Here is a 1,153,433-nt window from a genome sequence, read left to right as displayed (position 1 = left end):
TCTACAATGAAAAGACATAAACAAAGAGACTGGATACATAAACAAGACCCACCATCTTGCTATATACAGAAAACACACCTCAGAGACAAAGACAGAAAATACCTTAGAGTAAAAGGTGGGAGAATAATTTCCAAGCAAATGATACCAAGAAAAAAAAAAAAAAAAAAACTGGAGTAGACAGTCTAATATTAAAAAAATGGCTTTCAACCAAAGGTTATAAAAACAGATAAGGAAGGACACTTTGTACTCATCCAAGAAAAAAATCTACCAAAATGTACTCTCAATTCTGAACATCTCTGCTCCAAATGCAGGGCACCCACATTCATAAAAGTAACTTTATTATAGCTCAAAGCACACATTGCACAATACACAATGAAGGAGACTACACCCTTTCCAATAGTCACAAATAATATAAAATACCTTGGCGTGACTCTATCCAAGCAAATGAAAGATCTGTATGAGAAGAACTTCAAGTTTCTGAAGAAAGAAATTGAAGATCTCAGAGGACAAAGAGATCTCCCAATGCTAATGGATTGGTAGAATTAATATAGTGAAAATGGCCATTTTGCCAAAAGCAATCCACAGATTCATTGCAATCCCTATCAAATTTCCAACTCAATTCTTCATAGAGTTCAAAATAACATTTTTCAAACTTATTTGGAATAACAAAAAAACCCAGGATAGCAAAAACTATTCTCAACAACAAAAAAACAAAAAACAACAAACAAACAAACAAACAAAAAAAAACTTCTAGAGAAGTTACTATGCTTAACCTCACTGTATTGCAGAGCATTCTTGCTAAACAAAAATATAGCTGCATGGACTGGTACAGTGATAGGCAGGTAGATCAATGGAATAGAATTGAAGACCCAGAAATGAACCCACACACCTATGGTACTTGATCATTGACAAATTAGCTAAAATCATCCTTTGGAAAAAAGACAGCATTTTCAAAAATAGTGCTGGTTCAAATGGAGGTCAGCATTTGGAACAATACACAGATCCATTCTTATCCTCTTGAACAATGATCAAATCCATGTGGATCAAATCCTCCACTTAAAACCACATATATTGAAGCTAATAGAAAAAAAAAAGTGGGTGAAGAGGCTCGAACACATGGGCACAGTAAAAATTTTTCTAAATAGATCATCAGTGGCTTATGCTCTAAGATTAGGAATAGACAACTTGGACCTCACAAAATTGCAAAGCAAAAACATTGTAAGGCAAAAAAAAAAAAAAAAAAAAACAGTCTAATAGGGACAAAACAGCACCCAACAGATTGGGAAAAGATCTTTATTAATTCTGTATCTGATAGAGGTCTAATATCCAATATATACAAAGAATTTAAGAAATTAGACTCCAGATTACCAAATACCTCTATTAAAAATAGGGTACCAACCTCAGCATAGATCTCAACTAAAGAATATTAAATGACTATGAAGCACTTGAAGAAATGTTCAACACTTGTAGTCATTAGGGAAATGTAAATCAAAACAAAACTGAGATTCCACCTCATATCAGTCAGAATGGCTAAGATAAAAATGCTGGTTACAGCAGATGCTCTGGCTAAGATGTGGGGAAAGAGGAACACTCCTCCACTGTTAGTGGGATTGTAAACTGGTACAACCATTCTAGAAATCAGTCTGGCAGTTCCTCAGAAAACTGGGCATAGTATTACCTAAGGACACATCTATACCACTCCTGGGCATACAGCCAAAAGACACTCCAACATAAAATGAGGACACATGCTCCACCATGTTCATAGCAGCCTTATTTATAATAGCCAGAATCTGGAAAGAACCCAGATATCCTTCAACAAAGGAATGGATACGGAAAATGTGGTACATTTACCCAATGGAGTTCTATTCTGCTATCAAAATAATGATTTCCTGAAATTCTTAGGCAAATGGATGCAACAAGAAAATATCAGCCTGAGTGAGGTAACCCAGTCACAAAAGAACAGACATGGGTATGTGGATAATGCTGATAAGTGGCTATTACCCAAAAGCTCAGAATACCCAATATACAATTCACAGACCATATGAAGCTCAAGAAGAAGAAAATCCAAATGTGGATGCTTCAGTCCATCTAAGAGGGGGAACAAAATATTTAAGGGAAGGAGAGGGTGTGCAGGACCTGGTAGGGACAAGGAGGGGGAAGAAATAGGGGAGCAGATTAGGTATAAGAAGAGATGGGGATGATATACAGAGGGTCAGGAATTAGAAAATGTGTAGCAATGGGGAATGGGGAAATGGGGGTAGACACCAGCAAGTTCTAGATGCCAGGAAAGAACTGTAACCAAGCCATTTCTTTGTGTGTGTTTCTGTTTCTGATTGAATTATTTTGATTTTATTGATGATCATTGTTCTTTAGTAATGTAACACATAATAAAATCTTCAAAAGAGCTTCCAATTTGAATGGGTTTTTAGAAGTACAGGACTTTGGGTGTTGACCTAATCAAAGGCATAAACTCCAACAGAGAATACAGCTCAATATTAGACAGAATAAAGTACAAAATTAATGTTTATGAATTTATGACTAAATTATAATTGTGATGAACCTATATCATATTTGAATTATAATATTTAATGTCCTTCAACACACATGATTTACTGCAGAAAATTTTTACTGAATGTTTAATTTGAAAATGAGTTTTTTTAAACCTGACTGGCAAAAATTTGCAAAATAATGTCTCCCATCCATTTTATCTAGAAAGCCTTATAAGTGCATGTAAATTAAAGTCTCAGATCACCCTATTTACTTGAAGAGTGTGAGAGAAATATCCAGGCCATTTATAATAAGCATTTCTGATATATATGTATATATATATACAGACACACACACACACACACACATATATATATATATATATATATATATATATATATATATATATATATATATATATATATATTCACTCTAGTGGCTAGGCAGTGGGGATGCAAAACAAATTACTCGCCCTGTAAGTAATGCTGATACTTTGCTTCATAGGCCTAAAAACTCCATAATTCTATTCCACAGCAGTGGTTAGCTACGGATTCATTAGTCACTGACCAATGTATCCAATGAAACAAGTCATTCAAGGTCCTCAAGACTCTTCCTGATTTATCCAGATTTTACAGTGCAATAACCATCCAGGATCTATTAGACAATCCAAGAGGATTTATGTCAAGAAGAAACAATTTGCTCTTAAAGAGAAAAGGGGGTTGCAAAGAAGATAAATATCTTAAGAAAAACTGGAGGAACAGAAATATATAGTATAAAACTAAAGTTCCATAAAACAAATTTGAATGAAAGGAATGAAGGAAAAGAGGGAGAGGGGGAAGAAGAAAGGACAGAAGAATAAGTGAAAGGAGAAGGAGGAGTTTGGAGAACTAAGAGAAGAAAAGAAGAAAATAAAGGTTGTTTCTGAGAACATTAAATACCTCCTTAAATGTTTTAAAACTTAAGGGTAAGGAAGGCATGGTAGTTCATACCTTTAATCCTAACACCTAGAAGACTAAATCAAGCAGATTTTTATGAGTCAAATACCAGCCTTATTTATACAGGGAGCTCCAAAGATTAGCCAAGGATAAACATTGGACCCTTAAAAATTGAGTTTTTACTACAGTGCTTATTAAATATTAAATCCCAAATAAGAGATGCATAAATAGTATGTCTGCTCTATTAACAGAGTCGACCCTTACTAACTACTTAATTCTGAAATGTGTGGATACGTACATATTATGCATGGTCAGTTGTGAAGTTTCTAAATAATGCCTTACTTTTAAAAGCTAAACCAATAGTAACACCTTACTTTGATTTATATAATAGTTTTGGAAATGAGAAGATTCACTTACACTGAAATTATCCCACTCAGCCACTGGGTTTTGTCTGTGGAGATGGAGAAATGCATTGTGTATCTTCAGAAACCTCCAGGAATACATATGACAATGGGCAACCTCAGATCTTGCCATTAGTCTTATGGGGACAAAGAGGAACAGAGATTTAAAGCCATTGTTCTAGGATAAAAAGTCTGAGAAGGTGGTATTTTCTTCTCTCTTCTTTTTAAAAAGCAGGCAAATGAGAAATAAATATAGTTTTGTTATTCCCTACCACCCAACACACACCAACATTTATCTCTACAGCAAGATGATACTTGAACTCCTGTGACTTCAAAAGTAGCAAACCAACTATCTCTTTTTTTTTTAATTGAACAACTTTATGTTAAAAAACGAAGATAAATATACAGATTTTAAAAGCATTTTTGCATAACAGTATATGAATACATTTTTGTCAGTACTTGATTTATTTTAAAAGTGTGATAATATGCCTTAAAATCTTACTACTTACAATGAGCATAAAGTACATGTAAAACAAGATGTAACCTGGAAATAGTCAAAGTTTTCTTGGTGTGTAAATATTAAGCATAATGATTTAGCATCTTTTTTTTTTTTGGCCTTTGTTTTTCTTGAACTTCACATGGTCTGTAAGTTGTTTCTGGGGTGTTCAGAGCTTTCTGGGGTTAGTATCCAATTATCAGTGACTGCATATTATGTCTCTTCTTCTGTGACTGGGTTACCTCACTCAGGATGATATTCTCTAGATGTATCCATTTTCTTAAGAATTTCATAAAGAATTTCATTTCTGATAGCTGAGTAGTACTCTACTGTGTAAATATACCACATTTTTTTGTATCCATTCATCTACTGAAGGACATCTGGGTTCTTTCCAGCTTCTGGCTATTATAAATAGGGCTGCTATGAACATTGTGTTGCATGTATCTTTGTTGTATGTTGGAGCTTCTCTGGGGTATGTGACCAGAAGTGGAATAACTGGGTCTTCAGGTAGTACTATTTCCAATTTTCTGAGGAACCACCAGACTGATTTACAGACTCTTGTGTCAAATAATCTCCGCTATTATCTCTAATATTAACCCATATCACCCTAGGCTGTTCAGAAACAACCATCAAACCTATACAACATTTTTCTTTCTTATCAGAAAACGAAAATTTATTTCAATTTGTTAGATGTTTGGTTCTCTTTATTAGGTGCTTTGCATGTTAACTTTAGAGTGGTCAAAATTTGGCTGCAATAAGTGCTGTTTCTCCACCTATGGAACACTTCATTTCTGAATGGTCAAATATGCCTTTCACAGGAGTCGTATATTAGAGACCTTACCTATCAGATATTTTTAATCTTATTTTAATTTATTTAGTTTATAAAGTATTATTATAGCTCATAAAATTTTTCCACAATGATATATGATCAATACATGATATTTTTCTTTTTTCTTTTTCTTTTTCAAATAAGGCTGAGGCATCCCCATTTTGGTATTCCTTCTTTTTGAGCTTCATAAGGTCTGTGAATTGTTTCTTGGGTATTCAGAGCTTTCTGGGACTAGTATCCAATTATCACTGAGTGCATATCATGTGTGTTCCTTTGTGACTAAGTCACATCACTCAGGATGGTATTCTCTAGTTCTATCCATTTGCCTAGGAATTTCGTAAAGTCATTGTTTCTAATAGCTGAGTATTACTCCATTGCTTAAATGTACTACACTTTCTGTGTCCATTCCTCTGTTGAAGGATATCTGGGTTCTTTCCAGTTTCTGGCTATTATAAATAAGGCTGCTATGAACCTACTGAGGCATGTGTCCTTATTATATGCTGGAGTGTATTTGGGCTATATGCCCAGAAGTGGTATAGCTGTGTCTTTGGGTAGTACTATGTCCAATTTTCTGAGGAACCACCAGATTGATTTCCAGAGTGGTTGTTTTTCCATCTTTCCTTTTCATTATGTAAAACAAAAGTACTTGTACTTCATTAATATAGTATTTCTGATTTTGATCACAGAAAATTTTCTACATTCATACACTGAAACCGGTTTTGATTTGTTGTTATTGTTTAAGGACCTTTATTTAATGAATAACCAAAACTTAGATACTATAACTTCTCTCTCTAGATAAAAGAAAAGCATGAACTTAGAGAAGTGGGAAATGTTCATATTGACAAAAACTTTTACATTTTCCTTGTAAGTGGTAACAAAAGCTTTGTAAGGACACAACACAAGCATATCTGAGACAGTAAGAAAATTATTCTTCAGAGGAAAAGGTTCAAAGGCGAGTAACTTCCATGCATCAGATGTTGGCCTCCTGCCCTCAAAGAGCTCCTGCTAACTATAAAGGTTTAACTTATCCCAAGAAAGATAATATTAAGATAATATTGTCTGACAATGCAATGACTCCATCGTGTATCTGGTAGTAACTTTTACAAATTCTTGAAATGCAGCCAAATTCATATGCCACCAGTTTGAAGTGACTCCTAATAACCACCAAATTGTTTGATAATGTAATTTTGTAATAATGAATTTTGTTTGAATATTACTATTTTTAGAGATGGAGACACAATTTTATTAGTGAGATACTTATTTGATGAGTTTTTATTTGTTTTAAGAATTAATTTTATTATTTCATTACTTATTTGTATGTGGATCCATATGTTTGTGCTGTCTGTGTGTGTTTGCATATGTGATTGTGTGTGTGTGTGTGTGTGTGTGTGTGTGTGTGTGTGTGTGCTGTCTGGGTGTGTTTGCATATGTGATTGTGTGTTTGTATATGTGCTGTCTGTGTGTGTTTGCATATGTGATTGTATGTGTGTATGCTGTCTGTGTGTTTGCATATATGATTGTGTATGTGATCTGTCTGTGTGATTGCATATGTGATTGTGTGTGTGTGTGTGTGTCTGTGTGTGTGTGTTTGTGAGTGAGTGAGTGAATATACATGTCTGAAGGTTCCCATGGAAGTGGGAAGAGAGGATTAGATTCTCTGGGACTACAGTTACAAGTGATCCTTGGTATGGGTTCAAAAAGCAAAACTCAGTCTTCTCAAAGAGCACTCACAACTCTTAACCACTGAAGCATCTCCATCCCACTGGTGAACACTGAAGCAAAGTCAAACATTTGTGGCACGTACAAAGTACTGAAAACTCAGATTCTCTGGCTTCCTTGAGTTTTAAGATTTGGAATCGTGTAGCATCTGGAAAGTATACAGGATCAGTGGCTAAGCTTCTGAGAGGTGGAAGAGTTATAGTGGACTGAGGAACTGGATGAATATTGCAAGCCAGTGTCAGGATTAAAATCTAACTAGAGCTTGTTTTCTATATTCTGCTTTTATTGTGGACCATATGGCTGAAAAATATTATCCACAGCCCTGTGGGTATTCCTTGGATTACACTCAGGAAAATAAAATAAAAAGCTTGTAGTTTAGGTTTTACCATGTGCAGAGGATTGCTTACTAGGCATTATTACCATAATGGTCACTTGGAAGTTCTTATAAAAACCTTTATACCTATAAGATAAAACCATAATGACTAAAGCATTATCTCTGGAAAGCATTGCATAGCCGAATGAAGTAGCTACATTAGGTCTTCCAAGGGCCTGAAAAGAATGAAATATTTAACCTTAACAGCAAGTACTGAGATAAACTGGGTTCTAGGTACAGCCTGACATTAATTTTTTTTATATTTCAATACTAAATGTTCAAAATTTTATACATACATACAATGTGTGTGGTACCCACTGAAGCATGGGCAATCTACCAGGGTTTATACCCTCAAAAGAAGACTGACTTTCCTTCCCTCAATACCATCCATCAATTGTCAATGAATCCAATGTTAATGAACCACACTGCCTCCATGCTAGGATGTTGACTGGCTTGATATTACTGAGGAGTTGTGGAGGCAACTACAGTTGCTGTGAGTTTGTATGGATAACAGTCCAGTAATGTTCAGGAGGCTGTTTTGCCCTTTCCTTCCCCAACCCCTCCTGGTCCTACAATATCTCCACCTCTTCTCCAGTGTCAATCAGCACTTACATCTGTGAACATCATCCATCAGTCACATGACTTTGCAATTATTCATTTCTCCTTGTTAATTGTGTTCTGTATTCATGCCTATTGCCACATCCCTCAAGCTTATTACTATTTCATGTACATGTGCCAATACCTTCTGCGCAAATAAAATAAAAGGGTTGGTTTTATTAATTATTGGATTCTTAGTTCTTACAGCAAGGGTTGAAATAAAACTTAAAAGAACTTGAGAGAAGTATGTATTATTTGTGTTAGCATAGGCCCAGGATATGATGAAAACAGGAAGAGAAAGGAGAACAATGATTCTTGAGAGTTATAGAGACATCAAGATGATTAGCGCCTACAATCTGACTCTGTAGTGAAAGAAGAGCATCTACTGCTCTTCAACAAATACCTACCTGAAGCAGAACTTTCTGGGCTTTAAAGATCTTCCCTAGAAGATGAAGCATCTCACCCCAGAGGGAACTGTTACATAACAGCATAATAAACTCACAGATTGGAGGAGAACATCATTATTTTGAAGGTTAAAAAAAAAAAAAGGACCTGCATATTTTATGGAAATCATGATGAGGGACAATTCTTCACCTTGTAATATAAACTGAACCTGTTATAATGACCTGACCTGTGTGCTAGCCATAAGTCAATGAAAAGTACACTAAGTACATAACACTCTTTATAGATGTAAATCTATTCCACTTGCATTTTGTTTTAAATTTTATGTGACACAATCCATAGCTCATCTCTGCTTAAAGTCTATGACTGAGACATCTGACTAAGTCACAGCTTTGCTTAAAACTCTTCCAGGTTTTCATGTGCTCTGAAAAACTTATTTTCTTTCTACCGTCTTTAGACCTATCACCTGTTGCTCTAGCCTGGGGGTCCATTGCTCTTTTTTTTTTTTTTTTTTTTTTTTTTTTTTTCTTTTTTTTGGATAGGCCATATTCTCCATATCCTCTTTATTTAATCTAGTCATGGTGATAACAAATACAGCACTTTCTCATGAGCTCAAGAGTTCTTCCTATCTATCAAGTTCAACTTGAAGTTTGGATAATTCAGAACTTCATGACTCTGTGTTGAAAGTGACTTTGGTGCTTGTGCCCAGTATTTTCTAGTCACACCCATGTTTATGGTAATAACAATTATCATAATTTATGATGGCTATGACTATAAGACTGTTTCAGCTTTACACTTTTATCACCAAATAACATAGGGGAGGGATTTATATTGTTCAAAGAATCTGGAACACTGGAAAAACAATCGTGTGTCTTTCCTTCCTTTTGTCATTCTTTCAAGGACAAGAAGAATTCTATATGCTTGGTAAACAGCAGAGGACATAATGGTAACTTTACCTGCCTAATAAATATTGTATTTAAAAAACAGAGTGCCTGAAGCAGTATTCAAGCAGGGTGTGGTAGCTTGTACATGTAATGGCAGTACTCAAGAGGCAGATGTCGGTAAAATTGCTGCAAGGTCAAAGTGTACACAGTGAGCTGTAGGCCAGCCGTGACTACATCTTTAGATTGTGTTTCAAAAGACTGAAACAAACAAACAAAATGCACACAATCTACCTAGAATGAAAGAAGACATCATAAAATTGGGATGTATAGAAACAGTAGGTAAGGCCAACTAGAGGTCCAATTAAGTGAAAAATATGAGAAATTCTATCTAGAAGAAAGGCAGGCACAGTGCATGATCTCTTCAAACAATCAAAAGAGAGATCAGAAAGGAACAAAATCAATACATGAAAATTCTCTCTCAACTGTAGGCTTCATACTTTTAACTATGAAGGAATAGAAATCTCTACAGGTTCTCAGTAGTGAAGCTTCAGGAAGCAAATCCAGAAATACACTGTTCAACAAATGATCAACTATTCATCCTGGATCCTTTTTTTAAAAATAAAAGTATAAATCAACTCTAGAACACACTGAAGAGGTTTCATGTTGTGTATTATGAAATAATTTGTCAAGATTTAAGTATGTATGTAAAAAGCGTCAAGGATATTCATCTGTTTAGCATGCAAATTTGGCTTTGTATTTACTACATGGTAAAATTATGTGCATCAAAAAATAAACAAAAAACTGACATAATGCAGGTATGTGTTTCTTTGCCTGTAATGTCTATTTGGTCACCTCTTATACATAAATTTAATTAATTTCCTTAACTCAAGAAAAAGGAAAAATAAACACTTCAGTGATGTTCAGTTGTATTAAAAACCTTCTGACAATGAACAAGGCCATGCATTGTCAGATAGAGGACACATGAAAACAGTTACTGCTGGACTTGTTAAAAGAAGCTTTAGACATTATTAGAGGGCAGTCATGGGAAAATTTTTAAAAGGAAAATAAATAGGCACATTTCAACAGCGTCTGTGCCTTTATCCTGTGTAAAGGACGAAGTTGAAGTGAATAACCCTTGAGACCAGAAGCCCAGCTGATGGTGGTTTTTATAATCCATGTGTGAAACTGTGGGGGCGGGGCTGAGGCCCGGTAATAATGGAAGTTAAGAGACAGACAGGATGAACATGTGATTCTTCACTATAGCTTCCTGTTAGAATACGCACAGAGCTTTGCAATATCCTGCTTTCTGAGCCCCCTTTCACTCTCCCAGACCAAATAAACATGAAATTGATGCACTGGCACTTTTCCATGTTTCCAGGTGACTCTGCTGTGCAGCTGCTGATGCTGAACGTTGCTAAACCAGAGATACTTTTAGAAGGTACAATTAGCCTATTTTGGTGATAAGTTGATAAAGGAGATGCACAAAGAGATGGATAAGGAAAAATCATCTAGCTAGCTTAGACGACAGAGTCTGGTTCTGTCATCAGACAGAGATAGAGAATCCTCAAAATGATAATTTGAAATCAGCTAACCTAAGTGTCTGATGAGACAGCAGAAGCGCTGGGAGCAAGTACCTTATGCTATATAGAAATGGAATCTCTTGGAAATGCTCAAGAGTTATGCGATGAAAGAAAGATGGAAGAGAGAATTGGAAAAACAGAAGAGAGAGAATGGAAGGAAACATAGATGGGAAGGATGGTGGGAGGTAGGAGAAGGAAGAGAACAAAAAGGCCAGAAGGAAGGAGGGAAAACCAACTCTTAACCAAATACCTGCAGAAGATGTTTGTTCTGTTCTTGCCAAGGGAAATATTTATATCGGGCTTAAGCAGCCAAAGAGATCAAAGAAGTACAAGTATCTCCTCATTGGCTCCTGGCTGCTGCTTGTGTAACTATGGCCAGTGCTGAGCATCTGTGGCTGGCCAGATGACTCTCAGAAGTATATTCTGTGAAGCAGCTGTCATTCCTTGACTGGCTATCAAAGCCATCCCTGTAGCAACTTGTTCCTAAGGCTACTGAATAATTAGCATCCTCAGAGGACCAGTTTTTGACTCCTTGTTGGCACTTCTTCCTGAATATTTGTTTCCTATTCTATAAAATTAAATATTTATTTTCCTACTCTCTTTAGATCTTTTTATTCTGTAAAGATGATGGTTTACATGTCCTTTAAGCCTTTGTTCCTCAGAGCTACAAACATTAAAAACTATAAATACCCCACTAATTATCACTTCATGTAGTGATTCTTTCACTAAGTCAGATTTATTGATGTCCAATTTATTATAAACAGCACTGTTCATTCTTCAGGGACGAGTCATTTGAGAAATTTTGAGTAATGTGCCTAATTATGTATTCTCACCAATATGATGTTATAAGATATTTCTACTACCTCTACAATTTTCTATTATATATACTTTAAAATTCATTTTACATTCTACACATTAAATACATACTATAGTTGGTGTCTAAATATACTATTTCTTACTTATTTTTGACTTTCACTCACATTTCCTTGTTTCTGTCTTGTTGTGACATTTTAAGAACTCTGAACTCACATTATTTGAACATTATGCCTGTTTTAGTTGATCTATTAAAAAATTTGATCCTGCTGAGAATAATTTTGTCTACTTCTATTGGTTACCATGATCATGGCCAGTCTAGGATCACTTCAAATAATTATTTACTTGGTCATTTTAAAATAATTTGGTACCATGAAGTCAGATCATAAAGGCAACCCATAAAGAGAATGGGATACTCCAGCTTTCTCTCCATCTGAACAAAACTTCTGGGATCATTATTAAGTAAGCATGTATTCTAATCAGGCCTTGCCAAGCACACTTTGACAACCAAATGATGTGGATGGCAGATCTAAGAGTATCAGTGAGGCTTGCTGGCCATCAGACTACCTGCAGGTTCAGTAACAGAACCTGATTTAATAGAATAGAGAGAGCAGTCTGACACACATGAGAGACAGACGTGTTTATAACAAAAGCAGTGTTTAGAACTCACCTGCTATGTTTTCTTTGACTTCATCTTCAGCATGCCTTAATTCTTTGTCAGCTTATCATTGAATTTACAGCTATGGCTTTAATGTGTCTTCACCTGTTGTGGGTGGTACCAATCAAGAAGGCTATTCAGACTGCCTGTTACTCTGTACTGTGGGGATTCTAACTGATTTGTGTGGTTTGAAAGGCCTGCAGTAGAACCTGTGTGCACCTGCACCTTCGGAGCACTAAACAAACCAAGTAATGTATCCTTAATTCAGAGCAGCAAGAATCAGAATACAAAGATAAAGGACAAAGGCTGGAAGTAACCACATCATGTTCCGAACCTTACAGACAGCTGACATCTTTAAGGTCCCTGGAGATAACTACAGCATTAAAAGAAGAAAGAAAAAGAAAAGAAAGATAAAAAACAGTCTGAAACATTTAAAAATGTCAAATTCAAAACAAAACAATCATTTATTCAGAATCAACACAAATCAATTTAATATGAGTAAATAGACAAGTAACTCCTCTGCATTTAACCGTGTGTCAAAAGTTAAAGAACATAATTTCTTACTCTGGAGTTCCATTAGCAGTCACAAAACTATTATAATTATGTACATATTCTAAAAATCATTTATGAAATGAAAGAACCCCAAGACTCTGATGAAGAAAGGCTGTGTCTAGTAAGTAATGAATCTCTCCCCCAATTCAACTTTTTCTTTGATTCTGTTTGGTTATTTTTTTTTTTCTTTTCAAAATCTGTATTTGAACTTTCAGAAACTGGCAGTATTCATATGGAAGTGTGGGAATTCTTGGTAAGGGTAAAAGTTTGTTCAAATTTCCTAGGGTGGCAAGAATGTGTAAAATTCAGACTGGAGTAGAGACAGTCTGGACTAATGGAGGACCCAATATGGCATGTAGTTGAAGAGTTAGAAAACGTGAGTTCTACCTGGTTGACCTTAAAATTTTCAGGTAGCAGTTTGTCTGTTACTCAGCCTTCTCTCCCACAAAAGTCCACTTACCCTGCTGGTGTTGCTGCAAATACCTTTGTTGATATCAGAGCCAATGTTTCCAAACTTTTATCTAACTAAGAACCACTGTTTCTCCAGGAACCTTTCAGGTTTTCTGTGCCAGATGGGGACTATTGAGGTCTCATGCCTCATGGACTGAGGAATTATTTCATTCTAAGCCTCTTAGGTGTGAGTAAGCTGCTGTTTTTATGTTGTAATAAAATTATTTAATAAAAACAAACATACACACATGCACACTGTTGTTTTTATCATCATAATAATGTTGGTTCAGTTTCTCTAAAACCGTGGTTCTCAAGTGGTAGTCATGAACAATAGTGTTGAAGATCAGGGATTTGGCATATCAGGTATTTACATTACGATTCATAACAGGTGCAAAATCACTGTTAGGAAACTGCAACAAAATAATGTGGTGGTTGGTATCACCAAAACCTGTGTTAGAGGGTTGCAATTTTATGAAGTTTGAGATCCACTGCTCTAGAGAATCCAGAGGAACAATAACATTAAGAAACACGATCAATTTGAGCATGAAGATAAAATGAAGGACTCAACTCTGAACGATCAACTGAGACAGCAGGGGAGGTTTGCTGAGGTATCCTGTACTCAACTAATGTATAGTGTAGGTGATGCCTATGTAGTTCCTGGTTCTGGAATGCTTTCTAACTTTCAGTTGTATGTACTTTTCTTTATTTGTTTGTTGTGAGAGTACACACTTGACGCAGGGTTCCTGTGTGGATATCAGAGGACAACTTGTGGCAGTCCCTGTTTTTTTCCCATCCTATGTGTCCCAGATGTGTCCCATCAAAGTCAGCTCGCTGGAGCAAATGCCTCCACCCAATGAGCCACCATGACAGACCCAGAATCTTTTCTAATTGAAGAGTAATTATGCATGCTTAGATTTGTATTTTATCTAACTCATATCATAAGCTGTGATATTTGAAAATGTATTTAGCTATGTGCTTTCTTGTGTGTTCATTCAATGAGATGCTTTATGTATGAGAAGTATGAAATGGTGCATGATTTAAATAAATGTGAACAACATTATTCACTGGTACTAATGAGATCAACTGGCAAACTAAAATGCAAGTAATTAAATTACTATATATTTCTAGGTTAAATATTACATACAATAAATATATTTAATATTGTAATATTTATATATTAATGTATTCATGTATATATTTGAGATTATTTATATTTATTTACATATAGTTATATTTATATGTTACTATAACAATATATTTACGTATTAATATATTTTCAATATTTACATTAATATTTTTCCTTGTATGTGTTAGAAAGATTCTAAGACAGAGATACACATATTTTAATTTAGTAAAAAACACAGTATTTTTGCTACTCTCTGATTATGGGCAGCTTTCATTTATCAAATGAAGAAAACAGAGGTTGATGGGGAGGATGCTCCAATTACTAACATCTTATTAAGTAATCATTCTGCCAGGTAATTTGCATACATTGATTAATGTTAATATTCATATAAACACAAAGTATTCATCCACACATTCCCCATTTTGAAGCTGGTTTATGGGGAAGACTTTGAACAAAATGTCACATTCTTTATGTTCCTGCAGCCCAGGAACTAATCATGATTCTTTCAGGGATGAATATTTAACACAAAAATTGAGTGGGAGTGTTGTGTATGACTATAATTGTGATTTTTCAGTTTGTGAAGCATGAAGTTATTTCTCAATGTGCATTAGGATACATAAACTTTTTATATGAAATAACATCTTTATTGTATATAGTTTAATATAACATAATATGTGTATTTGCTGTGTTTGGGTTCTGAATATCATACAGAAACTATGGTTCTTTGCCTATTGTAAATATTTTAAGCTGTAGGAAATTGAACACTGAACAAGTCAGATGTCATAGTCATGGTTGGAGTGAAATGTCTCTCAGATGTCATAAAACTACTTAGTCTCAATTTAGTATTGCCTTATACAGGGAGCTTTACATTGCCTTATCCATTTTGGGGGAGTGAGTAGCTCCCTCAGTGAGGTAGGCCACTAGAAGTAAGCATGTGCACATCAGACCCCCAAGTGAGGGGCTCTGCCACATGCTTGCTCCTTTTTGCCTTCTACATCATCTATCATCTGAGGCTGGATTAACCTCTTCTTTGAGCCTCTCATATCAGATAATTTCCATGTCTCCCTCTTTGATCCACCAAAGGCTTGTGACACAACTGCCCTGTGCTATCTGTATAAGGACGAGCACAAGGATGCCAAAGAGAATCTCCACAATGTAAACTTTTCAAGTTTCCAATACTCTGTAATGTGCCAAACTCTTTGCCTTCTAACCAAAGTCCCTATGATTCTCATAAAAATACAGGGTTAATGGGGCTGAGGCCTTGGTTCAGTCCATAAACTATCTGCCATAAAGCACTAAAACTAGGGTTCTGGTCCTTGGTGCTTATGTAAAAATTCAGGTATGGTAGTCCATGCCTGCAGTCCCAGCACTGAGGAGACAGAGACAGAGAAGCAGAGAAAGAAAGATACTGTGATTCTAATTCTTTTTGTCCACCCTTTTCAAATCTGAAACTTTCTGAGCTATATAAAGCTGTTCAAATAAATTTATTTTTTAATATTTTATGTGATCTTTATTATGGAGACCCCAGGCATGAATCCTTAAAGAGGTCAGAGAAAAATTACTAGATTAATTGTTCTATTCTGCATACACACACAGAGAGAGAGAGAGAGAGAGAGAGAGAGAGAGAGAGAGAGGGAGGGAGGGAGGGAGGGAGGGAGGGAGGGAGGGAGGGAGGGAGGGAGAGAGAAATTATATACGTGTGTGTACACATGAATGCATGCACACACACAGACATATATTAAGGGGGAAAGATCCTATATATAAACATCATAGTGATTTTATTTGTAGAATTAAATGAGACATCTATAGAGTATCGAGAAGCAGAGCACATAAGATAAGGAAGAAGTAGACACCTACAGCTGATAAGGGTATTATCAAAAGAAAACTGTTTGATTTCTTTTAAGATACCCTCCATACATCAAAGGCACACATTAAGTGATTCAATGGTTGAGTTAGGCACATCAAAATGAGAGCAGCTCCTAACACCCTCTAAAATGCTAGAGACTTGTTGCTACTGGCTACTGCCGTATGAAAGTCCCAGAAGCTTGACTCTCACTAATCAACAGGAAATTCTTGTGTTATGAGCACCAAACCTTGTATATGTTTTTACCTTTGCTTCTTCTCCCCTGCAAACAGCAAAGGATTCAAGTCAGACCAATAAGGATACAGAAACTGTCCTGCTTAGCTTTACAGATACCCTGGAGAGACTCTGACACCCTCTCATTCAAACTGAACAGCTTCCATTTATTTACATAGATACCAAAGTACTGTAGTATATTTTGCACGAAAGAAAAGCTGACTCTAAAATTAGTCCTCACACAGCTGTGCTTGTAGACATTGAGTGGAAGTGGATTAATCAGATACGGTCAACACTATTGATTTTAGTGCTTATTTCTCAGAGATTACAGTAATGATTTTCCAAATTGCCAAGGCAGACAGCATCACACCCTGCAGACAACCATATATATTGCCTAAAATAAGACTGGCTGGTGCTGGGGCAGACAGTTGGTGTTCCTGGATTTAGCTCCCAAGCTTCCTTTGTGTTCAGTCTTCTGGCTTTGTTCCTGATTGTGGTTACCTCACTACCTTCTTTCTTTAGATTTCAAATATGGTTTCTTTCCCATGATGCTATCTTTCTATAAAATACAACCTGATGAACAGATGAACTACCAGATTTTCTTTTATATGTGTGGTGTGTGCTCCTGTTTGTCTTTTTCTCTATTTCTCCCTGTCTCATTCTGTCCCTCCTTTTCTCTCTCCCTGTCCTGTTTCTCTTTGTATGTGTGGTTGTATAGATGTGTGAATGACTGCATGTGCATACCACCATATAGGTATCATGTCAGAAGACAAACTGTAGGGGTCTCTCTCCTTCTTTCCTTCACTAAATGAGTTCCAGGATTTGAACTTAGGTGATCAGGCTCGGCAGGAAGCACCTCCATCCAACAATCTATGTCATTCATTCCTTCTCTCATTATGTGTAAACTTTATAGTAAGTCACATTGTTGTTAGGTACTACATACAAACAATATAATACCAAGAGTAGAAGAAAATAAACAATAGTAAACCTACCTTCTTTTCTTGGGAGGCTTCTTTCACATCTTATAACTATAGTGAGGATGAGGGACTCTGGGCAGGTTATCATGCATGTGACTTGTTCTCTTTCCACATATGCTATGCATTGAACCACATGATATTGGCTGTTCTCTCAAAACATGTGATGATTTTCATTTCATTATATAGTAAAATAATGTATTGTATGAATGCTATGTGTCACATTTACAAACTCTATGACTTAGAATTTGTTACTCCTGTTCCTTTCCAAAAAATTCTAAAATTAATAACTTTACCCGTTTATGCAAGTATACCCCTAGAATTATTCCTTTCTCGTATAATTAACTGTCAAAGTGTTTTTTTTTTTTTTTTTTTTTTTTTTTTTTTTGATGGTTTAATATGTTTTTAGCCACAGGGAAAAAAAGCAAGACTTAATTTCCTATACTTTTACCAACAAGGTATGTTTCAAACATCTTAGATTTTAGGAATCTATAAATATTGTCCTATTTTGTTTATATTCACATATAATGAAGAACTTACTTGAACATTTTTGTACATGGTCGAAGATACTTTTATTTGTATATCTGTGAGCTAAATCATTTATCTTTCTAAAGCATTCTGTTATTTGATATTTTTGGTGTTTTTTTATTAAAATTTGATTTGTGTTTGTTTGTAAAACACATACATATTATTTCCTCTTACTATATGTGTCTTGAGTACTAAATTCAAGGTTCCCTTTGTAGGCTGATATTATTTCTCATTATAAACTATCTGATGTTTAGTAGAGTAAGTACATGTTGATCAGTATATCAGTATGTGCAGGTTATTGGAATTTTGTCATTTTAATCTCATGATCTTACTGAATTATTAGGATATTTATAAACATTTTACTTTTTTTCTTTCCTATATTGAACCAAAATGACACTGGATTCCTATTGAATAATCTCTTTAAACAGTTTTGAATGAGTTAGCCAAATGTAATCAATTATCATTATTGTAGATATTCTACGATGTTGATGATGAAAGTTGAATATTTATCCTAGAGCAAAATACAAATAATAATTATGAATATGTGAGTCTAAATATTATAGTAGTTGTGTGTAATATAACTAAACCTAATTCTAAAAGATAATTATACATACAAGCATGTGTGGGAATCCCACATAGATTTTCATGATAGACACCAAGACTTGCTAATTCTGAAGGCTTATATTTTACTCTACAAAAGAGAATGCCAGGTTATGGGAATTTGGTGATTTGCCTGAGCATGGGTACTGCCAATGGTGAAGTCAGAGGCAGCTTTCACCACTCTATATTTCCCCACCCTCCCTATCCTCTTTCTACCACTGGGGAAAAAATACTGGAGAAGGGCTAAAAGACTGACACAAAGTTTTCTGATTCCAGGTAACACGTCACTCTTTTCACATGCAGCCAGAATAAATGCTACCACTAGATTGCACCTAATCTAGCAGTAATGAGATATTCTTGGATTTTGGTGATATTGGATTTAGAATGCTAGGAGTCAGTTTTTGATTTTGGAAATCTGGAAGCCTGAGATGTAAACAAGCCATATCATTAGTTTATCAGTGTTATTTAACAGACTTGTCAAGCAAATATGTCCTACCAGCAGCCCCAGGGCTATACAAGGTTGAATGTAGCTATGAATGCAGCCTCACACAAAATTACAAATTTACTAAAACCTTGGGTGGTTTTTGGAAATTTATTTTGTGACTCAGTTGGGTAGTTCTGATGGTGAACTCTGTAGCTGAACAATGTCAATGTCACATTGAAGTAAAAATGTTCAATGCATCTAAAAGAGGAGTTGAAAGATATTTAATGATACTTGAAAGAGTTCTGGAAAGATGCTCACTGGTTCAATGTAATCAATGATTTTAATGCTCTCACAATTTTCCCAAATATCTCTCCATTGATTCTGCTACGCATTAGCAGGGATAATTCAAGTGGGGGATGTATGGTTGGAGCACTTGGGGCCTTTAGTTTGTGTGTGTTTTTTTAATAGTTTAAATTCCATACTACCTAATAATGCCAAGTCCTCAGAAAGTAATATTTTGAGTTTTGTAATCTTATTCCATGCTTTAGAAATAAAATATTAAGGTGGCAAAATGTAGTTAGTGTGAGTGGTTTTCATTTTCAATTTTAGAGTACTTGTATTAATTTTTTGAAAATTCGATACAAAATATTTTGAACATATCAATCCCCTCCCCCAACTCTTCTCAGATATACCCAATTTCCAAACCACTCAACTTCAATTTCTCTTACATTTGTTTTTAATTCATACCATAAAGTCCAATTTGTGCTGTCGAAATACTCCTGGTACAGTGCTTGACATTGAGTGTATGACCACCAGGAGGTCACCCCCTTACGGAAAACCAACTCTCCCTAACTCAGCAGCTTTTAAATGCCCAATGAAACTTAGCATGTGCAGAAGGTGTAGTGTATCTCTAAATAGCTACAGAGTCCAAGATTAATGATCCAAGAATACCACATGACAACATTTTGCCCTCAGGATGGCAACTCTAAAGCTCTCCCTTTTCTTTGCTTGGTCTTAGTTCCAGAATGATATGGAGGCACATGTGACTGTGCTTGTCTTTGGCCTTGTGTAGCAGATCTGTAGACTCACAACAAGAGAAGGTTTCACTTAGTCATAGAATTGAGAAGAATGGCTAGAAATGAGCAGCATAGGGCTCAGGCCAAAGATAAGCACAGAAACTGGAAACCTGAAGTACAGGTAGCACCTTAGGATGGAGGATGTTCTTCCCAAGTGACTAGGCTCATCTAAGAAGGCACTTCAGCTAATTTCTACCAGCTGGCCTCTGAGTCTTCTTTGCAGCTTGACTGATGTTGCTTATTTGGAGGGACCTGGTGCATTCAGTAGATTTCAGAGCCTTTGTGAGTCTATTGGAAGTGGCTTGCCCTCTGATTTAAGATACTTCCCTGCAGAGTGCAATGTCTCAGTCTCAAAAGAAACTGCTACACAACAGAAGTGCATGGCATGATGAAGGATTATTAGAAAGATATTGTTACATGTCTTCATCTCTTGTGTGATTGCTGTTGCCCTGTCCACATGCTCTGGCATGTATATGAAGATAAGTTCATGCCTTCCATCATGAGGGACCTGGGGATCAAACAGATCAAGCTTAATGCAAGTATTTGTAAAGACTGAGCCATCATGCCACAAAGAACCCTGCCCCTTTACTAACTTTTTGAGACAACATACAGGATGGGCTTGAATCTGTCCTATAGCCAAAGAGCCATTTGTATTCCTAATAAGCCAGCACCTACCTTCCAACTGCTGATTTTACTGGCATGTACCACCACAATATCTTTTGAAATTGAATATTGAAAGATCAGTAACAAAGACATATTCATTACTATAAAATTTATAGTCACAAAATAATTCTGACTCCTGTTAAAATCCTCTCAGGGCCATTTCTTCATGATCACTTTTCCAGAGTCTGTCACTGTGGGCAAAATAAACCTCACGTTGCTGCCTGGCTCAAACACATAAAATAAGAAATACATTGATTGCAGAAGGCATTGTATCACTGTTGGGAAATTTTTGTTCCTAAATGAAAAATTCAACACTCCTCTCTAAGTGGAACTCAGATCAAATAAACTAGACCAGACTAGACTGTAGCAGAAAACTACAAGTGACAGAGTGCAGAAAATCAAAACAGAAGTACTAACTTGTCCATAAAATGCCTCCAGAACAACAATGAAGCTTCTCTGGTCCTTGTGACGCCAAAATAATCAGAGGATGAATTGAAGATTGTCCTGGAAAGATGCTTCACTAGGAAACGGTGTAGCTTAACACATTTTCATACCTGAATTCAGATTCCATCACAATTTAAAAACATGCTTGTAACTCTATTACGCTTTATTAGGAGACAGATGAAACAAAACCAGAAGAATTTCTGGGGCTTGTTGACCACCAGCCTAATTACAAGTTCAGTGAGGAACTGTGTATTAGACAATATATATTATACACACATTATATAAGACATGCACACATACATACATATATACATATATTTGTATCTTAGGTAATGTTTCCATATATATTGACATATATTTCTAAATATATATTCAAATGTATTTCCAAATATATAATCTAATATGTATTTTTAACTTTTTTCTATGCACACACATATGAAACACTACCTAATTAAAAGTATAAATATTTTATAATAACAAACATGTTTTACAAAAATAAAATGTTACAAAGTTTTTTTTGCTATTTTTCTTCCTCTAGAAAATAATCAGAACTTAATATGCTATTTGGGAAAACTAAATTTTTATAGGACTTTGAGAATGTGATTCCCCTGAAAGGTTTTACAAAAGTAGATAAACTGCAAAAGAAATGTTACTGGCATGTTAAGTAGATTCCAAGGTTCATCAAAAGTTTTGAATCATGGAAAAAATGATAGGATAATATAGGGTTTTCTATGAGAACAAGCTAGATGCTAGTCTTATTGACCTGTCCTTAAGTGGATTACTTGAATTGTCTGGATGTCAAAGTTTACTTCCAGCAAAGTTTAAGCACCAAAACTGCAATTATCTTTTGCCTGGTAGAAAGGAACAGCTCAAATGTTGCAATTTTTTTTTATTCTAGAACTTTAAATCACTTCATATAAAATTCAATTGTTTTTTTTTCTAACATTCCTCTATTAAATTCCCCATGAATACCAGGTGCTTTAAATTTTCCTTTGAACTAGCATCAGCATCTTACAGTTTACTTCATTAAGTTCCCATGTTCATTATATTGGCTTGAGCATCATGGTTTTATGTGTTTGGAAATGAGTCAATTACAAGATACTGTCAGACATTTATGGATTGTATAGAAGCTTGCACATAGTACCTATAATGGAGAAAGTTTCTAAAGAAAAAATTTATGCTAACCTGTCTTGTACAAAGGCTGATAGGCATATTCAATGTCCAGTGTATTCAATAATTTTAGTTTTCCTTTTATATGCATGTGTGTTCATGTGTGTGTGTGTGTGTGTGTGTGTGTGTGTGTGTGTGTGTGTGTGTGCATGTGTGTGCATGTGATTATCTGTATATTCCATCTGTATGCAGGTAACAGTGGAGGCCAGAAGAGGTCACTAGATATCCCAGAGATATTGAGGGGCCTAACTGTGGCACCAAGCCTAAATCAATGCCATGTGGGAACAAAGGGAGCATTCATGACCATTAAACCATCTCTCCAGCCTCATGAACAGGTTTTCTTTCCCCTAACAACTGGGAGTGTGTTGTAGTGATTACAGAAATAGTTGCATTGGTTAAGTAGACATTTCTACCAAGGAACATAAAAAACAAATTATCCCTCGGAATACATTTTAGATGGGAGAGGAGAACCAAGGGAGGAAATGAAAGTTTTGATGACATCATGTAACTAGGGAAAATCAAGAATGTACAAAAACCAAATGAGTACTCCAAATAATTAAGTTCCCATCACTACTACGAATTATTTCCAGAAACAGTGCTTCTTGCATAGAAGAATTCTTCCCAGCTCTCAGTGGGGGAACCTAGGCATGAAAATCCACAAAATTAGGCACTAAGGAGATGGTGCAAGTGTGTAGCATAAAATTTAGACTTCAGTTTGGATCCCAATGGCCCATGGGATTATTGGTTATTAAGTAGGTTATAATTTTAATCTTCACATCCATAGAGAAAGATAGGAGACAGAAGACAAAGAATTCTAAGAAATCCATGATATATGTTTTAGGAAACAAGAAAATCTTGATTCAAACAAGGTGGAGCTTGAAAGCTGACACCTGAGATTGTTCTCTGATCTCTGCACACTTACTCTGCATTATGTGAACATCACCCCCAACACATACACACACACACACGGGGGGGGGAGAGGGAGGGAGGGAGGGTGAGAGAGAGAGAGGGAGGGAGAGAGAGAGAGAGAGAGAGAGGGAGGGAGGGAGGGAGGGAGGGAGGGAGGGAGGGAAGGAGGGAGGGAGGAAGAGAGAGAGAGACTACAGGCATAATCCACAGAGGTGATACATAGAAGTGTTTCCTTACAGTGACCTTTAGTAATGAACACAATATTTTTATTGTTTTTATGCTATGAAGTATCACACTGTGAAAGTTTGTTGCAAATAATAAACCTGTCTTCTTATTAATTTTAAAGGTTGATATCTTAAATGGTAACTTAAAGTAAGACTCTTTGTTCTTGACAAGTTTTGGGTTCCCTTTATCCTCTAGTTTGTAAAGAGCACACTGTGGGTGTATTGCAAACTATGGCTAGTATGAGCTTTCTCCTCATAAACAAATGATTAATTAAGGAGGACAGAAAACTCTCAGGAGAATCAAATACCCAACAAAATTTGTTCTAATTTCCTCCCTGGAAAGAACAAATATACTTTCTTAACTTTAGACCTCACACCTTATCTTTGTGTGTGTGTGTCTTGTTTCAGATATAAAGACACATGTGCAAGTGTATATGTATGTGTGAATTTGTGTATACATATACATATGTGTAATTATTTTTTCATTCCTTCTGTTCACACATTTTCCTTTTTCCTTTGGTTCATCTAATCTTGGGTCCTCCTAATTGATGCTAAAACACCATATTAGCACCTAATTCTTCTTGAAATGCTGAGGAACCATGGACTCTCTTTATTCAGAAACATCAAACATCACCCATGCTCTCCAAATATAAAAAGAGATTCAGGAATTATTGTTTTCTAAACCAAGCTCATATTCTTCTTCCAAATATCTATATCTGTTGTGTCTCCAAATCCTTAATTATTTTTCTGAATACAAACAGTTATGGATTACTTACAATCATAAACTAATTTCTTAGGTCTCTATAAATTGCAGTGAAAAAAATCCTTGAGTATAAGTAATCTTTTTGTAAACCTGTGTTTAATTCTTATTAACTTATTAAAAGAATAAGTGTTCACTTATTCTTTTTAAAATGTTTATGTGTTTCTTTTTGTTTTCCACCACTCACAATTCTCCACATGAGCTAATTGACTAAGAATCACTAGTTCTAACTTTGCATAATTCTGATGTAAGAGGTAGTACTAGTAAGAAATCAGTACCATATAATTTTACCATGAAGGAAGATCATATCTGTGATTTGACCATCTTTGTACCCAGTACAATTAAAAGTAGGTATTGATTAAGCAGTATGACTTGTCCAAGTATACAGAGACAGGAAAAGTAAGTGAGAATCTTATTAACTCCATTCCCTTCAGCTACAGAGGACAGCACAAGACTCAACAGAATAATCCAGAAGCTGTTGTCACTCCAGGCAGCCCTTCCTTATGGCTCAAGTCTGTGCCATTCTTAAACTGATGTTACCTGTTATTTTTCTTGTGATTATGAGCAACACTTGTTTTGTATCAACCCTTGCTTATAGGCAGTGGTATTCCAACCACACTCTGCCAAAAAAAATAAATAAGCATGTTAGTATCCACAACATCAAAATAATTCATAAATTATGTTTCACTGGTGGTCATTTGTCAAATAGTCTCAATATCCCTTAATACCTAGATTTTGCCAAACATGAGTTCTTTTCATTGAATCTCGATATAAATATTAACCCTTAGGTCAAGTCCATACATCATATGGTAATACATGCACACACATATATGTATATGAATATACACTTATACATACATGAGAAATGCCTCCCATAGGCAGTGGGTGGGGCTGTTTGGAGATATTATGAAGCCTTTAGGTGGTAGACTCTTAATGGAGGAAAAATATCAGGGATAAGCAATGAGGCTTTATAATCTGGCTCCATTTCTGATTTCTGCCTACACTTCCTATATGTAGATGAACTGTGACCATCCTGCCTTACCAACATCACATTAGTTGTCATTTCTGTACATAATAATGTCTTCTATTCCTCAAGAACTGTAAAGTAGAATAAAACATTTCTACTCAAAGTAAATTTTGTTGTGTTATTCTGTCTTAACCACTGAAAAGTAAAACAGATTCAATCTACTTATATGTACAATTAAAAATTATCTGAATATACATACACAGTATGTTAAAATTGATTACAAAATAAGCTAGAGTCCACAGCAGATTTCAGAGTGTTCAAAGTGCATCACTGGAGGCAAAGAGAGAAAGAGAGAGTTCATCATGATGCAAAGAGAGTCACTGTAGTGTTCAAATATTTGTGAACCCAGCAGAGAGCTGCTGGGGTATGTAGAAACCTGTGTGAGCACTGGGGCTTGCACTGAGCTAAGACAGTGTTGAGTCCAGCTGCAGGGAAAAGGTACCAAACCAGGTCTAGATGGAAACAATATCAAGCAAGTCATATTAGCCACAGAATCTGAGTAGAATTAATGCCTGAACTGGATTTTTTTTGTTATATTTTCAATCCTCAATTCATTTACATGCATGGGTAGTCAAATCACAGGTTGGTGGGAGCCAGTGTCACCACAGTGCTAAGTGTCCTCTTTTGTGTAGGATCTAGGTGAGGTTGTTGGGTGCTTTATATATTTTATTTTATCTTAATTCTACACTTTAATTCTTTTTTCCAGTAGATTTCATCTCCCTCCTGGTCTGGCTAACACCTGTCTCCAAGAGTATGTCCTCACCCACCTCCCAAACACTACCCCACCAGGCCTCCCCATTCCCACGGACCTCAAGTCTCCCAAGGTGAATCTTCTCTCACTGAAGCCAGATGAGACAGTCCTCTGCTGTAAATGTTTTGGGGGTCTCATTATCAGAAGGTTTATGCTGCTTGCTTGTTGGCTCAGTGTCGGAGAGATCTCTGCAGTCCATGTCAGTTAAGACTGCTGGTCTTCTCATGGGGCCATCTTCTTCCAGGTTTTCCTCAATTCAACCACAGGACTTCCCAACTTTTGTCCATTGGTTGGGTGCTAGTTTTTGCATCTGAATCTTTCACCTGCTTCTTGGGTCTCTCATAGAGCAGCCATGGTGGGCTCCTGTCTATAAGCAGACCATGGCATCAGCAAAAAAATAGTGTCAGGCCCTAGGACCTTGCCTTGAGATGGCTGGACCCAAATTTGGGCCAGTCATTAGACCTTATTTCTTTCATGGACTTCACTATTTTTGTCCCTGCAATTCGTTCAGTCAGGGACAATTCTGGGTCAGAGATTTTGACTGTGGAATAACAATTCTATCCCTTCACTTGATGTCCTGTCTCTCCACTGGAGGTTAACTCTACAAGTTCCCCTTCCCCACTGTAGAGCACTTTATCTAGGATTCCTCCCTTTGTGTCCATAGAGTCTCTCACCTCCCAGGTCTTTGGTACATTGTAGAGAACCCCTCCATCTCCTCCCTACTGAGTTTACCTGTTTCCATTATTTCTGCTGACACCCAGAGTTTTTGTTCCCCACCTCAATATTTGATTATGTTTCCCCCTTCCCCTCCATATCCCTCTCCCACCCAGGTGCAACCCTCCCACTCCGCTCCCCTCCCATAATTGCTTTCTTCTCCTTCCCAAGTCGGATTGAGGCATCCTCACTTGGGTCCTTTGGCTTGCTAAACTTTGAGTTTTAAAAATTGTGTATTCTATTCTTTTTTGGTTATTATCCACTTCTTAGTGAATACATACCATACATGTCCTTTAAGTTCTGAGTTACCTCACTCAGGATATTTTCTAGTTCTATCCGTTTACCTGCAAAACTCGTGATGTCCTTGTTCTTCATAGTTAAGTAGTATTCTATTGTGTAAATAAATCACATTTTCTGTATCCATCTTGTTGCATTTTTTCTATACATTTAAGAGGTCTACTTTTTAAAAGTTGACTTAATGTATCCTATCTTCAGGAGGTCACACTCTATACTAGTAAGTTTCTCTATTGGCCCTTTTTACTTTAGGTATGCATTATGATTCTGAGCCACAAGGCCATAAGATAGGTGAGAATGTCTAAGTCCAAAACAAGATCCTGATTCATCTTGCTTCTTCATATATAATGAAGAAGAAAAAAAGAGGAGACAACAATTACTTGTGAAACAGTTACACAAAACATTACTTAGCCTGATCTCTGCAGGTAGACACGTTCAATTCCAATCAGCATGGTTTCGTAGACTCCAATATCACACACACACACATAAACACACACACACACACACACACACACACACACACCACACATAAAGATAAATCCATGAAAACAGAAGCTACCTTCTAGGTGTAAATATATATATATGTGTGTGTGTGTGTGTGTGTGTGTGTGTGTGTGTGTGTGCGTGCGTGCGTATGTATGTGTGTATGTATGTATGTATGTCTGTATACATGGTAAATACTCTCAATTTTTCTCAAAATAATTAGATTATATATTCCTTATCTGTATATTATATTGGCATTTTTTTCTACCTTTGGATTATTATTATTTCAGCTCACTTAGCAAGACTGTGTACTCTAACACATCTAAAGCTTGTTTGTGAGCTTGCTAAATACATCGCATGAGGCTGAGCACACAGCAGCCATGTGCAAAGTGGTGTACATGACTATAAAGAAGACCATTCCCATCTATCAAGAAGTGGGTTATCTAACTCATCCCATTCTTTTTGTGCCAAGCAGAGATATCTGCAGTGATATAGAGCCTGATCTAAATGTCTGGCTTTAAATTTATCATTTGTTTTTGGGTTCTGCTTCTTTTGATGAGGGGGGAAGAGAAATCGCAATTGAAATACATTCTTTGTTCTGCATGAATAATTAAAGTTTTACAGCATAGTCATTCTCATGAAGGTTTTGTCAACTCAATTAAAATATTAATTTGTGTGATTCTGCATTTGTAGACCTGGTGCTGACTTAATTTTCAAGTAGATTTATAGGTTTCTTTTCTTTTGCCATGTTAGGCAAGAAATTTAATAACATTAGGAATTAGAGAAGTTTTGGAACAGGAAATGACATAGGTTCAGTACAAAAACAAGTCCATTTGAATCTTTATTTTTGGAGCCTGTTTTGTGCATTTTCTTTTTGTTCCCATCACATTGGTCTTGAATTTAATAACAGGTTTAATAAATGAAAAACAAACCAAAGATTCTCCTTGGCTATCAGCCACTATTTAAGTCTTGCTGTCTTAGACTTGATAGAACCAGCTTTAAGCATCTCAGTAAAATGAAGACTGTCCATACTGTCATGATCCTTTGTTTTCAGTCACTATGTGAAGATTGTCATTCCCCAAACACTACTGCCAAGCCATAGCCACAGTGACCATCTAGGCTTGAGATATGTCTCTGGCCATGTCATACCCTTGTTTTTGTCACTCATGAGTTTGTCCCACCCTGTTTTCCAAAAGGTTGTCTTCAATTCAGATTATAATTCAGAAAACAAGCACTGCTTGGTCTAATGCTTTTTTTTTTTTTTTTTTTTTTTTGACCTATTAATTTACTCATTGTTCCATAGATCTGCTGCTTTTCTTCATAATTCTTGCACATGTTTTAATATACTGTTTAATATATGCTTTAATTATTGAGATGATATCTGATTTCTACACTACAGTACATCACAAAACAATATCTATTTTGGCTAGAAATATACTCCCATATCATAAAGACCTTATTTTAATACAGCAGACATAAGCCTTTTTTAGTTTAAAAATATAGTTTACATTTTTTTCTGAGTGAATACAATTCCCATCTATGAGATTTTGCCGTGTAACTCTTTGCTTTCTGTTTGTACTTTGTTCTCTGCCTAGTGAGAATGACATCTGGAGTGGGAGAAATGGCTTAGTGGAAATGAACACTTGGCTAAACAAGTTGTGAAGACCTGACTTGAGATTCCAGCACTAATGGAAATAGCTTGGTATGATCATATGCTTGCTGATAACTCCAGTTTTATGAGGAACAGAGATAGGACAATTGCTAGGATAATCTAGCCATGAACCTGACTCTACATTCAATTACATTCTGTGTTTCAAAAGAATAAGACTCAGAGCATAGGGCAGGATACTCAATAACCTCCTCTTGTTTTTAAATATACCACCCACACATATACAACATAAACATATCATATGAGTTTATATGTGCATGCACACATACACACACACACAAATAGAGACAGAGACAGAGACAGAGAGACATAGAGACAGAGAGAGACAAAGGGATGTAACTTATTATACCTGGGCTAGTTTATGAACTATGTTTGGACCAGAGAAGGGTAAATTATAAGAGTACAGTGTAGCCTTTAGGAGATCTTCTATCTCATCCACCATTCTGTTGGAAGCCAGCCACATATTGCAAAGACAAGGGAATACTATTGAATAATGAGACACTACGAAACTTAGAATGCTTGGAGGCATCTAAATGTTAATCCAACTCTATTGAACCTTCTAGCCTAGTCCAGCATCTATAGCTAAATGCAGCCAACTTGCTTACTTCAGTCAGGTAAGAATAGCAGTAGATCTGTGAAGAGCTCTGCTTCGCCTCCATCATAGATTCTAAACTCATAAGAAATATATTTTTTTATTATTTGAATTTTGGATATTTTATTACAAATGGTAAATACTCGAAGCTGACAGCAACCAGGGATCTTCAACACCTATTTTTAGAGATGAGATACATAAAGTTCAGTAAACTTTAGGCAATTTTCCCAAGTCAGACAATTAATAAAAGGGAGAATACAAATAAAATTGACAGTTTTAATTTGTTGTGTAATGATTTTTTTCAATATCCTATAGAGTTCACAGGCAAATATTTATTTCAATCCATATACAACTCTAAAGATGGAAATTTTTACACAGTGTCAAAGAAGGATGTTGGAGTCAATGAGCTAACACCTGGACTAGAGATGCCTTTATCACGAACACAACTAATTTGTACACAGTAGAGATGGGAAAATTTCATTTTCAATACCTGTAATTATGATGACCTAAAGCTCCATGTAAGCTGTGAAGAGTAATAAATATACTAATGGATAATCATTCTGAAACATTAGAATCTCACCCAGAACACTGAATTATCTAATGGTGTACTATTTATAATTGACGTTAACCTTCAAGCATTCCATTTATGCTAACTCAAAATAGTAAAAGAAGAAGTAGTTGTTCTCTGAGCAAGTTTTTTAATTTATCCAGGAACCAGTATGCCTCACATGTTAATTTAGTTAAAAATAACATAATTTTAATAGTTACTGTATTTTCTTAAATTGCTTTGATTACCCAAGCACTCACAAATATCTGATTTCTGCTTCCTTTGAAGTATCCTACAAGGGACAGTGAAGAGAGCTCAACCAATCAAGTACAAACTTGCAAACCCAAGTTTGATTCCTTGCATCTTCATGAAGAAAGCTGGACATAGTGCCTGCTATCTGTAATCCAAGCACTGCAGAGGTAGGGATAGGACCATTCTAGGGATCTTATTGTGACAGTTTATGTGAGTTGGCAAGTTGTAGGTTCAGTGAGAAAACCAGTCTCAGAAAGTAAATCAATGCATTGAAGAGATGGTACATTACTTAGGAGTGTTCATTTTTCTAGAGAACCCAGTTTTATTTCACAATACACATGTCTGGGAGCTCACAGTACCTGTAATTCCAGCTACAGTGGATCTGGTAAATTTTTCTGGCTTTTATGGGTACCTGAACTCATGTGCACAGACCCACACAGAGACATACACACATACATATAAATAGCATATGATAAATTTTGAAAATTAGGTTGGATAATAATTGGGGAACATACCTGACTTCAAAAACTAGCCAACACATTTTATATACACATACACACACACACACACACACACACACACGTTAAATGCCATGTGCACTGGAAGACATGACTAATCAATTTTGCTGATAACAAACCCAGAGAATTTGAAAACAGTTGTAGCTGACCTTGACACTTTGCCTGCAGATTTGTGCACTGAAAAATAATAGCAGCAGCTGTTGTGGAATAACTACTCTTCCAGGGTATGAATCTCTGTAGATTTTATGCCCTGCAGCCATACATCACTTCTGAAACCAAACTAATCCTACTACTCTTACCCCTGTCAGCTCAATGAGTAGTTCATCTTCCTCCATAGCATTAAGGGAGAGAAATCTTCTGGATGGGCAGAAAACAATTTAAGCCCAGTGACACCTAAGAGAAGAAAAACAAATTGACTCTCAGCCATCGAGACTGCAGCCCAGAGATGAGGATGGACTGGAAATTAATACAGAAACTTGAAGCCATCATTTATGTCATAAATATAAGTTTCAAATATGGTTTTCAGTAAGGGAAAACAATCCTGTCAGATAAAGGATAGATTCTACACCAGAGTTTTGTTTATTCTGCTCTGGTATGAACGAGTCTGGTATGACTTTCTGCCAACTACATCATTCAGGTGTCGTTAAGGGAAGACCAACATTATACTGTGTCCAAACTGCTGTGGTCAAAAGCACAAAAAAAGTCTGTGAAATAAAAACTGAGGGTTTCTGTCATTGATACATTTATGTGTAGCTATATGAGCCACTGAATTAAAGCAAGACTTACTAGAAGCTACAAATGAATTAGTAGCTACAATAAATTACACTTTTTATATCTGAAGCTCATTAATTCCCTATTATTATATAGGAAACCAAAACTCTGAAAAGTGGAGAGGGTAAAATCAGAGTGAATAAAAAAACAACAAAACCATCATATTTTTCTCATCTAAAGCCTCCATTTACTCTGGAAGAAAGGCACCACTTCAGAATCATACAGGGAGATGGGAAACTTGGTATTTACTAGTAGAAATTATGACAAATGGTGTGTGCTAGGAGGATTTGAAACCAATTACTACTGTAGGAGAGATCACATTCACCTCCACAGACACTCTATGCTATCCAGAAGCAATTTCATAGAACAGAGTTGCTTGAGAAGTAGAGAGCTTTAATAAAATAAGGATTCTCTGATTTCTGAGCCTCATTGATATTATAACAGAAAATCTTCCCACTTCCTCCTCTGGTGTAAGCTTTCTGGAGGAAGACTGCTTCTCATACTTCAGAAGCTGCTGAACCTGCTCAATAGCGATTTACTCTAGGAAAGAATGTGAAGAATTAATTCTCATTTTCTACTTGAAACAATGGGAGGACTGAGAAACGGGGAAGGTTCAGAGGAGCAGGAAAGACCTAATACTCTACAAGTGACCTAGAGGGTGTTTTTTATTCTTGTCCAACTATATACAGAAACAGGAATGTCTTCCTTTTCTCACATTTCTTTCTACTGCTTTTCTCTACACATGCCTGCTCCTAACTCTCAGTACTTTTAAGCTTTACTTACTGCCCTAAAGAGATGGATCACTGGTTTAAGGTGTGTGCTGCATTGATATAGGACCTAGGTTTGGTTCATATCTCTCACAACAGACAGGCTAGAACTATAACCCCAGTTGCAGAGGATTCAATATCCTTTTCTGATCTCTCTGAGTTCCCTCCTTCCCATACAGAGTGAGACAATTCACCCTAAAATAAAGTATTACAGAATCATCTGCAGTGATTATATATCCCATTCCTGTTACAAAGTACTTGTAAGAAATAGAAGAGGCAATCCTTTATTCATGGAAATTCACTAGTTACTAGTCAGGGGGCATATTTCACGGCAGAGCAGGACAGCACCATACACACCAACATGGGGGAGAGAGGATGCTTATATGGCTGTCCTTCTATCTCTTTTCCATTTATTTAAACTGGGACTCTAGCAATGAGATGACATGATACATACTTTCCTACATATGCAGGGACTGGAATTGAGGTCTTAGTAAATGACATGAAAAAAAGGTTGATATAGAACGTGCATGAAATATATTTCCTATATGCTATGTAAAACAAACATCTATAGCTAGTACATGATCATACTTTCAGCACACATTTTAATCTTTAGAATTTCAATCTCACACTCATAAGTTCTATGGCTTATAATTCTCAATCTTCTAGACTAAAACTATCAAGGAAAAGTCAAGCTTTCTTAAGTATAATAATAATAATAAGATGATAATAAATAACATAAGAAAAAATACTATCTCTGAGATCCTTAAGGAACATCACTGGAGATGGGACAGAAAGCATCTAAGAGCTAGAAGATAGAGAAAAGGGCTGTGAATGCTTTTGTAAAATACATAACCCAAATAATGCAATTAATTTTACAGAAGTAGCTGCTATACAAGTTTGAATCTATTGACATTCAGTAATAAATCATGATGGGACTCATAGGACCATATCCCTCCGCGCAGCTCGGTTGTCTACTGATGGATTCTGCAGAAGCAACAATCATTGTCTTCTCCTGTATATTCACTGATGAGCAGACCATTTGCAAACTTACAGTTCCAAATCCATTACACACAAGTTGCTCAAAAGAAAACAGAAGAAATTAATGTGAGATAAGAGATAGGGACGAGAAGGAAAGGGAGATAAGAATGTAGTGTATTCATCACCTGTGAATTCTCAAACAGCAGATAAAACACACCGTTTTTGGAAAGGATGTTGGCAAGATATTAAACAAATAAGAAAAGCTGAGTGAGAAGTAACTATCAATGCAATAATAGCCTATAATCCTTCTCCTAAAGCCAGAGCATCATAGCACACAACTTTGGAAATTAAAGTAGGAAAAAATGGGATGAAGACACCAGTTCAGAGGGTAAAGGATTTTTTCACCACATCTGATGACCTGAGGTTTATGCTCTGGAGAAAAATGAGGCCTTCAATATACATACTTTAGCATGTGCATACACAAACACACACACACACATACACACAAAGCACCCATGCATGCACACAGGTATACCAAAGAAATAATTTTTAAATAAAAGAGTATTATTAAAAAAAACTTACAATACTCTCCAAACTATTCCACAAAATAGAGACAGAAGAAATACTATCAGATTCATTTGTTGAAGCTACAATTACTCTCATTCCTAAACCACACAAAGACCCTAGAAGGAAGGAGAAATTCAGACCAATATCCCTCATGAACATTGATGCAAAAGTACTCAACAAAATTCTTACAAACCAAATCCAAGAACACATCAAAATGATCATTCACCATGACCAAGTATACTTCAATTTTGGAATGCAAGGATGGTTCAATATATGGAAATCCATCAATGTAATCCACCATATAAGCAAACTCAAGGAAAACAAATGCATGATCAACTCACTAGATGCTGAGAAAGCATTTGGTGAAATTCAACAACACTTCATGTTAAAAGTCTTGAAAAGAGCGGGAATCTAAGGCCCATACCTAAACATAATAAAAGCAATATAAAGCAAACTAGTAGCCAACATCAAACAGTGAGAAACGTGAAGCAATCCCACTAAAATCGGGGAAGAGAAAAGGTTGTCTACTCTCCCCTTACCTATTCAATATTATACTGGAAGTCCTGACCAGAGCAATTAAGCAACAAAAGGAAGTCAAAGAGATACAAATAGGAAAGGAAGAAGTCAAAAATTTGCCGAAGACATGATAGTATCCTCGAGTGACCCCTATAATTTCACCAGAGAACTTTTACAGCTGATAAACAACTTCAGCAAAGTGGGTGGATATAAAGTCACATCAAACAAATCAGTAGCCTTCCTCTAATCCAAAGATAAACATGCTGAGGAAGAAATTAGGGAAAAGTTACCCTTCACATTTGTCACAACCAATATAAAATACCTTGTTGTGACACTAACTAAACAAGTTAAAGACCTATATGAAAAAAACTTGAAATCTCTGAAGAAGGAAATTGAAGAAGGTGTCAGAAGATGAAAAGATCTCCCATGCTCATGGATTGGAAGGATCAACATTTTAAAAATGATCATCTTACCAAAAGCAATCTACAAGTTTAATACAATCTCAATAAAAAGTCCAACTCAATTCTTCATAGAATTGGAAAAAGAAATTTGCACATTCATCTGGAATAACAGAAAACCTAGAATAGTGAAATCTAGTCTCTAGAAAAATACATTTCTAGGGGAATCTTCATCCCTGATCTTACATTAAATTACACAGCAATTGTGATAACAACTGCCTTGTCTTGGTACAGAGATAGGCAGGTAGATCAATGGAACAGAACTGAGAACCCAGAAATGAACCCATACACCTATGGTCACCTGATTTTGACAAAGGAGCTAAAATAATTTGATGGAAAAAGGACAGCTCCTTCAACAAATGGTGTTGGTTCAACTGACAGCCAGCATGCAGAAGAATGCAAATTGATCATTTCCTATCTCCTTGTACAAAGCTCAAGTCCAAGTGGATCAAAGATCTCAAAAAATAAAAAAATAAAAATAAAAAAAACAGGTGCACTGAAACTGTTAGAAAATAAAATGGGGAAGAGCTTAGTACACAAAGGCACAGTAGAAAAATTCTTGAACAGAACACCAATGGCTTACGCTCTAAGAGCAAGAATCAACAAATGGGACCTCATGAAATTGCAAAGCTCCTTTAAGGCCAAGGACACTCTTAAGAAGACAAAATGGCAGCCAACAAACTGGTATAGTTCTTTACCAATTCTACCTCTGATAGAGGTCTAGTATCAAATATATACAAGGAACTCAGGAAGCTAGACTATAGAGAATCAAAGAATCCTAATAAAGTGGGTACAGAGCTAAACAAAGAATTTTAAGCTGAGTAACATCAAATGGCGGAGAAGTCTTTAAAAACTGCTCAACATCTCTTGTCATCAGAGAAATGCAAATCAAAACAACCCTGAGATTCCACCTCTCACCAATTAGAATGAATAAGATTAAAAACTCAGGTAACAGCAGATGCTGTTGAGGTTGTGGAAAAAGTAGAACACTCCTCCACTCTTGGTGGTGTTGTATGCTGGTACAACTACTCTGGAAATCAGTCTAGCAGTTCCTCAGAAAATTGGCCATAGTACTACATGAAGACCCAGCTATTTCATTTCTGGGAATATACCCCAAAGATGCTCCAACATATAATAAGGACACATGTTCCAACCTGTTCATAGCAGCCTTATGTTTTAATATCCAGAAGCTGGAAAGAAACTGGGTGTCCTTCAGTAGAGGAATGGATACAGAAATTGTGGTATATTTACACAATGGAGTATTATTAAGCTATTAGAAACAATGACTTCACGAAATCCCTAGACAAGTGGATGAAACTATAGAATAACATCCTGAGTGAGGTAACCCAGTCACAAAAGAAAATGCTAGCCCCAGAAAGCTCTGAATACCTAAGAAACAACTCACAGACATTATGAAGGTAAAAAGAAGACAAAGATGTAGAAGCCTCAGTTCTTCTTACAAAAATAAAAGAAAACAAAGAAAAAATTTAATATAGTATATACCAAAATGATATAATAAAGCCATTCCTTCCATATTAAAAGCAAACAAACAAACAAAAAACTTTCATAGGGCACGACCTGTAAACAATCACAGGGAACAATGAACTGGTATCAACTTTATCCTTTCCCTCTATCAAGAATCAAAAAGATCATTTTATAAAATTGGTCTCATTATTACTATTAAATTATGTGTACGTTTGTTTATCTCCTGGGGAATAATTGTGACACATACAGGAAATATTTCTAAGTTGAAGAAAGGAGTATTTAGGACAATAGAGTCTGGAGAAATGACAAGAATCTAGTTTTATAAGTTGCAGTCATTGTAAACACAGGAGCATTGCTTCTTGAGATACAATCGTATTTGTATGAAGTGGAAGGGAATTGCACTGAGTCCACTACTTTCCATCCCATGTATTCTGATGAAAGGCAGTTGGGAGTGAGAACATCTTCATGGAAGCAAGGGAAGGGGGAGGGAAGATAGGAGTAAGGGGAAAGGAGAAAACATTTGAAATGTAAATACAGAGAATATCCAATAAAAATGATGAAAAAAAATCAGTATAAATTTTGTCAGCTCAAAAAGAAAGAAAAAACAGAGGAAGAAAGAACGAAAGGAAGGAAGTAAGGAAGGAAGGAAGGAAGGAAGGAAGAAAGGAAGGAAGGAAGGAAATTCCAAGTCCTATGAGTAGCACACACATCACACACAAAATGCAGCATTCACCAACTCTGTTTTACAAAAGCAAAGCTTTACAGTGGAAGTTGGAATTACAAACACAGTGTGTTTTGAGTTTAAAGCAAACTAACTGCACTATTGTCTGAATGAAGAAAACTATTTAGGATTTTTAAAGCCATGGATTCCATCTACAAAAAAAGATACCATCTCCAAGTGTAGATTAACATATGAGTAGAAATAAATAAATAAATAAAAATTTTATTATATAGAATTATTTATTTATTTTATTTTTTAACTTTATTTTAAAAAACAAAGATAAATTACAAATTTTCAGCATTTTTGCATAAAAAATACGAATACATTTTTCAGGTTGTAATTAAGTACTTGTGGGTACATATACATACACACATGTATATATGTAACAATAATATAGGAAAAGAGGCTATTAATTTGAGGGGATAAAAGACAGACTAGGAGAGGCTGTAGAGAGGAAAGGGGGATGTGATACAGTTCTATTTTAATTAAAATATATTCTTTTTTTGTTGTTGAACTTCACACAGTCTGTGAGTTGTTTCTGGGGTTTTCAGAGCTTTCTGGGGTTAGCATCCCATTATCAGGGACTGCATATTATGTCTGTTCTTTTGTGACTGGGTTATCTCACTCAGGATGATATACTCTAGATGCATCCATTTTCTTTAGAATTTAATTAAGTCATTGTTTCTGATAGCTGAGTATAAATAAATAAATAAATTAATTAATTAATTAATTAATTTTTATAAAGGCTCCTCAAGGAGAGAATGTGGACATCTCCCTAAGCTGAATTAAGCAGAGTAAAACAAAACCCTGAAACACTGTGGCTTTATTCTACTTGCCTGTGGGTCAGGGATCTAGGCTTAGTCTATTAGGTTTCCATAATGCTTTTCTGGTTACATTTTGTTTATGTGGACTCACTCAAAAATAAATAATTAAATAAATTATTTTCATATCAAATGATATAGTGATAAAGTTCATTTTCTCCAGCCAACTATTTTTTTATCTGTGATTTCTCAGCCTGTTTATCCATTGTGGAGGAGGACAGTTGATTTATTTGAGTTAATTTTATAGCCAGCCCCTGTGCTGAAGTTGTTTATTTGTTGTAAAAGTTCTCTGGTGGAATTTTTGGGGTCACTTAAGTATACTATCATATCATCTGCAAATGGTGATAATTTGACTTCTTCCTTTCCAATGTGTATCCCTTTGATTTCTTTTTATTGTTCAATTGCTCTGGCCAGGACTTCCAGTACTATATTGACTAGGTAGGGGGACAATGGCAACCTTGTGTAGTTCCTGATTTTAATGGGATTGCTTCAAGTTTCTCTCCATTTAGTTTGATACTGGCTTCTCATTTGCTATATATTGCTTTTACTATACTAAGGTAAGGGCCTTGGATTCTTGATATTTCTCAGACTTTTATCATGAAGGGATGTTGAATTTTGTTGACTGCCTTCTCAGCATCTAGTGAGAGAATCATGTGTTTTTTTTTTGTTTGTTTTTTTTTTTTGTTTTTATTTTGTTTATATGGTATATTACATTGATGGATTTCCCTGTGTTGAATCATACCAGCATTCCTGGGATAAAGCCTGCTTGGTCATGGTGGATGATTGTCTTGATGTGTTTTTGGATTCAGTTTGCAAGAATTTTATTGAGTATTTTTCATCAATGTTCAGGATAGAAATTGGTCTGAAGTTCTCTTTCTTTGTAGTGTCTTTGTGTGGTGTAGGTATGAGCATAATTTTGGCTTCAAAGAACAAGTTGCGTAATGTTCCTTCTGTTTGTATTTTGTGGAATAATTTGGAGAGTATAGGTATTAGGTCTTCTATAAAAGTCTGATGGAATTCTTCACTAGACCCATCTGACCCTGGGCTTTTTTAGGTTAAAAGGCTTTTGATGATTGATTCTATTTCTTTACCTGTTGTGGGACTGTTACGATGGTTTATCTGATCATGATTTAACTTTGCTGTCTGGTATTTGTCTAGAAATTTATCCATTTCCTCCAGATTTTCCAGTTTTGTTGAGTATAGGCTTTTGTAGTAAGATCTGATGATTTCTTGAATTTCCTCAGTTTCTTTTGCTATGTCTCCCCTTTTGTTTTTGATGTTTTTAATTTGGATACTCTCTCTTTGCCCTCTAATTAGTCTGGCTAAGGGTTTATTGATCTTGTTAATTTTCTCAAAAAACCAGCTCTTGGTTTTATTGCTTTCATGTATAGTTCTTTTTGTCTCTATTTGGTTGATTTTTGACCTGAGTTTGATTATTTCCTGCCATCTACTCCTCTTGGGTGTATCTGCTTCTTTTTGTTCTGGAGCTTTCAGCTGTGCTGTCAAGCTGCTAGTGTATGCTCTCTCTAGTTTCATTTTGGAGGCACTCAGTGCTATGAGTTTTCCTCTCAAGTACTGCTTTCATTGCATCCCATAAGTCTGGGTATCTTGTGGTGTCATTTTCGTTAAATTCTAAAAGAAAAAAAAGTCCTTGATTTCTTTTTTTTTTTTAATTTATTGATTTCATGTATGTTAGTACAATGTTGCTGTCTTCAGACACACCAGAAGAGGGCATCAGATTCCATTACAGATGGTTAAGAGCTGTGATTGATGTGGTTGCTGGGAATTAAACTCAGAACCTCTGGAAAAGCAGTCAGTGAGTTCTCTTAACCACTGGGCCATCACCCAATTTCTATCCTTATTTCTTCCTTGATCATGTTATGATTGATCAGAGCATTGTTTAGATTCCATGTGTATGTGGGCTTTTGTTGTTTTTGTTGTTATTAAAGACAAGCCTTAGTCCATGGTGATCTAATAAGATGCATGGGAGTATTTTGATCTTCTTGTATCTGTTTAGGCTTGTTTTGTGACCCATTATCTGTTCAGTTTGAAAGAATGTACTGTGAGGTGCTGAGAAGAAAGTATATTCTTTTGTTTTGGGGTGAAATGTCCTGTAGATGTGTGTTAATTCCAGTAGGTTCATAACCTCTGCTAGTTATGCTGAGTCTCTGTTCAGTTTCTGTCTCCCTGATCTGTCCATTGGTGAGAGTGGGGTGTTGAAACCTCCCACTATTATAGTGTGTGGTATAATATATGCTTTGAATTTTAGTAGGATTTCCTTTTTTTTTTTTTTTTTTTTTTTTTTTTTTTTTTTTTTTTTTTTTTTTACTTTACAACTTTATTTTACAAAACAAAGAGAAATGTACAGATTTTGAGCATTTTTGCATAAAAGTATACAATACATAGGATTTCTTTTATAAATGTGGGTTCCCTTGTATTTGGAGCATAGATGTTCAAGATTGAGAGTGCATCTTGATAGATTTTTTTTCCTGTGATGAATTAAAAAGTGTCCTTCCTTATTTTTTGATAACTTTTGGTTAAAAAATCTATTTTATTTGATATTAGAATAACTAGTCCAGCTTGTTTCTTGGGCCCTTTTTCTTGGAGGGCTTTTTTTTTCCCCACAGCCTTTTACTCTGAGGTAGTGTCTGTCTTCGTCTCTGATATGAGTTACCTGTATGCAGCAAAATGCTGGGTCTTGTTTATGTAGCCAGTCTGATAGTCAATGTCTCTTTATTCGGGAATTGAGTCCATTGATGTTAAGAGAAGTTATGGAATACTGATTTCTGTTTTCTGTTATTTTTATTTTTAGAGATAAACTTATGTTTCTGTGGTTTTCTTCTTTTGGTTTCCTTGTGCGATTATTATTATTTTTTATTTTTTGCTTTTCCTTGGGTGTAGGTGTAGTTTCCATCCTTGTGTTGGATTTTTCCATCTATCATCCTTCGTAGATATACGATTTGTGGTCAGATATTGTGTAAATTTGATTTTGTCCTGGAATACCTTGATTACTCCATCTATGGAGATCTATAAATCAGTTGTGTCATCCTATCTAGATTGAAAACACATTATGCTTGAGTCTCCAGGAGGGCTGCTTTTCTGCACGCAACACCAGCCTTAACAAAGGGCCTTCAGAAAGCACAACTGACCATTGCTCTAGACTCTAAATGCCACTGTTTGGTGAGAGATAAATGTTCAATAATTTGGAGGTATGTTGTAAAGCTTCTAGTATTTTCTTATACTCCTGTTGTTTTTTATACCAGGATTAGATTGGAAAGAGCCTGAACTTTGAAAGCAAAGTGGTCTTTGTCATTTGGCTCTTGGCAGTCATCTACCCTTTGGGAGTCAAACACCTTTCATAGGATCCTGTGTTCTATTTTTTGTTTGTTTGCTTGTTTGTTTGTTTTTGGGTTTTAGAGATTTGTTCTGACACTTTCTGCACTGCCTAGTCTCCTTAAGGAGAATTGCAATTTTCATCTAAAGCCTTGTAGGTTTCTTTTTCCAGTACTTACTGTATCATCAACACCTTCTTACTACACATGTATAACATGGAGAAAGTCATTTTGATAGGTTGGTACAGTATTCGTCCTCAGTGATTAGTTTCATATTGGAAACAAATGCCTCTTTGACTGGCAGAACTTATGCTTGCATAACGCTATCTCATTATTAACCATACCCAGGTCAAGCAGGTCCAGCTTCCTTCCTTAGAATCCCCTGAGTGAGAAGTCCCAGTTTCTTTGTTCAGATGGGTCCATAAACCTCCCATGTTTCCTGTAAGATTTTCCGACTCTTCTTTACCACATTTCACACTGTTATTGATGTACTTGGGGTGGGAGACAGAGAAGGAAGCCAAGTTGATCTATATTTATAAAAATCCGTTGCAATTTCCTTTAAAATTCTTGGTCTTTGTCAAGATTTGGAGGTAGGCGATGATGATAGAATCAAAGCAGGAACTGTCTGATAGACTTTTTAAGTTCTGCATGTGTGTGTCTGGCACTTATGTTTAAAATACATAAAAAATATCTAGGTCATTATTCTGAGTTTTGTGGCATAAATTGGCAGTCCGGGACATGGTCCTAAAATTTCCCATTATAATATATAGTGCTGATGTGTCCAAAATCACATTTTGTATACAAAACAAAATTTTAATGGTAATTGTTAATATTGGGTCAGTTTTGCTATTTTAAATAGTATAATGGTTCAGATCGATTATTCATTTGACACAACCTTAGAATGATTTGGGACCAGAGTCTGCTTGAAGAACTCTTGAGGTCAGGTTGGCCTGCAAGCATGTCTGCAAAGGATGGTCTTAATCTTTATGAGAAAATCCAGCTAAAAATTGTGCTGCACATGCCTGATTTTGTGCCCCAGACTGTACAATGATAGAGAAAGCATGCTGAATTCTAGGTATGTGTGCACACATATCTTTGCTCTTGGCTGTAATGTAGTGTGACTAGACTAGCTGCTTCAAATTCCTGCCACGGTGATATGTCCATGAAAACAGGCTATAACCTGTAACCATGAGCTAAAATAAACCCTCTCTCCTTAGCTGCCATACAACAGGATATTTTTTTTTATCACAGCAACAGAAATGAAAGTAGAACAGTAGAAAAAGCCAGAAATCATAGTCAAAGAGAGGAATCTTGTCTGCTAGCTGGAGCCTGCTCCCAGAGCAGTGCACCTGAGAGTGGTGTTGTAATGCTGACCAGAAGAGGAAGTCAAATGTTAAAAGCAAAAGCAATTGTGGGAATTCACCCCAGAGCTGAGGTCTATTAGAATTTTATCTAAAACTAAAGAGGCCAGGACTTTCTATTTGTTTCCTGATCCTTCAATGGTCCAACATGCTCCTTAAAGGTGTATGAGTCCCTGTAAGAGAACTCAAGAATGATGTCCAAGAAAATTTGGTCTCAGTACTTACAACTGACTCTGTGCATATTTCTGATGATAGGCTGCATTTACTTATGACAAAAACTGAGATGCCAATATGTACAAAGCAGAAATATTCTGTCCAGACTAGAAAAGGTGCACCATGGTCATTGTAGGGAACAAGATTATAGATAAAAATCTACAGATTACTGGAGAGATGGTTCAGCAGTTTAAACATTTGTGGGTCTTCTAGAGGGCTTCTTAAATTTTAGACCAACTTAAGTTGCTATCATTCACATGGGGCAGTTCAAAACTACCTGTAACTCTAGCTTCAGTGGGTCCAACTTCATCTTATGAACTCCACTGAAATTTACACATATGTGATGTGTAAATGAAACATTTGAGTATAAATGAAAAAAATGCAAATATCTATATATGAAGACCAGATAGGCTTATATAAATCTCATTTAACTCTAAAGATTGTAAAACATAATATAGTGACAAGGACAAATAGCAATAAGGATATAGAGAGATTAATTTGTTTTCATAACCTTTTTACATATGCAGGACAGTGGAGCTGTTCTGCAAAATACTGTGGAAGTATCCTATAAAATAAAACATGCATTTATTATATAACTCAGCAATCTAACTGGTAGATATCATGATGGAAATTTAAGTTCATGCTGAAGCCTACAATTTCGGTAAAATGTTTATAAAGCTTTATTTATAAAACCCTCAAAATTTGGAAATAATCCAATGCTTTCTGTGGAAGAATATTTAAATAAACTATATAATGGAATACTTCCACTGTGGAGAAATTGTGAGTATTGAACTGAACTCAGGGACATTTTACTGAGAGTAAAAAAGCCAACCTTCAGTATTGTGTACGATCCTTTGTTCTGTGGACATAGACTCACACTACTTTGTAAGTACTTATATATAATATCCTTAGATAATTGTAAATCACAGCTCTAATGGAAGAACTTCTTGTTTTGCACTGCATGTTGGTTAACTGAAAGAATAAGTGATCATGGAGTTGTCTGTCTTAAACGCAACATCTATTTAGTTCATTCTTCTTTCGGGGTCTGGGAAATAACATGAAAGAAATGCATAAAGATGGTAAGAGTAGCAGAGTGTCTGAGACTTCTGTAAGTCAATGCCATTTACACATTGGAAGACCCTTGCCTTCAGGAACTCATACTACATGGGAATCTTGGGCATGAAATCTGCCCAAGATCAAGCCAGTTAACATTCTAGCCTGAACTGGAGAGTGGCTCACTAAATCCCACACACTACAGGACAAGCTATTGGCAGTTGTGGAAGAAAGAATAATTTGTCTTCATGGTGAAATTTTCTCTGATAAGTTGTTCATGTCCCATGAGGTAGACTAACAGACATGTGTAAACATGAGGTCAACACAAACCTGACTCAGTGGATTGAAAGGAAAGAATGAGAAATTTTGGAGAGAGACATGGGGAGGGGATCTGGCAAAATATGATCAGAAGACATTATGTATACATATGAGATTATCAAAGAGAAAATAATGTTAAAGTATTACTTTTTACATTTCCCGGTACATGTAGCATTCTTGAAATCACACATATAATATACATAGATCTTATGAAATTATTCATTGACTAGTTACTATTAAACTTTCAGACAAATTATTTGAAGTGAATTTGTATTTTCTTAGCATTTTAAGATAGTTAATTTAGAATTATTAAAAATATTAAAAATATTGAGGGATGTCAGATGCATCTAAATGTTAAGAGATTATTAATGATAAAGCAAGCAGAAGCTTTTTATAATAGGATATGTCTGTCTTAATTATCATGATAATTTCATAAACCTCTGTAACTAAATTATCTAGAGTTGATAATCGTACATACAAACACACTCATATACATAAGTAAAATAAAGGTTTTTAAAAAATGAAATACATACTATACTGAAAAATAATAGTAATCATAATAAAGACACTTCCATTGCTGGTCCACCAGGCTATAAAGCTCAAGAGTTATGTAGGTCCCAAATAAAATACAAAATATGGGTGATCTATTTATATGACAATTTAAATTAAAGTTTAGGAAACAATATCATATAACTATACTTTTTAAATACTTTATTGGGATCTTATATCTACTACTTTTTTCCTTCCCAATTCTTCCCAATCCCCCAATATTAGATAGGCAAGAAAGAAGTTAGAAAGAAAGGGAGCTACTGGATTCTTTGAACTACTCTCTGCTGATTAGGAGCATTAGGTTTCTTGGATCAAGTCCAATCTTTTTCATCAGGATATCTCCAGCCAGCAATCTATCAAACCTTCGGTGTAGCAAATATCAAAAGCAGAAGCAGGAACCAACAGCAGGAACCAGGAACAGCAGAGGTAGAAATGGGGGGGAGGGGTCAGCCAAAACTCTGGCATGTTTACATCCTCTCAAGTCCCTATAATTCTAAATTTAAACTGTCTTCAGTTGGCAGAATCAATCATGACCTTGACAGGAGCAGCCTTATATCCTTCACCTGAGATTAAGGCAAAAAGAAAAAAAAAATCGCTTAATATAACCATGTTTTTAAAGAAACTAAAATTCTTACTGTACTGTCACTACCTAGTTAATGCGGTGACTTTAAATTTCAACAGGTTTGTAGGTTTGTTTTACATTGTCTCTTTTGCTTTTATTTTATGGTCCATGGACATACACTTTCAAAATTCTATGGGATTACACATTTAAATAAAATTATCATGAATAATTTTATTCAACATTAGTATTCATAAGAATTTGGTAAAATGCTTGGTTCTCTAGTCAAGTTTGATGATGGTTATAGTGCAGGAATATTCTCCTGGGAACATTTCACTACACAACTAGAAAAGATCGAACTGTTTTGCGGGATTATAGTATAACAAATCACCAGAGGTCCAATTTTACATCATAAAACTATGACAAATATGTAATGCTAATTTGATAAGCATGCCATAAACACATTACAAAATAATTTTATATCAAATGACTGTAGCCAAAAATTAAAATGTGTGACCAATATACTTATAGAAGAAAGGAGACACATAATCAGTATAATATATTGTAAGAGAGTGAAATTTTATGATTAGAAGACTCTAAGGGAAGAAATGCACTGAAATAATTTATTGTAAATATATCATGAAGTTTTAAGATTTCTGGGAATAGAGAGACAATATAGATATTAGGAATGTTTACTGCACCAGAGGACCAAAGTTAATTTATCAGCACTCAGGGCAAACCACTCACAACCATTCATGACTTCATGTCCAATTATTCTCACAATATCTTTGGGCAAATATGGCCACCTCCATGCCACTGGTGCATATACCCACCTACAAAACCACACATAAATACATAAAATGACAAAATTCAAAATACACGTTTCTATAAATCAAATCCTTTTCTATGTCATGGCACGACAAGTAACACTGGAAACAATTGTGTAGAATGACATTATTACACAAACACAAACATATATGGATAATCTTTAGCTTTTTTCATGATTTTATATTAAGACATGGTTTGATGGATGTGAGTTTCAAAGAGTAGAACATAAGGTTAAAGACAAAAGCATTTTTCTGTTTTCATTTAATTTTGATCTACAAATTAGTGTGTTTGTTCTGCTTAGTCACTGAAGGAAACTGAAATCCCACGGCGACTACTAAACCTAATATCACCCTCTATTACTTTTAAATAGAATATCATGAAAAAAACATGTATTACTGATGATTTCATGTCAAAGATGACAAATTTAGTTTCTTGAAACCTAAATCAACAAACTAGAAAATTAAGGACAGAATTATGAACTTGCATTTAAAGAAAAAATTGACAATTTAAAAATTATCAAGTAAAAAAATTAAAAAGTTGGAGAGAAAGTTTAGCAGATCAAAATACTTGCTATGCTTATAGAGGACATGAGTTAGATTTTCAGCACTTACATCTCATATCCTACAATTTCCAGAAAATGTGTTGCCCTCTTTTGCTATCCCAGAAATTTACATGCACACACAAGTAAAATGAAATTATATATATATATATATACATATATAATTTATATATTATATAATCACACACACAAACATATACATACACAAGTAGTTATGTATTATTAAATAATTATCCAAAAGTTTGTGTTAGATAGACGACAGTTGCACTCAAACTGCCTAACCACATCCAGAAATAATGAGCACAATTTTCTTATGCATCATTGAAGAATGTTGTTTATATATGATTTATTTGATATTTTATACATGATATAAAACTCAAAACTTACTTTTGTGATCTAAGACAGGGTTCAAAATTAACATGGCAATCATCACAAAGTAGTTCAGTTGATGTTCAACTGAAAAACTTCCAAAGTATTTAAAATCAGCATGAGTCTCTCTTAAAGCAGTAACCAGGATTTTCTTCCTTTGTGGATCCTGTAATCTAATTTGCCAGCTCTCTGTTTCTGCTTTGTCTTGATGAAATGAGTTAGGATCCCTATATTTCATGTCAAAACCCAGACACAGTAATATAAGCATCTGTAGCCCAAATGTGCCCCTCCTATGTGGTGGAAAGAAAACATAGTGTGAACTCCAAAAGTACAGGATACAGCTATTTTTCCCCACAAACCACAGTAAGCAAGAGAAACCATGTCTCAAACACAGTCAGATATAGTACTAACACCTATCTGAACTTTCTGTCAGAAATACACACACACACACACACACACACACACACACACTCAAATGATCGTAATAAAAAATGCCATGCTGCCATTTCTTATACCTTCTTCATACCTCTTTTATCATCTATTTGCTCTTGACTGAATATTAAAGTTTACAAAATATCGACACTCATTCCTTTTAGGAAACTTTATTCTGCCAACTACCCACATGACATACACTTAGATAAACACTAGGCAACCTGAATCCATTTTGTTAAAAGCACATCTTCCATTTCCTTAAAATCATCTTATGCTATACTTTGATTTTATTATGATTTCAAATAAACTCCTTTTTTCTCCCTAGTTGCTTTGGTCATATAATGCTTCACTCCAGCTATAGAAAGCCTAAGACATGATCCTTTGCTGTCACTGCCTACATTTGGTTAACTGTAGTAACTGTCAGTGGCTGAGCATAATTAGCATGTGCTCTACACACACACACACACACACACACACACACACACACACACACACCACATCACATCACATCACATCACACTACACACCATGAATAATGTAACACTGGACTATATCCCCTCAAAATGTAGTTTTAGAAATCATTCAGGATACATGTAGAAAGACAAATAATTATCCTCTTCAAGATATGTTATTACATTTAGGTAGTGTTCTAACACTGGATATTATACATGTCTCTGTAATATTAGGTAACTAACTTCCATATTGTAGTTTTACTTAATAGAAAGACAAGAAATAACTCTTCGGTCCTCTAGTTTCAGATTATAATCTTGAGCCCAAATAACATTTCAGAATAGATTTAGTATTTTATTGAAAAGCTTCCAGATAACAGAATACCCTATTCTCCAATAATTGGAAAGTAGGATGTGCAGTTAATTTTGTGTTTATATATTAAAGACTATGATCAAATGCAACTATGGAGGGGGCAGATATTATAACTTGTGCCTTGTAGTCAATCATGAAAGGAAATCAAGCAGGAACCCAAGGCAGGAATTTAGAGGCAAGACTGAGGAAGCTCACTTCTTAGCAGATTGTTCTTTGTGGCTTGCTTGGCTTGTTTGGTTATTGTTTCCAGCTCATAACAAGTTGTCCAGAAGAAACATCACCTATATTAGTCAGAGATATTCTACATCAGTCATCAATCAAGAATTTGTCCCACAGTCTTGCCTACACAACAATCTATTGGGAGCATTTTTTAACCTGAGATTTCTTCTCAGATGATGACTCTAGCTTCTGTCAAGTTTGAAAAACACTAAATAAGGAGTAACATTCTTCTATGTAAAAATGAACATAGGCTGTAACTGCGTTAACATTTCTATTAAAATGTCTTTTCATCCGATTTTTATGCCCAGTGTGTTAAAGAAATGATAAGCCATGGCTAATTTCATATATTGTGCTGAGCCACTTGTCTAATTCCTTTCACTATGGGAAATGTGTGATTTTTCTTTTGTGTCTCTAATTTGTCCTATTCTTACACAATTTAGATCTTTCCATTTTTAGTATTTCTTCATACCTTCAGTATGTGCATTCTACTTTCTCCACTGTGTATATTTGTGGAGATAGAAAATCCTCTGAGGTTGTATGTTTTAAAAGGTAGCCCATAAGCAAACATACATAGCTAATTTGATGGTATGACTGAATCTATAAATTGATGTAAAGACAAAATTTTGCTAGATCGTGTGTTCTTGTACAAAAAAGCACAACCAAAATCTCATTGTTAGTTTTGCTACATCCTTTTTTCACAATTGTTTATAGTAAAACTGAGCTCAAGTCTCCTGTCTGACCTCACAAACTACAAGATAAACTTACAAATCTAGCACATAAGATTTGACACTTACTTAAGAATTCTAAGATTGTAGCAATCCTCTATTACAATAATATATGTAATTTTGAATTTAAGCTTCAGGATGTCCTTTCTATATACATTAACGTACTATTTGTAGGATATAGCTTAATGTTTGATGTATCTTAGAAAAATAAAATATTCCCAAATTTGTGAGAATATATCTGTCTTGGTGAAATATAGTTCAAAGTTCCATTCATTCATTCATTCATTTTTCTAGACAGATTGAAGATAAATAGGTAGGTAGTTAGGTAGATAGATAGAAAGACAGACAGATAGATGATAGGCAGACAAATAGAATCGTAGATGATAATGATGGTTGATTGATTGATTGATTGATTGATTAATTGATTAAATGAAACTATTATCATGTTTCAAGATGCACACTGTAAATAAAAGACTTGTATAGATAACAATTTTTAATCTGTAAATTTCTCTTAGGGTATGAAGTAGTAACAACATAGCAAGTCCAATGGCTTATGATAACAGAGCATATTTATTTCATTACAAGTCAATTTTATGTTGTCTATATATCTGATTAATGTTGAGGTTCAGGTGAGACAAGCAGGTCCTCCCAATGACATCACCACTATAGAGAAATTGTTACATAGCATAAATGTCTGTCCAGGTGTCACAAACTCATGCCCACTGCCCACACTAATTAAAGCAAGTCAAAGCCGTTCCGAACATCACTACAAAGCTGAATTATACTCACCTGAAAGAAAGCCATGGCACCATGGAAACTGGAAGAGATAAAGAATACTGTCAGAGAAAGAATTAGGTAATTTTGGTGAAAACAAATCCTGGCTATACTTGCAATTTTAAAAAATTATAGTTTAAATAATTTTGTTTTACATTTGAACATTTACAATACCACCGACTTTATTATTTTTAATCTTCAGCACCCTTTTAAAAATTTCATCAACTTCATCATTTTTTGTGTGTTGAGGCTAGAAAAGCACTTGTCTTATTCCTCCCTGTGGGTCCAATGGAACAAATCAAATGGTCAAGCTGGAAGCCAACACTTTGACTTGTTACAACATTTTGTTTGTCCAATACCTGACTTTAGCTACCTATGATTATAAGTACTTCTTAAGAATTAAATTAGTTTTTCTTCTGCAGAAAATTGATTACTTAATTAGTTTTATGTATTATTTTAACTCACCAACAAACTAGTGGGTTTCCATAGAGTGTCTTCCCCCATACTTTATTTTTGTTCATCTTACTCCTCAACTACACTTATTCATACCCTTGAACCATCTTGACCCACTTCCTACCCTATCAGCTCCTATTTGCCTGTAAGTCACTGATAGTATTAAATTATTTTCCATTCTTATTTCTGTTTTTTCTCACCTTGTCCTTCTCTTTCCCATATTCCCCTTCTTCTGCTTCTTCAAATTATTTTGTGACTGAATCTCCAGCAGAGAATGGTCTGCAACTTTATGAGTAGCCAAAGATGATCTTCAACTTCAGTTTCTAATCTCTTCATCATCTATATGCTAGGATTGCAGGCATAAGCTACCATGCCTATGTTGTGTACTATAGATATCAAACTCAGAATTTTGCATTTGCTAGGTAAATACTCTACCAACTGAGTTAATGTATAGGCCAGGATTCAATTCTTAATCAAAATGTTGTCTTCAGTCTCATCCTTTCCATTGTTAGAATAGCTTCATGTAAAGAACCAATTGACTGAATTCACTTGAAAATAAATTGAATGAACACCGTATAATATTTTTATGGCTATGAGCTTATTTTTTCACTTCAAATTTTCCATCCTCAAGTGAATCCTATACTAAATGATGCTAGAAATTAATTATGTTATCATCTTTTGGGACTTTAGTTGCAATTTTGTCACAATAAAACACCACAAAACCTGCTCTTGAGACATGCTTTTACTATGATGATTAATTCTATCTGGATCCCATAACATTTATTATTTAACTATAACAATAACACAAACAATATAATTGCTTAGGTGCTAACTATCAATATTTTATGGGACTCAAAATGAGAAAGCATAAAGAGGCACAGAATTTAAGACATGTTTCAGTTTGTTCTCATTTCTCCAACCCTCAAGACTAAACTCGAATGTGGAATGCTGATTAAAATGTTAGTTCTGCTTCATGCATGCTGGCAGGAATCACTAATCAGCAAATATTGCACATCTCTTTAACACTGTGCCTCAATAGTGACATACCAAAATTGTTAGTGCTTTATTTATTTATTCGGAATGTGTATAAAAATAGTGCATGTATATTTACATGCTGGCCTGTCACAACAAATATCTAAGAAAGAGTAGTGTCTCCCAATAACATAGTAATAATGCAAGGTTTCAATGAGTCTAATGCATATGTATAAATCACTTAAGATGGTTCCACATAACAGAAGGAATTGCGAAGATTTGTCTATGATATATCATTATACTTTACCACCATCAATCTTCCTATGATTGTGCTATTTTTCTTTTTCATTTCTTTTAGCATAAGCTTTTTATTTACATCATACGCCTTTAGAAAAAAGTATCCTATGATTTTCTCCCCTATGTACTCTTGTCTTGCATCTTTGTGGTTCATGATGGCAGCTGAGATTGTCAGTACAATGAAATAAAACTGGCATTGTGGGAATCAAGTGACTCTGCCATTTTATAGGTCTCTGAGCTTCATCTCAAATCTAGTGTGGATTACTACACACTCATCCAACCTGCCTGGGAAGTTCACGATGCCCCTGGCTCTGTGATCAGAAATGATTTCCAATTCATCAGTGTGACCACGGTTTTTCATCACAGTTAGGAACTGAACAATCGCTTTGGAAAATGGCCTGATGGGGATCTGCTGTTTGCCTTTCTTCTCAGCACTGTGGAAGAGCATTCTGAATGTGATTTAAGATTATGTTTCTGGGAATGAATAGGTGCCTCAGTGATTGAAAGCACTTAATGCTCTACCATGGTGTCTGAGTTCAGCAAGTGAAATCAGTTCATAACCACCTGCAACTCTATTCCAGGCATGCCCTCTTCTTGTTTCCATGGACTCACACACTCAGAGAGCACATAAACTCATGCCGGCAAATACATACACATTAAATAAATAATATTTATAAAAATCAATAAATAATAGAATTGTATATTTTTAAAAGTCAAAGCATATGATTCATGTTTTTTCTTTAGTGATTGACTCTTAGGTATAGTTTGTACTATGAGCAATTTTCCGAGGAACTGCCTGAATGATTTCCAGAGTGGTTGTACCAGCTTACAACCCTTGCAACAGTGGAGGAGTGTTCTTCTTTCTCCAAATCCTTACCAGCATCTGTTGAAACCTGAGTTTTTAATCTTAACCATTCTGACTGGTGTGAGGTAGAATCACAGGGTTGTTTTGATTTTCATTTCCTTGATGACTAGGGATGTTGAACAGTTTTCTAAGTGCCTCTCAGCCATTCTGTGTTCTTGGGTTGATAATTCTTTGTTTAGCTCAATGCAGAAAAGTATTAACACAACTTGGTTTATGTGGATTCTTGAGACCGATTTAACTTAGGTCCTCCTACTTATCAAGGAGATATTTGATTCACTGATACACTCACAAATGTTCTAGCTTCATTTATGTAGCTGTGATAAGATGCTGGAAGAAAAATCAATCAACCAAACAAATAAAGCCACAACAAAGAGGTTGTTGTGGTGGTGGTGGTGGTGGTAGTGGTGGTGGTGGTTTTACAATTTATCTTACAGATCTGTGTTACTGTCCACCACTGTAGTAAATTAGAAACTTCGAACAGCTTGTTAAATCCATAATCAGGAGTAGGGAGAGCTGGACACATGCATGCTTTCTTGCCTGTAATCAGCTAAATTTCCTACTTTTTTATGAAATTGGGGATCCAGCCCATTAAGTGGTGCCACCTATATTTAGGGAGGGTTCTCCTTCCTTAAATAATTTTAATAAGGAATTCCTAGAAGGTATTGCCTGGCTCAACTCAATCTAGACTACTTCTTGGTGAGACTTTGTGTTAAATAATTCTAGAGTGTGTGATGCTGACAAAGCTGACCATCACACCAACCAATCTATTGATCTGTTTACTTTTTAAATACTATAGTCATTCTTTGATACTTACAAAGATTTGGTCTCAAGATCTTTCATACATATCAAAGCAGGGATGTGTAAGTCACTGGTATAAAATGCTTTAGTATTTACATATACTTTAAACTACTAAGTATTAGATTCTTAATATCTATGTAAATCACTGATATCCTCTGTTGTTCAGAGAATTATGGTAAGGGGAATGATCTGTCCATGTTCAGTGCAGAGGCAGTATTTAAAACATTTTCTCTTGATGTGTGGTTGAATTAAAGTGTAGAATGAATGAGGGTTCTATATTCTATATTAAAATTCTGTGACATCTTGTGAAGATAGTATGTACAAAATAAAAATTAAGAAAATATGTTCTCTGGTGAATTAAATAAATTTCTATATAATTACTGTTAATATTTTAGGGTTCCAAGAATCACATGCCAGTCATGATATCAATACTGATTATTATTGTGACATGATAGGGTTCTAGATTACCTAGGAAATGGATTTCTGAATATGTATATGAGATAGTTTCCTTTTTATCTTTTTATTGGATAGTTTATGTATGTGCATTTCAAATGCTATCTCCTTCCCCAGTTCCCCCTCTTCCATACCCTCTCTCCCTGATTCTGTGAGGATGCCTCCCTCCTACTCACCCACTGGCACCTCAACACCCTGGCATTTCCCTACACTGGGGAAACAAGACTTCACAGGACCAAGGGCTTCTCCTCCTATTGTTGCGAGACAGACTGATGCATCCACATTTTGGTCTTCCTTCTTCTTGATCTTCATATGGTTTGTTTGACTTACCTGATATACAAAGAGGCACCCTAATTTGAATAGTACTATTCCTTGGGATGGAGTCCTTGGCTGACTGAAAATGGGAAAGCTAACAATGAAGCATACTTCCCTCCCTGTGTTGTATGCTGATAAAGGAAATATAACAGTTACAACACTCTATGTCAGCATATACTGTCCTCTCAAACCATGAGCTGAAATAAGCCCTTCCTAAGCTGCTTCTGTTGAGTACTCTCTCACAGCAAGGAGAAAGTAACTGGTGTTCCCGTTCCTCACACTTATTCCTCGAAGTCATTACTATAAGGAAAGGGCACATGGGTCTAGGAGACTCAAGGAAACAGAAAATGTCTCTTATTGCCCAGGAGGAACAGAACAAGAGAAATTCCTATTTTAGGGTATACAATTATGCAAACTGTCTCTTTGGATATGATTTTTTTTTAAAAAAGGCCAGTGCATTTTAGCCTGCAATTGAAAGGCACTGCCTTGGTCAAAATAATTGAACATCTGGGAATTGAGCCTTGTTCCTGCACACATTTCAGGACTGCATTTCTGGATAGTATGAAGAGATTATTCTTTTTCTCTCTTCTGACTAAAATGGAAATGTTTGAAGGAGGCCAATCTATGCAGCCAAATAGAACCCAATCAGACAGATTACATTTAAATAGAAAGCTAAGATTTCCCAAACAGCTGGAAAGTCAGACCTAGGCAAACATGGACTATGTGTGCCTGATGTTTTGGGTGTTGTTCTTCTCAAGACCTTTGCTTAATTGTTACATTAAAACGGGGGGGGGGGTGAGGAAATGGACTAGAATTATCTTTTGGGGGTAGAAGCCAATCAAAGTTTTAAGAATCCTCAGAGGAAAGAGGTGTGAACACAAGTACTTACAGTTTTTATTAAGATTAATTTTTAACTAAGTGTTTTTGTGAGTCTGTGCAGGTGAGTACAGGTGCCACAGAAGCCAGAGATGTCAGATCTCCACAGAGCTATAGTTACAGGTAGCTGTGACCCAACAGACTTGGGTAGTGTAAATAGGACTCAGGTCTTTTGTAAGAGCAATATGTGCTTTTAACTGCTGAGCCATATCTTCAGAAAAGAACGCTGGGATTTATGTTTGCTGCACCAGGCATGCAGGAAAGAAGCATCAGATACCAAGAAACAATAACAAGAGTTACAAGGTTTAACCTCAGATCCCTTGTTCACTGTGTTATACAGAGCAAGAGAATATGAAAGCAGGAAGAAAATAACTGATTGTTAACCAATGAGCCACCTGAGTCTTCAAGAAGCAGTAAGAACAACAGCAATAATGATATACCAATTATGGAAACAAGGCTCCAAAATGTAAGGGAGTACTCAGCAGCATTGCAGTCTAATTATTTTTACCTCTCCAGGGCTGCCACTGACAAATGCTGTTGGACCAAAGTTAAAATAATACTGAGGGGCATTGGAGAGTAGCCTGTAAACCATAAGGAGCTTCATGAGATCTTGTCTTTGCTATATTATTGATATTGTGTATCCTCTCTGGAGACAAATGTTACTTAGAGGCACCATACCTTTCCAGGTGTCATTCCATTTAATATTCTGGTGAACACATTCATCTGCAAAAACAGAAACAATGGGACTGAATCTAAAAGACAATAACTAGCTTTTAAATAAAAGAGGAAAAATTGTTTTTATTATATCTGTTACAGTGTTGTGTTGGGTGAGAGTTGACAAAGGACAATATGCAGGATCTGTCCTCTCCTATCATATGGGTATTTAACTCAGGTCTTCAGGCTTGGCAACAGGTTCTTTTACCCAATGACCCATCTCACTGGACCTAAAGGATCATTTAAATTAAGAGCTGAAAGAATAAGATTAATAAATTGGACATAGCTGAATAGAAAATCAGTAATAAGATAAGCTATAAGAAAAATAATTCAAACATGCAAGGTTAAACTGCAAATGATTATGAATGATTTACATGAAAGACACTCCTAAGACCCTATGACTTTGAATACACATATGTTAAAATTGAGTTATGTTAAAACTACTTAAGGACAACTTATGCACATTTAATTTTTAGACTTCATCCTACTAAGAATAAAGATGAGAAAAATACATTTGATACATATTAAAGACAGTTATAACTAAAGTGTACTGGTACTGCTTAATATTAAAAAAATATCTAGTGAAGTTGTTCTTACCTATGGGTCACAACTCTATTGGCAAACCTCTATCTCCAAAAATTATGTTGTGGTTTATAACAGTGGAAAGATCACAGTTATGTAGTGGCAGTGAAATAATTTTATGTGTGGGACCAACACAACCTGAGGAACTATGTTGAAGGTTCCCAGTATTAGGAAGTTTGAGACCCACTGCCCCAGTGGATGTAATGCTAACTTAATTTATCATTACTTACAAGTTCTAGTTTTAATGTCCTTTCTTAAAAGTCATGAACGGTATTAGGACAATGACACCTTGCAGTTTTGAATATATTTTCTGCTTAGTTAAATCTAACTTCCATGCTTGCAACACTTGCTGGAACTCTACAGGAATTGTTTCCAATTATTTACTTCTTTTCTATAGTAGACATGTCACTAATTCAATGGCATTGCATATAATTTCATCTAATTCCCCAGACACACTCTCTTTCCCCTCTCTGTCTATCTTCCGATGGAGGTGAATTAGGTTAATACAGATGAAATTGCATGACTAAATAATATGATTTCTTCTAGCTCTCAAATGCTTTGCAAACTGATATTTAAGACTGCTTGGCAATCACTGCATATTTCTTTCTCATTAATGTCCTTTCACAGAGTTCAGTTGTAGAGTAGAAGAGAAACAACACCAAGAAGCAATTTTACTTTAATTAATTACCTAACACTAGGTAAAGATAGTTGATAGTCGCCATTCCATGAAGGACTAAGTGGGTGATATGTGATTAATTACTAGAACTGTGAATGTAAGACTAATTAGTGAAATGTAACATGTACCTAAGCAATAAGGCAACTGTGTCAATAAAACAATATTGGAAAGAAGGGTATTTGTGTTTTCCAGATTGTGAACAGAAACTCTCATCCCATACTTTGTGGTCATCCTGGGTCTTGAGACTGGCATCATGTCCTGGCTGCTTCTCTTGGCCAAGCAATTTGAAAATGGAGTAAGGTAATAGGTAAGAACCCTAGGAGGAACCTGAAGCCAAAATTTCTAAAATAGAAACGACTAGTGATAGACCTAGGAGGTAATTGGGCATTCACTCACCCAGTGAACTGAAAAGAATAAAAATTACTTTTCTTATATACGATGGAGCCAGTGTGCTAGAAATCTGATTAAATGGCTCACCACCAAAAGAATGTAATTGGCCAGTGCTACAGAAGTCATTCGCAATTTAAAAAGAAATATGAACTTCTTGTTTAAGACTCATGACTGAAAAAAAAAAAAAAGACAGGAATAAAATATTTGAGGTCCAGAGTTCTGTGACTATTCCTCTAAAAAAAAAAAAAAAAAAAAAAACTTAAGTCAGTGACATTATAGTTGTGGGAGAAAGTCACAAAGAAATTCACTTGTGTACCAAAAAGCCATTGGTAAAACTGTTTATGTGTTAACATTTTTGCACTGGGGAAGCTTTCAGTCAATCCTGAATTCTACACAAATCTGTATTCCCCAACCTCCAAATACTAAGTACTTTGTAGGTCATTTAGTCATAGCTAAACAGAGCTTGTTCTACACAGTTCTTGTTGAAGTGCACTTTGACAGCCTGGGCACTACTTCAGAGCATCAGAAGAGACATTTCTTTTGGAATCTCAATATGAAACATCACACTGAGACTCTCCTTAATACAATGGACATATACAAGCATCCCAATTCTCTTTCCAAGCCAGTATTATTCCAAGGATCAGAGGCCAGGCCCTGCAAAATCCAATGAAGCCAAGTTCAGTCATGCATTAGTAATAAGTCAATTAATTAACCAAGTAATAGTAAAATGGGGAGCGGGTCAATGCAGACTACATTGGGAAGAGGGACTGGGAGATGCAGTGGCTCATACCTATTACATCTGTCTTTAGATTCCAGCTTTAGAGTTTAAGTAGTAGGTCAGAGTTATGCAAAGTTAAACCTTCCAAGACCAAGGCCCACTGTTGTCTAATGTCCCATAATGTAGACTCACAAGTTATGAACCTTTTCCATGAAGACAAGTTCTTTACTTCTGATTTTACTCTTTGGTTTTTTTTTTCTAGCATGGAGGGAATTCACTTTCTTTTGGGGGAGGGGGAGTCTACTGCTTCATTATTTTGGTAGCCAAAGAGAAGGGTACAAATATGTTTTTAAAATTGTTAAGTCCAAACCAGCCCAGCCCAGGTTGCTTCATTGGCAATTACCTGCAACTATGTTTCAAAGCCCAGGCTAATCTCAGTCTCCTTGAGGCCCTACAAACATGGACCTATCATGAAATCAAAGCCTCCACACTGGCTTTTTGGCCTCTTACCTCCTCACCTCTAGGCTTTCTCCCAGGCTGCTACAGATTTCCTCCCTGTACTCTGAACCTACCTATTACTCATGGTTTTGTCTTGACTCATCTTTTCTCTCTGCTCTTAAGCAACAGCCCTGGCTGTGGCCTGTCTGTTCCCCTTTATGCCCTCTCCTCAGAGGTTTCCCTGGATGCTTTAATTTTTCCAGGTGCCTCTGGCTATTCTCTTTGATATATACAATAGAAAACATTCTCAATTTCCATGGAACTATTAATTCCCTGCTTCCACTGTGCCCTCAATTCCAAGAACATCTTTCTTCCTAGTAGGTTGGCCACAAATCTATCCATATTTAAAAAAAAAAAAAGTAATCCTGATAGAAATTCTCTCCTGGCAGATGATATAATAATCCTTTTCTACAATCCAAAGCCACAGCTGTTCCTCTATGGACGGTAAGTGTGAAGCACCTCCAAAGGTTCAAGCATCAAATATTCTGTTGTAAATCTTCCGGGTTCCATTTGTTGCTGTCTGTACATATGTATGGTCCTCCTGCATATGTTTCCCTCTTTGGGGGTTGTAAGTCATTTGAGGTGAAATTTTTAACTTTTTCAGATCAGTTTGATTGAAAAACTAGGTAACTAGTTCAGCAGAGAAGAGGATGTGAATAAACCTGGGGTACTGGCAGTATCTTTGTGGAGGAAAGACTTAGCTTGCTCCCACAATTCTGGGGTCAATTTAAAGTACACAGAGTTTGAAAAGCAGTGCATGGGTCTACTCCTGACAAATTATTCCCAGTACTTTTCAGGCAATGCCAAGTCTGGAAGGAATCCATGCTGTTAAATGGAGAAGCACTGTGAATATTCTCACAAACCCTCCTCACTCCTGGAGATTTCGGATTGGAAAGGCTGCTGTTTCTTAACAAAGAAAAAGAGAGAGTTTTCATGTTTATACACTGCTCTTCTTATCTTTCCACTGTGTGTTATATTAGCAGTTATATAGGAGTACAGCTCTATGTGTTAATAGATAAATAGGTTCAGAGAGCAAACACACACAAACACACACACACACACACACACACAACACACACATAGAGTATATCACACCTTCTATATTCAATAGAAATAGAGAAAAGTAGTATAAGGAATATGTGCTTTTAAAGAAGGAGTGACTGGTTGCCAGAAGATATGGTAACCATGACTAGCATACCATTTCATCACTACTCTTCTTGAGAGCTAATATGGAATGTGAGGACTTTGGAGAGATTCACAAGCAGCTATTACTGTCTTCTTTGCAAATGTATTAGAAGAAGTGGGTAGGTGAATCCCAAGAAAAGCAGTGTGATTTACCTTGAAATTTTAAATTACGGTCAAAATCTTAACCTGTATTGATTGAATTAATCTATAGAATGAGAGGTGTTAAGTTTGTTTGTTTGTTTCTTTCTTTCTTTCTTTCCTTTCTTTTTTCCTTCCTTCCTTTCTTCATTCCTTCCCTCCTTTTTTCCTGTCTTCCTTAGGGAAAAAAAAAAAAAACCAAAAAAAAAAACAAATACTACTCTTGACTCTAGGAGCAATAGAAAGAGCTTGAAATCAGAGGTGTCAAAGTACTTATGTAAACATTGATTAGTTTGGCTGTGGGTTTAGGAAGGTAATTAACAAGTGAATTACAGAATGTTTTATTTTATTTTTAAAGGATATTCTCTGTATTTACATTTCAAGTGTTATTCCCTTTGCCTTCACTCCCATCCCCCCTTCCACTTGCTTCCATGAAGGTGCTCCCTCTCCCAACCATCCTCTCCACCTCAGCACCTTGGCATTCTCCTACACTGGGAAAACACACCTACACTGGACCAAAGGCCTCTTCTCCCATTGATGCCAGACAATGATATCCTCTGCCACATATGCAACAGGAGCCATGGGTCTTTCCATGTGTGGTCATTGGTTGGTGTTTTGGAATGTTTTTCACAGTTGGAATGGATCAGAGGGCAGGTTTGTACCAGGAGTGTTAAGTACTCTTACAAAAGGTCATTGAGAATCAACAGCACTGGGACCAGAGAAATGGTGATATTGTTGTGTTACTTACTACTAAGCTTTGATGATCTGAATTTGATCTCCAGGAACAATGAGCAGGTAGGAAAGAAAAAGATAAAAATACTCTTAGACATTATTCTTTGAACTTCACAAATGCAAGTGGACATGATTGTGGGACCCTCTCCTCTCTTACACATACACAATACACACACACACACACACACACACACACACACACACACACACACACATATACACACACTTTGATGAATTAACAAATAATGGAAATAAGACTGGATAAAATGTTTTTGTACTAGTTGGGAAATGCTAAATGCCAAATAATGATGCATATTAATAATTCTAATTGAGGTGTGAAGCCCTTATTACTAGAATTAAGGTTGCCATTAAACTTGAAACTATTATTAGTGATATTTCCATCTTTATTTTCTTTTTCAATTAATATGTTCAACCATATCATCAGAGACAACTATTCTAGGTGTTTCATTTTACTTACTAATTTCCTAATGTAAGTTTTGCCATGAGTACCCTGATGATGAAATGATGTGAAATATCACAAGATTCCTTTTGATGGCCTTTAATTTTTTTTAAAAATTTTGCACAGCCACTTCATTGGTGTGGGGTGGAGGGTAAGCTTTAAGTCAGTCTTTAATCTTAAGCACATTTTTTCATTTACACTCATTTATAGAATTGATTATAAAATAGGTAAGTAATAATAAGATAGAAAACTCTGCATAGTACTCCTTACATAAAATACCAGATAAACTTCAATTTTCTCTTTAAAGAGAAACAGATTTACTCTTAGATTTTTGTCTTTTCATTCTGCTCCAGATTTCCAGGATGTTTTGCATTAGCTGTTTCTTATGACTTGAATCTCCTTTGACAGTTGTGTCAATGTCTTCTAATGTATCTTCTATACCTGGGACTCTCTCTTCTCTTATAGTCTGTTGCTGATGCTTACATCTGTAAATTTGGGTCACCTACATTTGTGTCTTCTTTATTGTTTCTGCTTCCACTTTTAGGTCTTGGACTACTTTGCTCACTTATCTTGCCTATTTGATTGTGTTTTCCTTTATTTCTTTAATAGATTTATTTGTTTCCTCTTTAAGGGCTTCTATTTGTTTACCCATGTTTTCTTGTACTTTCAGTGAGTTATTTATATCCTGCTTAAAGGAATCCATTGTCTTTATGAAATAGGATTTTAGGTCAGCTTCCTGATTCCCAGGAATACTCAGGGCTTGCTGCAGTGGACGAACCAGGTTATGATGATGCCAAAGTATATGGTCTGGAGCTTTCCTCTCACCATCTGGTTATCCCTGGTATTATCTGGTTTGGGTTTCTTTGTCTGGTACCACCCTCCTGTGTCCCTGGATTGCTTTTGTTCTGTTGACTTGGTTGTAGCATACCTCCTGTGAGGCCTTCAAACTGTGGGGTCTTCAGAGAGGCTGATGATTTGCTGATTTGTTGCTCTGACAGCAGCAGATTTCTTGGGAGGACCTCAGATGTGGGGTCTGTTGCCCTGTTGCCCCATTGCCCTGTGTGCAGCACACTTCCTGGAGAACTTGAAATTGTGGTTTCTTCAGAGGAGCAGACAAGTTGGTGATCTGCCCAGAAAGAAGGCATCAGCTAGAGAGGGAGTGGATTTGGGGTTGTGGGATTTGAAGATGATTGGTCCAGAGACTACAGGGCTCCTTCTGATTTCCTGAAGGTGTAACTGTTAGGAAGGTCCCTTACCAGTTGTCCTTTATGCAGTGAACCTCCTGGAGGCTTTGAGACTAGGAATCGATCTGGATGTTCCTCAGAGAATTGAAAACAGATCTACCTGGAGACCCATCTATACTACTTTTGGACATATACCCAAAAGATGTCCCACCATGCCACAGAGGTACATATTTCCCTACTTTCATAGTGGCCTTATTTGTAATATCCAGAAACTGGAAACAACTCAAGTGTTCCAAAATGGAAGAATAGATACAGAAAATGTGGTTCATCTACACAATGGAATACTACTCAGCTCTTAAGACTGATGACATCATGAGTTTTGTAGGCAAATGAATAAGGAAACTCAGACCCAAAAGGACATGAACTCATTATTAAGTTCATATTGACCAAAAAAATGTACAGAATACCCAGGACACAACCCACAGGACTCAAGAAAGTTAACAAGCCAAAGTACCCAAGTGAGCATGACTCAGTATTACTTGGGAAGTAGGAAAAAAAAAAAAAGCATTGACAGTAGGGGGCAGGGTAGAGGGAGGAAAGGACCTGGGTGGGATAGGAGAGGGGACAGAAAGTGGAAGGGTAGAACATGATCATGTATTAGGGGGTACAGAACTGAAGGCCTTGGAACCAGCAGAAAGAATGGAAACAGACAATCTAGGGAGGTAGGAGTGGAGGGGACCCTCTAGAATGTAATGGAGACCTCAGAAGTAAGAGACTTGCAGGACTCAATGGGTGGGGCCTTAGATGAAGTAATCTACAGTTCAGAAGGGGAACTTTTAGAGTTCACCTCCATTAGAGTTCACCTTCAATGGATGGACAGGATATCATTTGGAGGGATGCGGTTGTCATCCCAGTCAAAATCTCTGACTTAGAATTGTTCCTGTCTAAAGGAACTGCAGGGACAAAAAGAACTGCAGGAAGAAGAGCAAGAGAGACAGGAGATCAAATGACTGGCCCAAAATGGGATCCAGCATAAGGAGAGGCCCAGGGTTGCTGATTTTGTGGTGCGCTTGCAGATAGGAGCCTAGCATGGCTGCCATTTGAGAAGCCCAACAAGCAGCTGAAACAGTCAGATACAGACATTAGCATCTAACCAATGGATGGAAGTCAGAAACTCTGTCATTGAACTGGGAAAAGCTAGAAGAAGCTGAGAATGAGGGCAACAACCCCATGAAAAGACCAGCCATCTCAACTGATCTGGACCCCCAGATCTCTCAAATACTAAGCCATCAAACAGGCAGCAAACACCAGCTGATATGTGGCCTCCAACACATCACATACAGCAGCAGACTCCCTGGTCTGGCCTCAGTAAATAACGATGCACCTAGAAAGACTTGAGGCCCTAGTGAGTGGGTATGTCTGGTGGGGTAGGGGGTAGGGTGGGGATATCCGCTTGGAGATGGTGGTGGGGATGTATGGAAAGTATTGAATGGGGAGTGTTCGAAGGCAGACCAGGAGGTAGATGAAATCTGTACTGTAACAAAAGATTAAAAAATAATAAATAAATAAATACAATAAATAAAGTAAAAAAGAAATTTTGGGATCAAGTTTAAGCTAATTTTAAATTTAATCATGTGAATCAAATCTACATCATCACTAGAAGAATTTAAAAGAAAGAGTCATCTATTGTGTTTGTTTGAATTATTTTTATGCTCCCCATAAAGGCTGTATTATAATATTTTACTATAAGGTTTTACTCTTCTGCTTTATTGACAGTAACATATTAAATTTATTTCAGTGATTCTCTTGTTTGGTGTATGTTATTAATTTAACATTCTCAAATTCAATTAAATTTAAATTCTAATTTTATTGTTTCTTTGTTCTCACTGTTTCATTAGTAGGTTGGTAAGCTATGCTAATGACTATATATTCTTTATTTTTAAATAAAAATAACAGCTAGAGAAAGGACTGAAGGAGCTGAAAGGTTTTGTAGCCCCATGGGAAGAATATTATCAACCAATCAAATCCTCCAGAGCTCCCAGGGACTAAAATACCAACCAATGAACACACATGGAGAGACTCATGGTTCCAGTTGCACATGTAGCAGAGGAAGGCATTGTCTCACATCAATGGGAGAAGAAGTCTTTGGTCCAATGAAGATGCATTTTCCCAATGCAGGGGAATGCCAAGGTAGAGAGGGTAGTTGGGAGAGGGAGGACCTTCATTGAAGTTGAGGGGGAGGGAACATGGGAGTGGGAGAAAGGGGAAAACATTTGAAATGTAAATACAGAGGATATCCAATAAATATTAATTTAAAAATAAATATCAGCAATAAATTAAAAACAAAAATAACAACAGTAAGGGAAATTAGACATGATTTGCAGCAGAGCTGGGGAAAGTAATCTATGGGACAATCCAGCAGAAGCTGTCAGTCTTTAACTGTAAGTTGGTTTTTGTGAGTAGTTTATTTGCTTGTTGTTTTGACTCATATTATACTTATTTTTCTAGTCCAAAATGTTACAAGGTTTAGGTAGACCTTCACATCCAAAGGTGGAAATAGAGCATAATTTATTCAATTAAAAATAAACAAATTTAAAATTGTCATGTAATATGTGTGTATATGTATGTGTGTGGTGTGTGTGTGTGTTCACAAGCACAATTGTATGGATATGTGCCACAGTGCGTGTGTGGAGGATAGAGGACATCTTGTAGCAGTTCATTCTCTCCCACTGTGTGGAATCTGTGGAAACGTCTGAAGGCTTGTCAACCGGCAACTTTACTAGCTGAGCCATCTCTCCAAACTTCTTGCATTTTTATTTAATGTTCTCAAGTGTCTAGCATGAAGAAAGGCACATGACAAACAGGGCATTAAAAGCTTTGATAATTCCCCTAACACAAAAATTGTGAGTTTTCCTCCTTTTTGTTTAGCACAGTGTGACTAAGGTGGCTGAGGGTGTAATGCTGTCTTCCAAGTCTCCCCTATGCCTTGCTGATGCTCTTTACTAGCATAAAATCAATTAAGGCTTAGCACTCAGTCTGATCTAAAATATTTTGCTGTTATAAAGTAAGGTCCTCTTTGATTGGCCTGCCATTTTTTCTACTCAAAAAGAAATACCAGACCTACATTAGAATGGAAATGCAATATTCTTTCGAAGTTTGTATATACATACATACAAATTATCAGTTTTCAGAGTTATAGTACAATGGTAGAAAACCTAAGTTTATGTCTCTTTACAAAAGCACCATTCCCTTCCTCACCACTTCCTATCTTCTTTGTGGCCCTATTTAATTTATTGTTTTGTAATTGCAATTTAAACAATACTCACATCCCAGTCAGTTGCACCTAAAAATCTTTGCAAGCTGACATCCACAGTGTATGTGTGTGTGTGTGTGTGTGTGTGTGTGTGTGTGTGTGTGTGTGTGTGTGTGTGTGTGTGATAGTGGGGACAGGACGTGAGGATCAGAATCTCTCTTCTGTGCTAGAGTTACTTGCAAGGCTAAAGAGCAGGTAGCAGGTGATCCTGTGCAACTGACCAATAGGCAAGGGATTTAGCCCAGGGGCCCATAAGACAGAGCACATCTGTGCATCTGACTCCACCCATGTTCCTAGTCAGTGTAACTGAACTAGTTATTAGATTTTGGAGTCTAACTGCATCAAACACCTGAAACCTATGTTAAGTGACTTCTATCTCTTGTTACACTAAAAAAAGTGACAACAGGTCACTTGGAGGATGAACTGGTATCCCACACTGTCTTACCTTGTCTCTCAGGATTCCTTAAGAGAGTTACTCAATGTCAGTTGGCTCAGAGAATTCTAGCAGACATGCCTCCCCTCTGTCTCTCTGTCTTTCTCTCTCCCCCTGTGTGTGTGTGTGTGTGTGTGTGTGTGTGTGTGTGTGTGTGTGTGTGTGTGTGCATATGTACAGGAGTAAAGATACTTGGGTTCCTGTCAGTTGAACTCATGTGCTGATCCTGTTTCCCAGTTAAAACAAGAAGGAATCCCTCAAGCTTCCCATCTCTGTGTTCTGTACTGTGGATACAAAGGTGCTCCAGGATTTAAAAGCCCACAAAAGTTTTTCCGGAAACTCAGTAACTGAAAGGGCTGAGAGCTGTGATAGCTGAGAGATCAAATAAAGGATCTAAAGACAGTTTTCACTATAAGCCAGTATGTAGAAACAAACACTACCTCTTGAAGCCTCCAGGTTGAGCTTCTATACTGAACAAAATAAGCTCTTCATTTTTCATATTCTTTTCATATAGGCAACCCTGCAGAACATCATGTGATTCCCTGGCCATCTTTTGAGGTAGCTAGTCAGATATTAGCCTGATTCAAGATTACTGAAGATGACCCCATCCTTCACAATCAAGAGCTTGCTTGTAAAACCAGGAAGAAAAACTGTAGGATTCTGACCACTAGTCAAAGGTACCAGATCTATGCAATTCCCTGGCCCATAGTAAAGACATGTACATCTGTTATATCTGTTCAAAGTATAAGAATATTATGTCTTGCTACAGGCTTCCTTGGTAAAGTACAAAACATACTATTATTCCATCTCTTAATAGATAATCCAGATGGATAATTACCTGTCAATTACCTAGACAAGAAAATGCCTAGCAGGAATTTCTATGTTACATCAATCCTAAGCATCAGTACAATGTCTATCAAATGGTTGATCTCTGTGGCCACTACTCCACTCTCAACCCTGAAAATGGTTTTCTCTGCAATGATCTTGTTGGTCCTAATCATGTTTACTCTCAACAATGCCTCCTGTGAATCTAGAATATATTCTACCTATCTTCTATAGCCTCTTAGACATCGCTCATCTGAATTCATTCTAAACAGATGCATGGCCTACGGAGCAGAGAAGAGGCCAGAGTAAGACCTTAGTGACATTATCAGCACCACTACTTGACAGAGTGTATGGGACACAGTGGTTGGAGGCCTAGTTTGCTGATTTGTTGTACCATTCACTTTCAATTGTTAACCTCACATGGAAGAGTCTTGGACTTATTGTTTTTTTTTTTTTTTTTTGGTATCTTCATTTGACAGTTCTTATATGCATATGCTTAGCCTCTTTCTTTACATCCTATGTAGCTGGTTCTCTGGAAATCATTCTGAACCTGTGAGAAGCACAGTTGTCAGTACTTTTGTTGGAAATGTGGGAGACACCAGCAGCAACACTTTTGTAAGAAAAGACATCTGAAAGAGAAAAGAAAAAACACAGTCCTTATCTGGCAACCTTGGGAGAAGAGGCAAGTTTAGCTCCACGTTAGTCCACCCGACTTCTGGTCTTGCCTTTCTTTCTTCTCTGTGCCTCTCTGTATTTCCAGTCTGATAACTCATTGAGCTAGGGGAAGTTTCTCTGCCTGTACTCCCTAAGGAGCTGACCCAAACTCAGAGCATCTTCAAAGCTATTTCAAGAATGCTCTCTAGATCAGCTCTCTGGAGAGGCAGAAGAGCAGGGGGTGATTCACAAGGCTGAAACAGCTCCAAGAAAACTTCCCTATGTGTGTGCCAGCCAGAGAGTGCTTGCTCACTCCTTTGCCAGCAGCAGGTGACTATAAGACAATTTTGAGCATTTTGTGTCTGTGTTTGTTGTTAGGGATTGAACCTAGGACCTTGTGCGTGCTTGGCAAGAACCCCACTGCTAAGCTAAAATGCCAACCCAATGTTTCTTCAGTAAAAAATAGAAAGCTGAATAAAATACAGAATATGGGGCTGTCTTACAGAGTAGTGAAACAATGATTATCCAGTACTTTGGAAGACAATTCGCATGTATTCCTTCTATGAAAGGCAAATGAACAATATCCTTGAATTTGGGGAAATTGTAAAAGTATCTGTCTTCACTTATAAATGAACAGAGCTGGATTCTGATCTTCCACAGGAGGACGTGGAGTCCTTCTTTGTCATACTGGCATGGGGATAAAAATCTTTCTGTCTTAATGGAGCAGTTATTACACAATTTCCCTTGCCCTTCATTAAAAATTAAAGGTTCTTGTTGGCAGAAATAGTGCCTCTATATAAATCTAATTCTTTATGTTTCTAGTACTAAATGTAGGTTCTTTCAACCTGTAAATAATCAGCCCCTCTGAATGTAGATCTCCTTCTGCTTATAAGGAACTATAGGTCTTCTTCTGCTTATAAGGAACTATAGGTCCTCTTCTGCTTATAAGGAACTATGTTTGTGCCATTTTGTAGTGTTTTACATGTGTCTTATGCCAAAAGACTCAGGAAACCTGGAGACTATGGGAACACTACAGGCTGTTTCCTTCCTTAGAATTAAGTGAAGACCAATACTTATATTATGTGAGCAACTGTGACAAAATACTATATAATTTGGCAGCTTACATAAGAATAGTTGGATTCCTAAGATCAGAGTAAAGAATGTCCAAGTTTCTGGTGACAGCCTGTTTCCTGGTTTACATGTGGCCATGTTCTCTGATTCTCCCCATGGCAAAAATCAGAATGTGAAAATGAGCCGCTATGTCTATTTTTCTCCAAGTATTAATCCCAAAGCGGGGACCTCACCCTCATGACTTAACTGTGTTTACCACAAAAATCTTTACCTGGGAATACCACCACCACTATTGCATTGGAATTTGGGATTCAGTCTGTGTACATAGTGGAGAAAGCATACCAAAATGCAGGTTATAGCACAAGGGAACAAAGAAAATGGGTATAGAGTTTTATGTGCCTTAGCAATAAGGATAGAGTCTCAGAATTATGATATTATGTGGTGTTGTTATTCTGTAAACATCAAGTACACTTATCCAAATCTAGATATCATGTACCTAGCCCTTAATGTACTCCCTTTTTGTAATCAAAAGACAGGGTAAATATGAGAGGTCATGTGGCTGCTGTGATCATAACAGAACAATCTGTTTTACAACATTTTTCTTTATTCCAAGAAAATCATTCTATAATCATAAAATATACTATAGCCAGTGAATCATTTATTATCATTACCTAATATTATGTACAATGCATAAGTAAATATGCTCCAATTTTACATGACCGGTAGCATATTAAATTTGTTTCCCTCAATGCCACCACAAACCTGAGTTATGTGCTGCAATAAAACATCATGACAACTGTGACGTGGCTAGATGATAGGAAATTTTTTGTTCCATTATAACTCCATGGGGATACTGTCTGACGTGAAGCTCAATGGATGGAAATGCTGTCAGTGATGTAGGATTGAGACTTCCACACAGATATCAGAATGACTGTGAAGCAGATAGGATCTGAGTAGAGAGAAGGTAGAAGGAAAAGGCTGTGCTTTGATAGTCTGACTCTATAAAAATATAACTGAGAGCAGAGGAAAATGTAATGAATTACTAGCAGAGGCCAGAGAATATATTTAAGATAACCAAAAAGGCCAAGCAATTAACTTCTGATGTTATGGCTAAAAATCAATGCAGTATCTTGAAAACAAAGGCATTTGAGATAACAAATGTTTACAGTTGAGAAAAGGTCTACATTCAGTGATTGAAATATAACACATTATCTCTTTATTAAAATCCCTTCTACTGTATTTGCATATGCCCATGTGTGTTCACACTTACAGAGACATACAAATATCTGTGGAAGCCTCTCACTGGTATTGGGTGTCCCTTTTGATCTCCATTTACACTTCATACATCGTCAGGTCTCTTACTCAAATAGAGCTTGTAAATCCCAGGTTTCCATAGACAGTTTACTATAAATAACTCCTTGATCTCTTCCCTATTCCTTAATATTGAGGACAAAGAACCTTGTAGAATCATTATTCTACTAAGGTGGGAAATATTTCCTTTTCTTATATGATGTCAGAGGCATGGTTATGTTGATGAAAAGAAAGCATTCTTTGGGATCTTTGCCTTTGTAGGCCACCCCCTCTGTTGTTCAGTGTCTAGTATCCTCTGTCATGCTTTTATAGTCTTTATCAGAGTTCTCTCATCCAAATCTCAATATATAGGGTTAATATGTTGCTTCCATGAAGTGCTGGAAAATTTCAGTGAAAAGATCTGAGAACTTTCTTGCTTAATCAGAGTCCTATTCTCAGTAACTCACTCATCTCTTTGCTATTTGTGGGTGTAGTGAATCAGGTGAGCAAAGACTGTATGTATAAAAAAGAGATACACAGGCACGATTTCTTCATCACTAGAGTGGGAGCCTGCCAGGGGTACAAGGCATTTTATTTGGGTTGTGTTCACCAAACAAGAATAAGGGACTGAGGAAGGAAGAAAGAATCTCAGTGAAGAAAGAATTAATGAGCAGAATTCCCCCAAGGATCATTAGGATTCATCCCACATGGTTCTTTCTCAAAAAATTCTAAGAAACATCCATGCTTTGTAATAAGGCAAGAGCAGCTAGAGTGCTTACCTACTCAAGCCCACTCTTCCTTAGGTCACCTTACATCATTCCCCCAGCTCAGGTGCCTGGGAAGGCTGTATATAGGCTGTATTTCCAGTTTCAGTGCTTTTGAAAGTCCCCTGAATAGATATGAAATAATCAATGGTTTCAGGTTTAGAAAATATGATTTGCTAAAGAAACAGAATTGTCATGGAAACTTTACTCACTTAATCAATGTGATACACTACAGGCTGGATGTGGAGGTACAGCTTTAATCCCAGTTGTCATGAGCCTGCAGGAGGAAGATTATACATCCTGAGCCAGAGACAAAACACAGAAAGAGGAAGAGGAAGAGGAGGAAGGGGAGGAGGAGGAAGAGGATGAATAGAAGGAAGAAGAGAAGGAACAGGAAGAGGAGGAGGAGGAAGAGGATGAAGAGAAGGAGGAGGAAAAGGAGATAGATGAGGAAGAGGAGGAAGAGGAGGGGGAAGAAGAGGAGGTGGAGAAAGAAGAGGTGGAGGAGGAAGAGGAGGTGGAGGAGGAAGAGGACGTATGGAAGGAAGAGGAGGAGTTTGTTCTTTTTAAAACATGAATGGTGATAGTTGATGTGGTTTTAACATAATTTCTTGGCTGTGAAAACTGGAGAACCCTGTTTTTATCTTGCTGAAAGTTCTACAGAGACCAGGATAGAGAATTCTGTTTAATAGTAAAGTTGAAGCCTCTTTCAAAAGGAAGCTGACAAGCTCATTAATACAGCTAGTATTCTTCTGCGACTTAGTTTTGCAACACAAGTAAAACCATATGTGTATCACAAGCAGATCCCTCTTTGATAAACAACTGTAAAGTAAAGCAAGATGGTAGAAAAGTGAGGGAGAAAACTACAAAATATTCTATATAAGTGTCACCAACAAAGCTCAAAATGTTTGCATTACTTTGAATGTGAAATCTACAAAATATAAAAAGTACCTCTAATATTTAATAAGAAGTGTAATAGCTGGACACAGTGGCACACAGCCAGCAATGAGCAGGCAGGTGGCTCTCTCTGGGTTTAAGGCCAGTCTCTTACACGTACAGTTCTATGGATAGAGTTTGAGGACAGCCAGAGATACACAGTGAGACAGTGTCTCAAAGAACAACAACAAATAGACAAACAAAACACTGTCATAATTTATTAAAAAACAATATAGAGCCTGCATCTAAAATATGTAATTGAAAATGTGAGTTACTTTATAAACACCAAAACAGTGTATGAATCTAACTCACAGCTTGGATTGCAGCTCATAGAAATTGTTTTTTTTTTTTTTTTTTTTTTTTTTTTTTTTTTTTTTAAGGAGAAAGAGGAGTAAGGGAGGGGGGGATGGGAACAGAGGAAAAGGGGAAAGAAAGCAGGTAACAAGAGATAGAAGAGAGCTGTTCCTTTTTTTTTTTTTTATTGAACTTGTTTTAGCTTACAGGCATCTATGCCTCACATTTTAAGTATCAAGATGATTAATTACATCACTTAAAGATTGATTGAATGTCTAATTAATCAGTTAATTACTTGACCTAACCATCCATTCAGACAAAATAATCATGGTGACAGTTCTGTCTAGACATTGCCTGATTTCTTCAAGGTCAGAGCCAGGAAGAGTCTCAAATAAATTGCCAGTGCACAAGGTTCAGAGTACAGTGCCCCCGATAAGAGAATCAGTTAAACTTTTCTCAGCTGCTTCGTTTCTTGTTTAGTTCACTCTTTTACTTAAGAATTATTTTAGTTTTAAATTATGTGAAGTGTATGTTGGGGAATATGTATATGTCTTATGTCCATGGAGACCAGAGGAGGGAATCTGATTTTTCTGGCTTGGTGTTTTATGCATTAGTAAGCTGCCTGGCAGGGGTCTGGGAACTAAACTCCAGTTCCCTGATGAAGAAAACAATAAGCTCTCTTAGCTTCTGAATTATCTTTCTAGCCTTTAATTCATCTTGGGTTCATTTCCTGACATAAGTTTCTAGGGTTGGGTAGAATTTGCCACCTGGAAAGAGGACTTTTATATCCCTAATTATCCTGTTGAAGGCTGTGATATCTTATAAAACTAAATAGGTACACGTGTGCCTGCCCACAGAAATCTCTCCTGAGGACTTGAAGAAAACATAAGGGCCTGTCTTCAAGCCAGACCATCTGGAAACCTGCCTATGGAAAAGAAATAGATTTTAATGTCCACTGTAGCCAGTGACTGCTTGATGGTAACTTTTCACATTAGGATGGCTGATGAATATAGAAAGACTTAACTTTCATTTCCCTTTTTTTGAATCTAGAACCTGATTAATAATAAGAGGAAATATATGTTACATATATGCAACACTCCTCGTAAGAAGCAGAGATGCTGAAATAATCTCAATTTATTCAATAAGCAAAGCGTATTGCTGAAGAGCTTCATACATTGCCATCTACTGCTTACTCCTAAAGCCATTTCTCTGAATAGAAATTTTAACAATTAAATTTTGGGTGAAATTTATAACTCAGGTTAGTCAAAACAATACTTACATCTATGTCAATCTGTTTAAAATTTTATGTTTATCTCTTTCAATAATTCACATTGCATTTAAAATATGATTTTATCTGATTTTTTTTGTCTTGCTCTTTGCCACAAACTAAGATGTATAGCATGTTTAAAGGGTACAGTAAGAGTGTAATACTTGTGTCCCCTCATTTAAAAGGAAAATTTTAGGGGTTTGCTATTAGCTATGCTGTTAGTATTAGCATTTGGTACTGTTTGACTGTAGCACCAAGGAATAATTTACAGAAAATTGTCATGCACTGATGGTTTTGTGAGATGACTATTAAAACAAATAAAAAAGGCAATTCTATTTTAACAAAGAATTATATCAAATTTTCATACAGCTGAGTTTGATTTTTCTAAAGATTTAGCTGCCAGTGTCAATAAGGGAAATGGTTTTCATGGCTTGTTTTGATCAGATGTGTTTGATTCATCTATTATGGTATTGATATAAAGCTGATCTAAAACTAAAAAAATGATTTTAGGGTAATGAATAAATGGCTTAATTATAAAGAATAATATTGTCAAGGAAACCCAAGACCAAGTTCTCAGTACAAAGCAGATTTATTTGCCCTGGAAGGATAAACTGTAAGAAAAAAGGAGACAAAGCAAGGAAATAAAGGACAAAGGAGTAGGGGAAGAAAACAAAGGAGCCAGAGGAGTATTTTTCACAGGGAAGGGAGGGACACAGTACTGCCTTAGGATAGAGAGGAGACTGCTCTGGCACATAGGAAAATGCCAGTTTATAAATAAAGGGGGAAACCCTGTGTTACTATGGAGTGTTTAATTTTAATTGGGCATGTTAGGTGGACCAAAGGAGGCTGTTGATTGCTGGAGTTCAATACTTTAATTGATGAACCTTGTTAATCAGACTCAGAAGGAGAAAATAGCCAAAACAGGGAATAGACTTTAGGGACTAAGTTTAAAAACATAATCTTTTTTTTTTTTTTTTTTTTCTTTTTAGTGGAGGGAATGGGGGAGAAGGACAAGGCCTAGTAATGTAATGTCTTCAGTGCTGAGGCTATTTAGAGTTCTCAGCACTTAATCTTCTTGCCAGGGACTATAGCTGAATTCTTAGCCATCCCTCCTTCCCCCCCCCCCCCAGTTAGGAGACTTGTGTACTACTTAGTAACATCAAGAGTGAATAACCTCTGCTAGTCATAACAGTCACTCATACATGAATGTGTAGAAATACCTAGACAGACACATTTACACATAAATAAATCTTTAAGAAGTGGTCTTCAGCTCTGTGGAGAGACAAAGAACTCTACTCTTCAGAACTACTAAAGCTGACACAAAAGAATCTCATTTATTTTTCAAAAGAAAAATATTTATTTTACTGTATTTCAATAGAGTTCATGGCATTTCTCCCTTCACTGTCCAAATTCAACTCTTTCAGCTCATGTTGCAGAATTCCTAATTTCAAATATTTTTAATGAGGTTTAATACATTTTGATATTTTTAGGTGTGATGGTTTGTATATGTTTGACCCAGACAGTGGCTCTATTAGAAAGTGTGGCTTTATTGGAGTAGGTATGTCACTGTGGATATGGGATTTAATACCCTCATCTTCCTAGTTTCCTGAAAGCCATTCTTCTCCTAAGCTGCTTTTGGAACAAGAGGTGGAACTCTCAGCTCTTCCAGCCACATGGTTGCCTAGATTCTGCCTTCACCCACTTTGATGATAGTGGACTGAACATTGGAACCTGTAAGTGAGCGCCAATTAAATGTTGTTCTTAGGATAATAGCTTCAAGTTCCATTCTTTTGCCTACGAATTTCATGAACTCGTTTTTAATAGATGAGTGGTACTCCATTGTGTATATGTACCACAATTTCTGCATCCATTCCTCAGTTGAGGGACATCTGGGTACTTTCCAGCTTCTGGCTCTTATAAATAAGGCTTGCTATGAACATTGTTGAGCATGTGTCTTTGTCCTGAGTGATGTAACCCAGTCACAAAAAAACATTGATGGTATGCACCCACTTAAAAGCAGATACAAGCCCTCCTTAATAAAAAAGCTCAGAATTCCCAAGAAACCATCCCCCAGAACTTATAAAGCTCAAAAAGAAGAATGACTAGAATGTGGATGCCTCTGTCCTTCTTAGAAGGGAGAACAAAAAAGGGGAGGAGATACAAGGTCAAATAGAGGAACAGGATTGAAGAAAAGATCTATAGAGACTCCCTCAACTTGAGAACCAGCCCTTATACAGCCATCAAACCCAAGCACTATTGCTAATACCAAGAAGTGTTTACTGGCAGGAACCAGACATGGATGTCTCCTGAGAGGCTCTCCCATAGTCATATAGATACAGATGAGGATGCTTGCAGCTAAACATCAGACTGAACACAAGGACCCCAATGAAAGTACTAGATAAAGGACCAAAAGAGCTGAATGGTTTGCACCATCATGGGAAGAACAACACCATCATCAACAAAGGCAGAGAGGTGAAGAGAGTGATTGAGAGAGGGAGCATCTTCATGGAAGCAAGTTGACAGGGAAGAGGGAATTTCACAAAATACACCCTGATCATTCTTACTTCCCCCTCCTCTCAGCTCTGCCTTTCTACCCTTGAGCCTCACATTTACAATGGAAGATAAAAAGTGAATACACTGAAGCTACGTCAAACACCCAGTAGCCAGGCTTTTAAAGAAAATTAAGTGCTTCCCCACACTGACCCCATACAGTAGCCTTCGATTGTGGAGAGTGACTTGTCAGCACACTGATCACAATTTTCAAGTGTTCTCTTTGATGGTTTCCTGCCTAGGTCATTGCATTTCTGTGTGGTTGGAAATAGGGGTTGTCACAAAAGTCTTTACATCCCTCTTTCTCAACTGCAGTCATCAATACCACCTTTATAGTGAGCAGGAGCACATTTCTGTATTTCCACATGGTATCTGGCCATAGCTTAGACAAGGAACATCGACCTGCCTTCCAGTGTCAGAACAAGCCACAGACCTCAGCATGATCTCTGGTGGCAGTACAGTCTACGGGTACAATCCTGTCTTCTGTGGCAGCTCAGCACATAAACATCAATGTCACTTCAGGCAGCAGCAGAAATGTGAACATCCACATGGCTTTAAGTGGTAACATAAGTCTCAGACATCAGTAAGACTCCTGGCTATAGCAAGACCATTGGACCAAACATGACCAGACATTCCTGCATAACCTTCATTGGTCACAGAGACCACAAGGGCTACTGACATTGCAGCAAGACCACGGACCCAGACATGCTAGCCCATATTACAACCTAGCTTAAGCCTCGGGGATAGACATGGTTCAATCTCTAGCATAATCGCAGTTCTATTCCTTCATTCTATTCACTGCAATATCAAAAATTTGTTTGTCACAGTGGCATTGGAAACTGCATCATGTCACTCAGTGTTTTTGTTTTTTTTTTTTTTTTTCCAACACAGATTTACATGTAAATACTCATTGCCATAAGTCTGGCTGGAGACCTTTGAAGCAACATAAATGCTGGACCATCTCTGAGACATTTTAGATCACAGTCATGCTTCAGGTTTCATCTTTGTTGGTGAAGATATGTTCCCTGGTCTTGTTATGAAGTACCAGATTCTCCTTGTGGTCTGGTAACTTACAGATGAAATAGATGTTGGGCTTGATCAAGTGAAAGCACTGAATCTCTGCCCAGATTGCACTGAGCTTGTCATGATGCCCAGTGCAGCAGGCTTCTTTCTGGCCTGCAAACCTGAGCCTGTTTTCTAGTTTATTAAGGTACACATTTAGGTTAGTGAATTTGATTGAACCTTCTGTGCAAATTTAAAAATTGTAAAACATGAATTATCTCTTGCGAATTTCTTGAATGCATTTTAATTTTAAAGCCAGTAAAATTTCATTAGAATTGCTAGAAAAGTATTTTTCCTTGTTTGATTGTCTGATTCATAGGTTATTGATGGGCAACTGTTACTTCTGGTTAATTTTCTTGTGGGGAGGAAATATACTTCAATGATTTCTGTAAATTTGTCTTAGGAAATGGCTGACGTACCGTTTGGTGACTATCCCAGATGTTGTTTAAAAGAATAAAGACTAAGACTGTTTTTAGTAGAATTGTTTATACTTGTGAATTTATAAAACTCTTTCTTCCATTGATTTCTTTCCAACCCTTATGGATTTTCTTATGTGTATTTTGAAGCTCTTTAAGAGTATACAACTTTAGGTCTTTTTTTCTTATTATGTGAATCCTTTGGTAGTATTAAATCTCTCTCTCTCTCTCCTCTCGCTCTCTCTCTCTCTCCTCTCTGTTTCTCTCTCTCTCTCTCTCTCTCTCTCTCTCTCTCTCTCTCTCTCTCTCTCTCTGTGTGTGTGTGTGTGTGTGTGTGTGTATGTCTGTCTTTCTGTCTGTCTGTCTGTATGTATGTATGTATGTATGTATGTATGTTTAATCCTTGGTAGTATATGTATGTACTCTTGACTCTTGACATATATACTTAAATATGTTAATAAGAGTGGAACAGCCTTCTTTTTGTAATGAATTTCTGGAAGTTTTTTAAAGCCCTTGAATTTTCCAAGCTGAAGTTTTATATAAAATTGATTTAGTTACTATAGTTACATTTGCTTTGTTCTTAAACTTTTTTGTTTTGTTTTGAGACAAATATTCTCTGTTTTGAGGCAATAAATAAATAAATAAAACAGTTGCCCATCATAATGTATCCCTGGCTCTTTGCCTACTCACAGAAGTACACCTGTCTCTGCCTCTCTCATGCTGGGGTTGAAGGTATACATTCCCACAGAAGTTTATATATGTTTATATGAGCATAAGTAAGCTTGGATGGTAAGGAGGGATTAATTGTGGAATGAAGCACAGAAGATAAACTGAAAGAGGCACTTCTTTCCCTCCACCACATGGGCTCTGAAGACTGATAAGTTTATCATCCTTACTGGGAAGTACAATTACTCACTGGCCCATGTATAGCACTGTATCCCTGGGTAAGGATGAGTTTTACTAACACACTTTGTCAAAGTCTCTCTCTCTCTCTCTCTCTCTCTCTCTCTCTCTCTCTCTCTCTCTCTCTCTCTCTATATATATATATATATATATATATATATATATATATATATATATATATATATATATATCTTTCTCTCCAACTCAAACTTTTTTTCAAATCTTTCCTATCAATAAGACCACGTTCCTAATAGAGTTCATGCTTTTCCCAACAAATAAAAGAGTCGGGAAGAGCCACCAAGCATGGGGCCAGAACTTATGATTGTGTCACCCTATAGCATTGCATTGTTCTAGACAACCCACTACCAACTGCATGCTTTTACTGGTTCTATAGCATTTACTACTTTTCTATTCACTTACAGCAGGTCACTAGGTTTGGTTACAGGTACCACATGACTACCAGAAGTAAAAATTTGGCACATTATTTTAAGATTTTATTTCCAAATACTACATGCTCTCAGGTTTTCATACTGATGCTTCATGTGTTTGTGAAGTGAGGTCATTATTTTTGTTTTAGCTTCTTCTCTGTAGGGAAATAAAAAAGAGTATCATGCATTAATTGATAACAACCCACATTGATTTGTCTGCTTCAACTTTGAGTAAGTATATGTTATTTTTGAATGAAATCATGAAATTAAGTGATTAACCGAGAAAGAGGGTAGCAGTTAGGTCAGAAGTGTGTGTGATATTTGTATATCGAGCTACAGAATTCATATTCCTTATACAGTAGTTAATGAATTCGTGCTTATTGATCTGCTTGACTGAGAGGACTTACACAAGGGGCACGGCAAATACAACAGCCAGGCAAACAATGCATCATCATGCCATTTATTCAAAGATCCTCGGATGTAGAGCTTGCGGCAAACAAGGCATGCTAAAATAAGAATCCGCGGTGTCAAGAGTTTATAGCTTGTTTTGTCAGCGTATGCTGGGGTTGGATGCCCTTGTATAAAATATAATTCTTGTAGTACACATATCTCTTCTGCAGTCATACATTTTTGTGTGCATGCATAAGCAAGAGAACTATGCGTTTTGAGCTTATCTACCTTCACTATATCCCACATTCTTCTCTGGGACCTACATCCTCTCTCCTAACATTGTGTCCTCCTTGATTTTGATATCATTAATAACACCCTGAGCTCAATTAGTATTATCGATATGTCCAAGTGTGTAGAAATCCACTGGACCTGTGGAACCTAACAGCACCAAGATTCCAAAGAAAATCTGATCATTTCCCTCCTCCTTAACATTATCTATCAGTACTTTCTTGTCAAGGGTTTGAACTTAGGGCTCTTCTACTAGACTGGAGTTTTGAGTGTCTTGTGAAGGTGGAGTGCAGGCAACTGCAGCTGCTGTGAACTGATGGTCACATGAGCCATATGATGTGCAGGAGACAGCATTTCACAGCCCTCCTCCATCAGTTCTTACTGTTTATTTTCCAACTAGAGACATATTTACACATTGGCTGGCTATTTTCTCAGTAGTATAGGCTGCCTAGTCAACAAGTCCCAGGTCCTGGCCTTGCTCCACTTCTCTGTTGTATTGGGATTATAAGTATGTATCATCATTTTGGATCTAGAAACGGAACTCGAGGTTTTATGATTGCCAGGCAAGCACCTTACCAGCTGAGCCATCTCCTTGACATCAAAATTTATGTTCAAATATCCCTTCATAAGATTTTCTAACAAAACACCTATGTAAATAATCAGTCAGAACCAAGTATAATATGGGGACCAATTGAAAAGGATTTAGTAGATTTTACACAAAAACTAAATATTGGTTAACTGTAACTGCAATCATCTAAGAGACTAATGCAGTGCATAAATCCATTGAAATAAAATATGTATAATTAACAAAATGATACCCCTGTTATATTCACTGCACTCAAGACCATGCCCAGATAATTGTAGTTCATTTTGGGTGCCTTCTTCTTAGGAGGAAATATTTTCAGGTGAACTGAATCAGGTGGTTATGCAGTCTGGAAATCACACACTGTAGTCTAGGCTAGATGGGATCATAACAACTTACAAGGATGGGTAATAATTTCTCAGGGCTTAGCAGAGAATGTTGTTATACATTCACTTAACCTTTGTCCCGGAACAGAACAGGAACTTATGAGGATGAAAGGTGAGAAAGAAGGGACTTTGATGATAGCTTTCTGCCTGAGTTGTATGTTATTAGCTCAGTTCCCATCCCCAAATATAGCCACCACTCAGTATCCACTCACTCAGAATTTTGCATATTCCATTGGACCAATGTTACTCAATGAAGAAATAAATACCTTTTCTCTATAGGCTTCCCCTTGGGAAAGAGTGTTCCACTGCTTATCTGTCTCATAACTTAATCAACACACTCCAGCCAGCCTATTACTATTGAGTAGCTAATGAGCTTTCCCCTCTCTTATTACATATTGGATTAGCTGCGGGGGGGGGGGGGTGAAAAGTTGTTTGCTTGTTTTGTTGTTTTAAATTAAATTATCTTATATATTATTGTCATGAGTTAAAGTCTATCTCATAGTGAAAGATTCTTCATAAAGCACATTTGGAAAACTACAAAACTTTTAACATAAGTAGATCCGACTTTATCTACACATAAAACACCTTGTAACTGGTATTATTATTCTGAGTTGCTTTGGAAAACATGAAAAAGGTTTTACACATAGCCTCAAAGATTAAAGTTAGAATCCATGTGTAGAAAATAAAAATGTAGCCTCGTTGTAATTCTTGATATTTAAAAATTATTACATTTAATTTGTACATACCAAGAAAACTTTGACTATTTCCATGTTACATTTTGTTTTACATGTACTTTATACTCATTGTAAGTAGTAAGATTTCAATGCATACTATCAAAAAAAAAAAAAAACAAGTACTGCCAAATATATATTCAGATAGTTTTATGCAAAAATGCTTTGGAAAATCTATACATTTATCTCTATTTTTTAAAAAGGAAGTTGTTTAAAAAAGAAAAAAAAATGAAAATTCAAGAGCTAAAATTCAAATGCTTATAAAATCCCATATGTAAGCTCCAACATACAATAAGGACACATGCACCACAATGTTCATAGCAGCCCTATTTATAATAGCCAGAAGCTGGAAAGAACCCAGATGTTTTTCAGTAGATGAATGGTTACAAAAATTGTGGTACATTTACACAATGGAGTAGTACTCAGCTATCAGAAAAAATGACTTTATGAAATTCCTAGGAAAATAGATGCATATAGAGAATATTATCCTGAGTGAGACAACCCAGTCACAAAAAAAGCAGATGTAATACGCAGTCACTGATAATTGGATACTAGCCCCAGAAAGGTCCGAATACCCCAGAAACAACTCACAGGCTATATGAAGCTCAAGAATAACAAAGGCCAAATAGTGAAAGTCTCAGTCCTTCTTTGGAAAAAAAAATAAGTGTATAGTACCTTCTCAGAGAGTGGTACACCTAGACCTTAAATCATTAATAATTTAAGAGCCAGAAATATAGCCTTGTGGCAATTTTTGGTATTCAAAGATCATTATGTTTAATCTATGCACACCAAGAAAACTCTGTTTCATGTTACATTTTGTTCTACATGTACTTTATGCTTATGGTAACTAGTGGGATTTCAATGCATGCTATCAAACCTCTAAAAGAATTGCCAACATGCTTTTAAAGATCTGTACATGTATCTCTCTTCTTTAAATAAAGTTGTAAGAAACATAATCTAACAGGTGATGAATCAGAATGGGTCCTCCATACTTGAGTGTCCATCCCTTCATAACTTTCTAAATCCAATACCTTGTTTAAGAAACTTTCTAATTTGAAGACTAGGAATACATGTCTCACTAAATTAAGTTATGCCACACAAGTATTTGGACACAGAATCTTCCTAAGCACAACATAGTGAAGCATATTTATAATCTTCATTTTTCTACAGCTAGTGGGATATAGAGACAGGAGAATCCTTAGAAGCTCATAGGGGAAGTAATCTGGCACAGACAACTGTGGACAATAAAGAGACAACTCTCTCAAATATGATGGAAGGCAAGAACTTTTAACAGCTACAGATGTTCTACAACAAGCACGCACCCAAACCCACACCCACAAACACAAACACACAGACACACACATATACACCATGTTTGCTTTTCATAAATATTTTCAATATTTTATTATGTGCATATGTGACTGTGTATGTGTACCTTTTGTATTGGTGACCTAGACACCTGAGGAGAGAGTTGAATACCCTGAAGCTAACTTACAGGCAGCTGATCTGTGTGATGTGGGTTCTAGGAACCAAGCCTGTCTTATTTGCAATAGCAAAGAAAATGTTCTAACTTCTGAGTCATTTTTCCCTAACATATTTTACTTTTTTTATTGAGTTGGACTTGTAATTTAGTTGCTAAAAACAATACTAGGTTTTATACAAGAAAATACTAAAACAGGCTATTGTAGATATGACAGAGAAAATGAAACATTGACCCATTGCATAATTTACATATTACACATGTATATGTACATGTACATGTATGTGCTTGTGTGTGTACCTACATGTGTATGTATATGTATGTATAGATATATGTGTATTGATTTTTCCCATTTTTATACTTAAAGTTACTATTTTCTGACTGCCTTTTCTATTAATTTACCTAGTAAGTAATCTTTGTTCAGTGTAGCAAGTGTAGAGAGTTTTTAGCTAGATGTACAGAACACTAAGGAAACCTTTCCCACAATGTACTTAATAATACGGACAGAATTTTCCACTTCGTGGGAAAAGCACAAATCGGTACGTACTAGGTTATTGTGCAACTCTATCACTGTTGAGGACACCAAATGGATTCTTTTACACATACACACATCCTAAAATGCTCAGGCTCAGATAGGATTACATGGAGAATGTACCAAATGTTTTATTTAAATGTGAAGGATGGGAGAATGCCCAAGGGAGCTTCCACCTGCTCAGAGGAGAAGGGGACAGGGGTAGGAACTGTTAGAGGAATGCAGTGATTGAGATAAAAAGTTAATAAAAAGCAAGTAGCATTGAAAATATATTTCCAGGAAATATTTCTATTAGAAGTATCTTATAATTTAATATTTTGAGATTTCAGTTGTTAATTGAAACAACCATTTACCTTTTATATTTTACTTTAAAAACTTCATATTTTAATAGTGGATTTCATTTTTTCATTAATATGTACTCAGTGATCCCTTTGGAGTTCTTTATGCCACAGTCTTGTCAAATATTTTTCTCTTCAGCTCATTTTATGAACATGATTTGTATATAAACAGAAAACTTTACAGTGTAACCACACACTTTTAATTTAAAAATTTCTATTGACAAACACAACAGAAAAAAAATCTTTTCAATTTATCTTAGGAAGCTAGTAAAAACTTGATACAAACACTGAGAGTGTACCAGGGGGAAAATGTGACTAAGAAACAATTTCACTCATAATTATACATATACAATCCGAAAAAGCGTATATTGGCACGGGGCTGGAGAGATGCATCAGGAAAGAACACTAGCTGCTTGCTCTTCCAGAGAATGGTAGTCCAGTTTTCTGCAACCACATCAGACAGCTTATACATGCCTCTAATTCCTCCTCCAAGAGATTCCATGTTCTCTCCCACCTCGGTAGACAAGAACATATGTGCATGAATGCACACAGACATCTATACACACACACACACACAAACACACACATGAGTGTGTGTGTGTGTGTATGTGTGTCTGTGTTTGTCTGTGTTTGTCTGTGTGTGTGTGTGTATAAAAAATTAAATGTGTGACAGCAGACAGAGCTCAGAAATGCATAAGTATATTGTAAACAGGGTGGAATGGTGAAGGGCCTCAGAATGGGTACTTGACTACATACATTTTAAAATTCCAACAAGTAAATGATAATACTAATGAGCTTTGAAAACAATAGCATGCCATCTGATCAACTGATAAAGAAAAAGCATTAATTCCACATAGCTCTTTGTCCCGTGCAACCGTCTCGCCAGCAAGAAGGACGCGGCACACGAAATAGGATTCTTCTGTGGTAAAGCTTTAATGCTCTCGAGAGGCAGAGCATAAGCTTGCAACACATGAAGATGAAGACCACGAACTATCTAGCCCATCCCCTTATAAAGGGATCAGTCCTTGCCTTGGACGTGGAGCCCCCTGATTGGTTGAAACTCATCAGGCTCTATGACGCCATGTGAGAGGCAGAGCTCAAGGAGTGGAAAGTTACCCAGCGTGTGTGCACCTGACTTGTTTACTGCTAACTCTAGCCGGATGTCAGCACCATCTTGTAATGGAGAATGTGCAGGCAGCGCCCCACATCTCCCCCTTTCTTTTATTCTTTAAGCAAAGTAGGACACCCATATTAGGAGGGCAGAGATAGAAGTCAAATCCTCATTAAGGTGTATAAAGACCATGTACAGGAGTAACGGCTAGGCTTTTTGTAGCCTGTAGTACTCCTGACCTGTCACTCTGCTGTTTTTCTGAGGGAGGGACACTGGGGCAGGCAACCCTCATGCCAGATGACATATCTCCCAGAGATAACCCGCGACAAGGAGCTCTCAGTGTGATGCTTTGCTTGGCATCCCTCATGGGCTGCTCAAACCAGACACTCTAATCCTGTGCAATGAACCGAAGTTCTAGGAGTGCAAGAGCTATCTGGCCGGCGACCTACTGCTTAAGCATAGATAACCAGATATCGGCTGATGCTCCATGTTCTAGAGTGACAAGCGCTTGGGCAATAACCACCTTGTCTCTCTTCTTGTTTGGACCTTGAGCTTACAAACCAGCCAGAGAAGCAACACAAGTCCACAGCAAAGGATTGCTCCAAAGAGTCTCACTCCCACCCAAGTTGATATCGGTGGTGAAAAACTTAGGGAAGACTGTATCATCATGTTCCACTGGAATTGGTTTCGGGAATGCCGACAGAATCACCCATCTTGCCTCTCCTCTGACTCTGTGGTTCCAAAGCATCAGGAGCAGGGCTGTCATCAGGAGTCTCCACCATTTTTCGAGTGAGCCTTTCGGGGACACAGAAGGGATTATTTTCATCCTGAGGGAAAACACAAACAGCTCCCCTGGATCTGATCAACACAAGATCCGGTCCTTTCCATTTATTAGTTATGACATCTTTCCATTTCACCATCTCTCTTGGTTTGTCCATAGGTAGGCAATGCCTTTCAGCCGCCGCATGGCCGTGGTCATCAAGATTTTAAAAAATTAAGGTGAATAGTGCCATGGAAGTTGCAGTTCTAGGCACAGGGGGTAGAGCTTGTTTAATTCCCTCTTTTTGTTTTATTAAATAGGATTTGAGGGTGCGGTGAGCACGTTCAACGATGCCTTGCCCTTGTGGGTTGTAAGGCAAACCTATGAGGTGTGTCATGGCCATGTGGCCAAAATTGTTGGAATTTTTGTGAGGTATAAGCAGGACCATTATCTGTTTTTAAGAACTTTGGTTTACCCCAGGCACTCCAGGCCTCTAGGCAATGTTGGATGGTGTGCGAGACCTTTTCTCCAGATAAGGGAGTGGCTGCAATTACACCTCAACAGGTGTCATTAAAGGCCAATGTTTTGGGAGCACCGTGAGAACCGGTAGGCCGTGTTGTATAGGGCCAAGCAAATGCATTTGTTCATTGATGGCTCTCAAATCATGCAACAATCATCATTTTCCTGATTTCTTTTTAATCACAAAAATGGGGGTATTCCAAGGTGAAGTAGAGGGTTCTACATGACCCAATTGTAGTTGTTCTCTAACTAAAGGGGTAACAGCTTCTAATTTTTTGGAGGTAAGGGGCCATTGAGGAACCCATACCGGATCCTCCGTTTTCCATGGTATGGGCCGTACTGCCTCAATGGTGCTTAGGAAAAGCCCAGACCCTGCCTTTCTTTGGGTCAAAGCCTTCTCGCTCATCATCATCTGAAGTCTCGGGGCTATCAATGTTAAGAGCCTCAAGGTCCTCTAGAGGGTACAAGCTGAGACCGCAAACCAAGGGGCAGCATGCTCTACCTCTTTTACGAAACACTGTAAGATGCGGGTGGGCAATTCTAGATCTCTCTGCTTAAGAATTGACTGCAGGGCTGTAACGGGTCGAGCGTGAAGAGCCCATCACAGCGATGTAATGCCCGAGGCTTATTTACGTTGCGGCACAAAGTGAAACTGAAAGGCGAGTAAGCACAAAACTAACACCAGCCCCTATGGACACAACAGGAAATTAAGAGGATGAGAATAAAAACTGTACTGACAAAGATTAGAGCCTCTACGGACCCTTCCCATTGCCATGAAAGATTTAAACCAAATTTAAAGAAAGATCCAGGGTCAGACATACCTTGCCGAACTTATCTCCCCGCAGTTCTGGATCCTCCCTGCCCAGAGACAGGGGGTCTTTGGTGGTGCAGACGATGGAGTGGTCGAGTTCCCGGGTTCCGGCACCAGATGTCCCGCGCAACCGTCTCGCCAGCAAGAACGACGCGGCACACAAAATAGGATTCTTCTGTGGTAAAGCTTTAATGCTCTCGAGAGGCAGAGCATAAGCTTGCAACACGTGAAGACAAAGATCCCGAACTATCTAGCCCATCCCCTTATAAAGGGATCAGTCCTTGCCTTGGACATGGAGCCCCCTGATTGATTGAAACTCATCAGGCCCTATGACGCCATGTGAGAGGCAGAGCTCAAGGAGTGAAAAGTTACCCAGCGCGGGCACACAGGACTTGTTTACTGCTAACTCCAGCCAGATGTCAGCACCATCTTGTAATGGAGAATGTGCAGGCAGCGCCCCACAGCTCTTATTCAGAAAGAAACCCTTAGAGAAGCAGAGAGAAGGATAAACTCATGAGACATGACTACGAAGTTACAACAGGCAGTATTGTTAGTGCTGAATGACCTGGTGCTATCCCTGCAGAATGTGAGAAGGCAGAGAGTCCTGCGTTCTTTCTTTTTAAAGAATGCCTTATTTTTTATTTCATGTTTATGTGTGCATGTGTTGGCCTTCTGTATGTATTTTCACTTTGTGTTTGCAGGAAACCACAGAGGTCAAGAGAAGGGAACAGACCTCCTGGAACTAGAGTTATAGATGTAGGCCATGATGTGGATGGGTCCTCTGCCAGAGCAGCTAATGTTCTGACCTACTGAGGCATGACTCCAGTCTCTTTAGTCCATCATAGTATTGTGAGTCTTAGTTGATTTGATGGGCAATAAAGTGAGAGGAAATATATCTGCGTGAGAAAATAAGTTCTCTTGTCTTGACAGATATCTTAGGCAGAATAACGAAATACTTTTAAGGTTTTCCAACGCAGTAGAATAACCGTTAACCACTTAAAAATCAGATGAATGTCCATGAACAATTAAAAACTAAAACATCAATCATCAGAGCCCAAAGTCATGAGATTTGGCATAATTCTAAGAAGAATTGCCTCAGTAATAGTGTCTGGCCTGAAAGTGATAAAGGAAGAACTGAAGGAGCTGGAAGGGGTTGCAATCTCATGGGAAGAAAAACATTATCAAACAACCAAACCCTCCAAAACTCACAGGGACTAAAACACACTGAGAGACCTATCGCTTCAGTTGCATATGTAGCTGAAGATAGCAGTGTCTGGCATCAATGTAAGACGAGGCCTTTGATTCAGGGAGGGTATGTTTTGCCAATGTAGGGGAATGCTAAGGCAATGGGGTATAGAGGGTGATTAGGAGTGAGTGGACCTTCATAAAGACAATGGAGGGGGTGATGGAACGGGCTTGGGGAAGGGGATAACACTTCAAATGTAAATACAAAGAGTATTTAATAAAAATGGAAAATGAAAGAAAACTAATAGATGTTTAGATTAAAGAATATCAAAAACAGCTGATAAAACTAGAGGATCTCAAATACATACCTGAGTATATTTTGTAGAAGTTCAATTCAAATAATCTCATAATATTCATTTTATAATAAATCTATAAGACTACCATAAAAAATAGTGCCAGGCCCTTGGGCCTCCTCTTCAGCTGGATCCCAATTTGGGCCTATCACCTGACCTTCTTTTTCTCAGGCTCTTCTCCATTTTTGTTCCTGCAGTTTGTTCAGACAGGAACAATTATGGGTCAGAATTTTTGACTGTGGGATGGCAAACTCATCCCTCACTTGATGCTAAGGTCTCTAAACACAAACAGGGGACTGTCATGAATGCCCCCTGAAAGATCCTACAAGCAGGTGAGACATATTTACACTCAATGAATGGACAGAAGCTGCTGGCCCCTGTGGTTGAAATAGGGAAAAGCTAGAAGAAGCTGAAGAGGAGGGTAAACCTCTTCAAGGACTAGCAGTCTCAACTAATCTCTCAGACACTGAACCACAAAGCAGGCAGCATACACCAGCGAATATGAAGCCCCCAACACAAATATAGCAGAGGACTGCTGGGTTCAGTCAGAGAAGATGCATCTAACTCTCAAGAGACTGGAGATCCCAGGGCATTGGAAGATTTGCTAAGACTGAGGGTTAGGGTGGGAACATCCTTGTGGGGGAGAAGGTATGGGATTCAGAATAGTCAGAGAGTGGACTGGGAGGAAGATAAAATCTGAACGTTAAAAATAAAGATTAAATAAAACCAAAAAAATGCATACATATTACTTAAGTATTTTAGCTGTATGGATAATAGTAAAAATAAAAATCAAATATATAATAGAGACAAATATTGTGTTTCTGAGATGGAAAAATCAACACTGTTAATATATGTGTTCTCCACAAACTGATCTACTCTGTTGGCAAAATTCCCTTTAAAAATATCTTTTTTTCTCTGTGTCTCTGTCTCTGTAGACCCCTCCATGTGTGTCTCTGTCTTTGTTTTGTCTCTGTCTGTCTGTAGTATGCATGTCTGTGTGTTTGTGTGTGTATGTACATGTGTTTCAGAGATTAAACTCAGGCCCTTATGCATTGTGTATGCACTCTACCAGTGAACCCCTTCTCTAACGTTAGCTCATTTTAATAAATATAGTATAAAGTATCCTAAAATTATATAGGAAGAACATAGAACTATCAGTATCATTAAAATTCACCTTAAATCTACAAATCTCAGAAGCTCAAGCCCAGACTCTTAGTCTCTTCCTCCTGCCTGCAGATAAAGATGTAGAAATCTCTGCTACCTCCTCAGCACCATGTCTGCTTCCAGACTGTCATGCTTCCTGCCATTACCATAATGCAGTAGAATTCTGAAACTGTAAGCCAGTCAGACCCAATTAAATGCTGTCCTTTATAAAATTTGCCATGGTCATGGTGTCTCTTCAAAGGAAGAAAACCTTCAGAGGAATTTCCCAAAGCTCTCCTCTGCAGAAGTAAGGAGACCCTGTCTCAAGGAATGGACAAATATCTGAGTTTGTCCACTGAACTTCCCATGCATGCTGCTGCATGTAAACACATAAACATACAAACACACATGCATATGCACATAAAATTGTGAAAACAGCTAACAAAATTATAGTAATGGAAAGAGATTTTTTTTCCTTATTAATGTTATATATCCTGAGGATGGAAGGGAAATTTGTTTGGCTATTAGAAAAATAACAATAACAACAATATCAATCTTTATATAAAAGGCACATCCTGTTTGTAACTATATCAATGTCAGTATCAAGACTGCAATATAATTTGCAAGACTTTCCCCCATAATTGGTGCATTGTGTGTGTGTGTGTGTGAGAGAGAGAGAGAGAGAGAGAGAGAGAGAGAGAGAGAGAGAGAGAGAGAGAGAGAGAGGAGGGGGGAGGAGAGAGAGCGAGAGGAGGGGGGAGGGAGGGAGGAAGAGAGATTTATGCAAGGTAATTTTGAAGGCTGGTAGTGATGTCAAAATGCTTTTCTCTGGTGGTCTCCAAATTTCTCCTTTGGACAGTGTCTCTCATTTAATGAGATCTAGAGATCATCATTTTGACTAGACCATTTGCCCAAGGAGCCCTGAAGATCCACCAGTCTACTTCCCATGCCAGAATAGTTTGGCTGGGTGCACTGGATCTGAACTCAGATCCCCATGGTTACACAGCGGGCACCTTGTGAGCTGAGCCATCTTCCCAGTTCAGTGTATAATTCATAGCATATTTCTTAAATCTAAAGAAAATGGTTAGGAAGTAAATACTATTCCTCAGTAGATTACGAAACAAAACAGGAGCTGGAAGACTGCATGTGGGCAGGCACTACATTGTCTCCTACTGTTAACATGATCCATGTTGGTTAAATTTGCATGCTTTTCTCTCTATGAACAGTACTCATATGTAGTTATTTCTACCTAATTCTGTTCTCAGATCTGCTTTCTTTTTCACAGTCTCTGAACTCATCCATCCCAATAGGGTTTACTGGTCCACATTCTGATGATTTCCCTAATGGCAGCACAGGTTTTGCCCACATTGTTTAATTTCTTCCTCTGCTGTAGAGCAGGCACACTGATATAATGACCAGTAAGTGTAACATCTCTTCCTCTCTCCCTCACAGTGGCTGCTTCAATTATTGTCCATCTGATCTCAAAGCTCAGCCGAATTAGTAATCTTGATATTATTCTTAACTGCAGCATAACTTTCTGACCCTTTGCCATTCAGGCACCAAATTTAGACAGTAGGTTTTGCTTCTCTTTTTAATCCTGTTGTCAAGTGTTCTGAACTATTTTTCCCCTTTTGGGAACTCACATCAAATTAATTCTTTGCATGCCCAACTTTTCTACAGAATTTTCTGAATCACAAACTATTCTTATCTTCACTAAACAAAAGTTAATACCTCAGATCCATGTCATGGGCTGCAGAGATGGTTCAGTGGTTAAATCTCTTGTGAAAGTCTGACGGTCCTGAGTTCAGATCCTAGAACCCATGTAAAGTCATGTGTGACAGTGAAAGACCCCTACAGATGGTAGTCTTTCGACCGAGGGAGACCCTCCCAAGGATCAGCGAGACCGGGCTTCGGATGCAAACGGCAAGAGGCTTTATTCAGATACACAGGTACCTGGGGCGTCCAAGTCGCTCGAAAGACTGGCGCGCCGACAGGTCGGGGCAGTGGGTTTTTATAGGGCTAGAGAGCGGTAAGCGTGGTTACAGAAGCGGGAAGCATGGTTACAGGGTTCTCATTGGTGCATTTAAATGAGGACAGGTTCAAACAGGGGCCAACCCACCCTGTTCTCGGAATTTTCCACTGAGTGTTGGCTTGTTTTTCTTATCTTAAGGTCAGGCTGTCTTAGTTCCCTATTTTCTCGCCAGATGGCTGACCACAGATATCTTGTTTGGCTTAGTTGTAACTTGTTTGTCCCAAACTGACCTTGCCCGGAACTCTAGTTTCTCTTGTATGCGTGCCTGGCAGGCCTTGCAAAATGGCGTTACTGCGGTTTGGTAGAAACTGGTGGGTTTCTTCATTCCCCCCTCTGTCTGTATACTGAATAAAATCTTTTATTCAGGGAGTGGATTCTATGACCTCCGGATCATACTGTTTAAGTCTGTGATATTGCTGGGTTAGGACTAAAGCCTGTATAACTGAGAGCCTGTCTTTTATGAATTGCACTAAGCGGTTGAGAATACACGGTCCAAAGAGCAGGATCAATAGTAATATGATTAAGGGTCCCATTATGGAGGAGATTAAAGTGGTGAGCCAAGGAGACCTATTAAAAATGCCTTCAAACCAACTTTGTTCAGACTCGAAGTATTTTTGTCTCTGCTTTAGCCTTTCCCTGAGTTTAGCCATGCTGTCTCGGACAAGTCCGGTATGGTCTGCATAGAAACAGCATTCTTCCTTTAGAGCTGCACACAATCCCCCTTCTTGCAGGAACAGTATGTCTAATCCTCTCCTGTTTTGCAAAACCACCTCGGACAAAGAAGTAAGTGATTTTTCAAGCGCACTAACAGATTCTTCTAGTGCCTTGATATCAGTGTGCATGGCCACCTGTAGCTGTTTGAACTGGTGAGTGGCTGCGAGAGCGGAAGCCCCCGTCCCTACTCCTGCCGCTATACCTCCCACTGTTAACCCGCCAAGTAGCAGGGCTAGAGATAAGGACACCGGTTCTCTTTTAAGTCTAACTATGCCTTCATAGTGCTCGTAGAGAAATTCTGGGATGTGGTAGGTGACCCTTGGCCATAGTTCAATCAAGACACAAAAATCAGAAGTCTCTTTTAGCACATTAGCTGAGATACAGGGGGTCAAGCCTGTATCGCACGCCCAGTAAGCGCCATTAGATGCTGCCAAATAGTAGTTTCCTTTAACTACGGGGGAGGTGGTATTGCACACTGCTTGGTGAGTTTTAGGAACCTTACCGACACATAGGCCTTGACCAGAGACTTCGGATATAGTGAGCCTATGTTGTGGGGTGTCTAGACAATTGGAAGGGGCACTAGTATGGTTAGTGTAGTTGCCATGTATCGCTACGCCTTCATAGTATGGGGGCCTTGAGACCAGGCATAGCCAACATTCCCGGGTTTTTGCTGGGTCAGTAAGATTGAGGGCAAGGTAAGCTCCTTGCACCAGACTGAGCAACCTATCACCTGTTCCCGGGAGTACAGGAGACAAGGTAGGTTCTGGGGTCTGGTGGGCGTGCACGGAGGTGGGCTCCTCTGTATTGTTGGGGAATAGTACTAGGGGCGGCACGTGGACAGGTTGAGAGGGGGGCTTCTGGTCGGACAGGACTAGATTGGGTCCGATGGCTTGGGCTCGGGTAACAGGTGCCTTTATTAATTGGATTTGCATAGTGAGGCCTGGATCTTGACACCCTAGGGTCCCCCCAGTACACTCTCTTAAACGGAGACCCCATTCAAATCCTCTACTAGTCCAATCTTTAGTCTTTCCTTGAGGGGTAAAGGCGATCACCAGGGGGATGCACCAGTCGTTTTTACACAGTGCCTTATTGGGAACTTCTGTAACAATTTTTAACTTGTTCTGCAAATACTTGGGGAGGTATTTTCTTCGGAGGGTTATATAATCCCAGGATGAGGTGGGTTTCCACCAGGCATCTCCTGTGGTTTCACAGCCCCAAGCTGCACAATAATAATCATTAGCATAACCACACTTGCGATTTAGGCTGCGGTCTCGATGGGGACCGGGGCAAACATAGAGTCCACTTGTGTCATCTGCCAGAGAGGCTCTCTTGGTGTAACTATTACATCCCCCCAAGTGCCCGTCGAAGTTAGGGTCAGGTGCATCGACGGGTTTGCTTTGTGGCCAATATTTGTCTGGGGTTCCCCAGTCAAGGCTGGCCCCTAAGGCTAGTTTGCACAAATCTACTTCGAGGTCTGGCCAATGGGGCTGGGGCCCGGTGGAGGAACTCATGTTTATGATGTCTCCCGCCTGGTTTCTGACTACCCATGTGAAATTGTAAATCTGGTGTGGGCTGCCCGTCCTTATTGCTCCTGTTTCCCAAACAAGGAAGAAAATCAGGGGGGCCCACGAGTAAGTCTTATCTTTAGAGGGTTTTGAGTGCGTTGGACTCTCCATGTCTCAGGACCGGTTTCCGTGTCCAGATGTGCCGGCTTGGCGTGGGAGGCGTGGACCCAGGCTGCAATCCCGTCTACCTTTAGGGCTGTTGGGGTGGTCAGCAGTACGGTGTAAGGGCCCTTCCAGCGTGGTTCTAGATTCTTAGTTTGATGTCTGCGAACCCAAACGGAGTCTCCAATCTGGAATTGGTGGGGTACCACTGGTTGGTCCAGCTGCTCCCTGTAGGCCGCCGCTAGAGGTCTCCAGACTTCGTTCTGTACAATCTGGAGAGCCTGTAAGTGAGCTTGGAGAGAGGGACTATTAGTGGAACTTGAAATGTCAGAGTTAAAGAAGTTTACGAACGGGGGCGGTGCCCCGTACATGATTTCAAAGGGAGTGAGCCCGTGGGCTCCTGGAGTGTTCCGGGCTCGGTATAAAGCTAGGGGCAGTAGGAGCACCCAATCTCTAGAGCCAGTTGCAAGCGTCAATTTGGTTAAAGTCTCCTTAATGGTTCTATTCATTCTCTCTACCTGCCCTGAACTCTGGGGTCTATAGGCACAATGAAGTTTCCAATCAATCCCCAGCAATTTGGCCACCAGCTGACTTACCTGGGAGACGAAGGCAGGCCCATTATCAGTCCCCAGTACCTGTGGCATCCCATATCTGGGGAAGATTTCTTCAAGCAGCTTCTTGGTCACCACTTTGGCTGTCTCAAGCTTGGTCGGGAAAGCCTCGACCCATCCAGAGAAGGTGTCCACAAAAACCAGTAAATACTTGTATCCATATAGGCCTGGTCTAACCTCAGTAAAGTCTATTTCCCAGTGTGTCCCTGGGCGGTGCCCTCGGACCCGCACTCCTTTGCTGAGTGGTGTTTTCCCTGCGTTGACTTGGGCACAAGCCTTACATTTGTCTGTGACGTCCTGTAGGATGGAGTCTCTCCCCAGCAAGTACTTGTCGTGCTCCTCTCGATCTAGCAGGATCTTTATCTTTCGTGGACTGAGATGGGTCAATTTATGTAAATAGTTTAACATTTCTCTGGTATAAGCCATTGGCGTGACAGTCTTCCCTTTCCAGGTCCATTTCTGAGTGGCAGGGTCATAAAGGGCCCCCATTTTGGTCAAGAGTTTCTGGTCTTCTTCTGAGTATCTCCGGGGGCTGTCGGGCTGTACCACTGGGAGGATGGCTGTGGGGGTTTCTAAGGCTACCTGCCTTGCCGTCTCGTCAGCCAGACGATTGCCCCGGGCTTGGGGAGCATCCCCTTTTTGATGCCCAGGACAATGCATGATGCTGAGCTTTTGTGGTAGGAACAGGGCCTTTAGCAGGGCCAGGATCTCAGTCTTGTTTTTGACTTCCTTTCCCTCCGAGGTTAGCAGCCCTCTTCTTCGGTAGATTTCTCCATGAATGTGGGCAGTAGCAAAAGCATATCGGCTGTCTGTGTAGACATTAAGCTTTTTACCTTCTGCCATCCGGAGGGCTTGGGTGAGAGCGATTAGCTCAGCTCGCTGGGCGGATGTCCCTGCAGGCAGGGCCTCTGCCCAAACCACCCCGTCCTCCGAGGTCACTGCTGCCCCTGCTTTACGTTCTCCGTCCTTGAGGAAGCTGCTTCCGTCCGTGAACCAGGTCACATCAGCATCTGGCAGAGGCTGGTCTGTTAGATCAGGTCTAGTTCCGTGTGTTTCTGCAAGAATCTCAAGACAGTCATGTCCTTCGGCAGCCTCTGGTAATGGAAGCAGGGTTGCGGGGTTCAGGGCCACTATGGGCCCGAACTGGACCCGTTCTGCGTCTAAGAGTAAGGCCTGGTAGTGGGTCATGCGAGCGTTCGAGAGCCATCGATCAGGTGGTTGTTTGATCAGGGCTTCTACTGCATGTGGTGCTCGTATGGTCAGGGGCTGTCCCAGAGTCAATTTTCTAGCGTCTTTGGTTAAGACGGCAATGGCTGCTATCATCCTGAGACACGGGGGCCACCCTGCAGCAACTGGATCAAGTTTCTTTGAGAGATAGGCCACGGGGCGGCGCCAAGGTCCCAAGGACTGAGTCAGTACCCCTTTAGCATGACCCTGTTTTTCATCAACGAACAGGTCAAAGGGTTTAGCTAGGTCTGGCAGCCCTAGGGCAGGGGCTGTTAGGAGGGCCCTTTTGATCTCTTGAAAAGCCCTTTGTTGGTCTGATCCCCAGACGAACAGGGTCCCTGTTTTAGTGAGTGGGTATAGGGGAGCAGCCATTTCCGCGAACCCTGGGATCCACAAGCGACAGAAGCCGGCAGTCCCCAGAAACTCTCTCAACTGCCGAGGAGTCTTGGGTGTGGGAAGCTGCATGACAGTCTTTTTCCTGGCCTCGGTTAGCCATCTCTGGCCTCCCTTGATCTGGTATCCCAGGTAGATAACCTGCTTTCTGCACAGTTGGGCCTTTTTAGCTGAGGCGCGGTACCCAAGATTTCCTAAGGTCTGTAATAGGGCGCGAGTCCCGCCTAGACACTCTTGTTGAGTGGCTGCTGCCAACAGGAGGTCATCTACATACTGTAACAGCATCAATTCGGGGTGTTGGATCCTGAAATCTGCTAGATCTCGGTGTAAAGCCTCATCAAACAAGGTGGGGCTATTTTTGAACCCCTGGGGGAGTCTCGTCCAGGTCAGCTGCCCTGAGATACCTATCTCTGGGTCTTTCCACTCAAAGGCAAATAGGGGCTGGCTATCAGGGTGCAGCCTTATGCAGAAGAAGGCATCTTTTAGATCCAGCACAGTATACCAGGTATAGGAGGGCGATAGCCCGCTCAGGAGGTTATAAGGATTAGGCACGGTTGGGTGGATGTCTTCTACTCTCTTGTTTATTTCTCTAAGGTCCTGGACTGGCCTGTAGTCCCCTGTCCCCGGCTTCTTTACGGGGAGCAAAGGGGTGTTCCATGGAGACCGACAGGGCTTTAATATCCCCTGATCCAAGAGTCTTCTGATGTGAGGCTTAATTCCCTCTCGTGCCTCCTGGGGCATGGGGTATTGCTTAATTGAGACCGGAGTGGCTGATGCCTTCAAGGAGATAACCAGTGGGGCTTGTCGATGCGCTAGCCCCATTCCTCCGGTTTCGGCCCAGGCACTAGGGAAATCTACTAACCAGTTATCTGGAATTGGGGTCGGGGTGTCTGCCGATTTTTCTGATTCATGAAGTTTATACTCGTCTTCTAAACTTAAGGTTAGAATATGTAGGGGCTGTTCCTGGGGTCCTGTAACCCGTATTCCTGACCCTTCAAAATGTATGTGTGCTCTAAGTTTGGTCAACAGGTCTCTCCCCAGTAATGGATAGGGACATTCAGGCACGTGAAGGAAGGAGTGACTCACCTTCCCAGTGGCCAGGTGAACTTTGCGGTTTGTGGTCCAGCGATACCTTTTTCCTCCGGTGGCTCCCTGGACCCAGGCAGATTTGTCACTCAGCGGTCCGGGGTCATGTGTCAGGACCGAGTGCTGGGCTCCCGTGTCTACCAGAAAGGTAACGGGTTGCCCCCCCACATCAAGAGTTATCCGGGGTTCAGGGGGGGGCTCCTGACCCTGACCTCCCTAATCTTCGAGGGTCAGGAGGGAGACCGGTGGCTCGGATCTGCGAGGCCCACGGGGTCGCTTCGGACAATCCCGCAGCCAATGTCCCTTCTCTTTGCAGTATGCACACTGGTCCCGATCCACTGGGGGCCCTCGTCGTCCCCTTACCTGTCTATCCTGTCTCTGCCCTGACACTACGGTGGCCAACAACTTACTCATTTCCTTGTATCTCTTACGGTCTCTTTCTTTCTCTCTCTCATCTATTTCTTTTTTAAGTCTTTCCTCTCTTTCTTCCGGAGTCTCTCTCTTATTGAAAATCCTCTCTGCTTCTCTCAACAAATCCCGGAGGGTGCTCTCCCTCAGACCATCTAGACGCTCTAACTTTCTCCTAATGTCCGGTGCCGACTGCCAGATGAAGGACATCGATAGGCCAGTCTCTTGCCCCGGGTCGTCAGGGTCGTAAGGGGTGTACCTCCGGTAGGCCTCCTTAAGTCTTTCTAAAAATGCTGAGGGTGTCTCCTCGGGTCCCTGCAAGACTTGCTTTACCTGAGCCAAATTGGTGGGGCGTCGTGACGCCCGCTGGAGACCCGCTATGAGCAACTGGCGGTAGAGAGTTAGGTGGTTCCTACCTTCTTGGGTTTCAAAGTCCCAATTTGGGCGACCTAGGGGAAAGGCGGCATCAATTTCATTGGGAAGGGTGGTGATGCGGCCGTCTAGACCTCGAACCTCCTTTCGTGCCTCTAGGAGGACCCGCTGACGCTCCTCCGAAGTCAGCAACGTCTGCAAGAGCTGTTGGCAATCGTCCCACGTAGGCTGGTGGGTGGCTAAGACAGACTCAATTAGAGCAGAGAGCCTAGAAGGATCTTCAGAGAAGGAGGGGTTATTGTTTTTCCAGTTATAGAGGTCAGAGGCCGAGAAGGGCCAATATTGTAATCTCCCGTTTCCTCCCAAACGGAGCGGGAAAGCTCCGGAAGAGGAAGGGGCCTCAGCCTGAGGAACCGTTGGTTCCCGTCTATTCCTCAGGCGGGCCGCCACCGGTGAGGGTGCCTCGGACGCCTGGCGGCGAGGCGACCCCTCAGTGGAGTCGGGTTCGGCGGGGGGTCCTTGGTAGGGAGGAGGTTCTTCCGTAAGAAGATCGACGAGGGGCGAATCGTCTGGAGGTAAAACCTGAGGTGGGGGTTTCTGCTTGGGGGGATCGGTGAGGGCGGGATAAAGAGAGGATCGGGAAGGGGGATCTACAGGAGTGGGTTGGAGTGGAGGAGGCAAGGTGGGGGCGGACGGGAGAGGAGGTCTTGGAGGAACAAACGGCTTAACCCACGGCGGGGGATCATAAGCCAGTTTTTCCCAGGTAGCAATGTAGGGCACTTGGTCCGGGTGCCCGTGTGGTCCAGGATGCATAATAACAGCCTTAAGCCTGGAAATGACTGAGAGGTCAAAAGTCCCTTCCCGCGGCCAGCCCACATCAAATTGAGGCCAGTGACCCTGACAATAGGTGGTCCATTTTCCTTTCCGAACTTCCACAGAGAGATTGTTAGCGGTGTCTCGAACCTCTTTCCAATGTTGTAAAGTAAGGCTCAAAGGGGTGGTGATGGTCTGCCCCATGTTAAATCGAGTTTCAAAGAATACGAGCAACAAGACACACAGGACAAGACTTAAAACACAGAGTTTCGCGGCGCGGCTCCGGCGCAAAACCGAAAGCAAAAGTCCAGACGGAGTCGGAGGAGATGGTCTTTCCCTCGGCTCCAAAACAACGTATCCCTCAGATAAAGGGGCTGCTCCGAACAGACCCACGCGGGTCTGGGTCGGCTGGGCCACGAAACGGACCCCAGATGCCTCTGAGACGTCTCCCAGGGCTGCGGCCGGGAGTCTGAGCCCGTCGGCTCCTCCGCGGATCCGCCAAATCAGAATTCAGAATTCAAGGTGGCCAACTGATTCGGACGCGAGCGCTAGGACATACGACAGACAGGACGAACAACAATCTGGCCGGCCGGCTTACCTCCCGAGATGGGTCGGTGGTCCCTGGGCAGGGGTCTCCGTATCCCGGACGAGCCCCCAAATGAAAGACCCCTACAGATGGTAGTCTTTCGACCGAGGGAGACCCTCCCAAGGATCAGCGAGACCGGGCTTCGGATGCAAACGGCAAGAGGCTTTATTCAGATACACAGGTACCTGGGGCGTCCAAGTCGCTCGAAAGACTGGCGCGCCGACAGGTCGGGGCAGTGGGTTTTTATAGGGCTAGAGAGCGGTAAGCGTGGTTACAGAAGCGGGAAGCATGGTTACAGGGTTCTCATTGGTGCATTTAAATGAGGACAGGTTCAAACAGGGGCCAACCCACCCTGTTCTCGGAATTTTCCACTGAGTGTTGGCTTGTTTTTCTTATCTTAAGGTCAGGCTGTCTTAGTTCCCTATTTTCTCGCCAGATGGCTGACCACAGATATCTTGTTTGGCTTAGTTGTAACTTGTTTGTCCCAAACTGACCTTGCCCGGAACTCTAGTTTCTCTTGTATGCGTGCCTGGCAGGCCTTGCAAAATGGCGTTACTGCGGTTTGGTAGAAACTGGTGGGTTTCTTCAACAGACTATGTCAACATTCCTAGGACAAGATGGGAGGCAGTGAGATGAGAGCCCTTGGAATTGGGAGCTTGCAAGTCAGCTAAGCTAATATACACAATGATAACTAATGAGAGAGCCTATCTCAAGCAATGTAAAACGTAGTTTCACTACAAAGGATTGTCCTCTGACCTCTCATATGTACCATGTCATGGGCATATTTTCACTCACATACACCCATGACCAGGTATATGTAATACAGATGTAGATGCAGGTATACATGGATATACACAGATAACAACAAAAAATGCTCAGTGATATGCTCCTGTTTACAGCTCTGCCTGAATCAATACACTCCAGTAACACTAATTTGTGGGTAAATATTTTTGTACCATTTATCATGCTTTTAATTTTAATGACCCTCTAGTATTAAGGTATCAGATTTTGCCCTACACAACCTTTCCAAAGAGAAATTGTCATTGGAAACTCTTCAAAGTAGAATTTGTCAATTGTCTTCTCCTTTCTTGCAGCTCTATGTTCTCTGTTTTTTTTTTTTTTTTTTTTTTTTTTTTTTTTTTTTTTTTTTTTTTTTTGTACTATCTGCACAGTCTAAAGTATTTCATGAAATACTATTTCCTCTTCTTATCCATGGGGGACTGCAGAGTTATTCTCCAACTTCTCACAGTATCTTGCACATATATTTTTCTATGATTATTTGCAGATACTATGTTTTTTATTTTGCCTTGAAGGAAGATATAAGTGGAAGGCAAGAAATTTACACAATTCTAACAGTGCGATGCCAGGTAGATATGAAAGCTTTCAAAACCCACCATGAACTCTTACAGTATAAAATATAAGAAAGACATGAACATATTGTTTATTCGGTACTTCAACATGCACTGACCACCAGCCAAGGTGCTAGTAACACAACGAGGAAACATGCTTTGTCACCCGTGTTTTGTCATTGTGTGAGATGTTAATCTGTAAAATATTAAGCAATAGAAAAAACAACCCAGAAAGTTTTTTGGTGACAGTCCAATGACTGGGTAACACCAGCAACATGACAAAAGCTGAAGACTTGGACCTCAGGTTTGGGTCAACTATTAACCAAGATATATTCTAACAAGTCACAAGAATAAAAAAGTTGGGATCAGGACAGAACAAGGACCTGAAGGTGTGGACTCTTCAGAGAAATAGGATATGGGGTGAAAACAAAATTAAAAGTCAAACACTTGGTGTTATTCCAGGTTTAGTGTTTTAAGTAGAACTAAGATTTAAAATTGAATAAATCATTTGTCATGTGATCTCCAGTATGAGCTCCCACATGAGTGAGACTTGGCTCTATTAAGTAATGGGACATTATGCTCATGCCCAAAAATACCCCATGACCCATAGCCTGTTTCTAATAATGAAATGATTCTACAGACAATTTCATTCCTTTTCTACCTTCACTATAATGACAACATGTAAACCCTTTGCCCTTCTCTTCCTGGCATCAAATATTTATCAGATTTACAGACTTGTCAACAGCAAAGAAGAAAAATATGCCTACTTTTACTGAACTCCTGTTCAGTTGCTTTGGTGGGACTAAGATGAGGAGAAACATGGGAAGTGTGGAGAGAAAATAAACCCAAACCATCTGGATATCCCCAGAGAAGTTGCCCAATAGTCACTGTAGTACTTCTCTGGTTTGACATTTGAACTTCTGAAAGTGGTTCTTAGCTCATCTCAAGACATAATTAAATTCTAGTCCCTCTTTGTGGACTTTGCATACTCTATTCTTTTTTTTTATACAACTTTATTTTACAAAACAAAGATAAATGTACAGATTTTAAACATTTTTGCTTAAAATTATACATTTTTTGTCAGTACTTTTTTCAGATTTTAACATAATTTTTATATAAAACAATATGAATATATTTTTTAGTCAGTACTTGATTTTTTTTCAAGGTTTGGTTGTATGCCTTGAAAACTTAATAGTTACAATGAGCTAAAGTACATGTAAAACAAAATGTAACATGGAAATAGTGAAAGTTTTCTTGTTTTGTAAATTTTTTTTGTTTTGTTTTGTTTTCTTTATTTCTTGGACTTCATACAGTCTGTGAGTTGTTTCTGGGGTAGTGCAAGCCTCTGGGGTTAGCATCCCACTATCAGTGACTGCATATTATATCTGTTCTTTTGTGACTGGGTTATCTCACTCAGGATGATATTCTCTAGATGCAGAAATTTTCTTAAGAATTTGGTTAAGTCATTGTTTCTGGTGGCTGAGTAGTATTCCATTGTGTATATGTACCACAATTTTTGTATCCATTCATCTTCTGAAGGACATCTGGGTTCTTTCCAGCTTCTGGCTACTATAAATAGAGCTGCTATGAACATTGTGGTGCATATATCTTTGCTGTGTATTAAAGTGTCTCTGGGGTATATGCCCAGAAGTGGAATAGCTGGGTCTTCAGGTAGTACTATATTCAATTTTCTGAGGTATCGCCAGACTGATTTCCAGAGTGGTTGTATTAGTTTGCAACCCCACCAACAGTGGAGAAGTGTTCCTCTTTCTCCACAGCCTCGCCAGCATCTGCTGTCATCTGAGTTTTGGATCTTGGCCAATCTGACTGGTGTGAGATGGAATCTCAGGGTTGTTTTGATTTTCATTTCCCTGATGGCTAAGGATGTGGAGCACTTCCTCAGGTGTTTCTCGGCCATTCAGTGTTCCTCAACTGAAAACGTTTTGTTTAGCTCTGTACCCCATTTTTAATAGGGTTATTTGATTCTCTGGTGTCTAGCTTTTTGAGTTCCTTGTACACCTTGGATATTAGGCCTCTATCTGATGTGGTGTTGGTAAAGTTCTTTTCCCATTCTGTTGGTTGCCGTTTTGTTTTCTTGACGATGTCCTTAGCCTTTGCAATCTCATTAAGTCCCATTTGTTAATCTTTGACCTTAGATCTTGAGCCATTGGTGTTTTGTTCAGGAAATTTTCTCCTGTGCCTATGTTTTCTAAGGTTTTCCCTACTTTCTCATCTAATAGTTTCAGTGTATCTGGTTTAATGTGGAGATCTTTGATCCACTTACCCTTGAGCTTTGTACAAGGAGATAAGAAAGGGTCTATTTTTATTCTTTTGCATGCTGAGTGCCAGTTGGACCAGCACCATTTGTTGAATAGGCTGTCCTTTTTCCATTGAATGTTTACTGCTCCTTTGTCAAAAATCAGGTGTCCATATACATGAGGGCTCATTTCTGGATCTTCTATTCTAAGCATATTCTATTCTTACATTACTGTCTTTTGATCTGAAAGTCTCTTCCAATGTCAGCACAAGCACCCTGACCAAATTTAGGGGATCTAAATAGTAACACAGAAAAAGTGGTCAGAGAAGCAGTCAGGAATTGATTTGGAGCTATGAGTAAGTGTTGGAGATCCTAAAAAGTTTTGAAATGTCAAAAGTAACTGAATTCATTTCAATTCTCTTACTTATTAGTCCATTACGTTTCATGCAGTAAACATGTACTCAGTGCAATGTTCTTTCTATTGTAAGTACTTGACTCTTAACTAGGGCTTGCAACTTGGTTGTTCTGCCATCTGATTTAAAAACTACCTATAACTTCTACAATCAGAAGGACACACAGGGCACCAGATGACTGAAATGTCATTGCACATTTAGATCTTATTGCCTTACCCTTTCACAGAAATGTAACCAGTTTAAATTTATATTTGGAAGATCCCTTTACATGTATGAGAAGATCCAAGTAATCATATTATATCATTTTATCCAGTAAATGTCATAGTTCAAGAGAAGACGTTCCATAGAGACCCAGTACACAGAGTTACATACTGTCCACTGAAGCATGGTTAGCAGTGACAATGACATGATTCTAGGATCTGATGTGCTTACAGGTGGCATAGAAAAATATTCAATATGACATAGCTTTGCTCTTTGCCACTCTTGCCTAATTGGTCTTGTACATTTCTCCCTTAGTTTGTGACCTGTACTTTAACCTCTTCACAGACCAGGAACATTTTTCTAAACTCCAACCTAGTTTCCAAGGCCCCATATCTTTTCTAGCTCTCAGAGCTTTCCTTTCTGGAGAGCTGTTGACCTCTTCTTCACATTCTCCCACTTATTGACCAGAGTTCTCTTCTCAATTGACCATGACCCTGAAACACCACTCTCTCCTTCACCACCTGCTCCCATCCACTTGATTTCAGGTGTTCCTGCCATCTGTTGGCCTGATGCAATGCCCAGCTACCAGTGCGGAATTGTACCAGTCTCCTGCATGCCTCCATTAACAATTTTCATGGACAGATGCTTCAAGGGTGGCTTGAGCTGTCATCTTTTTGTCTTTGGTATTTCTTCTAATAAGACAGTAAAAGTATTAGTCAGATTTATCCATAAAATCAGAGCCAATACAATTATCTAAAAATATAAGTAAGAGGAATTCTTAGAGTTATTAGCTAACATGATTAAGGGAGGTAAGCAGACCCATGAGACTGCCTGAAAGCTGGCAATTCAGCAGTGCTGATGGCATGGCTGAGTTCAGATTCAATGAGAAACTGAGAGTCTGAGAAGGAGGAGAGTGACTGCTGTACCCATGTAGAGTCCTAAACTCAAAAGGCCCAGAAAGCTTAGATGAAATTTGAAGAGATATATGCATATTTTCCAGTCCTTCATTAGTGTTTAGTCATGTAAGTAATACTTGCCACCACTGAGGGTTGATCTTACTCTTTACCCAGACTAACACAAATGCCTCTTGTTGGAATACCTTAAAACAAACAATCAAACAAAAAATCCACACTTTCTTTTGGTATTCTATAATCCAGGCAATGTAACACCTGCAATTCACTACCCCAGCAAAATTCAAACTTAAGCAATAGTACAATGAATTGAAATAATTTACAGATATTTTTTAATGTGGGAGAAAAAAATAATGATTTGATTAAATCTTCCCCTAAGAAATCATTATTCTATTGAGTTCATCCAAATAGCAAAGTGTGATTTTAATTATTATAATGGAACATAATTGTCACTAAACTGAGGAGTTAATTATTCTGAAAATAATTGTGTCATTCTTCTACAAATAAATGATATGAAAATGTATTTTGTAGCTCTGAATCTTAAATAATATCAAAAGAGCCAATGTATTTACTCATGTGAAACTTAAGCAATTGTCACTTGTGATTCACTGAATTTTCTCCCCAGAGTTGGATTAGCAATTTTTAACTTGCAAATGAGATGGAGGCTTCATTATTTCTCTAATGCGAAACACAAAAATCTTACAGAATGGCCTCAGAATTGCTATTTATCATCTATTTTAAATGCTACCATCCACTTGGCACATGGTTATTGGTCTCATTGAGATAGGGTCATTGTTTGTCTTCTCTGTTTCATGATTCTTGATCCATTGGATGATTTCCAGGCCATTCAGTAGAGATCCAAAATATATGAAATTATCAGATGATCAATTATAGTCAGAGCCAGAACTGAGTTCTTGGAAAAAAATAGTAATTATTTTTGAAAATTAAGATTAAATGGTGAGTTTGGCTAAGACATGTGGATGTCTTAGGCAAAGACTGGAAAATAAGTAGCTTGGTTTTATCTCCTCTGTGAGGTAATTCGATTATTGGAAAGACCTTTCAAAACAACATATTCTGTTTCTGTGTTCTTTTATATCTGAACTAACCTGTTCCCACATTGAATCATTCAATACATGTGCATCACAGAGCCTTGCCCTTTGTAGCCAATGCAGGATTTAGTTAGGGGTCGTATTATATCAGGGAAACCAGGCAGGCCGAGGGGAACAAACACCACAAAGACTTTGAGAAGACTGAGTTCGTGACAAGCTGCAAACAAGAACCTTAGGAGACAAAGCCTAAGTTTCTGTTTTCCAAAAATGAGAAACTGGCTGCAGGAACCTGTTGTCAGCCAACCACAGCTGTGGGCAGCCAATCAGACGATACTTTGTTATCTGGCCTGAAGTAAGAATAGGTAGCTGCAATAAATAACTGCCCCCCAGGGAAGTTTCCAGGCACTAACTAATTGTATAATTAGCCAGGCCCCTAAAGATAAAGTTTGCCAATCAACACAAAAGGGTACATAGCCCTCCCTGTAATAACCCTAACAGACAATAAAAGCTGTGCCTGCAGGCCCATGAGGAGTTTTCATTCTAGAATGGGGAGATCTCTGCAAGTAGTAAATTGAAATGAACAAATACTCTTGGCTTTTCCATATTATTTGAGTCTAGTGTCTCCCTTTAGTGATTCATAGACCCTAACAGTTAGTATCATGCACTCCTATCCTAGGATTCTTGGTTTATAATTGTCCATTATGTTAAACCAGCTAATGCCATAAAGTTGAAGCAAAGAATGAAACAGAAAAAAATAATTTTGACAAATATATCTGAGGTCAGAGGGCAAATGATCTAAGTAAGATTCAAGATTTGGCTGAGGAATAGTGTATATGACAGTCTTATTGGATTCCACTTAAGTGAGGGTTCTTATCTACATAAACAAAGTCATGGATATTATTTGAAACTCTACTTCAATATCTTTATTTTTTAACAACATCATATTTATGTACAACACATACTGAATGGGTGATGAAGACTATTGCTTTTAAGAATTTTGAAGATAGATGAGAATATGGCCTTGAGATCATTACATATCAACTTTCAATATATCAAGTCACAGGCTGTTTAAACAAGTTGGTGTATTTATCTACTTTCTCCTTGGTTACTCTGAATTAAGATCCTCATGGCCTGTGTGTAGTAGAGATGAAGATATGTAGAGCTCAACATGATGACACAAGAATCCATAGGTCAATCCATAGGAGGAAGAGACTTTGTCTCATGAGTCAGATAGCAGAGTATTTTTCAGAAAAAAAAGTAGGGTCACCTATAACAAATGCTCAGAATCAAGTAAACTGAAAAAAGAAAAATACTCACTGAATTTAACAATTTGATACTAGTAGGGATTTTATCCAGAGCTGATTTACTGGGAAAGATGAAGACAGAAAGTATATTAGGAGGGTGAAGAGATATGTCGTATAAAATAGAGAAATGGATTATTGACAGTCAGCAGAGATAAAGAATACTAGGAAGGGAAAGACATGGAGTTTTATTTATTTTTGCAGTTGAGTAAATTTTGAAGGCACAAAAAATATCTAAAACTAAAAGTTGATGACTTAGAAGATGAATCATTGAATAAAGCATTTCCCAGGCTAGTGTGCAGAAAAGGTTTGGATTAATGGGACTCATGTAAATTGCAGATAGGCAAGATAGTCACCTGTAATACCAGCACTCAGAAGGTAGACAGAGGGATCTATGAACAAGCTGGCCACATAGACTAGATATATTTGGGAGTTCCAATGACAGCAAAAAACCCTGCTTAAAAGTACATGATGCAAAATAATTGGGGATGACTTCTCACCTTCACTTGCACATATGCACACATATATTTACAGTCACATACATGTACACCAAACATGTGAAAACATGCATGCTCAGCCCACATGAACATACCCATGGAGCCTCAACAATTCAGGTGAAAGAAAACTGGTTTAAGAAATAAAAATGAAAAGAAAAGCATGTAAACAATAGAATGTGGTTCCTCCACTGATGGAAACAAAGCGAGCATAAGGGGTGGCCATTGCACAACTCTGGATTCTGCCATTAACTATTACAAAGAGCTTCTCAGAAGCCAGTAATTCCATCTCTCCGATGAGCTCTGCTTCTCTCTGCTCAAAATACCATCATCATATTTGAGGTTTATTTCTAGGAGTCTCTTCCAATTTGAGATGATTACATTTTTCTTTCTGGTGATGAGAAACCCTAACATACACCTGGTGCCTGCTAAGGTGGCAAGCTGGGGACCCTGAAATGTACAGCACTCTTTCTCTCTTTCTCTGCAGAGTCCATAACCACCAGTGACAGCTCTGATTATGTTGCTGCTAGATCTTTACTCTTTTTAAGAAAAAGAGCCTGTGTGACAGACAGAAAATGGACAAATAGTTGACATAAGTGTTGCAAAGATACATCTTATTAAAGATGTTGTAAAGAAACAACACATTAGGAAAATTGTCCTATTTGTGACCTATGCCTCACCTTGGGCACAGTCAATGGTGTAGTATAGGTGTGCTCCAGGATATTGAAAGTTTGGTAATAATAAAGTAAATTAAAAGAATTTGTCAATAGCTTGTCACAGGACTTAAAAACTAGACCGCAGACAAAACTTTCACACACCTCCTTACCAAATGCAGTTATTACTTCACAAATTCTCCAGGCATGTGTTGAAGCAACAAAGGCCACATAGAAGAGTTTGATAGAGACCATATGTTAATTATGTTCTTGTTGCTATAAGAAAAAAAAACAAACAATAAAAACAAACAAACAAACAAACAAAAAATTCAACAGGAGCCAAAAGACCCTATGAAAACAACACAAGCAAGTTGAGCTCACATTGTCCATTATGGCCAGGAAGTCACGAGGTAGAGGCAACTAGTCACATTGTACCCAACATCAGGATTCTGGTGCCTGTGGCTTCTTCTAGTCTTTGTTTTTCTTATTTAGTTTTCCACACCAGTAAAAAGGCTCATTCACTCTGGGGGTACAACTCTTTTCAGTTAAACATCTCTATAAGCACCCCAAATACAATGCCAACACTGAAAACACCAGTGGTGCCTGTATGGGTCCCAGGGAAGAGAAGTTGACAGTAACTATTAACAATCACTGACTATACAGCTTTTAGAGACAAATGCTCCCATAATTCCTTTCAGATGGTCCTACATGACCTCGGCTTTAAGAAAGGCAAAGCTGTGTAAATGCCCCCAGCTACACATAGCAATAGATGTGAAAGTTTCTCATTAGCCATAAGGTGAAGCTTTCAGATAAGTCCCTTGGTCAGATTCACAGACCCAGACAAAAGGGCTGGATTTAGAAACAAGGCCCAACTCTTCAAAAGCATTCAAATAGGTCAAGGTCTGGTCATTGTTTAAAAATTGAAAACAAAGTAAAAAACAGGAGTGTAGGAAACAATAATAGAAAACCATGATGCTGTCCAAGAATCATTTTAGGAGTGCAGTGACTTTCAGAGAGATTTAGCAAGTGCAAACAGCCTGATTAGGGAGTCAGACATGATTTAGAAGCCTTGAATTCAGCATAAAATAAAACTAAAATGGAATTGTTACCCGTCTCATTACAATAGAGGACTGTCTGGTCTGGCCTCAGTAAGAGAGGGCACACCTAACTCTTACGAGACATGGGAGTGGGGAGATCTGGTGGGGTTGGGGGGCTGTGTGAGGACATCCTCTTGGAGACAGGTAAGGAGAAATGGGATGATAAACTGTCAGGGATGGCAGACCAGGAGGGAGCTAATAACTTGATTGTTAAATAAAATTAAAGAATAATTAATAAACAAACAAACAAATAAATAAATAAAACTAAAGTAGATTGTATGCTCCTCCCATTAGAGAAGATTTTGCTTACTGCCTACCCTACTGAGTGCTTAGTTTATGAAAAGCACACTGTTAGCCCCCTGAATGACTTCTCAGTATATAATCCTCATGGGTTTTCTCTAAGGAAGCTCTTCAGTGTATGTTACAGGTGGATCACTGAGTTTACCTTTTGTAAGGTTACTTCATAAAACACCTGGGCTGATATGTGGTTTTACACAACCTGACTTAAAGTTTATATTTCTAACTGCTAGTTCCTTCAATATACCATGAAGCAGAACTTAACAAAACTCTCAGCTCAAAAGTTGTATTTTTAAATTTGAAATTAGATGGGCTTAAATTCCTATGAGCTTTATATACTGGCTTTACTACCATTTAACCTGTTTGGTTTCACTTCAGGGAACTCCTTCTCTAATGTGTTGGTATGTTTGATTTAAGGATGTCAGTGTTTAGTGACAGAAATTGGTAAAGGACAAAACCTTCAAATTACAGCAAAATAAAATACTATGTAGATGTTATCTACGGTATTTGAAATTTTAGAAGCAAAATAGATCAGGAAGACACATTGTGACATGGAATCATTCCTACTGTGGCAACTGGAGACTGAAAGATATTCAAGACAATTTCTTCTTGAGTTATAGTAATTTTTTTCCACACAGGAACTTTTGGGGTGGGGACCTCCATTCTGACAGCTGGATAGATGTACAAACCACTGTTTTTGGACACATACCAATCAATTAACTTCTTTTAACAAAATAGTTGCTTTTATTTTGACTTGTGTGTGTATGTATGTGTGTGTTTGTGTGTGTGTGTGTGTGTGTGTGTGTGTGTGTATGTGAGAGAGAGAGAGAGAGAGAGAGAGAGAGAGAGAGAGAGAGAGAGAGTCTGAATATGTGTTCACAAGTGCTTAGGCCTTTGGAGTCCAGAGACAAGAGATTCACAGGGTTAAGGGTTATGAGCTTCCCAACTTGGGTGCTGAAAAATAAACTACAGTCCCCTGCAAATCCACTAAATTTTCTTAACCACTGTGCCATCTTTCTAGCTCCGGTTCACTAATTGCTAAAACATCCTGACTCATTTTTCTGACTCCAAAGGCAGTTCCCCAACAGGCTCCACTCACATCTTTAAACTTGCTTTCATAAGTCAGCTTTTCCATTTTCTCATTTCCATAATGTATGTCTCCCCTCTTTCTGTGCTCGCCAGTATGTAGGTTACATCCCCCAGAGACTTTATTTTTTTCAGTTCCATATAGAAAAACTTTATCTAAAGAAAAATGGGCTTCTCCATGGCAACCTCGCTGGCATTTTTTTCCTTGTACTGCTTCACAAAAAGCACAAAAGTGATTTTGTTAAATTGTTTGTATTTTATTTTAGTATAAACATACCACCATCTATAAAACAGCCTTATTTTGAGTTAAGTGCAGATTTATTGTTTGCACATGTTGCAGAAATGGTGTGTATGTCCTTTGACTTGGGTATTGCCATCGGGAAATGTCACCCGTCATTTGTTCTTTCTTAGAAGTGCTTATTAATACATGAGAACATCTATTTAATGCTTCTTTTTTTTTAAACAACTTTATTTTACAAAACAAAGATAAATGTACAGATTTTAAATATTTTTTGCTTAAAATTATACATTTTTGTCAGTACTGTTTTTTCAGATATTAAAATAATTTTTACATAAAACTATGTGAATATATTTTTTAGTCAGTACTTGATTTTTTCAAGGGCTTGACAGTATGCATTGAAAACCTAATAGTTACAATGAGCGTAAAGTACATGCAAAACAAAACGCAACATGGAAATAGTCAAATGCTTCTTAACAGAGCATGAACTCCAGAGAATCAACATTTTATTATTCAGTTGTTCCTCTTTGATGGGCATCTAGGTAGTATCAATTCCCGTGTCATCAACACCTATGACACATATACTTGTAAGTTGTAGTCTCATCTATCTATTAAGGTATTCTTCTATGTAATGGAAAAATTACTTCTCTGTATTTTCCCCTGGACTCTGTCATGGATAATAGCCTTTCTCTACTGACTTTCATCAGATAGTCATGACTTTAAACTGTGGCTTTTGTTAAATCTTCTATAAAATCCTGGTATGAGACTTAGCGACAAACTTTCTTTGTCCCTTACAGAGCGATAATGAACATAATTTTCTCAAAGTGGTTTTCTAAACAAAAGCAAAAATGCAGTGCATTTGGCTTATGATTACATGGCGATATGTACAAGCAATTTGGCTTAGTAAGGAGGGATAAAATGAGTTTCTCTGTCATTAGCAAAGATAAAATAAAACAATGTTTATCAAGTTTACTACTGCCACATAAAACTCAACAGATACTCTAGTCTAGAAGTATTCATCCCTGTGTTTCGCTGAGATGTGATTTCAAGTTGCCTTTCACTGTTGGCATGTTAACAGCTTCCTCTTGTACTTCCCTTGACAAAAGAGGAGAATGAGAGAAGGATGTGCAAAGAAAGTGCTAGCTATGGAGTTCTACAAAGAGGCAGTTGATCCCATTGCCTTAGGTATAAACGTGAAAACAAGATGGGTCACGTGTCATCCTGGACTACTTGTTCTCACATTCCAGAAAGGTAATTACCAACTTACTTTGAGTGATTGGCATTTTGTCTTTCTCTTTGCCGTTTGGATTCAGAAGTTTATAATGTTACTACTAACCACAGTGCAGCACTACGAAGCCAGCAAGCCCTCAGAAGAACAGAGCACAGCATAGCTGACCTCTTGGATGTTGTCCAAGGAAAATTATTAATCAAATTTAGGAAAACAGTTTTCTCGACCCTCCTATTACCATGAATTCATAAATGATTTTGTGGCATTGAAAGGCATAAATCTCTTCCCAGTGGCAGGATATTCAATGTCAGCGGAGAATGAGATGGTTCGAGTTGCGAGCATATTAAAGGCTCTTTAAAGTTTCCTCACACATGATAGAAAAGGTGACATGGCATAAAGAGCCAGAACTTTGGCTGCAGACCAGATCGTTCATGAATATCGATTCACAGTCTTTAGTAGTGAGGTTTTTAAAAGGTGTTTAATTCTTGGAGGTACCTTATTCTTATATGTAGAGCATGAATAAACAAGTATTGAATTTCAAGTCTGTTGTCAAAACTATGTAGGATGAAATTGATTATGCTATTTGACTGTTCTGTAGTTCTAAATATCTGTCACTCACCCATGAGTGGCCCTCTACTATGGAGAGGATCATGAAAGAAAGGAAATGACATCTAAAGAAACACCTTGAAGTGTTTGGGTCACTCTCCTAAGTTATTTATAAGAGAGGTAATAGTAGCTGCAGTATGATATACACCCTTGGAAATCTTAATGGTTCAGTATAATGAGAATTAACTATATTTGCTAAAGCAGTGAACATGGTCAATGTGTTCATTCTATATGGCGAGTTAGAAGACTTCTTTCTGCGAACTCAGTCCCACCAACTTCTAGATTTAAAACACTGTGAGGCTTTCATGTAAACTGGCATAAACTGGGCCAGAAAATGAATAGTAACAGGTGGCTTCTGGGAGGCTCTGTGGGTCATCCCTGAGAGGTCATACTATATTTCGGCGATCATTACATGTGGGCACACTGAGCAGTGAGAGGGTCTAGGATTTAATAGTTGCTCTCTGTGCTCATGAAGGAAGGAAAACAAGGACCCAAGGGTAGTAGACACTACAATGGACAAATATATTTCAGCAGAAAAATCAAAGCTATAATAGAAGGATATAGACATCAAATGTTTGTTTAAGTTACTAAATTCAAGAATAATGGTCTTAATTATCAGGACCTTGAGAGAAATGCAACAGTGATAAACATAGTGATAGACCAATATAGAACTCAGAAATGTTGTGTAATGTCTTTACCACATATCTGAAGGCAAACAAGGTTCTACACATCTGATTTATAGGACCATAAAAATCCTCTCCGATGCTTCAACATGTAATTTTAAGCTTCTAACAAATTTTCTGGCAAGTTATATGTAATTAGTAGGACCAATGTTACACAGTTGGTTGCACTTGGACATAAATCTGAATCAAGAACTTAGAAGGAATCAGAAATGACCATGCTTCCTATACTTAGTGGGTTTAAAGAAATGAGCACATCAATTTGGGAGGAAGTGGTGGGAGTAATGGAAGGAATTGGAAAAGAGGCAACAATTTAGTACATAATTTTTTAATTTAAACAGAATTATATAAAAATCCCTGCCAGTTCAGTGTTTTGCAAACATGTTCTTTGTTTGTTGAGCTATTTTCCTCGGAGATGATGGCTTTTACTGAACAGCAGTTTCTAATTTTTAATAAATTCAATTATCTACATTTAAAGTTGTTGGTAACTTTTATATCACATCTAATAAAATATGCTTTCATTCTCAATAATTAAAAACAAAACAAACAAAAAACATGAGCATTTAGAATGGATTTAATCCACAAATTTGTCATAGCATAAGGAAAATCTAAACGTATAAATTTTGAAAGTTAAGCCACTATTAAATGCTTCGTGGAATGTTTGTAGCTCCCACCTTAATCACAGTAAATGCACAGTGATATGATCTATAGCTGCACATTTACTTCAGCATTCTCAAAACTACTGAGGAAAAATTCTCTGTGATATGGATAATGACTGAAGAAATGGAGACTGTTACCTTCTCATGGCTTGTCGAAGTCCCCAATGTCTCTCTGTTGTATTATTTTCCATTTCTGTTTAACTCTGAAGTGCCAAGCCAGACCAGAGAAGCAGGTTTGGAAGAATGAGAAGGTAGGCCTAGTTTACAAGTTTTTCCTTAGCGCCTGTCTCTGTTGCTTCAAGCATTTGACTTTCTATTTGATGCTAAAGATGTGGGGTGTGGTAGAAGGGCCTCTCATTTCTTGATGTCTGAGGATGGTTATACAATCTATAATAAACAAGTAAGTCTCACTGTGCTAGGAAACGCTGGCCTTTGACTCTAGTCTCTCTACCTACCAAAGAAATAATGGAGGAAGTTTTCAGTTCAGCATTGAGACTCATCTTCCTTGTTATCTAAATTTGTTGTCATCATATCCAGGATAAACAATCTCACTGCCTTTCTTTTGAATAAAATCATGTGTGTTTATGTACATATGTGGTATATGTATTTATTTAATCTTTTGGTATATGTTAATTATCCACAATAATCTATTTTATTATGACATTATGCACACATACATTATATTTTATCTGATTTACTCTGTACTTACCTAATATTTTTATTCTGCAATCCATCTTCTTTGCCTCTTTCTGTTTCATGTCAACTAAGATTACACCTATCCTAAGTCAGTAAAAAATATCAATGAATTTAAATAAAGCCAATGTGAAAAGGTTCTTAGAGAAAGCATCAGAGCAAACAAATAAGTCACATCCAAAATTCATCCTGTGGGTCAAGTCTAACCTGCCTTGTATTTTGAACAAGGGACCAGTGTCCATGCATTGTTTATGGTTGGTTTCTCATTGCCAAGGTAGTGTGAAGAGGTAGTCCCAGAGACTCTCTGCAGAGCTGTGGGTTCTATGTAGAACAACTGTGCTGTTCTCCCATGTCCACTGTTACTGGTCGAACTGAAGGTTATTCCAAGTAAAGAGGCACAGAAATTTTGTGGCAGAGAGGCAAAGATGAGAGAGTCATAAACAACAAGCAGTAAGCTGATTATAAATTATTCTAGATAGATGATAAAAAACAAAACTATGTACACACATAAAGTCAGTGAAGAGAAGCATAAGCTCTTTGGGAATAGTGATTTTATGTTTTACTTTATATAAGAAAAAAGTCTTCCATGTGCTTCTAGCGGATCTAAAAATGCAAAAAGGAGCAATGTTTTGAGCTCACCAAATCGTTAGTTTCAAAAAGCTTCTTGTCTCACTCAGTCTCTGGGTACTTTGTTCTGTTTGCAGTTTGTCTAGGCCAGCGTTGCCTGATATAAAATAAAAATTCCTAGCATCTATCCCTGCTCATTTAATGAACAGAGGACATTTTTTTCCTCTCCGGGGTCACTAAACTGGAACTTGTCTTGAGAATTAAAATGCAATTTAATTAAAGCTTAAGTGTAGCAGGAGTGTCTGCCACTTTCCATATTTTTCTTGTGGCCAGGCTTCAACGATAATGAGGCTGAGGTCATGTGCTTGATCGCCATTGAGTCTCTTCACTCTAGTCTACTGCAAGTTAATAAACATCACAAAACTTCTACCATAGGCCAGGTGCTAAAAAAGCCACTAAAGATATTGGGCGAAGTGCACAATTTGTCTTCAAGGACCCTAAAGCCATGTGGGAAAGACTGGACAGGTCAACGATATAAGCACTGGCAACTCTTATCTCTATTATTTTAAAAAGGTAGACAAATAGGGGCTGCTGTTAACAACAAAACCCATGTTATATTACCAGAACCAATGTAGTAGCCCACAGCTGTCTGTAACTCCAGTTCCAAAAGTTCCTGTGCCCTCTCCATGGGCCCTAGGCATATGCATTGTGCTTATATTGTGCAGACAGGCAAAATATCCACATAAAATAAATAAATAAATAAATAAATAAATAAATAAATAAATAAATAAATGGTTTATTTTTAAATGTAGAAAATTGTTAAAATTATGAAAAGGGGTAGTTCAGAAAAATGTCATGAAAAAAAATCTACTTTTTTCTATTTCTTAAGCATACACAAGTACAAAACATACACCTACATGCTCACTCAAATACATGTTACAAATACATACTTTTTCTTTTTTGAGTCATTGTCTCACCATGCCTCTTTGTCTGTCCTGCAGATCACTATGTAACTATGTGTACCAGGTTGACCACAGAGATCCACCTGCCTATACCTTTTATGTGCTCAGATTAAATGTGTATGCCACCATGTCAAGCAATATGTATGTATATGTATACATGAGTACATATATATATATATATATATATATATATATATATATATATGTATATATGTATATATATATATATTTATATATGGTGGAAAGCAGATGAGAGAGTTTTATATGTCAAAGGTAGTGTATATCCCTGAAGCTCTACATAATATGATGAATTTGGTGATCATGACTACCAGACTCCCTTTGGCTCAGAATAAAGGGTAAGCATATGGTGGTAATGTGATAAAAAAAATATTTGAGGAGGTAGCTGAAAAGCCAAATTGAAAACATTGGTATTTCATTTGTGAAACTAAGAACAGTACCAGTGGGCTTCACTCAGTAACTAGAGAAAGACTAATCAAAACCAGCCTTGAGTTTGCTCAGACAGGAGACAGGCAGCAAAGTTACAATGTATTGCAGCAAATGTTATTCCAGTGTAGTTCATGTGCCTGGGACCTAATGATGAAGCCAGTAGTAAAGATGGGAGTCAAGTCCCTCAATGTCAGAGTCCAAACTGAGAATATCTAGATTTCAATTTTACGTGTTCATAGATACAGAACTACAAGAAGAAAGAATGCATTTACTTCCAAGCCTTGAATGTTCCCTTTAAAAATAGACTATTATACTAAATGAAGTACAAAAAAAGAAGAAGAAGAAGAAGAAGAAGAAGAAGAAGAAGAAGAAGAAGAAGAAGAAAGCTAGTTTATAGGGGTATGTGGGTATGTTTGGGAGCCTCACACACACCGTGTAGGTTTAAGGTGTGAGTGAAACTTGCAAATAAGGTCTCCCGGATTTGGAGATCCATGTATGATGTACTGACAGACCTGATCATCTTCTGCAGAGAAGTTATTCACTCACAAGTTGCCATGGCACTGATCGGGAGATGAGCATAGTAAGAGAGGCATAATGAGTGCTAAGCATGAAATCTGTACCAATGGCTGTGGTTAAATACAAGTGGAACTTTCTGGGTTGGGGGGGGTGGGTGAAAGCAGGGAGTGGCACTGGAAGTATGCAGATTAGAGGGCAGATCTGTATTCAACTGGGAGGCCACATTTGGAGCATTTAATAGGAATCAAAGGTCTGGGGAAAAAAGTAAAACAAATCGATAAGGAAAAAGTACTGATAGAAAATTAGAGCATAAATATGCTCCATAAGAATCTGTAACTGTTGCTATGATGGTTTTGTCTGTTTGCCACAACATCAAATCACCTAGTAGAGCTTTGGGTGAGGAGTTGTGTAAATCAGATTGGCCAGTGGGGTTGCCTTAAAAGAGAGAGCCTGTCTCAATTGGCTTAAATGATGTGGGAAGACTCACACTGAAAATAAGTAGCACCATCCCCAGGTTAGAGGCACTGGGTTCTGTGGCAAAGGGTGGCATTTAGGCAGCTTGGATGCATTCTACCCGTGTTCCTAGATGTGATGTGACTGGCTGCCTCCAGATTCTGCAGTTACTTTTCATTTGCAGTAACCTGGATTGTCATCCAAATGAACCCTTTCTCCATGAAAGTGCTTGCTCTCAGGGTATTTTATCTGGACAACAGAATTGAAACTTGAATGAGGGAACAGATTAGCCATAAATATACTATTGAGGGAGTTTAATGAAGGTGGAGCCCTGGTGCAGAATTATGAAAATTGATACAATATTACTTAAATCATTTCTGTTTAGGGAACATTTTGCTAAATAGCAGCAGTGATGTTAAGGGAACCCTGGTAGAACAGGAGCAATGTTCTCAGCTCGAACAATTAAAGGAAGAGCACTTAGTTACAATGATGACTAAGTGCTCTTGGTTTGGTTGCAAAGGAACGCTTTGTGTCTCTGTATGGCATGCATATATAATCAGTTTCTCTACTAGTGTGTGGAGGAAAACAACACCAACCAAGGAAGTAGTTAGCAGGAGCTCCTGGGCACATGTCAGAGTTCTCCTGTGTTGGTACCCCTGATTCACTCTTGTTCCTGATTTCTACTACTCAAGAGCACTAGAATCATTCTTTCGGATACATTGCACATCCACCAAACAATGTGTTGATGGGGAATTGGCCATTCACTCATGTTCTGAATGTATTGACAGGAAGCCATTCCAGTTGACTTGATATGTTAATAGATGACATACATAGATGATTATTTAGGCTACTGATTACTATGTTTGAGCTAAGGATCTTGCCTTCAGTGGAGGAAGGCAGAGAAACTAATACAGTAGCCTCCTTTATACAGATTCCCACTGATTACATCTCATCTCTTATTTAAGGTACCCAGTAATCATTAAAGATAAGGGTATCATACCTGTCCTACTTATAATGTTCACTGAGAAGCATTGATTGGTATCTCTGTTACTTAACATACTGAGTCCTAAACTTCAAAGTAATATTTCAAAGTAATATTGTATCATTTTTCATTGTCCTACATTCGAGATCTGATGTCACTGATAATTCTTTTCCATGTAGCAGCTAAGGGGGTGTCTTAGTCAGGGTTTATATTCCTGCACAAAACATCACTACCAAAAAAGAAGTTGAGGAGGAAAAAGTTTATTCAGATTACACTTCCACATTGCTGATCATCACCAAAGGAAGTCAGGGCTAGACCTCTTGCAGAGTAGAAACCTGGAGGCAGGAGCTAATGCATAAACCATAGTGGGGTTAAGAGACCAGAAACCCTGGCTGGGTGAAAAATCTCACATTGCATTTGAGCCAGGTCAAATGATTGACCACCCCTAGGAAAGTGGGCTCACACTAAGCCATGCTGTAAAGAGATGAGTGGAGTGATCAGGCCTTAAGTTAGATTCTGCACATTTTCTTCACTGAATACTTTCCTGTAGAAAAATAGCTTACCAGACTGCAAGGATGCAACTCCTTCAGTCAGCCAAATTTCTGAATTATTCTTTTCCTTTGCTCTTTTTCTATTTCTTCTCCAAGTATGCTCTCACTAATGCTTTGGGCTGCTCTAACATTTGGAACTTGCATACTCATCTTCTAAATTGGCTCCTACCCGAGTCTGCTGCTTCTACACCATGTATTTGACTTCTGTCTTAGAAAGTGCTCTATTTGTTGTGAAAAGACACTATGACCGCAGTGATTCTTATAAAGTCAAACATTTGATTGGGGCTGGCTTACAGTCCAGATGCTCAGTCCATTATTGTCATGGTAGGAAGCATGTCAGCACACAGGAAGACCTAGTGTTAGTGAAGTAGATCTTCCCCCAATAGAACCCTTGTAGAGAAACCAGAGGATGGCATCAAAATGTCTTCCTCCATCACTTTTCTATCTCATTTTTCAGACAATTTCTCACTGAAACTAAGATTGAAATTTATCTAGAATGCCTATTCAGCATCCATTGTTCTCCATCCAGTAGAAATGGCTTTTCAGAAAAATAGTGGCATGAGAACTTTTTCACATGTGTACTGGCTTTGGTTTGATTTTAGTAGATGCAGAGTGTGTAAACTCAGGTTTACATGCTTGAACAACATGTACTTTTATCACAGTGAACAATATTCACAAACCCCTACATAACTTTTATATTAAAATAAATAGCCCACTTAATTAAATAATTAAATTAAATAGTTAGCTAATCAAAATTAGATGTGTTCTGTGGTTTGGTTTTCAAAAATTTTATTGAGTATTTTTGCATCAATATTCATAAGAGAAATTGTTCTGAAGTTTTCTTTCTCTGTTAGGTCTTTGTGTAGTTTAGATATAACAATAATTGTGGTTTTCTAGAAGGAATTTGGTAGTATTACTTCTGTTTCTATTTTGTAGAACATTTTAGCGAATGTTGCTATTTGTCTTCTATGAAGGTCTGATAGAATTCTGTACATCTGGTCCTAAGCTTTTTTTGGTTGGGAGACTTTTGATGACTGTTTCTATTTCTTTGGGAGTTATGGAACTGTCTAGATGTTTACCTGATCCATATTTAACTTTGGTAAGTGGTATCTCTCTAGAAAATTTTCTCTTTCATCCAGATTTTCCAGTTTTTGTTCAGTATAGTTCTTTTTTGTAGTAGATTCTGATGATATTTTGAATTTTCCCAGTTTCTGTTGTTATGTCTCCCTTTTCATTTGTAATTTTTGTTTTTTTGAATATTGTCTCTGTGCCCTCTGGTATGTCTGGCTATGGGTTTATCTATCTTTTTGATTTTCTGAAAGAACCAATTCTTGGTTTTGTTGATTCTTGGTACAATTGTTTTTGTTTCTCCTTGGATGACTTCAATCATGAGTTTGATGATTTCCTTCAGTGTACTACTCTTAGGTGCAATAGTTCCTTTTTTTTCTAGTGTTTTTAGGTGAGTGCTCAAGCTGCTAGTGTGCACTTACTGTAGGGAGCCATTTGTGCCACACCCAAACATGGTGCCGGCTTCCTGCCGAGAACTCAGCAAACAGAACTGTTGCCCAGCCAAGACACTTAATGCGCATGCATCACATATGTCATAGCCCGCTCTCGGGGCATACTGTTGAGTTACTGGAGGGCGCACCAATCAGGTAGCGACACGAGTCTCCTAGGCATATATAGTGGTGCATTTCTCCCCCACGTGGAGAGGGAGATAGTGGAGAGATTGCGGGAGACCCCACGTGGAGAGATGGCAGAGAGATCCTACATGAAGAGGGACCCGATAAGAGAGATTGCGGGAGATCCCACGTGGAGAGAGACTGGGCAGAGAGATCGCACGTGGGAGACTGCACATGAGAGGTCGCCTATACAGTAGACCCCGGTAGGGAGTCCCCGACTCAGAGAGAAGTTTCCTGCTCAAGAGATCCCCTGCTCAGAGTATTGTACAATAAAGGTTGTCCGCAGAAGAATCCAGTTGTTGCACGCCTGTTCCTATCGGCAGGAAGCATGGGCATGCGACAGCTTACTCCAGTTTCGTTTTGGAGTCACTCAGAGCTAAGAATTTTCTTCTTAGCATTGTTTTCATTGAGACCCATAAGTTTATGAATGTTGTACCCTCATTTTTCATTACATTCTAAAAATTCCTCAATTTCTTTCTTTATTTTGTTCTTGACCAAGTTCTCATTGAGTAGAGCATTGTTAATTTCAACGTGTATGTGTCTTTACTGTTGTTGTTGTTGTTGTTATTGGTATTGTTGCTAAAGACCACTCGTAGTTCATGGTTATCTGAGAGGATGCATCGGATTATTTCAATCTCCTTGTATCTGTTGAGACCTGTTTTGTGACCAATTATATGGTCAATGTTGGAAAAGATAAAATATGGTGCTGAGTTAAAGGTTTATTCTTTTATTTAAGATGAAATGCTCTGTAGATGTCTGTTAAATCCATTTGGTTCATAACTTCTCTTAGTTTCACTGTGTGTCGGTTTAGATTCTATTCCCATGATCTGTTCATTGTTGAGAGTGGGATGTTGAGGTCTCCCACTGTTACTCTTCGAGGTACAATGTGTGCTTTGAGCTTTAGTTAAAAAAAAAAATGAATGTGGGTGCCCTTGCCTTTTCGAACATAGATGTTCAGGATTGAGAATTCATTTTGGTAGATTTTTCCTTTGACAAGCATCAAGTGTACTTCCTTATCTTTTTTGGTAACTCTTGGTTGAAAGGCAATTTTATTCAATATTAATTTGTTTCTTGGGGCAATTTGTTTGGATTTTTTTTTTTTTTTTTTGAGGCTTTTACTCTGAAGTGATTTTTGTTTTTGTACTGTGGTACATTTCCCATATGCATCACAATTATGTGTCCTGTTTTTTCTTTTAATCATTTGGTTAGTCTATGTTGTTTAATTGGGGAATTGAGTCCATTGATGTTGAGAGATATTAGGAACCACTGATTGTTGTTTCCTGACATTTTTTTTTTTTTTTTTTTTTTTTTTTTTTTTTTTTTTTTGGTTAGAGATGGAATTGTGTTTGTGTGGCTATCTTGTTTTTGATTAGTTGAAAGAAGATTGCTTTCTTACTTTTTCTCGGGTATAGTTTCTCTTCTTCTGTTGGAGCTTTTCATTTATTACCCTTTGTTGGACTGGGTTTGTGGAAAAATATTTTGTAAATTTGGTTTTGTCATAGAATATCTTGGTTTAGCCATCTTTGTTAATTGACAGTTTTGCTGAATACAGTACCCTGGGCCGGCACTTGTGTTCTCTTAGAATCTTTATGACATCTGCCCAGGATCTTTTAGCTTTCATAGTTTTTGTTGAGAAGTCTGTTGTCATTCTGATCATTTTCTTTAACTGTTGTGTCAGTGGTTTTTTTTTTTTTTTTTCTGTTTTGTTTTGTTTGTTTTGTGTTTTGTTTTTTGTTTGTTTGTTTTTTTATGGTATCTTCTGCCCCTGAGATTTTCTCGTCTATCTCTTGTATTCTGATGGTGATGTTTGCATATATAACTGCTTATCTCATTCCTAGATTGTCTATCTCCAGGCTTGTTTACCTTTATGATTTCTTTATTGTTTCTGATTTCACATTTAGATTCAGGATTGTTTTGTTCAATTCCTTTACCCATTTTGTTTATTTTTGTGTTTCCTCTTTAAGGGATTTTATCTGTGTACATGTGTTGTCCTATATTTCTTTAAGAGATTTTTTTATAACTTTCTTAAGTCCTCTAGCATCATCATGAGTTGGGATCTTAAATGAGAATCTTGCCTTTCTTCTGTGTTTGGGTATCCAGGACTTGCTTTGGCTGAGAAAGTTGGTTCTGATGATGTCAAGTGGTCTTAGTTTTTGTTGTTTAGATTCTTGGACTTGCCTCTGTCCATCTGCTTATCTCTGATGTAAGCTTCTCTTGCTGACCGTGACAGTGGCTTGACCCTCCTGTAAGCCTGTGTGTCAGCACTACTGGGGGGGGGGCATCTCTTTTCCAGCAGGGTCTGGGTAGAAAGACCTGTGCCACTGGGTCAGCACAGGACATAGACAGAAACTGGAAGTATCCTGCCCCAGACTGCTCCTCCATTTCTGTGCCCTGAGGGCTCCAGGAGGGACCCTCAGAGCAGAAGTGGTGGACTTACCTGGGTGCTTAGATGTTTCAGCACTTCTTGGGGACCGGATCTAGGTATAGATAGTTGCAGCACAAGGTCAGCTCCAAGTATAGGCAGAAACTGGAAAGATCCTGTCCCAGACTGCCCCTCAGTTCCTGTGTTCTGAAGGCTCCAGATAAATTCCTCTTCGACCAGAAATTTGAGCAGACAAGGTGGACTCACCTGTATTTTCAGATGAGTCAGTGCTCCTGTGAAACCTGCTCTCTTCTAGTGTGATCTCAACATACTATTTTATAAACTGGCAATTTTTTTCAAATTATCAGTCATTTAATTACTTACTATGAATATATCTGCAATTTAGCTTTTAAATATGTAGAAAGTTATATAGCTGATTGCAATGATAGTAATGCCAAATTTTATGTAGGTTTTATAGTTTTTAAATCAGTTATATTTCTTGGAATTTTTATAAAGCACACATAAAAGAAATAATTTCTATACATATTTTCATGAGAGAAATATACATTTCCCAAAAATGTTCCCTATATTCAAAATTCCCAGAAATGAGCTAGATTTTGGGTATTTTATGGCTTCTAGGAATGGCCTGAAAGGTAGACTTAAATGTAATCTTGAGAAATTTTGCTAATGAACAGGATCTTTAATCCTAACCCAACCCTTGATCTACCAGTTTCAACTACCCCATTTATTTCAACAATAAAATTATCCAAAACAGTTTTTCTATATACTCTGCCCACAGACTCTACTTTCTCATTTCTCCCTTCCTTCCTTTTAAATCCCTCCCATCATTAAAAATACTAACAGTCATCATACTGAGTTCATCATCTTCACAGATTTGGAATGTAAGTTTTCTTACCTAAGGCAGTGAGTTTACACTAAATTAAATATTTGTAGTCATACATCCTGCCCCCCACTCTCTGTCACAGCCAGTCACAGAATTAGAGTGCTTTACTCTAGGTTTTTGATGTGAAGAAACTGAGTTCTAGCACATGAACTCTGGCTTCTTTTTTCAAAACCCCTGGCATCATGTTCTTCTTCTGTACTAGGACCTGAAATTTCCATAGGTCCTCGTCCATGTTTATTATCTGTGAGTCTGCCCATGCCATTGATGACCCTCCCAATAAACTCCTCCCATTAATCCATGTCACATTCTCAATTGGATCAACATCCCAGGCTTTTCCCCCATCACAGTAACAAGTTTCAGATATGCAGCTGAATTTCCAGTGTTCTCCTTTGACAAGACTCAGAAATCTAGTGTTCCTTGATTAGTTTATTATATTTCTTATTAACTGTATATCTAAATACTGGTTGTCATCTTTGTTTTGAGATAAATGTTCTATTTGTTGATATGGAAAACACAGCTCCCACTTCAAAATAAATAAGATTTTATTTTGGGTTCACATATGAGTAACAATGGCTTGAGAGCAGATTTTGAATACCTTCAAATTCCATGTTCACCCTGGTAACATTTCCAGGAAGCTTTTATAGTAACCAAACAAATAATCATACATCAAAACCCTTTCCAAAGATGCTAGTGGGAAAATATCAGATAACAGAGCTACAATGCAGAGAAGAAACTGCAGCAGGTCCCAGGTGCTCTCTAGCAACCTCCTTAGCTTTTTTAGTGGTGAAAGCTAAGTTAATGTATCCCAATAGTCTTGTTTTATAGTTTCAAGGATGTTAGGTCAGACACAGAGGCGAACAGTAAATGGCTGTTAGGGGGACAAGGATAGCTCGAGATGAACTATAATTAGGGTCTATGCCTGTAACTTTCTAGTCCCTGCATAGTTCCTGAAGTTCTAACGAGCTAATGAGCCTTGAAGAGTGATCCATGTCGCTTCCATTCAGGATCTTTCATTCATAGAGCCGCAGCTTTCATTCTTGAATTTCCAGTACAAATGTCCCCATCTCAGTCCAGCCTATGCTAGCTTCACTTTCATAGGTTTAACTTTTTCTTGCCTGTTTTTGATAAGGCAGCTAATTGAAAGACTGGAGCTGTATTCAGACAAGCTTAATGACTCCACAAAGATAGCATTGAAACCTAACAAGGTGAAAACCTTTATGAAAGACACAGATAAATGTTTCCTATTGTGAACGTATAATGAAGCAAGAGAGCAAAAGCTATGGATAACCTCAAACAGAGAGTTGTCATCAGATTATGCACATCTCTAGATTATAGACTTATTTTATAGACAACCAATAACAATGCATCTTTCTTCACGAAGAGATAATTAGCTACATACATCAGGGGGAATGAGGAGCTCTGGGCAGGAACGTTGACCGATGACATCTGTGGAAGCTTCTACTAAACAGATCAATATAGCAAGCCCACTGATGTCTGCCATTTCTGTACTGCAGGGAAACTGAGTGCCACAGGGAAATTTTCATTCTTTAGGTCACTGCTCTAACACCTTCTAAGATTCCAAGACCCCAATGCCATGTGTACATTTCCAAATTTCTGGAAAAACTGTGGCCTTCAGTTGTTCTGAATAAAGAGCAGTTCTGCTCCTGGAGATGTCTGTCAGTTTTCTTTTATCTCCTTGTTGCCATATTCAGTCTTCAAGTATCACTGTCACATGTACTTTTTTTTGGGGGGGGGGTTCTAAACTGGATTCTGGCTTATGTATCTATCAAACTGCCTGTGACACAAGGTAGCCGGTACCCAGCAAGAATGAAAGTCAAAGTGTTGTTTCTTAGTTGGATGGTTGACTTCCTGACCCTGATAGCATCAAATAGTTATGGGGTCTCATCCTTTATGCCCCTAATTTTCTTGTTTTTCTTCTCTTTCTGTTTTGTCTTTATCTTGCAACTGTTCTTTTTACTTTTTAAATGGATATATATAGGTATAAGTCTGCATGTAGCTATGTATGTACATGTGAATACAGGTGCAGGTGGAGGCCAGAAAAGGTGTCAGATAGCTAGGGCTGGCACTAATTGTGGATCTCCTGATGGGTGTGCCAGAAACTCTCTAGTCCTTGGCACGAACAGTATATGTTCTTAACCTCAATGCCTGCACTCTACATTTGTCCTTGTACAGATGTACTATGGCAAACAGTAATAGGCCATGTATATTAGTCAGGGTTCTCTAGAGTCAAACAGAGCTTACGGAATGTCTCTGTATATTGAAGGAATTTATTGTGATGACTTACAGTCTGTAGTCCAACTACCTAACGGTGGGCAGCTGTGAGTCGGAAGTCTGAGGATTTAGGAGGTGCTCAGTCTTATGAGGCCAGTTGTTTCAGCTGGTCTTCTGTAGAAGTAGATTCCAATAGATTTGCTGGCAAGTAAATGCAAGCAGGCAGATAAGAGGGAATCTCCCTTCTTCCAACGTGTTCATGTAGGTCTCCAGAAGAAGGCATGGCCCAGATTATAGATGTGTGCTACCATGCCTGGATCTGGGATTTGTTTCTCCCCAGACTAACCTGGAATTCAGAGATCCCCTTGCCTTAGTCTCCTGGGATTAAAAGTGTGTACAGCCTTGCTTTGGCCTAAATATTTCATGGCTTCAAGATCCCCATGCCAAGATCCAGGTCAGAAACTTGTGTCTTCAAGCCTCAAGATCTGAATCACCAGTGAGCCCTCCAATTCTGGATTGTAGTTCATTCCAGATATAGTCAAGTTGACAACCAGGAATAGCCAATACAGTAATTATATCAGAGGATGTTGATGTTGATCTTGATGTACATGGATTTATAGCAAGTCCCCCACTGTGAGGCAAAGCCTTTTTTATGTTATTTGGAATTGAAGTAATCATTTTAGGAAGACTAACAAATTCTCCTCCTCACAAAAGGAAACACAGCATCTCATTTAAAAAAATCTTTTCTTATACAAGGCCATAAAGGATTTCACTTGCAAATTTGTCTGATCTGTTAAAAAAATAAAGTATATTTATGCATAATTGTGAATCAGCCTATTCAACAGTAGTGCTTTGCCCAAATCCCGGTTGTTTCTCCTTTTGATTTAAGCAGGAAGACCCCTCTGTACTGTGAGAGCTGATTTGCAATGATCCAGAAGTGTCAGGGTAAGGCAGGAGCTGCACATCAACATTGATTGAAAGCCCAGGCCTCTGTCTCCAGCAGCCTCTCGTGCCGGTAATAGTCAGTAGCAGCAGCCCCAGGACTTTCAAGATTATTATCTAATCAGACAAACTTTTCATCTGGTCATCATCTATTCTTGGCCTCACATGCATTTATTGAATGAGATGTTTTGCTCTGGGCAAACAAAAATACCTGCTAGATTTAAATAGAACATTAAATTAGTTTCACCTGCTTTCCTCGATGCGACTGGAGTCAAGGAGAAAACAGAGTGAAACGACAGATCTATTTTCTGCCTTTTGGAAAATGTGCCTGCATATATACGGCAGGCTGATTATTCCCTGATGAATTAACCCTCTGGCTTACTAAGCTGCCTCTTCATGCAGTCTAGTTCCTGCAGTTCCGACTTCTTGTCCTCAGATAAACTCCTTTCGCTACTAGAAAAAGTACTGTTTGCCAATTTTATTTATTTAGTGTGTGCGCATGCGCGGACTGTGTGTGCTTGCATGCACGATGGGTGATCAGCAGAATAGGAGTCTCGGTTTCTTCCTTCTGTCACATGAGTCTAGGAAACCAAACTCAGGTTGTCAGACTTGACAGCATGTGCCATTACATACTGAGCCATGTGGCTAGACCAAGTTACTGGTTTACTTAAATGTTTTTGAATAACAACAAAAATCAGGCAATGGGCCACAAATAGAGGGTTTATTTTCTGAGGGTGGGGCTTAGGTTTTTGGTTTGGTTTGGTTTGGCTTTTGTTTTGCTTTGTTAGACAGAGGTGGGTTTTTGGGGAGGGTGGTTGTAGCAGAAAAAAAAAAATCAAAACTACCATAGAGACACATGTATATAGAACTCACTGCCACATGTGAGAAGAAACCCTTCTGGAAGAAGATCATTTAAGCTGCTCTGTAAAGACCACAAGGAATCTCAGTGACAGCAGAGGAGGTAAGGATTTCAAACAGGGAAAGGAACGAGCCGGACATTGTGGAAGACTGAGTGTCACTCACTGAAGGGTGCAGAAAGGGGAGAAGCTGAAAGATGCTACCCAAAGTGACAGACTGGGTGATAAGAAGGTGATGGGGGTAAAGGTACAGATTCAGATGAGGATCTTGACCATGAGCCATTTAGTGAAGAAACGTCATCAGTCCAAATCCCGAGTAAATTTGAGGTTATTAGTGATAGCATAAAACAAAACAAAACAAAAAGCCTTTCCTAAAGCCAGCACATGCTAACTGGAGTGTAACAGAGCAGCCTTAATTATAGCCTTCGTGACATGCATATATGTTTGCCAACACCAATTTTACTTAATTTTAGTTTTTGACCTTTCTTTTGTGTGTGCACATGTATATGTAAATGTGCATGCAGCAGATTTAGGCTTTCTTACCTCCATTATTGAAGTGGGGTTCTCAGGAAAACACAGAGTTCAACAATTTTGCGAGTCCCACTAAGTAAAGAGCTTGCTCTATGCATCTGCTGTTGCCACCTTCCCAGGCAGAAATTTCAGAGGTCCCCCATACCCCTTAGTAAATGCGTTAGTTCTGGGGATCCTATCACTAGCCCTCTAACTTCCACAGCAGGCTATTTAACCACTGAGTCATCTCTGACCTCCTGACCCCATTTTATCTGAAATCCAGAAGAACCTTGAAAAATTAAAATAGCTGCTATTCTCAATGCTTTTCGAGTTTTTTGGGAAGCAATAGCACAGTAGTCATCATGGCAGTAAATATCTTCTGTTGAAGATACCCTGTGCACCAGGCACTTTAAGCTCTTCCAAATGCTGTCTATTACTCTGTAAATTAAATGCCCTAATTTTCAGGGAAGAAAAACCAAAACAGTATTTAGGGAGTTTAAGTCTTTCACTGGAGGTTTTGATGCTAGTCTGCAATGGATCTGCAATGTAAATGAGACTGAACACCATGATAGACCCCATTTATTACAACACTGTGCTGGGGGGGTCTCAATGGTTATATAGAGTTCAGATATGCAAGTTGTTAAGCCACAAATCTGTTACATCTCTTGGAGGAATTTAAGGTTTTAATTAATGATTAAATACATTTATCAAATAACTTTTATTAAACAATGTTAGATCCATTGGATTCTTGACACATAGTAAATGTATCTGAGTACTACTATGAATCTCTCTCTCTCTCTCTCTCTCTCTCTCTCTCTCTCTCTCTCTCTGTGTGTGTGTGTGTGTGTGTGTGAGTGTGTGTGTGTGTGTGTGTGAGTGTGTGTGTGTGTGTGTGTGTGTGTGCATTCTTGTGTCATGTGCTGATGAAAAAAACATACTTAACACATCTTTTCTTGGTTGGTTGGGAACTGAGAGCCCTCTGTAATGACTTGGAAATAGAAGGCTGCTTAAAATGACCCTGTGGCACATTACACACTGGAAGTCATCCTTCCAATCTATCTGCAATATTACATAAACAGCCAACTCCTCCCTACAACTCCCCTCTAGGCTGTTCAGCTTCTGCTGAGTAATGCCTTACACCCCTTTTCTAATGAGATGAGATATTTTGTAAGTCTCCAAATTCGATTAAAATGTGGCATCTGGATATTTTGGGGCTTTATTACACTAGTACATTCCCAGGTGAATACATGTTGCCATTGCCATTGTTTTCATTTTGATGGCTTACAACAGTTCCTTGTGTATTAAGAAAGATATCTTTGAATGTTGAAGGACATGTAGGTAATTCCACATCTTGCCTTATAGAGTAAGAATAAGAGCATACATTTACATTTTGAATATATAATTCTACTTCCTTCATATAACACTAAATAGTGAGGCTGCTGAATCACATGGCACTTCTGTTCTTAATCCATCTGCTGTTAATTTTGAGCTATGTGGGCAGGGGGTTAAAAAATTGTGAGCTAAGTAGTTTACTTTTCTTTCCTCTTTTTTTCCTTTTGTCATTGAGCCATTTGAAATATGCTATTACTACATACATAGGTTCAATAGCAGAATTTTGAACATATACTCCACTTAGCAAACTCCTCACCATTATTCATTAAAAGTACCAGGAGACCATGGAGTCCTTTATTGCCTCTGACATTTATGGCATTCTAAAACTAGATTCCAAAAATAAAGAAAGGAATCTATAGAGAAAGAAAACACAATATTTGGTTTAAGAGAAAGCTCTGAAATCCAAAGAAATGTAACTGGGCATGCCTTACAATGTAGATCTAAGGAAATACAGAATCTCAGAAAATTCCTAAGAAGCAGAATTTAGGAGATGACTGACAAACGATTGATCAAGCAATTCATTGCTCTTAGAAAATGTGACCAAGAACTTTGGGCTTAAATGGCATCAAAGTGACAGGGGAATATTAGTTTGATATTAAATGGGGAGAAAAAGCAAGAACTTGATTAGTAGCTATAATCCCTGGTGCATAGAATGAGAAACACAAAGACAACATGAAGACGAAGGAAATAAGCTCAGATGAGAAACCTTTGACTTCACTAATGAACAATAAACAGAAGGCTATTTTCCCACCATCAGATCTCAGCACAATGAGTATCTACATAAACAAAGAAATATGCAACTAAGACAAATTTCTGAGATCTATTTAGTTAAACAGACTTAGGATTTACAGATAAACAATACCCAAAATAAACTTAATTTGCAAAATTAATAACCCATAGGGAACAAAATCAGTACTAATGAGTACACAGGCAACGTCAGGAAGTGCATATCCAAGAAAAACAATCACAAACAATATTATTATATCTAAAATAAAAGTAATTAGATTTATAATTGATAAAACAATAGAAGACAAAAGCAAATGTGGACACCGAACTACTAATAAATAAAAAGCCATATGTACTCTGAAACACCCAACAATTTTGGTTAAAATAAAAAGTGAACTCATTGAAACTATGAGATGGAATATGAATCTGTAAATAATGTATCTCCACAGCTGAAAGTAACTTGAATAAATGACAAAAATATTAGTAAGGAGGAATGAGGGATAAAGACAAAAAAGCAAAAGAGGTAAAGAAGAGAGAAAATGAATGGAGAGAAGAAATTATTTTAGTATCAGCATCATCATCATCGGCAGCAGCAGCAGCAGCAATAACTCCACTCACATATTATCAGTCACTGAGATACTTCTGGGTCATGGTAGGATTACGAATCACTGCTATTTACAAATAATAGGGAGATCCAGAAACACAGGCCTGATGAGACTGTGCAGCCAGTAGGCAGGGAACAAAGAGGCCAGGGCCTAGCCCCCGGAAAACGTGACCCCCCAAGATTGATTCAGGGGAGCATGAACTCTGCCATAGGGACACCTTTTTCACCCAGAGGGCCTGTGCGTGCAAAACAGGCTCTCAGGCCATCTGCCACCAGGAACAGCAGAGATGCAGGAGCACAGGCCAGGTACACAGGAGAGACCAAAACCAATTACTGATAACAAGACCATGTATAATCACAGACAACAAGATGGCAAGAGGAAAGCGAAAGAATTTACCCAATGGAAACCAAGACAACCTGGCAACACCAGAACCCAGCTCTCCCATAAGAGAAAACAGCGGAATACCAAACACTCTTGAAAAAGAAGACTCAGACCTGAAATCATACCTCAAGATGATGATAGAGATTGTTAAACAAGAACAGGAAGAAAAGCATAAAGAAATAAAAGCTTTAAAGAGGAAACAAGAAAAACACTCAAAGAAATCAAAGAACTAGAGGAAAACAGAACTAAAGAGGTGAAAGAATGAAAGAAGTAATTTAAAATGGAAATATAAACAATAAAAAAAAAAAAACACTAAGAGAGACAACCCTGGAGGTAGAAAACCTAAAAAAGAAATCAGTAGTCACAGATGCAAGCATCTCCAACAGACTACAAGAGATGGAAGAGAGAATCTCAGGGGCTGAAGACAATATGGAAAACATAGACAAAACAGTCAGAGAAGAAATAAAAGCCAAGAGCTCCTAACCCAAAATGTCCAGGAGATCCAGGACACAATGAGAAGACCATCCTAAGGATAACAGAAATAGAAGAGGGTGAAAAATATCAACTAAGAGGCAGAGTAAATCTCTACAACAAAATCATAGAAGAAAACTTCCCTACCCTTAAAAATGAGATGACCGTGAGCATAAAAGAAGCTTCCAGGTCTCCAAATAGAGTGGACCAGAAAAGACATTCTTCCTGGCATACAATAGTCAAAATGCCAAGTGCCTAAGACAAAGAAAGAATACTTAAAGCAGTAAGGGTAAAAGGTCATGTAACAAGTAAAGTTAGACCAATCAGAATCATACCCGACTTCTCAACAGAGAATATGAAAGCTTGAAAATCCTGGACAGACATCATGGAGACCCTAAGAGAACACAAGTGTCAGCCCAAGCTGCTATACCCAGCAAAACTCTCATTCACCACAGATGGAAAGACCAGTATATTCTAGGACAAAACTAAATTTACACAATATCTGACCATATACCCAGAACTACAAGGAATTATATGTGAAAAACACAATACAAGTTGGGAAACTACATCCTAGTAAAAACAAGAAAATACCTAAGCAAGAAAAATAAAAGAAGAAAAACACAAAGGCACAATTCTACCTGTAAAAGCAAAAATAGCAGGAAATAGCAACCACTATTCCTTAATATCTGTTAACATAAATGGACACAATACCTCGATAAAAAGATATTGGCTATCAGACTGGATACATAAACAGAATCCAGCATTTTGCTGCATACAGAAAACTCATCTAAGAGACAAAGACAGATACTATCTCAGGGTAAAGGTTGGGAAAAAAAACCTTCCAAGCAAAAGGCCCCAAGAAATAAGCTGGAGTGGCCATTCTAATATCAAATAAAGTAGATTTTCAAACAAAAGTTATCAAAAAAGATAAGGAAGGACACTTTTTACCTATTACAGGGAAAATTTATCAGGAGGAACTCTCAATCCTTAACATATATGCTCCAAACACAAGAGCATGCATATTCATGAAAGAAAGCTTACTAAAGCTCAAAAGATACATGGCAACCCACACAATAATAGTGAGAGACCTCAACACCCCACTCTTATCAAGGGATAGATCATGGAAAAAGAAAATGAACAAAGACTCAGTGAAACTAGCAGAGGTTATGAACCAATTGGAATTAATAGAGATCTACAGAAGATTTTATCCAAAAACAAAAGAATACAACTTCTCAGCACCTCACAGAACCTTCGCCAAAATTGACCATATAATCAGTCACAGAACAAGCCTCAATATATATAAGATAATTGAAATACTCCCATGCATCCTATCATATTACCATGGTCTAAGGCTGCTATTTAATAACAACAAGGACAATAAAAAGCCCATATACACATGGAAACTAAACAATTGTCTATTAAACGATACCATGGTCAAAGTAGAAATAAAGAGAGAAATAAAGGATTTTATACAATTAAATGAAGATAAAAAAAAAACAACATACTCAGCTCTATGGGATGCAATGAAAGCAGCACTGAGAGGAAAACTCATAGCTCTGAGTGCTTCCAAAAAGAACTGGAGAGAACTTACACTAGCAACTTGACAGCACAATTGAAAACTCTAGAACAAAAAGAAGCAGATACACCCAAGAGGAGAAGAAATAATCAAACTCACAGCAGAAATTGACCAAATAGAAACAAAAAGAATCATTCAAAGAATTATCAAATCCAAGAGCTGATCCTTTTCGAAAATTAACAATATTGATAAACCCTTAGCAGGACTAACTAGAGGGCAAAGAGAGAGTATTCAAATTAAAAAATCGGAAATGAAAGTGGAGACATAACAACTGAATCTGAGGAAATACAAGAAATCATCATATCCTACTAACAAAGCCTATACTCAACAAAGCTGGAAAATCTGGAGGAAATGGATGAATTTCTAGACAGATATCAGATACTAAAGTTAAACCAGGACCAGGTAAACCATCTAAATAATCCCATAGCACCTAAAGAAATAGAAGCAGTCATCAAAAGCCTCACAACCAAAAAAAAAAAAAAAAATCCAAGTCCAGATGATTTCAGTGCAGAATTCTATCAGACATTTATTGATGATGTAATACCAATACTCTCCAAACTCTTCCAAAAAAATAGAGTCACATGGAACACTACCTAACTCATCTTTCAAGGCCCAAATAACCCTCCTTCTTAAAGGACACAATGACCCTACAAGGAAAGCGAACTTCAGACCAAACTCACTTATGAACATTGATGCTAAAATATTCAACAAAGTATTTGCATACCGAATCCAAGAACATATCAATATGATCATTCACCATGATCAAGTAGGCTTCATCCCTGGGATGCAGGGATGGTTTAATATATGGAAATCCTTCAATGTAATCCAACATATACACAAACTCAAAGAACAAAATCACATGGTCACCTCACTAGATGCTGACAAAGCATTTGACAAAATTCAACACCCCTTCATGTTAAAAGTCTTGAGAAGAACAGGAATCAAAGGCCCATAACTAAACATAATAAAAGCAATATACAGCAAACCATTAGCCAAAATCAAAGTTAACGGTGAGAAACTTGAAACAATCCCACTAAAATCAGGGACTAGACAAGGCTGCCCACTTTCCACCTACCTTTTCAACATAGTACTGGAATTCCTGTCCAGAAAAATGAGACAGCAAAAGGAAATCAAAGGGATACAAATTGCAAAGGAAGTAGGAAAAACATCACTGTTTGAAGATGACATGATATTGTATGTAAGTGACCTGAAAAAATCTACCAGAGAACTTCTACAGCTAAGAAACATGTTCAGCAAAGTGGCTGGATATAAAATTAACTCAAATAAATCACTAGCCTTCCTATATTCAAAGGACAAATATGTAAAGAAAGAAATTAGGGAAAAGATACCCTTCACAATAGTCACAAAAAATATGAAATACCTTGGTGTGACTCTAATTAAGCAAGGGAAGAACTTGTATGACAAAAACTTCAAATCTCTGAAGAAGGAAATTGAGGAAGATCTCAGAAAATGGAAAGATCTCCAATGCTCTGGTATTGGAAGGATTAACATTGTAAAAATGACTATCTTACCAAAAGAAATCTACAGATTCAATAGAATCCCCATCAAAATTCCAACCCAATTCTTCATAGAGTTGGAAAGAGCAATGTGCCATTTTATCTGGAATAACAAATGACTTAGAGTAGTGACAGCCATCCTCATAAAAAAAGAATCTGTGGGAATCACCGTCCCTGACCTCAAGCTATATTACAAGACAACTGTGTTAAAAACTGCATGTTACTGGTACGGGATTGGCACATGGATCAATGGGATAGAATAAAAGATCCAGAAGTGAGCCCTCACATATATGGTCACCTGATTTTTGACAAAGTAGCTGTAAACATTCAATGGAAAAAGGACAGCCTCTTCAACAAATGGTGTTGGTTTAACTGGCACTCAGCATGCAGAAGAATGAAAATAAACACTTCCTTATCTCCTTGTACAAAGCTCAAGTGCAAGTGGATCAAAGATCTCCACATTAAACCAGATACACTGAAACTATTAGAAGAAAAAGTAGGGAAAACCTTAGAACACTTAGGCACAGGAGAAATTTCCTGAATAGAACACCAATGGCTCCTACTCTAAGGTCAAATATAGACGAATGGAATATAATGAGATTGTAAAGTTTCTGTAAGGCTAAGGACACTGTCAAGGAAACAAAACAGAAGCCAACAAAGTGGGAAAAGATCTTTACCAACCCCACATCTCATAGAGGCCTAATATCCAAGGTATATAAAGAACTCAATAAGTTAGACACCAGAGAATCAAACAACCCTATTAAAAATGGGGTACAGAGCTAAACAAAACGTTCTCAACTGAGTAATATCGAATGCCTGAGAAACATCTATGGAAGTCCTGGACATCCTTAGTCATCAGGGAAATGCAAATCAAAACAACCCTGAGATTCCACCTCACACAAGTCAGATTGGCCAAGATCCAAAACTTAGATGACAGCAGATGCTGGCAAGGATGTGGGGAAGGAGGAAAACTTCTCCGCTGTTGGTGGGGTTGCAAACTGATACAACCACTCTGGAAATCAGTCTGGCGGTACCTCAGAAATTTGGACATAGTACTACCTGAAGACCCAGTTATTCCACTTCTGGGCATATACTCCAGAAAAGCTCCAACATACAACAAAGACACATGCACCACAATGTTCATAGCAGCCCTATCTATAATAGCCAGAAACTGAAAAGAACCCAGAGGTCCTTCAGTAGATGAATGCATACAAAAACATTATATATTTACACAATGGATTACTACTCAGCTATCAGAAACAATGACTTTATGAAATTCTTAAGAAAATGGCTGTATCTAGAGAATATCATCCTGAGTGAGATAACCTAGTCACAAAAGAACAGACATAATATGCAGTCATTGATAATTTTATACTAGCCCCAGAAAGCTCTGAACATCCCAGAAACAACTTATAGACTATATAAAGTTCAAGAAAAACAAAGGCCAATAAATAAACAAATAATCATTATGCTTAATCTTTACACAACAAGAAATTTTTGACAATTTCCATGTAACATCTTGTTTTACATGTACTTTATGCTCATTGTAACTAGTAAAGTTTTAAGGCATAAAATCAAACCTTTGAAAAAATCATGTACTGACAAAAATGTATTCATATACTGTTATGCAAAAATGCTTTTGAAATCTGTACATTTTTCTTTGTTTTTTAAAATAAAGTTGTTCAATTAAAAAACAAAACAAATAATGAACTGATGACCTGCATCTTGATTTACATAGGTTTCTATGGAAAGTTACAGGACTAGAGGCTAAATCATGATAGTGTAAGACCATTTTTCATCTCTCTGAGAACTGACATCTATCTACCAAATAAAAATCTTTCATATCATATTATTTCTAGTTTTACTTGTTTTGTGAAGAATAATAATTATTTGCAAATTTCCCACATTAAACTGTATACAGTACCCCCTAAATCTAAATAATCACATCCGAGCCTCTGCCTATGAAAACTTAATTCTCCCTAGGTTATTCAACATACGACATATAACATTGTGTATCTACATCTTTGAGTTTCTCTGTATTTATACTTATAGCTTAGTATTAGTTTTTTTTCCAGTTGTTAGATTCATTCGATACTTTTAGGTTAAATTTACCTGTAAATATTTTGGAAAATTAAGCACAAAAGATTTTGTATGTCTGATCTGTATCAGAGTATAACTTCATTTTGATCTCTAAAACATTCTATCATCCATACATGGTCGGAGGACAAACACATTCAATCTTATGTATGCAATGGGATGTCAGGAAGGCAGGCCTTGTGATGGGAGTTTGTTTGGTACACACATATACCACCAGAGTTTGAGCTCAGTGTACCTGACTTTAGATAACTCCTAATGTGTATGAGATTATAGAATATACCATTGTTATAAAGCTGAGTTTATGGGACATTTTTACTTGTCTCTGTCTTCTTATCTTTGGAGAGAGGGAGAAAAATTTACATTAAATTTTCTGTTCTTTATAAAATTCCTTTAATCAAACTTGGCTTTTGAAGACTTGATTGTTTCTGTCACTATAATATCTATGCACTGTTTTTCTTGCATTTCCATTACTTCTCTTTTACCCCCAGCTTCTCTCTAACCTGTCATTCCTGTGATAAACACTAAAAAACTTATGGCTGTATTATAAAAAGAAAAAAGAAACACACACACACACACACACACACACACACACACACACACTGGGTGCCCATGAAAGCAATGCTCAAACTCCCTAACTGGACACTAAAGAGGCTTGAAATTCAGCCTGAAAGGCACTTGCCAGCTTTGTCTCCCAGCATTGTGCCAGTGCTGGACTTTGGCTGCCAGTCTTCATGGTGGTAATTTGTATTTTTGCCCATAAGAAATACATCACAATGCCTATTGCAGATAGAAACCCTATCAATGTTTCCAGGAGTGCTGTGAGCAAATGGTATTTACCCCACATAGGAAACCAGAGGCAAACAGACTAACAACTCTACCAGATTCCAATTTTCTGAACAAATGAATGAGTTTATGGGCTCCCTTGCAGCACAGAGGTCACTTACAGAAATATGAAGGATGCTTAAGTACCTGCATCATCACAAAGCCCCACCCCATTGTAATGGCCTTGTGAAAGTTGCATCACCAACTCCTCTTTTAAGTTAACCCTCCATTCCTTACATAGCTTAGTGGGCCTGTGACCCTTACCTTACTATTTCTCTCTTTAGTTAGTTGTCATGGTTACCAACACAAAATGATTTCTAAACCAGGGTAGTAATAAACAGAGGATCATGTTATGTCAGAGGAAAATATCATACAAGAGAGTCTTATGGAGTAAGAAACACAGGACATATAAATTCTAGAGGTAAAACCAACAGAGTCAAGTATTGTGAATGCATGATGATACATGGACAGAGACATTGTGATTTTAATAATGTCAGAATGTATTGAAAACAATAAATAGGCAAATGACAGTGGCTCTAATGACATTGTTTTGTCAAATAATCCCAACTACTTTAGCAAACATAGGTTTTTAAAAACTTTTTAATCTTACTAACATCATCTTGTGTCATGCAGCACTTAGTACATGCATGTATATGCAAATATGTAGTTTCAAGAATAAATACAAATTAAAGAGACTACAAAATCCTAACTTTCACATGTCCCATAAAGCTACTGCCAATGTAAGACTATCTATCTATGTTGGCAGTTAATTATTATTTCATATAGTAGATAGCACAAAATTGGTGATCCTATAAACAGCACCCTGCCATCATCAAAAAGGGGGGTCTACCTCAGAGCTCTAGAGGTTTTGAGGTGGGCGAAAAGAAGTGTAAATAAAATCTCTATGGATAAAGCTCACAAGCCACCCAGCCTCAGGAAGTCGCTCCTTTCGGGCCACTGGGGAGTCCAGAGTGGAAAGTAAAAATTAGCACAGCCGTGGGGATCAAAGGCCAGGACTAGGTGGGAAAAGCAGATCCAGGTCCTGACTGATTAGCCAGTGGTCCAGAAGTTGACAGTCAACTGGGCTTGCAGCTCCAGAGATAATAGGAACTTCTCTACCTGGTTGTATTTCAAATACTCACACACATACACACACACACACACACACACACACATACACACACAGTTTCAAATGACAAGTATCAAACACATGGTCATGGCCATTGCTGGTCTAGATGTTCACCATTATGTAGAGTACAGGTAAAGGAGTCATAACCTTTCCTTGGACAGATATGTCCAATGTGTTTTGAGCCCTAGTTTTCCTGATACGAGATTAGCATCCCAGTGTGACCTCACAGTACCAATTTGCCCTGATACATTATATAGGACAACATTGGTTCCACTCCCAGGAATAAATTCTCAGTCTGTATAAAGTAGGTGGGAACAGGATGGAGTTTGTAGGTCTAACCAAAAGCACATTATTTCTACACTCTTCAAATGGAACCAAATGCTGCTTGTAAAATTGATTCTCCAAGGACAAGACCCAGACTAAGAAAAAACTATTTATGCAACATCAAGGATGTTAGGGGAGGGCATAGCCTTTTCGTTGTCATGCCCAATGTGTTAGGTGGGCCTGTAGCCTGTTTTAACCTGTTACACTGTTGTTGCAGAGGCTCAGCCAGGTCTGCTCAGGCAGCCTTTATTACCTTCAGCAACTGACTCTTCCCCAAACCTATATTTTCTCTGAGCTTCCTGCACAGTGTTCATTTCTTATGAGGTAAGTAACAAAGTGTTCTCTGTGTTCCTAGATTAACAGCAAGGTCTCCCACAGCTAATAGCAGAGCTCGCAGGGCTTCACCTTTATACTGAGGCTCCCGTTCTGCTGTCAAATTGCCTCCATAGGAGAGATAAAGCACTTGGTTTCTAACACCCACAAAAGGAATCAAATGGCCTCCCCCCACATAAGAGTTCACCTTTCACCATACAGAAGTTTTTTTTATATGTATAAAAAGAACGCTTAGCATTCCTGCTTAAAAAGATTCATATTTGACTTAATCCACTGTGTGGAGTCCTCTCCATGAAGAATGAATAAAATTATTTGTTGTATACTGAATGATGATATAGCTATTCTGGTGGCTATTCAAAAACAAAAAAAAAGTTATTTTGAGAATATTTGCTTTCTCTATATATAGAAAATGCCAGAAATATTTGAATGTAGTCTTCTTGAAAATGATATTTCTGGTTTCTGCATACAGATACCTGGTGCTTTTGAATATGTATTTCTATTTATGTATCCATGTTTTGACATCATTTTTCTACATCAACCAGTGGATAATAGAGAATTTACAGATATCAGTTTATCTGTGTATCTTCTAGTCGCTTATTCTTAATTTTTGGCCTTTTCCCCATTAAGTTTTAAAGAGATTTCCAACTTAACATCTCAGAAAATGAACGCAAAATTAAATGAAGAAACATACTTCATTCTTTACTATTCAAGTTACTAAATATATCTTTGATATTCACTAAGATGAAAGGTTTCTAAATTAAAAGTATGCATAGTTTTATGTGTTGGGAGAGTCAAATATCTGATGTACTGGGGTTTAACGATAAGGTCTTTTGGAGAAGTATAGAGCAAGACCTGACCCATAATGCTGACAGGCTAATAGTCCTGTGGGCTGTGGGCATATGACAAGATAGAAGTGTCTGTGAACTTGCTATATGCTGTATCACCCAGCCAGGGATCCCTTTGAAAGATGACCTAGGTGATGGGTAGACAGAGCCAGAAAAAGCATTTAAAACAGAAACCCACTAGTCAGCAACTAATTTGGGGAAATCTCTCTCCTTCCACCATTGTTTAGGAAGAGGCAGGCAATGGGCTTCTAGCACATGAATAAATTCTCTATCAGCAACAACTTCACAGACTCAGATTCACCCAGTGACTATGTCAAACAATTTATGTTGATCTTAAAAGGATGAAGTAGACCTTACTGGAAGGACTGTGAGAACTTCTATGTGATCTTAAGAAGTCATGCCACTTAAAGCTCAAAGGTTAATTCAAATGTCTCCATGGTTCACACAACAATAACAAGTGATCAGATTTTTCTTGACTCCCATGTCTGAGATCTCTTAATAACATCAGTGTGACTGTGGGGTTAGTGGGTTTGGAGATAAGATCCTTAGCTTTATAAATTTTTAATTTTTAAATTGGCATATGTTATTATAACAGTCCCCAAAGCAATTTATTATTTATTTGGTTTATAGAAAAAGTAACTCAAATGCATGGAAATTTGTAGTATGTTGGTGTTCAAAGACTTAGGAAGATGTAGAAATCAGTGACAGACATCTCAGTAAATTATGTTGCTGGTTTCAAAGTTTCCATTCCTGCACTGCCTCACAGGGCAGCTCCAGCTTATTTCACAAGGTCTCTTTTATGTGGCCCAAGTTATTCTCCAACATCTGACTCTCCTGCCTCAGCCTTTTGAGTACAGGAATTAGATATTGATTCTTTGCTTGCAATTCACATATCACTAGCTCTGTTTTTCAGATCCTAGAAAGAATAATTTTGCATATTCTATGTCATTGATAAATTGGTTCATTGGCCAAAATCAATAATGCAGGAAACTATGTAGTAAAAAGGACATCTGGCAAGTCCACAGGGAACCAGTGTACAGAGTAGGGAATGGAAATTTGTGTTATTCTATAGTATATAAATTAATCTCTGATCCAAATGAGCATAAAGCACTTTCCTATAGGGATTAAGGAAATTTCCCATAACTGATCTGCTATGCATTATCAGTAAGAGCCCTGGAGTTTGAGTCTTTTATGGTATAATTTCTGTTGATGGCAGATGTAGTACTCAGCAGGTTCAGCCTAGTGAAACATCTATGTTTCTGACTTCACACTGTGTCTTCCTCTCTGTGAAGTCCATTTTTCCAATGTGAAGTGATAACAAGAGACTAAACAGTAACAACACAGGTAGTAGAATGTTGTGTTTCTCATGTGACTACTAAGAGACTTGATAGCCCTGGGGGAGCATCCATTTAGAGCATGGATTCCCGTATGTTCTATACAACTTTAAGGAATAAATCTGTGAATCTCTTGCCAAAGCTTCCTGGTCTCTAATCTTCCAGTGGGTTTTTTTTTTTTTTTTTTGGTTGTTCTTTGTTTCTGAGTGTTTTTGTGCCATTACTTACCTATACACTCAAAGGAAATTATATGTCCATTTCAGCAAGAGTCACTTATTTTCAGGACGAGTGATGACCATGATATCATCTATAATTAAATGTGCACAATAGGTATTTTAAAACCTTTATGTTGTTCCTGGTAGCTAGAAAAGATACAGATAGGTTTGTTGGTCAGTTGAGGAAAGGAGCAGATACCCGCTTATTCTACAGGAATGAGCTTTATGAGGACTGACAGCCCTGTGACACCAGGAGTCAGGCTTGTACCTTGAGATAGAAGAGCATTAATAATGCATGATAAAATGAATTGGACTTTAAAGGCAAAGACTGGTTTTCCTTTAAAGCCTTGGAAGTAGATTGATTAAGGGATGGAGATTTAAATAAAAGTAGAAGATTTAAATAAAAGATGGCCATTGTAGAGAGGGTAATGGGAGTGGGTAGGCTCAGAAGCCTTGAGGGAAATTCCAGTAAGCAAAGGAAGTTATATTACTTTGGTATTTTATGAAGAAGTGGTAGGAAGTATTACTTTAGATGATGTAGTCTATACAACAGGAACATAGAGTAGCCAGGCATTGTGAAGAACCAATTAGAGAATGTGAAACAACAGTACAATGTTTCTTAAAAACTTATTTCTTTTTCAAAATTTTATTTATCCTTTTTACACTCCAGATTTTAAAACCCTACTGGTTTACTCTCTAACTGTTCCATATCCCATACATCCTCCCTGCCTGTCCTGTCTCCATGAGGGCATCACCATCCCTCCTGACTCCTCCCCACCAGACCTTTAAACTCCTTGGGGGCCCCCAGTCTCTTGAGAGTAAGGTGCACCTTCTCTGATTGAACCCAGACCCAATAATCCTCTGCAGTATATGTGTTGGGGGCCTCATATCATTGGTGTATGCAGCCTGGTTGGTAACCTTGTATCAGAGAGATCTTAGGGGTCCAGGTTAATTGAGACTACTCGTCCTCCTACAGGGTTTCTCTTGTCTTCAGCTTCTTCCAGCTGTTTCATAATGCAACCACAGGGTCCAGCAGCTTATGTTCATTGGTTGAGTGCAAATTTCTGCATCTGACTCTTTCAGCTGCTTGTTGGGTCTTTCCAAGGGCAATCATGAAAGGTCCCTATAGCCTCAATAATAGTGTTAGGTTTTGCCCCACCCATTTGAGCTGGATCTACTCTTGGGCCTGTCACTGGACCTTCTTTTCCTCAAGTTCTTCTTCATTTCCATCCCTGCAGTTCTTTCACACAGGAACAATTATGGGTCAGAGTTGTGACTGTGGGATAGCAACTTGATGCCCTATCTTGCTGCTGGAGATAGGCTCTACAAGTTCCATAGGTGTTTTACATACATATTTGTCTATATACCACATGTGTGCCTGATGCTTTCAGAGGTCAAAAGACACTGTTGTATCCCCTAGGACTGAAGTTACATGTAGTTTTGTGCTGCTATGTAGGTACTAGAAATCAAACGCAGGTACTTTGTAAAAACACCCAATGCTCTTGAGTCTTAAGCTTCAATATTTTGATCATTGTGCATTTTACTGTCACTTAAATCAGTCTTATATTTAGTTTTCAATAAACCTAATCTCAGGCATTTGACAATATAGATAAGCAAAGTCTTTCCTTCTGAATTTAAATTAATTTCTGTTTTGCATTTGTTTGGTTTTTTAGGTCAAAAAGAATATATATGTAATAATGCAGAAGGTAGAGATGTAGAAGTAGTAGATAATCTTTAGCAAAAAAATAATTTAAAAACTTAAAATATTGCAGCTTATAACCTGGAGGATGGTGTGGCTAAGTGTTCAGCTGTGGGGAAAAAAAGATATTTTTTCAGTTGTACTGACTTGTGTCCCAACAAGCAATTAGAGTATTACAACTCAAAATCACATTAATTACACTTCACATGCATAGTAGAGTTTAACAACATGATATACTGACCATCTGTAACATTTGTGACCATACTGCTGCTGCTGAACTTCATCTCATGACACAGCTAATCATCACCACAGAGAATCATACTTTTAACTGCCAGCCTATAAAATGGCTGGAATTCAAAGTACAGAGTCTTCTAAATACATTCCTAGTCAGTCGATCTACATAAGTCTCTCAGGGTTATTGTACAAACTGGGTCATTATGTAAGACCTGAATCTGAACTATCAGATTATGAAAAAAAATAAACCTTTCTTTTCTTTATGCCTTCCACCAAAATTGCAAGCAACAACTCATTTTTCTGTCACTAAAGCCTTTGTAACTTCCAATACAACACCGCATCCCACCCAAAGTTCCTTTGGCCTTTAGTAGCTACATATTCCCCAAAGGCAATAATTCAATAATTCTTTCATCATAGAGTATCTCAGACTATCAGTGTTCCACTTTCTATGACTAAATAATCTAACACATTTTCAGCCTAAGCATGTCAAAGGAATAATTCCAACCTTCATCTCTGATATATCTCCCATAATCATTCTTAGAAAAACTCACCTTACCTTTCTTGGTTACTAGTTATGGATTGTATGATCTTTATTCATAGTAGTTATAGTAGGTAAAAGATGTCTTAAGAAACCACAAAACTTCAAGTAGTCTACCTATTAGATGATAGAATCAAGATGAAGTGTCTTTAGGGTATGCTTAACACTGTTGGTAGGAAGAGGATTACAAACATGTACAGCCATAATGGAACTTGGTACAGTATGTTGTCCCAAAACTACAAGTAGATATTCCTTATGACACTGCTATATATCTTCAGGGTATTTACCCAAAAGTCATCAAATCAATGTATTATAGGTATATGTGCATCCAGCTGTTTACTGCTACAATGTTCATAACAGTTAATTTATGGAATCAACTCCAATGTCCCCAAGCAGGAAAGAATATAAAAACATGTGTATTTTTTAACATTCTGAAATCCGTATGTGTCTTCTACTCGGTATATAAATGATGGAGAGCTTTAAAAATAAAAAAAAAAAAACATGTATATGTATATGTATATATGTATAACAGATTATAGCTATAAGAATTGTAGTTATGAATGGGAATTGATGGCCCTATTAAGAACACTCACTGCTCTTCTAGGGGCTAAGGTTTGTTGGGGTTGGTTTGTGTGCTGTATATTCAGATGCTGGGATATGTACCTCAAGATCAAGTTGCAGTCTAGACATGGGTATTGCATTGATCAAAGTGCTGTAAATAATACTCCCCAATAATTCCTGATTGGTAAATAAGAACCAAGAGCCTGTGACTGAGCAGGAGTGAGAAGAAGGTAGAACTTTGGAACAAGTGAGGAGATCTCAGGTGGAATCAGGAGGAAAGGGAAGGACAAAGAAAATTTTAAAAGGAGGTCACCATGAGGCAAGATGGCCTGTGAGGATGAATCATGAACATGTGGCCTAAAATGCTTGCCCTGAGGACACACACAGAACAAAGCAAAACTCAGTTTCCACAAAATAGGGTATTTGTCTAATTATTGATAAACAAGTTGTGTTAGAATAGCTCAGAACTAGCTGAGCATAATGTTAGCAGCTTGTTTATAAAGTGTAATGTCTCCCTATCTACACAAGATCTAAATGGGATTGAGGGGGTCAGCAAATCCTCATGAAATTACTGTAATTTGAATTAAGTTCCCAGCACATGTCTGGGGTGCCTCACAATTGTCTACTTATTACTCCAGTTTCAGAGGACCTGATGCCCTCTTCTTGCCTCCCCTTAATCCTATATACACATAATAGATACACTGATGTAAGTGCATAAATAAAATAAAATCACCTTAAAGACATATATTTATGTTTATAGTGATGGATATTCACATTGAGTAAAGCCATTCTTAGAATTTCAAGAATCATATGTCTTTGTGTAGATATAAATCCTGTGTATATACATGACATGAAAGTACAAGCAAGCAATAGAAAGGACTCACTAGGGATTTTAACGGGCAATAGGTGGGAATGGGAGTGCTCTGCTCAGTGTATATCTGCTATATTCATATGAAAATTTTCTTATGTAGCACAATGCAGTGTAATATATATTATAATATATATATATATATATATATATGAAACTTAAAGGTTTTGACGAAATAAGGGACTTCCACTAAAACTTCCTGTCTGATCTGTGGACATACTGCCTTCTTGCATGGCCACAAAGGTGTCAGTCTTCTCTGTGTGTCAGTCCCCTCACATTGACAGGATCCTACTCCAGACTCTATGATTGTGCTTTTTCTGATAGGATTTGTGTAACACAAAGAAGTTGTGCTGCAATTCTTTAGCTTTACAACCTCCAATGTGTATAGACACAGACAGTGTTAAAGACAACATTAAGCACACTAATGGTCATAATACAGTAACGTGATTTGCATTTAAATGAGAATTGAAAGGCAGAAACCTATCCACAGAAGTCACTATGTTAATAATATTAGTAATATACATTGTTGTCTTGAGTGAAGACCATCTCATATCCTAGATACATGGTTAAATTTAATTTTCACTGGTCTATACGCTACTATCAATTCTGATATATACTCTCTCTCATAGGTATACACACACATACATATACACATATGTATACACACACATCTTTGTCTTTTACTTTTGGCTATTCTATAGGGTACTATCGATTCCAATATATATTCTCTCACATATACACATACACATATCATGTGCATCTTTGTTTTTTCTTATTAATGCATACTCTTCGGGGACTGAGGTTGGATCTCTACAGTTTCTTAGGGCACTATGTATGATATATTCAGTAACCTGGTTGACAAGTAGAGCTGTGATTCCAGACATCTGAGCTTCAGTTCCATCTCACCCATGTTAGCAGCTCTGGCATCATCTTGAGAAGTACTATTTTAGTAATCCTTTTGGAACAACAAGAAAGTACTTGAGCTAATCAAGTCCACAAGAGGAAAATGGTTTTGGCACCTTTTGTTCAGCGTTTGAATGAAAGCATTAAAGCCTGAGTTTGAACCCATTTGAAAAACCTGGGTATGATGGTGCACACTTACAATCTCAGCCCTGCGGAGAGAGAAAAAAATTGGATACCTAAGCTTGTTGGCCAACTAGTCATAAGAGTAAGTTCTGGGCATAAGTGAAACCCTGTCTTAATAGAAAATATGGATAATGATTGAGAGATATGTCTAAGATGGATCTTTAGTGTGCATATGTACATGCATATATGTGTACAATTACATAATACACAAATGCATGAACATACTTTCAGGGGAAAATGTATAATTCGAAGTTCCAGATGTGTCAATCATAATAATTTGTTCCTGTTGCATTGAACCTATGTTGGCTCAGTACATCAGAATAGAAACACATCTTACCAGTAATCATGGTTTCATGATTCTCATTTACCTCATGGTCAAGAATAGAATGGATAAGATGCTATCCTACAGTTCCTCCTGAATTCTCTTACTTACCTCTGAGAGTACCAAATTGTGGCCAAGTTTGTGTGTGTGTGTGTGTGTGTGTGTGTGCGTGTGAGTGTTTGTGTGCATGTGAGTATGTGTTTGTGTTCCAGTTTATATTAAGTTCAGTTTTTCACACATGGGCAACACCTACAGACTACTTTTACACCCATATCTTTATGACCACCCTGTCTCTTGTTTTTCCCTCCCTGCAAATATATCTCTTTTGTTCGTGTGTATTCATTATGTTTGTATCCTGTATTAGTTAGTTCTGTGTTAGCAGCTCTCCATCGTAATCTGAGAAAGGCAGTAGTATCTGTGCAATGAAAGACAGTTGTTCCTTCTCTTCCAGAATCTTTCAATAACCAATAGTTCAGCTCGAAAAGGCAAAGCCTCCTGAGTTCCTTTTCCCTTCTTGACTGATTGTTGATGGAGTCAGTATCCTGAGAAAAAAATGGAGATAATCATGGCTGTTGTGATTTAATTATTTCAATGATTGTATGGAGTCTAGAGAATAGCATTTCACAGTTTCCCCCATTGGTCTTTTTACAAAGTCTTATAGCAAGTACCCACAGCACTTCCCGGGGAACATGAGAAATTTAAACAGGTTAATATTTTTATAAAAATTTCTACAGTCACACGGATTAAAATATTTCACTGCCAAGATGTCAGAATATGCTTTAAAAATACAAGCGCCTGATTTTTCTTTTGTAAGAGTTACTCCTTATATGTTTTTTCTAGTAAGATTATCTGCAATATTATAATCTGAGAGAAAATGGATACCAATTATTAGGTATTAGAAAGAATATGCTTTATCTTAACAAATGTTAAGCAGTCTCACTTTTCACAAAAGAGAAAAGAATACGACCTTTTTGAATAACATATATATATATATATATATATATATCTTCTGGGCAGTTGTCACTAGAATAAAAAAGTGGATGAGAGTGTGGGTGAGATGCATGAGCCACGAAATAGGACTTTCTTAAGTAATTAATTATGAAGAGCTGTGATCTCAGAAACAGGAGCAAAAAGAGATTTGCTGCCATGGAACGTGGAAATCTTTCTCTTTCAAAAACTACCATGGCTCTCAGGTGACCTGAAGGAGAAACATTTGGATGGGATCCATTAGACTAAAAACTCTAGCAATCAGCTGTAACATTCCAACACTGAGAGTCAGAGATGACCTAGGCTCAATCTTACTGAAACATCTTTACACAGAAGAGTTTTATTTTAATTTTAAATGTTTAATTTGCTTCATTAATAAAGTAAAGACATTGGATAAAATTTAATATTGGTTCTAGATTAAAATACAACTCTTACTGAAAATAGAAAATACATACATTTTTATGCTATATCTTAAAAGATAGATGGAGACATTTTATTTTTAAAGTTTGATAGTATGCATTAGGATCTTACTAGTTACAATGAGCATAAAGTACATGTAAAACAGGATGTAACCTGGAATTAGTCAAAGTTTTCTTGGTGAGATAGGAGTAAACATAATGGTTTTTCATAGATTCTGAGATAATTATATCAGAAAGGAGAGATGAGAATTTTTGATATTGACAAAAAATGATCTATCTAAAAAATGCAAAAATGTAAGAATAGTGGAGGCCCTTAGGTGTATAATACAATTCCTTCTTATTTAGATTGCTTTTCCCTCTGGACTTGGGATATGCCATCAAAACCTGAGGAGTACTATGGTAATTGATTATAATCTTTTTCTGTTCTGGGATGTTTATTTAGTCTTGTTTCTGGGTTTTTTTGGTGTGTGGGGGGGAGGTTCTTCATTTTAAAAGAGTTGGGAGTTGACTTATTTATATTCCAAATCTCTATATATTTTGCAACCATCACATAATACTTTTCTAACTCAATCCCATACACATTTCTCTGTGTACTATAGTTATTTGGACAATTTTAGAAAAATCAGCAAAAAATACACTAGACTCTGAAGCCATATTTTCTTTTACACTGTTATGAGGACCTGGCACTTTTTGGTAAAGAATGGAGGGGTGTGTATGTGTGTGTGTGTGTGTGTGTGTGTGTGTGTGTTTGTGTGTGTGTGTATTTAAGGTATTGCTGATTTTCACAATCTATATAGTGAACTGAGCCAACTTTATAACCAAAAATGATCCTAAGACCTTGATCAATTTTATACAAGAACTTAGGGCATGAATTCCTCAAACTCAACCAATATTTCACTGGGTTTGTTCCATGCAGAAATCGTTGATAAAATATCTTTCTACACAGTGAGATCTTTCTCTACCTAACTTATAGTCGGTACTATTTGTACCATTCATCCCATAAATAGAGGAATCTTAGGGCTATAACACATTCTGTAAAATAAAACAAACAAACAAAAAAAAACCTAAACAACAACAAAAAAAAAAAAACTTAACTTCTTCTAATGTGGAGGATAAGGCAAGCACTTAAAATGTAAGAATAAATATGGAGAAGCATAATGCAGTATATTGTTTATCATGGCTTCCTAATGTGTTGTGATATTACTTTGGAGCTTATCAACACACATAGAGTGTTTAGAGGCTAAAGCATCAATTCTAGCAATCATTTTATTGGAGAATCAATGAGTGGCTACTTATAGAAGCATGGATAACTCAAAGATAGCTGCATCCCTGGAGACCCCTCCCAGAATGTACCCATTCTGTTTGATGAAAACTGGAACCCTTGACAGTTTACAGAGAGATCAATAGTGTAGGAAGTCTTCCACATTAATCTTTATTGCTTATTGCTTATATAACCTTTGGAGGGGTCTTGTATATCTGAAAAGTTTCACGGACTTCCTGAGATTTTAAGTTGTTGACTTTTTGAGTCCTATCTTCCTTTTAAGATTTTTAAAGACTTGATGAGCTTTCCTCAAGGCTGGAATGTTTCAGCTTAGAGAAAATCGCAACATAGCGGGAACTTTCTCAGAGGTGCAGCAAATACAAATGAGTAAATAATTGTATTTGCTCACATCTGCCCTGTCTGGTGCTTTTCATTCTCTTGTTCCTTCCCTTTGATGATTCACCTGGATAGAGTGACTTCACCTGTCTCTTCTAGGATGCAGTAAGTGGGTGATCCACCACAGTCATTTGCCAGTTTCATAATAATTGCAAACCAACACATCCAGTGGCTTTCATTATTCAGTTTAGAAATTAGAAGTGGCAATGCTACAGATATTCTTTGGATGCTACATTCAAAGTCAGTGTTAGGAATATTATCTAATTTTCCATGAAGAGCTATTGAAGTTGGATAGAATGATAGACTGGGATTTTTCAAAATGTAACCTTTGGGAAACCTACTAAGAAGATGTTGCCATTGCCATACTCAAGAACAGGGGCCCTCCTCGGCTCTATGGAAATGAACATATTTTCCTATCCTCAATCTATTCTTTCTAGGTCGTATGGTTCTCAACTTTGTTTCTTTTGGTTACCTTGTTCCAACAGTCATCTTGAAAATGTGGCCTGTATTTATGTATAGTCCTCTATAACTCAACCTTGGACTATATTTTGTAGATCCCAGTATGAAATGGATACATTTCAGGATATAACTATTTCATGAATTTTATTTTCTAAGATTATATTTACAATAGATGGTGTTGTAATCTGCCAAGTGGATGACTTGTGTAGTGTGAATCATAAGTAGAAGCAATTAGAGTCAACGATGTAAATGAAGATACACTTAGGCCAACCCAGGAGGGCCATGGGAACTAACTCCAGAATATTGATGATTCCATGACCTTGTCACACAAGGGAAGCAATTATCCTTGTCTAGGTGATGTCCTTCTTCCTCTTGCTTTATTGATTATATTTTTTTTGAAAAGACCTTGTAGAAGATAGGTAATAGGCAAGTACTTTGAATACTTACAGAGCACAAATCTAGAAAAAAACAAAAATCTAGAAAAAATATGAAAGATGAAAGAGTAGATTTGGGGTTGAAAAAAGACAAGTGCACTTCCATATTTAACTCTGCTCTGACGGCCAACAAGTTGTTTACACACCACTTCACATGGCTTGTCCCTTGTCACATGGCTCCATTGGCCGTTCTTACTAATGACATTGCTTTAAATACATCTCGAATCTTGTTTTAACCACATATCTATCAGTCTTTTATTTTCCAGGAGATCAGATATGTCTCACATGTTCAGAAGATCCATCTTATTTCTATCTTGTGTGTAAGTCTCTGTGTGTATGTGTGTATATAGGTGCATGCAAACACATGTAAGCCATGTGTTCAGACATGTATGTAGTTGACAGAAGAGTGTATCATATCCCCAGAAGCTGGAGTTTTAGGTGTTGTAGGTCACTTTATGTGATCTATCTTTAATAAGCAAAGCAAATTCCAGTCCCTTGGAAGATTAACAAGCACATAACTACACAGCCATCGCTCTGGCCTCTCTTGTGTCACTTGACTAATATTTTCACTATATAATCTGTCCTAAAAACACTGGGGTCATCCCACTGAGAAAAACCCTTTTCATCACAAACTCATTTATAAATAATATTATAACTAATTTAAAACCCCTAAATAACTCAAAATAGAGACCCCTCTTAGTCTATTTTTCTACATCCGTTGTTTAGTTAGACAATTCCTATCTCCCCAATTATGATCATCCAAGCGAAATTTGGAAATGTTGCTCACTGTGTCTTGTGTTACTTTTGCTTTGTTCTGGCTAATATGTGGTTTTATCCTTTAAATCTCAGCTGAACTATGTTGTGGTCTATTGTTTCTATTTACTGTATTTCCAGAAAGAATGTCTACTGCTGCTAAGTTTCAGGAAGATTTTCCATACATCTTTACTCTAATTTCTAATTTGACAGCATATATATATATATATATATATATATATATATATATATATATATATATATATATATATATATATATATATTATCTACAGTCATTCCTTCCTGTGAAATACTGCTTACCACAGCAATGGTGTCTCACTTATGCTTTCTTACCAGAGGATTCAAGAGTGCCTGAAACATGAAATTATCCACAAAATATTTACTAAATGAATGAGTGATAATGGTAAGCATGGTAGTTCATTCTTTACCATATATCTAAAAAACTGTTCTCCTACATGTGTTAATTCATAACTTCTTGTATAATACTGGAAGAAAGATGTGACTCCACCAGGCAGGTTTTCTACGGAGAAAGCAGTAAGTAAGTTGTTGGTTGGTTCCCATGCACGAAAGTTTTTGGTAGCACCGAGGGTATCATCTTTTGTCAACAGTATCTACTCACCTTGGAGAATTCTCTTTTGTGTAAAACCATTGTGTATAGCATTTTCGATTTTTGCAGAGTTGAGTCCTAGAGGGAATCTCTACAAAATTGATTAAGTTCTACACATGGCTTCATTAAGACTCAGCTCAGAACTTTTAGGAAGTGCCTGAAACTGAGTTGATACACAAAGACTTCTCTTGCTCCGGTTTATATAAGGGGTATGTACTTTCAAGGTGATCATCAGATGCCTGGAAGAGACTGTCTGATATGCCAAGCTGCCTTTAAATCATGCAGTTAACATCAGGCTGCCAGCTCTTGTAAGCCATCAGAAATCTGGTATGGACGTCCAGGATTTACGCTCTACACTCATATTTCTGTAAATAATCTCAATTTTCTCATTGGTTCACCTAGTTCAATATTGCCATTCTCATTACATGGATCTATTTTTGATTCTCTAACAGGAACTAGTAGGTATTTGAAACTTCACATGACCAGTGTCCCAAAGAAAAATCTAACAAAGCACCCAGCACAAAATTTCTTCCTGTATTGCAGGTAGTGATCTAAAGAGTATGGATCCAATGTTCTTCTTACAAAATGCAAGTGGGTTTCCTTAGATAGGTGTACAATAGCAGACTGAAATGTGATAATTTCAGTAACTCACTCATCTACATCTTCAGGTTTCTACATTTCTTTACCTTCTATTCTCTTTCTTGGAACCAAACTTTAAGGTTCAAGCTATATTACAAGGCAATTGTGCTGAAAAATGCATGGTACTGGTACAGAAATAGGCAGGTGGATCAATAGAATAGAATAGAAGATCCAGAAATGAGCCCTCACATATATGGTCACCTGATTTTTGACAAAGGAGATGTAAACAATCAATGGAAAAAGGGCAGCCTATTCAACAAATGGTGCTGGTCCAACTGGCACTCAGCTTGCAAAAGAATGAAAATAGAACATTTCTTATCTCCTTGTACAAAGCTCAAGTGCAAGTGGATCAAAGATCTCCACATAAAACCAGATACACTGAAACTATTAGATGAGAAAGTAGGGAAAACCTTAAAACACATAGGCACAGGAGAAAATTTTCTGAACAAAACACCAATGGCTCAAGCTCTAAGGTCGAAGATTAACAAATGGGACTTAATGAGATTGCAAAGTTTCTGTAAGGCTAAGGACACTGTCATGAAAACAAAATGGCAGCCAACAGAATAGGAAAAGATCTTTACCAACTCCACATCAGATAGAGGCCTAATATCCAAGGTATACAAAGAACTCAAAAAGCTAGACACCAGAGAATCAAACAACCCCACTAAAAATGGGGTACAGAGCTAAACAAAACATTCTCAATTGAGGAATATGGAATGGCTGAGAAACATCTAAGGAAGTGCTTGACATCCTTAGCCATCAGGGAAATGCAAATCAAAACAACCCTGAGATTCCACCTCACACCAGTCAGATTGGCCAAGATCGAAAATTCAGATGACAGCAGATGCTGGCAAGGTTGTGGAGAAGAGGAATACTTCTCCACTGTTGGTGGGGTTGTAAACTGATACAACCACTCTGGAAATCAGTATGGCGATATCTCAGAAAATTGGACATAGTACTACCTGAAGATCCAGCTATTCCACATCTGGGCATATACCCCAAAGACACTCCAATATACACCAAAGATACATGCACCACAATGTTCATAGCAGCTCTATTTATAATAGCCAGAAGCTGGAAAGAACCCAGATGTCCTTCAGTAGATGAATGGATACAAAAATTGTGGTACATTTACACAATGGAATACTACTCAGCCATCAGAAACAATGACTTAACCAAATTCTTAAGAAAATGGTTGCATCTAGAGAATATCTTGAGTGAAATAACCCAGTCACAAAAGAACAGACATAATATGCAGTCACTGATATTGGGATGCTAACCCCAGAGGCTCGGACTGCCTCAGAAACAACTCACAGACTGTGTGAAATTCAAGAAAAAAAGATAAGAAAACAAAACAAAGCAAAAAAAAAAAAAAAAAAAAAAAAAAAGTCATGCTCAACCCTTACACACCAAGAAAACATTGACTAATTCAGGTTACCTCCTGTTTTACATGTACTTTTTGCTCATTGTAACTAGTAAGACCTTAATGCAGAATATCAAAACTTAAAAAAAAAAAAATAAAAGCCAAGCACTGACACAATTGTATTTGTATACATTTATGCAAAAATGTTTAAATTTTTTCTTTTATTTTTGTTTTTTAAAATAAAGTTTAAAAAATAAATTATAGAAATGTATACATATAAAGAAATGCATAAGAAGCCTGTATATGTACAAAAGCAGAATTCAATATATATGCAAAAATTATTTTATTAAAGAAATGTTCTGACTTTTTGTGACCAAAAAAAGGGAAGGTATGAGGTTCTTTTGTTTGTTTGTTTGTTTTCCTTTATAGGGCACTTTGATGTGCCATTGATGATAGTATCCAAGAAATTTGTAAATCAAACAAAATCCTTTTTTTCTCTATTCTGTGTATATGTTTTAACTTTAAGGCAATCAGAGAGAGGGTCAATACCTACCCATTCTTTCTAAGGAATATACAAAAATAAATATATGACATAATGTTTAATTAGTTTATCAGGTGGGAAGCTCACAGTGAGTCCTACTCATTTCACATCTGATGAACTATGAGTGACATGTCTTCTTTAAGTACTTGCTCGAAATATCCCCAATATACAAAAGACAAGAATAAGACTAACCATGCAAAACACCGTCTCCATGGGAAATAATAAACTCAGAAATACCAAGGTAAAATGTTTATTTAAGTCCAAATGGCTTTCACAAGTTCCCAGATTGTTAGCAAACACTTCTTATGTAGTGCATGCCTTAACTGAGTAAAACCATAATTGAAAGCTAATACTTGGGCTCAGAGTCCTCTTGATATAAACCCCTTGAAACAAAAAAACAAGGAAAGGCATCTAATAGGCATTAGCTATTGAAAACAGGGCTATTAAATAGGGTTAAGTAGTTTTAGAAAGTTTAATAACTTTGCTATTTTGCTAAATAGTTATAAGCTGAACATTGATTAACTTTTTCTGTAACTAGTACCTTACAAATGTATTTTTCTTTGTCCTTTTCTCATATATGGAAGCATTTATTGTAAATGTATAAACTAGAGAACTTTTATTTATGTTGCTCCAGGCACTGGGTAATTATTTGGGCCAATTTTGTTCATGAGGGAAATACATTACTTGAGGCAATAGCACAAGTTTCATTTAGTATATAAGAGCAGGGAAAGTTTCTCATTATTTCAAAATAGCTGCTGTTTTGTCCCTCTCAATTTCAGACTAATTCAAATAGGTATCAATTAGGAGGTTCCTATAGCGACAACAGTGGAGGTCTCCATTGAACAGAACAATTGCCCCAATTCTTTATATTTTTATAGGCCAGCTATGGACTCAGGCTCTGCTTGTGGTACAAACATAAGCAGAGGCTCTGGTAGAATCAAACTACCAGAAAATTCCTTGGTGCATTCAACAGAAGTAGTTTCTTCTAATTCCTTTGACTTGGACAAAAAGAACTTGACTCAAATAATTTCTTATTTCTCATTTTCACCAAAGGCCTATACATGCATTTGGTCTTCCAAGTCTAGAGTTTTCTGCAACTGCAGGTTCAACCAACTGAGAGCCAATGCCGTATCTAAAAACTTATGTCTGGTTCTGACAAGATATTTGGCCAGTACAGTGGCTACCCTGGAAGCAAGAGTTTCTGCATTTCATTCTCAGAGCCTATATAAAGGAAGCCTTGCTTGTTAGTATTTTATTTGACAAGCTCAAGGCCAATGAGGAGCCTTGTTTCAAAAACTAGTGGATGACATCTGAGGAACAACATCCAAGGTTGTCCTGTGGCCTTCACTTATTCTCACACATGCAGATTTATCTGTACTCATATATATGTATGTATGTACATATATATACAAAACAAATATCCCTTTTGAAAATTTACCAATTGTTTGATGTCACTATTCCCTAAACAATTTAACTTGAGAACAACTTGTATACAGTGTGGCACTGACATTTTGCACATTATTTATTAAATAATAGAGAAAAAACTCATCTTTGATTTCTAGGTCAGACCATGTTATTATTTATGATGTACTGAGCTCATTAATAACACTATAAAAAACTGTGATAATCATAATAATTATGTTAGATATTATATATGATATAGATAAAATTTAGCATGTTCTGAATGTGCACTTCATATGTGAACATCATATTATTTTACATGAGGGACTTGATACTTACCATAATATGTTTTCCAATGAAGATTCCTTAAATGGTTCCCTATAACTTCTAAAGAATGACTCACACCATCACATTTACACAATATATAGTACAGAATAATAAAAAGAATATTGCATGGAATATAAAGAAAGTGGTCAAACATCTACGTATTATGACAGCCCATCTGATGCCTGACCATGTTTCCAAACTGATGATGGAATGGGCAACTGTTAACGTTCTGCTTTACCCAATTGTCTGAATTTTGCAAATGTTTATACTTCTGAGCAGTTGTAAGTAGAAGTAGGGAATCTAAGCCTAGTTTACTGTTTAACATATAAACAAGTGTATCTTTTGCATTTGAGTTTCTTTTTATGAAATTATATTGCATAGCATTATTACTGTGCTCAGTACATCATAAATATACTATGATCCTCCCTGGAGCTCAGAGATGAGTTCTTTCATTGTTAATAAATAAGTAAATTACAAAATGTCAGTGCCACGAAATACTTTATTGGGAGAGTATGAGAAACATGTGGTTTCCTGTGCTTTACATTAATTCTGAAAATCTTATTTTTCTCTCTGTTTGGCTTATTTGTGCTCTGGCCTTATTTCTTTCCTTTATTGTATTTTGAAGTTAATTTTTATTGCTCTACTTCCTTTAGAGGCAATAACTGTCCATGGGTTTTAGTTAGAAGTTCATTGTTGCTGTGAGGAAACCATGACCAAAGTAATTTGGAGAGGAAAGGGATTATTTGGTTTACACTTCCACGTCACTGTTCAACATGGATGGAAGTTAGGATAAGAACCTGAAAGGAGGAGCTGACGCAGAGGTTGGAGAGGGGGGTTGCTTACTAGTTGGCACCTCGTGGCTTACTCAGCCTGCTTTTATTTTTTAATGAAATCCAGGACCATAAGCTCAGGAATTGTGACACCCACAATGACCTAAGCCTTTCCACATCTATCACTAATTAGGAAAATGACCTACAGACTTGCCTCCTCCATCCACATCTTATTAAGACATTTTCTCAGTTGAGATTCCTTCCTCTCAGATGATTATAAGCTTGTGTCAAGTTGGCACAAAACTAGCTAGCACATCACTTGACTTTTTAAAAGGTCATATTTAAAGTTTTATTTATTTTGTGTGTGTGTGTGTTTTCCATGTGAATCTGTCTGTGAGCTGTGTGAATATGGAGCACTTGGAGGCCTGAAAAGCGTGCTGGATCCCCTTGAACTGGAACCTCCGATTGTTGTGTGATGACACACAGGAGTTGGGAGTCAAATTTGATTGTACTGAAAAAACGGCGAGTATTGTTAACTGCTGAGCCATCTCTCCAGCTCCATTTCTGCTGTTTAAATGTTTCCCATCTTGTTCTTGATTTTGAGGTATCTCAAAGGGACATTTTCCCCATTGAGTTCAGATTTTGTATTGTCCATCTACTGCTGGATCATGATCTGCCATTAACTGCAGTTTATATACCCAGTGAGGCTACTTTGGAGAAAATGAATTTTCCTTGCAAGTGGTAGTCAATTGGAGACACCTTTTTTGGTAGAATTAGAAACACAAATAAAATACCCCCATCAGTGCTGAGACCCAACCTCGATTGGATTTTCTGCATGCTATGCATGCTGACACAGTCTCTGTGAGTTCATATGTGCACTTGTCTAGAAGATACACTTTTCTTGCATTTTCCATTCTCACTGGCTCAAAGGGTATTTCTGTCTCTTCAGTAAAGTTCAGTGAGCCCTGAGTGGCAGGGGGTTTGAGGAAGACATCCTATTTAGAACTGAGTGTTCCAAAATTTCTCAGTCTCTGGCCATTGTCTAGATGTGGGTCTTTATGTGGCTCCCATCTATGGAGCAAGAAGCTTCCCTGATAATTCCCATGTCTGGATATACTGCTTTCAATTCTCACGTCTTCGAGGAATTTGAGAAAGCAAAACAAAAAAAAACAAAAAAAAAAAAAAAACAAAACAAAAAAAAAAAAAAACAAACAAAAAACAACCCCTTTGTTCTCCTTTCATTATTTACTCAAAACAAAGTTGTTACTGGTATTTTTCCTTATTATTAATTTTTAGTTTATTTCTATCATGTTCAGAAGTACTACTCACTGTGACTTCTTTAAGTTTATGACATTTTGTTTTGTGTTACACCACATGATATTTTTTGGAAAAGATGCCTTGTGCTGATGAGGAGACAGTACATCCGTGCTGTTAGGTAGAATATTCTGTGAATGTCTATGAGGCCTGTTCTCTCTAGGGTGCAATTTAACCTTGCAGTTTCTTTATTTAATTTTCTGTCTGGGTGATCTTCTCATTGCTAAAAGTGGGATGTTAAAGTTCTCAAATATGTATTGGACTTGATCTCTCCCTTTAGAGCTCTTAACATTTGCTTTATGCATAAGTGGACTGTGATCTCTGGTGTTTGTATATTTAGAAGGACTTTCTCCTGTTGTGGAGATGGCCCCAATGTTCTTATACAATGACCTTATGAAAGTCTCTTTTTACTATGTTTTATTGAAAACCTATGGCTACTGCTCTTCTTTCTTTACCTATTTGTGTGAAATGGTGGGTTTCAGTCCTTCACTTTCAGCCTGAGTATCAGTCTATGAAGAAAGACAACAAAAATCTCTTGATACAATAGATATTTTGAAATTATTGTAATTCAACATAATCATAGGGTTAAGAACAGATGCATAAGCACTTGACTTTATGTAGATTGACTGATTTGATATCGTCACAGCAGTTAGTTCTCCTTTTTTATTTTCACCGTCATTTTTATTTTCACCAGGTACATAGATGCCATGATGTCATGTGATATGTAGAGGACAACTGTTAGAGGTAGTTCTTTGCTCCCACCTTGTTGACTAAGCAGGGTCTTCCTCACTACTTCTGTGTCCTGTACACTCCATCGCTGGCATGTGAGGACCCAGGCTTCCCCTCCATCTTGTTCTAGAAGTATAAAGATTACAGATGTGCTTAATTGCCTGCAGCTTTTTTTTTTTCTTCTGTGTCTTTCAAGGCTTGAACTTGGCAATCAGGTTTCAGTGCGATTGAGCAACTGAGCAGTTCTATTCATTGGGTCACCACAATGACCTGAGGATCTTTTATTATTATTAGTTAATAAATTTGCTGAATAATGTATTTACTTTTCATCATGACTGCAGTTTCCTCCACCCACTTCCCTTCAAGTCTTTTCTCCCACTTTCTCATATGATTTTTTTTAGTACCCAAAAATGTTTAGTCAACTCTAAACCCTTTTTCTGTAGTTTCCCTAGAAAATGATAATATTAAGTCATAACAATATGCTCACCTCAATGTATCGTCAGTATGTATTAGTACAAGAAAGGAGAACGGTTAAATAAAAAGTTTTTGCAAAATCCCCAAAGTTGTGTAGGCTATTACATAATCATTTAGCAGCCATTCCTTGATGGCTTGATGGGGTTTTCTAACATGGAACGTTGCCTGTGTGAGTGTGTGTGTGTGTGTGTGAGTGTGTGTGTGTGTGTGTGTGTGTGTGTGCGTGTGTGTGTGTGTGATGGACAGTGCCAACAGAGGAATAGCCATAGGACTGGTGAGGTGGAGCATGGTCAAACTCCAAAAATCTCAGAGTTGGAGGAGATGGTAGACAGAGAAGAGCTAATTCCTTCCCAGTCTCTATGCCTGCTTTAAGGTACTTAACTATGACCACCAACTAGGTGATGAAAGGCATTCAGCCACATAGCATAGCACCTGGAATTCTTCCCTATGCAGACAGAACATCACCAGCTTCTTAGCCTCTGCCAATAGAATAAACTTATCTCCAAAAATCCCATCCTACTTACCAAGGTTCATATGGTGCCTGTGCTCATGGAATAAGGTAATTAAGTTATTTCACTGAGGCTGTCTAAGACTGGCTGTTGTTACTGAGCTGTAACTCTAGGAAGAAGGCTCTTGTCCCAAACCAATGATCCTTTGACCTTGGACCTGCCTGCCTGCCCAGACACCTTTGCTAACAGAGGTTCACATCAGTCAGTTGTCTTCCCATGTTGTTACCTCTGCAACCATCATGGAACACAGGACCCTGGCAGCCTACCATGCTCTGGCCTCTGGAACCTCTAGATATTCCTTTAATAAGAGCTGTAATATCCCTGGCATTCCTGACCAGACAGGAGAACTGTGGACCGTATTAGTCCAATACTTCAATTCATCTACCTCAATCTGAGTTATTGCTACCTCTGACTTAGCGGAGGGAAGGAGTTGACTGAGGAGCAGGGGTGGGAGGGGAAAGGTTATGGGAGGGGTGACTAGGAGAGGGGCATTGAGTGGGATGTAAAGAGAATAACAGTAAAATGATCATGATAATAAAATCTTTAAAAGGAGCATACATTTCCTTCTTTATTCTTCTTGGTTACACTGCCCTCTGTTTTTATACATTTGAGGCTGTTTGTCATTAAAGTGAATTATAGAGAAGGTGACTGTGATACATGCTGAGACTCAGAGATGTTACTCCTCACTGTTCTTTATTAGATGGGAACTTCTGTCCCATGGTGCCTCGGGAATATCTCTCTGGCTGAACATGTGCTCCCTTCTCCTTTAAGTGCCTTTGCTGGTACCATGAAGGAAGATGGTCGTCTGCTTAGTAAGAAGGAGTAGATAAAAATCCTGATGGTGTATTAAATCATCTCTGATTCTCTAACAGGACCTTAGTGAAGTAAGAGTTGTGGACACATTTACTGGCGATTAGGGGTGAACATGGCATAGTCTGTAGTGAAGCATGCAGGGTAGGAATTCCTTGTCACCATCCAAACAGGAATGAAAGTCTCCAGCATCCTGATAAGAAACTTCACTGTTAACCTTCAAGTATGGAGTCTTAGCTCTTCTGAGTGTGGGTAAAGTCAATTATTGTTTCATGCATTGCAGTAAATATTAAAAAGAAAGGCTTATCCCTTTATTGGCCCCCACAGTCTCACTCTCTGCATGATCCCTATCCTGGGCAGTTCACTCTGCCCACCCTGCTGGTACTGTCCTTAGGGAACCGCCCTGTTTCCACTACCACCCGACACAAACATTCCTCCAAGGCCCAGTAACTTTCCATATATGTTTACATATTAAATTCTCCATCCAAAAACCCTCCATACAATAAGATTACATCCAACAGACAAAGACACAAACTGTCCTTCTATATGAGGTTAAACGACCTACAGAAACCCTTAAAATATTCATATCTACCTATCTCCAATTAAGTCCACATGGGTCTAAGTTAGCTTTCCCAAGCTCCATCTTGCTTCTCCTGATCAATCTCTGTTTCTTTTCTGTTTTCCTACCTTTTCCCACCTACCTCTCCACTGTCAAATTATGTAATGACTTAACATGAATCATGTTTCATTGGAAAACAATGTTTACTATCCACCATTTTTTTTTGTTTTTTGTTTTTTTAATTTTTTTGTCTTTTAATTAGATACACTATATTTACATTTGAGATGTTATCCCTTTACCCCACCCTGCTCCCATTCTCCCCCATTTGCCTTCGCAAAGGTACACTTCCTTCTTATCCCACTCTCCACCCCATTGCCTTGGCATTCCCCTACTTTGGGAAAGCATTCCCTCTCAGGAACAAAAGTGTCTTCTCACATTGATGCCAGACACTGCCATCTTCAGCTACATGTGCAACTGGATCAATAGGTCTCTCAAAGTGCACACAAACATTTTTGTATCCACTCCTCTGTCTAATACTTTTCTGTTGGTAAGGCTGTATTTTAGACCTTTCAACTGTAGTTTAGGACAGAAAAAAATGGTATACAAATAGAGTTCAACACCATGGATTCCTTGGGTCCTAGGTCACAAGCAATATGCTGGCCTATTATACTTTACAGTGTCTGCCTAGACATAAGCAGGAAGCATGCATGTTTCCATATAATGATATAATGATTGAGAATTTTAGTACTGGCCTCAAGTCATATGTGCATTGCTTACTTGTCTCATTTTTGTGGAAAGATACCTCACTTAAATGACTTAAGCACTAGAACATTTCTGGTTTATAAATCCTGGGCATACAGTCCATCATAGCAGGGAATTCATGGCAATAACAGTTGGAGACTGTTGGTCATATTGTATCTACAATTCAAAAGAAGAATGATAAATGATTGTGTTCAGCAAGCTTTTACCTTTCATGTTCCATGGGACCCCAGCCAATAAAATGGTAGTACTCACATGTAGATCAGGTCTTCTCACCTCAGTTAAATTGATCTAGAAAATCCCTAACAGGTATGCTCATAGCAATTCAAAATCACAAGTAGATAATCGAGGTTAACGATCAAAGGTGTTTTTAATAAGTGTCTTAACCCAAGTAATACATCCTCCCAGCCCTAAGTAAGTTACTAGACTAATACAGTAGTGAGGTTAACATGTGAATTTACAAAAATCACTGTCTCTATCTCTATTATTGCAGGAATGCCCCAATTTTCGTGGTTACACCAAGATTTTTGAAATACTCAATACCACAGTGATTTATCTTTACCCATAATCATAACAATTCCCATCACACTTGTGTGCTTGAAGTATAATATTCTATAGAAGAAAGCACACACCATTTACTTATCAACTATATTTTGAGGTAAACTACCATTACTTTATATGTTCTTGGCATGGAAAATATTAGTAACTAATATGCAGTAGACCTAAGATTTTTATCTGTAGAAGTCTATAGGCCTAAAATCACACAAACTGATAGATCCGATCCGGAGTGTGTGGCAAAAAATTTTAGTGAAAGGTTGATCTAATATATGAATGGCTTGTCTTCAAATATATTTATCTCTAAATTTTCCTTGTGTAGACATATATTTTTGTGAATGTAGATACATATACTTGGCTATGTGTTCCTAGATATACATGTAGAAGCCAAAAATTATTTTTCTAGCCCTAATCATCTTACTCTCTACCTCAGTACTTTGAGATAGGATCTTTACCAAGCTTAGAAGTGAGCTAACAGCTAGAAAGCCCCCAGTCTGTGTTTTGGCTTTATACACAGTTCAGGGATTACAGACACAAGATGGCACTTGCAGAGCATTATGTAGGCAATGAGAATTTGAACTCATGTTCACATGCTTGTTCAGCAAGTGTTCTTACTCACTGGATATATTCCCAGCCCAAAACATATTTTCACCAATGCTGAAAGCATTAATTTCCAGAACCTTTCATTGAACTAGTTATTTCAGTTGTAGGGGTCTTAGATTTCGGAGCCAGCCACTCAATAACTCATAAGACAGACTTTGGAGTTGCTGTTGAACACAAAATATATATCTTTTCATTTCAATGATCACTATTTAATTTATGGAAATATTGAATATGCTTATAAAACCCATTGAGAAACAGTTAAAAGTCTTGAGGTAGGAATATTGTTTTTGAGTTTTATATATGAATCCATTCTAACAAGAAGATTCCAGATAAGCATTAGATAGAGGTTTAGTATGCAATTAAATGATGAGATGGACATAGGCTACAAGCCAAAGAGTGTGTTATAATACGTGCAAAGGACAAGGAAATAGATGAATTTGGTAACTAATCATTGGTAGTTTAAGCTCTGCCAATAGTTTATTTTCATTCAGTAAGATGCCTTTAGGAATATTGGCCTTCAGATTGCACAACAACCATTTAATATTGCTTTTAACCACTTTCTTTATGGTGATTTGTTAAAATCACAAATACCAGAACCAAATGTTTGAGGTTTATTATTCTGGCCTTATTTTCTATATATTGAAATCAGTTTAAAAAACCATAGTCATGGATCCTATCTTACAGAAAGTAATAAAATATATAAAGATACTGGAACACTATTGGGTAAATAGTAAATTTTAGGTGTTTATTGTCACAAATATTCATTCATACAATAAAAGTTTTATTGTATGTGGGATTATGTTCACAGAGGCATTCACCAAAATGCCCTAATTAATAAACTGATACTCAGAAAATCAAGCTCATATGCTCAGCAAAGCCGGAAAATAAACTTTATTGTTTACAGTCTATATAATTTCCTACATTATCATGACATTCATGTGACTGTATATAAACACTGAATTATATATAATTATATATATACATATATAATTTATACAAACATAAATATAATATATAACTATATAAAATATAAATATATCTAGATTATAAATTATATATAATAAAATTTAGTGTTTATATACAGTCACATGATAGATGTTAGGATACAGAAGGATGAAAAGAATGAGGGTAAAGTTAATGTGTCAAATCAGATATGAATGTTTTCTTAATCTAGAAGATGAATTCATGGTTTTCCAGCTTATAAGCTTATGAATTATACACATACATATATTTGTGACACATGCTAACTGATATACACTTTTCAAAGCTATAGTATTTTAATTACAGGTCCTATATACATACTGCTTATATTAAGTCAAAGTAATTCTTTTTTTTTTTCATGGCTTAGGCAGGTTTTTATTACACATTCATGTATTTATATACATAACACTAAAAAAATCTTAAAACTTTCTTAGTAACTCCTGAGTTTTAGATCTTCGTTCCTTAAGACTAAAAATTAGATTTTCAAACCACAAAACAGAATAAAACTATACAATTTAATTTTAGAACTGACAACAAGCCTCGATTTAGAGATAACGGATAAGATTTTTTTTCAAGTCCATTTAAAATGTCCTATGAGAATGAGCTTTAAAACGCAGAACAGTACAATAATCTTAATGTCAGAAACATCTCCACCATACAGAAACATAAAACTATTTATCACTTTATAGTATCTCAAAATATCTTCACATATATTTTCTCCTCTGAAATATGAAAGCAAAAAAATATTAGAAATGCACCAAGCTAATCAAGCAATAGAGCGTCTATTTGTTGTGAAATGTAACTTTATCAACAACTAATGCTTTGTATCCTTGCCGCGTGTGGTGCAACAAAGACCACGAGAAGACCTGTGGAAGCACAGCAATGCACCTAGCTACTTGGCCATGCCACACAACATTTTCTGGAGCAGCTTCTCAGTAAATTACTGTAAGAATATGGTGGCTTGAAAAAGGCGAAACATCTAAGTCAAATTCAGACCACTGTTTGATATCCAATATACACATGGGCACATCCTCTATAGATCTTATGTTAAAAAATCTATTAAATGTACAAAGTGCTCTTAATAGAAAAAATTCGAGATGCTCAATTTTTATCAGTAAAAGGAACGACTTCCAAGTCAAAGTAATTCTATTGTCTTACCTTAACAATGTCAACAATCCCCATACCTTAGATAATGAACCATTTTGCTCATCTTGGATCTCCCATCTCCGAACTGACCACACATTTTTCTTGAGAAGTAAATCACTGAATCGCTTGAATCGTTAAGATAAAAATGAAAAGGGGAAACTATAGTAAATTTCATGTTCCAGAAAGGGAACATGATATTTCTGCACATATTGTGTGAAGGTTTGGATAAGAATTGTCCCCATAGACTTATATATTTCAATGCTTAGTCATCAGGAAGATCATCATTAGGAAGGTATGGCCTTAGTGAAGAAAGTGTATCGCTGGATGTGGGCTTTGCAGATTCAAAAATCTCACACTATGTCCAGTATTTTCTTCTTCTATTTCTGGATGAAAATGTAGCTCTCAGATACTTCTTTCTATCTGGATGCCTGCATCTGCACTCCCTGCCATAGTGATAATGGAATAAGCCTGTGGAACTGGAAGCAAACCCCTAATTGAATGCTTTCTTTCATAAGAGTTGTCTTGGTCATGGTGTCTCTTCAAAGAAATAGAAATTGACTAAGACATATTTTATTAGCCAATTCAAAACCAAAGACAACAGTAAGATCAAAGAGGGATTGAAATCATGCTTTTTCTCAACAAAACATGCTTTCATGTGTCTGCCCCAACAAAATGTCCTCCCACAACACAGTTTACAGAAAACATCACATGAGTCTCCAATGAAACCAAAAATTTCTACTTTAACAGTGCTAATTGCAATCTTAAATATGCATATTTATACTAATATGAAACATATGCAACTGTTAGGGTGCTGAGCTTGACAGCTTTCTGTAGCCAGGGAATGAACTTCTCTCTCCAACCTATCTCTTCATCCACTTGCACCATTTCCCCTATCATCTCCTCATTTCATCCCCTCCCACTTACATCCCTTTCTTCATCTCCTCTCTTCATATCCTTTCATGCTGGAAATTCTCCCTGTGCTTGGTCCCAGCATAATGCAGACTTTCCTGAAAGCAAAACAGGGACCTCCCTGCTAACTTTTCTCCCTAATAGGAATGAACATAATTTTATGTAATCTCTATAGAGTTACATATTCAGTTGCTACAAAGTGAGAAAAGGGTGATAAAAAACAGAGCCAGAGATGTGACTAATGACATGTAAAATAAATGTCATCAATTCAGCACAAAAGAAAAATATCATGAAGGAAGTCTAAGAGAACACCCCATGCATCTCTCTTTATTTCCGTTCTTCCACCTCTTTTTCCTCTCTTTCTCCTACCCTACCCCTTCTCACTGTGTAGTTATTAACTTTATTTGTGATCTATGATCTAAGGAATGTACAAAGGCCTTCTGCATGTGTGTGTGTGTGTGTGTGTGTGTGTGTGTGTGTGTGTGTCTGTCTGTCTGTGTGTGTTTTTGGAAAGAAAGATTTAGATGGGGACTCTGATTTTCTCTCTATTGTCTTGATTTTATGTTCTGCTTTGGTTCTAAACAGTCTCTGATTGCCATATTCACTATGCTTTTCATCTGCCTAGTGTTTGTATTGTAGCAGAACTATGGAGAATTTAAGAACATTTTGAGGAAAATAATCCATAATTCTTCAATCTGCAAGGACTATTTTGATTTTCTGGTATTCTTATGAAGATTCTGTGTGAGTGTACCCACATTTGTTTAACTATAATTTCTTAGAACCACATTGACGGTTTTCTCTGATAGTGTTTCTAGAGCATGCTTTCTGAAGTGTGTAAAAGTTCAACATACCTTTTATTGGCTGTATATCCATTGAGATGGGGGTGATTTATCATTCCACTTCGGCTGTTTAAACACTCAATTTTTTTGTGCTTGTAGTATATAATACATGGAAATGGATTATTTCAAGCATTACTACCATTTAAAAATACTTTTACATATGCCAAGTTTTTATTGGATAGTCTCTGTATTTATATTTTAGATGCTATTCCCTTTACCCCAATCCCATTCCCCCTCTGCTTGCTTCCATGAAGTTGTTTCCTCTCCCAACCACCCTTTCCCACCTCAGTGCCTTAGTATTCTACTTACACTGGGAGAATGAGCCTTCACTGAAACAAAGACTCCTTCTATTAATGCCATCCTCTGCTGACATATGCCAATTTTCATATTTAATATAGTGTAATCAGTCAGTAAGCCCTGGGTTGAACATATACATCTGAATGCATATTATACACAAATCTCTCTTTGATGTGACTTACATCTGTCTTACATCTAGGCAGTGCAGTATACACCCTCACTCCAATTTGAAAAGCTAGTGTACAATAATATTAATTACTGTTATCTGGTGTAGCCAATCTCATTTACTATGAGGAATTCTAAACACAGAATAGATTGGTTGTGTACATGAGAGATATCAACCGATTTTAAGTAGCTTTCTCCATCTCAGCATTTCACTTACTGTATTGGATCGGCTTGATTCCTAGTTCTGTGTTACAAAGAAGTTATATTGCCAACTCAGAGGCTATAATTTGGAATTTTAATGAATATTTTGTAACTAAAGCATAGGTATTAAGCTATCTACCTGTGTGTAGAGAGATATATGTGAAATATATGTACATAAATATATTTACTGGATCAACATAATAAGGTCAATATATTTTCATTTAATTTGTATAAAGATAACAATAAGAAAACATGGTTGATTAATTTTTATGGATTTGAACTGAATTTCTGATTTTTCCATCAATACTAGTACCTAACTAGAACAGCAGAAAGGGACATGTGAATAATCTTGACAAATCTCTTATCAGCTACATCTTCCTATGTGTTGGAAAATTCATTAGACATATGCCAGAGATAAATCCATGTGTTCAACATGATTAAAAATACATTTGTTCTCTAAGTACTTTCAACCTGTAGATATCCTAAGTAAAACTACAAAAGAGCAAGTACAAAAATACATCAGGGGCTAATAGGCTCAAGTAGTTTTAGAAACTTAAGCAATTTTTAAACAAATGCAAGGATCTATCCTGAATTGCACTGGTTTGCATCTAAAATGCTTTAATACAGTTTTTCCAGATGGCCGAGTGGGTACAGGTGCCTGATGACCTGGGTTTGATCTCTAGAACCCACATGATGGAAAGAGAAAACTAACTCCCAGAAGTTGTCCATTGACTTCCAGACTTGAACTATGGTGCTTGTGTGACCACACAAAACATACTCAGTATACACATTAATAATTTAGGAGCAGTAATTAAAATAAAATACTGTGATGTTGAAACCAATAGCAAACAATTAGAAGGAACAGATCCACCACAGGGCTACGTGAATGAAATGTAACTTAAAAAGGCACTCTAAATATTACAATAAAGGTAGCCAGTGTCATAAGAAAGAAAATGTCAACTATGATGTCAAGTAACTACTTTCAAATAAAGGGCCTAAATTAAATTCTGTAGGATGCTGGGATCCCTGGGAAGCCTCCTATCCTTATATGTTTAAAGGGGGTTACCATCTGAGGAAGTGAAATAGAAGAAACAGAATTAGTAATAGGAGGAAGCCAACATGTAGAAATATCAACCAGCCTTCAGAGTAGCCCCAAAATACTTAATAAGATAGTTATTCAAAAATTAGTAGCGGAACAGGGGAACACTAGCTCAGCAGCATACCCTGGTGTCTATCAGTTGGTGATCTCAAGCCACCCCATAAAAAGGAATGATTTTTTAAGTGGTCTTGAATGAACTGCTGACTAAATATGAAGCTTAGATCTCACTTTCCTGAGGCAAGTACCTGCGTTTTCATTCCTGAAATCAAGTCTGAAGAACATATCTCAGCAGCTTTTATAATTCCCACAGAAAGTGGAAGCTAGTATCACTGTCTGCAGTTAGCATACAGCAAGCCACTCTTACATTGAGTGTGGGTATTTCAGATAACTGAACTAATACTGTGTGTGAAGTTTTGCACACACATGTACACTTAATAGCTGTATATGTGTGAGAGTAAGGAGATATTTGCTTTTGAGACAGACAGACAGACAGAGAGAGAGAGAGAGAGAGAGAGAGAGAGAGAGAGAGAAAGAGAACAAGACCATCACCAAATACACAAACTGCAAGTAAACAAAGCAAAACACCTAATGATTATCTCATTAAATGCCAAAAGACCTTTTGACAAAATCCAATTTTTTTTTTCTAGTAAAAGTTTTGGAAAAATATGAAATACAAAGGTCATACCTAAACATAATAAAAATAATTTATGGCAAGATTATAGCCAACAATATATTAAATTTAGAGAAACTCAAAAAACTTGTAATAAATACAGGTATGACTGCTTCCATGTTGCGTTCTGTCCTGCATGTACAATATTCTTATGGTAACTAGTGGGATTTCAATGTATGTTATCAAACCTCTAAAAGAATTAAGTACTGACAAAAATATATTCATATAGTGTTATGCCAAAATGCTTTTTAAAATCTGTACATGTATCCCTCTTGTTTTAAAAAATAAAGTTGTAAGAGAGAAAAAAAAACAAGGAGATACATACTGGAAAGAAAAAAAATAAAATATTATCATTTGCAAACAATATGATAGAATACATAAGTTGCCATATGAATTTTACCAAGGAACTTCTAGAGATGATTAACACTAGATTCAAAATTGACTCACAAAAATTAGTAGCCTTCCTTTATAGAACTAAGGAAGAAACCAAGGAAACGACAACCTTCACATCCATATATAATACAAGACATTTTGGGGTAACTCTAACCAAGCAAGTTAAGTACTTATTTAGTAATTAAAAACTTTAAATCTTTAAAGAAGGAAATTGAAGAATGTATAAAAATATTGAAAGGTCTCCAATGCTTATGTATTAGTAATATTAACATAGAAAAAAATGGGTATCCTACCAAAAGCAATCTACAGACTCAACACAATTCTTATGAAAATTCCAAAACGAATCATTACAAACTGTGAAAGGACAACTCTCCAATTCATATGGAAAAATAAAAGCCCAGAATATCTCAAACAATTCTGAATGTTAGAGGTACCATCATTTCCAATTTCAAGTTTTTCTATAAACCTTAGTAATAAAAACCACATTATTAGCATGCAAACAGATAGGTTGATTAATGGAATTGAAAGAAAGATACAGACATAAATACAAACAACTATGAAAACTTGATTTTTTTTAAATAGAAAGCAACTTCAACTGCACAAAACTCAAGCCCAAGTAAAACAAAGTCCTCAATATAAAAATCAGACACCCTAAGGAAAAAAAATATTAGACTCACTGTTAGAAGAAAAGGGGGGTTTTACAAACATTCCAACAACTGCCAGAAAAAGCCTAACTCCCAGGTTCTCTAACACTCCCAGGACACAAGTGAGGACGCCACAACATCTGCCCCAACACCCAAAGTAACTGGATTCCTCAGGATCCAGGGATGCAGTAACCCCACCCAGCCAAGTTCCTTCCAGCACAAGTTCCTTCCAGTCTGGAACTGCACTCTGAGCAGACCCACAGCACTGGCTTCTCATTCATTCCCTCAACACCCAGAGGAAGCCCAAATCCTTCCTGCTCTGAAATGCTTAGGATCATAGCATAAGAAGATCACAGGATCACAGACTCCCAAGAGACCAGACAAAACCAGGAGCACTAGAGTTCAGACACACTCACGATAACAGTTGAGGCAACAACTTTCCTAACCTCCGACATAACTGGGAACCCAACAGAAACCAGGGAAACACAAACCCCCACCCAACCAGAAGCACAGGTTCCTTCCACCGTGTATGTACCTGTGCCCAGAGCAAACCCAAGGCTCAGGCTCCCCATTCATTCATATAACACCCATGGAATGTTTGACTCTCAAGAGCCCTGAAAAAACAGAAGTAGGAGGGAGAGAGAGAAAGAGAGAGAGAGAGAGAGAGAGAGAGAGAGAGAGAGAGAGAGAGAGAGAGAGAGAGCTATACAAAGAATGAACAAAACCAGAAGCTGGTGGTTCATTGAGAAAATCAAGAAGATACATAAAGACTAGCCAGAGTAAAGAGAGGACAAAGAGACATTATTCACATTAAGAAAATCAGAAATGAAAAGAGAGACCAAACAAGAAAAACTCATCAGATTTTACTACAAAAGCTTATACTCACCAAAACTGGAAAATATGAATTAAATAGACAATTTTTCTAGAAAGATACAAGGTACCAAAGTTTAATCAGGATTAGGTAAATGATCTAAACTGTCTTGCAACCACTAAAGAAAGAGAAACTCTCATTAAATGTCTCCCAACCAACAAAAGAATTCCTCCAGATGGGTTTAGTGCAGAATACTATCAGATCTTCAAAGAAGACCTAATAGCAATACTTTTAAAACTAGTCCACAGAATAGAAACAGAAGGAACACTACCCAATTCATTCTATGACTCCACTATTATGCTTTTGTCTAAAGCACACAAAGATCCAACAAAGAGGACTCCAGACCAAACTCCTTTATAAACATAGATGCAAAAATACACAATAAAATACTTACAAACAGAATTCAAGAACAGATCAAAATTATCCATCATGATCAAGTAGGCTTCATCCCAGGGATGCAAGTATGATTCAATATATGGAAATCCAACAACATAATCCACTATAAAAACAAACTCAATGGAAAAAAAAAAAAACATCATTTCATTAGATGCTGAGGAAGCATTTGACAAAATTTAACACCCCTTTATGTTAAAAGTTTTGGAAAGATCAGGAATTCAAAACCCATAGGTAAGCATAGTAAAAACAATATACAGCAAACCAATAGAGACTATCAAACAAAATGGAGAGAAATTTTAATCAATCCCAATAAAATCGGGGACTAGACAAGGCTGTCCACTCTCACTATTCCATACAGTACCAGAACTCCTAAAGAGAGCAATTAGACATCAAGAGGTGAAAGGGATACCAATTGAAAAAGAAGTCAAAGTATCACTATTTGCAGATGATACAATAGTATACTCAAGTGACTCCAAAAATTCTACCAAAGAACTCCTGAACCTGATAAATTACTTTAGCATGGTGGCTGGATATGAAATTAACTCCAATCAATAGCCTTTCTTTACTCAAACACTCAACAATGTGAGAAAGAAAATAAGGAAAATAACACCTATTGTGACAAAATATTTGCAAATAATATAAAATATTTTGTTATGACTCTCACACAGGAAGTGTAAGGTCTGTATGACAAGACCTTCAAGTTTCAAAGAAAGAAATCAAGAAGATCTCAGAAAAAGAAAAGATCCCCCAGGCTCATGGATTGGCAGGATTAATATAGTAAACATGGCCATCTTACTGAAATCAATCTACAGTCAATGGAATCTCCCTCAAAATTGCAACTCAATTCTTCATAGAGTTATAAAGATCAATTTGAAAGTTCATTTGTAATAACAACCCAGAATAGCAAAAAAAATATTCTCAACAATAAAAATACTTTGGGGGGAATTACAGTCAGTAAACTCAAGCTGTGTTAGAAAGCAATGGTGATAAAAACTGTATGGTATTTTTACAGAGACAGACAGGTAGATGAGTCAAATAAGATTGAAGGCCCAAAAATAAACCCACATATCTACAGTTACTTGATCTTTGACAAAGAAGCTAAAAGCATTCTGTGGATAAAAGACAGCACTTCAACAAATGGTGCTGTTTCAACTGGCAGTCTACATGTTGCAGCATGCAAATCAATCCATTCTTACTGCCTTTTACAAGTCTCTAGTCCAAGTGCACCAAGGTCCTCCACATAAAACCAGATACACTGAAACTATTAGAAGAGATCATGGGGAAGTGCCTTGGACACATGGGCACAGGGAAAAATTTCTGAACAGAACATCAATGGCTTATGCTCTAAGATCAACAGTCAACAAATGGGACCTCATAAAATTGAAAAACTTTGTAAAGCAAAGTGCACTGTCAATGGGATAAAATGGCAACCAACAAATTGGAACAAAAAAATCTTTACCAATCCTACATCTAATAGAGGGCTAATATCTTGTATGTAAAAAGAACTGAAAAGGTTAAATTTAAGAGAACTAAATAACATTATTAAAAATGGGGTACCGAGCTAAACAAGATTTTCAACTTAAGAACCTCAAATGTCTGAGAGGAAATGTTCAGCATCCTTTGTCATCAGGGAAATGCAAATTAAAATGATCCTGAGATTCCACCTCCCATGAGTCAGAATAGATAAGATCAACAACTCAGGTGACAACAGATGCTGGTGAAGATGTGGAGAAAGAAGAATACTCCTTCATTGTTGAACTGTGGTAATTAGTCTGGTGGTTCCTCAGAAAATTGGACATATAACTACCTGAGGACCTAGATATACCACTCCTAATCATAAGCCTAAAAGATGCTCCTACATGTAATAAAGATACATGGTTCACTATTTACATACCAGCTATATTTTTCATAGCCAGAAACTGGAAATAACCCAAATGTCCCTCAACAGAGGACTGGATATAGAAAAGGTTGCACTTTTATACAATGGAGTACTACTCAGTCATTCAAAAAATGACTTCATTAAATTCAAATGAATGAGCCTAAAAAATATCATCCTGAGTGAAATAACACAGTCACAAAAGAACACACATGGCATGTACTCACTGATAAATGTATATTCAGCAAAGTGCTTGGAATTCCCAAGGTACAACTCACAGACCACATGAAGCTCAAGAGGAAGATCAAAGAGTGGATGCTTAAATCCTACTTAGTAGGGGGAACAAAATAATTAAGGGAAGTAGAGGAAGGGAGGGACTGGGGATTAATAGAGGAGGGGAAGGAGGAAAGGGGCAGAATCATGTATAGGAAGAGATGGAGGAGAGGGTCAGAGGGTCAGGAAATTGAACAGAGGTATGTAGTAATAGGGGCAAATTGGGGTCATGACCAACAAGTCCAAGATACCAAGAAATCAAGAGCTTCCCAGGGATAGCATTAGCTGAAACACCTTACAAAGAATATGGAGAATTTGTAGACACCTTATCCAATATTTGTGCATGGCCCACCAGTTGAGAGACTGATTGGGACATCCACCCATCTCCAACAAGTTAAACCCAGAATTGCTCCAGTCTTAATGAAATACAGGGAAAAGAGTGGAACAGAAACTGAAGGAGAGGCCATCAAGAAACTGCCCCACCTAGGGATCCATCCCACATGGAGACCACAAACCTAGACATTATTGCTGATGCCAAGAAATGCTTGCTGTCAGGAGCCTGATAGAGTAGTCTCATGAGAGGCTCTGCTAGATCCTGACCAATACAGATGGAGATGATCCTATCCTACCATCAGACCTATCACAGGGACCCCAGTGGAGGAGCTAGGGTAAGGACCAAAGGAGCTGAAGGGGCCTTATCTGGCATCAATGGAGGGGAGGCCTGTGAAAGTTTGATGCTCCAGTGTAGAGGAATGCTAGGCAGTGAGGTAGGAGTGGGTGGGTGGGTGGATGGGGGAGTACTCGCATAGAAGGAGGGTAAGGAGAGATGGGATAGGAGGTTTATAGAGGGAAAACCAGGGAAGGGGCTAACATGTGAAATGTAAATTAATAAAATGGCAATTTTTAAAAAAAATTAGGCAAAACCAAAACAAAATAAAACAAGAAAACTAATTCTATCCTCCTGAATGAGGTAACCCAAACACAGAAAGATAAATATGGTATATATTCACTTATAAGTGGGTATTCATGTTAAGTAAATGATAAACAAATATATACAATCTATAAACCAGAAAGTTGGATAAGAAGTCAGAGTGGAGGACACCATGAGAACAAGGCTCTTATTCTCAACTAAGCAAGGTACATGTGACCTCAGAGGCTTAAGTCCAAGCATAGAGTCCACAACAGTCAACACCAGGTCTTTATGTATATTGTACATAAAGCTTACTATTTTTGGGGACCTTTGACTTTGAGTACAAGTAAGTTTCTGACTCTTATCTCTGCCCTTGGGACTCTTTTCTTCCTGTTAAGTTGCCACGTCCATCGTTAATATGGTAGTTTTTGCTTCATACTGGTAGATTTTATTTTCTTCTATTTTGCTTTTTTCTCTTGAAAATTTTTTCTTTCCTAATGAGAAACAGAAAGGGAGTGGTTCGAAGGTGGGAGGGGGTATGATATGGGAGGAACTCAGAAGAGTATTGAGATAGAAAACTAAAATTAGAATATATTGTATGAGAATAGTGTCTTTTTCTTTCTTTTTTTAATTTAATGAAATATTTTATTTCAAAAGAAAAATTGCTATAATTGACATAAACCAACAGCTGGATGTTGACGTGAATTGAGGCCAGTAATTTTTAATTGGATATTTTATTTATTCACTTTTCAAATGTAATTCCCTTTCTTGGTTCCCCTCTGCAAACCCCCATTCCATCCCCCACCTTTTGCTTCTATGAGGGTACGCTCCCTCACACCCACTCACCCCACCTCACCATGCTGGCATTCTCCCCCACTGGGGCATCAAACCTTCGCAGGACCCAGGGCCTCTCCTTCCATTAATTTCAGATAAGGCCATCCTTTGCTACATATGTGGTTGGAGCTATGGGTCTTCCTTGTGTGCTCTTTGGCTAGTAGTTTCATCCCAGGGAGCTCTGGGGGAGGAGTGTCAATAAATCAGAAAAAAAAATGGTTTACCTTTATAATAAATACATTTGCTTGATAAAAAACAAAACAAACAAACAAACAAACAAAACAGAAAATCCAGAACACCAAGAGAGCAATTTATGCAAGCTAGAATGTGAAAGGCAGATTAAAAACTTGAGACTCAACTATGTTCAAATGTCTAGAAAAAGAGGAATGGCCTAGTAAGTGTGTATATGTTACTTTACTCAATGCTGTGGCAAAAAATGGACATCATCAGCTGAAGAACAAAGGGTTTATTTTGGTTCGTAGTTTGGGGGTAGAGTCCATTAGTTCTCAACCAGTGGGTTATTAATCATCTGGCATTCAAAAGATCCTTTCACAGGGGTTAATGTAATCTAAGACCACTATAAAATGCAGATACTTATGTTATTATTCGTGATTGTGCCAAAATTATAGAGTTATGAAGTAGCAAAGAAAATAATTTTATGATTCTGGGTTACCAAAACATGAGGGACTATATTAAAGGGTCATAGCAGTAGGAATGTTCAGAAACACTGGTATATTCCAGCATGGAAGGATAGTCTTGAGAACACAAGCTTGAGGCAAGTGGTCACATTGCATCTTTAGTCTGAAAACTGAGAGATAAATTCTCGTGCTCAGCTCACTTTCTTCTTTCTATACAAGACAGCATGTGACCTCTTGAGACAGCACCACTCACATTCAGGGTGGGTTTTACATAACAACAAACCAAAACAAGAAACTCCCCTGTAGATATGCTCAGTGATCGTCTCCAAGGTGATTGTAGATACTGGCAAGTAGGTAACATTAATCATCCTACCCAGATGTTTTGTTTTATTCAGATCTTCATTACATTGCCAAAGACTGTACACACTAAAGAGGTTAATCTGATTTATTACGTTTACCAAAAATATTGTCTTCAGAACCAGATTCCACCATACATAAGATTGGCCAAATATCTACATTTCTCTTCCTCCTTCCTTTTCTATTATTGTTTTAAAATTGTATGCATGTATACCATGTGCTTTGATAAAACCCACTGCCTGTTTCATCTCCTCCTACTGATTTCCTTACCACTTCACTACCACATTCCACTCCAAATTTCATGTGTTTTTTTTTTACTTTATTATTTTTATTGGATATTCTTTATATTCACATTTCAGATGTTATTCCCTTTTCCCCAATCCACTTTCTCCACCTCCTCCCATTGCCTCCACAAAGGTGCTTCCTCTCCCAACCACCCTCTTCTAACTCAGAGCATTAGCATTCCCCTACACTGGGAAAATGAGCCTTCACTGAACCAAAGGCTCTCCTCCGATTGATGCCAGACAATGCCATCCTCTGCAGCTTATGCACCTGGAGCCATGGGTCTGTTCATACAAACTTATTAGTTGGTGTTTTAGTCCCTGGGAGTTGTGGTGGGTTTGGTTAGTTGATAATTTTGTTCTTACAATGGAGTGGCAGACCCTTTCAGCTCCTTCAGTCTTTTCTCTAGTTCTTTCGTTGGGGTCCCCATGTTTAGTCCTATGATTAACCACAAGCTTCATCCTCTGTATTCATATGGTTCTGGCAAAGCATCTGAGGAGGCATCCATGTCAAGTTCCTGCCAGTAAGTACTATTTGGTATCAGTAATAGTGCATGGGTTTAGTGGCTGCATATGAGATGGACCCTCAGGTGAGGCAGTCTCTGGATGATTTCTTTTTCCAATCCCTACTCCTCTATTTGTCCCATTATTTCCTCCCATGAATGTTTTGTTCTCCTATCTAAGGACCGAGGCTTTCACCTTCTGGTCTTCCTTCTCTTTGAATTTCATAAGTTCTGTGACTTGTTTCTTGTGTATTCAGAGCTTTTGAAGCCACTATCCACTTATCAGTGAGTGTATACCATGAGTGTTCTTTTGTGACTGGGTTACCACACTCAGGATGATAGCTTCTAGCTTCATCCATCTTCCAAGGAGCTTCATGAAATCATTGTTTTTAATAGCTCAGTAGTACTCCATTGTGTAAATGTACCACAATTTCTGTATCCATTCTTCTGTTGAAGGACATCCAGGTTCTTTCCAGCTTCTGGCTATTATAAATGAGGCTGCTAAGAACATTGTGGAACATGTGTTCTTGTTAGATGTTGGAACTTCTTTTGGGTATATGCCCAGGATTGTTATAACTTGGACCTCAGTGGCTTATGCTTATGTTCAATTTTAAAACCAAGATCTGTTGCTGCCTGTAAGTACATGGGTTAAGAAAACTGACTTCCTCCTCCAAAAGTCATCAGTTGTCAACAGCTCTTTGTCTATGGGTAGAAATTCCTTTCTTGATAAAGTAATCTGAACAACAAAAAATATTCTAGGGAGAAAGGTTTTATTTCAGCTCACAATGAAAGTAACAGAAGCTTTAAGTATCTGTTCACATGACACCCATAATTGGGAAGTGTCAAATTACAGGTGTTCATATATAGAAAGTGCTGAAAGAGTTTTGAGGACTCATTTTCTGGTTTGTACATGATGCAGATTGGCTGTGCCTTCATATCGGGAAATATGCAGGTTGATGTCAAGGTGATATGTGATTGAACCATGGAGAGCTGGGCAGGACAACGTTGGAAAAGCAGAGCAGGAGGAGAAAGGTGGGAATCTCGGGAGGAGGCAACAGGGAAGCAGATGTAACTGTTTCTCTCAGAGCATCTCTAGATAGATAAGGTTATTATGATTATTTCTAAGGGTTTCTATGGGTCAATTTATCTTACCTAGATGAGCAGTTTATAACTATGTCAACTGGCTATAAGCTTATTGTGTAGAGGGACTATTGATTGAGAATTTAACATATAAAAGCATTTGATAAGTTAAAGATTGTTGAGTCTTGTTCTTAGTTAATGATAGTTGAGTCTTGGTACTACTGGGTGGTGAAGGACAATGTGTGAAAAGAACATGCTGTAGAGGTCGTGGAGCCATCAGGACAGAAGCAGCTAAAGGAGAAAGAGTGAACCACCTGGGAAGGGAGCCGAGTGGAAAGGGCAGCTTATAGATTGTGTGATAGCATCCAGGTGCACCAGGCTCCACACTAGAGCTGCACCCATGGAGTGAGACCACAATGCCAATAACAACAGAACATTATTTACTGTAGAAATCAGAAAATTTAGATATAAAATTTGTTTTGATTTTTAGACTAGTTGCTTTTAGAATCATTTTATTATTATTATTATTATTATTATTATTATTATTATTATTACTTCTTTTTTTGAACTTTATTTTAAAAAGCAAAGATAAAAAAAAAATTTAAACATTTTTGCATAAATGTATACAAATACATTTTTGTCAGTGCTTGGCTTTCTTTTTTTCTTTTTTTTTAAGGTTTGATACTCTGCATTAAGATCTTACTAGTTACAATGAGCAAAAAGTACATGTAAAACAGGATGTAACCTGGAATTAGTCAATGTTTTCTTGGTGTGTAAGGATTGAGCATAATGTTATTTTTTTTTGTTAGTTTTGTTTTGTTTTCTCTTTTTCTTGAACTTCACAGAGTCTGTGAGTTGTTTCTGGGGCAGTCCAAGCCTCTGGGGTTAGTATCCCACTATCAGTGACTGCATATGATATCTGTTCTTTTGTGACTGGGTTATCTCACTCAGGATGATATTCTCTAGATGCAACCATTTTCTTAAGAATTTGGTATTACTTCTTTAAGAGTTTGTTGCAACATGCTTTGACTAGATTTACAGTTAAAATTTTCCATATACCCATTCTCTTTACTCAACCAACTTTGTATCCTATTTCAAAAACATCAAGACCAAGTTGTCATGCTCAAATATTCTTGGGCATGTGTTCTCCTCTCATAGCAGCCAACAATCGCAAATAATATCTTTACAGTTTGGTTGAAATTGTGTTCACTACTTTTCATGATGAGATTTGGTCTGCCTTTAGCTTGTCTAAGTTTGCTTTTTTGTTTTGTTTCTTTTTCTTATTTATTTTTATATGCTGTTGTAATCCCTGTGAGTTAATATCTGAATATTTTGAAAACACTAATCCAATTTGTCAGATTTCCATTCTAATTGCCTAATCATCTCCCAAAGGCTTTACCTACCACATATCACTATCACAGAGATCAGAATTGTAATGTACAAATGTTAGGGAGACACAAATACCACTCTGCAACTGAGGAGTTAACTAGTAACCTCATCGGTAGTTAATGAAAAAAAAAATAAATAAACATGTTATCCTATGGAGATTCTAATTTTACTCACTTATATTAATCCCAGATGCTATATTAGTAAACTTTTCTCAATTTTAGACAAGGATCATAGTTGAAAAATCATAGATTTTGAACTATTTTTCTAAAAAGATTAATAGCTTAATTTACTAATCACAGCAAATACCCTCTGTTTTCATACTCAACCTGAGTCATGCAGCTTCAAAGTAATGTCTGAGTTTTTTCCACAGAAATACACATGGTAATAGATTTTTCTACTGCTTTTGCAATACATATCACTACATTGCCTTTTTGATAATGTTGCTCATTTCTTCCTTATTGTTTAAAATAACAACTTTTAACAAGCATATTTTGATTAAAATACAATATACGCTTTTCTAATTAGTTTATGTTAATATTTTAAATTTTTATACATTTTTCAGTCTGTCTGTGTAATTTCTTCGACACTTTCACTCCAATATTCATATTAAAAACTACATATTAATATGTTTTATTTCAAGATACCTCGAATATGAGAAAGAAAACATACTGAACTCTCTATACCCTCTTTGCAGATATTTTCTTTGTATTTTCTTATTAAGTCTATAAAGAAAGTATTTTTTGTTGATTTATGGGTATTATGGGGGAGCTGGAGAGAAGGTCCAGAGGTTAAGAACTCTACTGGTCTTACAGACTGGAGTTTGCTCCCAGCTCTCATTGCATGGCTTTCAGTTGCCTGAAGATACAACCTCAGGGCATTTAGTGCCCTCCCCTTGTCTTTGAAGGCACTGTATGCGTGTGCCCATATACACAAACACATAAACATAAGTAGTGCAAAATTTTAAAAATTAAAAACTTAGAACGAGGTCATTTGTGTATTATAAGGAAGATCCCAGAGAAGCCTGTGCTGATCAGTAGTATGAACTATAAATTTAAAACGCTAAAGTCATCAAACCCATGCATTTCTCAGATGCAATTTCTCTAGAGTAATAAGAATCTCCTGAGTGGTGATCATATATGATTATGTTTAAAAGGCTCTTACATTTTGAAATTCTCTTATCTCTGGGATGAAGGGGGTTTTCTTCCTCTCCTATATGAACATAGAGCATACAAGTGACTAATTGAAAAATATCAAAACCTAAGACTCACTACATTTTTAAGTTACCTTTGACTGTCTCACAGCCTAGAGTCATCTGAGAAGATAGTCTTAATTGAGAAATTACTAGATTCCATTTGCCTGTGTTTATGTCTGTAGAGGATTATCTGGAATGCTAATTGATGTGCGTGAGCCTAGTTTACTATCAACAACAGCATTCTCTGAACAAGCAGTCCTAGCATGTATAAGAAAGCTAATATAGAAAACATGAACCATGATCAAGCCAGTTGACAAGCAGAATTCTTTATGAGTTCTGTTACACTTCTTCAGCTGTGAAGTGAGTTCTTTGTTCAGAGGTAATGCTATGAGAATTAGCAAGCAGCCTAGCTTTGAGTTCCTTCTCTGGCTTCCCACAGTGAGAGACTGTGACCTAAAAGAAAAATATATCCTGCTTGCTCTTAAATTCCCTTTGTTCAGAATATTTATCATAGTAAGAGGTTGGAAATTTGAACCATATCCTCAACATCTTGAAACTTGGAACTTGATCAGTACTAGAACCAAAATAATAATATTATATCACCTAAGAACACAATCTGTCTTTATTATCCACACATTTTGTATATGCTTATCCATTTCACTCCCAAATCAATACTTGATAAATTTTGTCCACATTTACCAATATTCATATCCACAGAATGGGGAAATTTGAGCTGGCCACTTACTCATTCCCAGGTGAGGTGACAGGGGGCAAAACAGGCTGTAATTTTGCCTCAGTCTTCTTCCCACTGAGATGTTATATAGTGAAGGTAGTGCTGTGCTTCTTAAATTTTTAGTTGCTGTTGCTGACTTTCATGATAAGAGTGACACAAGGGCAATGTCAAAGGGTACTAAGAACAAGAAACCACTGATGTTCTTTACAGAGAAAATGCATGTGTTAGAAAAGCTTCATTCAAGCATGAGTAATAGGGCTACCTGTGAGTTTAACTTTAGTGAATCAACAACATGAAATAAGATGTCTAAGCATAAATTACCATTGAACAAGGTTATTTTATGGTTGGATAAAGTACTGTGCATGAACAGCCTTCTGCAATCTCACTCTTTATCTGCCATAGAACAGTGATTCTTTACTGTTAGCAGCTTCAGAGTCTAACTACTAGGGACAGGGAAAAGCTAATGGTAGATCTCCTTAGGCTTCCCAGAAAAACATTAGATTTCTGGATTGTTTTGTAGGGGGTAAGAAGAGATGATAGACAGTATCACAGTCACAGTAGTTCCTCAACAGGGCTTTGATTTGGAAAGAACCTACTTGTGACTGAAGCTGCCAAGGAGTCTATGCCATCGGTTATTACCAGCTGCCGAATACTGCATGTCACTTGTTCCCAAGAGCATCAGTTTCCAATAAAGGCAGCCATCACAGCCTTACCCAATGTCAAGGGACCTGATTCAAGTTGGGGGCCTATGTATTGGACTGAAATATATCTGTCTGGCTCACTGACCAATGCACTAAAGACAACTGAGAAAGCTTGAGTTTGGATTTAAGAATCTCTGTTACATTAAGTCAATTCTGGAACTGTCGAGAAAAATCATTGTTTGGGGTGACATAAGCTATCATTCCCCTTCAAATATCTGGCTTTAATAAGACAAGGTCTCATGTATCTTGCCTAAACTCACTGAGTAGCAGAGAATGATCTTAAATGTCTTTTCTTCCTGCCTGGACCTTCTAAAACCTGGTATCCTCTATGCATAACACCACACTGGTTTTATGTGGTGATGGGGTCATTCATAAAACTTTATACATACTAGGCCCTCCCCTTTCTCTTTTTTCTGTGATAAACAGAATACATTAATAAAAAATCTAACTAAAAGGAGAATGGTTATTTAGCACACCAGGCTACAGTCCATCTCAGCAGTAGAATGTGAAACAACTGCTTACATTATGCCTTCAGTCAGTAGGAAAGCGAGATGAGTGCATACACTTGGCCGCTCAGCACCCTTTTCCAGTAATCTAGGTCTGGAATCTCGGTTAAGGTACAGACCCACCTGGAGGGTAGGCCTTCCTGCTTCCTCAGCTCAATGAAGATACAGAAAATTTCATGATGGGATTGTGTCCCATTGGCAATTAAGTTAACCGTCATCGTGCTAGACAAACACACTTCTGAGCCATATCCCTAGTTCCTTTGCCCCTCTTTCACTTCACTGTTAAATGCTAGGAAAGTCGATTAAAACCTCTTAGTAGATAGATAATGAACATTTAGAGTTGACCAAGTGTGACCTCTTTTTCACATTTTCAAAATGAAGCTAGCTAGCAAAGAGTGATACACAGATCAGAGTCACAGTTACAGACACAAGTCATATCTCACCAAGCTCTTTTCTCATGTTCTCCCTCATCCCAGAATGTCAGGGCCATCACTGTTGTCCTCCCACTCCACACATGTTCATCTTTACGTGTTTCCTCTTCTCCAAGTCCTTTAGACTCGCTCTTTATGTGCTTCTTTATATATTCTCCTTATATGTTGGAATTTGTGTTAGCTATGAAAATAATTGCTAATTAATGCTATTGCTATTCCAAATGCCTGTTCTTCTCTGAAGCACGGGGCAAAAGCTGTGCAATTTTCTCAATCCCTCATCTTCTTTCAAACAGAGGGACAAGTTTTTAGATGTTGGAAGATTTAGTAAAGTGCAAATGTTGTATTCAGTTTTTCTGTTTAACTCAGTTTGTGGTACTTACTGCCAATCTTCAATCAAGCCACATATATTTAAGAAAAAAATTTTTTCCATGAGATATTTTTTTAAAAAGTTTTTGTTATATTCATTGTGTGCATATACATGTGTGTGTGTGTGTGTGTGTGTGTGTGTGTGAGTGTGTGTTTGTGTTTGTACCATAGTATGATTGTGAAGATCAAAGGATGATTTTTAGAAGTCAAGTTTTTCTTTCTATCATATGGGTACAGGAGTTCAAACTTAGTCCCTGAAGCTTAGGGACAAGCACATTATTCACTGCATCATCCATCTTCCTGACCCTTAAAAAATTATTTCAAAAGATAAATCTATATAAGACACTCAATACTGTTACATATGGTGAATAGTTAAGAAAAACCCGCAATATTATAAATAGATGCACTGTAGTTACTATTCTGAAAAATTATAAGAGGCTGACTAAGAATGCAAGTTCGTAGATGTTTTATTATTCAGGAGCTTTCTATCTTGGTCCTGGCTTCACATTGAGCTGAGCTGCTTGCTGCCATCCCAAAGAGAAGGAAAAGAGGATTTTGTAAAGTTAAAAGCAAGTGGCACAAGTAGATAGAAATTTGGAGCTCTCCTCAACCCCATAAGCATCTCCTTTCTGATATAATGCCCAGAATGTCTTTCTCAGTGTCCGTTTCCCCATCTAGGCTAGAGTAGCAATAAGTAGAATTTGAAAGCACGGATGTGAAGCAGTAAAGCTCCCAGGATGGTGGAATTTAATAATGTAACAATTCCTTTTTGGATAGGAAATAACCCTTAAAAGATTTCTTTTCATGTGATTCCGGGCTCTGATTGAGAGCTTCGTGCCATCTCCTAAATGTATTCCTCATGTCTTCTCACAGGCTGCCTTGGCATAGACTGTTCATGCTCTCCCAGCAAGGCTGAGAAAGCATATCACAGAAAGAGTAAATGCTAACAGACAAGATGAGGAGCAAGGATACTAAAGACAATAGTGATTAACAATGATAATGAACTTCACTTATTTAATGGGTCTCAGTCTAAAGTTAAATTCATTTAATTCACTAGGCAAACACTCAGCTGGCTATAGTCAGTGTTTCCCTATAGTACTAAAGAAAACAAAACACTGTATTATTACCACAATTTACAGATGATGTGTTAGTTACCTTCCCCATTGCTGCTACAAAACACCTCACAAAAAGAGAGAGAGAGAGAGAGAGAGAGAGAGAGAGAGAGAGAGAGAGAGAGAGAGAGAGAGAGAGAGAGAGAGAAGGGAAAAAAAAAGAAGAAGTGTTTGGTTTGGCTTTCTGTTCAAGGAAATACAGCCCACTGTGGTAGGGAAGTTGTGGCAGCAGAAAGTTGGGGTGGACAGTCCTATAGCATCCACAGAGATGAATGGTTCTGTTCATTTCACTTTACTCCTTTTTCTGGTTCAGAAGCCTATCTGGAATACCATGGACTGGCATTATCCAAAATCAGGATCTTCTTAATGACCAGCTATGTGGTTTGAATGAGAAGTGTTTCACCCCTACATCTGATCCTCTGGTTAGCATGTGTTAGTACTGTTTGGGGAGGTTGTGCAGTCCTTAGGAGTCAGAGTCCTGCTGAAGGATGTACATCGCTGAAAGCAGGCCTTGAGGGTCTACAGCCTTACTGTACCCTGAGTTTATTCTCTCTGCTTCAGAACTGAAGTGGAAGATGAGATCTCTCAGCATCCTCCTCCAGTCAATAGCGGTGATGCCTCCTGATCATCATGGACTCTCCCTCTATGCCTGTAAGTCAAAATAGACTATTTCTTCTATAAGTAGCACCTGGCCATTGTGTTTTCATCACAGCAACAGAAAATTAACTAATACATCAGTCCAAATAATCAAATCTAAAGAAATTCCTCATAGATATGACCATTGTTTGTTTCCATGGTGATTCTAACACCCACTATGACTAGCCATCTCAGATAGTGACACTAAGAATTACTATGGTTTAGCAACTCCCTTACAGTTGGTAAATGGTAAAAATTGATCCAATGTGATAATATGATCTGTCCCTCCTCTACCACCATTTTTATAACAACAACAAAAGATCCTATAGAGAGTTACTACCTGAAGAACATCTTCTGATCAAACTGCCAGCTAAATTTCGAGTTCCCTGATAGAAGGGTGAGATGTGTACACTATGAATGGATGACTCAGAGCCTATGCATATGCTATGTGTCACTATGAGTAAGGAAACTGAAAACTGCTCTCAATATTTCTGATATAAAAAGGAGTCTTGTCACCAGGTGTCAGAGCACAGAAGCTGGTTTCCCCTACAATGTTTAGCAGAAGCATATCTTCATGTTGACAACAACCGTGGTCACTCTCGAGAACCATGACCTCACTCCTTTATAACCCTGTCACATCGCTGGCATTCTTCTGTTGAAGCATATAGTTTCATTTTGTATTGAATTAACGAATGAAAGGTGAATGACACATGCTCACTGGGTCATTCCTGAGAACAACTTGATAATGGAGGTCTCAAAGAAACATTAAAAGGCAACTGATTTTTGAGGAAGAAGGCTAAATCCGAGGAATGCTATAGTCCCATGGGCTATTGTCCTTTGCCCTTCCATCAGCACCTTAGTCTGGAAATCAGGAAATCAACAAGCACTGAGGCAGACTCTATACCAATGAATACCTGCTCGAATTTATGCCTACATCTTATTCACTGTGCTTTGGCTATGAAAAGACACAATGACCTAGGAAATTCTTACAAAATAAAACAATCAGTTGTGGGCTTGCTAACAGTTTCGAAGGTTTAGTTAATTATGTTTATGGTTGAACCATTCCAGTAGTAGCTATGAGTGATATCCTTATCAATAGGAAGAGAAAAGGAATAGAGAAACACTAGGCCAGATGTGGGCTTTTAAATATATCAAAGCCCACCCCAGGTGGCACACTTTTTCCAAGACCACATTTCCTAATCCGTCTAATCCTATAAAAGAATTCCTCTCTCTGGTAACTAAGCATTCAAATATATGAGCCATTTTTTAAAAACCATCACAGCCTAGTGTGTTATCTTTCTTGTATCTGTCCTAACTAATTTTTTTCTTCCTATATTCATCCTCGACAAACATTTTCTTTTACAAAGAAGAAAAGTATCTGGCTCAGTGGGGAAGAGAACTTGTTCTACAAGCACACTGACCAGAGTCCTCAGCACTGGTGTTGAAAACAAGTACAACTCCGAGTGCCTGTAACACCAGTGTTAAGGAATAGAGACCAACAATACAATACTAAGACCTTTGACTTGACTGAGGGACCTTGACACAAGAAAACAACAAAACAAAACAAAAAACGAACTAACAAACAAAAGATTAGGGGATAATAGAAGCTACTGGATATCTTCTTTTGGCCCTGGTGTGCATGTTTACTGGTGTGCATAACCACACACATGTATACAACACACATGCATACACACTCATACATACATAAACACCAAATATTTCTGATTCTTCATCTCTAAATTTGACTCTATCCATTGATTTACTCTGTTTTCTGATATGGATAAATAAACATAAAATTGTGTTTAAATATTTTGAACAGTAAAATTAAATATTTTGAACAGTAAAATTGGCAGTGATTCTTAAACATATACTTATGATATGAATGTAGATTCTATCAATATTTATTTCCTTGGGATTTGAAAATAATTATTTATTCTTCCCTCATAAAATGCATCCTGGCTATAGCTTCTACTCCCCAGTCATCCCTCACCTCCTTTCTCTGTACTATCCATACCCCCATCTCCCCAAAAAGGAGCAAGACTCCCAGGGACACAAGCAAAACATGGCACAGAAAGATCCAATAAGACCAGGCTCAAACCCTTACACATCAAGGCTGGGCAAAGCGATCCAGTTTTATAGATTGACAGACTTTGCAAATTGAGTAAACACAGGTATTTTAAATAAAAATTGTATTCTGTGTGTGCATGCATTTGTGTAGGTGTGTGTGCACATGCATATGTGTGTGTTCATGTGTTTACATCTGTGTAGATGTGTGCATGCACATGCATTGGCATGTATGTGAAAGTCAGGTAGCAATCTTGTTGTTGTTCCTGAATAACTACCCAAGTTGTTCATAGAAACTGAATTTTTCACAGTCCTTGAACTCATTCCATGGATGAGCCCATCTCACTTGCTCTCACTGGCACCACAAGCTTGCACCTCCATATTTGTATTTTTATGGGTTTTGGAGAAGAAACACTGGTTGCTATGATTGAACAAAAAGCATTTAGTCCTGGAAATAAGTCAAAGGTCTTGTGGAAGCCTACGTGCTGCAGTGGAGATTAAGAAAATTATTGAAGCACACTTACTGAACCATAGAATCACTGGCTTAGAGAGACAAAGTCCTCTTGATTTCCACCATGATGCCCATGACTTAGTAGATGGATATTAGGTGTGGTGGAAATACCTTTAGAGCATAGCTGGTGGCAGGTAAGAGGTGATAAGAAAGTGATATGGGTTTTAATCCAACAATTCAAATACAATCCAAGTTATCAGGCTCAGAGTGGAAGGGGTGAGGATAAAATGACTTTAATGAAGGAGTGAGTTTTTTAACAGAGGTTCTTCTTATAGCACCCCTGCCTCCCCACATTGTACTTTCTCACAGTGCAGGAACACATACCACATTAGAAGGTTTTCCTACAGTGATGCTCAAAGATACCTGTTCTATTCAACTAATACTATTCTTCATGAACTTACAATATCCATGGTTTAACTAGGAATCTTGCCTATGCTGAATCCAGGTTAAAAAAAAAAAGAACTATGTGTCTGCTCATGAAATCTCAAACATTGGAGATTTATTCAAAGAAAGAAGAAAGGAGAGGGAAGGGATAACTGTTTAATATTTTAGTGAAGAAATGTAGAAAAATATAGACACAAAAAAGCCATTTGTTGAAAAATGATTATGTAAGCTTCCTCCCTATTCTGTATAATGGTGTGAAGAAGAGGGAAATTTTTTCCTAGATATGTTGTTACCAAGAGGGTGCAAATCAGTCAGAGACTTCTCTTCCCGTGGGTGATTTATCAAAGAAAGGTACCAGATTACCATGAACAGCTATAAGGGATTCAGCATTAATTCAGAGGAGGATATTTGGTGCCAAAAATATCTGCTATGTGCCTTCTAAGAATCACGGTTGATATATATTAAACAGGAAAGAGATTGGTGAATTTAGTGTTTAGGTAAACAGCAGGTTTTCATTTGCCTTGTGGTATTGTGTTTCTTCTTTTCCCTTAAGAAGGCTAGAACAGGAGACAGCAACTTCAAGATGTATTTCCTGTTACTGAACTCTCATCAAGACTGAATACTGTAATCATGCCCTCATTTGTGGAGAGCAGCTCACTGATCTGAGCTACCCGAGTTATTTCACCTCCAGGGGCAAAGCACCCTCCTGTCATATTTTCTTATAAGATCTCTTCAATATTCTGGGCTTATAACAAAATACTAATTTAATTAACTATACATATATATGAAGCAGAATCGGAGAAATACTTGGTGTTAAGGGAAGGATGAAGAGAGTGGGGGAGCATATGGTTCAGCAAGGACTGGGGCCTCTGAGGGGGGTCCATGTTGGGAATCCCTTCCCCCTGAGGGACCAGCCACATGATGGTATAGTAGAGAATAGAGTTTATTCAAGTCATGGGAGAGTTAAGAGGGTGGTAGAGGCAGAGTTGGGGGGGTGGTAGAGAAGTAGAGGCCAGCCATGAGCACATGGAGGGAGAGGGGAAAAGGGAAGGGGAGGAGGATGAATAGGGGTGAAAGAGCAAGAGAACCAGGAGGCAAGAGAGGCCAAGAGAGAGAGGAGGGGGCAAGCAGCCCCTTTTATGGTGTCAGGTCACTGGGGCGGAGCATACCTGGCTACTGCCAGGCAATTGAGGGGTGGGGTTTACAGAATCCAAACACTTGGGGCTTTGGAAGACTCATTTAAATTTTGAGCATGCTAATTGACATGAAGAAGAATTTATTTGAAGTCACAGAATATAGTCAAGGTCTACACCCCCCTCAACTGCTGTCATATCTGTGATAACAAATAACACTAAAATCAGAAACATTTCTCCTAATTAAACCACTATTTCAGGTTTTCTACTATGAATGGTGACTTCAGTGATTATTAATATTAAATTATCCCATTATAAAATAATTTCTACTTTTCATGTTAGGAAAAATGTTTAACAGACATTATTGTGAGGAAGCAGAAGGCCACATATTCATGCATAACTGCTTACTAAATGGATCATTGGAGACTCATGAGAAGGAATCGTCATTAATAGATCAGAAAATGCAGTCTGTCTGATATGGTGGAAATCTTAGAAGTATGGTCCACAAGATCCTCACTTCTAGCTTTTGCACCCTGTGCTATAGGCATAAGCTATAAGACCACATACCTTCACCAGATCTTTTCTTAAAACCATGGCCCTAATTTTTATTAACTTTATTTGCATGGCCCCTATTTGTATGTCTCATAATTTGTATTCCTTCTATTTGTGTGGTAAGGATGCACAACTTGAAATTACACACAGAGAGACTTACACTAACCTCCCAGAACCGGAACTGACTTCTACCCATACTGCTGATACCAGCTTGGCCATGCTAGGGACAGAATGCTATGACTCCCCCTCCCCCTTGGATTAGAACCAGTAAACTGAGGGCCTCTACAAGTATAGATGTTGTTGTGGGCATAAGGCTGGTGTGTATTGTATATATTACACATATTACATCATGTTCCTTCTTTAAGAAACATTCCCTCTGCCAAGGTTAATGACTACATGATAAATCAGAGAGGGCAGCAGTCTAGGAGTCGATGGTATATCTAATGTTCCAGAAAACGGGTAAACACTGAGACCTTGGGGATATTCTATAGAACTATGAGAAAAAAAAAAAAAAAAAAACTTCAAAAACATGAGTTGAAAATGTATAGTTTTTCAACTTTGAAAAATATAAAGCTTCAACATAAATTATATAAGAAACTTCCCAGATCTAAAGGAACAGGGGCAGCTGCACTCTGAGCCAGTTTGAAAGATACTAAGAAAGGAGATGGAGAGATTTAGGGAGTGGTAATCAGAAGACAAGGAACTGAAAGGGCAGGCAGATCTCTGAATTCATTTGCAATGTTAAAAGTGGTGGTTGTCTGCAGAGAGTCAAGGGACTAAGGTCCAGAGATGCAGTCTTGGGACAATCAAAAGGAAACCTGAGGTAATGACTGTATTGATATGTAAACAAAAACTGAACTTTAGGTCTACAAGAAAAGAACTATTCAGATAGGTTTTAAGCAGAGAAATTTTTGGAGATCTCCAGACAAAGCTGATTGGGAGGCGGGGCATGATTTAACTTCAAGTCCTTTGTTTTAAAGCTTTCAGACACTTTTTTTTTTCTTACAACTTTATTTTTAAAAAAAACAGATATACATGTTCAGATTTTTAAAAACATTTTGGCATAAAACTATATGAATGTATTTGTGTCAGTACTTGTTTTTTTTTTTAAAGGTTTGATAGTATGTGTTGAAATCTTACTAGTTACAATGAGCATAAAGTACATGTAAAACAAAACGTAACATGGAAATAGTCAAAGTTTTCTTGGCGTGTAATGATTAAAAATAATGATTTTTAAATACCAAAAATTGCCACAAAGCTATCTTCTTAGCTCTTGAGTTATTAATGATGTAAGGTCTAGGTGTACCCCACTCTGAGAGGGTGCTATACACTTATTGCTTATTTTTATTTTTTTCTAAGAAGGACTGAGGCTTCCACATTTTTGCCTATTTTTTTTCTTTTTGAGTTCATATGGTCTATGAGTTGTTTCTTGGGTACTCAGAGCTTTCTGTGGCTAGTATCTCATTACCAGTGACTTAAGTACCTGTTTTCAAGCTCAGGGTAGTTCTTGGCAACTTATTCTTGAGAAGACAATAAATATATTTATTCTACCGGAATGTCAGATAGTACATTGTCCTTGGCTGTGCTCTCATTACTGTCCAGCCTCCTACCTCCTGTAAAGTGCTCAGTGGACTAGTGTTTTTCATACCACTGTGCAAAGGTTAAGTGAGTTCCCCGTCCACCAGCCACTTCCTCATGCCTGGAGGCTCAATACACCATAAAATTCACAGTGTTTCTGTGCTTTGCGTTGTCTTTAATTTTTTGATAAAAATCTATTTGTCGAAAACTTGGATTGTATTTTAAAGGAAAATAGAAGTGTCCATAATCCTACTACCTTGACATAAACATCATTATCATTTGAGATCTTTCCATAAAGCCATTTTCCTATTGACATATATGTTACCTGGTTGCAAATATAGTGTGTATCCTGCCCTTTGTCCCCAAGGCAGAGGCAAGCTTCATCGTGCATGGTGAATTGGCCACATCTTAGATGAATGTCAGCAATAGTTAAGAACTACTCTCATTCACTGAGAGTCTGGGATGTTGGCTGGCACCACCCAGGAACATGAAGAGCTAGGCTACAAAGAAGAGTGAAGGAGAAAATTTACAAATTATAGTGAAACAGAAGATTCCATACCAATAAAGATCAACTTCAAAATACTGTTTTAGGGCTCTCTTTCTCCCGATTTAGTGTACTATCACACAAATACCTGGGAATGTTTTCGAAATAGAAAATCTGATGACTTTCATCTTACAATTCTAAGGAACAAGTGCATAGTTCTTTTAGTAGGTATATCATTTTAGTATGACCATGAAAGTAGATAAGGATGTTCTTCATTGAACTTTCAGCACATTAAATTTTCTTTACATTGCCTAGCAAGTAGCACTGTGATAGGTGAGTAATGACTTGATCAAATCTTTTCACAGAAAAAGCATCTTATTAAAATTTTATGAATAAGTCCAGTCTATTGGCTCACTAAGTCTCTCCCTCAATTGCATTGGCACAGTGTCCCATTAATATAGTAGCTAAGCAGGCAGGACAGACCATTTTAACTGCTAATTTGAATTTCTATAGTCTGTAGACATCACTATTATTTCGTTAGCTCTTCATTTTATACAATATACTCATAAGATTTATGCATTATGCAGAAGAAAAACATGTCTAATAACCCATATAAGAAAAGCCATAAGACAAAAATCCAACAAATCTTCAAAGTTCTTTTGGAGTGGAGAGTAGAAATAATTTCCAAAAGATGATTTTTCCTTTTCAATTATTTATCTCTACTTCCTTTCACTGATCAACCAACTCCACATGTGTTCAATGTTTGGCCTTCTCACTAGACTTGCAGTGCCTGGACATCGACAGCAGGGGCTCACCCTATAAGAACAGCAGCAGGACTCTATGCACAAGGTATGCTTCCAGTTGTTTTGTCCATTTGAATCTGTCTACCCAGATGAAGATATTTCTTGTGGCATAATTTTATTTATTAATATATTTTGCCTAAATTTTCAAATTTTTCCAGTTTTCTCTTACATGTTATTTCCAGAGACAGTGAATTAATGAGATATTTTCATGGCTTAACATTGTACAAAAAAGAAAAGAAAAGAATAAAGACTAACTTTACTGCTTTCTGGCTCAGAACTCAAGCCTGTTATAATGTATTTTCTTTTAATTTTACTTTTAACATATTGATGCTATGACTTGAAAGCCTTGAACTTAATTCTTTAAAACCCATAATAGTATGATACTCCATTTTTATAAATATGCATATAGAAATCACAGACACAGAAACTTATAACATACTGAGAAGGCTTTGTATATGAAAGAAGTTGGTGACTTAGGAGATGACTTGGTGACTTAAGAGATGACTTGGCTTGAACACTGCAATTTGGATGCCCAGAAGTCACATAAAACCAGGTGATTATAGTAGTTGCCTATAATCCCAGCACTCTGGAGGCAGAGATGGAGGACTTTTTAATCAACTGAAAGACTTCTGACATGGCAAATAAACTGGAGAAAAATAGAGGAAAAAACCTAATGTCAAAATCAGGTCTCTGCATGCAAGAACATGTGTGCATGTGTTCACATGCAAACATATATACAATACCTATGTGCTAAACATTTTAAGATGCATGCTTGAATATGATTTTACACACAAACACACACACACACACACGTACACACACTTATTCACTCACATGCACAAAGAGGCAATCTTTAAAGGTAAAATGTTAAAGTTATTCATTGGTGTAGATTTATGTTAAATCAATACATGATTGGACAGGGAGAGGAGGTGGGGAAAAGAGAAAATGGAAAAGAAGTCAGGGAGAAAAACGGAAGAGGAGGGCAGAGGAAGAAATGGAGAGAAAAGAGCGGGAACAGGAGACCGGGAAAAAAACCACACATTATAAGGGATCTCCTAGAAGAATAGAGAGTGTAGTCTTAAATCTGCCCAATATAGACACTAAGACACTTCCTAATTACTGAGTTGTGTTTTCATTGAATGGATTTATCTGGGTCGTAGAAGATACTGCAACAAAGTGGCGATTTGGGTTGAAGAGGATATTGCAACACATTGGTATATTTGAAAAGATTTCTCTCTAATTTAAATACACTGGAGATTAAATTTACATAACTTGCATACTCTTTCCTTCCCTGGTATTTTATATAATGTACTACATGTTCACTTCTACTTCTGTGATGGTTTTCTGTTCAATGGTTTAAATCAAGGTACAACAAATCCCTTGGTTAATAAAGTGTTCTCTCTCTCTCTCTCTCTCTCTCTCTCTCTCTCTCTCTCTCTCTCTCTCTCTCTCTCTCTCTTTCTCTCTCTCTTCCTCCCTCTCTCTTTCAATATCTCCCTCTATTCTTACCTCTCTCCACCCCTCCATCTTCAATGTGGATACTTATTTTATATTCAGGTTATGCTGTAGCACCTACTGTTTGCCTCCACAATCTCTACATTAGAAAAAAGTATGTATTAACTATTGACTGAGATAGAGGTAAGGGTTGACTTAGTAATGGAGGAAGTTCAGAGACACATATTCTTGCCAGGAACCAATAAATGGCTGCCAGAGATCAGGACTGTCTGCCAGCAGAATTCTGAAACTGGGCAAGCATAACTTCAAAGGATGTTTTGAGGGCCAAATTAAATGACTCGGTGAAGGCAAGTTGTGGAACAGTAACAGGATCAAAACAAACAGAATATTCTCTGCCCTGGGCATTCTTTCTAGTTTTGACACTTTGGGTTTTTAGAGGTGGTGTCTTCAGACTTCATAAGCAGTTTTCTACCTGGAATGTACTATTTTTTACAGTTTTGCTTCTTTGTTTTAAATAAGGAAGCAACTGCTTATAGTGATTAAACTTGACAGCTGCTACATTGATACATACAGGTATTACTACACTCACAGGTATTGTTAAAAGTGTAGTAATGGTTATGTTGTACATATTTTGCTTTAGAGAACCTTTTATTAACATATATGATATTTAGAAACATTAAAAGTCTGTAAGGGTAAATCCATCAAAAAGGAAGACCAGGCTGTTATACTTAGTGACATTTGGAAGAGTGTGTAAATATTTCTTTGTGTCCGTTTATTTCTTAATACAGAATGTGTTTTAGAAAAAGAATAAAAGAAATTAACAGAACCCATCTTCCTAGTATGTCTTTCCTCTGGACGTCCTGTTAAAGAATTTCCTTTATGTCCAATTTTCCCTTGTAGAGTGTAGTTGAGGAAAAATCAATTGCTTATACTTTAGTGGTATTATAAGCAGAGGACCAATTTCAAGTCACATCCTAATTACACTGTAAGCTTCTTAAAGTGGGAATATCATCAATTACAGCTTTCTTGATTAAATTCATAACTCATCCCATTCCTGCTCAAAAGTTGTCACAAATGATTGCTAGCTCACTTGTATAATTCTCTTACCTCCTATCCACCACACCTCTAAAACTGAGGGTGTTAGAATTCTCAGGTATCCCTTATTAACCTTAGCAGTATTTATTATCATTTAGAACATCAGTTATTATTTTAAGACAGGAAAAACAATCACACTGGTTTCATTAATGTTTTAACAAATTATTAGTACTGAATTTTGATGTCATCACTGTGAAATTGTTTGCTTCCTCACCTACATGGGCTTCTTCAACCAAGGAAATATTTATTATGGCTGCTTGCACATGTAACAGTGGAGCAAGTAATGAAGTGAACATTTGTATTGTGAAATTATAACATCTAAAAAAATAAATATTAAGATTCTTTGATAAGAGAAATCAAGCCTTATAGGAAGATACAAAATTAAGTATGTAAAGAGGCCATAATTCAAAGCCCTACCTACTTAACCTGTATTCATAATCAGTATAACAAATATCAATCACCCAGAAAATTTTACTTTGATAAATAAGTAGTGTGACATTTTGTACGTTAAGTTACATAATTGAAGAATGTATTTCTCAATATCCAATGACCTTTTCAAACAATTTCTTTTCAGCAAGATGTCCATTTTTTACTATATTAATCCTACCAGTCCATGAACATGGGAGATCTTTCCATCTTCTGAGATCTTCTTTGATTTCTTTCTGTAGAAACTTGAAGGCCTCATTATACAGATCTTCCACTTGCTTGGTAAGAGTCACACCAAGGTATTATATATTATTTGTGACTATTTTGAACAGTGCCATTTTCCTAATTTTTTCCTGCCTGTTTATGCTTTGAGTAGAGAAAAACTATTTTTTTTTTTTTTTGGTTTGAATTCCTTTTATATCCAGCAATTTTAGTGGGGTAGCTTAAAGTGCTTCAAGTTTCTTTTCATTTAGTTTGATGTTGGGTATTGGTTTGCTGTATATTGCTTTTAATATGTTTATGTATGAGCCTTGATTTCCTGATTTCTCAAGACTTTTACCATGAAGAGGTGTTGAATTTTGACAAATGCTTCCTCAGCATGAAATGATCATTCCCTCTACCCCTTTGAGTTTGTATATATAGTAGATTACATTGATGAATTTCCGTATATTGAACCAATCCTGCATCACTGGGGTGAAGCCTACTTGATAATAATGGATGATTGTTTTGATGTATTACTGGATTTCACTTGTGAGAAATTTATTGAGTTATCTTGAATAGATAATCATAAGTGAATCTTGTCTGAAGTTCTCTTTCTTTGTTGGGTCTTTGTGTCTTTTAGGTATGAGCGTAATTGTGTCTTCATAGAACAAATTGGGTAGAGTTCCTTCTGTTTATATTTTGTGCAATAGTTGAAGAGTATTGGCATTAGGTCTTCTTTGAAGGTCTGATAGAATTCTGTAGTAAACCTATCTGTTCCTGGGCTCTTTTTGTTTAGGAGACTTTTAATGATGGCTTCAGTTTCTTTAGGGGTTGTTGGACTATTTAGATGGTTTATATGATCCCTGTTTAACTTTGGTACCTAGTATCTGTCTAAAGACTTTTTTCATTTCCTTCAGATTTTTTAGTTTTGTTGAGTGTGAGATTTTGTCGTTAGGATATGATAATATTATAGTTTTCTCAGTTTCTGTTATGTTTCTCATTTCATTTCTGACTGTTAATATTTTTTAACTTTTTTATTGGATATACACTGCATTTGCATTTCAGATGTTATCCCCTTTCCCCAATCCCTCCCACACATTCTCTCCATGAAGGTGCTCCTCTCCCCATCACCCTCTCCCATCTCAGCACATTGGCATTACCCCATACTGGGAAAATGAACCTTCGCTAGACCAAAGGCTTCTCCTCTAATTGATGCCAGAGAATCCTATCCTCTGTCTCTTTGTCTTCTGCTTAGTCTCATTAAGAGTTTATCTATCTTGTTAATTTTCTCATAGAAGCAGCTCCTGGTTTTGTTGATTATTCATATGGTTCTTTTTGTTTCTACGTGGCTGATTTCAACCATGAGTTTTATTATTTCCTGCCATCTACTTTTCTTGGGTATATTTGCTTCTTGTTGTTCTATTGCTTTGAGGTGTGCTGTCAAGCTACTCATTTATGCTCTCTCCAGATTCTTTTTGGAGGCGCTCAAAGCTATGAGATTTCCTGTTAGCACTGCTTTCATTGTTTCCCATAAGTTTGGGCATGTTGTGCCTTCATTTAGGTCAAAATATAAAAATTCTTTCATTTCTTTATTTCTTCCCTAAGCAAGTTGTCATTGAGTAGAGTGTTGTCCAGCTTCCATGTGTATACCTGATTTCTGTTAATTTTTGTTGTTATTGGCAACCAGCATTAGTCTATGGTGATCTGATAAGATACATGGGATTATTTCAATCTTCTTTTACCACTTGAGGCCTGTTTTGTGACTGATGATATAGTCAATTTTGGAGAAGGTACCATATGGTGCTGAGAAGAAGGTATATTATTTTTGGGGGGCGAGGATGAAATGTTCTATAGATGTATGTTATACCCATTTGGTTCATAACTTATGTTAGTTTCACTGGGTCTCTGTTCAGTTTCTGTTTCTGTGATCTGTCCATTGTTACCTTTTGGTTGAAAGTCAATTTTAATCTATATTAGAATGGCTATTTCAGCTTTTTTCTTGGGATCATTTGCTTGGAAAAAAATTTTTCATCCCCTTACTCTGAGGTAGTGTTTATCTCTGTCACTGAGGTGCATTTTCTGTAGGTAGAAACAGACACCAAACCCAGACACTATGTTGGGTGCCAAGAAGTACTTGCTGACAGGATCTTAATATAGTTGTCTTCTGAGAGGCTCTGCTAGAGCCTGACAAATACAAATATAGATGCTAGCACCCAACCATTGAATATTCCCAATGAAGTAGTTAGAGAAAGAACCAAAGGAGCTAAAGGAGTTACATAGAAATAACAACAATATCAACAAGCCAGACACCCTAGAGCTCCTTGGAACAAAACCACCAACCAAAGAGTACATATGAAGGAAACCATGGCTCCAGCTACATATGTAGATGAGGTTGGCTTTGTAGAACATCAATGTGAGGAGAAGCCTTTGGGTCCTGTCAAGGCTTGATACCCAAGTGTAGGGGAATGCTGGGACAGGAAGTCAGGAGGGAGTGGCTAGTTGGAGGAGAACCTTAATAGAAGAAGGGGGAGGGAGGATAGGATAGTGGGTTTCTAGAGTGGAAACTTGGATAGGAGATAACATTTGAAATGTAAATAAATAATATATCCAATATAAAGTAGATAAATAAAACAATTCTTTGTAAGCTTTCTTTCCTGGCTGCTGTTTGGTTTTACTGGTAGGAGGCACTAGGAGGAGAAATGGAGCATAACCCTCCTTACACCTCTTACAAATTATCTCCCCTACTGAAGCAGGAGGAAAAAGGAGATAGAAACTTTCAAAGAGCCTGAGCATATCCAGTAGCTGCTCTGTAACTCCAGGGTCAGAAGTTAACCTCTACAGAAATAATGCAATAAGTCAAGTCCCAGGGAATTCATCACTTAATTTAACAGTGACACACATATTGTTTTTCTTTTCTTTTGAAACTTTCAGTTCAACCTTCCAGTCTAAAAGTTATAGACAGAGAAGGAGGTGAAGGTGGAGAAGGAGATAGAGATAGGTATTGGTATTGGTATAGGTACATTTACAGATACAGATAAAGATAGACAGATAGGTATAACAGACACATAAACACATACACTTGTGTGTTTGTGTATGTGTTTGAACACTTGGCCCATAGGCGGTAGTACTATGAGGAGGTGTGGCCTTGTTGGAATAAGGGTGTCACTGTGGGGATGAGCTTTGATGTCACCTATGCTCAAGCTATGCCCAGTGTGGTACACAGTCTCCTTCTGGTGCTTGTGGATCAAGAAGTAGCACTCTCTGGTTCTCCGGGACCATGTCTGCCTCCATGCTGCCATGCTACCTACCAGGATAATAAGGAGGTAAGTCTTTGAAACTGCATGCCAGCCCCAATTAAATGTTTTGCGCTTTAAAAAGTGCTCTGGTTGTAGCAATAAAATTCTAACTAAACATGTACCATCTTAAGATATCTATAAAGGAAGTTGACCTGACTATATTGAAACTGAAATAGAATCTCACTGCCCCTGATGGCTAAATTTTAAATATTGTAAAATCCAATATGTGGCTCTATAGGTGAAGGTAACCTGGTTGGCACTGGTAATTGGATTTTCTAAAAGGCATGTATCAGCTTTTTATTACTAAATCTGCAATGATCGACTCAAAATAGAAGAAAGCTTATTTTGATTCATCATTGTGGAAAGTTCTATGATCAATTGACCCCATTGCATTTGGCCCTGTGATAAAGCAGTCTTATATCATGTTAAATAAGTAGACTTTGAAAATAGATAAGTAATGCTACCTACCCCCGGGTATGTGGGAAAGTGAGAAAAGAAGAGATTGAAATGCCAGAGAAATGTGGTTAAGCGCATGTCGCCAATTACTAAAGGCTTCAATTAATTACCTCCAACCATAAAAGTTTACAGCCCCCCTCCCAAAATCAACATGGAGGGTAAGGCTTTAATACATAAGACTTAGAGAACATTTTAAAGTTAAACTATACTGTGTAGAAAGTGGTGATATTTCCAAGTATTTAGTGGTAGCTATCATAATGAGTTATAGTTGTCAACTTGATTCAACAAGAAGCCCTCAACTGAAAAATTGTCTAGATTGGTTTGGTAAGTGGCCATGTTTGTAAGGCATTTTTCTCGACTACTAATTGATTTAAATAGGTACAGCTCACTGTAGAAGGCAAGTGGTTCCATGTTGTATAGAAAAACAAGCTAAGCAAGCCAGTAAGACCCAAACAATCCTTCCATTGCCTCTGCTTGAGTTTCTGCTGCCAGATTCCTACTTGTGTTTTTACCCTTCATTTCCTCAATGATGGATTGTGATGGGGTAGTGTAAGCCAAAGAAATCCTTTCCTCCCCCAAGGTGACTTTGGTTATGATGTTTATTACAGCTACAAAATTCAAATTAGAACAGTGGATTATTGTTAAATATGTTTTAATGATAAGTCATAAGAGAGAAAGTACTGAAATTTGTTAACTGTAGTAACCAGGAAACTGCCTATTTCTTAAAAATTTCTCCCATCCATTCTACACTGTCTTCCAAATATAACCTTTTTTTAATAGACCCAGAACTGAGATAGTAGAGAATTAAGTACCACATTTGAATCTCTTAAGAAAGTAACTGGTATTCAACAAGTAACTTACATCTAAGTCCCTGAGAATCAAGGAAAAGTAGATAAACTTGAGAAAGAGATGTTGAGTTGTTCTTAAATAAATGAGATGAGTTATAATTACCAAGTCCTCATTGAATCATTTTTTCCAGAAAAATCCATCCCTTCTTTCTGCCTCAAAAAACTCTTCCCCCACTTAAAGAACTGTAATTGCCCCCACTTAAAGAAATTATATCTAAGTGGGAGACAGAATGTCTTCCAGATGATTTCTTATTGTCTTTATAATGAATACCAAAGTTAGAATGCATCACATTCCAGTCAGAAAAGGGCAACGTCTGATCCAGGAGAAGATGATTCATGCATTGAAAGAATTACAGGCTTTGCTAAATTGTATTAAGAAAAATATATGGTATTTATCACAATTGTGGATTCAGTCTATTAGCTTAAGTAGATGGAAACTTTTCCAGAGGTAATAGAGTCTTGTGTGTGGTCTAGATAATTCTATGATAAACAAAACTCCTTCCCATGTGCACCAAACTGGTTGGGCAGACAGATGAAGGATCAATCACAGAACATATATGTGTTTTTAAGCTGGAAATGTTGACTCTGTGTGGCTCAGAGTCACACTTCTTTCCCTATATCCAACTCCTCCATGTCATGAATGGGCTTTGCTGGAAGTGACATTGCTTTTGATAAAACCATCAACAAGTGTGTTTCTTTAACTCACTGCTCTGTTACTCAATTTTTAAGTTAGTTCAAGCTCAAATTATGAGCTATGTTGGCTACTATTTTCTGGAAAACACAAGGAAGAAAAGAATTGATTTTTGCCCACAGAGTGAGTGGATAGGCCATCACGGTGAAGAAGGCATGATGGGAAGAGAATAATGTAGCTGGGAGCTGGTCACACTGCATCTCCAGTTAGAAAGAGGGATGAAGAATTCATGTCCAGGTCATGGTTTCTTTTTTGTAAAGTTAAGGTACTCAGATGTCGGTTGTACAGTACACATTTCAAAGAGATGCTTGCTACATGATTCTAGATACTGAGATAAATAGTAGCAATCCCTCCTGTCCACCATTGTTTTTCTACTAGTTTATTGAGAGCCAATTGTTAAATTTCACTTAATTAAACATATTTTTGACACATGTGTGGTATTTAATAAATAGCTGTTTAAAGCTATTGAGTTTAGAAATCACAGTATACATCATTTTCCCTCTATGAACTATTCATTTTCCTGAAGATGCACCTGCAAAGCACCAGTTTGGAACTGAAAAAATAGAATCTTAGAATCTTCATTGTGAAATATTAAATAGGAGTATTTGTAGGTGATTGAAAAAACAGGAGGTTTAGCAGAATAATTCTTAGATTCAAACTCTGGGCAGAAAAATGATTTGAAAATAAACATTTGTTAGAATGGTGCTATGTTTACTTGCATCTCATCTGTGAATAATTCTGCAGCATCAAATGCTTATGCTTTGTTATCCGTTTGCACAATCAGCCGGGATAAAATAATTCACACTGTTAGTAAAATTGTGCCAACTTCTGTTTGGCCCCTGGAAACTACTTCCAATATATTATTTCTTTCAAACAAGATATTTAAACCATTCTAATCATGGCAGAGCTCCCCTGTGAGTTCAGCACTCATGGGACAGGAAACTCACGAGCTTTATGCCAGCCTGTGTTACATAATAAGGTCTGGTCTCAAAACAAACATCAAACAAGCAAGACTTTACAATCTCTGTGTGCATTTTAAGTCACCTATAGAATGCCAGATATCTACTTCTCAAAACTATTTCTAGAACACAGAAGATTCTAAAAGTTTGATAAAGAAAATTAATTTCTAGGTATTATTGGTAAAGAAGAGACAAATAATTCCTGGTAGGAATAAAAGATTGACACCAGAAAGGTAGTCATCCCCTGCTCCATCTCAGTGTTATGTTCTGAGAGTAAATATACACATGGTGGAGACTGTCTTTTGCTCTCATTCTAAGATACAAGCATTCTGTTGGCTTTTGACTCTTCTTCCTACACAATTCATCATCTATTCTGTGCAGCATTTATCTCTCTCTTATGCTTTCTGTACTTAGTAGTAGAGTATAATCATGAAGTAATATCTGGATACAGTTTCTTCTTGAGCACTTTTTTTCCTTCTGCCCATTCATAAAATAAATCAGGGTTTTGTAAAATCTTCTAAATGCAGCATCAATAAGAGACTTAGTGTTCTTTAATATTAAATAATTATACTTTGTTCAGTGATAGATCTCATACTTTCCCATAATCTATCTTATAGACATATATACATAGACAAACATACACACATATATTAACATATATATACATATATATGTATACACATTCATAAACACATGCAAATTGTCTTGTTCCTTGTACAATTACTGTAAGCAATTCATTTTTAAGAAACATGATCTTTGTCAGTATAATGTTACCTCTGAATTTTCTTGAGAATGTCCCTACTACAAAAGAATATGTATTGCCCATGCTTCCTTAATTCTAAGACCTCTGCAGTAGAGTTCAGAAATGAAGCTTTTAAAAGATTTTATTTTAAAATGAGATGAATTTTATATATTCTCTGTGGGCTCATGATGAGTGTGCAAATGTAGAGAGGATTCCATCAGTTATTATGAACTCATATTTGTGAGTCCCTCTTGGGGGGAAAACAGCAGACATGGGCAAATACTGAGTAGAGTTGAGGAATCTTCTCTAGCCTAGTGACCTACACTCTATCTTGATAAATGTTGGGATAGGCAGTCATTGTTTAGAGTTGTAGGACTACAAACTTGTCTACCAGGTTCCTACAGGGCATAGTTCTAAACCAAGGTTACATGGACAGCACTTGATATAAAGCCAGTGATTCCTCCCCCCCAAATGCAGTATTGATATGAAAATGGTACTTTTGGAGAGAAGGAGTGTGCAGGAGCACATAAAAGAGGATGGAAGTCTAAGAGTAATAAGAATGCATTATATACATGTGTAAAATTGTCAAAGAATTTATTTTAAGTTGTATTTAAGAAGAAACTAAGTATGGGCTCAGCAGCAAAGTTTGTGCTTACCATACACAAAGTCTTCAATTCAGGACTATCACACAAATGGCATAATTAGTTTCTTGATGAACGCCAAAGAAAATCTATAGGAAGAGTTTATTTAAAGACTGGGTTAGGAGTGTGGAGTCTTCCCCGTTCTTTTTAAAGAGATTAGTGTATGTCTTAAATAAAACATTTATATATACTTTGTAAGATCATGTTATTTGACCTTCTCCAACATTTACAACTCATTCAAAGCCAAATGGTATATAATTAAGTTGAAAGAAATTTAGATGAGGTTACCTAATTCTTGTCATGGAATTCTTCACTTCTGTTTGCACTTCATCCTGTTCTCTGTGTTAGGGAATGTTAATACACCATGATTGAACTTTAAGTAGTTGCTAGAATTGTTGGCTAAATCCTGGCCCACGGACCTGGGCTCCTGAACTCTGTTCTTTGTGACTCTCCCCTACAAAATACTTTTACAATGGAGAATTAAAACTAATTATTGTGGAATGCCCTTACTTCCCCAAATTATGGCCACACTTTTATGATGTTTGATGTCATTCATGGCTTCTTTGAAGTGCATCAATCCATAAGTACCAAGAGAGTTAACATTGCCTTCTAAATCAGTAGAATAATGTGAACATTTTTAAGCCTTATAGTACAGTAAAGTTTACTGACATGCTTTGATATAAATAGTTATAAATTCAAGTTAGAGATGGTAAAGAACATTTGTGAGGGAAGGCATGTGACTTTGAACATCTTTGCTCCTGAGAATATCAACTACTAGTATTTTAATTTCTTTTGCAATGCAAATAAGGTTTACTGTCTTAGTGACTTGGGGGTGTTAATTGTGTTACACTGTTCTACACACCACTAACCTCCATTTCCTTGGACTCCTCGCCACACTGGAAAACAAATCAATTGTTAAACAACAGCAATATACTTGACATATCTTGACAGCAGTGTGTTTTCCTCTTTCTTTTCTTAAACTTATTTTTATTTTATTTTATTAGATACTCTCTGCATTTACATTTGAAATGTTATCCCTTCCCCTACTCCCTTTCTATATTCCCTCCCTTTTCACTTGTCTTCACAAAGGTGTACTCACTCCTAATCACCCTCTCCACCCCATTGCCTTGCCATTCCTTTTTATCTGGAAAACATGCCCTCACTGGACCAAAGGCCTCTTCTCACACTGATGCCAGACACTGCTATCTGCAGCTAAGTATGCACCGAAAACCATAGGTCTTTCAATGTGTGCTGTGGTGGGTGTTTTAGTCCATGAGTTTTGGCGAGGTTGTTTGGTTGATAATTTTGTTCTCCTTCTGTTCTTTCTTTAGCACCCTCATTTGGGTCCTCCTGTTCAGTCCCATGATTAGCTACAAGCATGCTCAACTGTATCTTTATGACTCTGGCAGAGCCCATGAGGAGGCATCTCTTTCTGGTTCCTGCCAGTAAGTACTTCTTGGCATCAGCAATAGTGCTTAGGTTTGGTGGCTGCATATGTGATAAATCCCTGTGTGAGGCAGTCTCTGAATGATCTTTTCTTCAATACCCGTTCCTCTATTTGAACTTATATTTCCTCCAGTGAAGGATTTGTTCTCCCTTCTAAGAAGGACTGAGGCATGTTGGTCTTTCTTCTTTTTGAATTGTATAAGGTGAGGTCTGTAAATTTTTTCTGGAGACATTTTGGTCTTCTTTTTGAGCTTCATAAGGTTTGTAAATTGCTTCTTGAGTATTCAGAGTTTTCTGGGGCTAATATCCACTTATCAGTGAATGCATACCATTTGTGTTCTTTTGTGACTGGGCTACCTCACTCAGGAAGATAGCCTCTAGTTGCATCCATTTCCCTAGGAATTTCATGAAGTCATTGTTTGTAATAGTTGAGTAGTACTGCACTGTGTAAATGTACCACATTTTCTGTATCTATTCCTCTGTTGAAGAACATCTGGGTTCTTTCCAGCTTCTGGCTATTATAAATGAGGCTACTATAAACATGGTAGAACATGTGTCCTTGTTATGTGTTAGAGGATCTTTCTGGTATATTCAAAGGAGTGGTATAGCTGGGTCTTCTGGTAGTACTATGTTCAATTTTCTGAGGAACTGCTAAACTGATTTCCAGAGTGGTTGTACCAGCTTACAACCCCACCAACAGTGGAGGAATGTTCTTTCTCTGCATCCTTGCCAGCATCTGCTGTCACCTGAGGTTTTGATCTTAGCCATTCTTACTGGTATGAGATGGAATCTTGGACTTGTTTTGATTTGCAATACCCTGATGACTAGGGATGTTAAGCATTTCTTTAGGTGCTTCTCAGCCACTTGGCATTGAGAATTCATTGGTTAGCTCATTCTCTAGAGTCTAATTTTTTGAGTTCTTTATATATATTGGATATTAGCTCTCTGTCAGATATAGGATTGGTAAAGATATTTTACCAGTCTGTTTGCTGCCATTTTATTTTCTTGACAGTGTCATTACCCTTACAAAACCCTTGCAATTTCATGAGGTCCTATTTGTTGATTCTTGACCTTAGAGTGTAAGTCATAGGTGTTCTGTTCAGGAAATTCTCCCCTGCGCCTATGTGTTCTAAGCTCTTCCTGACTTTCTCTTCCAATAATTTCAGTGTGCCTGGTTTTATGTGGATGTCTTTAATCCACTTCCACTTGAGCTTTGTACAAGGAGATGAGAAAGAATTGATTTGCATTCTGCATGCTGACTGCCATTTGAACCAACACCACTTGTTGAAGAGGCTGTTCTTTTCCATTGAATATTTTTAGTGCCTTTGTCAAAGATCAAGTAACCATAGGTGTGTGGGTTCATTTCTGGGTCTTTAATTCTGTCCCATTGATCTACCTGCCTATCTCTGTTCCAATACCATGAGGTTTTTATTACAATTGCTTTGTAATATAGCTTGAGATCAGGGATAGTGACTCCCCCAGAAGTTCTTTTATTTTTGAGTATAAATTTTGCTATCCTAGGTATTTTGTTATTACAGATAAATTTGCAAAGTACTCTTTTTAACTCTGTAAAGAATTAAAGGGGGGGTTGGTAGGTTCACCTTGGCCTCAGGTGGGAGAGGGCTTTTGAGGCTGTTCTGGGAACTCAGACATATACCATATGTGTGCAAGTCCTGAGTCCTGATGGCAGTTACTAGGCCCTCTCTCATAAGTGGAAAGGTTCTGTCATTCAGAGTCTAGCCAATCAAGATGCGCCCTATAAGAAAAAATCATAAACTCTCCAAATGCAACCACCCTTTTAAAAAATCTTCTGTTTAGATTCATCATTCTATGATAACTATAAAAAAGGTTAACTTCCATTATGACATTTTTTACATGGAGAATATTCTTTATAATAATCACTATATTATAATTTCTGTTTCCTTCCCACTGGTTACCATTGTTTTCCCCAATGATCTTCAGATTTATATTTATCTAGGTATATGAACATAATTAGATATCACATAAAGAAAATATTCAATTCTTGTCTTTCTGAGAATGTCTTGTTTTAGTAAGATTATATTTTCCAGATTTATTATCTTCCTGCAGATGACTTCTTTTTCATTACTGAATAAGTCTTTGTTTTAAGTATATTTCTGAAATGTTTTCTTTTCCATATGTCCACTAAAAGACACACAGGGTGATTTTATAATTTGGCCAAATTGAGTTGTTACAATAAGTACAGCTGCTTGGATGTGCTAGGGTGGTCACATAGCAGATATAATTTGTAGGTCTATTTTATATGTTTATTTTTGTGAATAAACACTGAATTGATTCTCATATTTAATGAAACATTTCACATATGCACCTACAGAACATGAGATTTCATTTTCTTCATGAATTCCCACTATTTATTTTTGTTTCCTTTACTTGATAAGAGCCATATTTCTAGGACGAGGTGAAATCTATTTCTATTCCCTTTGTGGATAAGCCAAAAAAGCTCACCATGAGTGTTTATCAGCTAATTGTATTAATTTTAAAAAGTGTTCACTTCATTTCACTATTGATTGGATTATTTATTTTTACATACATATTGTCTAGATATTAATCCTACATATGATGTGTTGAGGAAAAAGAAATCTCACATCCTTCTATCTGCTGCTTTTTAACTCAGGTACTTATTTCTTTTGCTCTGTAGAATCTTAAAACTTGATCTGTTGATTCTATTATTTACTAAGTTATTGAGGATCTATGCTGAGCACTGTGGCTTATGTCTTTATCCTGAAGTGTTTCTCATTTGCTCATTTTAAGGTGTAGTTCTTAAAGTGCATGAGATGACTAATTTGGAGTTGATAATTTGGCGGGGTGGGCTATGAGGATCTGACACATCTTCTACTCATTGGGAATCTAGCAGTGTTTGTCTGTCTTTCCTCTGGTACATGCTTTTGGTACCTTTGTTGATATCAGGACATCAGGTGGCTATAGCTGTGTGGGTAAATAGCTGGATCTTCTAAGCAATTGGTGTCTGTCTTTGATGTGTGCTAGTACCACAGATGTGTTACTATAATTCTTTTTTTAAATCAATTTTTCTTATTTTTATATATGTGTAGTATTAGTGTGTGTGTGTGTGTGTGTGTGTGTGTGTGTGTGTGTGTGTGTGTGTTCACTAGTACAACCTCCCATATTGGTCAGGGATGTTTGGTACCCATAGATCTGGAGTTACAGACAGAGATTGTGAGTTAACTAATACAGGTGATGAGCACTGAACTTGTGTCCTGAACAAGAGCAGTGGGAGCCACCTCTCCAGCCCTCTGTGTTCTATTTGGAACCCAGTAATATGCTACTTTCCCTGTATTTTTCTCAGAATTGATTTCACTGTTTAGGCTCTCTTGCACTTATTTATTTTGGGATTTTTATTTGTTCAATTTCTGTGAAAAATGTGATTAACATTTTCATGTGGCATTTCATGGAACTTGTGGAACACTCTTGGCAGTACAGCTATTTTCATAATATGAATTACACCTCCATAAACCCTCTGGTGACCTGGCAACCTTCTCTGTTTCTTACCTCATTAGTACACTTATTACTAGACTTTTTTAATGCTCTAATGAATGGGTTTGTTTCTCTGACTTCTTTCTCAGCATGTTTCTTACTGGTTGTGAAACAAAACAAAACCCCACAAACTACTTATTTTTGTATGCTAATGTTTACTCTGATGCTTTGCTAAATCTTTGAGCTTCAGTTAAAGACTTTAGGGTTCTTAAATACAGTCTTTAGCTGTGTACAAATATGGACAAATTGACTTTTTCATTTCCTATTTATGTACCTTCCATCCCTCCTTTTCTTCCTCTACTGTTCTGGCTAAAAGCTTAAGCCCTGTGGTAAACACGAATGCAGAGTATGATAAACAGTTTGTTCCTTTTCTGGTTGGGCTGTACAGGGAATGTTTTCATTGGCCCTCGTGTAGAATAATACAGGTCTGCCATGCAGGTATTTTATGATGTTATTTGTATAATCCATCTCTCCCTAGTTTTGTCAGGGGTTTTATCATGATGCCTTGGTGAAGCTTGCCAAAATCTTTTTATGTTTCAATTTACATAATAATAATGTGGTTTCTGTTCTTGAAGGTGTTGGTATAATGCATATTGATTTTTATTTTTTGTCTGCATTGTGTCTGAAATGAAATCAGCTTGATAATGAAGCATAATATTTTTAAACTGTTGTTATATTGGTTTGTATTTTATTAAGGATTTTTATACTTGTGTGTCTTTATCAATCTAATGGTTCCATAATTTCCTTTGTGTGTTGTATCCTTAACTGAATTTTATACAAAGCACATTCTCTGTGCCTTTCCTACTTTATAAAATAATTTGAAGAGCATTGGTGGTCATTTTTCTTTTATAATCTCACAGAATCCAGTATCTTGTCTGCACTATTCTGGGTTTTTTTGTTGGGAGACTCTTTATTACTCAGCCAGAATCTGCTGTTGTAGTTTGTATCTTATGAAAATTTTGATCTTAGTAAACTGTATGCTTTTAGTAATTAACCTATTTTCCAGATTCCATTTTGTCAGGATGCACTGAAGTCTATTGATGTGTTCTGTAATATCTCATCATCAATTTTATAAATTAGTTTCTTATCTATTTCGACTAAAAGGCTGTCAATCTTATTGTTTCCAAGAATCAATTGTTTATTTCAGTGAATCTTTGTCTTGTAGCCTTCATTTCATTAATTTTCTTCTGACTTTTAAAAATTATTTCTTGTTATCTTCTGATTTAGGTTTGACCTGTTCTTTTTTTCCTAGGATATTGTTATATAAAGAATTTATTTAAAACCCTTTTTTTCTCTCTCTTACAACTTTATTAAAAAAAGAGGCACACATATACATATTTTAAAGGCATTTTGACATAACACTATATGAATATTTTTATCAGTACATAATTCTTTTAGAGGTTTGCTCATTTGTGTAGTTTCTTCATTTTTGCTTTTAATTTTATTTCATCTGCTAAGATAAAAGAAGATGTATTTCATATTTGTTAATATTTGCTTAATGGACTGTAATGTGGTCTGTTTTGGAAGAAGCCTCATGGGATACTGAAGGGTATTTATTCTCACGCTGTTGTGTGACACATTTTCTTGATGTATGTTAAATTCATTTGATCAAAGGTATTTTATTTTTGGTTTAAATGAACTCTATTTATGATAATGAGGTATTGCTGTCACTTCTATTGTTCCATCTCTTCTCTTTACTTGGTCTGTTCTCTGGAGGTGAATGTGCCACTGTTATGTGCATATATAACCTCAATAACTATATCTCACTGGTAGTTTCTCCTTTCTACATGTCTTCTGAAGACTTCAGCTTAATTTGTATGTTATAAAATATTTCTAATCCTGTGTCTTACAAACTAATGTGTTTTAATCAGGGAACCATGTTTCATGCAGACCACAAAAGTAAGAATTTTTTAAACATTATGTATATTCATTGTATATTGTATCATATTACAAGGACATTTTCTTTTTTTTTTTAATTTCAAGAGGAGAAACATCAACTTGTTTTATTTATTTTGTTAACGACTTTATTTTACAAAACAAAGATAAATGTACAGATTTTAAACATTTTTTGCTTAAAATTATACATTTTGTCAGTACTGTTTTTTCAGATATTAAAATGATTTTTACATTAAATTATGTGAATATAATTTTTAGTCAGTACTTGATTTTTTCATAGGCTTGACAGTATGCATTGAAAACCTAATAGTTACAATGAGCGTAAAGTACATGCAAAACAAAACGCAACATGGAAATAGTCAAAGTCTTCTTGATTTGTAAATATATTTTTTTTTTTGATTTCTTTATTTCTTGGACTTCATACAGTCTGTGAGTTGTTTCTGGAGGAGTGCAAGCCTCTGGGGTTAGTATCCCAATATCAGTGACTGCATATTATGTCTGTTCTTTTGTGACTGGGTTATCTCACTTAGGATGATATTCTCTAGATGCAGCCATTTTCTTAAGAATTTGGTTATGTCATTGTTTCTGGTGGCTGAGTAGTATTCCATTGTATAAATGTACCACAATTTTTGTATCCATTCATCTTCTGAAGGACATCTGGGTTCTTTCCAGCTTCTGGCTATTATAAATAGAGCTGCTATGAACATTGTGGTACATATATCTTTGTTGTGTATTAAAGTGTCTCTGGGGTATATGCCCAGAAGTGGAATAGCTGGGTCTTCAGGTAGTATTATATCCAATTTTCTGAGGTATCGCCAGACTGATTTCCAGAGTGGTTGTATTAGTTTGCAACCCCACCAACAGTGGAGAAGTGTTCCTCTTTCTCTGCAACCTCGCCAGCATCTGCTGTCATCTGATTTTTGGATCTTGGCCAATCTGACTGGTGTGAGGTGGAATCTCAGGGTTGTTTTCATTTGCATTTCCCTGATGGCTAAGGATGTAGAGCACTTCTTCAGATGTTTCTTGGCCATTCGGTGTTCCTCAACTGAGAACGTTTTGTTTAGCTCTGTACCCCATTTTTTAATAGGGTTATTTGATTCTCTGGTGTCTAGCTTTTTGAGTTCCTTATATACCTTGGATATTAGGCCTCTATCTGATGTGGAGTTGGTAAAGATCTTTTCCCATTCTGTTGGTTGCCGTTTTGTTTTCTTGACGATGTCCTTAGCCTTACAGAAACGTTGCAATCTCATTAAGTCCCATTTGTTAATCTTTGACCTTAGAGCTTGAGCCATTGGTGTTTTGTTCAGGAAATTTTCTCCTGTGCCTATGTGTTCTAAGGTTTTCCCTACTTTCTCATCTAATAGTTTCAGTCTATCTGGTTTAATGTGGAGAACTTTGATCCACTTACACTTGAGCTTTGTACAAGGAGATAAGAAAGGGTCTATTTTCATTCTTTTGCATGCTGAGTGCCAGTTGGACCAGCACCATTTGTTGAAGAGGCTGTCCTTTTTCCATTGAATGTTTACTGCTCCTTTGTCAAAAATCAGGTGACCTTATACATGAGGGCTCATTTCTGGATCTTCTATTCTATTCCATTGATCCACATGCCTATTTCTGTACCAGTACCATGCAGTTTTCAGCACAATTGCCTTGTAATATAGCTTGAGGTCAGGGATAGTGATTCCCGCAGATGTTTTTTTGTTGTTGAGAATGGATTTAGCTATTCTAGGTTTTTTGTTATTCCATATGAAATTGCACATTGATCTTTCCAGTTCCATGAAGAACTGGGTTGGAATTTTGATGGGGATTGCATTGAATCTGTAGATTGCTTTTGGTATGATGGCCATTTTTAAGATGTTGATCTTTCCAATCTATGAGTATGGGAGATCTTTCCATTTTCTGAGATCCTCCTCAATTTCTTTCTTTAGAGGTTTGAAGTTCTTGTCGTACAGGTCCTTCACTTGCTTACTTAGAGTCACACCAAGGTATTTCATAGTGTTTGTGACGATTGTGAAGGGTACCTTTTCCCTAATTTCTTTCTCCACATGTTTGTCTACAAGGACATTTTCATAACTGTATATTGTATGTTGAGTATATTCCCTGACATATCTTAGCACTCTCCTTTCTCAAATATTCCATGTTAGGTTCCTCTTTTTTCTTAAGTATTTATTTTGCTTTCCATGTCATCTGCGTGTGTGTGTGTGTGTGATTTTACGTATCTGCATAAAATGTAGACAATGTAAATTAGTGAAGATGTAACTATCTGATATTGGCTTAAACTAGTTAATATTATTGTCAGTTATCTTCAGTTTGTCAATTTTCCTGGAAACAATGTACCTTTTTCTCTATTTGGACGAAAAGTATTCCATTTTTATATATACACTGCAGTTTCTACCCAGTCCTCTGTGGAGGCCCATAATATACCTGTTGTGTCTGTGCACAATGTCATGACGATATCTCTATCATGTGCTAACTTGGAGTTCTTTGTGTAAATGCCCAGAAGTACTATATGGGTCACATCTTAGGTCTACTTTTAATTTGTGAGGACAGTCTATACTGAGTTTGACACGGCTATACCAGTTTTCACTCCCATGAACAGAGCATAAGGGCTGTCTTTCATTCATCACCACCTTTGCTTTCTACTTACAGTCTTTACTTTTGTATTAAATGTGTTGCAGGAAGATTCTTTTATGATATTTTTTGTTGCTCTTGATACCGCCTATAACTGTTTCGATTTAGTTTGTGGTGTGCAGAGAGTTTATATAAAGTTTAGGGGGCTGAAAATATGTTTTATTCAGTAAAGACCCTTGTCACCAGGTACAAACCTTAAGTTCAATCCCTGAAATATACACATGATGGCAGGACAGAACTAACCAAATTCATCTCTGGCCTCCATGTCTCTCTCTCTCTCTCTCTCTCTCTCTTTCTCTCTCTCTCTCTCTGTGTGTGTGTGTGTGTGTGTGTGTGTGTAGGAACATACCTTTTACCATTCCTGTGTTTCCTCAAATATACCATTGCAGTCTGAACATACCATTGTATGTTAATGGTTTTCTTTCCAAATACTTGACCCTTCATAGTCTCTTTGAATAAATCTTATTTATTTTTATTAGTTCATATCTAGTTATGCCAGAAGTTACTGGAAAGTCTTACATGTCTACAGAAGGGGCATCTTCTGATTGACAATTTTCAGTACTGATCTTTGGATAGTTTGTTTTACTATATGAATGTAGGTCTTATGGTTTTCGGTGTTGTTTTTTAACACTATCATCCAAGTTTAAATTTCCATCCTGTTTCATTGTCAACATAGACTTCCTTCGTCCCTTCTCATCACACGTTTCAGTACCCTATCTTCTCAATGACTGTCATATTGCTATGTAGTATGCTGTCAATCTCTTACCCCTGCTAATATCTCATGAAATTAGTTAATATGTGCCTTTCACGTTACTTTCTAGGTAACAGAAATATACTTAGATGTGTTGTATTGGAGGTTCAGTGGTTACAAGCATACCCTGCTCTTGTAGAGGACGAGAATTTTGTTCCAAGCACCCGTGTTAGCCGAATCATAATCACTTGGTACCTTCAGCTTCAGGGGATCTGATGCTCTGTTTTGCCCTCCACAGGCACCTACACTCAATCACAAATGCCCATAGAGAAGCACATCATTTAAAACTATTCAAGAGTATTCATAAATTAGTTGCTTCCACCTATTTAATTAATCTCCACAAAACTAATATTTCAGTGTGTCCCTATGTCTGTATTCTTAACCTGTAGTATGTATGTATGTATGTATGTATGCATGCATGTATGTATTTGCTGCTATATATGCTATATAGTATTATAATTTAGATATAATACTTTGGGCTGTATACTTCTTGCCATTACCTTTTAGAGCATTTGTCTAGGCCTTAAGAAGCAAGCAGCTCTTTCATTGTTGTGGTGTCCTTCTCAAGATACCTTTTGGGTTTCAAAGTCACCATTCTCTCTACTCACAAGAGCAATCATGGTAAGTACAGGTGGCTGGCCAAGAACTGCAAGCAAGGACTATGCAGATTTGTAAAATACCTTAAGATGTAAGCAAAATCGAGAACTGATTTTCAGAAAGCATATATGCACAAGGCTCATACATAGTAAAGTATCTAAACGATATTGTATAGGTCAAGGCCGAAGTCATTCTTCACATGTTCTTCAGATACCTGCACTTTGTTTATATTCAAAAATTTCAGAAAGCTTCTGAGTGTTTTAAGTTTCTTGGCTATTCTGAAGAATACATTCTGCTAGTTTAAAAACTAGAATGGCATATATATTAAGAATTTTAACAGTAGTAATCATGTGCCATTTAGGAGCTTAGGAACAATGCTTGTTTAAGAAAACAAGCATTTTCTTGACTCTATACATACTTATCAATACCAGGTTGATACTTTTATCTCCTACTTTTAACCCCTGACTACCTCTGTGTTCTTCCTTCCTGTTGAGAAATGATATTAAAGAATTATTTTGTTGTTTTTTCTAGGAAGGTCAGGTTTCTCAGAAGTGAGTCAGTGCTGCTATGAATGTGTTGTCATTGTTATTCTGGTCAATAGACAAGAGACATGCTGGTTACTACTGTGACAAGCAAAAAGGGACTGTCTCCAGGATAATTGCTGAGTACTGCACTCAGCCTATGCCCTGGCTCAAATTTTGGATAAGTCACTATGTCTCTGAATGCTTATGTAAATTAAGGGGCATGCCTATTATATTTAATGATTAGTGCTGAAAATTATTCTACAGCTTTTTATACTGTTTTCTTCATTATGGTCTCAGTGGTGCTTTAAGTGCCAACCAGCTGGGCTTTTAGCAGAACCATTTTCCAAATAGGGATTTGGACTGTCCTTTCCTTTTTCTATATTACATTGCTATCTGTTCCCTCTGGGATCAGGCACATAAGCTAACACAGCCGATATGCATTTGAAATCCATGGAATTATTATGTCATTGAGAAAAATGTTCTGCCTAGCATCTGCTAGTAGCACATAGCAACATGTATCTTGTAGATGTTGGTCCAACAGACATCACCTAGTCATTTGTGTAACTGGGTGCTTTCCCTACTCCTTAGTCCAAAGCTGAATGACACTCAGAATCGCTTTGAACATGTGAATGATGCCTTCTTTTTCTGACTTAAAGAAGAAAACAAAGGAAGTGAATTAATATTTTGAAATTGATGCAATCTTAACTTTAAATCTTAAGTCTCGTGTTTTAAAAACTTAGCCCAGGGAACCTTAGTTGTTTCAGGAAAGTAAATGCAAGCATTCTCTTGTCAGATTCAGTTTGAAAGTGAAAGAAAACAAATGGAAAAACAAACAACAAAATACCTTTTGGGGGAAAAAAATTGACTGTGAGAATACATATGTTTCAGTCCTGATTTGAAAAATCAAACAAGAAGTATTTTAATATCAAAATTCAAGGATATTTCTTATCTTATGTTACCCATCTGTGCAGAGAAAGAATACACAATCCAGCTGTCAAGATTAAATGTGTTTATTTTTGTGTCAGTGAATACAATGGTATATTAGATACCAGCACTCTCAGCTACATACCTATGCATTTGCCTCTAAACCTTCACATACTGTCAATCCCCACTGCGCTAACACTCCATCACTGAGCCTTCTATGTCTAGCAAAGTCAGAGTTCAAGTTTAGAAAGAAAGAAAGGAAGAGAAGGAAGGACAATTGAGTTCCACTTTGTGTCATCAGGGTCCGTCGAAGGATCCATGTGTCTCAAAGACATGTTTCTTATCGTCATCAGAGGGGAGAAAAGAAGAGGAACACTAGTCATGGCACTACTAGGAAGAAAGAACAGAATACAGATTAAAGAAACGTTTGAGACAGGATGAGTTAGTTTCTCCTCTGTTAATCCACATGATAGGATGGATACATGACATTGAGGTTAAATTGTTCAATTTGTGGGCCACACACTTCAGCATATTGGCTAGTATATTTGTGCACCAAAACAGAAGCAGTGCTGGTTTTATGTTCTACCATTACACTTCCAGGTTTTTCACTTATGAATATACCTGCCAACCTAATGATTCTTGCATGCATTAGAGTTTGCTTTTGTAGAGTTAAGTTTATTTTCCCCATCCCTCCCACTCCCATGAATGCCACAGTGTGAACTCTTTGCCCAACTTTTAAGAGAATGTTGCAAAGGACAGCTCTGTGCCACCTCAGGACAGAAACCATCACTTGTCACCTTCCTTGGCTGCCGATGGACCGGTAGCATTGATCTCATTTCATTGAACATGCAAACAGACACTGTTCTCTTAATTTCCCCATGCCAGAGGCATACAAGTCAGCAGGTATGCTTACAAAAATGGAATCAAAATGAAAAAGAAGTGGGAAGGGTGGGGGGAAAGGAGAAAGAAAAAGCTTTCTTCTTTGAAACTTATTGTCCTAAAAGGAATCCATTGCCTTGAATTCACTTAAAGCCTGCACAGGTGAAATGTGTTTCTTTTGAGACCCCCGTCGAACTCGTGTCTGGAATTCTTCAGGCTTTTCTCTCTTCACCAGGGGCTTCTTTTCAGGAGCCTTCATCTTCCAAGACACAACCGGAGAGTTGACAGCAGCGGTGCCATAGACCTTCTGGTATTTGGTTGAGGCTACGTAAGATGCTTTCACCGTGAGGACAACAGCGTTCATCAGGTTTTTGGCTGCCTGGATGAGTGATGTAGCACTGTCCAGCTAGAACAAGAAAAAATGAGAGACAAAGGTTCAGTCAAGGCCTCAAAGCCACAGGACACAGGTACAATTGCACACACCAAGCAGTGTTGCACCTCTGCTAGTGTTACCACACACAAGCAAATTACTATGAAAAAATTAGCACACTATGTATAAATCAGCCAACTGCCTTCTCCTACCCTCGCTCCCAAAATAAGCAGAATCTGCTTGTTCTATAGCACATAGCTGTCTAAATTCCCAATACCACCGAAGACAAAGACCTATTCTTAGCATGTGAGTATCCCCATGAGCAACATATATTATTAGACTCATTCACAATGGTAAGTTACTCAAATGTTTGAAAAGTACTCAGCAAACATTGAATGCTTTTGTAAAAAAGTCACAGAGTTTCATTTCAGTTTCTTGCTTCTAACTATGGGAGGTTCATTATATATTATTTATACTTCCTGAACTCGGGACTGGTAGAAATGTATTTCTAGCTCATAAATGTACTTCCTGTGAAAATGTTCGTTATCGTGGCATGATTTTCTCTGTACAGCAGTGTTCAGCAAAGGCCACGTGCCCATGTGTTTATTCAATGATTTCCTATGTACTGCACTCTAAGCACTATTCACAGAATTTCTCAAGCACTTCTCTACTTAATTTTTTATTAGATACTTTCTTTATTTACATTTGAAATGTTATCCTCTTTCCCCGCCCTGCTCCCATCCCCCCTCCCTGTCCACTTAGCTTCACAAAAGTGCACTCACTAGCTCCTAATCACCCTCACCACACTATTGCCTTGGCATTCCCTACATTGGGAAAACTGGAGCAAAGATATTCCTACATCTAAACGTTTAATCTAATCACAGAGAGAATATATTCTTTGTTTATCTGAAGCTCTTGTAATACTAACAAATTGATGCTTTGCCATTAAAAGTATCAGTATGATATTTACTATACAATAATGTAGAAAGATAAAAAACTGTGGCTCTGAGCCATGAGTCCACGAAAATACAATGCATTGTTGTATGGCTTAATCCAAACAAGTAGAATGACCCACTTAGCATTTCACTTTTGAATCTCAATCAGATTATACAAAGTACAGATATCTGAATAATGGCCCAATCAATGCTGTTTCATTTATGCCACCTAGGTTTCTAAAGCTAACTCTTATGAGCAAATTCTAGAGTATTCAACATTACTGTTGGAAAGAAGTCAAGCGTGGGTTAGGTTAATGTTTTCCTATGTACAGCCTTTGGATTGCCACATCATGATCACCTGGAAAATGTTCCTTTATAGCCCTAATACAAAGCTTTATGAAAACAAATATTTAAATCCAAACATAAAACATGTTTAAAAACCATCCATTTTAACAAGTGCCCTATGAGATTCTGATATATGTGCCAAAGTTTTGTGACAACTAGATTAAAGAAACCCAGAGGACAATTGGCATATTTTAAACAATTGTTCCCAGTACTTCACAACATCTGACAGAATTCTACATTTTCGGTTTTCCCCATTATCCCTGAATTGAGTGAAGAGAAGACAGCCACCTCTTGGGCCAATTAGAACACATCCTTCCTGATTACTCTGCAAACTGGAAAGATGGGTCTCCCATGCTCTGCAATGGGAATTATGATCATTTCCACATCATTTTTTTCAGGTTTCACAAATGAATGGTACATGCTCATAAAGTTGGTAAATTTTGTCCTGTGCTCTGAATAAATTAGAGTGAAGTTATATGACAGTGATAATGTTGCTTTGGAGGTTAGGATGGAAATAGTAGGTTAAGGCACAATATGTCTATTATAATATCTAATGCTTATGGAAAAATGGATCTTGGGGAATAGAATGAATCTGAATAAAATGTTTGATGACAACTAGATTAATGAAACCCAGAGGACAATTGGCATATTTTAACAACTTTGGAGATTTCTGCCATAGATCCCATTTCCAGATAGAAGGAATCTAACCCTACAGCAAAGCTTTGAGACAGCCTGACTGTTTTTCAAAACCCATTTTGTCTCCCAGACTGACACCAGAGTCCTGTGCTAAAAACTCACATATTGTTAAGATTGTGAAGGCTCTGAGTTATAAGCCTAATAAGATTTCTCAACCAACCTGCTAAGGGAGATATTGGGAAAGAATCCTAGAGAATTAACCCTGAACAAAAGTACACAAATACAGTAAGCTAAATCAAAAATGGAATACAAATTGTGACTTAGAAAAAAGTTAAATCTAAAGTACATTGTGTCCTTTCTGTAGATCTACGTCTACGACTTGGCTATTTTTCACCACAGGTTATGATTCTTTTCATTTTGAATAAATGGGTTTTATTTATGATTGTTCCAAAGTGCCTTCTAGCTGGAAAGTTTTAACTAAAATTTTAATCTCCAAAATATATTAGAAAGAGTACAGACATGTGGCTTGATTTCTTTTAGCAAGGTTTAAGGACACCTATTTAGCATAATTGCCTTCCATTTTCTGATGTTTTACTCTTGCAGTGGCATTTCCAAATAAGATGAGTAAATTAACATATGTAAGTGAAGTTCTAATAATAATACCTGACATTAATTGGGCACTTAAGTGGAGGTGCCTGCCATTGCCTTAGTCATGTTAATTGAATTATGTGATTCAATTTCCAAGATTTCTCAAGTAGCAATGATTGTTGTATACTTGAAACTGTCACTTAGGGATTAAAACCAATAGTAACTTCTGACAAGGTCTGAAAGCCCATGACCAGCATTATTTGTGGGAGCACTATCAGCTACTACCTATGAATCCAAAAGTCGCTGCTTCTAGTGACTGGCTGGCCTGGTAACCTGATGCCACTCAACTCTGCAACCTTCTGGCAGCAGCAACACAAAGTTTATAGCGGTCAGCATCCCACCTGCTCTGCAGTTTTTCATTTAAAAGGGTTGAATCTTTTCTGTATAGATGTTTTAAGCTTGCAATATTCCTGCCCAGCATTTAACAGTTTCTAGAAACCCAACAGTCACATTCAGGGCATCAGAGGCTGCAAGGCAACCTATGTACATTGACTACCCAGCTCTAACTACTGGTTGGAGCTTCAAGTGGATCTCCATTATAATTAGCATTCAATACCTAGAGCTCAGTTTCTCCAAAAACTAACATCACCACTAGCATTCTTCAAACATTCAACATGGCCATGTCATTCCAGTGCAAAATCCAGTCTTTCATTAAAGACACTTTTGTTCAACATGGTGATCCTTGTATCTTAGTCTAAGCAAAACTGTTCGTTTTTTTTTTTTTTTTTTTTTCCAAAAGCTAATTTAAAAAGCATGAGCCTATATTTAACAAATCAGGTAGCATGACCACTTTAATTTAGATGGACTATCATCCCAGAGAGTGGCCATATAACTGGCCATGTGTGAGTCCCGAGATTCACACAGGCCCCACTATAATTCCATAACCAGGGTCTACTTTCAGGAAGCCTGTCTTGAGAGCCCAGACTATGCTCATTGGCCACATTGACCAGCACTCACTCACTCACTCACTCACTCACTCACTCCACAGAACGAGCTGGAGTGGACTCACTCTTCTCTCTGCCCCTTACCCCTAGCCATAGAAATGAGAACTCTCTGAATTCTGTCACTAATCTTTCAAAATATAAATGTACTATTTAAAAATAAAAAGCAACAGATGTTTCCTCACATCCTGTTCTATTACATTCTGTGACAGCAAATCAGGTTGAGTGACGCTGTACCTGAGGCATTTCTCTGTCCTGTTTCCCCACCCCGACCCCCGCCAGCCACTCTTCCCATTCTTCTTAACTCTGGACAACTTCCGTGACAAAGTCAGGGACTGTCCGAATTTGTGTTTGGAATGAATGCAAGGCTTTCCTGAATGGACTTCTTCCTGGCATTGATATTTTCCCTGCTATCTAATGCTTTATGACAGTAACATTGCAAAAAGCCATGGTATGTGCTTGAAATGACTTACCTACCAGGAGACTCCTAAAACCTTAAGTCACTATGGCTGAACTGTTTCTCTAAAACTGGGCTTCCGCTGAACATGCACTATTTCAACAACCTGCCCAATTCTTGAAAACAATGCAGAAATCTCCTTTAACACTCTGCCTGCTCTTTCTCCACTTGTCCACACACACATTTTCCCAAAGGGATATTTCTTCTATTTTGTATCAACCACTGCTCCTAAATGATGATTATGTAGACATGAATATACTCAGACACAAACTGTAAGATGTAATAGAAAATCCAGGAAAGATGACACACACTCTAAAAAAGCTTAATTTTCTATAAGGAGTGCCTTAGTGGGATGCCAGGTGCTCAAGGAACCACCACAGAAGTCGAAGGTTTACTTGCAGTCATATAGGGAGGTTTAGCTCAAAGCAAAGGGCTTCCTGCGGGGTCCTGATTCCTAAACTCTACAATGAAAACAAGTCTCATACTCCTATTACATCTGACTTTGTGTTGATGCTTGTAGGCAAACTGAGAATGAAAGAAAAGTTGAAATGTTACAAAGCTGAGTTTAATTAGTAGCTAATTGAGGTTGGGGTATGTGTTTTATCTAGCTTCAGCTATCTTAGGGATGATGGTAAATGTTGGAGTGAAACTTCTTGAGCTATATATGAAAAACTACATACTTTATAATAATTCTTCCTAATTTCATACACACATATCTTTATATAATATATACTCATTTGTGACTTTTCTTTTCTTTTTTCTCTTATGTCGTGTTTTTACAAAGAAGATAGAAGAGTGCAAAATTATTAAATCTGTTTTTTCTTTCCACACCCCACAAAATCCAATATATTTACTTAAAAATTCTCAGCATAAGACTTTCAAGATAAAAATCAATATCCTCTTAATAATCTAAGACATGACATTATCAAGAAAGAGCCTATTTAAACAGAAAAAGACTTTGGCTGACTAGGGAATTATGAAGGAATTAACTATTCATAACAATGGGGTGCTTGCTGAAGGCAATGAGCAATAAAACAAAAACTGTCTATGAGTCACAATTTTAAGAAATAAAAATAAAAAGAACAATGTCTAAACGTGAAAAATATAAGAAGTGGAAAACTTACTGGTCTGAAGGGTACAAAAGATGAATGTTTCAAGAAGTCATATATATATGCAGCCCATGGAAATGCAAACTGTTCCAAAATTTACAATGGGAATACTGGACAAATGATAAAATGAAATAAGCCAAGTCCATTTAGAACGTGTTTTGGGAATATAAATATAAAGGAGGAGACTTGAGGACAATGTAAGCTTTAGCTGCCTAAGAAAAGTGCTCATTCGTGTCAAGGCTGAAACTATTTTATTTTCATTACTTCAATTCCAAGCTGATAACAGTGAATATAAAACTATAAATAGGTTCCACATACATTGCATAAGTCCATTTTAGTCACTTGTAAGATTTGTGAGTGGCTGAATAAGATATCTTTAACATTGAGTAGGAAGTAATTTTAGTGGGACTAGTCTACATATTTTAGAGGAAGGAAACTATGTAGAAAATTAAGAATAATTATAAATAAGGCTGATGTTTCCATAAAACTACAGCTTCCCTTGAGCTATATTTAAACTAATATCTACCCTATCCCTGCAAAATGCACACACATTGCTTACTAGCTTGGCAAGATTTTGCTAGAAGTAAGCTTTGCTGTTAATAAATGCAAAAGCTAGAGACCTAGATCAACAGGGTCTATTATCTGCCAAGAAGAACGTTTCATGTTCAAAAACTGAAATCCATGATCTCTGAAGAGTTATTTGATCTCCCTAGAAACCATGATACATCTGAAACACCTTGAAATATCTGCCTCCTCTTTTCTAGAATTTATATTAACACCTTTTAAAAAATCTCTAGCAAGTTAGGAGCAATAAATAACTTAAGATAAAGATGTGGTGGAGATGTTTAGGTGTGTCCCTTCCTCCCTCAAGTGAGCAATCCCAGGATGTCCGTATGCTGGCTTAAATGAAAAATGGCATGTCTTCCCTGGCACATTATCATTTTGCTGCTCTTTCCACTTGCCTCCTCAGATGTCAGGAATGAAATAAAGTTAACAACGCTGGGTTTCTTCTGTTTAAGTGAGTGGTGAATAAGAGTTAGCAATTTACCACTCATATCCCTGTAGTGTTAAATCAGACATTATCAATTTCAGTACTTTTCTCTCTTAGAACTGGTCACATGACAAAGGGAGAGGAAACATATTTACTTCCTTTCTCAAAGAGCTTACATTTTGACAGAGTTGTCAAAGACAGTGTGATACTATGTCCTGCATACATAAATGATCTCTTATTTTATGTTGATACGTTCATGTGCTTAAATACTTTTGATTTTACTATTATTCATCAGGCCATGCCAAACACACTTTATTTAAATGACATCACACTCCTCTTTTTGTTCCAATGACTAATATTTAGGAACAGATTGTGCACTTCTTAGTAATGGCACTTTATTATGAGTTGCCAATTAACGAGAAGATGTATGTATTTACAACAGTGCAAGTATTATAGAGAACTATTTTTAAATAAGATAAAAATCTAGCAACATATATTGACAAGCATTATGTTTGAGGTAAAAATACACATTTCTGGCTAAATGTTGTTTAAATATAAATACAACATAACCTATAATGTGGAACATACTCCAATGGTTATCACATAAGGTACTTTTGGGTATGATTTGAGCAGTTGGTTTACCCTGGGGATAATCTTTTTTTTTTTTTTTTTTTTTTTTTTTTTTTTTTTTTTTTTTTTGATAATGTAGTCTTGCTTGACAAATGTCTTCATTTTAAGCAAGGGATCAATCATGATTGAAAAGAGTACAAGAGGTCTGTTATTTTCTTCTGTGGGGGTTCCATGAGTCTGCCAGAGAGGCAGCTGGTGCTCCACCAACAGTGAAAGCCAGTCCTAAGAAAATCTGTATACAACAGCTAAAGATTAAATTGGCAAAGATCTTAAGAGAAAGGCACTTGAGCCTCAGACAGGATAAGGAAAACTTCTCCAAAGCTTTGCTGAGAAATTTGCCATTTGGTACCCAGCTAAGTCTCCAGCGGACATATTGGTGTCTTGGATTTTTAATTCATTTAGGTAGGTAGTAGTGCTTCATAGTCGGCCAGTTCACTGATTAACTGTCTTCATTTGCATTTTTTCAATTATAGGTAAGTAAACCTTGGGGACTCCCATGAAGGCTTAATTACAGTCAACAAATTTTCTAAATATGGCTTAAAGCCATCTTTTGCTCCCTACCAGTAAAGGCTGAATAATTTTTGCTCAATCCCAACAAGGAATTCTTGCTATACTTCAGATGCTTTACTTCTTGGAAAATTAGAAACAATTATGCCAGAGACACCTAGGATTTTTCCCATCTTTTTTTGACTTTCATTGCCTTGAAAACTCCTGCCGTCATCCCACCCTTCAGAATCTCATGTCATATTGATTTTCAAATTGATTTCCAAATTGTTGGCTTCCATCAGACAGAAGATTCACGAGGAAGTAAATCCATCATCTGAAGAAATGACCTATGCATTTGCAGATACACATCATGACAGGGAGCTTGACACTTATCAAATAATTTCTCATAGATCTCTTTCTCCCAGTATCTTAGACCATTCACTTGTGCTTGCAGCACTTACTAAGCAAGGAAAAAGGAAATAACAACAGAAGGTATAAAAACATTTTTAATCCAAGATTATTAAATGTCAAAATTGGGCAAAAACATCTTTTAAACTGTGTTCATCCCACCTAAGGATAATCTGCATGCAGGGTCCTTAGTACCCTTTTCACATGTACACAGTTCTGCAGTGTCCCCTCTATGCTGGACATGGTCTCTGACTTCCTCTGCTGTATGCCCCGTTGGCCCTCTGTGCACACAAGTATATTTAGGGCAGTCTTTTCTAGTTTCATGTTAAGTTAACAAAGCCCTCCTTATTTGTGATTTGCTCCTATTACTTTTAGTGATCCAAATACCATCCAGGTCAGGAATTCTTAAATAGAATGTCCCAATAAGAAAAGTCAAGTTTGAATTTGTGCACCATTCTTAGGCATGATAAATCTTGTGCTATTTTTTTCTCAGTATATGAATCAAACCTGGTCCAGTGTCTTCTCCTTAGCTGAGATTGATTGACAATACCATATAGGGCTCTTTATGACTATAGTTCCAGGTGTCTACTTGAGACATCTCTGCTGATATTAAATGGTACCACTTCTACATTATATCATCATTTTTCCAATATCATAATTATCTTCTTACATAATTCATGAGTAATGATCTTTTATGTAAAATACTAAAAAAAAAACCTCAAGTGAAATGTTAGACACATCTATAGTGATATAAAATAATTCAGATTTTTTCATTATCGAAATGAAAATTAAGACAAAAAGGAAGTTCCATACTTTAAGTGCTCAAAAGAGGTCCTCAGTATTATACATGGTTTAAAACCCAGCAATTTTACTTAAACTAATTTTAAATTTCAGTGTCTTATCCATAGCTTTTTATAATTGAGCACATTTTTCTGTCCACTTTGAGTATATACAGAAAAAATGCATATATAAACATGTGCCTTCATACCAGTCATGGATATTTCTATTATGAAATGGTCACCCACCCACTTCCATAGGATCACTATATACATCTGCCAAATGTTTGGGTATGGGCATCATCTTGACCGAAGAATATAGTTTTGTGGCATTTCAACCATGAATTCTGTTCATTTCTATATTGTTTACACTTCAGAATCATGTGATACCCTCTTGAAGATTTGTTGGCATTTAGAGAATAATTTGATCTTTTGTAGACATTTTATTATCAAGGCTTCACCATCTTCTAAATCTAGCTAAAATCTCTATGAATCACTCCACCCTGCCCAAACCCATGCCTCCCATCGAGCTCTCCCTCTCTGTCATCAGGAGAGAGAAGCCCTTCCCTTCATACTGCTTAGATGAAGTATCCTGAGTTCCCCCATCACTTGTCATCACAACTTCGGTGCACTTGCTGCTTCAGCCCATCTGATCATTCACCGGAGCAGCTCCTTTGACCTTGTTGCTAGAATGGTTTTTTTTTTTTTTATACTTTTGTTAGCTACTCTCCTTGCTTCCATTTCCTTACTCACTTCCCTACTGAAATAAAAGCCAGAACTATCCTCTTAGATAAACACAGCCTGTTTATTTCTCTCATTTTCCCTCAGTGGCACTCCATCTCAGTCTCCATGGAATTCAATGCAAATTCAAACGTTGGTGCCATAGTGGGAGCTAAACTAGAAATAGTTTCTAAGTTTCAGCATACAAACACCACTGGTGGCCTCAGTCTGTTGTCCTCTTTGTCTTATATTTTCCATACCCTTCTAAAAGCTACTTCATACTTTTTCTTACTCCCATTCCTCCACCCATCTGCTATTTACAAAACACGTCTAAAGGGGCCTTATTGAGTTGTGACATTACAGACTTGGACACAAACATGGAAAGACACACATAAAGTTAAAACACAATAAGTAGCCTAGAATGCATTCCATCGTCCCAATCATCCTCCCATGGAAGTAAAAAACAAAAGCGTGAGTCTATCAGAAGAGTAGAAATGTACATAGTTGACTAATTTAATTTGAGCCAAACTACAGTACACACTGGCTATGAGACCTCTTCCATCACTGTACTCAGTGTATTTCCAAACTAGCCTTTTGTTCATGAAACATTTGCTAAGCAAAAGACTACCTATTGAGAGTATTAACACCAACAAGGGCACTAAGGTCTAATTGCTAGGCATCCTGCTACCTCCAGATAAAATTTCTCATATCTTCAAAACAAGTATACATTAGCATCCTCTTATCCACATATGGGGAAACCTCTGAGGAAACTGACATAGAGAAAATTTAACATTTTGTGGTGGGCGATTCATCCCACTGTGATACACTCTTCTCTAAAGTGGAGAATCCATTCTAGGGTCCTGATAGTCTCCTTTCTAGCATTATGAATATAGGACCAGCAATCTTGGTGGTCACTCTAATTGATCTAATTGATTATATTACAATTAAATTCTAATTGATCACAAACATTAGTCATAGGACCAGTAAGTCATCAGGGTCACATGAAATAGAAGCCACACCTCACAAATGCTTTGCTGATAGAGGAGCAGTCATTTCATCACCTGGCTCTGATTTTCCTTCTAGCAACTGTCACCCCCCAACAAAGGATATAAATAGTCAAAGAAACCTTGATGAATGACAACTTCTAATTTTTCTCATCTGAAAATTTCATTCATACCACTTTCTGTATACCAGACATCTAAAAAGAAAAATTAACTTACATTTTCAAACTTTCAAATTTCTACTTAGCCTTTTAACTTGTCATTTACAAGACACCATGAGACAAAATTGACACAGCACGAACTATGGTCATTATCTTCAATAGAACAGCTGACGTGTGACATTTTTCTATTTTACATCCACTACTGCTTTGTAGAACAGAGATGACCCTGAACTATGCTCAAATTTCATAAAAAACAAAACTATCCATGAGAGAAGCTACATGACATTTACTGCCTATGAAAGGATGGACGGTCACTACTGTAAGTCTCTATTTCTTCAAGTGTAGTGTGAAGTTTACTACCATGTTTATCAAATGTTATATGAAATGAGCCTTAGTATAAAAAGAACTTAAAACACTCTTTTTAAAGTTCTAAAGAAGTGTGTGACTATAAATTATTATTATATAATCTCTCAGAAGTTTTGGAACAGCTGAATACAACTTTACTCAAGAAACCAGTATGGTAGCAGGTATTCTAACAGTTGTTTCAAGTAATTAGACATCACGGGTACCAGCAAGGTACATGAGTCTCCATCCCTTTGCCCTAATTGTAGGGTGGCCTAGTTACAATCTCACCTTTTCATTTTGCAGAATACTCAGAAAATACTGTCTTCAAAGAAAACCATAGAGAAAACATGTTTTAAGGGTTGAAAATAAATAAACAAATTCTAAGAATAATTGAAGGGAGGTCATGCTTGCCCTAGGACTTAAGAACTCATTCATTAATCTCTCTTTCATGAGTCTGACTCAGTGCTGGTACATTACATGCTCCAAACAGATGAAAAGCTAGATATATTTGCTTCTTTTTCCTCCAAAGCACTGTGGGTCTTATCTCCATAGCTACTATTCTGTCTCCTTATATGCAGGTACCTTCTTGGCCCTTACTGGTGTGTTCTCCATAGGGCTTTCAACATATGAACCACATTGAAAGTAACTATTAGTAATACTCAGATGCATGTCAGTCAGCCCAGTTGATGGATTCTTGGCTGAAAGCTTCCTTTTAAACTGAAGAATGAGCTATGACCACAGGAAACTAAAAATTAATGAGTATTTCTCTTTGCTGGGCTATTCGCTTTCAGATATTTCTCCGATTTGGTATATGCCTCATGGACCAACCTATTAGGTGTTTCATGCATTAATATTAATCTTAATTTTTTTAAAAAAATGTAATACTGACTTTTGCTTTACATTCTCATTAGTATGGGAATGGAACTTAAAAGGAACTTATGAAACAAAAGACAATTATCTGAGATGCAGATGCTGCCCTTTGTCCTTTTGAATTGTGCACTTAGCAATGTACCAAGGTTTCAAATGCTTTTAACTAAAAGAAGATATAAAAGCCATCTAAGGTGGTTCTCTTTAGAAGCTCAGGATGCTTCCTCATATAGGTGCCTGCCAGGGCTTGGCCTAGTTTGGAAACCTTCTAGTACTGTTCTCCTGCAGTGAATGCACTTTATTGAAAATGTAGCAAAAACACCTGAGGGTTCCCTTCCATCTAAATCTCAAAATATTTTTGGTCCAACAAAGGAACTGTACGGATGGACAAAATATTGTCTGTATCCTCTCAAAAGAGACTGAGCTACACAAGAAACTTTCATAATTCACATTAAAGAGAACCAAATCCTCAAAGGGCAGGAAATGCATAACAGGATTGCCAAAAATCAGAGAAAAATAAATCAGAGTTTCTGTTAAAAAGAAGTTGGAAACCTAGGAAACTGGGGAACTTATTGGGGAAAAATAACATTTTAATTTTACAATGACCAAAAACTGTTAAGCAGGGAACAAAGATAAACATTAGAGGGTGCAGGTTTATTTTAGCGTGGGAAAGATGGTTCGCATATTACATTTAATACTGATATAAAAATGTCCCCTAAAACACAATACTTTTCATGGATTTCCTGTGAGTCTAGCCTTGAGATTGTTAAATTGCCTATATATGTATTATAAGCCCTAAAGTCCTCTCATTTTTTCCCAAGGGAAAAAAATGCCAAAACAATGGCTTAGTATGTCAACTGTTTGGACCTCACTGAGTAGTGTCTGTCATATCTGTGATTTCACCTGCAATAACACTATGACTGTTATATGAAACATATTCACTCCTTGACTCTTACAGCATGGCTTAGTGACTCACCTAGAGTAAACTTATAAATTATGGGATTTATTGTTTATAAATATTATAAAGAGAACACCAATGGGAATTTCAACAAAACCATTACCCTAATGTTGGACATTATTAAAAACCAATATTTTAAAGAAGGTATACAGTCTATCACCTTTCCTTTGCTTTTCATCATGAATATATATTTATCTATTCCTACAATATCAAAGTTTCAAAATGTATGAATGGATAAACTATACAATAATTCCATTGTTTTCACAGTACTTAAAAATTAAATAAATTACCTGTATCATAGCATTACAGATAGAAACTTTTTCAAGTTTTTAAATGTGACAAACACAATGGAATTGATTTAGTCTTGTTTATACAAAGTAATAAATTTCAGCCATTTTAAATTACATTAAACTTAGTTTTCCTATACTCATTTGAACAATCAATTGTCTTTGGAAAAAGAGAGTCCAGAAGTGTAAGCTAGGGGAATCTGGGACAACTAGAAAGGATATAAGAAATTGACAGGTAAAAGACAACATCAATAGGTCCTTAACAATCATTCTTTTAGCAGCATACACCACTCTGCCCTGGTGTCAGGCTAAAACTGAGGGGTGGAAAGTAAATGTTGCAGCACTGTGTTGTATTCTGGGTTAAAGGTCAAGATGGCAACTAGTCATATGATTCTCTTCCAGAGCCAATTTTCACTGACTAGAGATGATGAGTGACTGTAGACATCTAAGTCAAAGTTCAGAGATGGTGAATAACCCTCCACAATGGCATAACCAAAACAAGCCTCACATCAAAGGGTTATCTGGACTACTTAACATTTATCAGTTGTTAAAATAAAATAGAATCTTCCAATTTAGGAGTCTCAAACTGCCATTATATCCTAGGAGGGTCTCATCTTAGTCCTTGAGGTTGTCCACTCTCTTCTTTCTATAGTCCAAATCTATCTCAGGAACATTTTAGGAACTGGATCCTGACCCATAGTTTTTCAAACTTCTTTTCCATCTCCTACTTTAATAGCTATAGCTAATGTCTTGTTAATATGGTATTAAAAGTGGAAATCAATAATTTCCTCTTTTATCGAAGTCATGGTTGTTCCTGATTTCGTGCATTACCTCTGACTCTTTCAAACTTCCAAATATGTACCATCTTTATGAAGCAGAGCCCTGGGAGGGTTGCTCAGCTCCTGAAATGTGCAAAATGTTGACTGGCACAGATTCAATGAAAGGGAACAAGTGGGCACCTATGCTGTCAAAAGGCTGTAGCATTTTTGGAAGGTTGAAAAAAGTGGAGCTTCTCTTGTATCTTTTCTTCCTGTATTTGGGCACTTCCCTAGGTTACTGCACACACTTATCAGTGTATAGTAACAGATATTTTCATGACAGGAAAATCGAGAAGATGTTTAACACTTCTAATTGATTGTTATATAACTAATATCTTAATATAGACCATCTAGGTTACATGTCAGCAACATACACACACAATTCCCTCTCCCCACAGTTAAGGTGGGAATGCTAATGTGTACATTTTTCAAAACTTTTATTTAAAATTACCAAATAGCTCATTCAATAATGTTCTAGAAACAAATATTTCTCTGAATTGTTCTTTCTCTTCTATTTCTTCTCAATAGTGTCTTCTTTATTTTTCCATCTCAAACACCCACATAAATACATATATCTTGTATAGCTTTGGAGATAGCTATTTAATTTTTTTTCTTCATTAATTTTCATGTTGGGACACAACAAAATATGCAAAAGCATCTCTCAGATCCCGAAAATTCCACATTCTTTCTTTAAGGTTATGATTTATTAATTCTTTAGACTTGCTGACCATCATTGTTATAATGTTTTCTCATGCTCAGCCAGAGTCTAAATGGATATACGAGGGACAGTCATGTATTACTGCTTCAGTTTTTACATGAAAGGTCCCCCTACGGGTCCATGACTCAGTGAGTTAGCTACCAAATGATAGCTTTGGGAAAAGGATTAGAACCCTAAATGCACTGACATAATTGGTGGATTGTTCTCTTGATGGATTTATAATATAGTAGTATTACTGGGAAGTGCCAAGCAGTAGGAAGATAGGCCTATCTCAAAAGCCAACCCCTGGGTATGGGCTTGTGGGAGTGGCTGTCTTTTAAAGTAAGTAGCCACAATCCTCTGCTTCAACCTGAGTCCAGAAAGAGTCAACAGACTGCGGATGGACCAACATAAATGGGGAATAGGTCTTTCAAGGCATTGAGTTGCAGCAATAAAACCATAAGTAATGAAGTTACCTTTAAGTCCCAGTTTCCCTAAATACTTAACTCTCCTAATGTGCAATTTTTGTGCTCTTGAAACTTCTTCCAAGAACAGAAAGATGAGTCAGTTTGTTACTTTGCAGATTTTGAAACAGAGGTGTGAAAGTGAATCACCTGGTGTGCCTTAAGAAGTTGGTAGTTAATTAGATATTCTAAGATCCTACTCTATCATCTTTATTCAATAAGTCTGCAATTTAGCCCAGGTCCTGCATTTTCATAGCCTCCTCCTACCACAAAGCTGAGATTTTCATGCAGATGTTCTAGTCACTAAAAAGGATAAAGAAACACTGGTTGAATAACAGTAGTAGTAAAAACAGTTACACCCTTCTCTGACATTTGACCCAGTCGGCCTAAAGTATATATATGTGTGTGTATATGTGTGTGTGTGTGTGTGTGTTTGTGTATATGTGTGTATAAACATATATATGTATATATGTATAAATTATATATAAACATATACATGCACATATATGTATATATATGGACTGCTCTTGACTCTGTTGCCCTTTCTACATCAATATTCAAATTACATTTTATTATATTTCTCACAGGAAGATTATTATAATGTCTCAGTGTGGCTTGTTTTAGATATCTGTCTTCCATGATAATTTCATGTATGTATCTATACTGACTCTAATAAACATCATTATATGTGTGTGTGTGTGTGTGTGTGTGTGTGTGTGTGTGTGTATAAAGTTACAGATCTGATTATTTCTAGAATAATCTAGAAGAATGGTTTGCTTAGACCTGATGAAAAAGAACAATGTCAACTATTTTTGGTACATTTAGTTCTTATATCACTACTTCCTCTAATGATGTATAGTGTCTTTGAAAAATAATTCAAGCTTGATTTGAACTTTGTATTGAACAATTAGTATTAATGATTTCTTTTTTGCTTTGGAAAGCCACTTTTGATCAGCAAACTTGTGTTCTCACAGTCACATTTAGTGTGTGAAGAGAAAATGATTTCCTGAGATAATAAACATCTGAAAGGTAATTTTGATATCACATTAAGAAACTAAAAATCATTTCACAGAATTGGTGTGAGCCAAATTCTTTTTTAGTTACAAAGCCCTGAGAATCTGGGAAAGGGGCTAGGCTACAGGATAGTTCTATTCATGGAAATCTAGTCTGTTAGAAAGGTCAAAATATTATCTTGGATGAATTTAAATGACAAGAAAATGAGGTAGATTGCACCCTGCAAGTTATCAGTGAGAATACTCCACAGGGGCTTTTGGATAGGTTCTTGTTTATCCATTTGTGTAAGTCAAACCTAAATCAATGAATGTTGAGAGTATTATGGAAGAGATTACATAATGTTATACAGTTTTATTTAGTATTTAAGCTTTATCACTTGTGGCTTCTTTAAGACAAAGACTCTGACATGATTTTTGCATCATACATAGAATGTGTCCCTTTGCCTTACAAAACAATCCTTATTACAGATCCTCATTGGCTTGGAGACTTTCCATCACCATCTTACAGTTCTAAAGCTGTCAAGAATATCTTTGGGAGCATTTTCCCTTTAATCTTACAAGAGATTCCATTAGACTTGGGGCTTATAATTTTCCCTCAACTCTCTTCAATATCTGTGGCTGGGCATGGACACATGACATTCTGTGTAAACTGGCCATCTCATTTTAACTTTATTTATCTTCATTATCTCATTTATCTAGAATACAACTGTGAGCTTCTTAATTTCTCTGAATGAAGTGTTTTATAAACTAAAGTTAAGACTATATCAGAAATTATTCAGTAAAAGTAAAGACATATATTAAATTAGTAACTTTAATTTTGATATAAAACACATCTGAAGACCCAGTTATTCCACTTCTGGGCATATACCCCAGAGAAGCTCCAACATACAGCAAAGACACGTGTACCACAATGTTCACAGCAGCCCTATTTATAATAGACAGAAGCTGGAAAGAACCCAGATGTCCTTCAATAGATGAATGGATACAAAAATTGTGGTATATTTACACAATGGAGTAATACTCAGCTATCAGAAACAATGAGTTCATGAAATTCTTAATAAAATGGATGCAATCTAGAGAATATCATCCTGAGTGAGATAACCCAGTCACAAAAGAACAGACATAATATGCAGTCACTGATAATTGGAAACTAACCCCAGAAAGCTCTGAACACCCCAGAAACAACTCACAGACTATATGAAGTTCAAGAAAAATAAAGGCCAAAAAAAAAAAAAAAAAAAAAAAAAAAGAAAATGAAAAACCATTATGCTTAATCTTTATACACCAAGAAAACTTTGACTATTTCCAGGTTACATCTTGTTTTACATGCACTTTATGCTCATTGTAACTACTAAGAATTTAATGCATACTATCAAACCTTAAAAAAATCAAGTACTGACAAAAATGTCTTCATATACTTTTATGCAAAAATGCTTAAAATCTGTATATTTATTTTTGATTTTTAAAATGAAGTTGTTCAATTTAAAAATAAATAAAAACACATCTGAATATAGCATACCCTCAAGTCTATTAATGTTTTTTAATTTGTTTGATTGTTTGTTTTTCTCTTGAAGACCTACATGCTTTGCTGGCATTTTCATGTACAACATTGCAAATCTACAGTGCAATTCCAAGACTACTAAGGGTCCCCTTCTCATAAAGTCATTCTGTAACACTTTATTCTCAGTTTGTTGTCAGACAAACAAGGTTACAGTCTAAAGGTAGTTCCTGAGATAGTAAATTCTTGAAATTTATATTACATTAGAAAATGAAGATACTTTTACTGAATAAACTAATCCAGGTCCTTAGTTTAGGAGACCACTGGGATATTTCTTACTTACTTAAGTACTGTGTTCACTTCCAACTGGTTCTCCATAGCTTGAAATCAACACTAAAGTAAGGAGTTGCTTTATTTCCTCTGTACCTCATAGCTTACTGCTCACAAATTCTCTACTCACCAATACTTATCCATAAGTATTATTCCCAAAATATTGCAAAAATAACCTTGAACTTTGGAGCGTTCAAGGAGATAATTTCTATCAGCATTCAGTAGATATGTATATTTTTTAACACCAAATAATTTTCTTATTCTAAGAATGCAAGTGTGTTAACTTCTAAGCAAATCACCATTTCAAAAAAGCACAGCCATTTTCATGATACTATTTTTTCTTACATTTCAGTTCATTCAGAACTAAGTGTGTTATAGAGAACAAGTTAATCAAGTAATGGTTACATGCCAAAGAACATGAACTATTTATGTACAGGATTATCCAGAACACTATGCCCATTTTTCAATAAACCTTTAAGAATTAGATACATGTTCAGTATAAAAATGCATTAGTCAACTATTTAGTCTTCACTTGGGCTACCGTTATTTAAAAAAAAAATAAAAATATAGAATTTTCAGTATATATACATGAGACTGCATGACTTATAGGCCATTTACCTAGTATATACATACAAAAGCAGATGACCCCCAAATCTCTATCATTGACTTTGTTTAACCCTAACAAGAAATGACAGGAAAAGCATCAATATATCAATGACAGACCTTAATCAAATAAAACTTTTGTTACAATTCATCATCTTCATTAGAGTGTATCATGTTTGTGCATTTAAAAACTATAATTTTAATTCATATGAAGATACATAAAGAACACTGAACACCACTATAGATGGAACATGCGCATGAAAATCAACAAGTGCATGCATGACACATTCCATGAGAGACTCTCTGAGATTGCACAAGCTTACAACACAACCACTCTCAACTCACGAAGTTTAAAGATGATTGTGTTCCAATAGTTTGGAAAATATTGCCATTTCTTACCTGGCAGCTGTGTGAGGGGTTGATAAAAAACATTAACAACTTGAGCTATGAATACACATCCCATTTTTCTAACACAGAAACACTGCTCCTACCTTGGATTTAAGGGTATAATGCTTTTACTGAGAGATTTGATGGAGATAAGTAAGCATGTAAGACTCTAGCATTCTCATGTGCATAGCAACATTAGTCTGATGACTTGTGATTACTACCCAAATCTTCCTGTTGGCTCAGATTGTCCTGTTTTTCTTTACCAAGCCTAAAAGGTCTAAAACTATAGCCAATTCTTTAGACTTGACATATAAAAGAGAAATTAACTCTAGAAACACTGAACCACAGATCCAAATTCTTGGTATCAAAACAGTTTAGTGCTTATTAAAATGTAAAGGTCTACAAATATGTTATAAGATAGTATAGGTTCTTAAAAAAAAAAAAAAAAACAGTGAGAACTATGTATGGCTCAATTGTAGAGTGCTTATTAAGTAGGCAAGAGGCCCTGGGATCAATTCCCAGCCCAACAAAAAAACTTGGTATGATTGTGTACATCTATAATCACAGCACTCAGGAGGTGGAGGATCAGAAATTCAAGGTTATTCTTAGCTGTATAATACCACCAAGATCACCCTGAGATTTATGAGACCTTGTTCTATAAAACAAAGTAAAGCAGAAAGAGATCTCCATTTAAACCGTCCCCATTTTGTCATCACCAATATGCATGAATAAATTCCTAATTAAGGCTCTATACTTGGAAAACCATAAATGATGGCCTTTTTCTATATTTTCAAATCCATATCTAAATGTGTCCATCTCATTCCAAGAGGCCTTCATGTTTTGATCGTCACTAAAAGAGAAAGTAAGGGGGGAAAAATCTATCTGAGTCCTTCCACATCTCTTAAAAGGTGTAGTGCATTTATAAAGCCCCTGTGCCCTCTCAGACAAATGCCTCCAGCTCCAGCATTTTAATAAGGACCCAGGAGAGAGCAAGGAAGTAAGCCAGAGAAATGCTCACCACTCTTTATCTTTTCTCTCTAAACAATAAGATATAAAAAGCTAATCAGCATCAGAAACTCAAAGAACCGCAGCTTAACACACATCTGAGCCACCAATCGACCCCATAAGACAGCGATGTTACAACACTTAACAGCAACAATTGCATATAAAAACAAAATATTTGGTTGTGACACCTTAAAAATGGCAAGCCATAAACTTGCAGGAGTTGGTGACTGTTTTTCATTTAAAATATCACCTTTGTCAAGGCACAAGGTAGCTTTCATTTCCTTACTTCTAAATCAAGCATATTAAAAATTCATTTTTCTTTACATTTTACCCTTATGATTTTAAAAGTGCCCAATGAGTAGATCTAAAGGCCAATGCCAATAAAGGACATTTCATAGCCTTGAAATTTAAAACAAACAACAAAAAAACAAAAAACAAAAAGCTTGACTGAATGTCTTCAGGGAATACACAGACATGGTAGAATGGATTCCACACATTTCACACTTGAAGTAACTTTTAGGCCCAGTGCAATGAAAGACTGAAAATCAATGACAACACCATGTATGCTTCTCAAGGCTGGATCATAGTTGAAGTTTACCTCTACCGTGAGATTCCTAACCCTTCTCAAAAACAAACAGGGCCTTTGCCCAAAGTTGATTAAGAGGGTTTTAGCTTGCATATGTTCATTTGTCTGGGAATCTAGCCCACCCCCACCCACACATGTCTTCAGATTAATAATCACAGCGATATATATTAGATTATAAAGTGAAGTTACTTACCATGGAGGAGTCACTGCTTCCACTCCCGATTGGAGCTCCCTCAGCACAGGTTGGGAGGTGGGTAGAAAGTTGACTAGCCCTGCCCCCATCTATGACATCACAATCTACCTCATAAAAGGTAGTGAAAGTGCTCTGAACTCCTGTCTGATTTCCGAGAGATACAGAAAAGAGAAAGTGAGAGAGAGAGCAAGAGAAAAAAAAAATCCCGTATCCTACTTCGGAGGGAATTGGGGAAGTGGAGGAGGGAACAACTGGGAATTACCTAAGAGAAAGAGGTTATGAAGGACTTAGGTGCTGAAAGAGATATGTGCTAGACTTTTTGATATTAAGCAGCCAGGGCAATCAGATTCCTCTTTAAGTATCCAACAGATAAAGGCACCATATGTGAGAAGGATGAAGAAGCACCCTTTCGTGCCCAGCACTGTCAGGGATAGTTAAATGGGCTCAGAAGGAATGCCAACTCAAATTAAAGCATTGAACGCTGCCAAGAGAGAAAGCAAGGGTGGTTTGTACCTCTTAAACCCTTGAACAAAATGTGGGAGTTCCAGGCGCCTTGCTTAGAGCTTCCAGTGTCTTGGTGTGTATGCCTGGCCAAGGTCTTCACCTCTATAATAAACCAGCATGTGGTATGAAAGGGATACTTACCTCATTCATTGGGGAACATTCACTATTGTTGTAACAGCAAGTTTTTACTATTGATTTTGGAACCCAGTAGTGGGTTGTGTGAAGGGCACGATTGAAGAGATAAGCCAATAATCAATGCTCATTTTTAACTTTAGAATTATTAAATTTTCTTAAGGTTTTTTTCTTGCTGCTTCTTTGGTCTTTGTTTTCTTTTGTTTTCCATTGTTCTCAATTTTACTATGTATCTTCACTGGGCCTATAAAGCCCACTTTCACAAATATAGGGAAAAAAAATCAAAGGTAAAACTCTTACACTTCCTAAATTATTGTCAGTTCCTGCTCAGATGTTAAATCCATGCAACTCAGAAGACAACAGCTTGGCCAAATATTCTTGAAGTAGACAATTCTGTCTTATGGGCAGAACTTTAATATCTGTCAGTTTTATCTTAGTCAAGATGCAGCAATATGTGAGAGAACTATTACTTTATCAAGTGTTAGCTTAGAAATAGAGAAACGTGACATACAACAAGTTATGAAGTAGGAGCTGTTTAAAGAAAACATGTGGTACTGAAGACCAGCTTCTGCTTAAAATAGAAGTCAGTGCTGCTTCTTTCTAGGGCAGTCGTTCCAAAGCTGTGCACCATGGACCCTCTAGGGGCCATGTATCAGATATCCTGCATGATTGCAGTTAGAAAGTACAAACCAAATAATTTTGTGATTCTTGGCCACTACAACATAGAGAACAGTATTAAAGGGTTGTAGCACTAGAGCCAGTGGTTCAGCGAAATACATGCAAAGCGAAAGCCTTTGCACAAAAAATATGCTAGCAAACAGTACAATTAAAAATAACTTTTAGATTAACAAGTCTTGTTTGTATAGGCAGACAAACAAACTACCAAATCATTGATTTTTCAATAAGTGTATGTCAATTTCTAATTCTTTTGTTTACCAAATATTTATGTGTTTCAATATAAGATTATGTAAAGCAGTCAGGAAATTACTAAAATCAAATTAATTGTAGAGTTAGCAACACCCTCGGCTTCAAAATTAGTGTTCAAGACACTTTTTTAAAAATGTCATTAAAGAATTTATGACATCAAAGAAAAATTTATCAAGTGTGTAGAAGAAAATTTTGTGAAAACTGACAGTCCCCTTGAGTTGGTGAAAACAAGGATACATTTCATGTATTTTTCTTGCTGCATTGATGTATTTCCATTCTATATGATTCTATGAATAAATTCAAATTAAGCATACAATAGCAACTAATGAATCTATGAAATTTTACTCTTACTTCTTACTTACTGAGTCATTGATTAGTTGGCTTAGCTACTTTTAAGAATTTGTAATAATGTGCCACTGGTTTTAGATAATAAACATTATATGATGTATTTTCTACTGTAGAGAATATACTAGTCAATAATGGCTCTTATTTTTAGAGATGATTATGAAATCTTAGAAATTAAACCATCTCACATGTTTCAAACATGTAAAGGTCATAAATATTAATGATTCAACTGCCCATTTTCCAATAAACACCTTAAAAAATTTTGACAACCTAATAAAGAAATCACAATTTTACACTTAAAGTTACAGTAAAAGAACAAAAAAAAAATGAGTTAAGTGGTTTATAAATATGGAAATAGAACATGTGGAATTTAGACTGTAATTGGTAAGTATTTCTTATTGGCTGTCTATTGATAATTTGAAAGTGAAAAATGTCTTCAGGAACCCAATGCACAACTAGGCTGCATCAAAAAGATGCGCAGTAATAAACTTTGCTGACGTTTAAGGTGAATTTTGTATGACTGAATGTGAAAATGCCTGCAGTGATGAAATTAGATTAAAAAAAAGATGACTTGCTATGATGTAGGATGGGATAGAAGTGTTGAGCCCTTTGACAATGCTCATACAATCTAAATTTGTCTTCAACTAAAAGTTGGTTGCATGGTTTCCATGATATTAACCTAAACAGATGAGGAATGTCCTCAAGAGAAGAACCCAAGGGAATTTAAGATTCCAGGCCAGAGTTTCTGTTATTACAATAACTATATGTTCATCTGGCCAAAGACCTATAGGATGGCTTTAATTTCCTAGCATTAATGAGTCCAGGAGACTGAAATAAATAAAATAGGAGACTGAAAAGGGACCAATGGAATGATAGGGTTGTTTTAAAAGAATGATCTGCAGATGACTATACAAACTAATTAAATATGAAAAGAAACAAGGGCAGGTTCACACAGATTGACCCCAGTGTTATAATTTTAAAAATTACCTCAAGAAGATTAGGCTCAGTAAACAATCACAGAAGCATGATTGAATCAGTTCCTATGCAAATGCATAATTGTTTTGAGGTACTATGTTTAGAAATTAGAGCATAAAAGAATAGTTAAGAGATTCCTCTAAAAATGAGCCAGACTGGAACATCTCCAAGTTAGTTACTCCCATTTGCAAAATAGATTTCCCAGAGGAAGTGGATGAATGAGGTTAGGACACCAGTCAAAGAGATTTGACAGAACATCTAACCTTACTTTCAGTCAACTTCTTTGTCACAGCCATATGCATAGATGAAGATTTTTCATAGAAAAAAAAATACACTATTGATGATGAAAGATTTAATGTCTTAATTAAGAAAGCTTGCCTTCTAGAAAGTAGGATTAAGATGAAAGATTTGAAATACATTTATTGCCTATAAGGAAAGTATTCAAGATTAGAGTAAGATGATGTGCTTTGAAGCAGCTCAGACCATCTGAAATAAGAAAACTCCATATTGCCCATCCAGAAGCCATTCCTATTTATAAGATACATGGACCATAATGTGTCACATATTTCTCTTCTAAGGGCTGTGATCAAAGCCACATTTCATAAATCATTTAAATTAGGCCAGAGAAGGCACTTGACAAAATAATCTATAGAGACAGAATGTAGACAACAGTAAAACATACTTTTATTTTCAGAATGCAGTAAACCAGGAGAATATTGGAGACACAGAGGTAGCCATCAGAAGATGCCATGACATCCTAACAAAGAATCCCAAATACCCCAAAAGCTAAGAAACAACATAGGAAAAGAGATAGGATATATAGTCCAATAAAAACACAATAGAGAGAATTCTCTACAGTAATTATTTTGTAGAGACTAAGAAGCTTGGGATGACATGATTCAATTCACACTGTCCATTATATTTTCACAAAATAAAACGGTGAGACTATCAGTAGATGCTAAATTCAAGAAAACAGAAACTTTCCCATTTAGATGAGAAATAAATGCAGTTCATTAGATTCATGATTGTTAGCCTGTCACTGGAATATAGGGTTCCATTGATGTATATTCAATATGTAAGCCATCTACAGGCCCAGATATATAAGTAGCAGCAGTTGTACTAATCACCGCATATGTAACCATTCCAACATAATTAGGCATCCCAGGAGAACTTTTAACTCTTTATCATGAGGTCTTGTACAAACACTGATCCTAATTAGAAAAACACAGATTTCAGAACTTTGGCATGTCTACTACTGAAAAGAGCCCTTCCTGTCAACAATACTGTGTTCTTGGGCACTTTTAGTAATAGAAAGTGTACACAAATAATGAAATCTCCAAGTCATCTTTAGTATATGTATTAATCGTGGACCTCTTATCTATTTAATATTTATAGCCTTTAAAAATATTTTATCTGTCTCTTTTAATATCTTTTCTTCATAAGATTTGATGTGGGGGAAAATCAAAGTAGAAATGAGAGGGGGGAAACTACAATAAATTAACAAATGAAGTACCAACTAGTTATAAATATAAATATATTTAACCGTGGCTAACACTGATAAAGCCTATAATACAGGAGTACAAGGAAGCCAATGCTGTATTTCTATGTACTTCACTCAATGAATCCTTTGACTGCTCTTATTTGGTTAATGGTCAGGGAGCAAGTATACTTGAAACTACTCTTACATATTCAAAACTGTTCAAGTAGTTTTCCTTCACAATACTTATCTAAGCATAATTTTAAACATTTTTTGTGTACTAAACACCAAACCCCAGAGCCATGCATTTGCTTGGCAAATGCTATATAACTGAGATAAATTCTCAAGCCCTATATAAAAGTACTCCTTCAAATATTTACAATAATGAAAATCTTGGGATACAACGTTAACAAAAGAACTATCATAAGTTAACAGTCCTCTAGTTTAAAATATTTCTTATATTAGCACTTTATAAGGTATTACTACTTCCAGAGTTTTTTCTCTAAGTTTCATGGACTTTGCACAATATAGCCAATTATCTCCTTTCATTCAGCTAACTCCATGAATACAGTGTCTAAGTTTCTTTTACAAGGTAATTATGAAATGGCTGTTACATAATTCTCAGAATATCATCTGAAATCCGCAGCATTAGTTAGTAATAAATTAAGGTGTTAATTATTTGCTTTCCTTCTTTTAATTAGATGCTCTCACAGCTCCAAAACTGTCGAATACTCAAAGGAATAAATAGTAATGTTGATAGCCCTGGGAACAATACGTTCTGTTTAAAATCATAAGCCCTTTCTAATCTTATAGACAATGAGCCCTTTCTAATAATTGCTATTCATTGTCACCTTGATATGATCTAAAAATCATCTGGGAGATGGACCTCTTAGCATGTCATTGGGAAATTTTAATTATGTATGAGACCACACCCAGTGCAGGGAATATGCATGGATTTAACTGATGTGTGGACAATATCATCTCATTTCTGCTTTCCTAGTGTGCAGTCATCAGCTTATTCAAGTTCCTAGTGCCACAATTTCCCTTATATGATGACATGTACTCAACCTCAACAAATATTCTTCATTTTAAATTGCTTTGGTCAAGGTATTTTAATCCCAACAAATGAAAATAATACACAAAAGACTCCTCAAAGTAAACTATAAAAGAGGGATCCGCCCTGGTCATGTTTAGATGATGCTATTCAATGATTATGGTGAGGACAGTAAATATAGCTCAATCATAAACATGTCCACATAAACTAAGTCATTCTACTTGGCTCATGTCCTGCCTTCCCCACAGATACTCTCTTTTTCTCGTTTTCAAAAGAATACATGGACACATAGTCTGTTTGGATATAATTAAATGATTCAGAACGATCAACCCCACTAGTTTTACACAGTCAATAATTTCTTTCAATAGGCAGTATAGTGGTTTGAATGCAAAATGTTTCTAATAATATTTGAATACTTTGTCCACAGGTGGTACCACTGTTTGGAGAAGTTACAGAACCTTTAGCAGGAGGAACTTTGCTACAATAGGTACATCACTGGTAGGAACTTTAAGGCTGTTTTACCTCACCCCACTTCTGTTCTTTCTTCCCATACCCTGATGAAATGCCATCCCTAACAGCATAGACCCTCTCTCATGCTGCTTTAGACCATGGTGTTTTATTACAGCGACAGAAAAGCAAATGAGGACAAATATAACTGAGCCTATTGGTAAGTTACGAACTTTCATCACAGAGTATATAGCTGAAAAATCACTTTTTACATTGAATCCATAATCCTTCCCTTAAGGGTGCTTAAATTTAGATAGACAATATACTGGGCAACTAATACTGCAGATCTCTGTAACACCCAACACCTAAGGAGAATTTTTCTTTTCTATTAAAATTTTAATTTTCTCTTTCTTCAAAAGTAGGTTTGAATAGGTTGTATATCATGTTAATGCTTTGGGATATTATTTTTCTGAAAAAAAATATTCACTTTTCCTAGGGAATTTGGGAAGAACTAATATGTTGAATGTACTGCGAAAACATGAGTATAAGGTAGAATTGTCTTAACCTATCAGAGGTGAGACTTTAGGGAGAAAACTTATATATTGTGGCAACTCAGGTTGCCAATAACCTGTATTCTAAGAACTGTTTCCATTTTGTAGCTGGTAAATGTCTATCACTTTTCTTATTGTAGCACAGAACACACTCCCTCATCCAGATTTATTATCTGGGATTATTTCATTGTCTGTAGGTAGGGACACAGATGGTTAATAGTTCAGAGAAGGTAGGTCCTTTAAGCCTGAATACTTAATGACCCACTGGCAAGAAGATCACAATAAAAATCTTTTAAATTTATGTGAATTTCTTGAATATATATTCTTTTGTTCAAAGGGAATACAGAAATGTGTTCCAACTTCATGTGAGAATAGCTAGCAAATTAGATCCCCCCCACCATTACTGGAGAAAATAAAAAATTGACTATAGAATAAAAAGACTTAAAAAAAACTGCAAGAAAGAAGATACTTAAAGAATAAGTCTGCATGGTTAGATGGAATGGCTGTTCCAAGTAATATTTCATCCCATTACAAAATCCTGGAAATTTTATATTAATGTTCAGGAGATACAAGCTTGCTCAAAATGTCATCCCTATCTCAACCAGGATCTATACATATACATATATGTATATGTACATATATATTATTTTACATATTTATAAATTGTTTTAGATAATATTATATATACCAGAAATTAGACTTATGCATATTGAGAAAACAAAGGGAAACTATAAATTATGGATGGGTTTTTTTGTGTATATATATGTATCTTAATTTACATGCTATTGTCAGGATTGATTTGTAAATTATTAGTTTATAGCATTCTAAAGAATATCATTTATAGATCACCATGAGTGTTTGCCTTCATCTTGTACCACCTGAATCTTTGAAATGTGTAATTTAAAATTTGCACAGGAAGAATGACTGGCAACCAGTGAGATGGTCAGTAGGTAAATATGTTTAACACACAAGCTGAGGAAACTGAGTTCGATCCCCAGAACCCACTTAAAGGTCAATGAAGAAAACACTTTAAAGTCAATGAAGAGAAACAAGTCTACAAAATTGACCTCTGGTTTCCACGAGTTTGCTTGGCATACACATACCACCATCCTAGACACAATAATAGCTTGTAATTATCTCCTTAGTCTTTATACTTATAAATGGATGCAGCTCTCATACCTTATCTGAAAAGTTTCCTTGGACTGTGTTTTAACACATAATCTCACCATTGATCAACGAGCACAGGAAAAAAAATATCAGTGGAGTGATCAGCTACAAATAAAACGTCTATGTCACCACTTTCTCCCAAGGCTCAGGGATCATATTGAAAGTAAAAGTGTATCTTATAGACCTGCATTCATCAATTCATCTGCTGTGGGTACCTCTACAAGATGAAGCTAGACAACCTTCCACTGTGGAGGAAAAGACACGCAAGAGCCTGACCCCTACTGGATAGCTACTGCTGATGTATAGATGCTTCTGAGGGTGGGAAAAGCTTAAAAAAGTTGAGGGAGTAGGTTCTGGTAGATTGACTACAGTACAGTAAATAACTACATACCCATGACTGTAAAATGCAAAGGGGAATCAGTGGGCTATTAAAGGAAGACAGAAAGAAAGAAAGAAAGAAAGAAAGAAAGAAAGAAAGAAAGAAAGAAAGAAGAAAAGAATGAAGAAAAGAAAAGAAAAAAGAAAGAAAGAAAGAAGAAAAGAAAGGAAGAAAGAAGAAAAGAAAGATAGAAAAAGGAAAGGTTGGGAGGTTAGGGCAAAAATGCGAGAGAAAGAGGTGGGGGAACAAAGGGAGAAAGAGAGAGACAGAAAGAGAGTCACAGAAAGAGACAGAGAAGAGGACAGGAGGAAAAGAAGGGAAGGAGAGGGAAGGGAGGGAGTGAAGGCTGGAGGGAGGGAGGGAGGGAGGGAAGGAAGGAAAGAGGAAAGGCCTAAGGTCTGGGGAGACAACTTAGCAGTTAAGAGCACTTAGATTAAATCCTCAGCACCACATGGTGGCTCCCAACTGTAACTCCATTTCTAGTGGATGAGACTAAGTCTTCTACACCAGGCAAGTAAGAGGTTTGCAGACATACATGAAGGCTTTCACATGAATAAATAAAATATAAATTATATATATAAAAGGCTAGAAATTAAAAACTAAGTTTTTTTTTTTTTTTTTTTTTTTTTTTTTTTTTTTTTTTTAAAGGACAAGATATCTCAGTGTAAGACTGGCTGCCCTGGAACTCACTCTGCAGACAAGCCTAGCTTCAAATTCACAGAGATGGTCTGCCTCTGTCTCCTAAGTGCTGGCATCATAGGCATCACCACAACTGACTTGCTCTTTGCCTTTTCTCTTTTCTGGATGACAATAAGTTCAAGCAAAGATATGTAAGGTGTTAAGTGAAGAACTTTGTGACTATGATCAAAAAGCATTGTACAAAATTCCCAAATAAATAATGTAATAATTTTTTTATTTAAGTAAGTACTTCATTATGGCATGGCCTACCAAATCAACTAAGCAGGGCTCCACATGTGTTCACAAAAATTGAAAATGAAAGTACAGGGCCTGCAGGGTCTGTACCAGGTCCTCTGAGTTTGTTATGGTTGTTAGTTTAGAGTTTATTTGAGATATCTAACAGTAGAAGCAGGATTATCTCTGACACTTTTGACTGCTAATGGAACTCTTTTTCTCCTATTGGATGGCCTTGCCCATCTCCAATAGGAGGGATTTTGCCTTGTCTTACTGTATCCTGTCTAGTCCTATCTGCCTGTTGCCTCTTGGATGTTTGTTTTGTTCTGAAGAGAAAATGGAGGTAGGGTGAGTTTAGGAGATAGGGGAAGTAGGAAGAGGTTAGGAAGAGGAGAGGGAGTAGAAACACTGGTTGTGATGTATTATACAAGAGAAGAATTTATTTCTGTTTACAACAATAATCGAAATAACATTTATCTTTTTTAAAACGTCGCCTCAGGGATTTGATAAGTTGTCTCAGTCAGCTGAAGTGACTCCCTTACAAGCAAGGAGACCTGAGTTCTACCTCCAGTATCATGTGAAAACCTGAGCATTGTGGCTTCTACCTATAACAACACAGGAGAACACAAAGAGGAAAAGTTCTGAAGCTCATTGGTGGGCTACAAAGCCTAGCCGAATCAGTGAGCTTCAGTCTTCACTGAAAAATATTTTCAAATAAATAAAGATAGAGAACGTCTGAAAAAGACACCCAGTGCTGACCTCTATCAACAAGGATATGCACACATTTACAAACACCCACATGCATACACGCACAACACTAACATACATATGCCATCCTACACACACCCACATAAAGAGGGCAAAAAGAAAATATGTTTGCTCAACTTTTCTCCCATGATGATACAATGCTGTTTACATTTACCAGACCTTTACCTATTCTAAACTATTTTGTAACACATGATAGTTTCTCCCTGCCTCTCCCATTTTCTTGCTTTATGCTTTTTCTTCCCTTTTGTCCTTTATTTCTTTCCTCAAAACTGACATAAAAATTTAAACAATACTAAATTAAGCAAGGCTAGCTCATACTCAAACCAGCAAATCTCTTAAATCCAGTTCTCTTTTTGACATTTTTTATCATTTTGCTGATTTAAATACTTTTGAAATATTTATACTTGTGTTGAACTGATTGGCTTGGAACACATTCACTAACTTGAAATTTAATAAGAACTGTACCATTAGGTTGTTCATAATTATATAAGCCAACCTAAGGCTGTTCAGAATTGTAGAAGCCAACCTAAAATAATAGATAAGCAGCAAGAGAATGAGTGCATGTTAGACAGTAGCTGTAATGATGAATCTCCAAAGTTGTACATCTTGGACTACTTTACTTCTATAATTTCTGTCATGACTCAGAGTTTTTATACCCAGTTTTTTCATAATTAGTTGAGTTTTCCTTCTCCACCATTTAAAGTCAAAGGCAGACATAGTACAACAGCCCAGTTCCAGCTTATCCATATAGAATCACGTCAAGCAACAGTAAGCTGGTATGATACATATGTGTGTGCTTGTTTTAACCTATGTTCACTGTGAAAGCATAAAACATGACTCATATTTACAAACTCAAATCACTTGGCAACTGAAGAAAATCTATCCAAATCTCTATCCATTTGTCAGAGATTTTGACTTGCTGGTTGTCTTCATGTATTTCTGAAAAGAAGCCACACTGATGAACTCCGTGTACACGGGAAACAATTAAGGTGCTTCAAATATTCTATTTGATTATATGGAAAAGTACAATGACATCTCCTGAAAAATATATCAGCTTTGTCCCATGAAGAACAAAGTAAATGTGGCCAACCTCACTGGTGCAATTTTCTTGGCAAAATAACTGAAAATTTCTGTGTAGGGGTCTTGTATCCTTGACTTTCTGAACATTGAAGGCAGTCATTTGTGGCTATTTTGCACAATATGTATATTGCTTTTGGAACTTCTCTCCATTGTGACCATAAGTGAAAAAGGATGAGGACTCATGTGAAAGCAGAAGTGGGAAGGACAGCAGGCTACAGATGCAGATGTGGCATCACACAGCAGTCAAGCTCAAAAACAAAAACCATGAGGTGGCCCTAAGCAGGGCCATAACTGAGCAGCATGACAGCCAATGTTCATAATGCACTTGATTCTGGATTACCATAAGTTATCATAGCATTCCTCTATAAGAAGCCTTTTCCCATGCAAGGACTTATGAACTTTGCTGGTAAGACTCAAGGAAGGAACCAGGCTTCTACTTGAAGGTGTTCTCACTCTCAAACACCTCTGCAAATGCCAACAGTGCAAGTGATTCAAAGCCATGATGGTTTGGACTACATCTACATAACAAACGGACAATGGACATGAAGCTCTGGAGGCGGTGACAGACAATGGATACTAAGAAGGTGATGGACAAGCTGCTCTGCCAGGGAAAATATTTGCCCAGATGAGGTTGATGGAGTCTGAGATCCACAAGGATACGCTGAGCATCCATGTCAATCATAAGAGTTGAAAAATAACAGATGGAAGCACATGAGGCAGGCTGGACAAAAAGCACTGAGTTTCACAGGTGCTGTGGACAAATGGACACAGAAGCATAGTGGTATGGAAAACTGCACCATCAAGGCAGAAGATAAAAGGAAGCAAGGGAGATGCAATGTTTTGATCACTTCTTGGTGAGAGAGAATTGATCATCACCAGAGAGACAGAAGGACACACTACAAGACAGGTAGCTCTTGGTTGTGGAAGAATGTTGAGGCAGGATCATTTTGGAAATGCAAAGAGGTGACTGTTCTTTGGGAAGAGGCACAAAATAGCCAACTGACTGAGCTCTAAGGTGGGACTGCATGGAAAGGACTTTTCAGATGTGACCTCCATGCCAACCAGACCAGCTCTTTCCCCAGCTAGGTTTTCAGCAAGGCAAGCCACACGGGAACAGAAACACTCAGGATTGAGGATGGTTTATACTTATCCACATAGATTTACCAAAGGACAGTGTGGACTTTACAAGACAACAGAAATGATTTCAGAAGGACTTGAATATTTTCTCATATTCATCAGGTTGATAGGGTTATGTTCCTGCTCATTCTGAAGGTACAGTGGCTGCAGCATGGGTAGCTGGGAAAAGAACTAAAGGTGGCATGGCCACACTTTGGAACTTGCAAATCATTAAATAAATGTCACCTTGTGTCGAGAGAAAGGGGATGAAGGAGAAGAAGAAGCCAAGGGGAAGAACCTCAACACAAACATTTGGAATCTTGCCAAGAAATCCTGATTCTTCTAAACATTCTTATTTCTATGCTTTGATGGAAATGGTTTAGATAATTATATTTTTATGAAAAGGGAAATATTAGGGTGGTTTATCAAAGAACCTATAGCATAGTGTTTGGTAACTATGGATGGTTTTGGCAACAGCACATCAAGCTGTATCAAATTCAAACAATTCATTGTCAAGGATTACTGATAACCTAGTATGCATTGGAACCTGATAAGTGTCTCCTCATCTCTACCATGTGAACCTCATCCACACTTAGAAAAGCTGGCTCCTGAATAGAGCATGAAAATTACCAGCACTAACAATGGGGAAGCTGACTCACAATTGAGTAAATATGCAATAGCCCCCAATAATTAGAATAGTCACAGCTTGGCAATGAGTTTCCAGACTATGAAATTAGTTTTCTTGTGAAGAATGGAAATTTTACAAGGCTAGTATAAACATAGGGTAATTGGAAAATCAAACTGCTCTTTGTGAGCTATTGTGAGGTCTGGGATGATGGAGATAGCACTCTTTTTTAGCTCTGAATCACTGTCATTTGGTGTTTGCCGGAGTACTGTTGCCAAGAATGCGTGCCTTAAAAGTGCAGCAGTGGGAACTTGAGATTGTGAAGCCAAAATCGCAGCTTACCCCTGACACAATGAGCTCTCCTCCTAGATTCTGAACTTCAGCCTTCACTTTGCTGCAGATGTTAAGCTGATGGCAGTACAGGGCAATGCGCTGAAGGTAGGCTAATAAATCCTGCTTACATGCTGAATCAGGACACTATAAAACAAAGAAAAAGTGGCATCGATTAGTAAGTGCTCTTCAGATTCTAACACTTATGGTTTAAAAGGCTTTGGTGTCACATCCTTAATTACATTCATTCAACTCCACTTTTCCATGATGCACTGGAGAAATGCCAGTCTCAGTGGTTCAAGTGGCTAGCTCCACTTTGGAAAGATTTTACCCATGAAGCCTCAGTTGCTATGGTTGGTTGAATTAGACTTACACAGTTCCACCAAAGGAGACATCCAAGCGTGGGTTGCAGAAGGGTTTACAAGGTCCGACCCCTAGTTGAGGAACTACAAATAGTCTAGGAGTGTCTGAGGGAAAGAGAGTCAGATTTCTGGAGTGACAAGTCTCCTGGTAGTGGCCCATGCTGCAATAGTCAGCCTAGAACCATGTGCATATGGGGAAGACTAATAAGACTAATTAGAGCCAGTAAGTTGTAAATAAAGCCATATGTGCAATCACAGTAAGTAATGAGAACTATCAGAGGAAAAGGCATAAATATAGGAAGAGGAGTTCCGGGGTACATGGGAAAATGTAAAAGATTGGGAAAGGGATGTTCCAAAATGCATTAGAGTCAAGTATAAGATTGTAAAAATTTGTAAGTAACAAATTAATCTTTTAATTGTTAATGAAAGTGGGAGCTAAGAAAGACTCCAAAGTCTTACTTACAAAGTCTGTGTTACTCCAGACTAGTTTGTGAGCTCTCTTAGGACATCTTAAGATGAGTAATAGTCAACGACTCTTTCTCTGTTTAGTTTTCTTCCACTTTCTCAACATGAAGAAACACAAATATAAAGGAATGAAATCTAGAAATCCAATACTTTGACAATCAGTTCTTAAGCATGGGGCTGGGGGTCAATTCAATTTGCTGGACAGAATATCTGTTTATTTTTGTTTCCTAAAGAGTATTCCAACTCACTAAGTCTGTATGTTTTTTTACAGATTTTTCCCTGCTTATCAATTTTAGAAACACACTAAACTCTTCAAACAGGAAACTCTCAAATGGAGAGTGGTCCTTGTATGAGGAGGATCTGATAGACTATATTTGAAACTAGTTGAAATAAACCCATAAGTATAGCAACAGAGCCCTTCAACCAGAGTCAATTCTCTTTGGAGATAATTTGCATTATAATTTAAGTAGGTAGATATCCATCAAATGCACACAGAGCTCAGCTACCAAGTTCTGTAAATATTTAAAATCTCTTTCTCTCTAAAATATCTCTGAGGCTTCTAGGCAACAGGTACTGAGTAATTTTGTTGCTACCAAATGTTCAGCTTGAGATGCTTTAAGGTCATTGTTCTAGCTCAATTTGGTATTTGTAAAGGTATCTGTATCTAGACAGACAAACACACACACACACAAACACACACACACACACACACACACACACACACACACACAGGTCTGATCCTCAGCAACTGTTATAAAGTAGCACAGGGAAGAGAATGTGAGAATGACTGAGTTACATTTTTATAAACTTTGGGGTACAAATATTTTCAACACCACCATAAAAAAAAGTGGTTTTTATAACATGGTCACTTATTTAAATAAATAAATAAGTAAATAAGTAAGTAAGTAAGTAAATAAATAAATAATAAACAAATATATAATTATATAAATTCTTTCCTACATAATACCTTTTGTTTTGAAATATTTTCCCTAAATGCATTCATCACAGAAGCATCCCAGAGAGTCTGTTTTTAGTTTTCTACAAGTACTTAATACTGTAATATTTATCCTCCTCCTGAGACCCATATACTGGAGAGAATTAACTTTAAAATGATATCTCCCCAGAGGGCTGACAAAGCTTTCAATACAAATACCTTGCAGCAAATTAAACCAAGAGTTCTATCTCAATGGAACAGTAATTAAAAAAGCAGTGGTCCGTAAAGCATTTATATTGCATGCATATCTCAAATCTTCATAAAAATATTTTCAGGCAAAATGAAAGCAACCAATCTAGTCTTTGGTAATATGCTGTTGTGTTGTTTAAACTGAACCAGTTAAATCATATTTTTAAAGGACAGGACAGACCGATAAAAAATTTCAAAAAACCCTCAGTATCTAAAAAAGAAACACCTGTTTAGAGAAAACACTAACAAAATTTTTCAGATATTTCAAAATTAATGCCTGTAAATATATCAGGAAGATATGGGGATTTTTTTCACCTGTTTACTTCAAAAATCATGGTTAATAGCACTCAAGTGTTCTACTTCCAAATCTAGAAATAAGTATAGAATTTTCTCTCTCTGTTTCTCTGTTCTTTCTCTGTACATTTGTGCAAGCATGTATAGGAAGGAGGGCATGTATTCACATTATGTTTGCTATCAGAACTGGTTCAAGAAATGCCTCAAATCATGCTGTCAACAATTCAGTAATCAAGATCCTAAATTATAAAAACAAAAACTGGAATCAAACCTGGGGCTACAAAACTTTATACATCTAAATATACATAAGATATTTTCAAACATGGATACTGAATATTTAAAAGTCACTCAAACTTCATTGAATTCTGATTCCCAGGGGAGAAAAAAAAACAAAACAAAGTCTTTTCTGTGTGGTCTTACAAAATCACTTAGCCAACCCTCATGGTGTCACATAGCCCAGCGCCCACAGACATCTGCAGACACAGCTCCACGGATTTCTCTCTGGTTGGTGGCTGTCTTTGTTATATGTTCCAGGTGGGTCCTCTGTATGCTTTTTGTCTTAGGTGAGCTTTCTAGAATATTTATGGAATTTTCTAGAAAGAAGCTCAGCTTAGCATTCTGAAGCCTGATATTTGATGTAACCCTAACATCCACAACATCACGGTTTGCTTCAACTGCTACCAATGATAGTGAGGTTTGTTAGAATAACAATTAAAAGTAATCTGGAGCTGTGGTAATAATAGATTTCCAAGCCAGTATGTTTCTCATAAACATCCTGTGATGTTAGGTTTGCATTTGAATGTAAATGTAATTGAAAGGGGTGTCTTTTAGCTCTTGGTGTATATTCTGTGCTACTCGATGAATCTTCTGGTCAGAGTGGTTATAAAGGTTCAGTGTATTTATTGGTATGTTGACATGAAGGCTAAGATGTTGGACAGAGAGTAAATAGAAGAACAGCCCTAATGTTAACAATGGGGGAAGAAACTATAAGAACTGCAACTCAAAAACCAACAGACTAGGAATATTCACAGAGAAGAAACCAGCCTTCAGTCTTCCAAGCTATCCAAAGTGTAACACCACCCAAAGCTCATTCATGTTTATTGCAGAGAGTTTCTAAGTAATGAGAGTTCACGTCATTTTTATTTCAGAATTTTATTTTGTATTTTAATGTATATTTGCTTTGAAGTATTTCAGACTACAACCTATTCATAACTCAGGTTTGAAGAGATCATCGGTTATCTAGAAATGTCTGCTGCTTAATGTTCCCTTACAAAAAAATGTTCTAGCAGCAAGACACTTAGAGATGAATTCTAATGTTCTAGTTCAAGCCAGGCTGAATGAAAATTGCTGAAATATAATAAAATGTTCTATGTGACACAGAGAAGGTTTTAAGTACAGATCCTGGTTTCTGTAAAATCAAAGGTAAAGCTTTGAGGATTTCGTTTTTCTGAGATTTATTCCAGTCTGTGTGGAAAATATATCTGAAATCTGGGTTGTCCTTGGTCACAAGAATTAGTTCAATTTGTAGAAAAGAATATCCTGAATGTCAGAGTACCATAAAAAGATCAGGATTAACTAAAGGGAGACATGCTTACTTATTATCACATGTTTACTATTTTGTCAACTTGGCATAATCCAGCATCATTTGAGAAGAGAGAACATGTGTTGAGAAAACAGCCCAATCACACTGGCAAGCCTGTCAGCCACATTTTAATGAGCAGTTGCTGTGGGAGGGCTTGGAGCGCCATCTCTGAGCAGGTGTTCCTGGGGGTGCATTCCTTATCAGGTTTTGCCCTCATAAAGCTATATATATATATACTTGGTTTTCTGAATGGGAGAAGTTGTTTTACCCTGTCACGTGCTTCAAGACTATCATGACTCTCCCAGGCTAAAGCTGCCTTTGCCATGAGCTCAGCAGTGGCCAGCTTGTAAATTTTTAGAGACTACATCCAAGTGCATTATGCAAAGCCATTTCATATGGTGCATAAAACTGGTCCCAGAACACTGGTAGTAATTAGTGCCCATTCTCCCTTTTGTATTACCTGATCCGCCACAGCACGCGCTAATTTGTCCATTCGAGAGCCTGCTTCCGCAATCTTCTTGGCAGCATTAATGACATCAGATGTATTTTTCAGTGGACCTTTGCCTCTGAAAAATATGTATCATAATTAGAATTCTGCTCAATAACTGGCAGCATACACACCTACCACATTCTTGGTCCAGCGTGCTATTTCAGTATTAATGTGCTCTGGCCCTGTTTTTGAAAATGTCAGTGTTGCCTTGAAGCACCTCAACTTCTAGGTCAGTGGTTTATTTTGTTTCCTTGTGTGTATATGGGGAGGTGGTCTCTTAATTTCACATTCACATTCACATTACCCTTCCATTATTTTTCAACAGTCCTCAATTAAAATTATCATCCCAAGAGGAAGTGCCTCTAGCACCCAGTGGTTGTCTTGTACTAGATGTTGTACACAAGAGCTCACTGTGGGTCCATGAAGCAGTGAGTCACACTGCGTTCATAGCCAGGAAGCAGAGGCTAGGCATGCATGCTGGAACTCAGCACACTTTCTGAATTTGTCAGACTCCTGTGCCCAAGGAATAGGAAGGGGTCCTCATGCAATCAAGGTGGCTCTCTCCCCATCAATTAACAGAATAAAATAACCTTTCCCAGATATTCCCAGAGGCAAAACTTAAAATAGACTACCCTTTACAGATATGTCTAGAGAGCTGTTTCCTATATGGCTCCCAATTCTCTCAAGTTGTTGGTTAACACATCATCCTCACAGGCTTCCAGGAATGAGCTCTAAAACAGAAGAGTCTAGACCAGCTAAGTGCAGATGCATATCCATCCGTATTGTGGTATTTTGCCCAGCACCTTCATATTATTTAACATAAGTACAGAGGACACCTTTCGAAGCACATCTTGTCTGAAACATACTGTAGGAAGACTTGGGTAGTTTTTCTGAAATTGAAAAGTTCCAAATATCTTATAGTTAATGTTTCTGGCACTGTTATGTAAATGACTACACTAAACTCTGTGGTTGTAAATGTCCTGATGGTTGTAGCACCCCAACATTTTACATATGGTTTTCAATTGGGTGAGCAATTAAACATTATATTACTCCATCAACATGCCTGTTTAATTTTAAATGCTGATTAAATGGGAGGAGAAATGTTGCTGCACCAGGAACCTTTAAGCAAAATGTGGCATTTAAATTTCCACTTTCCTGGGAAGTAGGTAAAGAATGAATTGAACATGTCTATCCTTAGTTTTTACTAGGTTCTATTATCGGGCTGCCTTCTTTATACATATTTAAGATACAGTGTATTTTTAGGTACCAGGAATGCTTTTTTGTGTCATGAGTGTGATAAGACACAGAGGAAAGCCACTCCAAAAAGAATTATTTATACAACATTTAGTTCTAGAAAGAGGGCATTGGCCGTAACTGCTGTGTAGCATTACAAAATGGAAGAAAAGACTTTAAAGGCTTCCATTTGGTTTATGCTCTAAGATCAAGAATTGATAAATGGGACTTACTGAGATTGCAAAGTTTCTGTAAGGCTAAGGACCTTGTCAAGAAAACAAAACAGCTACCAACAGACTGGGAAAGGATCTTTAGTAACCCCACATCTGATAGAGGTCTAATATCTAATATATACAAAGAACTCAAGAAGATAGACTACAGAGAATCAAACAATCCTATTTAAAAATGGGGTTCTGAGCTAATCAAAGAATTCTCAACTGAGGAATATCTAATGGCTGAGAAACACCTAAAGAAATGATCAACATCCCTAGACATCATGCAAATGCAAATCAAAACAATCCTGAGATTCCACCTCACACAAGTCAGAATAGCTAAGATCAAAAACTCAGATGACAGCAGATCCTGGCAAGGATGCAGAGAAAGAGGAACAATCCTCCACTGTTGGTGGGGTTGTAAACTGGTACAACCACTCTGGAAGTCAGTCCGGCGGTTCCTCAGAAAATTGGGCATAGCATTACCTGAAGACCCAGTTATTCCACTTCTGGGCATATACCTCAAAGATGCTCCAACATATAATAAGGACACATGCTCCACCATGTTCATAGCAGCCTTATTTATAATACTCAGGAGCTGGAAATAACCCAGATGTCCCTCAACAAAGAAATGGATTCAGAAATTTTGGAATATTTACTCAATAGAGTACTACTCAGCTATTAGAAACAATGACATTACAAACTTCCTAGGCAAATGGATGAATCTAGCAAATTATTATCCTGAGTGCGGTAACACAGTCACAAAAACAACAGATATAATATGCAGTCACTGGTAATTGATTGCTAGCCCCCAAAAGATCTGAATACTCAAGAAACAACTCACAGATCATATGAAGATCAAAAAATAGAAAATAAAAGAAAGAAAGAAAGAAAGAAAGAAAGAAAGAAAGAAAGAAAGAAAGAAAGAAAGAAAAAAGAAACGCCAAAATGTGGAAGCCTCAGTTCTTCTTAGAAACAAAAAATAAGTGCATAGCACCCTCTCAGAGTGGGGTACACCTAGACCTTAAATGATTAATAATTCAAGAGCTAAGAATATATAGCCTTGTGGCAATTTTTGATATTTAAAAATTGTTATGTTTAATCATCAAGAAAACTTTGACTATTTCCATGTTACATTTGGTCTTTCATGTAATTTATGCTCATTATAACTAGTAAGATTTCAATGCATACTGTCAAACCTTTAAAAAAAATCAAGTAGTGACAAAAATATAATCATATAGTTTTATGCAAATTGCTTTTAAAATCTGTACATTTATCTCTGCTTTTTAAAATAAACTTGTTTTAAAAACAAAGGCTTCCATCAAATAAAGTTGATGAAGTATATGCTATTCTGCTTCAGACTAGTTCCCATTCTAGATTTTTTTTCTCTTTTAGAAGCTGAAAATAAAACATATGAGCTTTATATATATTATATATTTTATATTACAGTTGAGAAACACATACAGAAGATCCTAAACTTCGGTATTTCGATGATGTATAATCGCATTAAGCCTCCCATCCAATACATTCATTGACTTCTTTTTCCACTGACTATTGAGATTTTTAAACTGTGAACAAGGTTTCACATGTGAATTTTGTATAATATAGATAAGGTGAAGATTCTCTGACCATTTGTCCTTTGATACTCATTTCTAAGTAGCTTCCTTCCTTTTTTTGCTGCATTCTTTATTCTATTATTATTTAAAGGAAAGGCTAATTAATCTGTCATTACTTTAAAATGTTGACACATTATATCTTTCTGTGTGACTTTCAGACCAGAAAAAAAAAAAAAAAAAAAAAAAAAACTTTTTTGTGAAGTTTTATTCTGACATGATATCTGTTAGTTTTGGCCTTTCTCTAAACAGAGTCATTAAGAGCTTAGGGATGTTTCATTTTTCATTGCAAGGAAATTTGTTTATTTACTTCAAGGATTTTGATATAGAACTAGCCTTATTACTTCAATTCCAAGAGATCTTCTGTCCTCTTCTGGCCTCTGGGGTCACTTGCATGTGTGTGATGCATATAAACTCTGCCAGTTACATATAACATAAACACAAGTAGAAACATATGTGTGTGTGTGTGTGTGTATGTGTGTGTGTGTGTGTGTGTGTGTGTATAAAATCATTCCAAGAGATATCAGAAAGTGTTTCTTTACATATTGCAACTGATACATTTTAAAAACTGATTAAAATGTTCTAATATAGAAAAGAATATCTTTAGAGACATCATTTTATTTGCTTGAATCTCAAATGCTTATCTTATAACCAAAGTGAAAATATGGTATAATTGTTTTCATCATTAATTCTTTTATTCATTCACTTTACAACTCCCCTCTTTTCCCATCCCACCCTCGCACTCCTCTTCTTCCATTTCTCTATCCCCTTCTCAGAGAAAGGGATGCCCCTTCCCTTGGTTCCAACCCACCCTGGTACATCAAGCTGTATCACTAAGCACATACTCCCCCAATGAGGCTACAGGATGCAGCCCAGCTAAGGGAAAAGAATCCAAAGGCAGGCAACCGATGTCAAGTCAGAGACAGTGCCCACTCCAGTTGTAGAAGGACCCACATGAAGAACAAACTACACTTCTCCTAAGTATGTGTAGGGGGTCTAGGTCCAGTCGATGCATGCTTTTTGGTTGGTGGTTCAATCTCTGTGAGCACCCACAGGCCCAGGTTTGTTGGTTCTGTAAGTTGGTAATCAATTAGGCAGTTTCTAAGAAAACTGGAAATAGTTCTACCTTATGGCCCAGCTATATCACTCCTGAGTATGTTCCCAAAATTTGCTTCCTAGTACCACAAGGACATTTGTTTAGATATCAGTTATTTTAATAAGAGACAGAAACTAGAAAACAACTCAGATGTTCCTCAATAAAAGAATAGATGAAGAAAATATGGTACATTTACACGGGAAAATACTATTCAGCTATTAAACATGGTCATAGTGAAATTAGCAGGCAAATGGATAGAACTAGAAAATAGTATCCTGAGTGAAGTAAGCCATACCTAGAAAGACATTCATGGTGTATACTCACTTATAAGTGGATATTAGCAATAAAGTACATGCTAACCATGCCACATTCAATAGACCACTCCCCCCCCCAAAAAAGATAACAAGCAGTGCCTAAGAGTGGATGCTTGAATTTACTCGGGAGGGGAAATAAAATAGACATTGATAGTGGAAGGAGAGAAGTTCCTGGGTGAGAGAAAGTGTGTGCAGGAGAACATGGGTGGGTATTAGAAGAGCAGGAATGAGGATAAAAAAGCTTGAAGAGAGAAGGGAAATCAGTTGAGGGTGTCTCTGGGACAAGCCAAGAACCTGGGATGTTGAAGGCTCCTGGGAGAATATGGGGGTAACCCTAGCTGAGACTCATAGTAGTAGGGAAATACTGAGCCTAAAGTGGCTACCTCCTGTGGCCAGAAATTGCATTAGAGAGAGGACAACATTAATTCACCCACAAAACCTTCTACTCAAAATTTGCCCTGTATATAAGATGTGAAAGTATAAAGAATAAGCAGAGATTGAGGGAATGGCCATCCAATGACTGGCCTAATTTGAAACCCACACCACAGGCAAAAAACAATCCCTTTCACTATTCATGATATTCTGTTAGGATTGCAGACAGGAGCCAAGCATAACTGTCCTCTGAGAGGCTCCATTCAGCAGCTGACTGAAACAAATGCAGATACCCAGAGCCAAACATGAGGTGGGGTTCATGGAGTGCAAGACATGGGAGAAAGATTGAGGGAGCCAGAGTGGTCAAGGAGAGTGTGACTTTTTTTTTTTTTTAATTCTACCAGTGACTAGAGTTCACACACTCATGAGCACCACAGTGAAAAACAAATGTTTAAGAATCCAGCATTCACACTGCATGCTTAATCTGAACTCTTGTTGTTAGAGTCTGTTAGAAGGTCAAAAAGGGTAACAAAAGTTGTCGAATATTCTATGCTAACACATACACACATTTTTGAGTGGAGCAATGACACTCCGGCAGACAAAGGGACACTCCCAAATGATAATATGCTCAGAGAGAAGCAGGTTAGAAACCTAAGAATACTGATTCAGAAGAACACACACTCATTCTTGGGGACACTCACAATAAACCATCATAAAATAGAATTTTAAAAGCAATGCAGGATTGAATTACTTCAGGTATTAATGTTTGCCCAGTAGGAATAAGGCTCTGGGTTCAATCCTCAGCCCTAAAAAGCACTCTTCCAAAAAGTCCACTAAAAATGCACCAAAAGAATAAAAAAATGAATAAATATAACTAGGGAGGCACCAGATTTATATGTTTAGTTCTGTACAAATTATTGCTGGAAGAAATTCAAGATGGCACATGAAATATCATTACATAAACATGAATTAGATGGCTTAGAGATAGATCTACAGATGTACAGCAATTCATATTAAAATCTTAGTATCTATTTTGCCCAAACAAAATGATATGTCCCAAATTCACCACGAATTTCAAGTAGCCACAGTAATCTGCAAAAGCAAAAAGCTGAAGGTCTCATAGGTTCCGATGATAAAAACTTACCATAAATGTTTAATCAGCAAAAGAGCATTGTTATAACTCAAAAACAGAAATATGGACAAATAGAACAGGGTTAAAATCAGAAATAAGACCTCAAACACATGATCAAATGGTTTTACACAGGGTGCTAAGACAACTTAATGAAGCAAAGAATGCTTTCAATAAATGGTGCTAGGGAAACTGTATCCATCAGTAAAATGGATCAACTTAGAAGTGATCAGTTCAACTTAGAAGTGATCAGTCTGAAACAGAAAGCTAAAGTATAAAAGCGAAAGCAAAAGAATGTGTGTGAGCACTCCATGACCTTGGATCTGCCGATATTTCTTACTACAATAAGCAAAGCATAAGCAACAATGAAAAAAATAAAATTGATCTTGAGTTTAAAACTTTTACCATCAAAGTATATTTTCAGTGGATATTGTAAATGGAAATCACAAAATAAGGAAGATATCTTTGAATCTTATTATCCAATAAGGAATCAATATTCAGAATATATAAAATACTGATAAACAGAGATATTCAATTAAAGGCAGTAAGAGTTTTTAGTAGGTAGTTCTCCAAAGAAAATATATAAAACTCAATAAGCACAGAAAAAAAAAAAAAAACATAAAATGCCACCAGTCACTAGAGAAATGAAAATCAAAACATCAAGCACATAAGCATAATCCCCTTTATACTGATTAGGAAGATTCCTAGCTAAAAAAAAAAAAAAAAAAAAAAAAAAAAGCAGAAAATCCCCAAGTTCTATGTAAAGGAGTCTGAACTCTTGTCTGGTGCCGGTACAAATGTAAAATGTTGCAGGAACTGGACAATGTTTGTGGATTCCTCATTAAAAAAAAATACATCATCGGATATAATTCCTCTCTAAGCAGTGTTTCAAAGAAATACCTTCTCTATGTCCTCAATAGCATTTTTCATAATACCCAAGGAAGAAGGACTAGCATATTAGCTAGCGGAAGATTAGAGAAAGCAAATGTGGTACATCTATAACAGTGGAATATTACTCACCCATAAAACAGAGAGCTATTTTTGTGTGTGTGATGACATGAATGGACACCAAAAACTTTATTTTCTACAAAAGAATCCAGTGGCAAAAAAACCAAATATGAAGTATGCCTCTCATTTGGTACATAGAACAGTCAAAGACTACAGAATCAGAAAGCCAATATTTCAGGTGGTTTTTAGGGGTTGTGGGGAGAGGTGATAAGAAGTTAGCAAGGAACGCATACTGGATATCCATTTAAAGAAGACTCAACTGTATAAACCATTTGCAATGGATACACATCAGTGTATTTAATGTGGCAAAAATGTCTACTTGAACAATTATTAAACTTTATGATACATTTAACAATAAAATCTATTTAGACAGCCATAGTTGGCTAATGGCTACTGTATCAGACAAGTCTAAATGAACTATAATCATCTGCATTGCATTGAGTCAAGTTATAAATAACCAGCAAATAAAAACATAACCAAAAATCTGATCTAAGAAATTAACGAGACTTCAATTTATCCTGGCTGTCACTGGAAGACAAATGAAGTAGGGATGTTATCTTAATAGTTAAGGATCCCTGTCTCAAAATGGGGGCTCACACCCCAGTGTTTCTGTTCCCTGCAGTCAAGTCTATAGTGCAAGAGGGATTTGAAAAGGTGTTTTAGGAAATCTTGTATCCCTGATGGCTGGGGTCATTCTAATGTCTCACTGGGAACATGGCGTTAGTATTCTTAGAAATAGAATGTATTACTTCTCTACTACCCAGATTCATCACAGCATCATTCATTTAAGTACAACTGATTTGTACACAAAGGCCAGAATTCAGAGTCTTTCCCAAGAAGCAGTCACTCAAAAAGAGAATCAAGCTGGCAAACTATTGCTTCACTGCTGTGAGCTCCTAGTTGCCAACATATTCACATTTATTTTACAAAAAGCCTGTGAGTCCTAATGTGCAATACCAGTATGTTGGCATATTGTGAGCAAAGTATTCAGTACTCAGAGTTCTAATTCAGAATTAATCCAAGCTTAATGTGTTTACTTTCCATTGCCTTCTTGATAACATCTAGTTTGCTAATATTAAATGCAACCCTGGTGAGGAAATGCAGTGAGGGTATTTGTAGATGTGTGAGATCCTGTAAACCTTTCTGTAACTACAGTTTCAATAGGAAAAGAAAACACCCCAAGAAATTTTCTTCCAGTAGCAAGATGGCTTAGTGTGTAAAAATGTGTGAAGCTCAGGCCAGGTGAACTGAATTCAGGCCCTCGAATGCACAGTGCAAGGAGCAAAGTGACTCCCCAAAGATATCCTTTCAGGTCTACCAACATAGCTGCATATGTCTACACACACACACACACACACACACACACACACACACACACACACACATGATTGCACAGCAGGTAAAAGCATGACTAGGACTGTTTTTGAAATAACTTAATGAGTCCTGTGAATCATGAGAAGTCAGGAAGGACCTTAGAAACACAAGGTCCACTATTTCAGGTATACTGTTTGGTTCATGAACTAAAACTACAAACCAGAAACCCATGGGCAAAGATGAAGAATGTCAGGTTTAAAGGGAAATTCAAGGATGGTTGTCCAGTCAAATGAGTTTTTGTGCAATCGAGATGGATAGAAGTGTCTATTGGCCAGTGTTGCTCTGAGGATAGAAGAGGACAGATTGATCCTCAATTACCAGTTGCAACCGCTAAAGTGAGGGAATGCACTCCTGAACTCAAGCACAAGTAGAGCTCTTCTGTGAGCTAAGAATTCATTGGACAATGTTTTAGAATTAAGTCCAGAACATTCTCACCCCCAAGCCCAGTTTCCTCCCCTTTGGTTGATTTTTAAATAGTGCTTTGCCCCTGTTTATTCAATTAAGGCTGAGCTGAGGCTGTCTGCATGCATCTTGGTTGGGCAGCGCACAACTGGAACATGGCAATTTCTTTCTCAAAATGCTGTGAGAAGTCTGAATTTGCTGCATGAGTGATGATGCTTCAGATTTTGCCCCACAAATAAAAGTCAAAGACCAGGGATGAGAAGAAAAGGAGTTTGAGGGTACAGGGGTCTGTTCTCCCCCATGAAGAAGGCAAAGCTTAAGTAACCAGGCAACACTTCATGTATCTTAATAACAATAGACTGGAGCTCACTGAGATGAAAGAGACCAATTAATGAATTAGCCAGTAATAAGAATAAAACAATAAATGAATGGTAATTCTAGGACATACATACCCTTTAAACACTTGAGTAGAGGATAAAGCTTCATTTTCTAATCAACTCTATAAATCTTTAAATACTAGAAAATGGGATTTAGACATCTTTACCTGTACAAAGCTAGAATTACTTCTTCTTCAAGGAGAAAGTGTACTTTCAGTAATAATGAACAAAGCTGAATGCAGTAGTTAGGGGAGAGGCCAGAACAAAAGGCACTCTCCAGTGTTGGTTTGTTCAGGATGAGCATGCACAGGTGGAAGCAAGAGCAAGGTTAGACTCCTGAGAGCAAGCCTTGGAACACACACACACACACACACACACACACACACACACACACACACAGACACACACACACACACATGCATGAGCTCAGCGATGATTAGGAAAAATATTATCCAGTAGCAAGCTGGACACTTCAATATTTAGATCAGCACAAGAATTATTATATAAGTTCTAAAGGAAATTGAACCAGGTTTCTTTTCACATTTAAAATGATGCATTGACTAAAAATCAAACAAAAACAAAAGCAAAAATAAAAACAAAGAAACAACCCTCTGTTATTCAATGCCATTGAACAAGGCCTCTCAAATGTATTTATCTTTCCTGACTGCAGTTATATATAATACAAATTACAAAATGTTCTCCTGATCTAACTAACAACATGACTGGATTCATTATTCACTTCAAACTAATGAGATTATTTGTTCCACTGATGTTATTAATGGGTTGCATAATATCCACCAAATAAAATACTAATAAAATGTTGAAAGCAAGCAAATGAAGTCATCCTGGACCTCAGGAAGCAATGACTGAGGCTGCCACCATCGTCTGATTTGTAGGCAATCCAGACTTAAATAATGGCTTGGACTTTCCCCTTGGTATTATTTTGTGTGAGAGAAATACATTTGTGAAGCTCAAGGAGACTAACCAAATGTACAAACTTGAACTTTGAATGAATATGATGACATTTAAAGCTCGCGAAGGTCACACTCTTAACACCGAAATCATTTTGCTAGAATCAAAAACAATTTTAAAAGATTTGGAAAAGGAGCCAAGTAATGTCGTTAGTACATATTTGCCAGAGGTAAAGGGTAAAGGGGATGACATAGTCGTGTTCTGTATTTTATTAAAACCTATAATCAATTTCGGCCTTTCCTTATTAGGAGTAGTCATCATTAAAAAATGTTGTCACCTACATGAGGTCCTGACATTGCTATATGTCTTGCATGATTTTATCATACATGTTCAACTACAAATACATCTTTACATATGTTAGAAAAATATACATACTAAAGTGAGTGGTCTGTTAATTCTTTTTGAAAAGATATGTGTATGTATGTTTGCATACATAAAATGTGAGACACTACTGGTTTATGGTGTAGCATTAATTTTTGGCTCATATTCTATCCTGCAGTGCAATCAGCTACAATAACCTACAGTTACAGGATTTTGACAGAAAAGTAGAAATAAGGAATTTAGACTGGAACTGGGGAGCTGGCTAAAGAGAAAACAAAACAAACACTTTTTGTTCAAGTTTGAATACAGGGGTTCAGATCCCAAGGAAGCCACCATGTGGCAGATGCAGCATTGAGCATTTATAGTCCCAGTTCATATGTCCATAGCCAGAAGGGACTCTTACAGGCCTGCCAATGGGAACACACAATGAAAAACAAGAGAGAGGGTGGAAAATGCAGTTTAATGCCTGAGGTGGGACTCTGACTTCTACTTGCAACTATACTCATATTCATACTCCATGAACAGACACACACATCCACATAGAACACACACACACAAACTTAGACACGGACTTTTTGTGTCGGCAATTTTTATTGATTATTTTATTTACATTTTAAATGTTATCCCCCTTCCCATTTCCTTTCCACAAGCCCCCTATTCCCTCTATCCTCTTTGCTGCCTCTATGAGGGTGCTCCCTGACCTGCCCACCCACTTCTGACTCAGTGGCCTAATGTTCCCCTATCCTGGGTCATCAAGCCTCCACAAGATCAAGGGGCTCCCCTTCCAGTGATGGAAATGAAATCCAGAGACTGCCCCACCTTGGCAGTCGCTTGCCAGACTTGTCACATCTGCTGACACCAAACCCAGACACTATTGCTGTTGCCAAGAAGTGCTTACTGACAGGAGACCTGTATAGCTGCCTCCTGAGAAGCTCTCCAAGAGCCAGACCAATACAGATGCAGATGTAGACAACCAAACATTGGACAGAGCATGGAAACTGCAAAAGGGAAGACAGGGCAAGGACTGTGGGAGCTGAAGGGGTTTGAAACCTCATAGAAAGAACAATATCAACTAACCAGAACCCCCAAAGCTCCCAGGGACTAAACCACCAACCAAAGAGTACACCAGCTTTACCCATAGTTCCAGCTGGATGGATATGTAGTAGACACAGACTCTTAATGGGCTTTTTGGATGCTTTAGCTGTGTTTGATAGCATAGTTCCCACTTGCATTGCACTTTTGAATCAAATTCTCTCTTGAAAAGGTGGTTACTCTCATTTCACACTTTTGCAAAGAGAGGTAAAGACTTTTTTGATACCATCTCACCTTCCTACTCAAAACTGTGGGACCTTTCCCCTGAAACTTTTTCTTCATTTGATTGTTCTTGATGTAGTCCAGATGCCCAGATGTAGTTCTTACTGGCCTCTTAAGAAGACTACAAAGGAAGAAAAAAAGTCTCCAAAGGCAATGAGAGAGCCCCCATGACTGTAGGGAAGCAAAGGCTCCTGTCAGAATGTTGGCTGCTTCCTGACCTATGTGACAGGCTACTCAGGAGAAGAAACAATGGTCATGTACACATTTTTCAAAAACTTTTCATAAAAATTCTGTCATTAGGAAGAAAAGTGAGACAAAATTAGTGTTAATTCGTGTCCTGTTAGAACACATGGAACGGATGCATGCACATGCACACACATACTTTTCCAACCAGAAATGAGCAAAACACTTACTTCCTCTCCCAAATAAATTTTAAACAGACATTAAAGTAGTACAAAACACAGAGCCATCAACCAACCCCTGGGTTTTGGGTGTTATAATTGACGTAAGATAAATAGTTAAAACAATACTAATTACAAAAAAAATAGATCTGTTCTTAACTAAATGGGAGATTTTTCAGACTTGTGAGTATAACTTAAGAGCTCTACCTTGCTTTAATATGGTGCCTTATCATTTCATCAAGCTTTTTCATAGTAAGAGCCAGTGCTGCCTATGTAGGTTTGGGAAGAGTGTGGTCATCTCCCTGTCTCTGGGCCTCACCTTGTGAAGTCCGTCATCTCCATCATGATCATGCACATCTGCTTGGCCAGCACAATGATGTCATTGCCGCTGTCATCCCACTTGGCCACTTCAGCATCCAGCTTGCTTTTCTCTTGGTGGAAAATCTCCACCTGCTCAGCTATTTTTGCTTTCTCCTCCTGTGGTAGTTGTGCCATGATGGCCTGTGTGGGGTACAGGGGGAGAAGCATGAGGAATGGTGACAAAGTAATTCTAAAAATGCACATTAGACTCTGCTCCCTGTGGATGGCAGAGCCAGACTCACAAAGCCTATAGGATGTCCCACACCATTCTAGAAGACGCATGTCTATTCTATTACCAGACCAAGAGTACAGACTGACCAGATCCTCCAGTTCCCTGCCCCCTCCCTTACGTAAATGATACAGTAAGATCCCAGAGTACAGAGAAACCGAGAGTAGCAGAACTTCCCTATCTCTTTGATGACATATGTTTGTTCAAAAGAATCTATTCTTAACAGTTTTTATATTTGGTCTCAGGAAACTTTTACCACATGAAAGAATACACCTCTTTCAACACTGAAAGCTATTCAGAGAAGGGAAAAAGAAAAAAAAGCCTTCTGTTACTGGGAAGAAAAGGAATTTTAAACAATATTTGAGCATCCAAGTATAGTGGGATGGAAGGACGGTTTATGAATAAAAAAATGAAGATATCTGTAGAACGATGGCATACAAACAACAATAAAACTATCCCCTTCCTTGGGCATTTAGGGGATTACACCCTCCATCTTAGCCTTCTGTACCCATCTTCCTGTATGGATGCTTGCAAAGCCTTTGAATACAGGCAGCCAGTGACATGGGAGGACATCCAGGCTACTAACTCTTATGCAAGATGCTTATTCAGGAAGCATTTAGAGTTGAGACAATATCCCTAGTCCAAAACACCACGATCCTCAGAAAATGGTTGATATTAACCTCAGTACTCAGTGTGTTTCCAGGGTCAGAACATTTCTGCTCTCAGGTTTTCAGAGATTGGGCCTGCTCAAGCTGAGTAAGATTAGGAAGCAAATGTTGGCAGAAGATTCTGGGTAAGAAAACATAGAAAAGAGTGAAGGAGTCTTCTTGCTGTTCAGACTCTTCCTTTGTAAATTTGTTGATTCTCTCAAAAATATTTGTAAACCCCAAATCAATACGGGGAGTACATCTCCAGTCCTTTACAAATGATGTAAGAATCAGAAATCTCTGAGTCATTACTGTGTGCATTCCCAGATGATGCTGAATCAAGCCATTCTCTGTCTTTGCTCGGTTCCCCTACTGTAAACAGTGCCCATTTCAGTCTATTTAACACTACACTTTTTGTAGCTTTGGGCTGCTTTTAGTGGTGACTCCACCTTGCAAAATGGTTCCAAGCATGTCACTAAGTGTCCAGAAATACAAGGTTTTGATGTGTCTTATGAAAAATAAAATACATGAGCTAGATAAGCTACTTTAAGTTATGGACTGGTGTTGTTCACCCTGAGTTCAATGGCACTGAATCAACAATATAGAATATTTGCACAGAACCACCCTTAAAACCTGGAAATGCATTAATCAGATGAAGAAAGCCTTGTAATTTACATCTCTTCATAACCTATCCCTATATTTGTCCTACAGGCAAAGGTTTGATAATTGCTCATGTAATCCATAAGTAATTTATAGAATATAAATACTGTAAGAGTCAGACTTGTTGGATAGACACCATTTTTTATAGCACATTCCAAGTGAAGTGTTTATCCCAACTCACCACATTCTCCCATGACTGCTTGTAAAGTGATTTGTAGAAATAGCCTTTGGATAGTGCTTTAGCTTCTTTTCTAGTTTTGGGATACATGAGGTTTCCAAAGAGAGACCAAAGCTATGGGACTGCTGAATCTAGTGTGTACACAAGGAACAATAAAAGTTATACAAGATGCATGGTTAATCCAACAAAAAGAAGTGAAAGAATGCTTTCCTTGCTCAAATTGTGAGCTTGACACAGCTTCGTGTCCTCTGACTCAGTAGAGCCTGAGTTGAAGATTGCCTGGATTTAATTTGACTGCAATCATATTGTGAGGTGATTGTCTTGATGACTGATATAAAAGGACTCAAACAAGTGTGGGTGGTGTCATCTCTATATAAGTGGTTCAAAACTGCATAGGAAATCAAGCTGAGCATAAGCCTCTTTGTGAGCCATCAGGACGACAGCATCTTCCATCACTTCCACTGTCCTTGGCTATGGAGTGAGTTTCTTGTTCAGATATAGCAAGTGGACAATAGCAAGCAGCACTGCCTCCAAATATCTGCCTTGACTTCCCACAGTGATGGGCTTCCGTCAGAAGTCATTAGTCAAATAAATCTTTTCCCTCCCCTAAGTTGCTTTTAGTCTGTGTTTTATCATAGTAAGAGAAATAAAACTCAAAGCCAACATTGTGATGTTGTGAACGTTATTATTACATCTCTTCTGTATATTATTTCTTAATTATCTTTATTATAGTTGAAACAACAAACATGCTAGTCCCAGAGCCTTTGTGGCTATGAGTAAATAGAAGACACATGTAATTCCTTGCAAAGATGCATGTGTCTAAGAATTATGGGTACCAAATAATTTAATCAATGTAACTACTTCATTATAATTATCCACATTTATTAATGATAGTACATAGGCCAAAATAAATGAATTAATGCTTAATACCATACAACTTACTATCTGGAGAATGAGAACTCAAACCAAGGTAGTTTGCCAATGAAATTCTTCGCCATCATGTACGAGGACATTACACATCCTATATATCACACAGCCAAATATAGTTTGTATGAAGATCCCAGCCTAGTGTTTCTAGGTAGTTGAAAGCCTATCTCTGTCTACCAAAACAGGTAACCTATGCTGTAGCTTCATAGGCCAGAGAAATGTTAGCTTGGACTCATGGAGCCCTAATTGATATACCTCCTTCAAAGTCATGCCCTCCAACTTTCATGAGTGTATTTATTATGGGTTTATTTGTATCTAAATTACAATGTGTTTTAGTGTAAGCATACATAAACCTCATAAAGTTCAGATGTTTGCTTAAAGTAGAAGAAACACTGATAGAAATATGCTTGTTGAAATTTGTAATATTCTATTTTTGGAAACATTTAAAGTACTTCTATAAAATGTAAGATGGTTCATAATATACAAAAGAGGCTGTCATACACTCCCATTTGTAGTTCCATGGTAAAAAGGGGGTTCCACATTTATCTCCTTTGGCTTCAACTGATAGAAATTAAGTATGTGCTTTTCATTATGAAGTGTTCTTAACCCCTTGATTCACTAGGCTTCATACGAAAGAAAAGTTTATTTAGGCAGCCCAGTTCCTAGGGAATCTTTATTAATTTCACACATTGGGTACTTTTATAAAAAGAAACAAAAGCCTGTAGGGCCAGTAACATATTGCACACTGTACAAATGGGGTCAGGGTAGAAAATACTTTACCTTTATTCCCCAAACAGTGAATGTGTACACTGGAGTGTAGACACTTCCCTGTCATAATATTTTCATCTCATTTGTTTAATGTAGTGCTTAATTATTAATATTCTTGGTTTTCTTTCTCACATTTGTTTGACTTTTTTTTCTTTTAGGGACTCACTATATAGCACTGTCTTGGCTATAACTTGCTATATAGACCAGGCTGGCCTTGAACTCACCAAGATCCCCCTGCTTCTCTGTCCCCAGTGCTAGAACTAACAACATGTACAGCCATACCTACCTGACACTCTCTAACTTTGTAACATTATTTTTAACTATTCACATAAATGCATCTGATTGCAGTTTTGAACAACTGTGTATAAGTTCCTACAGAAGGCAGAAGAGGGTTTTGGGTCACCCCAAATCTAGAGTTTCCAAAGGTTGTAAACATACGACCTTTCTGAAAAGTAGAGCTATTTCGCAGAGCAGTTCAGTGTCCTCTGACAGATTGCTTTAAGGATCTTTCTGCTCAAAGCATCAATGTCATTGAAAACAATTCACCAGGCAATGGTAGGCATATTCTGAGGACACATTTCAGAAGAAAGACTAGCCCCTTCAGAGCAGATTTGTAAGGGAGATGTTTTGACTGGAAGGGTGCTTGACCTGCAAAATGTACTTAATGGGGTGTGACTGGGGCACAAGTTGTCATTACATTTGCCTCTGCTGTGTAGCTGTCGATGAGCTCAAGGCTTTTCTTGAATATTCTTAAAATGCTCTTGGCTTTTAAAAATTCATTATTGACCTTTTCTGACGCTGGAATTTAAAGAAAGGTTATCTATAAACAGTAGATCACAACTGCAAAAATTTGCAAGTTAATCAAATTAAAATTCAACACATGAGTTTTAATTAGGTCTTATCAATGTAACTCAGCAGTTTGAAATGTTAACACATTAAAGCCATTCTAGGTAGAAAAAAAAAATACAGTAGAAGGCTGGCTACATTAAAATCAAATTCAATGTGAAATATATACCATATAATTCTTCATTCCCTCAAACTAGGCAACATGAGAAAAAATTATTTCCATGGCCAAGGGGAAAGGAGATGAATCAGCTTTCTTGTTCTTGTGATGTGATCACCAGAGGCACCTGCTAGTTTCTCTAGCATTGATTTATACTAAGCAATCAGCGTTTCTTAGGTTGTATATCTGGCTGATGTGGGGTCCAAACTGAGACCATTAGAGACGAGAATGCACAAGGATTCAAACCTTTGTCCCAGGTTCCATGCGTTTGCTCTGGATGGCAGATCACTTATATTTGTGATTCATAAATCTTTCCTATTGAGATCAAAGGGCAAGTCACTGATACAAAATAACAACCATTCAGAGGGACTAAACCTCTTTGGAAACCTAAATCTCCAGGCACATGTCCCAGTGCCCATGTTTGGAATGCAAAGGACCCTGAACTGGCAAGAAATGTTTTCTTAGGCCAAGAACAAAATTTATTTCATGGGCTTTGAGTGCAAGATAATTTATCAAAGGGAGGAAAACTCGATGTGATATTTCCATTCACTTAACTTTAAAGTAGGATAATAAAGGTAAACCGCTGTATTCTTTGACATGCCCCTCCCTCGTCTGAGAGTGTGAACTGACAACTGAGATATTACTTCCATTGACACATGCAAATCCTCCCATGCTTCCTTCACTGAAACAACTTTACAATGCTCAGTCCTTTGGGTAGCAACTAGAACCACCCCCGTTTTCATCACCATGGAGCAATGGATAGAAATATAGAACAAAATCCAGGTCCAGTTTTGTAATGCAGCTCTTCTCAGAAAATCATGACATAGACATCAGACAGCATTATTACTATGATCAACCTGACATACCTACATCACCTAGGAAGAGGTTTCTGAATGTAGGACTGTTTTCTTTTTAGATTAAGTTGGCTGTGTAATGTCTCCTTGTGTGCATGGAGATGAAAAGGCCCAGCCTGAAAGTGGGCAGCGCCAAATCACTGGTTTTTCGACCTGAACTATAGAAGTGTAGAGAAAGCTATGTGGTCACTAAACAACCCAAACATTTCTTCTCTCTGAGCTCAACAATAGGGGTGGCAAATTGCTACAGTTTCCTGACTTAATTATCCCACAAAGACTGGACTGAAGCTTAGAATAGTGACCTAAATGAAACCTTTCCCCCTCTTAGTTGTTTTTGTGTCAGATATTGTATAACAGCAAGACAAGTGAAACTGGGTCAAAAACCAATACCAGGAGTGGAGTTCAGAATTACACAGTCACTAGCCCATTGGGTATGATGCATGCAAAAGTTAAGAGAATTACCTAAAGTTTGCACAAGTTTGAAAAGTTCATGGTTAAAAATTTAGTTCTATATATCCTCAAAGGAAGAAATTCTGTCATTAAGGTCAAGAGCCAGAGAGTTGTTGCTGACCTACTTATATTATAGCAACATGTGAAGAATGCAGTTTTAAGATGTCATGTCAGGGGCTATAGAAGTGGGTCATGTCTTCAGAAACCCTGAGTTCAATTCCCAGCACCCACATGACCATTCACAACCATCTGTAACTCTATTCTCATGGCAACCTTCTCTGGCTTCCACAGGAGTCATACATGTAAATGGTGCAGATATATATACAAACAAAAATACACACACGTACAATGAATTTTCTAAAAATGAAGATGGTATGTCTAAGACGATACAACATGATAGCCTCTATGTATTATCAGATTGCCATACCTCCTCCCATTCCTCTTCTCACACCCCTTCAAAATGTTACAGACAGAAGCCTGTAGAGATTGTTTAGTGATTGAGAACACGCGTCTGACAATCATGTCTTCAGCAGCAATGTAAACAGCAAGGCATGACCAATAAATGCCTCAAACCCAGTGCTTGGGCATAGGAAAAGAAGAGCAAAGGAAGGGTCACTAAGCATTGCTGCTAACAACCCATCAGAGGTCATGGGTTGAAAGAAATAAGAGAAACACAGCAACCTCCAGGTTCAGTAATAGACATGATGCCAAAGAAATAAAGTGGAGACTACGGACAGGATATGTAATGTCTTCCTCTGATGTATGCAATGACTACAGCTGCCATACACATATACAGATAGAAACACACCTACCAACAGCTATGTAAATATTATACAAAAGGAGGACAAAGGGATCCATATGAGAACTAAAATCCTCCAAATATCTCGCTGGAAAGCCATGTTGGAAGAAGATGCTAAAGGTATTTTCCCAATTTAACTTCCTTTTTTATTAACTTGCCATTTTCAGAAAAAAAATATTTTCAAATAAGAACAATAAAATAAGGCCATTATCAGGAAAGACTACTTGGAATAACTGATACCTCTGTCAAACATCAATTTGGCATCCTTCATGCTTCTGAGCAGCTTGACAAACCCTAGTAGTCCATAGTTTAACCTTAGCCATTTGATAATGTCCTATTATTTCTAACCTAGTAGTGATAATTCTGTGTCTCTGCTGGAGATCAACGTAAGAAGTAAATCTATTGGCTGTAAGTTAATCCAGAACATGGGACAGACCTACAAGGCAAATTAGCAAGTACTAAACAAGACAACCTGGTTCTTCCTCTCTTGCACCCTGATCATACTTCATTCTGAAATTGACACCAGAATAAAGAAATGGTGATCGAGAGGGACCATCCAAAATCCAAAATGATGAATTTTGTTTCAATCCATCATCACTGACTTGATGTCTAACATAAAAATAATGTGTGGAAGAGAAATGTATGCTGAGTCTCTTCTTGTTAAATGTGAACATTTCAGGCCATCTTCACAAGATGACAAGCTCAAAGCAAGGTAAGTCTTATGTAATGTGTCTTACTCTTTGAGAGCCAAATCAGAGGAACCAGGGCAGGAGTCAGTCAATAAAATTAACTTGTAATTGATTAATGTTTGGATGAATTACTCAAACTTGTCCTTTGTCATTGACATAAAAATGCTGGTTTTACTTAATTTTAAAGATGAGTTGGCTTGATTAATTAGTTTGGTGGTATGCCAACAGACTCAAAAGAGTCTTGCTTAATGACCTTCCTGATTTTTAATGTTTTAGGCAAGATTGAACAATCTGTAGAGATTTTTCAATTGACATTCTATGCCCTTTCATACACTTTGATGTCACTATCTATGGTCAGAAGGGACCTTCTCTGCAAAAAAGGGTAATTATCCAAGGCAGACTTTATTGAGTATTTACTACTGTATGGCAAGGGTTGTTCTATAATTCTGTAAAGATCAAGTAATCTTCAAAATAATACTGTCAGGAAAGTCTATGGTTCACATTTGACAGGCAATAAATCTGAAAGTTAGAGAATTCAAGCAACACACAGATCTCAGAGTGGTGCTAACATTACTTTTATAGATCAAAACCAAAGTTGTGTGAAATCAAAGCCACTACGCTTTCTGTTTCTCTGATTAGTTAGGACTTTGTGTGTGCTAACCAGCATTTTACCAGTAAGCAATATCTTCAGCCTTTGGTTTATTGGCATGGAGTCTCATCATTGACCAGCACTACTTTCTACTTTTAAACTCACAGTCCTCTTCTATTCCTCTAAAACTCTAACATGAAAATTGTATATGCCTTTGGTGTCTGAATTTTTGCCTTCATGTGTCAATAAATCTGCATCTATATATTTTCAGTCACTTGACTTTGGGACAAATATAGTTAGGTTTAATGTACATTAAAGAAACTAGCATTTAGGTGAAATCATTTTGAACACTATACTTCCTTTGTATCTTCTCTACTTTCAACTTGTTTTCAACTTTTCTTTCACAATTCCCATGACAGCATGAGATTCTCAGTATATGGAAAACCTACATTCATCCTGAACAACACTTTTTCAACCTATGTATATGTGTGTGTGTGAGTGTGTGTGTGTGTGTGTGTGTGTGTGTGTGTGTGTATACATATATATACAAAAATAAAAATAAAATAAAACTGCTAAAAACAATTTTAATATCCAAAAATAGGAAAAGGTGTAATATTTGTCTTTCTACACCTGTATTATTTTTCTTAATATGATAATCTCCATTTGTGTTTTTTTTCTGTCAACTTAATTTTCTTCTTAATAATTGAATAAGATTCCAATACATATATGTTTATATGTTATTTTATCCACTCATAGGTTGAGAGAGAGTGAGCTGATTCTGTAATTTGGCTATTATCCGTAGTGCCTCAATAAGAATGCATATGAAAGTGTCTCTGTGGCTGTTGACTTAAAAGTCTCTAGTTTGGTATAGTAGGTCATATGAAGGTTCTAATTTTAGTTTTCTGGAACACTCTATGATTTCCATGGTGAATCTACTGATTTATATACCTCAACATAGTGCAAACATCCTTTATCCACATATTCTTGCGAGAACTTGTTCTTATTTATTTTTGTGCTAATAGCAGCTTTCACTGAGATGAGGTAGAATCACAGTATGATTTGAATTTCCATTTATCTTTTGGCTCAGGACTTTTTACATTCCTGTATTCACTAGCCACATTCCTCTTTTGATAATTGTCAATGCTTATTGTGTTTTCTTAAGCAGAAATTAAAAGATAATTAGAATGGAAAAAATTATAGTTATATTGAAATTTGAATGGATTTGCTCTATGACAATAACCTTTAGAATGCAATCTTATTGCTCACTAGATGTGTAAAATATTCACAGGTATGATGCAGGAAATACAGCTGATCTTGTTGTCTCATCTCTGGGATATTTCTTATACAACTTGTCCATGATATCACCCATGTCGCTGTGTGTTCATCTGCTTGACAGAGCTGTTATATTTTGTTTCTTGATTTAGGCCTTACACTTAAAACTCAGGAGCATTGTCTATAATTTCTTTCTATCACTTAGCAAAAATCTTATCCCTGGTAACCGGCAGGCATTAGGGAGAAACAAAGACTTTTCTCTATCTAATACCCTTGGGTCAACATGATACTCATTATGAAATCTACCCAAGATTATGGAGCTATTGTCAAGCCAAAAAATAATTTAAAATCCTAATTTCCCATTTTCTGTTAGTTCTTGTGCTATTTTTGAGCATGGCAATTTTACTCAGCATGGTGGTGGATGAGATGTGAAACTTATGCATTAGATGACACCTTCCTATCAAATTTCTACCCTCAAGTCAAATATAATCTACTATACATATTATGGCATGTAGTGCTTAGATGTAGCTTCTGTGTCCAATGGATAGAGAATGGGGTGTGTTAAAATGAATAGTGAGTATGCGTGGCTGCTACCACCATGTTTAATGTGCACTGAAAGCAGACGACAAAAGTAATAGCCCAGACCTCTGAGCTAAGGATATCTAAACTCCCAGCATCCATTAATTCAGAAATTTCCTCCATTCATTTGTGTGATTTTCCCCATGGGCAGTTATCCAGAGTTGTGAATGCCCACGTACCCGTGCACTCTGTCCAGCAATGAGCTGGTCATCCTCCGTCTGAACACTTGTCCGACTCCGCACATCATAATCCTCTTGCTCAAAGTCAGAATCATCTTCTAGCTCTTCTGGAGTCTAAATTAAAACATAAAAGAAGAGAAATGGTTGACTTTTACTCATACATTTCATTGCAAAGTCTAAACAGCATCTCACATGTACTATGGGTACCTTTATTGGTATCATTTTCACAATTATGGGAACCATGCTGCACCAATGTACCTACTTTAGATACATTTTATTTATTTCCACTGACACCTATAGCATATGTCAAGTTTGATTTTTAATATGAGATGACTGTTAATCCAAGCAGAAGTGTACTTGGGGAAAATTAATGTCTTTGTTACGATAGAGATTAACTAACTTCAACAGAATTTATATTATGGCTTGTCTCTAATACCATTTTTTCTAGTTCTTCTTTTCTAAATAAGCAAAATGATTAGTGATCTCTAGACCAGGCAATAGACCCCAAGAAAAGCTGGATTTTCTCACTATGGCATGAAATATTAAGAGATTACATTTCATAACACATTCAACTCTTCTTAAGGTTATATCACTATGTGGCCCTTAGCACGGCAAATGGCATCTTTGAGTACTGGTTCCCCTCTCTATAAATTGGTGTTTTTCAGAGTACATGTGTATGTGTGGTGAAAATCATATTGTCTAACCTTTATCAAATTATCCAAAAATCAGGAATTTACTTAGGATAATAATTATTTAAGATTTCAAATCCATTTATTCCACAATAAAAAAATACTACAGGTCTCACTATACAGCTCTAATTGTCTTGGAAGTCACTATGTAGACCAGGCTGAACTTAAAGAGAGACCTGCATTTGCCTTCCAAGTGCTATGATTAAAAATGTATGGCACCAAACTCAGCTTCACCAGTAAATTTCAATATGAAAGCTCTCAATTATTATACAACATTGATGGCAAAATAATTCTTTCATAGTGTCGATTCAGATTACACCAGCATAGTAACATGTCGAGCATTCTCTATCTACAACTAAGGAAAATGAAATAAAAGAACGTTCAGCAAGACATTCTTTGTCTTTGATGTTGTAACAGAACCAAAAATTGGATCTAAACCACCAAGTATCTTTGAACCCCAACCACAAAGTCTTTGGTTTTAGCTATTTGTTTGTTCATATCATAAATTAGGTAAGGAACTGAACAATAAGTGTCAGAAAGGGAATAGAGGTAGATCATTGCAAATCATTAATGTCTGAGTTGTAGATAGATAAGACTACATTTATAAGCCAGTCAATAAAAACCCTTCCCTTATGTATAGGTCAATAATATGTATCAAGAGTTTACCATATAGTTTCTCTGAGTGCCACACAAACTCTAATAAGTTTCCTCACACTCCTTTGGGATAGTGGTCAATTTTTTTTGTTTCCTTTTGTTTTTCTTTTTAAGCCATTTTTGCAGATAGAAGAATGAAGAATGAGAAATACTACATTTTCTGGAAGCTTTCTAAAGAGGCAGTCTGAAACATGCACTCAAGACAGTTACATGCTGCAAACTACGAGATGATGCCTTCAAAAGGAAATGTGGCTTGTGTCCATGATGAGAGGGTACTGGTGGGAGGACTTTGCTCATCTGTCTTCTACAAACTGTCTCTTGGTTTATAGCAGGAACTCATCTGTCTTTCAAAAGAAATTCCCAGGAGTCTGTATTTCAATAAGATACAGTGTAGCAATTGTGATGATACTGTTGCCCATTTCTCTATTTTTTTTTTGTATGTGCTGATATTTTTTTTTTTTTTTTGGCATGCCTAGTCTAATTTACTAGGTTAAGTTACAGATGGAGCTGTAAGATTGGTCAGGAATGCACAAAAAAGGGTTGATCTTGCCAGTATTGTATTATGCCTGCTGCTTTTCTGTGTTTGAGAATAGAGAAATCTTGGTTTTCTTCTCTCTGGCACATCAACCTCATTATCATTCACTCAGGTGGCTATGGATGCTCTGTTGTATTTTATAGCAATGTTAAAAAAAAACTAGGAGGAGAAAGAGGGAGGGAGGGAAATAAAGGGAGAGGGAAAAGGAGAGAGAAAGAGAGAGAGAGAGAGAGAGAGAGAGAGAGAGAGAGAGAGAGAGAGAGAGAGAGACAGACAGACAGACAGACAGACAGACACAGAGAGATATATTAAAAGAAAAATGAAGGACTAAGGAGAACACTGGGTTGATAAAAGTGTTTGCTAATCAAGCAAGAGAGGATGGAATGCTGGCCATATTTATGGCCGTAGAGACTCACATGACAGAAAGGAATTCATACCTAGTACTGGAGGTCTGTCCCAAAGGCCATGACTGTGGAATATTAGAGACCCGAGTTGGAACCCATTGTTGTTTCCTTATAATGTCAAGTCATCATACAGTTTTTTTTTTTTCAGTATTTATGGTCATATCCATAGACTTGTGTGCCTCTCAACCTAAGTCAGGTACTTTTGCAGTGATGGGGGTTAATCCAGAGACTGACAACTGGTCAAACTCCTGAGAAGACGTGACTGAGTGGTCACCTTCCAGTGATACATCTATGCCAACTTTTCCCCTCCAAAGCTTCGGCGAACTTTGAAGAAGAGGAACCAGAGGATGGAGGAGCTGGAGAATGGGGCAAAGTGCTGGGGAAAAACAAGGCATGGCTGTTGTACACAGGAACTCAATGCTACTGCAGCCACCTATATGAGACATGCAGGAAATCAGGCATTTAAGTTAGAGGGGCTCCCAATAGTGGAGCAGGTACTGGTAGTTGATAGCTGCTGAGGGAAGGGGAACAGCTTGTTTTTCTTTGGGAATGTCACAAATAGTAAGTCGGTAGCCCATGCCCCAACAGATGGACCTACATGTAGATAACCAGCTCTAATCAAAATCAGAAATAATGATGATGATGATGATGATGACGACGACGACTACGAGGACACAAGAGGACATAAAGTTTGCAGGGAGGAATGTTGGAAGGACCTGGAAGTAGGTGTGGGAGTGAGGTAGCAGTAGTATATCTGATAAATAGCTCTTTATTTGTATAAGAAGTTTTCAAAAATTACATGAAAATGTTGTATTTTAAAACCTGGGTTTAGTTTAGTTTAGTATTATAAATCTGTAACCCAAACACCTGGGAGGTAGAGACAGGAGGATTCCTAGTCAGCCAGTCTAGCCAAAATAACAGGCTTTGGGTTCAATGAAAAATGTTGTCTAAAACTAACTAACTAACTAACTAACTAAATAAATAAATAAATAAATAAATAAATAAATAAGACAAAGATCAATAAAGACAAAAGGCTAAGACTGAACTGTAGTCAACAGGCATGTGTACCTATATACACATGTACATACATACACCACACACATTCACACACTAGTGCACACAAAACACTTACCTACACATTTACACACACACACTTAAATAAAATATGTTATAGGCCCAGGGGTGCTGATTTTGTATTCCACTCACTAGCTAAAAATCTTTGGAAAGTCACTCCATTTTCTCATGTAGATGTCTCCTTACTCATAAACTGAGTATTATAATTTCCATTTTTTCCCGCTTGCCTCAAAGGACTCCTAAGCAGAGATGTACATGAAAATGCTTTGCAGACTATAAAAAATTAACAAATACAGAAATGACAGTGGTAATTAGTTTGCTTAATAAAACATAACACTAGATATGAAAAATAACAATAACAGCAGCTATTCATCATCATTTATCCCACACCATGAGACAACCAGTCAACTGCAGAATATAATTTGTATAACATAATAAAATACACTCGACCACTATTTTATAGATATATAAAGTGTCTCAAAGACTTTATGCTGGCTGAGAAGAGATTCTTAATGAGAAATTAAATAATCCAGATTAAGTTGGATCTTGTATATTTTATAAATTGATATGAGAAGAGCCACCCCCCCCTTACTTTTAGGTAGCAGTGTTTACTAAGTAGAAGGCTCTGGATGTTATAAGACAAGAGAAAGCTAACATAGAGTAAGTAAGTAAGTTAACTCGCACTCATTTCCCACTTATTTCTCTTTATTAATGACTTCAGAAATGAATACCTGTTTACATTTCTGCCTTGGCTTCCCCTTGCTAATGGACTGTAACATGAAATTGTGAACCACTTAATACTTTCTCCCCTAAATTGTCTCTCTTCATTTTTGATTGAGCTACTTGATTAAAAAACAGATAAATATATATATATATATTTTTTTTTTAAAAGCATTTTGCATAAAAGTATATGAATACATTTTTGTCAGTATTTGATTTTTTTAAAGGTTTGATAGTATGCACTAAAATCTTACTAGTTACAATGAGCATAAAGTGCATGTAAAACAATATGTAACCTGGAAGTAGTCAAAGTTTTCTTGATGTGTAAAGATTAAGCATAATGATTGTTCTTTCTTTTTTTTGAGGGGGGGGGCTATGTTTTACTTGAAATTGGTATAGTTTGTGAGTTGTTTCCGGGGTGTTCTGAGCTTTCTGGGGTTAGTATCCAATTATCAGTGACTGCATATTATGTCTGTTCTTTTGTGACTGGGTTACCTCACTCAGAATGATATTCTCTAGATGCAGCCATTTTCTTAAGAATTTCATAAAGTCATTGTTTCTGATAGCTGAGTAGTACTCCTTTGTGTAAATATATCACAATTTTTGCATCCATTCATCTACTGAAGGACATCTGGGTTGTTTCCAGCTTCTGGCTATTATAAATAGGGCTGCTATGAACATTGTGATGCATGTGTCTTTGTTGTATGTTAGAGCATCTCTGGGGTAAATGCCCAGAAGTGGAAAAAATGGATCTTCATGTATTAATTACTATGTCCAATTGTCTGATTTCCAGAGTGATTTCCACACTGATTTCCAGAGTGGTTGTATCAGTTTACAAACCCACCAACAATGAAGAAGTGTTCCTCTTTCTCCACATTCTTGCCAGCATCTGCTGTCATCTGATTTTTTGATCTTAACCATTCTGACTGGTGTGAGGTGGAATCTCAGGGTTGTTTTGATTTGGATTTCCCTGATGGCTAAGGATGTTGAGCACTTCCTTAGGGGATTCTCAGCCATCAATATTCCTCAATTGAGAACTTTTTGTTTAGCTCTGTACCACATTTTTAATAGGGTTGTTTGATTCTCTGGTGTCAAACTTCTTGAGTTCTTTGTATACCTTGGATATTAGGCCTCTATCTGATGTGGGGTTGGTAAAGATCTTTTCCCAATCAGTTGGCTGACATTTTATTTTCATAACAGTGTCCTTAGCCTTACAGAAACTTTGCAATCTCATTAAGTCTCATTTGTCAGTATTTGACTTTAAAGCAAGAGCCATTGGTGTTCTGATCAGGAAATTTTCTCCTGTGCCTCTGTGTTCTAAGGTTTTCCCTACTTTTTCATCTAATAGTTTCAATGTACCTGATTTAATGTGGAGATCTTTTATCCACTTGCACTTGAGCTTTGTACAAAGATATAAGAAAGAGTCTATTTTTATTCATCTGCATGCTGAGTGCCAGTTGGACCAACATCATTTTTTAAATAGGCTGTCCTTTCTCCACTGAATGTTTACAAGTTCTTTGTCAAAAATTAAGTGACCATATAAGTAAGGGTTCATTTCTGAATCTTCTATTCTATTCTATGGATCCACGTGCCTATCTCTGTACGACTACCATGTAATTTTTAGCACAATTGCCTTGCAATATAGCTTGAGGCCAGGAATAGTGATTCCTGCAGATGTTTTCTTGTTGTTGAGGATGGATTTCGCTATTCTAGGTCTTTTGTTATACCAGATGAAATTGGACATTGCTCTTTCAACTCTATGAAAAATTGGGTTGGAATTTTGATGGGGATTGCATTGAATCTGTAGATTGCTTTTGGTAAGATGGCCATTTTTTACAATGTTGATCCTTCCAATCCATGAGCATGGGAAATCTTTCCATTTTCTGAGATCTTCTTTGATTTCCTTCTTTGAAGATTTGCAGTTTATGTCATACAGGTCCTTCACTTGCTTAGTCAGAGTCACACCAAGGCATTTCATATTTTTTGTGACTAATGTGAAGGGTATCATTTCCCTAATTTCTCCTCATGTTTGTCCTTTGAGTAGAGGAAGGCTACAGATTTGCTTGAAGTAATTTTATATCTGCCACTTTGCTTAATTGTTTATCAGCTGTAGAAGTTTTCTGGTGAAATTTTTGGGGTCACTTACATACACTATCCTGCCATCTGCAAACAGTGATGTTTTTACTTCTTCTTTTTCAATTTGTAACCCTTTGATTTCCATTTGCTGTCTAATTGCTCTGGCCAGGACTTCTAGTACTATGTTGAATAGGTAGAGGGAGAGTGGGCAGCCTTGTCAAGTCCCTGACTTCAGTGGAATTGCTTCAAGTTTTCCACCCTGAAGTTTGATGTTGGCTGTTGGTTTGCTATATATTGCTTTTATTATGTTTAGGTATGGGCCATGATTCCTGTGCTTTCCAAGACTTTTAACATGAAGGGGTGTTGAATTTTGTCAAATATTTTCTCAGCATCTAGTGAGATGACCATGTGAATTTTTTTCTTTGAGTTTGTTTATGTGGTGGATTACATTGATGGATTTCCATGTATTAATCCTTCCCTGCATCCCCGGGAAGAAACCTACTTGATCATGGTGAATGATCACTTTGATGTGTTCTTGGATTTTGTTTGCCAGGGTTTTGTTGAGTATTTTTGTATCAATATTCATTAAGTAAGATTGGTCTGAAGTTCTTTTTCTTGTAGGGTCTTTGTGTGGTTTAGGAATGAGGGTTATTGTGGCCTCGAAAAACAATTTAGGTAGTGTTTCATCTGACTCTATTTTGTGGAATAGTTTAGAGAGTATTGGTATCAGTTAGTCAATAACTGTCTGATAAAATTCTGCACTGATCCCATTTGTACCTGGGATTTTTTTGGTTGGGAGGCTTTTGATGAATGCTTCTATTTCTTTAGGTGTTATGGGATTATTTAGATGGTTTACCTGGTCCTGGTTTAACTGTAGTATCTGGTACCTGTCTAGGAATTTATCCATTTCCTCCTGATTTTCTAGCTTTGTTGAGTATACGCTTTCATATTAGGATTTGATGATTTCTTAAATTTCCTCAGTTTCAGTTTTTATGTCTCCACTTTCATTTCTGGTTTTGTTACTTTGGATCCTCTCTCTTTGCCCTCTAGTAAGTCTGGCTAAGGGTTTATCAATCACATTAATTTTCTCAAAGAACCAGCTCTTGGTTTTGTTGATTCTTTAAATGGTTCTTCTTGTTTAAATTTGGTCAATTTCTGCTCTGAGTTTGATTCTTTCTTGCCATCTACTCCTCTTGGGTGTATCTGCTTCCTCTTGTTCTAGAGCTTCCAACTGTGCTGTGAAGTTGCTACAGTATGTTCTCTCCAGTTTCTTTTTGGCAGCACTCAGAGCTATGAGCTTTCCTCTCAGTACTGCTTTCATTGCATCCTATAGGTTTTGGTATGCTGTGTTATTTTAATTAAGTTCTAGAAAATCCATAATTTCTTTCTTTATTTCCTCTTTGACTGTGCTATTGTTTAATAGAGCATTGTTTCATTTCCATGTGTATATGGGCTTTTTGTTGTCTTTGTTGTTATTAAAGACCAGCCTGAGACCATGGTGATCTGAAAGGATGCATGGGAGTATTTCAATCTTCTTTTATCTATTGAGGCTTGTTTGGTGACAGATTATGTGGTCAATTTTGGAGAAGGTGCCATGAACTGCTGAGAAGAAGGTGTGTTCTTTTCTTTTAAGATGATATATTCTGTAAATGTCTGCTAATTCCAATTGTTTCATAACCTCTGCTAGTTTCACTGCGACCTTGTTCAGTTTCTGTTTCCATGTTCTGTCCATTGATGAGAGCGGCATGTTTAGCACTCCCACTATTATTGTGTGGGGTTCAATATATTTTTTGAGCTTTAGTAGAGTTCCTTTTATGAATATGGTTGCTCTTGTATTTGGAGCATATATGTTAAGGATTGAGAGATCCTCTTGACAAATATTCCCTGTAATGAGTAAAAAGTGTCCTTCCTTATCTTTTTTTTTTTTTAGAAAACAAAATGGTTTATTTTTTTAACAACTTTATTTTACAAAACAAAGATAAATGTACAGATTTTAAGCATTTTTGCATAAAATCATACAATACATTTTTGCCAGTACTTTTTTAAAAAAATTGATAGTGTGATAAAGATCCCACCAATAACAATGAGCATAAAGTACATGTAAAACAAGATGCAACCTGGGAATAGTCAAAGTTTTCTTGGTGTGTAAAGATTTTTTTTTTTTTACAATGAGCAGGCAGTACATGTAATCTTTTTTTGATAATTTTTGGTTGAAAATCTACTTTATTCGATATTAGAATGGCTATCCATCTTGTTTCTTAGGGCCATTCGCTTGGAATATTTTTTCCCAAACTTTTACTCTGAGTTAGTGTCTATCTTTGTCTCTGAGATGTTTTTGCTGTATGCAGCAAAATTCTGGGTTTTGTTTATGTATCCAGTCTGATAGCCTATGTCTTTTTATTGAGGTATTGCATCCATTTATGTTAACAGATATTAAGGAATCATGGTTGCTGTTTCCTGCTATTTTTGCTTTTAGAGTTAGAAGTGTGCATGTGTGTCTTTCTTCTTTTGGTTTTATTGCTTAGGTATTTTCTTGTTTTTACTAGGATGTTGTTTCCCTCATTGTATTGGGTTTTCCACCTATAATTCATTGTAGTGTTGGGTTTGTGGTCAGATATTGTGTAAATTTAGTTTTGTCCTGGAATACCTTGTTCTCTCCATGTATGGTGATTGAGAGTTTTTTTTTTTGGGGGGGGGTATAGCAGCTTAGGCTGACACTTGTGCTCTCTTAGGGTCTGCATGATATCTGTTCAGGATCTTCTAGCTTTCATAGTCTCTGTTGAGAAGTCGGGTGTGATTCTGATTGATCTGCCTTTATATGTTACATGACCTTTTTCCCTTACTGTTTTTAGTATTCTTTCTTTGTTTTGGGCACTTGGCGTTTAGACTATTATGTGCAGGAGTTATTTCTTTTCTGGTCAACTCTATATGGATTTCTGTAGGCTTCTTTTATGCTCATGGTCATCTCATTCTTAAGGGTAAGGAAGTTTTCTTCTATAATTTTGTTGAAGATATTTACTGTGCCTCTTATTTGATATTCTTTGCCCTCTTCTATTCCTATTATCCTTAGGTTTGGTCTTCTCATTGTGTCCTGGATCTCCTGGATATTTTGGGTTAGGAGCTTTTTGGTTTTTGCATCTTTTCTGACTGTTTTGTCTATGTTTTCAATGTTGTCTTCGGCCCCTGAGATTCTCTCTTCTGTCTCTTGCAGTCTGTTGGAAATGCTTGCATCTGTGACTCCTGATTTCTTTTTAAGATTTTCTACCTCCAAGGTTGTCTCTTTTGGTGTTTTCTTTATTGCTTCCATTTCCATTTTAAATTCCTTCTTCAATTCCTTCATCTCTTTGGTTCTGTTTTCCTCTAGTTCTTTGATTTCTTTGAGTGTTTTTCATGTTTCCCCTTTAAAAGCTTCTACTTCTTTATGCTTTTCCTCCTATTCTTGTTAAAGATCTCCATCATCATCTTGAGGTATGATTTCAGGTGTGAGTCCTCTTTTTCTGTAGTATTTGTCGTTCCACTTTTTGCTGTGATGGGAGAGCTGGGTTCTATAAAAATGGAATTCTTTACAAATTTTGTGTGTCATCCTTGTGCAGGGGCCATGCTAATCTTCTCTGTAACATTCCAATTTTTGTATATGTGCTGCCGAAGCGAGCACCCCTAATTTGTCTCTTGTCCCCATATTTCATCAGAGCTACATAAATGAAACTAGGGTAGCCTCCAGGCAAAATATCTTAAGTATCCCCATTAATAACTGCAAGAAAGAAATGGCAGAACCCATGATCTTAATGATCACAAACACCACAGGCAAGTGAATAAATGTGAAATATTTTTGTGTCTCTTGAACAAGATCAAAACCATACAGGTTGCTCCTATAAATAGTTCTGTGAATGCAGAGTCTTCTAAATGCTTTTTCCTCCTATTGGGTGATGACCTCCACAAAGTAAAGAATACATGGTAAGCTATAGATGACCTAAAAGTTGTCCCAAAGGAATAAGTTGTATATTATTAGTTGAAGTTTTAAGAACATATGTGCTTCACTGAATGGAAACTAAAGAGTTGAGATTCAAACTTCAAAATTCCAAAATAACCCTTTGGGCTCAGACTCAGTGTCCTGGATTGACCACTGTGTCTCTATTGGGCTCTGAGCATGCTTCCTTTTTGTAAGATACTTTTGATCTTCCCAAATCTATTTTCTACACCTGTAAGTGATATTAGAGACATACCAGATGTCAGTTACTGAGCTCTGGTTTGTTTGGTTTTTCTTTTGCACTGACCACAGATATTACAACAGAATTCAAATGCATAGCTACTGAAACAAAATGTGATATGAATGTACATATAAGAAAAATAAATTAAGGAGCACTTTTTAAAAAAAGTTTCAAATGCATATGAGAGTTCCATTAAAAGAAGAAATGGAAAGAGCAAGTTGACTGGATAATTGGTGTGAGTTACAAGAAGTGGTTTTCCAATAGCAATATATAACATTAAAATTGATTATGAACAAAAACTAAAAAGAACTAAAATTAGAAAATTAAAACCGATATCAACAAAACTAAACAAAACACCAACAAACCAACAGCAACAGAGACTCTCCCATGTTGGAGCAGATTGGTCATGGGCTACCATGAAAACCTCCTAAGACATCTTTCAAGTGAGCACTGAGACTCTAACTTTGTATATTCTCTTCTCACCGGTATTGACAAATGGGGTCCAATTTAAATCTGAGACAGGTTGTATCAAGTCTTTTTCAGAACTCTCCAAAGCCTCCATTTCTTCTGTGCAGTTCACAACTTCCCAAATTAACCAATTACAAAGCTTTCTCTGTAAAATGCAGTTCTGGTTCATTCTGACATTGTCTCAATAAAACCAGCTTTTATTATGAACTCTGTCTCCCATACCAGTCTCTGTGTCTTCCATAGTGCTATGTTTGGCATTGGATATATCTGTTCTCAGTACACATTTAGAACAGAATTTTGTTTTGTTTACCTCTATATTTGGTGATAGACCTAACAGTATGGGTCACCTTATAGTTCCCTACAAAGAACACAGTAAGTTATTTCTAATTTAATGGTGTTAGCTAAACAAAACTAGGATCTGCACAGGACCATGTCTATCTGGCACAAAATAAAACAAAAATACAAGTAGCTATCTGCCTATTGTTTGCTAGTTATGAGAAATATTTTGACTCAAACTGCTGAAATTTCAATATTGTTGATTTCTCAAGCAAATTCCACATTATTAAACAACAGAAAGAAATTCGGATGAGCACAATGATGAAAAGAAAAATTTGGGGGAGACTTGTTAAATAGGAGAGTTTTTTATTTTAGCCATGGCAATGTTTCTTCCATTTGCAGAGAAGATAATAAGCTGGTGACCTCAAATTACAACTAAACTACAAATTTCATTCTTCACTGCTTCATAGCAACCTCGTGATCTCCTTAATGTTTTCATAATACCCCTCGTCTGAAAAATAATGAAATAAAAATTCTCTAACAGTTCTGTTGATTAAGCCATTTAACCCAGTAACTTACTATTTATTTGTATCACCCAACTAACATTATAATATTTACTTAAATATTAGAATAAAATAGAGCTCATTGATTCTGAAGATGACATTATACTATATCATATATATTCAGTCTTATAAGCAGATCATGTCAACAACATACATGTCCTAACTTAATAGTTAAAACCACAAACAACTACAGCAAATATTTCATATACAAGCTAAGAGATACTTCTGTATTACCCTCAGGAAGGTTAAATGTGTAATAATGCTCCAAATTTGGTATACAGTACAAGAAAGCCAGAGAGAAATACAGACCTTGATCAAGCCAGAATCTCAGGCCCTACTGGTTTTTTGACATGCATTTGAAATCACCATGAATACATAATCAAAGGAAGGAGGGCCAATATAAACATTTTGTATAGAGATGTTGTGCAAGACAAATACTTAATGTAAATGTCTGAATACCAAGATACTACCAAACCCATTATACTTAATTTCCATACTAAATCCTTATGTACTTGCTCATCTTAACTTCCAAGTGTAAATAAAAATGATCACTGGTTTGTTTGTTTGTTTTGAGACAGGGTTTCGCCATGTGGTTCTGGATGTCCTAAAGTTAACTCTGTAAACTAGGCTAACCTCAAACTCACAAAAATCCATCTGCCTCTGCCTCCTGAGTGCTGAGGTTAAAGGTATGAGCCACCATTGTCCAGTAAACCAAAAAATATATTAAGTCTGTGTTTGATCTTTAATACCTGCAATTCCTCATTTATGAATACTTTTCCTTGTCAGAACTTATTTGTAATACTATCTTAAAAATCAGTAATTTGTTAATTATTCTCAGACTCTAACATCCATATCCCTATTTTACTTAAAACCTGACAGGGCTCTGTCTAATTTTTGAATACTCACACTATGAACAAGTCAAATCTCCTTTCTATTTAGTGCCATTTTATGTAGTGTGGGCTAACTATTTCTCTGCTTAAAATGCCAAGAAAAAGCAGTGCTGAAAGCTTGGCAAACATTGGCAAAGGTAGTTGTGAACCGAATGTTCCTAAATCCTGTTGCTTGCAACATGCCTCACAGGGAGTACACCCACATCAGACAAACTATTTCCAATGTGAGTCTGTGCTCCTGTCTATGAATTTGATTTTAATACTTCTGTGATATTTTCAAAGTATGGTGCCTTTAGACTACACACACACACACACACACACACACACACACACACACACACATACACACACACACACATACACACACGCACATATATATAAACTTTACATTTTTAACCACTTAAAATTAATTTTAAAGTTAAAGTTAAGGGATTTTAAATATATGTCTGTATATAGTGTATATGTATTTTAAGACATATAAAAATAATACTCATAATCCTAACCATGCATTTCCCCCAAAAGCACTGACTTGGTCCTAATGAACTGATTATTTTATTCAGGGTGAATACTTAAATATAAATACAATGGATAAGGAGACTGATGTCTGACACTCTTTCTGGTTTGCATATTTGTTTTTCTTTCTTTTTTTAATTGAACAACTTTATTTTAAAAAAACAAAGATCAATGTACAGATTTTAAGCATTTTTGCATAAAAGTATACAAATACATTTTTGTCAGTACTTGGTTTTATTAAAGGTTTGATAGTGTGCATTAAGATCTTACTAGTTACAATGAGCATAAAGTACATGTAAAACAGGATGTAACCTGGAATTAGTCAAAGTTTTCTTGGTGTGTAAAGATTAAGCATAATGGTTTTTCATTTGCATTTTCTTTTTCTTTTTTCATGAACTTCATATAGTCTGTGAGTTGTTTCTGGAGTGTTCAGAGCTTTCTGGGGTTAGTATCCAATTATCAGTGACTGCATATGAATATTTGTTTTTCAAATGTCCTATAATGAGGAGACTTCCACACATCTCCCCATCACAAAGGATAGATTTCATTAAGAAGCAAATGAACAAGAAGCTCATGAAATAAGGGGAAAGATTTGACTCATGACAGATGTGTGGTCTCAAATAATGAGGTTGAAACCTGGGACACACAAACTTTCTCTATATCTGAGGGCTGTCTGCAACTAGCCTGGAACTCAGAGACAGCAACATTTTCATTGAATTTATATTGTTTGTTAAGAGGGAAGGTGATGAAGTATTTGATCCATCATGTTCCTTCCTACAGTTATCACTTCAAAAATGATTTTAAAAGAGATTTTGTTTTTGTAAAGCATAACCAGCAATTTGGAAAGAGGTTACACAGCTGTCAGGAAAAGTCCCCTTCCCAATGATTCCCAATTATTCTTTCCTTACACAATAGAATTTTCTAAGACCTAGAGATGTAGTAATTTACACTAAAAAATGAGGCCATGAAATTACTTAAATAAAAAGAAGCCAAGTGGGTGCTAAATAGATAAGAAGCTTACAAGTATGCTTCTTCATTCCAAAACTTTCAGCTTTTTTTTTTTTGTTGTTGTTGTTTAATATTGAGATAGGGGGATGACACTGTCTGTAATGATGCGATGGCATTTTATATAAAATTGTGGATTTTTGATAGCTTAGGAGTGAAAAACTGAATGATGGCTATAAACCTCTTCAGACTCCCAAATAAATGGTTGTCACAAGAAATGTGAAGGCTAACAAAGCAGAAAAACTGGCAAAAGAGGGACCATGTCTCGGAATTATAGTGGGTTTAGTGCACAATCCTTGACAAGCATAACTCTCATGCTCCTTACCTGATTTCAAAAGTTAGCACAGAATGTGGAAATGACTTCAAAAGCTTACGCTCCTCTTCCTAACCTCATTCCCTTAGCTTTTATATGTCATTTTTCTCCCTTCTGAGATTGAACAATCTCTTCTCTCTCTCTCTCTCTCTCTCTCTCTCTCTCTCTCTCTCTCTCTCTCTCTCTCTCTCTCTCTCTCTCTCTCTTTCTCTTCTCTCTCTTTCTCTCCTCTCTCTTTCTCTCTCTCTCCCTTTCCCTTTCTTCTTCTCTCTGCCTCCTTTCCTCCCCCTTCTTTTCTACTTCCCTTTCACCATCAGTCCCTTCCTCTATATCCCTCCTTCCCTCTCTCGAAATGTGTTAAAAAATATAAACCAATGGGGGAATGTGGCAACAAAAGACATCCATTGTTTCAAAAGCTTTTCAATCTAAAGAAGGCAATAGTCATAAAGGGGACAGTGAAATAAATACTCTCCCCAAGCATTACTATTATAGGTGTCCAGGGAGGGGACATTATGTTAAAAGTAAATACAGGGAAAACAGCCACGTTTTGGATGATGATCAGGGTACCATAGCTATAAAATGTGTAAGTTAAAAAGGCAATGTAATCAAGACACCTAAGTGTAAACTTAAAATATATGTGTTTAAGTAAAGTCAATTTGACATGATAGAATTTTCTTGATGTTACGGTCTTTTTAAATTTATTACACCAGTCAGTGCTAGAAACAAGTAGAGATTTTGGCTAAGAAGTGTGTGGTTACTCCAACGTAGCTCTGTTAAGGTACTGGGTGCTTTAAATGATGCTTGTGGAACATGAAAAAAAATGCTATCATCATGGATACCTTTTGCTAAGGAAGAGGTTATAATTAATTTCATTTGCTACTTCTATAAAAACTACTATTTTTATTTATGTGCAAGGACATGTGCCTGCTCAACTGAATTTTGCCACTTGTGTGCAGTGTGTGCACAGGTCAAAAGAGAGAATTAAGTCACTACTTGAAACTGGACTTAACAGGCCTTTGTTAACCACCCTCTCTGAGTGATACAAAATGAACCCATGTCCTCTGTGAGAAGAGAAGTGCTCTTAACCACCAAGCCATCTGTCCAATCCTTCATTTACTACCTTTTTACCTTTTAGTGCAGTACAAGTATTCAAATTTTAAAAAATTAAATAACCATGCTTCTCATTAGGATTATATTGGTTGTTGTTCCCTTGGGATGATACTACAGAAACTCATCTCTCAGCTTTAATTATATAACTGTCTCATATTTGCTCTCAATTATTCTTCTTTGTGTGTAGTTTTTTCTTCAAGGAAAAGCTTCATCTCTAATGAAACTGCTTGGACAGTTCTGTATTAAGGGGTTAGTAAAGTATGAAGTCACACACTGAAGTAAAAACTACAAGGGAATATTATAGAATAGCTAAATTGTATGAAGTAAGCTAGGGTCATGGAGACAAACTAATGCATACTTTGGAGGGCTAGACCAAGTTACAGAGGACCCAGCATATGTGGAAAACATATACAAAGTGGAATTTCTAGGTTTACAGTATGGTTTACTATTTAGACAAAAGTTATAAAAATACACATATTCGCCAGAAATGTGGGAAAAGCTAATATGTTAGGTGATAGAGGAGCTTCCACCCAAGACTACCTAGATTTATGCATAATAAACTCATTGTGTTGCTGCTATATTGATACACTAAGTTAAAAATGCCTCACTCTTAACCACTCATGATTCTCTGGTAATCCTCATGTGATGACAATGTCTACAGGGGACAGAAATGGACAGTAGCAGAGATTCTACAAATCTTATGAAACTTAAAGAAATATGCATACCAGAAGGAGCCAGAACATCTTATATCAGGGCATTCATTACTGAACCAGGCTCATTAAGACTCATTCATCCATTTATTAGTAATAAGTGCACATGGTCTGAATATGCTTTGAGTCAAACATCTTCACAGATTACATTGAGCAATTACAACTGAGGAAGACATAGAACTTCTTATCTGTGCTATAAATGTCTCACATACCCTGATCATCAGCACAGCCTTTCTGATGTCCCGAACACCATCATACACCAGGCGTGAAGCATCGATGAACTCATTCTCTTCAAATGGTTGAGGAACATTGGCACTCAGGGCTTCGATTGCAACTTCAACTTGTTCAGCAAAGCGTGGCATCACTGGGTAAATAAAAGAAATGACATGAATAACAAAGAGTTTTTCTTTTGCTGTCACTCTAGTCACGGGGCAAAGGTAGTGGTGTTCTTCTGGTCCAGGTTTCAATAGGTTTAATTCAGTCATCTTGTGTCATCACAACAAAAGGAAGCAAATTGTTACTTCTTGCAAGGTGATAATTGGACAAACAGAAAGTTATGTCAGCCCTCCAAGGTGGGGCAGGTTAGCAGATGGGCACAGATTTCACATTTATGGTAACCTGAATTGATTTTCATTTTTGCTATTTCCCACTCATAAAAATTTGCCCATATTTTCTTCATCTTTCTAAGCCTGCATTTGTTTTTTGTCTGTATGATAGTTGGAGCTGATATTATAATATACATAAAACTGTAAGTCTTATCATATCCTGGATATAGCAGATGTATAGATGGGAATGCAGGACATAAGAAGTAGAGAGGATGAGGAAGGAGGGATGCTATAGAAGGGTCATGTAAGAGAACAAAAGGGAAACAATATCTCAGCAGAAAACCTGTAGAAGAGAAAACCAAGAGGCTCAAGGTAATTTGTTCTATTTTATCAATATCACCTTGGTATGAAAAAAAAAAGATGCACATATGAATTTCCTAAAGGAACTTATCTCCTTCTCTTACCTCCTTCTCATAAAACAAATACATACACATAAACAAACAGGTATGCACACACACACACACACACACACACACACACACACGCACACATACACACACACACAGAGAGAGAGAGAGAGAGAGAGAGAGAGAGACAGAGAGAGATATATGCATGTATGCATATCTCTGAGGTCAGCAGAAAGCAAGCTCACTGTGATATCTGAAATGCTCACAGATTCTGGAAAAGAATCTGGAAAATGGTGCTGATTTCCCTACTCCTAAATATCATAATTCAATTTTCTCAGCTCTTATAACAACCTATTCCTATGGCAGATGAAAGCCAAAAGCACAACTCACTTTATTTGTAAGGGCAATAAAATATAAATGCTATTAGTCTGCATCCATTTCTGGGATTTCTTGCCTGGTTCATCTTTATATGCAGTTTCAGGCTATAGGATACATTGACACTCATTTTCATCCCTGGTGTGAGCACTTCTGCTCACTTCCTCTCTAGGGTAAGAATGTCTGAGGTATATAATTCCTAGAGAAATGCATTTCTACTAAAAATGTTGAATGTTTATTTTTTAAGGAGAGGAGAGATGGGGCGAGGAGGCATAAGTGTTGTTGCAATAATAACTATCAAAATCAAAGTCATGAGTTGGACGATTTTCCTTTCCCAGGTGAATCATGATGATCAGTGCCCTATACCGCCTAAGATTTCTATATAACCATGAAGCTGCATCGACATGTAAAGAAATGTGAGTCTATTTCGATGTGTTTCTATAACTATGAATTGTAACTGAGGTGATTGGCATTCTAATTATGCTCATTGGATCGAGAAGAAAGGCATATATGTATCAGAGCATTGCACTATGCCCCATAAATTGTGTAAATTTTCCATGTCAACTCAACATAAAATTCAGAAAACTATTACTCCTAAAACCCATATATGAACCTGAGCTATTCCAATTATCCCTTTATGTTAACGATGAACTTATTTTTATGGAACTAAAAATATAGAAGATTGGAATTGACCTTCTAGACTATGAGAGTATCTTTGTATGTATTTTGCATTTAGATATGGGTGTTTTACTTAAATAAAATCATAACTTTATTCCCCCAGAAAGTTTTGAGTTATACTAATTCCACTTTATTTGATGGTTAAACTGGCAGGTCCGTGGCACTCTGTGATTTTGAAGATTTATATGAAGCTGTTAGTACCACGTAATTTCCTTCAATATCAGGATGATCAAGATTACTTAGTAGGAAATAGTGCCTTCTTTCTGGCTTCGTAACACTAGGGTTTGATTCCCAACACCAACATGGTGAGAGGAGAAAAGCATCTAGCCTCTAACCTTCACATATATGCTGTTGCATGTGCTGATAAATTACACAATAATATGTTTGACATTAGTAATTGAAAAGATAGTAGTTATGCATCATTTCTTACTTAAAATAGACAAAAAGTTCGAAGCATGATAGCACTATGTAAATGTGGACAGAAAAATAAAAACTATCTGCTGTTTTGTGTAGTTGGGACTGAAAATACATCATATTGGCCACCACTACTATGAAGTATGGTAAAATGACTCATTTTACTCCCAAACAAGTAAATGGGTCATAATTTAGGGCATAGTCAAATATCAACTTCTATAGAGATCCAGACTAGGCTAGCTGATCAGTCATACCCTGGAGTCATAAGAAATCTCTTTAGGGACTCTGTTTGTGGCTGTGTCTTTTCACATGAAGTGATCTAGGAGTTGAGTTCAGGACTTATACAAGAACTGAAATGGAAAATAATTGCTCTCATGGGATCTTGTTAATAGGCCACATCTCAGACTTATTCTGATGGGTCCAACTACCCTTATTTCTGGTGTCAGGAGTAACTACCATGAGATGTTTGTTCTACATCTGTGGGTACTGCATCTGTTTAGTACAAATGGACAGGAACAGGTAAATAAGGAGACACCTAGTGTAATGAAGTCCTGAACCTGATGTGGGAAAAGAAGAATGGAATGAGATAACCACTCCTTAGATAATAAAAACATGCACAAAAGAATACAGTATACTCTTTAAGCATGTGTGCACTTCTGTGTGTCATGGATACTTTGAAATACAGTGTTTCTTATCTTAAATACAGTGTTTCCATTTAAGGAGGAAAAAGTGGTATCTGGTATATTAGCCTCTGTTCATTCCTTTCTCTAGATCTTTTTATAGTTCCAACATGTCTAAAGGAATTAAAGTTAGTCTTAAGTCATGTATCTCTTTGTAGATAGAATAAGACTCTGAAAAAAATAAAATTCTATTTTATGTGCCACAACATAATATAGAGCAGTCTGACCAATGTTATTAAAGTGAGGAAGTTGCTGAGGAAGTGTAAATGAACCATTGTGCAGCTCTCCATATTGATAACTGTCAGCTATATGGTTGAGTTAGGTAATGATACTACTTAGACTTCAACATTCACAAACACATCTCTGTCTTCATGAATCTTCAGGGGCAAAGAAAATGGGTCCTTTTTCTTCTGTGCAGTTATTCTTAAGAAGTAATGGAAGCTTGGGAATGAAGTGATGATAAGACTTGATCTAGCTATTGTCAGATCCAAGGGAAACAATAAAATAATAAAGATGTAAAGGGGCTACTTTTTAAACATTATTGCAAATTTTGAGATTACATCATTTTGTCCTTCCCTTTTCTCCCTCTGAAACCTTCCATATACCCATCCTTGCTCTTTTTTTTTTTTTAACTCAGGGCCTCTTCTTTATTAACTGCTATTTTTACACATACAAACACACACACAAACACACACACACACACACACACACACACACACACACACACACATTCACACAAAGAGACAGAAACAGAGAGACAGAAAGAAACAGATGGAAAGGGAGAGAGAGGAGAGAGAAAGGCTCTCCTGTCACTAAATGTATAAGTGAAACCTAGGTATATCAGAAGCTATACTCAAAAAGTGTTAGTAAATGTGTAAGGCAGCTCAGGCTGCCTAAACCTGAACTGGAAAAGGACAACAGTAGACATTCTAAAGTGGACAAGGGAAAGGCCACAGGTACTCAACTTTACACAAAGAATGAATACTAAGACTGGAAGAAATAGTTATCCACATGGAAGAGTTCACAAACTGGTTAACTAAAACCAGATGGTCTGCCCTGGAAACACATATATGATGTAACATTATAAAAACACTATTTATAATGAGGGATACAGTCTTTGGAAGGCTGCTTTACTTGATGGGTATGGAATAAGACATGTATCTCTTTTGAGGCTCGGATGGTACATCACTGGAGTGAATGACCATGTTTCAGGCCTTTGTATGGTCAGAGGAGAGAGAAATAGGTCCTTTTATGGGAAGAATTAAATGGTTTGGGAGAAAGCAGAACTACTTTCTTTGTGCTGCATCCTTATGTTTATTCACTCGGAGCCTGGCCAGTTGCTATTTCTCTTCAACATAGCTCCGTTTTTGCACTATTTGTCCCCCCCTAACTTGCCTTCCTCCTGCTTTATCTAAGTTTCTAAGTCAGGAAAGCAAAGACTTACTAGAATACTGATCCATTATAGCTGAACTGAGGTTCTCAGTCTAACTATGGATTTTTTTAAACATCTTTTTTTTAATTGGATATTTTCTGTATTTACATTTCAGATGTTATTCCCTTTCTCCTCAATCTCATCCTCTCTCCATCTCCCATTGCCTCCATGAAGGTGCTCTCTCTCCCAACCAACCTCTCCCACTTCAGCACATTGGCATTTCCCCTATACTGGGAAAATGAGCCTTCACTGGACCAAAGGCCTCTCTTCCCATTGATGCCAGAACATCTTGATAATTTATAAAATATGTCCTCCTCCCAGAAGTAATATTGAGATTTAAAAATAAAAACAGTCAAAAGGGACACTGGCCTCACTTCTATCTAATTAGGACAAGGCTTAACACTGCCTTTGTGATTCTTGCTTTATATATCAACAGAGTTGCTGATGTAGGTTTATATAATTAGAAGCTTTTTTTCTCTGTGAATCGCACCCAAAAAAAATGTAGACACCACTTTGCAATTATTTATCAGCATGCTGAACTGTTCTTAATAGCTTATGCCCTGAAAGGGTGATCAAAGTTAAAAGGAAAGTTACATTCTAACTACACTTTTGTATGTGCCTTGCATACTGGGCTACAAAATAATGACCTTCTAAAAGGAAAGAAATGGAAGTTAATATTGCATATATAAAAATCAAGGTCATTCTATTCCAGTGCTGGTTGAGATCTAAACCATGGGTGATGACTTTCGAAATGAATCTTCCCAAGAGGCTCCAAGAGGTGAAGTTTCAGAGCACAGGGTGATTCTGTTTACAGGAAGAACAAGCTGCAGTGCAGTGTGAATGGGGCTCCTGACAGCCATGAGGGACAAGAATAAGGTTAACTGGATGCAAGGAAGAAACACAGCTAGACTGCCCATTGTTTCTGAGGAAGTAAACAAATCTCTGCTCCAGTTTTAGACTTTCCAGGGATCTCCAATAATGTCAATGCATTGAAACATTTGATATTTGAATACTGTTGACTGGTTTTTCTTGTGTGATCTTACCACTTAGCCCTACACATATTCAAAAGTTGCAGTCAGACTTAGTTATGTTTGTTGCTAAGTAGGGCATGGCAGGGGAGGGGAAGTTATGCTGATGATCTGTCCATAAGAATTCATTCTCACAAACAGAAACGCATACCCTTCCTTCCCCCTGGTTAGGTAAATGTCTTCTCAATCTCCAGTTTAACTGTTGTTCTGAAACCTTCCTTAATCCCTAGACATCTGAAAATATACACCCGCTATTATAGTAGTTGGTACATGGAAATGGGTGTTTCTATTTGCCCATTAGTTTGCCTGAATCTTCCTCCCATTTTTTTCACCCTAAGACTCTGTCATTCTTTTGCAGCATGAAGAACCTACTTAGTAAAGAAAAATGAGAACAATAAATAAGCTATGGAATGAAGAATTCATTTATCCTTAAATATTTCTAAGACGAGTCATTTTCCCCACATTTCCTATTCATTTGTGATGTTAATAATTCCATATGTATTCAGAATCTCAACAAATATTTTTCAGGGTTATGAGAGAACTTAGGAGTGGCACTCCTAGTTCTGTGCGGGGCCCTAACAGAAAGCTGTGCTTAGAAGGTTTTCAGAATAAAGCTTCCCTTGGAGAAGGTTCATCATCAAAAGGAGAAATAGTCCCACATCTGTCCTTGATTAATTTGCTGAGACCAAACCGGCAAATCAGTATACAGAGGGTCAACTAGGCTAGTCAGATCAGCTGTTCATTTCAGGCCACACAATGCGACTACTTTCTTTGGACAAATTCATTATAAAATGTTAAAAAAAAAAAAAAAGTAAATGGAGAAACAGATCCAACTTGTTACATATGAATATGCAACAAGAAATGACAGCATTTGTATCAACCTATAAAACAGTATCAGGGCAAGGATATAATTGTGATTCCCTCTACTACATAGTGCAGTGTATTGCATAGTACAATATACTTCCTGACCACAGATACTAACCTTCTTCATAGTTAGAAATAACTAAAGAAAAAGGTATCACAAGAGTAAGTGGGGCTGTAAAGTGTTAATTTGTGGGAGACTCCTTGGGGCCAATGAGTATTCCCTCCAACATGGAACTGTTTGAAAGTGTTCCTGGAGCAGAAACATCCATTTCCAAAACAGTTTCTATTAGGTATTGTCAAGAAGAAATTCAAATCATCCACAATTACATGGTAGGAGAGGCTAAAAATGCCAAATGTCTAACTTTGCTCGAGGGAACATGCCTTTGGTGCTTCCAAGGCTCAAGGTACCCTGGATGGTGCTGCATATCTGGAAAGCATGCGGTGAGAAGTTGATTGGAGTCTGAAGTTTGAAGTTATCACCTGTGTAGTTGTAAGGACCCAAACCACACCTGTGGCCTGTCCATAGCTACCCTTAGCCCTAGTCAAAAATTAGAGACGCCTCATACCCATGCCATTACTTAAGCTCTTCATGACTCTTGATCATTGGAAAACGTTCAGAGGAAGCACCAACCTTAGCTGACAAAGATAGCCTTCAAAATCATGAGCCTTGAGTCCTCTTAAGAACCTTGACACTGACACCTATTACCAGTTATAATCAGTCAAATTTTTCGATCTATAAACCTTCTTTGTGGATATGTTTTCTCTCTATATGTATTTATGGACCCATGAGATCCACAGAGAATAGATGGCCCCTTCCTGTCAGAGGAAATGGATTCTGGGTAGGCCCAAATGCTTCAACACTACAGGTTTACCTAGGTTCTGGATCTTTGATATCTACATATGATTCTGCATATTTGGAGCAGTTGTACCTTTTATGAAGGGTGGCTACACAGGCTCTGCTATGACTCCATATAATTAGTTCTTAATCTCTACACTGGGGATAATGTGATTTGTCCTAAAAATGGTAATAGAGTTCTCCCCCTTTGACATACACATTGTGACTTTTTAATTGTATGCAAGTTTTATTTCTGCAAACATTCTGTCTATTCTCTTCTACTGAAAAGCCTTTTCTAATTATATGAAGCCATTCCTTACTCGACTGTCTAGCTCTGCTAGTTTTTTCTTTCCTTCTGAACACAAACCACCAGGCTAGTCTTTAGTTGATCTTTTCTGTTTTAGTAATCATGACCCAAGGAAATGAGGTCCTTGGGCCTAAAATTAAATACATTCCTCTATAGTTCATGTTAATTGGGTTTTTTTCCATACATGCTATCATATCTAAGTAATGTTATCCTTCATTGTGTCTTGCACCTGTATACATATACCATATGTGTGGTAAGGCAGGATCTAAGAAGCTCTCCACCCAACATCCTCTCTTCATGTTTCTGTCTCTCAAATGTGAGCATGTGTTGGAGCCACTAACGTTTCTCTAACTAACAGACTATAACAAAGAATGTAATGCAGAACTTCTGGGATAAAATTAAACAAAGAAGGAAATGCCCATTTTACTCCCCTTTCTTGTTCTTTAGGGAGATTATTCTGAGTGAAGTCAGATGTTTTCCCTGGCTGCATAGATTTTGTCAACCGACACAAGATAAAGTTTCCAGGGAAGAGGTACTTAAATTGAGAAAATTTTCCCAACTGATTAACTATAGGCAGGTGTATAGGACACTTTCTTGATTGCTAATTGACCCATCTCATTAACAGTGTCACTATCCTGGGGAGATGTTCCTGGGTACTGTAAGAAAGTAGACCATGTAAGTCTGACTGACCAGTAAGTCAGAAGATAGTGTTCCTCCATGGCTTCTGCTTCAGTTCCTGCCCAGACTTCCTTCAATGATAGACTGTGACGTGGAAGTATAAAACAAAATAAATCCTTTTCATCACAAATTTCTTTGATCATGGTCTTTAATCACAATAGATGCCCTAATTAAGACACAAGCCAATTTAGAATAGGCTACAAGGGCAAAGGACTCGGAGAATCCTGTGGTCAACAGATGCAAAAGTGTGATGCCTCAAGTGAAACACAAATGCAGGGGTTCCACACACCATGTGAGTCTTTTACTTATCAATTCATGAACTGACACAACAATAGCAACACCTTGATGTCGAGCTCCTCAGAGACTGCAGAGCAGCCCCTTAACAAAACTACTGCAATTCCACAACTCACAGACACCATGACCGATACCATGACACTGTAATCACAGTCCAAAACTACTAAATTTGGCTTGATATATTACACCGTAATAGCTAGCCAATATAGCATATGCTTTGCCCAAAGGAAAACTATTAATAAATGGCAGCTTACAGGACATGCTACATTTTTTTTGTAATTGCAGCAGCTACACTTAATCTGGATTCAGGGGTGTATTTGTCTATTTCAAGCAATTTTTCCTAATTAACCCTGATATTTGATGCTGAACTAACCTGGACCTCAGATGGTGCCAACTGAAACAACAGAGGCTGGGGAGGTGGTGATGATTGGGAAGGCAGTTAAGAAAACTTCTGCCTGGCACCTCTAATGGGCAGCTCACAGCCACCTGTAACACCAGCCCAGGGGTATCTGAGTGCTTGTCTAGCCTCTGTGGACACATATCCATGTTTGGCACACACACACACACACACACACACACACACACACACACACACACACACATACACCCACACAACCCAAATATAAAATAAAATAAATACTTTTTTAAAATTGGAATAGTGCCAGTTATAAATGCCTATCAAGTTTATAAATACATTCAAAAGAAGACAGGGACATGGTAAGCCACACCTTTAACCAATGGGAGCCTGAAGCAGAAGGATCACTTGAGCTTCTGAGTTCAAGACCAGGTTATAAAAGACTGGCAACACTATGCGTATAAATCAGACATGTGGGCACATACCAATACAAGGACGTAGGTGAGGTGGTATTTATGGACTCCACACAGAAAAGACTCACAGCAAATGGTTCTCAGAGTTGGGTTCACACTACAATCCTGCCTCTGTCCACACAACCACATCCCTTTTTATCTTGTTGACACAAGGCTTATACACTCAGTGCTCTCTGCAGGGGACATGAAGATCAATCTGCAAAGATTTACCACCAACAAAAGGCTGCCTTGGTAGAGGATGATGGCGTGGACTGGAAGGATCCCACCAGTAAGTGAGCAATCAGAAAGTTGGAGTTGGCATAGTTTATCTTAAAAATTAAGCTGTCTTAGCTACTGCTCCTCTCTTTCTTCTCTTGGACCAGTGTCACCCTCTGGATGCTCTTTTTTAGTAAGGAGTTTCCTATAAATCTATCCCCAGTCACTGTAAAACCATTTCCTCTCAGCTTTCTGTCTTATCTTGATTGCCAAGGACAAGACTAAATATTGTGTTTGGTTATGACCTCATCAGATCCAAGAGAGAAAGAACATTTTAGAGTTTACTTTTGGAAAAACAAGGATGGCTTACAAAACACAAAAGAAGTATTCGCACAGTTCCTTCAGCTCAAACAAAATATCATTGCCAAGAAAACTTGCCCATTTGATCTGAGATTCTTGTAAAATTAGTTCTGCCCAACTCTAACTTAATCCGCTTTTGATATGTGCTATATTCTAATGGATATTATTTGACTATTAACTACTTCTAAATGCTTTTTAAACATGTGGTAGAGGCTATGTGGTAACAAAACTAACATATCTTGTCTAAATTCAGTACTTCACTACTAGGAGTAGCACAAATTTTTAATCGCAATACCCAGGAGGGAGGATTCCAGGCAAGCCAAGAATACAGAGTGGGACCTTGTCTCCAAATAACAAATACATAAACAACAAACAAACAGACTTCCAGAGTTAATACTAATGGTACCCTAGCTGAGACTATAGCCAGTCCCAGCCCCCTCTCTTTTCTTCCCCACCGCCAATGGAAGCCACCTTGTGTCAGATTTCAGAAGCATGGGCCAACACAGTCCAATTGAGTCTATTACTTACTTTCTCATGAATATTCCTCAACTATTTCTACCTTTCCAGATAACCAAAATCACCGGCCTAGCCAGTCCTCCTCCACCAAATTCTCTTTGGGCTTCCTTTCATCAGTGTCCATCATCTGTTCTCTCAGTGGGAGATCCTAAAGGCTGCCATTTTCATACATTCATGTTTAGAAAATTATAATGTACATTTCAAACATCAAAACCAAAGCCGAGTTCCAGAAGGCCATACATAACCCATGAGCTGAATTGTTTGATAAAAGATGAAAAAGGACTGCCTAGAAGAAGAAAACCACACACACAAAAAAAGTAATTCTAAATTCCATTCACGGTGACTACCCTGAGAGAATCGGGGCGCATCCATCTGCTCTTGTCTAGACACAAATTCCTTTCCCCAAGGAAAGAAACTGCTTGCTTGGAAGGTTTTCTTATAGTTTAAAATAAGCATTTCAAAAATAATCACAAATGGTTTATAACTCCAGGAGGACGGATGGCACATTTAATTCTGAACCTTGAGGAATGAATACGGAGTTGGATGCAAAGCCTTATTTAGCTTACAGTGTTCGTCAAAACCTAGCTTGATAAACACAGTTTAATTTGGCATCTGTGAGGTTTAAATACTTAGATTGCATTAAGATGCAGTAAAACACTTGCGGAGAATTTCTTACACATGATTTTTAAAGATTCTGATTTTGATCATTAGATATGTAATTCTAAAAAGAAGAGATAAAAATCTCTGAAAGCAAGCATCATTTTTCTCTGGTTTTAGTTTATATCAATAAACAATTTTGAGTTACAACTCCCATCCGACCTGCGGGAGATGAGCAGATGGTTTTAGATCTCAAGGAGTTGAGATTTGATTAAAATTAATACATGTGCACAGGTAAGAAAGATGTGTAGAGCACACAGAGAGAGAGCAGGAAACACACACACACACACACACATATATACACATATATGTTAAACAAATGTGTAAATTAGGAAGTTTGAAACGCCAAACATTATAAAGGTACCACATAAATGATTTATACTCTAGGGGCAAAGAGATGTGGAATTGGCTGATGTGGTAGAGGGTTGGAACTTCACAGAGCCAGAAAACATCAGCAACATAAGAAGGCAAGTGAAATAGAAAAGCAAACCAGGAGGGGACATCATTTGACTATAACAAATAGCATTTTCCTGGTTCCTATCTCAGGCCCCTGAGTTCCTTTTTAGCTTCCCAAATCTAAGCTATTTCACAAGGTCTCCAGCAATACACAACCATCTACCTCCCAATGTGCAACTCACAGCATTGCTTTTCCTTCTTCCCTTCAAGTAGAAGGCACTGCCATCGTCTTTTCTCTTGAGGAAATGTAGGTGATGTGTCATATCATGGCTTCAGTTTAGAAAATAAATACATGCTAGCTACCAACCCAGTGTCTGACAACATTCAAAGTACATTCCTCTACTTCACAGGCACCACCACAGATCTAGATCATGGCTATCTTTGAAATTACAAAGCACATCAGGGCTCTGAGTCCATACTGTCCTTCAGGCATATATAGACATTGATGCCTTGCTTTTCGGGTTTCTGTTAGTCTATGAGTGCTAGTTAAATACTCACAGACAGCTTTGAATTCACAGCACAGGGATGTAGAACTGTGTCCACATTCTTTCTGGTCCATATTCCCCATCTCCAAGAGCATGTAGATGACCTAGTTATGAAGCTATATTGGATTTTTTTAAGTTGTATTGTATGGGATGGCTCTTGCACACTTCTGCCTAGTTTGTAGGATGTGTATAAATCATAGAACTTAGAGTAAATGACTAAGCCAATAAGAGAAAAGTGTTTGCATGAACTGTACAGATAAGTATTTCTAACGCAAAAATTATTCATAACCTGATTCCAAGATTAACTTGACTGTATTCCCAGATGGTGAAATAACCTGGACAGAGCTATCAGACCCCATTTTCCCAAGAGATACACACAAACAAATACTTCACAGGAAAAACTAAATGCCAAGCTACAGACTTCTTTGAGGAAGAGTTTTAAATAATCATCTTACCTACAGGGAATTTGTTTAAACTGAAGGTCAAACATTTTCCCCAAACCTAAGGTGAGAAGAGGGCATCTGTAAACAAACAGTTATTTGAGCTCTTGGGTTCATAAATATGTCGTTTCTCTCCCACAGTATAGCTTTCCTCTTTAGAGACAGAAGTCACCAGGCTTCATATTTCTATCCTGAAAGGGAGACTACTATGCTGGGAGCAGTTGACATCATAAGTAAGATTTTTTTCTCTGCATTAGGAATCCCACATTCAGGAGCAGGAAAAATGGCACAGCAGGTAAAAAGCATTTATTGCTCTTGCTCAGAATATAGAATCAGCTCATTGCACCTGCAAGAAGGCTCTTAGCCATCTGTAACTCTGGTTCCAGGGATACCTCTTCTGCCCTTTGTGAGCTTTAGTACATACATAGCCCATGTACACACACATATCCAATATTTACTTTCAAGATAAAGTAATACATTACAGATTGAAAAGCAAATTAACAGTGAGATGGCTTAGTAGGTGATTGTCACCAAACCTGACAACCCTCAATATTCAAGTTTTACTTTAATATCCTGTTGCTGTCATAAACACTACGACCAAAAGCTACTTAAGGACAGTGGAGTGTATTTTAGTTCACTGTTTTCAGTCTATCATGTAGGGATCCCAAGGCAAGAACTCAAGGGAAGATCCTGAACATAAGATCTGAAGCTGAGACCACACATTTCACAACTACTGTGCTTATAACTAAGTATGTTAGCAGTGGGTGCACTTATGGCCCCTGTGCCCCCTGCATCAGCCTGCCTTTGGAAATGAAGTCAGAAGATGAGTCTGTTCAATGATGCACTCACTACCAAGCTGTGGGCAATTTGTTATAATTCACATTTTATTGACTGGGGCCAGAAAATATGCCATTTAAGTATTTAATGTGCCTGCTGCAGATCTCTGTTATTGTGCGCTCATCAACCCACATTAGTTTCATCAGAAATAGGTAAATTTTCAATATAATGAACCCCTACAACTTCACCATACTAGAACCACACAAAGTTATTTTCTTAAATTTAACTCAGTATTCGTAATAACACAGCAATTGCTCTTAAGCCAAAAGCGTTGGCACTGCTGAGGAAGGGGAATTATTTGTAGAAAATAAGCTGCAGATGACTCTGTCCCTCATAGGGTATCTTTCCACGTCCCAGCCACTTAGGGAAAGCTGTCAGGTAGTATGGTAGGCATCTCTTTCCAGCCAGGTGTCCTGCATACATTCATGTCCTGCGCAACCGTCTCGCCTGCAAGAATGAGGCCGCACACGAAATAGGATCCTTCTTCGGTAAACTTTATTATCCTCGAGAACCAGCACTTGCTACACGTGACGAAGAAGAAGAAGAAGACCAAGAAGACGAAGAAGACGAACAGGACGAACAAGATGAACGAGATCCACGAGACGAACGAGACCAATGAGAGACCGGAACTATCTAGCCTGTCCCCTTATAAAGGGATCAGTCCTTGCCTTGGACGCGGAGCCCCCTGATTGGTTGAAACTCATCAGGCCCTATGACGCCACGGGAGAGGCAGAGCTCAAGGAGTGGAAAGTTACCCAGCACGTGCGCACATGGCTTGTTTACTGCTAACTCCAGCCAGATGTCAGCGCCATCTTGTAATGGAGAATGTGCAGGCGGCGCCCCACACATTCACATGTGTAAATGGCCCACACTTGGGCACATTTCTGCCAGCCATGTCCTATTTGGTCAAGGCCCTCTGAAAGCTTTGTCGTTGACTTAAACCTTTTTCTCAGTTGTAGAACTCATCTGAGTCTACAGTACAATATGTCTTTATGCTCTGTTTTTTTGTGTATCTCTTAGAGGATATTTGTGGCTACCTTGGAGTAGTAGCTCATAATAAATATTATTTTGCCCAATCTAGGCTCACCCCAGGACATCTGTCAATGTCCACAGATGTTTTGTTGATAAAAATTTGGAGTGGTAGAAGGAGGAGATGCTCAAATAATCTAGACAGTCACTGCCAAGGATTTCTTTTTTGACTATTCTATATTGCACTGACAATTCTGTCACCAATCCAAAGACACATGTAACTTTAATTCTTTTAAACTTATTTTTAATAATGGTTCTTAGAAGTCTTAACTTCTCTTTTAACTCCTTCACTCACCATTGGTAGCGGGAAAGAAAGGATATGGGGAAGTGGACCTGTTTATAAAGGTTCTTTGGAGCAACTCATGCCTGTTTTGTCTGAAAACCAGCAGTTAAGTTCACAGGTTAGCAGTGGCAGCTCGATGTAATCATAAGCACCTTGTGGATACACTAGCCATCCAGTCTGGTAAAACAGAATAGCAACTACGATTTAGCAGCAGTGGTGCTACCCACAAAAAACAGCCAGGCCTCAGTCTTGGCTGAAGACAACAGAAGAGCCCAAGAAAAATGCCAGGAAAAGTTCTCAGCTGTGCATCTCTCAGGGAAGCGAAGATCAGTGGAGATGAAAGGCCCACAAGCACTGCACAGCTGGCTCTCTAAAGAAGCCTATATCACTGTCTGTCAAGTCCTATTATATCTTCCATACAGCATGTGTCTTCTACAGGTCACTCAACATGTGTCTTGCCTCCACAGGAATATTTATCTCAGTTGACATCACTCTGTCAATCAGCAAGAGTCTGTGGAAGCAACAAGAAACTGCAGTACACCACCAGAAGTTCTTTGGTGCATTTTTCTCTGTGAAGTCCCAACAAATAGAGCTCAACTACAAAATGGAACTCCGACCAATACATGCATGATGTTAGCAAAGAATTCTTTATCACGTGCCCTTTCACATGCTTGATTTAGCAGAACATCCTCTCCCTAATGAATCTAATCAAAACAGACAAAATATCTAATCCAAGGCAAAAGAGATAGAAGTGTCAAGACAAAAAACTAAACATAAAAGTACACCTGACAATTTGGTGTGTGTGTGTGTGTGTGTGTGTGTGTGTGTGTGTGTACAAGTGTGTAGACGTGAATTCACACATCTGTGTTTATATGATTGGGAAGTATGTGTGGAGGTCAGGGGTTAATGTCATGTTTCTTCCTCAATCACAATGAACCATTTAATTTTGAAGTGGTATATGTAACTCAATCTAGACCTCAGAATTTTGGCTACACTGGTTGCTAAGTACCAAGATCGACAGTTAAACACTCTGGCTGGCCACTAAGCTCCAGTGACCCCTACCTGTCTCCTCTTCCTTGGGGCTGGGATTACAAACATGCACTATTGCACCTGAACTGTTTACATGGGGGTAAATATGAAAGTTCAGTTCTAAGTTCTTTTTTATTGGTTATTTTATTTCTTTACATTTCAAATGGCATCCCTCTCACATCTCCCCTCCCACTGCTTCTATAAAGGTGCTTCCCCACCTTATCTCCCACTCCCCCCTGACCACTCTAGCATTTCCCTACACTGGGGCATTGATCCTTCTCAGGACCAAGGACCTTCACTCCCTTTGATGCCAGATAAGGACATCCTCTGCTATATATGCAGCTGGTGCTATGGGTTCCTCCTTGTGTGTGTGTGTGTGTGTGTGTGTGTGTGTCTGTGTGTGTGTGTTTTCTGCTCCACTCTTTGTCCCTGTATTTCCTTCAGACAGGAGCAATACCAGGTTAAATTTTTGAGAAGGGTAGATGAACCTACAGCCCCCCCCCCCTTTGTTGGGCATTCATCTAAACTCATCCTGTTGGGTCCTAGGAGCCTCTTGGTTTTCTGGCATCTGGGACTTGCTGGTGGCTATCCCTGATTCCACATCCTTCGATTCCACATCCTCCTTTGCTACAAACCTCTGTTAAAATTCTTGACCCTCTGTATATCATCCTTGTCATAACAGATCCTGCCCCCTTTTCTTCCTCCCAGTCCTTTCTTCTTCCCAAGTCTCTCCCATTCTCTACCTCCGGTGAATATTTTGTTTCCTTTCTAAGAAGGAGGAAGAAGGCAATAAAACAAAAGAGAGTGGAGGGGACAAGCAGCTTCTTTTATAGAGAGTCAGGAACACATGTCTGTTGCCAGGTAAATGTGGGGTGAGGCCTAGACAAAATGCTAACACAACAGAAATTTGTCTTCATAGAGTTTTTGTTTTGTTGGTGGTAGGTTTTGTTTTGGTTTTGACACAAAGTTGGGTAGATAAGCTGTTATAGGTCTGGAAAGGCTTGTATTGTAGATTTAATCAAAACACCCCAGTTTTAACTCTCAGAGAACTGTTAATTTTAATTAATTCATTTATTTTTAAGAAAGACTGCCTTCCACAAGGACATTCTTGAGCTTTACCACCCCCAGATATGTTCTGCATACTATACAGTGTCTTTATCCAGCAGGATCACCCACATTTTTCTCCAGGATATAGCTTGGAAAGAATCTCCCTGACACTTTGATTCACACCTTCTCTGAAAACCATCAGATCTGAGCTTAGCCCCATACGCAATACTTCAGATTAGTCTGGCATACCTGTGTAGCTGCACTGCAACCTACCTTTAGGCTTCTGCTGGGATACTTCCTCCCCAACTGTCAATCCATAGGCTCCCTGCCATACCACACCAAACTTTTTCAATCAGCCATATTTAAGGCTACTTCCTAGGCATAGATCAGGAGGTGCAACCTACACCCCAGCCCAATTGTCTCTGTCTACCCAACTTCATCCTACCCTTTTCTAAACTCTGGGCCCAACCCACCCACATATTCTCTCTTTAACAACAAAGTGTTCTGCCCATATAAGATGAAGAGCTCTCTCTCCCTCCCTTCCTCTCTCCCTCCCTGCCTCTCCCTCTGTCTCTCTCTCTTTCACACACACACACACACACACACACACACACACACACACAAAACTCAGATCTCACAACAAGAATTTAAAAAATATGAAAATTCTAGCCAATATCTTGTCTCTAAAACTCTCTAGCCCTGTAGAAATTCTTGCCAAAGAGAAGTACATAGATGAACTCTAGGACACAGATTTAGAACTTCATCAAAGGCTTCAAGAAGTTTAAAAAGAAAAAGAACAAAGGAACAGCTGTATGAAATTAAAGAGAAGGAGATTAAGGAAAATAAAAACCTGTGTGATGTCCCAGAAGGGTGAAGAAAACAGTGAAGACAATCTAGGACTTGAGAATAGAAAATAACCAGGAAAGAGAAGCATTAAAGAAGACTTAAGCAGAAATGAAAATAGAATTGCAAAACCTAATTAGTCAACTAGGGAAGCCTTACAAGTAGAATGCATTGAACAGAAGACAGGATATTGTAACTCAAGAATAAAGTAGAGGATCTATGCTAAATAAGCAAAATATACAAAAAAGATTTTTAACCCAGAAAAGAAACATACAGGAAATGTGTGACATGATCATTTAAAAAAAAAAAAAAAAAAAACTTTTGAATTCTAGGCAAGAATGACAGAGACATATCCCACATCAATGACAGATATCAGATCTTCAAAAACATCATACAAAACAAACAAACAAAAAACAACAATTTCATACAAGCTGGTACAATGACTATGGCAATCAGAATGGCAGTTCCTCAGAAAATTAGACATAGTACTACCTGAAGACTCAGCTATACCACTCCTGGGCATATACCCAAAAGACACCCCAACATCTAACAAGGACATGTTTATAGCACCCTTATTTATAATAGCTAAAAACTGGAAATAAACCAATTACAAAAGAACACATATGGTATGCACTCACTGATAAGCAAATACTAGCCCCAAAAGCTTGGAATACAAAAGAAACAACTCACAGACATTATGGAGTTCAAAAAGAAGGAAGGCCAGAATGTGGATGCCTCAGTCCTTTTGCAAAGGGAGAATAAAATAATCATTGGAGAAAATACAGAGACAAACAGAATAGCAGAGAATGAGCAAAAGATCATCCACAGACTGCCTTACCTGGAGATCCATCACATATGCAGCCACTAAACCGATGCACTATTGCTGATGCCAAGAAGTGCTTACTGGCAGGAACCTCATATGGATGCCTCCTCAGAGGCTCTGCCAGAGCCATACTGATACAGAAGAGGAGGCTTGCAGCTAACCATCAGACTGAGCATGGGGATCCCAATGGGAGAGCTATAGACAGGACAGAAGGAACTGAAAGGGTTTGCAACCCCATGGGAAGAACAATGGCATCAACCAAACAAACCCTCCAGTGTTTCCAGGGACTAAAACACCAGCCAATGAGTACATATGGAGAGACTTGTGGATCCAGGTGCATATGTAACGGAAGATATCATTATTTGGCATTGATGGGAGGAGATGCTTTTTGTCCAGTGAAGGCTCATTTTTCCCATGTAGAGGAATGCCAAGGTGCTGAGGTGGTGAGGGTGGTTGGGAGTGGAAGCACCTTCATGGAGGCAGGGGGACCAGGAGGGGGTTGGGAGTGGGGGTGGGAGATAACATTTGAAATGTAAATACAGAAGATTTACAATTTAAAAATCAGAAAGAAAGAAAAGAAGAAAAACAACTAGGCAATTAAAAGCATAAAGGCAATGGCTTGAAGCAAAAGGCATGGGAATCAGGCTGATATGTTAAAAAAAAATTCAAACAAAAGAAAGACATTCCTATACACTACAAGAAGTACACAGAACACCAAATAGACAAGACAAGGAAGGAAAATTCCTAAGGCATATAATAACTAAAACACTAAGTATACATAACATATCATAAGCTTCAAGATATAAAATGCAAGTTACATGTAAAGGAAACCCATCAGAATAAGAGGTGATATTTCAATATCACTGATATCCAGAAGAGCCTGGAGCAATGACTTCAAAGTCCTCAGATACTGTGAAGGTTAGCCTAGACCTATACCTTGCAAAATTCTCTGCCATAAGTAATGGGAAAAATATTTCTAAAATACAAATAACCATATATATACATATATATATATATATATATATATATATATATATATATATATATATATATATATACATATATTCAAGAACAAAACCTAAAAAAATGCAGGAAGCAATATAATATTTTGGGCATAAGACAAGAAAAAAAGGAGAGAACAGGTGTAAAGGAAGCCATAATTTTTAATATACAAAAATCTAACAATAAAAAAAATCAACAACATAATGCCTCTAATTAACAAACACATTTTAATAGTAACTTTCAATACCAATGACCTCGATTCTCCAATAAAAAAGAGGAAAGCTGACTAAATGAATTAATAACAAATATCTATGTATCTGTTGTCTAAGATAAACTCATATTAGATTATAAAGATAGGCAACAGCTTTAGAATGGCGAATATAGACAAATCTGATCAATCACACACACACACATACACACACACACACACACACACACACACACACAAATAAAGCTTATTAACAAATGGTGCTGGAAAGGCTAGATGCCCATTAGTAGAAATATAAAATTAGAGCTATATCTATCATCTCACACAAAAATACATCTTGCACTCCAAATGATTCACAGACCTAAACATGAACCCTGAAACACTAAATGTCTAAGAAAAGAATACGTAGGCAGTACCCTATATAATATAGTGTAGGGAATGGTTTAGTGAATAGGACCACATTTGCCTAATAATTAAGGCCAATAGTGGACAAGTGGAACCTCATAAATCTAAAAAGCATGTGCATAGCTAAAAAATGAAATGAGTAAGACAGAGCTATTGACAGATCAAAGAGCAATACCAATGGGAATAGGAGGGTACCAGGGATGTGATAAGGGAATGAAGGAAAGGCAGAAAGGATCCTAATTAGGGAGGTGAATAAATGAGAAAGAAAAAAGAGTAAAATAACAGCTAGGGTATTTAAAAAAATAAAAAAGCACACAGTGAAAACATTTCAAAGCACATGGGGGAAAAGCCCACAAGGACTAGACCCAATGCAAAGAACTAAAAGCAACTAGGGACTAAAGCATGCTGAGATCAGGAGAAATCATCTCCTCTGGAGAAGAGCACAACAGTTGATTTCCCAATGCAAAGTGCTCAGTCCTGAAAACACACAGAATCAACCTTGCACAGACTACGCAGTTAGAAATATATCTGTGTTACATATATGTATATTTGTTCTTTAAGTAAACTTTTTTATCTAGGCTGACAATGAGCCAAAGGCTACCTAAGATAAATTTCGATATTAGTCACAAGAAGCTCTGTGTTGAGTAGTTATTCAGACTTGTCCAAAACCTCCAGAAGCATTACAAAGTTTTGCTATTGTCCTTAGTTGATCCCCAGAGACATAAGATAAGTCCATATTGCAGAAGACGCTATGAACTTCAGACATGGAGTTCAGAGGCCCCCCCACTTTAAACTACTTAAATGCTTTCTCTCTGAGAAACAACTTTCATGGTAACAGAATGTGCCATGTAAGCTTTCAGAGAAGGAAAGCATACAATAGCCCTACCTAGCTATGATATTTATGGACCACAGCAATGACCAGCATGGCATGTCAAACCTAAGGGTAGAGTTGTGCTTTATTTACCTTGTTAATAACAACTCACTTAATATCTAGTGACCAAGAGGGAATCATGGCCAGTACTGGCCAACATTTTCCTTCATTTTCATGCCAACATAGAATTCTCTCTCTCTCTCTCTCTCTCTCTCTCTCTCTCTCTCTCTCTCTCTCTATCTCTCTCTCTCACACACACACACACACACACACACACACACATATATGTATATATATTCAAAAAAGAAAATTAGAGAATGAAAAAAAGATATTACACATCTTTATATTCTGTTTCCTATCCAACTAGCGTCCACTTTCCTTGACATGTATTTTCATAACCTTTACCACAGTATTCTTTAAAATATTTACTATATTTTTCTGTTTGTTATTTCCCTACTACCCTTCAATAAGTTCTTTCAAGTGGAATCCTTTGTGTCCTGCTCATCTACTTTATGCAGTGAGGAATGGGACATTACTATTTCCAAAAATAAAGTATGGTGGTTTAGTTTACCATCAACTTGGAAGAACTGGGAATCACTAGGAAGACGGAGTTCCCTGAACATGGTTATGAGGATTCTTGATTACCCTAAGGTGGGAAGACACATCTTAGTTGTGGGTGATCCTGTTCTTAGAACAGAATCAAAAGGAGAAAGTCCAACACTAGCATCTATCACTCTGATTTTCCACAGTGAATTTGATGTGGTCAGCTACCACAATTCCTTGTCACCCTGATTGTCCTCCACCATAATGTAGTGAATTCTTAAACTGTGAGTGAAAATAAACTTTCTCATTAAAGTAGTTTTTGTAGTACTCTTATAATAGCAACAGGAAAGATAACAAAGCCTGTGGGATCTTTAGCTATATCATTTGAGAAAGGCTGGAATGAGAATTTTAAATGGTTTCCCAATAAGCAATATGCACTGCACCTCAACACAGCAACCTTCAAAATTATGGCTCTGGGTTTTTTAAATTAGTTTTTAAATGAAAAACAAACTAGAAAATTATTTACATTTCTAGACTTTGAATGAATAGTGTTACATTTTCTACCACAACTAAGTAACTGTTCTTGCCTTAAGTAAGTTGTGACCCACTGAATACTACTACTTTTGTTTCCTTTCGTTTTGTTTTGTTTCCTTTTGTTTGAGACAAGAGTTTTTCATGTAGCCCTGGCTGTTTTGGAATTAGCTATCTAGTCCATGCTAGTCTCAAATTCAGAAATCCACTGCTTCTTTGTTCCAAGTATTAAGATTAAAGGCCTGTGTCACCAGGCCAAGATACCATTTATGTTGCTAAAGTAGCCAAAGAAACAATAAGAAAATCTGTTTATCTTGGGAATACTATGTTTCTTTTTTTAAATCACAAAATCATATATAAATTGGTAATGAGCCCATATCTTTATTTTACACAACTATTTTTAAGGTTGGGTAGATATTCAAAGGCGATTACCCTTTCAGCAGCGCAGCCAGGTTTCTCTGAGTATTTCACATCAACCCTTCCACATTCCCATTGGTTACCCCAGCTTCTTCTAGGTTCAATTCTCTCAAGAAATTGATGAAACTATGTTTTAAAGATTCACACTTAAACCAACCCCTAGTCAGATCCAAACTTTTGTGTAGCTTTGAGACCATATTCCTGTCTCTGAGCAGTTTCACACTTCTACTTTCTTATCTGTAATTTGGAAAAAATCTAAATTTCATTGTCTATTTTCTAGAATCCTTGTGAGAACCTAGCAATATTACACTTGAAAATGACAAAATAATGCATATACATGGAAAGCAATAAAAGTGGTTTTTGTCTGTAATTCAAATATAATCTCTAGAAACAAGAACATCCACATTTTCCACATGTTCCTTGATACATACAAATTAGAAGAATCAAGGATGGTAGAAGATAATGTAAAGCTATGTTCAGATATAGAAATCAGTCATAGCACTGATATTTGGGGCAGATGTAACATCCATATTTACCTGTTTCTGAAAGCAATTTGGTGGCTTCCAGCACCTTCTCTGTGTAGACCCCAGCCTCATAGTTTTCCATCTCTGCGTTGATGATGTGAATGACCCGGGCTGCTCGGCCCCGTATGGCCCCAGCTGTGCGATCCAGTGTGTCCACATCTCCCTCTTGCAGGGCAATCACACATTTGTTCACATCCTCCAAGATATGGTTTTCTGTGAAGAGGATACACAGTTTATGACTTTGTACTACTAACAGCCTAAAGACCAATCTAAAGCCATGGGAACTCTTCCAGTTGAATTGAATAACTAATAACAGTAGATGGTATTTAAGGGATATCACTTACAATTACAATAGTCCTTGTGCAACTTGAGCACCAGTTAGAGGGTTTACCACACAGATATTTGGGGCAAACTATGGAAGTGTCTGGCTCAGTGGCTGTGCTTGCTACTTTTTCTCAACTTTATGTATCTCAGTAGAGGGAGTCTCGGGGAGGAGGAGTGGCTTCGATTGGAGTGGCCTGTGTGCACATCTGTGGAGCATCTTTATGACTAAAGCCTAGCTCACCTTGAGCAGTGAAACCCCTGGGATATGTAACTGGTCCTGGGTTATATAATTGAGTAGACGTGGTTAATGTCACATCAGATTTCAGTCAAGGCAAGCACTGTTCTCCTGTCATGGACCACTCAGTAGCAGACAAGCAAGCAGGAGTGTAGCTAACTCTATAGAGAAACACACATTCTCACAGTGAAGCAAGTCCTGTTTTATCTCTCTGTCCAATGTCATGCTATAATTGTGTCCTTTGAGTATGTTTAAAAAGCACAATTCCAAGGAAATACTCAAAAGTTTAGTGGTCTAAAGAAAAATGGTAATAACTTTCAGCTGAAAATTATACACAGACACACACAGACAACTGAAACTATGGTGACCAACTGATCACACCTCAAATTCACAAATTGAAATTTCAAGCATGTCTGTAAGCATTTTCATTATTCTTATGCTCTAAGTTACATTTAACACTAAGAAGGGTCAGTGAGATGCCTCAGCCCTGTAAAAACACTTCCCACCAAATCTGATGGCCTATGTTCTGTGCTGGAAATCCAGATGATAAAATGAGGGAGGTGACTCCTGTGAATTGTACTCTGACACCCACTAATTGACCTTGGGACATGCACACATAGATGGATAAATAGATAGATAGATAGATAGATAGATAGATAGATAGATAGATAGATAGATGATAGATGATAAATATAGAGATGAATAGATAGATAGATAGATAGATAGATGATAGATAAATGATAAATATAGAGATGAATAGATAGACAGATAGATAGATAGATAGATAGATAGATAGATAGATAGATAGATATAGATAAGTGGATGGAGTGATGGATAGATAAACAAGATAGTTAAATGAATGGCTAAATATATAGCTAAGTAGTTAAATAGGCCTTAAATCATTGATAATCCAAGAGCTAGGAATATAGCCTTGTGGCAATTTTTGGTATTCAAAAATCGTTATGTTTAATATATACACACTAAGAAAACTCTGGTTGTTTTCATGTCATGTTCTGTTCTACATGTACTTTATGCTTATGGTAACTAGTAGGATTTCAACGCATGCTATCAAACCTCTAAAAGAATTGCCAAAATGCTTTTAAATATCTGTACATGTATCTCTCTTCTTTAAATAAATTTGTAAGAAAAAAAAAAAGAAGTGAAAAGCAGATACATAAAACAGTAAGGATATTTTATAGTTTTTATTTTTATTTATTTATTTGTGGTACTGAAGATTGAATGTAAGTTATTACCCATTTGGTCAGTAGATGCACATTACTTTTATCTTTTCGTTTTTTAGTTTTTTGTCTAGTTTAGTTTTCAATTTTGAGAAAAAGTTCCTCTAAAATATTCATGATGATATTGGGCTTACTCTGTGGCCAAGGCAGACCTTGAACTCCAGACTTTCTTGTCTTAGCACCTTAAGAACTGTGATTATGGGCCTGTATGTCCAGGCTTGAATAAAATCATCACATTGTCTGAGATCCATCATTAAGAAATAAAACTTGAGAAGGTGATGTATTGCTGAGGGCTGATCCCCCTTTGGAAATTTAGTTCTCTAGTAACAGATATTCCAGAGAGATCCCACCTCTCTCCTCTTACAGCATGGGAATGCGGGGAGCACAGTTGTCTGAGGGGGGCCCTCTCACAAGCACCTTCATCTTGGACTTTCTAGACTCTAATTCTGCGAAAAACAGATGGCTGTTGTTAACAAGCCAGCTGACTTCTAATTCTTTTATTGCACTGAACAGACTAACATGAATACAGAACACACATACACAGAGACACACAGACGTACACAGACACACATGCACAGAGTACATGCTTTCAAACAGAACTAACTTGCTCATCGCTGTCTTACAGGATCTAATAACCTTTTAACATTATAGCAACCAAATTCAATGACTATTATGAAGCTTGGATTGTTAGCTATTTACAAAGTTTCTACGGGTACTTCTAATTTAAAAGTTCCTAGAGGAGGAGAATTGAAATCAGTGTCCAGCTAATCCCAAGCTCCTATAGATATCTTCCTCCCTCCATCTCTCTTCTCTCCATCCCTCCCTACCCCCCTCTTTTCTTTAAACCAAGCACTAGGCACATATTAAAGCACAGAGCCTGTGGCAGCAGTACACATAATACCTGCACAAGTTCAGCTCAGAGGGGATCCCTGCACTGTACAGGGGAAAGTAGACTCATGGTCTCTGGCAATCAAGAAGCTATTTGCTATTGATATATTCTGGCAAAGGGAAAAATCAGTTTACTCAAATGGAGTGTCACTAGGTATATGAACCACATTCTAGAGCAGACCCCATGACTGGGAGCAGTTGACCATCACCCAATAAACTCCATATTTTATGTGTTTAAAGGCGGGAGGGATTTTTGGGTTTGTTTGTTTTGTTTCTTTTTGGCTTTTGTTTTTGTTTTTTATTGTTTTGTTTTTTATTTTGTTTTGGGCACTTTTGTCTTATTTGCTTTTTTGTCTTTTTTGTTTGGGGGGGTTGTGAGGGAGGAAGGGAGAATAATGAGTGAGCTTGAGAGGAGTAGGAAAACATAAAACATATTACATAATTTTTAAAAGTAATTTATACAAAAGCAAGTATGTAGAGGTGGCTGTGTGCTACTTTAGGAGACTAATTTAGAAACTTCCAGGTATGATCTGCTATTCACAATACATTAATTTTGATCTCATTCTATATTGCCCTATAAGACACTACTTGGTGTGTTCAAATCATTCTGTTTAGTTTTTAGTTTATTAAATGTATTATTGCTGCTAAGTCTGAAAGGAAGATTGAGCCACAGCCACAGTATGTGTGTGGAGGTCAGATGACAATTCTATGGACTCAGCTCTCTCCTTCTACCCTGGGCTCAAACGCAGGTCACCAGGCATGCGTGACAAGTGCCACTTCCTGCTAGGCCATCCTGTCTACTCTTAAGATTCTGATTTCTATATTCCTGTGTTTTTTGTTTTTGCTTTGCTTTCAGTTATGAATTAGAAGGGAAAGATGATAAAGGTGTCTATAGCAAGTGGCTAGCAGTCCGTTTTTCTTAAACTTACAAAAATCAAAAGTTTCTAATGTTGATATTTTCTTGACAGAAACAGTCAATGTTGCAAAAATATCCAGGAAGGGCGGGTTTTTTTTTTTTTTTTTTTTTTAAGGAACTCCCCATAAACATCCCTCTCTGGAATCCGGATCACCTACTGTGAACTCACCTAAGCAGGCAGCTTAGGGAAAGGCTGAGTCAAAAGAAAGTTTGTAGCGAATTTTAAATACAGAACTACAGAGGGTTGCCTTAGCCTCCTTCCCTGCAGGGATAGGTTCCTTAGGACATTCACACACTGTCCTGGCCCCTGAACTGGAGTAACCGTAACCTGATACTATGGAAAACGTGTGTGAAACACCACTGTAAGAGCAAGTTAGCTGGTGCTTTTCTGTGCAGTTGGAGAAGGTGGTGTTTCACAACACAGCAGACTACAAAGCAGAGAAGGCTGACAATTATGTTGTTCATCTCTCTGCAACGGATCCTTTTACAACGATCTAAAAAGTCCACTTCTGACCCAATATCATATTGATATCAAAGGTTTTTTAAAAACCATCTGGGAGTGGTCACAGGAGGGTCCCAGATGCCCAGCCCCCGTTCAAAGTATGGGGCTACCCACCCATCTAAAAAAATTTAACTGAAAAATCTTCCTGTCCAAAGGAAAGATGGGGACAAAAACAAAATTGGAGCAGAGACTGAAGGAAAGGCCATCCCTGCCTGGGAATAATCCATGCTGTCTGCAGACACCGAACCCCAACACTGTTCCTGTTGCCAGGAAGCACTAGCTGACAGGAAATTGGTGTGGCTGTTCCTTGGGAAGCTCTGTCAGTAGCTGACTAATGTTGATGTGGATGCTTGTAGCCAACCATCAGACCGAGTTCAAGGACCCAGGCTGGGGAGCTGGCGGGAGGACTGGAGGAGCAGAGGGGAATTCCAACCCAATATGTAGGCTGTCCGAACCACTCAGTGTTCCCAGGGAATAGACCCCCAACCAGGGAGTGTACAGGGAAGGATCCCTGGCTCCAGATCTCCAGATACATATGTAGCAGAGGATGGCCTTGTCTGACAGAAATGCGAGGGAAGGCACTTGTTCCCAGAGAGGCTTGACACCCCAGTGTAGGGGGAAGCTGGAGAGATGGGGCGTGGGAGGGCGGGTCGGTGGGTGGGTGGAGGAGCATCCTCATAGAGGCAAAGGGAGGGAAGAGGGCAGACTTGGGATCAGTGGCGTGAGGAGGGGTAACCAGGAAGGGGGATATCATTTGAGATTAACCCAAGAAGAAGCAGCGCCATTATAAATAAAGCTTTGATGAATTGAAGAAAAGAAGCTCAGTAAAAAAAAAAAAAAAATCTGTTACAACAAAAATGTTTTTGAAAAATTGAATAGTGCCCTTTGTTAGAGAGTGAATAAAATTGGTTTAAGTATTGCTTAATTCTACCTAATTACCCATTTACGAAATAACTCGATTTTCAAATATGTTTCGTTTTTGTTTGGTTTGAGACATGGTCTGCTTATGTGACTGCAGCTGTCCTGGAACTTACTATGTAGACCAGACTGGCCTCCAAGTCACGGAGTTGCACACTGTGTACTAAATCTAGAGGTGTGTGTCTCCAGATTCATGGTGTTTGTTTGTTTGTTTGTTTGTTTTTAAGATAGTTTGCTAAGCAATTCTCAACCTTTCTCCAGTTAGAAATTCACACTATTTAAACATTAGCCAGACTTCTCTCTTAATAGCAGCTACACTAATTGGCAACATATGTGAAACAAAGCCTGTGATCATCAGACTCCCCTAAAATGTATGTGTATTTTGCTAACAATAGCAATGAGTCTGAAAAAGAGCTGCATCTGCCCATGTAGACATGAATGCTTTGTTCAAAAGACATTACTTGGTGTGTTCATGGATTCTCGGATTCCTTGTGATAACTTCCACTAGCTACTGTCTGCATCCTTAGAACAGTGTGCTTGAAAACATCAAGAGTTGGTGAATTCTTCAAAGGCAGAAGCTACATCCGATTCAGATTTAAATTTCTTCTAAGACTCTGCATATAGCAGGTACTCAAAGAAAGTGGCTAGTTCTACATGTCCTTCCAAGGGGTCAATTCTCGTACACCTTTATCTTAAAATAGGTTGAAGAGAAACCACTCCTGAAGGAAACTGAGAAATGCTTGTTCTGGGTAGAAACAAACTGGGATGTAAGAATGGATAAGGCATGTGTCTGCTGCAGGAGGCTTCGTAAGGAATAACTGGCATATGCCAAGGTTGTGGCCCTAATCTTCAAGCATGGCTTGGGAAAACCAGAAAACATGTGTTTTTAGTTTGCAACAAAGTGTACAGCAACAATCTCTTACAGTTTTGCAACCTTCAATCTTTTTACAAAGAACATAATTTTTAAAAATAAAGTCAAATCAATGATAACCAAAAAAAAACCAAAAAAACAAAAAACAAAAAAACAAAAAAAAAAAAAAAAAAACAAGAACAAAAACAAAAAAATGTTATAACCACAAAGTTGAAGTTCTTATTCCAAACCAGTTACAGAGTGGATAGGTTTAAAGAAAAAGATTCAAGATCCTAGAACTTTGTTTGTTTGTTTTGTGTGGTTTTTAGGAGGAGGGTGAGGAAAAGGAAAACAAAATAAAAGTCATAGACAGCATGGGATTAATAGCTTTTTACAGATTTTAGCTCTCTACAATTTTTCAAGCCAAACCTAAGAATTAAACTGTCACACAGTTAATGCCAAGGCACTTATTCTAGGGAACTATTAAAAATGGTACATTTTGCCCAGTGAGAAGGGTTGGAAAGTTCTAATACAGCCATTTCGAATTTTTATGAGCCTAGACCAGGATGGAATATTCGTTTTGCTTTTGTGAAGTTAATCTCCAACATCCTTCCTATCCAAACTTGTGTTTTGTAAGATCAAATTATACCCTCAGGTGTATGAGTTCAGTTTGCATGGAACTAAAAAGAAAAAAAATACAAAAGTCACTCAAAACAAAGGTGTATTTATGCACAGCTGCATACGTATATGTACATGAGTTTGTGCAGTTCATGAAGATAGGTATATTTACAAGTGTGTGTACATGAATGTGTGTAAATTTGTGTTTATGAGTGTGGGTGTGACTGTGTATTCCTTTGTATAAAGAAATTTCTGCCAGAGCACTCCCTTAAGAAGAAACTGATTCACAAAATGGTATTAATATAATTCCAAAATATATAACTAATATAATTCCTGGGCCAGACCTGCAATATGCCAATGCAAATCATTAGCTCCAATGTAGAGAAAAGGTGGGAAGTAGCTTCCCCAACTATCTGGCCGTGTTCACAGCCTACCAGCGTGCAAAGAGAGGGTCGAGTGTATTAGTCAGCCCTGTCTCCAAAAAGGTGCATGCTGCCTGATTGTCTACTTCACAGGCATGTTCCTGCAGGCTCTGCCAACCTGGCTTCCTGGCAGCGCCTGTTAATTTTCCTGTCATAGCATGCAGCAGCATTTGTACCACTAGGGTTGGACCACACAGTGTTATCAGCAGGAGCCAAAGCCTTTTCTTGTTCAAGGTAATAATGAGATGCACAAAGGAATGGCAAGAAGAAAGGTGACAAAGAGGCAGGCCTCTGGGGAAGAAAATTAAGGAAAGCTTGGTGCTATTCTCAAAGACTGAGATAAGACAATCCCCACTCCCACCCCCCACCAGCTGCTTCTCTCACCCCTAGAAAACTTAGGACATATATTTGAAGAAAAAAAATAAGTTGGGAGAACTTTTTACTTTTAAATTGATTCCTCTGTGGGCAAGGTAGTGAATGAATAATTTCTACTGATCTTTAGTCAGTGCACGGAAAGTTTTCCAGGGGAGTGTCAGGATTGTGTTATGTGAGCTCAGTGAGACTGGGTGGGGAGCCTTCTGCCTTTTATTGAATCATTCTGGGAAAAGAAAAGAAAAATTAAAAAACAAAAAGCAGCAGCAACAACAACAACAAAAACCCTGGAAGTAGAAAGTACCTTAACATTGGTGGCTGGCTATTATTTCATTCTCCAACACACAACTCTCTAATTGTCAACATGTCCCACTTAGATGAGAAACATGTGGGGAGTGACATCTTCAAAATTAAGGCTTAACCTTCAGGGAGTAAAAGCTCTAGGGTTGGTAACATGTTTGACTTTGTTTATCAGTCAAACCCTAAAAGGGGTTCAAATGAACATCTACTTTCAAATATCAAAAGTCAAGCATCTAATGAAAGAAAAACAAGACAGACATGAAGAAGGCCAGAGATTTGAAATGGGCATAAGAGTCTAGAGCTAGAGAAAGGAGCTGAGATGAATGAAGGAAGGTATATAAGAATGAACGAAATTTCCATTCTTCCATAATTTATTGAGAACACTGTATTTTGTGAAAAGAATGCAGTATGGATTGTAATGCCATCTTTTTGGAGTTGTCTATGCCTTCAATTACTAACTTTCCGCAGAGGAATACTCAGAAACATTTATACTGACTTTATAGAATTGTGGTAAAAGCTAACAGAGAGATCCAGACAAACTATAGACTCTGAGCATGTGCTAATTTCTTTCTCCCATCTGCCTTCCCTTGTTCTCCATCACTGACAACTTGATCTTTTGATGACCCATTGAATTTGTAGGTTTGACTGTACTGCGCTCAGAAAAACCCTTACCAAGCCTGCAGTGGGAATTAGCTGTTTCTCCATGCAACAGAAAGTCTGCAAGGGGTGGTGTTGGAGATGCCCAAATGCAGCAGCCTCTGCCAGAATCATCTCCACAGCTGAAGCCACAGGTCCTGTTGGCCTGACTCTCATTAGCAGTGAGAGAATTGCTCCTCTCAGGACTCAATCATCCCTTTCCCAACCCCTGCAGAGCAGAGCAGGTTGTAGTAACTGCTGAGTGAGCTGCTTGCTGTTTGTGCCAGTCACCTATGGGATGACCCAACACCTGTTCAATTAGAATTTGCTTCCTGGTTGTTTCAATGCTTTATAATTGAGGATGATGTTTCCCATGACCTCCTTCCCATTGAGACCCTTCTAGGTGAACTGGGGTTAAACATGTTTGGTCAAAGAGCTCTTTGGAAATATGCCCACGTGCTGGCAGTTATCCCAATCTTGAAATGACACTGATGATGTACACTGACACTCAGAATGACTTCACAATCATTGGCATTTGTTAGCCTCCTTTAGCCTGGTGATGTTCAAAGACAGTTGCAAACACTGTGGCACCTCTATGTTCTTGCGCTTCGTTATTTGTGAGTTTTTATAGGTATGTGTCCAAAGCTGTGCACTCTGATGAGTTCATTATGAGGCTAATAATTCTACTGTTTCACAGCAAATCTTCTCTTGAAAATGCTCCTGTTCTAGTTTTATGTCTGTTGCTATGATAAAATTTCCTTATGAAAGCATCTTGGGTGGGGGGTAATTTATTTCAGAATATGGCTCCAAGTTACAAATTTTCATTGTGAGTTAGTTAGTCAGGGCATTAGGCTAGTCAGAATCAACAATCAAGAACAAAGAGAAAAGCACCCACACCTGTAGACTTACTTGGTCAGGAAACATTTTGCATGCATACAACTCAGGATTGGGAATGTTGCAACCCACTGTGGCCTATGGGAATTCCTACACCAGTTAATTTAAGACAGTTTCCTGTAGGCTTGCACACAAGACAGACTTATAGACATTCTCTTCCCAGGTCATTTTATGATGTGTTATATAGACAATTAGAACTTCTTCACATAGACATACCTAAATAAGTGATCATCTATTTTAAGGCACAAATCAAGTGATTTGTTTATCCTAAGCCCCCTGGATAATTTAGGTAAGTGTAAAATCCATCCTTCTTTTGAAAAATGCAAAATCTAAAATAGACTCTAAGCTTCATTGTACAATATGTTCAGCTTCCAAGCTTGTCATCTGAAAGTTGTAGTTTTTCACCTAGTGTTTTGACAGAACAGTTTTCTCCCAAGAGGCTGTTTTAATCACATTTCCTAAAACTGAAAACTCAAAAGGCCAAAGAAAGGCCCTGAATTACAGACCCATACCATTGCTGAGCTATTTCTTATCTTGTTAGCTTCCTCTGGCTCTCTGGTAAGGAGCCTGTAGCTGATTACCTGAGACAGATAGGAAGTCATCCACTGAGGTGATGTCATCCACAGCCTCAGTGAGCACTCGGACCTGCTTTTCCCACTGGTCTTTGAAGACATCCATGTTGTCCTGAGCAACTTTACTCTGTGGCCGAGCAGCCAGAGTGAGGGCGGCGTTGATAACCTGTTGGGTAGAGAACAAGAAGACAGGTTGGTCAGTTTCTTTTTTTCCTTTCCCTTTCTTTTCTTTTTTTTTTTTTTCATTTTCATTAGATATTCTCTGTGTTTACATTTTAAATGTTATCGCCTTCCCCCCCTACTTTTCTCCCCCTTCCCTTGCTCCCATGAAGGTGCTTTCTCTCCCAACCACCCACTCCATTCTCAGTGCCTTGGTGTTCCCCCAGGGACAGTCACTTTCTGCAGAAGGGAGAGAAGGAGCTCAAAACACATGTTGGAACCCAGACTTTGAAGTTACTGTGGATAAATGATGTGTCAGAATCCCCCACAATTAAAAACCATGAGAGGTAAAGGAAGCTATTAGCTGCCATTATCTTTTGTTGTTTCTTTTGGAGGAAAAGGAATTAGCCTCAGGTTTCAAAAGTATTTGCTGGACAAGCCTAATTATTTTAGCACAGATGTGTGAGAAATATATCCCTTGCTCTCTGCATGTGCAAGCTCATAATTTACTTATTGAGATACTGTAAATAGATTTGGAACATTTAAACCACAACCCCAAACAAACAGAATGAAGTCAATATGAGTAGAAATGAGGATAATCGCCACTCGCATCCTGAGTCCACTGAAGGCCAAGGATCTCTTTTCGAGAAAGATAAAACTTGAAATGCTTCAGGACTGACAGTTAAACATGTTCCAGTTCAACAATGACAGAGCTGGAAGAGGCTGTGAAGATGGCTCAGTGGGTAAAATGACTTCAACAAGGGACTGAGTTTGGATGCCTCGAACACATGTAAGAAGAAGAAGCAGTGGATACCTATGGTCTGGCCTGGCAAGGAGCAGAGGAAAGGCATCTCTGAAGCACAGTGACTAGCTAGCCTATGCCAATCTATGATCTTCAGATCTACTGAGATGTTTGATAAAAATATGTAATAATAATATAGAGAATAATAGAAGTGGACTTCTGGCCTCCATGGGCATGTGCATACATTTGTGTGCAGGTGCACACCCCCATACTATAGAGAAAAAGAAAGAGAGAGTGGGAGGGAATGAGGGAGGGAGGAAGGGATGGAGAGGATAAAAGAGAGGGTTTCTGCTAGAGGAATCTGATTGTCAAAATACCAAGTGACATTAGAAGCCAAATAAAGGGCACTTACCTGAGGACACAGGCTGTCAATCTGGGTGGCCGCCATCCTGACTAATTTCACCCCTTCCTCATTGTTGGAGATGGAACAAGCCAAATTGGCAACCTGTGTAAAAGAAGATAAAGTGAAAAACAGAATGGAAAGAAGCCAAGGAGAACTAGGAGGAGTGAGCTTGTACTTTTCAGAAGGGTGTCATTCCCTCCTCAAATCCCACCACCAGCGTGATAAGGGCATTCTTCCGTGCCAAGGCATGGGATACTACTTTGTGAATGTAGGCATCTCTCCCAGAAGACCAGCCAGCTAATAACCAACTATGGCTTCCATCCCCAAGCATATGGAAACATAGTATTTAAATGAAGTACTTTGGCCATTCCTCTCCTTTGCCCTGCCCTGGTTTTTGCTCACTCTCTCATGTGCTCCAAGGAGTTACCATTCCATAAAGATTTCTGAGATTCTGGCTGAATCTACCCTTGACTCTTTTCAGTCAGAGAAATACTACACGGGATGTTTTGCAATTCAGAGACATACCACATGCTGAATTAGAGTGCTTTACAAATGGAATCCACATCTGCCTAAAGTTGCCAGTCACCCAATGCAGTGCACTTGTGAGCAAGTAAGGCTGAAGTGACAAAAGACTGTATGGGCCAGCAGGCACCAGTGGGATGTATAGAAATCTAGATCGTCCAACTCTCCAACTGTACCATACTTGATTTTTCAAAAACATTAAACAATCCAAAACAGCTAAAAAACAAAGCAAAACAGAATTCAACTTCCGGGAACAAGCAGCTCTCTCTCTCTCTCTCTCTCTCTCTCTCTCTCTCTCTCTCTCTCTCTCTCTCTCTCTCTGTCTCTCTCTCTCTCTCTCTCTCTCTGTCTGTTTATATATATTGGCCTCAAGGAGTGAGAATTGGCAATACAAGGAGAGATTGATTGGTCACGGTCAACAGTACACAAAGCTGTCATTAAAACTCTGATTCATCCCATCAGGCTGCTGTCAAGAAATTAGTAGATTGAGGATTGAAGAAGCTAAACTGGGAGATGGGCAGGGTAGCCTTGGCACAACAAGGTGCTAGAAAGGGACAGTGCCCTAGGACCTCTGGGCCACATGCAGTTTATACTCAGGATGTCTCTGGTCTCTACCAAATGCTTGGAGAGATTAAAATGAACCACACGTTTGCATCACTAATAAAGTGTTCTGCAGAACCCTGAGGAATGTAGAGCTGGGATGTGTGAAGAGGCATAATCCCCAAGCAGCCACATGAGCTCTTCGCTCCTTATCAGTAACCAGGAAGGCGGTTGTGGAGAAGAATACTTTAAGATGACTTCAATACTCCATCATGGTAAGAGGTGCTTTTTGAAGATTAGTAAGGAAGATACATTGTCTAGTATAATGAAAATAGAAGCTGCCAAAGTCACAGCTCCAGTGAGTTATGAATATTATCTTCTACTTTCTTGTAACCTGCACTTAAAATTCCTCTGATGGTTTCCCCTATTACATTTACTTTTTGAAATAAGTCTGAGAAAATAAAAGGATGGTGCCTCGCAATAAGGGACACCAATGGGCACAAAAATCATTACAAGCTTTTACTAGCTAACCCATGTGGCCACCATTTTCTGTATGTTTATTCATTGTGCATTCCAAATGATTAATTCAGTGCCCAACACAGATTTTTGATATGCATTAACTGGATTCCTGAAGAATAACTTAATATGAGTGTGTATATACATGGCTGAATGCAATAATTTGGAGTATGATTTCTACAGGTCATACTCAAAACAGAGTTATGACTACTTGGTTAAAGAAAATGCCCCCACACAGCTTCTGATCAGTTTTTACCTACTCTATGGTATTAAACAATAGCACCCACATTCTAGTTCTTAAAGTGAACCCAAAATTCAAACTTCCTTGTTTATGATAGCCTAAAAAACATCAGGATAATATGGATTTTTTTTTTCAGAAAAATTTAATTACTTAAATTTGGGTTCCTAATCTTAAGTTGAATGCCTTCACACCAAAGCTGAATATTGTTTTATGCCATGAGATACAGCTTTATGTGATTGTGGTCCTCACTTCACACTGGCATTATTGGCCACTGGTCTACGGGGACAAAAGGAGTACAGTGGGAATTAATAGGATTTCAGAAGGCTCATGAGTACAGCGAAGATGAAGACACTCTGGGATCAGCTTCAGAAGACAGATCAATTTTATATACAGTGAATCAATGGTTGTATGGTTTTGGGGAAGGAGGTAGGAATATTGAGCATGGACAAGGGTTGTTGCCTGAAGGCTAAAGTACTGAGACTCCTTGTCAGCATGAGAAGGCATTCCAGGGATCTCAGGTGCCTGCTGAACTGATCACAAGAAAGAAAGCTGAACCTGTAATCTCACCAAGGCTAAAGCACCTTCTTTGGGTAGAAGATATGGGCGTTTGAGTTCCCCAGACAAAGTCAGAGAAGAAGAATTCCTGATAGTAAAGGGGGTCCCCCATTTTGTGCTTAGCTCAGAAGGCTATCAAGACACTGGAAGACTTTGACCTTAATTAGCAGGACTCAACATGTGGAAGCAGATTATTCTGTACCATCCATCCTTGATATGTGAGACATAGTTATTGTCACTTTGCTTTCTAAACAGTGGGCATTAAAAGAATGCTGTATATCACCAACATAAAAAATCAAATTACTCTAGAAAACAAGCTTTGGTTAATATTTTCTTCCATCTCTTCCATTTAATATAGATAGATAGATGATAGATAGATAGATGGATGGATGGATGGATGGATGGATGGATGGATGGATGGATGGATGGATGGATGGATAGATGGATGGATGGATGGATGGATAGGTAGATAGATAGATAGATAGATAGATAGATAGATAGATAGATAGATAGATAGATAGATAGATAGATAGATAGATATCAGCACTGTCAATGAAATAATACCTGATTTCTGAATGGCTATAAGAAAACGGGAGATGGAAAAAAAAAAAAAAAAAACCAGATGGCGTGTCTCATGGAAGGGCATGGAGAGAGTTTGTGTTGATTGTCAACATGACAGAATCTTGTGTCGCCTAGGAAACAAGCCTCCAGACCCATCTGTGATGAATTACTGAGACTGGATTAGGTTCTGTGCATGCCGGTAAGGAAATATCTAGATCAGTTTAATTGAAGTGGGAAAGTTCACCCTAAGCATTGGCAACATTGCTCCCTGTGGTCACACCTTCCCATGGATTATAGAAAGTTAGCTGTGCACAAACATTCAGGGACTTTGTGCTCTCACTGTGACTGCACTGTAACCAACTACATTAAGTGAACACCACCATAACTCTGCTACCACAATAGACATATCCTGGAACTGTGACCCACATAAATCCATTCTCCCTTAAGTAACCACACCAGTGACAGAAATAACAAATTGGTGTTTCAAGTGAGTTTTTTTTTTTAATTCATAAAATCAGCTTTCTTGAAAGAGGGTAGGCAATCAGGGAAGGAGACAGCAACAAAGCATTCAGCGAAACAGTGTATAAAAATGGCATTTTGTAGAAAAGTGAGACATTAGGTTTAAGTATGAAGAGTATTAGGAGTCTAGAGGTTAAGTGACTGATACTATTATAATGTTTTCAAATTTTTAAACGAACCTAGGAAATTTCAAATAAGGAGTCTTCTCTGAGGTTTTTGTTACATTTGTTTTGGTGTTCCCCTTAAATTTTATAGTTGGTCTAGAAACAAAACTTCTCTCTAGAAGAATTTTGTTAGTAAGAACTAGAATGTTGGTCATTTGAGACTGAATGTTGCTCTTCATGTCTACTTGCTACAGAATTCAGTCAGTTTTCAGGGAAGAAAATACTGATTTACAGTTATTTTCAGTATTACAATGTTTTTTAAAAAGATTTAAGATTATTTTAAATTATTTCAATGTTTTTTAAGTGCCACGTTAAAAATTTTATTGAGATGTGTCTTTTCCATTAACATTGACTCTACAAGAAAAAAAAGACAGCAATAACACTTTCTATAAAACATTTCTCCCAACAAAAATGATCTAAAACTGACCAGTATGTATAATTAAATAACTCTGACAGAAAATACAAAAGATAAAAATAATTGGAAAACAGAACATCAGGACTGCCATCATGAAAGTCCTGATGGGTAGAGGAAAGGTCATAACATCTTATTGACATGCTGAAAAAAATAAGCTATAGCCATATGCAAATGTGTAAATCGATAAATGTATAAATTAAAGTTTATTATGCCAAAGAAACTTCAGTGTTAACTAAATATGCACTGCTCTTATGGAGTTATTTATATTTGGAAAGCATGATGCTGCTGTATCAATTACTTTAGAAGAGTGGCAGAAGGTAGGGAGCATATGACTGCTTACTGCTCTTCTACAGGACCTGAGTTCCACTCCTACAACCCAGATCCAGAAATTCCCAATGAAAACAACAGTTCCAGGAGGATCTGATGCCTTCGTCTGGCCCCCAAATGCTCCTGTGCTTAAATGCAAATACCTTCCCCATAGGTAGTGATGTTTTGTTTATTTAAAAGAGATAATCAAAATGTTGGTGAACATAATACTAAAATGGCTAGAATGTACTCACAATAAAATGAAAAGGAGAAATAGTTGGGGGTATGAAACAAATAAGGCCAGGAAGCTGTTCATAACTTCTGAAGCTGCAAGACACATGATAACCTATTATACATTGTCTACTCAATACCTTGAGATACTATATATATGTATGTATGTGTATATATATATATATATATATATATGTGTGTGTGTGTGTGTGATAAAAAGATCTGGTAAACCTTTTTTTACTTCTCTAAGGGTTAAACAATGGCTTAATTAGAAATGAATTATTCTATCCTTATTGATTAGAAATTAAATAGAAATGCCTAAGTAGAGGTGGAGTTGGAGCCTACATAGGAGTGACTATGCTAGTCAAGTAAGTACAGAGGGGGTCATGTCCAGACCAGTGCTGGCTGTCAGCTCCCAAGGAGAAGCTGGCCCTTCTACTGGCCCAGGAGGGGTAGAACCGAAAACAGCTGGACTCTTTGGAAAGAAAGAAATGCCAGCTAGTAAAGTCCACAAGGTAATGGCTTTTTATATAACTTTTTGTTTCTTGCTCTTTGTTTAAATAAACTCCATGGTGACTCCAGGCTCAAGAAGATGCTCAGCACCCAACAGAAGCCCGCTGGAGGGACAGAGCTGGCAACACTGGGCAGAAACAAACAACTGGCAATCTCCACTGCTCTCTGATTATTTATTCTCTTTAATTTCCACAGATCCACAAATCCCAAGTTTGGCAGCAGCTACTCTGCAAAGTACTCCTATGTTTAATTCCACTTAAAATCGGAATCCCATTTGCCTTCTATTGTATTAGGAACCCTGCTGAGAGGATTCCAAATAGCACACTAAGGACTTTGGTATCTCAGAAGGCAGGATGTGTGCTTGAAACCAGTCATGGATGCCATCCAAATCCCTACCTTCCTTGTTTTATTTCGGCTTGCATTCCTCTGCTTCTCCCTCACCCACTGCCATTATCATGGCTCTGAACAGACTTCCATGTATTTTGATTTTTACAACTCTGTCAGCAGATGACTCATGGCTTAGTTTTCCAGGTAGCCACTAATGCAGTAGTTCTCAACTTGTGGATTGAAACCCTCAACCCTCTCACATGGGTAATCTGAGACCATCAGGAAAACACAGATATTTACATTATAATTCCAAACAATAGCAACATTCCAGCAATGAAGTAGCAATGAAAACAATGCTTTGGCTGGGGCTCACTACAACAGGAGGAACTCTATTACAGGGTCATAGCACTAGGAAGGCTGAGAGCCAGGGCAGTAGCTTGAGCCTCCTAACACTCACCAGCCTAAGTATGCTGCGTGAAGTAAATGCCTTCTAACTAGTCCTGACCATCTATTCTTTAAGTACACATTAAATGAAATCAGAACCTCCTTGGTTGAATAAAGTATCCTATTTTTTTGAAACAAGACTTATCACTATGGTCATTTTAGCACAACAGGGCTGAGACTGGGGGAATGGAAAAGAAAAAAAAAACTAATCTCATTAGACATTATAAAACAACGAGGAAAAAACAAACAAGAGACCATGGGTAGAGGATAGACTGCAGCCCTGAAGACACTGTGCAGCCGGATTAAACTTGAGTCAATTTTGGATCATACATGAGTCAGCCAAGCAGGTGAGTTTATAAAGATGTTCCTGTCCAGCTGGACCTGGCCTTTTTTTTTTTTTTCTCCATTCCTGAATTATTGACAGTTACTGAGGCATTAACAGTTATCCACTTTCCTGGAGGACTAGAAAACATTAAAGTTTACCATAGGATATTATATTTGCAGCTATTAAAATTGCTATTTCAGGGGCCACATGCGTGGTGGGCAGAGCTGTTTAGTTAAACTGATTGCATGATATCCACACTGAAGAGAAATTCTCCTCAAAAACTTCTGAAAGGGAATTGAAATGAGGGCAGGGGAGAGAGGAAAAGGCCGCGCAGGTGTTTTCTGTGTGGCGTCTGAGCATCAGAACAAGTTGTCTGTGGGAAACAGAAGATGCGTTGCAGCAATAGTTAAATCATGTGCTGGATCTGTGAGAATCTGAGACATTAGGAAATATGCTTGGTTGATTAAGAAAGAAAAAATAATCCTCATCTTTAGTATAGATGCAATTATTCCCTTATTATTTTGGCTCTGTGGTTCATTGAATTATTGAATGCTAAACCTATAGATAAAGAAATGCATGTGCAACCTGTTTTAAAAATTCATAAATGAATGAGTATGCTGAGGAGATGAAGGACAGGAAGAGATACATGCTGATGGACTTTGAGATGAATAGATGAGATGAGAACTCTTGCTGCTCTTGCAGAGAATCCTAGTTCAGTTTCCAGCTTCCATATCATGAGGCTCATAGCTCCTAATCACTGCAGCTCCAGAGGACCTGATATTTCCTTCAGGCTTCTACAGGCACCCCCACCCCCACATACACATCAATAAAAACAAATAAACAACATTTTATATGCTATCATCCGAATATCTTAGTCTATCCTTATGCATAAATTGTGACAGATACTATCTCTGTGTCTGACTACAGTACTTACCTCATTTTCCAAATATTCTCAGTTTTCTATGCAATTTTCTATATTTAATGCTTAGCTTTTCATAACTTTGCTTTACTATTTCCAAATAATTTCCGTTTTGCAATGCAGCTAGTAGGGGGGTCACCTGTGCTCACTATTCCCCACAGAAGAACTTTCTCGTCTGATTTCATGTTGGCTCCTGTCAGGTAGAAATCATGGGTGATGGAGCTTCCTTTAGTGCTGGTTTGCATATGGCCACGCTGCTGGCAGAAGGTTCTCTTCAGTGCTTAGATTTGAACTCTTCATTAGCACCTTATCCCGACCATCTCTTCTAGACATGTCTCTCACCATGACATCTTAGTGCCCATGTGACTAACTATTTCATAAATGACATGCAGACATCAGCATTCTTTAAGAAGTTGCTTCCCATTACATATACTCTAAGCCCCTGCAAGACAGAAGCATCCAACACACCTAGTGCGTAGCTCTGATTAGGACATCGGTTCCCAACTTTTGGATCAGATTGCACTGAACCTTTTACAGTGGTCTTCTAAGACCACTGGAAAACTCAATGATTTATGAGTCACAAGAGTAGCAAAATTACAGTTAGGAAATAGCAACGAAAATAATTTTATGGTTGGTGGGGGTGGCAACACAGCATGAATAAACCATATTGGATGGTCGCAGCATTAGGAAGGCTGAGAACCAATGGGTTACTGGAACTCAGTTACATTCAAAGTAAGCAAGTAAACACATAAGGCCACAAGTCCCAGTTGGGTTGTGGCAGTGATAGAACATTCAGTTTTCTGTAGCTGAATCACTCCAAGCACACCTCCAAATTCCATTGTTTAGAGTTGGGACAGTGATGTATTCCCCACACAACCCTTTGTCACAATTAAACATGGAGTTGGCATGTGACAGCTAAGAGCCAAATGAACCAGATGCACCATCCTGTTAACACAGAACTGCAGAAGAATTTCTTTTTAGTCCCATCATTAGTCCTTGCACCCTTGTCTGTAGTTAGACACCTATGACAACACAAATCTGCATGTCTAGGGCTCCTCTGGGGTGCAAAAATAGCTCCTCTGCTTGCGTTCTTGGGGATACAAGCACAACTAGCAATGCTGTGTGCATGCCTCTGCCTAAATTAAAGTGATCAGTCTGCCCTAGTGACTTTAATGGAGGTAATCACCAGCTCACATTCATGAACAAATTGATGTGCTTGCTTTCTCGCTGAATCACTCAGCATAAATCTATACCCTTCATATATAAAAACCTCAGCGGCTTACAACAATGCAATAAAACATCACCTAATGTGTTCTTGAAGCTGCTTCATCAATAATGTGCTGTGATGTGAAAAGGATAGCAGAGGCTTCTTTTATGTTATCTAAAATCATGCCATAGACATAATCCCCTTTTAATTACCGAAGACCTCCTGAGATTTCATTCTCTCTCTCTGCACATCAAGGAGGTGAAGTATCTTTACTCCTTGCTATTATTTTCCTTTCCTAGGTTCCATGAAAATTAGTACATAAAAGATGTTGATCTTCATATACTAAGGCTGAGTACTGGAAGTATGGGAATTTGTCTGTAGTGATGGATATGAGTTACATTAAGGCCATCCAGTGCTCAGTGTTTTGAGGTGTCTAGGAATATGTGTAGAATCAAGATCCTGACGAGTAAGTGAGAAAGAACAGTTTCTTCCTGTAGCCTGGTGATGCGCAGTAGGGTACAGTCAAGATTGTAGCTTCATGTGTAACTATTCTGACCATTAAAGATCTGTCTTTTTGCACTGAATTCTCATTTAATGAGAGTTAGGCCAGAGACCTCATTTTGTCCCAGATTGTCTTTGGGGATTTGTGAAGAGGGGAGTTCTTGTAGAAAGTGCCTCTATCAATTAAACTCCTAGAAATATGCCAAAGTAAATTCTCTGGAGACAATCTACTCACAATAGTCAATAAGGAAGGTATACTGTCTACACGACCCTGGACACTGACTATTCAACACATACTACTGCTTTATGTATCATTTATGTACATGTGAGTAAAAACATGTAAATATACAATTAAATATACAGGTATACATAAATACCCATCTTCAATAAAACTTCCAGCTGGTCACTGAAACTCCATTAGCCATGACTTGCTGTCGTCTTTATCTCTCCACAGGCACCACTGCCCCATATACATGCACATAAATAAAAAATAGAGCACACATCCTTGAGGTTACCATGAGTCCCATAAAGACTTAAGCATAGGCAGCCACTGTCCTGAATTTTCTTAAATTCCTGTCCATGTGAGCCCCTATTTTTCCCAAGTCTTACTCTGTATGGCCTATAATCAACCAGTCAGAATTCTTTGTTGCAAAAAATAAATAAATAAATGACAGAAAAAGAAAATCCAAAGTAACTATGCATGTAGTAAATTAATATGGCAGCTATATTTCTAGCTAGTTGCCAATAGCAACACACCAATTTATTTTAAAGATTCATCTGAATACCTGTGCAGTCAAATGATTTATCTTAAGTCCCTAAACTAATCTGGAGACATCCTAGTGATGAACCCAATAATAATTACAGTAGTGGTCTTCCATTCTCCTGTTGGATTCTATGAACTCTTTTCTGGTGTTCTCTCTCTCTCTCTCTCTCTCTCTCTCTCTCTCTCTCTCTCTCTCTGTGTGTGTGTGTGTGTGTGTGTGTGTATGTCTGTCTCTCTGCCTCTCTGTCTGTCCCACCTCTCCCCCATCTCTCTCTCTCCCTTCCGCTTTCTCCTCCCCCTGACTGTCAGAAGTCCTACCCTATTCTATCTTCTACCCAGCCACTGGGTGGTCAGTTCTTATTGACAAGGCAAGGAATAAATGGTAAAAACTGTTTACACAAACTTGAGACAGAAGATTCTCAACATAAGCATTATAACACTGTGTTCAGAAAGAATGGAAATATTAGGGCAGAAAAATCAACATTTGGATAACAGAAAGATAAATTTTACCTAGCAGAAAAACTGCCTATACAACTATTCACGAAGTTCACCTTTTCTGCCTATGGAGCATAATTTGGGTAAAGTTAGATGCTCCTTAGAAACTGACCTTTCATGTCAGCTTTTGAAAAAGACATAAGAACAAAGAATTTTACTCCTTTAGTTTCATCCCCAAATCCTTATTTTTCTTCTTCCACTGGTTTTGTAATGGAAGTTTTATTGGCTCAACTGGATTTATAAATAAAATATTACTGAAACATATCATTTTCAATGTATGCATTGTCTCTGAGTACTTTTGCATTAACAAAGGCAGAGTTGATTTGCAGTGACAGATAGCACGTAACACACAAACCAGGAAGAGGGAGCATCTACCTGCACCAACAAGGATTGTCAGTCTCTGGTTTAGATGGAAATTTGGTCAGGATCAAGGATGCATTTGTACAGGCCTGTCCAATACTCTGAAGCATCTTCAGGATAGGAATTGAACAAAGTATAGATTATGCTATACTTGTGTCAAAATCAATTTTATTTTAAAGTTAAGTAGATCTGGGGCTGTGGAGCTGGCTCAGTAAGTTAATAAATACTTGCTGCACATGTATGAGGACTGAAGTTTAATCCTTGGAACCCATATAATTGTCACGCCATCTTGGTGACACATTTGTAAACATAGCAAATGAAAAGATAGGGACAGAGCAAGCTGTCTAGCCAGACTGACTTAAATGGTGAGTTTAGGGTTCAATGAAAGACTCTACCATAATATGCCATGTGGACAAAATGAGCAAACATTTAGCATCAAAATTAGACCCCCATGCACATCCACCATGCACATATGCACAAGCACATGCACGCATGCATCCATGCATCTAAACACATGTGCAGCACACACCACACACATGGCCTACACAAGTAATAAATAAAAAAGTGGTTAAGTAGGTAAGAAATAGGTACATATTTTTAACAAATAAAAGTATATATAGTTCAAGTCTCCTTATTGTATTAAGTTGTGTAAAAGCAATAAGAAAATAAGAAGAGTAGCAGGAGGGTCATATATGGTACAAGACTTACAGACAGACTTTTAGGATGCCATCTAAACTTTAAACATTTGCACGTGCAGATTGCCAGTAAGCTACCAGAGGAAATCTGGGTTCATAATTAGGTGGGACATTTCTCTAACTGTAACACCTTCCATTCCTGAAACTGCAAGATCACTCCAGAGGCCTCCTTATATTAATGATATGACACCTCCTGCAATCATGGTCTCTTTTGATGTTTACTTTTTCATCATTCTCCCTGATTCAACTAACTTCTAAGACATGATCTCCATCCTAGGCTTTACTCAAGTGCATACGTAATTTGTCTATAGGATCCAGACTACACATCGGAGAGAGTGGTAGCCCCCCAGTAGCCCCAAGACAAAAATCCATGCATTCATCATTGTAATTGGATGCTGTAAGAGTGAGAGGAACTGTGAACTACACACTGTCATCCAACTCCAGAGTTAACTTAAGTAGATTACATAAGCTTTGGGAACATGACATGAGTCATGTCCTCTGTCACACAGTGAAAGGCCTTAATGAATTGACGAGCATGAAAGTTCAAATCCTTTAACTGCTCCCTCTCTGCCCTTCCTACTTGCAAATTCTCCATCCTCCCATTTGAAGTGCATCCTATACCGGTCCCATCCCACAGCCTATCCCCCTCAACTTAAAATTCTATCTTATCTCTACCCCTTTACTATCTCTTCTTGTACTTCAGATCTGCTCTCCTGCCTTTTAAAGATTGTTCATGGTATTTTACATCTCCTTTTAGTGACTTAGTTGGAATATGGGTGCAAAGTACAGTTCTTCTTTTCCACATCACTTCCCTAGGAGCAAGCCCACACATTTCTAGACCAGGTGAAAGCCCTTCATCATCTAGTGGTAATCTTATGGAACTTTCTATGTGCACTTCATTTTAGGGTCATTGCACAGGTCAAGTAGAATTATGACAGAGCTACAGGGCCACCCCAAGGATGTCCCCAGAGTTATCTCCCATATGTTGACATTAATCATCATTCTTCTGTCAACGTCTGTCTTCGTGAACTTGCTTCACGATATCTACTTCCAGCTCTCTGCTTATAGTCATCTCCATTCTTTCATAAGAACAACCTCATTCACACAGCAGGAACTCTCAACTATTTATCACATGTGCTGGTGCGGCCACCATACCATGCCTCTGTCCTACAGAGAGATCAAGCTTCCTGATTTCACTGGCAAACATAACACACACACAAATCTCACAAGGGCTGAAAAACGTCTTACTGAATGCCAAGCATTTACTGCTTTCTTTGGATCACGTGTTCCCAAGAATGCCTGTGAGTATGAGAGCGTCAAGCACAGCACTCAAATCTAAAGCATTCCTATAATGACCAGAGATAGGGTTACAGTGGTGTCCACCAACTAGACAGCAGAGTTATTTGGGAGCAACCTGGGAACTCTCTTGCAAAGAACTGAAGCAGTAAAATCCATTTTCCTTCCAGGCTGACCCCTAAAGGGTCACCTCTGCCTCACTGGGCAGCAGATGTAGCCATTGCAGTCCAGAGTCATGGCCATGCAAGGTCACAGATGCATCCGGGCTTCATTCTCTGACCCTTGGGATATGATCACCAGGTCTAGATAGAATGAACAGCTGTACTTTTGCAAGGATCCACAAACTCGCAGCCAAGGTTATTCTTGTCACTAATGCCCATAGGATCAGTCCTAGCCCATAATACCCTTCAAATGTAGAGGAACCTTAGCAACGTCCTACAATAGAATTGCTTTGCTTTTTCATCCTTAGGGGGTCTTTATTTTTTTCTTTCTTTCTTTCTTTTAGCTGAATCTGTCATCTAACTGAATGGCCATTTGATTTGACCTTTCAGTTTGCTCAGTGATATAAAGCTAATGATGGCATTCTGACTAATATTTCCAGAAAAGAGTGAGTAATAGGGAAATTCTATGCATCTTGCTTCTGTTTAGCTTTGTGCTTTCCAGGTAGGCTGCTCATTTCAATAACTGAGAGCTTTTAGCTCAGATAGGTTCCCTCATGGGGTGCAAGTTTATGGAGCACACCTTGTGTGCCTACATGGGGGCGGGGGCGCTATAAAAGTATTTGAAGATCATCAGTGTGAAGTACATGATAATTATGAAGATCCTTTTGCCATCCTAGAAGCCTAAGTAAAATTTTAAAGTGTCTAGTTCTATTTTTTTTACCACAACAGGATAAATTGCATGTTTACAAATGATTTTCTCGGGAACGTTATTTCATGTTTAAATAAGAGTAAAATTTGGTCATGAGCCATGAAAATTATATGTGTGTGTGTGTGTGTGTGTGTGTGTGTGTGTGTGTGTGTGTGTGATCTTCCAGCTAAGAATCTAAGAATGCCCTTATGCTTTTAAGAAATGATTAAACACATGATGAAAAAAATGATGGTATACTTCCTGACACTTAAGGTCATAAATAGTTAACTCCTCACAGCGACAAGTTTTCTAGCATCACAAGTATAATAGTATCATAAACCACGAGGGATACTTAAGTTCCTGCCAGGGAACTAGCTGCCCTGAGCATTCCTGTCCTCCTGATTATCGTCACCTCTGATTAACTCTGTCTGTCCTCACTCCTCATCTCATTTCTACAAATGTTCAAGTATCTCTCCATCTCTCCCCTTTGCATTCTTGTGCGATTATTCACATTTAATCAAGCCCAACACCAACAACCATGATTTTACTAGATAAAGCTTGTTCAAAAGTATTAGCTGGTTTGAGAACTAAAAAGCTAGGAAGTTGGAGAATGTCCCCAAATGATTTCATAGCCTTTTCAAAGCATCCACAAAGAATCTATGCAAAAATCCAGTAGAAGCAGTATCACTAGAGTGTGGCCAGAACATCTCAAGGATCAATTTAGGAGGAAATAAGAGTCTGTGATGACTATGTTAGGGTATGATGACAGGCTACAATTTTAAGTGTAGGGTTCAATAGATTTGTCATGCTCCATGGGAACTGAGCCTGCATTGGCTCTTCTGGGTGAGATTCAGGTAGAGCCTGGCCACTCAAAGTACTGAGCCAGAGAGCTCCCTCTATTGGTAAACTGCTTGTTATGCAGAAGTGAGGACCTAAATTAGGCTCCCTGGCCCCTGTGTAAAAGCAGGATGTGGCAGCCTATGCCTAAACTCCCAGCACTGGGAAGGAAGAGATGGGGAAAAAAAAATCCCATGGGGCTTGCCAGCTAGCCAGTGTATCTAATAGGGAACTGAAGTTTAGTGAGAAAGCTTATGTGAAAGATAAATTAAATAGCAATTTAAGAAGATAATAATGCTGTCTCTGGCCAATGCACACACTCACACACACACATACAGGCACACATACACAGGCATATATACACACAGAGAAAGAAAGAGGGGGCAGGGTTGTAAAGGAGAGAGTGAACCAAGCATCAACCACAAGCTAATTACAAAGGCATGGTCTGAAGTTTCCAGAACCCTGTCTGTCTGAGACCTACTCAATCAGAATTTACTGTAAAAGTTCCACAATGATTCCCAATGGGGTTTTGGTTTTTAAAGTCTGGGCATAAGGCACCAGGCTGAGATGTGCAAGTGGACTGCACTGGCACAGAGGACAGTCTTCACTGGATGCTGTCATGTCTTCCGAAAGAAAATGGACATAATGAGTCTAACTCTCTTGATGACAACTTTTGTAAGACAGCAAACACCGAGTGTTCCACCGACGATTCCTTGCCATCCTTATAATTAAGCGAGTCGCTGCTGCATTTAAGGACATGGGGAGGAAAGTCATTTGACAGAGGATGTCTGCCTGACATTTCAAAGCCTAGTCTGTTATTTCTGAAAACAAACTGACACTGGCTATGGTAAAGGAAGCCAGGGAGCAGTTCATACAGAAACACAGATTGCTTGACTCAGAAGAGACCAACTGAGAGGACATAACCCTACACGCACACTTTAATAACACAGGGCATTAAATTTAAAACAAGACATGTTCAAGTCTTAGCCATTTGGGCTTTAGAACAAGTCATGTATATCCATGGGTTATTTTATTACTTCTCTCACACAACTCAATACAGCCAAAGCCAAAGCTAAGGACAGCAGACTTGATCCATTTTTTTTCAGGTGCTTTAGATACACTTTTATTTACCAAAGATGAGTCCATGATAAAGGCATCAGGAAACACTCCCTTGGTTATATAACTAATTTTCTTCAAAATTGAGAGCAGGTTCTCTATCTTTCTAATTTGGTCCTCTGAATGTTTAGATATGCACCAAAAATTCTAATATCTCTAGAAAATACAAACACTGATGATCCATTCTCAGGGTCCAATATGAGTGGGAATTTTCAAGCTCCCCCAGAGAATCCTAACATGCAACACTGCTAGAGAAACATCTTCTCATTCAAAAATTAATCTAAATTTGCTCCAAACGTCTTAAGAACATTTCAAATTGAAGAAATGTCTCCCCTTCCTTTCAAAAAAAAATGTGGTTTTTTTGTTTGTTTGTTTGTTTTGTTGTTGTTTTTGTACCCTGCACCCACCACAGTCATCTCTCAAAGGACTTAGCTGGGGAGAAAGGGATTTCTGTTTTCCATTGCTTTCTAAGTTCACCCAATGATAAAGTCTCGCCTTTTGCTTCAAGAAGAGGAAGTTCACCACACTTCCATCATTGCCTAGGAATACAGTGGCCAGTTAACCATATCAACTTTCTGAGTTGTTTCTGGATGTGTGGCAGCCTCTTTAATAAATGAAATGGAACTGCTGATACTCCCACAGATAAGTCAGAGAACCCTTGCTTGCAACCTCAGCCACTTTTTCCTGTCTACTGCACATCTTAGGAGATGACAGGTCATATAAGAAGAGGTTAGCTTTAAAGGGAGTTTCATGATGCAATTTCCAGGTGTTCAATCATAACAGGGTGAGTCTTTGTAGTGACATAGCGACCTCACACTCCTATAAGTAACCAATTATGCTTCAAGAGCCAGTCCAATATTGGTTCACCGGGTTGAATTTTGATAGAATCATACTTTGTTTTGGCCTGTAGAAACAAAGGTTTTATGGACTCGGAGACTTTTCCAAAACACCCATTTTTAGAAAATAAACAAGGACAGAATTTACTGCCTGACAGCCACAAGGTCTCATAGAAAAGTCCAAATATGCATCATCAATAGCCTAAACCCCTAAAAGTTTTTTAAAATGTATAAACAAGCTTCGACGTATGTAAAAACAAAGTTTTAGTGGACAAGTCAGAATGACCAGGCTATGCTGACCAAGCTGAGTTAAAACAAAACAAAAATAACTGCTTTGGAAATGATTCCCATGCCCCTCCCTGTACTGAATTCTGAAAAGAACCTTAAATTGTCTACAACCTTACTGCCAAAATGTTTCTCCCCACTTCCTCTCCTCTTTCTGAAAATTATACTGCTGCTTTGCTGACCATTCGTAATACAGTAGTTCAACCCCACCCCACCACCTCACACACACAGAGAAGGTGTAAAAGATGTGTGTTTTTTGAGTTTGGGTTGACTCTCCCTGTGAGGCTGAGCAACCCCACTTGTGCATCAAATCAATAAATCTCTTGCCATTGCAGAAGTCTATCCTCAAATTGTGTTCTGTGGGGTCGTGCACCTAGGCTGAGACCTTAGGGATCCAACAGTCTTTAGTTTTGTAACTTGTCTGAATAGATATTTACTCATGTCTCCCCAGTTAATATGACCCCCATCATAAAAACTAGCATGTGTGCTTGTTAAACTTGCCTTCTACCTGAAAGTCCTAATTTTGTAGGTCTTTGATGGGCCTATGTTCAGAACAGTTCCCATGCCTCTGGTCTTACAACTTCAGACATAACTGGCCTAACTTGAGGCACCATGAGCTTCTCCTAACAACTTACTAGAGTGCAAACCACTACACCCCTGTCAGTGTCCAGCTAACTACATTTTAACTAAGCCTTTGTTCCTGCAAGTCTGGGACATTCCCACAGACCAACCCTGGTCCCTTTGCTTGATAAAGACACCAAATGGCCCTATTGTTCATTGTCTGAACGTGAGAATTTCCCGTGTGGAAAATTATATCCTTTACTTCCATCTTTAAAAGTATTCCTCCTGTCATCAATTCACGAGTCTATAAGAGTAAGCAGTTTGCAAGTTTTCCCAACACTTTTAATTTAGAGAAGACTAAATTACTATCATCAGTCACAAATATTTTGGGTAAGAGTGAGACCCTGTGATTTCACACGAAAGGCATGCTTTTCTGAGCATTCCAGAGTGGTAAAAGACATCTTGGCCATGTTGCTTTCGTATTCCTTACACTGAAATGCAGATATGCTCATATTCAATGACCATTACTTATCTCCCTCAAAACTTTAGTAAAAAATGATAAAGTGGCAAGAGGCAAAAATAAAGAGAAAAAGTATACAGTTGTTTTTGTCTTCAGAACTCAGAGACATTAACTTTCAAAGGAGCCCTGAACACATGAACAGTGCTGAAAACACTTTCAACGTTACCACTTAATTCTACTCTCACAAAAGCTACTCTCACCCCAAGTTAGGCTACAGCAGTGCTAGGAGTCCGCCACCTCAAAAATCTCTTCTGTGTATTTTCTCAGATGTGTACAAACCCTACGAAGTGGGGCTCTTATATCATTTTAATTTTATAGTTAGAAGATACAAGAGGCGGCGGGATCAGTATCTTTCCCAACATCACTGCAGAGTAATAAAAAGTCAGATTCCGGACTGGGGAGCTGGCTATGCAGAAAAAAGGTTGGCTACAGCACAAGTGTGATGACATGTCTCAGACCACTAAGCTCTCTTACTGCTTCGGGGGAGGGGCAGCAAATGACAGGAATCCCAGAGCTAGGGAAGGCAGAGAGAGGAGATTCCCTGTGACTAGCAGAATTGTCAACTTCCTGATTCAATGAAAGACCATATCTTAATAAATAAAAAGGAAAGTGATAAAGGAAGCCACGTAATATCATCTCCTCTGGTGTCTTAATACGCATGTGCACACAAGTACATGTGCACCTGCACACACATGCACATATTCATACACATGAAATACATGCACATGGGCACATCTGACCCCCACACAAGCAAACTAAATAATTTTTAAATAAAGTGAAAAGAAGGAAAGTCAGTGCTGAGCTCCGAAGGCCTAACCCAAACAAACAAACAAAAACCTTTCGTACGATGTTCATTTATTCGCTCCTGGTAAATCTCAAGAATACATGTTTTCTCACTTTTTCAGACGATGAAGGAGGCAGAAGCAAGGAAAGGGTCAGCTGCTGCCTTCCCAAATCTTACAGTTAGAAACATCTGGAGCCTGCTCTAGGTTCTGGACATGTATACTGTGTCCTTTGCAATGTCTCCATTGGGCGCAACACTCATCTCCCTTACAGAGACTGAACACCAATTAGGCAACCTTCCCAGATGAAGTTATAGCAACCGTTTCCTGAAATACTTAGGAGAACCAACCCTGATGGCACAAACCTGTAATCTGCGCTCTATTTGCAGCTGAGGAGGTAAGAAGGTCGCAAAGTTGACATGTACCAAGGCTATGTGGTGAATTCAAGGCTAACCAAAACAACTTATTAGGACCCTGACTAAGAATTTGAGGAAGTGTCACTGTGGGAGTGGGCTTTGAGAACCCACCTCCTAGCGACAGTGAGACAGTCTTCTACAGGCTACCTTGAAATCAAGATGCAGAACGATTACCTCCTTCTCCAGCACCATGTCTGTCTGGACACTGTCATGCTTCCTCCCATGATAATAGACTGAACTTCAGAACCTGTAAGCCAGCCCAAATTATAAGAGTTGCCACGGTCATGGTGTCTCTTCACAACAATGAATACCCTAAAGCAGTGAGGTTACAGGTTTAGTCTCTACTACCCACACACTTATAAATAAATAAATGAATAAGATAAAACAATAAGGGTTTAGGAAAAGCTTAAAACTTACCCGATGAGACAGGAAAGAGGCCCTGAGGGCCAGTAGAATGAAAAGAAATATCTAACCTTGCAGGGTGGGAGGTGGTAGGACCCTTTAGACATTACCAGAGAATTTGGAGGTTAGAGACTCTGAGGACTCAAGGGAAGCTACCTTAGATGAAATGCCCAATAGGAGGGAGAGGAATGGGGTTGCCATCTTATAACCAAATACTCTGACCCAGAATTGTTCCTGTCTGAAAGAACTACAGGGAAGGAAACAGTGATGACCCAACTTTGGATATATTTGAAGGGGAGGCTTCAAGTCCTGACAGTATTGCTGATGCTATGGTGTGCTTACAGACAGGAGCCTAGCATGGCTGTCCTCTGAAAGTCCCAGCAAGCAGCTGACTGAGTCAGACACAGATACTTACAGCGGACCATTGAACTGAAATCTAGGACCCCTGTGGTTGAATTAGAGAAAGGTGGGAAGGAATTGAGGAGGGGGAAGATCAGCAGTTTCAACTAACCCATATGTCTGAGATCTCTCAGATACGGAGCCACCAATCAGGCAGCCTACACCAGCTGGTCAGAGGCCCCCAACATATTTACAGCAGAGGACTGCCTGGTCTGGCCCCAGTGGGAGAAGAAACCCCCAACCCTCTAGAGATTGGAGGCCCCAGGGAGTGGGGAGGGCTGGGGGGGGAGCATACTCTTAGAGACAGGGGGAAGGAGGAGTGGGAGGAGGAAGTATGGGAGGTCAGACCAGGATGTGGGCAATGAATAGACTGTAAAAAAAAAAAAAAAAAAAAAAAAAAAAAACTTAGTTAAAAATAGTTAATTGAAAAAAGTTTACATGTTGGAGCAATGTATGCCTGCTAGAACAAAAGCTAACATCAGTCTACTTTCTATGAGACAAGCTAGCACACAACAGAAAGTAATGGCAGGTATTTGATAGTAAGGATGAAAATCACACTGCCAAGAAGAGATGAAAAAGTCATGTTTGATTGACTTCATTTGGGGACATGAGACCCACATGTTCAGTCACATTCAGGATCAATGGACTTGAGTGTGATGTGAAATTATCTCCTTCCTTCAGGGTCATGGGAGATAGAGAGGGCTGCAAAATCCATTCTGATTTGAAGAGGCATTAGCCATTATTAGCCTTAAATAATATCTTCAGTGTGTATATTCCTGGACCTCAGAAATCAGGCCAGAGTAGGCCCAGGGCACAATGAACTCACCCCGACCTTTCAGACAGTAGAGGTAACCAAGGGTGAGGAGCCAGATCTTGAAATCGAGACAAAAGCTTTGAAATGCCTCTGGCAGGTCTTCTTCTGGCTCTTAACTAAACACAGCACTTTTCTAGAGACTTTAATTACATTTGCCTGCATGTGCCCATGTGTGGGTATTCATACATGAGTGCAGGTGCCCAAAGATGCGAGTGTGGGATCCCCTGCAACTGGAGCTACAAACATCTGTGATTCACCCAACTTAAGTGCTGAGAACTGAACTCAAGCCCTGTTAGAGCAGTATGTACTCTTAACCTCTGAGCCATCTTTCCAGACTCCAAAGTATAATACATTAGATAAACTTTGTACCACATGCTTTAAAATACAAGGATAGACAATCATTCTGTCCTTTGTGAGTGAAGTCTGTTGGGAGAAGTTTGACTGAATAGTGTGACTTTGAACTTTTCAGCTGGGTTTGGCCTAAAGAGAAAGAACAGGGCAAACTTGCCCCTAAAAATAGCCAGGTTGACAGCCTTTCCCCAGAACAGAGTTAATCAAAATAGCTAATGAGAACACATAGCTTGTTTCTGCTTTCTGCTCTCTCCCACCCCTGCAATATAATTCATCACTATGCTCAGCTCTGGACATCAAAACAATGTCCTCTGTTCCTCTAAGCTTCTCAAAGCTCATCTGGTCAACTAGGGCACAAAGAAGCAGATAAACTCAAATAGAATACAGTGTGCCATGAAAGCCCTTACTATCTAGAATGGGAACATGCCTTGGTGAGAGCTTGTTTTTGACAAGAGAATCGAAGGGGCAGATGTGCTTAAGGAAAATTTCCAAACTTGTAACACCCTAATCTTCCAAAGAAATAAACCCCTAAAATGAAGCAGACAGTAGGAACAAAAGAGGGAGGGTGTGGCAGAGGATACTCTGGGAAGAGAATGGGATGAGCTGAGAGCCAGAGGGAGACTGGCTGAAGATTGACAGTAGCCTTGCATGATGTAAGGAGAGAATCATCAGGTGCTATGGCTAGAAAGGAAAGGCCTCCAGGGCAAACCACTGTCATGTGCACTGTCAGGCAAGAGTGGAAGACTCCAGAATGGAGATCTTCCTGTGGAGTGAGAATGCTCTGGAAAAGAAGAATAATCATGTGCTGAATGCATGGAGAGAAGAGATGGTATGTGGCTGTTGACTTGATCTTATGAGGCACCTTCCCTGACATCAAGTTTAAAAAGGAGATCAACCCATCTTCTGTCCTCAGGGAGTCACCACCTTGTTCAATCTCCCACAACACTTACCCGGAGGCCATATTCTCTGCGTTCTCCAGAGTGAGTGACAAGGATGGAGCTCAATGCTACAGGCCACCCTGTGCTTTTTCTTTCATAGTTTCCCTTCTTCTCTCTTACTGCTTGACTAAAACTCAAGTATTAGTTTGCACACCTCAAGGAAGCTTCTCCCAACTGACCTCACATGGACAACACGCTCCTCCTTATTTTCTGAAATCTTACAAAGCCCATAGTTCAAAGTTAAAACTACTGCTCCCTTCCAAGAGTTGGCCTTCCCAATTATCCTGATTCTTCTGAAAAACAGGGAGCAGCACCACACAATCCCATACTAACCTTTGCCTGAATGCTAGTTCTGAGGATGAAACTGGGGTCAAGTCTTCCAGTGTAGAAAAGTGCTAGCCTCACGGGATGTTCTGCTTTATACCTACAAGGTGGGGAGGGTGGGCCCTGTAGGGTCCCCACCCTTCCTAGAAGTACAGCGTAATAATTAGGTACTGAGAGATGTAGACGCTGCCACTTAAGCTAAATTTCAACAATGGGAAATGCCAATACCGGTCTTTCCCTTTCCATCTTCTACCTTATAACTTTCTCTGCACACAGGCCTGCCATTACCACCAAATCACTACCATTTTCTGCCTTTCACTTTTCTCCCAACTCCGCAGTCATTCCTCTTGACTGTCGGCTCTTTGGCTTTGAATTAAGAGTTCATATTTATACAACCTTTTTGGTTGTTAAATTGTCTCTCTCCACTCACTAAGATGTACCTCACATGTACTACAAGTACTCGGGCTTTTTGTTGTTGTTGTTGTTGTGTTATTGTTTTTGTTGATTAACAACTTAGCTTTCCTGTCCATAGCAATACATGAATTCTGGCTACATGTATTTCATTTTAATGTTTTTAAATAAATACTTCTCCCTGATGAGATTTTTACCACATTGCTGCTATGAACTATAATCATTTTGACATATTTTTCATTCTAGTTTCTGATCTAGATTTTATACTATTTGTAAGAATAAAATAAAGTATAATAATATGAAGCAAAAACCAAGAATATTAAAGTAAGACCAAAGCAAACATAAGAAAAAAAAGCCTTCCCCCAAGAGGCACAGGAAACAGGAATAGACAGAGAGTCACATCATTCACATATTCAGAAATTTCAGAAAAACACAAAACCAGAAGACATCATACATATATGCAAAGACCTTGTACAGATTTTTTGAAAGGTAAAACTTAAAAAAGAAAAAGCCCTATGATGGTTTGCATATGCTTGGCCAAAAGAGTGCCGCTTTTAGAATGTGTGGCCTTGTTGGAGAAAGTGTGTCAATCTGGGAATGGGCTTGGAGACTCTCCTTCTAGCTACCTAAGGATGCTCAGTCTGTTTCTTGTTTTCTTTGGATAAAGATGTAGAACTCTCAGCTCCTCCTGCACCATGCCTGCCTGGATGTTGCTGTGCTCTCACCTTGATGATAATGGACAAAACCTCTGAACCTGTAAGCCAGCATCAATTAAATGTTGTTATTTATAAGACTTGCTTTGACCATGGTGTCTGTTCACAGCAATAAAATCTTAACTAAGACAAATCCTGACATGGCATATTAGGCAAGTAATCTCCAAATATGTTGAGTTAGTGAATTGTTTTGTTTTTGTTGTTGTTGACCATCTACATTTGGTCATACAGCCTATCCTTGAGAGTAGTCTCCACCACCCCCAGTGAGATAACATTGGTAAAAGCTAAATTTTCATTTGCAATTGGTTATTAATTGGAATAGATTCTGGGATAGAGTTGGAGGAACTTGTCAATTTCTACTTTCAGATCTAGGACCCCCAGCCTGTACAGAACAGTGTAGGCCTTCTGCATGCTTGCCATATTCTAGGTGAGATCTTCTGTGGTTGGTCCTGTTTATTTAAAAAGCCATGTTTCCTTCTTGTCCTTTTTCCCCTTTGGCTCTTATACTCTGTTTGCTTAAGAGTAAATAATTCATGTGGTTAACCATTGCCCTATGTCTCTAGCCCTGGAATTTTTTTTTTTTTTTTTTTTTTTTTTTTTTTTACTTTTAATGAGATTTTTCTGAGTTGGTAGGAAAGTCTTCCACCAACTCCTTTACAATAATCTCGGAGATGATGACCCTTTTTCTTTCCTCTGCTCAATTTCATTACTACCTAAGGACAAATCTAGTCTCTTAGTTACATAGAATAGGAGTCCTAGATCTTACCCCAGGTTTAGGCAGGCCCTAGTACCAATAACTGCAAAGCATCTCCACTTATTTTTTTCTTGCCCCTCCCTACTCTTCTCATTTAAATGTTGACCAGCATTCACTGATTACCAGGACAGAACACAATCTGTTTTATATAGCTTCTCAATTCTCCATTGCCTGTTCTCACCCTTCTCCTCCAGATTTATCAATTACAATGCCTCTTTATATGCAGTCTAACCAATGGCACATAATCCGAGTTATCTAGGTCCAGTAATATAAACTCAAAATCCAACATTTTTAAATTTAAGGAGAAAGATCAAGAGTTTAAAGATAAAACTTCATAGTGTTCAAGGAAAGCCTGGGCCACAATAGATCCTGTCTTAAAACAAACAGGGCTACACTACTCAAAAGATCTGTCATTTGAGTCTTCTATTTTGCAGATGTTTGAGAACAGCTGAGAGTCACAAGAATAGCCAATCTCCCTGATGGAGTCAATATTCTACATTGAGTATGAGCAATGAGAAGAGTTAGTATCTCTGTAATTTGGACTTGATCTCCCTTAAGAACCAAAGCACTTGACATAAACACAGAAATCAAGGATGCTTGGTATGAAATTTCCAGAATGAACAGGAGACAGATAACACAATTTAGTAATGAAAATGACAAGTGAATAATCATATGAAGTTACATATAATTATATATTAAAAGAGAAAGATGTTCCAGTAGTTAGCTTTGCTTTTCTCTCTTACTGGACTCCCTAGAGCTATTACATTCTTCTCCCATGACAAGTCTGAAGTCATATACTTTTGGTTTATTTGTGAAGTGTATGAGTTCCCCATTCCCTCTTCAACAGAATAAGTGGCTTGAAATACCATCAAATTATTATCTGACATTTCTGAAGGTCCTAAGTTCTGTTTCTTTCTGGAACTCCAAGACAGATGATTTCCTCTCCTTCTCTGGCTTCTAGAGGGTGCTTATATTATTTTGTTTGTTGATCCTTTTATGTTCAAGCCCTCTGGCAGTCAAGCAAATCTTTCTGCTATGGCATGACTTTGAATCTTTTCTTAATCTTTCTCCTTCACTTAAAAGGAGCTTTGTAACCATATTGGGAATAATTATATAAAGCCAATCTCATTTTGCCTTAAACTCAGATGAACATGACTTGAATTCAACTTGTAATTTAGTTGCCTTCGTCACAAAAATAATATAATCCTACACACAGAAAGATAGAGATAGAGAGATAGAAAGATAGACAGATAGACAGGTATTACTCAGAGTTTAGGAAAGACCTGGCACTTTTAACTACTAAGTGTCTTTCATAGAGGTTGTATATCCATTTCTCTTAATTAAAGCCATGCAGCTATTACTCCATGACAACAGTTCCCTACAAAAAAAAAAAGTCTTCCCTCTAATATACATGTATTGATCCTGTTATCTATGTTATGTCAGCATTTATCCTGCAGATATTGATCAGAGTATTAAATTTTCATTTAATAACCTTCAGTCCATAGGTTACTAAGGCATGCCTCTGTGACTTACTCTTCACATTTGTATTTTAATAGCCTTCCTGATAGAGGATAGACAATGGTCTTGAGGGAGACACAAGGAGCAGCCACATGCATGTGTAAAATGAAACGTTTGTATTAGTTCTTTTTCAGTGCTGTGATAGAGATCATGACCAAGGCAACTTATAGAAGAAATGGCTTAACTGGACTTAATTCTCAAGGACTAGAGTTTGTGATGTCAGAGAAAAAAAAGAGTAGGAAACAGGCATAGTAGCAATGCTGGGAAACTGGGGACCCACACTCTGACCCACAGGAACAAAAGAGAGAGAGCAAAACAGAAATGGCACATCTTTGTATACTGGCAAAACCTTCCCCCTGGTGGCACACAGAAAAGTCATAGCTTCTGAACCTCTCAAACAAGGCCACTAAATGGGGACCAAGTGTTTAAGTGATCAAAACTATGGGATACACTGATTAGTCAAAGCACCAGCTACTAAGCACTAGTACATAGATTCCATGATTACACTTCAGCCTAAAAAGGACAACTGACTCTGTGTATAAAGAGTTGTGCAGAACCTGTTCCAAGGCTCAGTTTCAAGAGTGTCACTCCAACAATTGAAGACATTTTTCATTATGTATCAGTATTGTACTTGCCCAGGTTCTCTAGGGAAACAAAATTTATAGACTTAAGTATATATATTATATGTACATAATATATATTGTATGAGATTTATTAGTGTATATTAGAGACTATAGTCTCTTCAACAATGTCTCCTTACTGACAGAAAGAATAAAAATGCAGTAGTATATGTAGGAATTCCACAGAAGTAGATTCTAATGCCAGGGAAAGACCAAACATGCCAATGAGAACGAAGACAAACAAGAAAAAAGAAAAAAACTTTCCTCTTCTCTGATTTTTATTTATATATTCTACTACCAAAAGGTGTATTCGAGATGTTAAAGTGGCATTCTCCATTTTAAAGATGCAGTCTAAATGTGGATTCTTTCTATTTCAAACAGTTTAATTAAGAAAAATCCTTCAGAGGTGTACCTAGTCACTTGAGTTTCAATTTTTTTCAGATGGAGTCAAGTTGATTATCAAAAATCGCCATCACATGTATGTAATGAGGTGTTAGGCCTTCTTGGACTTAATTATGTCACTGAAGTCACAGCAGTTATTCTAAGGCCACTGAGCTGGGAGTTGCATTAGTGGGAAGACACTAGAACTTAGTTCTTCCCTACACTCCAAGGAAACCTCACCAAACCAGCAAATCAGCCTTTAAATAATTGGGAAACTTTCTGGGACACAGAGTCCAGGGGAGGTCAGGACAGAGCAGGTCAATGAATCATTTCTAGACTATTATTATCTAAAGCTCAGAGCTCTGGTCAGGCCACCTGCTGGGGAATGACAAGCCTGTTCCCAATACTTCTACACTATAGAGGCATTTTTTTTAAAATGACTCATGAGTTAAGGCCAGAAGGGGATTTAGAGAACATCTAACTGGAGAATTGTAGGTGGGAGTTTTCTCTGATGTTCATTCTGCTAAACTGTGACCAAAGCATAAAGCTGCCAATTCAAAGGCTTTCTTGCTTGTCTAGATTGTGTAATGAGTTTCTATGTTTATTATGTATACAAGAAAAGGTGTGTGTGTGTGTGTGTGTGTGTGTGTGTGTGTGTGTGTGTGTTTAAAGCATGCTTCCAGGATGTGACAATAATCATCTGATTTTCGGAAGAGTATATTCCTTACTGACTTCTTTGCCATGCCTTCTTAACACCTTTGATGCTTCAAATAGAGGACAAAGAGACAGAGAGAAAGGCAAAGACAGAGCCCAAACTGAAGGCATTTCTTTTATATTTTATGTTGTCCCCATCAAAATTTACTAGCTCTGCTATCCATCTTTCTCTTAAATTGGAACTAATTCTTTTATTATATAGGGGAAAATGGGAGAATATATAGCACATTTAAATATATATATATGTATATATATATTCTTAACTATGTGGGAGTGAGTAAATGTCTTTACTACTCAATTAAAACATTGGGGTGCCTTATGGTTTTAAAAATCATTAAGAACGAAAAAGCTATTGATTCAATTTTGGAGATCAACTTTTACCCCAAATTCAATAATATTTACTCACAACTCAGATCCCCATGGCATGAAATTTTAATAGAATAATGTTGCACTTGTGTTTTTATGAAATAAAAAAATACCTCAAGACATAATTATTGCTGGTAACTGAAGACCATGCAAAATACCTATTAAATACAATCAGCAGATAGAGACAAGTATGTTCAAGGCTTAAACAGAAATTTACCAGAGAAACACGTCTATATAATTTGCCACAGCTGATTTTCAGAATGCATGAGTTGCAGGGGGATCCACCAAGACAAGAAGGGCATGGAATGTTCTTAGACAATTGGAGACTTTCCAGTACCATAACCAAAATCTGTGCAACTCTGGATGTACAAAGAGGGGGAGAACTTGACAGGTTGGGGAAACAATGCTCCAAATGAGAAGCCCAGATTGATCCAATTTTTCCATCATAACATTCCATACCTACATACCTCTGATTTTAGCCACATGTTACGTCACTGTTGACACATGATAGTCTTCTGTAATAGACAAAACCCATTTCCTGGGGTTTAGACCCCAGACCACACTCATATTAATGTCTTTATGTCAACTTAAGTAATTTTAGCTATCTCCATTCTAAATTGCTCTCTAATTTGTTAGAGTTAATGTTAGAATTAATGGATACACACACACACTTATACACACACATATGCACATGTACACGTACACGTGTGGACACAGAGTGAGGAACATGGGTGAAGGGAGGACTCCATGTGAATCAGATGTATGGGGAAGCAGAGTGTGCTTGCAATCCCAGTACTGGGAAGACAGAAAGAGGAGTTGCCTTCTACCCAGTCTAGTAGCAAATCAGCACATGTCTGCTTCTGTGCCTGATCTTATATTCAAATACAGGTTGAAGAACACTGACATAACATTGACTTCTGGCTACCACACATTTGGGCACACGCACACACATGTACACACATGCACACAGTTGTGTGACTCTGATTCCTGATTCTTTTACTAATTATTTAAGATTATATGACCAAAGTGTTTCTAAGTAGCCTTGTGTAGCTATTACTCAAGCGCTTCATATGTTTTCCAGAATCACATTAATGGAAACTTCCTTGTCTTCACCTGTCCCATTGGCGTATTTTCCTCACCTGATTACTGAATAGAGTTAGTAATCTGGTTAGATATCTTCTAAGTGCCTGTCAGTGGCATTCATTAGGCCAAAGGACTCCCTTCTGAAGCCAAAGTCAAGGAGTGAGTCAATAAGAGAGTTGCAGCAGAGGTGAAGCACTCCACCCACTTTTTCCAGAGATATGTCTTATTACTGTGACTTCATGCAGTATACTGCTTAATAAGGACCATGAAAGAGAGGTACCCATTCCACAGTCCATGAATCCTTCTGTGAGCCTCGACTTCCCAATCAACACTTGCTAACTGCTCCTTTGCCTCCTGATGATACTACTGATGGGAAATGAACCTCCAGGGCCAACAAGCAGACATTAATTTGAAAGATTTCTTTTCTGTGCCCCACATTTCAGGTGTAAATACTTTCTGCATCATGCTGGAGCACATTTACATTCTCTTCTTGCAGGAAAAGAACTCATAGTGAGCAAATGGCAGAATTTATTTACTGAGGGTCGGTAGCAGAGGCTGCCTTTACCTTTACCTTTCTGAGAAGCACCAAATGTGTTTACATTTTGAGTTCTGCACAGAGAAAGGGGATTGTTGGTTGAAGTTGTGGGCAGGTAAGATGAGACCACCTCCAACTAGGTATTTTTCTACTGCAAACAAAACTTAGCATGTCTGGCTGGATGTAGTGATCAATTCCTTTAATTCCAACACTCTGATGCAACAGCAGATGGATCTCTATGAGTTCAAGACCAACCTATTCTACTCAAAGAGTTCCAGGGCAGTCAGATCTCCATACTGGAAAAGAAAATAGCATGCCTCCCAACAAAGAAATGAAGGAAAGAACATTTCTCCTCATTTTAGATGAAATGGAAATTTCTAGTAAATCTTCAGTTACCTCAGGTGAAAGAACACTATCTTAAGAATTGCAAATTTATCATTTAGACAGGAAATACAACACTTGTTTGTGTATATATATATATATATATATATATATATATATATATATATATATATATATATATCTTGCTCCCGCAAGACTGAACTTTGTCTGCAACTGCTAATTTCTAGAATGTCAACCAGGAACTAAATGTAGGTGATCAGAGTTGTCAAGAGTCAGTCCCATTTTCTCAGTGGATAAACTAACTCTTCATTAAAGATGAATCTTTTCAGCTTTTGCTTCTTATTGAAAAATGTTTCCATGTTCCTAAGTGGATAAAAGACTGATATTTCTTTGGCGCCTGACACTTGCTCAGTTATGTGTGAAAAATGACCTCTTCCCTTCTGGTAGAGTTAATGGTAGACTTCCTGAAGGAGCTGTTAGGAGCAGATGGCAGCTCGGATGCGGATGGGCAAAGCTGCAAATTATGAGCTGAGGCAACTAGGGAATTTAATTCCCCATTGTCCTTACCTTATTGGTCCCGGTGAAGCAAGCAAGCTGTCAAAGTGTGTGTGTGTGTGTGTGTGTGTGTGTGTGTGTGTGTGTGTGTGTGTCTAGCTTCTGGGTTTTGATTGCTTATGGTTTACCTAATATTATACTCTGTACAGGAATAAGAGATCCATGTTATCTTTCGCCCTCTGTTCCTGCTCCAAGGAGAAAATGTAATGTTGCTCAGATATTCATGCTATGAAGTGGCCAAGGGAAAGATATATATTATCCAGTCAGCTCAGTGTGCACACCAATGTTCTCTGAGCACATGGATATGTGAGTCCTTCCTGCCTCTGGGATGTTCCACTCTGGTGACCCCATAATCGCATGTACACAGAATATTGAATTGTACGGCTTGTCTGCAGAGACCCTCTAAATGACTGGCATGTGAGAAAGCGGCAGGAGGAGGAGAACATAAGATGAAGGGGAGAATGGGGTGAATGAGGCAGAAAACATACGTGGATATAAATATAAGAAATATCATTTCGGATCATCTAACCTGGACCTGGAAATGCTTTTGTGCCAAATTATAAGGAGGAAACTGAAGCACATGGTGACACTCTGGTATATTAGGGCCATTCCTGGGAAATCCAATGCCTCAATCAGTTTTGGCTAAAGCCATCAGACCTTGGCTAATATCCTCTTCAGGTTTTGTTTTGCACAAAACAGAACAAAGAGTAAATTAGGACATGGGTTTCTATGTCTCTTTACAAATCTGAGCTCCTGCAGTGAATAGTGGAGAATGCATTTCACATTTAAAGAATACATAACAAAAGTTTCTTTTAAGCATCTGGGGAAGAATGAATGCTTTCTCATCTTAATGCAGCTCAAGAGAAAAGATCCCAAAGGCAGGCAGCCCTTGGCAATTGAAATAATCAATTTCTTGAGAATAAAGGGGTATTAATATCACTGAGTGTCAAAAAGTCATCTAAGGCCCAGGTACTTCTTCTATCTGAATCTCAAGTTTAGCTTCTTAGTCTGAAGTATTATTACATTTTTTTCCTGATCATTCTCTGGGAATAAAAGTGTCACCTGTTCGAACAACTCTTTTGTTCTCTCCGGTTAACAATTAATTTATCGCCTGATCTCTTTTTCATACTGGAAAGGCTGAGATACTCAAGAGTACTTGCTCTGAGGCAGGACATTCTTTTGGTGATGCCAGGTCAGTAGAATTCAATTCCAGGGGAAACTCTGAGTGTGTAACAGTAATGGAACTGAAAAGGAGCATTTTCTAGGGAAAAATGCAAAAGAACAGCCATCCACCTGGAAAGTCTATATGTGCCGAGATCTATTTCATGTACCTAGAGGTTTTAGTTCCTCTAAGAAAGTAAGTTACAATTCTTCTGAGAGGGAGAGAGAAAAAGAGAAAGGGAGGGATAGAGAGAGAGAGAGAGAGAGAGAGAGAGAGAGAGAGAGAGAGAGAGAAATCAAAAGACTTGAGGCCCCTCTCTCCAGAGCTATCAGTGAATAATGATGTAGCCCATTAAAACTCATCAAGTCACAAAGACACATCAGTGAATATAAAGAATTTAAGAGGATAGAGATGTAGATCATCTGGTAAGGGATTGGTGAAGAGGAGAAATGTGCTTCTCAGGAGAAAGGGTGATAAAGGTTTTTCAAGGTTGAGGAATTCTAAATGTACAATAAAGGATTGCCATGAATCGCTTTTTGAGGAGGATGCAGATAATAGAGAAAATTTTTCTATGTACGCAGATCTCTCTTATTTCTCTTGTGAATACTATAGGTCCTCATTTCTCCATGTCTTAAGAGATGGACCCCATATCATTAATCCACTTTAAGTAAGTCAATCCTTGACCTCTCACTTGTAACCAGTAAGATGGAAATGCTACCACCATCTAGAGAATGCTTTTATTAACTATGGCAACTATATTTGCCTAACAAGTAGCATAGCCATGTGTTTGGTGAAGGAAATACATGGCTCTGTGGAGACTAAGTGGTCTAGCAAGAGAGATCAAAGAAATGCATAACAGGAATCACAGACACAAACGGGTATTTTATTATGTTCTCTTAAGATCTTCTCATTAGTAATTATGTCTCTTGTGTAGACTTTGTGCATGTGAGTGCAGAAACCCATGAAGGCCAGAGGAAGGCAGCAGATTCCCTATAGCTGCAATTAAGTGCACTTTTGTACCAGTTTACATCAATGCTGGAAATTGAACTGGGTTCTTGGCAGCAACAAAGTGTGGTCTTGATCATTGAGCCAAGTCTCCATCCCGTAGGGTTTATCTTTCCATACTGCTTAAGAGGAATATATATGATCAAATGAGCTGAACTGCAACTAAACAATTGCTGTCTACTAGGAAACACATTCACACACACACACACACACACACACACACACACACACAGAGAGAGAGAGAGAGAGAGAGAGAGAGAGAGAGACAGAGACAGAGACAGAGACAGAGACAGACAGAGAGAGAGTGAGTGAGAGAGGGAGGGAGGGAGGGAGGGAGGGAGGGAGGGAGGGAGAGAGAGAGAGAGAGAGAGAGAGAGAGAGAGAGAGAGAGAGAGAGAGAAACTTGGTTTGCATGTTTTAGACTCATGCCTTTGAAAAAGACCTAAGCTTGAAAGATGTCAAACAATACAGTATTTCTGTCTACCATACATTTGTGTTTCTGGGGAAGGGAATAAGATGGTACTGATAATTTTACAGATGTGGAAACCTGCAGGAACAGGTTTTATCATATCAGGACCATAGGATCCAGTGATACTAATATGCATACACCTTGCATCTATACCACAAAATGTTAAGGAAAAGATAAATACCAGGCTAAATGCCATCATACAGCCATATTATCTATAGGTGAAACTAGCTGTGAGGGAGATCATTCATTCTTAAAGTAGCAGAAAATTAGCTTTGCAAGCAAATGGCAAAATTTTTTTTAAAAATTAGGTATTATATTGTTTCTCCAAGGACTACAGAACATTAAAAGATATGAAATATTATCTGTTGTCTTAAGATTCTAGAGAATATGATTAAAACATTTAAAAGGTTTTCATTGTAGTTATTGTTGTGTTCTTGCTTGGTTTGATTTGGTTTTTTCAGACAGGGTTTGTCTGTGTAGTCCTAGCTGTCCTGAATCTCACACTATTTCAGGGTGGATTCCAACACATAGATATTCCCTGGTTTTGCCTTGCTCATGCTAGAATTAAAGGTATTTACTGCTACCATCACCTGGCATGAAAAGGTTTTAAGAAGTCACAAAAGAGCATCATGGTATATATAAGTGGGTACTAGCCCAAATAGCTCAGAATACCCAAGAAACCATTCACAGAACCGATGAAGCTCAAAAAGAAGGAAGGCCAGAATGTGGATGCCTCAGTCCTTGAAAGAGAACAAAACACCCATGGGAGGAAATACAAGGTCAAATGGAGGAGCATGGATTGAAGAAAAGACCTACAGACATGGCCTCACCTGGGGAACCACCCCATATGCAGCCACCAAACCCAAGTATTACCAGATATGGATGTCTCCTCAGAAGCTCTCCCAGAGTTATATAGCTACAGATAAGGATGCTTGCAGCTAACCATCAGACTGAACACAGGGACCCCAATGAAAGGACTGAAGGAGCTGAAAGTGTATGCAACCTGATAAGAAGAACAACAGCATCAACCACCAAAATTGGGAGAGGGGGAGCACCTTCATGGAAACAATTGTGAGGGCAAAGGGTATAACTATTGAAATGTAAATACAGAGAATATCTAATAAAATTTTTAAAAAAGATTTCTAAGTTCAATATTGTGTTAAAGGCAAAGGAACACTGACATATGTGAAGAAAGCCTGTAGTGTGGGATTACATAATCAAGACAAATAGTTACACTTGTATTTCTCCCTACATATATGGTATGCCAAAGCACAAACAGACTGTATCGTATAGCAGGAGGCAATGAGATCGAGAGTTAAAACAGACTTAAAGGGTTACCCTGTGTCTCAGAGACATTTATGAACCCCCTCTTCTGTTTCCCATTCATGTCACTGGGGAATGTGCATTTTGTCTTCCCTCACTTGAACAGCGGAACTTATATATAAGTATATATATATACTTATATATATATATAAGTATATATCTTAAAGGAGAAAAACCAGGGCTCCAACCACGAAACTAACCACTGGGTCTTTGAAATTTTATTTTTAAACTGGCTTTTGTGAAATCTTCAGTACATAAGGTTTTATGTCCTACATTCCTTCCCTCCACTTTTACAAGTTCCTTTATTAGTATTTTTGAAATTCTAACATTGTATAATAATGAGATTAAAACCAGAGCAAAATGAAAAAAAAAAGAACTCTATCTTCACAAAGGTGTTGTGTCACATAATTTAGGCAATATTCTATGTTCTGTGACATATATTTATATCTATATCTATCTATCTAACTATCTATCTATATATATATATATATATATATATTACAGAGATTTAAATATATTAACACTAGAAAGCTGGATTTTGGCTTAATTCTTCATTTATTAGTGAAAACACTTTTGTTATAAAGTATATAAACTGCAAACAAACAACACATAACAATTATTGTTTTAACTTAATTCAGATTTGTGTGTGTGTGTGTGTGTGTGTGTGTGTGTGTGTGTGTGTGTATGAGAGACTTTGAGAGAGTAAATATACAATACCACTACCTTGAGTATGTTAACAACATGTTTGTGATATCACATGTATATGATAACAGCATATTTGAAGAGGTACATGACAGTAGAAATTGTATAACATACAGCAGGTGTGTTTAGAATTCACCACCGACAATGTGACAACATAAACAACTCCAGTTTTGAGCTCACAGTGCCTAAGAGCAGCTTCCCAATCTTCACTTTGAACAAATGCATCAATCTAATTCTATTAAGAAATGGGAAACTTATCCTGGAATAAAATAATCTAGTGTCTGACTATTTTTAAAATGGAGATTGTACATTTTAATTCTTCCTTTGGATTGGCCCAACTATATACACATTACACAATTCAAGCACAGTTCATTAGACTTAAATGAAAAGGGATGGGCACTGCCAACATTTCTTAGTTTACTTTCTTGTTTACACCCAAAATGAAACTGTTGGCTCTCCACAGTTGATCACTGCCCATTGGCAACTACTTTTTATATACATAGAGATCTTCCCCTCCAGGATTGGGATTGAAGACAAAAGGCAATAATTCTAAGAAATACAACTTGGTGGCCCTTTGTTTAAATAATGCATAAATAACTAAGAGCTGAATTATTTCTCTAAGTGGGTTTAGCCAAGAAAATATAAATTATACTTCTCTATTGTGGATTAAAAAACTAACTAGTGAGAAGAGTTTGAGGGTGGGAACACATATTTAGCATATGTTGAATCTATAGCAGGATTAAATATCCTACTGTTTTGTTTTGTAACTTTCATGAGTAGTATGGGAATATACAAATAACTAAACCATAAAGGTATACATTGGAAGGATTTGGTTGCTTGCTTCTTTGTATAGTTGCTTGTTTGGTTGGTTGGTCAGTTGGTTGGTTTTGGTTTTGGTTTTTTTGTTTTGTTTTGTTTATTTTTGTTTTGCCAAAGATTCAACTTATTTTTCAATGAAGCAGAGACAAGTAGAACCCAATAATCATCAGCAAGTTGCACCAGGAATGTACAGCTGTTCAGAGACATCAAGAAGCAGAAAGAACATAAGCCATTGGTGTTGTGCACAGGAAACTTCCCTCCTGTGCCTATGTGCTCTAAATTCTTCCCCATGTGTCTTCTATTAGTTTCAGTGTACCTCGTTATATGTGGAGGTCTTTGATCCGATTGGACTTGAGCTTTGTACATGGGGATTTGCATTCTTCTACATGCTGACTGCCAGTTGAACCAGCACCATTTGTTGAAGAGGCTTTTTTTCCATTGAATATTTTTAGTACCTTTGTCAAAGATCAAGTGACCATAGGTATGAGGGTTCATTTCTGGGTCTTCAGTTCTGTTCCCTTGATCTACTTGCCTGGCTCTGTACCAATACCATGCAGTATTTATCAAGATTTATTTGTAATACAGCTTGAGGTCAGGGATGGTGATTCCCCAAAAGTTCTTTTATTGTTGAGAATAGTTTTCTTCACTATTCTGGCTTTATTTTTTTTGATATTCCAGATAAATTTGCCAATATTCTACCTAACTTTTTCAAGAATTGAGTTGGAATTTTGATGGGAATTACATTGAATCTGTAGATTGCTTTTGACAAGATGTTCATTTTTATGATATTAATCCCACCAATCTATGAGCATGGGAGATCTTTTCATCTTCTGAGATCTTCTTCAATTTCTTTCTTCAGAGGCTTGAAGTTCTTGTCATTTAGATCTCTCACTTGCTTAGTTAGAGCCACATCAAGGTATATTATATTATTTGTGACTATTATTAAGGGTGTTGTTTCTCTAATTTCTTTCTTAGCCTGTTTATCCTTTAAATAGAGGAAGCCAACTTGTTTGTTTGAGTTATTTTATATCCAGCTACTTTGCTGAAATTGTTTATCAGGTTAAGAAGTTCTCTGGTGGTACTTTTGGAGTCAATTAAGTATACTATCATATCACCTGCAAATAGTGATATTTTCACTTCTTCCTTTCCAATTTATATCCCTTTGACTTCCTTTTGTTGTCTAATAGCTCAGGCCAGGTCTTCCAGTGCTAGATTGAATAGGTAGAGGGAGAATGGGCAGCCTTGTCTAGTCCCTGATTTTAGTGGGATTGCTCCAAGTTTCTCACCATTTAGTTTGATGTTGGCTACTGGTTTGTTCTATATTGCTTTTTCTATGTTAAAGGCATGGGCCTTGTATTCCTGTTCTTTCTTAGTATCTAGTGAGATTATCATATATTTTTTCTTTGAATTTATTTATAAGTTGGATTACATTGATGGATTTCTGTATATTGAACCATACCTGCATCCCTAAGATCAGGGTGTTTTGTCCTATAGAGAGTGTCTTTTCCCTTACAGAAGCTTTGCAGTTTTATGGGGTCCCATTTGTCAATTATTTATCTAAGAGCATAAGCCACTGGTGTTCTGTTCAGGAGGCACAGAGATAGTATTCAAGTTAACAAAATCAAAAATGAAAAGGGTGATCATGGTAAATGGTCATTTTGTTGTGTTCTTGGATTCAATTGCAAGAATTTTATTGAGTATTTTTGCATCGATGTACCTGAGGGTAATTGGTCTGAAGTTTTCTTCCTTTGCAGGGTCTTTGTGTGGTTTAGGTATGAGCATAATTGTGGCTTCGAAGAATAAATTGATTATGTTTCTTCTGTTTCTATTTTGTGGAATAATTTGGAGACTATGGGCATTAGGTTATCTATGAAAGTCTGATAGAATTATGCACTAAACCCATCTTGTCCTGGGATTTTTTGGGGGGCGTTGGAAGACTTTTGATGAGTGCTTCTCTTTTGTTAGGGATTATGGAATGGTTTAGATGATTTATCTGATCCTGATTTAACTTTGGTACCTGGTTTCTGTCTAGAAAATTATCCATTTCATCCATATTTTCCAGTTTTGTTGAGTATAGCATTTTGTAGCAAGATCTGATAATTGTTTTAAATTTCCTCAGTTTCTGTTCTTAGTCCCCCTTTTTATTTCTGATTATGTTAATTTGAATACTGTCTCTGTGCCTCCTAAACAGAACACCAATGGCTAATGCTCTAAGGTAAAAAATTGACAAAGGGGACCTCATAAAATTGCAAAGCTTCTGTAAGGCAAAGGACATGCTCAATAGGACAAAATAGCAACCAACAGACTGGGAAAAGATCTGTACCAATCCTACATCCAATAGAGGGCTAATAGCCAATATATATAAAAAACACAAGAATTTATACTACAGAGAATCAAATAGTCCTATGAAAAAACAGGGAACAGAGCTGAACAAAAAATTCTCAACTGAAAAATACAGAGTAGTGAAGACACATCTAAAGAAATGTTCAACATCCTTAATTATCAGGGAAATGCATATCAAAACAACCCTGAGATTCCATTTCACACCAGTCAGAATGACTAAGGTCAAAACCCCAGTTGACAGCAGATATTGGGCAGGATTTGGAGAAAGAGAAATATTCCTTCATTGTTTGTGGAATTGCAAGCTGGTACAACCATGCTGAAAATAATTCTGGCAGTTCTTCAGAAAATTGGACACAGTACTACCTGAGGGCCCAGCTATACCAATATTTGGCATATGCCCAAAAGATGCTCCAACAACAATATAACAAGGTCATATGCTCCATCATGTTTATAGCATCCTTATTTATAGTAGTCAGAATTTGTAAAGAAGCCAGATGTCCTTGAACAGAAGAATGGATACAGAAATTGTGATACATTTACACAATGGAGTACTACTCAGGTATTAAAAACAATGACTTCATGAAATTCATTGGCAAATGGATAAAAGCTATCATCCTGAGTGAGGTAACCCAGTCACAAAAGAGCACACATAGGATATATTCACTGATAAGCAGATACTAGCCCCAAAAGCTCAGAACAAAAAAGAAAGAACTCACAGACATTGTAAAGCTCCAAAAGAAGGAAGGCCAGAATGTGGATGCCTCAGTCCTTTTTCAAAGGGAGAATAAAATACTCATTGGAGAAAATACAGAGACAAATAGAAGGACAGGTAAAGAACAAAAGATCATCCACAGACTGCCTTACTTGGAGATCCATCCCTTATGCAGCCACTAATCCCATTTACTAGTGCTGATTCCAACAAGTGCTTACTGGCAGGAACCTCATATGAATACCTCCTCAGAGGCTCTGCCAGAGCTATACTGATACAGATGAGGATAATTGCAACTATCAGACTTAGGTTGGGGATCCCAATGGGGGAGCTAGAGAAAGGACAGAAGGAACTGAAAGGGTTTGCAACCCTGTGGGAAGAACAAGGCATCAACCAAACAAACCCCCCAGAATTCCCAGAGACTAAACCACCAACCAATGAGTACATATGGAGAGACTCATGGGTCCAGCTGCATATGTAAAAGAGGATAGCATTATCTGGCATCAATGAGAGAGAAGCAGTAAGAAAAGCCTATAAATCATCCCAGTACACTTGAGAAAACCATTGGTTTCTGACTTATTGAGGGCAAAGTACTGTGCCTGTTTTCTAGTGTCTTGAAGAATGAATAAAATTTCCTTACATGAAAGCATGTTCCAATAAGTCATTAATGGTAGAATGCAATGGGAAAGGCACATCTAGTTAGGAAAGGAAACAAATAATAACCCCAGGCAAAAGAATACCATTGCAAATGAAAAACAATGCAATATGAAGCAAGTGGGTAATATAAAAAAGGAGAAACTTACTGAGATAAGTAGAAGGATACCCCAAATTATGGCCAACAACATGTTTCCAGTTTGTGTTTCTACAATGAGCATGGGTTATGACAAAACTAAAATAAATGACTAGATATAAAAATACAAACTTGAAAATATTAAATACACCAAGAAAATTATTAAATTAAGATAAACAACAATTTATTCATATTTAAGTAATTTTAAAGTCCCTATTGAGTGCCAGAAGATAGTTTAAGGTCTGCAAGATACTAAAATTAGTAAGACATGCATATGGCTTCATAGAGACTAATAATGAGGCTATAAGGGCAGGACCAGGTATAGACATGAATCAACAAATATAATAAAGAGCATGTACACGGGAATTAGAAAACAGAGACTATTATTGGCACACTGAGAATTGCTCAAGCATATACTGTATTCTTAGGGCTGTGTATCTATTGCTTTATGCTGCTGATGCTGCAATAGCATAGAGAAAAATTAATCTCAATTCAAAAATCCTCTATTTCAGCCTGTTTGCTGTCCAATACCCAAGTATGATAGAGACAAGGGCTGTCTAATAATGGACCCACCATATTTTATGATGCCTATCAATGAATTGATTAGGCAAAATGTCATGTCTTCTAGAAGGAGAGTATAAATCCCCTTAGATGGACGATCATGAAGCTAGCATCTGACGATGGACATGCCACTGTTCTTAGGTCCTAAACAAATAGGATTGCCAAGTAATCCTTTAAACAGAAAACATCTGTGTTCTACCTGCCTTTTCTGCTAGGCCAACAAGAATATTTCTGTTTAATATATTTTCTGATATAAGCAGGGTTTTCTCACACTAATCTCTTTAAAAGGAGAATACAGTGGTTAGAAGAACTCCTGAACTCTAGAAGAAAACTTGTTTGGATTCAGAGAGCAATGGATGATGCTGGATCTTTCATAAAGCCCAAGACTCTAGCTCCCGGAATGTTGACACCTGCACTTGGGATGGATCTTCCTACCTCTATTATTTTAATAAATCCAATGGCTCAAGGGCATGATAAGAAGCTAGTTTAATTTAGAAATTCCTTTATAGTTATTCACAGAGACATGGCATTTAGATGACTCTATGCCATGTTATGGTGACAATCAGTATAAACCATCACTGTTTCATATGACATCAACATTGGTGTGGCCTGAGCACACGTCTCTAAGGAGTAATGTAGGGACAGAGAACTGTAAATATCCTGCTTAAATGAAGATCATAACTATCATGTTATACTCAGCCCTCAGACCAGTGTATATAACATCACTTGGCTTCTCTAAACCTTTAGCTGAACCTTGGATGTTCCTACTGAAAAAGAAAGAAAATTAAAAATAATCAAAAAAAAAAATCTCTATGTACTTCCTAAGGTAGTAATAAAAATTCATTTGTGAGTACTTTATAAACAGAAACATGTTATACCCACATGAGGGGTTATTTTTATCACAGAAGAGAGAACTAATTCCAGAGCACAGGCTGGTTCAGACTCCTAATCCTCCTGTTTACCACATACCACTGCTTGGCCTGATTCATATTTAAATAGATATGTATTAGATGCTGATAAATTAGATGCAATAAAATGAAAGAATAACAAAAGGTGAAAATAAAAGAGAAACAGAAAGTCTGTTAAGAGCCTAGATTCACATGAATGGTTTGCCCTTGTGAATGTTGATCCCCAGCTGACCCAAGCTTGCTCATGTACAAAGTCAAGGAGAAATACATCAGACACATTTTTGCAATTGGTGAGACACAACACTGTTGTCCCTTAGGTAAAACATGTCTGAGTGACGAATTTCTGTGAATAGTGTCAATGACACCCTTCATATTTTACAATAAATAGAGTGATTAGTTTCTTAGTATAATCGTCTGTAGGATGACTTATCCTGGAGAGGCATAAAAAAAAATCTATATAATCCTCATTGGAAGAACATTGATGCCAAACCCAAGAAATGATTCCCACTCTGTGTAGATAGTGAACTGTTCTATGTATTAGGGCTGCAGGAAGATAGATGACTCAAAGTCAACCCATCACACACAAACAAAGAAACAAACAACCCCAGTATTAATAACTATTTGGAGATAGATATATCCCAGAGCTCCCTATATGATTCTCAGGCATCTTGATCTATGGCAAAGCCTCTTCTACCTACTAATTGTTACTGTTTTTTATAACTGAGGGGGAGGGCTATGAATCTTGTGAGTTTCAGGAGCATCTTGAGCTTTGTAAATTTCCTTTAATTACCTAGATTGTAACTTGCACAATTTTGGAGAATTGTGATCCTCTTCCCTCTAGGAGGAAATCTTTCAATTCAGTGAAAACATTTACATAAACCATCATAGTTCAATACAAGAAATCATACTGCACAAAGAACTTAGTAAATATGTTCTGATCTTTGTTACACATAGAAAAAAAAAAAGTGTAAGATCATACCTTGTAACGTATACCATAGATCTCTTAGAATTTTAAAATCACAGAACTAAAAAGGGTAACAGAAAGCTTCTTCAACCCTAGAGATCCCCTTCTATTTGAGAAGGAGGCTTTTATGGAATGAACTGAGGGTCTGTTACATTTTATTCATGCTAATCATGCTACCAACAGGCTACTTACTACCTAAGCCCAAGTCTCAATGATTTTAAGTTTATAAAAGGTACTCGACTCTAATTTAGTCAACAAGTGTACAAGTTGGGAATGATAAATCTGCTAGGAAATGGCATCTACTTTTTTATTTTTTGTATAACTAAAACAGAGGCCATCAAAGGGAACATGTCCTTTTCTAAAGTGAGAAATGTCCTTATTGCTGAGATAGGTCCTGGTCTCACCCTCTCCATGATTCAGAATCTGTGCCCTAAGCTTAGATCAGTCACAGCACAGAAGGTCCCTACACTTCCACATAGAATCAACTCTCTTTCAGTGTCCATTATCAGGTCTCTCCCTGACTCAATGGCAAGCTCTTTGATTCAATTGCATTTCCATCTTCATAGAACTTATTCCAGAGCAGGGAAACCCAGTGGGAGCTAAATATTGCCTGGGCAGCGGATATGAGTAAAAATAAATCAAGTACTTTCTATTGAAATTTGAAGACTCAGCTTCAGTGCCAAATTCCAGCTTTGTCCCTTAGTTTCTGGCACTAAGCATCTCTGCTGGAGAACAGTTGTGCCATTCCTACAAAATAGATTATGTGAAAAGCAGGGTCAAGTGCTATCTTTCAATAAAGTTTCAGCAACAATAAAGAAAACATTAGCACTTTCCCTCTCACCTCACTCTTTTATAAGCCAAAGGGGCTCCATATATATAATAAAATAGAAAATTATAAGATGGAGAAACCTGTTAAAGGCATTTTTCTATAGCATTAAGGAAAATTTATTGATCAAAATAGCTTTATATTACCACAAATCTTTAACATGTGCAAGAAAATCCAACACTATAAGGAATGCTCCTTTTTAAATCGATGTTTAATAACTGTCATTTTTCAATTTACTTCCACCTACAAGGTATGAATAAAGAATAAATGAGGGACTAGAGAAATGGTTGAGCTGGTAAAAAGCACTTTGTATTCTTACAGAGGACCTGAGTTCATGTGCTACCAACTTTATTAGGTGGTTCATAACTGCCACCTCTTGTAACACCAGATCCAGTGGGTCCAGTGGTGTCTTCCGGCTTGCACACGGACAAAATGTGTACATTATACACATGCTCTCTCTCTCTCTCTCTCTCTCTCTCTCTCTCTCTCACACACACACACACACACACACACACACACACACACGCACACACACACACACATAACATTAAAAAATTAAAATGGGAGAATTGTCTAAATGATGCCAATGGTGCTGCATGGGTGGTGGTGGTTTAGTGGTGAGGGTGGTAGTGATGATGGTGGTGGTGGTGGTGGTGTGATGGTGAAGTTGATGGTTATGATAATGATAGTGGTAGTCATAATGATAATGTTGGAGACAGTAGTGGTGACATTGATGGTGACAATGGGGGTGAATAGAGTACTTATCCTACGTCAGGCACTTGCTCTGAGATTGTATAAATCTCATATTTACATGTTTACATTTAATACCTATTTCTCTAAGAGCTAGATACTATTATCACCTCAATGGGGAGAAAAAGACAAAATTTAGCATGAGAGAGTTAAATAATCATGGTCATCAAAGATGTATCTGAGTTCTGACAGTGACTCATTGTCTTTTCTGGAGCACAGCTAGATTTGACACTAACATAGTAATGTTTGCTAACATATGTTGTGCATGTAAGAGGGTTAGATACTCCTCTAGTTCTTCCAAGGGCTTCTATACATAGTAATAGGTATAAGTTCCATTACTTTATATATGGATCTTACTAAGAAGAGGACCAAGACTAAGGTTACAGAGTTGGTCACAAAGGTCACTAGGGACAATATCGTAAAGCGATGCTGGCATCTGCCTCTGCTTTTCTTTGTTTTGATGAGCTATTTATTATATATACACACAATCAAAACATTTTAATCGCACTTCTCTTCTAACCCTTCCCAGATACACTTTCACTCCCAGCTTCAGTTTCTTTCGTTTCCTCCAGTCAATTGTGAAAGTGCAGATATCACTGTAGTGTGGGTGACTCACTGTCAGCAACACCCTTAAAGAAAACTGGCACTATCGCCTCAAAAGCCTTCAACTGTCTACAGCTCCTCAGTTAGGGGCAGGGGCTAAGAACACCTCCTATCTCTATGTTAGGATGCCAATGAGCTTAATGTTCTGCAGTCTTCTGTGGGTAACCACAGCTGCTCTGAGTTCATAAATTCAGTGGGGGTCCTGTCACACCCAAGAAGATACTGTTTCCTTCTGATCCTTTTAAACTTTGATTATACAGCCATTTTGTTTCCTCTTCTAGAGTGGAATCTCAGCCCTGACCAGAAGAGGTGAAATATAGATTTTGTGGCCATATTAAAAACAGGCATATTGTAGTCCTTTCTGTTGAATAGAAAGGTATGGATGCTGTTTCCACTTGCATCCATACCTCCTATACTTATCTGTTCAAAACATCTTCATCTCTAGTTTCAACTACTCTAACAGTCAGACTTCTTGTGTTCATTTGGCCTATTACTTCTTGTTTGGTTTCTCTATGCCCTCTTTTCCACACAGCACAAAAGGTCAACTAAATTCACACTCCGTCTCTCACATCATTTCACCTCAAACACTGCACTGACTAAGCCCTTCAGTCACTCACCACAGCCCACAGCAAACGGCAAAAACCATTCAAATCCCTCCAAGAAGCCCTTGGATCTAGGCTTAACGTTTTTTTCCTCATTTGCTTTCACCTCTCCATGTGCCCCATTCCCCCTTTTCGCAGATCCAACAACAGCAACAACTCTAAACTGTTTAAATATCCTAGGAATACTATTTGTTTTGGTTGGTTCTCAACCTCCCATCTGAGATGCACTTCCCCAGGACTATATACTTGACTTCTACCAATCCTTTAAGGGTTCTGTGCAAGTGTGGCCTCCTCCATGAAGCCTTCAGGAAAGCCTCTAAAACGTAACTGACAGTAACAGCTGATTAGCTCCCCCAGTCCCTTTGGTGTTCCCAAAGCCAGTGACCAGCGATGTGTCCATGCTGTCCTCTTCAGCAGCTGGCTCATGTCCTGCCCCTTTAAAATTGTACGGAAAGACTATCAACAGCTCTTTGTTTCTGTGTTTTCAGGTGTACACTAATAATAAAGCTGAAGCTGATGCTGTTGTAACTTTTTTGGGAAATTGTGACATGTTGTCGGAACCAAGCAGAACTATAAATTGCCTGGCTGATGAAAATCCCCCAATATATCCCCCGATGCTGCTTTGCAGATCCTTCATAACTGGTTCAAACAGCTGCAGCCTTCTCCAAAAAGGTAACACACTTAAAGTCACCTTTTTAACACCTAGAATAACAAGAAAATCTGTAGCACGAAAGCACCTGAACATGGTCTGACTTAGGTAGATTGCTAAGCAAGGAGGTAAGCTAATACAACATCTGCACAGTCAGGCAGTTAGTCACACAGAAATTTAAAATGTATGGGTAATGGTCTGGTTTCGTTTTATTTGATGTTATAAAACACTGACCAGCAATGACTCAGGGAGGATGGGGTTTCTTTCCTTTTAACACTTCCAGGTCATAATCAATCACTGAGGAAAATCAGAGCAAGGATTCAAGGCAGGAACCTGAAAGCAGGAATGTTTGCTAGTCCACTCAGAATTGACTGTGACCAGGGGACTCTGTCTCACTCAAGGAAGTGTAGAAGAGCAATTGCTTAAAGGATGTTACTTGATAACTGTCCAACTTATAGCCAAGCAGGAACATAAAATTAAATGTAGAAAAAAAGCTGGTGGCTGTTTCACAAGTCAATTTCTCATACTCTCTATTTCTTATTTTTCCTCTCTTTCATGTGTGTGTGTGTGTGTGTGTGTGTGTGTGTGTGTGTGTGTGTGTGTGCATAAATATAGATATACAAATAAATATGTACACTTACTTAAAATATTTAAGGGCTAAGTCAGTTTTAAAAAATAAAATAATACCATAGCTCAAGGTATAGTACAATGCACAAATTAAATATAACATATCATTTAAAGACAAATAAAAGAGGTGACACAGAAGATGAGTGACCTGCTGTGAGTGGATTTCATAAAGGTAATTCTTTAATGCTGTGGGTTTTTCCCAGAGCCCAGCAGTATGTCTGCTCAAAGCCTGTCTATGTTGGGTTCTTTTACCATAGCATGCTCTTGGTAAAAGACAAGATGATCTTGATGGCACACAGTAGGGTAGACCAGTTAGCTACTTTTGAGGATGTCATGTTAATATTTCCATCGGTATTTACTTTGGGGTAGAAGTGAGTTAAGAAACTCGTGTGTGCACAGTGAGCATAGCCAATGGGGAGGACTATTCTTGAGTCTTCACACACTGCTAGATGCTCCAGGCTTGTCTCTGTTCCTTTGAAGAAGTTGTCTGTTTCACAGGAAGGAGCAATGTTTTTGGCACCACACATGAGGGTCATCTGATGTAACTTCTTGACCACAGGGCCAGAAAAATAACCTAGCTAGCCTCATCTCCTTTGAAGACACTGGCTACACTGGTGGTGACAGAATTATAATTTGGCAATATGACCTAGGAATCACTGTCAGTGATACAAGAGTAGAGAGAACACTACCACAAGTGCCAGCTCTTACACCTGATGGCTCTCTCACAAGCTAATACTTTGCTGACTAATTTACACAGCCTAAGACTATCTTCCCCTGGAATGGTACTGCACAGCAAGGACTGGGACCTTCTATATCAATTAAGTCAATCAAGGCAATCTCTCACAGAAAAACCTGATGAAGAACAATGATCCAATTGACACTCTTTTTGGGTGGCTCTAGGCTAGGTGAAGTTGACAATGTTAACTAAGACAAATTCCTATTGGACTTCAGGTATAACCTAGATCCATTTTCTCCAAATTGTAAGTAATACACATGTGCACAGTGTAAGTGCATAACTTAGGTGTCATCCCTGTAACTTCAGATGTCACCTTGTAACTTTGGTATTCCCACCATGACCTCACTTGTCACCTCCATAACAGTTTCCTCACTTTCTATCTTTCAAAATCAACCCCTAACCTTTCAGTCAATGTAAGAAAGCCATATGCTTTCAGCATAGGGTTGGTTGGGAGTTGGAAGGCTTTGACATACATTTTATCAGAAGTAGCACATACACATTAGAGAACACTGGTTCACCAAAAGATAATAGATGATGTCATTCAATGATTTTTATTAGTTCTTAATTTTTTTTAAAGCAGTGGATTTCATATTGCCATTATCAAACACACACATATAAAGTGTTTAGCTCATATTCCTTTGGTATCCATACTTATCCTTACTTCCCTTCTGGACCATGTACAGTTCCATAGTAAACTCTCTTCTTTTTGCAGGTGTTAACACAATTTTTTTAATTATCTGAGACACTGACAATATGTTACAGTGCATAAAATCTTATCAAAAAGAAAACATTCATCATTTAATCCAAGAAATAGAGCCACTTCTCTGCTGGAGACATTATGGATCATGTTCCTAATTTCATGTCTTCAAGTCTCAATATAACTTCCTATCTCTCAGAAACATAGCTTTGAATTGGAAAATTTCGGTGAGGAGCTAAGACTTATTCTTCAGTGGATTCTACTGCTTCCTACTCAACACAAAAAGCCATGCATTCATATTCTTTGTGTCCTTCTATCCAAGTACTGAGGTCCCAGCAGGATCACCTGCTTTCACTGCAACACTGTAAGGGTACAAAGAGAAGTTAGCTTTTGTCTTGACTCCAGTAACCAGGAGCCTGATAACCACACCTGTTAACACTCTAGTAACTGAAGTAGAATGCATGAAACCAACACTGGGAGAAAAAAAAGAAAAGGAATAGGTCTTTTTAAAAGTATAGGCTATAAGTTTAATTCTAAAGGAAATATATCTTTTTAAATCTCTGTATATTGTGTGTGTTTGCATCTCTGTATGTTCCTGTTTGTGTCTGCTGTGTGCTTGTGTGCCTGTCTGAATGTATGAATGTACGTGTGTGCGTGTGTGTGTGTGTGTGTGTGTGTGTGTGTGTGTGCATTCCAGAGAACAACCTTGGGGTCAATCCTCAGGTCTTTCTTGTTCTCAAATGCATATGCCTGGCTAGCTACCTGTCAGATTCCTGGGATTTTCTTGTCTCTACCTCCCACCTCACTGTAATAGGCCCCACATTAAAATAGACACTATTGTATCCATCTCCCATGTGGATTCTGAGAATCTGATCCCAAGTCCTTATGCCTGTAAAGAGAGTACACTATGCAATTAGACATCTCATCAGTCCAGGCATTACTGTTTTTAAGCTGCTTTCCTAATTTAGATATTCTTGAAGAGTTTCACTCAAAGGGCCTATGAAAACAGGACAGACAGGTTGTGTGGTGATGTATACCTTCATTGTGTGCTTCCAGAAAGATGAAGACCATAGCTTTCTTTCATGACCATAGCTTACCCATTCTTCTGTTACCTAAAATTTCCTGGCATTTGATAATTTTCTGTCATTTGACAATGAAAAGTCAGTTCAAAATTAAAATGATCCTGAGGAAATAAAAGACTAATGCTTAAATGACACATGGTACGAAAAATGTCCAAGCTCAATCTTCATGGGAACAAGTGTGTAAGAAGAGTACTTCAAGTTTGCAGGCATGGCTTTTTAAGGGTAATTATTCTGGGACAGATATTTCTCTATGTGCTCAAAAATGGCAGGGTTGGCTTTAATCCTCAATCTCTGTGACCCCCACCAAGAATGTCTCTTTTATCAAAGAGCCCAAAAAAAGAACATTATGGAGAGTATGAAGTTTTGTTTACACACCCAACTCCCAAGAAACTGCTGTAAAGTCCAGCTTTTGAGGATATTAGAGAAGAATGGATACCCATCCAAGATACTGAAGTCTGTTTTCTATGCTTCACCTGTTTATGCATTATTGGTCACATGCTGTGGACAAGTCAACCTCTGAGAATGCACTGGTCAGTTTTGAATTACATTGTGCTCCTTATGGGATAGGTAGAGGTGAAAGTTTCACTTCTGTTTGCTTCTTGTCTTGCCTTGTCTGGTTTTATGTCCTATCCCTTGTTTAGAAGAGCCTTCTAAAACTACCCAAATTCTCCATATCTACTCTAATGACAGTAACATGTACTTTCATGAGAACTTTCTGTTTTACTATACTTAATAAGGTATCTCCATGGACTCCTTGAAGATTTCCCAAACCCAATTCAAATTGTTCATGTTTTGAAACTGAAAGGGGACAAAGGTAGCTCTGTGGCCATGCATTTCACTGTGCCACACTAAATTCTATAGGACCCATCTAAGGAATGGGAGAAAGATGCAGTGTTGGCCATTCTTGTTTCTCTTTGCTGTTCCAAAGAATATGGCTCAATATTTCAGAAGGAAGAGTGGCAATAAATATCTTTGATTGTACAAACTGAAGTTGTATACTTTTCTGAGATGATGAAAGCATCCTCATTACTTTGAACAATGGGACTGATGCTGGCCACTGCAGTAAAATGTATGGAGATATTGTAATCAAGATACAATTGATCATGTATCAGCATTACTCCAAATAAAGAAACAATTGCACTCTGTGGGCCTATTTAGTTTTCCATTAAGTAGAAGAATAAACTGAAATAGGAGGAGATAATTAACAGGGATCTGTGTCTGACTTAAGAGGTTTGTTACACTGGAGTTTGACTTAGAAGAAAAGAAATTGTTGAATGTGATTATGTAGACATTCACCCTTCTTACCTGTAGATAAGGAAACAAATAACCAACAAAAATTTTCATATAATTTAACATACAAGCCTTCAAAGCAAAAACAATAAGTTTTAAGATATATTGGCAAATGGTTTATGAAGAGAAATGAAAAATACAGAACGTATATCACAAGAAAATTCTCATGAATTCTCTTGAACTGCCACAGGCCATAATTTGAGACACACTCCTGTACTCTGTGATGGAGAAGGAAGTGGAGTGGGAAGAAAAAAGGATGGGAAAGCAATTAATTGCAGTTGCTATTTTCAAAAGTTTGGGAACGTTCAGCTAAATATTATCCTCTAGTCTCAGCTTCTTTGTTCTCTGCATTATAATGTTGTACAGAAAAATTCATATAAGCTATTGGAACATCTGTTAGTGCTTGGAAAATGGCAAAATGGCAGGTTTTCAGTAGGTGTGTGTTATAGTATTGAATGTATGGATAGGTGTACAACTTAATTAGTAGTTGGGTAATTGGGTTTCTGAATATGTATATTCTGAATATGTATATGTACATATATATACATATATATTATTAGAAGATATGGATGGTTGGATAGATGACTTGGTAGATGGATAGGTTGGAAGGTGAGTAGAAAGATAGATAGAAGGTTTGTAGATGAATAGGAAGATGAATGATTGGATGAGAGGTAAATAAATAAAGGCTCTATGAATGGTAGACTATGCAGTGTGTCAATAAATAAATGATGCAGAAGAGAAAGTCATCAGCAAAGAATGACAAACATCAGTTTTTTTCCTATTAATTTTTGTTGGTCCTATTCCTGGATGTTTTGTAATTTTTTTCATATTGTTAAACCTTTTCTCATTAAATGTATTTCAAGACATGAAAGGATTAACTCATTCCCAAGAAAACACAAAGTATGGCATAATGGAACTAAGCCATTCCTTTACTTTTAGCTGTTCAGAAGGTACTTAAAAGATTTTACTTTAAGTGCCAGTCCTTGAGCACTTGTCCACTGAAATCACTGAAACATTGTCGCACTCCTCCATAGCAGAACGTGTTGCCAGTGACGTAGAAAATAGTGAGAGTTGAGGAAGGCGTCCCAAGAAGTGGGAAACACGGTGGCTTGACCGAGCTTGTGAGACTACATGCTGCACTTTGCAAGGTTCATGTCCGCTTACAGGGCCAGGTGAATCATTATACAAATATATACACATATGAGGTTCTGGCTTTCAAAGGGGCCAGAAAGGCTCTTGCCAGAGCTCTTTAAAAATTTGCCCCATATAATATCATCTTAATCTACCAAAAGGGCAATTGAGAAGTCATGTTCCCAACTGATGGATACTTTTATTTTAAACCCGTTTGGCTTTTGTGTGAATGCAAACTGACCTGCCTGAAAGATTGACAAGGTGTTATTTTAAGTTGTGAATTTATTCACCTCACAGAGCTGCCAAAATAGGCTATGAGTCAGAAGCCAGTCCACAAAAATGGCAATTTTACAGGGAAAGTATTGCATGGTCAAATGCAGCACCCCAAGTACATCAGGATATATTTGAAAGGATGTGGGAAATGGGAATTAAAACATATCAAGAATTCAGGGTTAACATTTTTCTTCTTAAGAGACAAATGAGGCATTGAATATTGAAATATTGGCAGGAATACCGAGTGTCCGCAGCACTGCTCATTTATCCACTGAGATGAGAAATCGATGTGAAATTTTTACAGGCTGGGCTTCTCTTCTCCACCCGACCCTATAAAAAGGTAACTTCATATATTCATTCCAAACAATTGATATTCTGAAAGGACATTCTGGAATATACTTTTGAGAAAAAGGTGTTAAAAGAAAGCAATTCAAGATCAAAGTACTCTTCCATATGGTGTAAAAATAATGTTGTCATTTCTCTTCTTCAGATTCTTATACTATTAGATACAGCCACACACACACACACATACACACACACACACACACACACACACAGACACACTATAAGTCATACAATAGAACTGTAGGACAGTCCATATTTAATCAGGTACTTGTTATAATCTAGTTGTTCTGCTAAGTCAAGTAAAACTCGGTGAGTTTCTTTGTGTGTCGAATGAGAGAGCGTTCTAAACCACTAACAGGGTGTTGTTTCTTTGGACTCATCTGTGTTAAGGGGAGAAATTATGATGTGTGTCACTTGACAACTCAGGGTACTGTTTCTGTCTTGTATACTAAAATAACTGATCTTCTGATCATTTACTGCAGCCAGATATTATGGTTTGAAACAGTACTTAGAGCTAGTTGACTCCATACTTATCATGGAGACCAGAGCACCTGCATAAAGGCTGGCTGGGTGGTGACAAGTCAGGAAGTACAGCCACACAAGGCAGAGACAGGGCAGCGTTGAGGGTTTCTAGGCCAAAGAAATCACCAAGGTTTGAGTTCAAACAAAAAACTGGTCCAATATATAAGATGGAGAACAATCACTGAAAGATACCTTATATCAACTTCTTGACTCCAGACATATGCATATATGCAGAAGTATACTCCTGCATGGACACAGGTACCTATACATATGAGAACACACATGTATAAAAAACCTGACTCCTTTTTATATGATTGTTCTCAGAGAGTTTAGGCATTCAGCACAGAATAGGTGAGCTATCTGCTTGAGATTTCACTGGTCTGAAGATTGAGGGCTCTGGTCTCATCTCGTAGATGTTCTAAGCTCACCAGTAGTTGCCACATCCAGCTCCTGTAAGTATAAGGGCCCCATGTCCATGCTGGCTGAGCCAGGGGATTCTTGGCAGGGATAAATCTCCCACTGCTCCTGCTGCCCACTTATTATGCTAATTTCTCCATCCCCTAGGTAAGGTTGAATATAGTGAAGGATATTCAAGGGTGACTAACCCATAATCTTCATTAGTTTTCTCACTTCCTGGGAAGGTTTGGCCAGTTTTAACACAGCTTTGCTATCTTTGGCCCATCTTAGAATCTTGTGAGCTACCAACAGTTTCCAGCCATGAGGATAAAAACAAAAGTACTAATCTGCCTTTATAGGCGATTCTATGTTTTCTGGTCCTACCAGAATAGCCAAGCTTTGGTACAGAGATTAACAACCGAGAAACAGATGTCTCTTCCTGCTAGCTAGATGTAGGCAAAAGTATCAGAAAATTCTAGAACTAGGAAGGAAATAATGCTTATTCTTTGAGTCTCACAACAAGAAGCTGTCTCCATTTTGCAGTACTCCCTTAGAAATGTAGCCTTTCCTTTGGCGTGCCCAGCCACAATTTATACAGCTACCATACAACCTCTATACTCACAACTAAGGGAAAGATTGTAAGGCCAAGATAATCAGAAAGTTTGCTCTGTGATTCTGTCTCCTAAACATGACGAAGAAGTCAACCCATGACATTTCAATATTATGGCTTTCTATCAGAGTTTCATGATGCGAGTACCAGTTGACATACTGGTATGCATGAAGCAAATATATCTCTTGGGGCCCCAACCATGGGTTAAAAACAACAGGCAATTCACAGCTCTAAGACGTAAAGAATTAACTTTCCCTAGGGATTAGGTCTTCAATTCATTGTCCAAATGGTTAGCCCTAAAACATACACATACTAGCAGACTTGACAGATTGTATAACATACTTATTCATAAAAGTGTAACACTAATAACAAAGGTATAAGAGGAATGGGGAGACACTGGGTGATCTTGGGAAAAGGAGAGGGAAGGGAAGTTATGCAACATTAATTTTTAAAGAAAAGGATTGTGGTTTTTTTATATTTTAAAAGGAAATCTCAGGTGGTAATGGTGACTTACTCCTGCAATCTTGGTCTTGGGGAAACAAGTCTGAGAATCTCAGCAAGGTTAAGGCCAGCCCAACTGATGAAGCCCAAGATCCTATTTCAATAATGCAAACACAAAACCAAACAAAAATTCCATGGGTAAAAGTCCACAGTGTTGCCAGCTATCTACAGTTTGGTTGTGCATAAGTGTCTGTTGGAATACATGCAGTCCTCAGTAGCAGACATGTACACACATAAAAAAGACTATCCAGGTAAACATGCTCATATACACATGTATTTTCTGCATTGCTCTCCTTGACAGAGTAGTTTAGTGATTGAGATATGAGTTATTTCATGTAGCCTTCTCTTCCTTAACAGCTGTCCTTAAATATCTCAAAAGAGAAAGTGTTTCTAGCATTTAACACACAGTCCACATTCCTGAATATGGATCAACGGAAGATGATGCTCTTTGGGGCTATAGTGCAAGAATCAAAACAGGAATATCTTGTGTGAGAGAATATACTTGCAATAGCATACTGAGGGGACAGAGGCAGCAAAATCAGAAATTCAAAATCATCCTCAATTACAAAAGTTCAAGATAATAAATATAGTGTGACTTGAGAGCCTATATTTTTAAAAGTTTGTGATAATTAAACTCTACTACCTCACAAATTCCAACTTTAAAAGGAAAATTATTTTAACATTACTAAAATTATTTCAGAATGCATTTATTATATTATTACATGGTATAGTTTCTTCTTATACAAATTGGGTGTGGTAAATCATTTTCTCAATGGCTTTTTTGATACTATTAATCTTTTTTTTTAAACACATGATATAGGCTAAAGACACCATTTTGGCCTGGGTTCACATGTACAACTATGGAAGTTAAAGTAAATTCCCTGTTATTAGTTCCAATATGTTCTATTTGTTCATAATTGTCATATTGTCCCAATATGTTTAACATGTTCATAACCAGTTATTAACTAGTACGCATGGTTAGGAAAAGCATAAAACAGAAGCAATTACAGTATACTGAGAATGCAACTCAGTTTGTAATACCTGCATAGCAGGATAGAAGCCCTGGTTCAATCAGAACACAGTATAACCTGGGATTGATGGCTCACACCTGAAGGCTCAGTGCATACAAATTTGAGAGAGCAAGGCCAAGAGTTAGAGACCTAACCAGAGAAGGTTCTTTGTGCAAGCAGGTGACCACTGATGACAATGCTACCTACTAGTCAAAAGGCAAAGTATAAGATGTCCAGGGATCAGGGATCACTGTAGGAAAGGGAGAGACAGTTGCAAGAGTAAAACAATGTCCTAAATGTGACAGGACCACCACACTCACAGACTCACATTAGCTGCAATTCTCTGCACAAGACCTGCAGAAATTTGACAATACTCAGGCAGGGAGTGGGAGGAGTTTCCCAGCCCTGATTCCTAGCTTAGGAACTATGAATTGTTGATGGCTTCTGCAGAGAGAAAAGTGAGTTTTCTTTTAAAATGTAGTTTCTGCTAAGTACAACCACCCAAAGGTTTATGGCTCTATACCCAAGAGTATATCTGCAGCATAAATTTCAGTCAATGTGTTATTTTGAATAGTAAAATAAAGCAAAAACAGAATATAAAATTTTGATGAGGGGGGGAGTTGGAAAACTAAAGGTAGATACTGGAGGGAGCAAGGGGAGGAGCTGGTGATAAATATGATCAAAAGGAATTGAATATATTTTTCCAAGTCGTTAATAAAATACTAGTAAAAAGAGAAAATTTACTTTAAAATTACAAGAAAGTTTTGAAAAAGAAAATGTAATCTCACATGGAAACTAAATAAAAGTAACATTCTTACTGATTGGTTACCAAGTCAACCAATAGTAAAACAAAAGAATGCTTTAAAAACTGGCTTTGAAATCCACTGAGCATTAATGAATCAACCCCAGAAACATTCACATATGCTGTTATCTACAGCAAGCCTTCAGCCTCCAGATTTAAGAAAAATAAACACCAGCATCTCCTTCTGCCCTCTACACCAGAGCATCCCCCACTCTCACACACTTATCCTGAGTCACATTACTTCTTTAAGAAGCATCTTGTTGATGATGAAATGGTGAGTCACAAACACGGGGGAATTAATAGGCCTTTAAAATTAGTAAAAATTCAAAAATAAAAGTGAGAAGCTGCAATTTTTTTCAAGTTCTAAAATGCCCAAGACACAATAAGAATTTTTTTAAGCCGTCAGATCTCCTTTTATAAAATGTAACCATGACAGATTCAGTTGTTTAAGCAAACATAGCAAAAGCTCTGCAGTGGCAAAGCAAGCGATGAAGGATTGCTATCAGGAACATAACCAAACAAGAAGAAACGAATTCCAATAGTACCTGATAACAGTCACTTTACATACGGAGAGTTATATCAAGCCATTGTTTGTCATCTTTACGTTGATCAGAAAGATGATTTTATTAAGAAAGAAAAACTATCTTATGCTATAGAGGTTAACTATACATGTGTTTCTGTGTGTATTTCTGTTTTGTGTGTGTGTGTGTGTGTGTGTGTATGTGAATAACAGAGAATTTTTTTCCTTAACGTATATAGTCAGCGCACTAAGAAGTTTGTCAATATGTTGACTCATCTCTGAAGCTTTGCTGCAAACTATCATGCATAGAGTGGATAAAAAACAGGTGCCTCTTGCAGTTCTGGAAGGAAGTCCACATACTAGCTGCCTCATAAACTCACGGCAAAAGTTTGCTTCACCCCTGTTGCCGAAAAATCTTATGTCCCTATGCTTATCACAGCCTAACTGTTGTCTCTGCCTCTGGTATTTCATAGTCCTTCTTCTGAACATCTTTATCTCCACCTGACTGTTTTCCACAGGCATCCTAATCTAATAGGACAAAAGAGACAATTGTTAACTATAGTGAACAAAAAGAATGAAAGGGCTGAAATAGGAAGACCAGGCTGACTGTGAACAGGGCAGGTAAGAGGGTTAGCATCTAGAAACTTGTTGAGTTATATTACCTAGAACATCAGTTTATGAAAGAACTGGGTTTTGCTGAGTCAGCTCCAGGATCTAACTCACTGATTGCTATCTGGGATAACGCTTTCCATTGAATATCCCCAATGTGTCATCAGATGGTCTTCTCTGAATCATGGATCATTTCTGATATCATCAAAACACCAACTGAGCAAGTGACACATCCCTTTTGCTGATCAAGAAAGAGGAATCTTTTGTCATTGTTTTCGGATCTGTGATTGAAAGCAGGACCAAGGCTATGCTAGTCTAGCCCTTTGCCACAGAGCTATCTTGTTAGCTCCCTTTTATATTATTTTTCAATCAAAATGAAAACTTGCAAATTTGGTAATTCAACAAAAACTTCAGTATTTGCTCGTGAAACCTCTCCTAAAACAACATGTTTCTGTTCTCTGAGTTTCCATTACAGCTGACCATGATACCACAGTAGTTTTTTCATTTATGAGGTAAGCAAAAGAACATTTAACGTGAGTCTGATTCTATGAGAGTCATGAGTTTCCTTTTATTGGAAATTATCTTAATGCTTCAGAACCATTAACCGTGCTTAATTTCAGCTGAAGTGCATCTTCTCCAGCTTTCTCATAAGCAGGCCCAATGAAACCATACAGACAAATTCTCATCTCACTTCCACATCCTGACCTAATAAATACTTGAATCCAGCTCCACTAACCCTTCAGAGGGCAGCACCCCTGTTACTTCCAAGTGATTTCAAATTAAGAAAAGGGAAAAACAAATCCTTGCCTAAATCTCTGGCTTATGGAAAAAATGGTGGGTTTTTACTAAATAGTTTTCAAAAACATTGCTCATCCTTAGAGATAGACCCTGTTCATCTATAGATGAATTAATCTGAGTTTGTGTTTCATTGGTATATGTTTATCTGTGATTTACAATGACCATATCTGCCTTACTGGGGAGCCACATGAACTGTTCTATGATGCTGTTTGTCTATAGATAAATTAATTCTGAGTTTGCCTTTTATTTGAATACATTTGTCTGTAATTTACAGTGAACCATATCTGTCTTGCTGGGGGCCACATGCACTGTGCTACACTAATATTTTAGTTTTCAAAATATTGTCAATGTTTTAACTTCAATTCTCTGCAAACAGCATGTCTGTTACTTGATAGCTTTCAAAATTGTACATTTGTGTGCTCCAAAAAACTATCACTCTCCCAAACACTCTTTGAGATTTTTCATGTTTCAATCCCCCCCCAACTTTTTTTGCAGAAAAGGTTGGAATTCAATGAATATAGTGTATTGATTACCTTTTGTGTTGATGTGACTAAATTCCTGACAAGAAACAAGTTAAAGGAGAAAGGAAACATATGCGTTTTACCATAGAGGGAACATGACAATGGACAAGGTGATGGAAATGTGTAGCAGAGCATGCTCTAAGCTCAGTAGACCAGAAGCAGAGATCTTTGGGTTAAAAGGAGGCTGTCCAATAACATTAGGCCTAATCCCAATCACCTACTTCTTGACACTTCTCTAAAGAATCCACTGCCTCTGAAGATAGTATCACCAAGTATGACACACCCAAGTGTTCTCGTGAACATGTGAGCTCATGGGGATACGTCATTTTATATTCAGATCACAATAGGACACCAACCTACCCACAAAACATCTGACCCAAAATTTATCATGTATACAAGAAATGCAGGGACAAAGGTGGAGCAGAGACTGAGGAAATGGCCCACCAATAAATGGCGCAACTTGAGACCCATCCCAAGGGAAAGTACCAATCCTGACACTATTAATGACACTCCGCTATGCTTGCAGCAATGCAGATGAAATTAAATCAATCAATCAATCAATCAATAAATAAATAAATAAATAAATAAATAAATAAATAAGGAACGGTAACATAAGAAATAAATAGTGGCATTTGGCAGCTGAAGTGTCCAATAAAATTTATTTTGAAAAGAGAAAGGAGGGGTTAGAGAGAAGTAACTTTTCAGACAATGATTCCAGCATGAACATCACACTAAAGAATGCCTCGGCAGAGGGAGTCAAAATAGTACCAAAAAGAGCCAGGGATTGACCTACTTCAAGAGACAGCAGGACCTTTCTAGAAATGTAGGACCTGAAGAGCAGCAACTCCTGGCTGGATTGTCTGTCACCTTTCTTTACTCTCAGAGAACAGTTGAAAGCAGAACCCACTAGCTGTTTCTAGAGCAACCTTGAATTGACACTAGAGACAAGGCTCTGCTTTAGACTTCATTCAGATGCATAAGGAAGAGAAAGCATAACCCACTGGCAAAGGAGGTGGTGGCAAGCATCTAAGCACAGTCGTATTTGTGGGTAAACATGGGACCTTAGAGTGCTCAGTACCATTGGAAGGCAATACTCTTTTAGGTAGATGTCCTTGGTAGCTTCTTAATTGTTCTCTTATAATTGCTCAATTAAATACGGTGAAAAAATCCATTTTGTATGAGTTTCTTGTCTGTCCTCCTTCCGGGTGGTGTTTTGGTGTTCTTTTGTTTGGGAAATCAAGTGACTCTGAGATACAGAACCGTAAGTGACCCATCTTCATTCTTCACACATGAACGTTTAAACTCAATAATTAGCTCAAATACATAAGGAACAGAAAGATGAAAGCACATGTACATCTGTGTATCTCTATTCATGATGTTTATGCCCACTCTGCCTTCTTGGCACCGAAGGGGATCTGTAGACAAAAGCTATGTAGAAGTGGGACAGAGGCCATTTTCGTTACTATGCCAACTAGGAAGCTGTTAAGAATCTCTTCTATTGCTACTGAAAGCCTGCTTCAATATTAACACATTTAGAGCATTGTGCAGTCTGTCCCAATGCTATATTTATATAATTATGGGTGGGGAGCGTATATTCATATATGCCCATATATGCACATGCACATTCACCGTGCATGCCCACGTGTAGTTCGAAGATTGACATTAGGATGTTTTCTTCAATCATTTGTCTACTTGACTATTTGCGACAGAATCTCTTTTTGAACCTGGAACTTACCACTTTGACTAAATTGGATGGTGAGTGAGCCCTAAGAATCGGTGTCCTTAGCACCAAGCATGTGTCACCAAATCCAGATCATGGGAACTGGAAACCGAGGTTCTCATTATTCTGTAGCAACTGTTTTACCCAGTGAGCTGTCTCCCCAGACTCAGTGCAATATTTATGACTCTGAGGTGACCTTAGGATATACTCTGGGTCCCAAGGAAGTCAGAAGGCACTGCATGGATATTTGCCTGATGTCTGGTCAGAGGGAGGAAGCACATTGTCCATTTAAATTTGGGCACATAAAGTGAACATGGAAAGATGTTTCTGTCAGATGAAGCATTAACACAGCAGTTTTTATAAAAGCCAAACTTCCTCTTTTATTGAAAATAGATTTTTCCTCACATAATATATCATAATTTCCCCTCCCTCTACTTCTCCCAGTTTCCCTCCCCTCCCATTGAGATCCATCCCATCTCTGTCTCTCATTAGGAAAAAAGTATGGGGTAAAAAACAGGTTTTTAGTAGCAATTTAAGGAGTCAGTTGCTTAAAGAAATACCTAAGAGTCTAGGTTTTGTATTTATTTCTACTAGAAATAGTGACATTTGAATTTTTAAAAATTCCTTTTATATTTACTCATTCATTGGGTAGGTGGGAACACAAGCCATAATGTAAATGCACAGAGGTCATAGGACAAACTGGTTCATTCTTTCCAGTATGTGTGTCCCCGGGGAGTTAGTTCTAGTCATCAGTGGTGGCAGCGAGAACCTTTATCCAGTCTTGGCACATGGAATTTATGTTTTCACATGAAAGCATATAAACATGCTTCTAGTATTGGAATTTCGGAAGAAAGCACGGGGCATGAAAGTATTTACTCCCCTGATAAATCAGATTGCCATGGGGGGAGAAGCTGTTGGCAGCCAATTATTCTTGGGAGATAATATGTTATTCCTTAAAAGACAAACTAGTTTTCTTTTCTCTGTAGATAAATCATCATTTCAACATGTCAACATGTAGAAAACAGCTTGGATGAGGAATTCATTTGAATTGTCTGCCTGGCTTGTCGAACCTGATACTCACGGGCCTCAGATACATCCGAGTAATCATTGGTACTGCCCAACACAAGATCATCAATTCAAGTAAAGCTTTATATTTATGTTTGCAGCATTTTAACAATTGCACCATTTTCAGAAGCAAACCTTATAGCTTACCATCCTTAATGGCCGAGGAAGGACTGCCAGCCACAGCCTCTGGCAATATCCAGCCTATGGCCTTTTCTATATAACCTCCCAAACTTAGAGAGGTATTATGTTTTGCTTTTTAGAATTTTGATTTTGTGTTTTTACCTAGTTGAGAAAAATTTAAATCTAAAGATGAATATCTTCTGTGCTCTGTAAAAACGCTAAGAAACATAAGCTCCAATGGCCTCAGCTGGAAGGTTTTCCATGCAGAGCCATGCTCAGTTACACAACCAACGGCAGTGTTTGCATTAAAGATGGAGCTGAGCGCGGTTCTGGTGTCCTCCAAGATGATGTGACTCATGCATGGTACATGGAAAACACACAGGGGGATCAACCTAAATCCTGAAAGTAAAGCCTTAGATTGAGTCATTTTTCTGTAACCATTTCAGTTCCTGCACAACCCATCCAATGAAATAATAGAGGTATTCTTCAACTGTCCTTCTAATTCACAACTCTAAGATCGTTACAACGGTAGGTGATCTGCTAAGGAAGTATTGCTGGTACTTGGTGTTGCTCTTGTGGTTGCTCTTTTCAGTTCTGTTATTGCTGCTTTGTAACTATCACTTGGGCCTCATTTGTATTCCCTCCCCAGTCTCCCGGACATGTCTTCACTTGGGATGAGTTGAATGATTCCTAAGAAGCCATCAGAACATTTAACCTCACATTTGTTCATTCTCCCTCCACCCAATTTACCTTCCCAAACAGAAACAATTGAGAACAAATGAACAATCATTCTGTCACTGTGGTTGCCAGATTGTCACACTGCCATCCCATATCAGTCTGTTAGAACTTCTCTTTCTTATAGTAGTGACTGGGGATGGGGGACAGACAGGTTCAAGACACAGGGTCTAATGTTGCCCAGGCTGGCCTTGAACTTAGCAGTGACAAATGAGCTGACAGTGACTATGAGCTTCTGATACTCCTCCTTTTACTTCCCAAGTGCTGGCTGACAGATGGGCACCACCAAGTTTGGTTTGCATAGTGTTTGGGATCCAACCCAGGGCTTTTTCCATGTGAGGAAAGAGCATTAGCAGCTGAATCACCTCTCCAGGTAGCAATGGGAATGCACTCTGAATTGATTACCACAGACAAACAGAAACTCCACAGAGAAACTTAGTTTCCTCCTAGAAGAACCTAGCTTGATTAAAATAGTCAAAGCACACTGAAGTCCAGCCTGCTAATGTCTGGTGAAGTTGTAGGACATCTTGTGAGATCCTACTAAAACCTCTCTTAACTATCACTATGCTGTTATTTGGCTTTCCAGCAACTGCAGGGTAATACATTCAGGAAGACTGTCTGAGAAAAAAAGAGCCATGACTACATTGTCAGCTGTGTATCTCCAAGTTAGTTTTTCTGGTTCTTTTCTTAGACCCAATATACAAGATCTTAGAATTTAATGACAATTTATCTTTTTTGATTGCCAGTCATTAAAATGAACTGAAATTTTTTCCCTCTTTTTCTCTCCCAAACTTTTCCAAGCAATGGCATTTTATAGCTCCCCAACAACCATGGATGCTAACTACTGTCCTTGAGAAATTGGTGATTTTAAACCTCACTGTGAATAGGATTTAATTTTTTTTTCTGTGAGAAATACAGGAGAAAGACTGTAGAAATCTCCATGTCAGAAACCTGTTACTTTCAGAATGTTGCACATTTCAAAGGAGAAATCTGACCAGTAAAAATCATTATCAAGAGTGTTGTCACAAAGACACATGCAAAGGTGAAAGTGAATTTAATTTCTTTTGCATCCTCTGTGCCAAGCCTAAAACTGCATACACATAAATGTGTCTCAATGAAAACATTTGCATTTAGCTAAGAAACCAGGATGTGAGTGTGTCTGTTTGTGTTAGTATCCGTGTGTGTTTGTGTGAGCTGGACTTCTCACGGGTTTCTACATTAAGATATGTGGATTTAATGGTTGATTGGTTTTGAATTCCTTGAATCCATCTTCGGCGGGCATTTGTACCAATAAAAACTGGGATTTAGTTCTATGACTACACACCGGCATTTATTTAGTTATCTGGGGTCAGTAGGCATGTACCATGCTTTTATAAACTGATACAGAACAGGAGCGAAGCCATATTAGAATGGATGCTGAATAACAAACAGTAGGCTGAACTTGGAGGTGGCTTCTCAGGCTCCTGCTCATTTTGTTCCATCAGGCAGAAAACAAACTTGCTGTTACCTCTTTGCCTAGCCTTAGTGCCAGCAAACATGAGCTGTGGAGCCAAGGAAAACACAGAAACTTCTTCCTCTGAGACTTGTAATTTTTCCAGTCATCTTGACAGCACCTGTCTTCACAGCAGCTTCTAAAAGAAGACCTTAGTGACTCTTTACCATCAAACACCACTGCTAACAACCACACACATATCCCATTACCAGGTCAGACAGGAGAAGGGTGGGATGGGTTGGAGGAAGTTTTCATAAACATATTGACGTAGCTCCAATGGAATAACTGGATTGCAAGCAATATCGTCCCAACCAGTATTTCTGTGCAGAACCTTAGAGGGTGATTCAGCCTTTCTCCTGGTCTCTCATTTATTAACAATCATGTAATATTTGGTCAGTTAAGAATTACTGATGCTTTTCTGTAGCCACTGGAGAGCTACCAACAGGGGTTAGAATTCTAAATACTAGCTTCACCAATAAATGAGAAAAAATTCAAACAATTTTCTACAGCTAAAAATGACAAATGTTATCAGTAGTAAAGAAATCTGACCCTGCAAAATGGTAAGATTTTTCTATATCACAAAATTATCACTATATTTACAAACCATCAATTGTTGCTAAAATAAAATTGTGTCACCAATAAACAAATGGGTCTCTGTAATGGGATTAATGGCTGAAAGAAAGAAAAAAGTGCTTGAATTTGGCATCTAAGAGATGTAGGTTATGATAAAAATCAAATTGTGTATGAAGCATGCATGGAATCCTAAAAGGTGAGACAGTTCAAAATCCTTATTTTTAAAAATATCCACATTCAGCCCTGGAAGATAACTCAGACTGTGAAGCATCCAGCTGCCATGAAAGCATGAAGGTCTGCAATCTGATCAAAAGCCCACATGTGGATGGTTCTGTACATCTGAAATCTTAATGGTTCTGTAGCAAGACAGGAGGTGGAGATGAAGAATTCCCAAAAGCCCTGGTACCAGCTAGACTAGTATATAGTACTGAACAAGAGGTCCTGGCTAAGACAAGGTAGATAGTGAAATGTCCTCTGACCTCCACATGCATTCACACACACACAGACACACATACAGAGACACACACACATAAATACACACAGACACACATACAGACATGCAGACACACACACAGATACACATATACACACACAAATTTGGGTGAAAACCACAGTTAAAATTGAAAGGAGTAGGGTAACCTATACCACACAGGCTTTATTCATTAAACCTATATACTTTTAAAGACAATGTGTCTGAACTATCTGTGCCCACTCCATACTATTTCCAAAGTGTTGTTGTTGTTTTTTCTTAATTAAAACTAAGCCAGCATTAAGTAAGAAAGGGATCCTGAACTCTATCTGGTACTGGTAAGAAAAAACAAACCAAACCGACAAACAACATAGTGAGCCACAAACACATTGTGGAGCTGATATAACAGCAGGGCACAAATATGAACCTTTCAATTTTGGTAAATACATAAAGCTATATATGATGTTAAATTATATAGGAAACAAAAATAAAATCTCTGCACTATTCTTACATCTTCCTATAAATCTAAAATCATTTTGAAATTATTTAAGAGAGCAAATTATAAAATTATATGAATAGTACAAATAAAACTCATAAGAATTAATAGCATTTCATTACATACACAAGATCATTTGTTGAAAATATATTCCCTAAACTTGTACCAATGGTGGCTTCTGGACTGAAGATTAGATGGCAGTGAGACCTCTCTTATTTATCTTATTTGTTACCTATTACAATTGATTGTTTTTCAAATAACCCACAAACGTCTTGTACTCAAAATAAAGCTGCTACACATTCATTATTTAAAAATCCATTTCTTTAAATATTCTTGTTCCTATTTAGTGGAAATGACTGTAGCTCAAAAAGTCCCAAGGTTTAATAGTGAGAAAAAAACAAGATTTGAACATTAGCCCTAACTGCAGAGTCTGATGTATTAGTCACTATGTGAGATTGTCTGTTGGACCCTTGTTCCCTGGGGCAGATGGTATTTTATTTACGGCAGTGATCTCTACCATGTCTGGAGCAGCGCTTTGCATATCCTGGGCAATCAATACATGTCTATCAAGTGCAATTGAATGCCAGCATGCACATTCTGTTTCTCACACAAATGTGATGCACTTTCCATTTGTAAGATTATAACCACATACAGTTGATTTGTAATATACTTCTTGATTGCACTTAGGATGCATCTTTGCAGTGTCAGAGGGTATAATTAGAGACAAGGAAAAGAATGGAACTGAATTCAATATGAATAATGGCACACACCACACACACACACACACACACACACACACACACACACACACAGACAGACATATACACACACAGGAGAGAGAGACAGGAGAGAGAGAGAGAGAGAGAGAGAGAGAGAGAGAGAGAGAGGGAGGGAGGGAGGGAGGGAGGGAGGGAGGGAGAGAGAGAGATAGAGAAAAAAGAAGAGGAGGAGGAGGAATAAAAAGGGGCTCAACTTAATTCCTGAGTGGACTTAAAACTTAAAACACCAAACAGCTGTTATAAATAATCAATCGAATGTCCATGTGCTGTTAAACGGTTAAGTTGTTTCCTTCTCCTTCTAGGAAACTCGAGAATGTCCTGCCTGCATTTTGTTTTGTTCATTTTTCTTGTTTTACTTGTTTTCAGCTCATTGGTTGAAGCACCAATATGTTTCATTATTTTTATTGAAAAACATTTATTAAAATGAAAGGTTAAAACCTCACTTGTCTCCCACCTCCCTGGAACCACATATGAATTATGTCACATAACTATGTTATCTTGAAATTTGAAAAATGTTGCAGTTTCAATGGACTGCCTGACCTTTCCATTCATTATTTCTATTCACAAGGAGTTGAACAGGCTGTCAGGCGGGTGGTCCTGGTCACAGGCACTGGGATGAATAAAATTTAACCACTAAATAAAATCCTCACTCATTAGGAATGCAAATCAACAGAGAACTTTATTTCTAAAGCCTGAATGGAATCTTGGGAATAGTGTTCCTGAAAGGGTCGATGCTAAAGTAAAGGTATTTTTTCCGCCCTCCTGGCAAAGGTTGCTGATCATAGTTGAGTCAGACAGATGAATAATCGCACTTAGAAAACCCAAGTTTTCTGGTAAGATTCCCAGAGGATTTCACAAAAGCTAATTTGAAATAGATAAAGACAAGACCAGAGCTTGCATATATGTTTCTCAAATATTATAAAGTTCAGAGGGAAACTCATGCATACTCACATAGTTATTAAACATTGTATGAAAAAAAACTGTATAATCATTTTAAACAATGGTTCATAGATAGATTTTTTTTTTAAATTAGGCTTTTATATTTTAAATGTTTACACTACTGTAAAATAAGCAATTCTATATTGATTGTTTGACTTCAAAACTGTATTTTGCTGGGGATAGAAGCTCATGGTTGAAACTCCAAAATTCAGAAGGCTGTGGCAGAGGATTGTGGTGAATTCAAAGACAACCATGGCTACAGAGAAAAATCCTGTCTAAAGGCATAAGCAGAGAGGATGATGAGAAGGTAGAGGAGTACAACAGGAAGGGGAAAGGATATCAGAAAAAACTTCATGGAAACTTGTAAGCGAACTGAAATTTAATTAAGATTTGACTGTACACTACATATACAGGTAGATAATGCTGATTTCAGAAGTCATAGGATATTAAAAAAGAAAACAAAAAGAAAAGCAAACAAACAAAAAAGAAGGCCAAGGGGCAAATACTTCCTTATGAGTGTTAGCTAAGTTGGCACCAGAAAAGAGCATGATCCTTTAGATCAGTTGGTCTCAACCCATGAGTCACAACCTTTAGGGGGCTCCTGTGACCTTTAACAGGGGGTGACATTTCAGGTTTCCACAAAGACCTGGTGGGGTGGGGGCCATAAAGATGACACACTGACTATGAAATGAAGTCCTCCAGGCCCTGATAAAGGGAAACTTTTCACTTGTATTAAAGATTCTACGAGGCAAAATGACTGAAGTTCATGAAGTTGCAGATCAGAGGCAATTTATCTTGACCTACTTCGGGTTCTGTGGAAAGCTGTCCACTTGACCGCTAGGTCTGACTTAAATATCTTATGATGATCAAAACTTTACAAACGGAGCCAGCGGACAGATCCATGAGGAACGGTGCTGCTTTTATGACTAACAAAAGGAGTTTGGTTCCCAGGACTCACATTGTAGGAAAAAACTGACTTTATCAGGTTGTCATTCAACTTGAACACATACACACACACACACACACACACACACACACACACACACACACACACACACACAAAACACCAAAACCTTTAAAGCAAATTTTTAGCACAACTCTACCCTCAAAGCTAACAATGCCTTCAGCCAACACCCGAGGATGTTCCCTGTTTTTCCGGAACTGATCTACCTGGTATTTCACCCAAATATCTTCATTTAGACAATTCTGCTATTATACAAATTTCACCAAACAATTCCAATGTTACAGCATGTCCTTGGGGATAACCTGGAGCTTTGCTCATGGGCTAGAACTACTCACCTTTGGTCCCAGAAAGAACTCTCATTCCCTTTAAGGTGAAGGCTGCATTTTTACATCACATGTATAGACATGTACACCACATGTATACATGACCACAGGCTGACAATTACCCCTGTGTGGTCTTTTGCTTGAGAGTGGGAGAGAAGAGGGGGAGGACATGGGATCTGAGTGATTCTATGTGGAATGGGTGTATGGAGCGAACATGCTCTCTGACTTATTCTATAGTTAAACTCTCACCCTATCTGCATCCCCAGTATGGTCCAGCCCTGTCCATCTGATAAACACCAGTGGCCCAGACTCCACAAAGCAACCCAGGAAACCTTTCGTGGGTAGAGACTAAAAAGAAGACATATGAAATGGTTGTAAAGCCAAGTTCAAATACAGAACAGATTACACAAAGGAGATCAGTCAACCCAGAATTCTGGGAGTCTCAAGGGAACAAAGAGTATGACAGAGGGACAGAGAGAGACCAAGGAGGCAAAGACCTATTCAGTGGAACACAATGCTGTGACTGTAAGGTGACAGAACTCTATAGAATTTTAGATATCAGATTCTATATTAGTGTGTAAAACTCACCTGACCTGTGTGCAAATTCACCGCTGACAAATAAGAAATAAAACAATCACCCTGCCAGCAACACAGGATTTACAACCAGAAGTACATCTCCTAGCTGACTATGGCCACTGCTGCCATTGGCAGACCAACAGTCATTCCTCTAGTTGAAGGGTCAGCAAACTGCAGCCCTTGGATTAGAGCCATCCTTCCTTCTTAAACAGAGATTTCTTGGAAAACAGCCATTCTCATTCATTTAGGTATTGTCCATATAGCTGTTCCTGTGGGACAGTGGCCAAGTTAAGTAGCCGTGACAGAGACTGTCTGGCCCACAATGCAAGAAATATTTACAACGGGCCCTTCAATGGTTAGCTGACCCTGCTCCAAACATTTCTTTTCCAATCACCCCACCTTCCCTGTACCCTGCTGGGAACTGAATTAGTATGTGTACACAAAGAGATTTTTCAAAGTGGTGGTATCTTCCTCACCCATAGGAAGCCCATACCCAGACGCTGAGGTTTTGAAGAGTTTCCAGTTGAAACTACTGGCCTGTGGGTTCTCAATGGCTTAGTAAGAGCAGTTGCCTGTTAGCAAGCCCCCTGAGCGCCATCGCAATGAAGTGCCTGGGATAAGAGAAGCAGCTCCTGAAAGTGAGCCTCGGATATGCACACTGGCAGTATGCTACCTGTGTTCCCCTCCAAAAGAGAGAGGGAGGGAAGGAGGGAGGGAAGGGAAGAGGGAGGGAGACTGGAAGAAAAAAAATAAGTGTGATTTTAAAACATTAAAAACAAAATGCAGGCTCAGGTTGAGCTATAATAGCTCTTCATGAAAACTCTTAGTGATATTGTTCTTGCATCATATGTTTGAGGCCCTGAGTTTGAATCCAGGAAGCAAAGGCAAAGGCACAAGCAAAAAAAAAAAAAAAAAAAAAAAAAAAAAAAAAAAAATCCAGTAAGAACCAATTAGTGAAAAATGAAAGTTAACTGCTTTTTGTTCCTAAATGATATCATGCTTTTCAGTTAAAGTTCAGGAATGTTTTGTGGAATCTAATTCCCAAAACTAACATGTCATATCTGTTGGCTTTCCATGTTCATACTTCCTATCGAATGACTCCACTTCTTTTTAGTTACTTGTGTGTCTGGGTTTGTCTTCTGAGTCTGCCTGGGTGATGTGTACACGTGTGTGGGCACTCATGCTCTGGTATGCATGTGGATATCAAGGGGGAACTCTTAGGAGCCAGTTTTCCCCTTCTGTTTCTGATGGCAGTATATACTCTAGGCTACCTGGACCACAAGAATTGGTATGATTCTCTCGTGGCAGCCCGTCATTTCACTAGAGGAGCGCTGAGATTAGAGACGTGCACCACTACATGTGGCTTTTTACCCGGGATAGAATCCAGGACATCAGTCTTCTGATGCCAGCACATTTACATGCACTGAACCCTCTCTCGCACCCCAAATCTACTTTTACGCTAACTAGTGTTACCGCTGGTGTTGACCATTATTTTAGCAGAATATAAAATAGCCCATGAGACAAGCCTCTCTGCACACCAGTGAGGGCCTATCTAGATTAGATTAACCTCTGGGCATACCTGGGAGGGATTTTCTAAATTAGATTAGCCTCTAGGAACACCCGTGAGGGATTGTCTAGATTAGATCAGCCTCGACTATACTTGTAAAGGATTTTCTCCAATAGACTAATCCAGGTGGAAGATTCTCGTTAAAAGTCAGTAGTATCTTTCTCTAGGCTTGGGTACCGGACGGATAAAAGGAGAACGAAGTTTGAGGCTCACCCTTCTATGCTGCCTGAGGGTCAAGCTCCTGCCAGCAGCATTTCCTCACCATCATGCACTAATAAGCTCAGATCCTGAGTAAAGATAATGCCATTCTCCCTGAAGTTGTGTTTGACAAAGTATTTTATCATAGCAACAGCAGAAACTACAGGAGAGTATCCCAAAAACTGCTATATAAACTTGCTTTCCTATCTGACGTATGCTTCTGACATAACAGTCATTACTTGCCCACAAACAGATTGCTGCTTTTCCCCTGCTGGGTCTCTGAAAGCCTTAAAGACACTTACTGCACTTTTTTTCTTCCCTTGTTTCCTGTTTTGTTCTGCAAGCCTAACAGGAGTCCTTTTAAGCCCAGGTCCATAATTACAGTCCTTGATGCACAGGGGCCACAAACAGAGGTCATAATGTTATACTTATTAATATTAGGTGACTGTACTAAGTCCATCTGAAGGATGATAGGAAGCAGTGGGTGGAAACCCACAACTCTTAGGACTTATAGTTAGTAGGTATGACAGGAAGGTCAAGCTTAACATCCTTTCTAACCAAGTCAAGTCTCTTTCGCAAGCAGAAACACCTAGCATAGTGAACTGTAATTGGAGTGGTTAGGAAACTTTGTTTAAATACAAATTTTTAATAGAAATACAGGTTACATGATAACCCTGTCAAACTTTTAAGTTACTTACTAATGCTTTACTTGTTTTTCTTCCTATTCTCTCTCCTCTCTCTCTCTCTCTCTCTCTCTCTCTCTCTCTCTCTCTCTCTCTCTCTCTCTCTCTCTCCCTCTCTCTCCTTTCTCTCCTTCTCCCTCCTTACCTTCATCCCTCCCACTTGATTGAAAGTAAGAGCAGATATGATTTCCCAAAATATGTTAGTGATATATTTATCCCTTGGTTTCTCATGCATCTGACATGTAACCCTGATTTTACTATAGGAAGCATAAATGGGGAAAGATAATGCCCACATTAAAACTGCTCTCTTGCACTAATTTAGCTGCTGTTCTTGCAGGCTGTTAGAATATAATTTGGCATTTTACCTAAATCAAATTAAATTAGTAATAAATGACCTAACGAAGGCTAGTTTTCAACTAATTAGTTGAAATTGGGTGAACATTGCACTTTTACCTGGTAAAAAAAATTAGAAACAGCACAAAGGGCATCTAAGTTCACCGATATATATATATCTCCACATTCCATGAGACCTCGCTGCACAAAGACAGACAGCAAAGAAAAGCCGGCAATAAAAGAGGTGTCCTTCCCCAGGGAAGAGGAAACAAATTGGTTGTCCAGTACTAAATGGTCATCCTTGAAATCATACATACAATTAGCAGACTAAGTATATTATATTTAAGAGTATATATATATAGTTATATACTTATATTTAGACAATAACAATTAGTAAAATTTAAAAAAAGAGACTGTGAATTTGAAAGAGAGTGGGGAGATATATAGAGGGCATCTAGAAAGATAAAGATATAGAAAGAAATGTTGGAATCAAATAAAATCTCAAAAGGAAAGGAAACGGAAAACTTCTCTTTCCTGGATGTGAAGTTACATGAATTTTTTGGTGTCAAACTTTTCATTTATTTTTTATAAACCCTTCATCATAGTGCCCTCTAAGCAGGAGAGAAAGACAGGAGCCATCTGGTCATGAGAAGAGTCAAGAGCCTCTTCCCCTAGAATCCAACTGAAGATTCACCAACAAAGCAAGGTTTCCAGTACAATTAGCAACTGCTTACGACTACTCTCCTCCTGGATGTAACCCTCCAGACTGCTCCATAAACCCCATCTTTTCCCTTTATACAAACCCTGTGGCTTCTGATTTCAGTCCATCAGGTTATAACTCATAAATGCATCTCCTGAGACACCCAACCTATCCCATTAAACAAAGAGGAACTAAGAGGGGAGATTTATTAGCAACTCTTTATGATGCAAATTGAGAGTCACTAAAAAACTATACATGGCTATACTAAGACAATCATTTGTTACTTTCCCTTGAGAAGCCAACATTCATGCTTGGATATGTCTGGCTTTTTTTGGAGCATCCCTCTAAGCACATTTTAAAATACCTCCTCCCCTTTTACTTGTCAGACTGAGATGGATAGCTCTAAAGATGAGGCTAGTAGTTTTATCATCCAACCTGTTCATCTCTAAACAGCAATTATTCTATCAAAACAAGGATCTGTGCATGTGAAAGAAAAGTAACTCAGCTATTTTTTTATAACCTGGCACTGAAAAAGAATTTCTTCTCTCCAAAATTAAGGCATAATCATCTTATGGATTCTGATAGCATGACCATAGGGATCAAGTAATTTTCTTCTTGAACAAGCACAGAGTCTACTGTCTACAGCTGAAGAGGTGAACAACATATAATTGACTGTATTGCATTTTTTGGAGAGTATACACTCTCCTCCTCCATAAAATACCTGTCATTTCTGAGGAGGATTTGTTCTTATGTCTGAGGCCAGGAATAAGGAGGAAATGTAGGATTTACTGTGGTACAATCAATCAACCAGTCTGAGAGCAGACTTGTCCTATATTCATGGAACCAGACTGTCACTTGTTATAAATAAAAGAATGTAAAAGAGTGAATGTGAAGCAAAGATAACTTATAACTTCCTCAATACTCAGAAATGGTTTAGAAGTGAAATAATCCCCTATGAAAAATGGTCTATTTTCTTGACAACTCCATATGTATACAAAATACACAGTGATCATATTCACCCCCTTTCTCTATCCCCACCAACTCCTGTTGAACCTTGTCTTCTTCCCAGACAATGTCTTCCTGTGTGTGTGTGTGTGTGTGTGTTTCCTTCAGTATATCAGACATTCTATACAATTCCTTAACAAGTGTTACGGCATGTACCAGAGGCTTACATTTTGAGATATCACCTAGAAGGCTGATCTATTGAGAAATAAGCCTCGAGTATTGATTCTGCTTAGTACAACTCTGGACATCCATATATAATCAAAGTCATCACATGAGAGAACAGAGATCCCTGGAATGACTGTGCAATAGTGTCCAGTCCTCTTTCCAAAACATCCGTGTTTGCTGGAAATGCACCAGGTTTCCTGATGCCCACACAACATCCTTCACTTCCATTGCTTTTCTTTGTATCTGATGTTTTGTGTTTTTGTTTAGTTTAGTTTTGTTTTTGTTTGATTGTTGGTTTGGTTTGGTTTGGTTTGGTATGGTTTGGTTTGGTTTGGTTTGGTCTGGTCTGGTTTGGTTTGGTTTGGTTTTTGAACTCTAGTCTTAGGATTTGGCAGAAGGCTCAATGTTACAAAGAACTTGCTGTCCTTTCACAAGACCTGAGTTCCCACCTCTGACGTTAGGCATGAAGAGACTGATAACCACCTGGAACTGCAGCTCCGAAGATGTAAACACTCTCTTCTCCATAGGCACCAGATCCAGGTGCCACACACACACAGGCACACATATACACATGTAAAATTCAAAGTAAATCTTTAAAATACTTTCAGTTTTTCTTATGAAAAAAAATAAGCAAAGAAATGTGACTGTTAGACTTTTACCAGTGAATTATGTCTATGGAAACTGTCTCATTTCTGCTGCTTCTCATTTTAAAATAAAATATGCAATTCCTATACCATACACAAAAATAATACATAGGTTTACATATAATAATATTTGAATATATACATAAATTATTATATATAATGTATATTTACAAATATTTGTCAAGAAAAAAGATGAAAAAAAAAGAGAAAATTTCTGCAACCCTTCAATTTTTGTTAAATAGAAGTGCAAAGTCATCAGTTTATTTTCCCATGCTCACTTGCTGCTGGTCTTTCTATTTATTGGCCCAGCTATTTGTTCTTACCAGCATAGAAATCTCTCCCAAGGGGCAAGGGATTATATCTTCAAAACTCCACATGAGAATGAGCTACCTGATTGATTGAAGGTTTAGCTTAGCAAATCTAAACCTAAGTTTTTGGAAACCTAGCTCTTTTTCTTTCAGAGTTTGACACTGAACACTCCACCTTTCAGGCTTCCAATGCAGAGATCTTTCCTCCCACTACAATAGCTTCAGGAGTACAGTACCAGAGAACAGAGAGAGAAATGTGGCATCCTTCTTGGCACCTCCCTCTGATCTTATCTCCACCTTCTGGGGATCCTGAGTGCAAATGGGCTCCCATCACCCCGAGACATGTGCAGTGACTATGTGTGATCTTTATAATGCTTCTGTTGCTGTCATAATGTCACTGGGATCCTCTCCCTAACACTTTTGCCCTTCCTTTTCAAGCACTTATTCCTAGAGTTTGGTTATCTTCTAATTGTCATGATATATTTAGAAGTTGATGGTAAAGAAGACTCATTCCATCAATACTCTACTTTCAGCCACCTGCTTTCATTATTTATTCAGCTCACAAAATCCAATCAAATACATAGTCAAATTTTAAATCATTTATGTATGCACACACATGCAGACAACACTACACATGTGCAAAGATATCATCCATTTGTACACGCAGAGAAAGAAAAGAAAAGAAAGAGCAATGGGCTTCTCTAAGGTAACTGGAGGGGAAAACCAAAACTCTATATTACTATGATGGTCCTTCTAGCCAATATGAACCCCCTCAGTGACAGAGATCCCAACAATGATGCCTAGCCCATGTGACCTTTTTTCTACATTCCAATTTTCATTGAGTCAGTAGAGAGTAGAGCTGAAAAATTTAGTTATCATTTTGTTCAGAATTGTATCCTGATGGGGAATATGGGGAACAAAAGCTCATAAATAGGAAGGTGATTATTAATGACAGAATGCCACTAGAATTGCCATAATTCCCCGTTATGATCAAAACCAATCTTCGTAAGCTGATATATGATATTACCATAGATTACCACATCCAGTAATAGTTGAGAGGCTAAAGTGGGACCAAGCCCTGAAAGCCTATGGAAACCAGCTGTGATCATTTAAACAACATATGACTGAGTAAAGTTCATGGCCATAAACATATGTAGCAGAGGGCTGCCTTGCCTGGCCTCAGTGGGAGAAGATGTACCTTATTCTGTAGAGATTTGATGCCCAGGATAGGGTGGATGCCCAGGGTTGATGATGGGCACCCTCTCAGAGGCGAAGGGACATGGGGCAGAAGACCTTTGTGAGGGTGGGCCAGGAAGGAAGCAACATTAGAGATGCAAATAAAAATAATTAATTAATTTTAAAAGAAACAAAAATATTTATGGCCATAGAATGAGCTCAAGACTCATTCTCATGTTTGTAGACATTGATAATAATGCATTTCAAAGGGCTTTGTTTACAACAGAGCTCAGATTTTTTTTTTTTTTGCTTCTCTACACTAAATTCCACTGGACACACTTGACTTTACTCATGAGACTTTGCCTCTGACAACCCTTAAAATTTTCAGAAGCATCTTCAAAATTTGAATAGAAATCCAGAGAGATTGCTCAGCGGTAGGAGCACTTGTACATTCATGAGAACCTCAGTTTGCACCCAAGTAAAAGCTGCATTTGACAATAGGCATCTGTAATTTCAAGGGAGAGTCAGAGGCAGGAGGATCAGTTGTATGGTGGCTGCCAACCTAGCTAAAAATAAGCTCTAAGAAACAAGATAGAGAATGATAAGACAACAGATGTGCAAGTTTACACACACATCCATACATACACAACACAGAACTAAAAGCAATATAACCCTAATAAAGCAGAGCTTTCAGCATCTCTTACAAAGTGCTAGAAGAACACAGTGATTGAATGGTGATTAGGAAAAGAGTAAATCCGCTTTTGGAGAATCCAACTCTTACTCTGATAAATGTATCATTGTGTGTGTGTGTGTGTGTGTGTGTGTGTGTGTGAATCTTCACCAGGTCTACAATAACAAAAGAGCATCATTTATACAAAACAGAAATATAAAGTGTAAACTAAGCACAGGAATTTATAGAGTCAAAAGTCCATGTTATAGGTCATAATGAAGGACTAGAAGCTAGACAAAGCCCTGATAGGCAGACCAAGAGGGAAAGGAACTACAGATGGATAATAAAGAAGACATCTTTCTGGCTCCTACTTCCTTCTCTTGGTCTGAGGAAGCAACCAGCTGGGCGTTTGCTACAGACAGCCCATTTTTGGCAGACCATGCTGGCTAAATATGTTCAAGGCTGGCTATGAACATACTTACCTGAAGCTGTGAGGATATTGATGCCAGTTTCCAAAGTAGCCAACCCAAAATTAGGGATATCAGACCTTCCCCATACCACTGACAACACTAAATCCTTTTAACCCTCCAAAGAAACGGTAGACTTCAGTTCTGACCCCACTATACTAACCTGGAGTCTTCCCCTGTGTGTGTTTACTTCCCCTTCCCTTCCCCCCAAGTCTCTCCTTACCTCTCCCCTTCCCTGCACCCTTTCCTCAGTCTCTCATTGTGCTTCCTCATTTGTAATAATATTTGTTACATGTTGCCACCTGTTTTGTCTCAGATTATTTTTCTGTCCTTTACTTTATTAACTAATGGGAAAACAAACCCTCTTTGGAATCCCAAATGGTAAGAGAATGACAGGATGTTGGCCATTCTCTCATTCACAATTGTATCTTGACTACATCCTTCCTTGGTGGACAGGGCAACCAAACTGCTTGTTTTAGGATAGTATAACTCCTCTTTCCTTCATAGTTTCACAATCTTCTAATGATCACCCCTATTTAATACTACTGTACTGAGGACTAGTTTCAACATCAGCATTTTGCAAGGATAAAAACACTCATTAACATAGTTTGAAGGCCAGAGAAGTGGAGTTGTGGACATGGATGCTTTTTACCAAGGTGACAGGCTGAGTTCCATTTCCAGATCCCTCAAAAGTGAGATAACCGACTCTTCCAAATTCTAAATGGAAATCAGAAGATGACATTAGGAAGTCACTTATCTTCATCCATGCTGTGTGACCCAGGAATTAAACTGAGATCTAAAGGCTTAGAAGCAAGTACCTTTGCCTGTTGAGTCATCTCACTCATCCAAGGTGTTTCTTAATGCAAAGCTGATCATAGTTAATGGTTCCAAAGTAAGCCAAAACTATATATGACATCTAATCTTTCCTGTCCATGGTTTTAGAGGATGAGATTATGTATAGATAGTATAGTGCACAGATGTCATCTGTTTAGAAAACATTTGCTGAGGAGTTGTTAGGGGAAAAAAAGGATTCTATCCTCTTTATTAAATCTTCCTATCCAAAATACATCCTGCTTCATGGAATCCCAAATATATCATTTTCCTTTTACTGAGCTCTTTGAGGGAATCCACTGGGACTCAAATAAAGATAGCATCAAATAGAAATAACATCCTGGCTGAACTCCCAAAGGCTGTGGGAACTAGAACACTTTTCATGGCTCAATCAAATGTTTATTCTTCACCTGTAGATAAATATTGGAAGCTAAAATGAGAGGTTTCAAGCACTATATGGACAAACAATAAAAAAAGACTACATTATAAATAATAAATAAAATTAATTTATTTTCTTCTCTAGCAAAACTAAATGTTGCAAACCTTCTACCCCTTTTTTTAATTTAAAAAGGTTGCCTTAAAAGCTTTCACCATGAGAGTTTCGTTCTGTGGCACCAGGAAATGCTATACAAACTAGTAGGACCAAAAAATTATTAATAGTCTTACTTCGCAATTCATTAAAATATGGTTGGCCAGGCAGGATGTGTTCATGGGTGCACTGGTGCCCTGGATGTTATAGGGCTAAGCAACCACTTCCTGATTGAACTGAAAGCCTATACTACACAGGGAGAAATAGTTATCTTATGCTGTTAACCTGGCGAAAATCCATTAGTTAGTGAGCTCACAGACTCTCAAGGTTAACCTACAATTATCATTTCCCTTTGTGAACATGGTCTCAAAGTTCCTTCTAAGTTAATTTTTCTGCATCCATACATTAGTGCAGCTTGCAGACCCTATTAGAGGAGCTCGTTTGTGTAGTAGACAGCAGCTAACCAGGCCATAAATGAAACATTTATATCACACTTCTTCCTCTCAACACTTGGGGACCATAAAAGAAGACAGGCTAGAAAGACTGCAAGAGCAAAATTTAGGGAAGACCAAGGTAAAACTGTGTCTTCTAGACATGATGAAATTGTAGATTCATAGCAGCTGTTCAAATTAGTCAATGGTCTAACATGGAAAGGGAACCGCTCACAAACCCTCATCTCTAAGCTAAAAAAATATGGACAGGTAAAGACTGCATGGGAGAGTGAGCCATTTTTCTTTAATGGCGTGGCCCCTGGTTGTCAGGAACATGCCTCAGTAGATGATCACATACTTAATAGTTTACAAGCAACACAAACTAGACTTGATGGGTTATAGAGAAAATAAAGAAATGATTATGAGAAGGACAAGAAAGTGGATCTTGGGGAAATGCAGGCAAATATGATAAATATATATTATATATAGGCATAAAACTCTTAAAGACTAATATAAATATCATAAAAACAGAGGCCCATTTAATGTGTTCTAAATTATATGTCATATGAAAGAAAAAGACTTTCCAAGGTCACCTGTAACTCTCATGAACACGTTCTTGAACACTGCCTAATGTAAAATGCAGCTACTAACATCACTCATTCAGAAAATCAAGGAAGAGAGAAAGGAAAACATGAGATGATAATATAATCTCTGTGTTCCTAAGGCTGGCTGCTTGCAAGTCAGGCATGATTTGGTGGCAGGGCATATCCTCTTCCTTGCTCTCTGAGTATTTCATTTGAGTAGAAAGCTCTCTGTAAATCACCGCAATAAAGATGAAATAACTCCCTCCAGCAAGACTCAGATTTCCTTTATACACTGGCATGCAATGGGTTTTTCAAATCAATATTACAACAGAAATGTGACCATTACAATACAAGGTACAGCAAAAGAACATATAAGAAGTTGTTTTCTTGTTATACTTGTGCAAGAAAGGGGCAAGCAGAATGGAGAAAGAAGAAAAATACACAAAAAGATGCAGAAGGTTAGGGCATGTAACACGTGGTGTTGTGAATGATTGAAAGCTATCATTAAGTACATTACTATTTTATACCAAAAGGATGCTGGCTTTTCTGTTTGATTAAAAAGAAAGGAAGCCACCTTGGGATAGAATATAAAATTCAGAACGATATTAGACAAAGCTTGGGATTATTAAACAAATAAATGAAGAGCTCATTCCAACTACACCATAAAATGAAAATCAAATTATAAAAATAAAATTACTTAGCTTTACATCATTTCGAATCCTCAGTTGAAAAAGAGAAAGTTAAGAAACTAAAAAGGGAGCACTCCCAGGAGTTGAGAATTGTTTTCCACCCACTGGAACTGGCCTCAGTGAGAGGCAGTTTTGACTTCTAAGTGCCTGGCCAAAAGCTTTGGAGCAGTGATTGAAAAGAATGGGAGAGGCTTCTCAGTCTTGTCAGGTCCCTAAGCTTTCCAGGTCTCTAAGCTGACACGCACTCCTCTAGGTACACGTTAATGTCTTCAGTCTATGGTAATTTACTCATCTGTTACCATCCTTCCTTCCATAATGAGTTTGTGACTTGTAAAATAGTAGGAGAGAATTACATTAATAAATACTGATTGAATGCTTGTTTCCTTTGGACAAGGCAGTAAATATTATAATTCATAATTTGAGGGAGTGTTTGAGAGCAAATATGTTAACATAACTCACCTCTACCACAACATATAGATATTGACTTGACACAGTGGACTTATTACATGTGTGCCACTAGAGAGGAGGGAATCTAAGAAGATGTACTGATTCAATCAGAACACATAATGAGAGCTTATTTAACTGTTCACAACAGAATCCCTAGCAAAGAATATAAAGAACACAAACTTCTGTGAAGTTATTTTCCTGATGTTGCAAAAAGAGAATTCTTTGAAAAAGAGTAAGAGCTACTCTTACCTATGGATATAAAGATAAGTACTTAGAATGCAGCAGGGAATGATACTGGTTTATGAAAGAGGCAGCAGCACATCCATGGCATCGCCAGGCTCAGTGATCTCACTAGCCATCAGTAGTTGACTTGACTTGTAGAACTAGTCATTAGTTCCCCTCTACTAGGGTCTTAAGTACAATTAGCTATAGGTTTCCTCCAAGATGTGAGTGGCCACTTTTACACCCTTGGTCATATCTTGTCATACTGATAATTGCTGTGGTTCAGAAGCACCACAACTGGGAAGAACTACTCATTGCTCTTTCTGCCTGGCAGCTTACATAGTAGCATGGAAATGAGCTCATTCTTAGAAAGGGAGCTGACCGATCAGCTCCAGCACGGCTCCTCTAAGTCCTGCATCCAAAGTATGTGGGAAGTGTTCAAGGGCAATGGGAATAACCTCCACTGTTTAGGGATTCTCTGGTACTTGTGCAATGACATCAGTTGCCATGCTAACATGGATGAAGCGATCTCACAAGGTCCTAACTCTAGATGTATAGCAACAGACAAAAATTAATGGCTGCTAGAAATGATCTCATTCATCTTTTCCAGGGGTGCGATCATTGATAAGTTACCTGGTCCTCAGTGGTCATCTCTTAACACACATACAAACATCCAATCCTAAATGGACTCAAGAATATAAGTTTGAGAGGGAATGAGGTAGGACATGTGAGAAGCTGGACTCAGAATGCACTCATGGATGATACTAGTTTCTACTTCCTGGTCAACCAAGCTCGGGTAATCTAACTAATGTCTCTGCTCTCCCTCATGGCCTGTGATATTTTACACTAGTATCATCTTTGGTTGGATAAATTGATTGATGTCTGGAAAGTATTTAAAACAAATGCCTTGGCCTGAAGTGTGCTATAAACGTATAAACCCAGCTCTTTGGAAGTGGAGCCAAAAAGACTTGATATTCAAAGACATGATTGTCTACATATTGAATTCAGGCTAGCCTGGGCTACTTGGATAACCTATCTCCAAAAAAAAGTAAAATAAAATAATAAACAGAGACAAAGCAAATAGTAAGACAGTATCAGGTGCTAAGGAATCACTGAATACTTATTAAATTCACAATAGACTCAGACAAGGTGAGTAGGGGAATTATGCATGACCAAGTTGGGGTTCAACTACAAAGGGGGCATTAGAAAGAGTAGGGGAAGATAAGTCATATAATACAAAGCAAAGGGATCATTATTGATTCCACTAGGTCAAAACTTCTTGGTATGAATCTTTCTGTTTTAAACTCCAGATCAGCCTTTTCCCTTTGTTCTATAAGAACTGAAACTTTTGGAAGGATATTCCATCTTCAGAGGAAGACAGACCTCAAGAAGACTGCATGAAACCCAACCCCTGCCTCCCCTTAAATCTTTGTGCCACAGCAATAGTTTTAGCCCAAATTTTACTTCTATTGCACAGGAAATCTATACCCATGCTGATAAGTCTGAGTTTCTGTTAAGTTCTCTCAAATTAACACTATCACAGGAGCACATATTCAGGAGCACAATATGTTGAAAAGGATGCTTTCTTATAGTTCAGCATGCAGTTGCTGGGATAAGGTCCTAGGAATTCTGAGATGCTGATGAGTTTCTGCAAGGCACATGGACAGATCACCTTGAGCTTTGGGGACTAGGAGGAATGGGAGAGTCTGTGGAAGATCCACAGTATGGTGAAAGGGGAGGAAAGAGCAATGAAGCAGCTCTAGGGTTACATCCCTGACTACAAGAACTGCAAGCTGACAGTTGCAGGACTCAGTGACACCATGCTCCATGAAAAGGTAAAGAAACAATGGCTTCTAGCACCCCCACTTACAGCAATGGGTCTTGTAACAGTCACTTGCTATTTTATCAAAGTGAATACAAAATACTTGAGAAATATGTTTTTTTTCTCTTCTTTTCATCTTTCTTCACTGACTATAAAAAAAAAAGAAGATGAAGATCTGTTTTATAGGATCACTGATTTAATGAAATTCAGTACTATGTTAGAAAAGCTCTGTCATGAGCTACATAGATTAATCAGCACTCAATGCTCTTTTTGCCCCAGGTCAAGAGCATCTACCTGTAGAGGGTACTGAAAGCTGCCTAGGCATGAAGAGGCTCTGAAAGTTCTAAGGTAATTGGTTCTGATGACTTTATAGAAGAAAGAAAAATCAGATTGAATCAGAGCCTAATGGACCTGTGCTAGTAGATACTCAGCATCTCTCTCAACGAAAGCAGGACCTTGCATTATTTGAAGAATTTGCAGTACCTCAAAGTGACTACAGCAGTATACTGACAAAGGAGGTGAGAGAGCTGGGATGGAGATGATTAGGGAACTGTTTAATTTGTGATTTGTCCCCACCTCCATTTATTTTCTGTACTGTCAATAAAGAGTGGAAGTGAAGCTGAAGTGACAGGAGTCACAACAAGTGGAAGGGATCATTCTCAAGGTGTTCTAGGCAAAGCATCAGGGAGGGACCACTCTCAAAGGGTTCTAAGCCAAGCATCAGGAAGGGACTACTCTCAAAAGGTTCTTGGCCAAACATCAGAGAGGGACCACTCTAAAAGGGTTCTTGGCCAAGCAATAGCATAAAAAAAAAAATAACTGGAAGTTCAGTGGCACAGGCAGAAACTGTAAAGAATGTGTTGCTCAACAGCACGGTCCCTACTGTGGGCAAAACAAGATAAGAGAAGCTGAGATGGCCAACAGCTGTGGTTATGTGAACTTTGCAATCATAAGTGGGTCACCTAATTTGGAAGAAAAGACAAAATGTCAAGCTCAGACCCATGGTCTTCAAATGATGCAAAAGACATAGAACAGAAAAGGTAAGGTGAACAAAATCTTTGACATCTACACTTGTTGGAAATCCCCTTCTAAAACTTCTGTACAAGTTTGGTTGTGGTCTTTCAAATACCCAGGAGAGAATAAGGTTGCATTGTTCCCAGGGCTGTTGACCTTTACCAAAGTTCAGCATCATCTATCAATAGGATCTGAGTTCTGCAACAGGGCAGTGAGACGGATCCTCCTGTGATATATAATCTAGTTCAGATTTCCCAGCTCCCATGCAAACAAAGTCACTATGAAATGAAGGTCATAATACTAGGACACTTCTTTCAAGACTAAATAAATAGGTAGATATAGTTACATATGTGTGGTTAAAGAAAGAGCCTATCACAGTAAAGACTAAGTAGACTTGGCATTAGTACAAGAGATAATGTAGACAAGAGATGGTAAAAGTCATGGTTTTGGGAGTGGGGTCTTTGGGCAAAGAATTACTTGAGGTGACAAGAGGGAGGGTAAAGAATACCATTAACTAAAAAGATGCTTGCTGAGATCAAGCTATGGAGATGTGACAGCCCCAAGAAATGGAGAGTGAGTAATCTCATCAACAGAGAAGGATAGTGACCAGATAAAGAGAGTAGGGTATCTTCTTGTCAGGGGTTCAACTTACAAGTTTATTTTATAAGAAATTATGCAGGTGGACCTAGAGCTTTCAGGACCCTGACTAAGACTCAGTCAAGTAAAAGAAACACCTTGTGAATATCAACAATAGAATATGTTATTTTAAAAATCATAACTCAGCTGTTAAAGGTTCTTTGTTATCTAGACTATGATGAATGAGACAGGCTTTCTCTAACTGTGTTCTTTAGCTTTTTGAGTAGGAGTGTCAATATTTTCTCAGAATGTGTTAGAAATTAAATCTCTTCTGGCTTACTCTAGGTCTAATAAATCATAAAGTGGGAATGATGTCCAACACTTAGCTTTTTAAAAACTGTTTGCATTGGGGGAAGGTGGACAAGGTACCAGTGAAAGCCATTAGAGAGGTTAGATTACCTAGAGATGGAGTCATAAGAAGTAATACACACCAGATGCAGGTGCTAGGAAACATACTAATGTTCGAGCCAAGAGTAATACATGACTTTGTCCACTGACCTCGCTCTCTAGCCTACATTTAAACAAATTCTACAAGCAATGGTGGTACATTCTCCAGTTGGAAAGTATTGAGTTTGAGATATATCTCACAGTTGTCTGGAATAGGGATGTGTAAAATATGTATAACACTTATTTATTTTCTCTTGTGATGCTAGGGACTGTACTCATACTTGGAAAGTGCTCTCATTTTTTTTTTTTTAATTGAAAGACTTTATTTTAAAAAACAAAGAAAAATGTACAGATTTTAAAAGCATTTTTGCATAAAAGTATATTAAGACATTTTTGTCAGTACTTGATTTTTTTTTAAAGGTTTGATAGTATGCCTTAAAATCTTACTAGTTACAATGAGCATAAAGTACATGTAAACCAAGATGTAACCTGGAAATAGTCAAAGTTTTCTTGGTGTGTAAAGATTAAGCATAATGATTTTTCTTTCTTTTTAGGCCTTTGTTTTTCTTGAACTTCATATAGTCAGTAAGTTGTTTCTGGGGTGTTCAGAGCTTTGTGGGGTTAGGATCGAATTATCAGTGACTGCATATTATGTCTGTTCTTTTGTGGCTGGGTTATCTCACTCAGGATGATATTCTCTAGATGCATCCATTTTCTTAAGAATTTCATAAGGTCCTTGTTTCTGATAGCTGAGTAGTATTCCATTGTATAAATATACCACAATTTTTATATCCATTCATCTACTGAAGGACATCTGGGTTATTTCCAGCTTCTGGCTATTAAAAATAAGTCTGTTATGAACATTGTGGTGTATGTGTTTTTGTGATATGTTGGAGCTTCTCTGAGGTATATGCCCAGAAGTAGAATAAATGGATCTTCAGGTCTAGTTTTCTGAGGAACTGCCAGACTGATTTCCAGAGTTGTTGCATCAGTTTGCAACCCCACCAACAATGGAGAAGTGTTCCTCTTTCTCCACATCCTCTCCAGCATCCGCTGTCATCTGAATTTTTGATCTTAGCCATTCTGACTAGTGTGAGGTGGAATCTCAGGGTTGTTTTAATTTGCATTTCTCTGATGGCTAAAGATGTCAAGCACTTCCTTAGATGCTTCACCCTCATTTGACATTCCTCGATTGAGAACTTTTTGTTTAGCTCTGTACCTCATTTTTAATAGGATTGTTTGATTCTCTGGTGTCTAACTTCTTGAGTTCTTTGTATACCTTGGATATTAGGCCTCTATCAGATGTGGGGTTAGTAAAGATCTTTTTCCCAATCTGTTGGCTGTCGTTTTGTTTTCTTGACAGTGTCCTTAGCCTTACAGAAACTTTGTAATTTCATTAAGTCCCATTTGTCGATATTTGACCTTAGAGCAGGAGCCATTGGTATTCTGTTCAGGAAATTTTCTCCTGTGCCTATGTGTTCTAAGATTTTCCCTACTTTCTCTTCTAATAGTTTCATTGTACCTGGTTTAATGGGGAGATCTTTGATCCACTTGCAGGCAAATGCTTTCCTAATGAGCCATATCTACTGCCCTTGGAATGTGCAAAGCTCATTAATTAAGATAAGCAAGTAGTAAACCATAAAAAAAATCTGTAGTAGAAAGTGGTGCATGTGTGTCTCTCTCTCTGTGTGTGTGTGTGTGCGTGTGTGTGTGTGTGTGTGTGTGTGTGTGTGTGTGTGTAAAATATTAGAATTACCAAAACTGGTGACAATTGAGTCAGTGCAAATGAAAAATGTTACTAAGGAGAGAGAAACGAAAAAGGGAAGGAGGGATGCAGTAGGATTGGGAAGGAAGAGGGAAGAAGTTAAGAAAGGAGAAAGCCAGACCAAATTTCTGGTTTTGTTGCAGCATGGGAAAGACTGTGTTGGCTAACTGCATCTCTCCTTCTCCAGCTGGAAGCCAAGCCACAGTCTGCCTGTGACAGTCTTCTTTGAGTGTCACGGAGCTTTTTCTCCTGAACATTGCATGTCAAGATCTAAAATGCACTGCAAATGTTCACGTACAAATGAAAAGGGATTCAGGCATGTTGAATGTGTGCTGTAATTCTCCTAAGACCATGCAAATGTCTGCTGGCTAAATGGCTGTCACTCAAGATTAGAGACAACATATGTCGTTTTCTACTTTTCGAACTAGAGGGAGAATGAAGGTTGACAGTAGTTTCCTAAGAGCACTGTTGCACAAAAGCATTTTTCCTTCTGTGGACAAATTATAAAAAGTAAGCTGTCTTTCTTAACAGGGTCACATCTGACCTATGCATGGAGTCTTAATTAGCTTAATTAAGTTACACGGAGAGAGTAAAACTTATTTTTTTTCAGAACCTTGACATTTTCATAAATAGCTGAAATGTCAGCGGTTTTACAATGAAAAAAAAGAAAAGGAAAAGAAGTAAGGAAGAAAGGAAGGACAGAAAAAGGAAGGAATAAAGAAAGGAATAATGAAATGAAAAAAAGAAAACACTTTAAAATCTCTGGTCACACTAGTGGCTTATCCAATGTTCAAAACCATCGGAGAAGTAGATGTGTGCCCAACTAGATCCCCCATGCTTATCCTTGTCAATTTACAGATACTTGGGTCCCATATAAGAAAATTAAATGATATTTCTTATAGGAACCAAAGTGAGGTAACAAAGAAACTCAGTGCATATTTTGGATTATGCTGTAGCTGTTTTTATTTTTATGTTAATTTTACTTCCCCAAGTATAGGCAAGTATTACCAAGACTTTACCAGGACCTTCTTCACATTTTAATTTGTAAAATAAAAGAGTGGTTGGGTAGGGGAAGGAAAGGTGGAACAAGAAAGTTGAAGAGGACGAGAGGGTTTAGGAGAGAGGAAGGTGGAAGAAGATGAATTTGAAACACGTGGCCTGGAGAAACCGCAAGTTATAATGGATCTCATAGCTGGGGAATAGTGTAGTGTAGTGGTAGATCTGCCCAATTTAGGCACAGAGCTTGTTCATATTAACTGAGTTGTGTTTTCATTGAACAGGCTTATTCGGGTTGGAGAAGTTACAACAACATGTGTAGTATACCCAAGAGGGACTCTAATGATAAGAAAGGTGGAGACAGAAGTATACAAAAACAAGAAAGAATTGAAACAAGACCAAGCAGGTGTCCTTCTGCGTTTTTCTGAGACAGAGCACTTAGGCTCAGAATCCTAAGCTCTGAGGAAGACTGCCATTTATAACAAAGCTTCCATCCTCAATTTCTGGAATGACAGTTGTTCCCTCTTTTCTGTTTGGCCCAGGTTTCTCTGTGGAATTCCATTAATATAAAGAAGGTAAACAAGTGACCCCTCTGCTATTGGGGTTTAAAAGAAAGTAAGCACAGTCCTGGCAGCTGAGATTTGAATATCTCATCTCTATATTTTTATTAAATCAAATGAGAAAGTGGTCCCTGGGCTTTCTGACCTTTAAAAACCTCTTGTGGTCTCAGGCTTCAGACATATCGGAATAAGAAAAATCTACCAAGGTATGTAAATGTCTACCCCAAACACAAACTTGAGTAGGTCTATGTAATGTCCAAGAGCTTGTGCATGATTCTAAGGTGAACATAGGGTAGACAGCATCTCTCAGAACAGGCTACTCCAGAAATGAGTGTTTTCTTAGGTGGTCTTGAATTCACGATCTAAGCAAAAATAGTCTTGAACTTCAGATCTTCCTCTTATGTTCTGGAATTACATGCATGTAATACCATGTTCAGTTTGTGAAGTCCTAGGAATCAAGACCATAGTCGTGTGCATGCCAAGCATGTACTTTAACAGCTGAAGTATGTTCCCAGCCCTGTAAGCCTGCCCTCTAATGTATTTTGTGAATTTTGGGCAATTAGGTACTTCTATGGATTCCAAGCATTCTATAGCTTTTTTTCTGTAAGTTCTGAGGTACCTACACAGAAAAGATGGACAGAGAGCTATTTCTTCTCTTTCTCCTCTTCAGCAGCCCACTCCAACTATAAAAGAAAGTAGTAACTGAGGAAACCTATTTCTTTTCTTCACATTTTTAAGAATAAACTATTACTCATATTTAGGAAGCAAGAAATCTGGGAGTCATCTGAATCCTAAACAACAAAAACAAATAAAAAACAAACAAACAAAAACTTAAAACCTAAGAAAGGAGAAAGACCAAGCAATGGAGACAAATGGGAAAGAATAATATTAAACTTTGTACATGAGATAAAGTAAAATTTAGACTGTCAACATAGATGGGTTTTGCAAGACATGTTCTCTGTCAATTGGTAATTTAAATCTACCATGTTCTAGGCCTTGGGATAAATAAGAATTAGGAGAGAGAACTCCAGGCAAGGATAGAGTGGGTTCCAACAAAACATTGCAATTTTTCAGTATCCAAATGTTATAGGATATATTATGTATGTATGTATTTTGTATGTGGCAACACAGAGATTTATGAACATAGGTGTGTGCACAAATTTTTAATCAAATGTCCTCAGATGTCTAGTAAGATTTATTCTTCTATTTTATAACAATAGAAACTATGACTTGAAAGCAGCCAGCTACAATTCACTCGTATTCTTTGATTATGCTGTGACTTCAGAGAGTTCAAAAAGTGAATCTTTCATAGAGTTTGAAAGGTAGAACTCTCAAATACTTGGTGTACTTATTTTTCTTAAAAATTTTATTTTATTAGTGTGTGTGTGTGTGTGTGTGTGTGTGTGTGTGTGTGTGTGTGTGTGTGTGTTAGTATATAGAGGCAGGTGCCCATACAGGCCAGGGGTAATGTATGCCCCTGAAGTTGCAGGTGGTTATGAGTTGCAAGACAAAGGTGTTGAGAACTGAACTTGTGTCCTCTATAAGAACAGTACACATTCCTTCTTGTTGAGCTATTTCTCCATCTCCATGTTTGCTGTCTCTAATCACTTACAAAGTTCTAAGTTATGAAACAGTTTTATAGTAGTGAGTGGTACGACAATCTTCCTTAAGACAGAGGACTTACCTCTATGCACAATTCACAATGTGGCCTTCCTCTGGGTTGACATATACCAGCTTCTCCTACTACCTCTAGAGTAACCCTATCTTTACTCTTTATGCACTGCCACTGTGAATATTGAGGCACTGATTACAATTCCTGGGTGACAATGGTAATGGTATAGGATCACAGCAATATTCAGCCATCTAATGTGCAGAAAAGACTTTGCTCTGAAGCAAGGCCAGGCTTCCAAAGAAACTGAAGTACTTACTCCATAGAGGGACATATCAGTGTAAATGTAGATGCTCTATCTAGATGCAGGCTCAAGTGTCTGGCCTTCATGTTAAAGAAAAGAGACTTAGGTAGCCAGTGTTCACGTCTGACCCTAGATATCAGGAGTCACAAGGAAGGAGAGTTACTATTCATTTCATGTGCACAGCACAGCAATAGGGGAGTAAGAATTTCATGGGCTAGGAACTGTTTCCACCTCAAGATGAATGATGACCCCAGAGGAAGGCCACATTATGAATTGTGCATAGAGAGCAAGTCCTGTAGTTTATATAAGGTGCCTGAACTATTCATTACTATGAAAGTGTGTTTTCAAAGCTCAGAAATATATAAGTGATTGGGAACAAGAAGCATGGGGCTGGAGAAATGGTTCAACAGTAGGACCATGCACTCTTCTTACAGAGGACACAAGCTCAGTTCTCAACAGCCTTATCTGGCAACTCACAATCACTTGGAACTTCAACTTCAGGGGAATCCACTACAAGTGACCTGCATGAACACCTGCATAATCACTCTGGGTCCCACAAGGTCACATGGCACTTGGTAATAAAAGGCATGAATGGGAGTTGGAGAGATGGCTCAATAGTTAAGAGCACTCACTGCTCTTCCAAAGGACCCAAGTTCAATTCCCAGCACCCACATGGCAACTCACATCTCTCTGATGCCATTTTCTGTGGTGCGGATGCACATGCAGCCAAAATACCCATATAGATAATATACATATGGCAATATTTTTTAAAAGGGATAAGTGTACTTGATGCATAATTTTCAGCATATTATAAATCTAGCCACAGATTTGTGTCCTGTATCTCACACTGGATTTCAAGCTTCATTGCTCAATGACAAATGATATCCTCCTCCTTCAATCGCATTCTACAGTTTGAAGAGACCCCAGCAACATGCATTAATCACTACCACCTTAGTGTAACTTCCCCACCATTGCCTCCCTCACTGTATGAAAGAAAGGAGAAGGTGAGAATACAGTTCTCTCCAGGAAAGCATGGGAGAAAGATGAAAGGAACCATAGGTCAGATGGTCTGGGACCTGAACCACACATATCCACTGACTCGCAATTTCACACAGACATCCTACCCTGGAGACCCTGATATTGAGTCTTCTGTGCTCAGACACGAAAGTTTGTGCTAAATGTGCTTCTTCCCCTGTCATGTTTTTTGACGTACAAAGTTCTTCCTAGTCACTGTGGGGACAAGCTTCTTGCCCTAGCCCATAATATCACACGTATTAAATAGGCAGCTCTCCTAATGTCTTTCTTATCACCTCTTGCATCTTATCACCTCCCTTGCATCAATATGAAGAGCCATCCTTTATGCCATAGGCTCACTGAGTATGCCATCATAGTATGTGCCACTATGTTCTTACATAGTATGTAGGAACAGAAACATTGCTTCCCTGTCCTGTTACCACCTCACCTAATAAACCAGCTGTTCATTTGTCAGGCCTCTTCTCCTCCTAACATGTCTGCTACTCATTTACAAGCATTGCTGGATGACAGCTAGGGAGCTGAAACAAGCAATCACTAATTGGGAAGAAGAGGACTCAATTTCCAGTCCGACTCCTGCTGTCCATGCGGGGAATAGACTTCATCCATCGTCATCCTGCCCCCCCTCCCCCACCCCTTGCCTTAGCCTCCAGCTCCTCATCTGTGAAGAGAGGGCCCTGAGCTCTGACCCTCTGATTTGATTTCACAGCATGCTTGTTTTCATTTTGACCTTTGTCCCCAAGCCTTTCCAGGGTTAGGCCATCATCAGAAAGGCAAGCACTGTTTGCCATTCCATCCTCCAATCTGGACTCGCGCAGACTATGCTGGGGAATTGACAATGATCAAATGCCCAGGGCTGGCCCTGTGCCATATGTCAGCTCAACACACCATGTGACAGGCTACAGATGGAGACCTGAGACTAAGTGTTCTCCACAGTGCCCTGAAGAACTCAGAAGCAGGCCCTGGTACTCACAGTGCCTGCCCAGACTCAGCCTCTGTGAACTCAGCCCATCACTCTTCCACCCGCCCTGGCTGAAGAGTCCACTTGCTTAACTGCAAAGAGCAATGAAATAAAGTGAAATAAAAATGGCTCAGAGGATTAGCTCAATTATTAGAGTGCTTGCCCAGCACACACAGGGCCTGGAATTGGTTCCCTGGTACTGGATGAAACCAGGCATAATAGCTTATACCTATAAGCAGCACGCCAAAGCTTCAAGAGGAGGATCAAGGGTTCTGAGTCATCTTTTGATAGATAGCAAATCTGAGTCTAGCCAGGGCTACACAAGACCTTGTACCAAAAACAAACAAACAAACGAATGAATGAATGAATATTCTTAAGATTTGGCTATGTGTGAAGATTTTTTTAAAAAGATGTTAATAAATAACTTTATATTTTACAATTGTTACCAAGGGCCAAAAATATGTTGTCTTTTTTGATGTGAAAAACAAAAAGGGCAAGGACTATAATTTTCCCATTCTGTGGTGTACTTTGGGACATACAGGTCCAGTCTGGCGGTCTAGTCCCAGCTTACCTTTGAGGTGTTAGTTACATCCTTCACCCTTGAACCTTCCTGTCCTGCTCCTTCTCCCTTTAAAGACAATCTCTTCTCACACTGAGTGGAAATCTTTCTCTTTTGATCCCTTTATCTACCTCCCTCACACTGGATCCCCTCATAGCTGGATAAAGACACTCAACTGAATCAATAACAATATGAAAGATAAAGAACAAGGAGGACCAATAAGAACTAGCTATGTGGCTTCCTTTTTTTCTTACCCAGCCTCCTTCATTTATCATAATGGAGATTTGATGTGTTTTGTCTTTTCCCTCTTTGCCCTTTCTGGTCTATCTAGCAGCATGCTAATGTGAGCCAGGGCTTTGACAATTATGCATCTAATTTCTAAAGGATTGAGATCATCTTTATTCTTCCAGTCAAAAAGGGCTCCAAGAAGATCTGAGAACTGGCAGCTGTGTGCACTGAATGGATACTTTCTAGTGTCACAGAAGTTTGACAGTTGCCATCCAGCAAAAGATAGTTGGTGGCAAATAGAACTTTACGTTCAGGAGAAAGGGTCAAATCATTCATGAATGTCACCGTGGACATTACAGAATGTTAAGGTACTAGGTTGATATGTGAGTAGGTACAGTGCTTGCCATATAAGAAAGAGGATCTTAATTAATGCCCCAGAAACCATGTTTTAAAAAGAATAACCCAGATGTGCAGCCAGCAAAATGGCTCCATGGGTGAAAACACTACTTGTATTAACCTGATTTCTTGAATTTGATTCCCGCTACAATCGACCTTTAAAAAGAGCCAGATTTCATTGTTATTGCCTACATCTATGAACTGTAGAAAAGAAGAAGGAAAATATGGGAGAGTCATAATGTGTACCGCTCAGCAGCAAAACACAAGAGAAAGTGCCTCAACAAGATGGAAGGAAAGAACCAGTTCTCAGAGTTGTCATCTAACCTCTACATCCATGGCATGCCACATGTATACCCTGCCTCTCACACTCATACACACCTACATACATACCTACATACATGCATGCATGCATACATATATACATGAATTATGGAAAGCAAGGGTTGGTAGCATAATCTTTTAATTCCAGTGATGAGAGATAGGCAGATCCCCAGGGGTCACAAACCAACCAGCCTTGTCTTTTTGGTGCATTGCAAGACAGATAAAGGTCCAATCTGAAAAATAAAACTGGGACCTGGTGCCTGAGAAATAGCACTTGACATTTTCCTATGGCTGCTCATCTACATGCACCTACACACATGTACCTACATGCATACAAACATGCACTGATGCATGCACATGCTGTCTTAAGTGAGCCTTGTCTACACAGTGGAAACTTACTTCATAGAAAGCCCCATCTGAAGCCCATGGGTAGAGTGCTTGTCTAGTGTGCACAAAGCCTTGGGTTAGATGCACACCAACACATACAATTGCCATGTTGGTGCAAGCTTGCAGTCTCAGCACTAGGAAGGACAAAAAACCAGGAGTGTCAAAAGCTCAAGATTCTCTTTAATTCCTTGTCAAGTGCAAGGCCAGGTTGAGCTACATGGAAACCCTATCTCAACAGACAAATGAGCAAAGGAATCACTTAAAAACATTACCTTAGACTCCAGGTTGTAAGATCTAAACCAAAGAGTTGGACCACATATGAAACAAAAGACTTTATGCAGCAAATAAATTTACATCCTACATAATGACATAGACTCATGTGTACAAAATGAGAACTTGGAAGCAACTGTGACAATGAGGCCCTGGACTAGTATCACAAGCCTAGCTTCTTACTTACTTTCAGTGACACAGGAAAACATGGTAAGGAAAGAAGACCACACGAAAGATAATACTCCAAACACAGCCAAAGAGACTTAAAGGGATGAATATATTTCTCTTCAAATGAGAAAAGAAAAATACTTTTCTTTTAAAAACATTGACACTTTAGTGGTCAGGTGGCTTGAGTAAGACAAATAGACAAAAAGACTATAAAACAGAAATAGAAATACTCCTCCCCAGTTCCTCTGCTGCAAATTACCACCCAGCCCTGTAATTCTATTGATTTTTCCACACTATATCAAATTTTAATCACCATAAACCATAGGCTAATATAGATCTGTCACCGATGTGTGCCCTTAGAAGACTCTGATTACATGGGGAACCTATAGGAATGGATTAAGACTGCCTACCCTGGAAACTTGGAAGTATAAGCACGCACCTGAAAAATAGCCTTTCAGTGGTTTTACAAAAAGCAGGTATGATATTCTAATTTTTTTAAAGTGAGTGATCTGAGAAAGAATACCAGCTAGGAGCAAAAACAGAGCTGGATAGGAGAGGTGATAATCTCCAAAAGAATAATTAGCAAAAGTACCCTTGGGGTCAAGAAAATGACTCTGAGGGTAAATATGTTTGCTGCAGGTTAAGTCACCTGAATTTGATCCCTAAAACCCACATGGTGAAAGGAGAGCACCAACTCCTACAATTTGTCCTCAACCTTCATATGTGTATGTGTGTGTACTTACCCATGTTCCCACATGTACAGGATACACACACACACACACACACACACACACACACACACACACACACATGCATACACCACAACAAATTTCAAGAAGGAAGAAAAAGCTATTTCTGTTTTCAGGGCTAAATGACAACATGTTAGCACTTTCTGTCCAGCACAGTTTAGTCCCTCAAGCTCTTTGTTGCCTAGTCACAACACAACACATGAAACCTTACTACCAAAACAGTGGGCTACCACACTAGATGTTAATATATGAAATAAAAGCAAGAAAAAATGGGTGTGAATACAACTAGAAAATCTGTATACTGTATCTCATATACCATAACAGTCTACAGCGCTGTCACTTCATTCAGCATGTACAGAATTAGCTCACATGGGTAGTTCAAATGCTGAAGTGCTTACTGCACAAACCTAAGAATGTAAGTTCATCAGCTTAAATGAAAGATTAGTGTTGTTTCATATGCCTGTCACCCCAATCTTGTAGAGAGGTCATGATGGTCTCTCGGGCTTCCTGTCTAGCCCATGTAACCAATGGGTGAGCTCCAACTTCACTGAGAGATTCTGTCACAACAACACAAGCACATACAAGTGTATACACTCTGCTCATATATGGAGGCACATGTAAACATGTATACACACACACAAACACCTCATCAAAAATCGTGAGAAAATTTGCTTCTGTGAATTATTAACAAATACCTTTAAACTCATCTTCTGTAATCCAAAGCTTTTGATATGTTAATCAGCATTCTTCACATGATGAATAGCTATGTACATTTGAAACACCATGGTTTTGTGCTTTCAGAGGATAAAACATAACACGGTACACACGCTGATCAATGGAATTGCTTCCAAACTACCCAGGAAATACATCAGCACTCTTTGATCACTCCAAAAAGACACACAAAGCTTGTATCTCTTGTGTAGACACAATTCTGCATACTTTCAGGAGCATCTATATAAAACTGACAGCCATACACTTGGCACATAGCACAGGCACCACACAGTGGCTCATGGGTCTTTGAATTGATTAAGGCTAAGTTTTATATTTAGTTCTGTCACTAGCTAGTTCCCCATTAGACTGTGCTCTTTAATCCATCCAAGAATCAGAACCCTCATTCATCATTAAACAAATTCTAGGCATTCTAGTGTCAAAAGTTCTAAATCTGAGTTTAGAATTCAGAGGTACAGAGTTACTTTAAAATCACCAATGCTCCTGTTTCACAGTGTACAGTCAAAGGCTCTATTTTAAAATGTGCCAAGAGGAGGATGCATAAAAAGCACTTTAAGTTTGGAAAGTTCTTTGGAAACAACAGAGACAGAAGGAAGGCAAAGAGAATTCTAAGGAAGGAGTACAGAAGGACTGCAGGGTTCTCACGTTTGTTTCCTCCCATTGTATATCACATCATGTGTGTTTGCAGGAACTGTCATGTCTACATCAAGAACAAAACTGATCCAGAAGTGTTGCCCTTTGGCTTGTAAGTTTTTCATTCTTATGCAGGCTTCGACTGGTGTGGAAGCCAATGGGACAATCAAGACCAAATTTGCAAACGAAAAAATCTCAGATATCTGAGAAGACAAGCACAGTGCTCCAGGAACCCCAGCATCAGCATCACAGGGAAATGATAAATAGCAGGCTGGAATTGGCAGTGAAATGCAGAATTGGGAAATAAGTGGGAGTTTTAAAGAAAGACAAATAGCTTAGCAAATGGCTCAGTGGGTTAAGTACATGCTAGGTACATTAGTATCTGAGTTCAGATGCCCCACATCTATGAGGAAGCACAGCACGGTGTGGTGGCATTCATCTGAAATCCCAACTCAAGAAATCACTAGGCATATAATGCTTAACCAATTTATTGAGCTCTAGTTTCAGAGGCTGTCTCAAAATTTAAAGTAGTATAGCTGAATCTGGTGGAGCACACCTTTGATCAGAAAACAGAGGCAGAGGGATCTCTGAGTTTGAGGCCAGCCAAGGCTACATAGTCATACCCTTGTCTCAAAAAGAACAAAAATAAATATTAAGAAAAATAAATAAATAAGTAAAGTTAGGTTTGATGAATGAAGTCTCCCAACAAACTTCTGGCCCTCAAATGTGTGCATGTGCACACTCAAGCACACACACACACACACACACACACACACACACACACACACACACACACATCTAGAACACATTTATACCAATGACACAATAAGAAAGATGAAAAGAAAGGAGAGTAGTGAGATAAAGCAATAGTTACTCTACCCTTTAAGCATGGTGGTTATGATTCCAGGTTTTGGAGAACCTATTAAGTACTATACAATATACTTCTAGAATTCATTGATATTCAATCTTTCTGCATAGCAAGAATACAGTTTTATTTTTTTTAATCATTCAGTCGAGAAGTTTGTTCAAAAAGCTCACATAGGTTCATAGACCTGTAAACAAATTCACATCATTTTTGGAAACTGCATACCTTTGATCCTTGGGTCTTACCACATACCATGTAATTTAGAATGGTTCTAGCCTCAGCATCTTTGAAGATTGCTAGGAGATACTAATGTCCGGACACAGAAACAATACGGGTGACATAAAGTCAAGGCACTAAAGTAAAGCCTAACAGCTTCTATTTTTCCTGAGTGCTCTTCAGAAACAAGAGGAGTCACATTTCTTGGACTATCTAACGCTTTTCAGCTCATGGCTGAGACTAATAGAGAACAGTGACTTTACTCTTCTTGTTTAACATTACTCTAAAGCTTCTCTCACTCTTACCTGCTAATTCCAGGCTAGTGAGAGAAATTGTCCCTTTCTCAAGTAAAAGAACCTCCCTTCTACAGCCTGAGATCCTCACAGAGGAGCTGACAGGACAGACAGACATGCATGATTGAATCATACAAGGACCTCTGAGTTACTGGAAAGTTGTTAGTCAACTAATCATCTAATCATGCGTTATCCTGACATTTGATTGTGTGTGTGTGTGTGTGTGTGTGTGTGTGTGTGTGTGTGTGTGTGTGTATAGAGTGATGTTAAGGTGTTACATGATTGGACAATGGCAAGGTAGACAGAGAAAATGTGGGAAAACAGAAGAGGGTGCAGAGAAAGGGGAGAAATCAAGATGTAGATGGAGGAAGCAGACCTAGATCCTGGTGGCCATAATTGGTGATAAGTAGATATGAATATTCTTAAGGAATTCTAAAGGTATTTTTGTCTATATAGAAGGAAAGTTTGTATCTTTGTCCATTGGTTGTAATCTTATTGTATAGAGGGTTTGTGGGTTGAGAATTTAATATGTAAAACAACCATACAAAGCTAGTGAGCTTTGGATCAATGTTTGTGCCCGACAGTGGTCATATCTACCCAGGATAGAAGACCCAGGGCAGGTGGAGTGAACAGCCTGGGAAGGGTAACTTCTTGAGAGTGTAGCTCGTGGACTGTGTGACAGTTTGTGTGCTCAGCTCCACACTAGGGCTGCATCTGTGGAGTGAGACTACAGGGGCCTATAAAAGGATAAACCATTCATTTAATTATTTACTGTGTGTGTGTGTGTACATATATATATATATATATATATATATATATATATATATATATATATATACAGTATGTATGAGGTCAAATATATGTATTTGTTTTGCAATCATGAATCTTAAATTACTGGAGAATAAACTTAAAGTCATGTCAACCATAGTAAGCCATAATGGCGTACATGTAAAGGATAAGGTTTCTCCATCAAGAATCCATTTTCTTCGGCAAAGCATGCTACTGTGTGTGCTCTTTCAATTGGGTGCACTATTCACACCTGACTGACTTCCATACCTCACACAGGATACAATAAACTGTTTGTTTGGATGAGAGCCCTGGGAAATCTATTTCGCAAATCCCCAGGAGACTTGTAAGTATCAGAAAAAAACCTGTCCTAAGCATACTCAGCTTTCTGCAAAGGTCAGAAACATCCTTACATTGTTTTCATGGCAACACTCCCAGTTTTAGTCTTCATTAACCTTTCTCACTATCCCTAAACATTTACCAAGTTCTTTATTTAGAAATAATTACAAAAGACTCATCATGCAGCCAATCACACATAATGCCAGTTTGGAGGCAAGTGTTGATATCATTCTCCACATGACAGATGATGAAGGCCAGGAGCAGAAAGGCTTAGTGATTCACCAAGTACCTTATGCACTGCAAGTGGTGACATCATGTTTCGCAACTGGTACATCTGACAGCAGATCATACATTATTAAACAGCTCTCTATATAACCTTAAGAGACATAAAAACAAATACTTAAATGCATAACTACTAATTCTTGAGAGTCACAGTTTTCAATTATGTGAATAATGTCAACGTTACCCATAACTATAACAATAAACAGTCTCGCCTTCTAAGTCAGGCCTATTATACCAAATCTTCCATAAACAGAAAACCAAGAATTTCTGTTTTAACTTCTTTTCCCAGGTATTTTTTACACACTTTAAAAATGGAGAAGCACTTTGTAGGAAAATATAAACATGAGTCAATATTAAATTTGGGAATAATGAAGTTAACTTCCACCATTCTTAGGGTTTCATCAACCTAAACTTCAGAAGAAATTTAGAGCTGTAATTCTCAAAGAGTAAAATTTTACTCCGCTGAGTAACTGGACAATGTTCATATACATTTTTGTTTTCATAACTATGAAATGCTATTCATATCTGGTGAGTGAAGTCTAGAAATGTCTGAGATGCCAGAAGAAAACCAGTTTGTCTGGGTAGTTTTCGCAGTAAAAAAAAAAAAAAAAAAAAAGTCACAGTTTTAGAGGCTAAAAGTAGTCCAAGAACAAGCATATAAGCATTGTTGGGTTTTCTAGCATCAATAGTATAGGGGCCAGTTAGTTAATACATGAACACACAACTCATCAAAATACAGAAAATTAGTGCCAGAAAATTTCTCAACCAATATGAGACATGTATACCACAACTTATCACCACTGAGGATCAGGAAACATCACAGAAGAAGAAGGGAAAAAATAGTAAAATCCAGAGAACCAAAGATTAGGGGGGAATACTGTCATCTGAAAATGACAGGATTGCCATGCTTCTGAAGTCTTTCCACAAAAGACCTATGCTACATCAAACCAATCAAATATAGAGCAGGAAAGCGTTCATGAATCCAAACTTCTTGTTGAACATTTATTGATAGCTAATGAGAACTGAATATGTGGCATCATTTTTCTTTAAGAGTATGGTCTCTAGGAGGTAAACTGTGCTCAAGTAAATAGTCTAATATCCACATATATATTAGAAACATAAATAAGTGTAATCCGTTATTAAAAAATAAAAAAGAACACAAATTGTGGGGTGGTGTGTATAGGATAAATCTTGTAGGAGATAAGAGAATTGGGAGAGAATATTATCAAAATACATAGTATACATATATAAGATTCACAAACCGAAAAATTTTATATTAAGAAAATCTTTTCACACATATTCCCACTCTTATATCCCTCAATCTAAAATTCAGTTTCAGTAGATTTAATGACTCAAAGTCAAAGAATTAAGAGCTGAACTAAGAACCCTCTGATTCATCCAAAAATTTTATAAGGAGGAATACTAGGTCTTAGAGATCCTTAGCAAAAAGTTTTAAAAGTATAAAAATTAAACAAACAAGTGCATGAAACCTAGCTTTGTCCCTTATCACCTTTCAAAACTCAAAGGTATCTTAACTTCTCAGGTGTTTTTATAACTATCTTTTTTTTAAATTGGATATTCTCTGTATTTACATTTTGGATGTATCCCCCCTTCCTCCAATCCCATCCTCCACCTGAAAGCTCTAGTACAAAAAGAAGCAAATACACCCAAGAGGAGTAGTCCACAGGAAATAAACAAACTCAGAGCTGAAATTAACCAAATAAAAATAAAAATAACTATACAAAGAATCAACAAAACGAGGAGCTGGTTCTTCGAGAAAATCAGCAAGATCAATAAACCCTTGGCCAGACTAACCAGAGGGCACAGAAAGAGTATCCACATTAACAAAATCAAAAATAAAAGGGGAGACATACAACAGAAACTGAGGAAATTCAAGAAATCATCAGACCCTACTAAAAAAGGCCCATACTTAACAAAACTGGAAAATCTAGAGGAAATGGACAGTTTTCTAGACATATACCAGGAACCAAAGTTAAATCACGATCAGATAAACCATCTAAACCATTCCTAGAGAAATAGAAAAAGTCATCAAAAGTCTCCCATCCAAAGAAAGACCATGGCCAGATGGGTTTAGTGAAGAATTCTATCAGACTTTCATAGAAGACCTAATACCAATACTCTTCAAACTGTTTCACAAAATAGAAACAGAGAGAACACCACCCAACTCATTCTTTGAAGCCATAATTACCCTCATTCCTAAACCCCACAAAGACCCTACAAAGAAAGAGAACTTTATACCAATTTCCCTCATGAACCCTCTGCAAAATTATTCAATAAAATTTTTGCAAACCAAATCCAAGAACACATCAAAATGATCATTTACCATGACCAAGTGGGCTTCATCTCAGAGATGCAATGATGGTTCAATATACAGAAATCCATCAATGTAATCCACTATATAAACAAACTCAAAGAAAAAAAATCACTAGATCATCTCTTTAGATTCTGAAAAAAGCATTTAACATAATTCAAAACCCCTTCATATTAAAAGTCTTGCAAAGATCAGGAATGCAAGGCTAATACTTTTAAACCTATCTTTAAATTTTTTTGTGAGAATATATATAACCACCCATAGAGATGTATCAATTAATAAACTGTTTCCCATAAAAGCATGACAGTCTGTATTTGAACTCTTGGTGTTCACTTGCCGGTACTAAAGTTATGACACCAAAGAGACAGAGGAAAAAAAAGCATAGTACCCTCTGGAGAATACAGGTCAGCAAACCTATCTGAATGTAGGACCTGTAGGTTCAGGAATCTATCCTTTCTCCAATAATAAAATGCAAAACAGTAAATAATGAGATATTGACTACTATCCTTTACATGCATTTCTATACTTATTCACAGGCACTGTACACACACACACACACACACACACACACACAGAGTCTGCAGTGAAAAGCCACCTAAGGATGCTTGAAGCATATAATAAATGAGAGGTAACTTCAGATGTTTCTTTTCTCCCAGAGACTTTCGAATACCAGCATGAAATATCAACAAGTAAAATATCTTATTGTTAACGTGTCCTTAATATAAGATTGGCTAAGGTGTCAACCATCAGTTAAGTTTGGTACTCATATTAACTTTGTATTTATAGACAAGAAAATTGATGGTGGGTATGGCATTTTTCTTAGGTTCTACAGTACATTAATAATGTTCTCAATTTTTAAAGCTCCAAAAGCTGAATTCCAGAGCAACAACATTTAACAACTGAACCAACTGTGCCAAGTCCTCAGGTCCCCTGATTGTAAGTCAAGTGCTATTTCTATTGGATTACATTTTGTCACCACAAGTAAACAGTGAAAGCAAAGATCCTATACTATGCTTAGTGTTTCTGTTTTGATGCTGGGCTCACAGTCTAAGCTCAATAAATATTGTTGATTGCTTGATAAGAGAAAAGTAATGAATGGCAACCTGAAAATTTAATTTCCTTCCTTTGTCAGGTTAAATTAATCATGTGATGAGTTGAAAATTATACCCTGTTCTCCATTCTGAAGCAGACCAACCAAACTGGGGTTAAGAAGGCTTATCCACCTTTATTATTTTGCAATCCTACAAAAAGCAGGCAATATTTCTGAGTCTACAGTAAAGAACACTGACTGTGTTCTCAGCGGCCCAGCACACAGGTAAGAAGTGACGCAGACTTTGTTCCAACAACAGTAAGGCTCTTTATGATCCACCTGAGTATTAGCACTGGAAGGCTGTATATTATCTTGTCATCCAGGCAGATCCAGAAATGGTATCTCAAGATAAGATATAAATGACAGTCCTGAAGTTCGTGCTAATATCCTTGGATGCATGTTATGAGGTTCTGAGGAAAGAGATGTAGATCTCTTGATTCCAGCCACAGCTATGATCACTCTATTCTGTTATGAGATATCTGAACAGTAATTTAAAAATAATAATGACATTCTTTCCAACCATGCATAATTATGTCTAAAGACCTACATTAAATAAATTATTTTCTCCTCCAAAGGAAGGTGTTAGGATGTCTTTGCAAAGTAGAAGCAAAAAAGAAAAAAAAAAAAAAAAAAAACAGCTGGTTCCTGGCCTAAAATAATGCCATCTCCCAACTGAGCATACTTCAAAGGTGCAAAAGTGTCTGAGAAACAGAAGTAAGGCAAGTATTCAAAAGCAAAAGCAAGATGAAGCTGGGGTTTCACAGGGGTTGAGGTTTACAGTGTTTCAAGTGGGTGAAAGATAAGAGTACTTGCTCCCTTCAGCTGGCTTGGAGTATTTAGCACATGAGTTACAGTCCTGCTCTCCTGTAGAAGCTCCATATGTGCTCTAGATGGCTGGCAATAAAACCAACCAAACAAAGCTACTTCCCCAGACATTTGGTCTACCTCCAAGAAGTGCATACTGACTAACTTGGATTTAAGAGAGATGGGCAAATCGATGCTCACTGACCACACCATCATCCTCTTCACAAAATGGTGACCTAGCAGGAAATCATTAGAAAAGCTGAGGTCTAGAGGGATGGGCTGATAAACACAGAAGAACAAGGATGAATGTTGGGGAGACATGTTTACTACATGCATGATAGGGAAATAAAAGGAAGGGCATTACCTTTTGAGCTTATAACCAAGAAGTATAAACCACAGGTCATTAATATCTCTGCAATCAGTCCTCTGGGATATGCAGACACACAACCACAGGAGAGAGATAATTCATTCCCTCCTCAAGCATGCCTGGAGGACTAGGATTCTCTCCATACTTAATCAGAAAGGGTATTTAGTTTTCAGCTGACTCTGGCTTCTTCTCTAGCTAGGATATAATTAAGAAAAATGTAATTTTAAGCTACATGTTCTAGAATAACAACCACCATAAGAATATAGAAATATGTAATAACAAAAATGATTATGATCAAGTTTATAAAACCCTTGCTATGTGCCAAAAAAAGATTTTAATAAATTTAAGTATATCTCCATTTATTCCTCACAAGGTTATGGGAAGCATTTGCTGTCATTAGTCACATATTTCAAAGGAGAGACATGAAGTACAATAAGGTGAACCAGATTTCTAATAAGAGACATATTTTATATTGGGATCCAGGAAGCCAAGAAGGGTTGCACAGAAGATAATGTTGACCCATGTGCACTGTTCCTAAGGAAATCAGTTTTATATTTTCAATTCTACCCTTCAACAGTAGGAAAGGAAAGGGAAAGGATTTACTTGGCTTTTAATTCCAGGTACTCAGGTATCTTTTCCAAGGAGTCAGATGTGAACTTCATACAGTGGTCACTATATCTATCTCCACAATAAAGAAGAAAGAGAAATGAAAGCAACCCATGCCAGCTGCTTGATCACAGGCCATTGTCATCCCCTTTACAGTTCATGATTCAAGCCATGAAATGGTGCCAACTGCATTCAAGTGGACCTTCCCACTTCAAATAATACCATCCTGAATGAGGTAACCCAATCACAAAAGAAGACACATGATATGCAGTCATTTATAAGTGGATATCAGGGCAAAGGCTCAGAATTCCCAAGATACAATTCACAGACCATATGAAGTTCAAGAAGGAAGACCAAAGTATGCATACTTCAGTCCTTCTTAGAAGAGGGATTAAAATACTCATAGGAGGAAATATGGGGACAAAAATATGAAGCAGAGAATGAAGGAAAGGCCATTCACCATTCACCAACTGCTATACCTGGGGATTCATCCCATCTAGAGTCACCAATCCCAGACACTGTTGTGAATGCCAAGTACATGCTGACAAGAGTCTGATATAGCTGTCTCCTGAGAGGCTCTGCCAGAGCCTGACAAATACAGAGGCAGATGCTCAGAGCCAACCATTGGACTGAGAAAAAAATCCCCAATGGAGGAGTTAGAGAAAGGACTGAAGGAGCTGAAGGGGTTTTGCAAACCCATATGGAGAACAACAATATCAATCAACTGGACCCCTCAGAGTTCCCAGGAAATAAACTACCAAACAAAAAGTCCAGATGGAGTGACTCTGGCTCCACCCACATATATAGTGGAGGGTAGCTTTGTTGGGCATCAATGGGAGGAGAGGCTTGTGAAGGCTTGAGGCTTCAGTATAGGGCAATGCCAAGGTGGGAAGGAGGGAGGGAGTAGATGAGTGGGTGGGGGAGCATGTTCATAGAAGCAGAGGGAGGGGGGATGAGATAGGAGATTTCTGGAGGGGAAATGAGAAAAGGAGATATCATTTGAAATGTAGACAAAGAAAATATCCAATTTTCAAAAACTGACTGTTATAACTAAACATCAGTTTATGTTGTCTCTCGTTGCTCTACTATCCTAAAGAAATTGGCTTTAGGACTAAAAGAAGGAAGTTAACTTGCATTTGAGTGACAAAATTAAATACCAAATATTACTGTCTTTGAAGAGCCTTTTTTAACAAAGAAAATATTCATTGTGAGAGTTTTCCTAATATTCAATTCTTAAATAGGTGCCTAGTTTTTCTCAGAAGCTACTGTGGCTCCAGTGCAGTAGGCAACTGCGTGTCACAACTTCAGAGACTTGATTTGTGGCTAGTATACTATTTGCAACCTGCAAGTTCCTGCCTCTAGCCTCTGACCCGGTCAAACAGCTTACATGAACATACCTTCCCCTTCAATGCTACTGACTGAAAGTCATACCTTTTACTCTCTGTAAAGCAGAAATTGGGAGTCTGCTTGACTCTCCCATCTCATCTGATTCTTGAACTCAACTTACTTCTTGTATAACCCTGAACACCCATCTGGCCTGCTGAGTTCTATTTCTATATCTTTACAAAATCTATTGCCTGACTAATACACATTATTTATGAGCCATCTCTACATCCTGGTTCCTTCTTAGAACTCATAAATCTTAGAATCTTGAGTTGAATAAAAGAAATTATAGAGATCAGAAAGAAGCTACTGTCTACACTGAAAGAATAGCAATTTGTTTAGATCATCTTTGTAAGACAAGATCCTATATTTACAACCCAACACAAGCTGAGGAAAAATGCATCATCATTAATGCATATTGAGTATGCTGTCAACAAATCTAAGTACATTTCAGCTACGTTGACCTTAAGTGTTATCTCTGCAACTTCAAATGTGTGCACAAATTGGTCTTGCTCTTCTTTCTGGAGAATGTGGAACATTAAAACAGAAATAAGACATCCAGTCTAGGCAGAAAAGGGATCACTGTCAAAAAGGATAAATCAATTTCTGCAATTCTATTAGGCTCATCAGAAACACAAACTTTAAAATTATACAAGTATATCAGTTCCCACCCAGTGCTCAAACCTTCTGGTTCTCTCTCCAGCCACCAGATAGTTATATCATCAGTGCTGAAATATAGTTTTAAAAGTCCAGGGGGAAGAGTTTCAGTCAGTCAGTAAGTGAAGGGTCAGGAAAAACCTGTGTTATGCCAACATCAAAGTATAATAAACTAATGCAGGCTTGTTCATATGTGCTTTCCTGTCACCTACAACTAGTGAGATATTTCTAAATGATTAACCCATGATGTCCATAGGGGAGTTGGTGAGAATAAAAACCCCAGAGCCTCTAGATATCCCAGTGGGATGATTCAGCAAATGAAGATTCTATGTTATTTTAAGTGACTGAAATTAAAGGTATCTGTTATCAACGTATTACCCAACCTGTTCTATTCCACCAATGTTGAACAAGTGGCAAACACAGGATAGAGTTGATATTGTCAGAAGGGAATGGGGGGCTTATTCAACACACAGATTATAAATTCCCCAATCCCTCCTTTTCAATCTATCATCCAACCTTCTTCAATACTAAGATTCTTGCTCCACAATGTTCTACATAGAAGCCTTTAAGAAACAACCTTCAAACAAACAGAAGTACTAACTTGTAAAGCCATCTTGAACCCAACTGTGAACAGTGAAGAAAACATATCAATTAGTTCATTGTGGCCACAGATCCAACAGCCAGAGGAACAACTTTAACTTTAAACTTTGACTTGTTTAATTTTACGGATTTTTTTAAAGTGAAAAGGGGCATTAGACTTTATTGCTTCTCAAGACTCAATTATTGGAGGAATATAGAGGTCACCCTTCTCCAAGTTCATGTAGTCCTTTTCTCAGAAGTCTAGGCCAAGGTTCTCTGCTCTTTGTAATGATGCATAATGGTCCTAAACGTTATTTATAAACTTTTATATAATAATCCTGCAACCAGTAATCAGGAAGCAAAGATACAATGATGGATGCATTGTGAACTACCAATATCACTTCTTCCTAGACTTTGCCTGGGGTTCTCTGTTACTCCAGCTTCACTGACTGTGGTCAACTTTATGAAATCTGTGACTTGGTGTCATTTCTTTTTCCTTTTCATAATTCTCACTTACTATAAAGTCACTTATATATTTAGTCTGTTGTTTAATCACTTCTAAAACTGGAATGAAGTATTTTAATCATATCTCAATCTACAAGGAGAATAAGATTTAAACTCCTCAAGGCCAAAGAGGTCTGCTCATGTTCCTCAGGTACAGTGACGTAGCTCAAGATCAAAATGATGCTACATGGTACAAAATTGTGGTTCCTGATAGATGCTCAAGCAGTCCTGGTTAAACTTTCAAGTATGGATTCCTGAATCATGTTGGTTAACAACCAGCAGTCAGGTATTTCTTGGGGAAGCCATTCCTTCAACCTCTTCACTGAACTGTTCAAGGCTTGAATATGGGTGAATGACAGCGCTTATGAATAATATGCAAACATAAAGAATAAAGATGCCATGGAAACATCGTCTGCTACTGACAAGCATATGGAGCTGTATACAAGGCTTCATTTATTCATAAGGTAACTTTCCTGCGGGTGTCTTAACTTTAAAATTCAGAAACAGAAATGAAAAATAAGTTGATGGTGATTTTTTCTGTCTTTGTGGACAGTGTAAATTGCAGTCTTTGGCTTCACTATATCTGGGAAAGGGCCCTGAGCAGTCAAAAAATTATTTTAGATTTCAGAGTGTCTAGCCAATCATTACATAATATATTCAGTATCATTACAGTTCTCTCTGTTCATCCCTACTGAATTGTGTTTATTCATATAATTTCCAGTGACTATTTTATCATCAAAAAGAAAAAATGATTTAAAAATGCATATCTTCATGAGTAGTAATGACAAAGAGGCATAGTTGGAAGACATGGCACAGACTGGGAAATAGCGCTTCCCGGGGAAAGAAGAGTCAGCATTCAATGACAGCAGGTACTATATCTCATTTGGCTGCTCTTGAAAAATATGGGGTTTCATGTGCAAAAACAAGACTTTGACAAGTTATTCTTATTTTATCTTTATCTTTAATATATGTATATGGGGTAGAGAGTATGTGCGTGTAAGCACATAAACCTGCAAAAGCATTAGAAGTGGTTGTGATGGCCCAAACAGGGTTTCTAGAAACAAAATTCACATCCTCTCCAAGAGTAGTATGCATTGTTAACTCCAAGTCACCTTCCACAGTCCCAAGTGGTCCTTGTAATTGCAAATAATGCAAGTGGATATGGAAAAATAAGAAAAGTGTAGTGGACATCAATGAAGAAGAGGTTCTTGAATCCTTACTCCTCCTTGAGAAGCTATAGGCAGTTAATGGTTGCTAAGGGAGGTAGAATCTGCTCTTGAACTGATGAAGTCACTAGTAACTTGCCTTTGATCAAGTAAATAACTCTTCTTGCAGGCACCTCTAATTAAATGCAGCAAGTCACAAGCTGAAGACAAAACATTGAAGTCACTGTGGCAGGTTCTAATCTAAATATACTGGTAACAACAAAAGAAAAAGCTCTACACAAAAGATTTTGGGAATGTGCAAGCTAAGACAAAACACCATGTGAGGACACATGAACAAGTACTGTCTGCAATTCATGAGAGGCCACTGGATAAATTCATCTGCATGTTGAGATTGGACTTCTAGTATCTATTCGTGGTTCTAAACCTTCCTAATACTGTGACACTCATACAGTTCCTCATGTTGCAATGTCCCCAACCATAAAATTATTTCAATGTTAGTTTGTAACTATAATTTTGCTCTTCTGAATTATAAATATCTGATTTTCAGGATATCTGATCTGTGCTCCCTGTTGGGGTCACAAACTAAAGCTGAGAAATGTAGGTCTAAATAGAGGAGAAGAAATATTACAGCTGTTTAAATCGTACAGCATGTTCAAATATGATTCTATATATTCTAGCTAGGGAACACAGAAGTTTTAATGTTAAATTATCCACACAGTATCAGACAGATTTGGAATAAATGCCAAACCAAAAACATGACATTTAAAAAAATTAATTAGACATGGTATCTAGTTTTATTTCTGTTGCTATGATAAAATACACAGTCGAAGTGTAGCTATGAGGAGAAAGGGTTTATTTTGCCTCCCAATTCCAAGTTATAGTCACTTTGGGGAAGTCACATTAGCAGGAACTTGAAGCAATTGGTAACTAATATCCTCAGCCAAGAGCAGAGAGAATTAAATACATCTCACTCTCCAATTGCTTCCAGCTAGTTTTAACTCACAAGCCTAAGGAATGATGCCACCAAAAATACAATGGTTCCTTTTATATCCATTAACAATCAAGAGAGTCTAACACAGACAAGCTTAAATACCAACCTTATCTAGATAATTCCTCATTAAGTATCTCTTATTAAGACAATTGTGACTAATAACCATACTCAGTAAAACTAAATACTAATTACAAAATTTTTAATGACTTTGCACGGGGCAACTTGAGGATTACTGTTATTTAACAGGCTGGCTTTTGTGATATTTGAATGCTTATATATACTTTTGCACAATAAAAAGCAAGGTTGAGTATTTACCTAAAATATTACTTACATATTATCAGCTTCTTTTTATATAAAGCCTAATTTTAATTATGGCACATCAAAGAAGACACTGTCCCCATGCTCTGGTCTTGAGTAATATTTTTCAGTGTTCATGTGCACTGGGAGTATGGGTAAGAGATGGGTCTCCCTGATGTGGTAGAATTAGAGAAAATTCCCATGATGCACTTTTTTTTTTTTTATAATTCCAGGTATCAGATCTCACTGAATACATGGTAAAAGAAAGATCTGTTCTGTCAGTGTCTTATTTACATGATTCTAAGGAAGTTCAGTGAAAATCTTATGGAATGGAGTGAGGAGTGGTACCTGAAATTCTGGACATATAATCAGCTCCAAGGTAAAACTGATGCTAATGTCCGGAAGCCACATTTTGAAAGTCACGCAAGAACTTGTACTTTCCATATTCTTCATTTTCGTGTCCTGGATAAAGCATGTTTCTTCCCACTCTAAAACACTGATCGGCAAACACTGACCCATCTTCTCAAGTGGGAGCAAATCAACGAAGGACCAGGACGCCAGTACCCATGCAGTCTCTTCTCTTTGCAGACTGTCCTCATCTCAGGGTAGGCGGCTTCCATTGTTCGGCAGCATGCATCCATCTTAGCTGCTCACATCTATCTCATGCTCACAGTGCATTGTCATTAAATAATAAACATTACTATTATTACTATTGTTCTGGATGTATGCAGGCCATCATTCTACCTTTTGAAATGGTAAGAGCTGAGGCTCAGACAGAAGCTGTTAACCAAAGACACCATTCCCTTTTAGAAGGAAGACAAAAATTAAGGCTATGAAGACAAATTAAACATAAGGCGCAGCAAAGAACTTCAGGTCAAAATGAACTCTTTACTAATAAACTAATTATTAACTAGGAGTTCTGTCTGTCTGAGGATGTCACTTGATAGCTGCTCCTGAATTTTTGTACGGAATATGAATGAGATGGACCTCTGTCCTAAGTTCCTCTTTATAGGATTATTTACCAGCACGTTACTAACTATGCAACAGTTTCTGTACTCTTGCACTGAAATCAGTTGTATTCAGAAAAAAATGAGTGAGACAATGCTAATCAGAGGCAGTGTCATTTCCTGGATATACCTTCAGAATACAAAGTCATTTACTTTAATTTTTACTTCAGTGGAAGCACTAAATGTCACAGGAGATGATTTTGTGACAGGGAGTTATCACCAAATGACCATGAAACACAAATGGGTGAGGCCTTGAATAATACTACTTTCAGGGCAATTCCAATTAAGAAATAAAATTTGGGCTAACAACATGACTCGTTGGATAAAGGTGCTTGCTGTAGAAGCCTGATAACCTGAGTTTGATCGCATAAACCTATAGGTGGAAGAGAAAACCAACTCCTGAGATCTGTCCTCTGGCCTATGCATACATACAAATACACACACACACACACACACACACACACACACAAACATCCATACACATAATAAATGAATAAATAAGTAAATAAGTAATTTTAATAAGAAACAAGTTTGCTCCTTGCCTCATTTGGTTATTTATTCATCTTAAATAATCTGTGTTAAGGTTAGGTATAAAAGTACAATATTGGTATGGGCCACTAAACATCCATAACTTGGGTTTTATAACAAATATAGATATTCATTATATATATTTCAACAGGTGGTTTTTCAGATGGGGAGGGTTGGCAATGAATTGAGGAGTTTTCTTTATCATAATTGGGTAAAGGGGTGTCATGTTATGTACTGAATGCAATACAGCAATGCTATTAAACCCTGTATAGGAGCTCAGTCCTTTACCCAAAGTGTTCAAGTGAGAATGGCAATGGGGAAGAGGCTGAAATTCCCATTGTATTTTCCTTAGTAGCTACTTTGATCTTTGTAATTTCTATCCATGTAACATTCTCCTTTAAAGTGGAAGTGATGGTTGCCTTTGAAATTCTGATCAGTCCCAGCGTCATCCCAGCATTCAAAGTAATCAGAGACATAACTGAAGGTATGCCACAGGAGCTTCAGCACTCTCAGTGTCTGAAAAATTGTCAATTCCCTTGATCAAAACAAAGTGCTCACTCTTTTGAAAGTCACGAGGAAAGAGCCGGGTAGTCAATTACAGGAAGCTTTGGGTGGACGGCTCCACACTTAACTCTCTCACACCTTCTGGGGAAACTGGTAATAGGATTTCCATGTCATGGGGGCACTTTGCAAGAGAGGCCAAAGAACTATTAGCTTTAACACTTTCTTTAAGGAATGTTTTGGGTGGGAAAAACACTTACACAATGTCACTACACTTTTTTGTCCTCTTCAGAACTCTGAGGCAGCCATGTATACTGCCAGGGTGCTTGGGCAGAAATCTTCACTACAAACTTTCCGTATGTAACTGACACAAAGTGTGAATTGATTTTTTTTTTTATAACGACAAGTAAGCACTCCAAAATTGGAGAAAAAAGGAAAAAGGTATGTATGGTGGGTCATTCCGCTAACTATGCTCAAAGGCAGGGCCGGGGCTATATAGATAGACCCTGTTTCAAAACAGAAAGGGGAAAAAAAGAAAAGGTAGATTTATTCAATGTGTGTATATGTATGTTTATGCACTACTGAATGATCCATCACCCCAGCCCTGTAAATGTGAAAATCTCATGTGTTTGGTAAAGAAGCCTGCCACACACAAACAGAAATATAATTCAAGATGCTTTGCAATAAATGGTACTACATATTTCCTGTAGAAATTCTTCAGGAAGCCTACATGAAGGCTGAAGATGGAGAGGACGCCAGTGACGACAAAACTGTAGTCTTGCCTGTGGACTAAGTAGTTTTGTAAACCAAAATTATGGTATGATTTGACCTATCAACAAACAACACTTGGATAAAGAGGCGGTTTTGATTCCCATGATCAAGTGTCTCAGAAAGTCGAGTTCTTTCAAGTATATGCCTTCAAATATATGTTACATAGTACTTTGGAAAGAGAAAGGGAGGGAGAGAAGGAAGGGAGAGGGGGACAGAGAATGATAGAAAGAGAGAGGGAGAGAACAAATGTTCAATTTACACCCAAACTGGTACAGTCTCCACCTACCTAGACTGTAACCACAACATCTAACAGATGTTTGTCCCCGAAAAATGATATTGTTCATGTTTCAACCATGTGAGAAAGATACCCACATATCCTCCCAACCCCTTAGCATCTACTGTAGAAGATGAAGCAACCTTAGGCCAATGTAGTTGGGTGAATTAGTGAGGAAAAACCTGGTGTTCCAACAGAGAGAAGGGAAGACAAGGGATAAGGGAAATCCATGTTCTTGAAGACACTGCCAACACTGCCAGAGCTGTGGCAGGGAATGAGATTCTTGCTGCCATGGCAATGAGGAAAATTGAGAATTGAAGGAATCATATTGGAGGAATATGTGGTAAGAAAGGATTGACTCATGCTGAGATGGCAGAAAATGTGCTTGCTAAGAGCTCTACCATGCCGTGTTCTGATTCATAACGTAAACCCCTGATGTGTCACTGCCCTGTAAGCAATTTAATCCTCTCACTGACTTTTCAGATCCTGAACGACTTCTGCCACATTGCCCTGTGTTGCTCCATGAGACACCCTGCAAATAGACATTCAATATTGCTATTTGTATTCTCTTGATTGTTTCGAAGGGATAAATATAATAGTCAATGAATTCTGTTTCTTCTCTGCCTTTTTTTAAACTACATGAAGCTATATTGTGAGGAAAGGTAATGAATCTGTCTCAGATCCTTACCACCATCACTACCTCTACCAAGAACAACAACAACAACAACAACAATAACACACACACACACACACACACACACACACACACACACCACATAAACACAATAAGAAAATCATCCACAGGATAATCTACAGATTGGAAAAGTCGGGTTAATTCTTTTAATCTTGCAAGGATATATTTGGGAAAAATTAAGCTGTGATATTCCTATTGTTTTAGCATGAAGAAGAACAACATGCCAGCCTGTGTAAGCAATTAACACTATTTTGATGGCCAATGACAATTGTTAAAAATATTGATGCCAATCCCAGGCTCCTTGGGTATGGAGCTTTCACATCCTACAGCAGCTCCAGAATGTTTGAACAGGAACAGGCAAGGACGTCATTCTGGTTGGAGGGAGAATCAAGGCAATATCTAGAAAGTACAGCTGTATTACAGTTTTACTTTTACTTTGTATTAAAGGCCAATTAAGCATCATTTTCTCCTAAGGACATTTATGTTATATATGACATATGATAAGGAAGTACACTTCTTTAGGTCTAATATCTCTTCGTATACTCTCATACCTTAAATGGGCAATGGAAGACAAAGTACCTTGTTAGAAATTGGAGAGAACACACTAAAGTATGCCATAACATCTGCCATTCACTGGCATTGTGTCCAATCATGAGTAGGTACTATTGACCCTGCAGATAAAGAAAGCATGGGTCCAGCAAGGTGGCTCAGCCAGTGAAAGCCTTGATGCCAACAGTTATGGCCTGGGTTATATCTACAGGCACCATGCAATAGAAAAAAAAAAAAAAAAAAAAACAATTTCATAACATTTCATAACCTCCATTGGCATGCTATAGGATGCAAGACCATGAAGCAACAGTAAGAAAGACACACACACACACACACACACACACACACACACACACACACACACACATTCAAGGTGATATCAATTCACCTAAACCAAATAGTATTTAATATATGAATTGTGCTTAGTGTCTGGCATTGACCTTTGGTTTTTTGTTCACATATTTTCAAACTGAAGGGGACCTCAGAGCCAGCACAGAACACACAAAAACACCAAATTCTCAGCACAAAGATTTATTACATTTGAAGGACCAGAAGGGGGTGGGGGTTACCTCTGGACTTGACAAAGATAGCAATAGGTGTTTCAGCAGGCGTCGTTCCTTAGAAGACAAGCTGTGTGCTAGGGTGAGTTGCCAATTTCTGATTGGACAGATTAGTTAGTGTACCCAAATAGTGAATTTTGCTTGCTAGGCCTTGGGGTTTTGATAGCAAGACCTTGGCGTTTTATTCAGGCATAATAAAATGACCAAATAATGGAACAGACCTTGCTGGTTAGCATTAGAAATGTTTTCAGTGATTGGGCTTGCTAGAGAGCCTTTTAAAGGCCAAAGGAGATTCAAAGTACTTAGAGCTGTCACTCGGACCAAAGTCATGGCTTATATAAAGGGTGATAAAAGCATATTTTTAGTCCTTTGGTGGTCCAGGGAAACATGGGTTGTCCCCAAAATCCTTCACTTTCACTTAGGAATTAGAGACAGTAAGATACAACTATAGTAAACTGTGCTCCTTGTAACCTCCAAATACATTAGACCAAGGTAATTATTTGTTTCTTCCATCTTCATAATTTATTTTTATTTTACATTCATTTGTGTTTTGTCTGCATTTAAATTGGGGTGAGATCCCTAGAGCTGAAAATACAGACAGGTGTGAGCTGCCCCATGGGTGCTGGGGATTGAACCTGGGTCTTCTGGAAGAACAGCCAGTGCTCTCAGTTGCTGAACTGTATCTCTAACCTGTATTTCTCTCTTCCTTTGTTCTAGAATCTCAAACCTTGAATCACATAGTAACCACGATAAGTGAATCAAAACTCTGTGTCTTATGTAAAACCTGAATGTGAAAGGTTAATGTGAGGGGTTCTTTCACAATTCATGAAAGAGGTACAGAATTCCCAGGCTCCAAATCCAAAGAAACCAATGTCTCATTTTAAGTTAAGGGTTGAAAGAGCTTGTCTACTATGCCACAGTCTGGCCATGGAGCCTCTATGAAGTTGGTTTCTACCTTTTCCTAAATTTAATGGAGTCAGGGTGATATGAAAAGTTTTTAGTTTAAAAAGCACTGTCCCAATACACCAGCCTTCCAAACTATGGCTGCAGGCTCGCTACAGGGCTTTCTGATATAAAAGCACTTGTAGGTAGCAAAAATTGAATACAGGAACATTCAAGGGTGTTTTTACCTAGGCAATTAAAATTCTCCTGCTCTTAAGCAAATCTCATCAGTTTTAATTGGATGATTTTTTTCAATTTTGCTTTGAAGGGGCATGACCTTAATCTGATAAGTTTATGCTCCAAGGTAGATTTCAATGTTAGCAGAATAATGTCTAGGTACATGTTAACAATTGCAGAAAACAGGAGAATACAAAGATTATGTGTGTGTGTGTGTGTGTGTGTGTGTGTGTGTGTGTGTGTGTGTGTGTGTGTGTATACTAGATGATGCTACGGCACAGTTATTTATTTGTACAAGAAAAGGTCAAAGAAAAGAAAAACATTCCTACTTATCTGCAGCAAAGAAAATTAACATAACCTTTTAATGTTTGATCTGACCACATCACAATGAAAGCACAGACACCAGGATCCTGGGAGTCCTTGTAGTGCATCTCACCTACTTTTGTTCACACTGGAGAAACTAGACTAAAATCACATTGTCATTTTGCTGGCTATTGTGGAGAATGTACATGCTCAAGAGAAAATACCTATGTAATAAATGAAAACATGGAGTACAGACAAATCAAGAGCACATATGGAGGAGCAGAAGAGGCTGTCACAGGTCCCCTAAACCTGGTTGTAATGCCCATCCACTCTCTAATGACTTTAGGTCTAACTTTAGTTTCCTTGAGCATATTATCTGAAAACCTATGATATATATTACTAAGTCTCATAAAGAGATGATATGTGAATTTTGTTTAACAATATCATAGGGCATAAAGCAAAGGGTGGTTTGACTAGCTTCTACTCCTTAGATGTGGACAATTTAATTACTTCATATTTACTGGGTGAATCTTCATAAGTATATTTAACTATTGGGATAAAGCTTCATGGGTTGGTTGAGGTGGGACTAAGTGTTTGTGTAAATGCCAAAAAACCAAATTACCATGGAAACTCATAGTTGACTCCTCTTAAGAATGGTATTTTAAAACTGACTTAAATAATCAAGACGCTCTAGTTTATAGTTTGGCCATGTTATGAAAAGTGAGAATTTGGGAGAATATATGAACATGGCCACTCAACAGTTGCAATGGAATTCTGTCAAGGAAACAATTCTTGGGTTCCATTGTTCAAAAATCATTGACAAATTAGGGCAGATTAATTAAGTCAGGGAGGCCATGCAACTGAAAATTTGTGAAAATGAGTGTATGAAATTGACTTGTGACCTGGTCCCAACACATCTAAGCAGCCTTTATGATTTACTGCACTAGAGTTGGCAATAATTTTCCTGCAAGAGTGTGTCGTATTTCAAGAAATAAATGTATAGCTCTTCTCTGTCATATGAGTGAGAGAGATGCTATCCAACAGTGCCCATAGCAGGAGCTCACATTATATTTTTGAACTTTGACTTTTAGAACCAGATACTTTATAAAAATGGCATGGTTGATTCAACTATATGTTTTATAAGGAACCATTAGATCAGACCCAGGGGTAGTATGAAAGTTTAGATGAAAGGTTCTCTGGAATCTGTGATTTGGGTCATTCATGGCAGATGTTTTCCTCTAGCTGTGTGACACTGAACTAACTATGTTTGTATGTTTGTTGTTAGTGTGTTTGTATATGTGCAAGTTACTATTGTGTATCTGCACACACACATACATATATACATATATATATATATATATATATATATATATATATATATATATATACACATGTTCATGCAGATGGTAAAAAGAGGTTAGCCTTGGGTGTTGTTCCAGAGGTCCTGAGTTCAATTCCCAGCAACCATAAGATGGCTTGTAATCATCTATAATGGGATCTGCTGCCCTCTTCCTGCATACATGCACCTATATGCAAATAGAGCACCCATATATATAAGAGAAATAAAACATAAAACATAAGATAAAATTTTTAAACATATTAGATAAAGGAACAGATTCTGTTCTTATATGTATACATTAAAATTCTAGAGGGTGACAAGATTGCTGAGTTGGTAAAGAGGCTTGTGGATAAGACTGACAACTGGAGTTTAAACACCCAGAACCATGGAGGTGAAGAGAACTCATGGCAGCTAACTTCTGACCTCCACATGTGCATTATAGCATGCCCTCTAGCATGCGTGGGCATGCACGCACACACACACACACACACACACACTAAAGCAAGAAAGAAAAAAAGAAAGAAAGAAAGAAAGAAAGAAAGAAAGAAAGAAAGAAAGAAAGAATATTTAAAGGTCTAAGATGGACATTTCAATGTTTATAAAATGCTTTTATGGTATCCTTTTGGGAAATAAAAAGCAAGGTAATTTTTAGGAGTTGAGGAATCTTGGGAGAAAGAGTGATATTGGTTTAAATATGTTTGCCAATAAAATATTATTTAAGGGTATATGGCATGATTGAGCCAAAAAACAAAACAAAACAAAACAGTTTCTCACATGCTATCAGTATTTACGGATTTTCTGTGGTCAATTGTATGAGATGTGTCAGGTCTGGTTTAGTGTATTGGCTCGATCAGGCACGTGAGCAAAGGGGTACATTGATGCTGAACTTACACTCTAAAGACCATGCTGATCCAGTCCACCTATGTAGTTTCTGGTGCGTCATTTCTTTGTTTTCTCTCTGGATCAGGTGAATCAAGAGCCTAGTATTTACAGAGCCCTGGTGTATTTCTTTAAACCCAGGACACATGTGAGGTTTTCAGGGCCATGCCCATCAAACAGCTGCAGGGAGAGCCAGCGGAGAACCATTCTGAGAGGGTAACCCATTTATTTCAAAAACTTCAACCCAATTGTATTACTGCAGGCTGTCCAAACACGGAGCCCTCCCAAGCCTTTTCTGACTTACATCCTCATATTGAACACTAACCCTGCAGCTCAACCTCAGAAACCCTATGCAAACTCACCCTTTCCTCATACCTCCTCCGCTGCCGTTCCAGCCACATTGCTAATCCATGTGACCACGGAGTTATCAGCCTGTATGGTCTTTTCTCTCCTACTCTCCCTACCCTTTGCTATCTATACTCTAGAGAGATGAGAAGACCTTAAAGATCAGTTAATATCTAGACAACATGATTCTCATATGAATTCTGGTGTGCTTCAACATGGCTGACACCGGATCTGTGGAAGGACCGTGAGTCAACTGATGAGGGACGACGCAGGGTGTAAGGGCAACCCTAAAGTATAAACAGTCACATAATCTGTTCTATGGCTGTATTTCTGGCAAGAAGTCGCACTTGTGTCATTTTGTATACATAGGGCCTTGAGATTGGAGGAGAGGAATTTCTCCTTCTCCCGCTGTTAGCCAACCTGTGAAGTTCAGTGTGCACTTACCCATGGTCCATGTGCCAGTCTGAGTATATGTGCCTGTTATGTGCAGGTGTAAGCCTGGGAGAGCCTCTATCATAGGTCTGCCTGTAGGTCTAATCTGACTGTGAGTTTTCAAGCTTTTTTCAACCATCAGGCCTGGACCACACTTACACAGTTCAACATTACATATTACCTTTTCAGCAGAATGCATAGTAATTCTACGGGCACTCTTCTCTCTCTTTTTTTTAATTTTTTTTTTTTATTTTTTTATTTTTTAGTTTTCCTCCCCAACTCTTACCTATGAAGATTCAGATCTGTTAATAAACCATCTTCCCTTCAACTACAGCTGACAACCCAGTCTCTGTGGCTTCCATCCTGCCCCTGTATTCTTAGAAAATCTGAAGTTAAGTTTGAGGTGGTTTTGTTCGTTTGCTTGTGTTTGTTTTTGTTTTTGAGAGTATTTGTGGTTTTTTTGTTGTTGTTGTTGCTGTTGTTGTCGAGATGTGCCTTCATTGTCATTCACTCTCTACCCTGTGCTCAATCTCGGTATGGACCTAAAGTGGCCCTTAAACACCGGATCTTCCTGGGTCTATCTGTCTGTGCTGTAAGTACAGGTGTGAGCCACCACGCCTGCTTTTGTCCAGTTATGCTGCCAGCTAACGGGCCAGCCTCAGCTCATGGACACGTATTCATACATTGTCACTGAACGCAGCACTGTGCAAACAGAGGTGAAACCCTGTGACAAGAGCAATCACCCAGGACATTCACACACGCACCTTTGTGCTTAGCTGATGGTCCTATGAGCAGTTCTTTAGACCAAGGTATGTCTATTCCTTCCAACCCTTGCATCTTTACCAGAAAAACTGCCTCCTCACTTCAGGGCATGTCCACATAGGGTGTGAAGTCAAGGCCATGGGATGGCATCCTGAGGTGGCATTGTCTCACTCCCCATCCCCCAGGCTTGAGTGTTGCCCTTGTCAGAGAGAACCAGCATCTTCCTCATTCATAGCCACTGTAACTGGGGCTGAAAATGGAGAACCAGGAAGGGCGGATGGTGGAGTTCAGACATAACCTTCGTGGTTGCCTGAGAGTAACTCACATATCAAGCATCAGAGAGGCGTTGCAGCAAGCACTTTCTACTCAGAGAAGGCAGCAGTTCTCCACATCGGTTCCTTGGAATTCTCCTTGGTAGTAAATCAGAGCATTAAATTGGCACAATGCTTCTTTACTGTTGATCCCTAAGGTGACCCTTAGCATCCTGCAGACATACTATTAAGATACATTACCTCAGGGGCCAGCAAGCTAGCAACATTGCTAGCTGCACTTATTATTTTATTCCTTCTTTGGGCACCATCTATTTATTGAATTCTTGCTGGAGGCAGGCACTCAGCTAGGTGCTGGGGTGTTGTTAGGAATCAATTAGGCATGGTCCTTTCCCTGAGGGAATTGGTAAACTAGCAGGAGCCATATCATAGAGCTGCGGAGCTATATGAGTATGATTCCAAAGTAAATGGGATACCAGTGAGAAAGGCAAGGAGCTGACCCCCCCTACACACACACACACACACAGGACACACCCAGAGCGCAGACTCATAAGTAGAAATGAGGATGAGGGGAAAGAGAGACAGAGGGCAGAGAGTAAGGGTTCTCAACAAAGCAAAGGCATCTTTGGGCTTTGGCTGGCTGCTGCCTGGAAGAAGGAGGAAGCCTGAAGACTGTGAAGGGGGAGTATCAAGCAAGCACACAGGCTCTGGTTAAAATGTTGGCCTCTGGGACTAGAGAAATGGCTCAGTGGCTAAAAACCCTCGGTGCTTTTGGAGACACATGATACACATAAACTCAGAAAGTCTCTCATACCTAAACATGAATAAAAATGGGTATACTGTGTCTGTGTGTGTGTGTGTGTGTGTGTGTGTGTGTGTCACATATAGGAGCTAGAGGTCTGAACCAGATGTCAGCCATCATCCTCTGCTGTACTCTATGTTTTTTCAAGGCAGGGTCTCTCACAGACCCTGACACTTGATGTTCTCAGCTGGACTGATGGGCCAGCAAGCCCCTGGGACCGGTCACTTGATCCCTTCATCAGCACTGGGGTTACAGTGCCCCACCCACCATTTCTATGTGTGTTGAGGACTTGAACTACACTCCTTATGTTTGTGTGGCGAGTACTTTACCCACGGAGTCATCTGCCCTTTCCCAAGGTAAACAGGCAGCTTTTCTAGGATCTCAGAAAAGCAAAGCAGTTGATCTGATTGGGATATTCAGAAACCGGCTCACCCTACCTGTTGCATAGGAAAAGGACTAGAGAGAGGCCCAACCAGAGGCTCTGCAGCTTCCTACAACACACAGCAAGAGGCTTTCTTTACCAGAAGAACTGGGGAGACACCAGGTTAGGCAAGGGGACAGAGCAGCCACACAACAAGAAAAGTGGGTGTGGAGGCACAGGACAGCTGGACGGACTCTGCATCTCATTTTCCGGATGAATTGGTACTTTCATTGCTGCCCCACAGATTTTGCCACCAATTTACATCGTCCACCTCCCCCTAGTACATTACTTTGGTAGAGAGTTCCCACGATGTGCCTTCCATTTCCGCAAAACTCCATTCAATTTGCTTGGAAATGAGGTCCAATTGGTGTCCCCTGATGAGCTGTGTGCACCTAGTCAGCCCACCCTGTGATCCTTGGGTAACCCACAGAGGGGCTGGAAACTATGGATCAGGGGAAAATACCAATTTTCATATTATTGTCCTGCATTAGTTAAACTAAACTTCAGAAAACAGCTGATCTGGCCGACTCAATTTCTCTAGTCATATATACATATATATATATATATATATATATATATGTATATATATATATATATATATATGCTACAAATAATATTAATTTAAAAAAATAAAAGTTTCCCAAATAACCCTTCTTAACTCAATTACAAAAAGCCAAAAATTCTTCCTAATATTTTACTGATATTTTTTGTGCACTAAATGATCGTTAAAGGATTTTCTAAGTGTGTCATAGGTTGTAACAAATCTGACTCAATAGCATCAATTTCTGGACTGGCAAGATGGTTTAGTGTGTAAAAGTGCTTGCAGTCAAACCTGAGGAACTGAGTTCAATCCCCAGAACCTGCATGGTCAAAAAAAATAAAATAAAATAAATAACTCCACCGGATTTTTACCTACCACGTGCATGCCCTGCCACACATACTACACACACATGAATAAATGAATGAATAAATAAATATAATACAAGAGAAATAAATATACTTTAAATTTGTTTTTAAATGCACTCATTTTTCTGTGAGAACCATGTGCTAAACTAAAGGAAAGTACCAACCAATATTTTAAAAATACAAAAGGTAGAAAATACAATGTGACTAAAATCCAAAGTCAAGAAAACCTGAAGGACTGAAATGATTGTCATGGAGCTCAGCTAGGGAGGGAGCTCCTGTCTTCTCTGGGTAACAGGGCCTTTTATCAGACTGAACACAAGAACCCCAATGAAGGAGCCAAGGAGCTGGCAGGGTCTGCAACCCCATGGGAAGAACAAAATTACCAACTAACCAAACCCACCACAGCTTCCAGGGACTAAAACACCAACCAATGAGTTCACACAGAGAGACCCATGACCCAAGGTGCATATGCAGCAGAGGATGGCATTGTCTGGCATCAATGGGAGAAGTCTTTGGTCCAGTGAAGGCTCATTTTCCCAGTGTAGGGGAATGCCAATGTGCTGAGGTGGGAGAAGGTGGTTGGGAGAGGAAGCATGGAGGTAATGGGAGGGTGGGGGGATATGGGATTGGGGGAAGGGGATAATATCTGAGATGTAAATGCAGAGAATATTCAATTTTAAAAAATTAAAATTTTGATGTTTCTTTCTAGCTGCTACTCTGCTATCACAGGGCGGCATGTCCACTGGATGCCGTATGAAGAAGCAGAGAGAGGAGGCTCGTGGTGAAGGACATTCAGGAGCACCTGGAACGCTCAGCGGCTTACCTGGCTTCAGGCAGGGCGAACCTTGCAGATTTGACCTGCTGAATAAGCCTAAATGTAAGATTGTGGCATAAGTTCACCTTATGTACTGTACTCATTCACTTAAAATGTGCAGAACCTTTGGTGCCAGGGAATACACAGATCTCTGGTTTGAACAGTTAACAGGATCAGCAGCGACAAAAGTTATCCTACAATCTTATGTAAATTGTTTCACTCCAGGATTCCCACTTGCAGACATGCTGAAGTGGTCCCTAAGGGACCCATGTCCCAACTGGGAATAATTATAAAAGAAAATGCAAAATGAAATAATTTGCCTAGTGTGATAGTGCACATCTGCCATCCATCTTCGCATTCTGCATGCAGGTGTTAGTGTATCTGAAGTTTGAAGTCAGACTGGCCTACATAATGAACCTATTTCGATAACAACCACAGGGAGAACGCTTTCTAGAATCTATTCAAGATGCAGCACAGAAGTCCAAATGTAGGCTCTGCTCAAGGAAGATGCTCAGGAGAAGAGCCTGTCTTTCCTCATGTCACACAGCTCAGCTTTCTTCCTGATACCAGTTCATTCTCAGAAGGGGACCTGACGTTCCGAGGGGAATGTGTCTGGGGGTGGGATGTGGAGAAGAAGGTGGCTACATTTGATTAGCAAGGTGATGACTAAAAATAAAAAGAGAAATGGTATTGCATGTCACAGTCTTTTCATAGATATTAAGGGCAGTATTATCACATTTATGTCTGTAAGTTAATCGCAAATAAACAGTTCCTAAAGGCAACAAAACAAAAGTGAGACAAACAGAAACAAACAAACAAACAAAAAAAAAAAAAACCTCAGTCTTTTAAAATAAAATAATTACTCAAATAAAACCCTAGGTTTACATTTCTTTACGGGTTTTTTAAAGAAAATATTAGTCATAACTCTGTATGTATGTATGTGGATATCCGTGTATGTGTCTATATGTCTCTGATTTTGGGTAATATATTTGGAGAATTAGAAAATGAGCATAAATATGTCAATGAACATAAAATCAATATGTCATGGAAAACTATAGTATTATAACCATAGAAATTTTTTAAAAAGTTTCTATATTCAAAAATATCATTTTTCAAAGTAGAAACAAAGTCCACAACCCACATTAACTGCTTTCTTTCAATCCACACACTAATCCCTGCTCCCACTTGGACACTAAGGTACTCTAAGATGCTGCTGGCTGCAGAGGTTATCATGGTCAGAGAGGAGAACACCTAAAGCAAGGAGAGCCACAACCCTCTGACATGGCATCTAGAATCATCCACAATGAACCCAAACCCAGGAGGGGAAAGTCGTGAATATGCTCTGTCATGGGAAAAGGAAGAATGGATAGAAAGAAAGCTCATACATGCTAGCCTCATGTTTACTGAATGCCACCTTTGGATTCCAAAACTGTTACAAATGAAGCCAGGCACAGAATTAATGACATCAACAGTACTGAATGCAGAAAATACTGAACCTTTTCATTGTTGATGGTACACCGGCGATTCATATTTTCTGTGAATTCTATAACTATAGAAATTATAATAACTTACATAGTAAGGTATTTCTATATGCTAATACTATTTCGTTTCATATGGAATTTAAATTTAATTCAATAATACTGTTCTCTTCTCCTTTTTCCTTTCACCCCACCCCCACTCAATTCTCAACTTTTCTCCATCATCTCTTTGACATCCAAATAAAACAGTCTGTCCATTTTCATTTCAGCTTGCATTTGTTACCCATGCAACAGTTTTATTCCAGTTATGAAGCAGAGGGTGAATGCTCCTCAGTGGTAGTGATTGAGGAGCTTAATGCTCATGATCGGTAAGTTTGGAGCTGATGCTTGTAACCATTTCAGACTTCTGAGGATCATCACCCCTCTGAGTCTATTCACACATTTCCTGATTAACATCCCAGGTTGTTGTCTTTCTTTTTTTTTTTTTTTCTTTAGACCATATCACTAATTTTTGTTTTGGCCAAAATACAGCCACTTCCTAAATCCAGGCAGGCTAGCTATTATTTCTTCTCTGGATAAGGTTCCTATATCGCTGGATATAATTTTGGACTTATAATGAAACACCCACAGATTTCTCTACCTCATAAAATATCTTTCTGATCCCGAATTTACATTACTACTGGCCCTGAGATCTTTTGGTCCACGGTAGACTAAACAGCTATTTAGATTAAACACACACACACACACACACACACACACACACATTTTAAAAAACACATTTTTCTCCCCAAATTCACTCTGTGACCAGTGTTATGAACTCCTCCCCCCACCCTTCAGCCACACCCCTGTTTAGCATGACATTGCCATTTCTGTCTTGGTTTCAGAGTAGCAGAAATTACCCTCACAAAATCCTTGTATGATTGGACCTTTGGACATTCCCACTAAGAAGGTGAGGGTAGGAGGGTCCTTAGAACCTCGTCTCAATGTTCAGAAACTCCCTATTTCCTTCCCCATCAAGCTTTGTATAATCCTGCCCTAGTTGCTGTGGTCTCTGGATGTGCTGAAGACTATAAGAGGTCAAAGTTTAACCAAGTGAGCCACTCCAGGTCAAGTTTCTGAGGTGCTTCCCCATGCTGGGATCAGCTTTTCAGTGATTAGGCTACTCAGGGGTTATTTAAACTCCTGCAGGAAACTCCTTACCCAAGTTTCTGTAAGTAATCCCGCAAGTCTCACTGGTTCTGCCAGCCAGGTTTAGACGAAATAATTTCCTTGCTCTGTCCTTAGAGCCTTATCTGGAGTCAACAGACATTTGTTCATGCCTCCCAAGTAAAACTCACACAATCTAGGCTTCAGTGCATGCAGTGGAATGGGGAATGCTGAGGGTGGGAAGGAAACATGTTCTAAATTGTCCATCTGGAAACTTTAATTTGCCTCCTTCTAATCAAACCTACCATTCAGTACTGGAGAATCCTTGCTAGTTACTACAGTTCTGGCTGCTGCCTGTTGCTCAGAAAAATTAGCAGAGATGTTTCACCGTTTGAAGAGTCATGACACACAGCAAGGGAGGGTGGCTAATCACTTGTCTTTTTTCAGAGGAGAATACTCAGAAAGGAAAGGGGGGGAAATGCTTCTAATACTTGGCATTTTAAAGAAAACCACAAAGCAACCATCTATTAAAACTTCAAGAGACACATGTAGAGAAATAGTGTGTATCTACAGCTTGTGTTGTGATGTCTCCAGGTCAGTGACTCACCTCCACCAGCTTGTTGGCATGTTCACGGAAGACTTGGGCATATTCCTTCACCTCCTTTTCGTTCCCACTCTTTGCAGCCTCAATGAGAACCAGCAAAGGGACATTGGTTTCCAAGAAAGAATCTGATATGTGATCCATCACAGCTTTCCGAAGCTGCAGTTGAAAACAAAAGCAGATAGACGTTAGGAGTAGAGTTGTCAATCTCCCTCAACCACTATCCCATTGCGCTTTCATTACAATGTAAACAACTGTGATGCTTAGCTTAAATTGAGAAGTTGACACAGCTTAGAAGCTGCTGGGAAACTGTCTCCATGGGAGATTGCCTAGATCAGATTGACTTGTGCAGGTATCTGTGGGGAACTTTCTTGATTGTGTTCACTGGTGTAGGAAGACCCTGACCACTATAGAATTCCCTAGGCATGGAATTCTGGACTATGTAAATGTGGAGGAAAGAATGGTGAGCACTAAGAAACATGCATGCATTCATTATCTCTCTGCTAATGACTGTATAGGACTAGTTGCTTTAGAGTTTCTCTTGCCTTGAGTTTTCCACGATAATTAAACAGAACCTGGAATTATAAGTCAAGCAAACCCTTTCTCCCCTGAGTCACGTCTGGATAATGATCACAGAAATGGGTTGCATCTGGAACAATAATACTCCAACTCCTCTTTGCATTTTCTGTTGTATCAGAGGAAATGAGGCAGATTTATGTATGTCTGCTTACAGACTATATGCATTATATGTCTTGAAAATTACAAAAACAAACTGTAGTTCAAAACACTGACCAGAGATTTGTTCTCATCCTTCACTGAACTGTGTATTTGGCTCCAAGAACTCGGCGTCCTGGTAAAGTTCAATAGCCCAGGTTTCTCAGCAGTGGAGACCCTGAGGTACCAACCAGCCATTTTAGACAGCATCATATGAGATGCTGAGCCTTGATGCTACCCTAGAAACTTTACCTCTCTGTGGCCTCCTGCCCTTTTCACATCCACAGTTTGAGTTTTATAAAGGGAAAAGGGGAAACAACTGAAAATCATAAAAATATTCCACCCCAGGAGCTATGGTTATGCGGTTGCTATGTTCCAGGAAAAAAAATATTTAGAATTATGTTTCAAGGTAAGAATAAACAAACCCAAATCTTCTAACAATACATAATTACACACCATTCCCACACCATTAAAATAAAGTGGGGCAGCTGCATAGAAACAAAACAAAACTATCCCTGAACGATTACCTTGCTTCTACTTTATTCATAATCATCTTAACATATATGGGCTACAAGTAGAAGTAAACACAAGAGATGATGGTAAACAATCTGTGCATTTCTAAAATCAATTTATTAACCTGCAGCCAGGAAGATGTAGGGGAGTTCTGACAGTGTGACATCCTCACTGTGACTGGTCAGAAGTAGTATGAATGAAGCCCTGTTCTTTGGGGCACTAATTACCACAAAGGATATATTTGCATGTGTGTGAGTTGGCTTGACTTCCCTCTGAAGTGCTTTGACATTTTTCCTTGAAAGATTATGTGAATTTCAAGTCACTACAATACTTGTTTGGCAAAAAAAAAAAAAAAAAGTAAAATTAGTTCCTGGAAATGATATTGGTCATCTGTAATATCTTTTAGGGGTATTTATCATATGCCAATACTCAAATTATTTTGTTCAATAATCTGTTGGTGAACCTATTCAACAATATTAAGACACATAGAGCATTATTAAGGTAGTTCACCAGCTAAACCAGCTGGGACTCAGACTAGTAAAATCACTTGTGTTCAGTCCTGACTTGACAAGGAAAAGAAACTGCCAAGAATGACCTCAAGGGGCCTTACAGGGAACATTTCAAACAAACCTGCCAAAGCTGCTTCAAAAGCGTTGGTGATTCATGTAGAGATGTAAAGTATAAATGAGTAGAGATATATTTTAAAATAACTTTCAGGAATAAGAAAGACAGATATGTGGAAGTCTCCCTAAGGAATAAGTCATAGGTAAATGAGGAAGGCTATCCCATGAACCAAGCCACAATACTCTTAATTCCTACAGAAAGTGACTGAAGAAGGAGCTCTGTGATGCTAGACAGAACATCTGTATCTAGATCAACTCTTCCTAGACTTTCAGGCAGAGTTTGCTTACAGAAATGAAGAAAGTGAAACATCACAGAAAGATGCAAAGAGTAGATTGTCCCTATAGACATTAAAAATATACCAGAAAGATGTGCCTATAAAACAGATGAAAATAGTATCCTTGAATTAAAGTAATATAGCACTTCAAATTAAAGAAAGGACTTTATAAACAAAATATAAGATGTAAAAGAATGCAAAATGTTGTGAGAAGCATCTAGGAACTAGACATTATGCCTTATACCTGTAATCCCAGTACTTGTGAAGTCCAGGCACGACAATTACCATGATAAGCTGGATAGTGAGTCTTAAACCCATTAGAAGCACAGTATAAGAACCTTTCTAAACTTTAAAAATGAAGAAATGGCTCAGTGATTTAGGTAGACTTGCTAGATTTGCAGAGAATGGAGTTCAGTTCCCAGCATCTATGTTAGATAAACCACAGCAACCTGTGCTCCAGGTCCTTGATGTGAAGACTAGGCAGTGAACAATTCAGGCTAACACACCATAGCTTCTGACAGAGCTTCAGATAGTAAAAGGAAAAGTGACACACACACACACACACACACACACACAAAATAACCCTTTATAAATCTTTATAAAGAGAGTCACTAAGAATTACATTTTAAAATCCCAAGACAAAATTGCAAATAATCTTTAAAAAAAAAAAAAAAAAAAAAAAAAAAAGCAAAACGAATAGCAAGTGCCTTACAAGGAAAAAAAAGTCAAAAGAAGATTGGCAAGAGGTTAAAGGGATGTGAGAAAAGATGATAAATCAAAATAAGAAAAGAAATGGAACACATGGCTTCCAGGCATCCCTGAAGAAAGAAAGCCAAAGCCATTTTAACTACTTATACCAAGACTGATAAAAGGGAGAATTCCAAGCAGACACAGAAAAGGTGTTCATGTACTGATCATTGCCTTCCTCCATCCCCAAAGAAAAGGTCAAAAAACGACAAATTGTAGCCTGGCATGGAAGTATATATTCCCGTGGGGAAACTGAGTCTTAAATTCAAGTCATTATGGCAAAAAAAGAAGAATGTCTCTCTCTCTCTCTCTCTCTCTCTCTCTCTCTCTCTCTCTCTCTCTGTGTGTGTGTGTGTGTGTGTGTGTGTGTGTGTGTGTGAGTGCGCACGTGCATGCATGGGGGGGGGAGTCAGTAGGATATGGGAGATAATGGAAACTCAAGGACTCAAGGATGAGTAGAAAATGAAAAAAAAATTCTAAATATAACTACACTGTGAGGGCTTTTGTAAAGGACAACTCTAGAATCTATGTGCCAGAGCAGAAATGGCTATCAGGACTTTCTTCCATCCTGTGCCACATCAGCCATGATCCAGCACACATTTATGCTGAGCTCAATTCTGCTTCCTAATCATTCTTAGCACAGTGCTCTAGGCAGCTCGTTCTCATCAACCCTGCTATTTCCTACAGGATAAAAGCTTTCTCCTTTCTGCTAGGCATCCTTCAAATGGGAACTTTCTTCAGATATAATTATCTATATCTCTAAGAAATCTACAGCCACCTTGAATTTTAGAATTAAAGTGAACACTGAGTCAGGCTGGGCTGATGATACTTTATTAAAAGATCTGACAACTTAACATCCGTCCAATCACTGTCATGTTTAGAACAATCCTATTAAGCATTGGAGTATTAACTTTTAAAAAATATTACAATGTAAGGCATAGCCAACAAGGTCAAAGTTGGTTGTACAAGAGTATGATTCAAATAAGGCTCAAAATTCTGAAGGCTTAATATTTTTCCTTGAATGTAGCTGCCCCAGGCTTTCCATGATTACTGACATATTTTACCACAGTTCCTTATGCTTTGTGCTATAATTATTATTAAAAATGAAAGATCAAAGCAACGAAGTGACTGGGCCAGCAGCCATCCAGCCTAGAGGGTTTGACAAAAATTGAGCCTCATTAAGTCAAGCAAATTTTAGCCAGTGTGAAGGTCAGTTCTGGTAATTAGTCAATGCAATAATCCACCCAAAGCTACTTTAATAAGTCAAGGTGCCCCAAGTGCACAGGTTCCCATACTGATAAAGGTACTGGTTCAGCCTGGTATGATACTGGAGAACAGATGGTATTCATGAACCCCCCACACTCACAAAAAGCACTAAAAAGATAATCATCATGTTCGCTTAATTGGCATTCTTTTTCAGAGAAATATGAGATTCATTGGTCATTATCTTGATGATACCACAAAACAAAATCATTTTAACTGGGACACATGTGCATCTTAATGGGACCAAGAACCTAAGAAAACCAAAATGAGTAGCTCATTTGGTCTTGTTTTTATCCTCCCACTACACCAATTCCCCATGAAATTCAGGCTCTGGTCGTTCAGTTAAAATATAGCAGCCCATTACTGGAACACCTAAATACAGATGCTGTGATTGAGTTTCCCCACCCAGATTCAGTCTTTGCCCTCCAGGACAGCAGAAACAATCAAAAAGTCAGACTGAGAGTCAGGAGACATGTCTCTCTGATGGAATAAAAAGCACTGAGAGAAAGTGGTAAATAAAGCATATTTATTAAATTATCATGACCTTCTTAGGCCTTTTCTATATAACTCTACAATATAGCGCCAGGCCTCCAAGACACTGATTTGGCCAGGCAGTCTAGATCCAGGGAGAATCCACATGATGCTCCCTTCTGGCTTGCAGGTCTTGCTCTCTGCACTTCCTTGAGAAAGAAACAATCAGATTATCCTTTTGTGATAGTTTGGCAAGTTGACTATATGTGGAATCAACTAAGAGGTAAGCTGCTGTAAATGCCTATAAGCAATTATCTTGATGGCATTAATTGATGTGAGAAGACCATAGTAATTGTCAGAACGACCATTGCCTGGGTAGAATGCTGCATAACGTGGAGAAAACACTGTGAGCAGCAGCACAATGCATCCCCCATTCTCTGTTTTTGACTTGTGGTGGTGGTGTGACCAGCTATTTCAAGCTCTTGCTGCCTTGACTTGCCTGTCATGGCAGACTGCTTGCCTTTGAACTGTGAACTGAAATAAACCCTTTCTCCCTTAAGTTGCTTTTAATCACAGCAAGTGAAAAGAACACTGAGGCACTTGATTATCATATGAAGGAGGGAGGTGACAAAAGTGTTGAACAAAACAGATCCGATCCGGGCATCATAGAACAAGTCAGAGCCACCAAGAACCAAGGCTAGTCACAGGGAAAGCAAACTTCTGAGAAATAACTGCTGTTGTCTATATCCCTCAGGTGCTATTCCAATACACTGCCATAACAATAAGTGATTGATTATGTATCTTATGAGAATAAGTTTTAGTGATCATCAAGTCACCTTGTCAGGGAATTTTGCAAAGAGAAGTTTTGGAAATAGCCTTTTGATCATTTAGCTGACTAGTTTGGAGTCGTTTCAATGCAGGCTTATTTCTGAAAGCAGGCCATGTTCCATTCTATAGTCATGAATCTTATTTAAAAATATCAAGGCTATAATTTCTTATTTGTATAGGTTAAAAATCATCTTTAGTTAAAAACTTGTTTCAATGAGAGCTGTTCCAGAAGGACAGGAGCAGGTGTTTAGTTCCATCTGTTGATTTCATTTTCTGCCCCAGCACACACAGGTCTGAGTCAAAGTCCTCTCTTTCCTATATGACAGGCAAGGGTAATTGCTTTCATGAGAAGAGACAATAAAAGGTTGCCTCAGGGTTCATGGGAGCGATTATTGAGGATCTCCAGATGGCCTCAGTCCAGCAGGTGCAGCAGCTTGACTTGGTGACAGAAAAATATTTGCAGAAAACTGAGTCTGCAACTGGTAGGTTCAGCATAAGAGACTCAAGGAAAGGTTGTAGGAATAGAGGGTGCATTCAGAAAGTACTGACTATATGTAGCATATTAAAAAGAGTGAGTGAAGACAGGGTAGGAATAGACAGACTGCATTTTACATTTTACATTAACAATCTTTATCTAGAGATTCTTCTTTATATCACTGTTCTAAAGCATTAGGAGACTTATTTTCACCCTAAGAGAAGGCTGATGAGAAGGCTCAGAGTGTAAGAGCATTTTCTGTCCAAGCTTGAGATCCTTCATGTGACTTGGCAGCATCCACGTAAAAAGCTGAGCATAGTTGTGTAGTTTCATGGTTATATGGTTGCATATACCTGTACCCATTATTGGGAGATAGAAACAGGCAAACCCCAGGAGCTTAGCCTAGTGACATAATGAGCTTGAGCTCAGTCAGAGACCCTGACTCAAGGTCATAAGATTGAGAGTGGTAGAAGGAGACAGCAGAGCTCCTGCTTCGACTCCTCCATGTATTCATAGTTTTTAAAGAAAGGATCTATAGAAACACATAGGAACAAGTTCTTCTAGGGAGGAAAGTGAAGTACAGAGATGATTCAGGTTGCTTCCATTTCAAAGATCACATGATACTTTCTGACATCTTGAGACTGTAAGACCTTGGGGTAAAAACAACTTGACTCATAACCTAGATGATAAATAGATGGATGAATGGATGGATGGATGAATGGCTGGATGGATCAGATAGACAGACAGACAGACAGACAGACAGACAGAAGATTAATAGATGTACATGCAGCGACAGAGATAGAGGCATACAGATACAGATGGCTTACACTGCTGACTCTCTGTATCCAGAGAGTCAATGTTTATCACAGCAATGTTCTGCTAAAAGAAATTCATGGACCATTAGGAGGGATGAAGAGAAAGTGAAAGGACTCTTGAAAGAAGAAGGGTCTGGGGATAGGGAGTTAAAAGAGAGGAACGGGAGAAATAGGATGTAGGGGATACAAAAGAGAAGAACCACAGACACACATTTTGTTTAAAATTCTTATAAACTATCGAACACATTATATAATAATTTTTAAAAAATCATTAGACATACATTTTTTATCAGAAACATTTAAAAATATGTCTGTACTGTGAAGACACAGAATACATTTATCATTATTGTCTAAAGAGTATAGCATCACTCTAGAGATTTTTGAGTGGAAAACATGCCCAATAGCATCCAGACAATATAGCAGCTTTATTGTTGTCTTTGGGAATGGGTCTCATTATGTAGTTCTTACTAGCCTGGAAGTCCCTATGTAGACCATACTCAACAGAAACCCACAGAAATCTGTTAGGATTAAAGATGTATCCCATCATACTCAGCCTAACTGTAACTTTGATTCTCATTCTCATACCTACTAGGATCAAACTACATTCATCCTAATATATCTGTTGCACTGTCCATTAAAAACAAGAATATCCATAGCTGAGAGCCTGTTGTCTTAGCAAGTGGGACCAAGAATATCTTAATCTTGGTACATCAAGTAAGTATAAGGACACAACACTGCTCATGAGTTAAGACTCTTCCCCTAAGCAGGTAATAAAATTCCTCTGTAAGCTGTCTATTATACTGCTTCAAATGCCCTTGCCTACAAACTAAAAGGCATGGTTAACACTTTTTACATAAGCTGGAAGACCAAAATGTAGCTATCAATCAAGCAAGGCAGAAAGGAATGACTTGACAAAATCATTCATTAAGTGTGACAGCACTCAGGAAAACAAAGCTTTCTTCCAACTGTTTAAGCACATATGCAACAAGGAAATATTAATTGCATAAAACAAGACATTTAAAGGTATTAGATCAGCACTTCCTGTCTGTTTTAACTAATTGAGCCTCTGTCAGTGTAAATAATCACATTTTCATCGGCAAATCCAAAAGAGCACAGTTAACAGATCACAGATCACACTTATGTAAACAATGTGCTTCCCTATTTCATGGGAGAGGAGTATGGTGAAAGTATAGATATACACTGTAACCCATAAGCTGGAGAAGAAAACTTAAACTGTTTCAAAAATGACCCAGTGATGTCTGCCTTGTGGGACATACTAACTGTATTGGTTAGATGGAGATATACTCAAATAAATTTTTATAAAAGTGTGGCGTACTTGGGTTTTTGTTTTTTACTTTTTTGTTTGGGGGTGTTGTTTTTGTTGTTGTTCTTCTTATTCTTCTCCTCCTCCTCCTCCACCTCCTCCTCCTTCTTCTTCTTCACAAAGTTCAAAATCCTAAAACTGTTTGAAGAATATCAAACAGTTCCTAAGAGAAAAGGAGAACACAAGGCTTCTCCCCTGCCAACCTGATTAGCATATGCTTAAGCTTCCTTGAGACTGTGTACTCTAAGGGACCTGGAGAACAACACCCTTGTAATGTCATGAGGATATGGGTGACCCCTGGGGCAAGCAGAGTGTCTACCTGAAAGATGGAGGAAGTCAGTTCAGTTCAACAGGACTCAGTAGCCAGTGTTGGTATAAACTTTGAGAGTCTGAATGAATTGTTTTGGGCATATTTTAGCACCATGTAATTTGGAGAAATGTTTCCTGTGATCGTTAACTCTACCCAGTGTGCAGAGATTTATGTAGAGAGATTTGGCATTGGTTGGTCACCGTGTCTCCATCATAGCTTCTCAATTGACAGCATAGCCATAAAAGAAATGAATTGATACAAATTTCTCCTAAAAGAGAAACGGAGGGATTTGAGGCAGCAGCAATAGTCTGCTGTTTCCCGTTCTGCTTTCATGGATCTATTTTATTCTTCTGTCCCTCTTGTTCTATCCATCAGTTGCTACTGTAATACTCTGATAGCTCAACCTCCATTCACTCTGCAGTCACTGAAAACTGATCATCTATTTTACCTAGGAAAGTAAGAGCAGGTTAGAGCCAGACTCCTAGCGGCCCTACATGATTGGTTGAAATCAGCCTCCTTTGACCCAGTTGGCTTTAGTTCCTTCTCTGCCTCTCATTTCACTAAGAAAAACCCATTATTCCACTCATCTATATGAAATTCCTTTTGGAAGAGAATCTTTGAGGGAAGAAAAGAAGACAAAGACTTAAAAGAAATAAGACTCAAAATTCTTAGTTTTTCTCCTCAACTTTGTAAATTAGGAAGGTATCTGGTAAGGTTCCATGGTATATTTAGTATATGTGTCTTGCCGTGCAATGGCTTCTGAATCTTGATATTACACTTAAGTTGGCAAAATGTATGAGGGCATTCCTACAGACTGCACAAGCGCTCAGAGAGTGCACTCAAGGAGCACCCATAACCAAGTTCCAAGGCAATTCGTGTTTATTTGAAGTTAGTAAATCATAACTTATCTATTCCCTTTAAGCTGGTCATCTGGACATCCACACATACAGCTTAAGGGCACACTTATCTAAGCCTGAAGACTGTAAGGGAGGCTGCAAAGGAATGGCTTAGAGTCAGGGATGTTTCATTAGTGCTGACTTCCCCCGTTTATGGAACTCTGTGCTCTCCCTCCCAGGTTCTTCGTCTACCAAAGCTCCTACCTTGCTTTGCCCTTTAGTCCTTTGCCGAGCTACAGTTTAAACTGTAGCTATTTAAGGCAACCCGATCCTCTTTGAAACTTAAGGAATTAAAGGTATGGAAAGTTGTGCCCCCCCAGCAGTTAAATGGGATTAATGTGCTCCTGTAAAACAAGAAGATAATGGAAGGAGGAGGAAAAGAAGACTATGCTGTGACTGGATAATGATTCAGACTTCTGACAATCACTTCTGCTCAGATCTAAGAAAGAACCTTTCCTTATCTCCAAAGTGTTCAAAACCAATAGTTCTCCTCTGATTCTGGAGCACTTGGCACAGTCTGGTCAACTAATCGCATCAAGGCAAGTTGCTCATCTCCTCTGATTAATCGGCTCTCCCCCAGCTAGAGTGAAAATGCCTCATATCCCCCTCTCCATAGGATAACCAACAATAACAACAACAAAGTACCAAAATCACATACATAGTTCTGCTTCATGTCTGAGGCAGAACATACATATGTATGGCTTAAGGAAGAGGAAAATGGTGATTACACTAACCAGGAAGCTTATAATGATTATTGTAGAAAGTCAGGATTCATTAATAATTGATATTTGCCCATGCTAGTCATTCCTATCAAGGAAGTTTTTAATAAAAGCTATACACTAAGATGAAAATATACTAATCTTAAAGATTACAGTTATTAAAATGGACAAGGTTCACAGTTAGTTCCCTTGGATACTCTATACAAACCTCATCTTGGTACAAACTTTAATTTTACTATTAAAAATTAAACACTTTGCTCTGTTTCAAGAACACACAAATAAAATCACAAACACACAAAAAATGAAAACAACCTTTTTTTTAAAAATAGTAATCAGTCTGTGAAGAATTATCAAGATAGCCAAAGACTAAAGAAATTTCACAAGGTATCAAGGGACAGTTGGGTTTCTCTGTCCCTCCCACATCATCAAGCAGAAAGGGGCATCATGGGCTATCAAGTGAGGAAAACTGCTTAGCTTGGGTGTCCCAGTGACTTCTCGGGTTCTAAGCATTAAACTCTCTTATCACTTAGGAATTTGAAAATCAGAAGAAGCCGCTGGAAGCTGGTTTTAATTCTGGAATTCAGGGCATAGATTGGTCAATGAATTCTCACTGAGATCCCTAAGTAAATCTGCTCTTGGCCAGAGGCTTTTGGTTTTTGATTGGTTTTGGTATTTTGTTGTTTTGGTTTGGGTTTGGGTTTAGGTTTGGTTTGGGCTTTGGTGTGTGTGTGTTGTGTGTGTGTGTGTGTGTGTGTATGTGTGTGTGTGTGTGTGTGTGTGTGTGTGTGTGTGTACTCGAGCGTGCACTCACTTGCATGCTCTCAGCTCTAAATATAATGATTTGGTTTGAATTTTTTCTAACCAGGGTCAGATTCTTTCTGTTGAGGCCAGGTTAGCTTCAAACTCTCAATTCCCTTGCTTTTCCTCCCACTGCTGGTACTAAATGCAAGTAACACTCCTACTAATGTGAATGAAGTTGTCCTTGGATCTATAGCTTTGGAAAGCCATTTAGCTTGTAGCATGAACTCAATTCCAATGTTTGGTATGTATAATATCATTGATTCTGATTGATTTTTTAAGAAAACTATAAATTTATCAGATAATGGTAACTTGGAAGAGGAGACAGAGAGTGAAAGAGGAGGTAGAATGCTTACATGGCACCTATTAATAGGTTGGGAAGACATCACTATCCTTTCTTCCTCTACGAGTCCCTGCTTTTTCAATTGGTATTTTTCTTTCAAAGATCACCAAGGAGTAAGCCCAAACTAGGCTACTGTGTGGCCCTCCTCACTCCTCCCTGTTTCTCAATTTCCACTCCGCCTTTGGTTTTGGAAAACCACCCAAACACTTTAGAAGCATATAAACACATGATCACCATGTGGCATTTAAAGTAGGTTGAGTCAGACCCGGCTTGGTGGTCCATGTTTGTGATCCTAGTACTTGGGAGGGGAGTAGAGAGTAGATATTCAAGATCATCCTTGTTGATGGCTACATGAAGTATTGTCTCTTTCTCTCTTTTTGTAGAGTAAATAAGTAGGTGAGCCTGGCATGGGAGGGCTAAAGCCAGACTGTTGTGACCTTTGGTTATACAGAAAATTCAACACCAGCCTGGCCTACAGAGACCTTGCCTCATTCAAAATAAAATAAAGAAGTGACATAAAATAAAATAAAATAAAATAAAATAAAATAAAATAAATGAAGAAAAGAGATATGGGTTCTCTCAACAAGATGCAAATATGAACTTTCCCCCTCTTCTTGAGGGACATTTCTTGTCAGGTTGATTTAATTTCTTGGCTTTTTCATTTTTCTGTCCATGAAAGAAACTTTCCATGCTCCAGCATGACAAAAATGCCTGTTCTGGGTATAGTTTTCTGAAATGGGGGACCATATGTGCATCAGTAAACATTATGTGTAGAGTAAATTAAACCAAGCCTTATAATCAGGCAGTGAGGAAATTACTGTAGACCTCAGAGAGTAAATCAGCAGTATTCGAACACTCCATTTTCTCAGAAGCACTTCAGAGTGCCATAAATGCCCATGTCACCATGATAAACACGGAGAAGAGGTGCATTTGCAGCAAGACAACCTAAACTAACATCACAATTCAAATAGATCTTTGAGTCTGGACTCCAAGGTGTCATCCCATAAAATTTAAAGGCCAGCCCTTTTGCCACTGAAGTGAGAATAAAACAAACCATCTGACACTGAGATTGTGGGGAGGGACTTTCTCCAACAGGAGGTGCTAGGAGCAGTCAGACTGTTTCTTTTCTTTTCATTTCTTTTTTTTTTTTCTTTTCTTTTTTTTTATTAAATACTCTGTATTTACATTTGAGATATTATCCTTTTACCCAGACCAGCTCCCATCCCCCCCTCCAGTTGCCTTCACAAAGGTGCACTCCCTTCCGGTCCCCCTCTTCACCTATTGCCTTGGCATTCCCCTACACTGGGAAAACATTGTCTCTCTGGAATAATAGCTTCTTCTCACATTGATGCCAGACACTGCTATCTTCAGCTACATATGCAACTGGATTAATAGGTCTCTCTCAAAGTGCACACAAAAGTTGGTGTTTTACTCCATGGGAGTTTTGTAGGGTTTGGTTAGTTGATAATGTTATCTTCCCATGAGGTTGCAACCCCTTTCAGCTCCTTAGGCCCTGTCTTTAACAACCTCATTGAGATCCCTGAGTTCAGACCAATGGTTAGCTGCAAGCATGCTCAGCTGTATCTATATGACTCTAGCATAGTCCCTGCAGGGGGCATCTCTGTCTGGTTCCTACCAGTAAGTACTTTTTGGGATCAGCTATAGTGCTTGCATATGTGGTAGATCCCCAGATGAGGCCACTACTGAGTGATCTTTTCTTCAATCCCTGCTCTTCTACTTGACTTCGCATTTCCTCCCGTGAGAGTTTTGTTCTCTCGTATGAGAGTTTCTAGAAGGACTGAGGCATCCCCATTTTGGCCTTCCTTCCTTTTGAACTTCATAATGTCTGTGCATTGTTTCTTGGGTATTGGGTATTCAGAGCGTTCTGGGGCTAGTATCTGCTTATCTGTGAGTGTATATCATGTGTGTTCTTTTGTGACTGGGTTACCTCACTCAGGATGATAGTTTCTAGTACCATCCATTTGCCTACAAATTTTATGAAATCATTGTTTCTAATAGCTGAGTAGTATACCAGTTAGAATGGCTAAGATACAAAAAACTTAGGTGACAGCAGATGCTGGCGAGGATGTGGAGAAAGAGGAACACTCCTCTACTGTTGGTGGGGTTTTAAGCTGGTACAAATATTCTGGAAATAAATTTGGTGGATCCTCATAAAATTGAGCATAGTACTACCTGAAAACCCAGCCATTCCACTCCTGGGTACATACCCCAAAGAAGCTCCAACATATAACAAGGACACATGATCCACCATGTTTATAGCAGCCTTATTTATAATAGCCAGAAGCTGGAAAGAACCCAGATGTCCATCAACAGATGAATTGATACAGGAAGTTTGGTACATTTACACAACAAAGTCAGACTGTTTCTGATCTAGGCCAATGGGATCAAGGAGCCAGATATAGCTGTCTTCTGAGGCTCTGCCAGAGCCTGAAATATACAGAGGCAGATGCTTGCAGCCAACCATTGAACTGAGAACCGGTCCCCAATGGAGGAGTTAGAGAATGAACTGAAGGAGCTTAAAGGGTTTGCAACCTCATATGAAGAACAACAATATCAAGCCACCAGACCCTCCAGAGCTCCCAGGAATTAAACTACCAACCAAAAAGCATATTTGAAGCAACCCATGGCTCCAGTTGCATATGAAGCAGAGAAGAGCCTTGTTCAGCATTAATGGAAGGATAAACTTTTGGTCCTGTGACGCTAGATGCCTCGGTGTAGGGGAATGCCAGGGAAGGGAGGCAGGAGAAAGTGGGTGGTAGGGGGAGCACCCTAATAGAAGCAGGGGGAGCCGGGTTGGGATAGGGAATTTCTGGAGGGGAAACAAGAAAGGGGGATAACATTTGAAATGTAAATAAAGAAAATATCCAATAAACAAAAAAATAAAAAAACAAGTCTATATATCTACCTATAGTTCATCACACAGATAATTCTTGCAGATGAGAGCACTAGCTAGATATTTGCTCTCACATTTCATCTCTGACCTCAGTTCCTGACACAGAAACCCTGAGACCTTTGTAATTTCCTGCTTTGTGACATCTAACAAACAGTTCTTAAACCCCTTTGAATTTGCTGGGAATGAGGTACATACTTCATTCTAATGAGAAGTCATTTGTTGGGCATTCAGGTGACCTCAGTAAGAAAGTGGTTGCTCAGGCAAACAGCCATGTGACTACAGGGTTAGCAGCTGTAGCTATTGTCTAGCTTCTAATCTCTGTGGAAATGAGAGAGTCCAAAGGATGAATTGATTACCGATGGCTAGTGATCTAATCAATCGTGCCCTTGTAACAAAGCCACCCCAAGAACTTGAATGGACAGCATTAAAAATGTCAGTCAGAAAGTTTCCAGTTTCTCACCATGTGGGTTAAGGTACAGCAGGAGGAAACACTGTCTCATTGTGAACCTCCCAAGTGACATCTATCTGCCTATGTGTATTTTCATCTGTAACCTTGTAAGGCTCTTTATAACTCCTCAATGCAAGTTAAGAGTGTCCGTGAGATCCATGAATCACTCTGATAACTTAATCAAAACTCATTTGGATAATTGGGGAGGCAGAAGCATTGGGGGCCACCTATTATTTATAAGCAGCATGCAGATTCAGCTTTGGTGTGGCCTTGTGAGACTGAAGCTATCATTGGGTAGATAACTTCAGAATTTAATTGAAGTATTCATGCTACTGTTACTAAACTTGTCACTTGTATAGGGAAAAATTCTTACATCAGTGACTGAAAGTAAATATTCTATTGTGAATATGTGACAGTAGGAAAAACCCACAGATTTTTCACTGTCTCTTACATACCTCAAAAAGGGTTCTTTTTTCTAAAAGCAGATATGGCCTCTGTGAATGGCAACATCGAGTAGAAGACATGGGTGTGATAAAGTTCCAAAGTCCTAACATATTCTCAGCTATGTCAACCAAGAGGCTATGTTAAAGTCTGAGAACTACTATTAGATACAAAGACAGTAGAATTCAAGGCTGAGAGCAGCATAGGCTGGTTAGACAACTCTAAAAGTAGATCTACATGCTGTCAAGCCTGACTACCAAAGTTCCATCAGCAAGATGCATTTGTTAGGAGAGAACTGACTCCTGAAAGCTGCCTTCTGGTCTGCACATCCCTGTAACATATGTGTGTGCTCTCGCTGTCTCTATGCCTCTCTGTCTCTCTCTCTGTCTCTGTCCCTCTCTCTCTCTCTCTCTCTCTCACACACACACACACACACTGAACAAATAAATGAATATATAGATAAACAAGTAAGTAAATAAATAAGTAAGTAAGTAAATAAATAAATAAATAAATAAATAAATAAATAAATAAATAAGACGTTGTTTTAAAAAAAAATAACCGAGAACAGCTGAAGTTACCTGGAATGCTTGGTGAAGCACAGGTTTTCATTTTCTGTTTATTTGTTTTAGTCTTGGTCCTATTACATAGTTTAAACTGCCCTCAAATTCAACAACCCCCACCTCATGCCACTTTCTTGATTCTGGGATTACAGGTGTGTCTCGCTTCAGTACAGCTCTGATGAAATTAAGATCTCGCACAATGGAGTCCATTATTTGCACTTCAGTTGAATTTGTAAAGCAAGCTGAGGAGCAGATAACGTCTACTTGAAGTTCTTACTGTAGAATAAATGGATGGTTTAGGAATTACGGCAGCACTCTAATCTAAAACAAGAGCAAATGAAGGAAACCTGACCAAATGTAGACAACTTCTACATTGTGTTTTGGACTCAAACACTGCTTTGATTCCTTCCCTTTCCCATCTCAGCTCAACTACAAGAATTAACAGAACAGCACAGCAGCTGAAACTCCCATTTCATAAGGTTTTCCTATTATATCATATGCAATTCGGTGTCCTCTCAGCTAGGCATGCTATTAGAGTAATGGCCATGAGTTAAGATGGATGCAGGGCTTTTCCTTAGATCAAGACGTACAAGTGTGAGAGGAGCCAAGCTACTGTAGATCTGAGACTCTTACCTTCTATAGGATCACAGAAATAAATTAAACCATCTCATGATGTGAACATTTGCCAAGGATGTACCTACCTAGTATCTAAAATAATATTCCTTGCTCATTCAATCACATACTGTAGACTTGGGGTGACATATGTGTGGTAGCTTAGTGACAATGCATCTCTGTAATCCAGCACTCCTTAGCCTGAAGCAGGAAGATTTCCAGTTCAAGATTGGTCTGCCCCACCTAGTAAGACCTTGATTAATAACAACAAAGAGAAAAAACAAGTATTGGCTGCACTAACATTTAAGAATGGTTTATAATAATTTTTTTTAGTGAAAGAGTGACCAGAATGTCTAACTCTTAATGAAGCCTGCTTGCCAAGAAACATGTCTGTGTTCTTGAACCCTTGTATTTATTCTGCTTTGTCCTGGACTTTTTAAGTCTGGTTTCTACTGCTTAGCTATGTCTGTGGTGCTCATTCTTATATTTCATATCTCCCTTCTTGTACAATTATTTCTGATCTTTGTGCTTCCACGGAAAAATATGGATCTGACCAAAGGACCAAATCTCGGGGGATTCTGGGCTATGTCAGCATCTCAGTGCAAAATCACAAACCTTTGTATTTAGAAGAATACAACCTGTTTTCCTGCTTTTGCCTTAGATATAACCTCATCTCCTTAGGAAGAAAAACACACTCAGATCCAGAAATAAGTTTCAGACGTTTCCTGACAATGAATCTAAAAATAATTGGCCCCACCAAGGGAGATATGAGGAACAGAACTGAATGCCTTAACATTCCTGTTTACTGTAAATGCTTTGGAATATCTGTAATTCACGCATCAAGAAGCTAGACAACTAAACAGAACAGCACCTTTTTAACAGGCTGCAGTGAGCCATAGCGCTAACAACACAGGGGTGGGAGTAAATAGGAACCAGCTTTTGACATCCACATAGATTTCCTTGAGCCTGTCTAGAATAGCTACATGTCAGCACAAATCCTCCTGCATTGGCAATGCTGCTGAAAATCACAGGATAACTAAACCTACTAGCAAAGGTCTTGATCCTAAGCTACTTGGCAAGAAAAGGAGGATGGTCACAAGTTCAAGGTCAGGCTAGGTGACGCAGTAAGTTCAAAGTCAGTCAGGGTAAGTGCCTAAGACCTAAAATTATAATAGTAATTAATTGTAATAGTAATCATAGTAGTATTAGGACTGGGAGCAATGAATTCAGTCTCCAGTATGGAAAAACAAAGACAAACAGACTGGGGAGGGGGGCAGACAGGTAGACAGACAGACAGAAGAGAGAAAGGAAGAAGAGGAAAAAAGAAAAAAGAAAGAAACCAATACAGCATTTTCTCTCCCTTCCTCCCCCTTCCTTCGCTTTTTTCCCCATGTACCCCTCAGACTAGAACAGAATATGGGTAGCCCATTTACATGTGCTATTCCTATAGAGGTGTAGGATGGGATAAATGTTATAAGCAAGATGACAGCCAGACTGTTGGACTGAAAATAACACACACACACACACACACACACACACCAATGGTTATGCTAGATAGCTCTGTGTCCACAGATAAAGGCTATCTTTAAACCTCACTGATCTAGTGTAAAGCCTATCTGTGTTCAATCCATGAGGCAAACCAGCACACTCTAATGTCTGTACATTGGTCAGCTAAGTCAGTCTACATTTTATGGACAGTGACTTTGCAAACTTTCACTGATGATCCTCTCTACTTTTGTCCTGAGGGCTTTTATTCTCAAGGGTTCCAACAGAGGTGCCTAGAAGATTCTATCATAATTGTAGGATCTTTAGAGACAAATGTACTTCCAGATACATGTAATGGGTATTGAAGATCTTAATTCTTTGCCATTCTACTTGGTAACTAGCTCAATATCAAAGTATTTTTTATGAATCTGTGTTACTGAAAATGATTTCATTGTAAAAGCAAAATTGAGACCCTTATCAAGTTGACCCTCAGTTGCAGTGGGCTTCATTTGACACCTTTGTCACAGATAATTCTAAGGCAAAGGCTTTAGAATTCAGCTCTTGTGTCCACCCTTGAAACTGCCCAGTGGTTAAAGGCACTTCCTGCCAAGCCCAACAATCTGAGGTTTATCACTGGGAACCAGATGGGGAAGGTAAAGAACTAAATCTTGATAGCTCTTCTCTAATCAATTAATTACCTAGCAGTCAAAAATGAAATTCCTGGTTTGTTTGAAAAATAAGGGTGACAAAATTAGACATTAATAAATAGTGTTTATTAGCAAAAGCATGGGTCCTAGTTTATCAACTTGAAATAAAAGACTACTGAGAAAATCAAAATGACCACCATAACCAGGATAAACTAGTGTCATGGTATATATAGGACAGTGAAGTGACATATGATGGAAATGTGTTTTTGTTTTGTTTTGCTTTGCTTTAGGGGCTCCTTTGGAGTGACCACAGTAGCTAATTATGATTTGTTTCATGCTCTATTGGGGGTATCATTTTATCAGCTACAGATAGTTTGTGAGATTATGTGATGCTTGAAATCTTGGGGGTTATTCAGAATATATATAATGCTAAGGCCCTAAGAGGTTGGGTAGATGTAGGTTGTTAGAATTGGTAGGTAAGTGGGTTGCCATTGGTAATTGTTTGTTAAGTAGTTGTGTTCAAAAGAAGAAAAAGGAAAAAGAAAAAGAAATTATATGTACTGACAGTGAAGATCAAACTTTTCCAAAGGAACCTGACACCTTTAATCAGCAGAAAATAATCTAATGACAATGCAGCTTCTTTTTTCAACCTCTGACTTTATTTGGGATCTCTTTCATTTCCTCTCTTTTTTCTCTCTTATCTAGTGTTAGAAAGTTGAAAGGGTGGAAGAAAATGATGGAGAAGAGTGGAAGAAAGAAGAACCTGCAAAGTAACAAAGATCAACTACAGAACAGACTAAAAGATATGCTTATAATAGTTCATAGATTGTATAGTAAGGGATAAACAGCAGGCAGTCACTGGCTAGGTCCTCTGTGGCTGAAAGATGGAGTTGGCGGCACCTCTGTGACCAGACATGGAATAAGCCAAATAAAGCTTTGCTTCCAGACTGGTTCCAAGATTACAACAAGGATAATTCAGATATGGGGTCCATTGTGCCCAAAGCTGTAAAATTAGAACATATTGCTTCAAAATAAAAGTTATAGTCTCCAATTTTTTTTATCTGATACAAAATACTCCTGTCATCTACTACTGCAAATTGTCAAGGGTTTTAAATTACAATATGCATCTTTGTCAATCTGCTTAAAGTGACACCCTTGTGTCCCTATGACCTTTCCCACAGTGTGGGACTTGATTTCCTTGGGTAATGTTGCCTCAAGAGAGTTTCTACTTGTGTACAAAAAAATGTTTTTTAGTTATCTACAAATATAACTCCATGTCCCTAACTGGAAACACCTAAGATAAGGATTGTGATTGACCTTATTTATTTTAATTTAGGAAATAGAACTTTTAAAGGTTAGAGTATCACCCTTCTAAGGAATTCTGCCTAAGTGCTAGGAGAATGTAGGGGGGGAATGAAAGAGTAGGAAGCCACATAAATTGGTGAAAGTCTCATTCTTAACAATGACCTTTGATTTCCTGTTTTTATCTCTATCAGGTTTGATTTCTCTAAATACTACATCAAGGTGTAACAGAGTAAGATAGTGAAGAGGTTCCACCATCTTGTATTCTAGCTGAGGCTATTTCAGGTTTAACTAGAACTTAATCCCCTTGATGGAGAATCACTTGGAATATTACCCAACTCTCTTCTAGGAGCTAATGCCAAGATGCCCAGCTAACTCATCTTAGCTTCGGTCAAACTACTTGTTTGTTCAGAACCTCCTTTCCAGTACAAGATTATCAGAATGAGACTTTTCCATTTAAAAGCTCTGAAGTCTAAATGTTCATTCAGGTCTACATTTGGGTCTAGAATACCCGAGTGTCTTTCCAGCTGGCTGGAATAATGACTATGAATTAGTTATAAACTGTGAATGGTCATCTTTCTGAAACAAAAAAATACAGAATACATGTGTCTATGGAAAATATCCTGCGTCACCCACCAGGTGTCCCCTTTATAATCTGCTCAGGGTCATCTTCAACTGAAAGCATGTCACCAGTAAAAGATATTCTATTGCATTTTCTACCTTAGGGGAAAATTTCTTTATCCTATAACTGCCAGAATCTCTCTCTCTCTCTCTCTCTCTCTCTCTCTCTCTCTCTCTCTCTCTCTCTCTCTCTCTCTCTCTCTCTCTCTCTCTTCCTCCCTCCCTCCCTCTCCCTCTCCCTCTCCCACTTCCTCTCCTTCTCCCTCTCTCTCCTCTATTTTAAGATCTTTCATTTTCTTTGTGTTCATGGGTCTATTTGTGTGATTGTATGCCCCACATATACACATGCCTCTGAGGACCAGAAAGCAATTTGAGGCCCCCTAGAGATAAATTTTGAGGGGGGTGTGAGTGTCAAGACATAAATGCTGAGAATTGCTGTAAGTGGCTCCAGCCACTAACTGCCCAAATTTAAGGGGCGGAGGGAGCCCAGCTGAGCCAAGCAAATTAGTCACTGCATATTCCATCCAAATTAAGCTTCAATTTAGATCAGTGAATTTTTGTATGTGTACCATACAGGTAAACGTGGAGAGAGAGAAAGGATGGGAAGAAAGATAAAAATATTCCAACATATGGGAAGCCACGGAACTGACAGATGGGGACCATTTTAGTCCAAGAAAGGCAGCTTAAGAAAGAGAAAGGTGTTTGAACCAAATCCACAGATGTGGTGGGATATTATGCTCTTACGGCTGCGTGTTAATACCATGAAACAATCTTCCTGTAATCCTCATTCCTGCAGAAGAAAACCACTGACAAGCACAGGGCCCAGAGACAATGCTGCTTTGCCCACCACTCTGAAGGCCGAACTCCAGGAGGCTTAGCTCAGCATCGTTCAAGTTCTGCCACTCTCTTCAGCTGAAAGACAGTTCTGTAAATTCCCTCATCACTCCTTCTTAATAAAATGAAAGGGGAGGGAGGGTGAAGGCATGTACAAATGCTAAGTGGACAGAAGTAAAGATGCTGGCTCTTTATGTAACATCCAAATCCCTATGAGAACCAATATATGAGGAAGGTAAGAGTACATGGTCATAATCTGTTCCATGGTCTATGTAAAGGTAACCCCTGGAGATTCCTTTCGTGCTATGGATTATCAGTCCTTAGAACCTCAGGCACAGAAAATGAGTGAATATCTGTCTTGGAGTAACACACTTATTCTTGCTGTTGTTGTTGCAGCTAAAAAAAAAAAAAAATCCTACAGATTGAGTTTCACTCTTCAATTCCTAAGAAGAAGAGATGAAAAAAGGAAGATTCCAGAACCTGGCATGATGGCTGACACCCATAATCCTAACACTCAGGAGATGAGGAGAGAGAATGGCTGTGACATCAAAGCTACTCTGGACTATGAATGAGACTGTCCCAAAGGAGGAGACAGGTTGGAGGCACCAGGGAGGTTATCTAGGGTAGTGCTACAACCTTAAAGTCAGAGTCAAGATGGTATTTCATTAAGTATCTAATTTTTATTAGCTGTATCATTTCATACCAGGCATAGAGGAAATGAAATATTGATCTAAAATGGCATGGTAGGCAGAGTTACCCATCTGTCTATTGATATACTAACATATACAATCTTTCATTGTGCCATATTTCTTCTTTTTTCATTAATTAATTAATTTTATTATTTTGCATCCTCATTAGAACTTCCCCACCCTCCTCTCCTCCAAGTCACTCTTGCTCACCTCCTTTCCCCCTCTGCCCCTTCTCTTTCTCCTATGGATATCATCCTGACTTGGTATACCGAGTTGTAGTAGAACTGGGTACACCTTCTACTGAGGCTAGAAAACATTATCGAGTTAAGGGAAAGGGATCCAAAGGCAGGTAACAAAGTTAGAGGCTGCCTCTCTTCTCAAATAGAGTGAAATGGCCTCCTCCTACAGCCAAGCAGGACTTCCTAGTGAAAAGAGGGAGATATCGACCAACTAACAAAACTTTCAATCCCCAATTTCTCTTGCTTACAAGATGTGCAGGGATAAACATGAAGTCAAAATTGAGGAAATGGCTAGCCAGTGACTGGACCAACTTGAAGATAGTCAATCCCCAACAATGTGAATAATATGTACTCTGCTGTGCTTGCAGACAGGAGCCTAGCATAACTATTGCCTGAAAGGCTTCATCCAGCAGTGCATAGAAACAGATTCAGATGCAAACAATTAAATATCAGGTGGTACTTGGGAAGTCTTGTGGAAGACTGGGGGATAGAATTGAGTGAGCTAGAATACTACAACAGAGAATGCCTACAGAGTCAACTAACCCGGACCGATGCAGACTCACATAGACTGAACCACCAAACAAGCAAGCAAACAAACAGACTAGAAGAGAAAAACTCAACAAAAGAGGAAATGCCCTTTTGTTAACTGGCAAGTAAACACATCTTTAGTTCCCAAAAGTAAAAGTTCTATCTTCTGGCAGGTATTACTTGAACCATGCCTTACTTCTGGAAATATCCTGCTGACAGCCAGAAGTTCCCAAGCAGAACTATGATGCTATGGTTTGCGTGTAGAAATGTCTGTTCCCAGACCTAGGACACTCAGCACTAAAGAAAATGGCTCGATTTAACTCCTCTCTTCAAGGCTCAGGGAAATCCTTGAAAGAGCAGGCAGAAAGAGTATAATGTAAGATCCAGAGGACTGAAGATACCAGGAGAACAAGGCTTTCTAAATCAGCATGATCAAAATTCATAGGAGCTCACAAAGGCTTGGGCAGCAAGCACAAGCCTGCATAGGTTTATACAAGGACCACTGCATTTATATTATGGGTTCCAGTGTTTTCAATGGGATTCCAAATTGTGCAAAGGGGGTGTCTGTTTTTTATGCCTTCTCTCGGGCTCTTTTCCTTGTTTGTTTATATTGCCCAATTCTGATTAATTAGTTTCTGTGTCATCTTACTGTATTTTATTTTATATTATTTTTGTTTTATTTTTTTCCCTTAGAACCCTGTAGTTTTTCTAAGGAGGAACACAGAGAAAGAGGGTAGATTCAGATTAGCAGGGAGGTAGAGAAGAGTTGGGAGGAGTTGAAAAGGGAAAACAGTAATCAGGATACATTGTGTGTGGGGGAAATCTATTTTTAAAGAGGAGGAGAAAGCTCTTGCCTTCTTGCTCTTGCTCTTACCCATTTGTTTCTCCTCTTCCCATTCCCTCCCCCATCTCTCTCCACATACTAATGGCCGGCTTCTACTTCTCTACTCCTCTTCTCCTATTCTCCTCTTCTCCTATTCTCCTATTCTCTCTCTCTCTCTCTCTCTCTCTCTCTCTCTCTCTCTCTCTCTCTCTCTCTCTCTCTCTCTCTCTCTCTCTCTCCCCCCATGACCTTTTTTTTCCCCTGCCCATGTCCTGAATAGATATTCTATACTTAAAAATAAATGTCTCTCACAGGCTCAAATGCGTTCATGCTTTTCCCCAGTCACTGCTGCTTTCTGGGGGGTTATATCTCAAGCAGTAGAAGGAGCCCCTCAGTTGAGGAAACAGGTTTCTGTGGAGATGGGTTGCAGTTTAAGGTTCAGAGCCCACCATAGTTTCTACTCTATCTCTGCTTCCTGGTCCAACCAGACACGATTAAACAGCTTCATCCACGGACCTGACTCCCAGCAAGATTTTTCACCTGCGACCTACTTAACATGGTGCACTAGAGACATGGGTTGTATCTTCAAACTCAAAGCTAAAATGAATCTCTCCCTTTTAAAATTATTGCTTGTGAAGTACTTGGTTCCCGCAATGAGAAAAGTAAGGAAAAACAAAGAAAGAAAACATCAGAACTGTGTTCTCCTGGTTTCAAACACATCTGGGATTCTCTAGAACATTTCTGTCCTGGCCCTGTGATAGTCCTATCTCCGTTTGGTGTACTAGGGAAATGAAAGGTAGGTGCATCTGCACCGATATAATCTTCCCACAGTTGCAGATAGGTGCTACCTTCAGCCATAGTTTGTTCTAGCTGACTGAAACAATCAACTTAGTGCTGAAGATGGGTATATGAAAAAGCCTTCCAGATGGAGACAGGAGGATTGTTAGGCAGGATACAAAGTGTGTTTGTTAGGAAGACACAGATATGGGGTATAATCTCTTCTAGATAGAACATACACAACCTGAAAAAATAAACTGTAGCTGTTTTCAGAGACACCAGAAGAGGGCATCGGATCCCATTACAGATGGTTGTGAGCCACAGTGTGGTTGCTAGGAATTGAACTCAGGATCTCTGGAAGAGTAGTCAGCATTCTAAACTGCTGAGCCCTTTCTCCTGCCCCATGGAAAATATAAGAACAGCTCTAGTGATGGATGAAACAAGAGATAGCTGTCTTAAGGGAATTGAGTCAGTTGCACATAAGAAAGTATAATTTTCTTTCTCCTTAGTGGTTCCTAGATTTTATATACATGTGTAATATCATATGTGCGTGAGAGTGGGATAAGCAGGTATGAAGGGGAAGTGGATATGAAACTGTCTAGCACGGTAAGGGAAGTAATGGAGGTAGTAAGAGATAGAGAAGGAGTGTAAAGAGTTATGAAAGAGATTATGTATAACATGTAATACCTATACAATAGGCTGGGCATGGTAGAGTATACCTTTAATCCTAGCACTGGGGAAGCAGAAGAAACTGACCGCTAAATTCAATGATTTTTGTCTATACATATGTAGATGGAATGACAAATAGCCAACTGAATTAGTAAGTTCTGAAAGGCTACCCTGGACGGGAACATTCTGAAGAACCCTAACAAAGTATTCTCTGATGAAAATTAAAAGAAACTCATACCTGTCTTCTCAGATCTCTGGTTTTCTTGGTCATCTTGTCAATTGCAATGTTGAGAGGGTCTCCTTTCTCTTTCCTTCCAGTCTGTTAAGAAAAGAAAAATCATTTCCAGTTTATAAAATTCAGTAACAGGAACATTAAAAGTTTAAGATAATTCAGGAAAATACTTGAGGTACAAAGTCCAATCAACTAAAAATGAAACAAGACATCTGTTTAAGTATTTTATGAACATGGCTGGGTCACTAAGGTCGTTTTTCTTTGAAGTATAAATTAACATTGAAACAGTCAGTAAGTTCTCAGGATAGCTGTGTCCATGTTCAACTCCCTGTAAGTCCATTTTTTCTCTCCTGCCACTTATGAATAAAGTACATAACATAACAGGTGTATTGCTTGATTTCAAAGATGAATATAATGGGAGTCTCACTTATATAAGCATGCTTATGATATAAAAACAAATAGAATGTTTTTAAAGAAATCACGAGGCTTGAGGAGATGACTCAGCTGATTAAGCACTTGACATGGAATAGCCTAAGGACCAGAGTTTGTCTCTTGAGAGTCTACGGAAGTGCCAGATTTGTGCATTTTTACCTAACTGTAATTCCAGCACTCTGAAAACTTAAACAGGAAATTCTCTGCAACAAAATGACTAGAAAGGCTAGTGTATCAGTGAGGTCTGTGCTCAAGTGAGAGACCCTACCTCAATGATTAAATGGGGAGCAATAGAGAAAAACTTTTAATACACACATGTTCAACCATACCTGTGCAAATGACACACACAAGAATCTGCCATATGCATAAATACCACACACACACACAAACACACACAAGTTTGAAACAAGTTCTCCACTGTCGAAATTAAAAAATTTATGCCAGTATTTCAAAGACCATATTACAGGTGTTGTACTGATATTAGGAGAAATGTTCTAGAAAGCTAAAGACTTCTAACATCTGTTATACAAAGCAGAAGTGTCAAACACGGCCATGAGCAACTCACAGTTTGTGATCATGAACAAAACCTTCTAACAAATAGTTGTAAAAAGCAAAAGAACAGAGAATAAGCAACGTTTCAATGAACAATTCACTTAAAAATTCTCGAGTTCTGTGTTTCTTTTCCATTTCCCTGATGGCTATAGAAAGACAAGAAAAAACAAATAAAGAGAATCTACAATATTTCTATGATTCAAACTGTGGCTATTTTACTAGTATGTGGAGTTGGGGCTGGGTTGGGTCTCATTCTTCATGGATGTCATGTAGAGGTCAGAAAACATGAAGAATTCAGGTGTGTTTTTTTTTTCTCTTTCATCTTTATTTTTTAAAAAGAAACATGTACAAATTTTTAAAGGAATTTTGGCATAACAATATATGAATATATTTCTGTTTTTTTTCTACCATGCGGCTTTAGGAAATCAAACTCCGGTAATGAAGACAAGTACCTCTACCTGCTGAGCCATCTGGTCATTCCTCTGATGTTTTGTTTTGTTTTAACATTGAAAAGATTCCCATGGATACCAAGTTCTGTGAACACTGCAGATGTACCATCTTCTACACAAATGATAATCATTTAAAAAAATATGTGAAAACTATTACATTAACAAAGCTTCTGTCTAACACCCTATAAATTTACTTAAGTGCATTGCTAGGGGTAAGCCATCTCTGGTTCCATATCCCATCTGCACAGAAGCACACAACGTTCTGTAGTTAAGCATTAAATGAATAAGACCCTAGATGGTATGTTCTGCCCAACATAATTTGTTTAGAGGAAAGATATGGTCATTTATTGGGCACATAAGGGTTTCTTTTCATGAAAAAACCCTAGAAACTTGTAGCCTATCAAGACACTTAGACTTCAGAATTGCAAGCTGGGTTGAACGCAGCCACTTTTCTCTGAAACTTGCTTAATTAAGCCACTTTTAGAAAACAAATATGTGATGCATAGACTTTCAGGGTTTTCACTGAAACGTCAAAACGTGAGGCATATGTGTATATATTTTTAGTTGTTTAAAATTTTATAAATCCTTTCTTCTCCACTGTCTAAACTCACAAGCTGACTCTTCCAGACGTACACATTGAGGTTGTTAATAGGAAAAGCTTAAAATAAAGAGACTAACATCTTACAATTTTGAAATATCAGCCAACAAATATCTCCAAGAAAACAAAAGCATATGATGAAGAATGGGGTAGTTCAATCTTCCTGAAGAACAGAAGAACATGGTTGTGTTAAGGAAGAGTTCCCCTAGCATCCAGCCTTCCAGAATTCATGTGGACACTAGTTTACTAGCCAGTATAAACTATTCGTCTGACTATTTTGCAAAGAAGACTTTTACCATCAAAATACAGGGTCCTTCTGGGAAGGTTTGCACCACTGATGAGAGCCACAGACTTCACATTTCATCACCATCAATTAGAATAGTAAAACCATGTCGAAAAAAAAGTAAAAATTGTGGGCAGTGGTATGCATCATTACTACGAGCCCTTGGGAGACAGAGACAGATAGATTTCTGTGAATTCCAGGACAGCCTGTTATACACAGTAAACCAGATCACAAAACTAAAAAAGTACATACATACATACATACATACATACATACATACATACATACATACATACATACATGTTATAAGATAGGCTTAAGTTGTAGCTAGGACAAGGAAGAGTATATTTGGCAGTTAAAAGATCAGGGGTGGGTATGTCCAGAGGTGTCTCCATGGGTAGAGCACTTGCCTGGTAAGTGTAAAAATCTGAGTTAAAATTCCTAGAACTGAAGTCAATCTGGATGTTGTAGTATACACATTTATAATTTCAGAACCCCTACAAAGACACATGAGGCAGAGACAGGATCATCTCTGAAAAATAGTAGGCCAGCTAAACTGACATGTAAAATGGGGGATAAAAAATTACACTGCAAAAAAATAAAGTAGACAGCATGGACCAAAACCTTAGATTTTCCTTTGAAGTCAATACACTGTTGCACACTAATGCCCACATTGACATTCATGAACACACACACACACACACACACACACACACACAAACACACATACAGAGACAGACAGACAGACAGACAGTGACAGAGACACACAGAGAGGCAGACACATGGCACTGTGCTATAGCTCCAAGACTAAAGATGAATAAAATAACTCACTAAAAAAAAAAATTTATTTATTTATTTATTTATTTATTTATTTATTTATTTATTGTACTCTTTTTTATTGGATATTCTCTGTATTTACATCTCAAATACTATCCCCTTTCTCCCCACTTCCACCTCCCCCCCTTGACTCCATCAAGGTGCTCCCTAGTCCAACCACCCTCTCCCACCCCAGCACCATGGCATCCCCTCCACCCCCAGCAGTTGATTTATAAAATAAATCAAAGAGTCCATATAGAACAAATAGATGTAAATGTTAAAGTTGGACAAATCTGAAAAGGTATGGATTAGCACAGAATCACTGAAGGAAGTCCTGCATCCGATATTAAATTTGGCAGAGCATAATTTAGGATAGGAACACTGAAGCAAGCCCTAAATCCGATATTTCCTACTTTAAAATCTAAGGAAAACAGCAATCTGTGCAAGATATACAACTAGGGTAACAGTGGCACAAATGTTAGAGGAGTAATCAATCACTTTCTTTTGGACTGGAAGCCTGTTCCATGAGATGCAATCCATTCCTGACACTCTCAGTGTAGCCAGGAATCTGACACTATGTAGGCCATGTTTCTTACAGGAAAACCAACTAATATCATTCTGCTAAATGAACATAGCAATAAAATGACCTCATGTGAAGAAAAATAAATTATGAGGAAATATTAAAATTATTATTATTAAAATTAATGATATTAGTAGGTAGAGTGCTTGCCTAGCAGGCATGAGGTCCCAGGATCCATTAGAAACACTGCAGAAACCAAGTGCAACACACTTATCTGTAATTCCATTCTTAGGAGGAAGGTCAGGAAGAGCAGTTCAATATGATTTTCCAGAGCATGACAATTTCAAGGCTATCAAGGGGAAGATACCCTCTCAACAAAAATTAAAGCATGTTTACATAATTAAAAATAAAAATGAATATAAATCATTAAGTACAATTCTGGTTCAGCTTGATGGTCTATGATTTTACATGCTCCATGTAGTACTTCTTATTCTCATTCTGTATGTTATCCTTGCTTTCTCACGTGGCATCAATAACATGCATATTGTATGACACGTTTCTAAGGCAGTATCATTGGGAAAGCTAAGGTATCATTTTCTCAGAAAGTCTTTCTAACCAATGATTAAGACTAGAACATGAGGCCAGTGATGTGGACAACAGGCTGAAGGGTGAGACCCTGTAGACAGCAAGTAAATGCAATGTGAAGTCCCCATACACAAGACTGGGTTAGAGGACATAAGCTAGATGTTATCTCTGGGTTAGATGAGAATAGGAAAAGGAGTACTATTCTGAGTGGCAGAAAGAGACAAAGGACAAGATGGGCTCTGAAAGGGCAGTGAATAGAACAAGCCAGTCTTTTCTGCATGAAAAGAGGGAGCACTCTGAACAGTGGACAGGGCTTGCTTTCAAGAGAGCTTCCTTCCTGTTTGAATACTGCTGACTACATTTTCTTTAAGATTATGTAATGATTTGTGAACATGCTTCCTCATTCATAGCCAAACTTCTAAAATATATTCAATGTATGTCGGGTAAAATTTGACAAAAATGATCAGCCATTAATACCGTCCATTTGTAAAATAATTTTTAAATTAAAAATCATTTTGTACAATGTATTCAGATCACATTTCCTGTACCCCAGCTCATCACAGACCTACCTCCCCTCTCATCCATCTAATACCATATTTTTCCCAAATAAATAAAAGAATATTAAAACAAACAAAGAAACGAAAACAACAACCATAACATGAAATAAATGCCTGGGATGCACACATATACACACACTTCGAAACATGAAGTGCTGACAACATTTTATTCAGCAAACTCAGACATCCAGTGAAATTAGTATTCCATGGCCACTCTTGTCAAGATTCGGTTCGTGTAATATTTTCAATTCTGGGTCCCTTTAACTTTCCAGTCCTTAGCTGAAGGCAATTTGGAAACGAGGGGCATGGAATACATAAAATAAAATTAAAGAAGAAAATCAACTAGCTCCTTTTTAGTGATGTATGTAGGAGAGGTGAGTAGTCAGGAAGTGTGCTTGTGACTTCAGGTGCAAGTAGAGGTCAGCAGAAGGCGTCAGACCTATGGAACAGAAGGTGTGGGTGTTTGTGAGGCACCCAGCTAATACAGTTGTTGAGAACCAAATCCAGTTTCTTTGGAAATATTGTAGATACTCTTGCCTTCTGACAAACCCCCTCAGACCCAAAAATGGATTTTTAAAGCAAGTGCTAGATTTAAAAAAATCTGAGCCACTGACCAGGATAACAAATTAACTGGCCTGCTTAGAATTCTTGAAATAAAGTTCGTATGTAGGAATCAGTCATTGTCTGTCAATGCTAAAGTTTACACAGCAAATGAGAGCTTTCACTGGGCAAGGAGCTCTAGCTCTATGATCCTAAATACCTGGGAAGGAGTCTATATGAAACTATTGTGTCATGTTCCCACCAAACAGATGGACCGACTAATGTGGCAAACGCATACCAGCCAACTGTGACTAGTTTGTGATCTTACATCATTGATATGCCTTACTTTTATGTATGTTTTATTTTAAGTACATTACATATCATAATGTATGCCCTATATTCTTAATAGATTAGCTGGATAATCAATCATGATGTCAATGTACTTAAAACAATAAAGCATTATAACAGTATTTGGAGTGGCTAGGAGAATATATTGGGCATAAATAAGTACATATTAAAATATTAATTTAGAAACAAGAGGCCAGGCATAGGGTAGTGTATGGATCTGATATCATCACTTAGGAGGTGGAGCAAAGAGAAGCTCAAAATCTTCAACTGCATACTGAGAGTTTTCCAAAAGGTTGAACGACATGAGGTCTTCCTTCACAATAAATAAATCTCAGTGATTATAAAATTTCATGTGTTTCCCTTCACTGGCAAATCAGAAATCATGAATTTGGGGTGTTATTCCCTTTAATCTCCTGCCCGGTATTCTTGGACCTATTCCCACTTATCTTCATTTTAGACCCATTTTTGATATGTGAATGTGGTCTGTTTGCCTGTGTGTTTGTGTTCACATATGTAAAGGTGGACATGTGTGCACATGTATATTTGTACATGTGTGTCGAGGCCAGAAGCTGTCATTGGGTATCTCCTTTCACTGAAAACAGATCTTGACAAAATGGCTAAGTTTGTCTAAGCAACCCTGCCCTAGGGAGCTGAGCTTGAGTGTTGAGATCACAAGTTGCACTGTTACATCTATCTAATATTCACATGGGGTACTGGGGATCTGAACTCTGGTTGCAGAGTAAGTGCTATACTCACTAAACCAACTCATTAGTCCATCATCTTTGTATTTACTGGAAGTAGTGGTATCGCTAAGTGTCATTGTTAAAAGAAGACAATACTCCAAATACTCTCCCACACTGCTGTGGGCACCTATCCCACCACCCATCTGTTGTGCTAGGGCAGAGCTTGTTTATAGAACTCTATTTGTTTTCGACTTACAATATCATTTTACAAACCTGTCCAGAGTGGATCATGCCAAGAGCAAAGAGAATACATTTACTCATTTGGGTTTTCAGAGAACATCTTTATTCCCTTAAATTTTGACTGCCAGCTCCAGTCCAGATTGCCAAAATATGTGATGTTCTAGAGACCTTCACAATTCCAGTTTTAGTCTAAGCAGAATTATTGTGCCACTCACAGGAGTTTGGGGACTTTACAGTTAGTTTTCAGGTAAAGTATGATTCTTTATTTCAATGATTATTTTAATCATACTCCTTTTTGCCTCTTTACAAACTAAAGATCTTGACAAAGATCCTCTCTCAGGTTGACTCTATAGTGCGAATGGTTAGAATATTTGTCTACCATCCACAACTCTCTATGTTGGGTACCCTGCTCTGCATAAGCCATATTTCATGGTATAAGCCTTTCATCCCACCACTCAAGAGTAGGAGACAAGAGGAATGAAAGTTCAAGATCATCCTCAGTTATAGATCAACTGTGAGACAAACCTGAGCTGCCTGATCCCTTGTTGACAAAATAATGATGATTGTATTTATTATTAAAAGTCTCTGAGTAGATTAGATGGATGATTCATACACCATTGTTGAAAATCCTGAAGATGTATGTAATATATGAATATTGGCATTGTAGATGACACAGAACTGATACTAACTTGAAGATCTATGTAGCACACTATTAAGAAATATTAACTTTCAAATCTCTAAAATGTAGTGCTTCCTTCAAGGGCATTCTCATTCCAGTCCCTCTTCTCAATTAACATGCTTCATTGAGTACGGGTAGTATCCAATGCAAAGGAAATGGATGAGAAGGTAATGAAAGGAAAGGAGAAGGTTAATTCCTACAAGTCTTCTGAACACAGTTCTACCATGGACGATGTCCATCAGAGCCACAGACTCACAGCAGTCACGTGTGGAAGGCACAGTATAAATATGCCAAGCGTGGCTGTAGATATTTATAACACTCTTCCTTTCCCTCAAATGGACCTGCGAACTGAATACATAAGGAATATTCAAGATACTGTGTAGCTGTGATTCTTATAGAGTGGATGTATGAGGGGTAAATCAAATGCCCGGTCTTCAAATTGTTGTCATTTGAAAGAAATAAAGGTATAAATCATTGGAATGGCAGAAAGCAATAATGTGCCCTGCATTCTACCTGCAACACATTTTGCTTTCATTTAAACCTATGATTTAGACAATAGGAGGGAGGAGGAAAAATTATCTATTGATCCAGCAGTCACCCTATCATATTTGGAAGGTTGCCCGTCTACCTGCATATAGAAATCATATCGTTATTACAAATAGCACCATTATTTATAGAACCTTGAGCATTTCATAATACCTTTATGCTGTGTATAAATCATTGTCTGAACATGTGGACCTTTCTAAATATTTCCTTTTCACTAGCTAAGAGCAGTTGTCTTGAAAAGAAAGATGCAGTATCTTTTAGGAATGGATGTAAGTTCAGAAGAGGCAGCAAAGAAAATCTATCACCTGACTACATCACCCACTGCTCAGCTTTCCTAGATCCTGGAGTGTAAGTTGATGGGGGAATAAGACATAAAGATGCAAAGATAAGATAAACAGTGATGTATCTTCTAACATTCTCTGCTAGACCTTGTCAATGTTCAAAGTCTTATAAACACATAATGTTTGTTTATCAAAGACACTTGTTGGTAAGACACTCAGGTCCAGCTCATTAGTACAGATAATCCTCAACTTATGAGAAAACTGATAATTAGCACTAAAAATTCACTATAACTAAAGGCATTGCAAATAAACAATACATTTGATACATTGATTGTTTTAGATTTAAGAAATATACACTAAGGACCAATGTCATACATGACACAGAATTGTGGCTTGTCATTATTGTCCACCATGGCTAAAAATGCCAAGGGAACTTAAATCACCTCTAAGAGAACCAATCAAAAATTTAAGGTACAATTTCCACTGTGTGTGTGTGTGTGTATATATATATATATATATATATATATATATATATATATATATATATATATATATATAAAACACCATGGTAAAGTTTAAACATTACTTACCATCCATATGAAGTCTAGGACATCTGTATTACAGTGTCAGTCCATATACAAATCAGATGGTGTGCACAGGAGATGGGTTATCATGGTTCCCATCATCCCATCATACTATATATGATCTTTCACTAACAGAACTCCATTTTTTTTCTTTCTCAGTGACAACCAAAGATCCTTGACTAACAGATTAAGTTGTAATATTCAAACCTGTGAGAATGAGCCACAGTTTTGCACACTGGAGGCAGAAACAAAAGGAAAATGGGGACTCTAGTCGAAGATTTAGAAACTGGGAAGAGATAATCCTCTAACTGCCTGTGCACTATCAGAGACAGGCAACATAGAAAGATGAGTGGCAAGGAGAGAAGCTGAGAAAATCTCAACAGCCCCTCTTTGCAAGAGGATTCCTACATGCAGCCAGCACACAAAGTTTGCCTTCTCCTCTGAGTGTACTCTTTGAATATGTGTTGCATCAAATACTGAGAAAATAATTATTTTAGACTGCATTACTTAAAAAGTTTTCTCTGTGACTGCAGAGGAGAAGCCAAGTCTTTTTTGTAGGTCAAGAAGGTCTAGGATTCTCCCCAAGGAGTCAACAGGAAACTCAGAAGTACTTAGGAAATACTCTATTGTCCATAGAAAGATGGATGGCTTCAACAGACACCTGGGTATAGGAAAGAGGTAAGAAAAGCATTAATCGGTGTTTTGAATAATATGGAATCCTAAAAATAAATTTCCCAATTTCACAAGTTATTGCTCAAAGCCATAGGAAGTATATGATGTGCACCTGTGCAATGTTTCAATTTATGCTCCTTGATTTATTTTATCAACACAGGTGTCATCATCACTGATAAATTGCCAGGCAACACTCCATAAAAAATATTTTTCACTGGGTCACCCTCCCTAAAACTTTGGTGATTGCTAAAAGCCTGAGTTAATTAACTATGTATTTCTCCTAAGTCTGCAGGGGAGTGTGAAAGAAGCAAACTGTTAAAAGATGCCATTTTATCTCCACAGCTGAGATGAAAGTAGTCAAAGCCAAGTCCAGACTCCCATTGATTCCTGCTCGAACACACACACACACAAACACAGAAACACACACACACACACACACACACTGATTAACAGTTCAATGAAATTTAACAGTTCAATGAAATTTAAAGTTTTATTTCATTTTTAAGTGCATTTCCCCAGGCCACCTCTCTCTCTCTCTCTCTCTCTCTCTCTCTCTCTCTCTCTCTCTCTCTCTCTCTCTCTCTCTCTCTCTCTGTCGGTCTCTCTCTCCCTCCCTTCTCCTCGCCTTCCTTCCTCCCTGCAATAACTAGATCCACACTGGTAAAAGTTCACAGGAAAGTCAGAAATATTCAGGCTATTCAGACCTTAGCCTTGTTGTTCCTGAACCACATTTACAGACATACCAGGAGCCAGTTTTCCCCACACTTCCTACATCCCCCTATTCTATTCTCTTGGTTCACAGACACTCTGCCTCCTCTGAATACGTGCAGCTACTTCTGCAATTCACTTTGTGTTTCCAAAGATTTGCAACCTAAGCAATCCTTATACATTGTGACAAATCCCTGGCATTGTTCACTGAACTATAGGTTTCATAATATGCAAAACATGTAAGCTGTATCATGAAGATCCTGTGTTGTCTCTGATTAATTAGAAACTTTTTCTAAAGGGAACCTATGCTTCAACCTGTAAACCTCATCATGAACCTACGTCTTTGAATTCACAAGCTTTAGAGGAAAATCGACTAAGCTTACCTTGCTGAATAAATATGGTGTCAAACTATCTTCTAAATACTAGGTTTTATACCTAAAGACTAGTGCTCTGCTCAGCACTCATCAGAGAAGCCTCTCTTATCTGTGGGCAGTGATTAATTCAGAGACTCACAACTGTGTAAATGTGGAGAGTATGTGATTGTGTTGTGCTTGACCTTAAATAGGACATCTATTTCACACCCTGCAAAGACTCTGTAAATACTGCAGAAGAGTGGGTTAGAAGAATGTGAGAGCCAGAGAGATGAGGATGCTTGCTACGGAAAGAGGATGGCGAGCTCACTGAGACTGTGGTCGCCTGCACAGGAGCAGTATGAGATTCCATCTTCATCATGCTCAGGAGAGGAGCCATTCCTCATTGAGTGTCTATGACTTAGAGGAGGAGGAGGAGGCAAAGGAGAAAAAGAAGAGGAGAAAACATGGAGGAGGAGAAAACAGAAGGGTTGTAAAGAAGGGTTTCCTTTAAAAAGAAGGTAAATACGAGAGTACTGGGGCCTGAAATTTTTCCTCATTCAGTAAGTATGGACATATTACATGTACATAGACATATATATCTTATATATAGATATATGTGTAAAAGTGACATGTAATTGTAAAAAAGTAATAAAATAAGAAAGATACTGTACTGTGAAATAATTGTCACGAAATACCCCCGTTTTTAAGAAGAAGCACAAGAAACCAATGAGAGGAGAATATTTACTAGCTACATTTGCTTGAACTCCGAAGCTTTTGACACCATACCTTAACCAAAGAAAATTCTAAGAATGTAGGGAAAAGCTATAGATACATATGCCTGAGTATATAACGGGTATAAACAACTTCATCAGTATTCTAGCCATCACACATAATTACAGGATCCAGACATGTTGCTGTGGACATTGACTCCTCTCATGCAGAAGTGTAGTTAAAGACTATCTGTGTTTCCTTCACTAGTGGCACAAAAGTGTTTCCACCTCCCACTCTGTCTACACTGTTCATTCTCTTCTTTTTTCTACTCAAAACTTATTTTACAAATAAATATGAAAATTCTTCCAAAAAAAAAAAAAAATCCAACGTGTGGTGTGCATGCATTGAAATGTACATGCCATTAGAGGGACAAAAGACAAGTGAATGGCATCAGAATAGTCAGGAGTGGAAGCAAGCCTGAAGATCATGAGCACTGATGAAATAGATTTGTTGAAATGGTGTTCTTAAGATCCCTGGATGAGATAAGGATTTAAGACTCGCTAAAAAATAATTGTAGCCACCAATAAAACAAAGTGTTCCTGGAAGAGTAGATTATGTACAGAGTATGGGGGTCGCAGGTATTTTCTGAATGTTCTGGGATCTCTATCATATCTCCACGTAAATGCCAGGATGGGAGCCGCTCTGCCTGACCAATGGATGTGGCGCCTTCACCAAAGATTTGTTAGTCTTGCCTCCTTTTGTCCTTTTTAGCCCTGTCTTTACTTGTTTTAAAGACTTCTTTTTCACCTCATACCCCTGCAAACATCCATTGTTGCTACAATTAGGACTGTACAAGTCCAAATTGTGAGTCACATGATCACTAGGAAAGAACACAGCAATGAATGCTTTCAATTTAGTTACATGAAAAGCCTAAACAACTACATATACAATTGGCAAACACACAAGCCTCCATCTAGAGCTGCTGTACCCTGTTGTTATATTGACCAGAAGTCCAAGCTCTTCTTCTGTGTCTTAAGGCCATCCAAAAGTCAGGCATGTAGTCCCGGTTGCTTCCCCACTCCAGCACTATCAGAGCAGACTTTTATAAGAAGTGATCACATCACTCTTTAAGTATCCCAGTGAGTCCAGGTCTCATTGAAAATGTTTAGAGTCTGGAACCATGATAGGACCATCTCTTGGGCCATTTCCTCCCCCTTGGAACCAATGAAAACTTTATGAGGCAAACTGCATTTTTTTTTCAGCATCACAGTTCAAAACCAAACTAAGCACCCTGGAACACATGTCTCACATCGTCCCAAATATTTCTCACTATGTGGCTCCCATAAACACCATCTGCTATGTTAATTTGTAAAGAATTACAAGGTTCTTAAAATTACACTTTGCTCTCTGTAGCGTATACTGTGTCTATTAAGGGGGAGATGTGAGAACGCACATAGCATCTAGGCAGACACTGAGGTCTATTCCTTCCTTTTCTGAAAGCTTACTCAAAGTTTCTAGGTCTGCATGGAATTTCAAGAAATACATGTATAGGGGGCAGAGTAATGGTCCAGTGGCTAAGAGTACCTACTGACTTTATAGATTTGATTTTGTTTCCCAGGGCTTAAAAAGTCAGGCAGGTAACAACTGTGTATTAACTCCAGCTCCAGTAGGGTCCACGGTCCAACACTCATCTGAACTCTCCAGATACTGCATGTGTGTGTGTGTGTGTGTGTGTGTGTGCGCGCGCGCGCGCGCGTGCAGGTGCGTGCTCATAAGCAACAATGTGAGCAGAGAATAAAACAAAGCATCACATGATTCAGTGAACAAAAGTACTTTCTGAGTAAGCCTGACACACTGAGTCCAATCCCCAAGACTCACATACAGGGAGAAAAAGAGAAACAACTCTATGCAGTTGTCTTACACCTACCACATGGAAAATAATATCATTGTTGCAAATACAGATGTCTAGTCCCATTCCCAAGAGATCCAGTTTCACTTATCTCTTGAGTAACAATATTATTTCTCATTTTTTAGTTTAAATATATCAGTTTTTTTTAAAGAGCTTGACAGCAAACTGAACTTTAAGCATGCTTGGCAAGAGTTCTGCCACTAAATTATGCTCTAAATGTTTTTATAATTTTAATTTTATGTTATGTATATATATATATATAGAATATATATTGACATGAAAAAATAAAAGATTATTAAAACTTTAAATTCTAGACAAGTCTGTATATAAGAAATAGTCACTACCAAACTGACTAGCCTTTATAGTCATCAGATAGTCTCTAACTATGGTTGGGAAATCTGCAGTTCTGAGTCCCATTAAAAAATCTTCATCAACCTAATTATAAATTTGCAATCATTCACTAGTGTGAGCCTAAAATAGGATCAAGAATTCACAATTATAACAATTCAGCTTGATTCCTGATGAATTACTCACTATCCCAAATACATGAGAGTCTAAACCAAACCACTTAATTAAAAAAGAGAGCCTTACTGCCTGAGCAATTAAACAATACCAAGTAAATACACCCCTTTATACCACTTCAGATTTCCCTGCACACAAAAAAGAAAATTTTAAATTGCTTCTCCATATTCCTTGGCTTCTGTTTCTGCAAGGTTCCACCAAATAAAGGTGCTTTGATACAATGACCAATGACATCAAAGGGACTGCTGACCTTATCACTTTGAGTTCAATCACCAACACCCCTAGGTGAAAAGATAGCACCCATTCCCATGGGCTGTTATGTCTGTCATCTATACACACACACACACACACACACACACACACACACACACATACACACACACATCTTAAAAGAAAAACAAATTTTTAAATAATATTAGCAAAATATTTCTCAATCTAGGCAATATTTCAGAGCCTTTGTTGGTTAAACCAATGTGTAAAATCTGCTTGATTCTCAGAATGATATAAAAATTCTCTCTCTTTGCTCCAGTCACAAACTCTTTGTTTTACTGTAATTACATTGTGGCATGCAAAGAAAATTGCTTTCCTGAAAACCCAGTGGTCCCATAGATGCTACTCCCACCTTCTTATTCTGAAGCAGTCTGTCAAGGCAATGAAGCCTGTTTCTTCTGATTCTATAGGATGTACATAATTATTACCTCCCTTCCCCCCATCACCAATGAGTGAGTTAGGATGAGTGTAATATGTGTGCCTGTCCTCATATCAAAACTGGAGGCTAACATTAGGTATCTTCCTCACTCTGCATCACAGTTTTTGAGATCTATCTCTCACTGAACCTAGAGTAGGACTCCAGTGTGATTTCCTGGAAAGAAAGTGGTAGGGTTCTCTTCTCTCTGCCTCAACAGTGCTAGAATTGCACACACCAGTTACTATGCCCAGATTTTCACAACTCTTCCTTCTCCCAAGCATAGTATAGTTGCCCCTTTCTGACATCAGGAGATAGAATTCCTTTGGACCCAACTGGGAAGAAGCTCTTTGTAAAAGCTAGCAGGAGAGGCTCACCCACATCCCTCAGAGTCAGCTTTTCCCAATTTTCCAAGTTCCTGCAAAACACAGCAAGAAAGGGGCTATAGGACACTCTCCATAGTTTCCCTAATACTGAAATATGCTGAGCTCAACCAACTACTGTTATTCCAACAATGACATCAACACAATAGAAATCTAGTAAGACAAAAAAAATAGCTGGGCATGGTTACTGTCTTAGGGTTTCCATTGCTGTGAATACATACCATGACCAGGGCAACTATTATAAAGGACATTTACTTGGGGCTGGCTTACTCAGGGGTTCAGTCTATTATCATCAAAACAGGAAAACATGGCAGTCTCCAAGTAGGCATGGCATTGTAGGGGTTGAAAGTTCTACATCCCAAAGTCAGAGAGAGGATTGTCTTTCAAATAGCTACAAGAGGGTCTCCAAGCCCACCCCTATAGTGACACTCTTCCTCCAACAAGGCCACATCTAGCCCAACAAGGCCATTCCGTGTACCAAGCATATTCAAACAGTGGCAAAGGCAAATATACTTAATACTCAGGAAGCTGATTCAGATGAATAGGATGTTCTAGATCAGCCTGAATCACAAAGTGAGACTGTCTTCAAGAACAAGAGAGGGGGTGGTAAGAAAGAAAGAGAGAGAGAGAGAGAGAGAGAGAGAGAGAGAGAGAGAGAGAGGAAGGAGGGAAGGAAGGAAGGAAGGAAGGAAGGAAGGAAGGAAGGAAGGAAGGAAGGAAGGAAGGATCAAGACAAGTTAGCAGTACACATTTGTTTGGACTAGAGTCTGTCTGCTGTATACTGAACACAGAGGCGTAAAAAGAAAATGGTGGCTGTTTCACACTAGAATATGGGAATGAGGAGGACATAATTTTTGACTGTTATTCTGAGTAGCCACGCCTCCAGCAGAGTGTAAACTGAGAAAGTTTACACTTCACTGTATCCAAAATGTATTCTCTTTGTCCTCTCAAAGCACATGAGAAATAAGTTTAATGGCCTTTAGTTTTGCAATTCTAGAATCCATAATGCTTTATTCCACAAAACAGAATGAATGGTCTAGTCAGATGGGCACACGCTGCTTCTGTGGGTAGAAAAGGACTTAAAGAAAGCAGACATGAGTGACAGAGACTGGAAGTGGTTATGTTGATGATCTTTTCACTGCCAGGCAAGGACAGGGCAAGAGAATAATAGGCAAGTCACTGACAAGTTAGAAATCACTTTGTGTTACCCTTCCCTGTATAGATTTACACAAGGAGTTTCTTTAGCATGCTACCTGAAATTAGCTTGTGTGAGGTTTGTATGCCTGGACTTTGGCTACTTTGTGGGTTCTTCTTTCTTCCACACTTCTCTACCTTTTTCCCACCCTTCCAACCCCCTAACACTAGTTAGGAAAGAATAAATGATAGAGGAGAAAAGGGGTTATATTATTGTTAAACTACTCCCTGGTGGTTAGGGCAGGCACATTCCTTGGTTCAAGTTTGATTTTGGCAGTCAGCATGTATATTTTCTTCTTGTTGTTTCTTTTTTGCTCAAAATTACTTCAACCAACAGCAACCAACGGACAAACACATCTATCTATAAAGCACCAGCATTCATATACCCTCTGAAGAGTCCAGAGAATTCCAAACATCACACAGTTGCAGAAAGGATACCTGGCAAAACTATGACTCTCCTATAGCACAAGGCAAATCATAGTCAGCTGCTGTGGACAATCTGAAGCAAAGCCATATCCCACACCTGGCATTAAACTTAAAACATAGATTTATAGGGAACGGCTGTATTAGTAGGCATGTACTTGTTAGGTTGGGTGTGACTTTGTTGAAAGTGTGACCCTGAGAGTGAACTTTGAAATTTCAAAAGCTAAAGTCAGGTCCACTGTCTCTCTCTTCCTATTGCTTTTAGCTCCAGTTGTAAAACTCTAGGTTCCTTCTCCAGCACTATGCCTGCTTGTTATGACCACGCTTCCTGCTAGGATGACAGTGGAATAAACCCAATTCAACGCTTTCTTATAAAAGAGTTGCCATGGTCATGGTGTCTCTTCCCAGCAAAGAACTTGAAGCCAGCATGTTTAAGGAAATTTGGCTGTTATCTCTTCAACCCAGAATACCCAGCAGCGCAGGGAAGCAGACTTTCATCATGGTGCTTAGCTGCCTTAGCAGGTGTGATTTCATTTGATGCAGAGCATGGTCAGCTGAAAGTCTGTTCAAGAGCTTGATCCAATCAGTGGCCTCCTATGATCTTCCTTTAATAATATACAATGAAGTCGTATACATAGTAACAAGATTCCATGGCTTTTGCAGAAGAGCATTTTCAAATAATGTAATCCTACTTTTCTGGATCCATAGGTACACAGCTGTCCATGTAGAGACATGGAAAGCCATCAGGGAAAATCTGGGAGTCATCTTAGCCTGTCAAGGGGCTGATGGCAATAATACCCCTATGAATGGGGTGCAGGAAATGTTTTGATAAAGGAATATATGCTCTATCCACTCATAGACACATGTATGCACACAGAAACACACACACACACACACACACACACACACACAGAGAGAGAGAGAGAGAGAGAGAGAGAGAGAGAGAGAGAGAGAGAGAGAGAGAGAGAGAGAAATTCTTACATGTGAGATGGGACTTGAACTCAATTGTTAGAATCCTTGACTAAAACCTTGGTTTTGAGACCCAGCACTGCACTAAACTTAAATAGGGTCAGTAAAAATTTTAATTCAATAAAAGCATTTGCTGACAAGCCTGACAACCTGGGTTTTATCCCTGGAACCTACAAAGCAAAGAGAGAGAATGGAATCCTATAAGCTGTCTTCTGGCCTTCCTGGCATGCCTTAGAAGGATCAGCCACACCCATACACATAGACACAGCAAGTTAATAAATAAATAAATAAACAAATAAATGTAATTAAAAGTCAGGCATGGTAGTGCATAAATGTGCTGTATGCTTTCATGTGTCAACAAAATGAGAGTCATCTGAGAGGAAAGAGCTTCAGTTGAGGAAATGCTTCCATGAGATTCAGGTCTAAGAAATTTTCTAAATTAGTGATCAATACAGGAAGAGTCCATCCAGAGCTACATAGGTAAACACTTTCTCAAAAAAAAAAAAAAAAAAAAAAGAGGAAGAAAGGAAAGAAGGTAGGAAAGAAAGAAAGAAAGAAAGAAGGAGGAGGAGAACATGTAAAGAAAGAAAGAGAGAGGCAGGCAGGATGGAAGGAAGAAAAAAGGAAGGAAGAAAAATGGGAAGGAAAGAAGAAATGGGAAAGAAAACCAAAAATAAATAATAAGTAATGAAATATGGTTTTGACTGCTAGGATATGCATGGTGGAAGGAAAGAATTTGACTCCTTAAATTTGCCCTTTGTCCTCCACATGTGTACCATCATAGTACACACACACACACACACACACACACACACACACACACACACACAATTAAATTTATAAAAATAGGATGAACAAAAATGGAAAAATTAAGAAAACAACACAGATAAAACTCCCATTTTAGATGCCTTGTCCTGCCTCACTTCTTTTCTTCCTTAAAAAATGTTTTATGAGACTCTGAGGGTTGAACTGAAAGCCTCAATATTCTCCCCCACTGGTACGATGACACCACAGAGCGTAATCCCACCCCACTCAAAGAAATTTTCAGTAAGACTGAAGCTGTGTCTTACCACCTCTATGTGTGACATGGCAAGTTTAATATACTCATTAAATCTAAGTATGGAAAGGACACTGAACCCAAGAATGTGGTAAGAATTAAAACAGATGAATGCATCCAAAACATCCTAGTCTGGCTGGACAATGGTGCCCAATAAACAAATTTCCTACTCTGATCTTTCCTCTATCTAGACAATAAGCTAATTAATAGGAGACAGTGTCTGGTTTCTGAACCACAAATAGGTGGAAGATAGATGGAGATGTCTAAGCAGGATCTATTAATCCATAGGCTGGATGAGAATTTAACAGACTTGCCATTTAGAAATCTTTGATATTTAACACTCATAAAATTTTCAGAAATTAAAATCCACCCATGAATATAATTCAAACATGAAGTAAATAGAAAAAATGAAGGTAACCAAGAGGAAGAGAGAGGGAGACAGACAGAGACAGACAGAGACATATCCAGAGAAAGAATATCAGACCTAATATCTGGTATCACAATGAAGAATTTAAACTTCAACAATGAAGGAACAATGAAAGATTAACTTTCTGGGATTGAGAGCCATCTTTTGTTTTAAGACCCATGCATGGGTAATGAAATAAATCACGGACAATTTATTGATGCTTATAATCAAACTGGGTACCTGTAAATGTCAAGAAGGAGTAAATCATCATGTTGCTTTAGTAGGTTGTATTTCTGTCACCTCATGTGACATGTCTAGGGATGGCTTTGCTGAAATGAGAAAGCTGGAAAACCAGACCTTCCTCAGTTGCCTCACACATAGAAAGCTTCTAAGAAAGGCCAGTTACTCATACTCAGTCAAGAAGGAGTTTCAGAAGACAGATGGGAAGAGCAGCGTGAAAACCAACTTCTAAGTGTCACTTTTATGCTATGCAATGCTTGGAGATCAATCACTTTCCTTATAGCTCTATAAGTTCCTCATGAAAATACTGAGGAAATTCAGAAAGACCCTAAAAATGATCCAATGAACTAAGCCTGGAAAATTTACTTGCACAATAGTGGAGACAATCAGGTCAACATTGTTCTCTAACCAAAGCACACGTGCAACCACAATCTCTCTCTCTCTCTCTCTCTCTCTCTCTCTCTCTCTCTCTCTCTCTCTCTCTCTCTCTCTCTCTCTCTCTCTCTCTCTCTCCCTCTCTGTTTCACACACACACACACACACACACACACACACACACACACAAACACACACTCCATACAAAATATAAAGACAATAATAATAAATAAATAAAGTTTAACTCTTAGCTGAAGTCAAACTAGACTGGATCAAAACGATCATGCTAAGGACTCAGCTTTCATTCCTCTGTAAAAGCTAAACTTCTCTGGATCACCAAGCTGCCCTGGTGAGCCACCTTCTTCTTCTACTACATGAGAACAAGCACAAAGCGAAGCATACACCCACCTAGCTCTAAAATGTTCTTGCTTTTTTCTCCTCATGTAGAATATTAAAAAGGCATTATCTTCATTCTTAAGGAATATATATATCATATATATAATAGATAGATAGATAGATAGATAGATAGATAGATAGATAGATAGATAGATAGGCAGGTGGGTGACTGGGTGAGTGGATGGATGGCTGGATGGATGGATAGATAAATAGATAGATGATAGATAGATAGATAGATAGATAGATAGATAGATAGATGGTAGATAGATAGATAGATAGATAGATAGATAGATAGATAGATAGATAGATAACAGATTAGGGAGACATTCACTGTCAACTCTTGTTCTCCATACTCATATGCCTACATGCAATGCAAACACATGCACTGTGCTTGAACATACCAAGAAAAGACTGAGCATTTGTTAAGCACCTACATAAGGATGAGCCATGTAGAGGTTATGATGAGGTCTGGATCAGGTCTTCTGCGAAATTCATGTGTTAAAAATCCCTAGTATCTCTAGAATATGACAACTTGGGAAGACAGGACCTCTAGAAAGTTATTACATTAAGTTGAATTCATTAGAGTGAACCCTGGCCCAATACAATGAATGTCCTTAAGCTGGAGGTAAATCACACTCCTGCACACAGGGACAATACATTGTTAGGACAGGGAATTCTGATGGCAGCTATAAGTCACAGGAGTCTCACCTGAAGCTAATTCTGCTGGTGCCTTGATCTCAGATACCTTGTCAACAGAGAAAAATTCTAATGTTGAATGAAGTTTCTCGGTCTGGGATACTTTGGAAAGACAGTGTGTAAGGAGGATTCAGAAAGACACCATAGTAAAGATCTACTGGGGTCTGACTTTCTATTAAAATACACCACTAACTCAAGCTAACAAGGCATCCAAGCGAGCAGAGGCAGAATCAGGAAGAAAGGTGTGACTGCCTCCAGACATCCTAATTGATTTCTCACAAAGCTTTTCAGAATTTCACAGCACAAAACCTCTATCAATCACTCTGTCTTATTAAATAAGGAGCCTCATCTTCTCCCACAATTGGAAAATAGATTTCCCAGGTCTTCAGAGCAGGTCTTGGGTTCTGAATGCCAGGCTGGCTTCTTTCATCGTTCTCAAGTTTCATACAGAATCTCTCTTTCCTTTCTAAGGAATGGCAGCATCCAGAGATCGTAGCTTAGGCAATAATCACAGAATTTAGGAGATAAGGGAAAGAGGATGATGAGTTCAAGGCCAGCCTGGGTTGTCTATTCAGATCCCACTCTTAGAAATACAACAAGACAAAAATAAGCAAGCAAACAAAATCTTTGGCAGCTACTGGATGAAAATAAAATCCAATTTAAAGACATCTTAATTGGCCTTCACACATCTCTCATCTCACAGCACTGATGAAGACAAATTTAACTTTATGTTCTCTCACAATTTAATTCTAGTAATAAAAGAAAGCAACTGTACACAATGCAAAAGCCCACAGGTGTTTCTGACAAAGAAACCTTACCAAAGTATTTTAGGCAGCTATATAACTATCCTGTTATTTTATTTCCTATAACTTTATTTCCTGTTCAGAGTTCTCAAACTCACATCGGGTAGATCAAGAAGACAGGCAGTAGGTATTGTGAACTAACTGTAAACAGCTCATAGGAAGTGAAGAACAGCTAAACTGGTCCAGAAGTATTCATGCCAATACATAGTGTTGAGATTCATATAAAAGAAATGTAATTCTAGAAGTTGTGGATGAAGAAAGACAAGTGAGGTCAAAGTTTTCAAATTTCAACACTGTTGAGATTTGGTGCAATTAATTCTAGTTATGGGTAGGCAATGTTCATACAGTAAAATTCATAGCAGTATTCCCTGACTTCTACTATCCAATTTAAAGTACCTTTCTGTTTTGTCCTAGATAAGAAACATCCTCTACCATGCATGCCCTTCCCTGGAATAGGCACAAAGCAATGGAGCTCTCTGACCATGCACTAAGACCTCAGAAGACATGAGCCAAGCAAAATCTTTTCCTTTGTAAGTTACTTTACTCAGGAATTTTTTTCAAAGCCATGAAAAAAGCACTGACATCTTTCCCCTGGTTAAAATAACAAAAACATCTTCAGACTTTGCTTGGTGTTCTATAAAAAGAAGGAAGGTATATTGTCCCCACAAAGTCTTAGCAGTTAAAAGCACATAGTGTTTTTGCCTAAGACCCACATTTGGTTTCCAGCACACATGTTGCATTTCTCAAAAACAGGCAGTTCAATGCCCTTCTCTGGCTTCCTTACTGACCTTCACTGATGTGCACAGATACCAACACAGATATACATACATACCTACATGTAATTAAAACAAAAACTTGAAATTTAAAGGCTAAGGAGATGAGCCAGCCAGTAAAACAAGTGTTATGATAGACAGACAGACAGACATAAATACATACACAAAGTTACATACATGGGACATCAAAACTCAAGAACCTAACCTCTGGACCACAGTCTTTAATAAGAAGCTCCAAGATTATCAGGTCTTCAACTATAGATTGTGAGTTAAGAGTCCCCCCCCCCCATTTGCTTTCCTGGCCATGCAACCTTTGGATGTGGACTGAGCTTTAAGTCTGTAGAGGGTTTGCCACAGGATGTCCCAACCTATACTGTTATGAGTCAACTAATTTAATAAATTGCCTCTACTATTTCCTTACTCCTCTTCTCTAAATATATGATAGTGTATACATCATAGAAAGAAAGAAATGAAGCCGAATGACTATGTAACCTACTGGTCATGTCTCTCTGGAGAACCCTCACTAGCACTTCCATGAATGTGTGTGGTGTTGAGAAGACACCTATCTGTCTGCCCAATACCACCTCTCCATAGATCCAGTCACTTCCCATTCAAGAAAGTTTGTTTCATAGGTATGGTGAGACCTGCCCATCTGTTTCCATTGTTTCGCTTAATTAGAAATGCTTCCTTTCACTGGCAAAAGTGCTCCAAATTGGATGACAAGTTTTACAATCGTCTTTCCATTAGTTCAATTAAGTCTTTAACTGAAAACTTATTAGACCATCTATTTCATGTCTTCTGATTCATGCCATGAAAATTCAACCCATTATTTTACTATTCCCTCTAATATGTGCGTATACATTCCTTTACGAACTACCTAAAACCCCTCCCCTGACAAAATAATGTCCAGAAAGACCATAACTAATGTGAATTCAGATTATCTTCTATTTCTTTTCTCCCTCTGCCCTTTCCCAGGTTCCTGTCTCAGACCATTTCACTGCTGTGTTCGCTCCAACTTGTCTGACAGAAAAACTGACCATTGCATCAGAACCTATGATGCCCTCCTGGTCATTTGTCCTCACATCTGATCTTCTATGTCAGGCATCCTGTTAGTCAATACCTTCCACAATCCCTGCACCCTGTACTCCATCTGTCTCCTATGATGGTTCTTCCCATCCTACAAAGGCTGGAAAATTGATTTCTTGTTTGTTCTACATTCACCGTTATCTCTGTACCATTAGTAACCTTATGACCTGACACTTGGTTGTCATTTGATAAAGTTCTGCTGATCAGTTACCCTATTAAAATGAAAAATTGGCCACATTTTAAACAGTTGGTGCTATTTTACAGGGTGCTTATTATGTGGCAGGTAAATGGATTTTGCTCAATAACAATAGGATTTCAAAACATGCATGATGACAGCTAATTTTGGCTGTCAACACGAGGCAAATTTCTAGCTATGTCTTTAAGGAACTTCACACAAAGGTATAATAGAGGGAGGAAGAATGAACCCAAATGTAGGAGCACCATTCAACATCCTGGGGCCCTGAACTGGACAAAAACTAAAGAATAAAGAGGGAGATGGGAACAATCTTCTCTCTTTTCTCTTAAATGTCTGCACAACAAAACCAGTCACCTCACTCCCCTGCCCCAATGTCCTCCTGCAATAATTCCACAGTCAAACTGACTGAAAATTAATCTTTTTTAAAAAATGTTTCTTTAGTTTTTTTGGGGGGTGGGTCAGGAATTTTGTGATGGGTAAAGAAATACAAGGCTCATATACATTAATGCATTTTTTTCAATGCAATGGTATAAAATGTAAGCATCCTGGTCACATGTGCTTTGTCCCTTAGTACGATGTCATTAGTATTTGTTGCTGGATCATGGCCATACAACAGAATCACCTACCTAGCCTTTTTCATGACTTCATGATAATTCCCTCTTTTAGTGAATTGTCATGAACAAAATGCTTCCTTTATTCTGGCATCTGTGCCTTCCAATTAGCTAATTCCTAATCCAAATTGCTCTAGACTGAATGGGTTAAGAAAGCCCACAGTTCCTTGTTTATTCCAGAAGTCAACATGGTGCTATTGCCCAAATAAAAATTTACAATGATGGACATTTTTCAATAAGCTCTGGAGCAAATCCCATTCCTTGGTTTTTCTCTTTCTAGAAGCTGGCTGTTTCTTTGGCTCACACTCATCTCCCCCACATTCAAAACTAGCAATGTATACTCTCTTTGACCCTGTCTCTGAGGTTCTGTCACTGTAACTCCTGTCAGTAAAGCCTCTCCACTGTTAAGAACCTGTGTGATTATCTTGGATTTAGTGAGATAATCCAAATGGTTTTTCTGTCTCAAGGTCTCTAACCCTAATCACGTCTCTAAAAATCCCTTTTGCTGAGTAAGATAACACAGTCATAAATTACAGAGATTAGAACATGGACATTTTTGTGGGCCATGGCTACCTACTACGGTTTCAGTATTTCATGTTCTAACATATTGTTGCTTTTGCAGACAAACCAATGTTCAATTCCCAGTACACACATGATGGCTCAGAACTATTTGTAATCTTATTTCAGGGGATCTAACACTCTCCTTTAGCTTTGCAGGACTTGTATCATATATATATATATATATATATATATAGGCAAACTCTCATAAAAATGAAATGTTTTAATGTTTGTGTTCTTTTACAATTAAAACAATGAACATTCTTGAATGTATGTCCTCATATTTTGGTGAGTATGGTTATATGAGCAGACACCTAGAGGCACATTACCTGATCAAAAAAAATATTCACACCTCCCAATCTTAACATCAAATAGTGCTTTAAACATTCTTGTATGTTTTTGGTTTCTTTGTGGAAGATCAAGTGCCCATGTGTGTGCAGGCTTATTTCTTTGTCATCACTTGCAGTCTATTGATTGACTTATCCCTGTGCAAGTACTAGACGTTTTGTTGTTGATGATCTTGGGTTTGCTTTGCTCTTTACATAACCATTGCTTTGTAGTGCAGTTTAAGGTCAGGGATGGTGATTCCCCACTGGAAAGTTCTTTTATTGCTAAGAATGATTTTCGATATCCTAGGTGCTTTGTTTTTTTATGAGAAATTGAGAATTGCTTTTTACATGTCAGTGAAGAAATGTGTGGGAATCTTGATATGTACTCTGTCGAAATTTTATACTGCTTTTGGTAGAATTGCCAATTTTACTGTTAATCCTACCAAAACATGAGTATGGGAGATCTTTTCATCTTCTGAGGTTTTCTTTGATTTTTTTTTTTTTTTCATGGATTTGAAGTTCTTGTCTTATAGATCTTTTACTTCCGTGGTAAGAGTTACAAGATATTTTATACTATTTGTAGATATTGTGAAGGGTGTTGTTTCCATAATTTCTTTCTCAGCCTGTTTATCATTTATATAAAGGAAGGCTACAGATTTGTTTGAATTAATTTTTATATCCAGCCTGAAGTTCTTTAGATGGAAGCCAAAGTATAGATGCTTCAATCCCACTTAGAAAGAGGCACAAAATAATCACTGAAGGCAGAGGGAGGAAGGGTCCTGGGTGGGAGAGTGGAGGGGGAGAGAAGAAGGGAGACAGGGTCAGGTATGGGAAGAAACAGGAGAGAAGTTGAGAGGACCAAGAGAACGGATAGAAATATGAAGCAGTCAAGGGTGGGGAATGGGAGGAACCACGAGAAAGTTTCAGACACTAGAATGAGAGAGGCTCCCAGGATCCAGTGGTGATGAGTTTAGCTGAAATCTGCAACAGAAGGGAGATAGAACCTGAAGAGACCACCCGAGTTGATAGGCATGGTCACTAGTTAAGAGAAGGGGCTGATCACCCATCTCAAAATTTTTAACCCAGAATTGTTTCTGTATAAAGGAAACACAGGGACAAAAATATGGAGCAGAGATAGAAGAAAAGACAATCCAGAGACCACCCCACCTTGGGATCCATCCCATACACAGACACCAAACCCCAACACTATTGCTGAAGCCACAAAATGTTTGCAGACAGGAGATTCGTAAGGCTGTCCTCTGAGAGGCTCTTCCTGTACCTGTCTAAGACCGATGCAGACACTCACAGCCAACCATTACACTGATCCTGGAGAACCCTGATGAAAGAGACAGGGGAAGACCAAAGGAGCTAAAGGGGTTTGCAACCCCATAGGAAGAACAATATCAACTAACTAGACCCCTCAGAACTCCCAGGGACTAAACTACCAACCAAATAGTATACATGGGTGGCTCCATGGCTCCCATTAGATAGTAGCAGAGGACTGTCTTATCCAGAATCACTAGCAGGTGAGGTGCATGGTCCTGTGGAGGCTGGTTGCCCCAGCAATGGGTAATTTGAGAGGGGTGAGGCAGGAGTGGGTGGATGGCAGAGAAACTCTTATAGGCAAAGGGGTCTGGGATGGGAATGGGAGCTTGCAGAGGAGAGACCAGCAAGGGGGACACCATTTGAAATGTAAGTAAATGAAATGATCAAAAAAGTTTGTTTCTGGTGTTTAAAATGTTTTAAATGTGTGTTTAATCCTAACCAATTGGTTGTTTTGTTTTGTTAAATGGTTTTTTACTATGTAGCCTGGTCTGGACTCAAGTCTTCAGTCGCTTAAAATTTTTCAACTATAGTTTTTAGGATTACAAAAGTACAAAAACGTAGTAAGACTTTGTCCCAAGGTCTATTCCTTCCCTTTGGAAGGTTGATAAAGGGCATTGTAGTGAAAATAAAACGGGGTACACAGTACACATAGATGGTCTGAATTTCTTCAGTTTTTCAGTGAGCAGAACAAAAGTCAAGCTGTAGACTTAAGTTCAAGCTTCAGATGAGTGTACTACAAGTCCCACAACTATAGCCACTAGCTCCCCTGACGCCCTCAAAGTTCTGTCATCTTCTTTCCAAAATTCCTCGGTCTACAGAGTTCACATGCATATGCTTTTTTTCATTTTACCTATGAACAAGTTGCCTAGACTCTTTGCAAACTGTCAAACTGCCTGTGAGTCTTGCAGGTAGCTGTGTGCATCCAGCTTTAATTTTCACACGGGCTTGAATGGGATCTCAGTGATACAGCTACTTTTGGGTCATCCTTATACTTCTATGTCACCCCTCACCCAAATTCTTATAAGTAACTCAAACTTTGTGTTTCTAAGCTGGACTTTTGCAGCATACATATTTTAATATGTTATTGGTTCCCTATCAGGCTGAAAGAGACATTTGCTCGTGTCTTTTAAGAAATAGTGTAACACAGCACATCACAACATGCATGGGCATCTTCAACTTGAGCATCAGCAGTGCAAGACTCGGGGCCAACAAAAGAGGTTAGAAGACGTACATAAGGAAGCCTAATACAATAATTTGTTAATTCAACACTATGAACACTGGCTTAAAAACCTCATTATAAAACAGCCACAGGATGATCTAACATGGCTAGACTTAAGATCTGTTGAGTAACAGGCATTGAACTATGCTTTGAATCCATTCTCAGATGTAGCTGGGCATACCTGTCTGTCCAGCACTCAAGAGGCAGAGGCTGGCATATTTCAGGCAAGCCTGCTCTATGTATGGCATTGCAGGCCAGTCAGAGATGTACATGTGATCTTGTTTCAAAAATTAAACTTTACATAGTTTTAAAACCTAGTTCTCAAATGTGGGTATAAAGTCCCTCCAACCACTGGCACAACCACCACTGTCACTCTCTCATTGGAAATTTGTATTGCATGGATGAATATGGTGACAATTCCAGATAAAAGAAATACATGAGGAGTTGGTGTGGAGTAGCTTGGTTGACAGGGGCAAGCCTAATATTCACGAAGCCTTGGTTTTACTTCCTGGCATCACAAAAATGGGGCATTGTGCCACAACCTGGTAGAAGAGGAAGTTGAAAAGATCACCATTGGCTTCCTACTGAGCTGTGGAGAGCATGGAAATGTAAGAAACAGTGTTTCAAGAGAGAAGATACAGGAGGATGCTCTAAGAAAATGGCTGGGTGCTTAAAGTGATTGGCATGCAAAGTATGTGGAGCACTGGAGCCAAGGTCCCCAGAAAACACAATACATGCCAGGTAGGCACCTACAATCCTAGAGCTGGAATTCAGACAAGCCACCTGTGGTAGCACACTGGCTAGCAGAACCACCTGAGTATGACTGAGAGCCATGTCAGTGTGGAAACTGGAGGAGTGGAAGAGGGTGATTCCTAACGTCAGCCTTGTTCCTCTAAATGTGCATTGCCACCCTGCACGTATGCACACTCACACAATGCACACACACAGGCAGACAAAATGACCACACTGTACACACCCAAATGCACACACACATGCACATACATGTTCATACACAATGTGCACACACATGCACTCACAAAAATGCAGACCCAAATACAGGCACTCCACACAATAAACATTCACTCATGTGTACACACACACACACACACACATGCACATACATAAATACACACCCACACCCATGCACACCCACACAATGCATACTAATACACATGCAAAAATATGCAAACACACATGCATACCATATACACATAAAAATAGGACTTATTTAACTTTTTCTTTCCATTTCTTCATTAAAATCTCCAGGAAGTAAATGAAAAAAACATGAAGTGGGTAGTATCAACCAAGAGGATTTTTCTCTACAACCTCTAGAAATACACATGCAGTCAGGGAAGTCACAGGTGCCCTTGGGTGCTCCCTGCAGTGAGCAAGATTTTCTTGGTGGTTTGATATTAGGCTGGACGCTAAGTACTTTGTATAAGAAGTGCTATGGTGGAATCCAATCACCATTGTATCCGTGGGTGAGCGACAGCTCAAGGAAAGACTGGGAAACACTTATGAGTCACAAGGCCATGACTGGTCAGAAAAGTAGTGGGTCTCCATGGAGCAGGGAGAAGAGCCAAGCCAGGGTGGAAGCAAACTCCCTCTGACAGTTTCATTGAAAAATCTTAATTATAATGCTTCTGTGGTTGAAAACTGTTTTAAAATGCTATTACAAACACAGGCTGATTGCAGAAATCTGTTCATCTAAAAAACTAATTAAGCCATTATTTCCTTTCCGATTACCATGGTGAATGTGAGCTTTTCACTTATGAAAACAGTAATACAATCCTTCCATATATTTATCCAGCACCTTTTCAAAAAGAACCTATAAGCCTAAGTAATTTTAGAAATTAAAAAAAATAACACCATGAAAAAGAGTTTAAAAAAGAATCACCATCAACATGCAAATGAATGATATAATCAAAGTTTTTTTTTTTAATGTGGAAATATAGTGATTTCATGTCTTTAGTCTTCACCATTTTGAAGAATACATTTTTTTAATTATGGGCAAACTCTATTTTAAGAAAAATGTCTAAATTTCCAGAAAAATAAGATGACTGTATAGTGCCAAAGGACAAGGACAAAACGCTTTGCTGTGCTTGTGACTGTGGCTGTTCCAGGTAATGAGCAAGCATGTCCTATGTGTTGATGGGTAGCAAGCTGCTTCCCAACGTGGCTTTAAGTTGGAGTGTAGTTAAATTTCATCTTAGAAACAAGTGGACTCTGTGTGTGTGTTTCTGTGTGTGTGTGGTGTCTGGGGTATGTGTGTGTGTGTGTGTGTGTGTGTGTGTGTGTGTGTGTGTGGTGTGGTGTGGGTGAGTGGGTGGTCTGTGTGAGTGCGTGTGCTTGAGCACGCCCAGGAATGTATATGTGAAGGTCAGAGGGGAGGCTTAGTATTTTCCTCACTCCTCCATTTTTCACTCTCTTTTTATTTTTTACTGAAACACGGTTTCTCCATATAGTCCTCAGGACCGCCATGACCTGGTACTCTCTATGTAGAACAACTTGGCCTCACACTCATTGAGATACCCCTGCCTCTGCCTCTGAGTCCTAGCACTAGGATTAAAGGCATGCCTAGCTTCCACTTCTTTCTTTCTTTCTTTCTTTCTTTCTTTCTTTCTTTCTTTCTTTCTTTCAATACTCTTTCCCTTTCTTTTCTTTTCTTTTCTTTTTCTTCTTCTGTTGGAATCAAGGCCTCAGCCTTCATCTAGACCTCAGTTATTTGCCTCAACCTTCTGGCTAGCAAGCTCCAGGATCCTCCTGCCTCCACTCCCCCAGCTCAGGGCTTCAGAGTGTGTGCTGCAACTCTCAGGGTTTTTTGGTTTGTTGTTGTTTTTACACAAAGGGAGATAGAGATCCAAACTCAAGTCTTCAAGATTTTGCAGTGATCACTCTATGTCCCTGGCCTTTTTGAAGATTTTCATAAAATAACCTCAGGACATAGAGACAAGCCAATGTGGATATGGCTAAAATGACAAGAAGAGGCCCACAACTGTGTGTACAGACAAAAAGGAATTAGTTGTACTGTTATCAAGGCAGAAACCCATAAAGGACTCTGCACCATTGGCACAGGACATCATCTCCTTAATCCCCATCCACAGACTAGACTGACACAGCAGGACAACTTTCACTCCTTTGAAAAACATGAATCCTTTTGTGCTCCCAGAAAAGGCACCAAATTCTCTGCAGCTGAGGCAAAGGTGATTAGGAAAGACTTACTTGCTTAACAAAAGGATTCCCAGGGCCTCCTTGAATGCTGGAGTTTCCATAAGGATCTCAGTAGTTACACAGATCTTCTACTGTGAGCTGGGTGGCCAGCACCTTGGAGAGCGGCTCAGGCATCACCAAGTCAATCATTTTGTGTGGGTACTACCTACATGCCTGCTTGTGTGTGTGTGTGCGCGCGCGCGCGCGTGCGCGCGTGCGCGCTTGGAACTGCAGTGACAGTAGGTTGAGGGACAGCTGATGTGGGTGCTGCCGGGAACTGAATTCCTGTCCTCTGGAAAAGTAGACAGTCCACCTTTTTTAAAAACAGGGTCTCTCTCACCAGTACCTGAGTGCACTGGCTCAGCTAGACTTACTGAGTTCCATGTCTCTGCACACTCAAGGATGGCGTTACGAGTACACACACCCGTAGCTGTGCTTTCCTTCCTTCACTTTCCCTATGGGTGAGGAGGGGGTAGAGCAGAGGTGTGGGTGTGATAGGATGGGGTCAGGCCCTCCTGCTTATGTGACAGGCACCCATTTTCCTCATCCACCATGTCAGTCATCCGGACGCATGGAGAGATCAAGCAAGGTGCTGGGTTCTTTTCTCTCTAGAGTTAGGACCCCAAAACCCACAGAGAATATAGTCTCTGTGTAGAGAACTAAATTTTTCCTTATTAGGTCATATTACCCCCCTCCAAAAGGAATCAAAGAAAGCATCATCACAGAGGCATTCATTTAAAAATTGACATCTTCTCCCGAACTCTGAAGAAGTGACACAGTTTCTGCCCCATGCCATCAAAAGTTTATTTTCCAAAGCCTTTTCTCTACCCAGGGACCCATAGGTAAAAACCACAAGGCAGGAGAACAGTTATTTTTGGCAACGTCAGTGCGGTACAGCTTTCTCCCGAGGCAACACTTAAATCAGATAAGGGTCTCCATGGACCTAAAAGGAAGGAAGCCACCCACTTAGAGTGTTCAGCTCAACTCTCCCCACACAAACTCGATTTTAGAAACAGAACTAGAAAATTCACTACAGGATATTTAAGGATGACACACTGTGGTAAATGCTAGGATCCACATTTCAACAACTGTTAGAGCTGTTACCACTCCCGTAGCATGCAAAAAATTAGCCCTAATTGGGTACAAGACATAAGTGTATCTCGGGAACGGGAACCGAGTAGACACTTAATTAATGGTGTTGAGAGAAAGGAAAGAGGATTAATGAATGGTTGGTATAAATTCCATTTTGCTATTGGGTTAATCACTGGTCTCATAAAAATTTATCTCCAGGGTAGGATTTATAACAGTGTTTTTAAATATTTTATTCCATTCCAAATATTTCTGGCCTGCATTGTAATTTCTATTCCTTAACTAGCTACACAATTTACTCTTGTGTATGAAAACCCCCTTATAGGAACATTCCTGAACTCAGCCAGAGTCCTCCTGGGAAAGAGGAAGTGACTCTTTTTCAACAAGTTATTAGGAGAACTAGGACCCCACTGATTGACAGCCAAGCAGTTAATGTGATACTTAAAGGGGCGACAGTCACTACAGTGTCCTGTCCATTCGGAGGCAACAGGCTGAGCCTGGTCCTATTTTAAAGTTCTTATACAATTCCTGAGATCTTCCACTGACCAATTTAATTCTTCTTTTAAAAATTAACTTTAAAAGATTGTGTGTGTTGTTCCCATGCGTGTGCGCAGGTATAGGAGAGGACCAGAAGGGTGTGCTGGATCCTCTGAAGGGTAGTTATGTGGTTGTAAATTACATGACTTTTTTTTGTTGGGAGCTCAACTAGGGTGTTCCATGAACGATTCAAGTGGTCTCAACTGCTGAGCCATCTCTCCAGTACTCAAACATAATTCTTGTTCTCAGCACTTTCATGGAACTGTTCCAGCTTTGTATTTCATCCCCTGATGTGGCCAATACATCAAATTGAAGTCAGTGTGGATTTGAGAAAACATCTTGGCTTTTAAAAATATTTACCAATGAATAATTAATTGCTTGCTGTTCAAATTTATACTGCTACCTTTTGTACTTCAGATAAGTTTTTGAACTGAAATGAATACTGCAGCATCTTAACCAAAAAACATCATTTTGGATCTGTCTTTAGATCAAAAACTGTGTGTATCTTGGTGACTCAATGCGGCATGTTAGGCAGTCTTCAAATTTATTGTGGCTTTGTAAACAAAAACAGTAAAATGGAGTTAGAATTCAGTGGTAACAAAGAACTATTGAGGGAAAGTTCTAGAAATTGGTGTTTCTCGATAAGACATGTTGGCAGAGAACAAATGCTTAGTTCCAACAGGAAATGCTCACCTGACCGTCTTCGCCATTATATGCTCTTTGAAGCAAAACTTCATGTATGAACTGGACTAACCGCTGCTATGCATTCCACTCCCAATCAAGACAAGCACAGCTTACGTCAGTGACCAGCAGCAGAACCTGTACTCACATCTGTGTTCAGTGAAGCATCTGCTCTCGGTTCTACTGCTTCCATTTTACAGGGATCCAAGAGACTGACTGACTTCTTAAAAGTGACAGGACAAACACAAATCTTAAGGACAATATAAATAATCTCATTTAGGAAGAAGAGAGACAGGCTCTCCCTTCTTTTCCTTAGGATATTTACTTTTGAAATTTTACACTCTGACTTGTTTTTCTGTTTCTGAGATATGTATGCTTTTAAGAACTCAACAAACCTCTTAGCAGTTCTGCACCTCGGGAGTTCTGCTTGCTCTAGTTGCCTGGGAAGCTTCACTTTCAACTGTGAACACCTGGGAAGACACTGTCCTTATCTCCCAGTTCTGTGGGTGGGGATAGCCTCATCTTAAGAAATATTTCTCTCCAGGTTGTCCTTCTCTTTAGATTTTAATATGTCCTATGGGGAAAGTCAATTAGCTCAGACAATTGGTCACTCCAATTATCAAGTAAATGTTAAAAGAAATACAGGTAGAAAGGAATGCAGCCTTCTTTCTCCTTCAAGACTAATTATTTTGAAAAGATAATTTATATCTTTATATCTTCGAGTGCCCAACCTACTGGTGACTCTAGATTCAAGCCCTGTACTCCTCTCCCCTACCTCAACACACATACTCACATACACACACACACACAAGCACTCACACACATAAACACACTCACACACACATACACACACAAACACACAAACACACAAACACACACACACACACACACACACACACACCCACTACCTCTTAAAGTGAGAGTTGATTTATTTTTTCCTGTTTCTACAACCTGTGGTACATTCGCATTCTGTACTTATTCAATGAAACTATTTTTTCTTTTATCCTACCTTTGTGATGAGAAATTGAAGACATGGGATGAGACATGTGGAAGAAGGCACTTCCGTAATAGGTAATACATGTAACAGATACAAGGGCTGCCCTTGGGGTGGGCCTCCCCTTCCTGTCTGTTGTACCTTCTTGAGTGTTGGAAAGAAATCTTGCTATTTTCTCCCAGCCACACCCTGACTGTATCTTTACTTTCAAATTGTTCTTCCCTGGTGTCCTAGTTTTGTTTTTTGTTGCGGTGATAAAAACCAACCTGACCAAAAGCAAGTTATCATAGGAAAGTGTCTTTTCTGCCTACACTTTCAGGTTCCAGATCATCCTTGGAGGTGAAGTTAAGACCCTCAATATGATAGTACTCTGATCACATGCACCGTCAAGAGCAGGGAGAAAGAAGGCATGGTGTGGTTATCTTGCTTGGTTATTATACCCAGTTCCCTTTCTCTGCTCTTACACTGCTCAGGAAATGGTGACATTAACATTTCATTGGGTCCATGATCAATTAACAAACCCCATCGACATCCCACAGACCAACCTTCTTATTTGAGGCTGCCTTCATGGTCGAGTCTAAGAGAGCAAGTAGCCATTTAAAACTAGCTGTTACCATTGGAAAAAGCACTGGACTCCTGGTTCCCTTAAGAGAATGTAAAATTATTGATATAAAATCTAAAAATGAAAGTAAGCTTTCCCATAAAATATCTTTTGACTTGGCCATTGGCTTTGACAATCTTCCTTAGTGTCACCATCAATGAACTGGCAATCCCCTTTTTAAAGAACCAATGTTTATTAAAAACTGAGCAATAGTACAGCTATGGTGACTGCTACCGTATTTTAACCAAACATTACTGTCAAAAATGCATTTATATTTCATCATAAGTACTCTTTAATAGCTGTGAACTCTTACTGAAAAGGCCTACATATTTGTTCCATTTTGTGTAGTTAAGACTTATCACCTCTTCAGATTGATTTTCTATTTGCTAAAAGATCTATCTGGAGCCTATACACGCTGAGCCATCGTTCACAATTCTTAAATATGACAACACGGTAGGTCTTGATGTAATCAAGGAAGGCCACTTAGAGCACAGAAGAAACTGATCATCAGTCAGCCAGTACCCCATGCATTCTGAGAGCATGATAAGCTTTTGACACATCGAATGTAAGTATAATTATAATGATGACTAGTTGGGTGGATCACTTAGTAAAAGTGCTCATATGGATCACCTAGTAAAAGTACTCATTGCCAATCCTGATCACCTCAGCTTAATATCCTCCTAATGGTGGAGGAAGAGAACCAACTGTGATCTCCGCATACATGCCATGGGCATATGCATAGCCATACACAACACAAAACACACAACGCACTAGATATATAGATAGATAGATAGATAGATAGATAGATAGATAGATAGACAGATAGATAGACAGATAGATAGACAGACAGATAAATGGATAGATAGACAGATAAATAGATAAAATGTAATTGCAAGTTGCTCAAATAATTGGTTTAAAGTAATTAACAAAAACTATCAAGAAGTTTATGAGAATTTTGATCACATTTTGATTCATGATGCACAGGCTAAGGGTTACATCCAGATCCTGGTGACATTAACAAATCCCAATCAGAAAATAAGCAGGCTGTGGAGATCATACATCTGTTTAGAACACTGGCTGAGTTTCTCGAGGATACAGGTTCAGATCCCAGCAGCCAATGCTTTTCTCCTGACTTTATCGACACAAAGTGCTGATGTAGTACACAGACATTCAAGCAGACAGAACAACAGTACATGTGATGTAAAATAAATAAATCTAAGAGAAAGAAAATCAAAACTTGCCAGTGCATCATCCTAGCACTTGGGAAACAGAAGCAGGCAGATCTCTGCCTTTAAGACCAGCCTGGTCTATAGACTTAGTTCCAGGATGGCAGGAGGTACACAGAGAAATCCTATCTGCCAAATGCAAAAGGCAAAAGGCAACAATAGATAAAAACAAGTAATGTAGAATGTACTAATAGGAACCGGTTATCTGCCCACTCTGACTCAATTAAATGTCTTCTCTGGAAATGTGCTTATTTTTGCTGGGGACCAGAGATGGGGTTCACCTCAGGTAACCTAGGATAGCTTCAATTTGCTATGCAGCTCAGGATGACTTTGAACTCCCAACCCTCCTTGCCTCCATCCCAGGGACATCAGTCTAAGGAAATCGTATGGTTTACTTTCTCATACTTTTCACTCCTCCTTCTGTTTTCAAACAGAAACATGCTTCTCCACTACCTCATCTTACTACAGTTTGTTGTTCTGATTGACAGGAACATTATGTACTATTTTGATTTGTTTGCACTTGTATGTATGTTTACATCTGTCTGAGTGCATGTCACATGATTGTTGGTCCCCACAGAGCCCGAAAGAGAATGTCAGATCCCAACTCAAGTGCTGAGACTCAAACTTGGGTCTTCTAGAGGAGTACGGCAAGTTGCAAGTGCTTTTATGCTATGGTTCCATCTCTCCGCACCTCTGTCTGTTTTAAGGAACTAGAATTCCAGGTTAGCTAGAGAGATGCCCCGAGATGGATTCTAGATAAACTATTTTCAGGAAGACTAGTTACTTCACAGGAGGGGAAGCTGAGATAGCTAGCCACCATCAACTCTGCACCGAAGAACAAATAAAACCCCTTTTGAATTGAGCAGATTAGCGACTGGATAGGATGGGAAAGGAATCTAATCCTATTGACCTCCGCTCCCTTAGCACTGCTACAGGGGAAGAGTTTAGAAGCTTGCAGAAGGTCCTGGACATAAGGTGTGGCTGATAGCCTGCCCAAGGAAGAGGCCTCTGTGAGGTCTCAGTATTGAAAGGATCAGATGGGGCAAAGCAGAGAGATGGTTTCTTAGGTGAAGTGCTGGCTGCTGGAGCCTCAGGACCTGAGTTCCATTCCTGGGACATACAGAAGATGAGAACCAACTCCTCAAGGTCATCTGACCTTTAAATGTTCCATGATCAATGTGCTCAAGCATACTAAGTTCAAGAACATGAGCATACGATACAACATAACAAAAAAAATGTACACAACATCAACATTTCAAAGATAAACAGTTGAATACTAATGTTATTCAATTTCTTATTGCCATATTCACCTATATATGTATAATACATTATTAAGAAATACATATTTATCTGTAATGTCTCCAGTTGGAAGGCTGAGGTAGGGTGGTTGCAAATTAGAGACCTGTTTGAGCTGCATATCAACATCCAGGGCAGCCTAAGCATATAGTACAATCCTCTTTCAAAGATAGACAGACAGACAGACAGACAGACAGACAGACAGACACACACACACACACACACACACACACAAGAGACATAGTTTGTTTGATGATCATTCATCAAAAGATGTGTCATTTGTTGTGCTACCTTTCAGTGTCCAGGGCAGTTCAGCTCCATATGAGCTTATATATAATATGTGTAACTTTACAGTCCACCAAGAATTATCAATTTCAATATTTTATTCATTATTTTCTCCAATACTTCCCCAAACATCAAGTAACTAGGAGAGAATTTCATGAAAGATGTTTAAGGCCACTATATTGAAACCTTTGGTAGGATGAATTAAATATTTAAATAAATTAGAGAAGTCCACAATGGGCATCAATACACTGATTTAATCTCATCGTAGTGGCAGATCTTTAAAGTGATCTACATGCTGTACACCATCTCCATTAAAATCACAGTGGCATAGAGTTGGAATTTTGAAGGGAAAGAAACTGAGGATTTGATTTTAAAATTTTATAAAGATTTACAGAAATAGAAAAACTGAAGTTATGTTAAAGAATAATAAAGTTGGAAGAGTTAGTCTACTGACAAATAACTAATCAGCTGCATTATTGATATCTCTGCAGTCAAAAAGGTCAATAAAGCGAAGCCAAGTCCTAAATTCACACACACACACACACACACACACACACACACACACAAAGAGAGGGGAAGGAGGAAGAGGGAGAGGGACAGAGAGAGAGAGACTCACAATCACTTTATTTTTAACAGTGTCATCAATGAAATTCAATGCAGAATATTTTTTTCCTAAGCATTGATCCCGTATTAATTGAGAGTTAGAAAAAAAATCAATAAAAAATGACTGATTTTGAAAACACATGGCTTAATACACCCAGTGAGATAGAATGAAGTATAAAGGAAGAAATGACTGAGGATATTCAAGATGCAAGGTTTTCAGTGGACCACGGTGATATTTCTGTGGACTAACAGTCTCTGAAAAGAGCAATATAAAAATTTTACTTTACAAAACAAGAACACAGAATATACAATATACCAGTAGTTGTTTCTTTTTCTTAACTGATTAGACTTAGGATGAATTATTTTACAATTTTTAAGTTGCTCAAGGGAATATGTAATTTTTATTAAAAAAAATCTTTAAATGATACACAGGATAAACAGAAAAAATATAGGAATAATAATGCAGCCCTCATGAATATATTCATTTTACAACAATGTCTTGAGAACTGGCTACACTGGACCATGCTTATAAAAGCTTGGACTTGCAAAGCTAAGGACACAAGATATGAATTCCAGCTTGGCTTAGACTGTACATGTTCCAAGGTAGCTTGGGTTATATAATGTGGAGGGAAAACTGGGAAGAACCATATTTTTTTAGAGATAAAGAGCAAACATTTAAAAATTACAAAAGTATATAATGAGACCTTGTATTGCAAATTAATATCTTGGTCGTCTATTACATATCATACAGTGCCCAAATAAGACATCATGATTATCAAGTATGCTCTATTCCAGGCACTGTGCTGGACTCCTTCCTTTATCAGTACAGTGAGACAGATATGAAGTTTTCTGGACAATGACACCAACAAAAGATGGATTTAAGCACACTGTCTTAATTCTGAAAGCTAAAAAGTGAAGAAATATATGGATTTTCCCTGCTCAGAAACTATATTCATGAGTACTAGTGTACTGGCTAGTTTCTTGTCAATTTGACTCAAGCTAGAGGCATAAGAAGAGGGACCCTTAGTTGAGGAAATGCTTCTGTAAGAGGGGGCTGTAGCCAAGTCTGCAGTGCATTTTCTTAACTAATGATTGGTGGAGTAGTACCCATCCTATTATGGGGTATACCATCCTAAGCTGGTGGTTCCGGATCTGATTACTTTAAAAAGAAATAAAAGCAAAAACAAGCAAGCAACAACAACAACAACAAAACCAGGTTTAGCAAGCCAGGGGAAGCAGTGAGCAGCTGCTCCAGGTGGCTGCCCCGTTTGAGTTCTTGTCCTGATGAACATTAAGTGATGCAGAAGCAGAAGTTGAGCTGAAAGCTGAAATAAACCTTTTCCTCCCTGAGTGTGTCTTTTGGTCATGGTGTTTGATCATAGCCATAGCAACCCTAAGACATCTAGAGTTAAGGTAGGCACACTTGTCTTTTATCTTTGTGTGCTACAAACCTAAGCCACACTTCTGATCCAGTAACATTCTAAGAATGGTACCCGATTATAAAAAGCCCTTCAGTCCCCTGAATCAGTAAGAAAAAGCATCTGGTCAAGGGCCCTGAAGTGACCACTGACAGTCTGTGTAAGGGAACATTTGATAGCAACACTTATATGAATCAAAGAGGCTATACGTTTGTTCAATTTTTCTAGCCGGTAATCATTAGGCATGCCTTTCAATTTCAGTGCTTGAGCTCAATGGGGCGATTTGGCAGAGGAAATCATCATGCCTGGGGCTAGGGTTTTTAGCTCATTGGGTACAGTTTGTCTAGCACCCATGAATTTCTGGGTATTTTGTTACATAGCTCTAATGTTAGCACTGCAAAGATCTAAGCAGAAGGATCAAAAGTTCAAGGTCATCCTTGGCTACATAGTGAGTGAGTTTGAGGCCAGACTGTGCTCCTTTTAGGCCATGCCCTGCCCAATATAGAATAAAGAAAAAGATGCTCGGGGTCCTTCTTTTGTTCCCCATATCCTGCTATCATATCTCATGCCCCTTGGAGTCATTCAGTTCTCAGTAGAAGGATGTGTGCTGTGCTCAGCTCTGAGACAGACACTGTGAAACAGAGTGTATCTCATACCTCCTCCCCTCAGGATACAGAGTGGGCAATGTGTCCATATTGCCAAATACAAATTGACAGTGAGAGCCCAGAAATATGTCTACAGAACATCATGCTCACTTCTTCCATCCTGTTCCTTTCTCTCCTATTTTCCCTCCTTTCTTGCCAAAAGTGAGCAATTCTAAATGTCTCCAAAAGGCACTTTAAAGATGAGCGCTCGGTGACTGTGCCGGTTTGATGGGAAATGTCTTTTATAGACTCATGTGTTTGAACACTCGACTATCCAGTTGGTAACGCTGTTGGGGGAGTTTACAGAGTCATTCATAGGTAGACACTTGGTAGAGGAAGAACATCACTAGGGGTGGGCTTTGAAAGTTAATATTCTGACCCCATTTCCTGTTCTCTTTTTCCGCTTCCTGTGTGTAGGTGAAATATGATCAGCCAGTGGCCGGCTTATCTTTCCACCTCTTCCCTGCCTCTTTCTCATTTACACCATCATGAAGGACTGTGTGCCTGTGGAAATATACTGCTCTTTGTGCTCTAAGTTGCTTTTGCTCATGGTATTTTGTCAGGGAATCAGAAAGGAAATACAGTGATCCACAGTGCAGAATGCATAACACAGAAAAAGTAATTAGAAACCACAATGCCCAAGCACACCCAAGAACTGGCTTTTTGATTTACCCTGATTTGAGCACCTGCCAAGGAAAGCATGCAACTTTTGATTTGCACTAGGTTGTGAGCAATTATCCTGCCTGCTAGTAACACTTCTCGTTCCCAGTGGCCTCAGGTTCATTCAATTGGCATAAAATATCTTTGGAGACTTAATTAATCCTCAGTGCCCCCAACTTTCTTGGTACAGACAGACAGAATCATCCAGTCTCTGGAGATGGAGTGTTCTTCATCTATTTGAGGAGAGTAGAAAAATACCCAGAAGGGGATTTGATATTACAGATAAATGGGTAAGTGCTAAATTATCATCAGCACCAACAGGAATGCCATAAGAGTCCCTGTATGGTGAGACCAACAGCAGATGCATTGAACTAAATGGGTTTCCATATGGATGAGCTGAGGAGACCAGGGAGGCAATCTTCAATTAGCACTCCTAATTCCTCTCTCTGTCCTCATCATTTCCTTCAGAACAGCCAGCCTGCCTTCTGGTCTTTCCCATCTCATGGATTCTCAAGCCTAGGCATGTTTTTTATTCTCAATTTCCTTCTGCATCTCTTTTCCTGGAAGAGTGCCTTACCAACCATGAGTGGGAAATAAATCTCTATGGCTTGTGGTATTTGAACTGGGGAGATCTTGGAGACATCTCATGTTATGACTGAGGTTCAGAAGGCCTCAGGGACTTGCCCTGGAACACAGGAGCTTCAGGATGACAAGTTGATACAGCAGCCTGAAATCTCAGGTGACCTGATTCTGCTGAAGGGATATTTCTCATGCTTTTTGTTGCTCTCCACTTAGGCTCCAACCAAACACAGGTCCCATTTTCTGTCCAGGAGTCATCTTTGTACCATCATGAGACTAAATACACTTCTCTGGCTTTTTGGCTTCTACAGTGAGCCAAGTCGTTTTTATCACTAACTGGTAGCCAATGCTATTTTGGAGAAGAAAATCAGGTCCAGCAGGCATGTTCCCTAACTTATTGCTCTGCGGGCTGCTTTGCAGAGAAATAAAAGAGTCAAAATGAAACAAAAGCCAAAAAGAACCAACCTATTACATAATTGCCATAACAGAGTTAGTGCGGATAAAGAGGCTCTAGTAGGGGACAGAGAACATTTGGAAGAGTGAAATGGACAGGCCAAAAAATAGAATCTTCGGGGAACAAAAAGGTGAACAATGTGACTATTTACTCAGTATTATAGACTGTACAAGACAAATATCTATTTTTCTTGGGTGCCATTTATTTTAACCTCTAGACAGTGAAAATTATTCTACCTAATTAGAAATGCCAGTTTAATGTTCATGGGCCAAAGGAGTGTTTTAATCACAGAAGAGTTCAGGAAAGCAAGTAAAATCTATCCGATGCAGAAGAATTCGCCTGCCATGGATAGAGGAGCACCTTTTCTGGTAACAGAGGACACCGAGCTGCTTCAACCAAAATGATGCCAAGTTATTTGCCTCTGGTGTGCTGACCACTAGGTTGTGGCAGTGTGTAGCTGAGATCCATACAAAACTAGCTTACTTCTCTAACATCATAAGGGTTTTTTTTTTTCTTTTGTTTTGTTTTTCTTTTCTTCAAAGGACAGTTGGGAATGAGAACAGTTCCTCACAAAAGTCAGTATCTCTATCCTCCTCAGAGTATAGCTCTGGTCCTTATCACACAAGAAGGGTTGAGCCTCCAGACGTTATGCTTACAGCCAGACAGAATGCAGAAAGAGAAAGTATAAAGGGGAATGCTGGCCCTATCATTTAATCAGAATGAAAGTCTCTCATTCAGGAGCCTTCTGCATACATTGTACTGACCAGAATTACATCACATAGTACCATGAAGGATTCTTGGAATGACAACTTCTGGGGTGTCTTCCTGAAGCATATGTTTAATTTGTGCAATGTTATTAATAAAATAAAAGGATGGAATCAGGATTACCAGTGTCTACAAAAGTTAAGGTGGCTCATTCAGACACCCCCTAACCAGTACAGAATCTGGAATGTCTCCCATTTCAAAAATGACAGGTGAACATTCTCACATGCTAAAGGAGGTCTCACTATAAAGACTAGGATGCATCAAATGCCATCTCTATGACCAGATGCTTTCACGGAACACTATACAAAAAAAAAAAAAAAAAAAAAAAAAAGATCAAAACACAAATTGATGGGTCAGACGAGAAAACTGCATAGGCAATGCCAAGTAGAATATTGTGGCAAAGTGTATAGCAGAGGTATTTCTAGCAGGAAGACACATGACATTCTCTTCTACCTTCCAATCCAGGTAGTAATTTTTTTTTTTTTTTTTTTTTTTGACTCAGGACCATTGCAGCTCCCTGAATCCCAGGAAGCTGAGATTCTCCTGTCTGCCATAAGGCATCTAGAGCACACAAACCATCAAGAGGAGAAACAAGAACCCAGATCTACAAACCAGATCTTGAATTTCTCACTTCTGAAAATAGTATTCCTTCCTAGAAAAAAGCTTCAGCACTCTCCGTTGGGAATATATTTCACTATAGTTGTAACTGTACTGTCCAAATATTTGAATGAAATAAATGTCATCCTCCTTAAGACTTCTTTGCTAAAACTCTTCAAGTATTCATTTACCCACTTGCTTTCAAAGTTCTAAGGTTGCTAGTGGTTCTGTTTAACTGAATCTCTCTTTACCCTTGGACTTCTGCCTAAGGTCACCTGGTAGTTAAGAATACTGGCTTCTCTAATAGAAGACCAAGGTGAGGGTCACAGCACACACATGCATCTAACAACTGTCTATACCTCCAGTTCTAAGAAATCTAATCTCTTCTGTGATCTTTGTGGATTTTAGGCACACATACGTTGAAAGGACACACATGAATCCATAATACTCACAAACATAAAATAAACTTTAAAATTATACACTAAGATAAACAACACAAGTCTATGGACTCAGTCACTTCCAACAGTAAATAAGGGTGCAGCAGCACTCCACCAAAAACGACAAAGATGTCCCCTGTATGGGAAGAAGTGACAGTCTACTCTAGAACCAAATACAAGTGACAACTGAGTGAGATCATGGGGCTTCTTTCAGAGTAAGATGTTTGTATATAAATACCCCTGGGGTAGAGTTACCACAGTAAGGCTTTGCTATAGACTCCTTTCTTCAAAAAAGAAGGAAAGAAGAAAACAAAAAAAACAAAAAAAAAAAAAAAAACAAAAAAAAAAAAAAAAAAAAACAAAAACCAGAGTCAAGTGTGAGTGACTGTAGGTTCTGCCCAAACTTAGAAGACCAATCCTCACAGCAGATACTCCGGTTCTTGCTTTGGCCCCTATTTTCCCAACATGCACCACTCTCCTTTCTTGGTATTCAGTCAACTCCTGAAAACTAGCACACAGAGAGATTACACTTTAAATTGAGCCTTTATTACCATTAAGCAGTCTCCTCAATCAGCATCTTTTGGTAACTATATTAATTTATGCCACTGGGAAATTATTAACATCCTGTTTCTCCAGCATACTAAACAATATCATTCTCAAAGTGTGATACCATTCAAAGCACCCTTGCCAAGGTTACCTCTTCCCCTTGGAAGCAGCTCAGAAAAGAATTGGGTGAAGCAGTTACTGCTTTCTAAGGATAAGAAGGCCTCTGAGAGAAGCTCATGTGACTCACTTGTAGAGAGGTTGTTTGGGTGGATGTGTCTTCTACTCGTTTAGAATTCTATCTACTGAGGCATGGCAAAAAAAAAAAATTCAATTAGGGAGCATGAGTTCTTTTGGTTGGGTGGTCTTCTAAAAATTAAGTGTATTGTGTGCAGCCAGTCCTTCAAGAGCCCATTATGTTCTAGGCTGTGCTGGAGAGACTCTAACCTGAGTGGACTGCAGAATGAACATTTGACAAAGCAGAATAATTGGACGTTCATATGACAAAGGGCCGCATCAGTCCATTAAGAGAAGCAAATCCTGGTACTTTGAAATAGGAAATGCAAATTAAAACTTCTTCAGGACTCCATCTCTCCCCAGTCAGAATGGCTATTATCAAGAGAACAAATGACAGTTGAATGCTCATGGGGGACAATGAACCTTGGTAGGGATGTGAGAGAGATGAACCTCCATTTACTGCCTATGGGAATGAAAACTGGTACAGCCACATTGGAAATCAGTATAGAGGTTCCTCAGAAACCTGAAGCCGGATTACTGGAGGGCCAGACTACCAGTACCATATGAACAGGAAGAAATGGATATCAACACCCAACTGAGACACTTGCACATCAAAATTTTATTCCTGCACCATTCACATTGGTCCAGCAATAGAGCAGCCTAGCTCTCTACTCACTGATGAATGAATAAAGAAAATGTGTCATATATACATCATGATCAAATTTAGTGCATCTATAAAAAAGTGGTTTTTTTTTCTTTCTGAGATTGTGTACCTCATTTAATACTCTGTGTGTTAAGCTCTTCCATGTTCCAATCTCAGAAAGAAAGAAAAATATAGTTTTCATATGTGGAGTCTAGCACAATTACATATGTGTGTATATGTATGTGTATATTCAAACAAATGTACATGTGTATACAGTATAACATGAAGGCAGGAGAAAAAGAAAGGTTAAATATAAAAGAATGAGGAAAGAAAAAAACAGCTAATACATATTATGAAAGAAGCTATAAAGATAATTGTTTTTCTAGTTCAAATAAAATTTATTTTTAATATTTGGCAGTTAACAAGTATGTAGACTATATTTGATATCTAAAGTGTAAAATTTAATGTGAAACTCCACGGTTTGCATTTCAAATGCCTATTCTAACTGTATAGAAATTCATTGGGTTACATAGATGTTAGTCTGGTTAATTTTGGTATATGATACTTTTATTTATTTATAAGTTTTAATAATTCAGTTCATAAAATTTAAAAAAAAATAAAAAACTGAATCAAGATACTTTTGGGAAAATGGACACAACTAGAAATCTTGTTATATGAAATAAGCCAGATTCAGAAAAACAAATATTGCATGTTTTCACTCATATATAGATGATAGATTTAAAATTTATATAGTGCCTGATGTACTTTTATTTATATGTATATTTATGCATAAAATATACGAGTATATGTATGTGTGAGCTTGTGTTTTTATATCTGTTGGTCAGGAAACTAGAAAGAGAATCATAAAAGAAGAGAAGATCTTAAAGAAGGTGGAAAAGATTGTGGTAAAGGGAATATATTCAGGAAGGAAAAAGTCAGGACAGAAAAAGAAAGCAGCTAGAAAAGCAAATGGGCAGAAGGGAAGGCAGTGGGGGAAGGAAATGATTGTGAACCAAGAAAGGAAGTGAGAGAGGAAGGAAGAAAGGAAGGAAGAAAGAAAGAAAGGAAAGAAGGAAGGAAGGAAGGAAGGAAGGAAGGAAGGAAGGAAGGAAGGAAGGAAGAAACAAGAATTCTGGCAGAAGCAGGCAGAGGTTTGAGTCTGAGGCAATCTTTTCTTACATAGCTCTATGAGTTTCAAATACCTACACAATGTGACCCAATCTCAAACAAACAAACAAACGAAAAAAAAAGTCACCTCTAAATATGTTATATCAGTGTGTGGGAAATTGAAATGAGGGACCCTACACAATGAAGAGAAAGTTAAAATATTTCCCATTGGTTGATTGCAGTAACCTCCCTTACAGATAGGTGTATTTGATAGTAAACTCTTATGTCCACATAATTAAATGAAGCTCAGAATTTTCCTGAAATCTATTGACTATTATCTCAATAAATGGTGTAGTTATGGGGCCAAGAAATGGGGTAAAGGCACTTGCTCTATCTAGGTTTGATCTCAAAGAACCCACATGTTGGATGGAAAGAACCAACTCCCAGAAGTTATCCTCTGACTTTCATATGTGCACCACAGCATGTACACATGCATGAATACACACAAATATAAAATATGAATTTGTTTTAAAGAAAACATGGCATAGTTCCATAATGTGTCAAGTAACAAATTCTGCCAGGACCCATTAAGCACATCAAATGACAAAGTAGGAAGGGATCTTTTTGAGGACCAACATCTATTTCTTTCTGATTGTGGGAGGAACAATTTGTATAATAAAAGAATATGTGGAAGACTCTAATGAGGGAATAGTTAGGGCTCAAGGAGTAGCCTTAAAGGATATTCCAGTGCACAATGCTCAGCCACCTTCCATATAAGGGATTTTTAGCCAGCATTCTAGTTCACTTCTGGATGTGAATCCTAGAGAGTGGAAAATCTGATGGTCCACAGATTCGATGACACAGCAGATCTCTGGCTTCTGTATTTTTATTTATATGTGTGTATATATGTATTTGTATGAATGGATGCTACATTGACAGCAGATGTCCACAGATGCCAGGAGAGGACATTGGATCCCAGGAAGTAGAATTACAGGAGGTTTTGAGCTGCCCAACATGGCTACAGGGAACCAGACATGGATACCACATCAGGTTCTTTGCAAGGTGATTATAATTCACCTGATAAGGACACTAGGAATGGAACTCCTTTCCTCTGGAAAATCAGAAAGCACTCATCCACTGACCAAGTGCTGGCTGATGCATTTGAAACATTCCCTACATTTGAGCATAGAAAATGTCTGACAGACCTCAGCTCTTTGGGTAAGTTCAAGGCACTCAAGAGCATCAACATACAATTAATGTCTGATTACTGTTATTATTGGCATTGATTTCCATGATGCATTTATTTTTAGTTAGCTTATATTGGAGAAATGGCCAAACATTAGGAACCTTTGCTTCCAAAAGTTTCTTTGGCAACTGGAGGCATTCAATATGGATCAGGGTTTAGGAAGGCAATGATCAAAGAATAAAAATAAACAGGCTGCAGCAGGCATGCTCCCCTCCCACCCCCATTCTGGAGAGGCAGGGGAGGGGGTGAAGACTGAGGCCCCTGGACAGCCTTATGCAAATGAAGTTAATTAGCATATGAAAGGACCACACCACTTGGAGAAGAACTACTCTCTGCATTTCCTGTAGCCCAGGACAAATTAATCCCATTGGTGATGCCCAAGTGCTCTGGGGTGTATGCAGATAACTTGTGGTTCCATTTAGTGCACGCAACTGGCTGGAGATTGAAGATACAAATGAGGCATGTGGTACATGAAGTTGTATGGAGCACTACATACAACAGAACATGTGCAACATGTTATGCAAACGACCCAAAGAGCTGGAACTCAGAGAGAGCAGCTGCTTGAGCTACTCTTTGCTTCATCCATGGCTGCCCTCTTGTAAATGCGTTCTTTGCTATTAATATCGATCAGTCTTTATTGAACTCCTGCTGGAACACAAAATCCTAAAAGGTCCCCAGAAATGCCCAGTCCATGCTAAGTGCTCATCTAAAGTGAGGAAAGGGACTGGGAGAAAAATGAAAATAAACCCAGACAGGTAGATTACAGGACTGCATTTGGGTCAGGGTTTGAAAGTAGGAAAAGGAAGAACTTTAGTTTTGCTTTTCTAAGTAACATAGCAACCCTTAAATGTGAAGGAAGGAACACCCCTCCGCTTGCCCCCCATGCGTGCTAAAGCAAATTAGATTTCATGCCAAATCACCCAGGCAGTTAGCGAGCAGCACAATTTCAATCTGTAGGATTTAAACTGATTGTTCTAAAAATATAATTCACCAGCCGGGCAGCATTGAAGTCAAACCTATTCCTGTTTAATCATTTTCTTCTGACAAGTTATTTTCCCAGGAATGTGGCCAGTGCAGAGATGGAGGTTGACTCATCTCCTGGAGTGAGGGGATTTTGCCTAAGCACAGCATGAGATAATAAACTGACCCCTCAGGAAACCCTTCACCTGGCTACACTTTGTTGGTCTAACAAATAAGTTTTTTTCCGGTTCAAACAGCCCCAGTTACCTCCATGGGAACGAAGAAGGTGTGATAGGGAGCTAGGTTTTGGTCTTAGTCACGTTTCATTTTTAGGCTGAGTCCCATGTGCTATGGAAGGCATCAATTGCCTCTTATTATCTTACAATGTTTTCAACAAATGCCTATCAATAACTGCTGGAGCAGATCACACACACATGCACTCACACACATGTGCACACACACACACACACACACACACACACACACAAGATACAATTCACTTCCTCAAGTGAATTGTCACATCCCTCATTTTGCCTTGTCATGCAGAGTTGTTCGCAGTGTGTCAAAGGTGAGTGTTGGCTAACTTATATGTCTTGCTCTGTAATGCAAAGTGTCACATACCCACACCTGAAAGGTCTTTGCCATGCTTGGGGCCAATGTGAACTGTATCAGAAGACTTAAAGTAGTTATGGTCATTGTTCTGTGATTGCTGGGGCACCGGACATGGGATAGTTATCATCTGGTGGTGAAAGCCAGCTTTCATGTTGGCCCAGAAGCACTTCAATAATTTACCTGGAAGAGTTTCCGCTTAAACCTTATGGTAGAAAGGGATTTAAATGACTTTTAGTGCTATGTGGAGGGATTTACTAGTAAAAGGGGAAAAAAAAAAACAATTTTTTTAAATGCTTTGAAACAGGAGAATATTGTGCCTGACACAATTTAAAAGATTCCTAAGTGTTATTTATGTGTATGTATGTGCATGTGTGTGCAAGTACCCATGGAGGCCATAAGAGGGCGTCCGGTCCTTAAAATACAGAGCAAGCGACTTGGGTACAGGAGTCTAAAATCCAGTATTTTGGAAGAATAGATGTTCTTAACTGATGAGCCCCATGTCTGGCCCTTTCATGTCACCTAGTGTTGGCTCTTATTTTTGTTTTTAATTTAATCATTTTCTGATGATCCTGGGCTTACCACTGAACTATATATCCTTAATCCACTGGCATCCTATTATCTACAAATCTTCTCCCCACCCACAGCCATTTTTCTCTTCTGTCACAGGGTCACACTACATAGCCTTGGATGACCTGAAGTTTCTATGTAGACTGGGCTGGCCTCAGACTCAGATCCTCCGTCTCTACCTCCTGAAAGGCCTGTGCCACCACATCAAGCTTCGTGTGCCCACTCCTGTTGCAGCTCTCCGGCATGTAGTCTTCAACACCATCATGTGCATCTCCACATCCCTAAGAAACCCCAGTGAATTGTAAGGGAGCAACTGTCTAAATGATGGCATCCTTTTTTTAGAATCCATTTCAATTTTAGTATAATGAATAAGCACTACATCATAATAAGCCTTTGCATTTCATTTGAACATTTTTATGTGTGTGCCTTTGGTTGCCAATGACTAAGTTGGCAATAGTGGTATTTAGGGGGAAGGGCCCAGGATTCCAGAGTTTTTGCAGATTCCAAGTAATCTTTCATATGGAAAATGCCAAACCAGAGCCCTCCTCTCCCAGAGCATTTACATTGTGAGCACCACCCTCTTACTCCGCTATGGTATTTATAGCTGAATAATGCTTGCACAAAATTACAGATTCATTCATATTCTTTTGTACTTTAAATATCCTAGAATCCATTGTTGTGCTGTTGTTGTTGTTAAGTATTTTAGAAGGGTCTTTCAAAAGTATAGGGTGTACAAATATAAAAATAAATCTAAATTATCATCTGGACTAGTCATGATAATCCTTAGCAAATCTATATGTTAAAAAAAAAAAAAAGAAAACTTACCAGAGTGAGATTTACAAGGGGGAAAATAGAGAAGAATAGAACAGGACATAGGTCAGTCAAACCAGAAGGAGTTTCGAGTGTGGTTTGATTGGCTGTGTGGTAGCCTCAGATACTAGAGGTTGTTCCCTAGCACCACATACACGGGGCATGGCAGTGCTTGCCTATAATTACCATCACTTGTGAGGTGGAGGCAGGAGAATCACAGCTTCAAAGGTCATCCTTGATTACAAAGTGAGTTCAAGAACAACCTGGGTAACAGGTGACTCTGTCTAAAAGAAACACATACAGAAAACGAAAGGGGAGGAAGTGGAAGCCAGGAAAGGAAGAAAGGAAAGGAGGAACCAGAAAGTTGAAAGATCTGTGCTTCTATAGGTTTGTGGTAACCATGGTGACTGCGAAGTGAAAAACCAAAAGCAGCCAAACAAAATAGGTCAGTAAAGCATAGACAGGAACTCTTCTACTTAATGTCCTACTTTCCCTTCTTAGGTTTTCAGTATAAAGGATAGGAAACCTCTTATAAGATTCCTGAAGACACCCAAGTCCAAGTCATAGTTGACTCATTGCTGTCTCAGTGACTACACAGAATGTGGAGATACGAGAAACCAGCAAAGGAAAAGAAACAGGTTTTTTGATGGGGCCTCTCTCATATACACACAAGTCTTATCTCATAACTAAGAATTCAACAGCATCAGAAAACAACCAGATTAAGAAGAAAAAAAAAACATTAATTTGAAAAAAAAACACACACACACACACACACACACACACACACACACACACAGAAGGGAGCAGTCCAAGTCTTTATTAGGCAGAGATGCCATGTAGGAACCAAAGATGTCATGTTCTGCCCATGAGACTTAACCAAAGTCTCTACTTCCCAATCAGTTCAAGTGCTCTCTGAGTTCGGCTATGAAGTGTATACCAAACATTTCAGCCAGAAAATGCATTTGTCCCTTACATTACACCATTTGTGGCTGTGTGAAGCCTGAAGGAACTAGAAAACTCTATTCAGGATCTCTCTTCAGGATATCTCACACACATCTCAAAGCTTATGAGAAAAATTTGATTCAACTAAGTGAAACTTGTGGCTCCCCTAAAACAACCGTATAAACCCAAGCTAACCTATCAATTTTCCAATAAACAAATCCAATAGAAAATGCAGTAAACTAAATAGATGGTAACTTCCATTCCTTTGAGGATTCAGAAGACAGCTGATGTGAACATTGCTAAACCACAAATGCAAAACAGTGGCAGGCAGGAAGCCAGGTAACCAAATGAAAGTCTGTTTTCAAAAACCTTCACCTGTGAATTATCCTCTGTGTGAGAGTGCAATACATGTGTCCTGGATCCCCTCTGACTAGTAGCCCTATGGGCCCTCTGTGAACACAATGCATCCAAGCTAAACTACACAGTAGAACAATCCAGACCTAGATGGGAAGTAGTGTTCCACAAACTCCCCAGACGACTCCAAAGACCAAATGCCTTTGAGGTCTAGGCCTTCTAACAACCATCTCTAAAAAAAAAAAAAAAAAAGCTAACATGCAGTTCTAATCTATTAAAATGAAAATTGTCGTTCAGTAGGTGTGTGGGCCAGAACTACTGACCTACCTTCGAAAAAGCACTTGGGCTATACTTCTAGAAGCAAGCTCTGAATTGAGCATGGCAGCTGATTGTCAGTCTAGACAGTCAGACACAGATTATTTTCAGAATTCAAGATAAGCACGAAGAATACATCATTAAGGGCAAGGTCTCTGGCTTAGTTGCTAGGATGCTTGTGTAACATGCTTCCATGCCTTAGGTTCAACCCCTAGCACTACATAAAACCTGCAGTGTATGCCTATAATGTAGCAATTGGGTGGTAGAGGCTGAAGAAGGGTCATATTGGCCTGCATATCAAGTTCCAGGCCAACCTGGGCTATAGGAGAACCTGTCAGAAGCAAGAAACCCTCCCTCTCCTTCTCCCTCTCCCTTTCCCTCTCCATCCCCTCCTTCTTCCCTTCCCCCCTCTTTCCCCTCCCCCTCCCATTGTGTTAATTATTACTATCTTTCCCACTGAGACAAAACAGTGAGTCTAAGACACACTACACATGGCAAGGTTTTGATGAACTGAGTTTGGTGTTGAGATTTTCAGAAATATATATGGGATTCAAACTTTCTTCTGCTAAAGCCACTGAGAAAAACGTGCTGAGAAACAAGCATGCTTCTCTTTGGACCTTCCTGACTTTTTCAGGTCAATGGCACCAGAGAGGACTCGGAATAGAGGCACAGGAAGTTTGTCTTATAAAGTCTTGTGAGGTATATGACCAAACGTTTCCATGAAGAAAGTAATCCCCACTTACCTTCAACTCCTCCAGTGCTCTGTCCTTCCAAATGGCCTTTTCTAGTTAGATACTATTTCAAACAGAAGGTGCCAGCACGAGAGAGAAATGAATGCTGAATCAGGCAGTGCGGGCACCGACTGCTTCATAGCACAAAGCTTGGTTTATCTCTCTCAGGAAATACGAGTCCACTGATAGCAAAGACTATTTACTCTATCAGCACCTCTGTAGCTTTTAATCAAGCCAGGATCCCAGCATGGAAGTTCGGATCTTTAAACGCTGGCAAACGGAAACACAGTCACCTATAAATCCTTAATTCACAAAGCCCATTTTCCTCAGGAAGTGCTGAGGGCAGAAATTCTGCTATCTCAGAACTGCCCAGAAACACTCGGATGCCTCCGTTGGACTCCCGAAGACACATCCTTCGGGGCTGAATACAGAACTCCAAAAGGGAAAGGCAAGAATCCAAATGGTTTCCCCCTTGGCTCTTTTTGTTCGCTTTCTGCCAAGCTGGATTTTGAAGTTATTCCCACTTCAAGCTTTGTGAAATGCTGAGAACCACCTTGGGGAGGGGGAAGGAGATAAGGGAAACAGATCGAACTCGAGGGATGTGGCAAGAAAGAGATAAAGGGCCGAGAAAAAAAGTACTGTTCAGCTTTTTAAAACTATACTAGCAAAATGAATGTTCCCAAAGCAAAAGGAATAAACAGATTTTAATTCCTGTGGTAAGGTGTAGACAAGAAAGTCACTGATTACTGCGTTTTCTTTTTGCCAGTTGTTAATTTTACCCCCTCAGGAGGAAAATGTAAACCCCAACTGCCCCCCTTTCTAAGGTCCCAAGAACAAGCTAAGGTATCTGGAGCTGAGCGACCCCCAAATTATATGTCCTGAACAGCCTTCAACCCTCTGAATGATAGTCTCCCCATATCTACACAGGCAACCATCCTGCCCTAAGTCTTCCCAGCACAAAACACAGTAGCTCCTTCTCTAGTTGCGGGCAGCTGCCTGCCATTAGGACGATATTGCATACAAATGGCACGAAGGAGCGGCTAGGCTGTCAGGTGAGAAACCAATGACCCTTCCTGCACACTTCCTTTACTTAAGCATTGTCTACAGGTCACAGCCAACCATCTGTGGTAGACTCTTGCTGATCTGAAAATGGCTGTTCACAGTATATGCCAGTGACTATTCTGAACACCCAGGTATAGAGCAATAAAAAAGATATTCACATTTCTCTTCTTCTAGACGTGAAAAACAACTAACAAGAAAATACAATGGATTTTCAGACAGTGATGAAATAAAGCATCCAGGAAGAAAAAGAAAAGCCAGAGATTAGGATAAATGAGTTATCATAGCATGAGAAGCAAAGGCCCTGCGGAGTTGATGCTCAGATGCCATTTAAACAATGGTCCAGGGGTAGGGAAAACAACAGTGGCATGCACCAGCCAAGAGCTCCCTGGATACCAAGAACTGCACAAAAGCAGATCGTTCCTGGGAAAAGGCCACTGAGTACACACTACACAGAAGACAGCCTTGTTCTGGGTATTAGGGTCAGGATCTGTGAAGCAGAGAAGCAAGACCAGGAGACAGTAGCATGGGTCTGCCATATGAATGAAGAAGCTGGAAGAGAAAGGATGGAAGCCCTATCCTCTTGTCACCAGAATTGTCAGGTTTCCTTTCCTAATCACCAGATGATACAGAGGAAATCCCAGTCCCCTGTTGGAGTTTTTAAGACAATAAATACAAGAGTTTGCCAAACGAACTCTGCCAGAAGCTCAAGAATGATTTTGGATAACATTTGAAAGAAAAACATCCAGGTCAGGCAAGCTGTAAGGTTTAGTAGCTACCTGCAAAAGAAGAGAAAGGCTATGTCATTTAAATTGTCATAGAGGACAGATGTGGTGGTACACCTGGAGCCACCCAGTGAGGAAGGAAGCTTTAGAACAGCAGTTCTCAATCTGCTTGTCACCACCCCTTTGGGGCCCTCTGAAGGACTCCTGCATATCAGATATTATGAATTACAACAGTAGCAAATTTACAGACAGGAAGTAGCAATGAAAATAATGTTATCGTCGAGGGCCACCATAACATGAGGAACTGTATTAAAGGGTCACAGCAATCGGAAAGTTGAGGGAGCTCAGCAAGTTGGAGAAATGAAAAATACAAAGAAAAGGCAAAGTCACACTGTTTTCAGCAATTCAAGAAAGCATACTGACTTAGGAATCAGCATGCTACTTCTATAAAAGATCTTGAAAGGGGGTGGGAAATTAAGAAGAAAAAGCACAGTCTCTCCTTAAAGGACTAACAATTCAGCCCATTGTCAGCATGGTTTAAGAGGCATTCACTTTCCTGGGGGTGGTTTCTTAGTCAGGAGATTGACCCACCAGACCTGACTGAAATGTCAGCCACATACCCCCAACCCCCAGGCCAAGGATTCTGTTCTCTTGGCCAGAAAGAGAATTTTCTTTGATGGGCATTTATTGCTATTCTAATACCACCTGGCCTTCATATAGCAAATGGATTTTGCACAAGAAAATCCTGTGTATGTACACACATGGGAAAGGTGATGCCAATGTTATGAGGATCTTTTGCTCAATACTTTTGGAGAATTTCTCCTAGTTCAGAAGCCTACTCCTATTTCCAGGAGTACTTATGATTTCTTAATAAAGTTTATTCTATTTCTAACTATATGTCCCTAAACTATTCTTCTCACCTCCCCTTGTAGAATACAAGAGCCTAGACACCTCAGCAGGTATTCGTGGAATCTCTGACATGCACCTAATGTACCTGGTCCGTGACAGACCTAAGGAGCTATTCCGGCACACCAGCCTTCATTGGGGCAGTAAGGAAGAATGTAATAATGAAAGCAGAGAAAGAAGGTGTATTCAGTGTGGCCATATTCAGAAGAAGACCAAATGAAGAGGTCCAGGAAGCCACTCCCCAAGTGCATGTGTGGGAGTTTCTGACCTGAAGTTTGGTTTAAATAGAAGGCAAAGAAGTTAGTCATAACCAAACAGTTTCTAGTCAAGGTATGGTCCTGCCCATCCTTCCTTCAGCTCCAGTACCTCCACAAGGTGGTCTGGAGAGTTGTCTGAACTTGTCTCCTGGGATTCCTATACAGATTCAATATAGAGAGCTGGAGGCTAGTTTGAAGTACATGACAGTGCAGCAGGAGGGAGGAGAAGGAGGAAGAAGGGGAGGGCAAAGAAAGAGAAAGGGAAGTAAGAGGAGGAAGAAGTAGAGAAGTAGATGGGAGAAAGGGAATAAGAGAGAGGGAGGGAGGGCAAGTCTTTATTGCTATTCCTGTGGAGATTCTAGTTCTTCCAAAACCACTTGTATGATAGTCTAGTGGGCAAGCAGAGAGACTGAGGTAGCCGTCCAACATCAGGAGTGTAAACTTTGAGACACTGACAGAATATCCAAGGTATAAAATTCCAGACATAGTTAGATGTAAAAGCAGAAAAGTCTGTACTAACTACTGGAATTTGGAAGTGAGCAACAACAAAAAAATGCTATTAAATATCTTCTGGGGTAAGAGCACTAAGGGACTAGGGATGGATCTAAGAGAAAGTTCCCAGACTGGGCTAGGAGGTCCCACATTCTGAAAGCAGCAAGACCAGTCAGACCCAAACAAGAAAAAATATATATATATGTGGCCTAGAAAGAAAATTATGAGTCAGTGGGGCTCTGGAAGCCCAGTGAGGAAATTCTCCTGGAGAGAATTTCCACCCATACATAGGAATCACATGAATGAGAGTCACCCAGGAGATCTGGGAAAGCCAGAAAGAACAGAAGCACAGAGCACAGGCTAGAAGCCTGACCCAAGAGGGTTGGAGAAGCAACAAAGGAGGAAGTCACAAAAAGCTGAAAATATTTCTGTTTTAGAAAGTTTTGCTGTGGAAGAGATGGAAACACTGGAAGATGGCCAGAGGGACACTAGTCAAGTTTTATAGCCACACCTGTATGTAAATATGCATATACAAATTTAGAACATGTAGAACGCACATGCTGCTATGACTACCTGCATAGAATACTGTTTAAGTTTCTTAACAGGCCTAACCTATTTTCTTTAATTTCTGATTTTTAATGATGTATTCATTTTTAGTGGATGTGCCAAATTAACAGTTGATGAAAAGAAATCACACTTTTCATTTTTAGTACAAGTGTCCTCCTTACCAACAGGTTCAACATCTGTACCTTCAGAGAAGCTCAGAGTGGGGGCATGGGAGGAATCTATACTGGGCTTCTGAGGTAGTTCAGTGGAAACAGCCACCACCCAGCAAACCTGATGACCTGAATTCATTCTTTGGGTGGCTGTTGTTCTTGATAGAAGGAGGATTTAGGAAATTTCTTCTCTCACCTCCATATGAGTGGCACACAGGTAATGGTATGCACACATACATACATACATACATACATATACACATATATACATACATATATATATATACATACATAAATACATACATAATTGTATCAGATTTTACAATGTCTGCATTTATTAGCAATCTTTACTAAGTAAATAAAGCAACTAGCTATGAACACTGTAGCAGGCCTTCCCAGTGAGATGACTCAGAATGCCATTTTGAATGAGCATCAACTGAAATTGGACACTCAAGTTCCCTCTAATACAAAGAGACCAGCTTCTTCTCCTTTCCCTGCGTCTGAAAGATCATGAACAGCACCGAATTTTAGTCACTTTTCTACACATAATTTTGTGGTTGCAGTAAATTTGTTTGATTATGTGTTTCTTGCACTCACTCAAGAGTATGTAGAAATGGGTGGCTCACATACAGTGCCCTTATGACCCTAACAAAGAACATTCTGGAATTATTCAACACAAAACTAGGGGTTAATAATGTCATAAAATCGTTTTTTATTTTATTTGCTACATTTTTCGTTTCATTCCTCTGATTCATTCCCTTTCTCCTTCTCCACATCTTCTTTCTTGCCTTCCTTCTCCCCTTCTCCCTCCACTGTCTCCTTCCCTGCCTCCTCTTTCTCATTTTTCCTCCTGCTAGAGCCTCAATTTTTCTAAATTGTCAAAGATGACTTTGATCTTCCTACCTCTAGCTACTTCCTATGTGCTGGAAACACAGGTATGCACTACCATGCCACTTATAAGGAGCTAGAGATTGAACCCTGGACATCATGCATATTAATTAAGGATCCTAACATCTGAACTACATCCCAGGTTCAGCTGGAAGTTTTAAATTTAGTCATGTCAAAAGAGTGGCCGAACCATTATAGAATCCCGGAACAGGCAACACTGTTATGGCTCAAACTGTGTCCTCTATCTGATGGTGTAGGCTTTACTCTTTGCATCCATGAGTGTTGGAATCTGGTCTTTATAGGTAATCAAAAAACTCAGTAGTAAGACCTACCTATTTTATAATGAGGAATAATGTGGCCAGAAGACAGATACACAGAGGCAGAGATATAAGAGAGACATCCTTCGTCTCATTGTATGAAATGTGGATACCAGAGGTAGAAGAAAATGATGGTACAGCGTCTCTGTCAACCTGGGAGAATCTATCAACCTTGCTGGTAGCCTGGTGGCAATGCAGTAGTTCCAGCCCTACAGTGAATTAAATCACATTTCCAAGATCATGTAACATATGCCACGTTGTTATGACAAACCTAGAAAAAAATACCATCTGAAAATGTAGTAAGTCGGTTTGGTTGTATATGCTTCTAAAGACATTAAATAAATAAACTAAACTAAACACACAACATGAAAATTTATTCTCTCAATTCTATATGAAAGATAAAAATAAGGGGTTGTTCCACAGGAACTGAATATTCCAGATCCATTAAACATTTTACCTGCCTATCTTTGTATTATTTTATTTATATAGTTAGGGGAATCACCTTCTTCAGAGTGACTGACTCATTCTTGTTTTTCTTCTGCTGAGTTAAGGATGCCTAGGCTCATTTATTTCTTGACAAATAAATTTACGAACATTAACTCATCCAGGAATGCCTTGCTGGTTTACAAGGGAGTTCAACTTCAGGCATAGACTCTCTTAGTACAGTCATGCCAAAGAGAATCTTGCTCACATGACTGATTTTAGAGGTAGCCATCTTCTGGATGGTCCACCTTTGTTGGCTGATTGCTCTTTATTTTTCCTTTATCATGTTCTTTGAGATGTAATTCACAGGAAGCAAAACTCCCTCCAAGTGTACGATTCAGTGGATTCAGTTTGTTTCACCATCAGCACAATCTAAGTTTAGAACAGTCAGGACTCCAAGAAGCAATCTTTTACTCATTAGCAATCACTTCCCACGTCCTCCATACCCCAGCCACAGGAAATTACTAACCTAATTTCTGTCTCTAGATTTGCCTCTTCCAGACATTTACAATTGCCCCTTTTCTGGAATCACACCTTGTGTAGTCTCTGGTGATCAGTGACTGCTATTTGACAGGAATTTTCAAAAAGTCAATCTACTTTGTAGCCAGAATTGGTACTTAATCCTTTATTTTTTAAAATATGATTAGTAATATGCCTTAGCATTTATATGTTTATCTGGTTTATGTTAATCAATTTTAGGCATCTTTTTCTGTAGGACTTTTGGGTATTGGAAATTGTGTGTTCATAAACAAGTATGTTTTCATTTATTTTACATTATATTCAACCAGGGAATTACTGGCTCATATAGTAACTATTCCACAATTCGTGGAGCTATTAAGTTAGTGTCCAAAGTTGTCTTCTGCAGTAAATATCCATAAGTAATTAAGAGAGCTTTACTTCCTCTGTGTCTTTGTCAACACTTGTTATTATCCGTCTTTTTAAAATCACAGCCACTCTAGCAGGTAAGAAGTGTCATTTTGAGGTTTTGATTTGCACTCTGACAACTGAAGATGTTGAAAGGATCTCCATGTGTTTATTGGCCGTTCTTACATCTTTGTTGTTGTTTGCTTGAAGCACAGTTTTCATGCAGCTCAGGCTGGCTTTAAAAGTCTTTCATGTGCTCAAGAGATGACTACTGGTTAGGGAAGTCACTGGCTCATTGTCAGCTTTTGGATGGGGCTTGCTCACTCAACAGAAAAATGCCCATTTAGAAAGTAGGAGCTTCATCCCCAATGCTGTCCTCTGGGAAGAGTGCTTGTGTGACTGGTTGCAGTTTACATTCTCAAAGATGATCTATCTCCCTATGCATTAAAACCTCGAGTATAAAACAAACAACAAAACCTTGCCTTGGCAAACCTACACAAGGAGCTTATTCTGAGCACATCTGTACTTTGAGAGCATGGCGTGTATGGACATATACGAACAGACTATCTTGCATTCAGAGTTCTCTTAGACCTGGCTGTATGCATTCTCCATATGCCCATTTCTGTATCTTTCCCAGTGACTAGTAAAACAGAAACAACATGCATTCTGAAGTCCTGGGAACTGTTTTAGCAAATTATATACTCTGAAGGGTGGCTGTGGAAAGCCCCAATTTACAAACATCTGGTTAGAGGTATGTGATTAGTGATTAAAGCAGGGATGGTCCAGTTGTGGGTCTAATGCTAGCACCAGGCACAGAAATTGGGTCTGCTTCATATGCGAGGAGAAGAGAATGGTGAGCAATGTTGGGGGAAATATTTTTATAAGTTTTTGTCTTTTTAATGAATATAAAGCTGTTATCAGACATACCATAAGCAAATACTTTTTCTCATGATATGGGCTATCTCTTTATTTTTTTCCTTGGGGTTATTTCTTCTGGAAAGCCTTCAGTACTGAAGAAACCTGACTTCCATTTAGTTTTTCTTCCAGCAAGTACATATGTGCTTGTATTGTATGTGGATTATGTGCATGCATGTATGTATGGCAGGTATGTGGCAGTCAAAAGATAATGTTCAGAATCATTTCCCTGCCCATGGATTGAATTCAGGTTGACAGGTTCCTGAGCAGCACAGTTCCACTTGAGCTATCTCTCCAGCCCCTTGATAGCCTTTGGTTTACTTTAGTGTAGTTTTTACTCTTTTATAAAACATGCTTTTTTTTTTTTTTTTTTTTTTTTACTGTGTACACATGCATGCTTCAAAGTAATTGGATCCTTCTGCATGCATATGGAGTTCAGAAGACAGCTTGTGGGGTTGGAATGATTCAGCAGGAAAACCAGTTTGGTCTACTGAACAGAGTACACACTAAACTCCAAATCTCAGGTCAGATAGAGCTTTTTCACACAGATATGACATGCTAGGGGACTCTGTGCTATCCGGACACACTCAAACAGCTCTGTGCATGCCCTTTCATCAAGTAACACTGGTGAGAGATCCACATTTCTTATGACCCTGTGAGAAGTCATGAAGGCGGAGAAAAACACAACCATTAAAACCTTCCAAAAAAATGAACCATTAGCGGATTATATTTAAAACAATCGAGATTTTGCCCTTTAGATCCATAAAATTGCACAAGGCAAGCATCCACAAGGAGCAAGATAGAAAGATGCTGATTACTGGATAGTCCTAAGCACCACCTAGATAGAGGGCAAACCCAAATATTTTAAGAGGCATTGCTGGAGAAAGGGGCTCTGCAGTCACAGGCTGGACCGCCCTAACCACAGGGCCACTTTGCAGATTATAGTGATTTTCCATGTCAGTAAAGACTCCAGCAAGGATTGGCAGGAGAAGCCCATGTAAATGATAATGATTGTATGGAACAGATTAAACCCGGTGAGTCAGAAGAAGAAGGAGAGCAACTCGGGATCATTTTTCCTTCAATTACTAGTATGCCTAATTTAAAACTATTGCACAGAGGTGAGCTGCCACTGTCAAAAAGCTCCATTTAAAAAGTGGTGCTATTCCAGTATACCAGGATCAGTCCTAATTTAATAATATTTTAGAAATCAGCCCTACAAGAATACCAACGGGCCCCTGAATATTATGTTTATAGGAAATATCAAGACTGAATAACTGTGAGGTGCTTCTGAACATCCTCGATCTGACTGCAATTCCTACTCCATCTGATCCCCAGATATAGAGATAGGCTTTATTGTTGATGAAAGGTTTTTTTTTCCATTTCTTTTTATTTCCCTGTCTTTAATAACACGGGGACCTCCTGCAAGTGCAGGTCTACCTTCCACATCTTTTCTATCACTAGAAGCATCTTATCAATGGGAGGCATTTATCAGTCGCAGACACATAATTTTAAAAGCCCGTAAAAATCTAATTATGCAACATTATATCTGGGTCAAAAAGACACAGGCAAATCATCTTTGAAGAAAACTGAAACTTTTCCTTTTATACTCATTTTGTGAAGGTGCAGGTGCATACGCACATCATCAATTGTGTGAAGAGTAGAGCAATTATAGTAACCTGGTTTCCAAATTTTGTATGTGACAGTACAAGCAGGGTCTCTCTTTTTGCTACTTGGGTTCCAGGAATCAAAGTCAGACCATCAAGGATGGCAGCAGGTCCCTGGCCATCTCACCAGCTGGACACTGAACCATCTAAATCTGTATTGCAAGGGGTATCCTTATGTAGCCCTCACTGTAGAGTGGGGTAGGATTCCCCACAGCATTCCCAGCATCTTCTCAGGAACATAGTTTTGAGGCTTATCACAATATTCGTTTATTTTCTTCTGGGCTTGGGTCTATGAGCTCTTTACCCTCGTCAAAGCTCATCTTCAAAAGAAAATTAAGAGCCCTATCTACTGAAAACTTTGTCAGAGGTCTCATTAATCTTCATCCAAGTTCAGGGCTGTCACCTACCTACCCAGTTGTTCCTCAAATTTTCTAAATTATAGATTAGTCCACAGCCATAGCGCCCTGAATGCATCTGATCTCTGCTAACTCGGAGTTTGTGGCAGAAAATAGTTTCTCCTTTGGAAAGAAGATTGATTACTGACTCTCCTTCGGTAGGGATGCTGCACACAAACTGCACACACATATTCTATGATCAGTGGTGATTGTTTGCCTTTTGTGAATGTGAAAAAAATGTCCCTTGTCAGCCTCTGTACTCCCTATGTACAAGCCTGTCGAGTTCCATATGTTCAGCTACTGGCCAATAGAGAGAAAATGCCAGTCATTATGGTATTCCATTCTGAAGTACAATGAAGTCGACTCATCAGATACTCACTAAAAATAGTCAGCTCTGATTGTAATCAGAGAGAATGTGCATTTCTGTTTATCTTAATGTTCCATCTCATTTTCACTTTTTTTTTAAATTTGGGTCTTGTGCCTTTGGATTCTGCCTATGCAAAGACTGCTGAGTCCCCTTGTGCTGCCGCTGCTCTGATTTCTGACCATCGGCTTGGCTCAGCTCAGTGCTTTTCAGTTGCTAGGCAAACCCACAAAGCTGTAGCCTGCAGGGTGCACTCACTTTCTTCTCAGCGTTGGTCTCTTGGAGGATAGGGCTTTGGGCTTGGCTTTATTAGACAGGTCATCATCTTTTTCAGTCTGTACGGAAGTTCTTTAGAGTCTGTAAGTCAGAGGTACCAAGGAGGAAAGCGTACATGTATGCTCTTCTTTCTTCAACTTTCAATACTTTGTTTTCCTTTGATGTGTGTGCACATGAATACAGTGTGTGCATCTTCAAATGTGTGCAGGTGCACATGTGAGAATGTGCAGGCATATGTGTCCTCATGGACCCATTCTACATATAGAGACCAGAGGTAGACATCAATTTCTCTTTGCTTTATTTCCAGAGGCAGGGCTCACACTTGAAGTCAGAGTTCTCCAACAGGGCTAGTCTAGCTACATATCTGTCCCTGGGTGTCCCCTTCTCCCAAAACAGAGAACCTAAACATTGGTCCTCATTATGGTATGGCAAACATTCTCCCCACACTGTGTTCTCCCCAGCTCCTTTATTTCTTTACTTCATCACCCCTCTCTTCCTCCTGTTTTTGGAGGCAGGCTTTCATGTTGATTCTGGCCTCCCATTCACTCTGTACTAGATCCTGACCTGGCAATGATCACTCTTCTCCTTCCACTTCCCACATGTTACAAGTGCAAACAAGCATGACACTAGACATAGATACACATGTGTGCTCTTAAGGCAGGGTCAGTGCTGAATTAAGGAGCTCCACTATGTTGGTTTATTAGCAATTGGCAACTGGGCAGAATCTAGACATCGCCTGGTCCTCTGCACATGCTTATGAGAGATTATCTTGATGCCATTAACTGAGGTGGGACACTCATCGCCACTGTTGGTGGCACCATTCCCTGGCTGGGCTATAGCAAGAGAAGGGACAGGAGAAGAAACCTATACTCACTTGTGACTCACTGCTTCATAGTTTTGGGTATGGTAAAAACAGAGGCTCAAAGCTCCTGCTATTTTGATCTTTGTCTTCCTTCCTTCCTTCCTTCCTTCCTTCCTTCCTTCCTTCCTTCCTTTCTTTTTTTTTTTTTTTTTTTTTTGACAGAAGGAACTGTACCCTTGTACAGAGGCAGAATACATCCTTTCTCTCTTAAGTTGCTTCAGCCAAACTCTTTTATCACAGCACTAAGAAACTGAGACATCCACCTAACCCAACCACCAGCATGTCTCTCTGGTGTGCCCACAGCCAGCCAGCAGCTTGATTTTATCTGCATCACTCTCCCATTCCCCATTTTAGGCCATCTGCTTTGGCTGAAGTCCCAGCTATTTCTGAAATGTTCTGTTTCTTCTAAGAGGATTTTCTAGAGCTCCCACAGAAGTACTTCCAGCATATTCCCTCTTCATAGTCTTTCAGCCTTCTCTGTTCTGCTTTAAGCACAAAGCTCCACTCTTCAAACTTCTGCTGCTGGTAAATTCTACCAGGAAGCAATCAAGGGAGGAGACCTTTGACTACAATAGGCATGTGGGTGCCCTTGATTCTGACGAACAGTCCTTCCGATATGTTATAGAAAGATGTTTCACTAGGTCCTGCTATGATTTATCTCTACCTTTTGACATGAAGCCTTGACTGTTAAACGGCTCTGGGCTCTGAGTTGCTCCCACTTGGCAGAGATTTTCCCATCATGCTTGGGTTCTGAACTGAACAGTCAGCAATCAGTTTCAAGCACCAAATATATCCCAGCTGCTCATTTCCCAGTTCATTCTTGGTGCAACCAAAGGGGTGGAGGTGAGTGTGTGTGTGTGTGTGTGTGTGTGTGAGAGAGAGAGAGAGAGAGAGAGAGAGAGAGAGAGAGAGAGAGAGAGAGAGAGAGAGAGAGCTCATAAATCCTGCAGGATGTGTGGGAAGGCAGTGTAGAATATCATTTGTCAGCATCTGTCTCTCAAAATTGCTCTAGCTTTTTGGATTTGTTTCCATAGAAGCAAAGTGGCAAGGCTGATACAATCAAATAGAACAGTCCTATACAAGAGAGGGAAAAGTTTGCGAATTAGAAAAGAGTTTATTTTGCTTTGTGTATGCGTGCCTGAGTGTGTGTGTGTGTGTGTGTGTGTGTGTGTGTGTGTGTGTGTGTGTGTGAGTGTGTGTGTGTATTATATGTTTTTCCCACATGTATGTCTGGGCACCATGCATGTGCCCTGGGTCAGAGGGCACTACAGCCTTTAGAACTGGAGGGGGGGGGCAGGTAGTTGTGAGATGACTTGGAAGTACTGAGGATGAAATCTGGATCTGCTGCAAGTGAAGTCAGCACTCTTACTCACCAAGCTACCTCCGTAGCCCTGACTTGTGATTTCATTTGTCAAGGTCTACAGCCTTCATAGTCAGAACTTCCCAAGTTGTTTGACTTTGTCCTGGGATGAGGAGTACAGGTATGGGGCTCAAGTACAGTGTGTGCACATCCAGGTTGGGTAATGCTAAATCCTTTCTGAGGTTCTGAGACCTTTTTCTTTTCTCAAATATGTCCACTCCTGACACACATGAGTGTATTGTCATGATTTTGATTGTAGTTCTATCTTGAATTAAACGTTACATATAGTGACTTCCTCTAGCTAGGATAGAACACTACTTTATAAGGCCTGCCTTTGGAAGTCAGGCTTGCACTTAGGCATGTGATTTCCCTAGAAATGTTTTCTGAGGCTGCAAATATATCGTCTACAGGAAATGATTTGAAGGTGATTGTTTAAGTAAGATGTACGCTGTTTTGAAATCTTTGAGGTGGAAAAAGGAAAGCGTTCTGAGTTTGTGAGACACGGAGGCATGCATTTATCAAAGCTCCTGCTCATTTCACTGTGAGTATACTTTTATCTGTACAAAGACATAAATAAACATGAACGCTGAATAATAACCTGTGTGTTAAAGTATTCAGAGGGAGGAAGTGTATTGCTAGCTACATTCCTGTTTTTAAGACCTCAGAAGTAGACAGATGGGTGTCTGATCAAGCAAATATAGGGAAATGATAATTATAAAACCTAAGTGCTGGTTTTTACAGTTGAAATGCTCATGTCTCCTTAAACTTTTGTATGGCTTAAATGTATTTTATGTCTTCCAGTGTGAGGGGCTCATTGGGTCATGACAGCAGGGTCCTGATAAGAGGAGTTCTTATCCTTTCGAATGGGACCACAAAGACCTTCTGGTGCCTCCCCTGCTGTGGGAGAGAGCATGGTGACTAGGTGCCATCTTCTTCATGAATAGAAACTCAAAGAACATTGAATCTGCTGGCATCTAAATCTTGGACTAAGCAGCCTTAAGAATCACAAGGAATGGATTTGCTTGTGAGTGCCCAGTGGAATACATCTTGTTACAACATCCTAAATGAACTAATATACAAGTGTATAAATCATCTCCTTTATAATTTCCTAATTTTTTCTGCATGCCCAAAAGTTGTTTGTCAGCGGCTGGAGAGATCACTCAGAGATTACACGTACTTGCTGCTCTTTCAAAAGATCAAAGTTCAGCTTCTGACAGCCGCGTTCCCCTCACAGCTGCCTGTTACTGCAGCTATAGAGAGTCTGACACCCTCTTCTGGCTTCCAAGGACACAGTGTGCATCCATTCCCACACCCTACCCTCACATGCACATCATCAAAATTTGCTAAAAACAAAAGCGTTGTTTATCATCACGGACAAAAGAAACTCTGCAGCTGGAACAGAGAGACTCTGGTCTCAGTATGGACATGTAAACCTAAAACTACAAACTAGGCTTTCTGGATCACTCTAGTTCTAAATGAGAATCTTGTATGTGTTGTTTTGTGTGTGTGCTAATCTATAATTTCAAATAAAAAAAAAAAGAACTTGGAACAAATGGTCAGAACCCTTGCATTCTCAGAAAAATCTGGGTTCTGATTTTGTAGTTCAAGGGAAGTATTGAAAATCCTATTGTACAACATTTTTACCAGCTAGGAACTTTTACTGGGTCTCTCTGATGGTCTCCTGTCTTAATACAAAAACAGAAGCACAGCAGACATGAACTGCCTTTCCAAATCTTGGGTTGTAAAGATTGGTCTGAATAATTTGTAAGATCAATTAGACAGCTGTCCAAAGTACTATAATCGTTTTGACGTGATCTCGTGATTAGTACAGCACTGTATGACATTCTGCAAAAAGGGTCACACACCAAGGCATGAAGGTTCGAAGTCAGTCTGAAGGGTGGTCTTTCCTTCTATCATTTCCTTTTCTCACCCCCAAATATTTCCAGTGCCCAGGTCAAAGTGTCCACACATGGTAAATAGGGTTTGGTTTGTTTTCTTCTGTAGATGTGTGTGTGTGTGTGTGTGTGTGTGTGTGTGCATGTGCACATAAGTGTGCACCTATTGAGACCAGAAATTATCCTCTTCAATCTCTTGTTCCCTAATTTTTGAGACAAAATTTATGAGCATATGAGTTATAGGGGTGCCCTGTGAGCCACCAAGACTCCCCTATTTCTGTTTCTCTCTACCTTTTCCTGCAGTTCTGAGGTCACATGTTTGTACCACCATTCCTGACTTTTAGAAGAATGATGAGTATCTCAACTCCGGTTTTCATACTTGCACAGTAAGTTCTTGACCCAACGAGCCATCTTCTCGGCCAAGGCTTACTTTCTTCTTAAAGATTTGGCCACTCCTGGAGTTTGTAACACTGTTTGGTATGGTAGCCAAGTACAGAGACTAGAGAATAGGCTTCCCCTGTCATTTAAAGAGTTCAGCACAGATCTGTCAGGGGTAAACTATTGAAATCCTTCAATGGCTGAGCAGATGTCTAAGAAAATCAGTTCCTGTTAAAAAAAAAAAAAAAAAAAAAAAAAAAGACCAGACCAGCAGGAACTACAGTCACGAATCAATAATGGATGTAGGTACTGGTTGGGTCAGTTCAATAGAACCACATGAAGGTCCAACACTTTTTTCGAGAAAGTGTCAGAACTGAACGTTTCGGGTTCTGTAATGTACAGCTCTTGTTAAAAGCAATTCATGCGGGCATTATAATAAGCAAGCAGCCACAGACAATATCCACACAAATGTGCACTGCTGCATGGTTGTGAAGCTTGGTCTACATGTACTGACATGGAACTCCCTCCCATTTTTGCAAGTCACAAAGTTTTACACTTCTGTTGGTATTTTTATTTCAAGCACCAAAATCCAGAGAGCTGGTATTAGCTCACACCCCCTAGGAATGCACACAGTGACTGTGTTTGGTTTTAGGTTGTTCTCTGCAGACCATTGCACCAGTCTGGGCAGACTCCAGACAAGACATGAAGATAGCCAAGCCTCTTAGTACACAGATTATCAAGCAGAAGTATTAAAAAAGCTCACCCTCAGCACCTTCTCTTTGTTCTTATCTCAAGAACAAGAAAAAAAATGCATAATACCCCTAAATCCTATGTTAAAATTGACTTTGATTTCTTAAATGGTCTCTCTCTCTCTCTCTCTCTCTCTCTCTCTCTCTCTCTCTCTCTCTCTCTCTCTCTCTCCCTATCTCTCTCCCTGCTTTCTTCTTCTTTCTCACTGTGCAAGTTTGTTCCCTTGCTAATAAATTTTGCTTTTACTGCCAGAAGCATTACAGGGCTTGACATTTTTAGTGAGGGTGCTGAGATTTCTGCAGCTTTTGTTTATTGCTTGCCTTTTCTCTATCCCAGACAGCCTCAGACCTTCCTAAATGAAGGATTGATGCTAACACAGCATGACCCACACCTGGAAATCTATTAACAATTAACAGCCAGGAAAAACAGACAGCTCAAAGCTCCCAAGGCTGCCAGCTCCGTGGGAGGTAAGGGACAGTTCACAGTGCCAAGGAAGTACACATGAGTAATTAATCTAACGATTCCCATACAAGGGCATGTAGAACTCCACACTGGCCACAAATATTGTTAGTTTAAACAAATACCATGGGTCTATGTGCACGACAGGTTGAAAAGCCAAACTCAGACATGCAGATGAGGAAAGTGGCTGTCAGTGCTGCCCATCCTATGACAACAAGGTAAGGACAAGGAATCCTCACCAAACTGCAACTCATGCTTTTCTTCCTTCCAAAAGGATTCAAGGCCAGCAGTGGCTTCCTCCTGCCTGAGAACAGCCCTAAAAATCAAAAAGAGTGTCTGCCAACAGACGCGGAGTAAAAACCGAAGGAGTGGCTGGAGAGATGGCTCAGCAGTTTAAGGGTTCTTGGTACTCTTGGGGGGGACAGGACTGTGATTCCCAACACCATTTCAGGAAGCTCGCAATCACCTGCAACCACTGCACCGGGGGAACCGACCCCATTTTCTGTCATTTGCACTTATACAGGAACATAGGAGAACACACACACACACACACACACACACACACACACACACACTATACCTAAACTAAGACAAAAACATGAAAGAAGCATTCACGTGACATGCAGAGGGGTTTGGGTCAGGTGCGTGGAGCCACTAATATATTTATTTTTTATAAACTCTAGATGATGCACAGCTTGAACAGCAACAGGGAAGATTTTGAAAATGATCACTTTTCAGTTCTATAAATGTAATGTTGAATGAGAGGAAAGGAGGGACTCCTTGCAGAATTCTCAAGCCCAGTCAGTGTGACACAGGATGGGGATGACTCCACATTTGCCATTTCTAATAACAAAGGGTGGAAGAGGAATATAATCCTATATCTGAACAGCAGCAAAGGTAATAGGTAGATAGATGGCTTAGTGGATATCACTCAGATGTTTTCTTCCCCTTGACAACCATAGAAAACACCCAGAAGGACAAGCAGAGGCCATTCTCTTACCAAGGATCAGGAACTTCTGCTACTGATAAACAGTCCTCTCACTAGCCTTCTTGACCAATTGACCCTGCTTTCTAGTTGGTTTCTCTGGAATGATGTCCCTAAGTGAAATGGATGCCGAACATTCTAGACTTTGGTAAGAACAGCTGCCATGCAGCCATGAGGATCTAAATTCAGATCTCCAGCACCATAGAAGAATCTGAATGTGGCTGTTGATGCCTCCAACTTCGGAACTGGACGTGAGGGGATGGAAAAAGGTGGGAGGACCTCCAGGCCTTGTTGGTCATCAGCCTAGCCAAATACAGCAAATTCTAGCTTCTGTGGGAGACCCTTACCAAGGAATAGCGTGGGGAATGATAGAGCACGGTATCTGCATACACACTCACCCTTCCCCATGCCAAAACACACAAGTTCCACAGCCAACTGGGGCATATTCCAGTCCATTAGCCTCAGGGGGTTTGACAAGCAAAGGGACTTTGAAGACTGGTAAGACAACAGACACAGATCCTGCTGCAGGACCCTGTGTGGCCTAGCCTGGCCAGCCCGGCACGACAATGAATTCTTAATATACTATGCCCCCCCCCATGTTCTGTTCATTTGATTCACCTCAGTTGTCGCAGACTCAGCCTTGGTAGATAAAAGGGCTGCCCATCTTCTATGCGCCATTCACTGGCCCGTGGAAATGGACCATTTTCACAAACTGCTAATTCTGAAAGCCTTCAGTGGACAGAGCCAAGGGAAGGGAAAGAATATACAGTTTAAAGGCATGCTCTGAATTTGCTAATAGGCATCCACAGTCCTTTTTGGAACTGAAATAGAATTTTTGATGAAGTACCTTGTGGCAAATTTGAAATATTAGCCTGGGGGCCCCAACAAGACATAATTCACTCCACTGGTGAGAACAAATCTCATTTCCACATCCATTCCTCTAAACTCATTACTGACCCAGGGGAAAATGCTAGCCTACAGCAAGTTTTAATAAAGACACTGGTGGGCCTGTTGCTATATTACTAAATGCAATCATGAGCAACAAGCCACTTGGTGACAATGGACCCCTGGACCAATGGAGTCCCAAGAAGGCAGCTTCTAGAAGGCTTAGTAGTCCACCCAGAGCAAAACATAACATCAGAGAAAGAATCCACTATTTTATGCAATATTTGTTGAAAAAAGTAGACATACCCTGGTTCAAATGGACTGTCAGATTGCCTGTAGTGAACTACTGAGATTATTTTACTACACATTCATTTTGGGTTTTAAAGGTATAAAATAAAGGCAGTATCATTAGGAAAATTAAACAAAAGATAATAATGACTTTGAGGTCAAAACGATCTAGATTCAAATGTAAGATCTAGGATTAATTTTATTATCACCTTTTGAATACAGTGTGTCTTAGCGAAACATAAATAATCAGTGGGAATAGTCAATGTTGTTACTACCTTCTGGTATGTCCTCAAATGTCATATCATATAATAATTCTCAATAACCACATACAATCAAGATCTACTCTTTTGGTATGTGTCTTAGGATAGCCATTCCTTCACAAACATCACGACCAAAAAGCAAGTTGGGGAGGAAAGGGTTTATTCAGCTTACACTTCCACATTGCTGTTCATCGCCAAAGGAAATCAGGATTGGAAGTGAAGCAGGTCAGGAAACAGGAGCTGATGCAGAGACCACAGAAGGACATTACTTACTGGCTTGCTTCTCCTGGCTTGCTCAACCTTTTTTCTTATAGAACCCAGGTCTACCAGATCAGGGATAGCCCCTCCCTCTTGATCACTAGTTGAGAAAATGATTTATAACTGGATCTCATAGAGGCATTTCCTCTACTGAGGCTCCTTTTCTGTGATAACTCCAGCTTGTGTCAAGTTGACACAAAAACAGCCAGTACAGTATGTTATGAATGTAAAGATAGATAATATATGTAAAACCTTTATCATGTTTCTGCCATACGTTAGTCCCATAAGACATATGGAGTAAATGAATTGCTGGTATTTTCCCTGATGGAAAGGCAATGGGATTAGAATGTGTGGTTCTGTAGGATGACCTTGCCCAGGGAGATCAAGGACAGGATCCAAGAAGGGGATGAACAGGAGAGACACAGTTCATGCTCATGGTACAAGCTGGTTTGTAGGAATTACTGCAAACCAATTGCAGCAGGTCAGCAACTGTGTATTACCCAGTCCTGAGCCCTAAGAAGCACACTGCAAGTTTTCTCCGGATTTCCACTGAGTGCATGGGCTGTCAGAGTCAAATACAAATCTCATACACTTTTCTAGACAATGTACTAACTAGTTATTTGGAGGGAAGTCCATATGTGCCCAAAGAGGTAATGTGCCCTGACATACTAAGTGAGGGGTTTCGCCCAAGCCCTCTCCTAACTTCCCACCACATCTGAACTGTCTTCCTCTTCAACCTGGCCATATTTTCCCTAATATTCTCTGGCAGCAGGATGGTTTTCCTACTGCCTTCTGAGATTTCCAATGAAGAAGTCTGTTCACACATGAGGATTATGATGAAGAGGAAGGAGTAAATCATTATTAATCCATATGAAAAGGGTGTCAGTTCCAGTAGTTATTATCAAATGAAGCATCTTATGGGAGGACTTATTTTGGCTCAGAATTCGAGGAAGCACTCAAATTCCCAAAGTCTGTCATGGTGGTTAAGTCATGGCAGCAGGAATCTTTACTTGCAATCAGGAAGCAAAGTGAGGACAGGAAGTGGGTCAGTTTATCAGACTTCAGGGTTTGTCCCCAGTGACTTATTTCCTCCAGCTAGGCTCCTCCTAAAAATGTCCCAGCCTTTTAAAATAGCATCACCAGCTGGGGATGAAGTATTCAAATACACAAACCAGTGGAGGACATTTTACATGTAAAACCTAACAAGAGGGGAGGAAGAGCTTTTGGGGCAGATGGTTGCCCACACTGAGCAAATGGAGAAAGAGATATCTCCAAGCTGAACAAGTAAGTAATGTTGGGCATATGTTGTAGCTAAAGTCGAAATAGACATGCAGATGATACCCAGAGAAAGAACAATTAGTGAATTAATTATGGCTGTGTTTGGAATTCTATTGTCAGGGCCGATGATTATTTATTAGGTTGAAATAAAATCCCTTGTCATCATTCATGATTGTCACTGAATGGCAGCATACGTGGATTTCGACAAGTAGTTTAATGGCTTCCAAGGACAGCTCACACCTTCATATGAAGAAGGCAGCGAGAATAACCAAGAACCACTCACTTCCAGAAGCTAAACAGTCCCTTTACTTCCCAATGAGGAGTGTTACTGTTGGTTTTGTCTTGCTTCAGGTTTGAGCCTTTACCCTTCTTTTGGCACATCAAACCAACATGTCTTCCTCTTCGAAGAGGACACAGTATCTAGGTTTGCCAGAAGACCATACATTAGGAAAAAGAAAAAACAAACAAAAAACCTCCTTTCCTGTGCATCCATAGATAATCGAACCCACTTCTCTCCTCCTGGGGCCTCCTTATTGCTTCACACAAGCAGGCACATCCAGGCAGTGACTTGGTTTGGAAATCTATAGACAAGTAAATGTTGAGAAATCTTCCTGGTAATCATTTATTTCTATCACATGCATCTTTAAGAAAACGGAGCAACTTTATCCAACCCCCCTTGATTTCTTTCAGCTGTGGTCAGGCTTGCACCCTGGGAATGTCACCAGTCTTAGCTTGTCCACTTTTGTAAGAGTGGCCAGAGAGCAGTGGCAACCTTGGTACCTGACCACACACCTGGAGTTTCTACAAAAGGAAACAAAGGAGCCACATGGAGCCATTTCTCTTTTTCTCCTGGCTGAAATACTGTATAAATGGGAGGAAGAAGCGAAAGAGAGGAAATTGTAGGAAGACCTAAAACAGAATAATGGGGAAATCCATGTTTCACTCTTTGTTATTATTCTTGGGGACAAGTTCGGCCACTTTCTACCAATAAACCAAGAGACTCTAATCATCTCAGTCCTCCTGAATGACTAGACCTGACCAAGGGGTTTCTTTTCCTTTTCTCCTCCTTTTGAAGAAGATACTTTGTGTTTCTTTACATGGAAGGTTTCTGTGGCAGGGATTAGTTTAGAACCTCCAACTTTATCACCAAGTTGTTTTCAACTCTTTTTCTTAAATTAGAGCTGTTGGCTAATTGTGGTTTTTATTTATTTTTTTTTCTGCCCCCGTTTAGGTGGCAATTAAAAGTCATTTGCTACAGGTGATAATTAAGCCAAGAACAAGACTCTCCAGTTTCCACAACCCTCAGTAACACACAGATGCACTTCTGAAGGGGAGGTGGGAGTGGGGGAGGGGTTGAGGAGAAAAATCTTCAGTGTAGAAAAGAGAAAATGACAAGAAGACTAGAGTTGCCATCTGCTGGAGGAGGGTAAGAATGACATTTGACACTCTACAAGAGAAAAAGCAACTCAGTTCAGGTGATAAGTCTCCCCAAGCTGGGTATTGCCAGTTAAGAGACAAGAATTAATCGAGATGTGTTGTTATTTCAGAATGGGAGCATGAAGATATAAAGACAGCATAATGGGGGAAGCCATGCAATAGCATCCCCTCTGCCTTCATTTGTACCCCATTATAGTCGTTAAAGGGATGGTGGCTATTTCATTCTGTCTTTTCAAATGCCATCATCCCTCAGTGTCTATTTCTGTATTTCACCATCAGGCTTTTGAAAATGCGCTTTCTTCTGTAAGTATGCCTAGTCGGAGCATGAAGGTTTTTCTTTCTGCTTACGTAACAACCAAATTAAAAAAAAAAATGCAGGAAGTCCAATTAGGCTCAATAGAAAGAGCAATGAGCTGACAGTAGTAAGCATTCTCAGTGGATAATCTCAATTTGCCCACCAGTTCTAAGTGATACCATAAGCCGATTGCTGTACCCCTCTGGGTGTTGATATTTTAAAGCTGTAAAATTATATGTGCTACGGAGGATGGGCTGCAGAGTCTAAATCATCTCGAAGGTCCTTTTTAGCTCTCCAATTCTGTGAATCTATAAGTATTTCCAACTTATGTAGCACTTAGAACATGAATATTCAAGCTAAATTCTCATCATTGCTTGCACAGAATTTCAGCAAAACTGTGTCTAATGGCCTGATTAATCAGCCACTACCATCTTCTTTGCCATCGAGGGGGGAAAAGTTTCTAACCCCTCTTCATGTTGTAGAGAAAACTCGCTGTTATTTAAACCTTATTCCTCTGATGTGGGTTGTCACAGTTGTGACATACACTAACCCCCTGATCAGAAAAGAGAAGAAATGGATTTAAGCATCACACCACAACTGTTAGTGACCTCTAAGATAAGATGGAGAAACTGAAGCTAAAGAGTTCACCTATGCTGCAGTAACCGGTATATGGCCAAGTGCATGAGATAATTCAATTGGCAAATTCTGCTTTAACTGAAATGAACCCATCTGTCTTTCCGAGGGTCTAAATCTTGCATATTCACAGCATCTCAGCCAGACACCCATTCGCTCATGTAGTTGTTTGGTAATATGTAGAATGAACATATTTCATTGTTGCAGCCCCAGCTCTCCTGGAACTTGTTATATAGACCAGGCTGCCCTCATATTTAGAGATGCACCTACCTCTGCTGAAGAAGCTGAGATTAAAGGTGTATACTTTAATCTGACTCGGTGCTTGCTTTCATTCAGGTAGAATGGAACACTTAAAACCTGAGTTCTTCTGAAGTTTTAGTTATGGTTGGAGGAGAGAGAAACTGATATGTACAGGAAAACCATAGGCAGTAGCATCATGTGCCAGGGCAGTCTAGTAAAGCCTGGGTATTATCACAACCTAAAGACGGAGAGTTCAGAGCAAGTGATTCTGACCTGAAACCTAGTGAAGGGAATCGTATAGTGGTTACTTTTCTCATTGCAAGTCTCTGACAAAAGCAACCCGAGGAAGAAAGGGGTTATTTAGACACAGAGAGAGAATACTGTACGTCTTGCTGGGGAGAGACTGGAGCTTGTGGCAACTGGTCAGACTGAGTCCACAATAAGGAGACCTAGACGAACAAGAGTACTCAGCTTAGTTTCTATTTTTCCTTTAGTTCAAGTCTCCTCAACATGAGAAGCTTTTGTTTACATTTAAAGGTAGCCTCAATCCACCTCAATCAACCCCACTGCGAAACTGCCAGCTACATCTGAACATTTGTCTCCTAGGTGATGCTAACTTTTGTCCAGCTGGCAACCAATACTATCCATTATAGACGGCTATGCAAAAATCAAGAGAAGGCTATTGATAACACAGATTGGTACCAAAGGGGAAAGTCAAAAGAACGGTGCTAGAAGAAAAGGATACAGGAGGGCTAACAATGGCAAAGACCTGAGAGGGGCCCAGACCGAACAGAGTTCCAAGCATTCCGCTAAACGGTCTTCTTTTCATAAAAATTACTCCTCCCACCTCCACAGGGTAACGTGTTGGCTCTTTCTTTTAACATCTCCCTACTTTTAGATGACACAAAACTATGTGCATACATGGGTTTCAATCTAGAGCTGTTGTTTGGCTGGCTGAATAGGGTAATGGGAATATTTACATTGGCTTATACATTAAGTAAGGGCTTAAACAGGTAGTCATAGTTCCTAAGACCCTCGCCCTTGACATCAAATCCATGGAAAGGCCTAGGAAGTGCATTCCCCAAGGAGGCAAGAGAAAGCTCACATCCTGCTCTGGCACTGAGACCATTTACAATGCCCCACCCCCACCCAAATCCCCAGCCACTGACCCCCATCCACTCATGAAGACTGGCAATAGAATCCTTGAGAGGGAGGGAGGGAGCCTCTGCCACTCTTTGTAGGCATACAGCTCCTGGCTCTAATTGAAACTGGAGCAGATAACTGTAATGTTTGCACTGTCTGTGCTACACAGACCACTTTGTCTAATATAACAATTCTCATAATAAGGAGAGATTCATTCAGATAGGTTATGGGACATTCTTTTTTATTGATGCAATTCCCCCACCTCCAGTTTTCATGCTTTTCTCCTGACTTGAGGCTGATGTGTCTCTATAGTTTCAAGGGAAGACCATACAATTAGGAGGTTGCTAAATGCTGTGAAAAGTGGATGGTCACTCATGTTCACTGAGAGTTATCTGGCTTACTTCACACCCCTGCTCTTACTTCACATTCATGCCCCCAGGAAATTAGTAGTCAGTTGGGCATCACACCCTCCTTCTACTGGGCCCAGAAAAGTCTAGGGATCCTCTGAAGTATGACAAGAAGAGGCGGACACGTGACAGGACCTACACAACCCTGTTGACCTCCATGATGGCGCTTGGATACTTGAATTCGCTGAGACGGAAAGGAGAGAGCAGGAGGACAAAGGAGGTGTGGAAGTGTGAGGGAAAAGCAGAAGTGGGTAGGTAGCTCAGGAAGTAGGGGAAAGAAATGAGGAGCCGAATTTGAGATCCTGTGAGCAAGAGCTTGCGCACGTGTGAGCACACACACACAAATAATCTTTGCAACAACTCTCTTGTCTGAGACTTCTGTGTTCGGATGAGCACTCCAGTCCATTCGTCAGATATGCCCAGAAGTCGCTTGACTTCTAACAGTGTGAAATAAAGCTCTTTCAGGGTGATGTTCTGTGCAGTCAGATTAGGGAGCTGTTGAGCTATGTGAGAAGAAGATCTAAACTGCGGTTCAGGGACACACACAAAGGTGGTTGTCTGTGAGCACCTACCCATCCTGATCCTTCTCCCCAGGGGTTGGTACCTGCCATGAGGTCCACTCTGCATACTGCTCTTGTAGCGGACACAAGCTCTGTCACACACACATCTCTCGAAGGATCTGATTCCACATGTGTCCATATACAGAATTAAAAATAAAATAAACCTTAAAAGAAGAATCAGAGTTTTGCTAAAACATCACATACTCCATTTACAGTGCTCAACGTACTGGCACCTCATAGCTATTTGGAAAGACAAGAACACACTGGAAGGAGAAAGTCCCCCTTACCGGTGCCTATGGCCAGGCAAAAGGCTGGCCAGACCGCTTTCTCTTGCACATTTGCAGACCACTCTCTTGAGTGCTGCAACTTAACTAAGACTGTTTTTTGGAATTTGGCCCCCGGTTGGCAGTAAACTTCCTCTCACATGCCCGAGAATAGCAAAAGTGGCAGGCTTTTTGGAAAATGGACAAGGCAACCCTGGCACCCATCTTCACAAAACTCCTTTCTGATTGTCATGGTAACGCAGGCAGGCAGGCAGGCAGGCAGGGCAGCCGCTGGGGCTGCTTGTCTGAGCCCAGGCCAGGCTGCCACGTGGGCTCAGTGGTGCGCAGTCTCGAATTGTGGGAGCCTGTGGACAACAGTCAGCTACTGTGGGGTGTGCAGTTGCCCATGCCAGGGAGTTAGGGCTTATGTGGATTATATACGGGCTCGAACTGTGGGTTGCTATGACGATGGTAATTGGGTCCTCCTCTTTCAGAGAAGTCCAGTGTCACTCATATTCTGGAATCCACCCTTAGACCGGTGTGTGCGTGGCTCCGTTCTAAGGCCTCAGAGAATGAATGCGTAGGAACGCTACTGTATCACCTAATAACTGGGCCTTTTATTAACAGTGACCTGCACTGAGTTCTTTAGTAGCCTCAACTAGTAAGAACCTTGTCAAAGGAGGGAAAGAAGAGAATCAAGCATGCTTATCAGATGGCAATTCATTTGTTCTCTAGAAAGAAAATAGAATTAAGAGGTTCAGTGAAACTCAGCTTATAGTATAAAAGTCTTAGCTTCGTGTTTTTAAAATGCATCCACATTTTTTTAACCTTTCAAGAGTGGACTTCGTTGTGACATTGTCATACATGTACGTAAAACATCCCAGTCATAACCACGCCTCTTTATCTCTCCTGTTCTTCCTTTTATGAGATAAGTACTCTCGTAAATCAGGCTGATCTCACACCCCCTATCTCAGTAAGGGCAGGCATTAACTTTTAAAGAAGAATGTTATTATTTGATGTATATGGGCATTTTGTCTTGCTGTATCTTTGTGCACCATATGTATGGTGCCTGAGGTGGGCAGAAGAGAACAGGACAGAACGAAACAGCTTTGGACTTGGAAGAACAGTCATGTGTGTGCTTAGTCAAACCAGAGTCCTCTGGAAGAGCAACAGCTAGTGCTCATAACCACTGAGCCATCCAGCCAGCCCTGATATCCTCCTGCCTCCACCTCAAAAGTACTGGGAATACAGAGGCGTACCACTATACCTGGCTTATACGGTGCTGCAGAACAAACACAGGGTCTCCTATACCCTAAGGAAGCATTCTACTCTACCAGCTGAGAACCAACATACCCCTTACACCCACACTTAAAGTTGTGTTTCTTTTGTGCTGTCGCTCCCTGGAAAAGGGGAATAGCCATGATTCTCCAAAGACCATCCACTTGAAATCATAAAATGAAATATATAACATCTTCCGAAATGCTATAGCTTTTCTTAGAATATAGATCAGCTCTCATGCCAGAGGTAACCTTGCAAAACATGTTAGGAGAAATAAGGTATTGATTAAATACAGTCACAGTAAAGACTAAGCTTACACTGGTATTTACCACCAGCACAGACACTACTTCATCACCCATATGTGTCTATGAGCGCTTGCATATACACAGTAGCCAAATTACAATTAACTTGGCTTAGAATAGAAAATTTTCTGATAGATTGTAAATACCAGTTCATCATATGCTTACAAAATTATTGAGGCCACACCATTCCTTAGTTCATTTGCAGGCATTGTAAGATGTTCCTGTACATCACAGGATCTGTTAGAATATGCTCTTATAAAACAAATACTTGTGGCTGGAGCGATGTCTCGACAGGTAATGGAATACACTGCTCTTGGAAAGGAGCTGAATTCAGTTCTCAGTACCCATACCAGGGACACACAGTTCCTGTGACTTCAACCTTAGGGGCTTCCAACACCTCTGCACACACACACACACACACACACACACACACACACACACACACACACATATTTAAAATGATAAAACTATTAAAAATGAAATAACATACTCAAGACATAGTAATGCATCTTATAAGCTGCTTTCATTTCTTGTTATATGCAATTTTTCTACCATCTTTACTTTGCCTTGGGAAAAGGTTTGTTCCTATGTCTCAGACTTAGCACAGACTTCCTGACCACCAGACATGCCTGGAGAGCATGTTCAAACTTTTTCTTATGAAATTTCCAAACTCTTCCCACTAGATATCCAAATCTTCTTGATCTTCTTTTAGGAGGCGTTTATATTTACTTATTTAGAAGAAAATGATAATATGATGTGTGCTATGAACTTTTCTGGACCTTACCAGGCTGGTCTTAGATTCAACCTGCCCCTGGCTCCTGAGTTCTGAAATTAAAGGCATGTGCCCTCACCAGCTAGCCTTCTGTCATTTGTATATGTAGGCATGCCAGAGAACTTGACATGCTTTACCGGTTGTTTCAATTAGATATCTATGCCATCTAGCCCATTAAGAAAGCAACTTCTATAAACATAGGATCATGTGAGTGAGTAGTGACCTTGGCACATTCTGGTGAGGTTAATTGATTAGTGGGGTTTCTAGGGCTATTCTTGCCTCTGGAATCCTCATAGAAAAAATGTCTCTCTAATGAGATGAATGGGAGAAACACAGTTTGGACATAGATTCAAAGAGATCTAAGTCCAGAGTTACTGAACACAACTGAATAGGAACAGTATATCAGTATATCAGTTTAAAAGAATTATTATTAATACTCCTATATTAGATAATGCTGTGTTTTAAATGTTTCTTTTATTTTCCTTTTTGAAAGAGACAACTATAGCTGGCCACAGTGGCTTTTGGCTTTAATCCCAGCATTCGAGAGTCAGAGACAGATGAATCTCTATGAGTTCAAGGCCAGCCTGGTCTACCTAGAAGTTTCAGTCCTGCCAAAGCTACAGAGTGAGACCTTGTCTCAAAGATAGAACAAAACAGAAGGGAGGGCACTATTTAGGGCAACATATTCATTCTGTGATTTCCTTAAAAACTTTCACAACCTCTGTTGAAGACTGGCAAGATACAAATGTCTTTTTCCATCACACATTCTAACAATGAGTAAGAAACAAGCCAAGATCTACTTTCCCGTGCCACAGTCTTCTATGGGCGACTCACTTGATCAAATGCTCCACAAGGCAGTCAGCTGCTTCTCCTATACCAGATAAGAGCTGTTTAATCTAAGAATTAAGTTCAAGGGCTCCCTGGAAAAAAACTGAGAAGTAGAGGAACCCCAAGACTGTCTTCTAACCAACATGTCTAGTGTGCAAAAATGGTGCCATTATCTGGTCAAAGAAAGAAGGGTTTGAACAAGAAATTTGTTTCCATGTTATGTTCTGTCCTACATGTACTTCATGCTTATGGTAACTAGTGGGATTTCAATGCATGCTATCAAACCTCTAAAAGAATTAAGTACTGACAAAAAATATTCATATAATGTTATGCCAAAATGCCTTTAAAAATCTGTATCTGTATCCCTCTGTTTTAAAAAATTAAAGTGGTAAGAGGAAAAAAAGAAGGGTTTGGTGACCTATGAATATTTCTACTATTTTCTATATAGTCTTACAAAAATAATCATAAGGTACCACACAGCCACAGAGAGCATCAGCTGCATAGTTCCGTCATCTCATTTGTAATTTTTTTTAAAGTTGTAAATCAAGGCAAGGATATCAATAAATAATAATTTAAAAAACTTTAAGTCCTGATGGTTAACAGATAAATTACTGGATTGCTTAAAAATATTAAATGGATTAAAAAAAGCAATGTCCAGCATTAACGCATTTGGCAAATGTCAGAATCAAAGTAAGTTTTTTTTTTCTTTGTGACATTTTGATTATCACTTTGTAATATGTAGTTAGTTCCTCTTTTATCAGTTCTCAAAATAGTTGTACGGAAAACAATGCCTCATTTCTTACCTGGAGGCCACAGGAAAAGACACACTTGCCAAAGTATGCAAGTGCAAGTCGGGAGTTGTTATTGTCTTCCAGTGAACATCAAATGGTTCTGAGGGGCTTTAGAAGATGCCCCATTTTAACCTCTTGAGCCTGAGTCAGGTGTGTAGTAAATGCAGCCCACTGTTTGTTTTGAATCAGGAGTTCTTAGGGTAGCTAGCATGCTATGCTGGGCAGCATAAAATCCAAGTGAAAAGTAGAGGTAAGAAGTTAGAGACCCAGATACAAGACTCACTCCAACTATCACCCAAGTCACATGGTGTCTCTCTTCTCTTTTCATCCACTTTGGCTTTTGAAAGAGCAAAGCCATCAAAGCAGACATCACTTTGCTCTCTGCATGGGTTGAATAATATCCTGAGCCATATACATGTAACATTCTGAGGTCTCTGTAACGTTCACGGGTCAAGAGAGATGCAGTCCCCCTCCATGTTATGTAAAGAGGCAAGCCTGCTTATGTGACCAGATTGGCAATGTGTCACTCTCATAGTTTCTAATTCTTCCATAGTTGGTTTGAAACAGGGCTAACAACATTAACAATGGCACTTCAGAAACGGGTTGTTTTCACCAGTCCTTGTCAGGCAGTTGTATTGAAAACAAGTAGTTGATTCCCAGTAAATAATGTGCAAATGGGTAAAAGACTCTTTGAATACCAATTATATTGAAATTAAGTATACTAGATGGATTTAAGTTCTTATAAGCAGTTTTCTAGTTCTAAATTGAGTACTTATCTTTACAGGGTAGTGACCCTCTGCACACAATTAGCCCTTGCAAAGGAATTCAAGCCAGGTTGGACGTTTATTTCTGGTCTGAAGCTTGATAAAGAAACATTGGGTTTCCCACTGACAGCAGTTCCGGTTGTGGAAATGAACCTCCAACATCCTATTTTGTTTTAACTTTCTGTTAAGTATTGTTTAGTTAGTGGGATGGACAGATACTGCAGTTTTTGAGAGTATTTGTGCTTCTTCTAGAGGACCTGAGTTTGGTTCCTAGCAACCTTTCCAAGTGGTTCACAATTGTCTGTCTCTCAAGCTCCAGAGGATTCTCACACCTCTGGCCTTTGCAGAAATCTATGTTCATAAGCACATACATTCAGACACACACTCCTACACAAATTGAAGATGAATAAAATAAATATTTTATAATGATTTTTCAATCAAAAGTACACCCAAACCCTCTTGTGGACTCATTCAGAACTTGCTCATGTTGCCTATCTAATGTCAGCAAGAACATTCCAAGAAATAGAGGGCCTGGTAGAGCGAAAGTCAACATTGCTCAGCAGTATACCTGCTTAAGCCAAGGACTTGTTTTATGGTCCGACTTCACGTGAAAGGTTCATTCAGGCTGTTTAAAAATTTTGTTTCAAAACCTCAAGTTTCTCACCTAAAACCTGGTGCAGAGTTATGTCATAGAAAATCGTCACCATCTAAATAGTCTAAAAAGATGCTATGGAAGCAAGCCACCAATATTTGTGCACTGAGGATGGCCTACATTTGCCATCTATACATTTTCAAATTCATGAATGTTGGAGGTAAAAGGGATATGAGGCATCGAATCTAGCTTCTGTGTTTTATGCTGAAAGGAATTGCTAATAGGGTGTTAAGTCAGAACTTATTCATATGCACTGAGACTCTATGTTCACTATACCCAAAGTACAGTCTGAGGGAGTGTACTCTTGAGACATTTCGTTACAAAATATGAAGGGTGTGGGTGGGGTAGGGAAACATCTGGAGAACAGTTTCAGAGTGAATTTAAGGGACTACTTAATTTGTAATAAATGATAGACCAACAGAATGAGAGATAAGTTCTGCCTTCTGGTATTGTGATTATTGGCAAAGCTTCCGAGGGAAAGAAAGTCCTGTCCCAAATACTTCATGTCCTTGTAGGTTGAGTACCCAGTGCATGGCTGTTGACCCAAAACATGTCATAATTTCAGTGTGAAATGAATCCCTTAGGTTCTTTTGTTTGAACATTTGGTCCCTTGCAGGTAGCTGTATTTCAGAAGGTTGGGGAACCTTTAAGAGGTGGAGCCTTGCTGGACAAAGTGGCTCACTGGAGGCATTCCTGAATTTTGACTGCACAGTTCTACTTCCTGTTTGCTCTCTGCTTCCACATTACACACAATATGTAACCAGCCACTTTCTGATCCTATGGCCATGTCATAGATGTCAGCTAAGGAAATTAGCGTAGATGTTCAGTGCCATGGTTTTCTTATAGTAGGAATATGGTATGTTCTCTGGCCTATACACAGAATTAAGTCATTAAAAGTACTTTGATTTACTCCTTGAAACAGGGTAATCACTCTATAAAATATTTCTAAGGTGGTCATTAAGTTACTCATATGTGTGAAGGTTTATAAAGAAAGTACATTGGCTCATTAAAGAAGAATTCCTATCTTATTTACACCAACATTCTCATCATTTCAAATACTGGAACATAGCCTACTGGGGCCTCAGAGCTGTGGACTCTGCTGTTCCCCAAGGCAGCATCCCTAACATGTTGAGACCTTCCATAATGGCCTATTATTCAACATTCATGTTTAAACTCAAGTGACACCCTCAGAGATACTGTCCTAGTTTCATTTCTGTTACTGTGATGAAACATACTGACATCAAACAACTTAAGCGAGAGAAAGAGCTTTATTTCAGGTTACAAAAAAATGAGGTTACAGTTCATCATTACTGGGGAAAGTGGGGGCAGGAACTTCAAACAACTAGTTATGTCAGCTATGAGCAGATAGAGATGGATGTGGACATGCTGCCTTGCTGGCTTGTGCTGAGCTCCACTTCTCTACTCATACATTTAAATGCTTCTGCCTATGGAATGGTGAGCTGCCTCTTTGCACCTCAATTATTTAAGATAATTCCCCATAGACACACCCATAGGTTAGTTCAACAGAGACAACAACCCTTCATTGAGACCATTTGTCTGGTGATTTTAGTTAGTCTGAAGTTGACAATTACACTCAACTGTTCATAAATCAAATCTCATCTCATAATTTATCTCTTCTACATTGTTCTATTTAAATTTGTCCTGTATCTGTAAGCACTGTGGTTGATGACTATACAGCTGCACAGATTAAGTGCCTAATAGATACGAATCTCCATGGCTGGTTTATTGGTGAGTAGCAACAGCATACCCAAAAGGAAAAGAGTTCCAATAACATTAGTGGAGAAACACATCCTGTGTCTCAAGATGAGGAAATCTCAAGAAAACTTCACACAGAAGGACAATATTTACTTTACTGAAACTCAATCTCTCTCTTTCTTCCACCATTCCTTCTCACCTCCAGAATAAAGGCAAACCAAGGATCAATGTCTTCGAATGTTATATCCAGTTTCTTTCACTTAAGTTAAGTCAAAACTTTGAGGGGGAAAAAAAAAACTACGCATATTTTAGATGTAAATTTTGTGTACAAAGCCAAGTAAAATGAACTTTTAAAAAAATATATTTTATGTATATCAGGACACTGTAGCTGTCTTCAGACACACCAGAAGAGGGCATCGGATCCTGTTACAGATGCTTGTGAGCCACCATGTGGTTGTTGGGATTTGAACTCAGGACATGTGAGGAACCTATGGTCTTACATGCTGAGCCATCTCTCCAGCCCCAATGAACTTTTTTCTCTTTAATCAACAACTTACTACTTCTTTTTCTTGCTTCTAATGTATAAAAAGAAGAAACTTCCAAGTTACAGGATATTTGTACTTCTTATAATACGTTTAGCTGATTGTAGAATTCTGTTGGTCTCAATACTTGAACTAAATCAGGAAGATTACTCAGGGGTATACACGTGTTCTACAGGTGTTTAAACTGTCAATTAAAGATTAGAGAGGCAATCTTTAAACGATCAGAAAAACCAAGGTTTTGTTAAGTAATAGTCTGGACAGAAAAGAGGTCATTTCAAGTATGTCCTTCCTGATCTGACTGTGTGGAATTAATGCTCTCACATTTTAAATGGTATTTTCGAGTCAGTGCAATATACTTTTAAAAATATTTATGCTCTGTTTTAATTTCAGATTTCTATTTTTATAGGCAAAGTACAACTTTTTAGAAAAATGTTATCCCCTTTCTTCCCAGCTATTCATGCTGTGAAGCAGCCTGTTTCGCCGTTTAAACCTGTGTTTGTTCTGTTTCAATTGTGTAGAAGGAAACAGTTTGGGCACCTTAAAAAAAAAATCAAAGATCTATCACTCACCAGGACAGCATAGCAACTGCACGGCAGGAAATTGTGAGGGATAGCCAAAGAGATACAGCATTTCTACTGTCTTAGCAGGTTTATGGATTACCTGGGGATCATGTAAAAATGGAGATGTTCCTGGGTCCTTCTGTCTTTAATGGAGCCCAGGACTCAGCATTTTAGAGTCCCATTTTGAACAACCTTAGTTCTTGGTGCCTCCCGATGATACTGTACAAGACTTAGAAGTCACATGATGGCATTTAGTATTTACAAGGGAAGTGACATCAAACCAGTGCAGCTATTTTTTAGTCTGCAGAAATAACTGTAAATCCTCCAAGTCCCACCAACACAGGGAGCTTATTTCTCTATACCTTGAGTCAGGCTGATGAGATGGCTGGCTTTGTTCAAGAGATAGCAGCACCTGCCTGGTGATGCATCTGGAAAAAAAGCACAAACGCAGAGAGACTTCTCTTGCTGTCCTCGGAAGCTTACAGTCCCCGGGAGTGTACCTGAGCTTACTTGCTGAGGTACTGTGGAAGAGAACAGAGTTACCCCATCTATGACAATAAAAGGTAACCCAACTACCAGCTCTGAGTGAAATCACTGTAGGTCTTCCTGCCTCTGGCAAACACTTGTGTATACAACAGAGCTGACCTCAGTGAACCAACTCCATTAAAAAATAACCACAACTGTTCAAAGAGATTAGAGCTAAACAAAATCATATATTTTTTTTGAAAGACCGCACATTGGGATGGTTTGGTTTGTTGTTGTTTAAAGAAGCAGCAAATCCTTGGGTTTATGATTCCTTTTCCTTTTTTCCTTCAATCTCTATCTTCTGTTTTACTCTTAAATAATGAAATTTGATGTAAGTGATCATTTTAATGGCATTTGATCTTTTTTCTTAAAGTGCAATAATTAAGTTGCTTTTTCTCCTATTTTGTAACCTTGAGAACATGGACAACCTTGTTTTAAATAGTAGGAGAGTTTCTCCTTCATAGAAAGAGGAATCTCAAAATTTCTTTTCAGTAAGCTTTAGATGTTTCAAATTCTTCTTGCCAACAGGATAAATATAGCACTTCCTTTTGAAGGACATGTCTAATAGTTACCTTGTTTCATATTTGAGAAGGTGACATAAGGTATAGCCATAAAGGAACAATCTCCAAAGGGGAAGACACATCCGTGACAAACACTCTTGAGGAAGAATACGCAGCATTGTCTAGTCAATGGCCAACAGCATGGTGACATGCTTCTTTGTGGTAGTTTCTCCAATTAGACATATCTTACAGGGTGGGTGGCTCTTGACCATCTGGATTTGTTCCTAAACATGTCAAGCTGAAGTGTATTTTTTCTTTCATCTTTTGTCCCAGGGAATAATATTAATAAAAGCTCCCCAGTTGTGCATGCATACTAGAGGACCCTTGCTACTATGAGCAGTTTTACAATAACTTAACTTTTCCTCATTTAATTCTCGAATTCCCCTGTCCTTCAAGTTTGAGCATCATCAATTTAAAGAAATGCCCTACATTTGCAGGAGGGTTCATTGTTTTAAGAATAACTTTTGTCAAAACAAACATGTGCAGATATAAAACTTGCTTTTCTCATTGCTGTGATAAACCACCCTACAGACAATGCTGGAGAAATGACTTTGTGGTTAAGTAGTTACTGTTTCTTTTTTAGAGGACCTGGACTGTTCCTAGTAACATCATCAGGTGGCTCATAGCTACATGTAACTTCAACTGTAGGGGATCTCATGCCCCTTTATGACCTCTGAGGGAACTTACTGACAAATGGCATTTACACACACACACACACACACACACACACATGTAAAGTAAATCTTAAAAAAATACCCACCTAGAGCTGGATAGTTAGTATAATGGTTATGAGCACGTATTCTTATAAAGGATCTGGGTTCATTTCTCAGTACCCACGTGGAGGCTCCCTACCCTATTGGGCACCAGGCACAGATATATACACAGACAATACATTCATACACAAAATCTATCAAAAAGAAATCTAAAAACCATTTTACAAAAACATCTGATGAAAGCAGCCAAAGGGGAAAAGGCTTTATTTTGGGGTCACTGTTTAAGATCCCTGCCTTCCCATCTCTATATTACTAACTGAATTGTAAATCCTGACATATACCTGTCTCATTTAACCTTTCTCATTGGAGCTTTATTTATAGTCTTAGCATTATAATCCACAAGCACTTTGCAGGGAACCCCTCATCTGCATTTTCCTGTATGACATATATCCATATCTTCAACTGCTCAGTCGTAGCAATCATGACCCTTTATTGCCTTTCTTCAAAATGCTGAGGTTCATTGAAATCATCTCAACTTACATCTCAGAGGAATAATGTTACTTGGAAGACCCTCATTTCTAATGCAGAACAATCATTGCTTCTGGCCTGCCCTGTTCAATTTCAATGTTAATTCATTCACACCAGTGCAATGCCTTATTGAAACAGATGGTGTGGCCTCCAACTGTCCTCTTTGCTTCCAGGAGCCTTTTCTTGTCCTTCATGTTCATGAACATCATCAGAAATACATTTCTTGCACCTACATTTTGGAACTCAAATATCAGATGAAAAATCTGGTCAACCAAGCTCTAAATCTACCATCCAGTCTTGTAGCTTCTTGCTCTCTTTGCCTTATATGCCTATGGGACTCACACTTAGTGCATCCCAGCAGAGCACACAGTTTTCTCTACTTATTCTACTAACTGGAGTTAATCTTGTACCCTTGTTGACTCAGGTAATACACCCCTTACACCTTTCTCTCTGTATCTCTGCATTTCTTTCTGTCTTTCTGTGTCTGTCTGTCTGCATGTATGTATGTATGCTTTTGTGTGTCTGTGTGCATGTGTGTGTGTGTGTGTGTGTGTGTATGTGTGTGTGAGTATGTGTGTGTGAGTATGTGTATGTGTAAGTGTAGCTACACACATGTCAAACATTCCTATATAGGTGGAGAATTTAACAACTTCCAGATTCTGTCTCTTGCCCTCTTTCCACCTTGCCTGTGACAGGGTGTCTTAGCTGAGACAGAGTATGACAGGCTAACTAAACTACGAACTTCTGAAAGTTCTCCCAGATCTGCCTCCCATCTCCCTGTAGGGACACTCTGGGATCATGGATGCTTGTAATACTTTGGCTGACTTTTAAATGAATTTTTTGATCCGAACTCAGGTCATGAACAATGCATAGCTAGCAATGATTTTAACCTACAAATCCATCAGACACACTGTTTCTCTTAGAGTTTCTCTGACTTGCCTTGTTGAACTATCTAGTAAGATCTCTCCAAGTGCAGCCATAGTTTATATCCTGTTATATGGACCACACAATTTTGGTTGCACAGCTTTCTTTAGGCTCAAGGAGCAATGTAGGCAAAGGGCAGATTTAACTTACTGCATATCCTTGGCTGACCCTCCACTTAACCTAAAGCAGACTGATCAAAATAAATAACGACAGCAAAATTATTTTGATAAATAATTAAAAGGCATTCCCTGTAGAAGATTAAGAAATCATTCCCATGAATTGGAGTTGGTTTGAAGGAAGATATAAATTAATCTGAATGTGCTGGAATTCCACTTAGGGATTATGGAATTGACGGGGACAAGGAATTTCATACCAAGTTGATCTGGGAAAAGAATCCATGCAGATGGCATGAACCAGTGGGAATCTATCTGGAAAAGGTTGGACTTTCCTGGGCTAATATTTATGCCCATCTTTCAATGTAAGATGATTAGTATTTTGTATTTATGTCAGGTTGCATGGAATATTGATTAGATAAATAATCAAATCAGTTAATAAACCAAACTCAGCCAGAGTGCCTGTGAACCAGTAAGTATGTCAGACATCCCGAAGATTCAGGAACATTACCAATATTATGTGGTGATTCATATGCCATGTGTAGAGTCCCTCATATCTTGTCTTTTATGTGTTCAGGTAGAAGGTAGAAGATCTTAATTAATAGGTTTGCCTCTGAGAACAACGTGTTTATAGAAATAACTTGGCTGCCTTGTTTATAAGAGACAAAACTATCATAAGGAAATTCCGACCTCCGTTGAAACTTCCTTTGCTTGGGTTGAATGACAAACTTAAATGTCAGGATGGATAATCCCCAGCAGGCAAGAATACCCAGGCAAAGTGTTTGGTCATTGTCCAGCTTCATGGAAAAGGGACCAAGGTGTGTTTTAATTTTTAGTGTGCAGGGGTTTTTCAACAAGCAGAGGAAGAGTTATAGGGGATGAAACTTACACAACATTCTAGAAAAATAATTTGGAGCATACACTGAAGATGTTTCCAAAGGCCCTTATCCTTTGAACATCAATTCTCGTTCTAGAATAAAAGTGTGAAGTCATGTTTCCGAGGGTGTGCAAGGTCTGTTCCTATGACTGGATTTATCAAAATATCTCACAAGGCCTTACAAACAGTAATGACCTAAGCACTAAAAAAGAGGAGACAAATCCAAATAGAATGTAGCCCCCAAATGCCATAGTTCATGTCCCGGTTGTTGATGTTAATTGCTCTTATTGTCTTTATGTTTCTTTTATCCTGAATTTCCTATTTTTCTTTAAATATAAACATTGGGAATATATATGAGGCATAATAGCTTTGGACAGTGCTAAGAAACTGACAAACATTAGCAAACTTTAGTAATATCATAAACTTTTCAAGAAAGACAGCTCTTAAGTTCCTCAGTCCATCCTTCACTCACAGATCCCTGTTGTCCTGTTGCCTTCATGATGAGAGGGCAGAGAGACAGGATGGAGTGCTGCCTCTTAGATCAGTCTCTACAGAGTCAGTCTTATGTCAGATGTCAGAACACACTCAGGGCTTAAAGATGAAAGGTAAATGTAAGGTAAGACCAGCCGAAGGTCCTAGGAATGCTCAGTGTCTTCCCTAAACTGATTATAGAACCAAATCTTACCAGAAAGCCCTTTCTCTGCAGGAACCTGTAACAGACATAGACCCTGCACTTCATGTTCTTAAAACCCAGTAAGAGGGCCAAAATGCAATTGAGTCAGTTTGTCTTTTTAACTAAACTCTATCGCCAAGGTTGAATCAAAACTTAACATTTATGTTCCTTAAATTCCTTGGCTACAAAACAAAGGAAGCCTGGGATTCTATTTCTGGTTAGAACCTGACCATATAATGCTTCTCAAAAATTTTGTTTTGTTGGCTTTACTTTTGTTTGTTTTTTATTCCTCCTCCCCCTTCTTTCCTTCTCATACTTCATCATCTCTTCTCCCTCCTTCCTCCTTTTTAAATGACAGAGTTTTATGCATTACATCTCTCACAGGGCTTTGAATTGGATACATAGGCAAGGTTAACCTTGAAATCCAAATCTTTCCACTACATGTGGAAATCTTGTCTCAAAAACAAAAGGCAAAAAGCAATAACAAACACAAAAACCAAGTGACAAAACATAACAACAGAAATCCTAACTTAGTCATTTTCTAATCTTGATTTCAAGATGCTTAATCAATCCTTGCAGTTCTAAAATTGTCATGTTAGAAATGGTTCCCACACCCTTGTAGAATCAATAGAACCAAAACTTAGTAAAAGCAAACAATTAATAGAGTGGATAAGAATGAGGGTAGGATATTTTATTTCATATTGGGTAGGATAGAATGGAGTTCAGTTAAGTACTCTTAGCTATTTGGCCTTCATGTTGAAAGTAAGGATAAAGGTCATCTTTACTGGCTAGTTTTGTGTCAACTTGACACAAGCTGGAGTTATCACAGGAAAAAAAGTCTCAGTTGTGAAAATGTCTCCTTGAGATCCAGCTGTAAGGCATTTTCTCAACTAGTGATTAAAAGGGAAGAGCCCTGGCCATTGTGGGTGGTGCCATCCCTGGGCTGGTAGACCTGGGTTCTCTAAGAAAGCAAGCTGAGCAAGCCAGGGGAAGCAAGCTAGTAAGTGACATCCCCCCCCATAGCCTCTGCATCAGCTCCTGCTTCCTCATCTGCTTGGGTTCCAGTCTTTACTTCCTCTGGTGATGAACAGCAATGTGGAAGTGTAAACTAAATAAACCCTTTCCTCCCCAACTTGCTTCTGGGTCATGATGTTTGTACAGGAATAGAAACCCTGACAAAGACATCACCTCAGACAGACAAAGCATACAATTAAAGGTTCACCTAACATGCCAAGACCAAGTACAAAAGTCATCCCAGAAAGGACCCATATATAGGCCCAGGAGGAAAGGACATTCCTATTTACTTAGTTTACTACCATCATTCTGTCCATTGAGAACAATAGGGACTTTCTTATAATTCCTTGCATTGCTGCTTTCTTTCAAGAGGGACATGCAGCTTGATCAGAAGGGAACTTCTCTTTTCTAATTTGTTTCTATGATCTAGGCCTCCTGAGCAAAGTCTGAGGGTCCTCACCCCTGGGCTCCATAGGCATCTGTGGGGGCACTCCACATAAAGTGCCATCTGTGTGGTGCATGTCCAGAGGAACAAAGAGGTTAATTCTCTTCTTTTGAAACTGTGACTCCCATCCTCCCCTGGTTCCTCTAAGTGTTTCCTTTTAAAGAAAAGCCATGGTTCACTGCTACTGAAAATTAAAGACAACACCATAAAGATCAAGGTCCAGGCTAGTACCAGCAATGACAGAACATTAAAATCGTTACTTGAATCTCGATTTCCTTGAAAACTGACAAAGACTATTGAAGGAAAGACAACTATGACATGGGTTAATTTCATAAATGTGTGTGTGTGTGTGTGTGTGTGTGTGTGTGTGTGTAGAGATCAAGGGTTGATATTGAGATATCATCCTCCATTACTTCTGTACTCTATGTTATTCTTTGAAACTGTGTGTCTCATTGAACCTCACTGTTTAATCTAGACAAGGAATCCTGGATCCTTGTTTCTCTCTCTAAAGTCAGTGACAAGATTATAGCACAGATGACCACATCTGGCCTTTACTGCCAATCAGAACTCAGGACTTCAAGCTTGCCGCCAAGCACTTTACCCATCTCCAGCCCCATTTCAGAATCTTTCTAGTTGCGTCTCTTCACTCACAGATTCTTTTGGGTGAAACGGAGACCTTCCCTTTAGATGAAATGAGTGTTGTGGTGTAATGATGGTATGACTTCCTCAATCCCACATCACATGGAGTACCAAGAAAACGTGAGAGAGGTTTTTGTTTGTTTGGTTTTTGTTTTGGTGAAGTTTACTTTATAAGGTTGAAGAGAGGAGGGATAACTGGTTCATCCTTCTGCAGACTATTTCTAGATTCTCTAACCGCACCAGGTCCCCTCCCTTCTACCTCTCTTCAGTTACAGATTTGTTTTGGCCAACAGAACCTTACCCTGCATACCCTGGACTTCCTTCAGATTTGCTGAACTCATCCTTTCAATACTTATCATTTCTGACTCCAGACTAGGGGGATAGACTTCCAATCCTAACCCCAAGTTAGCTGACTGTTTTCTGGCTGTGTCCTTGATGAACATCCAGCTTCTAGATTTGACGGCATATTATCTCCATAGGATGGACTCAGTCCCCTACCTTCTATAAGCATGCTGACTATCAATAGGGTTCTCAAGACATACAGGGCACTGCTCTTGAGCTATTCACCAACGAAGAAGACATGGGGTAACATAAATCTGTGGTTACCCCCAAAGGAAACTTGATGAAGAACTTGGTGGCCCCTTTACTGCATGATAAATGAAGCTTTCCCTCAAGACAAGCAAAGAGAAAAAAAACAAGAAAATAACCAAAGGAAAGCATATTTCTCCACTATTTCAATGTCTTGGGTCCTTAGGAGCATGGAATGAAAATTTGTGAAAAAACAGCCATATCGACTTGCTGTGGTGACTCAAAACTTGTCGTTTCTCAACTCAACTTTGCTGAAACACTTGATTCATGTTGTTCTTATTTAACCTAATTTGCATTGATTTAATCAGTGCTGGTATGCTTTAAATACATAATAAATTGGAATTCTGCAACTCAGAAGACTTAGAATAGCTAAATTTCAATAAAGCTCATTTCAATCTGTTAATGTATACAGCTCTGCCAAGGGATTTAAGAAGATAGAAAAGATGCAACTTGCCACATTAGAGGTGAGAAGGGCTTAAAGATACCATGCAGACAAAGTGATTTGCAGGATAACAACATGGAATATATATATATATATATATATATATATATATATATATATATATATATATATATGGTTATAATTACAGCCTAGAAGCTTTTGAAGCCTTTGAGTGGCATACTTAGAAGATAACTCACATATAAATGCAGTATGTTTAATTTTATTCTCTTTCTTTTTGCCAACACTCAACTCTTTTCTGCCTCTCTGTACCAGCTCTACAAATCAAGTGACATCCAAAGTAGGACCTCTTCTTGCCCATTTGGCAGCCTCTCTCATTCTTCTGCCAAGCTGCATGCATTATAAGGATTTTCTTCCTAGCAGCCATGGGGATTGGGTGCCTTATGCTCAAAGTACTTGCTGAATGGCTGGCCACTGTTTACCCCTGCCTTACCCTGCCCAGTCTTGCTCCTCCAACCCTTTAGAGTTTATAGCTCAATCAGTCGGCATGCTGTCAGGGATAATTGTTTTGGCAAGGGGTAAAACCACTTGATGATGAAATTGTTTCTCTGTCTGTTAAAGTGTTCTGCAGTAATGCAGAAGTGCCAAGTGCCCAGTCCAGAGCTAGGTTGGAGGCAGGGTGAGGACAGCTGACCATCCACATTGGCAAAGACAGAACACAGCTCTGAGGAGGAGCAACAAAGATGTATCTGTGTTAGTAAGGTGTATGACCTTGAATAACCCCCAGATGTCTCTGGCCTCAGTTTCGTCATGTGCAAAATGGAGAAAGTTGATATTCTCATGTCTCCCGTAGCTCCTAAGACAGCATGTGATGTCTAGGACATTTCAGATTTGTGTTCTTTTCAATTAAATGATGCATCTCGGAGATGAATGACCAGGGCAGAGCTCAGAGGAATACAGAATGGGATGATTCACATGACTTTTCCTGAAAAGTGCCACCTGTCTTTGGTGACCTCAATTCTACCAACTTGTCCTTTTCAACTTTGTTGCTAAGGACTAGTCTAGTGGCTTGACCAGTCTACTCAACTCATGAGATCTTCCGGCTCACCATCCTTCATAGCAACAGAGTAGTGGTGAAAAGCACCCACTTACGTGGAGTTTATTAGAAACAGAAATGATACAGATACGAGGACATTAGTCTACTTCGATCCATGACTCCTCCTGACACTGGCTGACTTAGCCATCTTGGAAGATTTTGGTCTGTTTTTCTTTATTAAAACAGATGGCCAATAGTTCTGTGGCAATAGGGCAGATCTGTTATGGTTGTGACTGGAGGGGTAGTTATTCATTATATGGATTACTGTCTATAAAGGATTAAGGGTAGAAAAATCCAACAGGGGATTTCCCTGGGATTCAAAAGAGAAGTCTCATTATTCTGAACAGTAGCAAACTGAACGAGGGATGAGTGGATGAGAAAAAGGCTTCGTTTTCCTTTAAAATTCCTCTTCTCCACATGATTCTGGTACATTCTCCGGGGATTAGATGTAATTACCATGAACAGCACATGTCAGTGTTAGGCTCTCCCTTGTCATAAAACAGCATCTTTATACCTGAAGGCAGTGTGCTCCCTGTAGAGGGTGTAGCCTGGGTGAGTCCCAGTAGGATCTTCAGACATCTCTGTGTACACAGACTGAATTTGCTACACTGCCACCCTCTCAGAGCCTCGGGACTCCGATGGCTTTCCCCACACAGTGGGCTTGGAATGCATTCCCTCCGCAATCCCTGAAAACGGCCAGCTCCATGTAGAAGGGTAGTTAGTGCGAGCAAAATGAGAGAGGGGAAGAGAGGAGAGGGGAGGGGCGGGGGGGGGGGGGAAGAACTGAAACTGTCAGAACCAAACCCCAAGTCCCCTGCCTTCTTGTGTCTCCTCTCAAGTTGCTTTTGGAAAGCAAAGAAACAAATGTTGATTGCTCTACAGAGTCCTACGTATCTGTTACACGTAGGCAGTTTAACAGAGGGGGAGATATATCCCCAAAAAAAGGTTGGCGGTGCGGGGAGGGGGGCGAATATGTTAGTCCCTCATTTAGATATATCTTGTCATTGATGATATTTCTTACCCCACCCCCTCTTTTTTTTTCCACCCGCAAATATATACAAAAAAAAGCGAAGAGTGTTTTTCATTTAATCAAAGAACATATATTACTTTAACTGCTTGGTTTTTTTTTTTTTTTTTTCAAAAAAAAAAATGTTGGTTTTCTGCCCACCCCTTTTCAATCTGCTGCTGTTGGAGGTGCTCGGAGAAGACGCACAATTGCGAGCAGCTTACGACACTCAGTGAGCAGTCGGTGCCGGTGCAGCCGCGCACACACTCCTCCGAGGAGGGAAGGAACCAGGCGCTGCTCTGCGCTCCGCAAAGCAAAGCATGAGCCGGCCAGGTTTCCGCAGCTGCCCGGGACACGAATGGCAAGCCTTCTCCAACTGGGACTCCAAGGTGGCTGTGATTCGCGGTGGTCATTGCCGATGACATTCTTTAGACTGTCAAATCCTGGGGAGTCTCGAGCCCCGAGTTTGGAGTTGATTTTTTCCCTCAACCCCCCATCCACGTCACAGTCTCAACTGCAGAGGAAAAAAAAGGGGGACCGAGGCAGGAAGGCGAGAAGCCCGGGATCCCGGCACGTAGTTGGGAAACTTGCGGGTCCTAGAAGTCGCCTCCCCGCCTCGCCGACCGCCCCTGCAGCCCCGGAGCGCAGCAGCAAAGTGAGACATTGTGCGTCTGCCAGATCCTCGGGCCGTGGAGCAGGGCTGCCTCGGGAAACACAGAGGGGTCTTCTCTCGCCCTGCATATAATTAGCCTCCACACAAAGGGAGCAGCTGAATGGAGGTTGTCACTCGCTGGAAAAGGGTGGGTAAGACACTTTTTTAATTAAATTCTTTCCAGAAGAAAAAAATTTTCCTCCCTTTGCTGCCGCATCTAACATGGACTGCATTGCCCCGGCTTTGATCTTTCCGTGGCTGTGAACTTTGTATGCCGCCCGGCTTTCTGCATGCTTTAGAGGTGAACGTGTGGCTCTAGGGAGGGGGGCTTCCTTCTACATTTTTCTATATTGATTTGATTTTTTTGTCCCCCCCTTCCCCCTCCCCCTCCCTCTCCTCTCCCTCGGAATAAAATATGATATAGATTTCTGACCCAGCGCTTCCAATGGACATTCTCCAGTCTCTCTGGAAAGATTCTCGCTAATGGATTTCCTGCTACTCGGCCTCTGTCTACACTGGCTGCTGAGGAGGCCCTCGGGGGTGGTCTTGTGTCTGCTGGGGGCCTGCTTTCAGATGCTGCCCGCCGCCCCCAGCGGATGCCCGGGGCAGTGTCGGTGCGAGGGGCGGCTGCTGTACTGCGAGGCGCTCAACCTGACCGAGGCGCCCCACAACCTGTCCGGCCTGCTGGGCTTGTCTTTGCGCTACAACAGCCTCTCGGAGCTGCGCGCCGGCCAGTTCACAGGGTTAATGCAGCTCACGTGGCTGTATTTGGATCACAATCACATCTGCTCGGTGCAAGGGGACGCCTTTCAGAAACTGCGCCGAGTTAAGGAACTCACGCTGAGTTCCAACCAGATCACCGAACTGGCCAACACCACCTTTCGACCCATGCCCAACCTGCGCAGCGTGGACCTGTCCTATAACAAGCTGCAGGCTCTTGCTCCGGATCTCTTCCATGGGCTGCGGAAGCTCACCACCCTGCACATGCGGGCCAATGCCATCCAATTCGTGCCGGTGCGTATCTTTCAGGACTGCCGCAGCCTCAAGTTTCTCGACATTGGATACAATCAGCTCAAGAGTCTGGCGCGCAACTCTTTCGCCGGTTTGTTCAAGCTCACCGAGCTCCACCTGGAGCATAACGACTTGATCAAGGTGAACTTCGCCCATTTCCCGCGCCTCATCTCCCTGCACTCGCTCTGCCTGAGGCGGAATAAGGTTGCCATTGTGGTCAGCTCTCTCGACTGGGTTTGGAATTTGGAGAAAATGGACCTGTCTGGGAACGAGATCGAATACATGGAGCCTCATGTGTTCGAGACCGTGCCGTACCTGCAGTCCCTGCAGCTGGACTCCAACCGCCTCACCTACATTGAGCCCCGCATCCTCAACTCCTGGAAGTCCCTTACGAGCATCACTCTGGCGGGGAACCTGTGGGACTGCGGGCGCAACGTGTGTGCCCTAGCTTCCTGGCTCAGCAACTTCCAGGGACGTTACGATGCTAACTTGCAGTGCGCCAGCCCGGAGTACGCGCAGGGCGAGGACGTCTTGGATGCAGTTTATGCTTTCCACCTGTGCGAGGATGGGGCTGAGCCCACCAGCGGCCACCTCCTGTCGGCGGCTGTCACTAACCGCAGTGACCTAGCGCCCCCAGAGAGCTCAGCCACGACTCTGGTGGACGGTGGGGAGGGGCCGCACGATAGCACGTTTGAGCCCGCTACTGTGGCTCTCCCCGGCGAGCACGCAGAGAATGCTGTGCAAATCCACAAGGTGGTCACAGGCACGATGGCCCTCATTTTCTCCTTTCTCATCGTTGTCCTCGTACTCTACGTATCCTGGAAGTGTTTTCCAGCCAGCCTCAGGCAGCTCAGACAGTGCTTTGTCACGCAGCGCAGGAAGCAGAAGCAGAAACAGACCATGCATCAGATGGCTGCTATGTCTGCCCAGGAATACTATGTTGATTACAAACCCAACCACATCGAGGGGGCCCTGGTTATCATCAACGAGTACGGCTCCTGTACCTGTCACCAGCAGCCTGCGAGGGAATGCGAGGTGTGATGATCCAAGAGGCTCCCAACCCATGCACTACCAAATATGCCTGGGCAGCCGGGCGGGCCAGCGGGCACCAGGACTGGTCTCCTCTGCGCTCCCATTTGTTGACTGAAACTGTAAGGGAATCTCTCCCAGAGACTTGACATTTTAGCTTTATGTGTCTTAAAAACAAACAAACAAACAAACAAACAAAAATCCCGAAATAAAACACAACAAAAAAACCCCACCCCATAATCTTCAGGACAGTCTGTCTTAAATTTCATATGAGAACTTCTTCCTCCCTTTGAAGATCTGTCCATATTCAGGAATCTGAGAGTGTTAAAAAAGGTACCAATCATTGATTTGTTTTTTTGGTTTTTTTTTTTTTTTTTTTTTTTTTTTTTTTTGTAAACTAAAACGTTTAAAATAAAATAGCATTTACAGTTTCTACAGACTGGTTGAACCTAAATGAACTGCTTGCTACCTGTCTTACTGTAGAAGCAGGGTTGAAGTTTATTGCAATGTAGGTGGGAGTTGGAATGAGGGGTCGTGTCAGGTGGGGGGAAAACACAGAAATTATGGAGCAAAACCATCAGGTTCTATTTGAAACGATCTGAAGGGCAAATGAAGAAAGCTTATCCATGTAGTTGTATCTTCATGAACAAGGTTCAAAAGTCACTAAGACCCTGTACAGTACAGTCTGAGGAGTGGGCTAAGACATCTCACTACTTGCAAGTGAGGGAAGACTGGGCATCAGTTCTTGGACCTTTAAGGCAGAGATCAGAGATCTTGGTAAGATCACTGCAAATTGCTTTTTAAAGGCAATGCTTGACAGTTGGAATGGTCCCCCTCCCCTTTCAAATCAGCTCAAGATTTCCCCATCAAATTCCACTTGATATTTGGTCTTAATTCTCCCATGTCCTTTACTCATTAAAATTAGTAGCAATCTGTGCCCTTTAGCATCCCCTCCCATGTTAATGAGAGAACTTCTCAGCCTCAGAGAGGGTGGGGGGGGGGGTTGGAATATAGCAGTGTTCAATCCTGAGACAGCCTCCTGGATCTAAGGCTGCAGCAAGCCTCAGCTTAGGAGTTACTGTGAGGAGAGAGGAAACCCTGACTCAGGAATCCCCCTTGGGTAATGACTCTGGGTGAGAAAATTCCAGTCCTGACTTGGTACAGCAGCCTTGGGGGTGAGGTGGGAGACAACCCTCTTTATCCATGTGTTTGCATAAGAAAAACTTGGGAAGAATTTGTTAACCCAGAGAGCAGAAATGCTGCCTCCTCTCAGATGGCCCTTTTATGTACTGTGTGCTTTCCCTGTTTTTCTACCTTTATTATTATTTTCGGTTAAAGTTTCCATGACTGATAGCCCTTTCCCAGTCCCTCAAAGGCTTTCAGGGCTCCTTCTTTGACCTTGTATTTTTTTTATTGAACTAAAGAGTGAGGAGGTGTGGGTAGGGGCTGTTGGGTGGGCTCTGGGAAGGGCAAGAGGGGAGGAGTGTATTGATGGAGTTTTTTCTTTATCCACCTAACAATGTAATCAGACATATGACTGAAACACACTGTCATGGGCAGCAGGTGACAGCAACTGGACTAACACCCCCCACAGTACCCTCATGAATACTGAAGCTCTACATTTTTCTTTTTTTAAATCCCTTGCCTTCTTTTCAAGAGATAAGTATGTACACACAGCAGTAATCAAGATGGGGTGTATGTGGGGGGAGTGTTAAACACACACCCCCATCCTTCAAAATGCAAATGAACCTAATAACTAACCTAAAGAGAAAACCCCTGCTTTTAAAATGCACAATAATGTTTAGCAGAATGTTTACTTAAGCTAAGGATTGGTGATAGATTCGTCTTCTACCACTGAATACACCAATTGCCTAAAAAGATGGCTTACAGAAGACTCTTGCAAAAGAAACTTTTTGCAAATATCTTTAACATGTAAACCTTAGGCAAAAGCTTTGCGCGCGCGCACACACACACATCAACTCTCACCTGACCAAAACCCTTCTCCTTGGTTTGCTTTATAATAGCAGGGTTTTATGGAACATACCATGTTCTTGACACTCCTTTGGATTGTGAATACTGTAGAGGAAAGGTGTTTTGTTTGATAACTTTAAGGATGGGATTTGGGGTTGAGTTTAAACATGACTGTGCTGAATTGCCTTTGTAAACAGATTAACATGGAGAGGGTAGGAGTAGGGATGTCCCTGATTACCCTGATGCTGGGAGTTGAGCCTTAGTAAATGCACTTCCTCTGACCGAAGCATGGCGTTTGTTTTCGTTTTCTTTCTTTCTTTCTCTTTTGTCCTTTCTTTTCTTCTGTCCTTCTTCTTTTTTTAAGTTACAGGCCTGTGGTTACTGAAGTAGGGCTCCTCTTAACTTCACCTCTTCACAGGGAGGCCACAAGGATCTAGTGCCACATGCTTTTCTATCTTAGGGCACTACAGTGGCAGTGTGCTTATGTGAAGTTTGCTTCAAGAAGCAAGCGTTTGGGGCAGACATTACAACTGCAGTGTCCCTCTGTCCTCCAAATATTTCCATTGGAATCTATAGTTTAGTTGTATCCTAAAATGTCCCCCATCTCCTTTTCCAACATGGCTATGAAAGAAGGGATAATAACTATGTTAATTCTGTGCTGATCTACTATTCCCATGAGAGAACATCCTGTATTTAGGATATCTGAAGACATTGTAAATCAAGTGAAAAATCTTCAAAACTACAAATCAGACATTAGTAATTTTCAGAGCAAATAGTGTGTGAGCAGCTTGGCTCTACTGTTTGTATTTATAGGCGAACAAGTGTGTTCCTCACACACAGGGATGTCACTCACGTCGAATACCTGGTTCACTGCCTCTGGCTTTCAAGAAGGGCAAAGGAAGAGAGAAGCTAACTGTAAGGGAAAGCAGTAGTTTTAACTAAGGTTTTGTGATCCTTGCAATCTTTTATTCTTCAAATTAATTAATCTCTAAGCTTCAGGCATCTTGCTGTGACCCCTCTAAGCAATCTGCTACACAGTTAAAAGAGAATTTAATGTTTAAAGGTATAGTACATTTTTCTCCTTCATATTTGTTTTTTCTACAAAGGATGCTAATCTCATCTTGTGCTCTCTCTATAGAGTTCAAGGCTTTATCCTAGGCATCATGATAGATTAACCCTGCCTCTCAGTACATTCCAAGTCCTGATCATGGTTCAGCAATGGTATTGAGGCTTTTTAAAAATATATTTATATAGGAAAAAAAGGGTGTTTTCAAATGACAAATGGTACTTTCCCATACTGGTCTCAACCCCAATAGATCTTGAGGTTGTGTCAGAAAAGTGGGTTCAGGGGAACTTCATCTTAGACCTATACACAGAGGACATGTGGCTCCTGACTCTTAGACATCAGTCGGCCTAGTGGAACTACATGGTCCACAAAAGACCACATATTCCATACACTGTAAAGTTTCTGTCACAAAGAAAACATGATTCATGTAAAAGGTTGAACAGATATGCATGCTTAAAATATCCTCTCAGGCTTCATAGAGCATAAGAGCACTTTCCTTTTGCTCTTTGCTTTCAGAGAGGCAGACATTTGGTGTGGTTTAGCAACATCCACACATTTATGAGAATGTGTAAGTAATTAGAGGGGCAAACACCACTTGTTATTCCTCCCCAGTTTCCCAAGCAACTGCACACAGATCATTGGCTGGCTTTGGGGCCACCTGTGTTTCTGGTTGGAATTAATCAACTTGTCAGCAAGTTCGGTACCATTCTCTCTGGCATGGCCAAGTGACACTGGGCATCTCTGGATCATAGAATCTGGTGAAATAAAACTCATCAGATGCTTCCTCTTTGAGAAAACAATGGCAGAACTGGGATATTTTGTATATGAATATCAGGGTGCTCTCTTGTAGTGAAGACAAGAACACATTGGATTGGTGTTTATGTTGAGTTGATCTGGCTAGTAATGGATTGTCATATTCTATGAATTCAGTCAGAATATGACTCCTAAACATATGCTACAACCATCTCTTAAACAAGATTGAGGGATATACACACATACCTATCTATATGTATGTATGAACACATTTCCTTTATAGAAACACACAAGTACACATATAGTCATTTATAGAAGACACCATCAGCCTAAACACATACACAGAGGACTATATTACACAATTTCTATGCACCATTAATTACTGTCTATATTTAATGATCAAGGTGTGATTTGAAGGAAAACGTGATAAAATAAGCCATGAACAAAGTGCCAAGGACTGATATGGTTAATGTAGTTTCAAATACTGAACCTGAGCTGGTTGAGGATTTGCAGCCAGGAGAGCCTCTAGGTTCCTCATGCCACACAAAGTGCACTCCTGCTGTCTAGTGGTTAGAGCTAGAGACAGCATTGCAATCTTTTAAAAGCATCTTTCATTTCAGAATTAGGGAATACTCTTGCTTTCAAATTATTTTAAATGCTTTTGCCTGGATTTTTTTTTTCTCTGAAATCCCATTGATAAAACTCTAGCTTCTGACTGGGAATTACAGCCATCTATTTGATTCCTAAATACTTTAGGTAATTTTTGGTGTGTGTGTTTGTGTGTGTGTATGTGTGTGTGTGTGTGTGTGTGTGTGTGTGTGTGTGTGTGTGTGTGTGTGTGAATGTTCTGGCAGATAAATCCTTAATGATTAAAACAGAGAAGCAAAGAGATGAAAAGAAAAAGATTTGCTGAGTGTTTTTTTGGCATAGGTACTTCCTCTTCCAGACTTTTAATATGCAATGTGCAGGCAACCATATCTGTTTAAGAGGAACCTGAGGCTTACAGAGATTAAGAATCTTGTACAAAGTACAAAAGGTCTGAGATGCTGAGAAGGGCTGGTGTCTACTCTGCTGTCTTTTTAAAGTACACAGATTATTTTTCCTTGGACAGTTGTTTCCTGTACTCTTATACACATCAAAGAGCTAGACTGTACAAAGAGTCTATTTGCCAATATACCCTGGTTGAACGCTAAGTACATTCTTATTGAATGTCATTGGTGAGGTGATCAAATATAGAGACTTTGGCTATGACCTTTGATGTCTATCCATCAGTAAATGAGGCCTGTGAAACCCTGTCACCAAAAGAGACATCTGGATGGAGTCCAAAGAACAGCAGTTACCCAGGAAAGTCTCTTACCAGAAGGTGAAACTTAGGGAAGATAAGGCCTAGGCTTCCATCTGTTATCAATAGGGATGCCTTCACAGGTTTTACTTGGTCCATCACATGATTATATGTTTATGCTATCTATCAGTTCTCAAGAGAGATAAATGTGCATGTGACACACACACAAACCCCCCCCCCCACACACACATACACACACACACAGACACACACACATACACACACACACACACACACACACACACACACACACTTACTCACAAAGGAATTTACTTAGTGATGCCTATTTATAGTTTTTTGGCTGGTGTGCTACTGGCATCTGCAGGATAGAAGGAACAGATACAGCTAAGCATCTTACAATGAATGTGGTACCCTTAACAAGAAAGAACTATTTCATCAGACATGTCAAGAGTGCTGGAAGGGAGACACTTGGCTTCAAGGTAGGAAGGAATGCTGGGACCGTGCCTGTACAAAAGGTGCTCGCTCAGAATGGTCTTTCCAAGCTTTTCTTTCATCCCCATTCTTTTCCCCTTTAAGATTCCTTTCTCTCTGTCTTTTTTTAACCATGGAGTTGCAAGTCTAAATTAAAAACCCTCAGGTTGTTTGTTAATCAGCAAAAGACATGTAGTTAGCACATCTTTCCCAAAGAACATATGGCAAACCTTAAATTAACCAAGACAAAACTAGTCAGAACCCTCAACTGACCCACTTTTTCCTTTAGCAAGACCTCATTTGGGAAACAAGGGGGTGTGGGGATCAAGTTAGTGGTGTCAGACTTGATTAATACAAAGGAAACCGAGAAAGTCTCATATTCCTTCCAGTCTGGTCCTGGGGTCTGACACATCCAGTTTCTACTTTCTCCAACCCCACCCAAGATTGCAAAGTCTTTGAGGTAAGCCGGAGCATCAATTCATAAACAACCAAAACCAAAACCACTGTGTTTACTCAGGTGAGTGGGATAGGCATAGGAGTGGAAGGTGTTTGTTATCTCAGAGTTTAGAAACAGGTTGTCGGGATCTGCAGACATTGCTCACAAATGTGTTTGGAGCTAGGGAGACAGGCACAAGGCTGATACATTCGTAGGGATGACATTGTGAGGGAACCAGAGTATTCAATTAAATACTTAGGTCAGACTGGTTCAGGCTAACCAGAACTCATTGGCAGGGCAGGTCCAATAGGGGGGTGAACAACCTTAAAAAGAAACCTAAAAATCTCAAAACCAAAAAAAAAAAAAAAAACAACCCCAGAGTCTAGAAGACAGGCATTGTAGTCTTTAAACCTGGTGCTATTGTTTTTCATTTTCTAGGGAAGACTTTGGCTGAGCATACCTCAGTGGGTCTCACTCACTCTGTATTTTGGAAGGATTTATCTAGTATTCCCTGAGGACGATTTCCATCCTGTACTTCAATTTCCCCATTTCTCCCATCAATAAAACATGAAACAAAAGTAGTTTTCAAGTTAGTGTCATTTAACCAGAAAATTAAAACCTCCTTGCGTTCCTGTTCCCCAGACATTCTGATTCCTCAGGCTTGCCCGCATATCAGCGAGAAAGGATAGAGGAGCAACTCACTGAGAGATACAGGCTTCAGAGAGGTAGATGGAAATCTGGAGAAACATGGAAAAGGTCAGGTGTGTGTGGTGTGTATGAATATAGATTTATAAAATATGCAGAAAGACTAAGCAGGAAGAGGATATCCAACTACCTGTGTGTTGAGTATACCCAATTAAAATAACAGAAAGCTAAGGAATACCACTAGGATGAGAAGTAAGAAGGAAAACGTTTATTCAGGATTTCCAAAATAATTCAATAAAGTGATGAGCCTTGGAGTTAACCTTCTATTAAAATAATAATAGGGAATGGAGCAGAAGGGAAAGAGGAGAAAGAGTGATAAAAGGAACGAGGAGAAGGGCTTCAAGATTTGTGCTTTACACATTAAAGTCATCACCACTGACATCTGAACTATTCCATTGTCTCTTCTGATCTACCTAGTTGGCTTTTCTCGCTTCCTCTCAATGGGATGCTGGAAAGCCATCTTCTTTCAGATAGGGTAGTACTTCTTAACCTGTGTGTTTGGGAACACTAGGGACCTTTGATGAGTACTGATGATTGGGTATTATCACAAAGTACTTTTACTTCACAGATCTGAGGGACAGAGAGGTTTTATGAATATTCCCAGGTGACTGGTTGTCAGTCCAGGTTAAAAATCACAGACTTAGAAGGTCTTATAATCATATCTTGCTGGTTCACCAACATGAAAGGTATGTAACTTGGACAACATCTTTTGCAGAAGATCTGATGAGCCATTAGGTAGTCTGGGGAGGTCCTAGTTAAATATGGGCTTTGTTGCTGACTACTTACTCCCATTGGCTTCACCTGGAAGCACTGGTGAATTCATAAGTACAGGTGTTATTTCTGACTCCTTGTTAATCTATCAAGCATTGCTTGTGATTATTCCTTTATTGTCTTTAGGTCTCTCAAGTTCTCTTAATAGTTTTACAAGGCAGGTATAGACTTGCCCTGTTTTGAGGACATGGAGACTCATATCTGAAGGCATCATATACCTGCCACAAGGTCACTGATGATTTCAGACTCTCGCCTAGCACTTCTGCTTCTCAGGGGTGTGTCCTTTCCTCTTGCAACTTCCATTTCCCACTCATACTGTGCCATTAGGAGGCAAAAGACCGCATCCTTGCCTCTTCTGGGAGTCCTAGGAGACATGCAGTATCCCTGCTTAATGTCTGTCTTTCTTCTCCAGCTAGACTCTGGCACACCGTTTCATCTCTGCCTTCTTGTGTACCCTACATCTTCCCTGAGTCCAACTTGCTTTTTCTTTTGCCACTCATGCCTCTTGGTTGCTAGGAAAACCACCCAAAGAGATGTCAGCACTTTCCTAACACCCCAGAACACCAAAATATCCCTTTGTAGCCAACCCACAGCCACCAACAGCTTTGCCATTGGCTCTTCCAAGAATGTGAAGGCGAAATCCTAATAAGATTTTGATTGATGTGGGATGATAATTTTACTTAGAGACTCTGGCAGCTTGAATAAGAATCTTGGCAGTGGGATGAGGAGAGACAGAGGTAGCTTAGAGAAATTAGTCTCATATTCAAAATCCATGCAGCCAAAAAGGTAGGGTGGCACATATTTGGCCAGGTGACTATGCCTTGATCAATTCATTTAGGAACCCAGGCAAATGCCTACCCAGGTCATCATCTCCAGCATTTGGTTAAGAGCTGAAATCAGAGCTCACATGAAGATGCATTTTTCCTTCTTAAGCCAGAACCATCTTTGAAAACCATGTATTCTTTAAACATTTCCCATCAGCATGTCTATCTTCAATTAAAAATTCTACATATGAAACTGTGCGTGGCAGGATTTCCAGCTCAGAGATACTGTGGGCGGCCTCGAACAAAAGGGAGAAGGCTCGGCAGCATTTGCAACCTGGATTAGTCTGTCACAGAAAGGTCTAGAAAAGCCAAGTTACACACAATTAATGGAACAATACCACAATCTGTCTTCAGCTGGCCCAGGCGTTCCTGTCATTTGTCCCTCAGCTGCAGTACCACGTGGCCTGCAGTCTTGTGCCTCTGTTCCATCATGCTGGCATTTTCTGAGAAATCTCCATGCCCAGCTACTGAGATTTCGTTTTTGCCTTTGCATTGTTTGTTTGCATGTTTGTTTACTCTAACAGGAATGGTCCCTTCATGGAACTCACTCTTCTTTGCTAACTGCCCAGGTAATTTTTATTTTGGCATCTCATATTGATTGCCCTCCCCATTTTTATCCTCTTTCAAAAATCGTATATATATATATATATATAAATAATCTCAAACATCACTGGGGGATGTGTGGCATTGTAGCTAGAATGTTGCTGATGGAGAAAACAGCGCTCAGACATTTACCCTTCTAGCTCTGTTGCTCAGCTCATTCAATCAGGTAGCAGTAGTTTCTTTTCCAGGGATTAGACACATATTTGTTGGAGGGGAAAAAAAAACATTTAACATGGAAATGACTTTACCTTGTGAAGGTGAGGCAGGAAGCCAGAGGAACCTAGAGGCATAGCTCTGCCAGACTTACCAAGAAAGTGAGCTAAAGATGCCTCCATATTTCTCTGATTCCTTTATAAAAGACGGTCTCTCCCTTGGAATGATACATGTACATTACATGTACATGTACATATGCATGTTACTGGTTGTTAGGCAAACTGTTCAGCTTTGCTTATTTTCTCACCTAAATTCTCCCATCAAACTGCATCTAATTTTTTGTTCAGAGTATTTTTTCAACATGCTCAGCCTGAAAATGAAGTAAAGACTGGTGAAGACTGGCCAGAGGGTAAAGGAACCTGCTTCCAAGCCTTAGGGCATGAGTTCAAGCCCTAAGGTAGAAAGAAACAATTGACTCGATCAAGTCCAGTGACTCCCAATTGTCTTGCCTTACCTCTGTGCTCAGGCGGGACTGACAGGCATAATCCACTACAGAGCTTCTCAACATGTCAGCAGCATTCACATGATTGCATATGATTATGCACACACACACACACACACATGCGTGTTTAACACCATTCTTCCCATGTTTACATGAACTGAAGCCTAGGGACCACTCCCAGAAGCACTGTTTATGAAGGTTTTCGGTGAGAAAACAAACTTTATCTCCACTTTCAGCTGTCTGCTGTCCACTGCTAGTTCCTAAACGGGACAGCTGGTCAGTAACTCGAGGTCACCATCCACCTCCTACACTTTTACTTCATAACAGGGCCATTCAGTTATACTAGCCCCCAGGATACTGGGGTGAAATACCCACCTTTAGACAAAGACCGTGTATTTAAGCTTTGTGTGCAAGCAGCCCCAATTTGATGGTAACAAGCAAATGAACCAAAGGATGGACATGACAGCTGAGAAGAAGCCTTTCTTCTGAGAAGGAGGTTGAATGTTATGAGACAGGCTCCCTGGACATCTTCATGAGTTCTTCGCTAGACCTTGGATTAGATGGCTCTTCTTGTGATGTCCTTTCTGTGTTGATGATGGTTTCTGGCATGATTTCTAGCTCTCTGATGTGGTAGTCAAGTGTGGAGTGGAAAAGTATAAGGGAAGAAGGAACAGTGTCCAGCCCATTCTCCTGTGCCATGACTTACTACTGGCTGACCATGAGGCGAATGCATCAGAGCTCCATAGGGCTCCCAGTACCTCAAGAAATGTAGGCACTCTCACAGAGAATTTCTCTGGCTGTAGGAAACATTCTATGTTCTATCCACATGATGAAGGCTGAAGCTGTCCTAAGCCATGCCTAATATTGTGACTTTTTCAGAGGAAGAGCCTACTAAGAGAATTTTTCTACCGTAGGCATACACATTAATATCAGCAACACAGAAAAATCTGTATCATCAGAGAAGACTCGAACCATTTGGGAATTCAGGACAGCTTTGACTTTCAGTGACTTGAGTCTTTGTTCACTTTTGTTGTTGTTGCTGCCTGCTTTCTGCCTCCCTCCTTTCTTCCCTCCTGCTTTTCAGCACCAGTCTCTTCCCTTTCCTTCATATTTTCCTCTTCTTAAATCAGTTCATAGTCATGAGTCCCACAATGCTTTACCAACTAGTAAAAAATTGCATTGATGGAGCAAACACTCTGTGTGTCGTATTTTTTTTTAAAGTGGGTTAACAAAAAAGTCTTCCTCAATTTTATGTATGAAGTGCAGATATGCATATAGCACATCAACAGATATACAATATATATGTGATATTAAAATTTCAGGGCAACAGAGGACGGAGGGAAAATGTCATCAGTCTCTCTCAGTGGGAGATGGGGAGGTCTGAGCTCACTGAGCACACTGCCTACAGTGATTGACAGGGTGAAGAGATTGCAGCAAAAGGATAAGCATCAGGGTAGGTCACCAATCAAGGTCTTGAGAAGGACAAAGGGGTCTATGTGTTCTGATGACAAAAAGTGAGACTGAGAAATTACGTGAACGGTTGCTATATCCACTAGGACACGTGACCTTATGAGACTCTCATCGTCTCAACATATCCCACAGTCTTCTGTTCGGAGGCTTCATGATGGATTGCAAAAGACGTTGAAGATGGAATTGATAAACACCCTTAGTCCTGCCTTGGCTTACTGGCTTAATGGGTTTTTGGATCTCAACCTTTCTGTCCTTGAAATTCAGAAAATAATCCCCTTTCCATCTGTTTCACAATAATATGGTTACAGTCAAGAGAGAGAATGTTGGGGAAAGAGCCCTGGAGAGTTGAACGACTGGACACAATGTTTTAAGGAAGTGCGAAGCCTTAGGGTAGTAGTGACAGGTATGCTGTGGTTCCATATACCCATGTGACTTGTGTGGGCCATCAGCATGCCTTATATTCCTTCTCTCAGCCAGTGCTCCACATTACTATGATGAGAGTAAACACACCAGGGAGGCCACTGGACAGAAAGGAGAAGGCTCAGCTCACCCAATCTACTGAGTTGGAGTTTGACCCAAATGGCTTGCTTTAGGTTATTAACATTATTATTATTATTATTATTATTATTATTATTATTATTAGTAGTAGTAGTAGTAGTAGTAGTAGTAGTACATGTAACAGATATTCTCTGTGTCACTCTGGCTGTCCTGGAACTGACGCTGTTCAGGCCAGCCTCAAACTCAGAAATCCACCCACATTTGCCTTCAAAGTGCTAGGATAAAAAGAGGTTGATCACTACTACCTAACTGTTGCTTCAGAATTTTAAGATAATTATTAGATAGTATAGGCACCAGCTCTGTTAAAAGACTGGCCTGCAACAGAGGCTCAGTCAACACGAATCTTCCCTGTGTCCCTTTGGCAGTGTAGCTGCCTGCCATGTACATAAAAATTGAATGAGGGTAAGCGCAACTGGAACAAGAGGCAGTTGGTGTCCTGATGTGAACTGAGAAGAGACTTGGAGAGTTACAGAGAACACTGGATCACTACACTAAAGAGTGGAGAGCAGGATAGGAAGAAGTTCTGTAGAGTAATTAGCAGAAAAATGGATGGAGAGAGAACTCTCTGTCACTACAGTCAAGCATAATAGCTGATACCCTTGCCTAGACTATAGTGCATGCTGTATTATTATTATTATTATTATTATTATTATTATTATCATCATCATCATCATCATCATCGTCATCATGGTCATGATCATCATCATCATCATCATCATTTTCTAATAGAATGGTTCTCCTCTGTTTTCTTCACAGATTCCATATCCACCCATCCTCGGCTGCACACCTCTCCTCAGCAGCATATGTCTGTTTCATCTCCTGTGAGCTTAAAGACTTCTGAAGGGAGCTGGGAGCAGACATCTCATTTGGCTCAATGGTTATCACATCTTGCCCTCAAAAGTGCATGTGTTGCTTTTGTGAACCTTCAAGTGCTGACAACTATGGTGGTACTGTATCTGCCGCCTGTGTGACTGTATTTCTGGACGGCACATCCAAGCAGTTCTGATCTCCAGCAAAAGCCAAAGCAAGCTGCCCACATGTTTCTGCAGAACTGCTAACCCACAGTAACTGCAATGAAAAGACATAAGAGAGACGGAAGAAGGATGTGCTTCTGTTTTGATTTGATTTTTGATTTTTATTGTTTCTGAATCGATTTTTTTTTCAAATAAGCTCTTTGAAGAAAGAAAAAAGAAGAAGAAAAGAAAAAGAAAAAAAGAAAATGTATCGTTCTTCAAGCTGGTGCCCTGCCAAGCTTTCTCCCCTCCCTTCCTTGTCCAAGCACTCCACCGTCTGTGCAGACTGTATAACAGCAAGCTCTGGAAACAGGCTGAGGAATCTGGGCTAGTTCAGAGGCCATGCTATCTTAGGATATGTGTGGTGGGGCTTTGGAGACTTTGGTTTTCACCTTAATCTTTTGTGGACTGCCAGATCTTGGAAGCACATCTGTTAGCTCCAGTTTCTGTTTGTAAGATGAAACTAAAGGTACCATCCCCAGAGAAATCCCAGTGCCTGCTCTGTGCTCCCACTCACAGCTTGCCTCACAAAACACAACTGTGGTAGATCTTAAAGAATGGTAATAAAAGTGAGATGAAATGCCAAGGGATCACCATTTTGTCCCCAACTTCTTTGCCCCTTTGTAAACAGTGGCTTGTCAGAAAATTTGTTACTGTGATCAACATGATTTCCCAGGGTACTTTTTCTAAGTGCAAGATTTGCCATGATCACTATGAGCTTTCAATCCTGTGATGAAGAGGGGGTTGATTGGTGTTTTCTCTCACCTTTGGGTAAATGGTCCTTCTTTGGGACACTCAACAAAGGGAGAAAGTAAGATGTCAGATGTTTTTTCTCCTTTATAACATAAACAGGGACAACAGAGAGGAGATGCTTCTAGTATCTGAATCTGACCTTGAGGTAGTAATTAGCTACTTAACTAAAAAAAAATCACCTAGACCCATGTGTCTGTACCCTCAAATGCTGTGGCATTTAAATAAAGCAGCTTCAGGATGCGCTGAACTCTGACTCACACAGTTTCTTTACATGCTCCACACTAAGGGCAAGTTAACTACACACTTGTGTGCTTTCTCTGTCATGTTTGCATGGTCATTGGCTTTTGGGACCATAATATATGAAAGATGACTTGACTTTGAAACACAAAAGTTCTAGAGATCTGAATACAAGTTGTGTGGAATGGAAGGAACAACTCCAAAATCTGTCACTTTAGAGCAGTTCACTATTTCTGCTTTGGAAGTGGGGTTGAAATGACTGCATTTTGAATATTCTATAAGCACACTAGCATTCACTTAGTGTCATGAACAACCTCACCAAAATTCTTGACACCATCTTTATGGGTTGTTACCAAACCTAACTGACTACAAACTTGTTTCAATTATACACAATAAATGTCTTAAACAATGTTATTTATAACAGAATGCTACTTAGTACATGGACCTATGGACCTCACTAGATGGAATTACATATTTTTTTTGTACTTATGTTGGTTTAAAGTAGGTTTAAAGCCCGTGAACCTATCATGGGTCCCTTAAGGGTTCCTAAAAACCCAAGACCCTGCTATTTCCACCAATCTCACTATGTTTCTACCTTTTATGTAATCTCTTCCATTTTATATTCATTCCAATTTTCATGATGATTCAACATTTACTCAAGTTCTAAGACCACTTTTGAAGGCATTCCCAAGGCTCGTGTTTACTTGTGGTCTCACCAGGAGAAGGTGTTGGAAGAGTTACAGCCCTTAGCACCCACTAGTTTAGAGTGCCCCAGGTCATCTGTCCGTGTTGTCTATACAATAGTATTAACTTACTCGTGTATTATGTATGAGTGTATATGTACAATATGAACATATAGACTGTGTGCGTTTGTTCATGTGAATGTGTCTATGAGCGTGTATGTGCGTGTACACATCAAAGGTCAATACCATTCCGCAGTTGTCTTCCTCTGTTGCTTTCTCTCTTCGTTTTGAGACAAGAACTTTTACTCAACCTGATTCAGATACGCTGGCTGGCCAGAAAACCCTTGTGATCCTACTGTCTTTATTTCCCTAGTTCTGAGATTCCAGAAATGCAACATTACGCTGCCAGTTCAGGAAGATCAAACTCATGTACAAAGGCTTTTCAGCCAAGTACTTTACTGACTGAGCCACCCTGCCCCTGTGTGTATGTGTGTGTGTCTGTGCTTAATCAAAATATAGATAATGGTATTTTACCTTCGTGTATATGTCTGTACACTATGTGTACACTTTATATCCACAGAAGCCAGAGGAAGGCATTGGATCCTTTGCGCTGGGGAGTTACCGATGATGACTGTGAGCTACAATGTGGATCTTATCAAATTAAGGTCCTCTGGGAGACCTTGAGGTTAACAGTAGCAGTTAAGTACAGCCTGTCCTCTGAACTTCTTAGCCACCTTCCTAGTCCCTCATGTTGATATATTTTATGTCACATTCTATCCTCATGGTTAATAGACAAATCAACTTTATCAATTCAGCCCAGTTGCTCTCTAGGTGCCATAAGTGATACAGATAGAGAACGGACGGCCTAACTTTCAAAGGTTTAGAGAACATCAGGATGGGTATAAGGTTCAAGAAACCAAAGATGGGAAAGAATTCATTATTGCCCCCATGCACTGCTCTGTATACAAAGTTGTCCTAAAGACAGGGAAGGTGGAAGGTTTTCCTAGCTCATGAAATGGATGGGAAGTTGAAGAGGGTTGAGAAAGAAGTGCAGAGGTGGGTATGAGGTGACAAGTAAAATGGAAAGAGAATGTTTCTCAAAAGAATAACCCACAATGTACAATGACAGAAAGGCAGGCAAAAGAATGGGAAGCCCCAGCCAAGTGTACCAGCAAGGTGCACAACAGGGTGTTATGACTTGATATTTTTCATAAGTAGCTACTTAGTCAGCAAGACATTCTAGAAGCTAACTTTGCTCCCTTTTTCTAGTATACCCAATATCTGTAACCCATGCAGGTACAAAGAAAACAATTAGTCACTCTTATACTCTTGCCCTGCATTCAGAATGAAACCAGGAGCCCTGAGGTGTCCCAAGGGAAAGAAGAAGGAATGATGAAAGGTGTTTCTGCACCACCTATAGCAAATTATTTGAAAAAGGTCTTCTGAAATCAAAAGATACTGCTGTGGTGAGATAGAGATTTTGGAAGAGGCAAACAGGATCTACCATAAGATATGAGATCTCCTAAAAATGCTGATCTCTGGCACCCATTAAAAAAATTACATAGTGCCCAGACATTGCTTGCAACATCAAATCTTCTTGACTTTAGGAGATCATGGAGACACAATGAATGGGTATGTGGAAGTTAAGTGGGTTCTGAACCAGTACATGATGACCAGAACCACTGTTTCATTGAGAGGAATGACAATGGTAAAAGACTTACTTTAGATTTGTGTGGTTTTCCTTCCCTGCAATTTATAAATTTCTAGTTTATTGATTTTCCCTTTCTATACATTTTATGTAGACAGAATCATACTATATGCAGCCTTTTATTTGCCTTCTTTCCCTTAGCAATTGTTCAAGGTTTATCTACAGTGCTTTGAAAGATAGCATGCACATTGTGCCATGAACATACCATACTCAGCTTATCCAGTTTTATGTTTGATGGACACTGGCTGTTGTGAATACTGTCCATGGCTCCGAATGTTTGTAAATACATTTTATATATTCATATTATTTCTCTTATTTTTATATCTCGAAGCAGAATGACTGGGATACAGGGTAATTCTATGTTAGCCATTTTTGTAATTATTTATTTATCTTATGTATACAAGTACGTTGTAACTGTCTTCAGACACACCAGAAGAGGGCATCAAATCCCACTACAGATGGTTGTGAGCCACCACGTGGTTACCAGGAATTGAACTCAGGTCCTCTGAAAGAGCAGTCAGTGCTCTTAACTACTTAGCCATCTCTCCAGCCCCTCTGTTAGCCATTTAAAAAAATTAATCTATTTTCCAAATTATTGGGCTAATTTGCATTTCCATCAACAATGTATGAGGTATGAGGGCTCTCAGGCACGTGTGCACATGTCAATGCAGATGCCCATACAATTCAGAAGAGGCCATTTGATTTCCTGGAGCTGGAATTGCATGTCATTATGAGGCAGCTTATGTGGGTTCTAGGAAATACATGAGCCATTTCTAAGAGGATCTCTAATTGCTGAGCCATCTCTCCAGCCCTATCTCCCAAAGTTTTATGTTAATCATATAAACAGGGTAGAAAATTAACCTAATTGTGTTTAGCTGGGACTTTTAGGAAGTGAATAAACTATATCTTACTTTATTTGATTGGAGACCGCATACTTGAGTTCCAATAGATTCATAAGTAGACTGGACAAAGGTACATACTCATGCTCCTGTGCTGTTATAGTAGACAGGAACGGGGTAATGTCGCCCTGCAAGCCAGACTCTTTAGATGTCACCCTCCTCATTCATAAAGAGGTTTCTCACTTTACTAGAGAAAATAAACTGATTTTCTCTATATCCAAAGACACCTGTCTTAGGTATTTCATTGCAGTAATAAAAACAAAAAACTGAGGAATATGTTCTTCCCCTCTGTTTTCCTCCAGTTCTTCATCTCACTTTATGGTCACCACAAGCAGCACACAGAAAGCCACCCTCCCTTTTTGACATGACAGGAGCACATTGTTCACAGCCTCCCTCAGATACAACATATGCACCCGTCACCATTGATATTTTTCCCACTGCAGCAGTCCCACCGAAATAGAGTCCCGTCATTCACTCTGCTACTCACTTCGCGATTGCTGTGAAGGAGCACCTGACAGAAACTGTTAAAGGGGATGACATATTTACCTTGCTCCACAGTAATGAGGCTGGCCTACAGTCGACTGAAACTAAGAGCTCACAGGCCACCTTAGCACTGTCTGTCTCACTCCTCTTCCCAGTGCTGATATTGCGGTCATATGATGCTGTTCCTCTCAGTGTACCTGAGTGCGGACAACAAACTCAAGGTATAATGCTTGCACTGCAGACTTTACCCATGAAGTCACCTCCTCAGGCTTACTTTTTTGGGTAGCATCAAATGCCTAGTCAATCTCACTATTTGTCCTATGATTCTCTATATCCTCAAACACACCAATATAAAAGAACTTATAAAAGAACTTACTAAATAAACTATTTACTAATCTCTATTGATGATTAAAGTCCATGTGCTCTCTCATTCTTAGGCTCTGTCTGCTTGACAGTAAGTTGTACATTTTAATTTTTTTTATTTGGTACATGAGTGTGTGTCCCACATGGAGGTCACAGGTGAATTGGTTCTCGTCTGGCATCTTATGAGATCCAGGACTTGTACTTAGGTTATCAAGTCTGCATGCAAATACCTCGGCCTGATGAACTACCTCAAAGCTTACATATTCTAGAACAAACACTAATTTTTCTTTTGATCCTCAGAAACTGATATGGAGGGTCTAAAAGGTTTGATTCCTACTGACTCAGAAGTTGGCCCTTGGCCCTTTAAATGAGGATGACCTCATTTGAATTATATGAATTATCTGCACAACTCAAACTGTATGAATTTCTGAGAAGCTCCTAAGGCTGTCCTGGAACTTGGCAATACACTGCCTTAAAAATCACAGATCCTGAGTAGGTGTGCGGGGATGTGTCTGAATGGATAATTAATCTTTGTTCTCCTTGGGGATCCCAAATCCCTTTAGATCAGGAGCTAAGAGGTGGCATTTCAGCAAATAGCCAATAGTATTTTATGCCCCTCTTGAGAAGGTGGAATGAAGTGATGTTTCCCTTAAGTATCGCCAAAGGAAACATTTCAAGGCATAAAAGCAGCCTAACAAAGGAAACAAGCAGAGCTCTATGTTCATTACCTTTAAGAAATGTGGGAGAGTCATTTGCCAATCAAAATATGTTCTCTGCTTCACGAAGTGAAAAACAAGGAGAGAATAAGGTTGGTAAAGTTGAAGGCTAGGAACTCCCCATGGAGAGACTAAGTGGCCCTGGACTGAAACTATGTTCTAAGTGGACACCTTCAAACTAAGGGAAGGTTCATGTGTTTGCATTGTATTACCTCTGACTTTAAAGCTCAAGCTGATTTTTGGACCTGCAGTAGCTGCCTGACCACTCTAGGAAATTGGGCAGGCAAGAGAGCAACAGAGAACAGCTAGAAAAGTCTTCCTTTGGAGAAAATGTTTGTGCCTAATCACAATAATGCATTTAACACAGCTGAAGTCTTCTCCTAATACTTAAGATTTATGTGTATCAATGTCTTCTTTGAATGTATGCATTACATCATTGTATTATGAGTATCTGAGTTTAGAAGAAGAATCCCCTAGTACTGGAATTAGAAATGGTTATGAGCCATAAGGTGGGTGTTGAGAATTGGACATAGATCCTCTGCTACAACAAAATACACTTTTCAGATTCTTGTTTGCTTGAATGAGCACACGCTCATTAGGGTCATATATTTATTAACATGCTTAGTTTCTAGTTGATGAACTTGGGAAGCACTTGATATGTCTTTGTTAAAGTAGATTTGTTCTTCTTGAAGGAGGTGCATTGTTGGGGATGGGCTTTGAGTATTTAAAAGCCCACATCAGGCCAATTGTCCTTCTCCACTTGACACACACAGAATCAAGATGTAAAGTTCTCAGCTACTACTCCAGTACCATGCCTATCTGCTTCCCAATATGATAGCTAACTAACCCTTTGTAAGCTAGACCCCAATTAAATGCTTTCTTTTGTAAGAGTTGTTTTAGTCTCAGTTTCTATTCACAGCAGTAGAACACTAAGTCCCCAACTAAAAACTTTTGAGTCACGAGAAGTTTCTGTAATTTACCAAAGTTTGCTATTTGGACCGGTCTTGGTCATAATCATTTGTTATTTGTTTGGTGCTCTATTGTTATAAAGGACATATGGTCACCATATATATTTATATTTGATTAGTTCAGCAGGTGGGTGAAGTGGGGAAAAGGCAATGCCAGTCACCTTGCCTTGTATAAAAATCTATGCTATTGAATCTTCATGCACTGATGCATTCTATATAACTGCTGAGAAACTCGAAATGCAGGGCTCAAAGGTGTACAGAATTTTCTATCAAAGGTTTATATTCTCCAAATTTAAAAAGTTTGCTAATTTTTACATTTGGAAATACATGTGCATAGACATCAGAGGCCATTTTATGGAAAGTACTACTCCCCCTTCCACTACTCAAGGATTGGACTCCAGGAAGTAGGCTTGGCAGCAAATACCTTGGTGCCATTTCTCTAGGCCCCAGTAAGACCATTTGAAAATATGTACAAGTGGAAGTGAAAGACGTGAGAAGCCAGAGTTTCATGGTAGGACTTAGGGTAGAACAATCTCATGGTTTCATTTTTATTTTAATACTTTTAAGTTACAATCTCTTCCTGTCTCTCTCTCCTTCTTTTCCTCCTCCTTCTTTCTCTCATTCTCTCTCACATTCTCTCTCTCTGTCTCTGTCTCTCTCTGTCTCTGTATCTCTCTCTCTGTCTCTCTCTCTCTCTCTCTCTCTCTCTCTCTCTCTCTCTCTGTATGTGCATGTATTTATGTGGTTATGCATGTCAGAGACAGACAGACAGACAGAGGGGGTGTTACCAGTGTGGTGGTCAGTAGACAACTTCCAGGAGTTAATACTTTTTCAACCATGTAGGTCTGGGGATGAAATTTAGGTTTTGGCCGATGAACAGGCTTGACCCACTGAGCTATCCCCCTTTACCTCAGTTTCCTCTTTACAGTGTGTAAATCTCTCAGGGAGGCAGTCTGTATTCTGACCCACGGTTTTTTATCCTTCTATCACAGCTGGGAAAGGAAAATTCCAGTGTTACATATTATGACAAGGCCTTGTTTGCAAAGATCAACTTCATTCATGTAACTTTTCTTCTCAGTCAATATTCTATCCCCCCCCCCCCCTTGGCAGATGGCATCAAAGCAAGAAACATGGAGCAAAGTGCCAAAGGAAAAGACAGGTGAGTTTGAAAAGAGGAAAAAAAAAGAATAGTAACATAAACCTGTATGATATCACTGATCTCACAGTAGAAAAGATATCGTTAAACATCATAAGCCATGCTCTCATTAAACAGATGAAAAAGAGAAAATGGTTTGTCTATCGCCAGTCTGAAAAGCAGAGCCCTTGCAGCAAGTAGTATTCACAAGCCATAACACTCACTTGCTCTCCATAACACTTGTAGGCTGTGGAATATTGCAATGCTGATCTGAAGGTCTCCCCTATAGTCACCTTGGACAAGACTACCAAGACCAATTCCCTCAGGGAGATCTTCTACCTCTGCTCAGTGCAGATGCCTCCCAGATTTCTATACCTTCCCTATGATGACAGGGTAGTCTGGGTTGACTCCAGAGCATCTGGATGGGGACTGTTCATTAGAAATATCCTTCATCTGCCAGTTATGGTTGTACATGCCCTCAGATCCATCAGACTACATACTGAGTTCCAAGAAAGCGAGTGTTATACAGATAGACTCAAACAAGCAAAAACACACAAATAAACCAACTAACAACAAATAAAACAACAAGCTAACAAATAAGAAACCAAAAACCAAGCAAAGGATCAGAAGCCTGGAACTAGGGAAGAAGACTGGAGACTGAACTAAACTGGTAGGTAGTTATTTAATCCCTCTCATGTGAGAAAACTTCAGTACAAACTCTGGACATCAAATCTCGGTAGAGCTTTCTAGTTAGTGAACCCACGTATAAGATTGATCTGGGTCAATTCAGTCCTCATGAATATCCTACACTAAAGTCTCACATTCCTACTCTGTACTGGTCTTTCCTCTGATCTTATGCATTTGAATTGTTTTGAGGTCTACAGTGTGTATGTGTGTGTGAGTGTGTGTGTGTGTGTGTGTGTGTGTGTGTGTGTGTGTGTATGTGTATGTGTCTAGGTTTAGGCAGGTCTCATCATGCAGTAAATGATAACCTTGATCTTGGGATTTTCTTGGCACCACTTTCTTGGTGTTGTGATGACAGGTGCCACTTCTATAACCTGCATACAATCAATTTCCTTATTTATATATTTTTGCTGTGTATTTTCTTGTTTTGCCTGACTGTATGTCTGTACCACACGTGTGCTGGCTGCATGTGGAACTAAGAAGATGGCATCAGATTCCTTGGAACTGTGGTTCCAGAGCTCTTCTGAGCTACCATGTGGGTGCTCAGAGTCGAATGAGTGTCCTCTAGAAGAACAGCCCCTGCTCTGCCACTCAAATCAAATCTTAAATATTTCAATTTTCAGGGAGTTCTTGGCCTTGTTAAATTCTACCAAATGTTTCAGTTGAGGTTGTTGTGGTAACTACTAAACTTTCATACAGTTTTTGTAGGAATAAAAGGACAGTTTTAGTTGTCTGAAGAGAAAGCTAAACTTGTCTGTGTGTCTTGGAGACTCATCTGATGGGCTGGGCTGTAGCTTATGTCAGAGGTACCACTGCAAACTCTGCCTTCCAGGTATTGAACGCTTCTGTAAAGATCTGCTTACAGGACCCCAGGCTATGACTGTTCCTTCTCCTGGGACTTCCTGAGTAAGATGTACTGTTTACCTACAACCCTCTCATAATTTCTTCTAATAATCAATTATTGTTTTCATGTACCATCAATCTAAATCTATTCTAAACAATGCACATGACTAGCTGTTCAACTCACAGGATACCTGGAAATTACTGTTATTTTGCCTCAGCCCCTTCATTGTCCTCCTTTTTCTTTTGAGAAACTCATTCTATTTTCTTCTTGATAAAACTTATTTGTGTGTGTGTCTCTTTGAAATGAAAAAAGCATTTCCCCTTATTTTAGTGTGACATAAGAATTCTTGAGCTTATAAATGGATCAATTATGTGTGTGAATGGCATTGAGAATTTCAGTCTCTTATACATATTTTACTTATTAGTATTATTACTGTGTGATATGTGTGTGTGTGTGCATGAGCACATGTGAATTATATGCATATGTTAATACATGCCTGTATGTCATTGTATGTGTGTAGAGTTCAGAGGTTAACTGGGAGTTGTTAATCTCATCATCAACCATGACAACCAACAATTGTGCCAGATTTGCACAGTTTACACACATTGAGCCTACTTAGATCACCAGCCCACCCTGCAGCATTCTTCACAAAGTCTTTTGTCAACTTGTACCTACACGAAATTTAATATAAAAACAGGTTTTCAGTCTTGGAATTGAGACAGAAGTAAAGTATGTCAGAATTTATAAATGCCCAATGATAATGTAAAATTGGTTTGAAACTATCTTTTCCTAGATCAAAGAAAAAGCAACAAGTTGTATGAAAAATACACTCACTGACAATAGCCTCCCCCTCTCTTTCTTCATCCCAGTCTCTTCTTCCCCTCCTCATTTCCCTTCCTTCTCTCTTTTTAAAGAAAAGATTCTCAATAAGAATTGCCTGCAGTTTTCTCATCTATTATCAAGTTAGGATTTAACAGCTTAGTAATATTGCTGATGAGAAAGGAAAAAACAGATCAAATACAATTTATATTAGAGAAACATATGACATCCAATTTAGACTATCAGTTATTAACTTAAAAATAAAAGGGAAATATGAATTTAAATACATTCATTTATTTTGTTGATTGCTATGAAATGCCATAATGGATATTCATTAACTGATCATTTTTACTTGAAAACTAAACTTCATTTCTTACCTCACCCCCACTGCAGAACATTAAGTACCTGTCTTCCCTGAACTTCCTATGTTCTCCCTCCCAGCTTCTATTTATCTCCTCTCATTTTATCTTTCATATCTCTCCGCTTGTACACTTCTCTTCCTTTACTTCCCTCCTGAATCTTCTTAAACAGAATAATAGACTCACATTCTCTGCAGAGTTACTGGGGAAACTAAGTGTCAGTTTCTGGACTAATCCATCAGTTATTAATTAGCAATATCAACAACTCTTTTTTTTTTTTTCATTACAGATAACTTTCAATGATTACTTTAAAAAAAAAGAGAGAGTTGATCTCAAAGGCCTTTTTCTATTATCTACTGTAATAATAAAAAACATCATTCAGTCATCATTTTAATGACTAATCATTCTCCCCTCACTAAAATTAAACCATAAAAGCTTTTAATTAAATTGAATGGTAACAGAATGACTTTAATCATGCAAAGAATTAAAATGGAGAATGAATTTTTTCTCAAACCCTGACAACTTGTAATGACCAGGCTTGACCACTGTTATCAACCCTGCCCATAAGCAGGTGGATGACTTCATTGTCTTTACACATCACTAACAAAAGACCTACTATTGAAAAAGTACATTTTCCTTTTACTTTGGGGGAAGATTCAACCAAATCATCAACATCCCCGCAAGGGTCAAGGAAAACCCATGAACTGTGATGTCTTAGCAGTCTAGAGTCCTTAAAAATTTTTAGGATGACTTGAGAATGGGCAAGTGCACCCACACAGGAACATACACTCATGAACACACTGATGTCTTTTAAAAAAGATGATACCATATTGCAAACTTAGGTACCACAAAGAGGTTCTGGCCTCCTAGAATATTGTTTCTTAAAAATATTACTTCTTTGAGAATTTCATATAACTTGTGTTGATTATATTCATCTATACTCCTCTTCCCAACTCTTGCCAAATTCATGCGTCCTCCTTTCTCCCTTAGAAGTCACTATTTTAATTAGATTCTTGATCCTTATTTAACCATTTATTCCACTTACTTATTTATGTGTGTATTGTAGGTGCATGTGTCATGGTTAACGTGATTCCATCAAAGGACATGGGGGAGTTGGTGTTCTCCTTCTATTTGTGAATCTCAGGGATCAAACTCCAGTTGTTACCCTTGGTGGCAAGCTCCTTTATCTGCTGAGCCAGCTCAACCTTTCAAACAAATAGCTTAGCACAAAGTTGTCCTCTAGTGCTGCCTAGTGAACTTAATAAAGACAAACTCAAACTATCAAGTTAAACTTTAGAATCAGGTAATTCAGAAAAATATAGTATAAGCATAGCTCAATATCACATGGGATTTCCACATACTCAAGGCAACCAGTGCTAATCTAAAATCCAGTACCACTACATTGAAGACTCTGTTTGTATGGGAACTAACATGGAGATGCTCCTAGCTCGCAAGATGAAGTTGAAGAGCGAGTGAAGAAAGGGGCTATTATGATGAGCATGGTAATTACCCTTTTCTGTATTTTTCCTCAGCCTGACTCCTAATGTATGGATCCTGTGTAGCCCAGAGCTATCCCTTTCTAGGTCTGAGATGTACAAATGATACTGATATCCCTTGGACAAAACACACAAACAGGGATTGAAATAAAATATTTGGCCTTTGGAAACCACTTCTTGAAAATGTAGTCAGTTCTGTAATTAAATTCCAAATGATTTGATGCCATCAATTTGGCAGCAGATGGGATGGTGCTTTGTTCATCTTTTATCCACGGACCGAGTTTCCAGAAATCCTTAGCAGGGTAGTTCCAGATTGTTGCCAGAGTGACAGTTACATGTGTCTAATAATTTATTAGAGTCAATGGATTTCTTTAAAATGAATTCAGCAAACTGTTATTTATATAGATATGAATAATACATTTATAATGGGGAGAGGAGCAGTTGGGAAATACTTTCTTAAATGATGTGCTACAGTAATGATATGTAATTACGCATCAATGCATGCCTTGCTGATAGGATTTAGCTCGCACTATTTTGAAATAGTATGACTGTAATTCATATGCCAGTAGACTCCTAGCTAAAGGGTTGGACTCCTATTCACCGAGGGCATGTGTTAGACCAGCATTTGCCAGGAGAGATTCTCCAAAGCTTTGAGCATTCTTCTTTTAGTTTAATTCTTACAGAAAAAAATTCTCCCAGAAACAAATGCAGTGTTTCCTGATAAATCCTGAGTTATTGATAATTCAAAGCAGCCATTGGAGGAGATATGTCCTCATTTTCCTACTGTATCTGAAGAAAAGTGAGATGCTGAAGATGTTGTTTTGCCTGAGAGATCTTGTCCATCTTGTTGCCTATTTCACATTGTTGGAACTAAGCAGGGTGGAGTTGTGTGTTTTAGTTTTATTTCTGTTCCTATGATAAAATACACTAACAACAACTCGGGGAGAAAAAAGTTTCAATTTAGCTTTTGTTGTTTTTAACACCACAATTCCAGGGTGTACCACATCATTGTGGAGAAGTCAAGGTGAAATCTTGACACAACCAAATCAGATCCACAGTCAAGAGCAGAGAGCAATGCATGCATGTTTGGCACTTAGCTACCTTTTTCTATTCTTATGCATTCCAGGACCCCAGACCAGGGGATGGTCCTGCTGATGTTCAGTCTGGGTTTTCTCATGTCAGTTAAGAAGATCAAGACAATCTCCCTAGTAAGACATGCCCACAGGCCATAAACAGCTCCTTATATAGACTCTCTTTCTAGGTGATTCTAAGTTGTATCATGTTGGCATTTGCAACTAACCATCATAAGGAAATCTCGTCATCTTAATATTAACAGGTATTACATCACTAACACACACTTTGCAAATACATCTCTCTGTTTTACAGGAGCCAGGGGAGAGAGATGCTCTCTATTTTGCTGTAGATATGAACTAATTTTCCAAGACATGGTCTTCTTATCCTATAGAAACCCAATACTCCACTGACAGAATAAAGTCTTTATCATCAAAGAGTTATTTGACTTTATAAGATAGATTTGGATTTTAAGATTATATGGGAACATTGTATTTGGGGTTTTAGGGGGAGGATTCATTTTTTCAAGGATAAGCTTCCCTAGGAGTGACTTACACAGTTTTCTTTTGCCCTACACTTCCACCATGGCTCTCAATTGTAAGCTGTCAGTCTTAAAAATAGCCACCAGAAAGTTTAGAGAACCTAAAATGTACTTGGTTAACCCTGTGGAGAGTAGATATGACTGCCACGTGAATATCTCTTCCAAGTTTATCCGAGTGTTCAATTTACTGTAAATTACATATCCTTGAGGAAATATATGGTGTTTGTTTATCTGGTAGACAGCTGAGTTAAGATTGTAGTTATCTGAATTGAAGTGTGTGATACTCCAAAAATTATAGTACAGTGGTATGCCAATTTTCGTCAGTCTCAAAAACAGTGATTTAAAGAGACTGTCACATAAGTTAGCAAATATTCAGGAGTCTGTTAAAACATCAACTGAAGCCTAGCTGAATTCTGCCCCAACATTTTTCTTCATTGCATTAACACTGTGGTCTGGGTTTAATCCAATGTGCTAATAAGCCCTCTGGTGAAAAAAATAGTTGATTGAGTTCTTTATTCCACAGCAGAAAGGTAAGCCATTGGTATGTGGAGAAACCAGTATCTTTTCTATATTCAGAGCCATTTTGGTGGGTGGATTGGTGTTAAGACAGGGTGTCACTGTGAAGTTCCAGCAGATCTGGAACTTACTCTGTTGACCAGAGAGACCTCAGATTCAGAGATCTGCCTGCCACTGCCTCTCATTAAAGATATTTACCACTACCACCACTGACTGGCTAAAATGTGTAGGTCAGACTGGTCTTGAACTCATGATCCTCAAGCCCTTACCTCCTTCAACAAATCATGCTAGCATGTACCACCAGAACTAGCCTGAGCCAGTTTTTTGCTTTTAGTTCAAACAAGAGATAAGAAACTAAAAAACAAAACAAAAGAAAACAAAAAAAAAACAAACAAACAAAAAATCCCCACAACAAACAAAAATGAGAAAGCCTAGCCTAATAATTTGGGTAAGGCAAAGAAATCTAGGAGGAGTAGAAACAGAGGTGTGTGTGGAACCTGGACAGGTGAAACAAAGAGTGGTAAACCAAGAAGGAAGGGTGCATATCTGGTTCATGATTTCTCTGGAAGCTATCACTTTTTTTTTCAATATTAGTTATATTAATCCAAGTGATGCACGTGGCTCTCACATTTCATAGCCAAATTTTCAAGGCTTGGTTTATGGGCCTGATGAAAACATCAGGCAACCTTTGGCTTCTTGGGTAATGAATTTGGTTAAGTAAATCAAAACATTCCTGGTTGCTAACAATGTTAACTCAAACATAGCTCGCAGAACTCTAAGAAAATATGAAAGAAAAATTTTACTTCAAGTTGATATTTGAAAAGCTCATAAAGAACATTGTTAATTAGTTTTAAAGGTTTTAATTATAATAAATTAATATGAAAAAACAAGTGAGAAAAGTACCAGTAGTTACCATATGTTTGATAAGAAGTAGACAAGAAGTATCAGATGGCTGACACATGTTCATGTGTGCATGCGTGTGCAGTGCATGAGTGCATATGTTCACGCATGTGTGTATGTGTGCTTATGCATTGATGTCATTTTTTCAGCAGCATCCACTTATTTTTATTTTTATTTTATTTTATTTTTATTTTTAAGACAGGTGGTTTCATTGGCCTTGAACTGGGCAAGTAGACCAGACTGTCCACCTCTGCCTTCCCTTACAGGAACTGAGATTACATGTGCTATCATGCCTGGCATTTGCTAAAATGTGAGTTGTGAATGACTGAAGTCATTCTCTTGCATTCCCAGCAAGTGAGTTCTCTACTGAGATCTAGCCCGAGGATTTTCATTTATAAATAAAAGGCCACCGAGGAGCACACAGGCATTTAGTTCTTATACGCAAGCACATTTCTGGTGCAAAAAGGGATGGAAATATCATGATTAAGTCAAAGGAATTTGGAATGGAAGGAAAAAATCCTACTTTCAGGTGTCTGAATGATAAGGAACTATATTGAAATATTCTGGAAAAAATATGAAAGTTTGAGTTCCAACCCAGCGCAGAAGGGATCTAACTTGCTAAAGTCCGAATGTGCATTACATACCCAAGCTCTGAGTATGTTAGTCATATTTCTATCACTGCTGAAAAGGAGTAGATGTGGTGGTTTGTGTGATCACAGCTCCCATCAGCTCATATGTTTGTGTAATTGGTTCCAGCTCTTAAACTATTGGGAAAAGATTAGAAGTTGTTGCCTTGTTGGAGAAGGTATGTCACTGAACATACCTTTTAAGGTTTCAAGAAATTTATCACATTTTTGAGGTAGCTCTCTGCCTTCTGCATGTGGATCAGGTAAGGGGTCTCAGCTGAAGCTCACGTCACCTGTACCATAATTTTACCTTCTCTCATAGATTCTGATCTCTGGAAACATAAGCCCAACTGTTATACCTTGCCTTGACCATTTTGTTTTATCACAGCATTAGAAAAGTAACAAAAGTACACCCATGACAATCAACATTTTACAGTCTCAGCCAATGCCTGCTTAGTTCCACTGCTTTGGGATTTGGGTATTATATGATTTAGTATTATATGATGATCAAGTGCACATCAGAGAATGAATGTGGGCTCAAAAACTGGAAAAAGAATGAAAAAGTTCTGATATTCACTTCAAGAGTACATGCCTAGTAACTTAACTGTCTTCTATTACTTTCAAACCCCTAAAGATTTTACTAATTGCCAACAGTACCATATCAGATCCAAGCCTTTAAGGCATGGGCCACCATTTAAGAGCTAAATAATGTTGCTGACTTAACCAAGCAATGGTTTCTTACAATACTGCATAGCACTGCCTCAGTCCTAGGAGTGCACTTAGCTACTTAAAACCATGCTTCAAAAACCATAATTTTTAAGAAAAGTGTTAGAGCCTAGAGCCCTGGCATTCCAAGCAACCACTGGTTTACTTATCAGTGTTTGGCCCTAGACCAGTACCGTAGTCACCTGTGACCATAAAAAGGCTAGAAAATGGATTTTTTCTTTTTATTGTGATATTCTGGCCTTCTAAGAGTTGTCATCTGTAACCCGTACCAATGATTCAGAGAACAATAAATACACCTAATGGGACTGAGTGAAATTAAATCTTCCTTCAGTGATTTATAAAACAGCATGGGATTATTCTTGGGAATATAAATCTTCATTTTATAGGAATTGAGATGGCAGAGTACGTGTAAGAAATTAGACAGAACCTTTCTGAGATTTATCTTTTTACAGCTTCTGATTCTTGTTCTTGTCATTTGTCTGTAAATGGGGGGTTTTGGCTCTAATTGAAGGTTGAGTTCTAAATGAGAATTGTAAGAAAAACTGGAACAAAACAGATGGTCTGTGCCCGTTGGCAAGTCATTTAACTTCTTGGTAGCATGGCTTTGACACCTTGAAATCAAAATGATACCAAATAACATGAAATCCATATCTGACAAGACCCTAACCTGTTAAAATTTCACAAAAGGAAGTGGGAATCAACTTAGCTAGCTTTAAATCGGTTGCATTCCACACCCCCACACCCGTCTACCTAAAATTCTTTCTATTTTAGGCTTTAATTTAGTTGAAAACTATGCCAGAGCATGTTGTCCTTGCATCTGGGACTCAGTATATTGTACACAGCCATATCTTCCATAGGCACAAGTAACTTTTAGCACAAGAGTTACCATTACCAGTCTTCACACTGGTAACACCCAGAAAAGCAAGAGTTGGATTTGTTGGGTTGGGTTTTCACTGACCCTGGGATCTTGCTGCTTCCCTAGGGCAGACAAGCTCCCATTTTACACAAGCAGAAACTCAGTCTGGTTTTACGAGAAAGCTTTGAGTTAAGGGGTAGACATAGCAGAGAGAAGACACTGTTGGGCCTGAGGCAGATACTTCAATAAGTTTTTTTTCTTGTCTCAAAAAGGAATGAGACAAGCGTTGGCCTCATCATCCTTATCTACAAGCTCAAAGTTCTGATTCTGCTCGACTTTCACCTACTGCTTCCGTTACCCACATTGTTTTCCTTCAGACTCCTCATGAAATGTGCCCTCCTCAGAAGAAGTTTGGGGGTTCTGTAGGCCTTCAGCTTTCCCTACTTTATGCTTGTCATCAAAATGAACACAGTCCTTCTTTACATGTAATTTCTGGCTATGTACTTACTGTACGTGGGTAACAATAACCCATGGGGGCGAAGGAATCACTCTGGGCATTATATGCCACATGTCTCAAACTAGAGCCTTATTAGCAAAGCCTGCTTATGCTGCTACTTTAGTAGCTTGAACTGTATATGATCCAAGACCTAGTCTCCATCAGTGGATGCAGCAGCACTAGCTTCACTATGCTCCCTACAAAATACATGCACTTTCAGTATGTTGCTGCTAGAATATTGTGCTTTTAAGAGTGACTAACATGTGAAGGTTCTTTTTTTTGTGATTTAGATCAAAGGTATTATAAAATAATCGTTCACATAGCATCTGGTTACCTCACCTTCAGTCTTCCACATGGGGAGTACATGGCAGAAAGGTCCTTGCCAGAACAAATGCCCAAGGCATCACTTTGGGCTCTCTAGTACCTAGACTACAAGGAATTTGTTCTTGTATATGAAATATCATCTCTGTGTTACTCTGTTGTACTGTCTTAAATTTTAGCTTGTCTTATTCTCAGTTCTTTCTCAGTCCCTCTGTCTGTTTCCCTTTTCATTCTCTCCCATAATGTCTATCTTATTCTCTTAACATTGTTCAAAGACGACACATTTGCTAAACTTGTGCCCATCCACACTGCATTTTCTATAAGTTAGTGAGGAATGGGGATGGGAAGTTTCAGTGAAGACTGTCTGAGACTGAGTGGGATCAAGATGGGAGTCCTTAGGAACTGTGTCTTAATCCATGGGTACTCGGCAGAGGTCTACAGAGATAATCAATATTTCCTTCTCGATGCTAAAAGATATCAGAGGACTTTGGAAATAGCCCAATCTGTGCTGGGAGCACATTTTTAGAACACACATCCTCTTACATTCCCATCCTCATTCATCTGGAACACTGCTGGGAAATTTAGCCATTAAGCCCTTTTTTCCCCTTCTTCTCCTTGTCTGGAAACATAGTCCTGTTTTCTTTACTTCCAAGTACTGAGCTCCAAAAGAGCCTTCTGAGAAAGGCAAAACCTGATAAAAGATGCTTTGAAATACTAGGCATCAATTAGCCTTCATGCATTTTGATTACATGAAGATGAGTTTGCTGCAGTGTCCCACAATTAGTCACTAAGTTTCAGTACACCTGGATGTGTCAAAGCCACCAAGTAGGTATTGTGGGTGAAAAATTGGCAAGAGGCAGAAGTACAGCTGTCGCTGGCCCACAGGCTTCTGAAGAGACCACTCCCACCCCTTGCCACCTACTACCATCTGCTGCTCTACACAGGAATCCAACACACATCCCAGTGGATGATGCCATTGGACAAGAGCTTTCTATGTGCCTACCCATGCTATTAACATAACCATGTCCTAGGCAAGAGGGCCTCTCCAGAGAGTGATGGGGACATTAGTGGAAGTAGCTGAACGATAACACACATGGTATAAATTAATACTAGACACTACTCTAAGAAGATAAGATTATTTATAAGCCAGGGACTAAGTTCCTGTAGACAAATCCTATGACTGCTATATGAACTCTGGATTCAGCTGCTTCAACACTAATTTGTCAAATAGGGAAACTGGAAGTCTGTAAAAAAAGTATTACATTCCTTAATAAGACCAGGGAGTCTGTTACACCGTCTTAGAGTTTCCATTGCTGTGAAGAGACACCATGACCAAGGTAACTTTTATAAAGAAAAACATTTAACAGGGACTAGCTTACAGATGCAGAGGTTCAATCCATTATCATCATGTCAGAAACTAAGGCAAAAAGCAACAAACATGATGCTGGAAGAGCTAAAAGTTATTTATCTTGATATAAAGGCAGCCAGGAGGAGGATCCCTTCAGCACTTGGCAGAGCTTGAACATAGAGTAAAGCCCATTTGCACAGTGACACACTTCCTCCATCAAGGATATAGCTCATTCCATAATACCACACCCCCTAATAGTGCCACTTCTCTTGGCCAAGCATATTCAAATTCCAACAAAACCAATATTTTGAATTTGACACTCTGCCATAGTTATATATACATGACTATATATAATTATATATCAAGGTTAAATATAAAAAATTAACAATGAAAAGTTATAGCCTAAATATTCTAATTTCCAGCATCCCATTGAAAAGGACAGAACTGGAGAGCAAGTCCTGTAAGAGCTCTTGAGTTTGGGTCACAGAATCTATATCAGGCAACTTACAACAACCAGGATCTCTAGCTTCATGGGACCCAAAAACCTGTTCTGGTCTCTATAGATACCTCAATGCACATAACTATGTACATATAAACACATACATGTACACACAAAAATAAATTATTAACAAGATGTTTAGAAGAAACAAAATTATGTAGTTAGATAATCCCTAGACAGAATCAAAGCAATTTCATTTCAATCATTGCAAAGCATTTCTCAAAAACATTGAACTGGTAGAAAATTCTTGAAAGAGTCATCTTAATTTTTATTGTATATTATTGAATTGAAGATGTAAATGGAAGTCATCCAAAGATCTGGAAGATCATAAAGAAGAGATCAGACACAACAGAAAGTAAACTGGGTAACAACACAGAATCATATAAAATAATTAAGCGAAAAATAGATACAGCAGTAAAAGTTGTGGTTAACCATATAAAGATGAAAAGGGTGTTTGTTCTCTGTGACATTTTGGATTAGAGAAATGTCTTAAGAAATAGTCTCTGAATCTTTAATATTGCGAAAGTGACTGAAGAGGCTAAGCTGAGTAACTAGAATGCTTTTGTAGCTTTTCATCCTCAATACCACTTTTTCTGACATTTGAAATCCCCTTTACTGGTTTTACTAGTAGATGTTCCTTCCATGAGATCAGGTCTGCAGCCTAGTCTCTGTATTTATAGCAGAAATATTATTGATACAGTGTGTCATAAACACTTCCATGCCCACATTCCATCTATGATGGTCCTGCTGAATGGCTGTTAGACTCTTTTCCAGGGTATGGAATATTTTCTGTTATATTTTAGTGGGATCAATGGAAATTGCTTTTTTTGTATAGTTAATGTAGATACAAACATATTTGTGTTCCTCCATGGTCTTCCCCAAAGTTATCACTTTATCTCTCTATATTCTTTAGGCAAAAAGTCACCTGACAACTTTTTAAAAGTTGTATGTAGACACACCTACCTTATCTTCTATCTGACATATTAATGGTAACAAACAGTGTAAAAATGAAAAGGTGTTTTGACTTAATTGAAAGAAAAGATACCGAAATAAGAAATTTCCATTATGATGTAGCATAGAGTGTCTGCAAACTTTCTTAGTCCTCTTGTCTGTACTAATGTCCCCATGTTTTTTTCCCCATGTGTTTCTGAGATTAGTGAACAAGAACTTTTAATAATGGGATTCCAGGCATCAGTCATTAATGAAGAAGCTTGTGGTGGGCATTCAATTCTACTGATATCATAACCTCTAAACATTGGCTTCTTGTGCCAACTGGGTAAAATAAAAATGGAAAAGAAAGATATGAAAGCCAGAGCATAAGATAATTTTTGTAATTTTCCAGTGAGATAAAAGGTTACGACATTCTTGTATCATTATTATAGGGGCACATATTGATATTGCTGGGCCTGATGTTAAAATCAGATGAAATTTCTGGACTTATTTATGGAAATAGGTAAGCTGGGTAATGCAATCGCTATTTGTAAATCATTATGCTATAACCTTTTTCTCTAACATGGCTAAATGGCAAAATGCAATGGATGCTACTTTAGCTATGAGCAGAAGAAAATAAATCCTTGTGGCAGCATGCATCTGTCAAGGGGTTTGATAATCTCCATGGCATTCCTTGATATTAAGCAAGCAATATTACACTTCTAAGGGCAACTCTCATTGATATGTGTGAGCTACACACTCTATTATTTATGGTTAAGTGCAAATTCAAATTTGGATATGTTTAAGAAAAATGCAACATTAAGGGACGTGTGCATTAAAAGACCTAACATGGTAATTATGAATCCTGTGTGGATAATTTAAACACACTGACATTATAATATGCTTTAATGTACCTGAGTACTGCTTTAGAATGCAAAAATGGGCTTTTTTCAAAATGTTTGTGTAGAATTACAGTAAGTGTTGTTGGAGAAGTGTTCAGTGCTGCCAAGGGTTTCAGGAAGACATGCTGCAGAACAGAGCAATCAATTTTAGACTAGAGGATTAAAAGGATCTATCCAGTGGGACTTACTGCAGTAATAAAAATGTAGAATATTTGTACCATTGCATATGGTAACTGATACTGTCCATTTGAGAATACAATGGATATTTGGATACCATTGACTAACATTTGGTATAATGACTACCAAAACTTATCTCAAATGGTAAATTTAAATGGATGCATACAAAGCTAATGGCTGCCATGTTGAAATCTGAGTTTTCAAATGGAATTCTCCATAATAAAGTATTCCTCATTTTAAATCACTTACTTTTCCCATTTGTTATGTAGTTTACACAAAGAGTGTTATAGTTTTGGAACATCATACCTGCATGTAACATGTTCTAGTCAAATTCATCTCATCCATCCAATTCCCTCCCATCACATGTTCTTTTTTCCTTCACATATTCTTTGTTTGTTTGGTTTTAGAACCTAATGAGTCTTCTTAACGTTGCTTTCTTATAAGCCAAGGGTGATCTACAAGATCACGGATAGTTTCTTAATGACCACATTATTGAAAAAAGTTTATTTTAACTCACCAAGCAGTTATCAATTGTCAACAACTTCTTTTCCTTGAGATGTGGGATTGGATGAGCTCCTCCCTACCTATTCTGGGATTCGGTTAGCTTGATCTAATGCAGTCCATATGCACACAATCAAAACCCCTGTAATTTTATGTACATAACACTGATGTTATGTGTGGGAAGACAGGTGGGGGTGAACAGTGCCCTGGTTCTCAGTTGAGACATTTGAAGCCCTGGAAATAAGTGAGATAGTAGAAAGCTTCCTAGATTCTGGAGAATCAGGAATCTTCACACAACCATAAGCAGTGCATGGCCCCTTAGGGCATTGGCCATGCCCCAGAGGGCCATGCTCCTCTGCAGGTAGACATAACCACAGGTCATGTAAGCTCCAGGCAGAATCAGGGCCACCATCAAATATGTAGAGAAGGTCTTTCCTAAGCCCTAAGACAAATCCAATAGAAAGTACCAGTTGTTAGACTCCGAACCACTTCAAAACTGTATATATATACGGGTCCTTGCGTTGAGAGTAAAAAAAAAAAAAAAAAGCACGTGTAAGAATCATTCCACCACCAGAGATTCTTTAATCTAAGAGCTGATAACACCTCTGATTGGGAAGAAATTTTTCTCCCAAACTTGCTTGCATCTTGTGCCGAAGTCTCTTGCTAGCTCTGCTCAGCCTGGCCCGGTGCCCCATGGCAGCAGAAGCAACCAAAGAGGTTTTTCTCTCCGTTCCCCTGAGCTCATGCGCCCCACCATGCCCAGCAGTGGAAGCAGTGAAACCAGTCTCCCAGAGCCAGAAGCATAGCAACCAAACCAGTTTTTCCCCTTCCGTTCATGTGGCAGCAGGATCCAGCTACAAAGTTGGCAGAGTTCTCTCCTATCTCTAGCCAGAGAGCTGTTTGTGACTTCTGGCTCCAGGTCCCACAGTTATGTCCAATCTAGAATTTACTGTTTTGATGCGAATGTACACTACTTCTGGCTCTTACAGTCCCCTTACCCCCTGATTGCATGATGATGCCTGATCCTTTGGAGAAGGGACTAATATAGATGTCTCATTCAGGGCTGAGAACGTCACAGTTTTGTGTTTTCTGAACTTTGGACTTTTGTGGGTCTTTGCATAAATTATCATCCATTACATAAGGAGCTTCTTTAATGAGGGTTGCTAGATACACTAATACATAGGCATAGAGATAAGAATTCAGAGACATTTAATACTATTCCCATTTAGCAGAATAATAAATAGTATTGAGTTCTCCCTAGAAGTTCTGACCTTGCTAACCACAGGTCTGAATATAAGGCATGAGTTCTATTTTGTCAAGTGTGCTGTACATCCAGTTAGAAAATGGCTGGACACTCACATGACAGTTCATATGTGAAGTACCATGAACAAGGTAATACTCATCATTTTGTCAACTTCAAAAATTTTAATCTACAATCGCCAATCCACAAAGTGAAACAAAAACATTGAAAATCATATATCTTGCTATGAAGCCACCAACTGTTTACCACCCTAATCCAACCAGACTAAAGAAGCACTCAAAAATTAGTTTTCACAGAGTTCCATTTCTGCTGTCAGGAAATTTGTGTGAGCTGCTTCCATTATTATTTCTGTCAGTGCCATTCATTTTTAGATTTGAAAATTTTGAAAGCCCTAAATTTTACCTAATAAGAACTTTCTGGAGGCTTGTGTTAGGGTATGGTAATAGTTAAAATATATTATGTCTACATTAACCAACAGGATAGGAAGAGGTAATGATATATCTACATTATTGGTTAAAACACTATAAACTCTTTTCTGTCTGAACCTTGCAGAATATGGTTTCCCCAGAGAAAAGAGCGTGAGATTTTGGAATTAGTCTTAGAGGTATGCACAGAGAAAGGTAAAGAGATGTCGACAGAGTTCCAAGCATGTGTCACACTTTCAGAGAAATGAGAGTGAGTAGAGAAAGTCTGGAGACATGTACTTCCCCAGTAGTTTCATTTTTAAGAAAGTCTCTCTAAATTATTAAAATAGTTAAAACATATATTAATATGAAACATGGGATTATCATCGAGAAACAAACTCAGAATCACACATGACATGAAAGTGATTCTGAGTTACCCATGAAGCTACATACTCATGGTACCTCTGCAACAATGAGATCCTGGGGAGCCATCTATTCCTTTACTAACAGAAAAATTGTTGGTTGTTTGTCTATAAAACAGTACATTTTGTTTCTAATAAAAGAAAAGGAATAGAGAAAAGGGGATACTTTCAAAGTTTCTAGTTAATGGAAATTAAGAAATACATTAAAAATGTGGTCTGCAGCTTTATAGATTTAGCATCACCAGATATATGAGATGGAGATCCTCATATATAAAACAGGTTCTCAAGTACATTAGGATACATATTTATATATAAGTAGATACCAGGTTATTTGTAAAATATCTACCCAGATGATAGAGTGGTTGGAGAGTTACTGTTCCTTTAAATATACATTCTCGTTTTTCATAGAATTACCATATATTTAAAATTAAAGGGGAAGTTATTAGTCTTATTGAAAATTATTTTTAAAAAATTTGGAGACTAGGATAATATAGTTCAAGTAGTAGACTCCTCGCCCTGTATGCACAAAAACCTACCTATGGTTCTCGGAAATCTTGTTTTTTTATTTTCTTATTTTGCTTTTTGAGACAGTTTGTCTGTATGTGCCCAGCGTCCTGAAATTTATTATCTAGACCAAGTTGGCCTCAAACTCACAGAGCTCCTTCTGTCTCTGCTTTCCAAGAGCTGGAAATAATGGCATGTGCCCCCAGAAACCATGTTAATAACAACAAAGAGATGAGGAGGGTAGTGTCCACTTATAGTCCCATCACAGGGAAAACAGAGACACACAGATCCCTGGGACTTACAGGCCTTTGAACCTAGCTGGATCACAAGACCAGTCTAATGAGAGAGTCTATATCAAGAAAATGGACAGGTCACAGCTGAGGATGATACCTGAGTTTGATCTTTGGCCTTCATGTTAAGGCTGCAACACATGTACTTGGACATATTAATATTACATACACATACATAAACCCATACCTTCTTCCATATATGCAAGCTCTCTCTCTCTCTCTCTCTCTCTCTCTCTCTCTCTCTCTCTCTCTCTCTCTCTCTTTCTCTCTGTCTGTCTCTGTCTCTCTCTCTCTCACACACACACACACAAAGTGAGAAATTTAATGTATTAATAAAATAGTAATGAGAACATGGTGGCACATGCCTTTAAGTTTAACACCTGAGAAGCAGAGACGGGTGTATTTTTGCAAATTTACGGCCTGCCTGTTTGACACAGTGAGTTCTAGGCCAGCCAGCATACACAGAGAGAACATGTTAAAAAAAAAAAAAGGAAGAAGAAGAAGAAAATGCAAAAGTGCAAGTATTCAGCTTTACAGATATTACCGTATCCCTAAATATCATATGAGAAATTCATTAAGTGTAGTACTATGCTGTATGATACCAGGAAAGTAAAGGACAGGAGGAAATTCCAGTTCATTTCATGGTGTATACATGTACATAAAAAGCTATGGATATTTATCACTCACTTTTTACTTTGGTTTTTATGCAAAATGTAAATGTAATTTTTAAATACCTAAAAAACTGTATAATCATAGTTATCTCTTTGTGTTAGGTGTTTCCACATGCATGCATGTATGTGCAGAGGTGTGTACATGTGCGTAGAGACCAAAGAGTAAATGTGAGTCTCATTCACCTTGTTATTTTGAGATAGAGTCTTCTTCATTGTAACATGATTAAGATATCTAACCAGAAAACCACAGAGATCTGCTTACCTATACCTCTTCAAAGCTGGGTTATAAACACAAGCCACCATGCCCACATTTTTTAATTTGGGTTCTGAGAATTGAACTCTGATCCTTGTGCTTAGATATTAATCATTTTACCGAGTATCTCCAACCCCCATTGTTCTCTTTATAGCACCACAGTTGAACACTGGAACATCCCAAGAGCCACCTCTGTCCATGTGAACAGTTGACAATACACAGCCACCTGGACACTGACATTTTATCTTGACAATTTAAGGAAGCCAAATATGCCTCTCCCACTTCGTGGGAATGGCTCAAGATAGTTACAAACTGGTGTTTAAAATATATTGGGAAGTGCTTGAGAGCACACAAACTGCTCTGTAATGAAGTCATTAAACTGGATGAAGCTAATTTCTGAGGTACATTCTAACCTACAACCTAAGCCAGCATGCAGGAGTCAATAAACTTTTACGGGGTTCTGTAACCAAGCCATTCTAGGAGCTAAATTACCAAAGCTCATTATAAGGTGTATTTGACCGGCAATGCCCGAACTGACATTTGCTGTACAAGAAAAATGCCGTTAGCTAATGGACATTAAATTTTGTCCTAACTACACAAGCATATGTGTTATGTAAAGAGGGCAGTCCATACTTATGCATGAACCCAGAAGCTGATATCACATCCCTTTTGTACAATGCACCCAAAGTCAAGCAATTCAAGTGAGCTTCCTACCCCAAGAGCAGCTGTCTGGTCTGGCTGCCACTGAGGAACTACCAGTTGATTGTGTGGCCCACTACATAGTCAGCTCATGGAAAGCAAGTGCCATGTTTGTCAATTAGCAATTGCCAGTGCCTTCACTGTGCCAGACACATGATGGAAACTACCTACCTGAGAAGAAATTCATTATTGGCCACCAGATACAAATGAGCCCTGTGGTTTCAAAGGTTTGGTTTAATTACCAATCACCAAAGATGGCTTCTACTCATTTCTCCTTTTGCCTCTACTGGGGAAGGACCCAAGTGCCTTTAGCATGTAGGGCAAATGATCACCACTGAAATAAACCTCTCACCTATGACTTTTCTATTAAGTTTCTACAACTCCAATAGACAGACACAAGGGAGCTTATTCAAAGCACAAAACAGGTTGCCTCTTTGTTTTGATGCTCCACACATTTCACTTGTGTTTTCTGCTTTTAGACTTTAGTAATAACTGTCTGACTTCTAGCTAATTTCTGAAAATTAGTGGTCATACATTGTCTTCATTTACCCAAATAAGGGCATACCTTTTGCTTTAAAAGTCATACTTATATGTTCGTTCTCTCTCTCTCTCTCTCTCTCTCTCTCTCTCTCTCTCTCTCTCTCACACACACACACACACACACACACACACACACACACACAAAGAGAGCGAGAAGAGGGTGGAAATGAATAGATATAGCCTCTGTTTTATACAAACACTTAACTAGAAATCATAAGACAAGACCTTAGGCCAGCCAATTCATTCCTGAGCCTTGAGGCAAACACAGAACCCTTGACATCAGTAAATGAGATTTGTTTGTATATTAAATCCTTGAGAAAAAGTGCAGTGGCTTCCCAAACAAGTGATACAAAATATACACAAACTGGCTGCTGGCCCTTTACCATCTTTCCCCATTGTCAGGATAATAGAACATCGACCTTTCAGATATATGTTTACAATTGTTATTAATGGCTGCATCATTGAGAAATACTATCCTGCAAGGGCTAAGGGTGCAGGTGTAAAGATGGGCCAGTATGTTAACATTGCCTTGGTCAGATGGTTTAAAAAAATATACCATTGCCAGGTCTCCATCATTATGGAGTATATAACAGAATAACAAAAGGACCACAATAACTCAAATTTTTAGTGAACACTAAAAGATGTTAAGAGTAAAAATTCCTTGATAAGTACCTGGAACAGAAATGACTCACAGCTTTGCAATTGCCTTTTATTTTTTGGCCACACGTTGCAATGGTTTAAAATTATAAGGCATGGCTTTCTTTTGTGTTGAAACCATAAATTTTATTTACATATAAAATGTGTATGGGTGTTTTGCTTGAATGCATGCCTGGTGCCCATGGAGGGCATTGGAGCCCCTGGAACTAAATCTATAGATGGTTGTTACTGACTATGTTGATGCTGGGAATAAAACTTGGGTTCTTTGCAAGAACAAGTTGATCATGTTTCCACAACCATCTATTATGCTCCCCCAAACCACACATTTTATTTGGTTGTCATAAATTGTACCCTCAAATGAAATATAGCTTTTAATTTTCAAAAATTAAAACCATGTTTTAACGGTGTCTTATTTTTATGGGCCATTATCTCATACAATGCTCTATGAGCCCTGAATCTTAACCTGGAAAAATCAATGGAGAGAAAGACACCTCTTTGTCATTGGCTACAGGAACCTCCCTGTAAAATGAGGAAATGAGCTTGAAACCCACATCTTCTACATTAGAATACAAACCTTCCTGGCACATTGAAAGAATGGATGTTTAAAAAATAGACTGCTAGTCTCAACTGAGACTAAATTGTACCCACAACAGATTCCTAGGTTTCAGTTCCTCTCAAGAACACCATGTTAGACTTACAATGTGTAATGACTAGTCCAGCTCTTTAAATAAAGCAACTGAGTTGGATATTACACTCCTTTATAGGACAGAAGCAATGGGGGAGGCATAGTATCAAAGAAAACTATCATCAGGAACAGGAATACATAGTGATCACTACTTGACACCACTGTGGTAGCCCTCAGAATTGCACAACATCTGAGTCTGGGCAAATGGCCAGGGCAGATCAAATGGACCACAGGAGATGAGATGTAAAGATGGCTGATGCCAAAGACTCAGGAACTCTACCTCCCACACACTCTGGTGCTGTGCTCACATCTCCTTAAAACCTTGACATTTAGCAAACAGTGGAATAGTGGAGTTAATGTTTCTGATGATGTATGAATTCCAAAGTATCTACAAATAGAGCATTTTGATGTGTATGATAAGACAGCATTTCTCAAACACTATTGCACACAAAAATCACGAGTTTAATTTCCTGTCCAAAAGAAAAAGTGTCTAATCAGAACATGTGTCAAGCACACCTAGATCTACTATAGTGTACACACGAGTAGTGTAAAGACTGGGTCAAAGTTTCACTTGCTGTGGAATATGCCTTATGCTGGCCTTGATGTAGATAAAGATTCTTGGTCACACTAGTCACATATCTCTTCCTTGGGTGTCAAGTGACTTTCTCAATAAAACTGGATTACTAGCAACATTTCTAATGGTTGTGATAGGTACTTTTTTTTTTTTGGATCATGTATTCACAGCAAAGTTCTTTTCATTACAAATTATGTTTACCTTAACATATGTCCTTTTGTCTGGGAGAGGGATCTAGGTTTAGTCAGCAACATTCTACCACTCTGAGATATGAACGTTCATATTCCTTTTGTCTTCCCTTCAGAGTAAGGTCAGGTGGCTGCACAAACATTTCTAAGCAGGCTTTAATGGAAAGTGCCCTGCCCTAAGAAGAGTCGCCCAAAATTAACTTTAAGGTCCCATTATCCCGTGGGAAAAGAGAGAGTTTATTTGTCCTCCTGTATCATTGATGATGCAGTAGAACTTCTTGTCTGGCTTAGCCTGCCTAGACACCTATAGCACATACATTGCTACCCCATGGCCATCCTCACACTCCACTAAGACACTCATATTCCCTACCATCAATAGAGCATCACATCTCACAATCCTTGTGATGCTGGCTGTCTGGAGACTCTACTTCCTCCTTTCTTAGAACATGTATCTCAAAACAGGTGTCAAACAAATTAAGTTGACTTTTCAGATAATGAATTTATCCTTGGTTACAGGGATACAAGTTTACAAAGCTACAAGCTTTCTAAATGCAAGGAAAAAAATCAATAAAATAACCTGAAGATTTTCAAGACTGGAAGAGGTTTAAACAGAAAGTTTGGCTGGCATTTATCTAACCAAAACTGGATGCTTCCTTGTCCATGGAAAGAGCTCAGAAATAAATTAAAGGCACATATAAAAAGAAATGTATGCTTTTATCTAGCTCTTTGTTTATACTGATCTGCTAGGAATGTATTGTAAAATGTTGCACTGTTAAGATAAAACGCTTTGGGAAGTTTCTCAGAGGGAATAGAATCTTCTGTCTGTGACCGACACAATGCACTCCAACCTTATGCAGTATCCAGCCTCCACAACTGGATGGGAAAATGTTGAATTTAATTTGCTGACTCTCACGTGCCTTGGTACTGGCTACAAATCAAATTTAGAATGCAAGTGGCCAAGATGATTGTTGGGGTGTGGCTTCATCACAGGGTTCTCTTTATTCATAGACAGCAACCTCTGAGCTCCTTGTTCAGTCATTACTTCTCCCCAACAAAGCACCAGGGGCAGAGCTGTAATGTAAGTGAGCGCATGAATACCAGGGGAGAAGATGGATCCTCACGAATGGCTGCAGACTAAGCTGCAGGATGCCTGCTAACTCACAGTCAGGGACTGATGAATCACATTCAGTGGAACTCCTTGAAGACCTACCTCTCAACCTCTCCCCTCTGCAGTGCATTCATCATTGAGGTGCTACGTGGAGGCCACAGACTGTGATCAATAGTTCTCTTTCCTGTCTGCCATTTCCCCAGAGCTGAGAAAGGAGCATTAGTATGCACTGGGCTTTCTATATTTTAAGAAGTCTTTTTCCACATGCATCATCTTGAATCTTGCCCCTTTGACAATGCTGTTAGGTTGGCATCAGTATTACATTCACTTTAAGATCAGTTAAATACCTTGCCAAGGAGAATGCTGCCAGTGCAGGGTGGCTTCAGGTTTAGAAGGTCAGATTCCTCACTCTAAGTGGCTATATATTATATTCAGGTATATACTTATAGTTATGTATGTGTGTGTGTGTACATGCATGCTTGTGTGTGTGTGTGTGTGTGTTTGTGTGTGTGTAAGTTTTATGCTTTGCCCACGGCAAGGATTATGAAAACTTGATGGAGTAGATTTAAGATTTATGACATGAAGGTAAGAAGGTAACAACTAAGCAAGTGTCACTGTCCCATTTAATCTGTGGGAGTTTCCTAATTAGAGAGACTATCCAATTTTATTACTGAAAATGCATTCTTCTCTCATGAAATATAATCTAATCACACTACCTTTAAAGTTCTGCTAGGAATACAAGTGAAACCAATGAATACCATTACTAGTTCAGGATTCTGCTTCAAGTAGCTGGTCTTGTGCAATTTTTATAATACCCATTCATTCATGACTTTTCAGGGACTGTTCTTGTGTCTAGTTTAAGCAGAAATTTGGTTTCTTCTTAGTGGAGAAACAAGACTTTGACATTCTGAGGCTATCTGGCGATAAGGCTAGATTTCTTTAACACATGTTATTGATATCATAATAAGTAGGAGGTTACAAGATTCTGGAAGCTGTGACCCATTCCCACAGAGAGGAGGAAACCTGGAGAGTTTTGTTTTTGCTTTTGTTTATAGACAGGACAAGTGTATTGACAATTTCCTATTAGTTTCCCAAAATATATGAATATTTCTGGGAAAGAGGACTCAGTTCCTTATCACTGTACCTTGATTTTCAATGCTTCTGTATTTAGATGCTCTGTAGTTTTCTTAATGTACAGGGAGATGAAAGAAGCAGGGAAGAGCCATAAAAATTTTCCACCAGTAAGTGGGCCTCAATCCAAGCTTAAAATCCATAATGCAGAAGGGAGTGTGGCTGGCTAGATAGAGCGTACGCATGTATCCCCAAGAGGAATTACCTTTGACACTGAGGAGGAAAACTGAATTCACACTTCATAGCTGAGGGCAGCAACAATAGGCCATACCTCCAAGGCTTTGTGAAAACGCTGCCTTCTGCCTGTTGGCAAAGGAAGCCTGTTAATAAAGGGAGATTGTCTGGGAAGCAGCTACAGATAGGAGGCCTATGAAGGCTTGCTGTGATTGGAATGCTTGCTGCCTAGTACATCCCCAGTTCACACTGAAACTGTTTCATATAATAAAAACTAGCATTGTGGAACATAAATGTGTTTTTAAAAAAAGGTAGCCATCAGTGAAACCTGAAATTATCAGAGAACATACTACTTCTAGAGGCAGAAATTAGCAGGAAAGTGTGGCTCAATCTCTCTCTCTCTCTCTCTCTCTCTCTCTCTCACCCTCCCTCCCTCTCTCTCTTTTCCTGTGTATGTGTGTGGCTCCTCAGGTGTGGGCCACCTTGTGCTTTTGACAGAGGGTCTGCCACAAGCTTGAAAATTCCCAAATACAACTCACTGTACAGCAAGCCTCGGAGATCTGTCTGCCTCTGTGGTGTTACAAACAGCAGCATTGAACACAGGCACTCATGCTTCGAAGGCAAGCACTTTACTGACTAAAGTATCATCTCAGTCCCTGACTTGCAAATTTACTGTTTCTGTTGGTGGTGATGGAGACTGGTAGATGTAAAACATCTGTCATGGACTGAGCATGAGCATGCTCACATGGCATAAGTATACACCCCTACCTAAGCTCACCAAATCTACTCGTTCATCCTTTCCAAGGGTTTTCATTTCATATTTACTGCTGTATAGGATGAAGGGTGCTGCAAGTCTTGGTTAGAGTCAATGGCTGTGGGAAAGTCAAGGCAGGGACATAAAAGCATCATACACAGTCAAGAGGGATGCAGAGAGAGGATAAACACATGAACACCCTGCTCACTTGCTTGCTTCTGCTGGATGTCCAGCCAAGGCAATGGTGATTCTTTTATGCCACCTCAATAAAAGCAATCAAGATGACTGATTGACTATGGACAGACACATTCAGAGTCCATCTTCATTTATGCAATCCTTCAATGGATACTGTCCTAGGAGATTCTAGATTGTGTCAAGTTGAAAGTTGTAACTAACCAGCATACCAAAGAACCATGATAAACTCCTAGTGCCAATATACCATTCTCTTCGGAAGCATTATTTTTATCACAGGGAAATGTGGGACATTTTATTTGACCATGACAAAACTACATGGGGGGGGGGGCAGCGGCAGCGCTGCTAAAAGTATTGAATCTCCAAAAAAGACACAGAAGTGTGATGGGCAATTTTCCCCTTCAAAATGAGTCAGTCATTTATCTCCTGAGACAATTCATGCAGGCAAGGCTCAGAAATCAATGGGAAAGAAATCAGCATTATAGCATATGGGAGTGAAGCCCAGCAATTAGGGCTCATTCAGATCCTTCCCAATTTTCCTTTCTTCCTGAAGCATGGTGGGGAGAGGGAACAGTGGTCTGCTGGGAAAGCTAACTGCAGCCTTTCCCAACTCCCTGTGACACTGAAGCCAGAATAACAAGTTTCTGCTCCAAACCCCTGGGATAGCAGAGGGTTATCCCAACAGGAGACATTGCAGCTAAGCCTGTAAGAACTGGGGAATCTGGGGAAACACAGACCAATCAGAGAGAATGCTAACCAGGGACACTGGAAGAATCACAGGGAGAAGTCTAGTCGTCTAAGGAATTCGGGGTTGGGACTAGCCCACACCTCTGGACACATATTGGTTGACACAGTGGAGGCATATCTGTCCAGTTTCTTTGTGAACCACACAGCCAGAGGACTGTGGAAGCACTCCAGATGATGAGCAATGGTCCACAGCACCCAGGCTCTCTGTTTCTCACCCAACTCAAAGTTTTCCTTTCAAAAAAAAAAAAAAAAAAAAGACTATAGGATTTTCCCAAATATAAATACCACTTTCACAGTTTTTTTCTTTTTGATACCCCCATATCCTGCCTATTCCTTGAAGAAGCAACCTTTTCTATATTTGATGAGAAAAAAATATTCATTACCTCTGTATAGAGAAGATGCGTTTTTTTTTTTCTTTCTAACACACATTAGTGCACACAGCGATTTTCCTACTACATACTAAAGTGCAGAGGCGTGACAGTGAGAAGTGACTCTGTGTCTCCATGCTTTGGAACACACTGAGTCAGATCATTCCTGACTCAGTCCAGCTCTGGAAACCTGTATTACACTATGTATGAAAGCCCCCGTCCAAAGGAAGTCCTGACATTCTCCCTGGACAATATCTTGCTCTCTTACAGTCTTCCTATTCTCCTTCAGACATTTTCCCTTCTTGTATGTCTTCTTATTACTCTACAATCTTTCCTCTTCATCAACTTAAATGTCATCAGGCTTTTGCTGAAATGCAATGTGGGCAGAAGCACGTGGTAAATGTTACAGGGGATTACCCAACGAACACAGTGTAAACATAGTGTGATGCATGGAGACAGATGAAGGAGTTTAAGCAAAATACATAAAAAGAGACACAGACAAATGGGTGATGATAATACATATCTAACACAGAGTCCAAGCTGGAGAATAATCATTTCAACATTCATCCAGAGTTAAAAGAGCTCATCCTATTGAAAGACTCATAGGAGCAGATTTAAATTCAACTGGTAAAGCTTGTTTGGTTTAGCATGCAAAATACTTAAAAAGATGACACAACAGAATGTTCCTCCTATTAACCCAACTCTTAAAAGCACTCTGTGATGTTGCCCCAGGCCTGTTTCATTTGCTAATGCATTCTACCATTCTATAAAAATTCTTGCACAAATAGCATATTTTCTGATGTGCTTCAATCTATATTGTATCTTTTAAGTCATTGAACAAAGAGGTTAATATCCTTCCTGCAGAAGAACTGGGACTGGACTGCTTCAGTTCTTGATTATTGGTTTTGGTGATCAAGATGGACCTGTTACCAAGTTTAGTTCACAATGTTGCTTCTAGAATCTACCACTTTTTAATTGAATAGTAAAACTAAAATAAACCAATAGTAAAGTATCAATCTGGAAGAAAACCCTTTTTATTACGTGTATGTGCATATGCATGTTAATGACCCCTTCTCTCTCTCTCTCTCTGTCTCTCTCTGTCTCTCTCTGTCTCTCTCTGTCTCTCTGTTTCTCTGTCTCTCTCTCTCTCTCTCTCTCTCTCTGTCTCTCTCTCTCTCGTCCCCGTGTGTGTATGTGGGGGGGTGTATGTATGTGTGTGTGTGTGGTGTGTGGTATGTGTGTGGTATGTGTGGTGTGTGTGTGTGTGTGTGTGTGTGTGTGTGTGTGTGTGCTGGTGTTACTGCAAGATCAAACAACTCTGAAGAGTACCTTTAATCCCTCTACCATGCTGATCACAGATACCAAACTCAGTCATGCGGGAACATACCTTTGACCTTTGAGCCATTTTGCCAGTGTAATTTTTTAATATTACTCACTTTTTTCTTTTCTATTCTTAAAGGAAAGTACCAGTGAAAAGAGGTGAAGGGGATATAATTGGGATTGGAAATTTTGGGGAGAGTCAAATTCATAAAAATGAAATGAATATAAAAGCAAAATGAAGAAATGCAGGTATGTGAGCCTGCAAATTCAAAGCCTACCTATGGTCCAAAAGGTGGGAGATACATGCAAGATGTGAAACACTAGAGCTGGAAATCCTGCCTTCTGTCTACACCATTCCAAAGACCCCTTAATAAATGCTATGTTGAGAAAAATCTGTTTATCTTTCCATACTCTGCTTTTGAATGAATATGAGATTGGTCTGGAAAACGAAGTCTTTAAAAGAACTAACAAGTCTTGAAAGTGAGTCAGGTTATCCGGTCCATTTCCTTGGATATCATACACAGAAAAACCTATGCTTCAAAAGGGGAGAATGGACCAAAAATGGTTGGACAACCTGCTCAAATCGCCTGAATGTGTAGACCAGAGACACATATTTGGCCTTAGCACTTTCAGGTTAGTATGGTTTCCGCGTTCTTTTGTGCTGGCTGAGATTTAAAACTAGACAACAAAAAGAAAGCACGTGAAAGTGTTGTTTCAGGAAGAGGGGTATGCTTCTGTGTGCAGGAAGGATGAATAAAAACAAAATAAATGGAAGCTGAGAAATAGATCAGCAGCTGATCATCATATGGTAGCCAAAGCATCTTGGTTGCAGTTCCCTGTATCATTAGGACTCCTTTTCCAAAGAACCTGATAAAAGATACTCAAAATCAAATCATCTTTCCTTCAAAGTTACTAACTTACCACTCCCACCCACCCTACCCATTATGCCTCCTGCAGATAACTCGCCTTGCAAACAATTTGCCTCCTACAAACCCTCCTGTAACCTCAAGAGCTTGCATAACCTGGATTGCAGTAGCACAGAGCCAAAGAACAGTCAATGGCTGGTCATGTTCAAAAGCACACAGCACGTATTTTTGAGCAGCTAGAGCCCCATTTATTTCCTGCCTGCCCAGATCTGTGTCAACAGTTCGCTTTTTGACTTTTGAAATTGCAAAGAAACTCTGTTGACCAGGATTTATTGAGCTATTAAAAAAAAAAAAACTAAACAAAAAACACCTAATGTTAGCAAAGGGAACTATTTTTTTTTTATCACTGTATGTTGTTTAACAGCTCTTGATGGTGATCAGATTTATTGTACCTATAAAAGGCAGGACAACCCAAGAAGCTTAGCCAAGAACTTTGAATTTCTACAGAACTAAGCAGTGCAGAGCAAAGATTAAAACCAGTATCTTGAACATTGCACATCCACAGAAACCATACTGCTCTAGAGTGAAAGTAAACACAAGGAGTTAAACATACTTTTCATTCCTCATCAAGAAAACTTCTCTTTGGGACAGACAAAGGTCAATATGGAGAGCAACCACCAGTCAAAAACACACAGTTGTGGAGGCCATTCCCATTGGATGCATACACAAAACATTTTCCATAGCTGAATTTCAGGTAACATCGCAGAAGAGGAGTCAAATTGGTTCTAAGGATAGGAAGCTTGTTGTGAGATTTTGTTTGTTTGTTTCCTGGAAATGGCAGAAGCTAGATTCTTAAAGTCTCACGGATAGTATCTTTCAAACATGTACAACCAAAAGACTTGCCAAAGTAGATGGGGAAAAGACAATGGGGTCTCAATCACACAGTGAGAACGATAGGCAACCTTTGAAAGCTCTGCAGGAGAGGCGGTCTTGCCTAAAAAAGAACAGACCAATGTTCATCCAGTGCCAAATAGCCCTGAAGTACACATACTAATAACAGTTTACAGACTGAGTATGTTCTGGTTGGGAATATATATGTACATATAAAAACATGGATAAATGGAATAATAGTTAATAAAATTAGGGGCCATGACTTTGAAGGCATGTAGGGAAGGGTATATGGCAGAGTTTGGATGAAGGAAAGGGAAAAATTACATTATATAAATGTAATTACATTATAATCTCAAAAATGAAAATAAAAATCCAAAAGAAATAGAAAGAAAGGGCTAAGCATATAACCAAATAGGAATCTATTTTAAAGACCTTTTAAGCCAGAAATAGGGTAGATGCTTGTTTCACTTGACCTCAGCTTGAAGGGAGAGGAACAATGTGGCACATTTTACTACTGCAATAGTTCATGACTAGAGGGAGAAGGATTGAGAGTTTGAGGCTATTTTGAGCTACATGATAAGATGATGTTTATAAAAGAGGAGGGGACGGAATTTAATCCAATGGTAGAACACACACAGTCTCTCTCTCTCTCTGTCTGTCTCTGCATCTCTCTCACACACATATAAATACAATACATCCCATCTAATACACACACACACACACACACACACACACACACACACACACACACAGACACAGACACACACTAAAACCATCACTAATGCTGCTGGCACCACCACCATCCTGTTTCAGGAGTTTATTGACCCAGAAACACCTATGAAGAGGGTCCTATGACCAAAGCACTGCTCTAAATACCCAGAGGGATACAAAACAAAACTCAAGGTCAGATTTCTTCTCTGTCAGAGTTGTTGTAAATACTTAGTATTATAACAGGAAGTTTTTTTGTTTGTTTTAATACTATAACAGAATTCCAGACAATGTGCTGAGTTGCCCAGAAGTTGGTTCAGGAAACTTCATAAGGTTTGATTACCACAGAAACAAAATCTCGCAAGTTAGAAGCACTGGTGTGGATTAAATCAAGTTCTTCAGAGTGCCAATTAATTAGAAAGTCCTAAAACTGAAATCATTTAAAATGGTGACATCTTGTGCATAATTTTATTAATAGAAGAAGGATTCAGAGAGTGAAGGCAATTTTTCTTTTGAGTGTTACTTGGTCACTCTGCAGCAGTAAGAGAAGACACCATTAGCTTGCATGCCACCCAGTGTTCCCAGGTAGTTTGAGGTCTGCCCGGTAGGGAGACTGCTAAATTAAGATGCTTTGCTCTGGATGGCCTTCCCTTCAGTCTCTGCTCCACACCTTGTTTCTGTATTTCCTCCTGCGTTTGTTCCCCTTCTAAGAAGGACCAAAGCATCCACACTTTGGTCTTCCTTCTTCTTGAGCTTCATGTAGTCTGTGGATTGTACCTTGAGTAATCTGAGCTTTTGGGCTAATATCCACTTATCAGTAAGTGCATACCATGTGTGTTATTTTGTGCTTGGGTTACCTCACTCAGAATGGTATTTTCTAATTCCATCCATTTGCTTAAGAATCTCATGAAGTCATTGTTTTTAATAGCTGAGTAGTACCCATATACAGTTACCAAACCCAGACAATATCACAGATGCCAGGAAGTGAATGCTGACAGGAGCCTGATATAGCTGTCTCCTGAAAGGCTCTGCCAGAGCCTGAAAAATACAGAGGCAGATGCTGGCAGCCAACCATTGGACTGAGAACATGGTTCCCAAGGGAGCAGTTAGAGAAAGGACTGAAAGTTTGCTACCCCATTGGAAGAACAACTATACCAACCAACAAGAACCTTCCACCCCCCCCCTGAGCTCCCAAGTACTAAACCACTAACCAAAGAGTTCACATGGAGGTAGGTACCCATGGCTCCAGCTGCATATTTCTCAGAGGATGGCCTTTTGGGGCATCAGTGGTAACAGAGGTCCTTGTCCTTTGAAGGTTGGGTGTCCCAGTGTGGGGGAATGCCAGGGCAGGGAGTTGGAAGTCGGTGGGTGGGAGAGCACCCTCATAGAAGTAGGGAGAGGGGGTATGGGATAAGGGGTTTCTGGAGGGGAAACCAGGAAAGGGGATAATATTTGAAATGTAAATAAAGAAAATATCGAATAAAGAAAAGGAAAAAAAAAAAGATGGTTTGCTCTGTTCCTCTCTTCTCTTCTCTGTCTCCCCACCTTTCCTGCCCTGCCCTCTCTTGTCCTGCCCCTCACCCTCCTATCTCCCATCCTCCCCTCCTTTTGAGTCTGTTTTTTATCTTCTCCTTCATCCCTCTCCCCTTCCTTCTGTATCTCTCATTCATGTCCCTTTCCTCTCTTCTTCCTATTCCTCTTCTTGGTTTTTGAGAATTTAGAAATGAAAAACCATTGTATAGCAAAGAAAACTGGCACCAACTGCATCCGGAGGCTTTGGCTAGTTCTCAGCGAAAGTGGCGCATCTGTGGAATGGTTGAATCTTTGCTTTTGTTGTTAATGAAGTAAAGATTGTTGGCTTCTACCAAAGCTTTTTTGCATATTCCCCCTTTTTTCTCTGTTAGTTTGATTTTTGTTTGTTTTGTTTTTTATTATTCTTTCTTTTCTGTTTTTTTTTTGTTTTTGTTTTTGCATGGACTGGTAGGGCCTACATGAAGTTACTTTGTAGGAAATTCATACAGAAGGCAGGAAAGAGGAGGTGAAGTGAGAAGAAGGGAGAAAGAAAGTAAGAAAGAGAGAAAGGGGAGGTGAAAAGAGGAGAAGATAGAAGAGAAAAGAGAGGAGCCAACTCGATCTAAATAAATAGGAAGTTGGAGGTCTTCTGAACACAAGACAGTGGTCAGTGTTACAGAACACCAAGTAGAAATTAATGTCAAATGTTCAAAACTTTGCACAAACTCCCACTATCGTACCAGTTGGATTGTTGAAAAATTATTTTTAAAAAATGACATTTGAATGATGACTAAGCCAAGATATAAAATTTAGGAAACACACCAGGTGCAACACACAAGGTTCATGAATGCCCTAGTTTGCTTTCTATTGCTGTGATAAACACTATGAGCGAAAGCAACTTGGGAAAGAAATGGCTTATTTTATTTTATAAGTTACAGCCCACCAAGAAGGGAAATCAGGGCAGATATTGTAGACAGGAACCAGGGAGCAGAATCTGAAGCAACGCTCTCCCTGGGTTGTTCAGCCTGCGTTCTGCTATGACCCAGGACAACTTGTCCACCTGCAGCCACATATAGTATGTCCTGGGCCATCTCACCTTGTGCATCAATCAACAAAATGCTGTGCAGACTTATAAAAAAGTCAAATAATGGAGATCTTTTCTCAGTGGAAGATATCTCCTCCCATATGACCCTAGTTTGTGTCAAGTCAAATGACTAGCCATGTGATGAACAAGACAGGTACCAAGATATAGGATCTCAGAATCTCAGAATCTGCTTTTCCAAAGGTTGCCTTTAAATTATCTAAGGATATTTGGTAGAAATCACCAATAATGAGATGCGACACCTTATGGAGCATGCCAAGTATAAATCACTATGTCTGGAATGAAAATATAAATGGCTAAGGGAGCAGCATCAATATTCAAGAAGCTAGATATTTGCCTTTCCACAATACTCATATGGCTTAAATTTGATAGTTTAAAAAGATAGTTCATTTACCCTTGAACTTTGTCTTGGATGGTTGAGTGAAGCTTAACATGTACTATATGAACATTGCATTACAACTGGACATGAGCAATCCATTTTGGTAAATATTGCAGTGCATGCAACTTACCTAGAAGGGATGCGCCACTTCTCAAGGTCATAAGGTACTGGGACCAGACCTAGAATTCCAGTACTGATAGTCAATATAAAAGGAGGGTCATGTTACATTGTGAAAAGAAAGCAAGACAACAAGGAGTATGTGTTAAGGTAGACCATGTTCATTGACCAAAAGAATTAATATTGTGAAAATATCCATACTACCTAGTGGTACAGATAAATGGTATAAATCACCTGTCCTTATTGGAGTAAGATGACGTCTAACTATTATTTCAATTTTGGTTTCCATACTAGTGATGTTTAACTTTTGTCCCTATGAGACTACACTGTGTTAAGTCAAATAAGTCAGGAATGGCTTATTGATCAGAATCTATTAGAATTGTGATAGGCCATTAGGATGGCTTATAGAAGACAATGTGGAGATGTTAATTACAGGATAAAGGCAGTAATGAATACAACGTTATACCCTGATAATTACAATTAAAAGTATATTGCTTTAAATAAAACCTAGTGTTTTCTTATGTGGTCATCTTGATATCTTTTTAATTACTATTCATTGTATACTGGCATTCATCCCAGATCCTTCTGCTGGAGCCTACTAAGTGCTAGAATGAAAAGAATATATTATTATACCTGGTAATCTAGTGCTGGGTTCTTAAAACTTCTGAGAGTAGTTGAAAATTACAACTATATACACAAAAACATAACTCTGGGAGAAATGCATATGTTGATTAGTATAATTTAAGACATTTCACATGATATAGGCTTTTATACATCATGTTATATACACTAAATTCGAATAAGTTTATCTGTCAGTGTAAATCTCTCTTCTCCCTCTCTCTCCTTATTATAAAACTTTACCACAGTGTCTCAAAAAAGAGAAAATAAATGGAGAATCCTGGTGTCTGCCCTCGACTGTGATTACCTGTGTCTTTACAGATGCCTTTCCTGCTATGATACCAAGCTTAGAAAATTATAAGATTTTATATTGTTCATTTTTTTTCTGCTGAAGAATTTGGCCCATGCCACAGGATCCAAAGGTGCTGAGACATGTTTGCAGAAGGAGATTCAGGCACTGTCCCTGACTTCATGATACCAGTTTTGAACTGTGCCCTCTCCAGTTTTCCACTCTCACCAGACTTCTTTCACCGACCTTGTTTTTCAACAGTATCAATTCTAGTATGGTCTAAAGTTCAGACATTTTTATTATTGAATAGTTTCAAAAATTTAATTAAAGAGAACTTCATGCTTCCCTACCCAGTTGTACCACAGACAGTTTTTATCTACCCCGTTCCTCATTGTGGGGAGCCAAAGCTTTTATGCTTTAGAGGCAAGGGTACTACCATCTAAAATAAAGAAGGAGTTGGCTCACTATAACTATGTGCACGAAACTTCCCAGGGAAATCCTCAGGGATCACACCGTTATGTCCCTAGTCAGAAACAGATTCTGCAGGGATGCAGCTCAGTGGCTGGAAGATAGCAGGCAGATACAAGCCGGGCTACAAAGTAGCTGTGCTTGTTTTTCATAAATATGACCCAATGTGACAGTAACGGAATGAAACTATTTTTCATGCAGCAAAGTCTCTAGAAATAAAAAAAACCTCTCCAAACCTTTAGTCAGATACTATGGGCAAAGCACAAAGAATGGAGAACAAATTAGGGGGTCAAGACTGTAGAAGCATCTCCCCAACAAACAAATAAAAGGTTTTAATTTCTTCTGGCAGGGGATATTGATGATTACATCGGAAACAATAAGAAGGATCTGTGAGCTGTTTCCAAAGCAGACGGAGAGAGACCTTGCTGCAGAAGTCTAAAATCCCATCTATCGGGACAAGAGTTTCCTCAGCAGTGACAGGAAGAACCTATGCTCTGGGAGCCGAGCATCAAAGAAGCCACAGCAGGAATGATCAGAGATGGTCTTGTGAATAATCAGACAAGAGAGAAATGCCAATTAGTTCTTAAGTGTATAAGAGTGAGAGAGAGAGGGAGGGAGGGAGGGAGGGAGGGAGTGGGAGGGAGGGAAGGGAAGGGGAGAGGGAGAAGGAGAAGGAGAAGGAAAGAGAGAAAGAGAGAGAGAGACAGAGAGAGAGAGAGAGAGAGAGAGAGAGAGAGAGAGAGAGAGAGAGAGAGAGAGAGAGAGAGAGAGAGAGAGAGAGAGAGAGAGTCCAGAATTTTTAAAGCAGATACTCAGAGGTTAGAAGAATCTGCCCTACAGTGAGGTGGGGAAGGAGGGAGGGAAGGGAAGGGGAGAGGGAGAAGGAGAAGGAAAGAGAGAGAAAGAGAGAGAGAGACAGACAGACAGACAGAGAGAGAGAGAGAGAGAGAGAGAGAGAGAGAGAGAGAGAGAGAGAGAGAGAGTCCAGAATTTTTAAAGCAGATACTCAGAGGTTAGAAGAATCTGCCCTACAGTGAGGTGGGGAAGGAGGGAGACAGATACAGAAACACAGAGAGAGGAGAAAGAGAGACCAAGGTAAAGAGAGACTGAGCTAAAGATATCAACTTTAAAGGTTTTTAAATCCTAACCATATAGACTGACAAGATTATTTCAGCTCAGTGGGAGATTTTTGATTTCAGAAACTCACAGGCCAAGACCACTTGCTATAATTTCCCTGAGTTTCTGAAATCCAACCAACATAAGAATCAATTTACTTCCTCTAATTTTATTTTCCTCTAGACTTTATACCTTTTTAAATCTTCACTATCCCACTACATGATCTGTTATGTAAATCTGTGGATGAGTGTTTTTGTTTGTAATTGTTATTTTGAAAAATCCTCTTTTTTTTTTCTTTTTTTTTTCTTTTTTTTAACACAAGAGAAAAGATATAGAGTAAATGAGAAGAAACCAGGGCATGACCAAGTCAGGAAAGGTAGCACAGAGGAAAGTAAAAAATGAGGAATGGGTAGGTAAAGCTCCAGGAAACAGAGTAGTCTAATGAGGTTTGTGAAAAAGTAAAGACAGTTTAGGCTTTTCTCCGTTCACGGCAGGGACACTATTCAATGACTCCATATCAGCGAACATCCTCAGAGCTTTGGAAGCAACACTCACTTTATTCTGGGCAGAGGAGGAAGATTCTCACAAGGTCTCAGAGAATTGATAACAGAGCCATCCAAATCTGTCTGTTGTCTGAGACTTCAAGCCGCTCAGCCCCTACAACTAATGGACGAGGAAGGTGAAATCCAAAGAGATTGATCAAACACTGCTAACATTCCCAGTTACTGTGACAAAAATCCCCGATGGAAACAACCTACAGGAGGAAGGATTTGTTTCCTTTGTTCATATTTGTCAGGGTTTATTATGTCCAGAGCAGCTTAGCCCATGTGCTTTCCATAGGACACTGAGGTTGTTGAGACCTATCCCAGAAGAGAGCTTGGTTTTTCACAGTTTGCCAGTAAACAGAGAAAGGGAGAAAGTAGGCATTTGTCTGTTTTTTCCCATCATTCTTTTTATTCTCATCTGGGAGACCCCAGCTCTTGATACAATGGTGCCTGAAATCAGGATGGGACTTGTGCCCTCAGTTGAAACTTTGGCAAACATGCCCTTTGGTCATGCCCACAGGTATACCTCACTGCTGATTAAAAACAGAGTCAGGCAGATAATGAAGATTAAATATCAGTTACTGTGACTGTTTTTGACAGTCTAAAATATACTGTAATACTTTTTAATCACTACTGAACAACATCAGCTCCAAGTATAGGTGTTTCTACTTGATCCTTATATTATTTTCAGGCTTGACAGAAGCCTAGAAACAGCATCATGATAATGTAACATGCTAGTTATCCTCTCATCATTTGTCCTCTCTTTTATACATACATATACATATACACATACACATACACATATACATATATATGTAAATAAATTTAAAATTTGATATGTCATATCCACACAGCACAAAAATAATAGAATTTATTTAATACCCCAAATTAATGTGAAAGCTTTGGGGATCTAATCTCTAGTGTTCTCTGACTTACATTATTTCGCTCCTCTATTTTTCTAGTGGTTGCTTCTCATCCATCCACAGAGTTACACACCTGTAGGCAAGTTATCTCTCTAGTCAAGTATCAAACTTACAATTCTCCCTAGAGTAGTTCACACTTCAGCGTGGGAGGAATAACTTTGATTCCTTACTGAAATGTAGATTCCTGATCTCCAACTGTTTCCCCTCTGGAGATTCTTATAATCTCAGAGGTGCCTGAAGAATGTATTTCAATATGCGCTTCTACTGGATGGAGGTTTGAATATGGCATATGTAGTATGCTCTCACGGAGTATATTTCTCATAGCTAATAGTTCTGCCTTAGGTCTTTCTGCTTCATTCAACATGGTACTGTGCACCATAAAGAACTCAGTGAAAGGTGTTCTTTCTCAAAGAGGCACTTATTAATACATCTGCTTGTCCAGTGAGCTGCATCCCACTTGGAAGGTAAGATGTTAGTGATGTATGGTATCATGTTTCAAAGGGTAAATTTAGGTACCAGGGCTTGAGTGCCTATGTTGGATCAGTTGTGTATCTCAGAGTCTTGTTGATTCTAGAATTAGCCAGTCAGTATTGCTTGCCTAGAGTAAAGGCTGGAATGTATGCTGACAACCAGAAGCACTACATAACAACCCTCTCCTTTGCACACTGAATACTGTTTGCAATGTTATTCTTGATCTGACATCTAAACTATTAACGAAGAGGATTCTCGGATGCCTGGTAATCTGTGGAAAGAAGGATTATATTCATGGCATCCCCTTTGATATTATAATATCCAAGTTCTAGTTGCACACTGATAAATGGTATTTATTTTGGGGCACAAGGTCCTCATTTACCTTTGTGGAAATTTTATAGAGCCCTGCATATAGTTTTCATTAATTGCCAATATACAAACTATGTTCAATCCATATGTCCTTTTTTCATTGAAAATTTTGATAAACTAGCAAAATATCAATTAAACAGCACTAATCAATTTAAAAAAAAAAAAGGCAACCCAAACAACCCAATCAATAACATTGTACTATATGCCGACACTGAAATTTACCTTAGTACCTCAAGTATCAAATTTAAACAGTTGGAGTTTACAGGGATTTGTTTCATCTTTTGAGTCATTTCCTCCCTTCTCAGAGACACGAAACATTTTTTTTGTGAGACTATAAATGAGGCCAGACTTAGAGTCAGTACCAATGCCACTTTCTGATTAGTTAATCATGAAGTAACAGCTAGAGAGAAGGAAATAAATTAGCTCAAGTGTCTTCCCCCCATTGTGGTCATCCATTCACTTATTTCTACTAGGTATTTCCCAATCACCTAATGAAATCCTTTCATTAAGTCACCTCTCAGGAAGATGAATGTTTATTGCTACAAAGGACACTAAAGTCAGGAACAGGAAGTCCTCATCTGAAGGGGTGACCATTCTGTACACAGGTAGAAAGCTAAGTAGTTAGAACAATTTTACATTTTAATCTTAGGTTAAAAATGGAAGAGAAGCCATGAAGACCACATGGTTTGCTCTCAGATGACTGGGAGCAAAAACAATGTTCACAGAGAAGGAAGGAAAAGAATGCTCCCTAGGCTTTTTATGGCTTCATACATCTTGGAGAAAGGGCAAGAATTTGGATGCTGAATGACAAGGAGAAATGAAGAGACAAGAAGAAAGAAAACAAGGCAAGAATGTTAGAGAACACAGAGAGGAAGGGACGAGAAGATAAAAAACAAAACAAAACAAAACAAAAAAACAGATTTTTTTAAGGACCTGGGATGTTGTCTAATGCTCACACCCTAAATAAGATGCTTTGGACTAGAGAGTGATCAGAAGAGCTCAAGTAGTGTGCGTTCAAGCAGCTAGTAAAGACAGAGTATGCTTTCAAAAATAGTACCACTGAAGCAAATGGCCAGGAGGGTGTCCCCAAATAGTACATTCCATAAGGTCCCATGTTTGCCAAAGACGATTGTAAGAGGTAGGTATATTGTAAAGAATTTGCAAACATCAAGACAGGTTTCTGAAGGCTGTACCCTTTGCACCTCATCCTCAGGAACTTCTAGTCACAACACCACACATTTGCAGCTCAGCTGCCCTGGCATTCCAAAGCAAAGACTGTCTCGAGTTAATAAATTCCGAAAGGGGAATTCAAGTGTGAACACTTTGCAAGGCTCAGCAGTGTGGAAAATCCTTTTGTGCACTTTATAATTTTCTGTTTGTTTTAGTCCCTGCACAGTAAAAATGCCTGCTTTGTCACAAGCTCATAAGCTAGATTTAAGGGCCGGAGAAGTGTCACCCACCTGCATCCCACCTGCAGACATCCTAATATCTCTATGTGGCTTTCTTCTTTTCTCTGCAGAGATAGGGAAATGACAACAGGACACGGGTGTTTCTCCACAAGCACAAGCCCTTCTTAGGATGGTTGGTTCTCCATTTGTGTGGGGGTGGGGTGAGGATAAATGAGCCAGATAGTAGATATTCTATTGGAACTTAATGCATCCAAGTTTCAGTCTCTTTCTTTCTTACCAAATAGTCTGCCCCTGAACTAATGGGCTAACAATCTGGGGGAGAATTTATTATGTGGAACCTCCTCAAAAAGCCATAATTAGTATTTGCATTTGAAATTGTGGATTCTCTCCTTTTCTGTCATAATTTCTCAAGTATAACTATCAAATGCCTAAAAGCTTTTGTCATTGACTCTTACTTCAGATAGAGCTTGGTTAGAGTGTGACCTAGGCTTATGACTTTGACAAAATCATTTGTGGTGTTTGTCTACCAAGGGAAGAAGATCACACACACGGCAAAGAATGGAAAAGTTGATTAAGTGAGATAAATTATATAAAAGCAGTTTGGCAGAGTATTTAAAATAAAAAAAAGATACTTCATTTCCATTTGCCTTTCTCAGTGGACATTTGCCTAAGATGTGCTTGTGTCTGTAGGCTAAACCTGACCATCACACATAAGGCCACATAGACAATGGCCTCACATTACAGTTTATATGCTAAAGATTTGTTTTCAGTTAGCGATGCTATTCAGATTATGTAACTGGATCACAGGGGCTTTAAAATTATTAATGTTTAAAACAATAATGGCAATGATAATGACAATAGATGATTAGACTTTTGAAAGGTTAGATTAAATTGAACAAGCAGGCCACAAACATGGCCTTGAAGGGTATAACTTGTGCCAAGTCACTTCCTGCCTCTTTCTCTCTGCTTTCAGGCTATGATTCCATCAAGAACTTCACTCAACCATGTGCTTTCCACCATGACATTTTTTCACTCACCACACAAATTAAGCCAAAGGAACCTGGTCAGAAATCAAGAGGTAATCTTTTCTTCCTAGCAGTTGCTTTCTTAGTTTGTTACAGTGACAGAAATTAGGTTAACTCTCTTTTATTTACATGGAAGAAAATCAAATGTGTGTGTGTATGTGTGTGTGTGGTGTGTCTGTGACAGAGAGAGAGAGAGAGAGAGAGAAAGAGAGAGAGAGAGAGAAAGAGAAATAGAGAACAGTGCCTACAAAGGACAGAATTGGGCAGGTAACCAAACTACCTTGTTCTGTCAGAGAAGTAAATACTCTTTACAACTGAGCCACCTTCCAACCTGCACTATCTCTTAATAGTTAAAAATACCTATGTTTATTTAATAGTATGCAAATATCTTAATACTAGGTTACAGTTGTAGATGGAATTCTGAAAAAAACATTACTCCCAGGTAATACTTTGCTTTTCACTTTGGCCAAATGTTGTGTAGTTAAATGCATAGATAATAAATACATTACTTGGGTAATAAATGAAGATGCTTCAAGCAGCCCATCTTCAGGTCCATTTTCATTTTCTGAATTCATCAGAAAGGCTCTGGCACCTGTCTCTGGCATTTATATAGTCAGATATATGAGCATAAACATTCCATCAGTTTCTGCTCACTTAACCCTTCTGATCCCTAAAGACCCTGTTCTTAGGCTGGAGGAATCACTCATTAATTAAGAGCACTTACTGCTTGTGCAGAAGATTTAGGCTTAGCTCCCAGCACTCACACTGAGTAGCTTACAACTGCCTGTAATTCCAGTTGAGGGGATTTGGGTCCCTCTTCCAGTTTCTGCTGGTACCTGCATACACTTAACACATACACATAGACACAGGTCAAACACATTCGATAAAGTAAATAAAATCTTGAATGACCAGTCCCATCTGAGCTCTGCTCTCTGTAACCTTTACCTAAATAAAAAAAGTTTGTTAATGTATTCATGCTATGATTTAAAGACCTCTCCTACCCTGCCACAGAGAACAGTGTAAGACCTCTATGATCCATTAAAATCTCACCCTCTCCCCTACTGGTCCAAGTACAATGTGAGAAGGTACTGATGACTCTCTTTATCTGTCCTGGCATAAGGTTGTGCCATTTAGTATTTGAAGAAAGTTAAACAGAAAGAATTATATATAAGTGTCTCAGAATAACAGAAGATGTGAGATGGTGCTTGTTTACCTCCCAAATTTTCTCTCTTAGTGGGCTTATATGTATAGAAAGGACCTGACTCATCTTACCAGTAACCAAACAGCAGATGATTCAGCACATCATTATTTCTATTCTTTCAGGCTTGGAATTAAAGGAAAAAAGAAGACATGTTAAAGGTGAACTAGCCTCTGTTCTAGGAATCCAACATTTCTGCCCCACCATGCGTGACTGCACTGAGCTCAAACAGAAACAAATCTCACTTCTGAAGATGGCAAGCTCTTCGTTTGACTAGAAATAGGTCAAGGCAGTAGCCTGATTCCACCTTCTCCTCTTTTTCACCATGCCTCTTTTTGTCTTTAAGTAAAGAGACTCTTGTTTAATTGAGTTGGCAACAGTTCTTATAATACAAATAACTCAGTTGCTAAGTTCTTTCTCCTTTGCTTTACCATAAGCTGGTTGCCAAGGACACAATTTGAAAGTTACTGGAACTGATGCTGTAGGCAATACTACCTGGCCTCATGGACAGTCAGCTAGCTGCTACTATAGAAAGCACAGCTGGTTTCTGCCATAAAAGTTCTATCAGGGACATGTTAATGAGATGTTAAAACCTGCCATGAGAGATAACCGGAAGTGTGTGGTAGTGGCATGCATGTCTTCATAACAGCAAACAGCTCTCTAATTGCACTTAAGGCCTGATCAACAAGGGGGAAATCAAGCATGGCACCCTAGCCAACTGCCCAGGGATAGTAAAGTTACGGGTCCTGGAGGAAAAAAATGGAACTGCTCCTTTACTCTAGCAGCAAAATTTTCTAACTATAGTCCAGATATTTCTCCTTATACTCACAGATAAGTATAGTTTTCACACCTGCTTCCCCCATGGAGAAAACTATTTTTTTGCAGATGATAAGAATTACCAAAATCCAAAGCCAGTGAAAATTAATATTTGTAAAACTGTGTCCCACAGGCCATATCCACATGACAACTCCCACTCCTAAGGCTCAAAGAACATTGCAGAAGAAAAGACTGAATGATTGTAAGAGACAGAACAGAGAATATCTTCGAGATTTTAATGTCCGAACCAACATGCATTCAAATCTCACCAACTTGACTGCTTAACCATAAGCTGAACAAGATAGAAACAGTAGGACTTCCTAACATGGCTGAGGGAAAACCTATGGGGGGGGGGTTCCTAACCCTATACAAAGAACTACAACAACCAAGGAATGATGAGAGTGGAGAAAGTGTGGTCCCCAAAGAAAAGCACATCAGTTGGTTATCCCATACCAAATGATCAGCCCTGAAAACATGGAAGCAGCTAACATTTTACAGACTGAGTAGATAGTGTTTAGGTCCATATGTGTAAATAATTAATATATGCCAATTATTGAAAAAAGAGGCCTTTAGTTTAAAAAAAGAACAAGAAGGGATATTTGAGATGGTTTGGAGGAGGGAAAAGCAAGGGGAAAATGATGTCATTCTAGTTATAATCTCAAAAATAAAAGAAGTAATTTTCAAAAATCTTTCATTTGGTAAAGATTTCACCTATATCATTGGTTTCTGCAGACAGTGTTTATATTATGATGAATTGTCTGAGGTCACCAATGAGACTTCTGGATAGAAATTTGGGATTTAAAGGCCAAGGCATTCTTTCTTTGCATGAAGATAGATCTTAAATATGTTTTAAAGTACCCATACATGTTTTAATCAACTCATGAGTAATATTTATGGGTTTCTGGGACATGGAGGACAATGTATCTTCACTTTTGGTGGTTGAGACATGGTTCAGGAATTAAAAACCTTGCCAGCCAAGAATGAGCCCTTAAGAATCATACATGAATAAAGGATGAGTTCATTGCATGCCTGTAATTCCAGCTGTGGAAGGCAAAAAAAGGAGAATCGCTAGAGACAGCTGGCTAGCAAGATTAGCCACACCTCTGAGGTCTGAGTTTGACTGAGAGACCCTGTTTCAATCCATAATGTAGAAGAATAGCCAAGGAAAATTGGACATCACTATGTGGCCTCCACACCTGTTCACAGGTACCTATAAACAAATGTACTAAAACATGCAAAAACCATTAATACATACATTCTTGCATCACACACATAAAACATAAGTTAATTTTTATATTACAAAATAGAGATAATGAATATTAATCCATATTAATATTATTGTTACTGATTTTGATAGCCTAAGAAACTTCTTTCTTTTCTTTTTTCTTTCTTGCTTTGTTCCTTCTGTCCTTCCTTCCATTCTTCCTTCCTCTGTCCTTCCACCCTCCCCTTCTAATTTTTTTCTTTCTTCTCCTTCCCTTTCTCCTTTTTGTCTTTCTTTCTTTCTTTCTTTCTTTCTTTCTTTCCTTCCTTCCTTCCTTTTTTCAGTTTTTGCATATTACAGCATGTATAACTCATTTATATTTAGCATACGATCATAAACATCCTTCATTCTAGTGTTTTCTTTCTTTGTTTAATGGAAATTTTCAATCTGATATGTGGCTAGGAATCAAAGAGTATTCTCGATTTATGTGACCATGTAGGCTAGTCTTATCTATCCAATAGGGATTTTTTTTTTAAGTGAAAATCTAGTCAGGATGTTATATGGAGTAGATTTAAAATTTCCATCTGGTAAAATAATGCTTAATTGTAGTGAGAAATTTGTTTTCTTTAAAATAATAGAAATATTATAAGACTACGTTTTTGTTTTTATCTCAGGTGTTGGATAGGGGGAAGCCTTTTATTGTACACAGTAGTTAACTACGACTTGTCTCATGCTATTGCAAGGAAATTATATCACTAGCTGAAGACTGTTTACATTTGGGATTCTGGGGACTCCTTAGAGGGTATAAAAATGCCAGAGCCATGAAAGAAGTGGCAGCTGCAGCTCCCCTTGCTGCTGCTCCTTCTGCTGCTGCATGTTAGTTGATCATCACTGGTTGCAGGTTGGAGATATGCTGACAATGAAGATTGCACTTGCCCTAAGGAATTTGATGCCACTCATAGAAGGAAGTATTCTAACCATATTGATGCTACATCCCCCTCTATCCTTCTTCCTCTCCTACATAGTGTTGGAGGGTTTGAAAAAATTAAGAAGGGTGGTAGGGAAAAGAACCCAATATAGGAGCCAAAAGTACAGTTACATTTGACGAATTCTTAAAAACTTCAAAGCAATTTCATAGAACCCTATTCCAGGCCTATGTTTTCACTCAAAAATAGATAGTCTACTCCTACACATTTATCAAGAGAAATGAAAGCATAGAGAATCCCAAGCTCAAATGTTAAAAACGGCTTTATTTTGAAGTGCCACAACATAGAAAAAATAAAATGTACGTTATCAGGGGGCAAGAAGAATAAACTCTATCATATATGATGTCATTCAGCAATAAGAATGAATGAATTAATTAATTAATGAATGATACAGATCCAGCATGGATAAATCTAAAGATAACCATGCTGAAAGCAAGAAGCTAAGATGAACAGCTTGCATAGTGTGGTCCATTTATGCAAAAGTCTAGAAAGTATAAAGTCTTGTACTAATGGGAAACTGATATGCAGTTGCCTAAAGGTAGAAATAGGAAGAGAAGAGGAAATGGGAAGGGAGTCTGTAGCATCTAAAAATGTGCAAGAGTCATGAATTCATTATCATGGTTGTGGCAACAAGCCATGGAACATATGATATGAAAACAATTTGTCTCTTAAAATATGTACATCAGTTATAACTCAATATGGATGATTCAGATAAGATCCTGGGGACAAAAGAAGATGAGACAGATATACTCCATGATGTCTGTAAGATAAGGCTATAAAATTTATTTCTACTTAGTGGTGGGATAAAGCCCAGACAAATAACACAGTCATATTTGAAGACGGGGGTTCCATCTGAACACACAGACCACGCCTCTCTCTTAGTTTGCTATATATGTGTGTGTGTGTGTGGATGCTGTATGCATATTTATCCAGGTGGGAACATTTCTACTTTTGTAGGGACTAGAGAAGGACATCTGGTGTTGTACTCCACCATCTCCATCTTATCTCAGAGAACGGATCTGTAGGTGAGCCTTGAGCTCCTGTTTTTCAGCTATGCTGGCTGAACAATAAGACCCATGGAAACCCCCATCTCCTACCCTTGACCTCCACTTTAGTGCTGGGCTTATAGGTGCATGGCCACACTTGATGTCCTTTATGGTTCTTGGTGATCTGAACTCAGGTCTTTGTGCTTACAAGAAAATCAATACTCATATTCACTAAGTCATTTCTCTAGGCACTGTTGCTCTCATCTTTAGAGACACTTATGAAATCGTCCTCTAATTCTGATCTTGTCTTGAACATATACTGAAAATATTTCTCTTTTCAGCCTTCAGAAAGAAATTCCTGGACTTTCCTGTGTCCCCTACTTGTCCACTGGAAGCTCAGGTGAACACTTAGAGGCTGGGATCTGCCAGCAGCTCTGCTATGCTGCTCCATCTAATGAGATCCCTGAGAATGAAGACAATCTAATCTACTTGTCTTCAGTCATCACCAAAAGAAGAGATGCAAGGCAGCCCAGCCAGCATCAAAGCTCATCTTCCATCCTGGACAAAGGACGCAGATGAGGACACAGAGATGGTTTTGATTGAAAATGCCACTGTTTGAGGAGGTACTTTGAGCAGGCTGAGACAGACATAAACATGACCTGCTGTAGAGCTACATGAAAGGCCACAGGAGACCAGCCCCTCTGGCTTGGCTTCCACAGCACCACAGCAAAGCCAATAATACCAGGCTATTTTTAGTGTTGAAAGAGCCTTACAAAAGATTTATGACTAAAAATATGTAGTCTGGGAGAGATAAATTGAAGCAGGGCTCTTCCAGCTCCAACAAAGGAGTGGGTTTGGTTAATAAAGTATTTAAGCTTCATGTGTGTTGCCATAGATGAAAATTTGAAAATCTTTTATGGTGTAACAAAGTCCTTAATTATGACTTGGACTTGGGGCCATTTACAGGTTGCACAAACAGCAAGTTATGCCTAAGCAACCATCCTGGAATACAATAGCCTTTAAACCCCGCATCCAGGATAGAGAACATTCCATTCTTAAATTCAGAATGACTTTTCCCGAAATAAAGGAGTCAGAGAGATGTCTACTTTAAAATTCTCTTCCTTCTCAATTATACCTGACTTTCTTTATGTCTTGTATAGAATTCACAGAATATGATGAGCTGGCTGAAGTCCTAGGGTGATTCTGTTTTCTATACTTTGTCACCTAGTGTCGCTACAGGATTCTCCCTCTCTGCAACTAAGTATGTGTTAATGTCACCTGGTATGGGTTTTACTTGTTGGCTAACTTTGTAAGCTGATGGTTACTAGATCATAACTTCTCTTCGTACAAGAGAGTCTATAATAACTAGGACTTAGGAAAATATTTAACTACTACCAATAGAAAACATTGAAGAAATTTTGATTCTACAAGAATGAGTTACATTGTCTGTGGTAAAACATTTGAGGCTGTGTGATAGTTTAAGTAAGAATGGCTCCTTTTGGCCCATATGTTTCAATGCTTGGTCCCCAGTTAGTAGAAGTATTTGCAAATGATGGTAAAGTGTGGGATCATTAGAGTAGGAGTGTTACAGAATGTGGTCTTAGAGGTTTCAAAAGCCCTTGTCATGCACAATGCCTGCAGACCATGATATAAAGCTCTTAGCTGTTGTTTCAGCACTATGCTAACATGATTCCCACCATGAATATCCTGTATTAACCCTCTGAAATTGTAAACAAGCCTTCAATCAAAGGCTTTCTTTTATAAGAGTCACCTTGGTCATAGTGTTTCCTCATAGAATTGGAACAGTGACTAAGACAGGTTCTGTTCTTGAAATTGACTTCTAGTGCCATATAGTTCGGCATTATAAGCTTATTTTTAGGAGCCTTCCCTTATAAAATTTACAACAAATAAGTAGGTATACACACACATGTGATGTTACATATAAACAGATATGTTTCATATATGTATGTATGAACACACACACTCATACACACACACACACACACACACACACACACACACACACACACACACACACACATGAAAGGCTCCTTATCTGAGCTTCATTGCCCTTAAGTGACTCTGTTTACCATTCAAAAGTAACTCTTAGCTATTTTATGATAAAACTTTATTTAACATACATTTCTCAGTTTTCCTAGTCATTGACTAAACAGGCAGACTAGTCCATTTTAAGCACTTCCATGTAAAAGGAAAAGGAAGTGAAGCCTGTGGAGTCAATAGCATTTGTTATGAATGACACTAGGTTCTACTTTGTTAGCCATATTTCTGGAGATGCAGTAGTTTATAATGTGCCTTTAAGTATGAATAAGACTGGGTAAGATGAATGTGTGTATTTCTGAGGGTTGACTGCACCATGTCCCGTCCAGGTACACATGGTGGCAAAACGGATGTTCACTTCTGTTCACTGAAGGAGCCCATGCTATTGCCATATCTCTTTACAGTACACTCATCTTTGATCAGGTCACAAAAGACTTCCTACCCCTGCCAAAATTCTTCATCTGACTTATGCTGCTATAGCCCTCTTTTTCTAAACCTTGTCATGTGACTGAGCAAGACTGTTAGGTGGGAGTGTGGATGTGTATTGCCCTCTTTAGCTCAAACAATGACACATACCTCACAGTTATATCTGCAATTACATTTGAGAAGAGGAAACATGCATGTGTATAGAGATCTTGTTGCTACCACAGAAATTGTGCCTAATGCTCTATCTCATTGCACACCGATCTTGAGTATAAGCCCTACTTCTTGCTGAGAGCTCAAGTCAGATCTTAGTTTTTCTATTATGCCATGAATACTCCCCCACAGCTCCTCTAAAACTGACAGTATGCTGATAAGAGTATTAGAATTCATGATGAAGAAAGAAGAGAAGCTAAAATCATGTATAAAATGAGAAGAAGGAGTGTATTATCTTAGACACTGTGCTGTGTAGAACCAAGAGGGATGATGAGTAAGAAAGGACACATGATAATGTACCATGGGAGCAAAAGGGCTGGCTCTGAGGGACAATGCTTAGGGAAAATACAAGAAAGTTGTGTGAAATTTTGGCCTAAGGAGCTCATCTTTAGATACCTGAAGGTAAGAACAGTGAGCTATCTTGGGAGAAGGATCCGTATAGATCAATGCTGAAGAAGCAAAAAGGACTCACTGCACAATATCTCAAATATGGCACAACTTCAAGTCATTTTGTGCATTCTCAAAAATATACCAAGTCCAATGTCATTTGATAATCTACAGGAATGATTGTCTCAACAGATGCCCTGTGAGTGGATGAGGGCTTGTTTTTTTTTTTTTTTTTTTTTTTTTTTTTTTTTTTTTTTTTTTTTTTTTTTCTATTACTCTCAGTATATGTGCTCACTTCTCTTCATTAGTACTCGAGGTTGGGGTCTTCCAATATTTCCTGAAAGCCTTGCAGGGTGCCTGCCCATTATTGCTTCATTTTAACTTAGGAAAACCTTCTGATGGGAGAACATAGTGACTTTCTGGGAAGATGACATGCCTAGGTAAGGCTAGGATAATCTTTGCCACCATCTGGGCTACTCTAAGATATGCTGGCCTAAGTATGTTTTTACTAAGTGGTACTCTTTTTAATAAATCAAAAATGACAAAAAGGAAAAGAAAAACAGAGGATAAGATGGCTATTCAAAGCTGACAACTTGAGTTCTATTCCCTGTATGTGACAAATTTGTCATGACACATTTACACATGCTTAGTGTCATGAATACTTCTTATATCACACATGCAATAGGAAATGAAATTAAATATCAATGCAACATATTTGTTGCTAAAATAACAATTTAAACATATTAAAACAACACACATAAACATCAAAACACACATACACTATGACACATAAGTAATTTCTAACAACTACTGATCTTTGCACAGCTAACCTGAATATTCCTCAAATTTCACCTCCTGGCCAAATGCTATTTTAGCACACTAACAATTCTCCCAGCATGAAAACAGTGTATTCAAATTACAAAAAAAAAAAAAAATTGTAGCTGTATTCAGAACAGGCACTTAAAACAGCATAATAATCGGAACATCCCAATACATATATGCATAGTTGATGTAGAGGAGGCTGTGTCATTCAGTCATCCTTATAGTCATGTATTCTTGAAGGGGCTAAGCTTTTAAGGAGAAGACTGCATTGTGATCATAGAAGCTACTCCTGTTCTAAAATAGATTAAGCTTCCTTTGACTCAAGAACTCTTATAATAAATGGCTTCTGTTGTGAGAAAAGTGTTGAATGATCCTCCCAGGAACACAACAGATCATCTTGTATTCTCCTTGTCACAACAAGTTGGTCAGTATTAGCTGCTATGATTTATCCCTTAAAGTAAAACTCCGGAGTAACTCCCAGGGATGCTTCTGCATATTACTATTTCTTCAGTGTCTTCTGCCCCTGGAGGCAGTTTTATTTACTCTGTTACTACCCCTCTTGCATGCCTCTATTTTTCTACTTTAAACCAGGGTATATAGGTGTCTGTCCCAAAATAACAACATACAGAAGTCCCAGGACATGGTTCACAACTCAGTTTCTTTAAGCTCAGCTATGTGAGTTGTCAGAAAATGCCTCACATTATATTTCTCCTAGAGCTTAGCATCCACAGAAGCCTCTGACTTTTCTCCCTGTGATTAAGCTGCTCCCAATATATTTTTATCTACTGTTTATCTCAGATATGCCTGTTAAACACCTTCAGTGTCCCTCCCTCCCATTTCTTGCCCAGCTTCATCATGCATGAGCACAGGTCTCTGTAACAAACGCTTGTCAAGATTGGAGGGCTTCTAATTAATTCCTTGTAATACTGTTTCTCATATCAATTAAATTCTGGAGAATACACAACTCCCTGTCAAGGCCAGCACTTTGCTACAGTGGAGAAGATGAATTTCTATGCTGACATAGTGCAGGGACCTACAATGGCTATATACACCTCTGCCAGCTTCCTCCTTGGCAGCCTTATGGCTGTATTTTTCTATAGAGTCTCGGCTGATCTTTGAGTAAAGCTCTTTATTCACAGAAAATATAGGAGCTCATTCTCATTTGCACTTTATAAGAATACATGACACTCCAAAATGCTGGGAGAGTCAGGCCAGAATGTGTACTCAGAAGACACAGGTACAAAGAGGTAGGTTTGTAGCAAGAAAGAAAGAAAATAAAGGGTCAACTTTGGGCTGGAGGATGATTCAGTCAGCAAAGTTATTTGGTGTTCAAGAATGAAAAGTCAAGTTAGATCCTTGGAAACAGTACGGAAATGTTGCACTGGGAAAGTGGATCTCTGAGGCCTTTTGAGCAGTGAGTGTGGCTATAGCAGGATACCTGGTAGTCTCCCAGCCAGTGAAGGACTTTGTGTAAAAGAGTTACAGATTTCTCTAACAATGACACCTACAGTTGACCATTTTCCTGTATGCATATTCAGAAAGAAGCATCCACAGTGATTTGAATACATACCCCCACCCCCTGTACACACCACACAAATAAAGATGTGGTATTACAGAAAATGTACAATCAAAACACTGCCCTCAGTGGAATGCCCAGAGGAAAGCAAGGTAGCACCAAACAAAGGGCAAGTTGAAGACTCACTGAGCTCCTCATCATTTTGCCCAGACTACAGAATCTTCTCTGGGCTCATCACTTCCTCTTTCCAGTTTCTTTTTCTCTCTCCAGTGCCATATTGAGAGTGCCATAAGCATTGTGATACCTTAGAAGTCAGTGGCACAAAGAATTCTGCCCAGATCTCTAGACTCTTCTGTATACCAAACCTACCAGTTGTTGTTAACTTTACATTTTTCAGTTTGAAGTGGCATTTTGTTGTCAGGATACATAGGTGTCTGTCTCACAAGTACAATCTGACAAAATCTGTCCTTTCTTACTGTATGTTTGGAGAAACTTCCATTGTAAATACCTTGAGCTCACCGTGAAAGCAGCCTGGTCTCCATCTTGGGCAATCGGTAAGGAAAGTCCAACAGAAAGCAACCACACTCCTTTACTTATGGATTTTTATGACAGAGATGAAGACTTAGAACTGTGAAACAGCATACTGAGTTCTGCCTGTCAATTTAACAGGTTATAGAATCACTTATGAGACAAGTCCCTGAGCACATCTATCAGAGATTACTTAGATTAGGTTAGCCTCTGGGCATTCCTATGAGTGGTTTTTTTATTGGGTTAATTGGAGTGAAAAGAACTTTCTAAATGCAGGCAAGCACCTTTGAGCAGTCCCCCAGATACAAAGCAGATCCTGGTGGGAAGGTTTTTGCTTTTTCTGTTTGCCTTCACTTGTTGGTGCCTGGTGCTTTCTTCCTTCCTGGCATTGGAACTCAGCTTCCTTAGATTTCCAACATTTCTAAATACCAGTGTCTCTTAGAATCCTCCAGGGTTTGACACCGGGTTGAGAATGCTGAGGTGTAGCAGACTGAGCAGCTACTGACTTCCTAGCTGTCCAGGGTGAAACAGCCAAAGTTTCCACTTTGTAATAGATGTACAGATAACATTTTATAATTTACCTCATGAATCTCCTTTTAATGCATATTCATTCAATTGATTCTGTTCCCGTAGGGAACCCTAACACAGCTCCCCAAACTAAAGGGACTATTCATTCATTCATTTCGACAGTGGGTTTTACTATGTAGCCTTAGTTGCTTAGACGTCAAAATCTCCTGCCTCAGCACTCCTCTGTGCTGGGACCAGCTAATAAAGATAATTACTAATTATTCATTTTTAAGAAAACCGTGGCAGCTTCTGGGTTGTACCTACCATCTTTTACAGCTCTGTCCTCTTTTTGTCATTCCTGTCATCTCCACTTTGGTAGATGCTGACCTCTTCTCTAAGAAACAGCGTCTAGTTCATCCCTTACCATCCATTCCCCTCAGCCTGCTGACTGGACCTTTGCCCATGACAATCTCTATAGGACCCAATCAGCTAAACTACTCTCAATAGCATCAATTAAGTTACACAATGATACAATCTCTGCTTTTAACTTTGAGAGGTCATAAGTGAAAGAACCCTCCTCAGAATAAGATTGCAAGAGCATAATGAGAGATAAGGTAGGGAAATGTTGATTTCATAATCTGCCCAGAAGTGCTCCCACCACACCAAGGAAAGAAAGCAAGTGAGAGTGAGTCAGATAAAAAGAAAAGGGATGTAGGATGATAATCTGTTTTGATGTTTATGTTAACCCTGACCTGGGAATGGAGGAGGAATGTGAAACCCAATAGTTCAATGTGGAGATACTATATATTTGCAATTTCTATTAAAACTTTAAAGACCTTAAAAGACCAGACATGGCCTCCTACGAGGATAACACCTAATAGTATTATTCGAAGCCTCCCTTGCTCTGACATCCATTGAAGCAGTTCTTCAAAGTTATTAAGCTAATGTTTAGGGGTGATTACCTCGATGAATGAAGACAACACTCAGCCTGTGGCAGGGTGAGGGGCCTGAAGATAAAACTGAAATCCACTTGTGCAAATATTTCTTCACAGCTGTATTTCCCCCCTAGTTAAGACTGGCAATTGTAATTGCGCTTAAAGACATGTCTTTTTTTTTTTTTTTTCAGCCATGGATCTCAGCGTAAACTCAAGTCCTTGCCAATATAATTAAGTTTCAGTCTGTCTGTCACATTGCAGAAAAAAAAAAAAAAAAATACTGAGTGCATTTTCATTAAATCCGGAGGCTATATGTCATATGCCAAAATTAATCTAGCGGACTAGCGAGGGAATCATTGCCAAGATGTCCTCAAAACAACAGAAAATTAAAAAAAAAAGTGTTTATACTATTTGGCAGGTCTAATGGAGGTGAGGTGAAGGATTAGAAGCCTCTTGGCCAAGAGATCTGGGTCATAAATATTAAATGCTATGAGACAGTAACCCATGGCTCCAGAGGAGACTGAAATTGAAATCCAAGAGGTAACTGTTTCAGTGGGGGTTGTTTTTCACTTTGGAAATTCTATGTATTAATCAGGGTTCTCTAAAAGGACTGAAAAAAGTGGAACAGATACATATTACCAACAGGATTAATAAGATTATTTTACATGGTAAAGCCTGGGCACTATGGCAATGGTTGCCTACACACCAGGAAGGTTAGAAATACTTTAGATGCTTAGTTTAGAAAAGTTGGACTCTTCAGAAGTCCCAACCTGCTACCAAGGCCTGGCAGCCTTCTCAGAGCCATTTGTGGTCAGTACACAGTGGGATGCTGAAGAACTGGACTCTACGATCAGCAAAGAGCATTAGCAGTAGTAATGATAACAGAGTAGATGAGGAAAAAGGCAGGCTGGTGACAGAGGAACTGCTTTTCACTCAGTCCTCTTTACTGTGTGGGCTATAACCTTCCAGGAAAAAGCCTCACAGAGCCACAGAGGGGCATGTCTCTTTGCTGATTCCAGATCCAAACAATGCTGTAACCAAGATAAAGCTCCCCAATATAGGGTTATCTTAAGTCCTAGTCAACGGTAATTAATAAATGTCAGACCGTGTCCAAGACTAAGTCTTCTGGCCCGTAGAACACTGCTGTTTGTATCACTGTTCCCATAGCCTTTCATTCTTGGTGACCCTGCTTGCTCTTGGATTTTCAATCTTGCAGTTGTACATGCCATTTAATTTTCATCAAGGACATTCCAAAGCAGCTGAAGAGTAATTTTCTTTTCTCTGATATATGATGGGAAACAGTCTCAGAATATTTTAGGTATAAAGTAGATGAATTGATCTTTCTTGGTCACTTAACCAGCAAGTGAAATGGAGAACACAGGCTATAAAGTTAGACAAACTGGGCTGACTCGCGGCTCCCTACAAATCAGCTTTCGTTAACCTGTCTCATGTTTGGCTGCATCGTCCATAAATTGAGTTAAAAAGTAACCCTGTGTCAGACAAGTTTCTTTAGCTGCAGGAAACAGAAGCTTTCCAAAGCCATTGTGAACTCGCACTGGAGCTCTCTAAGCAAGCTTCATCTGTATAAGAAATCCTGCAGACGGCTTGACCTTGGCTCACTAGAACATCGTGATTGTAGAGAGATGAAATGTTGTAGGTAGAGAGCCAAAATTATCTTGTGCTATCTTAAGCCCTTTAATAGCCAATTACTTTAACTTTTGTATCTGCCCTAACATCTTCTGACTAACAGACAAACTTCTCAAAGTATATTGTTAAGCATTGCTGATCTAGAACTTCCACCAACCCTAAAGCTCTGAGCACTAAAAAATACCATTTGAAAACTATAAATTTCCCCACCCTATCTATGCTGAAGCCCACCCTCCTGATGCTTCTTACCAATGAGATAGCTAAATCTTTTGTTCTATGGCTTTCTTTTATTCTTTCACTATAAAGCTTATGTATGCAATTCCATTGTGCAATGTGCCATTCATGGGATCCCGAATGTGTGTTTTGGGTTATAATGATCTCACAGGTCATTGCAAAGAGATTTAGAATCAGTGAGAAAACAAATCTCAAGGCATATGTGTGAAGGATCATCTAAATTTAGTTGGTTGGGCTGGAGATTCACACCATAAATGTGGATGGCATCATTCCATTATTTGGGGTCCTGGACTAAGAATACAGGGAGAAAGTAAGGTGGACATCATCATTACTTATCTCCTTGTCTCTTTCTGCTTCCTAACTATGAATACACCTGACCAGCTGCCTTGAACTTCTGCCACAATAACTGCCCCACTATGAGCCCCAAATCATGAGCCAAAGTGAACCCTCTTTCTTCCTTAAGTAGCTCTGTCAGTCATTTTGTCAGAGAAATGAGAAGGATAGATAGGTCAATATTATTCATTTGACTCAGGGTTATGTAAGTTCTTATTTTCTCTAATGCATAGTAGCTAGTTTATATTGATACTCCAATAGAGAAGTGAGTTAGGCCATTCTGTAGTAGTAGAGACATGAAGGTGAGTGGAGACTGGCTGTCTTAGAATCTCTATGCTAATTCCCCAGTTGCTTTTGCTGATCAGCCTTCTTTGCTCATATATACACATGACAGAAAAAAAATGAGCACTCCTAGATTTCAAATAATTAAGATCCCAGTGAAAGTGCTCTGTCACAACAAGACAATGCCTATCAAGTTTAGAGACAAAATCTGATTGTTCACCCTGGTTTGCTTCTAAATCAGACATTCATTTATGTTTCAGAACTGGCAATGGTAGATGGAGTTTAGGGAAGTAGGTGAACCTCTCACAATTTCCTAAGTGCATAGGGAAATAAGGTTAGAGTCCTTTGTTTTTCTGATACATCTCTTTCCTCCGTATCTGTATTTAATGAAGTGATTTTCAGCAACCTCTTCAGAGCTCTGCTTGCTTGGTGAACCAATCATTAATTAGCTCACATTTGATTGATGATCACTATCAATGACTAAAGACAGACACCATCAACTAAGTTACTAATAGAAACTATACAATCAAACAGACAAAATTGGTGGAGATTATCTGCTGCCTTGGGATGGTCCTTTTTGACTATTTACCTATCCTCATCTTTATTCTCTTACAATAAGAGAGTAACCTAAAAGTAAACATGCTTACCGAATTCTTAGAAACTAGTCTATCAAATTACTGAGTGTAAAGAACAACAATGGGAACATTTTATTTCACCTGGCTCAGTTAGAAGCACATGTAAGAGCCCAGGGTCTCATATCATGTCGAAAGTGCAGAACATCGTCTGGGACTGTATCCTTAGCCTCTGGGGTCTGATGATATCTTCAGGTTGCAAGTGAATTAAATATTAGGATAAGCAGTCAGTAGCCACAAAAAAAATTAGAACTTTTTATTGTGCAAATTTGTACTTTCATCATTTTATGTCAGAAAGGAGATATTGAGTGTCATATTTATATGACATTAGGATGAACAAACATAGGATTTTTAAAAAATATACATACTCATCCAGTTCCTTTCATAATTGTGATAGAGAAAAAATATTTTTAAGGAAAGGTAAGGGTAAATTTTTAAAAAAAAAATTCACCTCTTATCAATTATATATCTGGAATTCTATTTTTTTCATTTTCATTTAATTTTTACAATTACCATTTTCATTTCATCTATTTTTAATTTTTTTATTATCTTTAATCTTTTTTTTTATATTCTAGTAGTTGTTTCTCTTCCATTCTGCCTTCTGAGAGTCTGGAATTCTCATCTGCATCTACTCTCCAAAACTGGGCAGAGGTTGTTTTCATTTGATCCATACTTAGGCCGAACCTGAGTGGCTGACACGGAGTCATGAGTTCATGTCTGCTGTTACAGAATGAGACATAACATAGGAAGAACAGAGCACTGCATTTGGGCATGCCTATTGACAGGACTCAAAAATGCACAATCTTAAATAGTGACACCATTTAAGCTTTTCAGTTTTTTTTTTTTTTTTTATTTTTTAGGACTACTCTGTAGCTTTCAGTTCATCCTCTCTTTTACCCAAAGTCCTCAAAGCCTAGTGAACAGTGAGACTGAGAGCTACAAGAACTTAGAAAGTGACATCTATAGCCCCAGTAGTGGCACCATGAGTTTTCTCCTATAGGTTTGGGAAATCTTCTCTTCCCTTCCCTTCCCTTCCCTTTCCTTCCCTTTCCTTCCCTTCCCTTCCCTTCCCTTCCCTTTCCTTTCCTTCCCTTCCCTTCCCTCCCCTCCCCTCCCCTCCTCTCCCCTCCCCTCCCCTCCCCTCCCCTCCCCACCTCTTTCCTTCCTCATCTGCTTCCCCCTTTTTTTCTCTGACTTTAAAATGATTCAATACTTAAGTGGTTGAGACAAACCCATGGGACCAAGGCCTAAGGGACATAATTGCTGCTGTAGTGTGAATTTATTCTTCCCCTCAACATCTCTTGTGTTGAAGCTAAATACCTAGTCTATTGTGTTGAGGTGGGGATTAAGGAAGAACAACAGTTTAGGAGCTAACTTATTTTATAAGTGGGAAAATAACTTCACAAAAAGACTAAGGGAGCCTTCTATTCCATAAAAATATGCAGAAGGGACTGTGAAGAAGTACTATAATCTCCATTAGATTCTAAATCTCTGGTGCCATGATAATAGACAGCTATACCTCCTATACCTCCTATATATCTCCAGTCCCATCTTTTTTTTTTTTTTTTTTTTTTTTTTTTTTTTTTTTTTTTTTTTGTGGAAGCCCAAACACAAAGGCAATGCCCCATCTTACCATGAGTAAAATTTAACAGAATGCTTCCAGTGCCTATATACACTTATGGAAATGCTGCCTATATTTGGTGTTGCTAGGCAGAAAAGCAGGTGTTTGATTCATAGCTCAAATGCAGAATTTTATTTTATATATGAACCACCCATCCACCAAAGAGGATATTTTGGGATACAAGTTCTCTGAAGATTTCCTTTTCTCAAATTTGCTCAGGCTTCCCAATGCTCCATGTACACAATGACTTTATAAAGCACCTTGTTACTCTACAGTGGGATCCTGTAATAGATGCCATTTCTTTGGCATTTTGTCTTTATACATCAGTAAACTGCCAAACACCCAAGTTTCTCCTGGACCTTTCAGAAAAATCATAAATGTCATCTCCACTGTGTTTCTTCATCAATCAATCCTGTACATGTCTGTGGTCCAGTGAAGCAGAACTGCTTTGGGAAAGTTAGAGAGCACTGGATGCTACGCTGTGCATGTGACAAGCTCCTGAAACATTCACAAGGATAATCATTGCCTAAGGCACAATGTGGCCTCACATCTGTGGACATGAAGAGCCATGAGCAAATGCATGAACCAGCTCTTGTGTGTTTATCTCCCGAGAGTCATAATTATCTAATAGCATGCAGCAATGCCTGGGAATGTCAAGTCAGTGGAGAAGGAGTTGTTGCAATTAGAGAGAGAACCCACACATTCAAGCATCAGAATAAACTCGAACAAGCTACCAGTGCCTCACCTATAAGTTGTAGGCAGTAAGAATTTCCCCTTTCAATACTTAGTACTATTTGAGGGAAAAAAATAAGTTCGAAAAAAAAAATACTGAAAATGAAACATTCAAAATTGACAATAAGAATTAAAATCAATAGCCATGCTTCTTAAAATTTTATGCAATAAAATCTCAGGTTCTATATATTCCTGGACACAGAGGACCATAAAACTCATCTGAACTTAGAAAATGAAACAAACTCTATCTTTTTATCAATAAGACCCAACCAAATCAGCACTCAGAAGGAGGATGCAGTGGATTATCCAAAGTTTCAGATTTCTTTACCATCAATGTGATAAAAACATCTCGAAAGAAAGCAGTTTGGGATAAAAGGGATTACTTAAAAAAACAGTTCCAAGTTACTGTGCAGCATCACTGGGAACTCACAGCAGTAGAACCCTTAAACATCTAGTCACATCACATCCACAGTCAAGAACCAAGGGAACAAATGCAGGCATGCTCAGCTAGCTTAGTACTCTTATGAGTCTGGGAACAAATCCCAGGAATGGTACCTTCTGCTGGGTTACCTTGCCTCAATTAAGATGTAATCAAGATAATTCCCACAGGTGTGTCCAGAAGCAAACCTTATTTAGACAGTCCCTCATCAAGACTTCTAAGACTTTCTTCCATGTCTTGGTAATTTGACTATGAGAACTAACTGCCACAAATAGTTTTTAAATATTCCAGAAAACCCGAAAAGTCCAAGGTATCTGACTACAGTCATGTCTGTGTGATTTAGTGATATTTGTAATGACAAACCCTATGGCTATTGTTCAGTCTAGCTGAGGAGCCAAGATAACACACTTATGTTCTCATGCAAAGTAAGAGTTCAGGGTTGATTCTCTGAACAAAGAAACATGGAATGGGATAATTTAAAATGTCCTGAGGACCAGTTGGTAGATAGAATGTCCAGGACATATTTGGGATGAAGGACAGAGAGAGAGAGAGAGTGAGAGAGAGAGAGGGAGAGAGAGAGAGAGAGAGAGAGAGAGAGAGAGAGAGAGAGAGAGAGAGAGAGAGAGAGAGAGAGAGAGAAATTCTTATGACAAACATTTCAATAACTTTTTTGACTATTGACTCACTTTGGCTACTAGTTTCATGCAGTACTTTTATTCAAATCTAAGAAGAAGGCAGGATGGAAATAAACATCAGAAAACAGAATGCAGAACAAACCTGGCGATCTGGATTGTGAGCTGTGGGCCACTGCATATTCTGCTCAGTCATACCCAAAACTTATGTCCATAATGTACTCACTATAAATTGCCAGTGGCACTCCAAGTCAATATTGTGAATATGTGGGCTGCTCCTAACAATCACAGCTGAAAAACAGCATTCTAGTCTTCAGGTTATAGTATGAACTGGAGCCTCTTTTGTTCAAGATCCAGTCATAATGGGACAGACTTCTAAGCTCTCAAAGAAATTTTGTTCTAACTATGTTTTTATCATTTTCCTCCTTCCATAAATCATAGTTATTTGTCTCATTAGACACATATTGAAATCACAGACCCATACCAGAGAGGCCAATTGCCATAAAAAAGAGAAGAGCTATTTGTCCCTAACCCTACCAATTTAGGCAAGTTCCATAAAACATGTCTCATTAACTGAAGTCACCCATGGCCAACAAATATAATGCAACATTGTGTGAACTTACCATAGAAAGTGATACACAAAACAGTCAATGATACAGACAAAATTTCACTACAAATTTCAGGTTGAAAAAATGACCCTCAATATCAGATCAGTATTGTTGTTGATGGCTTTATAGCAATGACTTAAAAACAACACACATCTACCATCAGATAAGCATTAATAGTACATTCAAAGGAAATAAAAATTGATTTCTGCCCTTGTGTGCAGTAGCTCAACAAATTTCATTCATGTAACTTCTCATTTCTTTGAATCAAGGCTGAGTATGATACGAAGTAACTATTTTAATAAAATCTAATCCTGCAGAAACAAACCCATCATTATCTAAATTCATGTCTCAGTTAGTAGGAGAATAAGTCTGACATATCCATTATTTTCTACATACATAGCTGTTTTAACTGAAGTTACTTCAAGATGTTTCTCTACCCATAGCACTGGATGATGTTTTTTTTAAAAAAATTAAAAACAGAGAATTGCTGTCATAAAACATACACACCACAAAGGACTCATATTCTGCATTTTTCTTAAAACACTTACCATAAAACTTTCATTTTTTATGGCCAACTTGGTGCTGATTTCATGATTCACAGCCTGAAACAACTGATTTCACAGTATCAGTCAGTCATAAATCTTGAAGACCTAAGTTCCAAATCCCAGAGCAGCTGCCCTGAGACACAAATGAGATTTCTCCTAGAAACTTGTGACTTGTGTTTTCAGCTTGGATTAAAGGAACCAAGGTAAGACTGTGGATGCTATTGTCACCTTTCTATTGTAATTTGGGAAAATGTTTTCATTTTTTTAGACATGACCATGCGTTGAGCTCTGAGAGTAGATACTCTGGGGAACAGTCATCTGGGCACAAGTGACTCTTCTGGGGGAAGAGTGAAGCTTGCCCCTTTTGACATCTCTCAGAAGTTTTATCAAAGAAAACTCTGATTTTTTTTTAAGTCAGGGTCTCATGTAAGACAGAAAATGAAGGTTAGTGACACAACCTACAATGTCCTAGGAGAGTAACTTGCCCTGCTGGTGGTGGAATGTCTTACATTAATTGATGTGAGATGAACCGTATCAACTATGGTTGGGACAATTAGCTGGCCAAGAAATCATGAAACAAAAGAAAAGGGAGGAAGTTAGCTGGGGAGCAACATGCATGCTTTCATACATCCCTCATTTCTTATGCCTTACAGATGTGATTTGGCCAGGGGCTTCAAGATCCTATTGCCCTGGTAATAGACTGCAGCTTTTAATTTTGGAGCTAAAATATAACCGTCCTAACTTAAGTTGCTTTTCTCAGAGTATGCTATCATAGCAACCACAAAAGAAAATTCACACAATGCACCTTTTATAAATTGTGTATTCTCTGTATTTACATTTCAGATGTTACCCCCCTTTTCCCCAATCCATCTCCCCTTCCCCTTCCATTGCCTCCATGTAGGTGCTCCCTCTCCCAACCACCCTCTCCCACCTCAGTGCCTTGGCATTCTCCTACACTGGGAAAACAAGCCTTTGCTGGACCAAAGACCTATCCTCTCATTGATGCCAGACAATGCTGTCCTCTACTGTATTTGCAACTGGAGCCATGGGTCTCTCCTTGCAAACTCATTGGTTGGTTTTTTACTCCCTGGGAGCTGTGGTGGGTTTGGTTAGTTGATAATTTTGTTCTCTCCATGGGGTTGCAAACCCTTTCAGCTCCTTCAGCCCTTTCTCTAGACATCAGTTCTGCATACTTCTATCACCCATGTGGGAGGATCACAGGTTTGTACCAAGATGGCCAGTTTTATGTAGTAGTGGGTATTGAACCAATGGCTTTGTGCAAAGGAAGCAGGCTCTCTAATCAAATGATCAACATCCCCAGCCCAAATTTCAGTCTTATAATGCTTCACCTGGGAGTAATAGTATTGGCTGGCTAAAACAGGGTTCATTTGAATGTTAATGGGATGAACAGAAGTGTAGAAATTCAAATGTATGTAGAATGGATGGGTTACCTTAGGCTATTGTATAGACTGCACATAAGGTGTAAAGAAGGAGGTAGATGTGAGCTACTCTTTAGTTTTAACCACTAACATATAAAGGGAGAATTAGACTTAATTCCTGAAAATATGAACTGTAAAATAAAGGACCAGAGCATTGTCAGCAGTTAAAAAGAGAATGATGGTTTGGCTAGTTAGAGGTTGGAAAATTGACTACTGAAGGAAAATCTGAGTTTAGAGTTAGTAGAAAACACTGAAGTCATAAGAGTTCATGTATCATCTACAATACTGTCTTCAGCACAAAGAATTTGTCCAAGACCAGAGGCACAATCTTATTCATTATGGAAGAGATGAGAAAAGACTGGGTGGAGTCAGTAAAGATAAGTGGACAGAAATAAGTGAGAGGTGATAAGGAGTTTATTTGTGGAAATAGAGTTCGGAGTACCTCACTTTCTCTATTTCTCATTCTGCAAGAAATGTCCTATGATTTGGGAATGTATATGAGACATTATGGCAAGAGACAGAGGATGAGAGTAAGTTTGGTGCATTTTTTGAGGTCTGATATCCACACAACTGTTTGAAAGCTACAAGTGGTTATAGTAGGTTTTCTGAAGACTAGGAATGGGCATTGGGTGATTTCTTCCTCAGTTCCTTTATGTCAGCTTTGTCTGGTGTGATACCTAAAAATGTATGTTGAACTTGATGCTAGAATTCTACCACATGACCTAAGCGGTACAATAAGATTCTTCATAAGATTACCTGCCTTTTCCAAATCCACAAAAGTGAAGATTGATTCAAAATCTTGTGTCTTTATAATAGACTCAAATTCTCCAAGCCAAACATCTAGCCTGCTCTTTCTATGGAATGCTGATTTTCTTTCCTAAGTAGTATTCATTTTGCTGTCCTAGCTGAATATGGAGTAAAAATTTCAGAAGACCATGGCTTTGAATTAATCTTTTATACTGAAATCTTATGGCCCAGGTTCATGGTCAAATGGAGTCACAAATAATAATATTCTATATCACCAAACTGAAACAAAGTTGTGGCATGGCCTTCAGGCTGGAGACATAACAAAATTAGGCTAGAAAAATAATAGCTAAATTACCCAAACTGGCATATTCCAATGGCAAGATAATGAAGTTCCTTCTATGTTAATCCTTATCCCCCAAAAGAAAGCTGAAATGGCCTGGTGTTAACCCATCAGTTATTTCTCTATTGTTGTCTTCCTTTTCCTGTCAAATTACCAATCTGCTTAATGCTTTATCTGTTCTTTCTTTTGTCCTTAGAACCAATCTTCTCTGTTTGGATCACTGGAATACTTATTCTATTACATGAAATTAAGAGTTGACCAATTACAGGATCACAAATAGGGCCAACTGAGAAACTGAAGTGCAATTTGTTGCAATTATTTTCTTTGGTGAGCAGATTGATGCATTTCTGGTTCTTTTTTGTTAGCTTTGTGTTTGCTTTTGCCATTGTTCTTTAGGAAGGGTCTCACATAACACAGACTGGCCTCAAACTACCTATGTAGGAGCAGATGGCCTTGAACTTCTGTTCACTGATCTATGCCTTTCAAGTTCTGGAATGACAGGTGTGAGGCATTCCATCTTCCAGGATCACTCCACATGTTCTCTAACACAGGTGTATAGAGGAAAAAAAAACATATAAAGAGTAGAAAGTGGTGTTGTCAACAGTAACTCTGTTTTCTTGACATTTCTGTCTTTACTACTGAGACTAGCCACTAGTCCCACAAACTAGTATTCTCTTACATTTCAGTATTGTGTCAGTCTCTGTGAAGCCATAAAAGAATATAATATTATTTTTTTTAAAAATTTCAATACCTGTTAACCTACTAAGCAACAGGAGAAGCAAAACATTGCAATATCACATTGCACATATAAGTCTTTCTCTGGCTTACAAGTTTTCTAATGTTAAGATGGTCTGAGACAGGCACAATGTCAGCAGCATAACATCCTACATTGCTGGCCCTGGGAAACACCAAAGTTCCAAGTTTCAGTTTAGTGTAAGTGTTCTGAAAGGATTTCAGGTAGACAAGGCTCAGGTACGACATCCAGTTGCTTATGTTTATTAAATGTGTTTTAAAACATTAATACAACGCCTTCATGAGAGCTGAGGCACACAAATATGTGATAATGTAAAGAAAGCATAATAATGCAAACTGGGATCAAGACATGAAACTATCACTGCATAGTGAGTGTGAACTTTGTCTATCAATTCTTCTAGGTTTTCTTGTATACTCATAATCCAGGTAGCTTCCCAGAGTCTCTGCCCACCAGCTAAATGATTTACATACTGTGATAGCAAAGTCAGAGAGTAAGACTGAACTGTAACCTAGATTCAGAAGACCTGAGTTCTATCTGATTCTGAGTCTACTACTAGCTATCATGGCCCACATCCGCCATCTACTGTCTTCCCATGCAGCTTGTTGTGTTTTTAACAGAAGCTGTTCTATACCCTTTTTCATTCATGTACATGTTTGAACAATTGGTACTCAGTTTGTGGCCCTATGTTGGAAGGTTGTGGATGATTTAGAAGGTAAAAGCTTTGGGAATTGATTCACAGGGATTAGAAGCTTCAGATTTTTGTTGAAGGGTTCCACTTCCTTTTTGCTATTGTTCCTTAACTTCAGAGAAAATATAAACGCTGCTTTTGCCTATAGTCAAGCCTTCCCTGCCATGAGAAGCTGTATCATCTTGAACTATTAAGTTCTTCTGTTTCAGGTAGTTTGTCATAGCAATGAAAAAGAGTAACTAAAAGTTTCCAGTTTCAGGAGAACTTATTCTGTAGAGATAAGAAATATATACATAAAATTAAAAATATCTTTAAAATAGTGATTAAGGAAAGGTGGCACGTGCTGTGTACCAAAAAAAAAAAAAAAATAGTGACTGGTAAATGTTCACTGGCATAATATGAAATTAGATAAAACACATGTTGAGGTAGGTTTATTGTTAATATGAGATTTCTTTTGCATGCAAGTAGAATGTGAAATCCTGGGAAATCGATGTTTTATAAAGAAGGTGATAGACAAGTGGAGTGCATTAGTTAATGGCTTCAGTTTATTTTGTTCCATCAGTGTCATTTTCCTACCTCCTTTTTCTGTTTATATTGTCCAGCTGTTAAATGGCCCTATAGTCTGGACTTGGCAATAAATAAAGGAAGGGTAGGTAGGCATGGCGAGGACAATCAAAGCCTTCTTGGAATCCAATCATTGAAAAGAGTGAAACCATCTCAAAAGCAATGGTTTTATTATAAGATAATAAGATAATTTGCATCAAAAGCCAACCACTTTCTATTTAACTGTACAGAACTGAAGGTGACTAATTTCAGAAATTCAAATTCTGTGAAAGGTATGCTAGTCAAATGATCAGCTTATATTCATTCTATGATCATCAATGTGAATATTTTTAGCTATCCAACATGACTTCATTCTTTAGTTCATCTCTGTAATTCATATACAGATGACAAGGTACCAAGGCTAGCAGAATAGTATAACGTTGGCTTCTCCCCTTCTTGCTATTTGAGATGAGTCAGAACTGAAGTACAGATGGAAGAAAGGAAGCTGTAAGCCTTCATAGAGTTAGTGAAGCCTATAAAGAACATACTGTACAACCAAACTGCAAAAACTTGCTACCTTCAGTTGCAAAGTGTGAGACATCATGGGAAGTACAGTTTCTCTTTTACTTTCAAGCTGGTCTTGGGACCCACTCGAGTTCCACTATAACAGCACTAATAGATACACACTCTCATCACTTTCTCCTTAAGGGAATACCAGCTGGAGCTCCGATGATGGATCCTTTTCTCAGCTCTTACACAAAAGCATATAGGATGCTCAAGAGGCTTTGGTCCACCCTCTAAAACTACGTGGTTTCTAAGGGAAAAGTCTCTTAAGGGGTGAACAATTAGGAGCAAGAAAAACAGAGTAGAGGGGAAGCTAGGTACAAAACACAGAAAATTAATGTCTTATGATTCAAGTCAGCAATATTTTAGACTTTCACACACACACGCACACACACACACACACACACACACACACACACACACACACACACACACACAAATAATATGAAGGACCATTTTACTGATGGCTAAAAATTTGAGGGACTACAGTATAATCCCATTTTTAAAGTAATAAATGACTGATTTTTTAAAAATATTCCAGCATGGTTCTCATGTAGGCATTACAGGTATCAATCAATTTGGAGGAATGAAGGCATTAAATATCATCTGTCTTCAAATAAAATTTGCATAAAATTTCACAGCTTTAATATATATGTATTTGTTGGAGAATCTTTAGGAAGACCGATTCAGATAGACAGACTTGCATTAAACTCTATTGGAATAGCAAAGCCAGTAAAGCTACTTAGAGCTTAGCTTGGGGTTGTTGACACATCACAGTGCCTTTTTGTCTCTTCCAGTGTTTGTTTCTTCAAAGTATCTGGGAAGAATAAGAGATTGGATCTAGTAATGCCGTTGTTTGTTCCTCTTACAGGCTGTCAAACATCCCAAGAGATGGATAAAACTCACAATTAAATATTCATGATATCAAATTGTAAATTGCATTTTAAAAGGATAGATTCTGTGGCTTTTCTTTCATTTTTGTCGTTAGCAAAGAGATAAAGGTGTTGAGAAATGTTCAAGGGAATAATGGTCTGGAGAAGCTGTCACAGTCACTTAATAATGAAAACCACAAGCTATGCTATTCTGCTAATCAACTTTTCTTTGAATGTTTGCATTTCAGGACACAGTACATCATTCAAGTGTAAATTTGGGCTAGTTTTGTTCTCTATAGCAAGAGGTTTGCTTTTATATTTACAGCATATTTATATATATATATATATTATTTATATTTATATACATTGAAACATACAATTTTCAAGATTATTTTTTCACATTACTTCCTTTTAAACTTACTTTTATTTTTTGAGGTTATAATATAATTATCCTATTTCTCCCTCTTTTTTTGTCCCCTCAGATTTGTCCAGTTACTTGTTTGCTTTAAAATGCATGGCTTTTTTCTCATCAATTGTTGTTACATGCATATATAAATATGTATATACATAAACATTTCAAGGAGATATAGTCTCACAACAAACTCTCTGATACTCTGGTATTTACATTCTTGTTCTTTCTGTTATCTCTTCCATAGTGAACCCTGGGCCTTATGGAATAGTTTAAAGCTGTATTTTTTGGGAGTGGCCTTCTGTATGTCAATTTTCAATCAAAATTTTCTTTATTCTTTAGGATGTCCATAATCTCTGTCACCTTTGAAAAGCCAACAGAGAAATTTGAAAGTCAATGGAGAAATTACTCAATTTCCTCCTTGCCTATCATGTGATTAAAATCATCCAAACATCTTATTTATACTTTGGGACTACAGTAGTGAGAAAAATTTATTGGTTTTCCTTTTATTTTTTATTTAGGCAATTCAAATTGATCTAGGTCAAGGGTGAAATAATTCAATCATTTTGTGCATTAGATAGGCTGAAGGATAAAAAGGTCTTACAGCAATATTTTTGAAAATGGAATTGAAAAGAGAATCATCTGTGACTCCTAAGCAGGTTAGAAAGTACCAAAGCTAACATTATAGAACTTAACTCAACATTTGGCTCCAGTGATAAGGCCTTTGTTCTTGAAAGAGCTGTGCTTCTGCATTGAGTGAGCTATGGGGCCAATGAACTTGATTCACAGTTATAATGGGTTTGTGGTAGAAAATTTCAAAAACCAGTAACCATTATGGATAACAGACCAAGGTCTTAGCATTTAACTATTCCTATTGAAAATGTGTACCTCCAAAGAAATAAAGCAGCATTCCCTGGACTTGTGGAGAGAATCCAAAAGACTTAATTTTAACACTACTATTAGCAGAAGCTCAAGAGATACAGTAAACATGAGGAAAACCAAAGATATGGCAGGAACTAGAGCCTGGGCTATTTTTCAGAGTGGCACTGATAAAATTGAAGTCAAGGCCAGATAACTTATACATCATGGAATCACAACATAGAAGAAATGGAAGATCCATATAAGAGTCAGCAAGTTTTGCTATTTGGGAACCCATGTGATAGCACTTTTGAAGTCCTAATTTGGTACCAGAAGGCTTTGAAAGCAGGGATAATCTGAATTTTTCTTCTAGGTGTCAGATATGTATTTGCTCTATGTGTCTTGAAGGCAGGAGAGGGCAGAATAATTCTCTAAAAGTGGCCAAGTTTTACCAATGTAGTTACAATAAGGTTGTCTCCCATGCCTGCAGCATATCGCAGTGAAACTAAAGGCAAGATATTAAATGGATGTCATTTGGAAGGCTTTTATTTCTGGTTGGTTGGTTATTGTTTTTTTTTTTCCTTGCAATTTAATGTACTATGAGACAAAGAATAAGCATACATCTGTTATATCATAAAAAGGAAATAGTTGATATAAAATGCAAGATAATTAAAAGTAAAACTGCAAAGACAAACCAATCTCAATGCATTTAAGTTAAGTGAGAGAAAGCAGAGAGTTTTAATGAAAATGGTGATAATTAAGGAAACAGAGAAAAACACTAGAGTGAAAGTTGTTTAAAAGATGAATTTTTGTAATACAGATATTTTCATTATTTCATGTGGGTATTTTTCTTAGTCAAACTGCTTCTTAATCCAAATATGAAACTCATGGGGCATGTGAGGTGGAGAAAGAATGGAGCTTAACATTACAGTGAAATAGCTATGACTAAGTAGGGGGTAGGAGGACAGTGGGAATGAAAAGTCATAGGAAGGAACCATGTGTACAAAGGCTGATAGACTGATCAAAATTTCAGAGAATGTAGAGAGGTGGGGATACTGCAGTATCAGAGCCTAATTACAAACTCATCTTGGGCAACCTTTAGCCTACCCAGGAACATTCCTTGCCCATTCTGTCTAACATCCTGGAACTAGAAGATAAAACTGAACACAGCATTCTGAGAAACAGATACCAACCCTTGGCATGTAATAGCTTAGTGAAATCCTACTCTCTAACAATGTAAGGGCTGAGATCTCTGTTAGAAAATATCTGAGGACTACAGTTGAGAATACTTTGCTATAACTGCCCCGTTGATGTTTCTATCAAAGCATTTTTTAAAAATGCCTGAGGTTCTAATTTTCATCATTTTTTGTGCTATACAATCTTTATGAAATTGCTTCTGTGATGAAGCATTGTATTTGGGGAGACTTAAATATATGTTTTCAGGCTGTGTTTGCTTAAATTTGGCTTCAGTGTAAACTGCCTCACTTCTTTTTGAGGTATGTTCTGTGTTGTTGTTTTGTAAACAGTTGATTAGTGTGTAGCTTTGTATTACAGCAGTAAGTTGGAATTTCTAGGAGGTAGTACATATCATCCAAAATAAAAATATTGGTTTTCACCTAAGTCAGATTCGATGAAGCTTAATTAAATGAGAACATATAAGTAACAAATGTTTAACAATGACTCTAATTCAGTATGTCGTCCCTAATTTGTTTGAAGTAAACAGATGATACTAAATACTTTCTCACCAGGAATCTTATCAAACCCAGGCTGAGTTGAAATCTCAAACTAGATTCATTCACCTATCCTCCATAAGCAAATTAACGTGTAAAATTTGAAAGAGGAGATTTGTTTAATTTGACCATGTTGGGGACTAGGATAAAGAAACTCAGTGAACCACTCAAGCCAGTCTTCAGAGTCCTGAAGTGAGATTAAAACTTACAGAGAGGGCCAGGAATTTACACATCTAAACATTTTTAGTCTTGGTCTGCCTGTATACTATGAATCTGGCTTCATGAATAGAAAAACCTTTGTGAAATCTCTTCAGTGAGGCAAGTTTCCCTTCTTTTCTTTCCCCTAATGTAAGAATCTTAGGGAAAATTCATACTGTATTGTTACTCATTGTTTCAATAGTTTGGTAGATTGAAAGACTGAGTGTCTTTTTGTGCCATCTTCATTCCTGGCGGAACGGTAGCAGAAAGATTCCAGAGAACATAGTAAAACCTTAAGCAATGCTTATTCTAAGAATTATTAAAATGAAATGTAAAGTATGTGCTCAAAATTATACTTGTAATAGAAGATCAAAAAGGCTAAATCCTAGTTTTTCTCTTTTTACTTCCTGTAAATAGATTTTATAATTTCTGTTAAGCATTATCACCTCAAGTAACCTAAGAGCGGTGCACACTGGGGACCATATTTTATTATTAACATATTGTTCTACAAAATAGAAACTTAAGGTTTCAATGGGTATAGTCATTTATTAGGAAGCAACACAATTAAATATTTTTGCTGAAAAGTATTGTGCTATACCTCAGGTGACTCTAAGCACTTAAGAAATTTTGGTATCAATTCAATGATGGTAAATACCCTTAAGAATATTTCACCTTGTCAAATAGAAAGTGAGAGAACTCAAGCAAAGCCAACATGAATACTAAGAGCCTTATTGAGTCCTTACTCAGGGCCAGACACTGTGTTAAAGGATTTCATGTTTTATGCCTTCTGAACATCATTCTATCCCTGCAAGTAAATATGGTGACTCCTCTCATTGTACAGTTGAAAGAACTGATCCTAACAGAGGGTAAGGAGTGTACCTATCCAAGATTTTTCTTCCAACTACTGTGCTGTAGAACCTTCCTACTCCCTTTTCAATGTGTTGATTTAAGTCATGTGTATGCCCTAGGCAGTCTTTTGAAATACAGACCAGAGGATCTTTTCATTAATCCTCAAATTGCAGTCAATTAGCACAGGATTTCCTAAAGGCTTAACTGCTTTTAGGCACTGAAAGAATCTTGAGGTCCTGTTCACTGAGCACCAGTTTCTCCTTCCCTTTCCTTCTTCCCATAAAATGACACAAAGAGACACATACAGTCTTTTTCTTTCCCTTTCAATGCCAAATCAAAAGCAGTTCATTTCACGGTGGACAGAACCTGAGAGATGGTTCGGCTTGGGAGTGAAAATCTCAGGGTTAGTCCCTCAATACACCTTCCATTTGAACTCATTCCAAAATCAGGCAAAGAAACAAAACAACCTCTAGATAATTGGTGTCATGTGGGAACATTCATATTTAGAAAAAATATTTTACTTTGAATGAAGTCACAGGGTAAATGAAAACACTTTGTGCGGAAAAATAGCAATGGGTCATCAACACATTATACAGCCTCATGCCTGCAGCCATAAGAGCCAGCCATCCTGTCTCCGAGTACAGCAGGGCTTCGGAAGTAAGCAAGAAACATTTCTTTAAGGCCATTGGCTTTCTGAGCCACGGAACAGGTCAGGGACTAGGAAAGGTCTTTCAGTTTTAGGTTGTTGTTTACTTTTCTATAAGGCACATGTTATTTTGACATTATATTAGAGTCTACAGGTGAACAAACCTAGGTGTAGAGACCTTAGACAATTTACAGAATTGCAATAGGCATGTGTCACAGATGGGCACTCAGCCAGAGGGGTCTCTTGTACCTAAGACAGTGAGTTCCTGAAATGAATAACAGAGCTAAAGATTTGAATACTCATAAAATGAGCATCCCAGGACATTAACCTAAGCTTTGGTTCCGTGTGTGTGTGTGTGTGTGTGTGTGTGTGTTTGTGTGTGTGTGTTTGTGTGTGTGTGTGTATGTGTGTGTGTGTGTGTGTGTGTGTGTGTGTGAGCTAAGGCTGTTATATTCATTGTTTCATGGAGAATTACTAAAGGGTGTTGAGGTCATAATCATTTTGTGAAATCACCAAGGAATGGAATTGAAAAGACATAGCTAGACCTCCTCAAAACATGTCTGCTGTGATGTCTGTGAAGGCTTCCCTGACTATTCTTATTCTAAGCGAGGAATGCTATAAGAAAGCACCACAGACTGAATAGTTTATAAACAATAGAAAGTCCCATGTGCTGTAGAACTTTGGTCAAGAGGCAAATGTAGTAAGAGCCTTGTCCCGGGCTGCAACCATCTTCTCTCTGAGCTATCAATAGCAGAGAAGCAGGACCTGGATCTGTAGCTTCCTCTGGGAGTTCTGATCTCACTTATAGTTGGAAGACACAGCCATAAATGAGATGTCTCCATTAAATCCCCTGACCCAAGAGCCCAGGGAACCCTGCAGAATAAGATGCATAAATGTGTCGATTGGGGTTGCTTTCCTTCTCTGGGTTTTCCTTGGCGAACTTTGATGTGACTACTGAATCATCTGGTTAGTTCATGTAAAGTTAACACAGGTGAAAGGGGAAATGCCTAAACACCAGTTCAGCAAATTTGGTGTCTGATTCAAAGGATGCTAACAGAATGTACTGTGAAGGTTTGTTACTACTGTCAAGTCCAAAAACCCTTAAAAACTAATGTGTGTTTACATACATACAAAAATACATGGCCTGCACATACATGGGAACAAACAGCAATGGAAGACAAAATAAAAATTAAATGATTTCTACATTTTTATGGAGAGATATACTCAGGAGGAACTGTTTGAAAATTGGTAAGAAGGCTCAGCAGGTGAAGGTGTTTGCCGAACAGGATAAAAATTTGAGTTCAACTCTTGAGTCCACGTGATGGAAGCAGAGACTCAACCTTTCTGAGTTGTCCTCAAGCCTTTAAACTCGTGCTGTTGTATCTGCATTACCATCTACTCCAAAATGCATTAAAAAAGATGAATAATAAATAAATAATAAATAAAACACACAACTGCCTTTAAAATATAGTCTGTATGAAAACCAGCATGTATGGTTAGGATCCTGCAAGAAAACATGTAAAAATGTGTGTTTATTCTCATGTGAACAATGTTCACCTGGAAAACACACCAAGCTAATACCAGCTTTTACATCTCAAGATGGGGTGTCTCAGCTACATTGTCTCTGCGGTGCTGCTCTGATGAGTAATGCACCACCAGTAGCTTTGAAGCCAGAAGGCGATATTACTTTTAAGAAATGGCCATGCCAGTGCCTTAACTGTTGGTGCTCTTTGCTTTCGTTTTCTAATCATGGAAGCTTTACCTAAACTGTTAACCTGAAGAAACTCACTGAAAGCATGTAAGAGTTGCAGAAGATATCTCACTAAACAGCTAGTAGGAGATGCTTTCCTCGGATGCTGAAGCATGCTGGGTCTTGTTTGTTTGCTTTTCCTTTTCCTCTTATTTTGAGACAGTCTCTTTATATAGCTTGGAATGGCCTAAAACTCGCTATGGAAACTGGGCTGGCCTCTTAACTCATAGAGACCTACGTGTGTCTGTTTGGATTAACAGTATGTACCACCACACCCACTTACATGCTGTTTTCATGTTGTGCATTAGTATGAGAGCCTAGACTATGATAAAAATGATTCAAATGTGAAAAATCACAACTGATGTCCCCTTGACCTTCAGCACAAACCTTCATCTTCCTGGCACAGAAGCCAAGCTATGGACTCAACTAGCTTCTGTGTAGCCAAAACAGACATGTTCAGTTGGTCTGGACATTTCCCCTACATCATTTCTTTTCCTTCTTATTAAGTGTGTCTACAACACCCTTTAGGAAATCTCTGTGAAACAATGAATATTACAACTTATTTTGGTGGATTAAAGTATATTAAGATATTCCCTTATTCATGTTACAATCCATGTTAAGAAACTTCTGTATTCTTTTTTCCAAGTATATTTAACATAAGGTAAAACTGAGTTTCACTAACTACGTGGCTCACTGAAAGTCAAATGGTCGAGTAAAAGTCAGGTCATCAGACACCCCAGTCTAGAACACAGAAGTCTTTGAATGGCAGCACTACCTGTCCTGATTGTTCATTAGTCAGTACTAAGGATACAATTGAAGGGAAGGCATCAGCTTCTCTTCAAACCAGATTCTGAATCTGATGGTCAACAAAGATTAAATTTTGAATTCAGAGATTCTCAACAATGCACAATTCACAGGAGATTGATATAAAATGTATTGGCTTATCAATTATAATGACTTCAGGAATAAAGTTGATAGAGATTTAAGGACATTCAAATCACCACTCAGGGTAGAATCTTAGGGAAAGGAGGAGCTACTGTGGTGACAACTGAATATAAGCCCTAACATCACAGGGAGAAACACAGACACAGCACAGGCTTCTCCCCAGCACACTTTATACAGACACGCATTGTCTCCATTTACTAGTCACTACTTTCTCTCTATTAGCCACAAGGAGTTTTACACTTCCATGGAACTACATCCAATATTTGAATGTGAAATCATATCATTTTTAATTAGATATCATCAAATGGGATGCTACAGTTATATATTCAACAGTCACGTACTATGTGTAGTTCATAGTAAGACACATGATTAAAATTGTTCAGTAGTGTGAATTTCTCTCTCCATGTAGGCAACACACAGAAATAGATTCCTCAGGGTATGGAAACATCAAAACCAAAGCCAAAACAAACAAACAAAAAAACAAAAACAAAAAAAAAAAAAAAACAATGGTTACTTAGATCAGGGTCATGGGTTTACAGTCACTTTCTAAAAATACATATGTGCTTTTGAAGAATCCATTTCTTCCTCTGTGATGATAAGATAGTGAGTCTGCAGGTCTACCTTTGTCCATGGTCTGAGCAGGAAAATAACAGGGCTTAGAGTGACTGTGAGGTGCATGCTGATTATTATGGGTAAAAACAATTGTGAGTCAGATTATTATGGTGGCCATGAAAAGGAAACTCTTAAAATGTATTACCATGACAGGAATCAGGAACACAGTATAATTCGTTGTAACAGGAAAGGCTGTATCAAAAGCCACTTCATCCAAATAGAGTACTTTATAAATATGTTTGTAATGAACTGTTGTGCATCAATTAGCAAAAAAGCCTCCTGGTGTTGATTATTAGTCATGTTTTGGACTTTTAAATAAGCATTTCTTTTTTCTTAGACAACTACAAAAAGCAGAGGCTCTAATTTTAAGGAACTACTACATACACAGACACACACAGACACACACACAGACACACACACACACACACACACACACACACACCACAGCTCCTTCCACATAGATAAATATACACCATACACACACTACACAAATACATACACAAATCACAGTATACCTTACTTCCCTGGAAATTTCCCCATTTTCAAATTGGAAACAGGGTCAGCTTTTTTACAAGTAGTGTCTTAGCACATCCAGAAAGGATATCAATAGTGAAACTACGGATTTCTGAACATCTGCAAGAGTCACTAAGTTCACAGTAATGAATACCCCTCCCTCATGAAACTCTAGCACTTCTTGGCTGACAATTATTCCTGTTAGGTAGATGATTTTATTCAATTTATTCCAACCTTTGTTACTATTTTCCTACTACTAGTGACCAAACTTTCTCAACTTCTCAAATGTGGGTTTCTTTACTAGAAGTATGCCTTTATGTGCTGACTGGTGCTTTGTTGTTGACAACAGTGATACTCTTTAGTACACAGGTAACCATGAGAGACAATGAGACAGCTGAAGACTTCCTACTGTTCTTACTTGAAGGATATGTTTCTCTCACAGCTAAGATTTGTTAATTTGACTTCTGAATTAGGATTGCATGTCTTTGTTTTCATTATTCAGATGCTAGGGAATCACTTTTTCTCCCAAGGTTAAAAGTCCTGCATCTAAAAAAAAAAAAAAAAAAAAAAAAAAATCGATAAAGCCCTTTATGTTTGGTTCTTCCTAATTCAATGGTGAAGAATGATATGTGTCTAAAATTTAATATCATTATTGGCTTTTATGAGATGAATCAAGAAGTCTTCAATAGACAAGACAAGCAGTTCAAGTCATGTACACAGTTTTTTATTTTGTGTCTTGGAAGCCAGGTTCCTTGAATCTGGGTTAATTAGTTGTGCTTTGCTCTATTTTAATTAATAAACTATTTTCGATAGGGATATTTTAAAGTTCCTTGTAACATTTCCTTAATGGGAGTAGTGCTGAGTTGTAGAAGGTATAATGGAGCTCTGTGCAGAGCCAGTATCACTATACATTTTTCTATAAATGCAATGAACTGTGCGATTCCATCCAGTGGTCCACCTAATGTTTCAATCATTGTAAATTTCAACCACTCCAGGAAACTTTCTCTGTCCCCTAGGCTACAATAGTAGAACCACTTTTGTGCCTCTCTAGCATAAGCTTCTATTCTATAGAGTTGTGCTGGTACCACATTCAATATAATTCTCTATTCGGAGGTCTCTTGAGTTCTTATAGGTATTTGGTTTTGTTTGGTTTTATTTTATTTTTTTGGTTTTTTTTTTTTTTTTTTTTTTTTTGGTTTTGATTTTGCATTTTGAGGCCAACATAAATGCCTGTGAGTCCTGGTGTCTTATTTTAGGTTAGATGCTGGATGAGAAATGAATCTGTCAGCCTTTCATAGGCTTGTAGAGAATTTGTGATAGAGAGAATGAAGCAATATTGAGCAACTGAAATAGTAGAGAATACAGGAGGAGAAACGACAATTTCAGTATTGTAGATACAATGTTTGTATGGAAAAGAGTGGTCTACAAGGTCATACAAGACCTAATGATGACAGGGTGAAGGGAGAAGGAGAAGGAACCAGGAAAGACGCTTTCTTAAAGTTAGCTGAGGTGGAGAAGAGAGTAGATAATAGGGATAAATTAGCCCCATTATAGTATTCAGAGGGCAGGAGATTAATGTTGTCTCCCAAAAGGTGGCAGTTCTGGCCTCATTCTTTAATTAGTGTTTACCAGAGAAAAGAAAATTGGGCAATTAGGAACATAACATCGACTTGGCAAACATCTCTTGAAAATAGCCCCAATACACCTAAACATAATATCTGTTTGGCACTTGAGATATGAAGGACTTTGGCATGTTTGGAGAATGCTTCTGCAAGAGAAATCTGAGTCTTGAAAAATATGACAAAATATTCCTAATTTTAAAGGCTGTAGACTCCGTGTTTTGAACAGAAATGTCTTCCTTCTTCTCCTTCTTTGGGGTTTCTAGTCATGGTAGTTTTCTCTAACTTAATGGCTTCCACCCAGACAAAAGCTATCAAGTGGAGAAAACATTCTCTTATTTAAAATATTTATGCTTGCATTTACACACAACACATGTGGAGTAGTGTCTAATGGTCTACTGCGAACTATATTGATTTTGCAGCACAGCCTATTGATTAAGCACACAACAGTAGACATGAAGATTAAAGAATCTCATAGCTTCCTGATCCCCATAAAATTAAGCAAGTTGTCACGCAATACCTTTCAATGGATGTATCTGTAGAAAGAGAATATTAGAGCAGGCTTAGAAGATACTTTAAATCAATTACCTGGTGCATTGTCTGGCAAGAGGCAAATTAATAAACACTGATGGCTTTTCTTATTCCAGAAACCAGTGTGGGGAAGTGCTGCTGATTAGTTTTTACTCTGGAGAATTTTTATAGCAAAAGCCACTTGGTAGTTATCAATAGAGAAATGCTGTCGGGTTGTGGAAAACATGTAAGCTGTCTTTAGGCATCTAAAGACATTAATTTCCTGAGTGTAACTAAGGGTAGTTAGAAATAGTAGCTTATTTCCTCAAGTACCTAAGAGAAATGACAATATTATGTAATTTCATTCATGTTTAGAGTGAGGCTGGTAAATTCCTGGTGGAGATTCCAGACAGAGGGAAGAGGACTCATCCAGATCTCTTACAGTTCTTAGTCTCTTACCTTTTCTAAGTAAATTGAGAAGATATATCATTATTTCTGTATTATACTACAACTGCCTACTGAAGCCATATCTAGTTAAAGTCAATGGCCCTTTACCTTCCCAACAAGTAGCAAATTGTTCCAAAAAGGGTCAGGTTTAAGCCTTTGTCCCAAGGACCAAATCTAAGCCTATATACATCCCAATGGTACCAATGATTGTCCAGTTGGATGCTGAGGCATCAGATAGTGTAGTGGTTTCCTGCTATTCCCTTATTTGAAATTATCTGATCAGCACTTAATTCTGGACCTCATAGGCAATGACAACTTGTACATTTCTTATTCTGCAAAAACCTGGTGTAATAGCAGATCACAGACACCAGGAATAATCAAAATTATTCATACAAACCGCAACTTATAAAATGGTAGCTAAGATGGCATATTAATAAGGAGGTGTGCTATAGCACATAAAATCATGGCATCCCCTTTAAATATGCCCTAGTGTTAACTCTTCCATTCATTTCAAGAATCACATGGCTACTAGTCAATTGCTAGAACAGACAGTCACACAGTCACGGTCTTGGTTGCCTTGATTATTGCCAATGGAAAAGTTTAGACCTGCTACTGTAAAGTCTGAAGTTATAAAGAACAGAATCACTTATCTGAGGCAAAGAATGAACCAAAACTGGTGTTGAGCATATGAGAAATAAATCAATAAACACAATAATGAGCAATGACATCATGGACAAAAAGCCTCATGGATACAGTATACATAAATCCTCTCCCAAGCAATTTGGGATAGGGTCATAAAAGTAGTGAGTTCAGCAATTAAAGATGCTTCATATTTCAACTTCCAGGGAGAAATATTGCACTACATTGTATGACATTTCCCTTGGAAATTTTCTTGTAATTTGATTGGTTAAAAACAATTCCTCACACCAAAAACAGAATATCTAAATGCTAGAAAGAGAGGTGAATGCCCAGGCTCACCAAGTATATTTTGGATCTCATCAACAAAGACATATTCTCTTTAATGAGACTTTGCATTTTATCAGGGCTCAGCTTTTACCCATTTCACTAATTTAGCCTCCTTGATATGAATTTCTTTCACCTTCTTGTGTACATTATTATACAAAATTTAATCAGTGTAAAAGCAAGCCCCTTTCCTGAAGCCTCCATGTTCCTATAAATCTGAAAGAGTGAAGACCTCAAGCAAGGGTATGAGGGAAGACAGTCATGATGTAACTGGCGGGCTCACTTCCTGGGGTTTTGTAGAGGTTCTTCTATCATACTTGAATTTTAAGAGTGGTGAGTCTATTGTGGGCTCTTCCCCAGTTCCTCCTTTAGTAGAGTTTGGTATTCTAATTAGCTTAATCCATGTGCATGAATGGTGCTGGGAAGAAGTTATTATAAACCATCACCCTTTAAAGAATAAGCTATTTCTTTGGTAACTATTTTCTCATATTGGGAAAGTCGCCAGTGTTTTAGGGTGACTATCACCATAATAAAAAGAGGTACTAAGCAGGATGTATTGTGGATGGAATGTGTACATGATTATCTGTCTGTCGTTCGGTCTGTCTATCTGTCTATCTATCTTTCCTGTATCTCATGTCAAATAATATGTTGGTGTTTGCTGGGCCATACACAGAAACTGGTAGTTTTTGAGAACTTTAGAAGGAGTGATCATTTGTTGTGTCAGAGACTGAATGAAAATCTCCACTTGAAAACTCAAAATCAATCACTAAGATGAGCAAGCGCAGTAGAAGCTGGTCAGAACTAGGTTTCTGGGAAACTGTCAGTGGCAAGATGACACAGGTAACAACAAACAAGGACTGGTTTTTCTACTAAACGTGTTGTTAGCGACAAGAGATTAGGGTTTGGGGCATGCAGTGCAAACCTCTGTGATGGAATATCAGCTATAGCATGGTCATTGGCCATTATCAGAGTGTGGACTCAGAAAATACCACGCTTGACCAAATGGTGAGCTGTCAAAAACAACTACTTGAGTCTCACTGAAATTCTATCGTCTCAAGATACATTGGGAGTAGATGAATCAGTCAGCAGATGAATAGGATGAGACCCCAAACAAACCTCAGTAAAATAAAGGATCCAGCTGTCCTCAGAAAGCTACCGAAGGAGATTAGTATGCTTTATAGACTTAATATGAATGTATTTTTTAACAGCCTCACAGTTAGGAATGTTTATAATTACATTCATTTTGCCAGAAAGATTAAGATCGGTTAAGATGACATGCTTAAATATATAATTTCAGTATTCTGTCACACATGCGAAAAATAACTTATCTCCTAATTTCCAAGAGAACAGTTTTTATATGCTGTTTTATAAGGATAAATTCCTGCTTTGGGGGATTGTGATGAGGCCTTGATATAAATGTGTAGACCTCATTTTCAACACACTTTGAGACTTGTGGTACCCAGTGCAGCACAGCTTCTGAACTGTAAAGCAAAACAGCGAATAATGTCTACTGTGATGCTCCGTCAGGGTCAGGAAAAGACACTGAGATTTCCTACTTTTATGGGATCTTGTTTATAAGCATGAGTGGCTTCTTTTTTATACACTTAAAAAAATCTATGGTATCACATTATGTTGATTCCAATAGACGCTTTAGCTTTCCATCACAGTTTGAGATGGGTTCTCATCACTACTCATCTCTACAAACTGGTCATGAGGACAAAGAGACCATGTTTTGAATTGTCAGCGAAAACAAATATGCTCCTCATCCAAAATGAAGTAGTTTTCTTTAACTTTCACATTTGTGAGATCGAGATGCATAAACCAAGTGAGGTGTTAGTGGCACATGCTTTTAATATCAGCGCTCAAGAGGCAGAAACAGATGAATCTCTCTGGGTTCAGAGTGAGTTCCAAGACAGCCAGGGCTACATTATAGAACCTGTCTTCAAAAGCAGAACAAACAAACAAACAAACAAAAGCCAAAATATTGAATAGGTACATTCTACGGTCTGTTTGATTCCTTTCTCAGAAGTATTCTGAATGGTACATTTTCTCCTAACAGGCAATGGATTTGTCTGTAAATATGCTTACATTCCTAATGGCACTGAGAAATGGAGAAGAAGTGAATTCAATATATTGTCTATAAAATAAGGAGGGCATTTGCATGTAAGATGTTGTTACTAAGCCTTTTTTAAGCTAAGTTTCTCAGACTGCAGAGGCTTTAGATACAGGGGAAGGTGCCAAACTTGAACCTGTATATTTCTTATTAATTAACTTCAGCAATTTTAGATATTTTCTGTTTCAAGTGATGACTAATAGACATTTACACTTACACACATTCGCATATGGCTCCACATACACACATACTCATTTTACACCTTATTGCAAAAAAAAAAAGAAAGAACTAAAAATCTATCAATTCAGCCACTCTCAAATATCTTAAAGTACTGGGATTCAGACTCAGAAAACAAATTTATGGACTTTACTTATTAATGAGTGAAAGCTAAACTCATCATCTCTGGGAGTTAATGTTTGCATCTGTAATACCACCGTAGCCAAGATCTGACTCCTTAGGTTCACTAGAATGTGCAGCGTCTCATTTATACAATTGTCCAGTAAAAGCTGGAAGACCCTCTTAAGACTTTCTTATATAAGAACACTAATGCCCAGACTCCAAGCTGTTTGCTTCCCTTAAACACTCCACTTTGCTTGCTCTAAGAATAACATACCTAGTTAACTTCTCTGTGTTTAAAAATATTAATAGCTCACACTGGCCATCCATGCCAGCAATATTCACTCAGCATGGTAGTATACAGCCTTTGTTTTGGAAGCGTCAGCATGCAAGAGGAAACTCTTGATGTATGCCCCCTTTAATAATTTAATATGATGACTTACACTTCCCACATGAGTAGCCTTGTCTTAACAGCAGCATTCAATACAGCTACAAAGCTCCACGGGACTGCTATTGGCTGAAGGCACTAATTACAAGGCCTTGACTTGAATTAAAATTGCTAAACAGCAAATGAGATCAGCAGCCTAAAGATAACCTTAATTTAAGTAAGAGGCCACATTTATCTCACGTACAATGTCATTTTCCAGAGGTGTAGAAAAATGCAATTTTAATGAAAAGCATTGTTTAAAAATATAATTAAAGGCCCAGTCCTACTCCTTACTCGTTTTGATTATTTTCAACAGGCAATATGTTCAGACTTATTTAGAGGTCAGAATGGAAGCATTCGGTCATGTTCTCACAGCCAGACATTACTTGGAGTAGTGTCTTCATTTTTAATGATTAACAGCTGGCTCTAAGAAACTCAAGTGCCAGAAATCTGGGGGAGGGAAAGGAAAATGACCTTCTACAAAACCCAGAGACATCAAGAATCTTACAAATAATAAACTCTCAACCCCACCATTCCATTAAAAACAAAACCCAAGGCAGAAAAGCTAAGTGATTTTTGTAAGAACACAGTAGCAGAGGAAATCTGCCCCCTCAAGTAGGGCAGCACTCCATAGAAAGTTTCTGCTCACAAAATAAGGCACAGTCGTTGTTTTATACAGGACCTACTTTTAAAGTTTATTCTCATTAGAGACACAGAAGAGGAATAAAGAATAAAAGAGGAAGGAGAGAAAGCAAAGGTAAATCCTGGTTATTTGGCTAAGGCAAGGTTATGCTACGGTAGAAAGAGACCATGAGATTGAGAGTCCTCCCTTGTTACTTCAGGATTGCCAGAATATGGTCAGATGAGACGTGATTAAGATTAATTTATCAAATCTTTCCATTATAAGAGGAAGAACTTTTCTTGGGCTGTGTGAAAATGGGAGCGGGTACTTGCGATTACCTCCAAAGCAGCTTTTAAAATTTCCTCACTCCACGAGTATTCATAGCTGCGGATCCAGGAGATAAATTTCTCACCAGAGATAAGAGCATGTTTTTAATGACCATTCTGAATTATAGCAAACTCTCAATGGGTTTCATTGCTTTAAACCCCAATATCTACAAGTCTCTCCCCTCTCTTCTCTCTCCAGCACAGCTATTGAAAGCAGAACTCCAAACAGGGTAGGAAAGTGCTTTTGTACTGAATTATGTTCCCATAGAAGTGGCCAATTAATCATGTTCTCATTGGGCCGTGATTCTATGTCTAGCACTGGAGAAGTAAAAGATGTCCTGGTTTCATTATATTGACCCACACTCCAAACTCTAAGGGTTCTTGATAAACAAAGATGCACAGTACTTGCAGCTAAAATACTGCACGTAGAGTGTCTGTCTAGTTATCCCATTGTGCACTGGGATGTTGAAGTTTTGAAATACATAGATAAGTTCTATATGCCCAAACATTCAATAAAGTATTTTTTACTAATCAAAAACTGTATTGTTTATTCTTCAGATCCCATTTCTTAAGTAGCACATGGTGTCTCCTTCCCAACTCTAAGATGAATGAGGAGATGATGGCTGAAGTTCAGAATATTCTGGAACTATTTTCCCCACTTGAAACAATGAGGAACTGAAGGAAGTGGTGGAGGAGGAGTGTTGAAGGTAGACAGCTGAATCAGAAGATGTGAGATTCAGCTCTTCATCCAAACTGAACTCAATTCCTCAATAGGACTCACAGGGACAACAGCTCACCTGGCTTCTGGCCCAATTCAATACATAATATGTACTGAATAAATAGTTGGATAGGAAGGAGGGTAGTAAATCTGGATGCTGAGCCAATAATCTCAAGTAGATTTAATTTGTGCTGGGACTGATTGCAATATAAATCAGACATGTGAATAAAATCTTATCAAAGTTTACTTTTTTTCTAAGCTAGCTGCAGTTCTGCATTTCTCTTTTTATGATTGTGCCTCCTCTTGACCAAATGTGAAATATTCTCAGACAAGAAGAGCAATGTAGTCAGTGTCTCCTGACCAAGTGGGATAGGAAAACGCTATTTGATTTGATGTTTTGGGTCCTGTTGACTGTGAGCATAAATGATAAGGTTTCACCAGGGGAGGTTTCTAAATGCTTCTATGACTCTTAAAGTCATCTGGGGGAAACTAAGGCAGTGTATAGCTCTTCTAAGTCCTTGCATACTTCATCCATTCTAGGCTGATATTTTGATATGCTGTTATACCACTTGGCTTGGTCTAGGCATGGGGCTGTAGGACTATGGTTCTAAATTCAACAGTTTTCAATTTTATTTCCCTCCATTTGAGTCCTAGTTTGGTCCTTTGTGAAGGTGATACTCTTAAGAGATTTGATGCTGAAGGGTTCTTAGGACTCAGAACTCCAGCCATAGAAGGAAATCCTTGATAGTGGATCTAAAAATCTGAAGGCTTATGGAGTGAAACAAAAAGTCAGGTGCAAGGAATCATGTAAGTATTATGAAAGAATTGAAACTGTGACTCAGAATTCTCCCTATGTATAGCAAGGATGGTTCCTAAATAAAGGCTGACCAGGCCATTGACTAAAATTGACTATAAGAGAAAATCAACAGTTGGTGTTGGCAGAAGTGTCTGAACAGTTTTGGTTGTGTTGGAGATTGAGCCCAGGAACAAGTGCTAAAAGGTACAGGACACATGTCAGAATACACACATACACACACATACACACACATGATTACACAGTGAAAACCCAAATCAATCAAACTTTATGGTGTAACTTTCCTTTCTTGTAAGAATCTCACTTCAGTTTCTTCTGCTTACCAATGTTGAGGATACTGGAGCCATCCCCAGTAACTTTAAATAAGAGAAAAATATAAAAAATAGCTTTCAAAGAGAAGTCAGAAAAAAATAAGATGAGCTAGGTGCCAGGATTCTCCACAAGATATTATAAGGACATGTAGTTTTGTATTTTAAGCAATGAATGGGTAGATTCAATTAACCAGAAAACTGATTAGAGGGATAATATCAAATATATACAGAGAACTCAAGAAATTAGACTCTAGAAAATCAAATAATCCTAATAAAATGGCGTATAGAGGTAAACAAAAAATTCTCAACTAAGGAAACTCAAATGGCTGCAAAACACCTAAAGAAATGTTCAACATTCAACATCAGGAAAATGGAAATCAACACAACTCTGAGCTTCCACCTCACACCAGTCAGAATGGCTAAAATCAAAAACTCAGGTGACAGCAGATGCTGGTGAGGATGTGGAGAAAGAGGAACACTCCTGTATTTTTGGTGGGACTGCAAGCCTGAACAACCACTCTGAAAATCAGTCTGGCAGTTCCTCAGAAAATTGGACATAGTGCTACCTGAGGGCCCAGCTATACCACTTCTGGGCATATACCCAAAAGATGATCCAACATACAACAAGGACATGTGCTTCACTATGTTATAACAGCCTTATTTATAATAGCTAGAAGCTGTAAAAAACCTAGATGTCCTTCAACAAAGGAATGGGTACAGAAAATGTGGCACATTTATACAATAGATTACTACTCAGATATTAAAAACAATGACTATGTGAAACTCTTAGGCAAATGTATGGAACTAGAAAATATCATCCTAAGTGAGGTAACCCAGTCACAAAAGAACACACATTGTATATGCTAACTCATAAGTGGACATTAGGCCAGAAGCTCAGAATACCCAACATACAATTCGCAGACCACCTAAAGCTCAAGAGGAAGGAAGGCCAAAGTGTGGATGCTTTAGTCCTTTTTAGAAGGTGAACCAAAATACTCACTGGGGGAAATACAGGGACAAAGTGTGGAACAGAGACTGAAGGAAAGGCCATCCAGAGACTGCCCCACCTGGAGATCCATCCCATATACAGACACCAAACCCAGAGACTATTGTGGATGCCAAGAAGTGCTTGCTGACAGGACCCTGATATAGCTGTCTTCTGAGAGGCTCTGCCAGAGTCTGACAAATATGAGGCAGATGCTTGCATTGAAACCATTGAACTGAGCACACAGTCCCCAATGAAAGAGTTAGAGAAAGGATTGAAAGAGCTGAAGAAGTTTGCAACCCTATAAGAAGAACAACATCCCTCACTCCCTCCACCCCCTCCAGAGCTCCCAGGGACTAAACCACCAACCTAAGAGTACACATAGTTGTACCCGTAGCTCCAGCTGCATATGTAGCTGAGGATGACCTTGTTGGGCATCAATGGAAGGAGAGGTATTTGGTCCTGTGAAGGCTTGATGCCCCAGTGTAGGGGAATGTCAGCACAAGGCAGGGTGGCAGGAGGGGGTAGGTGGATGGATGAGGGACTACCCTAATAGAAGCAGGGGAAGGGGAGATGGAATAGGCAATTTGTGGAGGGGAAACTTTGAAAGGGTTTGAAACGTAATGTTTGAAATGTATATAAGAAAATTTCCAAGAAAAGAAAAGGAAAAAAGTTGTATTTGTATGAATCACATAGGTTTTTGTGTGTGATTATTTTCTAAACACTGTGGCATAACAATATGCTTCTATAAATATAAGTCATCCAGAGAGATAGATGGGCTAAAGCAGCAGAGGTGAATTAAAGCACAGAGGGGATTTTTGTGAATTGCAGGCAAAAGGTCCCCATTTCACAAAAGGTACTTGAGTAGCGAGAGGATCCCATCAGCTAGAGTCCTGGAAAAGGTCTCCATGGATACCAAGTTTATACCTGCTTAGGAATTCTATCAGGTGATATAATTTCTCTGTCCTTAAGGCTGTGTCTAGACATCTTGTAAACGTTTGTTGTTTTGTTATTGAGGAGCACATTCTTTGCAACCTAGGGTACAAATCATGTACAGTACCATGAAAATGTAAAGATCCGTGAAACTTTTATTGGTGGTAGGTTGCAGGCAAAAGGATAGAAATGAAGGCAAGAAAAAGACAAGGCTGTATTTGCTTAAATTTCAGAAAGACGCAAGCTCTCAACATTTTAAAGATTGAGCAGCATCTGCGCTCACTCTCAGCATCGTTCTCTGTGTGGTTCCCCACCATCTGCCCTGCTTTTTCTCAGCTCATCCTCTGTGAATGGCAAATGATCTAATGTTCTGTTTCTATGGGCTTCCTGCCTCCTGCCCATGCCCTTTTCTTATAAAGTTCAGTTACAGCCAGAGGCCTTCCGTCACTCCACCATCATGCTCACTTCATACCACATAACCCTTAGAAAAAACGTTGTCTACAAAACAGGGCTTCTTTAGAGCTGTCCTGCGTCCATGTATCTAGATGAGCAACACACACGGTTGATTTATAAAGCAAACCAGGAACCTGTGACAGTGCTCTGTTGCATGGTGTGAATAAAACCTAACAAATTACCATTTAGTTGACTCTCTCCTACTGTGTGCTATTTTTCATCGCCCCGTCTTTCTTCACCTCCCTCCTCCTCCATAATAAATTAGCACCATTGCCTAGCACTTTTCAGACATAACAGATGCAACGCCATCCACATTCTGATAATGCTGAAGTCACCACGAACTCCAGGCACAGTGTATGCTGCCAGGACCCGATGTTGTTATTATAACCTTCTCTCCTCTTCTAATGTATCAGACTACATGCAATATGTATTCCATACACATGTGAGGACAATACCAGTGGTTAAATGTGTCAGAGAACAAAATGCACAAACAGAAACATCTGCTCACCTTCAGAAAGCCATAGAAGAATCAGAAATTTTGTGAGAGCAGTTGCACCAGGCACTGTCAATTTTTAATATCTTGTCCAGTGTTTGGGTCTAGATTCTGCCACAACTCAGGGATTAGAGACAATGTAACATGCCAACAAAAAGCACCATTTAGGGGCTAGTTGGATTGCTTACTGGGTAAAGGCGCCTGTGATGCAAGTCTCCTGACCAGAGTTCCATTCCTAAAAGCTACCGTGGACGGGGGGCTTACTCCTAAAACATGTCCTCCCCTTTTTTCTGTGGCACATGGATAACCACGCTAAAGTATCCCACTCAGTAATAAATAGAAAATGTAAAGAAACGATACTTTGTCAATTTTCAGCACTTGGTTTATATGATGCTCTTCCATGACTTTCCTAAAAGAGATTTCAATAAAAATAAGAAGCCATGGAGAAAGAAGCATAGGCATATATAATGTTGATGCATATATGCATGAAAGCAGGCTTAATATAACTTGCAAAGACTATAGAAATGAAGGTCATACAATCAGAGAAACAGGAAACATCTAAAGCTCTCCTCCAACTGCTCTGACTAGAGATGTCAAGTGTCAAGAAGAGCAAAATGAATTATTTTGGATTAAATCTCAAGTAATACATGCTGTGCTTAGACATTTAAATATAAGATAACAATACCTGTGTACGTTCTAATTGTCAGGACATTCTATGTGACCCAGTACCTGTCACAGAACTTGCACATGACACTCTGTTCTGATATTCTGGGAAACTGTCCCAATTAATTCAAAGAGTTTTATATGTCTATATAAATGCTATCTGTCTAGCAGAAAAAACATGTGAACCATTAGTTAACCAAACAAGAATTTCCATAGCAATAATGTTCTTCCACGTTTGTGTGTGTGTGTGTGTGTGTGTGTGTGTGTGTGTGTGTGGTTGTATGTGTTTGTGTGTCTGTAGTGCCATGCCTTATATTATACAACTTTATTTTTTCTATTTTGAGTAATACTGGGGATTGAACCTAGCATCTTGTATATGCTCACTCACCACTCTAGCACTAAGCTGTATAACCAGCACCCATTCATTTTGTTTCTGAGAAGCATGGGCAAAAGGTGAAATCATGGAGCTGAGGTATTTTCAGAGGGCTTGCAGATCTTTGCAGAGTCAAGTTTGAAGGAGCCATTACTAAAGTAAAAGGCATTGTGGTTATTCCTCAGCTCCAATAAGGTGGGTGAAAGGTGGTCAAACTTGTTAGTGGCGCTGACATCCTCTGAGACAGGAAGGGAGGCAACCAGCCAGTGGCTGATCCCCGTGGTGCCTAACTTACTGAAGCCTCCGTAATGGCTCATGGTAAACATGCTCATTGTCTTCCACTTCACAACTTATCCCGTAGCAGCTGTGTACAAGAAGGTCTACGAAAAGTCATGGTGATGGTGCGAGTAAGCTATCTTAGACAAGTAGAACCTACAAGCTGAAGAAATCACTCAGCTCACATTTTATAACCATCACTAAGAGAACTATTTAGTTCCCCAAAGCTTCTGGTCAAGAGGTGATGCTGGATAGCATCATCATGTTCTCCACACTCAGTGGAAAAGGTACGTTTAATAGCACTTTCAATGTTTCATTGAACATTTAGGATTAAGAAGTATTTTCTATTCCCATTACACTTGGAAATTCACAAAGCACTCAGAAGTCTACCAGTTACATGATAAGCCTCATGTAACTGAGATCTCATTTCTCTTTGACCATTAAACTCTCCTAGCATCAATCTTTGTTGTCATGTCTGAAATGTCAACCAGAAATCCACATTTTCTGGTATTCACATTCTTGTGTGGTCTTCCCTTCCAGGTGTAGGCTCTACCAAGGGACAGATAAACAAGCAAACAAAACATATACTGCTGATAAACATACCTGGCTGCTAATGGAATGTTCAAACCGTATTTAAGAGTTAATACATAGACAAAACTAATGGGCACTGTCTTCTTCAAGAATATCATACTCAATAATGAGAAGTTTTCATAATACAGTATTTTGATTTTTCATAATCTCCTCGGGTGTGATTTTTTTTCAAAAATCACTTGTTTGTTATTTTTGTGAATGTGTATTTGTGTGTGTCTTTGTGAGTTGACGTGCACTCTGAAGGCTTGACAAGGCCAGAAGAGGATGCCAAATCTCCTTAAATTAGAGTTATAGTTGATAATGAGGTGCCATGTGGGTACTGGAAACCAACCAAACCCAGATTCTTCATAAGAGCAGTATGTACTCTTAACTAAAGAGCCATTTCTCCAGTCCCCTTTTAAATGACCTTTTAAAATATATGTTATTATTATTATTATTATTATTATTATTATTATTATTATTTATTGTTGGTAGTGGTGGTGGTAGTAATGATAGTAGTAATATTTCATTGAAAAAAAAAATAATCCACTGCCTAGCATGATCTCTGGCATAACCATAAAGAAGGGATATTTCAAAAAGTGATTTAGGGGTCTAGGGAGATGGATCATTGGGTAAAATACTTACTGCACAAGCAAGAATCTGCTAGACATGCTAGTGCATATTTATACTACCAAGAACCCTATTGCAAGACAAGAAATGGCTAAAGAACCCTGAAAACATGTGGGACACCTAGCTTGGTAACCAATAGCAAAAGAGACCTCATTTTAAACATGTTGAAAGATGAAGTTTGACACTCAGAGTGCAGTAAATATTAAAATGGTGGCTTAACCTTTTATCCTGTGCTTTGCTGGCTCTCGCTTGGGGCCATCCAACATGAAGGGGATCTCTAACTTGGAGGCCTTACACTGCCTCTATGAACTGTGGCATGGTTCTCTCTACCGCCCCTATTGCTTCTGTCCTGGGTGGATATGACTGCCCTGTTGTGTTGTTTTTACTCACTTCCCCTTGGCGTGTTGTTGGTTGCCAAGCCTTAGATCACACATCCCAACTCTGTGGCAGGCTTTATGCATTCTGCCACTACAATCTTTGAACACAATTATTTACTCACATCAAAGAACACACCAAACTACTCTAATCCAATAGACATAATATAATTTGCTAACCTTTATAAGTCAAATGATCTTGTACAATTTCATCCCTTATAAAAAATTCATAACAACCTTAGTTATGAAGAGAAGTGCCTAGAGAAAGGGACACATCCACCTCCATCTTTGTTCCTCCCAGAATCCTCCCCTCTCAATCTCTGCCTCCTGCCTCCTCTTCTGCTCTTAGAACTTTCCCCACCTATCTCTCTTACATCCAATCATATATCACCTTAACATAAACCTACACACATATAAGGACATACACCACAGGAGGACCCATGCAGATACATCATTCACACTCATACAATCTCACTGAACTTGCTATATGCAATACATAAACCCAAACTTATGTCCATATGCAGGCACATGTTTCTACTTCTCATTTTCTAATTTCTAATAATTTCAGAGTTAATCTAAAACAAATACAGAATTAAATGTTATTGATGTCAAAAGTTAAGCAAAGCAAAGAATTAAGCAACAATCATATCTTCCTACAAATGTCAAGTGATTTACGAATGCAAAAGCAGAGAGTCAGAACCATAAATTCTTTTGCATCTGAATGGTAATACAGAATGAGAGGTTTTTGGCAGATTAAATATCACCACAGCACCGGCTACAATGAACAACTGCAAAGCATTTACCGCATTAAATTAAAATCACTTGTTTGAAGCAGCACTGAACAGAAGGTGGGCTTCCAAGCTTACCTTCCCTCGAAGGGAAAGGCATCATTAAGAGAAAATGTCATGCATAAAAATCTGTATTTATCAAAAAGGAAATTAGGGGAAGATGTTCTTTTAAGACACAGCACTTTAACGTTCGTGGTTCCTTTTCTGCACACCTGCCGAAAACAGCCATGACTATGGGGGAAAAAAAAGGATGGGTGAGGACTATTCCACGGTCCAATGAGCAGTGAGTACTGAATCAAAGAAGATGGCTCTGCTTCTGATGTTTTTTTTCTGTGTGCTGGAGCTTGGTTTCCACATCTGCAGTGTGAGAAAGCACCAGGCCTTCTGCTCAAGACCAGTATCACCCCTTCCTGGGATGTGGGAAAGTGTGCATGGCGGTGCATATGGGGTTCAGGCTCAGGATGTATTTTTGAGGGATCTCTGGTAGAATGTAGAAATGTGGGGATTCAGCTATGGAAAGCGGGCAGGATCTGGGCACAGTCCCTGCAGCACCATCCACACGGTGCTCGCTGCAAATGGTGTCCTCTGGGGTGCTGAAGGACAACACAGTGGGGCCAGAAAGCACAGGCACTTCTCCGGAAGAAAGGTAACTATCAAAAAATTCTATTGCCTTCTCACTTTAAATATATAATTTCTTGAGGTTAAGGTCCTAACTTATTTGCTAGCGTGCTTGCCCGTGTATGAAGATCTAGTGTGTTTATATCTCTTTTCACACAACCTGGGCAAAGTTTTATATGCCTGTAATCCCAATACCTGGTATGTTGAAGAGTTAGAAACTCCAGATTATTATAAGCTACAAGCCAGCCTGGAATATACATACTGTGAATCAAATGTGTATAATATGTGTATAATATATATTTATATATATGTATATTGTAAATGTGTTTTTTTACATATTTATCATAATTTTATCTGAGTCACCATCCAGTGTTATGTTCAGTGACCCGAAGATGTGAGACTTCAGTTCAAAGACTTATTTTTTTTAACCCTAGAAATGCTAACATGCTGATTTTTTTTTCTCATTTTCTCCAGCAGACAAAGTTCCTTAAAGATTTTTACATGTTGAGTTTTCTACCTGGAACGCTCTGGTATAATACTTATGCAGCCAATTTATTTATCTGTGAAGTCCCACACAAAAGGACCTTTTCTGTACTGGGCGTAATGGCGCACAATGATAGCATTTGGGATGCTAAGCATCAAGGAATCAAGATCAACTTCAGCTAACTGGGGGACCTGTTTTCCAACAACTGCTCATAACGATAACATCCATTTTTCATCACCTAGCATTTTGATTCCCCTAATTAAACATATTTCAAAGAACAGTTTTTTATGATGTGTGTCTGTAAGTGTTTTTCCTCTATATTATTTTTTAGGGGAACAAATACATCAAGGTGAGTAGGAACTTGGTCTGTTCCATTCAGTTTTGAAAGAATGGTTTCAAATATAGCAACAAATGCATGCAAAAGCTTCAATAAATATGTACTGAAGAGTTAAATCAGCGAGTTAATCTGAACAAAAAATTTAGCACATGAATTCAAACATTTAGTTTTCTAATTTTTGTATACAAGAAAGGTATCTGGATAAAGACTGAGGTTAAAGTACTCAGAAAATACTATGATGTATTTTGTTCAAAGATGTTTTACTAGAAATAGGCCAGCATTAATAAGATAATTACATCAATAAATATATTAACTCTAAAAAGGTCTAAACTGTGAGCCTTTCAGCTTGTGAGTAATCAAGGAATGGCAGGGAATAGAGTAAAAAAAAAAAAAGAAAAGAAAAAAGAAACATTTCACAAGCGTATCTTAAAATGTCCTGAGTTGTGAATAATCAGTATATTTTTTGAACAATACAGTTTGTGTAACTGATGCAGAGATGGCTATGGAAAGCTAGTGAGGGCCTGAGAGGAAGAGGGGAGGGGAGCTGGATTTTGAAAATTACACCTGGACATTTTGTGTTTATGTCAAGAGTAAGGCAGAGCCAGCCAAGAATTCTAAGCAGTGAGGGATCTAAGGGTGGGGAAGCATGTTCAGATTTTTGTTAGGAAAGAGGTTAAAGTACAAGCCAATGAAATACATTGGCCATAGAGGAGGTAGGGCTCGTTCACTTGGGGCTGATGTTGATGGAAGAAAGCTGAAAAACTTAAGAGATAATTTATGGAATCTTTGAAGGGGAAAAAATATAAAAGCCAAAAAAGAAGAAAGACGTGATAACACAAGACAGTAATTTTGAGAGAGTCCAGAAGATTAGGGTGAATATGGTGAAATCAATGAGCTTGAATCAGGCAAGTTTGTGACATCTCTGAAGCATTCAAGATTAGCCTCAAGCACTATACTTTGGGGAATTCAGAAAAGTCAACTCTCCAGAGGACCGTGCTTATGAGTCATTCACGAAAGCCAGAGACACGGAGTGTTGTGGATGAGCTCAATTATCTGATGCTGCTCCTTCCCTTTTTGCTGTGGAGATAAAATATCTTGACACATCCACTCTAAAGAAAGACATTTCTTCGTTTGCAATTCCATGGGTTAGAATCTAAAAGCAAAAATACAGAGAGACAGGAAGTCCTGGCAGCAGGAGCAGTGAGCTGTTGATGACCACGCAACATTCAGGAAGCAGAAAGAGACAAGAGGTGGTTTTAGACTGTGAACTCCAAAGCCTGCCTCACCCTCTGAGTGAAGTACTTTCTCTAGTAAAGCTCTGCCTCCTAAATATTACAAAAGAGCTCCACATGCTGAGGGTGAAGTTTTCAAGCTCATGAGCCTAGGAAGAAGATTTCATACTCAAATCACACATAGAAAAACATAGTTTCGGGCCATAAGAACATGCCAAAGAAAGAAGCACTCAAGTAGGATCTTAGACAGTGGTAGAGATGAGTTGGGAGATTGTCTATTGTTTCTATGCATTTAATATCATCATATTTTGGGCAGATGTGTATCATCTGCAAGATATTTTTCCTTTAAAGTAAAAATTTTGTTAACAGCTTCTCCCTTAAACATTTATTCCCTGTTCTTAGAAGTATCATGAAATTACTAGTTGATAAAAGAACAGTGTGTGTAGGGTAGAATTTGAGTAACCCCTAGGGAGACTTTCTTCCTTATCTATTTGGCAAGGTACTAACAATTCAACATTTTTCCTCCTGTTCTTTGGAAAAGATACTACCATTGGTTGAACCCATTATCTGCACAGTACTAAATATCATTGCCTTCTAGCTATACTGAAGGTTCTAGTGGGTTTTAAGAATCTTCTTTTGGCCCTGCCTTTTTTAGTCTTGTGTGGTACAGAGTGTGAACACACCCAACATACCTCTTCAGGGTCTCGGATCTGTGCAAACAGACCAGAGAGGAACCTCTATGCCAATTAACACTATGATCTTAGACTTCTAGCCTCCAGAACCTTAAAACAAGGCATTTCTTTTTTAGCATAAATATATATGAATATATATTTGTCAGTACTTGATGTTTTCTTAAAGGCTTGATAGTATGCATTGAAATCTTACTATTTACAAAGATCATAAAGTATATGTAAAACATTTCTGTTGTGCAAGCCATTGGGCCTATGCTACTTTGATAAGGCAGTTCTGGGAAACTCACATTGTGCCTTTAAGCAATGAACTGATTTTCAAAATTCCTATCAACCCCCAGATAATACGGACACTGTTGGTGTTGTGCTAGAATTGTGGCTGGTGTCTGAACAGACCCCACCAGGCCAATATGGTTCCACATGCAAAAGGTTTACCAAGGATGATGGAGACAAGGGGGAGAGAAGAGAGAGAAAAAGAAGAAAAAGAGACAGTGGGACAAGAGGAGTCTGACTTTTATTTAAACTGTGAAGTAAGTGCTCCCAGGTTAAGGTGAGAGCTAAACCAAATGTACACTGGGAATGTATTGTCATGGCAATAGATGCGTAGGTTGCTGTTGCTTATGGATGCTGTCACCACTGTGTTTGGAGGCAACATTGGTTCCTGATACCAACAGTTGGTCTTTGGCTCACAGATTCGGAAGTAAAGTCCCAGTACATAAGTGGTGCTAGGCTATATCTAGTCTGTCTCTTAGGGGATGAGCAGAAGGCACTCACCCTACAGCTTGGACAATGACTCAGAACCAATGTGACATTACTAAAACAGTGGCATAGCTTTTTCAGTGGCAGTAGAGAAGGAACTGTTGTTGTTACTATTAACAAGTGAGGCCCAAGGAAGCTCATCTAGGAGGGCAAATTTAGAGAAACAAACAGAAAGAGTACTTAAGAGAGGAGAAAGAAACGGGTATAGTTAAATTGCTCGGGCTAAAAGGTAAAGAAAGTTGTGAATCAGAGACCCTTAAATAGCATTAACCTAGAAGAGCTTTCCAGCGTATCTCTATGAGACATAATTCTGCTGCTCCAACTCATCTTGTTTATTATCCTAAAGATATATTTCATTTTTAATTATGTGTTGGTGTATCTATGTGGAAGTGCATGAACATGGGTGTGCACATATTCACACCAGTCAGAAGAAGGCAGCAGAGCATACAAAGCTGCAATTCAGTAGCTGTTACAGGGTAGGTGCTGGGAACTTACTTGGGTCTTCTGTGGAAGCAGTATATGTTCTTATGTGTTTAGCCATCTCTCCAGCCTGTAAAAAGACTTTAAATGTTTATGCATCTCTCCTTTCACTTTATATGTTCTATTCCTTCTTAGAATCTCCACTTTTTTCTTTTATTGATTATAACCAATGTTCTGTGAAAATATGCAAATAATATGCTAATTTATCTCATACTAGGGATTTATGAAACCTGACTTTCTTTACCCGTTCATGAATCTTACCAAAGCAGATCTCAAAGACAGATATCATTTCCCAAGCTCCTGCCAACCTAGATGTGATCAAGTAACCAGGTTTCAAGCACTGAGCTACATGTTGAGAGGGTATGGGGAAGTATCATATACCATCCTTGGAGGAAAAGCTTTACCTAGGAATCCTTTTCCCTTTGTTACCACCTTCAAGCCTAAAGCAAGAACAGCACTTATGGGCCACATGTATATGCTGTGATGGGAAGTTGAACTGTAGCCAGTAGTTATGGTTTTTGAGTCAACACGTATCTCTGCTCCTGAATGAGCACTAAGTCTGTGTACTTTGGAGAACCTTTGTTACAGTATCTTAAACATGTGTCCTGATTAGTATGGTCTGCTCAAACCTTTCTAACAATGGTTTATTTTTATGGACCACTGTGAGTAATTTTACATTTTGAGTAGTGGCATTGTAGAACTGAAAGAATTTGCAGTGATGAGGAGGTATACAAACTAAGAGATTGGAATCTTTGTCCTTGCTTGAGGCTAGAGAGCTCCTTGCAGCCACTAAGCATTGCACATACACTTGTGTTCATTTAGAGCTCAGATTACTCCCATCTGTGTGCCTGGGCTGGACTATTAAAGAAAAGGTCAGCTCATTAGAAAGACAAACAAATCCAGGTGAATGGGAGAATTTGAAATAATTTTTAAGACCTATTAATAGTCTTTAACTTAAATGTTTCTAACTTTTCTTTTTCATCCTTTCTTTCTTTGTTTCTTTCTTCTTTTATTGATTGATTGATTGATTGATTGATTGATTGATCTTTATTGTGGTGTAAAAGAGACAAGCATTAATAGAAACCATACTTTGATCTTAGATATCTTCCCAGACTACCTACAAACAGTAGCACATTCTTGAGCAATGTTGGGAAGTAGCAAGGAGCTTTAGTGTCTGGTTAGCAACAGTATTGCACTTTTTATCCCCTAATTTAAGATTTGTAAATTTGAAGGATGATAGATTAGTTGTGAAAGGTGTACTGAACTCACCTTGAATTTCTTAAGCCAGCTGATTGGTGGGGGTTTGGCTGGTGGGGAATATAAGCCAGCAACCCTTTCGTTTTAAACTGCCAGGCTTTTTTCTCAAGTAAGAAGTGTGGGAAAGAAGCCAGCCAGATTGAGAATTTTCCACATTAATTGCCTAGCATGACCCCTGTCCTTATCTGTCTGCATACGGGGGGACTGTCTAACTTTTATTCTCTCAGTACTATTTTATTACAGAAAAATAAAGTGGTAGTTAGATGGGAAAAAAATAGATGCCAGCAAGGATAATAATAATAATAATAATAATAATAATAATAATTTGAATGGCTTTCTCCTCATAAAAATATCAAAGCAATGGGAAGGGGGATACCAAGTTAGCTCAATAAGTAAAGCACTCATTTGCCTGCAAGTAAGCATAAGAAACTGAGATCAAATCGTCAGAACCCAAATAAAGCCAGACACTGTAGTGTATACATGGTGGGGGTGGTGGGAAGAGGGAGGGGGAAGAAGGGAGGGGGAAGACAGAGACAGAGACAGAAACAGAGATATGGGGAGGGCTGAGACCTCATTGTAAGATTCAAAATAAACGGAAAGCATTTAGTTATTTAGTACAGAAAATGTAAATGAAAGGGTAAAGGGGAGCTGTTATTTCCAAATGAATTGGCTTCACTTGAGAAAGGGAAGCAATTATTTCCTGAGTTCTTGCTCTCTCTGGGCCTCATGCCAGGTGCCTCTGCATGTTCCTCATCTCCTCCTTGAATTTTCTGGAATATAATGCAGAGTAGCAACTGCTAAAATTGACTAACAGATAATGAAGCCCAAACTTGGCAAATTAAGGGTCTTACTTTGAGTCACACAAATGTCTTGTCTTGAAATTCTGTCCAGCTCTCACCTAAATCTATGGATGTTGAACTGTCTTCCCTCAGCACTTACCTAAGCATATCCAAGCAGAAAAGGCTCATGATCACTACAATATTCAATATATACTCATATATTGAAGTAGATAATACATATCCATATATTGAAGTAGAGGGGGAAGAATGTAAGAGCCAGAGCCAGGAGAAGTACAGAAAATGAGGGAACAGTGTCTTCTGAATACAGCTGAACATATGAACTCACAGTATTTATGACAACATACACAAGATCTATGCAAACACAAGACAAACCAAATAATAGCACAGGGCAAAAATAGACTGGACAGAAAGACGGACCCCCATAGAAGAGGGACATTTAGCTTTTAGGAGAAGGAGAATCATTTTCTGTGACTAGTCCCATGTTTATTGTGTTTCAGTGGAAAACTATACATCCCATCTGTTTTTTTTTTTTTTTTTTTGGGGGGGGGGTGATGTCAAGTTTTTAAAAGGAGATCATAGGGTGGTTCCTGAGATGCATTGCATAGTTGCTAATGAAAAATCATAATGAATTACCAAAGGTCCTATTAGCAACCCCTTAGCCAAAGTCCTTTGAATGTCCCTAATGAAATCACTGGCTCACTAATCTGGACTTAGATGTAATACTTGGCTTCATTTGGCTATCATCAGTAACTTGAGTGGAGTAAATAGAGATTTGTTCACATCTCTCCTGGGCAAGTCAATTGACAAGGATCCAACTCAGAGCAGCCAAATAAGATCCTAAAATATAGGACTTTAGGGGAAGGTGGGATTTTTCTGACAACTCTAAGAATATCAACCTGATAAGCAACTTATTTAAAAGTTTAGGGACAGGTACCTGAATTCTTTACCTTGGCAATAAACAGGGACTATCTAGACAAAGGCTGAAAATTATAGTAACGTTCGGGGCTCCAGTTCCTGGTTTGGTTTTTTATTATCCTTCTTCTCCTATGATACAGCTGCCTAGAGGTAATGCATGAAGTGGTCATAAAGACTCTAGTCTAGATGCCTGGGATGTAGAGGCAAATGGACATCTTATTAGGAGAACAATTGGACTTAGACTTTACCCACCTGAATTCCATCTCACTCTTTGCCATAGCTCTTTCAAAACACCCCAGTGCAATGGTACTCTAGTTATATCACCCACACTTGCTTCATAGGGGCTAGGCTTTCTTTCTCTTAGCCTACCACCTATGATTGTACAGTAAGCATTCTAAAAAATATGTACCGTCCCCATTGTCTTTGGAATTAATTCTCCAAATTTATAAGTCAGGAACATAGATCCACTCTGTGACAATGAGCTTCTGATAGCATGACTACTCAGCTAACCCAACCTGAGGCTACAAAGCCTTCTTTACTGTCAGAGACCCCAGTGACCACCATTTCATCCTTTCTAGTACTTCCTTCTGTCTTACACCTAGAGGTTCTCTGAGTCTCAACTCTTTGGGTGGTTATAGGTGATTTACAGAACCGACGTAGTTGACTTCATTTTTGGCGATCATAGATTATACTGATCTGCAGTCCTTCCCTCCAGTAAAGCTAGGGTAGTCACTAAGAGTTTCAGCCCTCGAATCATGTTTCTTTCCCTTAGCAACCAGATTACTACTAAAAAAGGCATTATTATCATAAACTTGGATGTGCTTGAGGAAAAAGCAGGACTTCTATGAATAACAAAGAATGCCTCCTCCTTTCAAATATATCAGTAAATGCCAAGGCATTTAGAAGCTCCCTGCTAAGGACTATGGATAAACATCAAACACATATTTCTTATTATATCATAATAAATCATAAGATCATAAAACTAAAGTTTGCCATCTCTAATTAATAGATTTTAAAAAAGAAAGAAAACCTCCTAGCAAAAAGGATTTTTTTAAATTCTAATTACTTTAGGAAAAAATGTTAGAATAAGGTTTTCTGTCCTCTTGTAGGCTAGCAATGGCAAAGTAGGGAGCTGAGATGTCCACCCTGTATGACTGCTGTAAGATGTTTTCCAACACCGACATTAGAATGGTATCAGAAAGCCAAGTGGATGCTAGGCCCTTGCTCCACATCAGAGGGAAACTAACTGGGTGATGAGTGAAATGAATGCTATTGTCATGATTGGAATATTCTTTGTCTTTTTTGGTTAATTAATTTTGGATTAATTGGATACTCTGTATTTCCATTTCAAATATTATCTCCTTTTCCGCCCACTCCCATGCCCATCCTACCTTTTACAGCAACAATATCTTGGCTGGGGTAATATTATGTAGCTTTATAGTACTTCTCACATGTGAAATGCATACAAAGACTATCTTTTCTTAAAGTTGGTGTGTGGTGGGAAAAAGAGATATCTTAGAAGGTTCAGAGTGACTGCTGCTCTTAAGGAGGACCCAAGTTTGGTTTTCAATCCAACCTACCTGTTACTCCATTTCTAGAAGCCTCTGGGTGCAACTGCTTGTTTTCACATATACAGGATCCCCCCCCCCCCGCCACAAACACATGCACATGCACACAGACACACACACCAAACAAAAAAATTTCAAAAGTTATGTTCTAACATGGTGTTGAGAAATCATTTGGGGTGATATACTTAAGTCAAGTTCGAAGAACTATGACACAGACTTACAGAGGTGCAGTGGGAAGAGAGCAGAGCCTGTCTTACCTAGGTGGAAGGGGATATTTCCTTTTCAAACAGGAATATGTTTATTCTCTCTTCCTCTCTGTATCTCTTTGTCTCTGTCTCTCTGTCTCTCTCTGTCTCTCTGTCTCTCTCTGTCTCTCTCTCTGTCTCTCTCTGTCTCTCTGTCTCTCTCTCTCTCTCTCGTGTGTGTGTGTGTGTGTGTGTGTGTGTGTGTGTACTGATGGAATCAAGAAGAAGGCATCAAATCCCTGAAGGTGGAGTTACACTCAGTGAGTTTAACTTATGAGCTGCTGGCTTTGGGTGTTAGGGATTGAACTTAGATCTCCATTGCAGGAAAGGGCTGTTCCTGACATCTGCATTCTAAAGCATCATATGAAGTAATATCTGCTAAGGAAAGAGAGCGACTGCATACAAGTAAAGTAGTGAAGTTGTTTTTTACATAATTGATTGATGGCTCAATTTTATATTAGTTAGAGTTTCATGGGAGGCTCAAAGAGCCACAAATTCTAAAAAGAAAAAAATTAAATCTTGTAAGTGAGCTTGAATTGCATTGGACATGAGAGTGTTTGGCCTGGGTTTATTACTGTCTGGGGTGTCTTGTCCCACCTGAGGCAAGTTGGCCTATATCCTGCTCCACTTACTTCCTTGGGCTGCTGAAATAATAAAGTGAAAAGACCAAGGAAATTGTAAGCTTACATATGTGAGCACAAATGTGTAAAGTAAGACTGAATGTCACAGACACCCCACACCTTTTAAAATCTATTTTCCCCCTTAGTTGCATCAAACATTCACAGACACAGCAGGTGTTCACAAATTAAAATAACTACTTTCTCTTGGCCGAATTCAGGCAGTAACCATAGAATCAGCTGAGAAAATAGGAACCATTCATTTATTCATGCTCCATTTGATGGTGTTAAGAAATAAAAAAGGAAAAGTCTCCAAACTTCACTGGACTCATGATCACATCTGATGCACTAAGAGGCATATTTTATACCTGGTGAATTCATTTGTCACCATTCTTGAGGCCCCATGCTTGAGAATTAAAGACCTAACACTCCTTGTTGAGGTCTAAGGGTTTATGGAATAGCAAAGTAGTCCTTGTCCTGCACTGCTTACTGAGAATTTGGTGGGGGGACCCCTCACACCAATCATGGCCCACTTCCCTTTCTCTTTCATCTAAATGACAAAGTAGTAAGGAAAGTGAAATTATACTGTATCCTTCATTGGAAATAGCTCTCTGCATTTTTTTTTTTTTTTTTGTCTTCTCTGATTGGGAGCAAATAGTCCCTGAAACCAAAAGGATAACCTGTAAAGAATGGGGAAATTTAAAACCAAAAAAAGGAAGTAGAAGTATGTGTGCACGCTTTAATGAACAAACTCACCAGGATTGTGGCTCATGTGAACTTGCTCCAATACAGTGAGAGAAGTAGACATGTGCTCAGAGGGCACTGAGAAGAGGTTAAATTCTACATCTCTCTCCCCAGCTCTTGATTTTCTCATTCTGAAGAGGGATAAAAACAAAAGGATTTTGCCCAGAGTCTGATCTCTCAGTGGAAAATTTGAAACCCTCAATATTTCCCAAGATGTTCCTATCTGAAAGCCAAAGGGGCATCTAGGATGTGGTCGACAAGACCACAACTAGGTAGTGGTTCATAGACTCATCCCTAGGAATACAAAGAATATGGTTGCTTATCTGCACTTATCCTAGCAACCTAAACACAGTCACTGAAAATCCTAAGGGATGAACCTGAGCCACATAGAGGAACTTCTCAAGCTCTTCAGCCATCTGTATGGTGTGAATCTTAGACTTTTGTGTCACCCCTGGAAACCAAGAATGCCATATGGGGATCCAATTCAAATACATTAGAGCCATTACCAGCTTTGTAGCACAGAAAGACTGAACTCCAAACCTGTGGTGTTACCTAAAAGTAAATAAAATCAAATTGAATAAAGGTAATATACTCCGCTGAAAGCTATTGTAATGTAGAAAAGTACAGTCATTATTTCCAGTTCCTGAAAGCTACCAGAAAGTCTGAAAATATCATATTTATATCCCAAAGAGGTATTGGACATCTTAAGGTATGATGGCACACAGTTTTCATAAGATAGAATTCGCCACATTTGGAAGCTTAGTTTGAGGTATACATAATAGCCAAAGCCTTTTCTGGAATAGGAGATAAAACTTCGAAGGCAATAGCCCCTCAGGGGAAAAGGGTTGAGAGTAGGCTTAGAGCATTACAACTCAGTATGGACTCAATATAAACTGTTCAGGATGGCTCTGGATATCTGAGGTTATTTTTTTTTGTCCCTAGAAATTTCAAGATTGCTTTTCTATTACTGTGAAGAATGTAGCTGTATATATATATATATATATATATATATATATATATATATATATATATATATATATATATATTGAAATTGTCTTGAGTCTTCAGGCTGCCTTTGGTAGGATGATCATTTTTTCAAGATTAACTCTTCTGATTTATGAGCATAAGAAGTCTTTGCACCTTGGAGTATTTTCCCTAGTTTATATCCACCATGTGTTAATGTTTGTATGATAGAAGTATTTCATGTACTTGGTAAAGTTGATCCCAAGGTCCGGTAATCTTTTCTTTTTTTAGCTATAGCAAATGAAACTCTTTTTATAACAGGTTAGTTATAGAATTTCAGTCTCATTGCAGACCCACTGAATTATAACCTGAACTGATAATAAATGAAATCATTGTTATGCACAAGAGCACTTTGTATGGTAGAAGACAGATGGAAAGCTCCCAGGCAGATATGGATGCTGAATGTTGCATAAGCCATAGGCAAGCCATCTCTCCTTGACTGTCAAAGAAACACTTAATGTGATTAGAACTGAGCAGACAAAAGTATTACTACCTGTTTCATATCTTAAAAGCATACAAACTTAGGAAAATGTGGTAAGTGACATAAACCCACAGGATAAGAGCAGGGTGCCACACACTAAATGGAGGTCCTTGATCCTGGTACGTTTTCTTATGGCTTCTTAATATCATGTTTAAACTAAGTTCTATTCACTTTTACTCCATGCCTTATACATCAGTACTGATGCAGGCAAGCATCATGAATTGCTTAGCAACCCAGAATCTTGCTTGTCTTGGGTGATATGCATGTTCCCACCTTTTCTAATGGTGAAGCACTCTCCAAGACTGTTCTTAGCAAGCGCTTTATACAACTCACCCTATACCAAGTACCACACCTTGGAGCCTGTTAGAAATTTACAACCCCAATTACATTGAGCTGTATGCATATTCCTCTCTGAGCATCTTTCCACTTTAATGACCATCTGATTTAGAGAAAACCTATTCAGTGGTACTCTGCTAATGCCTAGATGTAAGTCAGATTGAGCAATCTGGAGGGTAAGAGCTCCCTTTCTTTTAGACTCCATGACGAGGGCCCCAGGTTACAGCATTGAGTATTTTCAGTTATGAATCCTGTGTCAATCTTGGCAGTGGATCTGACCTGTTCTGTCACTTTGCTTTGAATAAAACTTCCTGCATAGTTAGTAATCTGTATAGACTTTGACTTCACTCTTTAATAAAAGACCAAGAACTTGAACAGACCCGGACCACAAGAAATAGCCTAAATGTTTGGGAGTCCTCTGCAATCAATTCTCTGTGAAACAACATCAACAAATCACATAATGCATATAATTTTGTGGTTCTAACAGAGGTTCTCACAAGTCTCCCATCTGTTTCCCTGTACTTCATGGTTGCTTTTCCTCAGTGCAGTGAATACAAAGCCATGGATGATAGACAGAAACACCAGATCTTCTCTCTAAGCTGGGGAATTAAGATGCGGGCAATTTCAGGTTCTTTTTTCTATCTCCATACTTGAAAAAACAATATATTTCAATAGTCGTAATGTAAGACATGAGAACACAGCTGTTGTTTATTTGGATACATATTAAAAAGCCTTGTGGGGATGTGAATCAAAGTACCTGTTTTCATGTTTATTTTTCTTTCTAGACTATGGGTATTTTCCACAGTGTTACTTATTGGTCATGCTATCAGTACATCTTTAGGTTCAAGTGTGCTGGTTCTTTTTGTTTTGATTAGATTTTTGTCTTTTTCTTCTATGTAGCCCAAGCTGACCTTGAACCTTGACCAATTTTCCTCTCTATATTTTCTCTCTGTGCTGGCTGAGATGAAAAGTGTAGACTACCATGCATGCTGGGATTGATGTCATTTAAATTTCTTTTTAAATCAATGTTCTAATAACTACTACATCTAAAAAGCTCACACAGGTCAAGGAATCCCAGAAATCCAAGCTTGATAGTGACTATAATTAAAGGTACAGCATCCATTCAACCATTCACCTAGAGAGCCAAGAGATGATGGTCTACCTGGGGTTCTCTCTCAGCACAGATCACGATCAGGCTCTTTGTGGTATTGTGCCACAGAAGTCAGATATTAACTATTAATCAACATAATCTGATCATAACAAGCAGAAAATACCTTTGAGTCCTAAAGTAAATATGACTTCATGAAATACGTAAGTAAGTAAGTAAATAAATAAATAAATAAATAAATATGTTCATGGAACATGACTTTCTCTCCCTTAGAACATTGTTTTTATGTTAGACTCCCTTTCCATCCTTAACCCATAGCTTAGTCTCTTCTTGCAGCATAACTCTAGGCTCATAGACAGCCATAGGCAATACTCTACCTTCCTTTCAGCAGTTGCTCCGCAAAAGACTGCCTCACTCCTCTAGGCATAGCCTGAGCCTATCTTCCAGTTAAGACAATGGGAGATTCACCTTTCCAATAGCAGATGTATTCTGTGACATCATTTTATGTCCTTCCAAAATACCAGTGGAGAAAAACTCTTAACAGCCAAGAAGTCAAGCATGTTCTTCAGGAAAAAATAAAAATCAGAAAAAACCATACCACAGAACTGCATGTAGGTGGCAGCAGAAAAATAAGAAAAAAAAAAATCTCAGAATCACTGTTAATAGTTATATAGCACCAGTGCTCTGGACAGGGACATTCAATCATTAAAATTTTGCAACAATCCAACGGGGGATACAATAGTATCTTTTCTATATTAAAAAAAAAAAAAAAGAACAAAATGAGGGCCAGGGACAATGAACACTGTTTGAAGGCTGCAGAGTTGGGCAGTGGGAATTTGTGTTTATTATAGAAAGCACTATGCAATGTTCATGAAGTTATACACGTGTGCACTTTCGCCATCCATACTAACCACAACTCAGCCTGCTCCACACATACATCCTTCCCTTCTGGTGCAGAACTGGTGCTGGTTTTTTTTTTTTTTTTTTTTTTTTTTTACAAAATTAGCCATACCCTTCTCTATCTTTCTGATATTACATTTGGTGTGATGCTTCATTACAGAGGCATGTGGTATGCTAATTAGTTCTTTTATAGGAATGGGAGCTGGGAGAAAGGAAGCAGGAAGGAGAAAAAGGAAATTCAAGGAAAAGCTGACATAGAGTAGAAACAGTACAGCATCCTTCACAGGAAGGACCAGAGAGTTCCTTCCTTTCCAACTGCCACAAGCACCGCTTCCCTTTAAGGACTGTTGTCTTAGTTTGCTAACCAACTCAATTCTGGTTGGCCTTGTGTCTATGTACAAGACAAAGATCTTTGTGATGTTCACAGGCAAATATGAGAAATGGGAAAAGAAAACAGTAACAGGACTTTCTTGGTTGTTTTCTTTTGGTTTTAAAGTGTTTTTTATATTAGCCAGGAAGGTATCACCTAGGCAGAACAGCAAATACTGAGGAAGGATAGGCAGGCACACAGGCTGAGAGCTGATAATATCTGGGAGCAGAGACATTTCAGAGCACATTTCAAGGCTCTGGCAGACAGGCCCAGTGCCTTTCACTGTGGGCATCAGAATCTCTAGGTGGAAATGCAGAGGAGAGAAGACAGAAGTGATGTGAATTTCCTGGCTTCCAGGCATAGCAGAAGTGGCCATTCAATAGGTAGGAGAAGAATGGCCACAGATCTTGTTGGAAAGGCCAGCACAGAGGGCTGAGTAAGAAAGTAGAGAAGACTAATGACGTTTGTGACATAAAAACAGGCATTCAAAGGGCTGCTTTTAGATGTGCTATTCAAGCCCATTGGAAACTTCTGAAAGCATTTTGGACAAAATAAATTAGGGCTGGATTTGTTAAGAAGACATTCAGACTAAAAGTAAATAAATAAATAACAAAGAGAATCAAATTATATTGTGTTTATTATTATAAACTTCTCATGACCTCTTCAAGAATCCCTGGACTCTAGAATTGAAAGCGTGCAAGTTTAGGCTCCGGACTTGCATAGACTCAAGGTTCCCAGCTTCCCTTGCGACTTGCTGTTATTCTGAGAACAATAAACTACATTATTAGTATTAGGAGGAACTCATTTCTCCTTCATTGTCAATACTTTTCTGAATCACATAAAAGCAAGGATATATGGCGTGATACCTGTGTTTGGTTGATTTCCCTTGTCATTTTGGTAGCTTTTCATATGCTGGCTGGGTAGCTTGCTGTGGAACAGTCAGTGTTTGGTTCCTAATGATTTGGGGCTTTAATAATAAAAAGTGCTGTGAATTGGAATTTTTTTATTGTTTGTTTGTTTTGATTTGATTTTAAATAATTTCATTATTAAACATTTGTGGACTCCCACAGCTTAACAGCAGAGTGCCTGCTTGTGGGTTCATTCAATTACAATGAAAACCAGCTCTTTCTGGAAAACTTACAATTGTTTTGAGAGATACAATGCATACATATACACAGGTGTGTACACATGGATAACAAACACACACACACACACACACACACACACACACACACTCACACACACACTCTTCTGTAACTATATCCTCAGAATTGAAACATTGCTGCCTAGATGGAAGAGGAAAGGTTGTAAGCCTCAGGAAGTTAAATAATCTACAATGTCAGAATCATAAGTTAACCTACAATGTCAGAATCCTAAGTAAGTTAACCCACTCACAGAGTCCTCCACAAAGGCTATAAAAGACAATTAACAGTTATTGGGGAGAGGAAATACTCTGTGAAGGTTGCCTGTATATTTTATAGGAAGTTCCAAGGATGCTGGTTACGTGAGCTCTCACCCATACTGCCTTTGGGTCACCTATTCTCCTGAGAGACACCCATTACCCAATGCTCCTATAAATAACTCTAATAGGATGCTGAGTTCATCTTGCAGAACCTGTAAATTTTTATATTGATCTGTTGTCCAGAAGGAAGAGACATTTGTACCCATGTCCTCGGTTAATGTTATGTAAGTTAACATATACAAACATATGTACAGAAGATCTCTCATGAATGTACATGTCTGTATGCTGTGTCCACAAATAGAATGCCAAGAAGTTACATTTCAGACCTTGAATATGCTCTAGGACTGGCTGTATTCACTTAAGCGTCCTGGTCTCATCTAAAGACACCTATAGGTAATGAAGATCTGAAGGCATGCTGAGGCTGTCCTGTAAAACTACAATCTTGAAAGCCAGCAGAACATGCCCAGATCCTTTCGTTGCCTTTCATCATGTTCCCCCTTAATGACTAGCCCATAACTTTCCAGGGAGTATAACACAGAAGTGTTTGCATGGCCATCTGGAGCAGCTCTCAGACACTTTTCTGATGCCCAGGCTCAAGCGGCAGTGAAAGAGTGGACGGGGGAGGCAATGCTGCAGTGCCAGCAACAGTAATGACCATGGAGACGTGGCAACAGTTTTGGTGGAAGCAGCAGGCGGAGGAAGGGAGCAGAGGTGGAGATGGAAGAGGCAGTGCTGGCTGCAGCACCTGCAAGTCTGACATCAGGCCCACAGACCCTGATCAGACTCTAGGAACTATAAGGTATTAGAGAAAAACCAGACCATCAAAAACTATGGGGGCATGGGAAAAAAAAAAAAAAAAAAAACTAAGCCACCCATGAGAAGAAAGGGCCTTGGGGCTAGAGACATGGCTTCCAGTGTAGACTTTGCTAAGGGTACAGACACAATGAGCGAGGCATAGATCTCTCATGGTTTCCAAGGTAAGAGTTTTATAAGGTATTTGGGGCCATATTTGTGTCTCCAAGAGTGGGTTTTATGAGAGGCCATCATTTTTGTGGCTTTTACTATACATTTCCCAGAAATAGAAATCAAGCCTTGTTGTGAATTATTACTGTTTTTTCCCCCCGCAGAAGCCTGGTCTATTGCTTTGCTATGTCTGCTACATTAGCGCGTTAATTTTTAGAGAAGGATACGCTTTGGTGACGTTGCTTGAAAGTTAGCTGGAGAGCTTCAGTGATGTGACTGTCTTGAATCAAGGTTGGGGACTTCACTGGGACAGTAGCCATTAAGTCACCCAGTAAACCCCTCGATTCACCAAGTTGGACATAGATAAAATAGTTTCATTCACTGGTATTCTATCTGGCTATCTGGGGCCAATAGGTACTTGTTCTTGTCTCCTTAGGAAAAGTCATACATGACCAAAATTTTGAGTCTACACCCTGTGCCCATGTATTTGTAAGAAATGAACTTCATGCATACATGTATTGAGAAGTGTTATGAACTTGAATCCAGGTAGATAATTGGATTAAAAACATTAGAGTGGCACACAGAAACACAAGACTAACTGTATGCTGACTTGAAGTTACACACACACACACACACACACACACACACAGAGAGAGAGAGAGAGAGAGAGAGAGAGAGAGAGAGAGAGAGAGAGAGAGAGAGAAGAAAGCTATAAGAACTTCTGGGCTACCACAAGGCATAGAGCATAAGAGAAAACTATCTACATTGAGCCATATAGAAAGACAAAACATGAAAGAGGAAAAAGTGGTGAAATCCCATTGAGAAATGTATCCACCTAGCATCATGGTTAGCTTTTGTGCATCACGGTTAAGTATGTGGGGGAACAAATGGAGCTTTCACCTTTGCCTTTGAGAAGAGAAAGTATGTAGCCTGGTTCTCCCAGAGTGTCAGACAGACTACCTCGCTGCCATCAGAGTCACCATTACAGAGTGAGTGTCTCTGTGGTCTGCATGCAAACGAAAGGTGGCATATTTTCGGAGAGGAGTAAAAATATGCCATATCAGCAAAAATATCCATTTTCAGAGGTCATGCAGGGAAAACAAGGAAAGTTGATTCCCCTGCCTCACATTCTGATAAGAAGGCAATTACAGGGTATCACGTTCCTGTCCAAGGCCAGCGTTCATTTAAATGCAGTGATCACATCTTGTAGATTTTCTTCCAAATTGGTCCCTTGAGAGACTGTAAACTCTTCTATAAATCACAAGAAAATTCTCAAAGTTGCACCTAAGAATTGAAAACCCAAATAGCAGAAAATGTGCATTTGCCAGCAGAAAGACGCTAACACTCCAAGTCCAGCATTCCAGGATTTCTCTAATGCCACAACAGTGGCCCTCCCCAGAGCCTCAGTTTCCACATGTAAGATAGTCATATAAGGACTGCACACTCTGAAAGAACTTCATTGAAAGGGATGAAAGATGGTTACTCTGGAGTTTGAGATGGAACATAAAAGGAAGCAGAGGCAGCAGTGACAGGAGGGAGAAGAATGGAAGAGGGAGAGGGGATATAAATGGAGTGCAAATATAAATGTGAACAGAATGTTTCAGGGTCGAAGCTAAATAAAGGCATCTGCACAGATATATTTCAGAAGCAGGTGGGGTCATCAAATTCGTGGTCCTGGATATGTGTCAAAGGCACTGTGCCATACGTTCTAGCCATGAGAGGATGCACCAAGAATCTCTGGAGTCTGATGATGGCAAACACAGACCCAGTAAGCAGCAGAGGGAGCAGGGGCTTTGACCGTACTGAATAGGCCTAAGGGTCAGGAGGTCTGGTCCTAATCATGTTTCTATGTTTAGACAACATTCAGACTGTGTCTTAAATGATGATTTGCATCACTGGTACTTCTATTTCCATAATAAACCTGGAAAAAATGTGAGTCTGGGAGATGGGTTAGAGATTAAGAGCACATGTTGTGCTTGCAGGGACCCACATTTCTAGCACTCACGTGGCAGCTCACTACCATTTGGAACTCAAGTTAAAGGGGATTCTAGTTGATGCCCTTTTCTGGTCTCTGGGTGCAACAGGCCTGTATGTAATGTACATACATGTATGTAGGCCATCACACACACACACACACACACACACACACACACACACACACACACACACACATATATATATATATATATATATATATATAAACTAAATTAAACTAAAAGAAAGGAAATGCAATTTAGACATAGTTATTCCTGTTGTAATCACAGACTCGCAAAGATGTAGAGGGAAGAGGTTGGCCACAAATTCAAGGCCAGCCTAGGCTGTAATGTAAAGCCAGTTTCAAAACAGTAGTAATAGTAATTAATTAAATAATTAATTAATACTAATAATTTATTATGGGAGGTGCATATCAGCCTGTGCATGTATACCTAATTCTGCTTATGCAGTTTCCCTTAATGGGAGAAAGTCTTAAGCCCAAATCAGCAACACAACTTACAAAATATAAATGGCTTGAAACCACAGAGCCCACAGAGGTGTTTGTTATTTCTGTATGTGCTTCCAGGCCTGTGGTTTTATAGGTCAGCCACGCAGTGATGTGAAAGAATATCCTCATATCTCACACCTGGAGCGCAGAGCTTGGGACTGTAGACAAGTCCGGACAGAGACAGAGTAAGAACAGTAAGCAGGACTGTGCCAACCCCGTGAGTTGGATCTTGTGGGGCAGATATGATACACACATGTCTTTGCCATGGATAGAGAAACACCCCAGGAAGGTGATACACATTCTCTAGAACGTGTGTGTCCTACAGAAAGCTACTTGTAACAGGGATAAAAGTGGATTCTGAAGATCTGGCTACTGTAAATTGCAGTAGTGTTCAGAAGGCAACAGGTGGAAGAGATGGCTGTTCTTGCAACAGATCCCTGCTAACCACTTGCACTAGTATCAGAGGGGTGGATCTTTCATGGGCAGAGTTCAGGCACAGGAGAAGAGGCAATGGCAGCTTCTCTTCCTCTTCTGGATAGGCTCCTTTGTTTTGAAAATACTCTGTTTTCCTTCATGAATTGAGAGGAGGCTGCTGTCTGGATAGTACACCTTCACAACTTCCCGAGCCCTGAGGAAACTGGATGTAGGACTGCCAAAACACTGGTGAAAAACATGATCAACAAGAAAGACATTTCACAGTATAAAAGCCTCGACACAGAAAACATCACTGTCTGCTGCCCTATGGTAGTCAATGTAATCCGTAGAGATGTGCTACTTCCCTATAAGCTGTTGGTCAGGGAGGCCAGGGACACCCACATAACAGAACAGGCAGTTGCCATGGCTGGCAATTCTCCATGGGGGAGCACCACATGCTTTGGTCACAGAATATATGGAAACTAAACTAGAAATGAGATGAAAGTTACCTCTATTCAGGCACACACAAGGCTCTGAGTCCTGTGCTGGCTGTTTGAGGAGCATTATCTTCAACTATCTAATTTAGCCACAGAACTCCTGTTAGATTATTTACCAGGCAAGATACCACCCCTGGTAAAACATTAGCAAAACTATTGTTGGGGGGAGTGTGGGTTAACCAAATGTGTCCTGTTTAGATCTGAGGCTCACTCTATGTGAAGGTATTTATGTCTAGGACTGTAAATCTCATTATAAGGGGAAGGGACAAATACTCCCTAAGGGCATTACTATTTGTATGTTCCTAAATTGCTCTTTAAATATTTATGTTCTTGCCCACAGATTAACTCTGTTTTCAGGCTTGGTCATACAAGCATCTTTCCAGTGGTCAGTGCAGATTCAAAACTGATCAAAGTGTGGAATAGTCGGTCATACATGGGACATCATATTAACCCTTCCAGGCTCAGATAGTGTTATAGCAGATGGGGAAGAAACACTGGAATGTTGTGACATGCTCTGTACTAGGTATGGATTTGGTTGTTATAAGGCTTGAACTCACAGCATCTGTGAATATCAGAATAAGATCAGTATGACATTAGATCTATCCATACGCTACCCTGTCATGGAGAGAGAAGAGGCTCACGAGGAATCCTCCTTCCCAGAAAACCTATCGGTAGCTCAGTTAGTGAGGAAGACCCATGTCTTCACTCATGTAACCACTGATGAGTTGCCCATTTTCCTGGAAATGACACCTCACTCATGCTCCTGTAAAGAACCAGAGTTAATTTCACTGCATAATAAACACACACACACACACACACACACACACACACACACACTTAGAAGAAAGACTAATATGTAAGAGAAAGGGGGTCCAAAGAAAGGATGGAGGAGACATTAAGTGGGTAATGGGGTTGAATATGATTAAAGAAAACTATATGCATGCCTGAAAATGTCATAATAAAATCCATTATTATGTGTACTTATTAGATGGTAACAATATTTTGAATCTCCCTTTTAAATGATTGAAAACATGTGCTTTTTATTTGGTACACACACACACACACACACACACACACACACACACACACACACCCACACACACTTACACAGAGGTTTTAGGATAACTTCTAGGGCTCAGTTTAGTTCTGTCCTTTCACCATGCAAGTTCTGGGACTCTGACTCAGGTTATCAAGCTTGGAATCAAGTACCTTTACCTGCTGAGTCATGCTTAAGGTTCCAAGTAGCTGTTCTAAGAAGTTGGCCTGGTTGGGCATCAATGGGAGGAGAAGCCTTTGGTCCTGCCAAAGCTCATTGCCCCAGTGTAGGGGAGTATCAGGATACAGGTGGGTGGGGAAGCACCCTCATAGAAGCAGGGAGAGGAGAGAGGAGCCAGGGGCTATCTGTAGGGGAAACTGGGAAAGGGGATAACATTTAAAATTTAAATTAAAAAATTTCCAAGAAAAAGAAAACCCTGTGATGAGAAGTGACTGTGGTGGTTAAGCTCATCCTTTTTTTTTTTTTTTTTGTTTTTGTTTTTGTATCCCCTGCTTGCTCATCTTCATACTCCATCCTAGGACCAAAAAGCTGAAAAAGAACCATGTGCCTCATTTTGTCCAGTCATTCCTTTACATTCTGGGAACCAGGTCATCACAGAGATGAATATTCTCCCTAGGTCACCTGCCATTTGTCACTTTTTTTTGCACGCTTTAGCACTCTAATGCTCACCTAACTATTGATTTAGTAATATTGTTTTCTTTTTTCTATTTTACATCAAGGTGCCCCTTCTCAGAGCTCCTCACACAGTGTTTGTTCTCATTGCTGCTTCTGAGCTCCCTGTCCATTACAATTTGGCTACCATTAAGCCTGGGCAGGAAGAGAACTGCCAGGACTCTTTAGTAGCCACTCCGTGGTCACTAGAGATGGAGATTCTTTTCAATTACACTGAAAATAGAGACACACATTAGCAACAGTAGAACAAGGCAAGAAGGAAAGCCAATACTGTAAATTGAAATGTGTGCATTAACCACCACCCCGCACCCAGAAGAATCAAGTCTTTGGCTCTGAGGAATGACATTAAAAAGTTAAGCAGTACTCACTCTTATTTAAGATGTCATTCTTGTTCAGTGTAACCGTTAGACATTTAATATAGACGGATGAGCCACACTGACTCCATGAAGACAAAACTTCCCTCTATACATCCGCTCTAACAGCTTCAAAAACCACCCTGTCAGGAACAATTTGATGGCTTATCAATCTTGCTTCTCTACAGAACCACACAGCACTGCACATGCCAACTGAATATTCTGACAGAACACAGTGGGTGGGTGGAGGGGAAGGGGCTCAGAAGTTCACCCCATGTTATAAATGATTATAGTTCAAAACTCTGCCTATAACCCAGGGTAGCCAAAGCATTAGCCTGTTACAAGAGGCTTTGTTTGGCCATTAAATGTTGTGTATAAGAAGAACAAATACAGCATCTCAACAGGACTCCACAAAAAGCTCAAAATTCAGAGGCACCTAAAAATGATTTACAACAGACATTTTGTTTGAAAGTGTGATTGGTGTCAAGAACTTGCTGGGGATGACAGGCTGCTTTATTTGCTTCTGCTGACCCCAAGTGCTCCAGAGTCAAAACACCCATTCTGTTGAGAGTTATCTACATTTATTTACCATTTTTATCTTGGGCCTTTATTACACACAGGTGATATCTTTGTGATTAAAAACAAAGACAACTTGTCTTTAAAAACTATTAGAAATTGATTGATTGTGTAACTAGAAAAATCAACAGAGTCAGAGAAAAGCAAATCATTAAGTCATCTCAAATGGATAGATGATTAAAGTCTACCCAATGACTATGTGGCTTGAAAAGAACAAACACCTGACAAGTCTTCAATTTGGAAAGATCTCAGCAGAACCATCCACTTGAAAGCTACATGGTATTGCTGGACTTCCAGGGCAAATGGAAAGGTCCAAAATGGCTCCACTCACTTGAATTCTATATAAAATTAACTGTTGTTTTAGGATCTAGCAAGTGAGGTCAACCAAAGCACCCTGTTTTTCTTTATTTCTTTGAAAACCACTGTATGACAGATTCTGAGAAGTAATCTTTAGCATTTTATATTCTGTTGTGCACTGGGAGGATAGTTTTGGGGTTTGAACTTCCTAAAACTGTTAGTCAAACCAGTGAGTTGTCATTAAACCTTTGCTTGCCTTTTATCTTCAGTGTATTTGTTAGGTCTCTCCTTGGAGTATGCATCTAACATATTCTATTGTTTGGAAGCAAGAGGATTTAGAGGAGATCCCAGATATCACTGAAAAATATGATTTAAAATAATTACATCTTTAATGCCAATCACAGCCAAGGACCAATTAAGAGTGTATGAGTTGAATATAAATTTTTTTGTTAGAGAAAATAAATGAAATCTTTCTGTAAAGTCATTTTCATATTTGATACCCAGTGATGGATATCATGACTCACTGTGGTAATTGCTATGAAGAGTACCACTCTGTTGCTTACATGGTCTTTTGGGAAAAGTCTTCTCAATACATTTGAAGCAAGATGTTCCAACATTGAAAAATTCTTGGTCAAGTGAAGGACATATCTCACATTATCCTTCTCCATCTACTTCACTAAAAATAGACACTGATCATTGTTAACTGAACCAGAAATTTGAAGATCTCTAATATTTTCCATCAACTAGACATGGAGCAGTTAAATTAAAATGGTCTGGGGGGGCAATATGGCCCCTTAAATGAAAGCTTTTAAAACTATTTAAAGATTGCAAGTGACTAGTGAGGGGTGCCTTAGATAGAGCAAAACCAACAAGGGAAGTAATCAAACATACTAATGCTGCAGGTAGCCAGCAGAATCCAATAATATTACTTGGATAAATGGATGTGTGACTGGGAAAAAAAGAGCTCCTAGTCTAGATGAGAATGACCTTCTAGGAATAACACAACCCAGAAAGCATCTAAGTCTATAAATGTCTCAGAATTCATTTGATTTGATATAATTCTTCATTTCAAATCAGGCACATGAGTTACTCGTTAGGAAGTACTTTCTTCTATCAATATTCAATGTTGCATGCATCTATACAGTTTCAAGATTTTCTCCACTCTTATATCGACAGTGTTTAAACAGCGGGGGTAATGTTCTGCAATGTCTTAAGACATTTTTGGCCATTAATGATAGATCAAGTGGTATTGCTGGAACCCAGTGGTTAGAGAGAAAAGGATTCTCCTACACAATTAATACGCAGAACATTTCTCACAATGAAAAATTATTCAGCCCAATAGTCAAGAGTACAGAAACAAGAACAATGTTAACCTAGACTAAACATTCTACACTTTTCAGGATTAATGAACGAATGAGTAAAGAAAAACAAAGAAAGAAAGAATAAAAATATAGATAGAAAGAAGACTAGATGAATAGATAGATGGATGGATGGATGGATGGATGGATGGATGGATGGGTGGGTGGGTGGATGGATGGAGGATGGATGGAAGGATGGATGGATGGATGGATGGATGGATGGATAGATAGACAGATAGACAGACAGACAGACAGGTAGATATATATATATATATATATATATATATATGTATGTATGTAGGTAGGTAGGTAGGTAGGTAGGTAGGTAGGTAGGTAGGTAGATAGATAGATAGATAGATAGATAGATAGATAGATAGATAGATAGATAGATAGATAGAATATAAGCAATGGAGGATATGAACAAGACTAAATATCTCAGGGCTCCGTACCAATTGCAGATACAGAGATATATACAAACATTAGCTAATAAAACATCTCCAAGTAATACTAACAATTCAAATAAAACTAAGAATTAAAAAAAAAAAAAAGAAAACGAAGAGTAAGTGACTGTTAGGACAGAGCAGAGACATGGTCTTCACTGCGCTTAAGTAAGGGTTGTAGTGAGGGTCTGGAAAGGATTCTGTAATGAACAGATCCAAAGTTATACTGCTATAAAACTGCACACTCACTGGCTGCTGTAGCCTGTGCTTATACTTAATTTAGTCTATTAATAACTTGTATTAGTTAATTTTATAGTATGGAATTAGATTGGGAACAAACCTTTCAAGTTATTATTAATGCACAGCTTCTATAACACTTTTCTGACATGGTTAGGGAGGACGAACTGTGTTGCTGCCCCTATGAGCCCAGACAGCCATCATCTGCTTCATTACAGTCATATATGTTGGCTTTCTCAAACTTGCACTATTTGTTTGTTGAATACAGTTTCATAGGCTGAGCCAATGTCACTACCACCTAATTTTGTCTAAATACACCAAGATTTTTAATATGTGTTCAAGTGTAAATATTTGATTCACAGATAAAATTATGAATGGCACAAAAGAGCAGACATCTGAAGGGTCTACATTATAAAATGGAAAGAATGTGGCACCAGAGACCTTGAACTTCAGTCATTGGCAGGATCTCTAGCTCTATCCACTTTATAAAACCTGCTGGAAGCCAGCGATGTGACTGACTTAAGGGCCCTGCCAGTGCACTTCAAAATCTAAATTCTGTCCATCAAGTGAAATAGTAAGTAATGTTTTGACAAGTAAGTTCCTGGGTATTTGAAACCAAAGTACTTGAGAGAATAAAGCATTTCATTGTAGTTATGACACACTTCCTTCTCCCTTCCCCCAAATAGCTTCACATTATACTCAGGACTACATTCATTACAATTGATGTTTCTATTATTCTATATTGTCTGCTTCGTTTTTTTTTAAAATAATGTAAAAGATTGCTGTATATAAGTTTATGAACTCTTTCTTCTACCTCAAATCAAAATCATGAATGCATGAGTTTCTCTCTCTCTCTCTCTCTCTCTCTCTCTCTCTCTCTCTCTCTCTCTCTCTCTGTGTGTGTGTGTGTGTGTATGTGTACTTGCACACATACATGCATGCATGTGTGTGCACATGCATGTGTGCTATGTCCATGTGTATAAAGCCCAGGAGAAAGCTTAGGACAAGTTCCTTAATGTATGAGGAATGATATTTCAACTTTTTAGCTCAAGCACATGGGAAACTTTCTCACTTATCATTGTCACCATGGGGGAGCCAAAGATGACAGGATGAATAAGGATTAGTTATTTATACTTAATCCTACTGTGGCTTTTAGGGGACTGTCCCATGACACTGTGATACTATAGCCTGGATGCCATTGTACATTATGGAAATTCTAGTATATCTCAATGGGAGAGCATAGAGGTAACCTAAACCTCTCTACACTCTTCTTAAAGCAGGTATGTTAATCCAGGATCAGGCTAGAGCTATTTTTCATCAGGTAGCAACTTGCTGCAAAGAGCTTTAATGACTTTGCAAGGTAAGAGCTGGTGGACGTGAGATGTGTGTATTTGCTGAGAGATAATTGCATTTCATGAAAAGTACATGCAAAGGTTTGGGAAGGCAAGTGATAAATCTTCCTGCACAGTCTGTGGATCCATCATCCTCCAACTGATGAGTGGTTAAAAGATCAATTACTAATCATGATGAGAACAATAGTTTTCTCTTGTAATTTTCCCCAGGTTGCTGAGAGCAACTTCTTAAACATAAACATCCATCTTCTTTGTCCTCCTGGGAAGTAAGCTTTTGGCTGGATTATCCCCCAGATGCATGACAAGGAAACAGAGATTCTGGGAGCTGATTGGCCACTGTGGCGTCATGATAAGAAGAGAGGTAAAAGACAGTAGACCTGGTATAAATTTTGCACTGGAGCTTTGACTACTTCCTTTTCTACTGGCATATATGATCTCTAATGATGGTGTGATCTAAGAATCCAAGTGCCAAGTTCTGTGCTTAATGTCATGCAAAATACAGTAGATATATATACTGTCATTTTTTTTTTTTTTTACTTCTCGTTTGAAATATTGGAAAGTAAAAATTAGGAAGGTTGGTACTCTTGAATAAGGTCTCATGATAAAGGCTCACATTCTCAGAGAGTCTAGCTCCAGAGATTATGATTTTTTTCCCCCTGATTTGTTGAAGATATTGGGAATCAAATTTAGTGGCTCACATAAATACTACCATGTTTCTCTCCTTTTGTTTTTAAAATTACTTAAAAAAATTCCAGCCTTAAAGTCTTTCATCTCAGCCTCTGGGTCCTGAGATTTCGGGTATATGAACCCAACGGTTGTTCTCTTAACCCTCATATGTAGTGCATGCCAGGCCTGCTGTTGGCTGGGAAATTTGTGAAGATGTCCACAAGGAAAATGATCCTGTTCCGCAAAAGCTCACTCTGAATAGTGAGAAGTTCAGCATTCATGTTTCTGTGCCACAAACTTCTGTGCGTTTGATGCTTATTAATTCATGAAATCTTCAGATTCATGTGACCGCTGGATCTTACTTCCTTCAGTGGACAAGGAAACTGAGGCATGGATATGATGCGTATCTAGTTGTAACTTCTTGAACATGACCACTCATCTTCCAGACATAAGACACAAGAACATATACTATTAACCATGGGCTTTCTTATTTCTATATTTTGTTTACTGTTTATGGTGTTAGGTGATAATACAGGTCTTTTTCTAAATTGTACAGCTCAAATGCATCTCTGTGAAGTCAAAGGATTGGAGGTCTATCACCTATCCAGGTTTCTGGGTGGAATCCCACATGACTTCTATGTGTGTATATATGTATACATTATAATTGTTGTTGTTGTTTGTATTCTCCATATCAAATGCACTCTCAAACTGACATGAAAGTGAGTTTGAACCAGCCCATATTGCTACCAAATGCTGCTGAACCTGTAACACCTAATCTTCCCTATTAAACCATGCTGGAGTGAGACACATGTTTTCTAGCAAAAGGGTATAAGGCAATAGACCCTAAACACAACATAAAAAATAATTTGTCTATCATTCCAATTATGGAATAGTTAAGTGTCAGAAAATAAGAATTTCTCATAGAAATGTACTCAGATTTCCTAACACCTGAAGAATTTAAAAAGAACCATAGTGGAAAAATTATATATTCCAGACTTCTTCCTGTCCATTCCTCTGGTATGGCCTGATATTAGACTATGAGTCAGTCATAGATTCTGTCCACGCCCCAAGGAAACTTGCCCTCTCCTTTATGCTTGAAAGTCTCAGTCCCTTGAAAATTGAAGATTTTGAAGTTTATTTTACTACCTAACCTTTAGTTCTTCTCATTAGAGTGCCAGAATGTACCCACTGTGCAACAGTGACACTGCTGTTAGTGTGGCAGAAGACCCTACTGCTTTCTGATTAGATTAGAGTCTCTCTGCATAAGAGGGAATTGATGCCTGATACTGTAAATCTCTTTAAAAGTATCTACTGTAAATTTGCTAAATATACATGCTGCCTCAATAAAACAAAATACAGAATGTTTTAGTCAGATATAATATTATCTTCTTTATTTCAGCTTTTCTTATTTCTACTTTTCTTTTTTCTTTTTCTTTCTTTCTTCTTCTTCTTCCTCTTCTTCCTCCTCCTCCTCTTCTTCCTCCTCTTCCCCTTCTTCCCCCTCTTCCTTTTCCTCCTCTTATTCTTCCTCCTCCTCCCCCTCCTCCTCCTCCTCCTCTTCTTCTTCTTCTTCTTCTTCTTCTTCTTCTTCTTCTTCTTCTTCTTCTTCTTCTTCTTCTTCTTCTTCTTCTTCTTCTTCTTCTTCTTCTTCTTTTAAACAACTTTATTTTACAAAACAAAGATAACTGTACAGATTTTAAACATTTTTTGCTTAAAATTATAAATTTTAAGTGTCAGATGGGCTGAGCCCTGTTTTATGCCTCAGAGTCGTCGGGTGTGAGCAGAAGTTCCAACGTTCTGTTTCTGGTTGCTGGATCAGGCACGGCAGGCCAGGGCAAGGCAGGGGGTGCACTTTCCGTGTGTACTCCGCAGAGATCTCTCTGCTCCCCGGCAGCCCAGGTCTCCCACCCACCAGTTGCTCAGCCTCTCTGAACTGCCGTTCTGAGAGGCAGATGGGCCAGGCTCCGCTTAGCATCCTGAAGTCGCCTCCGGGTGGAAACAGAAGTTCTAATTTTCTGTTCCCAATTGCTGGATCGGGCAAGGCAGGGCAGGGCAAGGTAGGGTGTGCACTTTCCCTGTGCACTCCACAGAGATCTCTCTGCTCCCCGGCAGCTCAGGTCTCCCACCCACCAGTTGCTCAGCCTCTACGAGCTGCCGTTCCGGGTGGCAGATGGGCCAGGCTCCACTCTTTGTCCTCTCTTCTTCTTCTTCCTCTTCTTCTTCTTCTTCTTCTTCTTCTTCTTCTTCTTCTTCTTCTTCTTTTTCTTCTTCTTCTTCTTCTTCTTCTTCTTCTTCTTCTTCTTCTTCTTCTTCTTCTTCTTCTTCTTCTTCTTCTTCTTCTTGCTAAAACAACATACCTGATAAAGTTAAATTAGTGGTTTTGGTTCACAGTTTCAGGGGTGTCAATCTATATGCAGCATACTGCATTGCTATTTGCTCCTGAAAATGTAAAATGGCACTGCAGAAGGCACAGTAGTAAAGTAATGCTATACCTTTCATGGCAGCCAGGATGCAGACAGACACACAGAGGAGCAGAGTCTTGGTAGCCTCTTCTAACACTTCCAGTCATTCATGTGTTTAACTCACACTCTACCACCTTTCCATAGCGATAGGGTATCTGATACATGAGATGCCAACTAGTAGCAACATCTTCATACTGTTATAATTCAATTGCCTTAGACCTCTAAAAACCTCAAAGTCTTGTCTTTCAACCACACTCAGTATAAGAGCCCTTGTTTGTACCTGTATTGTGCATAAGATTTCTCAAAATACCTGTATTCTGCCTCATCAGACCACAGATCAGGCCATGCATAGCTCTCTGTAGGCTTTCTAAGTAAATTATCAAATTCTCAAGGACAAGGACATCTTTTATTTCTCTGAAACTCCAGCATTTGGCTTGGACTCAATTCCTGGACACATAAGGCACTTCATAATTATTGTGCTTGGAAAATATCTACAGGGTCCCTTGTGGACAGAAAACAAGCCAAAGTAAAGATAACATAATTATGGCTCATATTTACTGCCACATACATAGAGAAAATATGTGAAGAAGCCACCTATGTGCAGAAAAGGTTGTTTGTCATCATCTGTAAGAGATATGCATGTGTCTGTCAGAGTGCTGCACAGTGAAGAGGTTGAGAAGAAACAAGAAAGCTAATTAGAATGCACTTGATTGGCACTTAAAATTTTGGCTTCATTAATGAACATGATGTGTGGCCCATGACAATTTAATCTATCCTGTGACAGGAAATAAAGTGAGAAAATACAGAGATCATCATTCACACCTCCAAGATAGTGAAAAAGGAAAGTTATAGAAGAATGGGATTTTGAATAACATATATTTTTAAAAATGACGAGAGTAGCAAAATCTCTAGGAAGAAGAAGGTCAAAAAACATAACAAAAATGAAAAAAAAAAAAAAAACCTAGAAAGAACAAAAAGAGGTCCCAGTACTGGGGACTGGAGAAAAGGTAGCTCTCGTAGGAGGTAACATTGAATATTCTCAGGAGGAAATCAACCAATTTATATGTTGTAATAGATGACACAGGAAAATAATAATTCACAGAATCTTTCTACAAAAAAGCCTTCCTATGATTTGAACTTTCATATATATAAATGTACAAAATGTTTGACCTGTAGCAATTGATTTGTCATGTGGGATTACTAGCTAAAAATAGGATTAGGAGCCTGTGTTAGCTTGGACAACTTTCCCAAGATCCTGCACTGTGTAAGTTAAACTTTAGGTCCATGTACCAAGAATTTTTCATTTAAATAGCTCCTGGCTATCCCTGGGGATTTTTTTTTTTTTTTTTTTTTTTTTTTTTTTTGCTGTTCACTCACCTGAATGTTGCCTTGTAAGAAAGCAAGAGACATCTCTCTAGTTCACATAGAAAATATAGGATTGAAGAACCATGAATGAGTTGTCTAATAACCTATGACAAGGAAAAGAAGAATTTGATTCAGATTTCAGATTGCTTTTTCAAAACCACTTTTGGATAGGTGGTGCTGCCTTTTAGCCAAGTATTATGACCTAAAAGTGAAGACAAACAATGAGAATCCCTGTATCACTATCCACCTATCCTTGGACTCATGCAAAGGACACTAAAATAATGTAGTGTGCCTTTTAAGATGAGGCATGTTCACAGGATTTGACTGGACAATAGAACTCTTCCAGGAACCATATTAACTCTTGGGCATGAGTCTAATAAGTTTTCTGAGACTAGGCTGTAAGTTTCAGGAGAAAAAGAGTGTCTTCCTAGAGCATAAATTATAAGTTATGTGACATAGGAAGCCAGTAATGTGAAGATAAACAAGATGGCTCCTAAAGGTCAACCTAAGGTTAGGGTGGACAACTTGCCTTTGGTTAAAGTATACAGGGTTCTGCCCTGTACAAGAAAGACCACCTGCTCTCCCACATGAAAGTCAAAGCAGGGTACTCCTGAAGAATTCTGAACTTGGGTTGTGATAAACACTTATGACTTTTGGATTTTTCTACTGCACCAACAACACTTAGCCAGAGAAAAACCAATTCTGTCTCCTGCTAAGGTCTTCTTCATTCTGTCTCTGTGAGGCTGCAAGGTGCTTTACTCCCACTGGCTTTTGATCTTCTAACATCTATGCACTTTTCAAAATTCTATGTCTTACTCCTTCTTTCTAGAATGTGTGCATTTGGATTAGTAAGGAGTGGTCTTGATGCTTGAGATTCTGGCCATGAACCCTCTCCATCATTAGCTGTATTCTCCAAGCCTGATTCTCAGCAATGAACACAAATCTCCAAACTGTCTGTGAAACCTTTCCAGGTTCTTTGAAGCACAGTTTTATATTTAACTACATATACTTGTAAAGCTATGTGGTTTAGGAAAAGAGAAAAATATGCAGATCACTTTAATAAATATGGAATACTGCACCTGGCATTTATCTCAAAACATATTACCTGCACCACAAAGACAGCAATAACACCATCACAATAACATTGTCGGGATGCAAGAAACCAAGATGCATTGAATTGGTGTTATAATTAGAAAGCAGATAAACAAATAAGAACATCATTTACTCATTAAAACCGTGCAAATGGAAAATCAACTTAATTAATTTCTTTGTACAATGTCTGCAAACTCCTTCAGGGAAGAAATCTGAGCAACAATTTCAAGCGTGAGAAAATGACACACACATGGTTTCAGAGCACAACTCGGAAGGGAAGTCAGTGCTGCTGTTTGGGGCAGAAGTGCTCTTTTGAAGGAGATAATGGAAAGAGCGGGCTGGTCTCCTAAATTGGGTGGTTTAGGCATCTAATTACAAGTGAGCTTCTCTTGAATTTTTCCTCCTTAGCCTGCCCTCCAAAGTGAGGTCACAGGGTGAAATGGATGGAGTTGGAGTTGATTGAGGTGCTTTCTGTAGGACCCTTAGAAACGTTTAAAAGCTGGGTCATTAATGGAGACACATCTATCATGGCAAGCATTACACAAAGCAAAGAATCATCAGGAGAGTTAAGACAGGCTACAACAGCACAGAGTATTCATTCATTTGCCTTGGTTCTGACTCTTGCCTCTGAGCCCCTGGCCTCTCTTTTACTTGCCCCCTCCTCCCATGAGTGTCCTGCCTTTGTAGATATAATCAGGTTCTACCTGCAACCTCTTCTTCATCCTAAATTAAGCTTTTACTAGGATCAGTTAGATGATTATGGGATCACATTGATATTATACTAGGTGTAAATCTCTGGTGTTTCTTTAATTAGTTCTCCCAATGTTCTCTGAAAGAATTACAGCAATATGTGCAGATATGTATAACATTGAGTGAGTCTTTGTTAGGTTCTTGGAATGCATCTCTTATTTAACCCTGGCTACAGTTTATGGGGCGGAGCTTATTTGTGTTGCTCCCATTTTTCCCACAAAAATAACCTTTCCCACAGGGGATGCACAGCTTGATAAACTTATGACAGATATATTAAGTATAGCATGCCTTGAACATAACTTTGTGTACTTTTGTTTGTTTCTTATTTGTGGAACATTTATACTGAGGATACACTTGACTGAATGATTTGGAAATCATCTCCCAATAAGGTTTTAACATATCAGTATTTGGGTGCTAGGGAACATAATATGTACTCATTTTATATCCATGTGAGAGTTATAGATTTCACAGATCTTAAAAATTATCACCATATTAATAATTCATTGACAATTCACTGTCACACAGAATTACTCAACTATTTTTTTTTAACATTTATGGAAAACTTTCAGGCACACATATACAAAATAAATGTCATAATGCTATATAGACTTTCTTCAGTATTAGCCATTATCAGTGTTGTATTGATAGTTTCCTTATTTCTGTCAAAGTGGATGTTTATAGAGTCTAACCTTGACCACACCTCCCTTGCTTTCCTGTGAACTACTGGGAATCTTGGGTTTATTTTTGTTTCTTTTCTTCCTGTAGCTGTGATTGTACACCATTACAAAAGCAAGTTAAGGGAGAAAGGTTTCACTGGATCACAGTCCAGGTAACAGTCTTCTATTGTGAGTAAGTCATGGTAGCATTCATGTAGCTAGTCACACCATGTCCTAACTGAGAGCAAACAGAATGGACTGATGTAGGCGAGTCAGGGCTAAGTTTTCTTTTTCCACTCTTATATAGTCCAAGACATCTTAGAATAATGTCACCCACACTGGGCATGCCTTTTCAATTCAATTAACCTAATCAAGAAAATCCCTCACAGGCATTCCACCAGGCCAAATGGTTCTAGACACTTCTGCTAGACTCCCTTCCCAGGTGAATCTCTATTGTGCTATGTCAGTGACCAAAACTAATAATAACAGTTACTAAGTAAGAGCTATTTGCATTTTGAAGTAGATTCAATAAATTAGTGCATTAAACTCTAGTAGCAAAACGGAGGGCGTAACAATGTCCACTTAGGAGACTTGTGCCTTTCAGATTTTACTCTTCTTCAGGTTATCATTTTTATCTTTAAAAAGGACCTACTGAAGGAAGACAAAAAACAAGGATGGGGAAATCCAGCTTCTGCCACTTTTTCAAGTTCTGTCAATGAGTATCACATTCTTCACCTACATTCAGGAACAAGCCTGGGTGCTCAGAAAGGATGCCAATAGGTAACTGTCAAAATGCATCTGTCACCTTTTTTAAGCTGTTCCAGTTAACAGCAAATGTTGTCCTTCTTTCTCTTCTACAAACACCACAATCACAGATACATCAGCCATACCAAGTAGCAAATTGTATAAGGTGTGTGTGTGTGTGTGTGTGTGTGTGTGTGTGTGTGTGTGTGTGTGTAACTTTAATGACTTTGAATCATGTGTATATATGTGTGTGCTTGCATGTGTGTGAATGCACACATAGGCCAGAGGAGGATGCTAGAAGTCTTTCTCTGTCACTTTGCATTTTATTTTTTGAAATGGGATCTTTTCAAGAACATAAGTCTTGATATGCTAGCCAGACTGACTGGATAGCAAGCTTTCAGCATCTGCCTGTCTCTGCTTCCCAACACTGGAATCACAGGCAAGAAAGCTGTGCCAGGCTTTTTACATTGGAACTGGTGATTTAAACTCAGGTAATCCTATTGCTTTCATGACAAGCAGGATTACCCACTTTGCTCACCCCCTGTTTTTGTTTTTGGGGATTTTTTTATGAGCATCACAAGATACCTGTTAAAAAGGCAGGTTGTGACTTAAGTATGTTTAACTACTGAGAAGTGTATCTAAACATTCTAATCCTTAGAATTATAGTATATACAGTACACATTGTAAATAAGAGAGTGGAACATCTGTGGGGTTTATGGGATAAAATTGATGTGGCTTCTCCAAGATGACCATATTGTTTAAAGTCTCCTCTATTCCAACTCTAGGGTCTATACTTTCCCTTATTTGGAAACACCCACCCTGGACACCCCTTTCCTTCCATCCCTTTCTGCTTTGTCAGGCAAGTGTTTTGTCTTGATAAATTAATCTTTTTCTACAGTGATCTTCAACAATTTTGTCCTAAACTACACCCAGGAAATAGAGAGTACTTGAGTAAGGGTAGCAGATGTACTCTTGGAGAAAACACTTCCTCTGTTTCTCTCACTTGGGGAAAGAAGAGATTGGAAGAGCTTGTACTATCATGGGAACTTCCAATTATTACAAACAGGAAGAACTTTAGTAATTTATGGGAAATGTTTATTTATGCTAATCAAACTGTGATCCACCTGCTGCACAATGCTTTAAGTAGTGTTAATACTATGGGTTCCAGGGCACTAGGTCTTGCCTAAAAGCAGTAGAGCTTAAATAAAGTACAGTGCCTATAATTCTGAGGATAGGTGTTCCTATTTGTCATCATCTTTTTCCCCCTCCTTTTCTTCTAAATCTCTCTCTCTCTCTCTCTCTCTCTCTCTCTCTCTCTCTCTCTCTCTCTCTCTCTCTCTCTCTTTCTCTCTCTGTCTGTCTCTCTCTTTCTCTCTCTGTATATCTCTCTTTGTCTCCCCCTCTCTTTTTCTCTTTCCCTCTTTCTCATCACTGTTATTTAGCAAAGGTCTCTTTTGTTATGTTGTTTTCTCTGCTCCCTTTGATACCATTGGAATTCCCCTTCATTCTCCATGACTATGTATCTTGTTAACTTGATGCTTTGCATATGACACACATTGAGCTATGCCATAGAACTTCATTTAAAAACTTGGTTCTACTTCCAGAGTAATTTCTATTGGTGCACCTTGTACAAACAAAGTCGCACATAGCTAGTGTAGTGTCCAGGTTCCTGTAGATACACACCAGGTGAGACAGCAGTCAAGCAATCAAGCTGACTCAGAACAGAAGCTCTGTGACTTCCTCTGTGTGACTTTGATCAATTTATCTTCTGTGGGCATCATCTAAACTGAGGATTCTTTCACAGTAGTTTTGTTCTAGCATTGTCACAGTGCTGAAGTGATACGTGATTATAAGTGTAAAGTTTTATATAGTAAGTGACCTAGGGGAAAAAAAAAAGCAATAATAGACAAGGTATATCACAAGGCTGATTCTTCCTCACAAGCCTCCATCCATGAGCTGCATTGGGGGAAAGCTGGTATTTCTGTTTCCTATGCAGCCAGTTCAAAGATAAAATGCACTGTATTGAGGGGATAAATGAATAGACTTTAAAAATTCTTTTCTGCTTGGACATGGCCTTGTGAACACTCTCAAGGCTATTTTTTGGGTCCACATGGATTAACAGTTAAGGGCATATGTTTTTAGAGCCATACAGGTCAAACAAGTAAAATATCAAAAACACAGCTCTGGAACTGCTTGAATTTATAGAGGAAAAAAATCCACAAACAGTAATCTATTTGTACTTGGTACATCAGTCTCATTGCTTAGACTTCTGATCTCTGTGGGATTTATTGGCACCTTTCTCTCCAACAGTTCTGATGTTCATAGTTGGCAAAGAGTTGCACAAACCATGCTTTGGACTTAAACTTGGCGCATTATTTCTCAATTCCTTCACTTAAATTTAAAATGCTTTCAAAATACTCATGTGTGGCAAAGGGTTAGGAGTTGTTATCTTGATTTTACTCCTTGGAAAGCTGGAACCCATAGAGGACCGGGACTTTGCTGGGCAGAGGACAGGGACTTTGCTGAGCTCTCAGAGGCCAACTGAATTAAACTGCATACAGTTCTGGGTGAGCATGCACCTAGCTCTGAACACCTTTTCTTGGAGCAAGCTGAGAGTCCTCTGACACTGGTCACTCAGATAAGTGGACACACATTTGGAGTAATTGCTGTCAAATCCCTTTTTGGCATTAGAACCGCAGGCTGCCATTTTCACAGCCTGGCTGGCTCATCTCTGCATTGTCAAGAGCATTTCACACCTAACCATCATGCATTTTAGTGACTGATACCTTGAAGTCTCATAGTTGTATTATTATTATGATTATTTATTGTTATTATTATCTTTGCTTCTTCTTTTGCATGTGCAATTTCTAAATTTTTTTTTTCCATTGAAAACCTATCTTTACAGTCTTGGCCCAAGAGGATAATCTGTAAGCAGTATTGTGTCAAAAGCACTAAGCAGAAAGAACTATGACAATTGCCTGATTCTCAAAGTTTCCAAAATATATCAGTGAATATAGTTGGTATTTTAAGAAACGGATTCAGAGATTTGTAACCAAAAAGAACCCTCCTACAGAGATCATATTAAGCTCAGAATAGATGCCTTGTCTACTCCAGGGGTTGGGGAGAAAAGTACTCATCTTAGGCTAAGAGCCCTCCAAATCCTACACTAATTGATAGCCCAGAATGACAGAGAGCTACATTTCAGTAAATGGTCAAAACTACACATTTGGCATTAATGTCTTGATTCTGTCTCCCACTAATACAATGTCCTTATGAAAAGCATTTCAGCAAGATAAACAGCTCACTAACAATTTGCAAGCACAGACCCTGTTTCATTAGTTGTTCTTGTTCCTTGGGGGCAAAGGGAAAGTGGGACTGAGGTATTTACATGTAGTTTAGTGTTGTAACATTTCTTCCTAAATTTCTTCCAAAATCTCCATGGCCAGAGGCCTGTCCAGAACCCAGATTTTATGTATGTATCTAGTTTTACAAATCCCCATGTTAGTCATGCTAGCTGGATAGTGAATGAAGCCAATGCCTTTTAAGTTAGTTGTTGGCTAACAGCATTGGCTAATTTTATGTCAATATTAGTGTCTGTCCCATTTTACTTTGCTTGGGATATAGTATAGTTACAATTCAATACTCTTTATGGATAGTGAGAAAAGTATTTATTCATTACAAACATATACACTTACACCCTGAGTAAGTGCATTCCTATTCAGAGAGAGAAAGAGATGGAGATAGAGATAAAGATAGAGACAGAGATAGATAGATAGATAGATAGATAGATAGATAGATAGATAGATAGATAGAAAGGAAGAGAGAGGGAGAGAGAGAGAAGGAATAGTTGGATAAATTGGAAGAGAAAAAAGAAATTGTAAAGGAATACAGGGAAGGAGAGGGAGTAGGGAAAGGAAGAAATCAGTTTTTTATTTCATAGAATTCTATAATTTAAACTTGTTGATACATGTCTTTGTCTAAAAAGCTTTAATTACAATATAGACACCTGCTTAGCCAGTGAGATATAAAATCATTCTTGTCAAAGAATCCAGTTTAGTCCTCATTTCAATAGTCTTTAAAAAAATGTTTCCTCTCTTTAATCAAAGGGATCATGAAAAACAACACTACTGAATTATCCTCATAACCACATGGTGGCCAAGAGTCACATTTAAAAAAGGAAGCTAAGGCACATAGAATGCTGCTCTAGTCCCTCGTCCTCCTTGCAACATTGCAAGTTTATATTAATTTTTATTTTAGGTGTATATATATATATATATATATATGTGTGTGTGTGTGTGTGTGTGTGTGTGTGTGTGTGTGTGTGTGTGTGTGTGATATGCATACCATAGCCTATATAAACATGTAAGTGGACAACAACTGGTAGAAATAGGTTCTCCGATCTTTATGTGGATTAAAGAAGTCAAACTCAGGTTGTTAGGCTTGGTAGCAAGTACCATGAGATGGTGACTCTTTCTCTTTTCCCCATGGCCTTACCTTTATACAGAAAGCATACAATTCTGGGGCTGACATGTGCAACTGATTTACTGAGAGTACTTAAGGGACAGAGCTTTTTCCAATCTTTGTTGAGTTCATGCTTTAAGAAAGCAATGCCGAAGTGGGGACATGGCTCAGTCAGTAAACTCTTTGATGCTCCAGCATGGGGACCTCAATTCCAACCCAACACCTGTTTAAAAGTGTGGGCACACCGTATGGCCCTACATTCTCAGAGCAGGTGACATAGAGATAAGATTATCACTGGAACTGACTCACTGGCTACTCTGCCCAAATTCGTGAGACCTAAATTAAGTGAAAGAACATTTTGTTTTTCAAAATGTAAGGTGGAGAAACAATTAATAAAGACATCTGAGGTCCACATCTGGTTTCCACATACATATGTACTCATGTGCAGGCTTGTATCCTCGGTGAACAAACAAATACACGCACGCGCGCGCGCACACACACACACACACACACACACACACACACACACACACACAAGAAAATTGAAAATGAGCAAAAATATAAAAAAAAATAAATAATGAGATAGATGCTTTCTGAATTCTATTTACAGGGCCTTCAGTCATGTAGGGTATTTTAGGTCTTTAAGAGTATTATTTTGATATTCAGAATGATTTCTTTTGTGGCAGACTGCAAAACTCAAACAATACCACATCATGTTAAGAATTGATCTCAAGAAAACCAGAAGGTATATTCAGTTTCAGCAACATACAGGGAGAAAAGAAATGGTAAATGGATTTTATCTCACATGCCAACTTTAATTGATTGAACTGGTTCTCCTGATGAGAAATATTAGATCATTGGACACAATAGGAAAATTGTGTCATCTAGAAAGTGATGGGTGCTCATCAGATAGAAGCTACACATGTATATCAGAGGGATTCAATATCTAACATTCATGGGCTCAACTCTTAGTCATCAGTCGAGGTGCTATTTAAGAATGGTATAAAGTGTTATAGTTTCATTTTAGTTACTGTGATAACATAATTTGGCCTAAAGCAACTTGATTAAAGGTTTACAGTGGTTTGGACCCTTATACATCAATGCCAATCATAACGATCCTACATAGACAGAGTTGTAGGTCAATTCGATCTGTCCATTCCTTCAGTTAAGATTCCCTCTGATGATTCTAGGCTGTGTCCCACTGAGAGCTAAGCTCAATTAAAGAAGAATCTTTAGGAGGTGGAATCTTGCTGGACAAAGTATGGAAAGGGGCTAGGAATTTGAGACTTCATAGCTTTGTTACACTTCCTGTTCTTTCTCTTTGCAACTTCTGGAGTTGTGAGAAAACAAACCCTTTCTTCTTAAAAAAATTTTTTTGATCAGGTTGATTTATTATATTAACTGAAAAGTAGTCAATATACCTCCTCTGAAACAGAAAAAATATCTAGCTTCAAAATCTACTCCTGCCCTCCTTGGCTTGGGAGAATTGTGAAGAAACTGATCTTACAGATGTCTATTGCTTTGTTTAAACATTGCATGAAAGAATCTCTGGCCCAGCTACCTTTGTGGATCCCAGATGACAGGATTCTTATAGGAGCGGATCACATCCCATTTGAAGCAAGGACTTTGATACAGTGGCCTTAACACAGCCATGAACCTTACAGCATGGGACTTAGCACAGACCTGTCAACTGTAACTTCACTCTTGACCCTTCAGCTTCCTCTCCTGGAAAATAGCATCAGGGCCAAATGTTATAAGGTCTAAAATTCTAAAATGTTGATGTCCCAGATTTGCAGCATTCCAATCATTTCAAACAAATCCTAGATTTGGTCCTCATCCAGACTGCTTCTCTGCTGTTCTTTCCAAGACCATTTTTGTGAAATATGTGAGATGACACTGGTATTCTACTCAAAGCTTGCAAATCAGTGCTGATTGTCCTGTGAATAGGCCATGCTAATTGTCACCTCTGCCTTGGCCATTGCTCATTGATTGGCACTTTCATTTGCTTTTCAAGTGTGTTCATTCTCTCTCTTAGTTCCCTCCACAGAGTTACTAATGACCTTGACATGCTCCTAATTCTATATTTCTTATGTCCACAGCTTGATGAGTTCTTTAAGGACCCTAAATATTACATATTTATTCAGGAAAAAAAAAAGATAAGATGGTATCTTAGTCAAGGCCATAGTGATACCTAGCAGCTATGTGAACTTAAGAGACTGATGTCTAATGTCACAAATAGATTAACTCACTTAGACTCAATAGAATTTTATCCTTAAAAACTCTGTGTATAAAGACTGTGTGAAGTGGTTTAGCAGGTGGTATTGTTTGCTGCACAAATTTGGTGACTTGATTCTCAGTCTCAGAACTCACAGTAAAAAAAAAAAAAAAAAAAAAAAAAAAAAAAAAAAAAAAAAACCTAGGTGCAGTGGCTCACATTTGTAATGCTAAGTGAGATGGGAGATAAACAAGAGCATCACCTAGAATATTCAGGACCAGCTGAGTTGGTATATGCAGGATGGTAGATATAATGAACTAGATTGTGTCTGAGTAATATAAAAGAGGAGCCAATAATTATAATTTTAAAAAGAAATATCAAACTTAAGGTCAAAAAGCAGACAATAATGTCACCAGACAAATTCATCCTTCATATTTTTAGGGAAGAGCATAGAATATTTAAGACAAATAGGATATTTTAATATGGACAATATATTATAAGGAATATTAATTTATATTTTTAGTGTGTACTCTAGACTCCAATATGCTTGATTAAAGTATTTGGAAAATTATCTTACATTCTATGATATTCAATCTATGCCCTAATAACTTGAAGAGGATGAAATAGCTTTTGATACTAGTAATAATTAAAAGAGGCAAGATATGAGACCCAATTCCTGTTGATAGTTCACTTGTAATTAAATAGTCTGCATAATTTCAGTAATGCAGATGTAGTAATCAAATATTCATTGTGGAACAGAAAACTTAAAGAAAGTGGTATATACATCTCTTCATCTTCTATCAAGGGCAAGAACTTTTATTATAGTGTTGTTCTATGCCTGAATTTAAAAAAAAAATGAAGAAACTTTTGAGAAACATAAGCCTCTTCGTTTGCCTTCCCAGCCTCTTCTGAGACCACCTATTTCAGATTATAAGGAAAACAGTTATTATCCAGCTTGATCTGGGTGTTAAGTCAAGGCTCATTTATAAGTGAATATGACCAACATGTCCCCACCTGTTTTGCATCTTCAATTCAGTTTACTGGCATATTAAAATTTTGTACCTTGGATATTTCCCCTTATGATGTCTTTACTACGATCATAGGTCCCCCATTTCTGTTGGACCTGGGAAATGTCTAATGAAATTACAACAATGGGAAATTCAGTTTTGTATTTTCTGGGTGGTTATTTCACTATTTGACTTCAAAGTTCCTTTTAAGATGTATTTTTTGAGGACTTCTGTCATTAAAAATAGAAAGGTAATCAGGCCGAGGCCGGTGTGTACTGGACAAAAATACAAGCACTAGGCAAAAGAAGCCATTGCACATGGGCATTCTGAAGATATTCAGTGTTACTGGTTCAGTTTACTTTGCTCAGGTGAGTTTCCAGAAGCCTCCCCTACTTGATATCATTATGCATTCTCTCAGATTCCCATCCTTGGAGTTGTTTCTCCAACTCCAATTGTTCAGCTCTATCTCCTTTCTTCAAGGACAATCTCAGTATGTAATGGCTTGGCTTTGGGTTATATCTGGTTCATAATAAACACTTGGAACTTGTTAGATGTTCCTCCCCATTTTGTTCAAGCACAGTTTATCCTCGGGATACCAAGAGGGGAAAGTAATTTTCTCTATATTCTATGGAAAGTAGGACGAAAATAGAGTGTGACCTGTTCATAAAAAAGGCCAGCCTACAAGCAGGTTCTGCCCACTGAGATGCTATGGAATCGCAGCCAGAGGAAGAGTAGAAGGAAGGAGTCAGTTAAGAGAACAGCGTGCACATGTTTCCTTTAGGAGAGGAGATGGTCTTAAAACTGGATGAGTAAGCAGATCTTGTCCACAGAGAAGATGGCCTGACTTACAACACCTCACAATCCTAGATGATTCAAGGAAGTGTGTTCTGTAGGCACAGTGGACATTTTTCTCTTCATGGCACAAAGGCTGAAAACTGATAAGTGATTCTTGGGTTTCTATGAATGTTCTAGTTTACTCTCTATTGGTGCAATAAAGACTATGGCAAAAAAGTAACTTGTAAAGGAGAGGTATACATTTTCGGGTGACAGACCACAATTGAACAGAGTCAGAGCAAGAATTCAAGCAGGAACCTGGAGGCAGAAAGTGGATCACAGACCACTGCAGGAATGCAGCTTAGTGGCTAGTTCAGCCTGTATTCTAAAACAACTCAGGGCCGTCTGTCCAGGGTTTCCACAGTCCACAGTGAGCTGGGTCGTTCTGCAACCATCACTGATCAAAAAAATGCCATACAGAAGATGTAGACACAGACTAATTTGATAGAAGCCATTCTCAATCAAAGGTCTTCTTCACTAATGAAGAAAGCTTGTATCAAGTTGAGAAAAGGTAACTCGCTGTCTTAGTTACCTAAGTTTATTGCTGTGAAAATACACTGTGACCCAGGCAACTCTTATAAAGGAAAACATTATATTTGGGCTTGATTACAGTTTCAAAAGTTTAGTTGATTATCATCATGGTGAGAAACAATAGCAATATGCAGGCAGACATGGTGCTGGAGAAGGAGCCGAGAATATTATATCTTGGTCCAAAGGCAGCAGGAGACTATGAGTCTCACTGTACATGACCTTAGCATATATAAAGTATGTCTAACCTCCAAGTCTGCCTCCACAACCATAGACTTCCTGCAACAAGGCCATGCCCATTCAAACAAGGCCATGCCCATCCAAACAAGGCCATGCCCATCCAAACAAGGCTATGCCTCCTAATAGTGCCACTCCCTATGAGCCAAGCATTCAAATATGTGTGTCTATGGGGCCACACTTACTGAAACCACCACACTCGCATAGCAGAGAATGAAGGGAAATGCAGTCCTTGCCTCTGCTCACCATTTTCAGTGTCTAATTCTTCACTAACCAGTGCCCCTCCAGGCCACACAAGATGAGGTTTTCACATACATTCATACACTCAGAGTTTTCAAATGTGGATGCACACTCATATTTTTGTATAGTTCACTAAGGGTCTATCTGCTGCATAAGCATACCTGTTGTTCTATGACTTCATCACTCAACAAGCAGACCTTCATTGATGTAAGTTGTCTTGCTATGTGTTCAGAGGGTAGAAGTAATAATGATTGCCCTTCCCCACATATCACTAAGTTGAGACAGAAAAGGTATAAAATCTGTTTAAGGGGATGCAATAAATGAATGCCAGAGTCAAAGTTCCAACCTAAGAATCTTTCTTCCAAAGAACCTGGTTTATTTATTTGGAATTTGGGTCTCAGTCTATCATCCAGACTGGCCAAAACTAGCTATGTAGATCAGGTTGGGCATACATTCATATTGATCTGTTGAATTTGTCCTTCTATAGAGATTTGTTTTACTTTAATTTTAGGATGTGTCTTAGAGTGCATGCATGCACGTGTGCAGATGCCCTTGGAGGCCAGAAAAGTACATCAGATCAAAAATTCCTGTCCTCTGTAAGACCACTGAGTTTCTTAAATATTGAGCCAAGACCCACCACCCCATTTTTTTTACTATATGCTATGTGCACTTAATAGTTTCTAACTAGTAGCAATTGATAATCAAATGTAAGTTCATAGATTTGCATTTAAAATATAGGCTTTAATATGCACAAGGTGTATAAACAGTTATAGGGCTTGTAAAGAAGGTGATCAAGATATATTAATTAGTAAACCAAGTATTCATCTAAAATGTCTCTATTTCATCCATTTTTTGGAGAATATCTAGTAAGGTTGTTTAGCATACAGTCTTCATTTGTCATTCTGGGACTCTTTATTGTAAACATAATTCTTTTATTTTTCTGATGACAAGCATCAGGCACAGTGACTATTCTGAATCTCCACATTGGATTATCTCATTTCGTCCTGAGACACATGTTTTCTTGTGGAATTCTGATGCAATGAATGCTTTAATTATTGTTGCAGTGTCCAGTGGATTTGATGCTCCAGCAAATCCAATTTACTTCCTTTAGAATGTTGTTAAATGAGAGAAGCAGTAGTTGTTAGCCCTGTTGTTCTTAATGCTTCTGAGGTACCACATTTAAGATGATATCTTCCGTCAGGGAACCTAACTAATGAAGCATATGGCTTCACTACCTGAACATCCCTGCTGGGAGATACCAACTTGCTGCCAATCATGACCTACCTAGTTCAAAAGTCTTTTGACTTATATATTTTTCTTCTATTAGGAAACTGCTACTTTAATCTAAGAGATGAGAATATCCTTGGGGTAGCTTTGGAAGCAAGAAATGCCATTTAAAATAAATATTATGAAGTAATTTCCTCACAATATTCTGTAAATTCAAACCATATCTTTTATATCTTTAGATATTCTGTAAAGGGAATGCCTTTATTAGACAATTTTGACTGTGTGGAAAGAAAATTTAGAGTTGGCATTTGACATCAAAAGCATACTAAACTTATTTATTAGTTTTATCCAAAATGCCCATCACTTGGGCACCTGGGACATAACTGGTCCAAGGCAATTAAAACAAATGTCAGCAGATCCTTTAAGAACAAGCCATTCTAGTAATCAGTTACAAACAAGCAGATGGGATAGTTGAATTTAGCTATACATCCTTAAGAAATGTGGGATCATTGGTGAGCAGCTGTTTTGTTTTGCTGGCTACCAAGAGGTCTAAGCAACATGATTGACAAACCATTGCCACAACAATTTAAAAATTAATAAAAGGAAAATGTCAAAATCTTTGAAGAGCACATTTACCAAATAATAAAATACCATTTTTTTATTGTGTGCATGCCCTAACTGTAGACTGTGTCAAGCAGAGAAAGCAAAGAAAATGTGATTCAAAGGAATCTACCTAATATTACAATAGTTAACTCTTAAAATAAAATATTTATGTCTCAAATCTTTGTCATTTGTAAGTAGAATGTATAAGATGAAGTGAATCCTAAAGTTCCTTTGTTTTCTACTGGCTTATCTCTTCCTTAGCCCAGAGGGTACCTTAAAGGAGATGCCCAGGGTGTATCAGGAATGCCTGCTGTGGGTCAGTCTCCAGAAATTACTACACTCAGAACAGAAATACACTACTGGAGTTATGCGCAAGAACGGATCTAACCAACACTGACAATTATTTATGAGTTCTTTGATAAGTAAACATACAATAGGCTGCCAGTCACAATGAACAAAAGGCAGCTGAGTGTAATCAGCCCATTTAGCTGGGAGAGGCAGAAAAAAGAAATATCAGGCAAATTACAGTGACTGTTGAAGAGCATGGAGAAACTTTGGTTTTGTTCAAGGAAGGGAGTAGAATTAAAAATGGTCCCCTTCAGCAGTACAAGGAACTGGAAGCAATCACCCAGTATGTGAACAGCACTCTGGATGACTTGACCTTTTGTGTACAATGGGCACTTCAGTTAAAAACAAGGGCTAGTGTGCCATACAGAGCCAGAGGCTTTTAGATTCCACACATTAGTTGGTCTTTGCCACACATTAGTTAGCCTTGTTTAACATAGATTGCTGCTCTTTAACTTCATTGTTTTTCATGGTCCACTGGAGGTGCCATTAAGAATTGAAATCACAGAACCAAAGCTTGATCCTTCTTTAGTTCATAACATAAAAAGATGAGTAAAAACATTTTTTAACAATCGTCTGATTGTGCCATGTGGAATATGTGTAAATTATACAACTCTATGGAAAGCTAGATAAAAATAAATATGTTTAACTTATATGAACTTTGCGTGTTCTCATTAATGAATGCAGCTGACACATGGATTTCTAAAGCAAACACGATCATGTATATGTTCACTGTCCTTAAAGTTGGAGTCCTACATGTGTTAACAGACATGGTGTGGTAAAAGGACCTTGAAAGATGTGACAAATAAGTATTGACCTGTTCAGCTATCATTCTGTATTCACTTCTACTAAAGACACCATCTTCACTAGAAGAACTTTTTAGCTATGTGTCTCTCATACTACATATTTCTGTATTTTTCATCATGTTATAGATACAGGCCTGTAACCCAGTCCAAGATGCTGAGAAGAGAATCTGTCATGGGAGGGAGAATTGGGGAAATAATGTCTGATGTGTACAAGAAAACAATATTCATCCCACAAGGTGGTAGAGCCTTTAATCTCAGTACTTGAGAGGCAGAGTCAGGCAATTCTCTGAGGTCCAAACCACCCTCATTTGCAGAATGGGTTACAGGACAACAAAGACTATACAGAGAATCCCAAACTCAAACAAACACATGAAGCCAACCAACCAACCAAAACCAGCACAAAAACAAAAACAAACAAAACAAAACAGCCAAGGGGAGAAAAGACACTCCTCCCATAAGCTTCTGGTCTGTAGGAGAAGTTTAACACTGTATAGCTATCTTATTGCCATAAAACCCAAGTGCATGAGAGTCTTAAATGTCAGAGTTAAGACCAAGCCTGGCTTTTCCTCTACAGGCTTTTAACTCTGTACTGTGCACTCGCTTGCTTTCTGAAGCTTCCAATCTGATCAAAGTGTAGACAGTGCACTGTGTCATGCTGCTCCAGTCTTTATCATGGGCTCATGAGCAGCAAACAACATACTACAGGAGAAATGGGAGAGAAGAATGGTGGGAAAGAACTGGAGGTGAGACAAGAGATGGAGATAACCTTCACTGGGCCTTTGCATGGGGTCTGGATGAACTCCTTGGCAGCAAAAATACTATTCTGCTAGGAACTTTTGGTCTTTCTGCTCTGGGGTGTAGACTTCTCATAGAAGCAGCTTGAGATTAGCCATGCTCTGAGTTAGGATTCCAAAAGAAAAATAGCCAATTTCCTCTCTGTGTTTCCAACTTCCTTTGTTAAAGAGGAGCCTGAATTTGCTTCATTGAAATATGATCTACTTTAATTAAAGCCAGTGGCATCGAGTAAATTAGAGTATAATTGCATCTTCCATGCGTTTCACACAGCTTGCATTTTACCAAAAGAAACCCAGTTTCAAAGTGTGTGTGCCGACACCTGCAATCAGGGCCTTATTAGACCAAACAAATCGTGCTTTCAAGCAATGAAGGAAGCATAAATACAAGGCGGATTCATAAAGTGTCCAATCCCTGCTGTTGGAAAAGGCAGAGTGTGCAAAGAACTATGAGATGTGAAATGGTTCTTTGTTTTTAATGTAAAGTCTGGACGTTCTACATTGCAATAACCAGTCACCCTAAAAGGCATCAGGTTTTAGAGACTTTATTTTGAATGGAGTGTTACATACCTGTAAGAGAGTGGATATTTTAGCAAAACCTAATGTCACAGGGCTGCAAAGTGCAGACTTGACACAGCTTTGCAATTAACTCCTAACTGGTTCCCTGGATTAGGCCCACACAAAATTGTCATGTCAACAGTCAGCCATGGAAATGAGAGGCACTCAAGAAGGCCTTCCCTTTTCCTGCTGAACTCTTGACTGTTGCTAGGTTATGGGGGCAGGGAGTCATGTATCCCCAGCTGTATTTCCATGAAGGGGATATCCAGCCTCTGTCAGATAACTCCAAACCCATGGTTACACAGATTGGCCCAGGTTAAACTCAGTAGTCATAGAAAAAAAAATGGGGAGAAGAGGGATGGAAGAGATGGTAGGGAGCTGAGAATCAGTCACATGAAGATGCACTGTCTATATCTGTAAATTTTAATTATAAACATAAGTACATAAAAATGCATAAAAAGTTAATAATGGGGTAAAGTTGTGAATTTGGGATTCAGTTTGCAGAAGAATAATTACTTCAAAATAGGTATTTCCAGATCACTGAAATCAAACCATCTCTTACTGGATATGTAAGTATCTGGTGTGAGGGAAAAGAGACTGTAACTAGTTAATAGTTTGGTCTTGTAGATGAGGCCTATGTTCTGCTATAGTAATTTGTCTAGAAGGCACCCCATCTTAGTTACTTTCTTATTGCTATGCCTGACTAAAGTAATAAAGAAAGAAAGATTAATTCTGGATTCAGGATTGAGAAGAGATCTATCCCTTTATGGTCGGAAGGATGTCTGACAGTAGGGTCAGGAAGCTGCTGGCCATACTGCATGCACTGCAGAAAGAGGAATTCTGGGGCTTCCTTCGTTTCTCTTCCTGCATCAGTCTGACAGGTGAACCCAGAGGATAGCAGTGCCCATATATTTAAGATGCATTTTTTATTTTGTTAAACCTCTCTGGAAACTCTCTAATAGAAACATGTAGAAGTGTACCTCCCTCTGGTGATTCTACATTTTTTCCAGTTTCCAAACAGGATTAATGATTACATATGCTATCTTCAAGATCAAAGCAGATAAAAAATATAGCCAGCTTATAAGATTATTGCCATTTTAAAGATTTATTTTATTTTTAAAAGTTGTGTTTAAATGTGTTGTGAGTCTGTGCACATGGAAATATAGATGCCTACATAGCCTAGAAAAGGACACCAGATCTCCTGGAGATGGTGGTTGTAAAGTACTGGTTTGGGTGTTGAGAAAGAAACTTGGTTCTGCTGCATACACTTTTACTGCTCAGCTATCTTTCCAGGTACAGGATTGTTCTACATATGCATATAAACAGATAACCACACATAATGGTAATTGTAATCACATGACTAGTTTTTAGGGTCACAGGGCAGATTATAATCAGGTCTGATTTTCCACATGAATTATGAAATGTCCATCAGGAGTCTCATTTGAACCTTGACTTTCCACTTAGTTAATGAGAGGTCAGAATGACTGGGAGCTGCTACCCGCCAAACCAACATTGCCCATTTCACTTTCTCTGCGGAATTTTTAGTCTCACTTCTTTTTGGTGGCCCATATGTCATGCTTTTACCTCTACACCTGTGATTTCACAGAGGACTGGACTATGAAGATTTTGACAAATCGGCAAAAATTTTGCCCACATCAAAAGATCAATGACAGGTCAGTAAAAGTTGCATGTTTCAGGAAAACAATTTTGAAAGCCATTGCTGGGCCAACATTATATGTGCACACACACATACAATATGCATACACATTCACACACAAATACAAACACACACACACACACACACAAACACATGTGCAGAGAACCCCCCTTATATAGTAGATTATATACATGAGAATTCAGTGTGTGGGCCAATGGGACAATCCATATGATATTTATATTAAAAGGGATGAAATCATTGAATTAAGCCAGAAAAAGGGATTTTTATATAGTGCTCATATGGGAGTAGAGGAGAAGAGTCTGAATGCTATATACATTGATTTTCAGTTCCTTTTCATCCCTTGCTTCATGTACAGCAAGCCCTTATGTGTTCTCAGATCTAACATAAAAGTACTTTGGCAATATTTAACTTCTATAGACACTTCTAGATAAGAGACTAATCGGTTTGTGAACAACACGAAAGCTGACATCTCTGGAGGGAAAATTCACTCTTGAAGTTAAGAGATACTGTTAAAGAGGCTTTGACACTGATAAGCTGGAATAGATATTTTCAATTTCCTCGCTTGTGGTCCCCAAGTGTGCTCATGGATCTCAGGCCTTAGGTTAATAGATTATATGGACGTATCATTCTCCCAGTTTCCCTTCTCTGGAGCTGAATTAATTATTTACTAGTGCACTAAGTATTTTTCTACTAATATGGGAAAACACCGTAACAAGTGTAACTTATAGATGAGCTCACAGTTTCTGAAGAATGAGAGTCGTGGTGGCAGAGTGGACATATGGCAGCTGGAGCACGAAGCTGAAGGCCGACATCATTTACTTCAAGTACAAAGTGAAGATGGCATACCAGAAATAATAGAAGTCCTTTAATATTCAAAGTCTACCAGAAAGGACACACTTTCTCCAGCAAGACCATATCTAACCCTACACAAAAAGTGAAACAGTGGACCATGTATTCCAATATTAGAGACTATGAGAGAATATTCATGCCATTCTCAACAGCCACATAAGTAATTTGTACATTTCTATCTATAGAACTGTCTTCTCTAAACTTCAAGGTACGCTCAAAATATATTTAAAGATACCTAGTCTCATCCTGACCTCACTTGAATATAGCCCATTTTTGAGCTCCTTCTTCTAGTACTCTCTTAGTCATTCAGGATTCTATCTGACATCTTAAAATATCTAAACACAGGGTTTCCTCACTGTGATCTGTTTCTAATATCCTATCTTAGATATTAAGATAAGATTAGATAAGTCCCAAGTATTCACAAATGTCTAGGTTAATTCAGGAACCAATGGATTCAACTTCCTTGGCCAGTGTCAACACAAATACATTAATAACTATTTCTATGTTCTAAAACATCAATAAAAATAAACACTAAAACTTCCAGAAAATGAAAAATCCCAGTTTACCTTTCTCACTTTTCCAGGTATGAGACAGTAGATAGAAATGACTCTCTAATACCCAACCTGTAATTCACATGAACACACATAGCCAGAACAAGGCCCATGGATTGATTGATTGATTGATTGATTGATTGATTGATTTATACATATTTTTAAATTTTATTTCATATGTATAAGTACATTGCCTGCATACATGTATGTACACTGTATGTGTGCCTGATATCTATAGATACCAGAACTTTAGATGCCCTGGAGCTTGAGTTCTGGATAGCTGTAAGTCAGCACATGTATCTAAGAGTCTTAGAACAATTGAGTAATGGATGTAAGATCCAACACCCAACTTCTGGGCTTCAGAACTGAATTTATTAACTGCTATAAAATTTCCTCACTATGTTTGTCTAGCTCAACAATCTAGAATGTTTTGCTCTATCAAAACCCTTCCCATTCCTTGACCATGCTTTTTACAAACTCTTCTTTTTCTTGGAACAGATTCATCCCAGAATGATACAATCCTACAAAATTATCCATCCTTCACCACTCACAAATGTCTATTTATGTCGTCCTGTTCACTCCCATGTAGAGCTCCCCAACATTCTCTATCTTCCTCTTCCTTTCAGTCTCTACCAGAGACTTTGAAATTGTCATCTTGCTTTCACTGATTCAATTAATTTTGGTTAGCTCTGTTTCACCCATTAGAGACTGAGGACTGCATAGTCCTAACAGTCTTTTAATTTATTAGCTCCTTGACAGCTTAAATTTCAGAAGATGGAACACATTGCATGCTTCTCTTGCTTTGACTCTCCAGTAAATGATGTATATACTTTTATCTCAACTAATTATCATAAAAGCACATCTCATCCGTTAAAATAGTCTTTGTCAGTGTAGATAAGACAACTTTGAAAATGCAGGTACTCATTTACCAAAAGATCAAGTTAGTGAATGGATGGATGGTCCTTGACCTACAAAGAGTTGATGGAAACAGAAAAGGCATAGAAAATGGCAGAATAGAGAATGTAAAGCATCAGCAAGCCCTAGCTTCTTAGGTATGATTTCTGCTTGATAGTGTCACTGGCCCCCAAATGCCCATGGAAACCATTAATGCTCATATCACTGCATTTGTTTTTAATGACATTCACTGTTGCTGGCTATGTGGGAGAAGCATATGAATTTCAAGGTGTAAGTCAATGTTAAGTTAGAGACCTCATGAGATGGGTCTGCTCTTGGAAACACATTGGTCTACAATTAAACTTGAGATGTTTCCTTCCTGAGGTTTTTCTTAATGTGCTGGGATGGAAGGCAGGCCTTCTAGCTTGTGGGGTAAGTACTTTACTGCTGAACAACATGAGGAAGCATGGCCCAATTTGTTGGATGGACATTTTGTAGCAAAAAAATCAAGTTGTATGCGATTATCTTCATTTGCTTCTCCAAGCCAAATTTAGAGATGAGTTGCAATTGAAATCTGTATAAAACTCTCACTCCCACATTTACAATGTAGGTCAGAATATGGGAATCCTTTGGAAAAGTATGACTCAGGAAGAAGAGCCCAAAGCAGTTCTGACCTCCCAGAACTCATGGAAATCTGGCTAACTAGCCCTTCCTTATTTTGAGGTCCTCTGATCAGATGCTGTCCTGACAATGGTTTCAGTCAAATTGCCTCTTTTGTCTCACCTACAAACCTTGGATTTTTTTTGTAGTTGTTGCTGTTGTCATGTAATACTTATATAAAGGGATGAAATTCTGAAATATTGGTATTGCTCATTATGTACAGTTATGAAGGATTGCTTATTTTGTTATTTATAGAAATATTTTGTTATTTATACTGGTAGATTATTGACTGTTAAACCTACTTAATGGATGGGCCTAAAATACAAGCTCTTTGTAAAAATCCTCGATCAAATAAAGAAATCTATGTTCAATTAACATTCGCTAAGACAGGCAGCCACAGTAATTACTCATATTACATCTTCATAGCCTAAAATATTTATTGGTTTCATTAAAAGGTGTGTCTCATGGGTTGGAGAGATGGTTTATTCCTCCATCTCAAGAGTACTGATTGCTCTTCTGGAGGATCTTAACTCAATCGTGTCTCAGACCTATCAATAACTGTGGTTCTGAAGGACCTGATGCCATCTGGTCTCTGTGAAAACTATATGCATACACTACACATACATACATAAAGGCAAAACACCTACACACATAAAATAAATATAACTACATATTTAAAAATTAAAAGGTGTCAGAAACCACTTGCGCTAAACTCCAGTTTGAAGGTTGAGGATATATTTAGGTTTGCATGGTACTTGCCAATGTGCTTGCATGAAGACTTGGGTTGAACCCCTATACCACATAAAATAGGTATGATGGCACAGTTCTTGTGACTCCAGTATTCTAAAGATAGAGACATGAGAATCAGAAATTTAAGTTCCTCTTTGGATACACAGTGGATTTAAGACCAGTCAGGTATATGTGAGATCCTGTTGCAAAAGACAAGTCTAGACCTTTGGATCTTGTATTATAAAATTACCTGTGTGTTTGCATTTAGGAATAGAACAAATTCAAACTGCCTCGAGGGGGATTAATCTGAAATGAGCTTAGGCAATACAGGCTACTAGCAATTTTCTATCTTCTCTGAGAATTTAGGAGGAAGAGACGGGTATACCTAAGGGATAGAAAAACAATTTAGGTTATTTAGAAGAGAGTCTTGGTATTCAAATTATTGAGATCTTGGATCCTCTCTGAGCGTCTATCATAAAGGGCCTACTCATAGATGTCTGAAGAGTAAATAGCAAAACACTGATAAATACTTGAAAATATACCTATTAAGTAGGTTTAACAGTCAAGAATTCACATGTATAAATAACAAAATGTTTCCAAGATGTGTTTCTTCATAACTCTACACAAGAGACAATACTAATATTTCAGAACCTACGCATGGTTTTGTTATATTTTATTCCATCAGTCCAGTTATAATATAGCACAAGACATGACACCTTGAACATCTTGCAAAGCCCCTCAGAATATGGTAATGAAACAATGGAGTTAATCTCTATTTTCTGTAAAGAGCCAAATAGTAAATATTTTTGGCTTGCATGCCAGATGGTTTCTGTCACAACCACTCAACTCTGACATTACAGTGTAAAATCAGCCAAACAATAAGCAAACAGATGATTGTGGCAATGTTCCAATAAAACTTTATTTACCAAAGCAGGCAGTGGGCCAGATTTGGTTTCCAGGCCTCCTGATTCAAAAGGATGACTCTTACTTTATGGACTGCACATACCTAGGGTCTCCTCAGTTACAGAAAAGCCTACTTAAACCATGTGAATCCCAAAGCAAATGAAAGTGACTCTTGTGTGTTCTCTATAATCTATTTCCACTGAAGGTGGACACAGTTATTATGAACACATTTATAAGTGGCTTTGTATGTTACTGGCTTTCAGTCACCAGAGGTCTAGTCCAAAATGCGTCCCATATGAGGTTCAGTCAAACAATTGCCAATCAAAAATAATACCAGAATGCCAAAAGGTAGAGAGCCATATCCATGGATTGTTCACATTCGACCAGACGATGGGCTTTCTTGTTCTTGTTGCTGTTAACTTCTTCAGAGTACTACAGAGTGAATGCCAGACTTTGAACATATCATATAAGAGCCCTACAAATGAGTTTCATCCTCTTCACAAGCAAGGATTATTTTCATTTTCCATTTTATTTTCATTTGAGATAGAATCTCACTCACCAAGTTGTCCTCACTGGTTTTCAACACACTCCGTAGCAGAGGGCATCTCAAACTTGTGATCTTTCTGTCTCATCCTCCTAAGTAGCTAGCCTTACCAGGCCACTCCACCATGATCACCTCACTTTCTGCATTTTAAAGCTGCTGATCTCTGGGTTTAAATTACATTTACTTTAAAATAAAATATGCTATATTCCTACTTCCAGGATTCTACTTCTCTACACTAAATGCACCCCAATACCAAGGGTGGCATAGTGAGGACCTTGATAGATGATCCCTGATGATCCTTCCACTGGGTAGACTTTACAAGATTCCCATGTTAGAGAGTGTTCCAGTCACCAGCACAGTAGTTCCTGATCAACTCTCTGATAGGGCTGACAGTGAGGCAGAAAGTCTCAAGCAGTAGATGATCCAAATATAATTCATAGCTGGCTCAGCAAATGTCCTTATTTTGTATCAGGTTTGGCTTTATAATCATGTTTTCCTTTGACTAATACAATTTGCAGGCAAACATCATCTAAGAACAGAATGGGATAGGAGGAAAGCACTGGTGGAGGGCAGAGAGTACTGAGCGAAAGTAGAGGATTGCTGTGAGTAGGAACAAAGTTAGTGAGAGAAAGATGCCTTCTTAATACATGAAAGGATTGAAGTAGGAGAGAGCTGTAAAAATGTACCCAACTGAAATGAGACGGCAGTGGGTGAGGTGGCATATCAGGACCACTAAGTCATAATATATAAAATGATGAAAAGATGACTACTCATTATAGTGAGGCAACAACCCAATGAGCAGTACCAGTTGTGGACCAAGTGTTCAAAGAGATGAGCCTATAACGTTTGAGACAACAGGAAATAATTCACATTTAAACAAGAACATACTCCAAGAATGAAATCAGAAATCTGTCAAACTAGCTGGGAGTAGATATTGTTTTTTTTTTTTTTTTTTCTTATGTGATCTGGGGTGGGTCAAAAGAAACCACCCTTTTCCCTTTTCTAAGGGAACACTAGATTCTTTGAGCCATCCACCAATATGCTTTGATGAAACAGTTAATTAAACTGCATATTTATCTGTGTATTCTGTTGTAACTTGTCAAGTCTGTCATAGAGTATGTGTGAATACATGTTATCCAAACTTTAATATGGGCACCAAATTTTGAATTCTGTGTAAGTATGCCTGGCATATAATCTTCTATTAAATTGGCTTTATGAAAACCACAAAACCAACAGTTTTTGTTTACTTCTCAGGTACTTTGATAAAATACCATGACAAAAGCAACTCACAGAGGGATGGCTTCTTATATGTGGATGTCAGGTTGCAGGACAAGAGTCCATTATGTTAGGAAGGCATGAAAGTGAGTGTCAGGTATAGTGGCGTGGACAAAAATCAGAGACCATACTTTCTTTCTTTCTTTCTTTTTTTAAATAGAACAACTTTATTTAAAAAAACAGAGAAAAAAGTACATATTTTAAAAGCATTTTTATAAAAGTATATGAATACATTTTTGTCAGTACTTGATTTTTGTTAAAGGTTTAATAGTATGCCTTAAAATCTTATTAGTTATAATGAGCATAAAGTACATGAAAACAAGATGTAACCTGGAAATAGTCAAAGTTTTCTTGGTGTGTAAAGATTAAACATAATGATTTTTCTTTTTCTTTCTGGCCTTTGTTTTTCTTGAATTTCATATAGTCTGTGAGTTTTTTCTGAGGTTTTTCAGAGCTTTCTGGAGTTAGTATCCAATTATCAGTGACTGCATATTATGACTGTTCTTTTGTGACCAGGTTACCTCACTCAAGATGATATTCTCTAGATGCAAACATTTTTTTAAGAATTTCATAAGGTCATTGTATCTGATAGCTGAGTAGTACTTCATTGTGTAAATATAGCACAATTTTTATATCCATTCATCTACTGAAGGACATCTGGGTTCTTTCCATCTCCTGGTTAATATACATAGGGTTGCTATGAACATTGTGGCACATGTGTCTTTATTGTATTTTGGAGAATCTCAGAAATGGAATAACTAGGTCTTCAGGTAGTACTATGTCCAATTTTCTGAGGAACCACCAGATTGATTTCCAGCATGGTTGTACCAGTTTCCAACCCCACCAACAGTGGAGAAGTGTTCCTCTTTCTCCACATCCTCGCCAGCATCTGTTGTCATCTGAATTTTTGATCTTGGCCATTCTAACTGGTGTGAGGTGGAATCTCAAAATTCTTTTGATTTGCATTTCCCTGAAGACAAGGGATGTCAAGCACTTCCTTAGATGTTTCTCAGCCATTTGATATTCCTCAATTGAGAACTTTTTGTTCAGCTCTGTGCCCCATTTTTAATAGGATTGTTTGATTTTCTGGTGTCTAACATCTTGAGTTCTTTGTATACCTTGGATATTGGGCCTCTATCAGATGTGGGGTTGGTAAAGATCTTTTCCCAATCTGTTGGCTGCCATTTTGTTTTCTTGACAGTGTCCTTAGCCTTTCAGAAACTCTGCAATCTCATTAAGTTCCTTTTGTAGATATTTGACCTTAGAGTAGAAGCCATTGGTGTTCTGCTCAGAAAATTTTCTCCTGTGCCTATGTGTTCTAAGGTTTTCCCTACTTTCTCTTCTAATAGTTTCAGTGTACCTGGTCTAATTTGGAGATCTTTGATCAACTTGCACTTGAGCTTTGTACAAGGAGATAAGAAAGGGTCTATTTTCATTTTCCTGCATGCTGAATGCCAGTTGGAACAACACCATTTGTTGAAAAGGCTGTCTTTTTCCATTGAATGTTTATAGCTCCTTTGTCAAAAATGAAGTGACCATATATGTGAGGGCCCATTTCTGGATTTTCTATTTAAATCTATTGATCCACATGCCTACCTCTGTACCAGTACCATGCAGTTTTTAAAACAATTGCCTTGTAATATAGCATGAGGTCAGAGATGGTGATTCCCACAGATGTTTTCTAGTTGTTGAGGTGGGACTTCAATATTCTAGGTCTTTTGTTATTTCAGATGAAATTGCACATTAATCTTTCCAACGCTATGATGAATTGGGTTGGAATTTTGATGGGGATTGCATTGAATCTATAGATTACTTTGGTAAGATGGCCATTTTTACAATGTTGATCCTTCCAATCCATGAGCATGGGAGATCTTTCCATTTTCTGAAATCATTCTCAATTCCCTTCTTTAGAGGTTTGAAGTTTTTGTCATACAGGTCATTCACGTGCTTAGTTAGAGTCACACCAAGGTATCTCATATTGTTTGTGACTATTGTGAAGGGTATTTTTTCCCTAATTTCTTTTTCTGCATGTTTGTCCTTTGAGTAGAGGAAGGCTACTAATTTGTTTGAGGCAATTTTATGTCCAGCCACTTTGCTAAACTTGTTTTTCAGCTGTATAGGTCTCTTGTGGAATTTTTGGGGTCACTTAAGTACACTATCATGTCATCTGCAAACAGTGATTTTTTTACTTCTTCTTTTCCAATTTGTATTTCTTTGATATCCTTTTTCTGTCTAATTTCTCAGGCCAGGACTTCAAGTACTATGTTGAATAGGTAGGGGGAGAGTGGGCAGCCTTGTCTAGTCCCTGATTTTAGTGGGACTGCTTCAAGTTTCTCATTGTTAAGTTTGATATTGGATATTGTTTTGCTGTATATTGCTTTTATTATGTTTAGATATTGGGCTTTGGATTCCTTTTCTTTGCAAGAATTATCAAGATTGAAAAACCCTTATACAGACAAACTAGAGGGCAAAGAGAGTATCCAAATTAACAAAACCAGAAGTTAAAGTGGAGATATAACAATTGAAACTGAGGAAATTCAAGAAATGTTCAGATCCTACTACAAAAGCCTATACTCATCAAAGTTGGAAAATCTGGAGAAAATGAATAAATTCCTAGATAGATACCAAATACTAAAGTTAAACCAAGACCAGCTAAACCATCTAAATGATCCCATAACACCTAAAGAAATAGCAGTCATCAAAAGCCTTCCAACAAAAAAAAGTCCAGGTCCAGATGGGTTTAGTGCAGAATTTTATCAGATATTTATTGTGGACATAACACCAATACTCTCCAAACTATTCCAAAAGATAGAATCAGATGAAATACTACCTAACTCATTATTCGAGGCTACAATAACCCTCGTTCCTAAACCACACAAAGACCCTACAAGGAAAAAGAACTTCAGACCAATCTCACTTATGAACATTGATGCAAAAATACTCAACAAAATCCTTGCAAACCGAATCCAAGAACACATCAAAACCATCATTTACCATGATCAAGTAGTCTTCATCCCTGGGATGCAGGGCTGGTTTAATATACAGAAATCCATCAACGTAATCCACCATATAAACAAACTCAAAGAAAAAAAACCACATGATCATTTCACTACATGCTGAGAAAGCATTTGAGACCATATTTTCAAATACAGCTGAGAAGCAGAGAGTGTGAGCTAGAAGTAGGATGAGGCTGGAGAACCTCAAAGCTCAACTTCAGTGATGTATTTTCTTCAGTAAAGGTGCACTACTTAAACATTTCAGAGTCTCTAAGTGCAAATCAAAATTAAAATATATGAGAGACCATGAGGACACTTTCATTCAAACCACGGCATTGAGCAGAGCACCTTAAAATCCAGTGGCTGTCCAGATGGAGCCTTGCAAACCCTGTGTTTCTTAAGCCCTGATCTATCAGCTCACCCTTTCTTAATGTCTTTTGTATCTTATGTGGGTGACACTGTAAATTTATTTGTTACATTTTACCCAACTTGCTCAAATAAATAAATGTTCTTATAAAACAAGGACTGTGGGTGTGTTTTTCAGTTAAGCATGATTTGAGCATACCTTGGATCATATAGATCTATATATTCACTAAATAAAGGAATTGATTGAAAAATATTAGTTATAGTAATATGGTGAAATTTTCCGACTTCTCCCCTCTTAGCAAATACAGGAAGTCAATAGCAGACTGGAAATGTGAATGGGATATACAACCTCAGGATTTGCCTCCAGTGCTCCCAAACAGCACCACCAGTTTTGGATCAACTGTTCAAACATGTGAGATTATTGGAGACATTCCACATTCAAACCAAAATATATTCCAAGAGTGAGATCAAAAATCATAATTCCTAACTCAGCTTCTGCCAAACTGGCTGGGAGGGGATTATGTTTTCTTCTTGTATAATCTGTGGGGAGAAAAGAATTACCCCTGTCTAAAACAAAAGTAGATCCCACAGATAAATATGATACTTTAATGCAATTTAGTCAAAAGCATTTTTTCTTCATTGTACTTTAGTTGTGTTCCATAGAAGAACAATGTAATAACTACAAAAACCTATGCAGATGACACTTTGAATGTAGACACCTACACACACACACACACACACACACACACACACACACACACACACACATACACTCTCTCTCTCTCTCTCTCTCTCTCTCTCTCTCTCTCTCTCTCTCTCTCTTTCTCTCAAGAAGCAGACGGTGTTAACAAAATGTAAGCTATATTACTTGAGAGAAGAAAAGAATTATTTCAGGCCAGAGCTGTCAATGAACAAAAGTAATGAGTTAAAGCTTTTGAGGGTAAAATGTGGTGCCACAGAAAAACATAAGAAAGCATTTAGCTAGAAACATGGGCAGGAAGCCATAAGAGTCTGGAAGAATTGGCTGGGCTTTGAATACCAATACAGTTCTTGGAAGAGCTCCACACAAATATGCCCACATTAGGTTACTTGGTTGAAGCCACACAGAGACTAACTTGATATTCAGATAAGAACACACATGTCTTTGTCAAACAGAAGGCTTTAGGGAACCACTAACTAAAACCTGTACTTTTCTAGTTCCTAGAATTTGGAAGACTAATATATTTGGACTGAAAATCTTGCAGTCACAGTTCAGTGACAGCATGAGGACCAGATGCATTATATGACATAAATCCTAGGAAGTAGTAATTCCAACCACAAACCGTTTTCCACATTCAAAGGTGTATGGAATACCTTACATTCCATAATGGTGGAACCAGTCCCTGCCCTGCGTCTAGGACTACAGAATTAGAGAAAGAAAACCAAAAAGCTGCAATCATGCATTACTCTATGCTTCCTGATGGTGGTAATCAGTGACTTAAAGCTCTTGATGCCTTAACTTCTCCCCTTGATGGACTGTATCCTAGAACCCGGAGTCAAAAAAAAAAAAAAAAAAAAAAAAAAAAAAAAAAAAAAAAAAAACCTAAACCTTTGCTTTGTTATACTTCTTTTGTCAGGGTATAGTGACAGGAAAAACCAACAACAAAAGCCCCAAGATGAGGTGTAATGAGTTGACTTGTGGGTAACAACCTTGTTTTGTAGTTGCACTGACTGTTCAATCTGTAACAGTGGTCAACAAAATTGCCCATACCTTTAGAATCTCTTACACTGGCCACACTTCACTTTCCTTGCCACTGTGGAACACTAGCATACATAACATCTGAGAGCTTTCTGTATTTGGCTTTCTCATCGAGACATAGCATATGGTGACTCAGAGAGGCACAGGATGGCCTGTGACTTGTGGGCCTGGATTGCTCATCATGCAAATTTTAAAGCTACATGCCATGAACTCAATCAATACTGCTGTTGGTTTTCTTTCATTGGAAAGAGTTATGCAAGAACCAGCAAGGAGTGGATTGAAATTATTTCATGTAGGATAGTCCTGGCTCTGCTGGTCCCACAACTATTGTGTTTCTTTCTTCTCTGTCTCTCTCTGTCTCTTTGTCTCTGTCTTTGTCTCTCTGTCTCTCTTTCTCTGTCTCTCTCTGTCTGTCTCTCTGTCTATCACTCTCTCTCTCTCCCTCTCTCTCCCTCTCTCTCCCTCTTTCTCTCTCTTTATTTCTTTGATACAGGCTGTTATAGAACTAGCTCTATAGAACTGGCTTCCCTCAAACTAACAGAGGTTGCTCTGCCTACTTCTGATTCCTGAGTGTTGGAACTAAAGATTGTACCTTCACTACTTGGCTGCCTTCCTTTTATTTTTTAAGATGCACTAAATTCTCAACAACAGCAGCAAGGTCATAAAGCAGTTGCTTATCAGCAGATATCCAAGCAAGCTGGCCACAACCATTCCGATTTATTGTAATCATTGAAATTTTAGGTCACACAAGAGGTATTTGTGAAACTGTGTCCCAAGGTGATTAAAACACTTCTGTACAGCAAACATTTACAAATTGAAAATTAATAAGAAGGAATGTTTAAAAGTTGACTCTAGCTACCCATGGGTTTGAAAATACTTTACAATGTATAAAGGGACCACTTGGCTATGCAGTCCTCCTCAGTGACAAACAAGCTGCATTACTTCTAGAATGGCTCCTGTTGAATTAATGTTTCAATGTATTGTTTATTTCAGTTGCATACCAACAGCATATATCAAAAATATTAATATAAATCATATCTCTAAACTCCTATCCCCCAGGCTAATTCGTTTTACACTTTTTTTTCAACTCAAGGGAAATGACCCAGAACAAAGTAAAGAAATTCCTCACAGCTGAGTAGTGAAACAACAAACACAATTGCATCCTGCCAATGGGAATGGTTTATTTGATGTTAGATTTCTTCTTGTGTTACCAGTTGCAAATGCCAAAAATAGACCTTCTGCAGCATTTTCTGGAAAACATAGCATTACATGCAGGCTACTACCTTAAAAACATTTACTCTTATTTTTAACAATGTGCATATCTGTGTTTCTATGTGTGGACATATGCATATGTGTACATGTGCACATGAAATCTGAAATTAAAGGATGTCAGATCCACTGGACATGGACTGACAAGCAATTGTAAGCTGTATGGTGTTGGTGCTGCTGGTACTGAACTTCTGTCTTTTGGAAGAGCACCAAACACTCAACTTGTGAGTCATCTCTCCAGCTCCCTGCCCCCTCAGGTTACTTTTCCAATATAGACTTGGTCTCTCTCCTCTATAGCTGCTATATTGCCTTGAGACAGGCATCTCCTTTACTAGCATTTGGGATAGAATTCTTGACTGGAGAGCTACTGAAGAGGGGGAAAACGTTCCCCATCCTCGAAAATTATGATTAAAAGCTGAGAGGTAATGTCTGAATAGGGAACTACTTTTTTGACCAAGATCAAGTACATACTTAAAAAGGTTCAAGTGCTCTGCACATGTTATTACATTTAGCAATCCCAATGTGCCTGAGAGGCAGGAAATCCAGTCTGGCTATGAGAAAAGTGAACAGTTACCATAGTTGCTCATTGTCAATGCTAAGACCTTGTGAGGACCACACTCAGGTGCTTGTGTATACTATGAAAACAGGACTACATACAAGATGGTACTAAGGTCCATATAAACACAAAGGAGCTGGAGGGTAGGTGTACCTACAGAATGTTCATTGCATAAAGTCAGAGTGGTAGGAATCACCAACATAAAGTATTATAAAATTCTCCATGTCCTCCACAAATGCATTTATTGTTTATAACCTCAATTGAACAAAAGAGCAGATAGAGTGGATACAGAGGCAACGCATCTTAACTGCAGTTGTAAACATGGGACCTTCAGCTGTCAGAACTAGTATCTTTCAAGAGGATGCCAGTGCATGAGAGGGCTCAATTTCTGTGCTCCCACACAGAGAGGAAAGGCCTGTCAGGATACAGAAAGACAATGGTTGTGAGCCAAAAAGAAAAATCCTCATCACAAGGCAAATTTCCTGACATACAGATCCTGTGCAGCCCAGCCTGCAGAACTGGGATAAAAATAAGTTGCTGTTGTCCAGTCTATACTGCTTTACCTATATGCTGCAGCCTTGGCCAACTAATTCAGAGAGACTGAGACTCAGGGACAGAAAGTGGGGTGTGTGCTGATGCCACGGTGGGGCATCAGTAAAAAAGACATTGTCCTACAAACAAGGCTATCAAAAGCAGAGTTCCCCAACTCTTTCATTTGGGATCTGAGTGAAGCCCAGAAGTCACATTAATCCTGAAACTTCTGCTCTTTTCCGTGACTATGCTATGGAAAGGTCTTTGTCCTGTGCTCTTTTAGCTGAAACATTGTCCCTGGAGTACAGTAACAGCTCTCCATTACTGTGGTCGACTGAGGGCTGAGGGTCCAAGGAAACAGGGCAAGTCACACTTTCGGAATATGTGAAACCGAGAACAAAGGCTAATAGACTAACCGGACTCCTTCGCAGGGACATGGCTAAAGCAGTGTATGAAGAATTTGAGTGGGAGCAGCATGTGAGGTAGGCAGTGGAGCTCAGATCCTCAGACTCACCGCCTTCTGAACCTGCTCACCAACGTTAGCCAGAACCTGCTTGGAAGACAAACTAATCCAAGAAAGTGGGAAAAGAAAGGAAGAGAAAGACAGTAGAGGGACCGTCCACTGCAATACAGAATGTGGCTTGCACTAATTCCACAGGCAAGCGTGGACCATGAAACTCACAGCCTTTACCAGGCATGGTCAGAAATTTTTGGCAATGAAATCCTATACAAAGGGGCTAGTGAAATAAATACCTTACCTCATCAGTAAAGTCTTTGTCATGTAAGTGTAAAGAAGAACTGACTTTGTGTTTAGCACTCATATAAAAGCCAGAAGCTTCAGGGCGCATCTGTAATCTCAGTTCTGGGAAAGGAGAAATAAAAGGAGCATGGAACTTGCTGGTCAGCCAACGTAGCCTTTCAGGTTCCATGAGAAACCCTGTCTCAAAAAGAGAGGAAGACAGTCATACAGCAGTGACCTCTGGTGCCCACATGAACATGTCCACATGTGTATACACACATACCACACATACATCTGAGATAATTAGGTACTGTGAGAGTTAATCAATCACAAACACAAACACAACTAGCAAAGATGAGTGAAAATGTTCATAAGTATTTCATGGTTTTCCAAGAAACACCAGGAGCTGACTGGTCTAGACTATGGAGTGCAGACATCCATACAACCATAGGGGCAGACTCCCTTCATCACTAAGAGGGCAAAAAGGAAATACATAGTTACAGTGCCTTACATCTACAGAGCTGAGGTCTCTCAAAGCAACGTACCTGAAACTCTTCAGGAGCAAGTGAATAAATGGATTCTAATCTTTAGGGGATTTTAATACAGCCAGCAGCCTCCTCATATACCACTGGATACAAGGGCATCCAGAGAACAGACCTGAAGGCCCTCTCACAATCCACCCCTGCTGCATATGACAGGTGTTGAGTTATAATCCTGCTGACACCACAGTCCTGCCCATTAGCAGTGGCACCAGATTCTCTCTAAGCCCCGTTGTATTTGACATGCTTCCCATTTCTGTTAGGAGCAGACCCAGGCTTAGCCCAAGGCATTGTGAAACCAATATATCCATTTCAGGTTTCTGAAAAAAAGTTTCAGACAGAAACGATAATAAAGAAAGGATGAGCTTTAGTGAAGATCGCCATAGGTGTGATATTTATTTTTAATTCAGTGAATCATAGCAGGATGGTTTGGCAGATTAAAATCATAATGCACAGTGTCAACTGTTTCAATGTTATCAATTTGGCTCACAAAGAACTTATTTTGACGGTATGGGACTATCACCCCACAGTCACGAAGCACTTTGGAAAACTTCAGGGTGAATGTCATCTGAAAGGGAAAGACAGCAAAAGGGGCATTTCAAGATTGTTTTGTTGTGGTGTCAGTATGTTAAGAAATCATAACTGGGTGGGGTGGAAATCAGCATCATTTAAAGTCTCCTGGGATCTGATGTACCACAAACTAGCCTCAGACCTGCTATGGAGCCAGGAATTGCTGCAAACTTCTGATTTCCCCCTTTCCTCTTCACAAGTGCTAGGGTTAGAGCTGTGGAGCACTGAATCTAATGTATGCAGTGCTGGGCATTGAATTACTGACTCTGTGCATGCTAGGAAGGCACTCTACCTAATGAGCCAAATTGCCAACCCTTAGCTATATATTTAAAAAGAAAAAAAAATCACTTGGATATTTTCTTCATTATCAATAGCTACAGTCCAATCAGATATTAAAACCGGTGGCCCCATAAATTCACTAAAAACAGACAAACGAGAAACAAAAAGGTTCAATGTGGCATCAAAGAGAAATGTGTGTGCTTGTGTGTGGGATATTTATCCAATTTATTATATGTAAAAACTCAAGAAAGAGTTATGGATTCCCTGGCAAGTCGAATAACAAAAATATCTCTGGGGTTCAATTTTGTGCTGCAAGCATTCTGTTTCCACTAATGGTAGGAGAAGTGCTAGCTTTTGAATAATTACCTGGTCTATGAAACTAAAGTTTAGCTAGCATGTTAAACTAGCTCACCTGTATTTTCATGTCAGTCACCAGGTACCTACAACTCCTTATGCTCAGCACCATAGTGGGTACATAAAGACTCTCTGTAACAAAAGAAGAACCACAGGTCCATAGGACAACTGCACATTTGAAACATAATAGCAAATTTCCCTGTGCTTCAGCAAAAGATTTCAGCACAACAAAGAAAAAGCAAATGTAGCACAGACCAAAGGTGCAGACAGATGTGTGTAAATTTTCCCTGACTAGGTAGCCCAGGAAAATGGTAACTATGGAGATGAGCTTTGGTAGAAAACAAAGAAAGCAGTAGGAAGTCCTGTGACTGTGGGTCAGCTACTACTGGATAATTCAAACTAGGGAAATAAGAAGTTTCAATTCAGCAGTAGTTGGAGGATGATCACTTTTAAAGAGCTATGACTTGATAGTTACAACACCTATAAACTCTAGAGGACATCCGTTAAGCTTATTTGAAATGCAAGTTTAGGGGTGACATATCCAAATACCCTGAGTCTATCAGTGTGGGAACTGGACTTGGCATCTTAAGTTTCTTTTATTTGTACCTTCTTTTCCAGCTTTTCTTTGTCTCAGCTCTTCCCAGGCCTCTGCCATGATCTATAAGAAGGGCTCCCCAGACCACAGCTGGGCAAACAGGCTTGTTTAAAAGAATGAATATGACAGACAACAGTAGCAACTGCTACTTAAATAAGACAGCAGATGTGTGAACTTTGAGTAATTCTAATGGAATCAGAAATCAGTACCACGTGGGACCTCCTCCTCAGTGGAGAACATACTGAACAGGAAATATCCACTGGCAAGACCCCTAATGGTACAATGGTATTCAGCACAGTTCCAAGGTAAGGTTATCTCCAAGGTGAATGATTTCAGTTGTATTGACCACTGGGTTTCCATTCAGCCAATAGTGAATAAAATGTGTAGAAGAGAAAATGAATTTAACCTAGTGGCTTTGTAGTTTCTCGTCACTGTAGGCATTGAAATACACTCCTTCAACAAAATAATTTAACAAAATTAAATGTTTTGCATGTAAGTTTAGCATTTTTAAATCAGTGCTTAAAATGTAAAGAGGTATGTAGCTCAATGTAGATTCAAATTTAAAAATAGATTCTCTAATCTTAATGTCCATCCTTTAAAACAAGTTAATCATGTCCTCTCTAAGGGAAAGTCTGAATAAAAGAAACTGTCATGACAATAGGAATCACAGATGAATGTACAACCTGCTCAATGTTGAATACAGCCAATTCCAGACTGGTTGACTGTTGCTGTTCCTAGTCTATTGTTTATGCAATCTGTAGCTATGGCAACGATCTTGTCTTCCTGGAAAAGTTAGTGGGTTGGGATAGGTAGTCCTATGGAGATTAACACCTGAGGAAGAAAAACAGAGCCCTCAACTCTCCTGTTCCCATTCCAAGTATACAGGAATTGTCAATGTGCCCTAGCAGATTACTATCCTAAATGTTTCATCTCATTTAAGAAATTCTACCTAAACCCTTACTATGTGCTGGAATTCATATGGGAAGTCTCTAAAGTACAGACTAAAAGAAGGTGTGTTTGTGTATGCGTGCATGTGTGTGTGTGTGCGTGAGCATTTTTATCTACTGATTACAAAGTCTCTTGGACTTACGCTAAGGAATAAACGAGTTTTTGTTTGTTTGTTTGTTTGTGTTTCATTTGTATGCTTGTTTTTGCTATCAGGTATGTGTTTATACTTATACAAACAACTATGACTGTTCAAGTGATGGGGAACAGAACAAGAAGCTGTCTCCCAATTGTCTCCCAGTGACTGGAGACATGGGAGAGTTGGGTAGACTCCAATGAGGGGAATTCTCACGAGCACTAGCAGAGACAATACAAACTCTGAATATAACATAAATTACACATGTATGCACATACACAAGCATACATGCCTGTTACTAATAAGAATTTTACTAATTATAGAGACAGGAAAATGAAGTGACTATAGTGCCCAAACAGAGAAACCCACATAAGGAAAAGAGAAGAAACAGGTAATAAATATACAGTAGCATTTAGAATCACATTTTGAATATGCAGAGAATCTTATTTCAAAGGGATTTTATAACAATGGCAGCAGGAGAGCAGATACTTAAGCAGCTTCTTGCAGCTATTAGGCTAATGAATTATGGGACACCTGGAGAATTAAAATTTTCCCTGGAATCCAGTGCTGGAGAAAGGAAAGATTGAAATTGGTGCCTTTCAATGGAAGTGGTCTTCTAAAAAGAGAATGCACACCGTTCTGAGAACTCACAGGTCTACCTTGTAAGACAGATTGGAACAAAGACAATGATGGAGCAGTGATGGGTGGGACTTCTGCCCTCCATGAAACATCAGCCAGACTGTTACCCTAAAGACAGAGGTCGCAGTCACCGGATCCTCTCATTTGTTCCCTCTTTCAATGCAGCACATTAAATAAATAACTTTTATTTTCTTTACATTATACTTTGTCACTTAAACACTCTCTCTCTCTCTCTCTCTCTCTCTCTCTCTCTCACTTGTGTGTGTGTGTGTGTGTGTGTGTGTGTGTGTGTGTGTGTGTGTGTAGAACTTGTGAGAACTGATGGGCTCCTTCCACCATGTAGGTTTTTAGTATAAAACTCAAGTCATTAGACAGGTCTGATGCTAGGTACCATACCCATCAAGTCATCTTACTATCTCAATTTATTTGGTGTGTTTGGAATGCCTTCTCCCTCCTAGCTTGTTGGGTCTACCATTTTACAGATTTTTGAGGTAAAAATACTATATTATTTTTCTTCCCTTCTGAAAGTCATCTTGCTGTTTCTGCTCCCTAGGCCCAAAATATTGTATTAACTACTAGCCATGACTTAAAGTCCAGACTGAAGATTATGTTGGTCTCCATTTTTCTAGATCTCCTGGTTGCTCTCTCTGCCTGCTCTTGCCCACCATCTTACATGTCAGTTGAGGCTAAGGAGTTTCACATTGTTCTTGGGATATCATCTTAAGTGACTGTTGACTTGCCTTCCTGTATCTTGTTCCCTTGTTCTACCTTGGAGTTCTAGTTCTAACCAGTAAGATGGTTTGAGCCTGTGTTTCTCTAGACTATTGACAGTGAGCAGCATGCTGACTTTAACCCCAAAACCATCTAGCTGTCATGAAAATAATCCAATTATTATTTCATTTTTTATTTTTTGCAATTTCCCTCTGCCACACACATTTTAATGTTTTTGACAGATAGAGCTGGGCACAAACCATTATACAGGCTCGTTTCTCCAAATTGAATCTAGTCCTGCAGACCTTGGAAGAATAATTATTCCTTTTCAAAATAGCCTGTGACTAAATCTAATGTGTGGGAGGACAATGGTCCTTAGACCTTCAAAGAAAGCTAGAAAACAAGTCTACTAGTAAGACGTCCTATTGATAAATTGTAGTTCTAAGCTGTAAAAGTGCTTATTCACTGACCAAGAGCCTTGCAATTTATTTTACTTCATTAGATGCGGAATCTTTCAGAAACCTGCTGGAATTCTAGTAGCCTTTAATATAATTATTATAAGTATGTTTAATCAAACTATTGAACCTACTTGCAACCCAATGGTGAAGATCAGATGACATTTTATCATTCATATGTTAATATCTTTTCAGATCTCCAGGAACATATGAAACATAGCAAATATTTAAAACAAACACCAATACTGGAGTTATGAATCTGGGGCCAGACAACTCATAGGTCCTGGGGAAGATCCAACTACAATTATTACTCTGATAGATAGAGATAGCATCAAAGAGTTTAGTGACACTATTATAGCCAGAGATTAGAGGATTTCTCTAGTTCTATTGGAGGAGCTTCTCTTTGCAGTAGCTGGTCATTATCACAGAGAATATGAGTTTGAGGGATGCTAAACTAAACTGGGATATCTCAACCACACCCCTTGATCCCAAGGATTAGGGAGCATTGCAGAAGAAGAAGAAGAAAGATTGTAAGAGCCAGAAGATATGGATGAGTGCAAGAAAATAGTGTTCTCCAGACACAGAAAAGTCACTGTACCTATGAATTCACAGAAGTTAAGACAGCATAGTCACGACCTGTGCAGGCTCAGATAGAAGAAAAATTAGAAAGGGGAAAATGGGTTTCAAGTCCCAGCTTTAGCAAGGAAGAACTGCAATTACCAGCTGCTAGAAGAAAAAAAGTAACTTTTTTTATGTTTGGCCAGAATCCATTAGAAGACTACATATTCCAGAGCAGAGCAGCACAAGGTGGATTGCAGATTCATACATGTACACACACACACACACACACACACACACACACACACACACACACACACACACTACTTTGGCTGGTTTTGTGTGTCAAACAAGCTGAAATTATTACAGAGAAAGGAGTCTCAGTTAAGGAGTTGAGGAAATGCCTCCATGAGATCCAGCTATAAGGCATTTTCTTAACTAGAGATCAAGGGGGAAGGGTCCAGCCATTTTCTATAAAAAAAAAAGGAAGCTGAGCAAGTCAGGAGAAGCAAGCCAGTTAGTAACATTCCTCTATGGCTTCTGCATCAGCTCATGCTTCCTGACCTGCTTGGGTTCCAATATTGACTTCCTTTGGTGATGAACAGCAATATGGAAAGTGTAAGATGAATAAACCCTTTCCTCTCCAACTTGCTTCTTGGTCATGATGTTTTGTGCAGGAATAGAAACTCTGATTCAGAGAGAGAGAGAGAGAGAGAGAGAGAGAGAGAGAGAGAGAGAGAGAGAGAGAGAGAGAGAGAGAGGCAGAGACAAAGACAGAGAGAGAGAGAGAGAGACACAGAGACACAGACAATGACTACCATCCTAGTTCTCTTCTTTGGGGTGTCCAGTGTTAAAGAATCAAGAAAATGTGTTACCTGATGCTCACATTACCTTTACTACAATCACATCAACAAATTATCTATCATCTGTGAAAATACTTTCTATATACATTTTAAATTTCTTCTTTGCCTTTATGCAATAAAGCTAGAGGCATTGTAATAGGAGCTAAATATACCTGTTCAGGGTCCGAAGTCAAATAAAGTTAGATTAAAGCCCAATTGCTTGATTTTAATTCACAGTCCTTTTACCCTGACTTTGTAGCTGTTTTCCATAGAAGCCCCTGTATGCTACAAGGGAGATGCCTATATGTTCAAGTCTTTGACCAGTAACTTTTGAATTGAATTCATATGGTGCTATAATGACTTCCTGTTCACTTTCTAATTAGTTTGCTTATGACAGCTAAACATTATCACTTTCTTAAATACTTTAATGCAGCACAAATAGAATCATTGTCTGTGTGGTCTTGTAGTTTACAATAAAACTAGGTTCTATTTATAGAGGATGAGAATTTAAATTCTATTCTTTTTCATTTTTTGTGTGTATATGTATGCATAAAAGATCACGTGCTATAGAGCATGTACAGATATCTGAGGACAACTTCTTGGAATCAGTTCTCTCCTTCTAATACAGGGATTCTGAGGATCATTCTCAAGTCAACCTGCTTGGCAGCAAGCATTTATATATCCTGAGCCGTATTATTGGCCCAAGAAGAAAGTATATTTGTCCTTCCATAGTACACTATGTGTGTGTGTGTGTGTGTGTGTGTGTGTGTGTGTGTACATGACACTCTGTAATCATTTATTTTTCTTTCAATTTATTCATTTCTTTGTTTGGCAGATGTCTGTGAGCATCCATTGATGCAAGAGTCTGTGAAGCATCCAGATGTTATTCAGTTCTCAAATGAATATTACTTCATCAGACTGAGAAATCACTCAAATCTCTTACATCATTTGAGAGGAATTTGAGGGACCCATGAAAGATGGAGGGTTATTGATTTTACGTTAAATATACCCAAACGTATACATATGCAAGTGATTAAAGAGCATCTAGAGGAGGAACTTAGTTAAAATGAGATGCCTCAACTCAAAGAAATCCCTAACCTGGTAAAAGTAATGAGTGATTCCTGCACTGAGAACAGTATCCACTGGGAGACATATCAATCAAAGAAGTTATAGAACCCTTTCCAGTCTTGAATGTAGTTCTGTCAATGACTGCCTGAGAGCCTACATATGGTCTATCTCTGTGATTATTTTACTTCCCTTATGGTACTATGTCTACCTTCTCATACATCTTTCCTACTTCCTTCTTCCTAATCACGCTGCAAAATAGAAAAAAGAAGCAGGTCTTCATGTCATAGACCCACATGAGCAAGTATTACAAAATGTGGGTTGAGCAGAACCCAGTAGATGAGGTTGCCAAAGAAGATAGAAGCCAGTAGACACCTGAAAAGAAACTTCCTTATAGATGTTCTCTAGTCTCATTAAGACACATTGCATCTCTCTGGGAAAGACACTGAGCTAGCTTTGAGTATTTTGAGATCATGATCTACTTTCCAACCTACCTCTAACCTCCATACCCACCTCCCAAAGTAATTTCTCCTTGTAAGATCTTGACAGGAGTATTAAAAATTCATAAATGTATTGCCTTTGGCTTGTAATGAACACTACAGTGAGGAATTTTGCTAAAAAATTCTTGCATAATATAGAAGATAAAAAACTGGAAAATTCCTTATAGATATTGATAGAACAATGAATTATACATAGATAGAAATAACAATATTCTACTAAAGCTGGTAAGTCTTAGAGAACTCCCCCAGAGGAGTCTTCAAGACCACCTCTATCAGAAAGAGAAATAACACAGGTGTTCCTCTATTAATGCTTCTCTGAATTTGCCTTTCCCCCAGCTATCTACCCAATGTGTTCAAAATGACAATAGATACATGAAATGCCCAAGCAATTTTGTAGGTGATAGCAAAAGCACCAATTTTTGTCTATTCTAAATACACCAGTGACCCAGTGTTTCAAAGACCTATTTCCTCTTAAACTGGTGTGACAACTAAGTTGCCTGCACAAAGGAATCTTTTATGTTAAAAAGATAATCCATTAACTGATTTCAGGCTGTAACCATTCTCAATGGTTAAAAATTCGAGTTTGTGAGCTACATTAGTGCAAAACAAAGCACTTTGGTAGAGGAATTTTATGTGTCTGTTAAATTAAATTCTATCAGTTATTTTACAGCCTTGGTCTAGACGACTAGAGAACCAAGTCCAACCATGTCCCGAAAGGCCAAGTTTCTATATGAGATCAAAAACAGACTGTGATTGAGAACTTGGTATTTCTTTAGTGATGAAAAAGTCAAAAAGCTCCCCCAAGTATGGGTGTTATTCATCATCTTCTCTATGAGGAAGAAATACCACAACTATAAATGTTATACAACTGATTATAGGGAATAAAGTATTTATTTCTGAAAAGAAAGCACTGAACTCAATCTGTTAGAACACACTATACCTTGTGATGAAATGACCTAATGAGGCTACTAGTTATAATTTTAATTAGTTCTGGGGAAACTCTAGTGCTGATGTCTTTTTAAAGGTGTTAAAGAGTTGTGGCAATGGTTAAGGGTACAGAATATTAGTCTAGAGGACCTGAGTCGAGTTACAACAGTCACATATAAACTCCACAACTATCCTTAACTTCAATTCCAGAGGTTTCAATGTCCTCTTCTCAACTGTGTGGCATTTAACAGCATGATGATTCCACTTGTACAAATCCTCAGATTCATAAAATGAAAAATAAATAAATATCAAATAGCTAAAATTAACCTCTGGTCTCCACACATTACGATTCTGGTGTATGAACAAGCAAGTCTTCTCTCTCTTCCTCTCCCCCTCTCTACTCTCTCCCCTTTCTCTTCCTCTTCCTCCTCATACCTCCCTCCATCTCTACACACACACACACACACACACACACAGAGAGAGAGAGAGAGAGAGAGAGAGAGAGAGAGAGAGAGAGAGAGAGAGAGAGAGAGAGAGAGAATGTTTTGCTACCATTATCTAATTCCACCAAGACACGTTGCTTCAGCAATCATTCTCCATGTGTGATTAGGACACTTCCTAGAAGAATGAAAACTAAGAAACTCAGTGATCATAAAAACTAAAATAAATACCATGTATCATGAGAACATATATAAATAAAGACATGTTGGTTTATGAAACGTGACACAAACATCAACTTTTTGGCCTGGTACTTGACTAAATTTCCTGCAGATCAGAAGTCTGCTGAGCCTCTGATGAGAAACAAGCTAAAACTTTATATCCATCTCCTTCAAAACATTGTGTCATTTTCAATGCTCAGAGCCAAAAAAATCCAGACACAAGACTAAATGGATATTTGATCCAGTTTATACATTGTATCTAGCTGAGGTCCTTTAGTTGATAAACTATGAATAGGGGCATGGAATCTAAGAGAGCCAGTGTCTACATAATTCTCTAACCACCATATCTACAAGTTCTGATTAGGTATTCAGTTTTTTCTTAACCATTCTCTGTAAGGTTGATTTTAATCTTGCCAGACTCTACAAAATTTTCCAATATGGATTGGAAGTTACTTATTCCATTCACTCAAAAGAGTTCCTCTATACTGGTAACTTGGTATATTAATAGTTTTCAAGCATATGAGAGGAAAAATAACCAGGAGATAAGATGTGTGCATGAGAGAAGGAGGAGGGTAGCAGGAAGAAAGAGGGGCAGGGAAGAGAACATCCACCTTATGGGACACTAGTAACTTGCATGAAGAATACAAGATGAACTTGGAAGCCTTGAAGAATGAAGGAAAGAATGAGATTTATGAAGGTGAATAACATTTCCCTGGCTCAAATGAGATTTTTAAAATAACACACACCTTGACGTTTTCCAAAGGTGAAAGTCAGCTGGGCTTGCAATTTTACTAGAAAGGGATTGAGAGAGATACTGCAAGAGAAGAAGAGGTGTATGTGAGAGAGATTCTTTTCACCCCACGTTTCTGCAGGGAGCTCTGCCCAGTCTTAATAGATTGCCACTCATGCTAGAGCTACACACCATCAAATAATGAAAACAGCCCCCGCATGTTTTCAAATCCCCCATTTAAAATTTAAATTCATTAGTTTATGAGCTGCTGGGAATTGACAGTTTTACACCCCAATCCTGCTGGAAATTTATGTAAAGGATGCCACAGAAATGGAATAGGGGAACGTCTCCAAGCGAAAACACCAAACACAAATTGCTAAATAAAAATGCAGCAGACACCCATTTGCTGTGGGTCATATAACTGAGAATGTCGTTTTTATTAAGGGGAAGTTCTTTAAGCATTTGCTACCAACCCAGCTATGCTTTTTTTTAACCAACATTTAAAATATTAATGTACTGTTTTTATTGCCTGCTTCCTGTACCAGCATTTCTTTAACTGGTTCCCCACACCTAAAACGTGCTTCATGTATCTACATCATGGCAAGCATTTCTTCCTTCTTTTGCAGTAGGGCAAGGTATGTGAGCCTGTGAGTGGCTTTCTTCTGACAGCTTATATCACAACTAGACCATAATGTCCTGATTTGGGAGGCTTTAATTATAATAGAGCTTGATACATACAAGAAGACTAGACTTCAGAATTACACAAAGGTTCATTCCTGTCTCGTTTTGCTTTAAGGTTGAAATTTAGTTCGTGCTTTTAAAAACACTGTTTGCTTGGGGCTATGCACATGAATTTAATTTGCTGTGAATAGGAGGGATCCAGGGTGAATCAAGGAATCAAGCTGCCAAAGCAAAAGAAGTTGTCTGCAGGCATTGAGCACAATTCTCTCCAAAGTAAAAAGCTGTGCACCCTCTTTATAGTCCATGATTTCTAAGCTATTTCTAAGATGTATCACTAGTCTCTTCTTGTGTATTTCTTCCGTTAATCAGAGTTAATTGGATAGATCTAGCTGTTACGTCTATACAGCCCACTTGGAATCGTATGAGTAAGGGTTGTCAAAAGACTATAGTTGATACAATTAATATATGTATACATAGATAATGCATACACATACATCCACAAACACATAAACACATATATATATACATATATATGTATATATATATATATATATATATATATATATATATACATATATATATATATGAGATTTATTAAGTTGGCTTACAAATATGGTCTTAGTTCAACAATGGTTGTCTCACCCTGGAGAGGCTGAGAAGCCAGTAGTTGCTCAGTACATGAGGCTGATTACTTCGGTGGCCCCAATCTGAAGCTGAAGGTCTGGAGGATGCCTGGAGAGCTGCTGGTCTTCATTTAAGACTGGAAACCTGAATGAATTGGTTCTAATGGTTTGCCAAGCAAATGTCCCATTGATGGGGCAGGTGTACATGCCAGTAAGAGTGAATATGAACAGATACCAAGCAAAGTTTCCTTCTTCTACATCCTCTTAACCCGACTGCCAAAAGTAGGTGCTGCCCACATTTAGAGTAGATCTTCCGGCTTCAAATCTGATGAAGAAGATTCCCTCATAACAATGTGTATGAGCTTGTTCTCAAGTTGACTCTAGATAAGTCAAGCTGACAGTCATGACTGTTTATTATAAGAACCAATTTATTTCTTTACTTGTACATGGAATAGGATTCTAATGGTCAACGTTGTTTCCATATTGAATTGCAGAAGATCCCATGTTGAAACCATTTCATGATGTTTGCATGAATCAGATTCATAGTTCCCTATTCTGTCCACCCATCCACTCCACTCCCCTGTCACCAATTCCACACTGCCTTGGCTGCCAATATAAATTTATTGAAATTGTAATAATCAGGTAACACAAATTCCTAACTTTTTTTTTCAAGGCAGGTTGAACTATTTTTTCCTTCTCCAAATCAAATTTATGATCAATTTATTTTGGCTACCTTATAAAGATGCTGCAGTGGCCCAGTCACTGGAAAGGGGACCTAGAGTAAGCTAGAAAAAATGTCCTGACTTTTCAAATTAACTCTGAAAAGAAAATTATTAAAACTCTATACCTACAGGTTCGTTATAAATTCACTGCTCCTGAAACAACAATCCTAGGTTGAAGATGCATTTTTCTCAGACACTCAGAAACAAGGTAATAGTAACTTACATAGAAATAGCCCCACTTTATAGACCACCCTTTTGTGTGATTTGAATGTAAAATGTTCTTCACAGGCTCAAGAGGTTGTTGCTATCCAGATGATGGGGCTTTCTGAAAATGGTGCTGAACCTTTAGAAGTAGGAGCCATGTTGGAAAGAGTGGGTGACTTTGTGATTGACTTCCCATTCATGCTCTGGTTCCTGACCACCTATGCAAAATAACTGTCAGCTTCCATCTTGCAACAGAACACCTTCTTCTCCAGGATGGTCAACATCCCCTATGACTGTAAGTCAAAATAAATGCTTCTTCCTCTAAGTTGCTTCTGGCCAGATAATTGGCCATAGCAACTATAGCAGCAACTGACATACTTGGTTTATGGAGTATCTTCTCTCTCCTGGAGAATCTTAAATTCTCCACCTTGATTGAGTTTCTAGACCATATTAGGTACTTACATAGGAATGAGGAAAATGTTTCCCTGTGTTGTGTGGTATAACAACTCAGTCCCACTCACTGTTGCTAGGGGGAAGTTCTCACCCTCACATCTACCATCCCTCCTACCTCCATGTATTACCATTATATTGCTTCTCCATTTCCCTTATCACATAACCATGTTCTTTTCTCTCCAAGATTATATGTCAGGTGTGGGCAGACAGAACCTTTTATATTTCAAAGTGTTCCCACAGGCTTTTGCCCAAGACAACAATAACTGTGTGATGGGGATTGAGGGCCAGGGAACAGGACGCAATCTATCAAGCCAGCTAGCAAGCCCCAGCGGCTCCCAGACTCACAGACACTCAGTAAATGTCAGTCCATTGAAAAAGTGCTTAGCCTCACTGCTGTGCAAGCTCTCAAAGGCAGGGACGGAGTCACAGTTTCTTTACATCAGTGAAGGAAGCGCCCACGGCAGCAGTTCTTTTATACAAGGAATCAAATCAGACTTTGTTTCCTTAACACCTAAAAACAAGCCAAGTCGCCATCACAGTCTGCATTTGGGGCAAAATAGAAGGGGAGGGAGAAGGATGGGAAAGACATCTTCACAGAGCCCAGAGATTGAAGACTGAGCATCGAATACACTTAGCAAAGAGAAGCACAAATACACACAAGCAAAAGCAAACTCCAACAAGAGCGATAATAAAACAGCTCCCAAGAAAGCAGAAAGTAATTAATGAGATTGAAAAGAAGCTAGACAAGGCCAGGCTCTAGTGCTCCAGCCCATCACTCCTAACTCTGCCTTGGATTTCTTCTGTGGTTCCCTTCGGGGCTTCTACTCCACTACTGCAGATTTGTGTATGCTGCACTGCCTGCAAGCCTGGCTGTTCTGATGTCTAATTCATGTCCTTCTTCAGCTCAGTAACCCTCTTTCATAAACAGAAGTCAGGACTAATGTAACCTCTCCTCACATGACCCATATCCATCCCTTGGCTCCTCACTGGTCCCTGAATCTCCAGAAGCTATGTATTTGCCAACCATTCCTTCTCTCCATCTTCTCCTCTTTCTCTTCCCTTGAATTCAAACTTCACCTCTTCCATTACCTTTTTTGGTTCTTCAGTTCAACTTCCCTCCTTCAGAACCATGGCAACTAATTTTCTTAACTTGTCAATTCCGTTTAACCCTCGATATGTGCATGTTGCATAAATCTCTATTGTGGACTATTCATTAAGCTTCCTCTCATTTCCTTTCTTTTGTTTGTTCTCCTTCCATTGTTAGCTGCACCAAATACACAGAAGCTCATAAAGGAGAAGAGCATCAAGGAAATCATCTTACAGTAGCAATTGTAGCCAGACTGTAGAAGTCAGGTTGTTTGGTCTGATTTTTGTTCTTAGGGCATATCTTGCCACTCAGGGATGTCCTGACTCCTCCCACACAAACGCAGACATCGTGAGGAAAGGGAGAGTCACACTGTCATCCTGTCACCTTCTTGAGCACATGCTCTCTCTTTAACAAACAAGCACGGAGACTGAAATAGCATCTTTAGTTCCATCTTCCTAACTGGGGAGACACTCTCACTAATAAAGCTACTATGTGTTAGAGTGTCATGCCAGGATGATTCATTTTAAAGTGTGAGACCTGTAACTCAGCCGAGTGTATTCTTAGTCCTGAAACCATGATTCTGGGGCAGGAGAAATACCAATGAGTAAAGTTCTTCTTGCGCAAACACAAGGACCTCATCCCTAGAACACACATAGAGATACAGTAGATGGTATCTCTGATGTCAGTGCACCTACTCCTCAACAGGAGCTGGAGACATACGTCTCCTGGAAACTCATGGTCCCGTTTCATACTGATGATCAGAGGAAGACCTATCTCAAGGACAGTAAAACACACAAAGAAACATGCAGAGATATTTGCTCACTTTTACATGTCTATCCCCGTTCCCAGATGAATGTTCACATGCAAACACACCAAAACAAACAAAAATCAAACAAAGAAATCAAAGAGGATGTATCCAGTTCTCAAAACACTGGCAATGTATGTGGTATGATATACTTCCCAAATGACCAATGTCAGGTTTGAAATGAAGCAGATCTGTAGGCTTGGGCTATTGGTCACATGGTTAAATTGGTAGACATGATATGAATGAGGATGCAAGCAAATATTCTACAATCTGAATGTAATGTCTGTTCTAAAATTATTTTCAAAAGAACAGTTTGATTGTTTCCCAATTAAATGACTGTCCCACTAAAGCAAAAGCAAAATCTTATTTGCAGGCCAAAAAGCTGTGCCTGAATCATGGCACATCTATATGTCATCAGAAAAAGCAGTAGCCTATTTGATAGGAAATGTGAAGGGTGGAGAATAAAAACTGTATAGGGAAATATTGTGATATAACATTATACTGTCACTGAGGTCCAGAAATACTATAGTGACAAGGAAAACTAAGTCTCATATTACTGGAAAGTTTAGAGAACTGCATATATACTGTGACCCTCACACAGTTCCATAAATGACACCAGGATGACCTCTGCATTCTGGCCCTGTGTGCTGTTTTGTTTTGCTTTGTTTCACAGTATTCTGAGATCTGTTATCTACAAGCCCTACTTGTCATTGAATGAAAACTTTACAGGTCCAGTCACTTTATAAATATCTTAAGTATGTACACTTTTGGTCGTCTAGGGGTTGTTTCTAGGTGTCTAAAAGGAGTACTGGTGGGCTCATGTTCTCCTCACTCTGGGGCCCTATAACAGCTCCAGGTTTTGTTGTCCTGAGAAATTCTCTGGCATTCTTGCTCTTCTGAGGGGATGTGATGAATTACCTCTGACCCTCTAGACAGAACCTGTTGTTGGGACTACCCTCCCATTCTGTTCAAAACCAAAGTCCTCAATAAATATTGAGGGTGGGACTGCCACTTAACATTTATATTCTGGAGTTCCATTTAGTATTTTTTAGATTTCTGGCAACTCTCAGATCTCTAAGTTTCTTACACAACCTCCTGGGTCGCCTCTACTTGAGAGACAGAAAGGAAACAGGCCAGAGCTTCATTCCACAAGTCCACCTGCCTTTAAATATTTCCAATGTTCATGGCTTCATCTTTGCCTTCCTAGCAGGCTCGGTGCATCTGCCAAAGTCTCTAGATTGCAATTTAAAACTGTTTCACGATAGAAGAATGAGTCAAGATCTGCCAATGTACAAGGAAGATTTCCTTTCAGGGAAATTCACAGGTCTTCCTCTCCTTAATCTCTGTCACTGTGTCTCTCCCGCTCATCACTCTCCTGAGAACTCTCGAGGAGCTCAAATCACTGTTTTCATCTGCAAGCTTTTCCTCCTATCCATGAACCCCTCTTTGCTTCATCTTCAGCAGAGATTACATGCAGAACGTCCTTTGAGAGGAGGTGAGCAATCTGTTCAGCAAATGCATCTCCACTCTGCCAATGTTCCCAGCTATTACCAAGTAGAATGTTCAAAACTGGACAGCATTGTGTAGTGAAATCAATCTTCCCCTCCACCTCTCCCATCCCCCACAAATAAGTGCATTCTGGGACCCTGCTCAGATTTATTGAATGTAAGGGCTTATAATGACTTATCAGTCTGGGTGAAAGAAGTCTATTACCTCCCAGCCATCCATCAAATGGTATTCATCTCAGGTCCTTGTACCATATTTTGGAGCCCATGGTGAGAGTGGAGTAGTAAATTCATGCTAGAGTTAATAAAACTTTGTAGTGGGCAATAATGACACATAGGGTCTTGATTGCAGCATGTGAGACAGCAATTTCTAATGGGAAACAGAATCCATATTTTACAACAGAGACTAAGAGTGGATTTACAAAGGAAGGCATTCAGGAGGGAGGACTAACAGTTGACAGCACAGAATTGGGAGGTGGTTGTGTACCCATGGATCCTCATTTACCATCTCTGCCTTTGTCTTTCCTACAATCCCCCATCTAATCTGCTTTACCCTCTGTGCTTTCAAAGAAGATTGGGTCATTTTTATATCCATGACACACTGGAAGCTACAGTATATTTCCAACAAGAAAAATATAAAAGTGTTCTAGATGAAAACCCAACAAATGGCCATCAAAGTAATCAGATCCTAATCCCGGAAATCTGTGAATGTTGCCTAGTTTGGGAAAAGGCCCTTTGCACAGGTGATTCTGGAGATAATGAGATTATCCTGAATTATCTACTACTGTTTTAAATGCAATTCATCTTCCTATAAAAAGGACATTGATGCATTTGACATAAATAAACAAAACAGCATAAAACAAACAAAGGCAGTGAACACTGGCAGAGAGAGAGAGGGCTTTTATTACTTAGAAATCCAGGAAAACTTGTTTTTGTTGTGTATGGGGCATATGTGTGTGAGGATAATAATGCATATACTTATGCCCACCGAGGCCAGAAGATGACTTCTGATCCCTTAGAGTGAGAGTCTCAGGAAACAGGGGGCTGTGAGACAAGTAAATTGATTATTGTGAACCAAACTTGGGTCCTTTAGAAGAGTAGCAAGAGATCTTAACCACAACATCTAGACCTGACTTAGGTTGTTATAGAGCTATTGGTTGTTGATTACAGTATCATTCATTTTCCCCTACAGTGGACATTTACTGAACTTATCCATAGATTATTTCTTCATGAACATCAATCAACCCATTGTAGGTTGAAGCTATCACATACAATAAATCTAACATATCATCACATTTTAATAAGAAAGACTACAATATCAATCTTTGCCTCTTTGCAATGTCAGAACAAATTGAAATAATCTCACAGATACTCTGAAGAGTTTAATGTGCTATGGGGTCATGGGGAAAGAAGTAAAGTATTTTATTGTTATGATGATTCGTATGAACTATTACAGAGACACTGTGGAACATTGTTCCACAATGAGAATAAAGAGTATGTGGTACATAAGAAACCCTTGGAGATACCATCAGGATTGCTATACCCTATAATCAATTTTGAAAAACCACAACAGCCCAACCCAGGCCAGCTACAGGTCCTTGGAGAATAGAAACATAGGTAATTATGAACAGTTGACATTCTTGTTGAAGTCAAAGGGAATTCAGAATAGAGAATACACAGTGAAAAAAGTGCACTTAAACACAGACATGACTGCTTACAAAGGTGGTTGCCACCATCAGAATATTGTCTCCTCTTGTTATAAATTACTTTAGACCTCAACCAAGCACTAATGCTGATGTCAAGAAGTGCTTACTGGCAGTAGCCAGATATGGAAGCCTCCTCAGAGGTTCTCGTAGAGTCATACAGATACAGTTGAGGATGCTTGCAGCTAACCATTAGACTGAACACACAGTCTCCAATGAAGGAGCTAGAGAAAGGACTGAAGGAGCTGAAAGGGTTTGTAACCCCAAGTGAAGAACATTATTAACCAACCAAACCCCCCAGAACGCCCAGGGACTAAAACACCAACAAATGAGCACAAATGGAGAGAACCATAGCTCCAGTTGTATATATAGCAGAGGATAGCATTGTCTGGCCTCAATGGGAGAAAGACCTGTGGTACAGTGAAGGCATGTTTTCCCAGTGAGCCAAGGTGCTCAGGTGGGGAGGGTGGTTGAGAGAGGAAGCACCTTCATAGAAACAAATGGAGGGGGAGGGATAAGATAGAGGGAGGATGGGATAACATTTGAAATATAAATACAGAGAATATTGGCTGTGTGTGTGTTCTCACATATCTTTGTTTTCTCTCCTCTCATTCACTTAGATAATGTGCAATATTTTATATTTAGTATTTTATATAACTATTTAAATATCATTGATTTTACAATATAGCATTTAAATGACAAGGTAACAGGAAGAGGGTAAAACTCAGTCATGGACCATACATCCTCTTTGTGGGGAAGGGATTAGTGCAATTTTGGTTCTATGAAAATAAAATCATATTGTGTTAAGTGCAATCATGCTGTTCTATTATTATCTTTATTTGGAAACCAAATAAGCTTTAAGGATATAAATACATATTGGTGCCAACTTGTTCAAGAGTAGACATTAAAATTTTTATTACATTTATTCATTCATATAACATCACATTTTAAAAAATTATTGGATGTTTTCTGTATTTACTATTTTCTTTTTTATTGGATAGTTTTTATCGGATATCCACATCCACCTAAGTACCTTGACATCCACTTACACTGGCAAAAGGACCCTGCACTGGATCACAGTCCTCTCATTGATGCAAGAGAATGCTGTCCTCTCCTGCATAAGCACCTGGAGCCATAGGTCTCTCCATAAGAACTCATTGGTTGGTGTTTTAGTCCCTGGGAGCTGTGGTTGGTTTGGTTAGTTAATAATTTTGTTCTTCCCATGGGGTTGCAGACCCTTTCACCTCCTTCAGTCCTTTCTCTAGCTCCTTCATTGGGGTCCTCTTATTCAGTCAAATTTCAAATGTTATCTCCTTTCACCCTGCTCCCATTCCCCCTCCCCCTCCACTTACTTCCATGAAGGTGCTCCCTCTCCCAGCCACCCTCTCCACCTGAGTACCTTAGCATTCCCCTACACTGAGAAAACACACCTTCACTGGACCAAAAGTCTCATCTCTCATTGATGCCAGACAATGCTATCCTCTGCTATATATGCAACTGAAGCCATGGGTCTCTCTGTGTGTGCTCAATAACATCACATTTTAAGATAGCCTACAGCATCAATCTTTGCCTCTTGGCAATTTCAGAACAAATTGGAACCATCTCACCTGCTTCTCTGAAGAGTTAATTGTACTATAACATATATATATAATGATATTTAATTATTTATATAAAATACTATATATAAAATATTGCATATTACCTAAATGAATTAGAGGAAAACAAAGATATGTGAGAATACACGCACACATACACACACAGTCAGAGTAATTCATAACAAGAGGAGACTATATATATATATATATATATATATATATATATATATATATATATATATATATATATTTCTATCCAGACATCATAGCCAGTGTGGAGAAGTTAGAGAACAACCTGTGTGAATAGTGACTAGGTTCTTGTCCTCTACCAATTGTGCCTCAGGGATCTAATTTAAGTCATCAGTCTTAGTGGTAAGCTTTTCTACCCACTGAGTTACTTCATCAGCCCATAGATAGGCTTTTGATTTGTAATTTCACATGTTAACTTGATGGGGCTGAACAATACTCAGGTGGAACTAATCCTGTGAGATGTTTCTGTGACAGTGTTGCTTTCAGGACTGTATGAGTGAAGAAGAGCTACCTTCGCCTATGTAGACAGGGATTAGAGAAGTATTTAAGCCAATTTATTGAGGGCTACCATAGAAGAAAGGATAACTCATTATATCTGTTTCTTTTCTCTCTCTCTTTATCCCTCACTCTGACACACACACACACACACACACACACACACACACACACACACATGTATATATATACTCATAAATACCCATTCATCTACCTTTGTTTATGTAAGTTTCTTCTGTTTTATCACACACTGTGCCTGCTGATAACCAAGGGCATAGGAACAGAGTCATGTAGAAAACAAGTAATTATATAATTGTGTTAAAATAATTGTCAAGATCCTGAGCCCAGCACAGAATTCTTGTCTCCACCTCCACTTTCTAACCCCCAAGTTAAACTCAGAAGAAAAAAAAGGAAATAAAAGAAAGAAAACATTAACTACAAATGTTGAAAACCTTAGTATCATATAAAAACACATTGTAGTTTGGCAATAGCCTCCAATCACATACTTGGGCTTTCAGCATCAAAGAGAAGTCAGGCAGTTTTAATAAACAGTAAGATGAAAAGCAGTGAGCCAACAAAGCGTGACAGGATTTTAAAAAATCGTAGCAGTGAGCAGGAGTTGCAATTATATTTCCAGTTAGGTGGAGATGGAGGAAGCTCAACTCCATTTCCAGCAATTTGCATGTTTCCCACAAAGAGCTTCAGTCTGGTTAATGGCCTCGATGATAAAGAGGAAAAGCAGGACCTCTCTCGGTTAGCCAGTGCCATTCCCTGCAGGCTTTCTAGGTACTTCAAAGCACTTGGAAATCCTACTTCTGTTGCTTCTTTCTAGAAAATGTCCTCAAGACTACCAGTGCTAAAAAAGATGGGAAGAGATCACTGCTTGGCCTTCCTCAGCCTTTGCCTGTTGGGTCCTGTTCTGTTTCTCCTTGCATCTGTCCCTGTCTCTATGCCATCTTTCCTTCCTAATCCCCAAATAAGCTCATCCCTTTTCTGTCTTGGTTAATGAATCACCCGTTTGTGCCTTTGGTGCAACGACAGATATTTCTTGCCCTTGGTTTCTGTGAGTCATAATCAATGAACAGTCTAGAATGGTAGTCTAGCATGGTACCCTAGGAATTTCACATTAGGACTCTGTCTACTTTTGTCAAGGCCCTTTCATGAGATCAGTACATTTGCCGTTGCCATTAAGCTTCAGCTTGTGGAAGTCTCTAAGCATAGCAACATGGTGTCCCCTGAATAAGGACCAAACAGCACAAAGCAGAAAATACAATCTTTGTTTATTTTTTGTCTAGCTTTGTCTTTTACATCCCATTTGTACTTTTTTTTCTGTACATTTTATTTAAAGTTTCCCAAATTCTAGCATTAGTTTACAGAGCTAAGCACAGAGTCACAAATCATTCCATCAGAATGTTGGAAACAAACAAGCAAAGATAATTCCTTCTTAGTATTAGTCATTTTCTAAACTGACAGTTTATATATATATTTCAAAAGCTAAAGAAAAGCGGACCCATTTTCAGATATGTTAGTATTGTTATTTTTTCAATATAAAAATCATATGAAATGTAGTAAGACACAGTGTGTGTCTGAAACACATATGTTTGGATTGGCTAAATCATGTTAACTTGCATTGTATAAAATTACATACTGTATTTCATGAAATTAATACTCAAAATCTATTTTAAAATCAGAAGACTATTATTAACTATAGGCATTATATTGTACATCAACCTCATGAGATTATTTCTCTTGCGTTTGTTGAGAATGTGTATCCTCTGATCAACATTTCTCTAATCCTGGGGCCCCCAATACACAGAAGCTGACCTCAGTTAACTTTCTGATTCTAAGATTTGGAATGTTCGAGTTTGAATACAAGTAAAATCAGTTTCCTGACTTATTCCACTTTACACAATGTCCCCAGTGGTCATTGTGTTTGTACAAATGACAAGATTCCTTCATCTTCACAAGTATGTGCGATTTCACTGCGGATTTTTGACACATTTTTTTTCATTCATTCATCCTCTGTGTATCTTGGTCATCATGCCCAATTCTGCATTAATCACATAAATACATACATCTTTCCAAAATGTTGATTGCATTTCTTTATTTATTTCTTTACTTATTTATTTCTGTATTTATTTTTCTGATATTGCAGGAATACACAATAGCTCATTGTCTTTAAAAAATTTTTATAAGCAGCCTTTATGGTGTTTTTCCAAATACTTTAACTAATCTTCAGTTTCTGTGGACCTGGAAGTAGTACTAAACAGTTAATATATATTCTCATCAACTGAATTAAACAGCTCCTTCATTTTACATCAGCAAATTTTACATGTGTTTTTTCAAAATAATTTTAACACATGTGAAGTCATCTGTCCTTGTGGTTTTCATTTTGTATGATTAGCAGTGATCTTGGTCATTTTATTAACTTCCTTTGAGAAACATCTATTGAGGACATTTGTCCTTTCATTAATCATTTGTTTCGTTCTTATTGAGTTGAGTCCCTTAGACATTTTATATGTGATATGTATTAGATGTATGGTCTACAAACATTTCCGTCCAGACTATAAACTTTTGCAGCACCTCATTGGTTATATCATCCTACAAAAACAAAAGCAGCCAGAGGATTGCCTCAAACAAAAAGGTTTCAAAGCTGGGGACTCAATGGCAGAAATTCTTTCTGTCATGTATGAGGACCAAGGCTCAATTGCTAACATACCCTATAAAATTTAAACAAATCAAGTATTGACAATAATTATGGTGATGATGATGATACAATTCGAAGTCTACACATGCTCTTTCCATACTATTTATGGAGCAAGAATGATATCTGTAGAGGTTGGATGTGACATAATGGGTGGACCCCTTTAGCACCATCACAGCAGTAAGCATCTGAAGTTTAAGGTAGTGGTGGTTTTACCAGATTTTCAAGCATTTTCTTCCCCCTTTCTTCTCTTTCACACTTCCTTCTCTACTCACACAGTTTTTTTTTTTTATTGCTTTTGTTCTAACAACCAGAACACACTCCTCCCTGTTTTATTTGCAGTTTTAATACAGGTTTGATAGCTTACAACTTTGGTAGTGGCAGGAGAGCCCTCAGAAGAGATCCCTATCAAATAACTCATGCTGGGGAGTGAAGGAATTCCCACACTTTGGAACCGATAAAATGCTAACTAGCCTATTATCTTGGGATGGGAATAGCAGGTGTTGCAAATATAGCTTCGGCATTGAAGCTCAAGAGAAACAGACATTGCACAGGCTGTAGTGAATGTTCCCATATATCTGTGCTACGAGATAGGCACAGCTATGATATCTATCTAATTAATAGTTTGCACCTTTCTCTAAGTGCTTGCAGAAGATCTCCAGAGGTATGTACACTCTACCTCCAATTCTCCCGATGCCTCAAAGAAAAATAGTGTTTATCAGAGACATTCCTTACTCTTGCAACACACTTTCAGGGTGCTCAAAGGCATCCCCTATAACAAAACAGCACCCCTACCAGTCTACCATGATACCATTACTGAATGATACAAGGTTCTTTGTTTCACAGTCCATAAATGGTTTTGTGCATCTATTACATTTCAGTATCATTGAGCCAGTAGATATGTTTTAATGGATATACACATTCAACATTTTAATAGGACATAACAATGGGTAGGACAGCTCATATGGAAAATATGGAACTGGAGTCATGTAAGTTCTAAAGGTCCTCAGCAATGTAGCAGTGGCAAGAAGGGAAGGGATACAGTAGTGAAGGAAGAACAATTGCTTACAGGCATTAGATATCCGAGGGAAGTTTGGTGTTTAGACTTTTGTCAGTTTGATACCAGCTGGAGTTATTGAGAAAGAGGACCCTCAGCTGAGTAAATATGTCCATCAGATGGGTTTCAAGTCTAAAGAATATTTTCTTGATTAATGACTAATGTGGGATGGTCTAGTCTACTATGGGAGATATCAACCCTGAGTAAGTGGTCCTGGGATGTATAAGAAAGCAAGTAGAGCAAGCCACAGGAAACAAGCCACTAAAAGTGCCCCTTGATGGCCCATGTAACAACTCCAGAATTTGTTTTCTCTGATTATTGACAGTAACCTGAAAGTAAAATTAATTCTTTTTTTCCCAATTGATTTTGGTCAGTTTTCTATTACAGCAATGGGAAGGGAAAAATATGTTATACATCCTCCGATCAGAGAAGAGATGAAACAAACACAAAGTCACAAAGTCATTTGGTTCACTAAACATGTAGAAAGGACTGAGCATGGCTTGGAGTGAAAAAGAAAGCAGAAATGAGACAGTGAATCAGTAAGAAGATGCTGATGTGAAGAATTACTCACACATTTAACTCCACCACCTTTGAAAATGGGGAGAGAGGAGGGGGAGAATTTGCCACTTTCCTTCAGATGCCCAGTATTCTCCTTCAAATTCACATGTTATGTTGAAGCATTAACACTCTCAGCTCAACGTCTTGTAGAGGTGGTGGGATTACAGATATTTATGAAATAACATTGAACTGTCGTGCGTATTCTGGGAATCAAACTCAGCAACTCATGCTGGCATAGAAAATGCTTTACCCATGAGCAATCTCCCATGCCCAACTGGTCCAGTCCTTGATACCTTCAACTTCTACCCTCAAGATTACTTTCTTCTTCCATTTGGCAAAGTCCAATAAACATACACCCAGTGCAAGGCAAGGTTCAAGCATGAAGATATAAACTGCCATACTTATACAACATTCAGTGTCATATAATAAGCATACATGAATATCTGAAGGTTAAGAGGATAGGGGGGTGATAATTTCTAAGACATCAGGCAACGACAAGGATGACCAGGGACATGGCCCAGGGGACTACAGAGTGAAGTTGAAGCTTTTGCTTAGTTTTCTTGAGAATGAGTTAAATAGACCTTAATTGTATAAGTTAACTTGAATAATAGTTTTGTATTCTTTTTTTCTCTGAAAAGTTTGATTAATATTATTATCTCACTTTACTCTTAAACAGCTCAATTAGGTTTCCAAATTAACAATCATATGCTCATTGTAAAATGTTTACAAAAAATTGAGACAAAATTCTAGAGAAGGCAGTTCTATTTTAGGAGTAATTCCTTCTGAGGAGGAACGCATATGCCTGGATGCTTCTATTCTTTTGCTCACATTCTCCCTTATCATGAATATTCTTACGTAATCAAGAACAGAATGCATGCATGATTTTCCTTCTTATTTTTGTATTTAACTCATTAACTTAACCATTTTCTATGCAATTACATACTCTCTAATTTCATTTAATTCCTAATTTAAAGCGTTAATTAATAGATATTATTTCATCCTAGATATGCCATGACTGAGGGTTGGTTACCTGGGAAACAGATGCTTAGATGGAGTTCTGCTGGGGAAGATCTCATGTTCACTCTATTAGGAGGGAAGGGAGGAGCAGACAGAGAGAGACTGAGATGTGAGAGGAAAAGAGAGGCTTGAGGTGTGTTCTCATCTAGGACAGCCCATCAGAACTGTCCCCAGAAGATGCAAAGGTACAACCCTCTACACCTTTGTATGACATGTCCTGTGAGGTTAGAAGTCCTAACTTCAGGCAAATTTGCTTCCTTCAGTCAAAGGTTAGAAGAGCAAAAATAAGAAACTTTACAATAAAGAGAAGAATTAGGTAACACACCATGGTATATATCACACAGCATAATTCATTTACCTGTCATCTCATTAGACAAACAAAATACACTCTGAAGTACAGAGACGGAAATTCCAAATCTCTGTGATGGAGGATTGGAAAGTAAGATTAAGCAAAAAAGGAACGCATCCTTTCTCATGGTGTGAACAGAGGATTACTATGATAAAAGAAAGCTAAGTGGGAGACATTGGCATGAGCAAGACAAGAAACACATGCCCCTAAATGGCATTGCCCTCTGCAGCAGAAGAGTAAGAATGAAAACTGCTTCTGCTCTGTGATGTGGCATCTTCTCTTAGCACCATGGTGGGGTGTCTAAAGGAGACAAAGTTGCTACCAGGTCCTCTGCCACGTCAACCAAAATTTCCAGGGTTCTCTTCGGCTTTGCATGATTTAAGAAAACAAGAAGGAACATGAAGTTTAATGTGGGTACTCCGGGTCCTGTCCAATGTATCATCCCTGAATCTATAAAAGTAGCCCCTATAGAAAAAGGGATAGCTGAGTTTAGTGAGCCACCAGGAGGAGCTCTATGCCAGGTCAATGGAAATAAGCCAGCAGCTACAAGCTTGTATACATAGTGCTCCAAATAAAAGTGGTACAGATATGGAGGATGGGGGGGGGGGCAGACAGACAGACAGAAACAGAGAGAGACACAGACACAGAATGGGAGCACGGAGGTCAGAAGAGGGTATCATATTACCGGATACTGTAGATGTATTCCCTGACAATTGTGAGTTGCCATGTGACTTCTGATAATTAAACCCAGGTCCTTTGCAAGAGCTCTTAATTGCTGAGCCATCTCTGCACTGCCTTAAGTGGACATTTTTACACAGTCCCTGGATGTGACTTTTCCTTGCTCATTCCCCATGTGTGCTGGCCAAGGTTGAGGATTCTAGACTACAGGCCAAAGCAATATTTATCTACTCAATATAAAACCTGCTTAATCCTTTTCTTCCCCTAAGTGATTGATGAATTGTTTGAGATTTTAAAAGTGATGACTGAAGCTGAAAAAAATTATTTTTTCCCCAAATGCTAAGCAGGGATCCACTGAATTAATAAGTATTTTCGGTCTTGAGGTAAGAAATTCCTACCATGTAAGTTTGTCAGATTATTAAGCCAGCAGTTTGGTGATGATTGAAAGCAGAGTGGGGTGGGCGAGAGAGCAAGTGTGTTGCCATGGATACAAAAAGAGATGCAACTCGTGTGGGTGCCATGATCATCCTGATTCTAGGAAGTTTATTTAAAGAGGCTCAGATGTGATGGGTAGAAATGGCTCAGATTCTTTCAGAACCGTTATGAGCCAGTGATCCAGACCCACCATCCTAACAGCTTGTTGGTATCTAGGCAACTAAAATATTCCTTGACATGCTGGAGGAATCCAGAAAATGCTTGTGAACTTGGCATTTAGGAAGAAATCAAGGTATGTAGGAGGACTAAGATGATATTGACTTAAGTTTTGAAAGTGAAAAACCTTGGAAAGTAAGGGGACCCACACTCTTATTCACATACAAGGATTTGAAATCTAGAATTTGTTTTTGTTCCCAGTTATTAAGAGCACTTGCTTTACATCATGTTTTAGGTGAGATAAACATCTGCTCTGTACAAGAGGATTGCTGAAATCCAGGATAGAAGAAATTGGTGTTGGTAAGGAGAATATCTTTCAGGTAACAGAGAGTATAGCATCAGACAAGGGTCAATAGAATCTTGCTTGGATTCAGATGTGCTGACCTTATAGAATGACATTTTTAAGTGCAAGAGTCAACCTCAGAACAGCATAGGAGATTCTTAGCACATACTTTAAATATGCCCTTATTATGACCATGGAGAGTAAAATATAAGTAGTAGAAAGAAAAAACAATTACCCACTAAAATGCTGCAGAGATGCTAGCTACAAATACTTTGCAGGCATTATGATTATTTGGAAGGTTGAAGAAGTGCCCGAGATACATTTCTTCAATTGGAAATCTCCCCTAATTTATTCATGAAGAACTGTCTTGATAAATACTGAGAAAAATCAAGACCTGGGTCTTGGGTTGTAATGAGTGTCTGCTATACCTCTATAGTTGGGGTTTATTTGTGCGCAGAAGGAGGTGAGTTGAAAGGTCTGTACCCCAGTTATAATAGTCTCAGTTTCTATGGTACTTAAGATATAACATCTCCCCAAACAGTTTCCAAGAATCCAGTTCCCTCACAGAGCAGCTTGGTGGGAGTTAGGGTGTAATTAAAAGGTAAGATTATTCTTAAGATTGAGGGTAATAAAACTAGCTGAGTGGACACTCATATGAACTCCTATAGAACAAAAACAATACTGAATGTTACTGAACTACTCAGAAGGTAAGTGTATCAAACAGATCAAACTGATCAAACTGTATTAGACTGATCAAAACAGTATATCTGAATTACTCAATGGAAAGTCCTGGCTCAAAATCCTAAGGCCCTTTACCCCTTCACCCCTTCACTCCCTTCACCGTGAACTTGAACCAGTTTTTAATCTTCTGGCCATTAGTGTTCTTTTCTGTTTGGTGGAATTAGTAAAAAGTGACCAGTATTTAAAAAGCAGAAGAACAACCCTGGCTGCCTTCATTTGAAAAGAAAAAAAAGTGCTCCAATCCTCTCTTGAAATAATTCATTTTAAAGAATAGCAAGAAGACCCTGCATCCTACAGCAGCTCTAAAGAGAATCCATGAAGATATTAAATATAGTAAGAGTACACTCACTTATACAGGCTAACGTCAAACGGCTTCCACTAAGATCACACACTATACTTACCGGATTAAAAAAGGGATTAACAAACATTTATTTGGGAGCATATATTTCCTTCTGTTTTTATTACCTAGCTATGGAGTCTTACTTTTCAGTACAAAAGGTTTCCTTCATTCCAATTTTGCTCTCACCCATTTGAAGCGAGGAGTATGTCTGCTATTTCTGTAAAGTGATACTGTTGAAGCTCAAGGCATAAAAGTACTGTAGATAATCTAAAACAGAAAAGACAAATCCACAACAATTTTGTTAACATATAATTTTCTTGAGACCTGAGAGAAAGTTCCAAGTCTTAGTCTCACTCTTTGTCTGTTCATAGAGAGATGTCAGGGAATAGTCAAATGACCCAGAAACAAGAGAAAGTGTGGCCCCCTCATTGCTTCCCATTGTCCAATTCTTAACAAGTCCTTAATACATACTGCAGAAGCTACTTATGGGCAATGGTCCCTCAGAAATTAGAGGGCTGTATGCACCCAGTAGAGAAGCTGAGTAGAAGGAAAAAAGTTATCAGTGTTAATACCAACAAGCCCCTGAGTCATCTGCAGATGAAAGATCACTCTATAAGCAGAAACTTTCTCTACTTAAGCTAACATTTAAGCTCCCAAACTATCTTTGTTATTCAGAGAACCAAATCATTAACCATTCCCAGTAATGTTATGTTTCTGATGCATTGACAGTTATGAACATGTTCTCCAACAACAAGCTGACTGTGTTTGCTATACCTACTAGAGAAATAATTGGGTATACCTGCACTGATTTGAATAGAGTAACTTTAAAGACAGACACATCCCAGTTTCTTCAATAGACATAATTTGAAGGCCCTTTTAATATAGATTTGTCTTCATTTTTGACTGACATTGCCTTTCTTTCTTTTTAATTTTTAATTTATTTATTTACATTTCAAATGTCCTCCTCTCTGGTTTTCCCTCCAAGAAACCCCCATCTTTTTTTCTCCATCCTCCTGCCTCTATGAGGTGTTTCTCCACTCACCTACACACTCCAGCCTCACTGCCCTTGCATTCTTCTACATTGGGGTATCAAGCTTCCATGGGACCAAAGGCCTCCCCTACCATTAATGCCAGAATAATTTTTCTCTTTAAAATGTTAGACAAGTACACAATGTATTTTGAACATATCCACCCCAAACTCTTCTTTAACATCCCCAGATCCTAACTCCACAAATAAATCTCCATTCCAACTCAACTTCATAGTCTTCATTCTTAAAAAATAAAGAAAAAAGGAAATAAAGAAATGAGTATAACCACTGAGTCCAATGAATGTGCCTTTGCGTACATGAATGTGTCATCCACTGGGGTACTGACAGCCAACCAGTAGTCACACCCTCAAAGAAAAGTAGCTTTCACCCCTTAGCAGCCACCACTTGCCAATTGCTCATCACCTAGGATTGGGGTCTCAGCTCACTTTCACCATGCATGCTGGAATTTAACTTACTTGATCTTATGCAAGTCTTCACAGGGAACCACGGATGCTGTGAGATTTGTGTACAACAGTCATACCATATCCAGAAGACAACATGCCCCAGCCTACCTTCCATCTTCCTGCTCCCCAAGCCATTAGGAAGGAGGTTACACTGATGTAAATGTCCTATCCTAAGATGCCGCATAGTCACTTGCTCTTAGCACTTGGACCAGTTTTCAGAGTTTCAGCTTCAACCAGTTCCCAGACAAATGTATTAACTCTTTAAAAACCTTTAATGTTTGCAAATAGATGCACAATTACAGAAGAAAGAAATGTTGGGTTACCCTGCTCTAAGAAGTCAAATACGCAGACGACAGCCCCTTATAAGATGGCCAGTGGAACACTAACATATATACTTTTCTTTGCTAATCTTTGTCTGTTCACATAGAATAAAGACCATTTTTGTCTAGCATTGATGCAGTTAAACATCCTATTAGACTAAGGAATGCAGGCAAATGATTTGTTCAACTTCAAGGCTTCCTTTGGACATGTGTGCCCTTTCTTCATCTAGTCAGCTACAGTGTCAACAGGAATGCTACCAACAAAGCAGAGATCTCATTTCACACACCAGAAGTTCAAGGTTGAAGAGTCCAATACTCAGTGGGTTTGTGGCCACCTATAAGCCATCCATCCAGACTCCTAAGTCAGTTGAACATTGACTTTTGTATTTATTTGAACAATTACCATTTGAGAGTTTAGCCACCCAAATGCAGGCACAGTTTTTCTATTAAGCTTGTCTTGCACAGATCTTAAATTTTCACTTGGGACTCTCTAGTTTAGATTAGTAATGGCAGAAACCAAAAGTTCAAGTTGGAAGCCTACAGGGAGATAGAGTCCGTTCTCTGGAAATGAGTGGCACAGAAATGTATGTGTGAACATGCTTGCCCTGGTCTCAAACGTTTGAAAAGGCGGTTCTCCACCTGGAGTGACAAAATGAAATGCTAGAAATGAATGGGTGACGGCTCTCAGGCATTAGTAAGAATCTTGAAAATCGTGAGTTATATTTACATCCTGAGATCAGAGGGCTTCCTCTGTTTCAGCTATGGAAAATCTAGATGGAAGGAAGTCAGATACTTTCAATTTTAATTGTTACTGGTTCTCATATTACATAACTCAAGCTCTGCGTTTTAGCAACTTTAATAATAATGATGATGATGATGATAATAATAATAATGATAACAATAACAACAACAACAACAACAATAATAATAATAAAAATAAAGTAGGTACAATAAATTAGCTATCTATAGTCCACAATCTAAACATGGAGTATGTGGAGTAGTTCTAAGCTGAAAACCTAAGGTAGATATGATCTCATAACACAGAAAAGTTTCTCCTGGTAAGAAAATTTAACCTGCCAGATATTATCAAATGTAACCAAAGTCGGGCTCATAAATTAAAAAAATATATTTTTAAAGTTAACACATTATTTAAAAAAATAGCTCTCCTGGACTCTACCATTACCTTCCCCACCCCTACTCCAATGCAGATGGCAACCAATAACCGAGATGTTCAGACTTGCCACCTGGAAAAAGTTTCCCAGAATATTTTTCCTGTCACCTAATGGTCATCGTTCCTGCCTGCAGCATGTCTGACCCGAACACTGGAAGATCAGGGATTAGTGGTTAGGTTCTCCAGTTTGGGGAAGTCTTTTCTCCTAGTGCAGAGAGCAGCAAGGTCCCTGATTTCAGAATCTCCTTGTGACATTAATGACACCTGCCCATCAGTTCTTTCCTCTAAAGGAGACAGATGTTGTGCTGTAGAAGAGGCTGTCTGCCAGAACTCACAGCAGCCATCAGACTCCTGCCTGGCACAGAACACTCCGCTTGTGCAATTAACCTCTCCCCCCCCCCCCCAGATTCTGGGTGCCAAGAAATAATGCCAGAGGCATTAGCACACAGCAGGCAGAGCTCAGCATGACCCCAGGGTGAAGGAATCTCAGTGTTTCTAGAATTCTCACTCAAGGTAAAATTTACTGTGTAGCAACCCAGAGCCACATTCACTGTCACTCCTTTTTAGAACCATTGGTTCAGGGACTGCCTTGGAGTGGTGACAAGAGTGATTGGTAATGTAAATCCTGCTGGGGCTTTTATTCCAGTTAAGTAAAAGGCTTCCCAGAGGCTTAGAGCCTAAGACCTAACCACTTAGGATAGAACCATTAATTGTGGGAGCCTGGAATCTAACAAACTCCAACCCAGCTGCATACAGTGAGCCATAGCACAGAATGATAAGGGGAATAGGAACTTTTGCTTTCTTTCTGCTGTTTGGTTTTAGCCATGTGAGATGCAAGGCTATCCTGAACAACACGGGCCAGTACACAAGCCATGTGACTAAGTGTATCTCTGCTGTGCCACTTTGTAAAATGAGGATTTGTGAACAGGTTTGTTTATGCATGTGGCTATCCACTACAATGTAAGGCACCTTGAAGATTTAAAACACAACATGCATATGTGCATGTGCGTGTGCGTGCGCGCGCGCGTGTGTGTGTTTGTGTGTGTGTGTGTGTGTGTGTGTGTGTATACACATTCATAGTGTCATACATATTTGCTGCGGAGAAGCAGTTATACACATCAAAAATAAATAAATATTGTAACATGTAATTGGGTTCTATGAGTATGACCTGTTATTCCTCTCTGTGGACAAATAATCCCTAAATCCAGTGTGTGCTCATTGGACCAGTACTTGGGGTGGGCTTGAGAACTATGAAGTCTCAAGATGAAGCCAGGCATGGACTATAAGTACATCTTTACAAGATCTGAGGGTGATCCATGCACCAAATACAAGTTAGGGAGATGTATTATGAAGCTAAAGATATATCCAGGACTTTGGCTAAGATGAAGTGTTCTTACCATTTTAACAAAAGTAACCACAAATGGTATTGATAAGGGTAATCAAAGTCTCTTGGAGATAAGGCATGTAGAGGACATGGAGGAAAGTCAAGTAGTCTAAAGTCTTGACTGCTCCCGCACCATGTAACAGAATCACTTATCCTGTTTCTGCGTCTCTAGAGTGAGATGGGACAATGAGATCCATCTGTATTCAGACACATGTTCACATGAATCCTGGAGTCATTCCCAGTACATGTCACATTGGTGGACATCATCCCTGAAAATGCCCAGACAGTGTTGGCTGGAATGAAGGAAAGATGACCCCCTGTCTGAACTTGGAAAGCTAGAAGAAGTGATGAATGAATCTAAGTTCAAAGATAGGACAGATTGAAAGTTCCCAAAGTCAGCCACAATCTAGAACATGATAAGGTGAAGAAAATATTGAAAATGGACTTTAAAGTATTAATTTTCTCCACATTGTCAAATACGACATGGATGGAAATATTGAAAAAAAAAAGTAGTGTTAACATTTGCCCAGTATTATTGCGTTTAACTCTCTCAAATTTGCTTTGTCTAAACTGTGTAGACATTCTCCTATTTGTATGTCTCATGCTTTTTCCTTAAGTACAGCTGGCAAAGAAAGAGGCTTTCCTTCATAGATCAAGAAGGTTACATATTTTATAGAAACACTTGAGTTCAAGTCAGTGACTTGTACTGATGATAATTCCTAGGCATCCTAAAGTCATCCAGAGCCTATAGCCTTCTTTTAGAAATGTGTACTCAGGAGGCTAGGGGTATACCTCAGTCAGTTAAATGCTTGCCAGGAAAACATGAGGAAGCTAGTGTGATCCCTAGAACTTATTTTAAAGAGTTGGGGATGATGACGCATGTGTGTAAACACAACATCTGGAGGTAGAGGGACAGAAAACAGAGACTTTCTGACTGGCCACCCCGGAGTGAGAAAAACTGCCAGGTTCTTCAGAGATTCAATATCGCAAGAATAAAGTGTGGCCAGCACCCAACGAATGACAGCTGGGGTTGTTTCTGGCTTTCCCATGCACAGACATACAGGGATAAACATCTGCATATACAATCTCATGCACACACATACATTTTGTTCTCCAGCTTTATTGCATTGAAAGTAAGGAAGCTTTGCCAACACATCATTTATATCTATTCATTTGACAAATTTTTTTTCTATTAGCATTTCTAATAGGAGATGAATGTTAGTCAAATGAACTCTATCAAATTGATAATTACTACAATGTGCATAGCTCAGGGCAGAGTGCTTTTTCTCTCCTTTACTTAAAAAAATATGTTCATTCTTTCATCCTTCTTTACAGTCCAGACTTCACACCCATCCTGGTCTAACCCCTGACCACTCCCCATCCCTTACTTCCTCCTACTCCCCCATCTCCAAGAGAATCATCCCACCCCCACCCCAACTCCATCAAGTCTCTCCGCTCCCTGGAGTCTCAAGTCTCTCTCAAGAGTTAGGTGAATTTTCTCCCACAGAGTACTCTTTAATTTAATATTGGAATCGATACACATAAGGCGTCTGGGACATGTAATACCTGTATCATATACATTTTGGTATGTGATAGTCATTCAGCAAAATCAGAATCCATGTTCTGGTAGAAAAATGCATACTTTAATTGGTTTGCTGGAATATTTGGGGAACACATACGCCCTGGTTCTTCTCTGTACCTGGGGTGTATCTTCAAGGCCCTTAAATTCAAAAGGATGTCCAAACTACGGAAATACCTACTTCACACAGAGAATTCGCTGGACAGCGCTACATAATTGTAAGGTGAAAAAAAAAAAATCCGAACAAACTGAAGTTTACTTTAAACAGAAAAGAAAATGACTGGAGTGTTTGCCACCTGAGAGCAATGGGACATGCGTGCCAAGCCGTGCTGCTTTGAGCAAGGGCAACTGTCCCTGCTCTCCATTCCCAAGTGGCCACTCAACCCAGAATTCTGTTTTGCCTCTGTCTATTTGGGGAGTTCACCAGAGAAACCCATGAATTAAATAAACAATGACCTCTGCCCAGAAAAAGACATCTTTGCTCCCTGTCTACCTCCTCCCTGGTTTAATTCCGAAGCTCTTTCTTTTTTTTTTTCTTTTTTTTTTTTCCACTGCTGCTGTTTTTCATTTTGGTCTGGTGATCGATCTCATTACTCATCTCCAATTTTTCTGACCCCAGAAATGTAAATGTATGGGCTGCCGAGAATGCGTTCCACGAACAGCAGACATTGCCTTTCAGTTCTATAAAAAATGAAGAACTGGCTTTGCTACCAAAAATATGAAATGTTAAACAGCACTGAATTTTTTTAAATCTATATTTTTGGTATGTGCTTGAATTATGAGATCCATGCCCTGAGCATTCTTTATCCCTTAAGATAATGTGTGGTACAACAGTGATATAGGAAAGAAGGAAGGAAGGAAGGAAGGAAGGAAGGAAGGAAGGAAGGAAGGAAGGAAGGAAGAAAGGAAGGGAAAATATGGATTTGTCACAGGTGCTCTGGCTGCTAAGGGATCTTGCAACAAAATAGTATAATTCATGGTACTTAGAATCTGAGATACTGTCTTGACTAAAGGAATAATGGTCCTTGACCAATCTATGATATACTGAAATATATTATCCACTTTCAAATAGTGTTCGCTTTTAAAAGAGAAATGCCTTTGATACTACAATTTTATCATCACCTTCAATACTAAGAAAGTAATTAGCAATGACCTGATTTTCTATTCAGTATTCTGTTTTCATTAAGGCTTGAGTTCATGGTCTAGAGCTCCAGGACTATGGCAAGAAAAAAATTATTGTATTATACAAGTGTGTTGTATTGAAAGATCATCTTTATATTTAGTTTGTGTGTCACTGAAAACAATATTCTCATCCTCAAAGTTCCTGTTAAAATGCCCAACACTCAAGTTATAAAGTATTACATTATGAAAACTCTCAGCATCCTTTAAATATTCTATCTATATCTACATCTTTATTTATATACTGTATATATATATATATATATATATATATATATATATATATATATTCATCCATATGTATCAATAATAATGCAAGAAAAAGAGACCACAATTTTTTTTTGAACAGGAGGTGTTGGGGTGGATTTGAGGAAGAAAAGAGAAGAGGAATTCATGTCATTATAATTAAATAACATAAAATATGAGGAATAAAACAATATTTTGAGGATGATTTTGTTTGCTATTTGTGATGGGCTTCATTCATATCTATCTTGGGCTACAGTAGAACCACAGAAGAGACAGCACAGACCTATCACAGCCAATGTAGCTTGTTATCCTCTTACGACTCCTCGCAGGTCTCTTACCGCTCTTGTTCAGGTTGCTGGCTTCTCTGCTAAGTTTTCCCATGGCCAGACATATGAGGCAAGAGCCTGAAATCTCAGCAGATGGCACATAATAGCACAGAGCAAGGAACACAATACAAAGGACATGTGGCAGGCTAACTTCGTAAATAAGCTACAAGGAAAGAGTGATTACACACATATGTGTGTGATTTACTGGTCAGCTGGAGGCAGGACACAGTCTGTTAGTTCTTTACTTCAAGAAAAAGGAAGGAAAACACTGGGTAGACAGGAGACAAAGGGCTCATCCTTGGGCACAGCAATACCATTCCATAGAGTAGCATGGAAGCTTTCAATTGATTATTTTTTAAACTGTGAGCTCCTATCTGCATCTGCCTTTTAGACTGACACCCAGCTCATTACTGAGAATTGGATCATCAATACAGATATTCAAATGGTCAGCATCCACAGGAGAAGAGGACACTCCCTGTGCTCAAACACAAGATTATTCTTCTCCCCCCCCCCTCTCCCTCTCTTACAACTTTATTTTAAAAAGAAGAATACGTGTACAGATTTTTAAAGGCATTTTGGCATGACACTATATAAATATTTTTTGTCAGTACTTAATTCTTTTAGAGGTTTGATAGCATCATTGAAATCCCACTAGTTACCATAAGCATAAAGTACATGTAGGGCAGATTATTTGGAATAAGCATGAAGGACTATCATCTAAAAAAATGACTCAAAAAATTGTCGGGAGTGGTCAAGTTGAACAATAAGCCTGGCCCCATCAGAATTCTGCTCTTTTGAGGAAAGATGCAAGAACGAAGATGAGTGGTTATGACTGACTTAGCCTTATAGAACAGATATCTATGTTGAAGAGAGTCAAGGGCCTTGGTATTTTTAATTAGTCAACTGTGTCTCAACTTCCTTTGCAAAGGACAGAATTCAATCCTTCCATTCACTTGAAGGATTAGTGCAGATTTGTCTTCATCATCTCAATTTGCCCATTGAATGGCATCATATATCTCAGGAGTTACTCTGTGAACTCATTAAATGGACGGTGGATACTGTCACATTGGTTATAAATAACCAAGTTGACTTGAGAATTATGTTGACCCCACATTTACTCTCAGTGCTGATGAGAAATAAGCAAACTTTATTACTTTTAGACTTCCTTTAATCAACCGAAAACCGTTTATATCTTTTTAATATGCATTCCTTTTCTACCACTGCTATTCCCTCAGTACTTTCTCAGGCTTTAACTTTTTTAAAGATCACCAGGCAAAATATGGATCTTCCAATTAAATCTGAATTTTAAATCATCACCAAATAAATAATTTATCTAAGCGTGTTTCCAATATGTTATAGGGGTATACTTATACTAAAAGTCATCTGTTACTTACATAAAGTTTAATTTTTAACTGGGAATGGTTGGAAATATCTCAGTTAATAGAGTTACTGCAGTGAATCCATAAAGTCTTGGGTTTTGGCCCTGGAACCATATAAAGCATGTAGGGCTGTATGTGCCTACAATACAGAAGCTTGGAAATTATAGGTTATCCTCAGCTACATAATGGTTTCATGGATGTGAGGACAGCACAGGCTATGTAAAACCTTCTCTCAAAAAAAGTAGCAAAACAAAATATACAAGTTGAAATCAGTGAAAAATTTATTGATTGATATATTTTTATTCTGTTATATTCTACTCTATTCTGCCACATGGCACTGTGCTGTGCTATCGTTTTTTTCTCTTATCCTGTTTTGTTATTATTGCTGTTGTTGTTATTGTTGTTTTTATTGACTTAATTCCTAAGACTCGTGGGCTTTTTTTTTTTTACACTTTAGTTCCCACAAATTACTTACATCAACTTCCTCTTCACCCTTCTTCAATCGGAGTGGCTTTGTATCTTATATAAACCATAAATAGCCATCATTAGGAGCCAGAATCCTTGAGTCATCCTGACATAAAGAACCAAAGGCAACTCATATGTCACTATCTGTCCCTCTAGTGCCAAACTTGACATGTGCCGTGGTCTTCAAACTGCTTCTATATCTTCCCAACACCTTCCGACTTTCCTTTGCTGAACTCCACCAGTTGTAGCTAGGTCTATCACATTCTACTCTGAATGTATTCCCATGAGGAGCAAATATGCCCATCCTTGAATTTGATGTCAACTTTAAAGCTCTGTAGTTCTTATACAAGGGATTCCAAAGTGCATTTTCTACATTGAAAACATTCATGAGGCAGACCCTGGATAGGTCCTGCTTTCTACCTGCATTTTCATGTAGAAATAAGGTAACAAGTTGACTTTTTTTTTTCTTTTTGATGTCCCTGAATAGACTGAAGAAATGTGTATCTTTTCCCTGAGGCTCTGTCTGGTTAAAAGTCCACCAGTGTTCACCTATTGAGTTGCCAGTGTTGGCAGAATCATTTTATTCCGCCATCCATGATAAAAATCTTATTGGTAAGTTGTTATTAGCACTGGGAGAGATATTTAATTTTAACTAAAATGTAATCCACTAAAATTTTAAAGCTACATGTAGATACAGGTCATTGTATAGGACAATATAGAGCCATCTACACCATAAAGTTATCTATTAGAGTGGGAAAGTCCTTAATTTAGAAATGCTCTAAGGTCATTGGCAAAGTCTAGGACAGATTTCCTAACCAAGATAGATTTTCCCCCCCAGGAAACATTTGGCAATGCCTCAGATATTTTCAGTTATCACACTTAACATGTGTGCAGTGGTGCCGAAATTGCTACTGGCCTTTTAAGATGTCCAGATGCTTATAAATAATCTTACAGCTGACAGGATCACTCTATACAGAAGTAAAATAATCCACAGAAATAGATAATAATGCGAATGTAGAGTAAACTCTGAGGCCAGCCAATGAATGAGGAAATGCTGCTCTCAGTGTCTTACTTGACAGTGCCAGTCTTCCCCTGGGACGTGCGTTCCTTCCAGTCTTCAGATTTCATCTGGCATCTCCTCTAAACTTTAATTTTATTATGTATTCTAGCAATAGTCTTCTTAACTAACAACTTTCCATTTTTTTTGACTTTTTATTTTGTTTTGGTTTTTGTTTGTTCCTTTGAGGCAAGGTCTCCCTTTGGAGCTCAAACGATCCTCCATCCAAAGCACAAAGTATTCCATGCTGGCCTCAAATCTGAGATCTTCCTGCCTAGGCAACATAACAGCTAGGATTATAGGTAGGAACTACAAAGCTCAGACATTTCTTAGACCATTTATGCCTGGCTCACTGTGCTACACATTTTGTGAATCATCTTTATAGACATAATTCAACACTTGTCTTTATTTTTAAGGCTGGAAAACAAAGTTAAAAGGACTGATGTGGTATTTAACTGGATGACAGAAGTCAGACCCAAAAGTCACTATATTGATTGAATACACACAATAGACAATTGTGTGGGTAAGGAATGTAGGTTAGCCTTTTGATAGACTGTAGAGGCAATCAAAGTGTGTATAATCACTGAGGGGTGGAGAATTTTTCCTAGATAATGATCAAAATTTAATAATGTTGATGGTTGCACAACTCCAAATATACTCAAATACTCTGAATTTCATATTTCTTATTTATCTTTTGGTTTGCTTGTTATTACTGTAGTGCTGAAGATTAAACCTAATACTTTGAACATACCTGGCAAGTACTTTACCACAGTGCCAGATCACCAGTTCTTAAATTAAACAGTTTAAAAATGGAAATTTTATGCTATTGGACATACATGTAAATAAATTTAACTATCCTTTCCTTCCAAGTACCTAAGTGATATAATTTGCACAAAAATTCTGAAGTAAATGCTAGAAAATAAAAATAAGAACAATCATAACAAAGGCAAGGTTGTCAGTTTTCGTTGCACAGTTGGCATCTCTAGAGTCCAGAGGGGGAATCAGCCTCCTTGGTGCCAAATAGATGCACATGACTGGCAGGCTTATTCCACTCATTCATACCTGCCTAGAGGATCAGGGGAATCAATTTCAAAGATGGGGGAGTCTAAGTTTGAATTCTTACTTCATGTCAGGACAACTGAATAATCTCTGTTTTGAGTCATAATTTCTTTACAAATGATACTAATAGCAAATACAGTGAAGCATGAACGAAGGAACCAAGCAGGGCCTGTGTGAGATGCTTGACAGAAAATGGTCATTTGATGAGTCATAGAAATGCTTGTGCTGCTTTGTTGGGAAACCATAGCAATGTGGTTTTGGCATCTTCAAAGTAGAAATTCCTTATTAAGAAAAGCAAACGACACTGGATCGTTCAGGTTGGGAGAGTCCCAGTGGCCTCCTAGAACTTTCTTAGGTTTATTAGATTTGCAGTTAAGATAATTTTGAGAACAAAGTTTTGCAAGAAGTATAAACACCACGTGACAAATATTACATGATCACTATTCATAGTCAATTTGACAGGATCTGAAATCATCTAGGAGGCCAACATCTAACAATGACTATGAAGGAGTTTCTTCCTAGACTGGTTCATGAGAGTGGGAGGTATGAATGACATCATCTTATCGGGAAAAGTCCTGGAGGTAATAAAGTAAATGAGAGTGGAGCAGAAACATCCATTGCTCTCTGCTTCCTGATTGCTGGTTTAATGCTTTAGGCAGACCCAACATAACCACTTCACCATGCTCGATTTTCTTCCAACTATGAGCCAGCATCAACATATCCTTTCTAAATATGCTTTTGTTAAGTATTTTATCCCAGTAATGAGGAAGAAACTAATACACCACTGCTCTAAGCCATCAGTGATTCTAATGTAGGAAGCAGGCCTCAGGCAGGAAGAAACAGAGCTATTTAGGGGACCACTTATCTTTGATTCCCTTCTCTGATTATATTCAGTATTCGTTTTCACCTACAGAGAACTTATAAATAGCTTTGTGGGTTCTTTTTCCTCTAGATGGAGACATATATACCTTGAGAGTATGAATAACTCGGTGAAAGCATTTCCAGTTATTTAACTTTGTCTTGACTAGTGACCAGAGCGTTTTTTTTTTTTTCTTTTATTAAAAAAAAAAAACTAATGGAAACACAGCCAGAATAGAATAAGGGATGGGGGCAAAGCATGTCTTCTAAGTTGCCTCTGATAGCTCCCAAATGTTGTGTGAGGTGCAGTTGTCTTCACCTATGTCAGCAAAGGGCCACTTGAGTACTTGAATCAACATACATGTGAAAAGGCAGAATGAGGAGGAAACAGCACGTTCTATCTGCTGCCTAAAGGAAGTACTGAAACCATGTCTTTTGGAAAACTGCCCTTCCTGATAGCACTGGTTTAATCTCGGTCTCTAAAGCAAACATCCTTTGTCTGCCGCTCTGCTGAGTGATATATTTCCACTTTCTGAGATACAGGCTCATTTAACAACTGGCAATCAAATCCGCGCTGGCAAACACAATGACAACTGTCGAGGTTCATTACGCTGGAAAAGTACACCATCTTTATTTCAGTGCCATTGCTTCCCCCAAAGATGAACAAGAGAGTCCCCCCCCCCCCCCATGGTCCATTCTTGTGAAATTTCACTTGGATATATTTCTAAGCCCCTAATCCAGATGGTGTAACTCCAACTGATATCTGAAAGCTGCTTCTTCTGTGGCATATTGTCAAACCCAACACTATGTTTCTGGACTAATTCAGAAAATGAAACAAGGAACTCGGGAGATAAAAAACCATTTGTGAGTGAAGAGTTTATGGCGAGGAGGAGGAAGGAAAATACATTCTTGATTTATTTCCTTAGTATTTTTTTTTTAAACTTTATTTTAAAAAACAAAGATAAAAGAAAAAAATTTTAAACATTTTTGCATAAATGTATACAAATACATTTTTGTCAGTGCTTGGGTTTTTCTTTTTCTTTCTTTTTTTTTTTTTTTTTTTTTTAAGGTTTGATACTCTGCATTAAGGTCTTACTAGTTACAATGAGCAAAAAGTACATGTTAAACAGGATGTAACCTGGAATTAGTCAACATTTTCTTGGTGTGTAAGGATTGAGCATAATGTTTTTTTTGTTTGTTTGTTTGTTTGTTTCTTTTCTTTTCTTTTTTTCTTGAACTTCACACAGTCTGTGAGTTGTTTCTGGGGGAGTGCAAGCCTCTGGGGTTAGCATCCCACTATCAGTGACTGCATATTATGTCTGTTCTTTTGAGACTGGGTTATCTCACTCAGGATGATATTCTCTAGATGCAACCATTTTCCTAAGACTTTGGTTAAGTCATTGTTTCTGATGGCTGAGTAGTATTCCATTGTGTAAATGTACCACAATTTTTGTATCCATTCATCTACTGAAGGACATCTGGGTTCTTTCCAGCTTCTGGCTATTATAAATAGAGCTGCTATGAACATTGTGGTGCATGTATCTTTGTTGTATATTGGAGTGTCTCTGGGGTATATGCCCAGAAGTGGAATAGCTGGGTTTCAGGTAGTACTATGTACTATTTTTTCATATTGATTTTAAAACAAACTTATTTATCATACTTTTAAATGTATATAGCACCATATGAACATAAAAATTAACAAAATATAAGGTGGAAAGTAAAATGAGCATGCTCTTAGACTTTGATGGGTTTTAAACAAAAAATTGTAAGAATGTAGAAAACGTTATTTTTGTCTTTTTAAAATTTAAATTAAACATTTTGTATTTGTGTACTTTTCATATCATTTCCTCTTATTCCTCTTCTTCCAATCCCTCCCATGTCCCCTGATACTTCCTTTTCATTGTTATTGTTACACACACACACACACACACACACACACACACAGATACATTAAACACAACCTACTGACCACTGACCAGCTGAGTTCCATTTAGTGTTGTTTGTATGTATGTTTGTAGAGCTGGGTGTTGCAGTAAGTATCTGAGCACTTGACATTGAATAAATAATTATAAACAATTATACATCTCATTCCTGGGGAGGACCAATGCTCCTTTTCTTGGCAATCATTAATCAACTAGGCCATGGTCCATGAGATTTTTCCTATGTATGTTTTCATGTCAACTGTATTGTCATCTTTTAGGTCTTATTTAATCAGCCATAATACTGAGATTGCAAGAATATAGCTTCTTGTGATATAAAGAATACAAAATTTTGTACTGACTCTAAAGTCTACACATTTGTATACATATAAAATCTATACATATACATACATGTATACATGTATGTATATAATTATGTATATTTCTAATCCTCATATATATGTAGTTATATATGTACATACATATATATGTATATTCTTCAAATACACACAAATATTTCCATATATAAATATAGTATTCAGACACATACATACACACATACATACATATATATGCATGAAGATTCCCTTGAAAGCCATACTAGGGTACCAAAACTCCTAGAAGTAGAGTTATATGTGGTTGTAAGCTGTACAACGTGAGTGCTGGGAACTGAACTCAGATGTGAAAGGTTAGCAAGGGCTCTGAACCATCAAACTATATCTCTACTCTGTGGATTCTTGATTTAGATAATGATGACTAATGATCTTATAAAAGGAACTTATAGGTTCACTCTACTTATATAATCAGTAAAATAGAATTTTTGAAGATTCTATGTAGTGGGACCTTAGCTGTATTGGTTAAGAGAACAAATTTTAATTGTCGTACATATGAGAGAAAACTTACAATATAATTATATAAGCAAACCTGGTTTGTTAATGCATTTTTATAATCCTGGCAATGTAAGGAGGAGAGGAGCTGGCTGATCTCGAGTCAAAGACAATTTGGGCTATACAGTGAGACTATCTCTAAATAGACATTGTGATGTGATGAGCTATTCAAATGGGGAGAAAAATACAGTTTAAGTAGAAATAACTTGTCTTAGAAAAAGAAGATGAGAATAGTTTCAAACATGGGCCCATTTCATTAAGCCTGCCTACAGACAGATACCCTATCCTCCTTTTGAGGGCACATATTGCTTTGACTAAAAGAAATGGCAGAAAGAACACTGCACAGCTTCCAAGACAAGATAATAAAGTGCCGAGTTGCCTTGGGACAGTGTGGGAAGCTGTCCATTCGTTGTTTCTGCTGTCTGGTTGCTCTCAAACCACACCATGCCAGGGCCACGTCAGTGCTCTGGTTGACAGCCTGGCTGAGCTCCCAGCTGCCAGATGGAGAAACTGCCAAGTGTGGAAAAGAGCCATCTGAGATATCCCAGTTGAGCCAGCCTTCAGGTAAATATGGCCCCAACTGACCTCCGTACACAGCCGCAGGACAAACCCAAAGAGTGGTGCCCAGGAAGCTTTCCAAATTACTTATGCCTGAGGAGCTAGCAAAATAAAATGACTGTGGTTTTATCCCACTGCATTTGAGGACAATTTGTCAAGCAGGAATGGCATCTGGTGTAGGTGAAAGTTCTGCCCAGACCTACAGCTAGCTCTGCCCATGATGCTTATCCAATGTGTTAGGAAGTTGCCCAGTCTTTTTTTTTTTGGGGGGGGGGGAGTTCATCAGAGAAACATAAACCGGGAAGATTAAGCGAGCGCATTTGTTTGCTTATAGTTCTAGAAGTTGTGTATCTGTGATCTAGGTGTCAGCATGGTCCTGGAGCCAGCTCTCTAGCTTCATGTCTATCTGCCCAGGTTGTCCGTGCAAGGAAAGAGACTGTAAGTGTTGGTGTCCTTCCCCTCTGTTTATGAGATGCTTGATCCCATGTATCTCCTGATCTTCTTCACATGTGGAATCTAGATGTATGTGCCAGTGTGTCTGCCTGAGCATGTATGTACGCATTTATGTGAGAGGCTGTGTTTTTGTATTTATATGTCTATATATATATATATATATATATATATATATATATATATATATATATTACATACACATACATATACACATACATGTATCTGTGTGTAACTGTATGTGTTTATGTATGTATACTTGCATGTCACTGTGTATCTATGTAAACATGTGTATCTGTCTCTGTATATATGTGTAGGTGTGTGTGAGAGAGAGACAGACAGACAGAGACAAACAGACAGAGAGACAGAGAAATGGTGGAAGAAAGGAAGGGAGGGAGAGACAGAGACAGAGAGAGACAGAGACAGAGAAACAGAAACAGAGAGAGGAAAGGAGAGATGGAGGGAGGGAGGAGGGAAGGGAAGGAGGGAGGGAGGAGGAGTAGAAGGTGGATAATTTATAAGAGAAGTATATCAATAAGAGGATGCAGAGAAGGTAGAAGAGGAAAATAGAGTACCTTCTAGTGATGCACATGTAAGAAGATGTCACAATAAAACCAATATTTTCTATGTTGCCTAAAAGATGTAAACTGTATTTTAAAAATATAAATCAATTCTATCTCATGAGGGTTCTACCTTAGAAGCCTCTCAAATCTCCTATTTTCAAATACTGTTTTATATGCTAATTGTGGATAGGTTTCAACCTATGAATTTGAAGAATGTTCAAATACTTTGTCCATAACTGAAGCTTAGGATGTTTATTATGTAATGGGAAGGAATGATAAGAATGAAAACTAAATGCTAAATAGAGCATTAGCACCTTTAAAAATTGTTTGAGATCAAATACTAGAATCTAATCAAGTTATAGATACAAATAGAGCCAGAGGTCAGTGGCTGCTTCAGAAAAATTGTGCCTAACATTGAGTGAAGGGACTTGAAAAACTATCTCTGGAAGTTTTATCATGTTTGATACATAAGAATTTAGGCTGCAGGGGCCTTTGCAATAATCTCCAATGCATATGGTTGTCCATAAAACTTACCTAGAGACCAAAGGTACTACACCAGAGTATAGAGCACTCTTGTACTAGGCTCTCTGGAGTCAGGGAATCTAGAAAAGTTTCTTGACCTCTGTCACTCACATGACAAGCCCTAATGATATATTTGAAATAAATTTTAGTATGTTCGTGTTTTGAAAGCTAAATGAAAGAGAACAATCGAACAATTAAGAATCGGTGTCCACATTCACAAAATTCATGGTCTCACGACAGAGATCATTAACGAAGCTTCTGAGCAAGTGCCGGAAACTGTAAAGAATAATGAAGTATGCAGTTGAAACATGGTCCCCAGAGATAGTGCCTCAGTGTGTAGGGATATGAAGATGGCTCAGGTATGAGGGAACAGAGAGGGGAATGGCTTTGGTAGGAAGGAACAGCCTTCAAAAGGCCTGGTGTGACTGCCAGTTCAGGACCATGCCAGCTTTTTGGTTATTAGTAGAAAAATGAAGTGATTTCAAACATCCAAATTTAAAAAGAAATATTAATGGTATACACTTGACATACTGTTTGATTTATAAAATGGCAGGAATCTGAATTAATCAGCATTCTGGTCACATGTAGTCTTTAATTTTCACTGCAGAACAAGCAGCTGCTTCTGCATACATGTGAATGTTTCTGCAAAGCAAGGTCCTTAGAAACTTTTGGTAGAAGCATAGAGTTCAGAGGACAAAGTCAACACCTTAACAGTATGTGACTGATGTCATGTACGTAAAGTATATGCTTGCATTATCTATCTTGCACAAACACAAAGATTCTAATTACCTGTTAAATGATCTCCTGACATGCTCCAGGAATGTGGGAATACCAAGAGAGGGTTTTGTTTTTGTTTGTTTGTTTGCTTGTTGTTTGTTGCTTTTATATTGAAGTGGAGCAAATCACTTTCAAGAGGTTAAGCCTCAAACCTCATTGGGCCCTAATTAACCCAAAGATACAACATAATTTCTACCTCATAATTCTATCAATGATATGCTAGATAAAAGAGAGATATGGGTACAATAGTTGGTGTCTGAAACAAGTACGATGTCTTAGAATATAGCACTGCATTTAACAAAACATATGTTATTTTAAGTTTCCAACCAAGAATATTTGGGTGTCTTACTTTAAAAAAAAAATGTGTTTGGGAAAAGACGTGTGGGTGAATCTGGGAAGTGTTGTGAGAAGGAGGATAAAAATGATCAGAACACATTGTACATCATTCTCAAAGATTAATAAAAGGACATTTGTTGAATAACATCCTGTTATGTATATGTACCTCATTTTCATGATCCATTCATTAGCTGATGGGTCAGTATATTTCCTGGATATTGTGAACATGGCATCAGTAAACAAACACATATCAGCAGGTATCACTCCAATGGGATATAGTACCCTCTGGGGAAATGTTCAGCAGTGGTGTAGCTGGACCATATGACAGATATATTTCTATCTGTTTCAGGAGCATCCATACAGCTTTCCATAGAGGCTGCACCACATAAAAAGAAAAAAATGAGGTTTTTGTTAACTTAGGTGTGTCTACTTCCTAGCATTGTTGCCCTCCATGCCTATGATGATGTCATGAGTGATTTTGGGGACAAAAGCTTACCTCAGGTTCCTCTGGGTACACTTTTAATTGGTTCATGTTCTCTCTTTAGATAAAGCCTTCCTGTCCTGCTCCAGGCAGAAGAGATACCAGACAAAAAGGACTGGGAAAGTGTGGCTCATTGCAGTTCACCTTTATCTTAGACATTTCTTTTGGATAAGTTAATTTCCTTTGTCTATAGAGTAGGTGTTGAAGCATTATTAAATCTTCACCTTAAGAGTACTCAGGAAAGCCATTAAACCCTGAGGCCGTTCTCCCCTCCTAAACTCTATCATTAAGTGCATCTTTTAGGAAACGAACATGCCAAAATATCAAAAATCTCATAGCTATTATTTTCAAGGCACTGGAGAACTTGTGAAAAGCTCTTTCGGGTCTCCAAGGTTGTTTGTCATCTGTTCCAGAGACCACCTTGGTGCTAATATCTTAAATCAACGTTCCTAGAAGCAATGCATGGGTGATAAATATTTCCAGGGGGCTGCAACTGTCTTATTAAAGATCAAAATAGAGTTCTGAGGACAGTGTTTCACCTCCTTATCTGTTTTATGTTCTTGGCATTATATAAATTCACACCATAACCATGGGAACTCATTGCTCACCAAAGACAAGTATACACTGCAAAAATGTCACCATTATTCCACTCCTCCCCATAAGCCACTTAATTAACAGCAATAACATTAATGATATCGGGGAAAGCACTTCCAAATGTTGCTAGGTTATGTCTGTATTTATAGGCAGCTGCCATCTCATATGAGCACTGATGGTATGTGCTTGCTATTCAGCACATATGTGTGACCTGCCTGATGTCTAGTACAAAGAACAAATCACACAAATTTTTGTGTATGAATGTATTCAATAAACTTACTCATAAGGAATTTAAGAATCTAAGTGATTCACACTGAACATATATGAGCAAAACTGACTAACTTAGTAGATCAAGTGTGTGCATGTGTATACATATGTGTGTGTGTGTGTGTGTGTGTGTGTGTGTGTGTGTGTGTGTGACAACATCTAAAGAAGAGTTCATAAATGTGAGAAGGAATTAAGAAGACAGAGAAGAGAGGTGGAAAAAAAAACACATCTTTCAACTCCCTTAAATGAAGGTATTTATATCATTGGAAATGGACCACATCAATGTTTGAACTTTAAAAATTGTTATTTTAATTGTGTGTGTGTGTGTGTGTGTGTGTGTGTGTGTGTGTGTGTGTGTTTCTGTGAGGATATGAGAACATGAGTGCAGTTCCTGAGAGAACCAGAAGAGGGCAATAGATTTCTGGGAGCTGAAGTTACATGTGCCTGTGAACATGGATGCTAAGAAATGTATTTGGGTCCTTTGAGAGATCAGGATCCTTAATCACTAAACAGCCCTCTCTATCCTGACTTGTTTAAAGAACTACTCATTTTTTCACTTTCCTTCACAATAATAAGGGAAGTATACATGTAATATAAATAATCAAATTTTAAAATATTTTTTAAAAAATTTTAAATATTTAAATAAACCAGCCATTAATGCATTTACTTATGACCTTACAAATGACATAACTTAAGTAACTTATATTGTTAAGGAAATTTTTATTTGTTGCAACTTTCTAAAACCTCATAGAAACTTTTCCGTCTGATACACTGGGTTCCCTGGAGCCATTTTAAAGCATTGCTCAATAGCGCGTCAGATAGAGTGATCCACCATATTGCTCTGTGACCTGAACTTTCAGATGTTCCATATCATCCGTTACCATCACTATCCTCACTACGGTAACGTTTTGGACACATATATCTTTGCCTCATTGTCTGTATTATTTCCTTCAGGTAAATTCCCTAGAAGTCAAATTGCTGGGAAAAAGGTTATGCACATTAAATTTTAAGACCTTTAATTGAATTGTGCAATGCAAAACCATTAAGGCAGTAAAATCATAGTAGCATAAAGAGAAGTACAAGGGCATTCTTAGGCCTGCAAAGGATCACAGACTACATCTACTGGCAGGTGGCATCTTACCCTGGTGCAGGGATCCAGTTGTATAGTATCGTATAATCTGTTGTTGATTCTGTTTGCTTTTAAAACTGGTAAAGCCACTAACCTGACTCCAGCACCGCAAGTAATAGTTGATTCGAAGAAATGAGGAGGGAAGAATGTGTACCGAATTAAAAAGTGCACTTTCCGACGATTTGGGTGATGCCTTTTATAAATGCATCATCCTCAAGCATGAGGATAAAGGTTCACATACTCAGCACACATTCTAAAGCCTGAACATAGTGTCACATGCCCAAAGCCCAGGTTCTTGGAAGGGTACTGATAGGCTGACTCTCAATACCATTGTACAGAGAGTCTAACACAATACATTAGCCTGTGTCAAAAGAAAGATGCAAAGCAACTGATAAAGACACTGATCTCTGGCACATACATGCAATATATCTACATATGCATACACATACACATATACATAGAGCTTTACTTTCAAAAAGACCTTATGGTCTTAGAAAAATTGTCCAGAGGGAAATATCCCATCCTTGTCAGGAAAATTATTTCTGACTCTCAGAGAGTAACTAATCCTCCCTTTGCCTCAGTGAACTCCCTTCAAGTATCAATTAAATCTATCTCAATTGTTCTTGAGGATACTAAAGAATAAAAATCAGGAAAAATGTAATTTTTTTTCCAGAGAGGGTGCGTTTTAGTGTTAATGGTCCCTTTAAATTAATATTAAGATCATCAGATAAAAAATGTGTAAAAAGATAATACAGCATGTGGCTGTTGGGTCTTAGATGATGTACTAGAAGCCTGAGATTTGGCACGAAGAGCTATTTACATGCTGCAAGCTGCCACAGTTGGTCACATGGATGCCTGGCCACATAAAATAAGGACTGGCATGTAAAGACTGACAGGTCTCCCACACCCAGTTAATTTTATGTGATTTATTGGTTTTTAAATTTTATTTCTCACATCAAATATAGATTTATCTTGCAAATCTGCATTTGACTGGGAATCAAGGTGAGTTCACCTTTAATTAACTTAAAATTGATATAAATCTATTAAAACACCAAGCAAGTATGTCTATTTTTGGAAATACCATTGTAAGAATTATTGCTATCATGGTTTTGTGACTCAAGATAGAAATAAATTTCTGTACTTTTTTTTTGGGGGGGAGGCTTATTTACTAGGTTTATTTATGTGTATGGATATATAGGGGTGTGTGTGTGTGTGTGTGTGTGTGTGTGTGTGTGTGTGCCTGATGTCTGAAAAATCGAGAAGAGGGTACCAGAGTCCCAGGAACTGTAGAAAGGAAGGTTGTGAACCACAATGTGGTGCTGGGAACTGAACCTGAGTCCTCTGCAAGAACATCAAATGTTCTTAACTGCCGAGCCAGCTCTTTAACCACACTTCTGTCCTTCCAAAACCTTTCTCCCTTTCGAGCTCAAAACAGATGCAGAGTAAGGTAGTTTGTGTGTATGTGCATGTTTGTATGGAAGGATGGGCATGTTTGTGCATATATGATAAACAGTGGTCAGTGCAGGGTGCCATTCTCCAAGCCTTATGTACTTCATTCTGAGGTAACTTTTCTCCTTGTCTTGATCCTTCATTAGGTGGTCCAGCCTAGTAGAAGAATGTTCTCCAGGGACCACCCACCTCTGCCTCCCAAGCACAGTGGTTTCAAGTGTATGCCAATGGAAGTAGATATTCTTTTACTTGTGTTTCTGCATATGAAACTCAGTATCTCACACTTGTATTGTAAGTAAGCATTTTAACCACTGAGATGTCTTTACAGTTCATGAATTATGGCTTCTCTGTAAAAAAGCAAGAGGAACCCCTGAACATATAAGAAACACCCATCAGATCAGTAGTTCTCAATCAGTGGGTCAAGACCTCTTTGGGGGGTTGATATTTGATAGTCTGTATATCAGATATTTGGATTATAATTCATAACAGTATCAACACTACAGTTATGAAGTTACAATTAAATAATTTTATAGTTGGGGTTAACACAACATGAGAAAATCTACTAAAAGTCACAACATTAGAAAGTTGGAGAATCATTGCTTTAGATGTCAAAGCCATAATCTCAATTTAAAACCAACATCTTCCCTCTACTCTCGATGCAGTTACATGGAAGTCAGGTGCTTAGTCAGTTGCTCCCTCCAAGCCTTGGGTCTTGCTCATAGTAGATATGAGGAAAGACCACAAATGCTGGAATTTGGATTTCCATCTTTCTTGGGAGTGAGTGTCCCCAAGGAGCCATGCAGGAAAAACCATAATAGGAAGCAGGGAAAAAAATCTGCATGTAGCACTGATCGCTCCACAGACATGTTGACTTTAGCCAAAGCAGTTACTCCAGTCTGAACTCTATTCTGTGTGGCCATGTCCTCAGTCAATCAATGCCCTCTGGAACAGGAGTGACCCGAACAGTCCATTATTCTGCCTACCACACAAGAGAATCAATGGATATCCTTAACCTACCAATCTTCCACTACCCAGCTTTTCTTGGACAATGGTAATGCCCATAAAATCAACTTCTTAGAATCCAACCCTAAAAATATGTCAAGAAACCTTTCATGCACTTACTGCCCCAGACACCTCGATTTCAAGTTATTCACTCCCTTCCTCACAAAGTATTGGTTCTTTCCTTTCAGCTATCTTCTTCCTGCACCCCCTAGGTCCCAGTGCATCTTTTGAAAACAGTGAAACATTACTGTAACACTTAATATTTTATGCACCTAAAAATGTGATTTAACCTGAAACTGTGATTCACCAGAACACCCAGTGATTTGTATACAGTGAAATAAATCATGCTCCACCATGTCCATAGCAGCCTCTTTTATAATAGCCAGCATCTGAAAAGAACCCAGATGTTCTCAACAGCGAAATGGATACAGAAAGTGTGGTACATTTACACATGGAGTACTACCTAGCTATTAGAAACAATGACTTTATGAAATTCCTAGGCAAAAGGATGGAACTAGAAGCTATCATCTTGAGTGAAGTAACCCAGTCACAAAAGAACCCACATGGTATACATTCACTGATAAGCAGATACTAGCCCTCAAAAGTTCTGAATACTCAAGAAACAATTCACAGATTTTATGAAGTTCAAAAAGAAGAAAGGCCAGAATATGGATGCCTCAGTCCCTCTTTGAAGGTAGAACAAAACACTCATGGGAGGAAATACAGGGACAAATAGAAGAGCAGGGATTGAAGAAAAGATTATGTAGAGACTGCCTCACCTGAAGCCCAACCCCATATGCAGCCACCAAACCCAGGCACTGTTGTTAATGCCAAGAAGTGCTTACTGGCAGGAGCTAACCCTTGTATTGTACTGAACATAGGGTCTCCAATGAAGCAGCTAGAGAAAGGACTGAAGGAGCTGGAAAGCTTTGCAACCTCAGGGGAAGGACAACATTATCAACCAACCAAGCCCTCCAGAACTCCCAAGGTCTAAAACACCACAACTGAGCACACATGGAGAGACCATGGATCCAGTTGATATGTGGCAGATGGTAGCATTATATGTGGCGTCAACTGGAGAAGAGGTGTTTGGTCCAGTGAAGGATCATTTTCCTAGTGTCGGGGCATAGCAAGTCACTGAGGTGGAGAGGGTGATTTGGAGAGTGAGCACCTTCATGGAAGCAAGGGGAGGGGGTGGGAGTGGGGGGAGGAAAATATTTGAAATGTAAATACAGAGAATATCCAATAAAAATGAAAGAAATAATTTATTTTTTTATTATAAAAATCCTCTCCCCATTCTGTCTTCCTCTTTCTTCTTCCTCATTCTTTTTTCTCTTCTTCCTTTTCCTCTTCTTCCAATTCACCCTTCTGACAAAAAGTCTCTTTTGAAATCAGAGCACTTGCTTTGAAAAAATAAACCTTAGACTCTGACCTCTTATTCTCTAAGGGTATTGACACTGGTTGACATGGTCCCCCCACCCCCATTTCCAGACTCACCAAAGTTCAGAAGTACAGTTTTAAAAGTCTATGAGAAAAATCAGAAGTCACTTTAATTTTAGATTTTCCAAAATCAACTTGTATGGATTGAATCAATGACACATGACAAGTTTATTAAAGTCCACTCTCCAACAATGTTCCACTCTTTCCTAATAATAACAATGGAAACAAATATTTAATGGAAATTCGCTTATTTCCCCCAAAGTGCTCTAAGCTCATTTTATCATGTTATCGTAGACGATCTGTTTTTGCTGAAGTAAATGCTTTTCATTAACTGATTCTGACTTCATTAGTATCAAGAATGATTCCACCACGCTCATTCTTCATGCTCAGTGTTTCATAAGAAAAATTATTTCCTCTGTCATAAAATGATGCCACATGAAGAACAAAGGAAGATAAGGTTTAATTTGAACTTTGAGAGCTAATATTCCTGGATCCATTGCAGCGAGGCTGGCCTTTGTCCACACCTAGTCTTGTTTAATCACCTTGCAAGTTGGTTTTGAGACATGCCATTAAATCAAAGTCCTCTGTTCCCTGTCTCCAGCAACTACATTGATTCTCCACCTAAACCACTTAGAGATGAAGCATTGCTCAGGCCTCCACTCTGTGTTCTCTTTGTATTAATGTCATTAACAAATTCCTTCTCAGCAGTCAATAAAAGAAGCATTGCTTCCCTTCAATAGGAACAAAATGACCCTGTTACCATGATAATGTACCGACTGGGTACGAGCTAGAAGAGGAGGATACTATTTTCTCCTTGTATCGAACTTAGGACAGTATAACTAAGCTTACATAGTGACAAATGCACACCTTTACAATAGGAATTTTTGTTTTACTGTGTGAAGACAAAGACCACAATTTCTGTGTGATGAGGAATGTTACTTTCCTCTTCATACCAGAAGGTTATCAGATGGCAAAGAATACAAGGAAGAGAAAAAAATTGAAGACAAAATTGGAGACCCACCTACAACACATACAGATTTTGAGCTCAGAGATCCATGAAGAGAAACAAGTCCATCCATCTCTGGCCCTCACAGTTACATCACACCCTCAACAGTGACATGCTTTTCTTCTATTGTAGCTGCTGGACTGTCTTCCACCAACACTTAAATCACAGCCTCCCTATCCTTGTGTTCTTTAGACAGTCCACCATTCCCATCATCTCCATTTCATTGTTTCCTTCTTTAAGCCCGTTAGCAAGATTCCATCTTTGTCCCCTCTGTTTTTCAGTCCGATTGCCTCCCTCCCCTATCTATTCCACCACACACACACACACACACACACACACACACACACACACAGACACACACACACACACACACACACACACACATACATACACACACACACACACACACACACACACACACACACACACACACACACAACTAGTGACTGGGAATACCACAGCTTCCTCTCTCAGACAGAAGTGTGAGGATTCCTTTTCCACCAGGAATTGGCCAAGCAACTGACGGCAGTCTAGCAGCCCACGCTGATTCATGTCAGTGTTTAAAACAACATAGTCTACAGAGTTAGAAAATGGTAAGCGCATCATTCCTATCTGTGGCAATGTAGCTCTGACATGCCTCGTTCTCCTGGCGAATGCTCTCTTCTTGCTTCTTGGTCTCTGCAGTGCTCTGTCAGGGCAGGGTGATACAGTGCAGGTAGGAGGGGCCACCAGCCCCTCAGGCCCTGATTTAGACAAAATCTTTTGAATGCTTTGATGAGAGCATCACATGAGACAGAATCAAAAAGACTTGCTGTGGTTCATGCAGATTACATCTATTGCTTTTCTCCTATCTCTGAAACCCACCATTCTGTCATGGGAGGAAATTGAATTGGTCCACATGATTTTCTCTTTACAGTGCCATGCTGGCTGCTGCCCTCATCCCCAGACTTCACAGAGAGATGAAAAATGGATTACTAGATACTGTTTTGGTGTTTTTTTCGGTGCTGAAAGTGACTGATGGGTTGATGCAGATGGAATTCACTTTATCCAGTGGCTGTGTGCTGGAGAACCTGTGCAAATCAGATTTCATACAAATTTGATTCTATCTCCATCTTGCTTTCTTGGGAGATACTTGATTTCGGGTAGAGCACTAATGTTGTGTGTCTCTTAATATTTGAATTGTAATGCTGTGCTCTTTCAATCCGCAGGCACCCTGGGCCTCTGTTAATGAGATATTTTCTTGTAAATGCATCAATACACTGAGTGAACTATAATGAATAAAAAATAGTAACGGGGGCTAGCCTGTCAGAGAACTTCCTAAAAGTGTGTGTATGTATGTGTAGGCGTGCATGTTTGTATGTATGTGTGTGTGTGTATGTGAAAGGCTTCTCAAAAATTAACTAACTACTCTTTTAGAATACTTATGAATAAAATTACTTGAAAAGTGCTTTATAACTAGATTTTCTCACTTGATCTTCATAATACCATTCTATGTGAAGGAGATCACAGCCATTTTGTTCAGTGATTGGCAGACATCATATACAACTTTCTCAAGTTGACACAGCCATTATTTAAGGAAATAAGATAGCAAATCTGCCAATTTGCATTTTTACTTTGCTCTGAATTTCGGGTTACAGTCCACTATTGTGGGGCACTCAAGACCACCAGAACCAAAATAGCTTGTCACCTCATAACTACGGTTTAGAGAAGAGGGTGATGAATTAATTGATGTTTGTGATCAGCTGGCTTTTCCACTCTTTCACAGCCAGATTCCTGCACAGGAAAAGAAGCCATCCATGGTAGCTGAGACTTCCCTCCTCAATTAATGTACCAAACTACTCTCCAGATAGATTCTCACATGCCTTATCCTGAGGTGGTTCTTGGTAGTGCCAAATGACAAAACTAGCCATCACACAAGTCAGTCATGTTTTTCTTTAGGACATTCTTGGTTTGACTTTTGTATTGTACTCTTATAGTCACCTGTGGTTTGAGATACTAACTTATTTTTAATTTAATTGGGTGAGGTCTACATTATTGAATAATTTATTATTTAACAATTTCTACATAATGTGAAACAATCATTTATACACTGAATTTTTGTATGTATTTGTCTCTAATTTTCTTTCTTTTCTGGAAAGCTGTTTACATATGTATACACATATTTGTAATTCTCAAAGAGTTTCCCTAAATTATATTTTTATACAGTGCTGGCATTTACTTTATTATTTTTACATATGAGTTTTATAAATTTGGTAGTATGTTTATGGATAAAATGTTATAAATATAGACTAACCTGTGACACTGGGCATCTTCATTTAGTGTTATCTTTTTGCTCAATACCTTCCACTATATAGAGACTTTTATTGCAGTATTTAGGAAAATTAGAAAGTTTCTTCACTGAAGAAACATAAAAAAAATATCTATGTCTGTATTGTTGTTTTGTAAGTGTTGTGGGTATATGCATGTGGAATACACACACACACATATGTGCATGCACACATACACACACACACACACACACACATATATACATGTATATACACACACATATACATACATACAAACATACATATAGTATTCTCACAGGAGTTTAATTCTTAGGTTAGATTTGTTAGCCAGTGAGTCCCAGGCATTGGCCAGTCTTCTGCAGAGAAAGGAAGTCATTTAGCACCACACCAGTGTGTGCAAACACAGTGGACATTGAAACTTAGACCCCCACCTTAGTGCATTATGCACTTTTGCCACTGGACCACCTCACAAGCCCTTAGTGCTATTATATTCTTTTTAACACATCTTATTATGTAGTTTCAGGCTGGCTTTGAGCTAATTGCAATCCTCCTGTCTCAATCCCCTGAGACCAGGGATTGAAAGTGTAAAATACCACAATCATCTTATTATCTTTAATTGATACTTTTCTTCTTATATGTCTTCAGACAAACTATTTCCTAGTAGTTATTAATTTTGAATATCAGATTCACATATTACTACCTTAGTAACTATTTTTTGTAGAAACTACTCAAGTATCAGGTCTTGTGCTGAGGAGTTTACTACATTAGGAAAATATCTGTGCATTCTTATTTTGAGAATTGTCTTTAAGATCAGAAATCATCATTGAATTTTGCGGGTTTTTTTAAAATATTTGGATCTATGCTGATGATTGATTGTACGATTATTTACCTTTGTGTGATGAATTATATCAATATGTTCCCTTGCATTGTTGCAATAAATCTTTCTTCACAAAAAAGCATGACTCTTGCGATGGATGGCTGCTTTCTGCTTAGTCATAGTTTATGTATGCTATTCTCAGTAGTGAGGTGTTTTGTCATTGTGACAGAAATACCCAAGGCAGCTTCAAAGTAGGATATCCTACCTTAGATTCTGGGTTTCAGTTCACGGACACTTACCAGGCTATCTTGGGTCTTTGGCGATGCATAGATGCTAAACTAACCTCATGAAAGCCATCAAGAAGAGATAGTTGGAGAGCAAGAAGCCAGGCTCCTAGCAACCCATCAAGGTCACGCCTCCATTAAAGACCAACATCCTTTTATTAGATGTTGAAACTACCTCCCACCTCTCAGCAGCACTGCACACTTGCACCAAGCACATGGCCTTACAGAAGATGCAAGACCTACAACACAACAATTGTCACAATAGGACCGCAGCACACAGGTCTGTAGTTTGAAATATAAAGGAAGTCTTCCCTGTATGTCTGTGCTCCTGTTGGTCTCTCTAATATTTGCTGCAATTTGATTTTTCCACAGTCCTCACAGCCTGCTGATTTTCCGTGCAGCTCTGGCCCCACATCAGCTTTGGGCTAAGGAATTCACAGAGCTGAGGGCAAGGTTCGAAATATCTTTCTCTTTCCTTTGTCCATAAGTAGAATTACTAAGCGAACAGACCCTCACACACATCTACACTCAGAAAATGCTATCAAGGTCCATTTTGTGAGTCTAAAAATGGGCCATCTATGTTGTTCTACTAGCACAATTCTATAGCAGATAATTACTGTGTTTGACTTCTGTGATTGAATACAGGATATTTCAGAATACCAGTCTTTCCATCTCTGGTAAAGAATCCTGCTAAAGACTGTGCTATACATATTTTAAGCTGTGTACATGATTATTTATGTTTAATTACAGTAGTAAATACATGTATGTATACATACATCTTAATTTTATTTATTTAATAATAGTAATGAGTAACCACTATTACAGTAAATTAGCCTTTAGGCAATGAGTGAAAATTAGCCTTCTCCTTTATCTTCCCTGCTTCTTCTAATTTCCATATTCAAGAGAGTTAAATATCTTATGTGATCTCTGTTCCTTTTGTCTGCTGCATTTACCTATACGCATGTATATATGTATATATCAAAGTATGTTTATTTTCACTTTATATGTATGAGTGTTTGGCTACAGGTTGATATGTGCAAAGTATCCAAAGAATCCTGGCGAGGTGATGGCATCTCTGAAACTGGTGTCATAAACAAGTATGAGCTGTCACGTGGGTACTGAGGACTGAACCTCCATCCTCTGCAAGAGTAGAAAGCGCCATGTCATCTCTCCAGCCTGTATCATTCATATTTTTTTCTTATGCCATATTCGTTGTAAACATCTGTATCTGTAAAGCAGATGTCCTGAAATGGAATTACTATGTCAGAAGATGCTGTGATACAGAAGATACTACACAAAGCTGTGGTAGATTATCATGAATCTCACCCCTTTCACCTAACATTTTTATCACTAGACATTAGGTCTGAGTTTAATATCCATTAGTTTTAGTTCAGTGGGTACTTCCCTGGCTATTATTAAAATGTAACAAATTCCCCATGTTACTGACCATAATGCCCATTAATATTTCCTCCCTACTTACCTATCATTCACGAATCAGTTCTCTTCCTTCAGTCATGATGTTAAAATTTTTCACTAAAAATATAGTCGTATGGTTCTATGCAAAAATGCTTTTAAAATCTGTTCATTTATCTCTGTTTATTTAAAAAAATAAAGTTGTTTAATTTATAAATTCAAATATAACTTTATCTAGTACATGATTCCCTTAAGAATCTTTGCCTATGGTGGTTGGAGAAATGGCTAAGTGGTTAAGAGTGCTTACTGCTCTTCCAAAAGCCCCAAGTTTGGTTCCTAATACACAGGTGGCTCATAACTACTTGTAACATCAACTCCAGAAGATCTGACTCCCTCTTCTGGTATCCATGAATACTTGCTTTTATGTGTGCACACAACCATACAGTCTCATAAGCACACATATAAATAATTTGTAACACAGTCTTTCCCTGCAGTCTTGTCTCTATTTCAACTAACAAAAAGAATGAACAATGAAACAATTCAAGATGCCCAGAATTCTTGAGATAATGAAAGCATTGATTACTAAGAAGCCTTTTTGCAACATTGTATAAGTGATTATGACATTTCTCTCACCGATAGAGTTAGTTATTGAAGTTTTATCTTCCTTTGGTGAATAGAATGAGTGGAGAAGGGGTTTGCTGGGCAGATACGTTCATTGGCCCCAATTAATGGATGGAGACAAAAGAGCCAGTATTGCTGACATTAGACATTGTGAGACACACTCTTCTCTTTCTAATACATAATATTTACAACAATTCTTCTCATGAACAAACTTGTCCCCTTTTGTTTTCTGATTTTATATCCTTGGCTATTTTACCATGCATGTCTTGGAGAAGTGGTTGAATTACTTCTTTCTTTATGACCTTTCTCTTGATCAGTGTCAGCATTAATATGGTGTAGATGTGGCCAAAAGAAAGTACTCATCAGACTCTCTGCCAACTTTTGTCTTTAGTCCTAAAAGGATGCCAGGTTGTATACTAAATTCTTTCTTCTAGACTTTCCACCTCTCATTAACTTCTGCAACCAAGCAAGACCTTTCCCAGGAAATGTACACCTAAACCAGACCTTTGGTTCTGCATGTTAATTAACTTTTTGGAACTCTGAGGGAATGACCTGAGGTTCTCTGTGTGTCCTGGAGCTTGGAGACCTCTATGCTCCAAGTCAGTGCCAGGTCTCCAGAGACGTGAATTTATAATTGAGGCTAGTGAACTTATGCAAACACAATACTTAAGCCTTCCTTCCTTCCTACCGTCCCTTCACCTGCAAGTGAGAACACAGAGCAGGAGGAATAAGCTGTACATTTGAAAACTGGCACTATCTGGGCCTAAATGCACATTAAGACTCAGTCCCTCATTTGCAAAATAATGGTAGTGAGGGATACTTGGGATCTGACAGAACACAGAGCACTTACAAAATTCTCAAATACCCACTGAGACTCTGAGCAGCAGAAGTCACAAGATCCACCCTATAAGAACATGGCAAGACAAGCCTGGGAGACCAACTAAGCTCTTTCCACAGCCGTTACCATCTGCTGTCAGTTGATAGGTCTCTTTCTCAGAGAACAACGCAGAATCCAAGTGTATTCGTCATTTATCACTGCTGCCGTGAACTGCTAAAATTTGAGTGGTTTAACACACACTTTTTTTTTTTTCATGTTACAATCCTTCAGGGCAGAATTCCAAAATGGGTCTGGCCAGGCTAACATCAAGGTGTTGGCAGGTTGCTTCCTCCTGGAATCTACAGGGAAGAGTCGGCTTCGCCTTTTCCAGCTGGAGAAGCCACCTGCATCACTTGGCCCTTGTTCTTTTCTGAGTTCTAAGCCAGCTTTTCACATCTCTATTTGTCTGCTGCTCTCTTGCATATTTAAAGTACTCTAAATATTATACCAAAATTACATACATATACACACAAACACACACACACACACACTCACATACAGGCGGGTACACACACTTATGCCCATTTGCACACATTTTTCTAGGAGACATAGTCAACATAAGGTCAGTTGGGCATCAACCTTCATCCTATTTTCAACCATAATTCTCACCCTACATAAATATATTCATAAGCTGTATCTATTAGGACGTAAGGGAGTCATCTTTGTGAACCATGGTTCTTCCTTGTATGCTGGCATTACTTTTAAAAATGAATCACAAAATATTAAGACACCATCAAATGAAATGAAGAAAACAAAGGCTTGAGAAAAGATCCCTGTGTTTGAAATACGGGTACCCAGGACTTCACCCAGAGATGATATTAGAAAAAAGAGAGAGAAACACACACATAAAAAGAGGGGGCAAGGGAGAGAAAAGGGGAGATGGAGACAGAGAGAGAGAGAGAGGGAGAAGCAGAGGGGGTAATTAGAGAACAGAGAACAAGCTCTCTGGGGTACCCAAGATTTCTGAGAAAGCAGTCATTGGAGCTAATAAAACATGTAGATCAATTGTCAAAAGGTACATCGAGTGGGAGAAAAAATGTAGACTAAGTTCAATTAGTAAAGTGAAAAGAAGGAAAGCAAGCCATGGCTAAGAAGGCTGATGTCATCACAGGCCCCTTGCACATTTCAGTAATAAAGATGGAAATCTAGAATGTCCAAAATATTTCAAAAAACCACACACAACCTTTAGAGTTTATATACCCTCGACTGTGACACTCTTATAAGCCAAATCTATATTTCTTAGTTTTGTTTATTTCCTATTTCCCAGGCTGCCTAAAACCCACTGTTTGTTATTTTTGTTTGGTTGGTTGATTTGGTTTGGGGTTTTTGGTCTGTTTGCTTGTTTTGTTTCCTTGTTTGTTTTGCCACGGTTGGCAAAATTACTTTCTCTCTGGTCTCCATTCTTTTTCTGTTAGACTGACACATTCAGAGAAGCCAGGTGATCTTCTGATATGAGCTTTATTCCCATCACCTCCCTCCTGAAAGCCTTCTGACATCTTGCTAGTGTGAAAGTGGAAATGGACGAACTCTGAGCCTGAGGAAGGCCCTGTCTACATCTGCCCCATGCTCTTTCCTCTGGAATTCAGCGTTTGCTCCTGCTCTGTATGTCTGAGCCCTGTGCTCACCTTTTCTGTGAACACACTTAGAGCAATCCCACGTGCTCGTTGCACTCTCCACCCACAGTCCCACCCCCATTCTGCTCTCAGCTGCGGGGTTACCTCCTTAGAGCAAAGGCCTGACCACAGATTCTATGTCATCCGTTGCCCCAACATTAGCTTCCACCTTTAAATTTGGTGACAGGGTCACCTAAATTTTCTAGGCTAGCTTCAGACTCCCTTTGTAGACCTTCAGCTCAGATACTCCAGCTTCTACCATACCTCCTAAATGGTGGGATGACAGGCACGTGCCAGCACACCCCCATTTGTATGACACTTAGAAAAAAAAAATCGATGCTTCATTTGTGCCAACTCAGCATTCTACAAACTGAGCTACACCTCCAACTCAGCTCCAGAACTTTCTAACTTATCAAGATTCATCTGTCTTCTTTTTATTGTATACTTCTATTGGGAATGAGTTGTGACTTTTAAAATCCTTTCCCAGTATTGGGAGTTAAACGGTGGGACTCAAAAGCACTCGGTAAGCACTCTATCGCTGAGCTTCATCCTCAGCCAACTGTGTTCATTCATTAAATTCCCTGATTGCAATCTTCACTTACTGTTCCCAGCTCACCTCTTTTCATGACTGCTCCCCATCCATATAAGTGTCAGCCGAGTAGTGGTGAAGTCTGCCCTGTCAGTGGTTGAAAGTCAGGTGTCATAACATTATACCACACACAGAAGGAACGTCGGAAGCACTTCTGAACAAGGACATTTACGAGCATGTAGGTTGAGAGTGTGTACAAGAGCTGTTTGAAATAGTAAATAGACAGATTTTGTAACAGCATCTGACTCATTCACCGTGCCTCAATTTCCCCCCTGACTAAAATCAAGAGAGTCGGGTTAGATGACAAATAAGGCCTTTACCCACTAATTACAGTTCCATGATTATGACTCAAATCAAAAGGATTAAAGCTAATTTTCAAAAGGACAGTTACTAAGTAAAGAGGTGTCCACCACTGTAATTTAAAAACATGACTCATCTCTGTCTGATTCATCCACAGTGTCTCCTAACTCTGCAGTTATAGACTTCAAACTCTCCCCATAGTCAGAAGCTGTGGGGTATGAGCCAGGCAGAACTGCTCAGTTAGTGAAATCACAAGCATGTGCAGAGACCCAGAGGTTAAGTCAGCTCTGTAGAGAACAAGTGGAAATGTTTCCCTTTGTCCCCTTCTACAAACCCGGGAATACCTGGGACTCTAAGGTGAGTGAATCTTTGGATTAATAACCTTTTATTATCCTTTCTACTCATCAGATTTGGAACCTGTTTTGGCTCATTTTCCCCACAGGATGTAGCCTGGGACAGGGGGTTATCCTGCAAAACTATCTCAGTAGTTTGGATGAGAACTGTCCCTGAAACACTTGGTCCAGATATGAGAGCTCTTAGACAAGCATCGTTTCCAGATCCATCTATTTCTCTGCCTCCTGAATGTGGACAGGGGTGTGATCTTGGAACTTCCTTCTCTTCTCCCTTCTGCCATCTTATCCCTGCTATCATACTCTGTAACCCTCTGGAACCATAAGCCCCAATAAATTCTTTAGACGTGTCACTTTTGGTCATGTTGTTTTAGATGCCACCCGGATCCCTGTACTGTTGAGTCACACTAGCTTTCACCCGGATCCCTGTACTGTTGAATCACACTAGCTTTCACCTTTAGAACTGAAAGTTTCTCCACGTGTGGCCTTCTCCATCACCTTCTTTGGCCTTCGTTCAGCCTGACATCCTAGGTGTCCCCTTCATCCCACACCTTCTCTGAATGATCAGGAGAGTCCCACCTCACTCTCATCCTGTCATGTTGTCCTACATAATGCAAGAGAAAGCTAGCCTTTAAGTTATTTATTTGCTGTTTCTGTCTTTAGTATGTTGTGCAGAATCAAGCAGATCCCCAAATGGAGGTTGTACAGAGAGCAATGCACAAATGAATGAAACAATGGGCCATAGATACAAGGTCAAAGTTTATTAAAACCGAAAACAAATGAAACCAGGACATTTTCAGAAAAAAAGGGGGGGGGGTTGAACTGCATATCATGATGCTAAACAAAACAAGCCAGACTCAGAAATACAAGTATCAGATTTATCGCAATTGTCCATAAGTAAACATGCATGTGGGCATATATACATCTATATATTAATGTAAAGAGAGATGATAGGACAGGAGGATGACATATTGTGTCTGTAGGCAGAAAGGAACGAGAAGAGGTGTTGGGATGCATGTGACATGAATGCAGGTAGGATGCATGTGACATGAATGCAGATAGGATGCATGTGACATGAATGCAGATAGGATGCATGTGACATGAATGCAGATAGGATGCATGTGACATGAATGCAGATAGGATGCATGTGACATAAATGCAGATAGGATGCATGTGACATGAATGCAGGTAGGATGCCTGTGACATGAATGCAGATAGGATGCATGTGACATGAATGCAGGTAGGATGCATGTGACATGAATGCAGATAAGATGCATGTGACATGAACGCAGATAGGATGCATGTGACATGAATGCAGGTAGGATGCATGTGACATGAATGCAGGTAGGATGCATGTGACATGAATGCAGGTAGGATGCCTGTGACATGAATGCAGATAGGATGCATGTGGCATGAATGCAGGTAGGATGCATGTGACATGAATGCAGGTAGGATGCATGTGACATGAATGCAGGTAGATGCATGTGACATGAACGCAGGCGGGGTCCGTGCTATTTGCAGAGAGAAAGGGGCAGTGAGGCAGTGCAAATGAGTACAACATGTGTGGAGATTCCGTGATGGCACATTACTGTGCACTCTATATTTAAAAACTAATAAAACTACTTGGAAGCATAGAAATGGGCTTAAAAAATAACTTTGCCATTAAGAGACCTTGCTGCTTTTTGCAGAAGACATGAGTTCAATTCCTCGTACCCATATGGTTGGCCCTAGCTACCTATAACTCTAGTGCTGTGAGTTCTTGACACTTTTTCTGACCTTTGTGGGCACCAATTACATACATGGCATATATACATCTATGCAGTAAAACATTCACACACACACAAACTTTTTTTAAAAACTGAAAATTAAACATAAATGTTTGTAAATATTCACTAACAAAGAATCTGAATGTCCTGACTATTTTCTAAACAACTAGTGTGTGTGAATGTGTGTGTGTGTGTGTGTGTGTGTGTGTGTGTGTGTGTGTGTGTGTGTGTGTATACCCCTACCATGGTGTACATGTGGTCATCAAATGACATTTGCATGGCTTGGTTCTCTTCTTCCACAATCACAGTGGACTAGACTAAAGTTCTATGGGTCAGCAACAAGCTCCCTTACCCACCCAACCAGCCCACTGGCCACTTGCTCAGTTTTAAAGAATGCAAAGAATGTTACAGTATGTGAATTTCTGGTTCTATGCTCTGTACATAGAGTGAGGAGAGGTGAGAGTATATAGAAGCTGGCTTTGCCCATACTCATTATGTCTACTCCAATTGAAATCTGACAACCGAACTAACTTCCAATATTGGACCCAAGCCCTTTCTGACATCCTCCAAGAGTCAGTTCCTGGCATGTTCCCTGAAGAGGTAAGGAGAGAGGGGGAAAAAGAAAATAATAGAAAAAGAAGAAGACATTGGAAGACACAAAGAAGAACATTGTGGCAATCACGGTATCTCTATATAAATGTGCTTATGCTATAAAATAGTATAATAGAGCAATAATATAATAAATATAATATAATGTAATTTAGTACAACTTAGTCTTCTAAGGGACAGCATATTAGTGGTAATTATGCTTTTCTATGGAATTAGACAGGAGTGGAATTCCTGCCAAAGCAACTCAGAGCAGTCACAAAAGGAACTCTTGCTGTAGGAAGTGCTGAGAGAAACAGTCTGAGTCTACTGTTCATGGTGATAACTGCCTGTCCCTTGAACCAGAGAGACTAAGAAGCAATTACAGAGATAACAGTCCCACCAATGCATGCTTTTTAGAGTGCTGCTCATAGAATATTCTGGGTGCTCAATTAACTCATTAACTCTACTAACGATGATGTTTTAAGTAAAGCAATGGGCCAATACTAATGCTCACTTTACAAATCAGAAATAGTCATGTGTTACTATAAAAGCTAGAAGATAATGGAAAGGTAGAATGCACAAAATGTTGATCCACGGTTAGCAGCTCATGGTTCTGGTGCTTCTCTATCATGAAGCCATTGATCTGTGAACTGGTGAATGTTTGTACCATTTTAGGCTTCAAGATGTCCATGTGCCCCCTCCCACTCTCCCAGTTTCCATAACACAGTCAGCTGGAGGCCTTATGTCTGTGACTGTAATGGTTACTGTTGGATATAACCTTGTAGCCTTGAGTCCATTTCCGGTCCTTTGAATTCATAGACAATGTGGTGTTACTAAGAGACTAGGGTGCACACCATGTCCTTTGCAGATCTTCACATTAGAACAAAGACCAATGTCTTTCAAAGAGATGCGTTATGGGTAATACATGCTTTTAGCTTCTCTTCAGCTACTTCACAAAGGACATGGTATCTCACTGTCCATGTTGAAGAAAGGATGCTCTTCTGCTCAGTAGAAACTACTCTGCCATCTCATGTGTCACCCCCATATTATGTGGATTTCTCACTTCCACTCCCCTTTTATAAACTAATACATTATTTTTTAAAAATCTCGGCTCATACTGTCATCCACTTCAGTGTGTATTTAAATAGTAAGATTTTAATTTTTGTCATGAAAGCTGTTATGTTTAATAATGTGTAAGAGGCATGGTCTGGATAAAGCCACATATCCCCCTTGACAATAAGGCCCGTTCCAACGATTCATCTAGTATTCTAGCTCCATTGTCAAAATCAGTTATACAGTGGTGCTCAGCAAGTCAGCAATTCAATAAAGAAAAATATGAATACATATTCAGGGTCAGTACCACAAGAGAAAACCCCTAGTTGACTCTCAGTAACTCACCTGTTTAATGTGCACACTCATTCAAGCTATCTGAATAATTTTAATTTTATAGAAGAAAAAACACAGTAGGTAAACCCAAAAGGAAAATATTTATAGGCTATCATTCTGAAAATAAAAGTTAGGGTTGCTGTCTTTACATCATGAGATCTACTCTAATGCCCCTAGCTTTCAACAAGCAGTGCATTATTTAACATAAAGTAAGTAATTTTGAGTATTCATATGACATGTGATCTCAAGTTCTTATTGGAGGAAAAAGCCACAGTCATAATAAAAATTCTTCAAGGCTGAATAACTGATTAGAATTTCTCCACTTTGGAGAGTTAAGAATGATTTTAATCTAGATCCAAGTTATGTTGGGCTGTCTTTACTACATTCATAGCAATTCATTGGCCACATCTGTGTCATGCATAGCATACATGTGATTATAAAGTAAAAATATTTTGGAATACGCTGGCTTAAGAGAACATAAACCTATACAAACCCAAAGGATTAGAATGTCAGGTCATCTGATTGGATCTCAGATCTAAGAAGATACTTTCCCTGTTTCTGTAAACAATTACTATACATTTGTAATGTGCTTTGAGTTGGCAATTTCCCTTGCTTTGTAAACTATATTATGTTTCTAAAACTATACCCACATTCATAGGCACATGTCATTTTGGGACAACCTGCATCTTTGCTTCTGAGCCATAATCATCCATGATTTACTTAGGAACATGCTATATGTTATTTTCTTGTCAATGAGAGTTGTGATTTCTGTAGACAGAACAGTTTCTATCACATTTACATAAGTTCAAAATTGATCATGTGATAGTGATTACAATGAATGTTTATTATATTGTACAAAAAAAATCACTAGGCAGGATATGGGGAGATATCGCTGGGAATAAAGCATTTCTGAAAAGTGTGAGGAGAGGAGTTCACATCCCCAGCAGATATAAATGCCAGGTGGGCACTATGTCCTACTCACTACCCTACACTTGAGAGCTAGAAATAGGATTTACAGACTGAACTGGCTAATAGACTAGCTGTGTCCATGAGGTGTGTTTTAAATGAGAGACAATGCCATATTATCTAAGCTATTGAGCCATGGAAGAAGATTCCTAATATTAACCTCAGGCTTTCACAATTGGGCACCCGAATATACATACATGTGCACCCCAAAACATATATGCATATACACATGCATGTGCATATTATGCATACATACACATACAAGAAAAAAGTTATAAGCATTTTTGATGTTTATATCACAAAAAGTAAATACTGGAAGTAACAGGTTTCAAAGTAACTTATTGTCTGCAAGGTATACATATTTCAAATCATGTTATATAGTATATATATGTATATATATATGTATATATACATGTATATATATAAAACAATCAAAATTAGAATGAAAAAATAATAGACCAAATGACAGTTAGATGCCATTTTTGTTGGCATCAAGTGTAGAGTAGGGGGTCTTGGTGGTCTTTCTGAAGGGTATGCTGTATTACTAGTCTTAGCTTTGTACACCATAGACCTTAAACAGATCTCAGTCCTGCTCAGTATTATAGTCAGAAATACATGAAAAAAAAAATGATTTCATTTCCATTGTCAAACCTCTTGTATCATGAACAAACAGTCTTCTTTGAAATGGATTTCAAATTACTTCTACAGACAAATAGCTACGTGAATAGTATATAGCACTATGTTGTGAACTATTTAAATATCGTCTTGTTGGAACTGGAAAACAGCTCAGGCACTGTGAACACTGACCCTCTTGCACAGGCATCAAATTTGGTTTCTGCTGCTTATGTCTGGTGGCTCAGAAACTCTAGCTCCAGCAGATCTGATGCTTTCTTTAGGACTCAATGCACATTTTGCACACAGGTGTTTATACCCCAACCCAGTGTCCACATAACTAAAAATAAATGTTTTGGTGACAACTTAAGATAAAATATCTCATTAACATAGTGATTATAGTTCCTGGAATACAGTTAATTTGTAGTGGCTGAAAACAACCTCTTCAGGACTATCCTAATGGAATGTAGTTTCGTCACTCCATCTCACTGCCTGGATTTCTGTACCCGTGCTCTCCTTTGAGTACACCATGAGTTCTGCCACCTGTGACATCTTAGGAGGTGTTGTTATCCAGACGCTCCCCAGATAGGAAGAACAATGTGCCTTTGATTGGCAGGGCAGCAGCAGAGGAACTCCATCCGGATGTCCTCATTCGCTTTCCCTCAGCATCCTTGAAAATTGCTTCACACTGCAGCTCAGTGTGCTTGGTTGTACCATCCCACAGATGAAAATATCATATTTACACAGTGTTGCATAAGCTATGGCTTCATTGTTGTTTTAATTACTGTGCTCTCCACTTTGAGCTCTTTACATAATGGTGCACCTGGCTAATTCCTAGCACTGACAGCAAGGGCTCGTCTTTTTATAACTTCCTTTTGTGACAGTGTCTGACCCATGGCCGCATGATCCACTCAGCAACAACTCAACCTGCAGGCAACAGTGAGTGCTGTGGAAGATGAAAAGGTACAGAATCACACAGGATGAAATGTCTGGCATCACTGAGACTCTAGTTCCTCCTTAAAACACCCTGTGCTTGGATTCAATTAGACACATCACTTAGGTCTGAAGAAGAGGGAGAGAGCTGAAGCCCAGAACGGACTTTGACTCATGAACCTCTTCAGCAAGCAATGATGACAGGAGCCCTACTTTAGGGATCAGGACTGAGGAATCTGAGAAGTTTAGAATCTGGGCATTAGGGTGATGATTTCAAGAGATTGATTGCAACAGAACATAAGAGAAGAGAAGTTGTTATGAAGAATATAAGAATGTCTTTAGGACAGAAGAATTGGACTTGTGTGGTTTTGTGCACACTTTCCTGCCTGAGTATATGCACACCTGTATGGAAACCAGAGTTCAACTTGAATTTCATTCCTTAGGAAACATCTATCTTGTGTGTGTGTGTGTGTGTGTGTGTGTGTGTGTGTGTGTGAGAGAGAGAGAGAGAGAGAGAGAGAGAGAGAGAGAGAGAGAGAGGATCTCACTAATAAATTAAGCTAACTGGCCAGTGAGCCCCTGTAATCACTCTGATTCCACCTTTCTATATTCCTGGCTTTAATTAATTTCTTAAATTAAAAAAATTATATTATTTATGTGTTTGGATGGGGTTCTGTACCTATGTGTATGGGCATCCTCAGGGGTCATAAAGGGGTGTATGATCCCATTAAGCTAGAGTTAAAGTGAGCCACCTAAAATGACTGCTGGCTCTATGAAAGGACAGTTAGTGTTCTTAGGTGCTGAGCACTTCTTCAGTCCCTAAAGTACTTTCCTAACCTGATCTCTGTGAGTTGTTTCAACCATGATCGAATTATATTAAAAAAAAAAAAAAAAAACTGTTTGGTATTAGTGAAATAGTTCTCTTTGTCTGTTAAATAGCACCAGCTCATTGAAATGGTATGCTGGATCTCAGAACCGGATATATAGATGAGTGAAATAAAATCAAATTAAAGTAAAACCTGATTGTACACTTTGCTGGTTTTCAGACATCCAAGGTTCTCACTATGGCCATTTTCACGTCATTGAATGAGGAGTCAAGAGGAAATCCAGAAATCAACTGTCCCGAGATAATGGGACCCGGCTTCACCATTCCACCAGTGAGGAAAGTAATTACTAAAAAGCAACCACAAACTTTTACTCTGGTTTCAGAATTCACAGGAAACATTTCACACGTGAACTCATCCGCTGCTCCAGCTCTGGAGTCCTGAAATGTCCTCAGAACTGAAATTCCGGGATGAAAATAGTAATTGTCACAAAGAAAGCATACCCTCCTGTTAAATAAAAACAGATTCTGTAAGTCTCTGACACTGCCAAATTTCATGTGCTTAGAGTTGCAAATTATTGAGATATGTACACATGTCTACATATGAACAATAATAGGGGATGATTACATTTAAAATGCTTTAGAATTATTAAAACGCCCTTTTCATCTATTATATTTCTTAAAGATGTATTTATTTTATTGTGTATACATGAGTGTTCCTTTGTCATGGTGCACACATGGAAGGCAGGTTCTCTCTTTCCACCTTGACATGGGTTCTGTTTGTTGAACTCAATCGGTCAGGCTTGTAACACAAGTATCTGCCCTCCCCGTCCTCTCCTCTGACCTGCATGTGCTATTTTAACAAAGGTAGTAGAGGGCAGGCAGTAATGAAGTTGTGCTCATTTCTTCAGAACCAAATTTTGGGTTTCAGATAGGTAAAGTGACCTGTGAACTATCAAACAATAGGTAGCCCTGTCTCATAATACAGATGTGAAGGTATCTTAGCCTATTGCAACAGGAAGTAAGACAGTCTTAAACTACCCTAGGCTCTGTGATAAAGTTAAAAAGTTAAAGAGGCACCGGGCTTGCACACAGGTTGGTTTGTTAGTTTTGTGTATATCTGCATACAAGAAGAACTTGGGCAGATTTTAAGACTATTACTTCCCAGGTCCAATTTAATACTAAGAGTAAAACAGGACCAGAGGCAGGGACTAGTAGTGTGTGTAAACCACTGGGCTCAATACAGTTTTAATTGTTAAAACTCTATATATCTACCCAGAAGTTTACACACATATGTGTGCAATTTTCAGGGGAAGTACTTTCATGTGAGAGCAAGATCTGTTTTCTTACTGAGATAGTTCTTCCTGCATATCCAACTACATGAGGTAGTTGGCAGTCTGGGGCTCAACCGTAGACGCATCTTAATCCGTTAGCTAGAAAGCTTCGTAAGTTGCTCTGTATACTTAATTTAAGGTAACATTGAATACTATTTCCCTGTTAGCTTGGATTATCATTCATCTTCATTACAAATAAACTGTAATTGGAAGTGGCTCCTAACAAATTTAGCTACAAATGTCTCACTGGGTCCTCTATTAAGCACCAATCAATGAAAAGCAGGCCAACCAAAAGACAAAGCAGGTCTGGGTAAGTGCAAAATTCAAAAGAGGACTTAGTAATTTCAAGTGACTCTCTAACAAAGACAAGACATCTCTAGTCCTTTGACTCCCGAAATCAACCTTAGAAAAGTGGCTTTGTAAGTGTAGTAAGTCTGTATTTGTTACTCATTACTAGAAAGTAAACTTTGCCTGATTTGCTCAAGTAGTTAATCTCTCCCAATTGCCGTTAATTAAGTAATGAACATGAAGAGGGGAACATCACTGTTCCCTGACACTTGTGTCTGCACACTTCCTTCCTCAACTGAGCAGCTTGTCATGCTAAACGGTCCCCATTGGCCCTGGTCGGTAATCCTGGGTTCAATCTTCCTTAACTTTAAGCAGCACAGCACTCTGTATAGTAGCACCCTATCAACCAAGGGCAATCCTACTGTTTCTTGAGAGGTGAGTTTTTAGTAGATTCCATAGGTAATAGAAGAAACTTGCTACTCTAAAGTCAGGAACAGTGCATAGGGCTGGTTGTTCTCAAAGGGACAGTGAGGAAATGAACCATTCAAACCCACTTCTTTTACATTGCAAGAAATATTCTTAGGTACTAAATGCTCATATACTTTCCTTACAATTACTTCTTTATTTCTGAGCTAATAATGCCATTTTTCGATTTTTTCCTTCCTTCCTTCCTTCCTTCCTTCCTTCCTTCCTTTCTTTCTTTCTTTTAAGATGTATGTGTTTATGGCATAGTGATGCATATCCTTAATTCCAGCAATGTGGGTTGCTGATGCAGTAAGTCTGTTGGATGGTTCTGAGTTCCAGGACAACCTGAACAACAACATGAAACCTAATTTAAACTATAAACTACTTCTCTCACTGTGGTGACCAAACACCTGATGAAAGCAATTTAAGGGGTAGGAGGAGGAAGTTGGAAGTTAAGAGTCCTGTCCTTTGTTATGGCCTGCTGGTGGGAGTGCAGGTCAGCCAGGCACACAGTGTGCGCCATCATGAAGCAGGAAAAGATGGATGTCCGTACTCAGGTTCCTTCACGTGCTTTAATCTAGCACTGCAGCTTAGGTTTTACCTATATCTAGGTACATCTTCCAAATTCAGCTAAATCTCTCCAGAAATTTCTCCAGGTATTCCCAGAAGTAATTCTACTGGACAGATCTTGATCGTATCGGGGTCATTATCAAAACCTAACCCATTACTCTCTTACAAAAACATGTGTTCACAGAGAAGAAAAGGAATTTGATATTCTCAGGAGCTAGAATTACTGGTGTGGTAAGAGCTGTCATCTTGGACTTTTTAAAAGTGAAGCTGCCCTTGAAATATGGATCCCATCAGCCCCGGTTTTCTGGGCTATAATCTTTCCCAGTGCTTCTCTCTTTCTTTGTGACATTTCCCTTAGGTCACTGAATGCTCTCATAAAGCTGAGTATGAAATGTAGGCAGAGTTAAATGCATATTCCTACTCAATCAAGAAATTAACTTAAATGATCAGTAACAAAAAGCCTCTGTCAATGACTCTGTGGTATCAGTTAATGACTGTTTCCAAAGCTGCTCATGGAAGTAACACTGAGATCATTAGCTCTATTTTATAGATGAGAATATTAACAAAGACATGGCTGTGGTCCACCATCCCCAGGCCAGTGATGGGAAAAACAAATAGACCAACATAACCTCACTAATAAACATCCTCTGTAATTTTGATTGTGCATGGTCATGCTGGTTTCACAGAAGCATGTGCTCCCCCATTCTTCACTTCCCACTGTAGATCATGAGAAACAGTATGGAAGCTATAAGAAGCTCATCAAAGACTGTTTTGGTGTCAGTTTTATGGTGTCAAGAGCAGTGTCCCGGTAGCTTTATTGCCTGGTGGAACGGCTGTGAAAGGGCCTTGCTTGCAGTTTTATCTGAACTAACGCTGCAGTTCCTTTTCTTTCAATTACTGTCTTTTTCTGTTTAAAATGTAAAGGCATAGAAGACAGGTATGCAAACAGGCCAAAGGTAAAGAAGTGAAAATGAAAAATTTCAAGAGCATATGAAGTAAAGCTTCAACTGTAATACACATGGAAGAAAATTTAGTCCTTTAAAAAGCAGGAGAATGGGGAGGGAAAAACATGCATTGTTTGACATAAATCCACAGAAAGTGAGCTGTTAGTGAGGTCTATTGTTGGAGTACTTTCAAAAAAGAAAACTGAAAAGCTTCTTTGCCAGGATGGTGAGGCTGTTTTGTTTTGTTTTGTTTTGTAATTTTTGTTCAGTGTTCTTATGTTTGTATAATAAAAGAAGAAAAAACTAAAACAAACACAAAATCAAAAGAAGATTCCTGCATGATAGCTAGAGTGTGGACTAATGTGTACACTATGGAATATCTGGAATCTGCAATTTCTGATGCCTCGTGCCCTTTTTAAAAAAGATGTAAAAACAAAAATTCCCAGTGTACAATGCTGAAATTTCAATGCTCAGTACAGAAAAACCGTATGGCCAGCATCTTCTTCAGGGCGTCTGTTTTCATAACGTCAAGTGGAGCTTACAAATTTCCTTTTTACATCACATGACCAGAAAAGACAAGGAGAGGGGAAGAGTGAGGGAGACATTGAAAGAGGGGAGGGAGGGAGAGAGAGAGAGAGACAGAGAGAGACAGAGAGAGACAGAGAGAGACAGAGAGAGACAGAGATACAGAGCCAGAGCGACAGAGAGCATGAGAGGAGGCAGAGGAAGAGGGGGTAGGCAGAAGGTCTTTGTGTTTATGTGTTCTAGAAGTTGGAAAGAGAAAGTAGGAGCATGTCCACTTATCCCTGGAGAATGTGAACTATCTTGCATAAAGAGTTTTAAGGTGGCAGTCACTACAATGTAGTGCAGTCAACAAGGTTGCATCTTGTTTGACAAGAATAAGGTTTAAGATATGAGATCGCTTAAAAGACATCGGTAATTACAGGATCATAAGGCTTTTTCAAAAGCAGAGTTCATACTTCCAAGATGAAGAGTGTTAAATATAGAAGAGATAACAGAATGAAAGTCTTTTTACGAGCCCTTTTCTCTTTCCCCTCTACAGTAGCTCTCCAGAGCAATGTTCTTCACCACAGCAGGAAAGGACGCAGTGCCTTCACTTTCCTCTTCCTGCATCTCGTCCACGCACTGCCTTTAACATTCCATCTTCAAAGCTATTACAGAAAGCAGTGTTGAAAGAATTAAATGTGTCTAGAAATAATGTATCCTGTGTTGTACTGAAAGTACCAATCAATGATCCATGAACTGCATTCAAAAGCAATACAACCCAGTGATGTCGGAGCTATAAACTATGACTGGTGTTGTTTCTCCTGGTAAACATTTATAAACTTGGGTTTTAGATCTTGAATCTTAACTGTTTGTTAAATATGTTAATGTTCCACAATCAGTTTTAGTTTATTTTCTTCTGGAAACAAAGAGATTACACTAGACAAGTGTCTGGAAGCTCTCATATATACATGTTACCCCTAGAGCAAAGAAGCCTATGAACCTTTAGGAGTGGCTGGCAAGAGACAAGCATTAGAGGGGTCATCACACCTTTAATTCTTATGAGCAAATGCGATGTTATGAAGCTGTGCCCAGAAACTCTCCCACTAACGTAAGGTGACAGACTATGCCTGAACCATCATCCTCCTTGGAGAGGGACTGTTTTCTCTTTGTGAAATGCCTGGGTAGGAGCATAGAGCAGGTGCAGGAACATAACAGCATGAATGTTCAGAGAGCCAAAACCAAGGCAAACAAATCTCCCTCACAAGGGACAAAGAAATGATGTAGCTTTCAATTTGAATAAGATGTATGGAGCAAGTAGACTGGTGTGAGTTTTGGGTTATTTTAGGTAAATAACCAATAGACTCTTGCTAGTTTTATGGACTCTTGCTTTAGAACCAGAGGCTTAATGTCTAATAAAATAGTTCTATTTGTTCAGTTAATTCCTCTTTTCTCCTTCCCAGATATTTTAAAAATAAAGCATGGCATAGTTGTAGCCTAAAAATCTCTGGTTATTAGGGCGTTAGATTATTTCTTTATAGAAATCACAACACTGGTTAAAATTCAACTCTGTACCAAAACATACAAAACAAAAATAGTCTTCTGAATTCAATTTTACAGGGACTGAAGACATTGTTTGTGAGAATGTCTAAGACGTTCTCAGAACACGGAACAAGAAATCTACCTGATCTTCATGTTTTATTGAAACATGTATATGTATACTCACTTCCCTACTGTTCACAGCTTCCTTGATGCTGTAAGAGTGGAGAAATCACGAGAGACCACTTTGCCCATAAAGCCTCAAACATGTACTATGTGGAGACCATAGAAAATGTTGCCTATCCTTGAAGCTGGGAATGTTTAATAGGAAAATGCCTACTGACAGTGCACGTCTCAGGAAAGACTGAACCCTTGTTTCACCACGGAGCAAGGCACTGTTTAGACTGTTTAGGAAGATTTGTCTCTGGAGTTAGCATAGTCTTTATTACCCCCTCATGGACCATGATCTCCACAGAATGCATTTCAAGTACAAAAACACATCTGGTAATGGGAAGGAACATTTGAATTACAAACCTAAACTGCAGAACTGTCTCTTTCTGGCCACTATAGACTCCTAATCTGAGCCTCAAATAGGAACAAAGGACCTGCTCCCAACATGGAGACATCTAGACAATGAGAACCCAGAGATCGATAAAAAACTACCTGCCTTCAGAGAACACAGAAAGAGAGGAAGGCTCCGAGGAGCAAGTCACTGAAATGCAATGAAAGGGTGAAAACGTCAGTTCTGAAGTTCTCGGAGTGGACCATTATTGCCTCAGTTGTGAAGTGCTGTCGATAGAGCACTGGCCTTGTTGACCATCACCATGGATAATCATATTCAGCCTGTTGTCATATGCATAAAGGAGGGAAAGTTGATGAATGAGGGCCCAGAGTATGATCCCCAGAACCCGTATGCAAAATCTCAGCATGGTAGTAATGCTGGGGAAGCAGAATCAGATGGGGTCTTGGGGCTTGATGGCCAGCCAGCTTACTGTTAGCTGAGTTCCTACTCAGTGAAAGAAACTATATTTTTAAAAAAGTAGACAGCACCCATGGATTGACAGCTCAATCATCCTTTGGATTCCACACTTACATGCACCAGTACACAATAAACATGTGACACAAACACATATATACATGGATATAAAATACTTTTAGCTAAAATAGGGACTAGCATGTATTAACAATTAAATCGATATACAATGAAAACACTAATTTTTTTAAAAAAAAATGAAAAAAAATGCTGAAATCCTGTATGGCAAGCATACAAATGACAACATGAGCATGTGATGGGAACGATAAACACATAATCCTTTAAAGTGAAAAGAGAGCGAGTCAGGCCAAGAGGGCCAGGAAGATCACTGGCTTTCTCCTGTCACTGGGTTTTCACCAGCCGAGATGCCTCTTCTTGGTTGTCACTTGACTAGATAGTGAATGACCTAAAATCCGTACATCCATTTGTTCCCATGAGAGATTTTTCTCAAATCCTTTGTAGTGGGTAGACCCATTTTTAATTGGGAACTTTGGAGGTGAGAAGATTTACCTTTAATCTGAGCCACACCTTCTCATGGTAGCTCGTACAAAGGGCATGGAAAAGGAAAGGTCTCTTTCTCCCTTCGCCCACTTGTCCTCATTCTGACCGGGAAGTCCTTTTCTTCTCTGGCTTTAGAATCTATTCTTTCAGGATTTGATGGATACTGAAGACCAGCAGAAACACCCAGCTTTGGACTGAAGAACTACTAGACTTATACTGTAGTAAAACTACTGGATCGTAGGACTTTCTTTTAGTAGACAGCAACTGTTGGACTAGCTGGACCATAGCATTTAAGCTAATAAATCTCCATTTATATTTTGCAGACATATATGTGCATATATGTTCACTCTGTCAGTTCTTTTTATACGGAGAACCCTAAAAACCCTGTCCCTAGTACTAAAATTCAGTGTTCTTTCTTGTAGCAAATCATATTCACTGCACTACTAGCTCCCCCTATTGACTTACCCTTTCCCTGCTGAAGGAGCAACTTGGAAAGAAGTGAAGAGAGGTTCTGGGAGTAGGAAGAGAACAGCTAGGCGGAGACTCGAGCCTTTAATGTGGAAGAAGATGAACATTATTGTCTGTTATATACCTATAGGGGTTCTGTTCAAAATGATTGCTTTGTTTGTTTGATTGTTTTAACAAAGGATAGGCAAGACAATGCACTCTTTTAAAAAACATAAATATAAACACATAAAAGACAGCTTGACTATATAATAGTTTACCAAATCTACATTGGGTTTTCTCCTGGGGTTATTGGTCTTCCCACTGTCACGGGCTTTAGACCAGGTTTATAGTACCAGGTATGAAGTTTATGGTACCATGTTGGAAATGGTTACAAATACAAATCACATCTTATCAGCATTTGCTATTGATGGGAAATTTTTTATTTATTTATTTATTTATCTTGAAAATGTGTATGGGTGTTTGACTTAATGTCTGCATATGCTATAGGCACATGCCTAGTGACCACAGAGGCCAGAAGGTCTCAGATTCTCCAACACTGGACTTATAGATGGTTATGAACTGCTGCCATATGGATGCTAGGAACCAACTTGGGGTCCAATGCAAAAGCAGCAAGTCTTCTTAACAGGAAAATCAATTTAACAACCCTAAAAGTTTTTAATATATGGTGAACCTAAAATTTGCAGAGAACTTTAGCCATTCGACTTTAGCCATCACACCATGAGCCTCCTGATTCTACTGGAATCTATAGGCAAAGAGCACCATTTATATAGAGGTTTTGATCCTTTTTAATTTCTATATGAATTTGGGGTTAGAGAACAGAGTCTAGAAACACAGCAAAAATATATCACTGCCATTAGTTTCTGAGAAGCTATGTGCCTGACTAAGTGTGAAGGATATTCCTTATGAGATTTCTTCTTTATGATTATCCAGATCATCAGGGACAACTTAAAAATCTTTGATGTTTTCACCTTGTTTATTAAGAATCTCCTGATGGAACTGGCCAACAGGCTAGTAAGTGAGGGTAGCTTGAAAGGTAATGTTAAGTTCTGTTTCTTTCTCCTAAGGCATGGCCCAGGAGATTTAAGTCAGATTTGCAAGAGAAAAACTGCACAGCTTTCGGAGAGCATGTGATGAGAATTCATTATACTGTTCACATAAGTCTCACAGACCAATATAAGAAGGCATAAGGATTCATACTTTCTCTACATTCTTAATGCAATCTGAAAAAAAATGCATATTTCTGATTGCACTTAATCCTAATGCACGCTGCTGAAGAAAAGCACATGCCATTTTACAGGACAAGGACTGTAGTTTGATATGTCACAGAAATGTGTGGGCTTTGGGTTCATCCTGGTTGTAAAGTGCCAAGGACAATATATGAATGTGGGTAAATAAAATCTTGTTGTAAGTTTTCAAATCTCAAGTATAAATGTAATAGCTTGATGGTGCCACCTCCCCCCATCCCTCATGAAACACACATACATTTAAAATATTCTGGGCACTAAAGCTTCTAAAGCGCCCCCCCTCTCTGTGTGTATGTGTCTGTCTTTGTGTGTGTCCATGTGCTTGCACATGTGTGCATGCTACATGCTTTTGGAGTCCAGGAGAGAACATCAGATACTATGGAGCTGAAATAACAGAGCCTTGAGCCATCTGACATGGGGGCTAGGAATTTGACTATTTTACAGAAACTATTAAGCCATCTCTGTAGCCCTGTGTCTATAGTCTTTGTGGCTATAAGATTCCCCATATTTCTCAAAATAAAGGTTAGCTTCGTCTCCTCATATAATAACAGGCATTCATTCTTTCAGTGTTTATATGTGTGAGTATTCATGTAAGTGCAGGTGTGCACAGACATGTGTGAAGGTCAGAGGTTAATCTCCAGTGTCCTTCCCCAGGTGCTCCCCCATATTTCCTGAGATCAGGTCTCTCACTGACTTAGGGTTTGCCAATTAGGCTGCTCAGGCCACCCAATGTGCCCCAGGGATCTGCTTATCTCCACCTACCCAGGGGAAGGTTTACAATGTGGGTTCTGGGAATTCTATTCAAGTCTTATGCTTGCAAAGCAAGCACCTACTTTACTAGCTGAGCTATCCTCTAAACACAACATGCCACATTTACTACAAGTATATGTGTGCACATGTGTGTGCCCAGGTGTATTGCCTATATGTGTTGGAGGTTTCCTCAGTGACTATACTTGAGACATGTTTCACACTTGAATCTGCAGGCAAAAATATTTTAGCAGAATGAATACTGAGTCTTCTCTTGATGCCTGTGAAAGACAACAGTAGCAGCAAGAGCGTGTGTGTGTGTGTGTGTGTGTGTGTGTGTGTGTGTAGATGGGCAGATTTCTGAAAAGAAAAGCACTTAATTTGGAAGGATATTCTTTGGAAGGTTGAGGCAGGCAGAGGCTACAGTTTGGAGTGAATAATCACACAGTAACACATAGCTGGCTATGCAGGGACAAGCTCCAGTCTTCCTTTACTGTAGATGGGCATCACTGCACATTAGCATGGAATACAGTCACTAGATTCTCTGTCATGTGTTGGGACATGCTTTTGATCATGAAGTTTTCCTTGCTGCCTTCTCCCTTTAGCCCTCAGCTTAATTGACATATAAAAGAGAGGAAGGTATCCTTTGACCATCTAAGTAAAGTACAAGATATCTTCCCCATTAGCATAACGGCTCAACATGTTCCAGTGTGTTGGTGCTCACATAGTTTGCTCTCCGTGGTTTTTTTTTTTTTTTTTTTTTTTTTTTTTTGCATGCAGAAAAGTTTGCAATGTACTCTGTAAAGCCTGCTGCTCTATCCTCCTGTCCTGAGCAAACGTGGCAGTTAATAATTTTTGGCTAACTGGGGTTCTTATTAAAATGTCCACAGAGGCAGGCTACTGAGAGGTAATTTTACAACAAATATTATGTAATTTACGTAAGTAATCTGGTACCTAAATAGCCCCACTGAGAGCAGGCACTCTCCTGTCACTTGACAGGTTGCAGAACTGGGGTTCCTAGACCCTAGTTAGTTACACTAACACTCTAAACCCACTGTTTCCTCAGCGTCTCCCAAGCATGAATCCATATGGAGAATTAAGAAGAAAAAGAGAAGTCTGGTGTTCCAGTGATAGAAAAAGAAAGAGGAGGAGATCTGCTTCAGAAGATATGTACCAAGGCAGGCACCTCTCTGCTTAATTAGTACTGGGTGCCTGGGGAGAAGGTTAGCTTTCCAAAGAGCTGGTTCACACAAAAGCTGGGGAAACTCATTACTCCTCCCGGCAGGGGTTCAGCTCACCCTCCCCAATCCTCCTTAAAAGCACAGTGGGGTGACTGTGGGAGAGCTGGGGAAAACATAAATAACAACTGTGCTTTCTAAACAGCCTGCTCTGCACACTTCCTTTATAGAAGGGGGTGGGGGGAAGTACACATAAGCTTTCTCTCTGGGCCAGAGAGGGTGACAAAAGAAGGCAGAAGGACTCTAATTTCCCATCTGTTTCCTGACAACAAGAGAAGAGAAGTAGGAATTGACCTGAGGCTGGGAACAGGGATCACTTAGCAGCCCCAGGAACACACTGGTCTCTTAGCTTGTTGCAGAGTTTGACAGTTCATAAAATACACTTGAGTGTATGGTGCCCTTGCTCTTTGAGCCCATGGTTGGTGAAGCGGCTGTGATCTCGAGGGTGTCATAGAGTAGGACACTGAAGAGAGGTAGAGAAACTTTCCAAGACTCTCAGTCTCCCTGTCAACCATGGTTCAAGTGTAAGTTGGTCTCTTCCTGCCTCCATTTTTCCTCAGTCCTGGTGGGACAGCTGAGGGCACTGGAACTTGGAGGAATCTGTCAGTGTATAGCTTGTACCTTGTTTTTCTACTTTGTCCCACAAAATTAATGATTTTAAAATTCTGGACTGGAATAAGAATGACTGAGAGATAATTGAGATCAATGGACTTTTCTAAAGGAAGGCATTGTTACCTATAAGCTAGGCAGGGTCAAATTATCTTTCTCCCTATTCCCAGCACCACTCAACAAACAAGTGTACACATGGGATGTGCTTATGACATCAGTGAAGACGGTATCTCCTAAGTTATCATGAAGAATCAGGAAATATGTTCCCTCTGCTTACCCTGTTCATCAGATTTAAGGAAATGCATATAAACTCACGTGGGTACCCTGACAAACTTAGTTCTCTCCAGCTATGGTGCTGAATTACTTTTCTTGCAACTGTGTCCAAATATTATACAAGAAGCATCTTAGCCTATTTTATCTCATAGGCTAAGAACAGATATAGTTAGTTCACCATGGCCAGAAAAGCACAGCAGCAGGTGTGTATATTTTGGTCACATTGTGTCTGCCATTAGGAAGCAGAGAGCAGAAAGGAAGTGTGGCAGGGTACAAAACCCCAGGTCAAGTGGCTGGAGAGATGCTTCAGTGGGTAAGAGCACTTGCTGTGCCAGTATGAAAATGTAAGTACAAACATTTAGCACTCCCTGAAAAAAACTGCACATGGATTTATGTGCTTATATTCCCAGTAATGGTGGGGTGGAGCAGATACCGGTAGATTCGGGGAGCTAGATGGTAAGTGAGCTTCAAGCATAGGTACCGTCTCAAAGGAATAAGATAGAAGATAAATATATGGAGACATTAGATTTTTCTCTCACCTGCCTAGGTGAGCACGTGAGTTCACACAGTCACACAGCAACACCTGGGAACCAAGTATTCAAACAGGAGCCCATGGTGAACCTTTAACATTGATACCATAACAGGTCTTGTTCTGTTGGGAGAATGATTAAAAAGCAAACTGTGAACACAGCCTAGCTCGTCCACAGTCCATGGTGTCTCAGTCATGAGAATCTATACACGATAGGTTGTGCATGGTTATTTCAAATGTACATCAACCTGTACACTGGATGTTATCAGCCCCATTTTGCAGAGCAGCAAGATGAAGGTCAAAGAGGGAAATAAAGTCAAATGACACATGGAGCTGAAGGATGATGACATGATCCAAAATAAGCTCTGGTCCTATTGATGTAGGTGGGGAAAGACTGGGATATCCCTATATAGAGAGTGTGATGAAGAAACCCTGAAAATGAAAGGAAATACGAAGACACTTCTATTCATAAAAGCATTAGCACACAGATTCACTACGATGCACATGTGACCCTCAATTGTTTCAAGAGGTCTATAGGATAAAAACAAGCTCAGCCCTATTCAGCCTCCTTCTCTCCACTCCTTGCTAGACCCCTTCACACCTCCACACACACTGGATAATTTCCCTAAGACTGAACCAACTACCCATCTGTCTCCACTCCATGGAAGAACTATCACATACCTGGACACACTGTTGTAAATTCCCACAGCTATCACTGAGGCCAAGCAATACAGGAGCCATGTCTTTGCCTCTGGGGAACTATGAGCTAAGTAACCTATCTTTCTAACAAACTAGCTGCCTTAATTGAAATAATGTCAAACTGACTAATACCACTCTGTATTGTTGCTTCTCTGTTGGAAATCTACAGATATTGAGGCATAATTACGAAGTTGGAAAGCCTTACAAGGAAGAAAAAATATTGATTTGTTTTGTGAGCTGAGCTAAGAGTCTCTTTCATTTAGGCCTATGACGCTCCTGCTTCAGCCTCCTAAATAATCTGTGTACCAACTTGACTGACCTTTAATATGTTTAATCTCTATTTCTTTATGATTTTGATTTTAAAACAAGTCTGGTTCAATAACTAAAGCTCCTCATATTACATTCTGGAAAATTCTATCTCTCTACTAAACATAGGAAGATTTGCTGAGTTCCTGAGGATAAAGGATGATGCCCAATTTTTCCTTCGTTATCCTTTCTTCCATCCCACAGCAGCCTTCCAGAGATTCCTGTGGTGCTTCAGAGAACTACTGGAAACAGTTAGGAAACAAGGAACACATATGTCTGTGGGACCATGAAAAGCACCCTGGTTCCTCATTGCAATGAGACTTGAAACCCTGATGACCCTGAAAGGGACACTAAGAATTTCACTTTACTCTCAAAACCAGGCCCATGTCACTAGCCACAGCCCTCCACAGATGTGTGGCCATCACACAAGGACAACATCCAAGCTCCTACACAGGTAGAGGACATGACCACAGGTCACATAGGCTCAAGACAGATCTCCATTTTAATAAGTTAGCTAAAAGGCCTGGAGGCTTAGCCAAATAGCTTTTCTTCCCAGACACTCCTCCAGCAAGAGGAATTTAATCTCAAGCCCACCCTGAGAAACGGGTTTGGGGTGGGATTTTACTCATTCACTTTCCTTCATGATAATAAATACCATAAAATCATGGACTGTCTCTTTTCAGATCCGTCATGGAGAGCTGTAGAGAAGCCCTTTGCCTACAGAGCCACCTTCTAATCTCCCATAGAAGGCCTCTCTACACTTCCAGCCATGGACACCAGCCACCAAGCCTGCAGCCCACCTCCAAGGACCCCCCTCTCTTGGGACTGTACTCCTGACTTTCCCCCTCAGCCCCAGGCTAGATCCCGCCCTAGGGCCCGCACACCATTCTCAGCTTTTCCCTGGCATCCAAGGGTACCTGGGTGTTCGAGAGCCTGGCAGAGGACCCCCAGTGAGCTCCAGCTGTCCATCCTGCACCTCAGGCCATGCCTCCCTACTCCAGAGCAGTTCCCTGCGACTTCCCACAGCCCGACACCCTCCCAGTGACAGCCTGGGATAAGCCGGTCAAACTCTCATGTTTTACCTTCCCCACCCGTGAACCCAACGTATTTCCTGTGTGATTTGCCAAAGCCAGGTTGAGTTTCATACTGACTTAAGAAAAGAAAATTGAATTACAATGGTCACTTCTGAATAAATGCTCACCCACCTTGCAATGTGGGTAAAAGCCATGGACCTGGACCCCAACACATAGTCCATTTCTTCTTTTCTTGGACTCATAAAATACACTGAGTTGTGCTGCACTTGGAGATGACTAGTTCTATAAAGGATGCACAAAGGTACCAGAGCTTCATTCCTTTCATATCTCCTGTGTCTTGAAGGTAGTTGTGGACAAGACACAGTGCTCATTGGTGGGCCTACCTTTTTCATAGCATTTGAACTTGACATTACATACTTGCATTTGCATTTATTCTGCCTCCTAGGGATAATGTTGGGATGCACCTCTTGGCCTTGGCAGGATCACAATTGGGATGGGAAAACACAGTTTTCATAAGCAGTTTAGAAAAGGCAGAGTACAGTGAAATCCACAAAGCAAGAAACAAAAGTGTCCTTTAAAACTTGTGCTGGGCTTGCATTGCTTTAATAAAATATCCCAACCAAAACCAACATGGAGGAGGGAAGGGTTCATCTAGCTGACAATAAACTGCCTTCTATTATTTTAGCGGGCTCAAGCCACTAGTAACTTTATACCCAAGGAGTCACCGATGCACCCACCCAGCCTACCTTACTTCTGCTCAACTGGATCTCTTTATTCATATATAGTGCAAGTATCAGTCCATGAAAACAGTTTGCCAATGTCCAGGGTAGGTGTTCCTAACTTCAGTTAACAATTAAGAATCATGTTCTCATGAGTAACCTAGATTTAAATGTAAGTCTCTCTCTCTCTCTCTCTCTCTCTCTCTCTCTCTCTCTCTCTCTCTCTCTCTCTCTCTCTCTCTCTGTGTGTGTGTGTGTGTGTGTGTGTGTGTGTGTGTGTGTGTGTGTGTGTAAGAGAGAGAGAGAGAGAGAGAGAGAGAGAGAGAGTCTGATATGTATAGATCAGAAGGCTCAAAAGATATTAAGAGAGAGAAAAGAGAAAATATTGGATATATGGGGCATGAAGGCAGAAGAAGTGACTATTTAGGGGAAGAAAAGGACCTAGGCAGATGAGGCAGGAGTCCAGAGAAGGGCAGTTAGACTGGTGTGCAAACTAAAATAAGTATAAAAACAGATTATTGAGATGTCATAAGGAATCCCATTATTTTGCATGTGAATCAAAATAATAATTAAATTTCAAGAAAAAAAATGAGGAAGTAGAAAAAATCCCAAGGGCAGCCTGTTCAAGATTAAAATATGAGCCAGGTACAATGAGCTTTAAATGGTGATGGTGACAACGTTTTCTAATGTGTCACTTGCTAAACCCACCAAGAGCATCACCAGCATCAACTTCACTCATCACTACATGAAGTTCCTTAACAGCCCTTAACATGCAGAATACATAGGCAGAGGACATTTGAGCCAAGAGACACCCACGGCACTAGACATTCTAGCATGTCACAAAACGACATAGGTAGGAAAAAGCAATTAGTTCTGGATGGGTGGATTGGAGAGAAAGGGGACTAAGCAGTTGGTTCTGACATTTCATTGTCTAGCTTGATGCTTACCTCCAAGACATGCCAGAAAGACCTGGAAATTTAAAATTCCGTAGTATCGGAAGACATGAAAGCCACCAGGAGCAGACAGGCTGATATTAGCTGAAATAGTCAGGTAAGAACCCTGTTGTGGGGGGTTTGAATAAGAATGGCCAAAATAGACTCATATTTGAAGGCTTGGTTAAAAGCAAGTGGTACCATACCATAAGGAGGTGTAGCCTTGTTGAAAAGAGAGGGATGGGCTTTGAGGTTTCAGAAGCTCAAAGCATGTCACGTTGCCCACCCTCTCTCACTTCCTGCTGTCTGGTAATCCAGAACTCTCCTCTCCTTCTTCACCATCACATCTGCCTGAGTGCTACCATATTTCCCACCATGACTATAATGAACTAAATCTCTGAACCCATAAAACAGCCCCCATTTAAATGACTTGCCTTATAAGAATTGCTGTGCCAATAGTGTACTTCATGGCACTAGAAGCCTGAAATAACACACCTGATCTCCCATTTGTAGGGTAGAGTTTTCTTCACCACAGTCCACAGTCTCTGGTAGAGTTCTCTCATCCCTTCTGTCTTTCCTTACTCCCTCTCTTTCCATTTAATTACACAGCCTGAAATTCTGATTAACTATCTCCATTCAATTACCTCCCTGGGTTTCAGGAAGACTAGTGAGACAGCATTTGACATAGAGGGCAAGGAAATCTTGTAGACAGTGAATGAAAACAGCTGCTTTCCACTTGGCTACATTCCTTCTGCTGGCTGTTTTCTATCCCCAACTCTGCTACTCATTTTGCAGCTGCTATGGCTTTAGCAGAATTAAAACTACTGTGAGCATCTCAATGTTACATCTTCGTGTAAGCCTGTTATGAGTGAGGGCATCCCTGTTCTAGCCATAAACCAGTGTGTGGGCATTAAAGGGACTCCCCAAAGAGCATCATCAAGAGAGTGTGTCTTTAACTAAAGGAAGCAGTTCAAGTTAGGAAAAAATCTCAAATGCTGAGTTTCAACCATGGAGTCTTTCAAAGGGAAGCCTTACTATGTTAGTCTGACCAAGGAGGTCATTTTTATTATGCACTTTTAAAGCAAACACTGTTAAAACTTTAACATTGCTCTGTGGGGCTAATATCTTCAGTATAATGAGTAGTTCTTCATCTATGAGTAAATGGGAGTTATAAAATGGAGCAGATTTAGATACAAATGAAGAAAATGGAAAAATATAGCATCTTACCATTTTTGCTGAGGCTTCAAAACTTTCAGATTTCATACATGCCTGCATGCATGCGTGTGTGTGTGTGTGTGTGTGTGTGTGTGTGTGTGTGTGTGTGTGTGTGTCAAATTGACAACGCCAATTCGGCACCTCAGTATGTGTACACAGTTGTGTATGTGCTAAGGAATAGATACACACATACATGTATTAAGATTATCAACTACCATCACTAAAGATCTCCTTTAATAACTTTTAAACTTATTTAATGTACACTGTCTCTTAGTGAACATAAAGATCACCTATTTTGTTAGTCTGTCCGGTCAAAAAAACCTCTGGGATCCTCCTGTTTCTGCTCCACCAGTGTCTGGGAATAACGCGTGTGGTGCCAATGTACTGAGCTTTTTGCTTACATGCTAGAAATGGGAACCTGGTCGTTCATGTTTTTACAACAAGCATTTTACCAACCGAGTCATCTTGGATACCCCAAATATTTTTAAAGAGGTGGGATAGCACATTTTGGGTTTTCCAAATGAACTCATGCATTCCCGTAGTTACTACAGATAGATCAGAAGACTGGAGAGCTGTCCATGATGGGGCGGGGCAGCCTGGGGTTCTCCCTACCAGGCATCCACCTAGTCCTTCTTCCTTACAGCATCCTGCAGTGGCCCTGGGCTCCAAAGGAAATACATACATATATATATATATATATATATATATATTGCTATAAAGTGGAAGAAGAGAGAAAATTCTGAATTTGGCATATATCGCATGAATAAGAGTAGGCATCTTCAGAAATTTTCACTGAACATTTAGCTTATTTTAGGGGCAACAGCAACTGTTTTGCTGGCAATATGAATCTCAAGAAGGGAACACCATGGCTTAAATGCCGACCCTACATTTATATACCAACACATACAGAAAAAGATGTGTAAAGAGAAGTGAATGGATCAGTCAACCTAAACTTTGAGCTTGGGCCAGGGATAAAGGCAGTTTGCTTTGACAACAGTCTTCTAGTCAATTCTTGCTATATCTAGTCCAAAAGCAGATCATTCATCCTGGTTAGAGGAGTTTTCCGTCAATCTAGGATGTCACACTGCTCACCTCTGGATCAGGACATATGGACTAAAGAGTGTAATCTTTGTGGGCACAGGCCTACCTCAGTGCTGACAGTCATCTCCCCTCTAATGGCCTTTTCTTCTGAAATGCCATATGTGTCTTTCTTCACCCTACATAAATCCCTGGACAGAATCAAAGCACACTGCAACCAGATCCCTTTGAGCTCAGATCTTTCGCAGAGAAAGGTAATTTTGTCCTTGCATAAAGAGTTTAGGATCACCAAGATGCTACCCTACTTCAGGACATTTGCCATTAGTAATTTTAGATGACAGACGATTGTGTCTATTCATCCTACACCTCTGTCCAAAGTACCATATTAATTTATTGATCAGAAGTGAATGTTAATTGGGTCAAAGAGCTATCAGTGAAAACAAGAAAAAAATGACCAGAAATTGCTGAAAGAAAAGTTTAGAAAGCACTCTGAGAATACTGAAAGAGCGTGTATTTCTAATCTCAGATTTCCGTAGTGATTGCTATTTTGTTTGCTTATTTGTTTTTCATATTTTCCCAACCCAAGCAGAAATTAACTCCCCTTTGCATCACAGTCTCTCTTTGTGCTGTTTGGAACTGCAAATACTCATTTCATGCCTACAAACAAACAAAGGTATAGAGCACTGTGCCATTATTTAACTGTGTGCCTTTAATTATGTGATGTTTTGGAAGTCAACCAGACACACACATTTCTACTTTCTTAACCCTTTAAGACATGTCTTTTAAATATCTCCACACACTCAGTTCTCTAAACTTAAAATTTAACAGGCAGTCATTTTCGCATGTGTAAATATGTAGTATGCAGGCACGTGTCTACATGTGTTCCCATATATATGGGCAAATATGTGCTAACTATGAAATGACATATGCATGTGAAGGGCAGAGACTGATGTTAGATGTCTTCATTCATTGCTTTTCATTTTCTGGAGGCAGTTTCTTACGGAAGCTGCAGCTCCTGGATTCAGGAGATCTAATGACCAGCTTTTCCTGGGGATGTCCTTTCTTCCCATCCCAGTGCTCTGATGCTCACCTGGCCTTTGTATGGATTCTGGGGACTTGAACTTTGGTCCTTATCCTTGTTTTGGAAGGACTGTATGCATTGAACTATTTTCACAGCTTTCAAACAGTTTTTGAAAGCCCTTCAGGTTTGCTTTTCTCTTCCCATAAGTAGCCAAAAGCCAAGGACTATTCACCCATAGTCTACTGTCCATTCATCCTCATAATGGCTTCTACATTAGCCTTTTTTGTGGCCCACACCTACATCAGGTTTTGCTTGAGTTATTACAGATTCTTGCAGTAATTCTTCCTGTGTTGACTCTCCTTATCTCTGTATATTCTGTTGAATTCAAGCTTCCTATGCATGACTGTACACCATGTCAATGCAGATTCAAGGGGCCCTCTAACCTTTTCCATTTACAGGCCACGTAAATCTCTATCGTCAGATAAGAATATCAATTAGTGTCTATCCTTCTCACAATAGAAGTCACATAAGAGCAGCACATTGATTTCTGAGCTGTTCTAGCACATAATGTGTGCAAAAGTCTTTGATGAATGAACGGATGGAAAGTGAATGAATGGCTGAACTTGGGATGGATGAATGGCTGTGTAGATGAATAGTGACTCTTACACGGCTCAGTATATTATATTAAATAATTAGCATGAATAGAAGTGGCGAGCAAAGTCAAGGCTTATTAAATATTGGTCTTTCATTAATTTTCTCTCTTATATGCCTTGGACCTTCGCTCTATGTCTATTTTTTAACAGCAGACAGTAATGGCTAAACTAGGGAGAGCTCAGGGATTCTACTTTGCTCTTCTATATCTGATCTCTTAGGAAGTGAAAAGACACCAGACATTGAGCCTATACTTTGTAGAAGCTAATCTTGCTATCTTAAGTATTAATTATAGGATGCTTTTGAGATAGTTAAGACCATAAGAATACTGGCTGCTTTTCCAGAGAACATAGGTTTTATGCCCCATCACCAGAAGCAGTTCCCAACCATCTATAACCCCAGTTCTAGGTAATCCTACATCCACTTCTGGCCTCCATGAACCTAGGCATTCATGAGCAGACATATTTGCAGGCAACGTACCCATACATATACACTATTCAAGCAACAATGAGAAAAAAACATTAATTACTTTTGTGAGGTAGAATATAAAATGTAGATCACAGAAGCCAAGTGGCCAGTTAGGAGCCCTGCAGAAAGATAATGTTGAACACTTGCTGGGATCTCTAGATAAGATGATAGCTCAGTCTATAAAATACCTTCTGTACATGTGAGACCAGAATTTTGATTTATAATCTATAGCACCCACATAAAAGAACTCAGGCATGTTTTCTCTGTTTCTACATCTGTTACTCTGGTGCTTCAAAGGGAAAGAACATAGCCAGAGACAGGCAGATCTGTACAGTATTATGAGGTACGGGGTCAATGAAAGATTATTTCTGAAAAAAACAAAGTGGAGAATAATCAAAGGAGACATCTGATATTGATTTCTTGCTTTGAGATGCTTATGCACATAGGAACATGCATAGACATGTGATTCTGTATGTATATAATATATAAATATGGAAACACCCTTCCCATATACAAAGAAGAGATCCTAGTAGTTTAGTTTAAGGTAGGTAAATTTGAGAAAGACTTCTCATCCTGAAATAGTAGGCATGCTGAGCCTCAGGATAGACAAGTTTGACTATCGTATGTCAACCTCCAAAGCCTTGCTTAAGGCCCAGGCTCAGGAACATCTTCTACTTTCAACCCTTTTAGTGTTTTACCTTAAGTACAAAACTAACAGACAAAATTTGACTTCCTGTAGCTGAAGCCTAAAACAATCAAATCCTGGTAACCTTAGCTTCTCTTGTGTTTCTTCAAGAATGGCCTAGTGCTCAATCTCTCTATATGAGAGGCAGCAATGATCTGGAGCAGAATATATTATAAACAGAGGGTTAGAAAAGACATGTTATTTGTTTTGTTTTTATTTTTGTTTATTTTTTATGATACTCATTTTGTGGAAGAAACAGTTACTCTCTCCTTTTGCTATTGTATTTTCTCTTGAAGGTTGTAGAGGGAAGGGATTAAAAAAAATAGGTTTGAAGACCACAGATAGTAATATCCTATGAATGTGAATTTTAATATCCGTTGTGAAAGGGCCTAGACAATAAGAGAAAGATAGCATTGCTCTCTTGTCATTGCTTCATTACATTGAATTGGGAACATAAGTGCAGTGGCTGCCTACCTGAAAATACCACATACTATGCAAATTTGGGAAAAGCTTATCCTGCATGGTTACAAATCTATGCAAAAGCCTTTGGGCTGCAGAAAACTAAAGCTCCAAGACAGTTGTATATGAAAAGCTTCACAAATGGTTTTCAAAGATAGTGATTGGAGTAGATGCACTTCTAAGTAGCAATGAAGTCACATGGTCATGTAAAGACAGAGAAAGAGACAAGAAATATTCCCTCACCCCAATGAGGTGAGAAGAATGAGCTCTCAAGTCCTTCTTCATGAACTACAACTTTAGAGTTGTTAGATTACCAACTCTAGCATCTCTCCCCCCACAGACTCATAAGGACCACATCCAGATAGCACTGGAAATCTAATTCTTCCTCCATTGTTGCTTCTGATTAGAAGGGGCAGGCATGCATTTACACAGAATATCAATGAAATGAGCCTATGGTTTATCACAACTATGCATCTGGGCTAGAAAATGGCCTCTCTATTCTTCATTCATTAAAAATGGTTCATTTCCTTAGGCCTTTATTCATTATCTAATATTTCTAGTGAACTTAATGTAGCAAGTGATGTAAGCACATGATGGAATTATAAGACCCACTTTCTGCCACTCTAAGCAGAATTAAGATTTATTCAATTAGGGTTTAGTGTTCACCAAAGTCTCAGCTGACTGTTTAGCACCCATAACTGGTGTCTAGTTGAAAAACTTGCCTCTTTTGTTTCTGAAGTAAATCATCCAATTTTGGTGGAGTTTTCTATTGTCTAACAGTCCAAGCCATGGACTAACTAATCACTGCATTAACCTTTAATTTTCTAAAATGAACAGAGTTTCTAAGAGACAGGAATGAAATCTTCTCAATGGCTAGTGAGTCATAACCAGAGAACAGAGTCCAGTAACTCCAAAGAAGATTTTGAGAAGAGATGGTATTCTGAAAGATTTCACAAAAAAGCACAGTAAAGAGGGAAGAGCTCTAGTTACAGGGAGACCTAATAATAATGTGAAAGGATAGGAGAAAGAAACCCAGGACATGAACAAATTCAAAATTAAAGAAAAACACAATACTGTATATGCCTTGAAGGGCATGTTGTGTTTTAGCAACACCCAGAGCCTGCAGGGTATGCTGAATTTGGTTTGGTTTGAATGTAATTTATTTTATTTTACCTTTTTCAAATACAAGGAGGTTCATTTTCCAAGTGACAAACAATTCTGATTGATCTTTTCACATGTCTTATTAGGGGGGTTGTGTTTTGTGTTTTGTTGTTGCTTTTGCTTTTTTTTGTTTTTAATATATTGCCTATTTTGTGGAAGAACCCAGCAGTCTTTGATTTGCAATCTGTATTGTGAAAGTCCCATGCAAAATGTTTAAGCCACAGTATACCTAAAAGGGAAACATTTTATGGGAGCCAGTGAAGAAAAAACAAAAAAGAGAGAGAGAAACATCCCAAATGTACAGGAAAATGAAAAGGGAATTTAGGGTCATAGTACATAGAGTCCTTGCCTAGCATGTACAAAGTTCTTGGTTCAACTCCAAGTACCAAATAAAACCAGATGTGGTGGCACATGCTTGGAAAGATACAGGCAAGAGAGTCAGAAAACCAAGAACATCTTTGGCTACACAGTAAATTCAAGGTCAGCCAATGACTGGGGTGAGAGGGATAAAGGAAGGAAGCAGGAGTGGGAGAAAAAGATTACCCAGGGTATACACTTAGTATGCTTCAACTGTTGTGAAATATGATGTAGTGAGGTGATACCTGGCAGACCAGTGGCAAAGGAAATTATACTATGCAACAAATCAGGTATAAGAGAGATTATTGGGAAGGGAGGGGAGGGAGAACCTGGAGAAGGGATAGAGTTAGAAGAGAAGCCATGTAGACAGGCAGATAGATAAGAACAGATCTCTGGGAAAAGCCAAGGGGGTAGGACAAAAAGCAGGGTGGAGAGAGAGGAAGAGAGACAGAGACAGAGAAAGACAGACAAAGACAGAGAGTAATTACCTGTAATCTAATACTGACTCTCTGGCTCCAATTTGTCTAACCATCCTCTGTACACACATCAGCTTTTGCCAAAACAGTCCTCTAAGAGTCACCTAGTCAACCAGAACTGTTTATTGACCTCATAGCACAGATAATTTGCACTCCCCATGGCTATCATCCTACTGTGCTTGGATGCTTTCAGATTAGACATTGCATTGCTTTGAACTTTCTTGGAGTAAAGTATTTGCTATGATCACCATGTTCCAGAGCTTCCTGGACATAGGATGGTGGCTTCCCAGAAATACATTTGTTTAAAAAAATAATAAAGAAGAATGAAATATTATTCTTTGAATATGAAATAGTGATTATCAAGGACTTACTTAACAATGTTTTTATATATTTTTTAATATTTTAGTGTGTGTGTGTGTGTGTGTGTGTGTGTGTGTGTGTGTGTGATGTTGTGTGTGGGGTTCACTGAGAATCAAGAAAGTGGCATCAGTTCCAGTGTAGCTGGACTTACAGAGAGCTATGAGCCATCATGTGGATGCTGGGTCCTCTGCAAGAGCAGCTTGATCTGCTAGCAGTTGAACCGTCTCTCCAGTCTCTTTATAAAATGTTGGATACATAAAACCTATGTGCTTATGGAGTGTTATGCAACACTTTAATCCATATGCACAATGTCTAATGACCAGATCAAGATGCTGGTAATCCTATCACCTTCAGCACTTACCGTTTTCTTATGTTGGGGATATTCAAAACCCTCTCTGCTCCCTATTTTGAGACACACAGTTAAATCTTGTCAGCCACAGTTTTACTACTATACTACAGAATATTTGGTTATCTCTCCTACGAACTGTGGCCAGGTCTCAAAGATTGGCCGAAAGGGTCTGTGCCTTTCTCAGTGAATTACATAATGCCTCCTTGAAGAAATGAAACCTTTTCCTTGTGCAAACACCTGGTAGGAACTCAAGAGTACCATTCTCTTTCCAGAGACACCTTCTGATAAAGGTCAATCTTAAAACAAACAAACAAATAAAACTCCATCTGAGTTGACATTTCAAGACAGGGAGAATCCTTTGATAGCAATTTGTACCTCTCTATTTCTGATCTGTCACCAGAGTCCCACTGAAGAAATACAAGATTATGTCACAGATCTCAGAGGGAAAACCTGTTTAATTTTCTAATTTAGTCCAGGGCAAAAGATTAAAGTCAAGTCTTCCCTAAGCACTGGTCACATGTGATCCATTAAAGTACCTAAAGAATAAAAGCTTAGGACTGGGCTACTGTTTACACTGTGTGTCTTAGTACGAGACACCCCCACCACCATGTTTAAAGGATATATTTGCAGATGTGATTCCATGGGGTGGCCTTATATTTACAGGTTAGAACTACAGCACTTCCTTTAGACATGGTCAAAAGGTTCCTTAAGATGGGAGCAGGAAAGTTGTATTAGGAAGGTCTCAAATATGTAATGGCATGTCAACATTCCCTATCTAACTTGAGAGTTGAGATATAATAAACTCTGAGAATGACTGATCATGTTCAATTCTGAAAAAAATACCTGAAAATTAGAAATCTTAAAGGGATTCCAAGGGGTTGAGTTTGAGAAGCATATAAAAGGTGAAAATAGGCTAACTTATGCTTTCACTAGATAGTTTAATAAAACCTTTTAATGAAACCATCAGATCACATGTTCATTTAGTTCTGTCTCAATGTCTGAGTATAGAATATATTACAGAACAGAGGGACTTAAATTATGAGTTGTCCATATGTTAGGTTTCATATGTCTGGGTGGAGAATCTAGCTACAATCATCATGTGGGAATAACTCTAGAATATTTGATAACAGCAAAAAGAGCCAGTCTCCTTCTTCACAGATGCCAAATCCTAGGAGGGAACGAATAAATAAATGAGCCCCAAGGAGCTGATGAATGGCTATCCTTTCCGGAGTGATTCATAGACCACTTCTGCCTATGTGACCAGTATAGATTTACTAACATTCCCGCAACGCTATTCAAACAGGTATCAAAATATTTTAATGCAATGCAACACAGGGTGAAATATTATTGCTACCTCTCACCAGACCAAAGCAAGCATAATTGTGTTCCAAGATTCCTTATGCCATGGAAATCTTTGAGACCGTCTTGTAAAACGGTGCTATTTGATGGGATAATGATGGTGCTTAGTTATCTCACCATAAACATGGTACCCAGTGCATGCCACCAACCTACCCTAGTAAACTCTGAGGCTTCTCATCACTATAAATAAGACACTGTCACTATAAATCTGTAATAATTGGGCATTTTGTGGGGGCAGACTTTCCTCTCTGAGGCTCAGGTGGATAGTGGAGAATATAGGGCAGATATCTATCTCCCCACAGCCTTGAGAGTTACAGCAGGAAGTTCTCTTAGAATTGATATCAGCAAAGAATTGGTACAAAATATCAAATAAAAAGGAAGATGGGTTTAGGAAATACGCCTAAGTGGTTTTCTCTTTTGCATTTTTCTTTAGAGCTGTTTTTCCTTAGGAAAGCAAAAGTCTTCCTGTTTCCTGAAGCTGTCCATCTTAGTTTCCTCTTCCTCTTGGGCTTCCCCACCTTTTTTTCTCTGAAACCAAAGCAATGTAGCAGTTTCTGCTTTCTTAAGAGGCTTAGCAAGTTTTCCCCACGTGGCTGCTTATAATACTTGTACCTGTGAAGGTCCAACTCATGTTGAAGGTGGTGTGTGCCACAAGTCATGTGCAGAATGCTCATCTCTGAACATGACAGTCTTTACAGGAATGGATATATTTTGGAAAAGAAAAGTCAAAGAGCAGTTATGTTTAGCAGTTAGCACAGAGAGTTTGATTTACACACCATAATTACACATTCAGTCCTGCCATGTTTAGCACCAAGCCCTTCTTACTTCAGTGCCTTCAGTTCTGATCTACTGGCCCAGGGAAGCAAAGTCATGAGGACACACTGATGTTTAAACCATGTCTGGTTTTATATGATTATTTCTCACAGTTGCCACAGATATCCTAGATTGCCAATTTAAAGGGATGCAGAAATCACCAGAACTCTGAGCATACCTCTGAAGAATATTCTAGATGAAACTGATGAGGTAAGAAGCCTACCCCAGATGTGGGTGGCACTGTGGGGTGGAGTTCTGGACCAAATGAACAGAAGAGGAAGGCAGCTCTCACCCATCTCTGCTTCCTCAAAGCAATTGTAATCCAGCCATCAGCGCAAACACCTCTTGCCATGTTTTAGCTTGAATGGTCATGTTGGATCCTATTGGACATAAGCTACAATAAACTGCCCCTTCCTGATGTTGTTTCACTCAGGTATTTCACTGCAACAATGAAATGAACACAGGAAATTAGAAGAGAGGGGTTTGTTTTGTGTGTTTGACTCCGGCTTGTGTTATGCAGTTGTGGCTGGATTTGAACACTCATTCTTTCTTTCCTAGTCCTCTAATACCGGAATTAGCCACTAGGTCCGGCTAACTACTGATCCTTAGCTCCACCTACTATCGAAGCTGCACATGGCCATCACACGTGCAGGTCTCTTCATGTCTCACAACCACTTACCAGTCAACCAACCTCAGCTTCCATGTTTCTGCTCATTTCTTCTCGCATGCTTCATGATGTCTATAAACTCAAATGTGTTTATCCCTTCCTCTTCCATCCTCTTCTCTCGCCTTCCCTACCCTCCCATCCTCTCTTGTCCCCTTCTCTTCATTTTTTCCCTTCCACCTCTGCCAGCTTCTCTGTTTGCCCTTGTCACTTCTCCCTCTTTTCTACACATTTCCTTTCCTGGTCTAGAGTCACCTCCTCCAGAATCCCACTCCTCTGCTTAGCACAGCCCTCCCACTCAGTTTTCCTATAGCACTTTTCTCACCCTGGTGTTTATCAGCTAGTTGTCAACACACTTCTCCAAGCAGCTCTCAGCTTCCCTGATGAGATCTCAGGAAGCCTAGGGCAGCAAATTCAAAACTCCTGGCCAGATTTTAGGTTTCTCTTTCTTTCTTTCTTTCTTTCTTTCTTTCTTTCTTTCTTTCTTTCTTTTTCTTTTTTTTTTTTTCTTGGCAAAAGACAAACTAAAGTCTAAGGATGTTCCAGAAATCCTGACTTTATACCCTTGTGGAATCCCAGAAAGGGGCTGGGGGCGGGGGACAGGGCAATCAGAGGCAGAGAATGGCTAACAGCCAGCAAAGTGATTTCAATGTAAGCCATGCTGTGGGAGCTACTGGAGCTCCAGGACAGGCTCACCAACTGCTGACCACAAAACCAATGGATGCTGATGGTGGCTGAAGAGAGTTTAAAAACTCCCTTCTCTAATGTGGAAACTTCTGAAGGCACAAGGCTGTGAAGCAAACTAGGAGAGGTAACGCCAGTCTGACAATATATGTGGGTTCCACCCAGTTTTCTGCTTCTTCCCCAAGTGACTTACGGAAGGGAATTTCAACTTCACCCTGTTCTACACTGTGCATTTCAACTTGGACTGCAGTTGGCCGATTATGGGATATTGGGAAAACTCAAATCCCCAGAAAAACGCCATCAAAGCGGGGAGGTAATGAAGGTGAAAGTTTGTAGGTTTTAGACACTTCCTAGGACATTGGACATCCTACCAGACCATCACTCATCGACAGGCAGAACAGAAGTTTAGCTCTAATTTCTTCAGCAGACCCAATTCCAAAGGCTGAACTCAAGAACTGGAACTAGTTCAAATGTTCCCATCACTTTGGACACTTCTGAGTCCAAAGCAAATGAGATTCATGGAAGCCACAAGGAAAATGATGCAAAACAAAGCCACACATGAACAAGCACCACAGACATTACCTGTAGGACAGTGGTGTTCTCAGAGGATGAGCCCCAGAGCAGGGTGAAACACATTTCTTTATTATGCATGAGGCTGCTGTATGAAGGCATTTGGGGGAGGGGCTGGAAGGTGGAAGGAGAGAAGGGAGGGATAGAAGGAAGGAGGGAAGAAAACAGAGAGGAGCAAAGGAATGAGGACAAAAGGAGAGAGGGACAGAAGCAGGAGTGAGAGAGAAAAACTCCCATTCAGCTTCTTTATTTTATATTGGGTCTGATAAATAATAGCTAAGAAAAATCATTAGCTAAATACAATGCACAGATAATTTAATTAACCACACTATCTCATTACTCACCCTTTTGGGGAGAGGTTTACTACCTCCATTTCACCACAGGCAACATTAATTGCATAATTTTCAAGGCTGGAAATAAAATTCTTTCTTTTTTTTCCAATGACAATCTTGGGTAGAAATCACTACCCATGCTCCACCATTCCACACTGTTACATTCAAATGAATACAAATGTTTCTGTCCCTAAATTATCTCTCTAATTTGAAGCACAAATGAGCCTTTTGCCCTCACCTTCAAGGCTTGGCTTTAATATTCTTTGAAAGATAAATTACATTATTATCTTAGGAAAGTCTGCTGAAAATCAGAAGTTTTAGTTCTAGATGCTTGGAGATATTTCTGGTTTGACAAAGGATATCAATACCTGTCACTGACCCTGAGATTGGATTTCTAAGGCAATTGTGCAGCAAAAGAAAGAAAACAAAATTTACCCTCACATTCATTTTAAAGCAAAGCACCTGAATAAATCAGATCTGGCAAAAGACATACCCGAGGCCTTGGTTGGATTTAATTATACCAAGAATTGGCAAACAGACGGTTGTAATCAGCAAACAGACAGCAGCCCCTCAGAGACTCACATCAACTAGACACTGACATTCACAGGAAGCTGATTTTCAAAAGCAAAAAGAGTGACTCAACAACTCTGGTAGTGACCACCAAATTTACCTGCTCATTTGTCCTTAACAGAGGCTCACTAGTCTATAATTAGTTCTTTTAAAGATTCATTTATTTCAATCATAGGAGAGACAGGGCTGTGACCACAAACAGCATTTGTGATAGCATAACTACATTCATAGCATATTTAGCATGAATTTCTTGCATATTGCGATAGTTTTTCAATATCTGCACTTCCTGGATAATAGAATACTCTCTGAGCTTGCTATGCTTGTCAAATTAACAAGTGGAGAGATTAAGAAAACGTAGAGGAAATGAGGGTTATACCCATGGTCATGAAGACAGTCTGGGCATCATGAAAGTTATTTGAAATGGTTTAAAAAAAAAAGAAAGAAAATGTAAAAGAGTTTCATGAAGAATGGAATAGGGATGAAATAGAGTTTAGGGGACCCTTCCATCCAGTCACAGTGTCATATCACCTTTATTTTATGTTTGGATAACAAGAATCTAGATATTATTCTCTGTCCCCTCAAAATCAGATGCATGAAAATCATTTTTTTCCTACATTTTTTACAATACTCAGTAGTCATAATGCCAGCAACTAGAATCTCGGGTTTTGCTTGACTCCATTCTAAACACTTTTCTATTATTTGATTCCAGAAACTGAGTTTCAAAGGGATTGTTATGTCCAATAGTGTCTGGGTGTTTGCCCATAGGACAATATGATTTTCATATTTTATTGGTTTGTTTGAGAGTGAGAGTATCTGCTGGCATGTTCATGTCATAGCACCTGTGACATTCGGAGGAAAACTTGGGGGTGTCTCCCTCTGATGCCTTACACTCATTCCTCTGAGACTGAGCTACTCGGAGCACTCACTCGATTGTAAGATATATTTATCCCACTGCGTCCTATTAGCTAATTTTAAATGTGGAAGTGAGAAAGGATTGGGTCCTTTCTAGGAGAATGTATCAGCTTATCCACTTTCTGTGAACGGAGGTTCTTCCTACAACTAGAAAAAATGAGTTATACAGAGTTATCAATGATATATTTATAAGCTAACCACTAATATAGTTGTTTCTGGGTTGTAAATAGTTCCCTGTGTAGTTCAGCCATGATCGGTCAGCCTTTTTCCCATCCAACTTACTTAGTTATTACACTCGAATGAGGCCTGGTAGCCATTCCTATGGGTACATTCCTTAGACACTCAGGAAGACCAGGGTGAGCTTTGGTTTTGTAGCACCGTCCATAGACAATAGAGAAAACTAATATGTATGCAGACATGAATTCCAAACCAGAGAACTGAATCAAAATCTCTCAAATACAAGCAAATCTGAGGCACTAGCAATATTTCTTTCACCATTTGCCATGAAATATGGAATTCCAACTAAGCAACCACCTGGGGTTCATCCCCCATTGGCTTCCTTTAACATTTCCATTTCTCTCTTTGGAACCATGAAACTTTCACTTTTCAGACTCTTCTGGTAGGACCATCTCACTACAGTGCATATTTTAATTCACAGGTATTACAAATACTTCTTGTGTTCTTTCTTCCTAGGACTAATGGAGTACGCAATTCTTGAGATGTTGAGCTTACTCAACATGCTGTAAGAAGTTTGATCCATTAGATATTCACCAAAGAATTAATCGGCAATTAAATGGAAACATATTTCTTCTAATTGAATCCTAAATGAAAATTATACATTAAATAGTTTCAACATTCATCAGGGTATGGCTTAAAAGAAGTATCCATAAATGACTATTTAGGGATTGATTTCCTCATCTTGATTCATGAGCTTCAGCTACAAAACATTTTATACAAAGAAGCCTTCTTGTACATGCAGCCACTTTTTTTGTGCCTTAGACTGGCCCATGCTCTGGTATTAGGTGAAGTTGCTGCTACTTGCCTAGTTCCAGGTCTCTGAGGCTTTCCCATGAGGTTGCAGGCTAGCTCTGCGCACATGCTAAGCAGAAAAGGCCAGGTCAGGCCAGGCTCTGGTAGGCTCCCTGCTGCTTAGCCTACTCTTGCTGCTTCTGTTTGGCTTCTGTCTCTGCTGAAGTTAACATACACAGAAGATTAGTTTGCTTAATGAGCACCATAAATATGTCGATTGATGTGACAGCACTTGCTTCCTCCAATATGTCCTCTGTTCAATGCAGGACAGTCATTTCAGTTTTTTTTTAACTACTACTTAAATTTGTATTAATTTGTGTGTGTGTGTTTGTGTGTGTGTGTGTGTGTGTGTGTGTGTGTGTGTGTTCCTTCATGCTGTAGCATTCATGTGGAGACAAGAGAACAAACTGTAGGACTTATTTTATCCTGATAATTGAACTCATGACATCAGTCTTGGTGCGAAAAGCTTTTACCTGCTGAGCCACCTTGCTGAATTTTCATTATTGTCTTGAAGCTCCTACATATTAATCAGCTATTATTAATGCTCTTTTAAGGATAAGATGGAGACTGCAGAAAGCAAGAGAGTGGACTTCAGTCTTCCAGCTCAATACAGAGACATAATGAAATTCGTGAGAATATATTCTCTGCAGTGTGTAAGAATCAATTCCTATGCAAAACGCAACTAGAAGAAAACTGGTCATATATGCATGACTGAAGTTGGTTCAGAGTCACATTGCTTAGAAAGTGCTGAAGTGGACATTTCTGGATTCTTTGAAGACTCAGTTTGTGTCATGTGATGTTTTGCTGAAGCAGACACAGGAGATTTTTTATTTTTATTTTATTTTATTTTTTTTGCTGAAGCAGACACGTGGGAGGATATTTTGCTGAGAACAGATATGCGGTATTTTTCCAGAAGCTTCCTGAAAAGGGGGTATGTGATGTTATGCTAGAGCAGAAGCCCAAGAGGACCTGTGATGTTTAGAAAGGGTGTAAGTATAACACAACAGACAGTAGACAACACTGTAGCATTGGTTCTCCTCGCCACTCTTGGCTGGTCTTCGTTGGGCTTCGCTGACACTGGTTTCTGCTGATAATGCTCTGGGATTACTTCGCCTTACCTTCTCTGATCATTGTTTGTTGTGATTTCATAGAGAAAAATGCACCAAAGAAATGTCTCATAATATTGCAGGAGCTTCTTGCTGCTTCTGTGGACTCAGGCTGATTGGCAGATCCTCAAAGCTTCTTCTGGGTCAAATTGTCATTTTCTATCCTAAATGGTGTTTCCTAGTGGACTGAGCCACCACTGCTGATTTGTGTGAACAGAACTGCTAATATCCTGACAATGAAGACTGGATCCCTCCCAAAGAACTAATTCTAAACAGGTCCACATCCTCCTTTGCCTTATTAATGTATCATTGCTGCTACTTCTGGCAGGTGATGGACTAGAACCTTTATTAAAGTAGATTCTGAAAAATTTAAGCCTACAGAGTGCAATCAAAAAGACTTACTGTTGCAGGACAAAATAAATGAAGTATCTGTAGTTAGAATGCCCTCTCGAACCTGAATAGATAAGCTCACAGTTAGGGGATGTTGAGCATCAAATATGAATTAGACATGCAGGCCATCAAACATTCTCTGTAAAGAGACAAAAAGTAAAATATCCCAGTGCTGCAACTTCTCAGTTCTGCCTTCATAAAGCAATAATAGTCACAGACCATGTATAAGTTAAGTGGGAGTGGAACTGTTTGAATAAAGCTCTATTGATTAAAACAGACATATAAATTATCTTACCTATGAACGTAGTTGGTGTTGCAGGATGTTTCATCACATGGCAAATCCTGAAGTTGTATTATTTACTGAAAAATAAAAACGCACTTCCAGTTGAGTTGTGGCTCAACTCTTAACATACACCTTCGATCCCTCTAGTTGGGGTATAGACAGGACTGACTTACATCCCTTGCATGGAAAGCAATGTTGGTAGAGTTGGATTTTAGAAGGAAGCAGCCATGCTTAAAAATGGTGACGAACTGAGTGGCAGAAAAAGTGATGAATAAGAGAAAAAAAATTGACAGAATTTGTCCAATTCTCATGAAAACAGAGATAAAAGACAGATTACTTAAGATACATCAGCACAGAGGGCAAAAGAAGAAAGAGGACAGTTTTACTGGGACAGTTATAGAGAACATGCTGCAGAGAGGGAACAAGCTAGACACAGGTAAAGACTGAAAAAAAAAAAAAAGAGAATAAGAAGGAGCCACAAAATTAAAACATATTGCCAAAGTTAATGTAAGGCCAAGTAGAGCAATTCAGTCAGAGGTGGAGATAGAAGCCAGACTGAAGCAGTCAGCTGGAAGGGAGTCTGTAGCCAGAACAGCTGAGTTGAACCATCCAGGCAGAGTTTGGAACTGGGAACGGGTAAACTGATTCCATAACAAGTCTCAGAGGCTGAAAACTTTCTACGACTAAATTAGATTTTGCAAAGGTTAGGAGCTTTTAGATCTAGATTAGCAGATGGAGGCAGTAAGCATCCAAGGTGACAATTACATCTAGCAAATAAAAGTTACATTAGCAAGTTTGCTTCGTACCCTAGTAAGACTTTTACAAATGAGATTATGAGCTGACCCAGCAAGACTATTAGAGAGGCCACGATGTGATGTTACAGATTGAAGGGTGTCTGTCAGGGAAGCAGTTAAAAGGTCCAACACTCTTTACCCTGTGGTACTTTCTAAAAGAAGACTGGCCCAAAAATGCTGTATCAGTATAAAGTTAACTGGCAATATCGAGAAGAAGCAGGAAGTAACGATGAGGACTTGTGAAGGAAAATGATGAAAATCAGAGTTCTGTAAGGAAAACTAGTACCTACAAGTTAAACAGCAAATGAACATGATCTCCCCATTAAGGACATGAGCATTTAGATCAATCCATCCTTTGTAATTCACACTCTCCCCCACCCCCTTGGTACTCATTTGCCAAACAAAGCCTTCTTTTCGCATCCCTTTGAAGAAGGGATGCAGACAAAGCTCCTTCCAGTCCCACTTGTGTGAACAGATGAAAATCCAGTGGTCATTTATAAAATGTGTCTGCATTGACATGTTGGCATTTACACACACACACACACACACACACACACACACACAAAAGGAACTAAACTGAACATGTTTACACTAAATCTAGTCTTATGAGGCATTTTGCAGAGAGTCCATCCACTAGGACAAAGGTATTTTTTAACACACCAGAATAAGAATCGAGATCTTGGAGTAATGAGGTTTTATGATAAATGAAAATTCTTGCTTTCAGTGGCAGTCTAATACAGGTTATCCTCAAGTAAAAAGGAAACCACTGTACAGAAGTTTGGATGCAATTTAATTTATATTTTCTTTTGGTAACTAGGTTTAGATGTAGGTTAATTCCCATGTTACCCTTTTAACGCTTATTTGATCCTACAGGACAAATGACACACAAACCGGCGTGAAGCAAGTATTTTGGAGTGCCAGTAATTAAAAACACAATTTTAAGGGTCCATTATAAATTTCTTCTTTGAAAACAGAGAATGTAAGGAGAGAAAAGAGAGAAGGGGGACCTATGAAGTTATGTGTTCTATTTCTTTCAACTTGTTCATTAGATATATGCTACAGTGAGCTTTATATTGTACTTTGATGATGTTACCTGAGTTGTTGCAACTGGGCCTTACTGATATGTTTCTTAATCCAGGAACACATTTGCAGTGGGTTGCTAATGCCTTAATATCTCCTTGATATTCGGTTCTCTTGAGAGGCACTGCGCGTGGTGGTTAAAAGGAGGCCATGTAACTCAGTCTGAATCTGTAAGGATACCTTCAGTGTCTTCACAGTTTCTAAGACTGTACTCAGTTTTGGACTTGTTTTCTGTCTCCTCCTTCCAAATCTAATTCACTGCAGGCTATGAATTCATCTTCTTTATTCTAGAAGCTGTGATTGGTGAATTTAATAATAGCTTCTTTACATTTGCTTGTTTATGTATTTATGTGTGTATTTGTGTGTGTGAGTGTTTTACACTGACACACACAGAGTACAAAGCCTAAGCACCATGGCATGCACCCTGGGGTGAGAGAATAACTCCTAGGAACTGAGAATTCCCTCGAATCATGTGGATCCTGGAGATTGAATTCAGGTGATCAAACTCAGCATCAGGCTCTTTTACCTGCTGAGACATCACGTTTGGTTGTTGATTAATTATTTAAGCTGTTGAATGAATCCTGAAATTACTGAATTGTCATAATCCAGAGTTGTCTCATTTGGGAGCATGGGTTCTTAATATTTGTAAAATCCAACATGAGACCCCATCAATAATTAATTATTTGCTAAAGAGAACTAGGTTAGAAAACACCTCCTTTATGGTTATGAACCAGCACTAATATGAACCAACACTAATATACTTGGTTCCTCAGGACAGAATTTTCAGTTGATCGGAGAGTTTTTACTTAGGTCTCTGGGTCAAAGTTGGAAGACGAGAAAAAAAAAGTGGGTTTCAGACTTTTATACATACCTGTTTGAGGGGAAACAGAGAGAAATTCAATACAGCTAACTAAGCGTTTGTAAAAGACACAAGAGTGGATACTGTGCATGAAAAGAAGAAAATGCAGACACAAGGAAGAAGACAGATAAAAACCCTATAATAAGCCTCCAGGAGGAGCCACCATCTCAGTGCATGGTTATGTACAGGGCTCTACATAGAGCAGGAAAATCTGCTGCCAGGACCAAGGAGCAATGTGGAAAGCATTGTTAAAGCCTACCACCGCATCTGGGTATGACAGTGTTTAATTACTATCACTCCGGGGGGGGAGGGGGCTGAGGCAGAGGAATCACAGGGTTGAGCTGAGTCTAGACTATGATATAAGTTCCAGGCCAGAGATGTAGGATGACCTAGACTCAAAGGCCACCATCGTCATCAAGAGTAACACCATCTCCACCACCTCCACCTTCACCATCTAAGAGACAGTGCCTTGGTTAAGTGATCTTTATATTTAATTCTTCAAACAGCATATGAAGTTCCTATTAGATTATCCTAATTTTTCTAATGAGGACTATACTTCAAAGCACTTAAGGAATTTAACCAAAACAACTTAATCCTGAGTGATGGCTCCAGATTTGAACAAAAGCTCACTTAGGATTTCCTTTTAATGATGACACCTCTTCATGAAAGACACATTTCAGGAGTTTTCCATTGCCAAATCCAAACATCAAATTAGACAAATTAAATAGTGAGTATGTTTTAATGGGCAGTTCACTTTAAAAAAAAAAGTAACACATTCTTTTCTTTAGAAAATTGCTTAAAAATAAAAATTATAATAATAAAATAAAAATGATAATAATATCAGCCAGTTTATCCTGGAGTCTATGGTTCTTTTAAAACCACAAAACAGAGCCATTTGGACACCCTACACCTCCTGGTCATCTTAGGGACAGCTATTAGGATAGGAGCTTCGTCATCAGCAGCCCACGTTTGATAGTGATTAATTTACAGACACCATCCTCCTGTATTTTCCTATTTTTGGGACAAGGGAACAGACAAAGCAGCTGAGAAATGACACCGAAGCTGGAGGCAAGGCTGAGGCCTAAAGAACAAATGATGCTTTTATTTTCTCTCTTTTGATTCTTACTGTGACATTATTGCAGCTGTGTCTGGTGCCATGTTCTGGCCACGCCTGCCCACTGGCTTCTTGCAGATGGGTCTATGGGGTCCAGTGAAGCAGAAAGGAAATTACCCATTTTTCCCATTTTACTGTGTACAAACAAGAATTGGAGTATACACAGTATCAGCAGAAACCAAGCAGGTGAAGAATGAACCCGAGACAAGCAGTCCCAGCCATCTCATCTGGCTTCCTAGCTGAACATGTGGACGAGGATTCTAGTTTTCTGAGCTCTTTATTTCTTCCCTCCCACTTCTCTGTTTATTTGGTTTTGTCTCACTTATCCCCTTGCTTTACCCTGCAAACGAAGTGCAATTCAACTCTTTCAAAGAAGCCAGCAAACTGGTGAATGCATCATTTTGACAACCAAAGTGACAAAGCATCTCTCAGAATGTCTCCGCACTCAGCTGATAAATGAGCCACAGCAAACGCAGATTCTCATGCACAGTAAGGAGGAGTGAAAACATGGGGGCTCATTCAGAAAAGAGTGCTGAGGACAGCCTGCCGTGCCTGATGGTTGGAGAAGGGAATAGATGCAGTCAGTATTGAACCCTAGCAAGTAAGTGGTATGGAGCCTGAGTTAGAGGCCCCTGAAGCTCCCAGTTAATCACATTCCAAAGCTCCACTCCAAATTGATTATGCAGGCTTCGGTTCTAAATTAATTTCTAATTGCTTATTTATCTTAAACATTATTAAAAACCATGTCTATTTAAATTAGCAGAATGTGCAATTGTTTGATGCATATGACAGTGACTCACGCTATCTTTTATCCTTTTAAAAATCTATTTGTGTTCGGGGTGTGTTTGTGTGGCATTCATGTGCCACAGTGCACACGGAGAGGTCAAAATACAACTGTCAGGAGTCAGCTCCCTCTCCCTCTGTTTTCATTTATGTGGATCCAACTCAGGTTGTCAGTCTTATGTGGCAAGTCCCTATCTATACCCATTGACCTACCTCACTGGTCCTACCATTTGTTCCTAAAGGAACCCAGAAAATAACTTTTAAAGAAATTTATTTTAATATAGTTGATAACAAATTAACAACTAATATTAACATTATGGTGGTTTCTAGATATATTTCAAGGGTAGTTATTTAGACACAAGGTCTTACCTGGAACTTTGAGCCTCTTACCTCAACCTATCTAGTGTTAGAATTCTAGGTATGTACTTCCAAGCCAATCTGTATCCATAATTATAAACCTTAATAAAAATTAATAAGAAATGAGGAGTCTTAGTAAGACCCTTTTAATATTTTTATTGTTAAAAAATATACCATTAGAAATTTAACTTGTGCTCTTAAAGAGGTTTTGCGTGAAAAATGTTAAAACCAAGAATAATAATATCATATTTTCTTCTTATTGTAGACTCATTAAAGATCAATGAATGGATGACAGATAAGTAGGTATAGATAGATAGGTAAGTAGGTAGATAGATAGATAGATAGATAGATAGATAGATAGATAGATAGATAGATGATAGATAGATAGATAGATAGATAGATAGATAGATAGATAGATAGATGATAGATAGATGCTCCAGAGACATAATTGAACCAAAGGAAAAGGTAAGAAGGAACCAAAATACTGGACAGGCTCATCAGAGAACAGAGCAGCACTCTATTTGCAAATGACATTGGAAAGGGGACAGAGTGTGTAGCTACACTATTGTATATAATATTATCTTGAGACAGAACAGTGTCAGAACTAAACTAAATCCAAGATACCCAGCTGGTATCCACTGGTGAATCTACAGCAAGACGGATAGCTCTGTGTGTGATGAGGAAAGCCCATTGTCACCTACCTAGCTAGATATGGGCAGATTTGGAAGACAGTTGGATTGGTCCCCTCTTTCCTAATCAATAGCCTGTGAAACAAAGCCCCAAGTCAGTAGGACTTTGATTACTGGTCAGAAAGATGGGACGTGAGTTCCCTCTCTCCCACTGGGAGAACAGAGGTTCCATGAACCCCGACTATGATTATAATGTAGCTAGAGGCTTTTTAATGAAAAGCAAAACACCCTTGTTCTGTCCTCTAAATGCTATCCAAACATGCTTGTCAATCATCAGAACAAAACAAAGTCACACAAAAAAACAGCTTGAGATGTTAGAAAACAATATAAAGCCTTCCTAGAATGTAGACCCACACAGAACAGTGGTTTCTTTGTTACTGTCTTTTCATATCCATTGAGTACATACAACATTACACTAATCTCTGTATTCTGCATTATAGGCTGTGTATCACCTCTAAATCTTCTAAAACAGTGAGCACAATGACAACGATAACAAGGCAAGTGTCTTCCTTCGAGAATGAGACCTTGTGTGACACTGTCTGGGATCCCATGTACTATGATGAAGGTGTCATAAACTGGTATTGACTTGTCCTTTATCTCTACCTCTCATACCGCTGAACAGGGATTTTATGACTCCCAATGTGTCCAGGTAGGAGCAGCACCTACATTAGCTCTACCATTCATGAAGGTATTTGAAGATAGGAAATAATAAGGCCATTCATTAAGTTTTATCCTCAATTACTCTGCTCTGGGATTTCTAACCTCTGATTGTGTTTTAGTAGGTCTGGGCCTCCTGACCTTTGAATTTTCTATTCCTTCTACTTGAGCTGATGCTGTTCAGATATCTGCATGAATAGTCACTCTGGGAACATTTTCTGATGATTGTTAGCTTACATTCTCAACCTTAGTCCCCATCCCCTTCTTATAAACAAGCTGGCTCCTTTGCATCTTAATTTGTTTGTAAATCTTAGCCTATGCACAGATATGGCTTATATATTAAAATATAAATTATATAATGACAGGAATTTTCATCTTTTTTGTTTAATTTTTATTCAGAACAATATCTGACATATAGTAGGAATTTAATGAATATTTCCTCAAAATATATAAGTCCAGGATTCCCTGAGGAGGGAATGGAGCTGCAGTGAGCTAGGTCTTATATATCAATTAGAATACACTTGAGAAAATCCTCCATAGACATACCTAAGGTCAACTTGAGTTAAGCAATTCCTCATTGAAACTCTGTTTCCAGGTCACTGTAGATCATGTCAAGTTGACAACAAAAACGAACCATTACACAGACTGGTCCATTTGAGACTTATCTAGATATTTGAAATTGTTTTGGTGTCACACATAAAAAAGGTAATCGGCTTGATGTTTAAATGAAATGTTTTAAGTTATACAGAAAGTAATACTTGAAGGATGAAATATGCTGGACCTGCCCACAAACTTAAAAACTTTCCTTGACCACATCTATTTGATCCCATCAGAAAATTATTCTCCCAGATTTTAACATAGGCATTAAATGTCTCTTATCATCCTTTTAAATATTAATAAACTGAGGATAAATAAAACGAAGACAACTTAGGATGAAATTCATAAGCTGAGATAACTTACTGTTGCGTTCTGTAGCTGAGCAGATTCTTCTTATTGTATTAATAGGGGCAGAGTTTTTCATTTTCACTCAGGGGTACCTTTTCTATCATATAGTAACTTTCTTCTATATGGAAAAGTGATGACAGTAAAGATGATGGGCTAGTAATCAGTTCTAGCATCACCTCCTGGCTTGGCAGCCAGTACTCAAGACCAACCTCACTTCAGGAAGGACCTGAATCCTCTGGCTTCCATAGCCACATGCCTGTTTTTCATTTGCAGCCTTTAAGGAAACAAAATCAAACCCAAACCAAAGCCAAATAAGCAAACAGTAAGTGTGCCAGCCACAACCATTCATTTCCAGTTAGATTAGAAAAAAAATTAACTGAGAAGAACAAAGTAGCTAAACCTGAAAGAAAATGATCAAGACAACAACAGTGGACAGTCATCATTTTACCTTATATTGAAAGAGCAATAAGGACTGTAATGGTCACTAAGAAAAATAGATTATTTTTACCTTCTTTTCAATGAAGCTGCCACGTGGCTCCTTTCTCTCCCATTCTCAATGGGAACTTAAAATGGGAATGTTTTCCAAACACTATTAGGTCAATCATCAGTTCATATTGCTTTGACATCATAACTTTTGTCCTGTTTCCATGCCAACAGGCAGAGAGGAGCTAAAAGCATTCCAAAGATATGAAAATTACAGGCTTGGTTGCCACTCAGTCCTGCATGGGGTAAGAGCTATCACCACACTATAAATAACCAGGACCACTACAGCTCCTCTTAATCACACTCCCTACTTACATTCTATAAGCAATGACAATATGTGATCTATTTAATGAACAAAACTATATGATCCACTTTCTGTAATGAAAAGGGTATATAGTTCTTTCTTGCTGTTCTTGGATAAACACCAACAAGTTAAGACATCTCTACCTCTGACTCCACTTATAATTTAGCTTAACCAATGTTTACTCCTTCATCCGAATTCACAGGGAGGATTGTATACATGTGCAAAGTACCTTCCTTCCAAGTGAATATCATGCAAGTTACATGACCAGAGCAAATAAGAGCATACAGTAGAAAGGAGAGTGAATAGTATTTTAGATACGTTTGCTCTCAACACCACACACAGAATAAAAACACTAACTCTTCTAACTCATGGTATGTTTTTTTCTTGTCACTTTGGTAATTCAGATTGGTTGATTTCTTCTTGAACCTCAAAGATGACAGGTACCACTCTAGCATGTAAACCATGGCTGTATATTTTCAAACTGTACCACTATTCTGCATAAATAATAGCAAAATATGTGCTTAATGGATTCTGGGATGGAAACAAAAAAAAAAAAAAAAAAAAAAAAAAAAACAATGGACATCAGTACCATTCTTATGGTGGACTAGCAACATGGAGCCAAGATACGAAAGTTAGACTTCATTTCCTTTGTTTGGTGTCTTCTTTGTTAATCTGGCCAGCCATCTGATCTGCTAGATTAAAGAGCGTTTAAGATGCTTTGGGTTCTCTTATCTCTGGCTAACCTAACTACAAAGAGAAGCTCTGTAGAGAAATAGTGGTACCCAGCCAACTAGTCCAGATGAAAACCAAGCCACAAAGTAGGCTACATCTATGTGTTCTCCCTTGATAGGACTTCTAGCCTCAGCAGGGATGCCCCCAGTTGATGCAAAACAAATTGTTCTTGCCAGGCCCTGCTCATGCTACAGAGTCAGAAGAAAATGCAGAACTTCATAGAAGCTACAAAATCTTGGGAGTGTGTTCCCCAGCATCGTTGATTGTCAAATATCACACATCTATTGCAGAGGTAAAAAAATTTCCCAGGCAAGAAACCAGAGTTCCATTCCCTCTTGTATCCCCTTGTATGACTCAGGAGCACCAGGTTGAAGCTTCATTTCCCATTTCCGAAGAGGGATAACAATATCAACTTTCTCAAGTCTAATGGAATGAGTCAGAACATATGGGTTATGAGATTAACTAAATGTGAGCCTTAATGTAAACAAACAGCAAACAACTAGCTTTTACTAATAGTCTTTAAAAGCTTGGCAGTAGGGGAGGGGCAGCAAAGACTTATCTTAAAAATAGCATCTATTCGGGACATAGGCTCCTAATGTAAAATGATATAGACACACCACTGTATGTGTATCTTAGTTAAAAAAAAAGAATTGGATTCAAAGAAATTTTGTTTTTGTAATAGGTGTTTTTTATGAAGCTCAGACTGGGTTAAACTCATAATGTTCCATCTACCTTAGCCTCCTGGGTGTAGAGATTACAGAGTAAGCTGACTCATCTATGGTAATTAGGCATGCCTTTGAGTGAAGGCTAGGGGAGAAAGTATCTGACTGTATTTTTATATTTTTTAATAAGTACACACACATACATATTAGTTTTCTGAGCAGGCGTTTGTGCACGTAACTGCAGAGTTCCTGAGGATGCCAGAAAACTGCCTTGGATTCCTTAGAACTAGAGTTCCAACAGGTTGTTCACTGCCTGAGGTAAAGACTGGGATCCAGGCCCTCTGAAAGAGCAGAATGTGTTGACAAGTGAGCCATCTCTCCATTTCCTGTTTGCTTTGAATGTACAAACAATCAAAATAAACTGAAACACTATGTTCCTGCTAGAGAACTTTAAATCATAAGATACTTGGCCAAGGATGATAAATTGGTCCTAACCACCCACCTAGCATTGTGCACTGTTTCAAGGAGGAAGTTTGTAGGCTGGTATCTATTGTACTGAAGAAAGCTCAACTAATAAAAGAGACTTTATAAAGGTTTTTGCTATAAATTGATAGGCTCCTGGACAATGACCAAGAAATTCCTCAGATGAATTAATCTTGAAAAGAAACAATGTTGTCCACTCAGGGAACTACCCAAGTCTCACCTCTCTGGCAGAAGTGATTTCTTTACACTCCAGGGCCTCTCCCCTTTAAGTGTGACTTCCAATTCTTTCAGACATTTACACCTAGATCTCACATTTAGCTTTCATCAGAGGATGAGAGGATGTCAAATTGCTTTCTGCACAGTAATTTACTGATGCCCTCAATTCTTTGCTATGGCTTGTCACCTATTATTATTGTGTCTAATGCCTGACAGAACGGAAACCCTATGGAAACCTTCCCAGTTGCACAAAGAAGGTCCTCACATACTTAAGCTAAATGCTTGTAACTTGAGAATCAACTTTGGGATCAACTGCCTTGTTATATAAGGCAAACCATGCTAGCCAGCAGATAGCATGAATGGCCATTCTGCTTTTCTCGATGGATGGCAAAGGGAAAAAGTTCATTGATGAGGGGAAAATGGTATCCAGCAGAACAAAGATATTTGGGATTATGCTCTAGGAGAAATACAGTCTCTTGAGGAAAAGATGAACATATAGGGCTTCTTTCTGAAGACAGTTTTCAACACACACACACACACACACACACACACAGAGAGAGAGAGAGAGAGAGAGAGAGAGAGAGAGAGAGAGAGAGAGAGAGAGAGAGAGAGAGAGAGACAGACAGACAGACAGGCAGGCAGACAGACAGAGAGAGATATCTCAAACAAGCTCCTGAGAGTGGAAAGGAGATAGGTTTGATCCTATGAAGTCTTGAATGATTTTCAGCAGTTTGTTTTGGGGAAAGGCTTATTCTTTCTCTTTTCATATATTCTGTGCTGAACAAACTTTTTATCATTGTAGCAAAAGACCCTTCTAAATGTAAGAACCGAAATGTAAGAACATAGTTTTACTTCATCTTTAGATTAATATGTTTCAGTGCATCTTTGCTGAAAAATCTTGTCAGAGAGAGAAGCTCATATCATGACAGCCAAGAAGCAAAGAATAAGAATGTCCACATTTTAGAGTCTTTGGAATTCTGCCCTTTTATTCTTCCTGGGTCTTTAATATATTAGGAATTTCACTCACATTAAGAACTGGGCATACCCCTTCAGTTAACTCTTTCTGGAAACATTCTTAAAGAAACACCCAGAAGTGTGCTTTGGGAATCTCCTGGGTGTGTCAGTCCTGTCAAGTTGACAAGGCTGGAGAGATAGTTTTGAGGTTAAGAGGTTTAGTGGCTCAGTCATGAGGACTAGAGTGCTGCTTCCAGTGCCTTTGTTGTGTGGCTCTAAGATGCCCATACCTCTAGCTCCAGAGGATATAATGTCCTCTTCTAGATTCTGTGGGCATCTATATTCACGTGCCTGTGTGTGCATGCACTCAGACACACATCTGCATGCATACAAACACACACACACAAATGAAGTAAATATTTAGAAAACAAACCAAAACCAGATCACACCCACACTGTTCTTTCCTAGGTGTTTGGACAATTCCCATCTGAATCCCCTCTCTAAATGGCAGCTATTCTCTTAAGCCCTTCAATGGCACATTGCAAGGGTGGATTTAATACATACGGGCAGAGCCTGTCCCCTCCTTAGGAGTATGCACCTGTTCCTTGTAAAAACCACCAACTTTTCAGTGCCCAAGAAGTATGAAATCATCAGCTTCCACAGGTGGTGAGACTGTGCTTGAATACTTTCAAACCACCCATTAAGTTATTTCCACCTAACCCATCTTTTCTGAAGCCAAACTGTGATCATGACAGAGAGATGCACTCATTTGTCAAGAAAAATCACAATTTTGTCATGGTGGATAATCTCAGAAATCACAATCACAGCTGATACCTGGGTAAATAAGTGTTAAAGCCTGAGTTTTCTTTCCTTCTGGTATATCATATTTAAAGATGCACACTGCAGTTTCAAAAACTGCTGGTCAAGTTCTTGAATTCGTTCCTGGCCTGGGCAAAGCTCTGTCCTGAGTCATCAGGGCTTCATCTCCATACCTCAACCCAATTCAACTTGGCCAGGCAAGGAAGGAAAAGCATCCGTAATGGAAAGGGGTGGGAGAGGAGCAAAATAATTCACCTATGGTCTTCCCTCCACCATTTGACAGGATTTCTGTGCCTAGAATAAAGTCTTAAGAGGAGACATTTTAAAATGCTTTAATTAATCCTACAGAAGTTTCCTCTCCTCCTGGTTCCTTCTCTCGAAACTCCCCTCCCCATTCCTATCCATGCCTCCTCCCCTTCAGGAAGGGGACACCACCCATGGGTTTCAACCAGTCTCGGTATATCAAGTTGCAGTAAGCTTATGTACAACTTATCCTATTGAGGCTAGGCAAGGTAGCCCAGTTGAGGAAAAGGGTCCCAAAAGCAGTCTGCCTTGCCCCTGCTGTTAGAAGTTCCACATGAAGACACAGCTGCTCAACTATTACATATGTACAAAAAGCCTTGGTCCTCCACACCCCACACCCCGCACATGGTCTCTGTTTGGCAGTGCAGCAGGATAGTTGATCTTGTAGGTTTTTTTCTTTCAGTGTCCTTAATTACTGTGGCTCCTCTAGTCCTTCCTCTTCTTCCATGGGAAGAGAGGAGACATTTTCTACATCCCCATGATTAATTTTTGACCTTTGTCATTTGGCAGTGTTATTGAAATCTAGTGGATGGAAGGACAGTCCACTCTTCACCCTTCTCTCACAAAGTGCTTCATAAAAAGTAGCTCATTCAGGGACAAATGCATATCATTCACAGTCCTTGAATTTCAAAAGAGGCATCTTTAGAGTGGTTGGTTCAAAATCAAAATAGCCATGAGGGAGAGTAGGCTGGATTTATTCTTCCCCCAAATGTTAAGCTCTAGCCTCATTTAGCCAACTAATAAACACATGTCCTTATTGTTCTCATAACAATTTTGTTTTGTTCCTTTAGTGGCTTGATCTGGGTGGAACATTTATTAGTGGTGCTCAAGAAAGCTAGTATAATACAGTATATATACAGTAAGAATTGTCACTTGTCAGGTACAGTGACCACGGAAGAACAGCTTAACCTCCATGAACTGCTTCCATCAGTGGCAATGAAATAATCATAGTCCTGTCTCCAGGGCTGTTAAGTCTAAATTTGATTATTCTTATTCCTTAATCAGATGTACAGAAAAGACTCAGAAAGGTTATTATTTACATAAAATGCTGATAGGGGTAAGATGAGGGCCACCATTTTCAGGAAGAATTTCAGAAAAGAGTTGTCTGTGCAGTTTCATTTTTCTTTTCTCCCTAAGAAAGCAAAGTTAAATCCTACTGTTTATAAAGGGGTCTGTTGCAAGGAAACAAAACAAAACAAAAAAAAAAAGAGATTATTTTGTTTCTAAGTAAGAAGTGAGATCAAAGTCATTAAAATATGCAGCTCCTAGTAACTTGGACCACATGAACCACTTGATGGACAATGTCCTTCAAAGATTCTGTGCTGTGGCTTAACAGTACATCTTCCAAGGCAGGCATAGCAAGGCTTTGGAAACAACAGACAACTGAAAGTAGTAACAAAAGCCAGCAAGCACTGACCTCTAACTTTTCCAAGGGTAAAGAAACACATTTTATTTGTATAGGAAGGATTATTTCCTCAGAAGATTATTGTGTTGAAGGCTTGGTTCTCAATCTAATAAACTCAGGTAGACCTTTTGGGAAGCTGTTGGATCAGGAAGGCAGAAATGATTAAAATAAATGGATTAATTAATTGATAAATGCATAATAATGTAGGCTATGGAAAGGAGGGCCTCAGTGGTTGGTGGAAATGTAGCTTTGGAAGGTTTACCTTGTCTCTGGCCCAGCCACCCTTACTTTCTGTTTTTCTTGCCTCCTTTTGTCCTTCCCTCTTTCCTTCCCTCCTTCCTTCCTCCTTCTTTCCTTCTCTTATTCCTTCTATCCTCTAGTCTTTCTAGCCTTCCTATTCTTTCTTCCCATAGATTTTACTATAGCTCATTCTGCCTTTTTCATGGTCATCTTAAAGCAAAAATGCTTTTCTGTCACATGCTCCTGTCTTCCTAATGTTCGCTCCAACAATAGACAAACATAACTGAGGACAGCCAAAACAGATTAAAACCAATAGTTCCTCCACTTCCAGAATAACCTTTCCTTATTAACACGGTTTTCTCAAGTATTTTGCCACAGGAGCAAAAGGAGATCAGCAGAAACACACAGCAAATACATGGCAAGCAAAGGGGTCATGGGTTTCTGTGTGTTAAACATTACATAAAGGGAATGCTGGGAAATAAATGGGTAAGAGAGCAAATATCTGTGCTGGTCCAGGTTTCTTGAGATGTTCAGTTGGGAAAAAAAAATCGTTCCTAGGACTTCTGTATTGGATCAATGGGCTCAAAAAATGGAAAAGAGTAAGATTTGGAAGGATGTGGAAAAAAAGACCCCAGAAAACTGAAATCCAACAAGGCGAACTCATTGTGTTCCATGTACCTCAAGCCCTGTTTGGAGTGCTGTTACTGAGCTATTCTCAATGAAGCTGGGACCTTCCTAACTTTGAATAAGTTCAGTTCTCTAGGCTGGGGGAATAGGGTATTATTTCTAAGACTTCATGTCCAACTACACCTAGAGTTTCTACGGAAAGGGGCCAGAAGATGATCTAGAAAAGTCCTGACATAAGAAATAGTTCTAAATAGAGTCGCATGATATTGAACATTGTAGTCCCAGCATCCTAAGAACCACAAAGAGGATTCCATCAGATCATGGCATGGAGTAGAATTCTCAGCCTTTAAACTTTTTTCTGTGGGTACAGTTCTTTCTGTTTTTAATCCAAAAGGACTTTTATTCATTACTCTGTTCTTTCATTCTTCAGAGTCCCTATTTCAATGTGTCCTAGAAATATAGATAGGAACAAGTTTCTATTCTTTGTGAATCTTGTGTGCTATCAGGAATGTTTTGAACAATAGCTGTTGTCTGCTTCTGTTCTCAGACTGAGCATCCCAAGGATCCAGACCATATGTTCTGTTAGATTTCAAATGGACACATACTACAAAGAGACTATTTTATTTTAGTTGAAGTGATAGCCACATAACATAAAATTCATTATTTTAAATTCTATGGGTAGCGGCTAGATAGATGGTCCAATGTTTAAGAATGTGTGGTGCTCTTGCAGGGAGCCCAGTTTAGTTTCTAGCACCCATGTTACAAAGCTCAAAACTGCCTATATCTCTTGCTATATCACCTCTTCTACCCTCTGCCTGTACTGCTCTCAGATACATAAACCCACACACATTTTTATCATACATGTATAATTATTCTTAAAAATGCAAAAGCTTTTATGTAAAATATTGAAGGTTATTTGTCATATGCACAATGCCATGCAATATATATATATCCCATATATATCCATAATCCTAAAAGGAAATTTCAGTCATTTGCAACTATACAACTGTATAGCCTTTTGAGGCCTCCCATAACTTCAAGCCCCTGTCAGGCCTCATCTAACATTCTTTCCCCATAGATTCTGTATATTTCATATAAAATGAATCATAATATATTACTATTTGTGTCTAGCTTCTTGTCTATTGCTTAAGGTTCTTGTATGACATGATGCCACTTTATAAGTCTCCAGAGATTTTAATTGAACACCTAAGCGCCTGTATGCACACACACACACACACACACACATACACACACACACACACACATACACACACACACATCATTCCACAGAGTGTCAGGAAGAAGAGAATGTTTATTTAGTGCTGGCAATAAAAATACATATGTATTCCCAAGCAGAAATAAAATGCATGTGCTTTTTAACTTGGACATCAACCTGAAGAAATAGTTAAAAAATAAGTCACTCTTAAAAAATGGATAGAATGCTACACTGTCTTTTGGAAATGAAAGGCCACGAAACTTATGTGCCCAAATTTTGTAAGCAAAAATAAAACTGTATATGTGACTGGAGACATGGCTCAGTGATTAAGAGCACTGGCTGCTCCTCCAGAGGTTTGATTACCAGAAGCCACAGAATGGCTTACAACCCTAAGTTACTCCAGTTCCAAGAAATTCAATGCTCTCTTCAGGCCCCTGTGGGCACTGAGGGTTCATAATGCATAAACATACATGTAAACAAAGAATCTATATACATAAACTAAACTAAATTAATCTAAATAATAAAAGAAAATAATCAATGTGCATACACCAGTGACCTAGTGTCTTTAGTTTTCATTTTTTAGGTGCTTAAAGATATTAGTATTTCAATATTTATATTTTGTCTCTCAATTCCAAAAGACTATGTATTAGGGTCATCTGCCATAATGATCTCTCAATACTGCAAAACCATCTCTTAAGACTATAAAGTCATGTTCAATAAGTCAAATTCAACTTAATAAGGCTAGATGCAGTAGTCAATTGAATTTGAAGAAAAACATTTTAGACTCTTGAACTAATCCTGAGAGAATACAGACTCACGAAGGCTTCCCCAAGGGATTTCTGATATTCTGAGTGTTATAACTTAGCATGAACATTGAATATTACACAGCCTGGCAGAAAAAAAAAAATGTTTGATCCTGAATCCAGTGTCATCAGTCCGAGCTCTCTTGGCAGATAAGCAGATGAGAGGTTATGATGTGTGCAATTGAGTGGTGTCACTTACATATCATAAATAGTGAGCTTAGACTGTGTCACTTCGATTGGACAGGTGTTAAAAGGGTGTCTGTAGTCATCATGCAAGACTCCGGCATCTTATTCTCTCTGTTTCTGACACTGGTCAGCCATGAGAAGAGGAGAGCTAGGGTTGGTGAGGATGGGGAGTATGAGTTCCGATATGATGGGGACAGCAGGGGTTAACAGGGGTTCTGACTGTACAAAACCCCTTTGTGCAAAATCAATGAACTAATGAGAAAGTGTGCTTGCTCTGCTACCATCAGGACCTGAGTTTGGATTCATGCAACCCAATAACGAGCTGTTGGTGTGAAGACAGCAAAGTAGGTGGGGCTTACTGACTGCCAGTCTGGACAAAAAAACGTTCTCTCTGGGATCAGGGCAAGATGACACTTCAGAAGAGTAAGGTGGAGAGTGATAGAAGGACATTAGCTATTAGATAGTCCCACATGACCTCTGTATAAGCAACACACACACACACACACACACACACACACACATACAGACACACACAAACACACACACGTACACAAACACATACACACACATACACACACACAAATACACACACACAAACACACAGACACATACACACACACATACACAAACACATACACACACATACACACACACAAACACACACACACATACACATGCATACATACACACACATACAAACACATACACACACATACACACACACACATACACACAAACACACTAACACCATTTTGTTGCCACTTATACATTTGCTCATTGTCTTAAATATGTCTGTTCCATCACTGAAATACCAGAGTTCTCTCAAATACATTATTATAAGGAAGCTGTGAAATCAGCCATATGTTCTTTAATAAGACAGAGTCTGCAAGTGTTTCCGTTATATGAGTAAAAAGTTTAATGATACTTTTCAAAAAAAGGTAAATAATCTATTCTCTCAATACTTGGTTAGAAGACACAGAGATAGTCCTTGTTGGATAAGGAAGTGATTGTTCCTCCTCTGGGTTATTATTGGACTTACTCAGCTGCATGGAAAACACAAAGCAGTCCATTAAAGTCTACGAGTATTAGTTGCCCTGTGAAAAATGGGGTACCCATGCTGTGTGCTGTGACATCATACAGAGTAAATGCCATCAATATGGAGATGCTGACCCTGGGCAGAGGGCTAGAGCAACCTAGCACAAATAAGAAAGCAGAAGGTAAGAGAAATCAGTAGATAGGCTTCTGAAATCAATCAGGGGCCATACAGGTACTGTACATATCTTCAGTCCCAGGGAGCACGTGGCCCTCTATTTGACAGGCTTAGGAGCACTCAAAGCGTTTTTCAACTGGTTTGATGTTAAATTGTGTTACACTCAAAGGCCATCCCCACTTTTTGGAGGTACCACTAGTAACAAAGAATTCAGCAGGTAGAACTCTAGACGGATACAGGAATAGAAACATGGCTAGACATCAGTCAGGAAGAGACAGGCTACCCACACATGGATCAAATCTCCAAAGGTCCACCTGGCAGGGGTTTGGTTTGCTTTGTGATATAATTTAGGCCATTTTTATACCTTTTATTATTCTTTCCTTTTTTTTTTTTTTCTTTTCTGCCTAGGTTTCATGTAGCCCAGACTGGCTTCAGAAGCTGCATCCAAAGCTGGCTTTGAACCCCTGGTCATTCTGTGTCACCATCCCTCATGATGGTGTATGCCACCATGTTGTCATTTAGGTCACTTGTACAGCAATGTTAAATGCTGCAAAGGAAGTGGTTATTTTTTGTGAGGATGATTATTTCCATTTTCATCTGGCTATACTTGTGGGTACAGTGTGTGCCCCTTGGCCTTTGTGAAAGACATGGCCATTTCCAAAAGAAGAAAGAAAGAGAGGAAAGAAAAGGTGTCTCTGCCCCCTGTGGTAACTAAAGTCACTTCCTGAAGTAATGGTGAAAAAAGCAATTGGTGTTAGAGAAGTGTGACAGTGCTAGGTGACTGACAATAGCTATCTGGAAGGAAGAATGAGGACAGTCCTGTTCCATATGTAAATAGATGCTGACAGAACCCACCATATATTTACAAGTGTAGCAATACTCTGTGAGAACCTCTGTGCTTAGGAGAAACAGGGAACCTTCAAACAAGTTCTTTTCAAATGTCAGCTAGGCACTGTCAGATAAGGATGTACGTATATTTTGAAACCTGTGTGAAAAACAAGAGCAAACTGGCTCCTGGCTCCCTGTAGCACCTACATGACCGACAGTCACATGCAGCTCAAGAGGGTCCCTCCTCTTTTCAGCCACTCTCTGTACTTCCGACATACCTTGTGGATACATAGTCCTCTAATGTTGGGCTTGATAGGGCATTTATGGCAAAGTAAAACTTAAATTTCTACTTAATGGTCAAGTTAATACACAGTATGTAGACATGATATAATGTTATTTATGGAAAGGAGAATAGTGACAGTTGTCATTTACATAACAAAAATAAAAAATGAGAAATTTGTCTGCTATGCCCTGTATGAGTCCTTCCAAAATTACTATCTTGAAGCTCAACCTCTCATGTGACAGTAGTTAGAAGTAGAGACCTTCGAGAGAGCTTGGGTCATGACTGTTGGATGAAATAGACTTCTACAAGAGGACACAAAGTAGGAGAGCACAGATAGAAGCAGTGTCTATGAGAGCTGGGGTCCCATCAGCTACCAAGTAAACTAGAATCGTTATTCATGATAGTTTGTTATAGACAGAATGCACACAAGAGCACTGGTAGAAGATGCTGAATCTCTCATTCACTATAGACTTCCCTCCGTGGCAGTTACAAATCAAGAACTATGTAGTTTTCCTCCTTCTTTAGTTTAAAGGTCTGAGCATCAGTCATATAGACCTCTCACTTACACCCTGTGAGTCCTGTCATCTAGTATAATTAAAAGTGTTTCCAACTGGCTATGAGATGTCTCATTGTAGTATCTTTAGTATAAATCTCATGAGTAGCTATGACACTAGCTTAAGAGAATGCTTTGCCAATCTCATCTCCAGTCTGCTCAGAGTACTCAAACCCTTGTGTCCCAGTTGATCAACCTCCTTCCTAGGACAGCTATTTCTTATTAGTAATGACTCCGGTCTTGGCTTGTGACACCAGAAACTGCAATGCTCAAGACTTAACTAATGAGAGACAGAGGTACCATAAACTGATGTGTCACTTGCCAATGCTGTGTTTACATCAACTAGTAGCACATAATAGAAACCTGGAAAATTCTCATCTCATACAGAATGGTGTAGTGTACTGTTCAAGATATCTACAGCCCACTTGAAAACACACATCTACATCACCCCCACATATGCACACCTTTGATATGATGCATCCTGAGATTTGCAACCAAACTGATTTTCTGATTTCAATCTTCTATCAAACTAATGAGTCTTGTAATCATGATTTTAATTCACACATATAAAAAAAAAAAACAAACAAAACCAAATACTCTGATTTCTGCTAAGGAGATGTGGTGTTCATTTCTCTATTTCTGGACTCTCCTTACTTTTGAGAGCCAGGTAAAGGTCACCGTGTCACCCAGTGATTACTGAACTGGGAGATCTGCAAAGACACACTTGTCCTGTAGCATGCAGCAGGCTGTAATTCACCTGCCTGGGCTGGAGGCATGACTTATACTGCACAGAGTTCAAAGCCAAGTCCTTGCTTATTGCTCCAGTCCAACAATTTCATTTCTCAGTTGGTGCTTGTACTTCAGATTTTATGGATCCAATGGGTCTAGTGAAATTTTATGACCCTGCAACACAACAAGAAGAATAAAGCTCCAGGAAAAAAAAATCAATATAATGTTTAAGGTCTTTGTTACCTTTATAACCTCCAGTGTTCTTTTACATATAAACGAATAAATCAACCTTTTAAGAGAAGGTACAGTCTTCAGTGCCTGCTCAATGTTTGGTGCTAAGTCTGATCATAAAAACTATCAAGAAGTGCCTAATGGCTTTGCTACCTGAACAAGCATAGTCAAAGAAGAATCAATTGCAAGGTGAGGGTATTATTTGGATATGGATGTTCTATTCTAATTAGTGTATAGTAACCAGCTGTTTGAAAAGGATAACAGCAACTTTTTAAAGAATTGCAGGGCTTTATGAGCTATAGTGGTATTTTCTTGACATTGAGAACATATTCCAATCAGATTAAGTATTTTCAGACATCCAGTTTCTCACTTTACTCCTGGCCACCTGCTTTGTATAAGAGACACTCACGGAACTCAACAGTTGAGTCAGTGGGATACTGAGGCAATCTTTCCCTTCACCTTCAAAAGAATGACTTTTTCTGAAGTCAGAAGGTTTTAAAAATATGACCCGACTATATTTTCTCTAGTGCATTTTAAAAAGTGTCTTTCAAGGTACTAAATATTAGAATAAAACTAAAATTAAATTTTCCCCTTCCTCTAAATGACAAATATCATTTTACTCATAAACTTTTTATGGCCTAGCAGTCTCTGAAGACTGGTCATCCAAACTCAGAAGCTATTAAACATGAATTAGCCTGAGATAGCCCATTTGAATATTCTTCATTAAATTAAATTGAATAAGAACCTGGTTTGGGAAAGGAGCTCGCCTACTTATTAGGTACAGAATTTTACAGCTCACCATATGACTCAGGAAGTACTGCATGGCAAATGAAAATTATTTGGTATGGATCTCAGTCCAATCAAATGCCTAGCAGAAAATGTGAGACCTTCACCACAAAGACAAAATATGATCCAGTGAAAAGGCCAAGTCCTACAGTTCTGCTTGCATAAATCTCATAGAGGAGGCCACATGACAAACCCTACCCCCAAAAATAGGGTTTTTTTGAGCTCTGGAGCTCAGCAGAGCCAGAGTTTAACCTAATTACAGTGTTAACAAGGCTTCTAACAGTGCAAAAAGGCCACTTACAAATAAAATAATTTCTGCAGCTGTCCAATGTTCATGTGCCTCAGGAGTCTCACACCCATATTCCAAAAGAAGGAACAAGAGTAGCTTATGACAAGTCTCCTTCACAACAATTCTTCTGTGACAGCACTTCTGTCTTCTCATGCAGATGAACAGGCATGGAACTGTGACCAGCCTGGGATGTCACACTTTAGCTTTTATCACCATTGTTAGGAGAAGTAATTGTATTATTCACTACTTTTAGAAAAAATCCTCATGACTCATTTAGCTCAGGCTAACACCACTTGTGTGGCTCACAAAGATGACTTTAAACTCCTGGTTCTCCTTCTTGAATGTCACAAATACTGGAATTACAGGAATATGGACCAAGATTTGAACTCTACATTTTCTTTGTATGTTCTAATATTTTTTAATAGCCTAATACCTCAAGTTGTACATTGGGAAAGCAGCAAATTTATCTAAGAAGGTGCTTCATTTAAAATAATAATTTAACAAACCTATGCTTGTTCTTTTGGTGGATCATGGAAAAGAACAAGGAAAGAGGTTGTGTAGCAGGGTAACCGTACACAAGGTGTCTTGGGCTAAAAAGATAGCCAAGGGCAGAGCTCTGAGGGATGAATTGAAACTGAATGTCTAACTCCTCCAATAAACTTAATGTTGAAGGTTAATTTTATTTTTAATAGTTCATATTTTGGGGTGGAGGTGTATACACATAGGTGCCAGGACCAGATAAAGCCATGAGAGTTTTTACATTACCTCAGAGCTGGAGTCACAGACTGTTGTTATCTATCTGAGGATGATGTTGAGGATTGTGTTCTGTATTCCCTTAAATGCAGAACCATTTTCTGTAGTTCTTTCAACATACTTTTCTATCAGGATGCATTTGACAGTGATTTTTTTTTCAGTACTAAATCTCAATGCTAATGAAATCTGTGCTCTGGACATTCCAATAATTATGAAATAGCCATTCCTATCTCTTTAGCCTAAACCTTTAAAGAAAGACATGCTTTGGATTATACACAGGTTTAGTTCTTACCATTTCAGTCTCTCTGCTTAATCTATCCTCCTAATAGTTCTCAATATATAATAATAAGAATAATGTCTTTAAGCATAAAAATCAGCCTAGGCATTCTAGGATCATTTTTAAAAAAAAAAATAATAGCACACATTCAAAAGTCTTCTGCTAGCAGCAAAATAGTTGAGATCAGAATTTGAGTCACAAAATATGAATGCAAACTAACTGTTCAGGGAAGAGCAACACTGTAAGTCAGTTTTGCTGGAGCCCCGGTGTCGTCACATGAAACCTGGGTTGTTCTGAAAGAGCTCAAATGGAAGAAACAGTCTCTCATTCACACCTTTGCTGGATGCTTCACACAGATTGAAACCATTATGCCTCCTTTTTTAATTCAATGTATTACCATCACATTAGGTAGCAGTTTGAGTGTGAGTAGGAATTACATAGAATCTATCAGCTTCACAAACTTGTGAGATGAAAGTCCCCTCTCTCCCTCTCTATCAGCATTCCAGCATGTGTGCATGATTTCAAGATGTCTGCTCTAGCAGGAGATGACAAAGCAGGGGCACTCACTGGCTCCAAGGAGGAGTCAGGTGATTCCTGTAGAAGGGGACTTTGTGTATGAACCCCTTGCAGTATATGAACCCATAAAGAACCTCTACCAACGATTGCTGGTGTAGTTCAAGAACTTGAAATCTAACTGTACATATGAGGGAAAGAGACAGCTACATTTAATTTGTTCCTCGTATCTCAGTCTTTTATGTCATTTGTGGAACCAAGAAATTACAGATAACATAGGGCTTGAATAGAAGGCTTTAAAGACAATATGATTGTCTCTCCTTTTGTAAGCCTCCCTCAAAACACCACAAAATAATTTTATAAAACTTCTTAATTGTCCTAACTACCTCCAGCTTCTAAAATTTAACATGTTAAGTTACATTAATGCAGATGGTTTTTTGGACTGAGTAGTAAAGAGAAGGTAGCAAAAATGGAGATCAGGCATTAGCCAATGGTAGACTTGAACGTATGACTTAAACAGATTCTTTTATTTAATATTTAATATTAGCAATCATTCCTAAAATGCAAGCACTGTAAAATATCTCAAATGTCCAGAGAGGAACATATACTTTAAATGGACCCACTAAGATTGAAGACAATATCTGATTTAGATTGAAATGATGATGCACAGGGAACTGTCATTAATTCAGATTTAAGGCAACTTTCATATAAGCAGCCAACATCACTTTAATTTTTTGCCTTTTTGTTTGTTTTTTTTTTCTTTTTTGTCTTTTTCAAATAGAGGGGTGCTTTTGAAGATAATGATAAGGGGAAAGAAATGAGAAAACAAATCTGAAACCAGAGATTTCAGGTTAAATTTATCAAAAGTACTTACTCCATGGCCTTCCTCATAATTCATGCCTAATCTCTGAATAACAATGACAGTTTATAAAGAAAATTTACACGTTCAACCAAAACAAGCTGTTTGAAAATTGGTGTCTCACTTCCGGTTTCCATCTGTGCCCAGAGCTAGGCCTGTCCCACTGCCAAGTGGACACAAAACCTACCTGCAGGAAGCTGGAAGTTGATCTCCCAGTAGTGCTCTCACTCCTAAGCCCACAGATGAGACCCCCATTTTCCCTCCAATAACTGTCCAAAGTGAAACCTACAAGGAGCTAACAGGGCACAGGAATCGTGAGGCTGTGTGGGACTGGACCCTTCCGGTCTCCATTTGCCCGCAGAGCTAGGGCCATCCCACTACCATTGGGACTTAAAACATGCTCTCAGAGAGACCCCACTTTCTCTCCACTGACTTTCCAAAAGAGAGAACCACCAGGAAATCACAGGGCACAGGAAGCAGACGTCATACAGACCCTGACAGAACACAAATGTGAGCCCTGGCTATTGTGTCCAGCAAAACTCTCAGTTATCATAGTTAGAGAAATGAAGATATTTCATGACAAAAACAAATTTACACAATATCTGCCCACAAGTCCAGCTCTACAAAGGATAATCGATGAAAAACTACAAAACAAGGTGGTAAACTACACCCAAGGAAAAGCAAGAAAGTAATCTTGCAACAAACCACAAAAAAAAAACAAAAAAACAAAAAAACAAAGAGAGAGAGAGAGAGAGAGAGAGAGAGAGAGAGAGAGAGAGAGAGAGAGAGAGAGAAAAGCACACAAACATAATTCTATCCCTAAGAACAAAAACAGGAATCAACAATCATCATTTCTTAATATCTCTTAACATCAATGAACTCAGTTCCCTAGTAAAAAGACATAGACTGATAGACTGGATATGTAAACAGGACCAAGAATTTTCCTGCATAAAAGAAACTTATCTCAGTGACAAAGACAGACCCTACCTCAGAGTAAAAAGTTGGGAAAAATTTTCCAAGCAAATGGTCCCAAGAAACAAGCTGGAATAGCCATTCTAATAATGAGTAAAATTGACTTTCAACCAAACATTATCAAAAATAAAAAATAAACTTTACTAAAGTTCAAAACATATATTTCACCACACACACTAGTAGTGGGAAAGTTCAATACCCCACACTAATCAATGGACAGATCATGGAAACAGAAACTTAACTGAGACACAGTGAAACTAACAAGTTATGAACTAAATGTTTTTTAACAGATATCTATAGAATATTTCATCCTAAAACAAAAGAATATACCTTCTTCTTAGCATCTCAGGGTATCTTCTCCAAAATTGACCATAAAATTGGTCACAAAACAGGCCTTGACAGATACAAGAAGGTTGAAATAATCCATGCATCCTATGAGATAGATCACCATGCACTAAGGCTGGTCTTCAAAAACAACAACAAAAAGCCCACATACACATAATGCTGAACATTGCTCTACTCAGTGCCTCAGCCCTTCTTAGAAGGGAGAACAAAATACTCATGGGAGGAAATACAGGGACAAATAGTAGTGCACGGACTGAAGAAAAGATCATCCAGAGATTGCCTCACCTGAGGCTTCATCCCATATGCAGCCACCAAACCCAGTCATTATTGCTAATGCCATGAAGTCCTTATTGACAGGAGCCTGATATGGATGTCTTCTCAGAAGGTTGGCCTGAGCTATACTGGTACAAATGAGAATGCTCTCCGCTAACCATTGGTCTATACTTGGGGAACCTAATGGAGGAGCTAGAGAGAGGACTGAGGAAACTGAAAAGGTTTGCAACTCCATGGGATGAGTAACAACATCAACCCCCCACCCAGAGCTCCCAGAGGCTAAAACACCAACCAATGAGCACACATGGAGAGACTCATGGCTCCAGCTGCATATCTGGCAGAGGATGGTATTGTCTGGCTTCAGTGGGAGAAGAGGCTTTTCGTCCCGTGAAGGCTCATTTTCCCTGTGTAGGGGAATGCTGATGTGCTAAGGTGGGAGTGGGTGGTTGGGAATAGGAGCATCTTCATAGAAGCAAATGAAGAGAAAGTGCATGGGAGGGGGAAGGGGGATAACATAAATACATAGAATAGCCAATAAAAATGATAAAAAGAAAAGAAAATTGGTGTCTTCCTTGCATGGTTTGCATAGCCATGGAGAACTTTTGTCTTAGACAGACAGTACTGACTGGCAATTTGTGGGACCAGTATGTGCAGTGTAGTTCACCACTCAAGCCTTCCCTTCTTGGTTCGTCTTACTGATTCTTGTCCTCTGCATTTTGGTTACACATAAAGGTTCAAAATTCATCAAAATATCTAAACATAGTCTTCAAAGGATGCAAATAATTGTGAGTCAGAATATCCTGAAGAATCAACAAAGAAGGTAAATGGCTTTGGCAATGGGATCTTTCTATGTCTCTGTCACCTTTGAGTAAGACAGACTCAGCATAAGACACAATGACAGTTGTGAGGATGCTGGTCTTTAAGTGCATACATAAAAGCATTCATTGATCAGAAGCTGTTCAAACTGACTGTATGCGAATCTCCAGAAATTGCTCTTGTCTGGACTGGAAGAAATCCAGTTACTGGAATTTTGACTATCAAGTCCTGTAGATGACTCCACTCTATGAAACAGTTATTGCAGGACAATGGAAGGGGATTTCATAATATTTCAGAAACTTCTTTCAGTTCTAGTTTTCTGGGTCTTTTCTAGAATACACTCACCACTGAAATCAGAATTCCTTTAAGCATTCTCTAACTGTTCTGATTGTATAGAATGGTTCATGAGGAATGATGTTTTAAATGCTAGGAAAAATAAATTTCATAGTATTTTTTCATATCCTTAGAGGAGCTTCCACACATGCATCCATAACCTCACGCACACTTCAGAGATCCCAGGCGTATGATACACATGACATTGCTGGCTCCGGGTCACATGTAACACACCTTCCAAACACCTGTTTAGGTTGGGAAAATGTTAGTATGTACCACTGAGAGCAGGACACCCTGCATGGCTAACTTACTCGGTACTATTATCTGGAGCAGCCATCTGTCACTCCAACTTGCTGTGTTTTACAGTCCCCAGCTCCTGTCACCCTATTTTTATTTTGCTACCCTGCATAAATCTGTTAAGCTCAATATGTTACCACCAATTCTCAAAAATCAAAAGCAGTCTGCTGGTTTATCAAATACCAATTATGGGAAATTGAAGGGTATAATACGCTGGCAATTCATGCAGTTGGTAAACAATGTTCACAAAAGTGGGGTTGAGTCACAAACTAACTGAACCCCTTCTAGAAGTCCTGCTGTAAACATCAGATGTGCTCGTTCCTTACATAGTACTAGCTTTGAATCCATTCAAGTATTTCATATCTAATAAAAATCTGAACAGTTGGCCTGATTGGATTTTAAGTGATGCAAATTTGAAAATCAAATAGGCAAACTCCCTTTAGACTTCATCTATTTAGGCCATAATTGTAAAGAACTATAAATCATATTCACTCCACTATTGAATCCACTGTAGTTTCATGAAATTTACAGAAAGGGGCAAATATTTGCAGGTGTGGCTTTCTGTTCATAAAATAATGAGTATAATTTTCCTTGCATAATATATCACATTTTCCTTAACATAAAGAATAAGTCATGTTTCTTTTGCGAAATCATTTTTTATTTAGGGCAACAATGCTGATCCTGGCCCATAAGGCCAACTAATATTTACTTGAGATCAAACTTCTCTTTATGCAATAATTATACAGCACACACTTGTGTTTTTATTTACATTTCAATCACATAACTATATTGCTTGAAGAAATGCCTAGTAATCCACCCTTGAAAAGTATATTGTGTAGGGGAAAGTTTCAAGGAATGGATCCTCTTACAATTGCATTTAATATATTCAAACATATCCAATTTTCTACAACTGTAGGTAAAGCAAACAAATGAATCCAGCTGCTAGTATTCAAATGACAATAGAAAACACAGATCAATATTGGAAAGTCAGCATTTTGCAGTCCCGCACATAACTAACATTTTCTGCATAAGGAATACTATAACATTCCCTTTTCATTTGAAGTGTTTTATAAATTTGAAAGTTTACACAACTATTGAAACAATAAACCTCCCCTTGTTATTCGTTTATCAAATCTAAACAAGACCTAGAAGGGTCTTGATATACTTGCAACTTACAAGATGAAGCATAAATGCTGCTCTATTGAGATTGGAAGTGCAAAGCAAAGCATCTCTAATTGTGTATACTCTCTCAAACACCGCTGCATTGTAAAGTTGATGTGAGAGTCTTCCTGTTGAGATACATATCTCTTAAGTTTCATGTCTTCTATTTACAAACAATTTGGTAGGTAATATCATATTGACAGGTTAAATTCAGCCTGTTGTACGGGCATGAGATGTCTTCCTGGGATGGGCAGATGGATCCTTTCCTTTTACCAAATAGTTGCCAGAGTTTAGCTCTTCACATCAAGAGTGTTGCTAACAAAACTAAAGAATATGAATCATATATACCTAGAAGATGATTATGTAGCCTTTTGTTGGCTATTAATGCATATTATCATCCCAATGGCAACATTTTTCTTTGATTCACACCTTGATGCCAAAGAAACCAGCAGTTGCACTTACTTAAATGTTGAGAAATATTGACGCTGACCAGACAGCATCAAAGGGAACACTATAGTATTCTTTCGGTAGAGTCCCCTCCTGGGAACATTAAATCCAGATAGGAATCTCATATTCGTTCTTTTAAAAGAAAACCGTGAATAGCCCTCAAGAACTATCACTTCGATTATAAACATCTTTGGAACCAGAGCATGTGAAAGCCAATCTGAATTGGAGACCCTTGTTTCTGCAGGTGAAATATTTGGAAATATGTGGTTACTACTACATAGTTCACACAGTGACAGACCTTTCTTCAGTTCCCACAGAGCACCAGAATGTTTTGCCTCCCAGATTCACATCAAAATAGGTGTGTTCAGAGTCCTATAGATTTGTCCTTTTCCTCTTTATTTTCTTAGGCACTAATTTATGTCACAAGCCTTCCTGCATCCTACAGATCCTGGGCTACAGATTTTGTGTAAAAATCATGGATCCTGTAAAATTCTGTATATCTCCTCCACCCAGAACTCAGCACCTGAGAAGTAATTCATGCCATGACAATAGCCCAACAGACAGCAAACATCTGACAAATGATTATTATAAAAGCTGATTTTGTTTGGAAGACATTTACCTACACTTGAAATCAATTTGAGGATTTGTAAGTTCCTTGGCAAACTGCATTCTACATTCCTTCGCTTTTGTTTCTGATTCTGTTGCTTTACAGCAGCAACAGAAGCTGTTGTTTTGAAACTTCCCTTGTTGTGTAGTGGTGCATCTTTGGATCATTATGATGTATGGGTTTGTTTTTAAAACTTAGAAGGGAAACAAGAATTCCAAATCTCCAGCATCAGGAAAGTAAATCTTCTAAACTCAATTGGACATGGAATCCATCCAAACCTAAGTAAGAAATGTGACCTACCTGCATGCAAGAGAAATCGTTCTAATCAGCATTTGTGAAGAACACAAGGAGAAGAAAAAAAAAACACTCATTAAAAAGTCAGGTTCTCCATTGGAATTGATGATAAATGTCTTCATGAATAAATGCAATTTAACAACTGAATATTATCACCAAATTCAGAAAGTGGCTTCTACTCATATAAGATTTAAAGTGTAACACAGAACAGGACAGTAATTTAAGCCCTGAGGTAACACAATCACCGTGAAAATACAATTTATACCAGAGAAAAAGTTGATACAGCAAAAGCTGAAAAGTAAGAAGTTATAGATATTTGATTATTTATATAGAAATTAGCTCCTGCCTTTTTTTGGAGAGCATAATTATATCCACCTTTGAAGAATGTTATCACCCATGGTCAGGGCCACTGCTGTAAATATTGGGTTTTGGTGTGTCTGTTAGAACAATAGACGGTTTGTTGCATTGTGTGTTGACCCTAGTGATGGCTTTCTGAAATAAATCTGTGCTGATTTACTTCAACTATAAGTTCCCAAGAGGCACCATTCTTCCATAAGAGTAAAAAGAGTTCTTAACACAGTAGGGAGCCCACCATGGGGGCTCAGAACATAGTGTCTGCCACACTATCAGCTTGTTGTCTGATAACATGTCTCTATCTTATAATTTCCTCTCTTAAAGGAAACTCAAAGATTAAATTATAATGGAGAACTGTGGGGTTCTGTCTAATTGAAGTTTCCCAGTAATTGATATTGGAATATACTAGGCATTCATCTTTATACTATTTAGATATGTGTTTTGATATGTGGGTTTGAAGGAAAATTCCATTTAAAAAATAACGTCTATTATCAGTGAAAATAACAGACTAAGTGTTCAGTTCAAAGCAATGCACTTTCATTTCAGCTCACTCTGCTAATACTGTGAACGAAAGGGGCTCAAAACATTTCCAGCACTGTGAAGTGTTAACCCTTCAGCTGGTTTGCTATTAAATATGAAATGGAGAGTGAAGGTTTAGTAGACTATCCCCATCAGCGTTCCAATATGACATGATAGAATCTAGAGACCTTACTCTAGCTCTCATTTTGGCTCTGTTGCTCATGTGCTGGAACATATTCATTCCTCTAACCCTCGTTTCCAATATATGGGAGGGTGGCATCCTACTAGAGGAATGCAGAGGTTTTTGGTCATTCTAATAACAGACAGTGTTTTTATTTCCATCTGACTATCCATTGCCTCTAATATCACAGTAACAAATAATCGTAAATATCACCTAGTTCCTAGTTGTACTTTGAGTCTGAATTGAAGTTTGAAGTCTGAACATAGGTATCCACATATAGCACAAGAACTAGAGCCCTTAGTGATAAGGTGTGAACTCCTGAGTGTTAGAGTCCCAACAAGGTGTTATTCCCCAAAACAGCAATTAAAAGACAAGTGAAAAGAAGAGAAAGGGTGTTAACTCAATGTGAATGCACTGGTTTCTATTCTTCTATTCAAAAGAAGAACAAGATGTCCATCACACCCAAAATACATATTCGGGGGTATTGACATGAGGTTTAGATTTAAATAGGGAGTAAGAGAAATGAATAACTAAGCAGTGCTTATTGACAGCTGCCCCAACATCATTCATCTATCACTAGCTCAGTTCTATTTCGATCAGGGTGCAGAATTGTGTAAAATCTCTTCTTAGGAGGTAAGTTCATTCTTTGGCCATCACTAAGACTCTTGTTTATCCTTCCCTTCATCCTAGAGTGTTTGAGAAAATACTAAATACATAACTCCTCTGTTTCAAAAACCTGAGCCAAAGGGAAGGACAGGTTTGATTTCCAACATGTTCTCTCCTGTCAAGGAGTTTGCCATTAACTTGAAGGTTGTAGAACTGCAGGAATTAGAGGTGGTTGAGGGAAGTTTGTTTCTAGGTGCAGGCCTTTGCAGGTTTTACTTAGCTCTGGTAACAGCCAGCTCTCTCTGTTTATTGGGTGCCATAAAAGAAGAAACCATCTGCCTGATGTCATCACGAAGACTGAGCCTTTTTACTCTGCCTTCTGAGACATTATAGCAACTACACCCTCTGAAACCATGAGTCAAAATAGACCCTTCCACCCTTTCTCCCTCCCATATGTTGTTTATATTCATTATCCTCCTCACAGCAGTGAGGAGAGCAATAGGTTCACTCCAAGCTCCCTAGATAGAATTTAGTTGTTCCTACAAGAGTTGCTGTAAATCTCTTTCACAATGATGTTAACTATAGCCTAGTAACTTCTATGATTCCTTGTGAGTCTTCGCAGGCAGCCTGTCTTGATCACCAGTAACCATTGTTCCATTATAGGGAAATAGTGAGTATTCAACTACATGTTGGCTACATACACTGATTCTTTTCAGACCTAAGAAGATAAGCTGGTGGATGACTTGGCAATTCACCTGCAAGATTCCGCATCCTAAGCAGTATAAAATAGTTACTCAACAAAGTAAATGAATGTAATTTAATAAGCAATCCAAAACCAATCTAGTTCTTTACTGCTTTCAAATGGATAGCTAAATTATCTACTTCTAGTCACAAACGTATAATAAAATAAAATGTTTATATGGAAAAATAATGGAAACATTTCCAGAAAATGTTAAAAGCAGCTGTGTTTAGAAGATGAGAAAATATGCATTTAATTTTAATGTCCTCTAATACACAGTCCTATTATTTTAAAGATTCAAATGATAAACTAATAAACTTCTTTTTGAGGAAAGTTAGAAATATAAAGTAACCTCATCTAATCTTTGCCCTTCTAAGACTGGCAAAGCCTGTGTGTGTAAGTGAATCCCAACACAGGAGCTGAAATGAAGAATATGCTCAGGAATGCTCATTAGTGAGTGCTTACCAGGCTTAATGAACTGTTCAGGAGAGGGCAACATTCTGATTGGAAGACATTCTCTGTGTGCCCTTTCTCTTTCTCTACTTATTAACATGACAGTTACTTATGATCAGTGTTCATGATGTGAAATGTTTCTCCAAGTCTAGAATTATCTCCATGTGTTTAAGTAGTCTGTATGTTTCAAATATACTTCCATGAACTTGTTTTTTCCCTTTGACATAACCAATTTCCAAGCTTAGATTTCTTGGTACCAAAATACCACAGTCTGTGATTCTGAGGGCTTGGATAGATGGCTTAGTGATTAAGAGAACTCTTCCAAATGACATAGGTTTGATTCCTGACATCCATACAGTAGCTCACAAACATTTCTAACTCTACTTCTAGTGGATTTAACATCTTTCTTGGCTCCTGAAGGCACCACACATATGCATGCATGGTGCACATACAAACTCATAGCCAAAACTCTCAAATAAATGGAAAAAATAAAATAATTTAAGAATAAATTAATAAATAAATTTAATGAACTCAGTCAGTGGCTTTGAGTCAGAGGTTAAAAGTTCTATAAATCCTCCAGAGTGTTTTAGTAGTCTGTCTACCTAACCATTGGGTAGTTTACTCAATGTGTAGATGCGTACACCCTACAGAACTCTATGAAGCTCAAAGACTTCTCAGAATCTTTTACTTGTCCTCTAAACATCATGTCCCCACATAAGTTCACTGAGGAAGTACACATTCCCAATAAGATGTTTTAATTTTCGTGATTTTAAGAAGTTTTGGATTAATGCTTAGACTACATGAGTTGTGTCTTTCCTGTTTCCTCCTCAACTCCCTACACAGAGGCCCCTAGTATCTGAGAGATGTGATTAAGTCAAAAGTTGCCTTTATTGAGACATCACAGAAGTCAGCTGCAGCAAAAACTAGGGTGCCATGGAACATTTTCTTTTCAGCAGAACATGGCTGTTACATAAGAATTCTCAGCAGTTGTGCACAACAGCACAAGACCCACAGAAGAGTAGACCCAGCAGCACACCATCACAGAATGTTCTTAGAAGTTTCTGAGGCCACACCCCTCCTTGAGGATCCATGTGCAGTTCCTGCTTGCTGAGAGAAAGGAGCCATTTTCTTCAGGGTGTGGCCACTGGTTGGATGTCTCTGCTCCTGTAAATCCTGCTCCTCAAATCCCTGCTCCTGCATAAAACTATAGTGAACCTCAGTAGGTCATCAAGAGAAAAAGAAAGGACCTGTTGATGGATCTGTGCTGGTTGGAAGGAGAAATGTGACTGGCAGGAGTTCAGGCAGGATAAATATGTGGTAAAATGTCCACAATAAAAGTCATTATTGTATATAACCTATAAATACCAGTTACAATGTTAAAAGCAGTTAAAGTTCTTTGCTGATTTCCTTGTCCCATTTGTTCCTTCTATTTCAAGCAGTTTCAGACTACAGAATTCTATTTTATAACAAATTAAGCCTGGCATTTAATTAATGGGAAAATCTGCTCTCAAAAATCTCAACTACTTATGGGGGATCATATCATACTAATTTATGTAATACAGCTTATCAACTATCTTTCAGCACACTACATGTTAATTAAGTAACAAGTAGCAATATTTTCTCACGTTGACTTTTGGAAATCGTTTCAGAATCTTACCAGACCTCTAACAGAGGCCACTGAGAGCCTCAAACACATTCAATTTCAGGAACAGCTTCATTTATTCAGAACTTACATTGTTTGGGGAAGTCGTGTGTATAGACTAGAAGAAACACAACATACTCATGTACTTTACAGACAGGAACTGAGGATGGAGTGAGGAAACCCTAGATAATGCCTGAAGAAGACCTCACTGGCAGGGGTGGAGATATTGTTCCAGGTTTTTCTACCTGGACTTGGGATAAAAAACAGAAGACAGGATGGAGAGGATGCCAGAGGTGCCAGATGGAAGCAACTGGGATACCACAGTACCCTAGAATCTCAGAAGGACCGTGTTTGCCTCTGGGCCTTTTCTTTACGTGAAAAACAAAGAAAGCCCTGCTTCTCTAGTTCACAGCCAATTAAGGGTCCTTTATTAGTAACTGAATTGCTGGGCTGATGGATTGTTTTGCTCAAATGTGTGTGCGGGAGAAGCTGCACTGTTCTTAACTTCCTCTCCTGAACAGCTAGCTGCCTTGTGACCTATGTGTTCTCAAGGACTTCTCTGAGACAAGGACACAATGAAGCCTTATTCCATTTGGCAGACAGCGGCCGCTGTCCTCCCCACATCAGGTTCACCAGAATCTTTCTTTCCACTGCGCATGCCCCCTGATTTTACTACTTGGGGGAATCCAAAGTAGAAAGCCATTAAGACTGTTAACCAGACTGAGAAGATTCCCAATTCAATCTACCTCCCCCTTTTCCTGGACATGTGACAACCACCTCTGTGGCTCAGTGGCTTAGGTAAGTGGTCCTTAGTGTCTATTGGGACGTGTATGTTAGTGTCACAAACCCCTCCTTAGCCATGCTACTTCCACTCTCACGGTATCTGTCCTCCCTGGTCAAATCTCGAAGGTTCAGTGGCGAATCCTCTATTTTGCACTTTTCTTGACTGTTTGAACGGTCCCCCTTTGGGTTCCTTTCGGGGACTTGTGAGAATCTGAGAACAACCTTTTAGAAGGGAGTCTTAAAACTGAGAGAACACAGGGAACATGTAATGCCCTGGACCTGAAGGCTGTGCTGCAGGTTACTGGGTCACTCTGCCATCTGCTGGATCTGAGGCAAAACACCGCCTTCCTCCTTTAGGGGTTTCTTTTTCTGTGTCAGTCAAAGTGAGTTCCCATGGCCCCAGTGCCTGCAGCAGGTGTTCGCTGGCTTCCCAACACCAGATGAGGCACCGGTCCTTTCTAATGTTCATGGTCGTCACCTGAGAGAGTTCATTAATAACCGTCCTTTATCTCTGGCTGAGTGATGACTACACGATAGGATCAATATAAAGACCTTCTGCCTAGAGCTTGGCTCTAAATAAATAGTGTGATGCTCAGTGCTACCGTTTTACTACACATTCTAATAGGAGAAACAGGAGCATGGGGGGCAAGGACGTCTACAGCTCGCTTTCCATGGCTGTTTTCTCTGTCTGCTGTGGGGTTTAACATTAGACACACCCCAGTATTCAAGGCCTGTATGGCCGGCATAGATTTACCTCTGGAGACTCTTACTAATGAAAAGGTGTTGTTATGAGCCTCCCATAAAGTGTCCGACTTCCTAAACCACACCGAAAGGATAAAAGTGGCAGGACACCCAGAAACTTAGGAGAAATACAAAGTCAGAGCCTGTGTGGACTACAGTGAGTTCAGAGCCACTGCAGGCAACACAATGAGACATCTTATGACAATAGGAAGTGTTAAGAGGACTGGGGATGGAGCTCATGGGTAGACTGTTTGCTAAGCATGAACATGGTCTTATGTAAAATTACTATTCCAGTAAATTAAGCAAAAGAAATCAGGACTTCATTGTCAGAGCCGTTCAGGACTAGCAGATATTAGGAATAGTTGAAGTTATCTTGCTGTTGAAATACAGAGAACAGGGTAGTCACATGAAAGGCTAACTTTCAAACACAGGCTTCAGGGCAAAACCAAAGCAGTTAGTGACACCAAGAAAGGCTAGTGAAGCTTGTGTTAAAATCTCAATAGTGCCAGAGAATTTATCTTCGTAAATCAGCATGCAGACAGTGCTGAGGTTTGCAGCAGTTATTGGAGGTGACTGGCTAGTCACCTCATAGCCCAGTAACAAAGGAGCATGGGACTGTGGCTTTATGTCTCCGTGAACATCCTACAGTGACAAAGTGCGGTTTTCAAAATTCTCCCTGTCTAGAGCTCACTCCTGTAGCACAGAAAATACCTCAGAAACCCACCTTAACAAAGTAAATATATGTTTTAAGAGGAATATTCAATAATGCATATCAAATACACTCACCTTTATTTCCTGGCTAAATGCCCCTTTGAAATGAAAGAGTTCTCTTTCTTTAATGTTTTCTTATTTTTTGAAAATTTCATGCATGTATGCAATGTTTTTTGTTCCTGCCTGTTTCCTATGACTTGTCTCCAATACCCACTGCATCCATCAAACTCTGCCTACTTTCTGACCTAATATCACAATGACAATTACAATTGCTATTGTTATTGATTTCTCACCGAGTTCAGTTAGTCCTGACCACATGCAAATGGATGTAGGCAGGGTTATAACCGACCTCTCAGCAGACACATTTCCAAAGACAAGTCTCTCTCCCTCTCTTCAGACTATTGTATAATAAAAATTAGGCCCATTTAACAAGAGGAACACTATGCCTGATGCTGGAAATTTAGCTACTAAAGTTAGCAAATGAACTCTATACATAGATTTTATAGCCACAATAAGAGAAGAATCAGGAGGTTGGGCACTGTGGTTCCCATCTTTAATCTCAGCTCTTACGGAGGCGAGGAAGGGGAACTGTTGCAAGTTTGATGCCAGCCCTATTTGCACAGTGAACTAAAGGTCAGCCTGAGTTATACAATGAGACCTAGTATGGAAGGCTGGAAGAGGGAAGGAGGAAAAAGATAGAGAAAATAAATGGAAGAGCAGAATAATTACTAAGGCATATCTATTCTGTGAGGAGATGAGGTAAGCAGAAAGTTTGAAAATGACAAGCTTAGGCAGAGAGCTCAACCGTAAGACATTACAAAAAGATACTGCAAGCAGCTTCCGATGCTCAAAACGTCAGGTGCTCCACACCTTCAGCTATTATCACCTGCATCGCACCCTTCCACATCTTTGTTTAAAAATAATCACCAACGGGAAAGTAATATATTCAGTGTTTAAGGATTCCATCCGTTTAGTAAGACTTGATTTGCAAAATGTTATATAAGAGAACACAAGATACATCTCTGCTCTTCCACGGTCAAACTTCCACGGTAGTGTGACCGTTGTAGATATGATGGTCCGCCCCGCCCTTGAAAGGTAATCTTCCATCACTGCTCCAAGACACTGTTTGTCAGGGGCAGTTGTCTGATCTTAAGGCAGGAGTCACAAAAAGCCAACAGTTTTATTACACTAATGTATTTCTGATCAAGTCTACCTTATTTATTTTTTTCAATTAATCTTTGGAACCCAATTAAAATCTAATTTATCTGATCTCTGGATTCTGAACACTCTTTGGGCATGAATCTAACATTCTGTAGTAACTAGATTATTACACATTGTGCCCTAAGGTGTTCGAGACAACACTTTTTACAAACTTGGTTAATGCCGTTTAAAGTTGTAGCAATTTCTCTGTAGCAGTCTCGGTCTCGTTTACAAAAGAAATGCTTTGTCCTTAAGTAAAAAGTACATATGATAATTGTTGTGCCTCTGGTTATAGTTATAATTTATGTGCATAAATGTGAATAGATCTCTCTTTGTACATTTTGACTCATTCTCTGACAATGTCAAATGCCGGAAACTTCTGTCAGGTATCAATTACTTACCTGCAGAAGTGTTTTCAAGTGTTTTATGTTGTAAATACTCTGATATATACATATATATGAAATATTATTATTTGGTATGTAGATTGAAATGGGTGTCTAGTATTGTGATTTATATACTTATTCATGCAATTTGAAAGAGTATTCCTGTATAGCCCTGTGGCACCTAAAAGTCATGATCATCCTCTTGCCAAGCTCCAGGTAGGAGCCACACTTGATTTGTTTTAAAAAACTTTACTTTCTGAAACTTATGCTAAATAATGTCAATTAAGACTCTTAGTTCGAGCCATACTGATACAGAGGAGGAGGCTTGCAGCTAACCATCGGACTGAACGCGGGACTCCAATGAAGGAGCTAGAGAAAGGTCTGAAGGAGATGAAAGAGTCTGCAACTCCATGGGAAGAACAAAATGATCAACTAACCAAACCCACCACAGCTGCAGGAACTAAAACACCAACCAATGAGTTTGCATTGAGAGACCCATGGCTCCACATTCATATGCAGCAGAGGACAGCACTCTCTGGCATCGGAGGAGAGGCTTTTGGTCCAGTGAAGGCTTGTTTTCCCAGTGTAGAGGAATGCCAAGGCTCTGAGGTGGGAGAGGGTAGTTAGGAGAGGGAGCACCTTCATGGAGGCAATGGAAGGGGGAGGGACTGAAATTGGGGGACAGGGGATAACGTTTGAAATGTAAATACGGAGGATACCCAATAAAAAATAGAAATAAAATAAAAAAGACTCAGTTAAAGAAGTAAATCACTTAAGTACATGTCCTTATTCATATCATATAGATTTGTAGAAGCAGGGCGTTTTTGCCTTCAGAAAGCATGAAGCAAATGTGACTGACTCCCTTCCTTTTACTTCCCAGCTCAGTGGTTGGGAAAAAGGAGCAGGAAATGGTGCTGATATTTATGAAAGCTGTTTCCTCTAATGTTCTCAATTCAAGTCACTCATAAACGTGCTGATAATGTTTAAGGTTTACTGTAAGCGTGGGAATTCAGAGTCACAGCTTTGAAAATCTGAGCAATGTGCTGAGAACAAAACTCCCTGTCACTGCCATTGCTAAGTGTCCCATCCTGCAGTCATATAACACAGTAAGGGAGTCATGGGCCACAACCACCATGATGAAGGCCCTTCTTCTGGAAATCACAGTTGGACTAGTCTCAGAAGACTATGTGGAACGCCTAAAATCGGCAAACCCATCTCTTTCCGAGAAAATCTCCTGTAGGATGTGGTTGGAGTCTCGAGTACAAGCAGTTTACTTAAAGAGTGCTCAGGCCTTCTGTTAACTGTCTTGCAAGTCTCTGATTAAGTCTAGAATAAAATCATTGCTTCTGGCTTTCACCTCAAGCAGCTCAGCATTTTGTAAGCCTCCTTTTTAGTAGAGGGGGCTGGCTGGCCTTAGGCAGATGCCAGCATCTGCTATTTCAGGAATTTCATTTTAACAGCATCACATTTTTTTGTGGTAATATTCTATCTGATAACAACACTGTATTATTTAAAGGGATAGCATGTAGCCTTAACTTTTTCAGACACCTGTGATTCTACCAGAGAGAAACTCTTTAGTGAAATATCAGGTAATAAGAGTTATATTTCCAGTAAGAAGCTACAAAAGCAAAGGCATGCAGCTACACTTTCCATAAAGAATATGGAGTGAAATCTCAGAATGATATGCACCCCATCAGGTAAAGACTCAGGCTTCGGCCTGACTAGACTAAGCTGTTTATTTCTAAAACGAGCACACATAAAATAAACTTAGTACAATATCACAGAAGAAGAGAGAGTGAAGGAGGTAGGAGTCAAAGTATGGACTTTAGGAGTCAGAACTGTGTCTGCACAACCCCTGTCTGAGCCACAGAACCCAATGCCTATTTATTGGTTCTTAACATATTTTTTTAAAAAACAAGACTCCTGACCTGTGTCCCTAACACTTGGAAAAACAGGCAATTGACTATAACAAGGCAGAAATAGCATTCATGAAGGCAATTAAAATGGCCAGTATCAAGAAGAGAGCATGGGGGTGGGGGGGGCTAGGGGTAGGGGGACATCTTGAGCAAAGTTTGGGGCAAGGATGGCAGAAATGGCCCTTGGAGTTCCTAAAGACAGCCATTAGGTGGTGTTATAAAAAAGGTTTAGCAAGATGGTAGGTTGGCCTCCACTTGCAAGGCAGAGGGAAGGAAGGCCAGCAGAGAACTCTATGCTCATGTTCAGTTCCAGACAGTGTGTAGCTTGTGGATTTCCTCCAAGGCCTTTTCACCACTTTCTCAGCCACTGAGAAACTTCATACCACTATCAATAGCAGAACACATTTTCAGAATTATAAAGCACCTTCTCTTTAAAAGCACATATCTCTGAAAATGGTCTGGGTGAGCATCTAGAAGGAGAGATAATAGCCTAGCATGAGAATTTGTTTTAAGCCTAATAAATATTCAGGAATTTAGCACTGCCTTAACTAAACAGGTTAAAACATGTAAATTTTGTACAGTGTTTGTACTAAAGTGAATAGAAAACATGTTCCGGTAAAATGCTTGATTCTAGTGTATCAGGAAAAAGTCCCAATAACAATAAAACTTCCAGGCAGGGGACAGATGCCAGTAAGGAAATCATTTGCATACAAGAATAAAGGCCCAAGTTCCAATCCCCAGATCCCATAGAAAGAGTGCTAATATGACAGTTTGTATCAGCATTACTCCTCCAGCAAGATGAGGCAGAGACAAGAAAACTCAGAGGTTCCGGAGCAGCTGCCTGGCATAGTCAGCAGTGAGCTGCAGGATCTTTGTCTCGAGTAAGGCAGATGGCAAAGATCAACAACCAGTGTTATCCTCTGACTTCCATATATGTGCCTTTGATTATGTCTTTCTTTAAAATGCCCAAACAGCTTCTGTAACCATGTCCCTTATGGATGAAAGAAACTTCTAGCATGCAAGTCTGCCCTCTTCTGGACATATCTTTAGACAGTCTAGAAACTGTGATCTCCTTTTGATCTCATCATTTTGATAAATATGGAAGCCAGGGGAGGGAACACACACCTTACACAGGAAATCTCTTCAGGGATAAGGAACATTAAACTTTTCTACAAAGAAAGAAAGAAAAGCAGTGTCAAGCTTTTGCCTATATTCTCTAGAAAAAGAAATTATCAACCCCCCCCCCCAAAACAACCTGAACCATTTGCCAAAACCTAATTTCCCAGTCCAGACTAAATAATGGATTAAGCTCATGAGTAATTTTTATGTAACCACAAGGTGACACTGGCTTCTATTTCGTAGCTATTCAGAGTTTGTCATTTCACTGGGGACTCTCTACAAGGTGGTTCTCACTGGGCTGCTAAGAAGATAACCAAATCAAGGGCTCTAAAAACAAAAACATACCTTTCATGGAAGATTGCGTACCAGGAGGATGTGGGCTCTGGGAAAAGCTAAATTATTAACTAGCAAATCTGAGTGAATTGATATACATATTCCTTAGGCTGTTTTTTAAATCATATGAAATTATTTCTCAACCTTAAAAGTTCAAAATAAAAACATTTTGTAGGCTGAATCATAGTTCTGCCCCCATGTGACTGTGTTTAATTTTTAGGGTCTGTAAGATAGAGGTAATAGATTCTCACCTCGTGTGGCTGTCAGGAGACTCAGAGGATCGGGTATCCATGATGGACTGACTATGGAAGATGCACTCATCTCTCTCATCATTATTCTAAACCGTTGGCAAGGAAGAGTGGATTTCATCAGGGTACACTGGCTGTACCCCTTCACCCAGTAAATGGCTTCGACAGTGTCAGTTTATAGAATTTTAAGGACCTGTGCAATCTACAATCTCATCAAAAGGGCATCTCAGGCTTAGTCATCCATCTATGCCAACAAGCTTGTTAGGATGGCCTCCATCAACATTCATATCATTGAACATGAAGCCTCAACGCATCGATCTTATCTCCTTTCTGGGATGGTGGCTCTGTTAGACGATATGAAAGGACCTATTTAGCTGTGCTAGACAGGGCAGGCTTACTTCTCTGGACTTGGTTGCTTCACTATGACTCCCCCCAGAGGGATGGTTCCGTGTCTTTCCCGTGTGATGGAGAAAAGCTCTTCTTTCTCACCCCCGCTATGACTTCCATGAACTGCAGAGACAGTGCATGGTTCTTACCAGTGAGGTGACAGTGAGTCTGAGCTAAGATTCCTTCTACCTGGGAAGGCAAAGACCCCTGGACTCATGCATAGACCGTTGGAATCATGCATAGAAAAAGTTTAGACTTCAGGACACCTGAGTTTCATCTTAATTCTCATCAATAACACCGATTACAACATAGGACACCTCCTGAGATTCAATTTTAGTTTGATTTTCCCATCTACAGAACAAATTAGCAATTATGAAGTATTGTGGGGTCAGTGACAATATATAACTTCAAAAATATTATCATTGCTCTAAGTATTTTGCTATTATTGATACTATTATGATTATTATATTATAAAGTCCTTTTATCCTCTATTTTTATTTTTAGATTTAGCATGCTCAGTACCTTCTAGTGATGCGCTTTCCTAGTTATCCAACCACCTGCAATGTGTAAAACCCACAAAAATGCAAAGACACAGTGTTTTAAACATCACTACAAGCATAGAAATAATAAAGCCATAGAAAGAATTGGGTATTAGTAAACCCAAACCCTGGATTTTAATCCTGCCCATATCTATTTACTCTTGGACGGTGGTTTAGACTCAGATTCAATCTTTTCATTTAGAAAGTGCAGCTACATCCTCATCTTAAGAGCACTGTTAAGATGCTTGCTGGTGATAACATGTGACTTTCATGAGAGACAATAAATATATAACAAATGCTAGTTCTGCCTCTCCTTCGTCAGACCCATAAATCTTTGATGCAAGGGCAGTGTCCAGCTGATTCACACAGAGGATGCTTGGTAAATCCTAATGTACTGGTTGGAATGGTGCTGAGACATAAACCCTCAGCCCTACAAAACAGGAACAGAACTTTCTGATTATCCAATATACTATGACAGAGAAATCCCCCAATTTGTGTTGATCAGACATGTATTTATAAAATCTTTGAAGGCAGGAGTCTGACATGGAGGGACATTTGTACAAAAGAATGAACAAGCTAGGGGCTGGAGTGATGGTGCAGAAGTTAAGAGCACTTGATACTCTTACAGATGGCCTGGATTCAGCTCTAAGAATCCACAGTTTGGCTCACAACTCCCTGTACGTCAAGGTCTATGGAATATGACACTGTCTTCTGGCATTTCTGGGCACTGCATGCATGCCACACACATACAATCAGGTGCTTGCATGCAGATACACACACACCCCAAAATAATAAATAAATCTTTAAAAAAGAACCTAAGCAAACCTACCTAAGGAGTAACCATTAGAACATATTTGTCATCTTAGGGGAGTCCATGTATAATGGACACAATGACATTCTTGGTCTATGAGATAAGAGGGACCTGTGCCCACAGCACAGAATATAATGTGGGCTGTGAAGGATGATGGGGACGAGAAAGGGTTATTAATAAGCTGTCACTCAATATATTGAATAGAATGTTTGACAGTCCGAATTTTACTTATCCTATTAAAAGTATATCTAGTTCAAATGATAAGGTTTGAGGGATTATAAAGCAGGTGAGCAATACCTTGTTCCCACTTGATACCGATGATGACTTGAATATTAAACACACTGAATCGCCTGTGCCCAGACATGCAGTATACTTCAGCAACAGACCCATATGGAACTAATGCCAGGAGTTCAAGCCAAAACAATACTCCATCCTGCAGAAGCAACACAGATGCTTCAGCACAAACAGCTGAGAAGTCAGCACAACCTCTAAGGTTTTAAATTATGGCTAATATAATGCTCAGTTATCAAGTTCATTGGTTCATCCCCGAACACCAAATGACCTCTACCCCTCTACCCTACCCTCAGTCCTCTGTCATTTTCCTTTTCCATTCTGTGAAGTTGTAATGAAGGATCGACTATCCAGAGTGAGAAAGAATGTTGGGAACAGAGAGTTGAGGGTAGGGTAGGGTAGGGTAAGAACCAGACAGCATTGCTAGCTGATTCTTTGCAGTCTGAGCCATCTTTCTAATCCTCTGTTTTCTTTTCCTCCTTTCCTCCATTTTTCTCTCTTCCTGCATTTTCCTTAGCCTCCGTATTCTCTTCCCCCTTTCTTCCTCCATCCCTTCCTCCTCCAGTGCACATAAACAAGAACTGTCACTCCTGGACCTCTTGGGTTGGAATGAGCCCCAGGGATTTTGGCCTAGCACACTATTTAGTTAAGCTCACTTCCCATCATTAGACTGTGTGAGGTGACTAGACAGCCACCTTGCCCAGATGCCTATCAGATCTTGCCCTCTAGAGGCTACTGTGCTCAACTATGGGGTACTTGCTGGGAAGTGTAAGTATGCAGGAGAGCATTCGAACCTAGTAGCTAGAGTAACAGGCTGTTGTGAGCTCAAATGTGGGTGCTGGGAACTGAATTTGGGTCCTCTGTAAAAGCAGCTAGTGCTGTTATCTACTGAGCCATCTTTCCAGCCTTCAGAGTATCCAGTGGAGCTATTGAGCGGCTGAAGTGTCTCTCAGGACCTACCTACCACCTCCTTCAACAGGGGTATGTACACCTTACGCTTAAATAATATAGCATTGGATAATGTGCTGCTTTAATAATCATAGTTGAATTTATTTCATAAAGAAATGAAAGCATATGAGGAAGGTCTTATGAAAACTAAAGTGACTTTCTCGTGACAATCTTGGAAAATGCACGTCTAGTGTGGCCTTTGAAGAAAACTTGCCTGAGATCATTATTACTCACCACCAAGTGGACTTGGCTTCAAGGGAATCTACCCTGTCTCAAAGTGCACAACACCGAGTTAAAAGGGAAAGCCAGGCCACACCCTGCTTCCCTGAGGCCACGCAAAGGCAGACCTGGCAGAGATCTTGGTAGAGTCTTTCCCCAGGGAAGAAGATGCTAGCTCAATCCACCTAATCTCCATGCCAAGGAAGAATCTCCCACACTGCTACCAGAAGCTGGCTTTTCTTTTTGCAGTCCTACAACTCAGCCAAGATATATGTAAAATTCTCAAAATTAAATAAAAAAAAATAAAACGGGGCTTTTCTTTAAGAGATGTGTCAGTGGGTAAAGGCTTTTTCTGCACAAGAAAGGTGAGTCAGGTTTGGTTTTTGAAAAGAGAGAAGCATGTCCTTCCTATTCAGACTTTTTCTGACAATGTACACGTTACGTCACATGGACCCACTCACAGGCACACATCATCACAAAAATCATTTTAAATTTAAAAAGTGAGAAGAAAATATATTCAAAAAGAGCTCGTCATGGTGGCCTACAGGTACAGTGCTAGTACTTAGAGATGGATGGAGGCGGATCCTGAGCTGCTAGTTACCATGGACTACATAGTAACTTCCAGACCAGCCTGTCTTAGCATGAGATCATAGGTAAAACAAAGAAACAAACAGGAAAAACACAGCATGAAACACAATAAGAAAAGACTGGAAAATATGACGATAAATATTACTTGTTCTCTCATCTCAGAGCCAGAGTTCCTCCTCAGTCTTCCCACCTCATGTCTATGATGAACTGTTGAAAAAACTGTAATTAAAGACAACTTCATTTGCGAGGAAGATGGGCAACCTATGTCCCTCTGATGCCCACCTATACAATTACAGAACTGATAACATTCAAAGAAACCTTCAAGCCCAGCCTCATGGCTTTCATCTTGTGTCAGCATCAGCACCAAGTGTCAAGGAGCTTCTGTAGCTCTGATCTCGAGGGCTTTCTGACGGCAGAGTTCCTGGGTACTGAAAATTGGCTTGTCGGTTCTATAGCCCTGCATGCTGCTATGGTGAAATGATACATATCCTAAGTTGAGCTCCAAAGCAGCACTGCTTGGACTGTCTCCCAGTGAGGCTTCCCACCAATCCAAGGTTGGTTCCAACCTTGTAAGTCTAAAAACACAGGAAGCACCTTGACTATCTATGCCTAGTGAAACGGGCCTCAGGCTGATTGGAAATTGGACAGACATATCAATTCCTGTGAGAGGAAACAATTCCTTTTTAGATAATAATATACCAAATTTCATCTGAATCAAACCAGCCTTATCTCTTTCTCCAAAAGAGAGGTAATGTTTTCATTTTCGAAGTAAGTTCTTGTAGGTGTGCACACATGCACACATGAGTGTGTGCAAACATGTATGTGCATGTACACGAGCTAGAAGTAGAACTCCAAGGAATCTGCCTTGCTCCATCTCTCCATTCCTGGGACTAAATGTCTCTGCCACATGTGGCTTCTTCCATGGGTTTTCTGGTTTGAACTCAGGTCTTTATGATTGCATGATGAACATTTTTCTGACTAAGATATCTCCTCATCTCATCATTGTAAAAGCAACTTCTTGAAAGTTGTTACAGTCCATACTGGGGACTGGACTCCAGTCCTGAACTTTGTGTGCCTTTACTCACTGAGCTAATTTACCAACCTCCACCATGTTTAGAGACATGGTATCTCACAGGCCTGTAACTTACTAAGTAGGATTCACTGGCCAGGAAGCCTCAGAGGTTGACATAGCTCTACATCCCCCAGGGACATACTACCTAATGCAGCTTTTTCACATTTGCTCTAGGGATAAACTTGGGGCCTCATGTTTGATTGGCATGCGCTTTATAAGCCATCTCTCCACAGTAAAGAATGCATCCGTACCCTTACAGATTTCCAAAATCCGAACTCACATTTTTCACTAAGTTTTCATTTGTCTCTCTTTAAGTCCTCTTATCTAATCCAGTGGCTCATTCTCTTACCAAGCTGACTATGCACATAACAGATTTATCATATTCTTTCCATGTGAAATACCTTCTCCATAATTCTTCCATTATCTGTTTTCTGAATTACTTTATTTTTGACTGACATAATATTTGTACACATTCGTGAGGTATAATATGATGTTTTGATTTATGTACACATTGGGTAGTAATCAAATCAGAGTCATTTACATATCCATCTCCCTAACTTTTGATTATTTTGTGATGAGAATATATTTTAAAACTTGCACCTATTTTGAGACATATGACATGTTCCTGTTAGTTACGTTTACCCTGCTGTATCATAAAATATCAGAATTTATCCCCCCATCTAACTCTCACACTGGGCTAATTTGCTACCCCTTCTCATTATCTCCCCTTCTAATTCCTCTCAGCCTCTAGAAACCAGCCTCAATTTGCAAACGCTCTCAGATAACCATTTTAGACTCTACATATGAGGAGGCTATTTACTATTTGTCTGTTTAAACCTGGTTTAAACTTCATACACTATAATATCCTCCATGTCTATTGTACACGATTTCAGAGTCATGAAGAATCCCACTGAGTGTGTGTGTGTGGGGGGGGGGGGTTGGCTTCTCTCTGGTAAGCATTTGGTCGCAAAACTTATGTTTAATGTACAGGCTTCATGAGACATTACTTTTTTTAGGTGCCTCTCACACACACAGTGCTACAATTTCCTATGGGGTGAGTATGAATTAATGGATAGATCTATTTTGGGTTGCATGTAGAGTTGTCATATGATTTTTCTATAATTTATATTACTTTACATAGCCTGCTAGAATTTCCTTTCTCTGACTATTCTACAACTCTACAGCATTTGCTTGTTTTTGTTTAGGTTTGGTTTTACCTCTTAATCTAATCATTCTAATTCTAACTGGAGCAACATCATTTTTCAGTGTGTTTTTAATTTCCATTTCCCTGTTGACTATTGACATTGATCATCTTTTATTAAGATACACCATTACTCACTTCTCATTTTCCTTCTATACAAACTTTCTCACTAATTTAATATCTTGGTTACCGAGTAGGCATCTTCCAAATATGCCATGTGTTGACCCATTATTTTGTTCCTATTTCTTGAAGACACTAAATGGTTTGTACCTATATATTCCTTGTCGCATATTTTTACACCACATTTGGAAGTCAGATACTCAGAATATTTAGCTACAAAATAGTCATCCAATTGTACAATATTCATTGTCTTTTGGTATCCTTGAATAACTCCCTAAGCGCTCAATAATTTTTAATACCTTTTCTAATAAAATTGGATTAGGTTGACAAAAGATTCTCAGTCCTGGCTTCAGTGACTAATTTCTGTTATTGTAAGAACTTATAAAGCAAAATTGTTAACTTTGCACTTGTTTCCCTTTTGTGTTAAAGAAAGCAAACAGATTGATTTACCCAGCAAGTAAGCATTAGTTCTGCTGAACTGCGTTGGTATAATTCAATTGTTCATTACAGGGTGAGCAAGCACTTGATTCTCCCGTCACTACGGAGGAAAAAAATAGCATACACGAACAAAACAGTCAAAATGCTTTATGGAGATGCTTCTTCATAACCTCTCTTCCCTGCTAAATACCACATTTCTATTATTCTAAGAAACTAAAAATCACAATGCACTCTTCAGAAATGGTAAATACAAATCAGGACAAAAGTTTTAGCAGCATTGTAATAAGGCTATTGTTGTTGGCTGATCACCAGGCAAAGGATGCATAGTCATGGGAAAGAAGCCATATGGGTGGGCAGATTCGAACAGGGCTTCATAAAATCTCAGCATGGGGACTCAGATATAGTAAGATCCATTCTACTTGCTCTGGCAGATTTTATCGGGGCCAAGATATAAAACTGAGAGTCAGCACTTAGAACTCGTAGTCTCCTGGATTTTCCAGAACAGGTTGGCTAGCTAATCTTACAGGAGCCTGGCTTCTTTGTTGAACAGCATCTCCATGTCCATTGCATCAAATTTGAAGGTTTTATGTGCCTGGATCCTTTTTCTGTTAATGATCTGGGTACTACAGATAAAAATACTAGGTGGAATTTCATGTAAAAAAATATTTTTCCAAGTGTCTTACTTTAAGTTTCGAACTGTTTCGATTTTAAATGGGAAGCAAATATTTCATTGAGTAAGTAGCTGGGCCACTTGGGGAGAAGTTATTGGGGGTGGGAAACAGAGCTCATGCTCATCCACAGGAAAGCCTGGAGCACCTATAGCTCCAACACTTGGAGAAATATAGCTAAAGCACACACAGCAAACCTGGTAACTATTTTCTTACCTTTTACATCTATCTATCTCTCTCTATCTATCTGTCTGTCTGTCTGTCTGTCCGTCCGTCTGTCCATCCATCCATCCATCCATCTATCCACCTATCTATCTGCCAAAATATATATGATTTTTCTAGTATATATTTTTGGATTATTGAGAATTATTTCATGGATATATTTGGTAGGAGAAATGTAACCAGGTACCCCAACTCTATTCACAATATATAAAATAACGTATCACTGGAGCCTTCCAACTGACTGTACTGCATGTTAACGGCCCACATATTTGTTTCATTTTTGGTTTTGATATTTGCGCATTGGTTTCTGATAGTATTGCAGAGGAATAGTTATTGTAACCTGTACGTTCATACACTAAACCATTAGGCGATATGCTTAATAAAGTTTTAGGGATATCAAAGGTAAGTGCTTGTATCTGGGGGATGATAAAAGAGAATGTGATGATGCTCTTCACACACTGGAGTATTTCTCAGTTACAGAAAAGAACACTATCATGTCATCTGCAGGAGAATGGGGAAAGAAACCTGGAGGTGGCCATTCAGCTAGCATTAGGCAGTAAGAACAGTAAGGAATTTGTGGTTTCTATCATATGTACAATTGTCACAGAGCAAAAAGATCATGAAAGTAAAAGTGGGATGTTAGGGAGAAAGGAGCAGATGAAGCTGAGCTCTGTGCTAGGAGTCCACTGTGCACATGTGTGAAAATACATGAAGAGATGGCTCAGAATGTAAAGTACTTGGTGCTGAGCCTGAGAAGCCAAGTTCAGTTTCTGTGACCACCATCATGGAAGAAGAAATCCCAGCAACTGCACAGGTTTCTGACCACACACAACATGCTATGGCATGCACATGTGTCCACAGACACCAAATAAAGCAACATAAAGCAACCACATGAAAATGTCATAACAGAAGTGATTGTTTTATACTAATACACAGATGTGTCTTGTTTTAATACACATCAATGATTTTCATAAAAAAAATGGTTAGAGAGAGTTATGTAGAGAATGGTGTCATGAGGGGGGGATTCAGAAGCATGAAAGATGACTTTATCTTACTTAAAAAGAACCTTTGAGAAACAAGGGAATGATTCCATTTGTAATATGCAAATGGGCTACATGTGGTGGGAGAAATACTGCAAACTACTAGAAATAGAATCACTGTGCTCAGTTCTTGGTAACTAGTGGGACTGATGACAGTCGTTCCAGCCCTTGGCTTGGAAGACAACAGGATGAAGGATACTTGGAAATTAAGGTCCTGAACAATTATCTATTATCATGTGAAAAATCTCAGCTTGACCAGCTGTCTGACTTGGCCACCATCGGAGATGGAATCAACGGTTATAACCTGCTCTGTTCAACTTTTATGTTCATTACAAAACTCTATACTGATCATGCTAATTGACCTTCTCCCTGTGATCAAGTTGCAGGTCTGTGTATTGAGCACAGGATGGGCCATTGTACTTCAGCTTTAAAATAAATAAGGCACAGCTGAAGGTGGCAGTCCAGTCTCAGCACAGGTATTTATCACTGCTGTTTTCTCAAACCCCAGCAAGATGACCACAGAGTAATGTGCTTTTAAAGGTACCCAGTTTACTTTGAAAAGAATTGGTAGCAGAAAATAAAAAAAAGGCTTCAATATTTGGAAAGCCGTACATCAGAGAAAAGGTGAGCTCATTTAGGACCACAGAGAAAGTGCAATCTCCAGCTAGGAAAGTGGAAGCCAGAGCAAGCCAATTTACACTAAAATATGTCAAAGATGCAGGGAGTTAAAGCATCCACTTCTGCAGAAAAGAGAAAAAGGAGAATGTTAAAAGAGAAATGTTGATCCATTTTCCAAAAGGCAACTAGAGTTACAGGTACAGCTGGGCTGTTATAAATAAGAGAGTGTGTGTGTCTCCTCCTTTAGATTTATTCAAAGCAAAAGTTACATAACATTCTAATGTCTTTTTGAGTCATTTTTTTCTTTTTAGGAAGAGGGTTTCCATAGAACAAAGATAAAGTTAATTGGTCCACAATGCCCTAGTTCAAGGTGTGGGAGATGATTAGTTTTGATTGTTGACTGGACCCAAGCTAGAATCACTTGAAAGACAGGCTCAATAAAGGTTTGTCTCAATCTGGTTGGACTGTAGGCTTATCTGTGTAGGATACTTTTGATGTTGTTGGAATGAGAAGACATAACCACTGTGGGTGACACTATTACCTATGGAGGTAATCCTGAACTGTTTAAGAGTGGAGAAAGCAAGCTGAGCACAGGTATCAGGCATGAATGCATTATCTCCTTCCCAAAGGAACTTGATTAGGACTGCAATGTGGCTACCTACTACAAATTCCTTGACTTTGTCCAATTATGGATTTTAAACTGAAATTATGATATAAAACAAACCCTTTTTCTCCTAAGATGCTTTGGTCAACATACTTTATCACAGCAACAAAATTGAAATTAAGATAGTGGGTAAGGGATGGAGGCAGGAGAACTCCACTGTACACAGAGTTATCATCCTTGGCTTTGCTCTTACATATATGTTGGCTAATGTCCTATAATATGCATTCTCACCTCCTCACGTAGGTTTGATACCCAAATTTAGGCCGAATGACAACTTGAAAATATCTTAAGCAGTACACAGAGTTCTTCTTTGGAAATCCCTTACTCTAGAATAGGCAAAAACAAAGGAGAACAGGGCTTATTGAAAAGCTCAGTGGGTAAAATTCAGTACTTGACTTGCAAGCATGAAGTTCTGAGCTTGATCTCACAGAACCCAAGTAAGAAATCAAGTTCTGGCCATGGCTAAGCAGTCTAACTTGTTAGCATAGCTCTAGATCAATAGATCCCATCATAAAAAGTGGAGGATTCCTGAGGAACAACACCAGGGTTTTCCTTCTGGTTTCCCTCTGCATACATGTCCATCCTCTCCTACACCAAGTACCTGGAACAAATCTCCAGCTGTTAAGAGATGATATTTGAATAATCCACTCCACCAGCATTTTGGTTCTGGTGGTGATGGGAGAGCCTAGTCTTTTCAAGGATGACAAACTGTCTTCTTACAAGTGGCAGAGTAGGTGTTTAGGATGATGTGTAGTGAGAGGTGTGCTTGGGGATGGGAGGTAAGACAGTTTGAAGCTTTGAACAAATAGCTACCCTTCAATTAGCAGCTCACAGGATGAGATGCTGGAAAATGCCTGCTTGTCTTTTCCTTATAGATTCAAAGAAGACATCAGCCAGCTCCAGTTTCAGATGTTTTGCATGTGCTACCTGGGTAGAACAGCTCAATAATACTTTGCCAGATGTGTTTTGCTTTCTGTATTTTATATTTTCTACAACAGTATTTATTCCTAAAGATAAAAAAGGAAAACATCTTTTAAATCTCTGTTGAGTTAAATTAGCATTTGCTTTAACCCACTGTCTTAAACTGTTCCATTTCAAAGCATAAAAATCATCTGCAGGAGGCTGGAGAAAGGACAAATCATCTGCAGGAGGCTGGAGAAAGGACGAAATCAACAAAGTGGTTGTCATGCAAGCAGAGGAATGTGAGTTCAGATCTCCAGAACTCATTATACAAGAACTGGATGTGGTGTTGTTGCATGGGTAACCGAGATCTAGGGAGGGAGAGATAGAATTCCTAAAGCCCACTGGCTAGCCTCTCTAGCTAAATAGACGAGCTTCAGTGTGAGACTCTGCCTTAAGAATAAGTTACAGAGCTACAGAGAATACTGCTCTACACATGTACCTAGATGCGAATGCATACAAGTACACATGCATGCATGCACACAAACATACATACAAATAGCAACACAATATAAACAAAGACTTTTCTAAGTACTTGATCAAGTTAGCAATTTAGATCTCTTTTGTGAGACACTGTGATTGTGTAGATTGGATGGGGCCTCACAGAATGTCTCAGTGGTAACCTCTGCTTTCTGTGCCAATTTAGGGGTGCTTAAAGGAACTCTTTTACGGGAAGCAATGGGTTAATAGCTTTCAATGTCCATAGTATAGCCTGAAAAATGCTTAGGTACTGGCAATAGATGCTTAGCTCCCAGGACTCATCTCTATTGACATGTTCAGACAGGTATGTTGTCCTAATAGGGCCAAAGAGAAGCTTTTTAGGGAAGATCTCTGAACTGAAGAGCAAACTCTGATATACTTTCCTTTCATCTTTGCTGTCAGTCATCCTAGCCTGAGGTTCAGATCAGTGTAATTCTAGTCTAGCCTTGGCTGTATGCCATGTTCAAAACCAGCCTGGGCTATAAGGTCCTGCCTCAAATGACAGCAATACAATGACCTCAGCTGAATTACTGGGACCATTTCAAAAATTTCTAGAAATATCTGATGGATCACTATCCTAGGGCTATAGGAAAGCTCCAACTATAAAGAACTGGCTCAATACAGAAATGTGAAGCAAAAAGAAACCAGACAGAGTTTACCTTTGCTCATTCATTCACTGATTTCATGAACTGGCTGAGTAATGAATAGGGAGGAACCTCCATCCTAAAATATAAAATTTCATGTGCTAAAAATGTATGTGATTTGTGTCTCCTTTACTCATTCCTTCTTCTACATTCATAACAACTGTTGTTGTTGTTGCTGTTGTTGAAGATTATGTAAAATCCAAAACAGGTATATAAGCCTATCCTGTGCTAGGCTAGATGCTTTTAATTCTCAGGACTCTGCACTATATTTGGCTCCTTTCCCTGAGAGTTAAACTCTATCAGTGGAATACAAGATAACCAATCATGGAGATGATGTCATTGGAATTCGGCAGGTACCACTACAAAATTAAGTATGCCAAAGCAACCAAGAGAACATATTCAAGCTAAATTTCAGAGGCACAGAAGTCATCTTCCCTGGGTTTGAGGGAGAACATTGCAATCAAAGTCAATACTAAATACAAAGTCACTGAGAGAGTTTGTGTCCCAGGACAGAGAGATGTTACTACCAATGAAATATTTTTTTAAGAGTTCATTTTCTTCCTAATTGAATCAAGAGCAATACTTTTCTCTGTGGGACCAAGTCAGTGTCAGGCCTACGCAAAGGCTTCAAAGCTTATCTCTTACACCGGGGAGTGAGAAGACCAGTTGCAGGCAGACAGAGTATTTGGAAGACCTAGGGAAAGGGCTTATCAATGTTTGATAAAAGAATACAGCATTCTAATCTCTCTGACAGTTTGGTGAGGTAAAGCTCTCCTGAGTAGATCAATTGATAGATTGGGCTGTCTCAGCTGCCTTAGCTATGATGACCAATCTGATGACTTGGCAGGCTAGGCTGTCAGCAAACCCTGTTCATTTACAAAGCTAAAGACAACTCCTGATTATCCCATAATGCTTTGGGCTCTTCCTCATCATATTGATTGACCTTGTATGATTTAGACTAGCCTTCAAGGACTCTCTGAGAGATTGATTTATTTATTTTTTTTCAGAAAAGAAACTAGCTAGAACACCGAGTAATTTTGCTATAGGGATAACTTTTATTTTTACATTGTTCTAGTTGATACTGTTTTCTTTCTGTATGCAGTAAGAGCTCCTTAAAGAAGCAACAGTTAGTTGAATGACACTGAAGCTTATTGTTGCTGCTTTCAGCTCCCTAGGAGCATCCTGTAAGCATCATCCTTCTGCAAGGCAGAGACTGCCTTACCCTCAGTTACTTTGCTTCTCCTCTTCATAGGTACAGGCTTAACATAGTAAAAAACCTCCAGCATACACTACGCCTTCTCCATCATCACAACTCAAAATCTTGCAGCATTCCACGTCTGCCTTTGAAAGTCTGAAAATCTTTTGACCCTTTATCATATTACCAAATGCTCCCTTCACTTTCTTTCAGATACTCTATGATTATAATCTAGTAATTACAGTCACTGGATGCTTGGCCTATAATGAGCCATTTAGGTCAGTTTTAATTTATGATAGCTTCTGTGAATTGGGTTTTAGTGGCTCTAGAATCTAGATCAGGTTTGTTGTAACTTTAATTTTACAAATACTTGGAGACAGATGTAAAATGGGCTCTTTGCTATTGGCCTTTGATGGCTGCTGAGGGAGGGAATAGCATTCTTCTTTGAAGATGTGGCCAATGATAGGGATACTCCAGCGGATGACTCCACTCTCATTTGCATACTATTGGAATAAGTGGGACATTCAGAAAAGATTACATAAAATTAGGAGTTAGGGGAAGGACTGATTTAGCTGAAGGAACCTTATCTGGCATCAATGGGAGGGAAGGCCCTTGGTTCTGTGAAGACTAGATGCCCTGTGTAAGTGGTGAGGCAATGAGGCAGGAGTGGGGGGACACAAGAATGGGGGAGCACCCTTATAGAAGCAGGATGAGGGGGGAGGAAATAGGGGATTTGCAGAGGGGAAACTGGGAAAAGGGATAACATCTAATATGTAAATAAATAAAAGATTCAATTTTATTTAAAAAAGAAAACACAAGCTATAGCAAGACTGAAAAAGAGAGAGTGTTTTCAGATAGTGCAGCTGAGGCAGGGTAAGAAGAAGAAAAGAAATTGTGTGAGGAAGTGAAATTGCCTTGTCTTGATTTGACCATGATAAATTCAGAGAATCACTTTGTCTAAACCCAGAGGATGTCCGACACCAAGCAAGAAGCCTGCACACACTGTGACCTCTGAAATAGTGGATGTTTGATTCACCTGGGGAGTAATTACATACTGAAGGGAATGCACCTTTGAATGAGGCTGAAAAGAGAGAAGGCTCTGTGTGTACGGAGGTAGGCCATAGACAGATTTTTTTTTTCCAAAATGTTCCTCTCAATTTTGCTAAAATCGCTAATAGTCAAAAATAAAATTTAAAGAAAAATATCAAACTTAAAAAAATAAATTAGGAGAAAGACAAGATGGTTGGGATAGATGTGGACTTGGGGGAGGGAAGGGGGATTGTATATGATACAATGGAACAAAAAATTAAAATGAACCTGAACTTTCTAAAAGTAGAGTATGAAAAAAAAATGAGACAAGGGACTCAGGACACAATGGTATTAGCTTCTCCAAGGGATCATTATTAATCTACCATAACAGCATCAATGCAAATTCTGGCTAAAACTTGACATGCTGAAATTATTCAGTTTTGGCCCCTAAAAATAAATGGCCAGTGGTTTGTGTCAAGTTCTTCATTGAGGGGTATGTTCTGTCTTTTGCATTAACAGATAATATCTCTTCTTGATTTTTAATTTTTTGAATGTAAATTTGATCTTGGTAGATCATTGATTGCTCCAATGCCATTAGTATCTGAGAACCGAGGCCTTCTTCTAACATTCTGGGTTAGAACCATCCAGCTGGGTGGCTAGACTTTGTGTCCTACTCTTTGTCTGAATGACCCATTTGAAACCTGACCTTCGGCTAAAACAAGTGCACAGATCCATGTTAGTTTATTATTAACTGCTTCTTGTCTCATAGCAATCTCCATATACTCTTGGATGTCTATTTGAGCACTCAAAAGATTGGAGAGGAATTCCACCCTGGCATTGGGCATGCACAGAAGATGTATGGACCCTTTAGCTTCATGGAGAACCATATCTCCTGGAAACTTAAGGTTACTTTTTTTAATGAAACAAAATTAAACTTACCCATTTAAAAAATACACAAAAAATACACTCAAGGAAATTTCAATGGGAGCATTTATTATTATGCATTTACTTATTTCAAATTTCTTTCTATGTGCTGCCCATGTTGTCCTTGAACAGAAAATCCTCAGGCCTCAGGCTTCTGAGTTGTTGGTGTAATAGCTGAGTCCCACTACTGCATCTGCCTTTAACTTACATGTTCATTCTAAGGATGCGGCGGGGATATAGCCTTCAGTTCAATGCCAACACACACGTTCAGAGGAAATTACATATATACAAATGTTTGATGGCCTAAAACTTCCCAGGAGTCTGAAATTCTTCTTCAAGTTTGTTCTCCTATCTTTCCTAAATCTTTTACTTACTCATAGTTTGATTTTAAATTACACTATGCTGTCCAGACAAGTAGGCTTCTGTATTTGTCTTTTCCAACACCCATTTTTTTACATTGTATTTCTGTTTTATTTAAAAGGAAATGCATAGTATTTTTCTCTATACCATGATATGTCTTGTCACATTCTACTGCATCTTTGCTCTGTGTGGTGTGTATTCCATGTGCAGAAGCCACAGCAGGTGTGGCTCTCCCTCTATCACTGTACCACGTTGCTTTGAGACAAGGTCTCTCTGTCTGAGTGGGAAAATCACAATTTAGTCAAGGCTGGCTAGCCAGGTAGTTATTGGTGTCCTGGTCTCTGCACCGAAGTTCTGGGGTACTGTAAGTGGGTACTGGCTATTTGAACTCAGGACCTATGCTTACAGAGCAAGCTAACACCCATTCATATATTTATTTTTATACTCAAAATGAATTGCTTCAAAGTCAATTAGAATATCACATAACAAAATACTGTGTAGTCAGAAAGCATTTTTTAGAGAATATTTATTTGCATGGAAACATTAAAAATACTAAGAAAATAGAATACAAAAGAGCATTTACAGGACAATCATATTTTTAAAGGAAAACCACATCATAACACAAGCTTGTGTGTATTGACACACAAAGACTGCTTCTGAAAGAGTATAAACTTTTTAAAGGCAACATCCAACTTTTACCAGTAATTGTATGTAAGCAATACGATTACAAATATTGCATCATACTTTTTCTTCTTAACAGTGATTGCATATGTATACTGTACTTTAAAAAGCAAAATAAAGCAAGATAAATAGAAAAGGCCACTGCTTGCTGAGGTGCTGTATCCCTGGATATCACCTCGTTTTTTAGGTCATACAACTTTGAGGAAGAAGGTTTTTTATTGATGTGTAAATGACATATTTTAAGTGGTAAACAAAATGTGGAGCTGTCAAGGAGACAAAAGGGGAGTAGTGGGGGATTGAGGGACAAGAAGGGGAGGGTGGGCATCTAGAAGAGAATAAACTCATATATAAAACATGCTTGTAGGAAGATGTAAAAGTGAATAAATTAAACAACAAGGAATAGTTGGCTTAAAGTTGGCTGTGGGTGTAATTGACCTGTGAAGATGCTCCTCATGGTGGTTTCAATGAGAAATCTCCCCTAGGCTCACCTATGTGTAACATTACCTCCCCAGTTCATTGTTTCAGGATGTTCTAGAATCTTCAGAGGGAGGAGCCTTGCTGGAGAAAGTTCATCACTGGGGAAAATCTTTTAAGTTTTAAGTGTGGTCTCACTTTTTTTTTCTCCCTCTGCTTCCTGTGTGTGCATGAAATGTGTACGATCTCTCTGCTTTCTGAATTGTCATGCCCTCTCTACAAAGATGGCCTGCTTATCTCCTGGAACTATAAACTAGAGACCAAACAAACAAACAAACCAAAACCACAGTTATTTTCCTAAACATTTTGTTTCGTTGTGGATTTTTTTTCACAGCTACTAATATATCCAGTTGTATCACATTCTCCTGTGGATAGGCCAAAGCTATTGCAGGGACTTAGATATGTATATTTGACCCCAGAACAGTGCATTATTGTGTCCTTTAATTACCACACTTTCAGTAGCAGTTTGTAAATTAAGGGCAGAGGCCCACCCAAAGGGGATGCACAAAACATGGATTCATTCATTTCATATATAACTTTATATTTTAAAAATACAAATAAAATGCCCTGCTGTAGTTAACACAGCAGAGACCTCCAACGCTCTCTAATCAAAGGAACTTTTGCTTCATTGTGCAGACTTCTCTAACTATATGAGTATGTAAGTGCTCACGTCTGCCTCTGTGTGTGTGTGTGTGTGTGTGTGTGTGTGTGTGTGCGCGTGCATGTATTACTGTGTTTTGGTAGGCACATGTGAATACTGGAGGTTGAATTTGGGGTAGCTTCCTTTAGTTTGGATCTACCGGGTTCTGTCCCTGCAGGAAGAGTAATAGGCACATATTGGCATACATGGCTTTTATATGAATACTGGGAATAGAACTCAGGTCCCAGTCCTCCAACAGCAAGCACTCTACTCACCTATTTGTCTCCCTAGTCCTGTCCTTTAACAGATTTCTACAAACATGTAGAGGACTGCAGAGATGCTTGATGGGTAATAGTGATTCCTGGTCTTCCAGATCCGAGGCCACTTCTCAGCACTCACAGTGGGCAGCTCACAGCCACCAGTAATCCCAGCTCTTAAGTGGCCCAAAGCTTTCTTCTGGCCTCTCTGAATACCTGCACTCATGTGCACATATCCCGACACACACACACACAAACAGTAAAGGACTTAGAGCTATACGAAGAGTGTATGCGTATAGAATTCAACCAGCTGGCACAGCACCACAGTACACACGGTCCAGGCACATGACATTCCATATTCTCACCAAGGCTCATCTGTCAACTGTGCATGAAGAAGAAAACAGCCCACTGCCTCTCAGTGTCGCACGTTTACCGTTTTAGTACCTAGAATAAGGATTAAAGTTTTCTTATGGTTCTGAATTGTACTTTAGTAATTAGGACACAGAATCTATTGTTCAGTTTTATATAAAATTGTAAAGCATACTTAGGGGCATTTTTGGTGACAGGATTTTGAAGCATAATTTTTGTACTTAACCACCCATTCAAATACCCCCTGTCTATCAGTGTATGCAGGCACAGCAGCCAACTGAGCTATTTACAAACTGCTACCACAGTGGAGTTAAATAAGATTTCTCTGTGCAATTGAAATCAAATAAGGATTTCTGACATGTCTGTAAGTGCTGTTCAAGAGGGCCCGTGTCTATTTGACATTTATACAGTAGGAATGGTCTTCTTAAGACTACGTTATATGTGATATGAAATTTTTTATTAAAATTACAGTCAGAATATGGACACTTTAATCCACTTCTACTGTTGTTCTCTAAGGAGACCGGCTAACATGGATTTTTCCAGAATCCAGCTTTTATTGGCATCTCTTCCATTTATCTTATTAGACCTTTACAGCCTGGTCTTGATTTCTGAATCTCCACTCTCAGACAGTCTCTCATCCCATCAACCTGGAAGCCAAGTCCTATGTAATGATGCATGAGGCCCTATGCAGATACTTGCTCATTCCCTCATAAATGCCCGTGTATACCTGCTCAGAAGGAAGGCCCTTGGCTCATACGCTTTCTGTTCCCTCACCTTGAGAAGGTCTTTGATCTGTCATCCTTTCATGCACCTGTATCTTCAGAACTCAATAGCACTCCCTCCTCCTCTTTCTTGGGGTTTTCTATTTTGACTCTGGGCTCATCATTATCTGAAATAGCTCATGCTCAAAGCACTCACAGTTAGGATGTCCATCATCTCTCCGTGGAGCACAAGCCCCGTGAAAGCAGAGAGCTTTGCTCTGTTCACTGCTGCTTCCCTAATGTGATGCCTAGCACAAAGGAATCATTTATACATTTGTTGAATGAATGTAGGTGTCAACCCACTATAAAATTCTTCTCTGTAAAATGCCGTGTCTCTTTGTATCCCGTCATAAAGTTCCTATTTTTCCTCTGACACATAAGCTAACTTTAGTACATACTTGAATTTAATTTTAATGTTCCCAAACTAAGGTATATCAAATAGCTTCCATTGGAGAGTTTATAAGTTTTTTTTAAATAATTTGAAATAAATTGTTCTACAATAATAACATAGACAGCACCAACTTACAAGCATCTTTTTGAGAAAGAGCCTCTACTCATTAGACCCAATGTATACTGTAATGACAGTCTATCAATGTTGGAAGTTTTAAAGAACAGTTTTACTTGTGGATGGTCCTAAAGCTGAATGAAACAACACAAGGCCTTGCTAAGTGAGAACTTTCCTAGGGCCACTGTCAGCACCTTTTCATTCCTACTTCCATCTGCTTGAAGATCCTGACTTTAGTCTCAAGTCTTCTTCGTACATAGACTGTTCTCTGATTAGTATCTTTAAAGAGCACAACCTCTGCAGATCTTTCAAATCATACATGTACAGATTCATGAAGCACATATATTTATAGGAATACCTAGCCAACAATGATCTCCTGAGCTCAACAATACCTACATTCTATCAGTTTGTGCCCAGCAGCCCTCTTTCATCTCCGCCCACATTTCACATCACCTGATAAGACTGACACTTTAGGGTTGTTTTGGATGCTGATATGGTATTAGAAGTTGAGTCTTCATTGGGGACTAAGCAGGATAGTTTTGGAATTCAGAAATGACTGTTACTCCTAGATTTCAATCTCTAAATTTTTGGGTTCATGATTTTTCTCATCTTATTGTTATTACTATATTAGCTCAAAAATATGCCGATGTAATACATTTACCCCCAAGATTTACAAAAAATAAAAATCTGTTTAGGAATGATGGGCTGAGTCATTTACAGCCTCAGAAGCATAAGTCAAGCCATGAATATGTACCAGCATTTTTAAATTAATACATACAATATCAAAATAAGCATATTGGTTTTGTAGAAGTAGAAATAAAAGCACTTCATAAGAACTATGGTGGCAAGATTGCACCCAGCTCTAGTCATTAGTGTAAAGCTCAACATAACAGCATATGGTTTAGATAAGGACAAAAAATGGACTATGTTTTGTTTCAGTCCTTGATGGGAAAAGGAGTTGTATGCTTGGAAATATGAAAATTACAGTCTTGTATGTATTCTGCCACTATATGAAAGTAGAAAGTAGAAAGAACAAACCATTTCTAAATCACAGGACTCTGATCAAACTGCAAAACACCTGAAGTTCAGTAAAACACAAAATGCACCAACCTCTGCTGGTCTGTATGAACTTACACCGAAATTAAACACACATGCATACCCTAAACAAACAAAGAAATAAACAAAGAGTAACCCACCAGGTTTGATAGTATTCTAGACAACAAATGAAAAACACATATCATGTCTTGATTGCCTGTCTGTTTGTTTGCTTTGGTTTTTGTTTTTTTGTTTTTTTTTAATTCATAGCCCATGGCTTCTATTCACTGGGACACAGTCTATTCTGATTTACTTATATTAATGGTCCCACCATCACCATTTTTGTAACTTTACCTTCTTCAGTAATACTTGTTCATGGATGGGAATCCCAGTATACCTTAAGATAAAGCCAAAGTCTGAAGACATGTCAATAGCACCCTCCAAGCACAAACACAACAAATTCAAGATTATATGAGCATCTCTTTCCCATTAATCTGCCACTCAAAAGATTTGCTTAGGTTGGGAGAGCCCCTGGCCACCAACATCTCTAGCTGTACCCTACATAAAATCCATGGAGTCAAATCGCAGCATGCACAGTCCTGTTGAGACGTCCTCACAAATGTCTAGGGAGACATTCATATTTCATTCTCTAATGAAATGAACAAATCTTCTGAAAATCAAACTACCAAGAGGTTCATAAAAAGGAAAGTGATTTTTATTTTTTCATTATATTTCTATTACTTTGGAATAGAGCACACCCACTATAGCACACAAGTGGAGGTCAGGGAACAGCTTCCAGAGGTAATTTTCTCCTTCTGCCATTTGAATCCTAGAGATCTAATCCAGATTTTCTTTTTCCAATCCAGATCTTTAGGCATGGCTACCATCACCTTCTCCTGCAGAGTCATATTATTGGCTCAGAAAAAGAAAAATCTGGCAGTTTAGTTTCTGAGCTATCCGCAGTATACTTCCTCCTGTTTTACAAGACAGGAAAGCACGGCCTGTGCTGGATTCTTGTCTGAAATTTACCCTGCTGATTCACTACTTTACTAAACGGCTTGTGTTTACTTAAGACAGAAGTCAGTCACTAGGTACTGGGAGGCTACTCAGACTCAGCAATGCCTGGGGATGTGGCATTGTAACGCAAAAGGTATGGTCAAATTACTCAGCATCCCCATACCTCTGTACCATGAAGGCCATTCTGACAGCATAGTATGAACCAAGTGCTGACTTGACTGACAGCTGTTTCCAGCTTGTGCTTGATCCTCTCAAAGATGACCACACAGCACAGGGAGAACACAGATCACTCACAACTACAAACTCCGGCCACTCAACCTAAAGCAATGCAGCAAATGACCACAGCTCCAGTCCAGTGCCTTTCAAAGCAAAGAATATGGATTCAATCACCCTACATTTTACAGGTACACACACTCACACAAATAGTCACAATTCATAAGTCATAGAGAGAACCATTTTGCCCGTGTCATACACATGAGACTGCAGTCACACTTATTTGAAAATTCACTCATTAGAATTCCCTATTGGTAGAATAGGTCTAATAAATTCATCCAAGTCTGTGGGTAGTTGGAACTTTCCCACTTTATTGGACCTGCAGGAGCACTGCTAAACTTGCTGTGCTTATTAATGCCTTTCAGAGTTGAGGATTCGCATCTATTGCTACTCTTAGCTGTGTAAAGGACCAGTTGGCACAGCCTCCCTTGTTTCCATCAATCATCCACCTTCACCAACTGAACTCCCACTTACATCAAACTGCAACCATCGAAAACGACCAAGAAGTCAGCACTCAAGTAACCCGCAAAATGTCTGAGATTTTACACTCCACTCAATTCTTCCGTCTCGAACATGCACGTGGAAACAAAGTCAGAGCACAAGTTCCCCCAAAAAATGGTCCTTCGGTGAAACCTTCCTCTTTTTTTTTTTTTTTTTTTTTCTAGAACCCCTGCCCTCATTTCCTGCTATGCCCGATTTCAGCTCAAGAGCACAGAGCGCAAACCATTGAGGTAAGGAGGGCCTGGAGCCCAGCACTTACGTTGTTCATGTACTCGCTTAGCAGGTCCTGGAGCGCCTGACGAACTGCATTGCACTCGGCTACAATACGCTCACGGCGGTCGTCGCGTGTGCAAGAGGAATCGGCCATGAGAGCGGCTCCACTGATGATGCTCTCTAGTCTCTCCTCCAGGGACGGCCGGAACCTGGCTTCACTGAATGTCATGGGGTCCAGGATGATCTTATTCTGAAGAAATCAGAAGAGAAGTGTGAGCCGGAGAGAGACAGCTACCCTGGCCTGTTTTCTAACTGAAACTACGTGAATCTAGAACAAAGACAGCCCTCCCCTGAAAAGAAACCAGATCTTAAGACAAAATTCAGATACTGGGAACTTCTAGAGAAAGGTTTCCCCTCCTTCCTGTAAATGTAATCTACAGATTAAGAATAGGAACTCTTATCTGAAGCCTCTGTTCTTGGTTTAGGCCATGTGTGGGAAGGCATTTTCCCATGAGATGGTGATACTGGCAGTGTGGCCTTCAGGGAGAGAGCATGGCAGAATTAGGAAGATTGATAGCTCAGATATAAACTGTAATCAACAATTTGTACATTAGCTGTATTCAGAGCCTTCTCCGGAGGAACAGCAGAGTCTCAGGGCAAATGTCCCTAGATATCTCAGCAAAGAGCATCCAACAAATTAACAGCCTACAAGGAACTAATACCCTTTATGTTAAATGTAGGTTTTACAAAGTATGATCCAGAATATATGTACACCTGAATTCCCTTGCAATTAGCTGACAGTACCCACCTCCCAGGTCACCCTGGTTCATGCTCACAGTTTACGACAGGAGTGGCTGCTTCACTCCCCTTGTCTGCTTGTTGCCATATTTGTGTGCTGAGATGCAATCTAAAGCCATAAGATGAAATCAATTCATTCTATAAATTACATTGGTCAAAGTGTTTTATCAGAGAAATAGAATAGCAGCGGATACACTACTCAGCAGAGAAGATTTTTGTTTGCAGTAGATTGGAGCTAACATGAAGACCTACAAGTGCAGAGCCTAAGAGAAATGCTCAGGGAACAAGGGAAGAAGGGACAGACACATTCTACCAGCCAGAGAAGACTGCCAAGGTATAGTGTTTTCTAGACATGAAAAAAATGATGAAGCGATTACACTCTTGAACATGCCACAGCTTTGGCTACCTAGACAAGATTTGTAAAAGATCAAGCTAGCCAGAATTCCAGTATGGCTAGGGGAGCAGCCCACAAGCTACTACACTCAGCTGATGAATTATTGGAAAGTCCATTTTCTTTAGAGTTGCACATCTTGGTTGGTTGTCCAGGATCAAGTGGATGGTTCTATATTCTTACTAATATTGTAAGCATTAATCATATTCAGTTTGTTATAAACACAAGGAAATTAGTGAAGAAAAATGAGGAGGGCAGGAAATTGGGAAGGGATTGTATAGGAAGATGGAGTCTAGAAGGAAGAGGAAGAAAAGTAAGGGGAAGACATAACCAAAGTGTATCATATACATGTATGGGATTCTCAGAGAAGAACTACACTGAAAACATGAAAATCTCATCAGTATAGAGAGATCTGAGTCCAGGAATTCTGAGGACCCGAATGGTGAGTATAGACAGGCTCTCAGAGAGGAAGAGGAGAGGCAGGACTTCAAATCTACATGAACCTTGGAGTTCCCAGAAAATTACTATTTGTTCCAAAACTCCCTCTTTCATACACAAAGTAAATTCTGGACATCTGCAGATGGAGGACAGACCCTGGTCTGCAGCTTTCAGCAAACTGGATTTCAAATGTGTATTCTCATTTGGTTTACAAAAATGGTAGGAAAGAAATGTTTATAAACCCCAAATGTGCTACTTAGTGTCTGCCCACCACATCATACAGTATTAGGCATAATTGCCTGTGATAGTTTGCATATGCTTGGCCCAGAGAGTGGCACTATTAGAAGGTGTGGGCTTGTTGGAGGAAATGTGTCACGCTGGGGGTGGGCTTGGTGACACTCCTTCTAGCTGCCTGCGGATGCTTAGTCTATTCCTGGCTTCCTTTGGATAAAGATGTAGAACTCTCAGCTCCTGCTGTCATGCTCTTGTCTTGATGATAATGGACTGCACCTCTGAACCTGTAAACCAGCCTCAACTAAATGCTGTTATTTATAAGACTTGCCTTGGTCATGGCATCTATTCACAGCAGTAAAACCCTAACTAAGGCACTGCCCAAATGGTGGCAGAAGTTATGTGAAGACCCTGGGAGAGTCCATGGCTCTCTGTAGTCCATTTTTGCATGACAACATTCCAGACAGAACTTGACATTGGAAGCGGGTATTTCTACTCCATCTTGCACTGTCTCTGTGCTAGTGCTGTGTCTAATCAATGTCGCTGTCCTCCCCCTCCTCCCCCTTTCCCTTCTTCTCTGTGACTTTGTCTTGCCTTTCTGTTACTGCATTAAATATGTAATGATTATGCACACAATCACTGGCATTCCAATTAAAGAAATACCTGGTCAAAATATAATTAGACTATCTTCTGGGCCTAGGATAGATTTTATCTTTTTTTTTTCACCAAAAACCTAAAGAAATGCTAATGTGATGGAAATGTGCTGGAGAAAATTTTGAACTTCCCAAAAGGTGCAACTATAAAGCAGTTTCCACAAAGACAGTGTTGGACTATATTTGGACACTGATTTCTAAAGTATTTTTTATAAGACACTTCCCTTAGAGATACAATATTTCAATGCAAAAATAAGTTTACTTGGGCAAAAATGTTTTGGAAATACTGCCTGACTCTGAAAAAAATTATCTGGAATGCTCTGATGAGTCCTTGCTGATCAGAGCATTTTCAAAGTAACATTTTCAAAACCTACTTTAAGCACAGAGAGATAACCCTTTAAGACATGTCCAGAGGGGTTGAAGAACTGGCTCATCGTTAAAAGTGTCTGGTGCTTTTACGGATGATCAGTTTGGTTCCAATTTACATATTACAGACACTGAAAGCCACAACTATCTCCAACTCAAGGGGTCTGACTCCTCTGGTCTCTGTGGGCATCTATACCTACCAACACACAGATCTGTTATAAATAGCCCCATACAGAATCTCTGGGACCCTAAAGGAAACAACTAGAGAACATAGGAAAAGAGGCTTTGCAGTGTCAGCTGTTGGGTGCCCTGTCTCAGCTCATAGATGTCATGAGAGTAGTGCAAAAAATGTAGCCCCACAAACTCTGCATAAAAGCTACTTTACTAATGGAATTATTATAGATCACAGGGGTAAAGTTCTGAAAAAACTTTCTCTTGAAAGGGGAAAAGGACCGATAAATTTACAACCTTCTAATCAATACAGGAGGTGGAGATGAAATCATGGAAGTGATGGATGAGTATGGCTGAGGGGAGAAGCCATTCGGGGGCAGAAAGGCAGAAAGCATAGTGTGTATGTGTGTGTGTGTAGGGGGGGGGCTGCAGAAAATGTTCTCCTTGAGTGAATGTGCTCAGATATATATGGGATACCAAATGCATTCTCTCTCTCTCTCTCTCTCTCTCTCTCTCTCTCTCTCTCTCTCTCTATCTATCTATCTATCTATCTATGTATCTATCTATTTATCTCTATCTCTATCTCTATTCTTTCCCTCCCTCCTTCCCCTTTCACTATATTTTTCTACGTATGCATGCAGATATGTTTTTTTCTGGGTATCTGGGTAGGTAGAGGTTATATTCACTAGCATAAATAAACATGTATGTGTCTATGTTCAGACAACTGAACAAATCTTATACAGGATCTAGAATATGAGGAAAATAATAACATGAAAATGAATTCAAAAACAAAACCTGAATTTAATGACTTCAGAGGCTCAGAAGCTTAAGATTAATCTGTCTACAGCTTCCAATAAGGAAAAAAAAAAAACCCTGGAGCTGAGTTCTGAGTAAGAAAGTCCCAAAGAACAACACTATTTGGAAGTGAAGAAGAAAATAAGGGAGAAAGGGAGGGAGAGATGGAGGAAAGGAGAAAGGGAAAAGGGGGGAAGGAGGAAGGAGGAAGGAGGAAGGGAAGGAGGGAACATAAGAGCCAGAAGCAAGGATGGAGGTATGCAGGAAAGAGGAAGGAAAGTAGGGAGGGAGAGAGGACAGAGGCACAAAGGAAAGGGGGAAGAGAGGCAGAGTGTGGGAAGAAAGGAGAAGGGACCTAAGTCCTATCTTTCCTAACACACTTCTCCATTCTCTCTGGTCAGCAAACTCCCTACTGCTCAGATGCCTCCACTCGTGAAGCTGCCCTCTATCTACATTTCCTTCATCATCATCCCCTCCTCTCGCCCTCTCTTTAGTATCCTGGTTTTCTTCTAGTTCCAAATTGGCAAAATAACACTACCAAAGGACAGAGCCCATCAAGGGCTCCTAACTGGCCATTTCTAGCATCATTTCTCAATCTGTGGGTCAACACTTTGGGGGTTGTGAATAAGACAGAATGTACATCAAATATTTATACCATAAGTCATAACAGTAGCAAAATTAAAGTTAAAAAAATAGTATAAAATGATTTTATGCTTGGGGGTCACCAGAACAGGAAGAACTATATTCGTAAGGTTGATTGAGAACCACTGGTTTAAAGCAAAGACTTCCTACACTGAAAGAATTGTATCTATTTCTAATTTCACTGAGGTTGGTTAACACAGATTGCACCTTGACAATTTTGTCTGCATTCTTAGATTCTACTGCACACCTGTACATGTCTGACCTTCTTGCTTTTTCTAGTATTTTCAGGCTTACTCATATGAAAGAGTTATGAACAAGATCTCTTATCTTTCTAAATACTTAACCTTAGTTTAATAACTTCCTATATTGCTTATTTTTATTCTCATTATTTGGCTGAAAAATAATTTTTGATTAGCATCTTTCATTTAAAGATCAGTATTTTGAACAGTGGGATAGCACACACATTTGAATTGAAAGGCTGAAGGAAGCTTCCCTTTTTACCTTCTCTTGTCTTACTCCCTTTGGCTAAGACTTCAGGTATCCCTATAAACAGTAGTAGGAAATGTGGACACCCCAGACTTTTTTATGATATTAACTGGAATGCTTTGAGTTTACTAAGAGGCAGTTGGAAATGAATAGGTGAAAGGAGAATCACTATTTTGGGAAGACAGAGGCTGTCCTTTGTACAGTAGATGGCCCTACCCTCAGCACTAAGTAGACTGGTTTTTTTTTTTTTTTTTAACAACCCTGTCTGCATCCTTGAGACTGGAGATGAGTCAGCAGATGCTTGTACAAAATGAGTAGGAAGAAAACAGTCTCTGCTTTGTGTTTTCCAACATGAGCCATGCAGAGAGTGGCTGAGTCACACTTGACATATAGAATTTACAAAATGTCAACAAAAACAACAAAAATGGCATTTGCAGGTATGAAGAGTGGACCAATTTGGTAACTGCATAGCCACATAAAATTTTATAGGCATGAAAAAAAGGAAAATGAGTGGTCAGACAGCCCTGGGGATTCTTTTATGTTCATGATAACCCTGCAAAATCAAGGCATCCTGAAAGTTTACTACTTCCATAGTTCCAGGAAGCAAGGAAGAAATGATGTTCTTTGATAAGGAGCAGACCTTTATCACCTGCTGACCAGCACAGCTGTTCCAAGTGAAACAAGCAGAGGAAAAGAATAAATGTCAACACGCCCTCACAGGCAGTCATTTGCCATTATTTTAAAGATCCAAAACCAACAATACCTCATAAAACTTCACATCACTCAACAACAGTCTTCTAAATGAAGATGCTCTTTGACATAGTCACTGAAACAAAGAAGTTCCATAACCCCACCTAGCAATGTGCATTCAAGATATGAGATATTTTGCCAAGGCTTTTGGGCATGTTTCTGTTTCTTCATCAGCATGTTCCAACTCTGTTTACTTACGATTATCAAAATATTCCAGCCTGACATACTTTGGGTGTGTGAAACGAGTCAGACTTTGAGAATTAAGGACTCCCCTTCTCCTTCCTCCCTAGAAAACGATCCAAACCCTTCAGTTCTTTGGTATTTGAAGAAGGTACTTCAGAGCTGCCTTTGCTTCAGTGAAATGTGACTATGTGAGCATGGAAACAGAGAGCTCTAAGCCGAGGTTGAGATATTAGAATCAGGCTTCCTGCTGCTCTGCCCTTTCAAAAATCGCCTAGTTCATGACAGTTACGAAGATTTCAGTGAGATCAAGGTCTGGGAGGGTACTTGACTTGTGTACTGAGTTATTTCCTGACACCAATATAAGGCATAGCAAAATTAATATCATCTAAAGTCTGTCATCCCCCTTTGAAGCACATGACTAATAACCCTTGGGCATCCTCTCCCTGTGGTATTACAATAGCTATAGGAAGTCAAGAATAATACAAAAAGAAGTTTTAAAGCTCTGAAAGCTGAAAGTGAAAGTCCCCTGTTGACAATGAGGGTTGATCCCAATTCAGGTATGAATGCTTTAAATAGTTCTTTTAAAGACCTAAGTCTGATATAAAAGCATAAGTCAAGTTTGATGTAATACTTGAACTAAGGTGTCTAAATCAAAATCATGCTATTTGCTCATTTTTAAACATTCTCCCTGCGGTATGTAATAATCTGTATAGATATCTCTCTATCCTTTGTCATTCTATGCCAAGCTTCCTCAGCATGAATCTCTATCTTCACATGTGAACTTTATCTTGACCTAATTGGAGTAACATTTGGAATGAAAAATAATGAGTTGAAATCATTTATTTTATAAAGCTACAAAAAACCCTCAAAATATCATTTAAATCTGCCTTAATTTTATAAAATTGCAAATTGCCATATTGATAACATACTTTCTTCTGAGCCATGTACTTAAAAACAAACTAATTATGCCACTTACCTACTTAAGATATTATTTGTAATTACACGGTTCAGTTTTTAATTGGAATTAAATGACAAAGATAATGGCTTGGTAATTAAAGAGTATTTTTATCCATGTTTAATTCTTTTAAAAAGTGGTGTCTACATAAGCCCATATTAATTTTACTTTAGAAGAGGAAAAGAGATTGCAGAGAGCAGTTGCTTCTCAAAGGTTAGGAACAAACTGGCTGAAGGCTTTCAGCTCTCACCACACTAACTGGATTATGAAATGTGAGGAAAGACAGTAGAACTTCCGGTAAATGATCATCAGTCTGCAGTGGGTTACTATCGTGTCCTGAGCACATTCTAGACACCTGGGAATAGATGGTTTTACAACTAATTCTATCAGAGCAAAGTAGCATTCAGAATCCCATGAGTCTGTGAACACAAACTATGCTACCTCAAGCTAGACAAAAATAACAATAAGGAGATTGTGGTGAGCAGGAAGGCCCCTTCTATCTGAGAAGCTGGCAGGAGAAAACCGTATGGAGAGGTAGAGGAAGTTTGCTTTAAGGGTGTGGCTGGTGGTGACCATTCTCCAGTGGATGGCCCCACATTCAGCAGTATATGGGCAACACCAAGTATACTTGATGTGGGAGCATGGATGAGGGGCAGAAAAAGAAGTAAAAGAAGAGGATGTAAGTTAGGTATGTAGGAAACGGGTCTTGAGTCTGAGAGGAGTATAAGGAAGGGATAAATATGATCAAAAGACATTGTACAAAATCCTGAAATCAAAATGAAAAACAACAACAAAAGAATACTGAGTCTCACATTGTGGGCTGATCAGCCAGTATCCACATGAAGTTAATCAAACCAAGCCATGGAAGCTTAATAAAGAGGAAATGTTGTGCTTTTTTGCTGAGAAAATGATCACTTGACTTCTCCATCAATTCTCTACACTATTGACCAATTTTCCTACTTGTTTCAAACTGTGGTCTTTAGGTTCTTAGCACAATTTACTACCAGGTTCCTAAGATAAATTTCATATGATGTTCCTAAGATAAACTTCTTCCTACAGGGGATGGGAGATGTTGGTCCAGCCCTTCTTCTCCATTCCTTCTCCCACCTACTCTTATTTCCAGACAGATCTCAACATTTTGTTCTTTATCTTTGTAGTTTTCTCAGAACTCGCCAAGCTCAGCCACTCCAGCGCTTTAGCCATTGCCTACTTTTGAGAGACACAAAATGCCATGTCCAGCCCAGACCCTTTTGAGACACCAACTGCCACTTATATCTGCCAATGGTAATTACGTGAGAGGTGACCTACCATCCCCTCCATGGCAGCATGTGGAAGAGCTTCCTTGTCCTTCTCTTCCAATGACATCCAAGTCCCTGATTGTTGTGAAAAGGAACAAGATACTATAGTCTTATGTCATTGCCATGGCCTGATCTCGAGAAATGAGAAAGAGGACGTCTCTACTTACATATGAAATAAGCAGTGCCCAGACAGCACAGATGCCACACACTAAACAAGCTTCCACATCTCAGGTCTTTTCTGTTGAAAGACAGGCATCAATGTAATCTAGGGCTAGAATGGTTTCAGACGGTAAAATTTGGGTGTGCTGTGCTCTAACAATGCTTGTTTTAAACCTCAGATGTCTCTAATACGATAATTTAAAAGCAGCTCATTTAAGCAGTGATTAGGGCCTTTTGGGTCTTAAAGGAGGCTTCATGTGCACTGGGTTGCTTTCCATTCCTACCTATGGCTGCATGGAAATGAAATGTTCCTCTCTCCATAGGATGTAGTAACAGAGCGTGCATCTTGCAGGCAGAGGACAGATCTGACCAGATAAGGACACACATCAGCATCTCATCTTAAATGTCATAGGTATTAAAAATCTGAGAAGAAACAATCTGCCAATTAAAAGTTACCCATTCTAGAGGATTCCATTACAGCTGTGCAGGGAGACTAGGACTCTGGTAATAATTCCTCCTAGTTAAGCAAGTGGTTTAACTTCTGAGCACTTTGGTTACCTCAGGGGAAAAGAGGGTAACTAGTCACATTTGTACTTCTGAGTTCTCAAGAAAATTAAATAAATCTAAACAGACTACACTGATACGAGATACAGAGTGAATGATAAATATTATTCAAATAGCTTTAAATAGCTTTCTTCTCAAGCTCTGACTCCTGGGGTCATTAGATATTATAACATTAATTTTAGCATGAAGAGCCCAAATCAGCCTCCTTAACTGTTCAGCTATTTCCTTCTAACCTGACATTCTTAAAATCTGTTTATCCTCTAACTCTGTGTGCAGGTTATATATATATATATATATATATATATATATATATATATATATATATATATGTGTGTGTGTGTGTGTGTGTGTGTGTGTGTGTGTGTGTGTGTGTGTGTGAGAGAGAGAGAGAGAGAGAGAGAGAGAGAGAGAGAGAGAGAGAGAGAGCACACTGTGTGTCTGTGTATGTGTGTATGTTTGTGTGTGTAGAAGTCCAAGGCTAATATCCCCAGACTTTATATCCTGACGTAGGGCCCCACAATCAGATCCATGCATTATCTATACCACTAAATATTCTAGGGTTTCTATTGCTTTGATGAAACACCATGACAAAAAGCAAAATGGGAAGGAAAAAAAGATTTTGTTTATATTTCGACATCACTATTGACCATCGGAGGGAGTTTGAACAAGAACTGAAGCAGGGCAAGAACCTGGAGGCAGAAACTGATGAAGAAGCTATGGAGGAGTGCTGCTTACTGTGTTGTTCCCAATGGATTACTTAACCTGTTTTCTTATAGAACCTAGGATCTATAGCCCAGGAGTGGAACCAACCACAATGTGCTGGGCCCTCTGGGATCCTGCCTATCAATAATTAAGAAAAAGCACTGTAGGTTTATGTATAGCCAGATCTTATACAGGCATTTTCTCAAGGCACCATCTTCTCAAGTGACTCCAAGCTGGCATAGAAGTAGCCAACATGCTAGGGTTCTGTATAGGTAGGCCACTGAATCCACCTAGAATTTGTCATTTTCAGGGGGTTCTGGCCATCATAATCTACACACTCATGTTTGCAAGGCATTCCCACCCCAACTTCAGTAGCTCCCTAACATGCTATGATAAGTAGTTCATCATCCCCAACCAGGAAATGTGTAAGTGAGGATATTACTCAGTAGTTCTTCAACTCCATCTTCACCACATTCTTTCTTTGAGCAAAGGCAAAATCCATCGAGGAAAGAATAATGGGCTATGTTTTCCATGCAGAAGTTAGAATCAAGATCATTCTGCAAGAATAGCAGAAAGAAATACCATACCATGGCAACTCACTTCATGTTGCCTTCCAGATGATTAGAAAGATAGCTCTCCAGCCTCTGTCTCTAAAACTTTATCTCTAGGATCTGTAATGGTGACTCTTTGACTCTTTGCTAATTGGCTCTGACTACATTGTTATATCCAGTATCATGCATGTGCTGCTGTGCTATTCCACTGTATAAACAGTTTAGACTTTTCCTTCCTAGAGCTTCTCTGAGGATCAGGGTGACCTACTCCGAGAAAACTACCTTCTACTCTACTGTGTACAAGTCTTTCTTCCTGAGCTCTGCTTGTTCTGATACTTGTAATTTCTCATCGCAGCTACCCAGTGTGCTCTTGTTTATATAATGGGTTTGCTGTTTCTGTTTTTGTTGTTGTTCTGTTTTTGTTATTGCTGCTGTTGTTTGCTGTATGTATGGTGTGTGTGTGTGTGTGTGTGTGTGTGTGTGTGAGAGAGAGAGAGAGAGAGAGAGAGAGACAGAGAGACAGAGAGACAGAGACAGAGACAGAAACACACACAGAGAGAGTCCTTGGAAGAAACACCACCAAATAGGATGTTTTCCCTTCAATTTAGTATCTTCAGCAGCTCTCCTGCTTGCTGAGATGCTTCCACATAAACAACTCATGACTTTATGCTGTTACTTAATAAGGGTTTAAAAGTGAACATAATGCATGCAGGCAAACGTGCAGCTGTTCAGTTAGGTATGTGTACTTCAGTATGTGCCAGTGTCCACTGTTGCTCAATGACCTTCAGATTTAGAGTAAATGAGAAGTGGCCTGTCATGCTGAGGAGATGTCCTTTCTGGGAGAACTGAGAGCAGAGTCGACCCAAGCAAGGCAGCACCCACTGTTGATAAAGTTCCAGTATAAAGTCTTTGATCATGGTTTATCCAGAAAAAAAATCAGATTATTTGAAATTTCATAACGTTTGATTCTGACTCCTGTAGAAAAGGAACTGCTTTAAAATTCCATGCATTGTAAAGGAAAGCCTCCGGCATTATGCACATGAGCAGAGGGGGCTCTGTGTGAACAGACCGACGTCAGTGGAATGGGAAGAAAATGTTATGAAGGGTCTTGAATTCCGGAAAACTCTCCTGAAGGTTTGCGTCAGTTAGTGTCAGTCAGCGATGACCTGGCAGTTCCCACTGTGTGGTTTTGTATGGCCTTCAAGCTAAGAATGCATTTTAAAACATTGTTTTCATAATCCCATGCTAGTCTCAAACTCATCATGTAGTTTAAAATGACCTTGTACTTCTAACTTCCTGGCTTCCATATCCTTGTGCTAGGACTGTAGTTCTGTTCCACCATGCCACTATTATTCTGTGTGGGGATGAAATCCTAAACTCCCTTCATGGTAGGCAAGCACTCTACCAAGAGAACAGCAACTCTGACCTCCTAAATTTTTATAATTTCCAGCAGGTGGAAAATACACAAGAAGGCTGATCTATTTCCCCCTAAAATCCTCTCCTTTGTGGCATCCATAAGCAATTACATGATAAACCATGAGAGGGGAAATGAAGAAATGCTACAGAGTAATTTCTTGACTGAATCATTCATTACTGGATTAGCGGCAGTCGGAAAATTTAAGTTTAATACTTGTAAAAACAAACTTCTCATCCCAGAAATCCATTATACCTACCATCTATGGTTCAGAATCTTAAATTATCCACTTAGAAAGGAAGTCAATTTGTATTTCTCAAAAGCAATTGTGACTTAATTGCTGTTATCAACCTAATAAATTATGAGGTGATTTCCACAAACTAGTTATGCACTCAAATTTCATGTCTGATGAGAGAATAATTGTATCAATAGTCTACAAATATGAAAGGGAAATTAGTTCACTAGCCACAGGGGAAACACATACACCTTGAACCTAAACTCATCTATCTTTTTCTGTCTGTTTTATAAGCAGGCAATTTAAGATGGGAGAGAAAGAATTTGTATTTCTTAATAATAACATGCAATGTTTTAATTACTTATCAAGAAACATTACACAGTTTATAAATACTCTTTTGATTCATAAGGTCATATTTTCTTTTGAACTTCCGAGTTTGATGCAATTCTGTTCACCATACTTTAAATTATATCACCTCTTTGTGATTCATTGAGGAAGCACATATCGCAGAAGTTTAAGCTGGGTAAAATGAAAATGTATGTTCATTGAAGGCACAGAAATGTTCATAAAGGTGAATGCTGTGAAGGAATTTGCAAAGCAGCAGTCTAACATCTGGCAAATCAAGATGCAGTAACTGAGTAGCCATTAAAACTAACAAGTTAACATATGCATTTAAATATTCAGTCATCAGACACTTACTTTCTCTATAGGATGATAGTGCAAATGGAACTATGAATGAGCCTCAATAGTTGATCTTATTGCACAAGCTTGAAATACATTTGAATTTACTCTGCACATAGAATTTTGCTGAAATGGAGGCAATAGTGCTTAAAACAATAGGAAGAATTGGGGAAGGAAGATAGTTAATGTTGATTGCTAATTGTATTGATAGATGTCTAAGAAATTAGAAGGGTATATCTCTGGGTATATTTAAGATGGTATTTCTAGAAAGCACACTGAGAACTCTGAATCAAAGCATGGTTTAACCCATTGATGGATTAACATTTTCAAGAAACTGGAAGAATCTGTAAGGCAGGATTGGTCAGGTCTTTGAAGGGCGTCTTCGACCCTGATTGCTTCCATTATCTCTGTGTGCATCAGGTAAGGCATTCTGTGTCTGCCTTTCCACCTTAGGGGACGGCTGCCAAAAGATAAAGCAAGTCCCCCTTCACTTTTATCCTCAGGAATTGTCCAAAGTGGATAAAAGAGAAAGGAAGGAAGGGAAGAAGGAAGAAAGTCTGTAGCAAAAGTCTGTAAAGAATGAGGTTAGTGATGAAAGAGTATGCTGGCTGGGTATAGACCATGAGGGGAAACGTGAATTTAAAATTCGGCCACACATCTGAAGGGGGATAGATGGTAAGTTATGGAAGAAAACAGCAGCGATGCAGAACTGGGGACAGGAGATGAGATAAACACAAGCCCTCCTGAAATGATCTGATGACATGACGATCTCACAGCTTTTGTTTTAAAGTTTATCTTGCCAACAGGATCACCTTTAAAGGAGAGAGGGTGGCTGGGTTGAGGGCAGAGAAGTAAGTGAGGGAGGACTGAGTGGGGTGCCGAATACTTAGTCAAAACTGAATCGAGAACAAAGTTGGTAAGACTCAGCTTTGTAAGTGAACTTGATACATTCCCAAAGGTAGTTTAATAGTCTCTCTCCCTGCCTCTCTCCTGGCCTTCCTCTCTCCCTCCCTTCCTCTCTCTCTCTCCTTCTCCCTGTCTTTGTCCTTGTGTGGGGTGTAGGGTGTGTGTGTGTGTGTGAGTGAGTGAGTGTGTGTGTGTGTGTGTGTGTGTGTGTGTGTGTCTGTGTGTGTGTGTGTGTGTGTGTGTGTGTGTGTGTGTGTGTGTGTGTGATGAAAAACTATGTGGGACCTCATAAAGACAATCAATGTAGTTAAAAGAACTTAGAACCATGCAAATTCCAATTTTGCATAGAGTTGAGTACATATCTGGACTTCATAGAAGAGACTGGAATAGACAACCAGGTATGTTTTAGGAAATGAACACAAAATGACCACTTTGGAGAGAGTCACATGCCCTGAAGGACAAAATTCCAGAGAAACCCAAGTTTAAATAACAGGAAAGCTGAATGTAGTTTTTAAAAAGCAAAATGGTCTAAAAGGCAGGAAATAAACAAAGAGGGATGATTATGAAAATCAAGGAGGGAACAAAATAATCAGGGGAGGTAGAAGGTGGGAGAGACTTGGGAGAAAGAGAAAAACAGGAGGGGGAAAGTGGGTGCAGAATCAGGTATGGGAGGAGACCAGGAAGCTATATAGAGGGTCAGAAAATTGAACAGAAGTGTGTAGCTTGGGAGATGGGGAAATAGGTATCCACAGCCACCAGAAAGTCCTAGATGCCAGGAAAGCAAGAAGCTCCTAGGATCCAATAGGGATGACATTAGCTGAAATACCCAACAAAGGGGAGGGAGAACCTGTAGAGACCATATACTGGGGTTAGGCACAGCCCTGAGTTGAGGAATGGGTCCACCCAGCCATCTCCAAAATTCTAACCCAGAATTGCTCCTGTCTAAAAGAAATAAAGGGACAAGGAGTGGAGCAGAGACTGAAGGAAAGGCCATCCAGAGATTGCCCCATCTGGGGATCCATCCCATATTCAGTTACCAAGCCCAGTCACTATTGCTGATGTGAAGAAGTGCTCGCTGACAGAAGCCTGATATGGATGTCTCCTGAGAGTCTCTGCCAGACCCTTACAGATAAAGATGCTGATGTTTACCCCCAACCATCTTACTGAGCACTGACTGGGACCCCCAATGGAGAATTTAGGGGAAGACTGTTAGAGCTGAAGGAGTTTGCAACCCCACAGGAAGAACAACAATATCAACTAAGCAGATGGACAAAACCACCAACCAAAAAGTACACATGAAGGGACCCATGGTTCCATCTGCATAAGTAGGAGAGGATGGCCTTATCTGGCATCAATGGTAGGAGAGGCCCTTGGTCCTGTGAGGGCTCAGTACTCCAGTGTAGGGGATGCCAGGGTGGGGAGGCAGGAGTGGGAGTGTGGGTGGGGAGCACCCTCATAGAAGCAGGAGTCTGGGGCTGCCATACCACAGCACAGGCTGATTCTGACTGACAAGCAGGTGCTTTAAAAATTGATGTTGAGAATTGAGGTATAAGAAACAAAAACTGCATTTCTTAAGATACACAAAATAGTGATTTAACAATTAAAAGTGCATATTAAGCCTAATGGTATACACACACACACACACACACACACACACACACACACACACACACCTGTAAAGGGAAAAGACATTTCAGCTAGAGACACTCCAATAGATAACTTGTTCATACTGATTTTTCACTTAAAGACTGTTCTGATCAATTTTTGATGTCAAATTGAAATAGCCCACAATCACTATGGAAGGGAGTGTTTTACCTACACCTGGTTGGCCTGTCAGCTTATCTGTGGTAATTGTCTTGACTATAAACAGATATGGCTAGGTCAAGTCTATACCAACAGAAAGGAAAGGAGAAAACCGGATTCCTAGTAAAAGTGTAAATAATTATAAGATGAAATCAAAACTCATAAAAAACGATATAAAATGTGTTTATGTATGTGTACATTCTATACACACATACATAAGGTGGCATCTTAATTACAAATTGTCTTCCCTTCCTGCTCACTGCAAGATCATCTCACAGATAAAGCAGTGACACAGTAAAGACCAGCCTTGGCCTTATGTCACTTTCAGATTATTTTGCTGCTCCAGAATGCAACAGGGACTCTGCTCTGTAGTCAGAACAGCATCTGAAGCCATAGTGGCAGACCTCCGCCAGTCACAAGCTGTCACACCCTGGTGCTGATGGCAGGTCAAGGCCATTATCCTCCTCAGAAAAGTGAGTCTCCACTCCTGCAGATCACTACAAAGGTCACCTTTCTTCAAGCCTGTGGTGACCTTTGTTAGAACAAAACAAAACAACCTTTGGAAAATGTCTATCTGCTCAGTGGTATTTCTCAGTCTCAGTGCGGTCTAAAGTACGATACAGGAGGAATGTGAATTACAAGACTGGTGTCACACATTCAAATTTACCGGCATGAAAATCTTCAGAGATGTGGTTAGCCAGCATGGCACCTGGCAGTGCCAAACATGCTCCTGGTTTCATATAGAGACGGTTCTATATGTCTTTGCCCATCTGGTCGGCATCTCTACTCAAAGGGAAGTAGCTTAAAAATCACAATGTAGTTCAAGCCAACAAATGCAAATTAATATGAACCTCACTTCCCATGTATAAGCATCTCTTGGAATAAGTTAAGTCATTAAATGTAAGCTCTACACTTTTTATTTTGATACAGAAATATGGCATTTGCTTTATGAATCATCTGTGTCCTACCCCCAAATTAATGTTGGGACAAAGGATATGAATCATATAATTTAATAAATTTTGGATTTATTCATTTACTTACTCATTCATTCATTCATTCATTTAGTGGTGCTGTTTCTTTTTCTATTTTTGGTTGGTTTTGCTTGGATTTTTAAGACAGGAGTTTTCTATGTAACCCTTGCTTCTCTGGAACTAACTCTGTAGATCTGGTTGGCCTCAGATTTACAGAGACACACTTGTTTCTGCCTTCTAAGTGCTGGAATTAAGGACGTGCACCACCACATTACTTAAATAACTACTTAACACATTTGCAGTATATTATTAGGATAGCATACTCATCCCATAGGATGGGCATGAAAATGTTAATGCCTGGAAGGCTCATCATAGCATAGTGATATTGGGGAACACCTGCTTCTGTTCCAGAGAACCTATGTTTGAATACTATTACTCACAGTGGGGACCCTATAATTGCCTGTAATTGCTATTCCAGGGGTCCTTATTTCCTTTTTTTGGGCTCTTTGAGCATCTGTGTGCTTGTAATGCACATATGAACAAGCAGGCACACATATCATATAATTAAAAGTAAATACAAAATTTAAAAGATTTGCACATTTTACATGAGAACCCTAAGTCTGAATTATTGGGCTTCTGAAATCAACCACATGCTTTTCCATAATCACTTCATCAGAAAAAGCTCTCAAGTGGTTCCCCCAAATGAAGTACGACTAATAAATCAGTAATAATCAAATTTATACTGTTTGTCCCATGTGGACAATCTTTAATATATTCATCAATTACATCAGCATTTTGGGTTTCACTTAGCACTAGTTATTTTAAATGAAAGTGTACTAAGGCAAAAAATGAAACCTGCCAATCTTCTCAAAAGAAAAAGCCACTTAAGCTTAGGACATATAGATTCTTACACTTTTCTCGAGAAGTATAAAAATTTGATTCAAAGCCAGAATGGGAAGGAAACAAGGATATAAAGGGTAAATATTAAAATATTATTTCAAGTTTTATTCTCCTATTTGGTTGATAATTAACATGGTCTCCCTTTTCAAGCCTGAAGATAAAATTAAATTGCCATGAAATATATTCTCAGAAAAAAAATAATGTTAAGAGGAAACAAATAATCATTGGCTTTGGAATAAATAGTAATTTGCTCAAGACATGGGCCTGAATTGACAGAATCCATGTAAGAAAAAGAAATTATACATTCCTGTAATCCCATGGTAATATTGGAAATTAAAGTTTAGGGTCCAGGTAGCCCAGAGTATTAAGCAAAGTTACAGGTCAATAAAAAAATTTTGTCCCAGTCAAAACTGAGAAGGTTGTTGACAATCAACACTGCAGGTCATCTACTGATTTCCATATAAATGTATGTTCACACTGAAAAAGGCATGAATGGACACCCGACATTCAAACATGCACAGACAAACATGTGTGTACATGTGTTTAACCCAACCATCCCTGCCACATTAAAACAAAAAGAAAGAAAGAAACAAAGAAAGAAAGAAAAAAAACACTTTTGTCAGAACCTATTCTAAAGTTTCTAGATTATTAGCAAAGAAAAGACCTGGGTCTGCATCCTACAGGATGGGTCTCGTGTAGCTGGTGAGTTTGTCTAGAGAAGAGAAGGCAGGGGAGATGACTGTTTGAGAAACTTGGTGGAATATGTTTCCCAGCCAGACTCATCCTCTACTCCATCCAAGCTTCCCTGGGCAACTCTTCATTCAGAGCTTTCCCTGTCTACATCCTTCTTTGTCACCATCTTATGACTCTAGACAGTGACAAAACAGTATTAGCTACTAATAGCGTAATCTAAATGTACAGAACATTGTTCTGAAGAGACCAAACATGTTCTGAAGGCTGACCATAATGAGGCAGTGGCACACATACTTCTATCCTTAGAATTTGGATCCTAGTATTTATTTAAATCTTGTTCTCTGTTGACAAGGATACGGGGTTGCAGTGTAGTGTTTGGCCACCAGATGTCAGTGTAAGATAAAGAATGCTAGGACACCAGTGCATGCCTAAGCACACAGGATGTGGTGAATAAGAAAGGGCAGGTAAATTGAGAGGCACTCCGCTGAGAGACAGCAGCCAAGGGGTGGAGTTGCTGAATTCTGCAGTAAGTTATTATTACTAGGTTTCCCTATTGTTTATGTTGTTTTGTTTTGTTTTGTAAGAGCTAGGTGTGGTTGCACATATCCATAACTCTAACACACAGGAGCTAGAGTTCAAAGCAATAAGAACCCCACATGGGGATATATAGTGAGGATATATAGTCTCCAACAAATAAGAAAATGATTTCTCATAAAGGTGAGGTGAGTGAGCACTGGAGGAGCTCAAAGCAGCAGCAGCTTGACCCAATTTCGAAAGTCACAGATGTGGAATTTGTTTTTAACTGTTGGCAAAGCATGGATCTGCATGCATGCTTAGGTATTTGTTCATACCAATGGCTATGTAATTAATTAAAGGGCCACAATGAGAGCAAATCAATGCCTGAAAGTTATAGCATGAAACTTGTTGAATTTCTCATAAAAGAATTTCAGGATTTTATAATCAGAAGACAAATGTTTATTTTCCGTAAATATCTTGAGCTTCTTGTCTAAAACCCTGTTTGTATATAAAAGCAAAGGCACTATCCCCAAGGTAAGGTGGTTTTTCTTTTAGGTTTGGATTCACCAGTTCCTGCAGTGTGCATTCCTGGTATCGTTTTGACCTGCATACATTCTTATGTTCCTCAGTCTCCTGTCCTACCGTTTTGTCTTATTTTCAGTCTGCAATCTAAGCCATAGAGCTCTTTAAAAACAGATCTGACGCGATTCTTCCTTTTCGATTAGCCCCTTACTCCCACTTAAAGATGACGGCCAATCCTTCTCAAGGCCCGGGGATCTTGCCTGGGCTCCCTTCCTACCCATCCTCTTAGCCTTATCTCTTACGGGGTTGGACAGATAGCAGCTCAGTGGTGAAAGTCCCTTGTTATTACAGAGCACAAGAGTCAGATTCCTGAACCCATACAAGACAACTCACAACCTCCTCTAATTCCAGCCACAGGGGATTCAATACCCTCTTCTGCCAGCTGTGTGCTACTGAAAGCCACACTTGCACACACACACACACACACACACACACACATACACACACACACACACACACACAATTTGAGAGCACATTATGCATTCAAGTACATACAATTACATTAATACTTCATGGTCTGTAGTACCTATCTTTACCGAGTAAGCATTTTCTCTTTTAGGCCTTACATACCTTCAATGGTATGTCTCATTTGTGCCTTGTTCACACTATGTGAAAGATCTAAGCTATGTTACAGTTAAATGGTACACAAGATACGACACCTCAGTACCTGCAATTACACACGGTTATCTGTAGAGCTAGGAGAAAGAACCAAAGCTCCTCAACCCAAGTCCTGCGCTTGCTTCAGGGTCTCAGAACCATATGGGGTCTTAGGGTGCCCATTTATTTGATGGGCAAATACCAGAGAGTGTGATTAAGAGTTATTTATAAAGATAGGCAGGCATGGTAACGGCAACAATATGTTGAATATTGGCATTATTCAGAAAGAAAAACTGTCAGCCTACTGTCTAGTTTATGTTAGGTCAGGGGCTTACATCCCTGACCTCAGAGATCTTTACTGAAGAAACCTGAAGAAACTCAGACTTTTGGGTAATGCAGTTAATCCTCTATTCCACTGATTAGCAGACTGAATAGATGTTTCTATTGCTGGTCCAGTCCCCCAAGGAGCTATGAATGATGGCCCTGGCTAGTTTAGGAATTCTCAACAGCATGCATTAGGAATCTCAAATTGCCATGCTGTAGGACAGGGTCCTAGGTTTGCTTACTGGCTTTCGTTTTTATGCATTTGTCCTCTACTTTGCTAATTGCTTCTGAGCAGTTAGCTACAGCTTGCATTTCCCTGAGGAGCACACTTAAAGTATTTGGCTGGGTCCTTCTGTTACTTTCTATCTTCATTCTTCTGTGACTTAATTAGAATGAAGCCAATTAAGGATCTCTACCACTTAATGTGGGGTTTCCCAGATGTCCCCAGAATTATGTCAGAGAATATACAGAGTGAGGAAGTCTCCTAGTAAGGAACCAAGCTGGCTCCCATGAGGAATGAAGGGATATAAGAAGAGACGAGAAAAGAAGTTTATTGTAAAAATTCCTGTCTCCATGTAAACCCATTCAGTTTTCTTTGTGGTTGTAGATCCCCCAAGCCTAGGGATTCAGAGAAGCTCTGATTTGTCCAGACTCTGATTCACAGCTCCTAATGGGACCAGCTTGCTCTTAGAACAGATATCCATTTGGTCTTTGAAATGATTCTAAAGAGGATTACTTCACTATTCAAAGGGTCTTAACTTCTTTAGACTCCTTCAAAAGAAAGTGTGAAAGTCATGTATTTGAGCTGACTTAGAGAGAATTTCCATTCTCTGATGAAATTACCTTCTAACTCATGGTCTCCAAAATTTAATCTGGAGTTGTGAATAGTTGAAGATGTGCAGAAATCTCTTCTCTGAGTCCTGTTAGAGCTTCTACAATGGAAACCCTGCATTGACCCCCATTTTTTGATATATTTAAGACCTAGATAACAATGCATGTCCATTGAGAGAAGCCCACAGTGGAAACAGACTCTGGTCACAGTGCTCTCTAAGGGAACAGAAGCAACGTAACACCCAGCCCAGGTCCCTGACTCTCATCAGGCAGAGCTGCCTTATCCTGCTGATCTGTCACTGTTGCTGATGCTCGAACCCCAGCACTCATGTCCCTTGAACAACAGAGCAGGAAAACTAATTTCAGTCTCATCAAGAATTTTAAAAAACTGTAAAAGAAAAAAAAACAAAAATGAAAATGAGGAGTAAAATCTAAAAGGATAAAGGTGGGTATGAAAGACTACAAGGAGAATACATTATAAAGACGTGGGATATCGATCTATGTGACTTAGAATAGTTGTCTCAGCTCTCCACTGCAGAAGTGTCTTATACAGCATGGCACTTATGAAACACTGCAAGATACTCCACAGACAGTAGCAATGTAGAATTGTTAGAAATCTAGGAAAGCATGCTTGTAGATTTTATAAGTGATACTTGTGTTGAAGATGATTTGGGCACAGTTACAGCCTGGGTGGGGAAGGAGAGGTGGCCTACAAAAGCTGTGGACAGCCTATGGATATAAATTACCTCTCCAATTCAATCCAAAGACAGGTGACATATGGACAAGAAAACTCTGATCTGTTCTCTCAGGGATAGTCCCACTTCAACACTGCAGAGATTTTGCATGTTTAAACTGTCGCTGTATTTGGTAGCCATTAGGTCATTTATCAACAATATTATATTGCCAGAAAAGTCGGTAACAGGACATTGGAGTTTTCCATTCAGTGACATAATATTTGTTTAAGTGTCTGTGGCATTATTTGGATCAGCGTCCTTTAAATACTGTGTTCAAGGTTTAGAGCTCAGTCTTCAGTGCTCATGGGTGCTAGAGACCTTGTACTTAAAGGGATATTGGGTCTCTCATCTCTCTTTTTCACTTACATACCACACTCTATGCTGAGGTGAACATGTTGTACAATCATGGGTTCATGCTATCCTTAACTTCCTCTTCGTGACTCCCAACAAGAATCCAATTAACCTTGAAGTAAAACCTCTGAAAGTGAGAGCTAACCTAATCCACCTTTGCTTTTGTAAAACAATGTGTGTGTGTGTGTGTTAGTGTATATTATATTTGTGGACACCTACCATGTTCAGAAGATCACTGGGTCCTGTAGAGTTGGGGGAACAGGCAGTGCTGAGCCCCCTGGTTTGGGTACTAGGAACTAACTTTTTCCTCTGAGAGTAAAGCAAGTCATCTTAACAACTGAGAAATTTGCTTGCCTCAAACTTTCCTTCTTTTTATGGTGATTATTTCAAGCATTTTGTTATAGTTATAGGAGGCTGGCTAAAACATTTTGGAAATAGCATGGAGGTTTTAGGGACGATGACTTTAGGTTAGAATACAAAGGGAATAATAAAGACCAAACTAACTCTCCATTCCGCGTTTGATTGTTCTATTGAGAAAAGCAACCTATTATTTTTAATGAAACAAAATTTAAATATGAAAAAAAATCTAGGATTACTGACTAAGAAATGATTGAAAATCTACAAGTAATTAGTTGTCGTCTATTTCTTTAAAATTTTAATAGTAACACCACTACTAGCCATAAAGTTCTGAAATCAAATTTCCTTTCCTGGGGAATAGCTGTTAGGGAGCTAGACCAACGACATCTGTTGTTCTTGATGGCAGCTCACTCAACTACACAAGTTAATTTATGTTAGTCTTTAAAGGTAAAATGGTCAACATTGGGAAATGCGCTATGTAATTTTCTTTGCTTGCAAACAAATAACCTTTAATAATAAAGTAATGGTTGGTATAAGTCATTAACATAATGCAAAGTTGCTTTCTTAACACAAAATATATTTAGTTGATATAATGATTAGTAAAATGAATTAATCCCTAACTTATTGAACTAACAAAACTAAATTAGTAGATTGGTCAGTATACATCGTTTGGCTGTGCACATATCTAATTACCCAAAGGCATGTGCACCATATAAGAAAAGGTAGTGTTGTGGTAAATGGAAGGTCGTAAAGGTTCAAGGTGTGGACATACTTCACTATTTGAGTCCTGCTATATGATCTCAAAATTGCTTTTATGAATCTGAAGCCTTTTGTGATACTACAGTGATGCTTCAAGTGGTATGCTTGCCAGTGAAAGTTATTCAAACCTGTCTGGAACCGAAGGGAAAGGGAGCTGGAGCCATCCCACTATTGGACAGAAGGTGGCAGCAGCTGCCAGCTCTGCTGTCAGTGAGTTCTGTTTTCTTCCCTTTACAACTATATTCCCACTACTTTTCACTGCTTACTATTCAATCAGACAATGAACTATTATCTAATGAAAAGGATGAGATAAAATTTTGAGAGAGAACCTGCAGATCCTATATAGAGAGGTTAGGCATCCCCCCCCAGAATTGTTCCTGTCTAAAGGAAATATAGGGACAAAGAGTGGAACAGACACTCCAGAGGAAAGACCATCCAGAGGCTTCCCCATCTGGTTATCCATCCCATATGCAGCCACCATTCATTACTGCTGATGCCAAAATGTGCTTGCTGACAGAAGCCTGATACAGCTGTCTCCTGGGAGGCTCTGCTAGAGCCTTACAGATACACATGTGGATGCTTGCATCCAATCATAAGACTGAGCATTGGGACTCCACTGGCGGAGTTAGGGGATGGACTGAAGGAGCTGAGGAGGTTCACAAACCCATAGAAAGAACAACAATATCAACCAACCAGAAACCCCAGACCCCCTAGGAGCCAAACCACCAACCAAGAATCCACAAGGAGAGACCCAAGGCTCCAGCTGCATATGTAGAAAAGAATGGCCTTATCTGGCATTAGTGGGAGAAGAGGCCCTTGGTCCTGTGAAGGCTTGATGGCCAGCTTAGGGGAATTGTAGGGCAGTGAGGTGGGAGTGGGTGGATGGGTGAGCACCCTCATAGAATCATAGGGACAGAGTGGGATAGGGGGTTTTCTGAGGTGAAATCGGGAAGGGGTAACATTTTACATGGAAATAAATAAAATAACCAATAACAAATTTTTTAAAATTGTCTAAGCAATGTATCCATTCTCGACTATGTTTCATAACTGCCATATTATTAGAATACTTTTGCAACACTTCTGTGATTTTGTACTATTTTAAAGGTGAGTGATATTTTTGTTTCAATATGTGTTTAAGTTAAAGTAGCAATGTAGCATGCTTTAATGTGTGAATCCCTGATCTACTCTGTTTTATCTTAATATATGGTTTTATTTTTCTTAGTCCAAAAGAAATAAAAGAGCTGGAAAATTCTGTCAGCAGTCTTATTTCTCTTGCCCAGACAATACTGAAAGAGTCAATTCTACCCCACAGATGTTCTCAGCGTGGAGTGAAGTCTGCCCTCCAGTACAGAAAAGTCCATTTTTATTGTGGTACTACACATCTATATTTTGTGTATTTTTAGCACATGTATGAAAATTAAAGTAAGTAACAAGATCATGTAAACAGTTGCATTAATTTTTGTGAAAGTTTTGTAAAACACTATTCTTTTCAATAGTTTGAGAGTTTCCTACTGAAGTGTTGAGCATAAAATTAGATAATACTGAGACTGAGTCCCCATTTCTGTAATAAACACATTCAATTTATTACCGAATTCAACAAATCTGATAATGGGCTGGAGAGACTGCTCAGCAGCAAAAACAAACAGACAAACAAACAACAACAAAAAAAACACAGCCACACGCTGTACTCATAGAGTACCCAAGTTAGGTTCTCAGCACTCTTGTTGGGTGGCTTAAAAGTACTTGTAACTAGCTTCAAGGGATCCAACGCCTCTGCCTTCTGGAGGTTCCTACACTCACATGCACACGCACACACACACGAATAAAATTAAGTCCTTTTTAAAAGCTTTATCAAGTCACAATAAGGCATGAGTTCAAATATATACACTTATAAATATGTGTAAATGCATAACAGCATGTGCCTATAAGCACAGAGTGTTTAATTAAGAGAAGAAAATATCTCAGAGCCTCCAGAACAGACACTGTTACAATTATCCCTCTATTATATTCATCTCAGCTTGGGCACCTGTTGCTCCCCAAGATCTTCTCTTCTTGCTACTGCCTAGTCATTTTTTGTCAAAAGAGTTTATTTCAATCTCAGAAGAATGGAAAGAAAACTATATTTCTAAGCAACTTTTAAGTAACACAGCCCTCTCCCCCCACCCCCTTTAGGATACTCCATCAACAGGAACAGATCCAAGGTTGTCTTTTATGGGATTTGCAACTGGTACTCCTGAGAGTCACTCAGACAAAGTGGGGTTTGCTTGCCTCTGACTTAACCAGGACTATGAAGGGCAGTTTCCCACTGAGACATAGTATGCATTCAATCTAAGCCCAACTGCTTGCAATGTTTGTCCCCTTTATATTGAAATTGATCACCTGAATGATTTGAGGGTGACCATTCATTCTCCCTGGAAGAGATCCAGCCCATTTAAATATGGTTATTATATTCTTTAAAGATTCGTATACTAGGCTCTGACAATATTTTAGATTTCCAGTGACAGGAATACACACCACAGAGTTTATCTTCCTGTCAAAAAGCTTCTAAAAGCAGAAAATCAATATATACTATTATGGCATTCTTCATGCACATATATATGTATACTGTAATATGTAATATATATGTAACATATATATATATATATATATATTTATGCACACATGTGATAGATAAGTGCACACCCTGAATGTATGAGCATAATGCTTACATCAAACTCATTCAGGGCTGCAGCCAGCTCGCCGATGCCTGTGTGGCCTTTGGCTTCATCAGTGGGTGAGGTGGCCTGGGCAGCACTGGAGATTCCAGCTATGGCCTCCTGGACTTGTTTGAATACATAGTCTCGGTTGGCTCTTGTAGCAGCAACATCTGGGTGGCGGAGGAAGGCTTGGGAGGCTGTGTACAGCATGGTGGCATTCTTCTTCAGGGCTCCACGGGCAGCAGCCATTTCATCCCTACAGTGAGGGTCCTTCAGCTCCTGTTGGAAAAGATGGAACGTACCCATAAGGCTTGCAAGCAAGTTCTTACAGGGAGTCATAGAAGCCCAGGCTTATGGGCACATCATGAATTTTAGAAATACCTCTTTCTCCCTCTTATTATGTCTAGCTGCCAGACTTATACAAAAACTGTTGTTTCTCTGTGAAACATCTAAGTCAATAGCTGCTGTCCAACTTACACTGTCAAATACACTGTCAAATAACAAAGTCCACCTTCCTGGATCATCTTCTAAGAAGCAATTTTTTAACCAACCGATCCAGGTGCCTTCTTCTATAAGACTTGGGACCCTGTCATCAGTATTCATCAGTATAGTGACCTTGTAAGAGCGCTTTGCTCCTGCATAGGATTTCTCAGGGCAGCTGGGGGCCATTTATATCTTGATCTATTGCTGACTCTTTAGTCACCAGCACAGTATCTGTCAGCTAAGAGGCACTTAAGAAACCAACATTGCAGAAGGGACTGCAAACCCCAGGACACCACAGCGGTAAGTGAATGATAGAAACCACAGGGGTTTGTTCTCAGCAGATGGAAACCTTGAAATCAGAGCCCTAATACCATGATTGCTTCTGTTTATGTGCAGTGTAGTTACAAACAAGAGAAGCCAAAGCTGATTGCTGCTTCGTGTATCAGCTTCATGTCACTATTACTTGCAGAAGGTTTTCTTTAACTTCTCTCTAATGGCAAGGCAGTCATCATCTTACAGGATTACTTCTACTTGGATGTGTAGTGCATGTTGTGTTTTGTGCATGTGCATGAAGTTTATTAGTACAAAGACCAGAAAGGGGACCGAGTCCCTTGTATTCACTATAGTTACAAGCTCTTTTGAGTCATCTGACATGAGTATTAAGACCAGAACTCAGGTCCTCTGAAGAGTAGCAAGTAATCTTAACTGTAAAACCATTTTACTAGCCCCATCAAACATCTAATTTAAAGACTAGAAAAGTAATAGGCCAATGGTGATCGATTTCTCTCAAATGAAAACCACTGGGGGATTTGATTTTCTTTCAGCTTTTAAAAGCACATCTGAGACATTGTCCTCATAATTCCTGAAAATGCTGAAGGAGTTGCCAGAGAGCCAAGTAGGTTTGTCAATGAGTATGTCTGGGGGAAGAGTCTGTCGACCCTTAAACATCAGTAAATAATCGATCCACTGGTGGTCTCTTTGCATTTTCTCATCTTGTAGGAAACACATAGATGGCCTTGAATAAATGACAGCTCTTCTATTTTTTATGGGTAAATGGTTCTGAGAGAAGAACACAATGGAATCTAGAGTAGTCGATTTTAGTTTACAGTAAATAACAACTAACTAAACTATGCTGTATCTGTTGTTTAAGTATGACTAAATACATGCCAGCAAACATCATCTCTAAAAGGGATTATTTGAGCCTCCAGGGTGAAAAAATTATGTAACTAATATTGCAATATTGCAATGCAGGTTTGGTTGTCAGTGATCCAAACCCTTTCCCGGTGGTGTAAGCTCTAGAATTAAAAGAATCCCATGAATGGCCACACAAGGCCTTACTAACTCCTCAATATCTGGGCCATAAAGTCTATTCCTGAGTGTACATGTATGCATATATCTATGTATATACATGTGTATAATTTTATACAGCATTTACATCTATAATTACGTATATGTATAAAAATTAAAATATCTTCAATAATTATGGTGAAGATGTTTCTTTCATAAAGGTATTTAAGACAAAGTTTTTTTGTTTTTTTTTTTTTTTTTTTTTAACTCACAAAACTGGAATTCATCAAATGTTGAACTAGGAAGCGCTGATTACTGTTACAACAGTCATTTTTGCATGCCCATTCTGTGGCAAGCTGTTTCCTTTTGTTTTTAGATTGTTTATTATTTATGCATTTTCTGTATATGAGTGCTCTATCTGCATATGCAACTGCATGACAGAAGAGGACATCAGAGCCCATCGTTCATCGGTTATGAGCCACCGATTTGCTCAGAATTGAACTCAGGTTTTTGTTGCTCAGAATTGAACTCAGAACCTGTGAAACAGCAGTCAGTACTCTTAGCTTCTGAGCCAACTTCATAACTCCTTAAGTTGCTTCCTAAATGCACTAACCATGATGTTGAGTGTTGACTGACACTTGCCTAGAATATAGGAGGCCTGAGCTTGCTGAAGACCAAGGGGAAAGAGGAAAGTAAACAATGCGGCGTACATAGTAACACTCACAGGGTGGTAATGATTACAGTAAAACATGTGATGAAAGGCCACACGCTCAAGTGAACAATGGACCTTTGTGTGGGTTTTAATTATTTTTGCTAAATTTGAAGGAAGAAATGAGAATTTACAGGTAATAAAGAATAAGGTATTTTTTTGAGACAAAATGAATGAACTGTGTTCATCAGATTTCTCATAGGAATGTCCTTATCACCAACTCCCATGCAAGCGGGGTCCTCACTGACTGGCTCTGTTTCAGTCTCCAGCCAGATACTTTCACCTGAAGCCTCAGTGTAGATGTTTTAAGCATCTCAAATCTGTGCCTATAAAGGTCAGATATTGATTTCTAACCCTAATCAGGCTCCTTCCAATCTTCCTCATGTCAGTCAAACTACAGGCTTGTACTCATCTGCTTACACCAGAGCTTTGAAGGAAACTCATTGCTGTCAATCATGCATTTCTTGTTGGCTTCAGAGCTTTGGTGAACAATTTACATGCCAAAGCAGACCTGGCCTCCAGGTTCTCCCAGCATCCCTCAGTCACTACCTGTCACACTCTGCCACCTACCCTGAACTTTCCAGCCCAGGGGCTGGACTGCCCTTCCCCTAGGGCCTCCTCCCTATAAAATCAGGACATTTTTGGTCTCTCCCACCTCTCCTTCTCTTCTCCCTCTCTCTGCCTACCTGCTTTCTCTCTTTCTCCTTTACCTCCTCTCTGTCTCCCTTCCCCATGGTGACTTCAGGGGCCTAGTTTCTTGAAACCAGTGAACTTGCCCACCTGGAGAGCAGTTTCCCAATATACCTGCTTTCATATACTCTAACGTAGCTTGAACTGGCTCATTTCACTGGTGGAGAAGTAACTTTTTACTTCTCACCTCTGAAACAAAGACAGCTCTTCAAACCACATTCCCTCCCTATGTTTCACCTACCTTCACTGGTTCTCACCAACAGAGACTGCTGCTCTATCCTACCCAGTCCACTTGTACCCTCCCACTGTGCTTTCCAGCTCTGGTTCTGTTTCAGCAAGACATTTAGAATGATGCTACAACAGAATGCTAGACATGGATACTGAACTTTCACAACATGCTTACAATAACAGACCAGACTTCATAACAAGACCAGATACCACAAGCATTTCTACTTAACTTCCTGCTCCACTGACTTCCCCTTAGCCCTTTACTATCCGAGTAGTACATCCAGTTGTTTCACTGAGAAAAAGGCATCTTCCCACTTCTGACCTCCGAGCAATTACCCAGTGGACCAACACTGGTCAGGCAGCAAACAACGAAGACCTATTCAGGTTAAAAATATAATTACACAAGCTAAAATTCTGTTTTAGTGTCTGCTGCCAATGGGTCTAGTGATTCCAGCATCCCTTCAGCCAAGCAGAGAGCAGATAGCAACCGTTGTTGGGACTAGAACACGTGGAAGACTGTGGTATCCCTACAAATGTGAAGAATTCTGCAAGCAGCTGAAGGGACCGGTGAGGACATGCTCTCGTATACAAAAGGATTTCTGGCTTTGTTTTGTTTAAGAATCAAGTTATATTCTTTGGAAATGCAATTCCAATGGCATCCGTGGACAGCTGAGGGTTCTGTTACCCAGAGAGGGACTATGGAGAGATCCTACGTCGTCTAACTGTCATTGCAACTGTCACCTGTGTCCTTCCCTCCTTTCCTTCCCCAAATATTTCTTCCCCTCACCCTGCCCATGCCTCCTTCCTCTCTTTAATCAGAACCTTTTCCTAATAAAAATGTCAAGGGACCAATCACTGGGCGAGGAGTTGGCGGACTTCCGGTCACAGAGGGGACAATATAGGCAGGAGAGAAGTGGTCTGGGTTTTTAGACAGGAACAGCTGAAGGACAAGATGTAATAAACAAGTGGCCTCTGGTTTAGATGGCAGATCTGCTAGGATTTGCCACTGGGGGATTTATATTTATATGGCTTACAGGATTGGGTCGTTAGCTGTTGTGCCCTGCGATTGTGTTACATGCGGATTCTATACTAGATTGTGTGGTGTTTTCCTTCACACAGCAACTGAGTTCTGTAGACAGGTATGGTGGCAGGGCACCCCCATAGGGCTGGAATGACAGAGTCCAGCCATGGGAACTTAGTGAGTCCGGTGGAGAGATTTCAGAGCCTTGAGTCAGAGAGTCTGATGAAATAAGAACAAGGCCCAGTGGTAGTGTGGAGGCTTTATTATTATTATTATTATTATTATTATTATCATTATTATTATCATTATCATTATTATTAGACACAGCAGATTGATGCATGTGTGGTGCTTCCTGGGCATGCATCTTCTGGTGTACACAGGTTAAAAAGAGGTTTGATTTGGAAGCAAACACTGGCATCCAGAGTGCACAGCAGCATAGCCCAGGCTGCTTCCTTTTCATTTGACCCAAAGCTCTTTATGCTAGTGGGGTAAGAGTGGAAACCTGATCTCAACAGTGAAAAATGGTGGTCTGTGATCTGTAGGCAGCAACCGGATAGTCTGTGAGTCCCCAAGTGCAGGCTCCAGCAGCCGAAGCAGGAAATCTTTTTAGATGTTAGATTCTTGGAACATTTAATCACAAGTAGAAGCAACTGGTCCAGAGCCACAGTAACCAAGATTTGCCCATCCTCAGCAACATTTCCAAAGGTTCCCACCTGTTGTCTTCTTGCTGCCACATAGTTCAGTTTCACCATCTCTTTTCCAAACTCTTTAAAGCGGTTGGCAAGGTCTTGTTCATTTGTAGCATTTTTGACTGCTTCCAAGGCCTCCTCAACCTGAAGTAAAAAAAAAAAAAAAATACACAGCCTATTAATGAGAATATTGTATTTAAATATGAACCATGCTATAAATAGAAACTTGTAAAGAAAACTCGAATATATATTCCCATTGGAACAGTAGGTGACCGACAGCATACCTAATAATCGCCTATAGTCAAATTAACATTTTCCTGAGATTTACAGAACAGGGCCCTGGGAGATGAGTGGGGAGTAAATAACACATACTGCTCTAAAGCACCTAAGTATTGCCTCCTTCACACACACACACACACACACACACACACACACACACACACACACACACAGAGGGCATCTCACACACACACCTATAACTCCTGTTTCAGAGGACCTGCACCTCTGGAAGCTACAGGTACCTGAATCCACATGCATTTATGTAAATCCATCTAGACAATTTAAAAACATTTTTAAAGATTTGCAGAGCACGTTATGTAACTCAAACTAGAGGCTGAACTAACACACACACACAGAGCCACTCTAAGAATTATTTTATTGAATTATGATTGTGATATGGAATATAAACACTGTGAGGTAGAAATGCCAAGGACAAAGCACACGTACACAAGAAAAAAAAGTATAGAATTTTAAAAACAAATCCTTCCAGCTCTCCCAGGAAGCAGAAACTCCTGCGCTGCTGACAAATTTGGAAAGACAGAATTTTTCAACCACACTTGTCAAGGTCTCTGAATCAAGAATGCAAGCTGAGGTTATCCACTTTGGCATTGTCATGTAAGCAGGTGGTACCAATATGTCTGGAAGCAAGTGGAGCTCAAATTCTGCTGTCACTTGCAGGTGGTGTCCCGTTGAGTGACATGATGGGAGAAAGGTCTGAATGACAGCAGCCATAGTGATGTGTGTGCCTCCAGAGTCCCACAGCCTCCTTGGAGGTCTTTTTCTTACTTCCACTGGATCTGAACTATCAATTTCAATACAAATAGTGTGTGTGTGTGCGTATGTGCGTGTGTATGTGTGTGTGTGTGTGTGTGTTTGTGTGTGTGTGTGTCTGTGTGTCTGTGTGTCTGTGTCTGTGTGTCTGTGTGTGTGTGTGTTTGTGTGTGTGTGTGTGTGTGTGTGTGTCTGTGTGTCTGTGTCTGTGTGTCTGTGTGTGTGTGTGTTTGTGTGTGTGTGTGTGTGTGTGTGTGTGTGTGTGTGTGTGGTGTGTAGCATACTTGGGAGCACTAAAGTCTTCACACCTACTAAACAACCTGCACTTAATATGATATGGAAAACTCCACAACTGGTACCAGTCTCCACGTAATGCCTGTGAAGTCAGTTACAAAGAAGTGCTGAGAGGAGGTGGATATCGGTTGCCTGATATTAAACAGGACAACCCCATTACAACTCTAAGGTCCAGAGAACATTGCAGCAGAGAATGGAAAAAGGATATTAGATCTCAAAGACTGGAAGGAAAGCTGCTACACAATGAATTCTGCCTTTAAAACATGACATAGCATCTGCAATTTCTGCACAAGATCCTGCCTGCTTATGTTACTCCACGAGGAAAAGGAGGGAGTCTGGAGGCCTGTTTCTTTCCTGATTAGCAGCCAATGGGGAAAGGTTTTCTTCAGTTGCATATGCACTGGAAAACTTCAGTCTCAGATGAATATTGGCCCCTCAGTATATTCATGCAAACAAGTTGAAAACCAGTGAGTCAGACATGTTCGTTAAGAGTGACATCATTGGTAGTAGAACTGGGGTAGTTAGGAAGGAGTGTTCATTATAAGAAAGACAAAAGATGACAAAGAAGGTGTACATGATAAAATTTACTGTATATACTTTATATATGATGACTAAATTTTGAATAAATATTTAACTTAAAAACTTAAGAGAAAGATATTCTATTATATAAATTTTTTTGCCAACTCAAATATTTTTTAAACATAAAAGGAGTCTGCTTTATTTTGTATGAACAGAAAATATCCAGCTCCATATATTTCCTTGCAAATGTAATTACATTAATCTCTGCACATGAGTAAAATTCTATTTTGAGCATGTACTTTCGTTTTCTTAATCCACCCATCTGATGATTGACATCAGAACTGGTTCTATATTTTAGCTCTTAGAAACAGTACCAGGTGAGCATGGGTAAGTATTTCTGTAGGTGTTGACTTAGAGTTAATTATATATACTGGGGAACAACCCAGACATAAGGAGATAAAGACCCATATTTTACCCAATATTCAGAGTCCTACTAATCATATAAATATATATATGCATATATATGCACACACATTATATATATATATAACTTTTTATCTATGGTAATTCTTCATAATCACTTTTCTCATTGTAAACATGTAAAATGATAACTAACCTCTTCAGAGTCACCTAGTTTTCTACTCTACTTAGGCCCTCATTACACCCAAAGAAAAGAATGGATTTCAGGTGAGCTGAAGCTGCTGTGTAGGTTTTTTTTTTTTTTTTTAGGCATTCAAAACAAATTACACTGTATTGCATGTAATGGCCTGTTTAACATGTGGCCATAGGTTAATGAGAAGATCGTGCCTCAAATTTATATAACAACGAGTCAGCAATGCCCCTCCTTTTTAATAGATTTATAATCATTTAAACTTTGCCATAAATGGCACCATGGAGTGGACCCTCTTGGCAGGGTGTCCCTGCTGCTATGTAAGATGTAAATCTTTTTCTGGGACATTAAAATCCAGTTTCAGGGATAGATCAGAATAATTATCACAGGGGGAGTTAAATCCAGAAATGGTTTTCTAATACTATACCCCGGGATTCTTACCATTTCTTAGACAGCCCAATTCTGAATATTTATTTCATTGTGTTATACATCTTTTTCTTCTAAATGGTTTTATTTGAAGAATCTCAATGCCCTTTAGAATTTATAATAATTATGAGTCTTATAACTCAATAAAGTAATTCTGAGGGAAAAATTCCACTAAAGCACTAGTCACATTCATAAACAAGCCATTACTTGGCTTGAATCCTAGAAGGATCTGAAATTTTACCTATTCGAGTTTTGATGAAGAATTCCCACTCAAAACATATACTGCATTCCATAGAAATGGGGGGAGGGTGGGAAACAAGATCTGATCTGTGAGTCTGCCTTTCAGTGTTCATGATAAGAGGGATGAAAGAGTAGGTTGACTGAAACATGTATCCATGGATGGGTGAATGTGTAGGCAAATGATAAATAGGTATGTAGGTAGATAGTAGAATGTATGTATGTATGTATGTATGTATGTATGTATGTAGGTAGGTAGGTAGGTAGGTAGGTACGCAGGCAGGCAGGCAGAGGGATAGATAGATAGATAGATAGATAGATAGATAGATAGATAGATAGATGGATGATAGATAGATAGATGATAGATAGATAGATAGATAGATAGATGATAGATAGATAGATAGATGATAGATAGATAGATAGATAGATGATAGATAGATAGAGAGATAGATGATAGATACATAGATAGATAGATAGATAGAGAGATAGATAGATAGATAGATAGATGATAGATAGATAGATGATAGATAGATAGATAGATAGATAGATGATAGATAGATAGATGATAGATAGATAGATAGATAGATGATAGATAGATAGAGAGATAGATGATAGATACATAGATAGATAGAGAGATAGAGAGATAGATAGATGATAGATAGATAGATAGATAGATAGGTAGATAGATAGATAGATAGATAAATAGATAGATAGATAGAGAGATAGATAGATAGATAGATGATAGATAGATAGATAGATAGATAGATAGATAGATAGGTAGATAGATAGATAGATAGATAGATAGATAGATAGATAGTTAGATAGATAGTTAGATAGATAAATGATAAATGGTAAAGAATGTGGAGAACAATATTAAAAGGGGACAAACACTAGGCATTTTTGCCAACCCACAATTACTTAAAAAATAAGTTTTTAATTTTAGAATAGATAAACTTTTGGATGGCTAGGGAAAGTAAATCAGCTCCAATAAACAACAAAAACAACAACAAAATCCCCTAAAAAAAAAAAAAACCAAAATACCTTTACTCAAATATTTACTAGTCTCCAGGGATCTGGGGCTACCAGCTGAAGGACAATCCTTGTATGATGCAAGGATGAAAATGCTATTCAGGTACCTGGCAAGGATTCACCATGAAGAGTGTAAATCTGCAGGTAAGGAGAAGGCTAGGGAAGTAGGATTAAATCGATTTGGGTTTGGACCCATATTTTAAAGAAAGATTCCTCTTATCCAGAGATGTCTGTAGGTGAGGGGACCAGAAAGGAGAAATGAAACTGCAGAGAGCATACAGCCTTCTTAAGGCTCCTCGGGGAAGGCTGGGCCTCCCATTGTCACAGATGCCATTGTAGGGGTTAAGTTGGAAAGGAAATGTATCAGACTTAGACATGGGGACATGGGGAAATAAATCTACTTATTAGCAGCAGCCATTTCTCCTCTTTAAGGGCCCCTCATCCTCTGTGTTATAACAGACATCCATTCCTCTCCTACAGCACAGGTCAAAGTAGGAGCATCTCAGCCAGGCATTTCTTGGTTGTAAGCTGTGCAGAGATGATTGACAGATTGAACATTCTGAAGAAGGCAGTGAAATCTGCTCAGTAATTGGTGTGTTTAGACGTTATTATCAGAGTTAATTGCTTAGAATTCTTCAAAGTCTCTTCTGTGTTTTTATATTGATCAAGTGCTGCATGTACATGATCTGCAATGAGGGTATAAGATGAAAACTCATTGAGAAACAGTACCTCACTAGGCTACAATAATCAGCATAGGTAACCCTAGGCTGCACTGTTCTAGTTTGATTTTTATTGTGGTGACAAAACATTCTCCAAAAACAAGTAGGCGAGTAAAAGATTAATTTCATCTTGCAAACTACAGTTCATTTTCAAGGGAAACTAAGGGAGAAACTTAAGACAGAAGCTTAAGACAGAGACCACAGAGCTACATTGTTGGGATGCTTCTAGGCTCAGAGTCAGATGGCTTTCTTATACAGTCCAGGTCTACATGCTTCAGGTTGATATTGCACTGGGTGGGTTAGGCCTCCCAGCATTAATTACCAATCACATAAATAACCAGACACATGACTATAGACCAATCTGATGGAGCCAATTCTTCACTAAGGTTGTTCCTTTCCAGGTATGTCAAGTTGACAATCAATAGTGTCCATCTTCCCATGTATCTGTAGATTTATGTTAAGTTGATAAATGATTGAACAGTAGGGAGATAGGCGGGGTAAGGTCGAGGAAAGGAAGTAGAGACAGAAGGAGAGGGGAGAAAGGAAATGAAGATGGAGCTCTAGAAGGGTGATTTGGATCCTGGTGGACTTAATTGGCTTTAGGTAGATGTGAATATTTTAATGGATTCTATGTGTCTTTTATCTCATACAGAAGGGCAGTTTGTATCTTTGTCCGTTGGATAAAATCTTATTGTGTAGAGGGTTTGTAGATTGAGAATTTATTGTATAAACCTACATGGAAAACTATCAAGCTTTGGAGTCACATTTGTGCTGGGCATTTTTATCCACCTAGGACAGAAACTACAGGGGCAGTGGAGTGGACCACGACTGAGTTCTCAGAGGCAGCCTGGATCACAGAGTGCTGTGGGGAATGAATGTGTGCGTTCAGCTCCACACTGGAGTGGTATCCGCTGAGTGAGACCTCGGGGGCTGAGAAAAGGTTAGGCCATCCTTTTAATATTTATCGTAACATGTATCATCAGTGTTCCCAAACATTGGGACATCTGAATTCCATCTGGACCCCAATAGTCACTAAGAAATTATGAACTACCATAAGAAGTGGAACAAATCTTTACTATTTTATAGTTTATTACTTTATGTTTGAAGAAGAATTTATTTGATAGCTAAGAACTTAATTTTTGAGACAGGAGATTGGGACAAGAGAAAAACGTGTTTGTTTTTCTGGAGCGCATGCATCTAGATGAGTTGACATCTAAGGCTATCACTCATGCAAACAAATTCACAATATAACCTGATTACATTAAATCAGAGCCTTGAGAAAATCACTGCCCTTCTTCACCATCACTGATTAAAATGTGAGATTTCTGTTCAAATCTTGAAATGCCACATGTCAACGTAGCTCACTGACAGTGTCAATTGACTCCCTTATGTACCAGGTGTCTGGCACAGAAATGAGTTTCCCAGCAACTTCAGCCACAGAGGTGATTATTATCACTGAGTGTTCTCAATGGTGTCTGATGAGCAAGTGATTAGCTTGCTGGGCACAGCCATTCCTCATATGGGTGCTAACTGAGCTTTGGAGCTATGTCACCCAAATGATTACTACTGCCCTCCTGAATCTGGGGCAACAGGAACGGCAGTTGCAGCAGCAGTAACAGCAGCAAAACCTTTCTGAAGCCTGATTAATCTTTAATACAACACAGGAGGAGAAGGATGCTCTAAAAAACACAGGCAGGCATTTGTATGAGAGATTAGAGGACTTACTATGGATAACAGAAAAGCCTGTACTTAAAGCCAAAGGACTCCAAATCTACATCTCTATCAATCTATCGATCTGTCTGTCTGTCTGTCTGTCTGTCTGTCTGTCTATCTATCTATCTATCTATCTATCTACCTATCTATCTATGTGTGTACACTGTATACTGTACATATATTGTATATATTATATGTATATATACACATATATATGCAGTATGTATACATATAAATTTCTATGTCTATATCTCCTTCTCTATCTCTAGTTATATCTATATCTCCCAATCCCTCAGAGCCTTTATGACTTTACTACATTTTAGAGGCTTGCCTGGAATTTGCTCAAAATCACTCAGTCTTCTAATAATTTCATAATGGGTTACAAAGCAAAAGACAATGCTGGGTAAATAATTTGACTATATTTCATACACTTAGTGAACTACTGACAGAGAAACATAAAGAGGACTTTCTGATGGGAGGCTAATGTCCTCTCTGGTCTGGTAAATTAGTAGGGCAAGAAAGGAATCTGTATCTAGAAAGGCTGAATGTCGACGCTTTTGGCACATGGCCTAAAAGGAAAGTGTAATGATTGAAGTAAAATAGCCATTTGCAGGTAACATGGCAGGGGGTGGCTGGTAATTCCACGGTTCTGAGCGAACAGAGGGATGGCATTACTTCTTAACTCTCATGAGAATACCCTGTTGTGGGTCCAGTGGGACGTGTCCTACAGGCTCCTGTGTTAGAGCATCTGGTTCCCAGGTAACAATGGTGCTTGGGAAGGTGGTAGAACCCTTAGAAGGTAGGGCTTAATTAGAAAACCTGGTCACCAGGGCATGGGCTTGAGCTTTTATAGCCTGTCCCCAGTTCTTATCTTCCTTGTATTTCCTATTCTAAGATATGAGGCCAAGAGATCCTATGACAGCTGCACACACTTTTAACTATGGAGTCAACCATGGTCTTCCCTGTCTCTCTATGATGGGCTATATCTCCTCAACCTGTCAGCCAATATAACTCCTCAAGTGGCTGCTTGCCAGTCATTTGATTACATCATCATCATCATCACCACCACCACCACCACCACCACCACCATCATCATCATCATCATCATCATCATCACCATCACCATCATCAACAACAACAACAAAGAAAGAAAGGAAGAACTTGGTGGTATTTTACTCACCTTATTCATACTACCATATCCTAAAGTGACTTTTATTTTTTATTCTGAATAGTGAAAAGGAACCAGAGCGATAGTTTGTAACCTGCTGGGTTAACACATGTAAACACCGGTCTCTCTCTCTCTCTCTCTCTCTCTCTCTCTCTCTCTCTCTCTCTCTCTCTCTCTCTCTCTCTCTCTCTCTCTCTCTCCTCTGTGTGTTGCTGTTGATGATGAAGATGATGATGTACTCTATCAAGTCTGCCAACACTTCCCCTGTTCTCCAATCTCTCTCCTCTCCCCCTCAACTATTTTACTTTTCTTTCTGATCCCCCCACCTTGTTAAAAGGCAGAGTCTACGATGTGTACAACGGTACAGGACATTCTAGTGGACTGGATGGCTGGGTCTCAGGCGACTGATGCTCCCTCCCCTGGCAGCATCCCACTGCAATATCTCCTGAGCAGGGCATGGGCTTTATGCCTCCACCTCCACCCACCCTGTCCCAAACCCCTGCTACAATTCCTGGGAATTTTGCCTATTTAATCTTGTGCATGCACTTTTGTTTTAAATATATTTTTATTGAGTCACTGAGAATCTCATACATATTTAGAAATAGTTTCATCGTATGCACTTGTCACTCCTCCCCTGGCATGCTCCCAGACCTCCCATTCCCACAGCCTCTGGTTTAAACCACTGTAGCCTAACTAGTGCCTCCTGCTTGTACGTGGTTCCAGAGCCATGCACCAGAACATGAGCAATCGACCAGGGTCTGTCCAGAAAAAAGCTGACTTGCTCTCCCTTGGCAGCCATTAGACAACAGTTTCTCATGCTTTCAATCTTAGGTGAATAAAATAAATAGGTGTGATATTTCCAGAGGCTATGCTTTTCACGAACAAAATTACTCAGAAAAAGAAAACCAAACACACCACGTTTATTTATAGTAATTTTTGCTTCCATATGCCAGTTTTGGCAGGGGCCTTGTCTTCAGAAGGTAGTTCCATCCAATGACATCTGGACTGAAGGCAACTCAAGATGGGACACAGCCCTCACCCTAAGTCAGTGCTCGCTCCAGAAACTGCAGTTCCGACCATGTCCTCAAGATGGCAACATTCTACCTTTTCTGTTGCTGTGGTCTGAGACCAAATGCATTCTCTAATCTACAATCGTTTTTAATTTTAAGACAGACAGTTAGACAGGCCAGCTTAATGTCGCTGGGCTGACCTTTGTGTGATTTTGTGCTAAGTCCTTTTCTTTAACCTCCCTCATTCTGCTGTGTGAGGACAGAACACAATTGATTTGACAAGGGGCTGCAGAAATATCACTCAACAGTGCTGGGCAAAATAACAGGAGAAAGAGGGGGCCTGTGGGGGGGGCAGGGAGGGAGAAAGTGGGGAGGGGGAGAGAAAAATAGAGATACCTGATGATAAACAGTATCTAGTTTTGTAGACAGTATCATAGAATTATTTACCAAATTGTTTTTATTTAACTATTTATTTAAAGATACTCTTACATATCCCAGGCTGGCCACAAGATTTTAATATATCTGAGAGTGACCTTGAACAGCTGATCCTCATGTTTCCACTCTGAAGAGTTTTGCCCCATGGCAGGTTTGTGTGGTATTAGAGAGCAAACCTAGAGCTTTGTGTGCACTAGGAAAGTACACTTCAAAGTTGAACCCCAGGCCAAGCACATAGATATAGCTTGATGGAGTAGTCCCAACTGCATAAGAAAGCCCTAGCTAACTGCCATCTTTCTAGGCTAGTATAATTTCTAACTCTGTTCTAAATATTTAATCTTATAGTCACAGTTAAGTTGAATTCTTACCACCGTCAAATAGTTATTTTTCAGCATATAAAGATTATTATAGAGATCAAAACTGGGCCAAATGCAGAAAACGGTGCCAATTGAGACACTTGCAGCCTCTACACCCAAACCTCATGGATCATAAAGAGAGACCCAGAAGAGCAGAGACAGGATTCCTGCCCAAGATTTTCAGAGAGGGAAGATTAGGAGAGCCATGGGAACCTTGTGAGGATGTCTGTTTTGAGACAGGGTCTAACCAAAAAGTAGTACCCATGAAATCTCAAAACTATGGTTGCCTCAACAAGACCTGCATCTGGCTAAGACAACCCCTATGTGTTGGGGAGAGTTGAATAGATCCTGCCTTGAGGATATTCTATCCAAGGATTAGCGCACCGATAGAATAGCCAATCCTGAATGATCATCCCTCAACACAACTGCATATAAAAGACACTAAATGGACTCCGTTGGCTGTCTGTCTTTCTATCTATACACACATATATAAAATAATAATAATTAATAAAGAAGAGGTCTTAAATTTGAAAAGCCGTATCAGGAGACAAGTTGGAGGTTATAGAGTGAGGGATAAAAAATGATGTAAATACAGTTCCAATTCAAAATTCTCAAAAGTAATCAAATTTAAAAAGTCATAAAGAGCGTGTTCATTATGTGATCTGTTTGGAGAGACTATTTAACCCACTATCATGGCCTAAGGGCTTGGGGAACAGCGGTTTCTACAATAAAAATGGAGATGCACTGTTATTTAAGGTCAGTTCCTTGAACCACTGTTCAAAAGGATTTCCTTTAGGAAAAAATTTTTTTTCTTTAAAATGTTGCCTTTAATGTTTGAGTAGTGAGTAAAGATCATAAAACTTTTTCTCCAGTGTAGTTGAGTAGAAATTATTAGTGTAACAAAAAATGCATTAAGCAGAAGGAGATTGGATAGAGGCAGCCAGCACTGCAGCTTACACAAACTCCAGGGACATCCCCATGCATGAGAAGGCACCATTTCTCCCAAAAGCTAGCAAGATGAAAGCACACTCTTGGACTAAACTATGTTAGCTTGATCCCAGTGGCCAAACACTTCCTCTTAAAATTACTCTGTTCCCCAAATTCTTTTTGAGAAAGGTAAAGTTCTTTCTTAAACTGTGGACCTCACGCAGTTTGCAACAGCCTTCTTTAGCACTTAAGGACCTATCTGAGAAAATTTTGATAACAAGAACCCCCGAGTACATTCTCTTTTGTGTCCCCTGCCTTCCCAGGGACCTGCTGGGCAACATGAAATGTGGCACCCTGTTTGAGGGTTAAAAATCACAGAGTTCAAGGAGGAAACCAGAATTTGAAAGGTAGCAAAAGCTTTGAGGAGTTTGTCCTTGAACTAAGAATCTTGAGCTTCTTGCTGGGATCTAGTCAGGTAAATACTATACAAGGGAGCACTTGGGCCTCAGAGGATGTCCTGATCCCTCCATCTGAACAAATCTGAAACAGGAGAGGTGAGTGAGCACTCACTACACAGCTCCTGCATCACTCCATCTCCTATTACAACGTGTCCATTTGACTGGAAAAAAATACACCATCAAGCTCGGGCCGTGATAAGAACCAACCAGCCATCGTATGCTTCCTGGAAAAACCCTGTCTCTCATGCCTTCTCATCCAGAGACATTAGAAAAATTTAGAATTTGCAAAGTTGGACTCAAGAGTCTCTGCAGAGACACTTTTTTTTTTTTTTTTAATCTCTCAAGTTTGTTGCAAAAGTTTAACAACAATTCTATTTAGCAGACAGTAAAATGACAGTAAGCCTTATGGTCACAGATCAAGGAAGTTAACTTACTCCCTTATCTGGGGAAAGTGTGTCACAATGACAAGGTTCAACTCCCACTGGAAAACAAGAGAATTGCAAGGAAGCATGGACAACAAGCAATGTATGAATACTGGCCTCCATGGATTGGCAGAGGCACAGAAACCCCCAGGCTCAACTTCAGACCTTGACGCGAGAAGACTGAAGGTCTCTCCTATATGAACTGGGCACTGTTTTATTTTCAGGTTCAGCAGGCTCAATATATATATATATATATATTAACATATGCATGAATACATTAGCATATGACATAATGACCTTCTAAGTATGTCAAGCCATGTACTCCAAGCTCTGTGTTTGGAGGTAGAGAGATGACACACTTAAAGTTTAGCTTTTGAATACATTCTGGGCTATAAATGAGCTATTGGAACACTTTGGTGGTACCCTGGGAATTGAGTGTGCCCAGGCCATCTATTACAATTGGAGTGTATCTAATCCTTCCCAGCTGTCCCCCTCCTCCACAGGTCTTAATGGAGTCTACATACGTACAATTTTCAGATGTGATAAAAGTCTCATGACATCTGCCATGTCAGCCAGGATGAGCAAACGTGTCACAGCCGATAGCAGAGCCCTTGCTGCCCGCACCATGGTGCCACGCTTGACTGAAGAACAGGGGTCATCTGCAAACTCTGAGGAGGCAATCCGCATTGTCTCACCTGCAAGAAGACACAGAGAGGTGGTGTGTGGGTAGCGAGGATGCTAAGAGTGAAGTGAACTGAGAGATCTGTGAATAAACAGTACGGATCTCACTGTTCAAAGGCCAGTATCACAGAACGCTTTCAAGGCTGGCTTATGCTCAGAGTTGATGGACAATAAAACAAATATATTATTTCACATTAAGGTATAAAATCAACCTTTTAACACTAATACCAAAGCCATTTAATGCATTGGATCTAACAACATAGATTAGCTTACCCTCAGCTTAGCACTTAAATCTCTTCATTTCCTCAGAGCCAGAACCAATTTCTAGGCAACAGGTTGAGGTGACTGACATTTAAGTGTTGAAGTTAATTGCCTCACTATTCTAGGTTGCTTTCTGTTACTGTGATAAACTCAATGACCATAAAAATATGGGGGGAAAGGGGGATTTAATTCCTGTATGCTCCCAGGGTATCGTTCATCATTGAGGGAGGTCAGCACATGGAAATCAGCAACCATGAAGGAGGAGGACAGCTCACAGGCTTGTGCTCTGGCCCATTCTCAGTGAGCTATTTCATAAAGGCCAGAACCAGCTGCTTAGGCATAACAAAACTCACAGCTGGGCTGGACTGTGATTCATCAATCATCGACTAAGATGATTCCTCATAGATATACGCCCCAAGGCCAATCTGATACTGCAGTCATTCTCCACCTTCCTCATGCTGCAACCCTTTTAGTGCCTCATGTTCTGGTGGCACCCAATTCATAAATTATTTTCGTTGTTACTTCATAACTACAATCTTGTCAGCGTTATTAATTATAATATAAATATTCATGTCTTCTGATGGTCTTAGGTGACCTCTGTGAGAGGGTCATTCCACCCGCAACAGGGTCATGCCCCATAGGTTGAGAGCAGCTATGAGAGAGAGACAACTCTTTAATTCAGGTTCACTGACACAAGGTGTTTCTAGGTTATGTTAGGTTGACAATAGATAGTAGTGGAATGCCATGGAGTACCCGTTCTTAAATATTAGCCTTTCAAACCTACTTTTAGGAGGCCAGGGTAGAAAGATAGTTACAATTTTTAGGGTAGACCACTGAACCTGCATGAGAAGATAGTATCAGAGCTGGGGGGAGAGGAGAGGAGAGGAGAGGAAAAGAGAGGAGAAGACTCCATGAATGCTGGGCTAACAAGATGGAAAATCAGTATACAAAAACCCAATATCCATGCTTCCAACCCTCTCTTGAAGCTTCCTCTTTAGAGAACAATTAGAAAGCTGGGTTACCTTTGACCCTTGCCTCATTCCGAATTGTGATTTGGAAATTGAATGAAGGCTAGGCATAGCCATCCTGTCCTGAGGAGTTTCTTGTCTCACAAGAAAACAGGTTCTTAAACACATACTGAATGCAGCCATGATGTGCCAGATTCATGAGCAAGAATGAAGGTAATGGAGCAAAATGAGGGATTTCCTCATTTAGTGTGAGAGTGATACACGGGAGAGCAGTCTTCTCCCAGAACTGTGATGAAGACAGGTGCCTTCCCACCCAGGCACAAAGATGAACTCTGCATGAGACTTGGCAGCCTGGAGACTGAGGCTGAGTACTCAGAGAATGTTCAGAGTCTTGGCTGCTTAGGGGGGCACTGTAAGAAAGAGGCTGTGACACCACACCATGCAAGGGATTCCGATAGTACCATTGGCACAGAGAAGAGTGACTCTAACTGATGTCTATTCTAAGAAGATAGGTCAGCCGTATTCCATAAAGTCAACTGGAGGGGACTTGACTGGGAAAGATAAACTAGGTAATAGGACAGATACAGTTAGGGCTAGAGCATGATAAAGCTTGCACCAGATATTAAAAGACACAAATATATGGGGGGAGGGGTGGATGTGACAGAGGTCATTGAAATACACCCAGTGGGTTTTGCAAAGAGAATCTAGAGTGACAAATAGGGATACAGGAATCAGGTACACGTGTGCTTAATGGGATACCAAGGAGTGGGGAGCACAGCAGGCCTGAGACTGTATTAGTGATGGACACCTAATTAGGAGGAAGGAGCTGGCAGAAAGCATGAACAGAGCTTTGTGTAGTGGAGCATGTACTAGATAGAAAACCTTCAACAAACCCAAGAAGTGCAGTTGAGAGGAAGATTGTTTGATTAATGATGAAGCAGATCAATATTTTAATAGAAATAATTATGGTTCTATTCTTAAGGAAAAGCCAGTCAATTTATATAAAGCCAATGATAGTTTGACTGTGAACACTCTGTCATTTATGTTAAGACACAAGTGGAAAGAAACCAATCATTTTACCCGCAGGTAAAAATAGCCTGTGATTCTCTCATTAGTGTTAAAAGTTCATTCATCCTTCCCAGCAGTCTGAGTTTCAATTAAGAAATGTGGACATGTAAGAAAATGTATTATATTATTGGGTCCCTGAAAGATGCTATGCCACATACACAAACTATATTTTCCAGCCTAGACTTTTACAGAGGTGAAAAGGGAAACAATCCATGTTGTACAACACCTTAGGAAGAACCCAAAATTTAACTATTGTATCTCTAAAACAGTGAACAGTTAAAACACACAATCCTTGAAAGTCTAACACAGATTTCAGTTAGAGACTGCAGTTATCAAATACTTATTCAGTATACATGTCCTTTACTTGGCATGTACATACACACACACACACACACACAGACACACACACACACACACACACACACACATGCGGGAGGGAGAGGGAAAAGGAGAGGGAGAGAGATTAATCTCTTTTTTAGCCACATTGCAAATATATATGTACCAGGCAGAAAAAAAAAGCACATGTTCACACAAACATAGTCACACACACACAGACACACACATACACACAGACACACACACAGAGAGAGAGAGAGAGAGAGAGAGAGAGAGAGAGAGAGAGCCCACTGGGCATCTACTTAGACAATTCTAGTTTCTACAGGCTAAATGGGTGAGCTCTACCTTAGATGAGAGGAAACCACTATGTTGATGTTACTCTTAGAAGAAATGACTCCAAAATGACAATTTGTTTCATCACCTCTCAGCACATAACAAGCTAGTGTTGATATCCAAACTGTGCCTAAACTGACTGGATTTTCCATTTCAAATAGATACAATGGATTGGGATAGCATCATGTAACACCACTCCACGCACATGCTGGCCACATGGTGACCAAAAGTGTGTAAAACCCCCCAAAATAACAGGGTATCAGGATACAGTTCTAGCCAATAAATTTGGGGCACACATAGGCCCTACTGGTGAAGCAGGAGGTCAGTATGGACAGAGGTTAGGGCTGGAAAGGCTCATGGGATTGATGAAAAAACTAATGCATGGAAACCCCTGCTGGCAAAGAGCAAAGATGGAACATCTACACTTTCCACACAAAGGCTAAAATGCACAGCAGCATTCCAGGGAGTCTAAAAGCAACTTCTGGCTTATAATATTGAGCACATACCCTTGAGGGAGATTAAGACAAAGGTGCTGAGACTGTAGCTTAATTGAAAAACATTCACCCAGCAAGAACAATGTCTTGGGTTCAGGTTCCAGCACTGTTAGAAAAAAATAAGTACTTTGCTGTCAAGATGGTTCAGTTGGGTAGAGGTGTGTGCCATTAAACCTGATAATCTGAGTTTGAGCCACATCTTAGAAGTAGAGAGCCAACTGTTGAAGGTTGTTCTCTGATCTCCATGTGTATACTCTGGCACATACATATGTACCTGCCTCAACAGACTAAATAAATAAGTTAAAATGTAATGGAATACTAATAGAGCACGTGACCCACAATGTTGTATGTAGAACTTGCTGTGACAGAGTGTGAGCGGGGTGCCTATGTTATAATCATGATCCAAAAAAGCAAACACTATGGTCATGTAAAAGCACTTTTTCATAGGACAGCTTGTCCTCAAGATGTTGAGTTATTTCCCTACCGTGGCCTACTGCCCCCTCGATCTACCTGTTTTTAACAGGCCACCACTGCTTCTAGGTTAACTGTAGGCCTCTCTTCAAATATTTCTGCAGAGAAACTAGAATGTGGAAACTACCCTGTGATGCTCTCTAATTCCAATCCTCAGCCACTGTTACTGGCACTAAGTGGTCTGATAGATGCACAGGAGGGATGAGGAAAAGAGAAAGAAAGAAAGACAGAGATACAGATGAAGAAAGAGAGCAGTAACAGACAGAGGAAAAACAGAGGAAGGAGAGAGGGAAGGACACAGGGAGGAAGAGAGGGAAGAAGGGAATGGGGAGAGAGGGATGGAGGAAACGGAAGGAAAGGGGACATTCTCCCCAGAGAAAATATGTTTGTAAGTACCAGGCTGACTTCTGAGAGGACTCTGAGATAAATTGCAGGTAATTTCATTCAGTTGAAATTAAAAACTAGAAGCCAATTCTGAGCAGGTACAAATGATCTTATTTTGTTAAAGATTTCAATGGAAAGTCGACACGAAATCAGCGATAACACTAATGTGTCTTATATCCCCGTAGCTTTAGGATTACTGGGACAAAGCGGAAATCTATATTACAAAATGATGGCCAAGTTTATCATGATAAAATTAGCTATTTTCTCAGGGGACTGCTGTTCAATAAGACTGAAATAATCAGTCAGGAAATGGAAGAGTATATAAGAGAGAGGAGGGGTACTGGGGAAAGAGAAGCAGGGATCTGCTGGTTAGTATGTGTAGATGTGTAGAAATAGTCAATGTCTGTTACTGGATTATAGATCTAACCGAAGGCATGTTCCCATGTGAAGACATGTGAAGGCATGTCCCACTCATCTGCCAGAAAGAAAAGTAACATGAGTGATGGTTTAGCAGCAACCAGTCATGTGTAATTCTTTCATGTAAAAGCTTATTGATCTAAAAGTTCCATATATTTTAACACAGATTAAAGGTGAAAAGCTATTACCTCTCTTTATAGTCGTGTGTGTGTGTGTGTGTGTGTGTGTGTGTAAAATATAAATTACAAGGAGAAATCTGCATATGTGAAAGAGCACACAAGCTTTTGTCTTTCTGAGTTTAATCACCTCAGTTAATGTTTTACTTCCCAGAGCAAGGACACATAGGGCATGAAATCAAAGAGTACTCTGGGAAGGAAGATGTTGGTCAGGAAGCTAAGGGAGAGAGGCATTCCGATGACTGTTCATATGGCTGATGTGCAAATATACATTGACAACACTTTAATTACGAAGTAAACAGTTGGTCTATATGAAGCTCAAAAACCACAGACTATTAAAAGGCACTAAAAATAGCATTCTAAGTTCTCACAAGTTAAGACCAACCATGAGGGAACCACTGATGACTGCCCTCTGGATAGTTCTCATCTGTATTTTTACCAGCATTTAAACTGATTACATTCTCCCCCTCTGAGTAATTACAAAACATATTGATAGTTAATGATTTTCTTCTCTCTTCCTAACACAGAACTCATAAAGAAAGTGAGGAAAAGGAGGAGGAGAAGGAGTAGGGGGGAAGAGGGGAAGAGGAGGAGGAGGAGGAGGAACAAGAAGTCTTCATCTTTCATTGTCTTAATGTGCCTCTGTCTTTCTGTCTTTGTGTCTGTCTCTCCTCCCACTTCTCTCCATTGTTGTTTATTAAACGAGTGTTTTCTGAAGCCCAGGATAAGATTTGTTGTGGATGACAGGGTGAGTTCTTGAGCTCCTCGTCCTCTGGTCTCCTTTTCCTAAGCATTGGGAATGTATTTTAAAGAGTATTGAAAAACAGATAGCATGTAGCCATGCAACAACTACAAATAATAAAGTCTTTGTTCAAGAAAATAAGATTATAGAATTACAATAGAAGTTTCCTTAAGTCCTGGGCCATTCAAGCAATTTGCACTTATATTAGCATAGACATTTCCTCTTCACACACTTCTGTTGTCTATGACTCTGTGTGTTATAACCATGGTTCAATACTTACGTTCACCATGCCTATTGGCTCATGTTTATACACATCATGCACATCACCTTATGCTTATGCTCAATTCTATATCATGCTTCCCTGGTAAGCTGAGTAAACTATGGTTTGTATTTTTTTTAACCTTAGTACCATTTAAATGTAAACACTGACTTAAAATAATACTTTTATTTGATAGCCATTTCCTTTTAAAATATACTAAATATTCACACATGCTTTTATAATGTTTTAAAACAGCAATTGAATAGACGGTGTGGAACTTCTGAACATTTTACCATTTTGACTGTTTTATAAAATGTTAAGACAATGCTACAGCACTCAAAGACCCAACACTGCTCCTTTTGGCTAACTCTCAAAGCATACTGGAAAAATATTTTCTCTTGTTGTAAAGCAAACTGAAATATGTAAATGATGGAAGTGGAGAAAACAAAACGAAACAACCTAAAAGAACAGAAATTGTGTTTTCCCTGATTCCTGCCCCTATCCTGTATGGGAGTGGGTAGGGTCATTCTCCTGTCAAAGAAGTATCCAGGGTTGACTGATGTTCAAAAAGATTCCAATGAGAAGACTGATCTAGCTGAAGACCTCTGAGTTATGCAAATGTATGGGTAACTTTGTGAGAGGTTCCATGAAGAGGGAGCCCTTAGTACCAAAGGACTCACAATTTCTTCTGCATTAAGGATCCCATTTTCTCTCGTGCATATAAGCTTAATGACTCTATTGTAGGATCCTTTGCATTTGTCTCTGTATTGGAACATGGTTATAGGTGGGTCTCCATCTTGTCAATTTTGAGAACTGCTGTCTTGTTAAGAGGACTCAGTGTCCTAAGTTCTATTCGGAAAACTTTAACTGCACCATGGCCTGACTGCGGATGCATCAGATGACAAAATGACTCTCTTGCCATCATTTCCAGAGAACAACTGAGTGGAGAGAGAAGCTTATTATCCCAAGGTCAACTGTGTGGTAAGTAGCAGAGTGTGTATTTAAAGCCAGTAGCTCTAGAAATCCTGCTTCAGAAATAACCCTTAACATCTGCTCGTTCCATTCAAAGAGTCTAGCCACATATTACTGAGTGGCCTGAGATTAGAAGTTGGAGATACACCTACATGTTTATTCGGTCTGTGGAGCATAGCAAACTAGAAAAAGAAAAAGAGAAAGAAACAAAAGGAAAGGTAGAAAGACAGAAGAGAGGGAGGAGTGAAGGAGGTAAGGAAGAAGAGATAAAAGCGGTAGGGAGAAAGGGGCTAACCAGAGGCATTTCTACAAATCACTCCCAGGTATACCTCTTTGTTCTTGTCACAGCCCAGACTGATGTGGGGCTGCCCATATACATGTGAGTCTTCATCCATTGCCCTAGACTAGAAGGTTGGTCAGTGTAGAAGCCATAATTACAACATGTTACTTTCTCTGCTCATGACATGGAACTCCTGTTTGACCACATAGTGATAACTCATTATGATAACACCTCTCCTGTTCTAAGAGACTATGGATTTGCTGGACCTCATAACATTTTTTTTACACCACACCTTGAAATCAGGGCTGCTCTTTTAGTGTGTCTCAGACTGATTGTTTAGCCTTCCTTTAAGAGAACAACTTAACAGCTCATCTCCCTTCCCCCATATAATCAACTTTTACAACCACCTTGGAAAAATGCATAGCTATAATCTTAAATGGTGTCCTCTTCTGGGACCCAAAACCCAGATGAATGCTTGTGAGCTTGCATATTATGGGAAAAATCCTGAAAACACCAAATATGTTGAAAACAAATAAATGTCACAAATGTTGGAAGCTACATGGCTATGGGCTTATGCAGTTGTTGATGGTGAGAATTGCAGAACTGTTTCTAATCTAGGTCAGTTGGGGGCAGATACAACAAAAGAGTTTTATCCCTTGTGAACCCTGATAGAGATTTCTATTAAGTATCCATCATTCCCATACGATGGTTTCTGTGTTATTCCAAAAACAGGGAGAAAAAAAAATCCTTTTGGAAGACACAGTTATAGAGAGAGATACAGAGACAGACACATTTACAAGACAGCCTCCAGGTAGGCACAGACTCAGACTCAAACAAAAGAAAGAAATAGAAAGACATAGACACCAGGAAAGAAAAGTAGATGATATAAATTTGGGTTAAATTACTCTTTGATAAATTATTCCAAGGTGAGGTGCTTTTCATTTTTTTCCATTAATGTGACATTGGTGATTCCAAGTATATCACTAGTGCATTCAAACCAAAGCAAGACAAGGTTTCTCTTAGTCAGCAAATGTTGTGAAGAAGAAAAGAAAGCTTGCTGCAGTCCTTTTGGACCTACATGATGTCATACTGAAGCAAGGGGAAGACATCCCAGGATGTTTCAAATTTATTGAACTTCATAATGGGATAATTTGATTTGCCCATTACTTTCTTCCTTGTTTTGTAGTCAGTTTAGGAAGTATCATGCAACTGTACTATTTGAGATAGGCAGGTGCCAGGAAAAGCCACACCTCCTTTCTTTCCCACAGAAAAAGTTGCCACAAAAAGAGAGAAATTTTAGAACATTTGTTTGAAACAGCAAAGAATATGAAAGGCAAGATATGCATTTTACCCCAGGTGCTTATGATTCAACTCCATGGTTAGGGAAAAGGTCTGAAATTCATAATCAGATTTCCCTCTGAGGACCAGCACTGGTGAAAGACAGTATTTACCAAGGGAACATCTACATTAAATTAATGTCCTCTGAGAGCACTCAAAGCCCTAAACACCTACTGAGGAACTGGCACAGGTCACCTCTTCCACCGCACAGTAGTCAGAGACTTCTTGGCTTAACCAAAAATCAGAAGGAGCTGGGGAGATGGTTTGGTGGCTAACATCAGAATTCAGATTCACAGAACTCATGTCAAGTTGGGTGTGGTCACCTGAGTACCTGCAACCACCGGTGTGGGGGGAGGATAAGGTGTGAGTGTGTGTGTGTTAGGAGTGTGTGAAGTGAAGACAGGAGAGTTGCTAAGACATGTTGGCTGTCTGTTCAGCTCTTGATTCAGTGATGGGCCCATCTCAAGGGAAGGTGGTGGAAAGTAATAGAATCCTCCTCTGTTCTCTTCACACACACACACACACACACACACACACACACACACACACACACACACACACTAGAGGGGGTGGAGGGATTCATTAACCCAAGCCACACCAAGGCTATGTCAATATTGCAAAGTAAGAAAGCATCCTGTCCCTATGTCTTTCCAGAAAGGGTAGTCAGTAGGATGTGTCATCTTTGTTTCCTTTACTCAAGTAGCTCTCTGAGAATAAAAGAGATTAGGTAGAAACTCTCAGAGATCTGGTGATATCAAAGTCCCTGAAGTGACTGTAAAACTAGAGCAGCACTGGTCCTGATGAGACCTCGTCACTTTTGTCTTTAGTCAAAAGATGGAGAGTGAGCGACAAAGGCCACTTTAAGGATGTCTGGTAGCTGGTGGGGGCTGGTATTCTACCCTCTACTAGATGTGTCAATGGAAAGTTCTGGTCACAGTTTTCAGGGATGGTAAACCTGAAATGCACAATGTATCAGTAACTAATCACTGTAGTTCCCCTAAACAAAAATCCCTATTCAGTCAGGTGACCTTTTCCAGTAGGGCTTGAGAGGTTCTCACAACCTGATCTTTATTTGGTCAACCCAACTCTTCAGTAAGGGTTGATCAAGGTTACAAGGCTATTTTCACTTTCTGGAGATATCTGTGTTCAGTATGCAAAACCACAACAAATGTCAGTAACTGATGATTAAGTGTATTGAGTGTTATGAGCTATTAAACATCGTTAGAAATGGCAATGCACCACCTTGCAGAAAGCACAGATCATTAAGCATATGGATTTTAATTATTTCGGCCATAGTCTTCTTTAGGGATGGGAGGAGAGGGTGAAAGCTAGTTTTATATTGGGGTAGACTATGAGCCTATCAAGCTGCAGCATAACACACTTTCTACGTGATCCCTTTGCAAAGGCCTGTTAAATATAACAATTCTCATGTTCCATAAAAAGGAGATTATTATCTTGGGCTGGAGTGCAAAAGAAGGCCATAAACTTGGAGATTTTAAGCAGTGATGTGCTAATTATAATAAAATATAATAATTAAGTAGATCATTAAACAAGTTGCACTATATTTTATTGTATATATATTTTATATGCATTTATATAATTATATAGAATATACATATATATTGTTTTTTTATTTGCAAGTATGTATGTGGTGTGTGTGTGTGTGTGTGTGTGTGTGTGTGTGTGTGTGTGCACATGTGTGTGGTGTATCCCTGTGTATGTGTTTGTGTGAATTTTAAATTGTAGGAAGCATGTAGAAATTAGAAGTCAGTATTAGGTATATTGTGTTGTTGTCAAACTTATTCTTCTAGATAAGTTCTCTCATAAAACTTAGATCTCAGCAGCTGTGCTGGACTAGCTGTTGATTCAACCTCAGAGAGACACCTGTCTATGTCTCCAGAGCACTAGGGTTACAGGATCAGTCTCTAGGACCCAATTATGAATGTGGGTGCTGGGAATTGATCTCAGTTCTTCATGTTTGTAATGCGAGCTCTTTATCAGCTGAGCCTACTTCCTAGCCAGTCAGCTTCTATTCTTATAAAGAAAAACAAAAATGTGACAGGTATATATGCCTGATTGTGAAATAAATGCATTCCCACAAAAATAAACTATGATATATATGTTTTATATATTTTATTGAAAATGAGTTTTCCATACAATATAGTCTGATCACAGACTCCTTTCTTCCCACTCCTCCCGGATTTTCTGCCCCTTCCCACCCACTTGCCTCCAAAACCTTTCTCACCCTTTAGAGAACATCCAAATAAACAACTGAATTTTTAAAAAGCACAAGAAACACACATATGTCCTATAATTCAGTTTGGAAAGCAAGAAGGATCAAATGTTAACATTTGTATGACTTCAAAGTTTTCAACATCCAATATACATAAGGCAAGAGTATAAAGAATATGCTGCTGATTTATTTATATTCTTGTCAATAAGAAATCCTCTGGCTCAGCTTACCATTCTCCTCACAACCATGACACAAATCAAACCCACTAACATGTCAGCACACTGGTAACAGTGTTCTGGAGTAGGTAGTTGAAAGATGACTCCCAGAACCTTTGAATATGATGAAAAAGAAATAAAGAAAGAAAGGAACTGCACCACAGTTTGCATCTGGAATACACCGGAAACACAATGTGGCCACCGTAAATGCCACCAAGACTAAAAGCAGGAATTTGAGAGAACAGACTCTTATAAATAAGTTGTTCTTTTCTATCCGCATGCATGCTGAAGTATATGTGCTTACATGTACACACATACAAGCACCCAAACATGCAAGCACAAGGACACCCAAATTTGTGTGTGTACATGCATATACCTGCATACAATAAATGAATGTAAGGTTTTAAAATGTTATGACCTACATCTGGTTGAGCTCAGAAAACACCCAGAACTAAAAATCTCAGAATGGAATTATACAGGGTCCTATGAACTCATGCTGATATGGAATGAGTGAGTGCACAGTAAGAGGGGTGGGCCTAAATGTCTCCAATCTGGATCTGAAGCAAACAAGGACATGTCTGATCCAGAGGCATAAAGTTGACTTTAAACAATAAAACAAGACTCATGTAATTGCTGTCAGGATCATTGCTCTCAGTGCTTGAAAGTTCAAGCTCAAATGCCTGCAGCATGGTTTTGTGTGGTAAAGCACTGGGTGTGTTCCATGGTCAAACTAGGAGCAGACACCAAATCCAGCCATAACCTTCCTTTAGCATAGAATTTTCAGAAGATGTAAAATGCTAGCTTTTAGTTATTATTGTTATGTGCATTTTCTTTCTACTATTTGGTGTTTGATAAGTTCTTTTATACTAAAAATAAAATTATAATCTTCTTTTTACTAGGATACATTGTGTGAGAAAAATTTAAATGTCTTGATAGAAGAGAAAGAATAAAGGGGTATTTCTTAGGGATTAATGATCTTTGTATTGAAAAGGGGACCAGGAGTACAGAAATGAAGAAACATCTCCCCTAGGATTCTAGGTCTCCTGAGGAAACATCTTAGCCAAGAAAACTGGTTTGCTGTCACATGCTTTAAGGCTAGTGTGTGACATGAAAGGTCTTCCCTGTTGGCTTTGGAACGAGTGAAGTTGGTTCCTGGAATATCCAATGAAAAGGATAGTGTATAAGTCCCTTTAAGCAACTTTAGCTACTAAACTATGTTATACATTTGAGAGGTGCTGACGGAATGTATTGGTGGATCCTATTTCCTCAACTTTACAAGACACCACACTGATGAGGGCTTTCAAGTTCAGCTTTCCCAGGCTAACTAGAGACAGGGAGGGTTAGACCAGATGCTGGGTATCTGACCTCATGAATATTTCCACCGAGCTTCTTCTGTGCTAAAGTTTACTAAAACATAGGGAGGAAACTCTCTTTCTAATGTACTTTGTACAAATTCACAGCTGACTTTCTCCAAGACAGTTCTCATAACTGGAGGCTTTTTATATTAATTTAGATGCCTGGATATTATGGTTATGTGTATAAATATGTCACTTCCTATGGAATAAGTGTTGTCATTGGTAAAAATAAATAGTACTCTGTCTCTGATCTCATGTCTGCTGATACATACATTATATATATATATATATATATATACATACATACATACACATATTATATATATATATATATATATATATATATGTATGTATATATATATATATATATATATACAGCAAATGGAAAGTATTCTAAAGTACATTACATAATTCACATTATACAAATTTCAGCTAGAAAACCTAGGCTTGAAGTCAGCACAGAGCGAAAAGCAAGTCAAATTAACTTTTCCTAAAGTCACCCTCTTTGGCAAAGAAAACGAAACAGAAACAATTCCAAAAATGAGAAAGGTTGTTAAAGTTAGGAAATCCTATCATTTCATATTTCAAAATTAGAAACAGAAGAAAACAAAAACTGATCCAAATAACTGCTCTCATGATAACCACTAAGAAAACTCTAGCTTAGAGGCCAGCAGGACAGCTCCACGGTGGGATGAACTGTTCGCTGGTCCAGCCTACTGTCTTGAATTAGATGCTTGAACCCACATGGCTCAAGGGCACCAATGCTTGAGAGTTATCTTCTGATTTTCCACATGTAGAATATGACCCACACAACAGGAATAATAAAACCCCTGCCAAGGTAGGCTGTATTTTAAAGTGTGACCAAAAAAATGATTTTCTTCAATGGTTTGTTCTAGAATAACATTGTTATAGTCTCTGCTTTAATATAAAGCTACTGTTGATTTTCCATCAATCATCAAGAAGACAGTCTTTCCCATTATGTGTGTGTATATAAACATCTAAACTTTGATACATAAACACTTGGATTTATGTATAATATATGAAAATACAGCTAAAAAAGTCTGTCTATAGATATCCATAGAGTAGTTCCAGCAAATGCTAATAAACATCAATTTGAAGCAATGCAAAATCCTAAATTCAAAGCCACAACCAACTAATGATGCTAATCAATGCTTATATCATTTCTATGATCAATAGTTCAGTCACTGTGGTCATGATGGATCTGAAAGAGACTTTCCACCTTCTCAATCAAGGGTATATTGCTAGATTAAGTAAAATATGATTAAGATAAACAAGAAAGATAAAGCATGACATGTAGCCTCAAATGGAAGAAAACTCATAGTCCTGGTGGCAGTGAACTGACCATCTTCTGCAGGCTTTGTAGGGCTGAGAATATCATCGTATGTAGAAAAGTGTGCTATGTGCAAAGTATGAGAGGAGATGAGTGTGTGGTGTGTCATGCTCAGCCCATGAGCAAGTGCTAGCCATCTTGTATGTAACATATGCAATATGGAATCCCAGTCCCCATGTCCACAGGCGTGTAGCCTGATGGCTCTGAAAGACTCAGTAGAAAGGAAACATGAATAATCTTTAAGGAAATGGCCACTCTGCAGGCATTCACAAATATGAAAGAGGAATGAGTGCATTTCAGAAGTCCGGAACCATAAGCATGTAAGAGTGGTTACTCAGTTACTTACAATGAAAGGTAAGAGAAGATAAGAAATATTTATAAATAATGTGTGTCAAGTTCTAGGTTTGTTTTTTCTTGCCCTTTTATACTGCCAATATGACTTTCTTCTGTGTCTCTGTGGGTTGTCAAGAAGCAGTTTCTGGTTACTCCAGACTTCTAGCTAATCCACCAGAAGCAGAGTGCTGACAGAAATCTTCTGGACAGCACTCTTCAGGAAGCAGGTCTTTAATGCATATTGACCCAACCTGATCAATGGTTAGATGTTAGGTTGCTCCAGTTACCTCCTAGAGTCAAGCCTCCTAGGAACAGTGGGATTAAGAGGTGTGGTCCTATTTTTATTAAGTTTTACAAAAATAAAACATTGCTAAGCCACACCAGCTGACTGAAATTTAAGTAAACAGGGGAGAGATAAATGAGAGAATGAAGATTCAAGTCTTTCTCTGTGTCTCTGTCTCTGCCTGTGTCTCTGTGTCTGTCTCTCTTTGTCTCTGTCTCTCTGTGTCTTTCTCTCTCTTCTTCTCTCTGTCTCTCTGTCTCTGTCTATCTGTGTCTCTCTGTCTCTGTCTATCTCTGTCTCTATCTCTGTCTCTCTGTCTCTGTTTCTCTCTCTCTCTCTGAGTGGGCATATGAGCATTGTGAATAGCCTCACAGAGATTATAGAAGATGCTAGTGTGTTTTCCTTTACACCTGTCCACCTTACTCCATGGAGACACTCTTTATGTACCTGGAGTTAGCCTTAGAGTTCTCCAAGTCTTGTCCCTCTCCATCCCACCAGTGCAGAAGCAACAGGCACACTTTTTAAACATGCACATCATTTTTTTCAAATAACACGCATGATATTTTCCCACTGACCGGCTACTATGTACTTCATACGAAGTATATTGAAATTTCAAGCAAAGGCCCAGATGCAAACTTTCATAGCACAAGTATTCCATCTGTTTTTCGTTTCTATGCACAGATTTTTTGAATCCACTGTCAGATGAGCTTGTGTTGCTAAGTCCTTTTCCTCTTAAACCTGCCTCCATAAAAAAAAGGTTTCACTCAATTTGTTCCCTTTAGTGTAGAATAAGAAAACACTGGTGAACGCCTTGGAAACTGTACACACCATGTACGCCTGCCAGTGGGAGTAGGTGTATAGTCTCTAGGTAAATATTTTTCTTTTCATAAATTAAAATGCTCACACTTAGAGGGTAATTTACCTTCCCATGTAGGCCTGCTTATAGAGGAATGTTATGCAGGTCAAAGAAAACTTAAGAACTCAAAAGCTAGTGTATATTCCCCCTCCCCCCCCCACACACACACCTGGTTTCTTAACGATCTCATTTCCACATTAAGGAGTTCCAGTGACTTAGCAGCAGGTGCCTTGGGATACTGCTGGCAGGTGTCTGATAAATATGGAGATGGGGTGGAACATTATACGGGGGTTCATTTCTAACCCTTCCTTTGGCTCAATAGTGACCTTTTCACTCAAAGGAATACAAGCACAGCTGAATCAAAAAACAAATACCAAAAAAGATGTCAATATTAGATACCAGAAAACTAAAGTTACATTGAGCTATACACCGGCCTAATATTACCATATGCTTTTTTAAAAAATTGGCCAATTTTTTTAAAAAAGTAACTATATCATGAAGAAAAATTGTAAATGTCTGCACAGTAAAGGCAGAGATCTTGTGGAAGAGCTATGCTCTTTCCCCATAGACTAAAAGTATCAGGTATATTTCTAAGCGCTGACCCTTTAAACAACACTTTCTCATCATGATATGTACCAATGAGTAAGACAATGAATGAGATAGAGGGAAAACAATTTGGATTTTCCTTGGCTTTAGAGTCCTATCTTCCAGTACCTATGAAGATGATCTTACTTTAAAAGAGTTTTTTTTTTTTTTTTTTTTTGATTCAATCAAATTAAGGATGAGGCCTTATTCAAGTGGAATGTCCCCAGATCCAATGTGACTGGTGGCACAGAGAAGAAACCACTCATAGAAACAGAAGTAGAAGATTTTGGGAGGAGAAGGAGAAGGAGCAAGAGGAGAAAGAGAAGGAGAAGAAAGAGGAGGAGGAGGAGGAGAATGAGGAGGAGGAGAAGGAGCAGAGAGTGATGTATTTGGGGATAAAAGTCCATTGGAAGCAGATCACCAGATGCGGAGGAGAGTCAAGGAAGAACTCCCATTATAGGTTTAAGACAGAGCATGGTCTTGTCAATAATTAGCTCTGGGAGTTTAGGATCCTCAGAAACTAGAGAACAAAGTTTGTGGTCTTTAGCCACTTTGCTTTATGGGTCTTTCTTTATAGCATGACCTGAAGACAGATATGATGTGATATACTTATGCCCTAATTCTAGAAAATGTTGGATAATATATACACTCTCTTTCTCGCTCTCTCTCTCTCTCTCTCTCTCTCTCTCTCTGTGTGTGTGTGTGTGTGTGTGTGTGTGTGTGTGTTTATGTGTTTGTGTGTGTGTGTGTGTGTGTGTGTGTGTGGTGTGTATGTATGTATATATTTCTAAATATGCATGTTTGTTGTTTGTGAGTTTAGTTTTATTTGATCCAAAGCCATGATTGTTTGCTACATTTTCTGAGGCTAATTCTATGCTAAGACCTGATTAAGAGTTGCAACAGAGACAATATGGCAAAAGTATTTTTGTATATTTTCTCCTTCAAGTTGTTAGACAGTGAAAAAAAAATCACTCAGCTACCAAAATGCATTACTAAGAGTTTGATAAAATGCCATTAAAACTGATACTCAGAAAAATTTTATCGAGCCAAGGCCAAACTGTCCAGAATGTTTGGTTTCTCTAAATAACTCCTGATTTGAAATGTCTAAAGATAAAAATGTAATCAACTTAGAGAGAGGGGAAGAAAAGAGTGACCCATGAGTGTTGAGGTATAGAGAAACAGAAAGATAGAGACAGCAGACACATAGAGACACACAGAGACACACAGAGCAGAGAGAGAGAGAGAGAGAGAGAGAGAGAGAGAGAGAGAGAGAGAGAGAGAGAGAGAGAGAGAGGAGACGGAGACAGAGCCAGAGAGAGAGAGAGAAAGAGAGAAATAGATCTGATGCCCAAAAGACTAAACTGGAAGGGTCTTAAATGTTTCCCTGCCCTGACTCTGATTGGCAGAAACTGTCAGTGAGGTATGCTTCCATGCATGGAAAAGAAGTGGATAGGAGAGGAAGGAGATCCACATAGGCCTTACACACCAGATACTGTGAGGTGTAAGTAACTGATAGGAGAAGAGAAAAAAAAAAGGAGAAGAACAGACAATTACAGAGTGCCAAGAAGCCTTTGGCCTTCTTATCTAATGGGAACATAGAAAACTTGGGTCAACTCTGCATTATGGGTGGGGAGACATTTTAGGAGCTACTGACTGGGGGTTGCTCAAATTCTAGACACTTGAATAACCAACCTACAATAAAGGGACTTCAAACATCCAGTAGTTTACTGCTTTGGTTAATTCTAATGAGTTTTAGATTGCACATCGACTGAAATGTTCTACCATTTGCCTTCCTATGCAGCTGACTGATTGTATCTTTAAATCTCAAGGCTATTTTAAATGTTAATAAAATCAATTATGTTTCTGTTTTAATAAAATGAGAAAGCAAAACCATTTTTTCCAGCTGTAAAAAGAACAAAAAGAAAAAACTTAAATATGAGTAATTATCATTGTCTGTCAAAAGTCAAGTTCCAGAATTTTGAAACATAGATGTATTTTTGAAACTCTTCTTTCATCATCTCTACTCCTAAGACTATACAATGTGACAGTGTTACAGATGGTATATAGGGTGATGCTGAGCTGGAATTTTAGGGAAACTGGAGCCATCCACCAAATCCAATATTAGGAAGCTGACCTGGAGCTTCTAAGACAGGTATGGATGTGAGCCTTTCAGGAAGAAAACTTTAATTTAGTAAATAATATTTCTAATGTAACACCATTAACGTGCCTACCAAAAAGATCCAAAACAATGTATATTTAGTTTTCATATATATTAATATAATATTATATTTGTGTGTGCATGTGTGTACTTAGGCAAGATATATAATGTGTATAGTTGTCTTATGTATATATGTGTATATATATATGTGTGTGTGTGTGTGTGTGTGTGTGTGTGTGTGTGTGTATGTGTGTGTGTGTGTATACATTCATATACACATAGAATATACACATTGACAAGACCATGCTCAGAATAAAGTCTATGGTGGGAATTCTTCCTAGACACGTTCCAGCGTCAAATGATCTGCTTCCAACACTGTTACTGGACTGTCACCCCCTACAACTTCACTCTCTGCTTCATCTTTACTTAACACTCTCTTGCTTCTGTCTCAAGGGGTGGTTTCTTTTCTTGTGAGACAAGTTCCATTAGATATAAATGTGGATATATAAAATTTTCATATATATATATATATATATATATATATATATATATATATATATATATGAAAGTTAAATTAAAGGACTCTGATAAGGTTGCTCTATGACAAGGGTTAAGGAAAAGAAACAAAAAAAAATCCTTGCAGAATAGCTTTTGTGTTTTGTTTTTGGTTTTTGCCTGGCAATAAAAAGATGATTTGTGGTGCACCGGTATGAGAACACTGGCCTCTTTGATGACAGGTAGCCAAGAGCACAAGAACAAACCTCAATAACTGGAGATATTACCTGTCCCTCCTAACCCAGGAGGTTCATCTTCCTTTCCTGGGTTGTCTACAGTCTCTCTTCTCAAACCTCACTCTTAAAATGTTTAAAGAATGGGTTGTCTGGAAAACAATTAATTTCTGAAATAAGGTCCTAATGTAAAATGTTCACTAAGGTCTGCAAAACCTGAGAAGTTAGATAGCAGCAGTGTGCTTGATCAATCATGGATTCTCACAAAGATGGTGGCTCCTATGTTCTGAAAGGGAAGGAAGAAGGCAAGGCTGGGGATGGAGAAAGATGGATTTACACATGATAGGCTCCAGATGTGTGATGGAGAAAGAAGATAAGAGGGGAGGGAAAAGGAGAGGGAGGGGAACAGGGAGAGGGAGAGGTATGAATGAAAAGAAATAGAAATGGAACCTAAGGTCCCCCACTATTCAGAACAAATTCCCCATGAGACAAACTTTCCATGTTCCATGTCGCCTAGGCTGATGTGAAACACATTCTAGAAGAAGGCAACCTTCAATTCTTCACTTTGCTTGCCTCCAACTCCTAAAATTTAGCATTATAAAAATGTTCACAATGGTAATAAGGTTTCATTGTTAATTAGAACAATCTAGAAAGATGGTGTTAGCGAGAGGTTATCTAGGTTAGGTTGGGCTGTGGGCATGTGTTTGGGTTTTGTCTTCATTCTATGTATTGATAATCATACAGCCCCTGTGCTGATGGCACCATTCTTAGACAAGAAAGCTGGAACTCTGTGACAGTGAAGAAGCCAGCCAAGCCCAGAGAAGCATTCATTGCTTCACTCTTCTTGTAACTTTGGATATAATGGAGTCAGTTCTCTGAAGCTCTTGCTCACGTGACTTCCCTGGCATTGGACACTAAAATTATTCCTTTCTCCCTCCCCTAAGTTGCTTTTATTGAGGAAATTTTATTACCTCATAAAATAAAACTAGGAAAGTCAGCATGAACATTTTATGCTGTTTGGATCAAGCCCACTGTCTTATGGATGCTAGTTAAGAACTTTACCAATGGGGCTATACCTTCATGTCTTACCCATTCTTTTAGGTGTAATCCCAATTTTAACAACAATAAAATTATCACAAATCAATGCAATTGAGTTTAATGCTAAAGTTTGTAAAATTGCAATGTGTCAACTGATAGTTCCAATATGCTAACAGTATTGCAAAATATAAAGGGATCCCACATATTTTTAAATATACAAGTTGGGAGCCATATCTTACATTATAACAGAAAACCAAGGTCCATTCTGTCTGCCACTTTACTAGGTGTGATTTTAATTTGCATACTTGTAAGTATGATTAAAAACACATGTTAGAGCTTAAACACATTGCACTGATGTGTAAGTCAGATTCTTTTCTCCAGAAGCAAGTAAGGCAGAAAAAGGATGAGAGGAATTTTGACTGTCAACAGTAGAAAACAGGTAAGATTTCACAATTGCAGATGTAGCTAAAAGATGATGTTCAATGGCTTGTTCTACTGTGTACAGGGCACCAACTAGCACAGGGGTCTCGTGCCTAACAGAAATGCTGCTCTTGATTAATATTCATTGCTTTAGAAGTTCATGGGTCGGAACTAAAGACTTCAATCAATGAAGTCACGGGTCGGCCTGCTCTTTTCTTTCCTCTCTTTCTTTTTAATGCACATGAAGACAAACTGCTGAAATTGCCTCTCTTCCAGCAAAATGAGGCCTGACTCTTCCCATACTGACCCTTCTATACAAGGACAGCCATACCCCACAAAGCAGATTACTTCCAGGGTCTGGAATGTAAAGGAAAACATAAGCCAGATCATGTCAACCTAAGTAACATAAGGATTGTGACAGGAAGTATACATGTAATAAAATTACTGTAAGAAAATTAGATGTTAAGGTGGACATTAAGGAAATGCTCAGGAAGCAGTGTTTATGTGAAGAGTCACCAGGGCACAGAATTTTCAGGATTCGGGGATGCCATATGAAAATAATCAATAGTCCAAAGTCAGAGTGTTCAACATGGAAGAGTAGCCATGTATTGTTTCAGATAATTGCTACAGCTCACTCTCTAGTACCTCTGGGGGATGGGGAAGGGCTTCCAACTGGCTAGTTATTTGACCAAATCGGATTGGAGAATTGATTGCCACATATCAGAGGTCAAAACTGCCAAGGACAGAATTAAAGGCAGCACCCCAGAGCAAGCACTTTGTAAATTTAATGGTAGAGAAAAATAAGTTGCACCGGTAATGATTTTTTAAAAAATCATGTACTTTCCATGAATACACACTGAGAAGAAAAGAATCTGTCTAGGAAAATGACAGCTGCAGCTGGTGATGAAGCCCAGCAAATAGCCAAATTACCAATTACCTCCCAATAAGCATTATGAAGAAAAAGCTGGACCATTATCCAAATAAATTAGATATTTCCTGATATGATTTTAGAATCAAATTGTATGAAAGGAAAACAGTGAACGAGATTTGATGATTCTTTAAACTATGCAAAACACCTCAAAGAGGAAAAAAAGTACCTTGCTTATGGAAAAACACTAGGTAAAAATGTGGAGATGTCTGGGAAGAAATTCTGAGCCATTTGAGTTAAGTCCATGAATGATTCAAGATGTTAAAAATGAAACCATTGTAAATATGGTTATGTTGCTGGCAGCAGAAAGGGGAGAAAATGAAAATAAAGTTAAAATTAACTGTGATATACCTGAAGGGGAAAAACTCATTTTCCTTTTTAACAAGATATCAGATATCAATATTTCTTAGACTTAAGACAAACAGGGAAGTAAAAGCATCTCTCTCTCTCTCTCTCTCTCTCTCTCTCTCTCTCTCTCTCTGTCTGTCTGTCTGTCTCTCTTAGATGAACAACACACAAAATAAATTCTTTTTAAGTTTACTGAGAGATACTTGTAATTTAATTTTAAAATAATAAATAATAATTGTTATTTCAAAAATAACGTCAAGTACAGTAATGTGGACCATCACACTTTATCCATGTTGATTGGTGTGTAATTTTTTTTTCAAAATTCTGTATTGAGAACAAAAGAAGGGAAGGAGGGAGTATAGACCTGTATAGACCTTGTGACAGCTCATTGTGTTTGTTATCAAAACTCTTCATAGACAATCCATCTACACTGGCTTCTTTCTGAGCCTATATTTGCAAGGCACATATCCTATACTTTGGCAGACCTTGTGCTCATTGTGTTGGGGCCACTGCAGAACATAAGAGTAGCTCTGGAGACTCTGGGGAAAACTGTGAGAAGTGCTAGTGCCCAGCAGTAAGAAGGGGCATCATATCAAAGCCATGCAGGCTGCATTTGATTTGTGACCTCCATAAACACCAGAGCCAACCCCTATACAGCCAGCATCTGTCATTTTAATGGAGGCTTAGAGTCCCAGTGTTCTGCTTCCTACATCTAGATCAGTCCTTCAGACACCTCAGGTGAGGAGCCTTGTTGCTTTTATTATATTCGTGAAGTCAATAACATTTTCAAGTACAGGTTAGTGTTAAATAATTACTCATGGATTAGGATGGCTAGCACCACACTTGATCAAATTTGTACAACAAACACTTTTATTTGGGAGGCTTGGGAATGGCTCTCTTAGAATTATGTTGTCTTAAGTTACGCAATGCAATTTTAATCAAAGTGTACTGTGGACATTTGTCCTTCACCCCCCAAAAGTACCCTACCCGTCAGTTCCCTTACTTTTCCTATCTGATGTTGCTTATACTTTATGAGCTTCTGTACATATGTGACTTTAGATATCTGTTAAGCCCAGGATGCGCAACTGAAAGAGAATATGATTTGTGCTTGTTTGTTTGTTTTTTCCCCCCAAGGATAACTTTATTTGCTTAATGTGAATGTCTTCAGTTGCACCCATTACCCTGTAAATAGCAGAATTTCATTTTTCTGTATGGCTGAAAGAATAACAACACTGTGAATGCAAACCCTGTTTTCTCTACCCATTTCTCTCTTCTTGAACATTTAGGTTGCTTAGACATTAGCAGTAGAGAAAAAACATGCATTCAACATGTTTCTCTGGTATTCGGATTTATGGTCCTGTGGGTAAATACTCAGGAGTTGTTTAGCTGGGTCATTTTTAGTTATTTGAGGAACCTCCACACCAATATCTATAACAACTAGGTTAGTTTACACTCCTACCAGCAGTGTTTAGAGGGTTCCATTTTGCTCTAGTCCCTTAGGTGATTTGTTTGCATGATACTGTTGCTTTAACTGCAATGGGATATAATCTGAATGCAGTTTTAATTTGCATTAATATGATGGTAAATGTATCCACTGGTCTTTGGTTTTTTTTTTATTACCCTAATTTGCTCTACCATGCCTACTTTGGAACAGGTAGTCCTTCACCTTTGCCTAGCCCTTCACCTTGCCCTGTATGGTATAATCAAGGTCTTTCTCAGACAGAAAGCTATTACAGAATCTCTCACTCCTGTTATATCTTGTATTCTAAAAGTTCCCAATTATATAGAGAACTCACTGTGGTCACTCTGCCCTGTTTGTCTCTATTTCCAGGGTCCCTTCAGGGTTTTGTAGAACCATGTCCTATGAAATGGACTTCTACTTATATTCTTGGCTAGAATTTGCTTTTGGTGGACATGGAAACACACTACAGTCAAAATCTTATATTACAAGTAATGGATTCCTTATGCTCTAGCATGTGTGAATACTGTCATGATTACATATTTCTAAGTATTTGGCATGATAAGCCCCAAGAAAATACACAGTGCCCTTTAGGAAGCATTAATGAAAGGCTAGAGAGATGCCACAGAGGTTATAAGCAATTGCTGCTCTTGCAGAGGTCTAGAAGAATCTTGTCCTCAGTACCTACATAATGTCTCACAACTTTCTACAAGTCCTGATCATCCATGTGGATCACAAACTCTGGTACAACACAGCGTGTGTGTGTTATGAAATGTTAGCATATTAAGTCAGGGGAACTGGAACACAAGCTGACGGAAATGGCTTGTCTTTGAATGCTTTTTAATTACAAATGCAAGGAATTGATTCTTGCCCTCCTTTATTCTCAGTGCCAAATTGTGAAAGTCATGTATCAATGTCATTTGACCCACACATACTTAATAGGCTAAATTACTCTATTTGGCTTAATTGTTTATTTATTTATTTATTCATTCATTCATTCACTTATTTATTTATTTATTTATTTATTTATTTAGTAAAAGAAACGACTCTATTTCCTCCTTGTAAATAAATCTGAAAATATCTCCAGGCCTATTGGGACACATTTTTTGTTTTGTTTTGTTTTTTGACCTGGCAGAAAGATTGTCATAATTCAGTGAAAGGAGATAATAAGATGACATCCTGACTGAGGATAATAGTTAGCTGTTGTTAAATATTATCACAGCTTTTCTCTTTAGTAAAGACAGCTAGTCCCGTGAATGACATAAACACAGGGTCAGACAGTCCTGAGTATTTCTAAACATGGAAGATGGTGCCTTTTACAGAGCTACTCTAGCTTTAAGACATTACTCAGGTTGCAGTATATTTTTAAACACAGATAAATAATAAAACAGGACATCTTGAAAGAACATAAAATTTACTTGAGATTGGAATGAGCAAGAGATGCCATCTATAATTATTTTAATTATGGTTTTCGTTGCTGTGGAGAGACACTATGACCAAGGCAACTCTTATAAAAGACAACAATCAATTGGGTCTGGCTTAGAGGTTCAGTGGTTCAGTCCCTTATCATGGTGGGAAGTATGGAGCTACTTAGGCAGATATGGCGCTTTAGGAACTGAGAATTCATCTTGTTCTGAAGGCAAACAGAAGACTAAGACCTAGGAGGAGAGTCTTGAAGCCCACAGACATAGTGACACACTTCTACCAAAAAGGCCACACCTATTCCAACAAGGCCACACCTCCTAATAGTGGCACCTCCTGGGCCAAGCATATTCAGACTATCACAGCTGTTCACATCATTTTGACAGGAAGATGCAAACACAAACCTTTGTCAAAACAGCAAGGGGACAGGACACAGTCCATAAATAGTCTGTGTGCCAATGGAAATTTATCCCCAAGTGCCTCAAAAAGAACTTCTGGTATTTGTGGGCAAATACGTGTAGTTATCTGTCTTCTCTGTCTCTCTTCCTCCCATTCCCTCTCTCTCCCCACTCCCCCTCTCTTTAGTACCACGCCCCCCCATGTGTATGCTTAGGAATGCTGCTTTTTTCATTTGAAACAGAATCTCTCATTGGCTAGAAACTTGCCAAGCAATCTAAACCAACATAACAATGACCAATAGGGATCTACCTTGCTCAACACTAGAATCATGATCAGGCACCAACACAAGGGAAGTGCTTTCCTGAATGAGTCATTCTCCTGGTCCAGTGTTGTACCTTTGGTGATTTAAAGGTTCCTTAGATCCTAGAATATTTAGGAATCCAGACTGTAGTGATTATCTATGGTCTAGGAGCCTGTGAGTTCTTAATATGGTTGAAGCCAAAACTCTAGGTTAGAGATTTTGATCGCTGTTCATTACATCAAGAATTAGACAATGGTGAGGCTGAGAACTAAGAAATGATACTATATTGCAGCATAAAACTGTCCTCTGATGTAATGCATTCCTCACGTTTTGCAGGTGAAGAAGACTCTTGTAACCATGACTCAGCTTTAATAAGCACAAGTAGACCTGAGATTGTTACACTGTCTTGATAAATAAAACTTAGGTTTTTATGGTACTATGTAGATAGTCTCTTATTGAAGTCAGAGACTTCAACCAGCAGGTCTGATTTTCTTCATACTTTATATTGGTTATTACCCACACTCGGAGTAAGAAATGTACTAAACATATTTAACATTCATTTTAACGTAACATATATGCCATTTTATGTCCAGGATATATTTTGTAATAACTCAACTTTTCATAGATTAGAAAAATTATCTCAAGGGATTCAACAGCACGTTGCAAAATATAGCTCTTCTGTCTCACAATCTAGAATGTAGCCTCCATCCCCTTGGTTCCTCTCTTCGTAATTTCACTACCCACCACTATTTAAACACACACCCAACGTATTGAACAGTATGATGCAAAAATAAAGAGCTCATACTTTAAAAATGTAGTTCTGTTATCTTTTATATATGGGTAAATCTGCGTGTCTGTGCATGGCCATGTGTATTATTCCATGAAATGCATCTTATCCACTAAAAACTGGATCTCTACCTCCATCTGTGGCCGACCTATAGCATACACTAAAGCACACACCTGTCTGCTTGTTCAGGATGCCTTCATGTTCAGAATGTTTCCTCTTTCTGCATGTGGTTCTGTCCATGTCCCTGACATAACTGCATCTCTCCCCCTTGGCATTCCATAATCAAGGCACATCTGACCTGCTGTCACTGTCCCTACTCAAGGGCATCTCTCTCTCTAGTTATTTAAAATCACAATTCAACCATTTGCTTCAGTTACTTCATTGACCACCTGGATGCTCCTTGCTTTTTCATCATCCCTGCTCCCCAGGATTCCAGTACTTGCAGGGTACGATCAATTTGTGCCCCATTCATCAGTGTCACCCCTTGCCAGGGGCATGATCAACATACGGTAGGCACTTGATGATGAATGTTACAGAGTAATAAGTATGATGGTGGCAATTGCAGAATTATCAACATATTAGCATAATAAAGGCAAAAACCTTTATTAGATCTTAGTGTATCTTAATGCATTTAAACAGATAATTACTATTATTGTTCTCACTTTATAAAGACAGGCATTGAACTACAGAACTCAGTGAGTAAAGAGTCATAATACTACTGAGTTGTTGGCTGGTGAGTCAAGTCTTAGGTTTCCAGCTTAAAAGTTCGTGCATTTCTGGCTTGTTTTTGATAGACAAACTTTTATAAAAGGCCAAGAAAATATAAATATGTGTGTGTGTGTGTGTGTGTGTGTGTGATGTATATAATAGGTATACAAATTAAACACAAATAAACTCATTTTAATGTAGCTAATATACATAGAGTTTTACTATTGGTTAAAGACAGACACAAATTTGCATGTTAATGAGATGGGCATGCTTGTTTGTTTTTGACATAAACCTTGACTGAATGTTGAATACTACAGGACATGAAGTACCTTTAATGCTTTTCAGAGTTAATCAATGTTCTAATTTGATCATCACCACTGTTATCAATGCCACTTAACACACAAAGTATGAACTGGCAGAAATATCTTTACTGTCATTTATTTCAGATATGGTTGGAAATTCTGTGCTAATATCAAGCAAAAGCTTGTTGAATGATCTTTAAGTGATATTCTTCTTAGCAATTATAACAAAACCTTTTATGAGTAAGCATTCTATAAATATTCCATCCAAACTCATACCAGTGTAATGCAGACTGAGGAATAATGGGAGGCAGATACAGTCTCTGTTTTCTGTACTTCATTCATTATTTCTACAAAAGTTAAAATTTTTCTGTACAGTGAAAACACTGTACTTTGTAGCACACAACATTCTAGTCCCTCCTCCTGTGCGTCAGGCAGCTGTCTGTGGCATTAAATGGTGTCAGGGCATGTGCAGAGCCAAGGGCTCCTGTGATGAGTTCAAAACTCGGAGGGCAGGAAAGTCCCATGATATAATATGGAGAATGAGGCCAGAAGCACCGCAGATGAACTACGTTTGGTTTGAAATAAACTTTTGTTTATTCAGAAACCTCTTACTGCTGCCGACTTATTTGTGCACCCTCACTCCCAGCAAAATACGTGGCATGGTGGCCCCCAGTTTGAGGACACAGGTTCCAGACTCCCAAACCTTGATACCTGCTGTTATTTGTACTGCTATAAAACTCTTTATACATAAAGTTAACTAAAAATTAATAACTCTAATGGTAAATAACTAAAAATAGAAATGCAAAGTCACAAAATACAAAACCAAGACCTAAAGATGATAAAGTATCAGTGACATACAAAGATAACACTTCATGATAATAATCGACATTTTAGACATTATGAGGTATATCAGGGTCACAAATCATTTTTATGATTGTACAGTAATTGAATTATTTCTATAACCATTTGCTTCCAAATGAAAAAGACTCATATTATGATTTATTTATTTAGCTTTGGCACAATGAATGAAGAGGGGGAGATTTCCTCTAATCTATTTTTTTTTCTAATGCTAGACTGTAATTTCCCAGGTGTGTTCCCCAAGTTCAAGCAGCTTGAGGATTCCAGGTTATTTCTGTTCCAGCAGTATGTTCTCAGTACATATTCTACTTCAGGACATGCTTCTGGTCCATCATGTCTAATGGAAACCTTCTGTCCTCTCTATTTTCCTTTTCCTATCCTCCTTTCTCCTCCTTGCTCATTCTTCCTGGTGATCCCTACCTGCTATGCCCAGCTCAGTAACTGAAACACCATCTACTCCTATTCTTGCTAATTATTAGCTGTATCCATTTCAATTTAACCAGTAGCATTAAGTTGGGGAGCAAGGTTTACATAGCCTCACTTGTAAGAGGATCTGCTCTTTTGTGGCAACCCTACAAGTGATAAATAATAGTTACTTAACATCTACTTAAGGATAAAACACAGAATACATGTGTACAGTCTCAGTTAATTTTACAAAACATATCCAGAAAATATAGATGAGGACATTTAGATTAAGTTTTATTTTTAATAAACTGCAAATAAGAACTAAGCTCTCTGGGGAAAATAGGCAATGTTTAGAGAAAATGGTCATGTTAGAAATAGAGAAATTTCAGACACACCTTAAAATATAATCTGGAAATATGGAGTTTTTCCCCCAAAATTATTTTATTTGAAATTCACTGCATTTACATTTCAGGTGTTATCCCTTTCTCACTATCCTATCCCTCCTCCCCATCCCATTGCCTTCATGAAAGTGTTCCCTCTCCCAATGACTCTCTCCCACCTCAGTATCTTGGCATTCCCCTACACTGGAAAACGAGCCTTTGCTCGACCAAAGTCCTCTCCTCCCATTGATGCCAGAAAATGTTATCCTCTGCTGCATATGTACCTCAGGCCACAGGTCTTTCCATTGGTTGGTGTTTTAGACCCTGGAAGCTGTGGTGGGTTTGGAGAGTTGATAATTTTGTTCTTCCCATGGGGTGGCAGACCCTTTCAGCTCCTTCAGTCCTTTCTCTAGCTCCTTCATTGGGGTCCTGGTGTTCAGTCTGATGGTTAGCTGCAAGCATCCTCCTCTGTATCAGTATGGCTCTGGCAGAACCTCTTAGGAGGCATAAATATCAAGTTCTTTCCAATAAGCACTACTTGGCATCAGAAACAGTGTTGGTTTTATTGTCTGCCTATGGTGTATATGTGGTATATAATTATTACTGGTGAAGCAGTCTCTGGATAATCTTTTCTCCAATCCCTTCTCCTCTATTTGTCCCTTTATTACCTCCCATGAATATTTGTCCTTCCTTCTAAAAAAGACTGAGATATCCACTTTCTGGCCTTCCTTTGCTTTGAGCTTCATAAGTTCTGTGGATGTGTTTCTTGGGTATTCTGAGCTTTTGGGGTTAGTAGTATCCACTTATAAGTGAGTACATACCATAAGCGTTCCTTTGTGACTGGGTTACCTCATTCAGGATGATAGCTTCAAGTTTTACCCATTTGCCTAGGAATTTCATAAAGTCTTTGTTTTTGATAGCTGACTAGTACTCCATTGTGTAAATGTACCATGATTTCTGTATTCATTCCTCTGTTGAAGGACATCTTGATTCTTTCCAGCTCCTAGATATTGTAAATAAGGCTGCTATGAAAATGGTAGAGCATATGTCCTTGTTAGATGTTGGAGTTTCTTTTGGGTATATGCCCAGGAGTGGTAGGTATATCTGTGTCCTCATGAAGTACTGTGTCCAATTTTCTGAGGATCAGCCAGTCTGATTTTCATAGTGATGGTATAAGTTTCCAGTCCCCCCAACAGTGGAGGAATGTTCATCTTTCTCCACATCTTTTCCAAGCATTCTCAGCAGTTAAAAAACAAACAAACAAACAAACTTTGGGGCTAATCACCATCCCTGACCTCAAGCTGTATTTCAGATCAATTGTGATAAAAACTACATGGTATTGGTACAGGGACAGGCTGGTAGATCAATGGAATAGAATCAAAGACCCAGAAATGAACCCACACACATATGGTCACACTTGATCTTTGATACAGGAGCTAAAAACATTCAATGGAAAAAGGACAGCCTCTTTAACAAATGGTGTTGGTTCAACTGGCTGTCAGCATGCAGAAGAATGCAAAACAATCCTTTCTTATCTCCTTGTACAAAGCTCAAGTCCAAGTGTATCAAAGACTTCCACATAAAACCAAGTACACTGAAACCAATAGATCAGAAAGTGGGGAAGAGCTTAGAACACAGGTACAGAGGAAAATTTCCTGAACAGAACACCAATAACTTATGCTCTAAAGATCAAGAATTGACAAATGGAACTTCATGAAATTGCAAAGCTTCTGTAAGGCAAAGGATACTGTTAAAAGGACAAAATGGCAACCAACAGATTGGGAAAAGTTCTTTATCAATCTCCCATCTAATAGAGGGCTAGTATACAATATATACAAAGAACTCAAGAAGTTAGACTCCAGAGAATCAAATAATTTTATTAAAACTGGGGTACAGAGCTAAACAAAGAATTCTCAACTGAGAAATATCAAATGGCTGAGAAGCACCTAAAGAAATGTTCAACATCCTTAGTCATCAGGTAAATGCAAATCAAAACAAACCTGAGATTTCACCTCACACCAGACAAAATGGTTAAGATCAAAAACTCAGGTGACATCAGATGCTGCCGAAGATGTGGAGAAAGAGACACAGTTATACCATTTTCAAATTGTTGTATCTTCCTAAGGTTTATTGTCAATGCTCTTAACATTATTTGCATGATACATAGCTTTGCTCTGCCACCAGTCATCTGCTTCTCCCTTGGGGTAGCCAGGCCTGCTGTGCACTAAGCTGGAACAGAGGGAGGGTTTATTAGTGGGAAGATTATGTGGCTATGGCATGAGTATGGGAAGACATTTCTGTCCAGTTCAGCACGGTTGTGCATACAGATACATGGCAGAGTTTAGTCTGCAGGAACACTATTAACCTGAATAGTGCATCTCTGGCTATATCTCTAGTATTATATGCTGTTGCTCTTTTTTTTTATGTTTGTCTTTTTTGCACTCGTCCTATACTATATTCATCCTCAAATACAACTTTATTAAAAATAAATTCAGGGAAAAGAATTGACAGCACTACTAGAGAAGGATGTCTATTAGAAACAAGCTCCTCTGGCCCTTGCCACTCAAGCTGCCGACCAAGGCATAACAGGACAAGGGGTTGCAGATGTGGAGGCTGAGAGTCTCAACTGCTCTCTGGAAATATTTAGCCAACTCATGATGATTAAGTTGTACAGAAAATATTTGAAGCAGAAAATATTTTTGAGAAACCTAAAGTTTTAGGAATTAAGAAACTTGAAGAGCTCATGCAAAAGGAACACTGGGTCACTAAGGCCAGGGATGTCCATAGAAAACACAAGAGACAAGATAGAGGAAGAAAGAGCTCATCTACTGGATTAGCAAGCAATGGTGAGACCCAACAACGGGAGGTCTCTAGTAGTATAACGTTTAATCCAGGAATATTACTGGACACAATTGGAAGATATATGTATAATAAAAAGATAAAGGATGAATAGAAGAATTTGGACCCCATTATCTGGCCACTGGATCAGGGAATTGATCTTCCTTAAAGAACTTGAATGTAATGATTTGATACCCTGGCATTGCCTGCCTAAGTAAATTAGGGTATAGATTTTAAAAGATAGAATTTCGGCTCATGAAATCCTCTTGCGGAGGCTGAAAAATGAATTAAATACTGCATTTGGAAAATATTTTCAAAGGCATTATAGAAACAGATATTTGAATAAGCTCGATAAAGAAATTTTGCAAATTCAAGACAAATTAAAAAGCTAATATTACTTTGACCTGTTTAGCTCCTTTTGGGTTTTCATGCTACTACTGTGTCCCCAAGTTTATTTCCAGATGATCTGAGATTTGGAGGTTTTTCTGAGAGTTAAAAGTTAATGTATAATTTGCTTTAGCACTCACTGGATTGGGACTTTGTGTGTGCATTGTGCTTTCTGGTAACATATTTATAGAGTTTTGTTTTGTTTTGATAAGAAATAATGGCTTGAGGAAAATAATGAAAAGGCTTTTGATTATTCATTATTGCATAACAATGAAGTGTTACCAATAAAAGACCAGAGTGAACTGAGAGAGAGAGAGAGAAAGAGAGAGGGAGAGAAACAGAGAGAGAGAGAGAGAGAGAGAGAGAGAGAGAGAGAGAGAGAGAGAGAGAGAGAGAGAGAGGCTCTAAGCTGTCTTTGAGTACAGCAGCTTCAAAGAAGCAATGATTCACCTGTCAGCTTGTGCCTGCATTTTTGCCTGACACTCTAATTTTGCCTTGATCCAATCCCCTCATTCTGGAGAACCCCAAAAGGACTGAAGCTGGTTCTTTGTAACTTCAAGGGTTGTGGGAGGGGTGTGGAACCTTATAAGGTCAAACAAGGAGTGAAGCCTAATTCCTTGAGGTCTACCTGTCAGGGTAGTAAACTCTTATTAGGATAGATGGTAGGGAATGGGACTTATGTCCCTAGGTTGGCAGTGGGGAGGTAGCCAACTACTGCTGTCCTTATGTTTGAGGTATAGAGGGTTGAGGCACCCTTGAATGTTTCCCCATAACCCTGGGCCCTTGTGGTCCCACAATGCCAGTTGGTGCAATATGGTACAGCAATTATATGGTAACCAACCACTCCCTTATTGTATTTCAAGTCCATTCCAAATTTAAGACTATAAACTTGGCCAGGAACCAGTGGCTGAGCAGTGCAAAGGCCCTACAGGAGAACATAATACTATTATTTGGCTAAATGGACATATACTGCCTTGTATGTATCTTTTGACCTATAGATCCTAGAGATTAGTGCAGTTCTCTTTTTTTTTTCTTTAATGGCAAAGGTACTCCAAAGATACACAACTGGTCAAAGTACAGAAAATAAGTATTAACAGTAGAATATTCAGGACTGAATGCGACACATACATCACCCTTGCCAAGGCTTATGGAAAACTGTAGAAGAGTCATGTAAGAACTACCATAGGCAGAGTTCAGGAGTACTGCTATATAAGTGTGACTTCAGGACAAAACGGAACACTTGCACTTGTGGACCCTCAGTTGCTTGCATAAGACATGCAAAAGATGCAGCCAGTCAAAATTTCAGCATAGGTGGGTGAGTGGCTCACAAAATTCCACTTGTAGCTATCTGAGTAGCTATTATTCTCTGGTGATGCCCAGAGGAAGGAGAACCAGTTTTCTACAGTGGTGCAGACAGTGATTGTTTGTCCATGGTCCTGGGATGGTCCTATACTCATATGCATGTAAATGGCACTAATTGACCTCAGTAGGTTATTTATTAGTAAAAGAAGACATGAAGTTTGGCAGAATATATGGTGAAAAATCTAGAAAGAGTTGTAAATTATGAGCCAGGAGTAGACAAGATGTAAATACATTATTTCATACATATACAAGTTCTCAAAACACAACTAAATGTGTATTATGAAAATCACCACATAACCTCCATGTAAATACCACATATTGACTAATGCTAGTGATAAAATTTATTTCTAATTATGGTGATTCATGCTTAAGGTATAACTGCAAAATAAATGAAAGAAGAAAAAGAAAAGATAAGAGAATGATGCTTGGCTGTGGGTAATTCTGAGAAACCGTATCTGGCAAGAGCCAAGTTGTGAAAACAACATTTATCAGCATCAAAAGTAGACTCCAGGGGAGATCTGATATAGACACCATTATTTGGACTCTCAGATGTTCGGAACTTGAAGCATAGCAGATTGCTCGAAAAGATAAACACTGGGATGCGCCTGCTTTCATTTCCCCTGCATGCTTTGGGCATCTTATCTAATTTCCTTTCTCTTTTAAGTATGACTCTCTTGAATTTAGTGATATTGGGCTTCTGAGAAGTCTTCAAATTTAATCTACAGGGACAAACAAACTTTAAAATATATCTCCAAGAAAGTCGAAATATAAAATCTGGTCTTAAGGTTGTTATCAACTCAGAGCAATTGGTGACATTTGGGACACTTAGTGGGGAAGGTGAAGGGAAAATGGCATTCAACTCTATTTTCTCTTTTCCCACAACTAGAAACGTACACAGTGGCACCTAAGCATTGCTAAGATGGCAAGGGTATCATACATTTTTAGCTATATGATGGAATTCTTCAGAGTAACTGCTCAGCCTACATAACTGAATTTTTAACAGATATGAAATTTAAACTTCAATCTTTTATTAAATGTTGGAGATATACAGAATATGTATAGTCCATGGGATAACTTGGCTTGGGACTCTATTTAGTTCAGAATCATAGCTTTGATATTTAAATATTTAAATTATTATTTTATGTATGTAAGTAACTTGTTTGCACATATACCTGTGAAAATTATGTGCATCTGAAATCTGTGAAGTTCAGGAAGAGGGCATGAGTTACCTGGTACTGAAGTCATGTGCAATTGTAAGCAACCACTAGGTGCTGGGAACTGAACATGGGCCCCTGTAAGAGTCACATTGATCTTAACTGCTAGACCATATCTCCATGCCCTTGATTGTAACTTTAATAAATCAGCTTCAAAGATATATTAGATATTAATCAACTACCTACTATTCTTAAAACTAGTCCTTCATATAACTATTAAAATAATATATAAATATGGAAATGGTTTATCTAGTTCTGGATCTTTCTAACTACTTAAGAAGAAATATTGCATACACATGTACACATACATACATACATACATAAATACATACACACATACACACATACATACAAACATACATGCATACAGACATATACATACACATATTCAAACATTCATATATAAATAACCAAATTCATTCCATAAACAGTTACACAAGCTAGCCTACTGCAAGGTGTAACTGGAATTTGAGACAGGAATGGCTGTGAAGGTACACTCTTAAGAGGAAGTGACAATATATTGCTAAGAAAGGAAAAACAACACCTAACAAAAGACCAGCACAGGGTAAGAAGCATCCTGTTAAGTCAGGGATGAATATTTTCTAAAATCATGATCCGAATGAGATTCTGTTGAATGAATGATATCTAGAGGAGTTGAGTCACACATGGCCTTAATCTAAGAGAGCTAAGAACCATCTCTACCTCTAGTGTTTTCAACCTGGGCCATAATAAGATCTATGCCTTAGGAATATCCTTCCTACTGCATAGGAGAGGAATCTACCAGGGTCAGAGCGTGTGCACAAAGCTGGGGAGAAGTCTATTACAAGTTCTTAGAACACAAGCAGGGTTTGAGACCAGGAAATAGAGAGTGGCCATTGAGAGAAATAAAAAAGTGATGAGTGATATTTCTGAGGCAAATGAGCAGATGTATGGAAGACTGACACCAGGGGAGACAGAGAAGGAGGAATCAAAAGGCAGTTTACAGAATTCCATTTAAATAAGAGGAAAATACAATCATCCCTCAAAGAGGATATAATTGCCTGCACTGTTTTGAATGGATGACAAACGTTCCCTGAATTGAGCTGGTGCCACCATGCTAGTTAGGTTTTGTCAAGTAGACACAAACCAGAGTCACCAGGGATGAGGGAACCTCAGTTGAGGCACTGACCACATCACATTGCCCTGTGGATACAGACAAGTAGGGTGTTTTCTTAATTGCTAATAGATTCATGAGGGTGCAGCCTATTTCTGGAAGTGTCATCCCTAGGCAGGCGAGCCTGGCCTACAAAAAAAAAAAAAAAAAAAAAAAAAGAAAAAAAAAAGAAAAGTAGCTGAGTAAGGAAGTCATTAAGCAGCATTTTTTCCTATGGTCTCTTGTTCAGATCCTCTCCAGGTTCTTGTCTCATAACCCCCCCACCCTAGACGGTACCCTGAAAGCTAAAATAAAGCCTTTCTTCCTCAAGTTGTCATTGGGTATGATATTCATCAGAGGAAAAGGACACAGACAAGAACACGCATGAAAGACAGCTAGCCTTTCGCAGCAGCTGTGTGAAAACTGCAATCCCTGATTCCATGGTTTGAGATTTAATGTAAGTTTCCTAAATAAAAGATATTTTTTTCTCAGTTAATCAAGAAACAAGACAAACATCTAGGAATCAAATATGAACACTCAAGCAACTCTCAAAAGGGATTCTCAGTAGTGTAGTTAAAGTGTTCAAAACCAAAAGACAGGCAGAAATAAAAAATGAAGGAGAACATATGAGTAGGTGAAAAAGGATCTCATAAGGTAACATGCTTTATAGGGTCCCTTTCCAAGGTTATGAAAACAATGAACAACTATTGAGAAATTTCCTTGTCAGTGGTGCTTTGTGCAAATAGAGCAGGGGGATTACGAGAGGGATGATCCTTTTGTGAGTTGTCCTTTCTACTACAGTATGATGTAGCTGTCACTTTGCTCATATCTGTGACTCAGTAAATCCATTACTGCCCAAGCAAACTTGTGTAGAACCATTGCATCCATCTGTGGCCAGTATCCAGACTGAGGTAAGAAGACATTCACGTCTCCCCAGGAAATGCCACAGAACAACATTCCATAAGAAGTAAGCACATCGTGTGAGATGTAGAGAAGCCAGGGCTGGCTGGAGATTCTGCATCCTTTAAGAGACAATCTTGAAGTGAAGATTCTGGCCAAGTGGGAAATCTACAGCTTCCATCTGCCATTCCACTTCTATTTCTTACGACTGACACGCTGTTTCCTGGCAACTGAATGGCCACTTTTGAAACTAAACTTTGCTTTGAGCCCTACAATATTTAATCGGAATGGAAATTCCAGAAATGCCGAGAAAGGGAGGAAGTAAAAAGAAAAACACATGATGACGTATGAATCAAATTTCTCACTGAATTAGGAAAAGATGCACTAGAATGTAAGATTCATAATGACAAGGAGTAAACTGAAGGGCCTTGCACTAACATTGTCCCTTGCCATCAGTACTGTGTCTGGAAATCATGTGGTATCTTCATCTTTTTTCCAGTCAGCAAGCCCTTTAATTTTATGTTTCATTTGAAGCTGTCTGAAATCACCAAAGCAAGTTGAGAAGGGAGCCCGGATGGTCTCAAGAGGGAGGGATGCAGTCACTATTTTCTTATCCGTGCCTTCAAAGGAGAACAAAATGCAGAGACCTATTCATTATTCCAGCAACAACCATCCCCCAGCCTAGTATGTCAACGCCATGGAAAAGGGCAAGTGGTTTTCTATATGCTGTAAGTGCCGCAGTGATGGAGATGAGCAAGCCCATTAGATGGTGTACAGATTGAGGAACAACACACCAGGGGCAAGGTCAGAGAACTTCTACAAATGGAAGAGAAATGGCAGGAAGACTGAGAATTGAGACCACATGTTCTATGGATGCCACAAAAGGAAGACAGCAGTCCTGGCTGCACGTTTTATGGCTTCTCTCCAGGAAATAGATAGCAAGTGCCGATTTGTAACTTTTCATTCTTATGAGTAAATTTTTATTTCCACCAAAGTGGACCATTTCCCTTGACATCTAATGGGTTCTCTATACAGTTACACCACAAAGAAGAGATGGGGTAGGTTACAGCTCCAGTCAATTGTGAGCCAACTGCTGTTGGGTCCTAGGAACTGAACTCGGGTCCTCTGAAAGATCATGAAGCATTCTTAACCACAGAGTCACTTCTCCAGCCCAGATCACTGTCTTTTAAAGAAAATTCATCATATGGGTTTAAGAAGATGAATATGCTAATCTTGGTATTTTGATACTATGTAGACAGTACCAATTTATGAAAATAATTAATATGAAAGTTAACAAAAGGTGGAATTCTCAACTAAATCTCTTGTATTTTGTTTAAATTATGTAACTGTGACCATTATTTTTAATTTAAACAATACTCTGAGAAACAAATACCTGAGAGCAATGGAAGGATATATAAATAGCCCTGTAGTTAATGAGGTCTGCTTAAAACAGTAAATTGAAAACTGAAGCTAAATATACAAAAGGGCAAATAGAATTTCCAAAGAACAGCATAATTTCTCCCTCATACATCTTTACACAGCTCTCTTTTGGGGAAGAGAGGGCTGGTTTTTAAGAGTAAGACAGCGAAAGTTCAATGGTATGTTCTGTGTACTGCCTTTCAAACAACTAAGCAAGCTCTATTCTGTCACTTGGAGGATGGCCTTTGTTCAGTTGCCTTGCTTGTCTCCTGTCCAGAGAGCTTACAGGAGAAAGTTCTTGTGATGTAAGTGCTAAGGCATGAAAAGAAACCCATTACAGGTGAGCAAGGAGGAAGGGTGACACAACACAGACCCTCGGGGATAGAGTCTGGCTGCAGAAGTAACTATGCATCAGGGAGCATCAAGAGAGATGGGACAGGTACAGACAAAAGCGATGCACAGCCCCTGTCAGACTGTAAGAAGGAGTCTAATACAGGGGTGCAAATTCAACATGGAAAATGAGGGAAAAGACAAAAGAAAAAAATCGTTATTCATTTTCTGGTTTTCTAACCAAAGAATGCAAGTAAAAATGAGGGGGGTGGGTGTTGGAGATGGATCAATAGTTAAGTGTTTGCTATACAATATTGAAAATCTGAGTTCAATGAGCCAGGTGTTGTGGTATGTGAGCATAGCTCATACTCTTCAAGTCAGCCTAAAAGCAAAGTCTCAAACTGGTTAGACTCATTCTTAAGGGATGACAATCAAGGTTTTTCTTTAGCCTCTACATACAGAATAACATGCTTCCATGCTTGCGCACATACATACAAAGATACTAACATGGCCAATGAGATTCACATATTTGATTAAAAATCAAAATGTCAGTGATTTGAAGATTTGTTTATTGATAAAATTAAAATACTGGGAGATAATAATTAAAACATGGAAAGAACATACTTGCTCATATATATGAGTGTGTGTGTGTGTGTGTGTGTGTGTGTGTGTGTGTGTGTGTGTCTACCCAAACCGACATCAAACCATTTTGATGACTAGAAGCTAATGGTAAGAAGAACACCACAGGTCTGACCTGCTACCTCTTATGGAATAATGCCTTGCTTCTCTTAAAGGCTTGTCTACTTCTCCCATTGTTCTTTGTGGTCTATCCTCCAGGAGAGGGGACAAGACAGACACTGAAAGCAGGGAGTATTCTCCAGAGCACCACTATGACAGAGAGAAAGAATACAGGATTTTTCAGAGACAACTCAGACAATGAGGATCAGGGAAAATGTGCCCTTCTGGATGACTTAGGAATGTTCCTATTGGCAGGGAAGTCTCGGAGCTTCCAGCAAACTTTAATCCCTTCACCTTAGCTCACATGCCTAAGGAGAGTAACCAGTCATAGCAAGGTCAAAGTTAACCCAAGGGGAACCATGGTGCTGCTCTGCTTTTTCAGAAATGGTCTTTGTTAAATTGTGGTGGGAGAGGGTAAAGTCTTTGTCACTCTAGGTCAGACCCAGAGTTCTAGGGAAGTGCCTGGCTTTGCACAAGAAAGCAGCTTTCTTGGTCAGAGTTTAATTTCAGGGCACTGATAACTTAGTTGGAGACCATGCCCTTCAGACATCAGGGGGAATCTGGGTGGCTGATGATACCATTCACTTCATACATCATTTCTACATATGAGGATGAGACATCTACAAAGAAATACTTTGTTTAGAGTAACTGAAGATGCATGTTCAGAACAAGAAATCTGAAGGTTTGAATATAGAAATGAGATGGTAATTATATATATATATATATATATATATATATATATATATATATATATATATATATTAGGATAAAGAAAATAACCTTGACTCTGAAATCTTTATGGATCTATTCCTTTTCTTTTACTGTTATTATAATCTTTAAGATTATTATCATAAATAAAAATTATGTGTCCTGTCAGTGACTTAACAAACTGACAATAGGAAATGATTTCCAAAGCTTGGTGAAAAAATTCATGGCCAAACTATAGCTGATAACTACATAAAGCAAATGACTAAATATTCTCCATCAGGAACACAGAAAGGATGTCTGATATCACCATTCATGCCATCATACTCAAACCAGAACTGTGCATTGTGGCACACACCCTTAATCTGGTGCCAAGCAGCTTCAAGGAAAGTTTTGTATTGGGAGAATAGAGAGATGACTCAACAGCTACCAGGCCAACATTTGCTTTTGCAGAGGATCCCACTTCAGTTTCCAGCATCCACACAAAAGAGCTCGAAGTTGGTAATACCTCTTTCTCCTTGGGAGAAGAACCCTCTCTGGCCTTTGAGAGCAACTGAACTCAAATGTACATATCCACATGGAGAAACACACAAATACGTGCACATACCACCACCACCACCATCACCACCACCACCATCACCACCACCACCATCACCACCACCACCACCATCACCACCACCACCACCATCACCACCACCACCACCACCACCATCATCAGCATCACCACCACCACCATCACCATCACAACACCACTATCACCACCACTACTACCATCATTAGCACCACCACCATCACCACCAATACCACTACCACCACCACCACCACTACCATCACCACCACCACCATCACCACCATCACCACCATCATCATAACCACCATCACCATCACCACCAACACCATCATTACCACCACCACCATCATCACCACCACGACCATCACTGCCACTACCACCACCATCACCACCAACACCACCATCACCACCACCATCACCACCATCATCATAACCACCATCACCATCACCACCAACACCATCATTACCACCACCACCATCATCACCACCACGACCATCACTGCCACTACCACCACCATCACCACCAACACCACCATCACCACCACCACCACCACCATCATCACCACCACGACCATCACTGCCACTACCACCACCATCACCATCATAGCCACTACTACCACCATCATCACCACCACCATCACCACCACCACCACCATCACCACCACCAGCATCATTACCACCACCACCATCACAACCACCACCACCACTATCAACACCATCATCACCACTACCACCATCATTAGCACCACCACCATCATCACCATCCCCACCACCATCAGCACTACCACCACCACCTCTACTATCATCACCACCATCATCACCATCACCAACATCATTACCACTTCCACGATCATTACCACCACCACCATCACCACCATTATCACCATCACCACCAACACCACCATCACCACCACCATGATCACCACCACCACCATCATTATCACCACCACCACCATCACCACCACCACCATCATTACCACCATCATTAGCACCACCACCACCACTATCATCACTACCATCATCACCATCACCAACATCATTACCACTACCACCATCATTACCACCACCATCACCACCACCACCATCACCACCATCATCACCACTACCACCATCATTACCACCACCACCATCACCACCAACACCACCATCACCACCACCATGATCACCACCACCACCATCATTACCGCCACCACCGTCACCACCACCACCATCATTACAACCACCACAATCATCACCACCACCATCATTACAACCACCACAATCATCACCACCACCATCATCACCACCACCACCATCACCACCACCACCACCATCATCAGCATCATCATCACCACTACCACCACCACCATCACCATCACCATCACCATCACCAACCCCCACATCACCACCATCATCACCACCATTACCACCACTACCATTATTACCACCACCACTTCCACCACCATCACCATCATCACCACCACCACCACCATCATTACCACTCCCACTTCCACCACCACCACCACCACCACCAACAACCACCATTACCACTACCACCATCATTACCAACACCACTTCCACCACCACCACCACCACCACCACCACCATCACCACCACCACCATCACCCCCACCACCACCATCACCACCATCACCACCACCACTATCACCACCAGTACCACCTCCACCACCACCACGATCACCACCACCAAACCCAAATCCAAATAAACAAATTCACAAATAATGAAAATTCTTCCTAGTCAATGAAGAAAAAGAAAATAATATTGAATTGCAAAAAAAGATAAAGCAATATAAACAAAACTGTCTTCATTCCAAGCCAGTTAGAAAGATGACCAGAAGGCAAATGTAACCAAAATATAGTTTATGCATGCATGAAAATATAAAAAACAAGTGTTATCTGTAATCATATGCTACTATAAACTTTTATGAAGGATTCAGGCACAAATGCATAGATGCCTTGAACCTACCTTTCTGGTGATAATGTAAGTATTAGCTGAAAATGACTTGAGATGACAATCTGAAAGTTGTACACAGAATCCCACAAACAAAACTGATATAGCCTTGAGCTATATGAATTTTTCTAAATATACATCTGAAATAATTTATAAAATTAGAATTGATAAAATATTCTTCAGCAGATAAAAAAAATAACATGCTATCTTTGAAAAGCTCAGTGGGAAGAACATAAGAAAGCAGGATTCAATGGCAGCCTCTCCTTACAAATACTTTGGGAGCCACAATGATGTCCAGATCAAAACCAGGCTTTGCAAAGATAGTATAAACTTTTAGATGTTTGTGCTCAATAAATAATCCTCAAAAGGCAGTTTGTCACTGGAACCAACACTGGCTTAGCCATGATCTGTTCAGACTAGACTAAGGAGAGTCTGAGGTCTCTCTCACTCTGCTGTGGCCTTCCTCTGATTTCTGCTCCTCCTCCTGTCTCTCCTTTAGTATTCAAATATGTGGGCCCTAAAGGAGCTTTGAATATCTGTCTTCAGAGAACACAGCAGATAAGGAATTATTGCCTGTAAGTCTGGACAGATTGCCTATGGGGAAAATGTACTTTAAGTTACATCCCCGAGTGTTGCAATTGCAAACACCATGTTATACACATGAGGTGCCTGGTTGAAAAGCTTTGAAAGAGCTGAAGGGTTTGCATGCTCATGGGAAGAACAACACCATCAACAGCCAAGGCACTGAGGTAGAGAGGGTGATTGGGAGAGGGAGCACCTTCATGGAAGCAAGTTGAGGGGGAGGGGGGAGGGGTATGGGGGAGGGTATAACATGTGAAATGTAAATACAGAAAATATCCAATAACATTGAAAAAAAATGATCTGTGAAGTAGCAGAGTTTCTATCATAGATGTAAATCCTTAATGGGGCTGAGGATATCAAGTAACTGAGAAACCTGAAAAGTGTAACCATGTCCCAAGTTTGCATTATCAGCTTATAATCTTTGATAGCAAAGCAATGCTTTACAAATGTGGGACCACAGGAAAGGCATGCGCCAAAACAGAGAGTATCATTTCCTACTAATATTTTTAGCTTCATTTTTCACAGAACAATAATGTATTATGTAGAGTTCACATGATAGCATTGTGCTTTTTAAAGCCAAGTGGGACAGCTGTTACTTCAGTAAAAGACGTTAAATACATCAGCACTTTCCTTTCTTAAATATATAATGAAATCACTACTCATTCAATGTAAGCTCTTTATTTTTTTTAAAGAAACTTTGCCAACTTTCAAGAAATGAATATAACTGTTTGAACATAACACAATATGTAAACTCAATAAGCCTTAAAACAACCATGGAAGCCAGAAGACAAATACAATTTACCAGAGTGTGAATTCATTTGGTGGAAGAAACAGAAATTGTTTCCAAACAGACAAAAACGTTCAAAACTAAGATGAAGAAATATGTTTGAATATGTAAATTTTGCATGGTTTGAGAAAAGAGTAATTTAACAAACAATTACGTGAAACAGCAAGTTCGACTTTAACTTATAGTAAGCATGACTTGTTCTTATAGAGGTAGGAAAGAGGAAGAAAGATCTTTGTCAGAAGGGGCAGACATGGAAAGAGAAAAATCACAAGTCTGCAGGTAAGCAAAAAAGAAAAAAATACAAACAGAAGAAAATCTTAAAATTTCAGAATGAATGACAGAAACAAAGAAATATTTGCAAGAAGAAGTTCTTAGGAAAAAAAATATTAGAATGACGCCAAAGGTGGCAGGCATAGAAATTTGGGTGAAGTTGATTGGGGAGCACCTAGAACAGATTCAAAGGGACACTGAAAAGCCAGTGTTGGAGGAGCAGAACCTGAAGAACTGGAAAAAATGGGAAAAAGAAAGAGAAAGAATAGGAAGAAGAAGGAGGAATGGAGGAGGAACAGAAGGAGATAAAAAGACAAAGAAAAGAAGGAAAAGGAGAAGGAGAGGAGGAAGAAGAAGAGGAGAAGAAGGAAATAGAAACCGAGAAAAGATGCATTCTGTGTAGCTCTAGCATACTCTGAGCCCCTTAAGATATATTAAGGAATAGTCACTATTCAGCTAAAGCGGCTGAGCAGAGCAGGACTGAAGTTGATTTTGCTTCCCTGTGGATAACCTATATGACCAAAGCATACCTACAGGATCATTTTTAACTTACTAGTTTTGAAACACATTGACTGTCCCTTATATTTCTGTATTAATCCTATTAATGTTCTTAATTGTTAGACAGATCTGGCACTCCAAAGCATGGAAATTATAACCAATATCAGTCTTCTACAAAAATGAGTTCGATAAACTCTTATTAGCATAATCCTTAGCAAAATCAGATCCCCCCTGGGGTGGGGGTGCATCAAGCAACCATCCCTTTGCTTGGACCTCTTTCTAGCTCTATTACTATGGCGACCCACCTGCCCTGCCTTGCCCAGTCCCTTCTTTCTTATTCTACACCATGAGGCATTCAGCTAAAGCCTTACTCTAAAACTCACAAAGCTTAGAACACAGTTCTTTCAGAGAGCCACAGATTTTTTTTAAAAACCAGATTTAACACAAACCAAACAAAACAACAACAAAACGATGCCTTTTCCACCATCCATAAAAAAAAAAAAAAATGTTAGTTCTTACATTTCAATTTCTTATCATCTTCAACTAACTTATTTCTGAATCATCAATCTGTTATCTAAATCGTTTGGGTAAATGTCTGCTTAATGTCTAAATTAACCTATTCATACTTTCCTCATTTTTGGATTTAAGAACTCACAAATGTAATTCTCATTAAAATAATCCACCCCCAATGGATTAAGCTGAACTATAATTTATTTTATCTTTCTGTATTTCATCTCTTATTCATATTGAATCGCAGTGAAAAAAAATCCATTCACTGCTGAGGGAAAAGTCAACTCTTCTGTATAAGAATTATATGATTTTATTGGGTTTCTAGTCCTCCTATTAAACACATTGTCTTCATTTTATTGGAATGCAAAAACAAATACATGAGGAAAGGAGCACATAAAATCAACTCTGTGAGGGAAATAATGTAAGAAGAATTTAATTACACAGAAATAGAAGAAACAACCCAGCAATGTCCATAAGCTCTGCACAAGTCAGTGCAAATGAAACGGACCAACACATGCACCAATAAATCACATGTTTTATTGGTGCTTCTTATGTGATATTAAATTGACACAGAACATTTTTTTCCTATAGCTTTTAACTTCTGAAAATGTTTCAAAGCCATTATCTCATTTCATTTCATTTAACTGGCATTAAAAGATAATTTCTGATTTTCTTGTTGTTGCACATTAAGGACAAAAATAAATCAGCATAATTTCTATCTGCATTCTAAATATGTATCCTTATTCTTTCAGCTAAGTGTAGCTCTCACCCCTTATCAAAGAAGCTTATTTTCCACTGGATGAAGACTATTGGAACCACAGAACAATAACTAGTCAAAAGGCAAGGAACAACAGACTATAGAGTAACCATTCTTAACTGATTATACACAAATGCAACCTCTATGCCCAAGACTAAAGGAACATGTTAGAAAGGGGAACAGAAAGAATGTAAGAGTGCCATCCCATGCTATGGAGTTCCAGTTAAAGTAGGTGTGGTCTTGTTGGTGAACGTGTGGGCATTAAGGTTTTAAAAGACCATGCCAGGGCCAGTCTTTTCTTGTACCTGATGCCTGTGGATAAGGGTACAGCTCTCAGCCATTTCTCAGACAGACCATGAGTGTCTGCTGGCTGTCATGCTCCCTGCCGTGCTTCTGATCATGAAGATATGGAGTCACCTCTGTCACTGTCAGCTAGCCCCCAGTCAATGCTTTCTTTTATAAGACTTGCCTTGGTCATGCGATCTCTTTACAGTGACTATGCTACACCCACAGAGAAAGGGCCATACTGTCCTGAGTAAGCAAAAGCCAGGGACAGGCCCAGTACCGGGGACCTGCAGTCTTTCTTTCTTTCATACTCATCAAGGCTCCTAACTTTACAAAATGCTTTATAACCTGTTTCAAGTGAACATATACTTTTCACATTTGGATGACACTCACCACAGCCCAGATCTCCAACAGATTCCTCTCAGCCTTTCTTGGAGGAAGTAAATGGCATTTAGCAAAACTTGGATTGGTCACATAATTGAGACTAGAACTTTGTGTTTGCACAAGATGCTCCCTTGGTTGGCCCTCAAACATATATGGACAATTTGTCGGTTCAGATCATGTGATCATTTCTCTTTCAGTATTCAGTCAGTTTCATGGCCTTGAACGTGTTCCTTCTAAGTAAAGCTTATTATTATGATAATATTTCACAGAGTGCATTATTACCATGGTTACTGACCTACATCTGTCTAAGATGTTGCTTGATTCATGACATATAGAATAAAATACATTTTCATAATAATTACTACCATAACCCTGTGGGAAAAAGAACTTACATGTAGTTCATAGAATGAAAATAATATGCTAATGTGACATTAACACTGTGAATTTGAGGCTCTTTGTGGTTGAATGATGCTAAAAAATTTTTAAGAGAAAAAACTGTAAAAGCCACAGTAATCCTGTTTTCACCTTCTCTGGGCCCACACTGTCTTATTTGTTCCGAAGTTATCTCAACCTAATGCCTCCATATCTGTAATGATGGGGAATTAGCATTTCTGTAGCCTTTTGGATAGCCTATATGGGACAATTCTTCAATTATAATTTTAAAGGAGCTTACTGTATGCCTTTCAGCACAAGCAAGGGTAGCTTCCTCAGTTCAAGAAGGTCACTTTTCTTTTTCTTTTCCCCCCTTTTTTATTGGATATTCTCTGTATTTACATTTCAAATGTTATCCCCTTTTCCCTTCCCACTCCCATTCATCCTCCCCCTCCCCTTACCTCCATGAAGGTCTTCCCTCTCCCAACCACCTTCTCTCACCTCAGCACCTTGGTATTCCCCTACACTGGGAAAAAAGCCTTCACTGCACCCAAGGTCTCTCTTCCCATTGATGGCAGACAATGCTATCCTCTGCTACATATGCAACTGGAGCCATGGGTCTCTCCATGTGTACTCATTGGTTGGTGTTTTAGTCCCTGGGAGCTCTGGAGGGTTTGGTTGGTTGATAATGTTGTTCTTCCCATGGGGTTGCAGACCCTTTCAGTTCCTTTATACTTTTCTCTAACTCCTTCATTGGGGTCCTTGTGTTCAGTCCAATGGTTAGCTGCAAACATTCTCATCATACAGAGACTGACTAACCTGGGGATCCATCCCACATGCAGCCACCAAACCCAGCCTCTATAGCTGATGCCAAGTAATGATTGCTGACAAGAGCCTTATATGAAAGCCTCTTCAAGAGGCTTGGCCAGAGCCACACTGATACACAAGGTTACTTTTCAATCATCACTACTATTGGGCTCTACACACAGAGAGGTCAGTATTCCAGGAATAAAGGACGGTCTGACCTGAGAGGACATCTCTGTGTTAGTGTGCTTGTGTATATATGGTTGCTTGTGTGTCTGTATATATAATATTACAACACACACAAACATAAACCACAAAATGGGGCATATATCTGAAATTTTTGTTTTAGGCCATAAAATATCTTGAATGCATGTATCAGAGATTAGACACACAAAACACTGAACACTGGCTACAGTTTGCTAAAAGCAGACTCAGGGGCTGCCTAGAAAAACTCTTTTTTCTTTCTTTTTATTTTTTTTTAAGTTCTCTAATCTCACACGTCCAGCATAGCAAAATGAGTAATAAGACTAGAAGGAGAAAGTAGAACACAATTGAAATTCACCAACCTCATAGAGGAGGATCAGTCTTAGCATTTGCCCTACGGCTGGCAAACTAACATCTCAGACCTTAACAGCATTGCACTTGACAAGGACCGCAGTCATTGCTTTTTTATCCCACACTTTCTGGGAGTTAAAACAAAGGTAAAAAAGAAAAAAAAAAGGGGTCTTTATTTATTTACTTGTTTGTTTATTTATTCATTATGGAGGTGAGATGCAGCCCAGAGTCTCTCTGAAGCCAGGCAAGCATCCTACCCCTGAGCAAGATGCGCATGAACTTCATAAGTCTTTGTTGATCAAGGTCTCAGAGACCTTCCAGGGCTTTCTGTCAAAGTGGTCACCCTGCAGTTCTTGGTAGAGGACAAGTGTTCATCTACTGTTTAGCCAGTGACATTGGCCTCTCCCATCAACTCTCTGTGCCTTATGGTAACTTGCTCTTCCTTCTACTTGTACTGGTTTTTTTTTGTTTGTTTGTTTTTTTGTTTTTTGTTTTTTTTTTGTTTTGTTTTGTTTTGTTTTAAAAAACCATGTTTGATTATAAAACTTACATGTTACATGAAATGTGTTTTACCTGTTATATCCTATATGGTACTTAACATTACAAATTCTAAATTTGGAAGATTTAGGAAAATCACTCATTAGGCAACTGTTTATCTTGAAAGCATGGTGAACTGACTTCTCATCTGAAAACACGGTAAAAGACACAGTGACAAATGTAGCAATAATCCAAGACCTTTTATACTGAGATGGGAGTTAGAGACAGAGGTATCCCCCAGAGGCCCACAGGCAAGCTGGACTTCACATCTGCTGTGACCAATAATATGCTCTGAATTCTTTCTGTCAATGATGAGGTACAAGAAAACCAGAGCAGTATTTTTTTTTTTCTGGCAAGAAGAGCTTCTCTTGAATAACGTTTAAGTTTTCCATTTAAACAAAAGAAATAAGATGTATCTTCTGATCATCTTCTTCTGCTGGTGTAAACAACATAGTCTCCACCCTTCACTGGGATTTCCACACAGGACTCTTAAGCATTGTCTCTTCTCACTTTCCCTGATTTCTTTTATGTGGGAAGAGAGTTAATGAAAAGCCCCTCTCTCACCATTCTACTACTAATAACTTGAAATGACAATGCCTTTCCCTTTTTGTAGGCTATATTTTGAACTTTATTGATTGAAAACATTATCCAGTATTCTTAATAGAAATTTTTAGTAATAGAGACCAAGGGAGAAAGAAAACCTTGGAGAGCTGTGCAAATACTATTGAAGAGATCAGTTTCTCATGCATAGCAGACTATAAGCCTTGTGAACCATATCCGTTTCATTCTTCCCACAGCCTGTGTCTTACAGAGCTCATTCTGAACTCCAAGCTATGCATGAATAGTTAGTGAAGCTCTATTGGATTGCATGCTGCTAGCCTAGAAGGAGAAAATTCTGGATTTGCATTCCTAGGGATACACTCTGATCATACTTTAGCCATTTCTTTAAGTTTGCACATTTTCATCCTGACTTAACAGTTTTTGTTTGTTCTGGGCTTGGAACAGTATTCCTGCCAGAGGTCTATCATCCATTCCCAGTACCCGTGCATCTAACTGCCCCCACCCCCATGTGCTCTGTCCCTGGTTTAATTGAATCGCATGGTCTGTGTATCTGCCCAGCTGTGACCATGCATTCCTTCACCTTAAGTCTCTTCCTTAGTTTTTGTTCTGGTTTGGTTTTTCTGACTACTGTTGGGTTTGCAATGGAAGTGAAACATTTCTCCATTAAGAGAGTCTCCATTAACCTGGGGAATATTTTACATCTATTTAAAATTCCTCTCAAAATTATAACATCAAAAGCTTTTTTTTTTTTTTATGTTGCATGGAGATTTATTCTTAAGCTTCTTCTCTCTTCACAGGGTCCACTTCTATCCCTGAAGCAACAAAAGAGAGCATTTATACTGCCTCAAGCATTTCAAAAGAAAAAGTATAAACATGAAACATGGCTGTGAATCTAGGATTCTACATCCAGCGGAACCACTATATATCCTGGACCTGAAAATATGCACTGGGATGGCTACTACTGATGGTAACTTGACAGAATCTAGATCATTGAAGAAAAAACAATTCCAGACAAATATTTGAGGAGGTTTCTAAATTGGATTAATCCACTGTAAGTGTAAGTGCCACCACTCCATAGACTGACACTTGAGAGAGTGAGGAGGAAGGACTTGAGCAGAACACCAGTGCTCATCTCTCTGGTACCCGAACACAGATGCAATGCGATGAGCTACCTTCTGTCTTGAGGCCATGCCTTCTCGTCATTATGACTGGTACACACAAACTTTGAGTTAGAGTAATCGTTTCCTGTCTCAAGTTGCTTTTGCCAGATTTTTCTCCCCAAGGAGAAAAGAAAGTAATTTATGCTCAGTTGTTAAGGTGTGCTAGGACCTTTCTTTGCAAAACAAAAGGGGGCTGTTCAAATACCAAGGATACTTTGATGTTGTTAGAAAGAGGTATCTTTTATGAGAACATGGAGACTTGAAGAGAAAGATTTATTTTACTGAAAAGACAAATTAATTAATGAGCCCTCCCCATAAGACTACATAAAAGCTATATATTGTCTAGAGGATCACATTTTAATAGCCAAATATATGCTACTTTTGTTTTAAATTAAGGTTCCCAATCTGCCATAAAATAGCACTGCATTGACACCATTTGTGTGTAAAACAGGAGATTATAATTTGAACAATTAGCAGTAGTCTTTAACTTATAGACATTCACATATATTAACCCAAGTTTGCTATAATGTAAGTGTTTAATTTTCACGACATGAAGCTTTTTAAATTATAGTTGCTATTATGTATTTTCATAAGCCAATTTCATGGGCTTTAATTCAATTTTGAAAACAAAACATTTTGGTATAATTTAAATGCAACTGATTTAGCATTTTAATAGTCATTAAATTTATTGTCCTCTAATTTTACAAATCTATTTATAATATCATAGAGAAAAGCAGATTTCTAAACATTATTTTGTAAAGTGTTTTCACTGTGTGATAATCTCATTAATTGATCAGCTGACTTATTTATGTGACACCAAGGTTTAAAACCTGGCCTCTCACATATTCTGAACATGCATTCATTCCACATCAAATCACACACACAGTCGACATTTCAGTTAGAATATGAAGCTTCTGCTTCTGGCTATGGTATGAATAATAAAGGCTTTTGTCTGAGGCCCTCCTATCACTTACCAGCATCTCTGAAACTATAACAAGTTATCAGGTCTGCCCACTACCAGGGTCACTCCATTCTTGTTTTGCAGTTTTTCACATTGCAGACAGATTGTTTCATCAATACCACAGTAAAGCATAGAGCTAGAGGTACCCAGTGTCCCTATGTTCTACAAGATATCCATTCAGCTTAATGTACAGAGGATATACAACTAATATTTGTTAAATTAATCAATATATTTGAAGCAGAAAATATCATTAACATATACACTCTATGTAAACTGGCCCTAGTACAATACAAACTATGCAGATTCTGCTCTAATATAATTATAAGGCAGTGTGACACATACATGTGACAATAATAACTATGTTTTACATACCTTATCATTGATAATGACCCGTGGGTTATATAAATATGTCATATGTCATTTGGTTGAATGCTTGAGATCAACACCACTAAGAGTGTCATCAATTTTGTTTTGCAGATTAAGAATCTGAAGAGTTCCAGGACAAGTGTCTTTCTCGGGTTATTGTAAAATAAAGTGACAATAATTGTGATCTCCTACTCATTCCAGCATTCTTCCAAACGTCACAAACTTATTTATAGGTAAAAATAAAGGCCATGGTAACTCATGGTAAGGAAACCAGAACCGTGTCCTGTGGAAGGAAAATGACAGCACATCTTAGCAGCAGGCATTTCTGCCTGCATGTCATACCAGAGATCTGTACTGTACACAGCCTCACTGGAAACTGTATTCTGCTGGGAACTGCCTCAGGCTACATTGGGAAATGGGTAGTATGACTCTGAATGCCAGGGGAAATATTCCCACAAAGCATTCTGTGTCCACAAGGCTAGCAGTAGGCTCAGCTTTGAACTCTACCACTAAGATCTTCCATGTGACTTCATGATACCTGTGACATTAAAGCAAGTGACAGTGAAATAAAAGGAGAAATGCATATTTAATAATAGTGCCAATCTATAATAAATAATAAATATTAGGCATGTGTTTAATGATTATTGTATTGTATTAATTAATCAATTTGTACCATAGGGAAGAAAATGTTCTCCACCCCCCTCTGTGTTACTCCAAAATGTCTGATGCATTTCGTTTCTCAGCATCTCACTCGTAGACCCATTATCACTATGTGGCTTTAACCACCCCTTCTTCTAAGCTCTTTCTCAACCTATTCCTTTTTGTACCAAAGAATGTCTATCTTTCTTTTACAGATTAAACAATCATGTCACACAATCTCTTGACATGCTTTGACATTATATATCACACCATTGATATTCTTGACAGTGAATATTTCACTATGGTAGAAATCTCATTTTGAATACATTGTAAAAAAAAAAAAAAAAAAACCTGTATCCAATTGCTGTGCAATGGCTTCCATAAACTATCTTTTCAATCATCCAGGCTGCAAAGCTATCACAGTCTTCCTTTGTATTCACTCAGTCCTCAAACAGATTTTATTATTTTGCAATATATTTTCAATTATTGTGTCAAAAGACAGAAATGCACAAATGTAGTCATAGACCAAAGGAATGCATAGTTACAATTTGTAAATTGGGTAGTCTTTATTTTGTAGGATAGAATGAGGGATCTCTCAAAGAAGCACATTGGGAGCAATAAAACAATGGGAGGGAACAGAAGGAATCACATTAGATTACTTTCTGTTACTTTCTTGGAAGACTACAACTTCCAGTTTGGGGAGCAGAAGGCTCTGTTTAGGTGCTTCTCTATTTCCTGAGGAATTCAGTTCGATTATGTGACTCTGATAATGAATAACTTTTATTTGGTCTGGTCTGTTGTAGACTAGGACATGAAATCAACACAAAAGAAAAACTGTCTTAATTTTAGCAGGTCTCATGTTTTATGGCTTTTATTTAGCTCATTTTTTGTCACATTTTTAACTAAAAACCATTGTTTGAAAACAAAATGGCAGCCAACAGAGTGGGAAAAGATATTTACCAACCCCACATCAGATACAGACCTAATATCCAAGGTATCCAAAGAACAAAAAAAGCAAGATACTAGAGAATCAAACAACCCTATTAAAAATGGGGTACAGACTTAAACAAAAAGTTCTCAACCAAGGAATATCGAATGGCTGAGAAACATCTAAGGAAGTGCTCAATATCCTTAGCCATCAGGGAAATGCAAACTAAAACAACCCTGAGATTCCACCTCACACCAGTCAGATTGACCAAGATCCAAAACTCAGATGACAATAGATGCTGGCAAGGATGTGGAGAAAGAAGAACACTTCTCCACTGCTGGTGGGGTTGTAAACTGATATAACCACTCTGGAAATCAGTCTGGCAGTTCCTCAGAAAAATGGACATAGTACTACCTCAAGACCTAGTTATTCCACTTCTGGGCATTTACCCCAGAGATACTCCAACATACAACAAAGATACATGCACCACAATGTTCATTGCAGCACTATTTATAATAGTCAGAAGCTGGAAAGAACCCAGATGTCTTCAGTAGATGAGTGGATACAAAAATTGTGGTACGTTTACACAATGGAGTACTACTCAGCTATCAGAAACAATGGCCTAAGGAAATTCTTAAGAAAATGGATGCATCTAGAGAGTATCATCCTGAGTGAGATAACCCAATCACAAAAGAACAGACATAATATGCAGTCACTAATAATGGGTTACTAACCCTACTAACCCCAGAAAGCTCTGAACGCCCCAGAAACAACCCACAGACTGTGTGAAGTTCAAGAAAAAAGAAAAAAAAAGAATACATTTTAATTAAAATAGAACTGTATCACATCCCCCTTTTTTTCCTACAGCCCCTCCCAGTTTCTCTCCTATCTCCTCAAATTAATAACCTCTTTTCCTAATTATTGTTACATATATACTTATGTGTATGTATATGTACCGACAAATACTTAATCACAACCTTATAAAATGTATTCGTATACTTTTATGCAAAAATGCTTAAAAATCTGTACATTTATCTTTGTTTTTTAAAATAAAGTTAAGAAAAAAACCATTGTTTCTGACTCTTATATTGCTGAAGTACTATACAAATAAAATTATTCCTGATGAATCACTCCAACCATTTGTACAAAATGAATGCACACTGAAAAGTAGAGGAAATAGAAGGAAGGTTGTGTAGTGTTGTTTATAAAGGAAGACTGTGCTCTATAGCAAACAGTGGATGCTTCCAAATCGCCATGATAGGAATGGAGCTGAAAATTCAAGAGATTATTCAGGATCTATTTTACATAGAGGATGAAAGAAGCCAGAGAGCCAGGGGTGGAGAAGAGTAAAGGAAGATTTAATTTGGACTTGGCCTAATGGCACCTGTCTGAAATCCTAGCATTAGGGAGGCTGGAAAATTCTTCACAGCAAGTTGGAGATCATCTGGGACTACAAGAAACCTTATCTCAAAGAAACAAATACAAATAAAACTATTCAAAAGTTGAACACACACACAAACACACACACACAAAGACACACACACCAAACAAAGATGATAGTTTGGGTCAGAAAATGAAGGATGTGCACATGTGGTTTTATAGAGATATCATAGATACAAACCACATGCATTCTAAGTGTGCAGCTGATGTAGTATTCAACAAAAGAGCATCCCACAAGTTCTCACAGGATTCTTTCTGTCAGGAACCGAAAACATTATAAAACACAAATTCTAACAACCTGTCATGATCTGGTCTGATTCTGTACTTCAAGATAAAAAGGCATAGTTTAATAAATTTGGTTTTACTTCTTTCTTAGTGGCATTTGTAAGACTTTCATCTGCACTGCCACCTGAAGTATACATCGCCTGTTTCCTCCCTGACACAAGACTAAACAAATGTAGAAACAGAATGACACTGTACATTTTAAGTCTTGTGTAGAGTTTAAAAATATAATCAATGTTTGAAGACAGGAAAATCAGAAAGAAAAAAAAATGTCCTCCTCCCATAGGTTCAGGTATTGAACTCGTGGTCCCATGTTCAATCTAGTATATCTGTTGATTTCTACGAACCATCTTTGTACTGAGCGTACTTGTTCAGCATGCACACCTAAAGGCTCAAGTATTGAACACCTGATTCTTAGTTGATGGTGCTGTTCTGGAAGGTTATTGAACGTTTGGGATCCAATCATTGTGGGAGCAAGTTCATCATTGGAGAAGGGCTTTGATAATCCCCTTTCCCCAGTTTCCAGTTTATTCTGTATACTGTCTGCAGTGAGAAGGCAACTGTCAGCTTCTTGATCCTGCCACCATGCTGTTCCTCAACTTATGGGCACCTAGCATTTGGGAACCATAATCCAAACAATTTTCTTATATTATTTCCCATCACAGTACGTTGTGATAACAACAAAATTGCAAGTAATGCAGAGAGTTAGCAGAGTGGAGAGACAGGCATGCATCTAAGACCAGGGAAATTGGACATGTGCAGACAACTGTGAGAACAGGTTTGAACTGTGACGCAAGAAATTTAGTGTTAACCATTTTGAGTTTCAGCCCTCCCTAGGGTGCAGTTGTAGAGGTAGTCTTGGGGAGAAATGTAAGCCAAACATATAAACCCGAGAATCATAAGGGTACCAGCAGCACTGTCACCATATGCTACAATATTAGAACAAGTAGGAGGTCCGTTTCTTTAGAGAAATCACTGCGGTCACTGGGGTTTTAGGATTTTTGTTTGTTTGTTTGTTTGTTTTTTGGTTTTTTTTTTTTGCATTTGTATCTGAAATTTAATTATTTCTATTAGTGATGGTTTTGGGTTTCTGAGCAATAGAATACAACATAGGGAGAACTGAGAGATGTCAGTAAAGGGTTTGAGCTGCTGAGAGCAGTGAGAAATCAGACCAAACATAAGAAATAATTGTGACAGACATTGAGACTTGAGATAGAACACAGCAAGTGCTCTTTATACTATCCAGCTAAAGGGTTATGAACAGGAAGCTGTATAGAAGTATGTGATAGGCTGCAAAATGTGCAATGTCAAGGAAGGCTAAACAAGTGCAGATAAAATAAACCATACCAGGGCAGTATGAAAGATTTTATGAAAGTCTACATGAACACAACCCTAGTAGAGACCTCATGTCTTAACCAGACACAGCAGCAGAACCCTGCCAACCTGGCAATGGTTGTCCAATTATTTCTTGCCATTGGCAGAAACACAAAGGTCATGTGATTGAATCTAATTAACTCAAAACTCTATGAGCCTGGGATTCTGTCCCTGGATACTCTTTGGCATGGAGTTTCCACTTACTGGCAATTCCTCCACAATCTAGTTTTCTATAAACCTCCTCACTCCTGCAGGATCTTCATGAATCCACATCATGCTGTGTATACAGAGGGATGTTAAGATCAATTCTGAATATTTAAGGGAACATTTTTGATGACATCTGACTTGAGACTAAGAACTAAAGATTACTGAGTCCAATGGAAAGAAACTGGGGGATTTGCTATGAGAAAGAGAGAGAAGAGAGGGAGGGGGGGGGAGGAAGGGAGGGAGGGAGGGAAAGAGAGAGACTGACAGATAGACAGACAGAGACAGAGAGAGACACAGAGAGAGACAGAGAGACAGAGAGAGACAGAGAGATATCAGTGGATCAGTGGTCAAAGCAAGCCAGAGACATGAAAAAGGTGATATGCATGACAAAGGGAGGCAAAACTAAGTTTGTAGAATAGTTAAAATGCCATTGGGCTGTGGAACATCACTCTTCCCTTCTTGGTAACAGAGAGGAATCCTTTCCTGTGCCAGATCCCAGCCTGCAGGGTAGCAGAGCTTATGCCTTCGACAGCTGCTCCCTGCTTCCACAGAAGCAGCTTCATTTAACTGTCAGGCAAAAAATGATTCTCATGTAGAGATTGAACAATTAAGTACTTAGGCAGACTGCCCAAGAAGGAAGGCAGCCAGTATGCCTATACAGAATTTGTGGGAGAAGAGAGGCATTTTTTTCCCTTGGAAAGTAAAAAGATAAAACAATCTTGGACTAGAATGTATACTTTAAGGAAGGCAGGAATCAGACCTTGAAATTATCTAAGCTCTTCCAAAGAACATGAATTCATTTCCATTTTACAAGAAAATGAGGCAAAGGGAATGTGGTACACATGCTAAGAAAGTTTAGAAATTTGGCAGGCAATTAAACCGCTAAACCACAAAATAATTTGTCATTTTACTTCAAGCACTATAAATCCAGGGACAAATGTGAAAGCAGATTTTCCATTTAAAGTAAACAGAGGAGGTGGGTGGGGGGAAAGAAAATTTGGCAGTGGAGCTATGGTTATATTTAGACTCTCATTAAAATAATAAAGAATCAACAATAAAGAGTATATTTTGTGCTTTTTATGTAGACTTTAAATTATATTTTGAGTGATTGATTTAAAAAAATCCTGATTTATGTATGAGTGGATGCCACCTGTGTGCAGCATCCAGAGAGATTTGTAAAGGGTTAGGGCCACTAGAAATGGAATTATAGGCAATCTTGAGCCATCCCTTTCAAGTGGGTGCTAGGATCTAAAATGGAGTCCCCTACAAGAGCACCAAGAACTTGTAGCCACTTTGTCACCTTTCTATCCTAAGTATATATGATTTTACTTAAAATTATAATCCATTCTTCATTTTCGCAAATTTTATTTCTGTGAAGAGCTGACAACATTTTTCTCTATTTAATTCTAATTTGACTATTACATAAAGTGTTTACCAGGTATCATTTTGCTCTCCCAAATGACAGAAAGTGAAATCAGGTTGTATTTAAGAAGCCATTCACTACCAACACCATGTAGCTAACATGCAGCAGAATAAGGTAATTAGAATAGCTTCATCACATTTGTCTTTATAAAACTTTCATTCCAAGTAGTCAAGATGCCTTAGAGGGCAACAGAATCTACCACCAAGCCCAAGTACTATCCCAAGGTCCTATTTCATAGAAGAAGAAAACTGACACCTCTAAGTTATCATTTGGCCTTTGCTTGTACACTCATACAAAAAACATACAAAAATAAAATGTTTTTAGAATTTGGTTCTTGAACATTAAATTGGAATAAAGCTACTATCTTGAAATTTTCCTCTCAGTTTCCTGAGACGATATGTTGGATGAATTTGAACAAATACATTTACAAATAAAGCCTTGAATTAAATGGAGAATGTCTTTATATGTTTATTTATCATCATGATGTAAAAATAAGACACATTTTTGAATTAGTAACTCAAAGAAATTCTCTTTGGACTTGAATCTAGAGGAAGGAAGTACTGCTCTAATATTGTATTCACCTTCTTGGGCCATTTAGAGAACACAAGGTACTTGAATACCTGCTCTTGGTTTGAGTGTGCCTTGGATTCTGTATATGCACTTGTCTGGAGAAAAGAGCCCTTGGTTTCCTATAGAAGCCCACATGTGCTTCTGACTTACAAACCACCAGCCGGAGCTCTATGAGTCTTTGAGATACACCCAGCAGGCCAGAGGTCTGGGAGTCACATGTGATCACTAGATAAGGGTGTGCTTTGATATTCACAATCAACCCATCCTCTCTGCCTGACTGCCATTTGGTCATTGCTCCCTATAGAACACACACCCAAGATAATTTCAAACAGACATGGAGGTTTCAGTCACATTCAATGAATCCAAACTTTCTGCCATTAAAACAACTGCCTAAATTGCATTGAGTAGAGTGGCACCATGCTTTATAGGAAATAAAAGCAGTGGCAGCACGTGCAAATGAATCACACAGGCAAGAATCAACAAGGACTTGAGTACTGAAAGATGAAGTTTAACAGGACCTTATTCCTTTAGATGCTGTAGTCAGACTACAGATTAGTCTCAGGCTATCTTGGCCTCACAATGCTTATCTGTGCTGGTGGTACATCTCCCAGCCAGCCTAAACTATCCCTTCCTGGTACAAACCTCTGGTGGAAAAGCACCCTTGAAGATACAAGTTAGTTTTCAGTAGTGCACACTGCAAGGGACTCCCATCTACCCCATATATTGTGAATGTCACTTGAGAAACTTTCTTCCTAAGGAACAGATACAAGTGCAAGATCAATTGCCCGCTCAGGAAAATTGATAATTCAAATTATAATTCAAACAAATAAAATATAATGTCAAACATGTTTCAGAACCACATGCATACAAACTAAAGTATAAGCTATTATAAAACACCTGTCACAAGGCAGCAGACTGTGTTAGAATTAAAAATCTAGCTATGTGGCCATTGGGGACAATCATGTCACTTGTTTTTATAGTAACTGAAGCTAAGAATGCTATATATCATTGTAAATGGTTATATTATACTGTAATCTGAATTATCTTCCCTATCTTATAAACACTATATTACTTATATCCTAGAAGTATAGTTTTCTAGTCCTGAGATAGCTTAGTTCTTACTGCAAACGTACATTCACATATAGACATATACTCTCATGAATATACAAGTTTGTCTAGGTCTTATTTAAATAACAAATATCATTGAAAAAGAAAAATGTGAAATGATTATATAATATAATTCTATATATCAGCATGAAATGCTAACACTTTAAATAAAATATTTACATGTAAATTCAAAGTTTTTTACACACACACAGAGACACACACATACACACACACAGGCACACACATATTCTTCACTACCAAGTAGAGTGTTTTTCTCAGGAATTCTAGACTGATACACATCAGATTATTTAGAGATGTTATTGCCATACTGAAAGATTAAGTTAGAAATACTAGAATCTGTAGGCTTAAACTTTTCCAAGACTACTTTACTTTATGAAATGAACATTTCTTGTTTCCTTGGAAACCAAGTTGTGTTATGTGATGTTTTTCTGGAAGCTGGCTCTTGAGAGATGTTTTGCTAGAACAGACATGTGAGAATGTGTTGCTAACGCAGACAGGTGAGAGGAAGTTTTACTGAGGCAGTCATGAGAAAGGGCATGTGAGGTTTGGTTTGAGCTTACACCTGAAAAGGAGGGTTCTGTTTGGGGAAAATATAAATGGTACCACACTGTGGAAGGTTGAATATACTTGGTCCAAGGGAGTGGCACTATTAGGAGGTATGACCTTGTTGGAGTAGGTGTGGCCTTGTTGGATGGAGTGTGTCATTGTAGTGGTAGGCTTTGAGATCTTCCTCCTAGCTTCTTTGAAGCTAGTCTTCTCCTGTTTGGCTTTGGGATAAGATATAGAACTTTGAATTCCTCCAGCTCCATGCCTGCTTGGATGCTGCCATGCTGCCTGCCATGATGATAATGGACTGACTTTCAGAACCTGTCAATTCTAATTAAATGTTGTTCTTTATAAGAGTTGCCTTGGTCATGGTGTCTGTTCACTAAGACACTCACAGTGAAAGGACCCACTCACATTGCAACACCATGCAGTGCTTCACTGATCTTCACTGATCTTCGTGTCATAGAGAAAAAGGTACCAAAAACCTTCTTGTGCTATTCTTGCTGGTTCAGGCTGCTTCCACTGATTTGTGCCAATTAAGAGGAACCTTGTGGTTTCTGCTGGATTGAGCTGCTACTACTGACTCAAGTTTGGTGTTTGCTATGGGATGATTGCTGCTGCTGATTCATGCTTGGCATTTGCTATTGGACTGGACTGTTAGTATCCCGACAATGAAGTGTAGAATAGGCCCAAAGGACTGCTTCTAAATATGTCCACAATCCTCTTTCCCTATAAACCTCTTTTATAACCTCTTGTTGGTGAGATGAAATGTTCTGGAACCCTAAATAAGATAGGCTTTGGAAATATAAGCCTATAAGAATACTCACTGGAAAAGTATTTAGTGAAAAATATAATGCAAAATGATTTTTGAAAGTCTACCAGGAAGGGTGGCACAAATTGTTTTGATTCATAGATTTGTTCTTGGTTTTGGAAATGTATGTGCAAAAGTAGAATGCATCTATAACTCAATGTCGTGCAGGGCTTAGCTGCCTGGGCATTTTTTCTTTGCAAAGAACTGTCTATTGTAACCTTACTTTCTTGAGATCAGTTCTGTTGAATCTGGGATTTAGAAATAAAGACATACTTCTTAAAACCACTTAAGGGAAAACATCTGTATAACTTCTTGAGACTCAAGCATTGTGGTTCTTTTCCTTTGCTGTATTTTTGGAATCATGGGTTATACCACACATTCTATACTGGGTTATCAAGTGTTCTGCACAGATAAGGAATGAGGCAACCAGTGTACTGTAGTAGGATCATACGGTGGCTTACTGTGGTTGCTCCCTTCAGAAGAAATCCCTATTAACCTGTGGCCATGGGAAATTAAATCAATGTTTCTCTAAGTTCCAATTTTTTTTCTACTTTTAACTAAAATGTTTGAGTTTATTGTATGTAATTTTATTTGTGTGCATATATATATGTATGTGTGCATATGTATACATGGGTGTATGTGTGTGTGTTTGTGTGTGTGTGTGTGTGTGTGTTCATGTACCAAGTAAAGGTACTTGGGTAGGCAATAAGAGGATGTTGCATTCAGTAGAGCTAGAGTTATGTGCAGTTGTAAACTGCTTTACCTGGATGCTGGAATCCAAGCTTACGTCCTCTACAAGACTGGTATGCATTTTAACCATTATTCCATCTCCCATACCCACTAGTCATAAATATGTCATAATGACAGTTTATTATTCATAATTTGGTAGGAAATAGAATAAAAACAAATAGAAACACACCCCTCACCAAATAAACACAGTCCCTAGTACAGGTTAAGAGTCCATTGAGCAAAGGCGTATCTTCTACTGAAAAAGAGTCATTGGTTTATACTGTCACTTGATATCAGGTTCCAGGCTAGGCACATGGAGATCAGCTGTTTTCTGATTGCAGTGCATTCTCCACACTACTTTACAATTCCTCTTTACCTGCTTTGTGTGTGTTCTGTGTGTTTTTAGGTCAGGAGATTAAAATGATTTTTACCTTTGAAATTGCTGTGGTATACAAGCATCTACACAGTAAATCCATTTTCATTTTCTCCTGTCTACATGGTACTATTTCTATCTCTTCACACAAAGCGCAGGTTTGCTAGAGCTGAGATAACTCAGTGATGAACACACACACACATATACACACACATAGTCACACAGACTCACAAAGCACAACCCTGTCTGTTTCTTTTGTGAGAGGCACATGTCACCATGAGAAAACTGATTTGACTATAGCCTAGGCATGAATAGAAATGCTCAGACACTGTGTCACTTGGCTGGAGCCCAAGGAGGTTTCAGAAACCCAGTCAGCTAACCTGCAAAAATCAACACTGGAATTAACCCCAAGGAGAACACTCATTATTTATAGAGAGCTAATCACACAAAATGTTCTTAGCTTCTCTTTTTAAAAAAAAAGAGAAACAATTAAAATTGCACTGATGTGACTAAGCTCCTTAACAAACTCCATGTGGCTTTGGCTCAAATAACTAAAAGGGTTGAAGATTAAGCTAAGGTTTTTCTCTCCTAGGATGCATAATCAGGAAATATATTATCTGTAGAGTATAAACCAGCCATCTGTTCTCAATTAGAAAGTATATGCTACTATTACAAAAATGGAATGCAATCATCTCAGTGCCTTCGAAATATGACTAGCAAAGCAGGGGTGGTGATGTGTTTAGCTAGGATTGTGGAATTAAAGTATGCTATGTAGACTCGAAGTCCTGAATGAAAAGATAGATTGGATAATGATTCTTCCCCAACTGAGTTGTTAATGGCTTAATTGTCTAAGAGATTGCATTTGTCTTATATGGTAGTTTATCCTTGACTATTATGTACTCGACTTCACTTAGAATTTTCATGAAGCTTTTAGAACAATATAACTCTGAAAGCCCTTTATTAATACACAACTGTTTTGTACCCATTGCCATGGAAATAGCTTCACTGGTGTCCATACCCCTTTGCCAAAAAAAAAAAAAAAAATAGTTTCCTATTTTTTTTAACCTGGCTTCTCAGTCTTCATCCTGTTTTTGTTTTAAGAAAATGACCAAATTGTTCGAGTTTTGAAGGATTTCCACAATCTTAGCTAAACACATGGAATTTTGATTGTCTTTATTCTGAATCAGAATAATTTTTTGTTCAAATAAATTCTTACGTAGACTTCTATTTTCATATTTTAAGAGTTGAACGAAAATATAACCAAAGGTCATTATCCTACAAAGTGTTAATAGACTATGGCTAAATGTCTACTTTTATGAGTTTCCCATCAAGGCATAGCCTTCCTGGCTTTTCCTTACTCTTTATGGTACAAAATATAATTTACTGTTTTTTTCTATTTGAGAAAATTTGGGAGCCACAGTGAGAAATAAAGTTGCTTGTGCTCTCCTGGGGTGGCATTTAACAATGGAAGGGGCAGGGTTGAGACAGAAACCATACTTTCATCAAAGCTAATTGAAAAACTGAAGGTCAAAGACAAAGATTAAAAATAGTGGGAACATCAGGTTCTTTTTCCTCTTCCTTCTTCCTTCCTCTTCCTCTTCTTCTATAAGCCTTGAAAAATAACCTCATGTCCAAGCATTCTCCACTCCCAGTATGTCACAGCCTATGTTCAGTGGGTCTTCATGTTTATTATATTTTTAAAGATTTACATTTTAATTGTGTGTCTATGTGTGCATATATCTGTAGGTATGTATACAGAAGTTTCATTTCTGTAGAGGCCATAAGAGAATATCAGGTTTAATAAAGCTGGAATTACAGTTGTATGCTATTTAACAGGGATTATTAGAACCAAACTCTAATCTCTGTAGAAACAGTGTATACTATTAATTAGGGAGCCATCTCTCCAGATTACATATCCATTATTTCTAAAGGTTAAAAACTTTGTCTTGCCATCCTTAAGTCCCCAAACCCTATAAGCTATGAATTTGCCCCTTTGAGTCAGAGCTGATTCTTTTTAATATAGAATTCTTATGCTGGTGATGTGACAATGTAACAAGTATTCTAAGTAGTCTGCCCAATGACTGCTGGTGATGAAAACATTAAGAACAGAATATAAGCAAAAATATGAAGTAGAGCCCATGACATGGTTCAGTGGTGAGCATTCCTGACAATAAGGCAGGTAAACCTGTGTTCAATACCAAAGATTCCGAAGATCCTGGTGGTGGAACACCAAGAACTTTTTCCTTGCACTCAGTGACACACACATGCACATTCCACATGCAAAAAAAAAAAAAGTGTGAATAGAAGGAAAATTTAGAATGAAAATGTGAACTGGACATAGAGGTGCAGCTTCCACAGCCACAGCACCATCTGCATTCAGGATCTTGAAAAGAAGATATAACAAGTCTTGGCACTGGAGGTGTTTTCTAACAAAACCTCATTCTAAAGATCATTCTTGCCACGTCAGTCCTACCAAGATGAGGGAAACCCAACATTGCCCATGTGTCTCTGCTGACATTGTTAGAAACACTGAGTCTTCTCAAGAAGATCTTAAGCCAGAGGAGTTCTGGAGTACTAAAGACATTGCCAGCCCTGAGTGGATGGTTATGAATATTCATTAGAGATAAGCTTGACACTCAATGTCATTGAAGCCACCCAGCATGTAGGATTACTTCATCTTCTAAAGTTACACACGTCTCAGTGAAAGAAAAAATGATTTCCTTTTCACTAAGTCTTAAGAATCTATGCTTTGGTTAGTAGGCTAACCAAAGTAGAGAGAGGAACATACAGAAATTATCTGTTTGAGAACACATTTTACCATGGTTAAAATGCTATTATTATTATTACTATTACTATTATTATTATTATTATATTTATTTCTTTTAAAAATCCCCTGGGCAAGAACAAATCCCTGATACTACTAATGATACTTTAATATGACTGTAGACAGGAACCTATCATTACTGTCCCCGAATGGTTCCTCCAACAGCTGACTGAAACAGATATAGAGGCTTACAGTCTAACAATAGATGGAGCTTATATAAGAGTTGGGGGAAGGATTGAGGGCCCCAAAGTGGATAGGAACTCCACAGGAACACCAATAGAGTCAATTAACCCGGTTCCTTGGTGCCCAGAGACTTGATCACTAACCAAAAAGCATACATAGGCTAGACCTAGGCTCCCCTGCACATATGTAGCAGATGTGGAGCTTAGCCTTCAGATGGATCCCCAAACAACTAGAGGGGGTGGGGCTGACCCTGATGCTGTTGCCTTCATGTGGATCCTATTTCCCTAACTGGGCTGCCTCATCTAGCCTCTATGGGAAAAAATGGGCCCAGTCCTGCAATTCTGATGTGTTAGGGTGAGTTGGTACCCAGGGGTATCCTCTCTTCTCATCAGAGGACAAGGGGAGGGGCAATGGGAAAAGAGATGTTTGAGGTGGGCACTGGGAGGTGGGGGTCTGTAATGGAGATGTAAAGTGAATAAAGAAGATAATGGAAAAGAAGAAACGCCAAAGAAATAATTTAGTTTGTATATATGAAAAATTGAAAGACATTTGTTGGCTATACTTTTTAATTGTCCTCCTACCTTCTTCTCATAGCCATTTCTTAAAATCCACTAATAGAGACTTTGGCCACTATATCTATACAAACTATTACCTAGGGCACAGCCATGATCATATGTTACTCCAACCATGGGATGCAATGGCAGGAATGACATGACAATTACTTCTTGATTAGCTGAAAATAAAAGCAGGACTGAAGATATAGCTCAGTTGGTAGAGGGCTTGCCTGGTATGCTGACTGCATTCAGTCATGAGTGTTACACAGTGATATACGCCTGTGGTTCCAGCACTTAAGACAGAGATAAAAGGGTCAGAAGCTTAGCTATATGTCCAGTTTTAGATTGCCTATAGACATTTAAGGCCCTGTGTCTAAAACAACAACAATTATGTAAGGAATGAATAACCAAGGAACCAACCACCACCATGAACAGCAAACATGCTTCCAAGTTCCATGGCTTAAAATAACTAGGAGAAAGTGGGGAGGGGAAGTTACACTGGACTCAGATTCCATCATCTCTAGAATGTCAGCAAGATGCACATGGCCCCCACTCATTGTTAGCAATAAGTGCCAGGGCGGTGAGGTAGGAGTGTGTGGATGGGGGAGCACCCTCATAGAAGTACGTGGAGGGGGCATGGAGAAGGGGGTTCTGGAGAGGAAACTGGAAAGGGGAATAACATTTGAAATATTAGTACATAAAATCTTGAATAAAAAAAATAGTGCTGTTGTTGGCCCTGGCTGGGCTGGGTTTGGGTTTCTTTTCTAATTTTTCAGGTTGGGTCTTGATGCCTCAATATGTCAAAATAGTAACAACAGCAAAAACAAAAATGGTATCTTTAGGCACTGGTTAAAAACATCACTAGGTCTCTGGGTCTCCATGCCCAAACTCAAGGGGAAGAGAAGCTCACTCCTTTCTTAAAGACAGAGGCATATTGCATGGGAGGGGTTTTGTTGATATTATAGAAAACAATAGGATAGCATCTCCAAGGGAGCATCAAATAGACTCACATATACAACCTCATTTCAACTTAACCACATTATGCATAAAGATGCTTCCAACAATAAACTAAAGATATACGGGTGTTCATATAAGGATTTGCAAAAGGAAGTTAGCTCTGGGCCACAAGGTTTAATTTGTTTTATGACCCTTAACAGAATGTAGATTTTACCCTCACTGGTTTTAAGATAGCTAGCTTCCCACAGCATACAAAGTGATCATGCATTGTTCCCATTTCAGGCTTTGGTTCACATCTCTTCCCTGCTTGGCAGATAGCATTCAAGCCTATGCATCCTCCCTCCTCATTAGACTGAGAAATCCAAGGGTGTCCACACTCCTGGGATTAAATTCTGCTATTATGATAAGGGGAAAATAATATGGAAAAAATAGAAACTTTAAAAATATTAATCCCAAACTTTTGGAAAACAGTTGTCCTGACAAGCCAGTTCTTTGTCCAGTTGAACACGTGACCTCAGCCTAACTGGGGGTGAAAAGAAAAGGGCAGGCACGCGGTCATGTGTACATAAATTCTGGGATTGGGTAGGATATGCTCACTCCGATGGATGGTAGCAGTCTAAAGCCTCAGAGCGTTTATTTCCACCCGAAGAACAGGGAGGCAGGCTTAGCTGCTCTCAGTAGGAGGTCTCTGTACAGGAGCACTCAGACTCTAGTCACTGAGGATGAAGCTACAGCTGACATGTTTTGCACACACTGATCAACACTCTGTAAACACTTGTTACGTAGAAAAGTGGAAGGATTCAGCATTTCTCTGAGCCTCACCTGTGAGGGCTTTGCTACTCCTATGAGTCTTGGCCCCTTGACATGGCTGTGTACATATAACAATACACAATCACTCAGCATCTCTTCTGCTTCCCACAAAGGTGACTTTAATATCTACTGGGGATAAGGCCGAGATCCAACGTAAAACTGAAAATAGTAAGATACGTTTATTTCTGCTTGCCTTGTCGGAATGTAAGGAGGAATAAGGGTGAGGGTGAAGAGCTCAAACAGGACAATGACTTCATGTCCTTTGCTGTCTTGGTTACTCAGTGAACTCTCACCATCACCTAACAGTGAAGAAAGATGGACCATGGCACAGAAGGCATGACAATAGAACTTACAGGCTGGGGAGATGGCTCAGCTGTGAAAGGCTAGGCTCACAACCTAATTTATGAAAGATTAGACCTTACTTACATCAGTGAAGGGGAGAAAAAAATGAAAATCGCTTTGATGGCAGATATATTAGTTAGTTAGTTAGTTGGTTAGTTAGTTGTTAGTTAGTTCTTACTGTTTCTTTATCTTAGATCACTTATTTCTCCAGCTGCTTCATCAGCTGATTTGATCTTTTTGTATTTGTACATTGTACATAATCTTCAGCACTATTTTAGCCTATTTTTTCAAATTACTAGAATTCAGCCTATGTACTTGCATATCTTAGAAACCTATGTACACACCCACTGTTAATGTAAACCCATACTGTGTTGCATGAATGATATTTGGCTACTATGTATTGGCTGAGGCTCGAATATTCTGAAATAATAGGAAACATACTGTTAAAATAAATAAAATCCCACTACTGTATTATTTTTAAATTTGGAGGATAACAGCCTTTAAAAAAAACTCTTGATTACTAAATCAAAGGTAGTCCCCAGATATTGCTAATTCAAATTGGCTCTGAGTTGTTCTATTAATTCTGCTAATTTTTAAAAAATCATCTCCAAGCCTTTCTTTCCACATAGAAATGTGGGATTTAGTGGAGGAATTCACAGGCCCCTTGCCCTCCTACATGGCTCCTATAAGATGCAAAGCATCCTGTACCACTGTGTCTCTCGAGGACGTCATTGGTCCATTAGTCATTGATTCACTTTTCTGTTTCCATTCTTGACCAGGAGTGTGGAGACACTCAGCGCACTGTGCCTGAACCCCAGTCCTAATGAGCTGCATGCCCCACACAACTGAAACAATCTTTTAAATATGGCCGCTATAGATTTGGTATCCGGATTGAATAATACCGAAGATGATTGTTACAGTGTATCCCTGCTTTCCATTAATAAGTTGTGAAATCCAGTGAGCCATTTCTAGGTCCCACATTCCTTAGATTCAGAACCCGCCCCCCCCCCCACACACACAGGACGACCTTCCAATTCCTTTTCTGATAAAAAATCATATGGTTTTGTGGCTGTGACTTTAGCACAGAGCAGATTAATAGAATTTCTATAACACATTCGGTGTAAGAATGAGAAAGTACTACAGAGATTAGAATCATCTTACTATCTAGAGATTATAGAAAATGATATAAATAGCAAGTAATTTTTTTTGTCTACTCTAATCTTTCTTTTTGAATGCCGTCTGAAATAAAATAGATGGGATGCAAATGGTCAATATTGATAGTCAGGGTTAAAATAAATCACACTAGTAATAAGCAACCAGGCTGTTTTTCTCTGGATAGAAAACTAGACAGAAGAAGATCTTCTGCGAAAGGAATTGGAATGAAAGTGTGTAATAAATTCTAACAAATTGCTGTCTTATGAAAGAAAAAATATCATGGTCTGTTCAAAACAAACATGAGGCCGAATTATTCAGTCAAACAGGAAAGATATATAACCACATGGTTCTCATTTTGTAACTGGAGATCCAGTTAGAGTTTATAACTTCATTTTCACTGGGAGAAATGCATATCTATAATTTGTTTTTTTAAAAAAAGATCAAATGTTACATAGAGACTTGATATATAACAATGTAGAAAACTGGAAGGGACCAAATTATAATCTGCACTGTTAATTCCTAGAATGTCACAGAGCTGTGTTACTCCTTTTCTATTTTAAACATCTTTCATTTTTGGATATGTTCTGTATTTACATTTCAAATATTATCTATTCCTTTTCCTTCACTCTTATCCCTCCTCCCCCTCTCCTTGCCTATATAAAGATGCTACCTGTCCCAACCACCCTCTAGCACCTCAGTGCCTTGGCGTTCCCCTACACTGGAAAATCGCACCTTAACTGGACCAAAGGCTTCTTCTCCCACTGATGCCAGACAATGCTATCCTCTGCTACATATGTACATGGAACCATAGGTCTCTCCATGAGTACTCACTGATTGATGTCCCCCCTCCATTTTTTTTAATTGGAAATCCTCTATACATTTATATTTCAGATGTTTTCCCTTCCCCATAATCCCATCACCCCTTCCCCTCCCATTTCATCATGTTTTACTACCTGGGAGCTGTGGGCTTGGTTGGTTGATAATGTTGTTTTAAGCATCTGTATATAAAATATAAAGAAATGTCATTAGGCTCTGGATTACTGGGACAGGATAATGTGAGTTCTGATATTTTTAATTAATTATTGTCTAAAATTTGCCCTAATCCCTGAAGACTCCACAGATGTGGGTTGCTATTCTTCAAATCAGAGATACTCATTTCAAATTTGGAAATGACAACATGAAATTATATTAGAGCGTGTAATTTGGTTAATTAAATATCACCAGAATTAAATCAAGAACCATTATTAAATTCAGTAAACTGCATATTTCAGAGTGTATATTTTTCATGAAAGCTCCTCACGAGGAAAAATAAAAAGGAAAAAGGCAGACTCTCTAGTTCCCCAGTGACAGCATTTATTTCAACTAAGGTATCCCAAACATAGACAAATGTGAAAATGCCAATTTTAACTACACCCTGCTGATAAAAATAAAGAAGGAACTGAATACATTGTCCTTCAAACTCTGATTTATAATATTTCATCTTTATCTTTAAGGCCCAGCAAACCTGATAAATTTTCATCTTTCATCTCCAGCATACTTGATAAAAAGGGTAGTTTTCTCAGAATTGGAAACAAAACTAATAACAATTATGTGGTCTCACTACTGTCATAGGATTGAGACTCCCAAATAAGATGACAATCTCTTCCCAATGTGAAAACCAAAAAGCTGAGAGACCTCTCCCAAGAGAACTACCCTTGTTTTGAAGATGCTCTCATGCTGACTGACAGCTTTTCCAGAGTCTTCCCTGGTGACTCTACTGTTGCAGTGAGAAAGAAAACTTTGCAGGAGACAACCGGTATCCGAATTGATCATTCAGAACCATTCACCTACAGAGCTTAACAAATTGGCTTAGTTCATCTTTTTCTAAATTTTACTTTCAAAAACAAATCATTTTTATTTGTTAATCCACAACCTGGTATTCCTTCCAGTTCTACTGTATTGTGAGGAATTATAATAAAGGTAAGATGGAAGAAAAAACTAGGAATGGTTAAGGTTGTGAGAAAACGACAGAACTTACATGAAAGTGGAGAAATAGCAAGGAGGCTTGGGTAAGGTCTGAGGTGACCTAACTGTTCATCTTCATCTTCTGCAGAGATAGCTGCCCTAGGAACAGAGGACAGAGGCTGGAGCCAGAAAGCTGAAGAAACTTGCAGCTTGTGGGTGTACGTGTATGATGGCAATCAAAATTTCACTGAAGTACTTCTGTTTTTACACGTTGTCTATTTAGTGTAGGACAAGCCAAACTGACACCTTTGGGTTCCCAACAGGGGTGTGATTAAGCGGTAATTCTGGGTCACTAGTAAGCCTTCAGACTAAGCATTGAGCTTTATCTATGGGATGGCATGGCATTCCAACGAGTAGATTTGGAAGCCTGTGAATGATCTGACAAGAAGAGAGAGGACAGGAGGGCAAAGGAACAGGGTACTGTTTCTTTTTCTCAAAAACACCCTGTAAAACAGAAAACAGCATTCTCTAAGCATTGTGGCCTAGATTTCTCCTATAGACATGCAGGCAGTATTTTGATTTGAGAAAGAAAGTTAAACATTGTCAGAGTCACTATCAACCCAACTACCCCAACACAAAAACTAAACCAAACCAAACCAAATAAAGCAAAATTAAATTAACAAAAACAACCAAACAAGCAAATAAAAACCTAAAACCAAAACTAAATAATGCAGCATGAGGTATAAAGTAAGGCTTCATGGCAAAATTTCCTAGTAACATCACAAACAACTCTCCTGGACTACCACACTGTACAGATGCTACTATAATTTTATGCAGAAAGTATTTCCACAATCATATCAGCCCAGCAATGATCGAATAAACAGCATTGATGTCAACCTTGTGATTTGTCACTGGGATCAAAGACTATTATTTTAAATTATCTTCCTTTTTGTCTTTCAGAGAATCTCCAGATCCTACTCCCTTTGGCTCTGCCCATACTTTACAAGGCTCTCAGATTTCCATTACATGTTCTCAATAGTAATCATTATTATTTGGATGATCCCCTTGTGTTTGGGCTTTTAGTGGACTGGCAGGTCCCTCCCCAAACCCCAGAGGTTCATAGCAGTTGTAAATCTCTCTTTTGGACTGAATGTTGTGATCCCACAGGGAAGAGGAAGACATTCTTGTAACTCACTTCTACCACTGACCTTTTACTCAAAAAAGCAAAACTATGTGGTTCATAATGACTCAAAGTGTCAATCAGCAACACAGATATGGTGTCTTTAATACTGTAGAATGAGGAGCCAGGTATAGCCTTCAGACATTCAGGATGTCTAGCAGTCATGAAGGACTTCTCTAGATTCACAACCCTGGCAACCTTCTCTCCATCAAAGGTCATATTGTCAAACAGTCCTACCTCTCTGTGCAACACAGGTTCTCTGGCTTTACCCATTTTCCTTTATATATCTGTAAACCCATCGAATGAGAGATAGGTAATGTGTAGCTTCCTATAATAAACGTAGTTATTCTACATCTTTAAAGAATGTGTCTTTATGGATGAAAATTTGCCAATTGAAGGCTCTAAAACCAGTCTCCTCTGTTAAAACTAGACTCCTTCCAATCTTCAGACTCAACTTTCTGCTGGAGTCTACAGAGCTAACTCACACAGCCACTGGCTCACCATGGCATCTGGGAATGCCTATCTCATTCCCCTTTATAACCTCAACCAGCCTATCCTAAGGACTACAAATTCATCATATCCTGATGACCTTAACATCGCTTGTTGGGAAAGCAGGGTTGAGGGTGGGGGACACAAGTATGGTGTTCTGAAGCATTTGGAAATTCCCCACCAACCCCAGTATTTTTAAGTATGTCAGAGCCTCCATTTTCTATGGAAATGTACTCTGGATGATCACCTAGTTTATGAATTATTAACATGACAATGCTAACTTTTACCACTAGAGGAACAGGACATTTATAGACTACATTGTTCAGCTAGACTGCAGATCTTTAAGAATAGAAAGGGTAAACTGTGGAGATGGTTCAGCCAGAACAATAAGGATTAGAGTTTAGTCCCTAGAATCTATACAAAAATAAAAGGACCCTATCACTCATCAAGTAAACTCAGGCAAATTTCTACTACTCCCTGGCTAGGCAGGTAACCTAGCCTATTCAGTGAGTTCCAGGTCAGTGAGATGCTCTATCCCAAAAATGTAAAGAGATGTTAGAGAAAAAAAATATTTATTGTTTAATTTTAGAATTTCAAAGCAGATATGAAGGAGGACATGTTTAGAGAAAGACAGACCAGTGTGTGGTGAGGACTTTGCTCTGTTTATCTCTACTGAAGAGACAAGCATATTATGTTGTAGGTCTCAGGAGGACAATCTCTGAAGAAAAACATTTCTGACTATTTAGAGTCTTGGGTTTGACAGGGAGAAACGCTAGTGATGATGTATTCTGAGATAAAGACCATATTTTAAATTTATTAGGTGACATTAGAGATGGCTGCTACCATTTCAATGAATGTCTATAGAGAAATAGGTCAATATTTTTAATTGCGACACTTAAGAAATTATCCAAGCAGTAAGTTTATAAAGCCTGTGATTGGAAATAAATTAATTCCTCCTCCTTCTGTCTATACCAAAAGATCACATTGTAATGAATGTAAATATTTAATACTCTGTCCTTTCATCCCATAAATACACTACTACAAATCTACATCGGGGCTCTATAGCAGAATCATCACAGGGAGCATCAAACAACATCACAATCTAACAGAGAACAAGCTTTGAGAACTTTTACAATAATAATACCACTAAATATTTCGTTTTGCATTGTTTTTAAAAAATGATGATGAGAAAGTAAAAGATGCCTCGGCCATTGAAAGTGCTGATCTTGCAGAAAACCTGAGTTCAATTCCCAGCACTAAGTTCAAGTAGGTTACATGCTTTTTTAACTCCAATCCCAGAGGACATGATGCCTTCTTCTGGCTTTCATCAACTTATATTAATATAGCCACACACAGACCCACAAACACACACATACTGAAAAATACAATAAATATTTTTTAAAGAATCAATGAAGGAGACTGAGCAACTGAGTTAGACCTGAAGTGTCCATGTATAGAAGCCAGGAGGGGTACTGCACTCAATGATTTCAGTGCTCCAGTTAGGTAAGGTTTTCTATGTTTTGATATATGGCATAACTGTATGCCATTTGCATGGCACCAATAACAATGAAGGCACTGGAAATTTGAGGCTTTGACCATCATCTACAGAGTTCTCCAAAGCACAGCATAGAAAAATATCAGTAGCACCATTGGAAAGACTGGGAGAAATAACTTTTTATTTCTGTTTATATGAAGAAGAAGAAGAAGAAGAAAAAACACATGGTCAGGATCTTCAAAAGAATCCAAGTTTCCCTTAAATGCCATCACTCCATCCTTCCTTTCGTGTCTGTCAGTTTCCTTTCTATTTTATCTGGAGGCCCAGGTTCAGACTCTGAAGACAAAGACTTGTGGGGTGGCTTCTCGATAAATTATTGTATTGATTGCATGCTGATCTGGGCCGTAGTCCTCTGGGTCTTTGCATTAGCAAGCACTTAGCAGAACACCTAATGGTTTGTGGAGTATTTTTCCCCGGGCATCATTTATTTTCTTACTAAAAGCGGTCTAATTTAGAAGCATGCTCACTGAAGTCTCCCTTTCAGAAGGATACAGACATAATGAAGACAGCCTGGCTTATATCGAGTTACTGACATAGATCATAATTAGGGAAGCAGGAGTGAGCCAGTCTCATCTTAGAAACCGCATCCCCCTCTTAGTCACAGTATTATGTGAAATGCATGGTTTGATTGAATTACAGACTTAGCTCACTCAGAAGGCCCTTGATGACCAAGTTTCTTTATGTGTGAATGCAGGGTGCTTTCTTTTAAGCATCCTGGGATCAGATCATTGGTTTAAGGAGTTTCCTTTAATTTTTGGATTTTCAGTTCAAGGTGAGTTACAAAAGGAGCAAAAGTGCTTTAGGGATATAAGTCCAAGGTAGTGTGTTTGCCCAGCACTTTTTAGGTTCTAGGTTCAATTTCCAACAATACACAAGAAAGCAAACAAATAAAATTCCCAAATTAAAAAGAAAAAAAAATAAAACGAAAATGAAATGAATGGGTAATCTGCCTGAAATAAAGCAGTATTTGAACATAAAAGCAACAAACAAACAAGAAACAATCTCTGAGTAGGCTTTACCAGCAATCATCTATGAAGAGTAGCAAGCTAGTTTGGATTCCCAACAGTGGCCAGAACAACTGCAATGATGAGAACGGTAAAGACCTTGCGACTGAGTTTCTCAAGACTTCTCAAGACGACAATATTCTACCATCCCATTCACTGCTCCTCCCCTGTGTCTAAGTGTGTCTGTAGGACTGGGCAACAGTGAGCTCTTGAAAACCCTGTTATGAGAAGAGCACCCTAGGAAGTGAAAGTGAAACTTGGAAAGGACCGTCCCACAAAGCTGCCCATCACCCCAGCACACTGTCTAGGATGCACAATTCTACAGAAGGCACCTGCCTTCTGATGTGTGTGACCCTGAAACACTTCCCCGTCCTACTCCTCCTCTGACCTTCATTTTCTCTCTGGCTTTGCATAGACTTTCATCTTTCCTTGTCCTTTCTGTGGATGTCTTTCTAAGCCGCTTCCGTGATTTTTTTTCTTTCTTTCTCTCTTTTTATATTTCCCTCCTTCCTTTCTTTGTTTTATCCTTACTTCCTAACTTCCTTTTTAAGACTGACAGATGTATATCTAAATAAGAAGTGTTAGAAGAAACAGGACACTATCCGCAAAGACTATTTAAACTAGATTCTAGACTATATTTCAGATTTGCCTCTGCATAGACCTATGGTGTCAGGTATTAGAAACAAGAAAAAAATGGGTGTGGAGCATGTTGCAAGTTTTAGGACTATCTCTGCAATTCTGAAATGAAAAGATTATAGATAAAAACGTGACATGTATAGGTACTGTCATGTACATACACATTTAGAAATCAAGACTTTAATATACAAGATTGGATATTACTTTCAAGACATTTCTTTTCACAAGTTTGTCAGCATAGATTCTAGCAAGCAAGGCCATGTCACTTCACCACCACCAGAATGGAATGAAGTATCTCTCACTCAGCCCTCTGCCAGCGTGCGCATTGACCCACTTCAGAGATCTTAGCCACTGTGGAAGGAATGTCCTCCCATCCCTAGTCACAAGAACAGAAGCGTTCTTTCCTGTGCTTATGTGCCGTCTGCCCATCTTCTCTAATGAGATGTCAACTCCGACCACTCATTCAGTTATTGAATTAGGTTGTCATCGATCACTGTTGAATTGTAAGAGTACTTTGGGTTATTATAAATGCAAATCTTTCATTAGAGAGGTAGGGTACAAATGTGTGGCTTTTCTACATTTTATTAGTGTTTTCTTATTTTTCACTTTAAAAAATACTGTTATTGTGTGTGTGTGTGTGTGTGTGTGTGTGTGTGTATGTGTGTGTGTTTGTTTGTGTGTGTGTGTATGTGTTTGTGTATGTGTGTATGTGTGTGTGTTTGTTTGTATGTGTGTGTATATGTGTGTTTGTTTGTGTGTGTGTGTATGTGTGTGTGTGTGTGTTTGTTTGTGTGTGTTTGTGTGTGTGTGTGTGTGTGTGTGTACACGATGGGTGAATGGTAGCCCAGGACAGTACATAACAGAGTGTGCATACGGAGATTTGAGGACCAAACCCTTGCAAATGTTGCCATCTTCATCGCAGTGAATTTGCAGGCATGTGCCACTTCCATAGGAATGCATCTCTGTGCTATTTTCAGGACTGTCCTCCTCCTATCTGTCCAGCATCACATGCATATTTGGGTTTCTTTCCATACTTCTGAGGTCAAAACTTCTGGAATGTGAGTTCCCTCTTTGGAAGCAGCTTGGAATGTTGAGATTTGTTTTGTTTCTATGGTTTTGATTTGTTGTTGTTGTTTATGGTTCTGGGGATTAAAGCTCAGAGTCTCATGTATGAGAAACATTCACTAGACCACTAAACTACCTCTGTACCACCAGCCTGATTGCATCACTCTGAAAAGAAGTAAGATCTACCCAAGGCTAAAATAGTATCTGCCAGACAAGGACTTGAGTTTCACTTCCATTGAACCTGCTGTAAAACAAAGGCTAGGAGTCATGGTCCACACATAGAATCCCAGTGATGGGGAGGCCAAGATAGGCAGATGGCTTACTGGATACCAATTAGTTACCTCTCAACAAGAGATCTTGCCTAAAAATTACAGTGAATAGTTATTAAAACATAATACCATTAACAACATCAACAACAAATCAGAGTCTGATACAGGTTGTCTATGAACTTCCCTCCGAAAAACAGATGGAAGAAGAAGCTTCTATGAGCAAGGGAAGGAGGCCATAGTCAGAGAGGCAGTTTCAGTTTTGCATGCCTATAGGGAAACATCTGAAGATGTTCAGTCGCATGTCTAACCTATAGTACAAGTCACCAGCCATCCCAGCATCAAAGGCTTGACGTAGGCTCCCATACACAAGGACTTTCCTACATTACAGTTAGCACTCCATATCTGAAGCTTGAGAATCTGCAGATTCAACTGTCAAGAAACATTTGAAAAGACGAGTTACACTTGTACTGAACATGTGCAATCTTATCATTGTTGTTATATCCCATAAATAACACAGCCCAACAGTGACTTACAGTAGATTGGGCATCACTAGTGCTTTAAAAACAATCTGAAGGGAAAAGAGAGATCAGCACAAGTTACCAGCAAAGCACCGTGTGTACAATTTCATGGAAGATGCTTGAACATTTGTGAACATTTCCTGACCAATCACATAAAGACTCCTAAGGGCACGTTATCTGAGGAGGAAACAGTTTCAAAATAATTTGTGTGCAGCAAAAACTAAGTTCAGAGAAATGAACTTAGTGGAATAGAACCTGCACTCCCCTCCAGAAAAGGGTAAAATAACAGGTTCACGCCAGTGTGTAGGAGCACATTTTTAACCATGGCAGTGCACTACACCTATAAGGCAGTCAGGCACTTGGCAAAAGAGCGGGCACACTACATATCAAATAAACCCCAGTGTGCAACCAGCATTCAGAGTGTGAAAAGTAGAAACCCAAGGCTGTAAAGGGACACATGGACAAGGAACAGCATCTCAGCAATATATTCTCCACGTCTTCTCTGAAACGCCCATCCTGAGGACATCCCTTCTGCATGGGTGATTTACACATTTGGAGGTGGAATAACAGAGCCATGTGAGAATGAAATCTCCTAGATCATCCTCAGATACCCAGGCAGCACAAATAGCATCCAGGGGGAGTTTCACTGGAAACAGCCAACAAGCAGGATGTGAGATAGGGTTATTAGGTCATAAGTAGACAATCTGACAGCTTTTTGAGGGTAGGAAGGGTTTCTTCCTTCCTGTTTTGCTTCATATGACACCATCCATTGGTTAATAGTCATTAAATAGGTGTTGTCTGAGTAGCAATAAAAGAATTAAGATAAATGAATAAAACCAAAAGTAAATAGCTATTTGATATCAATTTATCAATTCACCTAGAAGGCTAGCTTAAACTAGAGAACACCCAAGGGCTTTGGCACACATAACAGTATGTAGAATTATAATCCGGCAACATGGCTGATATTTATGTTTTTATGTGGGAAGTCAGAGAACAAATCTCAGGCATGGGTCTTTTCCATTACTTTATTTGATCTAGGGTCTCTCTTTTAATATTTGCTAGTATTTCCATAGGCCTAGCTTGCTTACAGCCACCACGAAGGCTCTTAATTCTCTGGCTCTCCGTTGCCACTTTGCCATAGGGGTACTGAGATTACAGACAAGTATTACTGTGTCCAGCTGTATGCTTGCTGGGGAGACTTCCTGAGCTGCCTCTCCAGCTTCCTATAAAAGCCTCTCTAGACTTGATCTCTCCTTATTTGATTTCCATGTAAAGGTAGGTTTCTTATAAGTCTCATGTTTCAATCACTGGGTCCTTTTCCTGTGTAGTTTCCACTTATGGCTTTTCTCCCTCTCCAATTTAGGCTGTAAATTATAAACAAGGAAATGACTATATGCAATATTTGCTCCTAATGTTTCTTTATTGGTCTTCTATTTCTTTCCTGCCATCCCTTGGCAATCAGCCAATGAATCTATTAGGTGTCCCCATGTGGAAGGCACTAAATTAGTCTCCCAAAAGTAGCAACACACAGTCACTCAGCTTCATCTCACCTTACAGAATTTACAGGGGCAGAAAGTAAAGAAGTAAATCGTCCGCAAGTGAAAAAGGCAGGTTTACTTTGCTTTCCTGCACATTCAGTTACTTCATCATCTACTCTCTTCCTTCAGCATCTGTCCTCTGCTCCCTTCATATTTCATCTGTGTATGAAGTGAACATGTGTGTCTCTGTATGCGTGGCAGGTAGACACTCAAGGTCAGTGTCTGGTGCCCTCCTTAACATGTTTCTTAGTGATGCTCACACATCACATGTGTTTGGCTAGGCTGTCTGTACAGCCCCCCCCCCCCCGCTCTATCCACCACATACTATTTATTTTTGCTCCTGTCTTTGCTGCTTTCTGAAAATTCAATATTAAATGTAATAGACGCCACCTTTCTTGCAAAATCTAAAGTGTTCATGGTCTGCAGTGTCAGAAAAATTCAGCATGTTGACAGCATCTTAAGGGAGCAGATGGATCACGGTCTCCTGTATTAAAAGTACTCTTTCTTTGGATTTCAGAACTCTATTGTTTCTCTTCTCATTTCATGGCAACTTCCCCTTTCTAATTCATTTATATCCCAGTCTCAATTCCGAATGTGGGCTTTCTTCCCAAACTGTACCTTCATTGTTTCCCTTTGTCATCTGGTCCCACAAACTCAAAGAAATATTACTTCTCCGAGAAATACATTTATCAAATTCAGAGTCTTGAAAATCTCTTTGTTTCTTCATGTCCTATCCCTATGGCACCACCATCTGCTAGGAAGGGATCATAATTTATCAACGTCTAAAATCAAACAGGTTTTAACTCTGGTCTTAAGACTCACCAAGCATGTTGCCTGTGGCCCACACAAGAGCAAATGTGCACTCTTACTTCCTTTCTATAAATCAGAAAGTTACTGACTCTTTTCTACAATTTTGTAACATTCAGTTCTTTGTGTGTGCTTTTCCCATGGCTACCACCAGAAACATGGTAGCAGGATGCTTCTGTTTACCTTTGTTTGTTGAGGTAACCACACATGAATCATGTGCCTGACTCAATTAGACTTTTACAAACTTGGTGTTTTAGTCAATGCCTTATTACAACAAAGAGACACTACGATTTAAGTAATGGATAGAAAAGAGCAAACATACAATGGAGGCTTGCTTACTGTTCAGAGGTTTAGCCCATTTCTATCATGAAGGTAAACAAGGCAGCATACTGTCAGACATGGTGCTGGAGAGGTAGCTGTGAGATCTATAACTGGATTGGTAGGCAGCACAAAGACAGAGTGAACCACCTGGCTTAGCTTCAGCTTCTGAAGCCTCAGAGCCCAGCGGCCCTCAGTGACTTCCTCCAGCAAAGCTACACATGTTACTACAAGGCTTTATCTCTGAATGCCTCTTCTAAAGTATTCAAATATGGGAGCTATTATCATGGAGAGTTTACCATGACACTTGGCATGTTAGTCTTTCAACAAATCCCTACTATCTATCTAGTTTCTGTTTCCCTTCTTCCCTTCCTTCTTTGCATTATGTTGTGTGTAATAATCTTAGTTATGAAATTTGCTCAGTCTAGGTCTGCTTTGCCTGGCCTCAGTGGAAGAGAATGCAGCTAGCCTCACAGATATTTGATGTGCCAGGGTTGAGGAATACCCACAGGGGCCCCATCCAATTATCAGAGAAAAGGGGAGAAGGCAGTGGGAAGGGGTGACCAGGAAGGGGCTGTAAGTAGGATGTAAAGTGAATAAGTAAAATGATGATGATGATGATGATGATGATGATGATGATGATGATGATAGCAATAATAATAATAAATGTTGCTCACTTCGGTCTGTCCCCAATGTCTCAGACTACCTGAAATCTTACATTAAAACATAAGAGTTCATTCAATCTGATCTTCTGTGTCCATCATCACTCCTCCACAGTACTCCTTTCTCTTTGCCTTTGGGATTGACTTTAAATCCTCATCTCCATTTTTTTTTTTTAACAAAATTTCAATAGACATTTACCTTTACCGCCACCTTTCTTGTTAATTTTATCAGAATACCTTTCTTTTTTAAATTGTATTTAATATGTAAAAATCTAATATACAAGATTGTTAAACATTTCTTGAGGGCCTGCAGTGCATCGAGATTGGAAGATTTAACATCACATAGCTATTGTATTGTAATGTGAAGTATTAGGTCATTGTTTTCTATATAAGTTTATGTACATGTATGGCTGGAGTTTTCCATGTGTACCCACTGGTTTGTGTTTTAGGCTCTGGGAGCTTTGGGGGGGGGGTTAGTTGGTTGATAATCTTGTTCTTCCCATGGGGTTTCAAACACTTTGGGCTCCTTTAGTCCTTTTTCTAGCTCCTCCTTTGGCCCAGTGCTCAGTCCAATGGTTAGAAGCATCCTCATCTGTATTTGCATGGCTCTGGCAGAGCCTCTCAGGTGACATCCATATCTGGCTCCTGTCAGCAAGCTTTTCTTAGCATCAACAATAGTGACTGGTTTTGGTGGCTGCATATGGGATGGATTCTCAGGTGACACAGTCTCTGGATGACCTTTTCTTCAGTCCCCGTTCCACCCTTGTCCCTGCATTTCCTCTTGTGAGTATTTTGTTTGCCCTTTGGCGTCAATGGGAGGAGAGTCCTTTGGTCTGATGAAGGTTCACTTCCCCAGTGTAGGGGAATGCCAGGGAAATGAAGTAAGAATGGGTGGTTGGGAGTGGGAGCATAGTCATAGAAGCAAGAAGAGGGGTTATGGGGAGAAGGGGATACCATTTGGAATGTAAGTATATAGAATATCCAACCAAAAATGATTAAAAAAAAGTTTATGTGCCCACATTGATGTAAACTAAGAAACACTGAAAACCTCCACTGATATTAAACTCGTGAATGGGAGATGATGTGTATTCACCCACATATTTAATTTAAGAGGGACACATACACTTAGCATTGACCACCTGTGCCTCTAGCTAACAGGAGCTATCAACCATCTATGTACACATAATGCAGAATAAAACACTGTCCATTTGTTTAGAAATAATTTACACAGAGGAATCAAGAGCATGGCTTAAATCACTGATGTTCAGTTTACTCTTCAGGAATCTTATTTCTCTGGCAGGAAATGGATGTTGGATTTTAAAAGCTTCTCATATGATCCTGATACTAACCAACATTTGTGTCATGCTTTCAGTACAGGAAAATATGGGGCTAAGTACCCTATGCTTTAAGCTCTCTGAGCACAGAGCTGCAGTGTAGAGCTGCGTTGGTAACCACCTCTCTGTTTCCAGTTTTGAAAAGTTTTGCTATGTGTGGCTCTTATATACACATCCATTATCCTGTGACATGCTGGGTACATATTCAACTCTTACCATTTTTGTGCCCTGCAGCCAATCAGTCCTCACAAAGACTGCTAGATACTACTCTACCCGAGAGACCTTGAGCTTGTTAGTAGACTGGAAATGAGGTCTACAGGCCTTTACCAATCCTGTGGTAGGGAAAGTTGTTTTGTTCAATGCTGTGGCCATTAGTATTGCCTATGCTTCTGTAAATAACCCCTCACTCATTCTCCTGTAAGCAACTCCAATAGAACTTTCTGGATCACGAAACAGAAAAAAACAAAAGGAAAAAACCTCCAGCAAGAGAGCAATTCCCAAAGTTTCAGAAAAACTTAACAAATCTTGACTCAAAAATCTACCATAGGATTTAAGTTTTATGGACATCAACAGACAACTTAGAGGAGCTGGTGCTCTCCTTCTACTATGAGGGGTCCAGGCCTGCTGGCAAGACCTTTTACCTGCTGAGTCACCTAACCCAATAGACACTTAGTTTTTGAAAATGTCCTTGACCTTTTTGAGTAAAAGCAATCACCTTGGGGTAAACCCAGTTATTGTCTATATTTTAAAACTGGATCTACTGATTCTGAACATACACCATATATTCTAGTTCTAAGTAGTATTAGAATTTCAAATCTAATTTCAATTAGGCTTCTAAATATCTATTGATTTCCCAGAAAAGCCTCTATGTGGGTTTGAATGACAATGAGATTGAGCCTTGGACACAGAAATTTGCATGCACCTGTGAGCTGAACTATTTGAAACAGATCAGTGTGACATTGTTGGATGCTGTGTGTCACTGAGAGTGAGATTTGAGGTTTCAAGAGATGATACCATTTCTGGTGTCTTTCAAAGATTCAGACTTGTAGATTGAGAAGTGAGCTTTCAGTTGCTTACCTAATACCATGCTTGCCTGGCTGCTAACATTCTACCCACCATGAGCCCCAAATTCTCATAGTGATTGTAAATTAACCAAGGACAGCTTTGTCCTCATTATCACCCAGTGGCTGTTTAAGAATTTCTCTCTGGGATTGACAGACAATATAGCAACTGTTGTCCTTCTCCAGATAAAGCTCAAACCCAGCCTTGGATTCTTTTGCATTTACTCAAGTATAGCCTGTTGACAGATACAAGCACTTTGAAATCTTATCTTCATCCAAGTATAAGTCAACAGAGTTCTATATTTTGAATTCAGGAGTATAAATATTGAAAATGTATTTTTACTACATGCTTCTCATATAAATATTATTATAGCCTTATTCAAAGAATCCTAGTATATGATTTGAAAGAATGCATACTATGCAGAAAATTCCATGGCTAAATAATAGTTACCCTGCACTCCATGCAGCCTAGATTTAAAATTTAAGGAGATAATAATAAATAAATTTAAACAGCACTGAAATTAATCGTAGTGAGATCCAGCGACATCATACTATAAATGCCTAATTTTGTATATGATCTTGCCATATTAGATAATTAAAACCACAAACATCCAGAAACTATAAAGGAACAAAATCAAATGACTGTCAGAAATCTCAAAATGGACATGTAAAATCCACAGCATCTCTCTGTGCTAGAAAAAAAAATGACAGTGGTTGAAGATTCTATTTGAAAATCATCAAACAAGGCAGAGGAATGGAGCTCAGGGGTAAATCGGCTGCCAGGTGTGGGCAAAAGCTTGGAATCTGTCTAGACATGTAAGAAAATGAAACAGAAAAGGAGAAAGAAAGGGGAGAAGAAAGGAAAGAGGGATAAGAGGAAGAAATAACATGAACAATAGAAATAAAAAGAAGGGAAGGAGGAAAGGCAGGGGGAGCATTTCTATGTAATATTAAAATTGTTAACTGTATATACTATATATACTTTATAAGTAAATAAGACACTGAGGAAAACTCTGAAAGAAAACTATTACCCTCAGTGGTAAATGACCACATATTGGTTTTATCTTCTCTGCTGATAAAAGCATGTATTTCTATGATGGGAAAGATGGTTGGTACTGTATGTTAAATAACTATGTACCCCTCCCCGGCCCCATGCTGCTTCCCGTGGGCTCCTTTCTTCTTATCACTCTGAAAATCAGTTCAGGCACTAACTTGTATATAAAAGCTCAAATAAAGACTGACTGAAACCAGATGGGCCACAGAGATCACATAGATGAGAGAAAGAATTAGTTGTCATTGGGGAAGGAGAGAGAGAGAAATTGGGAGGATCTGCAGGCCCAGTAGCAGGGCGCCAGCTTGAGGACATCATTGCCTGGGAAGAGTCCCACCTCTGACAGCTGGTTCGTTTCTGAAAGTGTAAGGAGATAACCAACAGCAAAGACATTAAGAGGGAAGTTGTACATGGGTTTTTCAGTAATTTGATTATTACTTTGAAAATAACAAGAATGCATTTGAATATGGTGCTGCCCAGAACAAAGGGCACATTGTCACAGGGCTTCATACAAGTTACATGTAAGCATCAACCATGTAATAGGAAACATAACACAAAGTCATCTTTGCATATTCCCAGAAGAGCAACCAGTGTAAGCTATTCTAAAGTAGAATCTTTTGTTCTCATAACACAAGAGAAGTGTAATCAATTCATTATTTTATTGGAGCTATGATGGACCATAATTTTAAGCTTCATCAAAACTAAACATAAGTTCAAAAGACTGCAACTAACTTAGATGAATACAAAAAAAATTGAAAGAGTTTCTAAGGGGTCACTGCAGAAATTAAACAAGAAAATTCATTACCAAAGAGGATGCATAAGGAAGTAGAGACTAACCAAAACTCTCCCCACTGTAAATATGTTCAGTATTTTGAGAACATTAAGAGTTCCACAGGTGTAAACATTTGTCAACCTGAGCACGCCTCAACATTTCACATGTGCACATTAGTATATATGAGAAAACAACAACAACAAGTAATTATAGAGGGTGCAGATGTGTGCAGGCAAGCAGGTGTCTAACTTCAGGAAATCATCAACTTTCAGGTGCCTTTCAAATTTTAGATTCATCCATGCTCCCGGGACATGTACACAGTCATGCTCCGTTCACACAGGTAGACTATGGAACGTTAAACTTGCCCAGTTGAAGAAACAATGTGAGTCAGTGTCATATAAGTGAAGTTCACTTTTAGGTGAAAGGAAATGTATAGTGGCATGGAGTTGAGTGAGAGGTTGGGATGTAGCTTAGCAACTAAAGCTCCGACCACAAGATTGTCAGGACTAGATTTCTGACCTTCAGAAACCCATGTATATCTCAGATGGATGTGGTCACCTGTATGCAACTGTAGTCTTAGAAATTGAGAGACAGGTTCTCTGAGTAAGATGTAAGCAAGACTAGCTATATTGCATTCACCAAGTATGATTGAGAGATAATGTTTCAATGAATAAAGAGAAAAATCAATACAGAATGAGTCACCACATCAATCTCATGTCCAACATAGACAAACAACAAGTGTATGTATGCTCACACACATGCAAAACTAAGTACACAGGTGTCAATCATACATACAGGAAATGAAAAAAATAAGTGTGTTTGTATAGAAGAAAGAGAGGCTTTTAATTTAAGATAAACATTCATCTATGAACCTCAAAAGACAATAAGATTGAGTAAAGACTATAAATGTACCACAAATTCATTCAACAAGTATTTAGTGCATTATTCCTCTAGGCATTACAAATAAATGTTTAGAAAATCATTTGGTCTGTACTTTCATTTCAGTTTTGATACAGTTCAGGACAACTTTGCCTAAAAATGGCGCTGCCTCAAAAGGCTTAGTCTTGTTACATCTATTAACTTAAGATAATTCCCTACAGAAAGCCAAATGTATTTCAATTTCTTACTGAGTTTCTTTTCCCAGGTGATTTTAAGTTGTGTCAATTTGATAGTTAAAGTTAACCATCATAAATATGTATGTTTATTTAATTTTGTATACTATTACAGTAATTTTGTTTACAAGAACAAATAGGGAAATCTACCCAGAAGTTTGTGAATCAGCATGTATATATTGTGTATGTATATGTACATACACGTGTATATGACTATTATTTAGTCTTAAAACATAAATAATGGTGTATATGATAATGTGTGTGGTCATTGAAGACATTTTACTTAAGGAAGTATCCCAGAAATATCCAGAAACGAACATACTGCAGGATCCCACTTCAGGGAATTATGAACAGTTGTCAAACAGACAAAAAGTGATACAGAGACTTTTGGGAAGGGCATGTGGGTAGTTGAATAAGTACATATTTACTTTTCTAGTGAGAAAAGTGTCTAGTGATAAGTTTTTCAACAATGTGCACAGACTTACCAACATGAACTGTAAATGACCTTAGAAACAGTCCACATGTTATTTTTTATGTTACACATATTTTATTAAAAATAAAGAAAATTCAAAATGCTAGATACACAGTATGATAAGCAACTGGATGTGTGAGCAAAGCTGTGGACAGAAAAGATAATTCTAGAATCATGGTCACATTTGCTGTTCATGGTTTTATATTCTTCTCTCCATTCACCTTAAAATCTTTGATTTTGGCAATCTTATAAAGATCGAATCTTCCAAACCCATCGCCATGCATGAGCAACAGGAAGATTTCTAAGTAAGAGTGAAAGTGGGTTGTTTGAAGCCAGGCCCCTACTTGAACAGCAAAATATTTGTGCAAATAACCCGAGAAAATACTGAAAACAGTACTTGCAGAGAGCAAACAAGGCAAACTACTCCTCTGGTTCTTAAGAGCAACGCCCTGTTCACACAGCCACCCATGGCCTCAGGACCATGTTACTCTACCTACCTTGCTTCCGCACATCCTCTACAGCTGCCGCCAACTCTTCTTTGAGGTCTTGGCTCTCCTTAGCTATCTGTTCACCCTTCTCAAGGAAGTTCTGGGTGGCTTGTTCTACAGATGCTGCCAGCACATGGGCTTTCTTTGACCTCCCTTTCTTTTTACCAGATGGACCTTTATTGCTTGTGTTGACAAGTGTTGTCACCTGAAACACAAAAGAGAAACCATAAAAGCATTCTGCAAGATATTCTAGAGATGGACTGTTGCCTCATAATTCCCAAGGATCCGTTCAGGGCAGGAAAGGGTACCAGATACTCTAGAGCTATGATTGCAGGCAGTCATGAGCTGCCCAGTCTGAGTGATGGAACCGAACCTAGAACCTCTGCAAGAACAAATGGCCTTAACTGCTAAGCCATAGATTCAGCTCTAACTCCTTCCTAAATATGTATCTCATTTTCAAATTTCCTTTACCACCATATAGAGAGAACTACGTCATTTGCTAATAAAACTTTTAATATCTTTCAAATGACTTGTTAACAGCTATAGATACAAAATCCTTAATCTACCAGAAAAAAAAAAAACTGGAAGGGAGGAAAACATTCAGATGTTCTATAATCTGTCAATAACTGTTGCTTTTCTTGTTTGCTGTTGAACAAGGATATTATCACCTTCAAGACAGAAAGAGTTTTGTGGTCGGCTTACATTTACATGTAGCATGCTGAAACCATATAAGTGCTTTGATTTGTTGAGGAAGTCAACCCAAAGAAAAGTTCTATCAAATGGTACAACACTAGAGTCTACTCCATAGAGTAGAACATGCAGAGCCAACAGTCAACATCATAATTAGTGTTCAGGCCTTTATACAGCCCTAGGTAACACCAAAGGAAACAAAGGTTTAAATCAATAGGTACTTTGATGGTCATTGTTGGGAGCTATCTTTTTTCATGTAGTGGACAAAATCACCACAACACATTGGTCCTCATGCAGCAAGATCAAGGCTCTAGAACAATCCAACCATCCCAGTTCCCAACCTCGGAACAACATACAAATAACTCAAGCAAGCTGCAACCACCATGTAAACAGCTATGTGGGCTGTGGACCTTTTTTTCTAGTTAAATATTATCTTCCTTTAGTTGTTATGCATTCACATCATATCTGTATGTTAGTGAAGATTTGTGACCTGTGTTATTACACTTTTCAAATTAGAAAAGAATAGAATGGTGAAGAGAAGAAAGTATTAATTTTAGGTCGCCTGACAGGTTGTTTTCATTTTTTTTTTTTTTTTACCAACTTCAAGCATAAAGCTTCAAAAATAGCTGGATGTCTACATTACAGTTTCATTTTCATCTTCTAAAAGGCAAACACAATGTCAACTCTTCTGCTATCTCAGCACATTACTATATTAGGCATAATTTAGATGATGTTCATAATAGCAAGGCTGTCTTAGTTTCCTTTCAGGATGCTTTCATAAAATACCCTCACAAAAACACCTTAATGAAGAAGTCCTGTCATCATACATAGTTTCAGACAAGTAAACACAGGTTGAAACTGAAGCAGCTAGTATATACTGCATCCAGAATCCTATGCAAAGAGAACTGAACTAATGCTTGTGCATTAGGGCTCAGTTCTTTCTCCACAACCCAGGATCACCTGGTAAGGTCTGGCGCTGCTTTGGATCTTCTTTGAATCAAGATATCCCAATCCAGAAGATATGCCCAGACACAACATAATTTAAATTATCCACACTTGAGACTACATCCGCTGGAGATTCTAGATTCTATAAAGCATCATAAAGGCAGACTAAGTATTTGTTTGCATGAACAAAAATATAGATAGAAAATAATCTGGAAGCTGCTAAGAAAAATTTGATTATTTCTAAGCAAAACAATTTAACTTTTGTAAAAGCTCATATTTACCCACTAGTAGTTGGGAAGAAAGTGAATAAAGAAATAAGATAGAAAATAATATGCATGCATAAAAGCATATATATATATATTCATCAGTTAATAACAAATAACCCCTAACTACCCACATTTTGAGATGTTATCTGTTGTTATTTCTTTATTTTCTTTTTATTTTATTGAAGGGCAAAACTAACAAAATGTAAATCACATAAAGACATGATGAAAACTAGCAGAGACATCTAAAAAATTACCCCTTTCATTTTAAAGTAAGTCCCTCTTGCTGGAGGTACGTCACACACACTTGAGTGGAATCAAGCTGGATCTGAGCAACAGGCCTCCTCACTGCAAACCAGAAGTCACCATTCAAGTTGATGAGGAAAAGGCGGAATCAAGAGACCCACCGTACAGCCATACCAATGAACCACAGCAATGACCAGAAGGACAAATTGTCGCTGAAAGTACAACAGTGGTTCATGTCTCTTCCCGCTCAGTGGGTTCCCGTTAGCATAGACTTAACCAACCAAGTGTGACTGCTGAGGCCATGAAACCTAGAGCAGAAGAATCTCTACTGCTACAATTCTAAACTATGTAATCTCTCACCGTGGCTTTAAGATCCAGAAACAAATTTAGCTCTTGCTGCTCATAAAATCAACATAGACCATTAAAGAAAATGACTAGTTAAAACACAGAGGATTATTGACTGCCGAAGCTGAAACTGATACATCTGCAACACAATTCCTATACCTAAGGCTCAGGGCAAAACAAAACAAAACAAAACCCAGACCGACTAGTGGAAAGATTGCAAAAGTTGGAAGACCAGAATATCACTATATTTGTATAAAAATCTGCATTCTTAGATTATTAACACTATGGCTACATAAAAAATATCGAAAAAATGACACTAGCAGTTGGTGTCCTTGTGTAGATAAGGCAAACATCACCAAGCTAAACCTGAGATCAAGACCTACAAGCAATTAATCACCTACAAGCTGAGAGAGAATCAGTTTTCCCAAAGTCTATGCCCCTAATTAATTATCCAATACTAAGTCATCAGTGCTAAAAATAAATACATATGCACAACACTAAAACAACTTAGAAGGTAAAACATGCATGCATATTTGCATGTGTATGCCTATGTGTGTGTGGGGGGGGTTAAAACTAATGATAAAAGGAAAATCTGGGCAACACATCAGGGGCTGGAAATGGTTTTAATATAGCATACATTCGTGAGTTTTAAAAAAGATTACCCTCAAAATTCAAAGAACCTGAACATCTACAAGAACAAAGAGGAGGTTGATTTTAAATAAATGATTAAAAAATTATCTTTAAAAAAATCTAAAAAACAGCACTAACTTGTAATATATAAAATGAGTAATTAATATATATGATACTCTCAATGGTTGAAACCTCAACTCTGCATTACCACACATATTTCTAATACAATAACAATAGTGATACATGAGGAAAATGATAGTCTTAATAAACTCTTAATAAATGATAATGTGAATAATTGATCGAGTATCACACTCTTAGGAGGACTCAAGGTAGTGTGGATATAATTTTCCAGATTAGATTTGGAATAGCACATTAAAAAATGTAGAGTAAATCCATACAATGTTCCTGAAATCATGAAAGACATTCCAGCCCTCTTCGCCTACATTGTTTCTGTCAGGTGTTTTGCAGTAATTATAACAAGGACACATCCAGGGTATAAAGTTAGACAGTCAGCAGCATATAAGAAAAACAAATGCATTCCAAAGATCTTATAACTGAGCCTTAATTGATAAAGAAGAAAAGAAAGTGATTCTTCACTTATAAATAGCAAGCAAACAAATAATCCAAAGAAATACTAATGAACAAGAATTTTAAAAGTGTTAATGAAAAACACTAGTACCCTCAAAGATACATTTAACTCCTGTCGCATAAGGGGCTCTGGGATTTTCCAGCACTTGCACATTCAGCATCCTTACAGGAAGGTAGTGTGTTTCTATGGGTCAGAGCAGCAAAGATGTATTCTGCTATGAAAGTCTTTTCATGGAACTATTGCAGTTTTTGTGCCCACGGCTGGATATCCAGACTGACATGGTCTTGGTTAAATGACATATTGAGACATTCAAGTGTCCAGTAACCTGCGTTCACAGAAGAAACAGTCCATGGTAGTGACTGGGCATGTCCTACTCGACACAGAGATTCTCAAATCCACACCCTAAATTTTCATCCTGGACACGCTGCCTATTCCTCTTTACCAGATTCCAAGTGTATGTGCGTATTTTGAGACTAAAAATAGAAGAGCACAGAGCCAGGACAAGAGATATAGAGTTAACATCCGACTGCTGGTACACAAGAAATTTCCTGGGATTTTTCTTAGGCAATATAAGATGAGTCTTAAAAGTACATTTAACCTATGAAAAACAATAAGACAAACATGACTTTTCCATGTTTTCAATTATTAACAATTTCTTTATAGTATATAGAAAATCTCTAGTGTTTTTGTTAGTATCTGTGGCATACAAAAGTGGTTTTAATTGTGATTTTTTTAAAGCACATTTTGAAATGTGCATATTGACTCTGTGACATTAATCTTAGCAATGTAATAATGCAACCACCAAGATGTTTAGGAATCTCAGTGTGAACACTGAGCAGTTACTGTTGAGATGGTCTAATTCTCATTACACAAAGAAGTTTCTATAATGCTACTACTAAAATATTGATACTGCTCTAAAACACCTTCAAATTTATCTTGTGGCCACTAAATTTGTTATAATTATGATCTACTTTTGTACTGACTTGAAAAATATTAAAAGTCTATGGACCATTCATGTTAGCCTGTCTCTCCATGCTACAGACCCTTCCAGACCATCAGACTACATGTAAAATGTACATTAGGACGGTAACTGTGTTCAAATCCAAACACATAGAAACAAGTTTGTTTTTCTCTTGTTTTCCTTCTTCTTTCTTTTTGCTAAATGCTTTAAAAACTCAAGGAACCACACAGAGCTTTAATGTCACCATAACATCACTTGTAGGCAGCATCATTCATTCAGATCAAGTCTAATCTGAGGGCTGTGTCATCCACAGTTAGCGCTGGTCAGTGTCCTTCTGTGCCCTAAGGCAGCAATGCCCTGTTTTCAGCAAAACAGCAAATGTTTCGAACCAGGAATGTAAAGTGAGGAAGAAGGCATCTGTCTTTTTAAAACCCTTAAGTAGTTTAGTCATCAGCACCCATGACAGGAAACCCATGCTGTCTAGAAAGTCCCTAAAATAATTAGAGAAGGATTCCGCTCTATTCATGATTCACTGTTTTGCATTTACTAACTCTAAAGCCAAACAAAACCAGACTGTTCAAAGGAAGACAAGAAGAAAATATGAAACCAGGGCAAGTACAAAATATTTTTCCAATCAGCTCTAATTAAAGTTTGCCTTCTCCTAAAATTCATCTAAGGTCTGGAGAGATAGCTGTGTCTGCAGAGAGAGTACTTACAGACCCAGCTGAGTGGCGTGAATTTCATCCCCAGATTCCACATGAAAGCAAGCCACCAAGGCAAGCACCAGTAACAGAAACACCAGAGAGGATATAGAGGAATTACTGAGCCTTGAACCAGCCAGGTTAACTGAATATGGGAGTTAGTCAGCCTCACTTGGATCTGATGTGGTCAATGAACAGACAATAGACAGTAGAACATGCTGGTTCTTCTGCTTGTATGACGGTGATCATTTTCCTAACAATCTTGAACATCAGCTAATAAAGATAAAAGTGCCAAAGGCAAAAGGAGACTCAGAACTCAAGTTTTTCCTTAGAGGAGTATAAGCCATGGATGAGAATAAAAACCATGAATCACCATCCCTGACCTCAAGCTGTATTACAAAGCAATCATGATAAAAAATTCATGGTATTGGTACAGAGGTAGGCAGATAGATCAATGGAAAAATGACAGCCTCTTCAACAAATGGTGTTGGTTCAACTGGCAGTTAGAATGCAGAAGAATGCAAATTGATCCTTCTTTTCTCCATGTACAAAGCTCCAGTCCAAGTGGATCAAAGACCTCCACATAAAACCCGGTACACTGAAACTCTTAGAACAGAAAGTGAGGAAAAGCTTAGAACACATAGGTACGGAGAAAATTTCCTGAACAGAACACCAATGGCCTATGCTCTAAGATTAAGAATGGACAAATGAAATTGCAAAGCTTCTGTAAAGATAAGGACACTTTCAAGAAAACAAAATGGCAGTCAAAAAAACTAGGAAGGGATCTTTACCAATCCAACATCTGATAGAGGGCATATACAAAGAACTCAAGAAATTAGACTCCAGAGAATCAAACAATCCTATTCAAAAATGGGGTACAGAGCCAAAGAATTCTCAATTGAGGTATGAAGCATCTAAAGAAATGCTCGACATCCCTAGTCATCAGAGAAATGCAAATCAAAACAACCCTGAGATTCTACCTCACACCAGTCAGAATGGCTAAGATTAAAATCAAGCAGTGTTTCAAGGAGCAGGATACATTTTCACATCTGTAACGTAGAAACTAATCACAAATCTGAAGGCACTCAAGACAGCTAGATGCTTTCTCCAGGCAAAGGTGTCATTACTGAATGTAAGAAATGTCAGTTACAAAACTTCCAGATCGTAGGTTTGAGTGACTGCGGGTCTTGTGGAAGACTACAGTTCAGTTCTTAGACTCACATGGCCCTTCATAACTGCCTGTAACTCTAACTGTATGGACTCTGAAACCTCATTTCGCTTTTTTGAGTACCTCATCCGTATGGAATACATTGATACACAAAAATAGAAATAATTGATTTTTTATTTGTTTGGAGAGATGCTGAGCAGTTATGAGCCTACTGTCCTTGCTAAGATCTGACTTCTGTCCCCAGCACCTACACAATTAAAATGTGTGCAGCGCCAGTACTGGAGAATCCGATGTTTTCTTCTGGTTTTGAGTTATCATCTCCCACAACACAGACAAAATAGTTAGGAACCGGCAGGAAAAAAAAATACACACATAAAACCAAAATTTTAAAAATGTTTAGAAAAACAATAGAACATTCATGGTATGTACTCACTTATAAGTGGATAGTAGTCCAAAAATCTTGGAATACCCTAGAAACCATCCACAGAACTTAAGAAGCTCAAAGAGAGGAAGGCCAGAAAGTGGATGCCTCAGTCTTTATTAGAAGGGAGAAAAAAAAAAAAAAAACGTTCATGGGAAGAAATAATGGGACAAATACAGGAGCAGACATTGGAGCAAAGATCAGAGACCGCCTCACCTAGGGATCAACCCCATATGCAGCCACTAAACCTACACACTATTGTTGATGCCAAGTAGTACTTACTGGCAAGAACCTGATATGGATACCTCCTCAGAGGCTCTGGCAGAGCCATACTGATACAGAGGAGGGTGCTTGCAGCTAACCATCAGACTGCAATGAAGGAGCTAGAGAAAGAACTGAAGGATTTAAAAGGGTCTGCAACTCCATGGGAAGGACAAAATTATCAACTAACCAAACCCACCACAACTCCCGGGGACTACAACACTAACCAATGAGTTTGCATGGAAGGGCCATGGCTGGAGGTACATATGCAGCAGAGGATAGCATTTTCTGACATTAATAGAAGGAGAGTCTTTTGGTACAGTGAAGGCTTGTTTTCCCAGTGTAGGGAATGCCAAGGTGCTGAGGCGGGAAAGGGTGGTTGGGACAGGGAGCACCTTCATGGAGGCAATGGGAGGGGGAGAGGGATGGGATTGTGGGAAAGGAATGGCATCTGAAGTATAAATGCAGAGAATTTCCAATAAAAATATTTAGGGAAAAAGGTTTTTAAAAATCAATAGAAAAGCCAGTTAATGTCTTTTATCATTTGTCTTTTAAGGGTGCCTCAACCATGCATAGTTAAGGGACTGATCACCAGGATAGATTTATGGGAAAATGTTGCAACCATTAAAACGTAGTACCTGGTCTTTAGGGTGGTGCTTCATTCAAGTCAGATTTGCCACTGACAAGACTCTTTGCAATATTGCCAGTCATAAATTGGTTATTTCGGATCACTCCAAAGAGGAAGTAGGAAGGCTATAAAAGATAGAAGAAAGGAAATGGCCTTCTTCCTAACAATACAACTATGTTAATCATGAACTTTCAAATACTATAGATTATTGCACTGTGTCCGCCCCAGAATGAGCCCAATAACAGCAATATAAAGATGCAGAAGGAACTCAGTGGGCCTGTTTCTCAGTGTTGAACTATTTCCTGTTGAGGAATCATGGTCTTTAGCTACGTTTGCACAAATTACTCTAACTAAATCAAATCGGTCACATAACAATTACCTTAAATCTATGAATTTGGAAAAGAATATGTTAGGAAAGATGGGGTTGAGAGTTGGTTGGAGTAGAAGGGAGGTGGGAGAGGATGGGTGGAGAGAATAAATGGATTACATTATTATATACATGTATAAAAGTAATAAAGAGGAAGGTGCTGTTCATACAACTATTATTTTAAATAAAACCAAAGTTTTCTGTTGAAAAGACTTTCAAATTGTTCTTTACCTTTGAGCTAAAATGATAAACCAAACTCCATAACTAACCTAAAACATGACTCAGAAGTGGGGGATTGCTCATAACCTTTCTTGTCTCTTCGAGTACCAGAGTCCTAAACACTAATTTCAATATAGGTTATAGTAAACTTGAAAAATCAGAAAGGAAATTATTTAGAAATATATCAAACATATCGGCTTCCAGAGATGGCAGCACAAAGGAGCAGGCCTAAATCATCACCAGAGTCATGGTAGCAATGTGGGTGAATGACACACTTTCTTACTTTCCCTGTTTTGTCCACTGTTATCAAATTTCCAAGCCAGTATTTATGTCCATTACATTCATTTAGTAGGGAAAACTTCCAAAAGCAGCAAACTCTGGAAGAAACCTTGTAGTGATTAGTGAAACAGAAGCAGTTCTAATGTGCTATAGCATGCTCATCTTGAGTTAATGATAATATTATGATTCAATATCTTAAGCACGGTAAGGAAGATATGTTTGTGCAGGGCAACACAAACAAAAATATCATTTGACATGGGGCTGAAAAAATGCCTCGGTGTTTAAGAACACTTGTTGATCTCCCAGAGGACCCTAGTTTGATTCCTACCACCCACAAAGGGTTGTTTACAGCTGGTTGTGACTGCGGTGTCAAAGGATGTAACAGGCTCATCTACCTCTGTATGCAACTGCTCTCATGCACATTACTGAAAGTAAGAAAAAGCAACATCTTCTCAGATAAAACTAATGCACATTATTTTCTCACTTAAATAATAACACTAAGCTTTATGCATGCATGCCCCACACAGGCCCACACATGTTTTATAGAAACGTTTGGTTGTAAATTTGTCTCTGGGTATCTGGGCCTTGAATTTACAGCTTTGTTATTTGACTTATATCTTAAATATACTTTAGAAAAATCTTGATAGCTAGGATATATAGACAAGCTTAACTTCTGGTCACCTTTTAGAGATTCCAATGATTATTTTTTTTATATTAATAACTTTCTTAAGAATAGAAAATAAAAATAAAAATGAATATGTGCACACACATGTATTCAATTAGTGTTTCTTGGCAGGGAGGCAAGATCCCTGTTTGCACATATAGTGTCTAGTACTTGCAATCCATAGAAGGACAGGATGACACAAACCTGCTATGAACTACAACAAAAACTCAGACTTCCACATCAGCACACACAGGAAGTTTCTTAGAAAATAAATGGATAAATAAAGTTTCCAAAATATTAATCTTTCAGTGATTGATTACCTTCTCTTCTAGAGTCAATCACATCATATGAGATGATTCATAATGGTCCTTTGCCCTTTTCTTGATGAATTCCAAATACTGAGCACTCTCCAATTATTCCATGTCCATTACACACATGTGCTTGTGAATGAGTATTTCTAAGTAGAGTCCTTAAATCAACTAAATACAATTTCATTTAGAGGACATTTATACAACCTGCTCTAATGGCTCAGGGATTGTTAAAGACACAGAGTAGAAAAAACTTAAAAGTCAAAATAAGGGGAGCAAGGGTGTGAAACGCTGCCTTATGAGTCTTGCACAGATAATGCTGTCATGGGCTCCCAGCATCTGTGAATATAGATAGATAGATAGGTAGATAGATAGATAGATAGATAGATAGATAGATAGATAGATAGACAGATAGATAGATAGAGATATATCTGTACATATATGTATATATAGATATGTATGTATATATTATACAAATGATTGAAACTCCCAACATCCCACCACAGACCAGAAAAGAATACACTGGATCTCAGAATCAGCTACATTGTGTTGAGCTTTGCATCCTTTCAGGCATCCACAAGTCTCCAATATACACTTACAAATCCATGATGAAGCAGGTAGATAGTGCTGTCAAAACTCAGTGACTTTCAAACAAGATACTAATGACCAAAAGGAAACTGAAATTGATGACTGAAAGGGAGGAAGGGCCTCACAGAAGTGAGAGGGAGACTGGAGAGATGGGTGGGGGCAGTAATCAGGAGGATATTTATAAATGAATAGAACTGCCAAAGAACAAAAGCAAAGAACTCTTTTTTAAATTCACATCATAAGCTGGAGGGCCTTTCAAGTCATAATAATTGAACTTTTAATTTATCTGACTTGCAGTTTACCACTTGAAACAATGGTGAGTGTAGGACTGTTTTGTTTGGTATATTTTATAAAATTCTGAAACGAAAATCAATCGTTCTTAAGGCTAGCTCACTGATGTGTCTGCAGATTTTTCTCGGGGTATGCATGACGGAGCCCACTTTAAAAGAGTTCTTACTTTGTCAAAAAGATAATGACTTAAATTGCTGACATTTTCTCGATTTGGTATGTATGTGTAAATTATTGTTCTCCCATTAAACTACAAACTGTCGGTGAAATGCCAAGAGCATGACAAAAGACCAGGCTGACATTTGCTGTGGGTCATCTTCACGGACAGAACGCTCACACTCCACTTGAACACGCTGCCTCGGTGTGCAGCGGAGCTCCTCAAGCATTGCTTTTCTGAGCCTTCCGTGGAATTGTTGATGAAAGAAGGGCTCGCTGAGCAGGATGTAATTATACCTGTCAAGACTGCTCTCCTGCACCTTCATTTGCACAATTTGGAAAAAAGGGAGGCAGCCCCTTTTCTAACTAAGGGTGTAATTCCTCTTTAAAACTATTAGAGCATGGGAATGGGAGTCTTGGGTGATCAGGACTGAGGCATTCATTGCTGCTGGATGAAATGACAGTAAATGGGAGTGGTATGAATTGGGGGGGAGTCAGAAGCTATGAAGACTGAGTGTGTGTGTGCATGTATGCGTATGTTGAAGTGAATGTGTATGACTGTGTTCTTGCATGCATATGTGTGTGCATGTATGTGTTCCCATATATGTCTCTACCTGTGTAACATGTGTAATGTATTCATGTGTATAGGTGGGTATATCCTGCCTGATATATATATATATATATATATATATATATATATATATATATATATATATATATTTCTGAGACTGGTTTCTCAGAGAACATAGACACATTTATACACCTGGACTGGTTGATAAAAAGCTCCAGGGCTACTCCTCTCTCTACCTCTTCAAATCTGACACAACATTCACACACTAATATACTTGGATCTATCCATGTATTTATGTATCTATGTATCTATGTATGTATGTATGTATGTATGTACCTATCTATCTATCTATCTATCTATCTATCTATCTATTTATGTATCTATGTATCTATCTATGAATCTATCTATGTATCTATGTATCTATCTATAATCTATCTATCTATGTATCTATATGTGTATCTATGTATCTATGTATATGTATCTATGTATCTACGTATCTATCTATCTATCTATATGTGTATCTATGTATCTATGTATATATGTATCTATGTATCTATGTATCTATCTATCTATCTATCTATCTATCTATCTAATCTATCTATCTATCTATCTATCTATCTATCTACCTAGATCATATCTATCCCTATATCCTCACTCCCACTTTGCCAGATCCTTCTAATAAGAATTCCTCCAACTTTCATGTCCTGTTTACTTTTAAATCTCTCAGTTAGTAAGAGTTGCCTGCATGAATGTGGGCAACCTGATAGTGGCCTTACCCCCCAAGCCTAGAGATTTCCAAACATCTAGCAACGCTGTTCACATCTTGTGTAGATTCTGCTTAGGTAAATAAATGCTCATGAGTGAAAGAGCCTTGCTTGTCTAGGAGACAGCATTTCACATCCCTCTTTTCCATCCTTCAGCTCTCAAATTCTTCCCAACTCCCCTGCTGTGATGTTTCCTGAGTCTGGCTGGATGGGTGTCTATAGATACCTCATTCAGATCTGACTACTCAACAGTCAGTTATTCTCAGCACTCTGTGTCTCTGCATCTGTTTTCAAAGCAGAAGCTTTTCTGTCCAAAGTCAGAGCAGTGCCAATCAATAGGTAAAAACATAAATGTTTAAAAGGCAGTTTAACAGCACGCATGTTTCACAAGCAGCAGTAGTAGGTGTCCCATTCAAGCCCTAGTCCTGCCCAGCCATGGCTTTGGACCAAATTTATAGTATAAGGCATGCTTTCTCTTCTTTGGAACAGGCCTCAAATCCAATCAGTAAGCAGTTTATTAGGTCCTAAACAGTCTTGCTACTGTTACACCTGTGCATTTATCTTTCCTGACAGATCAGTATTGTACATCCACGGTCCATTACTGGGTAAATAACTTACAATTTTTCTCCACCTACAGCCTGAATACCATATTTGAACATTATGAAATCTAGCCAACATTCATGAGTCTTTACAAGGGTAGAGAAACTCATTCCTGTCCTCAGCCATCTTTCCAGCTTCTGAAGCTTGCCACTTCTTAATGAACAGGAAAGGACTGACTCTGGTATTCACTGTTCTACTTTGAAATGATAATTAATGGCACTGAATTCACAGGAAGGCCTTACATTTTAAATATAACAGTTTATCGGAGACATTTTAGCTATGCAACGAATGTGGCATCAACATCAATCATAATAATGAACATATAATCACTAACCATATGGGGCAGTGTCCTGACATATAATGTCGTGGCCAGCAATATTTGAATATAAACTTCAACTAGCCATTAATGTGCAGTGTGCTCCTTAGATTAGTCAAATTCTTGATACTTCTCTCCTCCCCCTCCTTCTCTCTCTCTCTCTCTCTCTCTCTCTCTCTCTCTCTCTCTCTCTCTCTCTCTCCTCTCTTTTCTAGATTTATGTTAAGGTGATATATGATTAGACATGAGAGAGCTAGGCAAAGAAAGGTCTAGGAAGGCAGAAGAGGAGAGGAGGAGGAGATTCCAGGAGGAATTGAGATGGAGGCAAATGTGTGTTTTTCTTGGCACATCTCTAGCTGGATGAGGTTGTTATTATCATTTCTAAGGGTTTTTATGTGTCTTCTTATCTCATATAGAAGGGCAGTTTGTATCTTTGTCCACTGGAGGTAAGTTTAGTGTGTAGAGCGTTTGTGGATTGAGAATTTATATATAAATCTGCTCGATAAGCTACCAGGCTTTGGAGTCATGTTTGTACTCAGGCAGTGGAGGAAAAGAAGACAACAGGGCAGTGCCGGGGTGGTCATATCCACCTGGGACAGGGCAGTAGGGCAGGCAGAGTGAATAGCCTGGGAAGGGAACCGTGTGGAGAGGCCGGCTTGCCGACAGAGTGACAGATCCGTGTGCTCGGGTCCACACTGGATTGGCATCTGCCGAGTGAGACCACAAGGGCCAATAAAAGGTTAAACCATCCATTTAATATTTACCATAACACTCTCTTTCTTTCTTTTCAGCTATAAAATAAAAAGAGTCAGCCAGAATCTACAAGCGCTAGCTTTCTGGAGTGTTATGTTGTTTTTACATGTGTGTCTCCAGATAAATTCTCTTACTTTTGCTTCAGTGCCACATTCTAGTATCAATGGATATGTCTGGGTGCTGGATTTGTTTGAGTAAACTGAGGATACTTCCTCACCTTGCTGAAAAGGTCAAGGTCTTCTTGACTGATCCATCTGAGTTCCTAGCTGATGCCTCTGTGCCTGTGACCATCAATGTTGTTCTTGCCAGTACTATGTCCCCAGGCAAAGATGAAGCCAAAGAAGAGTTGGAGGACTTAGTTATGATATGAATTTGGTCTCTTTGAATAATCCCCTTAAAGTGACCAACAAAGCCAGCTTACCTTCAAAAACATGAAAACAAAGTCTTAATTCTTTTAAAAAGATGGTGGGGGGAGGATAGGCTCACAGTTCACATGCAATTTTTTTTAATGTTTTTCCATGCAGAATTCAAAGAATAGTTCCCCAAACTTTTCAAATAAAATACTTTCCTTTAGAAGTTATATTTTTAGCAGTGTGCTAGTGATTTCAAGAGTGGGGAGCTTGCTAAGCTAGGAAATTTTAGGCAGGTGTTTAATTGGACTAATTAGGCAACATGTAGTCACTTCCGGTTTCCTGTGAGCTCTTTGTGGATGCAGATAAGGAACACAACTGATTGCCTAATTAGACTATTTAAACTGACTGGTTTTTTACAGCCAAGAAAAAGTTTAAACTCACAATTAAAAACTAAAGCATAATATGTGCTCTAAAGTCCTATACTTTCTTCTTGTTCAAATCAATGTTTTATACATTATGCAATCAATAACTCTCCCACCATTACTACTGTATGGAGAAATATAAATATATATCTAAATCTATACACATAATATATATATATATATATATATATATATATATATATATATATCCCATATAATATTTATTAAAAATTAGTCTTTGTGATTTCTTATCAAAAGGGGTAGAGGCACCTAGAGACAAAAACGAAACTTTGTTCTTTAAATCTAAATGAAAATTATTATTGTAAGGCCAACTTTTATATGGTGTATGCATGAGTTACTAAAATTCTTTCTCTGGTAGAAAACTACATATTGCTGGTCTACACATCCTTCTAAGGTCCTAAAGACAAGCTGTGGTATGATTCCACCATCAAAATGTACTCTGAGGCACCAGTGAGTTCATGGAGCATACTTACAGAACACTGAGTAAGGGTATTTATGACAGACTGTGGATGACCTTAAAGATATGACAGTAGAAATTCTGAGCCAGCATGGAGGATCACACCTCCATGGCCACATTGACAAGACTCCTTCCTTTAGTCTTTCTTTCTTATATACTCAAGCCATATGCACAACGATCACGTAATTATGATAGAACTACATATAACAGGTGGGGGAAGTTGCTAGATATGGGATGAGGTACAATGACCTCCTTTATGCACTGCGTTCTATAAGAGCTTCAACAGCACACAACTCTAGTTGTGATGTTATTTTGCCAACCATATTCCTGATCTAATAAAGTTGATGCCACTTTGACTTGGAGGATAGTTCTGTATGACCATGTGCAACCCCATGAATTCCTACACTGAGGATGTAAAGAACAATTGGTCCCCTAGCCTGTACAGACATGAGAGGTAATTGGGTTTATGTGTACTTCCTCAGCAACATCGTCTACTTTTTCCAGTGCCTTTGAGTGTTTCTTCGTGGACACACCCAGAGTGCAGGCATCACAAAATGTCTACGTTAAATCTATGGGTAATAGACCTTATAATGGAAAGATCACAAAGGCATGGATGTAAGAGGAAATTATTCAATGCAGTGAATTGCTAGATAAAAATAAGTGCTGAGCCCATTTAAACTGCCCCAGTAAGGAAGGGTTCTGGAAATACAATAAACTAAACTAAAGAAGCAAATGGACCTCTAAAGGATTGTGCACAACATTATACCATAACAGAAACTTTAGGGTTCTATTTTTGTGCTCTTTCCACTAAGATCTACTTCCTGGTTGAGTTTCACAAGATCAAAGTTAGTAATACCCCATGGGCAAGGCTTGAACTGGAGGCTGGGTCATTCTACAATGTCAGTGATGGCGCAGCTTAGGTAGCTATACTGATAACCTCATTTCCCATGGCAAGCTGTCCATGAGAAGCAATAGTTAGGCAACTGCTGAAGGGTGTGAAGAGAAGTTTCAGATTTTCTGACTTAGTGAGAAGAAAACAGGAACAGGAACAATGCACAGATTAAGACCCAAGGTCCCCAAGCTTTAGCTGAGCTAAAAGCTTAATTCTAAAAGTCAAATCAGTGTAGTAGGAGCCAGGACCACTAGATCATACATGACAGCATCCACTTTGGCCAGAGAATATGTACAGTGAGTGAGCACCAGGACTCAGTTCGAGAACAGCAAGCTGAAAACTTGTCTCATGAATGCTTGCTGCTCCTTTTGTGATTGATGGGGAAGACAGGTCTGACTTCAGCCTTGAATTAGGCTTGCAAAGCAAGCCTAGACTCCTTAAAAAACTCAGAGGCATACACACATACAGTGTATGAAGAGCTAGCCACTTGCTGACAAGTGTAAACCTGGGAACTCATTTGATAGAAAGTGTTCGTGCATATTAGGATCACAATGTCAAAATAAGAAGCAAGTAAGATGTTAACATGCTGACAATGTCTCACTGGGTGTTCACTCTCAGTAGGAATACTGACAACAGTAGGAGAAGAGCAACAGCTTTACAGAAGTGACTTAATAAACAGAGCAAGTGAAACCTTCACAAGACAAGGAAAATCCTGTGGAGTTGTTTAAAGAGAGCTCTACTTTCATTCCTCTCAGTATTTTAGAATTCTGTCCCTCCAGGTGCAGCAGAGCCTGCAAAGTTAGAGGGGATGCAAAACCACAGGGAGGAATATGGATGGTCACCTCACTGCTTACCTCTCCAGTAGATAATGTGACAAGATTAAAATTGATAAGAGGCTGGAGAATAGATATTGAGCATGGGTTGACCTTGCCAAGTATCTAAGTTCAACATCAAACAGTTTCATGGTAAACCTTTCAACCACTACTGAATCCAAATCCATGGGACCCAAGGGTCAAGGTACTCATCTGGCCTATATTGTATTCATCTGCCTATTTCCCAGCACAAACACACACACACACACACACACACACACACACACACACACACACACACACACACACTTTTTTAGTTTAAAATATTCTTAAATAAAAAAAAAGGCTTCTGCCCATCTACAAAAAAATCAATTTGACTATTGGTTCTTGGATTTCTTTCTCTATCACAACTAATGATCTAAATTTTCTTTTAAACAGTCATATCCATGAGTTTCAAATATATGAGTTGAAAAAGTTTAAAAAATTAACTAATCTACATGAATTGTTAGGAAAAGAATGAAGAGAGTGAGGTGGGGAGATATGGGCCCAGGAGGCCTGGAGGCAAGGGAGATGCCTCTGGGAGGCCCACATTGCAAATCCCTTCTCCTGAGGGACCAGCCATGTGATGATGTAGTACGGAATAGTTTATTCAAGTCATGGGAGGGTTAAAAGAGTAGTACAGAGAGAGAGAGAGAGAGAGAGAGAGAGAGAGAGAGAGAGGAATAGAGAAGTAAAGTAGTAGAAGCTGGCCATGAACAAGTGGATAGAGAGGGGTAAAAGGAAGGGAAAGAGGAGGGATAAATGGGGGAGAGCAAGAGAGAGAACAAGGGCAAGAGAGGCAAGAGAGAGGAGGGGGTAAGCAGCCTCTTTTATAGTGTCAGGTCACTGGGGCGAAGCACACTTGGCTATTGCCAGGTAACTGAGGGGTGGGGTATACATGGCTGTTGCTAGGTAACTGAGGGGTGGGGTTTACAGAAGCCCAACATGAATAGTCTAAATTTTATTTTACTGGTGTTATTTCCTAAGTAGTACGGTAAAGAAACTTCTCATATACACATTTATGTTACATTGGATATTAGAAGCAATTTGAGATTACCTTAACTAAGTTAGTAGGTTATATACACATTTAAAACATTTTTAATAAGAAGGCTTTTTTGCATGCTTTTGAGGAGTAACAAAGTAATGGATCCTTCTTGAGTATCTTTTCAATTGAACTAACACAGAATTTTCATAAAATTAAAATGGTGGGCCAGATGGAGAACTCAGCCATTAAGAATGTATATTTTCCTTGCAAAAGACACATGATTGGTTCCCAGAATCCAAACTTGGTGGATTACAATTACCTAAAAACCAGATGATTACATATTGAGAAGATACTAAGTTTAAATGACCACCAATATGCAGGCAATCATGAATATGCTTAAGCAACCAAAACAAAAACAAAAACAAAAACAAAACAAAACAAAACAAAAGGAGGATTTTCTTTCAAATGACACCATTAAATTTAAAAACAGAGGAAAGGAAACACCAGTGTGTCAAACCTCAATTTATATTATCTGAGAAGACTGCAGATTAGGAGACTTGATCACTGCTTGAGGATGACACATCTCCATGAAGTATTTGAGGGTATTTTCTTATTCTACAAGAATTTCTAACCACTCCATATCATATGCTAATATATCAACTAATCATATGAGCACATTAACACATGCACACTTTGTAAACATGATCACTCCAAGTGTGCTCTCGCCCACTCCAATAACATAAACCCTATAATGGCTTATGCATAAGCCCATAAAATCCATACTCTATATTCTCCCCCACTCTGTCTCTCATCTACATGTGCACAGTTGTGCCCAGGTTGTGGCACATCCCAGGATGGAGGTCAGCGGACAACCTTTTCCATTACCTTGTTTGAGACATGCTGTCTGATGGCTTATGCTTTTTATGTTGGGCGAGCTGACCTATGAACCTCCAGAGATTATTTGTATCCATCTTCCATCCCCAGAGATTGGCTTGGGTTGCAGATATGTCCTACTGCTTTCAGTTTTAAATGGGTTATGGGGAAATAATTGAGGTCCTCAGGCTTGTGTGCCAAGGACTCCACCCACTGAGCCATGTTTCTAAAACTTATTGAGCATTTTAACCCATTATGTCTTTTGATGAACTCAAATACCTTTGCTCATCTTTGCCCCACCCACGGAATGATCCACAGCAGATACTCTAAAGCTGAAATGTCAGAGTGAGTAAAATGACCAATGGGAACCTACTGCATATTTGGGTGATGTACTCTTTATAAAGTTGAATCAAATATAAGTATAAAAGCAGCTTTGGGAAAATTCATTGGAAAACTTACATAAGGAAATACAAAAAAAATATTCTATACAATTTATATTTATTTTTGCCATGATTTATTAGTCCTGATATGAGAAAACGCAGGCTTATCTCACTATACTAATATGTTATGGTAAATCATGGGCCATTTTTCATTGTATCATGTTGTACCTTCATAACTAAGCTGGTATCCATTCACATCAGAGGTATTAGAAAGAAATATGGAGGATAAATGAGGATAGTGTGTATTTGACCTGTTAGACTCTGATTTGAACACTAAGTATGGCATTCAGTAGATGAGATACTACTCCAATGGATACACCTTTGTGCACATGGGCAACACTAAGTGAATTCAGGTGGTTATTACTAAAAGAAAGAGGTGCTGTAAGGAAGGAAACGAGGTGGGGTTTCAGAAGGAGTTGGTGAAAGGAAGTGGTGAATGGATATGAACAAATGTTTTTATAAATACTTGGCAATATTTCAAAAATAAAAATACATTAAAGATAAAAGCTTATTTTAGTAAATCACTAGCCTTAAAATATTTGTGATGCCTATAACAAAAATTAATTTTACTGGATAATACTCAGGAAGTAAATGTGCATGCATTTGGGCATAGCTGTCTTACTGTGGTTCTTTGCTAACACTTTGTAAATAAGAAAAGGCAGACATGACACAGACCTTAAACTTACCACTAGAGAAGAAGTATCTGGACATACAATGAATATGTGATAGACTGTTCAATAACCTGAGTTTAATAATGGAGATTGAAGGATAATATGGTAAATATTATCTTTGTCTGGCCAGTAAGAAGATAAATGAACAATTTTGCTGCATAAGGTTCCTTATTAATTAATATGATACATAAACTTCTGATTATAAAACACACATGGGGGACACTGCGCTACTTGAATGTTTTCCCTTTTGTGTATGTGAAGTGTTAAAACAAAGCTGGAAGGAAAGTGCCTTAGCCTTTGCTGTCCATTGCCAGAATTGCTATGCAGTAAAAACTCCCCTTAAGATAATGACAGGAACTTCTCATGCACAGACTGTTATCGATCTTTAGTAATCCGTGAAAGATCACAACAAATGGAGTTTTAAAATATTTACTTTTATTAGAGTATGTGTGTGTGTGTGTGTGTGTGTGTGTGTGTTTGTGTGTGTGTATGTGTGTGTATGTGTGTGTGTGTATGTGTTACATATGTAGGGGTGCTCACAGAAGCAATATGAAGACATTGGATCCCCCAGACTTGGAGTTACAGGCAATTTTAAGTGTCTGGATATTGATGCTGCTACTGAACTCCATTCTTTTACAAGAACAGTGAAAGCTCTTAGACACTGAGCCATTTTCCAGCCCCTCCACAATATTTCTTAAAGGAAAAGATACATGTTTTCTAACCAACTGAAGACTATTTTTTGATTTTTAGAAATAATTTATTCCTGAGGCTGAGGAAATGTGTGGGTAGGTTAAGTGTGAGGACCAGAGTTTGTATCCCCAGCATCAGTATAACTCCCAACTGAGCCTAGTGGTCACCTACAATCTCAGAACAAGTGAGAGAGGATTTCTGAAACAAGCTATCTGTCTAGAATAGCGCAATTTGAGAATTTTGGATTCAAGTGGGAGAGATGAACTCAATAAATAAATAAACCAGAGACCAATTGGGAGAGCTAACCAGAAACAAGTCAGCTCTTCACATTCACCTGCACACATACACATGCATAGTCCCTAAAACTAGGTCTCTGTCCATTCACACACATGAACAAGGAAAAGAAAAAAAATAGAAAAAAGAAATAAGACATATGTGCTGCTTCCTCCATAAGTCACAGCCCAAGTTATACGAGTTTTCTCCATGCATCAAAGTAACAGACTTTGATGGGGTAGTGAAGACTGGTGGTTTCTCTCCCTGTCAGTTACTTGGCCCAGAAAAGCTAAGATTTTAGAATTTATTAGCCAATTTCATGGATAGTTAAACTATGCATAATATCAAATTTTATGATAGACCCATTGTAAGTAATATAAAAATATGTTGAACATGATCACTCTAGTCTCTTTCATGTGTTGCCATAAATAAAGGAGATGAGTCTACACTGAGAAAGAAAAGCCATCCCTCAGTAGATTGACATGTTAATTTCATGGGAAAAGCACAAGGATTTTGGTTTACCAGTATTGTGGTACTGTAAGAGTTAGTAGACTTCCCTGAGTAACCACAAGTTCTCAAAAGATCGAGTTAATAATGTCACAGGGCAAGCTGGTGTGCATATTAAAGAGATGAAAGTATCCTCTGTTACAGAGTTCAGGGAAAGTCAGCACTTTTACATGGTAGCCACTGTACATGTTGTGTGAGCTGCATTCCCACAGGCACATTGGTTTTCTCCTATGTGTGATCTCTATGGCTGTGGAGTGAGATATGGGCCATCACTTGCCTCCTATGGCATAAAAACCAGAGACCAAGAACAATATTGATATCAAGCATTGTTGTTAGAAAAGCAAAAATAGTAATCCAGGAATATTACAAAGAACCCAAACATCCATCAATGGAAACTGATTCATCTGCCTGTTTACTCACTACCTAGAATCACTTTATCCATGAAAATAGACATACATATGGAAAACGTTTCCCAACCTCTGCCATAAAATTCAAACATTCTGATGGACTTTGGTTTACCATAATCCCTTAATTTCATTTCTGTATTATTTGTACATAACACATTTTGGCACTTATTAGTAAAGACAAAGAAAATGGCTGAAAGCGGAAAGATTGAACAGTGTGCTACCATTACGATAAGTTATGAAAATCCATGAAGCTTCTTCTTCTTTTTTCTTTTTAACGTATCTTGATTTATTTGAACTTAGAGGAAAGAAATAAATTGGGCTGAACAATGTCCAATAGCTATATCTACCAGAAGCCACTCAGAAAAGCTATTTCTCTGATCTCCTCAAGTATATCTGCAATCCGAAAAGCAACTGCAGAAAGAGACACAAGGCAGCACCGTTCAGCTAAACACACTGTCAAGAACAGTCTTCACACCACTCTGTCTCATTCACACCAGCCCAGTCTCATTGCCCACTAGATGAAGAAGCAATCAATCAAATCATATCCATTGGGAGACTGCCAAGACCATCTTATTTCAAACAAAGTTGAAAGTCAGCTAGAGTTAGTGTTCCAAGGAGCAGCCACATGGGAGTAGCCAGTGCATTTCGTTTGACTTAATCCCTCTGGAAACTATAAAGCCACTATTAGCTGGTTTTTTGTTGCTGTGATAAATACCATGACTAAATGCAACTTGGCGAGCAAAAGGCTTATTTCATCTTGTACTTCACGGTAACAGTCTATCACTGAAGCAAGGCAAGAAATCAACACAAGTCAGAAATCAAAGTGCAGATCATTTATTATTTTTAACTTAGATGAGTAAACTTTTTATTATTTTGCAAAATTATTTGATTGACTATTCTCTGTATTTACATTTCAAATGTCCCCTCCCCACCCTGTTCCTATCCCCTTCCCCCTCCACTAGCTTCCATGAAGGTGCTCCCTCTCCCAGTCCCCCACTCTACCTCAGTGCAATGGCACTCCCCTACACTGGGAAAAGGCACCTTCACTGGACCTAAGGCCTCTTCTCCCATTGATAAGCAATACTTCTTAATGACTTGCTTCTTGTAGCTTGCTCACCCTACTTCCTTATACAACCCAGTCCACTTGTTTAGGAGTGGCATCAGTCACAATGAGCTGGGCATTGCTATATCAATTATTAAATCAAGAAAATTCCTAACATTGTTGCCTCTAAGACAATCTGATGGAGGCATGATCTCAGTTGAAGTTGCTTGTTTCCCAAAGCCCCTAGATTGTATGAACTTAAAAAAAAGAATCCACCAGAACACATCCATTAAATCAAAGGTAAGAAATGGGAACATATTAACATTCCCAGGTCTCATTCTTCCTGTATGTTAGAAAACCCTACTCCCAAGAGTGCAAAAGCCTCTTATCACCACAGGTGCCTCAAGGTTCACAAGGCCAAAAGAGCTTGCAATTAAACAGTAGTCTGAAGTAAATGGGAGATAAAAATAATGGAAGTACTGCTATGGAAGTTTAAGGTTTTTCTCAAAAAACAGAGGATGTAGGTTGAGAACTTAGATCATTTGTCTAGTGCACACAAGGCCCTGTGTTTCATTCCTAGCACAGAAAAAAAATCAGAAAATGCATGCGTGACTATGTGTGAATATGTGCAAGACATACAATCACATTTCATACAGACGCACATATATTGTCTCCTCTTAGAACTCTTAATAGTTGCCATATTTGAAAACTGCCTTTATAGTAGCTGAGACAGATTTTGAAACAGTCCTAACACCTCTATGGAATCACTTATTGAAAGGGCAAGAGTGCTCTGAGCATATGCAATGCTTTCTCCTGCCAATCACAACACTCACTCACAACCATTAGCAGCACTTTTATGAAGACCTTAAAAGCAAAGGGAAAGTGTATTAGCTACTCTTCTCATTGCCGTCACAAAATGCCTGACCAGAAGCTGCTGAAGGAATGGATAGATTATACTGAGGATGTATTTTACAGATTGATTGACAGGAGAGTCAATCATGGTGGAAACACGTGACATCAGAGTATGAGAACACCAAAGATGCTGCTTTGATTCATATTCTCCCTTGTGTGGTTGGATTCCAACTCAGCACCTCGTCCCACTCTGATCCTGGTACAGCAGCTTCGTACCGATTTCTATATTGTATAAGCAATCCTCATAGTTACTGAGCTTTCAAGTAATACAGTTGTCACACATGCTCAAATCTTCATTGGGCTTCCATCTTCCATCAAGTACTATCAAAGGTAAAACTCATAAAGTTTGTGCCCCTTCTCCTGGCTGCCTCCATTTTCTTCCTGACTTCCAAACAGCTCATTTTATGAATCCTGGTCTTGAGAGCAGTTCTGTAAAACTTGCATCTTCGTACGACTTCCTTGTAAATAATAATTAACTATAGACAAATACAGTCACCTCCCACTGTGTTTGGACAGTGAGGTGCTGCTCAGCCTCTGATGTTTGAACACAAGGCATCTAGGTGATGTTGATATTTGGCGAAGCTTCTATAATTCTATAATTCTCCACCTTCCTAATGTGGTCTTTCCGTACAGATGCTCAAGTTTTGGTGACCCCCTTGCCATAAAATTATCTTTATTTCGACTTCATAACTGTGATTTTGCTACTGTTCTAAGCCATAATGCAAATATTTTCAGAGATAGGTTGTAGCCACAGAGGTCATGATCCAGAAGTTTGGGAACCACTGTACTAGAGCCTATGGGAGGTGGAGCCTTTAGCAGAGAACTGGGTGGCTAGGTGGCTAGAGGCTGGACAGTGCAGTTTCACTTCTGGTTTGCTCTTTCTGCTTTTTGATGGCAGATACAAGGTAACCAGCAGTCTTCTGCTCCTCAGGCCCTGTTCTCCCACCACAGTGCACTGTGTCCCTTCAGGCTACAAACCAACACAAACTATCTGGCCCTTTTGTTGAGCCTTATCAGGTACCGGGTCACAGCAGTGAAAAACTTTCCTTAGTCCCAGGCTTATTTTTACATTCTTACATACTTCTTCCACAGCTATTTTCTCCCTTTCCCATTTTCTTGCATTATAATGTTAAGTCAGATAATATTACTTTTTGTTAAATTCTTCATCTTCAGATAGAATGGCCTTTGAATAACTAGTAGAGAACCTGCTGCATCATGTTTTAATGTGAGAGCTGCCACCTTCTCCAGATGAGAATGTTCGCTATTCAAAAAAGAGATGTCACTTTCTCACTTATATGCAAATTAAAGGCTCCTGTTCTAATATGTGATAACCAATAGGGGGATATAATTTATTTTATCTTTCAATTTTAGTCCAATCTAGCAGCTTGGTTGAAATGGAAGTCTGCACATAAAACGTTTAAAACTGCAATAGGTCAAGAGCATCAAGGGCTCTCTCCAAACTCTTTGCCCACTTTGCAAAAAGCAAGACCATACTGAAGAGCGTCAGCGTGTACATTAGCCCTGCTAATTACATTAGGAAAATGTAAGGAACTGCTAATGCTCCCTGAATCTCGACAGAAAAGAAGAAATTATCACAAACAGCACTCTTTGGAGGCAGAGTTGTTTTTTATTAAGATGAAGTCCATAAGTACTAATTTATAAAAGTTGCTACGAAAATGACAGGTGGAAGACAACTGTTTACTAAAACAATATAATTTCTTGAAAATGTTTTCTTATTATTTGTAAAATTATACCAGTTTAACCATATAATAAGCATTGCAGTAAAGTGACAAATTCTGAATTGCATAAAGTCCATAAAGGCATATGTAAATTTGTTAACTTCATTTGAAGACATTCTGCATGCCATGAGTATCAATTTAAATACTTATGTATGGAGCATATAAAGTTTATATTACGCAACAAGCACAAAACAAATACAAATTATTAGAAACAAAGACACTACTTAAACAAGATTAATACTAATTATTATAACATGTATTAAAAAAAGAAAACAGGATCAGTCAGTGAGATGGCTCCACAGATCAAGGTGCTCACAACCAAATACGAGGACCCAAGCTGCATCCCTGGAACTCATATGGTGGAAATAATGAAGTTTTCACATTGTCCTCTGAGTGTGCATGGACTCTTGGAATGCATATTAGCACACACAAACAAACACATAATACATAAAAAATAGTTAAATTATAATACTTGGTATTAACATCAAAATAGAAATAAGATTTTACTCAAAGTCAAAATACAGAATCATGATATAAACCAGATGAGGAGGAACACTTTCATCTTATCTATCTACAGGGTATGGGTAATCACAATGCAATAATCAAGGAATAAGGCCGACTATGGGAGATAGCACTTACAACTTTCAGAAAGACACTGAAAAGCGTTTCAAAAGAGTGGCATGTGGAAACAGGAAAAACAGATTGGGAAAACCTGCTGTGGAAATGGGAAGGATTAACGAAACCTGCACAACCACTTGGTCTAGTCATATTTAGGAGACATTCCTGTAGTTCTGGCATACTTTGTTTTCCAAACAAAATATTATTACAGCACTGAATAGAAAAGAAAACCACATCAATTAACAGTTAACTTTGACTCAATTACAGCGGAGCTGGAGATGGGATATATATCTTTTTCATTTGTTCGATTTTTATTGAATATTTTAAATTACTATTACCTGTAATAATTATTTAACAACACAAAAATTTATGCATATTTGTGAGGTTCAGTGTGATAATTTGACACATACATTTTCTGTGTAATGATCCAATCAATGTGATTACCATTTCTATGTGTTTCAATATTCAGAACATTCCAGTTGTTCAGATTCTTAGAAAACTATATGAGAAGCCATCTGAAGGTGTAGCTACCCCACTGTTTTGGAAAACACTAGAACTCGCTGCTCCTGTGTGATGAAGGACTCAGTATTCACTACTAACCCACACTCATCAGTTACCGTGATGCTTATGTGTGTGGAGAGCACTTTATCTTACCTTCCTTGTGGGAATGTGAACAGATATCGTCTGTTTTTCAATGCCCGGCTTTTTATTTTAAAGTGAGGTCTTTCAGTTCCATGTATGTTAATTACAACATTGATATTTCTTTATGAATTATATATATATGCTTTTGAAACTCCATATTGTATATAATGCATGTCTGTTACTCTCATCTCTCACTTTGTTTTGCTCCTATTCCAAACACCACTTTCTTTCCTCCAATTATGCTAATGGATGAACAATATTCTATTGTGTAGATATACAAACCTTCTTACATTTTCTTCAATCATTCTCTCACATATGGACATCTTCATTGTTCCCATGTCTGGCACCACAAAGCCTTAAATATGGAAGTGCATGTTTCAGTTTCCTTGGATTTGTGATGGGTAGTTTTAATTGTCATTTTGACAAAACCTAGAATCACCTAGGAAGAGCAATGTGTTGCGCAGAGCAGATTCATGTGTGAATATGTCTGTGAGGATTTTTGTGATTATACTAACTGATGGAGGGAGACTCAGATCACTGTGTGTGCCCAAATTTCCTAGGCTGGGGAGTCTAGGTGGTGTAAGAGCTGATTAACATGCACACATTAACTCATTCATCTTCACTGTTGTATGTGGATGTGACATGAGAAGCTGTTTCAAGTTCCTGCTGTCTTGGTGAACATGCAATTACAGACAAGAATTGTAATCATGAACTAAAATCAGTGTCTTATACCCTAGACAGCCAATAGCATAAAATAAAGGAATTAAAAGACTTTGATTCTGACCTAAATTGTACTGTGTCTCTGGACAAAACTGCCTAAGTTACTGTGGATAGCTTCCTTATCTCCAATTTCATCAACAGAGCTTCTTACCTTTGACACTATGCATATTGTGGTACATATAACTGTTTGTGTGAAGGGAGGTAGTGATTATCTTGCACAACCTAGTCTCTAGAAGCCAGTAGTACCCATGCAGCTGCTGGGAAAAATAAACAAAAGCAAATAACAAAAAACCTCTACACAATGACCAATGTCTTTCATAGTGAGGTGCTTTTGATGGCCCTAGGTTGATAGGGCTTCGAAGAAGGGTCATTAGGTAAAGTCCTTGTCACAAAAGCATGAGTATCTCAGTTTAGACGTTAGCATCCACATAAAAGTTAGATATGATGTATTATGCCCAGAATCCCAGTGCTGGAGATGCAGAAACAATGACTCTCTGGGACTTGCTGACCAGCCAGTCTAACTGAATCAATAGGGCCCCGGGTTTAATGAAAAATCCTGTCTTAAAGAATTAGATGAAAATGGAGTAAGGACCATATGAACCAGTACGGACCACTGTAGTGAATATAGATACACACAAGCATGTTCTTGTCTCTGCATAGACATACCTTCACATATACAGACATGTATATACAAAGGAATATATACATATATACATGCATACAACATTGTCTCATATGAGAACCACTGGTCTATATATTTGAAAATTTCCATATTTTAGAGTATATTAACCCATCTTTGTAAGTAAAACCACTCATGGTGTAAAGACAGAAAAAGCAATTTAATTTAAATATCACACCTAAGTGAGAATTAAACATCTTCAAAATTTATGTCGAGTTAATCGAGTTAATGAATACTATTTGAGTTATATAGAAAACATTGGTCTACTTGTTACATAGTATAGTATTTTTACCAACTGTATATTAACTTTCTATTAATAATCCTCTTTATTAAAATGAGGTTTAAATTTAGAATTTAGATGTATCATAATTAATGTACATATACAATGGAATTTTTAATAAATTAATATATATATGATATATAAATAAATTTATATGATGCTTAATAATTACTATCAATTTAACATAATCTAAAATCATATTAGAAGGTGTATTTATAAGAGATTGTGTAGATTAGGGTTGGCCTTTAGGCATGTCAGTGGAAATAATTGTCTTCTTTAAACTAATTGAGGTATAAAGACCCATCCACTGTGGACAGCACCATTCCCGGGGAAGGCTATTCTTAACTTAATGTAGAGAAAGAGGTGCAGGCAAGAATATATGCACTGATTGCCTCATCTCTGCTCTTGACGGTGAAACTGATGTGACTGGTGTTTCAATTTCATGCTGCTTTAACTTCTCTGAAATATTTGACTATAACATGAAATTGTGAACTAAATACACTGTTCCTTTCTTAAGGCATATATATATATAATCACCACAGCAAGAAACTAAAGAATATAAAACCTAACATGAACAATGTTAAAATCTTTAATTTTTTTAGATATTAAATTTTTAATCATTGCTTTTCTATATAACTAACATCAGAGGTTTTAATGTAAAGTCCTTGAAAAATAGTTGGTTAATATTTTCAAATTAACTCCAAATTTAAAACCTATCCAGCATTCATGCCCAATAAAATATTCAGGTCAAAGTACATGCTTAGTAATTATGATGAACTAGAATTAAAATTAACAAACACAGAATGGTTGGCAGGTAAATCAAATCTGTAGTCACAGTTGAATTTTTTTTTTTTTCAAGAATGATTTCAGTATGAAATAATCAGAGTAAAAGCCAACTACATATGAGTTCCTCTTCTGCAGGGGACCAAAGCAGACTAGTAGATTTGAAAGGAAAAGTTGTCTGTGCAAATGTAATGTTAAAAAATGATAATGATGACCAGAGAGATGCTGAAACAATACCCTTCCTTAACTGATCACAATTAATTTACTCCAATATGAAACAAAAAAAAAATCACCATTTATGATCTACCATGCTTCTGAAAACACTTTTTTATAAACTTTCTGGCATGAAAGGCAAAGTGTTCCATGTACCATAGACTGTGATTTCTGCCAAGATTTACCAGTGCTGTCTTGAAAATCCAAAATAAATTAATTAAAAACATACATACATACATACATACATACATACATACATACATACATACATACATACATACCTTCAGGCATCAGGCATAGCCTGAACTAAAGAAAACCACAAACAGTAAAATAGTAACAGCACAAAAAGTATTTATATGATAGTATTATGATACAACTTTAATTCTGGGGTTTGAGAAAATTATTCTATGCATAAAGACTTTGCATATAAAAGTGAGGGCTTGGATTAAGAGCTTCAGCATACATGCAAATGCCAGGCAGGCTTAGCATCCTGCTGACAGTCCTGTGTTCAGTTGGCAGAGATGGTATTCTTGGAGAAATAGTTACTACGATAATCATCACGGTCTGGTTTCAAATGCTAGAGCTTACTTCAGTCTATAGTGATTAGGAGAATTTGGCAAGACACCTAATGTCAATTTCTGTATTGTGTACACAAATATCCATATACACTCAAACATGTGTGCCCATACACACATAAATATTTGTGCCCACCACATGGACATAACTTAGTCAACTGATATTAATATTGGAATCACCTAATTTTTACTTATCACAAAATATATAAATATTAGCTTGGTTGTTAACCTGACTAAATCTGAAATCAGTTATAATCAATCAGTTATAAACAGCTGGGTATGTTTGTGAGAGATTTTCTTGGTCAAATCACTTGTGATAAAAAAAGAAAATCCTACCCTAAATCTGGGCCACAATTTCTGGTGGCAGCCCACATAAAAAGACATGGAGGAAGGACGCCTTTATATTTTACCTGCTTGCCCCCACTCTGACTAGTAATTCCACCAGTCTTGTAGGTGAGGCATTACTTTGCTTATTGTTAGAACTAACTTCTTTGGGATTCCAACACAGATTGAAAATCAGTAGGTCTTTAGGAATTCTCTAGAACTCCAGTACCCTGATTGGACATGCACCCTCATGGAGTGAACAAATACTAAATTCTCAGCCTTTCTGCCATGAAACAGCCTTTCTGGACCACCTCCTATAAGCTATATTTGACATGTTAACATACCATATATTCATTTTATATGTTCTGACAGATACATATAGGTACATTTCTTGTATCAGTTCTTTCCCTTTAGAGAACCATCACTAATACAGTCAGATTTCTATTATTTTTCTTACAATTCTTAATTATAACTGTAAAAACAAAACAGATATACAGAAGTAGATGACAGCCCTGTTTGAGGCAGAGTGCTTATCTCTTCTTCATAGCCACCAAATCATAAAATCAAGCCTCTAATTTGATTGTCAAATATTTGAGTGTTTTACATGTTTCTGTGGTTTGACAGTCCCATCTAACATGCATGTTGCCATTTACTTGTCCATGTGGGAGAACAAAGGAGTGGTACATTTAAATGATAATTGTGTTCTGAATTTTTTACTTTTATTATGACATAATATGTGTTTTCCACCAGAAAATTGGCGAACTTACTCTATGAGCTGTTAGAGCACTGCCAATATATATTTGGAAATGTGGGACCAACATAATAAAACGGATTTACTCATAGAGCAAGAGTTCACAGCTCCACAATTTTACAATCAGCTCAACTGATATTTATCCAGAAGCTAGTTGCTTCAGACTCCCTATATGGTTACAGAATACCCAAGAGGGCTGACTATTCATAAAGTCTCACTGAAGAGTGCTAGATGACAGGGTGCTTCCTTTGTATGAAAGATGTTGCTCCTACTCCAGTACTTTGATCTTGACAAAATGATATCAACATATCAGTGACATTCAGGAAGGAGTAGGTACCATTTGTGACCTTACATTTTACCATGGACTTGCAAGTCTTCCAGCTTTGTGCTAGTGTGTGTGTGTGTGTGTGTGTGAGAGAGAGAGAGAGAGAGAGAGAGAGAGAGAGAGAATTCAATCCTTCTATGCTTCTATCCATTCTTTGAAAGACAGATAGCAACCCTATGCCTATAGTATCCCTGGTCCCAGGAAGGAAAATATCCACTGTGTGTGTCCGACAAGGCAATAGAGATAGCCAGATCAAAATAAGTGAACAATGAGAAGAGCATCTCTTTTTGTAATGCTGTAATCTTTCTGTCCCAACTGTCTTTCTTCTTGACTGAATAGAATAGTTTCACATCAAAAGTGCTATGAAGCAAACCCTATGGTTCATTAGACTAAAGGAAAGGATTGTAAGATTCCTATTGCTAAAACGTTTAAATAAATTTCATGATGGAGCATGCATTACCTAAAGTACTATGATAATTACTGCATGGAAATGTTACATTCATAACCAGACATCCTGAAGTTCTTACAAGCAAGATTAGGTAATTGCTACCATTGCAAATGGATATAAATTGGTGACTGATTACATTTGAATAATGTAATATGCCTAGGTCCTCAGCAAAGGTTTCTCCCATACAATGCAACCAAAAACAAACCTCTCATCTCCTATAATGTGTGCAATATTATCTTCTTTTACATCTGTCCTTGTGATCAAATATGTAGATTTATATGCATAATGTATTATGTATGTATGATGTCATATATATTCATATATACATAGATACATAAACACATATTTTATATATATATATAACTGTATTGTATGTATAATAACTTCTTGTCATTTCTCTTATGTGTAAGACTGAGTGAATTTAACGATATTTTAAAAGTGTCAGACATTCACTATAAAATATACAAAATCATATATTTTATATATGAATATATAAATATGAAATCATCAGAGTGCTTTTTAATATTCAAAAGAAAAGGGCCAATGAACAAATATTTTTAAAAACACTCTTGTCCCTTGTTTTTATATCACATTTTATTTATTTTGTGTGTACGTATATATGACTATGTGTGTCTGTGCATGGATATGTTTATACTATGGCATGCATATGGGAGTCAGATGATGACTATGTTAATTAGTGTACCCTTCCAATACTTAGGCTTGAGGCATCAAACTCAGATCAGCAGGCTTGACAAATAGTGCTTTTAGTGCTGATCAAATGTTATGACTACTAATGTGTCAATTTATGGAAACATTACACTTTTTAATACTCAACTTTTTCTAAAAGCATAAATTTTTCATCCTTAAAGAAAAATAGGCTTCAGTGTCCATGATTATAAACTGATATCTATTAAATCGTTAACACATGCTACCATCGCTATCAAATTGGCTTTGCATGAACTTCATTTCTTTGATGTGTTTTTTTATTGTCTTATAAGAACCATATGTATAAAAGCAAAGTAACTTCTAGTTACCAGAGGAAATCAATGGTGAGCCCAATTTCTGTTTGTTAGTATTCCAGAGTTTAGAATTTTTCTACTTAGATGTATAATTCATTGTATTGTTTAGTAAGCAAGGGTTTAGAACTACTTTGTCTCCACCTGTTGGCATGGCAGCATTATTTAGAGTTTTACTTATTAGTATGTTTTCTAAGCCAAAATTTGAGTTACTGAGTCAAAACTAGTCCTCCCAGTAAGTGAAGAAAATATATCCAGTTAAAAAGTTTCTATTCACTACTGAATGTAGTCACACAGCAAGACAAAGGTGTAATAATGAGTCACCATGACCAGGGCAACTTAAAGAAGAGTTTACTGGGGCTCAGTTCAGGAAGGATAATAATCTGTCCTGCTGAATAAGAATGGCAGTGGCAGCAAAAGGCTGGCAGAATAGCATGAGTGGGAATCTGAGAGCTGATATTCTAAGATATCCAAGAGGCGAGGGGGAAGTGGCATGAGGCTGTAAACACTCAACTCCTGTCTCTCCTGCCATACTTCCTCCAGCATGTCTTAAGTCTTCTCAAGCATCATCATCAACTTGGATCAAGTGTTTAAATACCTGTTATGTGAGGCTTCTCATTCAAACCACTATAAGACCTTAACATGAGTTTGGAAACAAATGTGATCTATGGGTCATACATAAAACTGAGTTATCCAAACTTCCATAAACAATATAGTACCTAAAATGTAAAACATGCTCACTTGAAGCTTATAAGCATGCACCCAAACACATGTACCAATACTATTACAATTCCATTAAAAAACCAAAGCATTATCTAAGAAAATTTACAGGGAAGGACAATTTCTAGGCAATATTTGTTCTCAGAGTAGTACTGTGCTTTCCTACTCCTGATACCTACCTGAACCCCCTGGGTATATGAAAGTTATGAAGACAGTTAGCTTTGAATACTGGAAGAAATGGGGTGTCCTGTGCAGTCTGTAATTTTGTAAAACAATACAGAGACAACTTATTTTGGAAGAGTATGCCATTTAGAGATGAAAAAACCCTTTTTTTCCAGGAACAGTAGTAATGTTTTCAAAGGTGCAGTAGTGACAAAGTTTGAAATACATTTGAAGAAATGGAGAAACGCTTGCTAATGATGACATGTCCTACACAAGTAGCTTCTGGACACAGATAGGAGAGTGGTGGCCTGAGAAAACTGGTCCATGACCTGGGACTCCTTTGCAACACATCGGCCAAGTCATCTCAGATACGTAATTTCTAGGTGCACGCATCAGCTCCATAGCCAGAAAATTGCAAGACAGGGAGCTTGACGGGTTGTTTTGACAGAGTGTCAGAGCTCTGCGCAGCTTCAGGAAGAACACGTGGGAGGATAATACACAAGACATACAGCAGCAACACAGATTCATTTAATATACGGACTTTTAAGTGGCAATGACAGCTCGGAGACCATACAAAGTGTCACAGGGCCAGGCATTTCATGACCGTAAGAAAATGATTTTCACACTTGCTTGACCTTTGAGTGATGCTGCCTTTTGACAGTTAGAGTACATGCAACATTTGTTAACTGGTAATCATTTTAATGTATTATGTCCCATAATCCAAAAAGACTAACAGTTTAACATACGAAGCACATGACCTTGAGCAAACCAATTTACCTTGACTCCCAAATTTTCTCATTTATAGAAGTATGGTTTTAGACAAAAAAAAAAAATCTCAGATCTCTGTAATTTTAAAATCTATGGTCTTTATAATGAAATAACTTATGAGGGAGTAATTAAAAATTGTTGGGTGTCTTACTGCTGTGACAAAAACTGAGCTTCTGTGCATATTGGTATGTTTCATTCAGTTCACATGTCGAAATGGAGGTATCCAGAAAATGACTTTGATAAAACATGATAACAATTAATATTTGATCCCATGATTATCGTAAATGATACAGGCTAAAGCTGCACCCAGTAAAGTATATTCAAGAAAAAACGAGTGCCCTATGTCCAAATACTTGTGGATGAATATAAATGAATCCATGACCTTCAGAACATAATAGAATGTAGATTAGCAGTTGTTAAAATTCTAAGTGTGCCTAATACTTTTCCTGTGTGATTAAAAAAAAAAAGATGATGTAAAAAGACCACACTTTTCCTCTGACAAAATTACTAAAATAAGTAAGGCCTGGCTTACTATGGCCCTGAAGACTCAGCTCAATGATGCTGTAGCTCACCACGTTTTCCTATAACAATGAAGGCTGCCTTGTGTTTTTGTCCCTTGGGTTTGTCATGAGTCATTAAAGAACTCAGCTCACCACAAATAAGCCTATGTCTGTCTTGTGTCTTCTCCATTCTTAACTCAGCTCTTACAGTTCTCCACTCTCTGTTCACTTCCATCCTCCAGTGGGCAGGTGATAAACTTTGAGCAATAACAGATTTAAATACAGAGTCTTCCCCAAAAGTCATGACCAGCATATAAGACCTATGTAGCTCATCACCCCGGGTAAGGAGTAACAAAACAAGCTTCTGGCCTCATGATTTCTTAACTCTGGGGATGCAAAAACACATAAGCAACCCAGGTAGCACAAGAGAACGCTAACTTTGATTTATATGTAATGAATATGGATTTAGGCTGCCCACAGTGGTATGTGCCAAACTGGCTGTGACTCCAGCAATATTCTACAGTCACAGGTCCAAAGAAAAGCATAAATCAAGCCACTTTTCAAGGACAGAGTGGGGAGCCTCTGGTAAATGGGTAAATCTGTGCCACGGGTGTGGCCGATTCCTCTTTTACACAGGTTCCCCATGATAGTAAAAAAGAATTTAGATATGATACAGACATGAGCATAAATAGCTTATAAGATAATTTAGGATCAGTGTCTGCAATATTTCAAATACAGTAGTCATGACATTTTTACCAGCCAATTTAACATTGCACAATGCTCAACATAGGCATTTCTACACATGCACACATAGATGAAACACACATGCTCATGGACACACATACACACACACAAATACACACAACACAACACAAGCAGGAACCTCAGCTAATACTTCCTTTCACTCCCTGTTCACACATGACATCCTTTTCTAGTGAAAAAGAACAAAAATAAGACCTAAACAGTGGAGGTTTTTCAATGAAATGCTAATCGCTGACCAAGAAAAGAGCCTGGCATTTCTTCCCCTGAATCAGTTAAAAGTAGGTCCTTCTGAAACTGTGTATTGTTTAACAGTTCTGAAGATTAATAGAAGAGACATGATTACAATCAAAAAGCCTCCCAGGCACGCAAGGTCAGGAAAATCAAAGGACTGAACGTTCCCTTTCCCAGGGAGTGGTCAAACCATTTATTTTGTCATTTTGAACTTTACTTAGCTTAAATAAATACTACGAATGAATAGATTTCCCAGCTTATGGGTACTTAATGTCTTTCTAAAAATTGGTGTTGTTTTTTTTCTTTTTTTACTTAACACTTCTGACTTAGATAAAAACACTTGACAACATATGAAGGATCACAACCTTCCAACTGTACAGGTGTCTGAATGGCCTGAAGTGCTTGCCTAGGTTTTAAGCAAAACTCTCTGAAATTAACTATTGCTGGAATACTTGCATATGTGTCTACAAATTTCGAGTTGCAGTGCTTGAATAAACATTTTCCTTTTTTTTCCCAAAGCCACCCACACATGATAAAAATAGCCATTATAATAATAAACATAAAGGTTTTGAAGATAACTTAAGGTCTTGTATAGATTCCATATCTTCATATCACACTTACTCCTCAATCCAACTCTAGTTCTGTCAAGTTCACTTTGAACTGGCTAGCACCTTGCAGCTTGTTTAATTAACTTCTGGGGAAAACGGAAACTATGAGACCACTTACGTCACATCATTGCTGCCTACTTGTGCACCTACTAACACTATACTGTTGTCCTACATAACTGCTCTCCTGATATGGAATCTGAGTTCCCTCCTGCACCTGAAAGACAGCCCTCCTGTCTCGCATGGCTCCATCTATTCTTGACCCTCCAGAACTTTAATTTCAGGTACTGCCCACTCTTAAAATTCTGAAATATGTCTTTTCTCTTCTGAGTGGAAAATTAAATTCAAAACCCACTAGGTCAAAAAAACACTCATTAATTGGTCTATGAGAGTACTAATATAGCAAAAGTTGTGAGATTTTTCTCGCAAGGGCACAAACATCTATTGTCAAATTCTTGTATAATGTTGAAGACTAATAAAGTGTTATAAAAGATCCTAATGGGATGTCTCCCAGCAACGACGAAAATAATTAATATATATCCAGCTCAACTCATTTCTAATTATCCATTAGGCCCAGACACCTTCTTCACATTTTGCATTCTACTTTTTATTATAAAAATGTATATTAAAGATGAATTACATCCTGTTATTTCTACTGTTTTGATGAAACCTTGTCCAAAAGCAACTTTTGGAAGAAAGGGTTTTATCTGGTCTATAACTGCAACAATGATGGAAGTCAAGGCAGGAATTTGAGGCAGGACCACTTTCTATTCCACATAGCATTATCTCTTAATAATCAACTAACTTCACAGCCAGGAAGGGTGGTAGGAGTTAGCATTTTGTCTAGGCTCCGCCCCACAGTTACCTGGCAACAGCCATGTGTGCATAACTCACTATAAAAGAAGCTGCTTGCTCTCTCCGCTGCTCTCTCTTGCCGTCCTGTGATCACTCTGTCCTCGCATCCCTTCCCCCTCTCCCCCTATTCCCACCCCCTCTCTTCATGGACTCATGCTTCCTCTCTCCCTTTTCCTCCTTCCTTCCCCCTCTCCTTCTCCTTCTCCCTTTCCCTCTCTCTATCTTTCTCTGTTTGACTACCCTGTCAACTCCCTTTCCCATACCCGAAATAAACTCTATTTTATTCGATACTGTCCTCCGGTGGCTGATCCTGTGGGGGAAGGAGTGCCTCAGCTTGGGCGCCCAGAGGCATACCCTTCCCAACACTTGACACACCCACCTAACATATTTCTTCTCTCTTCATCATTTTTATAGAGCACATTAGTAGGAATGACAGAGGGACTTGCTTGACAGTAGATAATCTTATACTAAGCCAGTGCTCACATACAGTTCTGAACTACCTGTCTAGGAATTGGTACCATCAATAGTCGAGCCCTCTTAAATCAATTAACAGTTAAAACAAAATCCCCAAAACAGTCCCACAGGGCAACACGTTCTTGGTAATTTCTCACTTGATATTTACTTTCAAGATAATTTTAGGTTTGATCAAGTTGACAGATGAGGCTAATTATGGCATAAAAATTTACAGCTACACAACATTTGATGTCCTACTTTTTATACCATTGTAATTAAGACATACTTGCAAAATACCACCTAATTTTGTATTTTAGCATATTTTGAATTTATTTTGATTGAAATAATATAAATTCTTACGATTATCATTACATTACTTATATCATCAATATCTTATTGATACATATCAAAAATTGCCATATTTTCTAGATGATGGATTGAATGATTTCACTAAGACAACGTGGAAAGGATGGATAATAACATAACATCAGATGATATGACTGAATAAAAACATTAAAACATTCAGGATAAAATATAAAAGCAACAAAATCTTTATTTCCATTACAGCTGTTTCCATCCATGGGAAGTACTGTGTGTGTGTGTGTGTGTGTGTGTGTGTGTGTGTGTGTGTGTAATTACTCAGACATATTCTAATTCTTCTAATTCTTCTTAATATATAATATTTATTAAACTTTTATAACTCAATACCCAGTTGTGTTTGTGCACATATGGAATCTTTTCTCTGAATTTTTTCTCTTTGTCATTCTACCCAATAACATTTTCTTCAGCAGGAAACTGCCTCCAGTATTTCTTTTGCTTTATGTCTGCTGCTGCCAAATTTTAAGGTTTTATTTACACGGAAATGCCTTTATCACAAAGACGTTTTGCAATAATGCTGTGTGGGTAAAGACAATGGAGAAGAGCAGTTAGTTTCTTTATCACTCTGATTTATTTAATCCTTAAAATTTACCTTTCGTTTTTCTGAAAAGTAAGTTACTTGAATAATTTTGACCAGTTAAACAGAATAATAGTAGTGAGTAATCAACTTACAATGTAGACATTGTTGAAATCTCAAAATTAAAACATATTAATTCTTTCTCTTTTCCCAATATTACCCACCTCTCTACCTACTCAGTTTCATGTTCTCTCCCCCCCCTCTCTCTCACACACACAAATATATAATTGATTATAAGCAATATATTGTTTCAGGTTGGGGATTTAGCTTAGTTGTTAAAGAACTTATGTAGCCTGAAAGATGTGTCACTTGGTTCAATATCTAATATAAAAACAAACTGATATAGTGTTGCTCACTAATAATTGCACTACTTAAGTTATGAAGACCAGAGAATCAGAAATTCATTATTACCGTAAGATGGAAAAGCAGAGAGTCAATGTCATCCTAAGATGGAAAACCTGAAAGTCCAATGTCACCTAAAGATGGAGGAATAGAAGTTCAATATGACCCTAAGATTTAGTGGCATCATAAGATGGAGAATCATAAATCTACTGTTATCCTTGGGAACTTAATAAATTTCAGGCCAGCTTGGGCTATCAAAGAGCCTGTCTATGAAAGTTAATAAACATCCTTTAGATATTGAATTGTGATCTCAAGTTTTGTGTTGTTTTAACCTGTGATCTTGTATGTTTTCCTTTGGAATGCCTCCATGCAGCTATTTTGCAGTGCTCTTGAATTTGCAGCTTAATATTTTCTTAACTTTGCAGATTTAATTACAATCTATAAATTTACTTCCCCCTTAAGTTTTCTATTTTTCTTCAGAGACTCTAAGAATAAATACGCTAAATTTTACAAATAATAGCTCTATAGGAAGAGCTAGAAACCTAGGACAATGAAAACTTCTGGCAATCTATAAGGATGATCCTAGCTAAGACTTCTAGCAATGGGGTATATGTGGCATGAACCAGTTGACTCCTGTAACTAGGCAAGACTTCCGAAAAAGCAGTTGGAACACTAACCCAACCATGATACTTTAGACCTATAGTTTATCCTCTCTGTAAAATATGCAGGAGAAAAAGATAGCAGAATTTGAGGGAAGGTCAAACAATGGTTGGTCTAGCTTGAGCCCCATCCCATGGAAGGGAGTCCACCCCTGACACTATTGATGATACAATATTATGCTTGCAGACAGGAACCTAACAGAACTGTTATAAGAGATGTTTCACCATCGTCAGGCAGTCAATGGAAACTGATGTAGAGACCCACAGCCAAACATTAAGTGGAACATAGAGATCCTGTGGGAGTGGATAAGAAAGAATTAAAGTAGCTGGAGGGGTCAAGAATGCCAAAAGAAAACCATAGATTCAACTATCCAGGGCCTGTAGGGTTCATAGAGATGGAACAGACAATCAGAGAGCATGCATGGTGTGGACCTAGGCCCTCTGCACATATGTAACTGTTGTACAGTTGGGTCTTCTTGTGGGACCCATAATAGCAGGGGCAGGGACTTTCTCTAAAATTGTTGCTTGCTGTTGAATCATTTTTCCCCTAACTGGGCTGCCTTGTCTGGCCTCAGCAGAAGATGTGCCTGGTCCTACTACAACTTGAGAAGCCAAGGCTGGTTGATATCCAAGTTAGGTCTCCCTTTGTTCCGGGAGAAGGTGGGGTAGTGTGGTCAGAGGGATGGACTGAAAAAAGAGTGGGGGCAAAAAATCTCTGCTGGGGATGTAATCTAAATAAGTAACCTAATTAATGGTTCTAAGGAAAGAAAAAGAAGCATTGGAAGGAAAATAGAAGAGTGTAGTTTCTGGGGACTTTGTCAGTCTGTGTACTTTGGCCAGTAAACATAAAAATAAATTTTACCCAGACAAGTTAGCTCAGGAGCCAAATGAAGTATCACCAAATTACATCATTTACTTTCTTGAGCCTGTTTGATACTGTATCTACCTGTCCATTTTAACACAAACTCTGTTTTCCTTATTTTTATACTTTAGAGACGAATGTGGCCATAAAAAGTTTGACATGAACAATAAATACTTTAGTGAGTATGATTTTGGATAGCTCGTTTCTAATATAATAGGACAAACAAACACTAGGATTTGGAGGCAGCCAGAACATATCTTCACAGGTGATTTTAAATGTTTTAAGGGTATTTTTATGCTAGGTTATAGTCACTTCTCTCAAGGAGCCCATGGTCAACTATGATTTGATTTTATATTGCTTAACTAAGGAGTAATGTAAGGTGAATACAATGAGGGGAACATCCTACTGGGTGGGACCATTGCAATGTTCACATTCTTCATGTTTACTAATGAAATGCAATCCAAGATATTTTTTCTATATAATTTTAGGCACCTCTCAGACCTCTCTTGTGTGGATACTAATCAGGCTGATATATTTTGTGGTTGTTGTTTATATAATCTTCTGTAGAGCTGTTAAATTTAGAAAACCAAGAGCAGTATCTTGGGGCAGTCTTACTGTCAAGAATACACTAGAATGCATGGGGATTTAATGGAGTTTGAAAGAAAATTCTCCGGTATCTCTTTGTCTTTTATTTTTAGCCATAAACATGAACCACTTTCAATTTCATGTCATCTGTAGTTTGACTGTTTGTGTTGTGGTAACTTTGAATTTTGTTAAGTTACCTTTGTATCCCATGACGTCTACCAATCTGTTTTCAATATTGAAAAACTATTTTAGGTCATTGTTGAGTGGTGAGATATTACTTCATGTCGTATAGCCTAAGTCAGTCAAGGAGGCTACATAGTATGGTGAAAATTCAGGTATCAGTCACTCCATAAAGACTTACAGCTAAAACATCTAGAGTAAGCTAAAGTAAAATATAACATAAATCCTTATGTCCCTCATGCCTCCTCCCTATGGCTACAGAATCAAGCATCTTAGCTCTAACTCAGGATACAACTGGGATCCTGAGTAAACTCAACGTATGGCCATATCTGACAGTCTTAAATAGATTCTTCTCGCCCACAGAATCAAGCCCATCCCTGCAGCCCTGAGCAAGGCATAATTGATGTCCCTCATGTGGAACTTTTAAAGCTGCCTTCTAGGACTTGACTACTGATATCCTAACCCACAAAACTAAGTTTCTAGATACTCAAACTATTTTCATTGTAATAATCTCCCTGTTGCATTTCAGGGTTCATTTGCCCTCCAGTCCTGACCTATCTGGAGAGCGACTTCCTTCTCTATTACCGCCACCTTTGTGGGAAAGCTGCAACCTTTTATGTGGTACTGCAGTAGTTGGTCCTTTGTGCATTTTGTGCAGGCATCAATCTACTGAGCATCCCCTGCTATGGTCAGTTCTCTGCTCTCTCCCTCCTGCTATGGTTTCAAGATGCTTTACAAATGGTATGATGCTCAGTCGTCTCCCCTTGCTGCAAGTTTTCTTGAACAGTCTTTGTGTCCCCTCTATTTCTTGCCTAATATCTTCTAGACCTTTCTATAGGAAATGCTAAGGGCCCTTATGTGTGCATTTCCTCCTGTCTTGCTTAGAACAACCACAGTTTAGCTGCTTATAATTTTGGCCAACACAGGGTATACTTCCCATTTTCCTTGTAAGTATTGTCTTGGAGATGAACAGATACCTTATTTACTGTATACTTTATATACAACTTTTTTTGTAATCATAAGTTGACACCTAAGTGTTAGGGTCAAGGAATCTAAAATTATGGACTCAGAATTTCCAATAGAATATCAAAATTTTCCAAAAATTCTTTTGCTAAGGTAAAGTGTCTTTAAAGAGTAAGTTAATGTAAATAACTATATTTAATTGCAGCCTATAAGATGTAATATCAAGATTCCTGTTTGTATGCCTCCCACTGGTCACAGTCATGAAAAATACCACTCTCAGGCTGAAAGCTCAGAAGAAACACAGTAAAGCAATGTGTTTTGGAGGCGTCATGCACATTCTCCTCTGTCAGCATTAATTTTGATTCTGGCTCTGGAGAAATTGAGTGCTGAAAGGTTAAGTAAAAGATCAACTCAGATGGAAGGGTGAGAGTGGAGCATTTGGAGCTATCTGCAACAAACCTTCAATTTTCCATTATCATAAAGAAGGAGAAATATGGGACAATGGACTGTGGGACAATATTCCCTCATGAGGCTTATCTAAAACAGTTATTTTATCTGCCAGGTTTATCACTATTATTATTTTTCCAGTTTACTTTTCCAAGTATTCAATATAGTAAACTGTCAGTCTAGTAACCTTTGCTTCATAAATAAACAAAAGATCCTCAAATAAAAGATTTTATGTCCTGCCAAAACTTTCAATAGGCTTTAACTATATTATTCAGCCACCTTCTAAAAATCAGACATAAGACAGTGATATCCATGCTCCCTCCTGCTGTTCAATCTAATACTGAATGTCTTGGCTAAGGCAGTAAGCAAGTAAGGGCAATAAAGAGAATACAATTAGGAAAGAAAGAAGTCAAAGGACATGTAGATCTGTGGGTGTTAAAATTTTATACAAATCATACCATGTGTTATGTGTAGATGATGTGATTTTATACAAATGGACCCTAAAGACTCGATGGTAAACATGCAGCTAGTAAACCTAGTCAACAAAGTAGTAGAAGAGAAAATTAATACATAAAAATTTCAGAAGCCCCTTATATACAAACAATGCTAAACATACAGAGAAAGGCGTTTTGCCCAGGAGGGGTAGGACCTATGCAGGGAGCAATTTCAGTTGAAAGAGAAATGGGGAGGAGTGTGATCAGGATTGCTTTACAGAAACAATATCTCCTCAAATCTCTCCAAAAGCAATATAAAATATCACCACGGTCAGGACAGGCATGGATTATTATCATTCACTATTGCATAATTATAATAAAAAGAAACCAGTTCTTCTCTCAAGCTGCAAGTGATGAAGCGTTGAAGTGTTAGTCACTTGCATGATCCACTTAATTTGAGATCGGACTTGACTTTTAACATCATACTATATACTTTATACAAGAACAGAGAGCAGAAGGGACAGAAAGTTTTAGAAAGAAAGCCTGGAAGCTGTGTAGGCTGATGCCTACCTCTCATTACTATAGTCAAGGGCATTCTGGAAGGTCCTTGCAGTGGGTTCCAGGATACCCTAAGTACATAATCAATTCAAAGCCAGCTTGAGCTGTTCTTGTGAAACCCTGTCCTGAACTAACAAACAAGACAGAGGGATGACAAGAACTGGAGAAAGAACCAAAAGATGGAGAAAAGGAGAAATGGAAAGAAAGCCATAGGGGAAGAGAAGAAATCAATTGCATTGAATACACACAGCTAATATGATAAGAGCATTCGTCTTGATTACATTCAACTTTTCATAGATCCATCAAGGAATTTTGCAGCTCTGTTACTGCAAGTGCCCAGTTCCAGACTTAGTTGGTTTAGTACAATTATTTTCTTATCACCATGACTCCAAGCCCTCTCACTCCATCCTGCCCAAATTTAAGTGCTGCCTGGATTGCTAACCAGTACATCCAGATGGTTCTGAATTCATTGATCTGAATACTGACTGGCTCCTTGAGTGATCTGAAGAAAAGATTAGTCCCAGGGAGCGATGCTCTGAAAGATAACACCCCTGCAGTGGCAGCAGGGCTGATTTTCATGGCCACCTTCTGTTTTCTGCCAAGTAAAAATAGGCTTTTGTGTGATGTGCCACAGTTGAAAAACATCAAGTGCTTCTTAAATCCCAAACCTACATCTTCCACCCCCAAACCCATGTAAGTGGCTTTCTTTCCTTGTTTGGGTCTGCTCTGTCTGTTTTGCTAAGCGCTACATGCAGTGAGAGTCTCTATCGCTTGTGTGTAATTCAACCCCAAAGGTCAGCCATTAGATGGAAATTAACAGAGGGAAACCAGGAGAGGAAAGAAAGGGCCTCTGGGAAGCTGAGACACTTAGCATTTTGGGAACAAGCATTTTGTAGCTAATATATGCCAGTGATTTTTTTTAATGCATTAGGAAGAAAACCTATACCATTCCCTGAAGGATCCCTGGGGAACTCTTATGCTCAATACAACCACCACTTCCAAGCAAAAGAGGATAACACGTGTCTGTTCTTGGGTTTGCACTGGAACCTCAGATTGTCTTATGTTGTGTGCTTCAAAGACTAATTGCCATACAGAAAATGAAGCCAGACAGAATAGACTTCTACAATTTTTATAGGCATAAGTCATAACATTGTAATAAAAGCAACCAGACAGCGTACAGTATTTGACAAGAGTTTAGGGAGATAGAGCTCCTGTTGGAATTATAGTATCTCCATGATGGCCAAGAGAACACCAAGATCAAACTACATGGCGTGGGGATGAAAAGGCTGTCCCCACGGTCAATAAGACATGTGCCTTAGGGATTAGCTGCACAAAGAATGGATTTGAGTGTCGAATTGCCCCCACTAAAGTCAGTAAAGTAACAACACCATATCTAAATAGCAAAGAGCTGAGCTGACAGGACGTTCCAAATGTCACCAACTTGAACAGATTTTAGTCTTGTGTTTACCTAACTGTACATGCTGTTTGTACCACTCAATATAATTTCCATAATCTCTTCTAAAAAGTATATGAGAGTTAAAAACAAGTAATACAATATCTGTATGTTAGCAGAACAGCAGTTTGTTTGTTGTTTGTAATGAGCAAACGCTTCCCCACACCCATTGAAGGCTTAGGTACAACCTGAGGCAGCGACGTAAAGATGTAAATCAGGTTGATCAGAAATCACAAAATTTATTTCCTACATATTCTTTAAAATACCAAGAACAAACCCAAATCCAGAAGCACAGGTTTTGTAAGCAATTTAATTTTTTGGTTTTCAACTTATCCCTAATAAATCCCTAGGAGGATTGACATACGAATCTATACAGGGATTTTTTCTCCCTTTGACTTTGTAAATCCAGACACTTGGAACATTTCTATTTGTTTTATTTATGTTATGAGGTTTGTGGGCAGTTTTGAAATGCATAAAGCCTTACTGTGTTTTGCTGAGGCTTTATGCCTTCAGTCTTGCTACAGGAATAAAATCAGATCATTTTAAACTAAATAAACACAGGTTATGAGTTTTCATACAAAATTTTTAGTTATTAACATTCAGCCCACAAACATTATCTTTTCAAAAACCCTATTTCAAAAGATAAACAGCAGGTAGAGAAGAATTGAGAGATTTCATCATTTAGACAATTTTCTTAGTTTGATTTCACTCATCTCAATCTTTTGAGACATAGTAGTGACAGTCTTTTTGTTTGCCTGCATAGCAAATGAAATCCCCAAATCGGCCAGTCAACCAGGTAAGCTTCCTGCAGACACTGAATTTGAGACAATAGCCTTAGTAAATAGTCAGACAATTATGTTGTGCCAAGATGAGATTCCACACACTATGTACTATTTTTTACCTACACATAGTGGGTCTGCCCATCTGCATACATATCAGTATGTAACAAGTTTAGTGAGAAACAAAGGTTGTGTTACATTGTCATTCCAGCCCTAGAGGTTTTCAGAAGGGATAAACTAAAAGTGTGAAGCAAGGAAGTTATTTATTTGTTAATTTATTAATTTATTTAGTAGTGGTGTAAGGTAGAGATCAGAAAACAATTTGTGGGAATCAGTTCTGTTCCAAAGACCAAAACCAGGTCATCCAGCTCTGCAACAAGCCCTTTAATTGGCTGAGGCATCTTGTAAGACATGTGGCAAACATGTCCATTGTGAAGCTAACCTGTCCCAGCTGTCTCTTGTCCCCCTCATTTTGCTAAGACTGTATTCATAATAACCATGTATATTCATCTAAAGACCCTGATCTTTGTATTTATCCCACTTAACTTTTACAAATCTGAAAGGTGTGGGCACTGTGACTGCCATCACCCTTCCAGGCCTAGAAAAGAGGGCAGGAAGCTCTGGAAATCAATTAAAAAATCTGAGGCTAAGACAAGACAGATGCTCTTATTATATGCAAAACAGTGTATACAGGAGCCCTGCTGAAGAGACTGAGTAGTCCCACTAATAAAGGGAAGGCAGACAAAATCAAACCCGGGAAGTCTTCATGGTGGCAGGGCCCCCAAAAACTTTACTTCCATTGAGTACAGAAGAAAGATAAAAGTAATAATAATAAAAATAAATGAAAATTGTTCGAGGTAACAGATGCATGGGAACCCCAGGTCACAGATGTGGCCTGGGGCAACCATTTAGAAAGCAAGCTGGGCATGCCACACTTACCTAATCCTTTCCCTACCACAGACCAGTTCATCTAATTTTAGAGAATCATGGGTAGGAAAGCTAACATTGCCAACTTTACAGGCTACAGAATCAGCTCCAAGGTAAACCTTGGGACATATGTGCAAGGTGGTTTTCAGTTATGGGAGAAAGCCTCACTGTACCTAAGGCAGCTAACACTTTATAGGTGGAGATTTCCGACTGGATTAAGAACAAAGACACCTGCTTTCTAAGTGTGGGTGCAATGTGCTCAACTGCTTCATTCGGCATTGCACACACCCTCCCTGTCACAAGGAACAGTATTTCTGCCAAGAGTGGGTCAAAAGCAAGTCTTCCTTTCTCATATGGCCTTTACCGGGGAATTCTGCTATAGCAATCTGAAAAGGAGCGGAAATTGTGGTGGAAGAGGAAGAGAGGGGCCAGGGGAAAACCGCATCAATCATAAGGAGGCACGATATTTACATTGAGTCTCTGCATTCCAGACAACTCTTTAGAGGAAACTGATACATCAGCAATGTCTTATTATCAACGCTGCCTGGAACTCTTCTGAAACCTGTAACATATAGACGGCTTCTTCTATCTGAACATGAAAATGCCTAGGGTTCTTCCTATTATTTCAGACTCACAAAGGTATGAAAGGAAAGCACCATTTCTAAGATGGTTGGAATCCCAATAAAATGATAATACATTCAAGGAATTGTATTGACTTTATGCATACAGGCTCTCTCTCTCTCCCTCTCTCCCTCTCTCTCTATCTGTGTTTGTGTGTGTGTGTGTGTGTGTGTGTGTGTGTGTGTGTGTGTGTGTGTGTGGTGTGTAAGTTTAGGAATATGTAGAATTGCATAGAGCTGGAGTTACAGGTAGTTGGGGGCTGTTTTGACTAATTTTAATGATATATGGCATAAAGTAGAATTATATGAAAAGAGAGAACCTCATTTGAGAAAACTTCTCCATAAAATCAGGGTGTAGGTAAGCCGATAAGGCACATTCTTCATTAGTGATGGAAGGGTTGGTCTAGCACACCATGTGCTGCCATCCTGTGCTGTCTTATGTTCTGTAAAGGAGACGGTCATGAGGATCAAGCCACCTTCTCCCCAACTTGGTCATGGTGTTTCATCACAGTAATAAAAACACTCTTTACAAAATCATCTAACGCTGGTGCTGGGAACCAAACTCTGGCCCCCTGCCAGACACAAGTGCTCTTATTTAGCTACCTCCTCACCCCTAATGATTTTATTCCCTTCCTAAGCTCTTACTTATGGGGGAGCCAAGATGTGCTCATAGTGTACTCTCCAGAGGACTACCTCATCCCTACAGGGGAGGGCAGTGGTGGAACAGAAACATCTGTACCAGCAACCCCCTATGTTGATTGGTCTCACACTAAAAATAACACCAGCAAAACCTACCTCTTCAGTACAAAGGAATTAACAGGATCTAAAGTATAAATATTCATGAAGGACAACCATCCTAAGAGAAGCAAATCTTTAAATCCCTGAGATTTTCTGTTTCCTTCATGTGCTGGCTAGTTTAAACCACCAAAACCAGGAACTTCCCAAGTTAAAAGTGCCTGAGAAATGAGAGCAAAGGCCTGTCTCAAAATGCAGGGTCCCAAAGGACAAATGCATATCCAAATCACATTCTCCTTCCCATTGCTTATAATAATCACCAAATGGTTTCCAAAATAGTTGCGGTTCCTGGGTTGTTATGTGGCGAAATTTCCAGATTACAGGAATGAATATAGAAAATAGCCTCATTTGCTGCAGTAACTTGGATGTGACATGAGGGATGGGAGGTCTGAGGATCCTGGGTGGAAGTAAACATTGACACCTGTGCACATGTTACCTGACGAATCATTCCAGAAATGAGGAGAGACTGAACCCAGTCCCTCCCTTCTCGACCATGGCCCGTTCTTCTATACAAGCAAACAAACTGGCTAGGCAGTTATCCATTTATGTAGAAGGGAGAGGCTTTGTGAACTAGGAAAAGTTTAAAATAATGAGTAAGTCAGAAGACATCTATGTGGCACATACTCACTCTAAAGTCAGGGCACTGTGGGCTTCCAGCAGCAAAACTGAAGCTAATGAAGGAGAAAGTCAAAGAACCACAAACATTGGAAAGGAATTAAGAGGTTAACAGCTGTATGCTGAAGCAGCAGGGCTCCACAACCATCAGGGATCAAGATCAGTTCACATGTCACTAGGGTTTGTTTTAACACACAACATCAGCATCATCTATTATTCTATGGCCCAGGGACTGTGTGATTATCAGAAAGCAAACACTTTCATTATATTTGCCCAATACATTATTTTCTAGGTGATAAACCAATCTTTTGAAGGAGGGTAAACTGTATTTTACCACAATAGGGAAACTTGGCGTTCAAAGTACATTACAACAGATACTACAAAGACAAGGAAATGTTGTACATTGTTTTATAATGCAAGTAATCATTTCCCAAATTACTTAGTTTATATGTGTGCATCGCTGTATGTAAATCATAGGCAAACTATGCCATGTAACTTATAGGTTACTGAGAATTCTCTCTCTCTCTCTCTGAAAAAGTCTGGGCCAAGGAACAAGACAAAACACAACAAAATCCAAGCAGCAGAAATCAAGCCCAAGAGGTATGTGGGGGGGGGGGGAGCGGTTGCTTAGTTCATTTATTAGAACAGAAAACACTGTGGACGGTATTTCCGAGTTTCCAGACAAACATGAGCTATCAGTTCATACTGCACAGAGTCTTCCATCAAAGACTGTGTATAGAGACCAGTGGATATTTTCAAGAAGACCCAAAGGGCTGAGAGAAATCATATTTCTGAGGGTAGTTCAGAAAATGGTAAGACATAAAGATGGTGGTCTCCCTGGTGTCTTGAAAGATTCAAGCAAGTAACTACTGGGGAGAAGCAAGTGTCTCTAACGCAGAGGGCCGCATAGCTTGCACAAAGCAAACGTAGAGAAGGTAAGGGCTCTGGGAGTCAGACAGGGACACATCCTCTCATTTGGACTGCAGTGGGAAACATGAAGAGGGTTTCTATATTAGAGTGTGATAAATGCTGTAAAGAGAAAAGCCAGCCAGCCAGGATGTGTTGGTTTGCTTCCAGTGAGAACACAGAGCACGGGCTTCCAGAGACATATCTCAATTTCTCTTTTATCTTTTACTCTATTGCTGTGACAAAAGACCTTGGGAAATAAACTGAAATAAGGACAGAGTCATTTGGGCTCACTGATTCAGTGGTTTTAGTCCAAGGTCACTGGGCTTCATTGTTTTTGGACCTGTAGTCAATGTGATGGGGAAAAGCTGCTCATCACACTATGAGTCCATCATTAGATTAAACCAATGAAAAGTATATCATCAATCACTGAAAGCCCCACTTATGAACACTTCAATATGTGTGAGGGAGACTCTGCCACATGTTAAGAACACTGTCAAGAAAACAAAATGGCAGCCAACAGACTGGGAAAGAATCTGACATCTAATAGAGGTCTAATATCCAATACATACAAAGAACTCAAAAAGCTAGACACCAGAGAATCAAACAATCCTATTAAAAATGGGGTACAGAGCTAAACAAAGAATTCTCAACTGAGGAATATCAAATGGCTGAGAAGCACCTAAGTTAATGCTCTACATCCCTAGTCATCAGGGAAATGCAAAACAAAACAACCCTGAGATTTCACCTCACACCAGTCAGAATGGCTAAGATCAAAAACTCAGGTGACAGCAGATACTGGCAAAGATGCAAAGTAAGAGGAACACTCCTCTACTGTTGGTGGGTTGTAAGCTGGAACAACCACTCTGGAAATCAGTCTGGTGGTTCCTCAGAAAATTGGACATAGTACTACCTGAAGAACAAGTTATTCCACTTCCGGGCATATACCTCAAAGATGCTCCAACATATAATAAGGATACATGCTCCACCATGTTCATTAATAAGGATACATGCTCCACCATGTTCATAACATCCTTATTTATAATAGCCAAAAGCTGGAAAGAACCCAAATGTCTTTCAGTAGATGAATAGATACAGAAATTGTGGTATGTTTACACAAAGGAGTACTACTCACCTATTAGAAACAATGACTTTAAGAAATTGCTAGGCAAATGGATGGATCTACAGAATATCAACTTGAGTGAGGTAACACAGTCACAAAAGAACAGGTATAATATGTGCTCACTGATAATTCTATACTAGCCCCAGAAAGCTCTGAATACCCAAGAAACAACTCACAGACCATGTGAAGCTCAAAAAGAAGAAAGGCTAGAAAGTGGAGGCCTCACTCCTTCTTAGAAAAAAAAAGTATATAGCACCTTCTCAGAGTGTGGTACACCTAGACCTTAAATCATTAATAATTCAAAAGCTAAAAGTATAATCTTGTTTCAATTCTTGGTATTTAAAAAATCATTATGCTTAATCTTTTAACACCAAGAAAACTTTGACTATTTCCATGTTACATTTGTTTTACATGTATTTGTTGCTTATTGTACCTTGTAAGATTTCAATGCATACTATCAAATCTTTAAAAAATCAAATACTGGCAAAATATATTCATATAGTTTTATGCAAAAATTCTTTTAAAAATTTGTACATTTATCTATTTTCAATATATATCTTAATACAAATTTTAAAGTAAGTCTTAAAGGACATTAAACTAAAAAAAAAAAAAAATAGTCTGCATTATATAAAGTCTTATGCCTAGATTCCCAAAACATTCCAGGGCCATTATCACTGTAGTAGGAAGAGGTGCCTTCTCCTTCTCCTTCTCCTTCTCCTTCTCCTTCTCCTTCTCCTTCTCCTTCTCCTTCTCCTTCTTCTTCTCCTTCTCCTTCTTCTTCCTCATCCTCCTCCTCTTCCTCCCTCTTCCTCTTCTTCTTTCTCCCTCTAACTCCCCCATCTTCTGTGTATATGTGTGTCTGTCTATCTTTCTGTCTGTCCATGTATCTCTCTGTGAGTATAAATGAAGTATGTTCAGGTACACAAACACATTCATGTCCTGTAGAGGCCTGAAGACATGAGGTGACCCGCTCTACCACCACTTTATTCTTTTGAGGCAAGATCTCTCACTGAACCTGGCACCAGGTTGGAGACTGGCAAGCTTCCGTGGTTCCCATCTCTGCTCCTAACTGCACTGTGGCTACAAGCATGTGCACTGTGCTGCTGAGGATTGGAATGTCGATACTAGGGCTTGCACATCAGGCTCACCTACTCTCTGGTTTATCCATGTTTAAAATACAAATATGTGCTGATGTGGATTAATTCTCCCTGAGGGTTGACTTCCCAATGATATTTGTAGATTCTTAATTGTGTGTTAAAATTTAAATTTGGGAACCTCCCTCTTGCACTGTGTGCTTTGGCTGTTTAAATTACCCACTTGTTGAAGCCTTTGCTAGCATATTAATGAAATATTTATTGACAGGGCCAGAGTCCTATTCCTGGTGATCACTGGCTAAGCTTGGTGATACTCCAAAGACTTTGGATACTTAGACCCTCATGTCACCTTGGCTTTCACAAACCAAGATCTCACATTTGCTACTCGCAACTGGGTCCAGAAAACTATAGCATGCAGGACACTGGTAGGAATGAGAGATAGGGAGTTAGCTGGTTGCTTCTCCTGAGAAAGTTCCACATGTAGGTAACTGAAGCTGACCAGCGCAAATGCACACAGGGCTTTGCCCTGCAGTTGTCTTCTAATTTTGATGATTCTTCACAGTTACAGAATATCTTTTTAAAATCTATTTATGCCTATGCTTAAATATTTATTTAAAATGTCTTTTCTTCCATTTCTATAACTTTGGGACAGGAGAATGACCTCGAATGGTCCTTCAGAATTCACAGGGAGGTGAACGCCAAAGACCACACTCAGCAGACATCCCCTTGAATGCCTGGAGCTGGGACCTACTACTAGGCCAATGAGATCCGTTATGAAGCTTCTACCAGGAAATGAAGTTGAAAGCAAGAAATGTCTGCTAGTATACAAACTCCTGAAAACCTGGGTATAATTCCAGTGGATCACATGAGAAAAACTAGAATCAATAATATATTCTACCACCCCGCAAGAATGAGAACTCAAAATAGAAGTTGAGTTTAGTTAAACAAAAGAAAACATATATTTTATATTTGTTAAATAAAGTCAGAAAGAGTCATTCCTTCTGGAAACGGCTCCTGAGTACATGCTGAACATTGTTCTAGGGCCTAAGGGTCACATTGTGAAAGAGAGCCATTTCATGCCCCTTCTGTGTTTGGATTATCTTTAGTTTAAGGTTTACAAATAATATTACAATCAGCTTGTTTTCCTTGTACGCAGTACTTGGTTTTCAAGGATATATTAATGTTAAGGTATAATGCATTTTGAATACATACATCCTCACAAAGACTTTTCCTTCCTTGGTGTCTCAGCTGTCCCTATAGTCTTTCTTTCTCTCCTAGAAACTATTTACTTCTACCTTTATATGAACAATACACAGATGATTTTATCTATGTAAAGCACAAGATCTAGAAATGAGAGGAAACATGTCCCCCATGGCTTTTTGGATCTGTCTGAATTCACTTAATATGACTATTTTCACTTCTATCCATCTTCCTGAAAGACACAACAACAAAAATAATTCCTCTCTCTAGCAAGGATTAACAAAATATTGTTTTATCTAATGTAACTGAGTGTTTTGGCTAAAAGAAGATATACATATGCTTCTCTCTCTCTCTCTCTCTCTCTCTCTCTCTCTCTCTCTCTCTCTCTCTCTCTCTCTCTCTCTCTCTCTTTCGCGTGCCTAATTTCTACCATGAAATTAGGAGCTATAGTTTTCTTACAGCCTGAATAACTATCAATTATGTTTATATTCCTATTATTACAATGGCTTCTGGTAAGAGACCAAGAACCCATTATCCTATCATTTTTAATTTGGAAGTAAAGTACAAAAAACCCTCTGTTTTGACCCCTGAGTTAATGTCCCCTTCCCCCATTTTCTATCCGAGAACAGAAGGTCCTTTCAAGTAAGCCAATGTAAATAACCTCAAGAAAGACACTGAATAGTCTCAGTTGGATTTCTTTTATTAATATCTAACTAGTATTCCAGATAAATACTTAAAGGTAAGGTAGTCAGAGTAATCTGGGATTGTTGGGAATTGGTTCTAATGCTTTGAATTAACCCAGGTCTCAAAAATATGTAATCTGCGTATCCACTTTTACTGCCACTATAGTTTTGCTGCTGTGATGAACGGTAATGTAGACATCAGTGTTTTCTGATATTCTTGGGCAACCTCTGTGAAAGGGTCGTTTGACCCCCAAAGGGGTCATGACTCACACGTAGGATGAGCATCACAACTCTGTGCACTTCTCAGTGTCTCCCTTGTCACAGAAGGACTGCAGAGCGGTCCCAAGGCAACCAAACAACTGTCATTTTTTTCAGAAAAGGGTTCGGGATCTGTTTGTATCATGGAGAACAGTTCTGCTTTTCACACTGTGGTTTTTGTTTCTGTTTTCTATTTTTGGTTTGTTTGTGTTGATGGCTGTTTGTCTGGCATGCTGCCAGGTATGGTGGCTCATAACTGCAATTCTAGCACTTGAGAAGCTGAGGCAGGAGCACAAAGAACCCAAAGCCAGCTTTGATGACCCTGGAAGCCTGGAAATATGAAAGCTTGTTGCAAAAGAACTAATAGAAAAACATACGCACAAAATATTATAAAAATGTGAATAATCATCCAGATGAGACTTCAGAGCCTACAAGTCACTATGTTCCCCCTTAAGTGACATTCATCTATGGTGAAATTTCATAAAACCATTACACCACTCAAAAACATGATTTATCCATGTCTGATGGCAGTTCAATAATTACTGTGCAAGTAATTATTTGGGGCAAATAATTACAGGATATGTGTGTGTACGTTTATATATTATATGTATTATACATATATGCATGTGTATGTATGTGTGTATGTATGTATGTATGTATGTGGTTTTGAGGTACTTGATGGGAGTGCTTGGAACTGAGCTTGAATTTTCTGGAAAAACTCTTAACCTCTAAGCCATTTCTCTTGAACCTAGGTTTATTTATACGTAACTAAAAAATAATCATGTTTCTGAAAACTTATCTTTAAAGTATTAGTAGCTTTATGAGCAGCTAGCAATTTTTAAAGCCCAAAGGATAAATTGTATGAAAGGCATTATTGATATAAAGTCAACCAACTCTGGAATATAAGAATATGCTATTTAAATTGCAGCAATTCAGGTTATTATGAAAAAGACCGCGGAAAATCTAGATAAAAGGGCTGTTTAAGCCAACTCCTCAATGACTAATTCAATATAACAATGGATTATATAACATTTAATAACAAAGCATAAAAATCACACAGGAAGTCATTTAATGGCAATGTTCTTATTCGTGGTATCAGGTAAATTACTTCATCTCAATCGCACTGAAATTTTTGAAATTTGGAAACAGTGAGGGTAAATGACTATTTTGGGGACTCATTGTAATGTTCTTAACTGCTCAGGCTTAGGACTTTCCATCTTTAAAGACTGTCTGCTTTGGGTCAATAGATGGCATAGTGAGCCAGATGCCTGCCACCAAGGCTGCCACCGGGGATTCAATGCTTGGAACCCACATGACAGCAGGAGAAACTTGACTCACCCACGTTGTTTTCAGATTTCTGTATAAGTGTGTATGCCATGGCAGCACATCCACCCCCCACATACACCGAGAATCTAATAGATGTAATAAAAATATCTAAAAGATGTTCACTTGTAAAAACATGCAAACAGCACAGAATAATTCTGTCCTGCTTTTGTTTCTCAGAGCATTTTAAAGTGCATGATGGGATGTTTCCCTCCTAACCCTCATTGTATTAACATGGCGTGGCGGCTCCTCACCGCTGAACACAGGACAGCTGGACTTTTCCTAGTCTACTCTCTAACTTGATCAGGTGGGCTTTGTTTGACTGTTGTTTCTCCTTATTAATGATCACAAATGATTAATGATTAATCACTCATTTCTGGAATTCAGACTGGAATTTTTTTTTTCCTGTAGAAATGTGCTACTGTTATCCTCTGAGGAACCAGAGGGTCCTGAAAGTCTTAGGCCCATGACAGCGCCGATACTAGCGGCAGGGGCATCAATCGTGGTGCACAAAGGTGGTGGCTGCAGCAGGAGAGGCAGGGTATGAGCCTGGCCTGCCAGATGGGTACAGAGTTCAGAGATGCATGCTTCTGGAAAGAAAACTCATTCCCCAAAGAGTTATGGCTCAGTAAAACAGCCTCTCTCTGATGATTCTTGGTGAAATAACTTGTGGATAGGGACTTTAACCATGTGGATAGGGATCTTATAAACTTTGAGGAGTAGGGTGGGATCCAATGGTAGATACGTGTTCGCTCAGTTTGAGATCCGATTGATGCTCTATTTGCACGGGATAGGACTCGAAGTGGTTTCCCTAGCTGACTGATTACATTGGTCCTCTCTGTTGGGTGTCATGGCTACATCTTCCAGAACAGGTAGAAGTAGACAGGGAGTTGGCCCCACTCCTGCAGTTCTCAGTTCTGAGTTTGACAGAGTTAGGGCTCACTCAGCTTTGCCAGTTCTTCTGTCTGGTGGCACCGTCAACCTTCTGGCTGTTTTACTGAGCCAGGTTCCACAGCGGACAATGGCTGGCTCTCAATGCGAAGCATAACCAGCTGACACACGCTACAAATTGGTGGCCCACGTGGGTTCAAACAAGAACTCTGGTTTGAAGCAGAAGTGTGAGTAGCCCCTGGGCCCTCGGCCATAGCTTTTGTGCTAGCCCAAAAGACCGAAGCCTCCCAACTCTGAGGGCCGGCACTCTGCCCTTTTCCAACTTACATGTTCAGTTGCAGCTACTGCTCTGACCCATGTCTGACCCATGTCGGCTCAGGAATTAACAAAACCCCGATCCCCACTCCCACCATGGACCTACCTGTAGAGTGCCACCAGGCCCCTATGTCGCTTCTCTTTCTGCTCCGCTTCCCAGGGTTTACAGAAAGCAACACTTATGGGTCAAGTACAAAGCCAAAGACACACAGGTGTGGAAAGGAGGACCTGCCCTCCCCCAGGGGGTGCAGATGGGGGTCGGTCAGTGAACATTGCTGCAGAGAGGCCCCTCCCCTTCCATCTGGGCCGGAAGAGCCCGCCAAACAAAAAAAATAATGGGGAGAATCCTGCCGTGGACCTCTTGGAACAACAGAGCTCACCCAAAACTTATTGTTTCATGCTTCTTTGCGTAGACGCTTGCTCTTCTCTCTAGCAGGAACACCAGAAACACTGTCAATGCTTTTAAACCCCAATCATTCTAAAAGATTTTATTTCAAATAATTTTTGAGCTTCAAAAGAATCATACTGGATCTAACTCCCACAAGCCAGACAGACTACCTTAATAACCATTATTCAACCCTTAACTAATAAAATAATAATGTTTACTTAAGCCAGTTTCTTTTTCACAGATAAGCTGTTACTGCCTATCCCAGATACATAATTAACATGGTATTTTCTTCCTCAGCTACCTGAAACAGAGGAATCCCCAGCTCTTCCCTTAAGGTTACACAGGTGACTTCCCATTTAAAGAATTGTTGCAGGACTAAAATCCCCTTTGCCCCCTAGCCTCTTTCCTAGGGTTTTAGGAATGGACCACTGATGTGCTGCCAATCAAATTGTTAGGGGCTTTCAGCACTCACTTGGAATCGAAAGGGGCTCTGCCTTGTCCTGAACTCCGCCTTTCCCTTCCTTCCTGGCAAAACATGGAGTGAGGACCACCATCATGCCTCTCCTGAGCAGCATCCCATTGGCATGTAGGATACCATGGTTGCCATGCTAACACTCTTCAGCATGTTTTCTCAGCATCTTTACTGTTGACTGCTCTTGAGGCAGAGATGATGAATATCTTAAGGATAGCTGCTAACAAGCTATGCTTTTGAGACTACAGCTAGGGAAGAAAATGTGTTAACCTTCAAGGAATTGGAACTCTGGCCTTGCTATAGCATCGTGTAAAACTTGATTTTGCAAAAAAAAAAAAAAAGTTTCTTTATAGAATATAGCTTTTTGTTTAGCTCATAAAATGTGTATATATTGAGAAAAATCCAATTTCCTCTTTTCAGCTGTAAATTAATTTGCCTGTGTTGTGTTCATCTTCCATTCTCAGTGGGATTTTTTTTTTTTTTTTAATTTCCAGAGCCTGCCTGCCGACCAACCCCCACTCATCTCTTGGATAATGAAATCTGCAGACATCCATGATCCATGAGGCTTCATCTCACAGTGGCTTGAAAGATGATAATCTAGAAATTAAACCTGCAAATACTTGGTGTCATAGTGCCTGAGTCCACATTCACCGGGTATATGTCAAAAAGTCTGTGTAATTTATTTTCCTAATACTGTCAAAAGGGCCAACACTTATTGTGAACCAAGTTCTGGGAGTTTCCCAAGCATTATCTTGTTAGTCTCTGACTATTTACTTTGAAACATTGGAGGCCATACCATTTCAAAGGTCAGCATTACAACCTCACCTTGTTTGTCTACATGTATTCCAGAACTTTGCCTTTCCCATTTCTTCCCCCATACTCTCTCTCTCTCTCTCTCTCTCTCTCTCTCTCTCTCTCTCTCTCTCTCTCTCTCTCTCTCTCTCCAATATCATCATCAAAGAAACGCATAACGTTTGGAACAATGGTCTTCAGAAATTTGAAATTGGTGCCTTCTGTAAAAAAATAATCAATATAAGATTTTTAACAATTGAAAAAAATAAAAAAAAATCACAATCTGAGTGAGTTTAGCAAAGAGACTTTTTTCAAAAGCCTCAAAAACTCTTAGAAATGAATAAATTAATAAGCACTACAATTAAAACCCTCAGTACCAGAATTTCTAAGATTGAAAACAAATATTTTGAAATTAGAAGAAGGAAGAAAAGGGAGACAAACATAATTTAAGCTTATTAAAATTATGATGTTCTAGTAATTAAGCAAATATCTGAATTATGGGTTTTTCAAATGGCAATAGAGGAAAGAACATACAACGATATTTAACAGATTTGAAGGAGAAATTTTCCTTAATGTTCAGAAAGATTCAGATGTGGAGGTCCAGAAATTGCTTGGACCAAAACAGGACTTCTAAAGGTACATATTAGCTAAATTTTCAAAAATATAAAACAGCAAGAAAAAAAATAGGTTACATAAGACTTGAAAACAGACTTCAGTTGAAACTCGGAAATACACACACACACACACACACAAACACAAACACACATACAACCTGAAAAGAAAACATAGGGTGAAGATGAAAATACCATTTAAAAAGTTATCTTTCAAGGGCTGGTAAAGAGCATGTACTGCTCTTCCAGAGGACTCAAATTCTGTTCCCAGAACCCATGTCTGGTAGCTCACAGCATCCAGTAACAGTAGTTCCTAGTATCTGGTACCCTCTTCTGGCCTCTGAGCGTACTTACACAAAGATGTGCTTATGCGCACACACATGCACATACAAATACACAGACATATCCAAACATAATGATAAAGTCAACTTTTATAAATAAGACTATCCTTCATAATTGAAGAAGAATAAAGATAGCATAAAAACAAACACATTTAGAGACTTTCTCACATCCACATCAGCCTCAAAGATGTCTGTAAGGATGTGCCGCAGCTTGAAGTGCACAGGACAGAGCTATCATCACAAACACGTGTGAAGTATGAAATCAGTACACTAGCAATGGGGGAGAGACATAAAAAGATTCCCAGATATTGTCAATATACAAAATCACCAACTAACATAAATGACTGCAAAGGAGATATCAAGGACATATCTCTGTGGTTAAATTTAGTAATACATTTTAAATTTTGTAGCTAGTTTAAATGGTCTTGTTTTGAAAACTCACTATTGGTATATAAAAATGTTAGTGGGTTTTATATATTTACTTTGAAACCTGGCTGAATTTTGTTCATTACCTTCAAAAGAGTTTGAACTTTTGTTGTAAATCAATGACAAGTTAATCTAAAGAGGATACATCAGTATGCAAATGGAACTTATGTTTATGGGCTGCAAAAATTAGCATTGCTAAAATGTTCACATTATAGACTCAAATCAAAACCAAAATACTAATGGATTTGTCACAGTCATTCAATTTTTTTTTTTAAAGTTTTATAAATCCAAGTGGAAAGACAAGAAAAGCTCCTTCCAAAATACTTTGGTTTAAAACAAGAGAAGGAACATTACGGTACCTAATATCAAAATATCTCATAGAAGTTTATTGTGCTCATAACCAAACTGACTGCTGAAACACAGGACTCAGAAAGAAATGAGTATGAGTAGTCTGTATTCAACACGTATGCAGAGAAACACAGAGTTCAGAAACAGATATGTGTAGTCTTGTTTCCAACAAGTACACACATTAAAAAAACAACAAATCAACCAAATAACAACAACAACAAAAAAAGCATACATAGACTAAAGACTCTTCAATTAACTGGTGTTAAGAAAGCAGAATGTCCTTACATATATCATATATACCCTTAAGTATATACAACTTAAAATGAATCAACTTGTGACCTGAATGAAATCCTAGAATCTACATGATGAGACAAATGGAAAAGTATGGACTCCTACAACTTTGACATGCACCACCACACACACACACACACACTGACTCGAGCATGAATAAATATAATGAATGGCTTAAAACCAGTAACAGGGTTTAAAACAGGAGTTCTGGTTCAGCCTAGTTTACAGAGTTAGTTCTACAGTAGTCAAGGCTACACAGAAAAACTCTGTCTTGAAAAAAAAGGACAAATAAACAGACAATCCCACAAAACCAAACCAGCAACAACAACAAAAACAGGTAATTGAGATGAATGACCCAGTGAAATCTCTTCAAAAGTTTTAACTCACAAAGTCAGCCCAGCTAGAAACAAACTGTGGGATAAAACTCCATGATTTCCTAAAATGGCATGAAAGAGAATAGGATTTCAGAATAGTGTGTGCTTCATTAAAATACTACAAATAACATTATAAAGTTTAATTCTCCCTCCCCATAGTTTTCATGAATGTGCTTAATTCTATAGCCCTGAATAGTTCATTAGTGTCTTCTGGAAATAATTCAATGCACAGTAACCACTCACAGCATGTTTCTTTGGCAACAGAAAATGATAAGATGGCTTGCTATTAATGTACAAATGTCAGATTCATTTTCCAGTTATAGAATCCAAAGACAGAAATAGTGAACAGCAATTCCATTTTGAGAATTTTATATGGATGTCTATAGTAAACTCCCTAGTCTTAAACTGCTCCTGACTGAGAGATAGAACCTCAACTATTTAAAAACAATCAACTGGACCTCAATAAATTTGAATCGGAGGGGGCGTGTACTCAGATAGTTTCTTAATGAAGAATAATGACAGGAAAAGGAAAAGTGGGCTCATCTGAGAAAAAACAAAGCACCTGAAATTCATTTAAAACCATCAATCAATTTAACTCTAAGCATAAGCATAAAACAGAGAGGGTGAGGGCGGGGGCAGCGGTGGGGGCCAGGATGGAGGCAGGGGCAGCTGGGGTAGAGAAAGGGAGCATTAAAAAAAAAAAAAAAAACTTTTTATGGGCTGGAGAGATTGCTCAATAGTTAAGAGCACTGACGGCTCTTCCAGAGGTCCTGAATTCAACCCCCAGCAACCACATGGTGGCTCACAACCATCAGTAATGGGATCCGATGCCCTCTTCTGGTGTGTCTACGACAGCTACAGTGCACTTATATACATAAAATGAACCTTAAAAAACCAAAAGCAAACAACAATAATCACAACAACAACAAAACAACTTACAAATCCTCTTCATGCGTCCTTGGTGCCACACAACATACACAGTAGTGACTATTCCAGGATTATCTTGTAGCTCTAATAAATCAAGTGGGTCCAAAGCACCTTCTGAGAAGAATGGGGCTTGCCTGGCTTATACTACATATCACACTCCATATCAAGAGAAGTCAAAAGAAGAACTCAAGCAGAAAACATGGAGGAAAGGTCTGGGCTGGCTAGTTAATTGGCTCATGGTAAGACGGCTTTCTTATGCAGCCCAAGATTAAATGCAGAATAGATGGTAGAGCCTGCAGCAGTTTGGATCTATGATATTGATTAGGATAATCAACAGTCCTTCACAGACTTGCCCACAAGACTACCTGGTGCATACAATTACTCGGTTGTGAGTGACTCTTTGCCAGTGCTTTTAAGCTTTATCAGATTGACAGTTAAGACTAACTGGAAAACTTACAAGCACAGTGTGTTTTAAGTGTTTTTCCCAGTAAACAGGATGAGAGAGTGATCAAAGATGATTCTTGATATCTTTGGCCTCTGTGCAATAGGATACACCAACATACACACAACACAACACACACACACACACACACACACACACACAAACACACAATCATGCATATAAATCAATTCACATATACATACATGACCACTGACAAAAACAAAACTGCAAAAACAAAAATAGTGAAGCTTACAAAACCACTGGAGATCACAGGAAAAAAAAGACATCCTTAAAATCACTTCCTGATATGAATCTAGGAGCAGAACAAATGTTGTCAACCACCCTCATATATCATAGCACTCCCTTTCTGCCTTGGCTACATATAACCACTTCTAGTCCATTAGAGATATGTAAAGAATGATAGAATTAAGTGAGGACCACTTATTCTTCCAAACTTGGGAATTTTAAAATTTTAAGGAAGATAAAAAAAAAACAGCATTCCTCTGGTCTCCATCTGTGTCCAGAGTTGAGGCTATCCCAAGGCCCTCTGAACTGAAAATCTGCCCCCAGAGAGCTGATCTCCCAGGAGCGCTCTCACTCCTAAGGCCATGGTTGAGACTTGACTTTCTCCCCCCACTGACTTCCCAAAGAGAGACTCACCAGAAACACACATGGCACAGAGCACAGGAACCCCAGAGCTGCATAGGACTAGACCCTACTAGTCTCTATCTGCATCCGGAGCTGGGTCTGCCCATGAACATCCAGACCCAAAACACACCCTGAGAGAGAGCTGGTCTCTCGGGAATGCTCTCACTCCTAAGATCACAGGCTCACTAGCCCACAGGAGGGACAAGCTCTAGTCAGAGACAGCAAGATCAACTAACAGCAGAGATAACAAGACGGCAAGAGGCAAGCTCAAGAATTTAAGCAACAGAAACCAACGCCACTTGGCATCATCAAACCCAGTTCTCCCACCACAAGTACTGGATACCCCAACGCACCATAAAACCAAGATTTGGATTTAGAATCATACCTCATTATGACGATAGAGGGCTTTAAAAAGGACATGAATAACTCCCTTAAAGAAATACAGGAGAACACAGGTAAACAAGTAGAAGCCCTTAGAGAGGAAACACAAAAAGCCTTAAAGAGTTACAGGTAAACACAAAGAGAAACAACCCTGTCTAATAAAGATAGACAACCTTGGAGATAGAAAACCTAGGTTAAAGATCAGAAGTCGTAGATGTAAGCAGCACCAACATAATACAAGAGATAGAAGAGAGAATCTTAGTTGGGAACATTGACACAAAAGTCAAAAGAAAATGCAAAAAAGCAAAAAGCTCTTAAACCAAGACATGCAGGAAATCCAACACACAAAGAGAAGAACAAACCTAAAGAAAATAGATATAGAAGAGAGTGAAGATTCCCAACTCAAAGGGCCAATAAGTATCTTCAACAAAATTATAGAAGAAAACTTCCATAACCTAAAGAAAGAGATGCCCATGAACATACAAGAAGCCCACAAAACTCCAAATAGGTTGGACCAGGAAAACAGAATTCATCCTAAAAGAAATCAATACTTAAAGTCCTGATTTGACTTCCATTGCACTTATAAACACCATGATCAATATCTGCATGAGGATAAGTGTGTTCTTGTAGCTTACAGTCCACCATGAAGGGAAGCTGGAGCAGGAACTCAAGGATGGAAACTGTAAGCAATATCTGAAGCAAAGACCACTAACAGGCTTGCTCCTTGTGGCTTGCTCAGATTTTTATGCTATATAACTTAAGGATCCCTGTTCATGTGTAAACTACCCCCATCTATCATTAATTAAAAGAGCACCTCACCAACTTGCCTACAGGCCCAATGGATAGATGCATTTTCTCAATTGAGACTCTCTATTCCCAAACATCCTGACTTGAAAGGTCCAAGCTGGAGACTGGAAACATCTATGATGCTCTCAACAGTGATAATTCCATAAAGAAGACACAAGAACTACCAGATTATGAGCAGTTTGGGGATGCAAGTGAAAAAGGAAAAGCTGACTGTGACTCGAGTAAGCATTAAGAACACAAAAGAGCATCATGTACAAGAGCTCAGAGACACAGGTATGAAAGAGAGTGACTTCCAGCTTACTGCATGTGGATGCAGCACAGCGTTTAGCAAAAAAAAAAAAAAAAAAAAAAAAAGTGATATTAGTGATATTAGCCTTCTTTAAGAGCACCCTAACAAAGTGGTCTGATAGAAGCCATGCTGAATTTAAAAAAAAAAAAAAAAAGCATTTTTTTCATGATTAAAATTGTAACATTTTATGTTCAACTATTTTAAATGTCTGAAGAGTATGCTGAATTATGCAGCATGTCTTTTCTGAAAAATATGCCTATTTGACAGATAAATCACTGGAAAGAATTTAAAATGTACATGTCACGAGAATACACCCAAATTTTAATAGTTGGAAGAATGTTATATATTTGCTACGCTTCAATAAGACAGCTAAAGAGATTTCTATCTCATCTCTTTCTGAAACTCCCCCTGGGCATGAAAATAAGGTTGAGAAGTTTCAGTCAACAGTGTAAATTGGGAGTTTGTGTTAAATAAGCCATTGAAAAACCACACTATAGGATGAAATTACCATCTCAGCCATTACCACAGGCGCCGCCGTACATTTGAAATAATAGCTATATTTTGTAATAGCATCATATTCAAGCATTTATGTTATTTTTTTCTTTTTGTAACTAACCGGCACAGTATAAGAAACCTTTGGAAACCAAACCACCTTATTCCCTGCCTTTCCTGTCACTATTCAGAGCTGAAGAAATAACATAGTAACATTATCAGCAGTACTTGGACCTTAATGTACAAAACAGTTCGCTCACAAAATTGACATTTTCCTAAGATTAGCACTGTTTTAAAATATACTTTAAATAGATAGTACCACCTGTGAAATCATTCCAAGGCAGTTTCTTCCCCCCTCAGGAGGTCAACTGTGCATAGCTTGGGGTCTTGCCTCAGTGGAGAGAGAGTTCAGGGGAACCAAGACATGGAGATTTCACAATTTTCAGAGATGGACACCTTCCATGTCAGCCAGTGTTCATTAGTCCAGTCATTAGAAACTCGTGAATTCGTTCATTCATGCTATGCCAAGAGAGAGGTGAGGCTGGAGAGATGGCTTAGACGTTAATAATCCTTGCTTCTCTGCCAGGAAGGGGATCTGAACTCATTCCTGGGATTCACATGAGGCATCCACAACTACCTGTAACCCCTCTGGAAAGAGGCAATAGGGGAGGCTGAAATTCTTCCGGTTCCCACTGGCCCATAGAGGCATATAGGCATACACATAAATGAAATAACATAATAACATAAAATAAATGACTTTTAAATAAGGATAAGAAATTAAAGAGAAGGGGTCCATGGTCTTGTGAGTTACAAGCATCGTGAAGCGCATGCGTGTGCACATACAAACACATGCTAGGATTTACATGGTGTAGAATGATACCAGACAAAGAAAGCACAAGATAATAGGAGACTATGGCAAAACTTTTTTGTCCAAAAGTCCTGAATTTTGGGCTGGAGAGAAGGTTCCTTAGTTAAAAGTACTTGCTGCTCTTGTAGAAACATAGGTTTGGTTCTGAGTGCCCTGCTAGGGAGCTCACAACCACCCATTACTTCAGCTCCAATGCATCAAATGCCCTCTTAAGGACTCCACAGATACCAAACACACATGGAACACACGTATGCACATGTGGACAAAATATTAAGGCATGCAATAAAAGCGAATAAATCTTTTTTTTAAATATTGAAAAGCTGGAGACAGTGACTCATGAGGGTTGTACGCCAGAAGAATACACAGGGACCAGCCAGATCAGCAAACAGGAAAGCATTCCAGTGCACATCTGAACTGAGACACCCGTGAGTTCTACACTGAAAGTTAATGAGACTTGAAACCATTATAGAAAGCATAAGAAAGGTGACCGATCAGGTTAAGGAAAGAAATTAGAAAAGAGTTTGTACTTAACTTAAAATGGTCAAATTTTACTTTATTAATTTTTTCGTACACACAACAATCTGCTGTATCTCTAGTCAGAAAACTACTTTGGAAAAACATTACTGATATCTCTTCTTCCCAGCACTGCTAAAAATACTCACCGGAGCTACAAAATTAAACATATCTAGAGGTTACAAATTAGCAATAAATCAACTGCCATTTAGAGTTAACATAAAAATAAAACTTTTTTTTTTTACTAAGACTAGATATCCCAAATATGCCATAATTTTGCTAGACAGAGTTGTGTGTTTGCTGGAAGTTCAATGTTACTTAGCTGTCCTGAATTTGTAATTGCAGGTCTGAAAGCCATGGCCAGGAGATAGAGATTTGTGTAGTTACTCATTCAACCTGCTCAGAAGTGGGAATTCAGTCGGGACATCTCTCAGTGGGCAAGACTTGTGCAGCAAGCCTGTGTATCTGAGTCTGAGTACACAGAACCCACATAAATATCAGGTATATATGGCAGCTTGTCTATAATTCAAACCTCTAATGAAAGATACAGTCTATCCCCAGAGTGATCTGGCCAGAAATATCAACCACATCAGGCAGCCCTAATACTGGGAGAGGCTGCCTCAAGGTGCATATTTGAATGAGGATAATCTGACATCAGCCTCAGACCTCCACATAGATGTACACCAACTTCAATGCACACCAATATAATACCACCATGAAAACATGCATACCACATGTATGTGCATAAAAAATGAAAAAAGCAGGAAAAGTGATTGTGTATGGAACTAGCATTTGAATGCCAGTTTAATAAAAGGGAAGTTCATATTATTTTGGTAAAAATATATAAATATATATGTGTATAAATATATTATACATTTTATTATGTAGATGAAAATTGCCTCATTATTACCCAGCTTTGTTACTAGGTATATAAACATTGATACATCCTTATTTAAAAGTTAATCAATGTTTTTACCTTTAAAAATAACCCAAAAAACAATTATTAAATTTGTGAATGTCTTCATGAAACATGTGCCCTGTATGTAATCACTTTCCACCACTTGCTAATTCTGGAGGAAGGTAGGACACAGATCAATATATTTTTAAAAAATATATTTTAAAGAGAGAGTTTTATTCAGTCCTTCAGTAAAAGTTCACCTACAACTCTCTATGTGGATGGTAGTGGAGTTGAATATGCAGATTAGGCATATGCTGCCCCAGTCTCAAGGATCTGTCCATCCAGTGTATAAGTCAGACAATTACATCTACTCAGTAATGCAAGCAGGGGTGGGAGTAAATGCTTGGAGGAACATGGTGGTGAGACAGAAGGAACAAACCAGCACAGTATAAGAATCCTTTGGAAACCAAATCCCAGGAGGGATATGAGTAGAGAGGAGTTGGGGAAAAGGTGGGAGAGAGAAACAGGAAAAGAAAGTAGTGTGGGGAAATTCTCAGTCTTCATGACTTCAGGGAAGATAGGCATGCTGAAAGGTGTGATAATGATTCTAGCAAATGACAGTGTAGAGATAGAACTCAGTCTACAGGGTCTGAGACACTGACAGATGGCTTTTCAAGCTTGAGTCACATCATTGTCATTAGGTGATGAGCACAGTTCCCAAGTCAGGATGTATTCAGTCACGTTTCACTTTATCCTGAGATTAAAACAAGTGTAATTTCTTAAAGAGGGGAGGAGGGTAATGAATTATTCCTTGCTTCCAGTGCTAAGTCTGCATCCCGTGAAGAGACAGGCAAAGGTGAAGAATCATTGCTGCATGATTTACATGACGGTTCTGAATCCCACAAGGGAGAACCTGGATGGTTGATATTGATGAAAAACAGGATGGTTTGAAAAGGGGGCCACAAAGCAGGGCTCACTTCTGGTGAGTCACTTCTGATGGGCTGAAATAGAGACTGGTTGTCAGCATTGTTATAGTGTAATCCATAGGGGCAAACAGACACCACTGGAAAGAAAATCAAGGAAGAAAAGGATTACCAGAATGAAGGTCCAGATATCAAGAATATAAAATGTGTAGTCAGAGAATCCAAGAGCAATGAAACTTAGCATCCGGTGTAGATCAGAAATCCATGTAGAGTCCACCAGGGATTCCTAGTGACTGGGGGCCAAAAAGGACTTGCTACTTTTCCAGTGGATCTGAGTTTGTTCACAAGTGCAACTAAGAATTCAAGCAACCTATGATGCCAGCTTTAGGGTATCTGGCATCCTCTCCTGGCTTCTGTTGGCAGCTGTATGTGCAGGTGACAGACACACACAGAGACACACACATACACAGAGAGTCAATACACATAAGAAATAACTAAAATTAAGTCTTTAAAGAAAGTGAGCCCACCGAACTGGAATATAAGTGTCACTGAACCGAGAGGCTTATTTTTAGAAATGTGTTGAATTTTCCCAGTGTTTTACTGCTTGTCTTTCTTGAATGATGTGAAAGCAAGGTTTACAGTTTAAACTTTAAACAGTAGCATGGGAGACAGGTTGAAGAGGCTTTGTTGACAGGTCCTGATCCTTCAGCTCAGACACAAGACAAGCTTTAATGAGTGAATGCAACATTATTACTCCATTGGCATTCTTTGGTCCAGGTGAGGGTTTTCTTTTCTTCCCTTTTTTTCTCTCTCTCTCTAGTTTAGGTAAAGTTTCTTTACCATCTGCATCAGAATAATTTTGATTGCTGCTCTCCCATAATTTGGAAATTACTGAAGTAACTCACATAAACTTCATTAATGGTCTTGTCTTAAATACATTCAAACCCTATTCTTCTCTGATGGGACTTCCATTTATAAAATTCATTTAAATTTTTATTCTCCATTGAAAATATTCACTGAAGTACTCAGATTTAACAAAAAGAAAATGAAAGGACACGAGAAGATATCATTTTAACAGCTTGAATTTGTAGTTAAACAGAATGAACGAGTTTTGGGGAAAAAAAAAAACAAGAGACAGTCATACATACTGGATTAAAAAAAGAGATTTTTAAGATTTAACATGTTCATTTGCAGATTGAGGCATTTGCTATAAAAAGGATCCACTTCAGCAAACTACAGGTTTTTACCAGAATCAAGTGACACAGAGAAGAGAAAGTAGACCATCTTCCAAAGCAAGATCTCCACCAAAAGTTACTCACTTTTCATGCTGTCCTTTACTGTGGGATGTGTTTCATCTTGTCTTTCTCTTTTACCTCTCTCCCAGCCTTGAAATATAACCCCACCCTCGTCAACGTTCCTGCTGGTCCTTCTCTGTATTTGACACATTCTGCATATCAGTCTTCTTGGTCCATGTTTTAGTAAAACTCAAGTTTAGCCCGACTTCAAGTCTTGGCTTACACAACAACCAAAAGAAATGTGATAGTTAGTTACCCTCCTAAATCATAAAATGAAATAAATAAAAACTCATAGAGGGACCTACAATGGTATGAGACCTGGGGAAGCATGGGTGTCTTTTTTCCTTTTCTGTCTGTGATTAGCTGCATATTCACGGAGGGGAGTAACTTGTAAGATCAAAGTCTAATGAAACCGAGTCAGCACCTTTAATTGCCACCTAAACCAGCCCCTATGAGGGCTTCCCTTGCAAAAGAAGTCAGAATAAAGAACCAGGGAAATGATTCAGCTGGTAAAGTGCTTGTAAAATCATGAAGGACTAAGTTAGATGTAGTGAATGATGTCTTTTCAGTCACACACACCCCCTCAACCCAACACCTTAACCCCCCCACACAAATACAAAGACACAAAGACACACAGACAGACAGACAGACACATGCACACACACACACACACACACACACACACAGAGAGAGAGAGAGAGAGAGAGAGAGAGAGAGAGAGAGAGAGAGAGAGAGAGGAAGGGAGGGAGAAGGTGTGAAGATGTGAATGTGGGAGATCAGAATTGAATAAGCTTATCTTTAGGAAAACACAGAGGAATATCCAAAATAACATTCAAAATTAAAGAACAGAAATTACTCAGTGAAGTGGTATATTAATTAAGCATGTTCACATCACATCATTTGAGATCATTTTTTACTTTTTAATTACTTGCATTTTACAGTGAAATATAATTGCATTACTTTTCTCATTCTCCTTCCCTCCTCCAGTCCCTAACAAGTTCCTTCCCTCAAACCCATTCCACGACCCCACTCACAAAAGGACAGCATCTCTTTCTTTGGTTATTGTTGCCACATAAGTGAGTATGTGTGAATGTATAAGTATGCACAAATAGATACAAAGAAAGAAGATAGATAGATAGATAGATAGATAGATAGATAGATGATAGATAGATAGATAATATGTAGATAGATACATAGATAGATAGAAGTCCTTGAGTCCATTTGTATATGTGACTTCAGGCTTACTGCTTCGAATTGTATAAACATTTACAAAACCCATAACTCTCTCTCTCTCTCTCTCTCTCTCTCTCTCTCTCTCTCTCTCTGTCTGTCTGTCTTTCTCTGTCTCTGTCCCTCTCTCTCAGCAGTAGCTCATGGCTAGTGAAAGATTATTATTTTTGTTTTAGTATCACAAAATATAATTACTGTATTTATCCCAGCCATTATTGCAAATAAATATTCTGATATAAGCAAATTCGGTAGTTTCATCATTAAGAGAGTTAGTTTATAAGTCTCAAACCATGATAATGGTTTACTGATTGAGTCTGGGTTCCTAGGAAAGGCATGGGCAGATGGACCCAGTTAACAGAGTATAAATGTATGCCAAGCACAGAAAAGTATGCCACAGTGCTCTGGATATGTGTGATTGAAAGCAGCTGTCTCTAACAGTGGGACATGGATAACTCTTATTGTATTCCAGGGTAGCATGTGTGTATAAAACAAATCAGTAGGCCAGGATTACACCAACATATTTTTCTCATGTACAATGATTCTTTTTCTCTGAAAATATCATCAATGTAATTAATCCTAATTTTTACGAGGATGCATCTTTGACTTATTTTGCAAAAAAAATGCTAGTAGACACACACACACACACATATATATATATACACACACATTGAATTCTTACATCTTTTAATATTTTAAGAATCACATTGTACTGTCTCATGACGTGTGTGTGTGTGTGTGTGTGTGTGCGTTTAAAAAGCCTTCATGCATTAATCAAGTTTCAATACATGATCAACACAGCTGGACATGTAACTGAAAGAACATCACTCCCATCTGTTGAAGGCATTATTGAGAGTAATGCCCAAACAGAAATTAATCTGATTCCAGATTACATAGTCATCAATTAAATTTGTATCTCAGAAGTAGTCATCAATGCTTCACAATCTTTCTTGTGACCTTAATTCAAAGAAGTATTTAAATAGGACCATCTGAGACATATGCCATTTACTTGTAAACCTAGAGACTGGAGAACTGTTGACACTAACAGATGATTTGTAAGCCACTAAAGATACTACATCATCATTCAGTTAAATGTTAATATAAGTGATAAAGATAAGTCTCTGAACTCTGACCAGGTTACTTGTATTCAAGTCATGCAATTAATTAATGTATATTTATGCATATGTATTTTAAGGAAGAAAAGTTAGTTATTCAACTATTAAAAATCCTTAAGAAATTTTATATGGTTCAGACACAAGTATCTTCAACTCCACTTAAAAACAGGAAAACTAGCATTTAAGGAAAAGAAAACACCATGCAAAAGTGAGAATAGGACCTCGTAATAAAACATAAAAAGGATGAAATACTTGGAAACAGGTTGAGAAAAAGATATAGGAAGTTATCAAAGAATTAACACTTTGACCAGATTCTGCATCATATGGTGTTCTTGCCTCTCTTATCTTTCCCCTGTTTAGTTCTTTGACAGAAATGTATGCACAGCTGCTTTAACATTGTAGTGTTGCCATAGTAACTACCCAAATGTATTAATCTGTGAATCTCATGAATAAGTCATGAATAAAGACACTTAATAATATGGATGTTTTTAAGATAAATAGAAAAATGTGACCTCCTTTTATATTTTACTTATATTTTATATTATCATTGTTTTGGTCAATTTGTACATAAAGTATTAAATAGTGGAAATTGTTAAGATGACATAACATAGTGTAGGAAAAATGGTAATGGGAGAGATGAATTGGTTCTTAGAGGGACTTTGTTTATGAATGTTGTTTTTATTTTTAGAATTGGGTGTGTTTCATAAGCCCCTGAGTTGAAAATGAATCTTCCATTTCTCTCATTATATATGTAACTTAGGAAAGTAAGTACTCTTGGGAATCAAGAAAGGATGGTCTGCTTGAGGCACAAATTACTACAGGAGAGGGCTAAAATTAAAACTTTCTCAAAATGTGTAAAACACAGTTTGAAGATATTAAAGTCCATACATCTCTAATCACTTAGCTTCTGATATACTTACTAAAATTATGAGTAAAAGTCAATTTCGACTGTTGAATTCCCTGCTGCATAACTACATAGGGCCCAGTGAACCATCCTCAAAATGGCATGGGAAGTGGGAAAAAAAAAAAAAGAAAAACCCTACTGAGATGTCTTGCCTGTCAGGACAATTTAAAAGAACTCATTATACTTTTTAAATAACAGCTGGTGTAATTTATCAGGCATTTATATAAGAAAATGAAGATCTGCATGTCAGTAAATGCTATCCTGTTCTAATGAGATGACCTTTGGTTCATTAGCTTACTAACGATGGGGGGTGAATTCTCTCTTTTAATTTCATGACTTTAATAGTGGAAATTTCCTTAAAAAATAATCTGTCAAAGCCAATGTTTTCAGACAAATCAATAACCTTCATATACATCTGAATTAATATTATTTAAAGTTATACTATACCATTTGATGTTTATTAATAGAAAATGCCTAATGTCATTTTTCATAGTAAGGGGAGGAATTTGATTGAACACAACAACTTCTGTTTCTTGTGCTGTTTATTTCACTCACTATCAAATTTTCAAAAAAGTGTGAAGTAGTAAAGGGCTTCTCCTGTGCAGTCACTTTTGCTTTGAACAGTATTTTGTTTATGAAGTTGTATGCATTTGCTATACTGGTGTTGTGGTCCAAATTTTCCCTGTGTTGCACATTTTCATTAAATGTCAGTTATGGAATTTATGCCTAATATTCTCTTATTTCTATTATGTCTTCCATAACAGCTCCAAGAAGCAGTGGTCACATCCCATGGATCACTAAGAGCTCATCCGAAGGCTGAAAATACTTCGTTACGTGCCACCAAGTATAAATTCTCAGCTTAACAACAACATGAATGAGAGCACTTTTATTACACTGGAGGATGCGAGTTAAAGCACACAGATACTGCAGGCATTTCGTGGGTATTATAGTCAGATGCATAGCTAAATCCCTTCTCACAACTGTAAAGTTATTTGTCTGTAGTCTTTAAGTTACTAGATAAAACCGTGGTAAATCATGGTAGCAGCAGCGTCTGTCTTTGCAAAATGGGGCTTCATTAGTAGTCCTCAGATTGATTAAAGGAACACAGTGGATGAAAGAAGCATCAATATTAATGATGATGATACAATAATAATGATAATACACATAATCAACCTTCTTGGGTCAGTGTGATGGTTCAGCAGGTAAAGTTGTTTTCCAACAAGTCTGATGATCTAAGTTCTATCCCCACCCTCCAGAAAGTAGAAAAAGAGAACTCTCAGAACTGTCTGCTTATCTCTTCACCCCTCTACAATGAAAGAATGTGGTGTTTTAATAATTGTTTTCCTCACTGGAAGGTTTCCGTGGATTTTATTTTGTTTTGTTTGTGCTAGCAGTATCTGTGATTGTGGAGACTTACTCAAAGCATCATAAAGAGACTTGTTAGAAATCTGGTCATACTATCCCCAGAAAGCTATGAACACCCCAGAAACAACTCACAGACTATATGAAGCTCAAGAAAAACAAAGGCCAAAAAATTATAACCTCAGTCCTGCTTAGGAAAAAAATAAATGTATAGCACCCTCTAAGAGTGTGGTACACTTCGACCTTAAATCATTAATAATCCAAGAGCTAAGATAATAATAGCCTTGTGGCAATTTTTGGTATTCACAGATCATTGTGCTTAATCTATACACACCAAAAAAACCTGACTGTTTCCATGTTATGTTCTGTCCTACGTGTACTTCATGATTATGGTAACTAATGAGATTTCAATGCATGCTATCAAACCTCTAAAAGAATTAAATACTGACAAAAATATTCATATAGTGTTATGCCAAAATGCCTTTAAAATCTGCATATGTATCCCCCATTTTTAAAAATAAAGTTGTAAAAAAAAATAAAAGTGAAAAAAATAAAAAAGAAATCTGATTATCAAAGGGGACATTATCAGGGGTTTAGAATGAACTATGTAAGAAACATAATGTTAGAAAGAAAAAGTAAAACTTTGTTGGAGAGTAACAGAAACTTAGGATGAATTGATTCTGACAACTCTGTGGAAACCAGAACAGTGATGAACATAGATATTCAACTGAGACATTTCTAAGCAAAGCTACTGATGTATTGCTTTATTTCTCAAGGCTGGTTATTTTAAAAATAGTAGAGAAAACTTGTAAACATAAGGAAGAAGTATTACAGTTAAAAAAGAAAAGAAACAGAAATTGATAATTTGGAAAGTTTCTAGCTCTTGAAGATTGCAAACAAAGCAAATGTTAAAATAATCTTTTTCAGGAAAACATGCTGGGAGATGTTCAGTTGCTGTCTGAATCTTTAAAACTATGCTCACTTAAGAAGGGAGATCCCACAGCCAGAAGATACCCACTGAGGCCCCAGACCCTGACTGGCAGCTAGATTAAGAAGTTGTTCTGCCCTGTGGTTTCAGCTTCAACTTTATGATTCTAACTGATACCTGACTACTCCATCTTCTTTTCCTCATAGGCTATCTAATCACATGATGTGGAACTTCCCAACAGCCCCAAGCAACTTACAAATGTGAGACAGAGCCTTTGCTGGAGGATTACCTTGAAAGCACCCTCCTCCTTCTTTTTTTTTTTTTTTTTTTTTTTTTTTTTTTTTTTTTTTGAGACATGCTCTCCTAGGGTACTGTGGCTGACCTAGAACTCACTAGGTCTGCCTCAGTCTTCTGAGTTTAAAGATTAAAGGTATGAGTCATTATGACTAATTTTATTCTGAAGATCTCCTTCAGAATTTAAAGGTAAGTCCTTCCTCTTTTAAGTCCAGTGAAGTGGCTTTTGACATATTATTGTTTTCTTCTATTACTTTCTCAACTCAAGGTTCAAACAGAGTTTCAACTAATACACTGAAACTCATGGCTCAAATAAAGTTTCTTATAATAAATTTCATTACTGAAGGATTATTATGTATTGGCTTTACTCCAAAACTTCAACACTTTCTTCATTCCTTATTCAACAAAAAAAGAAACCTATTGTATGACCCAAGGGCCTTTTGCAAGTACCTGATTCAGAGTATCAAGTCAATAAAGGGTGCTGCAAAGAACCTACACCTGTGACATGGGGTTTCCTTGACCATTGCATCAGAGGCAGTGTCTGGGGATGGAAATATTGAAGAAAGACTTTCTAAAACATATTACTCAACAGAGTGAGTTATCACAGGTACACATAGGAAAAGATGGCACTCTTGGAAAGGTTAAAAGCTTCAACTTAAAGGTCAGAATCTCAATTTTGATCTGCAGAAACGAGGGCCACATATGAACATGAGCATTGATGGCCAGTACTCCATGGAGAGAAACAGTATTATTCAATGGGAGATTTTCAAGCCCCAGAGGGTTGTTCACAGGCCTTGGAATATAGTGGCACTTGTCCACAGAAAGCTATATAATCTTGAGGCTGGCAAAGTGTTTTTGTTTGTTGTTTGGTATGTTGACACAAGCTGGAGTTAATCACAGAGAAAGGAGCCTCAGTTGGGAAAATGCCTCCATGAGATCCAGCTGTAAGCCACTTTCTCAACTAGTAATCAAGGTGGGAGGGCCCAGCCCATTGTGGGTAGTGCCATCCCTGGGCTGGTAGACCTGGGTTCTATAAGAAAGCAGGCTGAGCAAGCCAGGAAAAGCAAGCCAGTAAGTGACATCCCTCCATGGCCTCTCCATCAGCTTCTGCTTCCTGGCCTGTTTGAGTTCCAGTCCTGACTTCCTCTGGTGATGAGCAGTGTTATGGAAGTGTAAGCTGAATAAACCTCTTCCTCCCCAACTTGCTTCTTGGTCATGATGTTTGTGTAGGAATAGAAACCCATGACTAAGATAGATGGAGAGGGTGATTAGGAGGGAGTGCACCTATATGAAGGCAAATGAAGGGGAAGGGGGGGAATAGGAGTGGGGTGGAGGAAAGGGATAGCATCTCAAATGTAAATATAGAGTATCTAATAAAAATTCAAATAAATAAATATTTTGCACATGGGGTATACTCAGAAGCTACCCTGTGTCATGATGAACAATAACCCCCAGTCCCCTCAAAATGCTATATTTTATTCATAGAAACACTTAGTATGTTTCTTTAAATAGCAACAGCCCTTTAAAGATGCAATTAGGTTAAGAATAGAAAGATGTAGGTAATTTTGCTAGTATATTTGAGTACACCCATTATAACAGAGTCCTAAGTGGATCAATATCAGAGAGGGCACATGAATATAGCAGAGACCAGGGAATGAAATGAGCAGATTCTATATTGCTGATGTCAAATATACAGGAAGAGGTCACAGAAGTCAAGAGGCTTCTAGAAGCTAAAAACAGCAAGGACATGGTTTTCTGTTAAAGTATCCAATAGGAACGCAGCCCTGCCTGTGCCTTGACTTTACAATTTTTGACCTCTAAAACCATCAAACAATAAATCTATGTTGCTTGAAGCCATTAACTTGATAGTAATTTGTTAAAGCACACAGCACAAACCAATAAAAGTAGCCTCAGGCTTCTTGTGGTATAATGAATCTCTACAAATGCATCATAAAAGTTCACATTTTCATATTCCAGGAACTGAAGGGTTCAGATTGCAAAAGACATGATTCATGAGACACTAAACATCCATTCACAACACCAAAAATCCTGATGACATTCTGTGCTCTTGACAGTCACCTCTTAGAAATGTGTCAACACAAAAATTGGGCAACTGTCCAGTCTAACAAGACAGAGTTATCCCTAGTAAACTGAGAGGAAAATAATAAAATAAATTTACACTGCTAGGAAGAATCAACAGTTTTTCCTTCTTATGAATTTACATTTGAAAGTGATTGGAAAATGATTCATTTGGACACTGAAACCAGTGTTGCAAGTGAGAGCTCCCTTAACCCAAGGCCTCCTCTTTAACTATCTCATCAATATTTTAAAAATTCCTTTGAAGTGTTGCCAAAAGCTTCTTTAAATCAGATAAGGCAATGAGACAGTCCACAGTTGAAGGAATGATATGTACTTAATAGTCAGCATGATGGCATGGTAAATCCTCTTTAAAAACTTCAACAGTCTTGAGAGGATCATGGAACTCACCAGTAAAAACAAACAAACAAAAAGAAAGAAAGAAAAAAATACATAGTAAAAATGTCCCTTACCTGTGTCACAAGTGGCTCCAACAGTCTTTCCACTGTGAGTGTCCGGATTTCCAAACTTTTGGGATCCCATTTTAAAATTATAGGTGAAGTTGCCGAAGTCATGCTCCCTGTAGAAACATACAGCATCCATTAGAAAAACTGTTCAAGGACTTATGCCATGACTATGAAGTTCAACAGGAGTTCATCACACAAACGTAGCAGACACATGCCTGTTCCTGCTTTATTCATCATTAGGTTTCTTAGAGAGCCTAAGATCACCTACCTGACAGAAGCAACATCCACAATGAACTAGACCACCTCACATCTATTTTCTTTAATCAAGAAAAGGCTCCAGAGATATAACCAAGTGATCTATCTGATAGGGACAAGTTTTCAATAAAGATTCCTTCTTTCCAGTGGTGTGAAGTCAACAAAGATTAATTAAAGCACCTGGGGAAGTGAGATGACATCAAAGATGTTAATAGTCAAACATACTATTTCTCACCCATTCCCCGCTTGCTGCTGGGGAATCAGAAAGCCTGGGAATCAGCTTAGGAATCAACTTTAGTCTTCTTATTTAAAAAAAAAAAAAAAAAAAAACCTCTATCATTAGGGAGCTCTAAGAAAAGGCTCATGCCTCTGTCTCATGGGTTATGACCCCCTTCTTCAAAGCAACTACCACTCTGCCAGCCTCTGGTGCTGGGACCTCAACCATCTTAAGAGACCCTGCCATGTTGTTGTCTATGTCTGTCTGTCCAAGGCATGAATAACTCTTCTAATAATCTCCTTACACCAAAAATGTGTCTCACTGTCTCTTCTAAACGCACATCCAAGAAATTTCAGGAAGCTGTTGTTACAGAAACATTTTATTTACTCAGTGTTTAGCATGTACCCATCTAGAATCTGCAGTCAAAGGCTTGTATCTTGACCTCATACAAGTTATGCCTTGAAACTGAAGATCGATAAATCAGAGAACCATTATGTCTTGGTGTGAAAAATATACTCAGGAATACAAATAGAACTGGGAAGATTGAGAAAGTAACATTATAGCCAGCAGAAAGGGATACAAAAATAACTGTGAATCAAAGTATATTCCTTATGGTCATCAGATACATGACTCCAGGATAATACAAGACCACTTGGCTGTTTTCTTGTTAAATTAAGCCTGTGAGTACCATGAGCCTTGGGGCAATAGTTTCCACAACATAAATAGGAAGAATATCTTGTAAACATGGCACCCATGGATAAACATTACCAGTTATCTCCAGAATCAAGTCACTCAGCAAAGTTACATACTTACTCCACAGAATGAGTGTCTAAAAAAACCTATTTGTCTCAGCTCAGAACAACTAATGCAGAGCCACCCTCCTTAGCCTCAAATAGGTCAAAGCAAAATATGACTCTGCCCTCAAAAAATAAATTATACATTCCATCTGGGGTATGTTACTCATCAAGAAATTGCTGAATATATTCTGACATTTAAACACTGGGCAGGCGACCTTAGAATGTAGAAACTGAATATGAATTATTTGTCTTAACACTATCATAAATCAAATTGTTCATGGCTGCTCTCTTATTTTGAATCAATGCCACCACAAAATTCCATCCTTATAAATCAATACAGATGATTATTCCTACTCAAATTAACAATGCAAAGAGGTTCTATCACAATAGAAACCATGACAAAATACCTTTCAGTCCTCCCTCCTACATCCTAGCACTAGCTAATCATGCAGTGAAAAGACCAGACCAATTTGCTCAAGAAAAGGCAAAAACACAGCATGCTGGTATTTCATCTCTCTCCAAATGCCATGTTCTAAATAAACCGAGTACTGCAATCCAAGTACACAGATTTAGAATTGGGTTCCTTTACACAACAATCACTGGCATTCACATGCTACTGGTGCACAGAAACCTACAGATACTTTACAATTCCCACATTCACACTAGCAACTGCTACAGTCAGTGATGACAGGCAGGAAATTCTGCAGCTGGGTATGGGACTTCTCCTGCTATAGAGGGGAATAAGGATGCCAGAAGCTTCCTGCATGTGTTTTGATAGCTTTCCTTGCATTGATATTGTTACCCAACTCGGTGTCATAGCCTGTGCCACAAGAAGCCAGGTTCAGCCATCTGTCCCCCAAAAGTTAATTAAACAACCAAGTTAATAGTTTTTTAAAAAAGCAGAAATTTAAAAGGTAAGTTGATCAACTTGGCCATGTTATAAAGACAGACAAAGAGAGGCTAAAATGTAGAGGATCAGAAAGATCTGTATGGCTCAGAGACTGACTGTTTACTGCTCTTGCAGAGGAGCAAGGTTCAGGTGCCAGTACCTACATCAGGCATCTTATAACAGCCTAATACTCCAGTTCCAGGAAATTGACTGCCCACTAACCTCCATGGGTCACTGCACATGAGTAGTAGTGTAGTACACATGAACAAATGCAGCTGCACAAGAACTTGCATAAGAATAACACAGACTTTATATATACATATACATATACATATACATACACATACACATACACATACACATACACATACACATACACATACATATACATATACATATATATATATCTCATCTGAGATAAATGACAGGCAATATTGTTCTATAGCCCCCTAATGTATGTGCACATACAGATGAACACTTGTACACACCCTCACATACCCGCCTCCTGATCCACACAAACTAGAGAATTTCATTTATAAATAAAATTAAAATGAGATTGGAATAGTTATATAAGTTAGCAGAGCAAGGAAGGCACAGAGAGTCCTTTCACAGTGTTTTAATATATAACTTCATAAAGTAACACAAAGGAAAAAAAAACAGACGGGTGAGAACCAAAAATGCTGGCACAGTCACCTCAGATCCACTGATGTGGCTTCAAATAGAAAAGTGAAAGGCTTCTTAGCAGAATGCCAAGGTTTCTGTGAGCCAAGAAGCTGAGTTAGTCACAGCCCAGTCCTGAAGGTCACAGGAATATTCTTTTTCTAAACATAAAAGAAGTTCTTGTCAAATCACTCAATGTATCCCCTTAGGCAGAAACCTCAATCATTTCTTTGCTACATTGGCCATATTGAGTCACAGAAATGAGAAAAGTTTACAGGTGATGGATTTGTTAAAAGGAAACTTGAATGCTGATTTTCCCAAGATTGCTGTCATTGCTGGAGTGGCTGGAGTCGAAACCAACTCCTCAACGTCCTAACAAGCTGGAAGCAGCCACCTATCCTCAAAATGCCAATTAAATTGCAGGTTATAGAGAAAATGTATAAAGGAGATATTCTCAATATGGCAAAAGGGAGTGAGGTGGTGAAGAATTAAGTGATCTCTGCCTCGGGTCCATCTATGGTCTGTTATCACGAGAGTTAGGTTTGAGAAAAAGAGGCAAGATGTATGCATAGCTAAATACTTCTGTCAAAATGTGGTTCTGCTATTTTCTACAATAAATGTCTGCCTTACTATTCAGAGCACCATTGCTTTCTTTATACAACATCTACTCTCCTCCAACTGAAACACTTAAAGAGAAAGCCTGCAATCAGTTGAAATTGCATGAAACTGTTAAAAATAAAAGTCTGTATATCTTAGTCATTATGACCACAGTCTTCTAAGTTCACCAATTAACCTCTGCTTCTAGAGTACGAATGAACAAGGGGAGACATAGAAGAGAAGAACGGAGCAGACACACCCAACCCTTTGACATTGCTGCCATATACAAAGGCCTCTTTGGAGGAATGCATAATTAAGTAATCAAAGTGCACATAAAAATTCATGATTCCATAAGTTAATAAGTTTATGATTTAGTGTTGTGACAATTTTATCTGGAGCCAATGGAACCTGGATGTCATTGGTTGCACATGCCTATAAGAAGTTAGTACAGGAATTGACAACTGGGCATCTGGTCCATGACACAGTTAATATGGCTGAATCCTGTGGAGGGCACTTCCTACTATGACATTCAGTATTTATAAAGTCTCTGTACTGGTTTTGTTTTCTTCTGTTGCTGTGAAAAATATCGTTTTGTGAAGAAGATGCTTTCTGTGAGATTACAAGTCATAGTCCTTCATCAAAGGCTTCCAAGTCAGAAACTCAGGCCAAGAGCCTGAGGAGAAACTGTAGAGGAATTCTGATCATTGGCTCGCTTCCAGGTTCAAAGTCAGCTACTCTCATACAATCTAAGTCCACTCCTTTATGGATAGCAATGCGTTTAATGGGCTGAGCCCTAATGCATCAATTAGCAATCAAGAAAATGTCCCACTGATACACTTACAGTCCAATTTGATGAAGTTTCACTTCAGGTGAGGTTCCCTCCTCCCAGGTGTATCATGTTAACAACCAAAATTGGTCACCCCAGTAAATAAACCCCCAAACTCCATAGTTTTTAATGAGGATGTTGGTGATTATAATAATAATAATAGTTATGATGATGATGATGATGATGATGATGATGATGATGATGATGGTTGCAGGCACATGCCTGCCACAGTGTTTGTGTGCAAGTCAAAAACGTAGTTCACTCCTTCCACCACAGGTTCCTAGTGTGGAACACATGTTGTGGGCACTTTGAGGCCACGGGTCTACAGTGTATTTTCCTAATGGAAACCCCCACTTGTGCTGTGGCATTCTGCTAGAGCAGTCAAGGAAGAGAATCAGGGAAGTCACACCTAGGGCCATGATACCATGCCCAGATACCACAAGCCTGAAAAACCATTGTGGTGAAAAAGAACATACTATTTTTACAGATTACAATTCAGCAAGCATTTGTCATAATGGTTACCCAGCAGCTTGGTAACACAATGATGTCACATAGATGTTTTTAAATTAAATCCCTATAGCTATTCAGCTTGGGAATGATGTCTGATCATTTGTCTTACCTTTTCCTCAGATTCCTCATGAACAAAAAACAATCACTATTACATGTATTTTACATGGTCACTAGTAGACACTTCAGTGAAAAGGATCCATATTAATATTTCTGAAAGGATTTGGTTATTTTTGTTAACAGTAATTATTTTCCCCAAAATATGATATCTGTTTTCCTCACCAAAGATACAGGAAAATCTGTATTTGAAACAGTCTCATCAACAAGACCAGGTTCAAAAAGTTGGAGACTAGCACCCCAGCATGATAGGTTTCTGTTTGAGCCAATGATCTTTACTCAAACACAAACAAACACATCACATCTGTAGTTTCAGCCACTTTCATTTTTCCAGTCTGGATCCTACAATTAACACAATTTCTTATGCCCACAAAAAAGTGTCCCAGGAGTAATTTCGTTTCATATTGGAAAGGAATCTTATTTTACTTCAAGGGGAGACTTCAAACATAGAGAGGAAAAAGTAACAATTATTGTGTGTATTCCTTCAAGTGTGGCTGCTTTCTTTGACATAGATACATAAGATCATGTATGAGTGTAGGACATGACTCTGTCTTGGGGGAAAAGAGGACAAATGAGTTGGGGGTGGGGTGATGAGGAAGGAATGGAAGCAGGCCATGTTGGGAACAGTATGCTCAATGTATATGTTTGCTTAAGATTTGCCCTTATTAAAATAGTACCATTAGCATCAGAGTGTTTCTTAAAAGTGCATAGCAAGATGAAAGGGTGGCTTTCATCCTACATTATAGTTTTATAAGAACAAGAGAAATCTCAAGGCAACTTATTTAATATCTGAGATGATTTACTTCTTGAAAAATACTGAATTGTATATTCATAAATAGTGATCACAAAGCCTATCTGGGTGATACTTTTGATAAGTTTGGAGTAACTCCAGTGGTAAGGAAGTGGCTTTGGTCAGCAGTCATTTCCCAATCAGAAATGACTTGAACCATGTAGATTGAAAACAGGTTGGGACAACCACTTAGATTATGGTAAAGTAGGAGGACGAGGAGGACAAGGAGCAGGAGGAAATGTATAAAAAAAATAAGAAATAGAAAGATAAATCTAAAAAACAGCAAAGTCAGAAGAAAAAGGAATCCCATTTAGCAGAGAGAGAGTCAAGTAGCTTGTCTCTGTGTTTGAAAAGCAAAATCCAACTTGAAGACAACTGCTCCAGCATCTGCTTTCAAATGTCCAAAATTATGGAATGCATCACTCCCTGTAGATGTCTCTTTGCAAATCTTCCTGGAAATTGCCTTTGAACACCTGAAGGACCCCTTTTCTTCATTCTACTGCTTTTTAAAAAAAATAATTATGCTTCTTTCTAATTTTCTATGTGACTTCCCCAACCTGTTTTCAATCTATGTGGTTCCAGCTTCACACCCAGATCAAGAAGTCTAGCCCATTCTCAGTGCTACCAGTAAATACCACAAGAACTTCTATAAGACAGGTCAACACCTGCCTCTTGTGTAAATTCAAATGACAGGCAGGACTAATAATGTCTATTCTTATTATATAGATAAATACCTTCAAATAGATTTGACAAAGTCGTTTTATTGATATAAGCTTCTGTCTGTCACCTGGCAACTAAGTACAGTGACATTTTGTTGAGAATGCATGGTTTAAAAATCAATTAAATAATTGTATATAAAACTGTGATTTGATTTCTTCTTTGTAATATTTATAGGAATCTCAGTCTACTCATCAAAGTTGTGTAGCGGGATAAAAGTGAAACTGGAAATTTTGAAAATGTATCATATAAGGCAATGTAATGTAATATATAGGTTAATGTATAGAAAGCATCACATAGGTTAATGAGATGTCACGGTTACTACCTCATATTGTGGACACAACCACAGTTAAAGTAGATTGTAGCCATAAAATTTAAGCTGTAGGTATCTTGATTTTTACAGTTCATGCCCTTGAGCCTGGTATGTGGCCTTAGATAATAGTTTGGAGCTGACTAGGTTCCACTATACCAAGTGTTACAGGAAAGAGTCAGGGTTCCTTCATAGCTGCCAGATTACACTGAAGACACACAGAGATCTCTTCTTGGGTTCTTAGTCTCATCAAGAAAAGAATTTAAGAATGAACTCAAGAGAAGTGGCAGAGAAGCTGTCAATCTTGGCAGTTGCCTGGAACAAGACAATAGAGAAGAGATGAAGAAAAAAATAAATACAAAACAAAAAAAAAAAAAAAACCTGATAGCTTTTGAGACAGACATGTGATAGATAAAGAGCCACAGTAGGGTAGTAGGTCAGCTCTAGAGAAACACTGAGAAATATAACCTACCAGTAGCACAGAATGCTTAAGCTCTGATAGGTGTCTTTAAAAGAGGAAGGAGAAGAGGAAAAGAAGAAGGAGTAGGAGGAAGAAGAGGAGAAAGTGGAGGAGTGAAAACTACCTCTTCCAGAATTAGGACCCACTGGACACGGAGCCAAAGATGAGCCTCATGGTAGGGATAGGGAGTATTCCAGAAAGGAATATTACATTATTTCATTAAAGGACTAATTGTTTTTCCCATATTTTTTAAGTTTAATGATTTTTATGTGTCTGTGAGCTACATGTCTGCCTTAGACCCACTGAGAGGAACATAGAACATAGGATCACCTGAACTGGAGTTACAGATGGTATGAACCATCATCTGGATGCTGAAAATCAACCCTGTGTCTCCTAGAAACACAGCCAGTGCTCTTTACCACTGGACCACCTTCTCCAGCTTTCCTACATAACTTCCTGAAGGTAGTTCCTTAGACAGACATGCTCAACTGAATTAACTCTTAAGAAAGCAGACATTGGCATACCTCCACCTATAGCTAGATTCCCTTCCTTATTGCAACATTCTTCATTCTGAAGAAGTAATCCTCATATGGTTTAGAGATGAGCTGGCTGAAGTTGGGCTTTTATATTACCCTTTAAAATGATGATCTAATAGTTACAGTTCCAATGCTAATCAAGGAAGGAGTTAAGATCTGGACTAGAATTTTACTTCCCAGCATTACTTACGAACTCTAGGCAGGGTTTTCACTTAGGAAGCAAGAGCTCTCTTCGGACATTTCTCTTGAGAGAAACCAGGGCATCTTGAAACCTCCCTGAGCTCCCCATCCATTGTCTTCCATTCGAGACAGTGCCTTAATATCATGTGAGGTTCTGAGACTGTGAAATTCCTGATAAGAGATTCCGGTGAAATTTATCTGAACCTCTGATCTAAGACTACAAGGGCTAATAAATGTAGATTTCTATAAAGGACAAAGTTTGTGGCAGTTTCACTGCTGTGAGAGTAAATGCTTTTCAACCTTGTTTTTCTTGAAAACACATCCAAGGGAACATTTATATAAAGACTGTTAGGACTCATAGAGAGTGCTTCTGACTCACTATAACTAACTGGGTCTGAGAATGTGCACTCCTGTCAAGCTTCCAGACCAGGGTTTCACACTTGGCTAGAATTCACTCTTTAAGAACCACTATGATGATATCATATCATCACCAGATAACTTTGATGTAACTAACACCTTCCCTTATTCAGGGATTCTAAAAAGAGGGTTTTCTAATTATATTTTTCCAGAATACACAATAGGTCTAACTTGTTAATAATGGGGAAAACTGCTAATACTCAAGGATCTTACAAATATTTTTTGTTATAATTGAGACTAAATTGTAAAATGTATGCCAAACCTCAGCTGGCATATGTGTTATAATGACAGTGCATCTGAATGGAAGCAAGGGAGGGGGGATGCCTATCATTTTTCCTGATGGAACTTTGAGCTGCATATGCTCTCAGATCTAAGTGGTATAGGGAAATCTTCCTTTCCCCCCCGTCCCCTCAGCCCCTGCTCATTTAAACACACTCCCCTTACTTTAAGGATAACCTGCTCTTTACACATAACCATCCAGAGCTCTGGATCAGTGAACTGAAAGGTGACATGAGATGTACATGCAGCTGCAATTGGTCACTTTGTCTATTTGGAACTGAGATAGTATGCAGTTTCCAAGTATTCTTTGCTTTATTGTGGGAAAAGGAGTCAGGCAGTCTGCTACTGTTAAAGTGAGAAGTAGCACTGTAGCCTTCCCTGTAATAACAAAGTGCAAAAAAAAAAAAAAAAAAAAAAAAAGAAAGAAAGAAAGAAAGAAAGAAAATAAACAAATTCTGCAGAACTAAAATATCGTTCTAATAATGTCAAAAAAAACTATATAATAACACTTCATGTGAAAGCTTATGTGCTTGGTAAGCAATGCTTTGATGACTTATGAAAAAGAATTACAAAGCAAAAGGAATCTAATCACTCTATCTCCCCCAGTGTGAGCAAAAATTACAAAGCAAAAGGAATATAATCACCCAATCTCCTCACTCTGTTAGAGCAAAAGTTCAGTGTGGAAATATGGGATGGAATCTACTCATCCTTTAGTTGACAAGGTGAGACTAATAATTTGTAATCTAAAGTTTAATGATTAAAAAGAAGTATCTGTGTCTTTTATGTTGCTTAAGTGTTGCTTTAATGGATTTCTAAAATGAGAATTGTGTACTCGCAAAGTATGGAATGACGTAACATCTTAATAGAACATCACTATTCCTTGGTATCCTGATAGAAAGTCAATAATTTGGAAGTGAAAATGGATTCGCTGCCTTCCTGGTTCATTTCCAGGCTTCTCTCTGCATCTTATCATTTGTATTTACAAATTATTACTGGAAGCAGAATCAGAATCACTTTTTACGATGTGGTTTGTTTCACTTTTGTTTAGAAATGAATAGGAAATACAGGTTGTAGAATCTACTTGCATAGGATGCATCAAGCTTCTAACACATGGCATAGAGATTCCTAAGCTGAGCTGATGGACTAAAAGCTAACATGGTCTGTTGGAAGCCATCTAGGAGAGGTTAAGGGCTTATCAGGTAACTTTCCTGAAAGATGCTTCACCACTTTTTCATGGTCTGAGATGGTTTTGCTCGATGGTGAGGCCCCAAAGGACTTCAACTCAGAATTGTTACCTGAAGCTGATATGCCTTCCCTGACATTATCAAATTAATATAACAATCCCTGGGCATTAGCCCACCCTATTGATCAGATTTCCTGTAGCTTAGCATAAAATTGAACTTTGATGAATTAATGCAGTTTAGATGAACTAAAGATTCTATAGAATTCCAGATTTGATTCAAAGAATTTTAGGAAGAAAGTTTTAAGTGATGGTTTTAATGGTTTTGCTGCAAAGATACAATAAAATGAGAAGCAAGAATAAACTATGCCCATTCCTTATAATAGTAAGTAAAGACTTCATAATAAGAAATACAATGAGTTTCATAATCACCCTAAAAAGAGAAATAGGTTTAGAACGAAGTTGTGTTCAAGGAAAACCATTTAGGTCCAAGGATGAAGCCACAGGTCAGGGCCAGGCCATGTAAAAATTGTGGATTAGAACTTATAACCAGCTTGCAGTAAGGAACACTGCTCTGAACTTGTTATTAATATCCTTCTATTATTCCCACATTATATAACATTTTATCTGTCAGATAATTTTTTAAAGAACGTTTTGTCTAAGAAGGTATAAAAAGGCCAGAGGGAAAAACATTAAGTTGTTTGATGACTGACTTGGGCAGCTCTGCGTCTTCTAGCCATCTGTCTGTCCATCCATCCATCCATCCATCCATCCATCCATCCATCCATCCACCCATTCATCCATCCAAAGTTAGATGTTTGTCTATAAGTATGTATGTGGATGTATGTCCTTGAATACTTTGGGAGTGTGTGGAACAAATGGTTGGGCTCAACAAAAATGTGAATGTGTTAATTTGTAAATGAGACTGTGAATCAAAATGTAAATATGGTTTGAATGTATATGTTTCTGTGAAGATTTGCCAGTGTAAAATATTTTAACTCTTCTTTTTCTTCCTCTTTGGTTCTCAAAGAGTTAACCAGCCTAGTCAGAGAGGCTGCTGCTTCCTGGCCAAAGAAGAGAGCTATAGCATTTTTTTTTTATTTACTTAATCCCTCCCATGCTACAGAACAGGTGTTAATATCCTAAACCAGTGGGTTTTAACCACAGATTAAGCAAGAAAGTTTTTAGGACTTTTGTAGAATTTGTCAGCAAGCATTCAGTATAGTTAGAGAGCTAGAAGGCCAGCGAGCAGTCTGCAACACTACCTCTATATCCAATGCTATATCCCACTTCAGCCCATTCCATGCCAGGCTGGCTCAGGGCAATGATCCCTATTATACAGTTCAGATCTGCCTGATAGATTATGCAACTACATGCCAGCAGTATTAGCATTCTAGATAAGATACTTTTTGAAATTCCCTTTAAGGTCCAAGAGCAACTTGGAATAAACCAATCAGAGCATAACTTCTTTAGAAATTAACCTATTCTCTGTCCCTCTAACCTCCCATAAATTGCCACTCCATGTGCAGCAATTAAATACTTTAGTCTGCTACATTCATTTCAATGTAATCAATTCAATGTAATCACAGCATTCAGTTTTCAGAATGCAGAGGAATATTTTCCAAACTGCCCTTGTTATCATTGGCTTCGCTATATAACTCACACAAACTAACCTTCCTAAACGTTCTTTTAGAGATAACTTTAAGGATTTCTTAATTCTCTTCTTCAAAAAATCCTAAGGACTTTTTACAATGGAGCCATAATTCCATTTTTCTGACAAGGGAGTACTGGGTCATATGTTTTTTACACAAACTTTGGCTCCAATTTGGATTCAACAGTGTGATAATACACTATCTCTGACATTTCCCAGTGTTACTACCTGGGACATATTCTGCTCCCTCACACTGAGCAGCATAGGGTTGGCCATTTAGTGAGACATATTATGGCTCCCAGGGATATCAAAGTCTCAATATATGGATATTGTGTGTGTGTGTGTGTGTGTGTGTGTGTGTGTGTGTGTGTGTGGTGTGCATGAGTGTGCATGCTTATAAGCATGCAGAAGACTGCACATAGGTTAGTAACAGTTAAAACTGAAGACCAAGATTCTTATGAATAAAAAAAGATCTTTGACTCCATAATATCCTTTAGATGCCACTTGTTAGATAAATGCCAGATAAATTGACAAATAAGTAAGATGTTCAACCTCAAATGACTTCCTATGCTAAACAGATAAGCCCACCTTATGTCTTATAACACATCATGTAAACAAAAAGCTTATTCCAGGGAAGCCCTACAGGAATGTACTAGAAACATCTGGATCAAATATGTTCACCTAGTTTGAATGACTCTCGTTATCATCAGTTTTGCTGGTTCACATCCCCCATTAACATGAAACAATTTAGAAGTACTTAGTGGCCAAACCTGTGCGAATGAATGTCTGTGATAAAAGGGTTGCCATAAACTGAGGTTTGAAGATGAACCCTTATGTGAGTGGTAACACTCCTTACGCTGGAATCCGAGCTTGAATAAGAAGGAAAAGTCCAGCTGATCACTGGCATTCATTGTTCATTACGTCCTGACTATGAATGAGTGCTGTGTGTGCAGCCATCTTACCTTCCTGCACCCATGTCTTCTCTGCCATAGTAGGCTGCACTCTGAAACAATAAGGCCAAACAAGCTCTGTCTCCAAGTTCCTTTCATCAGGTATTTAATCTCAGCGTCAGGGAAAGCAATACCAGGGTAGAGTCAGATTCCATTCCAGAGGTGAGTCTCACAGACAGACCACGTCTAGGGATAGTCATTGGAGAAGTATCCTTACAGGCAAACAAGATACTTGGAGCAGACAGAGGACAGCCAATCAAAAGGACACCCACAGTTTGAGCATCTTTCTGAAGCTACATTGAAGGCAGTGGTTAACAACGTAATGGACATGAATAGTTAAAGAATGAATGCACCTTTGAGTTCCAGTCAGAAAAATGTTCAAAAACAAAGGCAACATTATAACAATGCCCTTCAAGTCACTTCAGGGGAGGAAACTTTTAAGTAGACAGTAATAATAATATAATAGAAAAATAAAGGTATTTAACTAAGAACTATACTAAGCAACAGAGTGGTTATGAGAATACTTTATTAGCACATAATACCTTGCCTTTTGGAGCAAGTCCAAGTGGATTAGTGAATTGTATTTTAAAAGTCACTGTTAAATCCACAGATGTGCTGTAGACATAACAAGGATTTAGGTTGCAGAGACGAATGGTAATAAAATTTAAGCCTAATACTCATGCTCCACAAAGTTTCTCCTGACCTAAAGTAGCTTGTTTACTGAACAGAATATAAACACATAGACAATGTCTCTCTACAATGGCAGCTGTTACAAATGGCAATTAGTTTCCCTGAACGAGGCTAGCATTGACCACTCCCATTAACTGACAGGATTGGAAAGGTTCCAACACATTATAGCAATTATATTTGTTTAGCAAACTTTTACTGTGAGGATTGATATTTCAATATCAGCAGCACTAGCTTGTGTGCTCACTGCTAAATTACCTGATTAGTCTTGAGAGTCCTGTGTTTAAAAGCAAACTATAATGTGAAATTCCATCTCGTCATCCGCAGCGTTGATGTTAGTGTGTGGGAACCTAAATTTGCCTAGAGAGATCTGCTTCTATAAGTATGAAGAATTCAAACTCTTTCACTGAATTTAGGAAATGTAAGAGGTGTCTGTTGTGGCTGTGCTTTTTGGGGTACTTAACACTTCCCAATAAATTCACAATATTTATATTCCTCAACAAGAGTGGTTACACTGACCTCTCAATGTCATTGATAAGGTTGATTATATTTTCTAATAGCTGTGCATGTTGTCATCAAATTCTGGTGTGGTAGAGATGATCAGGATTGCCTGAGTGACATGAACACATGACAACCATGCAGAGGAACTAGGGAAAATGCTGTGGTCTTTTCTGAGCAGCAGCCCCACCAACACTTTTTAGACTACCTAGGGTGGCCTCATCAGACAGCAAGGACAGTAGGATAGGATCCCAGTTTTAATGAACAGAGCTAAAGCTGAAGGATTTAGATTCACTTATCTGAAGTTTCACAGAATGCAATCCAAATTTGTTCAAAATCTGTCTTTCCAGTACAGTTCTCAAAATATAACCACAACTTCTTGCCAGATAGTAAGTCTTGGGGGATGGGGCGGGAAGCAAAGCCCTCCTATAAACTTCTCAAAAATTGGGGATTCCAAGACACACAGAGTTACTTAAGGCAACTAAAGTTTTGTTTAGTATTTCTAAGCCTTTACCTTGCTAAAGAAGGATAGGTTCTTTAAAATAAGGATCTGTTTGTTTTCATTGTGGGTTTCTAATTGTCTGCCTACAGTTATATGCACCATGTGTAGACAGTTCCTGGAGTATCCAGCAGAGGGAGGCAGACCATGCAGAATGGAAGTTACAGATGTTTGTGAGCCACTACATGAGCACTAGGAACCGAGGAGCCCTCTGTCCTGCACATAGAGAAGGCTAGACTCTCCTAGCACCAATCTCTTGTTATTATCATAATTATATGAGGCAAACCTGGTAGATCACATCTAATGTAGAAGGCATTTGTTTCCTGCAAGGTCAAAAAATCTTCAGCAGATAACTCAGTACATGTGGATACCATATCCACATTCTTTGGTGAGAAAACCCACCTCAGAGGACACACCTGCAATATATCTGCTTATGTCTCTATCTTTACTATGAAATAGTTGTCTTTTGAATAAGAAATAAGATATTTCTACAACAGATCCTTTCTTGCTCATGGCATTACTTTGTAGACATATCCTCTTCCTTGTCTCCTCAGTCTTTTTCTGGGATTTTACAATCATTGGAAAATTCTTATCATAGTAAAAGACTAAATGCATGCACACATGTGCATACACACACATGTGAACACACACACACACACACACACACACACACACACACACACACACACACAAACATGGATGCCCATAGGCACATACATATAAGGTACAGTCTTCTTTCTAGTCCTCTCTTGACTCTTTCTGCTCTCCCCTCAGACCTCCCAGGCAGCAAGTGTAATCAGACCATTCCCTCACTGGCTCCTCATAGTCCCACCCACCACAATCTGGCTTCTGCCCTTCATTCCAGAAAAATTAGCCTTGCAAAGTTACAAATGATCCCCTAGTTGCTTGATTCACTGGGTCTAACGTGACGTGCCAGCTCACACACTAAAGTCAGATTGTTGTGGAGATTATTATGATCCCCAGTGGGGAATCGTAGGCAAATTCATGCAGCATTCCATATTTTTACAGTATGAACTCATTTTGTTATATATAGATGCATATTTTGATTCAGAGCATATATTTGCATATAGAAATGTCTGGAAAGATGCATCAAATTTGAACAGTAGTTATTCAGGATGATGGGATTTTGGGGTGACAAATTATATGCATAATTATATATTTCTACCATATATATTCATGCTACTTATGTAATGATTGCATTGTCCTTATCCAAATAAAAATAAATCTATCTTAAAATATCATAGGCCCCTTTCAGTTCTCATCATATTTGCCCTCACAGCAGTGTTTCGAAAATTTTGTTTTGTCCTTGGTTTCAAGGACACCATCTTTATTCTCTTGGTAGTCCTCCACCTTCTTAGCATATGGTTCATAATTCTCTTGGAGACCTTGTTTTCTCTATCTCCCTTCTCAAATCTACCACTCACACCCCATCGCTGTCGGTCTCTGATACCTGATCTTCAGATAGTCTCTGGCTCATCTCCTTCCTGTTCATAGATTACCTGATATTGAAATTGCCCAAAGCTCTGTCGTTGTGCTCAGGGCTCCTGTCTTGGCTCTAGACCATTGGCTATATTTCTAAGTGCTTAAAATGACTTGATTTCCCACAATGTTGGGTCCAGCTCTCACGATTACACATTAATGGTTATATTTACATTTTTATGTAAATCCTCTAAAAGTGTAACTAACCACTGTCTTTGATTCCTTTTTCTCTCTTCCTACAACAAAAAGCCAGTAATCTATAACAAGCTCTACCTCCACCTATATCTATCTAAGCCCTAACTCCCCACCTCTATTCCTGTGAATTAATTAAAGATTCCACCAATTCTTCTTTGTTAAAATCATTCCTTGGTTTGCTGGCATCATGTTATTCTTATTCATTTTGCCTTCACCCTCTATATTGCAGCAAGAGTGGATTTCCTAAATTATGGATTATAGTATGTTGCTGTATTATTTTTAAAAGCCTTATAGCTGTGGTTGCCTAAATATGTAGTTAAATATATTTTAGCTGTCCCCCAGAAGAAATTATATACTAATTACTGATTACCTGACTTCTTCAGTCATCCTAAACTCTAGACCTGATAGTGGCTCTGCAAACATCTCTCAGCATTTCCTGCCACTGAGTAATTTTTTATTAGGATCACATAGAAACTATACTCCTGTTTTTGACTTGCTCTATTTTCTTTTCTTATTCTTCAAGCCACTGTCTGATCAATTCCTGACCTGTCCAGTATCTTTGCTCACAGAGACTCTCATGCTTCTCTGAGGGAGCTATCAATCATGTCCTATTTTTGTTGTTTTCCATACCTGAATTCCAGGATCAAAAAGGACAGGTCTGTGTGCTTAATTTGTGTGTGATATGCAGAAAAGCAAATGATTGGCAGAGAAGTATATTCCAAGACCAGGCATTAAGGGGAAGAGTCAAAGTACAATCCCTTGAACAGACTTACCCACAATAGATTACAGAGAAATTATTCTAAAGTAACATAAGGCACAAAGATTCATCTGAGAGTACTTGATTAACAATAATCCTATCAATTTATATAACTCAAAAAAAAATCCCTTGGGTGGTGGTAGAGAGCAAACTTGACTTAGAAACATGCCTACTAAAAAACATGACATTTGCTAAGCAGTCACACTATGCAGTAGTTAACAATGCATACAGAAATAGGAAAGTCAGGTTTAATTACACCTCTCTCTGTCCATCTCCCATGTTATTGCATGAGGAAATCACTTAACTATGTGAATCATAGGAGAAAAATGTTTTGAGCCTATACCCAGTTCATTCTTTAAATTTGTAATTGCACTAAATTACAAAATTTTAATACTTCAAAAATGTTTTTTCATAAATTATTTTCTTTTTTTTAGTTTCACAGTGTGATGTTTATTATTCATAGGTTCTTTAGAGTACATCTTAAGTTAAAAGAAGTTAAAAACAGAATGACTATATAGTCCAAATGTTCCACCTCTAGGTGTATACCCAACGTTAAAGGCAACGGACAGTTCTATGACCATATTTAAAGTAGCAATCACAACAGTCAAAATGGATAAATGAGGTGTACAGTACAGAGGATGTTACTAGGCTGGGCTGTAGCTCTGCATAAATTCACTTGTTTTGTTCACACTAATATTTATGACTTTAACCTACATAAAGATAGTCTATTTCTTCAATAAGAAGAGAGAGAGAGAGAGAGAGAGAGAGAGAGAGAGAGAGAGAGAGAGAGAGAGGGAGGGAGGGAGGGAGGGAGGGAGGGAGGGAGGGAGGGAGGGAGGGAGGGAGACCCTGTAATGTTGAATATTGGCTTAGTTTTGGTCCATATTATACTTTCCTCTAAGTAAAGATTGGAGTTAACAGGGCTGGAGAGGTTCCTCAGGGATTAAAAGCATTTTGCTCTCAAAGGAGAATAAGGTTACATTTTCAGTGATGATATGGTACACCACAATTTTACTGACCCTAGTTCCAGGGCATGCAAGAAACATGAACATGGTACTTGCATATGTATGTAAGTAGAACATGCATATGCACTTTTGGTCAACATGTAAATTAATGAAAGTGTTCTTTAACTGGTAAAGAAACAAAGACAAAGCACCTTTAATAATGTCTGCAATAGAGTTATGATCCAAGTGTCATATGCTATATATCACAACCACCATCCTCCAAACCATCTTCATGCCTGGTCAATGGCATTTCCTCTCTTTAAGACCAGAATCACACCATAATTCATCAAATCTTAGTCACACTGTGGTCTGTTTTAAAGCTGAATCTGGGTCACTCCAGTTCAAAGAATATTGAAATCATTATTCTATGATAAACATGTATCTTTTTACCCCTTTTTTATCTCTTAACTAAGATGTGGAATGTTTACCAAAGAGTTCTGAGTGAGAGTAGACTGGATGGTTTGAAAACATATTTTATTGGATAATATATTGCATATTAGTCTCCTTTTCTGGTACTGTTAATATGTATGATGACATTATTAAATGTATATATGACACAGACGAGGTCATGACCATAGTCAAAGGAAATGGAGTCTCCTAAGACATCATAGATGTGACTAGCAATTACATGCCTTTACTAACAATAGATTTGATGACTTGATATTTGTAGTTGAATCACAGTAACTACTAACAGGTTAACACTTATTTGTCATAACACATTCTTAGGGCTAAAATCATTGTTATTTTGTAAAAATAGAAGGCATTGTCTGGTAGCTACATTTGCATGGTAATTGCATTTTTAAAAGTACTATTTTACTAGCACACAGCTACTTTTATTTTGTGTATGTTGTCTACAACCACTGTAATGGTTTGTATATTCTTGGCTTATAGACTAACACTATTAGAAATTGTGGTCTTCTTGGAGTAGGTGTGTCACTGTGGATGTGGGCTTAAGAATTCTGACAAAATTGAAGAATCACATGGAAGAATTAGATTATGATAAAATAGAAGACACAGAAAACATTTTTCAAAAACCTGAAGATGCATGTGGAATTTTGTTGAAAGAAAAAGAATATTTACATCGAAAATCTTTCTGAGAAATTTGAAAAAATATGCAGAAAGAATGCTGTTAAAATTGAAGATTCACATGGAATAAACCATGATAATAGAGAAGACATAGAAAATATTTCTCAAAAAAAATTGGAGAGACATGTAGAAAAAATTCTTTTGATAAGATTGAAGATTTACATGGAAAATACTTCTGGTAACATTGAAGAAATTTATAGAAAAATTCTGTTAAAATAAAGATTCACAAAAAAGAAAAAGGAAAAAATTAAAAATTAAAAAAAAGAAAAGACTCACACTTTAGCTTCCTGGAAGTCAGTCTTCCACTAGCAGCCTTGAGATGAAGATGTAGAACTCTCAGCTAATTCTGCACCATGCCTGCCTGGATGCTGCCTTGCTCCCTCCTTGATGGTAACAGACTGTACTCTGAACCTGTAAGCCAGCCCCAATTACATGTTGTAAGACTTGCCTTGGTCATAGTGTCTGTTCACAGAAGTAAAACTCTAACAAAGACAACCACCATTAAGAGTGTTGAGTAGTTGTGACAGACCATACCCTCTCCAAAGCTGATGATACTATCTGGCTTTTTCAGACAATTTATATCCTTCCCCAGTCTATGCCAACAAATATCCACTGGGGATGGTGTCACCCATAGTATTTCTCATGGGGTGCATTTTCTATGAGCCAGTCATCATGAACCCCCTACAAGGCTAATGCTGATCAAAATCACAGTGTCACAGAACAACACAACCCATGCTTTCAACCCCAACAGTGATACCAATAAGAAATAATACCCATACTCAATACAATAATCCTCAACATAATTCATGGCATATCTGAGGCTTGTGAACTCTTTCAGTGCACATAGTACAGTGGCAACATGTGAACTCTGACCTATTGACATAACACCTCTCTCTGTATGGTTCTGGAATATCATAAAGATAGCAAAACTGAATCATGATGAGGGATGGTGACATAAAGAAGAATGCTACTGTGTACAGGACATGCTCTGTAGATGAGCTGGTCAATATATATGAAATGTACTCCCAACCAAACTCATTATTCTTACAAATTAGCTAGCTCTAGGAAGAGTAGTCTGTGCATGTTTGCAAAGTCTCTAGAATATCAAAGAAAAACAAAATACAGAAATCCCGAAGCATACAACCTGATTAAAGCCAGCTTGCATTTTCAGTATTTCATGCTACTAGTTCCCCTCAGTACCATGAGATGGGTACATTCAGATCATGAATACCTTCAGCACCTGCCTCCTATTCTTCCTCACTCCAATTTCTGGGTTATTCATGCTTGTCTCCATAGACACTTCTTATGCCTAACCCCTCAACCACATTGCCTGTCTTCAATCACCCCAATAAAAACTTATTGGATCACCATGCTAAATATTGTCTTCCATAGACACATAGAGGTGTGTGTATGTGTGTGTGTGTGTGTGTGAGAGAGAGAGAGAGAGAGAGAGAGAGAGAGAGAGAGAGAGAGAGAGAGAGAGAGAGAAAGAGAGGGAGGGAGGGAGGGAGATCATATTTCTCCAAAAGGCAGTGCTGCCAGAGGTTCAAGTGTTCAGAAATTAAAGCAAATTATTCATCAAATCCAACTGAAGTCCTTCCAAGAATAAAGAAAGAAATATGCCCAGGATAGCAGCAACTTTAAAATATCTGGAAGAAAAGGAAAGCCTAGTTAGAGCGTCCAGATAGGTGTGGGAAGCAGGAGTTCCTCATTCTTTCTCACAAACAAATGCTTTTGGAATGAGACAGCTCTGTGCTCTTTAAGTTATCTTTACATGTTTATTAAATATTTTATATCCATGCTTTTATATCAAAAAGACTACTTGGAAGTTTATCATTTAGATAAAAAAAAATCATGCAAAAATACAAGTATGTACATGACATTTGGAAAAGAGCCAGAAACCCAATGTGGCTTATATATAGAAGAAATGGCAAGAAAGGACAGAACTGGAGACCTGGTAAGGTCAGGATTCAGAGGAGGTGTACACAAGAGTCTGGACCTTGTTCTCTGTGAATTGTCAGAAAAGGCATGAGTCTCCACAGCAGGCAACATGTCTGGATACCTTATGTTGCTTCATTGTTCCATTCACAGGGAGAAGGGCTAGTCAGAGTTCTGTTTCTGAAAGTAAAATCTTAAAAGCACAAGGCTGTGAAGACTAGAAAAAAATATGAGGAGAGGACAAAACTGTGGCTTAGGAGACAGGTAAAAAGACACATGAAAAAACCCACTGGAATTGGAAAAGAACATTAGCAATGAACCTTCTGAAATGAGGAGAAAATGAGGAGAAAATTAGGAATCAGAAGTTGTTTAAAGCTATCAGAGAAAAGTTCCACCAGGAGGAAAAGATCTTAACCACAGCCTGAAGGACCTCATTGAAGGAAATGAGAGGAAAGGCTCCCACCTTTATAAGAACTATTAAGAATGGGGATTTAGGCCAGGGGTTTCAAGATCTGTCAGCTTGAAAAAGACCCTGGGTTCCAACTTAAGCAATGGAGAGAAATGGGAAAATAAATAAAATTGCTACCAATTTTCTAAAAATCATGGATATTTATATTTTTTTTACATTTTTGTGACAAATATAGCTGTTTACAATTGTTAACTGTGTATTAAAGCAATTTCACAAATTTTAAAATAATTTGTTAATATTTGTCAGTAAGATACGACAAAAATAAATCAAAATACAATGAATATTCCATTGGACTTTCTTCTCATTGATGGTTTTAAATTGTACATGCTCTGTGTAAAATAGAAATGCAGCCTAATGTCACAGAATTTATCTTTATCTACTCTATGACCCCTGAGCTTTATTATGGGATCAGCATAAAAATGCTGATACTGAAATATATTTCTGATACTTTTAATAATAGTTTGAGCCTTGAACAAGAAATGCTAATGCTTTTGCAGTGTGTGACCGGTAAAAATTCCCACGGTCAAGCATGAATGAAAAGCATAAACTGGAACTTACTCAGGTGAAAAACTTGTAAAATATTAGCAGCACCAAAGATTAATTGTCAAAATATAGTAGAATGGAATATCAGCTTAATATTGGCATCAGAAGACAGGACTCAGTAGCAAGGTGCCAGGATTTATGAAGAGAAGAACAGATGTTTATAAAGAAAGACTACCTTGCTCTGCCTTCTGTTGGGATATAACCAGAACCAGAACAGCAAACCAGCATTTTATGGTTCACCCAGATTTGTCACACACTCTGGGAAATGTATTGGCAGCCAAGAATCATCTCACAAACACGCCTGGATTCAGGGCTGAGAGTGAGGAGAGCCGCCTTACAAGGGCCAACTCTTCCATAGTTCTTCGTAAACAGCTCTGGAAGCTTATTTTCTCCTTATTTTCATCGCTTGTTTTTACAATTTAAAATGTGCTTTTACAGTTAGACAATAATTTCTTCATTGGCAAAATACTATTACATCATTTGAAACGGAGCTGTACAGACAATAACGGTAGAAGGTCCCTGTCTGGGTGAAGAGCTACTCTCTCAACACTCACTCTGTACCCAAGCCCAGTACTCATTCCATTAGAACTGAAGGAGGACACGGGGTCACTCCCAATGGCTGCTGGCCCTATATAAAATTCCCCCTGAAGCACTAATACCTGACTTGAAGTTCTGGACCAAATTTAAAAAAAAAAATCCTTCTAAAGCGGGAGGGGGGGTGGTGAAGAATCCAATGCCCCTCATTAAATGCACACATACATTGTTATGCTCCCATAGCCAAGCAGCCTGGCTTGTCAGTTATCTAGAATGGAACACAGCTACTCTGACTATTCACCCATACTTAGTACACGTGAATGCTGTCATCTGGACTGAAGAACAGGTACCATCACCATACCAAATACACTTTGTCTTCCTGAAGCCTAAGCAAGAACAGTCAGGCAGTTGGCCTCTAATCTTGTCAACACTGTAGCAGGTTCTTTCCAGGTATATATATATATATATATATATATATATATATATAATTTAAAAATAATGGTTGGGAATCTCCATCTTAGAACCTTCTCCATATCTCTGATACTAACCCATTTCCAGACTTGGATCTCTACCCAGAGCTCACAGATGTACACTTAAGTAATTGGAACTACTGAATCGTTCTCAGAAGCTTTATTCTATTTTGGGTTTACTAAGCCTCACATAGCAATTTCACAGCCAACTAAGAAGAACCAATGCACATACATCACCATCTATGCAGACATTAGCACAGATGTGGAATCCTATGACATGAAACTATTCAGAATCATAATGCTTGAGCTGAAGAGAAATAAATAAATAAACATCATTAATTTTGTAAAATGTCCTAATTTTCCAGTTCTCAGGTACTTCAAATATTACATCACCATTTCTTACATATTAACCACAGAAGTATTTGTTGGATTCAGTTATATGACTACAGGGTCCTTTCCAAGTACTTTCTCCTCCAGTGCATCACATTTAAGAAGGTCCATCTAACTATTTTGATATTTAGCAATACAAACACACTTAGCTTTTAACATTATCTTCAAAATAAGTGTGGGTTATCTCCCCAAATACATCAGTCTGCAATGTGTTATCTCTTCCTTCTAGACATAGTTTTTAGTTATTTCAGAGCCTCTGTGACGCATCTAGTGGATGTATGGGGGTCCATAATATGCTGTCAATGAAACATAAACACTAACCCAATGATGATATATTGTGGTTCCCTGTAACAGTTTTTGTGTGTTCAGATCTTAAGGGGGATAAACAAACGACATTACTACTAACCGTACTTCCAGACGAGGGCAGAAGTCTTTTGCTCCACCAAACTGACACTTATTCTCAATTCTCCACCATACTTACCAAAATGCATGCAAATTTTATGCTGTGCTGATTGCCACTGTTAGATTATAATACAACAGCACAAAATACAGAATCCCTGGCAATAGCAATTCAGGTAGGCTTCCTTGCAGGAGCTAAGTAACTGTACATTATTAATCAATAATGGATGAGTTAATTAAATCATTGCAATATTGCTGACTTAGCTTGCAAGTGTGGGACCAGCAACATCTACTTGATCATTCTCCTGATATCCCTGTTCCTGAAATATCTCACAACTGTACAAGCTCCTGGAGGTGCCCTTCTACACACAATTTCCAAACTCTTTCCCAAGCTCCTTTTAGCAACTTCCCTTACCTGGTAAACATTCTTCAATTTTAATTACATGCTTATGGTTAGTGAATCACAACTGAAATAATTTTAGAAGGTGAGATATTTGGTAACTGTAGAAGAAAAAAATGCCTAATGAAATTCAAATAAATTTCCCTACTTATTATCCAAATGTACAGCTGTTTCATGGGCCTACTTAACAGCTGTAGCTATTTTCAGTCCCAGCTGAACCCCTCATCTCTTGCTCCCATTTAAAACCATTGATCCTCCCCCAGAACTCAGGGAAAATCTTTTCCTTTTTTAAAAAACTAGACTTTTAAAAAAAAAAAAAGAGCTTCTCTTACATATGCCATGAAGAAAGAAAAACATCTTTTGGGAGTTCCCGTGAAAAGTAGTACAAGAAAAATGATATGTGTGTGTGTGTGTGTGTGCATATATATATATATAAACATACATACACAAGCACACGCTCGCACACACACACACACACACAGACACACACACACACACACACACACACACACACATATGCCAAGTAAAACAATAAAAGGAGAAGGGCAGAAACTTTTATTTGGCTCAAGACTCTTTTAAAAATAATGGTGTTGGTATTGCATGTCTTTAATCCTAGCACTAAGGAAGCATACACTTGCAGATCCTTGAGTTCAAAGCCAGTCTGGTCTATAGAGCAAGTTCCAAGACAGCCAGAGTTACATAGTAAGACTATGCCTTCAACCAACCAACCAAACAAACAAACAAACAAAAAAGTGGTTTAAATGTCATTTGGAATTCATTCATAGTAATCCCAAGACAGACTAGTTCAGTTATCTATTAAAGCCCTATTCTGTTTTCTTTCATTTAATATTTTTTTAATTAGGTGAAGCTCTTTGAGGTAGGGTTTCCTGGACTTAATATCATGAGTCTCCTGCCTCAGCCTCCAGAGTGCCAGGACTGTAGGGTGCGCCGACATGACTGGCCTAAAATCAGGTTTTTTTTTGTAAAATTGATAGACTGATATCAACTTGCACTAAGTTTTTAATGAAAATATATGGCAGTAGAAAGTAATTATTTAATATTAAATGTTTATGGTCTAAGAATGTAAATAAATTTCCCAGTCACTGTATTGGGTCTCAAAAGTACATGCAGAAGGCATGTGCACAAAGCTCCTATCCCTATCTGACATTCTGTGTTAACATCATGCAAATGTATGTAATACTTTATTTCAAAATATAAGCTCATCCGCAAGTCCATAGAAAGACCAATGATGTTTACTATTCAGGTCCCCAGACCTACCAGAGAAGCTTTTTGAGGGTTGCATTGTCCTGTATGTATGAATGGGCTAGTCTACAAGGCTAACCATAGCTAGCCTCTCAGGAAATTTGATAGTCACAGTGGCTTAAAATATGGGTAAATATCCATGTTCTCAAAATGTCAAGTGAACACAAAGTTAAAAAGTCTTATTATCCTTTCAAATACTCAGGAATATCACATTATTAATACCAAATTAATAATAATAAAAAAACAAAAGACAACTAAATTAAAAAGAAAACACCAAACTTAGCACTGCAGCCCCACAAAGGTTGATAGTTTATGATTCATGAACATGTATCAGATGCAACCACTTTCTGGAAGGCTTATTTTAGTTGCTTCCCAACAAAGCAATCTAGTGAAAAAATTTGCAAAACCATTTGCTGAACACTCATGTTAGGCGTAGCTCCTGGTCAATTATTGATGAGTGACTGGATCTGTGGTCAGTTAAGGAGAAGCAGTACACTCTGAAAGGATAATGATTCCTCACTATTTTTCTTCGTTATTCAAGACACTGTATTTGGACCTTGGGTGTGAGTAAGTTTGGGAGGAAAATTCAATCCAGAGATAACTCTTGATAATCTCAACCGTGGTCCTCGGTCACTCCATCCAGCTGAAGGTCTAGAAAGGAAGAACTCCGAGGTCGCAAGAATGGCTCAGCCTTGAGAAAGGAAATGTATGTTTCTGAGTCACCATAAATAACCCTCTACCTAAAAGAGGTTGAGAACACCTCTGGCACAGAAATAACCTGGAATGTGGAGGTGTTAGTCTGTCATTTCGCTCGCTATAACTAGAGCAGAGACTGCAAAATATTGTCCTTTTACCCACTATTATTTTGTTGCTTTTGCTAAAACAAACAAACAAACAAACAAATAAAGGAAAGTTGCTGTATAGAATTGCAGATCGAGGTGACAACACTCTTTCCTGACCTCCAGAGATA

At 38.5% G+C, this 1,153,433-nt stretch overlaps 2 protein-coding genes across 5 annotated transcripts; one reads left to right on the top strand and one right to left on the bottom strand.

Moving 5' to 3' along the window:
- Window positions 1-218,215: 218,215 nt before the first annotated feature.
- CTNNA2 (catenin alpha 2) lies at window positions 218,216-1,127,610 on the bottom strand (the record flags this gene model as incomplete). Of its 4 annotated transcripts, XM_080932244.1 has the most annotated exons (18): window positions 218,216-218,503; window positions 238,763-238,906; window positions 251,564-251,698; window positions 255,898-256,003; window positions 268,385-268,566; window positions 278,249-278,362; window positions 294,669-294,820; window positions 317,335-317,535; window positions 327,017-327,173; window positions 328,321-328,413; window positions 453,293-453,445; window positions 478,228-478,308; window positions 920,511-920,714; window positions 945,960-946,226; window positions 951,079-951,198; window positions 962,956-963,122; window positions 1,049,954-1,050,149; window positions 1,127,503-1,127,610. In XM_080932244.1, the coding sequence occupies 18 exons, from the start codon at window positions 1,127,602-1,127,604 to the stop codon at window positions 218,216-218,218; spliced, it is 2,862 nt and encodes a 953-aa protein (XP_080788370.1). The 4 variants fall into 4 exon arrangements, with proteins under 4 accessions (XP_080788370.1, XP_080788368.1, XP_080788369.1 ...); XM_080932242.1 differs by lacking the exon at window positions 238,763-238,906 and having other exon boundaries at window positions 1,127,503-1,127,604; XM_080932243.1 differs by lacking the exons at window positions 238,763-238,906; window positions 251,564-251,698 and having other exon boundaries at window positions 1,127,503-1,127,604.
- LRRTM1 (leucine rich repeat transmembrane neuronal 1) lies at window positions 574,694-576,624 on the top strand (the record flags this gene model as incomplete). Its single annotated transcript, XM_080932598.1, has 2 exons — window positions 574,694-574,724; window positions 575,033-576,624. 2 exons carry the CDS (start codon window positions 574,694-574,696, stop codon window positions 576,622-576,624), a joined length of 1,623 nt encoding a protein of 540 aa, XP_080788724.1.
- Window positions 1,127,611-1,153,433: the final 25,823 nt, after the last annotated feature.

The sequence above is a fragment of the Micromys minutus genome (assembly GCF_963924665.1).
Source record: "Micromys minutus genome assembly, chromosome: 18".
Lineage (NCBI taxonomy): Eukaryota > Metazoa > Chordata > Mammalia > Rodentia > Muridae > Micromys > Micromys minutus.
This window is presented reverse-complemented; position numbering and strand designations above follow the sequence as displayed.